We start from the raw sequence: 1106025 nt of genomic DNA on the forward strand, positions 1-1106025 counted from the left end.
TGATAAGCCCCAGAATCGAAAACCATATTGCTGATAAGGCGAAACGCTAAGTGCGATTGCATCGCGTTACATGCGGCAGCCACCTCTGCCCATTTGCTGTCCGCCCGAAAGGCAAAAACATTGTGGCTTATCACAAAAGAGTTAACAGACACTACAACAACCAGCGAGTTGAACAAAAGGCGATGTGCAGGCACGTATGTACGCCCCCCGCGGATCCGACTACGAACCCCCCCTCCGCACACGTTTGAGTTGCCCGTATTTTTGGGTTATCGCCCGGTCGTATTTGTTTATAGAGAAAGAGAACTCTTTTTCTTTTTTTTTTTTTTGACCACCTGTTGCTGGGCGCTGAGCGCCTGTTGCGCTAGCAAATAATCGATCGTCAGTTATTTATTGATTTCTGATTGATGGGCCATCCAAGTCCCCCGCCAAAGCCCATCCAATTTGAATCCCAACGACGTGGCTTAAGGGCGGGGGATTAGCTTCTACGTGGGATCTTCGTGTGTGCCGGGGCGGATTAGCTGGCTTTGGTCATGCGGCTAACAGAAAAACGGCAACAGGCAGAGATCGTCGCCGGTGGAAATTTGAATAAAATTAACATTACAACTACAGTAGTCGGCGGCACAGAATGCTGATAAGCGCTTAACTTATCAAATGCATACATAAGTGGGTTTCGTTTGGTTAACTTTAGTTTATTCATTTTTGAAATGTCTATAACAGAAACCCAAGAAAACATATTTAAACATAAACACTTAGGAGTCTAGGAATCAGGGACAAAGGTAATGTTGGGATATACTCGTATATGTAAATTGTTCTTTTTTTTCTATGTTTTTTAAATTGTTTTGTTTTTGTTTTTTGTAGTTTTGTGACTGTTTTAGCAAAACTTATTTAGCTACGCCCTAAGCCTAGGCAATATTATCAATACGATCGTTGAAAACCCAACACCCGAAAGTATGCTATAAGTACGCACGCCTACTTGCGACTGCCCTTGCGACACAATTGCTGTACCGCCTGCGCTGCCGCCAGGAAACTCTTCTCGGCGCAGCGCTTGGGCCAGTCCTAGGACTCGTAGAGCAGCCGCTGATAGTGCGGCAGGACCTCGTGCCGGCTCACATGCAGGCTAAACTCCAGCGCCACCAACACGGCGAACTCCGACGAGATCAGCTCCTTGCGATTCAGCCGGAACACGCTCTCCGTCTTCTCGATGAGGCTCTTGAGTGCGTCCCCCTTCACGTCGTTCATCTTGGCGCTGAGCAGCAGACAGGCGCCGGCGCACAGCTTGCGGTTGCTCTTGTTAATCAGATTGGCCAGGATGAGCTTCTCGAAGTACACGTACGCCTGCGATATGGTCACCAGATCGATGCGCGAGTCCAGCTTGTTGATCCGGCGCATTTCGCGCTTAATGCTGCAAGTGAAACGTAAATGGTTAAGTATTGTTCCTTTAAATGGTTACCGAAAGAAGGCTATGGGTTCACTTTCTCAAGATTACTTTCTATGGAAATTAACTATTTCCATTCCTTAAAGATGCCTTGTCTTACCTCCTCAGCTTGCTCAGCGTGAGCTGGATGGTGGGGAACTTCTCGCGAAACTTATCGTTCAGCTCCTTCTTAAGATCGGATGGGCGCACATAGTCAATGACCGAGGTCATGTACGAGGTGAAGGTCAGCAACGTGCGATGCTTTCCGGCAATCAACTCCGGATCGTCCAAAATGCTAGCGGAGTACTGTGGGTTACACAAGACAAAACTCTAGTTAGTAAGGATATACTTTCATAGAGGGAACCATTAAACTTACCACCTGACCACGCGACGAGTCTCCGCCCAGGATAACACTCTCTATGTCCATATCCAGCTTCATGTCCGGCGTCGGACTGGTTGCACTATTGCGGTTGTTGTTCTCATAAGTGAAGCACCTGCGAAGTCAATTTCGATTGATTAGGATGCACATAAAATACGAATCATATGCTAAGATAGCGCGTGAGAGAAGGCGGGATTGGGTTAGTCGAAGCATTGCTGTTCGTCGGATGTGTGCGAGAGTGGGTGGCTGGAGGTGTGTATGTGGGGATAGGTGAACTTGGTTAGTGGGCTAGAAGCTTTTGGCAGTCGACCAGGCTTTGGAACTACAGCAATTCAACTACTGAAGCTTGTAGTAACATAGCTAGGTTGGCTGTTTTCTTTTTGTCATATTAGCTGTTTTCAAAATTTACCATTTGCCTTGACGTTTGGTTATGGTTTTTGTGCTGAAACGAAGTAGTGCAAAGCGTTAAATGAATTAGCAAAAGTTAATGGCACATAATGGTTTTATTTTTGTTTTTTTTTTTTTTTTTGGGTCAACTATTACCGAACCAAAACAAAGAAAATAATTGAATATTCTAGCTTATCAAGCGATAAAAATATCTTTCGATTTTGGGGATTATATAAATGCGAACAATGTGCTGAGCTTCAGTAAATTTATAATTATTGGTTTGGGTAATATCACGCTCAACTCTTGATGAGTCAGATTTTCAGGTCTTGCTGGGTCAGCTTTGTGGCTGTTGACAAACACGAGCTAAACCAGTGTCTCCAATAAACGAGTAATGCGAGAAGGTAACAAAGAAGCTTTATGTTTACTTTTAGGTTTTAATGGAATGGGGAAATCTGTATTCTTTCTTTGGCTACTTGCTCTTCGATCGGACAAAGGAATTATTAGTTAACAGTGGTCGTTCGGTATGGCTAACCATGCAATATGACGCTCAATGAATGTTCAGAATGGTTCATGGGCATGACAAGATGGAGCTGATTGAATGTGTGTTCAACAAAAATGATACGAAAGATGATGCAAAATATGCTGGCAGACTGGAAGCCGGCACCAACCTCGCAATGCCATGATTCTTGAGCGCCGCTGTGCTCGTGATCTCCATTTGGTTCTCAAAGATGGAAGGATTCGCCGATGCATTGCCATGCTTCTTGCGCTCCTTTTCGTACTGACGTGAAGGTATCAGCAGATGACCATATGATATGTCCTGCAAATAAGTTGTAGTTATTATTAAGATCAGTTCCAGTTAAGTTAATCTATTGACTTACCTGACCACTTTCGGCCTTCTGTATTCCCAGCAAATCAAAGGGATCGAATGGTGCATCGTTGATCGAGCTCAAAGGACGCGAAGTGGATGGATTCCGACGACGACGATCCTCCTTGCGAAACTCAGCTCTGCAAATTTGAACATAATTATTATAATTTTACTATTTAATAATTAGAATCTAGTTTTGCAACTCACCTTCCATTCTTGCCCTTGTAGTAGGGAAGTGAGGAGAATATGAAGAACGGAATCTTGCGCGACACCAGCACCATTCGCTCATCCCGCGCCTGTCCAAGTCCCAATGGCTGGCCGGAGGTTCCACGCCGGCTATCGCTGATCTGGACCGACTTGCTGAGGCTGTTCCGGAAACTGCCCGCATAGTTTCCCGCCGGAGTCAGGCTCTCCGTGCTGCTGTCGTCGGTGATGTGGCTGACGCTCGATCCGCTCAAGACATAGGTGCGCTTCAGACCGCCGCCCATGGCAATGCTCGAATTGGAGCCCACCCGCATACCCGGCGCCGTGTTCAAACGTGCCCTCCGCTCCGGCTGCAAGTTCTGATCGCTTGCCCCATTGCTGAAGGTGCTGCAAGCGAGAAGCAGGAGATCGGTTAGAATTGTAGCGATCTAAGGAGCAACAGGCGCTCAACAACGCAAGTAGCGTGAAAAACGCGCACAAAACGATACAAAAACGCGCTGGGCTGGACCTTGAAGGCGGTTTTTTCGCCCCAAGTTGTTGCTACTTTAAAATACGCTTTTTTCGGTATTTATAAATTCAATGACAAATGCCAGCGATGAGACTAGTGTTGTCAGTTTAGCTATTAACCAAAAAAAAAAAATTTTTTTTTAGGCTACGATTATTTATTTTAAGGTTATTAGTTTTTAAGTTTTTAAAATGAAAGCATTGAAGTTTGTGCTTGAATTATGATGTAACATAACCAACCATAATTATACTATACTTACTATATTCTAACTAGCTTTAGTTAGCTCTTAGCTCTAAATTGTTTAACAATCTTTTTTAGTTTATAGCTAATTTTAGCCATTTTAAGTGGGCTTGTGGGAGCAGCATCTCTGGAACTCTCTGCATCGCGTGGGCCCATTGTCACACCCCTCACGCAATGATCGATATTTTCACAGGCCCGCAGAAACGGAGAGAAAAGCCAGCGGAGGCAGAAAGATTTTCCCTTGTGCATTTAAAGGGCGATCAAAGTAGAGGCCCGCTGCTTATCGCTTGTGTATTTTTGGAAATCAAACAAACACATCGACACAAACACACTCGCACTCTCGTTCGCACACACATGTGCAATGCCGAAGGGCAGCCGCAACGCAAGTCAATTAGCCAACTGAAGTCAACATCTTCACGGCATCTGTGCGCCTGGTTGATTACCTTGGGATAATTGGTCTAGGTCGAGGTTACAGTCAAAAAAGTGTGGTCTTCTGCAGCGGCAGGGGGCAGGGGGCATGGGGCAGGAGGGTCTGTGCGCAAACTCCCCTCAAGTTCGTCGTGGTGACGATTCTGCGTTAATTAGCTGGATGAAGTGCAAGGCAGTTCGCTTTTCATTAAAAAACCCCATGCAAGCCCAACCCAAAAATATGATGGAGGTGGCGCCTAGGCTGTCATAACCCGTTAATTAGTTGGAGCATTTTAACAGGCGCACAGAATTAGCAGCAGGAATTTAGTTTTACATGCTTACAACATCAGTGAAGAAGAAGAGGGTGGGGATGGTTGGGGCTATAACTCCAAAATGTGTGTGTGTGCGTGTGTATGTTTGGCCGAAGAAGAAGTAAAGGGCCGAGCAAACATTTATTTTTGTGCGTTTGCTTTTGTGTTTTCTGTTCGTCTAACTATTGACTCGCTAATGAGTTTGTGTGCTTCTGTGTGTGTGTGTGTGCGTTGATAAGAGGTTGGGCAAAGTGCGTGTGCGAGCGAGAGGGAGCGAGTCTATAGACCACCACTGCAACTCAAACAAGTGTGCATGTATACTTCGGTATTTATAGTTTTTCTATTTCAATATCGTTTTTGGAAACTCCGTCTATGAAGTGCTGTGCCCCTGTGACAAAAGCAAACAATATTTAAATTCTAACAATAGATTTGATGAATTGAAAGAAAAATGATTCAGCATATTTTGAACCGTCGCAGAATTGAAAGAAACTTCAACGAATTTTTTCAATTCTTCATGTTACATAACATTCGAATATGTACGGTGCTATTTATAGATCGCCAGAATTGCGTTAGAAAATTCTCATAACAGGATTAGATAAAGTTCACAGTACTGTAATTTTAACAGAATGTTATATCAAATTCTTTCCATATTCTGCTAATAGCATAATGTTTAAATCGTGAATAATCTGATATGAGTTCTGTTGTTGCTATAACCGATAAGTTAAAAATATAGGAAAAAATATAAAATTCAAGTCACTCTGCAAATTTGCATGCCTTGTATTATATAAAGAAAGAAATCCTATAGATGTTATCTGCCAGCTGTGCAGATCTGAAGATATGTACATATGTCTTTCTCCTAGAGACTATCTCTCTGATTTTATTTTGATTGCAAATATTGACCGAGAACTGCTACTAAGAGCTTTGGTAAATATACTTTTCACGTCTGCATGCGAGAGAGCGAGCAAATAAATCTGCCCAGAGTTTAATCGAAGAAAACACAATATTTTAATTGCAATATCTTTCCATTTTAAATGTTATTTCTTTGTGTGTGTGAAGCAATCAAATCAACTGAGTCAATCGCGCTTTTATCAGCAATCGCTTTTGTTATTGTCATCGTGGCTTGTTGTTTTTGCTGCTATCAGCTGGCTATGTGCAAACAGATGTTAATGGAAGTAAGTTTCATTATATAAGCTATCGTTTGACCAGATCACGTGCCCATGAGCTTAAGCTGCTGATAAAAGCTTTCAGCCAGATAGGCCAAAAACAAACAAAAACTAAAAATACACTAAAATAAATATGTAAATTTATTAAAACATGTTTGACAACACCACAACTTTTAGAAAAAAGTTAGATGTTTAAAAACGCCAGCAAAACGCTTTCGAATCGCTAGAGAAACGCTATCAAACCGCTGGCAAATACAACTTTTATAAACATGTACTTATTACGTGCATTTCTTATGTTTAAGATACTCCAATTAACTGGAAATAACCACTACTCTATTATTATCTAAAACAACCCTAGTAGAAGATACACTGAAAGTAATAACTAGCAATTGCCACTTGAGTCTTTGTTTTGGCGGGCAATGACGCAAATCGATTCCAGCATTATCAATCCGGTCATATACTAGTAGCTCCCTTTCACCTCGAACAAAAGTGGATTTCGGAACGAAATGGTGTTCTAGATAAGGTGAAAAACACATCCAGCAACAATAACAATAATCGCGTTAGGAAAGGAAGGCGTAACCAAAGAATAAGCGTTTTGTAAACAAACAGTGCGAGCAAAACGGAATGCCAAAAAACGCCAGCGATTTTCGGACGAGACGGGCAAAAACGTCGATCGAAATGTTTACACAAGCCGAAAGTAATTACATAAAGCAACTAGGCAAAAAAGAAAAAAAAATATTGTCTATTTACAAGTCCAATTGAAGGCTGTCGATAAAAAGCACAAACAAAGAAACACAATGGTGTGTCTAATAGTTTTTTGTTCCATTTTTTGATTTCAATATTTTGTGTGCATTGAAAAAATTGCAGATAATAACACGTTTCCACTGTTTTCCCATTCTACTGACAGATCTTAACTTCAAGAGCAAAAACTTTGGCAAGAGCGAAAAGCGAGAAATCAGTGAAACGGTAACCCATTTTATCCGCTTTTAACCGCTTTTACTACCTTCAAATACAATGGAACAGATAAAACATAATAAAGAGACTTGAGAATGACGTGGAGTTCGAGCAAGTGTCGATTAAATATATATTAAGTCGCAGTTACTAGCAGCGAGCATTAAGTTTAGTCGATAAGAAGAGAGCTTTATTTATCGCAGGGGGGTCGTCTTTGTTTTGGCTACTACATATGTGCAATCAAGTCCACAAAGGCGGTGCAAGAAATATATGTATTTACAATCGGACGGATTAGGTGTGTCTATGTCATCTTTGGGCTTATCGTTCATTTCTTCACCGACGAGCGAGGCAATGGAGCTTTATGGCGGTCTGTGTTGACTTTAGCAGAGCTTCCAAATGCACAGAAAACAATTAGATAGCTTTTTCCAGCTTTTTGCACCACTGACACACATTTTCCAACCCGCCGGCACAAAAGAAACCCCTTTTCGAAACGACATGTCCTTGAACATAAGGATTAGAACCCCTGAAACGCACAAGTAGTGCGAATAAAAATAACGAAAACAAACAAGAACAGGGGAAACCGGTTCCTATTACGTCGTCGATTGCATAAAACTCTGCCTCAAGGTTACCCAGTTTGGTGGAGTGATGGAGGGATGGGGGGGAAGCGCGGAGGATTTGCCCGCTGTTTGGACAGGTTTGCTGGCTGGCTGGGGCGACATTGACATTGAAATTGGTACGAGGCAGCCAGCAGGAGGATGAGGCCAACAAAAAGCTCAAGTTCAATGCTAAGCTTTGCCTTTTGCCGGCTGGAGGTCCTTCGTCGACTGTTGAATGGAAAAAAAGGGCCGGGCCACTCCCCTAAATCAAGTTAATTGCCATGACGCAACCTTTGGCCAGAGGAAGTGAAAACTGAGAACGAATAAAAATAATAGATGGGGCAATAAAAAAATTGTTTACGTTTTCGGTAGAGTTGCGGATTTTTTTTCAGCTCTTTTCTTATTTTTTTTTTATTTCACTCTTCCATATTCCCATTCATTGGCCAACTCCACATAAAGCAGCTCAGGTTTCAAAACAAAAACTGGACATAAGTAGTTTGTTTTGGTTTTGCCAATTGCGACGCAGTTTGTTTTTGCGCCTGCGCAGCTTTTTGTGGCAAGTTTCCCACACCGAAAAATGCGAACGATTCCGCATAACACACAATATTGTTGTTTGCAACAATTTGCCTCTTCAACAAATTCTGGCATCAACAAAATTGCTATCCCATTCCGGAGCGGAAATAGTAATGAAACCCTAGATTGGTGGGTAAAAACAGAACTTGCTTTTTGGATTCATTTTTTTTTTTTATTAATATTATTTTTTTTTGCCGCGAAATGAGAGAAGCTGGGGAGCACTTGGGAATACATATTTGAAATCGCTTAAATACTTTGTAACTTGATGATGTGGCAAGAAATTCCCTTTTATTGTTCACGTACTGAGTCATGATAAACGGAATATCAATCTATATGATATGAAAGGGTTAATATATAATTTTAAAATCAGCTGACACAAGAACTACCCGTTAATTAAAGTCTTTAACGTCACTGAGATAACTCATCGAGTGCTTTTATAATCTTTGAGGCTTCGATCATTTCCACACGCCAGATAAACCTGCTGAGTGTAAAAGATCTCATGATAGGACTATCCGTCGTATATCAAGATCTTTCTAACTAATCTAATCAGTTGATTGTCCTGTGTACATACATTGTATATGATCTATTGCTAGTTCATCGCTAAGATAAGGTGCTAAAATATCAAAATTTAGAGCTTTCGACTTGATCAAAATGGATCAAAGAACCTCAATGCAAAGAAATCCTGATAAAAATGTATACTTTTTACTATTTGCGAAGTATATTTCTAGTTTTTCCTATGATATTCGTTGACTATTTGTTATTCAGCGTACGAAGAGTTATAAATTTGCATCTTTATAGCTCGTTCGATAGTTTAGCTTTCATGGCGCAGTAAGATCGTATATGTACGAAATGTATATATTTATTAATAAACGTTTTATGGTATAATTAATTAAGAGGTATAGTAATAGCATCCTTCTCAAGGTTTAGCATAGTTATTGCCAAACTAAAACCAAATCCCCGGGAATTTGATTTGCCCCAGCAAGTGGCAATGACAGGTCGCTGACAAGCCAATTGGCTGCACGCCAAATGCATATCTACAAGTATGTAACCCGCGGATGGATGACAATAAGTTTCCTCCCCATACCCCCTGTGGAAACCACGGAGTCCCACGGAAAAACGGGTTAGCCACCAGTTGAGTGGCGGCGGCATGCGAAAGAAACCGAAACCGAAAACGCTAGGCAGAAATAGCGAAACGCCAGCGGAGCACGACTGCAACGCTGCATGTATGTATGTGGCAAACAAGGTCAGTTTGCCAAAGCGCATTCGACGAGTTCAACGAAACTTGTATCTGGCATTGGAAGTGAAAGCTCTGAGATGCACCTTAGCTTTGCTTTAGCTTTATGCGCGGAGAAAGACAAAGAAAGTCGCCGAGGGGGGCGTAAGTTCAAGGCGGTTTGCGAGCGGTTTACGAGCGTTTCGCTAGCGATTTACGAGCGTTACCGATGGCACACGCATTTCGGCATTGCGTAATTACTTTGCGCTAATACACCTAGATAGATATAATACCCATGATTCAACGCTGACAGGCCGTTTAAGTGCGTGACAAAATGCCTGGCGCCTCGGAACAAAAGTTCCGAATTAAACGAACGCCCCTCGACATGCAATTCAATTCAACTCAATTCAAACAATTGTTTGCACAGCTTTCGGCCGGGCACGCTCTCTAATTTACGTTAATTGAGCCGGCACACGTTGATGAATGAAGCCGATTTGATTACAGGCCTCTTACCCCCTCCCACCCCTAATCCGATCAAAATATTTTATTTTGGGGCAGGCGTTATTTTTAGCGCCAAGCGACCGGCAACAGACCACTAATTATGCAGCATCAGGCGTTGAAAACGTGCAAATAGTCCCTCGCCATCTGCGAAAATACGTCACAATCGGGAAAAGTGCTCTCTCAATTTTCACAAGCTTATGTTTATAAATAATTTTCGATTTCAGACCGCCCAGCTGAGTGTTTTGCTTTCGCGGTACTTTCGATCAAGCTGAGCCTTCTGTTCGTAAGCAAATTAGAGACCGAGTGTCAATTGGCTAACGTAAACTTAGCGGAAATTTCAATTAACAAATTTAAGGGGAGGGGAAAAATCGATGCCAATTATGACGACAGCTTAATTGAACGCAACAAAAGTTCAGCGATCAAGCGGCATGATTCATTTTCTCGTAGCGTTCGAATTATTTATAAATCAACAAAGAGCAAAGGAATACTCAGCGAATTTCATTTTAATTTATGGTTGGAAAATATTGCGATTGGACTGAGAAAAACTGTCCACTTGACGTCACGTGTCAATCTATTTCTGAGAGTCTAGAAGATAGAAGATCGTTTAATTGGAAAAACATAAATTCGAGCTGCAAAAACTTAACACATTTCCTGTTTGAATATTTAGGTAGTTTCCCTTACTTATAGTCGCCTAATTTATATTATTATAAAAACTTTGACTAACTAATTTGATTACAACTTTTAGCAACTGCTTACCACAATGCTGATTAGAAACCATAATAAGTTAAGATAGTTCACTGATATGACAAACATGAATTGGAATTTCGTTAGAGTTGTGCACTGATTACTCACCGTTCCCTCAGCGGCAATAGCTTGCTGCCCGCTCCGCCGGCCACGCCACCGCCGCTGCCCAGATTGGACACCTTGAGCGGTATCTTGACGCTGTCCGAATCGCTGCCGCTCTCGGCACCCGATCCTCCGCTGCCGGCGGTGCAACTCCGTGCCTGCCGCTGTTGCTGCTGCTGCAACTTGAGCTGCTGCTGCTGCTGCTGTTGGAGCTTATTGCCCATATTGCCATTGCCCGGTGCCTGGTGGTTGTGACGACCCGACGAGGTCGGGCGCTTTATGTTGCGTCTCTCGGCCGGCACAATGCTGCTGCGATTGTGATCGGCGGCCGGCAGGACGTTCATCAGGTATTGACCCATATTTTCAGTTTCACTAAAATGCCCGTCCCCATCGCTGGCACCGGTGGCGCAGTCCTCCAGTCCCAATCCCAGCCCGATGCCGCCATCGATGCCCATGTGGACATCGGCGCTGCAGAGGAGCGGCGAACAGAGGGCGCCATTCTGGTGTTGCTGATGTTGCTGCTGCTGCTGTTGATGCTGCTGCTGATGTTGCTGCTGCTGCTGCTGCTGCTGTTGGGTGTGTTGCTGTTGCTGCTGCTGCGTATGATGCCGCTTCTGGTGGTTGTGGTGCGTCGCCGAGTGGCTGCGCTGATGGTGGTGCTGCTGATAGTGCGGATGAAAGCCCCCCGAGCCGAGTCCCAGCGAGGATGGGTTCTTATTCTGGTTGCAGAGCAGGCTGCTGCCGAATGTTGCGCCGAATTTGGTGTCCCGATGGGTGCCATCTAACGAGATATTCGATAGGAACGAGATCGCAGCCAGTCTGCGCCTGTGTCTCGTCTTGTTGAGCGAACTTGCCATTAGGCGATGAACCCTTAATTACCAAGCGAGATTAACCGAAGTGGGTGCTGTGGGTCGTTTCCCTGGATGCTCTGGATGCTCTGATATATGTACCTATATGTATGTATAGTGTGTGTGTGTGCATATACTGTGTGGGAATGTGATGTTGCACTTTTCTGGAACACTCTTCGCGAAAAAAACTGGTTTCGAAAGTGATTATGCTGCTGTTGTTGTATTTTCACTGCTGGTGGTTCTCACTTTTCTTGATCGAATCAATTAAGTTTTTTAGTCTCTAACTTGGCAGCCGAATTAAAAAACAAACTACTTGAACGCGACATGGTGACGAATTTTTAGCACTTTAGATGACGGAAGATGTTTGAAATACGAATATTTTATGCACTTTTATTATTAACTAGCGTTTATGCGTCGTTGCGTTGCTTTGGCTGCAAGTAGAAATAAGAACAGAAGAGAGCAATGGGAATCAATAAATGAGACTACAAAAAGCGGCAGGAAAGCTGCTTTTGGCCAAGAGAAGCTTTCTCCGAGCGTTTCTGGAATATTCGTTAAAGTGCAGTGGGTGGCTCAGGGGAAATTGGTGGTCAACACATTCTGATGCTCAGTGGACAAAATATTGAATATGATATAATATTGTTAGCAGAAGGCATCTCAATATCATAGTTTATAATTCGCAATGTTTTTAAGCTATTTTAAAGTGAATATGCTATGGGGTTTTCAACTCTTGTAAGTTAATTACCATTTTTGGTAAAGTGGATAATAATCATGTTTGAAATCTTTTAAAAAAATCTCATTTGAAAACAACGTTCATTTTTAATTTTAAGAATTAAGAGTTTTCCTTGAAATAAACCGTATCTTTGCGGGGATTTTAGCCAACTGGATTGATAAAGCTTTTCCGCTGGCTGTTAAAAAAGCTGCATGCGGCTCAAAGCTGCAGAGTGGTTTTAGCCGCCTTTGTTGCTGTTGTTGTTGCTGGCGGGCGGCTTAGTGTGTCAGGTTAGTGGGTGGCACCTGTGCGAAGAGAGGGGGCGGTAAAGAGAGTGAGAGAGAGATTGTGCCACAGCCGGCAAGGAAAATCTAAGCGCTTTTCCGTACTTTCGTGTGTGTTTACTGTTTACATTCAATACGGGAGGCCCTAAAATGCCCAAAAATTTTCCCTCGGGCAACAAGAGCGAGTGGAAAATTTTTCAGAACCATCAAAAACAGCTGTTCGGAAAGCGGGGAAATAGATTTTCCGGTGGTGGTTTTTTTTTACCTAGGATCCAGTCTAATTGGATTTACCTGGACCAATTGGAGTGCGGCACACACAAGTTTGAGCCTGTGCGAAAAATGTAAAATCAATGCAGGAACAAGTGTGTGCGAAAATATTTATGACACCCACCCACTCACTTGCTCGCACACACACACACTCGCACGCACACGCACGTGTGACGTGTTTTTTCCTGTTTTCCCCTCCGCTTTTACTTACCACTGTGTTTGGTTTTTCCACGGTCGTTGGGTATTATTTAAAACTTAATTCGATTAATAGTCGTTCTATGCTGAGAAATGTTTCAAGCGCGTCATTTTGATCTATTTTTATGGTGGATTTTCGACAGACTTTGATTTTTTGCCTTTGGCTGCCAACTCGCCTGCGCTCCTCACTCTCTTTGGCTCTCTTTTGCACGGCTGTGTGTGTGTGTGTGTGTGTTGGTTGGTGCACTCACGCAGTTGCTTCGTTGCGTAAATTATGCAAAATGCAGGCCAATTGCAATGTGTTTACAAAAACAGAACAAACGAACGCGTTAAGTGTGTTTTTTGCGATTTTACGAGCGCGTTAACTGGTCTCTGCGAAATACGCAAACGGTATGAACGTCAAAATATTGGCAGCAGCGACGAAAACATCTGCAGATGGGCTTACGAAAAATTCACAAACTGCGGCCAGTGTTGGGCAGCGGGCGAAGGGCGAAATACCAGTTCAAAGGGAGGTAAAATATACCGCAATGGTACTCTAGAAAATTCACGATTGTTTTGGTTTGACCATCATTGCAACGTTTAAATAAGGTGCATTTAGAAAATTCTAGATGTTCAAAATTTTTTAAAAATTTTACACAAGCTTAACTTATCTTAGTTTTATAAAAATATTTTTTGTATTTTTTAAAAAATTGTTTATATATTAATTAGGTTTTAATTAATTTGGTATTAACCGCGGTATCTTAATACCACCACTTTTCTAACCCTCTGGCAACGCCATTTCGATCAGCTGTTTTCGTGGGACGCGCATGAGAAAAATATTGTTTGCGGCATTTCATGAAAATCGCGGAAAATGGTGACAAAAACGATTAAATCTCTGAATTTGGAGATCAATTTCGTAAGTATTATGAAATATATGTAAACGACAACTAACCTATCAAGTTTTTCACACACAGGAAGTGGAGGATGTTCCGTATGAGGAGGAAATCCTTCGGAACGCCTACTCCGTAAAACATTGGCTGCGCTACATTGATCACAAAGCGAAAGCGCCGAATAATGGTGTTAATATGGTCTACGAGCGTGCTCTTAAGGAGCTTCCTGGCAGCTATAAGATCTGGCACAATTATCTGAGAACCCGCAGGAAGCAGGTGCGCGGCAAGATACCCACGGATCCCATGTACGAGGAGGTCAACAGTGCCTTCGAGCGCGCACTCGTCTTTATGCACAAAATGCCACGTATCTGGATGGACTACGGTGCCTTCATGACCTCCCAGTGCAAGGTGACCCGCACCCGGCATGTTTTCGATCGAGCTCTAAGGGCTCTGCCCATCACGCAGCACGGCAGGATTTGGCCACTGTATCTGAAGTTTGTACGCCGCTTTGAAATGCCGGAAACAGCACTACGAGTCTACCGTCGATATTTGAAACTCTTCCCCGAAGACACAGAGGAGTATGTGGACTACCTGCAAGAAGCAGATCGGCTGGACGAAGCTGCCCAGCAGCTGGCGCACATCGTCGACAATGAACACTTCGTTTCCAAGCACGGCAAGTCCAATCATCAGCTGTGGAACGAACTGTGCGACCTCATCTCGAAGAATCCACACAAGGTGCACTCCTTGAATGTGGACGCCATCATTCGCGGTGGACTGCGTCGCTACACCGATCAGCTGGGCCACCTGTGGAACTCCCTGGCGGATTACTATGTGCGTTCCGGCTTATTTGATCGGGCAAGAGATATATACGAGGAAGCCATTCAAACTGTGACCACCGTAAGAGACTTCACCCAAGTCTTTGATGAATACGCACAGTTCGAGGAACTCTCGCTGAACAAACGCATGGAACAGGTAGCTGCCAATGAGGCGGCCACCGAGGAGGATGACATTGACGTCGAACTGCGGCTCTCGCGCTTCGAATACCTCATGGAGCGCCGTTTGCTGCTGTTGAATAGTGTGCTCCTGCGCCAGAATCCGCACAACGTGCACGAGTGGCACAAGCGGGTGACACTGTACGAGGACAAGCCCGCCGAGATCATCAGTACGTACACCGAGGCCGTGCAAACAGTGCAGCCGAAGCAGGCGGTCGGCAAGCTGCACACCCTCTGGGTGGAATTCGCCAAGTTCTACGAGGCCAACGGACAGGTGGAGGATGCTCGTGTGGTCTTCGAACGCGGCACTGAGGTTGAGTATGTCAAAGTAGAGGATTTGGCAGCGGTGTGGTGCGAATGGGCAGAGATGGAGCTACGGCAGCAGCAGTTCGAGGCGGCACTCAAGCTGATGCAAAGGGCGACGGCCATGCCGAAGCGAAAGATTGCCTATTATGATGATACGGAGACGGTGCAGGCGCGCCTTCATCGCTCGCTAAAAGTGTGGTCCATGTACGCTGACTTGGAGGAGTCATTTGGCACCTTCAAGACCTGCAAAGCCGTCTACGAGCGGATTATCGACCTGAAGATCTGTACGCCACAGATCATTATCAATTACGGAATGTTCCTCGAGGAGCACAACTACTTTGAGGAAGCCTACCGAGCCTATGAGAAGGGCATCTCTCTGTTCAAGTGGCCCAATGTCTACGACATCTGGAACTCTTACCTAACCAAATTTTTGGAGCGTTATGGCGGCACAAAACTGGAACGAGCCAGGGATCTCTTCGAGCAGTGCCTGGATCAGTGTCCTCCTGAGCATGCTAAGTACTTTTATTTACTGTATGCTAAGTTGGAAGAGGAGCACGGTCTCGCCCGGCATGCCATGTCGGTCTATGATCGCGCCACGTCTGCTGTAAAGGAGGAGGAGATGTTCGACATGTACAACATATTTGTGAAGAAGGCAGCCGAGATCTATGGCCTGCCACGTACCCGCGAGATCTATGAAAAGGCCATTGAATCGCTGCCCGAGCAGAATATGCGCCACATGTGCGTCAAGTTCGCAGAGTTGGAAACGAAGTTGGGCGAAGTCGATCGAGCTAGGGCCATCTATGCTCATTGCTCACAGGTATGTTTATATAGATTCCTATTGCATCACTTAAGCTTATTATTATTTGCGTTCTTCAGGTTTGTGATCCCCGCATCACTGCAGACTTTTGGCAAACCTGGAAGGAGTTCGAAGTGCGTCACGGCAACGAAGACACAATGCGCGAAATGCTGCGCATCAAGCGCTCCGTGCAGGCCACTTACAATACGCAGGTGAACATGATGGCCGCCCAATTCCTGAGCACAAACAACGGAGCGGCTGCGGATGCCGGCGCAGGAGCTGGACCGGATGCCATGCGGCTGCTGGAGGAGAAAGCTCGCCAGGCGGCAGTCGAGGCCAAACAGAAGCCCATCGAGAAGGCGGCCTCAAACATTATGTTTGTGCGCGGTGAGACGCAGGGTGGTGCTAAGAATAAACAGGATACGGTCGTCAATCCTGATGAGATCGACATTGGAGACAGCGACGAAGACGATGAGGAGGAGGACGGCGATGAGGAGAACGAGATGACGAACGATAACCAGGCCAGTGCAGCGGCCACGAAAACCGACGAGGAAGGCCTGGTCATGAAGAAACTGCGCTTCGAGCAAAAGGCCATTCCAGCCAAGGTCTTCGGCAGCCTCAAGCCATCAAATCAAGGCGACTCTGATGGAGAGTAAATGTTTATATATGACTTCTTTTTCGGGGTAAATACATGTGTGTCGAAAGTTTTACAATTGTAATTGATCTGTTTTTATGTTCTGGCCTCAATTAGATTCTTAAATGGTAGTTTGATATTAATTGTTGTCAAACGAAGAGGGCCTGTCAGATATTGTCTGCGCTTTGGTGGATCTAGTTAGTATAGCCTTAGGTCAAACGGAGGAACACACTTTCTACTGTCTTTACAAAATTGTTAGGCACTTCGTGATCTAAAAAAGCTACCCAGACGTGCGCAAGGGCGGACCAACCAGGAAACCACACACCGTGTATCTCGAAGATGGCATCCACACGCATGATCAGTGCTTTTACGCGCAATCCAAGATTATATCAACAGCTCACAGCACCCTGGAAATCGTACAATCTGTTTGGAACACCACTTTTTAACCACAGACTTCAGCCAGCGGATTCTCAAATCTGGAGGGGACTAGCAGACAAGTGTGACAACAAGACTGTTATCAAGGGCGTGGTGGTGGGCGTCTACTCCAAGGAGGGCGAGGGCAAGGATGTCAAGATGACGTCCAGCGGCGAGAAGTTCGACGACCGAACTCAGGGCAAGGTCTCCGAGCTGCTGCGCGAAACTGGACTCAAGGGGGAACTGGGCAAGGGTAAGGTCTTCATGAACGTGGATGCCGAATTCCGGGCAGTGGCTGTGGTGGGTTTGGGCCAAGAAGGTGCCGGATTCAATGACCTGGAGAATATCGACGAGGGCATGGAGAATGCCCGCGTGGCCGCTGGCGTCGGTGCTCGGGCATTGCAACTGCAGGGTTGCACGGAAGTCTTTGTGGACTCCATGGAATATCCGGAGCAGGCGGCAGAGGGCAGTGCCCTGGCCATCTGGCGTTACAACAGCAACAAGCGCAAGCAGGATCGCACTCATGTACCCAAACTGGATCTGTACGACTCCCCGGATGTGGATGCCTGGACGAGGGGTCTCTTCAAGGCCGAATCTCAGAACTTGGCTCGAAGATTAAGCGATTCGCCGGCTAACCAAATGACCCCCACCATATTCGCCCAGTCGGCGGTGGATGCCTTGTGTCCGTGCGGCGTTTCCGTGGAGGTGCGATCCATGGATTGGATAGAAATGAATCACCTCAATTCGTTTCTAATGATTGCCAAGGGCAGCTGCGAGCCACCGGTTGTCCTGGAGGTCAGCTACTGCGGCACAGCGCCAGAGGATCGGCCCATTCTGCTGTTGGGCAAGGGCTTGACCTACAACAGTGGCGGATTGTGTCTGCGGCCAAAGGATTGCCTGCATATGTACCGCGGCTGCATGGCCGGAGCAGCCGTTTGTGTGGCCGCCATTCGAGCTGCAGCGGCGCTCTCCCTGCCTGTCAACATCACGGCCGTACTGCCGCTCTGCGAGAATATGCCATCGGGAATGGCTGTGAAACCGGGTGATGTGGTCACCCTGCTGAATGGCAAGACGATGGGAATTGTGGATGTGAGCAAAGCTGGAACGGTGGTATTGGCGGATCCCCTGCTCTTTGCCCAGACCACGTACAAGCCTCGTCTGGTGGTGGACTTGGCCACCGTGGGCTACGGCGTCTGTGCTGGCCTCGGAGAATCGGCTGCCGGATTGTTCACCAATTCCAATTTCATAGCCAAGCAGTTCGAGAAGGCAGGCGGCCTCACTGGAGATCGTCTATGGAGGCTGCCCTTGTGGCGCTACTTCAAGCAGCTGGTGACCCCGAACCTCACCTTCGACATCAGCAATAGGGGCATTGGTCCCGCCTCCAGTTGCATCGCTGCCGCCGTGCTGCACGAAATGGTTCCTTGCGCGGATTGGGCCCACATTGATATCCGGAATGTGGGCATGCTGACGCGCCACAATCCGCTGCCGTATCTGCTCAAGGATCGAATGACCGGCCGACCCACCCGCACCATCGTACAGTTCCTGTACCAGATGGCCTGTCCGGATAGCAAGTAGTCTCCGGCTCTGGATCGTCCGCACCTGTGGCGCTAGTTTACCACGTTGCTCGTTCTATTTTACTTTTGTTACGTGTCCGTTTTTGGTGTTTGTTCTTTCCATGTCCAAATTTTTGGTTTAGTGTTCCGTGAGCAGCTGGGTTACGACACATTGAAGACAGTTTTACGGACAATGGACCAGGTCAGTTTTTAATGGTGGAAGCAGTTCGACTGGCTTCTATGGATCGTCTCCCAGCTGCACAGAATTAAATGATTTATAAGTGCAACATTAAGGGTTACTTTACTTTATTTAATAATTTTATATATTGTAAAATCCCGTTATCGATGAGGGTCCGTCCGTTTGCCTGTCCGTCCGTATAAACGGACACTGATCATCACAATTGGTGGATTCAACTATAATTAACATGGGCTTAGCATTAATTATTTAAGTTTTTTTTACACATCACATCAAATGCTACTTACTTCAGTTAATTGAGCGAGAATGCGAAATGGGAGCGCAGGGAAAGTGTTTTATATAAACTTGACAGCTCCAGAACTTCCAGCTCTTTGGCCCACTACATGGCCCACTCCAAACTTGCTTTTGGCCCTTTTCTTGTTGTTGCAGCTCTGTTACGAGGGCGGCTTATTAGCCTAATTGCGTGAAGTTGGCTTTAATGAGTCGAAAAAGGGGCCAAGCCCGGCCCACAAAAGGCCACAAAGTAAAAGGCGCCTCCTGTTGTTGCTGCCGCTGTCCTGTTGTGGCTTTGAATTTATGGCACGGCTTTAATGGGTTAACTGGGTTAACGCTCATCCCTCAGCTCATCAACTATCAGCCCCCACCCCTCACCACTCCATGGCTCCAATTTTTGACAATTAAGCCGACTCCTCCAGGATTTGGGAGGAGATAAGGGAGGATGCTACTTGAAGGAACCCCTTGGCAGCTAAAAATGCGAAGAGCGCGAATATCTTAATACGGCGACATTTTGCACAAGTCATTAGGCCAAAGTGATAATTTTTGAACCATTTTAGCACTTTTCTATTTTGGCAATACACTGCAATAGGGTCGTAGAAAATATTTGCAGGAGGCATATAATTAGTTGTTAATAAGAAATAATTGTTAATGAACATTACATATAGGTGCTTGTTACTAGAAAAGTAAAAGTAAAAAAAGAATTAAATATATCTGTTAAAATATATTCAGTACAATAACTTTATAAAATCCATGTTTGCTTAAGCTGGTGCTCACTAAATGGCAAGATGATGCTCCAATTACCTAAGAAAATCTTCAACATAAATGGAATTCTTTGAAAAGCCATCAACTTTTCCACCTCAGAATAGGGAATCTACGCCATCGACTTTTCTTTAAGCGCTTAACATTTGCCCTCCACACTTAATGCCTGCTAACTGATAACTCGGGACTTCCCCTTTTTCGCTGGAGTGCAGCCAAATGAATTTTGCTAATGAGCAATCAGGCTTGAAAATATGCAAGTCAACGGAGGGGCACTTTAAAGAGTCTCCCCCAACCATTAACCCTCGAAATCCAACGTTAATCATTTACAGCACCAGTAGCCGCAACACCAGCAACAAAAAGCGCCGAATTATGATTATTTAAAGGCATAGCGTGGAAATTAGCGTTGGGCATTTCCAGATTCGGTTTCGGATATTCGGCCAGTTGCCAAGGCAGCGGTGGGTCTGGACTCAGATTCAGATACAGATAGAGATACGGTTACGGATTCAGGTTTGGGTTCGGGGTAGGGTCCTCCTCCGTCGGCCTGGTTTGGCTGCAGCCCAAAGGGCAGCGGAGAAGGGATGGCAAAAAATAGATGAAAATGAAATCCTTTTTTTGGCGCCCGCCGTTTCGGTGGTGTCCTCGCCTAGAAAGAATTGCAATTGTGATAAAATTCAGCGTAACTAATGCCGACCACAGCAAAATGCGATAAATCGCTGGTTGGGTTCATGTTTGTACCCTTTTTTTTTTAGCGCGAAAGGAGTCCATGCGTTGTATGAATTCTTAAAAACAATTTTTTTTAATTTCTTTAGAATTTCGTTTAGAAAGCAATGAAATTTAATAATACATAAAGTTAATACATAAGTAAACTCAAAACATAACTTAAAAAAAATGTAAAGATTCGAGTTAATTTTTTATAAATAATTAGGCAGTAAATTTAATAACACATAACGTAGCAACTTAAGCTTCAACTTGAAATTGATTTAAAGAAAGATTCGAGTTTATTTTTTATAAATAATTAGGCAGTAAATTTAATAACACATAACGTAGCAACATAAACTTTAAATTCAAACTTGAAATTGGCTTAAAGAAAGATTCGAGTTAATTGCTTATAAGTGATTTTTCTGTTACACATCGGGCACTTCTTAAAATCCTCGATGGCCTTCTGAATGCAGTCGATACAAAAGACGTGGCCACATGGTGTGGCAGCTGGTTGGCGTCGACGCACATTCTCCATGCAAATGGGACACTTGTAGGGAGTGTCCTCCAGATCTCCGAGATCACGGCGTAGGCGCTTCGCTGACTGCTTCTCTGGACTGCACAGGTTGATGATCTCGGTGGGAACATTGAGGCGGCATCCTCGACAGGGACACTGTTTCTCCGAGGACATTTTGTAGTGACTATGCGGACTGCTGGGTATGAAATGTTTCTGAGCTATGGAACTGTGTTTTGAACTGACATAAAACGCAACGCCTACAAATCTATACATACATATTTTTTTATTTAAGCATTTAGTTTATTGCTCAAATTGCTCTTTGTAAATAAATTAGGTGTTAAAAATTGTTTAAATCGATACCGATTGGATTATGTTGTCCAAGAAGGCTAGCCAAATCGATAAATAAAAAAATAATAAAAAAAAATATTTAACATAGCGATGAAAAGAACAAAGGTAAAACCAAGTCTAGTTCAACTAAATAATTTCGTTTAATAAAAAAAAAAATATTTGACATCGCGATAAAAAGAACAAAGTTAAAACCAAGTCTAGTTCAGTTAAATAATTTCGTTTAATAATAAAAAAAAAAAAATAAAATAAAAAAAATTATTTAACAGCGCGATGAAAAGAAAAAAGGTAAAACCAAGTCTAGTTCAGGGCATTCCCTCTTCTGTCCAATGAATTAACCCGATTTTCGTCTATATATTCCTTGGGTATCACACCATCCGCTCGATTTAAGAGGTTATGGGGTTTGGGATGGCTGTTGCCTTTTGCGGTCCAAACTTTTGTCGACTTTGTGCGGCTTTCCATTCCCTCAATTCTTCGCTTCGCTTCCGTACCTTTTAGCATTTTACTTTCTCTTCTTTCATTTGCGGGTGTCTCTGTACATTTTTCTAGCATTGCCTTTTGCTTTGTTGCCTTTGGTGGGGCGACGTAGATTTAGTTTCACGGCAAATGATAATTTTCACTTGAGCGAGCACGTGGAAATGGGCGCTGAGGAGTGGGGGAGGGGGCGTGGCAGCGTTTGGGTATCTGCTATAAATTGCCAATTAACGGCAGGTCCTGCGCTGCGGTGCTTTTCATTTGCATTTCGATTCGCTGCCACATAGTATAAATAACCAAAGAAATGTCATGTGCCACGCTGCGTATACTTGATATTTCGATGCGCCTTTCGCTGCTAGCGAACTCTTTCTGCACAGCATAACCCCCTTTTTGGTGACCCCCCCGCGACCTGACAGGCTTCACTTGACCGTGCGGCGTTGAATTGAAATGCATTCGATCTGGGCAACAATCGAACCCCACCCCCTCATCCCGAATACCCCGCAAAATCCATCGCTTTTTCTGGTCAAGCACAGTGCTAAATTCGGTGCGGTTTTTGCGGTTTCCTTGGCTCGTTCTTGCCCAGTTGTTTTTGTCCCTCAAAACACTCACAATAAATACACGGCCGGTTCATTTGCAAATTGCAATCGCAGCTGCAGCAAAAAATTGCCAATGAATAATTGAGCGCGTGCGGTGAATATGAATGAGTGCGCGCACGGAAAATAATCTAAATTGTTGAATGCCATCTTGAAGTTGGTTCGAATGTTTCACAAAATATGGCATAACTAGATTTTATGAACTAGAAAGTGTTCAAACATACTGTTTCTTATGATTCACGCGCAATTACTAAAAAAACACTTCATGAAAATATTTCTATTGCCACACTTAAGCCAAGATTTCAATTAATTTTAAGCAAAAGCCGCAAATAATCCCCAGCTTTTTGGCCATTTATTAGAGGATTACGCCCTGATAAATCAAATCATAAACCTATCAATTTCCCCAAATCCCCCTATCGCCGCACATCAATCAGTCATTACCCCTTTCGGCGCTTATCACATTTCGGTTATCATTAGTTTTATTTTTGCCATTGCTTGTTAAACAACCAATAAAACGGACAAATAAATTATTGGCCATCTAACCTCCCGTCGAAACTGTGCATTGGCCACTGTTGGCTGCCTTCGTATCTATCGGTACATAAAACTGTCTGGGCAAAATGCTAAACAAATAGCCAACAACAACTTGGACACTGCATAAACATGGCAAAATATTGGGACTCCTAGGAGTCGGGGTCTGAATCCTGCTGCCACCAGCAGCACCACCACCCAATAAACGGCAACTGCACAAATTATGTTTATTTATTTATTTTTAACACTGCTCCTCCTCTTCAGTCGGCTGGAAGATAAGCCCTGGATGGCTGGCAATCGGTTGATTCGCCTAATGCATACTATATACATACATGCATAAATCCAAAATATTAGCCATCGAGAGGACAGTGCGTTTCATAGCTGTCAGTGCTTCAAATTCTACTGCAAATATTCCATAATTATAAACATAATCAAACTCATTAAAGTTGCTCGTTTATTTAATTATTACTAATTTATTTATTATTTATTATAACTACAAAAAAATCACTGAAGATCTTTGCAAGGATGCCGCACACCTTATTAGATTATTTTGGCTGCTCGTTATAAATATATCTGCAAAATTAAAGTGCAAGATTTAAAATAAATATTTCCATTGCATTTTTGTCATTTTTGTTGCTGGTGCAAATTGTGTTATTTTGACATGCTCATAATCAGTTTTGCTTCTCAAAGGAATAATTAAAGGCTTTTTACTATTTCTTTGAAAGTAAAAATAGCTTCTGGAACAGGATTTTAAACGAACTTATTTCAATAAATATTGTCAAAAGAGGCGTTGGAAAAAACAAATTCCGAATTTCGAGTGTTAATATACAAACGCATAAAGGCATAATTTACAAATGGCTGTTGAAGTTTCTGCACTTTTTTATTTTGGTCGTTTTATGTATTGCATTGCAAATCGACAGTCGCGTTCAAATTTATAGGGTTCAAAGAAAATTACAAGGATAAATAGAATTTCAAAGAAAATATCAATAATAATATCAAGATATTTTAATTTTTTATTTTTATGAAACAACTAAGGTACAACCTCATTAAATATATGATATCACCTTTTGCTATAACTACAACTATAACTATTATTTTGGCCTAGCCTGTGAGTTGAGCTGAAAAATTTAAATAAATAAATATTCGAATATCTTGTGCAATTCGGGAGATGAAACCAGTTCCGACCCACCCGTTCCACATCGCCAATCTGGCGCTGGCATTCGCATCCCAATTGAGCCGCACTGCGTGCTCTGGCCACAATGGAAGGCATTAAAATTAGTTTATTTGAGCCCGATGGTGCCACTGGGAGGCATTCCCAATCGGAACAGCCTTCCACCCACTCCAGTAGTTCGGTTGCCATTACGCATACGCCCCGATGGTCGTTCGCTGCATTTCTCATACGCAGTGTGTCCCATCAGCAGTTGTGTTTCTGGTTTTCCGTTTATCGCCTGCATTGTTTACCAACTCCCGCCCCTTTCCCCCAATGTCTGGCCATTTGTTATTTATTTAAAGTAATTATTGAGGGAAATTTAATTGTAATACAACTTGATAGGATTTGCCAAACCTTATCTTTCAAGAGGATTATGGAATGCAAACTGCACGCACTTCATACTTTCAAAGTAACTGGGCTTAAAAAGCAAAAAAAGTAGCTTATAGTAAGTCCCATCAGAATGAATTCCCGGTAAAATTTGTGGCTTGATTTATGTGCAGTATTTTCATTTATTTATTTAACAAAATTCCTATGCTGAAATGCATTTTGCACAACGGACGTCATTGTCATCATCAACCATTGCCATTGATTAATGGGCGAGCTAATAAATTATGGCAGTTTATTTGGAGGGGCGTTAAAAAACAGCGGCAGTAAAAAATCCAAAAATACATGGCCTACAAAAGAGTGCACACATAAATTGCGCAAAAACTTGTCAAAATCAAAAGAGCGGAAATGTCACATTACATAAAGGCGAAATCGTGTGTATTTGCAGTTCAAACTATGCGATATTTATTTAGCCATTGATAAAGGCCGAGCAAACAAAGAGCCGAGCCCAGCACGGCGCTCTGCGACTTCGAGCAGCCATTACAGGGTATCAAGCCCACGCGGGAGGTGCAGACACATGCCTCCACAACCATACCAGTTGGATGGGTCTGTCGATAGCATCCGTTGGTGCTGTTTACATTGGCGCACATGTACGTGATGTTTTGTACTGAAAGATTTCGTATATTATTCGCCTGGATTTGATGCGACTTTATTGTGGGAAAAGGGGTGTGGACTTACTTCCGCCCTTGAATATGTACGAGTATTTCACACATGAACGACCCGGCGACATTTGGCACAGATAGTTGTCGCGATCCTCGGTGTTATTCTGCCACAGAGCCTTCACATCCGGCACTGTATCGTCGGCTAATTAAAGGGTATATTCAGAAAGGGTATTAGAAGTTACATACGTTCTGCCAAGGCGTCATACTTACGTGTCAAAACCAATGGTTCTGCGCAGGGTATTTCATTGAAGTCACCCACTCTGGACTCACAGCTTTCCGACTGAATGTTCGAGTGATTCGCGTAGGCACCCAGCCAGGTGAAGTGAAAGCACTGAGGAACTGCAATTACAGGAGGGGATTGGGAAGATGAAATGCTAGTATGCCCGTATATATGATCAGTCCAAGGAAAGCAATTCACTTTCGGCCAGCAGTTGACAAGCGAACAGGAGCAGCGGCAGCAGCAATCTATGAAATTTCAGTGGCATTGCCGATAAGATATAAGATTGTTTTGGGCGAATATATTTTCGAGAGGAGCGTTCGTTGTTGCCACTGGAAGAGACAAACTGATAATGCCGCGATTGCAACCAAAACGACGCATCGATGAAATGAGATAGCGTCTTATCAAGGTTTTTTCCTATAAGTATTTGTCATTTACTTTGACAAGGTGTTCTTGTAATAACTTCAACAGAAAGAGTAAATCTAAAGGAGTTTTCCAATGAGTAAGGATATTTTTCACATACTATAATTAAGTTTTACATTTTAGTTCCTTGTGAATGATATTTTGGATGGGCTAACTTAAAGTTCTTCAGTTTTTATAGTCCACACACTTATAATTATCACGATTTTTAGCACTTCCGAGTGGTTTGATTGCTATCAGCGATCGATAAGCAGTCTTATCTCGATTCTCCCGCCTTCCCTCGCTGGACAAAGAAAGTGTCATAAATTGTATATAACTTTGTATTCCTTTGACAGACGAAAACGAGGCGGGATGACGAATTTATGCAAATGGCATTTAATTAAATTCGAACAATTGAAGGCGGGTCGGTCGTCGGGGAAAAGTGAAACAATTAAATGGGAGCAGTTGGTAAAAATTTTAACTAAACTCTGCAAATTGTATTTGTTGTTAATTGTTCAACTGTCTACTTGCCGCCCCTGCTGACATTTTGCGAAAAGTCCAGCCCACACAGCCTTTGCTCTCGCAAAATGAGTTTGAAAACAAATAAAAATGTCAAACGAATGAATAAAAGTTGTCTAATTTAATTTGTTTAGCAGGAGCAACGGCAGGAGTGGTAGTAGTAGTAGTAGTAGTACAGCCATTGGACACTGGGTCGCAAAAGTACTCGCACACTCACGTAGTTGCCAAACATTTGCGCAAATTGAATAAGCACGCAAATTTGTGTGCGGCATTTCGGTTGGCGGAGAGGGGTGAGGGGGAACGAACTCTTGGCTCGCTCCTTGCACTATTTTTTAAATTTAATTTTTAATTGCTCAAAACAATTAAAATTTATTTGCAATTTTGTTTTTACGTGTTGCTCTCGCATTTGTTTGCTCAACTTTTTCGGCTAAGCAAACCCAGCTGCCATCGCAATACGTGTCCGCAAACTTTTGCCGCCACTGTAAATTGGAAAATAAAGCCGGAAGCTACTAATATACGTATATAAATACTATATATGTGTTTAACTATCCATTCGGCGGTGGCTTTAATTTTGCACTTGAGGCACTTGCCAGCGCTACGCATCCATCAAATCAAAGGCGAAACCTTTGAACTTTTCCAGTCAATTCACCGTTAACCGTTACATGATAAGCGCATTTCCCAGCGTTTCCCTTCACCTATTTCCCCATTTTCCCATTTCCCCACTCCACCACCTCGATGCCCAGACCATTGTCTTCCATGATGGATGACGTGTGTCATTGGCCCGGGGGCTCGTATCAATCACCAGACGGAAATTAGCGTTAGTCGTACATTTTCAGGCCAAAGAATCCTCAGACATGCGGAAAAAATGCCACGTCAAAAGCGCAACTATTCTGCGAAGGATTATGGCTGGAAAACTTTGATTTATTCCAAAGGGTTTCTCAAAGAAACTAATAGTAACTTAAAAGCAGCTGGTTGATATACATGTCTTAAGAGTTAGAGAGTTAAGAATGGAGTTAGGAATTGTTTTGTTTGGAAAGTCTTAAGGAATCTTTTAAAAATTGAATTAAAAGAAAATGTTAAAATAAATGAAGAAATAAATTCTTAGCTTATGAAAGTAATTTCTTATTTGGTTTTGCCATGGCTTATATATTTAACTTGAACTTTCTGCCAATTTCTGCCATCTGATAGTTTTCCTTGCGGCTCACCAAGCATTCCAACACACTCATTAATTATGCAAATGTTTTGATTTGGCCATGTTTCAGGCTTAGGCACTTCGGAACAGCAAAAATTATGTTGCCAAAATGCAAATGTTGCGCAGGATGGTTAAGTTCAACGGGGCGGGGTCGCAATCACAAAGAGTGCCATGTGATTAGCAGAAGCCATTTCAGCAGCCCTTCGTCGAATGGCCCAAAGTTGTTAACAAAACTGAGCAAACACATACTCCTGCCCCATTTTCTTGGAAATAATATTGTGTGCCCAGCTTTAGCGAAAGCAAATGTCACTTGGGTCTTATGGCGGCCTGCATAAAATTTGCATGCGATTAAAATTGATAAATTGCCAAGGAGGGGATGTGTGAATGGGAATGGTTCGCTCGAATGGTCCATACAAACACACCCATGCCACCCGACAATGGGATTCAATTAAAAGCTACACTCAGAGAAAATACTCTTCCAATTGCTTATTATTAAGTTTTTTATTAACTATATACTTGCATGTTTTCATATCGAAAATGGGCCTGAGCATATATTACATATAGTACATTATTTTATTACTTTTATATATTATTATATTATATTTTTTTTATTATATTATTATTTATATTATTATATTTCCTTCCAAGAGTTATAAATATATAATAATATATATAATATCATACCATATCTAAATGAAAACTTAAGATCTCCATAATTAAACTTATTTTACTTTAAGATAACCTTTTTCGCTAAATTCTATTTGGTACTACCGACCCATTAAAGTATTTTTGTTGATATATTTTCAGTTTGTTAGAGGCTCCTGCCTGACATCCTGTGACCACCTGGTTGCGCCAAACCCATGAACATCACCTACAAGTGTAAGTAAGAGGCTAATATGTCTGTAGATTTAATAAGGCGTGTTGTCGCTGGAGCTCCATTTCCCCACGGCATCCATGCCGGTTATTCCCGATGAGTTGCTAAACCGATTTGCCAAATTACAAGGTGCACCTGCCCCCTTTTGGGGCATCATCGCATCTTTTGTCCGGCGCACACAAGTCGGCGCCCTCTCAACTCCGCGACCCCTTGACCCGCTGACCCCCCTCTAATTACGCCCGCGAGGCGCCGGCGAGTCCGAATCATTATGTCACCTGTGCGAAGAATGCCGCACGTAATCCGGAAACTGCACGACGGACACGGCGAGCAGCTCATTGTGCGGAAATCGCATTTGGGGCAGATAGCACCGCCTAACTAACGACCAGCCAACTAATACGATTAGTGTCATAAGGCGGCATGTCACCGAGCGGAGGAGCTCGTACACTGAGCGAAAATAGTAGGTCAAGCATATTTCGAGAACAAGAATTGTTCTCTATTGGCTGGAGATATTATTTGGCTCATAATTTTGATGATATAATGGTTCCTGAAAATAGTTTTCTTAGCAACTAGTGAATTTAATATTAGTTTGTTATAGAAATTTCTTTCAGTGCTTCTAATTTGGTGCGTCTTGTTATTACTTCGTAGCTGATTGCTTCTTTTTAATGGTATCCACGATTGTCTTCAGCTCGTAGTACGAGTAGCGATAATAGCTGTAGTACTCGGGATTCTTGTACGTTTGCTTTTTTCCTGCCTTGGGTCCAATTTGCTCCTTTTCATCCACAATTCTGTAGGTGGATGGGTGTATGAAATCGGGGGTAGTGAAGGCCGTTGTGTTCAAAGTTTGGGGCGTACATCCTTCGGGGTGATCGCGTACATTTCGCGGACTGGCGCCCAAACGCTTGAGGGTATTGGCATCCTTTGAGTAACCGTGAGCGATCTTCAAGTGCCAAAACGTTGGGCGCCATAAAAGCGGAATTCTCAAAGGAGAACGCATTGTAGGGCTGTAATTCTATAATTTGGATGGGAAACAGATGCTTTTTTTTGACAAGTTGTCAACTTAATTTGGAGCACTAAGACTTAGTGCTAAGCTGTTTGAAACAATCATTTTTTAAGATAAATCTCTTCACAATACGCACTGCAATATGTCACTAATCCCTTCGAACAACAAATCACTATGCGAAATCCAAATATGTTTAGTTTGTTTAGAGCCAGACAAACTTGGGACACACTTAGCAGCATTAAGCCAAATATGTTTATTTTACCACGCCCCAAAAACTTGAGCCTGTCATAAACATGGAACTGTTCCACTTTAAGCCGGGCATAAACCAGGCACAACTGCCAAAACACAAAGCACACGTTGAATAATTTCGATCATTAAACTTATTCCACTTAAAATCCATTCAGGATTCGAGGGGACCAAATGGCGGAGATAAATGCCCCAACAGCCCCAACGTTAACCCTCGACAATCAGCCCCTCCCAAGCCCCCAAAAAACCCCACAATGGACCTCCGGGCGGCGGTAAAGTTTTTAAAACTAACGTTGAACAACGCCAACGATGGCAATAAAAATCAACAGCAACAACTGTAGAGCCAGCAAAATAAACGCTCAAGTGCTGAAAATTGTCAGGTCCTGGAAAAAAAGAAGGGACTGGGACAGGTGGGTAACACGTAGGTGGTTCACCTGAACGCTTTTTAATACACTCTCAAGCCCACACGCACATAACACGGAGGCGCCCCTGATTGTGGCTTGTAAATTTATAGTTTCACCAAGAAAATCGCGCTGGCAAACTTTTTACTTTTACTGGGTCTCTGCGTGAAAACTCACACTGCCACACACACACACACGCACGTAACTACACCCACACACTGGCAACGGCTCTTAACCCACTCGTTTCAACTTCCTGCGGCACATCCCCATCCCCATCCCATCCTCATCCTCATCCACAATCCCAGTCAGCCAGTTGGCGACATCTAATTGCTTTTGTTTTCGGCCCAGAGTCTGCCATTGCCGCACTACAAGTGGCTTACAAGCGGGTACAGTTGGGTCGCAAAGGTTGCAACCGTGCCCCAAAAGTCCTAGTGCTGCGGAAGCCCTTTCGTTAAGGTAATTTTCCGCCATAATTTCCATTGCTCTGTGTGTGTGTGTGTGTGTGTGTGTGTGCGTGTTTTCAGTGTGTGCGAATGAAATCGTAGAAAGTTTTGGCCAATTTTTCGAGGTTTGGAGTTAAAAGAGCTGTAAAAGTTGATTGTAAGTGGGGCTAAACTGGCAGCGGAGAAACATTACGAAATTCTTTTGGCTATAAGTGCGTCTTTTGGATTTTTCTAAAAAATTAACTATTAACTACTGCTACATTAGCCATTAGCTAAAGGTTTGGAAGTAATTTGTGAAGCTGTTTAGAAGTATGCTGCAATATATGGTTCAATGCCAGTTATCAAGTTTTAAATGTATGTTATGTTTCGCAGTCAAAATGTGCAACATCTCCATACTCATGCTTAAAATCCCGCTCCAATTTGTTTCACAACGCATCCAAGTTGCCTTATTTAAAGCCAGATAATTTGCCTGACACCTCGAGTTCTGATAACTTCCGAAGACATTCGTTGACTTTTGTGGATGGAATCAAAAAGCCGGCGAAACAAAGCTGCAGCTGCAGCAAAACTTTATGCAAATGCTACGGGAATTCGGGATCTCCAGTGGTGATGAGCACCACCAGGGCCACCAGTGCCACCACCACCCAGCTTTTGTGCCATTTTTCGCACGGAGGCGACAACCAACAACGAACAACGAACAACCGGTGATGGCGGGGCAAGAACATGGTGGCACTACTGCTATTTGGCTGCTTGCTTAATTAAAATGCGGAGGCAGTGCGAGCGCTTCATTTGGCCCGCTTAATCGCCCGCCACAGATTTGAATCGGCTTGGAGGCCAAGAGCCGAGATCTGAAGGGCTGGACGGGCTGGAGAGGCTGGAGAGGCTGACGGGCCGAAAAGCATTCCGGAAAATCTCGACCTCGCCTTCGCCGTTGTTCTTGCTGTTGCTTTGCATGTAAAGTGTCAAGTTTTTCATTATAATTTGCATATTTTTCGCCAACTTTTCGTCGGCACACCAACCAATCCACCACCCAACCCACTCGGAGCGCCTGGGCAAATGACAACAATAAGCATTATGGTCTGAACGGCGAGGATACCGCGGTACATACAGTTCGGTCAGGATCTGGGCAACATGCTCATCGTGTCGCCTATCTGCTGGATACACAGAATGTATCTCTTAAGCTATTTTCAAGTTTAATTCCTTGACTTCGCTCCATGGCCGCCTGCGTGTTTGCCCAAAAACTCGCAAAGATGTTGCCGAGCCGCGGCGCATAATCACGCGAAATCTGAAAACGTGTCTGGTATAATAATGAGCACTGATTATAACTTGAAATTGTGTGTGAAAGTACAGTTGTGTGCGGCAGTTATGCTACGTGGAGCGTTCGTTGTAAAAACTGTTGGAAAAAGTATTTTCCACCAAGTTTTATGCGCACAAAGGCATGGTGCGATAAAACAATGGCAAGACTTGGAAAAAAAGGTACTTTCAAAAAAAAAAGAAGAAACACATATTATATTATATAACTTCATTACGCTAAAAGCGTAAGAAAAATTCAAAAATGATATAAAGGTCATTATAAATCTTAAGAACATGCAATTCCAAAGATTTTGTTGCATAATTTTACACAGCCCTTTATATTATTGAACTTTTAATAATCGTTATATGATGCTGTAAGAGATTTTTGTTAACAATAGATTTTAGCAAAATTCCAGAGCGAAATAACTTTTCTCACCCACTGTACCTCCTACACCTCGACTACTATGTGTATTTAAACTCAAATGATGTCTTGTTAATCAACTACCAAGTTGAAATGAAGCAACGGAGACAGGAAAGCCACGTGGTAAGACTGAAGTCCAAGCGGCAGGAACATTTCCAGCCCTGCGGCCACGTTGTTATGTCGTATTGTGCCAACATGTCCTGCCGCCCACTTTCTAGGAACTCCTCCTTTCATCACGGAGAACGTGTGGTGTGTTGGGGCGCCTGCAGCATATTATATAATGTGTAGTAATTTGAATTTGAAGTGTGCGGCAGCGAATGAAGCTTATAAGCCGCAGACAGTAGACCAAAAGGGGGGCCGACGTGTGGCTGTGAGTGTCCTGTGAGAATATCCTTTCTTCTTTTCATCGCCCACATCGATGGGGGCACATCAAAAATGTTGATGTCTCGGGGGCCGGATTAATGGGATTTTCTTTCATGGATTTATGCCGATTACTCCGACGTTATTAGTTTAGAAGCGTGACAGTCGGTTCGACATTTTAAAGTAATCCATTGATATACGACTTGGCGACGAGGGTCCTAGATGGCATAGCTTTGAACCCAAAAAGCCCGCACTAAATCACAAAAATTGCATGGACCGCGCCCCATTAGAGCGACTTATTTATGGCAACGCGACATTCAATGGCAATTCAATATATTTTCGAGGCGAAGAACAAAAAAAAAGAAGAACGCCGCAATCAAACCGAATTTGTATCTGGCCGTCGGTCATTTTTGGTTGGCTGGCTTGGCCGTGGCCGTTTTGGCCTGGCCAGAAAACAGAAAACAAACTCCGCCATCGCCGCACACAATAAACCATTACAGACGATTAATTTCATTATCCGCGGCGAGTGAAATCAAAAACAGCAACAGATTTATGCGTGCGACCGCAGGATCTCCATCGAAAGCGAATGCAATTGTCCAATCTTGTCTCGTTTTTTTTTGTGGCAACCCCCACTTTTGGTTTTTATAATTCCCGCATTTTTTTGTTTGGAGGTTATCAAATGGTATTTTAGTCCGGGGATGAATGGGTTGTTTGATAAAACTGATGATGATTTGGTTTTGCGGTTTTAGGAGCGCATGCAAAAGTTCCATTGTGCCATGTCCTCGTGATGAATTGTTTGATTTCGAAGCGTAAATGTTTTGGGATACGCAAATCTGATCAAAGGCATGAACAAATTGCCAAGAAAAAACGCTCTTTTATTGTGTCCCAAAACCATAAAAAACGGAATATTTCAATTTCTTGTGTCCATTAGATGACCGGGTTTGTGGTCAGAAAAGATAACTTCCTTTATGGCCAAATAATTTATGATTAATTTCAAAAAGATTTTTAGCTCTGTTACCTTTTACTGATTCATTTTTCTTCAGATCAGTTAAGTTCTTAACATAGTATTATATTTTTTGGGACAATCCCAAATGTCTCCGTTAATGTTTTTAATTTTCCGAGGGCATTGCCAAGTTGAGACAACGTTGGTAAGCTTTTTTCCCCCTCGATAAGAACTTTTTTTCTTTCGACTCCCAGGGGTGCATTTAATTTTAATTGTTTCATTTGTTTGTTTTTTCGCTGTCTATCTGCGCGCATTTCCTTTTGTGGTAAAAAATAATAATGTTGAAATAAAAAATGAAGTATATAAATAGAAGATTCAATTCATTAAGCAAACATCAGCAGATGCTGCACATACATACATACAGCATAGTGAACTGACGCATTTCTCCGCTTTCGTTTCCGTTTCCGCTGCGAATGTGTTTCCCTTGGATACATTTTGACTTATTTCTATTTGTATTTGCCACGCTTTATTTTCGTGGTCGATGGCCGCCACAGGAGACATGAAAGCCAGCAGTATCCTTCTCGCATACTTCTGCACCTCCTTCGCAGCAGCACTATATACCCCACTATCTGTGGATCCGTGGATCGCTGGGGGTCATGTTTAGCTTATTCACCCCTTTTGAATTGCTTGGCTCTGGCAGCCGACCCCCGAGGGGTTGAGCAACATCGGTCTCTATGGTGTTGCTGCTGCTGTTGCCGCTTGTTTGTTTGTGTCTCATTGAGCATGGATGCCAAGCTGCACGGAAAGAAAATCCATAGTTATCTTCAAATAAATGTTAAGCAGCTTGAGTAATGTGTAGTAAGTTAAGTAGCTTAATAATTATATTAATTATTTACTTAGCATTAAAACAAGTTGGTTTAGAAATTCTTATTAGCATTACAGCTGTGCAAAAGTATGCAACAGAATTTTTATGCGGTTTGTATGTCTGAAAGTCAAAGGATTCTTTCACTCAGAAATACGATTGCTCATATATACCTAAATGTGATATTTATACGATATTTTCTTTCAGTGTAAGGAAAGTCTAACAAACGCCGAGGAAAAATGAGATAGAATGAAGCAAGGCGTGGGTGGAATGGAAACCGTTTTCGGACGGATTTATTTGCTTAAACCCAAAGTAAAAAGTTCGCTTTGGCTGCGTGGCACGCGGTAACTGTAATTGTCATTATGCCCCCGGGCAGTCAGCCCAGTTACTTACTAACCCCTTGCTGCCATCACCCACCGTCGACCGCCCACCGCTCACAAATCTCGCCATCTCTTTCTGCAGCGCTCCAACTGCCTGATGTGCCGTCTCTTTTCGTCGCCGTCTGGTTGCCTTTGGAATGTTTGTCTTTGGCTTGGCAGCAAAGTGAAGGCGACTTGAATCATTTTTAACCCCTTCGTAACTCCCCCCCGAGCCCACCGCCAAGTGCTTTTCATATTTAGACGTGCTACTTATTTTCCCCCGCCCCCGCTGCTGCCAACGATGCTCGTGCATTTTGCCATCATCATCTTGGCCATAATAATCATTTAGAGGAAGTTCGCCTGAGTTACTTGGCACACTCAACAAAGTATCTATCAATATTTGCATTTAGAAGTTCTTTGCCTTCTGGCTTATTTGTTGAGTTATTAACTGGAATTAGGAAAATTGAAATGCGTTTTCCGCATAAGAGCGTGAAATTAAGGTTTCCACCCGCACGCAATGGCAATGGCCAACTTGGGTACACTTCGGTAGGTACTCTTTTCGGCCAGTCGCCTTAACTTTTCTAATTATGCGACACGATAATTAACTCAATTTTCTCTGATGCGACAACAACAAGTTAAAGAGCGCCAGTGGAAACAAAAGGCCAGGAAAATGGCAGAATATCTCCCCTACCAATGTGCAATGGCCATGGCCCAAAACAGTTGGCAAGCCGCCGAAAGAAGCGATGGTTTGAGGGGGCGGTGGCCATAAAATGCCATAAAAACCGCCGAGTTGAGCTGAAGTTTCCAAATTGCTGCTCGATGTGGTCGGCTGGAAACGGAGGTCCTTTTTTCCTGCTCGAATTTAGCCGGAAAAGCCAATGTCCATGGACCGAAGTGAATGGTGTTCGACTGATATGTCCAGCAATGTCAATTTTTGAAAGCCATTTTTTGTGATTTTATTAGCTGGAAATGTTTTGCTAAAGAAAGCTACATTTTACTGCGTATATCTTAAAAAAAAAAAATCCATAGAAAAAACAAAAAAACTGTTTCTAACAAGGTGAATCTTTCAAATATACATTTCTTTACCACTCTTGCTGGAAAGTCATTAAGTTCATAATCTCAAGAACACTTGCAATACATTTACTTTACTAGATTTTATAACATGACTGAGATACATTTTTCGCAGGATTATCCTGCTTGTAAAGAGTCCCAGTAATAAGCTACCCAACTCATTAGCAATCACACGACCCAGGGAAATCCCCTCAACCGACAGACATTCGAAGGTTAACCTCAAGTGCCTGGGCCCCCATCGGATTGAAGGGCTCCCAAATGTGCGATTGTCTCCGGCGAACTCCAGCAGCCCGAATTTGCGAGTGGCAAGACCCCGAAATTAGCCCAGTCACGCCGCCAGCTGAAGCTATTAAAAATTGTGAAATAATTTCCAAGCACGCTCCAATGGAGCAATTGGGGATTGTCGCGGAGTGTGGCTGCAATTACTTTGATGGTGACTGCGGCGCTGATGATTATTATGATGATGACGCGCACGTTACTCGCGGCATGCAAATACCATGCCAGCCCCCGGAATCCCCGACTTTCACAATGGATAGCGAAAGTCAGCAGATCAAGCAACGCACCCCCCGGATTTCCAGGATATCCAAGGACTAAGCCTCTATCAGCGGGTGGGCGGGAACTCTCTCGTGTCGAGCCTTTAATCAGGCCGCATTATTATTATCAGCGAGCTATGATATATAGCTATTTGTTTGATGACTTCGGGTGTGTTTTTTCCTGGGCACATCTGGCGCAATGTCAGGTTTACCAATCGTTGATAGCTAGAAAGACTCGATAAGAGCTCTCTAGGTGGTGCTAAATGAGTACCAAGGGTTGGTCAACGTCTCCATTGAGCATCGCACTTGTGGCACTTGCTCCTTTCGCTAATGAGTCCTTTTGGGGAAAAGGGGTTTGAACAGCGGTTCATTCCTTAAAAACACACACTGCTATCGAATTTCAAAGGAAAATCTTTACATTTAATTAAAGCTAGATTGTGTATTGCAGCCAATTGGGCTGTTTCGTTGTGTGTAAATATGACTTAAAGCAGAGAACATTGGAATTACAACTAAGCTGATAAGTAAATCGACTTATGATAAGTTCCTCCAACAAAATGCTCAACTACCCAGGAGCTCACAACAACTTCTTGTGATGGCAAAGAAGGCAGGAAGTAAAAAGTTACCAGGGAAAAAAAGTTCGAAAAGCGAATACGTAATTATTCGTAAAACACAAAGGCTTGATATATATAGTATGTATATATATAGTATGTATACACGAGCAGCGCAGCGCCTTTGATAACTTAACCAAAGTCTTACGTTGCAATTCCTTCGCGACATAAAGCTATCCGATGTATGAAAATCGTGGGCAAATATTTGCCGATAATTATTCGCGCACAACTTTAAGGCGCTTTAAATGGGAAAACCCCGCAGATATCGGATCACAAAGGCGAATCTTCTCACACTCGTCTTGAATGGATGAGCGTGGCTGTCGAAGGATGAGGTCGGCTGAGGACGGATGAGGACGGTTGGGGGGGCGGAGGTGTAAGGAGCAGGAAACCCCAAGGAAGCTGTCAAGCGTTGAATGTAAATGCCAGGCAGCCAGGCAGCCAGGAGATAAGCTTTTTGGCCCGGGTGCGGCAAACAAGCCGGAGAAGTGAGAAGTGTCCTTCTCATCGCTCCGCCATTGTCCTTGCGCGCGACTAAAATTAAAAAGGGGACGACAAGCCAAAAAGAAAAAAATACAAAAAGAAAAAAAAAAAAGAAAACAAAATGATAAGAAATCGGCGCGCTGCCAGCTTGACACAATGAACTTAATATTAATATGAAGTAAATAAAGGCACCGCCAAGTGCTGAAGTCGAGAGCGTTCTGATGGCTCCTGTGGACTGGGGTTTACCCATAAAGTGAAGTAAACTCGCCGGAGTCGAGTGTATTATGGAGTGCCCTGTGCGGCTTGTATGTGTTGAAAAGATTTACGAGCCCGAAATTCGAACAAAACTTTAAGAGAGTGAGCCATAAATTAGCCGAGGGGGTAATAGCGCCGAAAACGGCCCAGAGTTGTGGAAACCGAGAGCCGGGAAATGCGGAAACCCCCGACTTCTAGTCTAGTATTTTGACAAGGCCCGACCAGCCACGCCCATCCCTCCAGGCTCAACCCCTTTCAACGTTATCCCTTATCCTTTATGGTTATTGTGTGCAATTCGTGGTGGCTTCACCTTTTTATTTTGATTCTTTTTATACCCCTTGGTAGTCTACTAAAAGGGTATACCTGGTTAGTTGAAAACTATGTAACAGGTAAGCGGAAGCCTTCCCTATATGGTACATATTAGGATTACTAACTGATGCGTCCTTATATCAGTCAGCATGTCTGTCCGTGTGTCCGTCCGTATGTCCGTCCGTTTTTCCGTCCGCTTTTTTTTTCCTTATGTCCGTCCGTATGTCTGTCTGTTAAATAAATTGTATTATTTGTCTTATAATTTTATTAAATTATTTTGGTTTTAAATTATGTCGATATTTAAAAAGAATATTGCAATTTCAGTAAAATACTCCCAATAGCTGTGTAATGGGTATCCGTTAGTCGACCACAGCGTTCTCCCTTGTTTTATTTTTTTTTTTTTTTTTGAATTTTGGTTTTGCTCGGGGTAGCGTCGCTTATTGTTATTGATGTTGTTATCAGGCGCAATTATTTTTTTGATTTACACAATTCGATGGCCGTCGCATTTCGGTGACAATTTTCTCGCCTCGTTTTGCGGTTGGCAAAAAGGCTCATTTGGCCTGGCTTAGCGAGGTGGGTGTGGAGGTCCTTTTTCGTCGAGGGTTTCCCATTGCCCTCGCCTTTTGCATTATTGACAGTTGTTGTGGAATAATCTGATTTAAAACGCTAAATGTCGTCGCTACTTGGTCGGTTTTTCCCAGTCTCTTCCAGCTTTTCCCAGTTTCCCAGCTACCCCAACTCCATTAACATTTTATTCTGGGCCCTGCCATATTTTGGCCGCCATTGTCTTTGGCTTTTATCTTTTATTTTCTGTTTGGCTTATTTTTGGGAACATTTGCCAACACAGAGATTGGCTTTGAATTTAAGTAGCAATTTCCTGTTTGGTTTCTGTCCCTGTTGTTGTCCATGTCATGTAATGAATGCGGAAATATGCTGGGACTTTGCAGAGGGTTTTCGAAGGGATACTATCGAGCACAGGTTTACCGGCGATAATTTGGGATTGTAATTTAAATTTTAATTGGCGAGGAGTAATATTTTAATACATATTGCGAATTGCGATGCTTTGGTCAATTCCCTAGCTCAAACAAAATATAAACAGATTAACTGACTAAGATGTGGCCCAAATGAATCTTTAAACCCAATCGAACCCAGATTGAGTAGGTCAAGTGGTAAGCGATATCTATCCGCTAAGGAACCCACCCAAGTTGGCCAAATCGAACTGAGCTACATAATAATGCGTTCTACGCGTAATCCCCGGCAATAACATACTCCGGCATAATTACATCACTAGTCAAATTACAGGCAATCCCAGTTCGCAGCATACGATAACGTGAGGTGTTGTCTTATTTCACATAAGCCGCTTACCACTACTCCCACCTATGTTTATATGGGCAAATCCTTGGCCCGCCCCCTGACTTAGACCCCATTACGTAATGCATTTTAAGTTATTTGCGGAGGGAGGTGATGGGCTGTGGGTGGAGGTATGTATGTCTTCGCTGGCGAGGGAATACGAGACATCCATGCACCCACACCCGAGCATAATCAAATTCAATTGCTCATTCAAAACATTAAACTGTTTATTTTTGGATGGGCGCAGTGGCAAAGTGGGGCGAGACTGGGGCAAAGGACGCAGGACGAAGGACGAGCTGGCGGCTCAAGTGGCAAGGCACTTCATCATGCCGCCTAATCATTTGACCCACTTGAGAGTTGTGCAAATACTTTTTACGTTACGAGTCCCAGCCGCCACCCACTTGCCAACGCCATCGCCATCGCCATACGACACACGAGCTGGTCTAATCCTTTCAAATGTCGGAGTCACAGTTGGAGACGGAGCGAGAGACAGAGACGGAGAGAAGGGGGGAGAGAGAGAGTCGGACGTAAAGGTGGCGAAAGGGACGGGTAGACGGAGTCCTTGGCAGTTTTGCATGCATGCAGCGAAGGAGATGGCGGGGCAATGGGGAAATGGGGGTGGTGCACAAGTGAAGACAAGGAATTTGGAAAATCTCAGCTCAGTGTCAGGTTGCACGTTGAAAATTTGTCGTCATCGTGTCTCGCACACAAAAATGGCGTTAAGCATAGAATTTTGCCCAGGCGAAAGGTGGAAGGGAGTGCGGTGGGCAATCCACCGGCGAGTGGGAATGAATGGCTCCGATGGGCGGGAAGGGGGGCTCTTAGAAAGGACTCCAGGACTCGGGACTCCGAACTACGGACTATGGAATACTAGGGACCGGGGGCCAAAGACAAACACATCATGGAAAAGGAGAGAAGACGATGCGCCTTGGCTGCGGCTCAAGGATAAGGCAAGAAATAATAAATTATATTTTCCCTGATTTGTGTTCGTTGCCTTGAAGCACTACCTCACTGTCTCCCTCTCTCTCTCTCTTTCATTCTCTCACTCGCTCTGGCAGTTTTCCCTGCTTGGAAAATTATTTTGCAAAATTTACTTTTACTCAAAAGCCGTAAGACAACAATAAAAATTATTTAACTACAAGCACTTTGAGGCTGTCGGTTTTTTGAATGAATTTTCTGTTGTTGTTCAACAAAACGCAAAGAGAATTGGCACTTCGCTCTTGGCTCGCTGGAAAATGCACTGCGCAGAGAGTGGAAAGTGCCGGGAAAACCCGCAAGAGAGTCGCTCCCTTAAGCGATGCCAGGGTTGCCAGCTGTCCGGGCAATTAAACATTGATAGATGTTGTCTAAGGTGTGTGTTTTCATAAATTCGGTCGCAATGAAGGGTAGTTCACTATCGAGTGGCTGCAATATTTCCCATATTTCCACATGACTTGCCATTTGTGGCAGCCTTATTAGTTGCGCTTTTAAGAACGTTTAAGAACGCTTAAGCGTCGCTGCCGGGGTCAGAGTTCATTGATAGATAAACATAAACTCTTGAACAAACAGCAATGTGAACCGAACGCGTGGCAAATTTAATTTCAAATCCAAGTTTTCAGCTCCGTCATTGGGGTTTGGCACTGGCGCTGCAAGTCACTGTCAAGGCGAAAACGCAAACAAAATTGCATTTTCTGCGGAAAAGTGTACGCGTTGTGGGGTTTTCCATTATGCACGGTATGCGTGGAGGGATTTTGGGGTTATAATGGTTTTGATGCAATAACAGAACTTCTTGTAAGTTAATATGAGATATAAGATATTATTAGATATTAGATATTATACTGGCATAAATGATTTGTGATTTTTTCTAAATTTGTTTGTTCTAAGAATATTGAATTAGTATTGATAATCGAACATATGTTTTGTTCTTTATATGTTATACATTAGAAGAGTATAGCTGAATCTCTACATAAATAACGGGTATTTTATGTGCGCTTCAATCTTACGGATACTCCTCATATTTTCGCCAGTTCCTCGGGATTCTGGACTCGGGATTATCGCAGTGAAAAAATCGCATTTAAGTGGCAACAATTGTCAGGCAGATGCAGCAAGCAGCAGCAGCAGCAGCATCAACCCCCGGAGTTGAACCCGAAATCTGAACCCGTAACCCCTCGAGTCCCTCGCTCCCTCTCGCTCGCTCCTGTGGCAACCGCAACAATAGCAGCAGCAGCAACAACAACAACACCACTATTATGACAATGTGTGACTGCAATAGCAATGTCATGGCCCCCCCTCCTCTCTCTGTCGCACCCATTGTTCTGGCCAGCTCATTTTTCACATATTTTTCGCAAGTTGCAACTATTTTCGGAACGCACTGGGTAGTTTTTGTGTAGTTTTAGCTATTGTCGGGCTGCCAGGAGGCGACAGCCACTCGAAACCTTTAATTGGATATATACTTTTAATGATGTTTAGGCGAGACTGGGCTGAATCCCAATCCCAGATGGGATGCCACTCCATTCTATCCCTCGACTGCCCACGCTCGCTGTTAATTATTTATGTAAATTCTGGGCGTTGCATTGACGTGATTTATGTCGCCTTTCTTTCGCCGCCGCTTTTCCAAGCAGTCTACTGTAAAAACAATTAAGCGGCTAATTGACTGAAGGAGTACTCCAAACTATACCTAACTAAATATATATATATATAGAAACAAAGTGATTTTGAGTGGGGAAAACACTTTCCAGCAGACCAATTGATTTGGGTTGCTTCCTTTGTATGGCATTCTTAAAGTGTTTCCTAATGAAGTGCCGGAAACGGATGCTAAACAAATATTTTTAATTGAAATTTATATTGGAAAGTCAGTTTAAAGTAAGGTATACAAACTGTAGAAAAGAAATACAGAAAAAGAGATTAAATCAGAGACTTTAATGTTTTCAAATACAAGTTGAATATATAGAACTAGATAGGTTAAGCATTTTAAGGAGCTTTCATTTAATCTTTTAATTCTATTAAATTAAATTTTAAGAATAATCTTCCAATTAAACAGCATGAAACACTGGAAATAAATCGTATTTTTTGCAATTAATGTGTCATTTTATAAATTTTACCTTTATTTAATAAGTCTAAGCAATTAAAAGTTGCATTGTACTGATTAGATGCACTTTTTACTTAATATTATTCCTTTTAACTGCCTATAAATCAGTGGTTTGTTTAGTTTTCCGACAGATCTAGGCCATTATCCTGCTGATTTTGCCAATTCATTAACGCTGTTAACTTGGCCCTGCACTTCGGCAGTTGCCCCACATGCCCTTCGCCGTGCGCAGAACCCTTTCACCTGCCAACCTGCCCACATTCAGGTGGCCCAACAGGTGTGTCCTTGTCGTAGGTACACAGACACTCGTTGTGATTGTAGTTGTAGTTGTTGGCCCGCCAGGACGTCAGTGGCTCCGATTGGCACTCTGTCATGCCGTCACTCTGAGCGCTTCAGTGCACATTAACACCCAAGTCAAGACATAATTTATAAGCAAATGCAGTTAAGTTTCCTCTGGAGAATCTCCGTTGCCGGCAATTGCAATAGAATCCGGCGAATGCCGCCAAACAAAAGGGCCGCCCAAAAGAGAGAGAGAGAGAGAGCGCCGCGTGGAGAGCGGAGAGAAATAGAAATGGAGGAATCGAAGAAAGTCGCCGCGCTCTCTCTCGCTCTCTCGCTGGAAGGCGGCAAGTCGTATAACACTCGATATAACAGCCCGATGCTGTGGGCCACCTCTCCCAAAATAACGGCGTTGCTCGAACTACCGTTCAGTTTGCGAGCGTTGGTCGTCAGCAGCGGACGTGCGTCGTGGCGATTGCAGATAAATATATACGTACATTTGGTGGAAAATCGAATTTCGCAACGGAGCGTGCGGCGTGCGTTAAAGTCTCCGGCATTTCCCCACTAAGTTTTCCTCAACTCAACTGGGCTTAGCTTGGCTCAGCTTAAGCTAGATCAGTGCCGGCCACGTGCAAATGGCAATCATTGAAACAATCTATGCAGAAATGAAAAAACGCCACTGCACTGGGCAAACATAATTAATTACGCGGCGCTGTGAAGTGCGTGCGTGTGTTAAATAAAAATAAAAATAAAAGTAAAAATCATTATTAATTGCACTTCAAGCGCTTTTAAATACGCATCGAGTGCCGCTCTGTCTGTCAATCGGCTGGATTTTCTGCGGTTTCACTGCGTGTCGCGTACATAAACAACAACAGAACCCTGAACTCAAGTGAAGTGCAGTGCTGTGAGTGTGGCCAGCGTTTCGGTGGGTCGCTTGTTGTGCGCGCAATTTCCGGCTTCCGGTTCCGCCGGAGCTACTTCCGCGTCCGGTCGACTAGGCGCAACATTAATTTGCCAACGCCAGAAGAGTAATCACAGCCCAAACAACAAAAAAGTAAGCCCCGGTTTTATTGGCCAAAAGATAAACAAGACAGAAAAGTGCTAAATTTCCGTCTAAAGAGCAGACTCAAGTGTTCCGCATAAATTCGAATAAAAATATATTCAAATATTCTGGTCCTGCAAAGTGATATCCAATTAACAGGTTAGTTTGGCTTGGTTTCGTTGCTTAAATTCCAAATGTATTTCATAAATAAATGTTTGCATCGCACATGATTTCTGAACTCCAAGAAGTAGGATTATTTATATCGTGAAATACTTTTGGCGTTTAATTTCATGCCCAGCGCCCAAAAGTATGCAGCAAGCATATTTCAGGCGTGGCAGGTTGTTGGCACAAGAAGCGAAATGGGCGAAAAACAAAACGACAACGAAACGAAATGGAATGACAAAAGCTGTGTGCCAGTGTGCGTTTGTGTGTGTGTGTGTGTTTGTGTGTGTGCAAGACAAGCAATAAAATGGCGAGCGAGCGGCAAAGTTTTTGCGCGCCAAAAAGCGTGCAACAACGCGAGTGGCAGCTATGTTTATGTGCCACATAAAACTAGCGCGGCCATGTCGCATTGTTGGTCGAAGGGAGCAGAAGAAAAGTCGCCTACACGGAGAGAAAGTTTAGTTAACTTGCCAAAAGAGCTGGCACTTTGCCTAGAGTGCAAGTGTTGTGAAATGTGTAAATCTGAAATATTTATACATCTTATTCTTCTACCGGCAATTTCATATATCAATGCTTTTAAAGACAAACTTTCTTGCTGTGCAGAGCAGGCCGTTTTATTTTATGAACCTTTATTATGATATTTGCCTTTACTTCTGCTCCACTCCCGGCTTTAGTAAACAATAATCATAATAATCGCAATCACAGGGCAGAAGGCAGAAAGCGGAGACCAGAGAGCGAAGCTGAAATCAGAGGGCATGATGGCAAACAATGAGCCGCAGTCGCTGGCCTTTTTGTGCTGCCTGTTTTAGGCGCCGTTTTCGCACGTGTTTGTTCGCACCTAGTCGGCCACTAACACTGGCACAATTGCACTCACACACACACACACACGTACAAATATACGTAGCCTGTGAAAAGAGGTCCTTTTGTTGTCGTCCTGTCGCACTAAATTGCGCACAATTGAAAGCATACTTTCAGGCGCCCGAGCATTTAGTGTGCACTTTTGAATGCCCTGCACTCCATTCCCGGCTCATCTCTGCTCCCCATTTATCGCACTTCTCGTCCTGCAGAATCCCCAAAGGACCTCCTTTCACATTCTGTTTTTTTTTGGCGCAGTGTCTAAAAGGTTTTTATTATTAAATATGGCAGAGGGTATTAAATATTTCCTGGCTGTCAAGGTTTCAGCTGCGAGATTACCCAGGAGAATTCTTATTTTTCCCTTTATATACATACTTTTTGAAGACCTTTGCTCCAAGAATCCTTTGGCGCCTTTTAAATTCCGAAGCAAGAGTTGGAATTAAATTTAAAGCTTGATAATTGGGCAAGTTTCGCTTGCCAAAAATGCCTCATCTCGGGCTAATTGACCTCAATTCCGGCTAATCGATAATGCCTGAGCTGCATTCCGGCCCTTTGTCTTGGGCCATAATTTCATTAGATTGGCCTCGTCTACCGAAAATGCTTTCTCTCTACGCAGGCTTAATTAGATTAATGAAAAATAGGATTACGCCCAGTCAAAGCCAAAGGGAAAAGGAAAAGGGGCCCCAACCGAGCAGCTTAAATCAATTGTGTGTATATACTTTCCCATTTTCCCTTGCTCTTAAAGACGTTCGCCTTTGGGTTTTTCTTTCCATTTTTTTTTTTTTCGTTTTGGGCCAAGGGGCAACCGCAGAAAGTCGCAAAGTCGTCGGCCTGAGTCCTCATTATGCGTCGCTTAGATGCCATTTGCCAGAAATGGCCTTCGAGAAAATAAAGAATGAAAATTTCCATGCCAAGCGAAAGAAAAAAATGAAAAAAAAAACTCGACTGGACGTGACACACAACAAATTCACAGCTATTTTGCCAGCCACCCTACGCATTTCGTATTTTCAAATTAATTCCAAGGAATTTTCCTGACTCCAGGCAAGGTTTGGTTCCGTTTTGACATAATCTATTATAAGAGCTCATAATAATTTTTGTAAACTTTTTGCTATCCTGTTCTGTTCTGTTTTTTTTTTTCGAGGGCGTATGTTTTTAATTGTGGGCGTGTCGTGTCTTAATGACATCGCTTGAAAACATAAAGCAATTTCAATGTGCGTCGTGGGAGTGATTGCAAAGTGTAAAAATATTAATTAGCATGTGGAAAACAGGACCTTTGGTCTTAAGCAGCTGTATCTTTTGCAAATGCTTACCAATACGTCAGTTCAAAATAAATCAACTTGGCCAAAAGTTACCTTCCAAATCTCGTAGGTTTGCGGTTGTACCACGCACATATGTACGAGCTCATAACTCGTGACAGTGAGTTATTATAGTATTTATGTATATTCTTGTGTATGTTTCGTCATAAATTTTATAAAACAGGATTCAAGAAAGCTGGGACTTTGTGTGGGTTTCGGTTTGGCTACCGAGTTGCAGAAGGTGACTAAACTTTTAAATTTTAACAAGAGACAAACACTCACGTTTCCCATGCGATAAACAGATTAAAAGTGCTTACACATGTACATATGTATGTGTACATCAAGGATGTGAGAAGATAATATGTTGAAATAATTTAAAAAATTCAAATGTGGAGTATGTAATTACCATTTAAAAGCTTTATTGTAATATAAGTGAAGTTGCATTGCATAAGTTAACTGGAAATCTTTAGTTTCTTTAGTTTTAAATAATATTTCCCAATTTACAAAGTCTTAAGACCATAATAACTTCATAGAACTCAGTAGTTACATGTACACATATATATATTCTTTAAATATATTCTGCATTTGCACTCATGCATATTCCCCACTCAGTAACACGTCCATAAATTTGAGCAATTTTTCTGAATTATTTTTTATACATATTTTGAAATATTTGCATTGCAATATTTTTCAATATTTTGCTAACGAAAACAAAGTCCTATTGTTGGCATATTCTGGCAATTTCGTTTGTTGAACTGCAGTTTAAACTGGCTGGCAAAGCCATGGCCCTAATGCTTTTAGCTCAAATTTTTGGCCAGTTCGGGTGCCAAAAAATGCAAATTTAAAATGCGTTGGCATGTCAAAAATCCACACACAGGGTGCAGAAAATCGGGGGTGAAGAAAATCGATAAACGAGACATGTGAGTGTTAGTATCTGTGTGTGTGTGTGTTGTGTGTGTGGTGTGTGTGTGTGGGGTAAGCTTTTAGTATCTTTTGCAATGCAACTGCCATACACGAAATTTGGCAAACTCACAAAGCGGCGAAGTGGGGTATGAAACGAGATAGAGCCGAAGAGAGTAAAGAGCGATAAAAGAGAGCCAGCAACAAATAGCTTAATAGGAAATAGCATAAAAGCATACCACCCACCACCCACTTCAACCCCCACCAACCCTCCCCCCACCATTTCCAACGGGTGGAAAAAAGCAGAGAAAGGAAAATCTTTGCACGTATCGCACTCAAAAAATCAGTAAACGCATTGGCATCTCCTTCAAGACATTGTTATTGTTGCTGCCGTCTGCAAGGGTTGACTCACGGGTTAAAGGGGGCGGGCGGTGGCAAATAGGGGGTGGCACTAGGGGTTGGCAGTAGGGGGTTAATGCTGAGGATGCCTCAGCTTATCGGATAGCGTTCGTAGCCCTCGTTCGCGTTGTCGTTGTCGTTGTCGTCCCCGAATATTTGGCATTAGTCAAATGCAAATTTTTATAGCTGCCTGTCTGTTTACTTGAAGCGCCGATAAGCCCGCGCATAAGCATATATACCAAATGGATTCGGGATGTGCCGAGATGCTGGTGCTGCTGGCCATGGAAATGGAAATCGCGAAGGGGGAATCGGGATAAGGATGGGTGCATGGGTCTTATGGCAAGCTGACTGACTCAGTTCCCCCAAAGGAAGTCACTAAAAATTCCTTGAATTTCCAATAACATCAAGCGGGCAAATATGTTTCGCCAAAGAGTTTAATCCTCAACTAACTCCGTCTTTTTGGGCAACTTCAGATGCTGTCAACAAAATATCTAGTAACTTTAGCATTAAATTTAGTGAAAAAAACCTAATTAAATTTTAATTTTTCATTTAAAGTCATAAAATATAGGAGTTACTAGATTTTAGCATGTGAAAGTTCACAAATGTGCATGTGCAAATTAATAAACTACCCTATATAAATACTGTTGTGGAAAAATGAATATGCATTTATGCGATATTTGGCCTAAATTGGCTTAAAATCTAGTTCTTTTACGCTCAAAAGGATTTCCAATAAGCTTATAAATATAATCGTGAATCAATGGAAATTTTAATAAAAGGCTAGCGAAAATAAAATAAATTATTGTCAAAGCATATTCGAATTAGTTAAAAAATGGATTGTGGTGCAAGAGCATTATTAATTTGCCATATTTGTTCGCATATTAATTTTCTATGCTTTTCAGTTTATTTTAGTCTTAGCCGAAATAGGAATAATATTTTTAAAGCTAGCACTTTAATAAACGAGCGACGGGCACAACATTACCGCCCAGCGGAAGCGCCACTCACACACACTCAGCTACTCACACACACAGATACGCACACTCACACACAGATACTCGCAAGCAGCCGCGTATCTGTGCTCTTTGCGCCTGGAAGTAGGCAATAAGCAGCGTGTTTATGTGTGTGATACAAACATTTTAGCGTATTTTTATTACACATACACGGCGCAGGCTGCGCGCGAGTGTGTGTGTGTATTTGTGTGTGTGTCGACAAGCTCATTGCTGAATTTATGAAAATTCTGTAAGCGTGGTGGATGGTTGGGTGAGGGGTAGGGGGTGGGGGCTGGATGGAAAAACATTAGCACCCAATAGAGTTTAATGCGTGCGTGTCAGACCTTCAGTCGCTGCCTTTTGGGCTCCCCAGCGGATGTACATATATATCCTGTCTGAGTCCCAGCTGCGCGTTCTGCGGGTCCGTGGCCACCACCCACTTTTGGCCCCAATGCCACTGCCAATGCCAATTTGCGGCTTAACATCTTTGAATTATTGAGGCGCGCGGCGAGGTCACAGCCTCCGTTTCGAGATTTCTCCTCTCCGCTAACGAGCGCTCTTGGCTTTGGGCTTTTGGCCAAATTAAAATTTTATCAAAATGAAATTTGCGGCTTTCGCGTATTTAGTTTAGTTTGAAAATTTCCAAAGTGATTTCGCTGCCGCTGGTTTCCTGGTTGCCAGCGGATGTTTCCCAGCGCATGAGAGCTTCCCGAGGTGGGCAGTGGTTTTTCCATAAATATTTCATACATTTTGCGGTAGATGTTTTGGACCCCCGAGAACAACCGGCGACTTGCGATGTGAAATATGATGGGCGTAGTTTGATTAATTTTCACTCATCTGGCTTTATAAAATCAGTGTGATATAACGCTCTAAAAATCTCATTGGCAGAAATGTCAGATTTGATTTATTGCAATAGGAACTATGAGTACTCATTGTTTTTAGTAAATAAAGCTGCCCCTGCCAGCATCATATCTAGGTATCACCCTGGATAAACGGCTCACCTTTGGGCCGCATCTCAAAAACACAGTAAAGAAATGATTTCACAAATCACAACAGCTGAGATGGCTCATGTATAGAAGGAGCACTCGTTCGCTGAGGTGCAAAAGAGCTGTTTATGCGCACTGAATCGTACCGATGTGGTTATACGGGATCCAGACTTGGGGAATTGCCACCAAATCTAATTATAAACGTATCCAGGTGATGCAAAATCGCGCACTACGACAAATAACCAACTGTCCCTCGTATTTACGTAACTCCGCACTCCATAAAGACCATATTCACACAGTTGAGTCACAAATTGGGAGACATACAAGTCGATATAGTGACAGATTACTGAGCCATAGCAGTCTTCTTGCAAGACGTCTCATCCCCGCTCGACCTCTAAGAAGACTTAAACGGCAAGGCTTTGCCAAGACAATTGGGCAGCAGTAAAAACTCTTCATTTATGTTCCTACTCCACTTATTTTATTTTATAGTGTTTGGTAATTGATAAGAATACTTCTCCACACTGTGATGTTAAGATACAATATTATGATGTACGGATTCCTCACTTAATAAATATTAATAAAAAAAAAAAAAAAAAAAAAAAAAAAAAATATATTATTACCTTAAGATATTCTAATTACATGTTAAGCACTCTGGTCAACATAAATCACTGCATGTGGGGTCAGTATTTTTTATGGTTTAAACCATAACCGTTAATAAAATCAATTTGTTTTTTGGGTGAATCTACGCAGTGATGGAAAAATCTTCTTAAGCTGCGAGTTTCTTAGGAGGGGAGGGGAAAAGAATATATAAGCGCTTCAGTGACATATTTTCTTATAATCTGCACTTTTATTGTCTCATCTCCCTTTGACCTTTCCACCATTCTTACGCCAAGCTATATCTGCCTCTCGTTGTTGCCTCCATTTTCCCATCTTCCGGCTTTTGTGTTTACATTACACTTTAACTAAGCCGTCGAAAATTATGCAATAAACTTTACTTTTACGTGTCCCCACAGCCACTTGTACTCTGTCCGTCTCTTTCTCGCAGTCGCCAGCCATCTCTTTCTGTGAGTCAGCCGGCATCGTGCTTACTCTTTCTCTCTCGCTATCTCTTTCTGCTCCTACACTTATTTATTTACTTAGCTGTTTTGTCCTGCTGCTTTTTTCTACGCTTTCGCCGCACTTATCCTTGCGATTTCTGATGTTCGCGCATTGTAGCTCGTTAGGTGGGTGGTTGGGTGGTGCAGGGTGGCTGGTGGAGTGTTTGGGTGGGGCGTTGCAAATCTTATTTGATGATGCCACGGCAAATACTTTAATTTATGCAGTAATCCTATTACAATAACAGCGGCGGTGGCACCAACAACAACAGCGGCATGTACAATGAGAAGGACAAAGGACGAAGGATGTTGGCAATAAAAACAGTGAGAGCAACAACAACAACAATGCATTTATTTCGGTCTTGTTGTTAAGCGATTTTGCTTCTTTTCTTTTCTTTCCGTTTCTTTTTTTTTCTGCTTGATTCCTTTCCATTTTATTTTGTTTTCATTTCGTGGGCCAGAAAAATCAGGCGAACCTATATCCTTGGCTCCCTACTTTTCCGCCTCCGTTGCCATCGATGTGGCACTCATTTGCATTTTCCATCCTGCTCCTTTTGCCGTCTTAGCGGCAATTCAATTTATTTTAATTTCTACTCTTAACACAAAAAATTACCAATTCAATTTTATGACTTTATTCTTCTCCCCAGCCACGTGGCGCATTTCTCAGCAAGTACTGTGAGCTCCCAGTTCAGCTGCGGCTGGGGGAAAAGCGTGGAAAACGTTGGGGAAAACGACGAGATAGATCTGCACTTTCTTGACACCGAAATCGAAATGAAATCTGCGAGCAGAAAAGGACAATGGGAGCGAAAAACGTGCGGCAGTTTTCCCCTTGGCTATTTATATAGATGACTATATCTTCCAACTTGTTTTCGCATTTTTGCACTGCCTTAGTTTTGCATATGCAAACAGCTTAGGCTGCGTGGAGGGAGCTCTTGTTTTGGAGTATGCAAATGAGTTTATAAATAAATTTTGCAAAGACTCCAGCTGACTGTGTGGCGCATCTTTCAGCGAATCCCCAGGAGTGATGCTGCCCCCTTTTTAGCCGCTTTAAATATAAATAGTATGAAGTGTTAATGGCTAATCGGTTAATTCTATGTTAGAAAGTTATGTAATCACTAGCATGTTTGGCTCAAAAACCCAAGAAACAATTTGAAATCTAGAAAATCTCGATGCCGCAATAAATTGTAAACTCATTTGGCCAACCAGTTTCATGGCCTTGGCCATTCCGGATTTCAGCCAATTTCGTTCGCATGTCGCCAACTAAGTAAATTTCATTGGCTTAGTGTTAGTTTTGCCCTTTTTTTTTTATTTTTTGCGTCTGCCGTAAAAAGCAGATTGAGCCAGAAGCCTTGCCGTTTGCCACAGATTTTGTGTCGCATAAAAATCGCAATCGACGAAAGCGCTGGCTGTATCTTTAGCTGTCACTATATCTGTATCCATAGCCCAGCCATTTAACGTTGAGATAAAATTTACATTTTAACCGAAGCCAGCTCAAAGGCAGGTGGAAAGGGGCTGAGCGGGGAAGGGGGCGTGGCAGGACCATTTAGAGACCAAGCTGAAATTGGTTTTCGCTATTCGCCAGCGCATGGTATTTACTCTAGGCAAGGGTATGTGGCTCTAGTGCTTAAAATGGTTAACAAGCATCAAAATAAAGATAAAGATACATATCTTAAAGATTCTTACATTTTACATTTTACATTTACACTTTCATGCAACGCAGGATGTAGTATATTATTCCCTAAGACACATTTATGGTTAATTCCTCGTTAACTTATTTTCATAACCATAAAGAGGGTATTAGCATGTGCGACTATATAATTCAGTTTTGTTTAGTTTGTTTTTCGGGTGGTTGGCAGCATTTTCTTTGGCTTTCCCCCGCTTTTTGTGGGACAAAAGTGAGCGTCTGGACCGTGTGGCTGCGTTTTGCTGTGTGTTTTTGTTTTCTTTGGTGTTTTGCTCCCTGACCGCCTTTGGGCATATTCAATTTTCTTTATTATACATATTTCTCTCGTTGTTTTGGCCTTTTCCGCAGACCCCAAAAACCGGTGGGTTAGTATACTGCGATACTCCAGGCGAGCTTTCAATTTTTATGACTTCTGGTTCATTTTTACTGCGTTGGCGGTCCCAGTGTCTCGTGTTACCCCGATAAACGCTGCAAGTTTCTTCCCTTCCCGGCCATTTTGGCCCTCTCCACTGGATTTTCCCCAGAGCTCTTTTGATGCTGTTTTATGCCGCGCCATGCGTTTTTTGTTGCGTCTTCAATGAAATGTTTATTGCTCTGTTCTTTTATTCGAAGCCCCCGACTCCTATTGATTGAATGAAGAGGTCCTTTAGGATTCGTTCTACCCGCTTTTCCCGCCTTTCCCGCCTTTTCCCGCTTTTCCCGCAGCTCTGTGCTGTTTATTGTTGATGTAGTATCCAATGTTGCGACGTGTTCTTGTGTGAAAGAGTCGCGTTTAGGCCAAGTCTGATAACTGAGAGTACAGGTGGATTGGGTGTCTATTCAGGTTTCATATTTATGTCGCTGATTGACTGTTTTGTCAGTTCTTTTGCTGTACTGATAAAGTTCAGTAAGCTGTCTTTATGCGAAACTTATTGGCACATTTGTTCGCTTTTTCCCCTTCAAACCGAACGACACATTTTCCTTTGCCATACTTTTTATTTTCTTAAGATTCTGTGATTCATTTGTTTTTAATTTTATGCAAACTCACAAAAGCATTTGGACTCGTTGTTTGCTTGGGATTTTCTAATTTGCCAAAGTGTATTGCTTCGACTTCAATCCAACTGGTTATTTATTTTTGAATTTGTGTGCATATTGTTTTTAAACATTTCTCTTTTTTTCCCTTGGCACTTCTCTGGGAAAATGCAAATTGTAAATAAAGCACTAAACCGTATTTTGCACTTGCCACATTGTTTTTGGCCAAAAGGAGGGATTACACTTATGGTCTATACTTCCAAATCTTTGTATTTGAGACATAAGAAGAAAATAAGAATTTTCTAATTGCCGTACTATTTTCTTGAATAAATTTAAAACGAATTTGTTTATGACTTCACTTAACTGCATAAAAACTTGTGTATTCTATATTATTTTTTTATTGCACTATAACTTTATTTTTTAATAAAATCGAGCACTCATAAACTTGTGAGTGAACACTGTGAGTTTATTGAAATGGTAAAGATATTTTGCTTTGTTTTGCACTTTGGGACAACACTTCGCATCTACGCTCAGCCTGAAATTGCACTTTATCTCCGATGTTGAATGAAAACAGTGCTTTAATATTTGTTTTAATTAAATTCGAATTTTCTCGAGCGAAAAGCCAAGCTGGAACGAGTATAAATAAAAAAAAAAGAAAGGGAAAACAACAACGACGCCTGCGAATATCTTGCCGAAAGCTAACGATGCCCGGAGTGGTCTCCATGGTAAAAACCCACTTAATCCAATTTAAGAATGCAACCACTTGAGTGCATACAAACTCAGACACAAAAACTATATGCACATGCTGCTTAAACTCACTCTTTTCTGGATTAAACTATGCAAAGTTTATCCCCAACTGCGGTTTCTTCGTATCACTGCTAAGCCGTTGAATTCCCAGCCATTTGCCTATTTGTTAAAAAAAAGAAATGGGAAATGCAATGGAAAAACATGGCGAAAAATTACCCTGGTAAAATATTAGCAGCCAGTGAAAATAGGGCCGTTTATTTGGCGTGCGTATGTGGATTCTCGCATTTTCCACTCATAAATTAGGGGCAATTTCTTTCCGGATTTTATACACATTTCTTTTTTTTTCTTCCTCAGCCCAGATAATGTATACATTTTTTGCATGTGACCCAACGCCCACCCACCGAAAATCTTATCAGCAAGGGATGTTGGGCACACCCGCTGGTTCCATGGTTCCATGTATCCATGTATCCATTGTTGGGCTAAAATTTATATATTAGGTCATTAGGTTTGTAATAATTTGTTGGGGCCACATGTAAAATGGGCCCACTAGTTGTTGCTTATTGGCATCATTGTTATCCCAGCTTAATGGGCCAATTGGGGGGCTGAGTGTGTGTGTGTGTGTGTATGTGTTTCATAGGTATGTGTTTTTCCCCCAGCGACCTATTAGGATGAAATTTCGTTTTAATTAAGTTCCGCTGCCCCACTCCAACGCACAAATTGGGCATGCTGCATTTTTAATGCCCGAGATTCGGCTCAATTAGCAATCTGGCCCGAAACAAAACTATGCGTTCTGTACCACTTGGCCCATGCATTTTTGATAGGCGCCCAGCTCAGTTAGCTAAACAATTTTCCAATTAAATCATTTCTGGGCGCCAGAAAGTATGCCCAACTATTTTGCGCCAAACATTCGATAGTCCTTCGACGCTCCTTCCGCCGCCGAGCCCAAAACTACACTTAATTAAGTTTGTTGCGCAACTGGAATTGTGGGGCAAATTGAATTTTCAACTTTGACTTCGATTTTTGTTCTTCGGTTTTTTGGTTTCATTTCGGTAGGCACACTGCACTCCACTGGTTTTTGGTTTTATTTTTAGTTTTTGGTTCTAGTTATAGTTCTGGTTAATTCGCATGCTAATTCCCAACGAAAGTGGGCAATAAAATTGGGCCAACTGATGTCCATGTCCTGGTTCTCTAGATCCGGATTCCAGGTCTGCTTCTGTTTTCTGCTGCTCTCAGCACAAAATTTGTGCCGAGCGGAAATGTCTCAGTTTCGGTGCGTAATTTTCCAGCATACTCACACACACATACAAGTACTAACACACACACACACACAAACAGGATAGTCCGCTGTCTAGTATCTGTGTGAATGTCTCTTCCTTTTGCTATTTACGTTCACATGTCCGTGAGCACATGACCTCCATATAAAATAAATTACTTTAGTTATCTAAATGGCGTGCATGTGTGAGTATGCGAGTGAGTGTGTGTGCGTGCGCACGCGTCTGTCTGTGTGCAGCAACGCCCTCTATTTCGCTCACCCCCCTCCCCCTCTTCGCTCTTTCCACGCTTTATTCGTGGGTTCTTAATTTTTTCTCATGGCACAATCGCTGCGTATACCCTACAAAACACAGCATCTCAGCTATGGCACAACGATTTTTTAAGCTGTCTAAAAGTATGCAGTAATTTATTACGATTGCAAAGGTTTCATGCAGTTTGCTGCATACTTTTAGACATCTTTTGTAGATATTTTGATATCTATAGAAATATAAATATTAGAAATAGAAGCTACCAATACCCTAATTTCATTTTGAACATAGTTTTAAATATATAGGTATAAGATAATTTGCTTGCTAATGCCCATGAGTTTTAATATCTATTCTACCAAAGAGCATCCCCAAGTTCCCATACGTAACTGAATCCTGGTTATTTCTTGGGTTCTCGTTCGTCCTTCGCTGTGCTGGTCGTCTTTTTGCTTTTAGCCAAACAAATGATAACAATAAATTACACTCTCGAGATTTGGACGAGCTTAAGTATGAAGTGCAGCCAGTCGATGTCGATGCGCTGGTCCAAAATAATGAAGGCAACATGACCGGGTACTCGGTGGGCGGTAAGGGGACAAGGACGAGATGGTTTTGCTGGACGGGCAGGGGTGGGGAGTCGTGGCAGATTCGGGTTTCCTTAGATGCCACATCAAGTGGCAAACGCACTTGGGGGATTTTTTTTCTTTTCGCTTCCTTAGACATCGTCCTTTTTCTTTTTTTTGGGGCAGCAAAAATAAATGTTCTAATTTAGCGACTCAATTTGTGTAGTAAATTTATCAAAGGGCGGCCAGCCATTGTGTGAGTGCTTGTGATAAGGCCACGCCCACTCCTGGCCATATTCTCACACATAGACAGTCGTCGTGTTACATTTCAGTTGCCATTTATAAACACGGCTGTCGTTTACCTGCTTTTCCGTATCGCTTTTTCTACGTGTGTGTGTGTGCTATTTGTATATTAATTTTTGGTCTGTTGCGGTCAGCAGGTGATAAATCTACTCAGGTGATAATAAGTGCCATTGGCAGCGATTTGTTTAGTTTTTATTGCATACAACAGGGCGTTTGGGCGTGGCCAGGAGTCGTTTTTGCGCCGGCCACTTAAGTGCGAAAGCCATAAAGAAAGGCTGATTAAATGGGTCCTGCGATGATGACCAGCATGCCGGGGGAAACAATACGGTGATCTCGTAAAACGAAACTTACGAGCATATCTCCAATCTTATGGTCGAGAGAAACGGAAAACTGTTAACCCACTTAAGAGTCCAGCTGAGAGCAGTTCGAAAAGTTTCAAGAAACAGGCGAATGGATCCTGCGTCATAAAGAAGGTTTTAAAATATCCGCACTAAATGCGGCTAAAATCAACAGGAGCTCAAGAGTTCGTGGCAAAACTTTTCGACCAATATGAATGCCTCATATAATAAAATGAAAATATAAATATAAGCGGCTAAACGAGGAAATGAGGTGCCCAGCTACTGGAAACGCGCTCAACAAGTGCACTTTGCGCTGCTTAGCGCCTATTTGGTCGACTTTAAACATTTTTATGGCATTTTTTTTACGGTCATAAAAAAGCGAAACACAAAGCAGGAAACTCCAGCCAACCACCGCCAACGACTGGCCTCAATAAAAGTTTTGTTTTGTGCGTTAATATTATAACGACATTACGATCCACTTGGGCCAGTTGACCAAGTGGACTGCACCTCAAGTTGTGCTTCATTATGCGGATGGTTTTAGACGATTTTGGTAAGGATTTGCACTGCTTTCTATATATATTCAATGATATTAATTATGGAAATCCATTGCTGTTTTAGTGCAGGGAATTAAACTGTCTACTAGTATGCACCAATGAAGTAACTAACTTGGCTTCATCTTAAGGCTCTCCTTTAAAACCTCTGTGCACCATGTGGTAATCTATAAAGTGGAAATGAACTCCCTGCACATTCGCTGATACGCGAGTCGAATTTTCCTGTTTCACACACTATTAGGAATGCCCCAAAGTGCCATAATTTTTTATCCACTGCCACTGATTTGCGCAGCGGCTCGTAAACTTGGCCGAGCTAATAAACTCCGGCATGGAGTCCGACTATCTGGGTCAGCCGAGGGATATATAGTGCTATATAGACAAGGAGCAACTACCACACTATATATAGATGGTGAGTTTCGGTACTGGCTTCTTTAGTGGCGCCCAGTTTCCTGGCTCATTGTTCGCGCATATCAATGGGCGAGCGGGAAAACCGAAACGAAAACGAAACGAAAACGCATTTTCGACTCATTGTTTCTGCTTGCCTTCTTCCTCTCGATTTTTCCGCCGTGGATAAAATATTATTTTTATTTGCTCGGCTGAGCACATCTGCAGCATCAGCGGTCGTCGAAAGGAGGAAACTGCTGACTTCACCTTGATGCATGCGCTTTTCATTGCAACCCGCACACACACACACACACACATGAAATTTACCCTTTACTAACCATTGCATTTTTTCTTTTTTGCCATTTTTCCTTTTGTCAACGTTGGCAAAACATTTTCCCCACTGCTCCCGAAATCAATATGCTTTCGTCGCCAGTTCTTGGCAAGTTAGCAAACTGCCACAGTTGCAGCTCTATCAGGGGCCACGACCCCCCTCACCACCACCCACCCCCCTTGCCAGCCAGCTTTTCCGACCTACTTGCTGCTGAAGCGAATTTTCTTGTCATATTTTCAATTTGTGTCGCCTCGCATTGGAACGAAGGGAAAACGGTTGTAGGTGTCGGGATTCTCGGCTGCTTTATGGCCCCGGTTGACAATTGCAATAAAAATGTTGGCAGGGATTATAACAAGCGTATAATGTCATGCCACGCCCCCCATTTTTCTCCATTTTCCTCAATTTTTCCAGACCCTCACGCCCCCCACCCACTGTCGAGGTCAGTGGGCAAGTGCAGCATCGAGTTTCACCTGCTTTTCCTTTCCATCCTCGCTCTGTTTCGGCTTTTCTTTCCCGCTTTGCCATGTCATGTGCAAAATGTCAATTGTGCTTAAGGGCAAAGGTATTTGATTTCAGTTTTAGTGTTTGTGGAGGACTTGAATCTCTGCCTCTCGCTCGCTCTCGCTTTTCTCTCTCTCTCTCTCTTTCGGACATTGTCAAGCGTTGATGCATGAGATTTGTGAAACCATTTTTGCTGGCTTGGCCCAAGCACGAAAAGTATCTTACGGATGCCGAATGAGGAGGGGCTGAGTTTCGGATTAACATTTCTGTTTACCCAGAGCAAATTGTGTATTTTTAGAGCATGTTTGAGCTGCAAAAAGCAAACATGGCTTGCTTATAAAGGGGATTCTCTGGCGAGGCTCTATTATTAATTAAACATATGGGGTATGAAATTAGCTAATGAAGTTTGAACTGAGATGTAAGGGTAAAAATCATTTAATGAAATAAATTTTATAAATTATAATAAACAGCTTTCTCTTGTTTTAAATACGTTATTTTTTATATTATTGCTTAAGCTTTTTTTCGCCAATGGAATTCTCATTAAATTTAATTACTTCGGTTTCTTGAAATTACAAGCACCATTTCAATAAAGAATCTATGCCAAGAACCCAACTGCTCACATTGACAGCCACAAAAATCGAAACTCAACTGGCGGATAATAAACAGCTCATAGCTAAATGAACTTTTTTGTTTTCTGCCGCCAACCAAATGAGGGAAAATTCCAAGAGCTTTTCATTTAGGCCAAATGAAGGCCGCTTGTATGCCGGCAATGAACAGCGGCGAAATGCGAAAAAAAATTAACAAGCCACGCACAAAATTAGAAACGTGCGTGCAACACAGACCGCAGGGGGAGAGGGTGGGGGCGGTGTGTGAAACGAAGGGGTTGGGCGGGCGAAAAGTGGGTGGTTGGGTGCTACGACTAACAGAAAGACAGAAAGACAGACAGACAACTAAGCGCCATGTTTAGCCCGGCCAATACAATTACGCTGGCCATAACCCTTTCGGCGTGTAATACGCACGTAGTGACCAACCACCCGCCCCAAGCCCGCTGCCCACACACACACCCATCCCCCTACCCCTACCCCCCTACCACTGCCAACGGCGGTCAAACACACACACACACACACACAATACGTGGTCAAATAAATTGACGCCAGCGACGACGCACCACAAAATTCAATTACACGTACAACTCGTGTATTGCAGTCCCTGTTTTTCTCTGCTTTTTTTTTTTTGCTCCTCCGTCGAATATTGAGTCCGGCATTTGACGCCACCAATCCGGATCCGTACTCATGATTTTGATTTTGATTTTTTTCCATTTATTGGACGCAGCTCCCCTACCGCCATTTGAGCCCCAATCGCAGGTTGGCCAAAACTCTCAAGTTGGGGGCTTGCAACTTCAAGTTGAAGGGCTCAACTCAACTTAACCCTCGGTTGGACCACCGTGGGCGCATTGACCCCGCATTAATGGGATTATGGCCCAAGCAGTTTTAGCCAACTGTTCCTCCGCTTCCATGTTGTATGTGTGTGTTTGGTATTTTCTATTTGGGCTTTGTTTGGCCAGCAGTGGGCAAATCCAGTTATTAATATTTTATGCGTTTCTTTCTATTGCCGTTCGCAATCCCTTCAAACGCCGTCCGCTTAGTTGGGCTTATGGTCGGTAGTGTGTTGTGTGTAGTGTGTTGTGGCTATGCCAGCCGATAAAAAGGGTTTCGGTCGGGCTTAGGGGCTCACACTCACACTCACACTAACACTCAGACTGAGACTAACAAACTCATGGGAAAACGCTTATGGAATCAGTGCATGCGCTTCAATTGCTCTCGACTCCATTATCCAGTTAGACACACACTCAATTTCCAAACCGACCAGTCCGTTGGCCTTAGGGGCTAACGAGTTATAAATATATATTTTTATATTCCCCCCTTTTGTTTTGTTCTGGCTTAGATATTTAGTCGAAACTCGGCTGTGAAAACAATGTGCGAAAATTGGTTTATTATTTGGATACAGGATTTACGCATTTCACTTGCCAGCACTTGAAACAGTGCAAAATAAATGTAATCGCTACATAATAAAGTTGCCAAATCAAACTAGCACTACTGGTGGTTTTTTCAAAAGAATAGCAATATTTTTTAATATCGTTGCTGTAATAAATATGACTCTATATCCACTTGCTTCCAATTTATTTTATTTATTTTCTTTAAATATAGTTGCAAATAAAAAGTTCGCAATTTCACTTGTCCTATTGGCTTTAAAAATGTATCGATTACAGAGGGGACAGCACAAGTGTCTGGGACCTAAAACTATTTCCATATAAATATTTATTTTCGTCGAACAAACAACACAAGCTTATTTGCCGAAACAATTTTATTCCGCCAACTAACGAACTCCAAATTAATGCCGTTTGGCTATTTACTTTACATTTAAGAGGCATTTTAATGTTTGCCGGGCTTAAGTAAATTTACAGTGCGTAAGGGAGTGGCAAACACTGAGCTGCATAAGTCTGCGTACGCCCCCGGGCGTGTCATAAAACGCAGTTGTAAAAAAAAAAATATATACATATATGTATATATTTCATTTGCTGCCAAATGAAAATCTCTGGCACAGATGCCATTTTCCCGGGGCAACAATTCAATTTCACCATTTTGTACGCCAAGTACGCAACGAAATGCGAAATACGAAATATTTTAATTGGAAAAACTACAATTGGTTATCTAAATAAATGTGCCACAGTGCCATTGCCATAAAGTATGCCACACCACGATATTGTATATGCCTTAACAACAAAGGACAATGATGGCCAATTTATGTGAGTTTCATTCGCATTTTCCAATTTTATAGACGGCAATCAAAGGCAAATTATACGAATCCAAGTGAGGGTGGTGGCCCAAAGCCAAACAATCGCCGAGGGAAAATTGCGGGCCCTGCGCTCGCCACTCCCAAAGCAATTTAAATAGGAAACCAATTAAATTTAAACACAAAAAAAAAAAAAAAGGTAAACAATAGCGCACTGACCAGAACTTTTGCGAGGAGCAGCCATAGCAGTGCATTCAATTGCATTTGCGTGTCATTTTGTTTGTGTTTTTCTATTTGTCCGGCGAGGGCCTTTGTTTGATTGTTTGCCTTGGTGGCCAAAACAGTGTGGTTTGGGCCATTGGTAGGCACTTTGAGCCATCGAATGGTTTGCATTTCACGGATTTCAGCGCCGGCTTGATTATACACAGTCGATTCAGATTCACATTCACATTCAGATTCAGTTGATGTGATTTGGTTTGGTTTGGTTTGGCTTTCCGCACCGCCGACTAGTGGGTCTAAAGTTCGCAGACTCCTTTTTTTTGGGATTGGACAGGGTGACCTCCATCTGCTGCCACCATAAATTAATGGCTAAAAAGGCTGGCGCACTAGACTATAATTTCCATTTGGCAAAAGTATGCCAACAAACCAAAACAGAAAGCCAAACACATGCCAGGCCAAAAATGCAAAAGGAAAGCTAACACAGCTGACAGCTACCAGCTAGCAGTTAGGAAAAAAGCAACAGAGAACCGAGGCGAAAAAACACTGAAATCGTTGTCGAGCCATTGCTAATGGAACATATTTGCGTTGAAAAGGGTTTTCCAGCCATGTCTCCATGTGTGCGTGTGTGTGTGCGTTTTGGCCTGAACTGTTGGCAAAACAATAACAAACAAAAAGAGGGGCGGTTGGAATGGCAAAAAACTATGCGTCGCATTCCGCATGAATAAACCCAAAGCTGAGCCACACAAAATACAGAAGAAAAAACAAAAAAAAAAGGGTTGGGGGTAAAAATGTAGAAAGAATGAGGGAGAGCATTTCGAGGCATTCATAAAAATGTCGCAAAAACAAAACGCAGCTGAAATAAAAAGAACTTTATGTGTCATTCATTCAAAACCATGTGAAAAGGCATCAGCAGCAGAGCAGAGCGTATTGTGGGATCCCCATATAACGTATACGTACGTATATGGAATCCCCGGATCCCCGGATCCCCTGTTTTCCGGATACGGATCCAAAGTAGCCGCTGTCGAGCGAGTTCAGCGACATAAAAATTGTGTGACAACCAGGAATTCCCACGGCTGGGCCGGGCAAAAGTGTGAAAAAGTACGCATGTCCTGTGGTTATTGTTATCCTAGTCACTGACAATAGAATTTTTAATAAATTAAAAAGTGTTTCCAGTCTGGACGGTCGTATTTTAATTTTCGAGTGCGGCCGCTCACAAAAGTATGCAATAATAAATTGATATTCCATTTGCATACGCACCAGAGAACTGCAGCCCGCCACTCGCACTCTACGTCCACCCGATAAACACTCGGTACTCTAGGCACCCCGTTTTTTTTGACACCCTAATTGCGGCAACACAAAATACTCGAGTGTTTTACCGACGTTGTGTTTTTGTTACGAGTAAAAAAACCACCCGAGGCCTGCTGCGCAAGAGCCGTTTGGGTGAGTGGACGCACAGTCAACGATCGGCCGCACGTCATTTTTTGTATGCGGGCTGCAGTTCTCTGGTCATTTTTTGTACGCCTAAAATTTGTATGGGAGGAAGCGTGACGGGTATAAGAAATGAAGGGTAAAAGGGAATACCCAAGAAAAATTTCGTGCTCACGTCTTTGATGGACTCAAAGGGTGCCACCCGTTTCGAATCATTCCGTTATTTATTTTTCACACGTCGCTACCTGAATACTCTAATGACAAATATTCTTATATAAAGTAATTTTTGAAATGAATTTTGTGACATTATGTACTATTATTTTTACTATAATCTATATTTAAATAATAATAACGTTATTAATATATATAATATATAATAATATATAATATAATATATATATATATATATTATATTAATAATATATAATATAATAAAATATTATATAATATATATAATTAATAATAATAATAATAATAATATATAATAATAAGATGAAGGGCATTTTACAAAGTATTCGACAAAGTCTAGAGCCACGCCGAAAGAATAGTGTGTAAACGTATGGAGTGTAAAACGCATGGAGTTACGCATCTTGTCTGTGACTCGATTACCTACGAGACCACTCGAGTATTTTTGGAAACACCCGAGTATTTTTGGAAACACCCATGTGTTTAACGGTATACCCACAAGTGTTTTTCTCACTCATCCCTTTTTAGGCAGTGTGTGATCGGCACCCGCGACGCGGAGCACCGTATTGATTCGGGTGCGCGCACAACGGGGTGTCTTGTCTACATGTTCAGATTTATACTGTGTGTTTGTAAGTACCCGCGATGTGCGTGGCGGGTAGCACCCGCACACAAAATTGTAGGGTGTGAGTCGAGTGGTAAAAAAGTGCCACCCTTGCAGTTCTCTGATACGCACTCCCCATTTCCTTTCTTTTTTTTTTTTTTGTTTGCGGTTGGTTTGAAGAGTTTTTCGCCAAAAATTGTTTGCCATAAATAATATGTTCAAACACGTATGCCTGTGTCTGGCATCCGCCCAGAAAATAATGAATTAGAGCCGTTGTGTCACTTACACAGCCATGGAAAAGTGCTGGCTGGTGACAGATGGGTTCACTTTTCCCCGTAACCTTTTGCATTTAAATAGGTCAGCGATAATGTGGTAAATACAACAGAAATTAGACCAAACGAATTGGAGGTTGATAGGCAGGCCTACTGATTTATATAGTTTGAATATTTCACAACCAATTCAAGATTTTCTTCACTTAATAAATATTAATTAAAAAAAAAAAAAAAAAAGTATAATCGTGTTCCAAATTGAAATTGGCAGCTGCTTATATGGAATAAATCTTGTTGATCTTAGAGTTTGATGTTGTTGTTTCGCAACGGGATAGTGTTTATTGTTTAAAGGATTTTCCCTTATTGTGTGATTTTTATCTGGATCATTTTCCCACCTATGACTGACTCACTCGCCAGATGCGCCGTAAAGCTCTGCTAATGTATTTCAATTAAGCCACTCATTGCCAGCTGCAGACCATCAAATGGCTTTATGCAGCAACATTATTGCACTCGCAGTGCGACAACAATATTTGTATAATTTTTAATGTTTTCGGCTGCAATCCGGATTGCTGGCAAATGCGAAATGGAGCTCTGCCATGGCATATAATTGGGATTTTGGTAAAGTCGAAAACAAATACAATTTGTCTTATGCAAACAACAAGCAAGCGCGCTGCAATCAACAGCAACAAAAACAGCGGCAGTGGTGGGCAAATGGCAAACAACGTGTCGTATGCGCAATCAACGACGGCATTTATTTAAATATTAAAATCAGAGCGTCGCCAACGAAAACTATGACATCCAAATAAATGCAAACGCACGTGTGTCCATAGGAACGTGTACATCATGGATGCTACCTGTGTTTTGGGCCATGTCCATGTGTTGGTACTGCGAGTTGGTACGTCGCTATTCAGTCGACGAATTCACGCCATTTTCAACACGTGATTTTCACACCGCATCAGCGGCAAAAACAAATCCATGCACACACACACACACACATTCACAACATGTCGACTGTTTTCGCATGTATTGACGCGCTTAATTAATCATTTAAGCCTTTTGCTGGACCCGGCACAACCGGAAAAACACTAACGATGGTGGCAAAGCGCCGAAAGTGCTGTCGTTGAACGTGTTTGTTGTTTAAGTAGATGCAAAAATAAATTATAAATTATACAAAGCCTGCTACTAATGACATATTATCATTTTATCGTTTCAGGTGAGTGATTATCGTGATGACAGTTGGATTCGGACTGCCAAAGGATAGATCGAAATGAGATTGCTACCAGCTGATTGGAATTAGAAGCTTTATTGACTTGGTATTTGTTTAAAATATGCATGGCTTCTATTTTTTGAATTTAATCTATCAATATAATAAATAATTCAATGGCATTAGGAATAAGTGTGTCATTTCTAGACAGCTCATAAGTGATTTTGCAAATGCATACTTACTTTGCAATCTCATTAGCATTTTGTGTGCAGTTCCTACTGATTTGTCGTCGTGCTGTTTATTCCCTTATCTTAATTAGCCAATCAGCTAACCAATCTAGCCGCCGTGTCAGCGATTGCCGGCGCCACCTTGATAACATTGTCACCTAATTAACATGGCACACGCACTTGACCCGACCCAGGCACGCAATGTTACGCATACGCCCCGTGGGCCCTCCCAGAAAAGCAAAACGACACAGCATTTATGGTGCTAAATTGTAAATTATACAGGCAGCGGCAACTAGAAATGAACATGCGCTCAGGTTAACTGCTGGGGAACTTGGCTAACAGAACCGGAAACGGAAGTCGCCTGTCATGGCGGCGGAGAAAGAGCGGGGTGCAAAAGTGGGTGTAGGAGAGGTTCCCCCACCCATCCAGCCAGCCAGCCAGCCTGTTGCCTGTTGTATGCCATTTAAATATGTCATAATTTCATTTATGTGCTCTCACACTCACGCAAAAGTCAGACATGTCATGTACACATACTTGGTGTGTGTGTGTGTGTTTTGGGTTATTTTTATGGCATGCACGAAATGTTGTTGAAACACCTGTCGCCATTTGCCGCATGCTAGCCAACTTTCTTTCGGCTGATGAGACGTCATATTTCAAAGGCCCCCAACTGTGGCGAACAATATTAGCAGGGCGATGGGCTTTTGGGCCCAGCTTTCGAATTATTTTGTAAATTAGGATGGCAGGGCATCGCAGACTCGACTCGAAAGGCTCGTTGTTTTTTTCACTGCCTTACAACCGCATGGCTGCAAATTATTTAATTAAGTGGCACTCACCTCGCTAATTGTTTAATTACGGCCGCACATGGTGGGTGTTTGTGTAGTTCAGCGCGGTGCAGGCAGCATTTTGCTCGGCAACTTTCAGCAAACTGCTATAATTGACAGCTCCAACCACCGACGACGTCGCAACCGCCGACCCCACTTCCGCCCATCCATCACGATGGCCTCGTGTTTCCGGTTTTCCCTTCAGCGAGTAGTTTGTCTTGGTTGCGGCGAGCGGTAATTGCCATGCCGCTAAGTAGGCAGCGAATTTCTTTACGGGATGCTAACAAGTTGCATAACTTATGCAGACGTTTTTGCGGAGATTTAAGACCAACAAGGCAGGAACTCTTTGTAAATAATAAATAGCTGCTGGGCTGAAAAGCTGCAAAGTGGGATATGTCAATACGCAATGCTAAAGTTAAGAGAGTTCTTCGAATTTAATAAGTAAAGATATTAGTTTGAAGTTTTAGTGAATTTCAGTAGCTATAGAATCCGAAGGACATCAGTTTCTATAACAGCGTTGACCAGTTATGCCCGCACAAAATTGTATGTCCACCTAATTGATTTGGACGCTGTCGAAAATCGAATTTTGCATTTTTCTCGTATTGCCAAGCAATTAAAATGAATGCCTCATTTTGGTGGCATCGAATTTTGCATTTTTCTCGTATTGCCAAGCAATTAAAATGAATGCCTCATTTTGGTGGCATCGTTTTTGTGGGTCGTTTAATTAGCAAAGGCATAAATTAGTTGCATGCTGCGCGGGCGAGAGCTCGATTTATTGATGTGTGCGGGCATTTAAAATTATGCAAAATGCAATTTTATCTAATTAAAATGGACACGGTCGTAGCGGGGCGACCTCCTATAGCGACTAAGCCTTTAATGAGCTTATATTTATAATTTTCTGCGCGCTGACCTCCGCTGGGAGTGTGTGTGTGTGTGTGTGAGTGTGTTGGTATATGTTTGTGGGTGTGTAAGTGTGTGGGTGTGCGAGTGTGGAGTGCATAATTCGTGGCATAGTTTTGGGCGCGCTTTGCTTTTAATTAACCTCGATGGCGGGTTAAACGCTTCGACATGGCCACGAAAACAAATACCCACAAAAATAAATTCACATGGCTCGCTGGCTATATTTCCATTTGGCACGCCACACAAGCGCTCCAAAAAAAAAAAAAGAAAAGGATAAATACAAAATTTGTCTCTGTTGTCCTCTTTTGAGCTTCGCTCGTGTTTCCATCGCCTTTTTTGCGACCTGATCCACTTAAGTTTATTAAAAAGCTTGCCCACTGAAATTCAGACCTGGGTTTCCCGGGGACTTAAGCTTTCAAGTGAAAGGTGTCTCATATTACTTATCCAAATAAATGACGCAACAATCCGCTGTTTGGACAGAGGAAAAGTAAGGTGAGGCATGTTTTCCTGTGCTTAAAATACACGTTCTACTATATGTAGTTACTTACTTGAGTAACCAATTTGTAGAATTCACTTTCGTAACACCTGGTATAACAATTTATTTTGAATTTACATAGTCTGTTTTTAGATTCGTTTTCTTTGCGCGCAGCTTGTTGTTTTTTTTCCTCTCAAATTCTTAGCATATTTTTTCACCTGCTGAATTCTATCTCCTTTGGCCATAAGCAATTTGCGTTGATATAGAATTTCCGGTATGGCGTAGATATGCGAATGAAATGCTTTTTTAAATGTTTGTCGCTTCGATGTCGCCTGGCGATTCGTGCCACATGCAAGCAAGTGTTCCTGTCCCTCTCCCTCTCCCTTTCTCTTTCCCCCCCGTTTGCCCTCTCGCTTGCACCCATCACCATACTTATTTTGCTGGTGACTTTTTGGCTTTCATCTTTGCCGTGTCTCCGTCTCACCTTTTTGGCCATGTGTTTTGTTTGGCACGCAAACTTTGCCGCTCGTATAGAGGGTCATGTTTCATGTGGCTTCCGCTCTGCGCCTGTGTGTGTGTGTGACCTGTACGTGTGTGTGTGTTTGTGTTACCTACTTCCAGGCGGGTCAGCAGCTGTGTGTGTGTGTGTGCTTGCGTGCTGTGCTCCAACTTGGTCGTGTTCCACCGAAATTTATGACGACAATCGTGTCTATCTGACGGTCTGTTTGCTTTGGCCTGTTGCCTCTAAGCGTTTGACTGATAAAAATCACACTTTAATCATGGAATGCCACCGGTTTATTCAGCATGCAAAAAAATGAAGTAACAAATTTGAATTTATTACATTTCTGTTTGAATCTTATTGGTGTATATATAATACTGGTTATTTTAAAATTCTAAATTATTTTTCTATGTCAAATTTGAAAATAGATCACGAAGCTTTTGCCAATCTGACTGCGTTTGCAGAGTTCAGTGACCTGGAATGGCACACTCTGCCAAAAAAATGCGCAACGCCTAATGCCCAAAAATGGCCCAGTCTCTCCATCTCAATTTCTCGTGGCGCGACCACCCATAATCGAAGTCCAAATGAGAAATTCTTGTTGCACGCCGAAAGGGGCCAAATTCCGTAGCATGCATTTGGCCTCGTTTTCATTGCATTCCGCCTGACATCGCGGCCAGCGCCTAAGAGTGCCCTACGGCGAATTTAATGCACCCACACACATTCGGATTCGGATTCGCATCCACTCCACTCACTTCCAGCAAAATGCAGACAGCGGGCGGCTTCATCATTCCGCGTCCATTAAATCGCTTGGACTCAGCCGCTGAGTGGTTATTGATTAATCGCCAGTCGGGACTTTCCCGCCGAGAGCTTTTCCGGCCTGTCTCCGTCTGCGTTCCCCTCTCACTAGCCGGCCCTTCGACCCCACGAACCTTCGACCCCGCGCCCAATCATAGCCCCCCTTCTTGTGTGTGAATTCAAGTGTGCACGGAAGCGCTGATAGCTGATGTTGGCATGTGGGCTTTAAGCCAGCACTTAAGTTAACCCATTAACGTCAGATGTGCAGGGCGCCACAAAAAAGTGCCTCAAAAATGCTTTTATATCGCGGAAAAGACACAAGTTGCGGAATCGAGTGGAATGGCGCGAGGTATTTAACCTACTATAAAATAGTTATGCGGAATTAAGAGCATGCAACCATGTTGCAAATAAATTGCTCAACTAATAGTTGAAAGCAGTTTGGCTTGAAGGTAACTAGTACAGGATATCTGAAAGTCGAGCATTATACTTCTTGATTGCTCTGACCCAATTTGCTATGGAATAACCTAATGACATTTCTTCGGTCGGCCATCAAAAGCTAATCCTATTAAGTGACTTGAAAGTTTGATAGCAACAGTTATTGCATAATTTAAATGGCAATTGTTGCAAAAACTCGCCATGCATGCCGGATATGAATTCATATTGCTTTTCGTTTATTTTCGACAATTGGCTTCGGCGCTCATCGATTCATTACATTTGGTTTTCCACTACTTTCCACTGCTTTTCACCACGAGCCAGCCAGCCAGCAAATAAATGCGAAATTTCCGCGTTTGTTCGCATGCACATTTTCGATGGCCGGCAATCAACGGGCTGCGGATTCTGCAACTAAAACTATGCACCATGCATTTTTCACCAGCCGCAGAACAATGATTGCCATTGTTCGCCGAGGGCCGAGTTGTTTTGTTGATTTACTACTGACCCGATTTTCGGCCTTGTCAACACAATGGCCTAGTGACTAGCTGGGAATTTGTCGCCGCTGCCCAGCTATGTGAAACTAATAGTTGCATTCTGGCGCGCAAACGGGCCAACTCTGTGACCCATACCCCCCATCCTGCCAAACATCGTCACCATCATCGAGGGGCATAACTTCGGGCGCCACATATGCAGGCCATTGTTGCGGGGCGCAAAGAGGCATGCAACAGACGTGCCACGCCCCCGCCGCCAAAGCCGCCCTTAAAGTTGCAGAAAAATGCCTAAAGTTATGCACTGCAATTTTTTGTGCCACGTCGTTTTTTGCGCCCACACAACGCCGGCGAAAAAATGTTCGCCTGGGATTTTCCTTTTTCCTCGCAGTTTCCCCGCAGTTTTCCCCCGCTTTTCCTGGCCGCTCCAAATTGTTGCATATTTTGCGGCACATGTGTTGCCGTAATTTGGTTTACATGCCCACGACTTGACAGGCGGCGGCAGGAAAACTGTGGAAAAGGCGATGACGAGAAAATGTTGGCGATGCGCAAGTTTCATTTAAGCTTTTCCAGCACTTTTTTTCCAGCTGCGTTGCTGTGTTGCCACTTTTAAGCCAAGCGAATCCAATGATCTCCTTGGCTTTTCATCGAATTGTGTCAATTTATGTTGCGATATTCCCAGTGGCCATTGCTTTTATTTCTCGTCTAATACAAACTTTTGCCTGCAGTTTCGCAGCCTTTGCATTCTGTGATTTTTCATTGTGTCAGTCACTGACACACACACACACACTCTCACCCTCTTATTGGAGGTCCTTCAGCTGCCTCTTGTGTGATATTGAGTGCACTTTGTCAAAAGTTATTTTGCAACATTTGCTATTATGCGCTCGATAACAATTTTATAACATTTTCTCCCAGTCACCGTTGCCCCTTTACCCCCTTTCCACGCTCATTCAGCTCGTTTTTTGCGTTTCGCAATTTATTGTGTTACATATATTATTATTGTGTACTGAAAAATGCATTTTTCATGACATAACAACGACCCGTTTGGCATTGGCAGCCCGAATTGGGTTGCCAGCCGCCCATTTCCCATTTTCCATTTCCCAAACTCCGCACTCCGCACAGCATCCACATATACCAATATACCATATAGCATTCTCCCGGCGATGGGCAAAGTTTTGGGTTGAAAAATGGCTCTTGGCCTGGGATCGGGATGCTGGGCACTGGCAGGTCTTCCCGCTCCACGAGATGCGTATAAATTGTTTGCGACAGTAATTGGAACACAATGTTAAAGCATGAAATTTTAATTTGATTTCCGATCGAGCCCTTCGAGTTTATTCAGCCTTGCGCCCCCGCCCATAAAAAGTTGGCCCACATTGAAGTTGAGTCGTTAAGCGAAGTTGATATGATTGAATGCATAAATATGAAGCAAGATATTCGTGTATCATCAGTGGCATTCAGCGGCTGCCTTAACAATTTATTGAAAATTTAAGTGGCGTTTTTTTTACGGCTCAATTACCTATTGAGCGTTTACGAGGCAGCAATTTGTTGCATTATGTACTTTGGAGCATTTCAAGAGATAGAAATTGATAGTTTGAACAAGTCAAAACCTACAAATTATGGAGTTAAGTTGCATCTTTGAGCTTGTTAACTAAGCTGTAAATTTAATGATTTAATATAAGTTTATATGCTGAAATTCATAAACATAGGTTTCACTATTTGTCTTTAACTCTTTGTTAAGAATTCATAATAATTCTTTCATTTTTTGTTTGTTTCTTATGCCATTTTTGGTTTTGTATTTTACTGCCGTGGAAAACTTGTCTGCAACTAGTTGTTGACATCAATTTACCCGCCTGATGGTTTTTTGACTCTTCTCTGGCTTCCGTCTGCGGAATGGCCTTCCCCTCCATATGGCATCGGATGAATGGGGCTTCTCTGGCACTCCACTCCAATCCACTTCGCCGTAATCGAATGGCATTCTCCGAGACACAGTCCAGTTTCCAGGTAACCCACATGGCAACCTGCCAGTTGCCAGTTGCCAGCTGGCCATTGTCTTGACTTGTCTGTCGATTTGACCTGGCATTCAGCCGTCTTTGTTCTGGGTCATTCGTCGATGGAATTAAAGCTGATCCTGCGTTCATTGCTAAAGTTCTACGCCCTAATGCCATTAATTACACATTCGAGTTTAAACATTAGAAGGCAGTAAGCTGCTCAGCATTATCAATCAAATGCTAAGACTTGCTTATCGATTGCACATGCGAAAAGTTCAAAAATTCGATTAAAATCCAGGAAGCCTATAAAAGCCCAAACAGCAGCAACAAAGAAATTCGCATCATTAATTTTTTGCTCCAAGAATTTATCGCCTATGATTATGAAACAAAACAAAAAAAAAAACATACATGCAAAGGACAAAAGGGAAACATGTGGAAAGCCATTTCTAACTTTCTTTCCCCTGGCGAAAAACGGGGGGCTCGTTTTTCGCCTACCAATCATTATTCAATATGTTGACTTTTGTGCTTTCCACATTTGTTTCGCTTCAAGCCACATAAGTCATGTTGTCGCTGGGCTGGGTGGAAAATGCGGAAAATGGGTGAAAATGCGGGGAGGAGGGCATGCAAAAGACAAAGAAAAATTTGTTCAAGTGGCTCGAGAGAAGGGAAAGCGCAGCGCGTCGATGTGGAAATTGTGATAGTGAAACGGAGGATGAGGGTAGCTAAACTCCCTCCACCCAACCAGCCCCAAACCCATTTTCCGCCCGAACAATGAACTGTGCGGCAACAGTGTCGAAGTTGTTTAACTTTGCATTTGTCCGGGTCCCAGGATCCTGGCACAGCACTCCCTCGTCCTGCCATCATCCTGAGCAGCAGCAGCTTAGTGTAGCCTTTGATTAGGGCCACCTACAAGTGTCAGCTGGCCGAGTGAAAAGGATCCAGGTGTCGATGCTGCTCAGGTGGGAAATCAGCAAAACTTTAACTGGCAATTTAAAGGTGTTTTTCTTCTTTTTATATTTTTTTTGGTTTGATGCGAGGCGTGCAAATGGAAATCACCATAAATCGGAATAATCCGCAATAATGGAATGCATTAGATTCGGTTGATGTTTGCCCAGCGCAAATGCAATTAAAAGTTTCGAAATTAAAAGCAAATACAACGGCCGAAAAATTTAATTACGCATATTAATTCAGCCATGGCGGAATGAAAAATTAAGACTATTCTCCCGCCGCTCTGTTAATCCTTATTTATTTTCAGCTCTTCCCACTGGCAATTCATTTGCCATCAATAAAGCGACCGCAGATGGATGGAAATGGAGATGGCAATGAAAATGGCAGCGGGAATGGAAATGGGAGTGTGCCACACTGTTTTATTGTTTTTCACCCGTCAATTATTGGGCGAAACTTGTCAATGAAAATGATTTTTCAAGGCGGCGAGCTGCGAAATGAAATAAAAATTCAAGCTGCAAATGAACTTGCCAATTGATGGTCGGTCGAGTTTCCAGTTCGGTTTTGTAAATTTAATTTGCGTTTACCCAACTCTGGATTCGTTTGGCACTCGCCTCTATTGCCTGATGTTTTGCGGTTAACCAGAAATGTTCGTCTGTAACACATTTGCAGTTTTACAAAGCTCGACGAAATGATTTCATCCGAATTTCCCAGCCCTCGTCGACCTCTTCTGACCGTCTAACAATTTTCCGGGATCGTTTGCATTGTTGCGGTAAATTGGTAAAATTTACATACCATTAGCTTTTATTGTTTATGTATCGCTGGCATCATCATGAGCTTGCTGATGATAGCTTTAAAATTGCGGCGATTAAAATGTCAGTTGTTGTAGCCACTCCTCTTTCGGATTTGCTTTTATTTTAATTGGTTTGCTCAGCTCTCAAAATAACACTTATAATTGGCATTTTCTAATTATTCAACTGTTTAGCAGTGCTTTTGGTTCGCACGATTATTGATTTGTTCAGTGAACTGAAAGCCAGTCAATGGATTGACATTGCGTGCTGGTCTGGTCCTTAAAGAAAAGTTGAGGAATTAAGCTTGAAAATGTTTACTTAAGTCGACTAACAGATACCCCGTAAACAGCATTGTGAAGTGAGAGAGAGTTGGAAATATGCAGGGGTTTTATAATCAATCGCTTCATGGCGCTTGTTTACAATCTCGAAATCAGTCCATATCCCGAATAATGGGTATCCGATATTCGTAGCTTTTATTTAACATTTAACAAGTTGGTAAGCATCTCTGAATATATTATCAATGTTATGAAATCATATGTAAAGGTACCTTGAAGTAGCCACATTTTAATGCGGTGTTTAAGGGTTTTAAGAAATATATATTTCTTGATTTTGTGCATATACTTTCGTTTTCCCCGCCTTATGCTGGACCACTTTAAAGCCCATAAACCAAGGGGCACTTCACATTTTGACCATAAATAAGAGAGCGCACCGGCATTTAAGTATTTCGCTCGGAAAATGTGCGGAAAATGGAGAACTACTGGCTGCGCCCGCTCGACAGCACCTGCCTTTAATGGGTTTTCCCCACCATATGCTTGATTTATGCGGCAAAGAAAAGTCGAGGGACCTTCGATGCATCTGCTGTTTGTCCGATAACTTGGCGCCCAGCCGTCTTTTTGGCCAAACTTCGAGCTTCTGTTAACATACAATCATCATGTAATAGTTTGTCACTGGATTTCGTTGTTGGCCCGGCATAATGACAGCTGTGCGACATGTCATGGGGTATCGGGATACCAGAATACCAGAATACCAGAAATTCGAGGGGCATTGGGGGCGCCGGCCATATGCAGAGTCACATATTGATGATGTGCGTCAAATGTCGCTGCTGTTGCTGTCAATTTTGTGGGCCACAATGGCGGGGGAGTGCCCCTTATCCGCACCACTTGTTTGCCAGTGTTTTCCCCATGGCAGCGGTTGCTCCATTTATGTTGCCCAGGGGCTAGGGGTCAGGGGTCAGGGGTCAGGGGTCAACTGCTGTTGCTGCATCTATCTATTGTAGCAGTTGATGTTGCTGCTGCAGCTTGTTTGACAAATTGATCGCGTGATATGTTTGCCCAATGCTGTCATTGTTGTGCCATAGTGGCCGCATAGTTGTTGCACCCATTGTTTGCTGCCGCACATGCTTATATTCGAAGTTGCATTAGTTTACACTACACTGCATAGAGTGGTCTACACCCAGTGCACCTCGCATGTACATGCATGCATTCTGTGCTCGAAATTGCTTTTGATGTAAATCGAATCCTTTGTGTCCGGCAAATAGCAAAAGCCGAGATGTAACAACTCCAAATTGGTAAGCCCTTGTTGGACAACTTTGTAACCGACTTTTGATTGGGCTCAGCTCAGACGTTCTACGTCTCCAGTCCTTTGCCAGATTTCACATATGCATAATCGAGGAGCGTCGTCCTGCGTCATTCGTTGGTTATGAGTGGAGGGGCGAGTCCTGCGAATCCTGCGAGTCCTGGGAGTCCTGGCAACGTCAATTCGTTAACAGCTCCGTCAGCTTTGCTGCTAATTTTGTTTGCCTTGTGTCGCTACCCAAAACCCGGGCATCCATAGTCACAGTGCTGGTTGAAAGTATGTGCACGCTTTGTGGAGTCCGAGTGGTACGTTCATCCCCAAACCCTACACCCCCCACCCCCACACTTGTCGTTGTCGTCTCTCTTTGTTTGCCCTGCACTCCAAACACTGCAGACAAAATGCTGTCGAAAATGTTGCCGCCTGATGTCTCTATACGGCAGCTTTCTCCTCCATCCAGTTAATCCGCCTAACGTTATGCAACAAAGTTTTTGTGGAAAATTAATTAATTTCATGTGCAAACAGTTGTTAGATTTTTCGTTTTCACCTTTCTTACTACGCTCCACTGTTTAATTGGCTTAAAAACATTTTTGCTGCTCTCCATTCTAATTAAATCTCCGTTTTGCAGATTCCTCTACAAATAGTACACATGTGCCAACCCAAAAGCTGAGCGGTTTCGGACGGAATAAACGTCAAACAGGAAAATCCATACCAACGAATCCCTGGATAAGTGATGAAGTCATGAGACCGACATTCGATCGACGCCTCTGGATATTATTGTTCATTATTTCAGTACAATGTAAGTAGCCAACAACCGAAAAAACTATGCCAAAATCCCCCCTTACACATATGCTTTTTATGCCCCTGCGAGTAAGCATGTGTGTGTGTGTGTGTGTGGATGTCTGAGCAGGATGTGGAAATGAATGGGCCAAGTGGCCTCAGCAGGCCAAGGAGCTCATATATTGCCGAGGAAACAGAGAATGGACCACTTTGTATGCCGGCAACGTGTGAAAAATAGTTCACAGATAATCGCAGTCAGGCAGGTCACATTATTTATGCGCCAGCACACCAGCTCCACCACATCCTCGTGCCCATCCTTGGGATCCGCTTCCCATGCCCCTTATCAGCTTGATATTCTATGCCACATGCAGCAAACAAAGCCATTTCTTTTATTTGATGTGCGTTTTGGGGGGCCAAAAGTGGAGGAACGAAGCCGAAGAAAGCTGACCCTGGGCGTTTTCCAGTTTTTTTTTTGTTTCTCGCATCATACAGGTCCAAAAACTGGACAGAAAACAGGTCCTGCATATCAATGACAATGGTTCGTAAATAAGCGAAAATCATGCCCCCACCTCTCTAATGCAATGAGTAATATGCCATTGTCAATGTCTATTAGGGACACGCGGCGTATGAGTAATATGCGACTGTGATTTATTTTCAGAGGGTCGCTTCTCATTTTTTCGCTAAACTGTATTTTGTTTCAATGCTGAAGTCACATATTTGATCGCATCTATTCGCTTACAAGCATATATTTGGCCTATTGGTAATGGTAAAATAGTAATTACCTTTCTTAACTTGTTTAGTTTTAGTCTTTTAAAAAACCCACTTACTAAAGTGTAGAGATTGAAATGGTTATCATGCTTTGGATTCCAGCAGTTAAATCTAGTTAAATCAGAAATGTATTGGTTCACTTGAACAAATGTTTTGCCATGTAATCAGCATTTGATTTCGGCATACGACGTTTAGGACTCTAATCAAAACGAGAGGAAATCCCCAGCAAATCCCCAACAAGCTGTCGCATTCGATACAAATTTTATTGGGTATTCCCAACCGCTCACAACTTCATTCAGCACGGGGTCACTTCAAGGTTGCAATCAGCACTGCAAACAGAGGGCAAAAACCGAAAGCTGAAGTGGAAATTCAAGCACTCCCTCGCTGCAAAAGCGAAGAAAATGCCCGGCATTTTCAGACACACACACACGCACACAGCGAACGGAACGGAAACGGAAATGCGCGTTCAAGAATTTTAATCTGCATGCGCAATTTCGCGTGTGAGCTGTATGCCAAAAATGGCGCGCACATGTCGGCCAACTGGCGACTGTGGCAGCACCACCCCACAGCGAACCACCCAAAAAAGCGCCCAACCCACTGCATGCCCCACTGTGGTGCGCCTTGGAATTTCACGCGTTTATTTGCAAAGATTACGAAATGCGACCGGTTGCCGCTAAAGTTTTGTATGCGCTTCCTGCTGCCGGCGCTGCCTTTTCCTTCTCGTCTGGTTGTGTGCGTGGCTTTTGCTACCACGAGTTTTCCTGGATTTCCCCCCATCGCATCCTTTTGGCTATTTTTTGCTCTGTTTGCTTGTCCGTCCGTCCGTCCGTTCGTCCGCTTCGCTGACTTGTTATGCATGCAAAAGTCTGTGGCAAATACACAGACCCTGGGCTACAACAACAAACCGGCAGATGGGAGTGACATGCAAAATATTTTTGCATAAAAATGTTTGCCCACCAACACGGATCGGATCGGAACGGAGCGGTGCGGTGCGGTGCGGAGTCCTTGCCGCATCCTGGCAGCTGCATCTTACCCCTTGGTCGGATGTGAGCCGTGGTGAGATGTTAAATTTTAAAGCATTTCAATTTCGCATTTTTGACACACGCAAGTTGAGCATGAAATTTAGCAAGATGTTCGTTAAACTATACTCTATATACAGCGGCCTTCGCTTGTGGCATTTTACCTTGGATGGCAAAATGCTTTGATCGTCCCTCCCCAGGGACTTAATGTCCGGCATTTTATCTCATGTATTTGAGCGTACTGCGTTTGCTACGTGCTGGCCATGCTAAAAGGACCCTCGACTCCTTTTGGCCATGGCGAATACGAGGCGACAGCGGCGATGGAGCATATTTCATATTTAATAAAGTGGGTCTCATATTATTACGGGGGTGTGCGCGTTGATGAAATCAGATGATGATCTGCCACATTCCGTGGATTATTGACCCGTTTCATGGGCACTTGTAGGTTATTAGTCCTGTACCATGCTGTTTTATCGTACTTTTTATTATAATATTAAATCTGCTGCCTTGGCACAGACTGTGCTCAACTGGCTCCTAAATGAATACTATCCTTGATGCTGCTAAAATCTCTTCAAACTTGATGCCATCATTAAATGTAAGCCGCTGAAACACCTTATTCAAGAAACTTACAGGCCATTCGGAACTGGAATTATAGCTACAAGATCTTAACTACAAGAACAAAAATATCTTTAAAAATGATTAAAATATTGAATTTTTTCCCATTCACTACAATTTTGACCATGAGTTAGCCCTAATTTACTCACATCTTATCCTCTAAGACAGCTGCCATTGTTTTTGCGAAGCTGCTTTAATTCCAGGAGCGTCCGACTTTTCCAGAGCAGCGACTGAAAGCCATATTTTCTGGCCCACAAAAATCGATGGAGGAGCAGCTCTTGAGGCTCTCGAAACTGCGCCACTGATGATGTCGATGGGTGGCGGCGGTGAAGGGGCGGCTGCCAAGTCGGCGACTTAGTTAGCCACTTTTCTTTCATGGAAAATGCGCCTTTTGTGCCCCAAGTGGCGCCCCTCCGCCACCACCGACTTTTGTCTATTCGCTAACCAACTCCAGAGATGCCCCATCCTCGGATCCCCTGGCGATCCGATGGATAGAAAGAAAAATAGAGCTGGCTGCAAGTTTATTTTAAAACTCGACTTTTGTACGCTCAAGTTTACTTTTGTGGGGAATTACTTTTCGGTTATTTTTGTGGCCCAGTCATCGCCTGTTCTCCCCCGGCTCGTGAGTATCTCTTAGCTGATTGTCTTGTTGCTTGGGTGTCGATGCACAAACTGCAGCAGTGGGCGCCTTGGATGGCCTTGCGGTGGGTGGTGGTTGAGCGAGTTTATTATGTGAGCCAGTTGAAGTCGATGCTGCTGCTTGCGCAAAATGCAATTATTAAAAGTTTTTCAAGTTGTCCGCTCCTTATATATATATTTTTTTTCTCTTTTTTCCACCGCTTTTGTCGTGCTCTCAAAATTATAGCCGGCGCCATTTTGCTGGCCATAGTTCTCGTCTTAACCTTCTACGCTGTCATTTTTTTGCTGTTTAACATGGCATAGCAAATGTAGTCCATTGAAAAGTTTCGCGCAAAGTTCGCGTCCAAAGTTTTTGTTAAAGACGTGAGTGAGAAGTGTGGCATGTAGCTCTTTAAGCCATGTTGTTTTAGCCGGAAATGGGCACGGATCGCAGAATGTGAGGCCAAAAATACCAGAAAAGCGGAAACACAGCTAACAATAAGAGCCGAAAAGGGCAGAAAACGCGAACTTCCGTTTAAAATTTCCTAACATTTCAAGCTCACGCTCTCTCTACCCCCCCTGAAAAAAAAACACCAGCGTGTGGTCAACACGTAACAGACGCTCCTGGGCTTCCTCTTCCTGTCCAGACCAACCGACCGACCGACCAAAATTGGCCGCACACTAAATTGCACACCTGAGAATTAATGCGCCGGGCACTCGAAAGGCGTTTTCCGAAGCCCAAAGCCCGCCGGTGAAAATGGTCGAGGGCAAATGGGAAATGGGGAATGGGGAATGGGAGCAGCCGTAGCATTTGGACAACAAAAGGTGTGAAGGCCGAAAGCGTTGCAACCTGCAGTCGCAGACAAATGCAAAGTCAAATGCTTTTCGCAGACAGACGGGAAGCCCGTCCGAAGTTGTTGCAAGTTGTTGGCCAACGCCTGTGGGCCTGGTCTTCTTCTTTTGGCCAAAATCGGACAGTGGGAATACAAAGTTTGAGTACCATTCAAGGTGAGTTGCAAGCGAAGTCTGCCAACGCACTCAACATTTGTTTGCAACAATGCAAATTTAAGTTCACTTACATATCGCAGATTTCAAAAGGCTATGCAAAAATGCTATTTTTATTTTCCTTGAAATTTAAATTAATATAAATTCAATGGATTCAGCATTCTGTTAACAAAGACTAAAACCAATTAACGTTCCAATCTGCAGAATCATTGTATTGTACGTCTTTCAGTGGACATATCTTACCGCAGTATCTCATTAAATGAAATATATATCAACACTTTTAAGCCCTGGATGTGTGCAGACTTTATTGACCAACTGTATAATGTACAATTCCCTCTGCTTTTCGACTTCTTTCGTTTTCCGAGGCTCAGACAAAGTTGCCGTCCCATCCGCCCGGCTTTTCTTTTGCTCGCCCTTTGCTGCTAAAAGCAAGTGAAAATAAATTAAGTGGAAGTAAGTCGTAACGAAGTGATACATAATTCTTTGTACTTTTTTTCCATTTTTTTTTTTTGGCTGGTCTTGGCTCCTCCATTCCCCTCGATCCCCTTGACACTGTTTTCTTTGTGTGCTTTAACAATTGGGCGCCAGTTTTGCTGCAAGGAGAGGAAATCGAATGGCTTTAAGCTGGCTATTTTCCAAGGTCCACAACTTCAAGGATGTTAATTAGCAGCACTATTAGTTGTAGTGGAATTCCTGTGAATAGCGAGGGGCTGGTGAAGGCAAAAGGCTGTCGAATTTCCACCCCGGCACAAAACGGTAACCAATATACTGTAATTTGGCTTTAATGACCCAGTCGAGAAGCCCGAAGAGGTCTTCACTCGGCGTCTAAATAGCCTAAATAACTTAATATCAACCTGAAACGCCGTGATTGAGAGGTGGCGCCCAACGAATTTCGGGCTACCTTTTCCAGCTTATTGCTACTTAACTAAGCCAACGATATCATTTTATTACACGGCTCTTGGCCAGCACTGCCAACTTGGCAAGCCGGCGATTTCACTTTCCACGGGGCATGGCTTTAACAGGACAGCCTCTCACCTTTCAGGATGGCGCATCATCCAACCCACCCCACCGCTCTCCACCCACTCCGCGCGGAGGCCATTAACGTGTTTCGTTTCATTTAACTTTTACGCTCTGCTACCCCCCGGTGTTCCCGCTCAGCAGTCCTGGTATTTAGCACAGCTCCTGGTTTTCTACCCCATCCCCCCCATCGACCGTCGCCCTTCCGTCGAGTTTTTGTCCTGGGAAACGAAACTTTTACCTGCTGCACGCTTGACCCGCAAGGACCACCTCCCCGTGGGTGGCGGTGGGCGGCAAGCGTTAGATGTGACCTTCGGCGCTGACAGGAGCCGTCATTAACCTTTCATGACGAGGGAACCGGAGCCGTAGCCGGAGCTCGAGAGCAACGAGAACAATCAAGCGGAACAGGTTGGTCCGCCGGAAGTTGACGGCAACGAAAACGGCAAAAATCGGTGGCAACAACAACCAAAGTGAAACCGAAACTTTGTCGAGTGTTTTTGAGACAATGTTGTCGTATGTCCCATGTTGTAGCACTGTTGTTGAACTTTGGCTGTTGGTTTTTTTGTGGCGGGGGAGGGGAAGGGCAGGTAGCATGGTTTCTTGCAGCGAGGTAATTTAGTAGCTTTAATGCGTCTGGCGTTGTGACAGTTTCTCCCCCAGGATTTTGACCCAGTTTTCATAGTACCGCACTTTTGTTTAACTAACCGCATGCCACGCCCACGTCACCGCAGTTGCATATAATTTGGCAACCGCAGCCTTTCTGGTTGCCTGCTTTGCATTTGGCATTTCGGTGGATAAAATGTGTTTGGCAAACGAATTTGGGTTGTCGCAAATCACCAAATTGGGGGCACGGAAAGAGTGCAGCACACCAGGCCAGCTCAAAGCATATGGATCAACTTAAATATGGTGCATGTTAGCTCCAAGGTCGCCAATCGCAGATAAAGCGAAACTGCATTGCATAACTGCACTGAAACCAAATGCAGGAAAAACTCTACATTTTATTGGAAGAAAAGCTGTTGAGACCTTATTCATAGAAAACCATATTCTTAGTGTCCGCTTTTCCTTATTTCAAATTGGGTAAATGTGTTTTGCTGCCAGCACAAAAGAAACTTCGAGTCTACTTACGCCTTATCCCTACTTAAATTCTCAGTGCAATTTCCTGGGAAAATCCAAGGCCGCACGGACTGCACTTAGCATCGCATTCGGATGCATTGCATTCCCATGCGGAAAATCGATAACCATTGCACAGGGAAACACGTGTGAAAGGACCTCCGCAACGACCGAATGCCTTTCAGCCGAGCCAGGACACAAAAACTGTCGCTACATAATCATAATCGTAACCATGATGAAGCAGCGTCGGTGACGACAACTACGACAATGTCGACTGGCTGCCCTCGAGTGTTTTATCCTTGACAAATCCTTGTGCAACAATCAGCAGCAACAGCAACAGCTACGGCAACAGAAACAACTACGGCAGCATCGGAAAAAAGAGCCTTGTGGAAATGTTACAAGAGCAACGCAAACGGGTGGCAGAATCGTTGACAATGGCAAATGCGCAGCAAAACGGCTAAATGAGGCCGAGCCTGGTTGGAGAAGACTCGACTGAATGAGTAAACTCCACTCGTTAGGCTCCCGTTTGCCCACGTTCCACCTCCGCCGGATGGTAGCCGCAAATCGGGGCTTGAAGACGATCTCCCCGACCACCAGGGGCCTTGGCATGATGGATGACAATAAACAAGACAAGCGGGCACAATTGTTTGTCGGCCTCCTCGGCCCACTCTTCATCATCATTGTCCTTCAGCAAGCCTGTACTTAGCGGGTCTGTTGGCATTTCCTCGACCGAACAATGGTGGTTTAGCCGGCCGATGATAAAGCCAGTCTTAAATAGCTTTAATGCTTTAGTGTTGAAAGTAACTTTATTCTGCCAATGCAAAGATACGTATTACATCTTAAATTTCGACTTAAATCAAGATACAAATCCAAATTTATTAGGAACCGATAGATCATTACTTAATTTTAATATTAAACTTTATTACAGCTCAAAAGTAGAATAGGTTGGGTCTTCATCTCCCACGCCTCCGTTAAGCTATTCTTTTTTCATAGTATTGCCCATTACTTGCCTTTCTTTTCCTCGCAATTTGCCTCTGCAATCTTTTTCTTCAGCTCATTGCATCTTTTTTTGAATTCGGCTAGAGCGCAGTCTTTCTTCCGTTCGGATTCTGCTGTCTTTTTCTTTTTCTCGGCTTCACGTGCCTTGTTCTTCTTGGCCTCCGCACATTTCTTTTGAAGCGCGGCTTCTTCGCTTTTCTTCTTCTTCTCGGCCTCTTGAGATTTCTTCTTTTTGTCTTCCTCGCACTTTTTCATAGCTGCATCGTTGGCACCGTTTTTCTTACGGTCGGATTCCATGCATTTTTTTACTGCCGCTTTTTCTTCGCATTTCTTTTTAGCAGCACCTTCCTCACATTTCTTTTTTGCTGCTGCTTCTTCGCATTTCTTTTTGGCCTCTGCTTCTTCGCATTTCTTTTTCGCCGCTGCCTCTTCACATTTCTTTTTCGCTTCGGCTTCCTTGCAGCTCTTTTTAGCTGCTGCTTGTTTACATTTGTTTTTGGCCGCTGATTCTTGGCATTTATTTGTTGGTGCTGGTTTCTCACACTTCTTTTTGGCTGCTGCCTCTTCGCATTTCTTTTTGGCCGCTGCCTCTTCGCATTTCTTCTTGGCTGCTGCTTCTTCACATTTCTTCTTGGCCGCTGCCGCTTCGCATTTCTTCTTAGCTGCTGCTTCTTCACATTTCTTCTTGGCTGCTGCCTCTTCGCATTTCTTTTTAGCTGCTGCTTCTTCACATTTCTTTTTAGCCTCCAATTCCTCACATTTCTTTTTAGCAGCTGCTTCTTTACATTTTTTGTTGAGCTCCGCCTCCTCTTTCTTCTTGCGCTCAGCTTCTTCACGCTGCTTCTTGCACTTGCTCTTTATTTCCTTGAGCAATCGTTTTATCTCAGCTTTCTCCTTGGCCTTTTTCTTCTCAGCTTTGTTCTTTGCGCCAGTTTCGTCATCCTCAGTCGGCTTAGTGCAGTCTAGAGGCTTTCCCTCTTTCTTTTCTCTTTCCTTTCTTATAGCCTCCTCAATCGCAATTTGTTCAGCGAACTTTTTCTGGTAGACCATCTTCTCGGCATGAACAACACACGCCTTCTGTATGCCAGAAAGCATGCACTTTACAAGAGAATCTACGGCCTTGGGATCACCCTTCGGCTTTGACTTTCTCAATTCTTCGCAGAGGGCCTTGTACTGCTTGCGCTCGCAGTCTTTCTTCTCGGAAGCTAGCATGCAACTGAACTTCAGTTCGTCGACGGCTTCGTCTAGATTTGGTTCATTTTTCGTTTCTGGAGGGACTTCAGATTTCGCCGCTTTCTTCTTTTGCTCGAGTAAATGCTTTCGCTTTCTGGATATCCGTGAGCATTTCTTTTTGGGTTCCGGTTTCGGTAAGGGCTGCAGTGCGCAGTTTTCTTCCTCTAGCTTTTTGCAATAGCAACTATCTTTATCGGCCTCTTTGCAAAACGAACGTTGTTGGTTCAGGCATATTTGATCGAAGTTTCTTCTAAAAGCACGGTCCTTCAGTTGGGATGCTCTGTAGATCCTGTGGTGGTAGTAGAATTTTTGCGGTTGTGATTGATCAATTGCTTGATTGATCATGCTATTAGTTTTCAATGGATTTGAGCTTAAACCATCATATGCGTCGGATTTGTTTCTAAGGAACCTTGGTTGTCCCAAGTAAACGGATACATGTTGCAAATTAGTGTGGGACTTTAGGAACAACCGGTTCCAAATGGGCTGCTTTAGATGATACGCGAGAGATCGTGAGAGATGACGTCCCATAAACACCATGACTTAAAACGGAATTGCGGAAACTTATAACATCCAATTTTGAACAGTAAAGTAAGGCTTAGTAAGGCTAAAATTGAAAAGTGCAATAGTTTACATATTAACCTGAGACTACTTGAGTCAATTTAAAAAGATATATGTCTTTGGTACTTCTAATAGTACTTTGCACCATCTTTATATCAGGGTGTTGTAGCCCTTGGGCGATTCAAGTGCCTTGGCCCAATTCCTCGCGAAAGTGGGCTGAGCGATTCTGTGATTCTCCGAGGATGTTTCCCACCTGCCTGCTGGCCGACATAATAAAGCAATTAAAGTTTTACACTCCGCAGACCCATTTCACATTTGGCGCCCGCTCGCATCAACAATGAAATGCGCATTTCCCACCGTGCACATGTGCGCAATTAAAATGTAAACGTGTCAAACACATGGCAGACTGCTCGGGCAGAGCTTTCGTTTAAAAATTAACAGCGACACTGCCGAACAAGTTGCAGAAATTAATGACAACATAAAGGAATTTAAATACGCAATGAGCTCGCTGGGTGGGTTGGTCCTGAAGTGGGCTGAGTGGGTGGCACTCGTAATTGCGGTGCAAGTTCGTAATGCCGCCGTATGTGCGCGTGAGTGTGCGGGTGTGTGTGTGTGTGAGTGCGTGTGGCAGAGAGTTAAAGCACACTTATGTGCGACAGTGCTGCCAAGGTAGGCCAACTCGAACTCACCTGTCTGCTGTTGTCTGCTTGGCGGCGCATGAAGTGAAAATTAATTTCTAAATGCGGGAAATTAACAAATTACAAACAACGCAATGGGGGGCGGGGGTTGTGAGCTGGCGGCCGTCTGTGGGTTGGCAGGTGGCGGAAGTAGACATGCCATAATTCACCGCGCATACCCACACAGAGACACACACACACACATGGCCATGGAGGCCTCTTCTGTATAGACTGCAAAGTTCGCAGAGCAACTTCCTTAGAGAGCGAGGAAGTAGCGGGGGGAACGGAGGAACTCCTGCAAGGTGTTGAAGCACAGGTGAGGCACATTGTCTTGCTTTTCGCCTGGAGTCGTGCCCCACACCTCCAGCCCAACCGCCCACCCCGCATACTTCTGGCCGCACTTCAACTCACAAACACTGACAGTTGACAGGTTTGCTAATTTGAAGCAGTACCCCGAAAATGAAGTTAGCGTCTGTCAGCGTCTTCTTCGGTGTGATAACGGCGTTTCCAACCCCAACCCTACACCAACACCCCACCCACAAACCGGAAATGCCCAGCCCACCGGCAGCAACCCCTTCGTATTCACACCTTTGGTTGCCACAGACGCGCTGCGGTCGCGCTTTTAACATTTAATTAAGTTGTGCTCGATTTTATGTTCGACAAAAGTGTTTGTCTGCCGTTGCCCCCTCGATGGGATGTGTGTGTAACTATGTCGTGGTTGTGGCTCCTCTGCGTTGTTGTCATTTCTGAGGTTTGAGCAAAGATTGGAAAATTGTTGACGCCAGCAAGGAGAGAGCGTTTCAATGGTGCGCGTCCCAACTCCCGCACTTCCTGGAATACCGCTTAGAAACTAACTGGTAATAATACACGATATACCTAAAATGTTTTGTGAACCCAGTATTCATCTCAATTTCAAGCAACAGATCTAAATTCGTTTTTTTTTTAAATCACGACCATCTATCTAAATTTTTAGTTTGTTAGTTTTAAATTTATGTTCGTGGGGGACTAAGCACGGTTCTTATCAATGGGCTCCAGATTTGCCGGCTGCCTGCTTACGCGGATTTCCGCTCCCCAAATCCGCGAATCCATGGGCATAGCTTATAAATGGCAGCTGCGCGGATACTGTGACCCACCTCTCATGGACAGCGAAAGGTACAAGTGCGTGAAGGAGCAAAAGGCACTCGAAATGAAAAAAAAGGAGGCGGCCGCCAAGAAGGAGGCGTCCAGGAGGGACGCCGACCGCCTAAAATGCCAGTTGAAGAAGTGCATCGGGACCAAGTCGAAAGCGCTGAAGGCGAAAATGAAGTGCATGAAGCCGGAGGAGCAGAAGGCCATGGGGGAGATGATGGACTGCGTGATGGCCGGCGTCAAGAGAGTCTGTCTGAAGTCCGTGATGCAGAAGTACTGCAGGGAGCAGGAACTTAAGCTCCGCTACGAGCGGCTGATCAAGGACAAGAAGATCGAGAAGTTAATGAAGGAATGTCCGGCCAAGAAGAAGGCCGAGTCTACGGAAGGGTGCAAGGAGCCCAGAGAGAAAGATAAGCTGTCTAAGAACACAGAAACCCTTAGGAAATGCATAGAAGATACCACCAAGCTCTTAGAAGCCGAGTTGGAAAGAGAGAGTAAGAAAGCGAAGGAAAATTGTAAAGATAAGCCGGAAGTGGATAAATGCGACGATAGGCCCAAGAAAGTGGACGATAAGAAGGCTGCGAAGAAAGCAGCAGAATCACCAAAAGCTAAGAAAGGAAAGAATGCCATAATCGATAGCTGTAAGGGAGCACCCAAGGATAAAAGTAAAGATCCGGCGAAAAAAGCTAAGGCTTGCGATAAGCCCAAAAAGGTTCCCAAAGATAAACGTGCAAAGGACGAAAATAAGGAACCCAAGAAGGAGGAGTGCCCAAAGAAGACCAAGGATAAGCCAAAATGTCCCAAGGGAGATACAAAAAAATCTCCATTCGAGCAGAAAATGAATGAGTGCGAATACCAAGAATGGAAGGATATATGCAAAGCACAGGAGAAGAATAAGACTGACGTGGCTGCCATAGAAGAATGCCTTAGTGCGCAAATCAAGAAGAGGTGCCGCAAGATGGTGATCAAGAAGATGTGTGCCTATGCCTTTGGAGAACCGAAAAAAGTGAATAAGTGCAAGGCAGAAAAGGAATGTGGAGATAAATGCGTTCAAAAGAAGTGGAAAGAGGCATGCCCCACGATTCAAGATCTCACGGAAAAGAACGACGTAGATTTTAGCGAAGCCGCTAAAGAAGTGAAGAAAATGATGCAGAAGTCCTGCGAAGAGGAGGAAAAAAATAAAGAGTGTGAGATTAAGGAAATACAAGCCAATATCGAAAAGTGTGCAATGAAGAAAAGATGCGCAGACGCAAGGCAAAAAATCAAGTGCAATGAAATAGAGAGAAAGAAAAAGCAAGAAGAGGAGGAGAAAATTAAGAAATGTGAAGAGGAAGCAAAAAAGAAAATATGTCAAGTCCTAGCGAAAACGCAAGACGATATTATGAAAGTCGATGGTGAGTTCAAACAACAATGCAAGAACGAAGGCTGTAAAAGAGAATCCGATGAGGAAATTAAAAGAAAGTGCATAGAGAACGCTTCCAAAAAATTATGCGAGGTGAGGAAAAAACGTACGGAACTAATGCAAAGGGAGGAGAAGTTAATGAAAAAGGTCGAAAAAGGAAAATGCGAGGATGAGCAGCAGAAGAAGTGCAGAGAGCAAGAACGGAGGAAGAAATGCGAAGAGGAGGAGAAAAAGAAAAAATGCGAAGAAGAAGAGATAAAAGAGAAATGCGAACAGGAACTCCAAAAGATGAAATGCGCCGAAGAAGCGAAGAAGAAAAAATGCGAGAAACTGAAAAAGAAACTGGAATCGCTTAAGAACGAAGAAAAGGAACTAAACTCAAAGCTAAAAGTGCTAAAGGACAAGGAAGAACAGTTGAAGAAAGCGGACGAAGAAGAACAACAGAAAAAATGCGAGGAAGATAGGGTTTTGAAAGAATGTGATGAATTCGATCAGAAGGAGAAAGCCGCCGAAGCAGAGGAAAAAAAGAAGAAAAAATAAACGTATCCTTAAATTTAATCTCTTAAAGGAAGGAACGTAAGGTCTGGTTAACCTATAATTTGCGACTCAGACAGGTGGAAAACTGAGCTTTTGAGGAGCCCAGAAAATCATTGCTTGCCCAAGGAGAAAGGCTTTAAGGACCACGGCGGTCGTCAAGGCCGCTTGTCCTTCAGTTGATGCAGCGGATTTCCTACGCTAGGATATATTTGCCTAGATATATGACTCTAGATTTTCAGACCAGGTAATCGACTGTAGCAACTGGGCTATCGTCCTTGCCACCGTCACCGTGGTCTTGGCCACCTCGCACGACAGCAATGGAAAGTTATAGGTACTGTGAAAAGCGATTGGTACATTGATCCCCTTTGACCAAGTTGCCTTTCTAGTGGACGCCCAGGCCATCAGCATCGTTGTCCACATTTCCTTCTGTGAAAACCCATCACGTGTTTCGCACTCGAAGTTGTCATGAATTTTATTTCACTTTGCTTAGTTTTTTAATAAAATCTCCAGTGACTGCCCCCCCACGTTAACTTGGCCTTAGTTTTTTTTTTATTAACCATCCAAATTTCATTGGCAACCGCAGCACTCGGAAGGACTCTTCCGCAGCAACCGTGTTCTTTGGAATGTTTCGCAGGTTTATTAACTTGCCGCTAAAACGACTGTGGGTCGGACATCAACCCAGTCCATACATCCAACCCTGGCCACTGGTAAAGAGCAATGGATCTGCATTTAGTCACCACCAGACTACCTTCTTCCAGGATGATCCTCCGATGACCTACGACATTCTCACCAACGATCTCAGCCAAACGGGCTCTTCGCCATCGATAAGACAGGTTCCACAGAAGGTCTGCATTGTGGGCGAAGTTCACAGCCTCAAAGTCTGTGGATGCAGACATCCTGGCAGCTGCATTTTTATCAGTCAGATGGGACGCCTCTACCACAAAGAATCGGGCAGGGGCAAAAGGGAATCCCGTCCAGACGTCTGCCAACGAGCTCGGCGTTTTAGGGAAAGATCGAAAGGAAAAATCAACAAACGTCTAAGGGATCTAATGAACGATGGTGTTGACGGATTAGACAAGGAAATTGAGAAGAACGAAAGGATTAGCCAGATGAAGAGGTCTTCCAAAAAGAAATACTCGCCGAGTTCCTCTCACAGATCATATCCAGATGATAGGGAGGTGTACTTCGAGTCTCAGAAACCCAAGCGTACATTCAGAAATTTTGTTACCATGCTCATGTCAAAGGGTAGAAAAGTAAGGCAACAATTGCAGGAGGGAAAGGATGCCGATCTTCTGAGATATCACTCGGATAACAAGGCTCTAATGAAGCATTATAAAAATAAAATTAAATACAAAAGGCAAATAACGCAAAGACAGCTAAAGGCAAAGCCACAAGTTCCAAAGGCAAAATATAATGACGATTCGATAGATTGGACCTTTTTCGAAAACTCATTAAAACCACAGAAGCAAGATGCATTTTTCCCGTTTAAAACTAAATCCAAAAGTACTGGAAGAGCAAATGACAAATATATATCTTCACATAACAAACCAATACTTCCCCACTCATTGGAAGTAATAAAGGAACGTGAGGAGAAGCTCATAAGTAAAGCCAAGAAGGAAACTGAGGGTCGTCTTCCATGTCTTAGAGAATCTTCTTTTAAGCTCGGAAACCAAAAAAATGTGAGTCGAATTGATAACAAAAATATGTGCGTGAAATGCATTGAGCCACAGGTGCCTTCATCTTCTGCAGAACAGAAAGTGGATTCTAAGAGGGTCAACGAAAATATCATGGAATCAAGTTCCAACAATTCCAGTGGTCAGAAAACCGAGTCAGGACTCAAAATAACTCCACCTGATATTCAAAAACCAACAGGCTTCTATGACCCTTTAAAAAGCAGAATTCCGTGTGATAATAATTCAGAAAAGAAAGATTGTAAAGCTGGACTAAAGCCACCCAATACTGCTGAATGCATCTCGAAAATGCCTTGCCCACGTTCAAATGCTGCAAACGTGGATAACCAACCACGATCTTGTCAATCTGATAACAGCTTGCATAAAGTATTTAAAAACCGGACTGACAACAATCTATGGTGTTCTCCTGAAAAGGATATCGACAAAGGAGACATAAAGTCGAAGAATGAAGGCGATTTCTCAAAAATTTTTTCAATGCTAGATGATAAAGACAAGCTGAAATTTCGAGTAGCAGAGCTAATGGCTAGGTGTATGTTCCTGGTGGAGAAAAGAATGCAACAGGATTTGGACGGAAGTAAAGTCTGCAATGTTGAGGAAAAGGACAGTAATGTAAATCAATTAGTTGAAAATTTCTGGAGGCATTACATACAGTGTTGTGAGTGCCAGAAAATGGATGTCTGCGCTCTTTCGAAATCATCAATGTTGGGAAATACGGAAAAAGGCATAATAAATAAGGTAGATATTATTATTAAGCAGTGCACACACATAAAAGAGGTGATCGAAGCACGGTCTCTGAAGAACCAATGCATTAAACACGGTCTTAGCCAAAGTATTGTAGAAGAACTCTGCAAAGCTAAGGCTAAGCTAGAAAATATGAGTGCAAATGAAAAGCTTAAGACAGAATCTAATGAATTTGGTCTGAATCGAAACTGCGCCATTGAGTCTTTAAATGATAAATGTCAAGAAAGAAATAATTTCGTTGAAGACGTGCTAACAAAGATGTCTTCAAAGTGCAAAACATCTGATAAGTACGAGCAAGATCTTTTGTCAAAAATGAAACTTGTTATAAAAGAATTGCAAAAAAAGTTAGCAGAAGACAAGCAAAACATAAGCAAAAAGCATAAACAAAATAATTTATTTTCTGAAAATAAACTCAATGATTTGAATAAATGTGCAGAAGAAGAATTAAAGAGTAAATGTGCTGAAGAAGAACTGAAGGAAAAGTGTGCAAAGGAAGAATTAAAGGAGAAATGTGCTGAAGAGGAGTTAAGAGAGATGTGTGCAATAGAGGAACTAAAAGAAAAATGCGCAGAAGAAGAATTGAAGGAAAAATGTGCAAAGGAAAACTTAAAAGAAAAATGTGCAAAAGAAGAATTAAAGAAAGCTTGCGCAGAAGAAGAGTTAAAAAGGAAATGTGCAGAATACGAACTTAAGGAAAAGTGTGCAGAGCAAGAATTAAAGGAAAAATGTGCATTAAAAGAGTTTAGGGAACTTTGTGCAGAAGAAGAACTAAAGCAGAAATGCGCAGAAAAAGAATTCAAGGACAAATGTTCGGATGAAAATCTCAAAGAGAGATGCTCATTAAAGGAGCAGCAAAGGCAATGCGAAGAATTCTCCCTGAGAAAGAGATGTGCTGAATTTGCCCTAAAGAAGAAGTGTGAAAATAATAATGGAGGCAATTTCTTGAATTTACTAGGAGAGCCCAAGAAATATTCGGATGAGTATAAGAATTCAAAAAAGATAACTACTAATGAAAAGCCCAAGAAGAACTCTACCGAAAAGGATCAGAACCGCAGTACATTAGGAAAACTTAAAGAGAAGGTTGGACTTACGGAAAAGAATAATGGAAATGTGAACAAGTTTATGTCAACAAAAGCTAATAAATGGCATCAGTCGTTTGAAAGACGAAAATTATCCGTAAAGGAGGACATTCAAAACTGGGGACTTATAAAGAAGATTTTGGATAAGGAAGACAAGGCGATGCGAAACAAGGGACTTCAACATGGAAAACCCTCTGAGCTCGAGGGGTTAGGTATCTTCTTAAGATCTGCTTTATCAAGACCCAGGAGAAGACCACAACGAGGATTGGAAGACGAACACTGTACGGATGACAGAAAGAGGTTTTTCAATCCACGTCAGTGGTCTTTATTTCCCGGGCTTGCCCCTCTGTACTACCAAACTTTGCGACGGAATCCTCTGCTGGAGACCAACTTCCTCGTTCGCCAATTGCTTCCCAACCTGAAACCACTGGCCATCAATGATTACCTGGGTGTGTTCTGGCTCCATCCCTTGAATTCTTGTAACCCTTTCGGCAAACGGTGCTACAAAAGGGACGATTTCTGCATGGGTTCGTCCTTTTTGTATCCCTTTACTGAAATGGGTAGGAGAAATTTTGAAGATGGAATAGTAAAAAATAATTAGAAAAAGATGCGGAGAGATCCTGATGAGCTGCTACTGTGCTGCTACAAATACAAATTTTAAACCAAATTTAAATAAAAAGCAATATACAACTTAATAGAAAAGAAAAGACCAGCAAAACTACTTTAAAACGCAGTAAAATAAATTCACTGATAAGATAGTTTCACAATTCCGAGGAATGCAAATTTTACAGCCGTTTTCTAATATTCCATCATGAATAAATATATGGATTGCATACACATATGCCGTCTATTTATCTAGGAGTATCGCTTGGGCCGAATGGCCAAAGCAAACAAAATGGACAGCTCACAATATTGATTGCTGTGTTGTTTTATTGATGAAATAATGAATTTGCCACCGCACAGAGCCACCAGCTACCAGCCAGCCACCCAGACAACATCAGATAATATGCTCAATGTCTGTCATAGACATGGTTATGAATTTTGCCGACATGATAGCGAAACTTATCGGGCATCGAAGCAAACCAGCTTGAGGTGATGGCCTTGTGTTTGATCAGGGACATGGGGCACGGGCAGGATGTCAGGACGTCGCTTATTTGGTTTTCATTTCGTATTGATTCGCAGTTAGTCCTGGCCAAAGCAAATTTGCAGACGCCTGTGACCCATCATCAACAGCCATCCGTTTAAATTATTAACGTATGAGTAATTTTTATGACATATAAACAAAAGTGTGTGCCGGGGGCACGGCTCACAGGATCCTTCTGCTCCGGTTTCTGCTATATGTCATGTGTCGTCTCGTTGTCTCGTTTCGGGTTTTCCATTTCCCAGACGACCAGACCCCGAGTCCCATGCGAAGCTTTTGGGGAGTGGTTTTTGTGTGCGACAAATGAGATGTGTGTAATTAAGTTCGGGATGCTCACAAAACAGACTCTTAGTTGCCCAGGGAATTCGGGCCGCAAATTGCAACTGATAATCGGACTCCTTTAATGTCCTAGCTCATAGAATTTGTACCTCAAAAAACATTGCTCGTTATTCGAACTTTAATTAACACTTTATGGCGTTTTTCTGCTCTCTTTCTAGGTAAGTGCCCCCGCCTGCTTTTGCGTAAGTCCAAGAACCAAACTCAATCACTAATCATGGCAAAGAGCCGCCCACAGCCGCAAAACTTTCGGTCAAAGCCTGGGCCTTTAATTTGAAAACTTTGGCATATCCAAAAATGAAATATATTTGTATATGTATATATCTATATGTATATGGCCGAGAAAAGTCCACACAAAACCAGGGACCAAACAATTCGAACACTGCATTCCACGCAATGGACGGGCTAAAAATCAAAGCATACTTTCCGGCGTGCCCGACGCAACCGCTAGACTCCGTCCGGCAAAACCATTTCAGTCCACATAGTTTAAACAAACTTTTTTGTTTGAAAGCGTAGAAGAGAGCAGAAAAAAGGCCGAAAAATTATAAAAAAAAAGGCAGAATTCACTATTACATTAAAACAGAAAAATAATTGCGAAAATTTTTCTCCAACTTTTTCAACTTTCTTTGCGTTTAGCCCGCGCTTTTTTTTTTGGCGCGCCAGTTGGTGATTTTTTTTTTTTTTTTTTGGTTTACGAATGGGGCAGGGAACACGCAAATTTCTGTTGGCATTTGCCACGCCTCAATGGCGAACTTTAAAACGCGCTGACGACGCTCATTACAACTAATAATGTTAATAATCATTAAAGTGAGGAATTTCAAAATATTTTGGGGTTGCCACAGCCGCAGGGCCACGTGGGTCCCAAGATTTCTCTTTTTCTGGCACTCAAATTGCAAAAATTAAAATACTTTTACAAACTAATTAAAATTGTGTTGCATGGACCGAGCAGCGGCGGCAGCAGTCAGCCGTCCCTTTTTCCAGTTTCCCAAGCCTTTTCCCTTGACACAAGAAAATTAGCCGGGCCCAAAGAGCACAGAGCTTCGATGTTCGACTTGAGCATCGATTATTGTGGCTGGTTTAATGGCCATCAACCTCCCCACTCCCCTCGCGCAGACGGAGTTGAAAACTTTTGCCATTTTTCTTGCTTCTGTTTCCCTTGGGGATGATCGGGCAGCTCAATTGCAGCTTTCCCGGGTCTTCAAATATCAACACGGCCGGCGGTCTTAAAGATGCAGAAATTAAATTCCGTTCGGGAAACCCAATTACAACTCGGCTGACAACGGGTTTTCACATCACTTGGCTGGCTCAAAAGCTACAGCACTTTGCCGCCCGGCGATGTCTCCTGCGGATTATGTGGGATTCGTAGGCCCGCCAGGCTGTCACACTCGCAGGATGCATTAAATTTTATGGACGGAGGGCCAAAATGGGGGATGTGGGCTGGGCGATGGGTGATGGGTGATGGGAAGATGTAGCTGCCAGAGCTCCTGGCAAACATCAAACGCGTTAAGCAACTCGAAAGCTCAGCCGAGTGCATGAAATGCGTTGCTTGCCCCTCGCTAGAACGCCATTCAACGCGCCACGACTTTTGCAGCCAAAGCAAATCAAAAGGAAATAATGGCGCACTGGCATGAAACGAGGGGTATCGGGAATCGGAGGAGATGACAGCTACACTGGAAAAGCCTACTCAGATTAGAGGAAAGTGCCAACAAAATATAGATTCATTTCAAAGGCACACAAAACCATATATATAACATATTCATATTAAAACCGTATCTGAAAGGAATAGTTGCTATAATTACTTATGATGTATGGAAATTTAGATCTAGGTGGCCCATTCTCTCAGTGCACCACCCACATGGCCGCCCAAACACTCGGTGGGTAAATGGCGCGCACGAAGTGCTCACATGCACCTGCCAGAATGCATTCGCTGCGTATTCCCCCGGCGGTTGGGGCTGGGAAGGAGGCGCTGCTCCTGGATGGATCCTGCCGCCTGAATGCTGATGCCGATGCCGATGCCGGCAATTAATTAGGATTATGTGTGTCGTCTGAGCAGCGCCTAAAAGCATGCAACACATGTGAGGCGCTCGTTACGGCACAGTGTGCGTCCTGCTCCGCGGAGTCCCGGAGCCCGGAATCCGGGAGACCTTGTGCCCGTAACCGTAATGGAGCTGCAGCAGCTTGACTTCCGATGCGTGACATCTACATCCAACGGCTGGCTAAATAGTTTGATTAAGCAAATTTATGGCAGCGCGCTTTCAGCCGCACTTAATGTCGGCTGAAAGGAGCAAACAGAACCCAATCAATCATCTCAATCGCAGTTTGCACATTTTTAATGATGATGACGTCAACTGCTCATTAAAAGCCTTCCACTTGGCTGCTCTTCTTTCACGCCGCATCCTTCAGCGCTTTGCAATGTCTCTGACCGCTTCTTTTGGCCATCCTAACGACTTTTTAAGTATTTACACACAATTTGGCCCGAACAACTTTTATCGCAAAGTCTGGGCAAACATTTCTATATTTCCCAGCTCACTTTTCTCTTAAGTTTACGCTTCATTATCTTGCAGTTGTCTGCTCTGCGGCGAAGTGCAAGTGGCAGGACATCAGCTTGAGATTTTGATTACCCCCTTCACATGTCCTGCGGCCCGTTGCACTCATTTCACTTGGAATGATAAGCCTCCTCCCGTCTGTCCCGAAAATTTCCATGTCCCAGGCTCGGTATCTTGTCCTGCGCTGCAGCGCCTCAAGGTGTGTCACCTGCAACCTGACTGGCATTTCCTACTTCTCCAACAAGTTTCTGCATTTGACTCGAGTTCGCCTGCAGCGGGCTGTAGAATTTGTGTTTGCACTGGTCGGGTTGCACCTTTTCTACTATTTTTTCCCTTTGAGAAGATATGCCTTGAATGGAGACCCTTAATGTCTTGTTTTCGGACATCGCATCACACTCGAATTCACCAGTCTGATTGCTTACTTCGCAGCTTTTTCAGCTTTTGCAGCTGCTGAGAAGGGGGGGAAAACCCCCGGAAAATGGCACGTGCTTGTCTATGCAAACAGCGCAAGGATTTCTGCAGGAATGAAGAACTAGCTTTGGTCAAATCGACACTTGTCTGCTGTACTTGTACAGACCTTTCCTCATCGCTGCGACATCAAAGTGAAAGTCACGCATTTACTTCTGTTTGCCACTTTGTCTGGCATTTTCAATTTTTTTTTCTCCACCACTTGCATTCGGCACAAACTACAAAGCCGGGAAAAGTCTGGCTCCACGACTTTTACCCATTTTCGTCGTCTGGACCGTTGTCTGCCTCATTATGTTTTTCCTCAAGCCCCAGCCGTCGACGTCGTCATCGCCTGTCGTGTTCATCCTGGCAATATTTTTATGTAAACAAGCCAAATAGAGAGCGCCAGACGAAATTGGCAAATCATCGGATAGACAACAACACGAGCCCAGACGACGGCTGATGCCCTAACGAACCGAGAGTCCTGGCATCCTCCCTTTGGCTTTGAGCAATTATGATTAATTCTCCGGCACCCTCGCTTTGTAGTACACTCAGGGAAATAGTAAAGGAAATTCCATTCTATCAACAAAGCGTAATAATTTAAAGAAACATAATTTTGTAAGTGATGCAGATAGGATATGCCAGATGAGGCACTTTATTTCTCCGAGTGTAGTATAGAAATAGCATCATTGTTGTCTGGCAATTGATCGAATTTCGTTGTGGCCCCGACCTTGATGGTTATTTGTGGGCTAAGGAAACGGATGAGGATTTATGGGGGCTATCCAGCGCTGTTCTTCCGGTTTCCAAGATCCCATTTTGCATAAAACACACATTAAACTTCGTTAGCTGCCTGGCAGTCGTAAAGTGTGCGTTTTGTGTATTTCATTCGAAGCTGGCAACGCCTTGGGTAAACACTCGATCGCAGGACTCGAATGCGGCGAGTCCTTGCTGGCATTCCGGCAGTGGCAGTGGTACTGGCTCGGCTTTTGCCGCTCCTCCTTGTGTTTATTTACGCACATGCGAAGGAGGAACTTATTTCATATTCATAGAAAAATTGCAAACACATGTGCTGGGCTGAAGGTCCTTGCTGTAATGTAATACACATACGTGTGTAGCAGAGAACTGGCGAGTGTGATCAGCACAACGACGGGGTGCTTGCTTGAACATTCAGATTTTGACTGGGTGTTTGTAACCATGTGAGTGGTGAGTGGCACCCGCACTCAAAATTATTGAGTGCGAGTCGAGTGGCAAAAAATGCCACCCTTGCAGTTCTCTGTTGTGTACATGGCGAAAGAGTGACGGGAGTAAATCAGCAGCTAAGTAAGTAAAATGCTTCATAAATTGCTTCAAGTGGCTCAGCTGGCTGCTGGCAACTTTCGGGGCGCAATGTCCTGAGCCAAGGATCCAGGACCCTGGCAATTCTAAGCCGCCGTACGGCGTGCACATAGCTCAATCCACTTCCTATTTTCCTTTGCCGGCTTCCGCTTTAAAGCATATCATCATGCATAAATCCAAATCAGAGCACAAATACAAGAGCACAAATGAGAATCAGACGCATCATGGTGAATCCTTACATACATCCCTGCTTCGCCCGAAAGTCTGTGGCAAATGCAGGAAAGCGTAAAATTTACGCATCAGACACCAGGAGCTCGCAAAATATTTGAACTGAAATGTTTTTGATTTTCAGTGCCCGGCCCGGATATATATTTCGGCAATATTTTCCCCGCTGCCAGACCCTTCTCATCTCGTCCTGCCCCGCCCCGTGGGCATAACTCAAACAATTGCGACAGATTTGCGAAAGGATTCCAGTCCTGGTAGCTGGGGCATTTTCTTTATTTGTGTGCGATTGTGTATGAATACACACACATTTTGCTGGCAGTTAATAAGCGGAACGTGTTGATAATTTTTGCCCGGGTCCTCGATTTGCTTGCTTGTTCGGGCTTAATTGCTTGTAACATTTAATGGAAAATTAATAAGTTGAGAAATGTGCAAAGGAAGTTCGAACAATTTAATTTGAGGTCACTCCAAAATGGGTCAGTGATTTTTCGGTTGGGCGAAAAGTACACTTAATTGAATTAATTTCGGACTGAACGACTAGGATAGAGATAATAAATTGAATATAAAAGGTCCTGACAAAGGCTGGCATTTATGAAGAATTTATTGTTTTGCCACTTGAGCGCCGAAAAAGATGACAAGGCAAACATCAGTGAACTTGACCACAGGCATGCCCCTAATTGCCACCCACTTGCACCCCGGTTTAATTATCATTTGGTGATTCCTGGGGGGTTGTGGGGCTACTCCAGCCGGACAAGTTCTTCGGTTCGGAACAGTGCATCGATCAACACTTGGCTGCAGTCTGTTATTACATAATTGCGCCTAATGACATGCAACGAAATTACCTAAAATTCAATTTCCGCACTGCTAACTCTGGCCACAAGACACACACACTCCACACACACATCGCACACAAAGGCCAAATCGGGATAATTACGACCCTGACAGTCCGACTGTCAGTCAGTCAGTCAGTCAGTTGTTCAGTTTGCAGGTCCCCTGGTCACCTAATGGATATTTAATACTGAACACACAGGCCTGTGCTCGTGTGCTCGGGCTAAATGAGAATTATGATATTTAAATGAAATGATTAACCCGGCAAATGCACCCTGCGTTGCACCTGCTTTGCGCCCTAATTAATCACCTGGCTTGCAGCCGTAATTAGAGCCACTTTTGATTTATGCTATTTTGGGGCAATTATTCAGAGCGGTGCTGGGTGCCAAAAAAAAAAAAAAAAACGAAGCCACAAATTGAAAACTGTGTCAGAAGAACACGAGAGCGAATGAAGGAGCGCGCCAGCAGATCCTTGGACATTCGAAGAAAAACAGAACTTTTCCGGCGCCAGGCATTCAACCACTTTTCCGACTGCTTCTCTGCTATGTGCTCATGATTTATTATTTTACAGAATGGAAAAAAAGCGACACCATCGCCACCATCACCCACCAGCTACCCAACTCGCTTTTTTCCATTTGCCAGTTCATTTCTAATGTGCAAAATGACCCAGTGACAAATTGTGGAGCCAAGTTTGGGCGCTTTCAAATGTGTGTCATTTGCTTGGCGCTACACTGAGAAATATGTATTAAAACTATCGAATATTTAGAAAATACAATATTACAAAAAGTTTCCAAAAGTATACTTCAAAAGCAGACATGCGAACAACTTGTATATGAATCTAATGAATAAGTTTAGAAGCAATAGATAGATTTTTATCGTGTAGCTACTAGCTATTTTGTATTATATTTGGTGTGAATTTCGCTAAGTGTAGGTGTCAGATTGCGTTGGCTAACCGGGAAACACCCACTCGCGGTTTTCCTTGTGGCCTGCTTAACTGGACACTTGTCGACCGGAATTTATGTGGAGCTCCTCCAAGATTTATGTTGGCAAGCGGTTGGGGCGTGGCTCTGCCAAATATCGATAAATTATTGGCACAATTCGCTGTAGTCGCTGTCTTTGCGAATAAATTAAATTATTGTTGAAGCCTAATGAACTTCAAAGTCTCGATTGTCTGGCCGCATTTATAATAAACGTATCGCTTTTTTTCGGCCTGTTCATAAATCATTTAAACATGCCTCGTTAAAAATCAATTTCGCCGGCCAAAATCAGAAATTCATCAGTACATTTCCGAATTTTTTGCCACGAACTTTTCATCGCAATTCGAATGCAAATACTTTTGACGTCATTATTGAGAGCGTTGGCGGCCATTTAATCATGCTTCGCGCAGCTCAGCACAAAAATATGCAGATGGATCCCTCCCCCTGAATTTTCCATTTCCCCCCGTCGATTCCACCCCAGGTTTTCCTTCCGTTTGGGCTTTGCCGCAGTAATTTCTTTTGGCTTTTGAGCATGGAATGCAAATGCCAAACGAAAGTAGTTTAGAATTTTGCGGCTCGTTCGGGGGATGTTTTCTGTGGTTTCTGAGGCTTCAGGTTCCAGGATGCAGGACTCGACCGACATGATATTAAAATTCAATATGTTAATGAGGATGGTCGCCAGGTGCTGGGCGGTTCCCCTTCCCGAAGGTCAGACAGCAGAAGTTTGTTAAGCTGCCCGGGGATATTTAAATTTGTTTCTGGCATTCGATTGCTGGAATAATAAGTGAACGATTCTGAGGATTGTGACTGGCGAGTTTATAAGTCCATTTCTCCTGCCTGTGTGGGAATTCTTTCGTTGCAAACGGTGAAACTGAATTTATACATAATTTGTGGTAATCGAATTTATTTCATATTCCATTGTTTGACATTTTATTCTACCTCAATTTGGTTTACTTTTTTCGCTGACACATCTGCAAATCAAATCCTGACAGCTAATTGCCATTTCCAGTTCATTTGCGTCTAATGTGCTTAATTAACAAGCAACACAAATTAAAACGTGACCAGCCAGTGTCAAATCAGAACAATAATCACATTCAAGTCGTGTAATCGAGTTATGAATAAGTTCGTAGTGCTGAATTGCAAAAAGTTTATGTTTAAATAAAAGAGCATTCGACAGAAAAAAAAAGGGTACAATAGGAACTAAAACAATAGTACAGCTTCGGACATCTTGAACAGAGAGAAAAAATGCCGTGCACTTCCCATTTATTTATTGTCTGCCTTTATTAACATAAAACAAATAGCACAGCGATGGGGCAAAAACGAAGTAAACCATTTGTCAGAGCACTAAAAAACGGATACTAAACAAAAAACAAAAAAAAAAAGGCAGACAACAAAATCGACAATGGGAATCGAACAAAATCGAACGAAATCGAACGAATCGAGGCGGCGGTAAAAAGTGCAATCGCTTTGAAATGCCTTTTTCCAGGGTCGGGCGGAAATGGCCTTTGGCGGAAATCCGTTTAATTTGCAAAATGCCAACAATGCCAGCGCAATAAATGTGACAAAAGCAGACTCAAAGCTGCCGAGAACCACAAAAAGTTGTGAAATCAGCAGAGTCTGCAAACACCAGTGGCATGCCCCAACCCATTAAAGCGTTCCACGGAATTTAGAAAGCATGTATAAATCATCAAATTGCCATTTTTTAGCTGTTTGCCATGTCAACAGGCAGTGGGCAATAAAATATTATTACCGCGGAAGCGGATGGAATTTTCTATTCTTTGTGCTGTTTGGTTTTTCCAGCAAACAGCCTTGTTAGATTGCCATTCAATCGGAATATAACTTAATCATCTTTCGATTTCCAAATGGAAATCAATCGATTTTAGTCGAGCAGTGTGTAAAAACGCTGAATGATTATTACAAATACCAATCCAAACTATTTTAATTCTGTATAGTATATTTTAACTGCATTCTTGAAGATATTAAACTCAACAATTTACCTTACTTGCTAGAACTTACTGAATTTTCGCCTCTTGGGAATCGATGTGGAAGTCAACGAACTATTTTCCAGCCATAAATAAAAAATCAATGCATTGGTCTACCCATTGCCTTTGGTTTTTGCAAGCTGACGGCCTGTTTTTTAATGCTGGACACCACAACAGCAGGTGTAGGCGGCGCCAGCCACGCCCCCACACTGAGAGAAACTGCGAGTGGGTCTGGGTTGAATGTTGCCAGACAAAGACTGTGTTGTGCACCGCGTCTTGTTTAATTTGTGGACTCACACCGAAAGGGAATGCATATGCATATGCATATGCATAATATTTTATACGAGTTTTCCCGATTTATGCAGCATTTTCCATGCTTTTTTTTTTTCTTTTTGCCGGGTGCCACAGTCGTCGTGTGGCGACATTTTCATGTTGTGTCTGCCGTGTTGTTATGCCAGTGATTGCTCGCTGCTTTTATTGTTATATAAATAAGCTATAAATTTCGCTGGCCAGGCAATGCACACAGTGCGCCCCAGACAGAGATATTTATAGAGAATTTTAATATTTTTTAAGGCTGCATTGCAGCGCACTGACAACATGTATATTTGCATTGGCAAATTGAAGCCGTTTGAGAAGCAGTTTTAAACATTCGCTTATTTAACCAGACACTTGCATTTTCGCCCTGAAGCATTCCTAATTCGATTATTACGGCCACTGCAGTTAGCAATGAGTTACATTTGGACCAAAGTGACATCCCTGCAGCGCTGAGTTTGGAAAACAATCCAAAACGTTTGAAATCTGCGCTCTAAGCCCGGAAAAGCCCTCACATTAAATGTTTCACTGTGGCATGTGCAACTCAATTTAATGCTTAATGCCCAAGGACCTTGCCCCTTTCGCCTTTTACCTAGCCCTAATCCCGGGTGCACAGTGCGTTGTTGTATCTCTTTGTGGCGCCGGCAAAGGACACCCTCATCCGAGCATCCCCTGTGCATTGCGTAAGCAACACGTGGCACATCCAACTCATCCTTTCTGCCACCGAGCACTGCTGCGCTAATAAAGGTAATTCCACCCGCCTTCCCAGCAACTTTTCAATGTCAACGGGCTGACAAGTTGGGCGGCTGTGATTTGCATGACAAGGCGATGTGGTTGGGGTTTGGGTTTGGGCCAGGATGCCTCCATTTGTTGGCTTTGACAGCTTTCTAATTGCATGTGTGCACTCATCGAATGCTGCCGAAAGAAATTAAAGTGGCAGAACACGTGTCTCGCTGCCTGGTTTTTACATGTGTCCTGCGATTAATAAATCTGCACTCATAAATGCCAGAGTATATGTACAAACAGAGTATAAATCCTCATTATGCCCTGTGCAAACTAATTAAATTCCATTTCTGGTTTTTAATTTAATTCTTACTGTTTCATTTGCTCGCCAGCTTTCCTTTTATTTAATTGTGGTCAGGTGTTTTTTAATAGGCCAGTAATTTTTGGCGCATTACTTAATGTAAATCAACGCAGTGGTATTAACAATAACCCCGGCATCAAAAGTAAAATCCCATTATGAAAATCCTTTTTAGGCGATGAGGGCTAATGATAGATATTTAAATACAGCAAATGAGTTACAGGAAATGGCAGTTAGAAACTCAATCAAACGATGTGTATCAAATACAGATTTGACAAATCAGCTGAAAATTAGGTATATTATAGTCGACACTTCCCATTTATAGTTACTATAGTTGCTTTATGGTTTTGCAATATGCAAATAATAAATTTGTTCAACCTTTTTTTCAGACCAGCTTTGTTGTTCCATGTTAATTTGCTGCCGTTGTGTGTGTGTGTGTGTGCACAATTTTTTCCGGCGAATTGAAATATATGACAACCTCTTTTTTGCACATTTATCCCTTTTTTCAGTTTCCGACCTCCTCGCTCCACTGGCGAATAACCGCAGCTTTATTGCATAAATGTGGCAATTTAATTAATATGCTTAATGAGTTGCAATTAAACACACAGCGCAGAAGAAAACATTGGCATTTAAAATGAGGCTGAGCTGGCCAAAGCAAACAAAGAAAATTAGCAAAAATGTGTAGCAAATTAAGAGTGTAAACAAATAAAGTGGAATAACGTGAATTAAATCAGATCGAAGGGGGGCAAACATGGATGTTAATTAAATCAAAGTGCGCTTAAATAGCCCCGAGCCGGTTAAATATATATTTAATCCGCCATTCTTCGTCGTGGGCGAGTCCATAGAAAGGTGCACATCATCCGACCGAATTCATCTTTCCGATTCAATTCCATTTCCATGCCACACCAATCCTATCTTCCTGTTGTGGCAGCCTTGTTTTCCACCATTTTTTACCCGGATTTTCGGGTGCGGGTAGCCAGCCAAGTTGCGTAAGTCTCCCACCGGCCAACTTTGCATTTGGCAATCAAAAAAATTGATTAGAACCGAAATGGCAATCGCTGGCGGCTCAGTGCGAGGCTCGCCAGGATTTCCTCTCACCCACACAAACACACTGACCACTGGACACTGGAGATGGGTGCAGTCAATTGGCAAAATGGTAGCCTGGCTGGCAAGAAAAAATCTGACTGGGAAAACAAACTCGGAGTCGAACCGAAAAATCTGAACCCGCTTCGGTTGCGAAGCAAAGGCAAAACTATGCAACTGAGTTGTCCTGCCGGACCGAAAACTATTTTTTGGGGATTTATTTTGAGGGCCGTGCTGGGATGTTCTGGGCTCTGCTGGGCACATCATCAATATGAAAAGGGGGGACATGCATAATCGGGCGGATGGCCGCCAGTGGGATGCATTTATGCGCCACGCGGCACGGCTAGGAAATCCCGTCCAGACAGGAATTTCCAAATTCCATAGAGGGATTTGGGGCAATGCGAGGGGTTGTGGGAATGGAATAGGATGCACCATGCACCAGTCACGTTGTTTTGGTGTTTTCGGTTCGTTGGCGGCCGGGCAAAGATAATAGAGCACGGCGAAAAGTGTTCGGTCAGTGCGACAAAGCCATCCAGGAAAGATAATAAAGTCCGTGTTTTGGTCATGGCCAATGGCCAAGTCGCCATAGCCATTGCCATATAGCCGCAAATCAAATGAAATCAAAGCTTAATCCTTGAGCTGACCAGCCACTTCAAGTGGCAAACGACCAACATTTGTCCTCATAAAGCCCCGTTCCTTGAGCTCATTAAATCCGGCGGCAATCCCGCCGAACGCAAACCCAACTGGATCTCCAACTCCGGCGGTGTACGTGACTATTAATTAGAGCAGTAAATATTATGTCTGTTCATGTGCGATTACATGTAGATGAGGATGAGGTCCTCGTATCCTGGCCCAGAAGTGGGTGTACGCCCTTTTCCGAGTGGGCGGTTATACTCCGCTGTCGCTGAAGCCAGTATTATGATAATTCGTTGTGGGCAGGCGATGTTGAAATGGTATTTATTCCGAGTCAAGACAAACATTACGTACTTAGTTATATATGGGTATATGTATGTATTATATATGGGTATGTGTGCAACTTCAATTTTGAGCTGTGGTGACCTTAAAGACTTTGTACACATTTGCTTTGTTTTCGAGAGAAATCAACTTGTTCTTTGATTGAAAACATTGAAGAAATATTTACAAGGATAACAATAGGTTAGAGCAGTGCTGCCATTCATATGGATCCTACGATACGCCTTCTTATTTACTTATCAGTATTTATTTATTTTTTAGGAAGTGCCTTTGCCATTTTTAAGAGCCCACAACATATATTTAAGTGGCAAGTTCCTAAAAGTGAACCAATATCTTAACCAATTAAACCAATCCTCGCAGTTTGCCAAGTGGAATTTCCATCTTATTTCTTATGTCTGCATTTTGGGTCTGATTGCATTAATTAAATGCAATACACACAGTTGCAAAGAATTGTGCAAACACACAATCGCCGAGTGATGCAGGGGGGAATCCTTTGCGTCCTTTGCGTCAAAGATTTCTTAGAGTTTACGAAAAGTTAGCTACAACTTAACATGCCAAGATTTGACTACCAGAAACTTTTGTCATACCACACACACACACATGGCAGAAAGCAGAGCAGTGGGGAAAGTTGTAATCTGGCAACTTTTGGTTGTTACCCGCCCTGCCAAAAGCCATCCCATTTTAACTTCTTCAATGGGCACTGAGTAGGCGGAATTCGGTTAATTATAAATACATTTATGTCGCCTTGGGGCCACACAAAAGCATGGGTATCCAATATCGATCAGGGAAATTCCCTGGCAGTGGGAGTGGGAGCTTCGGGCCAGCTAATGCTGACAAACTGCAGCTTTGGCACGAAATTGTTGCAGAAATTTATTATTGGCTTAACCAGGAGTTGGGGAGCAAAGCAGCAAAGACGGTGGGGTTGGGAAAAGCTGAGTGCACTCTGGCGCTGAAAAGCGTGAGTTATGCGCCCACTTCAGCCCACTCACCCCACCCACTTCTCTCTCTATTGACCTGGCCAAGAGCTGCTGCTGTGGGCAGGTGGGTTGCATCATCTCCATCTACGTGACTGGGAAATTTCTATGGCGAGTCTGCTCCCATTACGCCAAGCGAAAAAAAGGATAAGGTTATCCCAGCGGGAGCTGCGACTAGATACCCCGAAAAGATACTTTACGACATAAAGCCGAGGAATTATCGTGCTGCCAGCACAAATGCCAACTGATGGAGCTGGACTGCTAGAAAAATTGCGAGCTGTCGAAATTATAACTTGGAGCTTACAGCTGCAGGTAGAAAGTCATAAATTGACCCTTGAGTTGCAAGGAAGTATAAAGTAAGCTACATCCCTAGCCAGTAAGCTACGTAAAAGTATCTTTATGCTGCTTATTACAGAACTATTTATCCAATATTCTTGAGATGTTAATGTTTACAAAACCACGTTGCTTTAGCTTAATAATACTTAATTTTGATGCCAGCATTCCAGCATACATGTGTGGTCTCTTCCCTCTAATTGTTAATTTCCTTCTGACCATTTTACGCTATGCTTTATCTCTGCGTACCTCGCAGTAACTGTAATTTCGGACAACAACATTTTTTAATTAAAAAAACAATTAATAACCGGCGAATGCGGCAAATGCGAGAAGGCAACAGTGGCAATTAGCAAATTTCAGCAGGGCACACACGCTGGCATTTGTTAATAAAAGTGGTGTCGTCCTGACTGCAAAAATTGTTGGTGGCAAGTTGGCTGCCGACGCCACTTTAGCCACTGACTTGTCCAATTACTATAACAACAGCGGGGTGAAATGAGGGAAATGGGCAATGGGCAATGGACGACGGGCGGCATGGGACGAAGTGTGGCATTCAAATGGCATGCCGCAGGACACTCGCACTCACACACGCACACACACTCACACATGCAGGTTGTGGAGCGAACGGAAGAGCCAACTCAAAGTTTTTTCATATCCTGTGAAAATTATTATGCGCTTTTGTGAAATAGTCGAAGCTGGCGGCCAAAAGCAAATGTTTGTACTGCTGCTGCAGTTTTCGACCAGGAGACAGGACACACACACACACACACATGGATGCGAACACACACACACACACACATGCACGGGATTCGACAGTTGGCATCCTTGACTCCGATGGTCGAAAACTTTTGTCAAATTAGTTTTTTCCTTTCTCTCAGCGCTTTTGTGTGGCTACAACAGCTTGTGGACAACGATGTCAACGTTGGTTTTAATCATTATCTGTCTCTGGGCCGAGGTTTTAATGTTCGTTTTGGCCAAAGAAATGCGACGAACATTAAAAAAATATATATATGCATAATCGTTTGCTATTTGGTGAATTAATTTTGTTGCGCTTAACTTAATTGCGGTTTAAATAGCCTGCATTAGATGGGTTATTGCTGCACCGAATTGTCAACAAATTATCTTTGAAATCGGATAAAAGGCTAATTCAAATGTTAATTCCATTTGTTTATAGATTATTTGTCAGCATTAAATTTAAGGTTAACTTTAGAGTGACATTTTTTTTAAATAATCCAATTCTTTCCATTACTTTTTTCACATTTCTAATTGTTTCTCCCATTTCCTTTTTTGCAGGTAAGTTCAACCCTCTTTCGAATGTGAATGGATACTGTGAGTAAATTGAATGGCTCTGTTTCCACTGATTTGTGGGACCTAGCTTAAAGTTGTAGGAAGGACCAAAGGAAAACCCGTTTCCTTGCCGGGCAGAACTTTATCATTTTTCAAAATGCATTTAATTTCATTCCATTTTGTCGCATTTCACTTTTGGGCGCCGTGTCTCTTTCGCTCTTTGACAAATCAGACGGAGGCAAAGTTATAAAACTTCATTTGTAAAAGTGCTACGTCATGCCGGGGGACTGTCTGGCGGGGGGCGGAGTGGGGTGGAGTGGGCGTGGCCTGGTCCGGGTTCGTGTGAAGAGTGAAGGGCACGAGTTAGACAAGTCATCAAATAAATCCCTTTTAGGTATAAAGTTCTTTGCTTTACTTTACTTTTGCCAGCCACCCGTTCGCCTGCCTTGCCACCCACCGAGCACTAACCACCCCACCACCCACTGGCTTTTCCTTCTCGTGTCTCTGTGGAAAATTTTTTCATGCTTGAACTGTTTGAGCGCAGAATTTAGCAAGTTTTTGCTTTGTTTGACAAACGCCAAGGACAATGACAGCCGATTGAGTCCGAGGAAAAGAAGTGCGGCAGGAAATGGAAGTTGCATCGCCGCGCTTTTCCGACTCTCCATTGATTAGTTGGCAAACAGTGCAATGGAAATTGTTGGATAATCATATCATGTCCGCCCTCTTTGCCTATTTGAGCTTGTCATCAATCAGGGCATTATGGCCAATTGAGCAAACATTGTGAATTTGTCATGGTTAAAGATCGTTTAACTGCGATGACATCTAATTGCCATTCACTTTCTCGACCATTCAGGCATATCCTTCTTTCGGTGGCTTTCCTGTCAATTTCCATTTGAGCGGATATTTGTCGAACAAACTCGATTGATTTTCCAAGCGCTTCGCCTTCTTTTCCCTTTCCTTCCCATTCCAACCCTGGAATCCCTTGAATCCCCTTCACGGCTCATAAGCCACAAAATGCATTTCTAGCAATTTCCTTGTTTGGCCCATTTTTATGGCGCATGTTGCATGCTTTACGGCGCCACTGTATGTGCCCCACTCCGCCCACCTCATCTGCTTAGTTTTTCATCCAGACTCAGCCTTGACTCAAGTTTTTCAGGAAATCATTGCACCCAAAGGCGGATATATCCCTGCCCGGCCCCATGCCCTCTTTTCCCCTGAAATGCATATATATAGTGTGTATATATATATATATATATGTTTGGACTATATCCCCTGTCCGCACTCTCTTCGCCAGCTGTCTTCGGCACTTCAGCCGACGCTTAAGTTGCACAAAATGTAATACATTTGATTGCACTCATGTTCAAGTTCTGTGGCCAAAGTGGCTGCCGGAGCTGGAGCTAGAGTCTCAAAGGAGGAGGAGCAAAAAAAAAGTGCAGGGATCCATGGCGATGTGCTCCACTTTTCACCCATTTCCTCGGCACGATTCCTTCCATCAGGTTGCCGGATTCACGGTCTCTACCCCAGCCTTTCCCATCCCCGCACTCGTAAGTGAATACGGATGGCGTTCGTGGGTGTGGGAGCCTGAAAATGCTACAAATTGATAGATCCGCTGGCACATTGGCAACAACAGCCAGTAGCAGCCAATTGCCAACTATCTGTTTATTAGACCAAACATGGGCAAAGGCCTGGGTAAGTGCATTATGTGAAGACGAGATGGATGAGCTCTGCGGATGATTCATACTCTAAGCTTTAAGTACTCACTATCCACGATGGGTATATCTTGCGTAGGGATTTGCTCTAGTCGGGTAAGAAAAAGGATTATTTGATCATATGAAATAATATTCCATAAGAGCGTGTTAAAGTAAGCCCGAAATCTTTGGGGATAATCTCTTTAAGTACCAGTAGATGTAATAGGCCTTTGCGGCTCTTTTGACCAAACTTCCACCACCACTCTCCCCTTTCATTAATACCCATTTGCTGTGAGTGGCCCTATGCATCGTTCACAATTAAATCTGATTAGAGAGTTAGCGGGTCCATCAGGTTCAATCAAAACTGGCATGCCTGGTGGACCATTTACAGTGGGACAATGCCGGCGTGCTGGGCTAAATGGCAAAACTGACTGCCTGTCGCCGTTTTCCGCCCCACAACAGCCGGGCTTTCCCATTCCAGTACCATGGCTAATAGCCTTCAACTGATGGCGGGCAGTTCCACCATTAGGCCGGGAAAAGTGGAAAGGGGGATGGAGATGGGGAAAACTTCTGTCGCTGGAAAACGGCAGTCGGTGGAGAGGACATGGACATCCGCTCAGGTTGAGGCATCGACATGCTAATAGCTTTGAACTTTTCGCAAATTGCAGGCAGTGCACCCGCCCATCGCCTTTTTCCCACTGGTATTGCAGTAGCAAGTGCAACTGCATTTGCGTTGGACTGTTAATTACCGTTATTGAACTTGTTTGATTGGCACAAGTTGGAAAGTTGGGCGCACCAAGGCAAACGCTGACCGCCGTTGAGCAGCCACGTTTACCCATGGAAATCGGATTTCCCGGCCGGATGTATGTTTGCATGGGTGTGTTGGTGGTGCCACTGCCACTAGGAAACTGCCCCACCTGCCACATGCAATGCAAATAAAGGCAACGTGCCAGCCAGCCACTTGGATAATATTTCCTGCAATTAACAAGCTTTTACCTTTTTCCTTTGCCAATAATATGATACTCCTTCCTTTTATCCACCTGCAGTAGTATCTCATTTCATTAAGCGATAAATATATTTATTTGCATTCGCACAACATATCCAGGATATATGTACGCCCAACAAGTCAACCATGCGAGGAGGTTAAACCTTTGGATTTCCCTATAAGAGAATTCAAGGCTTGAATATTAATTCGAAATTAGATTTACATTTCTCCAACTTGTGAATGTGTAATCCTGTTCGGCTACCAAAAAAGAGAAGCAAAACAAAGTGCAGCGGAACCGGAAATGCATTCAACGCCGCCTGGTCAATTGACATGCAGTGGCCAGGACAAAGGCAGATCTGGGCAAAACAAGATGGCGGACCTCGTCCTTGTTGTCCTTGTCATCGCTGCGCTTTTCCCACTGTCATCGCCATGCGGACATGTGTGATTGTGTGCCAGTGGCAGTGCGATTGCCTCGTTGTTTTCGTTGATTTTCCCACTTGGCTTCGCCTGCCATATGGCTAACGCGTTTGGGGCAGGGCTCCCTGGCATCCTGCTCCTTCTTCGGCTTCTTCGGATGCTAAAGTTGACTTTTTACTGATTTGAACTGCAAACTTTCGCCATAGTTTAGTAGTGGTGGTTGTTGTTCTTTTTCACAGCCACCGAGGGATTTATGGGCGCTCAAAGTGCTTCTCGGTTCTCAGCTACCAACTCTCGAATCTCGCTTGGGTGTGAAGTAAAAACTTTGTCCTTCCCTAAGTAGGAGAATTTATATATGAATAAAGGTGCACATATACACGTATATATATATGTGTATGTATAGATACGTGGCACATGAGTGGGTGAACGGACACTTGAACATAAACTTGCACGAGTCAGTGTGTAATCAGTTGTAAGCCAACTGTAATGCCAGCAGATGATATCGATTCAATTTTCAGTTCTTTCGTGGATCTTGTTAAGTGGTCAATTCATTAATATTGGCTTCAGCTTGTTGACTACGAACTGCAAAAAATGTGTGCTTAATCCCGAAAAATAGCGCTGCCAGAGGATTTATATCAGTTGGGGATGCAAAGTAAAGCAACTGTCAACTGAGGCTAAGTTATGTCCAATTCGTTGGAGGGAAATTGAGGAGAAGACTCGGTGGCTTTGTCGATGGCAATTGCAATTGAAATCCGAGCAGCGAAGGGATTTTGTGTGGGTTCTCCGAATGCAAATTTCGACAATTTATTGCCAACCCATTTTGTTAATTTATTGTCCTTGCATTAGTTGTACGCCCACTTTAGCAAACAGATGCGTTTAATATAGGGCAGACTCTATCTTAAGATATCTCCTAAATTGCAAGGCTTCACCATCTCGAGCTCTCGATGATGTAATCCAAAATGTTATCGCTTGAATCAACCCAACGTCAGTCAGGCTCGTGTGGAAAACTCAGCTTAATACATTTTGCCAGCACGAACTCAATTTCTTTTCCACATTGCCTTTTTCGCTTTCACTTTGCTTCAATTTATAAAATTGAATATTGGTGGCGAAACTCGATTTGTCCACACACGACCACGCCCACGGAGGCGGGACGATTGGCATTGGTAAGGACGAAAAGGACCTGCCGCCTTCTTGTATGCGTTGCGTAAGTTGGTAAATAATCTGCAGCTACTTACACGGAAACCTAAAGGCACTGGGATGAAGCAAGCAATTTAAATTGTTTTGAAAGATTAAGGACTTACTAACATTTTTTCCATTTAGAGCGCTGGCAAAGTATTGGATTATTGGATTATTTTGGCACTTAGGTGAATTATCCTTCAGTCTTCTAAATATGTAGCGAATGAGACAGCGCAAGTCCATCGACTTTCGTGAAAATAAATTTATTGTTTAATAAATGTTTTTAGAATCCAAGCTTAGTGCATTTGCCTGCTTCATCTCGAAAAGCCCACCCACATGCAATTGCCTTGGCACTTAGTTCATTTCATTAGACACACACATGTGTGTGCGTATGTGGTGCATAAAAATTGTCATTTTCCCAGCGATTTTTATAGAGCCCCATGCTCTATCGCCACCCCATTTTTCTGTTTTCACCATCACTCACTGAATGCCGTTGACAGCTTTACGTTTTGTGGGACGCACAGTGACTTACATAAGTACAGCGTCACACACGCACACAACTGCTCCTTTGTGTGTCATTTAGCTTTTGTCTCACGCGTGCCAAGTTTCCCCGCCCCCGGCCGCCTCTGCCACCGAATTTTCCCCATTTTCCGACTTGTTTGTGCTCTTAATTTTCTTGCCAAGTTTGCAGTTTTCGCAACGTTTTTATATGATTTTTATACAAACGTGATATATTTCTCTGATGCGCCCGTTCCGCTCCCTTTTTATTAACGCAGCAACGCCCCATGTGTGTGTGTGTGTGTATGCGTGTGTGGTGTGTGTTGTGTGTCTTTGTCCTTCGTCCTTTGTTCTGGCTTATTCAATTTCACTTATTGATTTCCCTGCTTATCTGGCATCTATGTATGTATGTGCGCCAGGGGGAAAGTAAGCACGAGCACCCTACTTCTGCCAGATAAACGCAAACTGACGGGCATGGACGGCCATGTGTTGGTCCACTTTGTTCCAGAACTTCATCAGGATGCCGCTGTCCGAGTGGCGCTCGTTGGGCGAGAGGGCCAGCGATTGCACCTGCATTTTGCGCAGCTGATTGGACATCGGCGTGTTCCTGAAGTGCAGATGGAAGGCGCACACCTTGTGGAAGATGGCGGCGGGGTTAGCGCCCTTCGGCCAGTCCTTGAATTGCCAGCGTGGTCCCAAGGCGAACACGGCGATCACACGATCCCACTCGACGGGGGTCAGGCCCGACACGTTGTCGATGACCCGGTAGCTCACAATCTTGTTCTGAAATTAAACGTAATTAATCCACCGACCAGGCATGCACTTATTAGGAATTCTACCAGGCATAGAAAGCTAGCCGTAACTATTAGCGAAGAACTTAAAATGAAAAATTCCTCATTCTCCACCGCATCAGGGGATTAGGTATGAGTAACTACTACTATGAATTTTTACAAATGTCAAGCTACTATAGTTTAACCCACCTGGAATTTGTGCTCGACTATGACCTCCTTGAGTCCATTTTCACGATTTTTACCAGCCACTGACGTGTAGCGCAAGTCCTGGAGCAGTTTCTTGATATTGTGCAAGTTGACCATGCTGGTCTTTGTAGGTGGTACCACAATGATGGGCATCCGTGAGTAAAGCTTCCAGCGGCGACGACCCTTGCTGTCGTGCTTCGGTCTTTCAATGATTTCCTTACTCACAGATTCGTTCCCCTTGAGCTGCTTGTCTTGTTGACTTTCGAGAAAAGTTGCGGCCTTCTCCAAGTTGCTGCCCTGCGGATTTATGCCGAACTCCTCCTGATCCGTGAGGAATTTCTCCTGGCCATAGCGATTGTACCTGGTCTTCCGCCTAGGCGGCTCTGTCATGATCTCCGGCTGGGGCGGCAATTCCGGCATGTCCATCGTTTCCTCAATGGCCGTCGATGATAACTCCGGCCACGTGTGGTCCAAGCTACGCATCTTGGAATCGTTGAACAATTTGATGTATTTCTGAGCGGTCGTCATCTCCCTTTCGCCCAGCAGCTGTTCCTCGAAAACGCGGCACGGTCGCTCCCGCTCCATGGCCCGCTTGCCCAGTTCCTTCTGCATGTTATCCGACACGCGACGCTTCTCGCGCTCCTGGGCCCTCATCTGCATGTCGTTCATATTGACGCTCTGCTTCATAGCCAAGCGCTTGGCCTTGATGATAGCGATGGCCTCCACGGTCATGGTCTCGGTAAGGGTCTTTAGAATAGGATCCATTTCGGTTGATTTTCACGCTTGATTAGGGCACTCAAATTCTAGCTTGTTAAAATTTATATGCTTTTTTCGATACAAACTTCGATTCTGACAGCAAATGATTTTATGGCTAAGGCTTGATTCGATTAAAAGTTCAGAGCAAGCTATTTTCGATTGACATATACAATTAGTATGACCGTGTAGCTCGATAACTCAAACTGAAGTTTGACAGCACTGAATTCATAGAATTTTCGATTGACATATACAATTAGTATGACCGTGTAGCTCGATAACTCAAACTGAAGTGCTGTCAAACGGTCACACTAATTGTATATGTCAATCGAAAATTCTATGAATTCAAATTGCCAAATTGCTCCGTTGTTATGCGTTTCACTGTAGAACTCTTGGCTCACCTCCTTTGTTGGCACATAAAAAACTCATAAATATTCAAACTTTCTCGCAGCCATCGTTTATTTTTTGTCAAAGCCATTATTTATTTTTATTACATTGCCTTGGTCAGTTGTTCGTCCCGCTCCTCTTCGTTCCGATGATTTTTATTTTTCCGCCCCGAGTTGTTTTTATTTGTAAGCTATTTTTATTTGACAAAGTTTCACCCTCACCCTCGCCTCGACCTGGTAAAAGCATGGCAAAAGGAATTGTCCCGGCTTTATGTTATTGACTTTAATAACATTTTAGCTGCAAGGCATGAAAATATTTTTATAAATTTTGTTTCTGTTTTCCTCCGCTCGGCTGTTTCTTGCATTTTTACCCAGCATCGCTTTGTTTTGCCGCCGAAGCCTGAAATTGATTTCTGCAATAGGTTGGGAGAGGGGAAGGGGGAAGCCACTCGTGTTCCCATCATAATTTATGCATCCATCGAGTCAGCCAGTCTTCCCAGCCAACCAACTAGCCTCAAAAGCTATTAGCTGGCTGGATTCCCCAGTTATCGCAGCTATATATGTACGTGCATATGTATTTATGTATGTGTATATGGCCCGAAGGGGATGCCCGTAATTGCTAAAGCGAAATTTCATTACCAAAAACGAAAACGAGCGGGTGGCATTGTAGACGGGTTTCGTTTCGCGTGTGATAAATACCGTGAAAGGTCGCCGCCATCGCCATTGCCATCGCCATCGCCATCGCAGCTTGGGAAATGAAATTTTCATCCAGACTCTTGTGGCAGCCATTTTGTCGCTGGCGCTGCACTAGAAAATGTCTGAATGGCGGATTGGCGGCTGTGGCAGCGGCATCGTTGTCGCCATTTTTGTTTATGGCCGCATTTGTCACGGCAAATTGTATTGCCAACTGGCGGGGCCTAGCCTTTTCCCGGCATATTTTCCATTTTTCCGGCGCGGCCGCGTTAAGAATGCGGCATAAAAAACGCGATGAACCGAAAGGCTCACCTTACGTCTACGGCCTTTTGGCGTGTTAATTAAACCGACGGGAATGGCCGGGATGATCTGATTGCTCATTCGGCTCAGCACTAATTAAGTTTATGGCATTATGGCGAAAAAAAAAACACGTTATGGTATGGGCGGCATTTGAACGGCAGACACATTTTTCGGATTTATATTTCATGTAGCGAGAGGTAAGCTTTAAAAAAAAAAGGCATATTCAAGGGCCACGTTGACCAGAAAAACCGAAAACAATGCGGGAAATTGAAATTGAAAAGAATGGCTTACTGACATAGATAGGGAATGCCCTTTTTAGAATTTCCATTCACAATTCTTTTTCGCAAAGAGTCAGCGGAGCGAACACGAGATGCGAGTGCATAACTTCAAATTTAATCAGAGAAGAATGCGACCACGCATAGCCATTCTGCCCGCGGGGAAATGAAATCATCGCTGGCCAGCGATTTGCACCCAAGTGCATGGAATCGCATCAAAGCATGGAAAAGCCGGCAGAAGGGAAATGGGAAAAAGTGAGTTTCACCCGCCTTCGGCGATCGCCCCACCCCACCCAGCATCCACAACTGGCAACTAATTTCGCCTCAGTGACAAGACAAGGCCATCAAAAATTCCCCTTCCCGAACGAACCATGGCCAATTATTGTTTGCGGCTCCCTCGTTTTATTACGTAGCCGCAGCGTTGGCCCGTTTACGGCACACGACCCTCGGCGGACGAGCAGGCGGCGAGAGAGGGGAAAAACAATTTTGTCAGCTTATAAACAGTAAAAATAAAATGCCGGACTAAACAAATACGAGGACCAACGGCATAACTATAAAGCGCCATTGAGACACAAACACATGCAAGCGCACACACAAGACAAACAGGTTCACATGCATTTAGTGGGTACACTGAGCAAAAAATACATAATCTATATTTAAAAAAAAAAGCTATCTGCTTACACATTACAATCCCTTATCTTCCACACATAAAGTTAAGTACTTAACCTAATAAGATTGAATATAAATAGTTGATATGGAAGTGCCTCCGTCATTTCTCCCTGTGCACATATGTGTGCTTGGCTCCCTTCCAAGGCTGACACTTTATTACTTTCCTTGGCGAATTATTTCCATTATGTTTTCGCATTCGGAGCAGATTCATGTGCGCAGGCCAGGCCAGGCCAATTTAATGGAAATGAGATTGGCTTCGGCTGAAGGTGCAATGAAGCCGTAGGATGGAGAATGGAACTACGCCTGTTAAGTGGGCAAATAGTGTCGGCACTGCTGATCAATTTCAGTGACCCCCTTTCGTCCTTTGTCAGCACAAGGACCCCGAGTTCCGATCAAGTTGTTTCCCACGGCGAATCTCGACCACGTCGGGAGGACTTCAAATGTGAGTGACAGGCTGCACGGCGTATATGAACTGGAGGTCTGTTTGTGTGCTTGATTGTGCTGGGGTTCACACACATACCTCATATGCCGGAGCACAGAGTCCGCCAACCTTTTCAAAGTTTTTCGAAAAAAGGAGAAAAAAAAACGGAAAAACATCTCGACTAGTGCAGCCGCAGTTGCAATCTGTATCTAGTTTCTAGTATCTTTCCGTTGCCATTGCTGGCGTGTCCACTTGGATGTCTCTCCATCATGTTTGCACATTTTGATGGCTGTTTGATGTGCAACAGTTGCACTTCAAGTGGCCAGTTGCTGCCTGTCATCTCGCTTTGCGAAAGCGAAATATCAAGCATTCGCCATGTGGTCCGACTCTTGGCACTTCCGCCCGCAGGGGCCACTTGGCCAGAGAGAAACTTTTTTATTCAATTTGATTTTCTTCAACTGCAAGCAGCTGTTGCAACTTCCCCACAAAATTGAATCCGAGAACGGATGCCAGCACACGAAATTAAGCGGAAACTCTGAAATTTATTTTACCATGGGTTATGACAGAACATTTATATCGATTTTCTAAAGCGCTGGAATATCACCAGCTTTAATCAGTTGACTTTATAAGTGGGCCACACGTGTAAGCATTCTTCCCAGTGACTTTTCCATTAAGCCAGAGCTGAGTTGAGTCTTTCCTTTCAACAGAACTTGTTCAGGCAATCAACGAGTCAACCTTGACGAGCAGCTGCAACTTCACGCACTCAGAAAAAATGTTCCATTCACTTTTGAAAATAACCAGATACCATCATATGAATGGTTGAGGTTGAGGTAAACTTTAAATGCTATCCCAAAAGTGTATACATTTCCGGCATCTTAAACATAAAATATGCCAATTCAGAATAAGCTACGATAACTTTCTTAGTTATAAGTTGGTTTTTCCTGCGAGTGTGCCTGCGACTCACAGTTTAGCATGACATTTGCAGGCTGACAGGAAGTGCACTTCAAACGGAAATTGCGACACACATATTGCCAGCTTCCTTTGACTCGACTCGTTTCGTTTCGCTCTTTAACAATATGCGCACGTATGCTAATGCCGATGTATCTCTCGCTTCCCCTAAATTACCGTAATTTATTACGGAAAGTGGGCGGTCTTTTTTGCTCTTCAAATGCATTTCAATTGCCAAGTGTGTCAAAAGTTTCAACGCTTTTCGGGCTCTTACCAGCTCACCTGCCACCTGTTCTTCAGCTCAGACTGTCTGTCTGTCTGCGCTTCTGGCCAAAAGCTCATCACATTTGCCACTTAGTCAGCTCGTCAGCTTTTGTTGCAGCTACTACACTGGAAAATAAAGCATAAAGCTGGGACATAACCAAAGGTTTTATAACAGTGATAAAGTAGGGCAATAAGTAGATCTCACTCCATTTTATAGTATATATAAATTCCATGTTTTTTATAGATTTTAAAACATACACTACACACTATTTTGCAGTGCATACTCACGTGCAGTTTGGTGTAAAATATTTTAGAGGGTTATATGGTGTGTGCAGCAACTGTAAACTGCAAAATGCTACTAATTGTTTTGCCGCCAATTACGTGCACAAGTGTGTGTGGCAGCGTGCAGCTGTGTGCGTTTGTCTGTCGTTTGATGTATGCGCTCTGTTTATTAAAATTTATTTTGTCGAGCACCTACTTTTCGGTGCTGCTCGGCTCCAGCACTCACCTTGCCGGTAATTTGTGCATTTTCGCATAACATTTAGCACAATTTTCCGCATTTTGCGGCTTCGAGTGACAGAGTGAGGAATGCTGTGGGATGCTGCAGCTTTTTGCTTTCAAATAGATAGTTTGGAATGAGAGTCAATGCTAGAATGGCAGGCAAATGCTAGAATTTAAAGGGGAAATATCCATCAATAAATTCCTTACATTAAAACAATAACATACAGCGAGATCAAAACGCTGATATTTTATTTATTAAATCGCATAAATGCCTCTTAAACACCTTGAACAATAAACCATTAAGTTTGCCGCTGGTCATATAGGCTGACCTGGTTCCTGGGCCACCGATTCGTACCCTCAATCCCCACAACACAACCAAAAGCCAATGCACTGAGGCGTTAAGCAGGAAGGCGTTTCCACCTCTCATGGCATATCGCGCATACGCACCGTTGTACGGCGTGGGAGGTGTGTGTGCGTAAGTGAAGGCAAACAAACATAAAAGCAAACAATAAATGGAAAAAATAAACCGTACACCGCTTTTTTTGTGAAAATAAATGATTATTTAATATTTATTTTCATGTTGTTGCTTGAGGAAGGCAAAAGGTGGACTGTGGCCATCGGCTGCATCATTTTTCATGCCACTTCAAGTGAGTCTAAGTGCCTCGCCGGGCCAGGCCATTAATGCCAACTGATTGGTCAGCAGAGAACTAACCATTGGAGCCAAGGAAGCGCCAGACAAAATACCCACACACACACACATGTATTTATTATTTTGCCAACGTTCCTGATTATTTACGCCTGATAGGACCCTGTTCTGGAGGGTGTAAAAATGATTGAATGTGCCTGGCAGTGAAATCGGAATTGGATGGGTCTGCATGGGCTTTGTTGTCTGTGCTTAGTTTTAGTTCTGAATGGATGTGTGTTTGGGCTTGGGCTAACGAATTACTGGGAGCTCGAGTGATTTATTGATTTAAATGGGAACTTTAGGGCATGGTCAGAAAATAAGCAACACTAGCTGGCACAATAGAAAGCATTAAGCTCGTGAGGCAATCGTTTCACGGCTCAATAAAAATATTAAATTATTTATCTTTTAATTAAAATCCATTTATTCATTTTTCGAAACTAATAGCTTGAATTTGCTGTCACATTAGTTAAAAAATATTTGCCAAGACTGTATAAAATCCCTATTGTTCTTACCTTGATCCTGTGAACCAAAAATAAATCAGTGAACCGTAGAGACAATCAAAACTCGCACACACACGCACAAAGTGCTCCTCAATCACTCAGGAAAAGCTAAAAAAAAAAACCTTAGCCGTTTTTTCACTTCCACATCGATGCGAAAGTGAAAAGGGCTGACCATTCGAGGGAGGGAAATTTCGGCCGAAAGAAGGATTCAAGTGGTCGGTCGGCTTGACGGCACGTTTAATGAATTGGAAGGTAATAAGCAAAGCATTACGGCTATTTCTTCATCAGGCTAACATTCTCATCCCTCGCCTTTGATTATTGATTTTTATTGAATGCGAATTTTTTCTGCCAGCTGACCCATTCCCCCAGCTGTCTTATTGGATTTGTGTGCAAGTGGAGCAGTGGGCGGGGGCGTCTGCCAAAGTTAATAAGATTTGCCTTTTTGTTTTCTCCAGCTTAGCTCTACTCCTGCTCCCCCTTTCGGGGCCAGCGGTCAGGCGAATTAATTAAAGCACATAAAAAATGGTCGGGTGCTAGGAATGCAATAAAGTCAACCAGGTTTCGGCAGGGGAAATGGGAAAGTGCGGCAACAACTATGGTCGGGCAACTATGCATAGCTATGAAGCACCCGAGCACGCATCAGAGAACTGCAAGGGTGGCATTTTTAGCCACTCGACTCACACCCAACAATTTTGTGTGCGGGTGCTACCCGCCACGCACATCGCGGGTACTTACAAACACACAGTATACATCTGCACATGTAGACAAGACACCCCGTTGTGCCCGCACCCGAATCAATACGGTGACCTGCGTCGCGGGTACCGATCATACTCGGCACCCATAACGGAGGGTAGAGAAGACAAACAGTCAGAAAAAGACAAATGCCTAAAAAGGGATGAGTGACAAAAACACTTGTGGGTTTACCGTTAAACACATGCGTGTTTCCAAAAATACTCGGGTGTTTCTAAAAATATTCGGGTGATAGTCTCTATCAGTCTATCTACTCTTGTAGATAGTCGAGTCACAGACAAGATGCGTAACTCCATACGTTTTACACTCCATACGTTTATACACTATTCTTTCGGTGTGGCTCTAGACTTTGTCGAATACTTTGTAAAATATGCCCTTCATCTTATTATTATATTTTTTTATAATTATATATATTATATTATATTTTATTATATTATATATTATAAATATATATATATATGTAATTTAATTATTATATATATATATATTATATTCTATATTATTATATATTATATATATTATTAACGTTTTTATTATTTAAATGTAAATTATAGTAAAAATAATAGTAATAGTAATAATGCTAATAGCCGAATCTATGTACATAATGTCACAAAATTCATTTCAAAAATGAATTTATGCAAGAATATTTGTCATTAGAGTATTCAGCTAGCGACTTGTGAAAAATTAGTAAGGCAATGATTCGAAACGGGTGGCACCCGACATGAGCACGAAATTTTTCTTGGGTATTCCCTTTTACCCTTCATTTCTTATACCCGTCGCGCTTCCACCCATACAAATTTTAGGCGTACAAAAAATGACCTGCGGCCGATCGTTGACTGTGCGTCCACTCACCCATACGGCTCTTGCGCAGCAGGCCTCGGGTGGTTTTTTTACTCGTAACAAAAACACAACGTTGGTAAAACACCCGAATATTTTCTGTTGCCGCAAGTAGGGTGTCAAAAAAGACGGGGTGCCTAGAGACCGAGTGTTTATCGGGTGGACGTAGAGTGCCAGTGGCGGGCTGCAGTTCTCTGGCACGCATCATTTAAGCGCTAAATTATAGCATACTTTTATGCGGCAGGTTATAATTCACTGTACGTGCGAAATGCAGTTGCAGCCAAAAACTGACAGTGGTTCTGGTGGCGGTGGTGTTGGTGTTGGTGTTGGTCCTGGTGTTGGTGCCACTGTGGAAAATTATCATTTTAATTGCGCATTTCCCAACGCCACATAAAAACAGCTACGGCGAAACGGTGAAAAAATAGTCGGCAAACCAAAAGCGCCAAAGTCAAAGCCCAAGTAAATAAATTATGCTGCAGACTTGTGCAATAACTAAAATTAACAAAAACAACAGCATTTTATTGCACGTCTCGCCGTTTTATTTGCATTAATTTGCTCCTGCAAAACGAATAGCACAAAAGCACTGACAGAAAAAATTGCACTCGCATCTGGAGGTACAAAAAAAAAAAGAAATAGTATAGGAAATGCGCACCGCCCCCGTCTGTCCGCCGTTAAATGTGCACAAATTAAAAAGCCAACGCCGCGAAATGAAAACATGATAAAGTCGGGAGCGCATCCCCAAACAAAGTTGCCATCGAAATTTGGTCACGTGCCACCTCGCTCCGAAAAAAAACGCCGAAAACGCGACTGTGTGGAGTTATTTACGTGCCGCGCACATTTTTTGGCGCTTAATTCATGCTCTTTCAGGGCAGCGGGCACAAGCGGCAGGACGTGGCAGGGTGGCGGAGTGGCAGGACCCGGAGTGAGCAAACAAACAGCCAAAAGGAGGCACAAACAAAATGGAACTTCTTGCGCGCATAGAGAGACAACGTCAGGACATCGCTGGCATTTTGACTGCCCCGCCGCTGCTGCTTTTTTGGTCGGACGGACCTCCTCCAATAGCTGCGCCACCACTCGCTGTTTGTTGTCTCAGCGTTTGTTTGCACAGCCACTGCGAAACTGCAGAACACTTCGAGGCGCTGGCGCAACGCGGCGTATACTTAATTTGCGGTTGGCGCTGGTCACAGCACGTAGCCGCTAAGTATGCTACGCCTAATGACCAGCAGCGGCGAGTGGCGCCAGGACATCGTCTCCGCTGGCGGGATGTGCGAATGCTCCGACTGCAGTCACTGTGTTTCGCCAAATAACAAATTTGATGAAAACAGAACATGGTATAGCATTTTAAACAAATCGTAGAATTTTTGGAATATTCATTGAAGAAGATGAATAAATTTAAATTTTATATCAATAACTTTTAAATAGGTAACTGAGGATATAATTTTTCTTAATAGAACTAATGCATTGATATCCTTTTTGTGAAACCAAACTTATTTCAAATTATTTACTTAATTTTCCTATTATTTTTGTGCTCCTCTGACTAAAGCAATAAATTGATTATTTAGAATTCCGCTTAGAAAAAAAGGGCATCCAAGAGCTTCAGTGCCCGGAAAATGCCAAAATAGAAATGCCCCAACTATAAAGCCCCGCCAAGGCTGAAGGAACAAAGTGCCGACCTTTTTGGCAGAGTCGCCCGGCGACATAAATAATACGAGAGAAGTCGTGATGGCTGAAATAGGAGCGGCAAAAGGCCGCGCGGAAACGGGCAGATAGGGGCTCTTTCTCTTTTTTATGGACGGTAAATGACCCGACCAACGAGTTTCTTGCATTTAATATACCAGGACCAGTAATGTTTTATCTAATTTTTGTAATGCTGCGCGTGCTGAAGTGAGAAATATGGCCGGCGAACGTGGTCAACTGGGTGGGTGGGTTAGTGGGCTTGTGGAGCTGTGGAGATCCTCGGGTCCTGAGGCAGCTATCAATTTCTATTAGGCCCGCACGCCTGCAGGCCAAGTCCAGGATGTGGCTGGGATACTGGTGTCACTTTAAAACTGCAACCCGGCCAAATTGAAAGCAACGGCCGAGCAGGAACCGAACTGGAACCGAAACAGGGGCAAAATAAAAGGGGACAAGCTGGACGGGACTGGCAAAAACTGGACTGGAAAAACAGAAATGCGGAGCAGCAACGGCAGCAAAAATTGCTCTTAATTGGCGGCAGCCATTAAATGCAATTTATCAAACAGACGACAGAGACAGGCACACAAAGCACACAACATGCAGCACGGGCCGTCCATGTGTGGCGGCTAGATAGAGAGGGCAACATGCCGTCGAGAGAGAGACGGGGCGATAGTAAAGTAGAGCGGAGCGACAACAGTTGACAATTAATTTGACACAATTGCAGAGCAGAGGACGAGGCAGGACAACGCACCTGGCCAAAAGGATAGCAACTGCACCGCCTTGCCGTGCTGCCTTCATAGTTGACATTGTGTAAATGTCGCCGACATTGTCCTCGCCTTCCGTTTGCGTGTGTGTGAGTACTAGTGTGCATCTGTGTGGGTTTGTGTAATGAGGCTGCATGCCGCCAGTGCAATAAAGTGGCAGTTCCCTCTAATAGCCACATACTTGTGTGGCAGGTCGCACGAGTCAGTCCTCCAGCATGCATAATCGTAAAAAACTTGACTACACAACTACTCAACCCATTCACTTGGTCAAAAGGGACTGGAAAAAGCATCACGTAGCCAAAATAGCTGGCAAAATGTTTTGGGATTTATTTCAGACTCGCTTTCTTCCTTGGGATAAAAGCTAAGCCCGGCTATGAATGCTCTTCAAGGACTTCCCAGGACACAGTTTCCCAATTAATGCCAGCGTGCATTATTATTAAGTGCCAAATTGATCCATTCAGACTGCCAAGGAGCTATCTCAGCAATTCTGGTTAATAACATGGAACACGTAAAATTCAGTGAAGCCAGCAAAATGTGGTAGAATGTCAATTAATTTCTCGACAACAAGAAGCTTCGCATCGAATAAGTATCTAGATTCGCACAATAATTCTGTGAGGCCGTTCAGGAGCGATTAAAAGGCTTTTAGTTGCCAATGGCAGTAATGAGGGGGTGTGCAGAGCACACAGTACTCGCCCGTTCAGTTGCCACCGATCCTGCCTCCGATGACTCCACTGCCTCCGATGCTTGTGCCCCTGCTGTTTGCTGGCTGGCCGCAAAAGCCGCCACCGCATACCAGGCAAAGTGCAGTCGTGCCACGCCCCCAGCCCAGAACCCCATCCCGCTGGTGCCGAGGACCACTGCCTGTGAACTCGGCGCTTGCATTAAGTGGCGGTTGGCAAAGTTGTCGACGTTGTGGAACTTAAACAATGCACGATGCAAGCGACTGCAAGCAGGAGTCGCCTCTTTGGTCTCACCAGGTGCAAGCTGCACCACTGCACCACTGCGCCACCCAACCACTCGCACGGAGTGGGGCTAGGAATGCCATAAGCTGCTCAGGATTCGTGCTGAGGGTGCGGGCAGGGGGTGCTCCTGGTCATGGAGAAGGCAGATTGCCAGCTGTTCTTATGCCTTAAGGACATTAACCTAATCAACGCTCTGTGCAAGGCTCACTCTCTCATGCACACACACACACACACTCACGCACATGTGCACATGTGTTGCATAACGAGGGGCGTTCTGTTGACAGTGGCGGAAAATGTGGGAAAACGGAGGGAAAGCCGAGGAAAATGCAAGCGAACCAAGTCGACTTAAGCTGTGCTGAGGGTATTGACTGCCCCGTCGAGTTATTGTTTAATGTTTGGCCCGTGATTCCTAGCAAGTTGTAAGCCAAGTCGAAAGGAAATTCTTACAGAGAGAAAAAAACACATTACCTTTAGTAATAAATTATCAATTGGTAAAACAATTAGCTACTTTAAAGGCTTTTCACAAGTTGATAGCAATAATAGTGTTGGCAAGTTCAAACTGAGTATCCCACTTTAAAGCAACCTTTTAGTTGTTTTCAGTGCTTAAGTCAGGAGAAAAAGTAAACACTCGGAATGCAAATAGGCATTTGCAATGAGAGCAGGACTTAATTAGAAACGGACTGGGGACAATGCATCCAACGTCAATAGACCAACTTATGATTCTACAAAGTAAACCCCCTTTTGCCTTTCAATTAGCCCTGCTGGCGCGATTGGCATTTACAGAAAAATAATATTATTAAAGACAACACAAACACGAGGATTGGAGTGCATTAAATTAATGTTGATATTGTGCAAAAAAACTCAACTGCCACAAAATGAAACTCAACTCGATGTCATTTGCATGTTTGCCTGGGCGAACGTGGAAAAAATGCGCGGGAGCGACGGGGAAAAAGCGGAAAATCGATGAAATTTTTGCCAGTAAAATGTGACAGGCATCCACACTCGCCGATCTGCCAGTAATCGGACCGACATATATGCATATAGAACCCATGTACGAACGCGTAATTATGTCAGCGCTTGATTGTCCGTTCCGCCCTTAGGCGCGTAGCTCCATAGCTCCATGGATGCATGGCTCCATCGCTTCATAGCTCCATCGTTTTGTCAGTCCATAAAAGTACATGGCTTTTTTTTGCATATTGATAAGGCCGCACGTAATGCTCCATTGAACTGCCATAATTGTCATGTGTGCGAAGGCCTGGAAAGCGGAGCGATTTTTACACAAAATTATTTGCAATTATTGCGTAAAACAGCCTGATTTATGAGGGCAATCGAAAACCAATATTATTCCGCAAAATGTTTGAAAAACAATGCAATTAAGCGGCTGACATCGCCTCAAGGCAAGCAATTAATTTATGGGTGCATTTTTAAGTACGCTATTGGTTGCACAATTCCACCACAATTCGATCGAAATGGAAATTGTGTGGTGCGTAAATAAAGTATAAACTGTTTTGGATTCACTTTGAGGGCATCAAATGCAAGGAATATTAGTTTAATTTATTGCTTTGCATAGCTTAAAAGTTATGGGAAAACAAAAAGTATGCTCTTTATGATCCGATAAAGTTAGCAAACTTGTTTTCGATGCCAAATTAAACAGCCTCGGGCGGCTAATGAGCAGAGTGTGGAAGGCACGTTTGATTGTTGTCAAGCACCGGCGTTTTATCAACTGTCAAACAACCCACTCCAAGTGCTCCAGACTTCGCCAGCCCCCCCATCCTGCCCAGAAATTTATGCGGTGCAGCGTATGCCACAGAAAAGCTGGAAGCTTGAGCATGCTCGAGTGTTTGCCAGAGTGTGAGTGCACGAGTGGGTGTGCGAGTGTGTGTGTGTGTGGCAGCTTCATTAAATTTGCACGCACATCTAGTGGGCGGTGGGCGTTTAGCGGTGGGCGTGGCGGCGCCCGAAGACGAAGCCAGCCAACGTCAGTTCTGTGCAATTTCCGACGCAATCTTCATTTACAACTTAAGTTACAGCACAAACAACTACTGCTGCCATGCAAACAAACACACACACACTCCTCGCCAAAAGTGTAGCCGACTTTTAAGCTGTTGTGAAAACATTTTAGCGCTCATATGTGTGTGCTCCTCTGCGGCTGTGTGAGTGTGAGAGTGTGTTTGTGAGGGAGTTACGACTAGTACATAACTAACCCCGCACAGAGCCGCCCTTAGTTATGCCCATGGGAGCCGGCCGGCCGAATAACAGGATATGCCAGGCAGAAATTTATTAGGCGCATTGCACACTTTTGTGCGTTCACTTGAAAAATGACAACTTTAATTTAGCTACAAACACAAAGCCAACAAGGCAGCCCAGTTAGAGATGAGTAACGCCCAGCAAACGAGAAAAGGGCTGGAGACAAAAGCGCCAGCCAGACAATGAGAAATGCATGGGAGTGGGGCGCAAAAAGGGGGATCAGAAAAAAGGGGGCGAAGAAAGGGCTCACAGACAATTCCCGGGGCTAGATCTGCTTTTGTCAGCTAGCCACAGACATTGGCTCCGCATTTTCACACGAGGAGAAAAAATCATTTTTCCTACATTTTTTACAGAGGTGCCCGAAAGCATGGTGTAAAAAAATTCGCTCTTTGGCGTGTAACTAAAGGAATGTAGCATACTTTTAAACACTTACTTTTCTGTAACAGCAATAGCTACAATGAATATATTAAGTGTAAGTTTCGGATTGAATTGCATGGGCATTTGAGCTCTCAGTGTATCCGATAGCTGCCGGCTACAGTTGACTTTCGGATCGCAAAATGCAGGAACGGGAACACAGAATACTCTCGGCTTAAGGGAGTTTTCCACACCCGAGCTCCACCTTCAACTCCGTTGCTCGTCTCAGATGAATATTAATTACCATTTGAAAGCTTGTCATACACTTGTGTAAATTTATCAACAACAACAGGAGTGCCAGCCAGCAGAAAGACAACGACAATGGCAGGAGGCGGGGTCGGAAAAGCCGAACCAGGATCTGAATCTGAATCTGAAGGAGACAATAAGCAGAGTTGTCAAAGAGCAACAAACTGGGGGCACAGAGCTAGGCATGAAAATAGCTTTGAAAGTGCAGGAGATTAGGCCAGGATTTGCATGCATAGAGAAAACATTTCGAAAGGATACTGGGGCCATCCTTCCTCATACTTTTCAATCAATGCTACTGGCCGCTTGTCCTGCGAAAATTCGTAAATAAATGCATGAGCCCAGAATGCATTCTACATGGGACAAGCCAATGTAATTGATACTCCCACTCGGCATAAGTTGTCCTTGAATCATTTTTCTCCGGCTGCCCTTTGGCACCCAGGAATTCCAGTGCACACAGGTACACAGTCACCAAATCCGGATAATTTGCATCTGCCTGTTGACACAAGGATATAGCTCACTAATTGTCATATCAAAACATGCTACTTTCAAGAACCTTGCATTGGTCATAGTGTAAAGTACTATTCATACTAAAATAAAGATTAAAAACTACTCCAGGATAGGGATTTCCTAAAATTTGCAAACCATATATTCCAATTTTTTCACTGTGTTTCTAACCCATCGATCTGCTTTCATTTCAATTGCAGGTACCACCTACACACAACCACAAAATATCAATGCCAAGTCAGTGCAGAAGCCAAAGCCCTCCGAGCGTCGAGAAGTCATCAGCAGGAGCAGCTCCAGCAGTCACAGTTGGCCCAGCATATCAGCGGAGCCGGCCGACGAGTTAGTTGACCACCATGGCGGCGGTAAGCCGGCAAAATGCACCAAAAACTGCCAAAAGGCTAAGGCCAAGTGGGCCAAGTGGCGGACGCAGCTGAAGCCACATCACCAAGCCCACCGCGCTGTGCAGCACAAGGAGGTCAGGCAACGGCAGCGCCGCGAGACGGAGGAGGATGAGCTGGACTCGGTTTTGCGGGCACCCAGCTCCACGAGCAGCTCCACCGCGGTGGCCACCACAGTCCAGGCCACTAGTTCCAGCTCCTCGGCCACCAGGAGCTCGCTCATCAATGAAAGCAAGGCGAAGAGGCCGCGATCCACGCTCCATTTGGCGCCGGAGGATATGCAGCCAAAGCGCAAGGAGCCGGTGATCATCATCGACGATGTGGAGGAGTTTGATAGTGGCACCAGCACCAGTGACCTAATCGCGCGCAAGAGCCGCGAGGAGGCAGAAGAGGAGGAGGACGACGGTCCACTGGAGCCCAGAGTCCTGCCCCTGCGACCAGTGCCTCCGAATCCCTACGAGGCGGAGGAAATGTCGGTGGTCTATGCGGAGCAGCACTCCGAGATCAAGCTGATGTGCGAGGTGGATCTGGACATTGCCACCAGCATGTGGTACAAGAACGGCCAGGTGAGTTGGGCATCGGGACAGTTCTTGCCAAGAGTTTACCCCTCGTTTACAGCTTAAGCTCCTGCGAAGAGCCTCTCAGCTGTCAGAAGCTGCCAACTTGCGCTGACTTTAATTGCATTCTTAGCCTTCTGCATTCTTTTGCCCACTTCCCGTCTTTATTCTTTGTTTTTCCCTCCGTCTGTCTCACTGTCTATCTGTCTGTCTGGTTGGCTGGTTGGCTGGTTGGCTGTCTGGCTGGCTGGCTCCTCCTGGCTTTATTCCTATTCTGGCCGAGACGTCTCGAGTGGCAGGGCTTTTGCTCTGTGTCTGACTCTGGTCCTTTGTCGCTTAACTGCCGCATTATGCAAATAGGATAATCGTTATTATTTGATAGTTTCTGATGTCAAAAGCCCCGACACAGAGCTCATCTTTCGAGTGCCGCATTTTTGCTCGATTGCCTCATTATGCAGCTACGAGGGCTTCTAATTACGACTTTTTACCATGCCAGAACGCCCACAACTTGGCTACAAATGATGCCTGTGTAATGGAATTTTCTCTGACAAACACAAAAAATCAAAACTGAAAACACGAAGTAAAAGTTAACCCGCCAGCAAAGCCGAAAGTTATTGAGTTGTAATTGCAAACGCAAACAGTTGCACAAACCTCTCGGCGTAATCCAATTATAACAGTTTCCCCGAGTGCTAAGAATGTTTTCCATACACTTTTTGCACAGCAATATTAGTAAGTATATAGTTTCTGAGTTAGGACCTTAAATAGTTGTAACACAAGTGGTATCTTCAATAGTGCTGCGGGCAGATATTGTTTAAGATGGTATGGCAAAGGATCAGCAAATATAGAATATAGGTTTCATTCTACCCTTTGTTCATTAATTTATAGCTTACGTAGATACAAATGTAACATTTGTTTGAAATAAACCCTAAAATCCTAAAGGCAAACCAGTATTGAACAAGGAACAGATCAACTCCGAGTTCCACAAATCGACAGCACTGATCCGCACGCCATGAACACTTGCAGGGCAAAGTTGGTAGGTGCAAATATGTGTGGGCCATAACCGAGGTACTCTCCTGGGCAGGTGTAAATACAACAAGCTGGCAGGCCAAGTTGTTGATGGGCAAATAATAGTAGCAACTAACACGGCAGCAACAGCAATGCCACTTTGTGCTCGTGTCGGAGCTGTTTGTTGTTGATGCTGCCGCTGGTGTTGCTGCTGTTGTCTGTGGCAGTTGACTGGCTGCTATTGCCACTGCACTTGCAACATGCATCCTGCATCCTGCATCCTGCACCGTGCATGCTGCAACTAGCAACTCGACGCGTGTCTGGTGGCGAAGAGTTGCATACTTGTGGGCAAAACTGGCTAACATTGTTGGAGCCGCAAGCTGCGATTGTTTGCCTACTTGTTGATATTTGCATTTGCATGCCATATTCCGTGGGAAGCCACTAAATTGCCTGTCAGCAGTTTGAACCCGGGATTCGCAGACGCGTCAGCGCTGTGATTGCATTTGCATTATAATCTTCCTTCTTTTTTTTTTTGGCGAGAAATGTGTCACATCCTTAGCTAGGGGCAAACGTACAGGGTATACCTAACCGCGTTGTCTTCTCAGGCAATTTGTTGGCTTTATAGTGCCATATTTTTCACCCTGCGACAATTGCCAGACATAAACCTTAGCCCAGGCAACAGAGTCAGCGGAAATAGGAGTTTTATGGCAGCAGCCGCCTTGTTGCACACTTTGTGGCGCTGGCAAGCTTATTTATGGCCCCGGTCTCACGTTTAAGGTCAACAACCCGCAAACCCGCCCGGCTGCCATGAATCCCAGCCAGGCTTGCACCGATAAGCCTCCATTAGTCAATTAGGGGCGAACTTAAGACGCAGCATTAATGGGCTAGTTGCTGGCTGCTCGGTTGCTCGGCTACTCGGTTCCCCGGAGTCCTGATGCCTTGAAGTTGCAAGTGCAACTGAGAGCGTAAATCACATCAAGCCGGCAAATTAATCAGTCAGCCTCAGAAATCCCAAATGAAAATGAGCGACAATGCGGTGGCACTTAGTGGGAAAGTGGGTGTAGTGGAAAAGCCGGGAAAGCGGGGCTTAAGTTGCTAACACGCCGCCTGCTTTGTACCTTTGACAAGTTTATTAAGTTAGTTACAATGTCGACGCTGGTCGACGGCTGTTCCTGCCAACGCTGAGTGCTCCGATGGCAAATAAAATCAACGCCAATGCAGCAGGAGCAGCAGGATCTCGCATCCATCCCATCCAGCGTATCTCGCATCTCCGTCTGCCATCGCAGCACATTTCCCAGCGGTGCAATTGTATTAGTTGTGTTAAAACAAAAGCCAGCCATGTGTAAGCGCCGAAGAAGAAGAGAACGAGGACGCGGATGTGGATGGGGACGGGGATGGGGATGGGGATGGGGACGAGGACGAGGCTGGGGCATCCTGGAATGGGAGATAGAACAACAGTAACGAGCAGGCTGCGGCAATTACAACAGTGATGCGGCAACAATGTGTGAGAGTGTGTTGCAGGAAGGGAGTCATTACAGAAAGTCAGCACATCGTCACCTGAATGCCCTTTTCTTTTCGTAAAGTTCCTCTGCAACAAATGGGAACTTATCTTCAGTTAAATGTATGAATACGTCAAAGGGATTTCACGAATAGAATAGATGATAAGAAATTACTAACTAACAACTAACTAACTAAGAAAACAGCTTAGAGTTTAATATTATTGATACAGAAGAACTTACGGAAAATAAACTGAAGACTTACAACAGAACACTAAATAGAGAGCAAGAAGAAACCGATAATAAATGATACAGAATTACCTCAAAGCAGCATACAGAAGAAACCCCGCAGCAACGCGTTGCAAGTTGAATTGGAGCCAAGGCTTTAAGTTCCCTGGCCTGCAGAAATACATATATATATATATATATCTCGTGATTATCCCCAGTAGCTCCATGTGCCCATTGACTTTCGTCTTTCGCTCCCACGCCGCACACTCCCCATTTGAGCTACCCCTACTCCAACTGCAAAACCCATTGCATTGCAACTGCGGCAATGACATGCGACAAGTGTTGCACTGACAGCTTGCAACATGAGCGACTTTTGTTGTACTTTCTAGAGCGTTGCACAATGCATTAGAGTCCCCGAGCGGGAATAACAGCTAAAGGAGTTCATCCCATCCAGGATGCCGGGATACGAGGATAGAGGACCTCTGCCTCCCACTTCTGGAGTCTGCTTGTGTGAGTGCCAAGGAATTTATTGTTGAAAATTATCAAGAGGCTAATATATTTGCCGAAAGCAATTTCAAGTTAGTGGCTGTGGGTCGGGCAGGGATCAGGACGGGAATGGGTTGCGAGAACAGCAGGATGGGGGCCAGATAGCGCGACAGTCAGTGAGCAATGTTGGCTGACAAGATTTTTGCAATTCCGAGCCAGTGATAGATATAAGTAGCCATTTCTTCCCGCTCCTTGGGATGCAGTTGCTCCCCTCGGAGGAAATAAGTGTCTGTTTGGAATGGTTGCAGCTGAAGGAAAGTCCCTTTCTGCAGCAGCAGTAGCATGAAGCTAATTGTCGACGAATCTCAATGAAGTGAGTACACAAAAAAAGCGCCATTTATTATATTTTCCATTAAATGAGAGGATTGTGCATGTTACAGCTAAAATAATTGCGAAAAATGCACAATATAAATTTCCATGCATTATTCATGCAAAGGCGTTGGGAGGCAAAAATTAAATGTAAAGCGGCGAATCGCCGAAAAGTTTGCCAACAATGCAATTAGAGAATTACAGAACCCTCAACTGTCCACCGATAACGTGGCCACAAATTATGCAAAGTTATGCGTGTGTGCGCCTTCAAAATATTCAGCAATTTATGCGAATCGACGCAGCTGACAACACACAGTCCGCCCGCTCCTGCGTCCTGGAAAAACAAAAGCGTCTGAATTCATAATTACCCGAAAACAGCACTGAAATCCCAGCCAGAGGATCGCCAGCGAGATGCCAGCGATGCCAACAATGGGAGGCCCGAAACAATCGAGCGTGTAATCCGGCCCAAACGCTCGTCGCTGTAAACAAGGATTTGCCACGCTCATTTAACGCTTTTGTCCGGCGGCCATGCTGCCAAACCAGAAAAATCCAACACGACCAGGTGCCAAAGGCCTGGTCAGCGGACACTGGACAGTGGACTCGGGACTATGGACGCCAGTTGGAGTGGAAGTGGATGCAGTGGATGCCAAAAAGCCTCGGATCGCCATCGACCTCATAAATTTCCAACTGAATGCCCCGCTGCACAGGCACGCAAAATCCAGTTTCCCCATTGCCATTCGCCAGTTGGCCAATGCCAGTTTGCCATTTTGCCAGTTGCCAGTCAAATGCGCCGTTGGTTAATAAATTTTCTGCAAATGGCCGTTGCGGCGACTGCGGCAAATGCGCGCCGGAAGTTGCCACACGCACACATTGATTCGCGCGGAGCGGTCTGCGGGGGAAGTTGCCACATTTTTGGGAAGCGAAATTCATATACGCATAAATATTTGCACTGCATTTGAAAAATATACACACCAAACGAATCGTAAGCTGTAACAAAAACGGGCAAAACGCACAAACGGAACCGGAAGTGCACCATACAAATATTCTGTTTACAGATTTTTTACGAATTTTGTATCCTATGAGCTTTTGGAACTTTTTTCCCGCTCCATTTTGCCTCTTTTTGTAATTTAATTTTGTTTAAAATTAAAAGTCAAAGTTGTCAGTATTTATTATTGCTTTCCTTGCTTTAAAAAATTAATTAAGCTCGAAGTTGTAAAATATCAACATTTTAAGGTTCTGACAAAAGATAACTACATTAAATAAATACTAAATACTATTTATGATGCTGATTTGAGACCCATGAGTATATGATACCCTGTAGAGTTGGAAGTGTATAGCTTGCTGCTTTAATGCTCCTCAGACAGTGCCCTTTTTTTCGAACCTCCTTAATCCGAGCCCAAAAGTTAATCTCTCCGCTGGCAAATGCAATTAAAATGGTGTTTCATTTATGGCCGCCCTCTGCTGACCGCGCTCCTTTTTGGCCCGACATTTAATTGGCACTTAAACGCATTAAGCGTGCGAAACATTTCCACATATATTTATTCATATATGCAGATATACATATTTTTCTGTTTTTGCATTCTTCATAATTTTTACCCGCTGAAGCATTTGAATGCGCACATAAATTTCCGTTTGCATTAAGCCCGCCGGCAGACAAACGGACAGATAGACAGACAGACAGCCAGGCAGCCAGTTGGCCAACAACTATTGGTAACAGTTTTTAAGCCGCCAGTTCATTGTTGCCACATTACCAGTGGATAACACATGGCTGGAGGTGGTGCTGGCTGGACCATCGTCCTCATTTAATTGTCATTACGAGTATTGTGTTTGTTTGAAGCGAAATGTAATAAAATTCCAGCGAAGCCCAAGTGTAAATAAATGGATATGAAAACATTAAATGCAATTGTTTCGGCCCGCCAAGTGGCGCGTTGAGGGGCGGATTGCATTAAATGGCTGAATTTACGGTCATTTAATGCGCTGCATTAAAAAGTTTCCAAAGGCGCTTTGCATAATTCCGCCAATGACATTAGTTTTAACGCCGCACAAACTTATCCTCCCATCGTCTCCTGCATTTTCCAGGTGGTCCACGCCATGGACCGCACCGCCCGCGTCACCGACTATCGCTTCATCAAGGAGGCTAATGGCGCCCTAACCATCACCAACGTCATGCTCGAGGACGACGGCAAGTGGCAGTGCGAGGCGGAGAACACGAGGCGCTACACGGAGAACGCCCGACCCGTCAAGCTGGTCGTCCTGGGTGAGTATCTACCTACTCCTGCATCCTGCTGCATCCCCTCACTTACTCTGGGGCAGTCACGACTTGGCCCAAACAGCTTAGACAAATATTGGGTGGGGGGGATCGTCGTTCCATTTGCCAAATTAGCCGGGGAAGAGGCCAAGTCAGAAATGGTTTGACGTGGCGCTTGGCAGAATGCTCGCTTTTATGACCATGGCATCGTCACCGAAAGCAGAAAGCGGTCATGAAATTAAGATAAGGTCATGTTCTCACAATGGCAAATGCCGCCACGTTTAAAATTAAAGGAGTTCAGATCTCAGGGCATAACACCAGCTTAACACGAAGCTTTTCCTTCATTTTTATTTCATTTATATTTGGATAATTTTAGTTAACAATAAGCTTAGACAAGAAAAAAAGTGTAGTCTAATAACGTATACTATGTATTCAAAATCCGTTAAGAATAGAGTACATACGGCTAAAGAGATTTATATCTTATTGAATGTTTACCCCTTTTCATCCCGCCTTTAGATCGACCCAAGCCGCCGTATTTGCTGATCGACTCCCGCCGCCTGGACGCCAGCAATCTGTTTGTGCCCGTGAAGGAGAACTCGGAGCTGAACCTGGCCTGCGTCAGCGAGGGTGGTAATCCACGACCCACGCTCACCTGGGAGGTGCTGCTCAGTCCGGGCGTGGACCGGCATGCCCAGAAGGTGTCCGCCGAGGTGCTGGAGCTGGAGGAGATCAAGGGCGAGAAGGTGAGACGAGGGCCGCAATGCATTGAACCCGATGAGTGACAAGTGGCGGGCTGTCCGTGTGGGGATTGGTAATGGCTGGCCGGAGCTGGAGTGGAAAAACCACAGCATCGCCGGACGGCCGGCAAACGCATTAGGTGTGGCCAACAACGGCGGCTCCTGGCTCAAACAACGGCTCTTCCGGACGACTGACTGAACCCAGTTTGCGGTTGTGCCAAAATTTGTTTGTCTTGCACTCGAGCATAATGAAAAGCAGACATTTCGGTCGAGCAATGCAGAAGTTCAGTCGTTTCAACGTGTGTGTGAGTGAGTGTGTGTGTGTTGGGCTCTAACACCCAGTTTTCCACCCACACTTCCACCTGTCAAACGCACACACACTCACACACAGTGGCCGAGTCTTGTGGAGGAGAGAGTGTTTGTCGCTCGGACCCTAAATGCCACAAATTTGCGTGTTCGGCTGGTCACAAACCCAGCCCACATCCACTCCGTACACCCCCGATGATTGATTGAAAACTGTGCCAACACAATTTCCATGCTAAAGCCGCAGTGGGCGGCCGGCCTGTGGGTGGGTCGATGGTGGGTGGGCGCCCTTGCCCTTGGACCTTAATTTAAATTAATGATGTCGCGCTGATAACAGCCCTGACTAATTGGCCGCCCGAACAGCCGTCTGTCATTTGGCCCAATTTGCCAGTGTTTAGCATATAATTTGAATGGAAATTTTATCAGACTTCTCCCCCGCCCTCTCCCCGCAGCTCGACAAAGATGGCTACAAAATCAATAGCGGCGCAAAGAGCGAAGCCCGATTACCGGCGGTCTATAGGGCGCATCATAACGCCAGGATCCTCTGCGTCATGGAGCATCCCACGCTGAAGATCCGCCAGAATGCCTCCCTGCTCCTGGATGTGCAATGTAAGTTTTGATACAGTACACCCCCTTTCCACGATTGTTTTAGGTTTTACTTAACATATTTTATGTTTAATATACCATTGTAGTATCTTTGGAATACTTTCCTTGAACTAGAGACTTCCAGCTTGACCTATTAAAATCAAACGCACCTCATATTTATTTTATTTAAAACTAAATTCCATACAGTTATACCTCACACAATTCCATCCTCAGTTTTAGAATTAAATAATTTACAAGGTCCAAATAATAAAAGACACGTGATTTAAGTAAGTCATCATGCTAAGGTCAACAACTTTTTAATAAAAGCCAAACATGCCACCATGTTTAATTACCTTAAGGAGGGCAAAAAACGAGAGTGGAATGATGTAAATAAAAGTGAAAACCAAAAAGCAAATGTTGATTGAAAAGTTAAATTGCCAAAGTTAACGCACACCACAAACCTACGGCCAGAATTCCAAGCTGAGGGCGAGTTTGGTTGGGTCGAGAGTATGAACAACAGGGAAAATTATTATGCACCTGCAGTGAGAGAAGTCAGTGGAGTAACTGAAAGCAAAGGTGAAATTATATTAATTGAAAAAGCAGAAAAAAGGGGGGAACAAAAAGAAAAATACAATCAAATTGCAATGAAACTGGGCGAAGGAAAATGGAAAGAAAGAAAAGCGCGACAGTTGAGAAAAGGACGCCTACGTACAATTGAAATGCAAGGAACGAGAGCTGCAGGAAAAAGGATGGGAATTAATGGAAAGTCGAGGCACGAGAGGATTTCTGGACTCTCAATTAGCTTAAAAAATAAGAAGGTGTCGCAGCAAAGGACGAAGGACTCAGCCGTTTTCATATTCACAGTTGTCCCTACTTATTGGCCTTAAAATTTAAATCTTTTATAAAGCCTGCGGCTTAAAAGATCGTAAGAATCAATGGTTAACTTACCAGTTAACTATACCAGATGAGCCAGTTGGCTATCAAATTAGTCCATAGTCCATATATGTGTGGTCAAGTTTAAATGTCCTGAACATCGTTTAACCAAATTCCACCTGAGATGAGTCCCTCCGCACAACAATAGAATCACTTTAAAGAACACACGGCCAAGTCCGTTTCGTGATCAATTGAGGTGGACAATATGCATGCCACCGGCAGCCACAACAAAACCGGGAAATAAAGATGGGAGTCCTGTTCGGCACCGCAAAAGTGACGCAGCCGGACATGGAATTGGGAATCAATGCCAATGGTGGATGGTGGATCGGATCGGATGAGATGAGGCCAGATGAGGTGAGGCGACAATTGGAAGACTAGCACTAATTGGCAGCAAAAAGCCGCACACACGTTCTGACCACCAGTCATCGGGACACCGGGGCATCGTCCTCGTCCTGAGGAGGGTCTCAATCAGCGCCAGAATCCGGGGAGGACCACAGTTATTTGCTTTATTAATGTCCGTGAAGCCGCATAATGCCCTGACAAATGCCCAGGTAGTGGAGAGCCCATGAAAATGATTGGAAAATATAGAAAAGCCGTGCGGGATTTGCATGCCACACACAGTGCTTCACGTTACCCTGCAGGTGTGTGTGTGCGTGTGGGTGGGTGGGTGTGTTTGTGTATGTGTAGGCTTTGGCTTTGGCCAGGCATGAAAATTGCAAAAACCGCAATAACAACAGCACAAGGCCTCAAACAATAATAACGGCAGCAACAAGAACAACCGCAACGTTTTCCGGGTTCAACAAAAGAAGGAACAAGTTCGTCCTGATTCGTCCTGTTTTTCCTTTTATTATTCCCGCTCCCTTTTTTCGTGTGCGCTTGTATAAATTAAAATGCACACACATGAGAGCATTTGGCCCAGGCCATAGACATTTGTATCCGCATCCCAGTTGGCATGTATCTGTATCTGTATCCCCGTATCTGTATACGGACCGGTAGCTGTATCTGTAATGCTTGCTGCGTTTAATTTGCGCATTTTTATGCAGACAGTTGACAGGCAAATCAAGGACACGACGGACAGGGATCATGGCTCCACGAAATGCCGAACAATTTAAGCTGGAAAAACTGAAGCGCAGAACCCAAAGAATTCAGGTTTCCCATTTAAATTAGAGCTTTTTAGGACAATAGTTTACTTTCAATTTGAGCAATTTGCGAAGATGCTAGTGTGCATATTTCAAACAGACAGTATGTTTCAAACACATTTTTCCCCGTAATTGCTGCCACTTTGCCCGAAAATAATACGCCCAAACAGTTAGGCCATTTTCCAGCCTCTGTGGTGTGCATTTTGAGTCAACAAATTGATGGAGCAGTTGATGGACGGTTCCACAGCGAGTGGACATGTAGGGTATACATTTCCCAGCCCATTCATAAATATGTATGATGTCTGACGACTGACGGCTGTCTGCTGGTCGCACAATATCGACTGGATACGACTGGATAGCCGAAGCGAGGCGAGGCGAATTGAATTGAATTGAATAGTTTGGCAAACAACCGACAAACAAATTTCATTTGTCCCTTGGCATCTGCAGACCCATTCCAGGCGCCTAATCAAATTGTATTAGTTACAAAAGGTCACAAAGGCGACTGGTGCGCCAAAAAATTGAAAAGATTGAAATGAATGCTGGGACCATTTGGAAATTTGGATATGTCGATAGCATGGAGCATATTTTGGCCAGGCCAGCCAAATGGCCAGCACTAATTAAAAAACATTTGATTTATGCCTATGAATATGCATTGAATAGAAGTGCACATGTCTGCCCGCACGGGGCGATCCCATTATTTACATTTACATTCAGATTTACATTTTGTCGATGGCTTTTTGACATGCACTGAATGGATTTGTGATTGGCAGTTTGGGATTGAAATCGAAGTTATATTTTGGATGGCATATCGAATTACTTTCGGACAAACCTGAATGAGTTGTGGCTGCAACACTGAAATTGGTAGCATAAATTCACTGCCGCTAACTAAGTAAAATTCACTATTTCCCAATCGAACGCCATATTAGTTGACACGTGGATCTCTGGTAATTGAATGCAGTCAGCTTCAACTGGACATTTAATGAATCAGCCAACGTCAATTAGGGTGGCCAATAGAAGGTGCCAAAATTGAAGGGTTTTATTATTAGATTTAACAAACGATTTTACGTATTTTTTTGTATGTCGCAGGAGTTTCTTAATTCGAAAGTTAAATACGAAATTCACTTGCAACTCAAGTGACAATTAACTCATCCTTATTTACCTTATCCACCCAATACAGACAGCACACTCTGCGAGCCTAGCATTTGCATTTGGCTTAATTATAAAAGTTTTCCTTTCTTGCCCCCAGTTTGTGCCCCTTCCTTTGAGTAATTTTTTAATTAAAAAACTATTTTGTTGATGTTGCCACAGTCTAGTCGCTGATAGCTCCCAAAATCTGCAGCAAAGTCAAGCCGAAATAACCATCTGTCCCCCTTGCAGACACGCCCTCCTTCGCCATATCCCGCACACCTGGCTTCGGTTATCCGCTCCGCGAGGGCATCGAAGTTAGCCTCAAGTGCGACGTCGACTCCAATCCCCCGAGCACGCCCCGCTGGCAGAAGGACGATGGTGACACGCCGGTAAGTTGGGGCTCCATAAATGGATGCACAGTTAAAAGATGCGGTCACTTTTAAGTCAGAGTCCATAGGCTGTTAGAATATGAAGGTTTCTCATTTTGAAGTTGGATTAATCTTTAAATTCTAATTACAAAATAAATTTACTATGTTTTTTCATTACCTAATTTGACCAGTTCCTAAAAACATGCACATTTTAGAATAATACATTAAAGAAGCAAAAAGATACACATGTTGTAGGTGCGCTTCGTCACTACGCGTATCGCGTTCACATTGATAATTCTAAGATCTCTTGTAGACAACTTACATTAGTATCGTTGAGAAACTGCGATTGCACTTACCAAATAGTTTTAAGTCTTGATTTAGCACCTTACATTTTATGTATTTATCATTTCGAATCAACTCATTTTTTTCCGTGTAAGGTGCGTGGGAGCCTCGTGCATTCGTAGGCCGCCCACCGGAGCTCGGCCTTTTGTGTGATTTTTGGCTGCGGAGCAAGTTTTAAATGGATTTTCGTGCAGGCCGAGAAACTTGTGCGAAACTATTTGCCTTACCTTAATTACCAAAAATTGTTTACGCATAACGAGCCAAACTCATTTCCCACTTTCCACTTGCCACTACCCATTTCCCAATGCCACACGGAAAGTGCCAACATTCTGATTTCCCACTTCTCTCTCGATCATTGCAGGTGCCGCAAACGGGCGATGGTTTCCTCAACTTCACATCGATAAGGCGCGAACATTCCGGCTGGTACAAGTGCACGTCCCGGCACCTCAACTTTCAATACTCGTCGATTGGCTATTACCTCAGTGTGCGATGTAAGTATACCAGTGGTTGAATCCACCCAAACCAAGTGAAACCAATAAAACCGTAAATTAGACCGCGTATGCGTGAAATTGCCTTAAAAATGGCGCGTGATAATATTTCGCCCATTAGTTTGTGCATGTAAAATTACACGTAACACCACCGCTCGCTCCTGCCCCAAAAAAAAATTCACAAAAAAAAATAAAAAACGATGAACAGAAATCGGCAAACATTTTACGACACCCGCACATGGCGCTCAACGGAGGACAATATTCGGTGTGATTTTTCGGGGATGTTCTTGCCACTTTGCGAGGCGCCTTGTGGCGCCACCCTCTGTCATATGCAAAATGTGGCAAATTTCATTGGCATTGGCATTGGCATTGAGTGGGTGGCTGTCTCCCCCTCACTTTTCCGTCACTATTTATGCTTACGCGCCATTTTGCTGTCAATATTTTCTCGTTTGCGGGTTGGGATTTTGGTCCGTGTTATTTGCCGAGGGTTTGAGGTAAAGAGCACTTTATGCGCTCAGCGCATGTTAATGCTGGTAAATATTTTTATTGAATTTGCGACTCTGACAGGCCGCGGCGTCGGCCTAAAAGCCGCCATCAAGCCGACCAATCGAATTATATAACTCGAGAAGACGCGAAAACTCATTTGCAGCCTCATTAGGTGGGCAATTGCAATCGATGGCAAACGAAGCAGCTCCCAAGGAATCGAAAAACTGCACTGCCAGATCCCAAAATCCATCTTCTCAAAAACCCCGCTCATCAATCATGACCGCAAAGGGAAAAGCCCAGCTAGAGAAATAAAATATTGGTAATAACAACTTGACAAAGTGTTGCCACTTTTTTATGCCAACGCAGGGATCAGGCTGGTGTTCCATCCACATCCTCCCCAGGGATAGATTTTTTCGCCACTCCTGACAGCCGCCTGTCGCTGCTCATTATGGGAAAACAAATGCTTTATTAATAAAACAAAACAAAAAACAAAAATGTGCCGCACCGAAAAGGCCAAGAAGTGACGGAGCCGGCCGCCCCGAATCGACATTATCGATGATTGATGGGGAGCGCTAGGGAAAAAGTGGGAAACGAAAACTTTTCCTCCGCACTTTCCAGCGAAATCTAATTGTGAGAGACGCTGAGCTGGCAACATGTTAAGCACATAAATCAATTTGTAAAACGTTTTATCGAACTCGAAACGCCAGTCGACGAAGGACCCCAAATGCCGAACTGCCGAAATGGCAAATCCAACTGGCATCCAAACCCCATTTGTGACAACAGGCGTTCCTTCTCTATATGTGTACCTATAAGACATAAGATATGGCAGAAGCACAGACACGACTTGCCTGTCATAAACTATAAAACAGCTGCTAGATCCATGATAAATGGCGGCCGGGTTGGATTTTTGAGGCAGCCAGAGAATGGCACAAATTTAAGTCGCTGGAAAAACCAGAAATAAAAAAAAACAGAAAAAAACTGATAAATCGCATTTAAGTGAGGGAAGCTACGAGGCACCAGATTCCCAAATCCCAGACAGACGTTTGAATGCGGGCTTAATTGCTGACGATATGTTTCCTCCTCCGAATCCTCCGCCATTGAGCTGGAAAATGGCGAGGAAAAGCGGCGGAGGCGAGAGCACAAGTAGCAGGAAAGCAAAGGAAAACTTCGCTGTCGACAACAACGAGGACAACGCTGACAAACTGCAATGAAAAAGCAATCAGCGTTGCCCAACCGAACGCGAAAAAAAATGGGGGAAAATGGGAAAACGCAGGGACAGGATGCGGAATGTGGAATGCGGAGGGAGGGCCCACAAAAGTAGGCAATTTGACGCAGTTGCTCAAACTTTTCTGCGCCGGCCACTTTCGCGTGATTGATTCGCCCGTCTGGAGAATGGAGGCTTCGACTTTGGCAGCCAACCCATAGGAGGGGCTCCACTCACCCACCACTCACAACTCGGAACTCAGGACACCGGACACGGCGAGCTTGTTAAAACGTCGCTAATTTGACACGTACGTCAACAGGAGGAGCGACGAGCGTGACGCCGGTAGGCCGGGTGGACTCCAAGGTCCTCGTCGTCGTCCTTCAAGTGGGCCACGTTCAGGTATCACATAAGCCACGGCCATTGACCAAACTTCTGTTTGCCAGCCTCATTAATGAGTTAAAGTTCTCATTGGGGCTAATTAATGTTGAGGGCCTTGCACGCCGTTTGCTCGAACAATGTGCAATTAGTGAAAGTTTCCCAACTTGAGCAGTTTATATGGCAAACAGGTCCTTCAAAAGCTCACATAGCGAATGTGTGTGGCAGCGAATCGGGAGCCGCTTTTAATTGTGGGTTTATTACTTTGACTTTGACTGCGCAGCAACACGAGGATTTACAGGATTAAATGTGGGACAAAATGAAAACCACGCTTATGTTTAATGGCGTAATAAGATTAGTGTTTTCTAGGTACTTTAATCCTATTCAGAAACATCGTAAATTTTAACTTAAGAACCCAAACGAAGGAATAGTTTGATACACATATAGCTTGGGAGTAGCCTTGGCGGTCTCCCAGGACAATTGAAATCACCTAATTCCCCAGGGTCACTTTTGCGGCTAAGCATTGCCACCGAAATCCATGTGCAAATTGCATTCGCCTCGCAGGGAACTAATTTGCCCAGCCAACTGTTAAGAAAATGCACCACCAGGACCACAAGGACTCTGGCACATTGTCAACCAGCCAACCACTCAGGAGAAGTGGCAAACAGCAGGCCCACATCCTTTGCGGATGCGGTAGCCAAACGAGTCCCAGTAGATGCAGGACATTCGAGCCGTGTCGAAACGAAGGCGAATTACAATAAAATCTAATTCTACACGCTGTCGTAAGCATTTCGATGTCGAGCCATTTCTTACGCCCCAACTGCGCCGATTTCGGGAGTCCTGGGCCATGTTATCCATTATCCTTTGTCATGCTGGTTATCGCGGTTTAACTTGATTGTTTATTTCGCCCTTATCCTGGCGAGAGCGCCCATGTCCTTTGGCCAACTTGAATTTCTGTGTTTATCGGCGCGCACGATTATTAGTTTCTTTTTTTGTTTGCTGCGCCTTTGTTTTTATAGCCGGCGATTATGTTTCGGTATGTGTTGAGGGTCGCTCGTCCTTCGGCGAGAAGATTTTCAATAAAATTTTATTTGTCCTTGCCCCAGATGAAATCGAAACTCATTTCGACTGGGCGCCTTCGCTTCTGGACAACTTGAGCAAATATTAAAAACTCGTTGCGGACAAATGTCTTGCCGTAAAGTATTTTTTATGGCCGCAAAGTTTTCTCCCGGCATAAACGGAAATTTGTCGAGAGATTATCTTTTATGGATATGAGTGCTGCCTTTCGCCCCACCAATTTGCATCGGCCCCTGCTCGAAATGAACCTTTTATGTTCCCGCATCTAGAGTTGCCCTGTTTTCTTCTTGCATCCACTGCAATCATCTTCAATTTCAACTCATTGCAAATTAATCGCGTGTTCGCTGAAAGTCCTGGAAATTCCTCGGGCTGGGGGTGGGGGAAAATTAAAATTTATAACCAAGACACAAATGCAATCACAGCAGCCCGAGAGTTTACTCTCAGCCGCTTCCGCTGGCTGTTTATGCAGCTTGTAAGTTAAGCTGATTGTATTCCGCGATGCTGATGATGATGATGCTGCATCTCGTCGGCCTCCTTCATATTCATGACTAACTGCGAAGATGAAGAGCCAGCGGAAAAAAATGCAAATTAATCTTGGGCGTGGGCCGGGGAGTGCTAATGAAAATTGCATGCGAAAAAAAGTGGGCAAAGTACCCTTCAGTGGGAGTGGGAATTTAATTTTCCACCCACCTATGGCATGCCACCACCTCGCCATCGAGAGTGAAACTTTGCAGTTCGTTGAAGGATTTATGGATCACGCCGGTCCGTCATATTCACACTTTGGACAGGGGATGGGATGTGTCGACACATCGATACACTCTACTTCTTCTCATGGGATCCCTGAAAGTGACAGGCCACCACCCATTGAACCACCCCAACCATCCAACTACCCATTCAGCCAGAGTTCTTCTTGAAGGCGAAACGCCAACATGGCTGATGATGATGCGTTATGATTAATGATTGGTGGCCAGAATCGGGCAAGCTCCTCAGTCTGGGCCCGGCATATTGATTCCCCTTGTTTGCATTAGTGTTTACTGTTTGCCCTTCATATTTGCCTTTGTTATGAGTTGGGATTTATTCGAGTGTGCCCCGCACCCGAAAGATGTGCGGCAAGAATCACTTTCTCCCCATCTTCTCAAGGACCTTTCTCTCTCAATCTCCTTCAGTGTCGCCATATGGGCGGTACTCGATGCCCATTTGTTTGCCCTTGTTTATTTGTTTTCCTTTGCTTCTTTTTCCCCCCCAAAAAAATGGAAGTGGGCGGGCGCTTTTATGAATGGCCATTCAGTAAAATATGCGTGAAACAAGTGCCTAAATTATGAATGCGAGCGTGTGTGTGGAAAAACTTGGGAAAAATATTGAAAGAGTTCCATTTGCTGGGGCGGCGAAGGGAGTCGATTTCTAAGCCGAGTACATCGAGAGTGGGAGCGTCTAAGTGTTTCATTTAATAATGCTCCTTTGACAGTCTGCACCCATACTTTTGCTTACTCTTTTGTCATCTGTATAAAAGGATGTTCTAGGACACTTTCACTGCAAAAAATGAATTAATAATAGCAATAAATTAAAATGTAAATCTTTTATTTGTCTGCCACTAATATCCCAGATATGCTTTAAGTTAATGGTAAATTTTTAGGAATTTTTCCCTGCCGCTCAACCAGCGTTATAGATACTTTTCTTATCGTTTCGCCGGAAAACACGCCTGCAGCTTTGGCCAAATGACAAATGTCTGTCAGTTGAGTCGAGACGAGCTGAGCTCATTAGACATTTTCGCTGGGTTTTCGGGGCGGAGTACAGAGAGGGCTCTTATTTCAGTCACCAGAATACGAGTACCAGGACTCGTACTGCCCGATCCCCTGCTCGCCATTGAAGTTGTCAATTCGAGCGACGTCGCCTTTGTCCGCCTTTGTGTTTGGCAATAAAAAATTTTATAACTACGTGATTTTGACTAAGTAACACGCCCTTCGTCCTGCGAGGGGAGGACTTTTGCCATTGTCAGCAATAAAATCCCCGCTCGTGGAGGGTTGATTGACATGCGACGAAGGGTCTCTGCAGGCGAAAGGAGCTTACAATTAATTGTCTCTCACTCACTCACCAACTCGCTCTCGAAAAGGGTCCTTGGAAAATCTCAGTTCTCAGTCGCGCAACTTTGGGGTTTCGCCTTCGATTAGTGCGGCTCGCCCGGTAATTAGTAGTTTCAGTTGATTGTGCGGCTCACTTTTGGGTCTGCTAATTTGCCGCTTGCCCCGAGGAGCATTTTGAGGCGAAATTCCCTGGGTTTCTCGCCCAGAGCCCCCGCCATTGTGCCCAACGTCGCTTTTTTCTTCTCCACCAGGTCGCCCCACTTGGCAACTTATTGTTATGATATCCGGTGGCAGACAAAGGACACGCTGCTACCTGGCCGCATACTTTTGGGCACATGTCAGGGCAAATTGTTATTTATACGGTAATATGAATAGCGTCATAAAGTACGCCTCACAAAGGACGCCCTGAAATTTAAAGCCATCTTGCAGGCAAGGAAAGTGGAAAATATGCGAGTGTGTGCTCCACCCCGTCTTGGAAATTAGAATGGAGCATCGTTATGGCTTCTGTTTCCCCCTCCACAAAAGGAGGGGTACCACAATCCTCCACCCGCCGGAAACGAGCATAAAATATATGTATTTATGAATTTGCGGCAAAGAAGATTGCAGCTCAGGCAATTTTCCAGCTAGCTGAGCAGCGATTTTCACTCTTAGTTGCCGTCAAAACGGAAGTGACAACTCATTGCGGAGTGACTCAGGTGTTCGCAGCGCGTCAGCAATTTGTTGCTGCCTCTGTCATTGAAATATTGTCACATTTGACAATTGCCAACAGCCCTCGGATTTGCACGGCCACAAAATTACCACAAATTCATGAAAAATTCAAGGATTTTTTTCACTTTAAGGGTGTTTTTCTCTGTCAAGAAAAGTAACAAATAATGGTAATAATTTTATAAATACCTTGGCTCTTGTAAAATGCATAACTGCTCACTTGACCACTTTTGTTTTCCGTGTACTATATACTTAGGCCACATGTGGTCCGGAGTTTGCAGCCCTAACTGACGGCTTCTGCTTTGCGTTCTTTATCTTTGCAGTTGATTCGGTGGATGTGACCTCCGAGCCGGATGATCAGGATGTTTCCGTGGCAGCTGCCTCGCACAATCCCAACAAGGGCCAGCTGGAAGTGCAGCTGGGCGGAGCGGTAACCCTGCAGTGTCCTCAAGGTAAGCGTAAGCCGGATGGCCAACTACCCAACTTCTGTTGGCCAAAAACTTCAAAGGAAGTGGGCGTCGCAAAAACTGCCGAATTCGTGGCCCATTTAGAATGACAAATGCGTCTGGACTGTAATTACATTTTACATTTTACTTTCGTTCGATCGAAACGACGAGTCCGCGGCCTTTTGTGCGCCTCTTCATTAATTAGCGCAATTGGAAATTAATTATGCGTGCAATTTACTTTGCTCACTTTTCGGCCAAATGGCGAGCATAGACAAATGGCTCGACGTCTGTGGCAGTGACGCATCAATTAAAGAAATTAAAACTTGCGTGTCGAGTTCCTTGGAAGTCAATTAATTAAATCATGCCCCCGGCTTTCATGTCCGTCCCTCGTTCTAGGCTCCCTGGGCTGCTGGTCGCACTTGGATCCCATTTCGGCCCGGTTACGTGGCCTTGGCTACGGCAGCAGCCAGCCCACCGGCCAGTTCTCGCTCAAGGACGTTATGTACCAGGATGCGGGCATGTACAAGTGTGTGGGCCAGTCGCCCACCAACAAGAAGAAGCTGGAGGTCCTGCAGAGCGTCACGGTCTCCGTAAAGGGTGAGTGAACTTATAGATGCTACTGCCTAAACTTTAAGACGCGGCTGATTAAATTGTAAGCTTTAAGCGTAGATAAAAGGAAGTTTAATAATTTGATAATCGATTATTATTAAGTATCTACACATCTACGAATTATTTAAATACAAGTCCGTAAAGTGTGTGAAGTAATTGGTTTGGGAATTAGTATACTTTGTGGTCACCTGAGAGTTAGTCACACTTCGCTATGATATACCCCTTTAACCCCGCAGCCCAATCGATGAATCAGAAGTTGTAGAAGCACCAGAAAATTGGGTGTGGCCCAGTTTCCACAGACTTTTTGTTGGGGGTGGTGCTGATGGGTGGTTTTTCCGAATGGGTGGCTGCTCAGGTGACAGCGAGGAGTTAAAAACATTAAAAACTTTGACAGCAGTTTCGGGACACGGCAGAGCCAGGGAAAACAAATGAAAAGTTTTATTTTCTTGCTGTCAGAAGTTCGACATTTTACTTTGCATGTGATTTTCCCCAACGATTTCGCTCTTTTCCCCCACTTTCCCCAGTGTCTTCCAGTCTCCCCGGCCATTTCTGTGCTTTTGCTCAGCTCCTTTATAGTCGGGCTTATCGTTCGCTCTCTTGTCGCATTGACACTTGTCAAAATCTTTGCCTGGGCGTGTGGAAAACGACGCATGATTGATGACATTGCGAAAGGCAATTCCAATCAGCTTGCGCACTTCCTTCAGTCTCTTGCCAGCCTTGCCGGTTTTATTAAGTATACGACACGAGTGCAGGGGAATTTGAAAGAAAAATTGGAAATCATGCTGCCGGAAATTAAGGAAAATGCGTTAGCTTTGACTTCGCACCACCTCCACTTGTCTACTCCGCCCCAGCAAAGCGCATTAAGTTGTCTTGAGGCAAAAGCCAAGTGGACATTGAGACAATAAAACTTGCCAAGTGGTCGGAAGGGGGGTGGGAGGGGGGCAAAGGAGGTAGGTTGGGTCTGCCAGGAGCAGGATGAGTTGAGGACCTGGCTTACCCTCGAGTGCAATCCAAACATGAAACAGCTCAGCTCCACACAGTGGCTCCCAGATCTCCGGACGAGCGAAGCCAAGCAATCAAACAATGTCCTTGCTCCTCGAGAACGGAGAGCCAAGAACCCAGAAGTGGGTGGTGGGTGGTGGATGTTCGGTCGGTGGGCGGTGGGGATGTCGGTGTTCTACACGAAATGGAGACACTTATAATGCTCCCGCATGCAATTTCAAGGTAAGACAGTTTGTCATTAAAACTGCGAAATTGAGTGCTAGATAAACAAAATACCAGGCAGCCAGGCAGGTGGAAAACTGGGGTGAAATGGTAGGTACTCCGGGTTGGGAAAAGCGTCGCAGCTAACACTTAACGCAAATAAACAACCGAGCGGAGTGGGCAGGTGAATGGGTTTGCCCGTTTTGTGGGAGGAAGCGTGAAATAGTCATATTTATCAAGTGGCAGACGGCAAAAGGATTCCCAGGCTTCCAGTCAAAGTCGACAGGATAATGGAGAAACCCAACGAGAAATAGAGAGAGGGGGCCTTGAATGCAGAAAAATTGAAGAGACAGAGGAGCCATACAATAGATTAAATTCAGAGCCCAGCAGCAAAGAGCGAAGAAAATACTCCTCAGTTAGGAGTTGTGTGTAAGTGTGTGTGTGTGTGCCAGGATACCATGAGATGCTTTAGTTACTTCCACTATTTGTGTTTGCTTGTAAAATTAAACAAAATACGAAGACCAACTCCAGAAAAGTTGTCCTCGACTGTCTGCAAAGTTTCGCAATTCTTTCAAAAGAAAAGAGCACCGAAAAAATGTGTATCTCGATTGTCATTTATGATGTTCACTGGTCAAAGTTATACTTTCGGTCATAACATCTACATCGTACTCATTTTACAAGTTAGACGTTTTTTAAGTACTTATGGGTGTGGAAATAAAATGGAATATGCCTGATATTAATATTATTTGTTTATATTTAATCTACGATACAAAGCTGCTTTTAGGACATGGCAAACTTTTAATGTTTACATTAAGATACAATTCCTTATTTCATCTGAAAATCTTTACATTTCTTAGATACTGTCAGAAGGAACTATTATTATAATAATTTCTAACAATTTACAGAGAAGCTAATAGTGTATTCCTTTTTTTGAAGTGCAAAATCTGCAGCAGTTGCAAATTTCTTTCAATGCAGCAAAGCGAGAGGAAATATCGGAGGGCCATTGAGTTTCATTTGAAGCATCCAAGGAATAACGATAGAACCTCATAATCGCTCCTCAAACCGTGAGCTGCACTGATTACCTGTCCGTAATTACCAAGTCAAATGGAGAAGGCCAAAAAGCGATGACAAAGGGATTACTATGGCCTCAATCATTTGCTTCGTTGACATTTTTGATTAGTCCGAGCGGAAGGATGATGGTGGGCTGGCCGGGCTGTTCAGATTGTCTGTGGGGAATCTTCATTATGCATATGAAAGTTTTGTGGCCCCTTTGTTTCCTGGCCTCTCGTAATGAACTCGTGACTTAAAATTGCAGCCCGTGTTGCCTTCACGCTTCGTTTAAGCCAAGAAAAGAAGCTGGTAGCTGCTGGTGGGCGGAAATTATGCAACAAATAAGCAAAGGAGCTGCTGCCGCTGCACCTACTTGCATATGCAGCTACTTGAGGAGCGGGCTGTGAGTAAAATAAATGTGCATATGAATTTTGAAGAAAGCCAAAGGATTCGCGGCGGCCCCAATGCAAAGTGCACTTACTTACCAACACCAACGCGCGCCAGGAGTATCTGTGTGCGCCCAAATTTATGCTTGTGTTAAAGTTTAGTGCGTGTGCTGGGCAAAAAGTTTTGCAGCAAGAACTTGAGCAACAGCAGCTGCAAAAATGTTCAGCACTCACACAAATTAAATAACAATTTTCCCTCACAATTTCGCCATCTTTTTCTGGTTTCTTTTTGCCCTCGTTCGCTGTCGTTAACTTTATGTGGGCGTGTTCTTGTTGACAGTGTGTTAGTGTGTGCGTATGTGTGTGTGTGTGTGTGTGTGCTGGGGCAAGCTATGCATATGTTAACTGGCAGTTGGCAAAAGTAGCTCAGTAGTAGACTCTGCCATCTAGCCAGCGCAATTTTAAGTAATTTAAACAAATGCAGCGAAAAGTTGTGGCAAAGTAGATTTTAATAAGAAATATCCATAAATGGACTTAAAGCAAAAGGAAGCGGAAATGCAGTTGTAACTTTTGAAAGCTTGCTAGCAATTTAAACTGATACTTGGAGTTACATTCTAACTAAGCCTTTAGGTTTACAATATCATTTGGAAAAGTGGGTAAAATTTTGAAATTATAGTCATTTGTCTTGCATACTTTCACAAATTAAATGAAAATCCTTACGATTGTGTGCTCCTTCCCACTGCTTAGTTACATCAAGATCCATCCATTTTGTCACCTCCTTATCCCCATATCGCATTCCCAACCACCCTCCTAATGATTATTTGCGGAATTTTCATTACGAGCGCAGGGATCCAAGGAACCACGATGACTGAAGTACAATGAGAGCCAGGTTCGGCCTGTTTTAATAAAAGCTTTTCCACGCATATTCCACTCTTAATTTAGACCAAGAAACGCGGGCCAACTCATCGCGACTCCCCTCAAGCGATACGAGAACATAAATATTGCTTTATGTCCTGGCACACTCGAATCGCCCCTGCCCTCCGAACCTCTCCCCACAACCACCCCCCATTTCTGGCCATTCCATTCTTGGCCCTGTTTTATGCATGCTAATTTGTAATATGCATGTTGCTCGCTTTTGATCAACGCATGAGGAGGAAATATTTTCGCATTTTTCCATTTTCCATGCGTAATTTTTCTTCTTGGCAAATTTGCTTTCGGAATTTGCCGCGTTTGCCAGCAAATATTGCTTTGTTTCTACTCATTAGGTTTGGAGTTCTTGGCAATTTTTATTCTCATTTTTTTTTTTTCATTTTTGTTGCAGGCCCTTTTCATAAAATATGCGAAAGAATTTTTTGCGCCCCCTTCGCTTTTCATTTGTGCCTCATTTAAATGGCAATTTACTGCGCCCTGCGACGAAGACTTTAAAGGCAGCCGGAATTTTCACAGCAGCTGCGCTAAATTGCATGTTAAATGCTTCTAGCTCCTCCCCACCCCCCACCGCCGAAATAAGAAAATACAAAACGATCTTGAGCATTAGATAAACGTTTTCGAAATGAATTTGCCAGGGGGGTTGAAATGAATTAAAAACTTCAAAGTCTTCGCATCGGCAGACCCAGGGGAATCTCACTCAGATTGGTAAATAGTTTAACCACTGTCTGAAAAATACTTTGAAGTACGATTTGGGATTTGGAAATAATTTGATTTCAGTCCGGCAATTTGCTGGAAAAGCCCTCACTTCGATTTCCAATTGATTTGCTGGGTAAATATATCCAACTTTTCCTAATTATAAGCAGCCCGAATGTCTCAGTTTCCTGCTCACCAAAGGCGAGGGATGTGCATTCGAAATAGTTTTCCCTGAAAAGCCAAAGAAAAACATTTGCCCGAATGCAATTTTGGAACTTTTCCCCACTCATTACATTCGTCCTTGCGCCATGTTGTCAACAGTTTTGTGTCCTTTTCGGTGTGTTGTCTTTTGCACAGAGCGCACTCAAGCATTAATTTTTACGCTTCAATTTTCCTACAAAACACACACATCCATCCACACACACACAGTCGCACACAGTTGGAGCTAAAAAATTGTTGACTAAATTATAATTTTGCATATGTGTGTTGCCGGCTCTTTTCCAATTTCTGTGTGCGGGGGGTGGCTGTCTGGAGTCGTTAGTTAAAATATGAAGTCAGAAACTTGTCATCAAAAACACCCCGGAAAGCTAAAAAATGTCTGCCAAGGCAGCATGCAAAAACTTTTCAGACAGTTGCAGAAATCATTTTTGGCCATTTGCAGAAGCGTGAGCGAGCGAGATAGACAAAGGGCGAGCGGGATGGCATTATCAGATATGCCCATTTCGGTCATTTCCGGTTAGATATGTCCCTCTTATAAGCCCGTTTATAATTATAATTTAAATTTTGTTTCGATTTTTATTTTATTTCTTTGATTTGTAATAGAACTTCTGACATAATTAGCATATTTAGAACATGTTCAAGATATTATAAAACAGCAAGTCTTTCTGGTGAATAAGACAGCTTGTATAAACTTAATAATAGATTGTAGATTTTTAAAATTTATGTTCAGTTTAAAGAATTTCTACTCTAATTAGATATTATTTAGTTGAAAATGTCTTTCCCTTGTTTCTCTTAGATTTATTGTCCTTTTTGTAATTGGTAGTTGCCAGCACTGATGTGTAACTTTTGTGGGGTTTTCGTGCTGTCTCCAGCTGCAGCGGAAATGAGCTGAAAAAAGTTGTGCAAATAGACGCCACCAGACGTCGCAATGTCGCCAGTGGACCAGTCGACCAGTCGAGCACCACCCACTTGCAGTCACCCCACCGAAATCCACCGGATGCGAGCAGTAAAACAATCTGACAGCCTTGTGTGTGACCTTTCAGGGGACAAAATCGAGACTAATTCCCGCCACTTGACCAATTCGCACTTGGCCTGTAAAAATATTAGCAAAATGCAGTTGATTTCCGCACTTGAGCATGCAAATTCCGCGCCACAAGACGTCGAGTGGTGCCAGCAGGAGGAGATTGGCTGTTTTGTTTGGTTTGGAGTGGGTTGGGTTGGGATGGGATGTCAACCCCTTTCGGGAACACCAGCCACCAATTGTGCCCAGCGGCAGCCGCATTCGCTGGTTTTGCACCAAACTAATAAGTGGGCTGCTGAGAGGCAGCTGAGTTCGAGTTTCAGTTGCTCTACAACGATGCCAACCCCCCACGAACTGCCCTCCAGTGGATTGGGATTGGGATTGCAGTCTTAATGGGCTGAGCAGACAGTTGGATTTAAATGCCTCATTACAGCTGTTGAAAGAAGTGCGAGTGTGTGTATGGTGTATGGCCCCATCCGGATTTCAAAGGATAATGAGCTGTCCACGCGTGTTTTTTTTTGGGGGGCCGGTCAATGTCCCTGGTATTATAACTGAAATGCATATTTTAATTGCATTTCACTGGGCAGGAAGTGCATATAAAAATGTCGGACATTGTGCGCAGCGTGCAAAGTAATTAAACGCCGTCGCCACAAAGCTAATAAAAATGTCAAATGTCAGGCGATAAAGCATAGGCCTGCCAGACTCATACACCCACACACACACACACCCATTTGGGGGCGGGGGGCGTGTCTGGTTGGCATTCGCCATAACCGCAAACATTGCCACCGTACGCCGCACTGGACACGCAATTTTATCAGGCGCCTACGTAAATAACCGAGCGAATCTGAGAGGTCCTGGCGCCAGGTGCGGTTGGTTTTCCAGGAGGGCAGAGACCCCAGCAGCACCCTGGGGTCCCTTAACCCCCCAATCCCTTAACCTTTGACCACCAGATACTGGGAACTCTCCGATTGACAATCGGAAATGAACGTCCAATTGCCAAAACCCAACTCACTAGTTGGAATTTTCGAAATATGTTGGAGGACTTTCAGCAAAAGGGACATAATTTGGCCTAAAAGCTTGCAGACTAGAAAAAGCACTTGACTGCACATTTTCCGAAACTGAATATAGTTTTTCATTAGGTCTAGCACAAAATGTAGGTAGTTTTGCATTTGTGACCTGGAAATGCAGCAATCCTTTTTGAATTTCATAAAGATGATGAGCCAATTTTCTAGTATTACCACTCGCATTTAGTAAATGCATAAGTCGTATATCTCCAGTGACAACTTAATAATCTATATATTTTTTGTGCACTAATATTTGCAGACACTAGCATTTAGCACAATTTGCGCATATCAAGCCTAAATGAACGTTCGATTCCATTAAACTTTGCCATTCCTCAGACTTCACTTTCATCTTGTTCAACCATAATTCTGTGTGTTTACCAACATCACTTAAAAGTTTTCTGACATCTCACTTTCACGGCCCAACGTCGGCAAACAAAAATGCAAAAATTTATTAAATTTACAAGTGGCAGGTAGCCTGGAAAATAGAGCGGGCCGATAGAAAGTGGGCGGTGCAGTTCTGGTAACTCGCAACTTGGCAACCTGCAGGACAGAGTCGGGCCAAAAACCGAAAACTTTAAGTGGCACATGTGAAGCGATTTTTGGCAACTTGTGCAATTTGCAATAGCTGCAGGGGGCAGGGAAGGGGATGTTGAAGGGGAAGGGTAGGGGGGAGGAGAGGCGGACTGTCTCAAATTGGGTTGCTGTTTCATGCGAAGTCGAGGCTGTTCATCCAAAGTTCGGTTCTATGCGCACACACGTCTCTACGTATTTGGCAAACTTTGCCGGTCCCGGCCAAAAGTATCTACGTATCTACGTATCCGTGTATCTGCAAGTTGCAATCTTGCTGCCAGGCAAAAGTTGCCAACCAGCCACTCATTTGATATTGAAAGTGAAAGAGCATATTTAAATACGTAAACTACGATGGGGCTAGAGGGGATCCAACCCCATCTCATTCAGCTTTACATGGTAGCTTAATTTGTGTTGACAACATTGCCAGCCATAGAAGCGCGCTTTGTAAATTTTCAAGATTTGGGTTACAGATATTTACACGAGTGTGTGGATGGATGAGCACACACTGGGTCTGAATGGGTACTGGGAAAAAAGATAACCCTGGCATAACCAGAGCTGCACTTTACCTCCACCATATATCAATCTCTGTGTAGATCTCGGTCCGGCCAGGTCCTTTCGCCACTTAGAGGTCATCGCAGCATCAAAGTTTGTTTGGTCACTCTTAATGGCCCAGTTCTCCTCTTTTGGCTTTTCAGACCAGTGTAGTTGTCCCCGAGCAATTGACTTTGAAGTCGACATACTTGAAGGGATTTCAATTAGGAAAAGTAAAGTATATTATAGGTGTATGGGTGTTCTCAAACCCATAAGCGTGCTTATTCCTACACGGCGAGAATTTAGGCTACAATTGAAGCTAAATAATTTCTTTTTTTAAACGTAGGACTTATAAATGATGAAGGTACTTAAAGCCTTGTAAAACATCATGGCTTTAAACAAAGTGTAGTAAATCAGACGCATCAGATACTTTTACACTTCCTAAGAATATAGACTCTTTTTTTTTCTCTGTCCAAGCAAGTAGATTCCATTGAAAATCCCCATGCCACCAGTGTTTCTTAAGATCACCCAGAAAAACGCGTGCTTCGACTCTGAAATCCGAGGGAAACCACAGGATTACTTGGCAAAGTTTGCCAACCTTTTGGCTAAATACAAGCGACACGGCTCTTTTGCCCAGTGCCCTCATTAATTTTTGAGCAGCTTTAGGCCGGGCCCTAAAAGTTGCCAAACTTAAGATAAATGCCGAGAAGCCTTGGACCCGGCCGAAAGTCGCATCCTTCACTGGGTTAACTTGTCATCGCGGTGATCAATAATTCAGCAACCACCTCGTCGACAATAAATTCAATTAAAAGCGCCCAAAGGTGCGCCCCGTGCAATTGGAAAATTGGCCATTGGCAAGTGACAAATGGCAAACTAAAAGCAGGACCAACTCGCTAATCCCTCCTTGATTGCTCAGCCCGGTCACGTAATTTCAATTTGAGCCTCGGCCCTCGGATTGTTTTGTTTTTTTCAACGCCCAGTGATTTCAATGATTTTCAGTACACAACGAGCCGGGGCAGTTGGTAATTTTATTTGCAGCTTTTTGCATTAAGTGCACACAATGTTTATTAATTATTCAGCAGCAGAGCAGTGAACGAACCACTGGCTTCCCTGCCTTCCTGCCACCCCAGTCCGCCATGGACTGCCCCCCGACCAGTTTCAGTGGCCGTGCTGTTGCTCCTCGGGCAACCATTGCATAATTGAATATTATGATTGTTATTTTCACTTGCTGCCTGTCGGATTGCTGTTATCTTAGCACTCGTCCTCTTCCCATGGAGCTCTGCATACCTAATACCATTTGCCGGACTCTGGGCCGGAATTTAAGGCGGAGTCGGAGGAGTTGGAGGATTCGGAGCAGTCCTGGCCTCCAGGGGCATGTTTGGCAAGCTGTTTAGGTCTTCTGGCGCCGCTCACCTGTAATTGCCGGCTCTAATCTGAGCCGTTATGCCATTTCTTTGGCATTTTGGCACTTACAACTGCCCATTTAAATAATACCCAGAGCGAAAGCCATAGAATCAGAAGCATTATTTGCAGAGACTTTTAATTTAAAATTATATGAAGTACAAGTCATGGTTGTTATATAGAGAATGGTGCTAATAACGTAGTAAATAGTAAGCGTATGAAAGTATTGCATATCTTTAAACACCTTCGTCAGTGATGACTCTATGCGATTTTTGACACTCCCTTTGAAAAAACATTGAGCACACAACTCACATTTATGAATTTTATTTGTATATATTAGCTTATTCCCCCATTTGGAAGCCACTTTTCGGAATAAATTCCCTTTGTGCGTTTGAGACCATTTAAAAGTGTTGCCAAATTTGGCTGGCTTAATGTAATTACACGTTGCGTTGGTCCATTGCCCGAAGAGTTGCTTTGGCGGTTCCGTTCCTCTTTCCATTCCTTGTTGGCCCAATGAAATTTGCATGTTTTTGCCCACTTTCGGGCACTAGACAACTTTTCCTGCCAGCATTTACAGCTGCAACAGCTGAAAATAAATATTTAAACAATAACAGCAACTTTGCATGTTCTACAATTGTTGCAACAACAATGGCCATGCAAAAGGGGAGCGGGCGCAGCGAAGTCCTGCAGTCCAAAATAATAAAGTTTTACGGCTGAAAATTACTCAATTCCCGTTGCCCGAAAAAGCTAACTTAATTTTTCGTAGTTGCCTTTTGTGCGAAAACTTTGCAAAGAGGTGAGGCAACAACAACTGCAACATCGTGGGGGGGGGGGAAACGTTTTACAACACTTTGGTTGAGGAGTGGTAGCTGCTTTTTGGAGCTCAGGACTTCACTCCATTGATTGCGCGTCGCTGAAAGCTGTTGTCCTTCTTTTTCCCCATCATTTTGCATTCTTTGGGCACCAGACAGTGCTGGAAAGTGCTCTCGAAGCCAGGAAAATAAATAATAATAACCGAAAAAATAATTGAGTTTTCGTATTCACTCGTGAACTGCAATCACTTGTTGGCTCTTCCGAATATGAAATATGACCACCAAGGTTTTTCGGGTAGCTCTGCTAGACATACAATTTGGAACCTTCGAACAGGGAGTTTGGACTTCCTATTTTCAATTCAAAATATTCTTATAGTACTGTCATGTATTTTAGTAATACATTTATATAATCAAGGATCAAGAAGTATCGATTTGTAAGATTTTCGTAGAGGATCTGCCGCCAATTGGCGGAGATGCGCCTCCAGTTCCTGCACCGTTTTCATTTCCTTCGGGCCTTTCATCGTCATCCAATATCCTTGCATGTGACACGAAAAGGAGCTAGTCTTTCCGTTGCCCCATGTTGTCCTGTTCCCGTAAATGGAACCAGAGAGGGTGAGAAACTGCCCCTTGTTTTCGGCCATGTAATTGTTTTTCATTGGCTTGGTTCCTCTCTATAAATTGAGTATGTTCCAGCTGCTTTTTTTTGGCGATATTAATGGTATTTCACGCAGGGATTGTCTGGGAAGCCATATTATTTATAACGGATAGATCCAAAGCATTTTCATGCGATTGCCGACGACCCAACTACGGGCAATACAAAACTCATTTCTATTTGGCGCCCCCGGGAGGACCGAGTGGAAATCAAATTAAAAGTCGCACCAATGACCAAAGCACTGACCTTGGGGGCTCAGTCGACAGCCATCCACCTGGGCTCTGGGGTAAAATGCTTGCACACGGTTCACTGGCTGCAAATCAAAATAGAATTTAAATCTCTTTGAGAGCCCTGTGAATGGGATGCTAAGGCTGGGTAAGAGCCTCATGCAAAAATCATTTTTGGCTGTCAAATAAATTACACTTTTTCCCCGGGGAAAAGGGTGGGGTCTGGGTCCTGAGCAGGACTCGACAAAATGGCGTTGAACGCATAATTTGGCAGGCAGACACAACCCTGGCGCACTTGTTTTAATTGATTTTACAGTTAGTCGCCCAGGACCCTGGCAAAAATGGGGGTTTTTCTGGTTATAAATTTGCGAGAGTCGAACGGAGTTCTTCGATTTGTTTTTGTTTGTGTCTGCCTTCTGCCTAGCCCGCCCAACCTGACACTCATTTGCACTTAACACTTTCGACCATTTTGTTTGCCCGGCTCACCATTGCTTCAGAAGTTTATTTGGCAACCCTACTCCAGCCCTGCCATTCAATAAGTCTCTGTCTCTTGGCGATGATGAGGAAAATTGCAAAATTTCGGGCCTCACGATAATTAAATATGCTGTGGAACAACGGGCGAGGTGGCCAAAAAGGAATGGGTTGGCCCATGTGTCTAATTGGATTGTCGCAGTGTTGGCCAACATCGTGAGGCTTTGGCATCTCACAGAGATAATCCCCTGCTGTGGGCACACGGCCCACATAAGTTCCACAAAATTCGCTTTGGCGCAAACTTTTTAATGAAGTTTTGGCGTTCTTGGGCCAACTTTTCCTTTGGCCCCACGACATGTTGTTCTCTATTTATTTTGATTTTTCCCACTCCCAGCCAAGCGTTTACTTTTCCAGAGGTGCAGATCGTCCTTGTCGGGCTTCTGTGGCAGTAAGTGGCACATTTGTCGGGTGATACGCTTTTAATTAGTGGCGATGGCTACGGCAATGCTGATGGCAATGGTGGTGGTAACGGTGGCCGTAAAGTTTTCGCCATGGCTTTAATTGCAGCTGATGCGAGGCGAAACAAACTTGGCAACGGAGTACAGTTGCGCCGGAATTGGCTTAGCATGTGTGAAGTGCGACGTAGAAGGCTTACAGAAGTTTGCTGGGCGAATCTCGGTGCAAAAAGTTCCAGGGAACTGGCTAACGAGCCAAGGATGCTCCAACTGGGGGGCAAAATCACTAAAGTTTCCAAGAGCGATTCTGCATTGCTAATCCGCCTCGTTCTCATGCCCGTGCTTATCAATATATATCACGCCGATCAGTTGCTCCCTAAAGACTTTCTCCATATCCTTTAAGATTAACATTCATAAATGTACTTTAAGTGCCATATAAGTGACAAGGGACTAATTTTCGATATTACTTATATTTCTAGGTGCTCCCACAGTCATGGCTTTGAATGCCACGCCCGTTGCCTATCCGGGATCACCGCTGCACCTGAACGTGGAGTTCTGTGCCAATCCGCCGGCTCATGCCGCTCGATGGCTGCACGGAGATCGTGTCTTCACGCCCGGAAATCAGTACGGCAGCACGGTGCTGGCCTATGCGGTGAAGGTGAGTGACGATGGAGCAGGTGATATATCCAATTGAGCTGTAATGGATTTTCTTTCTTCCGCAGGATCTGCCCACGCCTTTCTGCAAGGAGGCGAGACTCACCTACGTCAGCATGCACGAAAGGGTTCCAAGGACCTTTTACTTCATTGTTTCCACGCCAGGTGGCGTTGCGGAGGCGATCTTCAACGTGAACTTCACCAAGCGCCACCGACAGCTGTCGAACTCCATCGACGACGACGAGGAGGAGGAGCTCAATCGGCCGGAGCAGATCCACTTTCCCGTCTTCAATGGCAGTCCCGCCGATGGGCGTGGCGGGTGGGCGGTAGTCTTAGCCCTGGTTTTGGCCCTGGCAACTAGAAACCGCCATTAGATTTAGTTGGGACCCTGTGAGAGTGAAAGCTGAATGAATGATTTCTTAGGGAGTGACTGACGCGTTTACTACACCGAATGTTCTATGTAATCTAACCCCCTATGGCTAAGCATATGTATGGATTTACCCAGTTACTCGACATTACCATGTGAACTATGCTACACAACTACTACTCTATATAGCAATACATATGTGTATCTGTAACCGATTTAGCCAAGCATCCAAATTGCCCTAGTCTAAGACCCCAGGCCCATCAGTATCCCATAAAAGAAAAACACACTTTTCTAGATCCCCCAAAAGGAACCGGAACCGACTCTTTAACCCTAAGCTATTCGAATATTTTTACTGTAACCCCTAGCTGTAACTGTAACTGTAACTGTAATGGTAACTGTAACTGTAACCCTATCGCTGTATGTCAATGTGTATGAGTGTGCGCTTAACTTAAATGCCAAAGCCAGAAATCGTAAGGAAAAGTTTACAATTCTTTGGATAAAAACATTGTTATAAAGTTGATTATTACGAATACTTTAAGTTCCTTTTCGACGAAGAAGAGATCTCGAGAAAGCGACTGATTTTGTTAAATATTTTGAAGATGTTTAGAACTAAAAGCACGACGAGGAGAACCTATAGTTTAAAAATGTATATGAGGAAGTCAGAGACGAAGTAATACTTACCAGGCACGAACAAATTCCTTCCATTTGAAAAGTTTGCCCCGAGCAAAGAAACTGTAAGATATTTTGGGAAATCAAATTAAGCGAATGATCAAAAGAGTTTTAACCTAAACGAATTGGGTTTTATTAGGCATTAAATCGCACCCTATAATTTCACTATGAGTTTCCAATCGTTTGAAAGGACCAAAAACGAATCGTTTTCATTTACTACGAATATTTTTGTAACACAAACATAAGCATATTTATAGCCCCAAAACAAATGAGAGACCCTCCACATAAGCGATATTTGTAAATAAATGTTCAAGTAGAGAATTGCTCAAACCAAAGCGTAAAAGCAAATAAAATACCAGATATGATATAAAAAGTGTTAAATGTTGTTCGAACGCCTAACTAAAGCGACTAAAATATCATATGTAGCGGTTCAACGAGTAAACTAAACAATAATGTATGTAAAATAACAACACACACACAGCCACTGAAAAGTTCGTTTACCAGCTATTGTAAAATATTTCAGTTTAAGGATCAGCAATGTATGTGCCAGCGAAATCGAAATCGAAATCGAGATCGTTTGCTTGCCACAGAATTTTTTGTACAAAGCCCAAGCTTTTGTAATTTATTTCTTAGTCGATCTAAGCTTCAGATTATTCTATATCCTATGCGCAATACATACAAATATATATATATATATGGGTAGGCTAAGCGATCAGTGTAAAAACCAGAAATACTTAGAAGAACCTAACGCCAATTTGAGCCACAGCAAAATTACATTTGCAGAGTTCCAAGAATTCTGACAAAGAGCGGAGAGCATTGTAAAATGATAAGTTTAAATTGAGATTTAATTAATTATTAATATGATATAAATGGGATTGGAGTGGAGTATGTGCGTACCCTATGTATAGTTCAGTTTAGTGATTTAGAAAGAGAGTAATTTTTTTCGCTCCTTGGGTTCATTGTCAGCTGAAAATTGCGAAACTGTAAGAACAATGCAAGCAAACACGTCGTCATGTTAACTAACTAATAAATTACTAAACAAGTGAATTACTAAGCAAAATGTATTTATGATTCATTGTGTTGGTAATATTTACAAAATATAATTTATAAACAAAGCCAACAAACAAACGAACAAACATATATGTATGACTAAAGAAAATACTAGCTCCTAAGTGCAACACAAACCGAATGTGGCAAATTAATTTTAAACCAATGAGTAATTACGATAATTGCGATATGAGAGACAGAATGTTCATCTGTAGTGCAAAATGTTTGAATAGTGCGGTCGAGTGGGGACACTATTAACCCATACAATTACGATTACAAATACAAATACAAATACAAATACGAGAATACAACAATACGTGTTACAATAAGCAGAATCGGTTTACATATATAAGACATAGGCCCAAGAGAAATGTAAGCAACCACCACCAACAAAACACTTTTAGCCGTAAACGCAGCCTCGGCGATCTGGCCACAAAGTATCGGTATCCATGAGCGGATGAATTGGAGGATGGTACCCTTACAACAGAATCAAAAACTAACTCTTAAGCGACCCCGTTCACTACCACTGCCCAACGCAATAACTCCGCATTCTTGGCAACAGGCGGACTGTTACGTTTAAGCCAACTTCGCAGGGCAATTGGCCAGGTCGAGGGGGCGGGAAGGTCAGCATGGTCCTGTGGGCGGAGGTCGGAGGTCGGAAGGTCTGGGCAGGGCAGCCTGCCGAGGAAATTTACAAGTTTAAGTGACAAAGCAACAAAAGAAAATAGCCAATTTAGCATAAAGTAAAACACAAGCCGAGCAGAATGCAAATAAAAATGCAGATAAAAACGAATGGCGAGGGAAGCGGCAAACAGACAAACAAACAAACAAGCAAACACCACATACACACACATGACACAACACACAGAAATGAAAATGAACATGGAATAAAATTTAAAAGCAGAGAAATGCAACAAAAAGTAAATTACTTTAACTGGGTGGTGGTGGTCCAATCCAAGGGCCCGGAAAAGCGGGGAAAACTCAGCCAATCAATCAGCAGCCAGGAACGCCCGTCATTAAGCTGCAATGTGGAAATCAGTTGAAGGAAAAACCCCCATTCAGTCGACATGGCAGATACTCTTTGATGGAAAAGGCATAAAAAGTTAAGTTACACCAGTAATTTCTTTGCTTTTTATATGGCCATCAAAGTGGAAGTTTGAAGCGTAAGTATAATTTGCTTAATTGTAAGCTCTTAAACCGAAAAGGAAGTCTCTTAATGATTTTCTTTTTGCGGAAAATGCCTACTTATGGCATACCAACCAGTGCTATAAGATTTAAGCATACAAATAAGATTTCATATTATATTTTTTATGCCTTGGCTAATTACTTCCCTGATCACTCTATCTGAAAAAACCAACGAACTTGTGGAACCCCAAAGAATACTTTCCATTCCGCATACTTCGACCAAACATTTGTGTTTCCCTTGTGAGTCCACGATTCAATTGGCAAGCTGAACCGCGACCTCAATGGAATGCCAATGATATTTGGCATGATGCAGTTGCAGTTTGAGCTGCAGTTGCAGTGGCAGTTCGCTGTTGCATCAATATCAATCAGAGGCCAACGAAAGGGAAAGGCCAACCGAATGCAGCTTTTGGGTGACCGCAGGCTCTGCCTGTTTTGTGCCAAGGAAATTCCGGTTTATGTTTTCGGTCGGTTTGGTGCATTGGCCCAAACCGAATCCCCAATCCCATACCCATACCCATACCCATACCCGATCCCAGAGTTGCGTTGTCACCACGACCACCACCACCGCTGAATTGGCCAAAACAGCAGCTAGCGCGGCTCTTGTTTATTAGTTGGAAATCAAAAGTACATCGACACCGCAGGATTTGTATTGGCCACACTGCGGACCTGGCTGCTACACTTTTTGGCCTAAAGAGTCGGTGTAACCTGTTTGCCGATGGCCAAAAGCAACAACTGACGATAACCAGGCCGGTTTCTGGCGCTAATGACAGTGAAATGCCTTCGATCTGCCGAGGCGCCAGCGAGATTACAACAAGCGGGGGCGTACGGTACAGTGAGGCCTAATGGTTGCATTAACACGCACACACCGAAAGAAGCTAGTTGCAATGGTATGTGCTTTCTAAGTTCATTGTTATATTTACTTCTTAAGTGTAAATAATGAGAAAATTCTTCTATAAACTTAATAATAGATGATGCATTTTAGAATTTGTTTAGTTAAAATGTTTAATAATATAGAACCTCTTTCCTTTGTATTTTAATACAAATATGAGCAAACCATAGATTAAATCAACCTGTGGCAAGCTTTTTCAGCAGTTGCACCCAATCACTGGCGCCGATAAATGTCGGTTTGGCCACCACAATTTTTACAGTGTAATTTATCAATCAAAATTCCCGAACACTGATCGAGTGGAATAAACTTTTAATGTTTGCAGGGGCAATGTAATTGTGGCGATGGCGATGGTGACTCTGCGGCCAATGTCGACGCACGCGCCACAGCGAAAGGTGCACCATCTAATGGGCATACGTATGTACGTCTACCCCGGACCCACGTCGTAGCCCCCTCTTGGTGCACCTGGTTGCAGATATCCGCAATCGCCAATTGGCATTACTGTGCGCATTTCGTTTTAATTGTTGTGCTCGCACGGCCGCAGCCAAGTACGAACGCCCAAAAACCGGCTGGCCAAGCTGGCAATTGGAGCCTCCACCCCATTTTGGAGCGCACACATATTTCAATTTGCTTATGATAGGCGCCATCGTTGAGGAACCAAAATCCAGAGCTCGGCTGTTGCCATAAAATTGCAAGCTTAATGCAGTCGCAAAATGGGCGAGTCGAGTGATAAGTTTATGTCCCGATGGCCTGATAAGTGCATTTTCACATCGAAATGGCAGGAGAAAACTCCTAATTAAGTGATTGGGGAAGCGAAGTTGGTTTTTGCCTAACATATAGTTCATAAGCCTGGAAATATGTCTATACATGTTACCTTACATGGAATGAATCCGATCACTAGCCATGTCCGTTTGTCCGTTGTTTGTCCGTCTGTTTGTCTGTTCGTATAAACGTTATGAGCTCAAAAACTATACAAGAAATCTCCCTTGACCATATCGCTCTGTATTTTCCAACGAATTTTATAAAATTGATACCTTTTAGCCAACGATTAACCAATCGTTCATATTCCCTTTGCCATTCATGCCAAAGTTATCGCTGACGACTTTAAGCGCGCTTAAAATGCTGACAATTAAAATCGTTTTCATTGCACTTCGATGGGCGGCAATAATTCGCCACCCTTCCATGAAATTTCACAGTTCAATTAATGCATTTTAATTTTAACTTTATTTTCCAATTTACTTCACACAGTTAAAATGGACGCGAGAAGCAACAACGACAACAACAAGCGCCAACAAGGCGGCCAAAAGCGTGGAAAAGTATGAAAGAAAAAAGCAGATCAGCCTGAAAATTGTTAACGCAAAATTAAAAATTGTTTTTGATTGATTGTTGCATGAAATTGGCTTTTGGTCTGAGGATGGAAGACCGAACTCTACTCCCCATTGATTGTAATTACCTTTTTTTTCCACTCTCTTACATATATTTCATTTGCCCTGCGCACTTAATTAGCCGACTGCCACGCCCCCATTCACCTCCATCCCACCGACTTTTCCGGCTGACTGAGCTTTTTGAGGGGAAGTACAATAAGTAAATATGAGCAATGCCGGGTCCGGTAACGAAATTAAGCGAATTGCTTTTAATAGATTTTTCCGCCATTTCAGCGATTTCCTTCTCTTTTTTTTCAACATAATTTTATTGTCCCATTTCGTTTGCGCTCACAAGGCATTTCAGAGATTTCGTTGATTTTCCAGAGCTGCAGTGCGACCAGTTTTCCTTGGGCGGAAGGAAATCGACTCCAGGTGACTTCTGTTACAATTTTACCGAAATGCTGATCCGGCGAAAATTAGCCAAGTCAGTAGTTGTTGGTCACGGCAATTTATGGCTCGCATTTTCCCGCACTTGCTTGGCTTATGCAATCATTTCCCCCCCAGGCTTTTCATCATAATTGTCGCTGGGGTTTGGTGCGGAAAAGGCCGGAGGAAATGCCAACCGAAATGGTGATCTCTGCTACAAGTTACAGTTTCCAGTTCTCCACACGAGGCTCATGGGTGAAAGTCAGATGTGTGTGCATGGGGCATGCAACATGTCTTTAATGAGATGCACGCAGATAAAGAAGCTTGCCGATTACGGATGGCATAAATCACACCAAAATGATCGCTGGATCTATATGTTTTGGTAATGGAGGCATTAGCTCTGCCAGAACGCCCACTTTCCCCACATTTGTTTTAGTAGTTATCTCGCCAAATATATAAAAAGTAATGCTGGGTGAAATGGGTATGCATACATAAAGATTTTTACATGACAAATCAATAAATTGGTAAATTAAATTTATACCAAACTAATGTAACACTCGGAATGGAAAACTTACTGCAATGGTTGCCATTCAAAAATTAAATGATCTGTTCAAATGACCATTTAAATTCATGCAATTCCTCGACTCACATAATTTCGCCACAAAAAATATAAATATCTTCAAAGCGCGCACAACAAAAAGAAACAAAAGAAAAACGATATCATTAAATATGCAATAAATAAAATGAATTACCAAAGCATTAATAAAAAAGACGCATTTTAATAAATCAGACAGAAATAAAACAAAAAAAAAAACAAGTCAACCGCTGCTCCGCCGCCCGCAAAACCGCATCCACATTAATCAATCAGCCGAAAACGTCAAACGCTGCACAGCAACAACAGCAACTCATTAAAAATTAATGAAAACACGCCGGTGGAAAATCGAAGGAAAAGCGTATGAAAACAATGCGCTCGAAGGTGATCGAACCGACAGGTGTAAACTGAATGCGATAATTGCGCTGCAGGTGTTATGGGGCAAGGAAATGCGGCAAGATATTTATGTCAACGAGCCAAAAGCAGGTGGTGACAAAGGGCGTTTAGGCCACGACAAGGGCTTTCACAGCGGATTTAGCCACATGCCTTTGGCATTTGCCAGGCCAAAAACCAGTTTGCAAAGTTTTCCCGCGCTTACCAGTTTTATTTTTCTTTTGCATATATTTTTCGGCAGGGTCAATGCTGCGCCGTCGTAGAAAGCCATAAAATCCAAATTGTCATTGCCGTGAAGGAGCAAAAAAGACAGCGGCGCTTGCGCAATCGCTGGATGGACAAGTTTTGTGCTACACTTTAAGGATCGCAGCAGCAACATCAGTCGCAGCAGCAGCAGCAGCAGCAGCAGCAGCAGCAACATCAGTTGCAGCAGCAGCAACAGCGGCGACGACAGCAACTTGCTGCAAGCCCACGACGATGAAAAGAAAACGAAATGCTCAGTGCCCCACGGTTTCACTTTCATTCGCAACGCGCACGCGCAACTGGCAGGGTCGCACGAAAAGAGCACCTGAAAACCGATATCGCAGCAAATTCGATTTCCCCGCCAAAAAAAAAATAAATAACAAAAAATATATTAAGTGAAATATATAGAAAAATAATAATACACTTTTGTGCCATTGCGGAGAATTACAATTGTTTTAATCGAATAGAAAAGTGATTATAAGTGCGTTTTAATTGTGCGGCAATCAATATAAATAATTGAGTGTTTTCATTTCATTTGGCCTGGCCGCATACAAAACCTACGACAAAACACGAATATATAAATTCCATCGGGCAGTACTTAATGGATGCAGGTAAATGCAAAAAGCGGAATATATTTTAAATGCCCATTTAGCTGCGCAAATTATAATGCATTTCCTCCGCTGCGGGCGTAGAGCAAGAATAATTTCAATGTGCAAATTGAGTTAGTAACGAATGCAATTTGCTTGTGATTTAATGCAAAGGACTTGTATGGATACCATCATCATCAATGGTGCCTTACACTTATTGCCAATCGAAAGGACTTAGGCGCACTTATGAACACATATGCATACGAAATGTCTCCCGTTTAATAGCTACGTTCAGATCGTTATCCATGCCCAATTAAAGCCACAATTTCCCTACTGAAAGCTCCACTTTCTTGTGTTATTTGGCCAACAAGACAGTCTGGACCGGCTGCAAAGCGCCACGGGCCACTTAGCCATGAATATTGCAGGTGAAATATGTTTTGGCATGCATATTTAATGCCTATCAAAATACAGGCGCAGTGGCCAAACTATGTGAAAACCCGTACGAACCATTTTAAACGCCATCAATTTCAATTTTCCAAATTAAATGCGTGGTTGCAGAGGGAAGGGGTTTCAATGGGGTTTTTGGTGGGTTAATTAATAATTCATTACGTTGCCAGTAGCAATGACATAAGCCCCAAGCGCAAACGCAGCGCCAAGTTCAACAACTTGGCAGGAAAAACGACGAACGTTTTAGGGAAAATCTCTTTTAAAGCAATGGAGAAAGAGGAGCGCCAAAGTGCCTGCCTTGGCAGCCACTTAGGAAAAATCATCATCCAGCGACGTATCGGTTAAAATCAAACAGCCCGACAAGTGAGTGGCCATAGTAGTCCAGGAGTGGAGTGGAGTGCTGTGGAGTGCAGTGGATTCGAGTGGCTTGGTTTCAAGTGGAGGCTATTGGATGGCCTTTGGAGCGGGCCCAAACAGGCTTGACGACTCCTCCATTTGTCGCTTGGAATTTGTCGTGGTCGCCGGGGTTATTCACACCAACACCACCACCACCACCATCTATACCACCATTCGCACGCCAAAAAGCCCAACAACTTCCAGCTAACTCTTTCTGCTTTTGGCCATTTCCGTAATAGCTCCATGTGGCCCCACCGCCACCAACGACAACTGCTAACGGCGGCAGCCACGCTCTGCTGTCTTTTGGCCATCATCGTCCAGCCGGCCCTCTCGGATGAGCCCCCCATCCTTACATCCTCATCAACACCCCCATCCTCAGCAGCAGCCTCGGCCCCTGGCGATCTCCCCCAGAATTTCACGGTGGAGGCAGCGGCCACTGAAGCCCTGAGTGACAGCAGCGGCAAGGAGGTAAGTCCGAGTTTAGTGAAAGATTTTGACAGGCAATGAGCGTCGCTTTTGACAGCTTAATAAGCAGCCAGCCGGGCAACTCATCCGCGAGGTCATCGAAGGTCCAAACTTGGCCGACGAAGTGCGCGAAGATCCGGAACTGGAGAGGGAACTCGAACGGGAACGGGAAGCATCGGCTATAGAAACAGAAACCGAAACGGAGTTCGTCGGGTAAGTCAACAATCAAAGGGAAAATATGAAAAGGCTTGATAAAAAATCTTAAAGATAGTTTTGCTGTCACTCAATTTTAATATCCAAATAATTATAAATAAAAAGATGGTTATCTTTGTATTAAAACCCTTTTGTAGAAATGAAATTTAATAGTAATCTCTTCTCCCTGCTCCCAGTGTTCCTGGCTTTCTGCCCACTGTTCTGCCTCCCAAAGATTCGGACAGTCCCACCAATGGACATGGCTACATCCAGTTCGAAATCAACGATGAGCTGCCAGTGGAAGTGGCTCGTCGACAAAGACCCATTGAGCAGACAGTGACCCGCTCGCGAACGGAAACCGTGAACGAGGTGCTGTCCAATCTGTTCCCCAAGGGATTCTCGGACATTTTCCGTTTTAGTGGCAATACAGAGTCATCCACCACCACGTCCACGACCACGAATAAGGCGGTGGTACGGCCCACAGTGGTGGATGTGGTCAGCACCACGGAGGCAGCAAGCACTGAGAAGCAAACAGAGCCGCCAGCCCCGAATGCCACCTACTACAGTTACCAAACCACCGTGACGAAGGAATACCGCCGGGAACTGGGACCAGGTCACACGGAGATAGTGGTGGAGCAAATTAGGGATCCGGGATTCCGAGACGGCAGTAACCACATTTCCCGAGATGAGCTGCTCAGGATCAATCGAGCTGCTGTGGCGGCTCCAGTGCTGCCCAGTGTGCTGCTCCAACCGGACGGCGATGACAATGAGACTCTGGTGGCGGCAGAAAGTTCTCCCATTGTGATACTGGGTGAACACGATCCGGACCTGGAGGAGGGGCAGGAGATCAATGACAACCAGATTGCGGAGACACGCCACGTAGGCAGGGAGGCCTACCAACACAGAGTCCCAGCTCCAACTTTCAATGGCATCGAGAGTTATGCCAACCAAAAGGGTCCCGGTCAGGATCAGGAGATCAATGTGCACATTGTACACGACGGACCACAGGGAAAACCTCAGCAGGCAGAGGCAAAGGTAGGATTGCATTGTTGAATGAATCGTAAGTGACAATATGCATATTACACATATTTACAGACGCCCAAGGACCACCAGTCGCAGCCTCCGCAGCAGGCCTTGGATCACTTCCAGGCGCACAGTGAGCAGAGATTCCAGCAGCATCATCCCAGTCAAGAGGCACCATCACGGCAATTCCTCAAGAGCTTCAATCCCATTGTCTCGGGCAGTGGCGACGGACCCCTCCCGAAGGGCAGTTTCCACTACGAGGTGCAGAATCCTCCCCAGCGCCCGAATCCGCGGACGCCGAAGGAAGGAGACTACGCCGGCCAATTTGTGAAACCTGCTGCCCAGTTGGCCTACCAACAGGAGCTCAGCCAGGTGATTCCACAAGAGCAGAGCAAGCCGCAGCAGCAGTCAGAGTTGCTGCACACCAAGGCCATATCCTCGCCCTCGCCCGATGTACAGCAATATTCCGGCTATGCAGGTCCCACACCCGTTTCCGCCACTCCAAATAGTCTGGTGTTTGTGACCTTAAACACTCCAAGTCCACCCCACGCCTCGGCGGCACCATCCATTGCGCATACGCCACTTGAGCCAGGTGTCCAGATCACAGTGAATCACCCGGCTCCCCATAACTACGTTCCGGAGGCTCATGCCGAGCCCTCCCAGACCATCATCCAACATGCTCCGGCTCCAGCTCCCAAGAAGTCCAGTCCATACACCTTTGTGGAAGTTCAGAAGTCCGTGAACATCCACAACAAGCTTATCACGGAGAAGGACGGCCGATTGGTGGAGCAGCACGAGACCATTTACCCCCAGCCATATCTGCAGAATCACCTTTCGCAGGCACCTGATCCTTCCAAGAGTTACGCTTCTCTGGCTAAAAATCCTATTCACGTGGAGTACGATAGTACGCCCCAGGAAGTGGCCGTCTCGCATGCCTCCGTCCATTTGGATACGGATCATTCCGGACACACAGCTCCAGGTCACAGCGGACAAACGGTTCACCCAGGTCCAGTGTATACGCAACCAGAGCAACACCAGGAGCACCAGGTACATCAGATTCATCAAGATCATCACATAGTCCATCATGAACCTCAGCCGGAGCATGAGCCTCACTTGCATCAAGATCATCTGGAGAATCATGAGCATCATGAGCATCCCTCACTGCAGCCATATCATGTGGAAAAACACGAAGACCACGATCATCATGTCAAACAGGTTGTGGAGAAGCACATACCCATACCCTATGCCGTCCCTCAACCTGTGCCCGTGCCTGTCCACGTGGAGCACTATGTGGATCGTCCCTATCCAGTGGAGACCATTGTCGAACATCCCATTCCATATCCCGTGGAGAGGGTGGTGGAGAAGATCGTCGAGAAGCATGTGCCCGTGGAGGTGGAGCGCATTGTGGAGAAGCCCGTGCATGTCGAGAAGATTGTGGAGAAGTTTGTGGACCGCCCGATGGCTATTCCGATACATGTGCCCGTGGCCATTCACATGCCCATGCCGCCAGGACACTCCTCGCTGTCATTTCCCCACTTTTCCCACCCCAATTCCCTGACGCCCTGGACCCACTCCGTTGCCCACATTCCACCGAAGGTGTTGCAGAACTACTACACACGGATGCTAAAGAAGTTGCTGCCACAGCTCACCGCCAAAACCCCCATCCCACAATCACCCAAAGCGGTCAAGTTGAGCAAGCCGGTGGCGGCCATCAAGCAACCGGTGAAACCCGTGAGGGGAGAGGCGCCCAAGGTCGCCACCTTCAGTTTGGCTGACATGAAATTCGACCTTCGTCCTCCACCACCGCCACAGGGCTCGCCTTGGTTGCAGGGATCCCGATATATCTATAATACCCTTCCCGCCGATTTGGCCACCGCCGCCGCCTCGGCTCCCACCAAAATGGTTAAGTCCTACATTGGCGTCGTTCCAGCGCCGGCATCTGCGAACTCAGACGCTGGGGATTCCCCGCTCACCAGCGAGTTCGATGAGTTCCAGCGATGGCGCAACGGACACTCCCTGAAGCGCAGTCCCGACTTCGGGCGCAATCTTCAGCTGGAGTACGGATTCAAGCCCCCTTTGGTGCCGTCCATGGAGATCGATGACAAGGGCAATCCCCTCAAGCAGGCCGAACAATCGGAGACGCAGTGAAATTGAAATTGAAGCAGGGAGAGCGAAGAAAAAGCGTGCCAAAATATAATGCTATAGTAAATATTATCTATTTATATAATGTATTTAAAGCAAAGCATTTAATAAAATTATATTAACTTTACAAAACATTAAAGAAGGTATTCAATTGCTAAATTATATATAAGCTTCACACATATATATATTCATTTCAACTTTTATTTTAAAGTGCTACTTCTTGGATTTGTAAAGGGGAAAAATCTCAGACCACGCAGCACTTTGCAAATTGCTGACAAGCCCCAAAGAAAAGTGCACATGTGGCAGTCGGCAAGCAAATGCTTAGCTCGGGGGCAATATTAATTAAACAAATGAGAGTGACAACCCTGGCATTAAGTCCCGGTGACGAGACTCTACCCAATTAGATGGGCCTAGGCCTGGCATAAAAATTATGAATTTCCTCAAGTAACGTGCATGCAAATGAAAAATGCCCCCATTTATGAGCGTAAAAGGGTTCCTCCAGTATCCCCCATTTCTTATCAGCCCTCAAACAGGCGCCACGCCCCTCCAATTCGGGGCACACACGTATCGCATAAGGGTGCCCAAGTGCAAAGATTTATATGACAGCTCATAAATTTACAACACATGTAGCGCCCAGCAGATATTAGGAGATACGAGTATTCTTCGGTGACAAGCCAAGGCCTCGCACGTCTCGAGTTTTGAATGTTATTGAAGCGTGTTTTCTGAAGGCGAAAAAATAACAGTCTTGCAAATGTTTGCACAGCCAGTCGAAGAGCACGTTTTTTTTATTTTTTGCTAACTGCGAATTGCGAACTGCGCGGCTGCAGTTGACATTTGACATTTGGCGGGCGGTGGGAATGGGCGTGCCGACAAACAGTTAAGCACACGTGTCGAACGGAAACGGAAACCAGAACTCGATAGGCAATCGGAAACTTCGAGGAGCCAGGAAAGAGACCCACTAAAACTGTATTGGGTAGATCATGATCTTGGCTAATGCCATTTCAAATTCAATTTAATTTAAAATTTTAAAATGTGCACGTTGTTCGCAAGTTAACCTCAATTTAAGCCTGCTATACAATACAGATATACAAATATATTCAATAAATGTTTATTTAAATTACTCGCCCATAAATCTCAAATGAGTGAGCTCAGCAAAATTCTTAAATGCAAATTAACCGACAGCAAATCGAACTCACTTTAAACCATGCCAATTGTACATTCTGGCCAACTTGAGCCAAATTCAGTATCGTAAATCAAAAATTGTTCAGTGCCACGCCCACAGATATCAAAAATCAATTGCGAATGCAATTGCAAATGCATTCTTTGATAGACTCCCCGCTGGGGGTAAGGTTTTGGGTCACAGGACGAGAACGAAGCCAGCCGACAAGAAAGATAAGCCAGGGAACAATTGAATAATTTATATGCAAATAAATAAAAGTACTTTCGGCACAAAGAGCTTTGGCGCAAAACGAGCAAAAAGCGTGTGAAATATATTCTCCGTTCTGGCCACAAAAGGCGTGACACACGCTACAACAACGGCCGATTTCGGGTATTTTCAGGAGTTTGCCCATTTTCCTTCGTTTTTTTTTTGGCGGCCTTCGAAAGCCCCACCTATTGGGGGATTTACCACCACCCCCCCTGCACTTGCCCGACTGTCCCCAAAAAGCTGTCGGCCTTTTTGGGTTTGAGTTTGGAATGGCTGAACGTTTGCTCGCTGCATGTCATTGTCAGGGGCTGCCAACTCTGCATTTGATATACGATGTGTTGGCAAGCCGCCCAAGTTGGCGGCGGACCGCGGGCAGGGGGCGTGGCAGTGCGAGACAAATGCAGCTGAACCGAAAATTGCATTTCCGCTTTGGAAATTGCGCAAACTTCCGCAACGAGCGGGGAAACCCGAAGCGAGCTGAACAGTAAAAAAAAAAACAGGAAAACGTCGCCAGACAATTGGCAAAAATTTTCTATAAAAGTGTGAAATAGGCCGCCACCCCTTGGCCAACATAAAAAAAATTTGTGGAGCGGGTGTGGCGGGAGTAGGTGGTGCAGATGAAGCTGACATGCCGTAAAGTGGCCCCACTGAACCACAGAAAACTTGTCACACAAAAATGAACGCAAAAGTGTCAAAAGCACACAAAGATAAGGCGAGATGAAGGGGATGCATTTGAGGAAACTCTGGCGGGAAACTCCGGCTGGAAAAAAGCCGAAGGAACGAATGAATGACATTGGAATTGCACGCGGGAAGTGCAAGGAAATCCACGAAAATAAATGGCTTCACTGCTATATTTACTTGATAGAATCACTTGGTTAATTTGCCCAATCCCCAATCCTTATGTTAAAAGCCAGTTTAAAAACGCGTTCTTCGCTTGACAAGGGTTAGTTTCCATGTCGCCAAACCCGCTAATGGGCGGAAATACCTGCGGCTGGCAAATCAATCCCCCTTAAAAAACAGCAAACAGGTGCAGTTAAAGGACTGGCAAATATTTGCGCCCCCACTTCGTCTAGACTGGGATTTCGACGTGCCAATGGCAGGCCAACAAAAAGAAAGTATATTCTTTCACTTACCAGGCGACAAACGCAAACAAACAGGAAACCAGCTGAAAATCTATTCAATCAGAAAAATGAGCAAGTCGCCAGCACGTACTTACAAGGCAAACAGTCATAACTTTGCGGCATTGGGAAAACTAAACAGGGAAAATCTAAGATAAAGAAAAGCAACCGAAATGGCAAATCAAACAAGACTTTGTTACGTTATAAAGTTAAAAAAATAAACATAAATTTGTTAACAGTTCCCAAGGAGCACTTTAAAAATGAAAGGCCCAAAAGTATTCAACACATAAAACTACATAGCATGTAAAAAGGTAGTAAGATTACATAAATTTTTACAAAATGTATGTAACTATTTTCTACGTGTCAAATAAATTAAATCATATTTATAAAAATTACAATATTAGGTATGTTTGCTAATCTTTTCTTATTCCCTTCCACTTAATTTAAAAGTTTTCTTTGCCATATTAAAATACATCAAATACCTACTAAGGAGTTTCCCCCATGCGTTGCCCTGCTTATTATCATTGCCTTTTTCACCCTAATCCTGCATTGAAGGGGATCCAGCACATCCTTGAGATATTAAAAGGGAGATGATTTCATTCCGAGCCAGCTCCCAACTCGGCAACAATAAGAATACGCAATCAATGGCTCCCCATTGCAATGAGGAAGTAAAAACTAATCAAAAACCTCAATTGCAATGCTGATATAAATGCAGAAGCAAAATATTGGCAAGTCTGTGGGAGAAAGCTCAGGAGCAGCAGACTTTATTGTATTGGCAGCAACAACAATAATTAGAGCAAGGTTTATGGTTTTCTTGAGAGAGTAGAAACACTAATACCCTTGCAAATATATATGCGTCTTAAGCTATAAAAGGATATATACAAGAAAAATTCCTGAACGTAAAAGGAGTTTTTTAAGTAGTTTCATTAAAAAATCCGTAAAAATTTTGACTAAGTACATAAAACCTAATATGTGTACATATCTTAAGGGTATAATATGAAGCTGAAGATAAATATCTGACCACTGACAATATTGGTTGCAGATGACGGACATCCAGCTGCGATGCAGCCGGAGTTTCTGATTTTGATAATAATAATAATAATCACAACTGGGCTGCAAACTATCCTGGTTCAAGTTGTGATCCCCTTTTGCCAGGATGATGCTGAAAATGATTATAGGCGGCCAACGTAAAGCTGGCCAAGGAATTTCAATCAGTGGCAAAGACGATGGCAGCAACTTTGTGATTGCATAACTGCGTTGCGGCCCAGAGAAGTGGTTCTGCTTCAGCTTCTGCTTCTGGTTCCTTGGTTCCTTGGCTTCTCGGCTTCTTGGCTCTCAGCAGGAGATTCTCCGCACAGGTTTTCCAGCAATTTTCTGTCAAAAACAACGGCCGACAACAACAACAACAACAAGAAACTCCGGGACGGAACTTTTTGCGGGGCCACAAAGTCACCGGAGCACCGCCAACCACCAACACTCCACCTATTGGGTGGTGGCACGACCACACTTTTAGCATGCGTGCGGTCAGCACAGGTTGTTTGGTTCCAGGGAGGGGTATTAGTTTCCGGGAACGCCGTTCCCCACTGAAAGCTGAAAACTGCAAACTGTGAACTGCAAACTGCAAACGGCAAACTGGCAACTGGAACTGCTGTCAGTATATTGGCAAAGTTTTCGTGTTCGACAGAGGCAAAGGGGGCTACGTCCAAGTGTTTATTTTGTACCATAAGAGTGGAGTGCTTGTTTGCTTGTGGCAAATTATTTAGATTGCGAAATCTCGGCCAAAGATGCCGTTCTGAGGAAATATTGAATAATTGTGCTCACGCACAAGGAAGTCGCCACTACGAAAGGGTTGAGAACATTTAACTTAAACCGATAAGCTACTAAAATTATATGAGATACTCATCCTATCCTTAGTATTAAATTCATTAAATAATTTGTAAGCAATTGATATTAAGATATCCCCCCTAAATTCGATACATTCACATTAAACTTTGCTAGTGGAACACATCTGTGCGGAAAACTTAAAAGCAGCATCACTGCCACTAATTCACTTTACGATTTCTCCGCGACTTAAATCCTAACTTAATTTCCCCCAACTCCGCAACTTCTTCGGATGGCATTATCTGGATTCTCATTACCAGAATAATCTTCTTTGTGCGCCGAAAACCCCAAACGACTCACGCAATAGTTAAGTATTTAACGACCCTTCTCAAGTCGGGCGTGTCAAGTGCAGTGCTCCCCTAATCCCGGCAAGAACTTCAGCTCCAGCTCCGACTCCACTCCGGGCCAGCAATTGCTTTAAACTGTTTACACTTTACGTCGCCGAATAGCGTTGGTGCGCAGAAAAGCCGGGCTTTACTTCTGCCAAGCACTTTTCACGAAAAATCATTTCCATTTCCGACCAATTCCCGGACGACCCACTCCATGTGAGTGGGCGCCATTTTGACACTTAATTATTTCAATTGAGGCTGAAAGGGGGTTATCACCCTGCCACCGTTCCCCTTTCTGTATCTTTTTGTCCTTTTGTGGGGCCCTTTGTTTTTCAGGCCGTATACCTTTTTTTGTGCCCCCTTTTCTGGGTCTCGTTAACAGCTTTTTACAATATATACATATATACGGATATTTATTCGTGTGTAGGGAGCACAGGGCTTTGTTCCACTGCCGCCTTTGTCTGATGATTTTGTCGCAGTCTCATTTACAATATTTGCCACCCTGCCAGCAGAGAGCACAACAAATGAAATCAGCATTAGCTGCATTGGCCGTTTGTTTGGGTTCGTCGCAAATCCTAGCCCAGATCCAGACTCGGATTCAGGTTCAGATTCAGTTCCAGCCCCAGCTCAATCCCAAAACCAGAACCAAATCCCACCCAGGCGACAGACGGCACATTGTACAATGCCCGAGGACCGCAAATGATAAAGAAAATCACTGCGAACCTTTACCACTCCCGTTGACTAATGACAAATTGCGACATTGCAGACACTTAAATACACTAGATTGGGGAAGTAATCTTAAAATAACCAGTGTAATATATATTCAACTTAAAAATAACATCATTATTGATCAAGCTCATATAGAAAATTAACGTATGAAACCAAACATATATTAAAGACCATTTTAAACAAATGCTGTAACTATTTTATGATTAGCTGTGTAAAATTTCTTACTTTAATTTAAACTATATTATTATTTACATTATAAAAATAAAATAAATTTTAATAATAACATGTTTATAAAACTTACCCATTTTGTGTAATGTCTAAAAACACATGACTCATTATTTGAGCTTTGGGTTAAAAATCCACTTTATTTGCTCAACTAATACAAAAAAAAAAAAAGGTCTAGCGCAAATTGCGTGGATCCTAAAATAAATGAATATGGCTTTATACAGGTATAAGATTTTCACAAAAAAAAATATAAAGGGCCAGAAACCCCACAAAGATTATTATCTGTCCATCCACCAATGTCGGGAATTCCTTGCCCCAAAACAGAGTATATTGCACCATGTTTTACCGCATCGATGGTGCGAGTAGGAAGCGGCGATTTAACAATTTTAAATAAAATTGCATGTGATTCAGTTGGATTACACTTCACCGCCGATCGCAATGGGGCTAGGTGGTGAGGTCTGAAAAGTCGTGTGCGAAGTACCCACAAATAAAAGCCAAAATCACATTTTGCGCCCATTCCTCGAGTTGTCGGGGCGAATTTACAAGAACCCCGGCCAAATTGTAGGCGTGGTCGCAGACAAAAGACAATTGAAGTTAATGTGAGCCCAAAACACTTGCCACGCCCTCCGGCGCCCAACCACGCCCACATCCGATAGCAAAGTGGGGGGAAGGGTGGGCGGTACGAAGGCAGCTGGCCATTTGGATTCGGTATTTTACTTTGGGATTATTTTGTGATTTATGCGGTCTTCGAGTTGACATGCAGATTTAGATTAGAAGCCGGGCGAAGGACATCTCTCTGGGAGTTGGAGATGGAATGCAGCACGCGCATAAATCTGCTTTGGGCCAGGCCAAAATGGGGGGTGGCGTTGGGTGTTCTACCAGTGGTCGGTGGCGTATGAGTGATATTTTAGTTTTGTCGTTTTGCGGCTGCCATTTTGTGTGCGGCATTAAAAGATTTCGGAATTTGGATTCGGATTCGGGTTCTCGTTCTTGGACCGCCTTCTGAATCCCGGTCGCCAGAAACAAGGATTTGCCATTAAAGCAAATTAAATGGCCGAGCTCAACTGGGTGCCATTCTACCCCAGTGACTGGTGATGATAAAAGTTTAATTAATTATATGGTCAGTGGCCACTGAGTGATTTTGGTTTATTGTATCCGCATTTGATTAGCCACGGGGCCACTCTATATTTATCATTTGGCCATTGGCTAATTAATTTCCAGCCAACTTGGAGAGGATTTGGCCATGTAGTGGACTTCGCCCGAGGAATAAATAAAGTTATTAATGAACCTAACAAGCAAGTGACAATTTGGCCCATTAAATCATGAATTGTTGTTAAATATTTCCCATAAAATCTCTTAGTTTTCCTTCTGTGCCTGTGATTTCTGAAAAGCAATCATTCGAACAATTAGAAATCGTACTTAATATCAAATTGTTTGCAATTACCAAGCATTTTAGTGCGAACCGGAGGACACAGACAATAATGGAACGACACATGAGGCCAACACACAGAAACACACACACACACAAATGACACCCTTTTGGCCAACTTCGACCGCAACAGCAATAACAACAACGATAACAACAGAGTGCGGCAAGAGGAAAGGACGGTTGCAAGCCAAGTCGAGTGAATTTGACTTAAAAATGGGCAAAAAATTGCGGCAATTAAAGTGGCAAATTGTCTCGAAGAGGCAATGTTCAAACGATTCTCCATTCTCCGACATTGTCATGGATAGAAAAAGCCCCCTTTCTGCCCATTTTCCTCCACTGCCATTTTCACATTGTGAAATGGAGCCTTAAATGAGTTTTCAGTTGACTTCGTACGGGTCGCATTTGGTCTCTCGACTCTCGGCTCTCGTCTTCCAGCTCATCTCCATTTGGGTTTTGATTGAAAACCCCTGAAAACGCTCCGAACAGAGTCATTAACAGGAAAATGGGGGGAAATACAAATAAAATGCACCGCATTTATATCGGCAATACTTTCCTTATTTAACGAAAGCCCTCTGCTCCAAGCATTTAGTTTCGGCCATAAAGAAATCTTCGGCTGTGAAAATTTATGCATTTGGGCCTGGCCCAATCGAACCCAGTCCACAGATTACCCATTTCCCATTACCCATTACCCATTTTGCATTTGCCAGGACAACTCTTTCTGGCCTTCTTATCGCCGTTCGACTGGTTCTCGATTTTTATGTGCATCTCAGCCCAGATAAGCCCTGAAATACGGCCAGTCTTGGCCTGGTCAATGTCTTAAAGGCAGTTCAATCGAGTCGGCAGCCAACTGCAGCTGGGTCCTGCTCGGACTATCAGCCACCGAATCTCAATTAACATAATTCACCTAGACCAACGTGGATGTGGGGCTCTTGACTGGCATTCCCGCTCATAAACTAACAGTTTCGGTAGGAATTGTCGCTCCCAGATAGCAGCTTCCCTAAACAGGAGCCCAGTTTCAGTCCGGACATGAGTTCAGCTCGGGAGGAAGGGGTAGCGGCTCATCTGCTTGAAAGCTGCACTGGGAAAAACTATGGGTACTTGAATATTGCAAAATGGATTACTACTTTTAATTGGATTTCACTTAATCCTTAAAATCTATTTCAATGAAATACTTAGTACTTTTACAGAGCTTTTTAAAACTTATTCACAGTCAAGGAACATAAAAACTTGTATGGTAGTTCTTAACCCTTAATATTTGCCTGCCAAATCTTTCAAACTTTAAGTTTAAAAACATCACAGATTACTGTTTTGTTTCCAACCAGTGTACTTTCGTATTTATCCACTTTTGTCTCTGTGGAGCTATCGGCGAAGTGCTAGAGAGTTGGAGAACTCGCTCATTGTCAAAGTGGAAATTGTGTTCATAAATCAGAAACTGTCGCACATGTGTGACACCCGAAACCTCCGAACTGCCCCAACTGCACTCCAACCCCCCAGCCCAGTAACTCGCAGCTCCCATTCCCCCTTTTTGCCTCCTGTTTATTGTGTTGTCAATTTGCTGCGCTCGTTGGCTTTCTGGCTGCGATGGCGTAATTAGATTTCGGCCTGGTCTAGTCGGTTTGGTTTGGTTCGGTTCGGTCTGGCACGGTATGGGATGGCGGCCAGGATAGATGGCGGCGACTGGAGGATGGGCTGATGGGAAGCAAAACCACGAAGTGAACGGGAAGTGTCGGACAATTAAGGCAGCGGCAGGGAGACCAGCAGGGAGCAGGAAGATCCTGATCTGGCGAATGAAGGAAGCTGGCAGCGAGTCAATTAAAATGTTCGATGCGATCCGATCAGCGGCGTTGCGGTCATTTCCTCAAAACCAAATGACCAACTGTCCAAGTTTTAAGCAAAACAATTTAATGGCAATTAAGTGGCGGGCATGGCCATTGTCAAAACTGGAACATCGTTGCCTCGATTGGATCAACCAGTTGACCGGGATGAACGGCTGGAAGCGTTAACAGATCCACACATTTGGCCAGCAATTGTTGCCCCCGTTTCGGGCTCGAAGTCACTTTGTTAGTTGGTTAAACTTCCGCACAAATGCAGCCGAAGTCTGGAGGAGATCGAAATGGCAATGGAGATGGAGATGGAGCCGGGAGACGACAACGACGACGATGACTGCATCCGCAATGCAACTTTCTGTGTGAGATTTCCGCCTATTGCAGCTGCAACTGGCGACGCATCTGGTGGCCACATGGGGGTTTCCGGCCGGAGGGAGCGGCTCCTCCAACTTCTGGCGCATCTTCGGTGTCTGGATTTATTACGAGATTGCAAATCTCCACCGCGATTACAGCAATTATGTGGCTTTCGGTAGGAGGTTGGCACATTGCCCGAGGAACGTGCCCAGAGTTGTGGAATTAAAACTCGTCGTGGAGGGATTAAGAAAGTGATGACGAAAGCTCTGGTCATGAATAAGGTAAGATATAATAATATAGATAAAAATTATATATATTCATTATCAAGTTGTAAGCTAGCAATATACCCTCCCCTTGCTTAAATATCAAGTATACGCCCCTGGTCGCTTACATGGCTCTCCTCTAATAACTCAATTTCAACACCAGCAAAAACAAATGTGAAAGTGCCAAATGCCGCCTGCCCCCTCTCTTTTACTCCCCTGGTAACCACCAATCATAGCCAAAAATCCCCAATCGGCTCAGCATCTGGCCCAGGTTTCGATGCACTCGAGCAGATAGTCCGACCTCGGCACTCCAAGCCGCTTTAAAGTCCCACCATGGGTTGCAATAAAATAATATAAAATGAAATAAAGATAATTTGTCAGCTACTTCATTTGCGGCAGCGCGTGCGTGACTCGCGGTTGCCTGTTGCATAATATCTGCAGTTGAACTTTCCCAGGGGTTAGCACTCCCCTCCCCACCACCCGCCAATCCACCCATCCACACCAACCCAGGGGGATAAGTTCTTCCTATAAATCACATAATCAGGCTGGGCCAAGCCTTATAGGAAATGCGTGGCAGTGCATTTCACTTGTTGCCATTAATAAATTAATTATACAACCATGACGGCACTGAGCTCAGTTTTATCCCCAGTCGCACGCACACTAAGCCCTCGTAAAAAATAAAGAAAAATGCACGGAGATCAGCAACAGCAACAGCGAATATTGTGCAAATGTTGATGGTCAAAAGTTGGCTAACGCCTTGGCCAAAGCCATGGCCAAAAAAGCAGCTCGAAATGCAGCCAGCTAAAAGACAAATATCAAGTGAGTTATAGTTTCAATTTTGAAAAGTCGAAAATGGAATGCTCTATTTGAAAAATATATATATCAAATATAAGGATAGCTTTATTAAAATCTTAATCATTAGAATAGTTTATTTATATACAAAAATTTAACAATAAATATAGGTAAAATCATTTTTGGCTCGCAGCACCTGTCTAATTTCCATTTATCCGCACAGATTTGGAATGCAAATGAATTTCCCCGAATAAATTCCAAATTCGACTTCCTTCTGAGCGTTGCAAATTTAATCAGCAGCTTATTATGCCCCACACATACAAAAAAATGCACAAAAAAGAGGGAGGTGAAAAAAATATGGAAAATGCAATAGCAATACGCCAGACATGGCCGAGTCTTTTCGGCTGGCAAAGGAATGGGAAAATGGGAAAAGCGAGCCAACAACAAACCGGCTGTCTCCGTGAAAACTGCGCGGCACCGAACACACACAAAACTCAAGTGGCGCGAAAATTCGAGGCACAGTTGCAACAGCAGCGCGCAAGCGTGCGGTTTTCCTCCACAGTTTTTCCAGCCAAAAGTAAACAAGGCAAAGCGAAACGAAACGAAACGAAAACTCAAATTAAAAGTCGCATTAAATAAATGAGAAACGAACGAGGACTGCGACGAGCAAGTTTAAACAAAGCTCAAAGACAAAGTTGAATGAATATAGTCAAAGTTTGCTTTTCTCCGCAAAGGATATGAGAAAATCATTTTGCAAAAAAAAAATATATATATAAAGAGCTTGCATTACATTTAACCAAAGTGCTGGCTAACAAGGATATAATATACCGTATAATAAATTAAATAAAATAAACGCATCAAGTTAAACGTCAAGCAAATTAAGGATTATTTTACTGAATCCCAAAAGTGAAACTTATAAGTGAAACATCTAAGGACGAATAACAAAAACGATTAGTTAGACAGTTAAATTTGTTAAATTAGTTTTCATGATTGTTTTATCTTCCAAATCTCTTAGATTATAATAAAAAAGCATTTGCTAAAGAATATCAGAAAAAATTCCCATTCAACATAAATAAATCATTAGAAATTGATTAATTTGATTTTCTAAAAACAGCAATTTTAGAAATTGCAGTATACTATTTTTCTGGCTTGATAGATTATAGATAAAATAACTAATTTAACACAGCTTTTGCAGAGATGTTAGCTGTTTAAGTATCATATAATGATACTTGTTGACTAATTTGTCAATCATGTTATTTCATAATTATGGGAAAAGGTTAAAAACCGCTTATATGAGAATTTGAAAAGCACTTTTCGCAATTAGCTGCTGTGATAGCTAACCAAACCGAACGAATACTTTTCCAGGTCCGACAAACAATAAGGTTCAACGCTGAACAAACTCATTTACAATTTGTATTTAAAATACCAAGACGGCGAAAAACAACGTGGGAGAATAACAGAAATTTCAACAACAATTACAAATTGAGCTGCCACTTTTGTGGAAACGCGAAAAGTGCAACGTGCAACTTGACGCCTCATTTGCCCGAACTTCCGCCGACATCCAAGGAAAATGGAAATGGCTATCTGCGGCGGTGGCATCCCCACCTTAATGGTAAGTACATGGGGTCGGGTCGGGTCGGGTTCATCATTCTGAAATTTTAATATAAATAACCGACAACTGCAAGGGCCATCGAGGCGTGAAAACAACAAGCGCCGATGGAGAGACTTCGAGCGAAATTTCTGGGAAAAGTGTCGGCCTTCGATGCAGCGATTTTCATTTTGTGGCCAGGAAATGGACGAGCCCAGTCACTGCATATGGCGTAGTTCTTCTCTTCTCTTCCTGGCACACGCACATTTCGCAAGCAATTTATTTTCATTGCACTTGAACTTCAATTAGCCCGGAAACCAGCGAATACTGGCCAGACTTCGTTTAATTACCAGGCATTAAAATCATAAAGCGTATTTCAAAGTATCTTTGCTCAAAAATTCGTTACGCAACTGGCATTGATTGTTTGTGCTTTTTGGCCAAAAACGCTCTCCATTTTATGACCCTGGTCTTTATGAAGGCTCGCTGTGGTTATCTAACCGAATCGCCTTTGGAATCCATATCCAACTGCCGGGACGAAAGGAAAATGCACCAGCAGCATTTGCAATCGAAACTGGAAATTTGCAATTTAAGTGGTTGGAAAGAAAAAAAAAGTTTGCGACCATTGCTGGCATTTCTTTTGAGCCAAGTTTCCTTGTGGCCCAGGAAGCACTCGTATCCCCAGCACTTTCTAGACCCGTAAAGTCTTTTATGTGCATTGAACTTGACTTTGCCGCCGGTTTTTGGCCAGGGCAAAAAGACCAAACTGGTTCTAACTGCCACGGCCACTGCAGTTGGTAGCAACCCACGTTGCACCACCCACACCCACTTCTCACTGCCACATTTAACAATTAGCCCAAGCTGTGCCTTTTGCCTGCCTGCTCCCATTTCTTCTGCTGGCTCGACTCGCTCTCGGTCTTGGTCTTGGTCTGGAACTTGGTCTTGGCCCTGGGTCTTGGCCCACTCCACTCCACTGCACTCCACACCACTCGACTTCACTCGTCTGGGTGGCACGTTTTTCCGGCTTGTTGCATACAACAAGAGACGATGCCGTAAGCGCATATTGCAGCCAACAATTAAACAAACTTGTGGCCAAACAGCAATTACAGAAACCATTTAATGAAGCAACCTGCTCGACATGAAAGAAAGCGAACGAGAAGAACAATAAAGTCCAGAGGGAATGTGGCTGTATTGATTGGGTTAAAGACACGGCACTTCAAGGCAAAAAAAATTACAAATAAATGAAAACATAGAAAAATCCAAAACTTAATCAAATAAAACAAAAGATAGCGATTTAGTTTATATTAACACAAATCGAATTTCAGCAAAATAAATGCTTTTGCTACAACTAATTGGAGGCTGATACAAAAAACACCTTCTGTGTTTGCCCACAAAGTTGATTCCCTTGTAACTAAGAAGCCAGAAGATGATCAAAACTAATTGAATTGCTTTTACAAGTTTATCACCTCCATGCCATGCTGACTTTTATTATTGGTTATTTGTCTTGAAAAATAAACCGAGTGCAATAAAAAGCCAGTTCAGCACTTTTAAACTGCCAGTACAATAAATACAACTTGTAAACAGCTGTAAAACTCGAAAGCCAAATGGTAAAAACGTAATTTAATCAAACTTTAGCTCTCGCTTGCAAATATTACAGTTTCAATTTCCCAACTAATGTCAAAACAAACGAAAACTTTTAAAACGCCATGCAGATAGTAGTAGAAGTAGGAGTTGGAGTTGGAGTTTCGCTCCTTTTGCCTCTCTTAGCGGATCGTAAAGGAATTGTTAACTAGTTTTCGCAGCACTTCTAAGGCCATAAAATCCGACTGAACAAACTGAAACGAACGCAAATAGCAACAATTTTTATCGCTCCTTTCCATTGAATTTTCAAACGAATCCAGCGCGTGTCCCATCTGAAATGAAAAGACACTTTTGCCGGGCGGAAAAAAATAAAACGCAGAACCCAAGCCACCCAAAAATAAAAAGTGTTAAATAGAAAGCACATACAATTTTATGCAACCCAAGTGGGTGGCCAGAGGTTCAGCATTTTCCCACCATGCATATGGAAAATGCACTGCAGTTTTCAGGTTACTAGGCTCTAAAGGAGGGGGGGACTAGGGTCTAGAAGGGGCGCTGGGGGCGTGGCCGTTTGGCAGCATCGTTGGCGTTGCTAACTCCATAAAAATTCACTCAGGCGCAGTTTTAACGGCCGTTAAATGTTTACGCGGCTGCATTTTTAACGACCGTTGACAGTTCATTTGGGTTTGGCTCGATGGGCTTAGTTAAAGTATCCCCGTGGGGGGAACTTCACTATGTAGCCATTTACGAGTCTTACGGTATCTTAACACCTGATTTAGTTTGGTTAGTAAAATACCTCAGCCGCTCTCCTATCGCAATCCATCGCGAAATGTAAGTTAATAATACAGCTGGTCGAATTGCATCACTCACTGGCCAAAATCAATTCGATAGCCATAATTGGTCTTACGTAAAACGAGAGTGCCAGCAGAGCAATTGAAATCGCACATCAATGAGTTTAATGGCCATAAAAGCCAAGTTCAACCTGTTGACGTGAAAGTGGCGGCCGCCAGGCGAACTCCCAACAAACTTGGATCGCGAGGAGCGCGTGCTAAACTCGTTCCAATTGTTTATTTTTTCTGATATTTCTTTTCTTTCTCCTCATTTTTATTTCGCCAAGACCGCGAGAATCGAGCTGAGTTCAGGCCCCAGGTTCCACTGGAAGTTGAAGCTGCAGCTTCCGTCCAAATGGGGATTGGTGGTGGAAAGTGAAAGTGGGCAGACGACCAAAAAGCAGGTTGACGGACAGCTGGACATATTCGGATTATTTATGGGTCTGGGGCGGGCGTATATGTAAACCAAAGTTGGTTCAACCCTCGCAGATGGTCGTAAATTATTGTTTATGCTCAAGCCGCAAAGAAATGGCCAATAAAAGTGATCAATTGAACTCCACTTCAAAGTCTTAAATAAACTTGGAAGCTAATTAAGTACTGTGTTTTATACTAACTATTCTATTTTTACCTTTTCAGCTACTGATCCTGATTGCGATCCTAAGTTTGGGTCAAGCTGCAGATACCTGGCAGCGTTTACCATCCCTAGAAACGTTTTCCACATATGAGGTAAGCATTTAAAAGTTAAGACCCATAAATATTTAACTAAAACTTTATACAATTTTTTGCAGGACATGCAGCGTTACTTTGATCAGCGCAATTTCCGCAGCATGCGTCACATTGACAATCCCACGGGTGACACCTACTTGGCAGCCTTCAATCAGTACAATGAGCAAGTGGAGAATCAGTCACCAAAACGGATAAGCCAAGCCCACTCCAGGATCAAGCGCGAGCAACGCCAACTGCCCACGGCACCAAGAATGCTGCGTTTCGAACTGGCGGATGCCGTGGAGCCAAGTCCGGAACTTAAGCAAATCCTACGGCAATATCACGCCAGAGCCCTTAAGGAAAATCCCACTGCTGCGAGTCCAGCCAGTACCACTCAGGCACCGACTACTGCAGTTAGTTCCACCAAGGCCACAAAAGCCAAGTCCCGGAAACCACGTCGACAGAGGCGATCAGTTGTGGGTGCCCAGCAGCCGGCGGATTTTAAAGTTAAAATGATTCCTTTCGAAGAAACTGATGCTAGGGAACCCGATCCCATCACAGCTCAGCTGATCAAGAAGGCGCGCTCCCTGGATCTCCAGAGTCAGGCCACCAGATCTACTGACTTTCGCCAGGCTAAGCCCCAAGTGGCCAGGAAGCAGCCTATCCAGGTGAGGATTCGCAAGACAAAGCGCTCCAAGCGTTCAGCTCCGCAGATGATCAAGTTTGAGTTGGCCGATGCCAAGGCCATGCCCCAAAGATCCGGCAAACAAATGGTATCTGAAGCTGTACCCACTCTACTGACCATGGAGACCCAGAGGAATAAAACCCAAGCTCAGCAGCTGACCACACCCACTCCTCGCGTGGAGGACAATGATATACTCACTGGTGAAGCCACGGCGGAAACCAAACGCATGTATGTTTACAAAGAGGCTCCTGTCAGTTCTGGACATGTGAAGACAAAGAAATCCCTGAGCACTCTGCCCCATGAAGTGCAGAAGGTCATTAGCCAGCTGATGAAAGATGGATTGGGTGGCAAGGCGTATGTCAAGTATCTTCCTGCCCAGAAATCCGACTACGAACACTACAAAGCCAAATCCTTGTCCTATGGTGGCAAGCCTTTAGTTAACTATGTAAAGTACATCAATAAGCCGGCTGAACCAGCGGCATCTCCTCCTCCTGTCCAAGTGCACATCCAACCAGTTCCTGTGGTGGAGCAACTGCGCTATGTTTACAAGCCCCACTATGCAGCAGCTGCTCCTACAATAGCCCAACCCATTGTGGTTCAGGAGGCGCCAGCTCCCACAGCTGCAGTGGAGGAAGTGCATCACACCTACACCGCAGAGCTGGCACCGCCGCCCACGCAGAGTGTTGAAGTGGTTGTGCCTCAATTTAGACCTTCCAAGCCAGATCCTCTGCTGGCGGAAGCTCCCGCCATCTATGGGAAGCCCCAGGAGACCTACAACTCCTACGAGCTCCAGCCAGAGGCTTCTCCTTTGATCAAAATCGAGTACCACGCCCAGCCGGATAGCATCAATGAGCACTACAAACAGCTGCCCGAGTTCCAGCAACTGTCCACCCTTATTGGCAAGTCTCCGGACGATCAGATCCATGGCCTAACCTACCTCCTGGCCAAGGAGATGCAGGCCAAGCTGCAGAGGCAGGGCAAACAGCTGGTGGATCGCCCGCAGGACAGCACAGCTCCGATTCTCTTCCATCCCGGACAAGGCGCCTCCCCGGCACCTACTTTGAAAACCCTATTGGAGCACGGATCGCTTGGGGTTCAGCCGGGTCGATTAATTGGAATGGCCAAGACCAAGCAGTATGTGCCCATCATCGAGCCGGGCAACAACGATGTCAAGGAGCTGCCCACCGTTCCCAGCAGCGAGGCCTCCAAGCTGCCCACTCCGAGTTCCTACATCGACTACACCCACGGACATGGCCTATCCAACGGGTATGAAGGTGTCACCAATGCGGAGGAGCCGGTTACCACAGTAGAACATGTGGTGCACCATCCCACGGTGGCCACGCAGCTGCATCACCAGGTCCTACTCCCAAAGCCGCAGCACCACCACCATCAGCAGCAACACCACGGACTTGTGGCCACTGTCCTTCCGGCGGAACTGGACTCGGACAAGGGCGTGAATGGTCTGCACTTCGTACACAGCGATGAGGACAAGTCGGTGAGTGCGGATTGTAGATTTAGATGAGTGCAATTGGCCATCTTCAAGTTGAATTTCCTGTAACGAAAGTTTGTTAGATCAAAATAGTTTTTCTTGCTGAAAAACATGGCACATTATATAAAATTAATATATTTCATATGTGTATTTGGATATATATCAACAAATCTAGTATTTGCCATGTAAAATTCCCATTTTTAAACCCACCCGTTCGCAAAACATTTGCCAAGCAAATCAGTGGTTCGCCATGCGGAAGTTTCACTGTAACGACGTCGCCGGGTAATCCCCCGAATGCATTAAATTAAAGCATACCTTGGGGCGCTCAACAAAGGCTTAGCGCTCCACCGAAAGCGTGGCCCATTGATTGGCATAGGCAAAAACACAATCAGCATAAATAAGACGAGCTGGGGCGGCCACAAACAAACACGGTGCCAGACGGATAGACACTCCAATGCACGACACTGCGGCAGTCACAACAATGGAATCCCCTGCAGCAGTGGCTCCGCAAGGATTCCCTGCCCACCTGCACTTCGTGCTCCAGCCCGTCCTTGCAACCTTTTAAGCCCACCTTACCACCCTCCGGCTCGCCGCTCTGTGTGCAATTCAGTTTGATTGCCGATCCATGTCTCGCCGGTAATGCACTTAATCGAATAATTTTCAAGTTCGACAAGCATTTTCAATGTCGTTAGCCAGTCTCCTACCCCCTCGATTCAACCCAGCCCCTCGCCCGCCTTTCGATCCATCGTCTGGTACCTGGCAACACAGCCACAAAAGCAATGCAAACGACTTCGTCTTTCATTACTATATAGTGCTATCCATTCGACTGCAGTCTGCAAGTGCACAGAGAAAAACTGTGGAACTGTGCATTCAGATTGAATGTTCCAAATTTTATAGACAGGAAAATGGGAAAATTCTGTACTAAACATTCTTTGACAAAAGCCATCAATTCAGTTAATTTTACAGTCTCCCTCTTGCAAATCAGCCCATTTTGGTATATATATTATTTTCGTATGTTAGACTAACTAGATTAGATTAAATCTAAGCTGTTAGCCTTTCAAAAGACAAGTTCCTAAACTTTAGAATCCATATAACTTTATATATTTGAAAATTACCTCGTGAATGAAATCACTTCACACCCAGTTCATATATCACTTAATTTACTTCATGTTAAAAAACACATTATATTTTCCAAGTGTATGTGTGTCGGCCCAACATTTTGGGGCGCTGTCTGGACCAATTGATATAGATATATGGCGGCTGATACGGTATATATTCATTTGGCCAACCTCAAGCACTTGAAGCGTGTGCCTGGGAAATGCACTCCAGTCCACTCCACTCCGTTTCCACACGCGTCTCGGAATTAACATTTTCTTTCACTGGCGGAAAAACTTTCGCGCAGCTTGGGGTTTCCTGAATTTAATTTATCTGTATTTCCTTGGCGAACCAGAAGGCAAAGTCCCGGCCAATGGTGCGTCTTTGTGCGCAGCCAGGCAAAAGGCCACGAAAAGTGTCCTGAAAATGTGAAAATGCGAAATGAGCAGGGCGTGTGTACAGGAGTCACCAGACACTCCTGAGTTGGGGTGAAAAATGAAAAGAAAGTAAAGTAAAAGAATAGCAACGACATCGATACTCATATTAAAATCTAACTGTAGATTGATTTTATTGAAGCTTTAACAATGTTCAGTAATCTCTGCCAGTTAGCCTTTAATAGAATATATGAAATTATATGCCAAAATCACGCCGAAAATATTTGATTTACTTGAAAATATCAAACGAAATATAACACTTGGTCGAATGTGATTCGGCCACTGATCACTGCACTGATCACTGATCACACGGCAACAGAACCGCCTTAATCAGCTAAAGGGATTACTTCATCTCCGGACAGGCCATTTGGTAGACGAACTGAACAAGGGTTCGGGTGGGTCGCCCGGTCATGCGCTTCTTGGTTAGGTAGGGCACTAGTCCGTACTTGGTAAGGAGTCCAGTGCCACGGGTGTCAAGATGTGCCCAGTCCACGCAGGGCACAAGTTCATGAAGGATGGCCGCCGCCAGGCAGGAGGTGGCCAACCCCCGTCCATTGTTGCTCAGATCATAGGCGCGCTCGTCGGTGACCTGGCGCCTGTAGTATTGCCAGAGTGGCAGACGCCACACACGGTCACCGGAAATGGAGCCAGCTCGCTGGAACTGCTTCCAGATGTAGTGAGAGTTGGACCAGATGCCAGTGGCGCCACCACCGAAGGCCTTCTTCACACCCGTGTTAAGGGTAGCAATGTCCACCACCAACCTGGGCAGGTAGGTCTTCTGTCCGTAGAGCAGGGGATCCGATAGCACAACCACACCAGCCTTGTCCAGATCACGTATGGCCATTGACTTGCCATTGAGCAGGGTGACCACATCGCCTGGCTTAGCCGACATTCCTGAGGGCATGTTCTCGCACAACGGAATGATGCACGTCACATTGATGGGCAGCGACAGGGCGGCGATGCAGCGCATCATGGCCACACAGCAGGCGGCTGCGGACATGCTGCCCCGATACTCATCCATGCCTCTGCAAGGGCGCAGGTTGAGGGCACCAGAGTTGAAGGTGATGCCCTTGCCCACGAACAAAATGGGCTTGTCATCGGGCGCGGTGCCGCAGTAGCTCAGCTCCAGGAGCACTGGCGGCTCACAGCTGCCCTTGGCGATCATCAGAAAGGCATTCAGGCGCTGGGCCTCGATCCAGTCCATGGTGCGAACCTCCACGGTAATGCCGCAGGGACACAGGGCGTCCACGGCGGCCTGGGCAAACATGGTAGGCGTCATGCAGTTGGCGGGGGCATCGCTTAAGCGTCTCGCCAAATTCTGGGCCTCCGCCTTGAAGATGCCCCGAGTCCAGCCCTCGTGATCCGGCGACTCGAATAGCTCCAAGGTCGGCACCATCGGCATGTTCTTCTTGGACAGATTGTCCGGGAATCGCCAGACGGCCAGTTGGGAGCCCTCGGCCGCCTGCTCTGCGTAGTCCATGCCGTCCACCAAGACGTTGGTGATGCCCTGCTGCTGCAGGGATCTGGCACCTACGCCGGCCGCCACCCGAACGAACTCCATACCCTCGTCCAGCATTTCCAGTTCGTTGAAGCCGATGCCCTCCAGGCCCACGCCCACCACGGCAACGGCTGCGAATTCGGTGTCGATGTTGTGGAACACCTTGCCGCGACCCAGTCGTCCGTCCAACTTCGTTTCACAGATCGCCTTCATCAGCTTGCCTTGGACGCGCTGGTCAATCTTGTGGCCGGCGGGAGTCAGCTTGGGATCCTTGTCGCCTTCCTTCTGATAGAGGCCGACGACCACGCCTTTCGCCATCGTCTTGCCATCGCCGCAGGAGAATCTCACGCCAACACTGGACAGGACATGCGGTTTGCACAGGACACACGCGTTTTTCAACGAGCAGTGAATCTGACGTAGATTGTTCATCCTGATCGGCGGTTAGTTCTGCTTGGTTATATTCGGATATTTGAAAATCGGATGTGGGCTTTCAAAAAATCCCCTCGAACGCAAGTAATACTACAAGAATTTTGGGTGATTAAAACTAGTCCGTCTATTTCCACACTCAAAATTTTGTCGAAAAATCCGAAACGAAAAAAAGAAGGAGAAAGTTTTAACTATCTTGGACAAAAAAAAAAAAACGAAAAATTTTTCTGGGGACTTTTTTAAAAACGATCTGTTCTTTACCGGCGTACTAATAAAATGAAACTAAACATATTGGGGCTTGAGAACTTGGGAAACCAACTGACAGTAGAGTTTCAAGGAGTACTTGATTCGAATATATTTGAACAATCTGCGTAAAACATTGTTCATAAACGTGAAAGAGACTTTGGGCCGCTTTATATTATAATCTAAAGTAGCCAATATTGGATTTATATAAAGATTGGTTTCTTAACTTTAAGTGCACACAAATAGGTTTCATATTTACGTAAACTAAATTGCAATGCAATGGCAAACAACTTTCGAGTAAACAAAATACTCGTACAAGAGCCATCGAAAAGCTTTTCGTCTGAGTAGAGTGTTAACGTGCAGTATACAAAATGCAATTGCCACAAAAGAGGCCAAAAGGAGCACTTTCCCGGCAACTGGCATTGCCATTCCTTAACTCCATTCTGTCGCTCCATTCTGCCAATCTACTTAAAATTGTTTTCGAGCTGAATTTTATTTTGCTGAGCGCAGCAGCACTTTTATTAGACTCTCAATCGCCGAGAGTTCGCTGGGTGGGCGGGTTAAGCTGATTACATTTTATTTATTGGCGTCAACGAATTGCAATGGGGGGAGATATCCCCCCTGGCTGGCTCCACTCGGATCTCGGATTTGGGGATCTCGACTTTGGCGTTAATGCGCATTAGGTCGGTTGCCTGGCCAAGCAGCGGGTGCAGCGGCAGCTACCAGAAAACAAGGACTCCAAACTGGCCAGCAAAACGGGGAGCGCTGGTGCCGAAACACACACACATTGTTTTACTGCCGTTTAGCATGATTTTTAATAGGCTTTCGCCTTGTCCCTGTCCGAGTTGTTGGACTTGTCGTCATCGGACTAAGCCCCATTGCCCGCCGGTCGGTTGGTTGGTTGCTCGGTTGGTCTGGTTGTTAAACCCCCAAAAACGCCGCCTGATGGCCATGATGGTCATGATGGCCATGATGATGGGCCAGCAGCAAGGGGAAGCCCAGACATTGTCCTACTCCTGCTCCTGGTCTGTCCATACTGTCCGTCCGTCTCTGACAGGCAAACGACACTTGTTAGGCTCAGGTTTTGGGTGGAGGTTAGGCCGCTTTCGGTCCAGATGGAGTGGCCAAAAGGAGCAGCAGCACGAGCTGATGGGCTGGGCCAACATGCCGTTGCAATGCCCGTCATGGGACTTGTTTGACGGCATCTGCCGCTCCTTCTAACGTGTGCGAACATGGTCAGATTTTTCGGGCATTTGTCATTTTATTGTGGTCGAAATGGTCGGTAATGGTCGTCACTCAGGCTCTCAAGCGCTGTACAGTGGCATCTCTATAGCACGAACTTTTCCAAGAGTGCCTAAGTTTTTACATCGCTTAGAAACTGGAATTTCTATTGATTGAATGGCTTTATTGGTATCATAAATGTTTTATCTGTTCAGTCATCATTTGTAAGTTTAGACATTTAATTAAACATTCCTTTTTTTTTAATTTAATAAGCATGTTTTTACTATCGCTGCATTTTATCCACGCTCCACTGTATTATCCTTGCGCTTGTTTGTGTGCGTGCTTGCCATCTGCAGGTGCAATATTTTCTGGTTCCCACTCACATATTTTAATTTCATTTTTATTTCAACCCTTTTGCTGTTGCTGTTGCCTGTTTTCCTTGGCCTTCTTCTTTTTACGGCCAAATGTGGGGGTGGGGCACAACATATTTTTGCAAGTGTTGAAAAGAGGTTGCCAGGGATTTAAGTTTTATTTAATGGAGCCCCTCAACATATGTTTCGGGATTATAAGTTCGGTTCGGTTTGCTTCTGTTCAGGCTTGCGAATCACTCGACAAAAGGGTTCTTACATTACCCCCAAAAGGTTGGATCCCCCGAAAAATCCCCTTGGCATGTGTTGCTAATGTGCTCCGAGTGCCTTTGTCCTGCAATTGATGGGTTTCCAGTGTGTGTGCGAGAGTGTTTCTATTAAAGAAACTTGCAGGGCATGGAGCCAGCCGAACGTTAAACAAGGCATCCGAAATTGGTGTCGATTTCCCTGGGCCTGCAGCTTCAGCACATCTGACCCGATGGTTGACTTTAAATTAGCTTCACTTCATTCGCCACCCATAATAAACCACAGCCACCCGACTGCAACTACAACCACAAGGACAGCTAATATTCCAGCCCTCTAGGAGGGCAAAAACTACATGTAGCCAGCTCCATCCTATTCCTATTCGTATTCCTATTCCTATTCCTATTCCAATGATGTTTGCAACGTATTGACAGTCACATTCGCATAAAAATCACGTAGTTTGACATTTTTCTTGCTGCTCTGCCATTTCGTTAGAAGGATTTTTTTTCTTCTTCAGCTGCCGCTCCAGCAGGTCCGTTTCGATGCTCCGGGATAACAAGGCTGCAGGAGTGGGACAGCAGCAGGAGTTCCAGGAGCAGCAGCTGTCACGCAATCAGCCCAAGAGTAGAGCCAACAAACTGATAACTCAATTTTGGTTAGAGACGCCACAGCTCGAAAAATGAAAATTGCTAACAAGCGAGCCATAAAAACTGTGGGTGGCTGGCTGCATGGTGGTTGCATTTAAAATTTTTGCCAACATTTTCCGGCACTCTCCGGAAAATTATACAACACTTTTCGCTGGAGGTCTAATCATCGTCCTGTATCCACACACACACCCCGTCTATCTCCGTCGCTCACCGATTTTTTGGGATCTCGAGCTGCAGCGGTGGTCATAATTGCGTGGCCAAAAAGTTTCATCGTCGTCGGAAGGCAGTGGCAATTGTGTCAATGGCTGCCGTGTGGCATCAACGAGCCCAGGACATCCATTTGCCTGACGAACGCTGTTGAACACGTTCCACTTGATGGGGGATTTTCACACTCCCATTCTCCGATTCGGCTCCGGCTCGAAGGACGAAAAGTCCAGGACCCCGGATCCCGTGCTCCGAATCCCACCCACTTGGCACATGGCATTGAAGCAGCTCCGAACGCATTACATTGTAAAATTGGTTTTTGTAAATTGTTTGGACACAACATTTATTTCCATTTAAATGCGATTTGGCCCGACTCGCTTGTGCTGACCATCCTCCTCCTCCGCATCCCGGCACTTGTTCAATTTTAAATGAGCATGCAGCTGCAACAGCCACTGCCACTGCCAGTGCCACATTCCCCTGATCCGGATGCCCATGTCCCATGCCCTCGTCCGTTACCCAGACTCCCAATCTCGGCCAGTGTCCCTTGAGGTTTTCGGGCATTCGGTACGAGGTGTTTGCAGCGCTTAAGCGAATTGTGTGAATAATAAACGCAACACACTGGGGCCACTGGCATCGGGCATCGAAATCGGGGGTGGGCGAAATCAGGGCGTGGCTAGAGTCCTGGGCGGCTTTAGTTACCCAACAAGGATTAGTGTTATGGCACTGCTGGGGATGGAGCTGAAGCTGCTGCTGGAGCTGGAGCAAGGAGCTCGGAGGAATCCTTTCCGGCTGAGTGCAAATCATGAGCTAATTGAAGAGGGTAGCTAACGCAACGATTTGAATGGCTAAGAACGAGATTAAGTGGGGTCTCAACAGACTGGAGTCATGTGGAAGCCTAATACCGTAAAATCTAATGCTGTCTGCAATGCAATTTGGTATTATATAATTTATCCCAATGCCTATGGAAGACCTACAATTTTAAAGTAACCCTGCGCTGGCTTAAGGTTTTTAATAAGTTACCCTTTTTAAGAGAATTACTTTTTGAAAATAGGATTCGTTAGACTTCATTTATTAATAATTCTTATTTATTTATGGTAGAAATTTAGATATTAATATAAGGAATTTCACTCGTTTTTATGACGAAAAAAAACAATATAGTAAGATTTTTCCTTCAAAAATTCAAACTGAAGTAATGATATTCAGGAATTTTGATTTGTTTTATAATTTATGAGGTAGTTTACTGGTTTTCCCATAATTTGCGACCATGCCATCATTATTTTTCATTGACACCCCGTGGGCATAATAATTGTCAGTGGATGGTCAACTTTTCTTGATGTTTCAACCGCAAAAACCTGACAGGCAAACAACAAATCGAATTAGGTGGAAAATCACAATAAAATCCAGTCACACAATGATTTCAGCCACGCCCACAGATAATGAACATCCGAACGCCCTGGGCCCGCAAGGGTTAACCGCAAGGGCAGTGGCTGGTGCTGGAGCTGGGGCTAGGGAAGGTTAAGGCCAGGCCAATGCCGCAGGACAAACAAAAGGCAAAAACATTTTAATGAGCGCAGATGAGATGACAAAGCCACGGGGAAAACTGGCAAGGGGATGGTAAATGAAAAAGGGTATGGGGTCAGGGAATAACAATGCTGATTACATGCAAATTAAAAGAAATAAAAGTCAGCCAAACGCCTTGGATGTCCGATGTCAAAGCATTTTCCTTTTGGCCAAAAAGAAGTGGAGGCGTTGGCACTAAAAAGTGGAAGTGGGCGGCGGTGGCCCCAAAGTGCGCATTAAGTTACCAATGGCTTATTGCTTTTTGCGATGAAAGAAAGTTGGAGCTGCTCGGCATGTCAATTTGGACATACCTCGGCCATCCGATCGCTCACTCTAAGCGCAACTAAACGAACTCACGTATTTTGGCCAGCAATTGCATTTCGCACTCGACTTCGCTGCACACAATTCGCTAAAAGCCAGCGCCAGTGGAAACGTGTTAAATGCAAAAAAGTGTCCATGCAATCCGGCTGCAATAAACTTGGCTCGCAGTGCCACTTTTGTCATATTTGGCCAGCCATCTATCTATCTATTTATCCATCCATCGCAATCTGATGGAGATGGGGCGCACAAAAAAATTGCCCACGTCATCGGAAAAAAGGGTCCAGTTCAATATGGCACGTGATCTGATTCGGATTCCACTTGGCTGGCTCTTTATACACATTTTTTTCCCAGGCTAAAACTTGCCCATTACATTCCCTATACCGCCCAAACATGTTTCATCTGCATTGTAATTATGTGTGTTCGCTTTAATCAAGCCAACTGGTAATGAAATTCCAAATTGCACAGCCTTGCAGTACAGTGTTGTATAAGTATATATATCTCGTCTGGACTGTATCCACAAATTTGCATACCCATCCGCTGCGGCGCTTCATTTTGTATTTTCATCGTACACTATAGATATCTATGAACATTTTTCCCGGTTCCTAATGAAGCTCTTAGCATCGCAGAAATATTTTTTGCCTTTCATCCGGCGATGAGGGAGATTGCAAATGTTGGCAAATTGCTGGTGCAAAAAATTTATTAATTATGTTTGTGGCGTTAACGTTAGGAAGTGGGTGGTGGGGTGGTAGGGGAATGCAATCAAATCGAGTTCTTTACTCGTCGAAAAACTCCGTAAAACAAATGTCAATCAGGCTTGCGATCAAAAGAAAGCAATCTCGCTAGGTCTAAGCATTTGGCAAAGCCCGGGAAACTTTTGTTCTGTCACAGGGAATAACATTTCCATCAGTAAGTAAAATCTAGTCAACAATGTAACTTAATTAAACTTAATTTACAACTCATTAACATATCAAAAAGTTTGCCACGCCCCCCGCCCTTCGAGCGCACAATTCTTGGGCCAGGCCATAAAAACCGCAGAAGCAGCCCAAAACATGTAGCGAAAGTTGGCAACAATTGTCGTCGGGTTTCAGGATCCCCAAAACATTTGAATGAGCGGAAACGGAAACGCACACTCACAGTCAGATTTACACTCACACCCACAATCACACTCACACGCACAGCCGCGAACACACATCCGCTTGCTTATTTTATTTTCATCTGGCTGAAATGCGAAATACTTACAATAAAAAGGCAAAACCAAAATTGTTCAGGACACAACAAAACGACAGCTCTCCTTCCTGCATACAGAATGCCACAGATTTTGAGGGGGTTCGATAGGGGATCTCGGGGACTGGTCTCGTATATTGTTGCAAATTTCATTACGATACAATTTACAATCGCATGCATAACAAACCGAGCCGTGCGACTGACAGACCACCTCGTGGCTCCCACTCCGCCACCACATCCCAATCCCAATCATCACCAGCTCCAGCTACCGAAATCTGCCAAGACCCAATTCTGCTTTTGCACTCAATAGACGCAAGTTGGGCACTGCGAATACCCTTTTAGGTAGAGGTGTAACTAAATATTCGATACACTATCTCAACGAGCAATAGGGAAACACTCATATATTTAAATCATATGTTATTTTTTCTTTATATTCTCTATTATAAATATGCTTTTATGCTAAATGTCAAGTAAATATATTTATTTAAATTTTTGAAGAATAACAAACAGCTTCATATGCCCAGCGTAGCGCAGGGTGCAAAAGCTTTCAATCACAAAATTGTCTTATACGCTGGCTGTTACTTAAGCTACAGTTGTCACGGCGCTTCTTCCGGTTGTCGCGCCCAGTCCTCACTGTACATGACAGTCTGCTTAATGCATTTTGCATCGCATACTTTTCAGCATGCGCACGAATTCCCCAATTGCAGCAGTGTGTGGAATGTGCATATCGTTGTCGGAGGCGGGAAAAAGCGATTGCAGCTGAAACCCTTAGCTGAATTCTACTTATCGGTTTACTGAACAATCTATGCAAACACATAACTAATCCCCCGATTGTGATACCCCCCCTCTGATTTCGTTGCAGCTGCAGCAGTACGCCTCAAAGTATGCGTTCGGTTATCGCATACGTGATTTCCATACCGGCAACGATTTTGGCCACAAGCAGAATCGTGATCTCCACGGCGTGACACGCGGCCAGTACCACATCCTTTTGCCGGACGGAAGGATCCAGAACGTCATCTACCACGCCGACGACACGGGCTTCCATGCGGATGTCAGCTTCGAAGGCGCCACGAAGCATTGAAACTGGTCTACAAACGGGCCCAATGTGCAATCTAAGCTAGGTTATCCATAAGGTTCACTTCCAGAAAACAAAAAGTACATACATATGTGCAACAGGACACCATGAGGTGTCTGTTAATTGAAGGCTATTTATTTGCAAAAGAAGCCTTACTCATTAACTCATCGAAATGCTCTTAACTTGGCTAAAGATTCTCGCAGGTGATGCGAAAAAGTTAGGTAGCCATTGCTCAAAACCATTCATTTCAATTACATTTAGCTTAAGTTTAAACTATTTTTAAGAGAATTACTTCATTACCAAATAAGCAACTATGATTTCTTAAATATTAACAGATTGAGAACTTTCCAAAATTATGCCCTTTTATAGTAAGAATCCAAAACTGTTAACTCTTTCTAAGGTAACTTTGTATAGACTTAAAGTTTCGTGGAATTCCAAGCATTCTTCAAATTCAATGAAAAAGCATACGCCCCAGAAATGGCCACTCATTGTTTTATTGTTCAACTAAATACCAAATAGTGACATTCTACAATTCTCCGTTCTTGTTCAAATGCTATCATAGATACTGTGTGATTTCCATCTCATTTGCGATTGCTCGAGTCGAGCATTAAAATTAGTATAAGCCCATGAAAAATGTATTTGAAATTAGGAAGCCAGTGCAATAGACAATATGTTTAATTGATGTGCAATAAAGTGAAATCAATAAATTACTGACAGCCTGCGTGAACGGAGGTCTCTGACAAATTGAGCAACTTTCAGCAAGGCGAAAATGCGAAATGACCCGACGGACACCGATTCGAATCGATTTGATTCGAGGCGAGCGCTTTCGAATAATCGAATAGTACTCAATTGGCAGATGCGCCAGTCTGCTGCAATCGCCTTTTCTTCCATAATTGACTTTTAAATGCTCGTTATTGTGCGTTTAACGCACAACCTGAGCAATTATTCCAGCCTTGCCGGTGACCTTTCACTTCCGCTTGGCCTTTTATGCGATTGGTTTTTGTTTCCCACACTCAGCATAATAATAAACAATTTAAATTAGTTTTGGGAATATCGGCCTTGCAGAGCCTTTGGCTTTTATCTATATATGCAAATTATTACTGAGATTCTTGTACTCAATTGCGATTTTCATTCAATTTATATTGCCACTTTAATGGTTTTCCCATTTTTTATGAATTCCAAAGTGGGGCAGGCAATGAATGCATTATTCTTGGATTTTACAAGCTAGTTCCTTTTGCTTTTACTAGCCACTTAATCACCAGTTAGTTAGAATTTTATTTCAGTGATTTCTATGTAAATATCAATTAGTCAAAAGGTGAACAGCACATAAAATGGAATATTTTTCCCAGTGCAGGCACTTCTGCGCCAAGAGTACCAAACAATTTGATCTACTCCAAGTCTTGTTTTGGCCTTAATTAAAATTGTAGCAAATTTCTTCTTGCGATCTTCGCCCATCCGTTAACCATTAACCATTTATCATCGGCGAAGGTCAAGGTGTTTCTGCTGCCTGCTCCTCTCGACGATTTGTATTGCTTGTACTCCAAAAATTGTAGTTTAATTAATTTGCCTGCTTGGAAAATCGATCGATCGCATTGGCTTTTATGCCCCATCATCATCAGCATCGCCATCATCGCCGTGACGTACTTGGCCCGAGAGTCCGGGCCAATGGCTTCCAGTTTCGATGTCATCGCAGATACAGAAATATGCATGAAACCATAAAAAAAAGTAGGAAAAATACCACAGATCGAGAATCGCAATCACATGTGGCTCTGCTACCATTTAAAGTTCAATGTTGCCAGCAATTGTAGAAACAAATTTCAGAGTCGCTTACTTCTGTTGCTGGCTTGTTGCTGTCTTGGCCAATTTGTTGCCACTTTCCGACTCCGCACCTTAAAATTGCTTTTGGCATTATTCTCTGTATTTGTTCTGCTGCCTTTGGCTTTGGATTTTTGCATCTCTGCGTTTGTTATGTTTTTGGTTTTTGTTTTTAAGGTTTCTCGGCCTCTCATGACGAACTCATGCAGAGCTCATTAACTAATTTAAGTGGCGGCTGGCCCAAAACACTGAGGCGAATAAGTCTTCTCATGGTGCGGAAAATCGTAAGAAATATTTATGGTTTCATTGGAAAAAAATTGCAACCGCTAATACTGAATAATTTATGAAGCTCGGCAAGAAATCCAGCAAAGAATTTCTAATTAAGTCTTTAGAAGAGGAGTGGCTCTATATTGAATCCGCCACCTTTTTGTTCCCACTGTGACATAAGCCATTTGGAACATGATCTTTTTGGCGTTTTTAATTTCCGATAGTTTAATTGTTTTGACATTAAAAAGTATGAAGATGATTTGTTTTCGGCTTTCAAAACCATACGTTCTCCTTTTGACGTACATACGTATTTTTGGAGCTTGAACGGGCTGCCCAAGTTGGCACTCGTATCTTACCAACTTTTGATTGACATTAATTGCCAACGCGACCAGGCCAAGAGATGCACACGTCACTCAGCTCACTGCACTTCTTATGAGTTTTGTGAGCACTTTTTTGTAAGGTCTCTTGGTTGGTTTTTGTTTTTCTCTTGGTAATTAAGCAATTCGCGAGTTAATTAAAACTAAAGTACAGAAGAATGCACAATTTTGACAAGATTTATGTGGGCTGACCTCAAAAGTTGCGGTTTGAATTCGGTGGGGCAATCCATGAGAACGAAGTGCATTATAATTATGGTATTATATATAAATCAGCGCATTAGGCGTGGCAAAAAAATGAAGAAGAAAAACCATAATCCACGCCCTCGCAACTCCAAAACCCTGAGACCAAGCCCATTCTCAGGCTGCATGTGAAGCCAAAAAAAAAAATGGAAAAAAAGTGAAAAACGGCGAAGGAGCAGCGAAGTTGAAGTTTTCGGCGACGATAATAAAATCCCATTTAAGTTTGACGATAAGTTTTGACCATTAGTCGCTTGCCAGGGGCTGTGGGGTCTGTCATTGCAAGTTAAATGCCTTGGATTTCCCGCCGCTTTTCTTCTGCCTTTTCCCATTTTTTTTTTTATTTTTTGTACCACCAAGTTATGGAGCCAACTTCGGTGGGCTCACATTGCAATTGATAAGCAACTTAGGGGCGTGGCTAATGCCCTGCCAAAACTTGGCCGAAATTCATCGCCCACTGTATTTGATATATATCCGGGTGGCATTTATCTGCTGCTGATCAAAATGTGTGAAAATTTGGCAGCGAAAATTTGGCTCAGCCATTTGTGGCATTTTTTTAATGGAAAGAGGATCAGCATATTAATGCAGTTTGGCAGGAAATTTCCCTAATATGAAGTGCCTCATTTTAAATGAGAATGCTTGATTTTATTTCAATACAATCACTAAAAAAGCTGAGTATGTTAACATATTTTATACTTGAAATTATAATAATTATTACTTTTGGCTTAGTATTTCATTGTGAAGACTTTAAAGCTTGTGCATTTAAGTGAATAATGAAATACAGACTCTATTAGGGAAACGTACCTTAAAAAAGTTCCAGGGAATGGCATCAATTGATTAACCTGATTCGGAGCGCATTTAATTGACTACAAGTTAATGCCACTGCTCGTTGGACATGTGTCTCAATCAGCTTCGTCCTTGTTCCGATGTCCCTCGTCCTCTGTCCCCCGTTTCCGCTTAACTTGTTCGCCGTCTGCTGCAGTCAGCCAGATGCCGAATGGACTGCAGGTGCCACCCACCCACAGAGTTGCCGGAATGAATCCGTATCTGTTGTTGAGCTTTTGTATCCGTGCTCCGGAGAAAACACGTAAACAAGTCAACGCAGGTTACGGCTCAATCGCTCAAGATCTCGGGATGTAACCCAGAGGGAAACTGAAGCTGAAGCTGAAGCTGAGGGATTTTTTTCCCTCCTTTGGCTGACTAAATAAAAATTAACAAGGATAAATGATGCGAGCAGGCAGGCGATGTCAGGGAATGCTGGTAATTGTCTAGCTGCCAGAGTTGCCATCCTCCATTGTAACGCAGTGTTTTTGCGTGTGGGTGGGTGGGCGTAAATTGATTAAATGCAAAATTGGAATATGCAAATGCAACCCCACACACACTGACAATGGGCGTGGCCAGGGGGCGGTTGACTTGGTCTGAGATGTGATTTATGTTAGGTGCAAAGTTTTCCACAACTTTTTTCTGCCTCGAATTCATTCTTCTTTTCTCAGCTTTTATGTTTTTTCTGTTTTCTTTTTCTTTTCTGTGTGTTTTTTTTTTTTTGAGGGTGCAATGAACGCAAGTGCAGAAGATGACGATGACAATGAGGATGCACCAGTTGGGGAAGGTGTGAACGCAGAAAAAATTCGCTTAATTTGTCTAAAGAAAAGCCAAGAGCATGAAAATTTCCATTAAGAAAAATGGTGGCAAGTGTGGCAAGTGACAGGGAAAGCTCGACTTTAGCCCCAAGATTGTTGCAGGAGCAGCAGGAGTAGCAGCAGCCTCGCTGGAAAAACTTATCACAGTTGCTCGCTGGAATAATGAGAGCAATCAACAGGAAACTCCGGCAAAGAGATCAAATCAAATCAGAAGGAAGTGCCAAAAGGAGATGGCCGTAATGAAAGCAATCAAAGAAGCCGTTAGCAAACTTTCAGGCGATCATTACACTACAAGTTTTTAATGAGCACAGCAGAAATTAATACGAGCAGAAACAGTACAAAAAAAAAATTAAGAAATATATTATTCAAATCATTTTACCAGCACCTCGAATGCCAGTTAGAAAATCGATGATCGTGGGGAAATGCCAAGCGAATCGGACGACATTTGATGCGCCTTCACCGCGAGTCTATCAAAAAACTCCATTTATTCCATCAGAAGTCCAAGACATTTAGTCTATAAATAGCAAATGGTAAAAAACGCGCCTCCGCGCCGAAATAAATGCAAATCATCCGTCTGGACTCAAAACTGGAAAATAAAACAAAGATCGCCGCGTTTTCGACCACTTCTCACACCAAATTCAGAGGGCCACCTCAAGTTGCCAACATCAAGTTGCCGCTGCAACAAAAACACCGCGCTTAGTTGCAACAATGGTCGCGACAACAATAACAATGCCAGCGATGGCAGCAGCAGCAGCAGCAACATCCAATGCTGGTGGCAATAAAATGCGGCAATTACATAGTTGGCTATTCTAATTCACTCATTTTTAGCTTGAAAAAGGTGCGCCTGGCTGGGGCTATTGGAATTTATTTTGGTTCTACAGCAACTGCAACACTAAAAGCTGCAACAGCAGCAGCGGCAGCAACAACGTGCAACAAGCATCAACAGGTGATTCGCCTGAATGTTGCACGAAATGGGCAAAACAAATTCGAGGAAAAAATCATCTTAAATGCTTCTGCCGAGGAATTTGAGTCTGTTCTTTTAAATGTTAATTTTTTTTATTTCGTCTTCCACTTGCCTGCAACAATTCAATAAAGTTTAAAATGTCAACAGCTGGGCGACAGAAACGAGAGAAAAAAATAAGTGAAATAATGCACAAATGGCTATTGAAGCCCACGAAAATGTTTGACTAAGTTTTGCTTCCGTTTCGCTTTGCTTTGGGGCTCTCGAGTGTCCACTTGATGAATTAAGCGGGAAATTTGCAAAACTTTATTACTTTGGACGTTTTGAAAAATGATCGAAAAGCCGAAGAAACCGAGACTGCAACGGTGGCAACAGCTGCCCGAGAGGCAATGACAGCGAAACAAAAGTTGCCCAATTGATGTCAAGTTATTGTTGAACGAATCAAAAGGGAATTTTCAGCGCGGCCTGCACTTGGGCGCCATTATATAATATCAAATTCGCCCCATCACACTGCTCTAATTACATTTTAAGTCGAAATCCTTTCGTAATCGCAGCTACCAACGATTGCACTTGATTTCGAGTGCGGCTCAAAAGAAATTTCAATTTGCCCCCAGAGTGTGCGATATGGGGAACAATCCCAACAATCCGAACAATCGGACCAGTTGGTAGTTAACAGTTGCCAGTTGGCCCCGATTGTCGGCGGGTATTATGTTGTTAAGACATCGTTTTGACAGTACGTTCGCCTCCGCGTGAAGAAGACCGTTTGAGATACACACACACACACACACGCGCGCACTTGTGTATCCACAGCTCAAGTGTCACGGAAATCTAAAGTTAAAAGTAACCAAAAGTTGTTCAATTACTTTTCACAGCGGTCCATTGAAGATTGGCAGCAGGTGTAAGCGGCGCTGATAGAGGTAACACATTTTGTAGGCCAACTTAGGTACACGAAATGTTACCTTGGCAAATGGGTACCAAAGTAAGATACTGAGCATAAGATATTAAATTATCTTTAAGATTGCATCTATTGCAAACTAATACCATTTCCATTACCATTGAAAATCGAATATAAAAAATATAATATTATATTAATAATTGGTAATATGAATTCGATTTTGGTACGAGTTTTTCGCATCACTGATTATAAGACGAGCTGAATGTAAGTGTAGCTATTTTCGATTGGTTGCTCCCCATAATAATTTCAATATCTAATTTTAATATCGCACGCACGCACACATCGCCACCTCGCAAGTGGTCAATAAAAATGTGAAGAAACTCTGAAATCAGTCATCGGAAATAGATTGCTTTTAATTGTTATTTAATCTCGGCTCGTACAGATACATTCAAGGTTAATTGGTTATGGGATGGGATTTGAGGCCTGACGGAAGAAAAGGAGCCATGAGGTTGATGTTGGTAGGAATAGGAAGGAGGAAGTTGGCCCAAAGGCACTCGACACGTCTGCCAGCCTTGTGCAATGGCCAATGGATGAGTTTCGGGGCCTCGGCTACGGATCTTTGGCATGAGCCTCACGTCATGGATTGCATTTTGGCAGAGGTGCTGCGGGAAATTGGGACGCCACATGAACACGTTTGTGCAGCTTGTGCAATTTTCCCCGGGCAACCGCATCACGTACTTCTCACCAAACTTATTCTATGTTCTGCTGCTGCTTTCCCAAAAGCCAAATGGCAAAAAAAAAAAGAAAAAAACAAACAAATAGATATTTCGAAAAACTAACAAAAAGGGCGACTGTATCTTTGGAGGCTAAAACGAAACCTATCATCTGACATTCCCAGTGACATTTTCGTATCGTCTCGATGGCAACTGCAGCGCCCGAGGGCCCAGACTTCATAAAAGCCTGGCTTAAATATCAAATTTGGCCGAGTATTTAATGAAGTCATTCGGGGCGTTGCAGGCTCTCCACTCCAGCTCATCTTGTTATATGTACATCCGCCCGAGCTTCATCATCATCGTGCCAGCGATTCATTTATCATCTCGTTACCCATCATCGTAATGATCGTGCCACGGCGATGATCTGCAACATTTTTTCACCACCTCGACACCAAGACTTGGCCAAAACGGCGAGAGCATCGCTGCGCTCTCTTTGGGCCATTCTGAGAGTCTCGTGGATGTGGATGCTCTTGGCTCCAGCTCCACGGAGGCAGATGATCTAGAAGTTAGGCGCTAGACTTGCCTCAATTGTTCAAACCGCTTTTTCGTTACTTTTAGGTGCAGTTGGCAACGCGAACGCCGCTGCTACCGCCGCTGCCGCAGTCGCCGTCGCCGCCGACGTCGCTGCCAGCGTCATTGAGCGTTTATTATAAAAAGCAAGCGCATCTCCATTGTCTAACCTAATTCAAAACGTTCGTGTACTTCGTGCGGTTGTCTAGGAAATCAAACTAGCCGAACCTAAAAACATAAAAGTTGCGAAATCCAACCTGCTATATAAAATAAAACCCTCCCCCGCCCGGTGAAAGTAAGAGTTAATACAACTATTGTGGCAAACGAAGGACTGCAAATTAAATAGTGTGCAATAATCATAAAAATAATACAATATAAATGAAATAATTGACAAGTCTTATAAATTTAATTAAATTCAATTCAATTTCAACTTCAGCCAGCGGCGTTTGTGGATACACTACTTTTTGCCATCGTCTGTGAACGTAAAATCGAAACTCAACTAACAAAATGATGTCCTTCAAGTCGTTCGTCCTGCTTGTGAGTATTTATACATGCGTACATAAAACAAGGACATGTATTTCTGGGCTGGAAAAAAACCTAGCTAACTAAGCCTACATAAATCAGTTGGCCAAACAAATCATATGAGATTTCGCAGGCGTGTCCTTTGGCTAAAGCGAAACTATATACATATGTGTGTGGAAAGGCCAGCAAGCTAAGCTTGTTATATGTCAAATTTGTTTATCGCTGGCAGGGAAAAACGACCCGTGGTCACTCAGTGTCCTTTTTCGTCTACAATGTCATTTTTCTGCTGCGGCTTTTGGGGGAAGTTTAAATGAGATTTGCCAGGAGAACTGAAGGCAACTACCCATCAAACTGGTTGTTTCAAGTGCCTGGCAAACTGTTTGCTTCCCTTTTTTTTCTTTCGTTTTTTTTTGGTAACACTTGCCGTCAATGGCAACGAAAATGATTGCATAACTTGCCACACGTCTGCCACAGAGCCTCTCATCATCATCATCATCATAATCAAAACCCAAGTCCACACACACGCGAAAGTCAAGTGGCGAAGGGGACAAGTAACCCCGCCGAATCGAACAAATTGCAAATAATCAAAGACACTTAAGTGCTCCACTCCGCTCTGGTTAATATATATATATATATATATATATCGTATGTACTCCACCATGGATACGCATTCAATATTTGGCAACATCTGCGTTTGCCAAGTGCCACGTAAAATACGCCCCAAATCTAAGCAATACTCCCTGATTGTTTCTAACTAAACACTTGAGTTTAGGAGAAGGCTAAAAGGTTGTAGGGCGGAGGACACATGTTGGTAATATATTTCCCCTTTCGTATTTAGGCATCATCTGAAGAAAATTGCAAACCTTTTTGCTCCACTTGAACAATTGCAAATATATAGGACTTCAACTTGACTTTGTTTTGTAGACAAACTTTTCTTAGCTCGTGCTAAATTGACACAAGTTTTTTTCATCAAATTGTTGAGAAATATACTACATACTTATAGTTTCCTAAAAATATTTATATAATTTGTTTCGAATTGCTGTAAATTGACTCAGAAAGAGTTGTGCAACTAAGCAATTTCTGGATGATCCAAAATCCTTTCTGCCACCTATTAATTTACATATTTTGCTTTACAAATTTAGCATATTCTCACAATTTTATTGTAAAATTACAGTATTGAATACTTTTCCTGGAAGACCAGAAGTTAACCCGCAATCAAGAGCACACTTGTAAACTGCGAAATACTTTCACTTGTTTGCCATTGTTAAAGCATTTTTGAATCGCGTTTTGGGACGACGCCCTTAAGCAGGCAACAAAATAAAACAGTCGCAAGTTTCGCTGGCTGCTCCTCGATGTCCTTTTATTTTTTGTAACTGGGGCGTGTTAAATTGTTGGTGCGACACTTGGATGCAATGCAGGTCCAGACGGCAGACCACACTGTCTGGAATCCATCCAAGGTACCTCCGCCCATTCCGCGTTACGTGAGTACACAGGAAAAAATTAGATTTCATATGTATGCTTTCTTCGAAATCCAAAAATGTCTAAGAAGATTGAGATATAAAATTATATTAATAGGTGCTCACTGAAAGCCATTTAAATGTGTTAAGATTTTCAAAGAAGACATAATGAATATCTTATTACAATTTAATTGGTCATATATCATGTAATTACTCGAATGAATTTTTACGATTAACGTAATCGTGATTGATGGGCGATCATACCAAGTAGTAATATATGCAAGGTTTAAGGCCAAACTCCAAGTGTAAGATCTAAAATGTTGTTCTATTTGCAATGATTTTCTGGGACTTTTCTCGCAGTGCACTCCTCCATCTCTGGTGCGTCTGGTCTGCCAAGCAGATAACTTCCAAAAGGTACAGCAGACGATAGCAAAGGAATAGAGTTTGGGAGCAGAGTGTAGAACTCCAGCCAGACGCGTGTAATTTGCCGCTTGTAACTTTTTGACTTTTCACCAGCGATTCCCCATTTCCCCAAAGCCGCCATTGCCCCTTATTTTCTTCTTTTTTTTTTTTTGCCTTGTTTTGGCTCGAACCGGGCGAAAAACAGCAGACACGGCAGCGTACAAAGGCGAAAATAAAAACCAGGAGCCCAACCACCACTGCCACACATCCGCCCACCAAAAGGCAGACACTCGATAGACAAATGACCGCTGGCCAGTCGAGTGCACGGGCTTTTGAGAACATCGGGGCGAGCATGTTTTACATGTTAATTTCCAGCCCGGGGAGACCCAACTGGCCAACTACCCAGCTAGCCAGCTAGCCAACTATGGAGTACAGAGTACGAATGCGTCGAGCACCCACACCTAGCTAGTAATGCCCAACTGCTGCTGCATATTAATGCCCATGATTCCCAGCTGCTCATTTTCGCACGCGAAAATTGCAGAACTGGTGGCAAAGAATCCGAGAAACGATTGGTAGCATTGACTGGCATTCGTTCGGGCACGCTTTTGAATTTCAAATGACAAACCTAAAATATTCACAGTTTGATATTTGAGTCCATCCGATGCTGCTGCTGCTGCTGCTGATGATGATGATGAGCTGGCAAAAGCCGAAAGTCGAAGCTGCAAATTCTGCATTCTGCATTCCGCATTCTGCATTCTACAAATGCTGAATTGTTGCATTCGCCGGCCGCAGCGAATGGGGAATTGTGAATGCAGCCATGATGGGTCAATGCAATGCTGCCTCCGATTCTGATTAGAGCCGCCTGATTATGGCCAATATATCGCATGTCTGGCCAAAAGTCTTTCATTGGCTCATCGCAGCACTGCTGGCGATTCGAGTGTAAGCGATTGCCCAATGAATGATGGATGTGTGGAGGGTATTTCAAAGGGATATTTGCATTTTGTCGGGCTATTGGTAAAATTCTACAACATATTTTTAAAAATTCCTGAGCAGAATAAACTTGACTTACTAGAAATAATCTTAAGCAAAGGCAGCTTTAAGCAAAAAATGCAAGACATATACATATATTTAGCTATCACTAGAAGTTCCCCTACATTTTATCTAAATATTTCAAACTACAAGCCCATTTTTTTTTATAAACGTCCAGCTTATAGCAGCGTATTCCCCCATTCGTCATTTCGGACAGGCTCTACCCTTGCATTACAAATTCAATTTTAATTGAAATAATTTGGCAGATTTGCCAGATTTCGCTTGATGCCGATTGGCATTGCCTCAAAGCTGATCCGTGCTTAGGTAATTGAGCCCGGGGGTCGTCGGTTGGGCGCTCAGACCCATTCTTCTGCCTTGGAAGTATGCAATTTTGCGGCTTCACCGATATTTGCTGTATCTTTGTGCGGTTTTATTGTCTTTGGCAATGGCTCGAATGCGGGGGGGAAAAAAAATCCAAACGAAGAAAACCCAAATGGCAAAAAATTAATGACGCTTGAGCAAGTGGCAAGTGCAGCAGCATATATGCAGTATGAGTTGCAAGAGGGGCTTCTGCGGGGAAATGGTAACCAGCGAAGCATCTGCGCCTTTGTGTGTGTGTGTTTGTGTGGTAATCTAATTAAATCGAAATTTCAGCTGATTACAAAAGCCCAGCCTCCGCCTCCGAATTCGCTAATTGCCCAACCAAAACCAGAGCGTCCAACGTGGCGTATGCGCAATGTGAATAAGAGGCAGTTCTCCCGTTTCCCTTGGGCGAGGAATTTTTAATTGCACTATTCTGACTGCAAGTGTTATTTCGTCGGCGCTTTTGTGGGTCCACAACAGCTGGCAATTGGAAAATTAGTTCACTGGGGTTTTTAACCGAAATTTTAGCATTTAAACGGCGGAGAAATATTTCAAAGTCACACAAATACTGGAAAAAGTTGTACTTGGTTTTTAGTGTGCAACAATTTTGGTAGTTGTGGTTTCTGCAAATTTGGCTTATAATTTTCACTCGATTTTAATTTTATTTTGTTGTACATCAAATGCTTATACCAAAACTAAAAGCATAGTAACTAAAATCTAATTAAATCCATAATTTAACCATAATACCACATTGTGTCTATTTACCTTATAATCGGTTTTTATGAGACAAAAAAGCTCCCACATAGTTTTTATAACATTTTAAGTAATTGCACATGAACAGCTTGCAAATGCATAGTTGGTCATAAACAACTACTTGAAGTATTCGATCGTAGCATATAATTTATAAGTTTTTTCTCGCCCGTTTTTGGGTATTTGAAAGGTTAATATCTTTATGGATAAAGCCGGCGGCTTTGTTGCATTGAAGTGTGTTATTTAATTCGGGTTAAATAGGGTTAATGTGGTGTAGAAGAAGCACACACTAGCTGAAGATCTGCCGATAAACAGGCGAAGAGAAATTGACTTATCACAGGTGAATCCCCAAGGAGGCCGTGAGTCGTGAGACAAGCTGGCCAACCTTTGATCTTTGGCATTGTCCTTGTATCCGGCGGGCACGTGACTCTGTGGCAAACAGCTGGGAACATTGGTTGCAAATTGCACAAGGAAATCGCAAAGAGCTGATTGAAATCGTCTGAGTTGCCAGCAAGTTGCAAGTTGCCAGTTGCTAGTTGCAAGTTGCAACAAAAGACTCAAGCGGCGAACTGCAAACTGCAATAAAAGTCATTTCCCATTGCAAGCTCTCTTCTCCCGCCGCCGCCTGCCATTCACTTGGCCCATTAACTTTTATTTCGCCAAATTTGCATTTCAATGCCCCCAAACGAGGGGGAGAGTTGCTTGGAAACACACAAAAAAACCGCACAGCAACATGCAACATGCAACAGAGCAGCAAAAGCGATGCAGATGTAGATGGCGATGAAAAGGTCAACCAAATGTTTGTTGTTCTACTGAACGAGTCGCGACGCGGAGTCGTGTCGTGTGTTGCAAGTGCATGTTAATCTAACATCTATGTAGGGGACTTTTTTTCGGTTGTGCTGCTCTGGTAATTGCTGGGAAGCAGCTGCGATGAGATACGGCACAAAAAAATGTGCAAAAATTCCATAAATTAAGACAACATGGCATCCATAAGTAGGAAGCCAGCCAAACCTCATCATCGACCCACGGAGTGGGCGTTGCAGAATGCTGCTGGAGTTTTCTAGGGGTGCCGCCGCTCCAAAATGATGCAACTCTTGTAAAATCCATCTAAGTATCTATACATATATGTGCCTCCATATTCCCGAATGACGTCTTAATAACAACGCGAATACCAACAAACAAAATGCAATTGCAGCAAGATCTGAAACCAACATCTAAGCTCTTTTCCCAGACAGGGGGACCAATTAAATTAATTAAACAAATGCAACTGCAGCGACACATCCGTCTATCTGGATTTTTATGAAGACATTTTGGCGTAAACATTTTTATTGCCCACCATAAACTATTGCCATCCGATCCGATGCGATCGGCTTAAGCATATTAAATGCTAACCGCCCATAAATCAACCGAGCTCAGCTCCAGACACTCGAGTTTGCCATTTAAGCCGCGTTCAAAAGGCGATTGTCATAAATAGATACATAGATACATCTAAGCGGATCGCTGTAATTCGGCATCCGACTCTGTAAACTGGGTCGTGATCAAATGTGAGCGGGGATGTGGGCAAAAAGTCGGACAAATGTGAAGATTTGCACAATTATTACTTATTTATGGTACGCCAAACTTAGCCAGACTTGATTTGACCTATAATCTTTGTGGCGCAAAATCTACAACTTCTTTGGAGTTTCATTTAACCAGCTCTGTGCTCACCTGTAATTAATTTAAACAATATTCACTTGATGTTCCTGGGTGGCCATCAAGCTCGATGAGTGACCAGTGGGCGGACACAACAATTTGTCTAGAAGTGGAGGTACATCTATCTACACATTTGTGCTTTTCCACGGACTTCCGCACATAGCAGTGTATATGCTATGATTAATTATGGAAGAGCTCGAACAAAACTTGTTGATTTAATAAAACAAACTCAATAGAGCCGGCAAGAAGAGCTCATTGCTGTAATTAACAACTCGGCCCGGCCAACGGCAGCATAATAGCCATTTAATAATAAGCCGGACAAAGCAAACAATTGTTAATTTATTGGATTGTGCACGATTAATGATGCTTCAATGCGAGCCGGCTCGTGCCTTTGGATTTTTTTTTTTTTCATTTGGTGGGGGGCAAGATACGCACCTGCGTGCGATGAGCAATAAAGCAAAAGTGCGGGCACTTGGCCAACAAAAATCTTAATCATTGAGCGCCGTTTTTGGTAGCGCCACCAGCGGGGCAAGATCAATGCCTGCCTCCACAGCGGAGTCAAGGTGCTGCTGGCCACCAAGCATGGCAAATGGGAAAGCCACAGACCATGGCAACGCAGGAAAACCTTCGCGTCTAATGAGCATTCCCCAGCAATGAGAACAGAACTTGGACCACACTAAAGCTTGAAATGCAATAGTCATGGTTGCCAAGACCAAATGAGACCAAGGCAAAAGAAGACACTCGATAGTTTCCCATAGGAAAGTTAAGATTTTGAGAAGAATTGAGACAAATATAGTAAATATAGTTCGAGTTTAAATCCATTTAAGCCCATTTAATTTAAAACATTTTTCAAATAATTTATTTAACTTTAAGCCATTGAAAATATTTGACTGTGTTTTTATCTACTAAGCCCACCGTTGTGATCTTAAATAACCAGCAGATTCGTTGCCTGACTGTCTCAATCTTTCAGCCAGACTGTTGCCGCCCCTTCTGCCAACTTTGGCTATACCATTTGTTGCAACTTGGCTATCTGCAATTTTTGGCCACTCCATCGCTCGCCTCCCACTCCCTCCCCTCTTGCCCATTAAATTTCGGCTGTCGACAAGTTGCCGCAATTTATTTTGCGGCTCTTTTGCCTCTTTTATTTAATTAACACGCAAATTATTTGCCGTTATTTTATTGAAGTCGACTGTGGATTTTTTTTCTTCCATTTGCTAGGCCGACTTGAGATAATTACATTTGTTTTACACGGACAATTGCCGTTGACATGCTTATTGGCCAGGTTTTTGTGTCTGTTACCACTTCGAGTTTTGTACTTGAAGAACCTGAAGGTTAGGACCACCCAGCGCGGTAATTGCGGAAACTTTAGTGGAGCTAATTAATTTAAATTTAAACTCATTTGATGGGTGAGCAAAATGTGTAAAACGCCGGTGGAAATTGCCCGATATGCCTCATTAAATATATGGGAAAATTTAATGGATATTACACGGATTAATTAGGAGTACATTACCTTATATATAGATGAATTCGTTGGGATATATGTAGCATGCCTTAAAGCTGTAAACTAAAATTCAAGGCAATTTTTTCTTTAAATATTTATTACATCAATTTATAATAGATGAGATGCAAAGCATAAACTTTTATTAGTTTGTTAAATACTTTAGAAGGTGAACTGGAAATGCTTTGAGTAATGTGTATTAATATAAACATAAACACATGACTAAAAAAAAATCGGTACATGGAAAATTAATTAAGTTTATTTATAATTTTATGATATCTGATTCCCCATCGCGATTATAGAATCGATTGAGTTTATCCATGGGAAAGCCTCGTGCGAAGCGGAATCCCACTTTCCTTGACCAAATATGCTCCCATGTGGCTGGAGTTACACGTTCGGCCAACACGTCGTATGCGCAATTTAGCAATATGCACACACAACTAATCAGCAAACAATGTAAAGCAGTTCCCACCTGTATCGCTAATGATACCGATAATAATGATCAATGTCCCAAGCTTCGCCGCATAGAATATTTACTATATGTATGTGTGTTCCGCTGGCTGTGGATAATTTAGTGCCAGTGCGGCATTTCCGCAATCCGTTGCAGCATGCATGCATGTATGTACATATGTAAATTGAAAAGTTGGCAGCTAAAAAAGCACACAAACGAGACATTAGATGACAGGCAGAAGCCCCGCGGATTGGCCCGGCCAAGTGGTTATGGCAACTGGTTGACCGGCGGCTGTCGGCCAACTGATGGATGGCTGCAATCTGACATGTGGATGCGTTGACGAGCTGCCGTCACCACCAACCAACTAACGTCCAACATCGTTGGCCACCATGTGCATGTGTCAATTAGCCGTGTTTAAAGAGCGGAATCGCGGAATCGCTGCATCGACGGCAGATCGCCACTAACCTCCGCCATTTGCTGCCCTTTTGCGGGCGATGAGCAAACGCCTTTCGGGCACGTTCTAAATAAATTGCCGCCTCTTTGGCTGCGGCTTCTGCTGCTGCTGCTTGGGATGCAGTTGCTGATGCACCTGCTCCAACGTGGCTGAATGTCAGTCGCGATCTTATCGGAGCTTCTACATCCATTTGCAACCGTTCACTTTTCAGTTCGCCCTCTTAATTTGACCTTTAAGTCACTGATATAATGTCGCACCAAGTGCCCGGCTCTTACACTGTGAAAAAAAGTTATATATATGAAATTAAATAGGAAATTTGATCACACGAAAACATAAACTTCATTAAATTGCAAGCATTTCCACTACACTGCATTTTTATAGAATTTCTTTATAAAAACTAATTAAATGTTAATCCAAACTTAGTTTATTCTATGTGTAGTTCAGCTTACTAAATTAAATTCCATTCGATTGTCTTGCAGAGCTTATCCCTCGCTGCCATCAGTGCCTATGCCTACGCCCAGATCGCCCCAGGCTCCAACGCGTACCTCCCGCCCACCAAGAACGGCTACGACTACTCGGAACCCAAGACCCCATTCGTGAGTATTGCTCCCATCTGAATTATCTATCTGACTATGTGAGGGTATGTGGATATATGTGGGTATGGTACCATGTGGCTATCTGGCCGAATGGCCTGGCCAACCGCCTCAAATTGAATCCCAGTCAACGGACTAATTACGGCCATCATTCTGGGAGCAGTTGCAGTCACAGGCAGAGGCAGCCAACTCCAGTTGGATCCAGTCGAGATTTGTCGCCGCATTTATCACCCGGAGTGCTGTGGCTCAACTCAATAAATGCGGCACGTCATGCTGCTGAATGTCGGCCCAAAATGATGGCAACATTTCGAATCGGTCGCTTGGTGAAGGGCTTTGGCTTTGGCAGTTGAAAATGAATGGAAGTTAACCTTTCGAGATCCCCCAACCAACTGGCAGATCGTTGCGAAAATAGCACAATAATGCAGGTGAACTTCCATAACGCGAAGTTCAGCAGTTCAAGTTTTCCTAAGCTAACAATAAATATTTGGCATCACTACTAAGAGTTGTAATTCACTTCGACAATGAGTAATGAGCAGTATTTACACCCCATTTGGAAGTTATAGCTATTTCATTTTTGACTTTTCCGTTTGCTAAATGGTCTGTTACTCCCACAGAAGCCCGGCCCACCTGGAAGACCAGCGGCACCTGGACCCCGGCCACCCGCACCACCCGGCACTCCTCGCAACATTCCTGGCCAGCCAGCCGATGTGAGTATATCTTAATCATCATAAACAGCAATCATCAGCCATTGAAAAGATCAGAGATCAGTGGTTAATGAACCATTGTAATGCGTTTAACATAGATGCATTTTTATTCCAATTTGATGTTCAACATAATGTTCACTCAGCCAACAAGATCAAAGATCAGTTTGGCATTGCAGAGATATATCTTTATTATGATAGCCAAAAAAAAATCGTTATTAAGATACAGATACAATTAAGATTTGAGATTATTTTGATTTATTTCCCAACAAAAACTGTGCTTGTTAAATTAGAACTGACTTGTTTAATTTTAATTCGTAATTGTATTTCTAGTTTTTATTTTCTTACTAATCGTGTGTTATCCATTAACCCAAATGCAGGACCATGTCCACGTGCCCGGCATGCCATACGACTTCGAGTACGCCGTCCAGGATCCGGAGACCGCCAACGACTATGCGCACAAGGCGTCCAGTGATGGCGATGTGGTGACCGGCGAGTACCGCGTCCAGATGCCCGACGGAAGGACCCAGATCGTCCGCTACACCGCCGACTGGAAGACGGGCTACCACGCGGACGTGAGCTACGAGGGCGAGGCCACGTACCCGCAGGGTCCGCAGCCAGGAGCTCGTGGTGGTGGCGGCGGTGGTGCTGGTGGTGCCGGTGGGTACAAGTACTAGGCGTGGGTGGTGCTTCGACTGGGTCAGCTGGGGTCACATATGTATCTTGCGAAACGTGTAAGCCTTACGATATACCAATAAAAAGTATTGATAAACTAAAGCGACCACTGGTGTTTGATTTTCGGAACTACGGTTTAGTCTGGAGCTTTACGATTGTTGGAATTCAAATTAAGTACAGGTGTATATTAAATGTGTATATTAAAGTTAAACAAAATCACCAACGCCTAATGTATGTTACGATATTCAAAAGGAACGGGAGTGATAAAGCTTTAACCTAAGCTCTATTCCAAGCAGTATAACATAAAAGTTTCAAGAACATTTTTTTTGTGTGCAAAAAAAGAATTAGGCTCAAATTTTATTTCTTATCTTGAAAAGTTAGCATATGCCGAAGTTGTACAATACATATGTATGTACAATGTACAGTAAGACATATAATATTGTATATTAGTTATTATTATTTAAATATAGATTATAGTGAAAATAATAGTAATAGTAATAATGCTAATAGCCGAATCTATGTACATAATGTCACAAAATTCATTTCAAAAATGACTTTATGTAAGATTATTTGTCAGTAAAGTAATCAGCTAGCGAAATTTTTCTTGGGTATTCGCTTTTACCCTTCATTTCTTATACCCGTCATGCTTCCACCCATACAAATTTTAGGCGTACAAAAAATGACCTGCCGCCGATCGTTGACTGTGCGTCCACTCACCCAAACGGTTATTGCGCAGCAGGCCTCGGGTGGTTTTTTTACTCGTAACAATAACACCACCTTGGTAAAACACTCGAATATTTTCTGTTGCCCCAAGTAGGGTGTCAAAAAACACAGGGGTGCCTAGAGACCGAGTGTTTATCGGGTGGACGTAGAGTGCCAGTGGCGGGCTGCAGTTCTCTGGTTTGGACTGTCACCCGCTCTCCACTAATTCTTACGCTCTCCCGCTCTTCACCACAGAGTCTCCGAGGAGTCTCCGCTGCGCTTGGGAGAACCCAACTCATTAGAATAAGCTTTAGTGTTAAAACTAACCACGAACAATAAAGATACGCCCGGTCGCGCCCGCGCATTTACAAAAGTCAAGTGTTCGCTTTTCTCCGAGTGTTCTATTTTCAGCAAACTAGGAATTTTCCAGGACCAGCAACCCCCATCATCCCAACAGTATGTATAAGGCTTATCTAGCAGCCAGAAAATTGGAATCATTTAAATTGTTAGTGAGAATTGAGTATGATAAGAAGAATTTATCGATAATTAGTCAAAAATTGTGAGCTACGACCATTCTAGGAATACAAAAAGCACGTTCTTCTAGAACCACGGCAAAGTGTATATTAGAGTTCAACAAAATCACGAACGGGAATTGTATTTTACGATATTCAAACGGAACGGGAGTGATAAAGCTTCAACTTAAGCTTTATCCCAAGCAGTAAAACATGAAAGTTTCAAGAACAATATTTTGTGTGCAAAAAAAAAGAATTAAGCTCAAATTTTATTTCTTATCTTGAAAAGTAAGCATATGCCGAAGTCGTACAATACATGTGTATGTACACATGTTGTAAGACATATAATATTGTATATTAGTAAATATCTGAATATTCTTTAAACGCCCCCTGGCGGTCACTTTGGCAAGTGAGTTTGAATCTAACTTTTGGCCAACGTAGCCCGGGTTCCTAGCACGCTATGTCCTCCCAGCTGGAAAGCTCCACCTCCGGCCAACTGTCACCATTCGCCAGCTGGTGCAACAGATGCTCGGCCAGCTGGAAGGACACGCACGTCAACCTGGTGGAGGCGCAAGCGCCGTGGCAGGTAAACAAACACCTGTGGCACTCGCGGCGAGGTAAACAAGTGCAGGGCGCAGAAGCGCCAAATGTCAGGGCACGCGCACTGGGCGGCCAGAAGAGTGCGGCAAATGGCCAAAAGGGAGACACGATAGTTGTCCCTTTCCGGCCAAAGGATGTTGGGTTAAAGAGCTTTAAGCTGGCCCAGAAACGTCAAAAGAAACGTCAAAACGGCCACGACAGTGTAGAGAGAAAAGTTTTCGCTGGCCAACAACACACACACACGGAAAAGTGCTGGGTCGCGCGAGAAAACTGTGGAAAATTCATTTAAGAAATTGGAAAAACTCAGCAAATACAATGCACAGTGCTTGAGTGACGGCGAGTATTGAGTAGCATCTGAAGGAATCCAGTGAAGACGCGGGTGGTATGCTACCGGATGGCCAGGGCAGGTGGCCAAAACCGAGCTAACGGAATATGTGGTGCAAACGTGGTGCGTGCGTGGTGCCAGTGAGTGTGTGAATGTGTGTGTGTGCAGCTGCAAAGTAGGCTAAGAAAATCGCAGAGCCTGGTATTTATGTCGCGCTCCCGCTGGATCGACCTCCATCATCAGCAGTTACTAGATCATTGGACTCCGAGGATAGCGCTGCTCAATCATCATGGCCTGGTCGCGTCTCCTGGCCTGGTGGCGCCTCTGCTTGGGCCTGCTCTCCGTTCTGGTCTGTTTGGCACCGTGCGTCAATCTGCAGCCAGCCGAGAACATCAACTACAATCTGTGAGTTTTTCCGGGCATTTTCCCCGATTATCCCGACTAACGTAACTAACGCCATCATTTTCCACATCCAGCGTTCATTCGTGGGCCGACAAATTGGGCATGGAGCTGTTTCATCTGGGCGATTTCATCACCAGGCGCAAGGAGGTGCAAGAGGTGAGCTGCCGAGAGCATTTTATTGATTTTTCCGCCGCTCCGTTTTCCCCCATTTTCCCCACTCCCCCGCATTTTCCAAGCGCCCCCCGCTATTTATGTGCGCGCGTGTGTGTGTGTGTTTGTTTTCGGTTCTGTTTTTGTGCGCTCCTTGTTGACGTCTCTCTGAGGCTGAGACTTCGGCTCCGAATTTGGGTTAAAGGCCGCCCGAGCGGCAATTATAAAGAAATTGTAAAGCACCAGCCAGATGGGAAACTGTGCGACAGTAGGTCGAAGAGCCAATGCTCTCGAAAAAACCATCTAATTAGCATTTAATTATCACCTTGATTTGTAAATATAAACAAAAATGTTCATTAAGGAAGTCAGGGAGTTATTAATGGGGTTAGTAGGTCAGACAAGTATTTATTGTTTCAATGCTTAGCTTTAGTACTTACTTTTGTTTTCAATTTGTAACTTTTTAATATTTATTAACTAGCTATGCCTTTATATATAAACCAATATTTAGATTTCTTGATATTTGTTAGATATTTCTAAGGAAGGGTATCCAAACGAATGTGCTTAGCCAACTGCTGGTCCCTTCACCCCATATGAGGTCAGTTTGCTGTCCGGCACAGCTGGTTATTTATTTTTAGGCATCGCAATTGGATTTACAAATTAAATGTTTCTGGCCCACGAGGTGTAGCCGCACTTGTGCCAACTGCCTATAGTTTTCCATATGCATGTGAATGGGTTTGTCTATAGGCCCTCGGGGGCCTCTAAGCTTACTTAGCAGGGTGGTTCCGCCTATAATTTCTGGACACGTACTTATGACATGGCAATGGGTTGGTGAAATAGACCCATTTTTCTCAAACATCCGGTTAATACATATGTGTACTTGGTTTTTCAACAGAGTTTCAAGGATGCAAAGGTCGTTTCGCGCAATGGCGCCTCTATCGTCGATTCAATGGCCAAGGAAATCGAAATGATGATGGACCTAAAAGTCAGTGCAGTGAGGGTAAGTAAAGCCACCCACTAATATAGAAGGAAATCCTCTTAAAAAGCGATATCATTCCTAGCGAATCATGGACACGGCTGAGAACACGGCGTTGTCGCATCAGAATGACATGGCGGACAAGATGTTCTCCTATTATAGTGCCAAGGAGATGCTGGAGCCCGGCGATCCAGTACCGCCCATTCCCACACCGGCTCCCGACATGGATAAGGACATAGGCGAGCCGCTGATCTACGTCCAGCCTAAGGTGGTGGTGCTGGAACCGCGTCCGGAGTTCCACAATACTCCGGTCAACTTTAGCGTCAGTTCGGTCCACGTGCCAGTCAATGTGTTCGATCGAGGTTTGGAATGATTATCATCATTGTAATCCGTATATCTCTTCTCTCCGCTCTACACCTATCTCTCTCTCTGTATTTCTATCTCTCTTTTGCTCTGTGTAATTGTAACTGAATTTGCCGCCTCTCTGTGTTGTTCCTAATCAACGACCCTGTTCTAAATGCTATGCGATCGAGTTTGGGGATTTTGAATTGCATTGATATTAGAAATCGCGGATAAAGATAAGAATTTCAGATTTTTCTGAAATCAGTTCAGTTAAAAACTAAATAATCTTGAAAACTATATGATCATCACTAGATCATATACATTTATGGTTTTTGTATCCTTGCGATAAAAGATCCTTGGATTATACGAAAGCTCCAGACTCGATCATCAGGGTTGCATTCAATGCTTTCAAATCAAACACAAGCTTAAAACCAACGAAACACTCTTTGTCTCTGTCTGGCTGCCAAAAAGTAGAGCCTTGAAACCGCCTCTAGCTAGCTAGCTCGCTCTCTATCTATCTCGCTCACTCGCTCCTTAGCTTTCTGCTAGCTCGCTTGACCGTAAAATTTGTATATTTTTTTTGTGTATGCCATATAAGCCTTGTATTGTAATGTGAAGATTATGATATGAAGCCGTAAGCTGCGCCTCCCTAATCATTTCTTTCCGATTTTCCAAACTGCTTGCGTCAATGCGTGCGAGGAACGCGTGCACGTGTCAAGCAGCGCATTGTGCCGCCCGGCCCACCCAACGTACCTAATGGTCCGCCGACCTTGACCTTGGCGATCCTCCCTGGCCGAAGGCGGTACAATGCGAACGTTGACGACGCGCTCGCGTTTTGCGCCAGGGAATGCTCAAAATATGCTATACAGAAATATTTTAAAGCGAATGCTCCGACACACGCGGAATGCTTGCCAAAAACCGTATAACACCCAACTTGTGCCACCAGAACACAAACCTAAATACAATGAAAAAATAATACTAAAATACCAGAGCCCGTAAAACTAAAGCTAGGATTAAGTGCACGTCAGCAGACGAGGAGAACTAATCGTGTTTCTTGCAAAATTCTTCCCGTTTCTTTCGACACAAACAAAAACCGAAAACACAAAATCCATAACACAACTAACACTCGATTACACTGACACAGCACCGGATGTGATAAAAGCAATTCAGTGGTCGGAGAATTTGGATCAGATATTCCGTGACAATTACAAAAACGATCCGACATTGTCGTGGCAATTCTTTGGCAGTTCGACTGGCTTTATGCGTCAATTCCCTGCATCGAAGTGGCGAAAGGACGTACCGGTCGATCTATACGATTGCCGACTACGCTCCTGGTACATGGAGGCGGCGACGAGTCCGAAGGATATTGTTATCCTGATGGATGGATCCGGTTCAATGTTGGGACAGAGGCTAGATATCGCAAAGCATGTTGTCAATACGATACTCGATACATTAGGTACAAATGACTTTGTGAACATCTTCACCTTTGATAAGGAAGTGAGCCCAGTCGTCCCATGTTTCGAAGACACACTGATTCAAGTATATATCGATTCTGTTTATGTTTATCAAATTTCTCTTCATTTAACGCATATTTGATTTCTTCTATCCCCCAAATCGAAAATTAATAACGAACATCACCACCAAATCCGAAATCTCAAAACAACAACACACTCAATTGATGCCACCGAATACGAATACGAATACAAAACACCAATCAACCAACTATCGATCGAATCCTTCAAAAACAAACAACACACCCGATACTCACCATATCCAGGCCAATCTGGGCAACATACGCGAACTGAAAGAAGGGATTGAACTGTTTAGACCCAAATCGATCGCCAATTATACCGCTGCATTGACAAAGGCATTCGAGCTATTGGAAGAGACCAAGTTGAGTTCGCGCGGGGCGCAGTGCAATCAGGCGATCATGATCATTGGCGACGGGGCGCCGGAGAACAATCGCGAGGTCTTCGAGTTGCACAATTGGCGGGACCCGCCGTACAAGCCGGTCCGTGTGTTCACCTACCTGATTGGCAAGGAGGTGGCCAATTGGGATGATATACGGTGGATGGCGTGCGAGAATCAGGGCTACTACGTTCACCTCAGCGACACCGCCGAGGTGCGCGAGATGGTCTTGAATTACATACCGGTTATGGCCAGGCCGCTCGTCCTGGGCAGGCACGATCATCCGGTGATTTGGTCGCAGGTCTATGCGGACATCGAGGTGGGTAGTGCCCCCAATAACCAAGGGGTGCCAATCTTTACTGCCATCCCTGCTCTTCCCTCTTATTCGGTTAGCAATGTTTTTTTCCCCAAAACTATCCCTCTTATGTGCGTAGGACACGAAGCTATCCGACTATCTGTGGGACATCAATCAGTGCGAGTACCAGAAGGCCGATGTCCTCGAGTATTGGCAGGTGCACGACCGGATGCTGGAGCCCAGCGAAATGCACCGCCGGAAGTACAGAAGGATGAAGGAGGTGGGTATCGTTCATAGTACATTGGGAAGTTCTTCAACTTTTTGAAAGTACTACTTTTGATTCCCAGTTTCAAATGCACATTTTACCTATTATATATTGATTTCATTTTGAATAGACCTGGAACCAGCCCGTGGACTCGAATGTGTACCAGTTCATGACCACCGTATCGATGCCCATCTACGATCGTCGCGAGAACGCGGTAAGTGAAACTGACCACAAATCGATCGAATCCCCTGGCGCGGGGGAGGCCTATCGAATCGAACTCAATCAAGCGAGTTAGCACTGCCAAATTCTTAGCGGAAATGAAAGAAATAACACTGAAATCAGAATCAGAATCAGCCGAACCGCCGAAGCAGCGACGAATTCATTTTGCCCCCAAACTCATTACGATCGAAGCAAGAAATCGAAATACAGCAAAATCCAATCTGAACCCATCTATGTAACAACTCACTTTATACTACTACTACTACTACTACTACTGTATTAATAATTTATGCGTTATATATATAAAACACTACTACCTACTACTACTACTACCAAACTATACACAACTATACCACAGAATATCACCGAAGAAGTTTTAATAAATGAAGCACTCTGGGAATTGCAAACACGTGAGGTACAAACTATAATGCCAAATTCTAACAAATAACAATCAAAACCAAACTTAATAAATTTCGAACGAAATTTTTGCGTATAACGTATTTACTGCTCTTGATAAAAGTTTTATATACGCCAATTAATTGCATTTCGTATTGAGCTCTACCTATATACTCGTATATACATTATCCGTATATATATCTATATATATATATATATATCAAATAAAGTAAACGATTTGTTATACTTTGCGCTACATACATGCATACCTAATCCATATTTAACCGATATATACTATAACTAACTATACTATGTATAACTCGTATATAAATCTAGCTAATATGGTCTAGGACCATGGCATTCTTTAGCAACCTTTTGACATTATAGTTGACCACGTACTGGGTTCAACCCGCTAAAATCGAAACCAAATCCAAAAGTATTCTCATGTAATAACGATATCAATTCGAATTGGTCCAGTAATTATCGATATATAGATATTGATTTTCTTTATATAACCGTACTCGTAATATTATGATACTTATTATAAACAATTATCGAATTATAGCTATGCCTAGTTGATTACCTAACGTATAAATAGAACATTTTATCTAGCATTTTGAGTAGTAGAATTTTCCATTTGTTGTTTTAACCAAGAAAGATTGGGTTGAGCCGCGATCGTCTAGACTCTGTATTAATACATATATAGTGCTAATTGGTAGTCCCGCCCCCTCCAAAAATAATGAAAAAAAAAAAGAAAACACCCCCACCCGCTCCCCTAACAAATAAATGTTAGAATCCATTGATGTTTAGTAAGTACAATCATTGACAAAGCAAAAAGCAACCAAAATCGGAGAAATCCTAGGCTACTGCTGAGGACCTATAGAGCACACAAGAACAACCACAACAGATCAATTTATAAATATAAATATAAAAACACAAAAATATAGACACATCTCAGAGCCTCCCAAGCGAGAGGACCCCATTCCGCTGGAGTTTTTATACCCTTCTTCTGCTGGACAGGATATGCATACGTATGTAGATGGTAGGGCCCAGATCAGATAGGATGGCAGGATCCTTAAGAGCACCCCGCCGCGCTTTCTGCCCACCGACACCGCCACGCCTCCAAGTCCACCCGCCCCTAGAATAACCCTACTTAAGTTGCTTTCGTTACTAGAAATTGATTTATTAAATACTACAAATACGAATTCACAGCTCATTAATCTAACGACCGATATAAATCCGGCTGCGAAAATAAACCTTCAAGTTGTGAGTAAATTGTATCTAAATCAAAAATCAAAAACAAAACCAAAAAAAAAACCAACAGCAAAATTTAATAAAATGCAAAAGCTCATCCTAAATTTTCCACTTTCGTTTGTCTAAGCCGCATGCGTGACTTGATCGAAATTGTTTGTTGCCTTTTGATTTCCACCTGATTTCATTGAGCACTGAGAAAATTGATTTCCTAATTTCCCTACGTTTTATGTATTGCCTACTATCCATGCCACCAAAACCCCGCCCTCAGCCACGATGCAATGAGTTATGATTTAATTAGCCAGTCCGATCAAGTGCTTGGTACTAACCCGAATGATTTATTTCTTCTGCAATCCTAGACTAAGAACTCTCCGGCACTTTCTCTCTCTCTCTGTAACTGTGTGTGTAAAGCTTCGCTGAACGGACACTTCAAAACTGAACGATCGCTGATCGAGCTCCTTGTATGTCCTTGCCCCTGTAGCTCTTTATCTCTTCGGCATTTGGTATCTTGTAGATTTCCTGCCACCCACCACCCAAAATGATATTGTGAAGGGTATAAAAACTGTGAAAATGTACACACTGCCGAACACCGAAACACCAACAACGCAAACAAACAAACAAGCACAACTGTACTTCTTTGCAAAGAAGGCCCCTCCACACGTGTAAACAGCTTATTTCACACATTTTCAGTTCACAAACTCCCAAAAACCCGCATATTTTGACAAGAATATTGTAAATTACACTCTCTGTCTATATTGTTTTATGGCTCAGCGAGCCTTCTTCTGATCTTAACCAAGTTTTTTAGTTCGACATAATGTTTTACACTGCCTACCAACACTCAACGCTCTCATACGCTCTTAGTACTACTCTGCTAGCCATGTAATTAGCCGCTAAAAACAGAAAAACGCTTAACTAAATTCTTTGTAAACATCAATACAAGAAAACAAAAAGCAAAAAAAAAAATTTAATAATATACAAATCTTTGAAATCGACTTTCTTGACTGTACTCGTAAGTTCTTGCGTAGTAACGATGCTTCTCATATTTGCATTCGACATTGTTTCCGTTTTTGTTTTACATCTTTGTATTTTACTTTGAGATGCCCTAAGGCGTTTTGTACTAGCAATGCCATTTATCGAATTCAAATTTCAAATTCATTTTCCAGTATTTGATTAACATGCAAAACCAAAAATTAACTACCATTCTCTGTACTTGTAAAATTTAAAGTCCAACTTGTGTATATGTTTCGTTTTCACTCACTTGACCCAACACTTCTCTAAATATATATCTCAAAACTTCTCACGCACAGACTAGGATTGCGAATATATTGGGCGTGGCCGGCACGGATGTGCCCATCAATGAAATCAAAAAGCTGCTGTCGCCGTTCACGGTAAGTTGGAATCTCTAGAATTCTGCATATAAATCCTGTTTAATCCATATCTATCCTTAGCTCGGCGTGAATGGCTATGCGTTTATAGTAACCAACAATGGTTATGTACTATTCCATCCAGACTTTCGTCCAATTGTAAGTTAAATGCCTTCAAAATCTTTGGAACTTTTGGGTAATACATGGCTTTAAATTCCAGTTCCAAGGCTACATATTAAAGCCAGCATACAATAGCGTTGACATGATTGAAGTTGAGCTATTGGATGACGATCGACCCGCCAGAGACTTTAATCCAGTGCTGATGACGGTAAACCTTCCTTAAAGTTTTTCTATAACATAGTTACATATTTAAATTCTTTATTAAACAGATAAGAGATTCTATAATCAATCAATCGACAGGCAGCAAATGGATGCTGGTCAAAAATCATTTCGATGAAATGGTAAGTATTATGCACATGAAGTCTGAGTTATATTTTAAAGTTTGTTTTAAATAACCTACAGAAACGGGTGGCACGCATAAAGCGACAATACTACTGGACGGCCATTAAGAAGACGCCCTTCACTCTGGTCATTTCCTATCCGGAGCAATACGGCGTGAGTCACATGGACATCCGAGCTGACCAGGAGATCCATCGCATAAGCATAAAGGGCACAAACTTGCGCAGCGTTTTCAGCGGCAAGCGGTGGAAAATTCATCCCGACTGGTGAGCTGACAAATATACCATAAAAATGTGTTCAAACTAATAGTGTAATACGATGTTTTCAGGCTATTTTGCAAGCACAGCAACAGGACATTCAAAACGCCTGAGATCGAACTGCTGTACTTTCTCGAGCGTATGTCTGAGCCTGGCTGGCGATGGCCGGGAAGTCGGAGTGCTATGCCCCCGGAGCACGCGGCCGCCATGTTTTGTAAGTATAGTATATAGTACTCCCCCCACACCCACTTCCGGTTACATCCATTTCCGATACTCGGATACTCGATCGCTTCGATAAGCCGCCGCTTTCCCAGACTCTGTTATGCGTTTTTGTGTTTCGTTGATGTGCGAAAATTACGATTGCGATTTCAATGTTCATGCAAATTCACAGCTAACAACTCATCAACCGGCCGTTATCCATCAATCAATGAAAAAGAAAGCTACTATTGTGAGTAACGAATATCAAAAGTCATCTTAGTCACAGTTGTGCACCCACAAAAATTAATCACAATCAATCGCACTCAGTAGCACCGTTCTCATTTCCGACCTACGCACCTGCACATCCGGCGGAAATGCCCGTTAAAAGTATTCTGATCCCAGCTCATTTTCAAAACTTTAGACCCAAATGAAAGACCCAGTGAATTCTTTAGAATTTCTATTATAATCGAACATCGATCAAAACTATGGATCGAAATGGAGGCTTGCAAACACCAAATTGATTGGGCCACTGAAAACCTCCTTTACTTCTATAAGTTATCATTTCAATTAGCAAGTAGTGTCTGTAGTTAGCTGCGGAATTTGCACTCAAATCGTTGCATGTCACAGAGGACTTTCTCATTGTTAATGTATTATCTGAAAAGTATGCTCACATCAAGCTAAAAGTTTGGAGTCATGGAGCCAGTAATGCCACTGCAACCATTATTTAACCATATATACCGCTCATTTTGGATTCTTTTGACGCTGGCAATTTGATTTTCAGGCGATCGGCAGCTAATGCAGGCTCTGGTCTTCGATGCCCGAGTCACCGGGTGGTTCTCCAACAACACCAGCTTCAACTCCAAGGACGACAAGGGGTAAGTGGCGAGGATCGAGGATGGCTTGGGAATTGATTTTAAAGCAATGCTAGGCTTGACTCGTCAGACACCTTCAGTACAGTCAACGCCATGCACTCGCTCGTTTACGCACCGGAAATGCAGCACATATTAACCGTTTTTCATTTCTGTGTACGCCCTTCTTTTCTCACTTTTATTTGCATTTTATACCGATTCTTTGTGTCGTCCTTGTCGCTGTCGTTGAATGTCTTTCTCATATTGAATTTTTGCACCCACCACTCTAATACAACTCTACTCTATATATTGAATATGTCTATGAACTCTTGAATATCTCCTCAACGTGATACCACAAAACATAATGCCTCTCCATTATGAAATACCAAAACCATTCAAAACAAATCTAGCACAAGCGCATCAAGCCCAATAGCTGTTCTAATGGGTTTGCTGCCAAGGTAAACCACAATCAATTTACTACGATACTCACTCCTGTTAACTAGTCTAAGTCCAAATCATTGTTATTTGCCGCATTAAGTTGTCTGGCTTTTCTAACTCAATGCATCTATTTGCACAGAAACGAATTCAAGCAGCGTTTTGGCGTCACCGTCGCCTTTTTGGCCACCCACAGTGGTCTCACCCGCTGGCATGAGTTCCACTCGAATGCTGCCGAGGAATCCGGAGTCGGGTGAGTCAGAAGGGGGGCAAATCCCCTGTACTTATGACAGGAATTCAAGCTATAATGGGAGTTCCACATGCAGCGAGACTTTTAGCCAAAATAACACGCGGGCCATCGATGAGATTTGGTACAAACGCGCCGTGGACCAACATTTTGTGCGGGAGGAGAGCTTCGTTTACTCCGTGCCCTTCGATGCGGGTGGTAAGTTGAGAGGTACCTCATCGTACATCATAATCTCACTTGTCTTTCCAACTGCAGAAAGCAACTCAGAGATCCTGGTGACCGCCAGTCATGCCGTTTTCCACAATGAGGGCGGCAAGACTGCACCGGCGGCTGTTGTGGGCTTCCAGTTTCAGCACTCGGCGCTCTACAAGCTCTTCCACAACATCACCGGCAATGTGGGTTAGACTATCCTATTTGAAGAAACTTACTTATTATTGGTTTATAATAGGCCTGTGCCGTGGATGACAAAGACTGCTATATACTGGACAACAATGGCTATGTGATCATTTCAACGAGGGTCCACGAGACGGGGCGATTCTTTGGCGAGGTGAACGGAGCCATCATGAAGCGACTGCTGGAGGAGAATGTCTACAGGCAGGTCACCGTCTACGATTACCAGGCCGTGTGCTTCGAGTCCAAGAACGATAACAACGCCTCCAGCATGCTGCTTTCGGTAGGAATGGTTTGGTGGATTACATAGATCATCCTTCTAGTTTATATCCAAAATGAATATCCCATTCTAATAACCCACTTCTTGTAGCCCCTGTTCCATCTGCTGCGCGTGGGCAAATGGCTGCTGCATACGGCGCTGTGGTATATTGTACAACTGTTGCAGTGGGCGCCCGGAGTGTCCAGCCACTATGCGGACATGTACGGCGACTCCAATGACACGGAGCCACCGCCGCCGGAGCCGCATCCGGAGCACCATGCCCGCAACGGCAATGGGCATGGGAAGAAGGACGATGACCTCTGGCTGCGCTACTTGACACTCCATCGCACCCGGCTCAAGCCGTGCGACATGAAGCGCGATCTTTACACGCTGTTCAACGAGAAGGACAACGTTGTCTACAATATGACAGCCCATGCATGTGAGCGGCCATTTGTCGTCCTGCCCATCCCGTTCAGCAACCTCATCCTGCTGGTCATCGACCAGCTGTGTCCCAGGGACGGCTCCGTCGTCCTCACGGTCAATCCGCAGCCGATCGACTACCATCTGTCGGTCAACGATTCGCTGGCCTGCTACAAGCAGGCTCGCGAGTTCAACCGCATGCGACCCCACAGCTGCATCAGTCGGCACGCGAACGTAAGTCCTTCGGGGTCCTTGGGGCTCTTGGGGTTTAGGGTAGTCCTTGGTAGGACTTGGGCAATCAAAGGTTGTGGCAGGGGAAGGTACTATATAATTAGCTATAACCTTTAACCGGAACAGCTAAAGGTTCATTAACTATGTTCATATAAGCACGAAAAAAAGCTACTGTAAAGTACCTTCCCTTTTGCCCACCGACTTGTTGGAGAATCCCTCCTTCTGACCACCTGACATAATTCTGTTTTGGTTTCCCATTCCAGGAGAGCGGCATTAAGCTGTGCGGAAAGGCCTGCTCCGTGTACGCGAACCTGGGGCTGCTGCTCCTCTGCCACATACTGAGTCGCTGGCTGTAACGGCGGACGATGGATTTAGCTTAGATCTAGGCAATATGTTTTTGTATTATATACGAAGGGCAATCCAGGAGGTGGGAAAATTTTTTACTCTAACGCTTGAGCGCAGTTCAATATTTTTGGTCACCTAGAGAAACTTTTCCAAATTAGTTCTTAAGTAGCTAAATACGAGTATCCGTATCCGCGACCGAAATCCGGAAGCGGATCCGCATCAGCGAACGCGGACAGTGTGTGCCGCCTATGACGGACTGGGCGCAGGGCTTATTGTAGACCTTCCAATAGACAGGACAAAACATATATTTACTGCATTAACATATGAATATATATATATTATATATTGTATAACTGAAAATTCCAACAACGGCCTTAAACGACTTGCAACCTTCAAGTAAGCTGAATGCAAAGCGCTGTCATCCAGGCGACAAAACTTATGGCACACACTGTACCCAATGCCGACTACTGCCCATGGTTATGCGTGCGTGTGTGTGTGAGTGAGTGTGTGTGTGGTGTGTGTGCATGTGTGAGAGTTAGTCCTAATCTAAGAAGGCCACATTTGTAAGTAACACCTAGCTACGAGTTTATGTTTAATGAACGGATCAAGAAACCTATCGGTAAAGGCGAATAATGGAACCATTTAATTATATATACACACTCATACGATAATACGATATATACCTACGAGTACGCCCGGTACTGTACATGCTAACTAATTTAAGTAGCTTTTGTATATTTGCTTAGCCTAGCCCAGAGAAAAACTAACCGAAAGTTCAGCCTCGGAGCCTTGGAAAACTACATACTTTTTATAGACATTCGTTAAAAAAGACATTGTAGGCCACTCGAGAACAAGCAAAACCAAAAGGAGATCCGATTTAAAGGCATTGTTTTTATATACACTGATGATGACGATACCTAGCATTACCCACAAGTACCTACATACATATATGAGAAATACTTTTTATTACTAACTACTTGATACGAGCCACAGAACTGAGCGGAGGTCAGAGACGATTGAGTAAGCGCAGCAGCATCTAGCGACTAAATTATTAATAATACTACACTTAAACCATTGACTAGTTGAAATTTACCATGACAAACTATCGTACATCTAGACAAACAAACTCTCAGCCGAGAGGATATCTCCTCCGATCGGAACAGAACTCGCTAAGCTTGAGCCCCCTCACATTTTCCCATGGTAGTGTAATCAACTTGTGCCATTCGAACTGCCTAGAATTTGTTATTAACTATTTAATATGGAATCGGAAGTCCGTTTAACCCCCTCGCAGGTTGTCTCACCACCCCCATACTTATTTTTTAAATTTCGATTGAAAGTAGGTTAAAGCAGATATCAAACTATGCCGAGCTTGCAGGCCTCTTCTTCACCAGAACATTTAGCCCGATCTCAAGTTTAAACTCTCCTCACAGACACAAACGAAGCAAAAGATACAAACACACTCGCTGGCAGCCACAATTGTACTACATACATAAACATATTTCGAATTCAATCAAATACAAGTAAAACCATTTGTCTAATGTGCTAAAAGAAGAAACTGATAATAAACACAAGATAATTTCGAAAATCAAAACAATTCTTTTGCTGGGCGGCCAAATGGAAAAGAAGGACTCGGATTTTTTGAAATATTTGTTATGCTTAACAATTTATTTTAACACAAGTTTATAGTATTTTACACAACTTTCATAGTATTACAAAAATGCCTTAAGTTGATAATTAAAACCTAATTTTGCTAAATGACAAGTTTTTTTTTGACCAAACTTTCTTTTCAGCTTTTCAGTAGATGCCGTGGTTTAAAAAACATAAATAGTGTATCAGTTTTTAGCATTATCATTTAGCTCGATCGTATTATTGTAAATATATGTGCTGAAGTGGTACACAGTTCTACATAATGCATTTCGTATGTAAAGCAGTGACTTCCAAATAATTCGCGAATTATGTATGTCTACACCGCATGCAAACGAAATAATAAACGTATTTTACAAGACAATGTGTAAAAAATTAAAGAATCTAAAAGATAGGTTAGAAATATAAAATGAAGTCTCTCTCTGTTTTGAAATCTCAATTCACAAAAGTAAACGTCAGGAATTAACGATCAATTTGACGAACTCATATGGAGTGCACCCTTTTTTGGAAAAAGGTTCGCCAGCGCTTAGGTGGAGTAGTCGACTGCTCCGCTGCCGTTCTGCTGCATGCGGACGGACCGACGACGGGTCAGGATGCGGCCCGGTGCCGCCTGAGCAGCTGGATCACCGCCCTCAACTGGGACACCCACTGGCACTCCCGTTTCCGGGAGTATTCCCGTATTGCTGTTATTAACCGCCGCAGCGGCGGCAGCAGCCTCTTCGCTCGCCATTCCGGCCACAGCGTTGTCCACGATCATGGGGACGGCCACTGGCGTTGTCACGGGCTGATGATCCTCCTCCAGCTGAGAGTTGCGACGCGTGGTAATGCCTCGCAGCTTGGACTTTTTGGGCGGCAGAGTACGTGGGGCGGTAACTTCCCTGATGGGAGGTGCTTCCTGGACGATATTTCCTACTGGGGTGGGAGTCGGCACCACCACTACCGTTGGAGGGGTCTCCTCCTCTTGGTAGTTACGCTTGCGGGCTAATCGCGCTGCATTTCCGTTCATATTGCTGCCATCATCCGATGGTGGTATCTGTGGCACGGCCGCGATCTGTTCGTTGTTGGTATTGCCATTGTAACAATCCGGATTCGTTGGGTTATTCGCCATGCAAGCGTCCTCATGAATGGTCTCTAGCTTGTTTATCGTCTTGTTGGTGCTGCCGTTGGTGGCAGCCGCTGGAGCCACAACCTCATCCTTGATGGCCTGTTTCAACTGGGCGTTCTCCTTCTCAAGCGCTTGTATGCGATCGCGTGTGGTCTTTAGTTCTTGCTGCAAAAACAGAATGGTGCTCTGCATGCCCTCCACATCCTCGTCCAGCTCCTGCAGGAAGTCGTCCAACTCTAAAGGGTGAAGGAGTTTACATATCTATAAGTTCCGAACCCAATCCTAATTGAGATTTAACCTACCCGACTGCGATTTCTTGACCTCTTCGCTGAAGCTCTTCTGCATGGCCAGTTCGGTCTCCAGCTTGGCCAGTCTGCCGTTGGAGGTCATCTTGCCCAGCTCCTCGTTCTCCTGATAGAGCAGTCGGCACTTGGCCATTAGGCGTTTGCCGGTATTAGAGTCCGGCGTGAACTTCCAGGCGGACAGCTCGTTCTGGGTCTCCTCCAGCTTGGCCTTGGTGGCCTTAAGTTCCTTTTTTAGCCGCTCGAACAGGAGATTGACCGCAGGATCGAGGAGAGCAGTGCGCAATGCCAGGGCAGTCGGCGCCTGTTGGGCTTTGTACTCGGCAATTTGGCTCTAAAGAGGAAAAGATGTACATTAGTATGTGAGGAATTTGTGTAGATCAAAGCGAGTACCCACCACATAGTCCTGGAATTCCTGCTCCTTGTTGGCCAGCCGTCGCATGAGGATCTTCTCGCGTCGCTGGGCGTCCGCGCATTGCTGAGCCATGCGGACCTGTTCCAGCTTGAGATTCTCGATCTCATCTGCGAATCGAAGGATAGGGATTAGCTAATAATGGGGTCTAGATAACGGGCGTTCCAAGCTGAGAGAGCCACTGTCTTTTTTTTTTTGGTTCGCACACGAGATATAACAATATCGTACTATATATACATAGATATTTTACAAGTTCTTAATGGGCAAGGCAAAGTGTTTGTTTTTTTAGGTGGAACTTAATACGAAATCATACCAATGCGTTGCAATCATTCGTGTAAGTTCGTGACATGGTCGGTGGAAAAGGCCGCATCCCGTCGTCAATCTCTGGCTGATAATGATATTGATTTAGATTTTGATTCGATGCGAGGGTCACAACTTGAACCACTTGAACTTGGACACGATATCGATGTCGGTATCGAATTCGCTTGCGGTTTGGATTTCGATTTCGATTGCTTCGTTATCTCTGGCATTATCATTGGCACTTGAATAACTTGAACACCTGCCATTATTTGCATTTTGATTTCTTGCTTTTGCTTATGCATTTGCATTTGCATCGAACTTGATTGGCGATTGAATTTGAATCTTCGCGGCATTTTCGAACTTGCATACACTGTGGAAAACAACGACGACTGATTGGTATACATATTTTTTGTGGCAAAACTGAAAATATTTTTGAAAAACACTTGCAAAAAACTCGACGCACACACAATGGGCTTTCGGAAGCTTTTTCGTATGCCTATGCATGTATGTATGTATGCATGGATTTCAAAAGCTTTTCCCCTTCTCTTTTTTGCGGCATTTTCGAACACTCTTTTGTCATACAAAAAGTTTATTGACTTTGCATTTTTTGTTGTATTTGTTGTGCAAACACGTACATAAATAACTTCGTATTTGTATTTACTTAGCCGAGCAATTATTTTATATTTATATATATATATATATATATATATTATTTGATTGGGGCAAACAAATGTGTGCATGTGCGTGTGTCCCACATTGCATGTTAATTGATTGATTGGCGGCCAATTAAGCGTTTAAAAATCAATTAAGTAAGCTTAACAATTGTGCATATACACACTCACACACAAACACACACATGTTCGCCGTATTTTGGCGCCATTTATTTAAACATTTGTATTTGTTTGAACACACGAGGCAATTGTTTTTTTTTTTTTTTCATTTGACGCTCACTTCTTTAACACAATTTCAACAGAAAAACAATTTCAACTTTATTTTCTCTTTGGTTATGCACTGTCACATATTCAATTGATTATTTAATATTATTATTTATATTTAGGCGCGACGAAAAGAGCGAGGGGGCGTGAAGAGAGTAAAAGATGGGTCCAGGGGGGTGGGGCAGGGGACGCAGACACGTTGGCTCTCTTCTTCTCCTCTCCACTTCTCTGCTTCTTCTTCTTCTTCTGCGGGCACGTAGGCAAACGAAAAGTGGTCGCAAAACGAAAACTGTACACCGCAAAAACGACGAAAAACGAGGAAAATCTCCGATTAGGATTCTTTACTATTATTACTTGATATGATCTTTATTCATTTGATGTTATTATCAGCCCGGTTTTCTCTTTAAGATTATATAAAATCTTAAACTTTACTTCGTAAACCTTATCATCTCATGATTTATTCTATATTTTTTTAATTAAGTGCGATTACTTTCAATATTAAAGCTTTGCTAAGCTTACTGGTTATAATTGGTTACGATTCTCATATATTATTAATGATTATTCAACTCATATTTTATATTTTAGACAGTTCTGTTGCACAACACTTTGTAATCACTTGATAACTTCTGGCATCAGTTGCCTTTCAACTTAGTTCATATTTAGGTATTAGATATTATTATATGCATTGTCTTTTGAAAGCACTTTCACTACATTCGACGGTTTGCTCGAGGTGGTGTTGAAAAAAATAAATAAATAAAGTTAACCAAAACGCCGCTGAAAGAATGTTCGTTGCAAAGAGTGTTCGCTTCGATTCGATTCACATAATATATACGTTGAGTTCTTTTCCGAGTGTTTTTCATAAACAAATTCAAATGACACAAGAAACCCAAGTGGAGTGGGGGCAGAAATAAACTAAATGACTACGTTTACTTGTTGTTTATATTGCATTATTTTATACAATTTACACAGAGTCAACACTTTTGATCGTGGTTTTTTCCTTATTTTCTTTTCTTTTTTGTCGGTATTCGAAACGAGTATGTATGTAGTATATAGGGGGTATTATATAGATCAGATAGATCTCTGATCAGATAGCAGTGTACCAAAATGTGCAAAATACCTTCGAGCAAGCGCTGTCGCTGTTCGGCGGCTGCAACAGCCTCTGCAACAGCTGCTGCGTGTTGCTGCTGCTGCTGTTGTTGCTGCTGCTGCTGCAAGTGTTGCTGTTGCTGCTGCTGCTGCTGCTCCTGATGGTGATGATGGTGCGGATGCGGATGGTGATGATGATGGTGGTCCTCCAAGCCGGAGGGCGTTGGAGAGGCGGGGCCGCCAGTGGCCCCACTGTTTTGGCTGCTGTTTAGGATATTTAGGTTTTGCTCGTATTTGGTCGGGGGCATTTTGTCGTAACTGTTCATACAGGGTCTTTGATCGTCCATAGTCATTGCAGCGACACTCATTATTTGGATATTAAAAAGCTGTGCTTGTTACTCTTGCTGTTGTTGTTGCGGGTCCTTTGCTGGCGTTGTTGTTGCTGTTGCTTTTCATAGGGGCCGCTCGCTCGCTCACACACACACACACACACAGGCGCTCTCTCCCTCTCCAATACCACACGCACACACAGGCAAGCTCTCGCTCACACCAATGGCGACGCGTATGGCGAACGTTTTGCAAAACGTCGATTTCGCGTACTTTTCGCGCTTGCTCAACGCTTAATTAATGATTTAACGCTTGATTGTCCTTTAATTCACACTTTTCATATGTTTTCGGTCGGTTGGGCTCACTTTTACGGCGATATTTCTTAATTTTTCTGCGCTGCGAGCTGATTTCTCGTTTGCTGCTGTTAACTGTTGTTCGCAATCCAACATGGCGTCGCTGGAAAATACCAAATTTGCCATCGCATCGAATGCAGACCTGGGGTGCGTGACTCGGATTTGGGGCAGCGGAGACTCCAACCAGGTCTGTTCACACTGCCACATAATGTAATTTTTGACTAATAAATATTAGATACAAAATTTGTTTTAACATCAGTTACACTGATTATTTTCTTTCTTACGGCTACCGCAATAACTTTACATGCAATACCATCGCTATTCAAATAGTTATAAATAATTAGGAACAATCAATACAAGTGAGAAAGTTGTATTTTAAGTTGTTGTTTTTTTTCTTGTAATATTTATTTAGGGGTCACACTGGTGCACTGTTTTGGAAATTGTTTTCATATTCAAAACGCAAAAACATGGCAGAAACCACTGGTGTGCAGATAAAACTGGAACAGCAAAATATCAAGGAGCGCCTGAATCTGCACGTCAAGCGGCGCCTGCAGCAGGATGCGGATAATCCCGCCGAGAGTCCCGAATTGCTGCCCACCGATGCGAATGCCAAGCGCAGCAAAACGAAAGATGTTTCAAAACCAAGAAAACCCTACCAAAAACGCACAGAAAAACCGAAAACAGAGACGACCAAGTGCAAGAAAGGTATTTAAGCAGATTTAGCTAGAGATTCCCCCAATTACAGTATTATTTTGCAGTTGGACAATTGGGCAGTCCGGCGGGTGAAGTGGATCCAATGGATGACCAGGAGACGGAAGGCTTTTCCCCCGAGGCGCCCGATGGCAAATCCGCGAGACGGGATTGCTGCAAAAACGCCGACATCCTCAATATAGTTTTGAACGCTAAGAAACGTATTTTAATGCAGGATCCTGAAGTTCAGGCCTTCTGGACCGAAATAACCAATTGCATCAAGGGCTGAAATCTTTACTGGGGTCATTAGATCATAAGGAAATATTGTTGACATTCAGGATATAGTTCTTAAGTCGTTTTGTAATATAAATATCTAATAATAAGGCTATTGTACAAATACATACGTGTACTATTGGGTATGCCAATAAAATAAGTGTTAATCCAGAAATTGTTTTCTGATTGGGTTTCCACTAGATCTATAGTTTCTAAGTTTGTTTAAAAATAATGCTATTAATGAAATTATATAATGGAAAAATGATATAAAACGCGCGAATACATTTGGTCTATATAATGTGAAGAAGTAGTCAACATTATATAATATTTTAGTATAGATTTACAGCAGACACAAAATCGGCAGGTTTTCGGATCACTATCTTCAGTTCCAACCTTATTACATAATGACATGAACCGACTTTGCAATAAATACATTTGTTTTTGCTATAAACAATCTGATAACAATATTGAAAGCAATAATACTCATTTGAAATGGAAATTTTAAGCTTCTAACTAGCTACAATACTTGAAATATGAACAGTATTTTTAAAATTATTTTATTTTGTAGAAGCGATTCAAAAATATTATGAAATTTATAACATAACACTATTTTTAAATTATTTTTAAGGATCTATAAAAATCCAATACTCAATTGATAATTTCAAAATTATGAGAAAGAAGTAGTAAAGTAAGAATTTTTAAAATACTTTTTAAACTAATCGCAGAGTAAAATAATAGTTGAATTTATAACATAAAATTATTTTGAAAATATTTTTTAGGTGCTACAGATATCCAATACTCAATCGGTAATTTCAAAATTTTTAAAAAAATATGAGGAAGAAGTATTGAAGTTAGATTTTTCAAAATACTTGAAATTTATCGCAGAATATAAAATAGAGAATCGCCAGGGTTGTTCAGTGCGCAGTCTCTCTCTCGCGAAATTCTCGCTCTCCGGAGAAACAGAAACAGCTCGGCGGAAATCTCGCCGGACAGCTGCGGATTTGGCGGAGCGCTCAGAAAGAATTTCACCGTGTTTGGGGTTGCATCTACCGCGTCGCGTGACCGCATCAGAGTCCACAGCAAATCAGAAGGCCCTTGGCACACCAAATCCGAGCATTTGAAGTACGAATTCGAGAGTTTTTTTAGCCAGCGGAAAGGTAGCTGGAGAAATCGAGACAAGTGCAAAGAGTGGAAAGAAAAGTCGCGATTCTGGGCGAAACGGACTGTAAGCCCCGTGTTAGATAATCCCGCTTCAGTGGCGCGGTTCGCTATCGATTTAACTTTTTTCGCTTGGTTTTTCTCAAAAGGGCGCTCGCGCCCTCTCTCTCTCTCTCTCTCTCTGTCTCTGTGTCTCTTTCCCGCACTCAATATTCCTCTCTCTCTTTCGCTCTCGGCCGCTTTGACTTTGTGCTTCGTCCTTGCGAGAGAATTTGCACTGGAATCGCACTTAAGTCCGCCCACCCCCCGCGCACCCTTCGCCCACAACTATCCACCCGTTTCCACCCGCAAGCCTCCCCCCACCCACCCCTCCACCCATTTTCTGAGCCCTTTTTCTCTGGCATCCGCTTTTCTTTTCGCTTTTCATTTGGGGGCCCTTTCATTTCCACTTCGGTGTCATCAGCTTGAAATAGTTCGAGAGCCAGGAAAATTGTGAATGTCTCCACTCTTACGTAAATAAATGGAAAAGAAAACTGCATCGAAAGGGAAACTTTGCGGAAAACCATTGAAAATACTCGTGTGGGGGTCCTGGCATTATATAACTGCCCAAGTAAAAGTGAAAAGTGTGACTTCGAAGTGAAGCGGAAACACAGTGCATAAGTGATTACAAAACAAGTTGCAAGCGCAAATGGACGAACCATTTAAACTGAATAGTGGCGGATATAAGCCAGATAAGGAGAACAATACCTAACCTTAAAAACGGGCTAATTAACTGCTGGCCAAGTTCATAAGCCAGTGAGAATCCCTCGAATCCCCCGAATCCCTTAATCCTCGAGGTCTTCGCAAGGCATTACACAACAAAAGTGCAGAGCCAACCCCCCCGATAATTTTACCTGTGCCACCTGAGTAATTTTCCCATGCCACTTGTTCTGCTCGCGTTGTTGTTGCTCTTCTAGTTTTTCTTTTTTTTTTCGTTGCTCGTTCCATTTTTTTAATGGCTAAATCGATATGCCAGATTCGTGCTACTGCCAATTGTCTGGGCTCTTACATAACAACAAAAATAACCAGCTAAAATGAAAGAAGAAAGACCCACTGCCGCAGGATGGGTGCTCCCAAACATTTCCCACAGGAAATGCCAAAAGACGGAGACAGACGTTGGACGATGGAAAATGGCAGGAAAAACCATCGAGTGGGCTGGCTGAAAAGTGGTCGGCTAGAACAGCACCTGAACTGGGTCAGTTATTGAATTTTCCGGGGCTGGCGGAAGAGGCAGGGTGTTGCATGTCCTGCGAATTGCAAGCGAACAGCGAACGCTGATGGCTGACTAACATGAAAGCAGGCCCACTCAATCAAGCCACCCACCACATGTCATCATCCTATATATACGTATATAGCATTTAGATATCAAATATAGCCTGCCGATTGGAACTCTTCCTGTTTTGGCCCGTCAGCTGCCAGTTGACCAACTGAATGGCCGACATGACAACGGCCCCTTGGCTACCATATTGATTGGCTTTTCATTCGCTCGGCATTCAGACGTCTTGCCAAGCACGGCTTTGTATCCTCAGCCGGATGGATGGTTACCTGTGTGCCGTGTGCCAGAAACCCAAATCTCGCTGCTGGGCAGAACGGGGCGTATGCGTAATATTTCGTACCCTGTACGCCGACTGCCGCCCCATATTTTGTTTTGGAGTGGGCACCCCAACTGCAGTGCTCTAGAATCTATGGCTTCAGTGCATTGCACTTTTCTCGATTACGTGCCAATTGGAGGGGGCTTGGCGGGGGGAGTGGCGGGGGTTGTGTGGTTTGGGGTTTTGAATGGGGCCCAAATGGCCAACGCAACTGCAGGCAGTCCCGGAAATGGGATGACAATGTAATTACTTGAGTGGCCAGGAAATTGGCTGTTCAAATTCAAAGTGAAGTCACCGCGGGGGTCGCAGAGGGGGTCTAAATGGGGATCTAAAAGGGGGTCTAGTAAGGGGTCATATAAGGTCCATTTAGTCTCGATCAATATTTGGTAGTAGTTAAGGAAAAGGAAAACTTAATAAGCTCTATGAGTAGGTAACAAATCTTGTAAAGTTCTTAGGTTCAAAAATATATAAAACTATAATGAAACCATTTAGCAGATATTGTAATCAATATTACTAATAATTATAATTCAAACTTCAGACTTGAAGAATCATAAATATGCTCTTAAGTATTTTAAATAAGCAGTTGAATAGGTTCTTTTTTTAGATGGTTATACTAAATAAGCTTAATACATTGTTACAAAATCTAATCAGATTTGAGGACAATCCCGTAAGCAAAGCCCAACAAAGCCTTTTCACTTGACAGCAGTATAAAAAAAGAAGGAAAAGGAAAATAGATTCAGCCGACAATTGGAGGAAAATGGAAAAAAATAGGGGGATGGAAAGCCCATCGAAAGCACTTGGCCACAAATCGCAAACGTGGGCTAAACTATTAAAAGCGCCTGGGAGTGGGGCAGATAATACGAAGGTGGGGTTTTCCGATGGGCGGTACGTATTGGTAATTTGTTACCTAGCTACCGAGTACCGTTAGCAATTACCCACCATCCGGAAAAAATGGGGAAAAAAGTGGTAGTGTTGGGTGGGAAAATCAATTGGCTTGTGGGTGGAAAAGGGGGGGTAGGGCTGGCTGCAGCTGTAGCTGCGTTCGGGCAATCATTGCAATCCAATTAAATGGACAGTCGATCCCAAGACAAGAAGAAATATACAAAAAAAAAAAACATGGGTGAAAATTGGAAAACAGCAACAACGAGCAAGTAGCTCGTCGTTCGAATGCGTTCCACATGGGATCCATTGGCTCACTAATTGGGTCGCTAGAGGGCGCGCGTCATCGGAGAGCGAGAAGGAGTGAGAGAGAGAGCGAGCGAGTGTGTTGCATTGCGCCGTCGCCTTGCCGTCCCTTTCCGCCCCTCAACGCTTCCTTCCAAAATGCATTTGTCTTCCTCTTTTTTTCCGCTGCGTCCCACTTTCTGTTTTTGCCCCTTTTCGCTTCGCGTCTTCTCTCCTTTTGCATTTATTTTCGCCACCGCGATTTTCACTTTTCATTGCAGTCGAATTATATACAACAAAATCGGCGAACGTCATCGGGTTATTAGGAAATGCGCACAAAACTTATTTGCCTAACTTATCCAAATTCATTTTGTTTAGGCTAATATGCTGATGTAGCATTCAATCAGCTCGAAAAATTGTCCAACGAAGGGAACTCGTCAGCGAAACAAATTGTTGCTCCAGCCGCCGGGCAGAGAAGAAGTGAAAACATAAGCTCAAAAAGCAAAAAAAAAAAACTAATTAAAATAAATCCAAATACATACAAAATGTCGCCATTCATGGAGAAGACGTTGTTGTTGTTAGGCGTGCTCTGCTGCATACAAGGTAAGCCAAAGCACCAAAGTTTATGCAATGCAAAAAAACATACAGTCCCCCCTCCACACACACACACACACACACACACACACACATGCGTATGCAGCCCCATGAACACACACACACACACTGACGCAGTTCGAAGCCCTGACATTTGGCTTTATATAAATGCACTATATGGTGCAGAGAACTGCAAGGGTGGCACTTTTTTACCACTCGACTCACACCCTACAATTTTGTGTGCGGGTGCTACCCGCCACGCACATCGCGGGTACTTACAAACACACAGTATAAATCTGAACATGTAGACAAGACACCCCGTTGTGCGCGCACCCGAATCAATACGGTGCTCCGCGTCGCGGGTGCCGATCACACACTGCCTAAAAAGGGATGAGTGAGAAAAACACTTGTGGGTATACCGTTAAACACATGGGTGTTTCCAAAAATACTCGGGTGTTTCCAAAAATACTCGAGTGGTCTCGTAGGTAATCGAGTCACAGACAAGATGCGTAACTCCATGCGTTTTACACTCCATACGTTTACACACTATTCTTTCGGCGTGGCTCTAGACTTTGTCGAATACTTTGTAAAATGGCCATCATCTTATTATTATATATTATTATTATTATTATTATTAATTATATATATTATATAATATTTTATTATATTATATATTATTAATATAATATATATATATATATATTATATTATATATTATTATATATTATATATATTAATAACGTTATTATTATTTAAATATAGATTATAGTAAAAATAATAGTACATAATGTCACAAAATTCATTTCAAAAATTACTTTATATAAGAATATTTGTCATTAGAGTATTCAGGTAGCGACGTGTGAAAAATAAATAACGGAATGATTCGAAACGGGTGGCACCCTTTGAGTCCATCAAAGACGTGAGCACGAAATTTTTCTTGGGTATTCCCTTTTACCCTTCATTTCTTATACCCGTCACGCTTCCTCCCATACAAATTTTAGGCGTACAAAAAATGACCAGAGAACTGCAGCCCGCATACAAAAAATGACGTGCGGCCGATCGTTGACTGTGCGTGACTCACCCAAACGGCTCTTGCGCAGCAGGCCTCGGGTGGTTTTTTTACTCGTAACAAAAACACAACGTCGGTAAAACACTCGAGTATTTTGTGTTGCCGCAAGTAGGGTGTCAAAAAAAACGGGGTGCCTAGAGTACCGAGTGTTTATCGGGTGGACGTAGAGTGCGAGTGGCGGGCTGCAGTTCTCTGATATGGTGTGCCATAATTGCAAAGTTGGATATTTCTGTAGAATATATACATATGTATGTATGTATAAGGTCATGGGATCAACAGATGCCCATCTTATTTTGGCTTTAAATTTTAAATTCTATTTTCGTATTTTTCAACATTCAAAGCAATTATAAATGTTCGAAATAATATTTATGCATAGAAATTGGCAATCTGCCGATCAAAGCCAATTCCCAAATGGCTAAATTTAATCGTATCTAATCCAATTTAAGCCGCATTTATGTGCATATGTAAATTCAAGCTTTTAATCATAAACCACAAGCTAAGTGGATTAAGCTAACTAAAAGATACTTTAATAGGATTATTTAGATACGATGTGAGGATAGATAGTCAATCTGTAGAAGATGACTTCATCTATGTAAATCATATATATTCCAGTTAATACCATCTTACAGATACATCGTATTGGTAGTACTTGCTGTAATATTACTAATAAATAACCAATTTACTTAATTTGCAGTGACCACTGCCCTAATGTGCTACGACTGCAACAGCGAGTTCGATCCCCGCTGCGGCGATCCCTTCGAGCCGTACTCCATTGGCGAGGTGAACTGCAGCAAACAGGAGCCGCTGGAGCATCTGAAGGACAAGTACAAGCCCACCCTGTGCCGCAAAACCGTGCAAAAGAGTAGGTGCAGAATAGTAACCTAAAAAGTCAATAACTAATGCCAACTAATGCTCCATAGTTTACGGGAAGACCCGGATCGTGCGTGGATGCGGATACATCCCAGACGAGAACACCGACAACAAGTGCGTGAGACGCTCGGGAACCCACGACGTGGCCGCCATCTACTGCTCCTGCACCAAGGATCTGTGCAACGGGGCCAACTCGCCCGCTGGCCAGTGGATGATGCTGCCCCTCATCGTGGCCGCCGGATTGGCGCTCCTGCTGAACTCGAGGCACACAATACGATTCCAGAGCTCGTAAATTGGGCTCGAATTAGTTTCACTGCGTTCACCTGTACTTATCGTTTTCGCGTTTGTTTTCAATGGTTTTTCGATTCAGTTCTGCAGTTGATGCTCATTTAGTTGCATAATTTACTTTAATATATCATTTAATGTGTTCGTAAGCGTAAATTGAATAAGAATAATACGGAAATTAACTTACCTTATGCGTTCGCATGCATTATATAAATCAAACAGGATAAAACCGAAAAAGGTAACACACACTCTTTTGGGGGCAGTAATAAAAGAACCTTTTTTATGCCTTTGTTCGAAATTAATTTTAAAATACAGAAAAACTGCCAGTAAATGTCTCCGCCTAAAACAAAAAAAATTCAACCGTCGACCCTAAAAAAAGAAGTCCTTAGTAAGAAATGCAGATCCTTGATCTACAATATAAGTCGTAACCCAAAATAACTCAAAATCAGCGACGTAGGAATGCCCTTTTCCACGAGATCAAGCGAAAAAGGGTTTTCTTACTCAATACTTGTGGATTTATTTATGAAAACTGCGTTCTCTTCTTATGTACTTAGTTCAAATTTTAAAGATAAACATCTATCTTTGCGAGAAATACTTTGCAGTAACAAGGATTATTTTATTATTTGGTGTCAGTTATATTTTGGGATTTTATCCACAACCTTTGGAAAGTAAATCCATACTTTCATTTTGTTTTTAAGCTTTTGTTCTGTGAACTAGTCTCAATACTTGAGATCTGTTTTATGTAATTCAAGAATATAAATGGGGAAGGGCATCCTCAAAGGCAAACCCTATATGAAACCGATTAGTGCAAGTTCTAAGGATGAACACCAATCTTTACGGCAAAGAAGTTGCAATAATTTGTATTCATAACTCATTTGAAAGCAGAAAATCAATTTTCGTAGCGAGAAAATAAAGAGAATAGCATTGAAATTTATACAGAGTAAATAAATGAAACCCAAGGAGAATCCAACAAATACTAAATACGAGAAGGGAATAATAATGTTTGTCCATTGTAAGCTTCATGAAAACTAAACCATACTATATAGCCATGAGATCCCTAAGATACATTTTCAACGGATTTCCGCGAAATTCCGGCGGAAGTGGAGCTGCTAGCATGGCTGATATACATAAATCTTCCTAATACTTTAGACGGAAAGTGCATAAACATTTTGATTTGTGTCCCCAATACAATTCGAACACAAACCGAGGTACAGTCAACACAAAACATTGCAAGATATTAATAAACAGAAACACTAGCCAACATATAAAAACCAGTTACAAACACATCATTTTGTGTAGAAAACAAAAGCAAAAACAAAGATATATATATATATATATACATGAGAAATTGCATAAATTATATAACATTATATTTATTTAGTTAAATATTATTAAGAATTATACGGAAAGATAATAAGATAAATACAGAGAGAAGCGAGAGCATATGTAGATAAACCTAACTAATTTTAATTTATAAAATGATAACAAACACTAGCCGTTGTATCGTAATAGTGGAAAAATAAGAGAGTAATTAAATGGCGAAAAAGAAGGAAATTTAAAATCAATACCCCATTAACTAGTCCGAGTACTTAAGGTTCCACAACTAAACCGATTTCGATGGATAATTTCGATTTTGTTCTTCATCCGCAACGATTTTCCAAGGAAGTACCCTAAATATTGCAACTCAAGCACATCCAGAACAAAAACCAAAAAAAAAAAAGAAAAACCTAAAAACACAAGATCACGCAATCTTTATAAACTGCAAAATTATTGAAATAATAAAAGTCGTTAAATCACCTTTCAGCGTGAATCATATCATTGAGCTTTGCTTCACAAGAAGACGGGAAGACATTCTAAACCAAAAGTAAAAACTAAAAACTAAAACCTAAACTAAAACAAAACAAAATGCAAACACAACGTACATACATATATTTCAAATTATTTAACGCAATTGAAATATAATAACGAGAAGTATTTATAATAAAACGTTTCCAAACAAGTTACTGAAACTTAAAAAATTTAATGAGAACTAAGAGTAAGAAATCTACAGAAAGAACACACACCAAAAAAAAAGCTTTTGTCTGCGCTGGCTGAGTCGAATATTCTATAACCATAAATATAATACCTAAATATTATATATATCTATATAATTTCCTTTCGTTTTTATATCACAGCAACACGGATAGCAACAAAATGGGAAACTTATTTATTATGCAAGAGAAAACATAACAGAAAATGAAAAACACTGCAAAGATAATAGTATAAAATCCATAAGCAGATCAAAGATGCGAAAAACAAGAAAAGAAAAGAAAATAAAGTGAACTTGTTAATTTTTAGCATTTAAGTCTGTAAAGCTCCGCTTGTAGATGAAAAATCAATAAATAAACTAAATAAAATGGTAAATTCAATAAATGGAGACAAAAAGCTGTAAGCTTTCACAACAAAAAAAAGCAAACGATACTTTTTGGTAGAAGATGGGGGATTTCTTTCTAGATTACTCTATATATACTCAAGATCTCGATGAATCATCATAGCTTTATTTGATATATACCCAAATCTGTTTCTTGGATGGTTCTATGTTCGTTCCTTAAAAGCTATGAACTATCATAGATATAGATAGTCAAAATCTTGAGGTATCATCATAGTGTTATTATAGATATTCCTAAATCTGTTACTTAATTTCCTTAAGGTTTAGGTAGTTAATGAAAAGATAGTTCTATAATGTGTCTTAAAAACTACAAATTATCGTATTACTTACTACTTTAAAGTTTTTTAAGAACTTACAGCATCTTCTGCTGAATCCGAAACAAAATCTTCACATCAGAGTTTTCACATAAAACTTAAGTTTATTAACTTGAAATAAGGTTAGATCGGAATCCTTTTTAGGCAAGCGCACTGGGAAATACGGCATTCTTGGCAATGGGCTGATTGGACCTGCGCACGATCCTGATGTAGCCCTCCTCACCCCACGTGTCGCCGAAGGAGTTCAGGCAGCGCCAGTAGTCCAGATTGGAGTCCACGTCGTGATCGTAGCCCACGACCACCAGGAACTGCGAGCTCTTTGGGTTGCTCAGAGCACGCGTCTCCTGGACATAGACACCACTGGAGTACTGCATGAATCCAAAGGTAGCCGGATTGTACTCCACTATGACGGGGAATCCGTTCGATACGTAACGCATTACGGCGGCATCATCGTTGTCGGCCACCGTGGAATAGCCGGCCAACTTCACGCCCACTGACACGGAGGATGGGGGCTGGCACATACCTGGCGTTTTCAGGCTATTGTTATTCGGGTAGTCCACCTCCGGATACAGATACGCATCCGTCAGCTGGGTTAGATAGTTGAGGGCAGCCAGAGGCGTCTGTGTGCTGCATCCAGTGCCCATGCCCGCACAATCCAGCAGCTGCTGGGCGGACAAGGACGAGGGCGCCGGATTGGCCGACTGCACGGCATTCATGATCTCCACGGCCTTGGCGGTGGCATAGGCCCAACTACTGCTGCAGTTGACGCCCTGATCCTCCACCGCCACAGTGAGTCCGAAATCCGTGATGATGTCAAAGCTGGTGGCTGCCGCTTGACTGGTCGGTGGATCAGTGGGCGCCGAGGGCACCGTACTCACGGCCTTGGGAAGCAGGGCTGCGAACTGGATGAGTCGGATGTCCGAGAATTGATTCACTGCCTCGCGGAAGGTGGTGCGATTCCTATCGGCCTGGGCATTGTGCTGCGCCACCTGGTTGCGGTTGTAGATGAAGTAGTAGTTGGCGAAGTTGCGAGCCGACGTTGAGGGATAGGTCTTGTTGAAATTTTCCTGTGAACAGATTGAAAGTAATATAGTTTACCACATATGCAATTCTTTTAAATGCAATAACACAAATTAACAATAAATGTGAAGAGCTAGTACAATCTTGGCTCCACAATGATATTTAAATCCCATCCGAACTCCGTTTTGGCAATGGCCTACATACCTCGTAAGTTTGAAAGTCCACTAGATCCTGGCCATGATTAAAGGCCCATCCACCGTCGATGGTTAGTAGAAGGCAGCAAAGTAGCAACTTGAACATGACGAAAACCGAAATCCGCACCAACTAATGCCGCCAGAACCATGGAACGATCTTTTATAGGCACCGGCAAACTCTCCTTCTGATTGCAAACGCAAATAGAAGTTTACCATAGCGACTTACTTTCGCAAGAAAAGTGCAAATACTCGTAGATTTCTACGAGGCCTTGAATTCGCACTTGGCCTACAGCACTCAAACGTACTAGCCGTAGTATCCATATTCCGGGTTGGGTCTCCTCGATAAGCCGCCGTTGGAAGGAAAAGTCGGGGTGCGCTTTGTTTGCCCAATAAACTTGTCAAATGCCCCGTTTCGTATCGTTGCGATTCGGCGGTGGGTTCTCGTATCTCTGTTAATTCGAAATCCCCACTGGCCCAGTTCAGAAAAATAACACCCAAGCCCGTATGCCCAAGTGCCCATGGAGCATCGTAAACGCCCCTCTAATGCCAACTTATCGTCTAGTCTTCAGGTTTTGTCTTCAGCGCGCAGGCATGATTAATCACAGTCATACTTTGTGGCGTCCATAAAAGTTGCAACAGCGCTGATAGATAGATAGATACATACGTAGATGGAAAGATACATAGATAGATAGATAGGCCCGTTGGAAGACTTGGCCAAATTGCTGTAAACCAAGTGCTAAGTGAGTTGTTTGGCAATTTCCATCGCAGTAGTCTGATATATTCCAAGTAGTAATGCGGGATCTTCTTGAACCTCTTCAAATAGGTAAGTCCATAAGGGATTTTGGCAGTCAATGAACTTTTTAGCAGACGCAACAACAAATTCCGATTCCACGAATCTGTTAATTGAAATGCAAATAAATTGGCCAGCGATTCATTACTAATCAATCTCTTCATGGTTCAATTTCAATTTATAGTTATTGAAAGTCGAGACCATTACTCATCCGTTTGTAAATTTATCTTTCTTTAATTGTATTATTTACATAAAAATCAAAGTGTTACTTATTTAAAAGGGATATAATAGTACAAAGTACAAGCTTTATTTCGTAAATATAGTAACGAAAGACGCCTAAAAAACTTTCCTAAAACTTTGCTTGCTGCATTTAAATTTGTAATCCTATAGGCGCTACAACTGTGACTTCGATCTCATTAATTATTAACTATTTAAAAACATGTTTGACTATTTTCTCTTTTGTCTCAAATGAGTTAATATGCGATGTTATAGCCACCAACATATTGGGCAATCGACAATTACTAAGCATGCATATAATGAAGACAGCTATAGACCCATAAACCAGATAGCTCGTCGAAATGGAAGATGAATATGCTCTGTTCGGTATTCAAAAAGTTTTCCAATTGGTGGCCCATCCAGTTTTGGCCAGATGTCCCACGGTCCAGCTCCAGACCCTATAAAACCGAGGTGTGCGGGTCGAGCGCCGCTTATAATCTCGCCGGTCTTCGAGTCTTCAGCATCTTCGAATAGATTTGTGATTTGTGAACGCGGAAGGTGTTTTGAACATTTCATTCCAAGATATCCATAAAAGGTGATTAAGTCGATATTTTCAACATATTGTGCCGTGTGTGTGTGTGTTTTTTCCGATTCACAATGGTCCGTCGAAGACAAGAGAACTGCAATTGCAATTAAAACGTACATTCGACTCGAAATTTGATTTTAAATAGGGGAACCCATCGCCTTTCACCGGTCACAGCATGTGATCAGTATTTTATGGCAACGAAAGTGAAATCTTAGCCTGCGGTTGCTCAATCTAGATTTGATTTTGATTTATTTGGGCCCTCGATGGAGCCAATTTTGGGAGCTGAGGAAATAAAAGGAGAGACGAAGCCGTGAAATCATTCATACATGTCGAAATTCATCCGAATCGAATGCTTGCACTAATGTAATTATGCTAAGCATATGCAAATAAACTCATTCAGCCAGTAATTATTCACGTCTCATCGGTGATCGAATTCGCGAAATAGACCGGAAAAACGAACAGCGAATACTCTGCTAGTTACAAAAGTCTATTTAACCTGGCTAGATCGAATAAAGTTGAGTAATTAAGATACGATTTATGCCAGCGGATGATTAATTAACCATTAACACGATTGCTGACAGAAGCGGATAGTCAGCGGGATAGAAAAACCAATAATAACTAATTATTCATTTTTTATTCGTTTAATCGATCGTTATTGTTGTTGATTGTCTTAGAAACCATGTTGATTTCTGCATAAGCGATCATTAAACGGTTTAGTATGCTTGTTTAACAAACAATTTATTAGTTTCTTGGCTTTATTTTGGTTTTTGCCAAAAATGTTATTAATTTTCATTACTCACAAAGGTATAACAACATAATTTCTTATGTGAATGAGGACACTCCATTGAATATTCATTAAAAAGTATCTACTGGATGAACATGTTAACATCGAATAAGCGCATGGATTTTGAGTGTGGCATGTTTTCAAATTGTGCAGATTTCCTAGGCAGCAACGTTGGTTTTAATATTGCCCATAAATAAATATTGATAGCGGCTCCACTTATAGGAAACTCCACGATCTGCACGGCAGGTTGGTTCGATTGGAGGTGAATGGACGGGTCGAGTTGGCCAAGTGATTAACGTTGACAGATGTGGCAAGAAAAGGGGTCGCGGGATGCGATGAGTTGGGATGGGATGGTGTAACTATGTGTTGGCCAAGTGGTTACCTAACGCTTTCCACTCGCTCTGCTGTCCACCGTTCCAGATGCGGATGTGCTCACCGATGTGGCTGCAGATGGCGCTGGGACTGGCCCTGCTGGGTGCTGTGTCATTGCAGCAACTGCAGTCGTTCCCCAAGCTCTGCGATGTGCAAAACTTCGACGACTTCCTCCGGCAGACGGGCAAGGTGTACTCGGATGAGGAGCGGGTCTATCGCGAGAGCATCTTCGCGGCCAAGATGTCGCTGATCACGCTGAGCAACAAGAACGCCGACAACGGTGTGTCCGGATTCCGGCTGGGCGTCAATACGCTGGCCGACATGACCAGGAAGGAGATAGCCACCTTGCTGGGCTCCAAAGTCTCCGAATTTGGCGAGTAAGTAGCACCTTCTAACGCATATCTAGAGCTAGGGGGAAGTACCCTTTTGGCCATAAACGAATTATCACCCAGCTTATAACTTTCAAACGGGTTTTGGTACCGACGTCCACATGATTTGTAACATTACGTAGGTGCCCATTGGTTTCCCGGTTATGCTAATCAAGAAGTCAGAATTTATCAAAAATTCCGACCATAGGTCTGTGGTTTCCCGAAAACTATGAACCAAATGGGTGGAAACAAACAAAACCCTTCCATATCGAGCTTATTTATTGCGATGGAGCTCCATAAATAAAGTTTCCATATAAGTAGTATAGAACATTATGAATAAAATAAAATTTAAATGTAGTCTTGTTTGCCACTGTATAATCATAAAAATACCAGATTTAGACATTTTCAAGCATTTACACTAATTGAATTTAATCTCTACTTAATCGTCATACTAATATAAATTACTCTTACCTTTGCAGGAGATACACGAATGGTCATATCAACTTTGTGACTGCCAGGAATCCGGCGAGTGCCAATCTTCCCGAGATGTTCGATTGGCGCGAGAGGGGCGGAGTGACGCCACCGGGATTCCAGGGTGTGGGATGCGGTGCCTGCTGGTCGTTCGCCACCACGGGAGCGCTCGAGGGTCATCTATTCCGGCGGACTGGAGTGCTGGCCTCACTGTCGCAACAGAATCTGGTGGACTGTGCCGATGACTACGGCAACATGGGCTGCGACGGTGGCTTCCAGGAGTACGGTTTCGAGTACATACGCGATCACGGTGTAACGCTGGCCAACAAATATCCGTACACACAGACGGAGATGCAGTGCCGCCAGAACGAAACCGCCGGCCGTCCACCGCGCGAGAGTCTGGTGAAGATTCGCGACTACGCGACCATTACGCCGGGAGATGAGGAGAAGATGAAGGAGGTGATCGCCACGCTGGGTCCACTGGCGTGCTCCATGAACGCGGACACCATTTCGTTTGAGCAGTACAGCGGTGGCATCTACGAGGACGAGGAGTGCAACCAGGGCGAGCTGAATCACTCGGTCACCGTGGTGGGCTATGGAACGGAGAATGGACGCGACTACTGGATCATCAAGAACTCGTACTCGCAGAATTGGGGCGAGGGCGGCTTCATGCGCATCCTCCGGAATGCAGGTGGATTCTGCGGCATCGCCAGCGAGTGCAGCTACCCCATTCTGTAGGCTCACAACTGCGCCAGGCAGTTAGTTAGATAGTATAGTCAATTAAAAACCACGAATTTATAACTTTGTTACTGTAGTCGTAAGCTGAGTGGGTCACCACATCGATTCCATGAGTCACGCGGTTAATAAATGAAACAAGTGCCTTATCTGTTTGTGTTGCTTTCTTGGAAAATTCTGGGAAAATGGATCGTAGTCTTAATGGCTATGCCATATTTAATTTTCGGTCTTATTTTTTTTCGAGAACGATGTGGGATGGGATGTTGTTTGTGAAACTAATAAATTTCAATTTGGCAAAGTGGATAGAAAAGGAACACTGCACACATAACAAATTTAATATAAACAAGAGATAACGCTACAGTCGGGTGTCACGACTATTGTATACCCGGCAATCCGATAAAGCTGCAAGCAGCGTAACGTTTGTTTACGTCATTACCGTGGGCAACGTTATAGTCTATAGTCTATATATATACTCTATACTCTACATACACTTATGTAGATCTAGTTGTTACATTCTTTTCAACGAAACAAGCATGCCCGCCGAGTAATGGGTATAAAAACAGAGCTTAAATGTCTAATTAATTTAACTCAATACTGTTGCAAAAAATCATAAACCAATTATGCCAGTTGTTATATATTTCGTGGGCAAGGTCACTTAAATGCAGTTACTCTTTCGAAAGATCCACTTTTAAGAGAAAAGAGAGCAGATGAAAGCGCTCTCGTTGTCGGTTTTTATTTAGGTTTCTCTCTGAATGCAGATGATTTTGAGTACTTGCACAATTATATATGTATGTATTCCCCATATAATTCGCGATTCTCGCAGTGCGGAGCGCAGTACGAGAAGAGTGTTCAAGATGGGCTCAGCTCGAATTTTAGATGGCGTCACACTGCTCCTGTATTTCGTGGGCGTGGTTCTGGGCGTGCCAGTAAGCACATCATCACCTGCTACTCAAAAAATCAGTCCAGAGATTGGGGTCACTACTGGGAAAAGCCTCGCTGACTCATCGACACCCACAATTGAAAACACCTCTGGCTTATCTGAGCTCGAAGACGAATGCCAGTTTGCATGGCAAAGGTTCTTGGTAAGTTCTTTGATCCCATAATTCCAAGAATGGATCGTTCAAGGAATTGATTTGCATTTACTCCAAGGTCGACTTTGATGTACACTACGATAATGACTCCGAACGGCAAAAGCGACGTGATATATTCTGCGGAAATTGGCAAAAAGTTCGCGATCACAATTTAAAATTCGACTTGGGAGTTGTCAGCTTTAAGAAGGGTATCAACAAGTGGAGTGATCTTACCTTTGAGGAGTGGAAAGAGAAACAAACTCCCAAAGTCAAGCCAGAAATCGCTAGTGAATCATCAAAGGAGCAGCAAGACAAAGTTAATTGCCAGGCTGCATGGGAAAAGTTCTTGGTAAGATTAGCTAGGATATTTAAGCCAACTTGGTATTAATATGTATGATATGAATTACAGATTGACTTTGGAGCGAAGTATAAGAATGCAAATGAAACCGAGAAACGCCGCAATGTATTTTGTGCAAACTGGCGGGCGATCGTGGAGCACAATGTGCAGTATGAAAAGTGGGCAGAACCCTTCAAGAAGGACATAAATCAGTGGACTGATCATACTATTGAGGAACGAACTAGTCCTGCTCCCGAGATTTCTAAGGAGGAAACCACTACATCTGTGTCCAAGATAGAAAATTATGATATCATATGCCAGGCTGCTTGGGAGAAGTTCCTGGTAAGATATGTTTGGGTATTTAAAGAGTTTTTATTAAAGTTGCTGTTACCAATTGCAGATTGACTTTAAGCCGACATATCAAGATGATACTGAAACCGAAAAGCGACGAAATGTATTTTGCGACAACTTTAAGTCGATACATAAGCATAATGTTCAATACGATTTGGGAAACATATCCTTTAAGAAGGGTATAAATCAGTGGAGTGATCTGACCGTGGAAGAGTGGAAAAACAAACAGCGACCTGCTTTAAATCCAGAGTTTTCTAAGATTGAAACCACTACAAAAATATCTAAGGATAAGAAGGATGATAGTACATGTCAGGCAGCATGGAAAAAGTTTTTGGTAATATTTGGTTTGCAATTTAAATATAATCGGAAATTATTATATCTTTATTACAGATTGATTTTGGTGCGAAATATCAGGATGAAACAGAAACCGAAAAACGCCGCACTATATTTTGCGACAATTGGAAAGCGATTCAGGAACACAATGTGCAGTTCGAATTGGGAGTGCAATCTTTCAAGAAGGGTATAAATCAGTGGAGTGATCTGACCGTAGAAGAGTGGAAAACCAAACAACGACCTAATTTGGCTCCAGAGTTTTCAAAAGAAGAAACGACTACGAAAATAAGCAAAGAGAAGAAATATAAGAAAAACGTTTTTTGAAAACTATATGGTAAGATATTGTACTATGAAGATTTTGAGATGAAATTCGCCATCAGAGAAAGACACTAAAGCCTATTACTCACCTTTTAAATACACGCAAACAAAATATTGCAACTAACGCAAATAGAATACTTTATAGTTTGTTTTGGGTTGATTTTTAAAAATATGTATTTATTATTTCTTGAGGGGCTTTCCAGTTGAGAATCTTGCTTGAGGAGTTTATCTATTACAATAGTGTTTCGCAAATGTTCAAGCCGATTTTTTGGCTGGGTTCGCTATTTAAATCGATCATTAAGTTTTAAATGAGTAAATTTTGTTTTATGTTTCTTTCTCTACCTTTTTGTTTTATAACGCACACGAACTCTACATGATTAATTTATACTTGTATATTTGCTGAGATCCCCATCTCCTTGTTGCATTTAACAGGGCGCTTCGTATTACACATACAATCCGTAAATATATATAATATATGTATATAGTATTTAATTTAACAAATACATTTGTAGGTTATCGCAAGTTGCTGCACTAAGTGAACGTTTTTATGTAATCAATATGTTTACATTCATTGATATCTGAGTACATCGAAGTGGCCAACACACCCACTATTTCTTGAGTAGTGTAACCGCTTCTTTACAATGCATAATGGGTATTGTTGGGGCATTTATAGTTACTATACAAATCTTTTGGTAGGAAGGGTGGGGCAACAGTAAGCCTTGAACAAGCCCTATACCATTTCATATCTTCAGCGTGTTTTGCGAACCATAACTAGAAATATTCCTGCAGTAGTCTCCCGAGTACTGAATTCCTCACAACAATTCTACGGTTATTGGATCTCTTACGGTTTAGAATTTACATATTGTTTGGCGTTTATTGTAAGTGGTTGCATTTGCTGCTCATCTAACCAAGCATCGACCCTGGCCACAGGTTCTATATTTGTTGGGTAAATCTCAGATGGTAAATTGGATATGTGGTTTGAGCAGTGTGGTTCGTACATATGTCCTTCAGGTGGCCGAATCGCATCAACTATTTGCATCAACTATTTGCACTGCACGTGTGTAAATTTATCTAAAAAACATCATGTTTCCCTCTGTCTCGAGCTATTGCCATTGCTAACAAGCTGATCATCGGGGGACCAGGGTCTGGCACCAAAACAAGTCAAATCAAATCAATTCAAATGGTACGTACACGTAAACACTAAATAACTAACAACGTTGAAAGCGCGGTCTGCATGTATACATATGGGATATATAACTAGTTGTATATCTGTATAATATATATATATATATATATATATTGCAACAAATTTCCACTACAAAAAACTGCACACTCAACTTAAAGGGCTAGCTTACGAGTTATTCAAACTACTCCTCATTCGACCGATCCCATCTCATCATTGGATATATCCCCTGACTCTTCCAATAGCTAAAGCCAGTGCGTGGATTGGTTTCTGCTGCTGCTGCTGTTGCTTGTTGCATCAAGTGTTATTGTTATTGTTTCGGTTACTCTTGTTATATGTTCGACATCGGTGTATATGGTTAAAGCCAACTTGTGTGTTGTAGCTGTTTAGTCGTGTAAATCCTTGCCAGTTGCACTACAAAATCGAAGTGAGTGTGTGCGGACAACGGAGGAGCAAGTGTGGTAATTCCTTAGTAGGTGGGCTGCTGGTACTCCATTCCGGATTGCTGCTGCTCCATGCCTCCTGCTGGGAAAAAAAACTCAGATTAATCACGTGCCAAGTGTATGAGGATCATCAGACACATATTATACTGATCAGATTATAAGTAAGAATGATTATATTATATCCCATAAATTGGACCATGAACTCACCCTGCTGGGGCTGGCCAAATGGTGAGGCGCTGTACTGGTCGTTGTCGTTATCCATGGAGTAGCCGTAGGCCTGCTGGTGGACCACGTTGGCGGGATCCGTTTCAAAGGCAGAGGTGAACTCATCGCCGGCGCCGATCAGGAAACGCTTGTAGGCCATCAGGGCGCACAGAGCCTGCAGAAAGAAGCCAAAAATCAGGAAACTTCTCCAACCAAAAGGCCAGAGATCTACTAACCCAGCTGACAATCGAGAAGAGGCAGAACCAAATGGCTGTTTTCATGCTGCCAGCTCCGATTCCCAGCGGCGGTGGGGCGGAGGAGCTCCATTGCGACCACAAGTACAAGAAGGCCACGAAGTACATGAAGGTCCAGAGGGCTGCGACGATGGATTGCCATTAGTTATGTGCTGTCAGAGGGAATATATATGTGTACTTGGCCAGAACTACTTACCCGAGAAACCCATGTCGGCCATGACGTAACGCTTTCTGCTCTTCACCGACGACATCCGTTCGAACAGGAACTCGCCACCCATGAAACCCATGGAGGCCAGGAACCCGAAGACGCCCACCATGTTGCCATACTTGCAGGCCATGCCGTCGCCATTATAGAGGCAGTACTCCTTGCCATCCTTCTCCGTCCAACCCTCCGAGGATATGCAGCCGAAGACCACCACCGAGAATAGCTGGAAAAATCAAGAGAATTTCCAAATGAATGAGGGCGCCCATTAACATTTAATGGTCCTTTTGTATGCACACAGAAATGTTGAAGATCTGAAAATGACTCAAAGTGCCATTAAATCAACTATAAAGCTGACCTGTTTTAAACAATTTAATTTATCGGTTAAGTGGTCTAAAAGTATGAACTAATATGTGATTGTAGTTTTCAGTTTACTAACAATTTTTAACACAATTTTCGGATTTTGTCTATCAAATCATCACTTTCTTATTGCTGATATAAAACTCGCACTCCACTATTGATTTTCTTGAGCAGGTGCAACAAACCAGAAGTTCAAGTACACAGACAACGCGGCAGACACGTACTTATGTTTGTGACCCAATTTGCGGAATGAAGGCCAAGTTTGGTTTGTTTGGCCAGGAAGAAAAGAGCGGGAATGGCTCTGCAATCGCAGAGTCCTTAGTCAACAGCGTGGGCACATATTACGTATACACAAATGGATAGCAAACAGGCGGTGTGAGCTAAACGCCCCCTCGGTTATACCGTTTTCCCACTTCCCTGCTGACGCACATCAAGTCGATGGCAGAATGAAGTCCTAAGCCTAGTGGCCAATTGCCCGGGCACCTTACCACATTTAATTATAAAGCTTTCATGGACGTGAGAGTTTTTATAGTCCCTCTGCAGCTGAACACCAGAGCACTCCCACTATTTAGTGGCACATATCCCCAGCGCCCCTCTGCAGCGGGTGTAAACAAATCGGACCTTTGAGTGCCACTGCGTTTATGTGGCAGCATTCGCGATTTACTTAGATTCTGAAATTACGCACGCTTTCTGCCACATTTACGAGCCAGCCATTTAATCGGAATGGCACATAAAGGTCACTTTTATCGCGGCAATTTCAAAGCAATATATCTAAAAACCTAATTTTATTAAAAGCATTGGGAAAAGAGGGATCTTAATATTGCTTTTATATTTTTTTCAGTTCATATTAAGAAAAGCTAGATAAATTCTTGTCATTCTAAATTATTAATTTTTTATATTAAAAGAATATGACTTTAATTTTTGAATCACAATATTTTTAGCTTTTAGAAGGCATTTATAACACAATAGAGTTGTCTTACGCAATATGTATGAATTGAAGAACATGTATATTTAAGCGAAAAGCTAAGCAATGTTAAGATCCTATGTTAAAGTTCCTGGAAGGACATAGCTCTCGCATTACTTCATGAATTATGCGCGGTGTAAACAGTGTGACAATCGGGTCATGTGAGTGGCGTGTGCGTCCACAAATCCCAGCGATTCCCCGGACGCAGCTTGTCCGAACCCGAACTCACCCAGCAGAGGGCCCTGATGACTACTTGGGGCTTCATGGCGAACGTGAGGGGGTCGAAGGCGCCGCCAGCCTTGCCGCCCCCGTAGGCGCCACCGTTATTGATGCTGAGTATCTGGTTGAGCATGTCCATGGTGATGATGGGTCTCTGCTGTCCGGATTGCACTGCTTGCTATGGGGCGCTCTCCACTTGGCGTTTTCGCTGGCTGTTGTGAAAAATCGAACGCTTCTTGGGTCCGTGGGGCCAAGGGCAATGTGGGGGCGGGCTGGCCCACTGCTGTGTGTGTGTATATGTGTATATACAATATACCGTGCGTGGTGTGGGTGGGTGCGCTCGAGTGTCTTCTCGCAATTATGGATTACGGAACGGAATGACAATCTTCGTACGCAATGTTTGTGTTTGCCCACTCGCTTTTCAAATTCACTTTCCGTTATGCGCGCACACAACAAGACAATTCACAAGCACTCGCTCGTCTGTTTCAATCAATGCATAATTGATGAACAAATTTCAAGGGCCTGATTTTCACTTTTACTTTTTGCCAGCTTCGCTCTCAACGCAATTTCGACTGCCAGCGCGCAGGACTCTTGCCAAATAAAAAGTATCTCAGAGCTGCAAGAATCTAAGCGCCTTATCTTGGGGCTCTGTTAGGCTGTCGAGCCACAGCGTGCTGTTAAGCGCGGCCAGTGTGACCATCATTGAGTTTTAATTCAAATTGGATTTTTCGATTGTGGGGGAAGCACCATAAATTCATTGTTGTAAGGATTCTTGCGTTTGGAGCTCATTCAATGTCTGCGTTTCACAAGCCGAGCATCTGCTGGTGCAACTACCAGTCAAATCCGTACAAGCAGATACATCAGAAGATACGAAATTATTGTGCGCTAAATAGAAAAAGTTCTGGGAGTCTAGCTAAATTTCAGGTACGTAATGTTTGCAATGAATCATTTCAAGAACTACTTGAATACAAAACACAGTTCATAAATACTTATTTTGACTATAACTACGTTTGACAAGTTCCTAATCAGCTGCTTATTTAATTTTAAACTGTAGAGCTCCCAAAATATATTGCTTAATAATGGAGCAAAGGTGCCACAACTCAGCGATAAAGAGATTTACGAAATTTGCTGTAGTAGCAAGAAACGAAATTCAATTCATTGTAAGAAGAAGGAGGATAGTGATTGGATAGAAAATAAATATTTTTCATCTGAAATGGAAGACAAAAAAAATCATGTACCGGGAAAACAAAAGAACATGAGAAATCCTGCTAAAATGGGAGGTGAAACAATTAACCCATACGCAGTATCAATATCAATAGCTAAAAGACCACAAGCTTCGGGGAATCGCAAGAGCCCCTTTTCAAGACCCTCCCTTCAATTTAAATTATCTGAAAGCACATCTTTTAAGTATGAAAAACAAAATGCCCAACAAACTACTATCCCCAATAAAAATCCAAAAGGGTACGAGGAAAATGGAAGAAAGCTTAAAGAAAACGGACGTGGTCAGGATTCAAAAAAGTATGACACTATTAAACAAAATCGGAATAATAAACGGAAAGGTGTGGACAAATTTCAGCAAAAAATGGACTTTAAGAAAACTCAAAGTGCTCGACGGACCCATCGATTTGAAAAAAAGAAAGATAATCATTATCGTAACGCCTTCGAACCCCAGAAAGCAACTGAAGAAACGAAAAAGCCCAAATCATTTTCTGAAAATTCAGAGCAAGCCCTGTTTAACCAATTTTCCAAACAAAGGGCATCCAAGAGCAGTCTGAGGAGAACAGTGGAAGTGGACACATCCGTGGGTATTTACCGGAAGGCAAAGAAGGACAATAAGTCTGAAATGAGCTCAAAACCCTATAGCTCTTTGATTGGGAAGGTTAATCAAGAGGTGTCCGAAAACTTTACGACACTGAGGAGTATGCACGAATTGAAAATTCCAGAAGTACGTACTTCAGACCGGATAAAAACTTCAGCTCCGTACACCGAGACCTTTGATAAAATGCTCGAGGGTAAGGCTAACAAAATTTCAGAGTTTCATCCAATTCTAAAGTCATCTAATCGGCTTGGACATTCCTCCAAGTTTTCCTGGGCATCCAAAAAAAAGCTAAAAGGCAGGAGCAGGACTGAAACAAGTACGTTTGATAAACTTTTAAATCACAGCGATATGGCGATGCCCGAACATCATCATTTCCTAAGGAGCAGGACTTTATTGAATTCCAAAAGAGACAAGAAGGAAACCACAGGAAAATCTAAGCCAGATAAAGATCTAGAGCCAGGTTATGGACTCCATGATAGCAAAACCTACAGAAATATGAAAGGCGATAATAGGAAAGAAAATCACTCAAAACCATTTGGACAAATGCTAAGTGGCAAGGAAAAGATCATACCAGAGCTAAACCGGGCTTTGACCAGCCGTTTTCGAATAAATCATGACGAAAAAAGCACAAATAATTCGTTCTGGATGGAGCAGGATCCCATAATGTCCACGTCCCTTTATGGGAATTTACCAATTGTCGAGGAGCCTGTAGTTTCGCAGTCATCTGAGAAAGTAATAAAACCGAAACAGACCAAAGTTATGCGGCCCTATCAGCAAATATCTGTTATAAAAAAGCCCGAAATTTTGCAAGCTATTGGGAAATATTCTGTGGCCAAGGAAGCGGGAGCTCCAAAAAAATCGGGTACAATTCCGTTGGCTGGGCCCAAAAAAAGAAAGTCCCAGCCTCAGAGCACAAGCCGATCTCGTACATCAAGTGAGTTCTCTTCCGGATCAATTTGTTCTTTGAGGAAACGCTTTGCCCCCACTCCTGGACGGAAGATAAGACTTAAGAAATTCTTTTACTACATACAGAATTCAATGCCAGATCGGAAAATAATAACCCAGATGAACTCGAAGAATCCAATTTCGTATTTGAAAAGCGAGAAGAACTCTTACTATGGCAGGAGTCCGAGTCAGACGTCATCGGATAGGTACCAACCATCTTTAGGATCGATAATCAGCACTGTGAGCATTGCCCAATCTTTGATACCTAAGCTACAGAAAGAGCACAAAAAGGATGAACCGCATGCGGATGCGGACGCACACTTGTTCGCGACCTTTCCAGAGGACTACGATCCAGTTGATGGCATAAAAAGGACAATGAACGACATTATAGCCGGTGTGGCAAAGGAAGATAAATTCCATGAGAAAACCCATAAGAAATCCCAGTCGCAGCGGGCCAAGAACAAGTCCAGGATGCAGGAATATGCATTGGAAGCACATGGAAATGTCGTGAGCATCCTATCCCTGAGGAGGACGAGCCAGGAGGTCAAAAACCGAGAGAGTCAAGCTGTCAGGGATTTGCATTTTCGGGAACAAATGCGGGAGTCTTTCTACGCCAACGCAAGACCCTCTGTGCAGGCACGGATCGATAAACTGATGAAGGAGGTTGCTATCCGCGACGACTTTCGACCCAAAAAGAAACCACGCGATTTTGTGACGGAAAATATAGTCAGGCTAAGTAATATGCAACCGACTAAAGGATCCCAGGCGGTGGATGAAGTTAAGCCGCAAAGGAAGTACCCCTCTTTGCTTAGGATATTGGCACCAAACGAAGAACCTGTCCCCAAGATTTCCGAGGAAAAGATGTCACCGGAAATGCATCCGCGGAAACCTGTTAGAATACGTCTATATTCCGACAAAATCTGGAGGGACCAAATGGATATTTATCAATCGGAAATGAACAAACCGCCTCCAGATGCCAAAGTCTGTCGCCTAAGTGATAGGAAAAAATGTGATTGCTATCTTTGCAAATTGCTTTTGAAGGGTAAGTTAAGCAATCTTTTATCTCTACGGTAACAAATAGTTGATCTCCTTTTAGGCAAAAACCAACATGAATCCAACTTTATGAAGAAAACAATGGCACAAAGGCGTCGATTGGAACTCCGTTCGTATTATCTTGAGTTACGGAAAAGGGAAAGGGATCGGGAGATGTACTCCCCTAAGATTTGCTGAACTAAATGATACTTAGAAGCAAAAATTAATCATTGGAAAGTCATGATATATGTATATCTTATGATAGTCCTTTGATTAATTCTTGATTCTAGTAACAATTTTAATTTGTTAACCATATGATAATATTTTAATATAACAACTGACATATTTGTGGATCGATCCACCAACCTAAGGTAAACTAGGCTAGTTTTCTAATTTTTCAGTTTTAATACAACAAAATTCCCCTTTCGAGATGAATATTTTAAGTGCTCTTAAGATAAAGAAGCTCAACATGCAGAATACCTGCACCTCCTACTACGACTTCTTGACCTGTGAACCCAACGGTCTGGATTCACTGAGCTGCTCAGCTGTGCCACGCGATCCTCCATCCCTGGAGGATCTTAAGCGACCTCCCAAAATGGTCAAAAGTGGTGTGCAGTACTTCGATGTGGATGACAAGGCGACGGAATGGTATCTGGACACCCGACGATCCACAGCCGAGAAAAAGCCATGCAAGAGGAGGTTCTGCTTCAAGTTTCACGTGCCCGTAAGACATGCCCTTCGTCGAAAGGATAAGGCGGCGACTTATGCCGTACCAGGACGCAGGGTGTCCCCCGAGTTCCTGAGCCTTCTAAAGCAGCACCACGCCAGGATGCGGGGTCTGGAGAAGCTGCCGCGAAAGTATCTTTCCCGCAAGCCCAGCTTCTCCTACTACAAGTACGATGCTGCGGGAAAGAGCCGACACATGCGACCTGGCATCTCCACAGCTGCACCCTTAGAGTTTCCATGCACCAAAATTGACTGCTTTCGTCATCGGGATTGCTCATGTCCACCGAAAAAGGAAACTCCTCCACAGGCCGCTTTAAGCCAGGAGGCTTCCAATCCTCCTGTATCCAACATAAAGGTCAGGAAAAAGCAATTCTCGCCATTTGCTAAACAAAAACCTGTAGTTTTAGTGAAAAAAGATGAAAAGGAATCTAAGGATAACATCAAGTTAAAGGAGAGCCAGCCTATTTCTAGGTTGCACAGAATTTATGCGAGCAATCCATCTTTAAAAGCCAATGAAGAGCCCCCTAAACCAATTGTATCGAGATCTCAACCTAGTTTTAATTCCAAGGAACAGCTAGAAAGCTGTCCTTGCTCTATTGATCAGCCCATTCGTTTGCCTAAAACATGTGATCCACCCATTGCTGCTGGTAAAACTGGGAGGTCCAAAAGGATTCGAGATCCCCGCTGCATTGAGTACGAGAATAGTCCTTTCTACAAAGCCATCAAGGGCACAAACTACGGACCCCGCAATGGAAATAAGAAACGAGTGACCAGTAGTGACAAGAAGTGCTGTGAAGACCATTGTAAGATTGAAGCAGATGCCCAGGAAGATTCTCCCTCAGAGAACACTTTCTATGCATCCGTCTCCAATCATAGGGAACTTGGTCTGGAATATCGCCATTCACCTGATTCTTATGATCCGAACGATATGGAAATCCCACCAAACCATCAGAGAAATAGGCTTGGCTATAGAGGCTTCATTCATCGCTCCGAAAAACAGAAGCTCATTGATCGCGGCTGTGCTCCAATCCCCAAGTGCAAGAGGTCTAAGCCACCGCCGTATTGCTACCTCTGGTCCGCCACCGATCCGGATATACGGAAGGCGGAGAAACGTCGTCTGGCGGAACATAATTGGTGCCAGCGGGAAATGTTTCCAGACAGCAAGCCGTACTCTTACTACTGGTCCACAACGCATCCGGATGTAAGGGGCGAGGTGAAGCGGCGATTGAAGGAGGCTGACAGCAGGCGGATTTGTGGAGTGAACCAAAGATGTATCCAGCCATCCATTTGCAGTCGGGATTATTCAGATCAAAGTGAGGATATATGTACCTGCAGCAGTTCCACTTTGAGAAACCAGTTCATTAAGAAACATAGCTCAGATTCTCTCGATCCCCACAATCATCTAACTGGTTCGCGTGCCAAGAAACTTAAGTCATTTGGTCTAGGACACAGTAGAAATCGAAAAGGAGCTCCTAATGACAGTTCACTTGACTGGGAAGATGATCTTTCCACATGCAAAAGTAATCCAAGATGGCCAGGACTTATCTCAAGAAAGTTGACTGCAGATTCAGATGGACATCTCTCGAAGAAACCACGCCTGCTGCCCAGACTACATGCATTTGCCAAGCGATTTCTCTGGTCAGGAACTAAAGCAATTGAGTTCAAGTCGAGTCAATCGGGGAATGGAAGGCCTAGACATAGCCCCCGGTCTATAAATTTCAGGGAGGCTTCTGCTCTGGAGCATCAAAAAGATAAGCAAGGAGTAATATGCAGCGAAATGAATCCTTTGGACAGGAAAATCTCTTTCAGGGATAAGGACAGTACCCTGGATATACGCGGACAAAGAGATCCTGGGATATGGTCTAAAACTATAAAGAAAAGGGTAAGAGGCAACTCAATACGAAATACGCACTCCTCGGGCTCAGAAATCGTTACGTACAGGAGTACCAACTCCTCCTTTGTGCAACCAGCCAGCTCCAGACGACCACCAAGAGGCAGAAATTATCAGAAGTCCCAAGCAAAGAAGTCCCCACTACGTAACAGAAGGTGTTCCTCAGATAGTTGCAGTAATTGGAGCTGCCACTCAAGTGATACACGGCAGCAAGCTCCCTGTCAAGTTCCTCAGCCTTTTGTATCCCGTGCCCAGCGGGAGTGGGAGGAACATCGGGAGCGAAAGCGGGCTAAGAGGCATGTAGAGAAATGCGGACCATGCACAGATTACTTGCTCACCTCACGGCCAACGGAGTCACCAAATCCGGGCATACGTCGAGGATTAGTTACATATCGAAACTATGAGTTTACCACCGAACTTAGTGATTCCTGTGTGATTGAACCAAAGGGTAATCGTTTCCGACTAACAGAACATTGTCCCATGCACAGGGATAAGAACTACTCGCGGTCACGAAATTATCGACATGCAGCTCGATGTTGTGATGACTCCGATGCCCCCAGGCACTGTAAAAATCCACATGGCTCGAGAATACGGGGAGGTATAGATTTTCATGAGATTGAATATTCTTCAAGAAGGCAACGCTACACAGCGCACAACTTTCCAAAAACCTTGCCTTCCAAACTCGAAAGCAACAAGACACAAGCATGGAAGTCACCTAAGCACTTATTTTGTTTCGACTAGAAGTAGGAGGATAATCGGGCTAGCAGGCCGACTGTCAAGTGGCCATACCATGTCTAAAGTAATGGATTACCACCTGACATGCGGACTTGCATGCCTCACATACTAATGACAAATTATGGTAAATTGTTAATTTTCAAATTATCACGATTAAAGTTTTAATTGCGTAGAAACAACAGTTTTTCTTTTAGATTATATAAATGCAAAGCTGGCTGGCAGGGATTAGGGTAGCATCCCCATTTACTCGTTGGTAAACTTGGCAGGGCGCTTCTCGGCGAAGGCGGTCATGCCCTCCTTGCGATCGGCCTATTGGATGACAGAAAATAAAAGAGATTAGATAGTGTAAAGAAGATATTCCAACTTGAACTAACCGTGGAGAACGTGGCATGGAAGGTGCGACGCTCGAACTTCAGACCCTCCTGGAGAGTGGTCTCGTAAGCCGTGTTAACGGCCTCCTTGCACAGCTGCACAATCAGATTGGAGTGGGTGCCGATCTTCTCGCCCAGCTTGACGGCCTCGCCCAGCAACTGGTCGGCGGGCACCACCTTGCTGGCCAGACCCAGCTTCTCGGCCTCCTGGGCGCCGATCATGTTGCCGGTGAGGCACATCTCCATGGCCTTGGACTTGCCAACGACGCGGGTCAGACGCTGGGTGCCACCGGCTCCGGGAATGGTGCCCAGGGCAATCTCAGGCTGACCAAACTTGGCCTTGTCACCGGCATAGATGATGTCGCACATCATGGCCAGCTCACAGCCACCGCCCAAGGCGTAACCATTCACGGCAGCAATGATGGGCTTCTGGGTGCGGGCCACCTCCGTCCAGTCGTTCAGGAAGTTGCCCTGGATGCACTGCGAGTAGGTGTTGCCCACCATCTCCTTGATATCAGCGCCAGCGGCGAAGGCCTTCTCACTGCCCGTCAAAACGATGGCGGAGATGGTCTTATCCTTGCCGAATTGCTGCAACGCGGTGGACAGCTCCTTCATCAGGCCATTGCAGAGGGCATTCAAAGCCTTGGGGCGGTTCAGGGTGATAACGGCCACGTTCTTGCCCTCGCCGGCCACTTCGGTCTTGATGTACTCCCAGTTGTTGGTGGCTGAAAAGAGATGGCATCATAAATGAGGTGATCGTATGTGCGCGAATGTTACGCAATCAATGTTTATTTGCCTGGAAAAGTACAAAAGATGTCGCGCAGAAACCGGCATTTGATATCTTGATTTTCCGGCTTAGCTTGGTGCTAGGCATCAATCGCGTGGACTTTGATCCCTCGCAATCAACCATCTCTACTTACAGGAGCTGCTGAAACGGGTGGCCACCTGTGGCTGGCGGGCGGCTGCCTGCAGGACGCCCTGGGCGCGGCTGGCGAAGATCTTAGCAATGTTGGCCATTTTCAAATGAAGGAACTGTGAGCCGGCTGCAAGTGCAATTCGTTATCTAATCGGTCGCCGTATCTGTCATGGAGCCACTCTAGAACTTTGGGTACTTACGCTGCGAAGCACTGGAGCAATATTGGCGCACTAGTGGGGCAGGTGTGACCGCGTTCGCACCCACCAGAAATGCCATTATCTCCAGTCACTGTTTCAGTCACAGTTTGTATCACAGCAACAAGTGGTTTTCGCGTTACAGCTGTTAACTCAAAAGTATTGTTAACAGTCGAAATTATAATGTGCAACGTAAAAACACATATTACAACTTTCACGTTTTACTGTAAAATAAAAATTTATAAATACATTCGGATTTAAGCTTAAAACTGGAGAACTTTAAATAACATTATTTACTTAAGATAAGCCTAGTTAGTTTAAAATTAACAGTACTTTTTATCAACAACTTGGCTGGTAAATAAGTAAGCGATCACATATTTAGCTTTGTAAACATTTATCCCTAGATCTTTGGTATTGCAGATGTCTGGGGAAGATTATTGCTGGTCTCCACCAGCCAAATGTGCTCCTCGCGTTGCCTCCTTGTGCCATTTTCTCGACGAACCCGCCAAATTAGAAACAACAATACCACGATTAGCAAGCAGAATATTACTATAACCAAGCTAAAAATATACGCTTGGGGTGCTTAAAGTAAATAAATTAGTATAAATGAAGAGACTTTTTATAAAAACACAACTTACTTTCACAGTAGGGGAACTTCCTAGCCCACAATGAGTTTTGGCAGACGTTCTGGGTCTCGCCTTTGAGCCTGTGCTCCGCCGGGCAGTCGTAGTAGATACGGGTGCCATTGGCTACTCTAGATCCTGCAGTGAGGATTGCATCTGTGAAGTGCTTAACTATCACGTTCGGCAGTTGGGGAATCACGCACTCCCCGTTCTCCTGAAGGGGATTCGATCGCGGGGGCTTCCTTGTTACAGGAACAGTGGGAGTTATCCTGCGGATACTACTTTCCGTAGTAGTACTTGTCGTTGAACTGACCGTAGTAGTTGGTATGGTAACGCCCTCGCAAAGGAACTCCTGCTCATCGTCTCCGTCCCGGCAATCACGGATGCCATCGCACAATTTGGAGTAGGGCATGCATTGGCCAGAGGAGCAGTACATCTCCCAGTTGTCGCAGTTAGCCTGCAGCATCTGCGCCCGGCACAGCCATCCCTGCTCATCCGAACCATCCGCGCAGTCCTGGACGCCATCGCAAACCGCTGTGCTGGCTATGCACGCTCCGTAGCTGCAGCGGAATGCATAACCCGGACACCAGACCTTCTCACACATGGCGGCCGTCTCATCGGAGCCATCCAAGCAGTTGGCGGTGCCATCGCACAGCTGGTCCGGTTGAATACAGTCGCCTCCTCCACAACGATACCCGCAGCTTGTGGCATTCTGGGATCCCGAGCAAATGGCGACGGCTAAGGAGAGAAAAATCACCAGCTGAATTGATAGATTCTGATGCGCTCCGAACATTGCGAATGGGTTCCAATCGACAGACTGCCGGTTCCATGGCGCAGTTAAGGGTATTATTACGAGAGCTGTCCAAACCAGTTTGATGATAATACGACGCTAGCTGTGCACAAGTATCTGTCATGGGCTTTTCTGGGCGGCAGTCAGTATTTTTAGCAAGTATCAATGACCGAGCTTATCACGTTTTTAAATAATCCTATCAAAGGGATATTCCAAAGTTGTATCTAGTTTGCCATTAGTTGTAATGCACGCTTTGTGGCGAAGGCACACAAAACATTCCCATTTCCAAATCCAAATCCGGAAATGTTCATCATATTTGTGGTTACGATCATACAGCCAATAATTTGCCTTCAAGAATGTAGAAAAGTAAGTTCACTAAACAGATTAAAAAATATTTGAACTTCTTGAATTAAAACTGGTATATTCTTTTATCGTTTATTCATATGTTTGTTCATGGTTCTTATTGCTTTTCAAATGCATATTTTACTTTATTTCTCTGGTGAGTATACTTATGTTAGTACGAATAACGTGCTTTAGTTTATAATCGAACGCATAAATTATAAAGAAAAGCTTATGGTTAGTTGGGTACAAATACAGCTCGGGGTTGGCTGGCCGGAAACAAAAACTGCAAAATACTTGAAGTAAACTTAAGTAACATGTCAAATGCTTTCCAACAAGGAAAGTCTCGTTATTTCTTGTGCGCAGATGCCGGCGGTGTGCCGTAAAACTTCCGCTTTTTAATGGTGCCTCCTTTGAAGGGAGTTGCTGTGAAACAGTGATAATTAGAATAATGCAAAAAATTAGCTCATAGATAACTCACCATATAGCGAAAGTAAGTCATTTTTGTTGCTTGGCACCCGCTTGATAACCGTGGCCGGCGTTCTTGTCGGATCTATAACGATATATTGCTCCCAGAACGAAACGGGCAGCTCAAGGAGTGCCTTCATCACCTGCTTCTGGGTGAAAACTTCCGTGTAGATTGCATGCTGGTCGGGATCTGGTGTGGAGTAACCCACAATGGTGGGGCCAAAGATGAGCGAGATGTTATCGATCGGCATTAGCACGACTGGGCACTGGGCAATTCGCTGGAAGTGCAGTATGAGGAAGGCCAGCGTATCCCTATTGGCCTGTGGTAGCTGGTTCACCGACTTAACCAACATATCCTGGGCTGTTTTGGTGTCAGGATTTTGGACTGCGTTTGCGAAATCCTTCCATTGGCTAGTGGGAATGAGAGGTTCTGTTAGAGACCTCAGGAAATCCTTGACACAACAGCAGAGCACATAGATATCCGTGTTGCCCAAATGGGGAGTGGCCTTGCCTCGCAGGAACTGCTCCTTGAGGGCCTTGTACTCCCGCTCCGACGAGGACAATCGATAGAGGCCAACCTCGGTCAGGCCGCGTGCCTCAATCTCGTTAACGCAGTGCACAATCAGTGCCGGGATCATGGGTGCAATAGATGGTGCAAAGTCCGTTACATAGCCAGTCATGGTCTTCGTCGTCGGTGTTCCCGTTTGCGGCACACAGCTAACGGTGAGCAGATACCGACAATCGATGTGACAACGCACCGGGCAATCCCGACATCTCAGGCCAACGGCTCCAAAACGTATGCTGAAAAGTATAGAAATTAATGAAAAACGTACTTAGAGCAGAACTTCTAGTAAGCCTACCGTTTCTGGCACTGTACGCAATTGTCGCCACGCAAGAATGTCTTCTGACTGAAGGTGTGATTCCTCATCAGCGGACGGTGCTGCAGTGGCGTTCCGGATTCAGCGACCACGTGAGGTGCCATAGCATTTACCGGCGTCAGTGGCGGTGCAGTGGCCTCCTTAAGCACCGATCGCCGTGGCGTCGAGGACAGTCCGTCGCCGATCCTCTCGTTGCCGCCAATCACAGGCAGCGACTCAATTGTGGACTCTGCACGAATCACGCCCTGTCCATCCTGGGGTATGGTGACCTTGGTGGTGGCACAAAAGCGCTCAGCGCCTTGACCCACGTCCACCGTGTGTTGCTCCACTCCGATTCCGACGCCAGAGCGTCGCGACTTGCCGGTGGTTGGTGTAGTCCCGGACATGCTGCCATTGAGTCCAGTGCTCAATCGCGATCTCTTGTTGCCAACGCTAGGAATCTGGTTCTTGGGCAGCGAGGGTCGATGCTCTCGCCAAGATTTTGATGTGCGCACATCGAGGAAGTCATCCTCGGAGTGTGTAATTGACAAATCGGACAGCAACGATCCGGTGGAGTTGATGTCGCCATAGGACTTGTCCTCGCGCACGGCATTCAGGGACTTGCGCTTCCGCGACGAGGGCAGAGTGTGCAGAAAGGCCAGCTTGTCGCGGGTCTCGTTGTTCAGATTGCGCTCGTGTCGCAGAAGATCCGCCACAGCCATGATCTTGTTCTCCATGGCGTCCCGTTCGTGTTCCGCCTGGCGGCGCGCCTTGATCTCCATGTCGATGATGCGGCGTGCGTGAAAGAGCTTGCCCTCCAGGTCGCCCATTTTGGTCAGCGACTTGTCCAGCTCGTTTTGTATCCTGGCCGTCTCGGCCGCGTAGCCCGCGCACTTTTCGTGGTACTGCTCGAACATGCGCAGGAACCGCAGGAACTCTATATGGAATATAAGCATCATGTAGGGCTTCATTTCACTTGCCTGTTTTCAGTTTTACTCACCCTCCTCGGCAGTTCCATCGGTAAGCACTTGCATGCAGCGTCGCAGATCATCGAAGGACGCCAATGCGGAGAGCGCCATTTTTGCTTGTCTCCGTAGTTCTGCGGATCGGTTTTCACTCGCAGGGACTGCCTGCACACTGGTTGCCTTGATTCAGCTTTGAATTCTACTGAAAATCAGTAGTATTTACCAAAAAACGAGTGGCAAACGGAGCACGCTGCAAAAGACGCGCTGAATTTTTTCAAGTTCCGTTGTTTTCAAATTGACGCCATCTGCGCAGTGTGACCGTTCGTGGGTGGCTTGAAATTACAGTAGGGTAGTCATGCTAACAGAAAATATCGTTCTGATCGTGTTAGAGATGATTGTTTCAAGTTAACAGTTCTTTCGGACTCATATATATACAATAATTTATTATAATCCTATTAATAAATTTGGAATTATTATATTAATAATAATATAATTACAATATATTTTTTATTTATAATATGTCTTATATATATTTTTATTCACAGCTACCATCACTAATATTTCTTTCGACCCGAGTAGTGTTGCTAAACGAATCACAGTCTCGACTTTGTTTGAAAAATGTCTGTCCACTCACCCAATCCTGGCCTAATCCTCCAGAGCAAACGTTTCCATGGACTGCGGAACATCCTGGAACGCGAAGGCCCCTTCTGCAAGGACGGCTTCGCGGCCTCGCCGGAAAACCTGGAGTTCTTGCAGACCAAGTGCCAGGTTCTGATCATCGGAGCCGGCGGCCTCGGCTGCGAACTGCTGAAGGATCTGGCTCTGATGGGCTTCGGCAACCTGCACGTCATCGATATGGACACCATCGAGCTGTCTAACCTGAATCGCCAGTTTCTGTTCCGCCGCACCGACATTGGCGCCTCCAAGGCGGAGTGTGCGGCTCGCTTCATCAACGCACGAGTGCCCACTTGCCGGGTGACGCCGCATTTCAAGAAGATCCAGGACTTCGATGAGTCCTTCTATCAGCAGTTCCACCTGGTTGTCTGCGGCTTAGACTCCATTGTTGCCCGGCGTTGGATCAATGGCATGCTGCTCTCCATGCTGCGATATGAGGAGGACGGCACCATAGATACCAGCTCCATAGTGCCCATGATTGATGGCGGCACCGAGGGCTTCAAGGGCAACGCACGCGTCATCCTGCCCGGTTTCACGGCCTGCATTGAGTGCACGCTGGACCTGTTCCCGCCGCAGGTCAACTATCCTCTATGCACCATAGCAAATACTCCCAGGCTTCCGGAGCACTGCATAGAGTACGTAAAGATCATACAGTGGGAGAAACAGAATCCGTTTGCGGTGCCTCTCGATGGGGACGATCCCCAGCACATTGGTTGGATCTACGAACGGGCTCTGGAGCGGTCGAATGAGTTCAACATCACCGGAGTGACCTATCGCTTGGTCCAGGGCGTTGTCAAGCACATCATTCCCGCTGTGGCCAGTACCAATGCAGCCATTGCCGCCGCCTGTGCTTTGGAGGTCTTTAAGTTGGCCACCAGCTGCTATGATAGCATGGCAAACTATTTGAACTTCAACGACCTGGACGGAATCTATACCTACACCTACGAAGCCGAGAAGTCGGAGAACTGCTTGGCGTGCAGCAATACACCGCAGCCGTTGCCGATTGAGGATCCCAACACCACCACGCTGGAGGATGTGATAAAGCTATTGTGCGATTCCCCGCGCTTCCAGCTGAAAAGCCCAGCCTTGACCACTGTGATGAAGGACGGCAAGCGGCAGACTTTGTACATGTCCGGGGTAAAGAGCATTGAAGAGGCCACCCGAAAGAACCTTACGCAGAGTCTGGGCGAACTGGGTCTACACGATGGCCAGCAGCTAACAGTCACCGATGCCACCTCGCCGTCCGCCATGACTCTGCAGCTGAAGTACCAGTCCAATGAGGTGGAGATGGCCTAAAGTGTATCACAGTAGATAACAATTTTAATACACAAGTCGTATATGTAAATAAACAGCAGGCTTAGCCTCAAGTTACGCATCTAAATGCTCATGTCCAGTATGTACTTCTTGCCGGTGAATCCCTTGAAGCTCAAGGCAGCGGCCGCCGCGTCTTTGAACTTCGCCAAGGGCACCATCTCATGGTTGGGTGCCACGAACTTTCCCTGCTCCATCAGCTCGAAGATCTCCTTAAACATTTTCGAACGCTCTGGTGAACTGTAGTTCTCCTTGGACCAGCGAGTCATCCAGAAGCCTCTAAATGCAATGTCCTTGAAAATGAGGGGTCCAGTGGCCACGGTGACGGGTTCGCGGGACATTCCGCCGTAGGTAACCAGCACTCCGCCATTGTCTAGATGCCGCGACACCTCCGTGGCGCTTTTTCCGCCCACACAGTTGAAGGCCAAGCGGGGCTTTTTCAACTTGCCCGACTTGAAGATGTCACTGGTGCGAATTTCGGCCTCGGTTAGGACCTCGGTGGCTCCCAGGCACTGCAGCATCTGCTTCAATTCGGCAATCTCTGGTCGGTCGCGTACAATGCCCACGCTATTGATGCCCCAGGCTCGGCACAATTGGTGCACTGCCTGGCCGACGGCGCTATTGGCGCCGTTTTGGATGACCGTGTCACCCGGACAGAGCTGCACAAAGTCCTTTAGCATGCGGTAGGCAGTGGTGGGATTCACTGTCGAGGTGGCGGCCTCCGCCAAGCCAACCTTCTTGGACACGATCAACAGTTGATCCTCCTTGTAGACGGCATGGGTGGTCCAGGTGCCCAGTCCACTGGCCAAGGGAATGACGTGCTGTCCTGCCTCAAAGCCTTTGACTTTGTCGCCCACGCAGATGACCTCCGCCACACACTCATTGCCGCCAACGGCAGGGAACTTGGGCTTAACCGGGTATTTACCTGTAAAGGATTTGGGATGATCATTATTAAAGTGTCTTTGAACAAGCTTGTATATAATATGTTAAGCTGAATCATGTAATATTTGGATCGTTTGAGCTAGGCTTCTTTAAAATCTAAAGCCACAAACTTGAGCATCGTTCAAAGTACAAAGATGTACTGATAACATGCATTGCATTTTAATTGGAATATTTCTGATTATCCCATAACTGACTTCCAAGCAATACTATACTATACTATGAATACAAGTTTTTCTGATCTTCACTTCTTATCCAGTTGTTTCGGCAGAGGATTATCGTTATGAAATATGTGTTTCATGCCGGTTATGGCTATATTTGAGTTGTATCATCCATAATATATGTTTGTTTGTGATATATCCTAATGGCCAGCATACCCTGAATGGTGTTTATGTCCGCCGGGTTAATGGGAGCCGCCAGAATCTTGACCAGCACCTGGTTGTCCTTGGGATCGGGAAGTTTGTCCTCCACCAGTTGCAGAACCTCCTGTGGTTCGCCGTGCTGTGTGTATTTCAAGGACTTGGCCACCACCGACATTTGCCGGCTCCATTGGGCTGCGTTGATGCGAGATAAAAAGCCTCGGCGCAACATTTGTTAGCAATTGTTATGATTTTTGACCATCAAAATAGTAAAACGAAAATTATTATGCAGGTCAGTGTGACCGTCGCTACATTGCTGCCAACTTAATTTTTAATGACGCCACAGAGATTTATAATGTTATTTGCTGGTATTTTCGGCTAAGTGACAAACGGTCGCCGTGTTTTCTCCAAATTTCAGGTGTCTCAAATCGATTTTTTAAACAAAACCTCGAAAAATACTCAAAAACTGAATTGACCGGTGCTAAAATGGACGCGTAAGCAAATAAATGTTAAAATAGCTTGATGTTGTTTAACAATTGCATACCCTTGCAGTTTACAAGACGAAGTGGAGTCGCTGGAAGCTATCCTAATGGACGATGTTTGCATTAAACGCACACCCAAGTAAGTAATACAATACAATATATGTTTTCGGATACTACAGCGAGTATTGCGATTCCCGAGAAGCGGCGAGGTGGAGCAGATCGAGACCACGGTGCTGCCCCTGACCGGCGAGGAGGAGGAGCAGCAGTACGTGTGCGTTACCCTGCAGGTGCATCCAACACCTGGCTATCCGGAGGAGAGCCCCACATTCAAGCTGCTGCGTCCGCGTGGATTGGACGATGCCCGCCTGGAGGCAATCCGTAGCGCGTGCAACGCCAAGATCAAGGAGTCTATTGGTTTTCCGGTCGTTTTCGACCTCATCGAGGTGGTGCGGGAGCACCTCAGTGGCAGCAATCTGCCCAGTGGCCAGTGCGTTGTCTGTTTGTATGGATTCGCCGATGGCGATGAGTTCACACGCACCGAGTGCTTCCACTACCTGCACAGCTATTGCCTGGCCCGGCATCTCAACGCCCTACGCCGCAACTATCAGGAGGAGTTCGATAAGTTGCCCGCCTGGCTGCAGAAGACGGCCGATCCCTTCCAGGCCCTGTGCCCTGTTTGCCGTGAGCACATCGGCGACGAAACAGATAGCCTCAAGTGCGCAATGCCGCCATCTGAGTTGCTTAATGCTCCGGAATTTAAGGTGACCGAGGAGCTGCGTAAAATGCAGCAGCGCATGTCGGAGCTGTATCTGCAGCAGAAGAGTCGCGGCGCCATTATCGATGTGAACGCCGAGGGCTCGGCGGTGATTTCCATCGAGACGGAGGAGGACATCAGGCGCAGGCGGCGCCGTGAGGAGGCCGAGGCAGCCAAAAAGCTGGAGGGACCGGCAAAGGAGGAGGTTATCAAGCCCACAACTAGTTCCACATTTGCGCCAGTGGTGCAGGAGACCCACCGCATCATGCCGGAGCCGACCAACAATAACTATCAACACAATCGGCGGCACTATCGCGGCGGCAGGCGTCACCATCATCACCATCAGCATGGTCACCATCATCGGGCTGAAAGGGATCGGGGGGAGCAGAATCCGGCTGCAGCTCCAGCCACCGCAGGTGGCTCCACATCGAATACGGCCAATACGAATAGCAAGCAGGCGAAGGCCCAGTCAGCCAGTTCCGGGCTTGCCAGGTGACGATGGCTTCCGGTAGAAATGGGGATCCGGATACCCATTGCGTTGCCATGCTGCTAATACACAATGAAGCACCAACCCAAACGGCCCAGGTTTAGTTTTAGTTTAGTGAGGCGCACTCGATTCTGTGACTTTTTATGTTCGTACGTTCGTACATGTGTATTTATGTTTAGTTAGCTTTAGCGAGCCGTGTTAGCTAATTTGGACTATATTAATGATGATATTTAGTTGTACCTTAACTATAATGATATTTGTAATGATTTACAAAAGACTTGCGGCATAATGCCAAGCCGATATTATTAGGGCCTTTGAAAGCTAGCGCGTAGAGCAGCATGTATTTAGCAGCACCAACTGGCAGCGCTGGCGTTGACGAGATTACACCCCAGCTTCGGGACGAACGAGGAGGAGACGGTATTGATATCCACTTACGCATAATCTGCAACTGCACTTCAAAGTTTAGTCGAAATGAAACCCTCTCTGGCTGCCCATAGCACAAAGAAACGTATGAACCCAGCTTGTACTAGAGTTAGTTGGACGATTAAAGTTGGAGCGGCATTTCTAGTCAGTAAATGGAGGGAACGTAGGAGGAGGAGGAGGAACCCCGATACAGGGCATCTGCATTAGCATGCATGCACACATATTTAAATATCACAATTAATTGAGTGTTTTGTAGAAAACCAAATAGTGATCCGCACGGATCGATCATGGTATTATATCGAAAATTCAATTTCAATGTGTCAAATAACTACTACGATTGAGAACTTCAATGAATAAATCAAATTTGGAAATCAACAGAATCATGGGTTTTATTTCTTATCTTCGGGTAGTAAAGTAAAAAGTCGTGTGGTTATGTTGTTATTTTTTTTTTGTAAATGTTTATTTCGCATTTGAATTGTTTTAATTAAATAGAATTACAAAAAACGAGTTTTAATGCATTTCTTTCGTTTCGTACAACAAAATAATTTAGTATTAGTATTTTACAGTATTTATAGAAACGGGTTCGATTTCTTTCATTCGCTGATATATTGCATATAAAAAACAAAATAATTATGCAATACAAAATCTGTGTGTGTGTGTTTGTCGCTTAACAGTTAAATATTAATTAAACTTATAGTAATGACTTTTAGTATATAATTAAATATTTTCTTTATGCGGCTTACAATTTTCACTTTCCTATTAGTTTAATAACAGAACAAAATCAAATTTTATCTCTTTAACGGGTTTAGTTATTATTTTTTTGGCCGTTCCGCCTCTGCCACGTGCCACTCCTGGCTAGGATTCCACCGGACTGGCGATTCCAGTGGAGAACTGAGACTCAAGATGGTTTGCAGCAGAGACCGCGGCATTTCATTCGAATGTTTTTTTTTTCACTAAAGTTTTTCGATATTTTTTTATGGGTTTTTGTTTGTATTTTTATTTTTTTGCTTGTTTAATTGCATTAGAGCACTTGGAGTGTATTTTTCATTAATTTACGCTTGCTTTTCGTTTTATAAGTATATACAAATCATAATTTCGGAAACGTGTATAACTAGTGAATAAAGGTAGTGGGCATTACAAATTAGTAGTAGCAAAAGGTAGTATTAGTAGTAGTAGTACTCGTAAGTAGGTTGCTTGTCTGATCAACTTTGTGTGCTAGCTATATGTCTGCATAACTTTCATCTTAACTGTGTCTTTTACAAAATATATATAGTATAAACATCTATAAATTGTTTCGCTCCACCACTCCATTAGGGCACTTCAAAGTTAGTCTCTTTTGTAGAACTGTGTGCTGTTCCTGCTGCTACATTCATTGCTAATGTAGCGTCGATTAGTTTGGGAGAGGTTTTTGGGGGTTTTAGTTTAGAACTTCAGTGCGTAGTTAGTACGTAGAGTTGTGTGTTTGTATGTGGTTTAAATATTGGCATTCTTTTGCTTCTCTATCGTCGTCGTCGTCCTCAGCCATAAAGGTGGCTTCCTATAGCCGGAATGGCTCACGCTTCTCCGTCGGTGTGGTTCCCCGCGAAGTGCGTCTCATTGTGGAGCTGAATGTGGGCTCCGCTGAGCTCTTTCGCGGCGTTTGCATCCCGGAGGGCGTTGAGCTACCGCTGATGTTCCGCCTGGTATCGAAAAGTATCAGGATTAGTGGCTGTTCTTTCAATAGTTTATCAGAACATTATAACACATAAAAATAACGAAAAATGTATTGTAATCTGGTAATCGAACTTAAGCATTAGTCGAAAGCATTTTTTGCTTGTTATTCTCTGGACTTTTATGGCATGGACATGCACATCAACATTCACATGCGCGGAAAAGGTTGAACAAACAAGGAAACTTAACAATAACTTTAGACGGGTATCAAATCATAATTACTTGCTATAGACTGAGTTGAAATTGACTAGTAAATGTCTTTGTTGTAAGCTTATCAACTTTACCCCAAGCTGGTTGGATTCGTAGTCGAGCTGGGCGATGTTGACTTGGAATCGAATGAGGGTATCTTAATCGGTATCCGTGATGGCCGGCTTTTAGTGTGTTGGGGAAGGTAGTAAGTACAACGATAGTTAGCAAAGGTAAACCATAACCGCTGCCTAAGATACATGATCGATCTTAAATCTAGCCTAAACTTATGAGTATGTATTTATGTTACGTGTTCTATGCCGTTCGTGGCTGTATTACCTAATTGGTTTGAAGCCGAAGCCTGTTAGTGCTGGTATACTGGATGATCTACTCATGCCTCCGTTGCTGTTTCAGTTTTTGATCATTTTTTTTTGTTTTGGGAGGGGTGGTGGTTTCAGGCACGAGTTTTAGTTGCATTTTTAGTTGCGTTCAAGCAAATTTCAAATGGTTCAAATGCCAATTGGAGTTGTAAGTTAGCGTTTCATGATGTTGATTGTTTTGTGTGAGTGGTCAATAGTTAATGCGGTAAACCGAAAATAGTGTGAAAATAAAAATAATAAATTAATAAGAGTTTGAATAATTAATAGTGTTTGATCCCGCCCATTGTCCCCGCTATTTTCAATTCGATTCGATGAGATGCCTTAATAATAGAATCCCTACCTTGTGGGCGCCGGACTAGCCGATCCGGAGGCGGTTTTGCGGGTGATGGTGCTGGTGCCATTGAGACGACTGCCGGGAGTCGTGGTGGTGGTCACCGAAAGTCGCGCCGGACGCGGAGTGGTACCGCTGGCTGTGCTGCCCGTTGAAGGCTTGCGTTGCGGAATGCGTGAGGGCGTGTGATCGTCTACAAAAAAGGAAGGATATGCTAGTCAGCCAAAGATCTGCAAAACAAGCTCATTTGCTACTTACCCGTGCTATCCAGCGACAGCGTAGAGCCATGTCGCGATGGCGGCTTTGATCCCTGTCTGCTGAGAGGGCGCGAGTTGGGCTTGGAGCCGGCACGAGAGCCTCCTGGCGTGAGACCCGTGCGCGTGCTCGTGTAGGTGACCTTGCGTGGTGTGTACCGGCCGGAAGGTCCTCCATGGCTGCCCTCGTTGTCGCTCAGGGAGTCGGGAGTGCTGGCCGAAAGTGAGGAGCGCGACGGTCGTGACATTGGAATCGAGCGAACGGAGCGCTCGCGTACCTTTACAGAAAACAAATAAGCATATATTATAATGCTGGTTCATTGTAAGTTCAGGACCCCCTCTCCCGTGAAAGATGAAACCAATATCGGGCACTCCTGCTGGAGCTGCTTCTGCGCCTCCTGCTCCTGCTGCCTGCGAACTTACCCAGTGTGTTGTTGGATGACAATGCAGTACGTGTGGACTCAGCGGCACCGAACGGCTGGTATTGCAACGGACGAATACCGTGCCACCGGCACCCATGTGAATGGGAAAGGCGCATGGAACCTGGTCTTGAGCGCGGATTTTCTCAAATATTGGCATTAGTTCGGCCAAGTGTTCGTCGGCTAAGGATATAATTTCGATATGTTTAACCAACAATGAACAAACGCATTTCATTTGGCAAACGGTTTATGATCATTTAAGCCGTGGACAACAACCTAACCTGGCCAAAAAACCTCATAGCCTCATCAATGAATAGTGTGGGGTGTACTATGCTCTAGCATTAAATTAAAAAATGTCGCAATTACTTAATCAAATACAATTACAAAAAAAATGAACACATTGATACCAAGTATTCGGTTCTCATGCAGATATATAAAAATGATATTTTAAGAGTCGGCGGCGCAGCAGCGATAGCTTTTCTTTGTCAACAACACACACAACGAACCCAAAAAAAAAAGGACGAAAGGAGCACTTACCTTGTGCCCTTGCTGGATGTGAATATGTTTGGATGGGAAAATGGATTGGGGTCGGGATTTGAGCAAGGGTTTAACCCTCTGTCGGTAACCACTTAACACTTTGGCACCTCTTCTCATTTCTCAATTTCGTTTAAATTTGTCAGTTTCAGAAATAACGGAATATTTGCTCTTCTTTAAAGCTAGAACCTCTTTTTAAAATACTTTTTGGATATTATAGTTACATTTAGGGAAAGTTAAAATGTTTAAAGCAATTAGAAATACAATAGGTTAGTTAAAACGATTTTAAGTGAAAATACAAGTAGATATACATACATATCATAGATAAAACAAGATTCTGTATTGATTTGACCGAAGTTTAGAATTTTAAGGATTTTTAAGTAAATAATATTTAAGAGTAGATAAGTGGGTATTAGCTCTTCAAAAGAACTTAACATAGTTAATTCCGATTGGGGACAAAAACGATGGAAATGGAATCGGTGTGACACTTTGGCTCCCCTTTACGTTCTGTTGCAGATTCAATTTGCTGATTGATTTACCTTGATGATGGGACCCTGTCCACTCATATATGGGGGCAAGTTGGAGCTGCCGCCATTGTGGGCATGGGGTGAGGAGGAGGCAGTGGCGGCCGCATTTGGCGTGGAACGTCTGGGCGTGAATGCGGCCATGCTCTGCGAGACGCCATCGGCCAATATGAATTGCTCGCGTAGCTCTATGTTAGTGCGTCCCTTGGCTGCTCCCGGATAACAGTGGCATTGGTTTTGGTAGCGATTGCAGTTGCAGTGGCAGATGTACAGATGCATTTATGTACGCATTTGTACGCATTGGCATGGCAGATGCAGATGCACCCACATATAACACATTTACACGGATAGGCAATGTTTTGTTGTAGGGCGAACATATAAACAACAACAATAACAACGAAAGTTCGTTACCGCAAAGTATTTGTCACAGTTTGTTTTCAGTATGGTGTGTTTTACAACATTTTTGTTTTTTTTTTTTTGGATTTTTTGTTGTTTAGTATTTGGTGTGGGCACAGGCGGGTGCATGTCGGGCGTGGTCGTGGGCGTGGCGAGCGGGCAGCGCAAGCGTAGAGTATACATATATGTATATTTATCGGGTTCGGTTTATCAAGATTCAATCGATTTTCGGTATAATTAAGAAAACCATTTTGGAAAAAAGAAAAAGGGGTAAACATAAAGTTTGATTAGTAAAAAACGAAAAACAAATAACACAAATTAATACAAAAATTGTAATTTTAATACAGGACGTACAACGAAATTGGTGGGGGTTCAAACATAAAATGGGTGACATGAAGTACAGTGTGCACAAACCCTGTTAGTTAACAGAGCATGCTAGACTGTTAAACAAATAAAGCAGGATGTTAGTTTGAAAGCGGGATAGAATCTCAACTACTGGTTAAAAACAAAGGGTTAATGTAATTACGACTAAGAGTTCGGTGGAGAAACCTGGTTAATAACACTAACTAATAGGAAATAGAAGAACCTACAATTGGCGGGATTTTTTTTGGTGAGCGTTGGTGTGTGTTTTCATGGTCTTATAGCAGCTAATTGGTACGCAGTTAGATAGAAGCGACAAAAATGAGCATGAGTAGAGTAGATGGTACAACCCTTGGCTAGATTGGTCAGTTTTATATTTAATTGGTTTTGGTTGCTGGGTAATTGTGTATGATGTGGCTTTTGGCGCTGGCTGAATGGCAATTAAAAGTAAAATTCGCCCTAAGGCACACGGTTAATATCATTTTAGCTTGTTTAGGCAACTTTTGGACCAGAATTAATGATGAGGTTTTAACAAAGGTTTCTCTTTTTATATTCCGGGTTCATTGGCTAGTTATGGCTAGTTAGGCACAGTAGTTTATTGTTGGTTGGTTGTTTGTTGGTTGGTTAAATGACCATATCCGTTTGGTAATATTATTATTATTATTATTTGGCATTATAGTATAATTAGTTGTTAAGCACAACTGTACCTAGATGTGATATGAATGCATTTAAATGATATGAGCAAACGATGCACAGTATCTGGGTATAGACAAAATGCATGATTTGGGTGGAATATTAAAAATGTGGACTACTAGATTACGCTAGATTATTATTGTAGATATATGTATGGAATTTATGTGGCTAGTATGGATGTGGAATGGATGAAGTCCAACAAATTTCGAGAATGTGTGTACGCAACACAACTAAATATGGTGTTTTGACTAAACTTTTATGGTTAGATGGACCACTTACCGCGACAAGGATCGTTCTTCTGCAGGAATTCGTCCAGGGCAACCCAGCCGCCACCCACGCGCACCATAACAGTGCTGCGAAGGATACGAACCAGGCGCAGTTTCTGGGAGTCTCCAAACTGGAATAAGTTAATTTACACATTAGTAACTGCCTCCCAGGTGACACACTACTCTTGCAACTTACTCTGTACTTGCCCTCGCCAACTTGGAACACGCGGAACTTCTGTCGGCAGGTACAGAGCATGACCAGGCGTTTGACCTCATCGTGTATTTTGTCCGAATCATTGGCTGGCTTGCGCTCTTGCCAATCGGGACGAAGGGCGGCAATGAACTCTTGCCAGTCGATGAGGCCTTCGCCATTGCGATCGAACAAATCGGCTACAGCCTTCATTTCCAAACCAGATGTATCGAATTCTAAAGAAAATATATTTGTTAATTAGTTTGGTTAGGATATAAACCTCGGAGGAACTTACTCGTATTGAGTATGCCATCGATGAAGACATCGCGCGGAATCATGCCATTGTTATCCTTATCCATTTTTCGGAACAGATCCGTCAAGCGCGACTTCTTGTGGTTCATGTACTTGAGGAACTATTAATGGATAGAAATATTACATTAAAAATCATATTCTAAGTAATTGTTAGTTGAAAATACTTACGCGCTTGCGCCAATCGTCCCAGCTGAAGTTGCGGGCACGCTCCACATCCTTCAGATAGAGCAGATGATCGTTAAGCAGCCGCTGGCGCTCCCATGAGAGCATCCAGACATCGCGCCACTTGGTCCACAGAAGCTTCGCGCGTGGAGAACGGAATTCCAGTTCCGGTCCCGAGGTGCTATATTAAAATGTGATATTTGTGTCAATTAGAAGTTCTTCAAACTCGGTAAGCATTATGAACCAAACTAATTACAAACAATTGTACTGGACATGCACAGCTTGAGATGATATGGACGATATTGGAGGATTTCGAGGACTTACCTTGGCGAGAATCGGGGGCCATAGTGCGGCAGGCGATCTCTGTCGGGAGTATCACGTGTGGGCGTGATACGACTGCTCAGAGATTTTGGTTTTGACATAGACATAGGCAAATAAAGCGGCAAGATGCAAAGTTTTGATATTTGATATTCGAGCGGTATGAGCAACGTTTACGTAGTAGCGTAGTGTGTAGACAAGATGAAAGTAGAATCAAAAAGAGACAAAACAAAATAGTAAAGTAACGAACAAAATACGCAAAACACATTAACATAGATAATACATGGATATTACAAATTTAAATATATATTTCGAATAGTTGTAGACGCAGCATTTCCAAAAGTAGTTGAAAAGTTGAAAACAAAACAAATTCGATTTGAGAATTTCGAAGTACATGCGGAATCTATCTATTCTTGAATTACAAAAAAATACAAGCACAATGAGAACTCACCTTCCCTTGCGGGCATTGAGTCCTTGGTCACGAGATCCCTTGAAGCTGTGAAGAAAGAGAATATATATCGTTAGTTATAAAATTATAATTAGGTCTCGGATTACACAAGCAATAGGTTAAGCGGCAGTGATTAAGCAGGAGGAGTGCTTGATTGGTATGAATTGTGCGTTAGCAGCTACGGATTTTAGCGCTACTTTGGGGATTTAAACAAGTATCTTGGGTGGTGGTTTCGGTATATCAGATGTTAGGCAATCACTAAATCCATTCGTGATTAGATGGGAGTAAGCACATTCGCCACTGGGCAAGTGGATGAAACGAGTAGCAAGCATTACAGTATAAACTTGCGGCCAAACCTTTGACGCCTCAGGGTGCCGTCGGGTGACTGCTCACGCAGATCGTGACTGGAGCCACGACTGTTGGTCGGTAGATAGTTGGTTCATTGATTGGTGTGGTTTTTGGATAGGCAGAGAGATAGGTGTGCAAGACGTTGCGGGGTTTTTTTGGTTTTTGTTTGGAATATTGTAGCAATAAGGTGGTGGATACAAAAGAAAGTATACAAAAAGAAATTGGAAAAAATAAATATACAAAATAATAATAATATACAAAGGATATGTACAGCAGAGCTACAGTTTCGGCAGCTACTTGCGAATCTATTAATCTACTCACACTGGCGTCTTGCCGCTGCGCGATGGCTTGCGCGCTCCTGGTGGCAACTGTCTTGGTTTGCAGGCGCGGTCCACTTCGTTTTGGCGGCGAGCAGTGTTTTCCATGAACTCCTTGTGGTCTTCGATCAATTTCTCCACGGGCGGAATCTCGTCCGGCAGCTGTTCGTGCTTCAGGTCTGCAGAGAACGTCAATTAAAATCGATCTAAAATAATTTAATAAGTAATACTTACTCAACAAGGTGCCCTCGAGTCCGCTAAGCCAAGCCAACAGCTCCTCAATGGTGTCGTCCAAATCCTTGAGCGACTGCAGATGCTGCTCCAGCTTCGACTCGCGATTGATGGCCCATTGGCGCACCTCCTCCCAACGCTGCTGGATAATCGAAAGCCAGTTCTTGATGATCGGAATGGCATCGGGATAGGCCTTGTTGATAATGTCTTCGGCGTACTCAAAAGTCTCGGTCTTCTCACGCTCGCGCACTCGCAGGTCCTTCATAAAGTCCATGTGGATGTCCATCATTTCACGGGACACCTTCTCGTCATCAGGTGCATTCTTGGCATATCGTAGCTTGTGCTCGGCATGATCCAGCCAATCAAAGAGAGCCTGGACACGGGCATTAAGCTTCTCGGCATCAACAAGGGCCACCTGGAGACGCTCGCCGCGTTTGGCGACGGCACTCTTGACCTCCTCCCAAATGGACTGCATCTCATCGAGCTGACGTCCAACTTCGGGATTGTTTCCAGACCGCTCCAGGTCGCGTCCTGTCTTGAGCACTCCTTGCATTTGCGCAGCGCGCTTCTGCAGATCCTGCTCAATGTGCTTGTGGTGCTCGCATAGGCCTTGAACCGTCTCCAAATCTCCGTGGACTGGTCCATTTTCGTTCAGGCGGCTCTTAGCCTTCTTCAACCACTCAAGAAGCTCACCCAGAGCATCGCTGAACTGTCCGGAAAGAAGCAAAGCCTCCTCCAGCTTGCGCTGGCGGTCGATGCTCTTGGACCACACTCGAGTCCATTGTTCCTTCAGTTCGATCAGCATTTTGTCCAACACTGGTCGATCGCCCTTGGGAGCTCGCTCCAAAAGATTCTTTCCGGTGCGCATGGTTCCGTCGTAGACCGATTGCTTGGCGCCCAGCTGGCGGTGGGTCTCCTTCAGCTTGCCAATGTACTTCTTGATCTTTTGTGGTTCCTTGGACGCTGTGGCTTCCTCGATGATTTGGTCCAGCACCTGTTCGGTTTCCTGCAGATACTGCATCATGCCACTCCAGGCGTCGTTGAACTCGCGAGCCTCTTTGTAGCCATGATCCAGAGCACGAGTGCGTTCCGCGGCCTTGCTCACCACTCGTTCCCATCGATGTTGCACAGAAACGAGCAGGTTCTTAATCAAGATCACGTCCTGCTTCTGGCTGAAGTACTTAAGGTGAGTTCCCTTCTTGTCCAGCAGCAGCATGGCTTCGCGATGTGTGCTCACATCCTTCTGCAGCACCTTGTGCTCCTCCATCTGGGCCTGAATGGTTTCCAGGACGCGAGAGACTGGCTCGGCATTGGACAGCAGCTTTTCGGCCTGGGTCAGCCATTCAACAAAGGCTTGCAGTGTGTCATGGAACTCGGTGGCTTCCTTGAGTGCAATTTCCAACTTAATCTTCTTGTCGGAAGCACGGGATACCACAGCATCCCAACGTTGCTTCAGCGTGCGGAGCGTATGCTGTAAGTTGCTGGACGAGACCTTCATTTGGTTCTGACGCTTGATGTACTCCTGGCCCTGGGCCTGAATCGTCTCCACCTTGGGTCTGTTTTCATCCAGCTCGTTGTACACCTCCATGAAACGTTCCAGTTGCTCAGTAGCAGTCTCGGGAAGTCCACCCACAGGCTTGCTAGCTCCAATCACTGCGTCTACATCGCCCAGCCATCCCAGAATATCCTGGACCTCGGCAATATATCCGTGAGCTTCGCGCAGAGCCTCCTCCAGTTCATGCTGTCGGTCGCTGGCCTTTTGGAGGAGCTGCTTCCATTCGTTGTTCAGTTTGCGCAGCTTCTCTTGAGTGGTAGAAGCCTCCACAGATCCCTTCTCGGTTTCAATCAACTGTCGGCCCGCATCGTTCAGTGTGTCCACTGAGTTCTGGTGGGCCTGAATATCATTGGCCAGCACCTTTAGCTTGGCCAATTCAACCTCTAACAGTTGCGGATCTCCAGGAATCTAAAAGTTTAAACAATGGAAAGTTAAAACGATTTGGTTTTTTTTACCAGAATTAAATATATATCTACGTACCGGCTTAAGTTGGTCCAGTGTGCTGTCGGTCTTGTTGATCCAGACCAGTAGCTCATTCAGGGCATGCTGGAATTGACCCAAGTGCAGCAGAGCGTGCTCCAGTTGCTTCTGGCGCTCGACCATGCCACGGAGTAGGGCCTCCCAGCGGCGATTGACCACCGACAGGGGTTCGCGGATCGATGCCGCTTGCTCGGGTGAAGTGCGTTCCGTCAGTTCCACAGCTTGTCTGTAAGATGCAATTAACAATTAGCAGAAGAATTTACAAAACCTGCAGTTTAACATAAGCAAGCGCAAAAACAATAAAGAGCAAGTGTTTTCTTTTTGACATTGCATGCAACTGGATAAACTGTGGCAATCAAAAAACATGCTCGGCAGCTTTGTTCAAAGATCCCGAAGATCTAAAATCATTGCAGTTGCAAGCACTTAAATGTAATCAATATTCACAACAACAACGCACGAACGAACTAGACTTTTTTGAAACTATCTTGCCTTTTGAGACCTCTGCCAATTCACAAGTTGAGATAGACACCACGGCAATGGAACATTAGATTTTTAAATTTAAATAGATTCGATTGAATAAGAATATATATATATATAGAAGGCCTTACCTGTTTAATGCTTCTACTTCAACCATATGCGGATCGACTTCATCCTTGAACGACTTGAGTTGTTCAATCTGTCGCTTGACGGCATCAATGTCCGAACCCACGGCTCCCAGATGGGCAAACTTGTCCTCGGCCTTGGTCAAGAATTTGAGGAGGTTCTGCAGTGTCTCGTGGAACTCCATGGCCTTCTCCATGGCATCAATGAGGTTCTCCTCGCGCTTGGCATACAGCGCCGTGATGTTGTCCCACGCGTTGTCCAAGTCCTCGATGTGCTTCTTGACCTCTGGCTTGTCGGGCTCGCCGCACATGTTCATCAGGTTGCTGCCGTGACGTCGCACCTGCTCGACCTCTGGTTTGGTCTGGTCGATCTCGTGGCGGATCTCCTGCAGCGCCACCTGTTGCTTCTTGATGTCCTGGGGCTGGGCCGCTGGTGGCTCCTGGCAAGATAGTGTCTCCTCTAGATCCTTTAGGGTCTTCATCACGCTGTTCAGTTGCTTCCAGAAGGGTTCGGCTACGCTTAGGATGTCGTCCAACGAGCTGCCTCTCTTCTTGGTGGCGTTCTGCACATCGTTCCAGAGGTTGTTCAGCTTCTCAAGCTTGGCCTTAATGTCACGCACAGCTGGATCAGCTTTGTTGCCAGCCTTAGCGATAACATCGTTGGCCGCACGCTGCACAGCACTGAAAGCATCCTGTCGCTTGTCCAGATCGTCCATCAAAGCATCATTATCCTCGATCTGCTCACGAATCTTCTGCGGAAGAGCGGACAGGGGATCTAATTGATTGACCTGATCCACGGTGTTGGCCAGAGCACGCAGCATGCCCTCCAACTTGTCGGAGAACTGGCTGGATTCCTGCAGAGCACTCTCGAGCGCCTGCTGCCGTTCACGGAGTTCCAAGCGGAGTGCGGCATACCGGGCATTGTCCGTGTCCAAAATCTCGTTGATCTTAGCACCATCATCATCGGCCACCAATGCACCCAAAGCCTCACCAGTCTTGTTCAGTTTGTCTAGCAGTGGCTTATGTTCCGCGATGGATTGCAGAAGACGTTCGTTCTTGTCCTGCTGCAGAGTGATCTGGTCAGGACGCAAAGCCGGCATGCTCAATCGCGAGATCTGCTGCTCCATGTCATCCAACCAGGCGGTGAGTCCCTGATGGGAATCGGCGAAATGCTCCGACAGGGGCAGAGCCTGCTCCAGGATGCCCAGACGCTCGCTGCACAATTGAGCAACAGTGTCGACGATCTCCTTCAGATCATCCAATTTCTCACGAAGAGTGGCGGTGTTCTCGCTCTGTGGGGACTCACGAAGCACCTTCTTGGAGGCCGCCGTAACATCTCGTACACGTCCCTTCTGACTGGAAATGTCGTCGTTGATGGAACGATGCTCCTGCAATTGGGCACGCACCAACTTGGGCTCCATGGCAGGAAGATCGGCTTCGCGAAGAGTTGTGTCCATTTCGCGGAACCACTCAAGCAGTTCATCAATGTCACCTGTCACTTCCTTGGCGCGCTGGTTGCTCAGGTGAAGACGCTCCGCCTTGCGTTGGATTTGCTCCACAATGGAATCGAAGCGACGGTTGTCTCGGGTCACAATGCTCTCAATGGTGGCAGCACCTTCTCCCGGAGAGAGCTGACACAGCTGGGGTCCCACTTGATTGATGCTGTCCAGAATTGGACGCATATCAGCCAATTCACCCTCAAGGCGAAGCACATCAGCTTGACGCGGCTCGCTGGGAGCAAGAGCAGCTTCAGCACTTTGCATCCATTCCACTAAACGGTTGTGAGCTTCATGGAATTGCTGCACCAATGGCAAAGCATTCTGTGCACTCTTCAGCAGATCTCCACCACGGTTGGTCAAGTCGCCATAGCGACGTTGCAGGGAGTCTAACTTGTCCTTCAGTTGGATAGCTTCATCGTTGGAAATGTGCTTCATCAGCTCGGCTCCGGATTCCACAGTAGATTCCACATTCGAAGCGTGACCGGCAATGTTCTCGTTTAGCTCCAGTAGATGATCCATCTGTTCCAGCAGCTTTTCGGCGTACACGGGAACGGACTTGAAGCGCTTCAGCTCCGCTTCCATACTTTCCATCCAGGCCACCAGATCCTGATAACTCAAGACCAAGTGACGCAATCCCTGGCGTGATTCGGCTAGCAAAGCTCCAATGTTGTCGCTGGCATCCACCAATCCTGTGTACCGCTCAGTCACACCTCGCACCTTCTCACCCAGATTAACGGCTTCCTCGTCGCTAACCAAATGCATCAGCTGGGCGGCGACATCGGCAAGATCGGAAAAGTCGGGCTTCTTTCCCAAAATTTCGTCGTGTAGACGGTCGTGTTCGCGGATACGCTGCTGGATCTTCTCTTCGTCAGTAGGTATCAGCTCCATTGCCTTAACAGATCGCTCCGTGTTGTCCAGCCAGAGTTCCAATGGACTGATCTTGTCATGGAATCGCTTAGCCACCTCCATGGCTTCCTCAAGATCCAACTCACGTTGCTCGGCTCCGTCGGTCAGGGCATCGAATCGCTTCATCAAATCGTTCAACTGTTTCTCAATGGAGGCACGTTCACCGGGTTCACAGTGATTGGCAACTTCCTTGCCGAGGTTGGCCAGAGATCCCATGGAGTTTTGACGATCCAAAAGCATTTTCTTGAGGAACTTTTGCTCCTGCAGCTGTGCCTTTACCACCTTGTAATCGGAGCTAGGCGGTTTCTGATTAGCCACCATTTCCTCGGTGTCGCTGAGCCACTTGGATAAACCGGCCAACGCCTCCTGGAACTTTCCAGATTGCAGCAAAGCCACATCCAAACGGCGATCGCGCTCGTTCATTCGCTCCTTCAAATCGTTCCAGCGGTCGTTTAGCTTCTCCAGATCCTTCTCAATGGCCGTGGTGGAAACACCACTGCCAGCCGAACGCACTAGGTCTCTGCCAGCAACGTTTACCTTGTCCACATTGATGGCCAGTGGTTCTACCTTGCGCTCCCTGAAGTTGCGGAAGTCCTCTTGCTGGCGGCGAATCTGATCCAACTCCGAACCCACGGGCTTCATGCGTTTGAACTCATCGCTCACGTCTTGAATGTCATCCAGAGTTTGAGATTGATTGTCGTAGAATTCGCGAAGTGCTTTCAAAGTGGAATGAAGATTATCCTCGTGATCGCGAACTCGGTTGTCCAAACGACCCAACGTCTTTCGCAGCGTGGAGATTTGCTCACGGGTCTGGGTGGTGTCTGCAGCGAATCCTGCATCTACCAAAACATCAGCTGCACGTTCTGCATCCTCCAAACGACCCACAAGGCGATCCAATTTGTTTTGGATCTTGCCAACATCGTCGATTTGCACTTGCACAATCTTGATTTCGCGGCCGGGCGGTGAAAGCTTTTCAATCTCGGTCTCCAGATCGTTCAGATCAATGCCCAAACTCTTCATTTGTTCGTTGAATTGGGACACTGCGGTGGCTGCAGATTGCAGTTCTCCGCAGCGATCATCCAGGCGACCCTGTAACTCGGACATACGGTCGGCCAGACCATCGACTTCACTGGTCAAATGGTCAGCATCTCCGCCAGCAGCCCTAGCCTCAGCACTGATATCCTTGGCCAGAGCCTTAAGTGACTGCAAAGGCTTACTCAAATTAGTGAGCTCTTCGCGTATGGCCTTAACACGCTCCAAAAGTTTGGGATCCTTGGCAGCTCCACCGAGAGCATCGTGTGCAGCAAGTCGATCCTCGCAGCGACCTAAAGAATGATCCAGGTTTCGCAGCTCATCATTAAAATCGCCCAAACGACGAGAGCAGTTTTCAATTTCATGAGCACGGGCAATCAGATCATTGTTGAGTCTCTCCCAACGATCACGGATGTCCTGAAGCTCTGCCTTAATGGGTTCCTTATCGATGTCGCAGCTGGTGAGGAATGTCTCTCCCAATCCCTTGGTGTTTTCGAATTCTCCAGAATGCTTCCAAACCTCACTACGGAAGGTCTGCAGATCACGCAGACGCGTCTCCAGCTTTGCCTTGGACAACAAGCCGGGTGTAAGATCAGCCAACTTATCCTCCGCGGTACGCAGCCAGGCCAGGAAAGTCTCCGAAGTTTGGGAGTACTTCTTGCAGTGCTCCATGCACGTCTGCAGTCGGGTGTGGCGATCGACGGCTTCACGGCGCAGTTTCTCCCACTGCTGCTGGATGCGATCCAAATCACGCTTAACTCCACGATCCTGCTGACGATCGGTTAGATCCTTGCCCTTGTTGATTAGCATAATAACCTCATGCTCACGGGCCATTACCTCACGATAGATCGGCTCATGGGTGTCGATCTGGTGCTGAAGTGTTGGCTTGTGCGCAGAGACCAGAAGCCTGTCGGTCAGGTTGGAGAGCTCTCCGCCCAACCAACCAAGAGTCTTTGAGCAATTCTCGGCAAAGTGGCGGCCATCCCGGAGGGAAGCCTCTGTTTCTGCCTTCTTGGTATCCAGTTTCTTCTGGAGGGCCAAATACTGTTTCTCCAGAGCTGCGACACGAGAGTTGACATCAGCGCGCGAGGCGGGATCACCCAGAATGTTGCACAGAGTGGCGGCGGATTGCTCCACATCGGCTAACAGCGGTCGTTGACCCTCAAGCTGTCGCTCCAGGTTCTCGATTTTGCGGAGATTCTCCTGGTGATCGCCATCCGTGGGCAAAGTATCCAGATTATCGCTAATGTTCTGCAGAGCCTCACGCAAACGATTGACAGCAGCATCGAACTCCTTGGAGCTGTCAGCCGCACCGCCCAAACTGTTGGCACGGTCGTCTAGCTTTCCAACCAGATCATCCCACTTGCCCAGAATGTCCTTCAATTTAATTTCGACGGCCTGGGCATCGGGTGTGCCTGCCAAATGGTCGACAACATCATGTCCGAGCTCCTGGAAATGCTTCAGTTGGGGTTGCTGAGTGCGGAATTCCTCGCGAAGCACTTGCACCTGCTGCACCTGGCTCTGGACCATACGGGGATCGGAAGAGATGGGTCCCAGCACGGTTAACATACGTTCCTTACTGTCCAGCCAGCTCTTCAGATTTCCATGGGTGTCCAAAAAGTCACGCAGCTTCTCGGAGAAGGCAATGCGATTCTTGCAGATGTCGTTGAGATTCTTCCACTTCTCTTGGATGCTATCGTTCTCCTGGCGCAATTGTTCGGCGCCGGGCACATCCGACTTGCGGCGGAGGATATCCTTCACCTGAGCCTTGGTGGTGTCAAGAAGACTCTGCTTCTCGTACATGTCTTCGAGGATCTTGCGCGCCTGCTTAATGCAGCGCTCGGCCTCGTCCTTGTTTGATACGGACTCCTTGGGCAATTGACGCTGAATGCGCTCCAGGAACTGAGCTAGTCCCTTCAGATTCTCGTACTGCTTGCGAAGCTCCTCGCTCAGGTTGTCCAGCTCATGCTGGCGGTCATTGAGGCGCACGCCAATCAGCCCATAGCGATTGTTGATCTCGCTCAGCTGCTGCTGCACCGGAGATAGCTCAGACAGCTGGAAACCATCCTGGGAGGATCTGCGGCTACCGAATCCACTGGAACCAGTCGATAGTGGCGACAGGATGCCTCCCTTGGTGGGGCTGGGGCTTCTAGCGTCTCCGGACATGCGGCGCAACGGACTGGCCCGCTTAATCGGACTATAAGTGGAGCGTTTGCGGGCAGGACTCTCTGGACGGATCAGGGCATCGTACTGTGCTCCAATATCGTTAATTTTGTCAATAGTTGGTGCATAGTCGCGGTAATCCTTGCATATGGGCTTCAGCTCGTCGTGCTGCTGCTTAATTCTGTCCAGATCGATTGCTACCGGCGGAAGGCCGTTAACTCGCGCTTCAGTGCTGGCCAGCCAGGAGAGGACCTGATCCTTCAGTCCCTCGTAGGCCAGTTGTTGTTCGGCCTTCTGCTTGGACAGCTTGGCGCGCTCATCGATGCTGATGTTAATGTTGCGCCACTGAGATTCCAGTGCCTTAATGCGATCGCGCAAAACTCCAGTATCGGTAACATCCCGCAGGCTAATTAGATCCTTGCCACTGCGCACGCAATCCTCAAACTGCGGAGTCAGTTGGTCCTTGTCACGCGACAGTTCGTTCATGCGGCGAGCCAACTCTTCAGTTGAAAGCAGGCTTGTCTCGCGGCTATCTAGAGCCTCCTGTAAGCTGGCCATACGCTGCTCCACGGTGCTGATTTCATCCAGATACCGGCTTAATCGGTTGTAAACGTCATCTAAGAATTCACCACGTTTGTTGGCCTTCTCGTAGAGCTTCTCGAACTTGACGGTCACATCGTTTAGATTCGATTCCACCTTCTTGGCAATGCGGGCATTCGATGCGCTGGCAAGCAGATGTTTGGCCGAGACTTGAACGCTGTCGATGCTGGCCTGGTGAGATTGAAGATCGGCTAGCAGAACCTTGTGCTCGCGGATCTGCTCCTGCAGACGCTCCTTGATAAGCGAGGCGGGTCGCAGATTCATCTTGAACTTATCCTCGGCCTGGTTAACCCATCCCACAAGACTGTCCAAGGCATCCTGCACGCCCTGCGATTGCACCAAAGTCTTGTCCAGAGTTTTGCAGTGCTCGCCCAGATTATCCAGCAGCTGCTGGTAGTTGTTCTTCAGATCGGCAATAGGCAGTTCCAACTGATTGACCTCCATGGGACTGAGTTGGCCACCAAGGCTGCGCAGCAAATTATCAAGAGCCTGCTGTGCATTGTCCACCAAACGACCACTGGAAAGCAGCTCATTGTGTAGAGCCTTGGCCTCGTTCATCTGATCCTGCACTCCCTTAGGATCGCCGGCAATCGGTTCAGAGATAATGCGCGACACACGCGGATGCACACTCCTCATCCACTCGTTGGCCTTGTCCAATGCATCCTGGTACTCCCGCTGGCGTCCACCCAAACCGGAGACGCGATCTTGCAGAGCATTCACACGGTTCAACAGATCCTTGTACTGCGCCGAGACCAGCGATACCTCTTGGCGTATGGGACTCTCGGCACTGGACAGTGGCTCCACATGAGGCAAGCGTTCGGGCAGTGAAGTACGGAAGTCGTTCAGTATGGCCAAGAACTCCTTGCTCTCGTCCACAAACTTCTGTGCAGCCATTGTGATGAACCGCAGATCGGCCTGGTGCCCAATCACATCGCTGACAAACTCACGAACCGAATCGGCCTGAGAGGGCAGGCGGGTCAGGTCGGACAGGGAGCGTTCCTTGTCCTCCAAAGTGCGTCGGGCGACTTGCAACCAATCGGAGAATACATCCAATTCGCTGCGCAGTTTCGTGAGCTCATCTCGACCGGCTTCCAAGCGCCGGAGTAAACGCACTGTGCGATCGTTGACACGATCAACACGCGAACGCAACTCCCGGCCGGAGTTCTCCAGAGTGGTCACTTCGGGGGCAGACAAAACATCACCACCGGTGAGCACGATCTGACGGATTTGCTCCAAACAAGTGGCTACTGGTCGCTGCTGAGACTCGATCTCATCCTTGATTTGCTGTTTAAACAAGGAATATATTGTTTTTAATTTTGCAAAGTATATTAATCAATAGTACCAACCTTGAGGGCATTAATCTGGTTGCGCAACTCATCGATCTTTTCACGAGGTCCGCCGACACTTGAGATTTTCTGTTCCACAGTGGTGACCCATTTCAACAGATCGTTGACATTCTCTTCGCACATGTTGAACTTCTCGAATACTGCTTGCTATATATGTGACATATTATGGGTGGGGGAGGGCAAAGCAAACAAATTATTAGAAAACTGGTAAGAAAAGAAATGACTTCTTAGCTCGATACGGGTCGCTATAAAGGGATTCATATAGAGATTTCATAGATATTGTATATATGTCAATAGATAAATGGAACACAAAATATATATAAAACACAAACATAGCTGGAAGAAACACATTTGTTTGTCGAAGAGATTGCAAGGCAAAGACTTAGGGCAAAGCGGTTTTATAACAAGCATTAAGATACAATGAAGTATATAGGCAGTTAACATAAACCAAAGCAATAATATAGACATACAAGCACCAAGGTTCACTACTTTGGGTAACGAGCACTACTGGGGACTAGCAACTACGAGTTGTTTTACTTTTAGTATGCACTAACTACGGTTTAATGGTTTTGTTTTTTTGTTTTTGGTTTGTTTTCGTTTTGTTGGATTTTTTATATTGGTTAGTGTTAATTGTGGTTTGGGTTTATTTTTCAAATTAAAACTGCAAACGAAATAATATGTAAAAAATATTTATATATGTATGCTGAAAATAGGTAGAAAATTGGTATTTAAACAAGATTTTAAAAATAATAACTAAAGCCTTGGCTATTGCATTGGGGCTGAAAAAGGATATGTAACCTTACTCCAAAACTAAGAGCTAAATAGAGACTAGTGAATTGTGGGGTATTCTCGGGAAAATCCCACTAACTCAGTCAGATCAGTTTTTAACCGCATATTAGAGTCAGTTAAAAATTGATCCGATCCTACGTAATATACTGCCTGGGATACAATTGGATATAGGGAAAAGAAATAACAAGAAATAGATGAGTGCGAGTTCGAATGAAGAGAGATTCGTATGCTAGTGTTATAGACAAATCGATAGAATATTGAGTATATAGAGTATTGCATATGGTGTCCTATTGCCGACGTCATTTATGCGGAGGAGTATGAGACATAACGCATTGCTCTTCGGCTTGACAAAGCGCGATCGATGGAGTACGATAATTATGGATGCATGTTTGTTGGATGTGATCTGTGATGTACTTGCTGACTCTGATTGCATTATTTGTGGCTGCTGTCGCTTGAGAACTTAAAGCGATCTCAGCGAAAAATACGATATATAGAACATAAAACTGAATGCCATGCGCTGCAATATAAGAGATTTGCAAAATAATAATAAATATGATTTGCAAAGTAAATTTGCAGAATGATTCTTATTTTTTTTCATTTTCATTGTGGAAAGCTCACATCTTGGTTAGTCTGATGATATAGAATTTGAGATTAAGGTAGAGACAGAGATAGACAGAAAGAAATAGAAAGACAGCGCGCTGATCAAAATGTCTCAAAAATAATCGAAATCAATATCGATAGTACAATACCAAACATGCCACGAACAAAGCTTTTAATTTAGAATTAGAATAATTTTGCTGTAATTTCTTGCAGTAATTCAGTAATTTCTTGCATTCGCAATTCCGGTTTCGAGATCGGTGTTGATAGAAATTGAAAGAGTACACCTCAAGTGATCTGAGACTTACCCTCTGTTCTGCCGGCAGGAGCAGACCCTTCTCGGCGGCCTTCACTAGGTCGATGTTGTTCTTCGGCTCATTGGCGTCGGTCAGGCGTCCCTCGGAGGCATCGATTAGCCCACTGCTAATGGCAGCCGTCAGTGGGACAATGACCCCAGTGCTGGGGTCACGCACCACTGTCGACGATGGATCAACCAGACCTGAGCCAATGGCCTCGGCCAGCGTGAACTTGCGGCGCCGGATGATGTCTGGATGCATTTGGAAGGGATCAACTAGGCAGCCATTGGTTGGGTTGTACAAATTAAAGGTGATGGCTTCTAGCAAACCGAATGAGCGCTTAGGCGTGCAGATCAGGCCACTTTCGTAGGCCTCTTGCAGGGTGCAGAGCTTCGAGGTCTGGGTGTTGAGCACGTTCGCCTTGTTGGCATCCATTAGGCCCTTTCGGAAGGCCTCTGGCAATCGGACCAGCTTGGCCTTGGCCAAGTCCTTGACTAGGGCCGAGTCGGGATCCACCACGCCCGCACTGGCGGCCTCCTTGAGCGTGTATACCTTGGGCGTTTCGATGACAGTCAGCGAATCGTTTGCGCTATCGTCGCTGGCTGATGCCGCTGCTGCGGATCCAGGTACACTCGCTGGCACATAGGTCAGCAGTCCGGTCTGCAAGTCTAGACACTTGGACTCGGCCGCCTGGTCAAAGGTGACCGGTTCACGCACGTAAACTATTAAAGTGGGATCGAAGGCAAAGTACAGGGCCTTTGGATCCACGAGTGTGCGCTTGGTGGTGTCCACGAGACCGCGTTCCACGGCTACCGAGTAAGGCAGGAACTTAAAGCTATCGAAATCGCGAACGAGCGCGGTCTTGGGATCGATTATGTTGTAACGAATGGCCTCCTCGAGAGACATTTCACGCGGTTTGCTAATCACAACGCTCACGGGTGTTTGATTTAGTAATTCGACGCTATCCTGGCGACGCACCACATCATTGCGATCGGTTAGTGGTCGAGTAATGGTGACCAGGATTCCGCGCGAGAGTGCCACATCGTAGTTATAAGCTGACTTAGACTTGGGATCAAATACTCTACCCTTGGACACATCAATATCACCATTCTCAATAGCTTCTGTTAGCGGTAACTCCTTACCAGTAAGCTGGTTTTTGAATACGGTAGTCGCGGGGTCTATGAAACCCGAATGGATGGCTTCGATTAGGTCTAGATATTCACCCGTTGTTGGATCGCAGAATTTGCCTGTTTCGGGGCGATAAAGTTGTTGGCGCAACACGAGTTCAAGGCTGAGGAGGCGACGATTGGAAACAATTAAGCCCCTGGCCCTAGCCGCCTGGAGATCCAACTGTTCGTTACCCAGATTGTAACAACCCCTAGAGTCATCAACTAACTGCTCCTTGATAGCATTGGCCAACCGAAGGTACTTGCCGGTCTCGTGGTGTTTGACTAAGCTGGATGACAGGCTAACTACATCCTCCACGCAAGCTTCGTTGAGATTAAGCTTGCGATTTGTGACTGGATGCAGAACCTTACGTGTGGAAGGGTCATAGAAGCCCATCGACAATAGTTCGTACAGACCAAAACCGGCATTCTCAATGTCCACAATGAGACCCAGGCTTAGGGCCTCGCCCAGAGGAACAAACGAATTGCTTCCCGGCTCCCGGAAGACACCTTCCCTTCTATTGATGATGCCATTTCTACAGGTCTCGCTAAGAGTGTACATCTGTTCTGTCTGCTCATCGAAGTAGCAGGGCAGGTGAGGATTAACCACGAAACTGCGCATGCTTTCGAGTAATGTAATCTGGCGACCAGTTCTAGGATCGCTTAGCTTTCCGGTCTTATCGTCGAATAGTCCCTGATGAATTGCTCGCTGGATGCTGATGGGCGCATTGACATCCATTAGGATTCCAATATCAAAGGCGTGCTTAAGGGTCATTGTCTGGTTGTTATACAGTAGCTTGGAATTTTGGGCATCGATAATGCCGGTGTCTTTAGCGTGTGTAAGGTTCAGCTGCTTGTACAGACCAGTCTTGAAGTCTCTGATCTGCACACTATGCTCGTCCAGTAAATTCGTGTTTAAGGCCTCGGCAAAGTTCAGCTTCTCGCCCGACTTCGGATCGACAAAGTGTCCATCCACCTCGTCGTAGACATTCTTAACCACTGCCTCAATAAGACGAAGAGGCTTCTTGGCTTCGACCAAAATACCTCGATCGAATGCTTCCTTAAAGTCAATCGGGTGATCATCGGCATCCCTCACCGTACCATGCTTACTGTCCACGATTCCAGTCTCGGTGGCCACCCCAAATGGAATGATCTGTCCCGAACCCACATTGACGACCGTCGAATCGGGATCGAGGATGCCCCTACGAATGGCACGTTCAGTTGTGAGCTTCTCGCGGGTCACCGTGTTGCTAAATTGACCAGTCTTGGGGTCGTAAAGACCGCGGTAGACAGCATCGGGCAAGCTGCGCTTTCGCTTGGGCGGGATGAGAATGCGATTCTCCAGGGCTTCGTGGAGGGACAGTTTGGTAGAAGCATATGGGTTAATCACATATCCCTCAATCGGATCAAGATAACCCTTTGCGATCGCTTCTGTAATGGAAATAATAGACTCTGTCTTGGGGTCAAGCAACACCAGCTCTTCGGGATTAATGAGCTTTTGGGCAATGGCGGTCTTCAGGTCCAACTGCTTGTCGTCGATGGTGAACTTTGCTGTCGAAGGATCGTAAAGACCACGCAGCAGACAATCGACCAGGGAAAGCGGCTTTTTCGTGCTTATAAGGTAGCCCTTTACGAAAGCCTCGTCGAGGCTAATGTTGGGCGAGCTTAGTGTTCCGCGAACAGTGTCCAGAAGACCCACCTTGGCCGCCTCCTTGCCCGGCAGAATCTTATCATGATCGACATCCTTGACTAAAGTCGTTTCTAGCTCCACAAAGCCCATTTCAATAGCTTGCTGAAGAAGGATCTCCTCGCCGGTGACAGGATTAAGAACCTTGCCAGTGCTGGGCGTGTAGTATTCGCGCTGAAGCAACTCTGGCAAGCTCCAGGTGACGTTGTCGGTTTTCAGCAAACGCTGTTGTACACCTACATCGAAGGGCACCAGAGTGTTGTTCTTGTTGTCTTTGATTTGACCCGTAGCGGGCAGCACCAAATCATCTTCGATAGCGCAATCCAGCTTGACTTCCTTCTTAGTGACAGTATCCACAATCAATGAGATCTTCGGGTCAACTAAACCAATTTCAATCGACTTCTGAACATCGACCTGGTTTTGACTCTCTGAGTCGAAGAGTTTTCCCGTCTCGGGGTCGTAGAGACCTTTGCGTACGGCAGCCTCCAGGGAAATGGGTTTGCGTGCACCGGGCACTAGGAAGCCCAGCTGGAAGGCCAGCTCCATGGGAATCTCTTTGAGCGTCTGAATGTCTATCACTGTGCCCGCCTGCATGTCTACCACCCCCAACTCAATTGCCATACGCAGTGGAATCACCTCACCGCTGACTGGGTCGCGCACCGATATCGACTGAATGTCCAGCTTGCCACTGTTGATGGCCTCAACAATGGAGCAAACCCGACCATCGTCAAGCACCACCTGTCCTGTCTGTGTGTCAATTGTCACGTTCTCGATGCCCGATGGCTTTTGCTCTTCGGGATTGGCTCGGATAATCCATTGGCGGTCAACGCACTCAAAAAATGGGATTTTCTTGCCTGTCTTCGGATCCACCATGTGACCCGTGTGCCTGTCCAGAAGTGGACGCTCCAAGGCTGCTGTGAGAGTCTCGTATTTGCCGGTACTAAAGTTCTTCACCAAAATAGTTTCCGGGTTAAAAACATTCATGTCAAATACCAGCGTATGGAAGGAAATCTTCTGGCCAGTACTAGGATCAATAAAGTATTGATTCTCGGGATCGTAGATGTTAAGTTCATACAGATTCTGTGGCGTCAGTTCTGTGTCTGCGTCTACCAGGTAAGACACCTGCTGCAAAACAATTAGTTTGTCGTCGATAATCTGTACTTCGTCCAATGGGCTCAGCTGCTCCTCCTTGAGTAGCGTGGAAACGGTCTGCGACTGCTGTTCTCCATCTACGATCACCTGGCACTCATCGGGGCTAATCAACTTTTGGGAGATGGCATCGCCAATGGCCAGTGTCCTGGGCACTTCTCGCTTCACAGAGCTTTCAACCAATTCAGTAGGCAGTTTAACTACGTCCCGTGCCTCATCATCGGGAGTGCCCTCACTGGTGGATGTCGTTGTGGTGGTAGTCGTAGTGGTGACTTCGGTAACTAATGTAGCAGTGCTGGTGGTAATTATCTCTGTTGGTAGTTCTTCCACTGTCTGGGTCACAACTTGTGTTGTGGAAGGTTCTGGCTTAATTGTCTTTTCTGTGGTTAGGGCATCAACCAAAGCCTTGCCCGCAAGAACTGGTGCTCCTACAATAGCTAGAGCGCCCAGCTTGGCAGCATCCTTCACATTCTGCAAAATCTTGCTACCACTTTCCGCTGGCTGAGTGCCCTTCTCCTGCTCAATGAAATCAACAAGAGATTGATGTTTGTCCGAAGTTGAATGCGGTTGAGCAATTTGCACAAGATCACTTGGTTGATGAAGTTTTCCTTCATCAACAATTGTTGTCTTGGTGGTAACAGTCACTGTTGTTTCAGATGTGCTTACTGGCTCGGTTGGAATAGTTTCCACCGGCTTCGGCTCTGTCGTTTTCTTTTCGGTGTCTACAATTTCTTCCGGCTTCTTTTGATCATTAGTTGTCTGCTCAATATCTCTAAGTTGAGCTGGGGATGAAGGCACAGGCTCATTTAAAGGCGTCTCCTTTACTGTGGCTGTATTCTCTTGAGGCAGGGTTTCCTCGGTTGAAGATGTTGTTGTAGTGATAGTTGTTGTTGTTACAGTAGTTTCTGTGATCGTCGGCTCTTCGACAGTGACAACTCTCTCTTCAATAACTATTTCATTGGTAGGCTCAGTCCTGGTGGTATCTTCGCTCGTCTTCTTCTCCTTAATCGGTTCTTGGGCGGTTGGTTCCTTAACTTGGACATCTACAATGTTCTCAGATTTGCTGACCTCAGTTATTTCCTCGACTATGGGCTGTTCATCGACTGTTTTTACCGTTGTGGTAATGGTTGTAATAGTTTGGGAACTTGTAACAGGTTCTTTAATTTCGGTTTTAATTTCAGTGATCTTGGTCTTCTCTACTTGATCAACAAATGGAGCCAGTGGTGCTGTGAAGGGGGGCTCAATTTCAGAAATCTCCTCCTTTTTAGCAGTTCTGGGCATTGGCTCTGGCTTTGAGGTAGGTTCAGATGATTGTTCGTTTTGACTGGCTGGTGCAGGAGATGGTTCCTTTGGTGTGATTTGTGCTGGCTCGGTAATGTTCTCCTTGTAATCCGGTTCAGGAGTTGGATCTTTTTTAACAGATTCAACGAATTCTGCATTTTGCGCTGGCTCGGGAGTTAGCTCCTTTTGAGCAGGCTTGGGAGATGACTCCGTTTCAGCTGGCCTGGAACTTGTGTCTTTTGTTACCACTGGATCCTTCTTTGCTGACTCCTCGGAAGCTGTTTCTGGTGATATCTTTTCTGGTACTGTATCTTTTTCATTGGAAGTCACGGTGGTTATGGTTTCAGTTATTTTAGAAACCTCTGTTTTATCTTCAGGCACTTTACTGGGCTTAACCACCACTGCATCCTCCTTAACTGTGGTCGAGACATCTTCTACCACAACTGGCTCCAGATTTCCGGTCTCCGTCGTTGTACTTGATGTAGTAATTGTTGTTACTGTTGTGGTGGTCAAAGTGCTTGTTGATTCAACTTCCAAGGGCAGATTGCTTTCCTGTGGCAGCGTATCCGGCTTATCCTGCTGTTTTTCGTTGGCAATAAAGTTGGCAGTCGTAGAGCTGATAAAATTCTCCGTTTCACTGAGGAGATTATCCACCTCACTTGGCACTTGTTGCGGCTGTAGCTCGTTACGGCGCTCCTGTTCAATGAAGCTGGTTTGAGGTTCCTTTGGTTTTGCAGTGGTCTTGGCATCTTCCGTGGGAGATTTCACAGATTTGATAAGACTTTTAACGCCACTTACGATGGCGCCTCCGGCCAGTACAGGAGCTGCGATTACGCCCAGTGCACCCAATTTGGCGGCATCTTTTACATTTTGCAACGTCTTCGATGGCTCCTTGCTGCCCTTTGTATCGATTTCACTTACACTTGGAACGGATGTGTCCTTGGTGGATTGCGTCGTGCTGACCACTTGCATCTCTTGCTTGCGGGTATCCGAACTGACCACCACTGTCTGGGTGCGCTCTTCGACAACAACAGTTTGATCGCCACTGGTAACAACGGCAGGAATCGATTCCGGACTTTCGCCGGCCGCTGCTTTTGTCTCCCGCGTTGTGGATTCTTCGCGCAGAATTCCCAGCTCTTTAGCTTCCTCCAAGCTGCACACCTCACCGGTATTAACGTTCTGCACTTCATTGTTAGAAATGAGGACGTAGCCTTGCATAAGCTCAATGGTTTTAGTAGTTACCGTGTGCACTGCACGCACCGTCTCCATGATCTCCGTTTTGGGAATGGGTTTTTGGGTAATCACAAAATCTGAGAGATTCTTAACCACCAGAACACCATTTTCCATTGCTTGTCGTAGAGGTATACGTTCACCAGTGGACGGTACAGTCAGTGTTTGGGCAGCTACATCGATGAGATCTCGCTCCATGGCAGTGACCACCTCGATTGCATCTGGCTTGGGTGAGTAGGGAATGGACATGATAAAGTTTTCCTCGATGGCTTGCTTGATTGGAAGTGCTTTCTTTGTACTTGGATGCAGAACAACTCGCTTGGACGGTTCCACAAGGCTCTTTTCCACAGCAACAGGGAATATCATACCCACCGGCGGAATTTCCACCTTCGATTTTTGCTGATCGTAACTGGGATCGAAAAGCTTTGCTTCAATGGCTTCAGTAATGTTGAGTGTCTTGTTCTTATAGCTGAATGTGGAATCATCGGCATTAATAATGCCCTTGGTGATCGCTTCCTCTAGTGTGCACTTTTCGGGCTTATGCAGTTTCGAATGCGGATCCAAGACCTCACATACTATGGCCTCATGAATGCTCAGGGGATAACCACTCTCCGGATGGACAATAGTCTGAGTTTGTGGATCAATTAGTCCCTGGTCTGCCAGACGCGGCACCGATAGGCTCTTGGCCAACGGCATGAGAATATGGTTAGTCTGCTCGGAATCAATAATCTTCTGTTCCACTGCTTGCCTCAAATTTAAGACTCTATTGTTTTGGGGATCGATCACCTGACCACGTCGTCCATCAATTAGACCGGTGTTCAGTGCCTCAGTTATGTTAACCACCTCTCCTTTGGGATTAGTGAAGTTCCTCGTGTTTTCAAGTATTTCACAGGTCTCCTCGTCGATGATTCCCTTTCGTAAAGCATCCTTCGGTTTGAGAATGACCTTGCGCATTCTCTGGAGGACTACAACTTTGTCCTCGACCGTTGACGGTTCACTGTCAAAGGACCTTCCGCGATGCAACTGATCCCGGGAGACAATGCCTCGCTCGTAGGCCACCTCCACTGGAATTTGCTCACCAGTTCGTGGATCTGTGACGAAACGTACAGTTCTTAGGGCTCCTTCGGCGGCAACCAATGGAGCACCTACCACACTCAATAGTCCCAGTTTAGTTGCCGTGATCAAGTCCACCGGCTGACCCTCGGAATCAAGAATAGTTGCTGTCTTTGGATCGTAAATAGAACGCGCTATCGCCTCGGTAACGGAAATGGGTTGCTTGGTTGTCGGATCCACAATTTTGATTAGGTGCTCGTCAACCAGACCCTGACGGGCGGCATCGAAGATATTTTCAGTCTCTCCGGTCTGCGTGAAGATTACTAGGGCAGTGGACGGATCATAGATGGCGCCCGGCGCAATTTGCAGGGGCTCTGGAGAGGCGAGCTCTCGTTGGCAGGTGAGCACTTCGACAAACTTGGGCGGGGCATCCTTTAGGGGCGTGGAAACCTCCAACACATCCGGAATGTTGTTTACTTTAGTAATGCGAAGAATTGTCTTTTGGTTGGCGCCTCTCGTAGTCGGGACAGTTTCCAGAATGATCTTACCCTCGTCAATGGCACTGCGCATGCCCTGCACCTGTTTCCGGCTATTCGTATAGTTGCCATAACTGTCCAAGATATCACGCTCAAAGGCTGACTGCACGGAGATCTTGTCGCCAGTGCTGGGATCAATTACGGAGAGCGATAGATTGTTAATAATCTGCTTGTTGATGCACTCCTCAAAGTTAACCAATCGATCTGTGCCCTGCACATGGAATACTCCCGTATCTGGATTAAACAGGCGCTGCTCAATGGCGTCCTTTAGTCGCCATCCTCCTGGGGGCAGCTCCATGATCTGACGCTCCGTTACGTTTTGTTCGATATAGCTGGACTTTTCCATGTTAATAAATTCGGAGACCACACGATGCGGCTTTACTAATTCCTGGGAAATGGGAATCTCCACCGACTTCTCAACGTACTTGGTGTGCTGTGTGTTTAGCTTGATGGGCTCTGCTTCCGGTATGATTTGCTTGGTCACAATGGTAATAGTGGATTTTGTTTTTTTCCTATTTGTTGGCTCCGGAACTGTCTGATTGCTATCGGGAACTAACAAGCCGTAGTTGAGGGCCTGCTGTACTGAGTAAATATTGCCCGTTTTGGGATCTTTGAAGAGTTGCCTCTCCTCGTCAATGAAACCTTGACGCACTGCCTCCGTGAAGGTAAGCAACACGCTGTCGACTGGCTCCTGGGAACCAGCCCTGATTGTCACATAACGATTGATCGTCCGCGTCACCGTTTCCGTGGTCAAAGTGATATTGAGCAAACTACTTAGTAGGAGAGCACCCTCGGGAGTGATAAACTTCCGCTCGATGGCGGTGTCCAGGGGCACTGTCTCTCCGGTCTTGGGATCCAAAAGATAACCAGTCTTCGGGTCAATCAGATTGTGATAGACCAAATCAAAGACGCTAAGCTCCTTACCACTGGCATTCTGAACACCAATGCCACGGCTAAACATCTCGTACACCTCCTGGCGCACCAGTCCCTCACTAACAGCCACCTCTAGTGGCACCAGACTATCCCTACCCGTCTCTAAGGCAAAGCCCGTGCTCTTGCGACGCAAAAGATCGCGCGAGAGGGCCACATTAAAGCTTACATAGTCATTGCTCCTCAGATCCTTGAACCCGTCAATATCGAAGATCGAACGCTGCGCCACCGAGCTAATCAGACCGCGTTCCACCGCCTCCGGAATGCTGATCAGCTCACCGGTCATAAAGTCGCGGTACTTGCACTCGGCCGGCAACACGATGCCGTCGGCAATGGCCTCCTGAAGGGTGACCAATTCACCCTTACGTTTGGTGATACACTTGAGCAAATTACCGTCTAGTACACCAGCCTCGATGGCCTGCATGATGCTCAACTTTTCGCGGCGCATGGGACTCGTGATCTGGGCCTGTTTATCGAGCAGGTTCAGATCGCAGATGTCCTTTAGCGTGTACGGTTTCACGATCAACTGACGGTTGCGCGCCTCTGCGAAGGTTAACTTCTCCTTGGTCACCTCGTTCACGTACCGACCCGTTTTGGCATTTAGTACGCCCGACTGCAGTGCCTCCTGCAGTGTGATCTTCGTATCGCGTTTCGCGTCCACCACTTCGCGCACACTCGCGTCTATTAGTTGATTGGCAATGGCCGAATCCAGTCGGAACTTGTCGCCGGAATTGCGATCCGCTATCCAGCCGGCGCCATCGACCAGGCCATGCGCAATCGCATCGCTCAGGCACAGCGCATTCGACTTGATTGTCACCGACTCGTGCCGGATGAGGTAGCCACGCTCGTAGGCCTCCGCCAGGCTGATCGTCTGTCCGGATTTGACGCGATACAGGCCGGTCTTGGTGTCCACACTCCCCGCAGTAATGGCGTCGGCAATGTTGCGTGGATTCTCGGGAGAGCCCAGCTCTCCGGAGGTTTGCTCTACGGTGACCGTGTTGTTTACCTTGATCCGCTTCTCGGCCGTCTCGTAACCGGATTCCGCTTCGCTAATCTCGCGCTGAATAACCTCCAGGAGCGACAGCTCCCGTCCGCTGGCATCTCGGCCGGCACCGGGCTCAAGCAATTGCTTTGCCAGTTGCAAATCGATCAGTCCTTGGTCGGCAGCTTGTTCCAGCGTGATACGGCGATCACCCACTAGCATCTCACCGGTGCGTACGTCCAGAATGCGAAGCTGGATGGCTTCTCCGATGGTCAGAACGCGACCCGTACGCGGATCGCGTATTCCGGCTATATCCAGCACGGAATGGCCACCCAGCTGTTGAGAGCGCTTGAGCGTACGGATTTCGTTGAATTGGATCTGCGATTGAGGCAGGCTAGCAGTGCTAACCTCCTGACTAGCGGCGTCCAAGCCATCGCTGCTGTAGACGCTCTTCGTAGAGCTTTTCGTTGTCTTCGTTGAGCTGATTCTGAAAGAATTCGATTGGAAAGTTTATTATTTTATTTAAGCACAAATTTAGAGAAGAAATAAATTGGATTAAATAAAGGAATGTATGACCAGAAATATAAATAGCGGATTATTCATAGTTCTATAACTCAAAATTTGTAATAGTTCTTATCGCATAAAATGAAACTGTGGATTTAAATGAAACATTTTTGAATTTCAGAATGCAGTAAAATTCTTTCTTTCTGGAGAATAATATCCACTTCCTATATATTATATACTTAGATATATTTACTTACTGTGTGGTGCTGTAGGTAGTGGTGTAGAGATCCTCCTGGCGCGCAGCGTAGCCATCGCCAGTTGGCACGCTGCCCGCACTGAAGTCAACCCTAAAGGTCTTGAGCGGTTTCTGTAGACTCTCAGCGTATTGCTAAATGCCAAAATGAAAGCAATTTCGGTTAGTAAAAGTTAACAACTGGGCACAACTGGCAAATTAAACTCGGTTCGTTGAAATCTTTGCGAGGGGATACAACTGGGCGGCAGGGAATGGGGGAGGATAGATGAAGTATTACCTGAAACTCGAACGCAAAGTCGTAGTCACTTTCCTCTGCCACTTGGACAGTCGTGGTTTGGGTTTTGGATTTGGTTTTAGTCGCCTTGCGACCCGATCTATGCTGAGGCATGTCTAAGGCTTTCGTTTGGTTCAGTTCGACAAAGTCATAGTCAGCAATTGGTATTTGTTTCGTTGGCTTAGGGGCTTCTTGAATGCACTGCGCGAGATTTAATTGTGACAAAAGCAATTAGAAATTTACGAGTCAAGATTTGTTGGCAGACGCGTCACTTTGAAGTTGCCGTGGAGTCTCTAACTTTTTTTTTTTTGTGGAATGTTTATGGCATGCGTGAGCGTGATTTGATATGGCCGCTTGATAAAGTCACCGGCGATAAAGCAAGTAAAAATACTTCCAAGATTGTCAAAAGACATGAACACTACAATTTTACGGTAGCCGTCACTGGACTTTTTAGTATTAATCGGCCCTTGAAACCGTCCTATACTACTCTGTTTGTTGATTTGATTAATTCATTCACTAGATTCAGTTCTTTCAGTCGCACACAAGGATACATTTTTATCAGCCGCGCACCGACGAACACAAATCACACGAAGCACATATGTATAGTTAAGTGAAAACAAAAAAAAAAAAGGAAAAAACGCACACAAAAAGCAAACCCAAAGGCTTTATGAAAATAGAAATGACGCTATATGACGGAGAAGGCCTCAATCGCTCTGCAAATATGTAGTGCAAACTCTCTCAAGAGGTCCCAACCATAATAAATAAGAAATGGGTGATTACCCGGAAAGAGTTGGGGATCCGCAGTGCGTCTTATCGAAGGGATCTGGTAATTCAATTTTTATCTTTATTGACCATTTGCCAGAGACAGTGGATTCAATGGCAAATGACTGACATATGGCTGCAGGTCGTAGCCCCAACTTAAAATTGCATTGACGTCATACATACAACTTTGCAAAAGAGGGCTGCAAATGAAGTCATTGAATGGCGAATCTACAAAGTGATCAACGACTTATGATTTGCATTTTCAAAATAAACAACTAATCTGCTGTTGCTGTTGCTGCTGCTGATTTTCAAGGTTGCCCTAGAGTTGGTAAAAGCAACAAATAAATTATAATTAACAAAACACACACCGACACACATTTAGACAGTTAATATACGAGTACGAGAACAATGATGTCATCAGAGTGGCGAATATTTGATTATAAATGAAACTGAAACAAGTTTGTCGAGCGCCCGCACAACGAACAACTAAAGCTGAACTAAAGCATAAACTAATGCCCTATAAATCTGTGTTTCATAAGCAAGCAGATTAAACAGATTCTTGGCCCTAATCGGCTGAGATGCGCTTGACACTGATAACATGACTAATACGCCACGTTGTGCCGGCTTTAAATGGGGGTAAGAGAGCGCAAACGAGAGAGGAAAAGCTCCAACGAGAGCGTGCAGCATGCAGCCTGCAATTGGACCTCGCCTTTGTGGCACTATGAAAATAGGCGCCTCCCTTGTGCTTCAGTGGAGGCATAGACCCCAAAACGCTCGCTTTCATTCCTGATTTATCGTTAGAATGCCGCTAAAAATATATATACTATATATGCAACGAAGTATATATAGAAGGCATACGAAGGCATCTAGTTTAATCGATAAAATCAAAGGGAAAGTGCATGAAAGCTGAGCGAACTAACAAATACTCTTCCCACCGGCATTCCGGGTGGCGTTTCCTGGGAAACCGATCGCTCAATTCCAAGCATCACATCAGCTCTGATGGATTGCACCTCATAGATTAGATAAGCGCCAGCCCTGACACTCCCGCGATCCTCTTGTTGATAGGAAGTCATAATTCACGCTAGTCAGCTAGTAATCGAGCGGGAGAATAGTTTCCACAGTTTTTCGGGCTTCCCATTTTAAGTGCAGCATTTTATGGTTTTATGCAACCTATAATGACCCTAAACTCGCTGACTCACTACGAAATTTCAGTCATAGATTTTCATTTTCTCGTTTTTTATTTTTTTTTTTTTTGTGTGTGCGCTTTCATTAACACCAAAACAGACGGCCGAAAATATCAACATTCCGATTCTTGCGACATGTTCAAGGCTATATTAATAATGTATTTCTTTTATTTTCGTTTTCACACTCTTCTGTTTGCGTTTCGGTTGTATTTGAGTTGTTGCAAAGCACTCGACGAGTGACTTCATTTCGGGTTATAATAGAACTCTTTGCGGCACAAATTCAAACGTCGAGGGGTCGATGGCGGCAGCGAATTTAAATTTCTTCTAACAAAATAAAAGCGAACCAATGCGACACGGTTCGCATTTAATTGAAATTTAAGGCACCAAGACAACGACACGGACACACTTTCTATCCGGCCGTATATGTGTGACATCATGTCTGCCCATGCGGCGTATGAGCAATGTTCTCTATTTGAGTTTTGGCAAGTTATTTGCCCTGTTAGTTATCACAACTATTCACTCATAATTACACGCTCGATTCGAATTCAAATTCCATAGACTTTGGTTGCCAACAAAAACGGGAGGTTTTAAAGGTTTTGGCCTTTGTTAAATTTCGTTCACCGGCAGCAAGTCGGCACACACAGCGGATACGCGACGTTACACAACCACGTCGCTTTCGGTACTGAATGGAGCAGCGCCACTCTGAGAATCAATTGGCCAAGTGGAGAGCGAGAGCGAGCTTTTTTTTTAGATTCAGAGAAACAATTGCCACTGGGAGAGAGAGAGAGCTTACAAATGCCGGCTAGTTTTCGGTGAGCATTCCACAGCTGTTGCGCCAAAACATTATAAACAATCCATTTACAATGGCAAGGCCTGAAATGAGGGAAATTGGCGATGGGAGGGGAATGGGAAGGGAGTGCGCTGCTGGAGTTGGCTCCAAATTAAAGTCGAAAACAATACACGGAAGTCGAGAACAAAGTATCAGAAGAACAGATCAAACCAGTTTGTGCCGCCATCTAACCTTCTAAATAACTTATTTCGCTCTTCAGTCTAGTTAAGCCAGCGGAGCTTCAGCGCCCGCCCCTGCTATGCATATCAAGTTGGCTTGAAGGCGAAGTGGTAATGGAGCAGTTATGATGTCACTCCAACGCTCGAGGCGAAGGCAACACCTCCGAAAAGCCTCGACAGATCCCAAAACAACAAATTCGGATTACTTTGAAATGGATCAACTACATAGAAAGAAATTGAGGCTAAAGATGTTCAATTTTACAAAGATGGCACTTAAATCTTATTTTTTAAGCAGATGTGAATATATATATATATATTTAAATTTACTTAGTATCTTTGTCTTTTCTCACTGTAGTATTAATGATGCTATTGATTACAACATTAGCTTCAAAAGTTGATTGAACTTATGTTTACACCATGTCCGTCGATCTGAACTCCATTTAAACAATATGGTAATTGCCTTCTAAATATTTGCTAACAAATATTTTCGTATTTTTTCGGTTGGTTAATAATATTCTTAATTGAATTTCTGAAGATGGAGCGGCTAGGAAATAAACAAATCCCAAACCAGTTGAGCAAAAATAGTCAAAATAAGGGGGGAACTGGAATTCAAAAAACAATAAAAGAAAAGTTGACAGATGGCGACAAAGACGTTGATGACGTTCCCTGGCATTGAATTTCGAGTATATACGAATCCATACGAATGCTGGGGCCTCATTAATATTTATAGAATTCGGCGTCGTCATTATTAATTTCGAATCTGTCTCCAATTTGCCTAATTGGTCAGGCACATGACAATGTCTATCGTTTTTGTTACTCTTTCTATTGAAACTCCCCTGACATAATGCAATGTTTATAAATAAATTTGATACATTAAACAAATTACTGCATCAGTTGACAGCGGCGATCAACGACGGTCACGATGACAGAAAAAGTTAAATAGTTTAAATTTTTATAGATTAATCAAGTTGTGATTTATAGCGGCAAGCCATTGACGGAATGTTTGGTCAATTCGCCATTTGATGTGATGTCATTATGTGGCTGCTTCTGCCGTCGTCAGTGTGCACCGTTTCTGAAGGTTAATTCAATAATATACCAACCGCCGGCATTCGGAGCGGTAACAGATACAATAATACAGATACAGATAGGCACAGGCACAGATGAAGGAGGGGGAGATACAATGATACCACAGAGAAGTAGACGTAAGTATTTGCATTTGAAAACTCGGTTTGACTTGTAGAAAACGAAAGCGTAAAAACTCGTTTGCTGAACTTGAACCCCGCTTTGCGATTACGAAACAATTGAATACTTCGAGCCGAACCCCAGCTAACGAGGTAGACAAACGAAGTGGAAAATATACCCTGACGTCACCACCTCGCAAAGATCCTTTCAATGGGGAAAGGGTCACCGGGATTACTCACCAGACCATCGCTGCCATTTACTTCGATTGCAGTTTTCAGACGCTGCGACAGTTGTTCCAGCAATCTGTCGTACTTCGTGTTCAGGTTGTCCAGACGTTGGCTGTAATACTGTGTGGCGCCCGGATCGCTATCCGCCGGCCGGAGATCCCGGCGAGGTGGCGAGAACGACGGACGCGCCTCGACCAGCCAGTCCACGAAGCGTAGGCATTTGCTATCGTAGATCTAACTCCCGGAATTCAAGGTCCCACGTTGACATTGTTGTTCGATTGGTTGGTTGTTGGTTGGTTAATTTCGGTTAAATGTTAGTAATTTTGTGTGTTAAACAAATTTGGTTTATTTTTCAGGAGGCAGGGTAAAGAAGGGGGGCTTGTTGATATATTTAGTGCTTTTTATTTTATTGATTAATCAATACGAAATTACTTTTTTGGTAAAATTGCTTTTTAATTAGTTTGTTTTGTAAGTTTGGTTGGTTTCTTGTTTGGTTGTTTGTTTGTGTGTTTAAGTTTGTTTGTCAGGCTGTTTCTGTTCCACCCAAGTGTTATTGACGCACCTTTACCCGCAAGATAACTAAGAATTGGAGCTTACAGTCCGGTAATTGGTTTAAAAAGCATTAAATATATTGGAGATTCGGTAGAGAAACAGCTAAGAGGTGTGTATAGGGCTACAAAGTGTTTTCCTTGCGGAAAAGTAGGGATTTCGGTGTTCGTTCGAAATATTCACAATCACTCGACACAGTCATACGTAAAGTGCTGGCACTTGGCCACCAACTGACCTATCGCAACCCAACTTTGACTAGACCCAGTCAGTACATCGAATCGTATGACAAGCGATCGAATTGCACATGTATGGAGTCCGCTGATGCCGGGTTACGATGGATCAGCCGTCATCAGAATAATACCAATCATACCACAACAGGCATTCAAATTTTTACCTTGGCTTCGCGTATAAGTCGTCCTCCAGCCACGTTGACATTTTCGATTTTTGGTTTTCGTTCGATTGCAGCTCCGAGCAGTTTCTATAGGTTTTCGAGGGGTATTTTTGGTGTTCGAATATTTTCAGGATTTTTAAATCGATTTGGTTTTTTATAATTTGATCGTTTCGTGTTGTTTTATAGTGTGTGATAATATTTGATTGTTGTGTGAGAAAGTTTAAAATTTGTTTTTTTTTTTGGTTTTGGTGAAAATACAAAAATTAGACAAAAATACATATACAATTAGTTTTCAACTACAAATACGATAATACTGGGTGAAGAAATATATAATGTAGGAGACCATATCATTCGATATCGGTCTATGTATAGGTGCAGCTTATAATTCTAAGGGGACAAGACTACAAACATAAAAGTAGGTAAGTTTCAAAACTACTACACAAATTTGGTATCAATTTACAGTGTTGTGGGACGGGGGAATATCGCTACAGATTACATATATGGGTATTGTTGTGTAGGTGGTCGATTTGGCCACATTTGGAGGACCGTCTGCTGTGTATATATATGTACATGTGGTATGCTTATGTGGGTGGTGGCCAGCACTACATGTCAAAGACTGCTGTTAGATTAGACAAGAACTACTGCTGGAATACGGACGAGGGACTGGAGATTTGCTCTCTGCTTTTGGGGACAGTTAACAAATGGAAATGTAGTACAAAAACAAAATACAAAATAGATAAACACATATAAAATATATATAAATATATAGGAGTACGGAGACGTGTCCAACACCGGCAGGTTTTATCCCAACAAAAAAATAGGAGCAACAACTTTGGGAGCAAACTACTTTGGACGCGGGTCAATGGCTACTACGGTTTCCATTTATAGGCTATGTATATATACTTTGTGTTTGGCCTGCGAAGGGAGATCGAGATCTCTGGCAGAGACCGTAAGCGACAGCTAAAACTCGGAAAAACTGTACAAGGATCTATGTATGTAGATCTAGAGCTAGAGACTATCGCTTATCGAAATGCTAATCTCGTTTTTACAGGGGCAGCGTCTTTGTACTCACGTCTAGTTCGTACGCCGAAGTGGCGGTGGGCATGGCAGACAGTCGCTCCGTGGTGCCATCCACCCATGATTCCTCCACTTGCACGCTCGACTGGAGATTCTTCATAAGCCCGATAGCCGTCTCGCATGAGCGCATTCTGTAAAAGCAAAGTAACACGTTGTTAGAGAGGCAGGTTCATCTCCATCTGTGGTCGCCAATGAGGCGACACCCACACAAATAAGAGAGCAGGTGGCGCCAGTGGACCTACCTTTCACCCAATTGGTTGCACACCGCACTCCAGCGCGTGTTCAGGCGCTCCACGTTCGAGTGCAGTCTCTTGAGGTCGCCGAGCACCTTGGTGGGCACTCCCATGCGTCCCAGCTGATCGGCCGCATCGTTCATCTTATCCATTTGCGGCTGCTGTTGTGTAATGATGTCCTGCATATGGTTCAGTTGCTTAAACACTTGCTGCAGGCCCTCAGCAGTCGATGGCAGATCCTGGTGCCTGGCCAGCTCGTTCTCGAGCTCGGAAATCACATGCTCATTGTCCTCCAGACCAGCCAGCGAAGCTTCAAGCAACTTCAGGCGGTCCTTGTGCAGGCCACTCTGAGTGTTCAGCTCCTTCCACAGCTCCATAAGATTGTCCAGGCTCTTCTTCAGCACTGGCGTCTTCAACGCAATCGTGCGGAAAGTCTCCTGCAGGTGCTTCAACTCAGGCTCCAACAGGTGCAGCCTGCGCTCATAGTCCGAATGAATTTCGAGCACATGCTCCAAAGAGTCCAAATCACGTGGCAACGGAGCCAGTATAATCTGATCCAGCTCACGGGCCATGTCCTCCAGTTTGCTCTTGATGGCAAGGCATTCCTCGGTGAAGATCCGACTGGCCTGTTTGCTCTCCTCTGCAAGGGATAAACAACGATTAATATTGTAACCAAAATGGTGAGATCGCTAAGATTAGATATCCCCGAAGCGCCCAAGATTACCCCTTGTTTTGACACTTGCGAACAGCTTCTTCATGGTTGACTAGGCTTGACAAGACTAAGTCGCATTCTGGCTTCCTGCTTGCCACTTGCCTCAGAGAAAACACACAAGCATTAAATTCAATTAGCCTCCATCAATTAAACGTCTTGGACAGCTGGCGAGCGCCGACAACTGAAAAGCGAGGCGAAAACTATCTCCTACCCTTCAAAAGCCCCTATTAATACCGATACCCATACCGAGTACTCCCACACTCACCTTCGGCGCGCGCACGCTTCTCGAACTCATCGAACAAGCGATTGACCTCGTCCATTTCGCGGCGCAGGCGTCGCAGCTGCGGATCGTTTGGATCACCCTCGCTCAGCAATTTGTCGGCATCGTCGTTGAGGGCACGCCGGATGGCCGTGCGCTGCTCAGGACCCATGGCCAGGAACTGGTCAAAGTCCCAGCCCTTAACCACACGAATGGTGGCGAAGATCATGTTCTGGCGCAGGCGCAGATGCTTCTTCTGCCAGAGAGCTACGGATCGATCGAACAGACGCTTCAGACGTTCGGCGGCATCGATGGCCTCCTGGTCAGGAGGTGGAAGTAGCAGGCAAGCGCCCGGTATGGGTCCTTCCTGACCCTTGGCAGTGCGCACGCGCCACTTCACACGTCCCGAGTTGTCCAGGAGCGTAACAGTCTCGCCCTTTTCGATCTGCAGTTGACCCTGCTGTTTGTAGGCACAGATGGCCTGCACGGGTCCTTGTCGATTTACCGGCTGGCGTCGCTTGTTAAGAGGCACCACTGTCTGTGCCCTTCGCTGCAGTGTGGCCACTGTCTCGCCAAAGGCATTCAGTTCCTCGCGCAGATCCTGCATTCCCCTGAGTAGAGTTTCACCCTGGTCCAAGCCAAAGTCTGACTGTGAGAACTTGCTGTTGAGTATTTCGTCACGCTTGGCCAGCCACTGCTCGGCATCCTTGATCTCGCCAAAGAACTGATGGTACTCCGTGGCGTGTTTCAAATGAACCTCCAAGCAGAGTGTCAGCTGCAGCAGCCAGGCCCACTGTTGTTGCAGGGCTGTCAGATGGGCTTCGATGCACTTGGAGGCCGGATGCTGTTGGTTCAGCAGTGCCTCTCCACGATCCAGGATGGTGGCAAAGTGCATCTCGCGCTTCTCCAGTTCGGACATAAGGTTCTGTAGTGGTCATTAAAAACGTTTTATTAGTAACGATATTAAAACTATTTCATAAGTGCACTTGGTTGGTTGCTCTTTTTTTGCAGTAGAAAATTTCTCATGGTATTTATGAACCAATCTGGGTCTTACCTCGTCGCCATTACCAAATGCACGCTTGTAAACGGATAGAAGCACAACACATATATAAAACTAGCTCTAAGGTGGGGGATTCATTGGGGCATAGGCCTCCACTTACCTCGTAGTATCTGTGCACGGAGGGAAGATCGAGTTGTTTGTCAGCCCAGTCGCGCGTAATCTCCACCTGCTCCTTTTCGTTAAGCCACTGCAGTTCCGCCGAGGCCTGTCCCAGGAAGTGCTGCAGCGAGTCCAAATCGGACAGACGCTTCGTCGAGGTGCTAAGCAACTCGGCATACACCTTCTGCAGCTGATTGAGACGCTGCTGGTACAAAGCCAGCTCATCTCCGGAGAACTTGGTCTGCTGACGTTCGTCGTTGAGTATTTTCGTGTGGAACTGATCAATGATCTTGTGCTCGTGCTGTTGGCGATCCAGTTCCTCCTTGACCGACGGCAGATCGCTGCCATAATCAGCGGCAAGCAATTGTTTCTGCAACACGAAAACAGTCGATTAATTCATATTAAAGACAGCATATGATTAACTTTTACATACCAACTTATTTTGGCACCACTCAATGTGCTCCTGCAGATCGCGGAAATGGGGATTCGTGTCGATCTGTCGGGACTCGACCACCATGCGCGTTTGACGCGTCACCGTGGTCTCGTGGACGGGATACTTCAAACCGGACAGCTTCTGTACCAGGTTCGTGTGGAAATTGGTGCGCAGTTGAGCCCAACGCTGGTGCAATTTGTTGACCTTCTTGTGCAGCTCACTGACATGGGGATAGCGACCCTCGTTGAGCACGTGGCAGTCCTGGTTCATGTCCTGGATGGGTTCCTCCAGGTGCCGGATCTCGGTTTCAAGCGCCTCGACAATGCTCTTAGCGTCCACGGGATGCAGTCGCTCGATGCGCCGACCCTCCTCGCCAATTCGGGTCTCTAGATCGGTAAGCTTCTGATCTACATGCTTGATCTCACGCTGAACCTTATCGGCCAGTCGTTGCAGCCGTTCCAGTCGCTCAATTTCCTGCTGAAGGATAACCTCGCGATCCTGCAGCGCCGTGTTCATGCGATACCAGGCCTTCTCGATGGCATCCGGCCGCAGTTCGGCCTCTACGTCGACTTCACCCACTGTTTCAAAGTAGCGCTCCAACTCCTTGTAGATCTGAATGAGCTTGGATTTCTCGCGCTTGCGGGCGCTCACTTCGTCGCTGCGGAAACGCTGCAGATCGCTCAGCAGACGCTTCATCTCAATAAGAGTGGGCGGGAAGGAACGCTCCTGCAGATAGGCGGTCTTCTCGCGGCACCAGTAGATGAACTGCTGGGCCAGGTCGCGGTATTCGTGCACGCGACGTTGTGACTCCATGTCGAAGAGTGGATGGATAGAGGGTGGCTCCGGGAACACATCGTACAGCGATGAAATGTACGTGATGAGAGACTTCTCATCCGGCTCGTTGGTATCCACATCTAAATTCAAGGGTTTACAATTAGATGGATAACTATAAACATTTAATAGTTAACTTACCCTCAGGATCCAGCAAACGCGTAACTCCGTACTCCTTCTCCACAATGTGGAAGGCCGTCTCGAGGCGCTCCCTTGGCCGATCGTTCCTTGCCTTTCGCCAGTCAAGCAAGTCCGGTCGGTTGCGGTGCACCAACGCCGAGAAAGCTAATCCATCTCGCCACGACGACGTAAAGTCGTTGACACGTACGCCCGGATACCGAGCAGTGGAGCGACGTGCCCAGCGCAGCAGAGCCTCCCGAGCGGATACGTTGTCCTCTTTGCCCACAACAATATCGGAGATCTGTGCATGATTAAGTTAAGTAATAAGTAAGGTTTAAATTATATACGATAGGAAATTCATTGATTAATTGGAGCAGAGCAAAACGGTGGTTGTCTAATTTAAATTCTTAGAGAGAAGTCATCCTTCATTTTTATCCCGAAGTTCGATTTTTACCTCTCTGCGCTGCGTGGACGACGACTCTATAGCCGGCGGCAGGGCGCGACGATACTCCAATTCCGAGCTGCGAATCATTTTAGCCGGAGGCAACAAATCCTCGGCAGGCTGAGCATTTTCCTCTGCCCTGCTCAAAGTGGTCACTTTCCGGACAATGTGCGTGGTTACACGGCGATGGCCATTTGGCGCTCTTTGCGATGTCTTGGTGCTCTCCACACTGGAGCCCAAAACCTCCGTGGAGATGCGTTTATTTCGCGTCACCTGTTGGTAATGGGTCGACGACGATGGAATTGCACCGGCCGGTACCAAAGCTCCTGTCTCGGAGAGGCGACGTGAATTGCCTGCGGGATCTTGGAAGGTCACAGTGCGCTCAAAGTTGGTTCGTTCATGAGGAACGCTACCCAGGGGAGATACACCTGGATAATCCGTAATCACCGCTTCCACAGTGCGCTCCCTCTTGGTCTCATGACGATAGCGCAAGTTGGAGTCATCGATATTGGTGGTTATTGCCGGTCCTCGGGAGGAGTGAACCACTTCGGATCCGCTGCTCAGAACATCGCCCCTGCCGCCATTTGTCTGCCGCACCAGTTGTTGTGTGCGCTTCAGCGTCGATTGCGAGCTGGAGTGCATGTTATCGTATTAATCGAACTGCTTTCGCAGTTATCGATGCTTTCGTTTGTTTCACTTTGTGTCGTTTCGTTCTAAGGTTCGTTAGAAAATCGTTTCGTTGTGCCGCGTTTCTTTTGCGCCGATTTTCGTAATTCTACGTGATTGCCAAAATAAGTTTAATTATTTGCCGGTCCTTACAATTTGAGTTTAATTAAGCCAAACCTAAAGCCAAAGTCAAATCCCCAAACCAGCACCGGATGTCTGGTTCTATGTGGCATTGCCCTGGAGTTTGTCAGAAACCCCATCGAGAACTGAAGTGGAGTAAATTTAACCGAACGGAGCCAAAGTGGAGTGAAGAATTATGGAGCGAGGGGGGATGGGTATGCCGAGGGGAGGAAGGGCGGCCCCATTGTTGTTGCGAATTATTTATTGTGTTGTACGTACACATAATTATCCCAACTGTCTGTCTGTCTTGCTCTTGGCGCTATTTTGTTGCTTCTTTTGCTGCCGTCATTTTTTGTTGTATTTTTTGTTGTTTTTTTTTTTTTTTTGTTGCAAAAATACACACATATTCACGGCAAAAAGTTAATGTACACCGCTGATTCATGGGCAGAGATTCATTAGTTTCGGAACACGCAAGCCTATTTTGCATAGGAAAATGGGGAGTGGAACGATATGGTAGTGGAACAGGGAATACGGGCATATTCACCGTTTGCCGTACGGCTTATTTGCACTATAGGAAGTGTAGGAAAACGTTTGAATAAATTTCCTCTTTTTTAATGTTGAACTTGCATATGTTGAGCTTGATATTAAGCTTGTACATTTTGACTAAGTTTCAAGATCTATTACTCAAATCTAAAATAGCAGAATTACACATATTCCACTTACGTTCTGTGCTAACTACAAAATTTGTATGCAAATATTTAGATGGTCAATATTAATCAATATAAACAACAGTAATTGTTCAAGTGAAGGGGCAAATAATTCGCAAGTGTGATAAAATTGTATAAAAACAATGCAGCAGAGTATGTGAAATTGTGTCTTTTTTGGCATTGCACTAATAAACAGGAAGTGACCGAATTGTTTAGGGTCTTGGTCTTTATAATCAAAGCTAACAGCTGGTTAGCTTATAAACATATTCGTACCGCCTTGTTACAACCTCTGCGTCTAATGGAAACCTCCAGATTAATCTATATAGCTCAAGATCAATAAAACAGTTGGCCAGGCCAAAAAGATCGCCCACCCAGCAAAAAAGGCACGACAAATGTTTGTTTTGCATTGGTAATGGAGAACGGACTTTTTTAACTGGAGGTTGCGGCTGCGTTTCACGCCTGCGCAACAGCGTGACAAACAAACAAACACACACACATATCACAACCATTCCACCAAAAATGCTAATTGCAGCGTTTTAAGCACACTATAAACGATCCGCGCTGTTTTTTATGTGATTATGCCTAAAACAAAAAATGATAGAGAAATAAGAAAAATACCTGGGGCCGCAGCGAACGAACAGCTCGAAAAAGTGTCTGTGGAGGCGTCTCTAAGAGGCGTTAATGGCTTGACATTCTCAATGAGTCTTTTGAAAGGCGGCAAAAAACTGAATCTGGTCTTTGCCTATTTGGGCTTTTTGGCTACTGTTCAGAGTTTGGAGATGTGCGATTTTCAATGGTGCCTGCCAATTTGCATTGCTCGACGACAAGGAGCGTTAATTCAGAAAATTATTGAAGCTCGAGGTTATAAATTAAATGGCTAATGCATCTGAAGCCAATCAAAATTTCAAAATACCTTCAGTAGTTAAGCTTGGCAGTGTGGAAGACTAATGGGCATGACAACTAATTTGGTATTTGTTAAAAGAAATGTACAAAATTCCGGTTTTGGCGACTAGAAATTCAATTAAGAAAACATAAAATGCAGTGAATCAAACACTAAATCATTTGAAAGTGATTTCAGATGGAAGATTCATTATTTGCAAATAGGAATCATAAATTAAAGCTCATTAAAGAAGGAAGAACACCAAACAAGCAGTTCATTTAGATATGGGTGCATTTTCAGATTTAGACGATTTGTGGGCATATAAATTAAAATTAATAAACCATCCACAGATCCAACGAGACAAACAATAAACAATAAACCACTTGAGGAGAGCGTTGAAAATTGCAAAATAAAATACGAGACACACACGCACAAAAAAAAAATGGTTTTTCAAAGCTACGAACTGGAACAGCGGCGAAAAATCCGAGACCGAAACCAAAACCGAAACGAGATGGAATCGGGCAGGGAGGGATGGATGAGGAAGGGGACGGCGAGATCAACAGCGGGGTGCACGTCATTATTTTACAGCTACTTGACTCCGTTCGCGGGGCATTTTGTTTGCAAACAAACGAACGAATTGAAACAAACCGTGCCCCGCACTTCGGTAATAAACTCGTCATAAAAAAATAATTGAAATGGAACTAAATTGCGAGAGATTGAAATCAATTGAAATTGGCGGCATTTAATAAATCAGAGAAGCTGAGAGCGATTATAACGCAAGATTCTGACATCATGCGAAGTCGCATTAATTGATTGAAATCACTTTGGCTTTGGGTTAGGATCTTTCTAGGGCACACACACACACACACACTTTATAAAGATTTTCCGGGTTTACGAAAAAGCGTTCCCGTTGTTTTCGAACAGTTCTGAAATTCCGCGGTTCCCGTGGAACGCATGCGTTTTATTTATTTCTATTTAATTTTTGCAAATATTTATGGAGAGGGATCGTGAAATGTGTGCGGCGGCGTCTCGACAACAACTAAAAGCGATCGGGCCAAGTTAAAACGCTTAAAGTGTGGCTTTGGCCAGGTGTTGACGCTTCTGTCGGCGTCGACGTCGCCGTTGCTGCGCTGCTTCGCTTTTTTTTTTTGTTTACAGGCCAGAATAGAAGCGAAGCTGAAACAAAGTGGAATTGGCACATGGCGATCGCTGCCTGCGTTGGCGTTGACGTTAACGTCAACGTCGGCGTCACGAGCGGAATATGGAATATATGGATATGGAATCGCGATCGTGCTGACAGCTGTGCGTGTGTACGTGTGTTGGTGGCAACACTCCACTGCCTCGGCCACCACCTCTGCTGCCATTCCACCTGTTTCTGCCACCGCTGCGGTAACTCTTTGATGACGTATTTGCAACCAACACCTGTGTTTTTGACGCCGCTGCCATGGCAACGCATAAGTCGACGCAGGCAGCGACGCCCACGCTAACGCACACACACGTAACGCAGTAGCAGCAACTACAACAACAACACAAGGGCACTGATGCTTGAAATACCCTTACAAACTGGATAATTGTTAATGGAGACACATATGTCATTTATAGATGCCCACTTTCAACCAAAGGTCTACAATCGAAAATTAGTTAATTAAGGTATTTTAATCCTTCCAAATAAATGCCTAAATTATTATACTAAGATGGTAGTATCTTTAAAATCATTTAGTTCTGAACAACTCACTTACTTACGAAGAAGTATAAAGTTTGATATAGAACTAGTGAATAAATGTATACACTTCAGCTTGACCATTACTTTTACCTGTTAAATAATCGCCCTAAAAGCCCAAGTAATTTAATTAATTTAAATGCTTTTATAAGCTAATTGAATACTTCCGCTTGAATTGTGATCTCTTACTCCAAGGCTTACAAAACATATGAAGCTAGGTTAGGCACAAAAAGAGATGGTACGTTATACAACACCGGCTTCAGTTTTCCCTCTCTCATTTGAAATTTTGTTGTGGTAGCCCCAACTCATTCAGTGGTTCCAACCAAAGTCGTTGGTAGTACGTCATCCAGTACAAGAACACCCGACCAAAGAATAATAATAATAATGGCAACAAGACAGAGAACTTGATGATGGAAAAGAACAAGGCAGAGGGTAAAATATAAATGAAGAAGTAGTCAAAATGGTAGTAGATTGTGAACAACGAGTTTTGATTAAAAACCCTGTTGGGTAGTAAAAAAAAATAACGAAAGAAAACAACGATTCGCTATGACCCCATGGTATTTTTGGGACTTCGCAGTTGGAATTTCAATCTCATAACACATCACGACCAACTCATTACATCGCATAGTGACCCAAAAAAGCAGAAATGACCACTGATGTTAACAGGTTTCACTCACAGCAAATGATAAAGGGCAGCCGCGAAAAGCGTTGGAAAATGGCAAAGAAAATGGGAAAAGACGAATAAAGTCACTTGAAGCAAATTAAAACATTAACAACAAACAAGAAGCAAATTAAAACATTTTGTGTGGACAAGAAAGGTAATTTATTGCGGTTGACATAATCCCTTCAAGCATTATACAATTTTCAAAGTTAAATTAATTTAGTATCCGAAGAAACAAGCTTTTATATAAAGACTTACATTATAATTAATGCAAATTAGCAACAATCACCGACACATTGCATGCATTTCCCCCATCAATCTCTTGGCCAAATATGGCTGGCAAGTCAGAACTATTGCAATAATCTTGCACTTAGAAAGTCCAAACGGCTTCGATTCAAGTGGGTGTCGAAATCTATATGCGAGGCTGGGCCAACCAGACGGAAGTGCCTTTGATTCGCGTGTGCTCAAGATACAAATAAACATTCGACACACTCGCTCGCGTAGTGCCAACATGGGTTAATTAGCATGTTACATGGCTTAAACCCCCGATGGCGTTGCCCTATATGGAGTAAAAGGCACTGACTGCGTCGACAACTACATCTGTTGTTCTTGTTGTTGTTATTGTTGTTGGCCCGGCATATTTGCTGGCCATATTTATGTATGGGTAATAAATACGCTTAACTGCTGTCAGTTGTTTTTCGATTCACACACACTCTCGAATCGCTATAGTCAATATGGTCAATACAGGCAGACGTACGAGTAGACCCCACACCTTGAGTTTCCCGTAGCTCAGAGAAACTGTGCAACTGAATTGCAAATCTAATTAGCCGCTGCAGGAATGTGGTGCGGGGTGTGGCGGGGAGGGGGGTGGTGAGGTATTACGGCTAAGTACTCATATTGGGCATATGCTTATTAATAACGATATGATGCAACCCAGTAAACAAATGCTGCATTATGTTTGCCACTATTCGTAATTTGAGCACTGTTTTTCACTTGAAATGTGTTGTTTGTGGTGGGAAAACAAAGCGGAATCAGTAGCTACTAATATCCATACTAACCTCTCCTAGTCTTACAACCCAACGGGAATCTTCACACGCAGAAAAAAATATGTAGTATATGCCAAAATGATTAATACTAATCATAATCATATCGATCTATATAACAATGTTCCATCTATAAAACCCAATTAATTACCCACAAATAATCGACATATAATTAATTATATAGAAATATCTTATCTTTTTGTTCTCTGTACTCGCTGTTCTAGTTAATCGCCCAAACCTCGAACGGAACTTGTGGGGGTGACTAGTAACTAGTGACTAGTGAGGTGTAGGTGTCGCATCACACCAAATACGTATGACATTCCTAGGGATATCACCGTGTGGGCTCATCATCATCATCATTGCCAGCTAGATCGAATCGTTTACCTCGTCGCCTATAATTCCATCTACACACTTGAAATCTATACAGCAGCGGTCAGTTTTCATATTAATTACAAGTCATTAGAAACACACTTACATATACATTGGGTAAACGCTTCACGAGTGCAAATAACTATTCCAGACAGCTCATGACATTTGCATACCAAACAGAAAAGGATGGCGAATCATAATTAGAAAGAGACAGAGAGGCGAACGGGCAGCTTGTTTCCTTATTTGGTCAAAAGCCAAGCTATCGATTTATTAATGAAAATCTGTTTGTTTTTATCTGCGATGGCTATAGATAGATTTCGAGATCGAGATTGAACCCACACACAACGTAGCTATTCAAAAATTCAGTCATCAATGTCATAAATTAAGACAAATAAGTGCATCTGTTGTTTTTGTTGCTGTTGGCAATCGGTTTTGGCCATTTGATATGCTCCACAGCCAGCTGGTCGAGAGTTCGAGTTCGTTGCTTGCGTTGAAGTCTTTCGTTTGGCAAGAACCGAGGATTGCTGATGTCATGGGCAGGGCACTAAAAAAAACACCTTTATTCCACCTGATTTTTTTTCAAGTAATTCTCGTTATTGTCTGTTGTTGCCGTTTCCCAACTGGCATTGACTTTATTGTAACACATACCTTGGCGTATTATAATAAATCAAACGCCACATACAGCAGTCCCAAAAATAAAAATAATAATCTTTTCAAATTCGAACGATGACGTGAGAATGTCTGGGCTTTTCGGTGGCTCTTTGGTCATTGTATTTTGGCTTTCTTTCGAGGCGTTAGCTTTCATGCCTGGGCGACCTGACTAAACATCGGTCATGGCATTTTGGCCAAATATAAATGCCCGGCATACATGCCCGCACTACTCACCTCCAACTAACGAGCAATGAAAAATGGCAAATTGCTGGGGAAATTATCTGATGCTCATAATGAAAACGTTTGTCAGAACAATTCGACACAGATCTCAGCGATTTGGCACACACCGTCGCCTTGGGGATCGCGGCAATTTATTATTTAAATTTAGCAATTGAGCGGCTTAGGAAGTTTACGTGGCAGCCGCAAGGTTAACCTAAGATTTGTAGCTCTCGATATGGCGCTTTGGGTGTACTAAATAAAGCAGTAAATCGCATAATACGTTGGCTGCATAAATTGAGATATTAAAAAGTATTGGATATATTAAAAAGTACTAAGGTTTGCTACTTAATCGTACAGCTTTTCGGTAGTTTAGTGTAAAGCCAAAGAATTGGGCCATAATGATTCTAGGTAAAAGTATCTTAAACCAACTGAATGAAGTTGTTATACTTAATTTATCATCGGTTTTACTCTCAACTAACTAGAGCGCGCTAGAACCTGTAATAATTAAGCTAAAAGCTGCCATAAATATGCACTAATTTGTTGGGGAATCATTGAGACCACGTGTTAAGCACTAGAAATTACAATGCAGCTCAACAGGTTTTATGTTCTCAAGTAAAGTATCTGATTGATTGTATTGTTTTTACTGTTGTTGTGGGTGGTTCATAGATCAAATCAATTCGCATGCACAATTTATAACTTAATTACAAGCTAAGCAGCGTTACAAACTGCCAGCGGCTGCTGTTTAGAAAATTGCTCCAGCACTTATTATTATTTTGTTCGTCTTTAACAATATATTTTCGCAACGCGCTGACCCACAAAACATCGATCATTAATTGAATATACAAAAAAGCTTCGTTTCTTTTTTTTTTTTTTGCACACGAATGGAAATAGGAATTATGTCATAATTGCAAGATGTCGATTGCGATTTGGATTTAGATTTGGATAACAAAAAATGAATTGAGACTGAGAACGCTGTAAGTCAAATCATTTGGTATGCAAAACAAGAAATATCCTTTTATGTCGATCGCAGTCAATTTGCATATTTGTTTTTTTCTGTGAGCCACAACATTCGGATGACATCAGACACCCGCAACAGGCAGCGACAATATACATAAATCCTTGGCGGCGGCAGGCAGACAAGAAATAATGAATAAGCCAGAAAACAGTAAACAGTAAGTGACGCGCGATTGAGTTTCACATTGTCAAGTGATTTACAATTCGTTCGCCTCAATTGAATGAACGCCATTTGGCAGCCACAGTTGCGTGTTGCTGCTGCGACTGTTGCTGCGACTGCTGCTGCGGCTGTTGCTAGTTGCTGTTGCCTCATGGTCGGTGAACTGGCAGCATCATTGAGCATTTATGCGCCCCATCGATCAAGTTGGAGTCAAGAAAAGCCGCAGCCACATCGACAGCCAACGAACGACGACTTGAAAAATGCATCTGCGCTCGTCGCAGATTACGAAATATCCCCGATTCGTATTGACACACATACTGCGGAAATGTATCTCATCGATGAGTCAGTGCCAAAAAACAATATAATTGAAGTTCTTTAATCACAGTATCCGTCATCTTAAATTCAACATTTAAGCTCGTTAACTATATATCAAGCTCATAGTTGCTTTTATACTCCGAATATTTTTGATTATATCAAGCTCATTGTTGTTTTTATACTCATAGAATATTTTTGATATCATGCTTGTTTGTCAAGTGTGTTTACTTGTAAATTTCTTTATATATACATATATCTTATATGATATATTTTTAAAAGCTATCCCACAGGGATTGTTGTTTTGTTTAAGACTACATCCCAATGCAGCATTTCATTGGGCCGGCTTGCCTTGCCTTGCTGCCAGTTGTTGTGTAGGTGGCCAAAACCACTCCCCCCGCCCCCACGACGCCTTTAAAGCCAACTCGCGGCCTTGCTGCCGACGAACTGTAGCAGCAGCAGCAGCGGCAGCAGCATCGTTATGTGTGTCAGTCAGCGGCGGCGGCAAAGAGAAGGCAATCGGGTTGCCTTAAAAGGCTGGGCCGTGTTTGCCAAAAAAAAAAATAAAAAATAAAGATCGAGCGTAGTTTGTCGTAGCGTGTCAAGACTGTAGCTATCTGCTTGCTGTGTAGGCTGCCGCTGCTGCCAAGTCGGCTCAATGAATCGATCCAAACGCCCAAATGAAAACAAACTCTAGACCGGGGGGTCACCTTCAGTCAGTCAGTCAGTCATTCAGTCATTCAGCCAGTCATTCAGTCAGTCAGCCAGTCATTGAGTCGCAAAGAGCGGCTCGTGGGCGTTTGCTTTTGCTGACTCGCTGACTTTGAATCGCTGCCCACCAAAAATCGGCGCCCACAGTTTTGCTCCAATTGCTCAATCAATGAAAATATATAGTTATGTATACAGGTACAACTCACCTGAAAGTGCAATATGATGGTCCAGATCAGGCCCAGGGTCAACTTTGGATTGCCATCGACAATATCCTCGGCGCGTATGTTGACCAGTTTGATCTTCTTGTAGCGCAAAAAGTCCAGAGCCATTTGTGCATTCTGCAGCATATGGAAACGCATTTTACCCTTCTCACGTGGCTATAGGAAATCAAAAAAAAAACATCGAAGTGAATAAAAGACATTGGCGAGAGCGTGACAAAACTGCCAAGAAACCAATTGAATAACACTTACCAGGTGTTCGCCAGATAGCACCTCCAGGAGTGAAAGTAAATTGTGACCATCGCGCAGATCTTCGAACAAGTCCACCACACGACGATTGGCCTGCAGATGGGGGAGGTGTTATAGTGGCATACCAGTAAAAGTCCATTCAAATAAATTAGAGAGTATACCAAACAAAAAAAAAGACATGCAGGCAAAACAACTCAAAAAAATGCTGGCACTGAACAGCAAAAAAAGAAAAAACAAGCCGCAAGGTAAAATTAAACATTTTAAACAAGCGGCCAGTAAAAACTCAAGAAAACAACATCAATTGAAAGTGGTGTATTAAACCTTGCAGTTAAAAAGAAAATTTTAATATTGCTCAAAACTAACAACAGCAAAAAATAATAAAACATCAAGAAATATTTAGTTTTAGGTAATCCTTTTTAGCTCGACTTACAGACTGAGAACAACAGGGTATGCCATTTGTGGTTACACAAACATGTAGCATAGTATAGGTCTGAAAATCGCAGGAAATTCATTTATCGTATGTTAAGAAAGAAAATAACTATAAATTTTATTTTATGATTATTGGCTAGTACCTTAGCATACTTCCAATGCTGCTTGTGGGAAAGGTGTTAAATGGAAATTTCAAAAAAAAAAACAATCAGTAGGTTTCACAAATTTCAGTTAAGTTTTATGCTTTTGCGGTGGGCACCATACCATTTAAAGCTCGATCATTAACTCACCTTTTTCAGATGTTTGTTAACCCATTTTGTGAAAGTCTTCTTCTGAATGGCATCGCGTTCGTCTAAAACGGGGAATTATTTAAAAAAAGAGATCGCATATTAGAATTTCTCGATAAACTTGATTTCGGGGTTAGTAGTCAAAATTCCATGCAATGCTTGAGAAGTTTGTGCCGAAAGAATAAACATTTCGAATGGCGTCATCGTTGATTGAGAAATGAATTGTTTATGTAAAACACTCAAAATTCAAACGCCCACAATCAGAGTTATTAATTTTCGGCAAAAGATTATTTTTTTTGTTTTACCAATTTTAGCCACTCAAGTGCGGGCGTTGAATAATCTTCCTAGGGCCTTAATTAACTTGTTTGAACAAATGTTTCAACTGCCGGCAATTAATGTGTGATTTCCCTATTTACGCTCGGCTCGTTCATCCTATCTTTATTTCCGTTCAGGGCCTCGGCAAACTTTGGTCAATGTTTTTCTTTGGCCTGATAAATTCAAAAATCGATAAGAAGTGGGCGGGCAGGAGTTAAGGTAGCTTTGGCTTTGATTTGTTGGCTGACACATGACGTGAGTTTTGTGTGGTGTGTGTGTTAGTTTGTGGGAATAACCCATCTACAGATAAGCTAATGGTCATGTTGCCACAACTCTCGGCACAAAAATCAAGCATTTCCAAGTTGTTAAACATTTCGTGGCAATTAGTAAACTTTTTTGTGTACTGATAACTCCATGCAGGGGCAGAGCTGGGCAATAATTTAAGTTAACCACCCTTTTTCAACACAATCTAATCAACGGGGCACAAAAGAAAGGTTCTGCAGATCCATAAAAAAAAAGCAAACCCTACAGAAAATTTAGAACGTCAACAAAGGCTCCTCCAAGTGTCGAGCCAATTGTAAAAGTATTAAATCGGCTGATAAACCCGATAAATTCAAGTGCCAAACACATAAAGCCATAAACGTAGTAGATCTGAAAACAGCGAGCAACTCAAAGCAGAAGCTCACAAGCAAAACAAAAGCGCTAAAAGATAAGGTAAAAAGTGTCAGAGAGAACAAGTGACTACAGTTGAACGATCCCAACCAGTTTAACTCTCTTCTCTCTACATTACCCACTCCTCTCTAGACCTTTGTAAAATGGTGAGAACGAAGCTTAAATGCCCTTGCAAATGTATTACCAATACTCCAATTTAAGTTCATGCTTAATCACTTAAGGCGACAACAAGTCTAACGAGCCAAAAATTAACCTAGTTGTGTGGTCAACAAAAGAAGCGTGTTTATTGATAAACAATTTGTAGAAGAGTCGGGCACAAACTAATTGGCAAATACGTGATGGATCGTCGTGGAGAATGGACGGTCCACGTGCAAGTACGGTACAATCTTCTTAGAGCGGACAACTCTCTTAAGCGGACAAAGTCCTTCGTTGTATAAATTTATATATACATATATAACTATAAATATTTTGTTGTATTGTATATTTGCATTAGTAGATAGCTTTTTTTGTGGTTTAGGATCCAAACTCTGGAGCACATAATTCAGAAGATCTCTCCCTTAAACGGACAAAGTCCTTCGTTCAAAATGTCAAAAAGCACATATGTCAAAAGTTATGACTAAGCTTTAAAAAAGAATTTCAGTGATTCATCGGATTCCAGGCAAATACAATTTTCGGAATTGCATGACCAAATAAATATTTGCTTGTAATATAACACAAAAAACCTTAAACCGTTAATACCCTATCAATAATTTTGCAGCTCTTCACTTACAGGTAAGTCAAGTCGAAGAGAGTGTTAGAAAGAGATAGAGAGAGTGTGAGAAATGGAGAAGCGAAAAGATCTTGAACTTGTTCCAAACCGATGACTCATCGGTTTGCAATTTTCCATTCAAGCGGAGATTCCAACTCTCGAAAACTCGCCCATTCATTGAGGTATCCGATCTTTCCGCAGAAATCTTTCTGCACGATTGCATGCAACACCAAGCCGATTCGTAATCGGGCTTATTTTTATCATCCTCTAGGCCAAGAACAACACACAAAGAGTTCATAAATATTCACACAAATAATGATTGTGCAAAGGTGTACGACTCCGACGGCACAAATACCAAAACAGGGTAGCCACACTATCTGGATATGTGTCTGTATGCGGCTTTTTGAAGAGCGCGTGATGATGTCACGTTCTAAGTTGAATTTGTTTTTGACGATTAAACGTTCGTTAAGTTGTTGTAGAAGAGTTCGGAGCCGCTTATTTGATATTCGTTAATGTTTATTTTTGCATTTAGTCATTCTCATTGATTAGCACACTTAACCTTAGAAGGACGTTTGATCATACAAGTCTGATTAAAAAAAAAACATTTAAACGCTTACTCGAAAGAAATCCAATTCGAATTTGGTGAACATAAAATTTGCATTTATAGAACAGTACAAGATATATTATATTTCATATATTCTTGCATATCTAAATTACGAAATTAGCAACAAGGCTTAAAGATTCACCAGTTAAACATTTTTATTATTCACTTTTATGAAGGACGTCGGTTGCTTGATCGTGTTTTGAACGTTTGCAATCAGTGATAAGAAATTCACGCATTTGCCAGATATAAATAATGAACTCACACTCTATACTATTAGCGTAAGGAAATGCACTTCAAATGGAATTCCAAGTACTTCCCGCTTTTATCTGCAAGTCAACAAAAAAAAAAACCAAATTCCCAACTAATGGCGCCAGCAAATTAGTGCCAGGCAATCGAAAACGTATAACCATAAGCATAAAACGCCCATATAAATGCTTACAAAAGTCAATAAGCATAAACCCGTTTCTTTCGACTGGACAAATGAGTTCATTTCGAAATTCGTGGAATTCTAAAGCCAACCGAAAGTTTGTTAATTTGACAACACAGTTTTCGTGGTGTCGAAAACGATGGAAATATCAGGTTCCCAAGAGAACAGGGATGATTAGACGATATATCGTTCCCTAAATTCACCCCCAATGAACTGTAATGAACAATTATGGCTCTTATTGAATTCAAGGTCGAGATGGCACCCTTCTATTTGACCAGCACTTGATGTGCCAAGAAAGGTGCGACCAATGGTCTGCGAATGTGTTTGTATTTGCCCAAGAAGTGTCAACACACCTTCTAATTTCGTTGATTGTCGGAATTTGTAATATGTATTTATAACACTCGATAAGGCCTTGAAAAGTCCGCCAAAAGATACGAATTGCATTGCTAAAAAGTGAGATAATTTATTCGTCATAGCTTAGAATTGTTTGTTCTTCGGATCTGTTTCACATTCCTGCGGATTTTGCATATATTTCAAACTCAAAATCTTGAAACCAGTTGGGAAGACTAAGCTTAAATATTTGCTTAAAACTTCTGTGGACTCTAAGATAGCATTTAAAGAGGGTCTCGACCTTGACCCTTTATAATTTGCTCCCAAGCTTGGCTTCCGTCATATGTAGTCGGTCGTTGGAAAACATGTTTGGGGTTAGTTAAGCTTAGAAATATATGAAACCGCGACGGATTCATAATTGAAATTCATACAAACGAGATACAAACGAAGCGAACTTGAAATGCAAATGATTTCCGCTGCGGCAATTAATAAATCTTTTTCTTGGATTCCAAAAATTAAAAAAAAATGGAGGAAACATCAAAGAACTGGAACACAACACATGCCAAAAGAATCGCAAAAATCCTATTTCCCACTTACGCATTATGTCCCAATCTTCTATAAAATGATCCCAAATGGACATGCTACCTTTAAACTGGGTGAGTGCATCCTCGTAGCCACCCTGCGGCTGCGCCTGGGTGGACGAGTGCTTGGCCTTTTTGGGAGCAGCCGGACTGCTGCTGTTCTCGTACAGCGGCGATGATGCACTGCCCGTCGCCGAGTGGCGATGATGATGATGTTGGTGGTGGTGCTGCTGCTGCTGGTTGTGGTGCTGCTGGTGGTGGTGAAGACTGCCGTTGTTGCTGTACAGCTCCCTATCCCGCTGCTCCCGCTGGACCTGCTGGTACTCCAGCGTTCCATTGTTGCCACCCGGCGAAACGGAGATTCTTGCCGGCGACTGACTGCTACTGGTGGTGGCATGATGGTAGCTCTGATGATGGTGCGTCGTCTGGCGGGAGCTGCTCCGCTTCATGGAGTTGTTGCTGCCCGGCTGCTGCTCATTGGGATCGAAGCCCAGGCGGTCTTTATAGTAGGAATGCGATGTCATCTTGCGGGTGGCACATTAAAAGACTCGGGGATACACTCGAAACACTTTGGGTGATGAACAACACACTCCTCAACTTTCGCCGCAAATTCTTTTTTTTTTACGATTTTTAGCACGTTTCAGAGTTTATGTTTGTTTTGCGATGGCACTTTGTGATTTTTATTTTTTTATTGCTCTCGGTTTGGATGGACCTGAAGTTGAAGTTGTCGAATTTAAATACAAATGATTGTGAATTTTGTACGCCTAAATTAGCTGCGATGATTCAGCTGCAGACGCAGCGATCCGCGTACTTGAACGTGAACTCATCGGAAAACAGCAATTGCAAATGAGTTGCAATTAGCGAGATACCAAATTCGAGTGTACTAAGCACTAAACTAAATTTAAGTAAAAGTTCTCGTTCAGGAAGTCGGCAATTTGCACACACTTGCAAAAATAAAAATGTTGTCTATTTTTAAACCAAATCCATTCTGAAACATTTAACAATCTGTAAAAGTTTTTCTTTTTCTAAAATATATTCTTCATACTAAGTATTATTTTTTGTAACTTTATGAAAAGTCCCTATAAACTTTACTTTATAATATCCATTGCTAACAACAAGATCAAGTTTAATATTTGAAATAAATATTATTCCATCACTCGCATCATTTTTACTGTGTATCTCGGAAGCGTTTTAAGTTTTTCTATAGCTGGTGTAGTTGACTTTATGTTTTTGTGCGTTGCCGGCATTTTGTTCCAATTGGCCGTTGGCCAAAAGAAAACGTGCTGGGCGAAATGTATCTAGCAGATACACTGGCGTACATGGTGCATTTGTCGCCAGGGGCGAACGAACTGGCGACGCCATGTATCCATCAGATACAGCCAGAGATATGGGATACCGAGATAGTGAAACACAATGGGAGAAGGGCGCGATCGAGATCGCTTCACTTTTACCCGACAGCCAAATTGAAACTTATAGAGATAAATTGAAACTGAAATCAGACGCAGCTGCACACACAAAGCTCAAGTAAAAGCGAGCACTTAATTCATTTCATTCCGTGTCCACTTTTTTTCATTTTGTATTTCATTTCTTCTTCTTCTTCTTAAATTTTTTGCAATCTTCACAATGACAAAACTGCGATCCAATTTTATTCGTGTACTTTCATTTGCAAAATCTCCACTTCTGCCCCGATTTTGAAGTTACTTTCGGTGCTTTGTTTTTGGGTGGGTGATTCCATTCAATTCATGAGGTCAGCTTGGAGCCGTATTTCTGGCTCGGACCCGCAAGCACACAATAAGTATAAATAAATAAATGCCTAGACACGCAACCAGCTGCGGGCCCAGGAGACGGGTTGTCGCTCTGATTAGATACGAATACAATTATATATACCCAAAAGTCGTATGTAGATATGGACGGGCGAATTTCTTTCGCTCTCTCAACTCATTTTTTATTCAAATGTAGTTTATTTACTTTTCCAATGAGGTACTTGGATTCTAATCTGAAGTTTGCAAAATCGATTTGTTTATTGTTAGTCAATTCATAGCTATTAACAAATTAATATTCCCTCAAGAAAGTGACTTGAAATAACTAATTTTGAAATTACTACTTTAATTGAAAGGGTGTATAAACTTCGGCATGCCTTCTGCACTTTTGTCAATTTGTTTGCATTGTCTGCTTTAAATTTTTAATTTATTTATGCAAACGCTGGGCGTAACGTAGCTAAATGACAAACAAACAATTTTTCTTGGCCGTTTCTGTGAACTTTTACTTGAATTTTGGTTTAGGTTTTAGATTTGGCTCATTTTTTAGATTTTTGGTTTTTTTTTTCACGGTTTTTGTTTATATTTTCCATCGTCAACAGTTTTTCGTGTCTTTTTTGCATCTTTCACTCTGCTGCAAGTGGCTTTCAATAATTTTCACTCATATTTTTTGTTGCTTGTTATTATTATGGGTTTTTTGTTATTGTTATTTGCTGGCTGCTTGTTCCGTGTGCATTTTCCATTCACATGCAAAATTTCACACAATAAATTCACGGAAAATATTTCCCCACTGCCACTGTCTGAACTTGGCTTTTCGCCTCTCTCTTTCTCCCTCCTTCCACTTCTTCTTCACCTCCCACACCTTCTCCTCTTCCTCCCCCACTTTGTGGCACAGTTATGGCAGTTGTGCATTTTCTCTCATTTTCTAAGCCAGGTTTAAACGGGAGAGCCGGAATTAAGTATGCCTGGCATGTCAAGAAAGCCGTGTGTTCAGAACTAACAGGTAAAAAGAGAGGAGATAGAACGCGGTGAAGAGATAGGGGCGGAAAAGAGGGTGCACTGAGAAAAATGTTATTTAATTGAAGGAAAATTTAAATGGCTTTTAATCCAGCTATCTAATTTACCTAACCTCTTTTGTGTAGATAAATCCTATAGTAATATATTCTATATATAGAATTGTTGATTTTAAAAATTAAATAAACAGCCTACAACACATATTCTTTTACAGTTACATACAAGACCGTTACTATACAATACATTTGATTTTAAAATACATTTTTAAACTATTTAAAATATTTTCTTTGGGTGTATAGAGCGCTGCATGCGTTTGGCATGACTAATTTGTCTTTATAAAGGAAAAACCTAAATGAAATGAAATACACACTACAGTGCGACTTTGTGGATTTTAGTGCGTGTGCAGCGATCAAAAATCCGAGACCAGATCGCCCCTAAAGAGCAATTCAAGCTCACCAAAATCTAAAGGAAAAAAATCTGACAAAAACTGGTTATTGAATGAAAAGCCAGCCGACGACAGACAACAAGAACAACAACAATAACAAGAACCACAAAAAAATGGCAAAAACAACAACGCACAACTAAAAAGAAGTTGGGAGAAGTTGAAAATTTCTCGTTTGCGACAAGCAAATATCTTAGAAATGCAACACAGCTGCTTGGATTCTTTTTCTCTTTTGAGAACTCTGTAGTTCTGAGTTCATGGTTTCCATTTATGATTTCCTTTATCGGTTAAGTTTATTTAGGACGATAACACAACGATGGACATTTATACACAGTCCACTCGATTTAGTCATTTATTTATTTTTATAGTGTTTTGACGTCTTTACTGCTGCTTCAACACAATTTTTGCACTAAAGATAAACGCGGTTTGTTTTATATAAGTTTTGAGTGTTGATTTTGATGGCAATTTGATTATAATTTTGCACTTTGCTTGAGTTTTCTTCTCACTTTTTTAAGGGCCAAGTTGCGTTCGTTAACTGCGCGTAAGTGTGTGCGTTAACAAATTGTTGTTGCCACACCATACACACACATATGTATTCATATACGGACGCAACGCACGCACACACACAGTCACTGGTAATGGAACGAAGTTCTAGCAGATAAACGCCCAACCGCTCGGTATCGCGGTTCAAATTTGACTGAGCGTCGCTGTGTTAAGCGAACTCACTTGGGTGCTGAGATACCGATACAACTGCAAGAGCCACAGAGATACAAGAGCGAAGAGAGCACACAGAGCGTGAGAGAGCGGGAGCGGGGGCGAGCGATTTCAGGTGAGTGTGAGTGAGCGGAGCAGGTGTACTGCGTGATACTGTTGTTGCCAACAGTGCTCTCAGTGAGCAAGATCACTTGTCCAATTTGCTGCAAGTGAATAAACTCACATACTCGATTCACTAACGTGTTCATTTTTTCAGTTATTCACTCGCTGGTCATTAGAAGTTCATTTCGATCAATCTGATCAAATGATCATGGTTCGAAATTGATTAATTATTTTAGTATTGGGGCGAAATATTAAAACATATTTTCGTAATAAATATATATATCCCAATCAATTGCGGATCAAATGCATAAATGTATTGTCGGCAAGTTAAATTTACTATCTGAATAACTCTTTTTATCTGAATTCACTCAAAATCAGCTCGAAGCGCACTGCGTGGCCGGTTTTATGTGGGATGATAAGAGCGTAAGAGCAGCAAGTCAACGCTCTTTGAGCGCTCCAACTTATTTCGAAGCTTAAGCCGCAACAAGAATGACCAAAATTGTACCTCTAAAATGAGCGATATTAGGCGCACTGAGAAAAATCTATGATGATTTAGCAAAATAACTTTGCCGCTTAAAGTCTTGATCTCAATTTAAACGTCTTATTGCATTCGGAAATATTTAAGTTATTCAACTACACTGCCCATTCATAGTTCATTCTTATAGAATATTTTTTCGTGCAGTGCATGCGAAATGAAAAGAAATTCCTCATATTTGGTCAGAGCGTTAGCTATTTTTCTGCGGGCCAGAGGAAGCCGCTTAAACATGTGGGTTGGCCGAGCAGCGAGTGTACAAAAAGAAAATAACATAAACCGCTAATGGTCATGGCCGTTAATAAACAGAAAGCCCTAATTTGGCTCTCGTCTTTCTTGTGGTTTATTAGCCAAGCCGCAAAGAAATGGTCATGGAAATAGAGAGACCGCAGATCGACACGCACTTGTAAACAAATTTGAAAGCTGCAGTTGAAAGAACTCTTCTGTTTGTCATAAACACAAACACGCCCGGCGGCCAAAAATAAAAAATGATGTGTAAAAATAGTAGAAGAATCCATAAAAATGTACGATGCACCAAGATGAGAGCGCAGAGAAACGAGTGATTTTCAATTTTCCCACTCAAGAGCAAAAACTAAGAGCGTCCGATCAGCTGAGATGCTTTAGCTTTTGGGCCTATTGGCTTTTTGAAAAAAAAAACGCGTTATGAAAATGAAAAGTGGAATTGCATACGACTACAAAAAGTAGAAGTGTAAACCCATCTGAAAAGCAGGCTAACGAAAACAGCTGTTTTGCTTTCAACGGAAATCCTATGCAGACGAATTTCAGTCGAACGAGTGTCTCAGCGAGTAGTAATCACTTGTATTCGATCATCAACGTGAGTCAGGTCGAAAATGTGACTAAGCCTCGCTGTCCATAAATGAGTATCGAATTTTTGGCGTAGGCTTAATGCGACCAAGTTGGCCTTTTTTCGGTTCTTTGGCCAAAATTATACACCTAGACACACTTCGAAAAAATCCCACATTTTGGGTAATTGTAATTCATATGACAGGTTTATACTTTAATGAATAAAGCTGAAAAATACTCTAATCTATATACCATTCAATCGAAAATACTTGGCTTTTGACTCATTTTCAATCGGAAGCCACGTTGAATCTTGTATTTTACTCGCTGTTTATTTTACCTATTTAAAATACAATAGCATTTTCCGGCCGTGTGGGTATGGTCTTTGGGCCCGCCTTCGCTCATTTGCATGTCGCTCAGCTGGAGTTTCAGTCGCGATCTCCGTCTGGGTCTCAGTCTCAGTCGAGTGATTGCCGCATCTAGATAATCCAATCCATCTACTCCAACACTTGGCAGTCATCCAGTTTCGCTCTTGGTCGGCCCACTTCCTCGAGTGGACAACACAATCGATATATGTATAAATAATCCAACTGTTTTTTCATGCACTTGCTGTTGTGGTTTTAATTAGTAATTGGCAATCGCACATCGTTGAGCAGATTTTGAATTACCAGGGCCATTATCAATTGGGGGTGTTGCGAGGTGGAGGTTTTTTGAAGAGGGGCGCCATTTAATTGCCAACTGATTGTTATGGCATTTTGAATTGCCTTCTGGCACGCCATTGAGTTGGGCTACAAAAATATATATCGAGCTGTTGGGAGGAGCTGGCTGGCAATTTGCATGCCAATCAAGCGAGGATTTTATCGAAGCCCAAGGAACTTGGGCTTTGATTTAAGACAATGCATTGTTTGCACAAAACTTAATGGTTTATTAACGATTGAGTGGACTCACCCACTTAGTCACTGATCAACTGCTGGGCAGCAGCAGCTGCCGCCCATAACTATTGCCATGTATTACTAAACCGCTGCCCACGCTCCCGCCCAAAGTCTTCGGAATTCCGACTGTCACAACCAACATCCGTCTCAAGGCAACCAGCAACCAGCAGCACAGCCCCAACAACCTTACAAAATAAAAAAAATAAATAAAAAACTCAACTGAAAACTCAGACTCGAACTCAGACGCCGCTGCAGACAATTTCCCGTTTGGTCTCGGAATGCCGGCAAATTGAAATTGCAATCGAGAAGAAACGACAATTTATTCGCACTACGTCATGTGCTTAACACACTTTGTCACATAAATCGTGAAAAATGTACAATTATTCTTGATTTTCAGCTTATAGATACACAAATTTATAGAGGCTTTTTCAATTATGCCGTTTATTGAATTTCTGAAATAAAGCTAAAAACTATTATAATTTATGATTTTTTTTTATTATTTTCCTTGCAAAATATGTTTTTTAATGCCAAATAAAATTCAATCGATAACGCAAGTATTGTCACATCGTCATTTTTTTATATTATTTATTATTTTTATATCAAGAACAACAAGTTACTAAGCTCTATAATGTTTTCCATAGCAAAACAAAAAAGTTAAAAAACAATTTAGAGATTGCTAATACATTACTAATAAAACAACATTACATGTCAAAAGTATTACGCATGCAGAAAGTATTTATTAAAATAAACACACTACTTAACCAAATAAAGATTGTGCCCTTTAAAATTAAATCGCTCTGAATTTTTTAAGTTCGCCTGCTGCGAATTGAGACATTATCCGCATTAAGTTTTTGCAACTCTCGAAATAATCAGAAAGATATGTGTGTCAATGTGGCATTTGGTCAGGCTTATTGTGAACAGTCACAGTGTAAACAAGTCAGGATGGAATGCCGGCTAAGTGGACTCCCCCACTGCCCCAAAACTCCCAAACCACAAAAAAGTTACATTTTTTGCTTTTGACTGACTGATATTCCCTTATATTTTTTTGTGCTGACTTTGTAAACAAAGGTGGCGAAACGGGAAAAAACAATGGTATATGGAATATTCGTGTAAGCTCACTTCACTTCACTCCAAGGGTGCCCTGCCCCGTGGGCCCTCCTCAATGGAATGGGTTTGGGTGACCCACTGAAGGCAGACAGTCCCCAGTAGTGAGTGTTGTTACCCATCCCCCAACCGAAAAAAGTAAAACTGGTTTACAACACTAAGTAGTGGGCGTTTCTTACACTGGCAATAAATATACTAACTTTGAAATGTGTTTGTAATTCATAGCAAATTTCAAATGATTTCATTACTTATTTAAAATACATATATCATAATCATATATATCATATATCATATATATCATAAAAATTGAGTTTAAACCTTCACATACAATTAATGATAATACCTTCCTACAACAATGGCGCTTTGTTTTTAAAGTGTACTTGGTTTGCTGTTCACTTTTATTTGCGTGTAATGTCATTTAAATGATTGCTCGATAGCTGACAAAGGCCAACTTGTTTTGCAGCAGTGACGTCATGGTCACTCCACCCACACATATGTGTATGTATGATATCGGCAAAAACATCGCTGTGATATATATAACAGGTCATAAATATCCATAAATTGATATTGGCTGGAGCTGAGATCATTGCAATTTCTGTGAAAGCCACAAAAGCAGGAACGCCTTGAATGAAACTCCCACAGAGCTGAAAAGTAATGCCACTTGATCTAGCGAAATAAAAACATTGCACAACATCTGCGGAGTATAAATATATAATTTATACGTACATATGTACATATATCTTCCCCCTCGATATAAAGTATCTTGACCTCGAATAGTCCGAGTGTCTCATTTCGTGGCTGTCGATCGTCACTGGCAATTAGTAGCGTAATTAAATATTTGTGTACAAATAATTCGTACGAGTGTGTGCCTGCGTACATTTTTATATAGATTTTATTTATATTCAAGTGCTTCGGCGGTCCTACGCTTTGATCCACACTTTTTGCCTCTCATTTGGAGTTGACAAATTGACACACAAAATTGCTTATCTTAATGAGTCAGAAGAGTTTCTCAGATACAAATACATACATATATTGGGGTTGCGGGGGAGCCAAAGTCGCCCGCGGATTTGGGGAGACAATTGTCTGGGAAAGGTGCCATATGGCGTTTTGTAGCCTTGGGGGGAGTTAGATACCCAGATATTTACTGCATGTGCGTGTGAATATGAATCACGAGTATCACCTGCCAGCCAGGAAATCAAGATGTTTGTTTGGCTTTAAACGCAACAGTTTGGTTTGGTTTGCACCATTTTTGGTCATTATTCTTGCTATATAGAATCTTAAATATAGTATCGAAAGGGTATCAAAAAATTAAAAATATTTAGTGTGAAGAACGTATCAAATCATTAGCGATTCATTCAGATGTGTCATCAGATTTTAGTCATTAGATTCCAGAACATTTAAAAGTGCCATAACTTAAGACGAATAATTACCGAAAGCAGTCGCTGGAAATAGAGAGATAAAGTTATGGGGAGTGGGGAAACATAACGAACGAGAAATGCAAATTGAATTGAAAACTAATTAGAGATATCTATACAAACACAGGCACAGCCCATCGAGATATAGATACACAGCTGCAGAACGATATGGAGACACGAGAATACATAACGACAATTAAAAAACCCCAACGCTAAAGGGGAATCGCCGAAAACAGAGAATGCGAATACGAAATAGTACCACATACACCCAAAGTCCCAAAGAAACAGAAGCAGAAACGGGTAACAATTGGAGAATAAAACAGTCTGCAACAGAGAAACGGTTATCAGTTTTCAATTAACAACATCGTGTTATGTCGGTAGGCGTATCTTCAACTTCCAGATACAACTCAAAATGCCGAAAAATAAAAGCAACCATTTCGTCTGATAAAAATACAAACGATTTTTATGGCGAAGCAATAGGGAAATTGGTAAAATGCTTGATCATTATTGAGCATAATCATCATAAACTTTTATGAAATTCAATGCTCTATTTCTCTAATATACTTTTCTTTGAAACTCAGACAGTTTGACCTAGTGGCATAAATATGTCATTAAAATACAACTCTGCTGACTTCCTTGTGGCAACTGTACTTCCGGTGACGGACGCCGCCTGTTGCCGGGCTAATTTACCCATTAAAACCGATCGTGTACGTAAATGTGCTTGGAATATCTAATAGTTTTCCGCCACATAAACGTAGAACGTAGACACTCGCTAGATTTATTAATGAAATCTGTACGATGCAGCGATCCAGGGGATTGGCGGCACCCCCTCTACAATTTGCGATGCGATTTCGACCAAGCCTTTTGACACGGTAACTAAAAAGTTCGATAACGATAACGCGATAACGAGCCAAGCACTTCATCAAGACGCTGTCGATTAATGGTAATGGGACAGGCCAGGTGATAACACCCATCTAAAAATAAATGCTGTCGAATTTGCTGTCAAAGTAATCCGAAAACGAAATCGAAAATGGCTCGCTTTAACGTATTATAGCATGGCCAAAAACCAAAAGACAAAAAAACCTAAAAAATATTGCCTCATACCCACACGCAAACGTCCAAATATTCAAACACCAAAATTGGTTCACTTTGCGCAGGCGTAGCCAATAGGTGAGAAAATCAAAATGCAAGAGTAAAAGTTTAAAAATATACATACAAAGCACAATTGTAAATAGAAGACCGTAAGCAAATATTATTCAATCGAGGCATTAACACATCTTTCAGCTGATCCAAAGCAATGCGATTAAGGGGGCGTTATACTCTTTAAAGGCAATAGTTAGTTGTTTGCTTTTTTTTCCCCCCTTTTTCCATGCAGTTGGCAACTGTTTGTGGGCAAGTTTTCCGCTTTCCGTTACATGCATTTGGCCAAATTGTGTGTGGGCTAACTGGCTCAGGGCTAATTAAAACTCAGCGGCGAACAACGAGAATTATATTGGGGGGAAAATACACAAAACTGGGTACAAAAAATAGCGAAAAACTCCATTAGTCGGGCGAAAAACTTTTGATTTCGCACGTGAAATCGGATTTGGGTTCGGATTTGGCTATGCAATTGGAATGGGCACATGAGGGAACATATTGTGGAGGTGTCTCACTCTCTGGAGGCCTTAATCCCAGACATCAATCTCAATTTATAAATATCTCCAACATATACAAACCACATGCACAAAGCTCGTTAAGGTAAAACGAGTTTTGTTTTCATTTTCATTGACGATCTTGGGCGTTTCTTGCTTATTGAATCAATTTCAATTGAAAGCAATTACAACTGAACGCTGACGCATGTGCATTGTCATGCTGGAAGTGTTATATCTTAAATAAGATTAAATGTTTCATGTAGAGGAGTTGTTGAGATCTTAACAATGCCATACATAAAAACCTTAATCCTATAACAAACCCAGCTTTAACTCCAATCTTGATAACTCCAATATTTAGTATGTGTGCAATGAACCAGAAAACGCATGTTGCAACCAATCTGAAATGCAATTTATTTAGATGGGCTGCGTTCTGAGATTCTTTCACCGCTCGACAATCCCTTGAACTGCTCACCGTCAGAACTTTATAATAGACATACATAGTCTGGGCACAATGCGACAAGTATTCAATAGACATCGCATTCTAGTGCCTCCATTTGTGTGTTAGCCTTTTTACTTGATTATTGTGCGGCACTAACAATGCCCTCAGGCATTGCGACGGCGACATAAATTTCGATTTTTCAGTTGCCATTGCAAAAAGTGCCAAAGGAAGGGAGATTGGGGGTATACATAGTATATCTAGTGCATACATAGTTCTGTGGGCCGCAGAAACTCCGTTGGCGGAACAGAAATAGAATCACAAGTGACTGACAGACAAAACGGCAAAGCTGGCACAGGGACGGGTTATATGGGGATGGATAAACAGGGGGGGGACTAAAAGGGGAGCTGGGCTGGGCGGAGGCTGCAACCGTTAGCGTGGAATTAGCGCATAATAATGCTGCGTCGTCGATGCAAAATGGCTGAAAAGCGAGTGGAAATGCGAGCACAGTTTGGCCAGCACTGTGCCGCATGCCAAGTGCAATGAACCGCCGAGAGGTGGTGCGGCTGCTCCACCGTTGGGTGGCCCCGTGTGTGGTGGGTGGGGGCACGGCGAGTCGGCCAAATATTTGCTCAACATATTGCCATTTGAATGGAGCTATCAGCCTGGGATTACCTCAATTGCGTTACAGTGTTCACTGGCTACATAGAAATGTTCTTCTTACACAAACTTCTAAGCAATTATCAACTACAGCGGTCGCTCGTTAGATACAATTTAAATTTTTATATATTAAAATAATAAAACATTTAGAGCCATCTTCCTTTTTACTTCAACTTTAAGTGCTTCTTAACGAGCGAACACTGTAGCACTTTCTAGGTTTAAGTGTTATCAATTGAAATGGTTTGTGGATGCACTCACCTGCTATGCGGAGAACCGCACGATCCGCCGGATCCAGCTGCAGGATGCTGAGCGGCTTGTCCTTAGCCCATTCGCTAAGGGATTCGCGATCCATCATGATGTTGGCGGCACTCCCCGTGGACGCATAGATGCGGCGTCGCTGGCACAGCTGCTGCTCCGATTGGTGCAATCGCGGCTGCAACTGCAACGTGGGGCACGACGGCGATGGTGCGGACGGTGATGGTGACGGCGAATGGTGGTGGTACGGATGATGATGATGGTGGGAGGATCCGTGGGATCGACCGCCTCCGACGCCGCCGAGGAGTGCCGCCTGCGGGGAGTGGGGCGACTGGGGGGTGGAGCGCGAGCGGACGTAATTGCGGGGGGACGCCGTGTTGTTGCCGTTTCTTGTGGCTGCGTGGTGCGGAGGACGGAGAACGGTGAACGCAGTTTCCCGACTTTTCACGGATGCGTATGTGCTGCGGCAGCCTCTTGTGTTTACTTTGATTGCACTCGAGTTTCCCTGTACTTAAGCTTAATTTTTAGCTAACTAGAATTTGGCTAGCAACATATTTGCTAAATTATAATACTTAGACTACAGAGAAATGAAAATAAAACGAAACTTTAGTCATTTAGTGGTAATTTTAAAAAGAATATATTGTGAATCGCTTTTTTTTTAAACTAATTCCGGAATTTTTTAGTTTGTTCTTAAATTACAAAATTGTTATTTCACTTATTTTGTCCACGAAATTGCCTTTTTTAATAATTAAAGTTGTCTATTGTATTTCAGAGAATCAAAAAGCCCGCTTTCATATTTTATTGCATACTTCTAGGCTGGTTGCAAATTAAAGTTTGAACTGTTTGCACACACTTATTTGCATATTTAATGGGTAAGAGTCGGTAGTGGGTCACAAATACGGGGTAAGGAGGAAGAGGGGCGATTTCCACTGCCTTATCTCTGTGCTCTCATTTACTCGCAGTAGGTCATTGGCAAATTAAGCGGAAAACAATGATCCATTAATGTATAAAAATATACATGAGAGCACTTGCTGATAATGCGGCACAGTTTTAAAGTAACTGTGTCTCGGCTATTTTTTCGAAGTAGAAGTAAATCGAATTTGCAACGAAAACGAAAAGAAACCACCAAAAGAAACGGCAGAAAGAAAAAAGACAACAGTAAGCGTAGTTTTATGTGTGTGTGTACCATATGTGTGGGCATGAGTGGGAAATGCATCAAAATGTCAACAAAAACCGCAAAGAGAGATGAAAGAAAAAGAGAGCGACCGGTTTTTTTCAGTTAGAAGAGAATGCGCATGCGCAAAGTTTAAATACCGGAAATAAGAAGGAGCAAAAAGAGTGGAAGAGAGAGAAAGATAGCAACACAGGGAAAGAGCAGAGCAAAACATTTGTATGCAGTTGTCCAAAAGCCATAAAAGAACAAGAAGAACTAGAATTGTTATTGCTTTTGGCCCGTTATTGTGACTTGGTTTTAAGTTCAAGTCTCTCTTTCTTTCCGTTTATACTTCGCTATCTCTCTCCCCCTTTTATATTGGCAAAAAACACAATGGGTTGACAATATAGAACCAACAATCTTCTACAAAATATTTTTATATTACTAAAGTCATAATATCACAATTTTTATTGAATAAAATAGAAATTTAATAGGATCTAATAGGAATTAATCAGCAATGAAATGGTCCATAAACTATTTCCGATAATTGTATATTTTATAATATACCCATGAAACTAAGATAGCTGAGCCATTTCCTTTTACAAATGAAGCCTATAAAGTAGAAATAACTTTTAACTACTTAATTTAACTACTAAACAATTCTGCAGTGCTATTCATATGTCCGCACCTGTTTAGCAGCACGGCCCGATTGCCAATTATCGCTGCTAAATTGTATTATTATTGGGTATTGGCGATTGCCGCGTGGGATCGACGACTTGCGGGCTTTTATCAGCTGCTGCCGCTGGCACATAAACAAACTCTAACTGTACAACGTGGAGCGTTAAATAAAATCGCTCCATAAATGCCAGCCGAACGACTAAATTTGGAATGAAGGAGGGGGGCGGGGGGTCTACGTGGAACGTGCGCGGGGCGCCTGATCAGATTACCGCCAGTTGCTCTCAAACTGTAAGCACTCAACAGGTTGACAGACGGCCTTTGAATAAAAAAAAGAGTTATCAAACGATATACGAGCGGATAGAAAAGACTGTAGTATTTGGGGTTTCCAGTCGTTGGTACGGTTACCTTTTCTTCTATGTGCGTGATTCGGTTTTCTTATCAGTTGCCAGCAGATAAGCGAGGCATTGTGTGTGTGATTGCGCTCATGACTTGATAAGTTTCACGGCGACCACAAAACTGCTCTCTTTTCGGTGGACAGATCTTTTACATATATTCCAAATATTTATCTTTGACTTTATTTTTATATAAAGTATATCAAAATGTTAGCCGGATCTAGGCCAAACATTATACTTGATATGATATGATACCCTACCTATTTTATATAAGTTCTTCTTACAAATGGAAATCATTTAAATTGAGAAATAATGTTAGATTTTAATTTTTCAAATATATTATGTCTGTTCTTGCTTAAAATGTAAATAAAATAATACTAAATATTCAGTGAAAAGTAGATGTATTGCCACTTCTAAATCAGGTAGTAGTAGCCAATTTACAAGGCTGCTTGGGCCATCGGAATCAACTGATTCCTTCTACCTGAGCAACGGAACCTGAGGCTGATCTAATCGAGGGGCCTTCCACATATCTCCGACTGATTTACGATTCCTCCCTTCCGGCGTGTAAGACAGCGGCAGACCCACATTTAGTCTTAATTTGAGCAAAGCCACTCGGCATTAAACTTGCAAATTAGATGCGCAAATTGAACGAATAAATGGCGAACGAAAACGAAATCGAAAAGAGCCAAGTCGATCGTACTACATACATAGCTCGTTGCCCTCCGACTGAGCGGTGATCAAACCAAAAGCAACAGCAGCTGTTGTGACTGTAAAAATAACACAAACGCGCGGCGCCGGCCAAACAAAAAGTGAGCAAACTAAGGTTGCCGAAGGCCAAGGGCTCTGTGCAAATAAAGGAATTAGCAGGCTGCCGCATGGGAATGCAAACAGAATGTATCTAGAGTCTAGACAGTGTCTTCTCGCCGAAGTGCCAGCGAAGAAATGCCTCTTAAGATACGAAATCTTTCAACGGTGAAGTCATAGGGGGATTTTACAAGATTTCACAAAGTTGGAAGTTTTTTAAATGTATAGTGCTATCTTTGAAACAGCAGGGACATTTTTCAAATATAAAGCAAAATTACTATAGAATTCTTCTTGGTTTTATACGAGCCTATTTGAAATAGCAGTACTAATATCTTAACAAGCTTAAAAGCATAAATAAGTTATTATTATTCAGCCAAATAACATATTTTTTCAAATTTTAACCCAAAGAACGCAATTAGCTATCATTCAAAGATTTGGCAACTTTAAAAACTTTTAAAATTAATAACTTTTGAAATAGTATACCTAACTAACTAGCTGTTATTTCAGTTTTAAGTATGTTTAAATAACTGAGAGCTTCAATTTTTATGAGTATTTGCAAACACAGTAAGCAAATAATTTGTTAAAGGCAAACACAAAACTTTAAAATGCTTAAAACTGTGACAAGAAAATCATACAGTGAGTGGAAAAAATGCTAAACAAATATGAAAAAAAAAACCGTTGATCGATATTTGTCAATTAGACCCTGTAGCCGAAGCACATTATTTCCGGCCGATCACATTTATCTATATAACAACAACTCGACTTTATGATCCAATGCCACTCAAAGCGCCATTCCATTTCGCCATAAAGATATGGAGAATTCCCTTGAGATAAGGGCCTGAGGAACTGAAAGAGAGCTAAACATAGACGGAATTGAAATTCCGGACGGGATGTGATGGGAACCCACTTATTCGCGTAGGTGTCCCCAGTTCTCACAGGGCCCTCGTGGCTGGGGTTCACCCAGAGTGGAATTATGCGAGGCACAACCAAGTCAATTAAGCGACAGTTGAAAAGGCAATAAACAGGCAAACCGCAAAAGTCACAAAACAATAAACGTTGATAAAAATAAAATGAAACACAATGGAAAAAAAGAGCAGGAGAATGAAACAAGTTTGACAACGTCATCGCTAGAAAATAGAGTGAAAAAAATGTCAGAAAACTGGATAAAAGGGTTCGCGGAGCTGTCATGGGAACAACGATCGAGTTGAAAAATTGTCTAGTTATCAACAATGGATTTATTAAATGTGGAACTGGGCCCCGGGGCTACGCGGCATGAAATCATATTCGAAATAAATTGCATTGATTGCTCCATTAGATCATTGCTACAGGGTTATTGTCATGGGATTATGTCATGGTACAACTATCGGCGATCGCACAAATTTGCATGTCAAATTGCTAAACGGGTTCAATTGATTTGATATTCTACAAGTTCGAACTCAAATCGTTTGATATGAGTGGCATGCTCCGAAGGTTTCTAGAACTGCCCAGCTGCTTGCTCCATTAGTTAGTGTGTGCTAATTGATAAATAGACACACACAGACGATCGCCGACTAATTAGGCACCGAAATTCCTAGTGGGCGTCGCCCGGCGCAACTTTAATTATCCACTCAAAAGGGCAAAGATCAGTTCGGAGTGGAACGCAGATCTGGTTGCGGAGTTCTTTCAGCTGGGAGTTGTGCCATTGTTGTGTGGAAATCAAGCGGTTGATTGCATTGTGTTCCCGCTTATCACAGATGCCACACACCAGATATGGGCCGACAAGGGTTCCGAGATGCAAGTGCCATGTCTACCGCAGATAGGCGGGCTGGCATCTGGGGCTTCCCGACAGCGTGTGAGAACATTAGCTAATGGAGCGCAACCAAACCAATTTGACACACAATCGGGACTTTAACCTTTCATAAGAACATCTTTATTGGATTCTTCGAATGGTGTACTTTTGAAATAATAAGCATGAGCATGAGGTCAGCAACAAAGTGCATTAAAACATTCATATTTAACTTAATGCTTTTATACTATGTATGGAAAACCTTGGCTAAGAAACAATTAAACTCCTCCTTAGCTAGAATACTTAAGTATCTGATCCTTGCTTCAATTGCTTAATTAAATGCCACTACCGACTTCGGCTTCAATTACCCCAATCGAATGGAAATGAAACACAACCGTAATGCCAGCGGACACACCTCCTCCGTTAGTGTCTGAATTTCCACCCAGCGGAGACATCTAGATTTCCACGGCCGATGGCCACTTTGTAGTGCAATCGCCGACCTCGATGGAGTTTTCCAACTGACGATGCCAAGTGCATTACGCTGCCAATCGAGGGAAACACTACAAAAACCTGAAACTTGTCAGACGGCCCAGTGGTAAGTAATAAAAAAAAAAAACGAACGCAGCCGGCAGAAGGAAAACCGGCCGGGGGGAATGGGGAGTCTAGTTGTTCGGGGCCCAACGCTTGAGTGCATTTTCCAGGCCGACAATCACCACTAGACAACTAACAACTAAAAACTACTTGAACAACAACTAAGACAACAGCAATAACGAGCGTTATAAAGGCAACAACCCCTTTGGCGGATTGCGATCCCAGCCAAGTTGATGTTTGATTATACTTTATGTTGCTTGCCTACTGCACAATAGTATAGTCACAGGGTGTGTCGCAACTCATCCTTTCGGGACTCATTAAAAGCGCATTCGGAAAATTCATTAGGAAATGTAGCTAAATGAATACTTCGTTCCGGCAGAATATGCAAATTAATTAAAATCCCCCTATTCGGTGTTAAAACTTGAAGCTATCTCAAGGGTATTAGATTGCCTACTTATTTTATGAAACATTTTTATACAGAAATGGTTTTATTATAAAAAAGATTGTTTTTCATTTATCGAGTCATAGTTATTTGAATTGAGAAAGGTCAAGAGTGAAAAGCTGCTTAATTTTTGGCCAAACTAAACAAAGTATCTATCTTTTGCAAAAATATTTAAGCAATGGATTCAAAACATGATTGATTGAGTTTTATTATACTAACAAAGTACACACATATGTACTACATACATAAACTCATATTTAATTTAACATATAGCTTTCAACATTGGGGTTGAAGAATTCGAAAAGGTCTGCAGTACAGGGTGTTTGTTAAAAAACTCCCCCTATGTACCCTCCCCCTTTCTTGCAAACAGGAAAACTCTTTGGGAAATGAAAATTAGGCCTGCCGCCAAATGTTGTTTCTTTTTTCTTTTATTTTGGGGTTGCTCACCAAAACAAATGAAATTGTAAACAGAGCAGCAAAATACCGGCGAAAGGAAGGAACAGGAGAGAGCCAAAGAGTGTGGGAGGTGAGCGTAAAGCTTCGCTCTTCCTCTTACCCGCTCTCTCGTTTTACCTGTGGTCAGTGTCAGTGTCAGGCGCTCACGCACACGTGTGCCGCGTGGTGTGTGTAATGCGCGTAGCCTGGCGATTTTGAATGAATGACAAATCGGACGGACGAAAAGGAACGGTACTCGTGACGGATGTGTCACCACCACCACGCAGAAAAAAACCATTGACCGCCCCTCCTCACTATCGATTTTTCTCCAGCCACGGTACATGTGTATTTATGAATGTATGTATGTATGTAAATACGTCTAGGAGACAATGACAAAAAAGTAAAGCATTTGCTAATTAGAACAAGCATTTGATAAAAACACAAGGGCGAATGCTTTAGCAGATAGTACACATAGATGCATAGATAGAGAGCGGATGGAGTGGACCAGATAGGCGAGAAAGAGTGGAAGGCAGAGAGTGCGAAATTATTGTGCTGACTTTGCTTTGATTAGCCGGTCAGCAACTAAGTCATCGTACAGTCGTACTTTCCTATGGGGAATTTCACACTTCTTGCAAAGGCTGATCCAATAACCCTGTTCCATTGATGCAGTCTTATAGCCCAGTTGTGAATGAGTTTATTTATGAATGTATCGAAGGTTTTTAAATATTTATATAAAAAGACGAGTTCTTTAAGTAAACAAGTTTTAAAACTTTGTGTAAGGGAGTAAGTAAGGGATCTTTATACTACAGCAAGGGTTCTTATTAAGCGTCAAGCATCATAGTACACTATACATTCATTTCTGAATGTTAAAATCTTCGATGCGACTACCCACCCCTTTTTGAAAACAATGGCATCCTACACAGTGAATGGGGTTAATTATTTAAGGAGCAACAAAAAAAATCAATTATTATCTGTTTAAACAGCTATCTAACAAAGGATGGTCAGTTTGGGTTAGGCAGGTACGACTGTAGATAAACGCACCTGCGTCAGAGGGAGCGGGTTGCGGCTCACACATGACTCTTGCTCTGACACAGTTTTATAAACAAATTATTTAATTTGTTTACCCGCCCCCGCACCATAAGGCAACGGCTGTCGGTTTAAAAATTCCACTCACACAATCGCCGATTGAGGAAAAGAAGACAGAAGGAACACCCAAAAAGGAACAAATGATGGCTTTTATTCCGGCTTGCGGCATTTAAGCATTTAGCACATTGCACTTTGCTTAAGTTTGCTGATTTTTCGGCTGTTTGTCGTTTGCACTGTCACCGCTTTTTGCACAATTTCTTCGTATTTTACACGGTTTATTCTCGCCTCGGTTGTTCGTGACTCATGAAAAGGAGCACCGCAAAAGGGCACCGAAAGTGCACTGGGCGAGAGCGAGAGAGGGCGCATGTCAGAGAGCGATTGCGTTTGCGGCGGCGGTTGTTAGAGAGAGATGGCGAGTGGGAGCAGGGAAAAGGACGCAAAGAGAGAGGGTGGGTATTTGATGTGTGTGTGTGTGTGTGTGTAAGTGCAGCAAACGTTTTTCATCCTCTTCTTCTTCTTCTGCTCTTTTTGTTGTGGCTGCTTCCAACTATTTTCCTGAATTTCTGCTTTACTTTTTTTTTGGTTTTAGCTTTTCGCTCCTGCTCTATGCTAATTTTCACTATTCACTGTTATATACACAATATTTTCCACTATTTTTTCTTATTCCGCTCGCAGCGCTTTTCATTTGCCTTTGCACTGTTTTCCTTTCATCACGCAACGCAAAAGCTTATAACAATAATTTATGGCAATTTCGTTTGCAGTTTGAATGAACTGCACTTTTTTCGCGTTTCTGGTTACACACACTTTACATGGCTGTGCTGCAGTAGTTGTTGTAGTTGTTGCTGCTGCTGTCGCTTTGGTTGTTGCACTTCTTGAAAACCGTTACACTTGTGCAATTTACCCAAAAACAAAAAGAACAGCAGCAGTAGCAGCAGCAAAAGAAGCGGCAGATTTAATGACCCGTCTACACTCACACAATGCAACGAACGCACACATACACACGCTTACGGCTGCAAGTGCAACGGGCGCAACAACAACAAACGATTCACGTGCACTCGGCGGCGCAAAAAAACGATCTTATCTCGTTGATTTTCAAAAGAATATATCTAGCATCTCGACTGCAACTACTCTATAAAGTTGTATCTACAGTTTGCGATTCACAAATATCTCAATAACGGTTTCGTTTTCCGCCAAAAACACAGAGAAATGCAAAAATTCACGGACCGCCCCAAAAGTTGAACCTTCCGATTTCCCGAGTTTCGCCGAACTAGCCGTTGATACGATTTCTTTTAGTTTTATTGTAATACATTTGCAATCGCCCGGTATGGTGGTTTTATTCTCAAGTCTCCGCACGGTCTCACTAGGCGGTATAACGGTCATACCTAAAGTGTGCATAAAGCGCCAACGGGGAAAATGGGAAACTCTGATGATGAATTCTGGTGGAAAACTTGGATACTATTATGGGAAAATAGGTACAGATCTTAACGGGGCAATAAGAATAATGGATAAAAAAATGGAGAAGGATAAAAATATTATTAGATGCCTTAACTATGAACTTTTATAGTGCATTTTATATTGTGAATCCAAACAGATCGGAATAATTTTACAATTATTCATATTCAAATTATCAATAGGCTAATTTAAGTTTAGGGACTTCATATAGGAAAATGTCAGTTACGAAGCTTTGTTCATAAAGAACAGTCCACCGATTTTTTCAACGTCAATGGTTGTAAAAAGGAAGAGATTTTACTATTTATAAAACTATACGTTAATATTCTATATTTATATTTCTTTGTAATTTATGATCAGCTTTTCCTTGGATTCCCGTCATGGTTTATAAGTCCAGAGCATTGCCTTGGCCACCTCCTTCGCAACTTCCACTCCAACCAGTTGCTCGGTAATCTTCAAGGCGAAGTCAAAAGTGGTGCCAGGACCACGACTAGTAATTATGTTGCCATCCTGGACCACAGTCTTATCGTCTATATAACTGAGTAGTCAGAGGAAATGTGGTAATTTAATAAACAAACATTTTATAAACAAGTAATACTGGCAAACCTACCAATAAAGTTCCTTCAGCTGTGGCTTCATATCCGGATGCGATGTGATGGACTTCCCCTTTCCGATTCCGTGCTTGGCCAGCGCAGTGGGAGCTGCACAAATGGCGGCAATCAAGCCGCCCTTCGACTCCTGGCAACGCAGCACATCGCCAACGGCTGACGAGTTCATCAACGCCTTGTTCCCAGCTAAACCGCCAGGCAGGACCACCACGTCGTAGTCACCCCTGGTCACGGCCTCTTCCAGGGAAGTATCCGGCACGATGACCACGGATCGGGAGCACTTAACCGGTTCACAACCATACAAACCAGCCACGGTAACATTGATCTAAAATTCCAAATGATATAACAATGGGATCTACAAATTAATGGATTATTTACCTTTCCTCTTCGCAGGACATCGGCGGATATGGTAAATTCCATTTCCTCGGCTCCCGGGGCCAGGATGATCAGTGCGTTTTTGGCACATGTATCCTGGTTGGATTTGCACCTGACCACGCGGCGATTGGCATGGGTGACCACATTTGGGAATGATTTCCTCAAAACTGAAAGCATCCTAGACTCAAAAGGCAAGACGAGTGTTTAGTTAAATATATTTTTATTGAACAAAAATGAATTGTATATGCTGTTTTCTTACTTTAAACGCAAACTAAAATCGTTTTTGTTTTACAAGGGATGGGTACATATCGTGGGTTTTTAAAATCAAATCGAAATCGATAAAAATAATTACAATTTGTATAAAACATATACGATTTGTTATATATAATTGTGTTTTCTTTAACTTAATTGAGTTTGTTGATTTTTGTTTGATGGTATCTTGTATTGAAGCGCTTAATAACTAATTGTTAGACAGCTTGACAGAATTAAATCGAAAAGATCATCAACTTTCATTAAATTGCATATTTCACAAACTCGCATTTTTTGTTGTTTGTTTTGTCTTGGTTACACATATAATGTTGTGGAAAAATGTCGTTTACGTCGTAATTTAAGTCACATTTAAAACTGGTTTGATTTGTATTCGTCATTAAACTTGATTTTGTTTTGCCTTCTTTTACTAATAACATTTAAAAAGATCACCAAAGTTACAGATTTCCCATATTACGTTGCTCACGTTGCTTATTTTCTTTATTCATAATGTTGATGTATTTTTGTTTTTCTTTTTGTTTTTGTTTACTCCTCTTAGATTAGAACTAATAATATGTATTTTATTGATTAATTACCCGGCATTTTGGTTGATTTTTAAAGTAAGGTATGTACCAGATGATCTCCCTAATCTTAACGCACGAATAAGTGTTACTAACGTATTGATTTTGCTAGTCGAATTTCAGCTAAGGGTTGGTTATCCGATCTGATCCGATGCGCATTTGGAACACTAAGTCGAGAGTGGATTGTGTGGATCGTGTGTTTGTGTTTGTGGGCTAATGGCTATGTGGATCGCGCATGTGGTCCGGGTTCGAGTGGGACTCTGGGTCTAGTTGGAAGAGTATAGAGTACACACATACATATATGGTATCATAAGTTCATAGGTTATTCAAATATAACGTTTTAATTGCTTGGAGTTAGTCCGTCACTTCTTGAAATCTCGGTAATTGTGGCATATATGTAATTTAATCGTTAGTTAGATTTAGATTTGTATTTATTCTTTTTATTTCCTTTAGGAAGAGTTGTGCAAATTGCTGTTCTAGCTTCGATTTCGATCTGATTATATATCTAGGTATATATCTATATTTGTTGTATATAATTGTAGACATCTATAAACGGCACATTTATAAGTAATATGTAGAAACAATGCGATTCCTCTCTCTATTTCTTACTTATCTCTTCTCTTCTTTTTTGTTCAAGTTTTTTACTTCCTTTTTTTTGTTTTCTTGTTTTGTTTTTTTCGTTTTTCTCGATCTATCTTTAGTTTAAAGCTCAATTGAATTTTGACAGATAAAAATGTAAGTTCCCATGTGGATATCCCGGCTTTTTGTCTTTTTATTTGGGCCTTGCCTCTGAGCAGAACATAGTTTGGAAATGATATCTAAGGCCTTCCACGATCCCCAATCTTCTCCTCCAACTTGTTTTCCATTTATTTAGCTGCACGACACTGAAGAAACCATTGAAATTGTAGCGTGTGTGAGTTTTCTTGAGTTCTTGTGGGGGGAAAATCGGAGTTATCCAGCTTTACTATATATGTATAAGTTTACGCGTGTATATAGGGACAACTGTTACAGCCCATTTTTCTTGGATGGGAGGAGATAGCAGCTTGTTATTGGCATTTTCATTAGTGATAAGGGTTTTCCCACCGATATTTCCGCTTCATTCGTCTTGCGAGTAAGTTAAAGCTTTGGACTTTCTCATGTATTGTGTGGTAAAGTAAATTATTGTTGAATATTTCGCTCATTTTACAACTACGAGATGCATTCATTGTCGGCACACATTTCAGCTTCAGCTTAAACTAAGTGAATATATAATGTAAATGTTGGTTCTTTCTGGCCGATCTCAAAAATCGAGCCCCGAATCGCGAACTCCTTTGCATTGTTTCGTTTTCGTTTTTTGTTTTTTCTTAAAACTAAAATTGTTTGATTCGTTTTTTTGTTGGATTTTGTTTTTGTTTGTTTTTTTTTTGCATCGGGTTGCTTTAAGTAAAAATTAAGAAATAAGTTTACAATTTTAATCCCTTGTGTAGAAACGTTACTAGAAAAACAAATGGAAAATGAATAAGTCAACAAATACACCCACACATTGATTGCACAGCCCCACAAAATGTTAATCGCATTTAAACGCATTACCAATTAATAATAATTAATTAATAAGCTATTAATATCAGCTATGTTGAGCCTCGTTGGAAGGACTAGTCAAATTTAGAAAAAAAGAACTGCAGCTGAATACTTTAAAATATTTACTCTGGTTTTAAAATTTCAGCAAGAGATATCATTGCACTTGAAGTAGTTGACCAAATGAATGATTAACATGGAGAAGTTTAAAAACAGGCATTGAGTATGCAGATTTAAAAATAATATATCAAATTGTGAAATATCAAGGGATTTGAAATCATGCGTGAAGTTGCACAAGTTTGTATACGACTTCAAATCCAAAGATATTTCTAAGAGTTCGATTCAACATTTTGAGGGACCGCATGCGACCTCCTTCCTTCCGTTCTGTTCCCTTTTGTTATACATATATTTTTGAGGATTACCAACTAATTTGTAAGTGCTGTAAATGATTAAATATAAGCATATAGATTTATATATATTATGTATTTTATAATGCTCACATAATGTACGATTGGCAAAACAGCTTGCAAACTTGGAAACTAAATCTAAATTAAAGGTTCTGTGAAGAAGGATGTATACAATTATAAATTAGGTTTGGCCCGGGCGACTCCGAGTGGATAGATCGTCGTCGCCCGCGTCGCATAAATAACAACTCATTATAATGTTAACTTGAACTGTGTCCTCGATATAGTACAATTACTAAGCATACGTTTCATATTGTTATTGATATTGTTTGTTTGCTTGTTGATTTTGGCGAAACTAAAACTACTTTGTAAAATATTGAAATGTTGTTGCCACCTCCCTCCGGCGGACGGTGGAGAAGAGTTACCTTGTTTATATTACCCGTACACCACTTTGATCTAAAGTTAATTAATACGAAATTATTACAACGAAAAGCAGCGAAGTAGCCAATTCGAAGCATCAACATGAAGAAATCAACAAATTTCGTTAGGCATTCGTTTTAAAAAAATATATATATGTATATAAGGTACAACTAAATATATCATAGGGCTTATTGTAGGAGGTACATAAATAAGAGGACATTGAGTGATATGCCTTGGACTCGAGGAGGGTTGAAGAAGTTCGGAGTCTGATTGTGTGGTGTGGTGCATAAAAAAAGGGGTAAACTAAGGACTAACATAAAATATCAGCACTGCCAACGTAACGTGTCTGCTACCGTGTTATTTGCACTTTTGAATTTAAGTATTCTACATCATCCGCTTGGTTTTCGTTTCGTAAAAACTTTAAATGTTAGTTCTAGGCTTAGTTATGTATGTATGTATATACTAGGCTCTGCTCTATAAGTATAGCTATTGTTTTGACCAAAAGTTTGTCCCTTGTTGAAATTGCAGTTCTCGTTATTCATCATCGCCCACTTAACTCATCTGGCCTTACTTGCATTTTTTTTTTCTCTCTCTTTTTGTGTTTGGTTTTTGGTAGAGCCCAACTTACAAACTATTAAATGTTCTTGCTCGGTTTTGTCAGCGCCCTAGTTGAAGTATTGAAGTATTTCATTAGTACATGCTAAGTTGTGTCTACACACTCTTTCAATGCTTGTCGCTTTAATGTCGCTTGTGGTTTTTGTTTATATTTTGGTGGTGGTCTTCGTTCACAGTACAGAGAATCCGAGTGGTTGGTGTTCTTGTGGTGTTTGCTGTGTGAGTCGATCAGCAACGTATTCATTTTGTATACTAAAAACCTTTGGTTGTATGCATTCATTCATTATCATTCATCATGTCTTCATTTCGTATCGTGTAAAAATATATTGTACAATTTAATCGTAATTTCTATTACAAAACTCGTCTCTCTCTCTCTCGTGCTGATGACGCTCACTTTTCACTTAATTTCACTTCCATTTTTGTTAGGTTTCGTTTTTTATATGTTTTGTTTTGTTATCTGGTGTTGGTTGGTGTTGCTGTCGTAGTTTTTGTTCCCTTTAGTTGATTTCCTATTTGCATTCAATTTGTTTGCTACGCTTGTTTTTGAGAATTCTCACATTTCTTTGATTTCGCAAACTTGTGCCTGACATTCGATTGGCTATCATTTCTCACTGTGTAGCTATCTGCTTTGTGTGTGTGTGGATGAGCGAGTGTGTGGATGCTGTTTGTGTGTCTTTGTGGGATTTTCATTACTCTGCTTACTATATATGTACGTGTTTGTAAACTAATGCATGCAAGATCTTCGTATTCTGGTTGGGTTTTCCACCCATCCGCGATCTCTCAACGTAAAACGTAACTTAATTCTAAACTTCTATGCTTGGCTTTCATCCGCTTTCCGCTTTCTGATCTGAGGGTAGGAAGTGGGGAGTTGCTTATTCGAATCGAAATTCGAAACTGATTTTGTATTCTTTAGCTTTTTGGTGTTGGTATTGGGGAGGGGCGATACTTTTTAGGCAAAGTACATGACCTTCTTGGTATCCGCGTGCACAGTGATGGCCCTGGCCATGGCACCTGGCGTGCGATCCTCTGAGCAGCCGCTCTGGTGCGAGCCCTCGCCCGAATCGTGCTCCTTCTCCACCAGATGGTATCTGCAAACGAAATACACACATTAACGCACAGTCCAATTGAAGGCTAATCGAATCCAATGGCTTACCTGGCACGGAAGGCCACCAGATGGGCGTAGTAGGCTGGCGCCGGTATACTGACGGATCGAGTGCAGCGCACGTACGTATGGCATAGCTGATACGTGAGGCACTGCAGCTCGTCCGAGTCAAAGTGATTGTCGTCCCACAGAACGTGGTAGTGCGAGGGGCGACTGGTGCCCTGGATGCCCTGATGGCTGCACAGATAGAAATCGAATTCGGTGGGATGTGTGATGCCCACATCGACGGTGGTGCCTGCGGGAATATTGCCCGACTTGCCGCTCTGCTCCTTCTTCTCCGCGCAGAAGAGTCGTGTGTGATGGCGCTTCTGCACCACGATGAATGTGATGCCCGGCCGATATTCTGGCTCCAGCTTAATGCAGGCCTCTCGAATGGCGGTCAATTCGTGTTGCAGGACATGCGGGAATTGTCCCTCGGAGACTCCGTCACGATAGAGTATGATGCGGTGGGGCTTGTAGCCGCCCGTCGACTTGTAGAACATGATCAACAGCTCGCGCACCATGCTGCTCAGCTCCTGAATGATCTCCTGCCGGTGCTGCTGTACGCGAACGGTGGCGGCATAGCGCGATGGATGGGCATCCATGGAGCCCACGACGGCGGCAATCGATGGTTTCTTGTTGTCGCCAGCTGGTGGGTGTGTCACATCGGCACCCAAAAAGATGACCGGCTCATTGAAGACCTTTGGCCGGATGGAGGGGACCAGAATTGAATTGATGCCGCCCAACTTGACGTTGATCTTCAGACACAGATTAGAGAGCGTCTGTGGCGACGTCTTGTTCACGTTCTTGGCCTGCACACACTGGGTGGCCATGCCCAGAACGGTGTCACCCACGCGCTTCACCTCGGCGTACACCGGAGTCTTGCCGGGCAGCACAACGACGACGAGCTGCAGACCGGGGAAGGTGATCTTCAGGTAACGGAACATGGGTTCCACTTGATCCGGCCCGGTGGCGTACTTGCAGAAGCACGGCTGTCCAATTATCGGCATGCCGGCATCGTTTGAGATCTTCTGCAGCTGCTGGGTGAAATTGCGCAGCGCATCCTCGCGCACCGTGCGCTGTGGGGCGAAACAGGCGATGGCCCAGATGCGGATCTCGACGCCAGTGAAGAACTGCTTGCCGCGCATATCCCATACACCCTGGTTGGGCGAGGCCAAGCTCACCTTGTTCTGTGGCGGGAACAGCTGCTGGCCAGTGAGGCCGGTGGACACACGTCCCCCATACTGAAGCTTGGGAGGCGGCAAGACGCGTCCTCGTACCTCCATCATCGAATTGGAGATGGTCAGGCCAAACTCCTGCACATACGAATCGTTGTTGAAGTCGGCGCGCTTAACCAAGTTGTTAATCTCACGCTCGCGATCCGGAGCAGAACGAGCTGTGGCCTTGATCATGGTCGACGTCTGCATATCGGTCAGCTTCTTGATGCACCGCTGTCCGGCCACAATGTTGCATACCTCCAGAGGCAGGTAAGTGTGCTTGTGCTCTTGGCCAACCTGCAGGCAGGGCAAGTGCGGGTAGCGCAACTTCATGCGGTACTTGTCCAGGAAGTACTTGGCCACGGTGCACTCTACGGTCTGTCCGTTCTCCAGCTGCAGTGGGAATCTAAAATGATGATGAAGCATGGTTAGCAAAAGCAGAAATGTTTGAAAATGCAGAACACTTACGATTGCATCTGAGCGGGGCGGCGAGTGACGTTGCACACACGATACTTGCGACGCATCTGGCCGCAGTGGGTGATCTCGATCTTGAGACCCTTGATCTCCTTGGTGAACTTGACGCGCTGCGAATCGGTGAGCGGTTTTCGCTGCTCGTTGATGTCGCGAATGTCCAGCACCTCGCACATGAAGTCAATGACTGGTTGAGCCTTGTAGAAGGCGGTGGCCGAGACTGAAGAATATGTAATCATTAGTTGGTGAAATAGATAATACGGAGCACTGCGAACTCACCATCGATATTGAGCATCATCTTCCACTGCGAGGGCCTTACGCTCTGATGGAAACCGAACCAAACCTCGCGTCCACCACCCAGGGGATGGTAGTAACCTTCCGGGGAACTAAAGAAGCTGCGTCCCACTGGCGTGTACGTCATGCTGGGCAGATGGCGCATGACCACATCGAGCGCCAAAATGGCATCATAAGGTATCTGCCGCGTGCGGCCTTCGAGAGCTTCCTCCAAATTGAAGAGCGAGACCTGAGCCTGCCACTTGATCGTCACGCGAAAGATTCGATCCTTGCCCTCGCCGGGTAGAGTCACCTCCAGCTCCAGACGCTCGTTGCCAATGGGCAGGGGATCGCGGGTGTACAGATTGTTGCGACCATCGAACACCGGCTTGAGCACTCCGAAGATCTTGCTATAGGCATGCACCATGGTCTCGATAATCTCACGGTTCACCTTTCGCGGACACTTGTCCGGCTGTATATTGATGTCATAGTGATGCACATAGCCACGCGGCATTGTCACCTGGAAGTGATTGGCGCGCAGCACAATCGGGCGACCCTCTCGTCCGAGATTCGGGCGACGTGGACACGTGAAGACGGGCATATCCGGCTGCGTGGCTGGCGTGGCGGTGGCAATTGCTGGCGTCACGCTGCCGGTGGTGGCACCCAAGGCGGAGGCCACCTGGGCGGCAGTTGCTGCTGCACCGGCCACAGTTGCTCCACCAGCGGCCACATTCTGGGCACTTGGGCTGGTGACGGCGGTGGGATTGACCGACGAGCCGGGCGCTGGTGGTGCTGCAAAGTCAATTGCCAATTAGTCTCTTCTCCGAAAATATTTGATTTCCAAATAATTAAAGGTTTTCAAAAACAAAAAAAAAACGCAAGTAGTAGGCAATATCTAAGAGTACGTTTTGGGTTGGTTCTCCTCACATGCTTGGATAAATCTCAGGAACTTTAAGATATCAGAATGTTTAGTTATACATAATCGTAATTGTACTAATTAATACGGTCCGTATCATTTACGCTTTCTGAGCACAATCTGAATCAATTAGAAATCCCTGAGATAATCCAGCATATGAGTAAGTAAAACCCACTTAATTGCTACAAGCAAAAAATGATCATGCAACGAGCGTAAGACATAAACTACTACATATTCAAACTCAAAACAGGTGTTTGTAGGTGTTTTAGTTCAGGTGTAGAGTAATACTTCAAGTGCACTTTGCATGGTACAAAGAAACAAACATTTACACGAAATAAAAGTTCAAAAAGTTAGTTTAAAGGTTTGGTATTGGTTTTTTTTTTTTTTTGTTAGTTTTTGTTAGTAACATTACGGCAAAAAAGAAGGATTACGGATTACGGATTAGTTGGGTTGGTTGGATTAGTGGGGGGAACACCAAACTAAAGAACATAAACACAAACAGTTCGGTATAGCGTTTCGAATCAATCAAATTGCATAAGGATCTTAGTAATTTTAGTAATCGTTTTTGGTTCTTGGAGAGTAATTTACATGTGAGCGTGTCGAAGCTAGTCTGCGCCTGAGAGGGACTCTGAGGCCGAGTGGGCGAGGGGGTCCACTGTGACTCTATAAAAAGAAAAGGTAATCAAATCAACGCAAGGTAATCAAATGAACGTGGAAATGAAGAGATTCAAATCAAAATGGCAATAGGGCAATGGCCAATCGATGGTTTGTTGTTGTCGATGATGGAGAATCGAAAATGATAATGATAATGATAATGTCAATGGTGGAGAACGATGTTGGAAAACCGAAAACAGTTGGCGATAACGAACGAAAAAGAAAACGAAATTAAAGTGCGTTAATAATATTTTAGTTACAGTTTTCTTTCATCATCGTTATCAATAGATATATATATATATATTATATGTATGTATATGTGTTTGTATTTCCGGTTATATGTGTAGTGTCCTTATAGAGTTAGTATGTCCTGCTGCCACAAGTTGTTTACCCCTTTGGCCAGTTGCTTAGTGGGTCGATTGGGTTTTTGATTTATATCCTGGGTCCCGAGTTAGCCGCCATTTGGTTAATAGTTTGCAGTTATTTCATCCTTCTACCCAGGGTTCCTTTGCAGGTGGGTTAAGTTTTGATGTTCTACCAAGAGCTTCGCCCAACTATCTAAACTTTATGCTTAATTAACTTATAGTTTAATCATTATCCTTAATCCAAACCTACACAATACTGGTAATTATAATACAAATATTCTAGTGCTCATAAGTTTGTTATGAAACAGCTTGCTTATAGTTTCTATTCCCTAGTTTGCTGGATATTATTGTTTATTGTGAAACACAATATGACATATGATATTGGAAAACGGTACCTATTTTGAAGTTCTCTGGCATAAACAACAATAGCTTTTGGTAAGAGCCCATTAAGTATTCAGATTTCAAACAAAAGAATCATATTTTTCTACGATCCCTTCTTTCCCAGCAAACTCTTTTTCATATTCGACGACATCTACGTTTTCACCCCATTGAAGCATAAATATTTAAATGGAATACGCACAATTGGTGGCAAATTGCGACGCAATTGGTAGTGACTGCTCCTCAAAAAACCCAGATCCATATACGATACGACCCGAATTCGAATGAATTCGAGACGCAGGCCCCAAAAAAGCCACCAGAGATTAACCCCCAGAAAAGCTGGAAACTATTGCGACGCGACGAAGGTTGTTGACCCAATTTTTGCGCATTTTCAACTCTGCACTTTGACGCACGTGTCTGTCTGTGTGGCAGTTGCACGTGTGTATGTATCATATATAGAGGTGCAAGTAGAACATCGAAAACTTGATTAGTGGGTGGCTGGGCAAAGGGGTGGCATGGAGTGGGGGAAACTTGTGGCAGCAGTCGCCTATTTTTGTATTCTTCTTTTTGTTCTGTCTGGAAAATGTCTTTCTGTTCTTTTAGTCGCAATCACTTACGTTGTCCAACTGGATACATGTTTTTGCACTAAGTTAGGTTTTGGTTTAGGAAAAATAATTAATGTAAAAAATGTTGGCTCGTGTTTGCTTTTCGTGTTTTGGTGTAAAATGTAATTGATTGTTGGTTTCTTTGTTGTTGTTGTTGTTGTTGTTGTTGTATTTGTTGTTGCCTTTGCTTTTGGTTTTCTACTAATTATTTTGTTTTTGATTTCAGCCTTTTGCTTATCACACTTTAAAGTAGTTTAAAGTTTTATTCGTTTGGTTGATTTTGCATTTGTTTTGTTTTTTGTTGTTGTTGTTGTAGTTGCGCGTGGGCGTGGCGTAGGCTTATTATATATAAATTGGAATTATCAGCAGACAAGTGGGTGTGTTATCTTGTCGCTGTCTCTCGCTCGACTTGCATTATTTTATTTATATTACTCGTATGATTATTATTATTATTATTATTATTGTTTGTTGTTGTTATTTTAGTATTGGAAAAGAACACAAATGTAGGCACAGCTTTCGTTTAATTTTATATGTATGTATCTTTTATGTACACACCTAGGCGTGTATATATGTATATTTATATACTTATATATGTATCTAATGCTCTTGTAATACAACTAAGAAAAAATTCTTCTTTATGCTCGCATATCTCGTGAGTGCAATTGTATGCGTGTCTGTCGCTCTGTGTGTGTGTGTGTGCTCCTCCGCATATACAGCAAGAAAATGCGTTTGTATGCGTTTTTTTTTTATATATGGCAGCCCAAAAAATGTGTGCACGTAGAATTCTTAACTTTTTCGAGACGTGGTTTTAGTGCACCAAACACGTTCGCGCCGCCCGCTCTTATGCACAAACCGTGGCCAGACTATCGAATTTTGATTTAGCACAACTTTTGTTAGCTTTTCGCGCCGCGCATTATGCAAAAAATGCAATTTTCTTCAGCTTTTCCCACAACAGCCACACACTGGACGTCCACACAAAAATTGTACTCGCGACGTGTGAGCGTGACGCATGCTGTACACTCTTAACCACACTTAAATGAGGGCAAAGCACTCTCGCCCGCAGACGTGCGAGTGAGCGAGATGGCTATACGAGCAGCATCTGGGCATAGCGAGGCAGGGTTGCTAATGCCAGTGTTGTACAACCAGAGGCGGTCATCGTGAGTGGGCCCCGTTATCGCTATCGTCGCTCAGCTGTTACGTAGCGTGCTTGTTACGTCGTGAATTTTGTGCGGAAAAACCGCAGAGTTTTTATTGCCGCCGCTAAAAACATAAATAATGTCTGTGCCTTTCAGTGGCGCATTGCGGCGTTCCGGCGGCATCGTGTCCGCCATTGGCAAGCAGCTGAAGAGCGTGAATTTGAAGGGCGTCAAGCGGATAACCGTGCAGTTCGATCCATTCGCGGAAAACGTCAAGTCCACACGGTGAGTCGGAAAAGCGCTTTTCACCGATACCGATAGCGGGGCATGCGCACAACATCCCCTATTCACCACTCGAATTGGATAGAATTTTCACGAAACCGAAAGGAAAAAGAAAACCATACGAAGTAGAAACTGAGGAAAACCAAAAAGGGTGCAGTGAAGTATTCACACCAGAAAAACCGATCCTTCGAGGGCTAAAAAGGTGATGGGGTGAAGGGTGAAATGAATGCGTGCCACACTCACCGTAGACTTTCCCAATGATGCCCACGGTGGAGGTCATCTGGAGATCCGGAAAAGTCAGCGGCAGCGTGTGCGGATGGAGCTGAGCTGGCCCACCGGGAGCCAGCTCACGCTCCGTGGACATTTTAGTCGGTGTCGGCGTCAGTTTGAGGCGGCGTCGCTGCTCCTGGAAAATCAAGTAAATCGAGATGATAAATCAATAATCTTTCTATCCATTTCTATTCTAATTTCAGGGAATTCCTCTTCCTGCTCTCCACACCCAAAGTGGCAGCCTCGAATCCCAAGTGTGTGGTCAAGCCGGAAATCGTCTGCGATCGCCAGCCGGCCAACATTAAGTTTGCCCTGATTGATTCAGCGCAAGGTAAACTGAACTTAAACTGCAACAATCAAAAAGCAAACCCTTATTGATATTATATCCTTTACAGAACAAGCCAAAGTCAAGGAGATCCGCTTCAACAGCGATAACCTAAACACACTAGAGCTGCTGCAGCTGTGCAACAAGCACGTGTCCAGCTTGGCACCGCCCGAGGAGGTCACCAACAAGGTCCTGACCAAGGCGGAGAAACAGAAGCTAGCAGGAGGCGCCGGCGGCGGAAAGAAGGCCATCAAGAAGAAGTAACCATCAGGATGGTGAGGAAGCACAAAGGAACACTGGCGGTGATCGAGAAGATCTACCAGGATATACCAGCCTTCTCCGACATCTTCACCGAGGAGAGCTTCTACATGTTCGCGTTCTGTTTCGTGTGCGCCACCATTCTGGTGGCCTTCATTCTCTCCCGGTTCATCACCATCAAGCCCGTCGATTTCTGAGCCAATTGTCTTGTTCAATTCCGCACACGTACTTTTCAAAATATATATACGCTCTAACATGTAACAAACACTCCGCACTGTATTGTCTTTTTGGCCCGACTGTGCGAAAGGGCAGCGCTCGATTCGGTCAGCCTGTCGTTGGTTTCATTTTTTTTTCCCCATTCGAAACCAGTTTTTCGGTCCCTGGCAAACCGGAAAATCATCTGCTCCTGCTGCTGCTGCAGCGGCGGCTGTTTGCTGCGCTTGCTGATGTCAGCGGATCGGAGAGCCGCCTGCCGTTCCAAAGCTTATAATCACAATGGGGCGGGAGGAGCCAATGGTAATTGGACCGCAGGAAGTCGACCAAATGGGCCATGCAAAGTGGACGTGGCTGGGGTGGACCACTACAGACTTGTTCATGAATTGTGGCATTCATTTGTTAGTGCTCCAAGTGAATGATCTACATCCTGGTAATGAAAACAGGGGTGCAACAGGCAGTGGAGAAAGCTTCTCTGCTGCCAAGACAGCTGTTGAGATGAATTGGAGTCTTATTCTAATGGGGGAGAAAGGAAGAAGGTGCACTGTGCAGTGCAAGCTTTGAGCTAAAGTTTTGAAATGGCGCGCTCCGAATGTGTGAATATGTACGCATTTGCGACGAAATCGATGGCTGCAACTGGCAACAATCTGTTGAAGTGTGGCAGCTGCAAAAATGGTTGGTGAAAGTTGCCCCAAAAAGCTGCGGCACCCTGTGATTAATAGAATTCTGTTCAGTGTGCCCCAAGTTCAATGTCAGTCTGCAAGCTTTCTCCCCGCCCGTTCGACTGCCATTTTTAAGGAGTCGCGTCGTAAAAACTTTCACCACCCACTTTCAAATTTTGAAGTCCCGAACGAGGTATTATAACTTCGATCATAAGGTTGCAAATTGGAGCTTGCCACTAATAAGCTTGCGCATCAATAACATAGCAAATTTAAGTTTTTCAAACCCATAAGTTTTTTATACTTTTAAAACTCTCTTTTAATATGGCGCATAAAAATGTTAGAAAGCTTTGTTAAATTATAGCATAGGTCCGTACAAATCGGTTTTAAATAACTGGTTTTTGTTATAAGTTAGTAACTTATATAAATCTCAACTCCCCAATGTTTTGATAACATTTTAAACGGTTTAGGATTGCATTATATAATGCCTGGCTATATCGACATAAATGTATAAAGGATATTATTAGTTTGATAAAAGTTCAAGAGCATGTAAGCCTGTCGAAACGATTTGAGTCGATTCCTGACGTAATTTGCGCGGGACGTGGGTGGCGGGGTTAGTAACGAACGAAAGTTCTATTGGAAGCTAAGGATGTGACCTTTCTACCAAAACATAAACACTGTCTGTACGGTCGTCCCGCTCGCACCCCCGCGCTCTCACGCTTGGCGCTCTTGAAAATTTCCCAAAGCATATGCTCAGGCGCCATTAGTGTTTTGGTTTCCTTTTTCTCCTTTATTTTCGTTTTTTTTTATTTTTTGATTTTGGGACACCTCCATTTTACTTGCAGCTCCTGCAGCTGTTCTGGAAGCCTCGATTTGCCGGCAAAATGAAAGATTTGTAATGATGTACTTACCAGAGAACTGCAAAGGTGGCATTTTTAGCCACTCGACTCACACCCAACAATTTTGTGTGCGGGTGCTACCCGCCACGCACATCGCGGGTACTTACAAACACACAGTATACGTCTGCACATGCAGACAAGACACCCCGTTGTGCGTGCACCCGAATCAATACGGTGCCCTGCGTCGCGGGTGCCGATCATACTCGGCACCCATAACGGAGGGTAGAGAAGACAAACAGTCAGAAAAAGACAAATGCCTAAAAAGGGATGAGTGACAAAAACACTTATGGGTTTACCGTTAAACACATGGGTGTTTCCAAAAATACTCGGGTGTTTCTAAAAATACTCGGGTGGTCTTGTCTGGTGGTCGACTATCTGAGTCACAGACAAGATGCGTAACTCCATACGTTTTACACTCCATACGTTTACACACTATTCTTTCGGCGTGGCTCTAGACTTTGTCAAATACTTTGTAAAATATGCCCTTCATCTTATTATTATATATTATTATAATTATATATATTATATTATATTTTATTATATTATATATTATTAATATATATATATATATGTAATTTAATTATTATATTATATATATATATATATATATATATATATATATATTATATTATATATTATATATTATTATATATTATATATATTATTAACGTTATTATTATTTAAATATAGATTATAGTAAAAATAATAGTACATAATGTCACAAAATTTATTTCAAAAATGACTTTATATAAGAATATTTGTCATTAGAGTATTCAGGTAGCGACGTGTGAAAAATTAATAAGGGAATGATTCGAAACGGGTGGCACCCATTGAGTCCATCAAAAAGCAAAGACATGAGCACGAAATTTTTCTTGGGTATTCCCTTTTACCCTTCATTTCTTATACCCGTCGCGCTTCCACCCATACAAATTTTAGACGTACAAAAAATGACCTGCGGCCGATCGTTGACTGTGCGTCCACTCACCCAAACGGCTCTTGCGCAGCAGGCCTCGGGTGGTTTTTTTACTCGTCACAAAAACACCACGTTGGTAAAACACTCGAATATTTTCTGTTGCCGCAAGTAGGGTGTCAAAAAACACGGGGTGCCTAGAGACCGAGTGTTTATCGGGTGGACGAAGAAGGCGAGTGGCGGGCTGCAGTTCTCTGGTACTTACCCTATCGCAAAATTGCAGCTGACTTTGGTGTATGTGTGTACGCTTTTATCAGCTTTATCAGCGGCAAATCAAGCGTTTTTGTGGCGAATTCCGTTTAATGGAGGGGAACTCATTAAGGAGTTGAGAGGGGTTTGCGTCTCGACTGGATTTAAACCGTTGCGGACGTTTCTTTTCCAGCGCTAATTGGAAGAAACGAGAAAGATAAGTGCAGGAAATGGAAATGGAATTGGTTAAAACGCAGTTTGTGCGGCTGCTGTTGTTGTTGGTGTTGCCAGATCGTTGCGCCGGAGATATGCATGAAATTGCGAGTCCGGGGAGCTTTTTGTTTACTTTGCTATTTGACAACACACACTCTTAAGCAGCTCCTATTTTATTTAGTTTTATTTTTTGCAAGCTTCCAGGCCTGTTTAACAGCGCGCGTGTGTGTGTGCGAGTGAGTCAAAGGTTGTCAGTGTGCGTTCGGCACTCGACTCTCTCTCTCTCTTTCGCACTGTCCCTCTCTCTTCGCGCTTTCTGTGTTTGCTTTGATTTTTGTTTTTGCCGCGGCTTTTAACTTTTTTATGACAACTACTTTGGAGGGAAAAGCTTTCCCCACAGCTCCGCGAAGCAGTCATGCAAAAAAAAACATACAGGCTGCCACTAGACACACACACCTTCTCACGTCCGCCAAAAGCACCAACACACAGACACACACGCACGCACAGAGATTGCTGCAAAATGAAAGCACCAACAACAACAGATACAAAAACATCCAGCCCGCAACGCAAAAATTGGCGAAAAAATATGGCAATTACTGCAGATCTGGATATATCCGTGTTTGATTCGCCTGGCGGAGATCGCTTGAGATCGTTATGTATGAGAATTGAGAGTCAGCTTCGGAAAATTGCGAACGCGCGAGTTTTGCACAAACACAACTTATTTGCTGGCCGTTTTGGAATTGAATAAAATAAATATTGTTGCGTGTGCCTGTGTGTGTATATATCTGTGTGAGACGGCTCTCGGTGAGAGAGCGCGCAATTCGCGTCAGAAAGGGACGACCAGTGTGTTGCGATGAGAGAGCGGGGCAGCGAGCTTTTGTTAGGGGGACACCAACAAAATGACCTTGTCGGGATTAATAATACCGTTACTTCCATATATCCCCCATTATTTACTTCAAAATTTAAAAATTCAAAATAAATTGTACACATTAGATTTTCTGTTTTTTAAATTAAGTCAGGTGAGCTAAAAACCCAAGTATAATGAATATAATAATGCATTCTGAAAAGCGCTGGCCGAGTACTTACCAAAATGAGCTTCCTTTTATAAAAGTAATATTTAAAATATAAATAATTAGGCCGTTTTGATGCGTATCAAGTACTTTAAGCACACAATTAGATAGAGAACTTCCGTTTAGCTCCCATTTGAATTTATTCAGAATCCAAAAATCACTCAGAACATGAAAAAATATGCTTTCGGATTCCATTTCTATGATTACCATGTCGCAAACGTAAGCTATTTTTGCTTCTCCTCCTGTTTTTCGGCAGCGGGATCTGTGTTCTCATCGCGGGCCACTGAAATTGGGGTCTCAGGATCGCTGCTCTTCTTCTCGCTGGCGGAGGGTTCGCCAGCCATGGTGGCACCGGGGGGCAGGCTCTTCTCCAGAGCGCGCACAAAGTCCTCCAGATTGCCAGAGAAGGCGGCGGCCACTGCTTCGTTGGACAACTCGAATTGCTTGATCACTGGTCCCAGCTGGGCCGACTGTAGGACACTGGAGAACTGGGCCAGAGCTTGCTGGAACTGCGGGGAGGTGATGTTGTCCTTGATCTGCTGCTTGCGATCATCGTCCGCATCCTCCGACTCGGGCAGGTGCACGATCAGCGTCTTGACATGCTCCGGATCGGCAATTATCTGATTGATGGCATCGGCGCCGGGTAGGGCTGTCGATAGGTCAATATTCAGGGATCGTCCTGCGCCATGTTCGGGGGAGAGATTGGATAAGTAGGCTTGGAATGGATTGGCATAGGCTCCGGTCGATTTTGACGCCGTTGTGGTCGATGTGGTTGAGTTCTTACCGGGGGCATCCGCATCAACGGAGGAGCCGGCACCTTCGCCGACCTGCGAGTTCACATTGCTGCTGCTACGGCTGCTGCCCGATTTCGATGGAGCGCTCGGAGTGCGCGGCACACTGACGTTTTCGGGCGTCTGCAAGGCCGATGCCCCACCGCCACCCGATGAGGAGGTGTTGCGCGACGAGGGCGTCCGGGAGCTGCGGAGAATATATAAAGGAAAATATTGAAAAAGAGGGTTAACTCAAGTTCTGGCTTCATCTGATTCCTAGTCAAACGAATATGCCTTCGATTACATGCTTATAAACATTATAAACGTTAAGAAAGCGATACCCTACAAGTTAGGAAGCTATCTACTTGGCTAGTTCTTGGACAGTATGACTGCAAGGGGTTAAATGCTCACTTCATTTGGCCCAGCAGCGAGCTGAGACCACCCATCTGGCCAACGCCGCCGAAGAGCTGCATCAGCTGCTGCTGCGACATGTTGTTGAGCATGTACTGGAGGTCGCCGTCGTTGCTGCCGCCGCCGCCGCGTTGGTGGGCGGATGGTGGGTTGTTCAGCAGCTCGTTGATGCGGCGGCACTGCTCGTCATCCTTGTCCGTCTTGGGCTCCTGCATCCAGAAGAACATGCGGCGTGTCGATGACTTGAACTTGAGCACATAGACACGGCCCGTCTTGCACTGATCGACGCGCTTGTACTCGAAGTCATCGGGGAAGACGATGAGGTCGTCCTCCACCTTGCCGGAGGTGCGATCCTTCCAGCAGAAGTGCATCAGGCCATCGTCACTCTGGGTCATGTAGACCAGGCCCTTGCGCGGATCCGGGTGCACCATCTTGCCCACCATGTTCATGCGGCCTGCGCGGAACTCCACCAGGTTGCTGCTGTTGCTGGAACTACCCAGTCCACTTTGTCTTCCGAACATGATGCGGGCGCTTCTCGAGAGCTGGCGGAGATTGGATGAAGAACGGTTTGTAATTACGACGTTCGTGGGCGCAGAACTCAAAGTCTTTTATGGTGCCATGATCGGTTTGGGCTTATCAGTAATCGCTGCACTACTTACGGGATATATAATGCGTTTACTTTGCTGAGTTTATCAAAAATTCAGTAAATCGTCAATTCCGAATGACGAGCAAAATTTGTCTTCTTCTTACCCGAGCAGTGTTACCATCAACGGGTGATTCGTAAAATTTGGTATTTCACAACACAGTTGAACAAAATTCAGTTTAGACATTTATTGTATAATTTAAATTCAGTTCGTTGGGTGACTTAGAAATCTTGCGATTGTAAAATTAACAAGAAAGGTATAGTTTTTAGTTCTTAAACAATCATTATTAAATAAACATAAACTAAAAAGCTCTTGCATATATTTAGGCTGAATAATTGTTTTGATTTACCGATAAGCTAAACTAGCTAGATTTGGACGTTTTACAGCCAGTACTGCATCACTGCCCCCGCTGTTATCGATAAGCCGTCTGCTCAGGCAACTTCTGGTATTTCCAGAAGATTCGGACTGGTCACTCTGTCGAAGATTTCTTGTTTAAACAATTTCTGCTGTTTTTCATTAAACAACGAAAGGTCTTCGGGACTGGATCATCAAGAGCGACTTGTTAAATTCAATCGGTTGACTTGCACATTAGTGTTGTTTCAGCCATTTAAAAAAGAGTGCAACAACAGTGATAAATCAGTGAATTTACTGCATTCCTTGCGACGCAATTCCGAGTGGTAAGCAATATATGTCGACTTTTTAGTTAATTTCGAGTTGAGAACGCAAATATACCTGCCCTGCATTAATGCCGATTAATTGCTTCGTATTGACTTGTTGAATCTAATTGCGTCATGCCTGTGTGGCGACTTATTTACACTTTAATTGCACTCCATAATAATCAACAGTCGGCATCTTCGTCTATGCCCGTTTTTATTGCCCCCTTTGCTTTGCGCTTTCGATTCTGTTGCGCTTCTTTGTTTAGATGTTGTCCAATTCCCCTTTGTGCTGACCCATTTTTTCTAGTCTTTGTGGTCTTTATCTCACCTGATAGCCAGATGAATCACCTTGTCGTTTTGAAACCCGTTTTCGCCCTCGAACTTGGCACAAATCGCAGTGGTAAATAACAACTTTTATCAAATGCCTCTCACGTTTCTCAAAATGGGCGCAAAAACAGCAAGACAATGATAGAAAAACAATAAGAGGCGCAAATAGCGCAAAAATGGCAGACTTTGAAAGCAATACGAAGCTGCGAGGCAAAGTGGAATGGCCGATAAGATAACGCATCGCCATCGAAAAAAAACAAATTAAACTATATTGTTTATCACGAAGCCAATGTCAAAATATTTACAAACGCCCCGCAAATCAGTCAAGTTTTATAAAAATCATTTTTATGTCTCTATAAAGAGAAGATTTTATGCTAAAATCGAGAGAAGCTTCTTTAAAGGATCAGATTTATTTCAATTTGAACCGTTATTTATTATTTCATTTTCACTCTTCTATGCTTACAATGATACATATATTAAAAAACTATATTTTCAAAACCATATCTGCTACGAATTTAATAAATAAATAATATAATATTTTTACATAATACTTCTATTGCTAGATCTCAGATTGTTTATAGTTTTATACTTAAAGCTAGCTTAAATTAAATAAATAATGTTAATAACATTTCTTTTTATTATAAATTTGCAATAAATTGCAAGTTGGTTTGCAATAAATTCCATATTAAATATTTCAATATTCCATTCCATTTTACATATTTTACACTAAATTTGATCGTTAGAAATTTATTAAACTATTGCTTAGGCTGATGACAAAGTTGCTAAGATAAAACTAATGCTAAATATGCTAATTAACCAAAATTTAACAGTATGAATCATGCTCAAGTGCAAGAAACTCAGTTTTTCACAACTTTCCTTTATCGCTCCAGCAGCTTAGAATATTTATTGTACTTTAAAAGCTAAACAACTCGAAGTTAGTGAGCCATCCCTGATAATTTTCAATCTGGTTTTGTGCCTGGCGGAGGGGGGAGCTTCACGTGACTGACACTCCGATTGTTACTTAGTTCGCTTACTAATTGGTGTGATTTCTTGCAGATTCCGCGACTTATCACAATGCGCACAGCTGTTTTGCTGCCACTTTTGGCCCTGCTGGCGGTGGCCCAGGCCGTTTCCTTCGCCGACGTGGTCATGGAGGAATGGCATACGTTCAAGGTGAGTTTCAACCTGATCATCTAGGGATCGTATTCGATCGGCCAGGCCGACAACAAGTGTTCTCCGGTAACAAGGGCTCGATGTGTAATGATGATTAATCCATTATTTTTTTGGGCCTTTGTCTTCTGTCCGACTTTGTTTGCATAGTTGGACGCGACGCATTCTTCCGTTTGTGACGATTCCGCACTCGCGTGAGTCACCAGCCATTGCGAGTGTGAATGCACTGCTGCGCGGCTGCCTCAAAGAAACGGAAGGAGCGTCCAGATAAGTCCAGAAGTCTAGGCTGTCCAGTCCAGTCACATGCCGGCTCACATGACCGCAAGCGGCAAGCTGGGCTGCCTTGCTTAGCCCATCCGTAAACATCGGCTGGATGGGCAGATAATCCAAGTTGTGTCGCCCACTTTCGCTACGCCCGCGGGTCATTTCCCGCCGATAAGCCGTGCAAGACTCGAACTGGTCCACCGCCGGCCGACTGATAAGGCGCAAGCCGCATATTTGCCAGCACACTTTTCGCAAGCCATGTTTCCTAATGCGACTTCGATTTTTGACCCCTTTTATTGCACACAAATATATATATATATATGTGTGTCCATGGTTCCATTGACGATTGACCCAATCATCCTTTGTCTCGCAGCCTTCACTTGCAACTCCGTCTGCTTATCGATGGAGGATTCTCTATTGATTAATTGAATGTGCCCCTAGTGTCGTCTAATTCTTATCGCCAGCAGTCAGGGGTCGTGATTTTTTCCATTATTTCACTGAATAGTTGTGCTCTTTGGTGCCGTGCCAGGCGTCATTAGCCCCAAATGGGGGCGTACAAATAATAATTAGCTGTTTGTGCAGATCTCATGTGATAAGGGGGATATATGTACATCTATCTTTATAAGCATATTGGCTTAATAGCTATGGATATTTTGCCTTTAATGGTTTTATATTCAGTTTCAAATGCACCCGCATATGCCATATATGCATATAACACTATTTCCCTTCCTTTTTTTATCTGCTGTTAAATATCATATTAAATTGGTGAATCATTTATTAGAGTAAGCACAAACTGGTACTAGAATAACAATTATTCTTTATAAATAACAAAGTCCAAACAACTGAAAGAATAGGAATCGTGGAATAGGAATAGGAAAGTTACCCATCCTTAATTAAAATTAGAAAAAAAAACTAAACATTTGCAATTAGCCCAATTTACAATTTACAATTTACAATTTTCTTTTATTTTCTAATTTAGTTTTCTTTTTTATTTCAAAATAAAACTGACAATTAATTTACATTTGCCATTTTACATTTCTACACCATTAAGTGCCATGTAGAATACTGCAAACAGCTTGGTCACACTGCTGCAAACAGTGCTGCCTATGCTTGAAAGGCGCGCAATTTAAATGTGATAACCATGCCAACTTAGCTCTCGATGCTTATAATTAGTTAATAATAACGACATTATCTGTAATCTGTGTGCAGTCCAAAGTGCCGCAGACGTCGGTTGCAAATGCACAGCTGCAAAAGTCAGCATTGATGTGGCACTGATAAGCTCTTAAATTCCAGATTAATGCGTTTTAGTTTCAGCTCATTCGCATGGTTGGGCAAATATTCAACAATATTTAACAACAAATCGTGCGGGGGGCCGCGAGCATTTTGGAAATGACGCGCTACGAATCGGCGTTGCTTATCAAATTGCCATTTTTCGCTGGCATTTCCGAGAGCCGAAAGAGATTTCTAGCACGAATTCTCCGAGCGACAAGTGCACAAACAAATCGGCTGCCGTAAATAAACAAGCTGGGAAAAATTTCGCTGACTTGCAAAAGCAGCATGCGGCTCTTTGCTTCCTTTTTTTTTTTAAAGATATATACATATATTTGAATTTTTCTGCTACTTTTGCTAACCGGTTGGAGCAAACATATTTGAATAGCTCGCCTGAAATCCTTATAAATCATGTGCGCTTCGAAATGAAACCGGTTCGCCTGTTTTGAGCAAACCCACGATGCGCGCGCTGCAAAACAGAAGGAAATATACGAAAAAGCATAAGAAACAAGAAATATATAGAGTACGACCGCCTTCCATCCTCCAAATAGGTTGGCCTACGTAGGTTGGGCTCTTTTTCTCGATTTCGGCGATACGACGAAGAGTGTAGAGTGTGTTGTGTGCGTGTGTGAACTCGGCTCTTTTTCGATTGAGTTTGCGTTTGCGTTTGCGAGCGGACCACCACCACCACCACCAACAAAAGCGAAACGGCCTGCTGTCGTATTTTTTGTTATTCCCGAACCGACGCTCCACGCCAACGGAACGCTCGAGCAGCCAGCGGCAGCCAGCAGCAGCAGTGCAGAGCGGAATATATAGAACAAATTTGAGAGAAAAGAAATAAAAGGAGCCAACTCAGAGGCCCCCAGCAGTGGCAGTACGGAAAAGCACGCGCGTCATCGTAAAAACGTGCTACGAAATCGGCGGTAATAGCAAGCAAATTACATAAAAACCAAGGAGGAGCAATCACAGCACAACCATGACCGATGTCAGTGCAAATAGTTTGGATGTATCGGTGGATGTGGTCTGGCCGACGATAATTGTCCTGGCCATGCTGGTCATAAATGGCTTCGTTTTCGCCTACATTATGCGCAAGCGGCGGGAGTACAAGAGCCAGGAGGAGGAGCTGCAGCAACAACAACAACCTGTTCCACACGCAACCTACGCGGCCACTTCGCCCACGGAACGGCATGCGGATGCGGATCAGGAGGACGATAGCTGTGCCATCGAGATGGAGCGACTGTAGGGATGCAGGGAGATCGCACTAGTTAAGCTCTCTGATACTCAACCACTATCGTCCAAGCTTCTCAACTGCAACGAAGTTTCCTAAGCCATATAAGTAGTATCTCTAGATTGATAGATACAAAACGTATACGTCGAGTGCCTGGATAACGGATTGCACGTGCATTTAATTACGTTGTTTTTAAGTTGTTATATCGCTAATTCAAATTTTCTACAAAAGTATACAATAAATGTGTGAATTTTATCATGCGGCATCGAGAACCAACGACGTTTGCAAGGAAAATCAATAGGTCAGTGTGCCGGAGGCGCCACCACCTCCTCCCCCTCGAAATCACAACGGGCGGGGTTTCTTTTTGCTGCAAGTCTCGAATTCGATTCAATTATGTCAATTATGGGAGTCAACCACGGACCAGTGGACCCCATCCGGTCCATTTGGGGCGACAATTGCTGATCTGGCCGAGGCTGCTGGTCCGCTTTGATGTCCAAAAGTAATTACATATGCATGTTTCTCACATGACAGCGCCGCTCGACTGTTCAGTTCAATGTGCCAAGTACCCTGGAATATCGCAAATCCTACTAAGACCACTTAAAAAGCGATTAGGTTTGGCTATAAGTTCATTTGTTTTCATATTCCACTGAGAAAACATGCCACTTAACGCGTTGAAAAGTCGCAAATAAACCGGTTTAGCAATAAACACTTTTGGAAAATGCATTTCAGTTTAGCATGTTCGCTATTTGGATATTCGTGAGCAGTAATAATGAGTTTTGTTGAATAATTTTATATATTTATTAACTTTACTTTCATATACTTTTCGTTTCTATGCAAAGACGCTTCTAATGCTAATCTCTTAGATTTTAGAGGGCATATTCTTTAATTTTCAGCCAAAAGGAAGCCCACTTTTATTCACAAGTTTCACTTTGAATCGAAAACTACCCCCATATATAGCATTATAGTAATCAGTGGCATTTGCCGAATGTAATGGATAGCACCCTAGTCGACTACTTGCCCTGGCCTTTCAATTCTCTTTATAGCTATCATTCTTGTTTAGCGTTCGTGCTATTTTCGTGCTGTGGCTGTGTGTCAATATGCGGGTCGGACAAACAAACAACCCCGAGCTGGAGAGGAGGTCTCTAATCCACGGGACCACTGCAGGCAGATGGAGCGCATTTCCTCATGCTGGCCTCGCTCCTCCCATTCGTACCTGCAGTTTGGCTCGCTTGTTTACTACCTGGAACATTAACACCGTTTCCAAGTTCCTGTCGTTGGGCAATCGTTAAACACTATTTTATGACCATGTTAGATTTATAGAGCTGGCTACTGTGGCCGATCTTCTAGAGCGTTTCGCTCGTGCCAGGTTGACGGCGCTGTGATAAGGTTATCTGCAGATTAAGAACTTTTGGCTCAGCGATCGTAAATCCATTTTTACGTAAAACATTTGCTCTAATATATTTCTAAAAAGTTAACTTTTCATTTGGTTGGCTTTATCTTATCTTGGAACAAGTACACGAAAGTCAATCGATAGTAGCACTTACCTTTGATAAGAGTGCATTATCTAACTTGTAACTACTTTTCATATTGCAGCTGGAGCACCGCAAGAACTATCAGGATGATACCGAGGAGCGTTTCCGCCTCAAGATCTTCAATGAGAACAAGCACAAGATTGCCAAGCACAACCAGCGATTCGCCGAGGGCAAGGTGAGCTTCAAACTGGCGGTCAACAAGTACGCCGATTTGCTGCACCACGAATTCCGCCAGCTGATGAACGGCTTCAACTACACTCTGCACAAGCAGCTGCGGTAAGTTGGTAGCGATAGGGATTACAATGTCCAAGCTAGCATACTTATTCTACTTTGCATTCGCTTTCAGTGCCGCCGACGAGAGCTTCAAGGGAGTCACCTTCATCTCGCCGGCTCATGTGACGCTGCCCAAGTCTGTGGACTGGCGCACCAAGGGAGCTGTGACCGCCGTCAAGGATCAGGGACACTGCGGCAGCTGCTGGGCCTTCTCCAGCACAGGCGCCCTCGAGGGTCAGCATTTCCGCAAGTCCGGTGTCCTCGTCTCGCTGTCCGAGCAGAATCTGGTCGATTGCTCCACCAAGTACGGCAACAATGGATGCAACGGCGGTCTCATGGACAATGCCTTCCGCTATATCAAGGATAATGGAGGCATTGACACCGAGAAGTCCTATCCCTACGAGGCCATCGATGACTCGTGCCACTTCAACAAGGGCACAATTGGAGCCACCGATCGTGGATTCACCGATATTCCCCAGGGTGATGAGAAGAAGATGGCCGAGGCTGTGGCCACCGTTGGTCCCGTTTCCGTCGCCATCGATGCCTCCCACGAGTCGTTCCAGTTCTACTCGGAGGGCGTCTACAACGAGCCCCAGTGTGATGCCCAGAATCTGGATCACGGTGTGCTGGTCGTTGGCTTCGGCACCGACGAGTCCGGCGATGATTACTGGCTGGTGAAGAACTCGTGGGGCACCACCTGGGGCGACAAGGGCTTCATCAAGATGCTGCGCAACAAGGAGAACCAGTGCGGCATCGCCAGCGCCTCCAGCTATCCCCTGGTTTAGAGCAGAACTGATGTAGTTTAGCCACAGCATTCATATAATATCATATGATATGATTTAGAAAAGAAACAAAAAAGATACCAACGCAAGCATCTCAAAAATGAACTTTAATAATTAAGCCCAACATCATATTTAATGAACTAATTTTGTAATGGGTCCATTGTATTCGCGTTTCTCTGCCATCATGTATGATATAGGTGAACAACAAATCTGTTGATGTTTGTAGAAAAATAAATAAAAATTATATAATTTTAAAAATTGAACTTTTTGGATTGGAAGAGAAGTTATTTTAGCAAATCAAAGTTTTGCAGTCAACTATGTTGGGTTTCTTTTCACTCTCTTATATCTCTCTCTCTTATATATATATTTATTTTATATTTATGTTATATTCATATTTATATTTTACGTATTTTGCTTTGAAATTTGATTATTTCATTATTACTACACAGTTTTTAATTTTTGATTTAAAAAAACATTTCAACACTGTAAAAGTGCTTTCGCTTTCCGGCAGATGGCGCCAGCTGGTTATCTAACAGCTCTGTTAGTGTGCGCCTAACAGCACAGTCCGTGCTGCCGAAGCCTTGCGACTGCTGTTGAAAATTATCGATATGTTAACATAACATCTGATAACATAACATAACTTACAAGTTATAACAAAAAATGCAATAAATACTTGCATCGAATCAATAAAGTCCCTCCAATATGCTTCTGACGCTTCGAGTGCAGGGAGCACGGCACTGGGTGAAGTCCACCCGCTGCCTGGCTAGCAGTGCGGCGCCTGCGAAGTCGCCCTCATCGCAGCTGGAGGTCAGTGGAAGCACGTACGCCACCGACGGATGGACGAACGTAACGCCCAAGATACTCTCCTACCTGGGGGCCAACAAGCACCTGCAGACGGACCACCCGCTGTCCATCATCCGCCAGAGGATCGTCAACTACTTCTATGGAGCGTATCGCAACCAAAGGGGCAATCCACTATTCTCCGTCTATGATCAAATGAATCCGGTGGTCACTGTGCAGCAGAACTTTGACAATCTGCTGATTCCCGCCGATCACGTGAGTCGACAGAAATCCGATTGCTACTACATCAATCAGCAGCATCTGCTGCGCGCCCACACCACCGCCCATCAGGTGGAACTGATCTCGGGTGGGCTGGACAACTTTCTGGTGGTGGGCGAGGTATATCGACGGGACGAGATCGATAGCACCCACTATCCGGTGTTCCACCAGGCGGACGCTGTGCGGCTGGTCACCAAAGACAAGCTCTTCGAGCGCAATCCTGGCCTGGAACTCTTCGAAGAGACGTGGTCAGGTACGCTGCCCGATCCCAAGCTGATCCTGCCCTCCTCCAAGTTCATGGACCAAACCAAACAGCCCTGCCACACGCTCGAGGCCGTCAAGCTGATGGAGCACGAGATGAAGCATGTGCTGGTGGGCCTGACCAAGGATCTGTTTGGGCCGCGCATCAAGTACAGATGGGTGGACACCTATTTTCCCTTCACCCAGCCCTCCTGGGAGCTGGAGATCTACTTCAAGGACAACTGGCTGGAGGTCTTAGGCTGCGGCATCATGCGCCACGAAATCCTGCAGAGATCGGGCGTTCATCAATCGATTGGCTACGCCTTTGGCGTCGGCCTGGAGCGACTGGCCATGGTGCTGTTCGATGTACCCGACATTCGGCTCTTCTGGTCGAACGACAGTGGCTTTCTGTCGCAGTTTAGCGAAAAGGATCTGCACAATCTGCCCAAGTACAAGCCCATCTCCCACTATCCGCAGTGCACGAATGACTTGTCGTTCTGGCTGCCCCAGGACATTGAGGTGGATGCCGGCTTCTCGCCCAACGACTTCTACGATCTGGTCCGCTCTGTAGCTGGTGATATGGTGGAGCAGGTTGGTCTCAGCTATCCCGAAACATATCATATCTCTTAAACTTTACTTTTATTACAGATCAGCCTGGTGGACAAGTTTAAGCACCCGAAAACGGGCAGATCGAGCGTGTGCTTCCGCATTGTTTATCGCCATATGGAGCGCACCTTAACCCAGGCGGAGGTCAACGAAATCCACAAGCAGATCGCAAGTGCGAGCGTGGATAGTTTCAATGTGCAAATACGTTAGTCATAGTCTAGTTCCGTTTCAATTTAGACCAAAAAAGAAAAACACCAGTAAAGATAGCCAACAAAGTCAGGTATTTCATATGGTCTTGAATGATTTAATATTCTGTTCCACCCAATCGTTGGCGCTCTTCAAAAGCTTCGGATTCTCCACGAACTCCTGTTGCGGCTGACACGCTGTCTTGGCTCCGCTGCGCACGAATCCTGCCTCTCCTTTGTTGAGAACGCCAACGGAAGCCATTTCGTGCATGTTTACGGACTTGTTCTCGCGGAAGCTTTTGATGCTCAGATGATCGAGTAGCCTATCCATATCCTCGGGTTTCGGTGGACACTCCAGGAAGCTGACTATGCTGTTGATTGCACCTGGCAGATCAGCCAACATGTCCTCGTAGCGCAGGAAAAGCACATTGGACAAATGGGCATGCTCCTGCGCCTCCTTAACGTGACTGTAATAGGGCAGCCAGGGATCTGAAAGATAGTTGGTTAGGGATGGCAACTTCATCGAAGGAGCACTTACTTAATCCGTTTTGGAAATAGCGCCAGTAACGCTCGAAATCTCCGACGTATCCTTGGGTGCGGAAGAGCCTGTTCAAATGGTAGTAGGAAACTGCAACATCCTTGGGATCACGAACCACATAGATCACCTTGCACTTCTTTTCCATAACACTAGGCGGCATCAGAGAAAAGGGAAAATGCGTTTTGATAAACCGTCGTTGCGAGCGTGGCATTTCGCTCAAAGCCTCGTAACCCGGTCGAGAAATCTTCTCGATGAACTCCAGAGCTTCAGTCGAGTCTCGGTTTTCCTCCTGCAGCTCTTTCTTGATTTCGGGATGCACAAACAACGGAAATCTGTGGGCGGTTGGAGTTCACTTAATTAAGATAGAAACACGCGACAAGCACTCACTCAAAGAATGGAAAGCGTTCGGTCAGTGGTCGCTGCTGGGCCTGCTCAAAATCCAGCCCATTGGCCACCAGCCAAATGAGCTCCTGCGTCCAAGTGGTGCCCGATCTGGGCACCGTGGCTATCCACACGTCATCCGGTCGTGCCTCAAAGTTGTAGTACCGCTCGGCCTCGTCCTTGTACTTGTGCGGAAAGAAGTAACCCTCCGATCCGACCTGAACGAAGCCAGTTCGCTCACCTGGTTTTTTTTATTTTTAATAAACAATGTAAAAGCATAAACAAAACAAGCCGTTTTGCGCGCTATAAGCATACCATGGAAGTGATCCAATAGCTCAGCATTGGTGGACTCCTCCACATCGCGAATTTCGTGTGGAAACTTGAGAGGCGTATTTTCCATTGCTCGCGCGATCAGTTGCCAGCGTTGACTGAAGAACCGCCCGTCATGAAAGCGTCTTGACCCCGCTTTCGGCCCAGAGAGAAAGTGCCAGCTGCTGGTGCTAGTGCTGGCCTGGCTAGTATGGCACTCCATTGCCGCTTGGCTAAGCGCAATTTAAATACGACTTCAGTTAGTGTCTGTGTACTTGCTGACGCTGAATTTTCCCCAAAAGGTGTGGTTCCAAGCCATTAGTTAGCCCCGGCAGCTTTTATTGGAGCATAAACAGTGGCGATATAAGCCTCAAAGTTATAGCCTAAACCAGTTTTTAAACGTATATATATTCTTGACTTGTATCGGCAGCTAGTCTCAGTTTTAATGTCTAAAAATCTATTTTTTTTAGCACATACCACTATTATCATATGACCCAAGCACCCATTAAAAGTTATAAATGACCATTGGATTGAACAGGACAACTACTTTACGTGTAAGACACAAACAATTTGATATAGAATTTACAATAGTTTTTAGATTATTCGTTCAGCTCGACATTGTCAAAGAGCCTGAGCAGCTCCTCCTCCTTGCGCTTGATGCGCTCCTGGATGGTGGTCACGGATTCTGACTTGGGCATTGAGTTCTGGACCCGGCTGAAGAAATCGTCCATGGACTTGAAAACGTTCTGATACTGATTGTCATAGCGAGCGTACTGGTACGTTGGTGGCTTCTTGGGCGCCCTCTTGGTCACGGCATTCCGGAACGAGAACTCCTTCAGTTCGTCCAGATGCAGTTCCTCCTGCTGCTCGTGGGCAGCAAACCTGCGCGATGATTGTCGCTCTCTTTCCTCCTTAAGCTCGAGCCGTTCCCGATCTATTTGATCGACCAGCTGCGCCGAGGGGCAAACCATCTTCACCTCGCCAAGGATTAGCTTATGATCGAGGATCTCAGACTCGTTCGTCTGGACGCCGGTCTCCAGTAGCTCCTGAGACTTGGGCGCCTTTGATTCTGTCTCCTCCTCGACATCCGGCAAAAGATTGGTATCCTCTGGCACTGGCTGCCTATTCTTGCGGAAATTCGAGTTCAAACCCACGCCCGCCGGTTTGCTGGGCCAAAGGCGATCCCGTGCCGCCTGTTTTGCTGCTTGCGACATCACACGCTGCTTCGTTGGCTTCCTGACTTCCGTATCGGTGTCTTTGGTCAAGGGCACCACTGATCTGGGCTTCTCATGGCCCGCTCTCTCGAACTTCTGCTTGGCCGTCTGCCTGTTGCTGCTGGCCCTCAGCGAAGAGGCTACCGTGGGCTGGACGAGCCGAGAAGGTGGATTGTGCTTGCCAAGGAGACGACCGGTCTGCTTCCAAGCCGCATCGGTTCCCCCATCGCCCGCTCCGCCGTGAACAGTTCGCCGTGTTCCCGCCGTCTGCGTCGATAGAGGTGCCGCTAACTTGGAACGCACTGTGGCCCCGGAGTTGGTGTTGGGTCCTCCACCTCGGGGTGTTGAGCCCGCACTTTGCCCACTGTTCCTACCGCCTGAATGCATTACTTCAATGGGTTATCGGTATCCTGCGTTACTGCGGCAGTTGTATATACTTCAAATTTTTAGTTAGCTTAAATACTTTTATTTTTTCAAGTTCAATTGGTTGAAATCGGTAACGAAAAACGAATGTACTAAGCCATAGAGTTTAGGGCCCGACACAGAAGTCGTTGTAAAGGCCTACTTGGTATGGAATCATACGTATCTAAATCCTTACTCAAAATGCATCCAAAACCCAAAACTAGAACAACCTCTGCAAGTAAATCCTAAACCAAATCCAAACCTACACAAATCACAAGACAAAAAATATATAAAAAGCTGAATTGTAATCCGATAATTTAGAATTTATTATTTAGATAATTTTTTCAAGCATAATAGTCCATCGGACATAGTCCATATTGCTTCTAGTCTTCAGAACCGATGACAGAGATATCAAGGAGTCAGCAAGTTCTTAGTTAAATATAAAATTGTTACAAAGGATATTATTCTGTGAGGATTACATGTTTATTTTTTGTGGGGAAATATAGATAGGTTTTAACCTGCTCCCCCATCCCCCCTATTCAGTAAACTACTATATTGATTATAACACTCAAAGTCAAACCTGAAGTCTTAAGTGCACACAATGCTTGCGACTTACACTACGGATTGTGGGTTCGTGGTATAACTCGAAAGCGTCGGGCTTTTGCAACCGAAAAGTGTTCACTTTGAGCGCTCCATGTCTTTGTTCGAATCAATTACACTCGCAAAGGATGCGTTCCATGGAAGATGGAAGGCCAAAAGCTTGAGGCTACCTCAGTGGCTGAGGTGAACCATTCTTTTGGCCCTGTTCTTCGAATGGACGCACATCAGGTGCGAGTCTATTTGGTAGGATTTTTTTTTGCTACTTGGCGCATGGATGATCGCAGATCGCACAAATGCCAATAGCAAAGTCAAAAAGAGGACAGCGAGATCACTTGTTACGCCAAGCAATCGCGCCGTCCCTATAGATTGTGATGAGCTCCCAAAGAAGCCACAATTATGAAATGATACAGTTGGATTTTTTCCTCCTTGGTGGTGGCGTTGGATCGCGTGGTGGCGGTGACCAACCGAAATTGGACCAGTTTCTGTTGGGCTCGCGAAATGGTGGAGCACGACGTTGCTCATTGGCAGCCGTGTAGCGTCGAAAGTCTTCGGACGTGGGACGCACGTTTTCGAAACGAAGATTGCCATTGGGAATGTGACTGTAAGCCGAAGACCTGGTTGTCTTATTCTCCGAAGGCACGACTTCGATGCCACAAAGCACTCCGTTAACAAAGCGCTCCTTGTGAGTGGAGAGGGGATTTGAGGACATCGGAATCGGGAGCTTGGAAGATGAAGGAATTTCCGGCATTGAAGAGCGTGATGTTGGCACTGGAGTTGCTGCTGAAACAGTTGGCTTTCCTATTGCTGGTCTAGGTGCAGAAGAAGGATGCGAAGCAGGCGTCTCCGGCTTTATCAATCCTGCTCTTGGCATTACTGATGGAGCAGCAGGAGGTCTTGGAGCATGAGTAACTGAAATCGATGCTCCTGCGGCCTCCGCTTTGGTGTTCAATTGAAAATCTTTCAGTTGGGCCTCTAGCGAACGAACTTCACCCAAATCGTGGTCCACAAAGCTTGGTACCTTCGGCAACTCGTCGAATATGGTTTCGAGCTCAGATTTTTTCGACTGGCACTCATTCGCCAGCTTGAGCAGATCATTCTTGCTGTAGAAGAGCTTGGTGGCCTGAACTGGATTTTTTGCATGCTTCTCTGTTTGGGATAAGAGGTGGGTTAGAAGTTTGATTATATAATTTAAGGATGATAGCGCCAGAGAAACAAGCAATCGGCAAATTAAAAGCTATGACCATGCAATAAGAGCGGAATGCACGACATGTTATTGTAATCTGCTTGTTTCTCTGGCGACACTTAAATTGCTGGCGATAGTTACTTTGCTTGAGAGGTTCCCCTAGCCCGGATGCAGGCTTATCCCCAGCTGCTCCTCCTTCATTGACGTTGTTTGCCCCACTTTTTTTATTCGGAATACAATTTTCGTTAAGGTATTGCACCCCAACCAAGGTCTTTCGATCGCGACACATTTCGATAATATGTTGGAAGTCACTGTTTTGGCTTAGAGTACGTGGATTTCCGATGAGAATAAGCAGCGAAATCGGCCGCGAAAGCAAAACGTTTAAACGCTATACGGGTTGAAATATTATTATTTTGATGGACTAATGTTTTTTCATGATTCGTTCTATTATTTTATAAACAAATACATACCCGTTCATTGTTCAAGAATCCAAGTTTAGGAGTAAAGGAGCGCACAAATGACACGATGATCACATGCTTCTCCTTGCCCTGGAATAACTCGACAGAACCGCAATCAATTTGAGACCAGTTTCTCATGTTTAGCTGCTCCTGGATACGTTGGTACTGGTTCTTGTATGGCGATATGATACCTATATCAGTCTGCAATAACTTCTCGCCATTGAGGCCGAAATACATGAGATCCTTCACGTAATCCATGACAACATCAATCTCTTTGTTATTGCACAGGCTGCAAAATTGAAATCCCATGTATTAATATCAGATTTGATTTTATACACCATTTTATGCACAGACCTCACAGAGCTCTTCGTGTTCATCGTAGTGCCAAAAACAGAATGAAACATGATGGGAAAGGTAGCATTGGGCAGGTAAAACCAGTTGTGGAAGCGACAAGCAATTTCTGAAATACGAATACGAATTATAATATTTGGATCCTATGTGGTAACTACAAGCACTCACCCATAGGTGCCTCAGCACGAAGATGTCCCTCGTAGTACAGATTGTTGTACAGCGATACTATCTCCGGATGTGAACGAAAATTGCGGATGAGTCGCGTCTGCACGGACGCGTTATAGCTGCCATCCTTCTCCACTTGGTAGCACTTCCTCTGCAGCAGTCGCTCGAAGAGGGTCAGTCCGAGACCCCATTCGTTCGCCCTCTGCGATTGGAGCACCGGTCCCAGTTGCTTGTGGTCGCCGGATAGAATCAAATTCAATGTCGGCGATAGGGTGCACGTGATGCCCATCAAAACCTCCGCCTCCGTGGAAGCAGCTGCTTCGTCCACAAACACATGCGTATACACATTGTTCGCGGCGAAGCCACCGGTAGACAGCTTTCCAGCCAAACTGAGTGTGCAAATCACGATTCGATATTGGTGCACCGCTTGCACGGCCGGATAAAAGTGTACAGCGTACATGTTCGAGTATTCCAGAAGCAAATCGTCGATATTGTCAATGCGCCTATCGCAGCTGGCGCTAAAGATACGGGTTAGCGGTCGTGGCTGACTCTTTGGTGCTTTGGCGATTGCCTTTAAAAGTCGCAGTGCCACCTCGTCACAGGCCGTATTTGAGCCAGACAGCACTAGGATGTGCGTTTCGGGACGATTTATGTACAATTGGTAGATGGCCTCGACGATGGTCGCTGTCTTGCCCGTTCCCGGTGGTCCAAACACGATGTAGGGAGCTTTCAGACGTGGGCTCAACGCTATCTCTCGAACCGCTTGCATCTGCTCCGGATTGCTCGAAATGAGCTTGTTGTTTAGCTGAAGTACTCCACTGGTTAGAGGTGTATTAGGAATTTCACCGGGAAACAGAATCCGCTGAACATCAGTGTGCCTGGTGACCGACAGCTGCTGGAGTGCTCGGTACTGATAACGCATCACTGCTCGCAAAGGACGGAAGATCAGGGTGTAGGTGGTGTTGTCCGGTAACTGGCGTTCACAAGTGATGTTAACCCGCTGCGTTGAGACACCAAGGACACGGGCGAAGTAGACTCGTGGCTGCCTGTCTAGAGATCCGACCATTGCGTCAACATTGCGAGCCCACTGCAGGATGGAGTCAAAATCCTTGAGTGCCAATTCGAGCACTTTGTTGTTGTTTTCCAACATCTGGCGTACACCCGATTCCGGGTTGCCTTTCTCGTTTATGATTAGCACATCGTCGCCAGGCGATAGGATATCCTCCACGCTCATACTGGTGGTACCCATTTGCATTTTCACCGAAAGCTCCCGCCCGAACTGATGCAGCTCCATTTTCGATTGCTTGAGCGAGAGATAATGCTGCAATCGTTCGATGTCCTCCACCTGGAGCAATGTGCGCAGTGTCCCGCTCAGATTTTCCTGAGTAATCTCTCTGCCCCGCTCGCAGTAGTTCTGATAGCCCTTGTCAAAGCTGGCCAAACGCATCTGGGCATCCTCGTACTTTAGAGCACTCAACACCTGAGTGGGTGGATTGGCTGGCGGGACACCCTTGCTCTTGAAGGTCTCCGTGCTAGACAGTCGATAGGGATTAATGTTGAAGCTAGCCTTGGGCAATGCCTCCGTGCGCATGAAGTGATGCTGCTCCACATATTTCTGTCCCTTAATGGTGAACCCAATAACGATGGGCTGCTCCCGAAGGATCATGAAGACGTGAGAGTCCACGAAGAACACAAGTTCACCGCTCGCAGTCACCGGCAGAGGCATTTGTGCACCATACACGTAGTAAAACTGGCGTAACTGCACTATGATGAACTTCTCCACCACCAGATCCTTGCGGTGTGTCTTCAAGGTGAATCCAAAGTAGTGGCTGTCCACGCAGGTCTGATAAGACAGGGACACAAAGGGCTCTGGACTGCGGAAAAGAAGCACTCATTGTACATTAACCTTTTTAGATATAATTCAATTTACTTACTATTTCTCCATCTTTTTGAGGGACTGAAAATCAGACTCGTCGCCATGGTACTCCACATGCTCCTCATACTTCTCAATTGTCTCGAAGTTCTCCTGACAGATATAGCAGCCCAGGGAGTTGAGTTCGAAATCTTTATCTGACTGCAGCAGCAGAATCTTTTGATATTTTAGCAGCGTAGGCTTTACGTCCGTGTCTAGTTTGTATTCTGCCAACAAAGCTCTCACGCATAATGAGAATATTTTTTGTTCTTAATTATGGATAGACTACCTTCGGTTAACGGCTTGTTGCCCTCAGCAGATGCTCCTCCGGGCACATCGGTCGTGGAGGCGATACCCTGCAATCGGTGCTGTTCGTCCAGCAAATTGAACTTCTCCTTGCGGAAATCAATCAAGGAGAAGTTCTTGATGCGATAGTTGGGATTTCCACGCGGCGTGTTGATCAGAAAGTTCGTCCTATGCAGCAGGGAGCCAATCTAGCGAAAATGTTGAAATGTTTATATCAATCGGCGAAGAGAATTGTGATATCTCTACGGTCAGCAAATTGTAGTGGCGCAAATTTACTTTACAATCTACTGCACACAAGGCATTGTATATATATACAATTGTACATATGTATGTATGGGCATTGAAATCCCAATAAAAACGGGGAATCACTTGACTCCACATATCGAATTTCACCATACGACCACCAAAGAGCAATACAGCAATACATTATGACAGATTTTCCTTTCCTATTTATTGGTTTTTTCCCAAATTTGTTTGGCAAATGTATCGCAATCCCTTTGAAATGGAAAACCCAATTGCCGGAGATGTAAACTTTTTATTATGTACTTCATTCTATATGCATAAATACGTGTATTTGAATTACAATGCGCTATAAGTGCGGTATGTCGCAACAATAGAGCTATAGAAATACGATCTTGACACGACATGATACAATATTTCTGTTTCTAAACTGAACTCTCAGCATTGAGTTGACCGAAATATGCATGTACATTCATTTATGTTTATAAACAAATGATTACTTTTGTTTAGATCAGATTGCTGCTGTATCAGCAAAGATTCCGCGCATCCGAGTCTGGGATAAAGATTAATCCGGCGGGGCAAACCCAAAACCCAGAACCCAGATGACTCATGGACTCAAGCGAGCAAATCGCTTAGACACGACGTCGATCGCATGTGCAGGTAGTTGTAAGTTGCTCTGATAATACGGGGAGAATGTTTGGACTGGAGCGAGACAAAGGAAAGCCACCTACATATATACTACATACAGTACGAAATCAGTCTTATCGCGCTTGGACTAGCGGAATTGAGTGGTCTGCAATGCAATGTCGACAATATTGAGCAACTTAAGGCATGTTTACATTTTGTGTCCAGTTATACTTATCTTAATATATTATATTTCATATTTTATACAATCTACGTACATATGTACATATCGGAGCCACAAGATGTCATTTATTAGTTTTCTAAGGCAACCCCGACCGAAGTTATTAAGCAGTGCTCACTGTACAGGAAATAGGATAGCAATAAAGCATTATCAGTATGATTCAACTCACATTCGTAGCTCTCTGGTTGCCGAGCTTCTGACGAATCTCGCTGCCGTTGGGCAGGGCGTTCAAGTGCATCTCGAATAGATTTCGCATTCTGGCCTTGTCCACGTACCACTCCGTTTGGGCGCTGATCACCTGGAGTCTGGCCATCTCCAGCAGAAACGAGCCCACCAACTCGCGCTCTGTGCCCGCGAAAGAGGGATCCGATGTTATGGATCATCTTATATAGTATATATAGTATATAGCTTACCCCACGGAACCGTCGGCTTGCGAGGCATTCCATTGGCGTAGGTGCCAGGCGGTTTGATACCGCCATTTATCGGCGGCGTCGCCGGCGGCGTTGGGAAGTCCGGCGGTGTTGTGCTGCCATTGTTATTGTTATTGTTGTTTTTGCTCTTAGCGTTCTTTTGATTTTTATTTTTTGTCATTTTGGCCAGATGTTCTTTAGACTGATCTTTTTCCTCTCTTGTTTTTTTTTCTATGTTTTTGTTTTTGTAATGCACTCACTTAAACAGAAAGGGTAGGATCGATAATTGTTGTAGCGAATAAAGGCAATTAAAAGTTACTTATTCAACGCGAACACAAAGCACAGACGCAGACACACACACACGTAAAAATATTATATATGGATATAGTATGTACTATTCAGCTGACGATCGAAGTGCACGGCGTAACGTTCAGTTAACGAATGAAGCGAGTGATGCGCGAGTGTTTGGTTTTATATGCACGGGTTACCAGAGGGGGATTTCTTAGAAATGTTGTTCGGTTAAAAACATGGTTAAAACGAAAGCTAATTTAACACCTGCATACACTAAATTCAAAATAGAATACCTCTCTATTTAGATTTTAACGATGTCCCTGTGCGCTTGCCGGCTTGTGTGTGTGTGTGTGTGCGTGTGCAGCAGAGAGCCTTTCCGAATAACGGTGATCAGTTCGCTGGATCTGGAAATTCATTGCGGAGTTCTTTAGCTTCCTTCCATTTCCTGGAATTTCGTAAACAACGCAAAAGGAAGCACTCGCTGCTGCAATACTTACATACATGTATGTAACTGTCAATTTAGTTTGTTATTTAAACAATATATATATATTTTTTTTTTATGGAGCTGGCACCTTTTTTGCTTATTATATCTAACCTTTATATTGTTTTTTTTTTCTTATGTGTATGAGTGTGTGTTTTATGTTGGAATTTGTGCGTGTAACACTTATTTACAAAATAGAACTAAACGAACACATAACTTTGACTTGAAAGTCGCGGAAAGTCCCGACTCAAATAATTGTAGTATATACGAACATAATAACAATAATAATAACAATAATAATAATAATATTAATAATAATTATAATATGAATCATAATAATAAGTCAACTAATAAGTAAACTTAGGACCACCCTAATTCCTTAGGATCACCCTAGTAGATCTTTAGATACACCCTAATCCTAAATATGCGAATTCAGCATGTACGCCTTTAGGGGTCGCACTCGACTCCCATTGTTTATCGAGTATGAACTTCATACATACATATTGCAGAATTTGCTAGTGTCAGCACTTGGCTGTCACAAGAGATCTGCCTGTAGACCACACTAAGATCAGTTATAAATCAGGAATAGATCTGGAATGTACACTCGCTTAATAAAAACCAAATAAAGATAAAATGACCAACTGCGTTTTGAGACTTTATTAACTACATCAGAAGTATTGGAATTCTAATTAACTACATAATAGCTTCGATCGATTGTCATTTACAAAGTTTGGTCACTCTATTTGGTGGTTGGAAATACCAAAGATTAAAAATACCAGCGGTATTCTTTGGAGACCAGAATGTTTATTTTGTAGAATTTTGAAATATTTAGAAACATATTGATCATATTTTAAATAAACTTGTATCCTCCGCTTTTTAAAGAATATACATTTTAATATAAATAAAAGTATGTTTTATTCTTTAAATTTAAATAAGCAAATTATTCCTTAACAATTCTGTTCCATAAAAAGCTCAAATAAAAATTTGTTATTATACATGTAGCTTACAGAATGGGATAAATGTTACACATTATTTATATAAAATATTTGTCTTAAACCTACTTAACAATCTACAGACTATTTCTTTGCCAACTTCAGCTTTTCTGACCCAAAGATGACTCCAGTGTCGCCCAGTTTGCGCTTCATGGCAAAGGGATTAACCGAATTTAAAGGGGACCGGGGATCGGTGGCTTTACCCATTGGAACCTCGGATTCCGATTCGCCGAATATGTTCTCCTGGGTGTCCAGCGGAGAGGGTGTGATATCCGGCGTCGAGGGCCGAGATCCTGCAGATGCTGCTTTAAACATATTGGGTGAATTGACCAATCTCTTAAGGGTGCCCCGTTTGGCCGAGCTCAGCTCGATGGGCTTGGGTTTTGGGCCGCTTTGTGAGGCCGATGTGGGGGTCATCGGCAGAACAATGGTGGCCGCAATGCCGCTGGCGCCCAACAAAGTCTGCTGCTTGCGTGCCTCCTGGACGGCCTCCAATTGCGGTAGCAGTTCGCACAGGCGGTCGGACAGGTGGATGCGTCCACGTTTGGTGGCGTATTTCACGGCCAGTTGAAGCAGATCAGTGCAGGCAATCGATTCGATCAATTCCCTAGCTCGCGTCTCGCACTCGCTGCTGCAGGCCAATGCAAACAGCTTGATGGCCGTCTCCTTTTGCATCTTCTCCGCCCCATCCATTTGCATCAGACTGGAGCGCAGCAGGGCATCCTCCAGCTCGGACTTTTCCACTTCGACGTCACAGAGCGGGATCTGCATGCGCAGTTCCTGGAGCATGGGACGCGGATTGGTCATGGGATAGGAGGTACCGCGGCACAGGACCGCCTGGACTATCTGACGTTTCTCGGATACAGCGACCACAAAGAAGTTGTGCGACACACTGGTGCTTTGCTTCATGGTGTCGCAGATGGGGAACCAGGCGTTGCTGCTCCGGCGATACAACTGCAGCAGACCCATGTTGTCGGCAATACTCGGCGATCCGGTGTCGCTGTACCCAAACCAGGTGAGCTGTCGGCCGGGAGTCAGCGGAACGGGCAGATATTCTTGTCGCAAACTCAATCCATTTATGTTCACCAACATCGCTGCGAGATGCTGCTGCGTCTGACTGGGCGCGGAACTGTGGTAAACAACCATTAGGCTGTGCTCGTGTCCAGCCATAGCCACCACTGGTCCTGGTATGGTAAGCACCTCACGCTGTGTTCCCATCACGGTGAAGATACGCAGAAAACTGGAGCTGGTGGCCACAGCCACTAGATATCGCGTGGCCACAATAGCCTCTGCACTCTCGCAATCCGGCAGGCTGAGTGACCACTCTTTGTTTCCGGCGGCGGCCAGGGCAATGACTACCAATTTGCTGGATTCGTTGGAGGCCAGCGCCAAAGCTCCACTGCTCACACTGGCCAAATTGTGATGATTGTAGTTGCTTATGTGTAGAGCGTGGTGAATACTAGCGTCATGAAACTCCACGTCTATGGAGCTATCGCCTGAGGGCTCCACATGGGCGGTGACAATGCCCACATCATTCCATGCCATGTAGCGATGCTCCAGATCGGCCGGTGTGGCACTGGGCTGAAAGGCCGTCTGCTGCTTGAAGAGCTTGATTTGTGGAGCAACGGGTGCAGGCACAGTTCTGCTACCGCTGTCCAGGGATTGGTTGGAGGCGTCATCGTGATCTACGGGATCCGCGAAGTTCATCACCTTGCGCTTAAGCTGCTCCAGACTAACGCCATCGCCGTCGTCTGCTGCGGCGTCAACGTCATCGCCGGCCTCAAACTCATAGTCATCGCCCAACAGCTCGGCTTGGTCGTCCACCAATCCATCGCCGTTGCCTGTGTCGACTGCATCGCCAAGAAATACGGTTCCCAGCTGGCCAGTGGCATCACAGAAGGCCACCTCCACCTCTCCGGACAGATTCCAGGCCAGGCATGTTATGGCATTGCAGTCGCTTGGCGGAATCTCCACTGTTACTGCCTTACGTTTCTTTACATCGAAGATGCTCACCTCGCCCTTGGTTGTTCCGGCGGCCAGGCGCTCACCATTGGGCGAGAACTGGCAGCAGCTGTAGTTACTGGACACCGAGTCGTCGCGCAGCTTAAAGGCCACTTCCCAGTTGGCCGTGTTGAGGACCACAATCTCGTTGTCCACGGCATAGGCCAGAAGTTCACCGGTTTGTGGCTCGAAATGCGGAGTGCCATACAGACTGGCGCTCTCGAAACTGTTGACCTTTGGCAAGCCACCAATGGTCTTCAGCTCCTTGCCCTCCTCGAAGTTCCACACCTTCAGTTGGCCATCTCCGGCCACGGAAACCAGCAGCTTTCGCTCCGCAAACAAGTCAAGTGCCAGAATGGGACCAGTGTGCCCCTCCAGCACCGTTTCATTGCCAGCTGTATCTCCCTTAAGCACCTTAATAGTGGTATCCTCGCTGCCGGCAGCAGTATAACCGCCGGACACCTTGAGGCACGTTGCCGGCGCCGTGAACCGCATGAGGATGCCATCGCTGTCCATCTCGGGAAAGGTGTAGGCATGGATCGTATTGCGATCCGTGGAGGCCAGCAGACGGGTGCCCGTGTGGGCTATGCACATGACGAACTCGCCCAGGCAACTTGACCGTGGATCGTCGTCACTGATGCAAGTCCAGTGCCGGATGTCTCCATCTGTGCCGCACGTGATGATGAACTCGCCGCGCGGAGTGTACAGAAGTCCCGTGTAGCCATTGGTGTGCGCATAGCGCAGAGCACTGCGCGAGAAGCTCATGATGTGACTTAATGCTTAATTTCAATTGATTTCTCGCGATGAACTCCCGTCACTTTTGGCGCCAAAACAAATATGCACTACCTAATAGTGTTAGCCAACGGACGAATGGGAATGTCTTGATGTCGCTCTTTTCCAGCACTGGCCAACAGCTGTTCGTTCGATACCCTTTCCTTTCAGATATTATAAAGTATGTACCATTACGTTCGCTTAAATAATTTAAACTAAATTAAACGTGAAGCATTGTGTACATTATTTGTAAATAAATAGTTACATATAACGTTCCAAATGTAAACAACATTGGCATTGCTTTCTTATATTGAAAAATTTAAGAATCCACCAGATTTAAGACATGTAGGGTATACATACTTCGACTTTCAATGACAAATAATGTAATATTTTCATTTTCCCACAGCCGGTTGCTTATTACAGCATTGCTCTGATCAAAAGTCGGAATATGTTAAGAAAATTAACAAAACTGTCGACCCTAAAGGTCAGATGTGAACTCCGCGCCCTATCCTCACTCACCCAAACATCGCAGCATATATTCGACCGCAATGCCAAGAGATTACAGAAGGAAAGAGCCGCACTCAGGTGAGTTCTTCTCTCCAGGAATAGAGTACATTACTAATTAGTAAACAATATACATATACAGCGAAGACGTTGGACTTTACGATTACTTGAAAGAGGAGATCGGCTTCCGCCTGTCAGACAGAGTGTTCGACATTAAGCGGGAGTTCAAGGCGGCGGCGGACATCGGATGCAGTCGCGGCTATCTGTCCAGACACATCCTGGCGGAGAGTGTGGAGCAGCTGACGCTCACGGACACCAGTGCCACGATGCTGGAGCAGGCACAGGGCACTCCGGGTCTTAAAATGGTGAAACTGGTTAAAGATGAGGAGCAGCTGGATGTGGGTAATTAAGCTACTTAGGCCAAAGTTGCAAGTCTAAATGAGAATCCCTTTCAGTTTGAGGACAACTCGCTCGATCTGGTCATCTCTAGCCTGAGTCTGCACTGGGTGAATGATCTGCCCGGCTGCTTTGCCAGAATTAAGCAGAGTCTGAAACCGGATGGCGTCTTTATAGCCTCCATGTTTGGTGGAGACACTCTGTACGAGTTGCGCTCCTCCCTTCAACTGGCCGAGCTGGAGCGCAAGGGTGGCATATCTCCGCACATCTCACCCTTCACTCAGATTAGGGATATTGGTTCCCTGCTAAATCGCGCCGGCTTTACCATGCTGACCATAGACACTGATGAACTGGTCATCGGTTATCCCAGCATGTTCGAACTGATGTGGGATCTCAAGGGTATGGCAGAGAACAATGCTGCATTCAATCGACCCGCTCATCTGAGTCGAGAAACGATGCTCGCGGCCAGTGCCATCTACCAGGAGTTGTATACAAAACCCAACGAGAAGGGCATACCTGCAACCTTCCAAATCATCTACTTTGTGGGCTGGAAACCCGGTCCCAATCAGCCACAGCCTCTGGAAAGAGGAACCGGTGAGGTGTCGCTCAAGGATCTAGGTTCGATTATCGAAAAGGGCGGCAAGCTGGACACCAAAGCGGGGGATTAGCTTAGCTTCAGTTGACAATTTTATTTGGAGACGTTGTTGAACATAATTTAAATGAAAATATACATAATTCCTTTTGCTGAGAAACTTAAACTAGTGATTCATGTTTGTGAAAAGTTTAATCATGAAATTAATGGTAAATACTCAATTCATTTGTCAGTTTGCTCGGGTCGTGTACTGCTATGCGGATATAACTATACATAAATCTAGCGTAATCGTACGATTCTGTTATCTATAGTTTTCAATTAATATTTGGTTGCCTTTCGCCTTTACATTCGTTTGCATTTCATGGACGTAACTTTTTAACGTTGCTTTGTATTTTGTTTGGTACGTATATACAAGTACAATTTACAACAATTTCTATAATATATATGCTTGAGTTGAATTCAATTTGCAATTAAATAGACTTCTAACCGCTTTGTAGTTGTATTAGATACGATTTGCTCTTGCTTAAATATTGTTCCATTAGCAGTTTCTGTGTATTTTTTGTAATTCTCGATTGCTTTTATCAATTGTTTAACTCGTAACTGTTGTAAATTTAATTTGGCGCATCTAAGTCACTACCAAGTCGTGCCCCAAGCTTCCCGCGGCGTATATACAAAGTGTGTGTGTGTGTGTGCTCTCATTCTCTCGAAGCTTGGTGATTGCTATTGGCTGCACCCATGGAAGGCCTAGCTCTAGTGGTTGCAGCGGTGGCAGGGCTTGAAGACTTAAGGCTAAGCAAAGGCAGACGACGGCTAGCAGCAGGAACTAGGTGATCCCGCTCCGGTTCGCCGCCGTCTTTTGCTTTGCTAGTCATCCCAGCGACAGCGGAGATCTCGGCGGCACGGGCGGCGGTGTGGGCGTAGCTCTCGGCGAGGATGTGGGGCTAGCTCCCGTTGCTCCTGCTACTGCTAATCCCGCAGAGGTGGCTGTGGTGAGTGTTTGGCGATTCTCTGCAGCTGCCTGCGCCGCGATGGACGCGGGCGGCAGTTGACGTCAGGTGCCCAGGAGCATCTCGCGCTGCGGAGTGTTCTGCAGCATGTTGGCGGTCCTCAGGTGAATGCTGCAAAGGATGGGGTCGTAGAAGATGAGCCTAACGATGCTTTCAAGGAGTTACAGTCAAAATAACATGCATACTTCCGATGGAAATCATTTTTGTTTCCCTTAGCCTTTCAAATCCGATTGTATATCTTGTATCCAACATTATTTTGACTGTAACCGACTGTGGATATACTCACTTATTGTCCTCCAGCGACATGGTTTCCGAGGAGCCGTGCGAGGCAACTGAAGTACCTGCAAGCGAACTTCGTATTGAGTGCGAATCCTCGGGAACGGTAAGCGTAACTAATAAATTGCGTTTATAGGAAATTCGTATTTTTTGTCGATTTGGTTTGACCAATCCCAGTTCGTCGTGTTGCCAATGCGTTGGAAAAAAAATTTAGTTTTTGGAAAATTGCATTTAGTTTTCAATTGTGGCTGTGATTGTGGCAATGTGAAATTTTTGTTAGCTGTGTTAGTGTTCTTGTGTTTTTGTACTTGTTTGTGAGGTGCAAATCGAGTCGATTACTTCGTACTAATACTGTTTTCTTAGCCTGAAACATATATTGTATACAATAATAAATTGGGCTAAAATCAACCATGCTGGCAAATGTGTTCTTTTCAGTACAAAATCATATTTATTTGTGTGGTACGTTTTGCTATATGTATAATCATATATAATTATTGGCTAATCAATTAGATTACAGCTACAATTTTGGCTTTAACATAAACTAAAAGTTGAGTTTCGTTTGTAGGGCAAATATAAAGTAAATGCAAGAGCAAAGCTTAAGTTACCTAATCAGTAGGTTTAGGCTAGTAGGTATAAGGAATTGTGGGTAAGAAGTTAGGCGGTTAGCAATAAATATTAATCGTTGTACGTAGTTTCAAACGGAATAGTTGGAGTCTTAGGAGTTATCAGTATTTGGAATATTAAGTTGAGACTCTCGGTTAGATAATATCGGAGAGTGAGGGGACAAGAAAGAATGTGGAAGAAACACTAAATACACACATCGATGAATGCTAGCAAATGAATAACAATTTCAGGTTCCTGTCGGTTCGACAATACAAAAATTAAAGCTAAGTACATATGGATATTACTAGCGAATGTTTAAGGGTTTTTTTTGGGAGCGGGAGGAATTCGTTATTGGCATATGCGTTTTACAAATCAAGTGGGCAAAACAGACATTAACTACATTAAGAAAGAATACGCAATACGAATCAACTAAGATTAAAGGCGTGTGTTCTCCACGCTCAGCGCATCATCGTCATCATCATCCGCAGCATCCCGATGCCCGTCCATGTACCTGCCGCCTCCGCCTCCGCCTCCGTTTTGCACGATATACACCACCTGGCTGCTGGGAGTCTTCGGGTGGAGGGGCAGCTGCTGTCGCTGGAGCACTTCCAGTGCCTGATCCAGATCGATGCGATTGCGACTGTCGCTATCGCTGCTAAAGCTGTGCCGCATGTGCTGCAGCCCGTTGGGCGGCAGAGCTGGATGCGTCTGCAGGTAGCTGAGATTGTGGATACTCTGGCTGCGGGCGGGATCTTGTTCACTATCGATAGTGGTCACCACAAATCCATTGCTGTACAGCGAGTAGCTGCTATTCGCCGGCGAGGTGGCTAAGCTAGTGATACTCTCAAACGTTTTCATTGAGTATCCATCACCTAGGAACAGAATTACAGAAGCGATTGCGAATTAGGTCAGATCTGATTTCGGGTTTTTTTTTTTTGCAGCTCCGATTGCCGGCAAGACGCAGAAGCGGTGGCTTGTGATCGAAACAGATATGTACACGCAGCGGACAATGTTAGACAATGGTTACAAAATGGATCATCCGATTACATGAACGTCGAGGGGCGTATTTAATAAGCATGAACTGGTTTTTGTGGGTGCCTTGGTTATTTGGCGCTTAAATGCTAATACTTTACATATACAGTTAGAATTAGTGCCCATTAGATCCGCTACGTTTAAAACTTGGTACTCCATCCAGAACCAATTAAACTGCTTTGAGCCATCCATCACATTACACAAATAGGAATAGGAATTCTCATCTCAGTTCCCTCCAACGTGCAAAAGGTCAATATTAGCATATTATTCAATTAGTTTAATGCTTCGGCCAGCGAGATGGTGACGCATTTGGGTTGGACTGCCAACGATGACTCGCTGAAAGTGGCTACGATCTTAACGTATACTCAAAAGGAAAACTATACATCGCTACTCAAATCAAACAGAATACATATGCCATATATCATATTCTAGAACTAAACAGGACTTTGTACATAGGATTACGTCTAGGGCAACACCAATTCAAGTTCGATTTGAGGAACTGCTCGTGTTTCGGTTTACATATACATAATATATATATACAAACATATACATTTGTGATAAACTTGCACCACACAATACAAAATAAGAATAGGATTTTCAATTATAATTGCAGATTATAGTTACAGTCAGCAAGTGGGGTAAGTGGATTGTTTAAAGCAAGCATTAGGATTAGTAGATAAACAGTGTAAGGACTTGTGTGTGACGCATGACTCACCCGTTGCGCACTCCGAAGTCTCGTAGGACACTGTGGACTGAACGTCGATCGCGTTTTGTTCTTGTCTAAAAAAGCCAGAAAAATTATGAGTAAATTCACGTTAACAACGCAAAGAGATCCCACCTTGATATCACATCTGTTATGACTTGCTTCTCCGCGTCTGTGTAATCATTGCGTCTGCGCCCGATCTTCTTCTCCATATCCGCCTCCACGAAGTCGCCTAGTTTGCGGGTGGGGAACTCGTTTGACTTGGCTGGCGGCGGCACATCTAACTTGAGGTCCTTCAGCTTCTTCATCACGCGTTCCAGAGCCTGAATGGCATCATCGTCGCTGTAGCCAAAGTTCTTGTGCAGCCGTACTTGCAAGTACTCAATGATAGCGTCCATGTCCTTCAGGCGCAACAGCTCGTCTTTGTGAAGGTACAGAATGGTGATGGCCATGGACAGAATGACGCGATCGCCGTCTAACATGAATATATCCCACACGCGCAGACTCAAGCTGAATGGAACCTGCAAAACAGATCTATTAAGTATTTTTGTAATAAATACACCTTGTTGTTTACATACGCGTTCCACGAAGACGACAAAGAACCACTTAATAGCGTACAGCAGGGCGTCAACGTTGTGTTTGGTAAAGTGCTTGTGTAGTTTTCGCATTATTTTCGACATGATGCGGTCGTGGTGATCGATGAATCGCGTCAGCTTCGGGAATCCCTCGATAAACAGTCCGTGCATGCCGTATTTTTGGTCTGTTATCAGCGTATTTAATGCCCAAAAAGCCTCCTCCTCGTGCAAATACAGCAACAGCACGCCAGCCACACACGCCATGCCCTGGCAGTAGCCCAGCTCCGAGTTGTAGATGCTATAGGCGTTGAGCACATTGAATAGCGAGCACTGCTTTACGCTGTAGCGCTCGCGAAAGGCAAGATTGTCGCGAAACTGACGATTCACATCGGCATCGATCTGACGCGTCTCCGTGGAGTACTTCCTGGCCAGCTGCAGCATTCGGAGGTAGACGCCAGCATTGTTGTCTATCGATTTCTGGATGTCGAGCAGCTTATTCCAGGCCACCATTCGCACGCGATCCGGTATGCCCTTGTAGACACGCTTGTGCAGCTTATCCTGGGGCGGCGGCCACTGATTGAGCATCTTCATCCACTTTTTGTCCCGCTCCATTTCGATCTTGTTGCGATGCACCTCCTGGGCATCACGCGTCGACGGCAGCCGCGAGTCGTGCAAGAAGCCATATCTGTGGGAGCATCAGTGTCATTATTGGCATTTTTCTTGCGAATCATTGATATTACTCACTTGTCTGTCCTGTGGTAGATCTCGAAGGTGGGATTCTCCCAGGAGTCCACCACATTGCTGGGATCCAGCCCGAGTTCGTAGCGCCGGAAGATGTCCTCGCGCTCGTCCTCGGCCCGCTTGACCAGCGCCTCTTGCTGTTCGCCGTCCGTCATTTGGAGCAGGATCTGGATTTGGCGGGTGGGGAAGGGGATCGGGGACAGGAGCAGGAGCCGGATCCGGAGGAGCAAGTGGCCAGAGCTGGTTTCTCTGTGCTCTCAGTTGGGGAGCGGCTGCTTCTGAGCTGACTGGGCGATAGCGCGCAACTTTGATAAAAAAAATGGAATGAAAAAAAACACACAAAAGCATTAACATGCGAAAGCGATCCACAATAACAACACTCGTATACTATATAGCTGATGAGCGAATGACGCACACGAACATTAACTATTGTATATATGAATACACATATATATATATTCAAATGCAGTGAAATCAACTTGATCTTTGGATTTTGGAGAAGGAGCGTGGCATAAATGACGTGATGTTTCACACTCATTTGGTGCAGCATCAAAACATAAAGCCATATAAGACTTGGTCACTGATCTAAAAAAACGCCCCCTGATCTGCGGCGTGAGTGTGAGTGGGTTAGAAATGTGTGGAACTGCTTGCGCCCCCGGGTTTTTGTCGCCTATTTTAATGCGAAATGTGCAATCTTATGCTTTATCGTTCGTACACTTCCTGTTTTCGCTGCGATTTGTTGTATTTTGTCAACACAGACACATACGCACACACGTAACACACACGCACACACAAACGGTCCGACGAAAGAGAGTGTTCTGGCTTTCACTGGCCACTCTCTCCGCGTCCCTGGGGTTAAGTTTAATTAACCGCTCTGACCAACGTTTGTTTACCATTTAATTTTGAATTGCCAATTCTTATTATCCGCACTGATCGGTTATGTTTGCTAACTAGTTTTTCACTATTTTAACTCGGCTGCATGTTTCCGATACATTTGGGGGGCGACTGAGTGTGTGTTAGGGCCAGAGTTGCCAGACTGATGAAATTGCCGAATAACGTAACAATAACGAGCACCAGGGATGCGAGTCAATAATTATGCGATACTTTAGCGTAATGTTATACGAGTTTTAAAAATGTTGCGAGTATAATATTGAACTTTAGTTGGAAAGTTTGTGAGATGAATGTATATATAAAATGTTTATCTATTTAAAGCTGCAAATTAATGCTCATTTATGAATATTAAACAATGCCCTTATTTACCTATTACTTAAAACCTATTCAGCTATTTAATTGCGTTAAGCTGCACTTAATAAGTTATAACATTTGTAGAAGACATGTTCAAATCACAATGAATTCCTTGATATTAAAATCGGCTTTTTAATTCAAACATCATTTTTGTGACTAAGTAAACAGTGCTGCCATACATTCAACATTCAGCAACAGAAGGATAAGTAATTACTTGATCGATAGCGTCATCGATGTTTTCCCAGCCATCGTTCCACCACTAGCGCCTCTCAAAACAACAAAAAAACAGCGGCAGTCGGACGCGGTTTTTATCGTCGAGCGCGGTTTCTTTGTTTTAGCGCTCGAAAATTGTCGAGAACTCTCGTAAAAAATACACTGTACCAAATAACTAAGTAGTGCATGCTAATTGAACAAGCAAATGAGTTAAAGGTGTATATTATAGTGAAAAGAAGTCAAACATAACCGATTTTGTTGGCGGCTTTCTTTTATTTTCGTTCAGATACCGTGTTTAATTTCTCCAGTTTTATGCAAACACATGAATAACATAACAGTGGAAATTTCTAACAGTGCATTGTGAGATAAAAGTAAGCAAATAATTAATATTATGTTTAACATAAAATGCAACCCTCAACAGCGTCCTTTTTAAAGGTGCGCGTTTATATATATATAGATATATGTGTGTTTGTGTGTGCGTGTGAGTGATTGTGGATTTTGTGATGCAAAAGAAAATTGCCGCTTGTAAATTGTTTATTTTCAATTCGAGACGAGCAGAGGATTTTTAAACTGCAGCTCTAGCATTTACCGTTAGGGCAAGAGTAAACACATTCAACATGTTGCAGTCACTAAAAACTAAAACAAAAGCAAAGCGGATCACTCTCTTTCTCATTCTCTCATTCGCTCTCTTTGAGTTTTAAGTGTTTTTGCCGTGTTTTGTTTTGATTTTTGCCCACACACAAAGACATCGAGAGAGGAGAGCGGAGAGTTTGTGCTCTTTTGATTGTTGTTGCATTGGCCAGCTAATAAAATTGTGCCGTTCTTGTTGTTGTTGCAGTTGGATTAAAAGTCAAAGCATTGGATAAATGCTAAGTTGAAATAACAACACAAATAAGGGCAAATCAAAGGAAATCAAAATCAAGTTGGATTATCAGCACAGCTTCTGGGTAAGTAAGTTAACGCTCTTATCGCCTAATTAGTTTATAGCGTTTTAGTTTCGTGTGGGTGGCTTTTTGCATTTCAAAACCAGTTCTATTTCGGGTTTTGATATGCCTTTTTTTCTCTTCTCTATGTTGATAAGACCTTGAAGCGCTTTTCGTGTAGAACTTCGCATGATTGATGTTTTTATGCTTGAGGGGAGCTTGAGTCAAAGCTCGGCTTTTAAAAATGGATCAAGACCAGTTTTTTCGAGGCTTTGGAATTGCCAAATAATTTCCTAAGACCAAACTGCAGTTTGTTGTGGTTGTTGCTATTGCTTTTGCTTGCATCGCCTAGAAAATAATGGATGCACACACCTCTCTCTCTCTCGCTCTACCCTTGCCATCCCCCTCGCACATCCAGAAGTTGTCGGTTGAGTTTTTATGGCCGTCTCTTTTGTCTCTCCATTTATTTGCCTTTGTCTTTGGACGGATGACTTTGTTTTTGCCCTGTCTTTGATTCTCTCTTTCTCTCTCTCTGCTTCTTCTTAAACATTGATCCTTTGATTTCGTTTGATCCTTGTAGGTAGAAAACATTCCGTGTGGGAGAGAACTACCGTTGTTTCGTTACTGCAATCTATAAGATACTAGAATTTTCAGTTTTGAAACCAATTCGAGAAATATTTCAATATATATTTTTTGGGGAAAGAAGAATTTTAATTGCTTCGAGTATTAAAGAGTCTTTTAATATTGATTTATTTAATTATTTTGGATCTTAGATAAATAATTTTTATGCGAAACATACCATCTTTTTTAACTCCAAAAAATCAAAGTAAATATTAAAATAAAGTATTATGTATTTCCTTTTGTTTTGATGTCATAATGTAATAATAATACAGAAAGTTATTGGTATATTTTGCTTAAATATTTTTAAAATGAATAACAGCATTAAGCTTATGTCTTTTGAACATTCTCCTTACCAATATCAGATGCATTCCAACAGAAATGCGACAAAGGGCATGCATTTAAGCACAATACCTGGCATACTCGACATTTTAAATGCTTTTCATCACTTGATAAACAGTATTATTTGTCTTTCCTTTTTTTTTTTACATACATGTATCTCCCTCTGTTCGCCGCCGTTTGTTTTGCCCCCGTCTTCGCATATGTACGTCTTCGAGTGGTCTAACATGTAATGTATGCCTCGTCTTTAGTTTCTTGTTCGTTTCGTCTTTGAGACACCGGAAGTTGTTGCTAGGCTGAAAAAGTTGTGTGTGTTTTTCAGCAGTGTCTCCAGCTGTATCTTTATCTCCCTCTGGAGTCGTATATCCATCTCTATCGACGGGCAAGTGGCGCGTGTGAATGACCCAATTAAGCTGAAGATAACCCGGCCTAAGCTTCGACTTCGTAGGTGGCTTAAAACCACTTGGTTGGCCAAGAAGAAGCAGCACCAGAACCTGCCAGACGAACATACTTACTATGGCACAACAAAAAAGAGTTCACATCGAATATATCGAATGCGAAGTTTGAACTGTAAACAGGTTTACTTGGCCTCACCTCGCTACGTCTGCTGCAGTTGGCTGCTACAGGTTTGCCTCTGTATCGCGAACTGCGCACCATGGAATTTCCTGTTACGAATTCATTTTTTGAACCCATATAACTTAAGCCTTTGTTCACTTAAATTAAAAAACTATAAACAAATGAAAGTAGCTTAAATGCGTACACTTTTAATCTTTAAATTCTTCAAATCACAAAAATTCCATTCCGGTTCTGAAATTATATTTCTTAACATTCTTAACTATTCTGAATTTGATTAAATAAAAAATAACTGTAGTACATATATGGTATGTTGATGTTGAAATTTCGAATTTCCATTACTTTCGCAACTTAAAAAACAGGCTCGTCTTTTTCTAAGGTCAGCTTATGCAAAAAATAAAATATGCAGTAATGAAGGTTTCAGTTAACAACATTTCACTGTACATGGTTTAGTGTGGTGCTTTATTTTGTCAGGCCAAACTCCTTTTCAGCATTTTTGTATTAAATATTTCGCACCATGTTCTGCATTTATTCGGATACGAGAGATCTCCCGAGGCTCCAGTCTTCAACTCCATCTCCTTCTGTGCGTCTGCCATCTCTGTCCGACGCTCTGTTGCCGTCCTTTTCTGTGGCATATTTTGTCGTTGAGTCAGTTGGGGTCAATGCTGCTGCTCAACTTAACTCTTTGCTCACTCAACTCACTTTGCTCGATGGCCAAAACAGGTTTCCGCTTTGGCTGAGCTTTTGTTGTACGCTTTTTTTCGGGTTTTTCTCCTGTGCAGCAGCGCGGCCTCACCCACAGTTTGCTGTTTTATTTTTCGTTTCGTGTGCTTGGGCTTGGGCCCAATACCCAATATATCTGGATTCCCAACCCTCGAGTGGAAACATCCCTGCTGCCGCAAAACAGCCCTCAAAAGCGGGCAATTGCAACCTGAGACACTGGGAATGCGAGTGCAGATGGAACTTGGGAATCGCATTTTGGGGAGGGGTGCTGACGATGGGACTCTTTCGGATGGAGCTGCAGCTGGAGCTGTGTCTGTGGCTGGATAGTCCGGGCTATCCCGAAGGTGGATGCCCCATTCCAGGTGTTCGGTCGCTGCATTGTAGCAGGCGCTCAGCTGCATTCACCGCACGATTGTGCAGTGGCCGCATGTTGCAAGTTGTTGCACCAGCAACACTCAAGCGAATCTTTCGCGAAAGCCCGAGACGCAGGCACAGACGATGGCGACGGCAACTGGCATTTCTGCACCGGTTTTCCAGCCATTTTCCCCCATTCGCATTGGCCGCCTATGCTTTCTTCCTTATCGCCTGTTTCGTTGCTGCCACAACTTGCTGCTGTTGCCGCTGTACATGTTGCCGCTGTTGCTGCGCCACTGCATCTCTGGCTGCTGCTGTAAATGTTGCCGCGAATGTTGCTGCAGCGGCAACATTCGCGGTGGCAGCTGCACTTGCTGCTTCGACCAAAGTTGCGGATATCAATTTACTTAAACATTTGTGGCTCCTGGTACTGAAAGTTTTATTTGAAATTGATAGCCGGGAAATGTGGACATTTCTTCAATTCGCAATTAATTTCTCATAAAGTTAGGATTTGTTTCTTGTTTTTCTATAATATAATAATATAATTATATAATATAATAATATAATATAATCATTTATATTTAACTTGTAAACATTTACAAATACGTCGATATCAATTGATACAAAAGTATAATATATGTAAAAGGATTACTTTACAAACCAAAACCTATAAATAAAACATATTCAACTCAAGTTAAAACTGTAAGGTCACACACATTCTTGTGTATAAAATAATCTTGAGAGGTTTTGGAACATGAGGCATCGCACCCATTTGGGAACCAATGCGATCAAGCAGACTCCAGTGGCTTGTGGACCGGACCGGGTGTGTTTGCTTTTGCCTTAATCAGCAGAAAATCATATGCGAAATGTACGATACAGATGTGCCCATGTACACATCTAGCTATAGCACTCTTTATGTAGAGCCCCTTAGCTCTAGAGTCTAGACTCTAGAGTCTAGACCACATAAACGCGTATCGATGGCGACGAAATGTGTACATCGCACATGAACGAACGGGGCGAGTGAGTATGTACAGTTTAAGAGAGCGAGGCAATACGAAATATAAACAAATAATTAACTGACATATCCGTATGCTTATCGCGCAACAAACCGCAGCAGCAGCAGCAGCGGCAGCAGCAACAACAGGGGCAACGGCAGAGGCAACAGCAACGGCAGAAGCACAGATACAGATACATCAGATACAGATACGGATACGGATTCAGATACAGGCACACTTTCGGGGCGAGAGCGACTCTGAAATTTGTTTCTGACAAAATGCCATAATGAACGTGCTGAGTGGCGTCGCGGAACCAGATACTCATGACCAGATACTCGTACGTCCACGTCCGAAAAACCCGAGAGATACTCTCGTACTCGTACTCGTACTCGTATTTGTACTTGCTCGCCGTTTTCCGTCGTACTTGCGTCGCGGCAGCGGCAACAACATGTACAGAATGTATCTACAACATCAAAACGTGCGTTGCCTTTTGTCGTAGTATAAATTCATTTGAGATTCTTTGCTTTTTTCGGGTTAATATAAATCAGTTTTTCAGTTCGGGTGCCGAGTGAAGAATCGAAAATCTACCGGCACGCTTACGCATCTGCCAGATACTCTGCTCTGTTCAGCTCTGTGCTCTGCTTAAGATACTTTCCGGTCCGTTAGTTAGGCAATCTTCCGCATCAGGCAGAAAAAAAGCAGAAAAAGTACAAAACATTCGTATAGAAAAAGGGGTGGCTGTGGGTGGTGGTTTTCATTTGTGCTAGGCGGCTAATTCGAAAAGTCGCCCATCTCATTACAATCATTTGTTTGCCTTTTTAGTTGGCCCTCACATGCTAATTGGTTAAACTGCTGTTTTTGGCCGGCCCTGTTTGTTGTTGTCGCCTTAGCTGGCCAAGTCGAATGCATTTTTAATTAGCTCCCAGCCAAAGCAGAAACCGTCGAAATCAAACCAAAGCAGTTGGCTGTTAACCTGTTAACTTGGTTCGCAGCTTTTTCTACTCCTGCTGCTTTTGTTGGTTCAATATGACGCGTGGGAATTGGTTTAATTCACTTTCTGTTTTAATACTCTACTAAATCGTATTTAATTAATACAGCTTGTCAACTTAACATCTAATTAAAGTTGATTTTAAATGCTTAATTTTACTTAACTTTCAGTGTCTAATTGAAATTCATAATGAAGCTTAAAGAATGTTAAGCTTACTTTCATGGTATTTTTCTGTGAGAGCAATCAAAAGTCGCCCATAACAGTTGCCTTTCTTTGTTTTACAACAAATCAGAGGCAGTGATTATGGGATTTTTATATAAAATTTATTTAAATTTTTGTTGTATCTAAACATATTCTCTTGCTCGCATCGCCTCGACATCGAATTTCCTGCACATATGGACCGCATAAACACGTATGTAGATATACATATATGTGTACACCGATTGTCTGTATAGTATATAAATAAACATTTTTATAGATTTCGAATTGGCTTTGGCAAATAAACTGGTTTAAAACATCTGGCAACAATTGTAGATCCATAAAATGCCGAGATACTTTCGATTGTGACGGTGGGAGCGATGGAAACGCCGAGTGAAACCACGAAGAATAGAGTGAATTTTGAGATTCCCTATAAAATGCACTCATTAAGTTCACTTGGCATGGCCATAATTACAATACCCTCCCAAATCCGGCATAGTGGCCTCTTCAATCGCTCGGGTTTGTGTTAGTTAGGTCTCCCTGTCGCTGAATTAGACTTTCACTTTCTGTTTCGTGCTTTTGTTTCAAAGAAACAATTTTGTGTTGCCTTCTTATTGTTTGTTGTTTGTGCTGCGCCGCTTCTCTGATATCGAAATTACGTAAAGATGAATGGCCGCCCATTGTGTCTGGCCCACGGAATGTTGAGCGCGGGTGGGAGAGGTCGTTGATCGGGCCAGATATAGGCGGGTATAACTGGCGTATCTGGCGATTCGGGGATCTGTCGCAACACACAAACTGGTAGTCATCTTGTTGAATATGCAAAGCGAGCATTTCAGGTAATGAGATCCGTCTTCGATTCATCTGCGGCCAGTTGGAATCAAGACCCCCCGTTTTTGGGGTCGTTACGATCCGCTTCGGGAGAACGGAACCGATAAGGGAATATATTCTATATATGCGCATGTATAAACAATCCAGTACTGAAATCTATTTATGTAGTGGCACACTTATACAGCGATTGTCTATAAGTACCTATTTTATGGGTACATACGATTCCGGGGGAGACTTTGTAAAATGGCTCGGCATTTGTAAATATTCACTGTGCCATGATATCACCAAAAAAGTATCTCATGCATCTTAATTCATAGTTTAAAGATGCAAGTTTTAATAAATGAATGCAGAAAGCCATGAACATGTAAACTGCTTTCAATGCGCAAATGTAATTTTAATTGTAATCAATAATCATAATGGTAGAATAAGTACCCAAGCACTTGAAACAAGTTACTAGAGTAATCAAATAACAGTATCTATTAAATATCCTTTACATGACTGAACATCGACTTTAGTCATGCAAAGCGATATTTGTCTTAGCAGGAAAATCACTTTCCTCACGTGTAATTTATGTGCATTTGTGTATAAGGAGCTAACTGGGATTCTTGGGAGAACAAAGGCAAAGTTCAGAATTGCCAGCCGAATGTCACATTCGATTAATGTTTGATGATTGCCTTACGATAGCGTTTCAATTGATGTCAGTTGTCAACATAATTAATTGCGTGTACACCTTTGCAAACACACGCACATATGGCTCGAAATTGAGGTGAGAAAGAGACTCGATTGACAGTGGCAAACTGCAAAGGAAATATGAACACTGAGAGAAAAATTAGAGTAATAATAGTAATAGTACATCTTGCAACTTATAAAACCAGTTTGCTTTAGCTAATTTAGCTTGGTTAAACACAAAAATGGAAACACTTTTTGGTAAAAATTTATCGAGATAGTGCACATTGATTTCTCTCTGTGCATTGATCTCTGCTACCCCTTACGGTTTCTCGGGCTAACTAAACTCGGTTTCGAATCAATCAAGGCTAAAACCTGGCCACACACACACACGCACATCAACGTCCGCAGAGCCATCGTTTCAGATTTCATAGGAAAATGCTTTTGGGTGGGAAACGCAACGGCAACAATAATATCATGAAGATGGAAGAAGGGGATAAGAAAAGACCGTAACGAAAATGGAAGTCAATTTATTAACTAAAAAAGAAGTCATGAAAAACTGGACAACCAAAAGAGGGCGCATTTGTGTTAGTGTGTGTTTATGGAAAGGGTGTGTGTGTGTCGGCAATTTTTTTTTCTTCTCTGCCGTTCGGGTTGTCAACGTTAATTAATCAATCATTGTACGAAATCCTGACTAACACATTAATCATTTAAAATCACAAACTTTAAATTGGGATGCGGGGAAAAGCGAATGTTTTGGGGAAACACTCAGCTTTTGCGAAAAATTCAAATTGCCTGGAAAAAGGGTGAAAAAGGTGGGGAATATGTTGAATATGAAATTGTTAGACGGAAAGAGCCCTATCTCTGTTTGACTTGTTTTTGTTTGGTATTCTTTACTTGATTTTATACCCGTCACACGAACATTACGTAGGGTATATTGGTTTTGCGTAAGAGAGAAAGATGTCACAATTGATCATTAAAATCCATCAGATTAATGCTCGATAATAAAATGTAATCAGTAGTTATCAAAGTAAAGAACGTTTAAGCCAAGTCCTTAAAAATTTAGTGGTTATAAAATGTGTTCCTTCAGTTTCTAAATGGCTTTGTTAAAAATAACTAATGCACTTTTTTACACTCTCATGCCATTAAGTTTTCAGTGAAAGAAGAAAGCTGATTCTAAATTATCAGTAACTAGCGGGTATTAACTTGGTCTAGGCTACGACAGAAGCGTTCATTCTTGTTTTTTATTATTATTATTATTACGTTTTTTTTTTTTTTTGCCACTCAACACGTTTTCTGGTTCCTTCTTTGGGTGTATGGGTGTGTGCTTGAGCATGCGGCCGCACTTGTGCCACGTACAACAAGAACAACAACAACAACAACCATACCAGCGAGGAAAGTTCATTTGAATGCTTTTCTTTTATGCCCCGCGAGATACACAAAATAATCGCAGAGCAATTTTTTTTTTCGTGCCACTTGAGTATATTCTTTAAAATTGTTTTCCAACAGTTCCCGTGCAAAAAAAAAAAATATATATTCGAAAGGATTAATGGGGAAAATAACTCCTTGATCTGCCAGCAAGATTTGCACTTGGTTTTAATTGGGCCTTTTTAATGGGAACCTGCAGCCACTTGATTCATTACATATTTATGGCCGGATTCTTTATACCCTTGTGCATTTGCATTTCCAAGCAAACGAATTCAGCTAGAAGATTGGCATAGGAAATTTCCATTTTCAAGATTGTCAATTTATGGGACAGTTTGGGGAGGTGCGAACAGGTCTTAAGCAACAATGATCGAAATGTCAATACACTTTTCTCAGTTGTTATGGAAAGTTTTCTTATCGTTATGTGTGCGTACTTTGGAGGCGTATAAAAATTACAATAAAAAATTGTGTGAAGCACGCGAAATTTACTATTCCTTACTTTATTGAGTCGTTTGAATGATGTTCAGACATTGGTAGAGATAACTAATTTGTTGTTATGACCTTAATTATCTGGCCAGATATGATTTTATGTGTTAGCATAGCTTAAAGTTTGAGTTTGTGATTTGAAGTTTCTTATAAAAAGTGGCTAATTCACCTCTGAAAACGATTTACTACAAAGTTTGGATTAATTTTTTAATAAGATTTTATTGTAAATTAATTAGTTCTAGAGTACTTAAACATAATAATTAATAACAACTAGCATTTAATTTGTTTTGGCATTGAATTTTATATTTTATTTTGCACCTATTAAGAATTTTGCATAAAAGTATCTGCGCGATAAAGTATCTGCTAGATACCGCACTCACATACTAGATATATTCGCATCACTCGTGGGGTTTTTGGATGGTCAGGGGCTTACGTAGGTTTTTTAGGGCGCATAGGGGTGGTGGAGGGGGTGGCTGATGATGCTGCTGTTGTTGCTGCTGCTGCTGCCTTTTGTCGACGACTGCCGTCCGAGCGGCCTGCATGTGTCACACTGTACAGCGTACGTCGCTCTCTTTGTTGCATGGGTATTGGTAGTGCAACGACCTGTGACAAAAAGCCAACAACAACTTAGGCAGCGCAGGAACATCAGCAGCACCAGCAACAACAACAGCAGCACCAGCAACAACAACAGCAGCAACAACAACAACAACAGCAGCAACAACAACAGTCCGCAGGAACAACAGCAACAACAATAACAACGTGTGACGCAGGGATGTTGTTACGTGCAGAGAGAACAAAAGAGAGTGCGAGAAAGAGCGAGAGAGGCGTCGTGTTTTGGGGTACAGCTGTTAACGAAACTCCCACGCTGCCGCCTCTGCTGCTGCGCTGCTACTGCGCTGCCGGCGTCGCTGTTTTGTTGGACATTTTTGTGCGGCTTCCTTCGATTTTTGTTGCTGTCATCGGTTTTTTAAAAAATGGGGTCGAACTTCTTTTAGCTAAAAACGAATAGTTTGGCATCCCAATGATCACTGTTTTCGAAACTGAACTGTATTATTATAATTCGCTAAATAAACCAGACTTTGGATTCTAGCTTATGCCTAAAAGATGAAATATGTAAAAATTAATGCAAATAATAAAGTTTTTCGGTATCAATACGTAATTGGTATTGCATAACGCGAACTTATAATCTTGAAAAGAAAGTACAATTACTTATTATTCACAAATATTTCGTCATGTATCTGATTTTAGATAGATATTTTAGATATCTTATATTTTTTAAACACCTAAATACTTTAACATTTTTACATTTTACACTACAAACTAAATTTCTAAATCATATATTTTATAGATTATACGTTGGATAGATATTTAAATCGTTTATGGCACATATGTATATTATATTTTTTCAACTTTGGCTTAGACTGTTCTTCTTCAACAAGTTTTACTGTATTTCTGTGCATCTTCGCTTGCCTTTGCTGCGTTTAATTTGTTTGCGCTTACAAGCCTGTGGCGTTTTTGGTTGCATCTACTAAGTAACTGAGGAAAATAGAGAAAGAAAAAATACTAGAAAAATGGGAGAGAAATGTTTTCCCTGAAATTGCTTTTGTTGTGTACACAAGACCAAGGGAAAACAGGTTGCCAAGAAGACAGAGATGGGAAGTGCAGAGCGGGAGGGCGATATGAAGCTGCATGCTGATGGACTGAACTTCATTAATTAGCCTCATGAAATGCGCCTGCTAAACACGCCTTAATTACTGGGTCAAACATTGTATCTGTGTGTTTGCATCTTGTATCTCAGCGGTTGTGAGTGTGTGTGTGTGTGTGTGCGTTTGTTTGAATGTTTGTGTGCATTTCCGGGCACTCGAACATCTCGTTTAGTTCCAATTTGTTCAAATATAAACGCCACTCGCAGCATGAATTAATTAACGTTAATCAACTTTCGCGCCCATAAAACAAAATAAATAGAAAACTAGAAAATGTTTTGTGGGCACAAGACTGTCTGAATGGAAAATCATCTGAAACGTGTATAATATTTATTTATTAATTAATTAATAGGTTAGATGTTCTATAATAAACAAAAATAAGGATAATAGGAAGTTATTATCTAAAAGTAAAGTGAATGCAATGGTATAATGTTAATTATATGCATTTCTTATGTAAAAGCTTCTATTTAGCATGCAAATATTTTACAGTCGTTATTTTTAATGCGATTTATGAAAAGTTTTCAAGTTATTCCTCCAGTTAAGTGTTATAATTTTATTTGTTTTCCGCTCATCGCTTAGCGACAATTTCATGGCTTTCAGCCATCGTCACGTGTAGCTCATAAATATTTAAGCGCAATATAAGAGGGGATTTGGGGAATGGCGGGGGGAGGGGGACATGGGTAAAGCAGAGACCGGACCCCGTTTAATTTTTTATTTGTTCTTTTTTTTTTATAGTTTTCCGCGCGCCGTTTGTTAATTTAGCAAAAAGCATTGCGAAACGACAGACAATTTAAGACTTCATTAACAGGCCAGGCGAATGAGGGGTTAATTTTGGGGCACAAAACGAAGGGACGAGTGGTAGGGATGGAACCGGAAGAGCAATTGTGGGTTCGACTTCGAGGATACATACGAGCGATGGGCTTCTCTTCTCGCTGCCTCGTTCCGCACTGAGTCCTTTCGCGGATTACTCGCACCTGCCCAGGTACATTTACATTTAAGTACCAACACGCAAATGTATGTTTGCCAAAGTTCATTAAAATATGCCATATCCTTGCGAAAAACCGGAATTCCACTGTGAACGCTACGCAAGATACTTTGCTTATAGCCGATCAAAGTAAAAGCATTTCGTTTTATTGTACAAAATGATCAAGCACTTAAAAAAATAATGCAAAGGCTTTAGGGGCTGAAACACTGTAATCCAATTTATATATATATTTTTTTTGCTGTATTTACTTTAACCCCATGCGCGTATTGAATAATTTTGAATCGTTCGAAAAGTGGTAAGCTCATCGGCAATCGTGTGGCATGAAAACAGAAATAGAAAATTAATTAAAGTTGGCAGGCAGTCAGGCATTGTCCTATTCATTTTATGGGTTTTCCTTTCCGACCGTGGAAAGTCACCCCTGCGAGCCGAAGATTCGAGCGGCAGAATGCAGAAGCGCCTCAGCGAGTGGTTGGCCGTTAAATTGTTGTACAACATGGGTTAAATGGGTGCAGGCAGCTGTGCAGAGACGGGTTCCAAAAAGTCGAGAACAGTGCGATCTCTATATGAGACATAGCCTGGGCAAACAAAAATTCGAAGAACTATTGGAACTTTGTGCTATAAGCAATTTTAGAATTAAATTCGCAGTGTCCACGTTCCCATTTGATAACAACATAATTATAAACATAATGACCCAATGATAACCCCTTATCTTACTAGATTTTAAAGTCATCACATGACTTCCGCAAATATTGGGAATTTTTCTTGTTCAAACAAACCCTAATCAAACTCTTTAAGTATTGGATTTTGCAACACTGCTTAGTTTTAGGATCTAAAAATATCTGTTAAATTCAAATCCACATGAATCCTTTAAAGAAACTTTGACTTTCAGTAGCGACTAATAAGGTAACTTCGCGGCTAATAGTCGGCAACGCTCCCTTCTGCCTGTTACATACTTTTCAACGAATCTAGTATACCCTTCTACTCTACGAGTAACGGGTATAAATACCTTCTGTATCTTCTTCAAAAGAATCTATGTCAATCAGGATGTGTTCTTGTACATAACAACAACTATCTATCGGAATTAAAGGACTTATTATGTCCCATAAAAACTACAATTGTCAATACGGGGCGAACATGGATATTATTTATTGTATATAATATTAAAATTGAAATTTTCATGCTTATCCATTTTTATATTTTTTTATAAGGAAGAAATGAAAATAGAAACGCATGAAAACTTATTTTTAAAAATAGTGCGGCATGCCTAATTTTATTAAACTAATAATCGAACAATCAACTATTACATTCCGTTTAATTTCTTACAGAATGTTAAATCATTTAAATAAATTATATAGACCCTAAAAAAGATATGAATATCCCACCAATTTTTAGAGCGGTTTTTCTTTACTCTGATTTTGTATCCTCTCATCTCTTACTCTCATTTTGGGTCTCTGCTCTGAGTTACTCCAAAAAGAAAAACAACAACATAGGCAGCGGCAGAGCCTGACTTCTGTGTTCGAAACTTTGCTAGAAGAAGACTGTGCGATTTGTTTTTGTTTTTTCGAACACTAGCGAGGAAAAAACCGGGCGAGGAACACTGAATACTGGTACTGAAGGGGAGTATCCCGCCGGTGGGGCACTTGCCACTTTAGCATTTTACCACTGTACCACCAGGCTGGCTTTTCTGTGCGCCGCATCGCTGGTGGCATGGAACAACAACAGTGGCGCCCTCTGCAATGTTGCAGCAGCATGGACGATAATGTTGCATGTTGCAGCTGTTGCAAGATACTCCGCACCTTCACTCCTCAGCCCCAACATGCCACCATCCTACAAAAAATCGCACGACATCTGCTTCGGGACCTGTTGTTGCTGCGATTGCTGTTTAATGTTGCTGGAGGCGAAGTTGCTGTTGCTGCTGCTGCTGCTGTTGCTGTTGCTGTTGCTGCTGATGTGTTGCTGTTGCTGTTGCTGCTGATGTGTTGCTGTTGTTACTGCAGCTGCAGCTGGACAACAATTTGCATCTACGTTTGGGCTTTCCTTGATTTTTATTTATATATCAGTGCGAATGCTTGCGGTTTCGCTCTGCGTGTGAACTTAAATCCTGTGATTCAATGTGTTATCTTCTTTTCGAAATAATATAGAATCAGAATTTAGCTGGGAAAACTAAAGACAAAGATGACATTTCCGGTTGTACAGAGCTGCTTTTTTAAATGAATTACTTTCGCACATGGCTTGATAACATGATTTTCTTATCAATTTTATTTATACATTTTTGCTCGTATTTAAATTTATGCACGCTCGCAAAGTAAATGAGATTATATTCTTATTAATTTATAAGAAACTAATAAAATAATCCAATTAGCGTAAGTAATAACAATCTTGATTACTCAATTTCTATTCAAGTGAAGCCTATTTTGTTTCCCTAATAGTTAACCTAATTAATATTTAATAACTTTTACAGCTTGATCATAAAACGGTAAAATTCGACAATTTATGTGAAAGCCAAACTAATACGATAGCATTTGGATAAATATAGTACACGATTGCGAGTTCTCCCCAAGGCGCATGTGCAGAGACAATCAAGTTAATTGCATGGAGATGTTGGTTCTGTACTTTCCACCCAAGCACCACCCACTTTTCGAATACCTACCCCACCCCCCTTCCGCCCACCGCCACGCCCCCCAGCGAAAGCAGCATACCCATCTACTTTTCTCCAGCTCTTTCTGCGGTTTGCCTTCAAAATTTTCCTCGATTTTCCCTCAGTCTGCCGCTCGCCTTTGTCCCGGCCGGATGGCTTGGATTTTGGCCCGGACATCCAGGTGGGCGGCACTCCGAATTCCGGGGGCGTGGCTCTGGGCGGAAAATTTGTGCGAGCTGTGCGCTTGCCAGGCTTTTCGATGGTTTTTGGCTCGAAAAGCGGATCTTTCTCGCAATTCGGATTAGGCGCCCAGCGCGGCCGAGCCATAGAGGCAATAGAGAAAGAGAGCTTTTCCAGGCCAGCCAGACGTGGAAAGGTGGAAAGTGCGCCTTGGATTTTCCGCCCCAGCTTTGCATTGCTTTCTCCGGCTGCTTGCAGCCTGTTAGTTTCCGATAAAATTGACTTTTTGTCGCCGCCGTCGTTTGTCGTTCTCTTTGTGTGTTGCGTTTGTCGTTCGTTGTTGGCTGTTAGTAACTTGGCTAGTTAGAGTTGGCTTGTCGCTTTCGTCACCGGAGGCGGCACCATTTTGTTTGGCGTCGTTTTCTCATGGGCCAACAGACGTTTCAGCCAGCCGACGACTTTCAGCCATCTTCGCCGCTTCTCCGTTTGCAATAAAATGTATCTTCTCGCCGGTCGCGTTTAAAACCGCATTTTTTTCGCCTTGCGTTTGGAAACGCGAGCGGTTTTTGCAGCTAACAAATTAATTCATTAATTCCCATGCTGACGGGCGTTTTATGATCAGATAATCAGATAAAATAGTACTGCATGAGATTATATAAGCAGCTTCGATGTTTACGTCAATGTATTATTTAAATGCAAATGCCATAAATTTTTAATTTACTATGACTTGTATTGTACCTAGTTTTGATATTTTTATTGATAAATAATAGTCAATGCATAACCGATTCCGTGATTAAAATTTTTGTTTATAATAAAAGATTACTTATCAATAAGTTCTCAAATTCTAGCAACTTTTGAACAATAATCTGTTTTATATTTCTTTTTGATGTAGTTAAGTAACTACATTTTAGTACATTTCCTAAAAATGCCATCAATACCATTTTGAATTAAATTTGAATTCTAATTTCTATGTACAAATAGTTTTCTGTGGAGCTCGCAGCATATTCACACACATACACACACTTGCGCATGGAGAGAAAATAAAATAGTTGGCTCTCGCTCTCTTCGCTCTTGCTCAAACATCTTACGCTCATTTTGCAGTACCGTTTTGAGCACCAACAGCGGCGACTAAAAACGCACCGGAATCGCGCTGCTGCCGCCGCTGGGCGCCTGTTCGTTTTTGCGATAGACGCGCGACGTAAGTCGCCGCCGTTTCACATCTGGCTCTGTTTCGGATTCAATGCGATTCCGCATCAAATGCCGCACGCTGTTTTTCGGTTTTGGGCGCTGCGAGAAACGCGAGACGGACTATCGTCCGTTTCTGTCGCGTTTCTGTCGTCGCCGGCGATTTTTTAATTCGCGCCGATTTTGCAATGTTTTCGTGTCCGCCGGTCGCTGTTAAAGTCCCACGGAAGCTTTAACAGTGGAGCCTCGTGTCTTGCTCTCTCGCTCTCAAACTGTTTCTGCGATTGCGTGTGTATACAAATGTGGTGCTCTCTTTTGTTGGCGCTCTATTTGGAATTGAGATCATTGGGTAAAAATCTGTTAGATAAAATGGTACTGGATTTAGTTTCCAATTTGGCGAGCATTAATTGCTGAAGATAATTTTATGCAGTAACTTTTAAATTTAACAGAGATATTACGTTATGTTATGTATGGGTTTTTGAATGTAGAAGAAGATGTTATCTGTGATGTGTTAATAAAAACAAATTCTTATGTGTTTTCCCTAAAATATTTAGTAATATTTTAAAAAATTCTTTAGTATATCTTAAATCTCTTTTTCGCGAATTACCTATGGCGTTTCACTGTACCCAGAAATATGTTTTTCCTCACAAGTTATCACACTCGCCTTAAATCGTAATAAAATGTCGAGACATTAACAGAAATTAATCATATGGTTCATAAAGTTGTGGCTTGTCAAGAAAGTGGCTTTTCTAAAGAATTTATGGAATAGAAATTTAATGGCTCTTGTCGATTTCTGCATGCGACGCCGATGAAAACTGTTTTCCGCAACTTCCACAAGAGATGTGGCCAAAAATTAATGATGTCCCAAGAAAGCAATTTAATTAAAAATTCCAATCGAATATAAATAAAACTTGTTCCCTCAAGACATAATTATTTTCTTATCTGGCTAACAATTTTATATAAAACTTGAATTAAAGTGCTGCCTTTATCGAAGAAATTATCAACCAAAAAAAGCAAACTTGCGAAAAAAATTATAATTTGTATAAAAAAAGCCCTGCATCATTTGTAATTTTCTAAGATTTTTATTTTTCGTTGCTGATTTCAAATTTCTGTAAATGAGAAGCATTTCGTGATTACGTGTGTTTTCGTCTTATGCAGCTGTCTTTCCGTTCCATTTGACACCTACCTCAATGGGTTAACGGAGTTTTGTTTTTTAATTAAACCCAGTAGCGATAACAATAACAACATTAGCAAAGAATAGCAAACAAATCGCTCTTCTATAACTCGCTGACACTTTTTTTTTTCTTCCGAGTGTCGTTAGATTTCGTTACTCTTTCACTCAGTCACTCTATCACTCAAATGCGCTCTCTCGTTTACAACATTGTTCTGTACACAGCATAACATAACTTGCTTACTCGCACACTCCCACTCTCACCTGCTGAGAGCAACAGCCCTGCTGTTCGCTCATTCGCTCATTCGCACTCGCCAGTTGCCTTCTCGCTTCCCCAGCCACTTATTCTCCCGTTTCACTGCCTGCAATTGCTGCGCGCCTGGTATTCGGTTCGGCCAAACCGCCGTTCGCTTGTATGCGAGTGGATTATTGTTTTTGTTTCGAACGCGAGTAAAGTCGCGCTGGCGTTTCCAAAGGTTCCCGACTTTTCGACTTGAACTGAAGGCCCAAAACCAGTTTCCTTCCACTGCAGCCGAGGAGTTTGGGCTTTAGGGTCTTGGCTTAGCCTTCTCATCTCGCCTCTTGTTTACAGCTTAATTTGCCTGCATCACCCCGATTGTTCCACCCCCTTTCATCCACGTGCCGCCGCACAGCCTATACAGGCTGACTTCCATAAATGGGACATGCGGAAATTCTTCTATTATATGAAATAAATTATAAATATAAATATGTATTTTAAGTTGTATAGAAAATCTTGATATTAATGATAAGATTGCAAAAATTAAAATAATAATTTATAAGGGCTCTGCTGTACGAGTATTGCCCATCAGTCATCATAAGTTGCCAAAGGTTTTTCTGCTCATTTGCGCCTCTGCAACATCCAAAGTTCGTCGTCGTCGGCTGTCGTTCGCTGTGGTGGTGGAGCCCATGTAGCTCCACTCGGCGCACTCGGCACCAGCGATTTCTCGGCACCGTCCAAGCCCACAGCCAAGCCATCGAAAGCACCACCGAGCTCCAACCGCTCGCCGTGTGCCAACCGCTCGCTCCGTCCATCAGTCATTCATTCAACCGCCAGACGCGGCGCAGGCCAGTTGTGTTTGTTGTCAGTCTCTCAATCCCGATTCCGATTCCGATTTGACGTCGATTCCATTTGGCTTTGTTTGGTTCTGTTCTGTTCTGTTCTCTGTTTCTCGCTTTTTCGAGACACGCGAATGCGAATGTGTATAAGAAAACGCGCAACGGCCGCTCGCGTTTTGCCAGCGATTATTGGCTTTAATCAGCTTTGCTTGATTCACTGAGCAAAAAGACGTTCAAAACTAAATACAGAACATATATGCAGATCAATCTCATAGGATGATCAATACAAGGATTACCTAATGTAAAAAACAACTTCTCAGATACTTTTTTTTAATAACTGAAATATAAAGATACATCTTAAATACTATATTCGTCTGTGGATGTAAAGTTTATATTATATTGTAAATATCTTTTTAATTTATAGATAACTCTTGAAATAAAACAAGCTTAGTGGTAGATAGCATTTTTTCAAGTGTATGCTTGCATTGTTTTTATCAGTTCTTGGAAAGTGTGTTTGTCGATCTACTTTGTTTTTAATTTGTTGTGGTTTCTCGTATAAGGTACTATTGTACTTGTATTGACATTACTTATGCGCTCTCTCTTTCTATCGTTTTATTGCTCTCACTTTCCGGTTCTTATCAATCGCTTCGTACGTATTTAGTTTAGCTGCGAACTGATCTACAACCGCCTAAATTCGAATAGAAATGCGATAGCTGCATAGCGTAAATATGACCTTGGGACAGATAACAAAGCCACTTTAAGGCGGCATCATTTCAGTTTATAAATAATCATTAATACTCGGGAAATAAAGTAATATCCTTAGGTTTAAGTTACACTTACATACTAAGATAGTTAAGAAAATCAAACATAAAACTAAAGCTGTGCCTTTCTTTCTTTTCACAGGACTTGCCACAGGATGTGGACTTGGTTTTCTTGTGGCTGCTTTCACCTGCCGCAGCAGCGATATTCCTAACACCTCTCCGCGTAGAATAGGCATTTCCGGTCGTGCAGCGCGGAAACAGCAATAGCAGCAGCAGCAGCAGCAGCAGCAATCAGCAGCGCTGCTAGCAACATCGGACGATATCAGATATAGACAACCTATATACACATATATATTTATTCGCCGCCGCTGTCGCCGCCTTGTTCTTCGCGATTTCGTCGCCGTCAGCGTTCGTCGCCGACTGAGACGAAAGCTGCGAAGCAACGAGCGCCAGCGAAAGCCTCACCACGGACGCATTTATGGATGCGGGCGGCCTGCCAGTTTTTCAGAGCGCCAGCCAAGCAGCCGCCGTCGCCCAGCAGCAGCAACAGCAGCAGCAGCAGCAACAACAGCAGCAACATTTGAATCTCCAGTTGCATCAGCAACACTTGGGCCTCCATCTGCAGCAGCAACAGCAGCTGCAACTGCAACAGCAGCAGCACAATGCCCAGGCGCAGCAGCAGCAGCAGATCCAAGTGCAGCAGCAGCAGCAGCAGCAACAACAGCAGCAGCAGCAGCAGCAGCAACACTCGCCCTACAATGCCAACCTGGGAGCAACAGGCGGCATTGCTGGAATCACTGGCGGCAACGGAGCTGGCGGCCCTGCGAATCCAGGAGCGATACCCAACGCTCCGTGCGACACTATGCCCACCAAGCGGATGCCGGTCGTCGATCGGCTGCGACGCCGCATGGAGAACTACCGCCGCCGGCAGACGGATTGCGTGCCACGCTATGAACAGGCCTTCAATACCGTCTGTGAGCAGCAAAACCAGGAGACCACCGTCCTCCAGAAGCGCTTCCTCGAGAGCAAGAACAAGCGGGCGGCCAAGAAGACCGACAAGAAGCTGCCCGATCCCTCGCAGCAGCATCAGCAGCAGCAGCAGCAGCACCAACAGCAGCAGCAGCACCAGCAGCATCAGCAACATCAGCAACACCAGCAGGCCCAGACCATGTTAGCCGGACAGCTGCAGAGCAGTGTTCATGTGGTGAGTTTGAAGGACTCAATGTCCTTATATATGTATAAGGTTTTACTTTTGGACATCTTTTGAATACTACCTATGATTTCAATCTCAAGTCAATTATAGGTGGCAAAAAAGTTTATGAAATCGTTATGCAAACAGTCAGGGAATCTTAAAAGAATCTACGAGTATATAGCATTTAGATTCAACATTTTTTTAAATATCTAGAAAAGCTAGTTTATTTCAATCAATAATATTAACTTCTTATGGCTTATTCATAATGCAAATGGTTGCATAGTGATTCACAAATATTGTAAAAAGAAACAATAATTGTATGACGACAGTGAAACCTCTAATTTAAAAGTATATGCATGCGTAATAAAATAGTGAATTGGCAAACTTCAATGATTACTTATTAATCCTTAGAAGAAATTCGCCACAATATATCCATCAATTTGTGATGAACATCCCATTTTGTGTTTGATGGACATATCGGTCGCCCACGCAAAGTTGGGATTGTGATTGTGAAATGGATTCCGAATTTCATTGGCGTTTCCAAAGAGCTTGGGATTATCGCGGCGAATGCAAATGCAAATCGCATCCAGCAGATACGCGGCTATGGGTATCTCATCAATGCACAGTTGCCTCACATTAGAGCTGGTGCAGTTCGCGGTCTCAAAAGAGCAGCGAAATAAATACGAAGCCAGCAATCCAAGCGGAGAATGCACGTACAAACAAACATACATATATACACAAAATAATAATGAGGTCAGCGATTTTTTGTATTTTTGTGTGCGAGAGTGTGCTGGTTTTTTTGTACTCTTTCGGTTTCAGTTCAGTTTCACTCACACACAGCTCGCATTCGAACTGCGCCGCCAACTTGTAGCTACAAGATACATTCGCTGTAGCTACAAGCAATTGTAGGTACTACTTAGCTGACTTTTTGACGTTCCTTTGGCTGCATTTGAAAATACCTTGAACAGCAGTAGCAGCACCGCAAAAAAGTTGTATACTTGTGTATAATTTTGCGAATGAAAAGATTTTTTTCTGAGTGAGTGATGCAAGCCGCGATTCTTGACGGCCTCTGGCTTATATAATTGTTAGTTCTGTCGACAATCCGTCAAGCGACCCCATCACAGCTTGTAATTACCACAGCCAGCTCGAACTCGAGATACTGATTCTCTCTGATTCAGAATCCGTCTCGGAGTTTCTATTTCTTTTATCTGGGCGACTTGAACGCGGAACGTGAGTTATTCCTCAACTGGCTACCGCAATTCCGCGATCTGTTCATTTCAGTTCAGTTCGCTTAAGTTCGGTACGGTTCGGCGTGGATTGGAGTGGAAAAGTTTTTCCGCATCCGCCTGGCCAAGTCATTTGTACTACTACTGTGCACTGCGTAGCCAGCCCCTTCGTTTCCCATCAGCACGTAATTATTCATCGCTGACTGCTAGAGTTTGCTGATGATTTGTCCCCCTTCATTTGAATTCTTTTCATATGCAAAAAGTGGATTTGTCTTGGCCCGCGGCTAAGGATGAGGATGCTCTCAGAGAAAAACATTTCTACAAACATTAAGTCATTCAGAATGTTGCCATCTAATTAACTTATTAAATGCGGACATATTTGCTAGCATTCAGTTTGAACTAGTGCCTAATTTTTTGTGAAAATCTTTGTTAGATTTTCTTGTTTTGCAGATTGACAAACGCCCATTCCATGGATCCTCCAATAATTTGAATGATTTAATTGCTTTCTGATTTCGCTGCTGTTGGCCACTCACTCATCCGTTCCTTTGGCATCTCGCCAGCGAATTAATGATCGATGAAATGGACAGGGAGCGGTTAATCTAAGTTGGCTTTTCACTTTTCATTTCTTTTATTATTTCGCTGCTTTTACGGTTTTGGAAAACTTTTACTGATTGTTGCCGCCGCCTGCGGTTGCCGGTGAAAATCGCTGCAAATTGCGGCCGCTTGCAGCCAGCCGGTGCAACATGCAAAACAAGAAAGCAACATCGCCATCAGCAACAAAAAAAAAAAAAAAGCCAAGTCCAACATATTGTTTATAATGTGCGTTGTTGTTTGCGTTTTTGTTTTTTATTTGGGAAAGTCGCGTGTTGCAGTTTCTTCTTCAGCTTCTACACTGGCTGCACTTTTTCCCCCACTTGTTTTTTTCTTTTCTATTTTGTTGTATTGCACTCATTGTTGCCAATTTTCACTTCACTTTGGGTCGTGTGGCATTTTCTGACAGCCGTCAGTCAGTACGTCAAAGTCTCGAAGCGCAGTCAACAAAACAAAAGTTGCATGAGCGATCTGCCCCGCCCCCCCTGTTGGGCCGCCCACCGCCAACACACCGATTTTCCCGCTTTTCCGCCTCAACTCCACGCGCAGATTGTTGTTTGTTTCAAGTGCCTTCGCTGCTGCTGCTTATGTTGTTGTTATTGTTGTTGTTGTTGGTGATGATGTTTTCGTTGCTGTTGCATCTTGATTGACAAGTGACAACATATTATTGGCGTATCGTTGCAAGCTTAGATTATTTGTTGCTATTCTTGTTGTTGGCTTGTTGTGGTTGCATTGGCATTGTTTATCGCTCCTTCAGAAGGAAAACTCCTACGCCTCCGCCCGGGGGCGTGGCCTAAAAAGTTGCTTACATTACGGCGAGCGGGTAATTTATATAAATAGAGGCAGTTAAGGTGAAATTCTACTATAAACATGAGAAAAAGCCAGTGAAGTTCTATACGAGAACAGTTGGGTTACTCGTTTTGAATAGTAATTTAGTATGTACTATATATTGTTTGCTCCAAAAATCTTAAAACATTTAATTAAAACAAAAAGATTTCAAGATAAACTTCAACTTTTAACTTTGGTAGTAAATTCTTCAAGTGCAAGTTCTAAATCCATTTAAAATTTTCGTATTTCGAAAGCTATAAATATTTTAACAAAACACCTGAATTTGTTTGCTTGTAAGTTTAAGAAAAAACTCTATTCATTGTCCTGGCACAATGTTTTATTTATTACACATTATTCCAAACTTTTCGCCATGCTTCCTTGTTCAACTTGTTGAAAATTTATGTATTTCAAACATTTTACACATTTTTGTTAAATGCATCATTTATCTTCGCCTTGCGCCATCGAACTCTGAGGGCCAGACCGAAAATTGCCACACCCCCTTTTTTGTCGTCCCCCTGCGCCCTACGCCCATGTTTTTCAGGGGTGGTGGGGGGTAGGGATTCACCTAACAGTCTGCACCCCTTGCGTGCTCTGTCTTTTGGCCTAACGAAGATATGGAAAGGCTTGAGTGGGTTCAAAAAAAAAAAAAATGAAGAAAAGGGGGCTGTAAGTCGCAAAAAGCAGGGGCGCGGAAAGAGAAAGAGGGTGAAAAGGGGGGACGGACAGCGGCGCTACCGCCGTGGCTTCAACAAAATCGATTCCATTTCGACAAATGGGAGAAGGCAAACAGCCGAAAAAAAAGCAAAGAAAACGGAATTGCAGACGGAAAACTGAATGCGGCCTGCACTTGACTACAGATGAGGGGGATACATGGATTGATATATGCAGTATATAGCAAATGATGTGCGGGATATATAGATATATAGCCGACGGCATAAATTATTGCCGGGCTTAACGGGAATAATATTGTTGCAAAAGGCAATTCGTACGATTATTTCTTATCGTTTATTGCATCATCTTGGCCAATGAGTTGAAGTTTGGCCAAGATTTTTAAAAGGAATGTGTCCTTTTTTTAAAATAGTAATTAAGCTAAGATTAAATATTGCATTTCTGAAATATTTAGGTTTTCTTACAAATTATAATTTGCATATGGGATTTCTAATAAATTAAAAATATATTTTGCATTATATCAAATTCTATTTGCTTTTATATATATTTATTACAATATTTTTTAACCCGCATTTGTACGATTTCTACCACTGTGCGTCTTGCACAATGGGCCAAATTGCGTGTTTGTCACGCATTGCTCATTTCCACCGCAGTTAGAAGTTTGTGGTATATTGCAAATGCACCTCAAAGGCTTCTTTACTGTGTGTGATATCCTTGTGCCTTGCAACTGGGATTCAAAAATAAAGCTAAATGAAAAGGAAGTTCGGAAGGCAGTTGCCCTGCTCACACACACACACACACATGCACACCTACACATGCTCGCAATGAATTTTGCATCTTTTATTTATTATGTTTGGCAAATTTCATTGCATATTAAAAATGCAATTTTCCACAAGAAGTGGAGCTTTTGCATCGCCTTCCTGCTTTCCTGCCATCCATACGACCATCCGGCCGTTTATCCTTTTGCCATCCTTCGAGTTTTTCGGGCCGTCAAAGCTCTTTTGGCCCTGTGAGCTTTAAGTTCTTGAGTCTGGCTTTTGTCAATTGTCTTAAACATTTTAATTGCTTTACGTTTGTCGCTGCAAAGCTGTTGTTCTTATTGTTGTTGCCGGGGCAAAAATAATAAACAAGAGAAAGGCGTAACAGAAAATGATGAAATGTTTGAGTAGGTGTGTGAGTGAGTGGGTGTGTGTGTGTGTGCGGTTTTGTCGAGTGGCTGGCTGCAGATTTTTAACCCTTAAATAATAATCGCCTGGTAATCGCACTTATTTTTTTTTCTTCGTTTTTATTTAGGGATTTTCATTAAGGTGGCCAGGGGAATTCTCTTTCTCGTTTTCCTTTTTTTTTTTTTTTGCGAGCCATCCACACATCATCAGCAAAACAAACCAGGCGGAACTTCTTCCCCTTTGCGTCCTTTGCTTTTGCTGTTGCTCTTTCGCTTTGCCCTTTAAAATCGATAAACTCATTTTGAAGTTGTGCCCACACACACACACACACACACTCACACATTAATGCCCGCTAGGAAAACACACAGATACACACGCCAACTTGGATACACTTTACTTACTTTTATTTTCAATAAGCCTACTCAACGCCCACATTAACAAGTGCCCAGGATTATGAACATACTCCATCAGCGACATAAATATTCCTTAAAGTACATTGTATTTTGGCTAATTAAATTGATTTGAAATGGATGGCAGATGAAGAGAGACGTTGTATATTCTCGATGAGCTGCAAATATTTGTGGAATCTTCAGCACTTGAACACTTTTCACTTCAAATGACCAGCTCGTTTCGATGGGAATAGTTAACCCTTGAATGACGCCAGTCAGGCGCCATTCTGGGCTTCCTTTATGCACTTTGGCATCCACATCCATATCCATATCCACTTCCACATCCTCGTCCACGTCCGCGTCCTCGTCCTGTTCCTCGCCGGCATCCCAAAGGATGTCGAGGTCCCCGGGCTTGCATTCAATTTGTGTGTCGATTACATGAAATGAGCTCCGGCCCGCTTGGCCGGGAAATGGAAAAGCTGATGAAGAGCGGGTTTTATATGCAAAATTAAGCCAAACACGGCTCGTGTGTCAAAGGCAAATGTGCTCGATTGATTTGTCCGGCCATAAAAACAGTCCAGGGAATGCAAATGGAGCTGGGAAATTGGCAATGGTATTGGTAATGGTAATGGCATTTCGGAAAGATGATTTTCAAAGTTAGTTATGTTAATTACGGCATCGTTTTCAATCGGTGGCTATCATATACCTATATTCTCTGAATACAATACAATGCGCTCTCTAGTTATAATTTCCACAGCATTAGCCATCATAAATGATTAATGAGCTCATTTTATTGTGTGCTGATAAATTAAAATATGCTTTTAAAAAATCATCCCTATGCGTCAGTTGGCTTTAAAATGTATTAAGTTCTACCCCCAATGAATTGATTTATTATGTGTGCCACATTTTGAAATCAATCCCATTACACTTTCATAAATGATTGAGTCCGTTTGGGTTATTGATACTTATAGACATACTTCGGTAGTGTTGCTAAATCTCTTACACTTCTATAAAGTTCTGTTATAAACTTCTGTTCATCCCTGAAAGCTGTATATCACAGCAGTTCTTTTTCATCAAAGTTTCGCCTACTTTCATCATGTTTGGCTCTTTCCGTTTTCCATAACCACCCCGCAAAATCAAACCACCCCCAACCCCCCGCTGGTTGGCTTGTGTCTATAACGTCCTGCCAATAACCATAACGATTATGTCCGTGCAACATGTGACATCAACAACATCATAACAGAGTCTAAAACGAAGCCAACACCCATTGATTGCTTGATGTTTTTCCCTTACCAAACATTTTCATTTGCATTTTCTCCCTCTATTTAACGTTCATGAGATTCCGCTTTCAGTTTTCCACCTGCACTTTTCAATTTGCATGGGAAAACTGGCAGACCTAATACTCTAATGAGCTTCGTGTTGGTAGTGCACCCTGCAATTGCGCTTAAACTCCATCTTCTGTGATGCCCACGCGGCGTATACTTAATATATACGGCATATGGACAAATGCCTCTCGAAGTGATTAGCGTTTATGGCTAGCAGCCCGAATCCTGGAACAATGGCACTTGACCAATTCCATGGTGGGTAAACATAGGTTTACGGTGGGGTTTTTGGGTGGCGGCACTTTACGGGGATTTGTAGAACAGCAACGGCCAGCAGCAGCCGCTGGAAAAAAAAAAAACATTTTTCATTACTTTACTGGAGCGGAAATGGCAAATTAACTGCACAAATACACGGCCACGTGTGTGCGTGAAAGCGTATTTGTATGCTCATTTATTCATTACACTGCATGCGCCCCTCACTTGACCCTCATCCAACCCCCCCATGGTCCCCCTCTTTCTACCGCCATTTCCATCTGCAACCCCCTTTCACCCATCTTATTGACTTCAAATGCGAAAAGTCGCTTTTGAGGCAGGGACAACGTTTACATAAGTGATGATATAGATTTCAGTGAAGGTACAGTACCCATTGTACTTTATACACATATATCTGTGTAATTTTGTAGCAAAAATAAGTATTGTAAAGTAAGCTTTCTAGTTTTTTAAAAAGTTGTTTTGCTTTGTAAAGTTTTAACCACAGAAATTCAATAATTATAAACTTAGCATGGCTTGTAAATCAACACTGTAAAATATAAACTGTATGCACTAAACTGAAGATAACTAATTGAACTACTTAATTATTTAAAAATAACTTAAGTAGAAATATCAGTTAACTATCGCGTTTTACAACACTTGCAATTTGTAGGCTTAAATTTGGAAAGAGCCACTTTACAGAACATTAAATTCTGTAAATCAACAAGAGCGCAACTTGAATAAATCGTATTTTAAACTGCTTATATCACCAGACTTAATGTGTGTTACACTTAAATGCGATAAACCATTTTCACCATCATACTCGGTATGAGTTTTATCGCGCTCGTTGCGTCATTGAGTCGGCTTTTGTGTGCACTGTTGACGTTTTAAAATGTTAAAAATAAATGGGCATTTTACAAAAAACAAAAAACAAAGCGGCTGGCAAAAGACGAAAAGACGAAAAGGAGGCGCAACGTCATCGTCATCAATGTCAGCAGTGACGAAATGTTTGCAAATAAACAAAACTCGCCTCCAACAAATAGAAATGTTAAATGAATCGTGGATGTGAGACAATGAGTGTCCATCCGACATGTGGAAAAAGTTTACGTCTGACTGGGTTTTTTTTTTCTGCCCAGGGTGATACATCATACACTGCGAGAAGCGAGAGGCGAAAAGCGCCGCCGCCGCCGGAAGTTCAAAAGGTGACAATGAGACAGCGAGGAAGGCACAGTCAGGGGAACGATTCAAAAAAAAGGGGGTTCAACGGGGTGGCAAGGGGACTTGCAACTGGACAATTGGCGGCAGAATTCACTTGAAGCAATTAAATTTATGAGATTGTTGATATTGTGCCTTTGCGAAACTTTGTCGGCCGATGAAAGCCGAACAGCTGAGACAAAAGAGGCAAAAAGGGTTGCATCCCCACCACCTCATCATCCATTTCGATTTGATTTTATTTCGTTTTTGCAGCCCATGTTTTGTATATATATGCACACTCAGATAGCTATAAAATATCTTTGGTTCACATTTAAATCCGTAATTTCAATTCAACTTGTCGTGTTTACACACACAATGCATAATTTATAGAAATTTGTCTGCAGAGAGCGCAGTAGCGACAGAATCGGAGCAGCGGGACAGAGATGGCCATAGGCGAGCGAGCGGGACAGAGCGTGCGGTCTCATGTAACCTGAAGTATAGGAACGCACTGTGCGCGAGTACAGTGGATTAGAAAAGTGCGGAAAGGGGCTAAACTAAAGCAAAATGTACAGATTTTCCTGCACTTGAGAAAAGAAAAATAAACAGACTATTTGATTCAGAAAAAGTTCCTTTAACTCTTAATCAGAATTCATGGAAACTAGTAGATAAATCATCTTATATATGGCTTATCTTTCATCGTAGCTAAAAATAAAATATTAATAATGACTGAAAGTTCTCTGTATATTTAAACATATGAGATTCTATAACAATTCCCTGAAATTCCCTATCCATATTATATGAATGTTCCAATTGTATCTGAGTATCTGCTGGCTTGGCTTGCTTAATATTTTAAAGCACCTTTTTTTTGGGGTTGCAACCTTTTTTGCGGATACTGTGTGTCCATGGGGCACCGAGCAGTCGTGGCACGCAGTCTCTTTCAGTCAGTCAGTCGGCAATCAGCCCGCTCGGCTAGCCCCTTCGACGACCTCCTGCGAACCGGCGCCCATGCCCCAGTGCCATCCCCACTGCCGCCCACTGCCTCACCCTACCTCCTTCTCAAGTGTCGCATATGGCAGGCAACGTGTGCCCGCTCCCCTTTCTCCGCAATTCTTCCCATTTCTCCTCCCCCTTCTGCGCCTCTTCTCCTTGCTGTTGTTCGTTGGTTTTGAAGCTTCTGCAATGGGGCGCCTCTGTGGTTCTAAAGGGGGCGGGTGGCGGCTAGTGAAAGCGAGGGGGGGGGGGCGTGGCAGGTCGGTCCCCATATCAGAGTGAGTGCCTATACATGTATTATGGTGTGTATGCCGGTGTGTGTCTGTGTGTATTTGTGTTAAACTCAACGAAGCTTAAAAGCTTTGTTTGCACCATGAAAGACTTCAATATTTGTAGTCTGTATTCCTCCACTTGATTTCCCAGCCGATGGCATGTAGACCGAAAATACAGGCCTTTCTTTTTATTAGCTGCGATTGAATATCAAATTGGGTCTAGTTTTCAGTTCTCACATTGAGCAAAGGGTACTTTTTTTTACCATATATTTTACAGCAAACTACAACTTACATTAAAGTAACAGCAACATTTAAAAACTTAACAATGATTTTAATTTTAGATTAATCAAAGAGCTAGCAAATTTAGTTTAGTTAATGTGACTCGCAGCCATAACTTAATGATTAGATTGAGTTAGAATGTATTATTAAACTAACCTAGTTGTGGCCTATATACCTGCTAGTGTTTAACAATTTAAGCTCTTTACTTTGATTTTCAAATTAAGAATGAATTTGATTTATGCGCTTTTGAATGCATTAGTAATTCCCCAGATTTCCAGGGGCCTTCCATCAATGCTTGTGGTTCTTCCCAGCACCTAAAAAAAAAAAGTAAAACACCTAAACCCCCATATCCATTTGCATTTCGCATGTTTCCCCCCTCAACAAACTGTGCCACTCTATTGAGTGCCGCGCCCACTTTTCACGCACGCCCCTCCGCTTGGCCAAGAAGTGCAAGGAAAGCGAAAACGAACAAAATATGGGGTGAATAAAAAAAAAAAAAAGAAGAAGATTGTTGAGGCAGCCACATAATCCACTTTTGCATCAGCCAAGCCAGCAGAGGCGGAGATGCATGCCCCCCTTTGCTGCAACGACGCCCCTGTTCTGGAGTGCCTTTTGTTGCTGCAGAGAAATATAAAAAATAATTGGAAGTCGCTTGCAACGATGTTGTCGCTCTCGTCAGCCTCGCCGTTGACGTTTTGCTTGTTAGCTGCACACTCTCTCTTCTCAGTTTTCCTCGCATTTCCCCATTTCCCCAAACCTCATCCACATCCCCATTTTCCGGCCCCCTTCGCCGCCCCTTTCACTGTGCGGTTTCAATCTTTTTCCTGGGCTTCGCTTTTGATTTGACTTTTGTTTGCTGGTGATTAGGAGCTCAAGCAGGCAAAGGAGCAGGATTTGTTTAAACAATTTACAAATGCTTCATTGAGTTGCTAGTGGAGGGCATTACGTGGGTGCTGAAATATGCTGCCTTCGGTTGCTCCCATTTGGGAATTAAAGCTTAAACTAGGAGTCATTAGTAGTTTCGAGCTAAATATAACTAGGTTTTCGGTTTTTATTCAGTTTCGGTACTAAACTTATTGCTTTAAGATAGTCTCTCGATTACATTCTCTCCTAATTTATGATTTATAACCCCGTATTGAAGCAATTTTCAAACTCGTTGACATTTTGGCTTGACCCAAACCCCTTGTGTCCTGTCATCAGCAACTTTTGGATGTCCTGCTAAATTAATAATTTTGATTGAGGCCTTTGGTGCTTCACTCTACTTCAACCCCCTTCGCTCCCCGTAATCGTTGTGTTATCCGCCGTGTTTTATCAACACTTTCGCCTCATCTTGGGCCATCGTCAGTGTCGTCATCATCATAATCATAACTATTATTATTAACGGCAGAGAAACGAGCCTATTTAGCGTCAACAAGCACAGAATCGTCTGCTACCCCTTGTGCAAAGATATATCCCATGCCTGCTATCCTGCCGCCTACAAAAATCCTCCCCCGAGGGCTCGGCATCCGAAGAAAAAAAAAAGAAGCAAATTTCCCACAAAACTTTAGCAGGCGATAAAAATTTGTCTACATTAGCTGAGAGAAAGAGCGAGGGAGCCGCACGTTGCACAGTTTTGTGGCATATGCCGCACGATAATGCACCGCACAAAAAATTTGTGACTAAAAGTAATGCCTGTTAAGTTCGAAAATCTGTGGAAGAAAAAATCTCTTATTCATTAATTTCATAAAATAAAATTCCAAATAAATTTCCAATTATATATACAATCTATAAACAATCATAAAATAGAAAAAGAAGGTTTGTAATTAGATTTTATATGGTACTTTTTTTTTGTAAATGTTTTGATTTCGTTGGCGTTTAAATGCAACATTAGTTTATTTCTCTTTGTTTATTTAGTTTATATTAGTCTTAGTTTATTTCTCTCTGTGCATCCTTAGCTGGCTAATCCCCCTTTCCTTTGGCAACTATCTATATCTGAAGTATTCTGTGTTTTGGTAACAATCTTAACGGTATTCGGCATTCGAGGCAATCTCATCGGCCACCTTCGCTTCGTGTGTGGGTGCCATTTACATTTACAGGACAACAGTCGGTCTGCTGTCGGTCACCCCCTTACCCCCTTCCCCACGCTCCACTTACTGCCCCACCCAATCGCCACAATCCCCAACGCCCACTCTGTGCAATTTGTGGCCTGGCTTTAAGTTCCTGGCTTAAGTGCGCATGTCCTGGACATGGAGATTGTCGTCTGCCCGCTTTCCTTGCTCAATTATTGACGAAAAATTGTGAAATTTGCCAGCCTGGATATACTGTTAATTGCCTCCCACTACCGAATTTGTTACCCCGGCAAATGCGTAACTTCGCCCTGCTCATAAAATCACCTCAATCTTCGCTGATCGAATTAACCGATTTTGTTGTTGTTATTCCGCAGTGCGTTGACATAAACAAACAAAAGTTCACACTGAGGCAAAATAAATAAATAGAGTGAAAATTGCATTTCGTTAAATGGCGACGTCGACGATGTCGCTTAATTGAATATCGCCCAACAACAAAGGCCAGAGCAATAACAACTATAGTTCTCCGCCAGCAGCAAATCCACTTGACGACAAGCAGCTAAGACAATTGCAGAAGGCGTGACAACCCTTTTCGCCTCGCCGCCACCCACTTTTCCGCCCGTCTTTGCACTATGCCTTCGTCATTGCATCAAAACAAAATTCAATTAAGTTGATTGCAAATCGTTGCCGTCAAAATGAAGACGAAAAGAAACAACAGAAAAGGAACTGAAATCGAGCAGAAATTGCATAGAATAGGCGGTACATGTCAAAGTTACGAAGTCAAAAATGTATTTAACCTACGAGTAAAAAGAACATTTTTCGAATGCGTATACGTAATATTTTAAAATCATTTAGAAAAATACCAACCCACTTCGTGTATGGTCTTCTTTTTCTCAAATATAGATTTTAGTTACTTTAGCTATGTTTTTTATTATTTAATTTAGTTTGCATGCTATAGTTTTTCAATGACCATATATCTTAATCACTTTTGAATACCATTTTTAAAGCGCCAACTGTTTTGCTCATTTTATTCTTTAAAACACAGCCCGTTTACCAAACAATTTCATTAACAGTTGGCCCTGTTAATTAAGGCTTTCCATTTATTCCCTCACACTAGTTTTCTCGTCCGTTTCCCCTTGCGGCTTGTTCGTGTCATCTATTGGCCAACTCTTCTTGACCGAGAGGCTAATTGGTATTGTCAGCACTGCCGCTGTCATTTAGCCAATATAATATTACTATTTTTTGCGCTGCGGCCGAAATTTACATGGATATTCAAATTTAAAACAAAAAAAAAAAAATATGTTCAACTAAGTTATTTATATTTAACCGAAAAAATGTTGTTTTTGTCACTGTGAATGATTTATTTAAACAATCCGCACGCGAATAAAAACTATTAATTAATTTACAAAACATATGTGAGGCTTTCAGTGCTTGACAACAGCAGCAGAAAATGCAATTTTTCCGATATGGTTAGCCATCGCACCACACTGCGTATGTGTAATGTCACCTGACTTATTATGAACTTTGAGTGGCAAATAAACATTTTTTTTTAGATATACATAGGTGTCAAAAATTAATGTTGCATGAGCATTAAAAAATGCATAATAATTACCGATATTATTTTCGAAAATATTAAATTTAAACGCTTTTACACGATTTTTCCTTTCAAACATTGCTTGTTTACCTTTTCTAATTTTTGTGCACACAAATTGGACAAACTTTGGGTAATTGTACTTCTAATTGCTTTATTACAGCTTTAATTGCTCGTTCTAAAAACGCTCGCTGTTAATTTACAGCTGTTATTTAGCAGCAGAGGGTGCGAGCGAGGTAGCAGCCCCCGGGTTAAACAGAGAGGGAAAGAGTCACTTAGTCAGGGCGATTGCTTGGCATGTTTTTGTGATGTTTCCTTTGTTTTGTTTTGTTTTGATTTGCTTTACCTCCGACTGTTTGTCTATGTTTTTTTCCCTCTCTATTTCCCTGCCCCGTTTTCTCTCGGTTTTCCACTCGGATCCCGAAACACCGAGAAAGACCCTTTGTAAATTTTAATGGCAAATCTGCTGCCATTTGCGGCACATTTCGCGTACAATTTTCATTTTTGTTATGCCCACATATTTATTTTCATGGCTTGTCCTAGGTGGTTGGGTGTTTTGGGGGGTGGCGGGTAGGCCCTGCGACCGCTTTTCCTATACACGCGGAGAAATAATAGCAGATTTCGATGAACGCAAATCTTTTGCAGTCCTTGAAGTATGCAACAATTTATTTAATCCGGAAATGCAATTAAAGATCTAACGCATGTTCTGCTGATAACCCGAAACTCGATCACCAATTAGTTTTGTAAAACATATCATTTTAAAAATATTTCCTTGTTTTAAAACTGCACTGTTAGTTTTTTCTCTGTGCACACCACATTGCTAAAGGGGCGCACTTTACATTTGTTGTTTATTTTGGCGTGAGCGTTGCCAGCCACGAGAGCATAGAAGACATGGCCACTGCGAGCGAGGAAGAGGCGAGAGCGCCAACGAGTGAGTGTGTGAGTAAAGTGGGGAGCCGGCAAGAGAAAGAGTGAGAGAGTGAGTGAATGTCGATGGCTCTCCTTATTGTTGCTGCTTTTGCTGCCGCTGTTGCTGGCATGCCATTTCCCGTTATCAGTGGCAGACTTTCTGCCAACCTGCTGTCGCACGCTGTAAGCGTCGGCGTTGACGTCGCCGTCACTGCCTCAGCCTCTGCCTCTGTCGTCGCTCAACGGTGACGCCACGAACGCCGCACAGTTGGTGTGAAATTCAGTTCGTTCGTATTTTGTCCATTTAATAAGGATATTATTTTTCACTGTCTTGAATAATAAATATGTATACCGGTAACATTATTGAAAAAAAAAACTATTAAACTATTGACTTTGCATACTTAGTAGTTTTTTAATGGAAATAAAATAATCCGCAGCCTAATTTGCATATACTGCCATTATTGATTTTTGAGTGCTAGAAAGTGGATCGCACGCCACTGTGCCTCATTTTGTGTTCCTCATTTTGGATTTTGTGCGCACGCCGTGCCAGCTAATTTTGGATTTTCTAAGCGAAGCCGAGTGAAATATTTTTAGCTCCTCGACTGCGACGCAGCTGCACAGTCAGCGCTGGCAGCGACGTCAACATGCAGATTTTTGCAATTGTTTGCCTTATTTGGCCGCTGACGTGATTTTGTTGTTGTTGTTGTTGTTGCCGTTGGGCTTGCTGTATTTTTAGCCAGTTGATTTATCATTCTCATTGCGTTTACGCTGCATTTGTGGCTAATCAGTATTTTGTCTCTCTTTCTCTCGTTGCAGGTGAGTTTCCCCCTTGTTTGTCCCATCAACGCATTGTTGTACCGTGTAGATATGCATATTGTGCAGATTAAACCGTAAGTTAAGCTAAGTATCCGTGTATTAAGGAATCGCCATTGCTGGAATGTTTGCATCATCGTCGAGTTATTCTGATAAGCCGAAGTCAAGATCACGGGTTACGTATACGCAGCGTGGGACAGCTCAGCGATTGAGCGTGTTTAACCCTATTCTGAGTGGATTCTCGGGAATCCGCTAACATTCGAGATAAATCAGATTGGAATGAGTATTAATCAGATTTATAATTAGAATATCGTTTTATTGACATTCTGCTTAATATATTTCCATCTGGGCTTTATTTTTTATATCTAGTGTGTTTAGAGGCCATCATTTTTCTCCCTGCACTGCATAATAATTTTGTCATTTGCGTAAACAATTCAATGTGCGTGTGTGTGAGTGTGCGAGTGAGTGAGATATTAGAGGCCAAGTCAAGTCTGCGTAGCGCGAGTCTCTGCTCACAACCCAAAGCACTCCCCTTTTGAACTCCGAAGCCATTCGACTTCTTTCTCTTAATATTCCGATTTTCCTATGCCACTGTAGCTGTATTTTTTTCCCAGCTTTTCCTCAATTTTCCGCCCGCTTTCCCCGTCGCGCGGCTTTGAAGTGTTTACATTTTGCATTTGAATTATCGCCGTTTTATATGCTTCGCTTTGATTTTCTATTCACTTGTTGTTATTGCCCTGTCTGCCTTACTTATTTTAAGCTAATTTTAGTATTTAGCTTTCGTTTGCATTTCAATTCAATTTGGAGAAACGTTGGGGAAAACGCTGTGGGCTTGGAAAAGACCGAGTACTGTACTTTTTTTTTATTTTTAATTTCCAATTCGATTTAATTGTTGTTCTTGGCGCTAACGTTGTTGTTGCTGTTCTATGTTGTTGTTATTTTTGTTTCGCCTTTTCCGATTTGATTTGTGTCAATGTGTGTGTGTGTGCTTGGCGCCGTTTGGCTTGGCGGCCAAACGTTCTGAACAATAAAAATTTTGAACGAAACGATAGGAAAATGCTTTGACGTTTGGGTATTTCAAAACAGTGTTGGTGAATGGTGTTCATACTTTAATGTTATGAAGAGCAAATATGAAAGATCCGACTAGTTTGCGAAGAAACTCCAAGAAATATGCATGTTGCAACTATGAAGATCTGCTTATCTATAAAGATAACTTTTGAAAGCAATTAAATAATACTTTTTTGTATGAGCACTTTATTGAACTTTAGGAAATCCCCTTTTTCAATCCGATCTTAGTGATTAAGTGCAGTTGAATTTTCCCTGTTAGCCTCGCTTATCTGGTGTTTATCCGTTCTGCAAGATCACTCAATTTCTCACTCTCTCTTAGCTGCTGGTGGCTCTCTTTCTCCCACTTCACGCAGTTTGCCTTCGGAGAAGCCGAGTTTTGTTTACCGACTGGCTGTTGTTGTTGTTGCTGCTGTCGCAATTGAAGCGCAGTTTCTGGCAGCAACAGCATGAGCTATAGTATCTATAGAGATATAGCGATACCTATACTTATGCCTACATGTAGATACATATATACCCGTTCGTTCGTAGCTCCAACGGCGAGGCATGCGAAGTCCCTTCAAGCGTTTCAACGTACTTTTTTTTGCTGCGCTTCGGTTTGTTTGATTTGGCTTGCTCACCTTCGGCTCGACAGCAACAACAGCAGCAGCAGCAACAACAGTATCGAACGGACGTCGACGGAGGCAGCGACGGAACTGCGAATTCGATGGAGACGTCGGTGGCGGTCTCAACCTGAAATCCAACCTGAAACTCGAAACGAACCCGAGGCTCGTGCTGTGTTTCATTTGAATGGGCACACGACGGACGGAGTTCGAGTTGGATTGGCCACAGTGTGCCGGCCAAATTGGAAGCCTTTGGTTCCACTTTGCGAAAACTTTTAAATTCGCTTAACCAAATTGACAGCTTTAGGGCCATTTCAACATACGTACACGTTTGGTGTCTTCAGATGTAGATTGTATAGGGGGAAAATCTTGTTGGTTGCAGGCTACCGTCAGGTTGAAAAAATGAAAAGCCGTTAATTTGTAGAGAATATATCGTATCGTTAATATTTAATAGTCTTCCTTACAAACCTTAGACTTAATTGTGAAGAAGTATAATTTATGTAGTCATCGGAAAACCAATTTCTGGAAGCTGGCGGATGAGTACTTGTAGCTGTAGTCATTTATCACAGGCTTCTTTTTGCAAATACCTTGGCTCAAAGGACCTCATTTCCCCATGCTCTCTCCGTCTCGTTTGGACTCTCCCCATCCCGCTTGCACTTGATCCTGTGCCTAGGCCATAAATATCGTATTAAATATTTGCCTTAGTATCGCCTGCGATGTCGGCGTTTCGCGTTTGCATTAACGCCGAATGTTGTCTGTTTATCTCGCTAGTTATTGTTCGCGCTGCCCATAGGTGGTGTTTTGCCATTTTCGAGGGGGGTGTTCGTGTGTCCATGGGCCATAGGGGAAGGGAAAGGGGAAGGGGAGCAAGGGGCAGGGTTTCAGCTCTGGTTTGGTGGTTGCAAACTTTTGTGGCATTGCCAGTTGATTGGATTGCCATGAGATGAACTTGGCGTCGCATGTGAATGTGTGCGTGTGTGCGAATGAGTGTGGCAAGTGATTTATGAGTCCCCAGTGCTGATATGGGATATGGGATACGCTATGGATATACAATAGATACAATGTCATTAGCGCACTCGCCGATACACTGCTCCTTTTTATAACGAGAACTTCCTACTTCTTTCCTCTATTTTAATTTAAGCACATAATCGCGATATCATTGACATCCAGCTACTTAACATTTAATTTTAGCAAGTTTTGCTCGTGTTAACTTTATTTGGGGTTCACTGTGCTGCAAAACACTTAACTGCTTAAGGGAATCCAGTAGCTTGCGACATTCCTGTAATTCCGAACACTGACAAAAATCAACTAAATTTCAACAAGTGGAGTTTATCTCTCTCTCTCGATCGACACTAAGTTGGAGTTATTTCTAGAAAAGACGAAGCGTATTCAAGATGATGCAGCCGGCGGAACAGATCTTCTCCTGCGGATTCGAACTCTTCGGGCGAGTACAGGGTGTGTGTTTGCGCAAGCAGACCCGAGATCTGGCCACATTGAACCACGTGCGCGGGTGGGTGATGAACACGGACGAGGGCACGGTGAAGGGTCAGCTGGAGGGCACTCTGCCCAAGGTCAACGAGCTGAAGTTCTGGCTGCTGAATTTCGGCAGTCCGCGCTCGATTATCGAGCGGGCGGAGTTCACGCCCACCAAGGAGATCACTTCGCACAACTTTAGCCGCTTCTCGATTCGCTACCACAATGTGTCACCACCGAAAAAGGCCATTTAATCGAGAATTCAGACTTGTAGTCCACTACCAAATTGTAACTGTGTATTTGCTGTAACTATTTGTTTGGACCTTTAAATTGAGCCCAGTTGTGCTTCTGCGAACATCATTTATAAACCTCTAAAATGAAAAACAGGCTGCCAGCCACTAATTAAGCCGCACAAAGAAATGCTCAGCGCAATTACATGGAGGCTGGCACATACACTATGTACTTATTTTTATATATCTACAAAGTAAATATATGTATGTGAGATGACTTGGTTAGACAGACACCTGCAGCTTCAGCTTCAGTTTTAGCTTCGTCTTGGCCACATTTCCAGTTGAGCGACGCCCCAAACTGGCAATGAGTTTTTACGGCACACAAACAGCAGCCAACAGCCGTGAGTCGAGGCAACAGACAATACTGGCTATACGGAATATCCAGAATAACAACAGAGAGCCACAAATATTTATCGCTGTGCGCTGAACAAGAGCAGATTGACTATTTGATTGAAGGTGGAAATCTAGTAAGTCGTGACTTCTCAAGGCGGAAGGAAGTTTTGAAATGCATTTTTGGGTAAATCTAATCTGTTAGAAACGTGCTAAAATAAATTTGTTATGGGAATAGCGGTATATAAACCCGAATTCATTACATACATAGGTATTTAAAAGTATGCCTTCTAACGAATGCATTTATTGTTAGGAAGTTAAGGTTTCAAGTGTTGGAAAGTTCACTGTACTGTTTCCGAATTTCATTATTGACAGTTACATGTGTAAGCCTGCTGTTAGAAAAGTTCAAGCTGGTTTCTCAACTAATATAGTAAGTAATATTAAGCGTAGCTCTGTTTCTAAATGCTATATTTCCGAATTTGATGATGCTACTCAAATCACAGCTTATATTCCGATTTAATCCCGAGTGGTTTTAAATCAGAATCGGGCTGAAATCGAAGTGCCACATGCACTGCACGTCTTATCACATTTTCGAGTTGTCCAAGTGTATCGCAACTTGGAGCGAGAATCCAGTTGCCCAGCGTTGCCGTTGTAGCTGTTGTTGTTGCGCCCCCAAATGCCCTCCATGGGTCGCTGACTACCACGACGCCACCGCCACTGCTCGCGCGATGGCGTCACTGCCGGCGTCTCTGCCGCCGAAGCACTGCGCATAATCACAACAAAATCAAACAAATGAACGGCACTGACACAGCGGCAACACCAACGGCAGCAGCAGCAACATCAACGCAGCGGCAGCAACATCACCGCAACAGCAACAGCTTCGAGTCGCGTGTGTGCGTGCATGTGAGGTTGTGTTGGCAACTTCGTTGCGTGTGTAACAGGCGCCCAGATTTTCCGAGAGAGCTGAAAAAGAACATTTCCACATGCGGAGTGGGGTGGAGTGTTCCCATTTGTGGATGTTGGGTTTGCGGAATTTTTATAGGTTAAGCTGTAAGCGTTGTGTGCGGGGAGGACGGTTGTAGTGGTGTTGTAGAGTGGCAAAGGGGGCGTGGCAGAGGCTGGGGCGAGCGAAGAGGGTTGCTGGTGTGGCCTTAACTAGTTTCAGCCGGCCGGTGTCGTTGCCTTATAAACGAGCTAAAAATGCGAGATAAAGAGCGCTTCGCACGACTCACTCGACTCACTCGGATTTTTGTGAGTGATTCCTGCGAAACCCCAAACACAAACCCAAAACCCCTGAATTTTCCCATGCCCCCCACGTTCCCCCCGTTCTACCATAAGCTCAAATTCCTTTGCGCATTCCTACGACGTTGACGTCGCTGCCTGTTTCCGGTGTCACTTCCTTATTTAGTTGTTCACGTTGTTTGTTGTTTTGTGCTGTTGCCTGGCTTTTGGGTAGGATTTCGCTGGATTTCGTCCTTGTAGGCTCAACCCAATTTAACAGCCATCAGAAAGTGGCAGCGAATTCAATTTGCCTGAAAGCCAGGCTACCCACAAAAAAAAAAAAATAAATAAAAAAAAATAAGCGAAGCAAAGAAAACAGAAACGGTGATCATTAGTTGGATTATTATTAGTCTATTAGTGGTAATCAAATTTATGGCACAAATACAAATTGAGGGAAAACTTTCATGACGCCAAAATGGAAATTGAAAACAGAGAGTGGGGCAGCGATGGAGCGTGGAGGGGCGGGGTAAGACAGGTTGTCGCGGCATACATAAATGCAAACACTTTGTGCAAATATTTGTGTCATTAAACAAATGACAAACGAATTGGTTTCAACATGAAAGCCAAGAGAGAGCGACAGAGCGAGAGAGAGGGAGAGCAGCTGACATGCAACATGCTAACAGCAGCAGCAGCAGCTTATCAACCGTCTGTTATGGCTAACAGCGACATCCCCGCAGCAACACCCATACCAACAGCCACCCACTCGCACACAGATACTCACTCGCTGCGGCGCTGCAACAATGCAAAAAGCAAACTTTCTCGCTGCCCGCGTCGCAGCTGGCGTCGTGTTGCTGCTGCTGCTGTCGCTGCCAGCGTCGCTCGCGTCGCTCGAAGTCGCTTCGTTTGGCTTCGCTGACAGCGGCTCGTGCCAGTACTCAACCGACTGCCAAACGGCGCACGACAAACCAGCGGCAGCAGCAGCAGCTGAGGCAAAAGCAACAGCAGTAGCAACAGCAACACGACGCCAGCAGCAGTAACAGCCGCACGGCAGAAACAGCAACACTAGCCAAAGAAAAGCTGAGCGCTTTTTTTTTTGTTTGCGGTTCGTTCCCTCAGCGATAAAAACACAACAGCAGCAACAGCAACAACAACAAAAGCAACATCAACGACAACGGCAATATAACAAAAGAAAACAAATTAAAAAGAAATACTAAAATATGCACTTAAACTTAATGAAGAAATAAAGTGTTCGGAGTGCTTAAAAACGTTAGTGTTTGAAAAGTGAAAAGCGAAACAATTTGGTGTCAAACATGAAGAGTTACAGTACTTTTTAATCGCAAACATGCGAGAAAAACATAAACAACAAAAAATGTTGTTAAAATTCTTTAAAGAATTGAACAGTACTAACATATATAGAAGTGTTATCAGCTGAACAATAATGTACTTTCAACAGTAAATCTGCTGTGATCAAAATCAGCTGTGATTGAGTGTTGAAAAAAACCTTTTTCCAAGTCTTTTGTGCTCATGGAATTTCGTTTATTTTATTTACGAGATCTTCTGCTAAATTCCTGTGTGCTTTCTAGCAATTATTTAACTCAACCCCCCTGTACTGTTTATTTATTTGACATTTTATTCGCTTTTTCGTGTCTGGGGTTCTTGGATGGGAAATTGTGCATAGCAAATGCAAATTTATTAGGTGCAGACTTCGTAAGACTCACGTAAGACGTAAAATGGCAGAAATTAAAAATCATAAATCAAAAGTGCTAAATAAATCAGGAGGAAAATTGAGCAAACAAAAAAAAAAAAAGAAAAGTGTGCGTATGTGTGTCTGTTTTTTTTTTTTGCCACTCTTTTGGCTCGATGGAAACCATTAATTACATTGCAGTAAATCCGTTTGGGAATTTGTACGCTCTGCATTATTTTCGTTTTCATAAATTATAAACTTTTATGTTCGATGCTTAGTTGCTTTGCTAAAATATCAAAGAAAACATTTTTGGCCAACATAAATTTCCGTTTGATTTCTCCGCGTGAGTGTGCATGAGTGTGCGTGTTTGTGCTTGTGTGCCACAGTGTGTGTTACGCATATTGCTTAGACAAGTGGCCAAGAAGTGTACGGCGGAGAGGGAGGGGGGTTAGTTAGGGAGGAGCAGATCTGAGCGAGCAATTGGTCGTTTGTTATGCCCTCACCAAAAAGTGGGGCATGCTCACAATGCCATGAAGTAGAACACGTTTGGAATTGTGCATATATTTGTATCTGCACTTACGTATTCATAAAGATGTGTGCATACACCAATGGCCATCTGTGCTTCAGTTTGTGTGCCCTGCAATGGTGAAACAATTGGGCTGATTAACGGTTTTGAATTATGCAAATTTCGATGGTTAGTTATCAACGGGTTATTTAGATACAAACACCTGCTGTTATATTTCTATAATTGCTGTGCTTTTTAACAGTTTTTCTTAACGGAACTGTGGTTTCGGAGTTTTCATAGTAACTATTTCACTAGGCAGTTAAACTATTTGATATATATTTATATTTAAAGGGTATCCCACAGTTACCCACACTCCCGAACTTCTTCCACGCTTTTGTCTCTTGGTGTATAATTGAATAGTGAGAGACAAGAGCATCTAGGAATTCTTGGGCGAAACAACAGCGATAGTAATAGCAACAATTGCCTTGGAGCGAGCAACAAGCTAACTTAAACCGAACCGAGAAATCTGGCTTAGCCTTTTGGCGTTGCGGAAATTGATGCTGCCTCTGCCGCTGCCGCTGCCGCCGTCGCAGTCGCAGTCGGCGTCGCTGCGTTGCGACTACATTAATCTTACTTTTATTGCTCTTTCTGTTGTTACTGTTGTTTAATTAATTTTTGGTAAACATAATTTCCCATTGGGCTTTGTGCGCCAGCTCAGTTAAATGAGTTGAATAATGATTTATAATTCACTTCTCGTACATTTCTCGCGATTTTCATATTCCTTTCCTTTTTCGACTGCCGCCCACTTTTTAATAATTTGCAAAAAATTAATAGAATGCAAAATGCAATGCGAGTAAGTGAAGTGCAAATGCTGGGGGCGAATGGCGTGGAAAGGGGCTGCAAAGAGTAGGGCGCTAAACAAGGTCATGATATTACGCATACGCCGTGTGTGTCGAGAAAATATGGGTTAAGAAATGGTTAAAATAGCAAGGAATTAATTGGAGGCGTTCGTTTTCAGGGGGTGGAGCAAAAAAAAGGGGGGCAAAAAAAGACGGCTTTCTGTTATGGCTGACACTTGAGCGAACGTTTTAAGTTACACTTTTAATTAATTGTTGTGAATAAATGATGGCCCGCTGGCAAAGAGGAAAACGCGCGAGAACAGTGGAACTGGGGAAAAAAAACACGGTTGACAAAGAGCCGGGGGAAAACTATTTGCATATCCCATTTAAATTGCATGAAAATTGGAATTCGAACTTGGATTTTCAGTTTTAAACTCGACTTCCACAAAATGTCCTTTCTTAATTCTGCAGTTTACACAGTTTATATATGTATAAGATTAAGAATGATAATGAATGATAATGATGATACTTAAAAAAAAGATTTTGAAATTCTCCCTTTTAATTTAGTTGTTTTTGATTAATAATTTAATTTCAACTTCATCAATCAATGCATTAGTATTTCTTGGCAAATTTATGTGTTAACAACAGCTTCAACAAATACTCCAAATCTATTTTATTTGCCCTCCCAAACGTATTGACTACGTCCGCCTCCTTTTTCTTGCGTATCCAAGGCCACTGCTCCTCTATCTTCTATCATCTTTCAGTGCCTGTCTCTCAGCACCTATATACCACACAATGTAGCAACTAGCAACTCGACTCAACCAACTAATCAAACAACACGGACGCGAAGCGAAGGCTTTCCACGAAACATTTGATGTGTTTTTCCGATGATTTTTGTGTTGTTGTTGTTGGTGTTGGAGACGAGACGATTTCCGTTTTCGGACTATAGGGTATTGTTTTTTTCTTTTTCTTTTTCTGGTGCTGAGTGGCGGAGAGTGTCGGTTTGGATTCGCCGCTAATTCGCATTAATCATACGACGCGTTGGACGCGCTCTCTATTGTTTATGCATTGGAATCATGAAAACGAAATTCGTACAAACTGAACTGCTGAACGTCGCCAATGTGGAAAGAAGCTTTTCCACATTTTTATTTTTACACGCAAAAAATTTACTAGCTCTCGTCGACGGGGAGGAGGCGAGAGGGGAGACAGTGTGCAAGAGAGATGGGTGAGGTCTTCTTACTCACGCTCTTTGTTGTTGCTTATTTTTAATGTGTCAAGGTTCGCGGCATAATTTCTGTTGCTTTATTTCATTTGCGCGTAAAGCAAACAGAAAATATATTAAAGCGCGAGGCAGGCTGATAGACAGTGAAGATACAGAAACGAGTCATAAGAGAAGAGAAATGTTTGACTTTCTTTTTGAGCAACAGCAATCAGAATAGGTTTAAAAAATCAACAACAAAGAAGTAATTTCATAACTAGATAACTAGGAATAGCGATCTAGTGACTAGAGCGAGAGAAACGTACTCCTTTCGCTGTGATTTCGGTGCAACTCGTCACAATGTGACCAGTACTTCAGAGAGCCCAACCTTCGATTTTCAGTATACCTCAGACCCCAGACACTTTCCCCCCCCCCTGACAAAGTTATTAAGCCCCACCAGCAGCAAGACATAAAAGCCAAGACGGAGGCCAGAGCGAAGGCAAAGGCGAAGATGAGGATGTCGACATCGGAGGCGACGCATCGATAAATGTAAATGCAGTAAATGTAGTGGGGAATTAGGGGAGGCATGGGCATGGGCATGGGCATGGGGAGACGGGTGCTCCTCAAAGGGTTGGGGCAGGGTAAAGGGTACGGTACGAGGCTATGGTATAGTTATAGGTGAAAAAGATGGAAGGCAAAGTGTGCGTGGTGTGGGGGTGGCAATACGGAGAGGGCAAAACATTTTTATTACCGCAGTGGAGTCGTAAAAAACTAAATTACTTTTAAGTTTGTAAATTGTGTGAGCTACCGCTCTCTTTCTGCACGAGCATACCCATCTCTTTCTGCAATAGGTTACATATATTACGGCACCCTTTCCCTTTCCCTTCTCCCTCTTCTCCATTTCTATACCACTACCGTTTTCCCACCGCTTCTGGTCAACGCAAGTTTGCATTCTTTGTGTCACGCTTCCATCGAAAGATACCGAAAACACAGATACATTCGCAGATACAGATACAGCCAGCGAAAGAGACGGCGAGTGTGAAGATAGAGGGCAGTAAAAGAGACGGCATGATCGATGGTAGCAGCGGCAGAGGCGCAGGGAAAAACAAATTTATGAAACGTCATTTATTCATAATGAGGCAAGCGAATGGGGAAAAGTGTTGGCGCGTGTATCGAAGCGAACGTTGGTAGACAGGGCAATGTGTGGGGCGGGGGGTAGTGAAAGAAATGGGAGAGATGGGAGAAATGGGGAGATGGCCGAAACGGGCCAATTGTGTGCATTGCATTTCGAGTGTTGTAAAGTGCCATAAACTTATTAGGCGAAAGTGTTTCGTGAGTGCGAGAGATTGTGCATGAATGTGAATGCGTAATGAGTGCTATTCACTTTGTTATTCATTTGGGGAATAGTTTTGCAGGCGATTGTAATTGTTTAACCACCGATTGAGTGGCTATCGATGACCTGAGAGCGGGGTCCTTCGCTGCTCAAGAGGACATTTTCCTTATTGAATCAATAATTTAATTAGGCTCTGTGGGTTGCGACCTTAAGTGAGTGGTTCCCCCGTTTATCGAATCTTTACTGTACGAAGGTAGTCACAGAGAATGTTTTTAAATTGCGGTGAATAATTCTGAACGCAGCAAACGAGTCACTTGCGGTTATCCAGAGCATTTCGCAACCTTCCGCACACTTGCAACCGAGTCCTCTGCTTCTTCTTCACTTTGAAGTATTATATCGTGTGCACTAAATACTCACACAGATACATACGGTGGCATACACACGCACACCTCGCGACCCCACACACATGTCATTGTGTTGGTTGGTGCGCCTATTCGCGGCTATTTTGTATACATTTTGCATTAATTAAAAACAAAATAAACAGCAAAAGTCGCGGGCGCTTGGCCTGTACGGAGGCATGAAAATAAAAACTGAAAAGCAAACACATTCTGATTTAAATGTGATTGTTTTCTTGTTTTTTCGCCATCGTTTTTTTTTTTTTTGTTTTTATCCTCTTCGTTTTACGTACCCAGCAAGTGGGATTAATTTTATGATTTTTCAACAAAATGATACTTGGGAATTATGTACATAAATAGAAAAAGCCAATGAAACACGAGTTTTATTAAGAATAGTTTAGCGAGTCTTCAAAAAAGCAAGTTTGAAATAAAGGAAAAAATCTATTTCAAACATTATCTGCCATTACAAATGTGTAGATACTTCTCTATATGTCCCATATACCCCTTGATTACACGATTGAGGGGTATCGAAAGCGCTGAAGTAAAGCAGAACAGAAACAACAACAACAACAAAGGCGAAGCCGACGCCAACACAACGCACACTGGCGCATAAGTTCTCACACAGATACTCTGGCGTTCTGGTTCTCTTTTCTCAGTCGACTTCGGCATTCTGCCACTGATTAGAAGTGTCTTTGCCTTTTATGTTATTGTTTCTGCCTCTGCACAGCTTTCTGTGTTTTTTAAGGTTTGTTTTTTTTTTTGTTATATACATTTTGAGACGTCTTTTGTGTGTGTATGTGTGTGATTTTTGCCAATGCCTGTGTGCACTTGCGATTTTCATGAAATTTCGCTACGGCTTTTCAATAATTTGTGCACGTCTTGCAAGTGAATTTCTTTTGATTACTCTTGCCAAGTCAGCGATGTAGTTGCCATTGTTGTTGAGTGTTAATCGAATCGTGCTTCCCATCAATGCAGTATATGCTATATACATGTGTATCACTAATTTATGTATAATTTCTCACTGTGTGCGCCGCAGCTGAATAAATCAAATTACAATCAAAAGAACTCGAGATCGACGAAGAAAACTGTGAAGAAAATCAAAAGCCAAATGCGCCCGCGAAGTAAATGCAACAAAATGCAACATTATCGACGCTGCTCAGCACTGTCGACGTCGTTACACAACACTGGTCCGAAAAGTTCACCCTATCGAGTGGTAGCCTAAAATCTCCCCACAAATCCCCGGACCAAGTCTGCCAACGCGCTTCTAAAATCATCGTGCTAAAGCTGTTCAAACTTTTGTGTCTATATATCGAAGTGTTTTCAAATCCGAGCTCTCGACTCTTAATGTCCGAACTACTCAAAAACTAAACTAAATCTTCGCCCAAGCCAGCAAACGCTATAAACGAACTATCTATGAATATTTGGGTAAGATTTGGGCAACTAATGAGAGTTTTTATTACTTCAATGTTATTATCATTTTACTAACTAATTAATGTGGTAGGATATTCTATATATATGGATAGGAGTAATTAAATACTTTTAAAATTAAATAGTTTTCTTATCCTAAAAATGTTTTCGTTCTTTGGATTTTATATATACTATTTATTAACTTATCTAGTATAGTTTCAATATATTTCTTTAGGATTATATTTAGACTGTAGCATTGAAAGACTTTATATAACTATAACGTATACTTTATTTTCTCTCCTAATTTAGCAACAAAAATTCCTGAAACGACCCGCGGAGGATGTTGACAATGGCCCTGACAGCTTTGAACCGCCGCACAAGTTGCCTAATAATAACAACAATAGCAATAGCAACAACAACAACGGCAATGCGAATGCCAACAACGGCGGCAACAACAATGGCTCCAATACCGGCAACAACACGAACAACAACGGCAACAGCACCAACAACAACGGCGGCAGCAACAACAACGGCTCTGAGAATCTAACCAAATTCTCGGTGGAAATTGTTCAGCAACTGGAGTTCACCACATCGGCGGCCAATTCGCAACCGCAACAGATTAGCACTAATGTCACTGTAAAGGCGCTGACCAACACATCGGTGAAGAGTGAACCAGGTGTGGGCGGTGGCGGAGGGGGCGGCGGTGGTGGCGGTAGCGGTAACAACAACAACAACGGAGGCGGGGGAGGCGGCGGAAACGGTAACAACAACAACGGAGGTGATCATCACCAGCAACAGCAGCAGCACCAGCAGCAGCAGCAGCAACAAGGCGGCGGACTGGGTGGCCTCGGGAATAATGGAAGGGGCGGGGGACCCGGCGGCATGGCCACGGGTCCCGGGGGCGTGTCCGGCGGCCTTGGCGGCATGGGCATGCCACCCAACATGATGTCCGCCCAACAGAAGTCGGCACTGGGCAATCTGGCCAATTTGGTGGAGTGCAAACGGGAACCGGATCACGATTTCCCCGATCTCGGCTCATTGGACAAGGATGGTGGTGGCGGACAATTTCCGGGCTTTCCCGATCTACTCGGGGATGATAACTCGGAGAACAACGACACGTTCAAGGATCTCATCAACAACCTGCAGGACTTCAATCCCAGTTTCCTCGATGGCTTCGATGAGAAACCGCTGCTGGACATAAAGACGGAGGATGGCATCAAGGTGGAGCCGCCCAATGCCCAGGATCTGATCAATAGCCTGAATGTGAAGTCCGAGGGCGGTTTGGGCCATGGTTTCGTTGGCTTTGGCCTGGGTCTGGACAACCCGAGCATGAAGATGCGTGGCGGCAATCCTGGCAACCAAGGCGGCTTTCCCAATGGTCCAAATGGCGGGACAGGTGGTGCTCCCAATGCAGGTGGTAATGGTGGAAACTCTGGTAATCTCATGTCCGAACATCCTCTGGCTGCTCAGACACTCAAGCAAATGGCCGAGCAGCATCAGCACAAGAATGCCATGGGCGGCATGGGAGGATTCCCACGACCGCCGCACGGCATGAATCCGCAGCAACAGCAGCAGCAGCAACAACAGCAACAGCAGCAGCAACAGGCCCAGCAGCAACATGGTCAAATGATGGGACAAGGACAGCCGGGTCGCTATAACGACTACGGCGGCGGCTTCCCGAATGACTTTGGCCTGGGACCCAATGGTCCGCAGCAGCAGCAGCAGGCGCAGCAACAGCAGCCGCAGCAGCAACACCTGCCGCCGCAGTTCCACCAGCAAAAGGGTCCTGGCCCAGGAGCCGGCATGAATGTGCAGCAAAATTTCCTGGACATCAAGCAGGAGCTATTCTATTCCTCTCAAAACGATTTCGATCTCAAGCGTCTGCAGCAGCAGCAGGCCATGCAGCAGCAGCAGCAGCAACACCATCAGCAACAGCAGCAGCAGCAGCCCAAAATGGGTGGTGTGCCCAATTTCAACAAACAACAGCAGCAGCAACAGGTGCCGCAGCAGCAACTGCAGCAGCAGCAGCAGCAGCAACAACAGCAGCAGCAGCAGCAGCAGTACTCACCCTTCAGCAACCAGAACCCAAATGCGGCGGCCAACTTCCTCAATTGCCCGCCAAGGGGCGGTCCAAATGGCAACCAGCAGCCGGGCAATCTGGCGCAGCAGCAACAGCAACCCGGGGGTGGACCGCAGCAGCAGCAGCAGCGCGGCAACGCCGGCAATGGGCAGCAGAACAATCCGAATGCCGGACCCGGCGGCAACACTCCAAATGCGCCGCAGCAGCAGCAGCAATCGACCACCACAACGCTGCAGATGAAGCAGACGCAGCAGTTGCACATTAGCCAGCAGGGTGGCGGTGCCCATGGTATTCAGGTGAGTCCAAGTATCCTTATAGCCAGCTAAGAAGCGTAGTAAACACCGGATCCAGAAATCCACAATGATAGCCCTAAAAACAGCCAAATGTGTGGCCCGTTGCCTATATGGAGCTCATCCAATAGCATAACGCTACTTAATGCCATTGACACGTATGTAAATTTCCATGCATATTTAAGTTATCAGCGTAACGAAGTCAACAGCTTTTCACGAAAATCCCGACAGCAGAGGCAGCGGAAAAGCTCCTAGGGGGTGGTTTTTCCACATTGAGTGAAACGCTGCCGCTGCTGCTTTTCCACTCGACCATTTCACTCAGTCAACTGACTGCTGCTTGTTTTCTTTATATTTATCTGCCTTTGTTTTTGTTGTTGGGAAAGGATCATAAATCATGTTGGGGCAAACAAGCCGAGCAAACGAACCTTTGCCCGCTTTTCCCGCTCTCTCTCTCTCGCTCGTTCTCCCCATCTCTCTCATTCGCCGAGTTTTCACTCTCTTGCCTGGCGTTTAACCCTCGGTTTTCCATTTCCACTCGCCAGGCGAGTTTATCTCTGTCCATTAATTTTACCACACATCTGTTCATAAAATTGCTCGGCGACCTGGCGCTCGGCTTCAGTGAGTCCTCGGCAGCGAGCGAGTGTCCTGGCGCTGCGGGCTTCTCTCGTCGGCGTCCACCGACCTCAGCCCGTCGCTTTTCCCGCCACCCCACTCGCCACGAATTTCCCGAGCTCCATGTGCGCCATTTTCATTACGTGAGCGAGAAAAGGGACGCTACCAGCAAAAAGTGGAATTGAGCTTGTCTTCTATATTGCTTGGTTGTGTTTTAGGGTTTTTCTTGAACGGAAATTTCTGTTTCAAGTAGCGAAAAAGGAGCTTTAAGATCTAAGAAAAAGCGTGTAGGAAACCGAAAAAAGGAAGCTAATCTATGCACAGAAATGCCCAGACAAGGGATGCAATGGAGAACGTGAGAAGCCTTAGAAGATCCAGATCCAAACAGAAGCTATTTGTAGCTAAGCGAACAATGAAACAGGGAAATTACAAGAAAATGATTCATTATTTGTTAAAGAGAACTATATAATTTATTATTTTTTGTTTCTTATGTATATTTGTATTATATAAATGTAGGTAATATAAATAAGGCAATCTCAGGCCACATTATTTATTATAACATAGAGACTACAAAGCATGTAAAGTATGCTAGATGGAATTTTATAGATTTTTTCGAGTTTTTTCTAACTAGTCGCATATATCTGATCCTTATTTATTGAGCTCCATTTTGGAAACAGCCCCAAAGTGCATGGGCCCATGAACATTTACTGAGCTTCGTCATCACTCATCCATATAGTAATGCATTCATCACTTGATTGCGCCACCACGACCCCGCCCCCTAGCTCCATCAAACCCCCCCCCCCTGCCTATGCCTTTGAGGGGCACTTTTTTCCGGCAAATGCATGGGAATCTCTCGCTCACACAAAAGCAATATTCCCTAGCCACATGCATCCTCACATATACATATACATATAGATTTACATATACATATGCACTAAACCTAACCCATATTCATTATCCGCTCCAAATTGTTTTCCTGTTATTTCGCAACAACAACAACAACAAACACAACAACAGCAGCAAGAACACCCCAACATTTCATTTACAAAATGAAAGTGCAAAACTTTTTAAGTTAAGTTTCATGTCGCTGAGTAGTTTTCATCAGAGAACAGCCAAAAAAGCATAAAAGAGAGAAAGGCGAAAGAAAGAGGAGATAGAGGGAGAGGTACATAGAGATAGAGGGAGAGAACAAAATGCTTTTGGCCTGGTCGAAAAAGGGACACGGCAACGGAATTTCATCCGATTTTTGGTCAGCTACACTGCAAAAAAGCAGTGCTACTTGCATAAAACATAATTTGTGGAAATGATTATATTTTATACCCATTCTTTCTGTCTTAATAGAAGCAACGTATAAATATTGAAATAAAAACATTCATAAAATTGCGAAATAATTATAGTCATAAAATACTTTGTACCTTTTGGTGTGTAAATTTGTATGTAAAACTAAAACACTCTAATTTTTCTACGTGCACCTTTTCCTGGGCGCATTTAGCTCAAGTTTTACCATGAATTTCGTTCATGCATTAACCCTCGGTTGCCTGAGACTTTTCCCTCTTAGCCACCCCAAACCCCCCGTTGCATAGAAAATAGTTGAAGCAAGTTGAGTGCCGACGAAAATGAAGGGAAAGCGGGGCAGGCGAAACTTGTTGACGATTGAGATTGAAATTTTTCGAGGTTTATTATAATTTTTTATTCAGACTGCCCACTAGCCACTCAGTGGCAGTTTCCCTCGACGTCCTTCGTGTCCTTGCCGTCTAGTTTTTCGCCCTTTACTGCGATTTTCCTCAGTGGACCATAATCAAAGGCTGTCCTGGCGAATCCTTTTGGCTCGCTTATCGGGCCAAGACACAACACGTATACACACTTAAGTCTAACGATATATTTGCATAGGACTCATTAAAAATGCCCCCAAAAAAAAGAGGCATTTGGCAACGAGGGTTGCAAAAAGCCAAAACAGCATCGGATTCAACGAGTTTTCTCGGCTCAATAATATTTTCCAAAAGGGGGCGAAGCAAATTGTGGGGGAAACCTCTTAAGTGCAAGAAATGAGCGGGCAAAGTGTAAAATGTACAATGAATTTGACAAAGAACGGTGTGGCGCACAAGAAGCAAATGCTGGTGTATATGCACAATAAATTAAGCGCAGAGGAGAAAAAAAAAGCCGAGAAGAATATAAAGTTGGAGTGGTAGAATGTGTAGAAAAGGAGCAGCGGGCAAAATGGAAATTATACATTTTACTAATGAGGTTCTCTGCCCAAGAAGGATGACAGGCCATTTTTAATGGCTTTTCATTTGGCAAATTTTTAAGAAGGGCTATTCAGGACTTCCTATTATATATTTTTAACATAACTCTTTTATTTGTTATTTAAAATGCTTCTGGTAGCTTTAAAAACAAACATATTCCTAGTATTTTTAAGCAAACTATGTAACAGCAAAAAATCCATCTCAAATAGAAAGTACTACCCCATTACATGACGATTGCGAATAATATTTATCAGATACTTATTGCGCAAAAATGTAACTTGTAGCTATAACCAAAGCAACCGACCGGGCACAAAAACCAGGCAACAGCCAAACCGAAAACAAGCGTGTAGTCCCGGCTAAAAGTTCAATGAATTCAAAATGCTGGCCATTTTGCATGTCCTGCATTAACTCGTTAAAATGCCAGTAACAACAGCAGCGGGGGGGTGAAGTTCTAGCCACCAACAAATTACTGTAAAATACAATAAAAAGTGGTGAAGTGGGAGAAGGGGAATTCTGGGAGAACGAGTTGCGGAGGAGGCTTCGGTTGGTCGATCCGCAGGCGAAAGCGTCATCAAAATGCCAGGGCGCACAAAAGTATGCAGCGGAAATGTGCAAAACGTGAAAATGTGCGGAAATTATACTTGCGCCAGGCACACTCACACACAGAGAGAGAAAGACAGAGAGAGAGAGAAAGAGATAGATGGACAGATAGAACGAGAGAGATAGGTAGAGAGGCTACACAACGAAAGAGACAGCTAGAATGCTCCCACTGAAGAGAGGGTCATATCAGATTTTATGACTTGGCCCGGGCGACTTAATGAAGTAAGCAAGAAATGCGAGCACATGCGACCAACTTCGAACTGCGCGAGTCATCTTGTATCAAAAAACCATAAATAATTTATAGCAGCGACGAACGAGGAAGTGGTGAGATCTAGGCAACAGCATTCGAAAGTACATATAATGAAATGAAAGAGGCGGAAAAGCGGAAAAATTACATTACGCAATGCGCAGGCGCCAAGGCAATAAAAGCAAATCCCCGAAATTCAGTTAGGTTCGCAGATTCTCGGACAACTCTTCGCATAACTCGCCTTGACGGGGATTATGGGGCCAGGAGTTATTGGACAGATTCTACATCTGTATAACGGGCTGTTGTATAACCCCTATAAATTTAATTCCCCCCAAACGGTAAAAGAAGCAGAAACTTCGGCACTAAGTGAAAACGAGTGGGAGCGAGAGACAATCGGCCTATTTATGAGCGAAAAACTTTTGGCTACAAAAGAAAACATGATATTTTCCCTGCTGTTTCATAATTCAACGAATTTGCTGTTGTTTTTAGGTATCCAGTATTTTGCGGATAACGCTTCGCTTGAGATTTCGGCTTCAGTTTCAGTTACAGTAACGTTTTCATGTTCAGTTAGGTTTTGTTTTTCTGACCCGGCCCATTACCTAACGCATTTGATGCTCTCAAAGGTCACATTATTTACCTTTTATATTCCCATTCGTGTCAGTGTGAGGGGCGATTTTCCGGCGATGTTGGCAAGATTTTATTTTTTTTTTTTGGCGCAGCGAAAGCGAAGTTTCGTAATATTTTCATTCTGTTTTTCCACTCCTGCCGCTCTTTTTCGGCTGCGTTTCAATCAATTTGCAGGTGTTGAGCGTTTCTGCGGGGCAAAAAGGTGAGCGGAAAAGTTGATGAACTTTGGCGGTAAGCGTTTTCGGGGTTAACCGTTTCGCCCCAGAGTTTTGAAGATGTGTGAAAATCATTTTATTCCCGCCTTTCGCTCGTTACGCTGAGTTTTCCATTTTCCATAATATATGTATGTATCTTAAGTTGCCCAGCTTCGCAATTATAGTTAGCCAACCTTCCATTTGAGGGATTATTTGGCAGCTTATGGCAGCAATATCAATCAGTTTATTCACACATATTTACCATTTAGCTGGTATATTTCATTTTCCTGGGGCTTAGCTGGCTTGCTATCTCTTTTTTTCACCTTTTCCGCAGGCGGCGGCATGATTGCCTCTGCTTTTGCTCTCACCTGGCCACTTTGATTGCTACCTTTCCGTTTTACCCATTTTATCCGGCATTTCCCTGCGGCGTTTTCTTTCAGCACCTCCTCTCAGCTATTTTGCCTTGCTGTTGGCATCAAATTTAATATTTGCCCGTGTTCTTAACCCCACAATGCCCCCCGGTTGCCTGCGTATGTGTGTGTGTGTGTGTGTCTCCCCCTTCATCGTGATTATTATGCCATGTAATCTGCTTCATATAACACTGAGATGAAGACGTGGCAGTGGGAATGCGTAAGCAAGTGGCAAGTACTTTTAATACTTTCACCTCCTTGGGGCATCAGAATGGCACCCACACATACACTTGCCACGCACACACACACACACACACGCCCCCAGTTGATGTGTTAGATATACATATATAAATATTTCAGTTTTTAATCTATTTTAATGGAAATTATTCGCGAGGAACAAAGTTTTAGCTGCTGCTACTGGTTTTGCATTTTATTTGCTATAATTTGCCTTTCGCCACTTGTTATTCAGCAGCTACCCGCTCCCCTCGCGCGCTCCTAACCTATCCTTTTCTAAGTTTAATTTTTCTAATCTCGCAACAAATCCTGGTGGACGCTGGAAAGTATGCTATGCTTTTTACAAGGCGCTCCTTCGCCACTTTGTGTGTGTGTGTGTGTGTGATGCTTTCCGCAAACAGCTCACGTCGCATATTTATAGGCTGCCAGGGCATAAAAAGCGATTCCAACTGGAGCCGAAGCTTGCCAAAAAGATTTACAAAATGTTTCCGCCTTTGCGTGCGCTCTTTTTTTTTGTTTTTATGCGCTTATTTTTGGGTACATTTAGATTGGCTTTGGAGGGCTGCAAAAACTTTTGTTTAGGTATCAGTTAGTCTGGCATTTTCTGGCTCAAAAGTTCGGTTGTTATCACCATTTGCAGCAGTCGTCTATTCAAATTAGTTTTTATTTGCGAACGGAGAACGGAACTCAGTACGAGACAGACTGTCTGGCCGGCAAGGTTTTTGACGCTCATATCAAAAACAAAGTATTTGCGCAATTTGTTTAAATTTCATGCGCCACTCAGACGCAAATTCATGTAAAATGTAAAAACCAACGAGAGGCAAAGACAGGCCGGTTGGCAAACAAACGAGTCTTGGTCAAGTGTAAATTCTGGGCAGGTTGAGCCAGGAAATGGACTGGGGTGTGGGGGTTACATTGCACTTCCAATCCAAACACACACAAAAACACATGCCTCAGCATTTGAAATTCCATTAAATTTTGTTGCTCTGGTCGCAGGCAAAATAATTTCCAGTGACATTTTCCCTGGGTTTTCGTTGACAACCGAACTCATTTCATTAACTACCCAAACAGAACGCACAATCTGTTGCCACTACACACACACTCACACACAGGGTTATATGTATGTATATAAATATATATGTTCTCGACCATAAATATGTCTGCGGGGTCCTCACGCCCCTCAACACCCCCCAAGCCCGCAGCACCCCCCTCATAACAACACCTTGGGCATCCAAGCCACCCACTCGCTGCAGAAACGTTTTGCCCGGCCACTTTATCAAATTAATTACTTTGCCAACAAGCGGGATGAAGGATGTGCGGGGGTGTTGGGGGGGCTTCGCCGGGAGGTCAAGTGGTCAGGAAAGTTGTTGTTCACTTACATTTGCCACACTTTTACGGCCATAACACGAAATCCGACTGTGAAAACGATGAGAGGAGGATATTGGCAAAAGGGTGAAAGGGCTCAAGTGGAATTATGGAATTGCAGGTACTTGATCGGACACAGAAGCATCTACCAGGATAAACTAGGGTTAGAGCGCAGAACATTAACTAGTTACTTTAAACTAACGAGAGGCATTAAATAGAACTTCAACTAGTGATGCTGCCTCAGAGAAACAAGTATCTTTTGGTTAGCTTTCTTCTTCTATAAGGATTCTAAACCATCAAGCTGTTGACGTCAATTAGAAAACAACTCAGACGGCATTTCAAATACCAATCATATGCAGATTTGCATTTTATTCCGCTCGCCGCAGTGCAAAAATAACTACTTAAAATACCTTAAATAGAATAGAACATTGACGTCAGTTGGAAGAAAAAAGAAAATGTTAAATATAGCGGCGAGTGTAGAAAAAGTTGTCTCGTTTTTCTCGCTCCCCGTAGGAAAATCAATATAATGTTGAAGCGAATGGTAACCAGTGTCACGCTAAATAATAAAGTAATTGTTGTTTTATGTGTGTTGGTAAACATTCCATGGAATGGAATTCGCCTTCAAAGAGAGAGAGATTATTAACCCCCGGTTTTAATTTGTGTGCAAAAAATAAAAAATAGAAGCCTTTTGTGCGACAACGCCCACTGGAAATCGTAGTTCTCCTCTGAGGGCCCACGTGGCGTATGTGTAATTCCATATTGTCTACTTTCATTTGATCTTGGAGTGGTGGGCGTGGGAGCGTGTGAGGGGGCGTGGCTGCGGTGCGTGTCTAATGCTCGTCACTTGAAAACTCGCCGAGCCAAAGTAATTGAAAATGTAAATGGTTGAGGTTAGTGGCAGTGGAAAGCGGATGAAAATGGGACGACGAGGATGTGGATGGGGATGTGGAAGTGCAGAAAGTGAGGAGTGAAATGTCGGTGCAAAAAAAAGGAGTTTTCGGGAAAGTGCGAGGGATCAGCTTTAGTCGGCTTAATTCCCTTTTCGGCGGTTAAAACGTTTCGTTGATGGCTTAAACATACTTTCATAATTAATAGTTGGAACTCTATTTCACTTCGAGTTTTCTGAATTTCGTATATGCAAACCTATGTTTAAACAAAATATCGATGATAAATCTGCTGGAAAAAGCCGGCAGCATCAAACGGCATACCTTTCGAGCCAAACATCTACCAATTTTTCATCTGTGGGCTGGAAAATCAATGCGAAAATTCGTGCCGTCGTATTTGGGTGAAAATGCAGACGAAATTTTCCATGCAGGTGATGTGGTGATCCTGTGGGGAAAATTGGAAAAGCAAAAGGGGCGGCCGGATTCATATGGCTGGATAATTCTGCCAAATTTGCAGCTTTGCTTTTTTGTTTGTTGTTTGCATTCTGTTGTGTTCTCTATTTACCAAAGTGTGCGTGTGTGCGTGGGCCTGTGTGTATCTGTATGCGTGTGTGTAAATAAAATTAACGAATGTTGAACTTTGTGCTGACAAAGTTCCGGCACATGCATAGGCAAATATGTTGAAAATTTGCAATAGGAATTGATTTTCAATTTACCGAATAAGTGAGGATATAAGCAATTTGTTCTTGGTTTTCCATTAAGGGCTCTAAATGTTTAATAATAATTTTCGTATTTCATTTGGATAAAGTAAATCCCATATCTTCCATCTCATTTACTGAATGATTCTTAGCTTTCTCTTAAATCTTCCGTGTTTCTTGATTTTTTTAAACATTGTCACGTTCTGACTTTTATTGCGAATCGCTGGCTGAGTCAGAAGCGCGCGCGTTTCTTTTGCGATTCAATTTGTACCTCATAGATGCAGTCATTCGCAAAGAGGCGAACAGAGAGTGGAAGAATCGCGGCGAGAAGAATTCTTCTCAATGCTATTTTCATGTTGATCGTGCGCCGCTGCTTTGTTCACCCATCGTTGTTGTTGCCATGCAGCTGGTTTATCTATCAGATGCCAGCTATATGATTCATCCGATTTCTGTCTTTAGCTACGGATTTTCCGCTTTCAGCACGCTTATCGTCTGCAGATAAGCACGATATAAACGCTCTGATCTCATCGAATCCCAAGTGCTTTGTTCTCGTTAATACAGGAAGTCGTTTGCAGTTCATATCATTATGATTGGAATCAAATCAGATCGTCTCAGATCGTGTAATGATCGCCATTAGCTGGCACATTTTGTATAGCAATCACGGAGTAAATCCAACATCGGATCGGATTGGATTGGATTGGATTGGGCACGCAAAATATTTACACTAATTAGCCGCAGTGTTTCCACGGTCCAGTACACTCCACTACAAACGACTTGCGTTTGCGGCGGCATTAAGTTCCCATTAAAGCAACTGGCGGCTGCAAATTAAAAATGCAATTGCAAATTAAATTTAATTTAAAAATCCATCAAGTCGAATGAACGACTTGGGAACGGTGAACTGCAAAATGCCTTTTGATTTCTATGCACTGCCGACGCATCGTAATTGTTGAGGAGAAATGGAAAAAACGCGGCAAACATAAATTCAACTAATGAAATCATGGTTCATGATTCTATGATTCTATATCTGATTTTGATGTTTCACATTTCCTACAATTCTCAATTCAAGGAAGATTGTTAATGGCCCAAAAGGCTAAAAGCCCCAGAAGAAGCTACCAATTTCGTGGAATTTGGCAGAAAAACAGAGAGAGTGGAAAATCATGTAGCATATTTTATTCATGCCTTGCATTGGAATATGCTGAAATATTTTCGCGAAAGAGCTTACTTTTCAGAAATGAAAATTCCTAGAATTGAATATATTTCAAAACAACTTTTACTTAGCATTTCTCATATATAACATATAATGCTCCAATCATATGCTACTTAGAAAATCTTCTTAAGCATATATCTCTTTAGTACTTCCATAGCAATTAGTTCAATAAACTTAAGCCTGAAATTGGCTTTCTTTTCCTACCATATATTATATATATTGTGATGATGCAGCCTGGCTGTTGTTGCTTTGATGAAAAACCCGACTCGAGCTCGTAAACTTTTGACAGACGATCCATTAAAAAGGTTTTCATAAATTTGCCACAGGTGTGCCTGAGCGTTGCCTGTGCCGCCTGTCGTTTCGCTATTTATGTATCTGTATTGGAAAACCCTTTCTGAAATGAAGCCAACAAACAAATCGAAGTCATTCATCGCATCGAACGAAAAGCCAAAGCCGAACCCCAATAATTTAAGCCAGTCCCCCCAGTCAACAGCCCCTCCGCCACCCAGCGTTCCCTTTTGGGGAAAAGGCTCCCTTTTTCGCCCCCTTTTGACCCCCTTTTGACCCACATGGCACATGCATACAGTGCAGTTCATTTCGGGCACACACTCACACATACATATGCATGCATTTTGGGGGCCACACTCATGGCCATTTATGCCAAAATTTAATTTATAATTATTGCGAGTTTAATTTATGATCATTGACATGCTGCAGCAGCCGAAACACACAGGCGCACGGAAACCGCATTGCAAGCGGGTGTTGTGGGTGGCGCCCAAGTGGGTGGCGGGTGGTTGGTGGCTGGTTGGCCATTGTATCTATTCCTCGCTTCTATGCTCCTCCCTACGCTGCCGATTGTCTGGCATTGTGTGGCAACTGCAACTGTTTCAAAAGTTTTTCGCTACCTTCCATTGGGAAAAACTGGGGTCCTTTGGGTGGCAGCAGCAGCAACAAGAGGGGGAAAAACGACGAAAAGTGGGAAAATGGGGGGTCGAAACTCACACCGCTTGATGCGCTGAAAGTTGGCTGATATGTCGGCATCAACAATGATGATGATGACGGGAATGTGCATGTGAGTGTGTATGTGGATGGACGCGATGCAGTTTGCCTGTGTGTGGAAAGTTATAACCCCGCGCGCGGCAGATTTCCACTGTCTTCTTTGGACAGGACAGGGCGGGATTGTCTGCATCTCGGAATGCGAATGGTATGCAATCTGCACGTGGGCATTCGCCGTGCTCGTATGTGAGCATAATTACGTGGCATTGAAGTGGCAGGAATGAGGCAGGATCACGTTGGTCTTCTCAATTAACAAAGGACACTCAAAGGAGATGAGATCAATGGGCTTATAAAGTTACTAACTCAATACACTGTTTATAGCTCGTAACTCAATAACAATATTAGATTTTCTATTATGAAAATTCCACTTTCTAATCTTCATGAGTTACTTGAATTTTCCTACAAATCCGATTATCTGCCCCCAAACCGCTGCAATTGGATTTTGTTAGCCCTGCGTTTTCCTGCTCGTCGCTGGCAATTAAAAATCAAATTCGCTCTGCTCTAACGCTTTTCCAAATGAGATTTCGCCTGTTCCCTATATCTCCTATATATCCCATCCCGGTTGCTGTCATAATTTCGTTAAATAACGCAGCGCGGACACCTCATTGGATGGGATCTGATGTGATGGGATGTGATGCGATGGGATTGGATTGGTTTGGCTAGGATCGCAGAGGAGCTCGCAGCGGGGTTTGCCAGGCAGCTAGTTTATGTCACACAAATATCCAGTGACAGACGCCCAACGGGTGGCCATCCGCCCACCATTCCCACCTTCCACCTCCCACTCCCGGAATTCCCTTGGCTTCATTTTGGATTTTTTGGCTTCGCTGCCAAAATAATAATACAAAAAAAAAAAAACGGAAGAAAATAACATGGCAAGGCGGCAGGGAAATGGGAAAAGAGCAAAACTAAAGCGTAGACTAAATCATTTTGGGGGCAGTGCTAAGTGGGCGTCGGTGGGCGTGGCCTCTTTGCTAATTTCATTGACTCTTCAATTTTTGGTCGGCTGCCAAGCTGCGCCAAGTGGGTGGAGTGGGTGGTTTATGAGTTACTTACACCCCGCTTCCGCAACAGTAGAACCTCCTTAACTAGAACTACATAAAAACTATTGCATTTCCATGGAATTTTATATCTTAATTGATTCTACTTTTTGCAGACATAGTTTAGTTGTGGATAATTGCCATGCCATCGCATTGAAAAGACTTTGCTAATAATTACGCATAAAAGCCTTTGCTGAGATTATTCGCACCTGTACGGCGTTTTTTGGGTCTGTGAAGTTTTTCAATTACTTTAAGTGCAAGTGGGCAACAAGTTTGGCTGCGGCATTCGTCACTCGTGTGGTGGGTACAGTTGTGCCTGGTCAGTCGAGCGGAGTTGAAGATATGTGTGGAAAGCGCTCGGAAAAAGGGGGACCGCAGTTCCTTTAGAGTTTTATGTTCTTCGTTCCGTATATTTGTTCTTATTTTTTTGCTGATACTCCAGCCTTACATGTGTCACACATACAGGCACATACACACACACATGCAAGCAGGCAGGGAGGACACTGCCGGGATGGTCACATATATCATTGTCAAGTCTATATGCAAGGCATCCCCCTGCCGCCGCCACTGTGCCCCTTGTAGCAGCACCCCTTGCCCCACGAATATCATTCCCTTGACAGCGCGTGGGGCGTGCGGCAATCTTTTTGGCTTGTCAAATGCGCATTTCCTGCTTAGAGTCCTTGCTCTATGTGTGTCTGGGTGTGTGTGTGCGTGTGCTGGTGTGTGTGTATCTCCTCGTTGCGCGCTTGAGTGTATCTGTGTTTGTCTCCAGCGCAATCAATACGGCGGCGCTTGGGTAATAGCTGCAGGATTTACGCGCTCGTGCGGCGTCTCCGGTTTACCCGCAAGCTCCTCCTCCTACTCCTGCTGCTCCAGCTCCTTGTTGGTCCTCCAACCACCCCGCAAAATCGTACGCCTTCGTCCTCGGCAGTTACCTTTAAACTTTTTTTATTGATATTTTATGTATTAGTGGGGCTGTTTCCGTCGGTGGGTGCAAAAGTGTGTATGTGGGTGGCTGGGCTTTCCTGTTCGTTGTCTGCTTTTTATGAAAGCTGCTGTAATGATTTGTTTTATGAACTTGTTCCTGCGCTTCGATCCGCAGCCAATCGATGTTTAACCAAGGCCCATCGACTTTATTTGGTGTAGGTATTTATGACTGACAGTGCAGGAAGAAGCTGTGATCCTTGGGCTTAGCAGAGCCAACAAGTTGGTGGGTGCAGAGAGAAAAATTAATGAGACTTTAGTGGATATATCTTGAATCTAATATCTTTAAACATGAAAAAGAATGGTATCTATAGCACATTTTCTCTGTCTGTATACGACCACACATATCAAGCCTAAAACCCTCAGTTCGCTTGCCACACCGAGCCAGCATTTTACACCTTGCCTTTGAATTCAGAGAGGCAGGCGCATGATTTATGGCCAACATTCGAACGAGTGGGTGGGTGGGTGGTGGGTGGTTGGGTGCTCAACTGTTTGGCAGAAGGTTACCCACACAGCGACCAATGCCAAAGCCAAGGCACTAAACTTCAATTAGCCTCGACGAGAGTCCATGACTTTTAATCAGCGTACTTTACGCCACTCACTCGCACTCCCTCCCACTCGCACTCGTGGCGCCCTCCCACTCGCACTCGCGGCGGACTCCTGCTCGCACGCGAGCTGAAAATGAAAATGCGTGGAGCTGCAGAAAACACACAATAAATTAAACCAACAAGCAATTACAACAGCAACAGCGCCAACTGAAAAGAGCCACAGAAGCAAAGGCAACAGACGAAGGGTTCGACGTTAGGATATCCTGTAATTTCAAAACTTTTCGATAGAAGAACGTTAAGAATTCATTGAATTCATTCTTAGATCTAATAAGCAGAGAAATATCTGGATTTTCTGGATATAATGTTCAGATATAAATATTGATATACCTTTACAAAGTACACCCATTGAACTTTCTTAACTTGCAACGTATCCTACAAACCCTCAATTGGCAAATTATTAGGTACCAAAAGGCAAACGCGACCTAAAAGTTGCTTAGTGCGCTCGATGTTGCTCCTGTTGTAGTGGCTGCTATTGCTTTTGCTGATGGTCACACATGAAATGTGGAAAAACACCTCGAGGGGTGACGATAGAACTAAGCCTTGAATTTTACCCCACTCGGTGGGGCCACCGTGGCTCAAAGGCGAGGAAAATCATTGTCGGAAACTATGGAAACTATGTGAAACTATTCGAGTACAGGGTGTGCGGTGTGTCCGGAGAGAAGATTTATTTGCTGCCCGCATATTCGAGTTTGGCAAGGTGGCGGCGAGTTCCGAGGACAAACATCCGAGGGGCCAAAGGGATGAAGGGCTGTCTTTTGGGTGGCAAAAGTGGAAGTTGACTGCGGGATGTGGCATTGAAGTAGCTGCAGGGTCGATCGCTGTCCTTTCGCTCATTTTGCATGTTGGCCCGGCGCTCTTTTCGGGCCCATTACAATAACAAATGAATGGCAAATTTGCTGCTCAGTAGGGGGAATCCCCCCTCCACACAGGACAGACAGACAGACGCAGCAAAGTAGACTATGAAAAAGTGCCGAAAGATTTATGCTTCCTGCTTCTCTGTGTGCGTGTGTTTGGCAGTCAATGCGGATTCAAAAGCCATCCAGGCGATAATAAGCTTGAAAGCCCGGCCACCCACTGCCAATCCACCCGCTCTGCAGAAGTGTTTCTCTGTGTGTGAATGTGTGTGTGCGACACATCGAGCTGACAGCAAATGAGACAGCTGCAAATGGAGAAGGTAGGAAGTTTGGCCTGCCTCCATCCCTCCTTCTGCCTTTCTGGCACTATGGATGCCAATCTATGTGTCGGGTATTAGCCCCAAAAATCCTTCGCGCCGGCAGCCCAGGCAAATTACCAAAGTGCCAGCAGCCGGTGACAACCGTTCGAGTCGCCTGTCGCCTGTGGGTGTCCATGTCTCAGGCATAAGATCAAAGATCTTTGGAAAAGGGGTAGACCCTTTCATGTGCTCCAATTGCTATGGTTCCTTTTAAAAAGGATACCCCTTGTTGCTCTCAAAAGGGAAGTTACATGAGAATTCCTATCTAGAATCAACATCCTTAAATCTCGCTGTTTCTTTCTACAATTACAATCTTAGTTTCTTTTAAATAGCGTCGTATTTTCTAGAGGAGATTTGATATCCAACATTACTATCTGCTGTATATACATAATTTCAATACCTTAACAATATATGTACATTATCCCCTTACAGGTGTCGGCTGGTCAGCATCTGCATTTGAGTGGCGACATGAAGAGCAACGTCTCGGTGGCCGCCCAGCAAGGTGTCTTCTTCAGTCAGCAGCAGGCGCAACAGCAACAGCAGCAGCAGCAACAGCCCGGCGGCACCAACGGACCGAATCCCCAGCAGCAGCAGCAACAGCCGCATGGCGGCAACGCGGGCGGTGGCGTGGGCGTTGGCGTGGGCGTGGGTGTGGGCAATGGTGGTCCTAATCCCGGACAGCAGCAGCAACCAAATCAAAACATGAGCAATGCAAATGGTAAGCTAGCATCGCAAAGTTTAGTGCTTTACATTGAACATACATTAATGATTCCATTTGAATTGCATTCCAGTTCCCTCCGATGGCTTCTCGCTCTCCCAGAGCCAAAGCATGAACTTCAACCAGCAGCAGCAGCAACAGGCGGCGGCCCAGCAGCAGCAGGTGCAGCCCAACATGCGCCAGCGTCAGACGCAAGCGCAGGCAGCGGCTGCAGCGGCGGCAGCAGCGGCGCAGGCGCAGGCGGCGGCCAATGCCAGCGGACCGAATGTGCCGCTCATGCAGCAGCCGCAGGTGGGAGTGGGCGTAGGCGTCGGCGTTGGCGTGGGTGTGGGCAATGGAGGCGTGGTCGGTGGACCCGGTTCCGGCGGACCCAACAACGGTGCAATGAATCAGATGGGCGGACCCATGGGCGGCATGCCGGGCATGCAGATGGGTGGACCCATGAACCCGATGCAGATGAATCCCAACGCTGCCGGTCCGACCGCCCAGCAGATGATGATGGGCAGCGGCGCTGGCGGACCGGGTCAGGTTCCGGGACCTGGTCAAGGACCAAATCCGAATCAAGCCAAGTTCCTGCAGCAGCAGCAGATGATGCGCGCCCAGGCGATGCAGCAACAGCAGCAGCACATGTCTGGAGCACGACCACCACCGCCCGAGTACAATGCCACCAAGGCGCAGTTGATGCAGGCGCAGATGATGCAGCAAACAGTGGGCGGCGGTGGTGTCGGGGTAGGTGGTGTTGGTGTAGGCGTAGGCGTGGGAGGAGTCGGTGGTGCCAACGGTGGCCGCTTCCCGAACAGCGCTGCCCAGGCGGCGGCCATGCGGCGCATGACCCAACAGCCCATACCGCCATCCGGTCCGATGATGCGACCACAGCATGCGATGTACATGCAGCAACATGGAGGAGCAGGCGGTGGCCCAAGAACCGGCATGGGTGTGCCCTATGGTGGCGGAGCAGGCGGTCCAATGGGCGGTCCGCAGCAGCAGCAGAGGCCGCCTAATGTCCAGGTTACGCCCGATGGCATGCCCATGGGTTCGCAGCAGGAGTGGCGGCACATGATGATGACACAGCAGCAGACGCAAATGGGCTTCGGTGGACCAGGACCAGGTGGACCCATGCGGCAGGGACCCGGTGGATTTAATGGAGGTAAGTTTTGAATAGTGCTAAATACCATCACTTCACTTCACTTAAACGGTCATCCCTCTTTGCAGGCAACTTTATGCCCAATGGTGCACCCAATGGTGCAGCGGGCAGTGGACCCAACGCTGGCGGCATGATGTCCGGCCCCAATGTGCCGCAAATGCAGCTGACCCCAGCCCAGATGCAACAGCAACTGATGCGCCAACAGCAGCAGCAGCAGCAACAGCAACAGCAGCAGCAGCAGCACATGGGACCTGGTGCCGCCAACAACATGCAGATGCAGCAACTGCTCCAGCAGCAGCAATCCGGAGGCGGTGGCAACATGATGGCCAGCCAGATGCAGATGACCAGCATGCACATGACCCAGACCCAGCAGCAGATCACCATGCAGCAGCAGCAGCAGTTCGTGCAGAGCACCACCACGACCACGCACCAGCAGCAGCAGATGATGCAAATGGGTCCAGGGGGCGGTGGTGGCGGCGGCGGGCCGGGATCGGCCAACAACAACAATGGTGGCGGCGGTGGCGGTGCAGCGGGCGGAGGCAACTCCGCGTCGACAATTGCCAGTGCCAGTTCCATTAGCCAGACGATCAACTCGGTGGTGGCCAACTCGAATGATTTCGGTCTCGAATTCTTGGACAACCTGCCCGTGGACAGCAACTTCTCCACGCAGGATCTGATCAACTCCCTCGACAACGACAACTTCACTCTGCAGGACTTCAATATGCCGTAGATAATTGTCGGTAACCACTCAAACACCACCTCCAGCCAGCACCAAACACAACCACCATCACCACCATAACCACCACGATGTTGCCTCAGTTTTGTTTAGATTTTTTTATTTTGTTGCCTCTTGTTGTTATTGGCCTGGACAGCCGAACCCAACCGACCCGACCTGACGCCCAACCGCCCCACACGGCCCCGCCCCCTTGTTCCTGCCAACGAAGTTATTTTGTTTGTTATATGTGTGTGAATTTATTCCTAAGCTAAGTTCGTTCGTCTATGTACTCTAATTTCGTGGGCTCCACTGTATTGTATTGTATTGTATTGTATTTTATCGTATTTGTATGTATTATTAGAGCTGTTCCCAAGGTCCAAGGCGAGCGGCCACTGGGCGTGGCAGCGGCGAGAGTTCGCAAAAGACATTCCATATGCAGCGGTCGAACGAAGGAATTAGGGAAATTCGAGAAAGTATTTGCAAGTACTTTGAAAACAATCGAACAGATTTCAAATTCTCATACACCGATACAGATACAGATACTACAGACTCGTTGTGCAACTTAAGCACTTGTACTTAATGCAAATTTGTAGTGCCACGCCCAGCGGATTGCACGCCCCATTTCGTTTGATTACTTAAGCAAAAACCAGATGAAATGATGGAAGCAAACACAAAAAGAACCAACAACAAAACAAAATCGAAAAACAAAACACAAAATAGTTGTACATTTTATATTGTATTTAATTTAATTTAATTTTTATAAAAACAAAATCGACAAACTAAGAGAAACAAACAAAAAAGCAAAAGAAAACAAAAACGAAAAAAAATGGGAAAACAGATCGAGAAACTGTCAGAATAAAGAGCAAAAATATTGGTGATATTTTAAATGCTTAAACACAAATTGAGAAATAAGCGAATCAAATGAGAAAACAACAAAAAGCGAAGACCACAAAGCATAGTGAAAGCGAAGAAATTTTTAAAAAAAAGCGGCATAAATTTGAGAATGAGAAGCAGTTATTATTATTATATTATAATTATTATTGTACATTAATTTTTTAGACGAGTTCATTTTTAAATGGAATTTTAAACGCGGAGCAACAGTGCGAGAAATGCGCAAACAAAACATATTTAAAAAATATACACTATATATTATGCGTAGTTTTTGGTAGTGAAACGTAATTAGTAGTTTGTTAAATAAATTGATATACACCCAGAAATACATAATATACAAATCATATGTATGCGATCCGATATATTTGATTACTGTAAAAGCAGCGCTAACAATTTACGAGTATATAATTAGTCCATAAGTCGCCACAAAATGTTTGAGGAGCTAAGCGGAGATCGAAATTTATATTTACTACATGCGCCTGGCCGCATTACCAAGTGATGCCATGCCAAGCCTAGCCACGCCCACACAAATGAGGAGGAGGACGAACAATATTAGAGCAAACAAAAATGAAATCGCGAAAAGAAGAGCAAATGAAAATGCCAGAGATTCCAGCAATGAAATTATTGTACGACAACTAATTAGAGCAATTCCATAAGTCCGTAAGTTAGACGACACGTTCAGTTGAGGCCATAGAAATTTTTGAATCAATCGGGCACAGTGGTTGCCACTTCCACAATTATATAGTAACAGACAGCTCACAGCCATTTTTGCAGAGTTTACATACATACATTAATTAGGATCAGCAGCAACAAATCCATAGCACACACGCCTAGCAAAAAAAAATATATAATAAATTTAATGAAAAGTATTTAAGCCGCAGACAAACAAACGATTAAAACCTAACAAAATTTACTATTACAATTATAAATGAATAAAATACGCGAATTGTAGTTTGTAATTAATGCTAAAGATACGAAGTAAAAATTTGTTTATAACTATTATATACCGCAAATTATATATACACTATTATTACTATATACAATATGGCATATTATTATTACATTTATATATATATACATATATATATATTTCACCATTCAAACAAAATAGCGAGCAAAGTCGTTAGGTGTTCAGATGCCGCCTCGCTATGCAGTTCCATTGATCAGTTTCCCCGCGAAACTATTGGCCAATCACGACGAGATGCAGCAGCAATCCGAACTTGATATCAATTAACAAGAAAGCAACCAGCTGCCAGCGGCAAACCATAGCATACCACCATACCATGTTTACCATCTCGAAACTTTAAATTGCAATGCTTTAAAGCCTGATCGGATTTTCGGGCAAGAGTAAAATCGATTTGGTCAGCCGTGTGGTTGGTTTTCCATTTGATTAGCCGGATGTATTGGTGCGCCAGCCTTCTGTTTGCCGTTTTGTTGTTCTCCGAGATTGAACGAAATGTTGGGAAGCAAAAACAAACATTTACAGATGTTCTTTTACGATTAAAAAAGGAAACTAAAAAAATAAAATAGAAAAATATTACTTTTGTAAATAAACGAAAAGTGCTTTTTATTCCTGGGACAACACTGATTTGGATGGCTCAAAAAATTACGCATCATCTTAAACCGAATAAATTAGGCCGTGGCATAGTTTTCATTCATATTTATTAATTTCTCATACGCGTGTTCATAATACATAATTGCATATTTTACGACTTATGATAAATATTTCCATATTATTCCATTTGAAATACTTGCATTTAAAGTGTATGTGTGGTGGTGTGTGCTTTAATTGTTTAACATTATCTTGGGGTTTAGGCATATTCAATAATCCTGCTATATAGCGTTTCCAACACATTTGCAGTTGCAGCTTCACGTATTCGTGTTGCATGCACCCATCGATTGGGAACTGCATGATGTAGTTGCAACTGAGCACTGCACGTGGATTTACTAGACGGTTTAACTTAAAAACTAACAAGCTTGATGGCTAATCATATTTGTTTACATGTACGCGCGGGGTGTGGGCGTTGGAACTAAAACAATTTACAAATAATTAGCAACTATTGCGAGAACTAAAAAGTGTGCTAAAACCTAGTTATACGCTAGAGTATCCAATATATTCTCGGTTGTTTATGTTTATGGTTTAGATTTAGGTTTTCTAACTTTTCAACACTTAGGTGCTAGTGCTAAAGGAGCGGCCTGCCAATTCGAACGAGTTCATTATATTTCCATCCAATTCTTTCAATACCTCAAAGAGTTTTTGTTTAAACAATGTAAATGCATCAATCGCTTGCTTGGTTAGTTGAGTTCTTCATAGTTCTTTATTATATTTCATTCAGTATGTAGGCGAATGCTGGTTCGATTTCTGTGTTCTGTATGTATTATGCAATAAAATCAGCCTTAGTTATAATAATTGTTACTCGTGAAAACGCATTTATAAGTTTGGGTTGCCTATGACGATATTTGCATTAAGCGCTGGCAAATAGTTGAGAACCTCTTTCAATACAATACGTTACTTCTTCAACTCCAATTACGTTCTCCAATATTCTGTAATACTCTGGCAAGTTAAAGTTTGTCTCTAAAAAAACAATTATACAAAAAATCTTTTAAAAGTAAAAATCTGTAAATTTTACTAGCAAAAATTTACGTTTTGTTTTCAATTTCGATCTTTCTTGTTTTTTTTTTTTGCTCGATTATAAAATAGCCGCCTATTGAAATATTTGTTTTATAAATATTTTGTTTAAAAACATTATACGTTTTATTCATTTAGTATTTGTTAGTTTAGTTTAGTTGACTTGACTTGACTGGAAATTCGGCTAAATGCTCAAATTCAAATATTATTGTTACTCGGTGCAACTTCCGCCTCCCTGCTTTCATTAGGCATATAAAACCTACGCTAGTTGTGAATTAGAGTAATGTTAATGTCGTTTAAATGTTTTGTGCACTAGTCGAACACGAACACGAATGATCAATGGATGGATACTGAATAAATGATGTTGCCTGGCGCTGGCGCCCTTCTAACATTACGAACTAAGATCGGATGCGGACTGAAGTCCACACTAACATTTGACACATTGTGCAGCTCGAAAGCAAACTAAAAGCCCAGTATCGAGCAAGAATTTCCGGCGGCTGCCTTTCAGTTTGTTTTCAATGGTAGGATGCTGGGTATCTGTTAACTAATCATTAAATATTGCATACATGCTGTTTGATTACAAATAGCGATTAGTTGCTGCTCGCGGGCAGCTTGCATAAATTTATATCACACGCAATAAATATAATAAAAGTAACATAAGATTTCGAAATCAAGAAAATTCTAATTCGAACATCCTCGTGCCATTGAAAAGATGTGGCAACAATTAGATTTGTGTCTGCTTTGTGGTCGTCGCGCTTCATTTCCTTTCTGGGTGCAGGCAGTTGCGGCTATTCGTTGTGAGTGGCAATGACTGTTGTTGACTTACACTAACTAACGATTTAACGATTTGGCAAACGGTTGATTTGATTCCCCAGGCTTAGTTTAGTGCAACCTATGGTGGTTGGCCTTCGGCATGGCCCCCACGATCCGGACCCTTCCCAAGGTGCCCACCGCTCCAGCGCCAGCGCCCCCGGACAGCCGCTGGTGCATCTGCAGCATCTGCTGCTGCTGCAGTTGCTGTTGCAGTTGTTGCTGCTGCTGTTGTTGCTGCTGATGCTGCTGCTGCTGTTGCTGCTGTGGATGATATTGGCTCGTTGGCAGATGCGGCTGCGGAGCGTGCTTGGCATCGTTGCAATCGCAGAACTGCGGCGGAGGTGCCAACACCAGATTATCGGTGCACAGTTGCTGCAGATTGTTGTTGCCCTGCTGCACCGCAGTCGCCCCAACGCCCGGAACGCCAGCAACAGCGCCAGAGGCAACAGCCACCAACTGTCCGCTGGGCAGCATGCCCACAATGTGGGCGGCCATTGGTTGTTGTTGCTGCTGCTGCTGCTGTTGCAGTTGCAGTTGTTGCTGCAGCTGGTGGGGATGTGGGTGGGTCTGTGACGGGTGATGGGACTGCTGGCGCTGAAGTGTGAGCTGTGACGGCTCTCCATCGCTGTCCGCTTCCAGTGGCGGCGGGAGTTGCATCAGGGACACTGCCGTGGTTCTGGTGGCACCCCTCTGCATGGCAATTGCCGCTGCCTGTTTGCGCGTCAGCGAATTGTGACGCTGGAACGCCTTGGCCGGCGGCGAGGGACTCAGATCTCCGTCATCATCCTCTAGATCGGAACGAGTCTCCATCTCTGATTCATGGCCACTGCTGGTGCCCTTATGTAGTTTCTGCTGATGCTTCGCCACCAGGACGGCCGTGTTGCTGGCTCCTCCGGCCGCGGCGGCCTTTGCCTTGAGGATCTGCTGGAGATGCTGTTGGTGGGCCAGTTGCTGTTGTTGCTGCTGCAGTATCTGCTGCTGGGTGGCGATCAACTTCTGGTTGGGATTCGACGACTGCTGCTGATGATGATGGCTGGGAATGCGCCCCAAAACCTGGGGACTCATCACATTGCTGTTGATGGTGCTCTGTTGCGTAAACTTGTTGGTGCTGGCGGGCGTCACTGGTTGCTTGCTGCCCAGTTGCTGCTGCTGCTGTTGGATAACGGGTGCATGTTGCTGTTGCACAAGTTGCTTCACTGTAAGCGTCGCTGTGGGCACAGTACTGCCACCGCCGCCTATGCTGATAGTGGTTTTGGCCATAGGCTTCGTAGTGTGACTGGTGTTGCTGCTAGGCTGATCGGGAATAGTCTTGGGTTCCTCGACAATGGTCACCGATGGTTTCTTCTTAATGGTATCGGTGGGCTTACCACCACCTGGCAGTGTAACCCCGGCGGCCAATGCCAGCTGTTCCTGCTCGCTGCTGACGCCGGAGCTGCTGTTGTCGCACTCATCTTCGCCTGGCTGCAACAGTTGCTGTGGTTGTTGGTGGGATTGCTGCTGTTCTTGTGGTTTCTCGTCCTCCGGTTTCTTGGCAAAACCGTTTGGCGATGACTTTGATGTCTTTAGATTGCTGCGAATGCGCTGGATCTCCTCCACAGAGAGCGAATGAGAAATCGAGGCACTGCCTGAGTTGGAACTACTCCCACTGTTGATGAATGAAGGATTATTAATGAGGAACGTAAATCGAATTGTACTTGATAGATATTTACCTAGCCTGACTATTTCCACTTGTCTCTGGTACATCGAATAGTGCAATCTTCTCGTTGAGCTTGGTGTTACGTGCCACCAGAATAGAGTTCTCATCCTCGCCATCCGACTCACTGCAGCTGTAGTCAGGTTCGGGAATAGGAGGAGCTGATCCGGCACCACTTGTACTGCCATTGCCATTTTGTGCCGGCACAGGTGCTGCCTGTGGCAGCGGTGGAGCAGGCGGGGATTGAGGGGCAGACTGCTGAGGTGACTGCTGCACCTGTTGCACTTGCTGGACCTGGACTTGGGGAGCCGCATAGTGAGAGGCCAGTGTTGTGGGTGGCTGCTGTGCTTGCTGCTGCTGCTGCTGCTGTTGTTGTGCTGGTCGCATCTGCGTGGGAGCAGCGTACTGACTAACTGGCTGCTGGGATCCAGCGGATGTCTCCTGCGATGGCTTCTCCTGCGCCTGCCGCAACTTCCAGGCCATCACGTTGCGCAGTTCCTGCGGCGAGGCATAGATCTTGGCATTTGCCGAGGGATTAAAGCTGCTCTGGACGCCATCGATGGCTGCACTGGTCACAGCATCGTTTTCCGCTCGCTTCTTCAGTTTTTGTTGTAAGGAGATGGTGCTCTCATACTCCGAAACACTGCTGCGTGTTTCCACTTTAACAACCTGACCCACTGGAGGTGGCGGAGGTGGGTGATTGGGCGGCGGTAGTACCGCTCCTCCCGCTCCTGTAGCAGATCCTGCTCCTAGTCCTCCCAGTTTCAGTTCTCCTTGGTTAGAGTTCAAGCGTTGGAGTGAGGCATGGAGCGTGGCCACATCGTCCTGCGAGTGGTGACCCTTTCCAGATGCCTGCCAAATGGATGAGGCAGAACCGTGCAGCTGAGGACCATGCAAGTCGGGTGTGGAATGGAACCGCTTGAGGTCACGACCGCCTCCAGCTCCTCCTGGTCCGACTGTTGGTGTGGCTACGGGCTTTCCACGCAGCGTGCCACTACCATGCTTGCTCCTCGCTGTCTTACGCTTCATCTCAGCCACACTGCCGTACACCAGCGGTCCACTCCTCATGGGAGATCCATTCGATGCTGGCGGAGTGGCTGCACCGCTGTCCGTGCCCGACTGGAAACGGGAGCTGGTCATCATGGTGGCATACCGACTGGCGTTTGCTGCACTGCCCTCGCCTTGCTGTCGCTGGAATAGCTCCTCCAATTCGGCAGCTGTGATCCTACTGGACGTGGGTCGCGCCTTAATGCTGGCCGTGCGCAGCTGAACGGGTGTTCCAGGTCCCGTTTGGATACCGGTAGGTGTTGGCGTTGCGATTGACTCCACTGAGTTGGATTTGGTGTGCGGCAAATCGTCCTCCTTCTCACCTCCGTTCTCCAGACCAGCCACCATGGATTTGGCCCTGGCTCTGCCTACACTCAACGTGGTCTTGGGATCCCTGCGCGGTGGCATAGGAGCCATTCGCACACTGCCTCCTGAGGAGGAGGCAGGACCACTTCCTCCCGGACCCGTCATCTTCCTCGGCAACGTGGCGCACTGACGGTGCGAACTTTGAGGAGTACTTGGTCCACTGTTCAAATGATGGCTGCCCGCACGCGCTCCACTGGGCAGATACTGAGCACTGGCCTGCATCTGGTGGGGGAACTGTGGCGAAACTACTGTCAAGTTGACCAGAGCGCCGGCCGATCGGATCATTTCGACCACTTGTTCGTGAGAGGCGGAGCTAACGTCTTCGCCGTTGATGGTCAGCAGGAAGTCACCTGGACGCAGTCCTGCCATGTCCGCCACTCCACCCGGATCCACATCGTCCAGGTATTGGAGCGCCGGGAAGCGCTCTGACGGACGCAGCTGCATCAGCTGGGAACTGGCCTTGGCGCCGCGCAATATGAAGCCAAATCCGCGCTTGGCTCGGTGCAGTACCACCGATCGAGGGGCGTTATAGGCGCTGTTGGGGTTAGAAGAGATGTGGCGTTAGTTTGCAACTCATAGAAGGGATTTGCTTTCCTACCTCTTTTTGATGCGTGGCGCAGTGGCGCTGCTGTACTGTCCCACAGAGTGGTTATTGTTTCGATTGTTTATGCCATTGCCAGAGGCTCCACCTCCATTGCTCTCCAGCGGCTGTTGGCACGATCCATTGCTGGCCACCGACAGGGATGGCGACTGATGGGGCTGCTGGAGCAGCGTGCTGGAACTGCCAGAATGTCCACCCAAGCTCAACTGTGGTGATCCCTGGTAGGAGGCGGCGGAGGAACCTGCCGGTGCCTGCTGCAAATGCTGTTGCTGCTGCTGCTGGGGAGCCATGCCAGTGCTGGCGGTCATCACATTGGTGATGTGCTTCTGGCGCAGACTCACCTCCTGGACGCAGTCGGCCGGAAAGAAGCCGGACTGATTAGTGCCTCGCACATAGCCCTCGAGCAATCCGCAGTCGGTGCTGCCCACCACTTCGATCACATCACCCGGCTGAAGGCGAATGTGACCCACGGTATTGCCAGCATATGGCTCCATGCACACCACTGTGGTGCTGGGATGGCCGATGGAACATGCTGCCGAATCCGAGTTCGTTCCCACGCCCGACGAATCGCTGATTATGTCGCTGGTGTCGCCCAGGGATTTGTCTGTTCGGGGAAGGACGATAGAATGAGTGGTTTGTTTTTTTAGGACTACGTTTTTAATGTGTACGAGGCAGAAGACAAACGAGTGGCATGCAAATTTTTGAACGCACAACAGGAGCCTCCAGTTAAGTGGAGTCAAAGCGAATGCTTTAAAGGAGTACTAACATGGTAGAAATATGACAGAGGAATGAACTGGAAATCATTTATGGTAAATTTTCAATGAAGTATACAATACATGTGAGGAGAAATTATCAGAATCAATGGTTTAATAGATTTCGTAGAAAAACTGGAAATTAAAACTAAAATATTTATATTCTTCTTGCCGAGGAATTAATATAAATTTATATCAAAATATCATAGTAAAGTGTTCTTGGGCTTATAAAGTATTATATTTCTCTTAGAATAATGATTTGATTGTAAATGATATGTAATTTAGATAATAGAATCAGTGCGAGGTAGAAACACATGCAATTATTCCTTGTTTAGTCAAAATCTAATTAATCGCATGCTTTCAGTTACATATAGTAGGAGATAGAGTTAGAGGTATACTTATCCAATTGACGAAGGTATATTCATTACCATTATTTATAATAATAGCAGACCTATGTTTTAAGTACCCCTCTTAACTTAAACTTAAACTTAGGCAAATGCAAATGAGGTCGAAATCAAACCGAAAATGAAAACCATTCCTCACCTGTCACAATACTGATGTCGTCCTCGTGGGACCGGTGGCCGGAGGAGCCCTCGGAGAGGCTGGAGCTGGCGGAGCTGTAGGCCCCCAGCATGTGCTCCGAGGGGCAGGGCGATGGCGGGCCGTGGAGCTGCAGGGTGTGCAGGTGGGGCAACTGCTGCTGCTGCAGCTGCTGGTGGTGATTCTGGTGGTGCTGGTGGTGCATATGCTGTTGCTGATGGTGGCCGGCGAGGTGCTGCTGGTGGTTCTGATGGCTGAGCATCAGACCAACACCGCCAGCCCCGTTGTTTCCGTTGGCGGCGCCATTCGAGCCGACCATCGCACCACCGAAACCACCTCCAGCCGCTGCCAGCAGAGCTGCGCCGGCGGCTCCATTGGCGCTCAACCACCCGATACCCGAGCGGCGCTTCGGATTGTAGCGCGGCGGTCCGCGGAAGGGAACTGTGTGGTGATCAAGGATATTCACTTAAAATGTGTTCGAGTTGGTGGGCAAGGATTAGGAATGGAAGAGGTTTGGGATTAATCAGTTTAGTTGTGTGTTTAGTTGGTCGTCAGGTCTGGCTGTTATCACAGACGTTTTAATCCAATTCCCCTGTTTCAGTTTGCTCTCTACTCAATCTAATAATGTAATAACTTTCAATATAGATAAATAAAGAAATAATCTAACATCCTAAGCCCAAGGCAGAGTTAAGGAATATTCCGAGGAATGATTGGCACACTTTACTTACACTTACTTACTGCTCATTTATCGAAGGATAAGCGACTGAGATGAAAAGCAAAACCAAGGGAAGGACACTCTACTAATGTCCTGCCAACAAATCAACTCACTAGGAAATGGAATATATAATAATGTATGGAAAAACACGAAAAAACATTGAACAAAACATGGATCAAGAACAGCCAAGATATTGGAAGTGTGGCATTAACAAAACTATTTTGATTTGATTACATTTATGGAGCACGTATCTCAAACAAGCATATGCAAAATACGAAAAAGGTGTTTTGGGTAAAGTACATATAGGTTGCGATTTGTATAGAAATTGAAAGTAGTACATATATTTATATAATACGAGTAATATACACTGATGTGGGGAAAGAGACCTAGATGATCAAGTTGGATGATTGATTGATTGATTGTCGAATGATTGATAGATGATATGCAAGTGTATTCAGATATGAAGACGCTCATGGGGTAAACTGATTCGAACCAAGTGGAAAGGAAACTAGTTTTGATTGTGGCCAATATTAATAAAATAGACTGAGTAGAGCAAACGAATATTGAAACAGAAACTTAAGAAAGTATAAATCAGAATGACGTTTCAAGGTATTCGAAACACATTCCGTGTAAATGGGATTTTTGGTTTGAGTTTTAATGAGTATGAAGTTAGTAGTTCGGTTGCGAGTACGAGTCGATTGCTTTTCGGATGGTGAATGATGGAATGATTTTAAAGTAGGCCACCACTTACCAATATCCTCCGACTTGTAGTTCTCAATGATTTCGGCCAGCTCCAAGTTGCCGGCTATAACAGCCACCTATGGAAATTCGAATTGGATTAAACAACCATAGTTCCATATGCCAAACCAAGTTATTAAATCAGAAACTAACTTAAGTACTAGACTGAACTACAAGCATAACTACAGCAGCACAAAAGTACCAACTTAAAGGCTATCAACTACTAAGTTGTTAACAAAATTCAAAAAGTTTTAGGTCCCAGAATATACACAGAGAAAATTTCTTTGCTTGCCCTCTTAAGTCTTTTCATTGGCATAATTCGCATGATTTTTTCTCTGTGTAGGTTCTTGAGTCCACACACTGGGCTTTACCTGGTAGGGAGTTTGATTGGCAAAGTTCTGGGCGCCGCGCTGGGCGCCGCGAAAGAGAAGCATTCTAGCACAAGCCTCTTGGTTGTTAACAGCGCACACATGCAGCGGACTATTGCCGGACGCATTGCGGCCGTCCATGTCAGCACCGTAGAACAGCAGGTGTTCCAGGTGCTGGACCAGGCCATGGCGACAGGCCTACGGGTCGATCGGGTGAACGGAGAGAGCCAAAGGATGCAGCAGAGATGCATATGCCAACCCGCGGGTTACAAAGTATTAGCAAGCGAATTTGTTTTGTTTTGGTTTGGTTTTGTTTGTTTTAGAGTTAGAGTAGAAGAGTTTCAAGAAAGAAGAGAGAGAGAGATAAAGAATTCAATCATTAATGGGCGTTCAACGGTTGTGGGCCAACACCATTTCACCGGGGATTGGCTCGGGGTCAAAGCAGTTGCTGTTAGGGATCGCCAGGATCGCCAGGATCATCACGGACCGCCACCGACTCACCTGATGAACCTCGTTCCAGCCCTGGCTGTCCTGGATTCCCAACGTGGCGTGGTCATGCAGCAGACTCTCTGTGATCTTCGCCTCACACTTCCTGGTGATGGAGATGTACAGCGGGGTGATGCCACGCCCATCGCGGTAGTTCGGCGACGCGCCCAATTCGAGGAGTGTACTAGTGATTTGAGAGCAGAATGTTAATGAGTGCGTCTTTAAAATGGAGAAGGACACCTTCTAACCTGACCGCCTCCAAGGAGTCGTGCTCGACAGCCCGGTGCAGGGCTGTGGTGCCATCCTTCGTCCTGTAATCCAACAAGGCTCCACCGTTGACCAGAGCGATGAGCAGTTTGTTTGGCTTCTTGGCGCCCGTTGCGACTGTCAACGGAGTATCTCCGCTTTCCGAGCAATGGAAATTGGGATCCAGGCCCTTGGCACACATCTTGGCTATCTTCTCCACATGTCCGCCATTGATGCACTCCAGAAAGCGACGCAGATTGGCCCGCGTGTGAAGAGCCTTCAGCTGGCGTTCATCCAGGGTCAACATTTTGTACACACGCCTTTTGTACTTGAGCTTTTTTTTTTGGGTGGAAGCACAAATTTAATAAATGATGAAAATACGTGAAAGAATGTCTAAAACCGAACTCACCTCCAAATATCCCACGGGTCCGTTGAAAGGATAATCGCCCAGGCGGCGTTCTTCATCCAGGAATTTTCCCGCCTTGCCGTTGGCAGGTGGAGCAAACAGGCCATAGTTGAAGCTCTCCTTCAGTTCCTGGAAAAACCCAAGTGGGTGGAAAGCATTTAAGTACGTGTGTACGTTGCTGAATCAGGTGCTCCATTGACGTGCTCAAGCCGTGCGAGTCCCACAAAAGACTTCCGGCCTAGCAATTGCTGAACTTCCTCCTTTGTGTACTTGTGTGTACACACACATGGAAACACTGACATAAAAATGTTTCTCCATATATAAATAATGTATTTTTTCAGCAAAACCCCTGAGCAACAAATCACATAAGGCGAACATTACGACTAACACAGATTGAAGGCGTTTGGGTTGACCATTTTGATTTGTACACCTTTTTTTTCGCTCTGCACGAATGGCTATTGCCAGCTTTTGTGTGTCCTTTACAATGTCCTTGCTAATGAGCGCGTGACTGCAGCGCCAACTACAGGACCACCAGCATCCAGAGCATCCAGAGCCCGGCAGACATTCTGGCATTCATAATATACCGCCGCCTTTAAGTGGCAATTTCTTGTTTTAATTAAACAACACAACGAATTTTCTCAGCGACGCCCTGTCGTTTTTTTGCCACCCCGGAAAAGTTGGTCCACGATGCACGAAGACTCCAAGAAAATGTCTCGAGTGTATAACGGGTTTGACATTGCCGCTGCATTAATTATGCAAAGTGCGTGTGAGCATACATACATGAGGCAGAGTGTGTGTGTTGCTTACCGACTTTCGTGTTCTATTTGCCTTTATGCCCCACGCCCTTAAGTGCCCCTCTAAAAAGGCAGTTCCATGCTGGCCATGTGCCAAATGTTGCCATTAAAATGAACAGTTTGTCGTGGATCTCGGCTGGGGTGTTGGCCAGATGTGTGCAAGATTCGAGTGGATGGGGGAAAAGACATGACACATGGCTTTTCTCCAATTAACTATGATAATGTATTTTCATACAAGTTCATAGTTTCACTGGTGCAGTTTTCTGGACACCTAAGCTTTGTGGATCGCTTAAGAAAGCTACTTGATAGCTAAATTGCTAGAAAACCTAACTAAAGGACTAAAAACCATTTGCTGCATCTTTTTAATAAAGTTTGTAAAAATAAGACAACAAATTAAGGCTTATTTGCATACAGCCGGGCAATATCTGAATGCTATTCCGTCAACATGCACTTTTCTTTCAAGTCACGTTTCCGAGACTTTATTTATATAGTTGGGTGCCCGGTTTCATATGCAGGGAGCATCAGCAGCAGTAGCAGGAGCAGTAGCAGCATCAGCAGCCCTTCCTAACGAAAGAACTCACCCCTTGGACACACAAACTTCAACCACACAAACTAACACGCCCCCAAGTAGCAGCCAGTCCTCCTACTCCTCATATTCCCCAGTTCCAACACCAACACCAAAGCCAACCCCAAGCCCAACTCCTTCGCCAAACAACAAAACACGTTAACGGCTGTGCGCCAAATGGGTTTTATGGCGCCACCCTCAATCCTCTGCCCTTCGGACCGAACCCACACCCACGGATGCTTCTCCAACCCTCATCCCTTGGCACCCGGGGTCTCAGTTACAGTCGCAGTCATGCACATGCAAATTGCAGACACGTCGCTGGCCTAGACCCCAACAAAAACGGGGAAGGTAAGGATGGATTTTGGTACCGAAGTCGGAAATACTCTATGTTTTGAGACAAGGATATCCTTGGGAAGTACTATATCCTGACAGGAACGTTCAATTCACATTACTCATTCCTTCAAAACTTCCTGCTAACTAAATTGCTGCACATATGCTCCTTAAAACTGCATAAATATCTAACTAACTGCACTGCTTAATTCTGGCCAAGACGATCATACCCTTTGCCAGGGTATCAAAGGAGCAGAAGGGCGGAAGAAATTTCAGAACTTTGGTTTTGGGGTTGTCCCTTCCACGCGGGAGTTCTGCCCAAAGTAATTTAGAAGTTGTGCGCACTTTTTGGCTTTAAAGCACTTTTCAAACTGTTTTTGCTCATTTTGGGGTTTTTTTTTTTTGTGTGTGACTGCGATGCTGGCTGCTGTATACCGTGGCCATAAATTCAATTCGGCTGCAACAAAGTGGAGCAGGCGGAATGTGTATTCGACATATTCGGTTGTATTTTTGTGGCAGCGCGGCAAGGGGCAGGTGGCAGCTGGTGGGATACTGTCCATAAATCATGGAGGAATTGCAACTGCAGGCCAGTAACTTAACCAGCACACCCAATGGCTCTCCAGAAGGGTATAGAAACAAATTGCAATTTGCATGAAATTTACAATATTACACAGTTTGAGAGACAGTTCGTGCATTTCGCGAAACTCGTAATATTTTAAGTTTGAGCAGTTTGAGAGCGGGTGTAATTCATAAGTAGAAGAACGTGTCGGAAAACTATGAAGATTTGCGGAGATAATTTTGCCTAATTTAACTCAGAGTGCCAGCGAATATAATAGTTTAAAAGCTTGAGAAAGATTCTAGATTATTTGAGTTATTTTTTTATATAAGGTTCTATTTTCTAAAAGAAAATTTCAGAAGAAATTATACAGAAAATAAGAGCTGCCTTTCAGATGGTTTACTTATAGTTTAGTAGTTATTTAATGTAATTGTACGATTTAGTTAGTTCAGCATACATTTACACTTTTGCACAGTTGCAGAGCCAGCGGAATAATCCAATCCAATTAGCTCCAATTGGCAATCTGCATGAAAGGTGCTTGGTCGCACAGTTGGAGAGCCACTAGAGCCCCAAGTGAGTAGTGAGTGTCAAGCTCAGATGTGAGAATCCAAGTAAATGTCAATGCGATGTGCAATGAGCGCTGTGCACTTGCTGCCAGCAAATAAGCGACTTCCTGTTCCAATAAGAAATACTCGAAAGACCCCGAGGCGACTCGGCCAACAACAATGCGAGCAGCAGCAACAAAAGACATCATTGATAAATTGTCAAACAGTAGTTGGCGATGCTTTTGCTGTTGTTGTGACTGCCGCTGCTGCTGCTGCTGCATTTGTTGCAATTGTTTTCTTGTTGATTGAAAGCCAAGCGAGAGGGAAATAGCGGCAGGTAAGCGTAAACAGTGCCAGCAAAAAGTAAATAGCCACTGCCGATGGACTGGACAGCCTCCAAGCTTGGAAGTGGGTCGCCGACCATCTGTTAGATTTCTACACGGAAAATAAATACAAGTTGTTGGCCAAAGCGATTTAAAACTGCGAACTAGTTTCCATTCATTAAAAAAGGCATTAAAGATATATAACTTGTTGTATAGAACATGATATGAAAATATATCTGCCTTTGTCCAATAAATCAAATTTTATGCACTGCTAATTGGCATGCTATTAAACGAATTAACCAACAATCGTATTTAAATATTCGTTTTCAAAACAGTTTAATTTTGTCTGTGTAACCACAATCTAGTTCTATTGCCGCAATTAAAGTCGCAACTAGCTCAAAGTTTGCAGCCTGAAGTTTTCAGTTTGCCACTAAAGTCACGGCTTGGATTTGTTTGGGTTTTCGGATTTTTTTGCCCCTTCCGCGGAAAATTTTTGGGCTTTGTCAGGCTCTACACATTTACGAACTCATTAGTGTCAGCAAATTTTTTGTGCCTTTTAATTTTGAACAGTTGTGTTTGGTTTATGTTTGGCATTTTGGCAACGAAGCGGCACAGTTTGAGAGCCACTGATGCCTCCAACTCCCACTCAGAAGGTATCGAATGACCAAAATTCTCAGCCGAATAAGTTGAAAATACAGAAAAGTGATAACGGAAGCTTAGGAAAAAATTAAAGAACCAGTAAAAGATGCTGCACTGTGGGGCAAACGTACGGAATTCCTAGTAAATAATCTTTATTTAATTGGTTGAAATTACTAAACAAATATTTACCGAGTCAAATCTGCTTTTAAATTATTTTTGCCAACATTCCTATGGAGGCTTCTACTTTCCACTAATGCCACCTTGGCTCTGTTTCGCTTTTTTAAGCAAATATTTACACACATGTGCCAGTACTACACAAAAACGATTCATTTGCTGGGCAAATATGGGTTTTCTAGAGCACATAGACTGCGTCGAACTTTCTGAATCATTTGCCAACTTCCTGCTCATTAGCTCCGAATAGAATTCATCGTCAATTGTTTCGACCCAATGCCTAATTCTACACTTTTCTCGTTTCTTCCCGACATTTGGCCATTGTGCCTGCGTCTTTGCCTCGATCTGTGTCCTTTGTTGTGGAAGAATCTCCGATTCCGCTGATGTCTGGTCTTCTCAAGTTGCAGCCCAAGAGGCTTCAGCATCAATTTATGTAATCTGCCAGCTCGCACACTAATACACACAGAAACCATCGAATACCTGGGCTCTGGGCTCCAAAGTTCTCGGTTCTGGGCCTTAACTTGGACGTGGACTTGGACTTGGTCACATCATCTTATAAATTCAGCTCGTTTGCCGAAAGGGGAGCAGAAGGCAGCGGAGGATGGGATGCCAGTGGTAAACCGCAGAGCCACTTTGAATCGCAGTTTGGAGCCTCGAACAATGCCGACCATCACAAACTGGAACAATACACTGCGATTTGTGATTTTGCCTAAACGAAACTTAATATTGAATTTACTTTTTACCAAATAATATCAATGTTCTTTTTATATATACTCCATATTCAATACCACATCAGAATTCGCGTTCAATTCAATGCAGCAACGTCTAGCGTAATTTCTCTCAGTGTTCTGATGAGGAGATGCGTTCCCGAAACTGGTTTTCAACCGCGGTTTCTGTTCAACATTCGCATTCCTATCGCCCGAGTTCGAGTGTATGCCAATTTTGCGGCGCTGAACTTGGGTTGGTTTCGAGTTCGGTTTGTTTGCCCTTACACATGAGGTTCCCCCACACATTTCCCGCTGCTCATCGTGTGACATTTGGTTAATTCGAAGCTTATTAATTTATGCCTGCATCGACAAGGGATTGTGGTAATTAATTTCAAGTTGATTGCCTTTTGGGGCGCAGTTCAATTTATCACACGTTTGTGTGTCAACCGAATACGTGGTTTATTCATAACTGAATCATTGCATTTGCCTGCTCTGCAGAGGAACAACTGCTTAAGCTAACTTTATGAGTATGAAATGCAAGAACTACTACATATATGTCATAATAAGTAGTTTGTTCTCGCTGTGCACGGATCGGATGACTCCTTCTTTTCCCGCCAGGAGGTCAATGACGTGTCTTCCGCCTGCAGCCATTCGAGCCGCCTCAAAGTCAAAGTCAAAGCCATTCAGCAACTAAAAAGTAAGTTTACAAGCTGCACAACAGCCGACGACGACTCATCCCGACCCGAACCAACCCATTGGCTGGCTGCCTGGAACCCTTAGGTTTGCTCTGCATCTTCTCGTTCCCAGTTTGGTTATCACATGGTCAGGGATGCGGCAGGAAGCGGGTACAAGCGCAGCCTCGTCGAAACTAGTTTCGTTTGGCTAGATTTTCGTGGGCAAAAGCTGTGAGCTGCTGCTCCTGCTCCTACTCCAGCTTCCATGTACTGGTTGCCTCCCTTTTAGGTGTCCGTCCCAGATGTTTGTCTTGTCATGCCCACCTACAGCATCAGAATCGTTGCTTCACATTAAGAAAATAAAATTGAAGAGCGACGTTGAACACAAGTAAAGATACATCTCAGATCCATTGAATAGCCTAATATTTTTACATTTGTGTACATTATTTCTCTAAGTGTAACTAGGGAACTGAGGCGAAAAGTTCTCGCTGAGGCGTGGAAGAAAGTGTTGATGTTGAAGACTTCTTTTGAGGCCTCCAACTCATCGCATCGAATCCAACCCACCGAACATTTATCAGAGTCAAGTGCATTGAACTTGCATTCGCCGACATGAAATTTATTTGCCCACTGGGGGCGTGGCAGCGGCGGCGCAACGCCCATCAGCCATTCATATTTTTTACACCCAGATGCATTTGGACAAACGGCTGGGTGCACTGAGAATGGGGGGAGGAGGAGCGGGGCGGGGCGGATGGCAGCTATCTAGGGACAAAAGGACATTGACAGCAAGCGTCGAAAGGTGAACTAAAACATTCTACAGTTCTGCAACGGAAAAAAAAGAGAAGAAAAAAATAGAAAAATAGAAATATAGTATACGAGAATTTGCAGAAATGTAGTGGCAGGCTAAAGGATGTGGACAAGCTCATGATGATGCCACAGAAAAACGTGGAGGGGGTAAGTGCCACATAAAACTTGTGAATGCAGGTGACAGGCATTTGCAATAAAGCTGCTATCTGCAAAATGCCATGGGCGGGCGAAAAAGGGGTTTTGGGGGGACCATCACCATCACCTGGAGGTAGAAGAGAAAGGAGACCTTTCAGAGATTAACCGTTGACAATGTTGCACGGAATGCGGCAGCAGTTCGTCCGAAAAGCGAGCTTTAGAGCCGGAGCGAAGCAGCATGACAGAACCATGTTGCCAAGATATTGCCCCGCCGTCGGTGGCATATGCCCCATCTGGCAGGCTAAGTGCCCCCGGGCGGCGTTTTTCGAAGGGGGGTGTGGCATGGCAAAAGTTCTCAAATGCCTAGGCAAAGCAACCCCACTCTTGGACTTACAGTTCTGCAGGAAGTGCTGTGGCAACAAGAATTCACCAAAGCATCGCACAAGAAGTTATTTCAGTATGTTTTCCCCAAAAGTTTACTTCTTTAGGAGTTTGCGAAAACAAGTAGCTAGGTATTACCTTAGATAAATGCTTAAAGGAAACTCTGTTGTTTTGAAGATGTACCCAGTTTCATGTAGGTGCATTCTTTCAACATTCAAAGCCTTCTGCTCAACCCTATGATAAACTACCAGCTCCTTTCGCTCCTGCGATATATCATTTTACATTCAATTTTTTCCCGAACTAATGCAGTTAGCCTAAACAAATTTCCAACGGAGACTCCAACAGAAGGGAAAATCAATATTTACATAGACACAAGATCCCAGACAACAACGGCAACAGCAACTACAACAACTCGTACAGCAAACAAACAAACAAACAAAGAAGAAGAAGAAGGACAAGCCAGGGCAGACATTAAAAACAAAAACACAGGCCCACAACATGCATCCAACCAGCCAAGTATGTACGGATATATATGGGATATACGAGTATATACGTGTCTGGCGATTATGACTGCCTAAGCAGGGAGCTCCCTTCTAGCCGGAGGCTGGAGATTGGAAGCGGAGGAGTTCCCATCTCATGCTCCATGTCTAGGCTTGAATCCAAGCAGCGAAACATGCGACAAATTTTTGTAGCAGAGGAGGAGGTCCAAGTGTACAGGGTCGCGCACATCCAAGGTATTCCTCGTTTTGGGGTTAAAGAACGGTGGAAATGCTTTCAGCATTTTCATATTCATCCGCACGAAGGGAAAAGTGGACAGGTTCGGGGGAAAACATGCGACTGCACAGAAAATAAACGAAAAGAAATATAAATATAACATGCAGGCAAATGAAAACCAAGACGAAGCCAGGATACACTTGGTTGCAGAGAAATAAATGTATCTAAACTAAATAGTACATCTGATAGATAAGTTAAGCAATAAAAAAGTAGCATCCCTTTTTACAAAGATTTATATGAAGAATTAGAACATTCTTTGCAAAAATACTCGAACTTCAGTTCAGTTTATCATCCTTCAGTACCTTACAATTTTTTTTTTGCCACAGTAAAGCCACCCCCTCAGCCAAAAACCACAAAGTACTGAGCAAACAGAGAAATGCCAACCACTGGGGGTGGCTGGAAAAATGTTTAAGAAATATCTGGTAGAAAGGAAAGCCCCTGAAACGCTTTTCCAACTGGACTGCAGAGTGCATTGGCATCTGGCAAAGCGCAGCAGGAAGGAAATGATGTGTGTGTGTGTATGTGGCTGCCCAGCAATATTAGCCAGTGAAAGGTATATGAGAGAATCCCCTAACCAACCTATCCCCTTCAGTATATTGGCCACTTCCATTTCTATGTCAAAGTCATTCCGCTGGACAATGTAGAACAATAAAGTGCGCCACTAAACGATACACGACACAAAACACACGACACGCGGCACACGAGGCCCAGAAGAACGGAGCACCATAATGACGGTAATGATGCCAATGATCGGGAGTCGCGGAGTCGCGAGGAGACATGCTCGACGTGTCCGACGATTCTTTCACTGACCATTTGCTGAACACTCGAATTGCTAATCGATTCGATGCCAAACGTGCTCCATGCTTAACCGTACTTAGCCGTTCCGTTCCGAACCCATCCGATCCAATCCGATCGAGGCGGATCAATGGATCCGATCCATCGGTTGCAGCGATGCCGATCATCGGCTGGAAGCCAAAGCCATTCCCCCATTGGTTCTGGCCACTTTCTTTCTTGGCTTATTTATGTCAGCGAGTGGCGGTCTATTCTGTGCTCCGACCAATGCGGATTACTTGAGTCAACCTTTACCGTTCTCAGTCATGCCCAAGCGGAGTAATTTCGGCCATTAAATTAATTATGGCCAACTGTGTAAGAAGCATTTTGAAGAGCTATGGGAAAAACCCACCCAATTTTTGGTCATTTGGGGGGAAAAAACTAAGTCACCCTTGTAAAAGCACATGAATATTATACATTTTACTGCGTAAATAGGAAAAAGGCAAATCCTTAAGGAATTTTTGGTTTAGCTTTCGGGGTGGATAAGCAAAGGTTGCCTGATGACAAACCTTGGAAAATTCGATTTATTTAGGCAAGGAATTTTCATTTCAAGTTGTGTTCAAATGAAACAATAGTTTGGGTAAACAAAAAAGCAAGCTTAGTAGAAATGGATACTCTAAAGTAGTGTTGGAGAGTGGTTTAAAATCAGTTGTACAGACATTTTACAAGACTATTTGGAGCTAGAGATATCAATGTCACTTAAATTTTTGCTATTTTATTCATCAGCATGTAGGAATAAACATTTATCTATATCTCTTCCCTTTTTATTGAAACACCCTTACATATTTAAGCCATATTGACACATTTTTCTGGCTATGCTTTTGGGCCACAAAAAAAGGTGCTCTTTGGGACCGCTGGCGATGCTGCCGGCCATTTGCCCAATCAATGCAACACGGAGCGGACAACGGACAAGCTGCAAACAAGTTGGCAAACAAACTTCCGTCCCACTGCACTCCAACACTCCAAGAGTAGCGAAGACTCGACTCCAACCCGCTGACTGATGCCTCACAGACCTGGCAGCTTATGGTGACCCAAATAGACTGCCATCGGTCAACTGGCAACTGGCCACTGGCAGCCAAACGCCGGAGGAAAGAAAGCGCAGAGCGGAGGCTCACTATGTGGATATAGAGATATGTGAACAGATATATATGTACGTATATATATAGACGAAGAGAGGCAGCCATTAGCTGAGTGGCTGGGCGGCAATGTCCCGCTGCAATTGTCAGTCGGATGAAGTCAGCCTCGGGTGACAGCTTGGGGGCTAAGCCCTTCGAGGCGGCATCAAATGATCAAAAGCGGATCGGAGAAGATCGATTCCAGACAAATGAGACCTTCGACGTGGTGTCGTTTGGCCAGAAGTGCATTATAATACTAAAGTTTCATGCTTAAGCAAAGTAATATTGTTAGACTTTTGATCAATAAGTTATATTATGACGATTTATTTTTAAAAATGTATTACAATTAAAACAAATGTAACCCCTCAGAAATTTTTACCCTATATAATCTAGTTTATATAAACTATTTTACTCTGTTTACTCTCTGAGTTGGACTTCCTCATGGCTAGCAAGCTCATTGCGAAACAAATAGGATTTCCTAATGTTGCGAACCCATTTCGCTTTTAAGCAAAAACAATTAAGTATACGCATCGTGCGCAATCTTTTAGCAGGGCAATTAACGCCGGCCATGTGGTAAATGGAAACTCACTTCATATCGCTCCAGTCCATAAACAAAACCGCAACAAAAGCTTTGAATTCCCGGCAACTGCAACTGCAGTTTCAGGTGTGAATACAAAAAAAATAAAGTTCGGAAAAATATTTTTAGGCTTCGCAAACAGACAAAAAACTGAATGGCTGATAAAATCCAGGTGCTGGCCAAGTGTGAAAATTGTCTTAAAACCGCCGGCTGCACTACTGTCAACGATTAGGATTTTTGTGTATTTTCTTAGTTTTTGATTTCGATTTGCCAGAATGTTCCATGTACAGCTGGATCCAAGACATGCTTCTTAAAGTTCTATGAGGCGGTTTGTCTCAATTTGAATTTTTGCGCGGCTTTTCTAGTGGCAGCAACTTAACGGTAAACGGAGGCAAAAGGGTACCCACAAATGGTAAAAGCAACTCGAATGCGAAAATTTATGCAGCCATGGAGCCAAAGTTGCAGCTGCTGCCAAGGCAGAGAAAAAAATAGTTTTCTTGGCCGCTAGAAAAACTGACCGCAGCCATATTTGACAACGGAACGTGCTCTGGACGTCTTGGAGCACCGTTCTTGGTGCCATTCCGGTGCCCAAACCCAGTCTGCCCACTCTGGAATCTTGGTTTCAAATCAATCTCTGGAGTGGCTGCGGTCTCCCGGCCCTTTATTTACGGTTCAGATACTTTTTCGAGGTGAACGGGACACAAATTGCATCTAATGATGGAATCGTTTCACCTGAAAATGGAGCAATATGCTCGGGAATGCGGGCTCTCCTCTTTTGTGGGTCAACGTCGGTCGGCCAAGTGCCACCACTTGTAATTAGGGAGTATTTCGCGATTGGGTTTGGGCCATAAACATGTGGTGCTAGCGAAACTCAGCTATATCAGCTGGCCATCGGAGCCGCCAAGGATGCAGGAACCACAACTGCCAAGTGTTTGAAGTCCACGGCAAATAAGCCGAAGAGCTGGAAAAATGCAGCCAATTGCAAGGCACGAAATCTCACAGCTCGTAAATCGAAGGCAGTTCCCCCGAGAGAAGGGGACATGTGTACACTGAGAGAAATGGTTTTATATAAATGTATATTAAACTTTTGTTTAAAAAAAACCCTCAAAAGATGATCAACCACATACAAATCTTACTAATAAGTATATTAATTATATATGATAATTAGTATTATATTACTAAGTATCAAACTGTATGAAGCTCTGGTCCCAATAATAGTTGAAATTAAGAGACATACTATTCAATTTCTTCCAGTGCAGACAAACCTATCTGTATGTTTTGGGGCGTCGCCTGGCGCGCGAATTATGCCACCAACGAGCAAGCAAATGGGAAACCTCTTTTTTTTTCTTGGCTCACTTCAAGTGATTTCCCCGCCGAAATCCGAACCTCGAACCGCAGCACTGTGCACCATGCTTTCTGCCAAATTGCAATTGGAGACTTTGCCAGTTGCAACTCGCAGCTAGGAACTTGCAACTGGCGATGCTGCACGTGCGCCGTATCGGAAACTAGTTTTTGCTACTTTAATTTGGCCAGCCGCATGGTGGCAGCGGCATTTCGTATCCAAAAAAGATAACTACTGGCAGGCTGGAAAAGCTGGAAAAACCATGCTGAAGGACATTTGGTGTCTATAGTAAATGAGGCGGAAAAACTGCGAGAAACAGAAATTGCCGCAAAAGCGATGCGGCCAAAAGGAAGGCCAAGAAGAAATAAGCCTGGCAGATACAAGACACAAGGAAACTGCAATGGGTAGGCAAAGAGTTCTTAGAGGTGAAAACTAGTTGCTACCCTGCAAAAGCTTCTAAAGGTAAAGTGTAAATGTTTACCTAGAAGAACGTAAGTAAAACAATCATTCAAAGTTTAATGAATAGCTAAGTTAAATTGCAGATTATTCATATATTATATTAACATAAGGCAGAGTTGAAGCTACCCCATGTATCTCAGCGATTTACAGGGAATAGCTGTAATGCCTCGCTTTACCGTGGATACTGTAAAAGAAAAAGGCAAACGCAAACTGTTTGGAAAATTGTATCGAACTATCTGCGGCTTGTTTGAGTTTGACTTGCAGTCGGAGGCTCTCCTCCTCCTTTGGCTCCTTTGGCCAAAGTCAATTTTACAAGCAATGAACTCGAGATATTTGCTGCGATCCTCATTCTGCCTCCACTCTTGAGTTTTTCCACATTTTTTGCTGCGAGCATTTTGCTGGCGTCAAAAGTTCTTTTCTGTGGCGTTAGTTTCAACTAGGGCCGGGACACGCCCACTAAATTGCCAGCATATTTGCTGCCAAAAGGAGATGGAGCACAGGTCGTACCTAGCCCCCTCATCCAAGCTCCTCCACTGCTCCTCTCCAGCTTTGTCGCTTTGGTAGTACGCTAAAATAGCTCAAGTGGTTGCAGCTAAGCGATGGGGAGGAGGAGGAAGCGCACCAGAAAGGGGCGTGGCTGCGGTGGAGGGGCATTCAACCTGGTCCACACACTTATGCACATTCCGCCATCTCTTGGTGCCTTTGGCACAGTTATGCGTGCACTGAGCAAAAATTAGTGTCTCTGACTTTTAAAATCTGATTTAACATTTATATTTCTTAACTAAATATACTCTGCCATTAAATTCTACATGCCACAGAGTAAATTAATGCCAAAAATCTATTTTAATCTGCTAAGCACTAGATACTTGATAGTTTTCTGTGTGGTCAGCGCCATTCTTTAAAGACTGAATCTACTTTTGGACATGAGCTGGCGAGGAACTCAGGCACCTTCTCAACTGGATTCGCACCAATTGAGCTGTGATTTAAGTACGCCATAAATGGTGAAGTGCGAGATTGAGATACTCGAACACATTGCCGTACGGGTTGTTTCCTACCTGCAAGAAAACCGACAAAAAAAAAGTAAAAAACTAAAAGCGAGAGAACCATCATACATTAGGTTTGCTCAATAATGGCTAATCGTTAGTAATATGTGGTCTTCACGGCAATGCTGGTAGCATTGCATCCATTCTCCCCGACTTTCAGATCATCATAATTACAATATCCGTTGTTATGGTCGAGGTTCGAGGGTTTACCACCCGCTTCAGTGCTCAATTTAGAATAAGCATTCCACACTCACATGCGGCGTTTTAAAACAAATTGACGCAAACTAATGAACATAATCTGCAGACACACACACACATACACACACAGACGGCCACCGGAAGTGCTTCATTGTTCGGCGTTGGGGCGTCGGAAATTGAAAAGCAACCCAAAACCAACATGAAATTTAAATTTGCAAAAATAAAATAAAGCGACAGAGAGAGAGGCCGAATAAAGTAAGCCAACATAAAAGTGCCATTAAAAATTTAGTTAGAGGGCAGCTCAAACAGAATTCCGCACACATAAAGAGGAAATTACATTTATGCGAGTGTTTTTTTTTTTTTGTGTGTTTTTTGGAATTGAACTTGCGTTGTTCAATTTGCCTGCAACACTTGAGCGCCCTTCAAATGCTTTCAACTTTCCGCGCTGTTCGTCACCTCGTTTGTTTTCATAGCGATTATTTAGTTATATTATTTGTTGTCAGTTTGGTTTGTTTCAACTGCAAAGCTTTCAATTTTGGTACTTTTTAAGCGGTTTAAATGCACAAATAAAACCAATTTGAATATGACAGCTTCACTTAAAGGCTTTATTTTATATCTTTTATTCTGAGCAACTAGTTTTGCTTAGCATAAGATTATGGTAATCGAAGCTAAAGCTGCACTAGTCTGTCTAGCTGGTAATTATTATTAAAACGCCAACTCATATTTTTACCAATGAATTTATCAATTTTACAGACAGGAAAATAACAATTACATTTGATATAATTAATTTTTGTTAAATATTATAATAAAATACAACTTTCTGTGTGTTGAATAAAACAGTGAGTATGTTTAATATAAATTTTATGTATTATTTCCCGTGCAGTTATTGCTTTTAACCACATATCCAGTTTGTGACGCATTTAAAAATGCACAGTTTGTAAGGCACTGTAACTAACGTTATTGTTTACTTTCAGCTATTATTTCTGGCTCACATATACTTTTTTTTTTTTGCTCAAATTAATTGGAAACAATTTCGATTTGCTTTTGTCGAAATGGAAGCACTCGCCCACTTTTGTAGTTGTACCGCTATTATTGTTCAACTCAATTACCCCGCTTTATGCAACTTTCATTGATACATGAAGCGATTAAAGCACTGAAACAGATATAATTTCACAGTCAAGGTCGTTTGGAGGGCGACTTGCACAATTTGATTTGTCTAGCCCAACTCATATATTAAAGTTGATTGAACCGTTAAATTGTTAAACACAATCATACGTTCCCAAAACAAAAGTAACAACGAAACAAAGCCGTGTTTTTGTTCGCTCTGTGTCCCCAAAAAATTAACAACCATCTAAAAACGAGCATAATAAATGGTTATTATAAACAATATTCCCGGCTTCACATGGAAATAAAAATAAAACAAACTGTCGAAAAGTTTCACCGAAATATTTCGCTGTTTTGTGTTATTTTGAAAGTTTGTAAATTATTTGTTTGCCTGCCGATAAAATGTCAAAAATTTTGTTGAAATATTTTGTGGTTACAGTCACAGTTCACGATAATGCTATCGAGAACTGTCCGCAGGCAAAAAGAAAACCACTCACAGTGGTCATGGATACACATATCCATTTGGGCTCCTCTCGTCCCTCCTTCTCGTTCCTATTTATTATCTCGTTTCTCGCTCCATTTGCAAATGCCTGGGGCGCCTTTTCCTTTTTTCTGTTTCTTTTTTGAGCTTTTGCATTTTAATTGAATTACAAGGGAGGAGTTGTTGGCAGTCCAAGGGGGGGAGGGGCTCGAATTTTCAATAGATGGAAAAACCGTTCCTGGTCGCGTGTGTTTTTGTGGTGTTGGAGGCGTTAGAGGGGTCCTCCAAGTCCCAGCCATAAATCTGTAACTGTTTGCTGTACTTGACACATTTCGTAGTTGGATGTGAAGTTGCCTCGCTGTCTCCTCGCTGCAGGAAAAACAGCGAAAAACGAGTGTTGCAACGTGCAACCAAATATTTGCGTAGGTGTTCGAACGGCTGTCGCTGCGGGTTTCGTGTCAATTAAAATTAAACTTAAACTTAAAAATTAATAAAAATTTATTGCCGCAAGAAACGAGCAAGTCGTTCAACAACTTATGACATATATTGCAATAAAATATATATATTGCAGTTCGAGCTCCTTTATGGAAATTTAAAAGTTCGGTTGTTGGACAGAAATATTTTACATATGAGTTTAAAGAGCTATTAAGCCATCCCAATTTGTTGGGCGTAAAAAATAAACATTTTACTTCCCCAATTAAATTGAAGCCATAATTTCTGCCTTTCCAAACAATTAAGCATTCCCTCAAGTGCTGCGGAAATACATTATTCATGGCATTATCTTTGCATATGTGCGGTTATTATTGGGTATATGGTATTATAGCCGGCCACCAACCTTAAACCAAAAGGCCACCTGAGCCAATTAATCGTAGCGATTTCCAGAAGATGAAAGCATCGCCGTCAGCACAAGATATCCGATCAGAAGCGAGTCAAATATTGCGGCGTGTAAATGCAATCAGTATTTATTTGATTATCGATTCCAACGCAGTGCATCAGGTCACATTGCGTATACGCCGAGTGGATTGTGGCCACACACGGCATTTCCATTTAACATTTTGTTGCATCCATCCAGGTTGTCGGCATTTATTTATTTTCGTTCACGTGTAAATTTGTAATTTGTTTGGTATTTAATTAAATAAAAAAAAACGCCAGCAGCAGCAACGAAATTAATGAAAACAAAACAATTTAATTAATAACGAGGAATCTTGTTGCCGTTGGCAATGGTGGATGTTCTCGAGTGGCCTGTCATGCTGCATAACAATGTTCTCGTTTTATGCATGTAAATTTATTTTTTGTATATATAGGTATATAAAGATGACATTTACATGTTTAGCTTACATATATTTTGCATATCACGCATACGCACTGTAAGCCGCGTGAGCAAGCCAAATGTCATAAAACTCTTTTTCATGAATTTCATTTCATTTAAGTTCTTTCTGTACACTTTATGATGGCTACATGTTGTGATGCGATTTTATATTTTGCTCTGATTTAAAGTACCATACACATTTGCATATAGCGCGAGTAATACAGAATTATTTATGCGACCATACAACATGCCATGACCTTTTCACCATGCTTTAAACATATATATATAGTGACGTATTCACGCCAACTCATCACGCTCAGTTAATTGAGTTTCGTTTGCTCTCTCTAAAGCTCTTCTTAACGTAAACATCCAAGAACATCACATGATTTTACCGTTTAAAGCTATTTTCTATTCTTTATGTCTGTAACCCCTTCTCAATCTCACTCACATTTGAAATTAGTCTTAAGTTGAAAGTTATACCGTAAAGTTCAATAAGTCTTAAACCGATATTTAATAAAAACCACAACCGAATTTATTCAGTGTTTAATTTATTTCGGAGTTGATCCTAGTTTAAATACGGATCATTTGTTCGACAAATAAAAACAATTTAACTTTCAGCGTTGATCTTAGTTAAATACGGATCATTTGTTCGGCTCAATTAAAAAACTTTTTAACTGGCGCAGTCGGTAGGATAACTCAAAGATTGCTTGATGCGAAAATATAAAATTTTTAATTCCTGTAATCTGTGTTATCCGCCAAAGAACTTACGTAGTGTTACTGTGAAAGTGAAGTGTTGACCATTAATACGCATACACTTAAAAGAACAGTGACACACATCTGCTTAAACAACAGTGAACTTCCAACATTTACCGGAGCTATAAATCCAGAAATTTTTTTTGGTTACTCCGAACAAGTGAATTGCTGGAAAATAAAAAAATAAAAAAAAAAGAACCTAAAACTAAATATATTAAGGAATTACCAAATAAGTGAAAAATTAAAATCTAAGTGAAACAAAACATAAGGAAGTAAACTCAAATCAATCAGTTAAAAAAAAAAAAAATCTTTAATACGAACTATTAAATAAGTGCATATAAAACAAAACTATATACACTCAAAGAAAATATATATCTAAATAAACTCTATCTAAGCTCAACGGAAAATAACAAAAGAAATAAATCTTAACGTGTTTTCAAGAGAGGAGAGTTATAAACTTCAAACGTAACATAAGTGAAAAATCAATAAGAGTGAATAAAATTTAAATGAAGACAAACAAAAAACTGAAGATATAAAGTTTGAATAAATTAAAAATAAACTAAAACTATACAATACAAAAATAAAAATAACAATAATAAAATTATGAAATAACCGCTACTCACGAAACATCAGTAACTATAAACATTTAAAAACAAAAAAAAAGAAACCAACAATTTTGACCAAAAAATGGCAGTAGCAGCACCAAGCCCAATAATGCTGTCCGACTCGAATATGATTCAAGTTGAACGACAAATAAATGGAGTCGAACACTTCAACGGGGACCCACAGACCCTGTATACGTTCATCAGCCGCATCGATTTCATCCTGGCACTATATCAAACGACCGACGAACGGCAGAAGCTCACCATCTTCGGACACATTGAGCGCAACATCGCGGGAGAGGTCATCCGCACACTAGGAGTTACGAACCTCACCACCTGGACGGAACTCAGGACTCATCTGATCCTAAACTACAAACCCCAGAGACCAAATCATCTACTATTGGAGGACTTCCGGAATACCCAATTCCGAGGTAACGTTCGTGAATTTTTAGAAGAAGCCGAACGTAGACGGCAGATATTAACAAATAAGTTAGACTTAGAAAGCGACACTGCAGAAACTACCCTGTATAACCAACTAATACGAACCAGTATAGAAACATTAATTCTAAGATTACCAACTCACATACAGTTAAGAATAGTTAAATGCGAAATTCCGAATTTAAGATCATTAATAAATATATTGCAAGAAAAGGGAATTTATGAAATAGCAACTACATACAAGAACAATACACAGCCAGTCTCAAATCCCATTAAATCACCTAACAATGCAACTCACAGACAAACAACTAACTACTATAATCATACAACACCATTCCAACCATCATACAACGCCATGTATCAACCAATTCGCCAACCAATTTCATATATACCACCTCAATTACCCAGAACTAACCCTAATCCGTTTTCCCAATACCAATACCGTCAACTTCACCCTCATCCTAACGTATCTGTTATAGCTCAACCTAGACCATTGAATCGTCAACATACATTTGACCAGAACCGACCAGGACTTAGTTATTCAAACGCACTAAATACAAGAGAAAATATAACGACCGGTGGACCAGCACTAAAGAGACAACGACCGTCTGACAGTGGACAATCACGTATGAGTTTTGATGAGGCTCGTTACCAAGAAGAATTAGACCAAACTCATCAACAGTTCAATCCTTACATGCATTACGGGAATCATCCCCAATATCCTTTCGATCTTTACATGCCTTACGGGCCGCCCCCCAACAACATCCCGATTTATTACATGCCTTACGACCCCCCACAACAACATCCGGTTGGCATACAGGAGATGGCAGAGGCACGAGAAGAGCCAACTGAACCTCCTATGGAATTAATAACAGAAGCTGAAACGGCTGAGAATTTTCGGCCCCAAGCCTCGGAACAAGCCAATTCATAATTATTAAACACAAAGGACTCAATTTAAAATGCTTAATAGACACAGGCTCAACAGTAAATATGGCCACTCAAAATTTTTTCAAATTACCAATCCAAGAGATAGCTAAGAAAATAAACTCAAGTAATGGCCAGTTCATTGCACAAAAGAAAGTAACGTTACCCAAAAATAATCTTTTCCCTAAACCATACGATTTTTTGATATATCCTTTTTCATCTAAATACGACTTAATTTTAGGACGACAATTACTTGACGAAGGAACTACATCAGTAAATTACGGACCCCGTACAGTTACAATATACGGACACGTGCACGAAATGATCGATGCCTTCCTTCCTTCAGAAGAAATACATATTCAAGATACACAGAATAATTCCTTTAGGCTAGACCACTTAAATTCCGAAGAAAAAGCAAAATTGATAACCCTCCTAAAAGACTTCCAGGACCTTCAATATAAGAAGGGAGACCAGCTCACATTCACTAATAACGTAAAACACACTATTAGAACATCCCATAATGACCCAGTATACAGAAAGCCTTACGGATACGCACCCGGACTAGATACGGAAGTAGAAAAACAAACAAAAGAAATGTTAGATCAGGGAATAATCCGAGAAAGCAATTCCCCTTATTGTAGCCCCATTGTAGTAGTACCCAAGAAAACAGACACCTCCGGACAGAAGAAATACAGAATAGCCATAGACTACCGTAACCTCAATGAAATAACAATAGCAGACAAATACCCAATACCAAATATGGACGAAATCTTAAGCAAGTTAGGAGGATGCAACTATTTCACTACAATTGACTTAATCAAAGGGTTTCACCAAATAGAAATGGACCCCGAGTCTATCCCCAAAACAGCCTTCACAACTAAGACAGGGCATTACGAGTATACCCGTATGCCATTTGGACTGAAAAACGCCCCAGCTACCTTCCAACGATGTATGAACGATGTACTTCGTCCACTATTAAATAAAATCTGTATGGTATACTTGGACGACATTATTGTATTTTCAGCTTCCTTAGAGGAACATCTTCAATCCCTTAGAGCAGTCTTTCAAGCATTATCTAATGCTAATCTAAAACTCCAATTAGATAAATGCGAGTTTTTAAAACACGACACATATTTCTTAGGACATATGGTTTCTCCAGAAGGTATAAGACCTAACCCGGAAAAACTACGAGCAATAGAAAATTACCCCCTTCCTACTAAGCCGAAGGAGATAAAATCATTTTTAGGACTCACAGGTTTTTATAGAAAGTTCATACCCCATTTCGCACAGATTGCAAAACCCCTAACAACATGTCTTAAAAAGGACAAAAAAGTAGATAGTAAAAACCCGGAATATATTGAGGCATTCAAAAGGTTAAAACTCCTTATTTCTAACGATCCCATACTTCGATCACCAGACTTCAAGAAAAAATTTGTACTCACAACAGATGCTAGTAATGTAGCTCTAGGAGCAGTACTTTCTCAAGATGGTCACCCCATAAGTTATATTAGCAGAACACTTAACGACCATGAAACAAACTACAGTACGATTGAAAAAGAACTACTAGCTATTGTTTGGGCAACGAAAACGTTTAGACACTATTTGCTAGGTCGACATTTTGAAATAGCAAGTGATCACCAACCGTTATGCTGGTTGCACAAGATGAAGGAGCCCAACGCTAAATTAACAAGGTGGAAATTCAGACTTGCAGAATACGACTTCGATATTAAATACGTCAAAGGCAAAGAAAATCATGTAGCAGATGCCCTATCCAGGATTACTATAGAGGAAGCGTTCTTTACTGAAGCTACACAGCACAGCGCCCAAGAAGACAACCAGAATTTAATTTCCCTAACAGAAAAAGCGGTAAATAATTACAATAGACAAGTCATTTTCACTAAGGGACCAGAAAAAGTAAAACAGGAGAATTATTATAAGAAAAAGATCATTCATATTTCGTACGAAACACTCACTTATAAAAAAGCCAAACAGTATTTGATAGATTACTTTGTAAACAACCACAGCGCTTTATACATAGACAGCGACGCTGATTTTGAAACAATCCAGGCAGCCCATAAAGAAATTATCAACCCAAGCACCACAAAGGTAATTAGAAGCCTAACTTTACTAAAAAACATTAAATCATATGCAGAATTTAAGGAATTAATCCTTCAATCCCATGAAAAGTTATTGCACCCAGGAATCCAGAAAACTAAGAAATTATTTAGTGAAAACTACTTTTTTCCAAATAGCCAACTACAAATCCAAAACATTATAAACGAATGTCAAGTTTGTAATCTAGCAAAGTCAGAGCATAGAAATACCAAAGTCCCATTTAAACTCACGCCAAGTATAGAATTCTGTAGAGACAAATTCGTTATAGATATTTACTCAGCCGAAGGCAAACACTATTTAAGCTGTATAGACACTTATTCAAAATTCGCTACACTAGAGCAGATAAAAACCAAGGACTGGATAGAATGCAAGAACGCCCTGATGCGCATATTTAATCAATTGGGAAAACCGAAGCTATTAAAAGCAGACAGAGATGGTGCATTTTCAAGTCTAGCATTAAAAGAATGGTTAGAAACAGAAGGAGTGGAACTACAGCTAAATACCACGAAAACAGGAGTAGCAGATATAGAACGTTTTCATAAGACCATTAACGAAAAAATAAGAATAATCAATACTATGAAAAATACTGAAACAGACCTGAGTAAAATAGAAACTATACTTTATACTTACAATCACAAAACAAAACATGACACCACGGGACAAACGCCCGCTCACATATTCTTATACGCAGGACAACCTACCTTGAACACGCAGGAACTAAAGAAAACTAAAATAGACAAATTAAACAAAGGTAGAGAAGACCACGATATCGACACAAGATACAGAAAAGGACCATTACAAAAAGGCAAATTGGACAACCCATATAAACCAACCAAAAACGTAGAACAAACAGACCCTGACCATTACAAAATTACTAATAGAAACAGAGCTATGCATTACTACAAAACACAATTCAAAAAACGAAAGAAAATTAATCAAACCCATACCCCGATTCAAATGGCTACCAGTTAGACTACATAGATTCACAATTATATTTTGAAAAGGAAAACAAAGTGTATAGTAATGAAAATAAAGAAATAAACAATGAATGTGTCACCAATATAATTAAGCACCTAAATCCAATCTGTAATTTTAAGCCAATACCCACAAATGAATTAATGAAATATATAGAATAATGATGTATACTAAACTAAAATTAAGAAAAAACCAAAATCAGGACACACCACCACAAACTGGAATGGAAAAAGTTCCACTACCCTTACTATATCCATCAGTCCCAGCCCAAGTATAGGCTTATCTTTAAGGGAAGGGAAGTGACGTATTCACGCCAACTCATCACGCTCAGTTAATTGAGTTTCGTTTGCTCTCTCTAAAGCTCTTCTTAACGTAAACATCCAAGAACATCACATGATTTTACCGTTTAAAGCTATTTTCTATTCTTTATGTCTGTAACCCCTTCTCAATCTCACTCACATTTGAAATTAGTCTTAAGTTGAAAGTTATACCGTAAAGTTCAATAAGTCTTAAACCGATATTTAATAAAAACCACAACCGAATTTATTCAGTGTTTAATTTATTTCGGAGTTGATCCTAGTTTAAATACGGATCATTTGTTCGACAAATAAAAACAATTTAACTTTCAGCGTTGATCTTAGTTAAATACGGATCATTTGTTCGGCTCAATTAAAAAACTTTTTAACTATATACCCATTGTTCCCTACGCCATCAAATGGTTATAAAACTTTACCACTTCATTGTGCCCAGCTAGCTCCTTGTCGCCTAGTAGAAAATTCAATCCCAGCCCAGGACTACCCAATCGAGTGTAGGGAGCTCCATATCGGCAGCATCTTTATAGCCGCTAACAATGGCTCCCCCTCCACAGGAAGCGCTTCCCTTCGCAGGGAGCGTAGTATTATCCACGAAAGTATGTGACATTCTGGCGTTTTGCGAGGCGGCCCCCAGAATGAATAATGCGTTGGCATGCGGGGGGCTAAAGTTCTCACCCAAATTAACGGTTCAATGGAGAGGCACAAGGCCCACCCATATACAGATATAGACACAGATGATGGGTCCTGCAACTGGGTCTCTATGCCACTTTAGCCGATGGAAGAGGAGAGCAAAGGGGCAGCTAAAGTCGCTGAAATGATGTCGTGCGTGCGCAAACTATGCGGCGTCATTAAATCTAACGAGCGTCTAGAGATTGGATGGGCCAAGAAGTACTCGGGGGTTTTCCATACAGCCTGTGCCATAGACAAGTGCTCGGCGAAATGACTACATTTTGAACATTTTTGGTGGCAGCGCCAAAAGTTTTCACAGTAATTCCCCCGAAAGACAACTCCACGCCACTTGTGATTTGAAACTACACATTAACTTGGCCTAATTGAGCCATTGCACATTAACCAAAACCTAAACTAATTGCCATTGTGGCAGTTTTACTTCCAGATTTATGGCGTTTATTCTGTCGGAAAATGCCTTTAATTGATTAAAGTTGCTAGCTTTAAAGCGAACATATATCTTTTAGTGAGCACACATATACGCTTTCGCTGACCACATTTGCTAACTTGGCTAAAAGCAATTCTTTCGCCTTTTTTTTTTTGCCTCGTGCACTTCGGGTTATCCTGTCTGTCTGGCTGACTGCCTATCCTTTTTGGAAAGTTAAGAGCCTTCGATTTGAAATCCTCTTTGAAACGAGCTCACTTCTTGGCTGATTTATTGTGCGAATTTGCGCGCACTTTATCCAACTTGCTTGAAGTTTTCGTTATGCCAAAGTTTTGGCATAAAATTTAAGATAAACTTTGTGTAAGTCTTGACTACGCCTTATACTTAAGGTATGTATTTTGTACTTTGAAGTATATTAAACAAATATTTTTCAAGATAATTATAGAACAGTTGAAATATTTTCAATTACCATTACATGTGGTTCACTTATCGTAATTCCATTTAAAACGTTCCCTACACGTATTTTCCATTGCCACCTTAGACCACAAAAAAAATGAGCCACCGAGTAGTCCATATGCGGCTAAGCTTTCCTTACTGGTTTCTTATCGCCACGAGCCAAAGTTGTTTATTAACCGATCTGAACTTCGGGCCAAAAAAAAAGCAAAGTTGAGTATTACAAGCAAAACGACTTAGACAAACAACAAAACCGGTAAGTAACGCCTACCCAGAAATTGAAGAAATATCCATTGAATACAGATCAGAGAAGCTTTAATTTCGATTTGATTAGCAGGCGGAAGTTGAGATGCCAGTGGGGCTAACACTCAACTGCAAACTGGAGCAGCGACATATTGGCGAAGTGACTGATTGTCCGACTGACTGACAGATTGACTGATTGATTGATTGATGGTGTGAAGTTTAATTGAAGCTTGGCGCAAGAGTAGCGCGGATCGGTCATTGAAAGCGAATTCCGCACCAGACCCAATAATACATTTATGGAACCATCGGAGCCATCGTCAGGTGTCCCGATAATGGGCGACGACCGATAAAATGGATAATTACACAGCCACTCACGTTTGTCTCTTGGACTTCGGGATTTACTCAACCATTCCTCAGTTATCGAAGGCTCACAACAAATGGTTGAGCAAAAAGTGTCAAGAAAGAGACCTCAATTGGAGTGCAAATATTTGTGCGATGATAGCATGAATCGTATTCTTTATGACGGTCTATATAGGGTTCTATGTTCGGTCGCAAGAGAAACCTGGCGATAAGATATGCGGCCAGTTCACTGATTGATATACGACTGTGGGGAAGCAGGAAATTTGTTGATAACCTGCTATGCTTTCCACTTTTAGCAGATGGAAACAGGTGGAATAAGCCAAGGGAATATGGTAGATTTCCAACTCCAATGGATTAAGTTATTCCAATGATGTCATATTCTTCAGTTTGTAGCATGTACAACTTAATTAGCCCTTGCTATCTTCCAACAAAATACAAACAATATAATTTGCAATTCCTAAAACAAATACATGTCATGTATGTAACTCAGGATATTATTCCCTACAAACAAATATCCCCGAAAAATGATTAGCACGCTCAGCTTTTGGTTCCCACACAACCGATCAGAATTTACAACATAATTTACTAAGCTGCAAGCTGACAGTGAAACCAGAGCGGCCACGCCCCCCTGCCAAAAAGCCAAAAACAAGGCAATGTCTGTCACTTGACGCGGTGAATTTGAATTGGCCAAAACGCAAACGGAACCGGCACGAAAGACCGGGCCATGCAATTAGCTGGAGGTCATTGTGTTCGGTTCAGCGAAGTTCAGTTCAGTTCAGTTCAGTTCGATTCAAATCGATTTCCAGTTCGGTTTCAGTTTGGGTATCGCCCAGAGTTTCCGTTTGCAATTTTGCGGTTTCAATATTGAATTGGGCGAGGCCCCCGCATTGCATTTACGCTTGACAATGTTTCGACAGCAATTTGCTCAACAAATTGCGATTAAATGTATACAATTGATTGACCATTGTTTGGCTTTCATTAGCACAAAGGCGCAGGGAAGTGCCTTTCATTGTAATTTGGGTGCAAATAACAGCTGATCTTGACCCCATAGCCACGCATTTACTCATATTTTAAACTAAGTAACATATGTTGATTAAGGTTCCAAATCTTTTGGCTATTGAAAACCTAACCTTCCTTGTAGCTGCCACTTTGTTTTCCCCTCCTTGACAGACTGCCATTCAATTGTCAAATATCTTTGGATCTGCAGCGTCACGATTTCCGACTGGGCGCACGACCTCAGACACTGTAGTTGCCGATAAATTGCATTGAACTTCAAAAATTGAAACTTCACGAGGGTAGGGCGGTGGGGGCGTGGTCGTTTTTATGTTGTAAGGGCACGTGGCAGCCTTTGACTGCATAAAAATTTCAATCAACAACATCTGTTGAAAAATTGCATTGCGATTTCGCAGTAATTGATTTTTTGTGTGGTTCAATGCAAAAAATGTAGTTTTATTGTGAATTATTGCCTTTTAAGGATTTTGATCCATAATTTTATTGCAAGTTTGTTATTGATTCACATATATCCTTAAATAACTAACAAATTCTACGATCAACTGTTCCTTGCATTCTGTTGTTTTGGGCGAAATTCATGTAAACAAAAAATCACAAATTTCTGTAGCGGCATGTTTTTCAAAAAGTGCTGCTTTTTCCTGCCCCTCAACGTGGGTTGCATAATCATTGGAGCCATCTTCATAACCTTTCACGTTGGTGAGCTGATAACGCATTCGGATGACACCATTTTCATCAAGCAAGTGTCCCACAAATGGTGGGCACCCGTCATCATGTCCCCGATCCTAACTATTGGAACTCTCAGCTCTATACTCCTAGTCTATGCTGCTTCGAAGGTAAGAGATTCTGCAATCGGTTTCTTTCAATGATTCTAATGCTTTTACATTACAAAATGCAGAGCAAGCGAGGCTTTGTCCTTATGTGGATAATCATCTATGCAATCATACTATCCTTGTATTTCATAATGGCCGTTGTCCAGTTGGTCAGGTCGAAACCTTCGCCGATTATATTGGCCGTTCAGGTGTTCATCATAGGTGGGTGTTGGCCATAAATAGTTGAATATGTCTGAATAATGTCTTGATTTTCATCCCCCTAGTTGGTCTCGTTTATTCCCTGCTAATAGTTATGGCTTTTTATCGATATTTGAGCAGTGTGGATTCTGACGATTCAATTTGATGAGTTGTAAAATAAATGTAAACCTAAGTTATACTGAATTCAACTGATCTAGTTTACTTCTTTCAGTGTGTCCATTTTTTATACAAACTAGAAGTTGAACAAATTTCAGTTCCTCAGGAAAGCTTTGAAAATTGTTGTTTAAAACTTGCAGAGCAGCTGAGGATCCATCATGGCCTGTCGCTGCAGATATCTGAAGCAGATCTTTACCAAGTGCTGCTACTGCTATTCCCTGCGTTTCGGTGTGCTGCTCTTCGGATGCATTTTTCTGACCTGGTTCATTTACATCACCATCGGCACCGGCTTCATGATGGAGTGCATCTTCCCGGATGAGTATCAGAGGTCCCTTATCCCAGCACCGGCGGCTCTCAAGGCCACCATGGTCTTCTCCTTCTTTGGCATCATAGTTTCGGCCATGCTCTGCATGGGAGTGCACAATGTAGGTGATCCATCCTTTGCCATATGCCTATAATATCCCTACTCCTCATTTGGTAGAACAACGAGATGCTCTTCCTGCCATTTTTGGTTTTCACACCCATTTGGATAATTGTGCACATTTTTGCCCTGACCGTTTACGGCTTTAATACCGTCATCATCATCCTGACTGTCATCACAATGTGTGGGTATCCCCAATAATCATGAAACTAAAGCCTGAATAACTAAACTATCTTATGTTTTATAGTGCTTTTAGTGTATGCCTGGCTGGTGGTTTGGTCCTACTACATAGAACTGCTCTTTGCCTACGAAGATGAGCTGGAAACCGGCTATGTGTAATAATAATAGTAATGATATTTACAAATTTTAGTATGTTGAGCAAGCATTTGGTGTGCCTAATAAAATAATGCATGTAGGGAATACAGATCCAGAGATCTATACTAACTGAAGTAGTAGACCCCATTTCGAATGTACATATGTATGTATTTCTCCCCGTTTAGTGAGTATTTAGCGCACATGAGACATTCCCGTGCTCTATATACACCGAAAAGATAATGGGTATCGCTGTGGTAATGACAGTGACCGACTTACCTTCGGCAGCGAGGCGAGCACCTGCTGCTTGACATCCCAGACGAGCCGCTCCGATGGGAACTGCAGACACTTGTAGACATTCAGCTCCGGCACATGGATGCGCACCAGTAGCCATCCGTCGCGCGGCTCCGGCGGCGGCTCATCGTCAAACGCACCCGGCCCGGACATGGCGTCCGTATTGGCCGGGTTCTGTTTGACTTTGGGCGTGGGTGGGTGGTATGTCGTAATTTTGACGGCTTTCTAACGCACGGTCCACGAAAAAAACGAAGCTACTCCCGCTCCACTGGGAGATCTCCTCCTAGCCGTTCTATTCGCTTTAATTCCTCTTTGCCTATTCGGTTGCACTTCAAAGTGGTTTGCCTTTGGGCTTTGCAAGCTACCAAGTTAATTTAGCTAACTTTTTATTGCCAATCTATTTGGCTTTCATTTACGGCCTTCTGCTGTTGGAATCCGTTTGACTTGGACATTTCGCTGTGCTGCGTTCGTTGACTTTGGCGCATGATGGTTCTGAAATGAATCAAATTAGAGGTATAAGAATAAAATATGTTAATATCTAAATTTATTAAAAACTCATTCCCTTTCCGGCTTCCAATCATAATGCATTGCCCAATGAAGCCATTAATTTTCACTCCACTTTCATATGCACTAAATATATTCGCATAAATTTAATACACATATGCAAATTGCAATCCATTAAAAGCCTGCTCTCGTCCAGACAACAACATAAAATAGTTTTCCCCCAGCACTTAGCGTTGAAAACTTAATTTTTAAATTGGTTTACTTTTCGAAACTGTCCACTGCACTTTTCCTACGCACTTGATATCAGTCAGACGGCAATTGGCCCGATTTTCCAAGCCCCTTTTCACGTCTGCAGGCCTATCTAATAGGAAAAACAAATTGTCAGAGTGAAAAGAAAACACTTGGGCCGCCGCAAACATTTCTCGTTGATGATTACAATTTGATATTGACATTTTATGGCTGCAACACTGCTGCAATGGCAGTTGCAATTGCAATTATGCACAAATTAAATTCACACGCTAGCTGGAGAGGAGGAGGTGCCACAGGGTGGATGGGTGGGGTACAGGGTACCAGAGGCATGTAAATGTGTGCCAAAGACCCGCTGACAGTTGTCGCTTTTGTGGGGGGCGGAAAATGGAGCGGAAAAGCGGGCGGAGCGGGACATGTCGAGGCAACTGGAACTGTGGGCGGAACGGGTTAGCCACCAACTGCAGCAACAACCACATCTGCAAGTCTGCACTTTGTCGCATTTAATTGCGAGCGTGTTGATTGCATTCAACTAGTTAGAGTTGGCATTTCGGGCGGAGGTGGTGGGAAATGCGGGAAAACTAGTGTAAAATGGAAAACGCTTGCGGGAAATGATAAATCCTAATTGAGGATAAAAGTTGTGGCTGCTCTGGCTGAAAGATGAAAGGCTTTGCAGTCAAAGGTTGTGCCAAAATGAAAGCCTTTAGAGGATATGCTGGTGAAAAGAAGGAAGTTGCTTTTACCTTCGAACATATACTGATAAATAACTATAAAGAAACAAGATTAAATATCTTTATTTAAAACTCGCATATCAGATGGTTTTCCCGATTAATATTTATAATTAATTTTTGAACAATATTGTTATCAGTGGTTTGTGTTTCTTTTTTTAAATATGCAGCTCCAATTTTCCCTGGTTCACTGCCCCCGTTTAAACCGCCTCGCTGGAAAGTAAACATGAAAATGTGTCACGGTCAAAAAACTCCACCGAAATACATAAATTAAGAGCACAAATACGCATATCAATAAAAGTAAATACGAGAAATGAAAACTGCGTTTAAACAGGTGACTCGCTGGTACAAATGGGCCCATTTACCTTGGCCGGCACTCGACTGTCAATCAAGCCCACAAATTTTCAAGCTGTTCAAGTGAAATTATCAACAAAAAATAAAGAAAAAAACAACGAAGGCTAGTGTCGTCGCCAGACTTCTGTTTGTGATAAGCAAAGGTGGCCAAGGCATTGGAATTAATAGTGATAGTGGTATAGAGTGATAAGCCAAAAGTGGCGTTTGCTAAGATTTCGTGCCTTTAACTTGGCGCTTTAATTGGAAACGATTTGCGATAATTAAGCATACGCCACGTGGTCGCTTCAAAGTCATTCAACCGAATTTTGGAGACAAGCAAGGCGCCCAGGTAAATCGGTGATTCGCCATTCGATGGCCTTTTTTATTGGCCATTCCAGCTTAGCCAGGCCAGTCATGGCGTTAATTGAAACTTTGGCCAGCGAGTTCCGGAGGCAAAAGTTCATTTTGCTTTTAATTGGAAAAGTTACTGGTCCATAATGGGCATTTGAATTACTCTCTGGTCTGCCATGAAATATGTTCTGCGGCATATGGAAGAATGCCTGCCTGGATTTACTGACCAGCAAATTCAAACCCATCCAACATATTCACCAATTTTGCAGCGATTTTTCACTTGAGCTAATGGGAAAATTGTGCCCGACCTTTTGGTGGCTGTGGGCGGGGTGCGTGTGAAAATTTGGGGGCCAACTGTCAGGCAAGTAAATCAAAATTTATGTAGCTGCTGTTTTTCTTTTTATGCTAACCCTCGTATATGTGGGTGGTTTTTTTTTTTCGAACAGACAGCTGTCTTGCGGCTGTCAAACTAGCAACTTTTGGTGGCTCCCCTCTTTCCATTGGCCATTACCCACATCCCAGTTTTCATATCAACCCGGCGATGTCTGACCTGTCTGTTGTCTGTCCTTTCTATTGTCTTAGCCCTGACAGTTATTTGGCTTGGATACGGCAGCTAATGCCAAACTTTTTCGCCAGACTCTCTCAGGAAACATTGATTGCATAAGGTGCATGTTATCTATTTGGGGGAGGGGGTAGAGCAATTTTATGGTTCCCCTTTTATGAGCGAATCAATCGTTGACAGCGGCAAGCATATTTATTGGGTGGGGTAAAACACTAATTGGTTTTGCAGTCAGTGATATAAGAGATAACAGATAAATATAGAAGATAGACAAGGTGTTGATGAGGTTGTTTTATGGTGAAAACATCAAAGAAGGGGCCGTCTTAAAAAGTACGTATTACATCAATTGAGCCGAAAAGTTTCCAATTTTAAAATATAATTTATAGATTTTAAAGTTTGCTAACATATAAGATGTATTTCCTTTCATAATATATAAATGTTGTCTTGATTTTTGGCTCATGACGAATTTCATGTGGCATATTTCTCTTATATTTTTTTTTGGGTCTGCCCCACTTGAGCAGTTTTGAGTGCTGTCTCCTTCACTTCTTACCTAACTGTGCTGCTGTCCCGCTCCCACTCTCGCCACCACCCCATTCCAGCCCATGCACCTCCTTGAGTTGTAAGCACTTGTGACACTTGCCTCTCAAGCCTTTATGACAGGCGATGAAATTTTATTTGGGCAAAAGTGTGACAAACTGAAAATGACAAAGTGCTCCGCTTCGAACCAGCTGCCACAAGCGAGACTTTAAGCCCGAAAGAGAAGGGGTCAGCACGAACGAACGAAGAGGCTAAAAGGTTAGGGTTTAACCGGGCAGAGGACAGCCATGTAAATTAAGTTTTAAATATGCCACATCGAATGGGCTCCGCTTGGAATTAGTTACAGCATCAGGTCCCTGGAGTCCGTGAACCGAACGGGCGCGACTTTAGTGGGTCAGTGGAGAGCCCCATTGGGTTTGCTCGAATGCGCAACTAAATGCGACTGGAGTTGCATGTGGCACACACGACACACATAAGTAAGTATAAGTACACTGAAAAGCTTAAAGGCTTTTACTTTCCATATTACGCACTGCAATTGATTACTCCACAGGTTTGTAATATTCTCTTCTACCACAAATAATCCATACTGAGATCGTATTTCTTCCATTTAGAATTATTTTGATACCTCGCTTTTCCCTCTGTGCACAAATACCCGTGGATGGAGCAACTGCATCGCTTATGCATAATGGCCCATGCATATTTAAATTGCCTTCGCCCGATGCTGCAGTCGTTGGTGCTTTAAAAGCAAATTACTTTTGTCATTGCAATGGCTTGCCGCTCAATCTTGTGCAGATTTGTGATGGGCTTACGGACGAGCGAAGGGTGCCAGGACGAGGTCCTTGCGTAGCCACTTATTGTGCCACACTCAGTTGTTGTGCGCACCGTAAATAATTTGCCTTGGCAACGGCAGCAGCAAACTGCAGCAAAATCGCAAGCAGCAAACGGCGGCATCAACAAAGTGCATGCAAAATACACCCGCACAAAACTTAATAATGGCAAACTATTATTCTTCCACCATCCAGCGCTGTGGACAGTGGAATAAATGGGATTTAATCAAAAACGGAATTTAATTTGGAGAAAGCTAATTTTCCAAACGATTAGAATGTTTTGCAGCTCTCTCAGGTTTTTATTAATACCAATGAGCAATTTAAAATGAATTTACTATTAAAAGTAATTTAAGATTAAGAAGGATTTAAGAATTCATTACATTTTTTGGTTACTTCCACCGTTCCTTTGCTAAATCGAAGACTCCGTTTTCCGCGCTGCCTGCTCACGGTGCATTGTTGCATGTGCCGGAAACGGAAATGCGCACATAACTCGGTTAGAAAGCATGCAACAAAATGGCGCCCGGACCACATCAGAACGTAGAAGACGCCGGCGATGGAGAGAAAACTTTAATTAAATAATACCAAATGCAATTTCGCCCGGCTCCTCGTCCTCGGTCGGTTAATAAAGCTGAGGAAGGAAAACATGTCACAGAAGTTCATGGCTGAGAGCATCTCCTGGCTAATTTATTTCGCTATTTTCTGTTCATTCGAACCGTATTCGAATTGGTAGGAAAGACCGCAGAGCGGCAAAAGAAGCCGAGAGAGGAAAGCAAAAGAAGAAAACTTTAACCCCGAAACTTGTTTTCCAGTCACGTTCATTTTCAATCAAGTGGCATCATTATGCTGGCCAAACAAACTGAAGCTGAAATAAAAATCGCAAGCTAAAGGAAACCGAGGATGGAAACGTGGAATAGCCACCACAATTGGCTAATACAATGGCTAAATTAGCCCTAACTTGAGTTTGGGCGTAACTGTGTGTGGCCACTACCTTAACCCTTTGCTGCCCCAACTGTCAGTCAAGTCCGGCAATCAGTCCTTTGTCTAGGCCCACGGACCGGCAACAAATTACCATCGGAATCATCTGAAACCGAGGCATCCAAAAACCACAGAACCCACTTATGTATGTACCTAGGTGGCCAGCCATCGACTTCCTGTTCAGAACCAGAAAACAGAAACAGAAATTGATACAGAATCAGATAAATCTGCAGGGAATCAAGAAGAATAGCAAATAAAGCATTGACATTTTGGCTTTTATTTGATATGAATAGTTTGCTCATAGTTTGAAACTAGCTTTTGGCAAAAGTTCGAATGAAACCGAGAAGTCACATAAAAAAATAATATAAAAAGATTTGAAAGCCTAACAAATTAATGCAATAATGTAATTCAATTGACGTGACTTTAGCAGGTGTTCATTTCCCACTACCCACCAACTAAAATCACATATATAACGCCCATCGGCTTTTTTTTAACAAATTGTAAATCCAATAGCAAATTAACCAAACTTACAGATCGATTAATTAAATCGCCGCATTTCACAATTTGCTGAAAATCCTGCAAAGAGTCGTAGAAATCCATGAGTTGAGTATTACGGCTATTTTGCTAATTTCAGCAGCTCGAGTTACGTCAGCGAGCCATTAAGTCAAAAGTTGTATATGTGCAATCAATGAAAATAAATTAAAATCCGGCGGTTGTAGGAAAAATCACACCGACACAACGATTAAAGAGAAAAACAGAACAAAACTTTATGCAAATGCCTGTGATCACCACCAGAGAAACCGATTCGACCGGTTTTCGAATGCAGTGCAAAATCTCAAAGCCAAAACAACAAATGACAACCGACAAGTCTACAGATGGACACAGATGGAAACACGGCCATAAAAAAAGGTAACGACTCCAAGATATAAGATATATACGTTTCAATGGGTAACAAATTATGGGTTTTGCGTTTAGCTGTAAGTAACACGAGTCGTCTAACTTACCCCTCTCTCACTCTGCGGCCCACACGTTGCTTAGAACCCAGTGCTGCTCAAACTGTAGGGCCAGACATGTGGTGGCTGTGACTGCAATTAAATAATTAAAACAAACTGGTTACTAGTGAGTAATATTTATTTATAATCTCAGCAAAAGCGCCATAAAATTCTCTCTTCTAACCAGGTTTTATTTTTAGTGAATCTCTTGTTACTGGGCAGCTTAATCTTGATTATGTTCCCCGATTCAACTTCCACTTATCCTCTACTTGATTAATTCATATTTAACGTGCATATACTTTTTCTGTCAATTCCCCCAATAAGCGCAATTTATACATTCAGCAGCAGCAGCAGCCTCTCAGGCAGGAATGCTCCATCGTTTGCAGCTCCTTCGTGCCCGCAGAGCCATCAATCATACGCCATGTGAGCAGCAGACGCACACAATCAAATCAATATCAGAGTAGGTGGGGTTGGGGAAAGTGATGGGGTAGTGGGTGTGCAACGCCCACGTTACAGAGCATAAAAATTGCATTTGCCAATTTCAGGCGCAGACCAATACAAGCCACCTACCTCGGCTTTAGACTGCCCAACTATATGACTTGCCCGCCAGCCATTAACCATTAACCAAAAGTCACTTGCTGCGCTCTTGTATATCAATTGCGAATTTAAAATGTATTATCGAGTTTGGCAGCCACTGCGAAACGTATGAATCAGGATAGCAAAATCTACAATTTCATAGTTTGTTAGCCATAACAAATTCGCCTAATTTCGTTGGAAACGCTGGCATGTCTTTGAATAAACAAATCAAATCCACGAACTCGAAACGTGTATTAAGTTATATAAACAATTGGCTTTCCAAGAATTTTAAAGTGATTTTTATCGCCGAGTATCGCCAAACTGGTGGCACAACTTATGGCAGACACTGTCGTCTGTAATTATTGTTTGTTATTTTGCTATTTGTTGCTGCTGCTATCTGGGACACACAAAACAACAAGTTTATTAAAAGATCTCACATCGATTTAGCGGCCTACTTCTAATAACTCAATTTTTGGACTCGACTCAAATGCCGCCGCCATTTGAATTTATTGACACATTTCATTTCAACCAGAATCGTTTGGCGGGAGAATAAGCTTGGCCAGTAATTAAGCCCGATGACGAACCCAAAAATGTCTCGAAACGATTTTGTAATGTTTGCGTTAGCTGCTTGCTGCTTGCCTTTCATGGACCGAAAATCTGGCCCGCTGACTGGCCGAAAGCCAAAGCCGTTTGGCTGAAAAAAAGCCACCACAACTGGTCGGAGCAAATGATTTTTAATAACTTTGACACTCATTAAACTCAAATTACATGCATTTGATTACGCAGCCACTTGGGAGTTGGGAGTTGAGAGTGGGCAGTGGAAGCCTTTTGCATTTAGGGGTTTTCTAAAACCTAAGCCGCTTAGATTTCATCAGCATCGTAGTCATCAAAAACCATATGACAGCACAGTAGTAGGCTTATGCTGCGGATGATGCAAAGCCTTATAAATGGTTATTCAAACTGTGTTTACTCAAATAGCAGGCACTAAAACTTCAATGAAGTAGTAATTATAAATCACTATAATCACGATCGCACTAAAGTAGTGTAAGAAAAACTTGTAGTCTTACAAATTTCCCTCAATATGCTGCGTGCTAAAGAAAATACTCGGAACTGAAACGTTTATCTAGAACCGTAATTAACCACTGTTAAATTAAAGCAAACCCAAGGAACCCTAATCAAAGTGCGGATTTAATGAACCATTAATTAGCCCAGAGCTCAATGAACCGATTGCACAAAGAATTCAATCCTATGAGAGCAGGCAATAAAAAGCTCATTAAATCAAAAGGAAAATCCCAACTCCCATGAATTTAAAAAAAAAGGGGAAGCAGAAGATTTGATGGATTAGGAGGACGCTTGCAAATTAATTACACACTTTGTCTTTGGACTCTGACAGGTAATTTCCGAGCCCTTGAAGTAACCCTGAACTTGACATCTATGAACTGTCGCCCTTTTCCCCTCCGCCAAAGCCAAGTGTTAACTTATATTTAATTGCCACCGGTCTTGGCCAAGTCTCGTTCTGAGCCAGCAATCGTAAAAAAGCTAGTTTACGACTCGCGAACTATGCACTTCCCCCCTCGATGGAACGTGCTAGCAAAGTAAGTGCCATCTGCACACAGTGCTCACTGTACCTGGGACTTTTGGCCAAAAGGGGGGGTATAGCTTACCACGAAAATCACTTTGTTTGGGTTTTTCTACTGACTCACACTAAACCGTGCAATTGTATGGACTGCGGAGACCAGCCGAGATCTGCTAAGTGGCACGAATGTGTTGCACAGAAAGTGTAGAGCAGCAGAATGTGCTAATGGAAACTCCGGAACACGGCTGCATATTTAATAAGTTTTATTTTGCAATAAAAACAACTTAACAATTCATTTTTTCACAGTTGGAATGCATTTAAGAAGACTAATAACAAGACTGCATTTTGCATTCAACCATAAAATCAATCTTTCATTTAGCTCCAATTTGAAACCAACTAAAATTCCCACAAAAATTACAAACCAATAAAAGAAATTGCACACGAGTTTGAAAAATTCAAAATGTGCGCCTTTTAGCCCCACGAAAGATATGAAATGCACGAAAAAACCATCCAATTAAATTCAATCGACACTTGCCACAAAACACTGAGAAAATGCAACCAAAACCATGCGAGCTGTGTGAGTCAAGAAACAAAAGCGCGGAAAAGCGGGGGAAAAGCGAGGAAAAGACGACACCGTTAGCCGACTGACATGCAAAGTGCAGCTGCCTTCCGTGCAGGAAAAACGCTGGCGGAAAATTCGCCAAATGGGTGGTGGTGGTGTTGCATTGCACATGTGACACGAACGGAGGGCAAAAGAAAAGCCAGAAGCAGAGATTGATTCTGACCGCGTCACGTGGGAAATTTTCAAGTTCAAAGCAATTTTCCAAGGAAGCACAGAAGGCAACTGTAAAAGGCAAAATAAAAAAATAAAATAAAAAACTTAGCAGCAACAAAGCGTGCACTCACGTGAGACTTGATAATAATCGGATTTGGGAAATCGTGAGGCGGGACGACAACGTGAAAAAGAGGGAAAACTGAAAACAGCGGGCCACCAGGAAAACGCTGTAAATACAAATACAAATAAAAACAGACCGAAGAGCCACTCGTATCGATTACAGAAAAGCGGGCGAATAAACAAAAAAAAAATAAAAGAAAAACAGGTTGAGGGTCTCCTGAGAAATGCCAACTAACCATCCATCCATCCATCCCAGGTGAGTTTTCCCTGACTTCCCCTGCCGAATTCCACCTTCCAGCTCCTAATGGATGGCCTTCGTTTCGAACGGTTAGAATTAATTGACGTTAATAATGTTCGGATATCAAGATTTATGCTCATCAAACGGCTTCTGTGCGGCTAGAATTCCCTGCTAACCGGTTCAAGCGGTTCTTTTCATTGAGCATTATTCTTAGAAGTTACAAAAATAGTTAACAATTTGTCCGAGAGAAGATATATTCACATTTTAAGATTTAGAATACCATGTTTATGACCCTGAGCTGCCCGCTAATGATGATTTCCGTCCATTATCTTGGCGGAATAACTGCACACACATTACTGCGAATATTAGATGGTGTGGTTGTATTGGAATAAACCTCAATTTACCTGCAATTTGCTCAATGACAACCGATAAATATTCAATTTAATGAAATTGCATTTACATGCGCAATCACAAAACCACTTGAACCACTTTCGCCCACTCTTCTTTCAAATTGCAAAACTGCACCCACCTGCCGTTCATTTTTTTTCCTTCTGACCGAGAAAGCCATTAACTTGGCCAACCATAATTTTTTAATTTAAAAAACTTTTGCCAGTGAATGCCAAGTGAGTGGGTGAGCGGTTCAGTTGATTTAAATAACGCAAAGCTCGTCGCTTGATTTGCATATTAAATTCTGTTCAGCTTTATGATGCCAAAGTTTATGTGCCAAAATCCCTACACCTGCTAAGACAAATTTAACTGAAATTGCAAGTGTGCCAACTTCTTGTTCTTGGGGTTTCCAAAGGGCTTTTTAAGCTACTTGGATTTCCCCTTTTTGTGGCTAAGATGTCTAAGCTTTGATTCACATTTACTGCACAGCAAGAAAATATAACTATTACCCTTAATTTTAGGTACTAAAAATCTTCTACAAGAAAACACATTTGCAACCAATAAATGCAAATGTTAAATTCTATATACATTTTGTTGGCCGATTAAAATGCACATTTAAAGATTTCTTTCTCTGCACCGCAATTTCAGCTCCATTTGTTGTATCCCTCCACACTGATCCCCCCTTTCGCCTTCGGCTCTTTGTAGCTCCTCTGGCCAAACTCCTGCGGGCTTGTGCTCCCTTTTAGCTACTCCAAGTTTCACATCCTTATGCATTTTTAAACAATCGCTAACCCAAATAAAGTTTCTTGCTTTCTGCTTTCAACCCAGTCCAACAAAAAGCAAAGCACACCAGCAGGCGTTTTGGCCAAAAGAATGGTGTTTGCTAGTGGCGCTGGCTAGAAAGTGAAATAAGTGTAAGTATCTGCTTTTTAGGGCGAACCGAAACTTATAAATGGCAAAGCATATAGTGGCAGTAAATTTATTATCTCCATCTGTAAACGTCTATCAGCACAATCTGCTCCGCCTTGTTCTTGCCGATTTCTGATTGAATGATGTTGGAACATTCCTCCGCCGGCTGGTGAATGACATGGAGTTAACTTCCCAGTGGCAACTTCTGTTTTTTTGCACCCGTGTTGCGAGTCCGTGTTCTAACACAAACGAAAATGAAGCCCGCAAGTCACTCTTACCAACTCATCTTCGTTACAAGAACTTATGCTTGTTGATGCTCTACAAAGGGGCATAGGTGGCATAACCAACGAGTTGGTTAAACAGCCTAGCTTTCCTAAAATTGTTTCCTTATAATTAAAATCAGAAAATTAAAGTTAAGTGACTATAAAAGTTAAAGAAATAAAAGCACAGGTATTTAATCTGGCTAAGAAAAGATTTATGCGATAGGAAACTGCTCTTTTCGAGCTATAAATATTATAAAAAATAGTATCTATAAATTATTTAATAATCGTAATAATAGTTTGTGGCCAACTATTAAATGCAGAGTATTCCTCTGACGTGACTAATAAACACGAGACAACATCGTAGCCGAACAGTTGCTGTTCTAGTTTGTATCTAACCACTTGTATCTTGTACTCAACTTTCGCAAACAAACGAAGGCGCACACTCACAGATACTCACATACACACTGAGAAACTGCTCTCACACATGTGAGATGACTGCAATTTCCATTGGCAATTGTGCTGGCATCTAAGCTTCTTGCTGCCCCATGTGAAACTTGGCCATTAATTTGAACGCCGTTTTGAGCCAACGAAGGATGGATGCGGACGTGGATGTGGATGTGGCAGTTGGCGAACTGCAACCATTCTACCATTTTGCGACTATATGGAGAATGCGGTGGCACGGCATTAGATATTCTTCTCATATTTTGCATGCTACTACTCTGCAAGTGCAACTGCAACTGCAACTCGGCTCATGAGTCGCTGGCATTTCCTTTTGTCTTCTGCAATTATGCATTATCTTGGATCGTTGACGTTGTCGCTGTTCTCCTTCTTGCGCTTCAAGCTTCGAGTTTTGCATTTAATTACTACTGCACATTTCTCAAATTTCTCCCCGTCGGTTCTCAGGTGTCGTCTCTGCAGCACGGCATTATCATTATCATCCGTATCTGCTATCTGCTATCTGCATCTCACCGACAGTTGTATGTATCTGCAACCGAATCTGCGTCGTGCAGCGCCAACATTATGCTCATTATGCATTTCACTTTGCGGGCGAGGATGCATCTGCTGCCACGTCCCTCGTTTCATATACCCTTCCCGCTGGGAATTGTGCTGGGAAAGTTCTCTGAGGAACTGGCGAAGCCCCCCGTGAAGTCATTTGCTTATTAATGCAATTAAGATTTTATGTTCCCCCATCATGGCTAAATAAATTGTGAAATTTCGCCAATAAAAGTAGAAAGGAACGTCAGACAAAACTGTGAGAACCAGAACTGATTGGTAAATAAAATGCTGGCATATTTATCAGTTCAAGCCTGCAAATAAATTATTATATAACTATTTGCAGCAAATAAAATAGAAGTTGTTGCACACTACACCAATTAATATGTACTATGTTTGATGGAGTTTATGCTTCACTTTTTATTGTGGTTAGTAATAAAATGGTGTACAATATATGATACCCAGTAATTCCTGTACCAATAAAGGACCACCAATCACTGGCAAGCGTGGCTAATTAATTTATGCACCCTCAACTGGATGAGCTGCAGCTGCAGTTTGCCACGGGAAAAGCGCCTCTGATTGACTGTTGCCAGTTTTCCAGCTGATTGCTGGACAAGCAAACGATGCAACTAACTGATTCTGCGATCACATGGACCACATGTAACCACTTCTAATTATGCACATTCGCTGGTGGCACTGTGCCCGCCCGGAGTACAACAGAAAAACAAAAAAGAGATCTCGAGATGAAGTGGAAAAGCAAAGACAACGTCATCGGAGCTGTGTGCCCGCTGCAGGTGCAATGGAAATTGGTGCAGCGTTGCGGTAAAAGGCAATAAAAAGTGGCAGGTCGGAGGAAAAGCCATGCAAAGCATCTGGCCGCCTCTCTTTGTGCCTTAATTAATTTTGATTGCAGCACACACATAAGAACACACAGACGCTTTCCACGGCGGAAATGTTCATCACACGCGTGTGGCAACAAGAAAAACCAACCAACGGAGTTGGAGAGCAAAATGTAGGGAATTGCTAAGCGCTCTTGGTCGGGCTAATTAATTGAATTGCCTGGCTGGTACGTCATTACAGTCCATTTAGCATTGTTGCCTATGCAAATTGGCCAGTGAAGTGAAGATTCTCGATCTCACAGCCAGCCAGCGTCTCCAGCTGATGAGATTATTAACTTGGCCGGTAGAATCCGGCATTCGATTTGATGGGCTCAGGTAATTGGTAGTCAAGTGTGCTCACGACTTGCCAGCAAAATCGTCTGCATGCACTCGTCGATTTTTCCCATTTTCCTTGTTAAGCAGCCAGCCATTTTGCTCCCTCTCGCCACGAAAATCTGTCAGCCGCCGTTGGGCTTATTTATGGCCATAAAACGCAATTGAAATGATGCCGCCGTCACTTGGCCTCAAGTTGCCTTCGGGCCACAAACATTTCGTTGACAACGCCCGATGACAGGCCCAAAAGCGGGGGAAAAAGGAGTGGGTGGTGAACTAACCAACCCGCGAGTTGTCTACGCATAATTCATGTTTGCGTCCAGCAACTGCTCCATGTGGCACAGTGGGTGTCCTGTCCTAATGAGGAGCACAAAACAGCGGACTGGTAAATTGAGAGAAACTTAATAGTTTCAAAGTTTTATAAATGTTGTGCGGGCTATTCAAAGACGTTGAAAAGTTGCAACACTAAATATTATTCTTTTTTAAACCTAGGCTGTTAAAGGTTAAAGCTCATTTTGAAATAGTTCTTGTTAAAACCATGCAGAGTTATTTTTTGCAATAAACTTACAAAAAGTATAAAAATCGAAATATTGTTACGAGCGCCAAAATGGGCGTGCATTTTGGAATTCCACATATTTTTATTCACAAAGAAGTAATCACTTTGCCACGACGGTAGTTAAACTGTACTCATTTCGTAATCTTTCAAAGGTTTTATTAATAGTCAAAAAAGAAAACTCATACTCATAATGATCACACTATAACTTATTAAATTAGTCAGTATTTAAAGTCGGGAAGTAATAAAACGCAAACTCAAAAGATGCAAAGGCCGTGAAAAAAGCCCTTAGGTCATATTAAATATCCATATATAAACCGCAATACTGGCGGTAGCATAAAAAGCTCAATAAAATAGTTTAAGTTGATTTGGCTTTTCGGTTGGACTGGTCAATATAATCCCACTGTAACTCAAGAGTTATTTGCTGCATTACCTCATCTCTCCGTGAATGTTTTTCGGCTGCGGTCGTCGATTTCGGCGTCAAAAGCATACAAAATTTATGGCCAAATCAACACCAGCAACACGAACGGCAAACACCGAAAGCATCCATTTGGATATTATTTAACCACTCTCGGCGGAAAATGGGGGTGGGGCCACCTTCTGGTGACCCCATTCCCTCGCACAGCTCATCTTGGGTCAGAGTCAGACTTGGCTTATAATTTAATTAGCTCTGCCTTCGCCAGCTCTTATCTGGGCAGAAATCCTCATTCCCATCCTCATCCTACCATACTACCATCCAATCCACTTGCATAATCCAAAAGGAATGAAAGTTCAAAAGCGAACTGCCGGTCACAGCAGGTGGGTGAGTGGGGATAGTTCGGTGCTCTAGGGTTAATTGTCTGCCATCTGTAGTCACGAAGCCAAATTTGACTATTCATTACCCACTTAAAAAAGAGATGCGATTTATTAACGGGGGGGAACAGTCAGTCAGAGCCTTTCTAACAGGAAATCCGCACGATCGGGGTCACCACTGCCCGGTGACCCACTAAATTACTATGAATGACAACATTTCACGGCAGCTATTTCGCACCCCACCCCGCCGTCAAATGTTTATGCAAATATCTGCGAAATAAGCTGACGACTTGGACCACTCAAAATGCAAAATAAACAAAATACGAATTCAAAAAAAAAAAAAAGGGGGCCAGTCGAAATCACTTCGAACGTGTTTGGGTCGTGATTTCTTCAAGCCAGGCCAACAAAAGCCCAGCGAGACGACGACCTTGTCAAATTAGTGCCAAAAATGCCGGCGACAAAAGAGATCGCATCGTTTTCGACTCAAAATTCATAAATCAGTGCAGCGTGAATAGGGCTGGGAGTTAACTAAGCGATCGTTGAACGCTCCGATTCATAAAAAAAAAAAAAAAGTAGCTTAAGTAGCTGCTCGGTTGACATCAACAAAACTGTGCTCACTTTCAGCTTTTGTCAATAGTTTTACTTTTATTTGCACTCAATTGAAAACTGGTTCAAAGTGGTTTCCACATTTGGGGCTTTTAGTGCAAATGGAAGCTGGTAAATAAGTCATTTTGTTTAATGGCCAATAGAACTGAAAGCGTATCGGGTTCATTATAATTCTCAGCAGGTTCTATTGTTTGCAAATCATCATCATTTAGCTGTGGACTAATAAAATCGATTGAAACTATGTCTAAAACGGGCTAAGATAAAATCTATAAACATAAATCACAGTTTAGATAGTTTAGATAAGTGTTCGATTTAAACGGGTTATTGCAAATGATGGATAATAAATTAAGGTTCAAAACTTAAAGTCGATATAAAATGTGGAGTTAATTAAACAATCTATCCAGCAAATTAAATTGCATTGGAGCTGATTACAATTTCTCCAATAAATAAATATAACTGATTTATGCAAGCAATACCAATTTATTTAAATGCAATGTGTGTGCATATATAAAAAAAAAAAACAATAAATGTTAAGCTTGAAATACATTTAAAGAGCTCATAAAAGCATATAAATGATAAGTTTTATAATAAGTAATTAATTTTGTGGTGTTCGTTTTTCAAAGTAAATAAAACTTTTCATTTATTACTGATATTTTTATATTTACTTACATTTTGAGTGCTCTTGTTTGCTTCTCCTATCAATTCTGGTAAATGATTATCACACTTTTCAAAAAAAAATAGGAAATTGTAGATGCTTCAATCTTTTATGTAAATCTTTTCCCCATCATCACCGGTATTTACTCAATTCTCGGCTAATGCATTCTTCGACATGCCCCAAAAGCCTCAATACACTACCATTCCACAATGTTTGCCCAATTCGAGTTGGCCCACCTCTTAGCCAAGCGTCCGCGTTTAATTTAGCCAGTTAACGCGGGGCACAAGCCAAATTTTGGTCACTTTTAAAAGCCATTAGACCCTTGTTGAGTGGCTGCTTTTCGGTGGGATCTGTTGGCCGGAATCAGCCAAGCAGAAACTGTACAAATTCGTCTTCATTGTTTCGAGCAACAAAGATTGTTTCTCAAGCTGGTGGGGGGAAAAATGCTAATTCTTGGCTCAAATCAAAGGGTCTGCAGATGGGTTCTTTTCCAGCGTTTACCCGACAACTTAACACGCTCGTGTCACCTTTCACACTGACTGCTAATTGAAGGATGACGAGCTGGACTCGACACGTGTTTGACCCCCTAGAATGACCCCTGGAAAAGCCAACATAATTATGTCATTACAACGAAAGATGATGATGTGGATAAAAGACAAGTGAGATGGCATTAACTGGAGCAATACATAATTGCTGGCATTATCAGTGAAAGTTGGCAATCGGACTTAATAGTTCTCTCTCTCCATTCTGTTTGGTGGCCCAAATGAAAAGGTTGAAAATTGTTGCATGTCAGCCGAGTATTAGGAACAGGAAATGTGTGTGTAAGTTTCGTTGGCCTGCGAAAGTGTCGGCCCAAGTAAAAGTAACACACACAATAGCCGGCAAAGTTCATTCACTTGGGCAGTCATAACTATTTATATAGCATACCTTCTCTGCTTATCCTAACAATATGCGTTCTCATGTTTCGCAGAAACCAAAAGCCAGAACCCAACGAAAAATTTGCAAACAAAGGAGCAGATTTCTGTTGTCTTTGGCTTAAATTAATGAGCCTTATTCCAAGTCGAGGCGATTATGAGCCATCATCCGAGCTGCGAGTTGGCTTACTTCGCTAAATATGCCATGAAATCGATGAGAAATTACCATTTAATTACCTGCAAAGAGAAACGGAAAGACAGAAACGATTAGTGAACAAGTTTTGCAAATGGATAATTCAGTTGGCCTGTAATTAGGGATGTGGCTAAGTAAACAAGGTTACAAAGTGTTGAATAATGCAAAATGTGTGTTGTGAGTTGTTTTTTTTTTTAAACCTACCATTTGCTATGGATGCTTTACTATATTGTGTCAGTCTATTTCACAGATATTTGATTTTATATTAAAAATTTTTTCTTTTCTCTGGCTCACGTTTCTAAATGTATTCTTTATTGTTACAAATTTTCTATGAAAAACATGATTTATTGACATAACAAATTTATGTATAGATAAACTTTCTATTGAATGTTGGCAACCAATCAATATTAATTTGCTTTGTAATACCAGCAATTCCAATTTTAGTTTTAATTGCCAACCCCTTTCAGTTGGCCTCACTCCTCGAAAGGATCTGCTCATGGTTTGCCCAGACTTCCAGGATTACATCTCCCCATTCCACTCCCCCCTTTTTTAACCACCGACTGGCAACAAGAGACGCGGCACGTACAACAAACAGTTGGAGAATAGGCGTAGGCAAACTCATGGCACCTTGGAGCCCAAAGGGAACCGACAACCACCATTGGGGCACCACCGCTGCACCGCTGCACCACTGCACCGCACCACCAACTCCCCACCGCACAACACTGACACCAGCAGCACCACCCACAAATGCAGACGCGCTTTGTTGCTCCAGGGTCGCGTCGCTTGTTTTTTTTTTTTTAATTTTTTTTTTATCTGGTTGCATTCTCTTTTGCGGCTCCGACTTCAACTTTTCCCCCTCATTGCCCCCACATCTGGATTTGGCTTTGTCTCGTATACTTTTCATTCTGCGCCTGTTCTCTCCTGTTTGGTTTTTCTGCTTTTTTCCTGCCGGGCATGTTAATGACCCTAAAGGCTGCCCCAAAAGTGGGGTGGGGTGGAGGGGATGCAGTGAAGTGAAAGAGCACGCACAGTTGCTCTCAAACTGTGCAGCATTCGCTGACGTTGCACAGAGATATATTTCGTATTTCATAAAAATTAAAAAAAAAAGTAATAATATATTTGGGGCATTTGTTGAAGCAACTATATAAATCTTATAATTATGTATACTATTTATTATTATTTTTAGATACAGTCTTGGGGCTCATTTTTTAGTGTCAAACCTTTATTAAGCTAAGCAGCTAATATACCGTCTAATCCTTAATACAGTTTGTTACATTTTTTCTCAGTGTAAGTTTAGAACGCCTCGTTGAGTGCTGCTGCGTCCGCTACGCGTCGCTTTCAATTTAGGCGTCTGCGCATAAAATTGCATCGTTTGCTCTGCTTTACTTCGCCTTATTTCACTCCGCTTTGCCAGGGGCAAAATGTAGCATCAACATCAACATCGGCATCATCAGCAGCAGCAGCAGCAGCAACAGCAGCAGCATCTAGCTTGCTGCGCTAATTTATATAAATAATATTTAGCTGCCGCTCAGGCCCTTTGAGCAGCAAGAAGTTCGGTTTGATGTCGGTGTTTATGTTTGCGTGGAAATTAGTTGAGCACATACATAGTTGGGGTAACCTTATCGCTGAACTTGAATTTACACAGAGGAGGATCAAATGCAGTGGGCTAACCACATAGCATAAGCATTCAATATGCATACAAAGTGCAATCAAGAGTGTTTGGGCGCTCAATCTTTCGCTTCATGTGTCAGAGCCACAACACAAATGCTTAAAAAACACTCGTACATTTAATATACATTTTCTTTTTTTTTATTATTTTTTTTTTTGGTCATAAACAACTTTTGCAATTGTCAGACTCCATGTCGACACTTCAGAGCACTTCAGAGCGAAGTAGTAGAGTAGAAGAGGAGAAGCGATTCGCCACGCTCTGCACTTTGTGGGCGAAACTCCAGTTCCAATCCCCAAGTCCCCAACCTATGCTCAGACTCACTTCCAATTCCCCGCAGCATATCCAGCATCTAGCATCCAAAACAAAAGTTGAGTGAGTTGTAAATGAAGCCCACACATGACTTAACTCGAGCGAGTTGGCCCCACTTTGCCGCCCGCTTCGCATTGCATTGCATTGCTCAATTGGAGTCAATGTCTCGGCGGAGATTCATGCAGAGATTTTATGTATCTGTATCTGTATCTGCAACTGCAGAGTATCTGACTATCTGGCCATCTGAATCTCGCGTCTGCATCCCGCCACAGGCGTTCCGACCAAAGTGAAGCGCTTTCAACGAGCATGCGGCGTGTTAATTGCAAAATGTTGCCTTTTGCATCTGACAATTATTAAGGTGATATATCTTGCGAGTTCTATGATGCTGATTGGTTTGCACCAATAAAATTAATGTTGGGCTAAGAAAAGCGTTGGATGTGCAGGATGAGAATGGTATGTGGACCTTAAAACACTGTGAAATAAGGCTGGTAACTTGCAGGTCATTTATAGGGCTTTATAAAAAAAAAGGCATTCATGTAATCTTAAGTAAAGAACATCTCTTTAAGAAGCCTTAAGGTTTCTAAGAATTAAATGGTAATATAAGAAATTACTTGATTATTTAAATCTTCAATCTTTCGAAAATCTCACTAATATTTTTAAGCAATAAAAATGATTAATTGAACACGGTAACTCATTTGGTTATTGATGCCTGAGGCCATTTGTTTCACCTAAATTCAATTTAAGTTATTAAAGAGGAACACTTTCTCGAGAACCTGTGGGAAAACGTTGCAATAGTGAATCGTTTACTTGGCACCGCTTGCACTTCAAAAGGTTAAGGGCCCGACGGATGTTGGCCACCCCGCCCCAAATATCATTTATTATTATTTTCCACATTCATCTCCTCGGATTTTTCTCATTTAACGCCCATCATCGGGAGTGAAGAACCACGGAGGGATCGGCGTTCTGTAGCCAGGCATTTCCACCATGTGTATAATTATTTTCAACTGGGCTTTTTTACCCTGCGTTTCGGAGCAACTTTTCAAAGTTGACGACTGAACTTTTCGACTTGTATATGAGCTGTCATTTAAACTGAAAACCACACACACACACCAGCGAGTATATTATGTGCGCTGTGAATTTTGCCTAATTAACATAATTACAAGCAACTTCAGTAAATTCAATTTCAATTAATTTGCAAACTTGCACTTCTGCTGCCGTTTGAGCTCTTGCATCACACACAAATTCGGTTGGAATAAATTAAATAGCAATAAATAATGCATCAGTGCATGCAATTAGGATTCCAATGAACTATTTGTTAGTGAACTATACAATAATCCTTATCGCAACGCTGAAGATGACAAACAACAAACACTTCAAAGGGCCGACCCATCCTCCTTCCATATATTTCCTTTTTATTTTTTCAGGGCCGCCAATCAGCGACTTGTTTGTTGGCTTATGAAAAGCGCAGTTTGAAAATAAATCAAACACAAAAAGGGGGGGAAATACGACAAGAGCATAAATAAAATACTAAAATGAATTCCAATTCAAAATGAAATGTAAATGCTGAGCCATCAAAAGCTTCGCAACAAAAGCAGCCGAACAAAAAACGAGCTCAGCGAATCCAAGATGCCCTAAAGAGACATAAATTAGGGAATAACCTTAAGTTTGAAGTCTCGATATCTCTACCTCGATATTAAGTTTTCGGCTTGTCATTCCGCTCGTTTAAACTTATAATTCCCATCGGGCAGGGTATAACATAGACATAAGGCGTTCGTTTTTTCTTTTTGTGGCTCTGAAATTCGAATGCAAAAGCAGGAAAAACTTGGCCGAGCCAACGAAATGTGCACGGTATGCAAATAAGCCATAAGAAATAAACAAGAAATGCACAAAAAAACAGAATTCGAGAGTGACAGGTGGCAAAGAGAAAAAAGCTGAAAAAAGCTGGTTGAAAGAGAAAAGCCAGGGAAATTCATCAAATCTACGATTGAGCAGCGTGAGATTTGTCCTGGAATATTTAAAGTGGGGAAAACAAAAAGCTAGACATACAAAATCTACGAAAGAAATGGATTCCGCTGGGAAATACCAATTAAAATGGTCTAAAATTAAATGAAATAGTTTTATTTAGAAAGTGGTTTGCGGTTCGCAAACTAAACTGAACATTAAATTGATTTCAATAAAATAAAACATGCCAGAGTTGAATAGAATGTGATAAGCTCGAAAATGCCGAACTAAATATAAATAGCCCAACTAAATATTTTAATAAATCATGTCAAGATTTTGCATTTAGCCATTTCGATAGGAATTTGCCTGTATTGATTTCTAAAACACACTGCGTTGTCTTTCAGCCTCGACCAGGCAAAATTCCCACATAAATTATTAAAACCGAAAAGCGAATTCCCAAACATTAATCTTGATTGAAACCCAAAAAGCAATTCCAAGCTCCACTGATTGACATTGATTCAATTAATTTGCACAAACTTTGTGCGGCCCTACAGATGTGAATAAAATCTGAGTGCATTACGAGTACGACCTTCTTGCGGTTCATTCAACTTTCTTTTGCCGAAAATTGAATTGACTCTTTTGGCTTTCAGAATCGAAGCACTTGCCGCCCAAGTAAATGATTATTGAGTGCTAACGGACACGTAACGTTGGCGCTAAGCTAAAAGCGGTTTTATAATGCGTTCCCGTACCAAAGAAAAATGTACGGAAAAAAAAAGGCAGAGAAAGACTTACCAAGAATGTTGGCCCAGACTCAAGACTCTTGAAATTCGTTAGCCAGTTGTGGAGGTAAAAAAAAAACTACTAGCTCCTCTACCACCAAAAACCGGTTACCGACCTTTAGGAAAGTTGACCAGCCAGCCAGCCAGCCCGTTTCGTGGCTAACACATTTTTCGTGTTAATTGTTATGATTAAAGTTCGATTTCCCAACCCCGAAAATGATTCGGCACTCCTGCAAAAGCATCTCGTTCATGTCAACCAACCAAAATACCCAAAACATCCATCAAGTGTGCCATCGTTTGTCAATCAATGTTGGTCAAAAACTATTTCATAATTATTTATGAAAAATTAATTGTCGACATTATTTTGATTTGGCAACTCACCCAAACCCAAAAAAAAAAAGCGCAGTTTGGACACCCACAAAAATCGATAAATGGCCAAAAGTTGGACTGACAGCTAGCCAGCTGGCCATGTGGGTCCAATTTGGCCAAAATATATTTATTTATTATACACGCAGTTTGGAATTGAAGTTTCGATGCTGTTTGTGGCCACATGTCAGGGACATTTTATGGTGTATGTTGATTTCATTTATAAGTAAACAGCGATTTTCCCAACTCAAAACCCGACACTTCTAACTAATTTCCAGGCTTCAAAGCTTCTCCTATTACTCGTTTGTAAGTACCTTAAACGTATAAAGCTGGTTTGGGCCTTGTTTGTTTTGTTTCTCAGTTTACATTTCGGTTTCGTTTGAATTATAGGTTTGTTAGTTTGAAAACGAGTGAAACAAGAGAGCCACACAGTTGAACCTTAGAGGCATAATTAATATCAATGATTTTCCATTCGTAGGTAGAGAATTTACATGAATAATACTACACACTCGCTTGTATTCATGAATGTGTGTACCTTTTATTACAGAAAACCGCTTGGCAAATATTTGATCTACGTTTTTCGTTTCGTTTTTGTTTGCCCTTCTCTATCCCCTCCATTTTTCATATCCCATTCATTCATTTCATTTTTTGGCGCTTTTGTTTGATGTGCCACTTGTCGTCCAAAAGAATCTTGGGTTTTTGTCTTCCTTATTGCGTCGATTAGAAAATGTTGCCTCACTCTTTTGCGTTCTTCAAAAATTGTTTGCAGCGGGTATTTACACATTTTTGGTAAAAGCCCATAATTGCGATAAACTGGCGACCGATAAAGCTCAAAGAAGCTGGGTTCGGAAAAATCGAATTTTTGAAATTTAAAAGCTGGAATCGTTTGCCCATTTTTTGCCCATGTTTGCCCACCAATTAGTTTTTTTTGCCCACGTCTAGTTTTTGAGATATGAATTTTCGAACAAGTTCGAAAATTTTCGAAGATCAAAAATTTCACTTTTTTCAAAATTTTTTTTTTTTAATCGCAATAACTTCGTTTGCCCACGTTTGCCCACCCTTTAGAATTTTGAAAAAATTTATACTTTAGAAAATATAAGACATTCAAGTTTACCTCGGTCTACTTTGACCACCCTTCAAAATTAGTTTTTTTAGTTTGCCCACCCTTTAAAATTAGTTTATTTCGTTTGCCCACCCTTTAAAATTACATTTTAACGTTTGCCCAACCTTCAAAATTATTTTTTTTCGTTTGCCCACTCTTAAAAATAAAAAATTTCGATTGCCCACCTCTTAAAACTAAATAATTTCGATTGCCCACCTCTTAAAACTAAATAATTTCGTTTGCCCATCCTTTAAAACTAGTTTTTTTCGTTTGCCCACCCTTCGAAATTAGTTTTTTTCGTTTGCCCACTCTTAAAAATAAAAAATTTCGATTGCCCACCTCTTAAAACTAAATAATTTCGATTGCCCACCTCTTAAAACTAAATAATTTCGATTGCCCATCCTTTAAAATAAGTTTATTTCGTTTGCCCACCCTTCGAAATTAGTTTTTTTCGTTTGCCCACTCTTAAAAATAAAAAATTTCGATTGCCCACCTCTTAAAACTAAATAATTTCGATTGCCCACCTCTTAAAACTAAATAATTTCGTTTGCCCATCCTTTAAAACTAGTTTTTTTCGTTTGCCCACCCTTCGAAATTAGTTTTTTTCGTTTGCCCACTCTTAAAAATAAAAAATTTCGATTGCCCACCTCTTAAAACTAAATAATTTCGTTTGCCCATCCTTTAAAAATAGTTTATTTCGTTTGCCCACCCTTTAAAATTACATTTTAACGTTTGCCCACCCCTTAAAATTTGTTTATAATGTTCGTCCATCGTTTAAACTTAATTTTTTCGTTAGCCCACCTGTTTAAAATATATATTTTCAGTTAAAAACGTTTTCCCACGCCTTAAAAATGTTTTTTTTTTCGATTTTCTACTTATAAAACTAAATTTGTACATATGTATGTAATAACTGTCAGCTGTGGCGCTAAATCACATATTTTAAAATCGGCGGACTGAAGCTCTTATATGATTATGATGAACATAAATACGGAGATCGCGACCCGTTACATGGTTTTTTCTTCAATGTTTATATAATGTTAATCATTCATATACAATTCATCAATTTTTCTTAATCATTGTTAAATTTCATGCATGTGTTAATGAACATACATATATATATAGTTATATATATATATATATATATATATATATATATATGTTTGTGTACATATATGTATGCTCATCATAATCATATAAGTGCTTAGTTTTAATAGCTGGAAAATCGAACAAAAACATTTTTAAGGGATGCGCAAACGTTTTTAACTGAAAATATATATTTTAAACAGGTGGGCTAACGAAAAAATTAAGTTTAAACGATGGACGAACATTATAAACAAATTTTAAGGGGTGGGCAAACGTTAAAATGTAATTTTAAAGGGTGGGCAAACGAAATAAACTATTTTTAAAGGATGGGCAAACGAAATTATTTAGTTTTAAGAGGTGGGCAATCGAAATTTTTTATTTTTAAGAGTGGGCAAACGAAAAAAACTAATTTCGAAGGGTGGGCAAACGAAAAAAACTAGTTTTAAAGGATGGGCAAACGAAATTATTTAGTTTTAAGAGGTGGGCAATCGAAATTATTTAGTTTTAAGAGGTGGGCAATCGAAATTTTTTATTTTTAAGAGTGGGCAAACGAAAAAAACTAATTTCGAAGGGTGGGCAAACGAAATAAACTATTTTTAAAGGATGGGCAAACGAAATTATTTAGTTTTAAGAGGTGGGCAATCGAAATTTTTTATTTTTAAGAGTGGGCAAACGAAAAAAACTAATTTCGAAGGGTGGGCAAACGAAAAAAACTAGTTTTAAAGGATGGGCAAACGAAATTATTTAGTTTTAAGAGGTGGGCAATCGAAATTATTTAGTTTTAAGAGGTGGGCAATCGAAATTTTTTATTTTTAAGAGTGGGCAAACGAAAAAAAATAATTTTGAAGGTTGGGCAAACGTTAAAATGTAATTTTAAAGGGTGGGCAAACGAAATAAACTAATTTTAAAGGGTGGGCAAACGAAAAAAACTAATTTTGAAGGGTGGTCAAAGTAGACCGAGGTAAACTTGAATGTCTTATATTTTCTAAAGTATAAATTTTTTCAAAATTCTAAAGGGTGGGCAAACGTGGGCAAACGATGTTATTGCGATTTAAAAAAAAAAAAATTGAAAAAAGTGAAATTTTTGATCTTCGAAAATTTTCGAAAATTTCAAAATTCTAAAGGGTGGGCAAACGTGGGCAAACGAAGTTATTGCGATTAAAAAAAAAAAATTTTGAAAAAAGTGAAATTTTTGATCTTCGAAAATTTTCGAACTTGTTCGAAAATTCATATCTCAAAAACTAGACGTGGGCAAAAAAAACTAATTGGTGGGCAAACATGGGCAAAAAATGGGCAAACGATTCCAGCTTTTAAATTTCAAAAATTCGATTTTTCCGAACCCAGCTTCATTGAGCTGACCGATAAAGGAGCCAAATTGTGCCCATAAATGGATCGTAAAATGTGTAACTCATACGAATATTTATGATTTTATTGACGCCAGTTAAAGTTTAAAGACCTATGAATAATTATAAAAATTATTTATAATTTTTCTAATACTATTGTATTGTTTAAGGTGCTTTTGTTGCTACATGTGCAATTGTAAATAAATGTAACCATCTTAAAAGGTAAAAACATGATTTCCTTTTGTAAGGAAATCGAAGTATAACTGCAAAGTAAATTGCTATCAGCCATATTCATATTTTCTTAACACCTTTTTTAGTTTAATTGTTTACCATTCGTTTTTATTTCTAGATCCATAAAGATAGGATTCACAGGGTATTTTTTTCACAACAGGATGTTGTTCACACACAGCAGAACCACGCCTTGTCCTCATAAAAAAATCTTTTTCAGTCACACAATCAACTTATTCTTTTTCTCCTGTCACACAACAACAACAACAAAAAGAAATGCCAGAACAACAACTAACACGCTAAAAGACACCCACATGGATACAGGGCAAATGTGTTTATGTATCTTGTATCTTAATGTGCACATCTTGTTGTTGGCCATATACGTTCGCTCAAATTGCCAAGGCTATGAGCGCACACAAACTCCCAGCTACAACAAAAACATGGCCCGGACCATCGACGTGATTTGCATTTAAATGTGGAAATATGTGCGTTTGTATCTGTAGGCTGTAGATGTATCTGTATCTGTATCTGCGTAGATGAGCGCAGGATTCGTTTTCATATTTTATGGAAATCGATTACAGTTCGATATTGTCAAAGTCCAGAATGGGCAAATTGTTCAATGAGCTGCCAAAACATCGGCAAATGCAAAGCGAAAAAGCCATATTGTTACTCGCTTGAATTAACAGATCAAACTACCCATTTTAGTTGTATGCTAAATAAATTAAACTGATCAAAGAGATGCAGATAAAATAATAAACTTAAATTGAAATTATAAACTGTAATTATATAATAAAAATTTCGAACTGAATTCTCATTAAATCGTACATAATTCGAATATATCCGCTGCTTATTTCGCTTTTTATATCTAATAAAGTTCGCATAAATCGTCGAATATGTACACAGCCACGCCCCCTGCCTTCACTGGTCTGCCACGCCCACTCATTACAGTTTATTAGCCATGCAGCTGGGGCAAATTACGCAATTTGCTGTTGTTTAAATTTTGTGAAAATTGTAAATGCCTTTGCCTTGCGGCCTTTTTTGCGTTTAATTAAGTCTCGCAGTTCTTGGGCGCCCCCCCTTTCCCAACCCTCTGTCCCGCCCACCCCCTTGTCCACCAACTAATTAGCCTAGGCTGCTCTGATTGATTACAGTTACCTAACTGTTGCTCCAACTGCCACGCCCTTCTGGGCGTTCTTCTGGGCCTCGACTAGGTTTCCGCGAGCCGGATTCTCCCAACGCGCTCCGTTAAGATTCTATTAACGTATTTCTGTTTTATGATTGCTCTTCGGCCATTGGCAACAGCAAACGGGTTTTCAATCACCGCTCACGAAGCCCAGGAAAAAATCTTCAGCAGCAGCAGACTGCCTCCTCCTCCTCAGTTTTCCACTCTTCAAAGAACACGGAAGCCCTGTCGGAGCTTTTATTAAATTTCTTTGAGAGACGCTACTCTTTGGTAGTCAACTTGGCCACTATCTTTGCATCTATCAATCGGCGGAGGTTCTTGATCGATCCGTTCCAATGATTGATTGATTGATTGCTGGATGGATTGCGACTGTTTGTCGCCAAAGTCTCGTGCGGAAATTGCCTTGAGCCCTGCATAAGTAACACTAAGCTACAAGATTGCTAAACAAAATAACACTGCACAATATTTCCAGTTAGGTATTAATGGAAATCCTCTACTTACATATCTCCTTTAAAGTATAAATTACTTGAGAGTGCTTAAAAAAATCACATACATATGTACATATAATGCGCTAAATTTTTTGCAACTTCACAGATTTTTCAACCTTGAAGTCCAGTGTTGATGAGCTTCTTTTGTTGTACTCTTTTTTCTTAAGCGTTTGGTGTGCCAAATATTTTTGACAAATGCCGCTCAGCTTATAAAGTATTTAAGCCAATTTTTCTACGCCATCACTCTTTTAGCAATGTTTTTTTTTTCTGGGTCGTCGCATTAAAAATTAATTATTGATTTCCCATGTTTTGAGGTAGCGTCGTTATCCTCACAGGGGAACCAACTTTGCTTAGGAAATGAGAAATTGAAGAGCAGTCGAGAGAGACACACCCAAAAACAAATTCCTCACTTTCATTTTGTCCATTGATTTCTATTTGATTTCCATTTCATTTAATTTCTTTGAGCATTTTTTTTCTGTTTTGGCCATTTCAGTTTGGGTAAGGTTCACTTTGTAGCATTTAATTTTATTTTGTTTAAACGTCGGCGCTTTCTAAAGAAAAGTTTATGCGCCGGAAAAATCACGGCCAGACTTACATAACTCAAAGTTTAAGTATTACTTTTCTACTAATTCCGCACTTTGCTGTTGTTTTTTCCCTTGCACATTTCTTGGCCATTTCGCTCTTTGTTTTATGCCTTATTCCAGTGCTCTTGGCCAACAGCAATTAGCGTAATTTAGTTGCATTTAAGAAGCGGAAATAATAAAGTTTTTTCCCGCTGCGTCGCTTTTTTTTTGCAAAAGAAAGGCAGTTCCGATTGAAGAAATTTATTGTTTATGGTTTTTTTTCGCTTGCTTTTTGCAGCAACCTTTCAGCTGGATTTATTCGAGGGGAACTTTATTGTAATTTTCATTCATAATTCATAATCTTTAGCCACTTGACAGATAAAATCGTTGTGTGTTCTGGCCCGTTTGAATCGCTGAAAATTCCATTTTAATTTGATTGCAGAAATTATTACAAATTAACTGGATTTTGCTTGCAGCTAAACTTTAATTGAATTCACAGATGAGAAAGTTCTAGCGCAACTTTCTTCATAATTCAACTTTCTTCTTTGTTAATCCCCGTGCTCATAATGCCATCCCCCCTCACCCTCCCCCCGCCGACGATCCAGCCCTGTATTTGTTCAACTTTGGCACGTTCTTGGCTTCTACTCTTCCTATTTTTGTTGGCCAAAACTTATTTATTGCAGCGCCAACACCTCCTCCCGCATCTCACAACCCACATCCCACAATAAGCCCATGAATGTCGTGCCAAGGCTCAGCTAAGACAAAAAAGAAAAGAAAATGCCAACGAAAATGTTGATTTACCACAATTGCAGGCGATTTTGCTTTCCTCCCTCGAATGGGCAGCCATAAACTTTGGCTTTTGTTTCGGTTTTAGCCATGGTAATGACAGTTTGATTTGACTATGATTACCTTAATAATTTCACAAATCAACCGAAGGGCTTCGAGCCATCAAGTGTAGGGGCACTAAAATACATTTTCTGGTAATTGGGTATTTTATCTTGGTTTTATGGAATTTTATGTCCCTTTAGTAATTTAATTATTACCCTACTAGTCTTAACATACGTTTTAACTATACAAATTTAATTTTATTTTCTGCTACTTCAAATTCAAAACACACTGAAGACGACATCAAAGTAAAAAATGAATTATTTCAGCATAAATTCAGCAGCATGGCCGAAATTAGCATAAAATCGCTGGAAGAGAAGACTTCGTTAAACAGTCTTGTTTGCACAAGTATCACATTTCCACACCCACTTATATACGGAATCCAGATTTCCCCCACTTTTCTTGGCAATGAACCGATAATATCGACTTGCACCAGTTGGCCTTGACTCTTTTTAGCCGCAGAGGAAACGCGCGTGGCAGATTATTGCAAAACTTGCGCTGAATTATCAAGCGAAACTCCCCCGCAGAACAAACAATTATACAATTGGCGAACGAAATAAAAAGTTATTTGCAAAAATAATATATGACTGGGGAATATTGATAGGGATTTCCTTGGAGCAGCCGCTTATCTGTACCCCCACAGAATGGAAGCCCCAACTTGGCTCAGCAGAATTTACTTCAAGTGAATGAGTGAATCATTGTCGCAAATACTTTTAAAGCAAATTCAGCATGAACTACAAATGGCTTTATCTGCTTCTGAATTATTTATGTTCTTCATTATGATTTGCTAAAAATAAATCTCTCATATTCTGGCAGCAAAATTTAAGTAGTTTTTATTATCACGAAGCACTATAGAAGTCCTGCAAATAATTATTCTGGTTTCAATATGACCATGCTCCGTAAAATAGGTCAAAAATAGGGTATTTTTGATAAAAGCCATGAATGTGATTAAAATCTAGTTGCTTCTACTGCATTTTAAATGCGAATACCAAATATCAATAGTAAGCACAAAACATTCATCTGAATTATTCAAGAGGCATACTTTCCACTTCGAATATCACACACCTGATTCACGCCCCTAATGCGACCCGAAAAAAAAAGCTTTGCATATTGCGTTTTTAGGACATGTGTCCCTAGCATCGTATCTATAATATGTGGGGCACATTTAGTGCTCGTACGTGTAGTTTTATCCTTGTGCCAGATTGATTTTCCTCGCCGACTTTCCCACAGCCCATCCGCTGCCGATGTGCCGCATTGTGGTGGCAGATTCTTTTTTTACACGCCCCATGCTTTTATTGATTTTTTTTTTTTGCTTCTACTCACTGGTTTTTTTTTCCCTTGTGGTAGAGCAAAAGGAAAATCGCATTTTTTGCGTTCGATATTTTCTTTTTCCATTTTTAATTGCATTATGCAGTGAAATCACTGGGCGACAGAAAAAGGGGGGCGGGGAGCCAAAGTTAATTTCATTTGCGAGTGTGGACAGGATGCAGGCGAAATCGGAGTCTTGGGCTCGGCTACGTCCATTGGATCCCATTGTTCGGCCGTCAAAAGTTCCAACTTGGCTTTCAACTGATTTTCCGGGAGGGGGGTCAAATGCACCGTAATGCGATTGGCTTTGCCCAAACATTTCCGTTCATTGCATTGCCTGAATGTGGTTCAAGGATTTGTAGCATCTATCTGGGGAAAAGCTATGGAAATTGGCTAATTTTGTGCATGAAAATGCAGTTACTTGATTGAAAGGACATAAGTCATACGTCATACGTAACCAAAATAAATTAGATTGATATATTGGAAAAATCGTAAATTCTTAATGTAAGAATAAGTTCAAAGCAGCTTTCTCATAAGTTAATTTATGTGTAAACTTTATTTTAAATTTTCTTTGCAGTTTTCTTCCGATTTCCTTTACACTTTTTCCATTTCCCGTTTATCTGGTTGGCCATAAATCTGCGTTGGGATCATTAATTTGGACCCGCTTAAAGGCTTTCGCCCGGGAACTTCATCTCTGTGCCACAATCCGTTGCACGTGTCCCACTTTGCCCCCTCCCAGTTGATTCCCTTTATCACCTTCCCTTATCAGTGCAGCGACAGACAGAGAAAAGGGGGCGGCAGTGAAAATAGGTGGAATGTGCCAACTATTAAGTTTTCCCAGCTTAGCAAAAGGCACTTTGAAGGACTTCTAAGGATTTCTCGATGGAGCAGGTTGGAGCGGGCGCAGGGTGGAAGTGGAAATGGTGGGCACATAAAAATGCTAATCATTTGCTCATTAAATCCGCATCATCCGCTGTCGACGTCGCTGCTAGTGTTAATGAGAGGACACCAGCCGGAGAAAATCCGGAAAAAGTGCGAGATAGATAGCAAGCGATGTGTACTTGTACTCCGTGGCCCGGGCATTTCGCACAGCTGTTCTGGGAGCCTCAAAAGTTCAACGAGAATTTGGCACAAGCCAAATGAATAACAAAACAAAAGCGAACGAAAGCAGCAGCCAAAGAAGCAGAAGAAATAAAGTACGGCCAGAAATGAAGAAGAACAGAAGTTGTGCGAAGGGCAAGTGAGGGACAGTACAGTGAACACCAATGTCAGTGGACGAATAGTAGGGAATGATATGAAATGGTTTATGAAAACCATCAAAAGATAACGCTCTTCTAATAAATTTTGATTAATTTAAAAATAGACTTCTTTGTTGTTGAGTCAATTTTGATTTCATTCTGAACAAAGAAAAATCGATTTTAAAGCTTACAATTGTATACCTTAATTGGTTATTAATCACATTTCAACTGACTTGTATTCCCTAAGCTGCAGGATATTATTTACTTTGAAGCTTGGGGAATTGTAAAAATAACACAGCTGACTTTATCAGCCCCCACTGTAGCCAATTCGTTGGGGAAAATCCGCCCAATCCACCCGCACTCCCCTTGCGCACACTTCTTAACGGCCTGTGAAGCATTGGGCCTGGAACTGGGAAATGGGAGCTGGGAAATAGGGCTGGATATGGTTGAGGTCCTTTTGTGGGGGAACCCAAACAGGCCACAGGGATACATAAAGCAGAAGGAGGTGGGGCTGGGGTGATGCCAAATCATCTGTTTTCAATCGATTTTCCCTGGGTTTGTTGTTCTTTTTTTTCTTACACCATTGTAAGCTTTTGTTACGCTCTTTACGCGGAGAAATATCAAAATCTTAAATACTTAAGAACCAAGTTCAATAGGAAGATTATATTTATAGAAATGCACATCGTCTTTATACAGTAAAAAAGGCGAAAAATAAAAGAAAAATTGTGGCAGTCATAGCCTCCAATTCAGCTCTTAAATTTTCCTTTGGCAAAATAAATCTATAAGAAATGCCACTACGCCCACACCGAGCTCCCCTTTTACTATCTACCTCCTCGTATCTGTGGCTACCCCTCGAAACTTAATTGACCCCAAAAATAGCTACGAAAATTGCTTTAAATTTGTTAAACTTCAACGGCAGCCAACCAATCTGAGATCTACGCCTACGGGTCTGTAGAGAGATTACTTTGGAGCGAGGGAGCCGAAGAAATCGAACGTAGCATTTTTGCTCATTAAATAAATCAGAAATTGCCTGTGCCTCTTGGAGTTTGCCCATAAAAGTCGAATTTCTCGACTTGGAGCGTTTCGAATGAATCGAATGCTCGAAATTTATGCAAATTGGGCGAAATGTTGGTCAAAATGTTGAGCAAAAATGTCACTTTTTGCCGGCCACGACGAGTTCAGATTTCTTTTGATTTATCACTGCAAATTGTCAACTCTTTTAATGAATATGACACAAAGTAAGGAAATTAAGTAAGATCACGCAAACAGTTAACAGTGGGAGCTGCAAGTATTCGGTTCGAGTATGGAAGCATGAGATCACGTCTTAAATTCAACGTGTGACACTAAAACATTCAGAATATTTACATTTTGAAAATATTCTGACTGAGAGAAATCTGTTCTACTATAAATGAGCATGAGAAATCTTTGGAACATTAATATTTATATTATTTTGGCATTAACTAGTGGTATAAATCTTTCAATGTAAATTTATACCTTTTTCAAGAACAAATTATATGGGAATGCTCTAAAGAAAAAATGATGTCTAATGCACTGGATATTAACATTCTTCTAAAGATTTCTAAAGCTCTTCTGAAAACTCCTATATTTATGTTTATTTTCTTGGTAACTGTAGGCGCAGCACAAGATATCTGATCTTTTAGCACAATTAAGCCGCATCCACATTTAGTAACCGAGACAAAAAGCAGCCGCTGACCCAACTCTTGGATCTCAGATAGTTCTCCGCTCGCTGATCTACGTGATATATGTAGGTACATATAAACATATATGTACATACATCTTTGCCCCTTTCATGCCGCCTGCAAATCAACGAAAAAGTTTAAAACAAACCGAGTTACGTGCCACAAGCGAACAACTATCAGATAAAACATGATCATAACAGCACATATAAAATTTTAACTATTTTCGTGGCGGGCCAGTCTGAAATTTTATTGTTACGCTTGTGTAACAACAACAACAACAGCAGCAGCCGCAGCAAATACAACCAAAAGCAATAAGCCACAACAAGAACCAGTCACGTTATGAACAAATGAGTAAAGTTGAACAAAAACAACCAAGATAACTGCAATTGGTGGGCCGAAAAGGGGGAAGCAGGCAGACAGCCCCTCCAAAAAAAGGCGTGCAATTTCCAAATCACTCGCACAGAAAACGAAATTTATGAATGCCTCTTCAAGAGCAGAACCCCTCGCCTCGAGTGAAGGTCAATATAATGGTGGGTCCATAAAAAGGTGCGATTAAAGAAAGAGTCAGCCAAATGGTAAACGTGCTGCCAGTCCGAATTTATTTCGAATGAGTGTGTGCAGCACGAAAAGACAGTAACTGTCATAGAACAGAAGTAAAAGTCATTTAAGTTGAAGAAAAGCTGCTTCATAATAACTGTCGTAGGTCTTAACGATTTACTTGAAATCAACAGTTGCAGTGACAAATGCAATATTTCAATATAGTAGTTACAGATAGTGATGTCACCTTTTTATTGTTACATTTATCTAAAGAACAAATACCTTTCTGTATCATATTTTAGTACATTTTTAACTTTTTTCTTATTTGTAAAATTCTATTGAAATTAGATTTTCATTCAAGAGTTTCGTGACTTATATAATGAACTCCCTTGCAAGGGTAACGCACCTCACTAAATCACCGTTTTCACAACCTGCTGACCATGACCATGATAGTGGGGGGAGGGGGGTCGTTCCCAATTAACGGTGATCAAGGGTAAGGGTTAACTGCTAGCCCGACTTTGGTGCTGCCAATTTGCGAGGGTGTCCATGGGTGAAGGTCAAATGGGGGACTATTAAAAGGTGTTTGCTGCTTAACGCCACTTTGGCACTCGAGGGTTTTTACTTTAATTTAGTTAATTTTCCGGCCAATCAATCGCCGTGTACTGACCTTTTTCCGCTGGCTGCAGTTTTCCGAAATTCGTTCAGTTTCGGCGCAATTTGTTTACTTTTGCAGTTTATCGGTGTGTGTTGTTGTTTTCTCCGGGAGTTTTTCGTTCAGTTTTCGTGCTCTTTTTTTGGGTTGGGTAATTTTGGGGCCGAAAAAGGACGAGTTCTATATCGGGATTGCTCTCTCCCTTCCTTTCTCTCGCACTCTCTCTCTTCCTTTTCGCTCCTTGCGCGCGCGCTCTCGCAAATTGATTTTCACTTTTGGCGATTGTCAAAAAGACGGCAACAGAAAAATAATAATAAAACGAACGGCGCAGGAATTTTCACTTGTGCCACTTTTTGCGGCCTCCGTTTATTTCTCAGATATTACTCTTTTTTTTTTGTACTTTTTCACCTTTTATATTTTGTGTGTTTGCAGGGAAACGGGTTTCGTTGATTTTTTTTTCGGTTTTGGGGAAACAAGAAATTCCTACTGCGTTTTTTCCTCTCTTTTTCGTTTTCCTTACGTACGCCTTTTTCCTACCGACTTGTGCGTTTTTCTCCTTTGCCGAGATGCTCACACACACTGGCAGACTCCCACACACAGACACGCACGCACACACACAAACACACACGCACCGGCCAAACAACAAAAATTCTTTCGCTGTCTTTGATTTTTGTTTCTTTTCGTTTTCGGCTTTGATTTTTGCTGCTGCAGAGGCGAACCGGTTTTTGTTTTTATTATTTGTATTTTTCTACTTGTTTTTGCACTTCACATCGATCGTTTTCTCGTATCGGTCGATTCGTTAGCTGCAGTTGGCAGTTTTAAATTCTAATAATCACGGCGATTATTTTCAATTTTTATTTGGGCGAATTCGGTGCACCGTTATTTTGCACGCAGACACCGTCGACTGTCTCGCTCCTTCTCGCTCGCACTCCTCTTGAGCCTATACGATAAAATCGCGCACAAAATCGTTTTGTGAAAAATATTCGAAAATTCGTTAGTATCAGTGTTGGTTTTTTCCCGGCGACTTTAACGGTTACCGATGTGTTTTAAGCATTATTTCTGTAACGGATCACGCGAAAACACATGCTGCACGAATCGCGGTTGAAAAAGCAATAACAAAAATCGTTGGAGAGCGCCCTAGAGATGGCAAATGTTCGATTACAGGCTGATATCGTGGGCTTACAGCTCTAGTTGGAGAGAGCGAGTTCGAATTCGAAGAAAGAGCGGTTTCTGTTAACCGGTTGTTCCGTGAGGTTTGAGGCAGCACTTAGTTCTGATTGGAGTTCTTTATGACGGATTGCGCCCTGGCTAGAAAAATGTTCTGCGAATTTAAAAATGGCAAGTGAAACCACAGATTTTTAATTTAACGTTAGTCTTTTATTTCGCTTTATACCTCTAGGTATCAACAGCTGCATCAGTACTGAAATAAAACAAAAAATTCAAAACTTTAACATTCAACAAAAGTGTTTATTGGACAGACATTCTAATCAGAACATAGCGCAGACTCCAACACGATATGTTAACATATAGTTCGAAAAGTCGACCGTTAACCGCTCTTCGAAATTTATGGCGCCGGCTGTTGCGGCTATTTGCTCCCCCTAACCGCAGCTTAACATTTTCGGCTAACATTCGAGTTTTTTGCTGGCTGCTTTCGTCATTAGTTGGAAAACATCAAAAGCGTAGGAAAATCAAACGCCTCCGCAGAGCCCCTCCCCCTTCAATTTCCCCTCGAGCACCTTGACTATTTTCTTGCACAAGTTCTGGGTCACTTGGGTATTTTTCCAGCATTTCTTAAGGTTTTTTCGCCGATTTCTTTCTTTTGGCTTTTCTGGCGCTCGAATCGTTTTTCATTTTCCTGACCCAAAGTGGGTGGTTGGGAGGTTGTTGGGGGGGCCACGTGCGGCTGATCCATAGGCTCTGTTGTTGTTGTTGTTGTTGCTTCGGGGAGCGACAGCTTTTCTTTGCCGGTCCATTGTTCCCAATTTCCTCGTTTGCTGTTTTTGTTATCCAAGGGTTATTTCCAAAGGCGCCTTAACTTGTGGTTTTGTTTTTATTGCGAAAAACCTGAAAGTCCAAGTGTTTTTTGCCCACTTTTATTGGTCCACAACGATTTCAAACTTGCTAATTGGCTACTTAAAAAAAATGCAAGTTATGACCATTTAGGATAAATTAAACTTGTACCCAAATGTACGATTTTTCAAATTTTCAATAAATTCGTTGTTTTCGAAACTAAACATTGTTTTGTATTACATCTGTGCATTTTTATTTATGTAAGGATATTACATTTCTCCACTTTTCCCTTTAAAACTCAAACTCCTTTCCAGAAATAATCTCACATATGAAGTTTATGTAATTTCACCCCGTTTTAAGCTCAAACCCATCACTCATTTGGCTTTCCTCGATATACCCAATTGACTTGATTTATGCAAAACTCCTCCGCTTTGCGAAAAACGAACATTTTCAATCATAAACGTGAGCCAAAAATGATGACGACCCCAGAGGTCAGTTTTAGTGCCAGTACTCCTATTATGAAGAGAAGCAGGGGTTTCGCATGGAAAATTAGGCAGCCGAAAAATGCAATTTCACTGATGCTACCGAGTTTTTCCTGTAATAACAACGTGAGTTAAATTCCACTTTTCAACAATTTTCTTGCATTTTTATACGGTTGATTTTTCACGAAATTAAAATAAAATCCAGAATTGATTTAGGAAACCCTGTCGAATTCAATCAGTTCTTTATGGATCTACAACTTGTTAAAAGCCGCCCAGTTTTTTATTTTCATTTTTAGGTGCGTGCCAGCTTTACAGTTTGAGAGCCACATGCTGACATAGTTATTAGATGTTTCCAGTCAGTTGGGATTTATGAGCCATCTATTCCGTTGCAACGTGTGCTTCTGGTGCAACATGCAGTATGCACGACACGCCCCCCACACCCCTTCTCCACGCCCACCGCTTTCATAACCCGCACTGAAAAATGCTTTAATACCTACACTCAAAATAAGAAAAGTCACTCATGATATTCGTTATTTATATAACTATTTTTATATTTTTCATATTTATTTAGAAAAGTATATGCTGCATATTCATATGTATTTCACAAGTTCAAGTATAAAACTCCCAGTTTATAAAAGTATAATATTTTAAACTAAAATAAGATATTTCATTTACAGTAAGACATCTTCAAATATCAGCTTAACACAATTACAATCCATTTTTGAAAGTATTTTTCGAAGTATCCTTTTTTTTTGTGTAATAACAGTGGGTGGCAAAGCGGGAGCCGACGAACTTATAATAAATAACAATCAACACGGATGGTATATCAAAGGGGCATCAGGGGGCAAATAGTGGAGCTAAGTAAAATCCAGCTGCAGGGGATACAATTCGATCAAACAAAGGTTTTCGATGCTCCAAACCAAGAAAAAGATACAAATTGTGCCTACTATCTTAACATATGATCTATGGTTTATTTACTAACTTATTATTTTGATTTTGTGGCACTTATAGCATTACTTTATAGTACAAAATAATATTGTAATTGCTTTAGGTTTTCTTTAATTAAAATTTCGCTTGAAACAATCGAATATTTTCAGAGCGATAGGAACTGGAAAACTACCGCCTGAATTTGTATAAAGTGCAACTCTGACAACTTTGCATATCGAATTTCGTTGGCTAATATATTCGCAAAGCTTATGATCTGTGAATAATTATGATAGCCTCTCAGTGCTAAAATAAGCACAGAGCTCCCCTTTTTTATTTTTGTTTTTTTATGTGAAGGATCGCGGATCAGTTTCTGCGGCTCAGCAAAGCAGAAAAATGGGGATGTGGGGTTGTGGGGGGCAAAAAACAAGGCTGTCCAAGTGAAAGTCCAACGTTCGGCCGCTTCGTTCACATCTCACTAACCTCGTGATTTATATATTTGGCCCAAACCGGCTGTCTGTTTCAAATCCCCCCCTCCGTTTTCCGATTGACTGACAGCTGGACGGGCGTCTGGAAAAGGGGCGTGGCATGCGTTGCTGCATAATGAAAACGTTTGCAGACAGCCCAAAACGGCAGCTAAAAAACAAATTTGCATACTTAGGCGCAGAGGAAAGTGAAAATTGCATCAAATTTTTACCGGGCCAAATGAGCGAAAGTGAATCGCAAAAAGGAGCAGTAAAATGTTTTTTGGCCAAACAGGAAATGCATTTCAAAGCGTTCGGCAATTCGCAATGCTTGCCAAACTGATATTTGATAGTCAAATTAATTTTTTTCTCGGGCAATTATGTAACTGGATTATGATGAAAGATTATGCAAATTGCTGGCGAGTTTGCATGCTGAAATATTTTAGCTATATTTTGCCCGGGAACGAAAGCTATAATTAAATAATAAGTAAATGAATTTTGATTGAAGCTACTTAAAGTACGATTAAAGATTATGGCAGTCAATTTGGGCTATACACCTAGAAAAAATAAAGAAAAAATATTCAAACAATGTTTAAAAATTAAAACAATTAATCAATTATCAGTCTATTTCACTAACAAACTGTTTTATTTATTTAGTTCTTAAGCTTAAGAAGTTAACGTTCTGCTATTCATAAATAAATGTACAAAAATATGCTCTTGATAAACCTATAAATATTATAATTTAACTTATAATAGCAATATAATTTAATTAACGATAACTTAATTATCGGTACATTTTTAAGTAACTGTCAGCTACTTAAAATCATACTTCCCCATTTAGTTTATAATTTATTCACACTTGTCAAACTGTAATAACTTAATGAGAATTTTATGCAAAGTATTTCGCAGACGGAGAGCAACAGCCAGAAACGGAATTAAGCGATAAATTCTTGTTTTGGCCCAGCTGAAAGCTGTAAACAGTCGCCTGTTGGCCAGAAAACCAGCTTTTTCCCATCATCTTCCTTTTCCCGCTCCACTTCTCCACAGCACTCCCCTTCTTTTTTTGTTGCTATTTCAGCACTTACACGAATTACGCGACCTGAGAAAATTGTAATTCATAATATTCCATTCCGGCGAGCTGGCTAACAAATCCTTGGGGAGCCGCATCCTTGCTCTTGCTCTGGGATCTCCTCCACCTTTGTTGTTGCTAAAAATAGCACATGCTTCAAGGTTGTCCTGTCGCGTGGAAGGGGGTGGTGACTGGTGGGTGGTGGCTGGTGGATCTGGGGGCTTCCTTCTGCCACCGTTGTGGCTCCTTTAACGTGACAAACTTTTGGCCAACACAATTCCCGCAAGACAGCGACATGAGATGGAATAAGACTCAAGGAACGGTGGGTGGCGACAGGTGACCAAGGAGGCGACAAAATACTATAATGCAAAGTCAGTTTCCTGGCAGTTTCACGGAACTTTGCAAACTTTTAGTAAGTCGTTTTAGCTGGACAATGACAAAAAAGCTTCTTTTTATTTTACAACCAAAAGAAAGTGGAAATAAACTATAATATGGACCGCAAAAACATATAAAATGCATTAAAAACTTCAAAGCAAATGGGAGTAGATGCGCAAATAACCAGTTTTTATTATTCTTAAGTTAACTAATCCATTAAAATAATCACCTTTAATCAGTATTAACTTAAATAATCATTTCACTTCGTGTTGCTTGCAATTTCAGGTATGTTCCACTACGTCACATCACATGAACTATTCGAATTCAAAAGACGCAAAATGAAACTTATCTCGGCATGGAGGATTTGTCAACTACCAAATCCGGATCAGTGTCACCAGTGTCTTTTCATCACGTGACTGCAAGGTAGTGGCCGATTCCCGGAATTTATGTACTTAAATAAAATGCTGGAAAATAAAAAATTATAGTATTTTTTACTAAGTATCTTGAGTCCCTAGAAATCTTAATTTTAAAGATCTAGAAAATAAATAAATAATTTAAAAAGTTACATCTTTCTGCACCTGATGTCTGTAATAAAAAATGACAGACAGATAATAATTTGCGAAAAAAGCACAGAATTTCTTGGCCACTTTTTCCTTTCTGGCGCAATCAATTTTCCTCCTGCTGATTTTCCTTCTTTTCCGGCGAGTGTTTGCCCTGGAAAAAAATATTGAAAGTGCCAGACACACATTGAATAAATGGAGGAGCACAGATGGAGTGGGTGGAAAATGGGCGGTGGGAGTCAGCCAGTTTGCAATGCAAGTGGCATTCGCCATTTTCCCCGCGCTTTTCCGCCGCGCACTTTCACATCATTTGCATGTTATTAAGCGTTATTTAATGTGCAACTTCAGTGAGAGAGGGGGGTGGGGAGTGGGTTGCAATTGTAAGGGCAACTATCAGCATTTGCACCCACTCTCATTTTCCTTCTGCCCGGAGTATGCGAAATCAAAAGTGCAGCTTTTCCGCCCACTTTTCGGACAGCTTTTCGCTTGAATAACCGCGCTTATTAGTATTTGTGCAGGGGATTTGTGTGAAGGATTTGCGGTGTCCTTTACCAGGATGTTGAATATTCCCTCAAAAAAAAGGGAGTGGAATGGAAAAAGTTGAGTGAAGCACGACGAATTTCATGAAAGGATTTGGAAGCCGAGTTTTATTACTAGGATTACAGTTTTAGCAGCACAGTGAAAGAGTTTTTGCTCCTTGTATTTTGAGTAGTGCATAAATCTAAAATTTATATGCACTTTGACTTTATGAACCATTAGATTACTATATAATACATAATAATCTAAGAATATGAATTTTAAATTTTAAAGCAATAAATTATGGGTGAACAGCCTGGTTATCAAAGGCCACCAAATGTGCAACAATCTTGCCGCAGAAATTAGGCTAAACACAAAATAATAATAATAATCCATAAACAAACGCACATGCTGGCTGCTGCTGGCCCAGTGGGTTTCTGGTCCGACAAATTGCCACAAATTAAGACCAGAGTGAATAAAAAAAAAAAGAAACCAAAGTTAAAGGTATGGGCCAAATGCTCCCGGCAGGTGGTAAGCGAAGCGAGACTGCAACCGAAATTGCATTGCGAATGCAACCAGCAGCCGGCTAAAGACATTTTTAAATCAAATTCGATTTGGGTCTTGGCATTTGGCGATTTACTGTGTCTGCGAATCGCCCGGCTGACTCTCCACATAATTTTCCAATTGCGTAAGTCGCTGGGAAATGACCAGGGAAATATTTAACATTTTTTTGGCACCTGAAAAGTTGGAAAAGTATGCAAAAATCGTAGGAGATTTTTTTCGATATATGTATGCAGATTCCACTCTTAATGAACCTATGAACTTGTATCTCTAAAGTTTTGAAATAATTATGTCAAAAGTAGTGGGTTTAAAAGTTATTATATTTTAGCAACAACCTTGTTTTGAATCACCCAATTATATCCTTTCGTTTGCACTGTATTATCCTTGAACACTCTGGTTGAACCAAACAATTGAATCCTTTCACTATCCTTTCAGCACTTTGTAATCCTTGACGATCTGCTCGTGATCACGTTTGTCGCGCTACTGAAGTTCCAAGCAGTTCGAAATGTCCGTATTACCCTTGACGCCTCAAAAATACAGAGCTACACATAATTGTGTTTATATATATGCACGATTTCGGACTGTACATACGATGTAATAAAATATATATGACTGATACTAAAGCAAATAAGAAATCACAAGTAAAACTCAAAATCTGCGCAAGCGGCTCATTTGGGATCCGCGAAAATATTCTTTGGCTTTTGAGAGAGCTTCGCTTTGCAATTTGCTGACTTGTCAAAAAGGGCACTTAACCCATTAATGCCAAAAAAACGGCTTATTAAATATGCACATATTAAATTAAAAAACTATGATAAATATTTATAAAAAAAAGATATTTTATAGTTCAAATAATACCAACTTATTGGGTGCACTTTAATAATAAAATATTTTGTAAAGATATATAAAAAAAAATAATAATAATAAGAGATACAAGATTTTAAATTAGTTTTCCGAAATATACATCATATATAAGAATATACTTTAAATGGGTTAAAGTGTACTACACAAACTACAGAGGCATTTAACAAGAAACCCACATATCTATGTACATATATAATATATATATATATATGTATTTAGACACAAGTATGTGTAGGACCATCCATACACTTGCCCGTGAAACTTCAATGAAACTCTAGCCTTTTTTCCAAGCTGCCGGCAGCGAGCTACGAATTGCAATTCTAAGCAAAATATCAGTCATCAGAATACAGTTTGAGCAGCACTGGTCGCAGTGCAGCCGTGTGAACACACAATTGTGGATTACATAAAGGCAGAGAAATCTTGGACCAACGCACTATGAGCCAAAGCATTTGAATACTTTTCCCACGCCGCTGCTGCTTCCTGTGCTGCTCCGTCGCTCTGCAGCATAGGACCAGCCAACATATATCAAATCAAGCCATTTTATGGTAACCCAAAACCCAGACATGGAATTCGCACAGGTTTGCAAGCGAAGCGTTCTCCGAATTCCCAGAACTCAAAATAAACTTTTTGTCGACTTACATTGTTCTTTATTTGAACGAAAGTGCAATCCTTGAAATTGAGGAAAGATGTTAATACAAGACCCCTTAATCACTAATTAATTAATGGCTTAACATATTTACAAAGCTATCGGCTAAGTACGAAAATGTATCAGGCACACAATTAAAACATTGTCCAATTCTACATTTTGTTATGGTTTAAAGGAGTAGCTATCGAAGATGATGTTGTCGACGTGGCCGTCACCTTGGAAACGGGCCCAATGTTGACCACTCGCCGCAAGCCAGGAGTTCCAGAAGATGCTGATGCGGTTGACGAAATGACGGAGCCACCCGGGATACGATTGCCCAGCATCTGCACTGGCAGCTGCTTGAGTCCGGTTGCCGATTTAAAGTAGATATTTCGTACAGAACCTTTGCCGTCGCCAGCAACTGTTTTGGACGCACCCGGTGCGGTATTGATCATCTGAATGTAGCTCTTTGTGCCCACGTTGCCCGCTTGACGGATGGTGCCTTGAGCCAGAACAGAACCACTTGGCTTGATTGTCTGCACATTGACGGTTTTGGCAACCTTGGATCCTGTGGCTGGATCAACCATAATGGGACTACTGGATGCTGTGGTCGTCACGGCACCTCCGGTCTTCGGGGTGTTCACAATCCTTATAGGAACACGAAGAGCACCAGGCGCTATATTTCCCATTGGCTTAATTGTACTCCGGTTGAGGTACACAACTTTATTCTGAGTGGCAAGTGCTCCCCCGGGCGATGAATTTAGCAATTGCTGAAGGCCTTTGTTCAGCACAATATTTCCCGGCTTGTTGACGCCAGTAATGCTGCCACTGGTAACCATGCCCGGGGGCTTATTTGCCTCCTTAATGATTTTCTGACTGATGATCAACGGGCTCTTATTGGCACTTCGAATGGGGGCTACGAAAAATGTTTAATTAAAATCTAGTATATAAACCATAACACTTAACGCACCTGGTTTAATTTCCTTGTCCGCCTGTTGCTGCTCGGGAATGTTGCCTTCGTTATCCGCAAAAACAATGGGCATATCGATAATGTTGGACAAATCCATATTCGAAGAGCCGCTGCTAGAAGCTGCAGTGGGAGAGCCTTTGGTGAGATGTAGCATGGTCATGCCGTTGGAGTTCTTAAAAACTGTGTACTTTTGCTGTCCCGTTGCTGTTGATGTCGATGAACCAGGTGAACCTGTTGACGTGGTTGCTGTTGCAAACTGCTGCGTTTGTCCCGAGGGCGTTTTTAAGGTGATGATCTGCTGGCCACCAACGGATGAGCATGGTAGGGTCTTTACCATGCTGCCAATGGTGGCAGTGTTGCTTGTCCCGACACTCGGTTTGTTCAGCGTGTAGTTGATGAGTTTGCCCTGTGACGGTAGCGATTTGATTTGAACGAACTGGCTGGATGGAATCATCTTAATCTTGGTGCCAGCTACGAGATTGACGGGCGGCAGTTGTTTTCCCAAAACACCGGGGGGAGTTATCACCTTTGGCAGGCTTGCTGACCCACCTGCAGTGGTTTGGGCATCTCCATAGTCCTGGGCATCATCTAGTATGAATTCAATGGATTGGTTAGGTTCTTCGCCGCTCAGTTTTGGTTTGTCGGGATGAGGTGCACCTTTTTGGCTAACAGAGCGTGCCGAGCCACCGACATTGGGAAGGGGGCGTGTTCGGGGTCTTCCAACTGGGGGGAGGGGTAAGAATGTTAGTTGATGAATCGGGGGAGGCAGCCAACAAGTGGCAATAGAGGAAGACCCGAGATGAATTTACCCTTTCGCTTCACAGCAAACGGATCAATGAGGCGCGGTGGCTTCGGCTTGTGGACGCGATCTTCGTTGAAGGATCAATTTTGATTGGGAACGTTATGATTAAGTGGTTAGTGAGTTAACATGCGGGATGGATGGTATGATGATAAGGTTATGACGATCTAATGCTCTAACTTTGGATAACTGATACATACTGTGAGGGACAAACTTTGTTTTGGAAGGCTGACCCATTGAGTCGTCTAAACCACCGTCCATCTTTCGCTTACGCATCTGCTGAATCGCCTTGTTTGCATTTCCATCGGCCAGGATGTGAGATGACTGCTTTTGCAGTCGCTGGTAGCCCTGCTGATGCATTAAAGATGTGGGCATGCGCGGTCCAGGTGGATTGCTTAGCGTTTTGGTCACAAACTCGAAGATTTCATCCTGCCATTTATAACATAAATAGATACAGTTTTTTCATTACAAATATTCTATTTTAAACTTACGACAACCATGTAATCAACCATCGACTGTGTAACGCCTTCTATTCGCCGCTTGCTCTTAGGCACACGCAGTGCATCATCTGCACTACCCACGACGACCATCGAAGATTCGGACTGCATTCGTTCGCGTAACCCTTCCATTTCCTCCTGACTTGTGCGTGCCGAATTTTGGCCGATGACAAAGAGTATCGGCGCTTTTATGTCCAACATGCGATCATCGGGGGTTCCGCGTGGCCCACGTATTGTGTTGTAAGCAAATCCCATGCAAACCACACAGGCAACGCTCTCCGATAGAGCAACCTGTAGAGCAAAGGCAGCTCCAGCGTTAAATCCAACCAGTATGATCCCACGACTGGGGTTTTCTGTGCGCAATTCATTAATTTTGACGCGTGTGAGAGACACAATGGTTTCGGCCACATGGTCCAGATTCTGATTCCCAATTCTGTTGTCTATAAAAGTGAAATGGTTAAATAAGATAATCTAGATAGCTCTGCTAGTAAACCTACTTGTATTCGGCAGCGAGATCTGAACCACCTGAGTGATAGTAGACAACGACTGGTACCACTTCTGCATGCGGTCCGAAACTGTTCCAGTGGTCGGCATGTTGGGCAGCACCACCATGATGGCGTTATGCGTGAGCTGACGAGACTTGGGCATGATATTTGGTTCCCATCGTTTTTTCATCACCGGTGCCAGCAGTTCCTGACTACTATTTATTGGTCTACCAAACAGCATCTTGTCCACTAAAGTGGGCAACTTGGTCTTCAGAGTCTGCAGAATTTCCAGATAAGAGGCCATATACGAAGGCGACAAGTGCTCCATGAGCAGAGCATGAATCCACTGCGTAATGCGTGACTCCCAAGACACGCTGGCCAGAAGTTTGCGAAACCTGGATGCGGATTTATCCGAGCTTATGCGACGATGGATAGGCTCGTGCTGGCGTTTGTCGTTGGCCAAGCGTGCCAACTGATCCTGGTCCAGAATTGAGCAGACCTTTTCGAAAACCATCTCCTGCATGGGCGTCCAATTAAATCTGTGTGAATGGGAGTTGTTGAATGGTAAAGCCTTTCTATTGACTACGGTCGAGAACTTACTTATTAACGCGAGCAACCCAATCTTGCTCATCCGAATTGTTGTTCTTTACGTATTTTGCAATACGAGCGCATTCATTCATTGCCTCCTTAGCGACTACCTCATCATAGGGCGGCACATGGGCCTGATGAATCTCTGACAGCTCCTCGTGCTGCGGCGGATATGTGTGGCAACTGGAACACTGTGGCGGATGGCGGACCAGAATGTTCCTAGCGGGCGTGAGGCCGTTGTGAACATCGCTGCGCACTGGCGTATCTCGCATATAGCTGTGCTCCATTTTCTCGCTAAAGGAGGATTCACTTGGCGCCGATATGGTACTGGACTAAAGGACAAAAGCATTAATTAGTGTTTAATATAGGCAAAACGGTACATTAGTGAGGTGAGTGATTCGGTTGAGGATCTTAGGGCGCATGCAGTGCTGGTTAGTGGGTGATATGATGCCTTTAGTTTAAACATTACACTCTCTGTTGGCGTGCACGGCGATGTAACGACCAGGGCGGGCGACTTAGCCATCGGCGGCGCCTTTGGCGGAGAACTGACTTTGATGCAACCCGACATGGAGGCAGCGCTGCCCAGGGAGCCGGCCTTTACCACATAATAAGCGGCACTGGATCCGCCCATTGGTGAATTGTTTGTTTTTGTTGCGGTTGTCGCCGCCGACATTGCTGTTGTTGTGTGTGTATGTGTGCTGTATGTCGTTCTGCCTGTTCCAACGCTAGTCAGAAATTTGCTGGGACTGTAGGTTATAATCGAGCCTCTGGCCTCTGAGGTCTGCGGCTGATTTTTGCTGGCACTTCCCGATTCCTTCATAGTTAATTTTAAATAATTAATATTGCGTTTAACTGGATACCCCCAAATTAATGTTCTTCTTCTTTTCTACGCCGTTGTCGCGCTTGCGATGGTAAGAAACAGCTGGTTATGCCCCAACGCGCTAGCCTACGGCCCAATCAAAAGTCACTCGCGATTCGCACTGTTATTAACCAATTTTACCAGCAATTCTTATTGATTTTCTGGTATTTGCTAGTACACAACTGCGAATTTTCTTTCTAGCAAAATATGGCGTGCCAAACGTGGCCTTGCCACATATGTAAGTATATGTCAATCTGGCAACCCCGCGACTACCCCGAACCTCACGCCCCGCGCTAGTAATTGTTCTATTTCACAACAAAACGCCAACGAAACGAATATCTTCGATGTAGGGCAAGTGGAGCAATTACTCCTCTATCCAGGATGTTACTTACACTCTCGCTGGGTGTGGGGGTGGTTGGCGGCATTAGCTCTATGACGCCGTCCAGTGCCTGGTCCGCGATTTTCTGTTCCTGCTCCTGGGACACATTTTGCACTAAGTTGCCGCCGCTCTGCAGAAAATCATTGAAGCAATCGAAGAACGAAGACATATTCAGATGTATCTTTGATTAAAATAGAGATTATTTTTAGTTTTAACAACAAAAACGCGACGAAATTAAGCGTAGCGTCCGAAACCGAGTGATTGTGGCTAGTGCTGCCACCACGTTCAGTTGTTTTTACGCGCCTGGCAACACCATTGCGTGCAGAAACAGCTGATCGCGTTTTGTTGCAGCGGGAAATTTTCTAAAATTTCCACAAATTTTGTAAATTGTATCTGAATTAGTACTCTTTGACGGCATGGACGAGCTGCAGAAGTTGGAGTACCTTTCGCTGGTCTCGAAGATCTGCACTGAGTTAGACAATCACTTGGGCATCAACGACAAGGACCTGGCCGAGTTTATCATCGATTTAGAAAACAAAAATCGCACATATGACACATTTCGCAAGGCTCTGCTGGATAATGGCGCCGAATTCCCAGACTCCCTGGTCCAGAACCTGCAGCGCATCATTAATCTTATGCGCCCCAGTAGACCTGGCGGCGCTAGCCAGGAGAAAACTGGCGGCGACAAGAAGGAAGACAAGAAATCGCAACTGCTGCAAATGTTTCCCGGCCTTGCTTTGCCCAATGACATCTACAGCAAAAAGGAGGAGAGCGATGACGAAGAGAAGGTGAAGGCGAAACCGGAGAAGCATTCCGAAACGCAGAAAAAAAGCGATATGAGCGATGTGGATGCAGCTATGATGGAGCTGGAAGCGCTGGCCCCTGGCGAGGCTGGCACATTGGTAAGACCACCCAAGGAAGTCAGTTCCAGGGATCGCCACAAGCGCCGAAGTAGGGATCGAGACACAAAAAGACGAAGTAGATCGCGGGAGGATAGACACTCTGATCGCCGCAGAAGCAGATCGCGTGACAAGGAACGCCGTCATCGAAGCAGATCCCGAGATAATCGCCGCAGAAGCAGGTCTCGCGAGGATCGCGATCGTGACAGAGAGCGACGCCACAAGAGTTCCAGCTCAAGAGATCACCATGAACGCCGAAGACGAAGCCGATCTCGTTCCACAGAACGGAGAGATAGGAGAGATCGTTCGAGGGATTGCAGTGAAAAGATGCCCCCACCATCTGCCGCCATGACCGATGATCCGGAGGCGGGCAAGATCTATTCCGGCAAGATAGCCAATATCGTACCGTTTGGTTGCTTCGTACAGCTTTTTGGACTGCGAAAACGCTGGGAAGGCTTAGTACACATCTCACAGCTAAGAGCAGAAGGACGCGTGACAGATGTAACGGAGGTAGTCACTCGGAATCAGACTGTTAAAGTGAAGGTAATGTCAATAACTGGTCAAAAAGTGTCCTTGTCAATGAAAGAGGTGGACCAGGACTCTGGAAAGGATCTTAATCCACTGTCACACGCGCCAGAAGACGATGAGTCTCTACGAGATCGAAATCCAGATGGCCCCTTTAGCAGCAGCACATCAATGCTGAATCTGCAAGGCAATGGAATGGAAGGTGACGAGCACGAGTCCAGGAAACGTGTGACCAGGATCTCCAGTCCCGAGCGCTGGGAAATCAAGCAAATGATTAGTTCGGGTGTGTTGGACAGAAGTGAGATGCCTGATTTCGACGAGGAAACAGGCCTACTGCCGAAAGATGAAGACGACGAAGCCGATATCGAGATTGAGATTGTGGAAGAGGAGCCACCCTTCCTCTCCGGGCACGGTAGAGCCTTACATGATCTGTCTCCAGTGAGAATTGTAAAGAATCCCGATGGCTCACTGGCTCAAGCTGCCATGATGCAGTCGGCTTTGTCTAAGGAGCGTCGCGAGCAGAAGATGTTGCAGCGCGAACAAGAGATAGAAGCTATGCCAACGAGCCTCAATAAGAACTGGATAGACCCACTGCCGGAGGATGAGAGCCGCAGCCTGGCGGCCAACATGCGAGGAATGGCTGCTGCTCCGCCTGAAGTTCCAGAATGGAAAAAGCATGTCATTGGCGGCAAGAAATCCTCCTTCGGTAAGAAGACAGATCTGACGCTAGTGGAGCAGCGACAGTCGTTGCCCATATACAAACTGCGAGATGATCTGATCAAAGCGGTCACGGACAACCAGATCCTTATTGTCATTGGAGAAACTGGTTCGGGAAAAACCACACAGATCACCCAGTATTTGGGCGAATGTGGATTCACTGCTAGAGGAAAGATTGGCTGCACCCAACCCAGAAGAGTGGCTGCCATGTCGGTGGCCAAGCGTGTGGCGGAGGAGTACGGTTGCAGGTTAGGCCAGGAGGTTGGCTACACCATTCGTTTCGAGGATTGCACCAGTCCAGAAACCATAATTAAGTACATGACTGACGGTATGTTGCTCCGTGAGTGCCTAATGGAGGCGGAGCTAAAGAGTTATTCGGTCATTATGTTGGATGAAGCTCACGAACGGACAATCCATACGGATGTGCTCTTCGGCCTGCTCAAGACAGCCGTGCAAAAGCGACCAGAACTGAAGCTAATTGTCACATCAGCCACCTTGGATGCGGTGAAGTTCTCGCAGTACTTCTTCAAGGCGCCAATCTTTACAATTCCCGGAAGAACTTTCCCCGTGGAGGTTTTATATACCAAGGAACCAGAGACGGACTATTTGGATGCTTCTCTGATTACAGTGATGCAAATCCATTTGCGCGAACCTCCTGGTGACATTCTGCTCTTCCTCACGGGTCAGGAAGAAATCGACACGGCTTGCGAAATTTTGTACGAGCGAATGAAGAGTTTGGGACCGGATGTCCCCGAGCTGATTATCCTGCCGGTGTACTCCGCACTGCCATCCGAAATGCAGACGCGTATATTTGATCCTGCGCCCGCTGGAAGCCGAAAGGTTGTTATAGCCACCAATATTGCTGAAACTTCGCTCACAATCGATGGCATTTTTTATGTGGTAGATCCTGGTTTCGTGAAACAGAAGGTGTACAACTCGAAAACGGGCATGGACTCGCTGGTGGTCACTCCCATTTCACAAGCGGCAGCAAAGCAAAGAGCGGGAAGAGCCGGACGTACAGGCCCAGGAAAAACGTACCGTCTCTATACGGAACGTGCGTATCGAGATGAAATGCTGCCCACTCCGGTGCCGGAAATCCAGCGTACTAATCTCGCTACAACAGTACTGCAACTAAAGACAATGGGAATAAACGATCTGCTGCACTTTGATTTCATGGACGCCCCGCCTGTGGAATCGCTGGTAATGGCGCTCGAGCAACTTCATTCCCTATCAGCACTGGATGACGAAGGCCTGCTTACTCGGCTGGGCAGACGCATGGCGGAGTTTCCCCTCGAGCCGAATCTCTCCAAGATGCTTATAATGTCCGTCGCTCTGCAGTGCTCCGATGAGATTTTGACTATTGTTTCGATGCTCAGTGTGCAGAACGTGTTTTACAGGCCAAAGGACAAGCAGGCACTGGCGGATCAGAAAAAGGCCAAATTCAATCAGGCGGAAGGTAAGTGAATCCTTTTCCTATTCATGGAACAATTACTAACGATCGTTTCTGCACAGGTGACCATCTGACGCTGCTGGCCGTTTACAACAGTTGGAAGAACAACAAATTCTCAAATGCCTGGTGCTACGAAAACTTCGTACAGATTCGAACTCTGAAACGCAGCCAGGATGTGAGGAAGCAGCTGCTGGGAATCATGGACAGGCACAAATTGGATGTCGTATCCGCTGGAAAGAACTCTGTGCGCATTCAGAAGGCAATCTGCTCCGGATTCTTCCGCAATGCAGCGAAAAAGGATCCGCAGGAGGGATATCGTACCCTGGTCGATTCACAGGTCGTTTACATCCATCCGTCGAGTGCTCTCTTCAATCGCCAGCCAGAGTGGGTCATCTATCACGAGCTGGTGCAGACCACCAAGGAGTATATGCGTGAAGTAACAACGATCGATCCCAAATGGTTGGTGGAATTTGCTCCGTCCTTCTTCCGTTTCTCGGACCCCACGAAGCTGAGCAAATTCAAGAAGAATCAGCGCCTGGAGCCGCTGTACAACAAGTACGAGGAGCCCAATGCCTGGCGTATTTCTCGCGTTCGTCGACGTCGCAATTAATGGACTAAGCCCGTTTATGTCTGTAATTTTTTGTATTTTAAGCGCTTAAAAATATAATTTAAGTTTAAACCTCAGTAGCCCTTGCGACCTCGAAAGCGCTGTCGGTTGTCCAACTGAAAGATGGGTATATGTGATAGCTTGGGGAAAAATTGATAATTAAAGGAGACCCACCAGGGAGCGCTTGCACTCGTAGAAGGTGTTGCGGAGCACCTGACACTCAGGTGGAACGTTGTTGTCCTGGAGGCACTGGCGCGGCGTCTTGCCCATTTTGCAGCAGTCGCTCTCCAGGAGGCACATCTTGAGATCCGCACGCACACCCGCGCACGCCGTCTCATCGGCCAGCCTCTCGTTGCCCTCGTAGCGCATCATTTTCGTTTGAATACAGCGGTATATTAATTTATATTTTTGATTATTTTGTGGACCAGTTACAAAACCATTGGACAGCTGTTAAACAAGCAGCCGGCTTAATGTTGGTTAACGTTCAAAGCGTAGTCAGCTGTTGTCATGGGCGTGGTGCTAAATCAGAAGGGGTTATGGCAGCTTTGTTTACTGTTTTATACATGCATATTATGGTTTTATACCCCCTTAACTGAAAATTAATAAAATAATTAAATTTAAGTATCTTTTACCCCGTTAAAAATATTGAGGAGTCGCCCATTTTTAATGAACGCAAAACATTCTGCGGTGCTCAACACTACTTTTGAGCCAGAAAAAGTGCTGTAAATGGTGCAAAGTTTGGTCCTCCACCCGCACAAAAACATTGTCGCTTGAATTTATTTAAATGTAGCTCCCGGTACGAGCAATTGAACCAATCGATATGACCTACGACGAACGCAGTAGTGATGGCAGCAGCTCCAGCGAAACACATGATTCCTTCGCCCACCTGCTGGCAACCAAGCAGGGCCAATCCCAGACGCCGGCCACAGCGATGCCCAAGCACATTCCCTTCCCGGAGCACGCCACCACATCCGAGTGGCTCAGCGAACTCATCATGTGCGCCTTCACCATGGGTTCGGCCATCGTACAGTTCATCAACATCTACAGAACCAACTGGTGGCTGCCACAGGCGCACACCAGGCACATGGTGGTGGGTTTGCAGAGGTTTCTCATCTGTATCAAAAAGGAAACTAATCCATAATCTATCTATGCACCCAGAACATCGAGCTGATCGATCCTTATCTGCGCTATCTACTGCTCATACTCAATACGCGGAGACTGATTTACTGCTTGCTGCTGGTGAAGATCAGGAAAGGAAACGAGAAGAGCCGGCATCTTATCCGACTGGGAATCAAGTACGGATTTGGAGGCCTTGTTCAGCTATCCTTAGGTTTCTGCGCTATGAAACTATACCAGCAGCACACATACATTCTCCTTCTCTTCCTGTCGTATCCGTAAGAATGAAAAGTAGATTTGGTCCAAAGATATTCCTACATTCACTTTTATAGTGTGGTCATCTACCTGTTGATCTTCGGCTTCCAACTTGAGCCCTTCCTGCGCACCAGATTCGAGCTGCCGGGCGTGTATATCAACGACCTACCGGTCCACAGTTGCACCACGAATCCGGTCAACATAAGGGACGAAGTGGAGACACTCCGACATGACTTCAATAAGCGTTTTAAGCAGCTCATCTTCACCTCTATGGTGAATGCATACTACACTGGCCTAGTGCCCTGCTGTCTTGCTGTTAGTGTCCAATACAATGTGCTCCGAGCAGCCCAGCACTGCATCATTGTTTGCCTGGGCGCTTTCAGTCTGTGTGCCGTTTTCCTGTATCCTGCCAAGTATAGTGATACATTACATCGGGCTACGTTGCATTTGGGCTGCTGGCAGCGCATTGACCGGGAGCCAGCGCCTTCGCAGCTAATAGTAGCGGCCAGTGCGCTCACCTGGTCGAAATACTCCTCCTACAACCACGGCACCGTGGTAAAGCACAACGGGGGCCTGTACAGAAGTCATGGCATGGTTACCGTGGCCACTCCGGGAAACGCCAGCCACGCTCGATTTTATGTGAGTATCTTAGAACTGGGGTGTTAGATCGTATGTTCATTGTTTATTCATAATTTTTGCAGAAACTATTTCACAATCCCACCATAATTTATTCCACATTGGCCATCCTCCAGGCTGCCGTGCTACTAGTAGAAATAGGGTCTCTAAGCGCAGAAAGCGTCGAGTGGCACTTTGTCCTCTCCATCAGCTTCGTCGCCTTCACCAGCATGGGGGCCTTCTTCAAGCTGGTGCGGGACTACCTCATCACTAAAGATCTGTACAAGGCGGAGCACGCCGTGGCGCCCGATCAACCCTTCCGACAACGCATGAGAGATGCATTTATGTAGTAACGATCCAAAGAATAATATATTAACTTTTATTCGGCAGAACTTTTGCTCTTATCATCTGGCTTTTCACAGGACACGGCAAACACCCAGGAGCTGCCCTGCTTGTGGTCGCGGACCTGAATGCCGTGCTGTTGTAGCAGGCTCCGCAGTTCATCACAGGCAGCTAAAAGCTGTGGGTTCTTTACATTTCCGGAGGTGGCCCTTTCCCGCATTCTCCCCCGAACGTTTATCACATCATTCACAAGCAAATTGGGATCAATGCTATGATCCGTAAAGGAAACCTTTTCCTGCAACGATTCTCTATCCTGCAACTCCGATAGACCAAACGTGACTATGCCACGGTTTATGAAGTTTCCAGCTGCCAACAGCAGATCAATGCAGTAGGCGGGCTCCTCCTGCGCGTCCACTTGCTGCTCATTTATGCAGCGACTTATGCTGCTCATCTGATCCATTAGCACACTGATAGCTCGGGCGGTATCAAAGTCATCTCGAAGGCAATTATCGAATTCCGTAACTGTATGAGTCAGTTGGGCCTTTAACGCTCCCTCGTCCAACAAGTGCACAGGCTTTAGGAATTGGGTATAAGCACTTAGATCAGCCTGAAAGTTTTTGAACCGCTGCAGGGTCTGGCGAGCCGTCAGCATCAACTGATCGCTATAAGGCATAGCATTGCGGTAATTGGACAGCAGGCAGGCCATTCGAAACTCATCGGCGGTGTACTTTTTCAGCAGCTCCGACACTGAGATCGTGTTGCCCAGGGACTTTGACATCTTCTGCGCATCTCCAACCATATGAAGTTGTCCGGTGTGCAGCCAATAGTTTACCCACTGGTCAGTTTTATACCGTGCACAGCACTGCGCCTCCTCGTTTTCGTGGTGCGGAAAACGCAAGTCCAAGCCGCCGGCATGAATATCCAACTGGCGGCCAAAGAATAGACCTGCAATGGCGCTGCATTCGATGTGCCAACCGGGGCGTCCCTCGCCACCCCAGGGTGCAGCCCACGTGGGCTCACTGCCACTTTTACGCGCCTTCCATAAGGCAAAGTCGGCAGTGTTTCGTTTGATGGGGTCCAATTTGTCCTCGCTTAGGCCTAAGTTTTGAAGCTTTCCATAGTTCTTGCTTTTGGAGACATCAAAGTAAACAGAGTTATCCGGGGTAACGTAAGCCTGCTTTTCGGCTATCAGCTGCTGGATGAACTGAATAATGACAGGCATGGTGGTGGTCACATGACTGCGCACATCTGCCGCCTGAACATTGAGACGCAACATGTCCTGACGGAATTCCGCTTCATAAGCCCGCGCCATCTTCTGCCAGTCAAGTCCAGCGAGCTGGGCTCGCTTAATGATCTTGTCGTCAACATCCGTGATGTTCATGGCTGTCACCAGATTGATTTTAAAGTAATCGCGGAGAATGCGCTGCAGGATGTCTACCTTGACGTAGGTGCTGGCATGACCAAGGTGCGCCGAGTCGTAAACAGTGGGTCCGCAAGTGTACCAGGTGACCATTTGGGGATTGGGTAGGATTAGGGGTACCTTCTGCCGCAAGCCGTGATTGTATATATTGATTCCTGTGTGCTGGCCAATTGGTTTTCGCCATTTAAAAGGACTATCCTGCTTGGGAGGCTCCTCCGAAATGTTACGCCGGCAAATGAGAGCTGGTCTCGTTCGACAGTTAAGAGCCCGGAGCACCTCCTTGCTGTGGGAAGCATTAGGGTTTAGACATACAAAAACAAACTCCTTATAAATACTCACAGGCTATACATTGTTATATGTTGTAAATTTTGGCTAAAGTCTAAATAAACTTATATCTAAAGTTTCATGTAAGCAATAACATATGATTAGAAACTAATAGGTTGCCAGATCTGAGCTTTTTAGCCCATAGTAAGAAAGTCTTAAGATAAAATTTAAAAATAATTTCACAAACATTTCATAAATCTTTAAATATATATTTAAGTACGCAATTGTATTTATGATATCACATCACAAACAAAAGCATTCCAAACATTTTGTAATCTGGCAATAGAACCACCAGATACAGAGCTGCCACCTGGTCAAAGAAAATCGAAGCCGGCAGAATGCAGTGGCTTAAAATGAAGCTTCGCTTTGTAAACTTAATTTTACTATTAATAAGCTCAACATGTGCCCAATTGGGGGGCGATCCCAACGGCTACCTCACCTACTGTCCCTGTATGGGTAAGTTTCACTTGGAAATCATCAAAGAACGCCAACTAAACCGCGCTTTTCAAAGGACGCTTTGGCAACCAGGCCGACCATTTCCTAGGATCATTGGCCTTCGCCAAGGCGCTTAATCGCACCCTGATCCTGCCGCCGTGGGTGGAGTATCGTAGGGGCGAACTACGATCCCGGCAGGTACCGTTCAACACATACTTTGAGGTGGAGCCCCTGAAGGAATACCATCGCGTCATCACCATGGCAGATTTCATGTGGCACCTGGCCGACGACATTTGGCCAGAATCGGAGCGAGTCTCCTTTTGCTACAAGGAACGATATAGCCTTCAGCAGGAGAAGAACGATCCAGACAAGCCCAATTGCCACGCCAAGGATGGCAATCCTTTTGGTCCCTTTTGGGACACTTTTCACATAGACTTTGTGAGGTCAGAGTTCTATGCGCCACTTCATTTTGATGTGCACCATAGCAACGAGGCTGCCAAGTGGCAGGCCAAATATCCTGCAGAATCATATCCCGTACTCGCGTTCACCGGAGCTCCGGCTAGTTTTCCTGTTCAGCTAGAGAACTGCAAGCTGCAGCGCTACTTGCAGTGGAGCCAAAGGTATAGGGACGCATCTAAGGATTTCATCCGAGAGCAGTTGCCGCGTGGTGCCTTTTTGGGCATTCATCTGCGCAACGGCATCGATTGGGTGAGAGCCTGTGAGCACGTCAAGGATAGCCAGCATCTGTTTGCCTCGCCGCAGTGCTTGGGCTATAAAAATGAACGTGGCGCACTCTACCCGGAGCTCTGCATGCCCTCCAAGGAGGCCATCATCCGCCAGCTAAAGAGAACCATTAAGAACGTGCGCCAAACTCAGCCGGACAACGAAATCAAATCAGTTTTTGTGGCATCAGACTCCAACCACATGATCGGTGAACTAAACACGGCCCTCAGTCGCATGGGCATCAGTGTGCACAAGCTGCCGGAGGATGATCCTTACCTGGACTTGGCCATTCTCGGACAGTCGAACCACTTTATCGGCAACTGTATCTCCTCCTACTCGGCATTCGTGAAAAGAGAACGAGATGTGCACGGTTTTCCATCGTACTTCTGGGGATTCCCCAAGGAAAAGGATCGCAAGCATACAAACGTGCACGAGGAGCTGTAATGGATCAACAGGAATATCTACTTAAATACTCGAATAGGCTATTTTTCGGTTTTCTTTCCTAATACTAGACAGTTTTATTACATTGATTAAGCAATAATTTGACTTCACTTCTTAATTAAGTAAGATAAAAGTTTAACTTACAAATTTAATGAATTTACTTTTGAAAGTTACCAATGCTTTTTCGAATATCAGTTTAGTTATTGTTTATTCTTTAAGCTTTAATTCTTAAAAAGGATTTTAATGAAAACCGTTAAATGCCTTTAAAAACACTACAACTTAATTGTAAGCTATTAAAGTATTCCTCGCATTTATCAAAACACTTGTTTGCTACCGATTTTACTTATAAATTTATTCAAGTTATCCAGCCCTCTCGTATTCTTGAAAATAATTTAGGTCGTCACTCCATTGCCCCGAGGCCAGCATTTGTTCATCATCAGTGCAGTTTTTTGGAAGTGGTGGGCCTAGTGTATCAGCTTCTGGGATCGAGCCAGGTCCAGTTGCGCCGAGGAGACGCTCGTTAGACCCTCGCGCACTGTGCTGAGGTTCTCCTTCCATGCCTGCAGCAGATCGCGAAGCTGCTCCCACTGTGGTGCTCCGAAGGTTCGGTGCATTGTGGATGAAATGTGTACCTTTTGGTTGGCCTGATCTAGACGTGCGCGCACCAGCTTTGTTTTCAGCACCTCGATGACGAAGGGCTCAACCTCGTCTTCGTTGATCTGCAGCTCCTTGGTTAGCGTTTCGAATGTCATCTCCGGGCTGCTCTCGGCCAGCTGCATGAAGGTCAGCAGACGCATCTTCTTCATGTTCTGCTCATGGTTCAATCCCTGCGAGTTGACAAACTCTCTGTGATCCTCGTAGAACTGCACGTACGCTGGCAGCTTCTCGGACACGAAGATGGACAGCAGGTCGTGGATGAGGTCGCCTTCCAAAAAGCGCACAGGCTTCAGCGACAGCAGAGGATCCAGCAGGAATGTATTGGGGTCGGCCAAGGCAGTCACAATGCACTTCATGGCATCCTCACGGGCCACACAAGCATTGTCCGCCGTGTAGGTGCCCAGCAGCTCAATCATAACCTTGGAAGACAGCTCCAGGTTGGTGTCCTTGGTCACGTCGTGCAGCAGGCGGTACAGCTTCTGCATCTGTTCCGACGAAGGTGGGCAGTTGGCAAACTGGGACTTGAGCTGATCCACACCTGAGAAGACCTCCAGCACCTGTTCGCACTGCTTGGCCACCTGGACCAGGTGGTAGTACACATGGTAGCGTAGGGGAGAGGCCGTGTCCAGGTTGTTGAACAGACGCCACAACGACTGGAGGCACACCTTGCCCAGGGGAAGATTGGGAGCCTTGGTCATCTTCTCGCAGTAGGCCAACACAATGTTCTCACCGCGATCCAGGGGTATCTGAAATATTGAAGGTTATTATATGTTGCTTATATTGTATTCCGTATTACTCACCGTGATCATGATGGACACAATGCTGTTCAGAATGCCGTCAATCTGCGAAGGCTCACCATCCTTAAAGCAAACGTCGCAGACGCCGATGATCTTGTGCAAATCATCCTCCACACCTTTATTGGACTTCTCCGATGAGATTTCGGCTCCCAGCTTCTTGAAATACTTTCGCAGCTCTTGTACCTTTTAATAAATTGCGAATAATATTAGTTTTGTTTTGCAGCAAGAGGAAGACATAACCTCAATTCGAGCAAGGGGCCGCCCAAATACATGGCTAAAACAGGGCACTTTCACTTTACCTGCTCGTCCAGGGACAGGTCTATGAAAACCGGATGCGAAGTCATGGTTTTGTAAAATGTTATTCCACTTTTTTAAACAAATGCAGCTGAAAATAACACGCACACACGTCTTCGGCGCTTTGACAGCTCGAAAGGAAAGAGAGCGACCAGTGCTGCCGGCCTGGTCCGTTTCCCGCCAAGTAGCGATGCTCTCAAACAAGGGACCGAGTTAAATTAGGGTGATACTAAAATACACTTAAAATGTATAATATTCCTCTGAAATTCACTCAGATCAATGGAATTAAAATAGTTATGGTGTATTAATGTTGACATGAAAATCAATTTATAAATGTTTTGGCGGGATTCTAGCTAACAATAAATCTTGCCAAAAGGAGAGTTGCCGGATCTTCTGAACCATATAACACAGTGACTTCTTAGTCGTACCGTTACTAACGTTCTAAAACCCGTTTCTCTTGAATTTTAAATTTCCCATTAGCAGTTATTTTTTATACATTTAGCACTTTACAGTTAAGCAAAATGACACGATTTTTGTGAAATTGTTAATTGCGCGACAGTCTGGCAACTCCGCTGCAGCTAAGTTATATTGCTCGCCAAATTTATATTATATTTGTATAACGGGCGAGAAGAGCATAGTAATGCCAGCTAATCACGGCGGAGAATTATGAAATACACGACACACACGCAGCGTGCGGCTTCCTAGAGCCACAGAGATTCCGCGGCAGGCGGCACAACCGTTTCTAGTCAACCACTATCCTCAGCAGAACTCGTGATTACATGGCTACATCGGATTTTGTTCTGGGCGGCCTGGCCTCCGTGGGGGCCACCTTCTTCACCAATCCCATCGAGGTGATCAAGACTCGGATCCAGCTGCAGGGCGAGCTGGCGGCGCGGGGTACCTATGTGGAGCCCTACAAGGGGATTGTCAATGCCTTCATCACGGTGGCCAAAAACGATGGCATTATGGGTCTCCAAAAGGGCCTCGCACCGGCCTTGTACTTCCAGTTCATCATCAATTCCTTCCGGTGAGATTATTAAATAGCTTTACTTTACAATTTTTAATTATTAGTTCGAATTTGCATTCGCCAGGCTTAGCATTTATTCGGAGGCAATGGAGAGGCGGTGGATGCACAACAGGAAGGGCGAGGTGTCCTACGGAATGGGACTACTGTGGGGCGCCATCGGCGGCGTCGTGGGCTCCTACTGCTCCAGTCCATTTTTCCTGGTACGCCCAATGTGGGAATGCTGCGGGAGGTTACATAAACAAATAGCTTATCTAAATGAGCCGCGTGCTCATCAGCATTATGGACCTTCCACAGATAAGGGACTTTATTGGAAACTGTCTATCAGTATCTAAATATTAACATTTCATGATATCCAGGGAGAAAGTAGCATACTTCTAAATATCCACATTTTTTTTCCTGTTTATGGTTGTTTGCATTGCTTATTACTTTATGACATAACGCATTTATTGTTAGCCTATTTATATTAAGACATTTTCAAGATATAGAAAAAACAGAAAAAACATTCGCCAAGTAACTAATAAGTATTGTATACATTAACTTATAATTACAATCAATTCACATGTATATTTCATTGGTCGCACAGATTAATTAGTTTAATTAGTTTTTCATTTATTTATTCTCTTATTTACAAGGTTGATATTTCTATAATATTAATTATGGTCCCTTTTTTTGCATCCAGATCAAAACACAGCTGCAGTCACAAGCCGCCAAACAAATCGCCGTGGGCTACCAGCATGCGCACACTTCCATGACCGATGCCCTGCGTCAGATCTACTCCAGGAATGGAATACGAGGACTGTGGAGAGGATCTGTGGCCGCATTGCCCAGGGCGGCTTTGGGATCGGGTGCCCAGATAGCCACCTTTGGCAAGACCAAAGCCCTGTTGGTGCAGTACGATCTGGTGACGCAGCCCACGTTGAACTCCTTCTCGGCTGGCTTGATAGCCGGTTCCATTATGTCGGTGGCCATAACGCCGCCAGATGTAATCACCACGCGTCTGTACAACCAGGGCGTGGACGCCGAAGGACGCGGTCTTCTTTATCGCGGCTGGGTTGACTGCTTTGTGAAAATCTTACGATCAGAGGGCGTTTATGGTATGTACAAGGGCTTCTGGGCCAACTACCTGCGCATTGCCCCCCACTCAACCCTTGTGCTGCTATTCTTTGACGAGCTGGTCGCCGTACGCACAAAGTATAGTAATCAATGACCCCAAAGATCACTGGCTAGGTAGCATTAATTTAAGTACAAAATTGTTTAAATCGTTTATACTACCCGCAAATATACACTTTGTTTTTTATTTTTAAGCCAAGCTTAGATAAACACAATTGATATGCAGCCGAATGTAAAGTGCCTCATACAATTTGTTTGTCCAAATCTGGCTTTAGTCTTTAGTGAGTAGCTTAATGTCCTAGTTCCAATCTCTTAGATTAGCAAAGCCTCAGAACCAACTTGTGCCTTCATTAAGCTAATTTAAGAGCTCTTCCTGTAGCCATTAACCGTGCAATATTTTGGTGAAATAAACCAGTTAGTATGTTACATTTTAACGCATATTGCTCTCAAGTCTTAAGCAGCTTTCTTATCGCAAGTGTAGCGTTAGTGATCACTAGATTGTGATACAGAACGGACGTCTCATTGATGGCTACGTCGGATTTTGTGCTGGGTGGCGTGGCTGCCATGGGCGCTGGTGTCTTCACCAATCCCGTCGAGGTGATCAAAACTCGCATCCAGCTACAGGGAGAGCTGGCCGCCCGAGGATCGCATGCTCAGCCTTACAAGAGCGTCTTCCAGGCCTTTGTGACCGTGGCCAAAAACGATGGAATTCTTGGCCTGCAGAAAGGATTGGCTCCAGCGCTATGCTTCCAGTTTGTAATAAACTCGTTTCGGTAGGTTAAAACTGTTATCCAACAAAGAGTTTTCCAAAAATATACATATGTGCTCTGTCCACAGATTGAGCATTTACACCCATGCCGTAGAGAAGGGTTGGGTTCACAACAACAAGGGCGAGATCTCCTTCGCAAAGGGCATGTTCTGGGGCGCCTTGGGCGGCGTTGTGGGTTCCTATTGTGCCAGTCCCTTCTTCCTGGTAAGCGATTATGTAAATCAAACACTGAAGGTGTCTGCTTCCGCGAACATTTGACAATGTCTAGTCGTGATAAGATAAGACCACTGATAGCTACATTTCCATTCTAGATCAAGACGCAACTTCAGGCACAGGCAGCCAAGCAGATCGCCGTTGGTTATCAGCATCAGCACGCCTCGATGAGCGATGCGATTAGGAAGATATACAGGAAGAACGGCGTCTTTGGACTCTGGCGAGGATCGTTGGCGAATGTGAGCCGTGCCACTGTTGCGTCCGCCGTTCAAATCGCAGTTTTTGGCCAGGCCAAGAGTGTGTTGAAGGAAAACGGAGTGGTAACTCATCCCACAATCCTGTCCTTCTGCTCTGGCTTAGCCGCTGGTTCATTTGTCTCGCTGGCAATCACTCCATTGGATGTGGTTACCACTCGTCTTTACAATCAGGGAGTTGATGCGCAAGGTCGGGGCATTTACTACAGGGGCTGGTTGGACTGTGTGCTTAAGATCCTAGGATCGGAGGGTGTATATGGGTTGTACAAGGGATTTTGGCCCATTTATCTGAGGAGTGCTCCATATTCCACGTTGGTGCTTTTGTTCTTTGACGAACTAATTGCGCTGAGGGAAAAGTATGATCTTCACTACTAATCGAAAATTACTTAAAACGAGAAGGGCTTTTTGAAATGCAAAACCATATGAAGTTGTTTTACTTTCGTTAGATTATTATTTGGTAGTTACGTTCTAGTAGCATATCATTTAAAATTTATTTGCAAGAAACATAACCGTTTCCCGGATATTGCAGTCAAAATAACAATTCAAATTTGATCCTTTGAAGAGGGTAAGTAAAGATTCAAACAAGCCAAAAGCGAAAATAAAAAAGTATTCTTTTTAACATAAATAGTTTTATTCTTTGGCGGTTAAATAAAGATAAGTCCTTAAAATCCATTCCTAACCATCCGCGAAACTATCGATATCCATACATGAAACTATCGATAAGCTAATTTTGATATATAACTGTCTAATAGCTTATAATAAATGTATTATAACATTTTCTCAAATGGATTTATTTGTTTTGCTCAGTAATAAATAATTCAATAAAAAATTAAAAATTATTTTCGAATTCAAAATTAATGAACCGCGAATACTAATTTCTTTCTTATGCGAATTTTAATTTTTAAGCACCAATTACAAGAGTTCAAATAATTAAATTAATCTTTTAACCCGCCATGTGAGCAATTAAATCTTAAAATGTATGCTACGAATTCGATAAATGTAACAATCGGTCTGTCGACCACAAGGTAAACAAAATGATAACGTAAGATCATCCAAATCCAAAGTTGGGGTGAAAACATGACCAAGTCGGATTTCGTGCTGGGCGGAACGGCAGCGATGGGTGCGGTGGTGTTCACCAATCCCATCGATGTGGTCAAGACGCGGATGCAGCTGCAGGGAGAGTTGGCTGCCCGTGGAACCTATGTGAAGCCCTACAGGCATCTTCCCCAGGCCATGCTGCAGATAGTCCTCAACGACGGACTCCTTGCTTTGGAGAAGGGTCTCGCTCCGGCATTGTGTTACCAATTTGTCCTCAACTCGGTCAGGCAAGTACCAGGATCAGTGTCATATAGATATATGAATTGTAAAGGACACTTGTTGCCATCCATTAAGATCTAAGAAAATTACTATATTATAGGGAGTATTAAACAAAGTTTATCTAAAAGTGACCGTGAAATTATGCAATGCTAAGTAATATTGTTACGAGCACCATGACTTAATGTGAAATGCATGTTTATCTTATCTACCACTGTGAAGTAATGATCTTTTAAGATAAGTCGTTACGTTTACCATTGAAAATAGTTACCTTGAGCAAAATGCAGTGTAAATACCCTTTCCTTATGGTAGGCTAAGTGTATATTCGAACGCATTGGAGCTGGGATACTTGCAGAATGAGGATGGCTCCATATCCTTCTATCGGGGCATGTTCTTTGGAGCTCTGGGCGGCTGCACGGGCACCTATTTCGCCAGTCCCTTTTACATGGTGAGTAGATCCCATCTAGAGCTTCCCATCTGATCTCTCTCCATCACAGATTAAGGCCCAACAGCATGCCCAGGCGGTTCAGTCCATTGCCGTGGGCTTTCAGCATAAGCATACTTCGATGATGGATGCCCTGCTGCATATTTACCGCACGAATGGCATTTCGGGATTCTGGCGCGCTGCTTTACCCAGCTTGAACCGAACGCTTGTGGCCTCCAGTGTACAGATCGGCACCTTTCCCAAGGCCAAGTCCGTGCTGAAGGATAAAGGATGGGTCACCCATCCGATTCTCCTCTCCTTCTGTGCCGGCCTATCGTCGGGCACCCTTGTGGCGGTGGCCAATTCACCCTTTGACGTGCTCACCACTCGGATGTACAACCAGCCAGTGGATGAAAAGGGTCGTGGACTCATGTACAAGGGCTTGGTGGACTGCTTCACAAAGATCTGGAAAACCGAAGGGCTCCATGGGATGTACAAGGGCTTTTGGCCAATCTACTTTCGTAGTGCTCCGCACACCACCTTGACATTTGTGTTTTTTGAAAAGTTGCTCCATGTGCGCGATCATTATGTTTTCTCCCAGCCCAGAAACTGAAGAGTCCAGTCCTCCTGGAGGCCATTAAAATACTGTAAGTCCTCGCATACATTTGTTAATTCACACGATGTGACAATTCTTTTACAAAACTAAACATTAAAATTGTTTATCGAAAATGATCCCATCAGTTTACCATGTGATGCAAGTAAGCTGCTATAAGTTATGTGCTTTGTTGCATTTCATTTTTATCTTCCTAATAAAAGTTTAAATGAATTATTTATTTAAATAGGTAGAAACAACATATGTGTTTGCTATTTGCAAATATTTATTGTGAAAAAGAAAACTAAAAGAAAAAGCCGCCAGTATTGCAATTTTAGTATGACCTTTCCATGTCGATAGGCGGCGACAGATGGGAACAATAACGCATTTTGTCTTCAATAGTCGTTTTGTCACCGATAAGCGCAAGCACAAACTATCGACTATCGACCATCTGGAAAGTCGGCGGCGTCACATATTTTTGATTGACCAAATATATTTAAATACAATTCGCGCAAAATGGCCGCCCAGGTAACTCAGGTGCAGCAGTTCTTGAACGGCTACAAGGATGACGTGAGCCGATCGCTGCGCGACGCTTCCAAGCCGTGGACCAAAGTCTTCGATACCGTGGAGGAGAAGACCGGCGTGGACCGGGTCAATATTTTCGTGGGTGAGTGTGGATTATCCTGGCGACGTCATCGCATGTCCTTCGCCGAAACGCCCATGTGACCTCCTGCTAGTTGACGACTGCGTAACCATCGAGATTCGCCTAGAGATGCAGTGGAATATTTCGGGATGCTTATAAATAGCAACCTGTTATATATAGCAATGTCTATGTGGCTGAATCAGGATGGTCGGGGGCTTAATCACCGCCAGGTGACCAATTAGCGAATTAAACGTCTAAGCCCAATTAAATAGTGTGTCTATTTTATCACCAAGTGCCTCCAACCAATACACCTCAGTTTCTGAGCATGCGATGTGTGCGTGTAAGCGGCTACGTAGACAGCTGGCGATGTGTGCGTCTGTTATCCACAAAAGTTTCATGTTTTGTGCTTTTCTTTGTTTACTTCAACGAAAGTACACTTTTTTTGCCCAGTACGCGGTGAGCAATACATCTGGCGCATACCATTGCCGCATTCTCTAGACAAAGATCTGGAGAAAGTCCAGCTCGGCGGGGTCAAAAGGTCTGAATTATTGAGACGTGGCGCTGTCGGCACACGTGGAGCCAATCGACTCACACTCACCTGTGTGCGTTGGTAGAGCTTTCAGTTCGTTCGTTCGGTGCTCGCCGGAGTTACCGATGTGGCTCTGGGACTATATTATGCTAATCAGACAGCGACAGGAGACGCGGCACAATGTCAGAGTTCCCCTGGTTTACCTCGGCATAGGTGAGAATGCGGTCACAATGGCAAAAGTAGCTATCTTTAATAGTCGACGTCTATGTACACTTGCAAAAATGACGGACGTTGATTCATCATTCGAACATTTGGCCTCATTAGCTGTTCAACAATTCGGCATACTTTAATAATCAAAACAAATTGTGTAAACAAATATATGCATATTAGGGAACAACCATTTATGGAGAATTCGCAATTCACATCAAATGATCGACTATAAGGATATAGTTTCTGTGGTTTGTGACGAAACCCACCTTTTTCCAATCTTGTAGCTCAAATTAATGTACCCTCAGCCAGGGTATAAATATAATTAGCCGCCATCGGGCATGAATGACATCATAAATTTATGGCAAAACAACAGGCCGTAGTCCGCTCATCTGGGTGGGCAAAATGCAACTGGCCGGGATCAGAGGCAGGTCGAGACATCTACTGACAACAGCTAAGGGTTTATAATTAGCCAACGGCATGGGGCGGTTTAGGAACCCCAGGGATCCACGAAGGGGCGCCCTTGAAAGAAGTACGAGCACCTGGCACAGTGCCCTTCGAGCAGTTAGTCTGGTAGCTAAAGTGTGTAAGTGTTTAGTTCCTTTTGATCACCCTGCGCCCTGTGGAACCGCTCCTGCCCTTGGACCTGCTTATAGCCATAAGGGAAAATGCGCCACTAGGGCAATATCAATTGACCAACTAGATGGCGAACATGGCAGTCGAGGAAATCGAGAGCAAAGTAGTTCAGTTGTTCGTAGAGAACCCCCTTCTGCGCTATGGTAGATCTCCAGCTAGCAGTGATGCTATTTACTAATAAGGTATTTTATGTCATTATATTTAGGTGCTGTTGGTCTGTGCGCCATCTACCTGATCTTTGGCTGGGGCGCCCAACTACTGTGCAACATCATTGGGGTTCTGTACCCTGCATATATTTCCATCCATGCCATCGAGTCCAGCACAAAGCAGGACGACACCAAGTGGCTGATCTACTGGGTCACGTTTGGCATCTTCACCGTGATTGAATTCTTTTCGAGTCTGCTAACATCGGTGATTCCCTTTTACTGGCTGCTGAAGGTGAGCTTTGCATTCCTCACATATAAGGAACTTCTTATAAATTCTTTTACTCCACATGTAGTGTGCTTTCCTCATCTGGTGCATGCTGCCCACGGAACAGAATGGTTCTACCATCATCTACCGCAAGCTGGTGCGTCCCTACTTCCTGAAACATCACGAATGTGAGTAAATCTACCTCTTTGATATTGCAATTTTACTAAAAAGAGGTCTATTTTTGCACACAGCCGTTGACAGGATCATCGATGATGGCATGAAGAAGGCCGCTGGAGTGCTGAAGCACGACTAGAAGGCGAATGTGCCGTAGCTCCGACCGCTTCTCGCTTATCCATGCATTTGGTTTTGGGCCTGGTCACCAACCTCACCTCGTATTGGTTACGTTTTGCAATAAATTTTAATTCTGTATTCATTTGTTGTTGATAAGAGCACCAGTGTTTGCTGAACCAGAAGAAATCTCCGTTTGTTAAACGTAAAAACGAAAAGGAGGCTTTTATTGAGGCACAACTATCTTTAGGCGGTTGATTCCGCCTTTTCTGGCGATGCCTCCGCTTCGGCAGCTGCCCTCCGGTTCCGCCAGGCGGTCATGTAGGTGCGCGGGTGGATGGGCAGTAGACCGGCAATTCCCAGGAGTTCTGCAGCCGGCGTGGATAAGTGGGCACCTTTGCCCAGCCAATAGCGGATTCTTTCCGTGTTCAGGGCCACCAGTCGTTCGTTGTAACTATTGGGCAGGGGGTCAAAGGAGCCCACCTGCTCGATGACAGGCTGGTGCTGGTTCTTGCGCCTCTAAACCGAAAAATACAGTTTCCAATTAAAAGTTGTAAGCATTTTAAAGGACTAAAAGTACGCACCTCCATAACGACAATGTGATAAAAAGGCCGGTTGGTGCAGCCCAGGCGTACGAAACGTATGATTTTGGCCGACTTGGCATAGAAGCGGCCAATGCCACTTGCTGGCGATAGTGACATCTCGATATATTATATATCTAATACAAGTTTTAGCATAAAATAAGGATTCTTCAATCAGAAAATGTGAATTGTTATGCAAAGCATGACCGTTGAGGGAAAATTAAAAAATACCAAGCTATTGGGTCACACTTGTAGTTTGCCCGGCCAGCGTTGCCACCACCGACCGCCCATGTTAGACAGTTGCGGCGCCTCGGCAACCCTGGCCTGCGCACACACAAGATGGCGTCAGAGAACGAGAAGCACGAACACTAAGGAATTTGTTCAGTGGTGTCTGTGTCTGTGAATTATATTGAAGGAAAAAGAGTGTTTTGTTTATAAATTTAATTGCAAAAACTGCACATCGTCACACGGGGCGCGTGCACACACATCGGCGCACACGCACACCCACGCCCAGGCGACACCAAAACGCAAAACGGAGAGTGTGTGTTATCAATGGAGTGTGTGTTCCCCAACGCCAAGTGAATTTTTTTCGTTGAGACCGAGGGACGGAAAAAAAATGGCGCCCGCAGCCAGAGCAACTTGACTTTCTTTTCGGTCCTATATAGTTAGTAGTTGCTTGCCCCCGTCTCGTCGTCGGCGAGCGAATTCGGTGATTTTATTTCGATTTCGTCGCAGTGCGATATCCCCAACGAAGAAAACATAACGAATAATTGATGAAAAAGTGCTTGAGAGAGACCCCCCCAAACGTATTCGAATTTGTTGTGTACATTTTGGCTTCGAACACAGCCGCAAAAATACCATTACCAATTTCCACTTACTACTACTAGAGAGGAGGCTAGTATTTTGTACGTGCTTTAGAATACATACATACATACCTACATATACCACAAGCAAGCGAGAAGTGCAATTACATTTGCGTTTGGAAATTTTGCGCTTTTTTCTCTTCCGTCCTCCCATCCAAAAAAAAAAATCCCCGCTCCCCCCTCTCTCTGTCTTTCTCAACCCGCATTGTGCTAAATAATGTGTGCCGCCCAGAATCCGCCGCCCTTCGGCTATACCTGGGGTTTTGCGGACAACGGCAACCGCGCCGCCGAATCGGTACTGGAGATATCGCCCAACATCAACTATACGGTCAGCGGGGAGTCGGTGAGTCCAAAGTTATAGCTCTATTAAACTGATAAACCCGTTGAAAGCTGCCAGTCTAAGGATATTTCCCCCCTCTTGCCCACGTTGCTCCAGGTGCGTGCGTGTGTGGGTGTTGGTGCTGCTGTTGCTGTTGCTTTCCCACACCGAATTGTGTTGTGGCCCACCAATGCATACACACAAACGCACACACGCACTGCGTTACACTCGCTCACGGACTCGCTCGCCTCACCAACACTCGCTGCTTTCGGCAACGAACTGTGTATGTATACGGCCCGAATGGCATTCACGTATACGGTATACGTGGAAAACGAGCGACAGCAACTGCGACATACATACTTACGTACATGTACAACGTATATATGCATACGCCACACGCTTTATGTAACTGCGTTGTCATGCGAATATACGAATATGTACGAATGAACGTACGTATGTATGTTTATATGGGGGGGATGGAGCGAGTGTGTTAGAATTCTTTTACCATACATCCATACGGATTTTTTTCGTTTCCATTTCATTCGTAAACATTCATAATTTGGTATTTGTAAAACGAATGCGTACACAATTGGCTCTGTGTGCAGAGAAATTCCCAAAATACAACACGCGCACCTGGCGAGCAAGTAAATAAATAAATAGCAATAAATTCCCCCCACAGCCAAATCGGAGCAATTAATTAACGGGAAGGTCGTGAAATTTTCAAAAGTCTGGCAGCTGGCACAGGCAATCGATGCTAATCGATATTTTTCTAGGCTATTCATGCATATATCGCTAACCTAATTTAAGTTCTATTAATAATTATTGCTTATCCATAGGTTTTGTTGTTGTTGTTTGTTTCATTTTTTTTTTGAGAGCAATACTTTTTGTTGTGCAATTGACAGGAGAAATTGTGTTTGTTGTTTTTTAGTTTATATTTGCGGGCACTTACACAATGGCAAATGCGGCGAATTCGCCGCACTTGCGCGCCCGATATCTCCGCATGTGTGCGTCAGTGCCGAATTCGCCGCGCTGACTGCCCTCTGTATGTGTGGGTATGTATGTATGCACGCACACTCGACCAGAAATGACGTGTGCTCCCCAGTGTGCGTTTGGTGTCGTGCGTGTGTTTTGATTACTTTTGCCGCACCATTTTGGCGCCCATCACACACACTCTCATGCCACGATGTCCAATTGCACTCACACACATACAGAGTGAAAAAGGCGCGCTTTTTGCAAACATCCCCTCCCGCTCTCACCGTCCAACTTCCCCCCTCGCTCATCGTCTATCATCTGTTGCCGCACTGCTGGCTGCGCAGGTGTAGCGTGGTTATTGGCGGTTATTATCAATCAGAGCGAAAACAAAAGACAAGCACTTGGCCAATAGAAGCATCAACCGCCAACAACTCGAATCACAGCCTGCAGATCTTAGCATAGCTGGTGGCGACTGTACTACCTGCCAAGTTTGAGTTCCCCGAAAAAAATAAGGTTCATGAAGGTCAATTCATTCATAGGTTTGAGCTGAACAATAAAACAGCCACAAGTTTACTTCCTCTCATTTGTTTAAATGGGTTTTTGGTCATTAATAAATTACGTCTTTTTGTATAGAATCTTAGAAATAACTAGGTGCAATGTACATAGATTAAAAATGATCTATTTATTATTCTTTTATATAAAAGAGCGTTTCTTGTTTGATTTAGAACCTTTCTTTGAATGAAATCAGCCAAAAGATTTATAAATAAATTTGTAAGCCAGGTTTTTTTAAAATCGCAATTCCATGGACCACGTGTAAACTAAACAAGCAACTCCTACAACAATGGCATTTTTAAGTTTATTCCGAAATAAGGACAAACCCTTAAGATTTATCCCCATTAGCCAGGATTACTAAAAGTCTTTGTTCCAGATGCCCTATCTACTATCGACGGATGGATCATTGGCAGTTCAAAAGGATGTCAAAGGCCTTACAGCTGGCGGCAAAAATAATGTCGTTCGTCGTATGTTCGTCGTAAACGATCCTTCATTTCCGCCTGGAACACAAAGGTGCGTTGGCCCAAAGAGATCCCCAATGTACATGTAAACAATTCTAAATCCCTTGCAGAGTTATTACTGCCGGCGGAGCATCGACGGTGGTCAAGAAGCAGGACAACAATCAGCAGGTCCTGAGCCTCGACAAGAACTGTAAGTGGATCGATTCTAGACGAATCAGAAACCCATCGATTCGATTCAGTGTTGCACGCATTGCTGTTACTGTGTTGTGATTATCTATATATTTTGGGTTTTCTGTTAATCGATTGTTTTTCTCTCTCTACTCCCGTTTATTTATTTAATTTATTTATATTTTTTTTTTAATTCTCGCTCGATCTCGCTCGCCCTTGAATTCAACCCGAAAAACCGAACCCGAAACCGAAACCCAAAATCCACCATCTCCTCCGATAAATCCCATTGTGCTTGTGTGTTTGCCCGATTTTGCTATTGCACCCGATCGACCACCGACCCACCGATCATCTCGCTAACTGCACCGCACAAAAACTACAACATTACCATCTCACCATATAACACCACACACACACAACACCTCATCACTTGGCGGGCGGCGGGCGCGGGCTGATCGAACCTTCCTCCAACCGAAATGAAACGTATCAACCCATCGAATTGAAACAACAGATCTGCTGGTGGATCCGGCCACGGCCGCAGCAGCAGCAGCCGCTGCTGGTGGGGATTCGGGTCTCGCCCACCACCATACGTTGACCAATGGCAGCATTGTTGATGCGAAGACCGGACAGACGGTTCTAACCGCCGGATCTGCGGCGGCCAAGTCGCACTTCAGCTCGATCGGAGCACTGCATCTTACGCAAGAGGAGTGCAACGAGATCCTGATCAAGCGCGCCATCGCTGCCGGCCACCATCAGACGCACACGATCACCGCTGCCGATGGATCCCATCACCATGCGTCCGGCGGGACACCAAGTAAGCATCTCAAATCTGTGTTTGTTATCCCTGATCCAGTCCCTCCTGCCACCTACTCCTCCACACACTACACACTACAATCAGATCTGATCCCCGATTGAAGTAATCCTACCGGAAAATACCCGGCATATTGGTACATTCTCGGTTCCGGTTGCTTTTACCTGGTTGCGTGGTTACGTTGTAATCATAGATTTTGCCATTGTGTTTAGTTTGTCTAACATTGTTTTAAGTTTGACTAACCCAAATAGTTTGATTTTGCATATTCAGTTTGTTCGGATCTTTGATTTTTTTCCTTTGTTTCTTCTCTATTTTTTTGTATCTTCCTTTGAATTCCATTTGGCTTTTGTTCCGTTGGCGGTGCAACAACACTCTTAGGTGACATACTTCCTGGTATTTCAGTTCAAGTACAGAAAGTTATACAAGGACTGGAGGATAACGAGGACTCGCAAGGCGAAGCACCCAACCTAAAGTTGGAGCCAGGCACACTAGAGTTGTCCCCGAAGACCGAACTACAGGAATCAATGCATTTCAGCGAAGTAAGCCAAGCTTCTTGGATTTATTAGCGTGGTATATTAACCTGTAATCTGTTTCTTTTCAGACGGACGCCACCATCAAGAAGGAACGCCCGTACAGTTGCGACGAGTGCGGCAAGTCCTTTCTGCTCAAGCATCATTTGACAACCCACGCACGCGTGCACACAGGTGGTTGTTCTTGTTCCTGGCAGAATACCCGTAACATATGAACAGGCCTAATCAATCCGTTTGCCCCACAGGTGAACGCCCCCACATCTGCACCCATTGCGGCAAGAGCTTCGCGCACAAGCACTGTCTCAACACTCACCTGCTGCTTCACTCCACGGAGAGACCTTATCAGTGTCAGGAGTGCAAGAAGAGCTTCACCCTCAAGCACCATCTGCTGACCCATTCGCGGGTCCACAGCCGTGAGCGACCATTCGTCTGCCAGGAGTGCGGACGCGCATTTCCGCTTAAGCGACACCTGGTCACGCACAGCAAGTTCCACGCCGGCGAACGACCGTATGTTTGCGAGGAATGTGGTGAGAGCTTTGCGCAGGAAAACCATCTGATTATGCACTCGCGGTAAGTTGGCTTATTAATGCTATCGATGATTTTCTGGCTTGACTGTTGATTGTTTTTCCCGCACAGCTTCCACGGTTCATTGAATCCATTTGTTTGCGCCGAATGCGGAGCTTCGTTTCCACGCAAGTTCCAATTGGTTAACCACGGACGTATTCACGGCAAGATTCCCCATTCGTGCACCGTATGCGGCAAAGAGTTTCTACAAAAGCGAACGCTAGTTTCCCATATGAGGTAAGGACAGCGCATATATTGTTATGTTGTGATTATTAATTCTTAAATAATCTCCTTCTAAAGGCGGGTACATACCGGAGAGCAGGCGCATCCCTGTGTCAGCTGTGGCGAGGGATTCCTTACAAAGGCCGAACTGCACCAGCATGTGAGGACGGCGCACAATGGCGTCAATCCTAACACGAGCAGTGCCACCATCATAGCAAATCAACAGGTTTGTAGGATGAGCCTTTATTGAAACCATTGCATAGAAATTGACTGATTTGAATTACAAACTCAAGCAGCTACAGCAGGCCCATCACCACCAAGCCGGACAGCAAACGCATCCGCAGACCATAACCGTGGTGAGCAATCCGGGCAACTCGACGTTGCTGACTGTATCCACCACGGATGCCAATGGCGTGGCACGACCGCAGTTTGTGTGCCGGTAAGTTGTGGCAACCCCAGCAATTGGAACTACCTTAACCCTTGACTTATCCTTGTAGCGAATGCGGCAGTGCTTTTAATAGCCGAGAAGCCTTGGCACTTCACTTGCGCCTTCACACTGGCGACAAGAGCCTAATGACAGATCTGTGTGCCTTGACAGCCGCGCTGCCGGGTCACTTCTTGAGCACGGCTAGCCTGAATCCGGGCACCGTGGTCACGGCCAATCCGAATCTGGTGGGCCAGAGCCCAGTGCCAGTGCAGATCATATCGTCCACCGGTCAGGTGATGTCGCAGACCACGCTGGTGCAGGCCGCCAACTCGACCCATCCACAAGCCGTGGTCACCGCGGTGCCTACGATGCCCGTGCACGGCCAGCAGCAGCATCTGCAGCATGTGGCCCAACAGCAGCAGCAACAGCAACAACAGCAGCAACAGCAGCAGCAACATGTTGTCTCCGTGGCGCCGGCCAACAAACCGAAGTCGCATTTCTGCGCCAGCTGTGGCAAGGGATTCGCCGCCAAGCACGGTCTCATGCAGCACAATCGGCGTCACCCGAACGGCGGCTGCACGGTGCGCACACACGTGTGCGAGTGCGGCAAGGCCTTCTTCCAGAAGAACCACCTGATGCTGCACCAGCGCCAGCATCTGGAGACGAAGCCAGCCATATCGCAGCAACAGGTATGCTAGACTCCAGTTTCAGTCCAGTGCCTCTCCGATAGCCCGAAAAAATCAGATAACCAGTTAACCCACATAACTCGATATCCCGTCAATCCCGGATCTGATCCGAAACGCTCCGTTCCGCTCTATAATGCTTTGATATTTACACACTACTTAAGTCGATTAGAGTTAATTCTAGTTGGGAGTAAGTTAGGCGGTCCTAACGTTCATGTAAAATACTAAGCACCTAAGCAATGTTATCAAATCCACAATAAACGATTCATATTGGCAACGATTCTTGAAAGGCTTTGTCAGTCAGTCGGGAAGCGGCGAGCAGATTTAGCGTAATCTAAGTTAAATGTGCCACTTGTTTTGCGTCCAACTTTAATCAGCAATGCCCGTCCATTTATCCATCATCTATACATATATGTACCACTGAACCAATGAAACCAATCTGAAACATAATCGCATTACCTTCTCCACTACTTTGCAGCTTGTTGTACCAACTACTTCTTACTAAGAATTAAGTGAAACAGAAAAACTGAAAAAAAAAATGATAAATACAACCACAAATGAACATTAAAACCTAATCAAACGAAAATCAACTCGAGCAACATCCATTTGCACAAGCGCACACCCACATGTTTGAATGTAAATTCAAACTCAGATGCGAGAGGAACTGGGGATTTTTGATCCATTCCGTTCGCATCTGGCTGAGATGTGTGTGCGGGTGTGTCTGCCTATGTGAAGGTGTGTCTGTCTATGCGTGTCTCTTACCAAAATCTATAAACTAAAAGAAACCCATAACACTGCAATGAATACAATCTAATCGTATAGTATCAAATCGAATTCCATTCAAAGGCTTCAGTTTGCGCGTTTAGGTGTGTATGACATATCCAAATTATCGCTTATTGTCTATAAGTGTTTCTGTATATCATGATTTTCGTATGTCTTTCGTTGTTATTGCTGTTTAATTTGTTGTTTGTCGTATGCTTGAGATTTACCTAATCATAGTCGACTTTGCCTGCGTCTTCCCTGTATCTCCTCCACTATGATCTTTACATTTTTGTGCATTCTTATTCTTATTCCCTTTCTTCGAAGCGTGCGACACGCTGCTTGTTCCCTCTTTGCCTGAGCGTAATCCTTAGTTGATATTAGTTAATATTATTTCTGCATATATAGACGTCTAGTCTAGTTGAGAGGCTGACATGGCCGAAAGTCTTTCACTGGCCGAAGCTAAACCTCTTTTGTCCTTCCCCACTTTTACAGGAGGCCGCCGCACAACAGCAACTGGCGACTGCCGGCGAGCAGCAGCAGGTGCAGGTGCAGATAATGCCTGATGGCCAGATTCACGGAAAGGTAATCAAGTACGAGATCTGTCGCAGCGTATTGCCGGAGGATCAGCAGCAGGAGCAGGCGGACATGAGCGCGGAGTAATTGAGATAAACTGTAAATACATGGGACGTGCAACAGCAACAGCAGCAACACAAAAGTAGCAACAGCATCAGTAGCAACAGCAACAGCGCATAATGGGACACCAGCACACTTGGACGGAGACAGGCAGATCCCCACCAGAAAGGTCATCGGAGTGGGGGCGTATGCGTCGTAAGCGATTCCCTTAAATGTAATATTTTAGTTAGCCATAGGTTAGCGGTTAAGAAATCGGATTGTACACATAAATGTTAACTAGCGTTACAGACATGAACACACCTTATATAATATATATATATATATACAGACATATATAGGTTTACGTAGAGTATCTGTTAATTTTTGCGATGCCTTGGTCGCATCTAAAACAACAACCTGTATGAGTTGCAAGTTTTAAAGCGTTACGTTCAATTGGTTTTACGCATTACACGATTTTTAATAACACAACTTATACACAAACTTATATTCAAATAGACGAAAAATATTTATGCCTAAGTGTAAACTGTATACATATTAACATGAAACATAGACGACTACGGATAGTACTAGACACTAGCATGCGTTGCACTTGAATACGTAACCAGCTGCCGATCGAATCCTGACTTGGGTGTTTGCGTGGTCCTCATCGTGGGCGTGTGCACTTCGTTCCGGCGGGGGGAGAGGGTATTCCTGCCCAGAATCGCGTTGGTGCAGCACTTTTCGATTGTACATACAGAAACCGGAGCTCGCTACAAGCCCAAGCGAATGCAGAACAGGTCCAAAAGAGCGCAGACACTCCAGTCGGAGTCGTCTGGGGTCTATGGAATGTGGAGTAGGTGCCTGGCACAAAAACTAGCTAACACAGATAACCAACACGTAAGGCGGGAGAAATCTTTAACGTAGGTGACTGCAATTGTTTGACAACCCAAAAAAAAAAAACAACACAATCTAGCAAGCGAGAAACATAACTTAAAAATTATCCAATGCAAATAGAACACGAGAAGCAGCTAACAAGAACAGACACTCTTATAACCGATCCACATCATCATCATCCAATGCACGCATGGCGACGTATATCACACTGTAAAAAATCTACATTAAGTCTTAGGAGCGAGTTAAAGCAGGCGGAACATAATTGGTAATTATCGTAATCGGATAAATGAAACAATAAATAATGAACCTACACACTAAGCATATATTTTAATATGTAAGCCTTAAAGAAATACAAAAGGAAAATATGAATTATAATAAACAAACCAACGTGTAATTGCAATAATTGCTGGCTGCATTGTTAATGAACAAAAGTACGTTCACCCTTTTGAATGTATTAGGGGGGGCGTCTTATCTGTTGATTATATAGTTTTTTATATTTTGATAAGAACCAAGCTACATAGTCCATTCAAAAAATTAGAAAAAGGCTTAGATATAACCATTTTACCATTTTGTGGTAAATTTAATATAGTTTTATTTGAAGCAAGTTCTTTTAGCTTAATTAGAAGAGATGTGCATTTTTTTAGACCTACAGTTTTGTCGCGCAGCGTATTGCCCAAGGAACTTTCTTTTGTCAAAAATGAATGAAGCACTTATTTATAGATTTGCTGATTAAACAAACAAACGCAAATATTTGCCATATTGACTATGAGTCAACTCAATTGCAATTTCTCAGCAGTAAAATATTAATTTACCAATGGAATGTGGAAAAGGGAAGTACAAAGTATGCAAATTTGGTAGAATGCCACGGCAAAAGTTAGGCCAGATAAGATAAAAGAAGTTTAACACAAAAAGTTGCCTAATTGTTTTGGCTAAGCGAATACATAAGGCACTATTTATTTCCACAGGTGCCCCCCAAATGGAGGTACAAATTAGATACATACTCGTATGATCGACGGATGGGCTGGAGCACGTCGAGAATGTCCAACATGCGCAGCTACCCCCGTAGTCATTACAATTCATTCGCCGCCAGGGCTCTTAATTGTTTATAATTTTTTTTTTTTTTTTTTTTTGAGTTACAAGTGAGCAATATAATATATTCGCCATGCTGCTACGTGACTGGGCTCCTCTTCATGCCCATATGGGCATCGATTGAATCCGTTTTGGGTATTCGGGCGTAAGAGAATGTCGTTTGCAAGTCGCCCTAAAAGTGCATTGTGCAATGGACGGAGGAGCAGCAGGCGGTAAAAAAAAAACATTTTCTGAGATCTCGACATTTCGGCCAACTGCCAAATAAGGGCTGACATGGACACACGTTACCTTGATGTGCGTTTTTCGGCTCATTGTTGAATTAAACTTAATTGAACTTGAGGCTATGCGACAGCCGAAACTTGCGCATAAATTTCGAGCACGCCCCTGCCGATGATTCGGTCTCAGAATTTAATTTCAATTCCAAGGAAACTCGGTGAGATGAGCGGAGATGTCATCATGGCCACCACACTCGATACAGCGTTCTGCATAGATCGGTTCACCTAATTGGTCGGTGGCCATGCTTTCCGGCGCACTGCACCCAGTGGCATAGTTCCCAATTGGCGTTTGATCTGAATTGCAGCTCGTTCCAGATCCAGTTGCACTTTTATGCCCATGCCCATGTCCAAGTCAAATGTGTGCTGTGAATTGCTAAGCAGGCTTCACTGTGGCCGCTTTTATTTTCCACTTTAATTTTGCATTTGTGTCTTACTTCTATTTGTGTGATTTTATTTTGTGTACCCGGCCAGCAAACAAGTTTTGATTGCTTTTGGCTTCGCATGAAAATGAGTGGCGAGCAGCTCGTTGCTCATACGCCGCGTATGACGTCAGACCACGAATTAAGCAAGGAATTGGGCTTTGCTTTTCTCGATAGCTTGATCCGGTATACACACAAGGTTTGGAGGTCACGCGGCGTTCCATCGTCCATTATGCAGCTGATCTATTGCACTCCGCATTCGGACATAACCACTCCAGATGCACCCGAGCCAAAGGTCGTTACAAATCAATTGTGCTATTGAGTGTATCGGACAATATGGCGAATAAATCTTGATCTTAACGTGGCTTACTCAGCTCCGCCGGAGACGCCCACGTAGCGCCGCTGCCGCTCGGCTAGACGATCTCTGAATGTATCTACAAACATGGTTGGTGGCCAGCATGTGCTGACTAATCATTCAAATTGAATTGTGCATCCGACAGACGCAGCCGTTAGCCCGGCCTAATTTGGTTTGCCAATTTGGCCAACTTTGTGCCAATATTGTTTTGGAAGACTGTTTGCTACGCAGGCGCACGCCCTGCAAGTTCGTGCTGCTCCGTTTTGTGTACCTGACAAGCTCAAACAGATAGACCGACCGCCGGCATCGGGCGTCAAACATCAGACATCTGTTTGTTTTGTTTTTATTGCCACTTTCACAAAAGATCGATGCGGTGTGCGTGCGGTTTTTATTGGCTTATTGAACTCGGTCTTCGTGGCAGACGGGGCCAGGAGCGGATCTAGAACTCAGAACTCTTGGAAACAAACTAGTAAAAAATATCTAAAGATATTGAATTTGGGATTAGTGTAACTTCGTCTGATATTTGTTTGGCTAAGATACGTGTGCCCAAGTTTCAGCCCGCTATGTTGGATCCACGCCTGGATTCAAGCGGCCTACGCATCCGTCGCAATCCGAAAAACCTACGCTGGCCTGGCTTTAACTTTTTTGCCTTTTGCGAAGGCGTCGCTGGCTCTCTCGCTCGCACCAATGGCCGAAAGCCCACTGAAAACGCTTCTGCCGGCGCCGCTGCCATCGCTTTCAGCCGGCAGCGCACAGATAGTCGGTCGAAAGCAGCTCCAGACGCGATCAGTACGTTTTGAGTTGTGCTTCGCGACGGTTGGTGATCTTAAAAGTGCTCCGAACACGAACAACAGTGCCCGCAGTCTCTCGGTTTTGGTGTTATTTTTTGTGGCTCTGCATCTGTATCTGTATCTGTAACTGTATCTGTATCTCGATCGGCTCCAACCCGCTGCATCCGTAACTCTCTCCGCCCCCCTCCCAGTGTGTGTGTGTGAGTGAGAGTGCTAAGCTTTTTGCTCGCACGTCTAACGGTTGCCAAAGTGTGCGTATCGCTGCCTTAACTTGAACTATGGGTCGCATGTTCGTGTGCGTCTAATAAATATATTTAAAAATAAGCATTTCGACATACCGTCGTGGAAATTATGTGACACACACCACAACCAAATATACCAGATCCCAACAAGCACGTCCCATTCATTCGCGCGTTAATATTAAAAAGCCATCCGAGTGCCAAAAGCAACGAAGCGAGCAATAATTGTGATTAATAACAACGAAACAAACGAATTTCGACCGCAAATTAGCCGCATAAGGCCATTCAAATAGCAATAGTCCAGCCAGGTGCACTCACTCACGGCACCCAAACGGTGATTACCTCATCTGTGTCAGCGCTCCGCCAGCAAAATGGTATCAAAGAGCAATAAAAAGAAACAAGTGTCTCAGCAGCAGCAGTCGTCGACGTCGCCGCCGCCGCCGCCGCCAGCCACATCGACCACAACATCAACGTCGTCGGCCGAGGCCACGAAGCTTACCAAAAAACTGGGTCCCGATGCGTTCGCCACTCTGACCACCAGCAACAGCTCCAGTTCCATGCAGCACGAATCGGTGACGTACGTTGGTGATCCTGTCGGGCCGAGCACTTCGGGTGCTTCTCTGCCAGCGGCTGGAGTGAGGAGCTACAGCAGCCGCAGCCAGAGCAAGAGCAAGGCATCCCAGTCGCATTCCTCCTACACAGAGCAATCTCAGTCCCAGCTGCAGTCCGAGCAGTACAGCAGCAAGATCTCGCGGGATTATGCCAATCAGAAGATCATCTCATCGATTGATCTGCTCGAAAGTGAAAAGAAGGAGCCAGTATTCTCGGTGCCCATCGATGTGGTGGAGATCACAACGCCCACGCTATCCGTCTCCGCCAGCGGGGGCAGTGTCTCGAAAATGTTCACGTCCTCGTCGATGTCTTCCAGCCAGCAGCAGCAGCAGGCCAGTAGCTCCAGCTCGTACTTTGAAGCCACAACCAGTTCCAGTCGGAGCGCCAACGAAACGCTGATTGCCAGCGAGAGAGCCGACACGGCTACCGGTATGACATCATCGGGGCCGAGGAAACAGGTTGGCTTCGATACAAACACCAAGACAGTGACAAACGCCACCACCAGCAACAGCAGCAATATCAACAGCAGCAGCACAAGCACAAACATCAACATCAACACCAGCGGCAGCCGCAGCAGCAATGTGAGCGAATCTCAGAGCGTGCCAAAGCTGCCAATGAGCGGAACAGCTGATGCTCCCGCATCGGTGACGTCGCAAGGCTACCCCGAACCGGTTGCCGTGTCGTCTGGCGCGACCACAACAAAGGCGACGTCATCGACGCGACGCAACGATAAACTGGACGTGGCCAGTGCTAGCACAGCTGTTGATAGAGCTACGTCATCGTCGTCGATGGTCGACCAGAGGTCCACCAAGGAGGTTAGCGAGAGTTCAGTCTTGAAGAGCTCCACCAGCAGCAAGCAGTCGAAGTCGTCGTCCAAGAAGGAGGTGTACGATGTGAAGACCAAAACCTGGACGGAGTACAGCGATGGCAGTTCTCAAGGACCGAGTAAGACCCGGCCGACCTTTGAGCGGTATGTCAGCAAGGAATCCGATGGCACCTCCAAAGTAACGTACAAGAAGAAGATATACGACAGACGCAACAATCGGTGGCGCGTGGTGGACGAACGGACGGTGGACAGCACCGCCGACACGGGCTATCCCGAAATAGTCGATGATGTCATTAACACAACAAGAACCACATACACCACCAAGGTGTACGACACGAAGCTCGGCAAGTGGACTGTTGTGGACGAGAAGTCGTTCACTGATACGAAAGCTTTTGTGCCCAATGACATTGCTCGTGAAATCGAGAAAGATAATACCGATGTTGCAAACATAACGACTACAACGGAGGTGACGAAGGTAAGTCGGTGAATGTGCGTGCCTGCGTGTGGGCGTACCTTTGACTCTCCCAAATGCCATCGAACACCTCGTCGTGGGTGTGTGTTTAGTTTAAATTCTAAGGAATTTTTTTTTTCGCTTAATTAGATTTTCGATGCGAGCATCAACGACTGGCGCGTTCTGGACGAGAAGGTGCACACGGATGTGATTGAGAAGATCGTTGAGGCTCCCAAGAAGACCATTTACGTGGACGAGTTTGTGGAGATTGAGAAGAACACCTCGATATCGGAGAACAACGAAAACATAACCCTGAACTTGAAGGAGACATCGAAACACAAAAATATTACCGAAAATATTTATGATGAAATCGATTATGTGCGCACTGATAAGCAACGCCTAAACGACTCAAGAACCGTGAGTAGATTAGTTAAGCAAAGAACCTAAATATTTGTGTTCAGTAAAACGTTGTTGAATTTATCACAGCTTTAAATATATTACTTACTAATAATGTGTTTTGCTTTTATCATTAGCGAGGAGTTGCAAAAAACAAGTCAACAACACATAGTGAAAGATGCATTTGTGAAATCTGCACATGCGGGTAAGATTCAGTGTACGCGTACATAATCGCTTATACTAATTGCCTTTTAATTTTAGGCGGCACCATTGCTCAAGCAGTACAACGAAGTCTACAGAAAATACGGTTATTCAAACCGAAGGTAAGTGTAATTGTGTAAATAAATTATAAAAAAGTTAACACCTTATAGTTTCCACAGATAACGTTGACGAAGCATATACAAGGATACGTACAAATACATGGTCGAAAGAAGATAACATTCCCAAGCAAAACGAAGACATTCTAGTGGACTATATAGTCATTAAGAAACCAGAAGACAACTTAAGACCTGAGGGAGACTTTATAGTTCCTCCAAAGGAGCCATACAAGCCGGGGGAAAAGCGTGAAAAGATTGTGCATACCGACAACCTCCGTACAGAAGGAGAAATGACTTTTGTAGAGAAGGAGGAATACCAATATACAGTTCGTCCGGGATACGTTAAGCCTACGGACAATCTAAGGCCCGAAGGCGAGTTTTACAGTCCGGATAAACCTAAGTATCAACCAGGAGATCGGCCATCTCAAGTGCGACACCAAGACAATCTAAAACCAGAAGGCGAATTTTACACGCCTGAGAAACCAGGATACGCTCCAGCCGATCGTCCCACACAAAAAAGGCCGGTTGATAACCTTAAGCCGGAGGGAGAATTTGTCTCACCAGAAAAACCCAAATACACCCCTGCCGAAAGACCTGAAAAAATAATAAGAAGTGATAACTTAAGAACTGAAGGGGAAATGACATTCGTGGAGAAAGAGGAATATCAATATGTTACACGACCGGGACAAGTCAAGCCAACGGATAACTTAAGACCAGAGGGTTCATTTTATAGTCCTGAAAAGGCAAAGTATCGCCCTGGCGAACGTCCATCTCAAGTGCGTCCAGTTGATAATCTTAAACCAGAAGGTGACTTTTATACACCCGAAAGACCAGGATTTGAATCTGCAGAAAGGCCAGCTCAAAAAAAACCGGAGGACAACCTTAAGCCAGACGGGGAATTCGTAAGGCCAGAGAAACAAGTTTACAAACCGGCCGATAAAACAGAAAGAATTATTCGGACAGATAATCTTCGTACGGAAGGAGAAATGACGTTTGTAGAGAGGGAAGAATATCAATATGTGGTACGTCCTGACCAAGTAAAACCTTTGGACAATCTTAAGCCTGAGGGAGAATTTTACAGTCCTGAGAAACCTAAATACAAGCCAGGTGAGAGACCTTCCCAGGTTAGGCCAGAAGACAATCTCAGACCAGAAGGTGAATTCTACACACCGGAAAAGCCAGGATTCCGGCCAGCTGAGAGGCCAGAGCAAAAGAAACCAGAGGATAATCTTAAACCCGAGGGCGAATTCTACAGTCCAGAGAAACCCAAGTACAAGCCCGGCGAAAGACCTTCCCAGGTTAGGCCAGAAGATAATCTGAGGCCAGAGGGTGAATTCTTCACACCGGAAAAGCCTGGATTCAGGCCTGCTGAAAGACCAGTACAGAAAAAACCACAGGACAACTTAAAGCCAGAAGGTGAATTCGTGAAGCCTGAGAAGCAAGTATACAAGCCGGCCGATAAAACTGAAAGAATTATACGGAAAGATAATCTTCGTACGGAAGGAGAAATGACGTTTGTAGAGAGGGAAGAATATCAATATGTGGTTCGACCTGACCAGGTTAAACCATCGGACAATCTTAAGCCTGAGGGAGAATTCTACAGTCCGGAGAAACCTAAATACAAGCCAGGTGAAAGACCTTCCCAGGTTAGGCCAGAAGACAATCTCAGACCAGAAGGTGAATTCTACACACCGGAAAAGCCAGGATTCAGGCCTGCTGAGAGGCCCGAACAAAAGAAACCACAGGACAACCTGAAACCCGAGGGCGAATTCTACAGTCCCGAGAAACCCAAGTACAAGCCCGGCGAAAGACCTTCCCAGGTTAGGCCAGAAGATAATCTGAGACCAGAGGGTGAATTCTACACACCGGAAAAACCTGGATTCAGGCCAGCTGAAAGACCAGTACAGAAAAAACCACAGGACAACTTAAAGCCGGAAGGTGAATTCGTGAAGCCTGAGAAGCAAGTTTACAAGCCGGCCGATAAAACTGAAAGAATTATTCGGAAAGATAATCTTCGTACGGAAGGAGAAATGACGTTTGTAGAGAGGGAAGAATATCAATATGTGGTTCGACCTGACCAGGTTAAACCATCGGACAATCTTAAGCCTGAGGGAGAATTCTACAGTCCGGAGAAACCTAAATACAAGCCAGGTGAAAGACCTTCCCAGGTTAGGCCAGAAGATAATCTGAGGCCAGAGGGTGAATTCTACACACCGGAAAAGCCTGGATTCCGGCCAGCTGAGAGGCCAGAGCAAAAGAAACCAGAGGACAACCTGAAACCCGAGGGCGAATTCTACAGTCCAGAGAAACCCAAGTACAAGCCCGGCGAAAGACCTTCCCAGGTTAGGCCTGAAGATAATCTGAGGCCCGAGGGTGAATTCTACACACCGGAAAAGCCAGGATTCCGGCCAGCTGAGAGGCCAGAGCAAAAGAAACCACAGGACAACCTGAAACCCGAGGGCGAATTCTACAGTCCAGAGAAACCCAAGTACAAGCCCGGCGAAAGACCTTCCCAGGTGAGGCCAGAAGATAATCTGAGGCCAGAGGGTGAATTCTACACACCGGAAAAGCCTGGATTCCGGCCAGCTGAGAGGCCAGAGCAAAAGAAACCAGAGGACAACCTGAAACCCGAGGGCGAATTCTACAGTCCAGAGAAACCCAAGTACAAGCCCGGCGAAAGACCTTCCCAGGTTAGGCCAGAAGATAATCTGAGGCCCGAGGGTGAATTCTACACACCGGAAAAGCCTGGATTCCGGCCAGCTGAGAGACCAGAGCAAAAGAAACCACAGGACAACCTGAAACCCGAGGGCGAATTCTACAGTCCAGAGAAACCCAAGTACAAGCCCGGCGAAAGACCTTCCCAGGTTAGGCCAGAAGATAATCTGAGGCCAGAGGGTGAATTCTACACACCGGAAAAGCCTGGATTCAGGCCAGCTGAAAGACCAGTACAGAAAAAACCACAGGACAACTTAAAGCCGGAAGGTGAATTCGTGAAGCCTGAGAAGCAAGTTTACAAGCCGGCCGATAAAACTGAAAGAATTATTCGGAAAGATAATCTTCGTACGGAAGGAGAAATGACGTTTGTAGAGAGGGAAGAATATCAATATGTGGTTCGTCCTGACCAGGTTAAACCTTTGGACAATCTTAAGCCTGAGGGAGAATTTTACAGTCCTGAGAAACCTAAATACAAGCCAGGTGAGAGACCTTCCCAGGTTAGGCCAGAAGACAATCTCAGACCAGAAGGTGAATTCTACACACCGGAAAAGCCAGGATTCAGGCCTGCTGAGAGGCCCGAACAAAAGAAACCACAGGACAACCTGAAACCCGAGGGCGAATTCTACAGTCCCGAGAAACCCAAGTACAAGCCCGGCGAAAGACCTTCCCAGGTTAGGCCAGAAGATAATCTGAGACCAGAGGGTGAATTCTACACACCGGAAAAACCTGGATTCAGGCCAGCTGAAAGACCAGTACAGAAAAAACCACAGGACAACTTAAAGCCGGAAGGTGAATTCGTGAAGCCTGAGAAGCAAGTTTACAAGCCGGCCGATAAAACTGAAAGAATTATTCGGAAAGATAATCTTCGTACGGAAGGAGAAATGACGTTTGTAGAGAGGGAAGAATATCAATATGTGGTTCGACCTGACCAGGTTAAACCATCGGACAATCTTAAGCCTGAGGGAGAATTCTACAGTCCGGAGAAACCTAAATACAAGCCAGGTGAAAGACCTTCCCAGGTTAGGCCAGAAGACAATCTCAGACCAGAAGGTGAATTCTACACACCGGAAAAGCCAGGATTCAGGCCTGCTGAGAGGCCCGAACAAAAGAAACCAGAGGACAACCTGAAACCCGAGGGCGAATTCTACAGTCCAGAGAAACCCAAGTACAAGCCCGGCGAAAGACCTTCCCAGGTTAGGCCAGAAGATAATCTGAGGCCAGAGGGTGAATTCTACACACCGGAAAATCCTGGATTCCGGCCAGCTGAGAGGCCAGAGCAAAAGAAACCACAGGACAACCTGAAACCCGAGGGCGAATTCTACAGTCCAGAGAAACCCAAGTACAAGCCCGGCGAAAGACCTTCCCAGGTTAGGCCAGAAGATAATCTGAGGCCAGAGGGTGAATTCTACACACCGGAAAAGCCTGGATTCCGGCCAGCTGAGAGGCCAGAGCAAAAGAAACCAGAGGACAACCTGAAACCCGAGGGCGAATTCTACAGTCCAGAGAAACCCAAGTACAAGCCCGGCGAAAGACCTTCCCAGGTTAGGCCAGAAGATAATCTGAGGCCCGAGGGTGAATTCTACACACCGGAAAAGCCTGGATTCCGGCCAGCTGAGAGGCCAGAGCAAAAGAAACCACAGGACAACCTGAAACCCGAGGGCGAATTCTACAGTCCAGAGAAACCCAAGTACAAGCCCGGCGAAAGACCTTCCCAGGTTAGGCCAGAAGATAATCTGAGGCCAGAGGGTGAATTCTACACACCGGAAAAGCCTGGATTCAGGCCAGCTGAAAGACCAGTACAGAAAAAACCACAGGACAACTTAAAGCCGGAAGGTGAATTCGTGAAGCCTGAGAAGCAAGTTTACAAGCCGGCCGATAAAACTGAAAGAATTATTCGGAAAGATAATCTTCGTACGGAAGGAGAAATGACGTTTGTAGAGAGGGAAGAATATCAATATGTGGTTCGACCTGACCAGGTTAAACCATCAGACAATCTTAAGCCTGAGGGAGAATTCTACAGTCCGGAGAAACCTAAATACAAGCCAGGTGAGAGACCTTCCCAGGTTAGGCCAGAAGACAATCTCAGACCAGAAGGTGAATTCTACACACCGGAAAAGCCAGGATTCAGGCCTGCTGAGAGGCCCGAACAAAAGAAACCACAGGACAACCTGAAACCCGAGGGCGAATTCTACAGTCCCGAGAAACCCAAGTACAAGCCCGGCGAAAGACCTTCCCAGGTTAGGCCAGAAGATAATCTGAGGCCAGAGGGTGAATTCTACACACCGGAAAAGCCTGGATTCCGGCCAGCTGAGAGGCCAGAGCAAAAGAAACCAGAGGACAACCTGAAACCCGAGGGCGAATTCTACAGTCCAGAGAAACCCAAGTACAAGCCCGGCGAAAGACCTTCCCAGGTTAGACCAGAAGATAATCTGAGGCCCGAGGGTGAATTCTACACACCGGAAAAGCCTGGATTCCGGCCAGCTGAGAGGCCAGAGCAAAAGAAACCACAGGACAACCTGAAACCCGAGGGCGAATTCTACAGTCCAGAGAAACTCAAGTACACGCCCGGCGAAAGACCTTCCCAGGTTAGGCCAGAAGATAATCTGAGGCCAGAGGGTGAATTCTACACACCGGATAAGCCTGGATTCAGGCCAGCTGAAAGACCAGTACAGAAAAAACCACAGGACAACTTAAAGCCGGAAGGTGAATTCGTGAAGCCTGAGAAGCAAGTTTACAAGCCGGCCGATAAAACTGAAAGAATTATTCGGAAAGATAATCTTCGTACGGAAGGAGAAATTACGTTTGTAGAGAGGGAAGAATATCAATATGTGGTTCGTCCTGACCAGGTTAAACCTTTGGACAATCTTAAGCCTGAGGGAGAATTTTACAGTCCTGAGAAACCTAAATACAAGCCAGGTGAGAGACCTTCCCAGGTTAGGCCAGAAGACAATCTCAGACCAGAAGGTGAATTCTACACACCGGAAAAGCCAGGATTCAGGCCTGCTGAGAGGCCCGAACAAAAGAAACCACAGGACAACCTGAAACCCGAGGGCGAATTCTACAGTCCAGAGAAACCCAAGTACAAGCCCGGCGAAAGACCTTCCCAGGTTAGGCCAGAAGATAATCTGAGACCAGAGGGTGAATTCTACACACCGGAAAAGCCTGGATTCAGGCCAGCTGAAAGACCAGTACAGAAAAAACCACAGGACAACTTAAAGCCGGAAGGTGAATTCGTGAAGCCTGAGAAGCAAGTTTACAAGCCGGCCGATAAAACTGAAAGAATTATTCGGAAAGATAATCTTCGTACGGAAGGAGAAATGACGTTTGTAGAGAGGGAAGAATATCAATATGTGGTTCGACCTGACCAGGTTAAACCTTCGGACAATCTTAAGCCTGAGGGAGAATTCTACAGTCCCGAGAAACCTAAATACAAGCCAGGTGAGAGACCTTCCCAGGTTAGGCCAGAAGACAATCTCAGACCAGAAGGTGAATTCTACACACCGGAAAAGCCAGGATTCAGGCCTGCTGAGAGGCCCGAACAAAAGAAACCACAGGACAACCTGAAACCCGAGGGCGAATTCTACAGTCCAGAGAGACCCAAGTACAAGCCCGGCGAAAGACCTTCCCAGGTTAGGCCAGAAGATAATCTGAGGCCCGAGGGTGAATTCTACACACCGGAAAAGCCTGGATTCCGGCCAGCTGAGAGGCCAGAGCAAAAGAAACCACAGGACAACCTGAAACCCGAGGGCGAATTCTACAGTCCAGAGAAACCCAAGTACAAGCCCGGCGAAAGACCTTCCCAGGTTAGGCCAGAAGATAATCTGAGGCCAGAGGGTGAATTCTACACACCGGAAAAGCCTGGATTCCGGCCAGCTGAGAGGCCAGAGCAAAAGAAACCAGAGGACAACCTGAAACCCGAGGGCGAATTCTACAGTCCAGAGAAACCCAAGTACAAGCCCGGCGAAAGACCTTCCCAGGTTAGGCCAGAAGATAATCTGAGGCCAGAGGGTGAATTCTACACACCGGATAAGCCTGGATTCAGGCCAGCTGAAAGACCAGTACAGAAAAAACCACAGGACAACTTAAAGCCGGAAGGTGAATTCGTGAAGCCTGAGAAGCAAGTATACAAGCCGGCCGATAAAACTGAAAGAATTATTCGGAAAGATAATCTTCGTACGGAAGGAGAAATGACGTTTGTAGAGAGGGAAGAATATCAATATGTGGTTCGACCTGACCAGGTTAAACCTTCGGACAATCTTAAGCCTGAGGGAGAATTCTACAGTCCCGAGAAACCTAAATACAAGCCAGGTGAGAGACCTTCTCAGGTTAGGCATGAAGACAATCTCAGACCAGAAGGTGAATTCTACACGCCGGAAAAACCAGGATTCAGACCTGCTGAAAGACCAGTACAGAAAAAGCCAGATGACAACTTAAGGCCGGAAGGAGACTTTTACAGTCCAGAAAAGCAACCTTACAGGCCTGGAGAACGTCCAACGCAAGTTCGACCTGAGGATAACTTGAGACCCGAAGGGAGATTCTTTGCTCCTGAAAAGCCAGGATATAAGGCAGGAGATCGACCGGTACCTAAGAAACCTGTTGATAATCTAAAGACTGAAGGCGAATTCTTTACTCCCGATCGACCAAAATATCAACCAGCCGATCGAGTAACTGTTGTAAGGCAGAAAGATAACTTGAAGGTGGAAGGAGAATTCTACGTTCAAGAAAAAGAGGTCTTTAAACCAGCTGAAAGGCCTAAACAGACAAAACCTCATGATAACTTAAAGCCAGAGGGCGATATGGTTATACCAGAAAAGGACAAATATAAGCCTGCCGATAAGGTGACAAGAGTTATTCATAAGGACAACCTGCGTAGTGAAGGAGAAATGACTTTCACGGAAAAAACTGAGTACCATCATGTTGTTAGACCCACCCCAGTGAAGCCAGAAGATAACCTGCGGACCTCTGGTAAACTTTACGTACCTGAAAAGCCCGGTCATACGAATGGTGAACGCCCCGAGCCGGTTAAGCCTAAAGACAATTTGAAACCAGAAGGAATTATGTATACCCCGGAAAAACCAAAATATGAGCCCGCTTCCCGTCCAGAGCAGAAGAAGTATGCCGACAACTTGAAACCAGAGGGTAAGATGCACATTCCCGAGAAGGATGGGTACCGGCCTGCCGATAAGGTGAAGACGGTTATTAGAAAAGATAATTTAAGAACCGAGGGCGAAATGACATTCACCCAGAAGGAAGAATACCACCATGTTAAACGACCGGAGCAAGTAAAGCCAAGTGATAACCTAAAGGTCGAAGGTGAATTCTATACTCCCAATAAAACCTCCTTTACACCCGCTGAGCGACCAATTCAGAAGAAACCAAAAGACAATCTTAAGCCGGAAGGAGAATTTTATAAGAGAACAGACCGCAGCGAGACCGATAGCAAGATAGTTACAGAAACCGTTAAGAGAGAAACTCCAAAACGTCCAGTTGACAATCTCAAGCTAGAAGGGTCTATGACGGTAACCAGAAGAAATGACTACAAAAGTACGGCGAACACAACGGTCGATAAAGTACAACGTACTCAAAAAATTAACCACAATAGTTCATCTATTACTTTGGGAAGTGACACCACAATCCGAAAAACAACAAATCAGATGAACTATGTGTCTGGCAAGGACGCTGTCAAACAAGTCGACTCGAACGGCCAAAATCCGGTTGACGGTCTCATTGTTGTATCTACAACAAAGGTAACTACTGTCATAGGAGGGCGTCACAAGAAGGAACCGGAAACCGAGTATGTCAAGAGGCCCGCTAAGATAAACGTAATAGAAAATGTTGCGAAGAATACTACCACGACAAACATCGAAAACACTCAAAACATCCATAAGGAATCCACGTCCTTGCAAAGAAATCAACAGGTCATAAAGGGTTCTGCTTTAACTACGGAAAGGATCACGGATACGGATGTATCCAGTACCGCTATTGAATCTAATCGTAGACATTTAACCGATAAGAACACTGGCGACATAACCTCAAGAGTTATTTCCGGTGGCTCAGTCTCCAATAACGTAACGGGCGAAACATCGTCTCGCGTGATTTCAGGCAGAAATGTTACTGAGAATTCGACTTCACGTGTGGTGTCAGGCAGAAACGTATCCAGTGATGCATTTGGCGAAACCACCACTCGTGTTGTAACCGGAAGATCGGCCTCGAATAACATTACCGGCGATACAACAAGCCGGGTTCTGTCTGGCAGCACAGTTGGACACAACATCAGCGAAGATTCAACATCGCGAACGGTCTCAGGGGGTAGAACTTCTGCCAACAATATTGTGACTGGAAGCACATCCTCGCACATGACCACTTCAAAGCACTTCCATCATCGAAAGAGCGAATTCTCGTCAGAAGCCGACGTCTCCAACACGGTCTTCCATCGCAAGAACGTAACCACCGATTCGAATACAGCCAATGGCAGCCTGACGTCCAATGGCAAGATGCAGCGCAAGAGCATACTGAATCTACACGAGCAGCCCTCGAGCACCACCACCTATGGTGGGGAGCGTCAGAGTTACAGCAGCATCCATCGCCAAAATCGCGACTCAGACGCAAATGCTACTTTTTCGAGCGAGCGTCGCACCTGCAACGTGCACAAAGAGAACCGGGAGCACAACGTGAAGAACTCGTCCTCAATGACCCGCATTATTTCTGGTGGAACCAGCGGTTCGAATGCCGAACGGTCAACGGTGACACGCAGCCAAGTTTCGGGTGGTGGCGGCATTGATTTTTCATCTCAATCTCATTCCCACACTGGAAGCCATACCAGCCGACACCGAGGAAATCAGCAGGTGTCCAGCTTGGGCGGTGGCATCGATTTCCCCTCCTACAGTGCCCATGGTGGCCATGGCACCGAGCGTGTGGTCACCCGTCGAGGAAATCAGTCCTCAATTAGTCTGGGCAATGAAAAGTTCACCGGCTCCAGTTTGTACAAGAGCGAATACATAACTGCCCCAAAAACGACGTGTGCTGTGCATAAGATTAAACAAGGTGCATTCCAACATACAAGGAGTACTCAAGAACACAAGTTCTTCAAGACCTCAAACTAACACAGCCCGACTACGAGTATATTATACATATCCTTTGCTTTACTAACACAGAAATCCCATATTAATGATAGGCTAAGCTTCCATGACAATATACGTTTTATACAATATACAAACCAATCCGAAAATGAATATTAACAATAAAGACAACATTCTTAAATCGACGTCTTTGGGTTTCTTTGCACCAAGAATGGGGTTTTCTTTTAGGATCAACTGGAGATGATGTCTTTATTGAGAGTTTAAAAGATGCTAGTGTCGTTTTAAGGGCTAGTATGTAAAGGTAACTGTATATTTAAACGTTAAAAAAATCCGCTCGGCTATATATAAACAATGAGTTCTATCTATAACATACTCATTTGTATAATGATGTACATTTGCAGTTTATCGTTTTACTCTGTTCAATTTGTCTATATCTTATAATGCATATTAACACAATAAATATTTCTCTTTTTCTCATATTCGTACATACTTATGTATATTTATATAATCATCGTTTCTCTTAACTTATTCATTGTGTATATCATATATCAATATTACTTTTGTTTGGAAGACATTTTTTCGCTTGTTTGGAAGACTTGCGTTTCGTTTCTTACAGACTAACATTATTGTTTTATAATTTCGTTTCGCATTTATGGTATTTGTTTAACTCGATCCTCGATATTTTGGACACAGCCAAATTGATGACAAAGCATCTGGAAGACTTGCCATGCCCAAAAGAGTCGAGTATCATAAATAAGAATCTTTTGATTGGATAGTTTACATTCAATTTAAAATGGAAGACCGATTTCAAATGCATTTATCAGGGCATTGCCCGAATCGTAGATACCAATAACGCCGAAGAGCACGCCGAGCCCAATGATGAGGTAGTCTTTGGCTATTTCCTTCTGATCGAGCAGATGCCCCTTGATCTTGATGTGGAAATAGCAAGGCCAGATAAAGCTGAGCATTGTGCCAGTGAAGCTGCCAATGAAACCCATCAGAATGGAGAAGTGGGGAATGAAGATGGCCATCAGTATGGTGGATACAATGACGCCGACACGGAAGCCCAGACCCCAAACCTTCAGTTCCCCGTCCAGATTCCAGATGGTTGGAAATTTGGTCTTTGGCGGACCTCTAAAGAAGTTGCGCTCGAGCAACTCACAGGCAGCATAGTATGGCAAGGGATAGCTCAGAAGGGCCTTGATGACCAGGAAGAAGTTCACCATGCCCTTGAAGCCCTGCGAGTGCAGATTGTTGGTAATCACCTGCTGTGTGTCGTTCTGGAAGGTCAGAAAGCAGATGTACCCGAATCCGGCCTTAAACACAGCAGCCGCTATGTGAGACCAGTCCAGCATCCAGTTGAACTTGGAGCGATCGATCATGTTGCCCTCGAGCGTGGGCAGGAAGATCTGGGAGGTGTACGAGAAGACGATGACGCCCAGTGAGATCGGAAAGTTCTCCATGTCGATGCTGAAGCGGACCTTGGACCAGCCCCAATCGCCAATCTGCAGCAGGCAATAGCCCAGTATCACGGCGTTTATCACGATGTGCGACATTGTGCACCAGAACGAGAGCGTTGATACCATTTTCAGTGACTTAAGGAATCCCATGGGCAGCAGGAATATGCCCACGAACAGCATCCAGGATCGCGAGTCGAACGAGCCCTGTGGATACGTTCCGGCCAATAGATCGCCGCACACCACCACGTACAGGATGCAGGTCATCAGTAACTCGATGAGCTGGGCAATGCTGACTGCCCGGGCGCCCAATTTGGGCCCAAAACATACCTTGGCTATGGCCACATAACTGTCGCGTACTCGCACCATTTGACCCGTTGCCGGATCCGGTTCGTATAGACACTGCACCAGGACCTTGCCCGTATAGCAACAGATGTGTGCTATTCCCACCATGGCCACGATGGCCCAATAGCCGCCATGGAGCACGGCAAAGGGCAGCGATACGATGAACATGCCCTGAATGGCGTTGGTCACGTTCCAGGCCGCTTGGAATTCGTCGATTTTGCAGCCGCCGCCACCTTCTCCCTCGCATACAAATGAGCTTCCCTCGGAGGCGATGCTACCTTGCCTGCGAAAGATGGATTTGGGTTGAGTTTAGCACGACAGTTAACTTATACTTCTATAATGAGGATGACCCACCTAAAGCCGTCCGTTTGCTGATACCTTCCGTCGTACTCATTGAAGGATGTGCTCTGGTACTCGTTCCTGTACTCGCCATCGCCATCGCCTCCGCCCTCGCCATCGTTTGTCCAGCTACCGGCGTTCCGGAAGGGATTCGAGCTCATCTCGGTGGTGTCTCCGCCATCCATACCCGCCTCCATGGCCTTGTGCTGGGCCTGCTGGCTGTGGTGATGCTGCTGGGCGGTGCTACCCGGCGGTTGCTCGTAGTCCTTGCGCTCTGGAATTTGCTGTCGGGCCGTTTGCACGGCCACATTGAGTATGTTTCTCAGTGGCGGCAATGGCGTGGCTTTCAATTTGGCTATGAATGACATGTTGGATGCTGGCTACTAACGGCCCTGATGATGCTGGAATGGCTTATGGCGATGGCGGTGGTGGTGGTGGTAGTGGTGGTGTTAGCAGTGTTGGAGGTGGGGGTGGTATTGGCCTGATGGCGGCGGCTGCGGTGGTGTCAAGAAGGCGTGCGAAGTATATCGATTTTATCAGAATTTTCTTTAACAATTTCGTTGGCCTCCAGATTCCGCAATGGTATTCGAATTTCTTAACTACTGTCGTCACATGGGGATTAACAATCTAGAAAATAAAACTGAATTTTGACTCAGATTTTTGCCTTTGATTGCGACAACTTGGCGCCCTTGTGCGAATGGAGCGCGTTAATCATACGATTCTCGGATACTTGCACATCCTGCTCACTCGAATCTCGAAGTCCAGTTTGAAAAAGCGAGCTGAAACTGTCGTAACCGATGCGGAAAATAGTTGAAAAATGCTTTCGAAATTTATGTAACGTGGAAAATCCGTGGCCGTGCGAATGGGAAAAGAAAATCTTTGCACTCCAACCTGATGGAACTGGCAGTGCGCAGGATCCGGTCGTGTATATATCGGGTGGCTGTGTCAGTGTCATATGGTCACGGTCCATCCGCGTTCCACCCCCAAAGAAGCTGTCACTGCGAGGACGCGTTCCACATTGACATTGAAATCGATTATGCGTTTCGATTACTTAGGAATTACTTTATTTCGTTATGTCTCTTTTTTGTTTCGTATCGTATCTATGCAGTTCTAATAATTGTACAATTCAATGGGTTCTACTACTAGATTTTATGGGAAAGGGGCTGGAAGAACATTGTGGGTGCGGAAAGCAATCTTAAGACTACCTAAACCACTCTCTAAAACACTAGGCTCGAAATATTACAAATGTCTGATCAAAGTCAGTTGCTGTAGCAGGTCTTGCGCACTCCTGCCAGAATGTTGCTAATCTCATCATCTTTGCGCTGCTGCTGCTCGAAGAGCATCTCACCGACTCCGACTCCAACTCCGACGCCCACGCCCACCATGCCGGGTGCGGGTCCAAAGTGATGATGATGGTGCTGCTGCATGCTAATGGCTGCCGGATTGGAGGTCACCGTCTGGTTGGGTGGCGCTGACAGGGAGGGCGGAGCCGAGTGGGATGCCTGCTGATGCTGGACGGGCGCTTGGTTCTGCGGCTGACTCTGGGCCATTCCCTCGTATCCGCCATAGTTGCCGTAGTGCAGGTAACCACTCTGGATGGGCTGCGCTCCGTAGGCGCCCGATGTCGTCTGCTGGAACGGCACGGCCAGCTGGAGTGGAAAGGCGGCCAGCGAGGTGGGCGGATACGGAAGTTGGGTGTAGTAGCTAGCTGCCGTTGCAGGCAGCATGGCGTTACTGTAGGCCTCCGCCTCGTAGTCGTCGTAGTTCTGATTCGTGTCCGGATACTTAAGGCACTTCTGGCCGCTCGCCGAATCCGAAGTGTGCTCCTTGTGCTCCACCGCCGACGTTGAGTAGTCCATATCGTTGCTCTGATAGCGCAGGAAGTCCTCGTACTGCATCCCATACGCATTGGCGCTGGGCAGATACTCATTGCCGGACAACTCGTTCATGCTGAGCCTCAGATTTCCGCAGTTATCCGCCATTGAGACCGTGTAGCTGCTCATCTCGCTGGTTGGCATGGTACCGGCGGAGCTTGAGGGTGTAATTGTGACCACATTGCAGTGCTGCTGCAGAGCACTGATGCTGTTCCGCATTGAGGTGCTATTGTCATCTTCCGAAACGGATACTGGTGGATAGAATGTGCCCTTGACGGAGTGACCATGATCCAGCAATCCCCGATTGTTGCACGTCACGTACATACCCCTGGCTGCGACCACGGCCACGGAGGTGGGTGCCAGCGGATAGGTGGCAGCATATGTACCCTGCTGAGACTGTCCCTGCGACTGGGATCCCTTGTTTTTCTCCTCGGACTTGGCCAGCTTCTCCTGGCGCGACTTGGCCGCACGACTGGGCGACGGCTTGGTTAACTTCTTGAGCAACAGCGAGTTGTCGTAACCTCCGCCCGTGGGCGACGATTCATTGAGCAGGGCTGGCGGACAGTTGGCGGCCAGTGACTCGATCTGTTCCGTGCTGTCCGCATTGCTGTAGCAGTCCACGGAACTGGGCGAGTATGTGGGCTTCAGCGGTTGCTCGTATAGGCCACCCGGAGTTGACTGACCGTGATTCTGGTTCGTGGAATTGCAGGTGCTTTCGTCGGTGGGCGTTGTATAGCTGGATGATGCGTTGGCCAGTGGAGGTGTCGCCAGCTTGGGATTGGACTTAGATCCACCAGTGCCTGGATTGGGTGAACTTTCGCTCTGCTCCTTGCCGCCCGGCTGCATGGCCCGCAGCTTGGACTGCTTGCGCCGCCTGGGTCGGTACTTGTAGTTCGGATGCTCCGTCATATGAATCACTCGCAGACGCTCCGCCTCCTCCACGTAGGGTCTGCGATCTTGTGGCGTTAGCGATCGCCATTTTTTTCCTGAAGCGAGAAGATGAAGATAAAGTGTGGAGGGATAAGATATTATTCGTTTATCTTTTAACTTTGAAACCTAATTGTGTTAAAAACCTTAAAGGATCAAGTAGTTTTGTATGTATGAAACGATATGTATAAATATTAGGTATTAAAATAAAGTCAAATCTTAGTTTATAAAATGGGCGATACTTTTAAAAGTTATAGTTATCGGTTAATTTTTTAAACATTAACTATATTAGACATTAAAATCTGTAAGATCTAATTCTTAATAATACTTAATTCCAATAAAAGCTTACCCAACATCTTGCTGAGATCGGCATTATGCAGATCGGGATTCTCGTCGGCCAGCTTCTTGCGCTCGATCTTGGCCCAGACCATGAAGGCGTTCATCGGCCGCCGGATGCGCGATTCTTTGGCACTTTTTGACTGGGTTCCGCCGGGCCGGTACTTGAGGTCGGCGGGCAGCGGCTTGTGCCGCTCCAGATAGCCACAATTGGGGGCGCACAGGTCGCCCTTGTAGTCGTAGCTCCACATGGACGCCGCTTCAATCGGCGAGTGCGATGTGCAGTCCTCCATCTGTCCGGTTCCACTGCCCACCATGCCAGCGTGCGGATGCGATAGAAATTTGTTCAGTACCGAATTACCGCCGCCACCGAGCAGAGGAATATTGCTGTTAATCAGCGATCCGGAGGCAGTTCCTCCGCCCACATAGGCGCTGGACACCATCGGCATGGGCGAGTGACTGTGGCTGTGCGCGGCCAGAACCGCCTCGTTCAGGTGCTCATTCTCGTATCCGGAGCTCTGTATGGCTGGCGAGTGCAGACTGGGCGAGGAGTGCTCGCTGCCCTGGCGCACGTGGTAGATCCCAGCATCGCTGTTGCTCTCGTGCATCAGGCGGCCATCCGTTAGGTAGCCACCGTGCTCCGGATAATCGCTGCCCGTGGAGTGGCTGTACTCCGGAGTGCGCGAAACGTGTGGATACTTCTTCGAACTGGAAGAAGGCGGGTGGAATGGTAGGCAAGGAATAAATAATTGTATGTCTGGTAAATAATACACTGAGAGAAAACGCGAAGTGAATTATAAACAATATTCTTTTCTCTCTAAAATAAAGCTCAATTTTTAAAAGTAAGTAGTAAGCGGATCAAATTGATATAATTTTAATGCCAAGAATGTTGATCAACCTTTAATTATCATCTAATTAATTAATTAATAACTTGACTATGTAGCACAAGCAATCCATGTGGCCCATACAAGATGGAGTTATCCACCGATTCGAGTTCCCGCCTCGTATCACATTCACGATCGTTGTTAATCCCTCTCCCGAGGAGCTACTGCTCCAAATTACGTACCGCCGGCAAAAATGTCCGACGAAATGTTCTTTATAATGATATTTAAAAGGGGCTGCTAAATACGTCGACAATTTTCGCGTCGCTGGCACGCACAGAAGATCAAAAAAGCGAGGGGGGCATTGGAGCAACTGGATCGACGAGGGATGGGGAGCTGGGCAGGGGGTGTATACCTTTGCATTTATCAGACACCAGAGAGACACAAACTGGAACTCGAGATCGGAACGGAACGGATCGCCTGGGCTCCCGGCATCGGTGCGCTCCTTAATGTCAGCGGACATAAATGTAAATTGGGCGCGTGCAGCTATTGTATTATCAAAGGAGGCCGCTTTAGCTCCAACAAGCCACCGTCGCGGAGTCGGCGGAGTAAGCAAAGAAGCTGGAGCAGAAGCTGGTGCCCAGAGCCAGACAGAGGCTCTGGCTCAGATTCAGATTCAGACTCTGGTGCAGTCCACACCGCGACTCAGATCGGGATTGAGAATGAGAATGAGGCTGGCTGGCTGGCTGGCTGGCTGGTTTGGTGGAGTCTGGCTGCCTTGCCGGACCTTTATGCATAACTTTTAAAAGTTGCGACATATCGACACATTTCAAAGTAATTCGCCTTCCAAGAATTCATCAGCAGCATTGGATGCATGGAGAGCGGCCCCCGGACGACAAGTTTAAATATTGCCAAAGCTCCCGAGATCCCGACTCTCGATCCTTTGGGGATCCATGGGCCATGCCGCAGTATGCGTGCTCCCTCGATCTCCTTCACCTCGATTTGTTACCGTTTGAATTTATTGCTGCCCACTACACTTTTGGTCTATTGTGTGCCGCTGGTGCTGCCGACTCCTGCCTCTTTTGCCTACCTACCTACCTACCTACCTACAACCACAAGCACAGTCCCAGGCAGAACCACTGGGCCTAATTGTTTGCCATGGATCCCCAGTTGCTTAGCTCTAATTCCCCTGGCTGCCCTGCGATCTTTAGTCTTTCGCTTTTGGGAGGGAGTATCATCGCCTAGTCCCCCCCACAAAACCGCTCTAGTTTCGTCGACTTTCTTCCTTGACAATGCCGACCAAGTTGCAAATTTAGCCATACTCAAAAGCCAACTTGGTTTCAGTGCTCCTTAGCCCCATCTGAATGCACGGACCCTGGCTGGCTGGAAGGTTCGATAATTTATTGAGGGTTTCGCTGTGACGTCGTTACGTTTTTGATATTCGGTTGCGGCTGCCGCTAAATACTTGGCCGCTGTCGATACGCCAGCTTGGCCGAAAAGGGGTACACAAAATTATACCGTCCACCGTCCGCTGTCCGCTGTCCACCGTCCACCGTCCTGTCCGTCCGTCTGTCCGCCCGTAAGTCCGTCCAGTTGCCGCTGCTGTCCAAACTGTCCCAACTGTCGGCTGTCGTCTGGTCGAAGTCGGTCTGGCTTTATCCTAAGCCCGCTCACGATCCGCGAAGCTGCGCTCGGCTAAGCCAGCTACAGTTTAAAGTTTTCAGCTTTAGCTTCAGATTCGGTTTGCAGCTTTGTGGATGCGGCCTGCTTAGCCATGGCCCTGATTTTAAAATAGGACACATACAGTGGCCGGTAAGTTGGGATTTTTATGCGCGCAAAATGTCAACATCTTTGCAAAATGCCACATATTCCACATTGCAGCCAGCCTCTCCGCACCCTTCCTTCTGCTAACCCCCCTCCTATTTCCGAAATCCCCTGTCCAAGTACTCGATGTCCGCCGCCGTTTTGGGGACCCATGGAACGTTTTGTTTACGACAACATCGACTTCTCTGGTGGCTGCCAAAGAGTCCCGGTAAAAGTGGAAAGGGGCCTTGGTAGTTGCTTGCTGGTAGTTGGAGCTGACTGAGAGGGGGAGTAGGAGGGTGGACTCCCCTCGAGGCTGCCACAAAAGTAGGCAACTCCTCCCTTTTAACAAGCCCCTGGCTTCATTCAGGAGCCGCCAGCCAAGCAACTCCCAACCGAAGAAGCCGCATTGATCTGGAGAGTGTCAGGCGCTTTAGCATATTGTGATTCATGTGACGCTCTGCCGCGCTGCTCAAGACAGCCTTTTAAGTTGGATACCCCCAACCCGAAGTCCACATATATATAAATATACATATATATATATATGTACATTTGGGGGACAATTGTCACAGGAGTTGGCAATAAAAAAGTTAAACTTGCGGCTTCCACCTTAATCTAAACATTGTCTTCCCATATTTCTGGCTAATTTTAGAAAGCGTGTTTCGCTGGATCTTGCAACTTTCGGTTGACAAACTGACATTCCAGCAAATGGGACAGTAATTAAGACAGATCCTCGGCTTCGTTGAGCTGTCAATACCTTTTGTCTAGCCACTGGTCTATTCGCCAGTTGGGGATTCTCTGAGTTGCGGACAGGTATGTGACAACAATTGGGCAGATTTGTCTCGGATTCAGAACAAAACCGAGTGAAGAACAATGGCATTCTATTATTGGGGAGATTTGTTGCTGGGTATGTCATAGAACGACATTACTGAATTAATGTTTATTTGGCGGTTTTTTGGAACATCTTATAACATGGAATTATATAGTTGAGTTCTAATTACTGTGCTTTCTAATCTGATCTAGTTATCCATAAGATTAACATGTTGAAAATGGTTATTTTCCTATTAAATTTAATTATATACTAATTTCAATTATGCATGATTAGACTCTAGTGCCAACATTCCAATTAAGATAAGCCCCACTAGTAACCCGATTAGCTTCATATACATTTTAGAAAGCTTCTGCCCAGCAAAATGGTAATGAACAACCTTGATATATAATTTATGTAGATCTGATTGCTCGATCCGCTCAGAACTAATCCAATGCTCGATTGCATAGTTAGGCATCCGAGATTTGCCCACCAAAGAGATGCATGCCTAGAATGGCAAATCATTTGGCGCCTCATCTGCGATCTCGCATTGGGCCAGTTTTGCAGCACACAGGCTGCCTGTGGAGAAATGCAAGCGGAGCGGCAAGGTAATAAAAGCCATTTTGGTTTTCGGCCACAGTCAAAGCCGGCTCGGCTCGACTGGCGAGGCTGAGGCTGGATGAAGTGGCGGAGTAGGAGGTGGCTGGTGGGACCTGGAGGTGGGTGTGGCCAGCGCCTGGCGAAGAGGCATCTGCCGCAGCTCGCCATTTGCTCCATTTGCAGTCTATTGGCTGCCTGCTGCGGCTGCAGGCGCCCCAACCCGAATACAAAACAGATTTCCAGGGGCCCAGCACAGCAATGCACAGTGGAGCTCAGCGCAGAAAACGAGTTTGGCCCAAACGACTTGGCACGACTTGGGCCCAGTTCCAGTTGGAGGTTGGGGCAAAGGTAGGGGCGCTGGTGTATGCCAGTATGGATAAACTTGTGGAGCTGGAGCTGCGGCCCAGGTGTGATGTACTTGAATAACTTAACGACGCAGGCCCGGTCTTTCAGCGATGAGTTGTCGGTCGGTCGGTCGATCGGATCGGCCATTTACGCATACATATGCATGGCCACCTATATATATATATATATATATATATGCATATAGCTGTATGGCCGCATGTAGATGCTGTTGACCAATAAGCATAAACATCCCAGCATCCGGGCCTAAAGAGCCGCCATCTTAGCTTTAATGAACATGAACATGAAGGTGAGCTACCTGCCTCGCTGCGAATGGGAATGAGATCGGTACGCACAATGGATTGGGCTATAGGTATAGCTACCTCCATACCTGTGTCTTCTACATAGAGGAGATATATGTATGTGTGACCTGGTCTGGCCATACATAATTAAACTAATGAAGCAAGCGAGGAGCGGAGCGTCATCATCATCACCATCCATCTTCGAGGGCCGAACGTTGCCGAAGCGGCTGCTTTCGTTCGGCTAATGAGGTTTATTGCGGCTGTCGTCGCTGCGGATCCCCCAGCCCCACTTCTTGGGGCACCACCCACCCCCATGCCGTGCCGAAGAAACAACGAAGACCCAGTTCTCACACAAGCGATTTTAGGAGCATAAAAAAGATACAAAAATTTAATGGATTTTAGCACGCACACCAGCACACGCAGCCAGCAGATACATGTACATGCTCAGATACAGATACAGATACCTATACGTATACACCCTCGCAGGTGGAGGGGTACTAAATTATATGGATTGCATGGAAATGGAGGCAGTGCTGCATGCTCGTACCACTAAGTAGAGTAATTGCATGTGGAGGATCCGTACTTAGCTAGTTGGCTGGATTCGAAAACAACTAACCGGACTTTAATCAGGGTGTTTTCAAAGGGTCCAAGACCTGATATTTTTTTAGGGGTGCGTTTTTACAGGGTGTTGACTGCCTTAAATGTTATTAGACCACTAATTGGTGCTATTAAAATTAATTACCCACAAAACATTTATGTGGCTCATGTGAAGTTAGTTTGATTTTGCAGGAAAAGTTTTTATAATGAAATTACTTTTAGTTTCGGATGTTTTTATTTTCGTGTATTAAACTTTTTGTGATCTTTTGTTAAGCCCTTCAATAGAAAACATACGAGTGAGTATATATGTATATGTTAGTGAATAAATATGTAATCATTGACATTTTTTTTAAATTTATCTTACACATGAAGATTATACAAAAATCGGATTCTTGAAAATCTTCAGAACAACCATTTATTGTCGATTCTTAAAAATTTTAAAGGAATTTGAAGAATACGAAGTGCATCAGTTTAGCATAATTGCAGAGCGTTTTATCAAAAATATTTTATAAAACAAATTATAAGCGTTTAATTTGGCAAGTTAGATTTGGATATTTCTCATGTATTTTTAAATCGATATCAGGTTTTATCAGGTTTTCAAATCTACAGTGAAAGTACCGAAGATCACTTTTTTGCCATTCGAAAAATGTTGAATAAGCAATAATTTAATTTGCTTGGTAATCTGCCATGTTTGATGCCAATCATGACATATCATTGATGTTACGTCGAATCGGATATGTCTAACCACTTTGGGGATATCCTCTATCATCCTGCTTTACTACAGTAAATGAACATCTTATTTAAGCCAGCTAAATGGTAGCAAAACGGACTAAAAATCTATATAAATTTAAATATTTTTATTTTTCGACTTCAGTTTTCAATATTCCAGCCACTAAACACGCATCTAAGGTTTCACTATAAATGTGACAAAGTATTAAATATAATTTTTGATTATTGCCATTACGCGCATGTTTATATTCAACAGTTAAATTTATATATAATATATATATTATATATTTCATTACTAAAAAACTGAAATTTTATGAAAAATTGTGATTTGTAGTACATTTCAGGATTTTTTTGACAACATTTTAAATTTTAATTTACTTTGTAAATTTGTGCACTAGCTATTAGAACTTATGCAGAAAACTATGCATTTACGAAGTGAATCGAAAGGTTATTGAGTTTTGGTTTGAAAAATATTAAAATTCCTAAAGACTAATATGATTTTTTTTTTTTTTTGAATGAGAAGGGATTTTTGCATACAAAATATAATAATTTGATTGCCGTCAATGTCATGTAGTTGTAATACTTTAAATTCTGTTATAGAAAGTTAAAATAGGATTTCTTCTTAAAATGGGAGTGTAGGCTATACTCTTCAGATTAATCAATACAATTAAGCGATTAAGCTGTCCAAACACGATTTATAAACATTTAGAAAGATTTATCTCTCGCTTCCAAGAAGTTACAACCATTGGAATCTCCTTCTACGTCAATGAAAAGCTTTAGTTCCTGGTTGCAGTAGGGAAAGTCCAGAAATGATCAAGCAAACATTCATTTTTAAATACTATCCACATTTAGTATCCGGGAAATGTGTCAAAAACAAGTTCTAAAGGAAATAAGTAAATTTCAATTTCAATTTCGATATATGCATAAAGATTTCCAATCCAGCCTTAATTAATTTTCAAACATTGATTGGAAATCCACATATACATATGGTAGTTTATTGGCCATAGAATTTTATTTGATGTTGAAAACTATTTAGATTGAAACCGAAGTTAGCAAACTTTAGGTAGATCGCAGCCTTGACTTGATTTATGGGGTAGCCATAAAAGATCAAACTGAATGAAATGAAATGGCATCCAATCGAGTTGATTTGTTGCCCCGTTCCGTGATGAGCCAATCCCAAGCAGGAAGATTTGGAAAATGTGACGAAAAATGCGACAGGCTTTCGCCCATGAAAGTCTTTTTTGTGATTTTGGGTTTCGAATTTCTTACGACTTATCAGAGCTTTTCATCTGTACTTAATTTAATTTCATGGCTTCATTTCCATTCATAATTCCAGCCAATTTGTAGACGGGAATTTCCCGTCGGAAACTACGAAAGTCAGTCAGCTGAATGGCTAATACGTATATATGGGGGAAGTACTTTTATATATGTATATACTTATATACGGATATTAAAACCTCATGCGTATCTATCAAGCTGTGTAGATCGGATACAAATCTTTATAATGGTCAAAAGCAGCCTGACCTCTGGCCGAAATATACCAAATGTTAAGACCTCTTCTCGGTGCGTCGCCTGTGCGTTCTTGGCCTCCGCTTTTTCCCAGGGTCTCCACCCCCGACTTCTCTATCGTCTTGGTTTACTTTCCACTTGACCAATTTCGAGTCGCGTCCGAAGACGGTTCTTAAGTTATTCGCAGTCGACCATTTACATATTTACGTTTACGTTTACGTTTGCCAAGGGAAACGGAGAGAATCGAGAAGCGGATACGAATACAAGTGCAAGTGCTGCGGGGTCTGAAAACTGGGGCCACACCAAGGAAAATCTAAGCAAATTCCCAGATACTATATACTCTATAACCCCCATATATATATATTTATACATATATACCCGTTCTTTATGGTTGTAGCTTACTGCCACAGTGTGCATTCGACATCCCCGACGGTGTTTCTCGCTGTCGTGCCCGCCGCTAGTATCTTTGTATCTTAGTATCTTAGTATCTGTGACTGTGACTAAGTCTTGAAAAGTCCCAGTCATGGGCCCCCATATATATATAAGTATATACATATTTATTGTATATATATGTACGATCTAGAGAATTTCTTCACCACTACACGAGCGCCTTTTCCATTTTTCATTATGGTTATTATCTTGAAGATATGTATCTTCGCTTCGGTTGGATATAATTAAACAGCGAGAAAAAAATTTTAGCATGGGAAAAATGTAAATATTACTTGTAATTTGTTAGCAGATGATGTGGATGTTCGTGATCATATGAGGGTTCCATTTTTATACGGCAACGGCGATGTTCGTGGTAACGGTGACGGTGACGTTGATGTTGTTGCAGTTGCAGTTGTTGCTTCTGCTGTTGTAGTTGTTGTTGTTGTTGTTGTTGTTGCTGACGTCGGTGGTGGCAGGTTGAAATTGGTGTTGGTGTTGTTGTTGTTGTTGGCTTTGCTTTAGCAGGGCCAGCAGCATTTTGCTTAATGTTGCATTATTCCGTTAGTTTTTCCCTTTGTCGGCGGTTCGGGTGGATTGGTGGGTGGTGGTTGGTGATTCGCTGGCGGAGATGGTGGTGCCACTACTACTGCTGTTGTCTGCCGGGCCGAGCATTTTTGCCCAGTTACAGTTCCAACCATAAATTTATGTGCCACGGCATGTGTGAATTTGCGTCCATTTGTTGTCAGATTTTGTTTTGTTTGTGGCTCAGAGCCTAACCCACATTTTGGCCACGATTTCGCAATCAGCGAGTGATGTAAATATATTTTTCAATCTCACTATTCACTGGTGATTATTTTAAAGATATTGAAAAATACACACTTCAAATTTGGATTTTCGAAAACTGAACGATTGACACTTGCTGTTGAAAATATACTTTTCAAAACCCGAACGATGTTAGCTCTTTATTAACAAATTAGCTCACTTTTTACATAGTTTTACCGGTTTGGATTTAGGTTCTTTTAAAATCACTTGTTCATAGGTTTTTGGCCCTCAAGCGAGTTGGTAAGATGTCGACTAACGAACGTATCCGTAGCCTAAAATCAAGGGCTTCGACATTTCACAAGATACAAACAGCGGACGCTGTGACGGCAACAGCGCTCTTGGGAAAATGAAAATTCACGGCACAACAGCAATCACTAAGCAAGTAACTAACTAACTAACTAACAAACTAACTAACTGGGCCTATGTACAGCGGGCCAGTCTGTAGATATACATATATATATTTATGATTACAGCCCGGGGACGCAGATGGCGATGTCAATGGAGAGCCACCAGAGTCACTACCGAGTTCCGCCGATGCCTTGGCTTGAGTCAAAGTTAAAGGCGAACTGAAAGTCGGAGCCGCATGAACCACGCTGATGACGAACCGCAGGCCAACTGAACTCGACGACCGATCGACGCTCTCGCGAGCTGGGGAGCTGTGAGCTGTGAGCTGTGAGCTTGCAGCTGGGGAGCTGGGAGATTGTGAACCGAACGGAGGTGTCTCTGCCTTCAGAGCCCGTGCATAAGGCCAAAAAGCGAAAAGCCATAAGCTGAACCTTTCGCGCAGTCTTGAATCGAAGCGGCCAGAGAGTGGCGGCAGCAGCAGCTGTTCACCGATGCGGAACGAGCAAGTGGCTCTGGTCCGAGCCCAGGTGACTTGGCCCCGTCTCCCAGACCATGCCGTACCATACCCAAGTATACTTTACCCATAGCCTACGAACCGAGAGCAGCGGCGCGTTCTTTTGAATCTAATGAAACAGAGCTTGTTTAATATTCATTCGTTCGTTCGGTTCGTTTCGTTTTGTTTCGTTTCGGACTCTCGCGATCTCTCGGTCTCACTTTCAGAAATGGAAAACCTGTTCCCCGAGATCCGTTTTGTTGTGGGAGAGACGACTTTGCATTTGGTTTGTTTCAATTGGTGGAGGCGCCCAATGTCGTTGGGGTCCATATATACACAACAGTGCGTCTGTGTGTGCACATACATATACCAGCGGATGGGGGGATAGCACCCATACACGGAAGCCAGCGTATGCAAATATCGTAATGTGCGGAACCTCTGGGAAAAAGGGTGTTATTTGGATCAAATGGGGCACCGTCTTTCGGAGAGAAAGATTTTGCGAAAGATTCGCAAATGTTTAAATTGGCAATCTCTAAGCAAATGGAAAGCAACGAAAGTCATTAATCAAAGGGGCACGAACGAAGGTGACTAAATGGAAATGGAAGGGATTTTCAGGCAGTTTGTAAAGAGCTTAAACTTACAAAACAGTTGGTTAGTAGTAAGTCCTACTATCTTGTTCACTATCAAATAGATTTCAACAGAAGTTAAATCAAAAAGTAGCTCATAGATACAATATTCATACATCTACAAAGATACTGAGACATTTTCTAAGCAGCAAACTCAATAGTAACTATAGCAAACCTCTTAACATACAAACAAAGTTTATTTATATATAAAATAATATATATGATGGAATAGATCCCAGTTGAGAATGCTTATCTTATACCATCTCACTGCCCATCAAGTATCCGCCCAGTTAGCCCAATGCACTGCCTTGCAAGCGGCTGTAATATTCAAATAGAGCCATATTTAATTTTTATTTCACTCTCCACCCACCGATGTTTTTGGGGCCAAGCTGATTGGTATCCAACTGGAGATAAGCAGCCAAATTGCATATTGCAAGAACTGCTGCCAGCGAACCGCACAGCCAAGCCCAAAAAATAAAAAAATCAAAGGCACAACAAAAAATCGCGATGAAGATGAGGAGGTAAAAAAGCGACGAACCTCCCAGAAGACGAGTCAAGTACGTTGGCAGGTAAAAGTGCATGCGGCCACGCGCAGGGCATTTAATAATAATAAACTCGTACTCGGATGGGGCTACCCCCATCCTCAAGCCCAGCCGGAGTTCATAATTAAGCGCCAGAATGCCGGGAAAGCCTTCGCTTCCTCTTGCCATAGATGCAAAATATTTGTTTATCACATCGCGATAATTGCCGCCGGCGATGCGAGGCCCAAGTCTTCGCGGATTCGTGGTCGTGGATTCGTGGATTTATGCATGTGGAGAGGGGAAGGAGAAGTTTGGTCGGGCAGCGGCCAAAAGGTTCCTCCGACCATCGGAGCATCGGTCAGACCAAAAGAAAGAAAAGCCCAAAAGGGGGGAGCAACTGCAGCGCAAGCGTGTGCCGATCGAGAAGGCTGGAGACTGGAGACTGGAGACTGAAGACTGGCGACCGAGCACTGAAGTCTGAAACCCCAAAGACCAAAGGCCGAGAGAACAGGAATGGGTAGCGGGGTAAAGATTGCGAACGAGGATCGGATCAAAGCGTGCCTCGGTGGTGGGTACAAGTTTATTGGCGTGGCGTATGTGCAAATAGCCGCTCCATCGACATCGACTGCTCCAAAAATGTGGGCGTGTGACACTTGAGCGGCTATCGCCAGCGAATCTCTGCCTAAATGCGGCAAAAAGGAGAAAAAAACAAATTATTGATAAGCAGATCGAAGCGAGGCACTGGAAGAAATCAGCCAGCCCCACTGCACATCGAGCGCGATACGAAGTGCTCCGATTTCTCGCTGTGCACCGCCAGGTAGGAGGTGCAGTTTTCGACTCCTTATCGCTGATGGAGCCCGGCACACGTTGCTGTGGTCCAGGTCCGGGCCTCATGCTTTGATGATGGCTGTCTGTTTCCGCGGCTCTTGCCGTTCTGTTATGTAAGAAATACTTGGCAATAGCAACTGCGGTAGGTACGACCGCCTGCAGATCGCACAGTTTGCCGCATCGAGGGAGTGTTCCGGCATTTCACAATTTGGTTGCCAATGTGGGGTTGAGAATTAAGTTATTAGTGGAATGCATAGTTTCTGAAACTAAAACTACAAGCAAGTCCTGAGATCGCAAAGGTAAATTTTAAAATTTGGAATTTACGCGGCTAATAGTGCTGGAAAGCAATCGAGGATCTTCGCTTTGCAACACTACCTTGGTTGCCAGGTAGTTTAAAAACATAATTAATAATAAGATATACATATATATAACTTTATTATTTTTAAAATCAATTATCAAAATATATATGCTGATATTTATTGCTCACCCGATGAGAGAACTAAAAAAATATCCAATAGCTATATATTTTTCTAAATCATTAAAGCTGGCAAATATACATATTACGAATAACTTTTTTATAGAACTGTTTGAAAAGATCGCAAAACTGAAAATGAGTAGATTTACTTGTTATAGTTTAAGTGTGTAAATCTGGTACCATTCCTCTATTTCGTAATAAACTTCTATTTGTACTAATGAGTTAGTACATTGACTTTATAAAACAGATTCCATTGGAATCACTACATCAGTGAACACAAACACGCGAGCCGCAGATATATTCAAGAAAATCACATTTAATTGAAACATTTAACAGGTTTGTTTCTTTTTTTGTTTATTTAGATTTGTAAAACCCTAACTCTGCTTGTCTGGAAAAAGATTAGATGCATGTTCATCTAAGATCTTGGGCGTTCCTTCTTCTCCTTGTAGAGGGCCAACAGGGAGACGTTGGCGACCTTGACAACCTTGAAGCGCACACCGGGAATATCACCGACGGCATGACCTTTACGACCGAAACCGGCGACCAGGACCTCGTCGTTCTCCTCAATGTAGTTCAAGCTACCGTCACGGGGCACGAAGGCGGTGATCTTCTTGCCGTTCTTGATGAGCTGCACCCTCACGCACTTGCGGATGGCAGAGTTAGGCTGTTTGGCCTCGACGCCGCTGTGGAGCAGAGGAAACCGATTAGTTTTGATACATTACTAAGAGATAATATTATTGATATCATATCATTCGCTTTCTGCTGCTGGCACGCTGGTCATCTCACAGTATAATCCTGTGATTTGAGTTGCAAAACGAAACAAAACACAAAAATATACTGCGAGGCGTCGAGACGTGTGATTCCCCCCACCATCCCACCACTTCTATGTTAGGGTCTGTCTACTAGCTGTACTTACACCTTCTCCAGGACGATTCCCTTGGCGTGGGAAGCACCTCCGAAGGGATTGGCCTTCCATCTGGTGCCCAAATGAGCCTTCTTGTAGTCCTTGTCGGCCCAACGCTGGTCGCGACGGTGGTTCACATGCTTCCTGGCAGTGCGCAGACCTCTTGGCTTGCCTGTTGTAGATCAAACAAATACATTAGCTATAGTTAATATGCGTCTGCGATGCAACAACACAATGTAAACAAATGGCAGCTTGTGCGGCTTCGGTTTTGAGGTTAGACAGAGTCCGGGCTCGGAAATACTGCCAAATGCATTTTTCACACAAATAACTTAAGTGCCTTGTGCACATCGATTGCTTTTGCATGTAAAACGATATATTTGCTCGATGGAATCAAAGATTCACTGGATTTTGTCAGATTTTGAGACAGCTGAAATCGCAAGTCTCCGACTTGTTTGCATTTGCCAGTATTTTCGCACTTTTGCCGCAAGTTCACTTACTCTTTCAGCCGCGCCGCATTCTAAGCTCCGTTTGTTCACTGTTTGTCATCGCTTTTCGCTTAATTCGCACAAAAACTACGCTTTTCAGCAACTCACCCATAATTTTCCAACTTTCTCGGCAAACGGCGGAAATAAAAAGAAGGATGGCAGAGTGACCGTTGCTGAGCGTTACGAAATACCAGCGCTGTTTTCAGTGTGAACGCCGCGCGGCTCAGCTGGAACACCCGCGACGATAGTTTGCAAGATTCAACCACGATATATCGTAACCTTATTTCACACAACTAAATATAAATGTTATTGATGTAGTTGCCATAACTATTAAGTATTGTTTTATTAAATAAATAAATATGTTATGAAATAATATATATCAAAATAAAATGAAATAAAAATAGATAATATATACGTCATATTAGAGTAGATGGTGGATGGCGAAAGTTGTTTATATATTTATTTATTTTTTGTTATTTAGAGGAGAATTCCAAAAAACAGATATGCAATAATGAACAGAAAGATTTAACTCAAGGGGGTATATAAAATATGGAATTGAAAATTCGCCTCCCCACTCTCCAGATAAATTAGCGCCTAGATAACGTCGGCGGGACACATTTTTACATGTTTCTTTCTTGGAATTCACCCCTAAATAACGATAATAAATAAAGAACTTTTTCAAGTTCCATATTCCACCGTTCCGCTATCTCAACGACGCTAATTTGACGCACATTTAAATATTTAAAAGTCCCGCACTTGTATCGCATGCATATGGTCACACAGTGCTGGAAAATGCGTTTATCCACCCCAGACTCAAACCAACAAAAGGCGCAGCCCTGGTTCTTTGTAGAGAATGTAACTGATTTTTGAAATTCTGAAAATAAATAAACATAATTACTTATTCTATATAAAAATAACCATTTGCAGTACTTTTCGCTCATTTGTATACCTTTCAAGTGCAAATACCATATTATTACCAAGGCCAAATTTACGCAAAGATGCGTCAACATTTTTGGGGCTTGTACCCCTTTGTGATAACCGAATTTGGAGCAAGTGAATCATCATTTTGGAACTCGCTTCGGGGAGTGATGATGCTACTTTATTGCATGACATTTAGTTTATGCGTATTTTTTTTGCTATATATGCTGACATGACATAAATTCCTAATCAAACATTGCTCCTTTAAATAATAATAATAAAGGCGGTGTGCATAACATTTAGTTAACATTCAGAGATGCCGCATGAATTAATAATATTTACTGGCTGCGGATGCACTCGAAATTCTTTGGGAGACTGTTATGTAAGATCCGGACTTAAAATATATTACACGTTTGTTTTTTATTGCACCCAGCCGAGACCGAAGTACATATTTATGTGCGCCGTATTAGTGCGATTAGATTAAAACACTAAATCCGGCCAAGTTAGGTAAGATGTTGGCTGGCCGTTGGCGCTGAAAGAAGAATTTAATTTCTCTAATCTAATATATGTTTATGACGTGCCACCCATGGTCATATAAATTTCGGCGCTTATCACTGCACAAGGGGTTTTCGAGGGTACGGCGGAGCGTCTTATCAATCAAAAACTGAAATTCGGCGCACGGCCCGCTGATTGGTCGATGCGATAGAAACGAAACTAAAAGCGGAATTGACCCGGAACGATATCGAATATCCATGGTCGGAATGTACTAGAATTAATTCATTAATAAAGTTGCCCAGGAAGCAAAAGGGAACAAAGTTCGAGAGTTGCCCGGAAGATAATGCCACCGCAACCGGATAAACGCCAGACTGATAAAGGCGTAATCCCGATGGGTCTGCAAATCGCGGTTCACTTGCTTTTGCCTTAATCAATTAGCACTCTTCAAGTGCTCACAGTTCATGGCCCTTCAAATGAATGCGAAGCAGTGCCTGACTTTCGTTTTTTTTTTGGACTACTAATTACAATAGTACCGGGTTTATCTATCTGCTTTTTTCGACGCTGCTCCGATTTCATAATTTCTGGAAACAATTTCGAAATGTCCGACTGTTTGTTGTTGGGCCATTAGCAAGCAGAAAGCTGGTAACCTGCTGATGAGCAAACATACATAATTCCCGAACTCCCCGAAAACCCGGTGAATGAGCTCCCATTCACATTTTTGAGTTTATCTCTGGTGGAAAAAGCCAAAAACCCTCCGCGCACCACACACACCAATAGAAATGGCCACAGCACGAGGGCAAACACACGAGCAGCTAACCAAAACTATAGATATTGTTGTTCAGGAACACGATATACAAGTGAGTATATGTGTTGTTTCTTCTCCGGAAAAAGTCCCAAAAAATGAAAGAGAACCGCCTCAGCAAACACACCCAAAAACTCAAATCGAAACGGAGGCAAAGTCAACAGTCACATCCATACCAAATAGCACCTCCATCATCATCACAACACCAGCAACTAGTGGCTGCTCGGCATTGCGTATACGACACAGTGTTCTCGGGCCATTTCAACTGAGAGTTGCTATCGATGCCGGCAGCTCTCGTTGCTTTCATTGCTCCAACTGCATCCGTCGACCATTCCGTAGTGTGGAGTTGGGGGTCTCAGACACCAAGAAACCGATCAGATGGGATTAGTTGGGATTAGATCCTAGTGCTTTCATTCAGAACGCACTCCATGTAACCAACAATCCGAAAAGCAACTCACAAACACATTGGTAGTTGCGCTCACACAGATACTCACGCACACTGCTAGAACGTGTTGTTGTTGGTGGTGCTGCTGCCGCTGCTGCTGCTGCTACTGCGGCTGTCGTGCTGCTTTCTGCCGCGCGGTTTATACTGCCAACACATTCTGATTTCCCTTAGTTATCTTTAGTCCGCCGCGTCGTTCGCATCGTACATGCGGCAATTGCGATCAGGCGTCCTCAGCGGAAACCGCAGCCGAGTGTTGTATTCGATTCGATTCGATTCGAAAACGAACAGCAGGAACAAGACCAGAATAAAGTAAACTAAACCAAACACAGCACGCAGCTCCAAAACGAATCCAATCGAATTGAAAAGAATCGTAACGTAACGAAACGAAACGAAAAGTATTCCCGAAACGCGAAGAAAGCAATGGCAATATAGGCAACATCGGCGCAGGAACGAACTATAGTCGCGCGCACTTTTTTATATGCTCCCCATATATACATATACATATACATATGTATGTGTATATATACGCTGCTTTGCTCCATACCGTACCGATCCGATCCGTTGCGATCCGCTCGGGCCCCAAACTATATAAACATATGTACAATCAGATACTGATAAATATATGCTAGAAGTATTTTTAAGCGTGTTGTTTCGCTTCACGACGATCCCGCTTCCACTTCCACTTCCTCCTTCCTCGTCGCTCTTGCCATCGCCGTTGACTTTTTAACTTTCGCTTTTACTGTGTCCGGCGTACGCGTTCGATTGCTTTCGCTTTTCTCACACGAAAACAAACGAAGACCAAACCAAACCAAATCCAAGCCAAAACCAAAACCAAAACCACATCAAATTCTTTGCAGCGCGCCAAAAATAAGAGCAGCACTTGCCACCAAAATAAGCTGAACAAAACGCCAGCCAAACACGAGACGCATCTGCAACAGCGCAGCAGCAACATCAACAGCGGCAACATCGACAGCAGCGACAGCAGCGACACCCCGACAACGAGACATCGGCAACATATAGGTAAGCCAACTGCCAAGAACCCAAAGTTCTCACTCTCCACCAAAGTTGGCTCAAAACGGGTTTTGGCCAAAAAAAACAGACACACAAGACCACGACGAAAAACGTTGAAACGCAACACAAAACTCAACGCAGCAGGAGCGACATGCGGCAAAAGTGCGCGCGGTGGTTTGAAAAATTAACCATGTTCCCACTTGGCTGTGCCTCGCTTTTCATCTTGGTGGCCAAAAAGGGAAGAGAACCGGGAAGGCTGGCAATACCAGGAAAAAAAAAAAGAAAGAAGGCAGCGCCAAACGGCTTTCGAGTCGCAATTTGCAGCCGTCTTTGTTGCTTTGTTGGGGCTCTCCCCCCTGAACTTGAACAAAGAACGAAATGAGCTTACGTTAGATCGATACTAACTAAGCCTATGTGGCTGCTCGCCAGCACCAGTTTCACTCGGGGACCGCTCAAAAAACGTGATCTTAACTGGTGATGGATGTGTGGAGGGTTCGCTTCGCTTTGAGAGATTCCAAGCCAACTTCAGTTGGTAGAAGCTATCCAAAGGATATGTCCTAAATGATGTTGAGTAGACAATTTTGCACAATTTATAGTTTTCTTTTTAAGCTAAATTAAATGGCTTTAATAAAACTACAAAAGTAACAGACACATTTTAAGTTTAAGCTTGCAGAGTATCTGACAGATACTTTAGTATCTTTCTGTACCTGCTACCTATGCAAATGCAGCTAGGTTTTGAACTACTCTTGCCATCATTATCGCCACATTAATTATGACCAGCAATGCAAATCGAGCGGGTAGCTAAGCCTGGCTTTAACTTCGATCCAAGTTGATTGGAACAGATACATCCGATCCGATTCGATTTGGACACGCCTTTCGCCAATCGACGGGTGACTCACTGAGCGATTTTTTGGCATTTGCCCAAGGCTCGCTTTTTGGGTAGCTGCGCGTGGCTTTTGTTGCGTTTTATCTTCCAACCGGTTGCCGGTAAAAAACAAACAAAACAAGCCGCAAGCCAAGTGTTAATGGCATAACCCACAGCTGTCGAGCTGTCCGACCAGTCGGTCGTCCAAGACCAAGAGATATCGAAATCGAAAATCCCACCGCGTTCTGAAAAGAGTAACCTAAGTCACACACAGCACACATCCATCCATATTCATATCAATGGGCCGTGACGCGAGTTGGAAGCATTAGAACTGCAAGATGCCAATGACCCAATTTGCCCCACTCCACCATTAATTGCCCTGCCTTGGCAATTAATCAATCTGAATTTTAATCTGAAACTGAGTCAGAGGCATTAAGAGACTGGCTTTTCGATAATTTTCGTTTAATTAGGCGTTTTAGTTGCACAAAAAATAAATTAGAAATCTCAAATTCACATTTTCAGCCAGCAAACATGTTTTCTGCATTTACAATGGCCCCAACCATTGCCAAATAGTTGGGGTTTCTTTTCTCAAAGACTGGGTGGAAGAATTCTCGCGGCTGGGATTTCTCATTCTTCGTAATGGTCGAATGGGCTTGCGTGTGGCCAGCAGAATTGGTGGATTGGAAAATCCGCAGACAGAATCGAAAATCTCGAGACTCCAATCTCCAATCTCGAAACTCAAACGGCGAGCTGTGGAAATTTTCCCTTAACACGGATCGTTAATCGGTGTGTAAATATTTACAGCAGATTAAGCCAATTTTAGACTGCAGTTGCAGTTTGTTTGTTTCCTTGATTTGCTGCTTATCAGATCAGATCAGTTGTCGAAAACAAAAACAGCAACTGCATTTTGGCGCCAATGTCGGGGTCGAAATGGATGGATTGCATCGAAACCGGGTGGGATTCGTATCAGTTTTGCTTAGCAGCTCGTTTCGGGGTCGAATCGGAATCGAAATCGGAATCGGAATCGTATTGAGATTTGTATTCGGATTGGGTTTGGAAACAGTGCCCGAAACGGAGAGATGGGATGTGGCTGTGGAAACTGGGCTGCGTCATGAGGCAATGACATCGGGAAATGACTGACGCAGCCACGTGCAAGATAACCCAATAAATAAACATTTAAATAGCGCCAGAAGCTAACGCTCAAATCACGAAATCTTTTGTCCACTCGAACGCTCTCGATTTTCAATTAGAAATAATTGCGCTACTTGCACTTATTTTCCATGATTTGAACATGTTAATTGATTATGAATCCATGCTCTACTTCCGACAAAAAAGAGAGGAGCCCGGAGCACAGACCCCAACCCCATCGACCATTGATCGCTCCACTAATTGTCGCCGCCTTTGTTCATGCCGATGCGACGATAGTGGTCTTTGGTCAACAGTCAACACCAATAGCACCATGGAAACTCAAGAAGCAGCTGAACTGCCGATAGTGTCCCGCATGAGATTGCTAATTGTGTCAGACGATCGTGCCGACGGAAAGATACTTCCTTCAAAACACATCCATATCGTAGTGCTCTTCGGATTACTCCGCAACGTGCGTAATACTCGTACTGGACTCCGGGTGAGCGGGCGAGCGATGAACTTGAGGTGACAGCTGCCCTCGGGTCTTCGCCATCCCGATCCCCGGAATGGGGCCAACTTGAAGTGGCGACACGCGCGTGGAGTCGTGCAGAGTGGAGATCATCCGCGGATCTCCGGAGAAAGCCATCCACATGATTTTGTGACGATATATTTTTGGATCTTCCGGCTGATTTTGTGCAGGGCAGGGGTCTTTACTCATTCCGCAGCTGTCTTTCATTTCCATTTCAAACTATCATATGTAATTACTTTTCCAGAAAAATTTATGTTCTTTTTGGGATATTTTTATGTATTTTTTTTTATCAGAAAGTTGCTTTCCAAAAAGTTGCTTTCGTAAAACTATTTAATCATTCATCATAATTTAAAATTTAACATGTGCTTATCAACACATGACTAAGGCATGATTTTTTTTTTAATACTTTAATAATTAATATAAAAATAACTTTTCGCTAGTTCTTTTATGATTTTCTTGAGAATAGAAGTTCCAGTTTGTTCCAGAACAAACAAATTATTACTTAAAAAAGAAAATACAAAAAAGATAAGGTAACTTACTTCGTAAGTAAAAAAGTTAATATGAAATTCCAAAAACTTTGTGTTGTTTGTTGATCCCAATACATTTAACTTATCGCATATAGTTTTGGTAGAGCATCCTTTATTCGTGGTTTTCAAGGCCTGAATGATCGTTTCCACGGAAACCTCTTCGCCAGACTGGCCTTCTAGGGCACTCGCTCCATTTTGGGGCCGGCTTAGCTAATTAATATTTTGAGCATAAAGTCGTTTAACGATTGCTTCACTTGTACCTACAAATTGCGGCGCTGAGATACGGCACTCGGAACCTGTCCGAGCCGAGATACCGATACCATGATATAACCAACTATCTAAATGGGTCCGCACGCACGAAGAGTGGCGGATTGGGAGTGACTGTGGGAATGGGAATTGGGCATCGGAATGGGAAGTGGGGGCCCAGAGAAGGACGCCCGGAGGAAGAAGACCAAGAACCGGACGCCTACAGTTGCATGTTATAAATAACAGAGCCATGTACTACATGCGACATATGTGTGCAGCACACACAAAAAACCGAGGGAGACGGACTGCAGATAGAGATACAAATACTTGTAGATACATGTGCACGATTAAGGAAAACCGTCGGCCGGCAGGAAAACATCTTCAGAACTCGCCGTCTGCGACCGCGTCTGAGTTTTCGTCTGGCCGGGTTGCTTCTCTCGACTCCTCGGAATGCCCACTTAAGTGTCCGTCCTATTCTGGCCATATGTGTTTACCTATAACATTTATTAATTCAATCGACGGGCATCAATTTAAGCGCTGTCAACGCTCACAATTGGCACTGACAAGTGTTTGCGACCTCCGGCTCCCTTGCCTTTCCTACAACAAAAAATGATTGAATGATGGCTGGAGGTTGGTTGTGGGAGACGTGGGCTGTTTGCTCGCAGCGGGATTAGCTTACCAAAAGCGCGGGAGGAGGTCGGATAAGAAGGGCACGGAGGCCGCAGGAGCCACCTTGTCACATTATCCGCCGCTTGTGGAGCCAAACCCACCGGGAAACAAACAGAACGGAGAGCGTTTAAGTTGGATTTTCTCAGCGCAAAAGTTGAGATACTCTTACGCAATATCAGCTAAATAAGCTTAAAGATATTATATTAAGAAATAGAAGGGTTTCATGCAACTTAATGAAGCTATTGGGATGCAATTATAATGTTAAATCTATGGGTATTAAGAATACCCCTGATGGATACTTATAAATATTAGTTGTAAAGTTGATAAAGCAATGGTTTAATACCTTTGATAAGAACTTTGGTTTATTGTCTGCTTCGGAGCTATAAAATAATATGTTCTTTATAGTCCAATAGTACATGTACACTTACATCTTAGTATCTGAAATTCGCTTCAAGCCAACAAACCCATTAGGATAGTTAACAAGGCCCACGAGCGGAGTTATCCAAGAGCCTAGCTAGCTGGGTGCGTCCTCTGGCCAATTTGTAGCCCCCTAAGATGTCTTCGCTTTCGATATGCTGGCCACAATATGGGATCGGGGCAACAAGTAAACGCTAATGTCTATTTATACTTCTGTTGCTGTTGCAAGTCAGTTACGCGAAGGCACTTGCCGGGTTTCCCTCGATGGATGGGTGCCCGATGTCCGGTTCGGTTGCCACTTCTCGGTTCTCGGTTCTTGATTCTCGATTCTTGATTCTTTGGATGCCAGTCGTAGTCGCAGTGGCAGACCCACTTTGGAGCACTTCCCCCTGCCGCCAACGTGGTCATTTGGGCATGAAAATGAAAACAAAATCTGAAATACGAGCGCGAGTCGAGAAGGGGGCGTACGGCCAGTATTATGTTATTGTGTTTGGATTGGCTCGAGGATGGTTGTCGCAACACTTTCGATTGCTCAATAAACAAAATGCCAGCACAGCCAGACCCTTGTACGAGTACTATCGGGACGCTCGGTCTTTATGGGATCCCATAAATTCGCATGGTCAATGATATGGCCGAAATTTCGGTCATAAAGGAAATGAAATTATCAAACTTGGCCCTGTCACGTGGTGCTGGAGGTGGTCGTGGAGTTGGATTCACTACTACGGTTGCTAGGTACGAAAGCCCCGTATCTGGTGGCCATAAGCAGTGAGGTGCTACGGATACGGTTAAGCCGTTGCCGGGCTGCGAAAATCCGACATGATAAGCCGCAAAAAATCTGGCGAAATAATCAATTAATTTATGGAATGCAGCCTGAAAAGGCTGGGATATCAGCAGCCAGCGATTATCAGTCAGTTATCCGGCTATATCTCAACCGATGAAATCTCGGCGACCGTAAATCCCTGCAATTTGCAGTGAGATACGAGGCTTATTATCTCAGATTGTCTGAGACTATTTGCACGAGATCCTAGTGGTGATATTGTGGAAGATTGGCTTTCGTTGTGGTTACAAAAGACGACAGCTCATCTTGACTCGGGTGTTTATGAGGGGTTTTGGATACCCAGGGTCCATGTAAGCATCCGCTCCGGCTGTGGTCGTGTGTTTGTTAACTCAATGGCGAATTGCCCCTCGGCAGATCAGATTAGATAAAGGCAACAATGGCAGCAGCGCCAAGGCCAAGAGTTTGTTAGCCGAAAGATGTGGACAAACAAGAAAAGCAATCAACAGAAGAAAAAAAAAAGCCCAAAATCCACAGAACATTTTTTCGTACCGCTGTGCCTGGCATATTGAGTTGTATCTGTCGAAAGACCGACTGCTCCTCGGGCAAATGAAAGAACCATTTGGTGGGATACATAATTGCAAATTCCATTTGGTATTTGTGCCTGTGCCTCTGCCTCGACCAAGACAATCGTTGACGCACTAATGGCCCTGGCATTGGCCATGTCTGACGTTTGACAATCCACCAACACCCACTGAAGCACCACCCCCAAAAAAACACCAAAACACACACCACCCACCGCCCACCACCCACTGATCAACGCCCCCCTGTCAGTGCCATCTGCCGATTGACGTCGATGTGATAAACAGCGCAAAGCCTTTCGCACCACGCACCTTTTGCAGATATCCCACAGATACAGAGATACATTTGTATAGTCGGGGGAAGATTCGTAGTGCTGGATCTCAAAATCTCATATCAGATTGTGAAATCACTTGCAATATATTTACTTAATCTGTTTATAAGGCAATGAACACTTGTTTGTAGTGAAGAAACGGGTAAACTTTAAATGCGATTACTTAATCTGATCAATTGAGCAACATATTTTACTGCCTGTCTGCTGTTAATTGATACGTAAGAATAATAAAAGTGTTACAAACTTGTAGATCGTAAGGATCAATCAATTGCCATTTACCTTTATCAATTGATCTTAGACTTCATCCTTCTTAAGTACCCAAACTGGTCCTATTATTTTGACCTACATAGTGTCAGTACAGGTGCAGTGGTATGCTTAATTTTGCGACAATCGAGGCACGTGACATACAAAAATAGACTTATCCATGCAAAACGAAGGGAGTCGTGGGGGCGTATACGCAATCTGAAGGCCAATCTGGGTAAACACTTGCGTAACACACACACACGAACCGATCTTGCCTGGGTGCGTTGATACTGATTCATTCTTACCCCAATCTTTCTTCCAGAAAATGGCCACGCAACAGACGAAGTCGCAGGACGAGCTGGCATCCAAAGGCCTGGTGTCCAAGCAGCCGGAGAACATTAAGGAGGAGAATGAGAGCGAGGAGGAAATCGAGGAGGCAGCCGTTGTCGTGCCTCCGGACAGCGGATGGGCCTGGGTGGTGATGATCGCCTCCTTCCTCTGCTGCACGGTCATTGACGGCATCGTCTTCTGCTCCGGACTCATTCAGGAGGATCTGATAAAAGAGTTCGGTGTGAGCAAGGCCTACGTGGCGTTCGTATCCTCGCTGCTCAGTGGATGCTACTTGATGGCGGGACCCTTTGTTAGTGCCATGGCCAATCGGTTTGGCTTCCGTCCGGTTACGATCACCGGAGCCATATTCGCAGCCATCTGCTTCGGACTCTCGTGCTTAGCCACCAGTGTGGAGTACCTGTTCCTAATCTACGGCGTGCTCGGAGGCATTGGATTCTGTATGGTGTACATACCCGCTGTGGTGATCATTGGATTCTACTTTGAGAAGTGGCGTGCCCTGGCCACCGGAGTTGCGATGTGCGGTTCCGGAGTTGGCACCTTTGTCTTCGCCCCACTTACCAAAGTCCTGCTGAAGTCCGGCTGGCGTTATACACTGGGCATTCAGGGCATCATCGTGTTGTCCTGTGCCCTTTTTGGCCTGGCCTTCCGACCCATCCAACCCATTACGCTGTCTGTGACCAACGAGGAGGGTGACGAGCAGGAGAAGAAGAAGTTGAATGGTCATGGCAATACAGTGGCCCCCACGCCTCAACTCCACCAGGCGGCCTTCACCAAGCCCCTGCCCGAAGGTCGTTTCGCCTACTCGATGCCCAACTCGGCACACAACACGTATATGGGTGCCTCCCAGCGTAACCATTATCCCACCGCCCAGGAGATCTTTAAGGGCATGAACCTGGAGCGCCGACCATCTGGCACGGCCCAGGGCAGCAAGGGCACAGAGTTGAAGCAGCTGAGGAAGTCGCAGCCCACCACGCCCAACGGAGATCCCCAACAGCTTACCTTCAATCTGCACAAGGAACTGACCACCGTGGGTGAGAACGAGGAGGAGGCCGAAAACGATAACCTGTTGGAGACGGAGGCCAAGCCAGTGACTATCCAGGCACGCCGTCACACCGTATCCGGACGCAGACCTCAGGATATTGGCAAGCGATCCGCCGCTGCAGCTCACGAGGCTCACCATGGACAGTCGCACTCCTCATCCAGACCAATGTACCGAGACGATATCTTCTTCTCTGGATCTCTGACCAGGATTCCCCAATACCAATCGCAGACCTCGCTGGCCTACCACATGTCTGTGACGCGTCTGCCGACCAAGCAGGACATGCTGGAGGATCGGCAGAAGGGATGCCGCATCTGCCCGGAGGCAGTGCGTCGCACCTTATCCACCATGTTGGACACCACGCTGCTCAAGTCGCCCGCCTTCATGTGCCTGGCTTTCAGCGGCTTCCTCACCATGATGGGCTTCTTCGTGCCCTTTACCTTCCTGGTGGATCGCGCCAAGGCAGCGGGTATGGATGAACAGGCGGCCTATGGAGTGCTCTCCGGAATTGGCGTTGTAAACACATTTGCTAGGATCGTGTGCGGATCGCTTAGTTCCTTCCCTGCCGTAAAGCCACTCTGGCTGAACAACGTTGCGCTAACCGCCGGCGGCATCGCTACCCTCTGCAGCGGCATAGTCATCGACACGGCCACCCAGTGGACATTCGCCCTGTTCTTCGGTATCTGCATTGCCTGCTTCTCCGCCCTGCGATCCCTGATCGCCGTGGAGCTGATCGGACTGGAGAAACTGACCAATGCTTACGGATTCCTGATGCTGTTCCAGGGATTGGCAGCTACTTTCGGCAGTCCCATTGCAGGTGAGTTTCCGACAGTAGTGGCAATGGTATAAACTAAATAGTTTTGGCCAATTATAGAGGTTCTTAGCGATCGGATGAAACTTGAACTAAAGATTTGTTTATTCATTTATCCAACAGGTGGCCTCTATGAGATGACACGCAGCCACAACGCCGCCTTCTACTTCGCTGGTGCCCTGATCCTGCTCTCGGCCTTCCTGTGCTACCCGCTCACCTGGGTCAGCCGATGGGAGCAGCGGCGCAACGAGAAGCTGACCCCCCTGCCCGCGGCCTAAGGAGCTGCTTGGATCGGAGCGAATGAAGACATGCCAGACAGCCTGAACACCTTGTCATCGCAGCCACAACTATCTCCGATAGCACCTTTCGGTATTGGCAACATTAATTGCCAATCACTCATCGTGTCGATGGAGCTCCCGATATCCCGAACTCTCGATTTCGGAGGGAAGCGAGTGCGGAAGCGTGTTCCGAGTACTTAATACGTTTAAGATAAGACAAATCGTAATGTTGTGCCTTCAGCGATATCGAGTGCCTACCACACACCACACACACCCCTAATACCCCACAACCAAACCTATCCCTAATCACACGCATGCGAGCAGAGTGGAGCGCGAGTGTAAATTATGTTTCTATAAGCTTTAGTGGAGGAGCCCATAGCGGGAATAGAATTTAGCAGCTAGGCTAAGCGGAGGATCGGCGTGGAGGAGAACCGAACACATTATTAATATTATTACGATAGGACGTAAGCAGCTGAGCACATGGCTATGGCTGGGCCACAAGTCGACTGCCAAGTTAAGAATCGTTTGTTGAGTTATTTAACATGATAGGGAACGAGCATTTGTTTACCTTGTAAGAGATATGGTACTGCACCGCCATCACGGACTTGTTATGTTACATATATAGCTAGCTACATAGTTACATAGCTAGCTAGATATACGTTTATCAATCAAACAATCAATCAATTAGAGACGCGGCCAGACGATCGGTCGGGGTTAATGCACCCACCACCGATCTCGATACCGATGCCGGCGCATCGCGGGATTAGCCGATCGTGGACGAAACGAAACAAACAATCAACCGCACGATGAGGCATCTGGTAAAAGTGCTGTGCTCTTATGCAAACCGATTTAAATATATATATTACACGATACAGATTCAGAAACACACACGGACCGCCACATACTCAGCACGATGAGTGCGTTTCGCGTTAACGTTTATCAACTACAATTACATTAAAACAGAATGAATGATTTATATTACATTTAAATTAATGAGTTTACATTGCATTGCATGCGACATAAGGTTACACTTCATAAACAATAAAGACGATTTCAATAATACGAACTAACGATCTATTGGTTTATTACTTTCGGAGCAGAAATTATGCTTAACTAAGGGGCTCAAGCGTGACTATGAACAAACATTTCAAATGTGGTCTTAAACTATCAAGTTAAATAAGTAACGCCTCGGGTGTTGTGTCTTTGGTCATGGCACACTACTTTTCCTGATTAAGTGAATTGATGAACTCCTCCAGCTTCTCTTGGATCTGCCGCACTTTGACTGTTGAATTGAAAGCAATTAAATTGGCGCCAAATTCAATTAAGCAAACACTCACTTAGCTCCTCGGCTAGTAGCACGCGCTTGCCGGTGAGCAGGTAACCCTTCTTCTCCTCGTCATCGCTGAACTCGTCCAGCACCGCTTTGATCTCCTTGTCCAGCCGCCGCGCCTCCCGATTGATTACTTGCTGTCTCAGTGCGTTGCCTGTTATCTTGATCACCTGCTGGATGCGCCAGAAGAGCACGACGTCGCTGCAGGATATCTGAGAAGGCAGTAAGTTAGCTAAATTGGTTCCGATAAGAGGGAAAACCTTTTCACTTACCTCACACTCGGCTCCCTGCTGCGTGTAGAGGTAATATGCCTTTCGGCAATCCTTTGCCCGCTGTAACGCCTGCTGCAGGAAGTGTCTGAAAAAAGGACATAAGTGCTTACTGATAAGCAGCCTAGATGGTTTAGCACTACAACTTACTTTCTGTAGACCGGGAACCACGTTTGCCTTATGTAGTCCGTGTCCACATCCACGTTATCACGCTGAAGGTTCTTGCGAACCGTAGTCAGTTCATCATGAGTCAGGGTGGGCAAATGTTTCTACCAACATAATGTAATGTGAGTAAGTCAGGAACAACTATATAAGGTATACTTCCCATACCGTATCGTTTTTGAGTATTTTGTCCAGTTCGTTCTTAACGCTTCGCCTCTTCTGCTGATCCTGCGTCAGGTACTGCCAGTGGGTAAGTCGTCGCATTTGGCCGGGGCCAAACATTTGTGCTAGGGTCTCCTCCGTCTGCACGAGCTTGGCATTTACCGAACTCTCCAGGAACTTAACAGCCGAATCCCACTCCTGTTTGTCGTGCACGAATCGATCCTCCAGCGTATTCAGCTGGATAACGCGGAGCATGTCGATGGCCTTGTCCTCCCAGCTGTGCCGACGAATAGCCTCATCCACCACCGCGGACTTCAACTGATCGAAGATGCCGTCATGATCCTGCGCCTTCTTTGAACGCTCCATCAGCGATATGAATTCCTGTTGCAACGCTTCCCAGCCAGCTTCCACCGACTTAGCGGGCAGCGCCTGCTCGGCCCACTGGCGCAACTTGATGTCTACCATCGTGTTGAAGGAATCTATAAAGAGCATAGTCATCGTATGAAATTAGTTGAGCCAAATTAACTAGACACACAACTACGGGGGAATGATAAACAAAGCGACAAAACATTCAGATTCCTAACTCGATAACTGCAATTTAATTCAATTAGACATTGATTTGGATGAATTCATTGAGCAAATTAACAGGTCTGTCATAAAATGCTAAATAAACACCCGCTGAGCGGTGGTATAAACGGGTTTTCGGCCATAAATCGCTAATATCGCATACGTTTTTATAATGTGGACATAAACCAAAATCTGGTTTCGTTACAGGTGCTCGTAAATCTTCGTTATAAGCGACTTTCCGGCACATGATCGCAACGCAGAACCTGTGACAATCCCGGCTTAGTCACTATTTTCGGGGCAAAGGCAAACGGTGTTAATGGGATTCGAAATCGTCCGCCGGGGAGTACACATTAAATTTACACCTGTGATTCAAGAAATGTTGCAGGAATATCAGGCAAACCGGTTTGAAATTCTTTAACGCATGTGATTCCCTTGCACGGGAATTCGACGCCGAATGCGGGCCATGATAAATGCAAAATTAAACAAAACATTTTAACGACGCGACGTTTACAGAGACACGTGAGGTTCGAGGACAAGTCTTCCTCGTCTATCTTCTTGCAAGAAACACACACAATGACGGAGCACACAAGGCGGGCGATTGGATGGACGTGCCCCCATCGATGACGTCTGCGAAATCTGCTTACAACCTACACTTAGCACTACAAAATATTACTTTGAGAACCTGACTGTGCAGCGGGCAAATAGATGCTTTCAAACACATAGTTGGAGAGCTTTTCCCACAGCTTGGTGCTCAGAGCGTCGTCCCACTTCTTAGCGGAGATTTGCGAGAGCGTTACCACCTCGTCCAGTATCTCGCCCTTTGCCTTGTCGAACAGCTCATCTCGGCCAGACTCGCGCAATCTAAAGGAGTATAACTCAAATGTTATAGATCTCTTATATTTTTTAAAACATCTTTACAAACCTGGGGAAGTTATTTTTCCATTCGGTTTCCAGATTAAATCTAGTCGCCTTAAATGCATCTGCCTGCTGCTCAATGGTTTCCCGCACCATCTTCCAGAAACGATCTGAAACCGCTAAGCTCAGATTGCGGCTGGTCACCTGATGGGGCATGATAACCCCTCGACGACTAAGTATGGAGAGAGGTGAACTTTGGAATTTACGCATTACATCATCTCTGTACTTACTGGAAAAGCTTGGAGTTCTTAAAGAAGTCTTCCTCATACTGCCGAATAGCATCTATGCTGTCATCCTTTCGTCCACGACCGGTAACGACGGCATAGTAACCCAAAGCCTTCATGGGGAAGAGTTTGCCCGAAAGGATTTTCCGTATTCTATCAGGATCGGCGAGCTCCTCGGCCAGATCCACCTTTGTGAGCACAAAAATAGTGCGTCGACCCAAGGGATCGCACTGCATGACCAAGTCTGTCACATTACTACGCTCAGCGTCCACAGATCCGTCCTGAATGCAGAGAATGATGGCGTTCGGATTGCTCATATAATGCTTGGTCATCTGGTGAATGGAATCTTTTGTATCGGAGGCCATGTCGACGGTCATGGTCTAAAATGAAATCAGCATTAGATGTGTGCAGTGTTAATAGTTTTGACTTGCTCACCGAAATTATTCCTGGCAAATCGACTAGGACCATGCGTTGCAGACCGGGACCTTTGACCGTCATGGCAATGACTTCATTGCTAACGGTCTTACCACCTCGCACCGACGCCTTCATGCGGAACTCCACATCCCGACGGAGGTCTTGTAGATCAGACTCCTTGGTGAGATCGTATTCCCGGTCAGAGTCACGGAACTGAGCCACATGGTATGGTCCTTCAGCCAGAGTAACTTTGACTGGGGCTCGTGTCATCATCTCTCCACTGCCGCGGGGAAAGATGCGAGCCTTAGCAATGGATTCCAGCACAGAGGTCTTGCCGCTGCTCTGATCTCCCACTACCACAACACGGGGAAGGTGATCGGCCATGGTGTAGCCCGTATCGTAGCCGGATAGCTCATCCAGGACCTCAGAGTACATGTCGATCAATGATTTTTTGATTTTTTTTGCCGTGGTCTTCTTGTTCGTTTTGAGGATGAGGTATTGCTGCCGTAGCTCACGGTTCTCCTTCTCCATCTTCTCCAGCTCCTTTTGGTACTTAATCTGGACGTTCATGATCTCCGTCTGCAGCGTCTCGACCTGGCTCTGCAGTTTCTCTGCGGGATCACAGAAGGATTAGATATTATATACCTTTTGGCAGGTGAGCAAAAAACCTACCATACTTCTTACGACTCTCATCGGATGTTATGCCCAAAGCGGCCACCGTTGTTTTAGCCTTTAAGTCATCTTTAGCTGCAACAGATGTTAGGAATAAGTCTCGAGTGCGGTAGACAGGGATCTCTCACTTTAAATGGGCCCAACGTTGGGAGTCTGTGTAATTTGTGTAACCTACTTTCGACAATCTGAACTCCTTGATAATCGGCAGCCTCGATGGCATCGTCCAGACGACTGTCGAACCAGTTGCGCCATTCCGACAACTTATCCTCGCCCAGCTGTTTGAGCTTTGGATCTACAAGCAAACGCCCCAATAACATCAGTATCAATCAATCAAAACGAAGAGTTCAATGCGAATCTGACCAAGGTATATGACCATTTAAAGTGAGAGATTGAAAGGGGGATGGTAGTGCTACATGGACACTCACCAACTTCGATGGCGTTCTTCACCAGCGAGCCCACCTCAATGAGATTCCGCGAGAACTGGCTCCACCGTTCGCCCTGCGGCATGGCATCCTCCAGCCACTTAAAATCCGGCAGTCCATCCTTCCAGTCCTCGTATTTCTGGGAAAAACAAATCAAGTCTCTCAAGTTCTATAAAAGTTATATAACTTGCGAAACTCACTTTGCTCAGCGACACGCCCCCGCCGATGGCGCCGCCCAGGACGATGTAGCGCAACTTGAGGGCTCCTCGCAGTATGCGCACCACCAGCATCCCGTAACCACGCGACGGCGGAGGCATCTGCCATCCCCGTGCCGGATTGCCGGCAAGTAGAAACTCCTCGTGGCGACGGTGCCTGCCATTCGAATTGGAGCTCCCGCTATCCTGCGGCCGACGTGGATGGCTGGTGATGCCACAGAGCGTGGAATGATTGCAGCAGGCGACCTTGGTGGAGTAGACAACAGCTTTTTTCGCGGTGCGCCTGTGGGCAAAACACATTGGATGATGAGATTCGCCGATGACGAAATCGTCCGGAAAATAAGGTTTTCGCGTTGCGGGCGTGGTCTCTCACCGGTAAGTATTTTGATAGATGCGCAACATAATTGCTGGTCAGGATTACAGTTTCCACTTAGTTTACTTTGTTTATTTCCGTGAATTATTCAATTTTCCTGCCGCAAACTCATCTCTGAAAAACTCTTTACGGGATGTGCTCTGTGTGACCAGAGTTGAAAAGGGTACTGGTTTTGTGTACCTGCATTAGGTACAATGTATTTTACACGCATCGTTTTGTAAAATACAAAAACATATTTATTGTCTATTCTTTTTTATTACATTTCCTTACAATTAAGAACAATCAATAAGAATTGCTTTGTGACAACCATAATTGCTTACCTACCCTTTAAGCTTTTTAATTCGTTAAACATTTATTGCTTAATTCCCTTTACTTACTCTACATTTGCGGTGTGTACACACTGTGGAAGGGCGCAAATATTTGAATTTTAAATTTTAGATTGTGCGAGTTGCTCTTTCATTCCATTTTAATTTGTCTTAATTTGTTAAAAAGAAAACAAATCACCTTTTTAGTCAATTGTCATATGGGCATTAATGTATTTTCACTAAATATTGCATTGAGTGATTAGACTTACAATTAAACATAAATTAATATATTTAGAATAATTTAAGCGTAATGACGACGACAGACAAAACAATTACGCTACCACTAAATTTAAATATTCTCGCGCGCTTTCCTATATACGGGGGATAACGTTGACGTTTATACGTTTTAATTAATACATGCATATTTTCTATGTAGTTCGCTTAACCGAGTTTCTTTTAATATTTAGAATGCACTTTGCAAAGAAGTAACTGTGTCTATTAAGAGAAGTTCATCACGGGAAAATATTTTCCCAGCCGTCGGATTTTCTTCATGGTGACAAAGCATTTAGAGCCGGTAACGTGTATTGCTTTGGTAAGGCTTTTATCCTCCAAAATCAAGTCGATATGCTCGATTGAGTTTAGATTATAAATATCTTTTGGTGTTTCGTTGGACTTCTTGCCGTTGGCTTTCTGGCTGCTGATGTGGATGATGCTCTGGGTGTGATTGTTGTTGTGATTGTGATTGAAGTTCCTACTAAGATTGGTATTGTTATTAAAATATTGCTCTTGTTGAAGCGTTGCTTTGGCTGCATTCAAAGTATTCATGATTTGGTCCGTGGCATTTGTGGCGTCTGCTTCCTCGTCGTACTCCTCCTTGGTTTCGGCAACGGAGAATGTGCTAGTGTTTAGGCTGAGTAAAGAATATCTCTGATCGATATGTTGGGTGGACGAGGACGACGAGGATGCTGCCTCGCTCTCCGCGTAGCATCGATGCCGCATCTCGTATTCCTGAGCCTCTGTGATGCGGTCCAGCGACTGGCTCTCGCGAATGCGCCGCCTTCTATTCGTGGAATTTCCTGTTGTAGCTGTGCTGCCATCCGCCAGCTGCCTCTCAGCGTGGGAATGCTTGTCAACATGATCCTTGTTGTGCTGTTTCCGATTTTTTTGGCTGTGAGATTTGCGATTTTCATCGGATTTGTTATTTGGCTGAAAGCGATAAATATAAGTTTAGTAGCTGTTCCACTGGTAATTATACAACAATATGCATACCTCTTTATACTGCGATTGTCCCTCTTTTTTGCCGCTTACGGAGCCACTTTTGGAGATAAAATTACCCGCATTGCTGGCCGAGCCGGGCGGCGGATATAGCTGATCTTGCGAGTCGCTGGAGTCGTCATGCGAGTCACGACGATGCATGCGAAACCGCACTGGCGTGTCGCCGACAAATTTGTTAATCTTTTTCTTGTTGCGTGTCTTGGTGTCGTCGTCAGAGGCCTCCGAGCTGCTGCAGGAGGGCGTCCGAATCTTGTTCAGCTTTGTGCGTCGGTGGGTGAGCACCGGATTCTTGCTGCTGCTAGGAAGCGGCTTGAGCTTGCCGATCTCCAGCTCCTTCAGACCACTCAGCGTGTCCTCATCGATCTTGGCACTCTTCTCCATCTGCTTGAGCTTATGGGCCAGCGTTGCATCCACCGAGACGACAATCTTTGTACGTGAATGGCTTGGCACGCCGCTGTTTGCTATCTGTTCCCCTTTCGTTTGATTTCCGGGCTCAGAGCTGGAGCGCTCATGCATTGGCCTACTAAAGGGTGAATCTGAGAAGGCCTCGCGCCGCGACGACGACGTTACCTTCAACTCATTGCCTATCGCCGAGCATTCTGTGGCAGACTCCTCTTCGTCCTCCTCACGCACAATGCTGCACTTGCGACTGCGCTTGTCCTGTCAAAAGCACTTGCATTAATTAGATTCACTGCACTTAAAATCGATTGCTAATTGCTAATTAACTTACCGGCTTGCCACCGTCGTTGGCAAACTGAGCTGCTGGAGTCACGTTAATGCTGATGGGTACTCCTCCTTTTTGGGCTTCGGTTGGACTTGGTTTCTCAGGCACTAGCTTGCGACTCGCATCTCCCACTCTGAATATGCATATAACAGATTAAGGATCACAGTTGATTGTTATTTTAAACTCACTTAATGCTGGCATCGTTGAGAAGCTTCTGTTTTTGAGCCAGCTCTGCTCGCCGCCGTCGCAGACGTAATTCCGCCAGCAAAAAATATGTGGCTGTTATATGATTGTACTTATTTTTGTCAAGAGCTCTGTAATGACGTCACATGGTGTTAGCAAGACAAAATTGATTTACTATTTGTTCTATTGTACTCACTGTAATATCTCTTCCTTGGACGCAATGTTTCCGTTTATCATTTTTTGTATGATAAAGGCGTGATCCTCTTCGCCCAGCTGTTCGCGGCTGACCAAAGGCAGAAAGTGCTCTGAGGTGGAGGTCGTCGAATCGGGCTCATCGATCGGCTTTAGCCAGGCCGATGAAGCTATCTCTTCCACAGTGGCCCGTTTCTTTGGATCTCGCACCAGCATTGAGGCAATCAGGTCCCGGCAATCAGTGGACACGTGCGAGGGTACCGTGTACTTACAGTCCATGATCATGGTCAGAGTTTCCGAGTCGTTGGCCTTCTCGAAAGGCGCCTGACCGCAGACCAGCATATACAGAATTACTCCCAGGGACCAAATGTCTAAACAAATCGGATAAAATGATTAGCAAAGGATTATGGGACATTTTAGTTGTCTACATACCAACTGCAGGCGCATCGTATGAGTCGCCCAGCAGGATCTCTGGGGCCGAGTAGGCCAAGCTGCCGCAGAAGGTTTCTAGCTTTTGGCCTGGCAAGAACTTGTTGCTAAATCCGAAGTCGGTGAGCTTGACAAGGCCCAGCTTTTCGAAAAACACCACGTTCTCCGGCTTTAGATCCCTTTGTAGGAGAATTGAATGTTACGTAAATCAGTGATCGACACATTACGCCGTACTATCAGTTGGAGCGAGCTCTCACCTGTGAACCACGTGAAGCTGATGACAGTACGTGATAGCACGTAGGATTTGGCGGAAATACTTTCGGGCCAGTTCCTCGCTGAGCCCAGAGTCGTGCTTCATTATGTAATCGTATAGATCGCCACCATCGCCCAGCTCCAAAACCAAATACAGCTTGGTCTGGGTATCAATAACCTCGTACAGTCGCACAACATTTGGGTGCTGCACCAGTTTCATGCATCTTAAGAGAATATGTGCGGCGGGATTATTAAAAAAAAATGTGGGTTGATTGCTATAGATACTTACCGCACTTCCTGGAACAGATGCGCCTTGGACACATCGTCCAACTTGGTTTTGTCCACCACCTTGACCGCCACCTTGGCACCGGTGAACACATGCCGGGCCAACTTCACGACGGCAAAGTGTCCGGATCCCAGTGTCTCCTCCAGATCATAAAGCCCAGCGATCTTGCCGTCGCTCACCCCGCCAACGGGTTGCGTCTCCAGCGTCATGATGGCTCCTTGGCACTCTTCCAACGGCCTGCGTGTTGGGCAGGCACAACTATCCGCGATTAGCTAAAACTATAATTATAGAGTTCTATTATTTCGTACACGGGATGTTTCGCTGGCGAAATACTGCTTCATGAACGGATATTGATGTAATAGCTAGCGGCCTGAATGGCGCTGGGCAGTAGCCCATCCCACAGAGTCACTTGCACACTCATCGGCTGCTCCCAATTAATGATTCATTTGAATGAGTCCTTTTTACATTCGATTCCCAACAGGAGCAGCGCAAAAGCAGGGCTGTTACACAAGGGAATGCGGAAAGGCAGGGCCGTTTTACCTTGTACAGCGGAGGGGGAAGTCGAATCTCCGCCAGCAGATGCAGGAAAAACTATGAGGCGTCACCCATTCCGGTTTGGGTACGACTAAACCAGGCCTGTCACTGACCGCTCGAACGTCTAGCAGTTAACTCTTGGCCCTTATCACTCATGAAAACGCTTAGTTACACTTTTTGTATACACATTTTCGACTATTTTCTGCGTTTTTTCCCGAGTTTCAAATTAGTGTGGCCGAGGGTCTTAGAGTGGGGATGGCACGCCAGCGATGCTCTTAACCATAAGTATCGTATTGGAAAAAATTATGATGTATATTCATATTATTTATACCTATACATTTTACTTAGATTGGTGGGCTTTTTAAAATTTAAGCTAAGTCAACTCTAATACGCGTTCTAAATCTATTAGATGAATTATATCCGCGTGACTCACGGTTTTTTGCTTCGGTCACACTGACGGACAATACCAAAAATACCATCCTAAATCGCAAACGCCTTTTCTGCGGTCGTTTCCAATCAAAATTCTCAATTAAAATATAAAAAAACAGAATACTGGCAGCTAGGGAACTATAATGACTTTGAGTCCCAACCTAAATCAGCACAATACACATGTAGAGCACCGAAACCGCACCATACACAGCAACCAGGGCCACAAGGTAAGGTGTGGGGGGCGAATTCCGCTCCAGGCGAACAGTCGCTTTTGTAGGCATTGTTTAATGCTCGATTACATGACTTTCGATTTTCCCTCGGTCAGCTGGCGAACGGGTATGCCATGGAAGATCCAAGGAGCAGCCGATGTCACGACAAACTCTTCAGCGGATCGTTAAAATCGCTGGCACTCCGCGAGGACTCGAACACCAGTGACAGTGAGGTCACAGACACAGCAAAGGGCTCGGGCACGGGACTCGTGGGCCTGCAGAACATTGCGAACACCTGCTATATGAATTCGGCACTACAGGCACTGAGTAATTTGCCGCCGATGACACACTACTTTATCAACTGCAGCGACCTTGTGGAGTACATAGCAGAGCAGAGCGCCCGTCGCTGCAAGCCCGGCGGGCTGGCCAAGAGCTATCGCCGCTTGATGCAGGACATCTGGCAGGATGTCGATGATCCCAAAGGTTCAGCCTTTCACAATCTCTTAATCGGAAAACCTACTAAAGTTTGAGATTTTACAGAGTTTATTGCCCCTCGTGGTATTCTGTATGGCATTCGCACGGTTCATCCCATGTTTCGGGGCTATCAGCAGCACGATACCCAGGAGTTCTTGCGGTGCTTCATGGACCAGCTGCACGAGGAGCTGACAGAGCAGGTCTCAATGCTGCCACACACGCAGAATCAGCCGCAATACCCAACACTTCAGCAGCAGCAGCCCAGCGAAACGGATGACGAAAACGATGATGAGGCAGCGCCTGCATCCTTGTCGCCGGCATCCGAAAGCGAGTACGACACCTGTGAAAGCAGCATGTCCGAGCGATCGGCAGAGGTGCTGCTGAAGACGGAGTACTTTGTAACGCCCTGTCGGACAAATGGTTCCAACAGTGGGCTACCAGAAGGCCACTCGGTGCAATTGCAGCAACCACCCTTGCAGCATCAGCAAAAAAATGCCTCCTCCGCCGAACAGAAACCTATAGAAGCAGCGCGCTCAATAATCAGCGACGTGTTCGATGGCAAACTTTTGTCTTCGGTGCAGTGCTTGACCTGCGATCGTGTGTCCACACGCGAGGAAACATTCCAGGACCTCTCGCTGCCCATTCCCAATCGAGATTTTCTCAACGTTCTTCACCAAACCCATAGCTTAAGCGTGCAAAGTTTGAATGCCGCTGAAACCTCCGCTAGGACCAACGAGGGCTGGCTGTCCTGGATGTGGAATATGCTGCGCTCCTGGATTTATGGACCCTCGGTGACGCTCTACGACTGCATGGCCAGTTTTTTCAGCGCGGATGAGTTGAAGGGAGACAACATGTACAGGTGAGAAGATCCTTTAGGCTATATAGGCGTTTCAATCATCACTGTATGTACTTTTCAGCTGCGAACGCTGCAATAAGCTTCGGACGGGAATAAAGTACTCCCGCGTCCTCACCTTGCCAGAGGTTTTGTGTATCCACCTGAAGCGGTTTCGCAATGATCTTTCTTATAGTTCAAAAATCTCCTCGGACGTTTACTTTCCGCTGGAGGGCTTCGACATGCGGCCGTACATTCACAAGGATTGCAAGAGCGAGGTGGCCATTTACAACCTGTCGTCGGTGATTTGCCATCATGGAACAGTGGGTGGTGGCCATTATACTTGTTTCGCACGCAATGCGCTCAACGGAAAGTGGTATGAGTTCGATGATCAGTTTGTGACGGAGGTTTCTTCGGAGGTGGTGCAGTCCTGCCAGGCGTATGTTCTGTTTTACCACAAACACAATCCCCAGATGAAGCTAGTCAGGGATGAGGCGATGACTTTGTCGACTTCACATCCCCTGTGTGATTCGGACATTCAGTTTTATATTACCAGCGAATGGCTCTCAAGATTGGCCACCTTTTCAGAACCAGGACCTATTAACAACCAGGAGATGCTGTGCCCCCATGGCGGGATTTTGCATTCCAAGGCGGACGTAATCAGCCAGATTGCGGTGCCGATTTCCCAGCCGCTATGGGACTATCTCTACCGGACTTTCGGCGGCGGACCAGCTGTGAATATAATATTCGAGTGCGAGATCTGCAAGCGGGCAGCGGAGACCCTTTCCCGTCGTCAACAATATGAACTTAACGAGTTCACAAAATACAATGGGCTGCAGAACGAATTTGATTCGACCGCCATTTATGCGATCGCAATGCCATGGCTGCGCTCCTGGCAGCAGTTTTCGCGCGGAAAAACCCACAAGGATCCGGGACCGATCACCAACGAGGGCATCGCTGCTCCCACCGAAAATGGTTCCCAAAATGGAAGTGCCACTGTGAGCTGCGTGCGATTGGGCTCGGATTATGCCCAACTGAATGCGCGCTTGTGGCGATTCCTGCATAACATCTATGGTGGTGGTCCGGAAATTATACTTCGACAGGCCCTATCAGATGAAGACGATGCCGAGGAAATAGAAATCATCGACCAAGATGATGAGTGCGACGATGATGAGGATCAGGATCAGGATTTGGAAGGGGAAGACGAGGAGATTGCGGCAGCCAGCTATCAGCACAATCATTCCGACACCGAAAGCAATTTGGGTATTCGCACTACCCCGAGTCCAAGTCTCAGTACCAGTCCCAGTCCCAGTCCAAGCCTAACCGGCACGCGTCAGCCGACGGAGGCGGAGTCGGACCTGCGACCAAATAGTCCAAAGTCCAAGCCCAGCAGGTCCAAAATGAAGGTGTCCGCCCTGCGATTGAATATGCGAAATAAGGGCAGGCGCAATCGCAGTGCGTTCAACCAGTACGCCGAGATGTTTGGAGCTAAAGGTGGGAATTGGATTGATGAATATTTTTTTACACAACTTTACCTTTATTGGAATTGCAATGTTACTTTTTTTTATCTATTTTGTAGGAAACTACAATGCCCACAGCAATTCCGAACCCGTAGTGTCTGAGAAAAATGAGAAGGATACGGACAATGACCGTACTGTTGCATTTCCGAGCGAATACAGCTTACCCATTTCGATACCATTCCAAAGCGACAATTTCCAGGTGAACGGTGTGCACGAGAAGTCACGCGACAAGGGAAAACTGCGGAATAGTTCAAAAAGCGGCAGCACTGCTGCCACCAAGGAGAACGTCACGCTGCAAAAGTTCGTGACCCTGCGCGAGGCCAATGGGCCGAGTGACGAGACTGATATTTGATCGACGGCGTCTGAGGATCGAGGAGGAGGAGGAGGAGGAGGAGGAGGAGGAGGATCGGGAGATGGAGAAGTTAGTGTCCCTGGCCAGAGTCACAAAACAGCGACGCCTAAACGCAGGCCAAAATCCAAGTTTAGGCGTAAACGTAAACGTCAGTAGTTTTATACCTCAGTGTTTTGTTGGGGTGGAGGCTATTTAAAGTATGTAAAAACTGTATTTATAAATTAATCGTATTGCTATCCCGGCGCCTAACCAGTAATCTGATACCAGCTACTGGCCAATGGTGATTTTGTATATAGTATGGGAGTGCTTTAATTGGTGTAACGATAGTGAATAAATCGTAAAAATCTTGGCCAAGCTGCCGCTTCTGTGTGCATCTAGGCCCTCAAACAAACAGAAGAAAATCAATCGGCGTTTTAATTTCATTACGGTTAGGGTGGCCCGCCTCGCACAGCATTGGTCCACTCAAGAGCGAGGGTCTATAAATAGTTCTAAGAGGACCGAGCGTAGAGCACGGCAGCAGATGTGATGGGATGTGTGTGTTCTGCTCATCAGCTGGCCCAGTTTATAGGAATTGAGTGAGGCGTGCGGAGGTGGATGCACATCGCGCAACTGAATGAGAGTGCGGACGAAATTCTCCCCGACTGAAAACCATCTCTTTTTGGATTGTACATCTGCCTTGCCACCATGAATCCCTGCCATGTGTGCGAGGAGCCGACGAAGAACAAGTGCTCCAACTGTAACCAGGTCTCCTACTGCAGTGTCCAGCACCAGAAGCAGGACTGGAAAGCGCACAAGCCAAGCTGTCATCCATTCAAGGTACTGCGGTACTGATATCCAAGCGAAAGGGCTCCGATGGCCCAACATAACCTCAACCCTTCTCTTACAGATCGCCCACAATGAGCAGCTGGGCCGGCATCTGGTGGCCACCCGCACCATTAAGCCATATGAGATAGTCCTTAAGGAGGCTCCTCTGGTCCGGGGACCAGCACAGATCTCCGCACCCGTTTGCCTGGGCTGTTTAAACGGCATCGAGCCGGACGATCACATCGAGTGCGAACAGTGCGGTTGGCCGCTGTGCGGACCGGAGTGCAAGTCCCTGGATGAGCACAAGGCGGAGTGCCGTCTCACCAAGGATCGGGATCAGAGGGTTAATGTGCAGGAGTTCGGTGGACCACATCCCCTGTACACTTGTTTGAGCACCGTAAGGTGCCTGCTGATTGGCGAAACTAGTCCGGAGAAGGCCAGCAAGTTCCAGGACCTGGAGTCACTGGAGTCCACCAGAAGGGGCTCCAACCAATGGAAGGCGGATCTGGTCAGCATCGGACAGTTTATTCCAAAGTGGGTACATAAACATTCACACATCATAATTGAATGAATCTATATAAACATAAACAATCTTATCTTATCTCTCACCGATATAAGTACGTTAGTCTGGTTTTTGTCTGTGGCCATAAGTATTTATGATTGGCACGCTATCAAAATTATAATCTAATAACATAAAATTATTTCAGCAGGTTAAACAATATTACATTTTTGGTTATTTAAGGCAGTTACATATATATAATACTTTCAGGTTTTTTAAAACCCAGAAGTTCACCGAGGAGGAGATTATGAAAGCAGTTGGTGCTCTGCAAATTAATGGACACGAGGTGCCCACCACTGATCCTCCTCACGTAGCGGTCTTTTATACCGCCTCCTTCACGGAGAACTCCTGCCTGCCCAATCTGGCCAAGAGCTTCAACAAGAACGGACACTGCATCCTCTGGGCGCCGCGCGAGATCAAGAAGAACGCCCATCTGAGCATCTGCTACTCGGACGCCATGTGGGGCACCGCCGATCGCCAGCGCCATCTGATGCAGACAAAGCTGTTCAAGTGTGCCTGCGAGAGATGTGTGGATGTCACCGAGTTGGACACCAACTACAGCGCTATCAAGTGCGAGGATCGCCAGTGCGGCGGATTGATGCTGCCCACCAAGGCGGACGACTGGAACGGCAGTTGGCGGTGAGTGTCTACATGTGCCACCACCCAAGTCGTCCTGAAATGTATGTGCTTTCCTAATCTCTTCTAGCTGTCGCGAGTGCCACAAGCAGGTCCAGAAACACTATGTGGAACGCATTTTGGAACGGGCTGGCAAGGACATCCAGAGCATGGAGAAAAACGCTGAAAATGGATTAAAGTTAGTAAACTTAAATATGACAAAAGGTCTCCCAAAAGCAAATCTTTATCTCACAGATACCTTAAGCACTACGAAAAGTGGCTGCCGCCACAGCATTTTCACATGAGTGAGATTAAAATCCTGCTCGTTCAGCTGCTGGCCAAGGATCAGAAGGAGCTAATGGTGATCCCGGACGACAAACTGCTGCTGAAGCTCAATTTCGCCAGGGAACTTGTTGAGTTGTACGAGAAGCTGACGCCGTGTAAGTGTTATTGCCGATTATTACGTATACGCAGTGTTATCTCAAGTGGCTGCTGTTATCTTACTCGACAGGCGAAGTTCGCACGCTCGGCACGCTTTGCTTCGAGCTGCACTCGGCAATTGCCGAACAGACTCGTCGTGTAGCCCTTGAAACGAGCCTCTCGCCCAAGGATCGACTGGAGGAGTCCCTGTTCTATGTGGACAAGTGCGTCAACTATCTGCAATACGAGTCGGACATCTTCATCGAGGGTCACATGCTCAAGCAGGCTAAGATCAACCGCGAAGCGCTTCGCCTGGTCACCATGTCCTAGGCAACCAGATAAAACGCGAATGAAATCAGAAAGCTTGCCTATATCGAAATTGTCAATAAACTGTCATAACTGAATCCCTCGTATTGTAGATAATCGGTGGAAAACCGGCGTGAAATTGGCCAGTCATGTCGTCAGTCACAAGTCCAACGTCATGGGTTGGCCGACCAAATCGGCTTCTATATGTACAAATATTCCCCACCGTGAGTAAGCCGTGTTGGCAATACGGACGATAAGGATAAGATGCGTGTGAGCGAGCCATGGATGGCATTTTAATTTGCTGAATGCTCTGATATTTCCCATTGGTGGCCTATATAAAACTGAAAAGTATTATAATTCGTTCAATTAAAATCTTAATAATGCATTAGCTGTAACTAACTACGATATATGAATATGTATATGTAGATATATATGTATATGATTAGTCGCCGAGTATTCACAAGGCCTGATAACGATATACCTTCGATTTATCTGAGGAACGAAATTATGGCGAACTTAACATTGACAATGCAGTTTGATTTTTTATTGCCCTGTAGCTTTTGATTTCATTTGTAATTCACTCAAACAAAACCACATTCTCAGTTATATTCGAGTTATAATTCACGTAAAATCCATGTTGTTGTTATTGTTTTATTTATAAAAATAATTGAAAACATTATTCGAAGTACTGACCTAGGGTTTTAAAAATGCGATGAAGACCCCCCCGTGATTTCAATCAGTCCTTTTAGATTTCGCCGGCACTCAGGTTCTTAGTCAAAATACGAGTATTATGATCGGTTTCATCAGATTCGGTTTCACGTGCAGCCATTAAATTCCACTTGATCACGAATTTCACAAGCAGACCAAACTCACCGTTAGTCTTAAGAATCGTATACATGTTCAATATATTGATAAACGAGCATTATCAGTTGATAAGGCTTCGCTCTGGCCCGCTGGGCATTCAAATATAAACCCCCAACTGCTGCCATATTCTAATAGTCGGTTTTAGTCTGCGTTGCCATTGGGTCCTTCCCTTCTCTTCATTTCAACTGATATATATATATACATATTTATTGATATTGATATTCGCCCTTGAGTTATATATACACGATGACCGTTAAGAACGGCGATATCGTCAAGGACGATGTGAATTCGCGATCGCAGTACAAAACGAACATCGTCCTGGGCGCCAAACTAGAGGATTCGGATCGAGATCGAAAGAGCTTGTGAGTTTTGAAAAGAAAGTCCTTAAAGGACATTCAAAGTTTGAATTTTGTGCTGTGCCAACGAAAGAAGAAAACTTTTTGTGAAATTTTGAGGAAAGTGGCTGTAATCTCAATTAATCTTGTTATTACCTATTGGCTAATAGCCAATTAAACTAATCGATACTCAAATGAATAAAAGAAACACATTATATTATTAATTGACATGTTTCCGTTGAGTGCCCAATTTCATTCAAGTTGTTCACCTTTTTACAAATTTGCACTTCAACGATGACGCTGCTGAATTTTCATACGCATAATTCGGCTACTAAGTGTATTTTTATTGTGTACCCTATGCGAAGGAGTTATACGAAATATTTAAGAAGTCTTGATGAAATATCACTCATTTGCATTTTAGTTTGATCCTGAAATCAATGCTATTTTCGGGTTCATATTCTTAGACGCTTTGCTAGCTCTACAGTTTTATAACCCACATAAAAGATTATATATGTAGATTGTGTGTGAATTTGAAAGTTAGTAATCGAAATAATAAAGTGTATTTGGCCTCCGTTATAGTATTCGATCAATTACAACTTTATCGTTCATTGATTGCCAATGAGTTAAAAAAAGAGAGCAGGTAATCTACCTATGTATATCAAACCATAGATAGCAAGTTCGTCGGGCAAATCCGAAGCGTGGTCATTGTGTTATTGGTTGTTGCAAACCACTTCCCACGGAGAATGTTAGGTATAGATAAGGATGGCGGCGATTGGTGATTCGTAGCAATGTGAGGTTCATGGCAATGGCGTCAATAGAATCATCGAACTGATAACCATCTATGATTGGCGTGCGCGCCACCCTTTATTATTATTGCAGTGAGCCCAACAAGTCGAAAAAGAAGTCCAAGCATGACGAGGCGGATGCCAGCGATGAGGAGGATAACTCCCAGTACCAGGAGGATGTGAAGCAAGTTAGCTACTTCCAGCTCTTCCGGTATGCCACCAAAAAGGATCGAGCGCTCTATGTGATCGGACTACTGTCTGCCGTGGCCACAGGCCTGACCACTCCGGCCAACAGTTTGATCTTCGGTAATCTCGCCAATGTAAGTCCAACAATACTTGGCCAAAATCATAGCTCTTGATCTATCTATATATCTATCTAAATATCCAAAGGACATGATTGACTTGGGTGGACTGATTGAGGGCGGAAAATCGTATCGAGCTGACGATGCTGTCTCTACTTTGCTCCTGGACAAAGTGCGGCAGTTCTCCCTGCAGAACACCTACATCGGCATCATTATGCTGGTGTGTTCCTATCTCTCGATCACCTGCTTCAACTACGCGGCCCACTCCCAGATCCTCACCATCCGCTCAAAGTTCTTCCGCTCCATTCTGCATCAGGACATGAAGTGGTACGACTTCAACCAGAGTGGCGAAGTGGCCAGCCGAATGAATGAGTAAGTGACTCAAGCCTCTTATCAAATCTTTGGTTAATCACGGAATTTTTGTCATACGTAACCATATACCAACCAGTCATACGTTTCTTATCAGTTGCTTTCAATACTACCATCCTATAAATAGTTAAGAAAATCAGAGACATGCCAATTAAATTAAATGTTGCGCCTTTTTCAGAGATCTCTCCAAAATGGAGGATGGCTTGGCCGAAAAAGTGGTCATGTTCGTCCATTACCTTGTCGCCTTCGTGGGATCTTTGGTGCTAGCCTTTGTCAAGGGCTGGCAGCTATCCTTGGTGTGCTTGACCAGTTTGCCACTAACATTCATTGCCATGGGCCTGGTGGCCGTTGCCACATCCCGACTGGCCAAAAAGGAGGTGACCATGTATGCCGGTGCTGCCGTGGTGGCCGAAGGCGCTCTCTCCGGGATTCGAACGGTAAAGGCCTTTGAGGGCGAAGCGAAGGAGGTGGCCGCGTACAAGGAGCGTGTGGTTGCTGCCAAGATCTTGAATATCAAGAGAAATATGTTCTCGGGAATCGGATTCGGTCTGCTTTGGTTCTTCATCTACGCATCCTATGCTCTGGCCTTCTGGTATGGAGTGGGTCTGGTAATCAAGGGATACCACGAACCTGCGTATGCGAACTACGATGCTGGCACCATGATCACCGTGTTCTTCTCCGTGATGATGGGTTCCATGAATATTGGAATGGCGGCTCCCTATATCGAGGCATTTGGCATCGCGAAGGGCGCCTGCGCCAAGGTTTTCCACATTATCGAGCAGATTCCGGACATTAACCCCATTGATGGGGAGGGTAAAAAGTTAAATGAGCCCCTTACCACCATTGAGTTTAAGGACGTGGAGTTCCAGTATCCCACGCGACCGGAAGTTTCCATTCTAAACAAGCTGAACCTGAAGATCCATCGTGGCCAGACGGTGGCTCTTGTTGGTCCGTCCGGCTGTGGCAAATCCACCTGCATCCAACTGGTCCAGCGATTTTATGATCCCCAGGCTGGTAATCTTTTGTTCAATGACACCAATCTTAAGGACCTTGACATCAACTGGTTGCGCTCTAGGATTGGAGTGGTGGGCCAGGAGCCAATCCTCTTCGGCACATCCATATACGAGAATATCAGGTACGGCCGAGAGGACGCCACTCGCGAGGAGATCGAGGCAGCAGCTGCCGCCGCCAATGCGGCCATCTTCATTAAGAAGCTACCCAAAGGATATGATACGCTGGTTGGAGAGCGAGGAGCTCAGTTGTCCGGAGGCCAGAAGCAGAGGATTGCCATTGCTCGCGCATTGATTCGTGACCCCGAGATCTTGCTGTTGGATGAAGCCACATCTGCTCTGGATACCGCCAGTGAGGCTAAGGTACAAGCTGCCCTGGAGAAAGTCAGTGCTGGAAGGACGACCATCATCGTTGCCCACCGTTTGTCCACCGTTCGTCGGGCAGACCGGATTGTGGTGATCAACAAGGGTGAGGTGGTGGAGAGTGGAACGCATCAGGAGCTGATGCAGTTGAAGGATCACTACTTTAATCTAGTAACCACTCAACTGGGTGAGGATGATGGCTCGGTCCTAAGTCCCACTGGCGATATCTACAAGAACTTTGACATCAAGGATGAAGATGAGGAAGAGATCCAAGTACTTAGCGAGGATGAGGACGAAGATGTGGTTGTCACTGACGAGAAAGATAAGAAAAAGAAAAAGAAGAAGGTCAAGGACCCCAACGAGGTGAAACCTATGTCGGAGGTGATGAATATGAACAAACCGGAATGGTTTGAGATCACAGTGGGCTGCATCTCCTCCGTGATTATGGGCTGCGCCATGCCCATCTTTGCCGTGCTCTTTGGTAGCATCCTTCAGGTTCTTTCGGTTAAGGATAATGATACATACGTTCGCGAAAACTCCAACCAGTACAGCTTGTACTTCTTGATTGCCGGCATCGTAGTGGGCATTGCCACGTTCCTACAGATTTACTTCTTTGGAATCGCCGGTGAGAGACTGACGGAACGCCTCCGTGGACTCATGTTCGAGGCCATGCTGCGCCAGGAGGTGGCCTGGTTCGATGACAAGGCGAACGGTACCGGAAGCCTTTGTGCCCGACTCTCCGGAGACGCTGCTGCAGTTCAGGGTGTAAGTTTGAATGGGATTTCGCATCTGTAGTTTACCTAATGATTTCAATGTTTCCTCAGGCCACTGGTCAACGAATTGGAACGATCATTCAATCGATCTCCACTCTGGCATTGGGCATTGGCTTGTCCATGTATTACGAGTGGAGTCTGGGATTGGTGGCCCTTGCCTTCACGCCCTTCATCCTGATCGCCTTCTACATGCAGCGTACTCTAATGGCAAAGGAGAACATGGGCTCCGCCAAGACCATGGAGAACTGCACCAAGCTGGCCGTCGAAGTGGTTTCCAATATTCGTACTGTAGCTTCTCTGGGTCGTGAAGAAATGTTCCACCAGAACTACATTGGCATGCTGATTCCAGCTGTAGAGGTAGGCTCTATATAGTATTCCTTTTAATTTGTTAATTCATTTCCAATTTCGTCCCTATAGATTTCCAAGAGAAATACCCACTTCCGAGGATTGGTCTACGGTCTCGCCCGTTCCCTGATGTTCTTTGCGTATGCTGCTTGCATGTATTATGGAACATGGTGTGTGATTCACCGCGGAATTCAGTTTGGAGATGTGTTCAAGTAAGTGACGAAATAACACACTTAACTTGAAAGATTTCCTAACATCTTCCCCTCTCTTGTAGAGTATCCCAAGCCCTGATCATGGGTACAGCTTCCATTGCCAATGCATTGGCCTTTGCTCCCAATATGCAGAAGGGAGTTTCGGCAGCCAAGACCATCTTTACGTTCCTCCGCCGCCAGCCGTCGATTGTGGACCGACCGGGAGTGTCTCGCGATCCTTGGCATAGCGAGGGATATGTTCGCTTCGACAAAGTGAAGTTCAGCTATCCCACACGCAATGAGATTCAGGTACTCAAGGGTCTGGAGCTGGCAGTGAGCAAGGGTCAGAAGATCGCCCTAGTGGGTCCATCGGGCTGTGGCAAGTCCACGTGCATCCAGCTGATACAGCGATTCTATGAAGTAGACGAGGGAGCTACTCTTATAGATGAGTGTGATGTGCGCGATGTTTCTATGACCAATCTGCGCAACCAGTTGGGTATCGTGTCACAGGAACCCATTCTTTTCGATCGCACAATCCGAGAGAATATTTCCTACGGTGACAATGCCAGGAACGTGACTGATCAGGAGATCATCTCGGCGTGCAAAAAGTCCAATATCCACGAATTCATCGCTAACCTGCCCTTGGTAAGAGCCTCTTTCTTGACTTATATAGTACTTTTGTAATAGTACCTTATCCCTTAGGGTTATGATACGAGAATGGGCGAGAAGGGTGCTCAGTTGTCCGGAGGTCAGAAGCAGCGCATAGCTATTGCACGAGCACTAATCCGGAATCCCAAAATCATGCTGCTTGACGAGGCCACTTCTGCCTTGGACGCTGAAAGTGAAAAGGTTGGAGCACACAGATCCCTGTCCTATAAAGGACTTCCGTATTCATTTCTTTATTCTCCCTCAGGTTGTCCAAGATGCACTCGATGCCGCCTCTGAGGGACGTACCACAATCAGTATAGCCCACCGACTCTCCACCGTTGTCCACTCCGACGTGATCTTCGTCTTCGAGAACGGAGTAGTGTGTGAAGCTGGAGACCACAAGCAACTGCTTGCGAATCGGGGTCTCTACTACACGCTCTACAAACTTCAGAGCGGAGCCATGTAGAATGATCTTAATAGGTTTAGCCAATCAACTAGCTTAGTGAATTGCGAACAACATCTTCAATTATTTGTACAAAAACTCTATAGTTAAGTTAACATAAGATTATTTATCCCCGCTTATTGTTTAATGTCTAGAGGAATTTAAACATGAATTTTAATTAGAAATTCAAGTCAATAGTCTAGAGAAATAAAGATATTTTTGTATGTAAATGTTTGTTTTGTTTTATTTTAAGTTTACATCGATTTGTTTAAATTTAATTGCATATTACCCCGTCAATATGGTTGTCCACTGGAAACCAACATACAATTTATCTTAAATTTAAACCTCCAAATGAGCATCTGCTTAGTTGTCCGCGTCTAGAACGCCGTGGCCGCCATGCGAATTCAATTTTTGTGCTGTGCTCGTTTTTGTACAACTACAACTAGTTTAGAAGATACGTAAAAATAATCAAAATCTTACAGGAACACAACACAACGGTGACCACGCGTTTTAAGTACGGGAGAAACTCGATTGATTGCATAATAAACAATAAAAACTTTATGCAGTCGATCATTGACGCTCCCTGGCGGCTTGGTCTTCGTCTGTTTACTTGGAAGTCTCATCGTCTGATTCGACCTAATCGCATCTGATAGTTTACTTCACATTTTGGGTAAATGCTTGTGGCTTTGCGTGATTCATGATTCAATAAAGGAATATGAAGTGTTTGTGTTTAACGTAGAACTTAATCGAAATCCAGAAGCGGTTATTATTAAATATGGGAACAACAACTATGACTATTATGGTTGCCTAATTTAGTTCTTCTCTTCCTTCTTGGCTTCGCCGGAAGTGTCGCTGGAACTGCTGCTGTCGGAGGAGCCGGCTCCTGCGTTGCTCTCGCGCTCAGCGGACATCTGAAATGGATTAAATATGCAATTGGTATATGCAATGTACAAGGAGCCAATCCAATACATACCTTCTTGTAGGCCAGCTCGAACAGCTTCAGAGAGGACTGCTGCAGGGAGGAAGTAGCTTTCCTGACCTCCTCGAGGTCGGCAGTCTCCTTGTTGGCCAGCAGCGTGCGCAGATCGGCAATTTCCTTCTTCAGCTTCTCGCACTGCAATTAAATGGGAATATAAAGTACATTCTTAGGATAAAAGTCTTCTTTATGTGCTTACCTCCTCAGCGGGCAGCTGGCTCTTGAACTCCTCCATCTTGGTCTCAGTATCGTGGACTATGCTCTCGCCCTGGTTGACAATCTCAATAAGCTCACGCTTTTGCTTGTCGGCCGTTGCGTATTCCTCGGCCTTTTTGATCATGTTCTCGATTTCATCCTTGCTCAGACCACCGCTGGACTGGATAACGATCTGCTGTTCCTTGCCAGTGCCCTTGTCCTTTGCAGACACGTGCACGATACCGTTGGCATCAATATCGAAAACAACCTCGATCTGGGGCACGCCACGAGGTGCAGGGGGAATTCCGACCAGTGTAAAGGAGCCGAGCAACTTGTTGTCGTTAGCCATTTCACGCTCTCCCTGGTGCACCTTGATCTCCACCTGGGTCTGACCGTCGCTGGCCGTCGAGAAGACTTGTGACTTCTTGGTGGGAATAGTGGTGTTGCGGGAGATCAGGCGGGTGAACACTCCACCCAGGGTCTCAATACCCAGCGACAGGGGAGTAACGTCGAGAAGAAGGACATCGGTGACGTCTCCGGCCAACACACCACCCTGGACAGCGGCACCAACGGCCACAGCCTCATCGGGATTCACAGAGCGCGATGGCTGGCGTCCGAACAGTTCCTGGACGGTGGACTGCACCTTCGGCATACGGGTCATACCGCCAACCAGCAGCACTTCGCCGATCTCGGACTTGGAAACCTCGGCATCGGACAGAGCCTTCTGGCAGGGCTGGATAGTACGCTTGATCAGATCACCCACCAAGCTTTCCAGCTTGGAGCGTGTCAGCTTCAGGTTCATGTGCTGGGGTCCGGCGGCATCCATGGTCAGATAAGGCAGATTGATGTCGGTCTGTTGGGAGGAGGACAGCTCGCACTTGGCCTTCTCGGCCGCCTCCTTCAGTCGCTGCATGGCAATGTTGTCCTTGCGGATATCAATTCCACTATCCTTCTTGAATTCGGCCACCAGGAAGTTGACGATATGGTTGTCAAAGTCCTCACCACCCAGAAGGGTATCACCATTGGTGGACTTGACTTCGAACACTCCCTTCTGGATCTCCAAAATCGAAATATCGAAGGTGCCGCCACCCAAATCGTAAACGGCAATGCTGAAAGGTAAGCATTTTTAAATATAGTTTAGATTAGAAAATTCATTTTCTTCTAGCAATTTGTAAGTAAAACACTTTCAACCTTTCTGATAAAAGATAAGGAGCCACACAGTAAAAAGCCATAAAGAAGACACAACGAACATGGTCGAATCGAACACTTACATTTTGTCCTCCGTTTTGTCCATTCCATAGGCCAACGCGGCAGCAGTGGGCTCGTTGATCACGCGCAGCACATTAAGACCAGCGATTTGACCAGCATCCTTGGTGGCCTGGCGTTGGGAGTCGTTGAAGTAGGCGGGCACGGTGACCACGGCATTCTTTACGGGAGTGTTCAGGTATGCCTCAGCGGTTTCCCTCATTTTCATCAGGATGAAAGCACCGATTTGAGAGGGAGAATACACCTTGCCGTCAGTAGAAGAGACCCAGGCATCTCCATTTGAAGCCTTAACAACCTTGTAGGACAGGTTAGTGATGTCTTTCTTAACCTCGGGATCATCGAAACGTCTGCCAATCAGTCGCTTGGTGGCATAGAAGGTGTTGGCCGAGTTGGTGACTGCCTGCCGCTTGGCGGGCATGCCCACCAGACGCTCACCGTCCTTGGTGAAGGCGACGTGGGAGGGTGTGGTGCGGGCTCCCTCGGCGTTTTCGATCACCTTGGCCTGCTTGCCCTCCATGACGGCCAGGCAGGAGTTGGTTGTTCCCAGATCGATTCCAATAACAGCACCTTTGACCTCGCCGGACCTGGAAAGGGGGAGGGGGTGGGAGGTTTGTTTTACATATGGATAGAGTGAACAGATAAGGCCGCCGGCAACAAGTCAAGATAAGCACCACGTTTCTGGTCATAGATATTTGCAATTATCAAGGCACTTTCTTTTAAATATCGTACATTATGATGCAACATGAGGTAGCTTTTGGAAATCTATCTTATGTTTGTCTAGTGCTTACATAATTGCGTTCCGGTATCAAGAGAAATTTGCGAAATTATAACTCGATTTCACTTACTTGTAACGCAGCTGGGACGATATTCCATTGCTAGCACCTGGCAGATTCTGCAAAGACAAAAGGGTACTTCGCTGTAGAATCTTCCCGCAAAACATGAGACCGCATCATCGGCATGCCGCACTTTATATAATAGGTGATGGGTCGGGGCTGGGGGATGGTACTTACGCGGAACATGCTAGAAGCTCCGGATATATGGGAGGGTAGCACGCTGGCCTGGCGAGCGAGACGGGGCAGAAACTTGGGTACGCGCAGCATTTTGGCTTTTTACTTCTGCAATTTCACACGAACAATTGTCAAATTAAAAGCAAAAATTTCGTCAGAACGGCGGAGCACGTTTCTTCCCGTGAGAGGACTGTAAGGTAAGTGGTGGACTCGGGCTCGTCTCTGTGCGACGGGCAATGCGATAGATTCCCGAAGCTCGCGTGCCAGAGTTGTCAACGGTGTGGAAGTGTTTCTTCAACGATTTGTGGTGTAGAAAACTTTAAATATTTTACTGGCCCTTCAGAACAAGGTGGTTTGAAAACATAGTTAATGAAAGCAAACTAGATGTAAAGTGAAAAGTGTCAGAAGGTATGCTTACATATGTTTAAGCTTCTGAAACTGAGCAAAATTTTTTAAGTTTAGTTTTAATAAATTGTGTACTTTCTTCATTTTAATAAAATATTTAACTTTATTAATTATATTAAAGTTATTACCCACACAAGTGGAATCTAAATAATTAGCAGTTCGAACACATTTAACGGTTGTGATTTTCGATTTACCAACACATCTTTTACCACAGGTGTCACCTCTAGCATACGATAGATAGTGACCCCATCGTAAGTTCGCCGTTTGTAGCGAGACCGTACAGCCGCAGTATGACCGTATCCCAAAACAAAACCCAGTTGGAGCAAACCATCGTCAACTATCGGAATATTTAACACATGTATAGTCATTGCGTAAAAGTAGCCAAAAATTTCGAAATCCAAAATTAACATAGAACGCCGGTGAGGTCCGTGCGCTGACTCGTCCCCGCCCCTTTTTGAAGCCGAGAAGGAACCACGGGACTAGATCACCGACATGGCATCGGATCACGATGAGTCCGACGCAGAGCTGGACGAGAACTACTATACGTTTCTGAATTTGCCTCGCAATGTACGTGCAGCGTCACCGGCCGGTACATTCTACTACCGATCTAATCCTCTTGACTCGATTCACAGGCCACCGCGGAGCAGATCAATACGGCGTACCGGAAACAGAGCCGCATGTTCCACCCGGACAAGCACCTGGATCCGGATAGTAAGAAAATGGCCGAGATCATGTTCAACCGCACGAAGCGTGCCTACGAGGTGCTCTCGGATCCCCAACAGCGGGCCATCTACGACTCGGTGGGCGGGAAGGGACTACGCACCGAAGGCTGGGAGATTCTGCACCGAACAAAGACTCCGGATGAGATTCGGGAGGAGTACGAGCGGCTGGCGCAGGCGGCCGCAGAAAGACGTCTGCAGCAGCGGACCAATCCTCGTGGTAACATCACCATCAACGTGAATGCCACGGAGATCTTCGCACCGTACGACGACTCCGAAATGCCGCGCGTAGAGATCGGCTCCATGAGCATTGCCCAGTCCATCGAGGCTCCGATCACGCGGAAAGATATGATTATCATGAGCGGCAACCTGTACTCATCCAATGGCAATGGTAGCGGTGGCTTCGTGATCGCTGGCCGACGGCTGCTCAACAAGGGCTGGATAGAGCTATGTGCCGGAGCGGGCAACGGATTCCTTCTGGGTTTTAAGGGTAAGTGTTTGCCCCAATACCTGATATCTACGATTTGCATACAAATTTCTTGTTTAGGAGGCCGCACTCTTAGCCAAAAGCTGACGTTGAATGGAGGCACCAACCTGAACTTTCGTGACCAAGGTGTCATACCCGCCCTGTTCTCCACGCTGGCCGTGCAGCTGGACAAGCACACGATGGGTAGTCTAACACTAAACGCTGGTCCGCAGTCCTCCATGTCCACACAGATCGATCACTCCAAGGAGACTTACTCGCTGAGTTCGTCGCTAGTGATTGGAACGCCACATATTTACTTCGGTCTCTCCTACACCCGCAAGATGATGGAGAATGAGCTCAAGCTTAAACTGGCGGCAAAGTAGGTGGATTGCATATTTTTCAAATCCAATTTATTAATTTACTTCGTTGCAGAGTTGGCACCTTTGGCTTCATGGGAGAGTATGGAGTGGAGAAGAAGGTTTCCAAGTACAGTTCTGTGACGGCCACGGTATCGATTGGCGTGCCTTCTGGAGTCATACTTAAATTTAAGTGAGTGAATTTGTACAGCTGAAAAGCTCCGAAATTTACCGTCATCATTCTCCACAGAATACTTCGTTCAAATCAATCGTATGTGTTCCCCATCCATCTAAGCGATGAGATCGTACCAGCTGCAGTTTTCTACGCCTCGGTGACTCCAGTCATTGCGTGGTTCTTCATCAAAAGGACTGTGATGGACCCCATGGAGGCGGAGCGAAAGAACATCGAGGTGGAGCGGACGAAGCGTCAGAATGAGCAGAGACTGTCCGCCAAGAGGCAAGAGGCGAGTGCCGCCGTTCACCTAATGCAGGCTACGTACAATAGGATCATGACGGAGGAGCTGGCGAGGAATGGGCTGATTGTCACACGAGCCGTCTACGGCTGTACCTTGGAGGGCGGCAGACAGTTCAAGCCAGATCAATCGCTCGACGTCACCGTAGCCATTCAATGCATGGTCAAGAATGGGACCCTGCAGCTGCATGATTCACCAAAGGTGAGACATCTTCACTGATTGTGTTTTGTGTTGATATAAAACCTTTCATTACGTCTTTGCAGAGCGACCTGCCCGGCTTCTATGATCCGGGCATCGGCGAAGACAAGATTCTGCGGATAGAGTACACCTGTAAAAACCAGTCCGAAGTGATTCACATCAAGGACAACGAGGCGCTTCGACTGCCGCCGCTGTCAGGATAGCGGGGCCTTACTGCTCTGCACGGCAATTAGTTTAAATCTTCAGTTGTGTTTGTAACTTGTTTATATTCTTGATAGAAAAGACCCATTCCCAGGACTTGGGGGCAAATGTCAGTTCGTTTATTTCCCCAGTTTACAATACCACTCTGTAAATCGCTATTTTTGGGATACTTGCGGGATCCAAACAGCGCAATAAATCACAAAACCAATAGAACTTCGGACTTTAGAATATAAAATTCATTTACTATATATTATGTACTCATTGTTTTGTAGATAAAACATTTAGCTTTCAATTTTAAAATGCATTTAATATTTCTAGCAATTATAGATCTTATAAATATGCTTGTGGAGTGTTTTTTTTTTTTTAATTTGGCGCCTGCAACTATCGGCAGTCGGCGGTTTATGCAGTAATTGCGCAACTCTGGCAACCCTGGTCGAGGGGGACTCTCAGCTGACTTTTCTGATTGAGCCCTGGAGTTGCGAGTTTTAACGTTTTTGTTCGATTGTCGAACGTTTTGCGCTTGAAAATGCCAGTTCGCAGCGCCTGGGCGTCGAGCAAGGTATGATGCAATCCTCGGACCATGTACCTCTTCACCAAGGCGAATCTCATACGCTTCCTAGCCGGCGCGATATGCTTGTTGCTGGTGCTTAACTTTGTGGGCTTCCGCACCGATGGAGGCAGCGGCACGTCCCTCAGCAAGCTCAGGTAACTAAATCCATCCTATTGCCTGGGCAGAGGTTATCTTATCAATTATTTTTGTGAACGGATGTTAGCATTCGGCGCGTGCACAAGTATGCTCATATCTATGGGAACGCTAGCAGCGATGGAGCCGTAGGCGGAGAAGCATCCAGGCTGCCCGCTTCCCCGCTCGCCTTATCCAAAGACAGAGAGCGGGACCAGGAGCTCAATGGCGGACCCAACTCTACCATAAGAACTGTGATTGCCACGGCAAACTTTACTTCCATTCCACAAGACTTAACGCGCGTCCTGCTGGGCACAAAGAAATTTTTGCCCCCGCGACAGAAATCCACATCCGCCCTCCTTACCAACTGCACTGATCCCGATCCCCGTGATGGTAAGCTCGTTTTTCCCCTTTCTTTAGCACGATTTAAAATACGTCTATTATGTATAGGTGGACCCATCACGCCCAACACGACACTGGAGTCACTGGACGTTATTGAGGCAGAGCTTGGACCTCTACTGCGCCCTGGTGGCGCCTTCGAGCCTGAAAACTGCAATGCACAGCATCACGTGGCCATTGTGGTGCCCTTCCGCGATCGATACGCCCATCTATTAGTTTTCCTGCGCAACATCCACCCATTTCTGATGAAGCAGCGCATCGCCTATCGCATTTTCATTGTAGAGCAGACCAACGGGAAGCCCTTCAATCGGGCTGCCATGATGAACATTGGTTATTTGGAGGCCTTAAAGCTGTACCAGTGGGATTGTTTTATATTCCACGATGTCGATCTTCTGCCTTTGGACGACCGCAATCTTTACAACTGTCCACGTCAGCCGCGGCACATGTCAGTGGCTATAGACACGCTGAACTTCAGGCAAGTACAGCAAAGAGATAACAAGAATCAATGGTAAATTGATTCACTCCTTTATAGGTTGCCTTATCGATCAATATTTGGAGGTGTTTCCGCAATGACGCGTGAGCACTTTCAGGCCGTAAATGGGTTCTCAAACTCGTTCTTTGGCTGGGGCGGCGAGGATGACGACATGTCCAACAGGTTGAAGCACGCCAACCTATTCATATCAAGGTATCCGGTCAACATAGCCCGCTACAAGATGCTGAAGCATCAGAAGGAAAAGGCCAATCCTAAGCGGTCAGTAGACCATAATATAAACCATTTTTTAGACTAAGAAAAATGTAATTTTTTCCCTTTTTTTACAGCTATGAAAACTTACAGAACGGCATGAGCAAAATAGAACAAGATGGAATCAACTCGATAAAGTATTCTATCTACAGCATCAAACAATTTCCAACTTTCACTTGGTACTTAGCAGAGCTAAAGAACTCCGAGCGCAAAAGTTAGCCTGCATAAAAGACAGCGTTACAATACGTGACCTTTCCAACTCTCAAATATGCGTATGTACAAAGGACAACATTACTTTCACGAACGGTAGTCTCTTTTAATAGAATGACAGATCATGGCGGCATGGTTAGAATATTAGGCACATATTGTGTATATGGTAGTAAGTCCAGTAACTATACTCATATTACGATGTAGTATACTTTTAATCCATCATTTAGCTTCAATTCGTAATCCAAGAACAACAATAAGAACTCGTCTCTGTAGCAATAATCCTCCCGTTTCACTACTCAAAGTGCTCAATGATACTTATCTATATAATATACCTCTGTTGATTTTTGTATTGTTTTATGTTGTTTTTAGTTTTTTGTTATTTGACTATAGTGTTTTTTATTAACTTCTCAAAAGACAGCTACACCTATTCCTACAAGGTGAAATGTAGATATTACTTTTGTGATATGCAAATTGTTATTCGATCAGAACGATTTATACCAAAATAAACTTATAAAAACTTTTACTATACCAAAACCCCACGCTAATCGATCCATTCATTCAAACAGTTCATCGCTTCGTTTGTTAGATCTCGTTTTTTACGTTACTACGTGTATTAGATATAGTATTTATGGCTCTGTAACGACTGAGTTACCTTTTAAGTCGCTGTTACGATTATGGTTTATGATTAGTGGGTATTCGGGGGCGCTGGCGAAACGAATAATAGGGGGAATTGGATTCCACGGCTCATTTATTAGTGTTTGGTATGCGGTATGCAAATTTAAGTTAAAACAATTGGCATCGAGTAAACTTTTTGGGCATCCCACTGGCGAATTTAAATGCTTGAGCAACAATTTTGAGCAAACTAGTTTGGGTTGAACTACTAAATCCAAAATAAAATGGTATAACAACCGGCTCATCCGTAGATGACGCTTCACAAATTATATACATAGACAATAACGTATAGATATATAGACATAAAATTTGGCAAACAAATTACGCGTACAACCAATTGACAAGCAGCAAGCCCGATAGAAGTTAGACGACCTAGTAGAGAGCAATCAAAAACACGGGGCAGGATTTAGCGTTAGAACTATTAACGGCAAATATTAGAAACCTATGTACAAGATACGGTCTTCCGGCGATGTCTGCCCACTACATGATGGTGCAGGGCATGGCACAGCAGAGGGGCAGGCAGACGGGCACAACGGCGCCACCGGACTTGGTTTTCGTCTTTGACTTCGAACCGGACTCGTACTCGTACATTCCGGAACCCTTGGCCCAGCGACCCTGTGGATGTGGGATTATCAGTTGCGGATATTCCAGCTTGGTAAGTATCCAATACTCACGCCTGAGGCAGAACCAGCATGCATCTCCTCGCGCTTCATGACGATGGTGTCGTGTCCGGGTGGATAGTACACCTCTTTTCCCGCCTTGTTCACCGATGGCACATGCTGTTGGTTGGGCGAGGCAACCGCCGTCTCGATTTCACGCTTGCGCACTGGTGTCTCAATGTCCACGCGATCCACATGGTCGGTGGTCTAAGATATAGAGAAGATACGGAGTCAAATCAAAGATCATAAAAAGTCACTGCCAAGCATATGTAATTATGATACTATTAAAATGATAAATATCTTATCTTTTTCCATGTGTGGCATTTAAAGGTGCTAACTGAGGTATTATGAGTTCATACGATAGTAATCTCTAACTACCAGTTTTTAGGCAGTGCGATAACGACTTTCGTTCTTATCGGTTTCTTCAAGTTATTAGTGGCTTAATTACTGACTTGCAAACAAGAAGCTATCACTGATTATTGTTTAAACAAACAGATATTGGAAAGTAACTTCAGTAGCAGTAATAATACTTCAATTACTTACAGTTCCGAATGACTGCATCAGATCGTCCACTCGCTGGGGAGGATTGTTATTCACTGGATATTCGACGCCATCCACGGGGAATGGAGATGGCGAGCCGTAGTCCGGACCACGTCGGTTGTTTGTGTTGGTGGTCGAGGAGTATTTGTAGCTGTAAGTGGTCGAATTCGGGGGATAACCATTTCCATTTTGTGGCTGCTGTGGATACGCGTTGTTGGGCGGCAGCTGCTTCAGCGGAGCGGACTGAGGTAGACCCGGCTCGTAGGGTCCACCGTTCGGCGGTCCGTGGATGCTGTTGACCGTGTTCGAGGTCTCCGTCTCCTTGTAGTAGTAGCGATTCACTCCCGGCTGCAGTGGCGGACTGTGTGGTCCTCCGTAGTTGGGACTGTGAGCCGGACTGCGCGGCGGATAGCGCTGCTGGGGTGGCAGCTCATTGACTGTGTTGACATGATCCGTCTTGTGGATGTTGTAGATGACCGTACGATTGCCCGGTGGAGTTCCCGCCGGACCCGATCCCAAAGGCAGTTGACGGGGCTGTGGGCTCACGCCGCGAGTGGTGGTCTCCTTGTGCTCCCTGATCTCGTACGACTGGTTGCTAACCACTGGACGATCGCTGTTCCTGTTCAACGTGGAGTAGCTCTCCGTGTTGTAAACCACCGTCTGTGGCACATGGCTGGGCTGTGGATGCGGAACGGGCGACAGCTGCGAGAAGTTCTGACTGGAGTTGTGGCTCTCGTGGTGCTTGTAGCTGCTGCTCAGCGTATTCGAGTTGTTCAGCGTGTGGGTGCGGTTAATGGTGCTGTTGTTGCTGCCGGGACCAGTGGCCGGGATCTCGTAGGTGTAGGTCCTCACCGTGGTGGTCACCTTGGTGCCTGGGGCAGGCAGGATGCCATCGCCCAGAGCGATGTCCTGCAGCTCCTTGTCGATGGTGGTGCCGCTGGTCAACGTCTGATGTGTGCTGCTCGTTGCAGGCAGCAGCTCCACATTGTTGTTAATGGTGCGGTTGCTCTCGTAGATCTTCGACTTGCTCTCGTAGTGTCCACCACTGGGGGAGTGGGCTGGAATCGTTTAAAATGTAAGTTTAAGTGTTGCTACTGGAGATGCTCTTCAACTCTTACCCAGAGTATAGGGCTTGTCCTTGGTCTGGAACTCATCCCTCTTCAAGCTGGAGTACTTGGCCGTGGACTGCAGGGTGCTGTAGTCGGTGGGACTGAAGGTCTCCACATCATCAATAAATGGCTGCTGGCCACCGGTGCCCGAGTGCTTGCTGGTCTTCACCACTCGCGTAGTCCTCGTTACGGTGCCCGAAGGATCAGTGCGTTCACTGCAACAAAACATCAGAACATTAATCCTTGGAAAGTTACTACAATTTGTGTTCGTGCTCAAACTCACAGTGTCCTATAAGTGGTTCCATTGCTGGGCAGCAGATCGCGTTCCCTGTTGGTTATCTGGCGTTCCTGCTTCAGATCCTCCAGCAAGGCATCCAACTGATCTATGTTCTGGTCGGGGGATTTGCCCTGATACGAGACATTGTTGTCGCCAGAACTCGAGTATTGATAGGATGACTTCTTATAGGCGTAGTTCTTGTCGTTCTAAGGAATGACGTATGAGTGATTTACTATCCGATGTGGTCAATAAATCAAGGCTTACCCTGCCCCATTTCGAGGGCTTGTCCCGCAACGAGGATGAGTAATTTTCCGAACTGCTCGAGTACTGCATTTCCAATTAGTTTTTTAGCTGAAACGGAAACCAGTATCATTCATAAATTATTCAAATTCTACGTGTGAGTAAGTCAAACGACTCGTGGGTGTCTGCGAGACACGTAATCACGGATTCCGACCCCGAATAGCAGGTTGATTTCGCGTCAAGGCGGTTCGCCAGAATCCCAAGCATTTTTTCCCACCCACGCCAATGTCCATGTTCGAACATGGCCGCATTCGCCACTCTGAAGTGAGAACTTTTTGGCGCATTAATGGAAGCTTAAGTCATCTGAAGTGGGCATCACTTGAGCACACAAAGCATGGAATATCAATCCACAATGGATGCGATGAACAGACGGAGCCTGTCATGCGAAGATGAAATGCTCTAGAAAGCGGTGGAGATGGTTCTTAGTGGCCAGTCCTTACAGAACTTAAGTCTACTTGGTAAAGATGGGCTGTCCATCATCCATAAGCTTCCAACTTGAAAAATATTCAAACTATAGTCTTGATTTGAGAATTCTGTGGTTATAACCTATATTACGATATACATATCAGATTAGTTTTATCAATGAGATTATGCAGATTATATAGATAAGTTATGATAATATGGTTATCTGACAAAGGAAAACTTGTATTATCATGGCAATGTATTTTTTCATCTTTATAAACTATATTATTAGATAGATGCAATTTTCTCCATTTTATGGCAATAAATTTCCATGTTGATATCTACAATAATCGATACAAATTTATTTGTCAGTTCACAAGCTTTTAATTTGAACAATAAATTCACACAACCTTGAAGTTTCAAGGCAAAGTATTAATAATAAATGTGTTATATTTTAATAGCATATACCCATTTTGAGGACCTTAAAATAATAATACCCTTTGGCAGAGAAACCAAAAGTGCTGGCATTGATTTTCAGAACTGACACACAGGCAAAAAACAAAAAACCAAAAAAACAGACAAAAGACAGCGGCACAAAGTCGAAATTTCAATGTCAAACTGGTTTTCACTTTCGGCGGCGTGTCCTTAAACTCCTTTTTTGTCTGGCCCGGAATATATGCAAACATATGTATGTGTATATAAATACATGTATGAATGCAGTTTTTTCTCGATTTTCAGAGATAACCTTGGGGTGAGAGATAGTCGGAGATGATGCAAAAATCCGAGAAGGATGACCGACTACCGACTACCAACGATGATGTCATAAGACGACGCTTTGTGACAGCAACTGCATTAAACGTCAACGCAAATTGGAGCTTAAGTAATCAAATCAAGGCGAGCTAAATAAATCACCTTTGAATGGAAAAATGGATGGAGGGGTGAAGGGGTAGAGGAGGGTGGATGGGGATGGGGGATGCCACATGCCATATGGTCAACGGAATACAGCTAATAAAGAAATAAAGCCACATAAAACACGAATAATAATGCCTCACGTCAGACAAATACACGCATAAAATAGCCCAATAGAATATTAGATAAAAGGCCAAATCTAATTGATGCCGCCGCCACCTCCAACGAAACCTCCCCCCCCCCCCCCCACACTTCCCCGCTCGGAGCTCGGTTCGTCCGATCTCAGCACGTTTTTAGCAGTTCTCTGGGCCTCCGATTGGCGACAAAAACAAACACAAATGACCGGAGAGCGGAGCGCATGGTATGTTTTTGCATATGTACACCAGGCAGCTCAGAAATGATCTCATATACGGGGACTTTGGAGCTCTGGGGAGCAGAAACATGTTGCTGTCTGTCTGGCGATCGGAATTAACCCGTTGAGGCACTAACGTGCCATTTTAACACTTTGAGCACGAGAACTGAATGCTCGGTTAGTTTTGCAGTTTTATGAATGAAAAACTTGGCATTTATGAGTTTTGCATGTTTTTTTTTTTGCAAATAGGGGATTATATGTGATAAAGATAAAGCCCACTTTACTACTTTCCAGTTAAGGCCAACTTAATATTAGCCTACTATCTTTATAAGGCTCGAGAAAGTTTGCCAGCGATGAGAAACCATACAACTTAATTGTATTTCTAAAAAGGAACAAACTAATCAACTACATTTTTCGAAAAATGTATTCTGATATTTCCATTTTATTAAGACAAAACATTATTACTTAAAGTTCAAGGACCAATGCCTAAAGTACACAAGATCTACAAATAACTTTACGTATCTCACGCAAATTCTTCTCAAACGTAAACATTTATCTTAAAAGGTGGGATGTTTGTTATGAATCACATATTGAAATATGGAAAAATAGCAATTTTGAAAAATCGTGGGAGTTTCAACAGAAAATTCTGAGAACTTTATGGCATTATGTTGATTGAATACGTTACAAATAAGTGGTTTTGGAGATTATAAATCTAAATTAAAATGGTTAATAAATTGTTTGGTATATCGATTTAATCATCAGTTCAAAATAGATATTCAAAGGAAAAAATGTTGAAAACAAACGATTTTCCAACAGAAATTGGCTTTGGGTTAAGCCAATCAAGTGGGCGTGGCTGCGCAAAGGGGAAGCGAGAGTGCTGATCACAGATCACCAAATGCCATATAGCATACGTAGGCAATGGCAAACAAACTCGTAAAATAAACAAATATCGGGCCAACAACGAGTTTGAAATGGCCAAAATAAAAAGCGAAGGTGTTGTCGTCGTCGCTGGCGTTCTGTTGTTGAAATTTCCGAAAATCAAATATCGAAACGTAGGCGAAATCTAACGTCTATATATGCGCCAGGCATGTATCACTATCTATATGTAGATAAGTTTATGTTCGTTCTACCAGCGGTGCGAGTGTGTGTGTTGCGTATCTGTGTGTCGAGTTGCCAATTTGTGGCACCCACACAAGGCGAACATCGAAAACAATCCACGAGTTCAAGTCAGGCGGACATAAACAAGCTGTAGACGCCGTTTGAACTTGGCTAAATTAAACGAAAGTTTAGTGAGCGTACGATTCGGATACAGATGCAAAGATACACAGATACATTTACTGGGCGAATTTCCGAGCGAAGTCTTTTCGACTTTTCGACTTTTGCCGAGCCATTTTATTTCGTATTTCTTTTTTTTTTTCTCATTTTCGTCGGTTGGTATATGAAAACAAATAATTCTATTTTTAGTTCACTGCCACTGTTCTTTCAATTTGAATACTGCGCCGTTCCGTCGGGAAATAAATCGAGTGTACGTACGAGTGCCCACCGTACATGAATCATCTGGCCAAGAAGAGATACACAAGCAATAGCGATCCGCCAGATACATCGCTACATGGCCGAGGAGGATGCGTTTTCGAATTTCACTTCAAAAAGCGAGTACTTCCACGTTCATGTAAGGCAGCGACTACAGCCACTGCCACTGCGACCACGACCACGACCACGACACGTAGGGAAAACTAGTTTCTAACTGCGGTTTTCGAGCTCGTCTTCCAAACACCGAACAGCAAAGAGCCCCAACAGCCCACACACTATCTACATATGTATCTTTCTATCTATCGCCGTTTGTATGTGGCTCCTTATGTACAAATACTTGCAGCACTCACTGTGCACTTTTCCAAAACTCCAAAAACGCAACGTACGTCCAAGTACAGTTCAATTGGGGAGGGAAAATCTCTTCGTTGTGCGGGAAATTCGTTGGTCAGTGTATTAGTGTTCGATCGCTCCCAGCACAAAAGTGTAACGGTGCGCGCAGTGTAAGTTTCTCGTTGTGTTCACGATTCGGATGCGGATCTTAACGCGTCGCTAGCTCGGGCGGTACTGAGGCCCACGATCCGCACTTGCCACCAGCGATCCCGATCCCCACCAGTGCGATCCGATCCCATCCGATGGCAACTTGCCGGAGACCTGTTCGCCCGAGAGCATCTCTCGCTCGGTTTTGGTTTTCAGAGCTTGCAAAGCTTTTCGCTCTCCGCAACTAATGCCGATTGATCAAACAATAGAGGTTAGGAGGTTAGGGTATCTGATAACCTATGCTAAATGCTCTTCAATAGGTCTACGTCCTTTAAATGTCCATGTTTTCGAAATTCACTCACAAACCTATCATATCCAATTCATTTTTAAATCAACTTCAGTATAGAAATATCAGTTCAAAATGGGCGTATTTTTAATTAAAATATTCTTCTTTTGAATTATTTGTAAGTACTGCCAACACACGTATCTATCTAAATGATAAACATGACATTCACTTCTTTTTGCTAGCTTGATACCTTACAATTACTTTCCTGATAACCCGCTCCTAAGTTTGAACTGTGAAACAAAGCTTAACGATTAAAATTCACTTAAACCTCCAACAATTTGACTTTCAAAACGCGTGCTGATTTCATTAGCATGCGACTGTAAACCAAAATCAGCAAACAAATTTAAAATTTACACCAGCTTAGTTTTTAGCTTCAAAGCGCAGGTGCACTAACTAAACAAAAACAAATACGTTTTTTTTACAGGGTAAACCTTTCTATAACTTATTTAGTAGGTCAAATAATTCGATTAAATTCTCAACACACAACTGTTCAAAATGTATGCTATTCAAAAGATGCTCCACTTTTTGCCAAACTGTGAGCTGCAATTTAATAACAAAGTTTACTGAAAAAAGCTCATTCAGATGCCCTGCATTCCAATTACTCGATACAAAAGATTCAAGTGTTTTCATTTTATTTACTCGTATTGCGGTAGAGACGTCCAAGATTATAATGATCAGTTAATCTGCAGTTGATAAGCTTTTTTATAAAAAACAAGGACCGATCATGCCGGTTACATCTGAATGTAGCAGCCGTTACGTTAATATTACGATACTTAAGGTAGACAATAGCGGTTGGTCAGGCAATGGAGACCTAGTCCTTGGCGGGCACCTCAATGACACGGGGCTTGTCGATGATGCGTGCGGTCTTATTGCCCTTCTCAACGATGCCGATGATCCAGGCCTGGTAGCCCTCCTGCTTCTCGATGTCCTTGCAATAGGCAGCGGCCTGCTCTCGCGGCAGGCAGATCAGTAATCCTCCCGAGGTCTCCGCCGAGTGGCCCTGCAGCAGCTGGAACATGTTGCCGCAGGCTTTGGCCACAGCAGCCATCTTGGCGATCACCGGCAGATTGTGAATAACAAAGGAGACATCCTTCTTCTGATGTGCAGCCAGGGTTTGAGCGTGGCCTAGCAGTCCGAATCCAGTGATATCAGTGGCTCCGTGGGCATTGTACTTGTGCATGAGGCGAGCGGCTACGCGGTTGAGGCGCGCCATAGAGTTCATCGCACGGTGGTAGGCCTTGCGTACATCTTCTTCGGACACCACCAGCTTGATGCGGTTCCAGCGTTCCGGCTGGTCAATCCACTGGTGGGCATTCACGGCCACCTGGGTGCCCAGGGGCTTGGTTAGCACCAGTACATCACCCACCACGGCGTTATCTGGCACAATATACTCATTTGGCTGGCAAATGGTCGAGGCAACCCCACCAATGGTGCACCACGGATTGACCACGCTCTGGCCTCCCGTCACAGTGGTGCCTGCCTCCAAAGCGGAGTCCTTAAAGCCTCGCATTATCAGCGGAATGACCACGTCACGCTCCTTCTCTGTCATCTTGGTACTGACCGCCAACAGCATCAGCATGTTATCGCAATCTGTGACTCCCATGGCATACAGATCGCTGAGTACATTGGCGCACGCAATTTTGCCCATCATGTAGGGATCATCGACAATGGGGTAGAAGAAGTCAGTGGTCTGCACCAGGCAGAGTCCGCCGTGTCGCAGCGGAATGACGGAGCAGTCCAGGCCAATACCAATCCGGGGAATGGCCACGTTCAGGAACTGCGGCTCCTGGTCCTGGGCGGAGTAGTCCTGCTGCAGGGCAGACACCAGCTTGGAAAGTACATCCTGCGGCACTTTGCAGCCGCGCCCCTTTAGATCAGCGAAGCGTGTGAGGCGGAAGGAAGCATCCAAATCGTGGGCTGTTGGATCGAATGGACGACGCAGCTCGGCGTCGCCACCGCCATGGAGCTCCAAGTGGGCCGAGTTCAGCACATCAGCGGCGTAGCTCATCTTGCTTTTAGCTGTGGATGGGGGGATGCAAAGAACAGAATGTAAGTAGTGGCTTTAACCGATTAACGCACTTTTGCCGCGCAATAAACACATAGTGGGCTACTCTATGCAGCGAGTAACTCGCGTTCTCCCCGGCCACCAATACCACAGCGCTCAGACGTGTATGTACACGGATTTTCTGCCGCGTGTGTGTAGCGCGGCCTGTGATTGGCTGCTGTCGCGTTGGCGGCTAAAACGGGCGAAGTCAGTATTTCTCCCTGTCGGCGAGGCGAGCAACGTGAACAATGCCCACTCATTTCAATTGGAAAATGCCAAAAAAGTGCGCGCTTTGCATTGGCCATTTGGTTTGTTGCGTTCGTTTGTCTCTTGGTACTTACGTTTGCTTGTGCGATTGTACAACGATAATTGTAGGGTAACGTTAGCAAATTATATTTATTTTGCGCCTGGTTTTTGCTTTTCCAACGAGCGAGATGTCACAACAGGGTTGTATTAGCGTGTGCGGCTGATTCGATATGTGGGTTGCCGATAGTCTGGAGCGATGGTTCAACGGGGCTGCCAACTCGCCCGAAATCTATCGATTGTATTGTGCGCCAAGGGTAAAATAAATAAAAATATGTTAAAACCGCGGAATAAATGGGGGAATCCAAGTGGAAACTGTGTTTTGCATTGCTCCGAATTTCGGGAACACTCAAAATAGTTGGCATTAATTAAATTAAACGGTGTTAGAGCTCCAAAGTGCTGGCCACAAAGAGCGGACACAAGAGCGGACCGTGAAAACCTGTTGCGCCAGCAGAGCGAAAAGTAAAAGTAGAAGAAACCATTTACCTTTGTTCGTTGATAAGACAAGTTAACTTAACTTCACAGCCCAAAAAAAAACCCAACTCATTCGAGCGGTACATCGTTAAACAAAGAACTACATATTCCAGGAAATCGAAACCCACACAAAAAACTTCAGCAACGAACTTGGTTTTGGGCCATGGGATAAACTAAATAAAAACGGTGACGAAATCATTAAAACATGATTCAGCTACGCCTGCGCACTCTCGTTTTGCTGCACTTCATTGCCCTGGCCAGTTCGGAATATGTGTATGGCGAACCCGAATTCAAATGCCCCAAAAAGTGAGTTATCCCAAATATATTACATATTTCTTCACTAATATGGTGTTTTTTTTTTTTTTTTTTTTTTTTTAAATCAGATCCAAGGCCTTGTATCCCTGCGAATGTGTAAAGGGCAGTGATAATGGCCTCTACATTCGGTGCGAAAATACCAACTTGGCTACTTTGTCCGTAGCCCTCCAGAATTTGGCCTCTTTTGGTATGCCCATCGAGGAGTTGACCATCTACAGAGGACATTTCGGTGCGTACTTCTACAACTCCCTTCCGTCTGTTAAGCTAAATAATCCAATTCTCTTTCTAGTTCGTTTGTATGGGCCACTATTTGCTCATATCAAAGCACGAATGCTGATCATAGAAGAAACACCATTGGCCACCATTGAGGATTATGTTTTCTACGGAGTAAATAATACTTTGGAGCAACTGCATCTACTTCGCACAAATCTAAGCCACGTCGGTTTACTAGGATTCGGCGTAAGAATTAAATTATATATCGATAACATCGCTATCTAAACGGGAAATACTTTTTTCAGATTCTAGGAAAGGCTAAGGAACTCGTAATCGATGGTCATGCATTCCAACAGCTACCCAAGGATCTATTTGCTGGCCAAGAGATCGCCAACAGTCTGGGAATCATACGTGTGACCAATGGTAACCTAAGTGATCTGCCTATTGAGACTTTCCAGCCGTTGCGAAAACTAAAAACGCTCGACTTGCATGGAAATCAATTGGAGAATCTGAAACGCAACCAGTTCAAGAATCTAAGAGAATTGGAGGTGCTGGATATAAGTCACAACCAGATTAAAAAGCTGGAGGCACAGCACATAGCTGATCTGACAAAGCTGGGATGGTGCAACGTTTCTCATAATGCCCTAAGCGAACTTAGTCGTGGAACTTTTGCCAGAAACTCTGTGCTGAAGGTGCTCCATCTGTCCCACAACCAGATTTCACGCTTGGATGCGAATAGTTTTAGGGGTATGCGTTTCCTCCGTCGTCTTTTCCTCAGTGATAATGCGCTCACGGATATTGGTCGTGGTACTTTCGGCTCGATTGCTCGCATTGGAACTATTGATCTTGCACGCAACCGTCTTAAGAAGATCGAGTTCCAGATGTTTACTCAGATGAACTATGTGGAGGTACAATTGCTAATACAAAATTTAAAAAATGTAACTACTAATTGATGCTTTGCAGTTGCTCGATTTGGCGGAAAACAACATAACCAAGATTGAAAAGAACTCTTTCAAGGATATTTACCAGGCTATCATAAACGTATCCCATAACGCGTTGGAACTTATTGAAACAGCCGCTTTTGAAAATTGTGTAAACATCACGGTTCTTGACTTGTCCCACAATCGGTTAGCCAACTTTTCGCGTCGCAGCTTCGATGAGACCACTTTTGCGACCTATTTTCAGCTGAGCTATAACAATCTTACCAATTTGGCACAGGTAATAGTAAAAGCTTATAAAGTGAAACGATTATTAATTTTATTTTATACCACAGATTCCCATTCAAAATATGACAGGCTTGAAAGTATTGAATGCCTCGTACAACAGCATTACCGACATACCCAAAAATTGTTTTCCGAAGCTCTATGAACTGCACACCATCGATGTCTCGCACAATAACATTTCCAGCATATTTAATGGAGTTTTTCAAACCCTATTCTCGCTACGCTCAATTGATCTTAGCCATAATAGCATGAGGGAAATCAAGTTGTCGACATTTGGCACTTTGCCAACCCTCTTAGAAATGGATCTGAGTCATAACGAACTGGTATCCGTAGTGCGAGGATCGCTGGCCAAGCTGACCAGTTTGCGACAGTTGTATTTGAATAATAATCAATTGGAAAAACTTTTCCAATTGCCTATTTCCCTAAATGAACTCTACTTCAGCCATAACAGACTGACTAATATACCATCGGGCACCTGGCCAGTGATGAACTCACTGATCTACTTGGACCTGAGCCATAATCAGCTGGGTGACAGTCTAAATGGGGAAAGTTTTACTGGTCTGTTGGTGGTGCAACGACTGAAGCTGCAAAACAATGGCATCAGTCAGCCACCAAAGGATGCGGTGGCTGTCATGTCGACACTGCAGTACTTATACTTGGAGGTGAGCAAATGCTATAAAATTCCTAACTTCCTAACTCATCCAACTTTTCATTTAGAACAACAATATTACGACCTTGGAGCGAAGTGCCTTTGGTAAGCTGCCCGTCTTGTTTGAGTTAAATCTGTATGGTAACGAAGTTAAGGACATAAGGTAAGATTTATCTAAATTGTGTATATTTTTAATTTATAATATTACTAATAATCCTTTTATAACTTGTAGCAAGCGAGCTTTTGAGGGCCTGCTGCAGCTGCTCACTTTAAATTTGTCATCGAACGGAATCCAGACTCTGCAAAATGACATCTTCATTGGTCTACCATCTTTGCGAAGCCTTGATTTATCCTTCAATTCCCTTACCAAATTGGACAACAAAACCAATGGTGTCCTGGATGATTTACTCAGTTTGGAAAGCTTAGATTTGAGTCACAATCGTATAAGTTTTGTGACCAAGAAAACCTTTCCTTCTCATCAGTACATTCCGTACAACCTAAGAAACCTGAACCTAAGCTACAATTTGATGCCCATACTGACCTATGATATCACCTTTGGCACCAAAAAGCTGGTTCGGTTGGATGTATCCCACAATCAGATCAACGATCTAAGGAGAGGAGTTATCTCTAATTTCACTTCACTTCAAAGTTTGGACATGTCTCACAATGATCTATCGAATCTGAAGTCTGAAGAGCACATCTTTGACCTGCCTCAAAACTTAACCCACTTGGACCTTTCCCACAACAAAATCTACCACTTGCCGTTCGCCAATCTGGTGAAAGTGAAATCCCTGAAATATGTTGATCTTACCAACAATAGTCTGGAGGATGTGCCCGCATCGATAGTAGGTAGCATGCGTAATGGTAGCCAAGTGCTTCTGGCCGGAAATCCTCTGCACTGCGGCTGCAATGCACGACCTTTGAAGTACTTTATGCTGCAGCAAACAATAGCTGGTGAGGATTTGCAGAGTATTTACTGCGGAACGCCGGCTTTGATCAAGGACAAGCAGCTCATATCATTGGACGATGAGTATCTGCACTGCGCCGAGGATGAGCAAGAGATGTATAAGGGCATTGACTATGAACAGCTTACAGATGTCCGATTCCGAGAAGTGAAAACGTATGCACATTTTGTAGTTTAAACTTATAGTAATTTATAATCCTTGTACATTTTTCACATAGCAACAAAGCTGGCATGTTGACCCTAAGCTGGTATGTCTCCGGCTTTTCAGACGTCTCAGACTTCCACGTTTATATCCGTAGTAGCAGCAACGATGTGCTTCACCAGTCGGACTATGCCTATAACAATCGCACTGCCCAAATCCCGGTGGAAGAGCTCTCGACGCTGGGAGAAGAGAAACTGCGTGGCGCTGAGATATGTATAGTATCCCGGGATAGCGATGGAAATACGCGGAAGTGGTTCTCGGGGCAGTGCCAGCAGCTACCGTCGCTGAAGCGACCCCGGACTTTCTTCTTCGGAAACTTTCAGGTCCGGGGAGGCGTTTCCCGGACCTCCAGCAGCCTACCTCATTGCCTTTTGTATATAATACTCGTTTTGTTTGTTGCCAGATTCTAGTTAGCACGGGAAAACTGTGCAACAAGATTATTATCTTAATAAGTATACTCGAAAATGATTGTAATTGTGCACTTTATGTAAAAATCGTTTTAAGTTCGTATCGATGTGATAAAATGAATCTTGAAAAGAGATCAGATTGTCCTTGATCTTTGATCCCATTGTTGGCCGTGTGCTTGTGTGTGTCGCTGTGGCCATGGCTCACTGTAAGGACACGCTGTGCTCTGACCTTACAGCTGAACATGTGCGCGACGCCCTATTATCACAGCCGTGCGCACATGTATTTGTTTACTTGGACGCCGCCTCGCGTGGGCAGCGCAATTCAGAAAGCGTTGGAGCCCACAGCCAACCCAACATGCCAGCTGATGGCTGATGGCCCAGGCTGGCTGACTTTCATTCAGGGCGAAAACACAAAGGCTGTAATCCGAAGTGCTTCTCGGCTCGGCGGATTCATTCTCAACTCGGACTCGGCTCCTGTTTGTGCAGCGGGAGCGGACAAAAGGACTGCGAGCGAGTGAAAGGACTCGCCTGAGAGCCTGGCAAATGCGCACTCGCGCTCTCAACCGAAAAGGCATGCGAGTAGCACACTGGCGGTCGAAATTGTTTGCACAGCTACAGTATCGGCATGCTCCTAGAAGTATGCTATTGTTTTCGTTATTTTTTATTTATTTTTTTAACTTAACTTTGCCAAATTGGTCACGAGAAATCCGTTTCAAAATAGGAAAATAAAAATTGTTTTCCCATTTTAGAAAATTATTTGTTGGCAATTTTTTAGTAGTCTGTTTAAGTTGTATATTATTTTACCTATTTTTACCTATTGTTTTTAGATTTTGGATACATGTAGAACTAAAGTATTGAACTGCTATTGTAAGAGAGCTTAGCCAATTATAATATATAACATTATAATTATATGACATTAAGTATATTTACAAATTTAGGAAGGATAAGGATACATAAATATACCTACTTCAATAATTATTGGATATTCGTTACGACAGGATTCTAAATGATAGATCCTGTGGGTGATGTCCGATGAATGCAAACAAAGCAAATTCAATTGCTGACCAAAATTATGCTAGACATATTGAATCCATTTTTCGCCGCCGTAATTCGCGTTGATTGGTTCTGAAGAATATGAAAATATACATATATAATTAAGCAATGCTTTTAAATATATACAAATAAAATATATACAACACAAATTTCATTTAAGGGTACAGCATATAAGATTGTTTTCAATTAATGGTTTTTATTACTGAGGTAATTTCTGATCAATATACATAAGTGTGTGTTACAACCTACCTTTTCCACGTATATGGATCTACTCTGTAACTTCCAGGATTGGTATTGGAGGAGCATCCAAAGCACCTATCCATTCGATTGAACCTCCACTGTGCTGCAGGACACGAGACACTGAGGACATGTGCACTTTCACTGCCGCGCGCCACCCACATGCTCTCGGTTTCACTTTGGCCGCAGAAGAATGTGCTTTTGTGCCGTTCGCCTTTGCCATCCTGGTCCTCCTGCCCCGCCGCCTCCCCCACAGGATTTTGGCAGGCGACTTTGCCTGTCCTTATCGATTTTCAGCGAATCTCGCGGGCTCGGCTCGGCCGTTTCTGCTTCTGTTTCTGTTACCACGGCGCACGTCAGTGGCATGCGAATCGGGAAGCCAAGTTTCACTTGTCGCGCTGAGTTCGTTCGTGTCGCAGCAGCAGCAGCAGTCGCAGCAGCAGCAGCGAGTGTGCCGTTATTCCGTTCGTTACATAAAGAAGAAATTTCAAATAGCAAGTTTAAGTGCGCTGCTCGGTGGCGAATGGCATAAATCAGCATTCAGCGATAGCAGCATTGTGATAAACATTTAAACGAAAGGAGCCAGCGCGACCCAATAAAAAATAAATTAGAATAACCAAGTGAAATCAAAACGAAATAAAGAAAAAGTAATGAAATAATGTGCATTTGCTGAGCCAGCGACTGTGTATCTGGTGTATAGAGTCCGACATATATGAAAATATGAAATATTAAATGTGCCGTAACACGGGCGTTGAAAAAATTACCAGGTAGTCGTGGGCTCGGGAAAAAAAAGAGGAGTTCCAAAGGGGCGAGGACGAGGTGGAGCAAGCTATTGGAGGAGAAGGAGCAGTAGGAGGGAGTGGGAAAGATGGCGAAAGACGAAAGCGAACGAAATTGTAATAGAGGTCAAAAGAAGCATTGATTTAACGTGTGCACTTCCTCCCACTTTCAGCTCCACTCCTCCTGGCTTCCTCTTCGTCGGCTCCTCCTTGTTGTTCTCCCACCACCTCCGCCACCACCACTACCATTGCCACCCACCGTGTGTCCTGTGTGTCCTGTGCCGTTCTTCGTGCCACGACTGTGAACTGTGTCTGTGCGTGCCTCTCTCGCAATATTTGCGTGTGCGTGCCTCCTGTGTCTCTGTGTGTTATAAATAATTTGTTTAAAATTCGTCAAATCGCTTGACGTTTCATTCAATAAATTCCATCTACCAGGACACACGCTCACACACACTGGCACACGCACGCACACACACACACGCACAGACGCATTGCCCCGTGTGGCGCCCGTGAATCGTGTATGTATGTGCGAAAAATTTTGATGACGAACCACTTACGTCTATCGCAACCCACGAATCCAACGAAACCACCACAAACACAGCCGCAGCAGCTGAAAAAATCGCATGTAACACACCAACACAACCGTACACCACACACACACCCATACACAGCCCTAGGACACACGTACCGTTCAATATCCAATAAGAAACCAAGCATAATTACATAATCAAATAGAACGACTGGCAAAAAAAATAAGGAAATATAAAAAGACAAGAGACAAACACGAATAAATAAATAAAAGGGAAAGCACGAGCAACAAAAGCGGAAACCAGCAAAAACAAGGACACGAAAGCAAACACGATAAATCAGCGCAAAGTGCAGCATTATTTAATCAACGCCAGAGCCAGTCAGCAAGTGGAAAAACCCTGGAAACGCCTAAAAATAAAGGACACGCGATAACCAAAAATAGAACGTAATGATAAAACCAAAACCAAAGTACCTGCAACAATGAAATTGAGCAAATCTTAAAGGCGTAACCCGACAAGCAAGCCCAAGATTAGAATTACTTTTAGAAATATACAAAAGGACACTCGCTATATACAAAAGTGCTATAGATAAAACGATAAACGCTATCCGCAAAACAACACAAAAAAGCAAATAAATTAAAGTAGTTCGTTGACGTTTGTTCACCGCTGGAAGTTATCGATACAGCCCAAGGATATAGAGCGTAATCCCCGTTGAGATAGAGTAATGGAACTAACCTCGTAGTTTGTAGAGAGACCTGCGTCTCAGCCCGTAGGACAGCAAATTCAAATAACCGCAACATAAACGCACTTATCGACTAACTAAAACTACCAAGTAGTTGCCTCTCTATATACAATATATATACATATATATATATATATATATATATATACACCTACGAGATATATACAAGATACTTAGCCGTAGCGATTAGACGAAAAGCGCCAGTCCGTACATCTACCTATATGGATTTATTTTTATAATGCCGCTAATGCAAAACTGGATCCCCGCCCTCGACCTAGGCCTTTCAAATTGCATCTGAATAAGTAACGAGGGCGATATTAATGCATTAATTGGGTGGCGAAGGACGTCGCCACACGGAGTCCCAAGGAGGGACTGTTGCCGGGTCCGGATCCTTTGCGTGTTGCTCGTGTCAGATACACAAATACGCCCAGAACCGTAATCCGTGGACCCGCAGAGGAGGAGTGATACGAACGTACAGGACGAATTAAAGCTACCTGCTTTGGGTTTCTCGTGTTGCGCTGCCTTGACGTAACTCCGCCTTAACTCGCGTCGCTTCCATTTGCCACAAAAGTGAAAAAAAAGCAGAAAATAAAGGGCGACCGCAAAGCCAAAACTGTGGTGCGTTCGTTAAACTTTCATGACCAAACATTAACTTAAGCAGGAAGGAGGAGGAGGAGGAGGAGAAGAGGCGTGGCCAGAGACCAGGTTGGAAGGCCAGGCGGGAAAGCATACATTTCGGAGCAAAGAAACTGAGCTGTCATCATCACTGTCCCATCCCCTCCAACAGCTAGTTTGTTATTTGTGATAAATTATTCAGTGATCCACATTTCGGATCCCGATCCTGCCCACCCCACTTCAGCTCCAGTTACCGTTACCGTTATCGTTATCGTTACAGTTCCAGCTCCAGTTCCAGGCCCCACCATCACATCTGTACACCAGCAACCACCAACCGAATAGCAACAATAACTATACCCTAGAGGAAAAACGTCATTTATAATCCAGAGTACAAAGTACGATTAGCCCCGAAATAACGCTGTTAACGAAACTAAAACTCAAACAAAAGCTAAACTATAAATAGTAACATATGGTATTATTATACACGCAACTGAAAACAGATAGTGTCATAGAGTCACATAACCTCAAAGAAACGAAAACGAGCGCATAACGAAACAAAACGAAAAGTGAAGAACCATAAGCAATATAAGCAGTGCTGTTGACTATTTTAGAGGCCACCTTTTAGATACCGATACCTTCTCACCCAACCTACGTTACTCAACCAAACACCTAAGAACCCACCAAAACGAATCGAAAACCTAACCTAACCTAAAACCTTAAAACAAGGATAACGATGAATAGCCCCATGTGCGAGTGAGACAGCCCGAATAAAGAAGAAAGAGAGAGAAAGAGAGTAACACAACGAAAAGCAATTTATTTTTGTTTACGTGTCCGTGTGCGCTGGACTTGTATTAGTTAATGCCAAAAATCGAAGCGGAAGTTGCACCCATACCTGCACACCCAACTACCACTACAACTACAATACACAGACACACACACTGAGCCACGATGACAAGGCCAAGAATTGCAGTGGGCATTGCGGGGCCTTTCCGGCGGCAATAGCAACAGCAACACCTTGGAAAAAAACCAAAAAAAAAAGCAACAAAAAAGAGCAGCAAAAATATCCCCGATAACAACAACCACGTTACGTTAGCGAAGGTGGCGCGAGTGGTTCGATGTGGTTCGAATTCGAGTTCGAGTGCAGGTGGTGACGTGACAGCGGCGGCGTCGTGGGTCCAAGAAAATGCACGTTAAACACACTCAGCGCCGAGTCAGCGGTCCTGGAGCCTTCGGAACCTTTACCAACGATCAACGGTAGGCGTTACCCACTCACTAGTCATCCTTGTATGTCCTTGTACTGTTGTTGTGCACGATGTACGTTGTACTGGTGTGGGAGATCGGGTCAGTGCAGGATGTCCCTTATCCTGTATATCGGACTCCTCTGGCCGGGATCTCTCACGTTGTACAGTTTTGAGATGAATGTACTTAATGTTTCAGTTTCAATGTGATCTCTGGGGTGGACCGATTATATTATGATAGACCTCGTTTCGTATTCATATATTTGAATTGCATTTTTTAGGATATCTAGGTTATAATTTAATATATGAAGTATCTTGCATAAAATTAAATTATTTTGTAATCCTTTTTAGAAAGATTTAAAACCGAAATAGAGTTAAAGTACTCACTCTTATGGCCAGGAAAATGTTTTTTTTTTTATGAAAAGAGCCAACTCTTCGTATGAGCAATTTAGTGACACCATGGCGTATGTGTAATACATTTTGACCACATGGCGTATGAGTGATTCCTTTTGGAGTCACATAAAAGTAATTAAATACCCCTAATAAATATGTAATATCAAACATTGTAAGGTCTGTGGTCCACCCTAGCAGTCCTGTTCCTTGTGTTGTTCGTTTTGTTTCGTTTCGTACCGTTATGTTCAGTGTCTCTGTTTCGTTCTTTGTCTCTTGAGTTACCCTGTTATTGTTGTTGATGTTGTTGCTGCTGCCGCAATTGCTGTTGTTGTTGTTACTGTTCACATTCATATGTGTGTGTGTGTTGTGAACCAGTGTGTGTGTGCGTTTGAGCGAGTTGCCAAGTGCCTTTTTTGCTGGCCTCCTGTGAACTGATTTCCTGCTCACAACGACCAACCCCGCCCTCCGCCCACCGCCCACTTTAAGGGGTCATCCGTCACTCCAGTCAATGCAATTACGAAACTAGATTAAAAGTCAAGCCAGGCCGACAACAATGGCCGAGCACCGATACCGATACCAATACCAACACAATACCATACAATGAATTGCATTGCTTGAGAATAGTGTCAAAGTACTTTGAGTGCGAACGCACGCAGTGCTGCATACTTTCAGGGGCCACTGTACATGTAATTGCAATCGTGTGGGTGTGGGCCAGTCTGTGTGATTGTGTGTGTGTCTGAATGAGCGGAAGCTTTCGCTTTTACTTCAATGATTAAACCACTGACCGAATTTCGGCTGGCATTTGTTTGTGTGGGTGTTTGTATGTATCGATAAGCACTTGCCGACTTACTGCATTGTTGTTGCCTCCCACACATACATAGCTTATTCACCAATATATACACACACACACACACACAGATGATAACAGACAGAGACGGCGACAGTGAGTGAGTGAAGCAGAGGGCCCGATAAGCTGCTCTTTTCTTTTGTGCCAAAAAGGAAGCCCGATGTTTCCAATTGAGCTAGTTCTAGTTCCACATTTCCATACACTCGACAGCAACAAAAACACCAAATACCCATTCAAACACATAGGCACTAGCCCCACAGACATAATCACGTACAGATACACATACAAACACATACATGGGCAGGACCCTCTGGTGTCTGTGTGCTTTGTGCAGTTAATTTAATTTCTTATCCCCCAAACGAATCTCATTTAAGTTATTTCCCGCTCAGTTTGTTAGTTTTCAGTTTCGTTTCCTTCATTTCTCGTTTATCGTTTATTATTTCCATTTTGGTACTCGTCACGTGAATAACTTGGATTTATTTCGTGTCCTTGTCGTTGTTGTTTTGCAGAAAACTTTGCTTGAAAGTGCAAAAACGTTGAATACAGAAACTAAGAACCAACCAAACCGAACCAAACCAAAAACCAGATCAAAATCACAAACCGAAACCGTTATCGAACAATTTGCAATTAACATTTGCATTTGGAGCGATCCTAGACATCAGCTGTGAAGGTACCGCCGACCAACTTCCGAATTCTCCCCATACTTTCTCTCTATCTCTCTTTTTCGTCTCTCAGTGTCTCTGCCTCTCTCTGTCTCTATATAGTATATATAGATCGTAGACTCTGTATGGTACTTCCCTACTACTCTACTACTACTAATACTAACTACTTACCGTTACAATTCCAACTGCAACACACATATAAGAACTCAAACACACTCACACACACACACACACATTTAATGCTTCTAACTTTTCTGCTCGTTACTAGAAATTAGACCGAAAACTAAACACCCCCGCAAGTTTCAACTTTCGAGCTTTACAATTTCTGGTTGCAAGCATAAAGTAAACTCATTAACTTTGATGCACTTTGCCAACTTACTACCTGTCCCTCAAAAGTCCATCGATAAGAGTTTCAAATGCATTGCTTTAATGACTTTTTCCCCACCCCGCCAACCCTGCCTGCTTAAGATCTTTTGTAGCCCCACCACACTCCGCAGAACCCCCGAACCCCTAGAAGAATGACAATCCCGTTTGCCATGTATCTCACACAAGTCGAATCCAAAAATTTATTTACAATTGGCATGCCAAATGGTTGTGATGTAGCATCTCTTTGTTTGTACACTCCACTGATTTACACAGCCCGCTGCTGCCCGCAAGCCTGATTTATTAATTGCTGGTCTGTCGTTATAATTAATGGATAATTTGGCTGAATTCTGGTTTAGCCGAAAATCGTGTTATTTATAGTTAGTTGAGCTAAGCTCTCATCGAGTTCTGTGTTCATTTGCCTGCCCAGCCGGAAATCTTTTGAACTCAAAATTTAATTACCGACCGAGGAGTGTATTTAAAATGGCATTTTCAAACAAGCGACATTTGATGAACCATTCGTGAACTCAGTTCGTTATTGCAATGACCTTAACCGGGTCATCACTGAGAGTTTTCAGATACATTCTGGTCATATTTAGGATACATACCTTGATACACTTGAGATATATAGTTTGAAAAACTTTTTCAGGGATTGGTATGGTAATATAAACACAGATTTTGGTAGCTTTCCATTCCCCAACATTATTATAACATAAAATAGAGTAAAATATATAATAGTCAGCTTTTCCAAACAGTCTTGTTCAAAGTTTTTCTAAAGATCTTAAAATTGTGTAAAATAAATCGCCATTTCAGTTTCCGATTCTGATTCACTTTCCCCCCATACGAACAGAAATCGTAAATATATGTATTTTTGATCAAATAAAATCCGCCTGACTGCATAGACTTTGTAAATTGGCACAATGGTAAACATTTGTGCACTAAAAATGGAAATTTTCGTAATTTGTTTACACGGAAATGTGTATCGAGTGGCATGTTTGGCAATTTGCTTTCAATTTTGTTTGATTTTGCTGGCGGGCGAACTTTCAGTTCATGAGCAATAAAATGCATAATATTGAAGGTTTTTCGAAAACATTCGCCCAGAAACAGAATTAAAATAGCTCAAGCGGTCACGCTGAATGTTCCAAAGGTCAAGACCATGAAAGAATTCCGCATTCGATCGGATTCAGTGAGAATTAGAACACAGCATCTCCGCCGAGACAAGTAGATCAGTTGCAAATATAGTTGTGGATCCCCCATTTGGGGGCTCACAGCTGCACTTGATTTAATATCGATGAACGAAGTGGAATGCAGGCAGGCAGCCAGGCAGCGACTCAATTACGTACGCCTTACGAATTTACGCTTAATGCCTTCAATTGGCTTTTGAATTATTAATTGAGGCATATTGTGTCTCAGCCGCGGGCGGCGGGGCAATGCTGGCGATTTCGATGCCAGAAACCTGCTCCACCAGACTCGTTTGGCACCCAATAACGAAATCCCAAGCTCTCGAGGATGGGCAGCACATGCTCCGCACTCAAAGACTAATCCGCTGGCCGGAGGGCCACTCCAATGCACCAAAAGTTGACATTGGACGCAGGCCACGCCAGAAGATTACACTGAGAGAAATATGTGGAGATGCCATAGATGCGGCATAGCAACAAGACGGTTAACATTCAATTTTCTTCTTGGCATAAAAGAAGTCTCTATAAATTTACAGCAATGATCATGAAATGTAGTAGTAGCTTTAGGATAGGATTGTATATATACATTTATTTCAAATAAATTTTAGTGAGATTTCTCACCCATTGAGCCCGCAAAATGGGCCCAACTTGGCCAGTGGAATGGGGCAAGGGCCACATTTGACTGCAGCACTTGACAGGTGGCAAATACTCGAGGCCGAGATGAAAAAGCCATCAGATAGGAACCCGAAGAGCTGGTATTCCCCGGGGCACTCGATGCTTTCGCTTTGATTTGGCTTTGCCATTGCCATTGCCTTCTCGAAAGTGACTTTCGGCCAGATTAGGTCCGAGATTGGCAAGAGGCCGCCACTCGCGGCGGCGGATGTGCGATTGTATCTGGGCATCTCGTATCTCGTTCGGTATCTGCAAAGTGCACACTCATCGGCTGAGCATTAGCGTGCAAATATTTGACATATTTACTTGTATTTGCACAAATCCCATTCAAATTCGAATCAGAATTGGGATAATTGCGCCTCTGGCGTGAGGCAGCCAGCCAGCCTTTGCCTAATTGACCGAAATTGATTCGACTCGATTCCGGGCTGGGAAATGCTGTTTGCTCTGCACCAATTTCCCGCCCCATTTTTCGCGCTCAACTCTCGAGCTGGCATCCGGAATTGGAATCGGAAAAGTTCGATGCACGCACGCCGAGAATAGGGCACAAGCACCACCCTCCCCCCCTCCAATTGTTTTCCCTTTGTTTGAAAACGGGGCCATCCCCCTGCCTGCTTGCGCCGGTGTTTAGCTATATCAACAATAGTTTGCCTCACGTTTCGTAGCATTGATTGCCCAAGGCACAGTGGGCCCAGCCCTTATTTCCATATCACTGGGCCACACTCGATACAGCTTCCCATGGAGCACCACTATGCACCACTGTGCGCCGGTGTGCTCCCACGCTCCCTTATCAGCCATATCCGTGTGGCGCAGACTTATCTTATCTCGGCCATTTGGCCATTTGATTTAGGGCACTTCCGCCGCCCACCGTGCGGAATGCTTTCAGCGCCAATGGGGCACGCGCTTCCAGCCATATATCTCCATCGAATCGGTGTGTATCTGCATTCTGTAAATGTATCTGTAAATGTATCCCTATCTGTATCTCTAGCCGTATGTAGTTGTTTGTTACCGCTTGTGTATCTGTGGCTCTATCAGTGCTTGGCCTGCGTGCCGCCGTACATTAATTTAGTTGAATTTTTCGCGCGATCAGAAACCAGATGAGCATGTCAACCATTGTATATAGATGTCTCTATAAATTGTATCACACATCGCGGTCACATTGGGCACTCGATATAAGGGAAAGCGTTCTGAACAAATAAGGTTCACATTTGAAAAATTCAAGAACAAATATTGAAAAGGATAGTTAAAAAAAACATCTTATTCAAAATATTTTGTAAAATATAAAGTGCATGTAGATGCAAAGTAGATACTTAAAAATATAAAATCAATAATAAACTTTCGCCATTATTTACCTAATATCTAATAAATCTAGTCGCTAGTAATCTTGCTTAAGTCCATTTGAAAGTAATGATCAGGTTGAGTCACACTTTATACAGCAAATATCTAAAAGTCACGAGATTGCTAAAGTCAACAATAATTAGCAAGTAACGTCATACTATATCTTGTCATTAATGCCCAGATTTTCAGTGGTTCAGTATATCCAGTGTCCTCTGTGCGGTGAACTCACATAGAAGCCGGGAATGCGATACTCCCCCACCGCCACCGCCCCTCACCGCTCACATGTTGCACAATCAATATTTATAATAATTAAGAATTTTCTTTGTTTGTCTCGCGGTTTTCCACACTCGCACACACTGTTTCCTGCTCACTTTAGCGTGGCCCTCTGGCCGACGAAACCTGCGTTTCGTATCCCTCCAATGCTTGCCTGCCAATTTGAAATAGATAAATTTGAGTGTTTGCCAGCGACGCTGGCCATTTTGATTCTGCCATCGAGCACGGTACTCATTGAAGTCTCCTCTTTCTTTCCGCCACCACACCCCCACTCCACATGCGGCTCCTTGGGCCGCCCGTGATGATTCCGCCAGCAGTGCCAGCCGCGACAACTTGTGCCCGGACAACCAGCAGCAGCAGCAGCAGCAGCAGCGGCACTCGCACTCGCACCAGCACTTGGTGCGCCAGTCTCTGGTGAGTCTCAGCAACGGCCAGCCGGCGGCATCGGCGGCGCCGGACAGCGTCTCGCTGCTGCGAGCGGGCGATGACCAGCAGCAGCATCTCCAGCAGCCACAACTGCAGCAACAGCAGCAGCAGCAGCAGCACCTGCAACAGCAACAGCAACGGCACCGCAGCAGCAGCAGTCGACTATCGACGAGCGGCATCTCCAAGCAGAACTCATCGGACAGCAGGAGCGGACTGCGCATCCTCGACAGCAGCCACAGTCCGGTGAGCTGTGGCACCCAGAGCGTGAGCAGCACTGGTGGCCAGTCGGCGCTCTACGATGCCTGTCACGAGTATTCGCGCAGCTTGAGTGCAGCTGCCGCTGAAGGAGCCGCGTCGCTGCTCAAGAGCCACTACAGTGACCAGCAGTTGGCGCAGCCGGAGCCAGACCCAGAACCGGATCCGGAAAGGGATCGGGACCGGGATAGGGACAGGGATAGAGACAGAGAACGGGAGCGTCGCCACCTGACCAACCTCAATCTCAATCTAAGCAGCGAGTACGACTACAGCGGAAGTGATAAGCAGCAGCTGGTCAACGAGACGTACATCTTCAAGTGCATCGCCAACAGTCCTTCGTTCCTGCGCACCAACAAGATCAAGGAGCAGTCCAAGAAGCTGCGGAATCTCTCCCTCAAGACACGCACCGCCAAGAAGAAGGGCCAGATCATCTCCAAGTCGAACGCGGTGTCGGATAACTCGCTGCATCCGGGCGACAAGTACCTGAACTTGTATCTGGTGGAGAAGAAGCACTCGCTGCAGCCGCAGGTGGCCTCCACGTCGAGTTCCATCAACACCCCGCATCCGCAGGCTTCCTCGGCGCCAGCCAGTTCGTCCTCCACCTGCACCAAGGCGCCGCAGTTGCCCGCCTTGTCGGCGGTTGCTGCCCGCCAGCAGCAGTTGTTGCTAAACGGATCGCTGAAGGGCAAGGGACAGAGCCAGAGTCAGGGGCAGAGCCGGCAGACGCTGCCCGGCCATCGGGCGTCGGTGAGGAGCGAGAGTGGAAGCGGGAGCAGCCACACCATTCCGGCGACGGGCAAGAGTCCGCCGGTGCCGCAATCGCTGGCGGCCAAGATCAGCAGCTCGGCAAGCGGCAGCAAGAACTGCAATTTGCTCAGCGCCAGCAGCAACTCATGCCACAAGCTGCACGCCCACGCCCAAGGATCGGGAGCAGGATCGGGATCTGGATCGGGATCAGGACCACCCGGACACAGTCACTACGCGGCCGCCTCGCCCAAGAGCTCGGTCAGCAGCAACGGTCACCTGAACAAGTACTGCCTCACGGACCTCACGCGCCGCAAGGCCGAGTTCAATCGCCAGCTGAGCGCGCCCACGGACTACACGCACCACTCCTCCAGCAACGGATCGCAGCAGGAGGGCTCCTCGGAGGCCAACGAGGGCCACGAACCGGTCGGCGAGTCCACCATCACCGTAGCCAGCGCCGGCGTATCGTATCCGCATCCGTACTCCTATCCGTATCACTACGCGCACCACGCCTCCTCGGCCACAGCGCCCGCCAATCTCAAGGCGTCGCTGCAGCTGCACAGCTTCGGGAGCCACCATCCGTGTCCTTATCCGGCAAGGCCCACGTCCACGTCGTGCACCAACAGCTTCAATCGGCGCCACATCCGCCGGCACAAGGGCAAGCTCGGCGATCGGTGAGTACTGTACATGGTTTGAGATACTTTTGAATTTCTATTATTTATATTTACTAAATTGTTTTAATATGGCATACTAGCATTGTGTTAGTTCCTATAGATACGTTCCATATGTTTTAGATACCATCTCTTAGCTTATCTCTCAGATACTTCAGTGGATTTTGTCATAACAATAACAGTGCACATTTAATTGAAGCATTTAATATTGCCAAAGGCCAAGGTCATTGGCTTAGTTAAATATTTTGTGGTATAATCTATAGTACAACTAATCGGGAAATGCATATAAGATAACACTATGATGTATAATCAATATTATATTAATTACTTCCTAGTGGAAAAAGTTCTTTTAATGGAATCACAGTGTAGTTTGAAAATAGTAAGAAAAGGGGATTCCACAGACCACGTCGACTGGCTTCTCAGTTTGGCGGATTCCCCGAAAAGAGAGCGAGAAACTGAAGACATTACCCCGGCTTACAAGTGGAAATTACGCGCATACAAAGCGCCTGATCGCCCCTACTACCGGTTTTTTTGAGTGCCTTGGTCGCCGCTCCGCTTATCGCCGGGCATTTGCATAATTCCGTCGTCGCAGACCGAGGGAATCTCACTCCGCCGACCTGCCTTTCGCCTCGGATCGCGCAATAAACTTCTAATGCCCGTCGAGCAGTGAACTCCACATTTGAGCGGATCGAAAGTTGGAGCGTCGTCAGCTCGGAAATACCAAAAATACCAAGGGTTCTGTTCTAAACAGTCTACGGATCGGTGTGTGACGCGTTGCTAGTGCTAAAGTTTAAACAAAGTAATAATAAACTATTTGAAATTGGAAATAACATATGTACGTGCTTTAAAATGTGTTGTTAAACCAAAAACCTCACTCCGTAAACAAAATAGAAGTTTACAACTATTTAGCTAAACATTTTTGCAAGGCATTGAGCATTTTTATTAATAAGGAATCCACCGGATTGATTACCCAAACAAACGTTTGTCATTGTGCGTGATTTCGTATAAGTAATTGAATCGAGCTCGATTATATCAGCCTGATTGCGAGTAAACAATGTTTGTGTAGTAAACAATGTTTCAATCGGTTCGTGTGAATAACATAATTGCACAATTTGTCGCGGCCACTCAAGATCAGACCCAGACCCACAAAAAATAGCTTCCTCCTTCCTTGACCACCACTGATATCCAATCTAATCTGCGCGTGAATGGAACGCGTTACCCGCATAAATTTGCATAAAATCCAGACATATGTATATCATCATTGTTTATGCTTAGGTTCCATGTGCTGTTCGCTCACTTTTCGGATAGTTTTGCTGTACTGTATTGTACTGTATCTTTTATTGGCATCAATTTTTGTGAAGACAGCCAGGCCAGGGAATTACAAGCAGCCATAATTTGCGTCGTCGATCGTCGCGAAATCAATTAAAAGGCAGCACAAATTCGTTATTTATTTATTGTGCAACGGCAGCGGGGTTCAGAACAGGTTATCAAGTCGCCGCAGCATCAGCAGCAGTAGCTTAATAAAAGTCTGGCAAATAGCAAATTAACTAGTTGCCATAATAGCAAAGAAAAAAGAAGAAACAAGACAGGAAAAGATAGAAAACATTGAGATACAAAAAAAGAAACACGGCGACAAGTGCACGGTGTCAATATCTCAATTATTTAATTAGGCAATTGCCAGCCAATTTCGGAAGCGAACTGCAATTCCTGTACCAATTGATATTCGAGGTAAGAATATCGCTCAATCCAACCAGCACAGAAATTAGAAATAAAGAACTACAGCTCCCACTTTCGTATCTCGAGGACGCCCGATCCCAAACGAACCCATAAGATACGATCCGATCGAATAGAATACGATGCGATGCGATACCATACGATACGAAGCATTCCATTCCGAAGTGGCCACGATCTGGTCTCGTTTTTCGGAGTGTTTGCCGGCGATTTCGATTTCCAGGCGGTTTGCGAGCGGCAACTCGGCCGGCGGTCGCTAGTCGCAAAAAGTTTGCCGCTGTAATCACTCCAAGTGCCGGGTTCTACTCTATATACGTACATAGCTATATAGCACGCTTCCAGACTTCCTACGATTCTCCCTTTCTCAGCAGCCGTACTGTGTGAGTGAGTCGTTTGTGTAATCTGCATCCAATCGGCGGAAAAACATCTGCTTCAGCACGTTTTTCCAAGTTGCTGGGGAAACAAACCCAATAGTTTCAAACAAAAATCAAAGAAAATTCCGAGTGCGCCAGTAAAGTGCGATGAATTCGAAACCACAATTATGAAATGTAGATTGTAGCAAAGTGATTTGATTTCATTTGATTTGTGCAATGCAATAGCCGCCGGCGGTTAACAATAGCAATCACTAATAAATTCATTAGGCTAATGCCAAGATTAAATTAAATCAGCTTCAACAACAGGCTTAATTAAAACGAAACTTTCCCATTTAAAAGTACACACTCAATTGAGTGCGAAGAGGCGAAAAGAGAGCGCTGTTTATAATAATAATAGAAGCACAGACACAATTACGAAAAAAGTATTATCAATGTACGAAAATATCAGTACGTCTAACCGTGACGCGAAAACCCATACCCATGTACCCATATACCCAATGCCCATGCCCATGCTCGCATCCAAACTGAAACTGAAACTGAATTGGAAACCAACGTAACCGCGAGCACGCGTCTCCATCTCTCCGGGCTTTAACAATGGGTCCGCCGTGAACGTGAATAATATCCATATCCATATCCGTGCCACGCGATTTGTCGTTCAGTATTTTTTGCCTTCAGTTGGTGCCTCCTCAGTGCTTGCTGCTCCAAAAAGAACTCAAGAAGGGGGTGGGGGAATTCCAGTTTCACTGGCTGCCGCCCCGGAAAACCTTGGCAATCACCATCTAGTTTTGTGGGCAAGGTGAGGGGCAGCTGCCCCGTATCTCTGATTCAGCCTGCATTGTGCGTGTGCCGCAATTAAAAGTAAACAAAAGTGTCAAGAAAAACTAGCTAGTTTTCAAGTTCGAATGTGGCAATACCCTTTCTTAAGTCTATATATTGGTTCTAAAACTTAAGTAATAACTCTACAAAGTTAAGCAAGTTAAATCATAAATAAAACTATACAACCTTAACTACCTACGATAAATTGACATCATTGAAATTGTGACAACATGAAATACTAATTATTGCAATATCATTGCTAACAATTACACATGATTTACCTTTTTAACTTAAACTTAACCAGATTGTAAACATAATGGCCTACTTTGTGCCACTTCATTTGGAAATAGCACACACTTATTGTTACTTAACATGACTCCGTGAACTGCAATACCCTTCGTTAGAGTATTTGCAATAAGCAAAAAACCGGTGCGTTTACCGACATCGCGCCATCCCGCCCACCTTGACAGAGTCATTCATTCGGTGTAGTTTCACTTTCATTTTGGGCACAACATCCATGTGGCATTGAGACGTGTAACGGAGTTTTTCGATGGCACCACTTCCGTGTTTACTGATCCCCATCTTGCCAATGCCATTTCAGACTGCTGAGCGGGGATAGTGAGGAATCGGTGCGCTGCTCCTACTGCTCGGTGCTGAATGTGAACGACAACGACCTGCGCATTTCGTTCGAGAACACCTGCACCGATTCGCTGGTAACCGCTTTCGATGATGAAGCCCTGCTAATATGCGACCAAGGAACCGAAATGGTAATGGTAATGGCTAGACCAGGACAGACCAGGTCATCCACCTTATCATTTGACCTTGACCGCCAGCCAGGCAATTGGTTTGGATCAGCGCACGACTAATGAGTCTCCACTCTAATCCTTCGCTGCAGGTACACTTTGATGACGTGTCGTTGTACGGCACTCCGAAAGAGGAGCCCATGCCCAACATACCGATCGTGTCGGAAAAAGTCTCTGCGAATTTCCTAAAAAGTCAATTGCAATCATGGTTCCAGCCGACGGACAACCGACTGGCCATGAAACTGTTTGGCAGCCGAAAGGCGCTGGTCAAGGAGCGCATACGTCAGAAAACTTCCGGGCACTGGGTCATACACCCGTGCAGTTCATTCAGGTGAGTTGCCACTATATCTCTATATATATATCACTATATCTATATGATATCTTATATTTCGATGCAGGTTTTACTGGGACCTTTGCATGCTTTTATTATTAGTAGCAAATCTTATTATCCTGCCAGTCGCAATATCATTCTTCAACGATGATCTGAGCACACGATGGATTGCCTTCAACTGCCTAAGTGATACTATTTTTTTAATAGATATTGTAGTCAATTTTAGAACAGGTAATGCACCCTCAACCAAGCCAACTAACTAACTAACTAATTAACTAACTAAGTAATCCCCTAAAATCACCAAATGTCCCCGATTTCTGTGCCCCTGCTTAACCGACAAACTTTTGCCCAAATGTCTGCTTTCAGGAATTATGCAACAAGACAACGCTGAACAAGTAATATTGGATCCAAAGCTTATAGCTAAACACTATTTAAGAACTTGGTTTTTTCTCGATTTGATTTCGTCGATACCGCTAGATTATATATTTTTAATTTTCAATCAAGTAAGTCAATGTATTTAAGAAACAGTACGCAACATTTTAATTTAAGATTATGAAATTGCAGGATTTCTCTGATTCTTTTCAAATATTGCATGCCGGACGCGCCCTGCGCATCCTGCGCCTGGCCAAGCTCCTATCCCTGGTGCGACTGCTCCGCCTTTCCCGCCTCGTGCGCTACGTGTCCCAATGGGAGGAGGTCTATGTGAGTACATCCGGCTCATTTTGGCAACGCTCAGTCCTTTAGTTTCGTTTCGTTTCGTTACCGTTTTATCTTGAGTTTGCATAACGAAGTAACTACTCCCTGGTTTTCAGTTTTACGACACCTCTGTACAATATATACACAGAAAATATAGTGATATTCGAGATATTTCCTATTTGCAAATATTACTTTGACGCTTTTAATGCCGTGCCTATGATTTCAACTAATCCGATTAACAAAAAGCTTATTCACTTGAATATTTTTGGGCTGAAAACAATAGTTCATATTGAACAATTGTTAGAAACCCATACAAATTGCATTTAAAATTTAATTTCACAACTTTTTTTTCTGTGTATATATTTGTTAATGTTCTCTGTTTCGTCACTACTTTATCGGTTTTATCGCAGGGATCGTTTGTCCCTGAACGACCTTCCTTTAGTTTCGATTTCCGTTTAGTTTGCTCCAAATTCTCGACCGTAAGATCAGCATACTACTCGTTCACTCCACACCACAAAAACAGATTCAAGGATCTAGGATATATGTAGGCAACTGCAGTTAGGCTTAGCACAGTGGTCAGTGGTCAGAGGTCAGAGGTCAGGGGAGTAATGTATTCCCAGAAGTGCTCACTTTTCTTTGTTACATGTGTGCGTACATGTGTGTGGCATTAAAAAACAAATAAATAACTACCAAATTGTGGATGGCGCGCGCAGATATGTTCAAACTATGTATTTTCTTTGAGTTGTTATCTGGAAGCTCTGTGTCTATGATTTCCGTTAAACGTTTAAATCCTTTGCGTTCGATTACCAATCGTTTTGTTTACCAAATATGATATACCTCCCTCCAACCTATGTGTGTCTATAAAGCCAATCAAACATAGAACGAGACAATCGCTGTACCATAAGCCAACTCAGTTTGTACATTATACAGAATGTGTGACCCCGATGTTTGTTTCGTGTTGTGCGCCTGCTGCGCTTCGGGTCCACCCGACCAGATCCAGAATAATCCCCCAGGCCGATAACTGCAAGAACATACCTATATATCACACACCCACCACACACCCACATGTTCTATTCGTAACAACACACTCAGATCGAATCGAAAATATATATCTCTGTTTTTTTTTTTTTTTTTGGGTTTTTCTCAAACCATCTGACGCGCTCGCTAAGCTTGAGAACTTGTTCCTTGTGCCGCGGGAAGATTCCTTTGCTTTCTTTCACATTTCTTCAGTTGAGTCTACGATTTATCGCTTCTGTTGTTCTGATATTCTGTATACGATTTACGATTTACGATTTCCTATTCATTTCTTGCCGACTTTGAAGCACTCAAATCGATATTCTTCATTGCACTTTGTACAACTCTTTGATCTTCTTTGAAGGCATTTCCGCAATTCCTATATAATAATATCTATGTCCAAAACCGAAATCCCCATCCACTTCCCGAGATTCCCACGCCACACCCCCCTGAGATACGTACAAGTACAGATCCTGTAATCCTTTGTAAAAGATAGCCTAAAATTGGAAACCACCGTATATTATGATTTATGTTTATTTTGTTTTTGATGCGCTCAACTTAAGCGATGATAAGAAAAGTATTCTGCTAAATGCGACTAACAACTAATGATGCTTTTGACAATCAGTTTAAGAACAACAAACAAAACAAAAATAAAATAAACAAAATACAAATACAATACAAAAATTGAACTTAGCTGAATCAGGGCCTAAAATACCTGTGTATATATGGTTTTTAGATTCTGCAGAATCTACAGAAAAAAAGTGCTGATCGCAGAGGGAGAATGAACAGAAAAGACAAAGATGGCTTGACAAAAAGCAACCTAATTCTCAAGGTAAACCATCCAATAAAAAGTAACAACCCAAAATCAAAAATCAACAACACAACAACTTCAGTATATATTGATAAACAAAAACCAAAAGCCTTGATTGATTGATTGAAATTATGATTATGTATTATTGGCGCAACATAACTCACGTTTTTGAGGAATGTTAAAGCCAAAATTGAGTTTTAGTGCATAATTTCGTTCGATTGTTCGTTCGTTCGATTGTTCGTTGATCATGTTTGCTTGATTTTAATGTTCGTTCGTTCGTACGTTCTGTAAATTTTCTGAGACTGCCTTTTTTACATATTGATGATTGATTGATATTGCCATACATAATCTCTATTTCTCATTTGATGCATAATGAAAATCTCGTTAAATCAATAATGAAGAAGAAGAGTTTAGCCCAAAAGCAGCATACGAAAAACCAAGCTTTTTATTTACAAATCTTCGGTGCCAAATCGAAGCTTTTTTCATGCTCTTCGCGCGACGTAGAATCAGTCAGAAGGATAATGTAATATATCTCGCTAGATTCCGTAGTTTTGGACTCCATGCATGGGCATGATCGGAAATCCCATAGAACTGCTATATCTATCATTGTGAACCGCAGATTAGCTGGGTTATACTATATCGCTGCGAAGAGCATGAAAACGCCACAGATCTCAGGATATATTACGGATTCGAAATGTATAGTGTGTTGAATGCTTATTGCTTTAAAGGGACTAGGCAGCACGTATCAAAAGATTGCCACTGTAAAGACACAATCAAAACCGCACTTGATGATACTGTAGCTAGATTAATGGCTGCTGCTGCTTTCGCTAGAAGTTTAGGTCTTAGAAACGGACACAAGACACACATCCAATATAGTCAATCGATCTGAAAATCTGAAGGAAAACTGATCCAACGACCAATCAGATCGAACACGAACACTGTACTATATCTAGCCACATACTACTCGTATTTTATAGCATACATTTGTGGGCCCGTGCCAAATGCTTTCCACATATCCTAACCTATATCGTATCGTATCTTTCGTACTCAACTTAACCTCACTTGACACTGTTCAATGCTTTCTGCTTTTGTGCTGCGCGCTTTCCGCTCGAACTCTCTCTTGCCCTCTTCCAACTACACAGAGAAAATCTAATTGATTCAATGCAACTAATTACATACATATTTTCTAAGAAAATAGCTTTGAGCATATCAGAAGAAAATAATGGATTTTGAAAGTAACAATCGCCCGGCAAGTCTTATTATAATTTTGAGAGAGCAAAAATAAACTGATATGTTCAAAGTGATCTAAAGATTAAAAGGATCGTTTTTTATTAAGATCCTCTACAAAGGTAATGCTATTTTTTCTCTGTGTAGAAATACAACTCTGGTTTGCTGCCTCTGCTACCGTTACTTGTTGTTTGGTTACTGTTACTGGTTTGGTTTTGGTTTTCCTGATTTTTTATTTAATCTGCCTCCACTTCTCTTTTTTTTGTACAAAAGATTTCAGCAGGAGCGCGTTAAAAACTGATAAATAAGCTTCTTGGGGTGACACCCACACACACACATGTACACGCACACGAGCAGCTCCAACCACTGAATTCTTGAATGCAACTACCGTTATTTTGTTATCTCGATACCGCTCCCTCTCTCTCTCTCTTTAACTTTCTCTCAAGCTCTGTGTTCCTGCTCTTGCTCTATGTTTTTTATTTACCGTTCGTTTGGTTTCCGTTAATTTCTCGTGTATATTCCGTTGGTTTGTTTACCGTACTTTGTACAGAATTACGTAGTTCAATTACTAACAACTGCGAGAGTCAGAAAAAAAAACAAACGCTTTGATTGTAAAATACGAGTTTCGATTTCGATATTTTGAACGTTTGAACGGCTTAGTGTTTAAACAAACGTAAAACAAAACAAACAAAAAATGAAACAAACAAACAAAAGTAAAGATGAGCACTTGTACCATAATTTAGCAGCTGATTTTGCACCTATTCGAAACGTAGAAATGGTTTGAATTTGAATTGATTGAGTTTGAATTGATTGCTCAGGTTGTACACTGTACACAAAGTACACACAGTACACCACCGGACACAATTGTATTGCCTAACACTAGACTAATCTTATCTTATTTTATCTTATCGGATATGCCATGTACTTCGAACCGCTCTGCTCCGATCCAATCTAATCCGATGATCTGGAGACCGAGGAATACAAGTATCCGTTGCATACTTATCGGGCAGAGTGGCGAGATTGAGTAATTTTCTTGTTTTAATGGCTGTGGTCTGGTTTTGTTTTAGTTGCTTTGATTGGCATAATGCAATAACTGTCATGTTTGCTATACCGGTAGCTGGAAACGCCAATGACGCCGCCAAGTTGCAAATAAATTTTAACCAAGTTCCAAGTTTCATTTCCTCGTTTGGGTTTCCTTTCTCTTGTTTACTTGAGACATTTGGTTTTATATATGTGGAACTCACATACACATATGTAACACATGCATAAACACTCGAACACACCCAAGCCACCAAACACACACCAAACACACACACAGACATCACACACATGGAGACACAACACACACATACACGAGCGGTGTTGGGCTTTGGTTAAAGTGCACTCCTTTTGATTGACCTCTCTGGTTGCAGTTCCTCAATATGGCCTCGGTCTTCATGAGGATCTTCAATTTAATTTGCATGATGCTCCTGATCGGCCATTGGAGCGGTTGCTTGCAGTTCTTAGTGCCAATGTTGCAGGGTTTTCCATCCAACTCCTGGGTCTCCATCAACGAGTTGCAGGTGCGCCATATTGGTAAAACCCCTCTAGCTGCTAACGGCTATCTAAATGGGCTATTCCATTGCAGGAATCGTACTGGCTGGAGCAGTATTCGTGGGCATTGTTCAAGGCCATGTCGCACATGCTCTGCATAGGCTACGGCAGGTGAGTTGTTAATGTCCCAATCTACTCCCATTATGGGGATCTACTTTACTGCTGTCCCCATCTACGTTCCATTGCGAAGATCCTGCACAGGACAAACATGTAGCTAAATTCAAAAAGAACCTAGCAATATATGTACTAAATGTATATAAGGACAACTGCCTCCTCATCAATTTTTTGTATTATCACTAATAATCTCGTTCTTTCCAGATTCCCGCCACAATCACTGACAGACATGTGGCTAACGATGCTATCGATGATATCCGGGGCCACCTGTTACGCATTGTTCCTCGGTCACGCGACCAATCTCATCCAGAGCTTGGACTCCAGCCGGCGCCAGTATCGCGAGAAGGTCAAACAGGTGGAGGAGTACATGGCCTACCGCAAGCTGCCACGCGACATGCGGCAGCGCATCACGGAATACTTCGAGCATCGGTACCAGGGTAAATTCTTCGATGAAGAGTTGATACTTGGCGAGTTGAGCGAAAAACTGCGCGAGGATGTCATCAACTACAACTGCAGGTGGGCGATCTGTCACTGTCCAGTGATCTATCAATTGTTTCTACTTTCAGCTTACATACTTAGTATAGTATCCTCTTGGATTAGTATTTTGCACTATATCTTAGTTTATTACTAATGACTATCTATCCATATTCCACAGATCCCTCGTGGCGTCAGTGCCTTTTTTTGCTAATGCCGATTCGAATTTCGTTTCCGACGTAGTTACCAAACTGAAATACGAAGTTTTCCAACCAGGTGGGTGAAACTAACTTCCTCATGTGTGCTTTTAACTAAACAATTCTGGGTATTTTAGGTGATATTATCATAAAGGAGGGTACGATCGGTACTAAGATGTACTTCATACAGGAGGGCGTGGTGGACATTGTCATGGCCAACGGCGAGGTGAGCAAAATCAGTCAAAATCCAAAATACGCCCTCCTAATTACCAACTCTTACAGGTTGCCACCTCACTTTCGGATGGGTCCTACTTCGGTGAGATCTGTCTGCTGACCAATGCGCGTCGTGTGGCCAGCGTGCGAGCCGAAACCTATTGCAATCTATTCTCGTTGAGCGTGGATCATTTCAATTGCGTTCTGGATCAGTATCCGCTGATGCGCAAGACCATGGAGACTGTGGCCGCCGAGCGGTTAAACAAGATCGGCAAGAATCCAAACATAATGCATCAGAAGGACGAGCAGCTGAGCAATCCGGAGTCGAACACAATTACGGCTGTGGTTAATGCCCTGGCTGCCGAGGCGGATGACTGCAAAGATGAGTAAGTTGACTGCGGGACAAGCAATACATACGTGACCCTTCTTTTCTTATTGCTCATCTTATAAAAATAGCAATCTATAACTTCTTCTATAGGGCCTCTTTAACAACTGCGCTGAATATGTTTGTTAATACTTTTGCTATCCGTTTCAGTGACATGGATCTCAAGGAGAATTTACTGCATGGGTCAGAGTCGAGCATTGCTGAGCCGGTGCAGACGATACGTGAGGGTCTCCCAAGGCCACGGAGCGGGGAGTTCCGGGCCTTGTTCGAGGGTAACACTCCATGACACTGAGGAGCAGTGACAAGCGGTGCCCTCGGGCACCGGGCAACCATCTGAAGCAGCGGTTCGCTGGACACTCACTCACCAAAATCCACATCCATACTCCACACAGGACTACCACACTCACACACACACACACTGCGTATATAATAATTTAGTAAAAGGAACCCCAAGACGCGATAAGAGTACACTAAAAAAGAATCAATTTATGGTAGACACTCTATATATGCAATTGCGATTTAGTAGAAAACGTATTAAAAACAAAAAACCCAAAAAAAAAGAAGATAAAAACAATTACACAAAGAATGTCCTCAATAATTATTCATAATTTCAGCTCCGCTAACTGTGATGACTTTAATATAAGAATCGAAAAAAATTAACAAACAAAAAAAAAAAAGAAAACGAGTACATACAGAGATAAATTATGCGATAGAGAGAACTCAGCAGCCAGCAGACAGATCAGAAAATCACAACCCACGGCCATAGAAGATCTGCCACCCACTACACACCCACACCCACACTACACACCACACACCACCACCGCCATCACAAACAGCAAATACTGACATATAACGTAAATCTACATATAAGTTTTATGCCCACGATATTGTAACGATAACGAAGTGAATAGACTTTTGAATTGCTACCTAGGCGTTAGTCCTATGGACCTACTCTACAAGAACACACAACCACACAGCAGCAAGCACACCTGTAGGCGGCCAAGTGGCCAACGGGTCAAAGGTGACACGATTCAAGCAACAGGCATCAGGCATCGGGGGGCGACAGTGACAGTCAGACAGACAGACATGCATCAACTTATGATATAAACGAAGCGAAGCGTTACAGCATACCAAAACATATTTATGCGCGTAGCTATTATGTACTCGAGCAACCAACAAACAAACAACAAAACAATTATGTATTATTGCGATTATATAGCATATTTAAATACGCATTGCAAAAAAAAAAAAAAACAAACAAGAAAAAGGGAAAACATAACTCAGCAATATACAAAACCAGAAAAGAACCCAAGAAACAAAACTAAATGAAAAGTATTTAAGCAAAAATTTAACGAATGCGCATTAGTAGTTGAACTATTAGTTTTTCACTCACTAACAAACAAAACACCACTCGACACACAACGTAGTAGAGAAGCCTCAACAAAAAAATAAAAAACATAATAAAAAATATATGAAAAACCAACCTCAGGGTGCCGTCGTTTCAGCGGTCACCAAAAAATAAAAAAAAAAAACAAACAAAAAAAATCTAAAAACAGACAAGAAACCAACTATATACACAACATATATATACAAAACATAGACAATGTTGTCTTTTATAGGGAATTGTTAAAGCGCCTCAGTTACATTTCAAGTATTTATTGCGGGCCTGCCCACCAGGCGAGATCATGATTTTCCATTCAGATTCAGAATTTCCGTTCAAGATGCCACTTTTAGTTGCGAGCGAGATCTCTTTTGCAAGTGGTTCGTCTTTGAGTCCTTGTTTGTTTTACTTTCGGGCATAAATCAGGCGAAGGACAGCGACTTGTTGAAGGATTTATGTAACCTAGTATTTTATTACACGTAAACTAATAAAAAGAAAGCAGAAGGACAGCGTTTGCCTTAAAATAATACGTTAACGAGTTTCATTGAAGTCATACTGTGGGAAACATAATCAATCCGTTCGACATTCCATGTCGACACGATAGGAACTTAAATTGGGCTCAACAGTGAGTCACACAATTAATGTAATTAATGCAATATAAATATAATACAAATCTATGCACTTGTGCAGCGGCGCACCCAACCAGATTCTATGAGCGATCTATTTAAGTTTACAGTGTGTGCATGTGTTTCCGTATCAACTAGCACAAGATAGGCAGTATTGTTCTGCAAAGGCGAAATTTATATCACATTTTACTATAAAGTACAAGTTAATCGACTCACCTTAATAGCTTCGACCTTGGCGTAAAGTTGGCGCAATAATATCATCTCGTGGAAGAAGCTAACAACTTCTGCGGACCATTTTGGAGCCTTCCACTGCGTTATGAACGCCAATCGACCGGACAAACATTGCCGTGGCAGCAAGGCGAACTGCTTGAGCAGAAACTTAACATTCCGCTGGCACACGCAGATTATGTCGCCTATGTCCACCAGCTCTACCTCGATTGACATTTTGTTGTTACTGGACCGGTAGCCTAATACTCTGGCCCTTTCCCAGCCACTCGTACCGCGAACCACACAGAGATGATCCGTAGTTATCAAAAACAGTGGCATTGTGTAATTTTCCGAGGCACAACTGTCATAAAACGTTCTACAGGAAAAATATAAATATTGTAATATCTCTCACAGTGTTATTATGGATATCTTACTGCATATTGGCAAACTGTGACTCGTAGTCTTTAAACTCTTCGTTATATATCCAGAAGTTGAAATTGTGTGGATTGACCAAGCTCACCAACTGCACCCTAATGCGCTGCTGTACCTCAATAATGGACTCAATAACGCGAGAAGGCAGTGTGAAATCAGAACGAACCGCATCCTTAGGGTAGTCAACGCCTAGAACCCGATCGTCCTGCGATAAGAAATGCCCAGAATAAGTATTACATTTTAGATGGAATCAAGCTATAACCTACCACAGCATAAGATGGAATGGCATTTTCATCATCCCCATCGTCAGAAGACGCGTAGTGTAAGCAATCCTCCGGCGGATCCAGCGGCCTGACAGCATCAGAGCCATCCTCGGATGAAAGCACTTGATCTGGATCTTTAACCTCTCCATAGATAAAGGGGTCCCTGACAAATTCGTCTTCATCATCCTCATAGATTTCGTACTCTAGCTTTTCTTGGTGACCAATGGGAGCAACGTCCACGGAAAGGTTTTCAAAAGCTTTGGCCAATTCCTCGTTTTCTTTCTCTAATTCCTGAGCTGGCACGTCTTGCTTATTCTCAGTAGATGTTTCAGGATGTGTCTGATGGTTTTGCTCCTTTGAGGCTTCCGGTTTTCGTCCGTTCTGTGACCAACCATTAACTTTCAATGACTTGGAGTTGGCGTTACATGGAACGCTTGTCCTTTGTGGTCTAAAAGTACTCTGCGGAAAGGCATACGGATTATTCAGCGACTGAAGATAAAAGTTGTACTGCAGATAATTATATAGCACCTGTTGCTGTCTGGTGCTGATCATTTGGTCAATATTAGCGTAGACAACAGGCATATGGACGGGAAATAATAGTCGACTATAGTTGGGATACGAAACAGGAAGTTTCAGATTGCTGGGCGTCTGATAAGTTTGGGACGGAGCTTTCCTGTTTTTACTTTTAGAGGCGCGTTCGTTAATGAAGACCAGATTGGATGGCTCGGAGGCGTAGCAATACTTGGGTTTGTGGAAGCTTCGATTCTTGGACTTCTTTTGGCAACGGACGAATTGCTGAATGTGCGCTGATTTGGCAGTGGCTACTGCACTTATCCATGCCATTTGTCCGTGGCCCGTCACCTGGTAATTGGTTGTCGCTTAACGAGTGCTTATTTGGATGAATTCTTTATATACTTACCGTAACCATATCCGGAATGGATCGGAGAAAGGTTTCGGCGTCCTTGAATCCCAGTTTGCTGTAGGGCAAAGTGCAGCCCTCTTCGCTGAGGTAATCCCGCATCAGCTGCTCGACGGTCAGTTTTCCTGGTGAGGACACCACCAGCGAGTGGACCACCTTCTTCACCAAGCTTAACTCTCCACGATCATCCATGCTGATTAATGTTTGTGATTTTGCAGATATGCGTTTCTGTTTTCTGTATATTTCATTAGAATGCACTGATTCATGTGTAAAATGCGCCAACACGCTTCCAAATAATCAGCACAGCTAACTGTAAACGTAGTATTGCACAGAGTTATCGATAACGCCTGCGTTGTTACCAACTTAAATTGGTATTTATAGGTGAATTATAAAAAGAATTCCGTCAACTTGTACTAGGGATTCAGAAATCTGTGGATAATATTTCTATACATTTTTCTAGGATCATTTCTTAATTAGGCCTACAAAAGCCTATAAGCACGGCATTCTGGAACACGCTCTTACAACACGCTCTTACAAAGTCATATTTTAAATTCTGCCGCCGACTTTTTAGCAAACCATTAAATATCGATGTAATTTTTTGTTAATATGGCTTGGTGTTATCGATAGGACAGTGCTGCCAGACCTTAAAAAGGCCTATCGGGAATTTCCCGCCACGCTTAAACTTAATTATTTTTTAATAAGGTGGCATACCACTATTAAGCAAAACAAAAGGTTAAACAACAGTGTTGCCGTACTCACACATATATGACTGATTGGCGCCACTTTCAAAACCGGTTAAGCCATATGGCGGTTTCAGCTTTCGTTAAAGTTCTATCTGCTGCTGTTGTTTTATGTAATTCTATACCTCCGACAGACGTCCTTCCTCGTGAAACTTAAGTAGCTGAAGGAAGCTACAAGTTCAGCGTAAGTTCAAGTCACATGTGGGGCTTGATGGGAGACCACCGGCAAATGGCATGTTTTTTGGAATCGGATCGGGTTGAGATGATCTTTGACTCGATATTTAGCATAGACATTTACAACTTTTTTTACCTAGAACTTGGCCATTTAGATTTGCAATTGCTGGTTGTTACAACATCCGCTTACAACTTGGGCGGTGGGCAGATAAATCATAACTCAAAACCAGCCCAAGAAATGGAGTTTTTCCGGGAAGGTGCTGGTGTGTATACCCAACACTTTCCACACATGACACATGAACTTGTCCCGGAGACAGTGGCTCCATTAATAATTTTCACACGACCGGCAATGGGGCCTTGTGCCATGTAAATTTTACAAGCGGCTCTTCCACATTTTCTGCGTTGCGTAAGCAGATACAGGTACGTCTTGGGTTTTTATGCAGCCGCATAATTATATTCTTTATATTGTTTGTGGGGAAACAAGAACTGGAACAACAGCAGCAACAACATTCAACTTTATTGTGGTTTTTGTTGTTACCGTTTTGGTCACTTTACAAATAGTTGAGCCGAGGAGGAAAAAAGCTCGATGGGATCTCTGCAGTTGGCTATGAGCGGGTGACTTGGCAATCAAACCGGTTGTCCCTGCTCCACGGCTCCATCTTTTTGCCTGTGTTCGTATGTGATTTATAGTTACGCACAAGCGCGCAAATCCAATTAGACGAACTGGCTAACTGACTGACTGACTGACTGACTGGCCAACTGACTAACTGACAATCCAAAGCATGGCCCGCAGCAAATGCCACCAGGTTATAGGACGGCCGCTGGTTCGATTCGATCTGAAGATCTCGGCCCAATCTCCTCCAGGCATATCGCCACAGTTGTCATTGGCCATGGGCAGAATTATGGCCTAAACGAGACCATAAAATATGTGGAGCTGCTGCGCCACTTCTGCTATTGGTTCTTAAACATTTTAGGATTAGATCAATATCTATCCTCACTTTCAATAAATGTAAATGCAAGAAAATATAGTTGTTGTAGATATTCCTAAATGAGCTTATTTTAAATTAGTAATAGTAATAGTCAAACATAACCCATGAATAATAATTTTAGTTTATTTTAGAAAGAGGATTTTCTTTAAAATTTGAGTAACTTTAAGAATTAAGTTTTAGGCAGATTTTTGAACACTTAAGAGTATATAAACTCCAAAGACCAATGTGATGGAAACCAATTGATTTCCTGATTTATTTACTGCCTATTCCCCGTTTATCTACTATTTACTGTACCCACAAGATACAGATACATATGGGTCGGCGGGAGACTGAATCTGTTTTCGATGTTTACATCATCGCCAATGGCGGAACTTCAGTGCCCCAGCCACACAAATGTCGTCCATCGTCCGCTGTCCACCGTCCGTCTTTGTTGCATTTTTTTTTCTTTTGGTTTTTCAAAAATACACACATTTGAGGAGCGAACGAAAAACGAACTGCAGCCGCATCTTTATCTAAAAATTGAATTGAAATGTGTGTCATAATACCTTTGGCATGCCGGCCAGTTGCTTGACATTAAAAATGCCATGCCCCCCCATGCAGTCCCCCCCGAATTCCCCCCTTCGACCAGTGAAAAAAACCACATATGGCTGAATGCAAATTTGCTGCCATATGGAGCAGAAAAGCCGATGACGTCGTCATCGTCTCACTGAAATTGAAATGCAACTCACATTTGGAGCCCGCTCCTAGCAAAACACTTTGTGTTTTTATTTTTTATTTTCGCAAAAGGGCCCTGGTGTTCGAAGGTTTCTGATTCCCACGTTAAATGGGTCTCCAGTGCGGTATCGCCACATCGAGATCTGGGTCCCCGTAGCCGATGAGGGTGTGTTCCACACACGTTCCGCACACCTGAATGCTTAAACAGATCGGACCTGGCTGGCCACGGAATTGGAATCGGAGCGGAGTCCGGATAAGCGATAACCTTCGGCTGATTTCGGGGCTTTTCCTATGGAAAGTCGAGCCGGTCTACGGATTTGGTAACAGCCGCCGGACAATAGACCGAATTTGGTCGGAAAGGGGCAAAAGCCGATTGATTGATAGTCTCGGCACATTCCAAGCTTCCCTTTGAAGGCACTGCGAGAAATTACGACCTTCTTTGTTATCACCAATTAGTTATGGTTATTAACCAACCATGTAAACTTATTACCAACAGCTTCGATTATTTTTAGAACAATTTCGTTTTGCACTTCCTCTCATTATATACATAGCTTAATAATTTGATTCAAATACATATTTTTTACATTTTTTTTTACTTATTTACATATCTTTACTTTACAGAAGCTTTTAGGAAGACTACTCAAATCTGAAAAAGTTATATTTACCAGTGAGTTGGTTAAATAATTTAAACAGGAATGTCTGCATTACTCATCGGTGTTATCTACTTTAATAATATTTAATGCCAAACCGCGACTTTTTACCGTGTACACCCCCATCCATAAACGTGTTTCGCCCCCTCTCTCTCGCACTTAGCCAGTTTGTAACGCTCTTGTGTCTTTTGCAAAGCAAATGCGATTGGATCAACAAGCCCAAAGCGATGATTAATTGGGAATGACGACTGGAGGTGCGAACCGCGGATTGGGAATACGGATTGGTAGTGGGAATGGGGAGGTGTTGTACCATGCCATTGCAGAGATGGGTCAGATCCCAATGAAGATCGTCTAAAATCGTTCAATGAACCAAACGGAAATAGAAGAACAGAAAGATGAAGATCTATGGTCTGTCTGGAAATAAACATCGTGGTTAGACTATAGCCATTGATTGGTCTTTGTTCTGGCATCGGGATTCTGGCGAAGTGATATTTGCATGTTTGGGCCAACCTTTCGCTTGTACCGTTAAATCTGCGCTCTTAGCACGGCCGTAAACAATAAATTAGCCAAAAAAGCAGAAACAAAATGCCTCATTAGCACCTGGTTTGCGTGCGATATGCGAGAGCTTTCGATTTAACGGTTCGGTCATGCCCGATAAACTGATTGAGGCCCAATTCGATTTGGCCCAAAAGGGTTCAAGTTCGAATTTAATTAGATTCATTTCTTAGAGCACAGCTTATTATAAGTCAAACTCTTACTTCCTAATACCAAATAATTGTATTACTTCCTAGTTCTATCAGTTTTTAATTGCTTTGATTTTTTATATCCAAATATAGGTAGAATTGTATCAGTTTACAAACTATATTTCCGTTTCTTATGCATATTGTGTATATATAATTATCACTCTACTACAATCTTAATTATAGGGTTGTATATTCTAAAGAAAAATACATTTCAGAACATTTTTCAAAGAACCTTTACTTTGAACCCAACCGAAAGCTACGAACCATTATGGATTTTTTGCTAGTTTTACTCATAATCTATCAAATCAGTTTATTGAGCCGAGAAAGATTTATTATACAATACAAAGGAATCGATTTATAAAAACAGCATATATGTCGATCTGTCAATCAAAAATATGTTTTAATGTTTTTGAATGATAGCTTGTCAACCTTTTTTGGGCATATGCTAAAACTAAAAAAAATAAAATTTTTTGGGATCACTATCAATTTGAAAAATATATTGTATGAATATGAAATGGGCAATGTTAAACTGTGACCATAAAATTAGGTGTTTAAATCCTCACAATATTACTACTTACTTCTGTTAAAACGTTTTATGTTGATGTTGCACGAATTACGAAAGGTAATAAATATTCCTGTTAGCTGCAAGCCAAAACGTGCAGTTTTCAAAGAAACATATCGCATTGTTCTAAGATCTTTTTTTTTGGTAAGGAGTTCAAGTTCAAAACCCCGACTTCGTTGGTGGTCTTGGGTCTCCTGCTACGTCTTCTGATTCTCCTGAGAACACACACACTTAATTAAAATTGAAATCAACTTGCGCTGAAAATGAAAAGTGCAAACAGAACATAAATCAACTTTGAGTGAATCAGAATAAGAATAAGAATCAGATTCGAAATCGGAGTCCTCGAGAACTCAGTTTTGAAAGACTGGACCCAACGGCCTTGCTTATCAGCCGTTTTCCCTTACTTTCCTCATTCGCTGGCTCTTTGGCCACACGATCTTCTTATTCCCCTTTTTCATTTTCGGGTTCAGTATTTTTTTTTTTTTTTTGGCTAAGTTGCTGGCCATTTTGCCGTTTGCGGCAACAGGTTCTTGGCTCGCTTTTTGGTCCCTCTTTCTCTCTCGCTCTCTCTGTCCGTCCATTCCACCTTCCATGGATATAGATGAGTACTGGACAGCGGCAACAGGTTCTGAGCGAAAAGAGCCGACTCTCTCTCTCGCTTTTACCCTCTCCCACTGAGATAAGTGACTTTCAATACGAAATACAAATATACCTGTTTGCTTCGGCTTTACTTGATAAGAGGCTCTAACCCCCATTATTTAGCACTAAATTTACCACTGGGTCTTGGACCCATCTCTCTCACACGCACGCACACACACACACTACACTCAGAGGTAGAGCTACAACAACAACAGCTTAGTGGTGTCTCAAGATAGAGATACTCTCTTCGGCTCTCTGGTGGACTGATTTCCAGCTGTCTGCTAACGTGGCCTAACTGAAAAATGGAAGGTATGATAGACCGGTTAAAATGAATGTAACAAACCGAAACAATTATCATGTGATACCAAAATATAGTATAAAAAACGTGGAATCCTATAATAAGCAAAATGATTGCCTACTTTCCGGCGAATTTCTGTGTGTGCTCCACAAAAATTATAAAGTTCTTTGCAAAAATCATCATCATTAAATTAACACCTGTTAGGTTAGGTAGCTTAAAAAGATAGCTTTTGGTAATATTTTATAATATATTTATTTTTCCAAATTCATCAATATTAATCAAACGATTTGAGAAATTGGATAATCCGCTAAATTCTTCCATCACAATGTGTAAGACCAAAACATACAGTACACATTCTTCCATCACATTGTGTAAGACCAAAACATACAGTACACAGTACTAAGATAGTCGTGCACTTGGAGTGAGCTTAAAGAGGTCTGCGGCATTTTCGCAATCGCAGACAGAGAGAGAGAGCCGGAGGGAGAACGAGCACGAGCCCGATTGGGATTGCCTGATCGCTAGTTTCAGTCTTCTTTTGGCTCTCGCACCGTGCAGTTCGTGAGGAAAAGCGGAAAACCCTAGGAAACCCAGAGCGTTGCATGCCCCGCGATTCGGGGCTCGTGTCCGTGTACTGTGTACCTGTGTGCCCGCGTGCTCGTCTGTGTGTGTGTGCTAGCTTGTGAGTTAACAAAAAATGAAGCAACCGAAAATGCACAAAAAATTAAATGCAGTTTCTACTCAATGAAAATGCTGTGAATAAGTTTAATCAGCTCTCAAGCTCGTGTAAAAAGCAAGGGAGAAATAACAAACAACAACAATAATTAGTGGCCAAAAGCACGAAACGGCATAAAAAGCGACAAAAACAAAAGGTGTCGTGTAAAAATGCGCTCGAAAAATTACAAAATTCAGCAAACATAAACAAAAATAAAAAACCCGTGTACAAAGATCAACCTTCAAGGCTAGAAGAATTCTTCCGCCTTAAAAACAGAGCTTAGTGTTGCCTTTAAGCGGGTGGCAAGAAGTTTCTGATTCTCCCTCTTCTTTATCTTCATCGTATTCTTCTGCGTCTTCTCATTTTTTTTTTCGTGGCTGCTTCAACAAGTTTTCCCCCCAACAGCAGGGATTTTCCAACCAGTTTTTGGCGCTTGCCATTTTCCGCGCTTCAAAACTTCTGCCCCTGCTTCTGCTTCTTTTTTCTTCCTTCTGCGAGTGAGAAAGAGTTGGGAAGAAACCGCGTCAGAGAGAGAGACGGGAATATAGACAAGGTGGAGCTCAAGAGCAGCTGCAAATTTGGCATGGGTCAGTTTAAAAGATGAAACCATACTGATCTCGTTTGAATTTCTACACTTATAACCATAAAACCTGGCTTACGAAAATCCCCCAACCTCCCCCATTAAAAAAATAGGTGTCGGGCATGTTTTGGATTATTTTCGACGGGTGCCACCAGTTAGAAAACACATTTGCGGTAAGAAACGAAATTCATTCAGCAAATGTTTCTTTGAATAAGTGGGTTCGTGTGACGACCAAAGCAATTACATAAGCAAGTGCACCGAAAAGATTCAGAGAACTCGAAACTGAAGGTGTTTTCTTCCAGACTTGATTAAGGAGTGTTAGAACGCGGAACAAAGAAGGTTAAAAAAAAAACACTAATGCAATTGAAAAGCTGATAAGGCAGGTAGAGTCAACTAAAGAAAAAATGGAAACAATTAGGTTAGTGATATAGAAAATGAACAAAGCTGCTACTAATAGAGGCGAACTGGGATACCAAGGAAGTTCATAGATGCGAGCTTAATACGTTTATGTTGAATAAAGATAAACCACACGTTTTATAACTCAACTCGGTTGTTAGACTACCGTTTAATCGACCAACTAACATGACACAAAATATTAAATTTAATTCAAATGCAGAGTTTGGCCTGAATTGGCCCAAACAATAACTGAGGCAGAGGCCCCAAGACAGTGGAAAATTTGCATAGACCACAAAGCGAGCAGAAAACAAATTCTCGAGTGCTAAAGAAATCCAATTCAGATTCTGCCAGCGATAACGGATGATAAAGAACGGGAGGGGGCAGAAATAATAATTCAAATCCCCACCGCCCAGGTGACAGTTCTGCACTGCAATCCAGGGAAAGTGGGCGTTAATCGGTGACTCGGTGGGAATGGGCGGGTCCCATTCTGGGGGGAAGGAACTTGGAGCAGGCGTAGGGTTTCCATGTCGTTTCCATGTGACGACTTATCAACTGTCCCGACGGCTGGAGAGAGGGGCTGGGGGGATCGCTTAGCATCAACATCAAATACTACTCAAGAATTTCAAAGCAAACTTGTTTGCTCAACTTGCCAGCGATTTGTGGGTGGAATGGGGGGTTTGCTACACAGAAAGGAAGTCTATATAATTTCGCTGGAATATTTATCGATTAATTATTTGGAAATAATAATAATATATAGAATAATAAATAGAATAGCCGCAAGTGTTAATAACTTTTCTTTGTCGAAATGCCTTCAAAAATCTCAAGGGCCTTAGCAAACGCACTCAGATTTGTTCGCCGTGTAGCCAGGAAGGTAGGTAGGTGGATCTGGTGGTAAAGGTGGAGGTGGAGCAAAGACCGAGTTCAATACACTCGACGGCATTCAGTGACGAACATTTGGCTTTTGGGTGTTTTGAACTCATTTCGAAATGCGTAAAATTTGTTTTGTCTTTTGGGTCTTTTATGTGATTGCCGTTGGAAGATTGATTAAATTATAGAGATGTGTTGTCGAGCGCCAATTGGTTTGCCGATGATCTATTTAATTAGGAAGGCAAACAAAAAAATCCGTGGAATGCGCTGCGAGGCGACCTTGCCATATTTGACGACTGGCTTTTCTATCTGCTTTCCACTCCCAGCCAACTTGAATCGTCGTCGTCGTCGTCGTCAACTTCATTGGCAACCCGTTTCGTTTCTGCCTCACATTTTTCACCCAGTTGCCTCATTGGATGGAGAGTTTTATCTTATCGGGCGCTGTTACCGGCTTGGCAGGCTAAGACTAATTATAATCTTATCTGTCACAACTAAGTAGTGCAAACATCAGTTCAAACTGTAACCGAAACAGAGAGACCCCGTGAAACATCTACAGCTGCGAATTTTGGGATCTGTTTCGCTGGAGCTGTAAATTCCTCAACATAGTAAGCTGAAATTTCGGGAAAACAACATGCAGAGTGTTTTCCCAAATTTCGCTAAAATGTATGTGTGTGTATTGTGACCGCCGTGCCAGCTAAGCAAATAAACAGTGGCAATGATATAAGGGCGAAACACCATCGCCAGAGGAATTCAACGAGTCCGAAAAATAACTTCCCAAGAAATTTGCCATTTCATCACTATTTGAGATAGAACGATATGTGAGGTGGTTTAGATTTGCCGGAGGTAAAAGCCACAATAGTTGTTTACGAAGCGATCAAACTTTCTAAGACTGCAGGAATGCTTAAGGTGAATTTCATTAAGCCTTTTTTAAACTAATACTTAAAGCGTATATGCTTTAAAAACTAGACGGAAATACATAAGCTACTGCAGCCAAATCGTTGGGGTTTACAGATCTTATGTAGTTAGATTTAATACAAGCTTCTTTTTCTAATTCTAAGGAATATTCTAGTTATGAAAATACATTCCGTTTTTCTTACTTACCTGGGGTTTCCGAGTTTTTACAAATTAGTACTGGCATTGCAAAGAGGAATTCGCTAAGCAAATATTTGTGCTCCATACCACTTGTACGTGTGTATTTGTATCTGCCATATTCATACAACAGATACTTTCCACCTTGGGCCAGCAGCATCTCATTGTTGTTGTGGAAATGATAAGCGAAACGAACGACCTTGTTTCTGAAGCCAACGACCTTCGCAATTTACCAAACCAATTACAACTTCAGCGGGCAAACGAGAGATGTAGCATCCTGCTGCGAGATTGTGATCTGGGATCAAGGATGTGGACTCTGGGATTTGAAAGGCGAAAGCCGAAAGCCGAGATCCGACGGAAGTAAGGTGGAACAATTGACGGGATCGCGGGATCTGCTTAGGTAGTTTTTAGTTGACAGGATCATAAACAAATGCCGCTGCCGAGCCTGAAGAATGAGTTTCAAATCTGCGCCTGCCCTCTCTTTCACATTGCCTCCTGCTGGCTCTTTCACTCTACATGGGGCATTTTCGCGCGGGTTTCTCGAGCTGTGGGTGTATTCATTTGCAACTACCAAGAAGCGCGGCTTGGGAATATATCTTTTTCCCATTTCGTTTTCCATCTTTTTTGTTATTTGCTGCAAGCCAAGCGCGGCGGAGCACTAAAGAAAGCGTTGAACTTGCAGCAGGTTGCAATTGCCCATGTTGCCAGGCCCTTTTTTGCAGAAATCCAGCGAACGAATTGCATTTAATTGTAAATTTATGCGTCTGCTTCCGCCCCCCACGACCCCATCCCCATCCCCATTCCGCACCTTCTATAATTTTCCTTTGCTGTGGATTTGTGTAGTGTGAATGCCTCGCGATCTTCACCTTTGTGTGAATGTTTTTGCAGCAGGTAGTTGTGTGAGAATTGACAAAATTATAATGAGTCGACAATGTTGAGAGTGCACACAGAGAAAAAATTAATAGAAATATATATATACAAAAGTAATGAACAAGAATTGAGCAAGTTACATATATGAATGCCCAAACTATATTTTAAATACCCAAAATTGAGTTGCTAATATGCAACATATTGCGTTTCTATATTCTTGGATGGATTTTTCCAAGTGTGCCGCTTGAAGCCACCAAACCAAACACCTCCGCCCAGGTACATAATCATAACACATAACCGCGCAGGTAACAGTTTCCATTCATCTTTGCGCTGCTTTGTTACGCTTGTTAGTGGCTGACACTATGGTGCGGAGTACAACTTGGATTTACGACGACCTTTCGGGCCGCTTTGCATGCCGCTGGCCATGGCTATCAGGCATCAGGTATCCGGGCATCTCAATCTCGGATCAGTCCTACTCGGAATGCGACCGACCACCTATGCAGCGGGTAATATTCGGCAGATACATTTAAGCTGATAGGCAAACAGTTGGCTAGCTGAAGTGGAAACAGGGGTCACAGTTCAAGAAGAGAACCGAAGGTTGCCAAAACAATATCTCTGTGATTTATTGTCCTTTCAAGTGATGCTCGTTGCGGAGATTAAGATATCAGCAGTCAAATAGGAAGTGGTTGAAACCGTTGAGAATGCTATGTTTTCTTTGAGTATTGTATCTTCTGGATTGGCGGAACATTATTGCTAATAGAGATCAATGCGTTTCGCTTTGGCGGGGTTTTAGCCATTTGTGACCTCGCCATCGATTGGCTGGCCACTAAAACCCGTTCTGGGGACTCGAACTGGGAGCTGCTAACTGGAATTGGAACTGGGAGCTGGGAACTGGGCATTGGAACTGACTGGGAACCGACCGACTAGCACTTGGTATTGCTATTGGCTATTTGGTGGTATTGGGACTGCAATCGTGTGCTGGGGTGTGTGTGCTCATTTCGCTGGCGCCACTCCGATTTTGCATGTTTTCCGCATTATTTGTTGTGTTTCTTATTTTTTTGTCATTTTGCATTTTGACGTGGAATTTTTGTGGCCAGCAAAAGTGTCTAATTTCGCTGGCTGAAAAATCGAAAAAGCCGAATGGCTAAACACGCAGTTGTCGGCAAGAGTTTCAGAGCCGAACTGACCAAGTGAAAATCAAAAAATTCTACCCACGGCCATAATTAACAAATTGGCGATTAGTTGGAAAGCGTTCGCTGTGGAAAGTTGGGGGGGGGGGACCAGGGGGCATGAAAGTGCATTTAGCAATGTCATTGCACTTTTGAAGCGGCTGCAAGCAGATTTATCTACCAGGTACTTTGCCCCCATCCCGAAAACAGGCTTCCTCTTTGGAGGCTTCTCGCTTGGGCCTAGGTCTTCTGACTGTGCACTGCGAGAAATTTGATTGATGATGTCTAGCATTAATCAGTATAAATGAAAAAGAAATCTTTACTATATGTTTTAAAGGCTTGATTCCTAGTGTGGTTACACTTACTTAACTTCCTGGTTAAGATTACATAGAAGTATTCTTAACTTGATTCCAACGAAAGGATTATCCTCCGGTCAGTGTAGCTCAGTGTTCGTTTTGTGTCTGGGTTTGTCAACAGCCTGGCAGAATCCAGTTTTCAGAGCCTAGGAGTCGCTTGGCAGTCGCAAGTAGGAGCACTACTCGATACCGATACCAATGGCGATGGCGATGCTGTGGCTGAAGCCTCTGCAGTTCCAATTCCAGTTCCAGTTCTATGGGCCGGCGCAGCAGCAGGAGCTCATAATTATGCATTAAACACTCGAAGTTTACGGGCGAGAAGTGGCAGCTGCAACTGCGGCTTTAATGGACATCAATTTGCATGGAAAGCATACGGAAAACGATGACATTTGAAAGAGCCAACTGCGTGGGCCGTTCGCTATATGCTATAGGCTATAAGTTAAATGTGGCTATATGCTGTCCGACCGAATCGAAATGAAACGAAACGAAATGCAGTCGCCAAATCGCATTTGAAAATGCACAACAAAAACTTGTTTATTGGCTTAGGCCCCTTGGCGTCGCCTCACTGCATATTGGTATCGACTCGTCTCGTCTCGTCTCGACTTGACTCGACTTGACTCTTCTCGCGTCTCGTGGGTCAATGTTATGTAAACCTGGTTCACTTTTTGTTTTCATATATATATATTTCTTCTGCTTTTTTTTACTCGTATTTTACCGCACACACATAATACGCTCAACTTATTACACAAAAACCCAAATAACTCAACAAATATTTACGGACGCAGTCAACAGAAATCGATTCAATTTTCCCTCCAACCACCGCGGACACGCTACTCCCGTCTCTGTCTGCCGCCCATATGCCCGTCTCTTTCGTTTGGCGTCTATGTGGATTCGTCTTACTGGTTTGGCTGCACTGCATTCCAAAGATGCGAGGTTGTGCGGACCGGACCCGATAACAGATATAAAAGTGCAAAGCAGCCGCAACCAACGATCCAAGAGTCCAGCCGCCACGGAAAAATGTCGCCAGACCAAATTAAAATAATTTAACACATATAATTTCGTGTATTTTTCGCTTACATCATAACTCTTGTCGAAAAGGTGGCCGAAAAATGAGATTGAAATGAAAATCGGGCAGCTCTAATCGCACAATCACATCAGCAAAAAAAAAAAAGAAGGGGGAGAAAAAGACTCAAAAAACAATTCCTAAACTTGTTGCAAAACAAACGCCAAGTGCTGAACTAAAACTAACTAAAAATTGTTTAAAATTAAGTTTTGCATAACATATTTAAATAATGACAGCGATTTGAAAAAGAAGTAGCTCAAAAACAAAAATAGTCTTAAACTAACTTTTGAAGCTAGCACTTCTTTTTGGAAAACGTTCAGACCTTTAACTTACGATAGACATAAACAACTCTTTGATACCATCAACCTCATAAACCTTGTCTGTCTGACCCTTCTCAGTGGTGGCCGAAAGATGAGATTGAAATGAAAATCCGGCAGCTCTAATCACAGCAAGCGATCGTCAGCAAAAAGCGAAAGAAAAACTAAATGAAAATGCGCAATCACAAGGAGAACGGAAACGGCTCCGAAATGGGCGAGTCCAAGAGCTTGGCCAAAATGGAGCCGGAGAACAACAATAAGATTTCGGTGGTGTCCGTATCGAAGCTCCTGCTCAAGGATAGCAATGGGGCTAACAGCCGGAGTAGCAACAGCAATGCCAGCTTCAGTTCCGCATCGGTCGCCGGTTCTGTACAGGTAAGTCTCTCTCTATTTTTTCAATTATTAGTTTTTTTTTTTTTTTAAAGCAACCGGCTTTGGTTTTCTTTTCTCTGTCTGACTGCTTCTTGTTTTTATTATTCTTGTTAATAAATCCTCAAAAGCGCGCAGAATTCCAATCACACACGGTCTGAGTCACAGCCCCCAAAGAGCCGGCTTCTTTCGGCCAAGAAAATGAAACAAAAGTGAAGGCTCAAACAAAAATCGACCAAAATCGAAAAAAAAAAACAAAAACAAATGAAATGAACGAAGCCCAAAAACCCACGCACAGTGGTTTTGATGTCTGGGAATTTCGATTTTTCGATATTCGGACGACCACTGCAGGTTCCTAATTGAATTATGGGCCTGACCTCCATTTGCATTGCCCAACCCGGGAGGTTTCGTTTTCGATGCAGTATATCCCCATCTCTCCATGCCCCTCGCAGCATCCACCATCCCCACTCTGTGTCACTTAGTTCACAGAACGGTACATTTACCACTTGGAGAGTTTTGTTTATTTTTGGAGATCATCCGGGGGAATCCGTTGATCGATCAACCGACCAGACCACTCCCCATCTTTCTCCTCCGCAGGATGCGAGTTATTAATTGGACAAGTGGCGGCCATGAATGAGAAGCCGTAGGAATGTCGACTGGCGTGTGAAGTGGTTTTCTCGATGCCAAATGAATGAATGAGTGTGCTGCTTGTTTTGGTGCCTTCTTTTTTTTCTGCACATGAGATAAAGTATGGGATTTGATAAGGAAGCTGTAGAAATGTGGCCCAAGGTGCGGTTCTAAGAATAAAGCGGTTTAGCCGCCTGTGAAGTCATTAAACTGGTATTATTTACAGGCTAAAAATATACATTTAATTAGATTAAATCAAGCATGAAGAAATAATTAAAATCTATTTTATTTTATGCACTCGCTTGAAAAGAAAGTTATGTTATATGTATATCTTGTGATGCCTCGCATAATAGAATAATTACTTTTAATGATTACTTTGTGGCTGCCAAATTCCCAGAATGTTTTCGGAGTCTTTCACTTCTCTTTTACGTGCCCCCAATGATCCCATTCTCCATTAGACACACAGCCATATGTATGTATGTGTTTCGATTCTGTTTGATTTGCCCCGTCACCCATTAACCTTAACTGAATTATTTGGAGCCAGGGCCGCTGTGTAATCCCACCGTTGGAAGCCATCCGATGCTCCACTGCTCCACTGTGTGTCAGTGAATGCCACACGTTTGGAAAATGGATGGGGCTCGCTTCTAAAATGCAAAATAATTTACCAAATTAACGGTACCATTATCAACAGCGACGATCCGATCAATCAAAGTGAATCCGATCAATTAAATGTTGCCTCCGAGCGTGGCACAAAGAATCGAGGAAACCCGAGAAGAGAAATGAGCAATGGGAGGAAAAGAGGTTATGAACAGAACGTACCAGAATGCTAAGAACATAGCTCGTAGATGATGGTGCACTGATAAAAACTAGAGGCACCCAGGAGTAATAAATGATCTTGGCAATAAAATATAATATTCCCTCATTCTTATCTTTTCATAATCACTAATAGGGCCCAATATTACATGACATTCTTTTTAATACTCCCAATCTTGTTACCAATTTTCCTCGATTTTGCGCAGTGCAGCCGATCGTGTTGATGATAGCTGGGCGAAGCTGGAGAAATGTGGCTGAGAATTGGAACAGCATTGACCTTATCACCGAAAGCTGCGTCTGCAGGGGGCTTTTGATTAATCATCTCCATTCTTAATTGTTGCCCCATCTTCACATGCCGATTGTTATCATCTCGGCGCCTTCCTCCTGGCTTTGCAAAATAGCTTGCGAGATATGTTAGTATTTTCCATAGCCTTTGGGCCTGGCTTAGAAGTCCGAAGGGAATGGCCAAGCGGCGATTGATAGATGGATCGTATTCGCGGATCGATGGACGATGGCTGACTGGCGGCAGGTTATTGAACCGCTTTATTCTCGGGCATTTGTAACGTTTTATTTTTTTCATCTTTCTCCATACATTTTGAGCTTCTACCCAAACGCTAATTACTGGCGAGGCGCACGCTTTAGTTCCAGTTATTAGACCAGACTCCAGCTGGCTCGAAAGTACCCACCGACTGGAGTACTTGGTCCATTGATGGTGGTCGCACCACAACGCCCCGTCGATCCATCGAGCTTAGAACTAGTTTCGGGGTCTGGCTCGGATATTTTTGCATCGATTAGGCCACATTCCACGCACCTATGTATATCGCGCCGCTGGGCGTTGCAATCTCTTCGAGGCTATTTATAGCTGCAATCGAATTAATTGTGGCCACGCCCCAGCGTTAGTGCCGGAATCTCTGACAAAACAAACTGTAATGGTAATGGGCCAACTGGGTAATGGATAGAAGCAGAAGGTAATGGCTAGTGGGCAGTTTCCAATGGGCTTGACGAAGGTCGTCGCTGTCCATTCTTCTTCAGCCTCTTCTTTGCTTTAGATGAATGCGCAGATTTCTAAAGAAAAATATTTTGGTTATAGATGTAAAGATTTTTTCCTCAGTTTTGCTTTTTTTTATTTTTTTTTATTTGCTTCACTTGGGTCTTATTTTTTGTTACTTCTTTTTTTTTGTTTTCTGTCGAATCAGCCAAAGCACTTGACGCTGCACTGAAATCGTTTTTTATATATATCTTGGTAGGTTCAAGTGTCTGCTGGGACTAAAGCCGAAGCGTGAGCTGATCAAGTTGAAGCCAGTGGGGCACCTTAATCGACGCTTCATTTCCGCGCAGAGCTTTCCTTTTAGCGGCGGAAATGATCGCATATTTCGCCAAAAGAGATCTCCCCAAGCCGAAGTAGCCCATCGAGTTGCGCAATTAGAGGCGGCTAAGCGGTCTGGTCTACGCCCCAATGGTTAGCACTCTGGGCGGAATCTGAAGTCTTAACATTTATAACTAGAAAGAGATAGTAGAGTAAAGTTACCTTTAAATCTGCACTTATTGAAGATTCACTTTTCATGCAAAATATGTGGCGCCCCCGTTGGGGCTTTCTAAACTAAAGTTTACATATGAGCATGGTTTAATGGAATTAATTGATTGGATTTTCCCAAGCTGTGGCAACCGATTCTATTATATAGACTTTCCAAAGTATCTCAGCACCGTGTTCGCTGGCATTTCCTCAGCCTGTCTTCTATTTCATTTTCATTTCCAATGCCTGTCGAACGCTTCAAGCTCAGCTCAGCTCAGTTCAGCTCGACTCTTAACGCTCATTAGTTCTCTAAGTCAGCCAGCCCCAACTCTCAACTTGTTTTCTCACACACCACACGCCACATAGGAGGCTTCAGCTCAGCAATTAATTAATGCCAACAGTCCGGCAGCAACATCAACAGCAGCAACAGCAGCAACAGCAGCAGCAGCAGCAACAGCAACATCAGCAACATGAACAAAAAGCTGCAACAATGCCGCCTGCCAGCGCTAAATTCTAGCCAGATTCCAGCTAAATTGTTTTGGCTTGTCTTTGAACTCGAACCGCCGGCTTTTTAGCTTTAGCTTCTTCCCTTCTGCTGTCGATGGTTTGCATTTTTTCAGCAGAAAAAGAAGAAAATTATAACATGTAATTGCGCTGCTCTTGCGACAGGTGCAACAACAACACTCCTTCATGCGGCATTCTGGCCCCCGGAAAAATGTGATGGAAAATTTCACCTATGTCGCTATGCTGCTGACTTAAATACGAAGATTCGGAGTGGGAATCCATTGTTCCGGACATGGAAATGCTCCGCACATTGTATGCATGCACTTCTTCTTCTGGCCATCGGGCATGAAGATTTCTTTATGAGCAAGCACTGACTTAATTAATTAATAACAAGCCAAGTGAAAATGCATTGGGCCAGGTGCCGTTGGTGCTATGCTCTCCTAGCCAACTTCGATTTCATTTTCCGTTGGCTGTTGGCTGCTTCTTTTCTTTTCGGCTAGTTCTTGAACCCACACGAGCAACAAATTTCACTTTTGTTTCTCCTCCAGCAAAGCGGCAGACAAAGCGACATTCGAGCCACGAAAATTTTGAGGTCAACAGCAAGAAACGGTGACGGAGACGAAAGAGACTCGTGTTCCCATTGCCGGAGATTCATTCGTCTGGCGGCTGTTTTTGGCCAAAAGTGGCCGCAAACATTGTGGCCATCTGACGTCTGTGGCCAGTGGAGTCCATTGAAATTCTTGCCATCGAACTGAAACTCTTCGCAATTTAATGCCAACTTAGAAGCCTCGAGCTCGTCAAGAGTCGCAATTCGCAACTCGCAATTTGGAACTCAAGAGACAGCTGCCCTTTCGATCCAGTTGCAATTTGGCCAAAATAAACATGATTTGCCATTTCGATTTTCTGTGTTGTCATCCGGCAGCCAGCTGGAGGATCGGGTCGGATCGGATCGGATCGCATCCTCAACGCTGGAAAAACAGAAAGTGAACGAGTGAAAGATTTTCGGCTTTCTAATTGGATCTGTGCCGGGTGACTCTTTTTTGCTCAGATTTTTTTGAGGTATCTTGGTATCTGGGCATCTGGGCATCGCCTGGTCAGTGGGGCTTGGCTAATTAAGGGTCTCGCAGCAGGGCTAATTATGGCAAATATTTTCCATTGGCATATGTGTGAAAGTGAGTCCAAGAAGCGCAAAATGGGAACCAGCTCGCCGTCTGCTCTTGACTTCATCTTTAGCCGCACAGTTTTTGGTTGCGCTCCGCTGGTCGAACTAAACTGAACCAAGCCGAACTGGACAAATATATATATATATATATATATGTAGATATGCATATATAAATTGCGATAGGTGTACGTGTTCTTCTGACCTTCTGGAGCTGGCATTCTCCCGCATCTCGAGAACCAGTTGGGGTTGGAGCACTGAGAACAATAATGGTTTCACCAAAGCTACAGATATTTAAAGGAGTTCCAAGTCCAAGTTTTTAATATTAAAAGATGTTTGGATTTGCTGAAAAGATTAACAAAGAATCCCATGTGAATAACAATTGTTGCGATAACGAGGTGTTAATTATAATTCACTGTATGTTTTTTTTTTTTCCTGTGTGCCTGGGCAATTTATTTGTTCTTGTTGCAAGCTCCTTTTGGCCAGGTCCGTTGAGGTTGAGTTGTGTTCCTCGGCTGGCCATGTTCGTTCTTATTTGCTGCACGCCTGAAACTTATCACTGGCCATAAATCTAGCCGCATGCCAAGCCGGGCCATGTCGGCATACCAGACCAGTGGATACGATACGATACGATACCAGTGGATGCCAGTGGACCAGACCAGCTCAGGCCAGACCAGGCCAGTCCAGTGTATAGCAACGGATCGGAGTCGGACCAGTTGCCATGCCATGTCCATTACCAGTTCTCGGGCGATCGGCCAGTTTCGCCAAAGTTATTAACGCCACAAGCGGCCATTGAGGTCAAGGATGCATTGGATCCTGATCCACATGTCGATGCCCATGCCCATGCCCAGTTAATCCATTCAATTTCATTGCATTGCATAAACTCATTCGCACTAATGAGACTCACCCACCGCGAGCTGCCAAAAATTATTACTAATGAACCGCAGATTCACTTTCATCGGTGGCCCACTTAAAGGGATTCACCGCCAGTTGGCCACTTCCCCCAGTTTCCCGGTCGTCCGATCACTTGACAGCTGGCGAAAGGAGTCGAAATCGAAGTGGCAGACGTCATCGCCGCGGCATTTCCCTCGCCCGCTTGCCCGCTTTTCCCCAAACTTTCCCCGAAAGTGTGAGGCTCGCCGGGACCTCCGGAGCTCTTTGGCCACATTGATTTTATAAAGCCAAGAGCTACGCAATCTGCGGCGTTGGAAACGAGCGAAATAAGTATTCATGCTGCCGGCCGTTGAACAGTGGGTCCAAAGGAGTCATTTCTGGCAGGAAAGTGGGTTAACCAAATATACCAGTCCTCCATCTTATGTATAAGAGATTTAGTGGTAACTGAAGAACATAATTTCGCTAGCTTCCTGTTAGCATAGTTTTTTTAAATATTTTTTTTTTATTTAATTTATTTATTAAGGCATACGGGGAAGTCTTGGAGCCCCTTTGCGTCCTTCTTATCTATTAATTCAGCTCATAATTTTACTACAATTACATAACAATCACATATAACAAATAGAATTTAAGATAAGTGTCAGCTTCTGCTCACCCTTGTCAAAGGAGATCGGGTAATGAGATCCCTCGGTTGCCTTCTATTGAGCCTCCTTGGTGGGCGAGATCTGTTTAGAGCGCTGGCCAGCCGGCGCTCCAGCCTGTCATGGTATCTGCTCGAGTGCTGGTTTATTTCGTCAAATACCGTTGCGAGTTTCCGGTCTCTGTGCAGGGTGGTGTTTCGAACAAACCACTCGCAGCCGGTGATGAGTCTTGCTAGCCTGGATCCTTTTGATGTGGCTGTCGCATGCCAAGCCCCAGATTTGGCACCCACACTTCCAGTTTGGTGCTAAGATCTGTTTGTAAATTCTCAGCTTGTTACAGGCATATTTCTGTTCTTTGTTGCCTGACTCTTGGATAAGAGTTATCAAGGCAGCAGTTGCGTGGAAATCTTTATCTAAATCGCAGAAAAGTCGATACCGCAGAGGGCGAGCAAGGAACGCTACAGGCGTCATAGTGCATTGCAAAATTTCTGATATAATATGAATTAAAGAATGATTTTAAGTTGTACTAAAGACAAAGTAAGATAAGCCAACTGTGATTCAAATGTATATTCAGAATGTGCTAGGAAATGAATTTAAATTTTGTTTCAGTAAGACATCAAAATGTGACCTTGAAATTGTTCTTATGTTATATATTTATATATCTTAAAGTTTTCATATTGGGATTTAACTTTGCCAAATTGGTCACGAAAAATCCGTTTCAAAATAGGAAAATAAAAATTGTTTTCCCATTTTAGAAAATTATTTGTTGGCAATTTTTTAGTAGTCTGTTTAAGTTGTATATTATTTTACCTATTTTTACCTATTATTTTTAGATTTTGGATACTTGTAGAACTAAAGTATTGAACTGCTATCGTAAGAGAGCTTAGCCATTATAATTATATGACATTAAGTATATTTACAAATTTAGGAAGGATAAGGATACATAAATATACATACTTCAATAATTATTGGATATTCGTTACGACAGGATTCTAAATGATAGATCCTGTGGGTGATGTCCGATGAATGCAAACAAAGCAAAATCAATTGCTGACCAAAATTATGCTAGACATATTGAATATATTAATATATTCCCTATTTAAATAGTGAAATCGGAGTTGCAACTTATTTTTGTCTTGTCTTTTTTGAGCATTTATTTCCTTACCACAATGCGATCATTTGGGTTATCATGGATCAGCAATCCTTTTCATTTATTCGCCATAATTCAAACCAATGTGCGACCACTTTTGGCCCGGCTCGCACTGCCGTTTTGTGACTGTGTCCAATTTGGGCGCAGATTGACAGCGATATGCGTTTAATTTGACGATAAATGGCCAATATAGCACGCAAGCCAAGTTGAAGGAGGTTCAGGAGCAGGAGGGAAGGACCCGGGTCTCTGGGCTCTTTGCAATTCAATTCTAATGCTCCAAGCCCGCGGGCTTCTCTGTCTTTTTCGTGCTCTTGCCAATTGCCAAATTCAAATCCGAATCGCAGCACGATCCAAGCTGAAACTGAAGTTGAAACTAAAGCCGAGAGGTTGAAGCTGAAGCTGAATCTGAATCCGAATCCGAAACTGAAGCTGATGCTGATGCTGAAGCTTGGCCACGTTGGCAACTGACACGTTTGCTCGCATTTTGATTGCAATTTCTTTTCTTTGGCCAACTCTCCGTTGGAAAGAGTCAAATTCGTGTTGGCCATTAAAAGCCAACGACAATGGAAAACGCAAATCAAAATAGCTGTGTGCAAAAACTGAACTGAACAAAAAAAATACAATTTTACAAATTTTCCTCACGAAATCATTGTGGCCAAAATAAATGCCAGGCTGATCGGAGACACGAAAATCTCCAGTTGACTGCATTCTCGCTGCAAATTCCGCATCTTTTGCGAGACATGTGGGCGTCTGTCAATCTGTCGCTGTTCATCTCCTCTCTTTCTCTGGCCCTGTTGCCGTCTCTTTCCCTGCTCCAAGCCGCGTCTTGCTGTCTCTTATCACGCGACAGAGAACGTCTGACAGTCTGACTAACTGACCTTCTTGCGAGGCATGAGTCAAGCGATTCGGCGACAGCCAGCGATATTTCCAAACAAAGTCTACTGGATGCAAGCTGAAGTGAGCTGACTAATGCCGTACAGTAGAGATTCTTTAAAATAAACAACAAAATAGTAGGAAAATAAAGTATTTGTTTCGGATTTTGATCAAGGCTGTCTGATTACTATCTATTATCAATTGTCTTATATGAAAGATTGAACTGCATATATCTTTTTCTTTATCAAATGCATATAGATTTTATGGAGTTGTGTTTAGTTAAATTGAAAGTACCCAAATTTATGTCAAACATATCATTTCAAAAAAATAAACCATTTATCATTTAGTTGGTAATAATTTTAAAGTCCCGTTTAAAACAAAAAATGTAAGCGGAATTTTTTTCTGTAAATACTTAAAATGTTAATAGTTATACAATTAATTGTTTCCTTTACATTTGAAATGATTATTTGCTCTAAGCATTATCTTTCTTTTGTATGAATAGGAAAAAACAATTAGCCCAACGGAAATCGAGTTAAGCTAACAAAGAAATGCTTTCTTAAGTAATGCGACTATTAACCCGCTAGCTTAGCCACAGGTTTCGCTGGCGGGCTTCCTCTTTATTGATATACTTTTAATGGACTTACAAATATTACGCATACGCCCAGTTGCCTGCAGTCACCTTTCCCCAGCATTAGTTTCCCAGGCACTTTGGTTCGCTTTTCCTGCAGGCCGCCAGTCGGGCACTTAGCACAAATCATCAAGTGATTTATTTAACACGCGCCGAGCGTTCGGACGGAAGTTTGATTTCGCCCGTGGCACGGAGTCATTAAGAATCCCCCACTCCAGCGGATGGATCCAGCGTATCCAACGGATCCAGCTGTGACCCACTGCACCAGTTTTGGTCTTTCGATCTGCGGTTCCCGCTTGGGCCTGGGCTTCATCGCCATCTTCATACCGGACTTGGGCCCTGGCCATTGATTTATGGTGTTGCTGGAACTGCTGGATCTGCTGGAGCTGCTGGATCTGCTCATCCAGAGCAATTTCACATGGGCGCACAGCTGTTGCCGATAATTATGGGTTTTGGGCCATGGAGAAGTTTCTCTAGGAATAAAATGGGCCAAATGCCGAAAAACAGCGAAGGCAAAGTAAAGGGCCCCGTGGGACAGTTGCTGATTTAAATTCGTGTTAGAGAGACAAAATAATTACGGCAATTGGGCAGGAAAAAACCCCAAACCCAAATGAACTGAAATGAAACTGCACGACGATCGAATGACTGACTGTCTGACTGACTGGGTGAGCGAGTGAGTGAATGAATGACTCCACTTTGAGTCGGATCAACGGATACTAGGTTTTTGGTCTTGGGAACATTCGGAGAGTGGCTCGGAACCATTAAAATTCTTGGCGATGAGCCCTAGGCAGAAACCAGAAAAAAAAACAAACCAAAAAATATCTTCGATAGACAGACTTGCGACCTAAGTAGTTGACCCAGAAAACGATTCTATTGCATATCGGCAACTGTCAGTCATGTGATTCGTTATTATTGTTATTATATGTATTTGCCATTAAGCATTTATGATTTTCTGATTTATTTCAGCTGCTTTTGTGGCGCCAAAGTCAGAAAGACAATCAGCAGCTGCTGCCCACGTAGCTACCAACAAAAGTATATATATACATAAATATATCGTTGAAAAAACCCTCGACAATACCCAATCTCAATGCAATCGAGACTTCAAGCCAAGTCAGTCAAGTGGCTTAAGGCTTGGTCTTGTAACATTTCGTTTGCGTTATTTTGAACGTTAGTTTTATTTTGAGTCGACTTATATTTTTACCCATTCGCTATTTCTCCATGTGTTTCGGCTTTATGCTCGAGTATTTACAATTCGATTTGGCTTACGAGAGTCGCAGGCGCAAACAACCAAAAATTAAGTATACGACACGAGGGCTGGCAAGCAAATTGACTTGATGAGTTGATGATTGGTGGCAAAACCTGTGATCGCAAGGGTAATAAATGTTTAACAAGCAAAACAGTGACTGGATTTATTGGAAACACTTCCCCTAGTAACCCGAAAAACTTTTCAATTATCTGATGTTCAGCGAGCTATATCATATAAAGTAAAAGTATATATTTTCAAGATTATATAATTTTGTTGATAACCCAATCCTTGACACAATAAGTTTGTTTGTATATGTAATTATTCAGCAGATTGATTAAGCGATGATTACAATATCAATCTTTTATGGGTAAAAGCGCATTAATCAGTAAATGATTAAAGTCCCAGCTGATAAAGAATAATGAAAGGAAAAGTAAACAATACTAATTAAGGGAAAATTATGAATCACTCTGTTTGTGAATGAATAAGCAATGATTCTAAAAGATTAAACAAACTACTTCCTGTTTGTGAAACATAGTGATATGAAACTCTGTTGGGTTCAATGACTTCAATCAATGCTTTCGAGTGAAATATAAAATACCCCTGCATTTTCGAAAACTAAATCACTATTTACCCAAACCCCAAATCCCAGCAATGATCATGTTATCGATCTGTTATTTCTTCGTTACCAAATTTTCGCCCGATCCAGTGAACTTGATCACCGAATCGCAGCATGAATCAGAGCTCCAGCCGGAGCTGGAAGGCTTGGAGCCCTGCTCATGTGGCTCCAATACGCTCGCCTTGTGCACACCATTACTTAATCCGGCTTATTATGGACGCTCCGCTTGGCAGCGGTCTCTGCATCCGTCTGATGCCCCCTTTGCCATCCCCAAACCCATACCCATACCCATACCCATACCCATACCCATACCCATCCCCTTTGGTTGCCTCCCACGAGCGGCCCCCTGGTTGTGTACATAATCTATATGCTTTGGCAACATGGCAAGTTTGGGTATTGCCGCTGCACTTCAAATATGTTTGTTCGTCGGCAATTGCATTGGCTGTGCACTGCAATAATTTTCACTTAATTATCTAACGAGCGACCTGGGTTTCGTCGAGGGACTCCATTGTTGAATTTTTTTTTTTTTTTTGGTATTCGCCCAAGCTCTGGCCGTAATTATGGCTGCGGATCATTTGCAAATGTGAGCTATCCGGTCAGCAGCGGTCACATAACTAATGATTAAACCATTTAAATGCTTCGGACTTATGCAACATCGATTTCTCTTGCAGGATGACCTGCCGCACCACAACAGCAGCAGCAGCCAGCTGGGCCAGCACCACGGATCAACGTTGGACCAGTGCGGACTGACCCAGGCCGGCCTCGAGGAGTATAATAATAGATCCTCCTCGTACTACGACCAGACGGCCTTCCATCACCAGAAGCAGCCATCCTATGCCCAATCCGAGGGCTACCACAGCTATGTGTCAAGTTCGGATTCCACATCGGCCACGCCATTTCTGGATAAGTAAGTTGTTGCGGAAAAAACAGAGGGGAAAACACTCTTGTGCAGAGAGAAAAATAAGCTAGAGTAGAGTACTTTTAAAGATACTAAAATGTAACTCGACAATTTCGATGTGTGTGTACACATTTGATAGAACCACTTGATGTTCAATTTTCCGTGTAATTTTCTGTGTAATTTTCTCTCCGTGTGGCTGCATTGCAAACACGTTTTCCGCGCACATACTCGCATCAAATGCCGAACGACAATTATGAATTTTATTTGTACACTAAAAAACGCCATAAAAAATTCTTGGTAACGCAGACACATGAGATACATAAGTCGCAGACGGAGCAACGAGAAATAAAACCGAAAACGAGCAGCTTAAGCTCGGCTCTCAAGGTCTTCTTGGCTCTGTCTCCATCTCTATCTGTATCTGTATCTCCATCTCCGGTTTTAGCTCTATTTTCAGTCTAACTGAGACTATCTGTCTGTGTGTCCGTCGACGATCTGAGATATCTGAACTTGCCCCAAGTACCGAAGAGAGTCCGCCGATGGCTCCATTGCCCGATCCGAAGGCTAGGCAAGAAATTCAAGTAATTGCGGCCATGCGAAAAGTAGAAACCAGAAATCGCAAATTTCTGTAGCACGCAATGATTTGCCAAAAAAAAAAGCACGGCTTGGCTTAGAGCCACTTTAATGTTGGCTCCAACTCTAATTCCGATATTTCGACGGGCTGTTCTATTTCCACTTGTTGCAGATTACGTCAGGAGAGCGATCTGCTGTCGCGCCAGTCGCATCATTGGTCGGAGAACGATCTGTCCTCCGTTTGCAGCAACTCTGTGGCGCCTTCGCCCATTCCGCTGTTGGCCCGCCAGTCCCACTCCCACTCCCATTCTCACACGCATTCCCATTCGAGCTCCCATGGCCATTCCCACGGCCACGCCCACTCCGCCTCCTCATCCTCATCCAGCAACAACAATAGCATCAGCAACGGCAGCGCCACCAACAACAACAACAACAACAGCTCGGAAAGCACTTCCTCCACGGAAACGCTCAAGTGGCTGGGCTCCATGAGCGATATATCCGAAGCCAGTCATGCAACCGGCTACAGCGCCATCTCCGAATCGGGTAAGTAACTCGCGTGCCACGACTGTCATCCAGAATGCCACCAGATTTTAAGGTCTACTTAATTACAATTAAACCAAATAAATAGCTATATCCATTCTGAAGCATATAATACTCCGCTGAAAGAATGGCTAATCGTGGCCATAATTCGAGTGGGGTCACAGTGGCAGTCACAGCTCGTTTTTGGGGGTGAACGGTTGGCCAGTTGCCAGAAGAGAAGGTTGCCGAAAATGCTGGGCGACTGGCGGGCGAACCCACTCCCCCACGACCTTGGCTAAACGTTGGCCCACTTTTACCGTTTGGCCGCAACTCCTTTTTAGAATGGCCGAGGACACGCCCTAACCGTTCTCCCTTTCGATTGCAGTTTCCTCCTCGCAGCGCATTGTCCACAGCTCCCGCGTGCCGACACCCAAGCGTCATCATAGCGAGAGCGTGCTGTACCTGCACAACAACGAGGAGCCAGCCGACAGCTCGCCCACTGCGAGCAGCTCCTCGCAGATGATGATCTCCGAGGAGGCGAGTGGCGAGGGCTCCCCGCCGTCGGTGCAGCCACTTCGCATCCAACACCGTCACAGTCCCAGCTATCCGCCCGTGCACACCTCGATGGTGCTGCACCACTTCCAGCAGCAGCAGCACCAGCAGGATTACCAGCACCCGAGTCGCCACCACACCAACCAGTCCAAGTTGAGCACACAAAGTTCCCTGCTGGAGCTGGCCTCGCCCACGGAGAAACCTCGCTCCCTCATGGGACAATCCCACTCCATGGGCGACCTGCAGCAGAAGAATCCGAATCAGAACCCGCTGCTGGGACGATCGGCTGGCCAGCAGCACAAGTCCAGCATTTCGGTGACCATTTCCAGCAGCGAGGCAGTGGTCACCATTGCACCACAACCGCCAGCTGGTAAGCCCAGCAAGCTGCAGTTGTCCCTGGGAAAGTCGGAGGCCCTCAGCTGCAGTACGCCCAATATGGGGGAGCAGAGTCCCACGAACAGCATCGATTCCTACCGCAGCAACCATCGCCTGTTCCCGGTGAGCACCTACACGGAGCCGGTGCACAGCAACACCTCGCAGTACGTGCAGCATCCCAAGCCGCAGTTCAGCTCCGGGCTGCACAAGTCCGCCAAGTAAGTAGATCTCTTCCAGGTACTTCTCCCTGATCCATTTAACTAATATGTGTTTGTGCTTACCCACCAGACTTCCTGTGATAACGCCAGCGGGGGCCACAGTGCAGCCCACCTGGCACTCGGTGGCCGAGAGGATCAACGACTTCGAGCGCAGTCAGATGGGGGAGCCACCGAAGTTTGCCTACCTGGAGCCCACCAAGACGCACCGCCTCTCGAATCCGGCCCTGAAAGCTCTCCAGAAGAACGCGGTGCAGTCCTATGTAGAGCGACAGCAGCAGCAGCAGAAGGAGGAGCAGCAGCTACTCCGTCCGCACTCGCAATCCTACCAAGCGTTACATGTGGAGCGCAAGTCACTGCCGAACAACTTGAGTCCCATAATGGTGGGTCTGCCCACTGGGAGTAACTCCGCGTCGACGCGGGACTGCAGTTCACCCACTCCACCACCACCGCCACGACGTTCAGGGAGTCTGCTGCCCAATCTGCTCAGGCGCTCCAGTTCGGCCTCGGATTACGCGGAATTCAGGGAACTGCATCAGGCACAGGGTCAGGTCAAGGGACCGAGCATTAGGAACATAAGCAATGCCGAGAAAATATCCTTCAATGACTGCGGAATGCCACCTCCGCCGCCGCCACCACGAGGACGTTTGGCCGTGCCGACCAGACGCACATCCTCGGCCACGGAATACGCACCCATGCGGGACAAATTGCTGCTGCAGCAAGCCGCAGCACTGGCCCACCAGCAGCACCACCCGCAGCAGCATCGCCATGCCCAACCGCCCCATGTGCCGCCCGAGCGTCCGCCCAAGCATCCCAATCTTCGGGTGCCGTCGCCTGAGCTGCCACCGCCGCCGCAGAGTGAACTGGACATCAGTTATACCTTCGATGAGCCATTGCCGCCGCCACCGCCGCCGGAAGTGCTCCAGCCACGCCCACCGCCCTCGCCCAACCGGCGGAACAGCTTCGCCGGAGCATCCACACGTCGCACCGCCTACGCAGCACCACCGCCCACCGCAGTTGTCGCCGCCAAGGTGCCACCGCTGGTTCCCAAGAAGCCAACGAGCTTGCAGGTGGGTCGTCATGCATGATGCAACTACTGTTTGGTAATTGGATTCGAATGTATTCTAAACATTTCTATTATTCTCCGCCAGCAGCACAAGCATCTCGCCAACGGAGGAGGCGGCAGTCGCAAGCGCCCGCACCACGCGACACCACAGCCCATCCTCGAAAACGTGGCCAGTCCCGTGGCGCCACCGCCGCCACTGTTGCCGCGTGCCAGATCCACCGCCCATGACAATGTGATTGCCAGCAATCTGGAGAGCAACCAGCAGAAACGGTGAGTCCAAGCTCTATAGGATCTATAATAGTGCTATAGGATTGGGGATTAGCAAGGAAATTTCAACTAAAAGATATATTTATCTTTGAACTTCTGTTAATTGTACAAATTAGAAGACTAAAACATAAAATTGTCAGCTATTAAGCCTTATTTAAAATGCTCAATTAGACATGAAATCATTTCCTATATGCTGTATCCCCTTAGTATCTGAAACTAGACAAGTTAGATATTAAGCCAGTATGAGGGTCACAGAGCAAATCACAGCCTCCACCAAGTCAAAACATATTCAGTGAGCTCTGCAGCATCCGTGGGCTTTGGACCACTCCCTGGCTCATTGTTCTTGACCTTATCGAATCCAATTAACTCTGAATGGAGTGCGTGGCACGGTAGCCAGCCAGCTTTGCTGATCTTGGCTAATGAGCCGCTTCCTTCGCCGCTTGGCCGTCAGTCAGCTGTCGTCTAATGCTTAATTGGATTATGAAATAAATACACTGCTCGCTGAGCAGCTCGACTTTCGCTTTCGACCCACTAAACCCGACCGACGACCGACTCCAATTGCCAATCGCCAAAACGCCAATGGAGCCAATTTAGCCGCCACCTGAGCGGCCACAAAAATGTGTCAACCAAACAACGATTTATGTTTTGCTCCTTGGCGTGTGGGTAGCACCACAGCACCACTCCCCAGGTGTCCGAGATTCCCCCCAAATGAGCCACCCACCCCACCCGAGTTCTTTGTTCTGATTGTGCTGGTAAAAGCCAATCAAATTGAAAATCGAAATTTATCCGGCCAACGGGACAAAGGGTCCATTCTTGGCCGGGCCAAAAGCATGACATTGATAGATGAACGCCGGTCGGTTCATTAGCGCACCGAGCGCATAGTTTTTGCATTCACTGTATGGCATCGCAGCCGATTTTCGGGCATTAGATAACTCAGAGCCGCACATTGAGTTCAAGCTACAGTTGCACAGTGGTTGGAAACTGAAATACATGGATATGAGTCATTCAAAATAAGTTATTAGCTATTAAATTTCACAAAATACATTCTAATGAAGGTAATAAAATTTGCTAAAAAACTTAATACTTTACCACTTACTTTGAACACAATGTATTGCAACACATTTACAACCATATTTCTGATCGACATAAATCGTTAACTGGTTACCCAACCACCATTCAATTTTAATGTGCAGCAATGTAGTCACACTTTTAATTAATTTTCTCCCACTGTGCCATGTCCATGCTCAATAATTTCTATGGGCTGTCATGTTTTTTTCTTCGCTGCTCCTTTTTATTTGAGGCTTTTTGTTTTGGACTCTTTTTATGTGGTGGTGCGCTCAGTTGACACCGGGGGAGACCTTTGCGGCACGATTTGTTGCAGCAGCAGCATCCAGCACGAGACAAATATTGACACAATTTGTGGCAAAGTTTTCGGGCTGGCAACTTGTAAATGGGCTTGTCAGAGAGGCTTCGTTGTCGTTTTAGCCAGGTTGGGGGTTCAAATGCCGTTCACCGCGAACGTGGCTAATTTGCATTTTGAAAGTTTGGCGTGCGCGAAATGGAGCAAAGGGCAGTCATCGCTTGCATTTCTCGAGTCGCGACTACTCACCTGCAGACACTTTTCAAACGACTTCAATTAGAGCAGATCGCCGAAAAAACAGCCATGAGCCAAAAAACCAAAAAAAGAAATAGAAACCTGAGAGGTGTGCCATATGTTCTCTTGACAGCCTCTAATTATCGCCTCGCACAGCCGTTGGCCAAAAAATCGGCAAAGTGCAGGCATTTGCCGAATTAATTCCCTCTTTGGCCATTTGGCAACACTCCAGCTAGGTCTTGGCTGTATTATTTTCAAATTAACTGCAGCATTGAGCTGCGACCACAGACCACGCGTCGTATGCGCGCTATAAATCACTCATTCGCCGTGTTGCCCAGGCAGCAAAAGGAACAAGCGAAACATAATGGCAAACGCCAAGCCAGACAATTCAATTTATCCAGCCGCAAGTCGCGACTGTTCCGATGCAGTTGCCGTGATTAGACGACGTCGCCAGGTTTTCAGGCCAGTTAGCTGCCTCTCTGGCTTGCTGACTCGCTGGCCACATTTAACAAAGTGTTTGCCATAATTTCTGCTCGCTATCAACAGCTAAATATCGACAGTGCACACAATGATCGATTGAACTTTGCTCCGATGACGATGCAACAGCAGCGACAGATTGGCGATGAGAACATGCCCGTTGGGCCCAACAAAAGGCGATTGAATTTAATGGCTTGGGGGCTTGGTACTGACAGATGCAGTACCTATAATAAAAAAGCTTGTTTAATCCGACTTAAATCTAGATAGTGGTTTAGAGAAATGTATGTACATATGTGTATGGAGAACAGGAATATAACAATACCTTTTATGGTGTTTACAAGGTTCCTTGGAATTTTCAGTGCAAACAAATCATTGCCTACTTTTATGCTAAGTGCACAATGTAAAGTGCCCAGCGCTTAAAACTATGCTTTAGTTTTGTATGCCAAGTTGCTCTGCACGCTGCTGTTAAATGCATGTTAACTGTTAACTGCATGTTAATCAGATGTTACGTTTTAAGTTTAACAGAATTATTTCTCTTTTCAAGATTTTTGCTCTTCTCTTAAATTGCGCTCTCTCTTAATGTGTGTGTTTAAGGCCTTTTGTGTTTGGTTTGCCGTGTTTTTGCGGCCATCATGACGTTGCCGCAACTTCAACTTCAAACGGGTGAAAACGTCTGACGCGTTCGGACGTGTTCGCGCTAGTTGACGCGTGTGAGAAAATAAATCAATTGCGATTTGGCAGCTGGCAACTCGAATTTGGGCAATTAAAAATGTAAAACTCTCGTGACACTTGCCTGCATGTGTATCGATTCCATGTGCTTTTCGCGGCCCCCACTTCCTCATCGCCAAAAAAAAAAAATAAGGAAGTTCAGCGCTCGGGTTCAAATGTTGTATTGGCCCAACTGAAACTGCATAGCATTTGCACAAATAACTGGCAGACAAAAGGAAGCAAGATATCACGCAAAACTTCGGTTTATTTTGTTGTCATTTGCAATTGCCATTGGTATACATACATATATCAAAAGATACAGATACGGATATAGATTCATCTTGCATCTTCGCGTAAGCCGCGCGTGTGTGTATGTGTGTGAGTTAGTGAGCTGCTCTTCCCAACCAAATTGGATTTCACAATACTGGATACCGTCTGCCACTTGAAAATGGTGTTCGGCGGCAAGTTTCGAATCAGAAGGTAAACATTCGCACAACTCAATTTCCAGCCAAGTTGGTTGGTCAGTTATTATGATCTCAGCTGATAACGCCGGCTATTAACGATCGCCATTAGTCAGCCTAGTAGCAGGAAATTCGGTGAGCTGGGAACTGCGCTGTTGGCACAGAGAAAAAAATGTGGCATTTGTTCTAGGTAAAATTGTAGTAAATAATTTCGATTCCTTTTGCAATTAGTGTTGGGAAGTATTTCAGAACAAGATCAGCAATGTACCGTTGAATAAATCAGATATATAAAACTCATAATCTCAATGGTTAGTTTTTATTTAATCTGTACACCAACTAAGCTGCTTGAAAATGAAAACTTGACTTTTAATAAGAACGCGCGTTGAGCGAACGGAGTATTTTATTTTTTCCCAAGATAAGCTCGTTTGTAAACTGCATTGCATTGCAGTTCGTCTGGCTTTTGATCTGCGCTTATAGTTGTTGCCTGGTTGTACTAGTTTGTGGCGACGTTGTCGGCTAACTTCAGTGAAACCATATTTAGCATGCTCAATGCCTAACGTCTCCGCTAATGACGACAGTTGTTGTCTGTCTGCACGCAGAGAAAACTTTGGCTGCGTATCTTTTGGATACATTTAAGCTAATTAGAACAATAATTGCTTGATTAAATACACATTTATAAAGTAAATAGTATGTGCAAATAATGATAAGTTTGGCATGTCTGTTTACTCTAAATAGATTTCCATAGATTTTCTCTCAGTGTGTATCTTTGACTTGTCTGAGGCTCTAACAACTTTAGCCCGAGCTGATAAATTTTCACAGCTGTTGTCGCTCTCAACTTCTTTCTCCGCATTATGGCCATTCCCTTTGACAGCCACGTAGGCGGCAGGTGCAAAACTGCGGCACGTTTCCTCCTCCTCCCCGGAGTTTACCTTTACCTGCTGCCATGGCAAATTGTCTGCGGACTCACTGCCTCCATTTCACATATATATATACATGCATATATATGGTTTATTTCTATTTGAATTCCATTTGTATCTGTGTGACCGAGACACGCGTCATTCGCCATAATTCATAACGAGATCTATTGACATTCGGACCATAAAAGTGGTAGGTGGTTTACACTTTGTATGGAAAGCCGGCTATCAGTGCGCAGATCTTATCGATTTTATTTCTTTTTTTGCTTTATTTGCTATTTTTGCTGGAATGAGAACAGTGAGGACCTTTGTTTGGGTTGGCAGAAGCGGCTAGAACCGGTTTTGGCCAAGGAACAGCTGGTGGTTGATTGGTGGCTCGGTTGGCTCATTGGTCACCCCTAGGAGTGGTCGTCGTATCCCCGGCAACTATAAAGGCCAACAACCCCCGAGGGATGTAATAAAATGAGGACACCACTTAAAGAAACCCCGGCGTGCAAATCGGTTTAACTCTCACTTCATATAAACAAAAAAAAGGTTCATTTTGAAAGAACGTTTTCTAAGAATCGAACTGCAAGGATAATACACAGATATCCTTCTTAAAGAAGCAGTTTTTCAACAGTTGAAATAATAAACCTTAAAGCTAAGGTTGTTTTTAGTTATGCAATATTTGTCTGGCGGGTAATTAAGTCTAACATTTAACTTAGTCGAATGGATTGGACTTGCCTTAGACATAAGCACTCTATTAAACAGCAAGAAACTGGAAAAATCACAGAACCCATACAGCTCATATGCCCAAATTTGTCGAGGGTATAAGCCATTAGCATAAAAAAAAGAAATAAAATAATATTCAACTGTGCCGTGTTGGTTCGTTGGTATTTTTTTTTGTTTTTTATTGACGCTCCGCACGAATTTCGAAATAAACGACCGGCAAAAGAATTCGCTGTCTACGAGTAAAAATTTGTTAGCTCAGCGACGACAGCGGCGAATTTCTGAATTTCTTTTGCAACATAAACACGAAATCGTAAACCGAAATAATCAATAAACATTTTTTACAATATCAAAGCGGAGACAAGAATGCTCGATCGATCTATCGATCGATCTTGTTGTTCCCAAGAGATCCGTGATATCCATGAAATTACTTCGACCTTCTGGCCAACTTTGATTTGTTTGTAGAGTGTGTGTGTGTGCGGTGTGTGTGGTGTGTGCCATTCGCAGGGCTAAATGTTTATTGTTATTGTGACGGCCCATTCAATGGTGAGCAAACATCAAACAATAAATGTTTATTGCGTCTGTTTTCATTGCCAATCGATTCGCCGTGGAAAACTTGTAATACCAATCAAACCGAGTTCTCTGCTCTGTGCTCTGAATTTCTGCCTTGATTTGTTTGTGGTTTCCATTACGAAAGACCGGGATCTGTGATTTCTTCAATGCTAATTATACTGGCAGGCGGCGACAAATGCCAAGACTTTTCAATTAGCAGCGTTTTGATTGTTCTTTACACAGCTTTGATTAGATTTATGGTGCTTTCATGGGCCTCTGTTCTCGAAATTCAGGTCGCCGCACATCTTTTGGTAGTGTTTTGCGACTATTTTTATGGCTAAATGATCGGCAACAGTTGAACAAATAATATACGCACGAATTTATATACTGGCGTATATAAATTAACATGCTTTCAATTGAGGCAACAACAACGAGCATGCGAATAATGTACACGCGGCCATATTTCAGTCTTAATAAAAACATATAAAAATGCCATTTTTTAATCAACGCTGACAAATTGACAATTTGAATAACATCGGCGATACGAGACTTTCACGGAAGCCCGATTATCGGAGTTTTGGGTAGCTGCTTCCCGATGAACAGAATCTCTTAATCAGCAGGGTTCAAGAATCTTACAATCTATCAAACAATCCGGTTTTCTGGCGGGCCCCCTCTATTCTCTATTTATGATAATTAGATGGTCTCATAAAACCGAACAAATCGGTTAATCGGCTTGGATTCTCTAATGAGTTGTTCGCCCTAACAACGATCAATTGTCGGGGTTCTGTGATTACGTATACGACGTGTAATGCGTACTAATTGCTGGACTTCTGGGTCGCCCACGACCTGGAAATGGTGTTACCAATAGACACGTGAAAAGCGCTCCATTATCGCCTTGTTCTGGAACTTTGGAATCAACTGGTTAGCTGGGAATTCGACATTTACCCGCAGGTGGGCCCGTTCCAAGTCAAAGTCCAGGGAGCTTCGAACTACAAAGAACCGCTCCACAAATTGCTGTGTGAAAAAAAAAACGTAAAACAAAAGCTACCTACGTAGTAAACACGATTGCAATTGTAATTCATTTTTTTTGTGTTTCGTTCTATATACAAGATTCTTACTTTCCCAACTTATCTGAAAGTGAACGGGCATTGCGATCGTTGTTACTCATCAGTCGCAACCGAACGCAAAACTGAAAACAAAAAGAGTGGCTCAGCCAACCATCAAGTACAACCAACCACATATCTGCATGAAAGCCCGGGGAATACAGAACGTATTTAAACAGATACCTATATGTTGTATATAGAACAAAAAGCCAAATGGAGCTAAATGAGTGCAGAGTGACAAAGCCAAATGGAGGAGTTTCCCGGTTGACAAAGGCGACTGCGCAATGCTCTACAATTAAGGCGGAAGTGTCAAGTGAAATGGATGGGAAAAGAATGGGGCTACATAGAAAGCTGACTTTTGAAATTGAAATGGCGATGAGTGATTATGAATTTTTGTCTCTCTAGATGTTCTGGAAAGATATGTCAGAGAAGTGGGTCTTGGAAAACATGGATATTCTCAGGATTATTATAATCCGAAAGTTGTCACGATGCAGTTTACAAATTGTTTTCAAGGGTTAGACTTTACTACTTTACTTCAAGTCATTAACGATAAGGAAAGTATACAAAGACGACAAAAGTGTGCACCTGTTGATCTAGGCCTAATTCTTTCAGTTTTGGGACCATTTTAGAGTGTGGCATGTGGGCAGGGTATAATTACAGCAACGGTGCCCCTTCCACATACATGTATGTACATATGTACAGCGCACAGGGGCAAGATAAAGTTGCGGGTTCCCCCAGAAGAATAACAGAAACAAAAAACAGACAGCGGCAACAAGTTCAAGTCGAGCGGGCAGACAAAGTACCGCTAAAGTCAAACAAATGAGGGAAATATAGTTTATATATATATATATACATATATATTCCTATATAGGTGGGGGCAACGCAGATGGGTTCAGCCGATTGGAGTGGAGTTAAGAACATTTGGCATACATCTTTCGTGAAGAGGATGGGGGGATCCCAGGTCAACGGATATGCTTGCGGCTCCAGCATATTTATATATCACCTCGTCGCAAGGTCAGAGTCGTGGTCGAATTAATGGCAGCCACCACAGTCGATTCAATTAGCCACGAAATTAATGGAGAAACAAGCTAAGACTAAACGCTCCAGTAACCTCCGGCTGCGAGCGACTTCCTTCTGAATTCGTGGCCAAAAAGAGCCACGCAAATAATCATTAAGAAACAACTGAAAATTTCACAAATTAACTTTATAACATGAAAATTTCTCGACGACGCCAGACGATCGAGCCGAAGATGGTAACATCAGATACTGGCCAACACACACATAAATAAGAAAGAAAAAAATTAAAAATTAATAATTATGAGCTGAAAAGTGGCCAAAAGGTAAATAAGTCTGGCTTCCTGCTTCAGTTTTTTTTTTTACTTCATTCGGTGGCTACTGTGGAAACCCGATTGGATCTTTGACAGACTCCTCTGCAGGGTTTGGGGCACTTCGATTTTCTGGTTTTGGGTTTTTTATTTTATTTATGTTTTATTTTATTTTCTTTTTTTGTTGTCTGCTGCCGTGCACGAAAATTGCTTTGACACAAAAACAAAGAAAAAACCTTTTTATTTAGTGGGTCACGCGCGTCATGAGCAAATGAAAACCACTGGGCAGTCGACCAACCAAACAACCAACCAACCTACCAACCCAAACCCAAACCCACCCAGATGATAAAAATCAAAACATGCGCAAAAACCAAAAACCAAAAGCCAAAAAGCATTACCAAAAGCAAGTCAAAACCAAAAGAGCAGTCCGAAAAGCGAATTTAAATCGGAGCAGCACTTGGACTTGGCTTGGTTTTCCCGGCTTGAAGCGCATGCTTAAATTGTTTGCCTAATTTGGTTTTTTTTTTGGATTTCTGTTTTCTGTTTTTTTGCCTGCCCGCAAGTTGGCTCAAACGTATTGCAATTAACATTTTTTACATACAATGTTTATGTAGTTTTGAACGCAACAATTTCTCATCGGCCTGGGAAGGTTTTTTGGGCAATGAAATGCTCGTGAAATATGCAATTTGAGGCATTTGCTGGGTTATTTGGAGTGGACAATAAAAAGAAGCAAGAAGTGGGAATAATTTGACAAGACCACGTTTTATTTTGGGTGATTTTTATGGGGCATAATCCGTTTAATTGACGCCGTTAATTATACCTGCTTTGTGGGCTATGAAATTAAACTGGGTTAATTGTGCAGCGAGAAAACATTCCATCCATGTTTTCGATTTGTATGCCAAATGTTTATAAACTTAAGAACAATGCATCACTAAACATTTATAGCACATTTTAGGGCTTATCTTGTTCGATTTATAATGCTTGTAAAGAACCTATAGTATATAGTATCATATTTACTCAAAGAAATCTTATCGGTCGAATTTGATTGGATTTATTGCAGCACAGACAACTTTTGTACAAGTTTATTAACTTTAGTTAATACCCCGTTAATACCACCTTTTCCCAGAACTTTGCCATAAATGCCACTCCAATGTTCAATAATTTGGGGAACTTCCCGTTTTTGAGTCAAGATTGTGAAATATCTTTGCTTATATAAATCCGAGTTGGCTTATTGCGCTTTTGGTTTTTGACCACTTTCTGTGGCCCTGGCAGGCTCGCCTCAGTGTTAACTTGGCTATTGCCAAAGCTAATGCCCAAGTCGATAACCGCAGTCCAGCGCAATCGGGCGTGTCGACTTTGCGGCGATGACTGTCGCTGTCAATGAACTTCGTGGCTAAAATACGTGCCTGCAATTATTCTGGGTATCCAGGAAGAGGGACTCCAAAAAAAAGAATCTGCATAAATTTCTCAGTTGCGCAATGAGAACTCGCTCGATGGGTGTACTTACACTTAGGTTTGTTAAAGATTTTTATGGCCATATATGTACGTGTAGATCGCATTTGCGACAGTTCTGCGACGCAAAGAGCCGTTAAAATGGGCCCCGAAAAATGCGAGCTGATCTGAAATTCAATTAGCGACACCCACAGGCCTCCAATTCTGTTTCGATCATAACGATCGCAGGCTGAAAACTTAAAAAGCCATTACGTTTTATGATAGAACTCAAATTGACACCGAAAATGTGATAGCTCAGTCATTTTGGCTGTCTGGGAATGGGAATGCTTTCAAATTTGAAAAAATCATTGAAATGTGCGTCGCACTTGGGCCCAAAATACATAAAAATCAAATTAGAGCGGGAGAAATGCGTGTGCATTATGCATATTAAATGCTTTCACTTTCATTTCGACCAGATTAAAGTATCTACGTATTTTTGGCATACACTATAGATATATAAATATCTCGATCAGTCGGGCGGCAAATTGCGTGAAAGCCGAATCTCTGGGCCACAATTGAAATGCAAGACGCTAGTTGCAGCTATTTCTATATTTACCCCCATGACTCTGGCTATAATGTAGGTATCTGTGTATCATCTGTATATCTGGCCATGGTCAGCTGTTCGTTGACTGATTGTCAACCAGCCAGATACATCGTCGTTGCCTGCCTTGTGCTCAATCATTATTGCTAGTTGCATGTTTTATAACACAGATGATCACATGTACGCGCACTTGGCATTGCATTGCCTGCAGAGAGAGAAAAAACACAGTTCTATATTATTATCGGAACTAGCAATATAGCTTATAATACCCATTAAACCTTGATTCAGGGTCTGCACAACTTTGTTTAGTTGCAATCATGGCATTTGATAACGCAATTAAAGGATTTTCTGATAAAGGAAGTTCTGATAAAGTTGTCTTAGCTCAATTAGATAGGAAATAAACAGAAAAGCCCATATAAGATGGTATACTTTTAAGTGATAGATACTATTTTTAACACTTTGAACACTTATAGCTGGTACCTTTTCCAAGTGAGCTATGAATTTTCTGCAAGTGCGGCCTAATAAGTCCGTAAGTCTAGACAAAGTCTGAGGCGCTGGCCAACGTCGTGATTGATTCCCACAAATGCAAATCGGCGAAGGCAAATGAAATGCAATCAGCAAAGGGTTATATATAGGCATCCAACATATGTATTCCCTATTCTTCTCCATAAAATTGCCGGAGCCATAAGCCAGGGTCATTATTATGCGTGCAAGTTGGGGATTTTGCTTTCGTACGTGGCCATTTTGCCATTTTGCCGCCGCCTCAAGGCCAAGAGTCTGTCATTGCATTTCACTCCCAACCCCTGCAAAACCCCCTGCTAACCCCCTGCCAACCCTCCTGACAAAAGCGTTAACTAAGCTTTGTGCTGTTCCTCTCGACCACATGACGAATTCAGCCGGCAACAAAGAAAACAAAGACCACAAATATGCATCGATCGATCCGACGATCCATCCAGAGACTCTTGGCGGCCTTTTGCGGCCTTCGGATCACGTTCTTCAGGGAAAACCAGCGGAGGAGCAGATGCTGATGATGGGCCCGAAGTAGAAGGAAGTCGAAGAAGGTAAACAATTTTCAATCAGCCCGGCAAAGTTGCAAGCGGCCAAATACAAATCCCTTGGCTCCGCGAACAAACCAATTTGCAATTTAAGCAAATGAAATGCAAAGCCAAGCGTACAAATTTCAATTCTTCGCATCATAAATAAGAAAGAAATCTGCATTCCTCAAAGATATGTATATGCACATGCTTAAGATCATATATGTATGTACACATTTTGGGTCGGTATAAATCACAGCAGCCGCACTAAATGGTAGCCAATATGTCAGGCTGGCATCTAATTTGTTGGCTTATCAGCTGCAGCAAATGAAATCTGTGTAAATGGAACGGCGCCGATGTCAACTTCGCCACATGTTCCCCACATCCCAGCAGCAAACTCATCCCATAGCCATGCCATACCATCTCATCCCATCCCATCTCATCCGATCCGAACAGAAGCCATCCCATTGCGACGCTGTCATCGTTGCCAAATAAATTGTTTAGCTGAATTATGCCATTTATTTTTAGTCACTAAACAGAGGCGCTCTCATTTTCCCCAGTTCTGAATGGAATGCGTTCTAGAAGGTGGGGGAGTTAGTTCCCAACAGGTTCAGGTTCTCTACGAGGACTTGTCGCACTGACTCATGGTTAATGGAAAATTAAATTGCCTTATCGCTGTGATAGCGAATTATACCCTGCTATAAAGGGTTCTATGCATATTTATTTGATATATCTTCCATTATATGTTCATATATGGCTAATTACTATTTTTTCTGCATTTATAATTAGCTCATAGCTAAGCAAGTATTTTTTATAAATTTATAAGTATGTAATATAACCATCAATTTCCATATCATACTATCATCTGCTGTGTTCTATTCATTGTAATATATATGATAATATGATTCCACCTTCTCGTATCTCATTATTTTTAGAACACCCATAGATGGAACAAAGGGTATTGAGCATGCCCATAGGGTCTCACGTTTTTAGTTTATTTTCAATTTGATGATGGCACATATCGCTTTATGTCTGTCGCCTTCCCTCCCTATCGCACACCGATTTCCAATCGCCCTCTCTCTGTCGCGCCGAATGTAAATTTTCGCATTTTGCGAGGAGCCTTCAGTTTTGTTTTGTTCAATGAATCGCGTTGTCGCGGTCTTATTTTCGGCCGTTTATTTGATTTATTTTGCGTGGCAATTTGTTCGTGCCCCAAACGGTTCGCTTTTCAGATACAGCGATACAAAGATACAAAGATACAGATTTACAAAGTGCCGCGTGCTCAATTGTTTTGATCTTGCCCATCGACTGGGTTTCTGAACTCGACGCGCACAATGGCTCAGTGGTTTCAATGGCTCAACTTTCGGTAAAAATTTGAACAGAAAATTGAAAATGGCAAAAACCGTCTAGACAAAAAACCCATTATGCAGAAAATCATCAGCGGGAAAAGCGCCTCCTCTGACGTCATGCGGTGGAAATAGGCGGCGGTGGAATGCGTGAGGAGATTCATTCGTTCGTTTCCTTGGCCATATATGCATGGCTTTTAATTGCAGCGCCAACTTGGGCAATGCAATATACCCATAACAACCTTGAAAACGCAATCCATGCCGCCGCCGTCAAATCTAGATCTCGTTTTTCGTTATATTCGCTCGGTTTTATTTTTGTTTTGCCATATAATTGCGTTTTTCATTTGCTCTTGGCATTCACAGACTGGAGTTGTGCACAGAAAGAAAATTTGGTACGAAAGTTAACTGAAACAAATAGGCAAACATCTGTATATCTATCATATATCAAATGAATTGGCTTCAAATATTTTGTGTTAATAGTTCCTGACCTCAAAAAGATGTTTTTTTTTAAAACGTTCCCATTTTCTATTCACAAATGACATAAATTTCTCTCTGTGTACTGCCTGTCGCTGCACGCGATCGACGCCAAATGAATGCCAAATGTGTTTGGGGGGCTTCATTTTTGAGTTTTCAGTTTTGTTTTTCCCCTTAACCAATTTTGGGGCCCGGCCCAACATAAAAATGGAAGACAAAAAACCGACATCCAAGCGACGGGGGATGCTTCCTGTCCTGCGGCATCCCAACTGCTGCATTGCTGCAATGTTGCAACAAGTGGCCACGCGGACTTTTCGCTTATTATTATTATTATTATGTTTATGCCGAGTTCGTTGAACATTTCGCAGAGGGGCGAATGTCAATTTCACGCTTTGTTTTTGCCAAAAAAATCAAAAAACCAAAAAAAAGCAGAGAGTCAGTGAAGAATTATGTTTATGACGATAGCGAGTCAGTCGAAAACGCCCATTAAAGCCACACGAGACCATCATCATCATCATCATCATCATGGCGATCATCATCATTAGGGGGAAGACCATCGCGATGAGTTTGTGGATCTTTTATCAATAAACCGTTAATTATCAAAAGCGCCTAACTGCAGCGATGGTTCGCTAAGATGGTATGCTAAGGCAAAACAATACGCGGATGTATTTCTGTATTCCACCAGCTATTTTATTTTATATTATTTTCCGTACTTTACTCTCATGCAGCTTTGTCTTATCCCCAGACGCAAAAGCTAGGAGTGCCACTCATCCAGCGGCCAGCTGAACAGTCCATGGGGCAACGCTCGAGATCGCCACGTCCAAGGTTTTGTAAACAACCCGGCCACTGGCAACTGGAGATCGTGTGGGCGTGGGTTGGATTGGGTTTGGGTTTGCGTTTGGGTTTGGGTTTAGTGCGGCTTGGGTTGAGGTTTGGTAGTGGATTCGAAATTGGAATGGAAATTGAATCGGGCCTGTGAATTGGGTGTTCCGCTCCACAAATCCTCAGCTTTGGCCAGTCGTTTGCGACGCAAATTGCCGCCGCCCCAAAAAAGGCCAAGAATAACAAAGAACACTTTTGGCAATGCTCGAGCCGAAGATCTCTCTAAAAGACAAAAGGGCCGGGCTCAAAAAAAGAAATAATAACAAAACCTCGGATGAGTTGGCAAGGTTTATCTGGGCGTCTTTCGGTTTTTTGACATTTTGCAGCCTAATAGGAGTGACCTTGTAAAAATACGGTTAAATTCCATCATTGTCATTGTTTTTCTGCACTCATTCATCAAGCCAAGTTCTGAGGCTCTGAAAATTCTGAGGCTTAACCTTGTGACGTCAGGGTTTGGAGAACCTCTTTGTTTGTTTAATTATTTTGTGCTTTTTTTTGGGTTGACAGGCGCGTGACATGCTAAACACGATCAAAGTGCAGGGGCAGTTCTTACAAACCTATAAACAGCTATCTATATTGCCATCAGAAATCGATCAATCGATTCCGAAACGGTTTTAGCAGCACAGCGTGAGAATATCTAAACTTTTCGCCTCAACTTCTCACACAATCCGCAGAGAATTTGCATAAATAATTGCTGATTGATGCAAATATAGTGTTCACCATGCTCGCCAATGCATTAATTACGCGGAGTTTCGGTTCGATTTCATTGGATTAACCTTGATTTGGATTCCCTTTGTTCTGCCTTACGACAACGATGATCATTGTTTATTCTCGCCAATCTGCGATCATTATGGCTTATAAACATAGTGATATATATATATATATATATATGTATATGTGCTAAAGGTCACACTCGCAATTAAATGGTCCGAAACATAAACGCAAGAGACCATTCATCAATCTCTCACTTTCGTTCCGAAAAACAAGAAACAAGCGTACTTGAAAGTACGAGTATCTGTATCTGTGCGGCACGTTCCGTGTATCTGTATCCGCAGTTCCTGGTGATCTCACCAGCTGCTTCCCTATGAAATTGCAGTTCTGCATAGGTGACATCATTTCATAGCATCACTGCTATTTGTTGGCAAATTTCCCGCATCATAAAGCCCACAATTAACGGCTAATGAAGGTTCATGACAAGGCCCTAACTAAAGTTTATGGTGTAACCAAGGAAGTTCTCCGGCTTAAACGTTTTCAGAATTCCATCGCACTCTCTCTCTCTCTGTCTTTTTTTGTAGTTGCGGCTGAGAAATTTTTCTGTTATTAAGAAATTAAGAGCCGCTTCGCATGCTTTTCTTTTCGTTTCGTTTCTTTAGTTTTCTTTGCAGTACTTTTCTTTCCATTTCATTTCTCCGCCGCCGGATCTTGGCCAACAAGTTAATGCTGGCCTCTGCGCTCTTTCGACCATTATCTTTCGCCAGAAATTAGTTGGCTAAAAACAATGAGAAATCCGTATTCAGGGCAGTTCCTTCAATGGCCGCAACACTTTGGCATTCGACGAACAGCGGCTTTTGTGTAATATCTAAAACAAAACACAGAAAAAAACGCAAATGGCTCAAACTCTTGTCGCCATCCCCGATCCCCACAACCCGCTCCAACATACATACATATACATATCCCCGCCATATCCCCAACTTTCGGCTGATCCGGCCATGGCGGACGTGTTGCGCATGCGCCCGAGGGCACAACAAGTTGGTCGCTGTGTGTACAGTTTATATGGGCTGAGAGTGAAAATGTCATTGGCAGATGTGTCGCGGATATTAGCAGTGCCCCTACTCACACTGCAAGAAAAATCCTATCGAAAGTCCGCTATTTGATGGCTAAAAGCAACACTGGCCTTCGTTCAAAATATAAAGTGTCTTATTAAAGATTATCGCTATGGAGATATTTTCATATATTGGATAATCATCTTACGAAGAATACAGCTAAGGTCTATGCTACAGATCACTATTGACTTGTAATAATCTATTTGTTTCTTAAACTATAAACTACATAGGCAACCTTTTCTCATTGTGCACCATTCAATCTGCCACTTCCTCTGCAATCCCCCATCATCAACATCCAGCAGACAAAAGGCCCGCACTTGACTGAATAATTTGTTTATGCAAACGCAACTTGGCGAATATCCAAAGTAACCATTTAAAGTGCGGGAGGTGGGGCTTGAATTATTTACAAGCTTGTTACTGTCGTAGTCCAGTGCGCACACATGTTTCCCCAGCTGCCGGTTGGTTGCAACTTGCAACTACTTTGGCTGCCGTGTTCGTGTTGCTGCTATGTTGCAGATGTTGCTGCCGTGTTCTGCCCCCTGGTTGGAGGCATCTTTTTAGCTGTAATTATGATGAGCTGCGGCCGTTTAGCTCACAAGTTAATTACCCCGTTTCATCGGATTCAATGGGACAGGCCGGCCACTTTCGACACTTTCAATGGGGCTGGGCTGGGCCAAGAGCAGGAGGCATCATCTGTTGCGGCCACAGTTGCTGTTGCTGCTGCCACGGCTGCTGTTGCATTTCCCAAGCTATCTATTTTTGGTGCTCGAGGGCCGCGAGCGAAAAGCGCCATTAAATCGATTTTACATTAAAAATATTGCACAAGCCATCATTGTTGGCGTTGCTGCCAGAATTAATGGATCATAATTATGGTACAGTAGCAGCAGAAGCAGCAGCAGCAGCAACAGAAAAGCAGCAACAGTAGCTGCGGCATTAGAAAAGAAAACAAGAAACCAAGCGGAGAGGCACACAATTGGAGTCCGATCACGAGGCAGATGAACAGATGAACAGGCACAAATTGCTCGAGAGGAAAAGTTTTCGATGCGGATTTAGGTTGCGCGGGGAAATCTGAGGCGGCACTTGTGGGATTCTTCGCCAGAAGGTTAGAAGTAAGTCTTTTTCCTAACCATTCCCAGACAAAGATGACCACTTAGCTAAGATTTTTCAGTGAAAGAGAACTTTTCTTTTCTTTTTCACTGTTGCTGTTGCATTGTTTTCCCGGAGTTTTCCGAGAGAAATTCATGGCATACTTTGATGAACGATGATGCGTGGCTGTCTCTGCCTGAAAACCGGTGAAAAAAAACACAGACAATTTGTTCTGGCCGCAGTGCTGACCTCTCCCCAAAGAAAGCTAACTGCGCTGATGGCCATCTGTTTTGTTTTACTTTTTTTTTCTGTTTTTGGTCTTCTTATATTGTATTTTGTATGTTGACTTGACGTCATTTTGCGGCAAGTGAAAATGTGTGCGATGCGGTGCCGACAAACCCGTTTTCTGGTTTCGGTTTCGGCCAGGCTTGTGAGATGTTTATGTTTTCAACAACAAGCGCTGCAGCCGCAGCAGCAGCAGCAGCAACATTTGTTCGCTTTTTTTCGGTTGGCTTCAATGTGGCGACGAGATGTTAAAAACGTGATTTCCATGCGTCGCCAGCGTTGTCGTTGTCGGCATATTTAAATAAAATACTTTTACTATCAACGAAAACTAGTCAGCCAGCCAGCAGCCGCAGCGGCAAACAGCTCGTTATATTGCCGATCAAAAATTATAGTGCAACAGTTGCAGCAGCAACATCCAGTGCTGCAGTTGCCGCTGCTGCAGTTGCATACGCAATGCGCAACGCAAAAGGCCACTGACCAAGACCTGGATCGGCAACACCACCCAAAAGCCACTGAACCCACCAATTATCCCATTCCAGGCGGGTGGCGGCTAGCCAATCCAAAGTGTACATATATATATATAGATATATATCTATATACATATCCGATTTGTTTTTAGCCCTAGAGACGAAGAGTTTCATTGTCGACATTGCCGACAGTTATGCAAGGCCGGGCAATTTATCAAATTTTTCATAATTTGCATCACATAACCAAATGGAACGCCCCGCTCGGCTTAATAATGCCAAATAGAGGGAAAGATAGCCAAATATACGAATGTATACAAATAAAATATGCGTTAATTGTATGGAAATGTATTTAGCCCAGTGTCCGAAGCATTTCTTTTGACCCTTTCTTTTGTCATTGTCTTTTGGGACCCGCCGCGCGTATTATTGGGAATTATACAATATTAGCGGGCAAAATATCTAAAAAAAAAAACAAAAAAATCAGAGTTATTTTCGATCTGTGAAGTGAATCATAATAAAGCTGTTACATTTGCCCCATCGAGGGTGTGTATATTTAATGAGCTTATGTCTGGTAAATCCGATGGTTTGCTGAGGAATTCTGGGAGATTACAAGTGTCGGTTTTCCAAGGTCTTATCTAGGCTGTTGGCACAAGATTACAAGATGGTATCCAAGAGATAGGAGCCCTTTTATTATCTAGCTCTTCTTTCTGTAAGTGCAAGCAATCTGTATGTTCTGGGCTTACGTTGGAACTGCTTTCAATTAGCTCAAGTGATGTCATCGGCCTGATATGCAAATGCTATGCTAATGCAATCGCTTCTTGCCTTTGTCTTAGCCAAATTGGCAGTGGAAAAGAGAGGCTTACCCAACAGGCCAGCGGAAGTGATTAAGAAAAGCGAAATGGCAGCATCCAGCCATCTCGTTCCATCTCTCGCTCTCCGAAGAAAGCGAAGAAAGGGGAAGCGGGTGAGCGGGGATCTAGACAAAAGACCGTGGCTTATGCAAATGCTAACTGGGAAAGATACTACAAACATACGTCCAACAGCTGTTTTGTCTAGCTAGCATGTGATGTAAGCCCTGCTCTTCACTCTGCTCTTAATTTATGCAAATGCGACAACATTTCTTCGACGGCTTTCTTCAGATGCAAAGAAGCCCCATTGAAATACGTATGGTTACATATCATGTGTGGGGCAAACATACATTCATACGTATGTATATAATGCAGAAACAATAAAGATTTTTGGCAACCTGGGGGTGGCCAAGCCGAACGATATGCGCAAAAATTCGAAATAGCCAGCAAAAAAAAAAGAAAAAAGGGGGCTTTTACAACTTAAGAGCCGAGATGATTGGTACACAAAAACATAACAAATTAGTTTAGCACTTTTGAAAGTTTGTCAAGGGGAAGCGGACGTAGCTTCGTCATACGCCTTGCACACTAAAACGACTCTGACTTTTGCTTTTCACAAAACTCAAAAACTGAAACATAAAACTCTTTATAATTGCACTGTAAACATTTCACTTTCGTTTTTATTCCGCCTTATTGTGCCCTGTGTCTTGGAAATCAGCTTTTTAGCTTAACACACGACGAACTGTCGTCTCCGCGCGTCGTGCACAGAATAATTTCATCCATCGCTCGTCGCTTTCGCCATCATATTACAATAATTTACAATATGTGCGGGGGTGCTTTGGGATCCAGATTGCATCGGCTTTCCATGGCAACTGCTGCGCCTGCTCCTCCGCCTCTCGAGGACTCAATTAGCATCTGTCCAGATTATGGCCGCCCATTTGCATTAATGAGACGTGCGATTCGGGCAATATTTTCGGTGCTTTTGGCTTTTGTCCCCAAGTCGTGGCGGTTACTGCCGATGACCCCATGGATGACCCAGGGTAGCTGGCATTTTTAGCCAGGAGGGCACTCCTAAAACGCCTTTAGATAACTAGGTATGGGTACAAAGCCCACTAACCGAAGAACTGTAGTCTGATTTAAATAATACATTGGAATTAAATGGCAATTTCATAAAAAGAAATATTACGACATAGCATTACATGTTAAATGATTATGATAATGATTTATTCCATGTCAACTAACAAGTCCTTTGCCCTCCTATCCTTACAGATCGAATTCCAAGGCCTCATACTTGCCGCGTCAGAGTCTGGAGAAGTTGAACAACACTGATCCCGACCATGGCATCTACAAGCTCACCCTGACCTCCAATGAGGACCTGGTGGCCCACACGAAGCCCAGCTATGGGGTCACAGGAAAACTGCCCAACAATCTGCCGGATGTCCTGCCGCTGGGCGTGAAGCTCCACCAGCAGCCAAAGTTGCAGCCAGGATCGCCGAATGGCGATGCGAATGTGACCCTGCGCTATGGCTCCAACAACAATCTGACTGGGAACTCCCCGACGGTTGCCCCGCCCCCCTACTATGGAGGCGGCCAGCGGTATTCAACTCCTGTGTTGGGTCAAGGTTACGGCAAAAGTCCGAAGCCCGTGACCCCGCAACAATATACGAGATCTCAGTCGTACGATGTGAAGCACACTAGTGCGGTGACCATGCCGCCGATGTCCCAGTCCCACGTGGATCTCAAGCAGGCCGCCCATGACCTCGAGACGACGCTGGAGGAGGTGCTGCCCACTGCCACGCCCACGCCGACGCCAACACCGACGCCTACGCCGCCACGCCTCTCGCCGGCCTCCTCGCACTCGGACTGCAGTCTGAGCACCAGTTCTCTGGAGTGCACAATCAATCCTATAGCGACACCGATTCCTAAGCCTGAGGCGCACATCTTCCGCGCCGAGGTGATTAGCACCACCCTGAACACGAATCCGTTGACAACACCGCCCAAGCCCGCTATGAACCGCCAGGAATCCCTCAGGGAGAACATCGAAAAGATCACCCAACTGCAGTCGGTGCTGATGTCGGCGCACCTGTGTGATACGAGTCTACTAAGTGGCTACACCACTCCACTGATAACCAGTCCCACTGCCAGTTTCGCTAATGAACCACTGATGACACCACCACTGCCGCCCAGTCCGCCACCGCCACTAGAACCGGAGGAGGAACAGGAGGAGAACGATATGCCCGACAAGCAGCCAGAGATCGAGGAACTGCAGCTGATGCAGCGCAGCGAATTGGTCCTGATGGTGAATCCCAAGCCGAGCACAATGGATATGGCCTGCCAAACGGACGAGCTGGAGGACAGGGACACGGACCTCGAAGCGGCACGCGAGGAGCACCAGACCAGAACGACTCTGCAGCCCCGACAGCGCCAGCCCATCGAGCTGGACTACGAGCAGATGAGCCGGGAGCTGGTGAAGCTCCTACCGCCAGGTGACAAGATCGCCGACATCCTCACACCAAAGATCTGCAAGCCCACCTCGCAATACGTTAGCAATCTGTACAATCCGGATGTGCCACTGCGCTTGGCTAAGCGCGATGTCGGCACCTCAACGTTGATGCGGATGAAGTCCATCACGTCGTCCGCCGAGATCCGAGTGGTCAGTGTGGAGCTGCAGCTGGCAGAGCCGAGCGAGGAGCCGACGAATTTAATCAAGCAAAAGATGGTGTGTATGCCACAGAGATAGTAATTTATTCTACAATTCTTAACCCAAACATTTTCCTTTCAGGATGAGCTCATCAAGCATTTGAACCAAAAAATTGTCTCCCTGAAACGCGAGCAGCAGACGATCAGCGAGGAGTGCTCGGCCAATGACAGACTAGGCCAGGATCTCTTCGCCAAGCTGGCGGAGAAGGTTCGACCCAGCGAAGCCTCCAAGTTCCGTACCCACGTCGACGCCGTGGGCAACATAACCAGTTTACTCCTGTCGCTTTCCGAGCGTTTGGCCCAAACCGAAAGCAGTCTGGAAACGCGCCAGCAGGAAAAGGTGGGTTTCCTCAAGAATTCTATACCAAAAGGATACAATTTACTAATCAATACTGATTTATACCATTTAGGGCGCGCTGGAATCGAAGCGGGATCTGCTGTACGAGCAGTTGGAGGAGGCGCAGCGCCTCAAATCGGACATAGAACGACGTGGAGTCAGCATCGCCGGATTACTGGGCAAGAACCTCAGCGCGGACATGTGCGCCGACTACGACTACTTCATCAACATGAAGGCCAAGCTGATCGCCGATGCACGCGACCTGGCCGTAAGGATCAAGGGCAGCGAGGAGCAGCTTAGCTCCCTCAGCGATGCGCTAGTCCAAAGCGATTGTTAGCCTGGCCACCAGCTAATGGGCAACTGGACCGATTCGATTCTCCCTGCTGTCAACTCAAAGTTGAGAGCCGATCGAGAGAGTCCGCAGGATCGGCTAGTTTAGTCCGCAATGTGTATTAGTTTAAAACGATGTGCTTAATTACCACACCCACACTATAATGTATAAATATTGTATGTTCATTTGTGATTTTCAACTAGCTAGTAGGTTAATTATTCTATATATCGGCCGCATAGGTGTAAGCATTTTCTACATAATTATCAAAACAAAGATATACCGTATGCATTAATAAAAGTATGAAAACTATTAAGATGTATTTTTTGAATTAAGCTGATTGGTGGAACAGCCTGAAAGTAGGCTACAAAACTCTGGTCTTCAGTACTCTTTATTGGGATTCCCACGATTGACTTTCGGGGTTTTACATCATAAACTCGGTGTTTTAATAAAGCTTAAAATTGTTATGATTACCTGGCTCAATAAACAAAAGATGGAAATTTGAATTAATTTTAAAGTAGTCAAGACCTAATGCCAAATACATTCCACATTATCAAGTCAGTTATAGTTACTCCGAAATCAATTCTAAATATTAAATGAAAAACGAAATTTCGAGGCCAAAAATGGAATATCTCTTTAGTAATTATTTAAAATAAATTAAAAAAAATAAATTCATTAGATTTAGTTTAAATTCAAAATAATCGATAAGTGCGCTGAAAAATCGGTTTTGCTTGAATTTAACCACCCGATGGTATCGAAAACCATCGCATTCGGTGCCAGCCCTATGCCGATATGCTAAACAATATTAAAAACATTGGTCAATTCGCGTCGTTTGCACACGTTGCACTTTTGTTGGCATTGGACGAGGTCGAGTGAAAGCACAGCGCAAGCCCCGAGAATCCCGATTCGTTTGCTATGTTCAGGGTCAGGCCGCTCCTCCCCAGGATACGAAGCTCCCTGCAAACGACCTTGAAACTCCAAGCAGATACATCGCAATCCGAATCCGAATCGGTCCGTCGGAACCTACGACTCCTACACAACAGTTGTCGTAGTCGCCCTGTGAGCAAGTAAGTCTTGTGCGTCCTATCAACCACCTGTTTTGATATCATTTTTGTGTGCGTAACGCAGCCAGAAATTCCGCACAATGGCCACCGGAGGAGGAGCATCCAAGGAAGTGTCCAAAGAGGAACCCGCCAAGCAGGGCAATCGCTTGGTCGCCTCCAAGTCGCCCTATCTCTTGCAGCATGCCTACAATCCAGTGGACTGGTGAGTAGCAAAGGACTGAGACTTCGAAGTGCGTGGGTGTTATTCCGTCTTAAATCACGTGTGATAACAGATAAGTTTGATAAAAAGCACAAGCACTTGAGAAATGGTAATGAAAACAATAATAAAGGCGTGTTTAGCCCCCGTCACTGTAACTGGTTTGGTTACCTATGATTTACATTTTAAATTACTTTACTTACTGATAAGTCGCGTCCCTTTGTTATTATATAAACGTGTTATGTGGTCTTAATCTAAATATATATATCGACGATTTTAAATTTCCATTTGACCCTTTGCAGGTACCCATGGGGCGAGGAGGCTTTCGAGAAAGCCCGCAGCGAGAACAAACTAATTTTTTTGTCAGTGGGCTACTCCACCTGTCACTGGTGCCATGTAATGGAGCACGAATCGTTTGAGAGCCCCGAAACGGCAGCGATAATGAACGAAAACTTTGTAAACATCAAGGTGGACCGGGAGGAGCGACCGGACATCGACAAGATATACATGCAGTTCCTACTGATGTCCAAGGGCAGTGGTGGTTGGCCGATGAGTGTGTGGTTAACACCCAATTTGGCTCCACTGGTGGCGGGAACTTACTTCCCACCCAAATCCCGTTATGGAATGCCCTCATTTAACGCTGTTCTCAAATCCATTGCTAGGAAGTGGGAAACCGACAAGGAGTCCCTTCTTTCAACTGGATCCTCATTGCTCTCTGCTTTACAGAAGAACCAGGACGCTTCGGCTGTGCCAGAAGCAGCATTTGGAGCTGGAAGTGCTATTGAAAAGCTGAGTGAAGCCATCAACGTCCATAGGCAGCGATTCGATCAGACGCATGGAGGATTTGGCTCAGAGCCCAAGTTTCCGGAGGTGCCGCGTCTCAACTTTCTTTTCCACGGCTATCTCGTCACCAAGGATCCGGATGTTCTGGACATGGTGATTGAAACACTAACTCAAATTGGAAAGGGTGGTATACATGACCACATTTTTGGCGGCTTTGCTCGCTACGCCACCACTCAGGATTGGCACAACGTCCACTTTGAGAAGATGCTCTATGATCAGGGTCAACTAATTGTGGCCTTTACCAATGCCTACAAGGTGACCAGGGACGAAATATATTTGGGCTATGCGGATAAAATCTACAAGTACTTGATTAAGGACCTGCGTCATCCTTTAGGGGGATTCTATGCTGGTGAGGATGCGGACTCCCTGCCTACCCACGAAGATAAAGTAAAGGTAGAGGGAGCATTCTACGCTTGGACCTGGGACGAAATTCAAGCTGCATTCAAGGATCAGGCGCAGCGGTTTGAAGACATTACGCCCGAGCGGGCTTTTGAGATATATGCTTACCACTATGATCTTAAGCCACCGGGAAATGTTCCAACCTACAGCGATCCCCATGGCCATCTCACTGGCAAGAACATTCTAATCGTACGAGGATCAGAGGAGGACACCTGTGCTAACTTTAAGTTGGAGGCGGATCAGTTTAAGAAGCTGCTGGCCACAACCAATGATATATTGCACGTTATCCGGGATAAGCGACCGCGTCCGCATCTGGACACCAAGATCATATGCGCATGGAACGGTCTGGTGTTGTCGGGACTCTGTAAGCTAGGCAATTGCTATTCCGCCAACAGGGAGCAGTATATGCAGACAGCAAAGGAACTTCTCGACTTCCTTCGCAAGGAAATGTATGATCCGGAACAGAAGCTGCTTATCCGTTCGTGCTATGGTGTGGCCGTGGGTGATGAAACTCTGGAGAAGAATGCGTGAGTTTTGAATTACTTTCTAAATTTTTTGGATATGTAACTAAGAAATTGCCCGTTGCAGATCGCAAATCGATGGATTCCTTGATGACTATGCGTTTCTCATCAAGGGCTTGCTGGACTACTACAAAGCTACACTCGACGTAGATGTATTGCATTGGGCAAAGGCGTTGCAGGACACCCAGGACAAGCTTTTCTGGGACGAGCGAAACGGAGCGTATTTCTTCTCGCAGCAGGATGCTCCCAATGTTATTGTGCGACTCAAGGAAGGTGAGTGGGATAGCTTTTAAGTATATTCTTTAACAACATCTAATTTCCTAAATTTCGTTAAGACCACGATGGAGCCGAACCTTGTGGCAACAGTGTATCCGCCCACAATCTCGTTCTACTGGCCCACTATTATGACGAAGATGCCTTTCTCCAGAAGGCCGGGAAATTGCTGAATTTCTTTGCGGACGTATCGCCCTTCGGACACGCTCTCCCAGAGATGTTGTCTGCCCTGCTGATGCACGAGAACGGCCTGGATCTTGTGGCAGTGGTGGGACCGGATTCACCAGACACCGAACGATTCGTGGAAATTTGTCGCAAGTTCTATATTCCAAGCATGATCATAGTCCATGTGGATCCCTCGAATCCAGAGGAAGCCTCCAATCAGCGCTTGCAGACAAAGTTTAAGATGGTGGGCGGCAAAACTACGGTTTACATTTGTCACGAGCGAGCTTGTCGTATGCCAGTTACCGATCCGCAGCAGCTGGAGGATAACCTAATGGCATATTTCTTCTCAAAACGTGATTAGATCCGGAAATTTACTCGAAATGTATTTTTAGAACTTCTAGATGTTAGTTAATTGTTATTGTTTTGCTTCAAAAGCAAAAAAAAAAAATGAGTTCTCGGAACTACATAGTGTTAAGAGCCCGTTATTAAAGACCCCAATAGACTTGCGACTCCAGCTTCTTCCATTGTTAAGTCTGAGAGACTGCATTGCTCCTTAAGTGTCTAGAGTTGGTTAAAGTTGTTGTACAAAGGCTCCTCTTCTTATTTTCATGGTATAGCTTATGTAGATTTTGAACTGCAAGGTTCAAGAGCTCTCTCCAGTTTAAGACCTATCATACCCATCCATTTAAACGAGAAAACGAGGCTAACAGTGACTAATAACCGAAATAACCATATACAACGTTAATAAAGCCAGCAGGTGGAAAACATATACAATGTGTATCATAATCGTTAATGTTAGAGTGAATGCACAATTCACATCACACCATAATTGAAACTAACGTCGAGTTATCTCTCTTCTCGAATACAACACGTTTTGTGCATTTATTGGAATCGTTCTGTTCGTGGAGCTATCAACCATTCGGTGGTCGGCTGCACCTGCTCCGCCCCAGAGGCGTAGGCGTAAAACTAGGCTTTAAACTAAATGCGTGCCCTGCGCTGCGTCCGCGATCCGCCACCAAACCCGATCAAATGCAGGAGTGGTGCTGGGATCTCGAAAGCTACGGCAATCGGCGTAGAAGGAAACTAAACGTATGGAGAGAACAGTTCGGTAATCGGTAATAATAATCGTAATAATAGTAGTTTGTAGCAATTAAAATAATTTAGTTGAAATTCACATTCATCACATTGGTTGGCCGACCATCTGCCATGCCTCATCCTCAACTGTTGCTGTCGTCGTCGTCCTCGTCGTGGCCTCCGCCTCTCAGGTGTCTGCATCATTGAAGCTCATTGCTGCATCGAAACTATCCACGATGGTCTCCATGCGCTCATGATGCTCAAATCGGGCGAACTTTCGTGCAGATTTCCTGTACCTCCGCGAGAAGCGCGCACGCCGAAAGAAACGGAAGCGCGTGTCCTCCTCCTCCTCGTCGTACTCCGGCGCCGACACAGAATCCTCGTCCGTTTCGCGCAGAAATTCCTTCGGATCCCGATGAATCTTAAAGATCTTGGTGGCCGTCGCCCCGTTTAACTTCGATATGGTGCGCGAGGCATTGAGTATTCCACTGGAATTCGAAATGGAATTGCTGCGGTTCTTAATAGCCGTCAGCCGATTTGTGATGGACACCACGTTGAATAACTTGGACAGCTCCGAGTCGACGCAGCGCGATTCGCGACGCAGGTTCTTGCCATTCTTTACGTAGATGAAGTGGTTCAAGGGGCTCTGGCTCAAGCTTTGGCTATCCAAGGGATGGCTTCCAGGGGAGCAGGTGGGCGAGATGGAGACGGATACGGAGTTGCTGCTGCCGCCGCACCCGCTGGTCAGCAGAGTGGGCGTGGAGGGCGGCGCTGGCGGTGGCACATGCGGCATTGTGTAGCAACGCTGGCGGCCCGAGGCCAATGAGGAACCCCCGCCCGCCGGCCCTTCGTACAGGTTGGTCACGTTGTAGCGGCTCAGGCGGCACAGCGACGTGGACTCCTGTTCCAGTTCCGCCTCCGGGTCGTGGCTGGTGGGCATGTCCATGGCCTGTGCATGTGTGTGCGTGGTTTTTGGCCAGGTTTTTCGAGTGGGTGGAGTGTGGCGAGCGGAGAGCGAAGAGCAAAGTGGTGTCGTGTGTGGTGCGACGGGGCGAAAAGAAAGGGCGTTGCAGCAGCCTCTGGATTAAACCGATTCATTCATCTTCGGACGCAGTGCATCCACTTACCTGCAGCAAGCCTTCGACTTCCATGTACTGGCTGTCGGTGGTGAGACGGTGTGTTTTGTGCATCAGTTGTTGATATCAGGTATATTGATTAGGAAATATATAAATAAAGACTGTCATCGATATTTGCTTCCACCTATCGGGCTGTTGAACTTCGATATCAGCAGGCTTTATTTATGTTATACAATCGGGACCCACGGCACGTCGATACTTGGATACTGGGCGTTATCGGTGTTTTGACGGCGGCGCCACCTTCTTTACAGATTTTTCAAACAAACTATTTTCAAAAGCACACACAAAATACATGTGATATTGTTAGTAAATTTCAATACGTTTGCTTCGACCTCGAAACTGAAACTGAACCCTGTTCAGGAAAACTTTTCAAAAGCACACTGTATAAAATGAAAATTACTTTATTTTACTTTTCGTTGACTAATAATGTAGCATTACTTATTTATAATATTATCCAAAATATAACAAGATATAATCACACAACATGTGACTTCTGATTGAGATATTGTTAGTAGGAAGTGAATCCATTAAGATTTTAAGTCTGATTGGAGCCTCTTGAAATTATTTATTATTTAAAACTTACAATTTCTAACGGGTTTTGACCGTTAGTTCAATACATCATCTATAGAAAGGCTCAGACATTTAATTTTATTGAAATAAAAGAACCATTTAAATTTGTATTTTTATATGGCATATTTGAATATTCATATCATTCGGTGGGGAATTCATTAAATACTTAACTTATCCTGAAACCCAAAAAGAATTTTTGTAAATTTTGGCTAATTGCATTCTTTTATTATATAAACTTTTGTTTATGATCATCTTCAATGCATGTAACTGTAATGAATGTAAATGTAAAAATGTTGTCCCAACCAGCCCATAAAATATAAACAATTACGCAGTTTTCCGTTTCTGAGTTTAATGGTTGTTTTCTGGTTTCAGTCTTTAAGTTTACAGTTTTATATTTTTAGCAGATCCACGCATCCACTTGTGGTCTTCCATAGGCCCCCACTTTTTTTTTTTTTGTTTCTGTGTGGGAATAGCGGGCCAAACTATTGCTGTGCTTGTGGCCAAGACTCCTGTTGATGGCGCACTGTGCAAGTCGTCTGGTCACCATGGTCCGGAAGGGTTCCGGGTGGTCGGATGGCTGGTCGCGCCTATGTCATCTGCACAAGCGGCCGGTTTTGCTTGGTTTGGGGGCGGGGAGTGACTGTGCCGGCTGGAGGAGCACGGCAGTGACGCGTCCCAGCCCCTGGCTTTTGTGTGTTTTGGGATGGATACTGGCGTGCCGAAGCCTGTCGCGAAATTGCTTGGGTCGAATGTTAAACAGCCCTACCCGTGATCTCGAAGAGACAGTTTTAGCGTGCCAACCGCACGGATGGCGAATCGTTAGCCATCGTAGTGCAATGTGAGTTCGAATTGTTTTGACAAAAGTCAAAAAATTGGTTGGTTTTTTAAATTTCCGAAGAAATTTAGGTTTTGCCCGGTTCACGCCCACTGTAGCTCCACTCGCACGGGGGACAACGCGAAGGGTTGCGACACCGGAAACCGGAGGCAGCCGAAGCCGCTACCGGAATCGGGTGGCGCCCGCCTTCGGGACCGTCGAAATCCTCCTGCAAAAGGATCTAAGTGGGCATTCATCGGACGGGGGGTTTTTTGCCAGCTTCACAAAGGACCAGGATCAGACGAAAAATCTGCAAATAAATGGTTACAAAAGCGATGATTGCCATGTCTTTCAACACAGTAATCATCTCTTTTGTTAGCCAGCTAATCGCTTTTTCTCCGCTGACCGGCACAAAGTGGAGCCGGCGGTTGTGAGAATTAACGGTTGTGCGGGGCGGCTGGAGATCAGGCAACATCCATTTCGGACTCGCAATGTCCAAATATTAGATTCGAAGAAAATAGGAGCTCCATGCCGAGGCACTTTGCCCGCCATCTGGTTCGAATATCATATTCCTCCATTGCGGATAACCGATCTTACGGACGAAATGCCTGATCCTCAGCCGCCCCGCCCGATGATTCTCGAAATCTAGTTTCTAGTTGCAAATAAAGTTTCAATGTTGCAATAAAAATTATCGCTTTCCAAATGCTGGCGTTCTGTGCCAAAATAGCCGCAAGTCGGCGTGAAATATTATGAAAATAGAGCCGTTTTCGAGGCATTGCGAAGAGCAATACAAACAGCGTGAATTTGGGGATTTCAGATGCTAGTCGAGGCTTACCGGCACGCCGATTGCCAGTGAGTATGAAGAGTATGAAGAGATGTGGCTGTTGCTGCTGCTGATGTGGCTGCTCCTCATCTCCAGCTCTCCGGTTGTTGGGCTCTCTCTCTGACGTCGATCGGCTGGCGAGGCTACGAAAAGTTCTGTTTGGATGGGCGGCAGCAGCGATGAGGTCATGAATGACGGGGGCTGCTGCCTCTTGGTGTTTGGTGTTGTTAATGTCGCCTAATTCTCGTTCTGATCCTCCTGCCGATCCTTCTGGCGCTTGCGGCAGTTGTCGAAGGTGTGGCCCCGGAAGCTGCAGTAGGTGCATCGGGTGATGCGCTTGGAGCCACGGGTGTTCTTTGTTGCGGCGACCTGTTCCTCGTCCTCCTGGTTGTTGTGCTCGATGATGCGGCCCTGTTCCAGGAGATCCTTGAAGGTATGGATACCTTGGCGGGAGATGTGCTTGCGGTATTTGATGTTCAGCAGACCGAACAGAAGATCCAGTTCCGTCTCCTCGTCGTGACGACCGTTGGGCAGCTGGGCCAGCAGCGCTCGCTTCTGGATGACGAAGGTGTCAATGGGGTCATGGTCCTCCTGCTTGTTTTGGAAGAACTCCGTGTAGATCTGGTAGGCGGGCTTGGTGGGCGAGAAGTGTTCGCGGATGAGGGCGATGGCTTCCTTCCACGTGGTGGCCTCCTTGCGGACGCCTTGCCACCAGGTGCTGGCCATACCGTAGAACAGCAGAGAGATGCCCTTCAGGGCGTTCTCGTCGCTGATCCCCTCCACATCCTTGTATGTCTCGATGTTGCCGATGAACTCCTCGACCACGTCGTGGTCGCGGGTTCCGCCGAAGCTGTGTGTACAGGCGGAGAAGTTGCCCTTGCCTCTGCTGGCATCTGCTCCTCCGGCTGCTGCTGCACTTCCGGCGGCGCCCACGGCGGCCGCTCTTACCGCTTCGATCAGCTCGCGTAGCTGCTCGTTGGTCATCTGTGTAAGCTGGGCCATTTTTGCTGCTGTGTGAGGTTAGGCGATCAAATTAATCTTGGTTCAGTCGGCGGACAAAGCCAGTGTAGCGAATGCGGCCGGTGATTTGAACTGAGCAGCCCTCACACATGGCGGCCCTTTTATACCCGCCGGTTGTGAAATCGAACTTCGAAAAAGCTTGAGGAATTGGGGAGAGCCAATAAGAGAGAGATGGTCTATGTTTTTGGTATTATTGCTCAAAGTGAATCATCGCGTTATTTAATAATAGTAGTTTGAAAGCCGGTAACTACATATATATGTACATATGTAGCTCCGCCACTGATAGGCAAACCTGATTGTAAATATGGCCCAAACTGATAAACAAACCTTAATTTAACAGAACTGATAACTACTAGTGTTTTGTACAATATACTGCAGAATTTAATGTTTTTGGAGGGGCTTGCCTGTGGTTTCTAGGGAGTTTTCCTTGTTTTATATTATTACTCTTTTTTGTGAAATTGTCGCAATTTATGTATTTGTAGTTATACTCGGTTACTTATAATTTTTGTATGAGTAATTAGATATATTATTATATTTGTTTCGATATTAGTTTAAATTCACTTTAAGCCTATCAATTGAAAAATATATTAAATAAAGTTATTATTTGTTATTCACAACTCAGTTGCTCATTTCATTATATAGAAATAAATGCTAATCTTCTTGTATATTTTTAGTGTTTTTCTTGGAACTTGTAGTTTTTCATTGTCGTATGAAATTCTATAACCTGACTCATAGTCTAATTGCCAACACGCGATAGAAATTCTGTTAGATTTTTTTTCATTAAAATTAAATTTCAAATTAAGTATCTATCTTCATAGTATATAAATATATGTAAATACATATGTACTTCTACCTAAATGTATCTGAGTCTGAACAAATACTATTTCACTTTGTATTTAGACATTATTATATGTATAAAAGGTCAACAAATCAATATAGATGACGTCATTAAACTTATTAATGTTTGAAATTTGCACTCGAATCCGACTAAAAGTAAAAGAACTTTTAATTCCATTATTAGCAAAATGCCATGTTTGAATGTCATTTGTTATTTGTGTATTTATCTAAAGAACAAATTTAAGATAGCAGTAGGGAACCCCCACAACTGTGCTCACTCCAATTATTCAAAAATGATAGAGAGAGAGAGAGAGTGTGTGGGATATTTTTCGAAACTCGAAAAAGCTTTTACTTGCAGAGATAGAGAGAGAGAGAGAGAGAGAGAGGGAGGAGAACAATGTTGCTTTTAATTTCACAACAAGCGAAATCGCTGAGCAGTTGCCCCCCAGCCATCAAACGATTGGGGCTTGAAAGCGGAATAGAGCTGGTTCATTTCGGGCGCTTGTTTACTTATTTTTTAAACCCAAACAAACCCAAGAAACCGGCAACAAAATGACGCAGATGTCCGACGAACAGTTTCGCATATTCATCGAAACCATCAAATCTCTGGGGCCCATCAAAGAGGAGCCGCCATCCAAGGGTAGCTTCAGCAACTGCACGGTAAGATTCAGTGGCCAGCGGGATCACGATGCCGTGGACGAGTTCATCAATGCCGTGGAGACGTACAAGGAGGTGGAGGGCATCAGTGACAAGGATGCGCTGAAGGGTCTGCCGCTGCTCTTCAAGAGCATTGCGGTGGTGTGGTGGAAGGGTGTACGCCGGGATGCCAAGACCTGGTCGGATGCACTCCAGCTGCTGCGCGATCACTTCTCGCCCACCAAACCCTCCTACCAGATCTACATGGAGATCTTCGAGACGAAGCAGTCCTACGACGAGGTGATCGACTCATTCATCTGCAAGCAGCGAGCGCTCCTGGCCAAGTTGCCGGAGGGACGACACGACGAGGAAACGGAACTGGACTTCATTTACGGGCTGATGCTGCCCAAGTACCGGGAGAGCATACCCCGGCACGAGGTCAAAACCTTCCGGGAGCTACTCGATCGGGGGCGAACTGTGGAGCGCACAAGGCACTGAAGTTAGTTAAGTTAGTTGTGTAACTATAAATAAATAATAATATAATAATAAATAAATCTTATACATTTAGTTACATTTATTTTGAATCTTATTGGCATGATTCATTCAATGATAAATATCAGAATATACAATTTTGGGAATTTTAAAATACATTTAATACCAGGGACAACATTAAAAGTCATTAACTATACGATAAGATAATCTCAAATCAATTTTAAGCCTGAAATTTTAATAAAATGTGAAACTGACTGTACGAAAAATAAAAAAACAACATAAACACAAATTTTTATTTAAATAACATTATAATTGTGTTTAAAAATTAAGACCAAATAATTCAAATGGAACCAAAGTTCGGTTGTGTGAACGGTCTATAATTAAACAGCTGGCTCAGCAAAACACCGATACGTTTCCAAGCATCGATATCAACAAGAAATATCGAAAGTTACTGGCACGGGACATCGATTCTCGATGCATCGATATATTCTTACATCCCTAGCCTGACTGAGGTGCGTAGAGTTTCCAGTAATATCGTGCAAATAACGTGGGATTGTGCGTTTCGCCGACCGCGAAATGGGGAAAAGTATCGCCGGCGCAGGCGACATACGCATATACCAGGCGGCACTTTTCCAACAGCCGAAAATGCTTCTCAGATCGCATTTCATGCTCTTTCAGGTTGCAGGAATCTTCTGGCGTCCCCCTTCTCGTCCTTTCGAAGGCTCTCATGTGAGACGGCGAGCGTGGATCTGCGACTGGGACTTCGACTGCTGAGCGCCGGGCGTAGGACAAGATGACCACCAGCAGTGAGGACGTGCTGCTCCAGATGGGCGAGGTGCGGTACAAGAAGGGCGACGGCACGCTCTACGTAATGAACGAGCGTGTGGCCTGGATGGCGGAACACAGGGACACGGTGACAGTCTCCCATCGTTATGCGGATATCAAGAGTGGGTTGTCCCTCAAAGCCTTTTTCACCAGTTTTGGTAACCCTTTATTTTTAATATGCAGCCCAAAAGATATCTCCTGAGGGAAAACCCAAGGTGCAGCTGCAAGTGGTACTCCACGACGGAAACACATCAACCTTCCACTTTGTCAACCGCCAGGGACAGGCCGCCATGCTTGCCGACAGAGACAAGGTCAAGGAGCTGTTGCAGCAACTGCTTCCCAACTTTAAGCGCAAGGTGGACAAAGACCTGGAAGACAAGAACCGGATCCTTGTTGAGAATCCCAACCTGCTGCAGCTCTACAAGGACCTTGTCATAACCAAAGTCCTAACCAGCGATGAGTTCTGGGCTACGCATGCCAAGGATCACGCCCTTAAGAAAATGGGCAGGTCCCAGGAGATCGGTATGCATAAAAAACGTGTGTCCCCTTTATTGTGCGTTCTTATAAATTGTAATCGCAGGTGTTTCTGGCGCCTTTTTGGCCGACATAAAACCGCAGACAGACGGCTGTAATGGCCTCAAGTACAACCTCACCTCTGATGTGATTCACTGCATTTTCAAGACCTATCCCGCCGTTAAACGCAAACATTTTGAGAATGTGCCTGCCAAAATGTCCGAGGCCGAGTTTTGGACCAAGTTTTTCCAATCACACTACTTTCATCGTGACAGACTGACAGCCGGCACAAAAGATATATTTACGGAGTGCGGCAAGATCGATGATCAGGCATTAAAAGCGGCTGTCCAGCAAGGAGCTGGTGATCCTTTGCTAGACCTTAAAAAGTTTGAGGATGTTCCTTTGGAAGAGGGCTTTGGCAGCGTAGCCGGGGACCGCAACGTCGTAAACAGCGGGAATATTGTGCACCAAAACATGATCAAGCGATTCAACCAGCATTCCATCATGGTGCTCAAGACCTGTGCTAACGTGACCTCAGCGCCGTCAACTATGACAAATGGTACCAATAATGCCAACGGGCCTGTTTCCCAATCCGCCTATACGAACGGTATGAATGGAAAGGCCCAGGCCACCGCAACGAAGAGTTCCGCCGATCAGGTGGACAAAGACGAGCCGCAGAGCAAAAAGCAACGACTGATGGAAAAGATTCACTATGAGGATCTCGGGGATCCTCTATTGGAGGGAGAAGATGATCCCGCCAACGGCGAGAAAGCCAAGTCTAAGCAGTTCGAACTGTCCAAAGTGGAGCGTTACCTCAATGGCCCTGTCCAGAACAGCATGTACGACAACCACAACGATCCAATGAGTCTGGAAGAGGTACAGTACAAGCTGGTGCGGAATTCGGAGTCATGGCTAAATCGCAACGTGCAACGAACGTTCATCTGTTCCAAGGCGGCAGTAAATGCTCTGGGTGAACTAAGTCCTGGCGGTTCCATGATGCGCGGTTTCCAAGAGCAGTCAGCGGGTCGTAAGTAGAAAGTAACCAATCTTAACCAAAATCACTGCCAACTTTTTGATGACATTACAGAACTTGTGCCGAATGACTTCCAACGAGAGCTGCGCCACTTATACCTTTCGCTGTCCGAGCTGCTGAAACACTTTTGGAGCTGCTTTCCGCCCACCACAGAAGAGTTGGAGACAAAATTACAGCGTATGCACGAGACGTTGCAGCGCTTCAAAATGGCAAAACTAGTGCCTTTTGAGGTGGGTTTTACATTATTTTTCTTAAAAAGATATTACAAAGCTCTGTTTATTCCAGAACCGCGCTATGCACGAACTCTCGCCACTGCGATCCTCGCTGACGCAGCACATGAACCAGCTGCTGCGCACCGCCAACAGCAAGTTCGCCACTTGGAAGGAGCGAAAACTGCGTAACAACAGGTAGCAAACGCTCAACGGAGGCGAGCTCGAGCATCTGCCACACACCTCAAGAACCATTATTATAGACTAGGCTTAACTATAAGAGTATGCGGAACGCATTGAAATAAAACATTATTTGCAACTTGGTAGGCCAGCCCTGTTTCCATGTCTATTTTTGGAGTATTCTCAGTCTGTTGTCGTGACTGCTGGTATTTTGGGGCAGCGGCAGCCTGTGGTTAGTTATGATGCCTACCCACGGCCATCAATTAACAGGTGCTGTGATTCTATAAAAGTTGTCAGCTTGGGCGCTCGGCGGTTTAGTTGGATAGCACTTCTTGGTCGCGAAACCTAAAGGATATTTTGCAGAAATGAATAGTCTAACATTATCTTGCCTTGTCTTTCTACGGTTGATCTTTGTGGAGTCCACTTTGATATTTCAAACCAACTCGGAATTCGGTGTAAATATTGTAATTATTTGTATTCCAGCATAATTGAATTTAATTAAATTGTTTAGATTTTTATGGCCATATCAGTGCCACTTACTTTGAAGAATCGCAATGTGTTCCTTTCGTACAACTATGAATTCAACTACTACCAGCCCGAGCACATCTACAAGTATCCTCCGATATTGGTAAGGATTTGTAAGTTCATATTTATCCGAAAAGGAATATATCGTTCTGCTTAGATGGGTGATAACTGGGAGGATAGTTATTTGACGTATAACACCACTGGTGGAGATGATAGTAGCAGCAGCAGCAGCAGATCCTTTCGTTCTGTGGATGATAATAGTTCAACCAAAAAACGAACTTTACCAATCATGAGTCGAACGAATTTCTACATTATGCTCAAGGATAAATTGGAGAGGTTGGTTTTATTTAAAAATCTTTTTAAGTCATATCTACTAATGGCATTCGTTACAGATCAGGATACCCTGCTGAGTCCTGCCTCCTTCGCTTGATTTGCGAAACGAATTCCTCAACGCTTGGCCAAGTCAACGGACTCTTGGGCAGCATAGTGCATATCTTGTTCACGTGAGTTTAAAATCTTTTCACGATCTGCATATGATAATGAAAGCTCAGACCGCGCGTGCTAACTCTGAAAAGCGAAAGATATTTTTAGCACCACACTCAATCATTGGGGTTTCCTCTTGCAGACCCAGCAGCTCCAATGACGAGAATCTCGACAAAGACTACTACCAAGCCGAATGGGATGGCCTTCGCCATGGCGACTGCTCATCTTATGCTAGCCAATGTGAAGAGAATGTATTGGACTTGATATCAAGGCCATTGCATGATGTTCTTAGGGAAGCTCTGGATAGACGAAATGGAAGACCATAAACTGGATATTAAATCAGGCGCTTATGGTTTGATCTGCATTAAACCAATTCGACCCGACATAGATTTCCAATTCTTCGTTTTAATTAACAGCTTCTTGGAAACGCACCTTTCTTGTCGACTTTTGCCCAAGGCGGCCGCCAGTTGGTTTTAAAACGCTCACAGTCGAACATCGGAAATTGTTTGCCATTGGATATTTTAGAATTTTATCAATACCATGTACAGAACTTTGATATTCGCACCATTTCTTTTCCTCTGTGCCATAATAAATAACTTAAATTTGGTTAAGTCTGCGCTGCTTTTCACCACAAACTCCGAGTATGGGGTAATTTTAACTCAAGTGCTAGTGAGCTGTTGTCTAAAAACTGAAATTTTTACTTCGTAGATATTTATGGCCATATCGGTGCCGATTGGCTTGCCACATCGCAATGTCTTTCTGTCCTATAACTACGAGTTTAATTACTATCAACCGGAACACGTGTACAAATATCCGCCGATTTTGGTGGGTTTCTTATCGAAGTTCGCTTCTTGAGTCTTTTGTTTGAACGCCGTGTTCGTCAACATTTATAGATGGGTCAGGACTTTGAGGACAGCTATCTCACATATCCGACAACTGGACGTGAGTCCAAAGGGCGACACTGCCACAATTGCACAGATTGGAAAATAGCGGAAAATAAAAATAGCACCTCATCAAATAAAAATTCAACTAAAGCTGCATCGCGTGAAAAACGTGGTCTAACTCTGATGAGTCGCTCGGTATTTTATGCAATGCTGAGGGATAAATTAAGAAGGTCAGTGGCAAACAATCAAGGTTATTATAGTTAAATATTTAATAGGTAAATTTACATATTTTAGGTCAGGGTTTCCAGCTGAACCCTGTTTACTGCGCTTGATATGCGATACAAATGCTTCACAACTGGGCGAGGTTAATGGATTTTTGGGCAGCCTTGTTCACATTATATTTAGGTCAGTTGGTATCTCTTTTTAAAGGAAACTGATCGAAGATCATTTAAACTTCTCACTTTATTATAGTCCTAGCAGCTCCAAGGATGAGCACCTGCCCAATGAGTATTACCAGGCCGAATGGGATGGTCGAGAGCATCAGGAGTGCTCCGCGTATACCAAAAGCTGTGATCACAACATTTTGGACCTGGTTTCCGTGTCACTGGAACAGGCTTTAAGCGATATTGTAAGCCGACGAAGGCGCAAATAAACTGGAGTGCTGACCAAGAACCAAAACCAAGTATCTTTCTGGGGGTTTACCTATCAAATTAGCGGCCACTTGCTTGGCGTTTGCCACGCACTTGTTGCGAGTGTTTCGAGTGGATTGCAATTCAGTTGCTGTCTGAGCATCGTGGTGGTCTATCGTCTGTCTCTGGGTCGGGAAAATGAATTTTACCACTTACTTTCTTGGCCTGGTTTTCCTTTTAACCGTTTACCTTGACTTAACCAACTCCTTTGTGGCCTTTACAGCTTCCAGCACCCACGGTGTAAGTTCTTCAAGAATTTATTTAGCCGAAAAGTACTTCTATCATCTTGATTTTAGATCTTCGCCGCTATTGCCGTTCCCCTCGAGTTGCCCCATCGAAATGTGTTCGTCTCGTACAATTTTGAGGCCAACTACAATTTACCCACGAACTGGGAGAAATGGACAATATTTGTAAGTTTCATTTTAGGTTTGTTTACAGCTATAAAACGCCACATTTGTTGACAATTAACACGCCTTTATGGCACAATTAACAGTTCAAGCAGAATGGGAGTAATGTTTGGTTATTTACCCACCGCTCAAATTCCAGCAAAATGGTCCCATAGAGTCGGAGGAAGTTGTAGAAGAAACCGATACGGAAACAGATGCGGAGTCTTCCCGTAAATTGGCGGCCACTGGTTGCCAAAACTGCACAGTGGAGGAGGAAAATGGGGCAGGTGGCGAAGAAGTGGAGGAAACCACCGAAGTTCTCCCCAAAGAACGCAAAGTTAGATCATTGCTTACACGTTCCAATATCTATCGCATTTTCATAGATAAACTAAAGAGGTTTGTTATTAGCCAATGAATTGTGACTATACTAAGCTAACTAAGTATTCTAGAAGCGGGTTTCGTGGTGAATCTTGCCTGCTGCGACTGATTTGTGAGACAAGTGCTGCTCAATTGGATGAATTCAACGGCGTGTTGGGCAGTTTAATGCACGTTTTATTCAGGTATTATTCAGGCATCTTTTTAATGACCCCATATAACTTCTTAAACTTTAAAGTCCCAGTTCATCGGAGTCTGAAGATTTACCACTGCGCTATTACCAAGCGGAGCATGATGGTTGGAACGGTCATTGCCATGTCTACGAACCAGGTTGTGGCGAAAGTATTCTGGAGCTTATATCAGAACCTTTTGAAGAGATTTTCAAGCACATAGAACGCAATAAAATATAGATAAAATATACCTAAAATGACTCATAAATCTGTTACTAGAACATACCATTTGGCCTGAATTGACTTACTGGCTTTTCAATTAGCAACTTTCGCTGCTTGAAACTAGAAATCATTAATTGGATCATCACTTCTAGCCGGAAAGAAAGGTTTTCACTTTGGCTGACTCCAAAACTGACTCTTCAGTTGAATGAGGGTGGTTGGCTACAATGGATGGTCGTGGAACATTCATAGTTCTTCTGATTTTTGGCTATTTCAGGAGCTCGCAGGCCAAATTTGTTTGGAGTACGGGTGGAGCATCTTCGGTAAGTATTTATCTTTGGTAATTATGAAAAGTGCAGTATAATATCTTTTATTCTATTATTCAGCTTTTTGTGGCCATCGCTTTGCCATTGGACTTACGGTTTGAAAAAGCCTTTTTGTCTTATAATTTTGAAGTGTCCTACGATTTGCCAAGAACCTGGAAAAAGAAACCACCGTTTTTGGTAAGATCTCAATTGAATTATTGAAAATCAAACTCTGTTCATAAACATATTTCCCACTTAAGCGACATGGAAATGGCACGAATGATGAAAGTTTGCTGAGTGATCACCATGGCCATCATCAGAATGATGATTTCGTTTACGATGACTATTACGATGATGATCAGCACTCTGGTAACAAACACAAGCACAAACACCATCAACATCATCATGATAAGAAAAAGAAGAAGACTAAACCTAAACCCGGTTCTGTTATCAAACCACAGAAAAATAAGCCCAAGCATAAGCATAAGAAAAAGCACAAGTCAAAACCAAAGCCACCGCCAGAAGTGGATGAGGATGACTACAAGGACTTCTTCCAGGGATTTCCCTTGGATGGCATGGGTGAATCTGTGGGCAGAGATCGCCAGAGGAGGTCACTACTATCACGTACCAAGTTCTATGAGATTATCAATCATCGGTTCGAATTGTAAGAGAAATTCCAGGATTTCTGGCATTTTCAGCTCAAATATCTGCATATACTTTTCAGGCATGGACTAGGCTCGGGCGACAGTTGTTTATTAAGACTGATTTGCGAGGCAAATAGCTACCAATTGGGTGATCTCAATGGTGTGCTGGGTAACTTAATCCATGTAATGTTCAGTCCCAGCAGCTCTCGGTATGAGGAGTTACCTAAGCGTTACTACATCGCAGAATTGGATGGTCGGAATGGCAACTGCGGGGGCTATCGACTGCGATGTGAGCATAGTGTGCTCGACATGATCACGCAACCTGTGAAAAATAAAAACAAAGTGCACTAAAAATCTCCCTAAATATCATTTGTATTAACATCTCTTTTATGTGTTCCTCATAAACATTTTTAGCGCTGGCCAAGGACATTTTTTCGCATAGGCCTTGGCCTCCTGGCACATCCTGTTATTTCTTTGCCACATTTTCTCCGGACAGGTGAAAATCAAGCGAGCATACGCACAAAGGCTGTAGAAGAGGGCGTGTCTGTCACAGGCGTCGCTTTGACGACTCAGCGGAGATAGATCCTGGTACTTGGTCCTGACCACCGACGAACATCTGGCAAAGTTGGACTCATATACATCGATGGTGGGTTCGCTGGAAAAGGCGCGTTCCAACATGGGTCGAACTTTTGCTTGGATCAATCGATTTCCCTGCAGAACCGAACTGGCATTGAAGATGCAATCTAAACGGCACTTGATATGAAAGTTTGCTAAATTAACTTGGCTTTTAGATATCCTATTAATACTTACACTTGCCTGAATGGCGGATTTATGACACTCTCTGTTGAAAACGCCCCAGTTTGGCAGGGGTGCTGAGCAACAAACGTGTACATTCTGTAGATAAAGCATTTTGCATCGAGAGATATATAATTATACAAAATATATAACTCTTACTTGTACAGATTTGGGCGCTGCCTTGCACTTTGCAGCCCGAAAGGGAACTATTAATCCTAGAAAAATCAAGGCAACAAGTATACGCCCGGTCCGCATAACTAAAGCTTCCACCGCCGAATGATCCAAATTCATTGCGAATAAATATGCTTGCGTGCGGCTATCGAAGAGATGACATGAAAAGATCAACTATTCCCGCACATTAACCCACTAAAGCTATGAGTGCTGTGCTTTGAAAATTACTTCATCTGGCTGCCAAAAAAGAAATTTTTCCAAAATTTTACGTTTAATTCTTGTCCTGCTTTATAGGAGGCAATTTCAAAATGTCTTCGCTGCTGCATCTACTGGGTTTCTTGTGGCTTCCCTTGCTGGTTTATACTGCAGCCAATGATGTGGGAGGATTGCAGAAATGTACAGAGCTTCTAAACACACAAAAGTTGGTCTACTGTTGTGGCAAGTCCTTTCTTGATAAGTTTCCGTTCGTTGGCAGCAATTGCACATCATTTTGGGATGACTATGGTCCTGTGAGTAACTCTAGTGGATACCTGTTAATGAGCTGAATGAGAATCTTTTCGCAGTGCCGCTATGAATGTCTGTATAGGCACTGGGACCTCCTTGATCAGGATAACAAGATCAAGAAACCAGAGCTATACATGATGATCACCAGCCTCTACAGCCCCTTGAATGGTTATGATAAATACGGAACCGCCTTGAAGGCAGCTCACGAGACTTGCGAAGCTCTGGGCTCCAGACACGCCGACTTTCTGCTGCTCTACTCCAACCAGGTGGCGGATAAGATGGGCATGGCTTCCTCCACTTGTTTGCCATATGCCATGCTCCATGCTCAGTGTACCATGGTATACCTAACTGCCAACTGTCCCCGTGAGAACTGGATAGAGGATCCGAAGTGCAATAGTCTGCAAAATTTGCTTTCAAGTTGCACAAAGAAACTGGACGAAAAGACGAATGCACTTAAGGGAAAGGATGAGGAGCTAACGGGTAACGGGTGTGGCCATGTAGATACAGAAGGACCCCATCTGCTCTTGGCCAGTTTTCTGACACTGATGGTGTCTAAGTTCATATCGGATCAGTAATTAGGGATTACCTAGATTTGTTGGTCTGGTTAAAATGATTGCATTTAAGCCGATAAGCTTGTCTAATTGCAATTGTCTGGCTTAAGCCGAGCCCCCAATCGGACATTTGGTTGGACTTTGACCCGCCATAAGTCCATCACGATGACTGCACATTTTCGCTCACGAGACCGTCGCTTGAAATGTGTTTTTGCTGTGCTCGATTAATTAGTGGATCGTCACTGGAGTTATAAAGTAAGCCGACGGTGCCAGACGAAGCTCAGACTGACTAAAATAATGGCCCGGCATATAGCCCTGCTGATCTGCTCATTGCTGGCGATGGCTGGGAGTAATCCAATCGATGTGGACTGTACTCGTAGACAGGATTTTAATGTAAGGCTTCAAAGAATCATCCTTAATGTTCGATTGATATATGGGTTACAACCTATTCTTTCAGATTGTCAAGGATTGCTGTGCCTATCCCACATTTCGGTTTGACCAGTTCAAAAGCCAGTGTGGTAAATACATGCCAGTTGGTGCTCCCAGAATTTCACCCGTAAGTCAGAGCTAATCCCTATACGGTTTGGCATTTAGTAAGTTCTATTTTATAGTGTCTGTATGAATGCATTTTCAATGAGACCAACACAGTTGTGGACGGAGCTATTCATCCTGACAATGCCCGACTCATGCTGGAGAAGCTTTTCGGTAATCAGGACTTTGAGGAAGCCTATTTAAATGGTTTCATGAGCTGTTCGGATGCTGTGCAAGAGATGATTAGCAATAGGAGGCCACGGCCCCAGAGAAAAACAGAACAGTGCTCTCCATTCGCACTTTTCTATGGAATCTGTGCACAGAAATATGTCTTTAACCACTGTCCATCATCCAGCTGGTCCGGCACTGAATCTTGCGAAATGGCACGATTGCAAAACATGAACTGTTCGAAATCAACACGTGGTTCTAGTCATCGCCTTTAAAGGCATATAATAAAATAATAAATGAACATTGTATTTGTTTGATGGGAAGCGTTAAGTAAATGGGCCGCACTGAAAGTCGTTTGGATATCCGGTTTAGGGTTTATATATATATATAAATATCGGGTTATGGTAGTACAGCAGAAGTAATTCGAAATGCTTCAACTGCTGACTTGGGTTCTAATATTTATACCAGCTTTTCGGGCTGCCGATCCCATTTGCTCTCAAAGGCCGGATGTAACAGTGGGTATGGCCTATTTTTAGGAGACTTAGGATAATTATAGTTTATACCATCTAGGCCTTGAAAAACTGTTGCAAGCTGCCTAATCTGGACTTTTCGAGTTTCAACTCCAAGTGCAGTCAGTATTTGGTCAATGGAGCCCACATATCACCTGTAAGTCAACTGACTCTGCCTAAGAATCTACGTTTCACTAACCTGATCCTTTCATAGTGCAGCTTTGAGTGCATCTTTCAAGCGGCGAATGCATTGAATGGCACCCATTTGGTCATGGAAAATATCGAAAAGATGATGAAAACCATTTTGGACTCTGATGAATTTGTGCAGGTGTATGTGGATGGCTTCAGAAGCTGTGGTAATCAGGAGAATGTACTCATTAAGTCCCTGAAACGCCGCCGTGTTCCCATCACCGGAAAATGTGGCTCGATGGCCATAATGTATGGCCTGTGTGCCCATCGATATGTCTACCGTAATTGCCCGGATAGCGTCTGGAGCAAGAGTCCCACCTGCAATGAGGCCAGGGAATACAACATTCGCTGCGATGACTTATAATAGATGGGACTATTAAACTTAAATAAATCACACATATTCAGATGCTTTGATCACTGAGTGATGGAATTTATTTGGCTTAGTTAAAGAGTACATCCCGCCAAGTGGGCTTTTCTGGGTATCCGAAGACGTCTTGCCCAGCTGAACACCCAAGTTGGTTCATAGATTCCTCATCTTCTGACTGCATATTTAAGCTAGCTGTAAAATACATACATTCTTAAAACTGCACTACCATCCAAAGTACTATTGCTCACCAAGTTCATCCAGGCTCATGCCCAAACGATTCGCATGCTGCACTAGAGCTTTCATCAGTAAATTGGTATCCACTATTCCATCATGCTGTACATCCTGGAATGACACCATTATATCCTCACCCACCTCATCCGAAAATTCTTGACCAAACGGGGCGACATCGTTACCACCTTCATAGGACTACAAGTACGTATGTGTTTTTATTGTAATCAAGAAGCAGTACCAAGGATTATATTACTTCAGGTCCAATCACAAAGTCCTGGAAGGCAGCCTGGGACCCGGACCAGAACAAAAGGCAGCTTACAAAGGTTAACTGGTTCATTGCAGCTTAGTTGACAACTGTTGTCGAATCGAACTTTGTATGATCATAAAGCCCAATAAAACGTAGACGAAAAGTACTCGCACTCGGTTGTCATGGTCAATTTGCTGGCTAATGGTCAACAAATCGAGGTCGGATATGAATGCCATTCAAAAGGCTAGCGACAGATTAAACTTAATGGACGAAACTTTTACTTTAAATGTGTGTTGTTTACATTGGATAAATCAATCTAAATGGAGCATCAGCTGCTGGGCAACGGAACATGGGGCAGGGGATTGCACTGCTCGGCGAATTGCTTGGCCAAATTACAGGGTCTCTCGTTTTTCCACATTTGCGGGGGGCAATTGAGAAAAGTCTCGGCATTCACACAGCTGTATATGATTCCGGCAAAGGGGGAACAGCCATGGGGCAGCACCTTGTAGGACTCAATGTTCAATGACTTCATGTGACCTTTAACTGAAAGAAAATAGGCTTAATGTAATCTGCAATGTCAATGGCATCACGCATACGCACCGTTGGACAGACAGGACTCGAAGGAGTGCACTATGTGAGAAACAATTTCCTGATCCCGCCGATGAACGTGCTCTTCCAAGTACTGCTTAACTCTGTCCACTTTAATCTTTCCATTGACCATGGCGCCCGTCTCGCGGTAAATGCAATCAGGATAGCACTGTTTTGGATACGGAAGTTAAAAGTATGTTATCCCTTTACTCAGTTGCAAATATTTACCAGATGAGCATTGCTGGGATACTTGGAGTTCGCCGACTTTAAGCCACTCACATATTTGTGGCACTTCTGGGGCACATCACCCATATCCAATTCCGGAGTGCGACAGCAAGTGTTGATGTCCTACAAGATTGAGTTTATATTACATGCACTCTTCTGCGAATAATTCCTCTTACAAAGTTATTGAAATTCGGCGGTGCTGAGCAGTTAAATGCCGCCAACGAACATTCCAGAATAATTAGTAAAAAACCAAAACAAATGGTATATTTATGCATATTTATAGTGTTGTGATTCACTGTGGTGCCGTGAAATAAATAAAATTTTTCTACCACTCCGCCGGTCGCTTTATATAGCCAAATTTTGGCCCGCTTTTAATGGGCTTGTAATGAAGTCGGGTCGTCTGCCATTGTTTGTTGGTTCAATGGGTCTGCCGAAGGCTGGGGAGCCACAAAGGTTGACTGACTGTGATGACTGGACTCGATTCCACTCGATTTTGTTTGAACAGCGCTCGTGCGTGACAAGACAACTGGGGAAATACCAGAAGTATAGCCGTAAATTTGGCGAAAGCATTACGGATGGCAGATTAGAGCGGGCTAAAGCAGAGTAAATCATAGGACCGGCAACCAGGTGATACTCCGGGTAATCCTTTCGCTATTCCGTTACAGCCTAATTAGTGCGGCGTGTAATTAATGAGAATGCTGAAAGACGAGACCCCCTTGACACCGAGGTGCTAAGTAATTGTTGAGTGCTCCTACCAACCTCACAAGCTGTCATGTATGCTTACACTGCGAAAAGTAAGCCTGGAACTTACTGTCCGTTCAGAAAGTGTGACATTTGTATATCTCTACTAGCATTGAGTCAGAAACCACTTTGCTCTTGGGTGTTAAATAAGTAAGTACAAATTGATCCAAACTAAATGCATAGTAAGATATTGACAGTTTGAGGGATAGGAAATACTAATATCGCACAATGCGCCCCTACAAGAAAGACGCTTTTAAGGCACAGGAGTACATTAGGCTCTCGGCCCATGCCCTTCTCTGTGAGGATGACAACGACCAATCACTAAACTCCCATGAGCAGCACGACATAGTTTTCCTCACATATCGTAAGGCACATACCTTGCTCCAGGCAGGAAAGTTATGCATGAGGCGTATGCAATATTATTGTGCAAAAAGCGCCTTTGAGAAAGCGATAAGCTGCTTGAAAAATTGCAAAATGACCAGTCTCGAACAGAAGAGACGTAAAAAAGGGATGCTGATCGCCCTTTTCGAAACCTTGATGATCTGCCTTAACAAGATGAGGCGGTATAGGTGCGTCTGCCATGTGATGAAGGACCTTCGTCTCCTGACCATCAATAATCCTTCGGCTTTGGCGCTCTGTCAGCATGGTCGTGCCCTAAGCCACTTGGGTAAATACTATCCATCACGTTTGTGCTACTTGAAGGCGCTGAAAAAAAGTCCCAGAGACAAGAGTATTATGAATAAGATTACCAGAATCAACAAGAGAATCAACGATATTGAGGAGACCAGTAAGATGCTTTCTCAGCTGTCTATATAACAATAAAATCTACGCAAATCTCGATGTATAAATCAATAAGCTATCAGTTCATAACAAATATCTTTATCAGATGCTTTCCCAGCTGTCTATATAACAATAAAATCTTCGCAAATCTCGATATATAAAGCAATAAGCTATCAGTTGATAACAAATATCTTTATCAGATGCTTTCTCAGCTGTCTATATAACAATAAAATCTACGCAAATCTCGATATATAATGCAATAAGCTATCAGTTGATAACAAATATCTTTATCAGATGCTTTCTCAGCTGTAAATATAACAATAAAATCTACTCTAATCTCGATATATAAAGCAATCTATATACATAACAATAAAATCTACTCAAATCTCGATGTATAAAGCAATCTATATAAGCTATCAGTTGACAATAAATATCTTCATACTGAAATGTTACTTTTTTTCTCCAGTGTATGTGTGTGTTTGCGATTTTCGCTTTTGTGTGCTCGTTGTGTCTTCTGCTCAGTGATTTGCTCCTTATGTTCCTAACCACTAAGCTGATGGCATTTCGGGCATAAAACGATTTCATCGCAGTTCCTTTGTGCTTAAGGCAGGCTTAAATGCTACGGCAGTACATTATTTAAATGGAAGCGAGGCAAGTGCATAATCCGAATGAATTAAAACTAGCTTATCCCAGTTTCACACTCTGATTGATTTCAGTTTTTCCCATTTCCTCAAGCATCGCATGTGCATCGAAAACTCATTTTCTATTGAATATCGAAACAATGCTTGCAACAAAGCTGAAGTGAATTAAAAAACTTTCATGTGCAAAGATGTGAAAAACATTAAAAAAAGAGAAAATTGCCCGGAAAAAATACACTGAAATGCGTGTGACATTAAATATGCATGAGACAGGACGAACGCTTTAACTGGAGAAACGGGTCAGAGAATCGGAGAATCGGAGAGTGAGAGAGAGAAAGAACGAGTGGATGGACTCGAAACAGGACAACGAACATGTCTTTGCTTTTGGCATCGAGAGAAAGCATTTTTAAATTGGAATTTAAATGCCTCTGAGTGGCAGTTGACATTAGCATTTGTTTGAAAATCAAACGGTTTGGTTGGGGATATCGCACCACCACCTCGCCCATATCCTTGTGCCCAAAAATCCACAGAGCAACCCTCATGTGTCGCACGCATTCCAAGCAGCCAGGACATCCGTCTAAATGTTTATCATTGTGATAAAAAATTTGCCAGGCAGGAGAAAAGATGCCTGTGAATAAAAATGTTGCCCTTGTTTTTTCTACAATTTAATTCCGCACATTTTCCGGGAAACCATTTTCCCGGGGCCTAACCATATTGATATTTCAATAACTGTCAGACCCGAGGCGCTGCCACTTCAGTTTAATTTGATTAGGCCCACGTGAGAGGTGTTTTCAACGGGCTCCGAAACTCACAATTAAATCAGGCTGCGACTTCAAAGACGGCCTGCAAGGAGTTTCACATCAATATCCTGACGAATCCTGCCGAATCCTGTTGAGTCCGGGGTATCCCTTTTGCCGCATGCCCTAAACAAACAGCCAGCGAAATGCTGGGCAAACATGAGACTTCGGCACATATTTGCATAAATCAAATAGGCAGATTTTCAGGCATTAGAACTGCAATCGAATCGGTTTCTGTTTGGGGGGGTCCTTTTACCCATCCTCCCGCCAGGATGTTCCACCTGTTGCCCGGTGGAAAGCTCTTTCAACAGCTTGTGGAATGCAGCTTTGCGAGCTTTTCACATTGTGGAACCCAAAATTGGCGCCTTTTGGTAAGAAGGCGAGCCTTGTTAAGACACATCCTTCGGGTATCCCTTCAGTTATCAGCGGGATGTGAACGAGTGCGGTTCGTTTCGGAATTTCAAAATTTGCGGAAACCTATTGTCCTCTTCAGAGCCGTTAAAGTGGAAACTAATTTTTAAATAATGTGACAAGGGAAAAAGGAAAATTTTAATTAGCAAAAGCAAAAGAAATAACAAATAAGTGCCGCATTAATGCCGAATAACTTAGCAAGTCGATGGCTTTGAGAGTGCTTTGAAAAAGTTCAAGGGTCGCTATAACAAATAATCCCGCATATAAATGTGAACACAATAAAGTTTTGCCCACGTAAATGGGCGTGTGTCAATAACCAAGGCAACTAGCAAAAACACCCGCACCAGCAAAAACCGCTTTAACATAATCATTTCGCAGCTTAGAAGGCGTTAAACGCATTTAGGACGGGTCAAGTAAGTGGTCGAAAGGACAAAGGACCCGCCTCCTGGCGCTTTTGCGGTCCCTAGTGCGAGTGCTAAACGCAAGTAATCCCAAGAATTCCAACGTAAATTGTGAGTGCGAGTGGCGCAAGGAATCTCATTCTGCGGTTAGAAACTTGGCTAGGAGAAGAAGGTAAGCGTTTTCAGGGCGGTTGGGATGCAGAAACAAATTGTGGTTAATTCAAATGCCAGTGCATACACACGCTCAGCTGCTGAAAACAATGCTATCGGTTACTAAAGCGAAAACTCTGCGGCTGAAAGAGCCGAGAGTATGGCTATTAGGGGGCAGCAGAGGCATTGTTTTGCGTGTTTGCAGTATCGATTGGGAAAATTCCAGCCCGAAATCAGAAATGCCCCCCAACTCCATGCACTTGACCACTCTAATAAACTAACTGCTAACCAGGAAGGACTTGTTGCCATGGCCTTAAGGACTTCCCTTTGCAAGTCGAGTAAATCTCCGGCAATCTCCGTGGCATTTCGGCCACTTGTAATGCATTAAACCAAATTTTTATTGGGCCAATAAATAACAGATTTGGTGGCCAGGTTCGTTTCTTTTTTGCGGCGGATTTTTATGGTTTTATGCTCGGACTATCCGCAGGAGTGGAGATCCCTCACGTAGCTCCAAATGCAGGCGCCTGCACGTGCCGCACACACAATGGCCGGATGGCAAAGGAGAGCTGTTAAAGGCCAGACAATAAAACGCAACACTTGTTGGCAATCGCTGGAGTGTCAGCCCCATCCCATTCCATCCCATCCCATTCCATCCTCCTGCCAAAGGATATGTGCTGACTTAAGCATGGAAAGTGGCCAGCAGATCGGGCTCAGGCTCAGGCGGAAATGGAAATGGCAGTGCGTGCCTGCAAATTATGATGTTGGCTTGTCTAGACTGGCTTTTCCTTATCGGCCTCCGAGGAGAGTCCACAAAAGTCCGAACAATAAAATTTAAGCGCCCAAGGCGGATGAATAAAATTAGTAATATATTTTCTCCGGACTACACGCTGAATATTACATATTTCCTCAGAACACTTCCCGCAGTATTCCCGATCGAATTCATTGTTTCCACGCTTAAATGAGCAATTTAATTACAAACTTTCTATACGCTTATGCCTGCGTGCTGGCTTTCCAAGCTGGCTTTTGTCCATGCTGCGTATACGTAATGTGCTGCTGGTCTCTTGTGTGGCACGCTTATACATTTTAAATGCTTACATTTTTTGTTTGCAGCTGGCAGCTTATGCATATAAAATTTAATGAGCTACATTAATGAGAACCGAAAATAGCACTTTTCCCCGGTGTCCCGCGCAATGTCGGAATTTTTGCAAAGGTAAACATATAAGGGCGTAGAAAAAAACCCTCTTCGAGGACTGGAAAAAACTGGAATTTAATTTTTAGTCTGCATATTTTGTTGGATAAGTGGAAAATGCGAACGCTTGCCACTATTCGCACTGTTATTATGTTCTCAATCCCCTAAAGAAATCCCCGGCGATTGCGGGCGAACATTTATAAGCATTATAGCAGCAGGAAATTGCAGAACCTCTCACATGGGCGAGAAAAAAGTAAAGGACCCACAAGCAAACTCCCTCCACACAATCCCCTATTTTTTTGTTGTGTCGCCGTTGGCAAATCCATTGTGTGCAATCGTACGAGATTAGATACAATCTTCTATAATAGCATGTGCAAAGAGGAGGCAGAGGAGCAGAAAGGACGATGTGCGATTTGTCCGTTGGTCTCCGTCCAGGACCAACCATTTCTTAGGCCTCCGTCTATGTATGTATTTGTGGTAATGTCCTTTTTATGCCGGCGATGATTCGGCCAAGCTGAATTTGTTTTGCCAGTTTCCCCGGCGGGCGGACATTCGTCAAATTGGCTAGCCATAAATGAGATTTGTCCAAGCGAGCTGTCAGAACGTATTTGCATTCGCACGCTGATTTGAAATGTGTCCTTCTTGGGTTTTTGGGCGCCTGTCAGCTGAATTAATTGAAATCAAATATGCAATTAGCATTTATGGCCATAATTTAGGCCTGCTAATTTCGTGCGACGTTATTTATGAGGTAATTAGAGGCGGTCGTTCGCTGTTCTTTCCCTTTTTCCACATAATATACTTTTCAACTTAAATTTGCGGCGCGTATATTGCTGTCTTAACTCATCTGCGTGGCTGTGAGCGTGCGAAGCTGGAAAATGAAGGCAACGGGGCGTATGTGTTATAAGTAAGCGAGCGGCTAATGAACCAGGTCCCAGGACCTTGGCAAACTCCGGAAAGGACGTGCAGGCATGTGCCGTGCAGTAATAATCAGCCAGCCTTTGTTTTATGTACATCATGCATTGCGTTAATTTACGAGAAAAACAAACAGGAGCAACAATGGAAAGAAAAATACGAAGCCGAGCACACAGTGGCAGCCAGAAGTGGAGCACCCAAGCCTTGGGGCGGAATTTTCAATTTCCCTCCGGGTTTAATATTTCATCGCTTGTGGTTAGAAATTCCTGTGCCAATTAGACAATCGCCTGGGGAATGTGCCGTCCGAGCAAATCGGAAATTCCACAGAAAGTAATTGGTTCGGGTTGGTCAGCACTTAAGAGATAACCATTTTCAGTCCAAGTGGATTTAAATTCCTGCCTTGGCTTATGGCTGCTCCTTGGAATTAAGGCTGGCTTGTTTGCCTAATTTGTTTCACTGTTAAGCGGAAAGTGAAAACCACTTCCGCTTAAATTTTAGAGCGCGCAGAGAACTTTTCTAGCTCACTGTACAAACAGGCCCATCTACATTTTTAATATATATTGTTTGTGCGTGTGTGTGTCTTACTTGCCGCCCCGTTTTATGTTGTGCATTAATGTAACGATGCATCATTTATGCCATTTATTATCAGAACATAAATGCGAGATTTCGTGTCTGAGGCAGAACCAGCCCGAACCAGGCCACAAAGGCCACAATCTTTGGCCGGAAGTTAGCTTTTCTAATTTCTATCACCATCACCCCAAAACTTGGGTCCTTTGACGTGCTTTTTATGGGCACATATCAGTATGAAAGGCTGCCTGCCGCTCCTCTGATTTGCTGACGCTTCTGTCCGCCTTTGATGGCAAAACTAATGAATTTTTATGGCACTGGGCCCGTGCATTTACTTATCTCTAGCCACCCTGTTTTCCCTAGAAATGGTCTTCGACTTAAAGCATACTTTCCGCCGAGTTGATGGTCCTTTAAGCCCGGTTCGATGTGGGCGTGGCCCGTAGTCGGTGAAACATGGCCAATGCAATTAACGCACACAGGCGAAATGCCACTGGCTGCGGTGGAGCGGGCAGAAGGGTTGCCAATTGAACTTTGCCCGACAGCTTAGTTTCAGCCAACCAACCGCCGGGGAATCCCCTAACAATTGAGGAAATTATAACTTTCTGATTGAACGCATTCTGCTGGGGAGTATTATGAACGTTGTCAATTCGAAGGGAAATGGTCAGGAAATGTCAGCTATATTTTCGTATCAGTCGAATAATAATATTTTATTTCCGATTTAAGAAAGAAGCATACCATTTTTCAGAAAAGAAAGAAACGTTCTTAAATAAAGTGTATAAAAGCTCTATAATGATTCTAAAATATTTTAAAGTTACATTTTCCAAGCACCACAAACATTTTCCCTCCGCTTCAAGTATTTTACAGCTTTTGCCATAACTTTAAACTGACTTATTTCAGTACCAGAGATGCTAAGTGCCAGGATGTTGTAGAATGAGTGACCACAACCACATCGATTCGGTGAACGCCAGCGGGAGTGATCCGCTCCTGGATCTGCACAACCTAGACGGCATCGGCGAGAGCGTGGAGCTGCAGTGCCTGGTGCAGGAGCACATCGAGGCCTCCACCTATGGCAACGATAGTGGCCACTGCCTCACCCAGTTCGACTCGATCCTGTGCTGGCCGAGGACAGCTCGCGGTACACTGGCGGTGCTCCAGTGCATGGACGAGCTGCAGGGAATTCACTACGATAGCAGCAGTGAGTACCAGTCCCCTTTGACCTTACGCTTTAATCTCCGGCCTATTTTTAAACTGAGCTTAAAAAAAACTTTTAACTTCATAGTTGGTTATGAATTTAAATTGGAATTTTTTAAGTCGGTGTCCAGACAGAGAAGGCACCTTCCCAATATAGATCCAAGTGTATGGGACTAGTCTATTTAAAAACTGTTTGCATTTTCCGCTGCGTGCGTTTTTGTATTTGACCAGAGAATGCAACGAGGTTCTGCCACGCCAATGGAACTTGGGAGAAGTACACCAACTACGATGCCTGCGCCCACCTGCCCGCCCCCGAATCCGTGCCGGAGTTCGAGGTCATCGTGGAGCTGCCCACCATTATCTACTACATTGGATACACCCTCAGCCTGGTATCGCTCTCGCTGGCGCTGATTGTTTTCGCCTACTTCAAGTGAGTGTGCACCCCTCCCTGGTGACCCCGATACCCTGGGCATGGCATTTATTTTTGCCTAACCCCCGATTTACCCCCCGTCCTTTGTACTTGTCTTTGTTCACCAGGGAGCTGCGTTGCCTGCGCAACACCATCCACGCCAACTTGTTCTTCACGTACATCATGTCGGCTTTGTTCTGGATACTCTTGTTATCCGTCCAGGTGAGCATTATGACTGCCAGATAATTGCAATTGCTGGCTTATTAAATCATACTTGAGCCTGAAAGGGGAGCTAGTCCAAAGTGAAAGGAAACTATAAACAGCCGCTGACAGCTTGAGACTAATGGCTACCACTTAATCTACAGATCTCCATCCGAAGTGGAGTGGGCAGCTGCATTGCTCTGATCACCCTGTTCCACTTCTTCACCCTGACCAACTTCTTTTGGATGCTGGTCGAGGGCTTGTACCTGTACATGCTGGTGGTCAAGACCTTCTCCGGGGACAATTTGCGCTTTAATATCTACGCCTCCATAGGCTGGGGTAAGTGTGAATGCCCGATTGTGTGCCAGCCAATTAAGTCTTCCTCCTGCTGGCAGGTGGCCCGGCCTTGTTTGTTGTCACCTGGGCTGTGGCCAAGAGTCTGACGGTCACCTACAGCACCCCCGAAAAGGTATGTCTATTTTGGGATTTGAAGAGACCCCTGGAGAGTAGTCTTCCTTTTGTTTCCCATCCGACAGTACGAAATCAACTGCCCCTGGATGCAGGAGACCCATGTGGATTGGATATACCAGGGACCTGTCTGTGCGGTGCTAATAATCAATCTCACCTTTCTGCTGCGCATCATGTGGGTGCGTATGGAATTTACACAGAAAAAATATAGACACTTAAACCAAAATCTTTAGAGCAGATTAAACAAGTTACCATAGATTATTTGTTTTAATAGCTCGCATTAAGATTATTTTCTTGTTATAATTCACTTAAAACACTTTAAAGCCTTTAAAAGAATTTAGCCACCAATCTTTTTTCCGACTGTAAATTCCCGAAAATACTGAGCCCGATTATCGGGTTGCTTCTCTTTTAGGTTCTAATCACAAAGCTGCGCTCGGCCAATACAGTGGAGACTCGTCAGTATAGGAAAGCTGCTAAGGCACTGCTGGTGCTAATCCCACTTTTTGGCATCACCTACCTGGTGGTGCTGGCTGGTCCCTCGGAATCCGGTCTAATGGGACACATGTTTGCAGTCCTGCGAGCGGTATTACTCAGCACTCAGGTGGGTTTCGTTTGGCGCAATCCTTTTAGCCGCTTTTTTTTTTGTAAGAGACTGTTTGTGTGTGTGCTGCAGGGATTCTCGGTGTCGCTGTTCTACTGTTTCCTCAACTCGGAGGTGCGAAATGCACTGAGACACCACATTTCCACGTGGCGGGACACGCGCACCATCCAGCTGAACCAGAACCGACGGTAAGTAGTCAAAACTTTTAAGTCTGCTTGTAAGTACACTTAAAAATAAATACACTACTCGAGAAGAGAAAACTGAAAACAACTGAGTTGCACATATATCATCTCAAATGGCTTTAATGTTAAACCTATCATAAAGTGTGGCATTGCTAGATTGCTACTAGGAATTGCAGTCATTAAAAATATTTTCACTATTGTACACTAACTTTTCCTGTGCAATTCTTCTTAAACTTGGCAGTTATACGACGAAAAGCTTCTCCAAAGGCGGTGGTTCCCCTCGAGCCGAGAGCATGCGGTAAGTTATGTGGCAATCGTGGCTAAGAAGTGACGGGATATCTTGACATCCACTCCGTTGCAGACCTTTGACCAGCTACTATGGGCGTGGCAAGCGGGAGTCGTGCGTGAGTTCGGCCACCACCACCACGCTGGTGGGTCAGCATGCCCCACTTTCGCTCCACCGGGGCTCCAACAATGCCCTGCACACGATGCCCACTTTGGCGGCAAATGCCATGAGTTCCGGCAGCACTCTGAGCGTAATGCCCCGGGCCATTAGTCCCCTGATGAGGGTGAGAACCAGTACTGACTTCTTCTCAGCCATCCAATAATCATTCTCGAATTCCAGCAAGGACTCGAGGAGAACTCGGTGTAGACAAATCCCTAGCAAGTGCATCTTAAGAGACTGAACTTTCATTGAACTTTCCACTTCCGTGTCGCAGATCTGCGAGTGCGATTAGTTAGCTAGTACTACATATTAAAGGCTGGAGTGCGATGAAAGGACGAAACCAAGTACCAAGCGGAGCAAGCGAGCAACATAAGTTAGGTCAATCGTTTTAAACTGTTAGATGTCGTATATGTGAGCAGCTGCGAGCCCCATTAACAACACAACCCACTCCATGTTATGAACTCCAAGTGTAGCTGTTGAATGTAACTCAATGTGCAAATGGATTAATTCTCTGTATAAACAAGAAATTCTAGCATCTAAATAAATGGTCTATTTACTTCGGTGTACTCGATCGGCGTTTTTCTCTGGGGGATTATCACTGCCGTTTTCTTTTGGTAAGCTTCCATTGTTTGGGGGATTTTCTTTATCGGCTTTGATGTACTCGAAAAAATTCCTAAAATACCATCCTCGGAGATGTGTAGCTGTTATGGCTACAAATATGGCAAAAGTTGACATGGCAAACACATGTTCCGCTCTTCGCAACTTCCTAAAAGTGTGCAACAGTTTGGCAAGCCAACAATACAGCGAAACGGAACTCAAAACTCTTTCACGATAATCTGCGAACAAAAAGTTTCATGGGCAAAAGTTTCCATCATCAAAACCAACATTTTATGAAGCTGACAGGATAGAGAAAATATGTTGGCGGCTTATCCTCCTCACTGATATTCCATAAAACTTTAATGTGTAATAGAGTCCTACATAATAAAGGCTCTTTCTCACACCTCCAACTTAGCTCGGTTACATTTTAATTAATTGAAATTTTGCTTGATTATGAAAAAGCAGCCCATAGACGGTATAATTGAAAGCTAATTGGGTCCGACGCTCCCCAAAACGGTGGGAAGTTTAATGAGTTAATTGACACGAGTTGGGAAAAAAGGATTGCCTCATCCCCATAGTCCGCTTAAAGGTCACGATTTGGCCAACTTAGCATCTAAATGGCATCTGCACTTAGCGTTTCAGACGGCTTTCCCTGGAAATGTTATGCTGAATATACGCTGCGCACATTTCGGCGTTCTCAAAATTCACAGAAACTACTGGCAGTTGTGCCCCAAAATGCTGCTCATAAATGTTGCATGAAAAGCGGCCATGCAAGCACAGAAAAAACTAGAAGCTTTGACTATTGCTATTATATATTAGACATTTCTGATACCCATTGAATAGGATACATTTAGTAAATTTTATTTAGAGTAATAATACAACGACTTGACTTATCGTTTGTTTTTTTACCTAAATCATAAAGAAACCCTTTCGTTTTCAATAAACACGGAATTACCCCGCTTTACAGGGTATACAAATGCCAAAGCGTAGTGAAGATAAAAGCAAAGTCCAGACAAAAAAGAGAATACCGAGCCGAATACAAATGTAAATATTCCACTTCAACTGCTGGTCCGTTTGCAGATATGCATGCCGAAATAAAAGAATAAAATAAAAATAAATTTTTAATATGCTCGAAATATGCACGAAACGCTTGTTCTTCTCTTCATTTGATATTCTGAGATTTCTTTTGTTATTTCGCTTTTCGCACACTACGTGGTTTTATACATCCGCCGGAAGTGGCGATTGTGGTAGCCATGTTTCCGTGCTTAGCCTAATTGAAATGCCCAAAGTGGCACTTTAATAAAAGTTCAAGAAAATCGAGTGCAACAAAAACCAAACCACTCGAAAGCAAACTCCTTGTGAAACTTGTGTTTAAAGTGTGGCAAGGGCGTAAATACAATCACATCAATGTGTGGCAGGTCCCCAACTTCAATGCCCCCCCTCAGCTTTTGAACTTCCGTCAACATATGCGTCGTGTGCAGCCGTCGCCTTGAAGATCCTTGTGCTTGCCAACCGGCGACAAGGACTCTTGCCATTCGTACCTGAAGGACTCAGATAAGAAGCGGAAATGGCAGGCAGTCAAATGGGGCGCCACAAAAATGCCAACGCAATTGTAGCATTTTAATTAACCAAATTGTGCGCATAAAATGGTATAAAATGGCAACTTCAGCAGCGCGAGAAACGGAACTCAATTATAAGTCGCTTAGGCGGCCCACTATACATGAAATGAAATCTTTTTCAAAGGGTTCGGCAGCTGCTTTAATTAACGCCATCCCCAACGCTCAGGAGGTGGGGTCATTTGGGCTGCGGCGCAGAAACTCAGACATTAACAAGTTGGCATCCGGTCAAAGGGCAGGCGAGCGTAGAAGAGTATTTAAATATGGAGAAGCAGCTGGTAAATAACAGAAAAAGCAAAGGTTTCAGGTGAATTGGCCCACCTATAGGTACAGAATTGGTAATCTATCGATTATACAGCGAAAAATGTATCTCAACTTGGGGTATCTCAAGAAAACACTTACACATAGAAACTAAAATGAATAATATAAATAGAAGGCCCATTCAGCGCAGACAGGACTGAATAAATCCCTAGTAATTATGACACTTTCCACCAAAAAAAAAAATGCTCTGCTAACACAGCTTTCGTCTCTAATTAAAACCGCTCGTCCTTAGAACAAGATGAGCATTCATTCAGGACGAATGTGATTTATGTGTTGATTCTGCCTTTGCGGCCAAATCTCCTTAATTATGTGTGGACGTATTATGAATAGGGAGGGGCAAACTTAGCGCCTCGCTGGCGGCGGGGATTCCCCCAAAGTCCTTGGCCATAAAGTGTATTACATCCGACGTGCCTTTTACGCTCGAATGCCTGTGGCTGCCGAACAATTTGGCCGCAGGATGTGCGGCCCCCTCTCTCATCTGCTTAGTAGTTCTCCGCGAGGACATCGGCTAATTAAATATTTGCTCTTGTCGGCTTAAGCAATTGCATCATTGTTTTCGCTGGGGAAAATTTTGAACTTTGAAGCCGCGAGTGGCAACGGAACTTTAAGCTGTCAAGTGGAATGTCGAAAACTTACTCAATTCATACACATTCTGAAGCAGAAGCTGACACTTATCTTAAATCCTATTTGTTATATGTGATTTTTATGTAATTGTAGTAAAATTATGGGCTGAATTAATAGATAAGAAGGACGCAAAGGGACTCCAAGACTTCCCCGTATGCCTTAAAAAATAAAGTAAATAAAAAAAAAAAACTCAATTCTCATGCTGATGATGGCTTCAAAACAATTTCCACTTGCTGTCAATGCAACTGGGTAACATTCTTTATGCAAATCGAATTGAAACAGCAGCTGCCAGGAAGGTTGAGTAGGTGGCTGTCACCTACAATTGCAATGAAGAGCATATAGACATTTCTATATGTATAAGAAGTTCTATGGCTAGCTAATTACCGATGCAGATTGCGATAAAACCCGCGCTCTTTTATTAACAGCATTTTATTGCCGGGAAAATCAATCAAAATTGAGTGCAAAGTGTTTGACATCGTTGTTCGCTTAATTGATTGCTTCCACAGCAGCGCAGGATATCAATCAATGCCGCTGGCAAAGCTATTTAACCGGCTTTAAAACGGCTTAATTTTCTCGCTAACGACCGCAAAGTTAAAGTGTGAAAATCACCGTGCTAATGGGTTAAGAGCAAGGCTAAAGGACATTTACCCCTTGGCCTTATACATCACACTGTCGTTCATAAATTGCACAGCATTATCCTTTCAGACCGTAATTCTTCAGAAGTGTAACACCTCCGGTGGCATAAAGTTTTCAATTTTCCCCTCACTATTCGGATTCCCGTGGCATTGGCAATTTATTTCCATATTTCAGCAGCTCCATTGACATTTGCAGCACAGAAATGCATGCCAAAGGATACGAGTTCTAGTGCACACAAAACAGGACTCGCCGAGTCCTTATTTATATTTCTCCGCTCTGGGCCAAAAACTCGGTTAGGGTTAGGGCACTGAAGTTTCTGTTTCTGTGGCTGTCTGTGCGAAATTCAAAACAAATCAATAAACTGGATACCCAACTCGCGAGTTACCCCGTTTTTTGGCTTGTTTCGACCCCACTAATTGGCCCATAAATAATTTAGAACGGCAACAAGTCAGCATGCCGCATATATAAATATTTTTTGGTCGTTCTTAGTCGGCCATTTAAAGAGCCAGACCCTTTTTTCATGTAGTCTCAAATATATATGTAGAGATCTGAGTCAAAGTTTTACGTTATAATTGGTTTTTTCGGCATGTGGAAGAGACTTGGCCTGGACCACATGCCCTGAATCATCGTCTTGGCCCAAAGTTCTTGGCGAAAACTTTTGACCAGCTGTGGGTTTCGGGTTTTCCTGCCATTCCATGTACATTCGAGGAACTCTATCTCTTTCATATTATCCAGCAGGGAGCAGTTTTCCTCTCTTTTCGCTTGGGTTTTTCCGCTCTTCCGTTCAAACCTAATTTATAAGCATCAAAGAATACAAAATGTGCTGCCTGCAATTTCCGCTTTCCGCTTCCAATTTGAGACAGAGTTTACCTTTTTGCCTTGCGGTGGACACAGGTCGACGGAGCCAAAAATAAAAAAGAAAAAGTCCGAAAAATAAGGAAACCGACAAACTTTTCGTTTCTTTTCGCAAAAATCAACAAGTGTTGCCACACACAAGTTTTCTTTTGACTCCTGACACTCGGTGACAGCTTTTCAAGGACTTCCTGTCACCGACATGACTTTTGACTTTAACTCTGTCCCACTGACGGATTTTTCTGACAGCTACCCGGATTCACAAGCGCAAACTTTGCCGTGTCCCTTAACTTTAATTGTGTTTGCCTAATTCAATGAGGGCCTGCTTTGCCTAATGGCACATAATGTAATTTGAATTCACCCGATAATGTTATTTGCCCAGGGCCCAGAAATTCGCCTTCAATTAAACGGTGCGAGCTCACACTTGTACTTCTGCCAATCCTTTTTAGGCCAGGTCAAAAGCCTCGGTCGGCGAGGAAAATGCACTAATTAAGTGTACCGCCAAGCCCCCCAGTGGACTTTCTGCTGAAAGTAATAATGCCAAGGAGCCGGAGCCCCGGGAATTGTCATATTCCCCGGCCCATTAGCACAGGTGTGGCCTGCCATTGACAGCTGGCTTTCAGGACGAGAAGGTCGTGCGAAGAGGTTTTTCGGGATTTGTGTCCTTCTTTGCTTAAGGTTTTTGCTATTGTCGCATTATCCTGACACTTTAATTGGGGATCATCAAGACCTATGATGGGCCCTTGCAGTTTGCTCTTAAACAACTTCAATAAACGATATGAACATTTTGATAGACATTCCGTATCCAAGCAATTGAGCACACATTTACGCAAATGGCAGTGCACAAATGAAAGTGCAATCAAACAGCTCCACCAGAATGGCAGCAAGTACAATTAGAAGACCCTGTCAACGGTGCACACACTTATATTTTTTTTTCAGTCGAGTACACACATCGATTCAACTTATACTCAACACCTACAGACGCTTTTCACATTGCATTGAAAAGGTTTTCCTCGTCCTCTTTTCCAGCAGCAACAGCAACACATTCGATCACAGCTCGATTCCAAACTGCTGCCACACAGACGTTTCACATTTCCAATTACATTTCATGGAAATTTTTATGCTGCCGGGCGGTTATTTCAATGAATTGGGTATATCGAGTTTTTTGCCAGAAAAATTAAACATATTTTAAAGAAGCAAACCATTCAGTTATATTTCGATTGTCTTTAAAGTGCTTTTCTGTTTTGCAACAATCTTTAGATTTATCATTTATATTTATAAAGTGGAGCTCCTGCAAAGGTTTTTCTCCAAGGGTAACCGTATGTCTTATCCTTCAGGAATGTACTTCATATCTGTAATCGGAACCTTGGCATATTGAATTGAAATATTTAAACACAATTTAATACACAACAAAGAAAGCGGCAAGTTGCCTGTCCTTTTTGCTTTGATATTTTATTGAAACAGTCACTTGCCTGGTTTTCAACATTACTTGGTTATCGACTGCTTTTGATAGCATTATGTGGCTGCTCGTTTCGCTGCTTCCGGTGCTCTTCATACTTCCGGTACAGTTCCAACATCCGGTCAGTTGCAAGCTGCAGCTGTACCGCGTTCCCCTGCGCCGCTTCCCCTCCGCTCGTCATCGCTTCGAGAAGTTGGGCATCCGGATGGACCGGCTGCGTTTGAAGTACGCCGAGGAGGTCAGCCATTTCCGTGGCGATTGGAGCTCGGCGGTGAAGAGCACACCGCTGAGCAATTATCTGGACGCCCAGTACTTTGGCCCCATCACCATTGGGACGCCGCCGCAGACATTCAAGGTGATATTCGATACGGGTTCCTCGAATCTCTGGGTGCCATCCGCCACGTGTGCGTCCACAATGGTGGCCTGTCGGGTGCACAATCGCTACTTTGCCAAGCGGTCGAAAAGTCACCAGGCGAGGGGAGACCGCTTTGCCATCCACTATGGCAGTGGCAGTCTGTCCGGCTTCCTTTCCACCGACACCGTTCGTGTGGCTGGTCTGGAGATTCGGGATCAGACCTTTGCCGAGGCCACCGAAATGCCGGGGCCCATCTTCCTGGCAGCCAAATTCGACGGCATCTTTGGATTGGCCTATCACAGCATCTCCATGCAGCGCATCAAGCCACCATTCTATGCGATGATGGAGCAGGGACTGCTCACGAAACCCATATTCAGTGTTTACCTCAGCAGACATGGCGAGAAGGATGGTGGAGCCATCTTCTTTGGCGGATCCAATCCGCATTACTACACCGGCAACTTTACGTATGTCCAGGTCAGCCATCGTGCCTATTGGCAGGTGAAAATGGATTCGGCAGTTATCCGGAATCTCGAGCTATGTCAGCAGGGATGTGAAGTGATTATCGACACGGGCACCTCTTTCCTGGCATTGCCCTACGACCAGGCTATACTCATCAATGAATCCATTGGGGGAACTCCCTCCTCCTTTGGACAGTTTCTGGTTGCTTGCGACAGCGTTCCGGCCCTACCCAGAATAACCTTTACCTTGGGTGGGCGTACATTTTTCCTGGAGTCTCACGAGTACGTCTTTCAGGATATCTACCAGGATCGAAGGATCTGCTCCTCGGCGTTCATTGCCGTGGACCTGCCATCGCCCAGTGGACCGCTCTGGATTCTGGGGGATGTATTTTTGGGCAAATACTATACGGAGTTCGACATGGAGAGGCATCGCATTGGATTCGCTGACGCCAGGAGCTGAGGCCATGTATGCTGTTTGATGTGCTTCTTGCTTTTTTCACCGACTGGTTGCCATAACACGCGAATCATCGAAAAGTACAAACGAAAAACGTAACGTAACATTTTACATGCAAGCTGGCAAATACCCTTTATTCACGTGTTTAAAATATTGTTTATTTCGTCTATTTAGAAATTTTTTAATAAACCACTTTGGAACATAATTATACCCTAGACTTGTGACTGGTGGAAGGGAGCGTTTCCTGCCCTATGAAGTATATATATTATATAAATACTCCTTTTATCTTAGTAACGGGTATCACATAATCGTGAAACTCGACTGTAGCATTCTTGTTTTAAATCGAATTTAAAATTTTATGTTATTTTCTAACAAAAGCGATTTGGTGGCCATCCATCTCGTTAAGTTCAATATACCCGCTGCCTCGTGTTTGGCCATCCAAATGCTGTTAGCAAGCTGTTGCTTATTTTGGGCACGTGTACGTCATCGTACACTTGAAGCAATGTTCAAGGGAATCCGGGGGAAGGAAGGCAAAAATCAAAACAGAATTTTATTATTTTATTATTTTATTACCTGCTGCTGCTCCTTTTGCTGCCCGCCATGCACTAGTGCCCCTCGGAATGTTGGCTTCCACATCCGCGCCAGAATTCTGTGTGGGCGGAAGCTAATCAAAAAAATCGCTTGCAGCCAGTACGACTCGATAGAGAGGCGCAGAAGTGAAAAGGACGAAGAAATGGGAAATGGGGATGAGTTCCTTGGGCGCACTGAGGATGTAATTGATTCCCGGGAAAAACAATGTCTTCTTTTGTCTCTCTCAATTCCCTCGACTGCGGCGCTTCTGGCGGTTTTTCTACGTCGCTCTTAACTTAAATTGCTGGCTTTAAAAAAATTAAATAAATAGCTTTAAGTTTACGAGTGACGCGTTGCGTTTGTATTCAAATTCCCAGCCGCGCTCGCGATATCCTTCCGGATACTTTTGAGTTTACCCACCAACTTTTACGAGCTGTCTCAAAAATTACAAATACCCAGTGGGCTCCACTTCATTTATAGGGTAGTTTGAACTTGGAGCGAAAAGTCTTTAATTTAATTTAACTTTAACTACATTATGAAATATGTTAGAATGTGAAATCTGAAGACTTACGGCTTATATAATAAAGGAACGTTAAGTTGGAGATTACTGAGATTAGAAAGTAAGGGGCATCATTAGGTCGCAACATTCGGTACCAATCCACCCACTTTATAGTTATAAATATATATTTACAAGCAATCTACAATGTATATTTGTGCGTATTGACGTTGCTGTTTTATGTGCACGCATCGTTGGCTTTTGCGCCTTCAGCTTTTCTTCAGTTTTCCCCATTTTTGCGGTATTTATATATTTCTCTTTTTTTGGTGGCGTCGGCGAACTGTTTCCTTTTATTGTGCCCTGCCACTTTTTACATTGACCTTTCGCCTTCGTTTGCTCTGGCTGGCGGCTTACACGGCCTTTATTGATACTCTCCGGGCGACTTCTTTTGGCCTTTTTATGGCCTCCATTCACTTTCATTCACGAACGAATTTTCCTTCCACCTCCCCAATTGCGGTTTTAAAAACTGTTGACTTTGCCGTCCTTTAAACTGTCGGCCTTCTTTCGGAGCAAACTTCTTTTAAGCCAACCTTTTTAAAAATGCGGTGTGAAATCCAGGGTATCCCCTCAGCCCATTCCACAGGATTAAATGCCTAATCCTCTCATCGAACCTTCATAACTTGGTGTTCAACAAAGCAAACCGGATTCCTGGTCAGCATTAGTTGCGCAAATATTCGATAAGACACAGCCATTAGCAGCAACAATTTTCCAGGAACTAAGCCACGAAATAGGACGCTTACCGATTGCCTTTAAAGCCAACTTCACTCCGGCTTTGAGGGATAAAAATGGTAGCAGTAGCCATTTAAATGATAAGCCGGCTGACGAGCTGCCAGAGTTCTCCACTGGCTTTATACAGAGTTGTGCAATGTGAAGTCCTGCGTCCTGGCAGTGTGAAAAATTCAAAGAGCAGGCATTGCAGCGATTCGCTCGTCAAGTGGCCTTTGCACAATCAACTGGGTGGCGCTAACAACTCAGAAGCGCAGTGTATGCGACCCTTTGACAAATGTCAAAGCTGTTTGCGTACACACCAGAAAGGTCAGAAGTTCAATAAATTATTTCGGAATGCAGGAGTCGCAAGATAAAACCAATTTGTATATAGAGCGTGGAATTTGTTAAACATGCACAAAATACTTTAGTTTTTTTAGTTAAAAAACCAAACGCATAAGAGCTTCTGGCATTTGAAAATATAACCATGAAAGAAGCATTAAATGAAATATGAATAAAATATGATGTATTTTAACATGTATTCGCTTCAATACGAATTAAATGGTAATGGATTTTTTTTGAGGAAAAGGTTTGGCAAAAAATGTTACGTTTTATTTTAAAATGTTCACTTTTTCTAAATAAACAGCAAGCAAATACTTATGACCTCGCCCGATGAAACTATTTTTAATTCGTTTTTTAGAAAACAATTTGTCACAGTGTGGATGATAAAATAAAATCGAGCCGAATGAATAGCGAAAATTGTTAATAAAAATCGGAAGCTTTGAAGAGTGCTTGACTATGATTTATATACATCTAAAGGTAATTGTGAACTGGAACGCGAGGAATCCACTCGAAGAGGATACCCATCGGGGTCTTCCAACTCGTAGTCAACCGAACGATTGCCATGGCGAAATGGGAGTAATTGGCCTGACAAAAGCCCTCAACTGAAGTCGAATATTTAGTGGCGGCTCCTTGCTGCTCATTTGCCCATGCTCTGCCAGATAACCAAGAGGCGACCCCTGCTGCCTACAGGATCCAGATAATCATCACAAAAGGACATCATGCCAGCGCCAGAAGTTGGTCGAAAAAACCCGCAGAATTAAATCATTCGATAAGATTATGCGTACAATCTCGGGCCGGCAGAATTTGTCCCCAGCCATTACCATGCAAATTCGTATCCCCTTCCACTCGGATGTTTTTATTAAATTCCTCATGGGCATCCAGCCCGCAATGTCCTGGCTAATGACGCTCAAAACCGGGCTAATGAGTCAATAAGGCAATCTGCCGGCGCATAAGACCCGCCCATTCGTCCGTCCATCTATGTATGCCCCAAAGTTGTTATGCCACTTAATTACTTTAATATGACGTTTTGTGTGGTCTGTTATGACAGTTGAGTGCGGGGGGAGGGAGGGGCGGTGTGGGGATATTTAAACTATACCCGGCCTGCTGGGCCTGTCGTTTGTTTGGCCAGGCACTTTGACACCGACCGCCGGACATGTGCGTGCCACCCGATTGGCCAGGACATGCGGCATGTGGCCAAGACATGGACATGGACACCTGCATTGCCAATGCCAATTACTTGGACGGCAATAGCAATTAATTTTGGGTGTGTGTTCGCAAGCCGCAAAATGAAAACAAATAACTTTAAGTGGCTGGCTGCTCCAAGTCGAAGTTTCCCAAGCCGAATTGAGGTCCATTGGAGTTTGGTAACTATGCACACATAGCATAACTTTGCTGGATTGGTTCAAGGTTCCAGCAAGGAAGTTTTTCATTAAAATTTCTTTAGCATTGGTATAAAATTTTGCACAATGACTGCAATGTATTATTTTGCTATCCAATATTCAATAAATTTTTAGTTTTTTCTATAAAAGTCTGAATTTCTGAAGAGTTGGACTGCCACATTCGATTCTAACAATGTGTTACGGAAAATATTTTCATTTACAAAAAGTTCTTCCCAAAAATGAAATATGCTTAAAGTCGGTAAAACTAGCAAGACAATTTTAGAGATAAATTGCTGGCTAAATAGTTTTCTTCAACTACTAAAAGTGTTTTTCCTTAATACAAAAATTGCTTATAAGAATAGATGAGCTCAAAGCCCAAGTAAACTTTTATAGCTCCCTGATTTACTGATGTTTAACTGTTTGTCGATTGAGCTAGCTCAAGATTCTTGAACACTTAAAGACTGATCTCTATATAGTGGCCGTAAAAAGGACACTCATACGCTTTGACTCGTATAAATGTACTTACACATGTTGAGCGGCTAGATGAAGGAAAACATTATGGCCGGGATCATTTATCAAATATCCTTTGTGTGTCTGCCAGGCAAACATTAATCTAAGCGTCTGGCGAGTGGGTAACGCCATCAGTTCGAGGACCCTTTCCAAAACCACTTCCGTAAACTGTTTGAACAGCCCTCGGAGCCATTGAAAATGGCGCTGCCACAATATATTTTGTGTTAAGTAAGATTGCTATTCGCCCTTTCGCCCCCTAACAGGCCGAAAAAAGTTTCAGGTTCGGTTTCGGAGCTCAAGGCTGGTCCTTTAGTTTCAAGGACACATGCCCGCATATCCTTTCAGTCACTTGCCACTAATCCCTGACGGCAGACGCGCGAACGCCGTCATTTTTAACACATTACACATACGCCGTGTGGGACGCGGTTCTTTGTTTGCCTGGCTGTCGCGTCTTAAACGTTCGATTTGGGCGAAAAACGTGACAATGTTAACGCGAAATTACACTCAAATAGGAAAATAAATGCAGTATGTACGAGTATCGGGGGTTTCGGATGAGAGGACCTCTGTCATCCTTTAAGTCAGCAATTGAACAAGCAATGGCTGAGTTAAATGAAATCTGCAATAGCTTAATGGGTAATTATCTCAGGCAATTATTTGCAGAAAATGGCATTTGGAATTCATTGTTGCTCGGCGTTATTTGTGTTCATTAAAATGTAACTACTCGGCAGAATCCCCTTTAAAGTGTCGTAAAGATACCCGAATATCCGTTTCCACCTCTTTCGGTTTGTTTGTTGTGCGAAAACATTGAATGCCCCGTCACATCTGTCGCTTCCACACAGGCTGTGACATGCATACTAATTAGGGTGTCCCAGGAACTGCCTGATCCTGGGAGCCTGGGAGCCAGCTTAAAATGGATTTCCCCAAAAAGCGACGAATAATAAACCTAATCAGCCGTCAAGTCGACTACCGCCGCGTTACTGGCTTAGGGCCAAATTTTGAATTTGAATTTGAATGCAAACTGTTTCGAGTGCGACGCAATTCGAGTTGCGAAACTGCTGGCAGTTGGCAGCCGCTAATTTAGTACTTAACCAGCTTGCATTATTTTCCCGCTTTCCATTTTCCATTTTCCGTTTCCCGAACCCAATTCCCCAACTGTCCATCAAACAATTATGCCAGCCAAGTGCATAATTAACTACGAGCTAGCTTGCATACGGTGGAAATTTTAACACACCAGCACATCCTTTTCGATGTCCTTCGATTGCATGTGGGTGGTTCTCTGCCTTTTTGTTTGTGCAGCTGACGTTCCAAAAAAGTTTCGTGGCGCCTCGCTTTTGAAAAAGGACATAGTCATTCGGAGTTCGCCACGTTTGTTATTTTTTTCCAGCACTGTGCCCCAAAGAGATTTATGAAATCGAAAAACTTGCAACACTCTGGTCAAGGTAAACGAGCTCTTGTTTGGATTCCGAAGGGAGAGAGAGAGTTATAGAACTAATTGAAATGGGAAGAGGCCTTAAGGGATTTTATTGGGTTAGAGCCAAAACTGTAGAAAGCGGTCCGTGATTTATAGGCCACAGCCAGCTTATTTCGAGTCATGCATCTTAATGGGTTAACCACAGGCCACTAAACCACTGCAATTCTATTTGAGATCTGCTCAGCAATTCAAATCAAGTGTCAGGCTGCAAAGGAGGCGGGTCGAGCGGCAATGCATGGCCTGCAGTTTGATTTATGCGCCCTGCACTTTTGACAAAGTGTTTGCCATTGGACGTCTGTCTTTTGTCCCATTTCTCCATCAAATGCCAAGCCAGGATGCAGTCAAGTGGGAGGAAAGGAAACTGTGATGGGGGAAGTGATGGTATGACGAGAGAACGGAGCTGGAAATTCTCGTCAATTTACTTATGCAGGACTAAGAATATGAAACTACGATCATCAGCTAGTTTCTCTATCCCATCTATAAAAAAGTTGTTTCATAACTTGGCAGCTGCGCCACCATGGCGTATACGTAATGAAGAGGAATGCTATGCATTCATGGGGGAATTCGAACTACTTACAAGCCAGTTCTGAAAATAGATGTACCCCCACAGAAGAGTATTTCCTCAGGCAAATGCCAACTTCCGGCTTGTGGCATTGACTTTGCCGATTGCCCATTGTCGAGCCAGCAGCAGCTGCTTATCCATCGGCTTCTGAATACCGAATCCTCGAATACCCGTACAGTGGTGACTGCTCGTGCATGGATATGCAATGGCTATGGGGAATGGCCACATCCCTCCGGTGCTTTGAGTTTTGCGCTTGCCTGCTTACATTAAATTATGTTGTGTACACAATGAACACAAAGTGTGTTCTTTTCGAGCAACTCCACCTGAGAAATGCTGCACAGTGGAGACATTGTGTTATTATCCAGAGATAAGAACTTCCGGCTGCTCCTGCCATGTCTACGAAGGAAAAGCAAGGAAGACTCACTGCTTGCTGTGAAAGTTTTCCTGCGCTTGACAAGCAAATTTGTTGGACATAACAAAAGAAAATTGCCAGCAGAGGAAAAACTTATTGGTCACTCAGTAACCGCAGAGTGTGTGATGAAAACTGCTGGCGAACTTATGGCAAACAATGGGGGGAATATAATTAGGTTGTTACGAAGTTTGGTAGGCAGGTACTCAGTTGCACAGGCTCGGCATTTTCCACCTTTGGCAGCAATTTAATATTCCATCAATAAACTGTGCGGCTGAATTAAACGTTAATACAGTCGGCGCACCACAATGATTAATTTAAAACTACTAATTAAATTAACAAACAATTGTTGCACTCAGTGTCCGTAATTATTCTTATTGGCCTCGCTCCTTGATGATGAAAATATCCCATTGTGGGGTGGCATTTGCAATTTAAAATGCACTGAAAGTGAGCGTCTAAAAGGAAAAGCGGGTAAATATAAATCCAAGCTGCCGAGGGGTGCAAATAGCCGTCCTCCGGGGAGTCGGTTTACTACTCATGACCCACTTTTCCGCCCTCAATTTCCATTCCCATGGGCTACAAGACTTTTAATTTGTGAAATTTGTTGCAGATTTTTGATGATTTTTGTTGGCTTGCTTTGTTTCTCTCCGAGTTACAGAACGAGTTTTGCAACTGTCGGGGGAATAATTTGCCAGCTATTAGAATATGCAAAGTCCTGCAGAAATATGTATGCATATACACCACACAGGAAACAATGTCGTGCAATTTAACTTACTCATAAAAGAGAAGTGCTAAGTAAAAGTGTAATTGTGCTGTGACTAAGATTTACAATCCCTTTAATACCACATAAGCACATGAAAGCCCTTTCATGGATCATGGATATAATTGCAAACTTTATATTTGGGAATTCAATCAATTCTTATAAACTTAAACGAATACGAATACCCCGATACTCCAGTTCGTATTCCCCAACTTCATTACCCCACACGACAGGCAATCAAAATCGAATCAAATCTCTGACCAGTTTCCACACAAGTGATTAACTTTGATCAGGCCCAGCATTCAGCGTGTCAGCCATGAAATTCCACTCAATGATAAACGACGACGAATGCGGCAGTCATGGCCAAAGTGGCCCTCCAACTGGCATAGATTCATCCAAGCATTGGGCCGGCCATCAAAAATGACAAACAGATTTTGCATCGATGGAAATGTTTGATGTGCAAATCCCTAGAGTTTTAGCAAAACCCAGGCCGTACTCACAGGGTTTTGATGGTTGGGGAAAAGCGGTGAAAGATGCTTCACTTTCGTGTATAAATCGTGTGCGAAAATTGTGGAAAGCTTTCTGTCTGGCTGCCAAATGGACTCGCATATGTGGCTTCCTGGCATGCCCCTCCTTTAAAGCGGCTCACATTTAGTTCCACATCAACGGCAGCTGACAATGAATTCCCGGTTGCAGACAGACATGAAATATTTGCGGCAATCACCAAAACCGCAATGGAGTTACGCTTTTTTTTTTGAAACGGGGGTATATTTTAACTTGAGGGTTGGAACACAAAGTGTCTGCAATTTCCGGCTGGATATTAAAAACGCGGCAACGAAATTGAAATGTTCTTGGGCTTACCTAGGCTCTCTGCACATGCTACGCCGACTTAGGCCATAAATCTTGGCCTAAGCTTGAGCCGCAGCTCATGGACTCATGTGCCGGGGACTCCTTTCCCTTAATGGTCGAACAAATTTATTTATTTAAAATTATACCCAAACAACCAAACAAAGTGTGCTCTTTGTCATTGCAAAGCTGCTTGCTGCTGGGCCGCTGGAAATTTATGCAAACGCAGACGGAAATAGATTGTAAACACTCGAAATTGAATTTTAATAACACCATGCCAGCAAAGGCAAATCAAATGAAATATTTAATGAGACATTAATGCGCCGTAAATTCGTTTCTAATTAGAGTCGACGCTGGCCGAGTATTTGAAATTTTGACTTTTTGTTTTATTTACATCGCAATGGAACGACAAAGGGCCAAATTGAATGGGCTGGATGTGGGGATCGACTGCCTGCTCCAGTTTGGTCTGCTGCTCATATTTGAATATATATTAAATTCGATGTGGCCTTCATTTTAAATTCAAATCAATGGCAAAATCTGCCCCAGGAGCAGCCAGCAAGCTAATCAATATTTTTTTGTTAAAAGCAAAAGGGATAGGAAATGAAACGAAAAGGAAAATACAACAACCTACGAGGAAAATTCCTTGCTGTAGCAAATGAAATTCAGCCACCCACCCAACTGGCATGCATCATAAATAGTTGCTTGCATTTTACATTATTCTGCCATCAACTTTAATGCTTTCTCCCTTTTGCTTGCACAGCTGGGAACATGCGGCGTATACGTAATATGCACTTGCAGGCCATTCCAGAGCCGCAGTAGGCAACAACTTCTAATCAAAAAGGCAAACAGCTTGTGCAACCGATTGAACAAAGCGGACACCGTAGAAACTTTACACCATACGGCCACAATTAGTAGTTAGTTGGTGGTAACAAAGGATACGCCCACCGAACACTTGCAGAAAGGATGTGATAGAACAAGTCACTTTAATTGCACCTACAATCGGAATAAATTGCCAGCACGGATTAGCTGGGAGAAATTCCAGATCCGGCAACTGATTCTGACAGGCAATTAGAGTGTTGTAGGGAGTGGACCTCAGTTGCTAATAAATTGAAAGGGTCATGTTCCCAAACACTCATAAGATTCCAAAGCAGAGAAGCATTCAAAGTATATTGCTCACACGCTTGAACAGTTTTATGCATCCCAGCTTAATATATTAAATATTTTCACATGCATATCAGGAATTAAACACCGTAGAGCAGCTTAGCAGAATTCATATCCATCCTGGTGTTCGGATATAAATAAACTGAGCACAGCACCGGGGACAGCATGCTAATCTATTACACAATTGCTGAATTTACCCTTCTGGCCGACGGTCACAGGTATTCTATCTTCGGAATGGCCAGAACGAATGGCAAAAGGAATGCAGTAGCTCATCAAATATTTATGGCCGGAGAGCAGGCGAAAGGACCGGATGCCCCAGCTTTGCTTTGATATGCAAAAGTTTCAGTCGAGGGGACAATTCTCGACGGTCAGAAATTTAATTTGTCTGGAAAAGCGTGTTCGGTGCTTTAAGCTTATGAATAAAATGCATTTAATAACTGCTGACCTAATTTATGCAGGCCCAAACATATTGCCGCCCCCTCACCCACCGGTCATTTGCATTTGCATTTGCTCGGGAAACACAGCTTGAGGGCATGGCTTTAGCTTTACGGTTTCAATTTGAGCTCAATAGAGAAGCGGAAAACAGTGCTGGAAAATTACACAATACATCAGCTATCCGGCGTGTGGGACCAACGGCATGTGGCGACATTTTCACTATTTAAACGCACATAAATTTCCATTATCCTGGCGGGATTTGTGGTCATTGTCTGGGCACGTTTCGCATTAACACTTTTGCCGAGCCGGCAAACAAAGCCCAAAATGGGCGGCAATAAAATGGGTAACATGCCAGCTAAACAAGCGTAACTCAACGCCTTTGATGAGCCATCATTCCCAGATCCATGCCCGATCAAATTGCATTACTGTCAGCAGCACTTATTTCACGCCATCTGCTGATTGTTAAGCCAGGCTGGCAGGCAGGCAGACAGACAGAAGTCATAACCAATTCCCCCTTGATTAGGCCCGGTGTTTGTGATGACTCCCAAAATGCCTGCTCATGGCAATTATAATGGCCCCGAGTGCCGCAGCTGAACTAAGCCGGTGACAGTGTTTGGAAACTAGAAGCATACAGACAGAAATTAAATCATATGTTCAGATCTTCATTTACTTTCGTTTTGGCATTAAATTTAAAAAGTTACTGTGTACAATCTGGCCTTAAAACGTATTATTACGCATACGACGTGTGGACTCGTTTGTTTCTGAAAAGTTTGATAATAATTTAAAGTTGTCACAAATTGTTTATGAGTTATGCCAAAAGTTAAACTGGGACACAAGTAGAAATGACAAGAGCTGGCCAAACATTTTCTTTTGACCAATTTTAAATAATTTATAAAACATCATAATGATTTATAAATTTGCTTAGATCAAAATGATGTAGATTTTCAGGCATGATTTACAAGAACTTAAACAATCATTTTAAAATTTATGAGCATTTTTCAGAGTGCATTCTCACACCTATCGAATAGTCATGCCCGTTAGGTGCTTGGCACATTTCCCAAATTAACCTGGCCAAAACTTCCCTACCTACACACACACAAGCACTATAGGCGTTAGTTTGAGCGGCTTGCGTGTTTGACAGACGGTGTGCGTATGTGTGTGTTAACCATTTCCATTGCCCAACTGTGGGAACGGGATTCATATGGACATCCAGACAGACATGCAGTCTGTGGGTGTCACGTTTCGCCAGCCAAAAACATCCGCTGTGAGTGGCATACGCAGAATACCGAGCAAAACAATGCCAAAAACCACTGTATATAGTATATATTCGTATTTATGGCCAAATGGGTCGAATGGCATGGCAATGACTTCATTTGGATAGATATCCGGCGTGTATTTATACGCCACCATTGAAAACCCGAACAATCGAATGGCAAAGTTTGGCACTTTCGGCGGCAGTAAAAATCAATTGCCCGGCTGGCAAATGTCTAATTATGGCTCATTCAGATGGGGAAAATAGCTGGAGAAAGTAGGGGAACATGCAATTGGCAGCTCCATTGCAGATGTAAAACTCAATTATGTGGCACTATTGCCAGGCAAATTGCGGGTAAAACCCGTTGCAGCTACGATTCCGCATGTGAGTCTCCGTTTCCTGCCGCTGACATTCTCGTTTGGCCAGCCACTTGGTGGCCATAATGTGCGGCTAGCAAAGTCTGAGTTGCAGCAGGAGCAGCAGTTGCAGCAGCAACATTAATGTCACCGCAGCGACATCAGCAGCACAGGAGCAACATGAAAAGCAACGACTGCCTCAGCTCCATTCTGCGGCTTTTCACACTTTCTGATTCTGACTTGGCCAGGGTTTGTGGCTTCGGCTGGGGTACTTACAAGCCAAACGACAGGATGCAGAGATCTGATAATGCTAATGCTGATGATGGCCGGATGGAGCACTTGCCAAATCAATGTGGAATATGCCGGTGGCTCTGGGCTGAGTGTCACACAAAAAATTTCAAATGGAAATTGACTTTTGGGCTGGGGAGTTTTCAGCGGAAAGAAAAAGCGAAGGAAAATCGTTGCCTAACCCCAGGCGTTGGCCTTAATGACTCAACTGCGTGTGCAAAACTGATGATGCTGTTTGCCTTTGTCAACTTGTTTGATTAAAAAAGGAAATAAGGGAACCGAGGACTCATTAACCTTGGCTGACGTCATAACTGCCACGCCCCCAAATGTTTGTGCACACTGTGATTCGACGGTGATTATTTGCATGCTGTGCACTGCTGAGCAAACAATTGGCCAACACAAAAAAAAGGGCGGCAAGTGTTGGCCGGGAAACGGATCGTTATTGCCACACAATCTCGGCGTGCAAATATTTAAACTGTATAAAAAAGCGCGCACACACAAAATTAAAATCCCCAAACGGCGCCCTAAAAAGGGGCGGGGCAGTACAAGCTATTGATTTCATTGAAAACACAACCCCTAAATTTGCAGGAATAGATTTTTTACAATAGAAACTGAAAAGGAATCACGGTTTTACATATTTCTGTTCAAGAGATTTATGTATGTTGTATGCTTACACAAAAAAGGAGCAATAGTAAATTAAGTAATTAATTAAAGAATAGTTTTCAAATTTAAACAGAATATGCTGCATTCTCTTACTATTTAAGTAATTTTAGTTAAATTAACTTATAAACTCCCATGAGATCAGCATCCTATAAATAAGCTGCAGTTCGACTTCTTAAACTTATGAGCTGAGATCAGGAGCAGGACATTTACCATAATAAATTTATAACAAATGACATTGGGCAGCTTAATAAATGTGAACCTATTAGTCCGAGGCCCCAAGCAGTGACCATTTAAGCAGCCGCATGCCAATTGAACCAGGCGCACACATGCACAGCCAGAAAATGTGGCAGGACGACGATGTGGACATGAAATATTATTTCCCTGTGCGAGCGGAAGTGTGAGTAGTCCGGGGAGTCAGATGTATAAATAGTTTGATTTAGTGCCGCAAAAACGATGACTGCGACGGCCGCAAGGACATGGTCAGAACGAGCGGTGGATGCTGATAGCAAGGACTGTGCGATCAATTATTGCTCCATGACTGGTGGCGGGTAAACAAGTCAGGAACGTGCCTTTAATTAGTTTCAATCAAATGGTCGAGAAATCACATGTATAAATTATAGACCCATTGGGCGATTCCTTTACCTTTCTTATTCGAACTTTCCGAACAACAGTAAGTGGTAACGTGACTTATATACAAACAAACATATTTGTCACATTAATGACGCAAGAATGTTGGCCTGACAAGCTGGAAAAGGGCCAGTTTTACGGCTGTGCGAAATGTGTCATTAAAGCGACAATTTACGCACTGTGAGGTTTTGGGACTTGCGGACGAGAGAATTGATGATGTGACTCGGGAAAATCCAGCGAATATCATACATATGCTCATAAAATGGCACATCATAAAGGGTGCAGTTAAAACGTCTTTGGGGTCCGTAAATCGACGGGTTAGCCTGATTTAACGGCTCACGCAACAATGTCAACAGAGATCGGATCGATTAGCAACAGGGATTGCGAAGGATTCGCATTGGTTATCTGCATATTTATTGCATTTATTGGTGTAATTCAATGGAGAACTATGTTGGCCTGCATATATATTCATATCTGTATATTCAATGCAATATTCTTTACATTCCATCATTCCGTCGGAATCGCCGCTATTTGTATGTTTAGGTGTGAGTTGGGTTGTGTGTTTTCGTGGTATTTCATTAAAAATTATTGCCATTTCTAATGTGTAGTCTCAATTATGATTTCGTGCGTATCCAGATCGGGCACGGCGAACTTCATGGGCAAATAGTCGTCTGGATGCATGTGGGACATCTGGTTAACCTCCAGCTGGGCCCTTTCGTGGTCCTCATGGCACTTGGCTTCGTGCTTCTCATAGTCAGCGAAGGTATCAAAGATGGCCCGACACACCATGCACTCGAAAAAGCTTCTGAAAATGGAATAAGGTTATTATAATTCAATAATTTACATTTACAATTTAATTTACAAAAAGCAAATGTTGAAGGATCAAGGTCAGTTTTGAGGCTAATAAATATATATTTAAGAGTATTGATTAGGAATATTTACAACTATGTATTCTTCAAAAATGCATATAGTATTAATTGTTCATAAAAGCGAAATGAGCACAGTTAAGCACACTAATCAGCGCCGAATCGAATCATGACCCGTCGATAATCAGTGTCGAATAGGCAACTTAAGGTAGGTCTGAACTGGTTGATCTAATCAAAGGGCACCTTGATCTTCTACAGCCTGCAAGTACTCACGGTTTCTGTTCCGACTCAAGCCGTTCCCTGGCCAGGGCGGCAGCCGCCTGGATAGAGGCGGGCACGTCCACATCGACGCCCTCCTTTATGTGCGACTGTAAGTGGCGCTTAAAGTTTGACAGCTGGGTGAAGCCCTTCTCGCAGTAATTGCACTGGTAGGGCTTGGCGTTGAGGTGTCCAAGCTTGTGTTTTTTGAGGTTGACCAGCTGGGAAAAGTACCTGCCGCATCGCTGGCAGCGGAACGGCTTCTCGCCAGTGTGTGTCATCTTGTGGCGCTTCATGTTGCTCTGCTGGGTGAAGGACTTGTTGCAGAAGTTACACGTGAAGGGCCGCTCCCCGCTGTGCACCGCATAGTGGCGCTGCAGGTTCACAGCCTGGGCGAAGGCCTTCGAGCAGATGTTACACACGAAGGGCCGCACATCGTTGTGCACCTTCATGTGGCGATCCAGGTTCCCCGAATTGCAGAAGCTCTTCGCGCACAGCTTGCACTCGTAGGTGGTCTTGTTGTGGTTGTGCACCTCTTGTCGATGCAACGTCTGATCCCGCTTGCTCCTGAAGGTCTGCATCAATGGATAGTGGTTAGATTGGGGTAATAGGAGACATATCCCACACACTTACTCGGTCGCAGCGCTTGCAGCTAAACTGATTGGCCACCGTCTCGTCGAATTCTACCTCCATGCCCGCCATTTCGCCGTTGGCTAGCACATCGACTCTATCCGATTGAGAGTTCTCAAGAAGTGGACATCAAAAAACGGCAGGTCGGGCAACGATAAACTCACTATAATTAACTTATTCTGTAACTCGACAGTTTTTCGCGTCCAGAAAAAAGTCATATGGTGGCCTAGAGTGACCGTTTGCGTTAAAAGAAAAAAAACAGATTTAACGAGTACCGCTACAACTGGCTTCCATCCGAATTCAAAATATTACTTTGATTATAAGTACTTGATATATATGTATTATAAAACTAAAAATTATTAACATACCTTAATGACATAATTTCAGTACATTCATATAGTAAGTATTGCTCAAATGTTCTGTTGGGAACGGTGACTTGTGCCTGCTATTCGTTACCATACCCAAAAAGTTCCATCTCTAGATACTCCGAAGCCGTTAGTGCATTAGTGCCCAAGATGCTGATATAAATAGAAATTAATTTGGGAAAAGCTATTTTCTTTTGTTTACCACTATGGCGCCCCACTCCAACCAGCATTGGCTGCTCTCCCACATCCGCAACTCCTTCATATCAACGGACGACACCGGAATGTGCGAAACGGTGATGCTGAGCGAACAAGTCCTTCACGCAGCAGAGCAACATGAAGCGTTCCTCGTCGTCGCTGAGTTCCAGTCCCGAATAGCAGATAAAGTCAACTTCCTGGAGTGGCGCAACCGGATGCCGGGTGTTTCGCTCCGGCGTTGTTCCGCCCCCCTTACCTAATTTAGGTGATACCTAAATTTATAAATACGCCGCATAGGCAGCAAAAAAAAAAAAAAGACTAACAAATGCCCGCAATCTCAAATAGCCCATAAAATAAAAGGAAAACGCCAGTCAGTTTGGGGTTAAATGATTTATGCAAATCTGATTCAGCCTTGACAGAAACTCCGGCCCATTCTTTCGCAAGACATATTTGAATATCGCAGTGTGTGTCATCTTGTTGCGCTTCATGTTCCTGTGCTGGGTGAAGGACTTGTTGCAGAAGTTACAGAAGAAGGGCCGCTCCCCGCTGTGCAATGCTTAGTGGCGATATTCACAGCCTGGGCGAAGGCCGTCGAGCGGACATTACACATGAAGGGCGCACATCGTTGTGAACCTTCATGTGGCGATCCAGGTTCCCCGAATTGCAGAAGCTCTTCGCGCACAGCTGAACGTCTGCATCAATGGATAGTAGTTAGATTGGGGTAATAGGAGACATTTCCCACACACTTACTCGGTCGCAGCGTTTGCAGCTGATCTGATTGCCCACCGTCTCGTCGAATTCTACCTCCATGCCCGCCATTTCGCCGTTGGCTAGCACATCGACACCGGAATGTGCGAAACGGTGATGCTGAGCGAACAAGTCCTTCACCCAGCAGAAGCGTTCCTCGTCGTCGCTGAGGTCCAGTCCCGGATAGCAGATGAAGTCAACTTCAGTAGCAGACCTTCGGAAGCAAGCGGGATCAGACGTTGCATCGACAAGAGGTGCACAACCACAACAAGACCACCTACGAGTGCAAGCTGTGCCCTTCGTGTGTGACATCTGCTCGAAGGCCTTCGCCCAGGCTGTGAACCTGCAGCACCACTAAGAGGTCACAGCGGGCAGCGACCCTTCACCTGTAACATCTGCAAAAAGTCCTTCACCCAGCGGAGGAACATGAAGCGCCACAAGATGACACACACTGGCGAGAAGACGTTTCGCTGCCAGCGATGGGGCAGGACCTTCTCCCAGCTGGTCAACCTCAATCACAAGCTTGGATACTTCAACGAGAAGGCCTCTGCATCAATGGATAGTGGTTAGATTGTGGTAATATGTAATACATGTCCCACACACTTACTCGGTCGCAGCGCTTGCAGCTGAACTGATTGCCCACCGTCTCGTCGAATTCTACCTATATGCCCGCCATTTCACCGTTGACTAGCACATCGACTCTATCCGATGAGTGACCGTTTGCGTTAAAAGAAAAAATACCAGATTTATCGAGTACTGCTACAACTGGCTTTCCATCCGAATTCATATTATTACTTTGATTATAAGTACTTGATAATACATGTATATTTTTTTTTTTGAGTTTAAGTCATTTATTAGCCAGTTAGCCATTCATTAGCCAGTATGAATCGTTCAGTTCCTTCTGAACTTAACATAATGTGTAGCTTAAAAGGTATTATGGATTTTGTTCCTTAATTATAGTGTATACAAATGTACCGTGGAGAGATTATGCTATATTACGTGTAAGGAGTTCATGGGGATGTATTCTCTTCAGACTTCGGAGGGAAATAGGGTCGACAAGATCATTCATATATTAACATACCTTAATGACATAATTTAAGTACATTCATATAGTAAGTATTGCTCAAATGTTCTGTTGGGAACGGTGACTTGTGCCTTCTATTCGTTAACACTCCCAAAAAGTTCCATCTCTAGATAATATAAAGGCGTTAGTGCATTAGTGCCCGAGATGCTGAGATAAATAGAAATTAATTTGGGAAAAGCTATTTTCTTTTGTTTACCACTATGGCGACCTACTCCAACCAGCATTGGCTGCTCTCCCACATCCGCAACTCCTTCATATCCACGGACGACACCGGAATGTGCGAGACGGTGATGCTGAGCGATGACATGCCAAAACACTATTTGCGAAAATTCGGTAACTCGGGCGCTGGAGGAGATCACTATCATTGGCGACGGGCGCACAAGACACCGCCGACGGGAGGCGGGACCACGCCGGATCGAAACACCCGGCATCCGGATGCGCCACTCCAGGAAGTGGACTTCATCTGCTATCCGGGACTGGACCTCAGCGACGACGAGGAGGACATGTCCACGCACTCTTTTGACATCCAAATGTATCCGGAGGTGGGCGCACACCGCTTTCGCTCCAACACTGCCCAAAAACTAGAGAAACTGGATATTGCCAAGCGAAGGGCGGCGCGCATCAAGAGTGTTAACTACCAGGAGGAAGTGCAGCCACCGGACAGAGATGATTTCTTCCAACGCAAAGTGTTGCCCCTCAGCAAAGCTGCGCCAGCTAAAAAAGAACCTAAAGCCAACGACGATGAGCTGTCAGATGAGGGTGTTCAGAGCCAGCTCACTGAACAGTTGGCCAAAAGTCCCAAGCAAGCACAGAATCGCTTCATTGAATTCGCCCGGTTCGATGGCACCTCCCAAGTGGGTATGCAAACGAAACGGATCAACGTGTTTTTAAATATGCTTCCCGACCCGGATCGCAACTACCCGTTGAAGATCTGCGTCGTAGCCACTGCCAAAATCCAGGAGGTCATTGGTTTTGTCTGCTACAGGACCTCCTTACAGTATCCCGACGTTCCTTTAAAATCCCTGCAACATTACGCATTGTATATGACAGAGGATAATGATGATATGGAGGACTTCCCACCGTTGGACAATCGCGAACCCTGCTCTAAGTTTGGCTTCTCCCAACTCACCCTCGCAGAGCGTCGGCCATTGGCTCCAGTGACGCGAGTTGATTACCACAGCCAGCTGGGTAGTAAATCCATGACTTCCGTGGAAGACAAGACAGCTCTGTCTGATGCAGCTGTCAAGGCTCTGCAAAATATTAGCCTGAATGGAGGAACTAGTGATCCGGGTGGAGCAGGAGGAGGTGGAGGAGGCGATAGTCCACACGACAATGTCAAGGAGTATGAGAAGCGCCTACTGAATCACAACGATATGCTGGAAGCACCCATGCATCGTACTTTCCGCCTGAACATCATAGACAAGAGGTTCTTCAAATCCGATGTAACCCTGGGAATATCTGGCGAGAGAATAGAGATTGATCAGTGCAAGAATGCCAAGTTCTGGCCGCAGAAGAAACCCGTATCAACTCCCATTGACTTTGTGGCCCACTGCGAGATTTTGGAGCGACGCCACCTAAAGGCTCTGCTGCGCATCTGGCTGAAGTCAAACTCGTCCTCCCCTTCTTTCTCTACGGGCTGCACTTCGGCGCCGATCAACGCCAGCGTAACCACACTAAATGCGGGAAGCGGCAGTGCTGGGATAGCCCACTCGCCCAGCAGTCCGGGTCATTCTTCCAGCCTCTTTTCAAGCAGCAATATTCGCTTTAAGCACTACGACTTCGATACGGACACCCACACGGCGGAGCAGATCCACAACAAGCTGAACTGCATACTCGAGATGCGATCCAGCGATCTGAGGCGCGAGTTCCTTCTGCAGCGCGATCGGAAGCAGGAAAAGAGGCAGCTAAAGTTGTAGTATTTATTCCTATGGCAGCGGCTGCCGCTCGTGTGCCTAGCAGGCGGGCTACTGCCACTGCCGCTGCAACGTCCCCGCCTAATTCTCCGCCTCCTTCACCGCCTCCTGTTCGATAAGTTGTATTAGTTGCTAACTAAAGATTGTGTTACACATGTTTGCCTAGCCTGTAAGTATTTATTGAACTCACCCAACTACGAAGCCTGGTCCTGAAAATAAAATTGCAAAACTTACACTTAAAATCGGAATCTCTACATTTTTGCTTCCGCCTTGCCGCTGGCGTTTACAGTGCGGTTTTGAAGCGATTCACGCGCGATTTGCCCGCGTTTTTAGCTGTATATCTGGTTTTCATTTCCGTTTTTTTCACTCTACCCACTGCAATTGTCTGTAATCAATGTGCAATTAATCGCACAGACGACCAGACGGGGACGGACCCAACGGTTAGTCGTATTACTGCATATATTGTTTTCGGTCTGGCAGTTTATTTTTAGTTTTGCAATGCCAGCGATGACTGGGTTGGGCGGCTGGGTCGCCGGCTAACAGCTGTGGAGTAGTCGAGAATAATGGCTAACTGCCGTTAGACGATCGTTGCATGCATATGCATCTGCAGCGGCGGCTAACAAGCGATTGCAGCAGCGCGATCTAAGGCCAAGGTTAGCGACTCGAAATCACGCCAAAATGCGCGACGTTTGAGGCCGTTCGTCTGATGGCGATGATGATGCTGTTGGCGTGACCAAATCGAGGCAACTGTCAGCTATCGATTTATGTCCAAGTGAATCACTGGGGCTGCAATTCCCCGAGGAAGTGGCTAAGGTGAGACCTAAATTCAGCATCACTCATACGCCGCATAAAAACAACAACAACTAAAATGACTAACAAATGCCCGCGATCTCAAATAGCCGATAAAATAAAAGGAAAACGCCTATTTTCATGTTCGATATGTCCAGTCAGTTTGGGGTTAAATGATTTATGCCTATCTGATTCAGCCTTGACAGAAACTCCGGCCCATTCTTTCGCAAGACAAATTTGAATATCGCAGTCAATTTGTCAAATGCAATGGTATTTATAGTACGAATTGAATTTATTATCGGCAAGTGCGTCGCCTTCGAATTGTTTGTTTTTCTACGCTACAGCTCACTGAATTTCACCGCAAGCAACATAGTTATCAGCTAATTTGCCTAAGCAAATTCAGCAGAGGCGGCTAATTTCGACAAGGATGCGACTGCGGCTAATTGAAAGGCAATAAATGCATTAACAAAAGCAGCGACAACCTTGACATTGAAATTGAATGACAAACAGCGCAAAAGTTCACTCGATATGAAAGTTGCCAGGCATTATGCGGTCGGTCCCACTCTCGGTCCCGCTCTCGGTCCCACTGTCTGTCCCACTCTCGGTCACACTCTCGGTCCCGCTCTCCGTTCCGCTGTCCGTACCGCTGTTCGTCCCGCTGTCCGTACCGCTGTACGGCCCACTGTCCGTACCGCTATCCATACCGCTGTTCGTTCCGCTGTCCGTACCGCTGTTCGTCCCGCTGTCCGTACCGCTGTCCGTCCCACTGTCCGTACCGCTGTCCGTCCCACTGTACGTACCACTGTCCGTACCGCTGTTCGTCCCGCTGTCCGTCCCGCTGTCCGTACCGCTGTCCGTCCCACTGTTCGTCGCGCTTTCCGTCCCGCTGTCGGTCAGGGGCAAGAAACTTGGCACGCATGTGAGCGGATTTTCACTGCGAACAAAAAATGGAAAAACACAAAAGTGAGCGGACCTCGTTGTCAATTTATCAATTGCATAAAATAATAGGCCTAGGCGCATAATTTAATGTCGCGTTTGTTGCCATTTTCTGAAGGCCGCCGCACACACGAGTACATACATATCTACGAATATTCAGCTATCTGAACAGAGATACGTTTTTCATTCTCTGCGCCTGCATATGCAGATTGATCGCTGGAAAATGCATTTTGCGCCTGAGTCACGCAACCGGACCCAAAAAGTTCGATCGGTTATGATAGCCAAAAGATACGGCAGCTAAACTTCCAATTATTCGCGTATTCCTCTAAGCTACGCATAAACGGCATTAAGTTATCACCGATCTGCGTACGTATACTTAACATTTCATTGCTGTTTTCTGCTTCCGTTTTGCGATGTTTGTTTGCCATATTGCTGCTGTGGGAACTTGGCTCGTGTTCGGGAAATTAATTGAGCTATTATTGGATTAATTTATGGCATACTACCCAACGGTAACTTGCATGCTGCAAATTGCTAGAATAATTCCACAATTTCATAGATCACAGCTCCCTTTCGGTTCATTTTTTTCCTTTGCTTTTCGTTCTTTCTACATCAGAAACAAACTGGCAGGCCATAAAAACTATGTCTTTTCATTATGGCCACAACATTTTGCACATACCAAAGACCCGGGGACCAACCCACACGGAGACAGGCGTTGTCTGCCCCAATGCGTTGCACGCACCAAAAACCAAAATTAAAAAAAAATAAAAATCGGGGACCCACAACTCGAAAAACGCTTGCCATTTTAATTGCACAACTTGGGTGGATTGCGGATTTTTTCCCCAAATTGTGCCCAGCCCCACACATAAATGGTGAAACTTTAATATATGTAGATACACTTATAGATACCATTACTTGACCATCAATTGCAAAATCCTATACAAACAAGTGCAATTGGTTAATTTTTAGAAATTATTCAGCTCGACTTGGCATTTGTTTTATATCTAGAATATAGAAATATATATATGAATATTATTTTCCAAGATCAAGTAGATGGGAGTGTTCCCAACTCCATAAAGTGCATATATATGCAAGATATATTCATATTTCTAGCAGGTAGTGTGCGTAAGGGGTATCTGATAGTCGAGGTGCTCGACTACAGCGTTCTGCCTTTATCTGCACAACTTGTTATGCTCTTTCGAGACATTTGTAACCCAATTCTGTCGCACGGGAAAGGAGGCAAATGCACTTGGCGACTTACATTTCGATCTGCGGCGGCTTAATTAAAAGCGTGCTGCACAATGGCCACGCATTCGAATTCGGATAAAAAATATGCTATATGTAACGCCATAACCTGGAGGTCATACCGTTCGTTCTCCAACCTGTTGCATCCCCGACCACTCAACGTGTCCACCTCCAGTCCAGTCCAGAATCGCGGCACAGTCGCCGGCGGCGGCATCGTCTTCCTGCCTCCATCGGCGATAAATTGTGCTGGCATCAGCCTCTGCCAAGGTCGCTTCCTTAATGAAGTGCCGAAACTTGGGCTCGTTTCGTTGCAGGCACTTGACGTGGAACTGGTTTTCGGGCACCGCTCTCAAGTGGATGCCACCACCAGATGCAGGTGGTGATTGCCACTTACACGGCAAAAAAAAAAACCATGCACACAATCAGTTATTTGTATCGATCTTAAATGACTCTTACTCTCTTAACATGGCGCGCAGATTCTAAAGGGATTATCTTTAAGATTCAAGTTAAAATGACTCAATTCTTTACAAACGGTATGAAGATCTAGTTGGATTTCTCTCAGTGCTGGCCAAAACAAGTCGAAGGTTGCACTGCCCTTGTCCCGGACCTGTTTATCCGCCTGTTTGCTGCCACTTCCATCCTGATAAAAGGTTCTGAATTATGTAATACCGCGCTGGAGTGCAGTGCCTTTGTGTGCGGATTCTCATGACCCACTTTTGCGAGCATCCATGCAATTTGCAGCCATAAATCCGTTTAGCCGGACACGCAGGATATGCGATCATAATTCATCAGCATGGCACAATGCAAGGAATTAAATCGCATTGCAAAAATAGCAGCAGCATTGAACTTGAGGTGAGGGAAACTGTCTTACAGATTGCCATCTAATGCGCTGAAAATGCAATTATGCAAATTGGAATGAAATGCCGCAGACTCCATTTCGGATATCTAAGCTGATCGGTGCTGACAGCCAAGTCTTCCCACTCGAGACTCGAAAATCTCCGGGGCGAAACTGAGTTTTTCGCGTAGGCTCAACAGCATGGCAGCGCGTGCAAAATGTCAACAGAAGGACAAACTTCAGCTAACAATTGCTAATGTGCGCCGATCGCAAGCAGATCGGCCAGAGCTATAGATCGATGGCCCTGAACGCACTTCGACTGCCTCGGCGGCTCTCAACATAAAAGTGCAAAAAGCAAATAAACGCTAGATAAAGGCAAATAAATGCGTGTACAAAGCAAACTAACAACAATGCAGCAGAAGGCTTAAAAATTGGCTTTTAGAGGCAATTTGCTACCTCACTCCCTCAGTTTTTGATTACTTTTGAATTGACCTACCTCAAAATGCTACCACTTCCTGGATTATTTGCAGCTTTGGGCCACAAGCAAACGAGTTGGATTAATCGATCTTGGAGGGACACGCCCGCCCGACAAAAGCGGAGGGAAAAAACCGAAAAATATCAAATCATAATTTTGATTTGTATTAAATAAATCATTTGCCATTTGCGGTTCGCCAGCTACCAGGCCCATAAACAATAAAAACTCTTGATTTCTTATTGTTGCCTTTGCCAGTTTGGCAGTGTGTCAGTGTGTCTCTTACCGCAAGGTTGCAAGATTTTTACCTTTTCGCTATTCATTTATCTTTTTACTCTTGGTTTTCTATAGCTTTTTTTTTTTTTGGCAACATAATTTACTTGTTGGCAAATCAAATTGTAGGGGTAGCTCACTCTACAATTCGAAATGAAATGCTTGTCGTCAATTGGCAAATTAATGAGCATTTGATGGCCAGTTGACCTTATGTCAAGCATACGCCGTGTGGCCAGACGCCGAGGGGCAAACGGGCAAAGGCGGCAGGCAGAACACCTTGTAATTGGATTGCAAACATTTGTTCTGGTTCTGTACCGCCTTTGTCTTGTATAACTTTATCAGTTTTGGGTAAACAATAGCCAGTTCGCAGCTGATGCAACACAGTGTTTCATAAAAGTCAGGCCCACTAAAGGGATTATTCTTATGAATATGACCGATGATATAATACCGCACCGCACAACAGCCACAAAGCAAAAGTCGAGAGAATGACGCTGCCATTGCGCCGCATTTCAATGGTGCACTTGAACTTGCACTTGACATGCAAATTGGCGATGCGATAACTGCGATGCAACGAGGATTCCCTGCGCTAATGAGACGCGCAAACGTGGAGATTGGCGGGATCCATTTCATATGCAAGCGTATAATTAATTATGGAATTTTTGTTTACTTAAGACATTATGCTCTGGAGAACTAATATAAGACTAAAAGAGAGTTCACCTTGCCAACTGCAGCGATATTTCATAGATAAAGCTCATAAGTGAACATTTATTTAATTATTACTGCATTTGAAAGTTGAAAAATATCTTTGGCCTTGCAATTTTTACCTTTGTTTTAACCTCCATATTTTCTCAAATTTTCGAACAACACTTTGTTGCAATTGAAATAGTGTTTGCCCAATTTCCATGATAAGTTTCACATGCGCGATCGCCTCGTTGCAAAGCGGAACTGACCTGCAATTGATTGATCAGCGTCTCTGGGTTGTCAAGTGTGTAACCCTCAAATTGCAATTTGTTGTCGCTGGCCGCCGTTCAGTTTCCTTCCTGTTTCCCCTCGGAGATAAACGGCTCGTTCTGGACGCAGTAATTGCGATTGCAATAGCAATAGCAACTGCAATTGCAATTGCAATCGTGTGTTATTTTCGTGCAACGAGGTCACCACGCGAAAAGCACTTTCCCAATTTTCAGCCGATCAATGCAAATCGGAAGTGGCTGTGTGTGTGTGCGCGTACTAATGTCAAACGTGTGGCATGTTCAAACAACCAAACGAGCTGACAAATGCATTGAGCAAATGCAAATGCCGACAATGTGTTGCTGTTGCTTTTGGCCAAGCTGCTGTTGCTGGTCTAGCCCGTGTTGTTGCTGCTCTGTTAGATGTTGTTGCTAGTAATGTTGCTGTTGCTGCTCGTAGTGTTGCTGCTGTTGTAGCTTATTCCTTTGTTGCTACATTTAATATTGTTGTTGATTTGTTTGCAGTTGTTGTTCGTGGTGTTGCTGTTGCATTTCTTGTGCTTCTTAGTAATGTTGCTGCTGTGTTTGCTGCTATTGCTCGTTGTGTTGCAGCTGTTATAGCCTGTGCTGTTGCTCCTATGTTAGATGCTGTAGCTCGCCGTGTTGCAGCTATTGTAGCCTGAGTTGTTGCTGATGTGTTTGCAGTTGTTGTTCGTAATGTTGCTGCTGCCTTTGTTGCGTTTGCTAGCAATGTTGCTGCTGTGTTTGCTCATGTTGCTCTTAGTGTTGCTGCTGTTGTAGCGTCTGCTGTTGTTGCTGCTCATATGTTTGCTGTTAGTGCAGCTGTGTTTGCTGCTATTGTTGTTGTTGTTTCTGCTGTAACCGGTGTGCTTGCTGCTGTTGCTTTTGCTGTAGCTGTTGCTGTTGCTGGCAACGCAACAAGTTTCGTGTGTGTTGCCAATAAGTTGTCGCTGCCGACGTCGCAGCTCTCGCCGCGCACTGTTGTTGTTGCTATTGGCTTTTCGTTGTTATCGTGCGTACTTGGACCGCTCAATAACGCCGCTGTCGTTGCCGCTGGCGTCGCTGTCGCTGCCGACGTCGCTGCCGCCGGCCGCCTGCTGCTGTAAACACGAAAAAAGAGGCAGAAAGAAAAAAAATTGAAACGAAAGCAGAGGGTATTTAACCGACCTCAAATCAATTTGCAATTTCAGTCGATCTCCGCGTTGCAGCGTTGCATGAACTCAATTTTAGTCGCGTGCGAAACAGAAAGTTTACACAAGTTCAACCGAAAAGCCTTACGGAAATACATAGGAAACGGGCAACAACAACGAACAACCAACAAGCACAGTAGCAACAACTTGAACTCGAAAATTACCCAAAACGCAGACGAAATTGTTAATTGAACTTTTATTTATTAACTTTTGGCGAATCGGTGTCAAGCGCGGCCTAGAAAAAGAAATAAAACAAAAACCCAGGCGACCAAACGCCCCAAACAAATTCCAAGCACGTTGCAGGCGATATTACGCAAACGGCGGTATAAAACACACCAGCAGCAACTGCTGCAACTACAACTAAAGCAGCAACACCAACATTACGAACATTGCCACCAGCAACAGCTGACGTTCAATGAACGCTTCAGTTTGGGTTTCAGGTTACCCAGATGCACATCTTGGCTAATCGGGCCCATCCGATGTAAGGTGCAGCTCCCGCAGCGAGCTTTTCCCCACTGAACTTGAAAGTGAAAGTGAACGAGAGAGAGAGAGATAGAGAGAGAGAAGGAGAAAGAGAAAGAGAGCAGAGAAATTGGGAAGAATTACACTTGGCTTGGCCAGCAACGATAGAGAGTAGAGTCGAAAGAAGTAAAAACAGCTTTTCGCTTTTGCTGGAGTGCCCAAAAAACATCTCAGAGCATCAGCCAAGGTCGTTCGTTGTAGCCATGAGCAGTCCCAGGGATCAGGCGGAGCAGGTGTACGAGGTGAAGGCTCCACATGCCGGTGCAGAGGGTCACACGTTCCTCGTGAGTCCTGTGGACCCCACTCCGATCCTAGCGCCCATTCTCACCGCTGTGCCTGTGATGAAAGCACCGGAGTCGCCTGCTTCAATGGACAAGACCAAGGAGGTGGAGGAGCTGGATGATGAGCAGCCGAGCTGCAGTTCCCAGGCGGTGGTGCCGTTGTCCTCATCGCTGCCCTGCAAGCTGCTCCGCATGCATGCCAGGCGTTCGGCACAGGCGCTGCTCCACCAAATGGAATCGATGGACTCTCAGCTGGGCAGCAGCAATGGCAGCACCTCGGAGGATACTTCACCCTCTGCTCCGCCCATGTCGCCCACCGATCACCAACTGGTGGACGTGGGCATGGGTTCCTCCATTGGGGACTCGGATGAATCGTCGGAGGAGGGTGATGAGCTGAAGCCCCTGGCCGTGGACAATCACATCATAGCCGAGGTGGACTTAACCGAGCGCCAGACTACGCCACCGGCCGTCTTGAGTGAGGCCAATTTGGAGAAGTTCCGTAAGCACCAGATGGATAACATCTATCTCCACCCTAACTTCACTTTGGATGCTTCTCCACCTCCGGCGGTCGCACCAGCCAACTCACCCGTTCTGGAGGCGAAGAAAACCCATCGTTCGTTCCTCACTATGAAGAAGGAAAAGGAGGTGGAGCAGCCGCAGGTGAAGGAGCAGGAAGTGCAGGTTCACCAGGAGCAGGATACTGAGCACCAAGGACCCAACGAGATAGATACACTCGATCCCTCTCTTATTCCCAGCGAGGAACTGGCTGCCGAAATCACCGATGCCGTGGAGTTCTACTTCTCCAATGAGAGCATCCTGAAGGATGCATTCCTGCTGAAACATGTGCGACGCAACAAGGAGGGTTTCGTCAGCCTTAAATTGGTGTCCAGCTTCAAGAGGGTGCGCCAACTGACCAGGGAGTGGAAGGTGGTTGGAGATGCAGTGCGTCGCAAGTCCCGCAAGATCGAGCTGAATGATGTGGGCACCAAGGTGCGCAGAATCGAACCGCTGCCCAGTTTCGATGAAACCATGCCCTCTCGCACGATCGTGGCCTGTGATCTCCCACTGGACAAGCTAACCATCGAAAAGGTATCGGATATGTTCTCGCCATGCGGGGAGATTGCGCTCATACGCATTCTCAAGCCTGGAATGGCCATTCCCGTGGATGTGCGTCAGTTCATGAACAAGTATCCAGAACTGCAGCAAAAGGAGTGTGCTCTAGTGGAGTACTTAGAATCCTCCTCCGCCAGGGATGCCCGTCATTTGAGTGGGCCCTTCCAGGTCTACGAGATGGTGGCGCCCAAGAAGAAGACCGGCAAGAAGGCAGCCGTCATTCAGATCGCCGCACCGGTGGCCCGGATGGTGGAGAACTATCGCTACTACAACGATGCCAACTACGAGCGGAGTCGAGGTGGCAGCTTCTCCGGCCACGAAACTGTACCGGATTTGCGCTTCAAACTCAAGCGCAACAACTCGGACTTCCAGCCCAGTTACTACCAACAAACGGGGCCCAGCTACCATGCCAATCCGTATCAGCATTATCAGCCCCGTGGGAGCATTGGCAACCAGAACCAGGAGGTGGGACCCACTGGTTTTTTCGGTTATGGTCCCAGGCGATACAGCAACACATCGACGATTTCGGCCAACACAGCGGCCGCCTTGGGCGATGTTTCGCCTATATCTTCTGCTGTCAATTCAGGCGGTAATCCGATGGTGTCTGGCATAAGCAGTCTGCAGCGTCGTCTGTCCAACTGCTCCGAGCAGAACTACACTCCAGAAGTCAATCCTTCGATGTCACGAAGGGCCAGCAATTGCTCGGAAACGGGAGGAGTTCCCCAACGTCGCGATTCAAACTGTTCGGAGAGCTGTCCATGCTCGAGAAGGGTCTCGGACTTTGCTCAGACCACGGACACTAGTTACAGAAAGACCTCGGTGTGTTCCAATGGCAGCTGTCCGGGCAACAATCAGAACCAGGAGCGTCGCTTCTCCAACGGATCCATGCAGTTCGAGCGAACCTTCTCGAATGCCAGCGAGAGCAGTGGCTTCTATCGTCGTCCTTCGAACGATTTCAACATCGAGCGGGAGCCCATCCAAACCGATCAGCTGGTGGGTGGAGGAGGTGGTGGCTACCAGGTGTGGCCACGTCGTTACTCCAACAATTTCCAGCAGCTGAGCAGCAAGCTGGCGGCATATGACAATGCTCAGTATATTGGAGGAAGACGCATATCCACGGATTCGGGATACGATCGTCGCTGCTCGTTTGGATCGGAGGGCTTCGAAGGATCTCCACGATCTCGCACCGGCAGCTTCCTGAGCAACTACAAGCACGGCGGCGGCGATGGCTACGATGGCCAGCCAAGATCCCGAACCGGTAGCTTCCTCGACGGATCTCCTCGGTCGCGTTCCGGTTCGTTTGCCCAGCGAGCTGCCGAGAGCCTGGTACGCACTCCAATGGGTCCAGATGGTAGCAAGGGATTTGGCCAGAGGGCCAGGAAATTCGGACAGGCCATATCGCCCGTGAATTAGATTGAATGGGGGCACATTGTTGATTAATTTTAGTGGGAAGATAGTAGTACTCTGTTATAGAACTCCGTTTTAGAACGGCTAATCGTATGTGAAATTAATGGCTGTACACTGTGATGCTGTTCAACTTGTTAAATGTCCCACACATACACCCCCAATACACTGTAGCCCAACCTAGGTTAGGAACAGATACCTATAGTTAACGAAGTTTTATTAACGAATTTTCCGAGTGGTTTCGTTGGATCATGTGAAACTCTGCCAGCCCTTCATTTTACTTTTCTACAACTTTCTTATATGAAACATGACGATAACAATCACTGCCAATAGCTTAAGGAATACGAAACAGAGATTTAATTGGTTTGGTAGACACTTAAGATTATACTTAATCCATATATATGATTGACCATTAACCAGTTAATAGATTGTAGGTTATATACTTCAATGTTGTGTTTTTGAAAAACTATAGAAATAGAATTCGGGCCCACAAAGTCTCACATGACTTCTATATATATATGCCTAGATATATCCTCATGAATTCACAAATTATTCCTGGCGACTTTTATGCAGTTTTAGTATTCTTTTATTGCCTATAAACATTTTTATTTAGCTTGCAACTAGGTTAGATATAGGATAGTCACACCCATAACTCAGACGGCTGCCATAAAAATCGGTTATAGAATTGCGGCCATACAAAACCAGATGTGAGTAATACGGATATAATTCGGATTGTAATCAAGGAAAATTGAATTAGATTCTCAGGTCATTAGGTTTAACATTCGAGGGGCAGGCAAAAGGTGATTTCCACATTTTCCACCCAACCCACTCGCAATTTTCGCACCTTTTTCTTTTATTTGTTTTTTATTTCCACACTTTTATTAGTCTAATATTTGCATATTTAGATGTAGGAAACTTGGTTGTCCTCCCTAAAAAAAAGAATGAAACAAAAACGGAGGAAACAGCAAAACGGATTATTACAGGAGAGAATAAAAATATTTTTCATTTTTAGCTTTTAATTTCGATTTCTTACGGACGCATTAGTCTGTAGATGCAATAAATTATATTATGCGTGTTAACCATAAATAAACTTATTACAAGCAATAAACAAAAAATCGGGGTTGCAATTGGTCTAGGGTATTATTACAATTACACCACAATGGTGAACTTGAAATGGAGCTTAGCTAAGCAAATTCGCTGTCTTTTTTTGCCAAATCATTTAACGAATCTTGCGCAATTTGGCTGCCCGAAATTGAAAGCGAAATTCGCGCCACTCGAGAACTGAAGGTAACTAGGCCACCAAAATAGCAGAAAAAAATATTGTTAAGTATATATATATATATAGTAACAGTAACAGCAAATCCCAACCAGTCTGCCTTGCCTGTGAAAGCAACAATTTGAATTTTATTGAATAATATTCGTAATTTCTGTCTTCGCAAAGTGACATGAGCGTGACGCATGCGCCCCCAACTCGAGTTTTGAATTTGGATACTGTTTTTGGCACTTTTTTTGTATCTTGTTGTATATCTTTTTTGGTTTTTTTTTTTTTTTTGATTTTGGGGCGAACTCGCCCGCGGTTCATAATTGTTCATAAAGCGGCCGTTAGCATTGTTATTGCCTTGTCTCCAGCCTCTGGGGCTGAATTTCGAGTACTCATGCCTTAATCGTTGCCGTGCGTGCGATTTTTTTGCGGTCCCAAGGTATTTGTTGTTCACTTTTCAGCCGCGTTCGTTTTTTCTCGATTTCTGTTTCTTTCGGCTTCGATTTATTAAACAATTTCAATGGGCATACTGGCTCGTACACAAGTGAATGATTTTTCGCACACACGCATCCCGCCGCGCCGCCCACAGCAGCCTGACTTTTATACTTTAATACTTTGTTTTTTATTATTTTTTTTTTTCGAAAACCAGTTTTTTTGGGACGCTTGGCCAGCGCACTGAGCTAATTGTCGCACAATTTTTCACCGCGTGGGCAAAATTCAAAAGTGCAGCAAAATATACGATCTAGCCAACGGGCAGCATTTTGTGCGTACATTGCATAATATAATTCGTGAGGGGGATATATGTGCAGCATGTGGGGTTGGTGCATGCCCCACAGGCTCTTATTGTAATCACATAGCTGGGGTTCAAACGATCGCTTGATTAAGCTTCCTGCCGCTGGGGCTTTATTGCCGAATTCCCTTTTAAATTTATGCTAATTAAACGTGCTCAAACAGGAACCGAACGAAAACCAGTCGAACATCTCGTGTTTTCCAGAACAACTTGCACTCATTAAGTGAGAGTTCATCTCCAGTGGATGGGTATAAATATAAACCATGTGAATTATCGCAGTCGAATTAGGCATTAATTGCTTGGCAGTAGATATAATTTAAATAATTTAACATATATCTTATGAGTAAGAAACGTGTTTTACATATCGGTTATATGGATATTTGGAACAATATTTATTTTAAGTAAATGATTTCCTTAAGTACGTTTCTCTCGGTGCATCACTAACCTTAGACAAGTCTACACTTTTTTGGCAAGACCGCGGCATCCTTGGACGGGCTAAAAATGTCTCACAGCACTCAATGATTTAATCTCTGACAGGCAGAACGTAGAACGTGCCGTGTGGCAAGCCGCCCGAAGCTGCCTCAACCTTGACCGTCATTCGTAGGCGGCAGAGTCGCGAGAATCGCGAGAATCGCGAGGCGTAAGCTCTTCGCACGGCCATCGGGCGTATACGCTATTTCCGGAAACTGCACGCTCTCTCCGTCTCCTTCGACGTTGCGGCAAGTCATCTTCAAGTTCAGAAGGCACGATGAATTTTATTTATAAATAAAAGTAACCTTAGTCGCCGTCTCAATACGGCGTACTTGAAGTGCGCGTAGAAATTTCCGCACCACATTATTAACGTTGCCAGTCATGTCGGCGAAACCACAATTGCCAGCCAGCCAGCCACTCAGTCATCAGTTCGTTTATTGATGAAATGCCATATTGTAAGCCAAAATACGTATACGCACCGCTGTCTCAGTTGCATAAACAACAACAGCAACGACGATGCTGACCTCCACACGTTCGTTCTCACTACGCAATTGCCTAAATCAAATAAATACGCTAGAGCATCAGAAATCAACAATTACACATCGGACTTTCGCACGCAAGGCGAAAACTAATGATATATGTATCTAAGAGCATGTCGTTGGTTCTGGAATATCATAAAATGGATTTCTAATGTGAGGAATTAGCCTTTCAATTAGTAAATTATTAACAAATTATTATTTCATAATTTAAAAATATTTCATTTTTCGTATTACATATTTTATGTTAAATATTTAACAAAAATATTTTGTGTGGGAATGTGCTTTTTTTTCTAATTAATTAATTTATTTATTAAGGCATACGGGGAAGTCTTGGAGCCCCTTTGTGTCCTTCTTATCTATTAATTCAGCCCATTTGGGCTCGCCGGCTAACTATAGTTAGCTTTTTCAAATTTACAGTAATTTTACTACAATTACTAACAATCACATATAACAAATAGGATTTAAGATAAGCGTCAGCTTCTGCTGACCCTTGTCAAAGGAGATCGGGTAATGAGATCCCTCGGTTGCCTTCTGTTGAGCCTCCTTGGTGGGCGAGATCTGTTCAGAGCGCTGGCCAGCCGATTTCTGTGGCGCTCCAGCCTGTCATGGTGTCTGCTCGAGTGCTGGTTTATTTCGTCAAATACCGTTGCGAGTTTCAGGTCTCTGTGCAGGGTGGTGTTTCGAACAAACCACTCGCAGCCGGTGATGAGTCTTGCTACCTTATTTTGAATAGCCTCGATCCTTTTGATGTGATCCATGCCAAGCCCCAGATTTGGCACCCACACTTCCAGTTCGGTGCTAAGATCTGTTTGTAAATTGTCAGCTTGTTGGATAGCTTCGCCACCTTGGCACGTAGGCGCGATCTGATGTCGGTCACATGCCTGGCAAATGTGAGTCTGCGATCCAGAAGCACTCCAAGGTACTTTGCTGCGTTCGGTTGTGGTACGGGGGCTTCCTCGATGTAGACGGGCGGTGGCGTTCCCCACTTTAAAGTATAGCAGACGTTGTTGGATTTACTGCTATTGATGCCAATGTTCCAACGTCTTGCCCATTCCGAGAACCGGTATGCAAAGTCCTGGATACCATCGGCTGCGTCGTGCTCGCATCGGGACCTGTAGGTGACGCACACGTCATCGGCAAATGTGGCCAACATTGACTTCCCGTAAAGGCTTACATCCGGCTGCGGCATGTCGTGGCTATACAGGCAACAACTTTGTCTTTAGCACAACTTAAAATAGTTCTTTAAATTATATCATATCAGCAATTTTGCAATGCATTTCGACGCCTGTGGCGTCGCCTTCCACGCCTTAAATTTAACATTATAATTATATAACATTATTTACAAGTTTAGGAAGGATAAGGATACATAAATATACATACTTCAATAATTATTGGATATTCGTTACGACAGGATTCTAAATGATAGATCCTGTGGGTGATGTCCGATGAATGCAAACAAAGCTAATTCAATTGCTGACCAAAATTATGCTAGACATATTGAATCCATTTTTCGCCGCCGTAATTCGCCTTGATTTGAATGATAAGCGCCACCTACAGTAATTCTTTGAATTCTACATTTGACTGTAATGTAGCGACTGGCGGCTTGACTCCATAGATGTCGCTAGTGTGACACTTAAAGGCAAAGGTATGTTTAAAATATATATATATTTTATTTTGAAGGACTACTATTTGAAGGACTACTTTTCTACTTAAAAATTTAAATGGATGCGTAACATTTGGCGGGAAATGTGACATTAAAGTTGTTTTCAAAAAGATATTTCCTAATTCCTGGGAATAATCTGTAAATTCATACCACCCGTACATTTAAAAAATAAAAACTAATTCCATTTATATATTGATTGCTTTTGTGCTATTTTTATTTCGCATGTTATTTTGAAATACTTTTGTCTTTTGGAGCAAACAAACAAATTCAACTACATTGGCTCCAGGGGATTCTCTTTTTTGTAGTTTTTTTTTTTTTTTTGGGGTAAGTCAGGGTTTTGCCTACGACTAATATGTATATTTTAAATATAGCTTTCCACATCCGTTAACTTAACATTCTTAGGTCTTTTGTTGTATGTTTTTTGTCCGCTAATTAATTAAGGTATTTGACTAACAATTAAAATGTAATCGAGGTACTATTAAATTAGACATTTGCTAATGCTCATAATTTGCGTATTGTGCATGCAATTTGACTATTTTGTGTGTGGAGCATCAATTGGACCCATCGTTTTTAGACGAGGCTAATGCTAAGGCCCATTGGTAATCGCAGCCCAGCGAGTTGGATTGAAGCTTGGTGGGAATTTTGGTGGCTGTTTCCTTGTTTGTGGTGGCTCTGCGGTTCCAGCGGCGCTTCCGCCTCCTGCACCACTTCCAGTTCCGCTCGGCCATCCACTTCTTCCTCCTCCTCCTCCTCCTCCTCCAGCTCCAGCTCCATTTCTGCTGCCTGCTGGTTCTCCTTGTTCTCCTCGTGGGTAACCTGATAGCGGGCAGTTGGCAGGACTTCGGATATGGCGGTATCGAATTCCAGCAGTATTTCATCGTCATCGAGGTCCCGCGTCCAGCGCGGCGTCTCTTTGAGCGGACTCATGATCTGCGGGAGTTTCGAGCAGGCGGGACTTGATTCTGCTGAAGATGCGGCGGGTTCTTCCCGGCTGAGTGTGGTTCCCAGTCGCCGGAACATGGCCACTACTTTGCCATCCACACTGGGCTGCGGGAATCTTTGGTAAGTGGGCGTGGATTTTGGATTGGGCACGGGTGTGGCTGTGGCTGTGGCTGCCACCTCCTTGACCAGTCGCTCCACTGGTTTCCGGCGCGGCGCCACACACTCCACCTTGCAGATCAGATTGCTCCTCTTCTGACCCTGCGGCCTCAGGCAGACGAACACCGGCTGCTGATTGCGCTTCTTGGGACTCCGCCGCAGACTCTCCACACAACACTGGCGCAGCACTCGGCTCATCCGGCTGACGGAGGCGCTGCGTCTGCTGGCTCTTCGCTTCGAGTAGACTATGGGTGCGGGTGTGGGATTGATTGGAACTTGGGGCTGCAGTTGGGGCTGCGATTGGGGCTGCACTCGGACCATGGGGCGAACCATCGCCACCGGACGCAGCTTCGTCCTTTCCTGCTGCAGCACACTGTTGCCCATGTGCGAGGGACTTTGGCTCTGACTTTCGGCCTCATTGCTGTTGACCGCCTGCAGGGAGTGCCAGTTGATCAGCCAGTTGTTGCAGCTGAAGCAGAGGAATTTGTCCTCATTCAATGGCTGAAAGTAGAGACATATAGAGCATAGATGAGTACGGGTTGTCTAACTATTGTTGGTATATACTAGACTATAAAGTTATTGCTAATCGTAACTATTCAAGCTAATTTGGTCCTTCAATTAATTTAATGGCTGAGTAATAACCAATTTAATAAATTGCTAACTGATATGTAGCATTCAGAATGAAGGTAAAAAGTCATTAGAAATAACCGAAGGCGGTTACATTGTAAATTTCAAGGACACGAAGGCCAATCATATATTGATTATAGCCATGAAACCGTTAAGGTCATCAGGAACCATCCTTAGAATGAAAATTGACCCAAATCCGATGGCGTGACTCGCAATCTGAAGCCAGGCATAACCCACAGAATAAACCTCTCGAAAATTACGATACGCCTATGCACTTAGTGATCGCTCGCGACACCCGACCAACACCACCACTACCACTAATGAGCATCCAGCCAGAGGTGCAAAAAAAAGACCATAACAATTCCGAAAAACAACTGCCAGACGACCCGGGCATATTAATTACCCAGCCCAGACCTCAGCATTCCTCGGGTATCAATAATTTCGTGCACCTGCCAGCAAAAACTAAGCGCCCAGCGGTAGCAGCTGGCCCAAAAGGTACGGAAAACCAGTAAGCAATAACAAGCCAAAGGGACATTCGCTTAGTTCGAGCCTCGAAGGAAACTCGTTTTCGGCCAAGAGCCACGCGCCCTATCCGTATATATAAAAAAAAAATATATATGCCGAAGTGGAACCGAAGCGGGAACTGGGTTAAAACCCCAACTATGACGACCATTAGGCACGCGCATGCGCGACAGCTGCGCCGAGAAATTAGATAAAGGTGATCGGGACGAGGGTTGGGTGAACCGAAAGGATCGACCAGGATGATGGTGGGGGAGGAGGAGAAGGTGCGGAGGGTAGCCAGGATCAGGAGCGATTGTGGCTGGCTGTTTACCTTTGGCTTCGGCGCTGAAAAGGTGTGCTCCAAGGGCCATGTGTAAACGGTATAATAATGCAAATTGCAGGCCAGGTGCAAAGCAGACAGAAAGCAACACAAACACGCACACACACACACACGCACGCCGATCGCAGATGCACTGCGAGAAAAAGTTGTGCACTCCTAAGATAAGTTTGATATTGACACATGGAAAAATGTGATTAAAAGTACTTCTATTAGTTCGAAAGCAACTCTTAATGCTTTTATTCATATAGCTGCATATATACTACATTTTTAATGTTCTTTTTTTTCTGAGTGCATAAGAGGGCGTGGTAGGGGGCGCAGTTTGATAAGGTAATTGCAACTGGACTTTATGGCACTGTCATTCAGAACTCCAGCTTATTGAGAACCCGGCGAGGGTGTAGTTCCTGTGGGGGAGATCGGTTGCCGGGCTACGATCACGGCAGGTGGTGTATGCCCACCGTATAGGGTTTCGCAATAACGGTTCAAACGAAATTCTAACGACGTCCGGAGGGGGTGAATCTATATGCATAGAGGGTGGGCTTCGAGGGTCTGATATTGCGGGGTTAGCTGAGGGTTTTTGTTATTATGAAATCGTATTGAGTGCGGCTCAAGCATTTCGTAATTAAATTGATTGCTATACACACAATACTAGTTAAGCACAATGTTTCAATATAATCGAAGTCCGAAACATCTATTTCGAAAATATGTGGAAATACAATCTACCACATACCCAATATTTTTACAAACTATGTTAGCAACCACTTATAATTGTTTATGTTTTTATAGGTCTTCGTTTTAAGAACTCTCCCTACTTCGCCTTCAGAATCCGGCTGACTTTCTAATCCAATTGAATGGAAACCTTAGAAAAAAGTATTTCCCAAAAATACCAAACTAAACGAAGACCTTTAAATGAAAATCTTGTCTAGTTTGGCACTTCTGGGACTTCGGCTGAAAATTCGGGCATTTGAATTCACCTTTGTACCTCTACTCCAAGGGTAGATCTTTTGTTTGGATTTGCGCAGCTTAAGAAACCGGAATTTCTATCCAAAGATATTTGGCATTCTCCAAGGGTTCAACCACCAAATCCCTTCGTCTCACAAACAATAAACTGTGAACTCGCATCCAGGTATTCGAGTTCAATAGTTGATATGCGAAAAAACTCACTCGAGACCATGAGGAGCTGATAAAGCAGCAGCAGCAGCAGCAGCGGTAGAGGATCGAGGAACCCCGATGGGTTGGATTTTGAGTGCCGACCGGCAAATACAGCTGTCGTTTTGGGATATGGAAACGAAGAGAACGGAGCACAGCGGGTTCGGTTCGTTCACTGCCCGCAGAAATTGGAGCAATCTCGGCAAATCCACAGCACATCTGCCCTTTCGAGCAGGTTTATGTGTGCGCCGCCGGTACAGGTAGTCATGGGTAGTCATTTGGGCGAGGAGTGCCTGTAATCCGAGAACCGAAACTCACTTCCACAGAAAAACAAGCCCAGGATCTCCAGCCAGGATCGATTTCCCTGGCCATCTTCCGCTGTCGCATTTCCCACACGCCGCACTGCTCGCATATTAGAACAAGCTGTTAAAAATTATGGGAAAGGAATCGAACTAAGTGGCGGCTCTGTGGCACTGGCACATATGCAAAGTGTCCAATTACCAAAGGTTGTCAGGGAAATGCATCAGCTGCTCGGCGACAGGATATGCAGTTTAAAGGGCACAGGAAAAGGTGGGCATGCCACAAATCTAATTGGCATAAAGGATTTTAGAATATTCATTAAGAAAGGAACTACATAATCTGAAACCTTACTTCTTTGCAAATAATCACTTTAAAATATTAGAAAACTGCGCTGGAAATCAATCATCAAATGGCTTGCCACTCATTTTTCCCAGTGGGCTGCTGTGAGGGAGTTACCTTTACCTGCCTACAGAAGTGCCTGCCGCTCTGCTTGCCGAATGCCACCCATTTTCCCATTTTCCGCCCAGCGAAGTTCATCCCCTTTTAACCCAAAAAACACACACGGATACACGCGCAGAGGGAAAACTTTGTCCGAAGGACGTTCCTTCGTTGCATGACTCATCCGCCGAGTTGCCCCAATATCGATTTTTATACTTTCCACACCCCCTGCCTGACTGAGTTTTTTTTTGTTTTTTTTTTTTTTGCTCTAAGATGGGAAAAATCCATACCTGAAACTTGAATTTCGCCTGGATTAGCTGGACGATATTGGGTCCGGAGCGGGGCTCGTAGATATTGATCGTCTGGTTGGTGTGGCAGCCGCAGATGAGGCAGGTGCGTTTCAGGTATTCCGAGGAGGCGGCGGGTGCGGCAACGGCCGCCGAAGGATTCGCCTGCTGCTGCTGATTGGCAGACATCCTGGCGATTTTTCCCAGCCTCTGACGTCACCAAAGGTCGCACCAACTTCTGACGATTTTCGCACTCGTATTGTATTTCCTCGATTTTTGGGGTGCCGCGAAAATGTGGCAAACAACAAATGCCAAGCGGCGAACGCGTGCGACAGAGCGAGAGAGCGGGGCGAGCGAGAGCGGGACAGCGAGCTACGGAGCGGCACTTCCTTCGCGTTGCACGCACAAATTTCGAATGAGCCTTGCTTGTCCTCATCGCATTCTGGGCACCACTTTCAAAATTTGTGCCTGCGGGCTGCCAGATCTGGCAAATGACATGCGAGAGCGTCGAGCGTTGTCGGATCGATAGGAAAAATATGAGCTAAAGGATAAGCTAGACACTTATTGAATAAAAGTCACGCAAAATATAATATATTTACTAGTCATATCCTATTAAAAATTTAAAACTAAATTTAAAAATATTTATTTAATTTTTTATAATTTTTATCAGATTCTTTGGCTGGTGATTTTGAAGGAAACAAAACATATAGAGCATATAACCCAGGACCAAACAACGTGCACTGAGAAAAAAAGCAACCATAAGGGTGACATAGCCGAAACAATAGAAACAGGCGGCATATGTTCACATTTAAGGGCGCCAAAAGGGATGTTGACTGCTGAGAATGACTAGTGCGAATTCTGAAACAGGAAACGGATAACAAAAGGCAGTGCCAGTAGAAAAATTTTGACAATTTAACCACAAATAAAATTATATAATGTTATGCCAAATAAATATGTATAAAAATACTTAAGCACTGAGTAACAATTTTAATGCTCCTAAACCTGTTGTTAAACCTTATTTTATAATTTTATTGCCTTGCAAGGCGAATTGCCCCATTCATTCAGCGATCAGAGCCTCGCAAATTTCATGAATGAATCCCAAAGCACCGACGACTGTCATCCGAATATTTTGACAACTTGACCTATCTGAACTTTCGACACTCGCCCAACCCTTTGGATTTGCTTAAGCCCCCAAAGGAATCGGTGGCAGCTGCCATTGAGCGACAAACGCCGAATTTAATGTGGACGGCCTCCTCGACGGGCACTTATCATTATGGAGGACCCGCCGGCTCAACACAGAGCCCATATCATCCGACGCACGAATAGCTTGCAGCATGTGCGCATTGTGGACTCATCAACAGGCTGCCGAGTGCAGTGTCTGGTGCCCCCCTCCAAACCCGCCGATCCTCCAAAACTCCGACGAAGCACCGACAGCAACGGCAGCTGCTCCCAAAAAAAAAAAAAAAAAAACACAAAAGGTGCGTTTCGATTTTTTCGTTTTTTACCCATTTTTATGCGGCATTCGGGCAGCTCAATCATATGTTCTCCGTGTTGTTGCTCATTTTGAGCCGGTGGTGTTGCAGCTTGCAACCGGATTTCTTCGTGGCGACAGATGTTTCTTCTCCTTTTTTCCTTCGTCCGAACCTTCTTCGTCCGCTGCCCCGATTTGCGACGATCTTCTCTGATCGCAGACACTGGGTTAACTGGCGCTGCTCGCCGCTACTTTTACTACGCATCTTCGACGATAGTAAACAATGGAGTATGGAGCAGGGAGAGGGAGCAGGGAGTAAGGAGTAAGGAGTAAGTATGGGGCAAGGAGGTTCCAAGCGCAATCGAGGCCCCTGATGAATGAATACATGAATGGAATCAGGCGAGGGAGTTGCGTGGCGAACGAATAATGTATCCGGAACTGGACCCTCGATCGATCGATTTCCGCGACATATGCGTATCAAATTTTCATGTAGATCTCTGGGATCCCAGGAGAGGAAGTGTTCAAGGTGCCTGGATGAGATATCGAGGATAAGAAAGGGATAACGAAGTTTTTTTTGGAGATTTATGGTTTAGCATTTAAATATTTATTTTCAAGATTTCTATTGTGATTCTATAAAAATCTTTAAGGATTTTTGGATTTGTTTTGGTGCATTAGAAAAAATTCGTTTTTTTTTAAATCTCATTTTTAAATCACTACTCTTATTTTATTATGTTTGGACTTTGACTACTCAATTGAACACTATTGTAGCTTAATTACACAATGAAAAACTAGAGTATACCATTCAAAAACCATTATTACACTGTTGATTATTTTTTACTGGTAGAGAAATTTTTTTTGTAATTTCTTAAGCAATTTGACTTCAAAATAAAATATATATATTTTAAACATACCTTTGCCTTTAAGTGTCACACTAGCGACATCTATGGAGTCAAGCCGCCAGTCGCTACATTACAGTCAAATGTAGAATTCAAAGAATTACTGTAGGTGGCGCTTATCATTCAAATCAAGGCGAATTACGGCGGCGAAAAATGGATTCAATATGTCTAGCATAATTTTGGTCAGCAATTGAATTTGCTTTGTTTGCATTCATCGGACATCACCCACAGGATCTATCATTTAGAATCCTGTCGTAACGAATATCCAATAATTATTGAAGTATGTATATTTATGTATCCTTATCCTTCCTAAACTTGTAAATACAGGTATATTTCTGGTCTTTGTTGCCTAGCTCTTGGATAAGAGTTATCATTTCCAAGGCAGCGGTTGCGTGGAAGGCTTTATCAAAATCGCAAAAAAGTCGATACCGCAGAGGGCGAGCGAGGAACGTCGTAATCTATATACCGTCGTAGTGCATTGCAAAATTTCTGATATGATATGAATTAAAGAACTATTTTAAGTTGTGCACGACATGCCGCAGCCGGATGTAAGCCTTAACGGGAAGAATGTTGGCCACATTTGCCGATGACGTGTGCGTCACCTACAGGTCCCGATGCGAGCACGACGCAGCCGATGGTATCCAGGACTTTGCATACCGGTTCTCGGAATGGGTAAGACGTTGGAACATTGGCATCAATAGCAGTAAATCCAACAACGTATGCTATACTTTAAAGCGGAGAACGCCACCGCCCGTCTACATCGAGGAAGCCCCCTTACCACAACCGAACGCAGCAAAGTACCTTGGAGTGCTTCTGGATCGCAGACTCACATTTGCCAGGCATGTGACCGACATCAGAAAACGCCTACGTGCCAAGGTGGCGAAGCTATCCAACAAGCTGACAATTTACAAACAGATCTTAGCACCAAACTGGAAGTGTGGGTGCCAAATCTGGGGCTTGGCATGCGACAGCCACATCAAAAGGATCGAGGCTATTCAAAATAAGGTAGCAAGACTCATCACCGGCTGCGAGTGGTTTGTTCGAAACACCACCCTGCACAGAGACCGGAAACTCGCAACGGTATTTGACGAAATAGACCAGCACTCGAGCAGATACCATGACAGGCTGGAGCGCCACAGAAATCGGCTGGCCAGCGCTCTAAACAGATCTCGCCCACCAAGGAGGCTCAATAGAAGGCAACCGAAGGATCCCATTTCCCGATCTCCTTTGACAAGGGTCAGCAGAAGCTGAGAAAGCTAACTATAGTTAGCCGGCGCGCCCAAATGGCCAGAATTAATAGAAAAGAAGGACACAAAGGGGATCCAAGATTTAAATTAATTAATTAGAAAAAAAATAAAATAAAAAATTCATCTCATACAAATCTTTTCCCTTAATGAGTCTGACCACATCACCTTTCGTATCCCAAGCGTGTGGTACTCGTGAAATATGGATAAGTGGATGGCACAACAAAGGATCCATTGCCCATGTCGTCGTCACCCGCTGCCAAAGCACGAGAATCTCCGCTTCTGGACACGTTTCTCACGGTGCACCAAGGAGCTGAGCGGTGTGCGTTGGTTATCCCGCTGCTGAGAAACCAAGTGGAAACTGCAATTCGCAGGGCACCTTGGGAGAATCGAAATCGCCTCGAGATCGCGCCCCTTTTGATGGACCCCCCATACGCACGTGCGAAAATCGGCTATAAAATAATTGACTTGACTTTATAATTGCAACAGGCGAGCGGGGAGGGCAACAAAATAGAGGAATCTATCACACTGTGAGCAGTCGGCATGGGTTCCCGGGCTGCTGAGCTACCGAGCTACCGGGTTCCTTGCCTCTTCAAAAGGCACCCAGAAACGCTCGTGATTGGTGCCGGGCCGGTATTCTCTAGGGGATGGAAGCGAAGCAACCCCCGGGGGAATAAGTTCAGCACTGATAGATGGTTCACTGCTTGGATGGCTGGGAGTTCTTGGGTGGCTCTGTTTTACCACCTCAACCACCTCATCCGGCCCTCTCCGCATCCGATTGCTCTCTCTGCCAATCTCTGTCGCTCTTTTATTGTTCGCGACTGCGCTGTGGACATACCATTTTGTTTTAAGAGCTTCTGTTTTGATGCCACCTTTTTTGGGCCAGCATTCAGTCAGTTGCCGACGCTCAAGGCACAAGGATATTCGCTGCTCTTGCCAGGACACGCTGGCTGTGAAACAAAAAACCAAAACAAATCGCTTTGGCGCGAAACTGAAGCCGCACGGCGAGCTAAGCGAAATCAAATCAAATCAAACTAAAGCAGCATTAGAAACGAAAACGGAAACGGATACAGTGATTTAAATAGCCAACGTGGCCATGTCCCGACGCAAACAGGCCAAGCCGCGCGCCTGTCTCAAACGTAAGTTGGGCGCCAGTGGTCAGTGGCAGGACTCGAATCCCCAGGTGGCCACCAACTGACATGGTCTCCATTTCCATATCCTGAGTGTGTTCCAGCATGTCCCTTTGCTTACGTGTGTACTCCGTGTGCTTGTCTGTGTTTGTGTGTGCGTGCATCTGATTGATTTGCTTTGATAAACCCCAAAAGGGGGGGTGGACACAACATTACTCTGCCAAACTTTGCTCGCGGGACCGCAAAATGTGACAAATGCAAATGGCCTCGGCCTGCGATGGCCCACCATCCGGTCCGGTTGGGCTATTGCCCATTTCCCCTGCCCTCCAGTTCCGACTGCCGATTCTCGGCCAGAGCATACCATGCCGTACCATCCCAATCCCATTCCGTACCCAAACCGGCTGCAGCCCAGCAGCTTGCAGGCATTGGTCAATCCCCGGGGATCAACACACCTAACTGTCAGTGATAGAGAGCGACCAAAGAGGGGGGACATAGTGGCTGAGGGAGCCCTGGTTGGGACCCGGCTGGGCGGATGGCTGGAGGGGGCGGGGTGCGGCAGGGACGGGGGCAGGGACGGGGGCAGGTGCTCTGGGGGCCAAGAGACCCCCGAAACCCAAACAAACCCACCCAGTATGAGGTTGAAACATTGAGTGTTCTGGTGAACCAACAAGTAAATGGTTAACAAAAATGGCTCCATAACGAATGGAGGATACGCTTTCTTGGAATATAACCAGAAAATATTGTGGTTAAATAAAATATTATTGGAAGATTAAGTTAATCAAGTTTATATATATAATTTGATATAGATTATTTCCTTTCTGGGATTTTAATTATGATGCTAACATTAGTGATTAACTTGCATTTTTTCTTGTTAAATTGTTTAGATATTGTTAAAAATACTTTCGTATGTTTAATAAGGATAAATTTTTAGTTAGAATATCCTAATCTATAGGTATAGATTTTGGCCCAAGGACCAAAAAGGGCATGAAAAGCTGGTTGGCCAAAACGCAGCATTGCCGTTTGGTTATTTTTGTGATCTGGCTGGGAGTGCGGTGCAGTTTTCCGATTCGGTTCCATTTTCCGTTCTGCGGCCGGGCCAAGCCAAGGCAACCAAAGTGCCGTTAATTTTTAATACAATTCCAAATTGTGTCAGTGTAAATAACAGCAGAGCAGTAGCATCAGCCGCAGCAGCGGCAGCAACAACAATGATAACAAATAAAATTGACAATAAATCCAATGCACACATGTGCATGTGGAGGTAGAGATGGGCTGGGGGGATGTAAGTGGGTGGTTTTGTGGGTGGCCAGCTGAGGGGGGATCTGAGGCCCCCAAGGACAACTGGCGCACACACAAACTAACTCACACACACAGAGAGACGGGCGGCAGAGAGAGAGAGAGAGCGAGAGACAGAGAGAGATATCCTCATGCTGGGGCATGAAAATTTCCCCAACGTATAAAAAAGCGAACTTTGGCTTGCTCTTTTTGCAGCCATCTCTGTCGCACCAATGTGCCCGGCGAGGGGCGCGCGAAAAAAGCACAAAACACAGAAAACCCATTGCCATGTATTTCTCAGGGGAGTCGGCAACGGCTCTCTGGCCAATCCCCTCGAGAAAAGCGCCGGGCAACGAGGCAGCAGCAACATCCAACGGCAGCAACAGCAACAAACATGCGCCAACTCCCTGGGGAGTTTTCATTTGTTGACGGCGTTGCCAGCCAGTTTGCCAGTACATATCTCTAGGTATATCCCCCGATTTATATGTACATACATACATATGTATGCATGTGTATGCCGAACATATAGGTGGCTCCCAAGCTCAGCTATTTTCATTGACAATCAAAAAACAACATACCCATATCATCTATTGCAAAAAATAAGAGCCAACAATATGGAAATTTTTCGCTTTGTTTATCAAACTTCTTGAACCACCTATCAAAAATATGTAACTCACCTACACAAATTTTGAGCCATAAAAAATATAACTAATTACAAGTAGTAGGTATTTTGTTTGTTGCTGAAAACTATTTGATTAAAATTAGTTATGTCTCTATTTATTTAAAGATTTTGGATTAAAGCATTGATTTTACGTTCATCATCGTTTATTTTCCAGCTTTGTGACCTCCGATTGATTAGCCAACAAAACCTTTACCAATTCTCAATTACCCTACCATCCAGCTGGCATACTGAGTGGTATGCATATTTTTAGCAGACACTGTCTGCCGTAAAATGCTTTAAAATGCCGGCTTCTGCTGGCGAATTCCCATGGCTAGGCGAAAGGCTTAGGATTCCAGCTGCCATAAGTTGTCGTTGCCTTCTGGCCCCTTTCGCCACCCATTCCCAGTCATTCCCAGTCGCCCTACCATGCCCAGCCCAACCCTTTCCCGCTGGCCCACCAGTTCCGTTTCACCTCATCGTCAACGTGAGCGCGAGTCCTTGGTGTATTGGCAAAATATTTGCCATTGCACGGCAAAATCGCGCGCCAAAAATAGCAGCAGCAGCAGCAGGAGCAGCAACAACAGCGGAATAAGGATCTCAGGATCCAGGAGCTGTAGTGGGAATCCGCTGTGGGCATAGGCTACCATGTGCAATGGCTTCTGCTCCTGCTCCAGCTGGCACATAATGTGGGATATTGGCTGCGTCTAATGGTAACTAGTTTGGTAAATAGAATTTGCTGTGGGCCATGGCAATGAGTGGGTGGTTGGTCGGGTGATGTGCTGGGGGTGGGGCAACAGGGTCGTGGGGTGTCTTGGGGATTCGCCGGAAGGCAACAACACTGCAAACGACATTAGCGCACGGCCGTGGTGGTGATGGTGGCATTTTGACAGCTCTGCGGATTCCACGGCACTCACACATGAGCGGCAGTTGTTTAGTTTTGGCTTGAGGATTTTAGTTCGGGGAGCTAAAGTGGCGGCAGTAAAAACTACCAAAACAAAGGAGGTGATTTCTAAATAACTTAGCTGGATGTGATTAAAGATGAGGTTTAATTAATGCATAAAAGGCAAAGGAAATTACAATAATTAAAGAGCGAACAAAGTGCCAAAGTTAGCTACTAAATAAAAGATATACATATGAAACGAAATTCAAAACTTAACATTAATATTTTAGTAAATTCATGCAATATATATGGTAATAATATTAATATCATTTCTACCAATGTAATGAAATGGGTTCAAAAGGTTTAATGAATGAGCCAATAGTTGTAGCACAACTTTTTGCTCAAGCTGACCACCTTTAGTGGTTTATATGAACTGTTTTTCGCCAATGGCGAACGATCTCTTTGGCCATGTTTTCTCGGGTGGCAGCTTCTGACATTTATCTCTTGTTCCAGCAACTATTGATAAAATTTATTGTTGGCGCTTTTAACAACACCTTCGGGTTTGTTATTTCATTATTTTTTTAATACCACACACTCACACATACTCCGTTTCGAGCCATTATAAAAGTTGCAAGCGCGCTTTGTTTTGGCCAACCACCCCGCCCATAGCCGCCCATGGCCACCCAACCCAATCCACGCCCACCACCCCCCGAATGCCTCCCCAGCTGCTCAGTGGTGCCCTCTACACACGCTTAGTAGCCGTTTGGGAGCTGGAAAAGTGGCAAGCGTTGGGGTATTTGGCGGGAAAAAGGGAAATTCCGATGCGGAATGGGGCGGCGATGGCAGTGGCAACGGATTGATGGGTCAAAGGGGACGACGCTTATTATTACGTTTACAAATAAGTGTCTGTGCATGTGTGTGTGTGTGTGTGTTCCGCTGTCTCTGTGCGAGTGTGCACCTTTTTGCTGGTGGTGGTGGGGGCGTGGATGTTTGAGTAAAACGCTTAAAAACATGCCATTGCCGAAAAACAAGTAAGAAACACTCACACATGCGGGCACTCGTGCCCCACACTCACTCACACACCACTTATTCCCCCCAACACTCTCACATACACAGGCACACACACGAGGATAAAGAGAGGGAGGGGGAGCAGGCGACGGAGGGGGAGAGGGATGGCAACCCAGCGACCGAGTGCGAAATGCACTCTGGGGGGCTTTAAACAAAAATGAAAATCGCTTGCATACATATGGGCGCTTACACACACACAGCAGCGTGTTCAACGCACACATATACGTGCACTGAGAGAAATATTTTTCGAAAAAGTTAAGTTAAATTTTTATGAATAAAATGTAGAAATTCAAGATACAATTTTAAACTACTTAAACATGCTTATATGTATAACTAATAGTAATAGTCATTATTTCAATTTCAAACACGAGCCTTTAATTTTAATGAAATATAAGTCTTTTTAAATAAAACTTCCCTTCTTGCTTTGTTAAAAATTAATTAAGAATTTACAATTTTTTATATCTTACCAAGATAGTACTTTAAAATATCTTAAAATCATTAAAATCGTTAAATGAATTTCATAATATTAATGATTTCAAAGCTTTAGCTGCAAAAAGGTTTGAGTAATTTTGTTCAGTGTACCTATATCCTTTTTGGCTTGCACAAAAAGAACTTGACTTGCTGCTTGTGTTGTTGCTGCTGCTGTTGTTGTTGCGGTGCTTCGACAATTTTAACGACCATAACTGGTTCTCACCCCGTTCGCCCTGATATTTCCCCCACCCTTCTCCACCCGACAGCCACCACGCGCATTTATTTTAAAATACGCGGCACTTCCGCCGCAAACGGCACACAGTTGCCCCACATCCACCGCCCATGCCCCATCCATTGAGCACCCAAACCCACCGCACCACCACGCCTCCAAGTGGCTGCAGCATTCGGCCCCCCAAATGTTCTTGCGGCCCCCCCTCCCACCATCCCCCATCGAAACCCCCACCCATCATGGTGACCATACCCATGCATAATGTTCATTTCCATGGCGATTCCTTGCGGTGTGATTCCGACATGTCCTTTCGGCCATATATTTTAAGTCCTTACCTTCCTCGCGGTCACCAATACGAAATGGTCACGCAGCCTTCGGACTCCAGTCGCCGCCCAGAAATACCTCTTTCTTTTCAAGATTACAAAAAAGGAAGGAAGTTGTGTGTCCTTGCACACCAAATGCATGCCGACTCTTACTTGAGAATTTTGCATACAAATTTTAATATTTTATGGTATATTCAGTCATAATAATATATCGAAAATATCGATATTTATAAAAATATACCGAAGTTATTAGAAAGCATAGAGAATTGAATAACTTAATGATAAAATATAATTCAGTGTAGATAATTAAAAATGCCTTTCAAACGTAACTTAAACTCAGTAGTCCGAATTTTATCCCAAACCAAGCGCGTATAAATGCTTTTCTCACCTGTGGCTGGCCCATAATCCAGGAGAATCCCTCAAACACCACGACATCCATCTTGCCCACTCCTGGCCATCACTGGCAACTGGAGAAATGTATGAAAAATTCAATTTAATTGCGCAATTACACATGTTACACATTTCCATTTTCCGGAGTTGTTCTTCTGGCGGAGCAGTTTCCGTTTCCGTTGTTGCACCCTTGCAATTACTTTTGAGGCAGAGAGCACTCGTTTTATGGTCTTCTTTTTGGGCGGTGAAAGGAGGAGAGGGGGAGATACAACGACACCCACAAGGCACCCGGCAGAGGCCATCGATCAGGTGGCGGCTTTGCCGGAATAGCCATCCCAGCCATCCCAGACTGGCCATCCAAGGAGTCTGAGTTTTGAGCTATTGGCAAGGTAAGGGGAACAATAAAACACGGAGCGTGTAAATAGAATTTTTGGCCCGATGGCCGCCCGGGGAGTGCTTTGGCATAATCTGCATGAGCCGGTGGCATAGCACCCGATGTCTGAGCCCACATCCGACACATAGCAATTTGTGCGAGTGTTCGAAGTGTTATCAATTGATTAGCTTTAATTTATATGAGCAACGAGGTAATCATTTGTTCTCCATTTCATTCGATATACCAATCAAAAATCTGATCAACAAGCACATACACCAATTCATTGGTTGCTTAAAAGTGTGCTATGAAATATTTCACCACAACTACCATACTGCATGGAGTATTGTTGAAGGAACTGAACTGAGTACACTTCATTATTGGGTACAATTTTCTTATAATATACATATACGCATTCTTTGCAGTTGGCGAGAAGGAGGATGAGGAGAACACCGGACTGCTGGAGCCCAAGGAGGAGCTGCTCAGTGGCGACGAGGACAACGAGGATAATGAGGGCGAGGACGAGGACGAGGAGGTGGCCGATGAGGTGGCGCCCGAGGGAGGGGGTGGCGAGCGGCCCCAGCTCGAGCCCAATGAATCACAGCAACAAAGCTGGCCAACAGCTGATGAGCCAGCGGCCCCAGCTGCAGTGCCAAAAGAAGAAGAAGCAGAAGAAGGATCAGAAGAACTACAACACCCACGGGATGAGGTTGTTGCATCTGATGCTGCTGCCAATGCCAACGGACACTGCAAGTCCTCTGGTAAGTTTGACTTCAATTTGCATATTTTATTGCCTCTAGCCGAAAGATATATCCATGTATATCTGGCGTACGTACATATGTATGTATGTATGTGTACACAAGGATATAGCTCACACACGTATGTAAACTAACCAGCATCCTCTGGCATTGCCTCAAGTCCATCGCCGTCGTCTTGGGCTTTCCCCTGAGTCGTTCACATGTCCGGCTAATAACTCTCGACAGTCTCATAAATAGCAAATGTAAGGTTTTTGCTCTTGCACGTTGTTGTGGTCGGAGTTGTACCATCTCAGGTCCACATCCGCATCTTCTGGCTCCCCCTGGTCACTGGGCACTGGCCAGTGGACACGTGAGTCCTTGCCCCACAGGTTTTGGTCTATTTCGGTGTCTTTACAATGACGGTTTAAAAGTGTGGAATGCTCCTGGAAATTGGATAAGGTTAATCACATTGAAGGGCTCAAACAGGGTGCTGTTTGGTATTTTGGAATAATTACTATGGAAAAAATACCCTTTACTGAATACGACCTATAGTATATTAGACGCATAATTGAAAATAATTTTAAAAAAAATTATAAATCAATTAAAATTTATAAGAACACACATTTAAGAAATTTATAAAAAAGGTTTTTTTACATTCCCACTAAAAAGTCGACAGAATTTTATCTTGCATATTTTGGATCAACAGTGCACACACACCCTGTATCTGTGGGCTATCCCCATTGGAGTCGCTGCCTGGTCACATCAACTTTGATGTCTCCATGAGGCCCCATACATACATCCGTATCGCAATATGTAGCTGTGAGCGTATGCCCCATGTATTCGGTATTCCTGTGCGTCATTGGATTATGGCACTTGGGTGTAAAGCCATCGATTCCAATGACCAAAGCGCTGGCTGGCCGTTATGGCCGCTGCTGTCTGACAATAATAAAACAAGCTCAATGTTTTAAATGGAACGTAAACACACATGCCAGTGTATGGGTAGTACCCACACACTCATAAGCAGTAACACACACACACACCGAGACGTGTCGGTTCATTATTTGTTGCTCTTTTCTGTGTGTTTCTGGCCAGGCCGGGCGGTGAATTCCCGCGAGTCAAGACGACGGCATGGAGAACATCATCATCAACTAGAACCTAGTCGGGCGCCCAGTGCCCAGCGTCCCCTATACAGTCGTACATCGCTAAATCGCACTATAATTTTAAAACAACTTTTAACTACTTGAAATAATGAAAATAACATTTAAATATTTGAAATGAAGTTGCATCAATATAGTAGGTTTCACATAAACTTACAAAGATGTCTAAAAGTATGCAACACTACTTTTTTCCGTGCTTAAGTTCGGAGATGTATGGTCTCACTAATTTAAAAATGTAGTAGATTCTAGTTAGGAACCCATTTTGAATGAAGCAACAGAAACTCCGCTTCGATCGCGTTTGAGTTACTAAAGTTGGACTGTATTTGGCATGCGGATGCGATTCGGAAGGTCTGGGTGCCCTGGATTGTAGTTGCCGGCTACCTGGGAGCACCAGCCCCTCTCAGTATGTGTGTGTGTGTGTGTGTGTTCCCGGTTGTGGTGTGTGTAAGGCTTTAACCTCACTGCGAACTCTTCGGGACTAACGGCACTACGGAGGACCAAACTTTATCACCAGTGCGCGCCTCCTGCACTCGCCATCCCTTTCGCTCGCACGCGCATATTATATGACAAGTACACGCTGCTGCACTGCGTCCGTTTACTGCTGCTGTTGCTGCTGCTTTTGGAGCTGCTTTTGGAGCTCGTGGAGCGCCGCTCGTCCTGCGAGGCCCTCTGGTGGGTTGTATAATGTTCTAAGGGGAAATCGAGAGGCTGTGATAAGTTTGGGGATCCGAAAATTGTCTTTCTGCTCCGTGCTGTTCCCGCCGCACTTGTGCGCCCGTTGTCGCTGCTCCTGCGACGCTGGTTGCCAACGAGAAACCCGGCGAGAATGAATTGGCCCTTTTGTGCGCATCACCAGCACCACGGTGGCCCAACTTGAGGGTACTCCAAACCGTGGGGCAAGCGTGTGGGAAAGTAGGTTAATGATTGAACAAATATATGGCACAATTGGGGAAAGTACATACAAGCAGCGTCAACTCCTTGTTAAGGATTTCCATTCCAATAGTAACAGTTTATAATTAATCGGATTTGCTACCATTTTCAGTGACAAAAGTTATTATAAGTGGTAAATTTCTTACACCAACTACAGCCTAAAAATTATGTTTTATAAAATTTATCAATCACCTAAACATCTACTTTCTGGCATACACCCAAACCACTGTGCGCCCGCCAAAATGTCTCACGCACATCCTTGCACTCACACCCACACTCAGCCATTTAAACACGTGTGTGTTGTCTATAAAGTTCCCTTCCTCGTGCACTCGCCCGATTCTAATATGAATTCTGCTGCTTATAGATTATATTTGTGTAAAGTTTTATGTTGCAATATTTTCGGCTGACGTCGGATGAAAGGGGAGGTAGGTGGGAGGAGCTCCATGAGAAGATGCCTCGACGACGACATTTCCGTGGGGAGCAACCTTGGTGCGAATAAAAATTATACATTGCCATATAAGCGGGCGAGACGAAGTACAGTAGACAACAAAGAGTGGGGACGCCTGCTCCCCGAAGGATCCAAGGTGTCGCCGTCCCTCTTCCACTCGTGTGTGTGTGTGTGTATGTATGTGTGTGTTTCTAACTTTTGCCAGCGTGTTTATTGGTATGTTCATTGGGGAACATCTTGAGACCGAAGGAGAAAGCGGGAGACAGCTTCTTGTTGCATAGCGAAGTTGCTCATTTTGCCATTATTATTCCCCTGCGTATTGAAAAATGAAACAAAAGTGAATTATCGTCTTTGTCGCTCTGACTCTTTCACCCGCCTTCTGCTTCGCTTTCCTAATTCCTACACACACACTGAAATGTCGCCAGGTGTGAAGAGATATATTATTATTATTATTATTATTAGTGTAATAAATGTGCATGTTACTTTTTTCGAAGTTTTCTCCAAAGATATCGAAATGTATGTGCTTGTTTTTATCATCAATCAATTTAAAACCTGTGCTCAGTACACACACTTGCGAAGACTTGCAAAATATTTTTAAATATCAGACGAGAGAGTGCGTTAAATTCGTTGCAATCCTTACTTTCCCGACATAGCTTTGATTGTAAAGCTCAGGGAGTACTGTACCTTTAATCGATTGCGGTGGGCGATCGATAAATATACAAATTGCAGCCATGGAAATGGTGATGACGATGACCATGACCAATTCGGGCCAATTCCCCTTGCATACATAATTCATTTATCACTTCATAATTGCATCAGAGACATATCCGAGTCCCACTTTCCCGTAGGCACTTCACCCTGCCCCACCACGCCCCTGACCACAGACCCCCACGCTCCTCCCCTCAACTCCACTCTCCTCCCCGCCGTCCCGGCACTTCGGTTCGATCACATGCACGTCGACGGTTGCCTTTATTATTTCGCCTTTTTTGCAATAATTTTCAAACAGAAACACACAAAAAGCATTTGCGCAACAATTCCCCAAGGATCCCCGGCGACGACGATGGCAAACGAAGCCAAGGCAAAGGAGCGCTGGGTTTCACCAAGGAAAAGGGGGTGGTGGCGGCAGCTCGGGATTGGGGTCTGTGGAGTGGAGGGAGCAAACGAATCGAATTAAGAGCCACCACACGGTAGGTGGTCCCACTTCGCAGTGGAGCTGAGCTGAGCGGAGCGGAGCGCCCGCTTCAGTCTTTTTCCCACGGGATTGGCGCAGTCCGAGTTGGACTCCCATCTACCATTCTCCGCACTCCTTTCCCCTTTGTACCATTCTTTTGTCCCACCACGGCGATATTGTTGTTGTTGTTGACAGTGGTGGCGGGAGTTGTCCGGGGGGGTAGCCACACTCAAATAAATGCGATTCGGCTCCCAGAGTACCACAAATCACGAGTTGGGAATTATAAACAGAAAATTGTAATTTGTAACCTTTGGAGGAGTTTTCATACATTGGAAAATGGAAAGTTGTTGGCTTAAAATGATTAATCAAATATAGGAATTAATGTATTCTTTTTGGGAATTTACTTTTAAGGAGTTTAGGAGCTGTTAGATAAATTATGTACCCAAATATAATATTCTGAAATTTTCTGTAAAAGCCCCATCAAGACCATAGCCCACATCAGTTGGTCATATCGTAATACGATTTAAGCAACCCCCTCCCTGGGGAAATCCACAACTACGCCCCTGATAGGATAGTACTCTTCTGGACTTTGTCCGCTTATTTCGTTGTTGTTGTTCTCGTAGGCGGCGGCGCTTTGGGAAATCTGAGCGAGTGCAGCTTGCAGCGGCTCCCAAAGTGCCAGCAGCATGCATGGTGTGGTTGTGTGTGTAAGGGGGCGGAACAGTGTGGGTGGGCGTGGCCGAACAACTTCACAATAATCAGCAGCTGCACCACAAAGCCCCGAAAGTCGTAAAAATGGCCGCAAGATGGCGCTAGTCGGATATGCAAATTTCGTTCGATTTATGGTCGCCAACCACACACACACACACGCACACAAAGGCACACGTGTGGAGATATCCTGGCACACACACACATACTCGCACGAATAGCTGGTTCATTAACATGATTCGCGAAAGATGCGAGAGAGTCATAAAATTAGCCAGGCAACACCAGTCGATGGCTGACGATGGTGATGATGATGATGATGATGAATGCATTGCAGAACCTTCTCGCCACTTCTCTCTGGGATCCCCAGCTGCCACGCCCCCTGCATCAACGCCCCACCATTGGTGTAGTGTCGAAAAATTTGCAAAACTCAAAGCAACAATTCGACGAAAGCCAATTTTGCGTCAGGCGAAGTCGAAAAAGCAGAGCAGCGACCGGAGATGCATGTGGGCAGCAAAAGGCTGGGGGCGTGGCATATGACTCCCAACAGAGCGAATGTTGAATAATCATCAGGCATCATCAGAGAGACGGAGATACAGAGGGAAAAGGGAATGGGAGTCAAAGTCGTCGTCATTTCTGCATATACACTTCGAGAAAATGGGTGGAAGATTCATAATAAAGAAAGTAAGATGAGTAAAAATTTCGAAGTCTCATCGTATACATTGGCTTACTACCAGACGTCGTTATTTCGTTAAGAATCATATATTCAGCAAGCCAGCTTTGTTTCTCGACTTACCACAATTTTCTCGCAGTGCATGGCGCATCGGTTGCCGAGGAGAAATCAACCAGGCGCGAGATGCGTTTTTGGCATGTTAAAAACTTGTCCCGTGCTGTTCCTGGGTCCAGGGTCCGTCCGCCAGATGGAGCCAGTCAGCCAGCACGTGCAACTCACACAACATTACATACTCGTCCCAAAAATACACATACACACACACACATGGAATCGCAGAGAGAAATTCGTAAAATTTTGTTTCCGCTGATGAAGTATTCCCCAGCTGCAGGACAAGGATTATTGGACGTGTGGCGGTCCAGCCCAGCTTCACTGGCAGCTTAGAGTCCTGCCAACCTCCGCTTTCGTCCTTTTCCGCTATCCTCTCACACATTCTGTGTGCTTTATGTGCTGGCATGCAAAGTGGCATAAAAGCAGATCCACAGCCACAGAACCACATCATCGAAACGTCGCCGAAACGACGAGCCATCAAGGAAATTCTCAAGCGCTTAGAATGTTGCAGAACCCATCGCCACAGCATCTACCCTCTCACTCACCCACTCTTTCTTTTTTTTTTGGGGGGGGAGCAGCGCTACAGTGCTCGCGAAATTTCATTTTGTCATTAGAAACTAGTAAAAGCCAAAAACGCGAAAGTAGCTAGTGCTGTGAAAGCCTGATGGTCGATGGCTTGATGAGTTCATGTCGAAGGGTTTCACATCAGTTTGGGTTTTATGAGGGCTGAGAAAGATTGGAATTTGTAGGTGGAGTGAAAAGTTAGAAATATTGGGCCACTGTCCATCGACTTTCCAAAAGTTATAAACAACTTTGCACTGAAAGGTTATTATTTATCATATCTAAGTCTTGAATAGTTTCAGTCACACTTCTCAAGACTTTGGTTTCTATGTCGTAATAACACAATTTTATTTATTTTCCAATTAATGGCTTGACATTTCATCTATCCTTTTCATATTCACCAATACACTATTCCCACTGTCCTCCAGGTAACACAACCCCATTAGCATATCCCTCAGGATCTGCATCTTGGCTTACTTGCCAAGACCCAAGTCAGACACTCACTCACGTGAGACATTGGGCGCCCCACACTGCCCCACCAGGAGGCACGTCAAACGTTGCGTATGAGTAATGCCAACTTGTGTGGCACTGTAGACAAACTTTTCCCCCTGCTCCCCAAATACACTTCCTGCTGCCCAAGATTCGCAGCACGTGCTGCCAACAGCTGTTCCTTCGAAATGAGAGACCAAAACAAGGAGTTCTCTTCCAGAGAGAAGACTCTCTTTTGGCAGCTCTTACGGGGAACATGCGCAGTTTGGATTGGTACTCTTCCTTGCTCTTAACTTCTAGTGATTGGGGGGAAGAAGCAGTACATCGGGGCTTACGTGCCGGAGGGGGTATGGAATTATGGCACCCTGGGGCTTAGCATAATCAAAATTCCTTGCACTTGGGGATCCGGAAAGGGCATCCTGCTGCTCCTGCCCGTTTTGCCACCAAGCTATTTCCATCCAAGACGTCGAGGTCAAGTCCCAACTGCATTTGCCCCTTCGCAATCCAGGCTAAAATAAGCTTTTCCTTTTCACTGCAGGCCACGAAGAAGATGCGGTGGATGCGGAGGAGCCGGAGGATCTAGAGCTGGACGACGAGCTACTCAGTCTCAGCGGAGATGAGGACTACGACGATGAGGAGTTGCAGAGCCTGGACAGCTTTTACTCAGGTAAGCGCTTGGTGTCACAAACCCATGTGTGTGTGTTGCCACATTTCTAGTCCCGACAATACACAGCATGCGTGCTGGAGCCATAACCATTGAAATTGGCGTTGGGGGTGTTATCCTGGCTGCCGGAGATGGCACTCCAGGGTGCTCTACACCTGTGCCGCGGGTGTCGTTTCCATATGCTGCGGTCCTGTGGCTGCCGGGCAGCCTAACTACGTTTTAAAAACCCCAAACAGCAATCAACACCAAGCTGAACTCGGGCCAGCATTCGGAGTCAAGTTGGGACCAGAGTAGCCTCCTACTCCCTCCCAGTTCCCCCTTGTGCCATCACTTTCCCATATCCTGGCTGCCATTTACGAGCTGTCGAAGAGACTGAGAGACAGACAGAGATGCCAGAAATGGAGACCCGGCAGCATCATGAGCTACGGCCACGACATGACCTCACCGCCATACCCCCCGCAAACATTCAACCATCCAACCATCCAACCATCCAGCCATCCTACCATCCTGTGAACCATCTACCATTCCCTCACACTTGGCCACATTTCTCTCTAGTGCCATTCCGAATGCTTTTTCTGTGTTATTTGTTTCGTTTTGTGGCGACTGCTATTTTTTCACAACTTCCTTCTTGTGCTTTTTGCTCTTCCTGCCACGAACAACGTCCTTGCCGGCGGCAGCATTCTGAACGGGCTGCCCATTGCCGCCCCCTTTCATTCATTCATTCATGCACACAACTCAGTCTTCACTTGACTTCACTACTTGCCTCCTGCTGCGGAGCTAAATTTTCCCGGCTGCTAACTTGTCTGTCTTATCCTTCCTCTACACTTTAAGAAAATAACATAAAATAGAAATAGATAAGGATAATTAAAACTAAGATAAACTAAGGCTGATCGAATGGTATAAGTATTACTACTCTAAGTTTCTTTACCATATAACTTGAAAAGTTTTCCAACAACCAAATCTGTAGCAAAGTACTATTATGTTCTCCCAGTGCAAGCACAGCTAGCACTCAACACTTGGCCAGCGCATCCTTCCTGATATCCTTGACTCCTCTTGCCCTCCCCCTTTAAGGACTCGAGGCACTTGTGGTTGGCTTTCCACCTCAACCCATTTGGCAGCTCCAAGGAAATCTCACTGGCTATTTGAGCACAATTTTGAAACGTTTTACGTTGTGTGTGCGAAGTGATTGCGGCTGCAAGCGAGAGCAAGGAGCCAAAGGATTCGGTGGGGCAACCTAAATGTATGCAATGAAATGCAATTAGTTGCAGTGGAACACCCGTCTCTTGGCCCACCGAACTGGGAATCCTGGCACTTGCAGAAAAGAATACCTTAAGTTGGCAAAGTTTTTCGGTTCCAGTCACTTCATTTGTTTGTCTTGGCCTGGCCCGAGACTTCCGCTCGGAAGGACGAAAGGACACGCTGGGCTTAGGCTGTCCCTTTTGATTTATTAATTGCACGTGTAGTTCAAGATGAGACAGCGAAGACAATTTGCCATGCTCGTATGCAAATAGTTTTAGAGCTTCCTCCTTTTGATGCGACGCAATTAATTACACATTTGTCTTACAAGACAAACACAGAGTTATCCCCTTCCTCGCGTCTCGAGGCCATAAATAATTGCTTTGGTCAAAGGTTTTTGGAGCTTGGGATGACAGTTTCTTTCGTGGGTCGAGTGGAGTCGAGACGGCCTGAGTCTTGGGGATTGCTTAAAGTGGCGAATTCTCACAGCACTTGAACCGTTGCTTTCCCAAGAAGTCGTCTCATCATCAGCGCAAATTGCTTTACGCACCGCACACGGAGATAGAAATCTGTGTTTGGGGAAAACTGGTTAACCCGGCGAGATGACATCGCCACGGTTAATGAACCGCTTCGCCAGCTTAGTGTGTGGCACTCAAAAGGGCCAGAAGACGACTACGGATCAATGCGATCATCACGTAGAGAACACTCCGGCTCTTTGGGGCATACCGCCCTCACGAAGATCCAGCCACCGTCGCGTAACTGGGTCACCGGGCTATCCTAAGTATAAATCTAATGCGTTTTAATTACAGCCCCGGACCTGCGAAATGTCCACAACTAAAGTTCCTTACACCGCCGACAAGTCATTAGAAAGTTTTCGCTGCTTTACGCGGCTCTCAGGGGAGGAGCCTCCAAAAAAAAGGAGGCGGTGACATTCACACACTCTTCAAACCATTTTTGGCTTTATTGAACTTATCATATATCTTTTATTTAGGTACTAAATTACTTAGATGTGTGCGCTGTTTAGTTGATTAGCTATAAAAAAGGGTAGCATAGATGAGAAATACGAGATGATGTTCCATTATGATTCGATTTAACAATACTATTTGAGTACATCTTATGAGTACAATCCTTAATAAGCTCATGTTCTTTAATGTGCCTAGTTTTTAAAGCCATTCCACGAAATGCAGGCACCCACTCACCTTAGGGTATAGGGATCTCGAAAACTTTAACCCAACTTGCCCGCCTGTCCGGACAAAGTAATCGCAATCTCAGGTGTAAAACCGCCCTGACACCGCAGCTAAACAAGCGGAAACAAGGCGAAAAAAGTTGGTCCTGCATCCTGGCGCTCGACGAAGCTCGGACTGCAGTGTCAGTTGCAGGACGTTGCCGCATTCCACGTTTTTTTTTTACCACCATAGGCGCATTGGCCAGGACTCTTGGCAATTTTTTTTTGTACCAACTTTCGCCGGCTCCATCCTCATTGTTTTCGATCCCACGGGCCATGGCCAACTGGGTTTCTGGCTCCGAAGTTATGACACGCCCAAGTTGCCGCTGCTATTGCCACCTTGGATGATTTATGCGCCTTTGGTGGTTCGTCCGCCTTTCGCCAAGTTTTTTGGACCCATTCCCGCGCGGTGTCGGCCGCACTGGAAAAGCAAACTTTCCGCGAAAGACGTTTTCATTTCCTTTTACGATGCAAAAATAAAAGCAGCCAAGCGTTCGTGTATCGCATTTTTACCACCCACAAAGCTCCTTGCTTCTTTTTTTTTTTGGTGGCTCCCATGTGCATAGTTCTGGGTTGCTCCTCGTCCTTATGCGACTCCAAGGCGCAATTCCGCGTACGAAAATCCCAGGGGAACCCTTTCAGCTCAGGCTTTCCGCCCTTCTCCCATCACACACACTGAAATACTCTGAATATATTTGTCTCGTCTCGTTTTTCGGGGATAAATTTGGGGTAATTTAAATGAAATACGCGTTGAAATGTTTCACATGCGGAATGCTTTGGTTATTTGATCTTAAAGGATTTAATATAGACATATTGTTATGGGCAAGCTGACTCAGCAGGTAACATGCATATAAATCTTGGTGGTGTTCAGAGCCACCCCATTTGTTTGTCTGGGGATTTTGGTGTCCGGAGAATTGGGTTGAAAATTTGGATAATAACGTACGAGTTAAGTATCCAATTAGTAGTTGAGTGAAGGAGTTATTTGCAGCACAATTGATAACATCCCATAACTTATTAGATACCAAAATTCATATTAAAGTTGTTTTGAAAAACTATACTTTATGAGGGATGTACCCAAATATTTCATCATACACACCTTCCTTGCCCCTTAGAGTAATTTCGTTAATAATTCATTGCCTATGACCTCCAGCTGGACCCCATCAGCTGTCCTCACCCTTAGCATCCTTCATCATCGTCCCGCCACAATTCCCCCACTTATTAGTTAAATGCCAAAAGTGAGGCAGCAACTACCTTTGCAATAAAATTATTTTATGATTATTATCTCCATCAGCGGGGCCAAGCACAAACCAGTAGCAGAAAAAAATGTGTCGTAAACCCAATTCCGAGTGAACCCCGTTATCATGCCACTTGAATCGCCGTGAAGTTCTAGTTTCCGTTTTCCGAGTGGAGTTGAAGAACTCCAGCGTAGTAGATATCAGCGACCGGAATCGGAATCGGAGCAAGTACAAAAGACCTCGGATGTGGCAATCGGACATGTTAATCTGGTTTCTGGACTTCACTTCACTTACTTCCACTTCCACCGTTCCCTCCGTCCGACGGCACTGCAATGCATTTCAATTTTCTGGACGCCGTCTCAGACCCTCCAAGTTTATGGCGGCTGGCACGCGTGCGATTTTGATGGCTTGTTGGTCAAAGACCGTTTAGGAGTGGCAGCTGTGGGGCATTGTTCTGGCTCCCAGTTAAAGCCACAAAACTGGGCAGCACGTGCCACCGCACCGCACATTTCCCCACTATCCCCACATTTCTGCGGTTCAATGGGTTTTCATTCCTTGGAGAAAGAGAGAGAGTGAGAGCTAATGCGTCCACAAAACAGGTGCGAAAGTCAATTACGGTCGGTTGGGCAGAGCGTCATCGAAATCGATTTGAGAAGCCCTTTTCAAGAAAACGGATTTAGCCACCGCAGGACGCCCTCGACACGTCGCCAGACCCATCATTACCCCTTGACAGTCGATCAAGATCCCTGGCCCAGACTGATCCCCGATCACTTCTACCTGCTGACTGCACCGTCTGATTGATTTGTGTCAGCGCCTCGATCCCAATTGAGACAAATCCTCGGCGCTCCTTGTCCACCATTGAGGAGGAACTTCATTTTTCATTGAGTAACTTAGAGATCGAGATACGTGTGTGATGCAATTCGAAGGGATCATCATTATGGACCATTGAGCGGGCATGACTTGACAATATGCCAAAGAGGGGTCATCATCGAAATCAGATTACGAGGATAATTGTTTGTTTGGTAAATATGTCTAAGAGTTGTCTCTAATGCGGGGAGGGCAACGCAGTTGGGTTCCAGGTGAAAGAAGAGCTGAGAGGAGTTGAGTGGCCACCGGGAAGGATGCGACTCTTCACAGAAGTTGCGAAAGTAGGTGAAGAGCCAATAACATTAATATGTTTGCACAATTTCTAATCATTTTGTTGGTATTTCATTTAAAATTTCCATCATACCATAAGTCCACAAATATTGTCAGCGTTCATTAAAAATTATCCTTTGACATGAGTAAACCTTTTTTGGACCCAATCTTGACCACCAAATGATTGCGGCTCTAATTAAATGTGTCCTCAAGCGACTGATTAATTGCGCCGTTAGCGCCGGAATGAGATCACGGAAAGATGGAAATCTGTGGAGACACATAGAACTCGGACTTAGGACCAATGATGGTTTTTTGTTTTTTTGGATGCGGGGTCTGGGCCGCTGTCAGGACATCAAAGTGACAATTTGAGTGACTTTTTCCGAGAATGGCTAATTTAAAATGCGCTGAAACAAAAGAACACTTTGGCTGGCGGCAGGACAATGGATGACATGCTGACAAGCCTCTCCTTTTCCACCTACCCAACTCCCAAGCAGGGCATATATTTTTATAATTTATCTATTATGCATGAGGGCGCTGGCGAAACCCTTTGGCTGTCAGCAAACACACACACACACACATATCAAGGACGACACGAGTGACACATGAGGTCCTGCTGCTGACCAACTGCAAATCTGAAAATCTCGGTGAAAAGTTCGGGCCGACTTTGCATTAGCCGCGCATTTAAAATGCACAGGAAAAGGATCGGGCAGCCAGGCTGGGCGACACAATTTACCTGTGGCGACACCCTTTCACCCACCACCGCCCAACTACCGCACCACCACCCAAAAATCCCAACCATCCTACCCACTTGTCGTGGCCTGTCACAAAACTGTCACTCAAACGTAATTAACACCGGAGATGGAGGACTAAAGTGGCTCAATGTCGAGCGGCGTGGGGATGGGTAACTTTTAACATTTTTCAGCCGAAAGTTGATTTTTCAACGGCCAAATGGGAAATTGTGGAAAATGTGCCTGGACATAAATAACATCTAAGGGCAATTAGAATTTAAAATGGAAAATCCGGATTTCCTCTTACAATTACGAAAATTGTTGTCGCACGGAAAACTTTTGCTTGTGTTCTTCTGTCATTAAATATGTAGAAAGCGAAAAATTAAATTTAATTGCAATTTGATCTTAGGATTGCCGTTGATAAATTCGTTTTGTGGGTTTTTTCCGACTTTTGACTTACGACAAAGTTTCGTTTGAGGGAGGTCAAAGGTTAAAGCTTTCTGGTGCCCGTTATTAGGTTAATTGGAAGTATTTGTAATTGAACACCGCTATAATGGGACAATGATGTTCGAAAAGGGTTTTAGGACAACAAAGTGGTTAGCTTTGAGGAATTGACAGTTGAGCTCTATTAAGCAAATGGCGTACGGTAAATAATACAAAATAAATTACTTTGATTAAAGTATTAATTATTGAACTGTTTAGGCTACGCCAAAATATAACTACATACAGAAGTGAGTTTCCAAGAACTTAAGCTTCATTTTATGAATTCATTCGAGATTTATTGGGTAATTATAAGCAAAAATTATTTAATATTATTCGTAACAACGAAAATTTATCTTTTCATCAGTACGTAAATATTTTACAACGAAACCAACTTAAAAGAATTAAAAATTCATTTTCAAAAGCCCCGTAGAAATGCAATCATTAACAACCTAAATGTACCACGAACCATTGCCCAACCTCAAACCAAAGACTCAAACGACGAACCTGGCGACGTCAATTAGCAAATCGAGAGTTAACTGTTAAAAGCCGAGAGACCCGAATCGACAGCTCCATCGATAGCCATCTCTTTCTACATGTGCCGCTCATGTACTGGCTCTTGTTGTTTTTGTTTTTTAGTTGTTGTTTCGTTGTGCAAAAGCGGTAACAGCAACGCATGCGCCGGCAGAGAGCGCTGCGATTGGCCAACTCAGCCAGCCACCAATAGGAGTTAAGGTATAAGGAAAATTGTAAAAAAATGCTTAGTAAAAAAGGAAAAATCAAAGGTTAGAGTGGGGCTAAAATAGTGAAAAGTGATTTCTTAATTGCTTTAATAGTTTTACGGCACCTGACAAAGGATTTGGGCTAAAAGAATGGAGAGGACAGGTGCAAAGTGCGGAGCTTAAGATAGATATACATTAAAAAAAAACATTAGTCTTATTTTTACGACAAAATATTAATGAAAGCCAAAATTCCATTTTCATTGAAGATGTTTATATTTTGGCTACCAAGATTTATATGCAGAGCTAGTCAATCAAATGTTAACCATTTTAAAAATACTGAAACTATGTTGTTGGATTTCTATTTTGCGGGGAATTTTTATACTTCTTAAATACTTTTAAACATAGATAGGAATCTAGATGGTCGCAAGGCATACGTATTTTTCCCTAAGTGAACTTCTGCTGTTGACAGTTAGCACGAATTCAGCTTTTATTTGCTGCACTTTGCTGACGTTTTTCCAGCTCGCTGTCACTGCCGCCGCCGTATGCATAATTAATTTGGCTTTCAGTGAGTGCATTGTGTGTAGTCCTCGTCCTGGCCACCGGATGCGGTGTCCTGCTATATTTTCCGGCATCACAGTTGCTTTTCGCAACAATTCGCTTGCCACATTGACGGGTACGCGCTAATGGCTTTAACGTGTTTTTGCCGCTTGGCTTTCGTTTTTATCATCTCGTTTCTGGCGTCAATTTAACTTTGTACTTTTTCTATTGCCTGTGTAGTGTTTATTTGCGGTCATGTTCATATGGTGTTGATATGAGCAACGAGAGCCAATTGACATTTACACACTTCAGGGTTTGCCTGGATTTTTATGGAAATGTATACAAATTACCACAATTGTGCCAGTCAAAAAGTTTGGCAAAGGTTGGTTAAATTAAAGATTAAAATTAAACTCGTAGACTTAAAGAGTATACTGAATACGCTTAAAGGTATCTAACATTCATAAGAATCACTATTCAAGTTGATCTGATCATTTCTACCTGCCTGTACGTATGAACGTCGTGATCTTAAGGACTAAAAATTATAGAAAGTTGAGATCAAGTATGCAGATTCCAATGACGCCTTCGCTGGTAAGAACATTGCCACATCCTACGTAACCACAAGCATAATACGTGTGCGTGTTTCCCCCGCACTGTTACTACTATAATTATTACTAATTATTATTATTTATTCTAATAAACTTCCAAACATCAACTCTATTTATTTACTTTGGGAAAATATATACTTTAATCACTACTGTATTACTGTATTAAATATCAAAAGTTTTTGGACAACTTTTTTATTCCCATAGCAAGTAATTAACCCAAAAAAGCTAATTCCTTCATCAAAGTCAAATCTCGCCAAAAAAAAAATACAGACAAAAACCACAAAAAAGGGGAAAACGAACCAAAAGTAGTGAAATATCACATCATCACCTGACGTTTTGGGTAAATTAAATTTTTATGTGCACATAAATAAAGTATAAAACGCATTTGCCATCCCGCTTCCGTCCGCAACCCCCCTCCTTTGACCCATCAGGGGACCCTCTGGCCGCGTCGACCCATTGGATCCCATGCTCCGCCCTTCGCCAGCCCCTGGTTATTTGTATATGTGTGACTATATAGCGTCTATGTGTTCGGTGGGGGCACCAACACAAATGCGACGAATTCGCCCTCTCTCTTTTGCGCACTCTATGTGGCGCCATCTCGCTCTCGCCCACGAACGCAACATCTTCGGCTTTTACTTCGGGATATCAGTGTGTGGTGCTTATATACACACGAAGCTTTCTCACTCTCGCCCGTGTGCGTGCGCGCGTGTGTGTGTATTAGTGGGGGTGGGGTGGGGGCGCCATTTAAATTACGTTCGCTGTGTGTTGCTTCTCATTTGTTGGCCGAGAATCCCAAAAGGCACGCACACAGAGGCGAAAAAACCAGTTCGCCTAGTTGTCGCCCTCTCCTTCCGTCTCCTTCCTCACACACTCTCTCTCCCTCTCTCTGTCTTTCTCCGTTGGGCTCTTTGGCACTCGGCCTTTGGCTCTGCGGCTCTGATTTTAGTCACATTTTGGTGCTCGCGGCAATTGGACGTCCTTCGTCTCGCGCCTCGCGCTTTGAAAGAAAAAAAAAACGCTAGCAACCCATACATCAGAATAGAGATATAATGATCCTTTGGTGCAACAAGGGCCTAAACTAAAAGTGTTTGGTGTTTATCGAGAAAGTGCAGCTAAAGTGCCTACCTAATCGAATTTAGTTCAAAACATATTAAATAAATTAACTAGAAGTTAAATAAGACATTACTATGCCATGATATGATGGCCCTAAAGATGTTATATCGTGGTCCCAGTTCGCGTTTGGAGAATCTAATTGAAAAGATCCAGGCCACAAAGGAGATCACCAATAACGGTAAATAGCAAGGATATTCAAAAAGAATTTAGGCAAATTCAATAAAAATTATTTAGTTATTGATGGATTAATAAGCTACTAACAGTTGGAGTGCTTTAAATTCAAAGAGTGTAAAAAGCTAAGTTTATTAAATAGCTTGTACTCAATGTGCATTTGCCGACGGAAAATCAATCAATTTATATGATGTCAGTAATTTTTATTTTCCTATTTTGAAACGGATTTTTCGTGACCAATTTGGCAAAGTTAAGTCCCAATATGAAAACCCCTACTTTAAAACGAACTTTTAAACGAATTGTATAATTTTCGTATTAGTCTTCATATCAACTCTTGCCATAAATCCTAGAACATCTTCATCAATCTCCTCCAATCCGTTCAACCGCTTTGACACTTGACTTTCTTACCCCCTTAACTTAACCATAGCCAACATTTCAATAAAATCCGAATGGGTTCAAATCTCTTACAACTTTCTTTAACCCCAAAGATCAAGACGAATGAGCGAATCAAGTGGCTGATGCATCAGCTTGATGTTTCCCAATTAGAGTGAAACTTAGACCAGATAGATCACAGTTCAACAGATCGGGAGGGGTAAAAAAAACAACCACGATCCCTCGACCCAGAGCATTATCCAAAGAGATACAGACTCGAAGATCATGCGCAATTGGGCTTAATTAAAAGTTGTCGAAAACGGAAAGTGAACATCGGCACTTGGCGCGTGGTGATAGAAGCCCGAATCCGGGGGGAATCAAGTGACCCTCATGGATGCTGGGGCCTGTAATTAAAACCGCAGCAAGAACAAAGCGCAATTAGTTTGCATGAGACTCGCTTACAGCTCATACCCATGTCCACTGGAATGGGGTGTCGTCTGGTCAACACCAAATGTGGCCCGGCTAATTGAATTAATTCCGTGTCCAGCATTTGATAGTCAACGTTGATTTCCTGTCCCGGTCCCCAAAGCGCCGCTAAACAGGATGCAGCCACAGCCGCCCACTCGATAAGACGGAATCTACTCTCATAAAAAAAAAAACAGCTTCCCATGATAGAAAGACCATTATTGGGAACATTGCGTTCCCAGTTGACTTTCTTCGTTAAATAACCAAATAATTATTGGAGTGGAACTCTATAATAAATTGAAACATAATTCTTTTTACTCCTACCATATGTAATAATTGTTCTATTCTTGACTCTTTGATACACTACCGATGTAAGACGTTTTACTTATAGATGACACTGATCCTATTCTCCTGGTACTAATCCGTGTCTTCACTTGCTCCTTCCAGATATGTACAGCACCCACACATCGTCCAGTTATTCGCCTAGCATTTCTGACGGCACCATGACGCCCAATTCACACCACTTGACTGGAGCTCCAATCGCCGCCGGTCAGGATGATCATCCGACTGAGGGCAAGATCAATGGTGGTGCTGATGGCGAGGATTTGCCCAAGCCAAAACGTTTGCCACACTTCCATCACCACCACCATCATCATTACCATCATCAACAGGCGCTGAAAATAGCCAACAAGCTGCGCAAAATCAATAAGGAAGCCAAAATGGGAGTTACCGCAGGTGCGGGATCCACCGGAGCAGCATCCAAGTTTGATAAGTTGACAGGAGAGGGGATTAAAAGTCGCGGCGACGGCTCCTACCAGTGCCAGTTCTGCGAAAAGACATTTCCACGTCTCGGCTACTTGAAGCATCACGTACAGGTGAGTTACCAAATTGAGTGGGTTCAAAGTTCAGAGGAACTCCAGTCTAGGAAGGGTGGGTGGGTTGCTCTCCACCACAAGTGGGTGGCTGTAAAAGTTCGTAATTACCATCCTGACATCTTTTTAAGGCGATTATTCTATTTTCGAGCAGGGTGTTTTCTCTTGACTGACATTTGCCCCCTTTGGTGACAGACTTCTAAATACTTAGGACACCTTTAGGCACTCGGGGCGTCAGGACTTTGATTGACAATCTGCGGTGGTTCCATTGATTTTCATTTCCATCCAGTGAATGGAAACCAAACTGGGGTTTCAATTTGTTAATTGAAAGCGAAAGTGGTATAGATCTTAAATGTTAAGGTTTGTTTAATTGGAAATTTCATATCTAGCATGTACGCAAGGCTCTTTTCTTCTTTTGAAAATATTTGTAAACTAAAGGTACGTTCTCTGAAACCCCAAATTCTAAATGAAACAAATTAGGATCAAGTGAATTATTTAAAAATTGCATACCTGTATCATTTATCTAACACTCCTTCGGCAATCTCTAAAACAACATCTAAGACAACCCGAAGCTTTGAGCCTTTGTGGCCACCGCACTTCACCCACATGCCCCCTGATCCCCTCGAGCGTATATTCTAATTCGGCTTAAATGCTTTTTGAACTGCGAACACCGCCGCCCATGACATCAGCAACTTGTTAACCCAATTGCAACTGCTGTTGAGGACTACCGAGCAGCGATCTTTATCGTCCACCGGGATCTAACATGTTGCGATCCGGCTTTGATCCTAGCGCCTGGATGGGCTGGTACGGTTCGGAATTCGGTCTTTGAGCTTATGGGATGTTGATGGCGATGGTGATTGGAGCGACAGTTTAAAAAACCATAACCAACACGAGAAGTTGTACGCTCTCTGTGGATCTGGATGCGACTAACCCGGCTAACTCATCATATATTGTGCAATTTTAAGGCTTTCCAAACTGGGGGGCTGCATACAAATGGGCTAATTTTTTTTTTGCCGCTCTCAAAGTTCAAAGCCGGCTGCCGCTAAAAGAACCCAAAAAGCAAACCGGTTGCGGGTGTAGTTTAAGACCCAACCCCAGCCCCAGCACCTGCCCCTTTTCCAGCCCAACCTGCGAAAGAAAAAAAAAAAAAACAGTAAGCGGCGTCGCGCATTTAGATGAATTTTGTCCACAAGCCACGAGTCGCAAGTGAAACACCTACTCGTCTGGGCCTGAGTCCGAGTCGAGTCAGTCGGTATGCAGATTCAGATTCAGATTGACGCATCTATAAATTCAAGCCAGGAGTCGTCCAAGTCGTCGTCGTAGTCGTCATCGTTGTCATCGCAACTTTTAACTGGGGTAGACGGACAGTTGACGCTGCCTTGTTGTCTGGGGCTCTTCTAAGAATTTCAAATAGCCCAGTGGGGGCCTACGGCTAATTGCTCAGATTATCTTCATGCTAATGGGGTTTTCCGAATTTGTGCATATTCATTGCAGAGCCACGCTGAACACCTGCCTTTCAAATGCGAATACTGCTCCAAGCTCTTCAAGCACAAGCGATCCCGAGATCGCCATAAGAAACTGCATACCAACGAGCGGAACTACAAGTGTCCGCACTGCGAGGCAGCTTTTTCCAGAAGGTAAGTGGGGGAGTCTTGTGTAATATGTGGCCTATTAACTAAGTCAATAAATTTCCTCTATTTCATTATTCTTCAGTGACCACTTGAAGATCCACATGAAGACCCATGACATACAGAAGCCCTTCCAGTGCAGCATGTGCAACAGGGGCTATAATACAGCTGCTGCTCTAACCTCGCACATGCAAAAGCACAAGAAGAATGCAGCCATCCTGGCAGCCGGTGGCAATCCGAATGCCCTCAACTATAGTCCTCGGTCCACGGGTTCGGCCTCGGCATCGGTGTCCAGCAATGGTAGTCTGCAGAAGAGGAGATATGCCTTGGCTTTGGCATCAGACAGTAGCCCCAGTAGACTGGATTTCCCCAAGAGATCGAGGAGTAATCATGTGGGAGGCACTACCACCACAGCCACACCCACTCCTTTGCTTAGATGCAGCTACTGTCCCAAGGTAACGGAGTTTAGTAGCCTGGAACAACTCAATGCCCATCTGCAGAGTGTCCACGAACAACCGCAACCACAGGCGGTGAAGACTCCAGTTCAGGAGGGCGAAGGCTTCCAGCTGAGCTGTGAGTACTGCACCATGAAGTTTGGCAATATCGCCGGACTTTTTCAGCACATGAGAAGCACTCACATGGACCGATTGAGTAGTCCGAACTCCTACTACGAGCACTTCAATCGCCTGGCCACCGCTGGCACTTTCAGTCCCCGACTGGCTTTGGACTTGCCCAAAATCAAACCGGATTTGGGCAGTCCGGAGCGGGAATCGCGACCTGCTGAGGACGATCTGCCCACAGATTTGAGCAGCAACAAGCGGCGACCAATGACACCCAATCCCCAAGCCCAGACTCCACTAGCTCCGCCCTCTGCACCACCGGGCGTATTTTTCTGCAATCAGTGCAACGCTGGACTGCCGGATTTCGAGAGCTTTAGGAACCATCTAAAGAGTCACATTGCCGAGGGCATGCAGCTGGTTTGTCCGCATTGCGGAATGAGTTTGCCGGAGCAATCGGAGTTTGAACGCCATGTGGTGGGTCACTTCCTCATCACGGGCTCGGAGTTCAACTGCAGCTCGAGCTGCGGAAAGAGTTTTGCCAAATCGGAGGATCTGCAGCAACATTTACTGTCCGAGCACGTCCTAACCCTGCTGAAGTGTTCTTTGTGCTCGGAGCTTTGCGAAAGCCGAATGGCCATGCAGCTTCATCTGGCCTGTGCGCACAGTCAGGAAACCAAGCTTCTCCGCTGCAGCGCCTGTCTGGAGCTCTTCCGCTCCGATGCTGAGTTCCATGTGCATGTGAAGACGCGCCATCAGTTGGGCGGCCATCCCACTTTGGGCGCCACTTCTAGTGCTCCCACTAATCCGCTACAATGCATGTTCTGCCGAGCAGTTTGCTCTTCCGAGCTGGAAATGCACTTCCATTTGGCCGCACATGCACGCCAGTTTAGATGTCCTTCCTGCCCGGAGACCTTCCATGTGGAGTTTCTGCTGGATCGGCATATGCAGAGTCAGCATGGTGGCGTCAAGGACAAGGAGGCCAACTCGCCCAACATGGGCAGTCTCTATGTGAATGCCTTGCTACCTCCTTTGGCGGCAGCGGCGGCTGCGGCGGCGGCCACAAACAACAACAGCAGCATCATCGACTACAATGTGGCATTTAAGGGTTTATTTGGAGGAGCTTCTGGTGGAGCCGGTTCCGGAGGAGGTGGAGCTCAATCTGGTGGAGCACCGCCATCGGGTAACAAATTCTACAGCCCTCTTCAGGTAGACACCAATGCACTGAAGGCGCAAACATCTCCGCATCCGGCTTTAATGTACGGCCTGAGCCAGCGATATCTGATGGAGATGTATGCCGCCAAGTCCACATCGCCCTCGGGAAATGAGGGAGTTGGAAACTCGCAGCCACCGGCTCCTCAAGCCACGGCACCACCACCACCAAATGCCAGCACTGCCACTTTCAGTTGCGGAATGTGCGAACGACAGGACTTGCGCAGCGAGGCGGAACTACACTCCCATCGTAAATTGGCCCACAATCTGAAGACGGGCGTCAGCTTGAGATGTGCCTACTGTGCGGGCAACTTTAAGTCTCGGGCAGAACTGGAGCAGCACATGAAGAGCTGTCACAATTCGACGGGTAAGCACAAGTGCTTGATATGCGACGAGGTGTTTCCCTCACCGGCCATTCTGGCCGAGCACAAGCTCCAACACTCGAAGGTGGGTCAGTCCGGAAAGTGTTCCCACTGTGGACAACCATTGGAGGATGTGGCCGCCTTCAGGGCTCATCTCTCCGAACATGGAAGCGATGGTGCCTCCTTGCCACTAGCCTGCATTTGCTGCCGCCAGACGTTGCATTCGGAATTTGAGCTGAGTCTGCATGCCAAATTCCACACAAAGTCCTCCTCGAGTGGTGGAAGTCTGCAGGAGCCAGTGTGTGCTCTGTGCTTGGAACCCCTACCAGATGCCACCGAGGGTCCAGCCAAACTCTGTGACAAGTGCTGCCGTAAGCATAACCTAAATGGAAAGCGTGGCAAGCACTCTGAGCCTGCGACATCTCTGCCAGCTCCGCCGTCGGCGTTTGTGGAAAACCGCTGCAACCTGTGCAAGATGATCCTGCCACATGCCCAGAAGCTTCAGGAACATCTGGTGGAGCACACCTTTGCCGGCACCGAACAGCGTGGCTTCAATTGCTACATCTGCTCGGCAGTTTTCACCGCGCCTGGAGGACTACTCAACCACATGGGCGAACACGGAGCCCATTCTCGACCCTACGATTGTAATCTCTGCCCGGAGAAATTCTTTTTCCGAGCTGAGTTGGAGCACCACCAAAGGGGTCATGAGCTGAGACCACAGGCACGACCTCCAGCAGCAAAAGTGGAGCTACCATCCATCCGGAACAGTTCACCCGGTCAGAGTCCGGTGAGAAGTCCCACCATTGTCAAACAGGAGCTATACGAAACGGATACCGTCGAGTCCGGCGGAGTGGAAGATGAACCGGAGAATCAGCCAGATGAAGAGGAGTACATTGAAGTAGAACAAATGCCGCATGAGACACGTCCAAGTGAGATTGGGTCGCAATTGGAAAGGTCCACCAGCAGCGCCTAAAATACTAAAAAATTGAGATGTAAACAAGCAATTCAACACAGTCTTAAAAAAAGACTTTCGTAGTGGGCTGCCTAGTAAATGTATTGTTATTCCAAACATTTTTTTTAAACAATGTCCCAGAAATTTCAGAATTTTAGCATATTTATTTTTATACAAATTTTGGGAATCTACAAAACACAAGTTTCGGCCCCTTAAACTAATAGGTCTTGCCACTTATAACGTTGTAACGTAAAGCAATTAAAACAGTTTAGTATTAATCATATACATACGTATAAATACATACACGATAAACTCAACTTTGCATACTCCATAAGTTAAGTAACCGACAAAGCATTATCAATATTACACATACGCCTAGTGTACTCGTAGAAACTCTTGACGAAAAGTAAGCATTTGTGTGTGATAGTTTTTCAAAGATTCGACTCCGCTGTTTATTCTCAATTATGATTTACCTACTTTAGATATGTATGTTATAGGGCATTGCCTTTGATTCAGTATTTATATTGTATTACACGATTCAACAATAACTAACCATGTAACTATAAATGATTATACAATTACATACGTCTTACATAAGCACCAAAACATTTTTAATGTGTAGCATATAAAAAGTGAAAAACAAAAAAGGAAGACAACTGAAAAATATTTAGTAAATAAAACAAACACAAGTTGAAACCAAAACGCAAGATATTTAATGTCTTTACTTAGAAGTTTTGAACTGAAGGAGTTGGGAGGGGGGAGTTGCTGGTAGCGCAGGGAATCTGATAAGAAGCGTGTCTTTTATTCTCCGTTTTTATGGAAGCTGACACAACATGCGCGGCCAGAGGCGAGGCCTCCACCTCGAGGGCTCCTCCAAGTCCAAATTTTATGGCGAATATTTCGTTTCTGGTTTATTTCGGCAAGCGCGACACGTAACGGCCATAAAAAAGGTGCGCAACAGGGTAACCCGTAACCCGTAACCCGTAGCCCGTAGCCCCTTTGAGTTGTGCCACACAAAAAACGACAAATTGGCATCTCGGTTGGGTGATCTCTATCTGCAAGACCGGTGGCAATTACCCGGTGCCGCCAACATATGACGCTTCTGTTTCCCGGAACGCTCCAAACCGGTTGGCGATCGTTGGTCTAATCTTGCAGCACCTCCTGCTTCTGGGAAGCAATTGCAAATAAATCGCATTTAATAAATAGCAGCGGACAAAGAGGCACCGACCTATGCCAGTCCGATCTCTGCACCTGTGTTGTCCCTGCACTGCCTCCCTGTCGGCAATCATCAGAAATCAATAAAAATGTTTATCATCAGGCTAAAACAATTGGCCCAAGCCAGCTCTTCAAGTGGCTAAAAAAGCACCGGCAGTTGTTAATTAGCGCCATGCCGCAAATGCCAAAACGTCCGAAGGAAAACAGCAACTACACAACACGATCGGCAGAAACTTGGCAATCGGAATTGCCGGCCACAATCGAAAGCCACGAGAGGAGACTTCATTGATCGTTTTGGCCGCACATGCACTCCACTACGAGCCACGTTTACCCATATCCATTCCGGCCAGACCGCCAGGCGCGTCATCCGCTGGACCCAATACCAATCCCCCGACGTACCCCACATCTTGTTTTTTCCGCGAACTCTTCTCTTTTTGTACCGCTTAGCGTCACCAATATGTCCCAAGTGATGATGATGGCAATGATGATGACCATGCCGATGGCACTGCAAATCAAAACCTCCAACGTATAGAGGTAACAACGCTGATCGCATCGATTCGCATCGCTTTATTTTTGGTATTCCTGGCATTTGACGGGTTTTTACACGCTCATTTTCAACAGGGGAGTCTACAGTGGTCACAGGATGAGGAGCTCCAGAGTCGAACTAGCAGGATTAACAGGACTTAAAATACTGATTCAAGGAAGCTTTCTTAATAAGAGAGATACAAAATCTTAATCATATCTACAAAAGACTGACTGCACTTACTTAAAATAATAAACTGAAAAATAACTGAAGTATATGCCAATATCTCAAAACCCACTATGCGACGATTGAAAGTCTGCTGGTCGGCTGACAGTTTGGCAAACTGACTGACTGAGTGGCTGGCCAGGCAACTGGGATGGCCAACAACCAGCACATCATTTTGCCTTTAACTTGAATGTGTGTGTAAGTAAGTAGCCACCAACTCTGTGGCCAACTTCATATCTGGCTGGCATGTGAGAAAAGCATTTTTGGGACCGCATCGCGTTACATTGACAAATGAAGAAGCTCCCATCAGTCAAGTCGCGATGGTGGAAAAGGAGCGAAGCTCCAACTTTGCTTTTCGCACTGATGAAGATGCACGTAAAACACCCAAAACCGTGTGGCAAATGGAGACAAATGATCGACGGGTAAATCAGAAAGGAGCAAAAGCTGCGAAATGAACTCAGTTCAGGTCCTTGACAATGAGGGGTGGTAAGTGTGGTCGGTGAAATATATTCGCATGCCCTATTAAACAAAAACAAAAGTGAAAAATTGTTTTGTTTTCTTCTTTTTTTTGCACAACCCCTCCGGCAAATGTTTCCTCTTCCGGCCTGTAAAATCAGGGGGGTGGGGGTTGGTGTTCAAGGAGCTCGAGCACACGGAATGTGTGCCAAACATGCAATATACGCCAGAGAAGAGGGCTACACTTACATTATGTTCATTACCGGCTTATTAGCGTGATTTACCGATTGGGGGAGTGATATGTATCCTGGGGTTGGGATAATGACATTGCGGATAAGGATGTGCTTGAATGATGAGATGTGGGCGGTACAAAGCCTGGGAAAATGACTTTGAAAGCGCCATATCCCATATCCGTTTGTCAATAATACCGTGCGAATTTCTTGATGGATGTGCCGCAGGAAATTCACTTCACTTGCCAGTACTTCCTAAGAATGCCGTGTATCTTACCCCGCAAATTGTAATATGCAAATTTTGATTTGGGTTCGGTTATTAACCATTAAGTTCATCGCCTAATGGAGGGTTCTATCTTCATTTGAAACTTGTCAATTGCCTGTCAACTTCCTGTCTGAAATTGTGAGCCGGGGCTAGCCGCTAATTAGCTGACCAGATCATAGAGATACAGATCTCACAGTATCCTCTTCGCCGGCGAGGCGCTAATTCAATTAATAATCCCTCGTTCCAAAGGGGGAGTCACATATAGTTATGGCATAGTCAACACGCGCGGGATCCGTATCAGGCCGGCAATTTACACAAATTAAAACTAAACAGTTACCCTCCGTCCTGCACACTTAATTATGCAATTACTAGATAATTTTTCTTGTTCTCCGCTGCGTACTTGTTTTTATTAAACATTTGTTTTCTTCGGCGGCACGAGCTGGGGCACAGAACCGAACCGGAAACCGAAAACAGTTGCAGATACAGATACATAATCCCTCGGATACACATATGCGAGCGGCTCCCATTGGTCGAGTATTCTCCGTGCTTCTCTCTGAATGTGAGTGTGCCTATAGGTGTCTATATACCTCATTTCGGATACACATGAGTAGGGCGTCGTTTGGGGGCGTGGCACGGGTGGCACAAAATGTATCTGTCAGATGCTTTGGTTGACTCTGACTTACTGCCCTGCCTGCAAAATGTATAATCTATAAATAAATAGCTTTTATACGAATATATGGTGCATTTGGTTTTTATTAATGTTAAGCTTTAATATACGAATATCAGATACCCTTACCCAGCTAGCTATTGGGATTGCGTACAAGTAATTTCACCATTAGTTTTGCAAACTAATAGAAATAGACAAGAAAGTGTTTATAGTATTCATAATATTGCCCCTTGCTTAAAATCTCTAATATATCTTCGTTATATTCAATTTCCTTTCGTAATCCGATTTACTGCATCATATAAACACCACAATTGATTCCCTTATTAAGGAATGAACGTGCCGAAATCGGCGTTATGTAAATGGATATCGATACGCGATCATCGCAATTACTGATTGATTGATTGCCATTCAGGGCAGGCAGCACCAAATATAAACAGCAATTGTGAAGGACAAAGGACTCCTTGGGCCTGGCATTTGCGGGCGGTTTGTTTTCTATGCGCAATTTATAAAGTTGCTGACACAATAATGGGAGCCAGGACACGCCGGGATCACCACGCCGCATGGCACCTCCGCCTTAAATTCTCGCGAATTAATTTAAAAAGGAGCTGGAATTGTGGTCCCGCTGCTGCAGCGCATTCGAAAAGTATTGTGTTACCAGGCGCAACCGGGAGCTGGCATCCAAGATCGGCATTGGAATCGCGATCGGGACCAATGGCAGCGGGATCCGGCGAGCGTCCCAAGTTCGCTCGCCTTGATAAGACATAAAAGGTCCTCCAGGACAAAGGACCTGGGGCCCAGCAATTGCCCAGGCATTTCCTCGAGCGTGTTTATGCTTTGCGCCTTCTTATCCCTCGATTTCTTATCACGGCAAAAAGATCAAATTTCGAGAGGGAGAGCAAATCGAGGATAACAAGAGGGACCGAATGGATGCCGCTGGGAAAGGATGTGGCGAAGGATGAATCCGAGCTCGTCAGGCTCCTTACAAAAGCTTCAGAAGGCGGGCAGAAGTCACCGGCAGTTTAGTTAGTAGATGCTGTATTGAATATTTTCAAAAATTTGCTGTACTTTTTTAAAATTTTAAATAAATTTGTGAAGTATAACTAAAGCAAGAGCTGGAAATTATTATTATAATTGTTATTAGGTCGCAGTGCTTCACCTCTTCCAAAATTGCCATAAACGGCACAAAGTCAACGTTCTCTATATAGATTGTATTACACAATCAGATGCTGTTCTGTGACCCTTGAATAAAAAACGTTTACCCAGAACCCGAGAGATAGAAAGGCCTTAATTAAATGTAGTTAAATGTTGCCTGAACAGGAATTTTGGTTCGTTTCGGTTTCGGTGTTAAGTTGTTCTAAGTACGCTGCTTTTATGACCCATACAGCAGTACACACAGCCAAGTGGCAGGGCTCCAAGATGATAATGATGATGGGGATATGACGATATGATATGTGCTGGTGGTGGACAGAAACGGACAAGTTTCACAATTTGCTCGCGGGTTTATCATGTCCAGAGTGCGTTTTGACCTCTTGGTGAGTACGTGCCTGGCCTCAGAGTGTGACAAACTTGTTTATATGTATATATATTTTTTTTTATTTAGCTGGGTAACAGAGTAGTGGCCTGTAGTTGTTGTTTTTATGACTTAATGCCGCGTACGCAGCGCAATTTCAATTACATGGTGAACCCAACAGGCCGCTAAAACGGTTTACATGCTTACATGGGGCCAACACAAAATATACACAATATACAGATATAGACCGGCTCCCCGGCAGTCCAAACACTTTCATTTGGAGGCGGATGGAGAGGGGGGCACGGTGTTGTAAGACCTTCGACCGCGACCAGGTGCCAAATTTGACAGGCGAACGCTCGACTCGCGCATAATTTATGCCCATCAAGAAACCCCGAAACCGGAAAGGAGTGACTTAAAGTTGACCTGTCCTCCGGAGCTGAAGAAGAAGTTAGCCTGCGGCACGTGGCCAACTTTATGATTTCTCGCCTTTGGGTTGCACTAGGCAGAGTGGTTTCGTGGTTGTGTCTTCACTGGGAGCATGCATTTTTGATGCCCCTTTGGAGTTGGCAGAATGCCGGAATTTAATCAAGTGTTGCAAGTGGTGCGAATGGACCAAATGAAAGTTTCAGTAAATTGCTCAAAAGTGGTGCAATTGCATCGCGCTGCAAGTGGGAGTACATTCACAGCAGACTCAATTTTATACCTGTAAATTAAAAGATTCGTTAAAGAGGCGTTTCAGGCCGTATAAAGAATCTGGCTATGTCCTTCTGTCCGTATCGAGTGGTCTTTTCTGGGTGCGGGTTCCTTCTAAAAGTCTCCCTCGGATTCGTGGTACGGAGATTTCCCACCTCCACCGAGGGAGGGGTTTTCCCAGGTTGAAATTTCCCCAGTATGGAAATCAAGTTTTTTCTGTTAACTTATCTTAATCGTAATAAATAAAAATATATAAAAAAATATTAAAAAAAAAATAATATCACTTTAAAAAATAAACTTTAAAAAATAAAAACTTAAGTTTTTCATCTTCCAATAATAAAGAATGATAATAAAATGAAAAGATTTTATGAACAGCCATTTGTATTCCTTTTGCATGTCTACATCGAAATTCTGGCAACAGGAAAAATGTGTAGAGTTTGCTATTGTGCAGTCACACTTTTCAGCTCCGAATAAATTTAACGAATTCCTCTTGATATAAATAACATGTAGAAGCAATTAACATACATATTATATGCAAATACATATTACATACGTATAATACATTTGACACTTAACATATTTGACATGGTTGAAGTCCAGACTTTTCAATATGACTTTCAAAAAAAAAAATTAAGTCTATAAATCGAGGTGTCAACTCCTCACATGTAAAAAATTGGTTTGTTCATGGTTATTTCATGACGATACTGAAAGTCATTCAACAATTGTTCGGATTTCCTTTCCAAGTTAAATACAATTTCTTATTTATAAAAATGTATTAAATGCATGTATGTATGTATTTAATGTCGAACGCATTAGCAATTACACAGTTTAATATAATATTATACGCTGTTAACAGCACACTTCCTTAACATTGGTAACTTGCAGAGTTGCCAGATCAGTTTCATCTGGTGTTACCAAGACCTATTTCAGCGAAGATAATTTAGGAAATTCTCAATTTGACCGGGTATTCCCAACTCGGTCACACTGAATTGCGATACCGATTGCTTCAGGCAAACCTCCTGATATCGGAGACAGTCGACAAAAAAAATTGAACGGTTGTGGGTGTATGCTATGTTCGATTGTTTTCGGTCACCAGAGGAAAACTCGTAAAATCTCGGAATACCCGCAAATGCTCGTCGACTTCTGACTCGAGGGGTTCTTGAATTGCACTCGAAGTATCGAACAACATTGAGCGGGAAAGTGATTTAAAGGACTCGTTGTTGTTGTTATAGTTATTATCAAGCGCTGCAAGATATAAATAAGGAAGAGGAAGAAGAACATCGAAGTGTTTTGCTAGTGAAGTGAGAAGAAATATAGAAAGAGAGAGAGAGAGAAAGAGAACGACGCATCAATTACCGTTATCAGCTAACCGGCAATAACAAAATCATGTTGATCTCGTGCAAATGCTCGAATTTCGTTGCTTCGACTTCGAAATTGCAGCGCAGCAACAGCAGCAGCGGCGCAGGGGGCCGCGTGGGCGGTGCAGAGGTCGCCAGCGGCGATGTACCCACCGCGATCCTCCTGTCGCAGGTGTTCCAGCAGAAGTATCCGCTGGACTTCGTCTTCTACAGCCATATCATGGAGTTCTTCAAGCACGTAAGTCTCTTTCGGTATTCAACTATAGCCGCTATATAGTTCGTCAACCGATTATCGCCCAGCGTGCCAGAGCAGGACGGAGTATGTATTGATTGGGGAGTAGGCAAAGGCAACAACGGCGCAGCATAAAAGGCAACAACAATGGGCTAAAGGCCTATGCTGGGACACTAGTGCGCGCTCTTTCGCTCTCTTTGCGGGCACACAGTAGAGATACGATTAAAAGGACCAGAGGGGAATAGAACACAATGTTCGCTCAAGTAATGCATTTATAATCCGCTAATACATTGTTGTTACCAAAAAATGTAAACACAAAGAAAAGCATACAACAAAACTGGAACATATGAAATATAACTTAAGAGTAACGTTTTTCGCTTAACTTGCTTTTTCCCCTAATTGAGCTGGTGTAACTTAACAGTTCACTCTATTTAGTTGCATTAATCAAGGTAATTGTTAAGCGAAATTCACTGTATTTGCGTTGTTGCGCTGCTAGTGTGTGTGTTTGTGTGTTTTTATTATCGTTCTTTATGTTTTGTGTGCCGGCTTTATTTTTTTTTTTTTTTTTGCTTTCTGCCGTTTCTGCCTGTGCCGCCTATTCTCACACACACACAAAACAAACATAGGCCTATACATACATATGTATGTGCACATGTAGGCCTGGAATCGTGAATTGGAAGGGGGATGGTCTACGGAGGGATGTAGGGAATATGGAAGGGCAAGAAGAAATAGGGTCATCCATTTGCTCATAGGAAACTCGTGAGGAATCCTCACATTTTCTGGTTTATTTTCGGTCTGCCCGCTCCTTCGCGTTCCCCTACCCCCTCTTCCACCATTACCATTCTCCTCTCGTTCCGCACCTGTTTATCATTCGCTCCTCCTTTTCAAGCAGGAGCACCCTGTTCTGGTTCGGTATTCTCTTTGCCAACCTGATCGCCGGTATTTTTAGTTTCCTGCGTCAGCTTCTGTTTCACTCGCCTTCTTTTTCCCGTTTTTATTCGCGTTTTTTTATGATTTATTCGCTCTTGCTTTTCATTTGTCACACCCTCAGTTGCAAGTAATTTGCATAATTTCGTTTAGTAAATTTTCAGTTCGGTTTCGCTTTCCCAAAAACGTCACAAAGTCGCAAAGGGGTTGGCATTCAGGGGTTAAGCGAAGTCGAATATTCCAGTTCTGGAATTCGGAAGTTGTGTGTTAATGGTTAATAAAGTCGCAAATTTATGTCCTTCTTGTAAAAGTATTTAAGGGTGTCACTACCAAGAAAATAATTATAAAAATGCACCTGGAAATATTTTGTTATACCATTTATTTAATTATTAAAAATAACAGGTAGCACTAACGAGCATACATATTTATCTGTGTACATTCATACAAATGTATAATTTATAGATCACCGATGTCGTCATTAGTCATTACTTAACTACACAAATTAATATCTGGTCTTTTGTTGTAAAATGGGGATTTCTTGAAAAACGTTATCATAACTTCTTGATTCTAATTGTTGTCGTTTTTTCATTTTTTTTCCTTCGTAACTTAGTCGAAAGATATAAGCAAGTGGTAAATGTTGATAAATCAAATAATAATGTTTTTGGTAAGGCGATTGGAAGTTATCATGATAACCCTTTCCTTTTTAAAAGTTAGCACGGCAATTATTTAATATAAATAAGCAAACTTTTAGGAAATAACAACGTTGTTTATTTGCAGTAGCTAACTTGGCATTTAAAATTTCGATTATGAATTATGAATTTATTTAAGTTCATAATCGAATGGTTAATATTTGCTTTTTATTATATTTATATTGAAATTATGTGCATAAATTCGGATCATAAGTGTATTTTTTAAGAAGGTAAACTGGTTCTTGAGTAGTTGACATTTGCAAGCAAATAATACTTTGGTGGGCCGCGCTGTATAAGAAGTTTTTTTATTTTTTGGAAACCTCTCCCCCTCACTTTTTGTGTCTGTAATTGTTGTTATTATTAAGTTGTGCCGAATTTTTCCATCTTTCGTTCCTGGTGCTACCTTATCCATTTAACAAAATAAAAACAACTGAATATCTGCGTCATCGCCGCTTGTCTTGTCCACACTTTTCAAGGTTAAATCTCCCTATTCCCCCTTTTTTTCTCTCTGTCTGCGTTTTATTCCCACTTTCGACCACGCCACTCGTCACATTTTGACAGCCATTGGAGTTGCTGGCCCGAGGTTTGACAGCCAGTGGGTGGACAGGGTCTCAGGAGGATCATCATGGATGGCATCATTTTAATTGCTTAGATTACATGTGCTCCGAACTCAAAGCAGTCCTGAGTGCTTTTATATACTTAAATATATAATTAAATCTTTTTATGTAGAGGACTCATTAAAATCGGTTATCGCGGTGCTTGCACAAAAGTACCTTCACCGCACGTTTGTAACTCGAGTGCCGTATTTATTGTAATGCAAAATTGAATTGTCCAATACGGCAACGACTTGTTAGTTTTTGTTTTTGCGGTTGGCAGATCGTCGGCAATAGCCACTATTGTTGCTTTTGTTGCTTTGTGTGTTGTGCTGCGTTGTGTTGCACCCACTTCAAAAGCGCTGAGGCGTGCTACAACAACAGCAACGCGGACAAATAGACCAAAAGTGTTATTTTGAATAATTCAAAGCTCACAAAACAAAACAAAAACCAAATGAAAACAAAGTAAACCAAATTGTGCAACCACATCGAATTGCAGATACGCTATCTTTACCTTTCAAACACTTCTTGTACATTTTTCATTTTGAAAATAAGTGCAGACATTAAAAAGTGCAATTTAATAAAGCATACCTAATCTAGCATATTAGCTATATATATATATTAGGATATTAGAAATATTAAATCTAGTAAAATCTCTTTAGGCTTCTGAACAGCGGTATCTAAAATCAATAGAAAGTATCCCACAACTAATGAGTTAGTTTCAATATCATCGATCAGGGTATAACCGTTATTCAAATACACATCACAGCATATATGCCACAAGTATGAGTCTGTATGTATAAATCAGTATGCAGGCTCGTGTGTTTATATGTATACACTTCTATGTAGAGCCAAAACGGAACGCTTTTAGAATAAATTACGAAACCAGCGACAAAACACACAAGCAAGAAGTAAAAAGCACAAAGAGCGGTCGCGAGTGTTGGGCAAGCGGGGCGGGGCGAGGGGCAGAGGCGAAGGCACAGGCAGAGGAAGAACAACAACGGTCGAGCCGAAATACAAAACAAAAAACTTGTTTATAATTTTTTCCCCCATCTCTTGGCAGTATATTTTTTTTCGAGTGTGTGTGAGGGTGTATGTGTGTGTGTGTGTTGGATAAACAAGTTTTCGAGATTTCCAAATGCGGCCGGCCGGGCACTGGACCGCCGTAAAGTCGACGGAGTAGTCCGGGCAGCGGAAGAAAGGGGGCTCCAAAAGGCCCACTGGGCGCCCAAAGAGAGGGAGTTGCTCCAAGAGCCGATCACTCGAAGAAACACCAAACGATATCAGTAGTGCCATACTGCTAGCTAACTAATAGATTGTTAATCCTTTGGGATTGGACTGCTGCGGGACTTTTGGATCAAAACAACTTCATATCAAGATGGAAAATCGTATTGCTTCTACTTACTACTACTACTACTTCCACTTTCAAAACATACCCTGTAGATTAGCTCCCTTCTTGATTAAGTTATAGTAAATTGGATTTATATAGAATAGTATTATATAGTAGCAGTGTCATACAGCTAGCTAACTAATAGAATGAATTTCCAATTAGTAACACTCAACTTGTACTATCGTATACCCTGCAAATTCGCACCCTTCTTGATTAAGTTATTCTAGTAAATTGATTTTCATCATAGCCTTAGTAGTTTCTCTTCATGGTTAATAAACATTTCAATGTTACTTTGTTTTGCCATGTGTAGGCGCACAAAAGGCAGCCATAAAAACTATACATATATGTACATACATATGTATTGAAAGCCGGGTAGGGGGTCACTAAGGCATAAATGCCTACTGCGGACTGCTGGCGAATGGCTTTTTCGGGCCCACTTGATGGGCCAGTTGACAGTCGGAGCACCATCATCTCCCCACCATCCCCACCACGGAGCCCCCGAACCCTGCCAATAAAAGCTCTCCACTGCGTAGGCCCCGAAATGTTTAAATTATGAATTTATGCATAAAATTTGTTGAAATGCCGGACGACATATGGGCAAGATGTGTGATGGGCCATTACAAGGCTATGCTTGAATTTAGTCAACTCGAACTTCCTAATGACTTGTGCAACACTAATGAAATTGACTGACAATAGTGCTCGCTAACTCGAAACGCGCACTTAAAGTGACATCTGTTTGTAATTATGATTGTTTTTGAAAACACTCAATTATGCTTTATGATTTTGCGATGAATAATATGGTTACAATTGTCTACAAAGCGTATTAAATGTGTGTGTAATAATATTTATGGTAGCTATTAAATAAAGTTTAAACATTATGGAACATTTGGTATAAATCAGTAAACTAAATGAAAGCAACATTATATCGCATTCTTTTGATATTTCTGTGCGAATGGACTAGAATTGAAACTATGTTGTTTACTAAATGTATTCATGTATCTTGCAGTTTGTTTGTCATCGCCTCTTAATCCAGCAGTAAAAGTAGCTGTGATTGTGCGCACGCCCCTTATCAATTTTGATTGTCCAGCGCCCACACACACACACGCACACACACTCTTTCACACACTCACACCTACCTAGGCGTCTTTTCTAGGTTATCAAACGGTAAAAACGCGGCGACACAAATACTGATACTCCCTGCCACTTTTCCATATAGTATAGAGTATATATGTACGAGTATATATGTATAAACCGATTGCTGCCAGTCGCGCTGTCGTCAATCGTTGTCTGCCTCCCAGTTTCGCCTTTCGAAGTGGTTTATTTATGATTAGAGCCTTTAATCTCCTCAGCCCTTCTTCAATCGTTGTTGGTGCTCTCACCTGTGAAAATTGGTTAATTGAAAATCAAAACAATACACCATCTTTGAATGGGCCGAGAAACGAGTTTGATGAACAAAGCTAAAACAAGAGACAACAAAACAACTGCATTCATATGCTAATGGCCATGTTTATTTTTAGCCCAGTTAATCGCGTTATGAAACCGAAAACCCTTTTCCAATCCACCGATTCCACAAGGCAAATATCAACAAAGCAAATCCCAAGCACGAGTTATCAATCAGTTTAAGTTATATTTTCCTCATATGATGAGGGGGTGGGTGGAGAGGGGGTGTGGAGAGAATATAAGGCGCGCCTGCAATGACAACGTTTGTGTACTCTAAAAATAGCCATTATCAAATGTAAAGTCTGTGAATCGAGTCGGTTTTTGCTGCATGGGTTTGTGTAACCCTACTAGTAAGTGGAATGGTGGAATGATAAGTGGGAAATCACTAATACTTTATCGAAAATCAGGCGAGTAGGGCCTAATTGCTGTCTGGGCCAAAAAAGAAAAAACTTAAAAAAAAAAATAAAAAACAAATAAACAAACAATGGTGATGAAATGTGTCTAGGAAATGAATAATAATGCAAACTGAAAGGTATTATATTTGCCTATAAAATAAATTTCTTATCAAAACTGTGGGCTATATTATCACCCTCTGAGATGGCCCTTTATAAACAGTTGGGCGGGCGCTTATCATCAGAAATAAAAAGTTAAAATTAGAGGCAAATTATAACTTGATATACCAAGTTAAATTCATTTACTGACCCTTTGGAAAGCAGCACATCATCCCAAGCAGGAAATTGCCATTATGATATGGCAAGGTCAGAGCTTCGGAGTCCCAGAAGAGTACGCTGGTCAATCAGAGTTAACCACCCCTTTAACCCCACATAAATACATATGGAAAAATAAATACATATATGTATATGACCAGCTGCTTGCAGTGCGCGTGTCTCGGTTAATTGAAAACCAATGTTAATCTTTAACAAATATAACCTTGAAGCCAGCGGCAGTCGATTGCCGTACTGTAATAAAGCCCACACACTTCAGCGTACCAATCTTTGGGCCAATCTAATGAGCCTGGCCCTTGCTCGTAAACTCTTAACCTTTTTCCACTTGCCTTGTACATACATACAAATGTAGCTACTGAGTGCCATATATACATAGTACAAACGCTCTCGTGTAAACAGAACTATAAATTCTTGAATTGAGAAATCGCAAGCCGGCTAAAAATAAAAATAAAAATAAAGCAATGAAAACACCTCTTCTTTTCAAAATATCTAAACGCGAATAATTTATTTTGCGTGTGCAAGAGGGTTGAAGAATGCCAAAAGGGGTGGTGGCATTTTGGGTTCGGGGGGTTGATTCTCTGATTTTTTCTTTCTTTCTTTTTTTTTTTTTTTTTTCTTTTTGATCACGTCGATCACGTTTAGCATGCGTGATTTTATCGGGTGAGGGGTTAATTTCATAGCTTCCCCTTAAATTTTGATGGTTTCGCATAAATATTTGCTCTGAGGCACAACAACACACACACACAATGCAGCCGAAAAAATAGAAATAATAGTAGTGGCCAGGCGAGAAATAAATAAATAATGAAAACTGTGTCAAATGTGCGGCGGCCACAAAGATTTGTTTACTTCGGATAAACACGAAACAAGGGGTCTAAATTTGATACGCAAATAGGAGTGGAAAATATAAAAAAAAAATGCACTACGAAAAAATAGTTTTCGATATTAAGAGAAGAGCGCGTAGAAGAATTCTTAGAGCGAAATCAAAAATCTTGTTCTCAACATGCTTATGAGTTCTTGATCATAAACATCTTGTATTCTTCAGTATTCTTGAAACAGTTTAATTATTAATTTTTCTTAGTGTTGATAGCCTTATCAATACTTGGCTGTCTTGTAATTCTTACGCCTGGAAAAAAGCTATAATTAGACCGTTTGCACAAATAAGCAGGTCTTATCACAACTCTATAATTCGGTAGCTCCGAAAATAGGCGCAGGTCGCGTTTTAGGTTCGCTAGAGATGAGATGATCTCATTATTCTAGTAGGAATCTACATACATACATATGTACATAGATGGCCGTATATTTATATTATTATTTATACGAGCTGTGTGAGTGTGTATAAAACTAACAATTAACAACAGCAGACGTTGGGCAGGCCCGAGAATTCCGCCATCTTTGCTGTTTGCTTATTAAATTTGAGCTGTAGCCGGCTGTGCGGTGCGCTGGGCAAACAAAATCCACGCCAACGTAAATTTGTTTGTCAAAGTTTTTAGATAACACTGGCACACCTATGTACCTCGTAGTCCCCCCAATCCCCAACCCCTTTTGCCCCTCGCTCACTCCGTTCGAAGTCTGTTTAGCAGTGCGCCGATGGGCAAACATTGTTGCGCTTAATTTACTGTTACACACTGAGCGAAATTTATGAGTTGATTTTACAGTGTAATGTATATATAGGGAAGGGCCTTAAAATGTCTAATGCCTAAAATGAAATTCGTAAAGATTAATTACTGAGATTAATCATATAATAATAACAGAGCATTAAGGATTTCAATAAAATAAGCTCTTGACTTTTAAAATTTTGTATTTATTTTTGTATAGTACGGTCACACCAAAAAGTTATCTGACTTGATAATCTAATCTGATAATATTCATATAAGCATAACTACTTACTGGCTAATTAAGCTTAATGTTTTCTTGTCAAGTTGCTTAAACAAACTGTTTTGTTACATATATTATTAAATAATAACAGGTTAAGAATCAGTTTTCCGCCTTTTGATGAGTAATTATATAGGCAAATTTGTTTTCATGTGTAGGCAATCGAGCTTCGACTCATTTCAGCACATTTATTTACATACTTACAAAAAAAAAGGTTTAATCTGTCGGCGGGGAGCACACGTGTGCACGTTTCCCTAGCTTTTTTCCAGTTCCTCATTCTAATCCCGATTGAAATATATATCTTTTGGGAGCAGGGCTCGTTGAATGGGTCGGGGGAGGAGTGGGAAGTGCGGCAGGCACTCTGGCTGGCGAGACTATATGCGATGTTTTGGGTCTGGGGCGTTATCAGATTTTGTTTTCAAACGACATTGAATGATACGCTTTTTTTTTACTATTTTTCCCTTTTTTTTTGTTTTTTCGTAGATAAGGCAACATTTTATTAGGGAAGTGCGAATGAGGGGGGTGGGGGGCAGAGGGCTTGGAAAACAATAAGCTTAAATTGGTTTAGAAAGTTGAACATGACAGCAATTAATTTTGTAATACGTGTACGATCTAAATAATAGCTGGGGAGATAATCAATTTTCACTAAGGCTTACAAAACCACAATTTAAGTGGTTTGACAGTTGAAATGAATCAACGATTAATACTAGTAGAAAGACTAACTTTTTAAGTGAGATATAATAATAAATAAAATGATAGATTATCACATTAAGTGAAAATAGATAAAATTTTGAAGTCTTTTAAATATGATTCAGAAACGAAGCCATTTTAATGAAATATGTATATTGGCCCTTTAAATTGGGTAAACAATTAATTCCAATCAAGAAACAGAACCCAAAACCCTAAATATTAGGCCCATTAGATGGCTGAGAAAACAAGTTTCGACCAACAAGTGACCCAAAGATACTTTGATGTAGGGGCTTAAATTGAACTTAGCCCATCTCGAGTGACTCACACTGGCGGCCCAGAAAGAACCCAAGAAACGGACGGAGGAGGAGCACAACAAAAGCCCTAGATGGACTGGACTGGCCAAATCGTAAGCCCGTCGATTGGTAGTGGAAATTTTTTTTCAAAAAAACCGAGCGCGGCAATACAAATTGGCATCGCAATCCGCAGAGCGAAAACGCCCAGCACGCGCGTGTGTCCCCAGCTGTCTAAAGTTGTTTATGATAATGGCCAACGACGAACGGCGACGTATCTGAGCGAAATGTGTTTGCCTTCTTTTTTTTTCGACACAAAAAAATAAAAGAGGCAAAACTAACTAAAAATGAAGAAAAAACGAAAAAAAAAATGAAAAAAAAAATAAAAATGAAAAAAGAAAAAATGCAAGAAGAGGAAGATGGGGGGAGAGGGTATTATATTATTGTATTATTCGCGAGCAGCGAGGCGAACCAAGTCGCACCCCAGAGCGAACCACTCCTCCTCGCCATCCCCATTTCGAGGGGGATCCAAATCTATAAAAGATTATTTTCGTAGTTTCTTTTGCCAGTTGATTTGTTTACAACTTATTTTCTTTTTGGCTCAGTTTCGGTTTCTGCCGATGAAACGCAACACGGGCGAGTTATCTCAAAGCTATAAAAAAAAAAGTAAAATCCAATGAAAATAGAATTAGAAATGGAAAACAAAACAAAGGAAAATGCGTCAATCGGGCGGATGATTGTTATTTTCTTTTCACTCTTTCTATCTATCTTTTTTTTTTCGGCGAAAGGTGTGCCAGCCTCGGATGATTGACGACCTGATTGATTGGTAATTAACGAGGGTGCCAGCACTTGCAACAGGTTAATGCCCCCTCCCGGCATTTTCAGACCCCCCACCCTGTTTTCTATTAGATTTTCAAGTGTGATATCAGACTGATACGAGATCAACTGATAAGCAAATTATTAGCTCACACGAGAATAACAAGAGCATTATGATTTAAAAGGCTTAAGATGCAATTTGTTGCTACTTAGTATCTTTATTTGCATGCCAACTTTATTTGGGCTGGGAAAAAGTGAAAATATTTTATATTATATCTCACAAACGACTCATTTCTCCCATTGGACACAGCTTAATGTGTTTGTTTTTCGCCAAGTCAATAGCAAAGCGAATTGATATGCAACGAAATATGTAACTGAATAATGATAGGGCTAGTCGCTCAGTTAGTTAGGCGATCAGTTAGGCCAACGTATTTAGACACATCAAGTGTCACAGGCTACAGGCTTAATTAATGCCGTTCGATCAATTAAACTGCACAGCCGCCTCGCACAACAACAACAAATTAATTATGCAGCAATGTGCAAAATGCGAGAAAATTATTACACACATTTTGCTCTAAAGTTGTTTGTTTTATGGGAATCGTTCTGGTTGCATAAGCAGCGGCGGGGGAATATGCATTATTTCCAGACACCACTACCCGCTGATATGAATTTCAATTGCCTCCGTCGTTTGTATAATACAGAAAAATCCTAATTAAATAGATACAGGCAATTGAAAAGTACCCAAGGGTTTCGATGATAGCAAAACGTCATTATTTGCTTTACAGCATAACTCAAGAGCAGAATCACTTGATAGCTCCATCTTAATGCACTCGTACTTCCCGTCCAAGATTGCCGGCACATAACTCTCAAGTTATAGTCGACTTTATGGCCATATTATGCAGTTTATATCATTATATACTATTACAATATAATGATATAAACGAAGGTAAAGTTCTGTTTCAGTTGCTTTCGCTTGAATCAGAACCAACATTAACACTTTAAAGAGATCTTATTAATGAACTTCGTTCTAAAATCAATTAATTAATACAGCATGTCTTTGGTTGCCACATAGTATTTCGATTTTCTATATATCTGCCCTGTGCATATTAAGTGATCCACGGACTCCCGCTGACTGACAGTTGGACAACGTTTTCGACAGTTGGCAGCAATGCAATTGATTCCGTCTAGATTGCATACATTACTTAAATGTCGCGCGATTCAATTAAATCGCTTCATACTGATTTCCGATATGCGGAGAGCGTGCGACTGAGTGGTAGTTACGTGCTCCTCGGCGCGTTTCCTCTGGCGATTTTGCATCTCTTTCGGCCAACCGGCTAGAACACGCCATGTTTTATTTATGATTTCGGCCAGAAGACGCGATTACAATTAATCAAATGCCCGTCTTGGCTGGCCTGGCCATAAAGCAAATGGTCATACGTCAAAGTCGAACGTAAACGGTTATTTAATTAGCTAACAGCCACTGGTTCCGGCCACTAGGTGGCGCCACAGTCACATAATTAGCAGGACAGCGCGCAGACATTTAATTTCAATTAAGCAAGAGTCGATCATTCGAACAGGCAGTTAGGTTAATTAAGCAATCCAATGAAGTGACGACGACGAGAACGACGACGACGTCGGCGAAGGCAACTATTGCCTTCAATTGTTGTCATTGCAGTCTGAAAGTCACTGAGAAGAGTCATTGACATTTGGCAGATCGCGGCAGGGGCGAAAATTGCATGCAAAATGTTTGGCAAGCAAAGGGCAAACTGCATAGGAGGAGGGCAGCTAACTAACCAACTGGCTATGATGATGGTTTGTCTGAAATCTTAACTGATAATGTCGGGCGTTTTGGGGCCCGTCAAACCAGTCAACAAAAACACCCACTTCAAGCTTAGCCAGCTATGCCATAAAACCATAAACCATGCTGAAAAAAAATCCTGAATGAATGATGATGGATGGCAATCAGCAATGATCGATTTATCAGTTACCCTAGATTCGGATGGCGCGAAAACTTTCCGTTCTAAATACCCATATTTATTGCTGTATTTTTTTGGGGAATGGTTAAATGTGATCAAGATATTTTTGGGTTACTTATATGTTTCTAATCTTAATTACGCCTTCTCAGCAGATATCATCATAAATCTAAAATTGTACCACTTATCTTATCTGCTGCTCAATCGAAGAAAGGCATAATGACTCATTGCGTCTAAATCCCCATCTTACAGGGTATCAGCGCAGCAAATTAGCAGCAAGAACAACAAGTCAGTCAGTCAGTTGGGTCTTGCGGTTACGAAAACAGCCATAAAACTGCAATTTGAAACCGAGCAAATAGGCTTGAGCCCATAAATATGTTTATGCGTTTGCCAGCAATAATATCAGCCGAGTGCCAAAACACTTGACAACAATGCATTTGCTGTGTCACATTTTAGTGCCTTTTCCTCTGTTTCATTCATATGTATAATTATTGCCGCCGACTGACTGGGCCTGATTAGATATTACCGCACTCGGTGTAAACAACAAGTTCGGAATTTGCATTGAAAGCAATATTTTTTGAGTGGGTGTGACCGCAACTTGTTATTGTCCAAAATGGATGCGAAAACAAATTTTCAAATAAAGACGAACGAATGCAGCTGTAGTTTTGAAATGCCGGAAATTGAGTTGACAGTCAAGTTTATGGACAATATCAGCCTTCTGAACGAATGATAAACATTTCGTTTTGGTTCATGAATTTAATTGAATGTTGAAAGTATATTATAAAGTATAGTATAAATGATATGGGATTAGGTCGCCTAGATGATCTCTTGTTTGCCCTGCCCACCTGGCAAAAAGTGATGAGATGGTTATGTGGAAAACGATGCTATGCGATTCAGAAGCGCTTAGCTGACGTCGGGCAACATTGTCATTTGATTTCTGTTGACGTTTGCAGTTCGTACGTTAATTCAATTTAATTCGGTGTATCTACGTGTGCGAATGGTTGTTTGTGCACTTGTGTGTCCAGTGTGTCCCACCCGCTCCTCATCTCGCCCTGCGCTCCTCATTGTCCATATGAATATTACTTGATTGTGGTGGACGCGAGTGTCAAATTTAGCCAAGCACGTCTATAAAAAGTGTTTTTCTCTCCTGTGTCAGTCGGCAAACACGTGCTACGATTCCAAACATGCCGGAATTATTTTGCATAAGTGGGAGGAATTTAACTATGTGTCTGAATAAGCGGGGCATTATGATGATGGATATATGTATTTAGGTTTCATTGGCAGACTGCAAACTTGTTTGTTTCTATTTTGGCATTTGGAAACCAGACTATTTTAATCGATTCGGCGATATCATGAACTTGTTGTTTACCCATCGCATCTTCTGTTTGTCACCATGACAACCAGAATAATTCAAGTTGTCTTCGGCTGCTCTATATGATGGCACACATCATCAACATCATTTTGCCATTGCACTAATTGTTTGTTGTTTTCGTGTTCATCAGCGGTTTCTTGTTTTCCGATAAAGTCTTCACACAATACACAATCGGGTGCCGCACTCGAAATGAACATAATTGACAAATTTGCACTTGAACTACTGTGCGGCGGGGTTGTTGACTGGGCAAACATCGAAGAAAGGCTGGCTTTTCCGTTGTGATCAAAAGTGCAGATAATAATGGGGCAAATTGGTAATCCCTCTTTATCAGACATTGACCAGACTGACTGTGTGGAAAGTCTTATCAACTTGTTGACTAAAGGTAATCCAATTTAATATGAATGTGAGGGTTGCACCCAGGTGAAGCCTGATACACAAATCAATAACCATTTAGTTATACAAAAATGAAAAAAAAAAATTGGAATAATTATATGAAATTAAGGAAATACATTTTCTTAAACAAGCATTAATATTCGAGTTTTTTCTTGCCGTTTCAGGCCTATGGTCCCATTCCAGACCTCACCGTGGCTGTGATTAACCAGCGGGAGCTGTTGTATGGTCTCACCATTGAAGCCGCAGGCCAGAGTTGGCAGCTGAGCCTGTGCATCAACTGCAAGGAGGTGCTGTGCGCCAAGCGATTGACGGCGGGCGCCGGAGCCACGCCCACACTCTACCTCATCAACTGCACGCTGTTGACCAGCAGCGAGGAGCTGGCTCAAAGGAAGTCCAACAAAGCCTTCTCGGAGACCTTCGAGCTGCTGATCATGGATCACACTGGCAGTGACTCTGGATCCACTCGACCCACCAGTGGACTATCCAACTCCGCATCGAGTCTGAGCATCGGCTCGCTGTCTGCCAATCCCACGGATGCCAGGGTGCAGAGATTGAGAATGATACAAGCGCACCAGCAGGCGCGATTGCAGGAGGAGATTGTGGAGACAAACGAGAGAATCGAGCGGTATACGCGCACTCAGTTCCAGTTGCTGAACAGTTTCCGGGAGAAATCGGATCAGGACTGCGCGTTGCTTTTCAAAGTTATTCGCGCGTTGCCCGAGCAGGCCTCGGAGCTACTCGATCGTGCCATGCTTCCCGCCCTCGATGTGGCGGCCAATCAGCCGCAGAGTGCCACTGCCCGGCGCAGGAACACCATCAGCAGCCGGCGGGAGTTGAATGGTGGTCCCACCACACCCACTACTACGTTGACACATCCGCCCAACTTCCTAACGCTGAACCAGCAGCCGCAGCAACAGTTGCTGGCGCAACAACAGCAGCAACAGTTGCAGTCGCAACAGCAGCAGCAGCAGGCCCCGCAGAGTGTCTCGGTGTCCAGGAAGATGTCTCACTTTGACACACCGCCCGCCACCCCAGAAGCCACGCCCATGAGCGTGGGCAACAGCCCCACCTTCCGGCAGCAATCGGCAGCCGGCGGTGCTGGTGGTCCACCCACCCAGACGTTGACTCCAAATGGAGTGGGTCAGTCCAGTGCTAACGAAGATGCAGATGACTGCCTGTTCGATCTGGAGGATGTGGATGCTCCAGTGCCGGTTCAGTCCGTGACCGTGCCTAGCTACCCGCGCAGCCTGATCTACCAGCAGCAGCATCAGCACAATCCCTTCCAGCAGCTGAGCCAACAAAATGGCCTACGAAGCGTCCTAGATGACGAAGCTGCGGATGAAGCTGAAGGTGAGTACTAGAAAATGGTACCTCACCCACATTTCTATTTACCACAATATGTTTTCAACTTACAGATGCTCTGGACCCGGATAGCTCCATTTCCATACCGGTGCGAAGTGGAGGGCGTCCCAGCCATGCGCAGTTGATGAACTTCGCTCGGAGTCTGCCCATCGAGATAGCCAACACCACGCTGGCCGAGAGAGCTGCTGTGGCCAACAACAATAACTTCGGGCAGGGCTGCGAGGAGGTGAGATCACCATTTAACAATTCAAAAAACTTATGATACTAATGGCTGATCTCTTTTTGTCAGGGAATGGACAACATCGACATAGCGGCCAGCATCCAAGCGCTGACCAGAAGTGTCCATGGCGAGGCTGTTTTTGGGGACTTGCCACGGCCCCGCCTGCGATCTCAGATCGAGGGCTAGCTAAGCTGGCAGGGATTTTGGAGTCACCACTACGTACACATAAATATATCAGCTCGCAATCTGCATAATTTGTTTGCCTGTAGCCTAGCCGCCGCCTTCAAAATTGTTTTCGCTATTTGAACTAAATTAGTTGCTCAACGAAACAAGGACACACGAAGCGCCTTCCACAGACACCCACAAATACCCACATGTCCTTCATATAACACATGAAAACCACATACGCACCACCTACAAACTACCAAGTACCAATTAAGCAGACAGTTTGCAATTTCTTTAATTATACATCGCCTATAAGTTTTCTTTCATTTTTTCGGATGATCTTCGATTGGAAATGTGTATTTTCTTCGTTCGACGAGTGTACGCCTGTCACTGGCTGTTGCACATTGAGTTAACTAACTGATACTGATACTGATGATGTTGTTAGTTTATACAATGAATAATCTAGTATACATATACATTATATATATTATAAAATACATAAAGAATGCCATCAGCTTCAGCTGTGACACAGGCAAGACGCATCACAAAAGCGTCCAATTTATGTCTTCAATAGTTTCATTTTGGTAATGGTTAGCTAAATAAGTATACATCCAAAAACCCCAGAAGAAAAAGCAAACTATTTGGAAGATTAGCCCAAAATTTGACCCTTCATGGCTGTATTATTGATCTACAGTCTAACTAGCTTTCATAGCACTCAGAATTGTGTTCCAGACCACCAAAACCATTAGAAACTCCAAGTTTACTTAACAAAATACTTTGTTGTGGCTATAAAACTAGATTTACAATTGAGAAACTCGTAACATAAATTACAAATACAACTATAAACTAAAACTTTACACCTTTGACACTATAGGATGTCTAAAAAACGCTGGCTAGTCGCTCGATCTCCAGCAAATCACCCAGGATTTCTTCAGTCCGCGTGCCAATCTTCTTGGCCACTTCATTGCGTTCCGAATTGGCCATTAGGCGATATGACCAAATTAAATCTCCGTCAATGATGCAGCGAGATGGGTTAATGCCTTGTTTCTTGGATGACTTGAGAGTGCGGTATTCCTTGGGATTGAGGCCGCAAAGGTGTTCCTGGTAGGAAAGGAGAACATTCTGCAACATAAGGAATCTCCTGTAGACTTTCTCGGGAAGGGGCAAGCAATATCCCAATGCTCCGTCTAGCGTTCCATAAACTACGAAATGCTTGTTTTCGTAGAGGAATGGTTGGCGCTGATGCAATCCCTTTTGATGGCACTGCACCCGAAACATGGTGTTCACCACCTGACCCAGGTGATAATCCGCCTTGCGGAGAAGTTTCTGGCCACCCAGTGATTCCCTGGCCTCCGGCTGATACATGTAGACAATTAAATTGCGCTCGGCATCGGTTACCAGGAAACCCAGATTTGAGTTGTCCACCATGAATTCAATTCCATAAACCTCCAGGGGATTAAAATCTCGCGAGGCCAACGACAATGTGCGATACTCCTCCTGGAAGCGCAGCAAACTTATGGATTTGTAAACATCTGCAATAAAAATCAGGGATTTCACGGTGATAATCTGGTGGACATAGATATTTGTATCTATAAAAGCCACTCCAATAAGGTCTCCATCACGAAGCTGCCAAATGTAGATCTTCTGGCCAAGACCCGTCACCAGAAAGCCCAAAACATCTGAAATGGCAGAAACTGGTCCCTTCTGCTCCTTCTTAAATATTTCCTTTATCTTGAATTTGGTCATCGGCTTTCCGGGTTCGGGAACCACTTCAATAATATCATAAATATGAATATTTCCTCTGCTGGTTATATCCTCACTGTAGTTAAAGTTAGTTCCAATGCAAAGGTATTCCTTGAGTCCAGATCTTGTACCTTCGTAAGACAACTTCACGATCTTAAAGGCGGTGACGTGTTCCCAGGGCTCAAATGTAATTGATGCATCTGGCACAATTTCCCAGGTTTCTGGCGATATTAAAACCATTTCGAATTGCGAGCCAATGGGGTAGATGAATCTCTCGCCACGGCTTTCCTCGGACAGCTCCTTATCCTCGCCGTTGAACCGATAGTACTTGGTCATCGGTTCCTCCGTTTGAGTGATTAGGCAGTAAACCCGATTCTCGCGATGGTAAACAAGTTGTCTTGGTGTACATCTGAGAGGAACCTTTCTCACCGGCCAAATGGAGTCATAACTCAAGTAGCTGGGCAACACAGAGATCTTAAGCTCATAGGTGGTGTCAAAGTAAAGGAATCCATTGGGAATATTAACATTGTTAAAGGCAGCAAAGCTACGCACGTCTCCGTTACCGAGCAGCCGGTGTATGCGAAGTTCTCCTCGGAATGTTAGGAAAACAAAGCAAGGATTGACGCCACATACCATAACGCCGGAGAGTCCTCCAACGTTGGCAAATGGTCGAAGTTTTTGGACATACTTTGGTTGCATTTGATAAGATTCTATCTCCTCCTGCTCATCGTTCTCATCCAACTCAATATGCGTCGGCTGTTGGTCCAGCAAATTAAGTTGATCCAGCTTTCGGAAACGTATCTTCAGGTGACCTTTTGGATATCGGAACACCTGGTATATTAGCAGCTCAACTCGAGTCCTGACCAATAGTAAAGGTCTTTCTCCATTTAGACCTAAGCCTATTACACTCAATTCCAATGGCAGTGGAGAGTTAGCATGCTGCGGCATACAAGCCTGAACAATGCCCGCCTTCGAGTTCTCCTGCGTGGTCAGTGAAATGGGCACGAATTCCATTGCGTCCGTAAGAACCGTTGCACCATTGCCCACATCGTTCACGAGATACACAAGCTTCATGTCCGGCATTGAGTAGATCTCCAAGGTGCCACTCTGACGGGCAACCACTAACCAATAGCTGGGCTTTGCTTGCACAAGAAGACGTCGCCACCAGTCGGAGTTCTTTTGTTTCGACTGTTTCGCCAAATCCGCCATGCTGTTCATCTTGAAGGCACTTCCGGCATCGCCGTAGAGCAGATCTTCTTCATCCTCCACCTTCATGTTGGGCTCGGCCTTCATGTAGCCCCCAAAACTATGTCCAAATGCACTGTTTGAGCTGCCCGTCAGGTTTATATCATCACCTTTCACTGTGAATAGTCCTGATAAATCTTTGTACGCCGAAATGGCAACCACGGCGGGAGAGCTGCTAATGGTATGCTTGTTGATAGCCAGACGAGGAGTTCCGCGGGTTTCTCGCAGTGCCAATGTGATAACCTGACCGTTGAGCACTCGCAGGCAAACATACGGATCTGCTATGGACACCTGTACCACTGGCGAACCCACATCAATGGGGACATTTTGGATAAGCCGAGTTCCTTGCAATAATCTGACATGACGGGTGGTGACCTAATGAATAAAGAAATTATTATTTACAAAATCCCGTAGCTTATTTAATACCACCTTAAACTAACCTGTACAATGAACCGCTGCTGTCCAAGATTACCGACAAATATGGTCGGTTGGTTAACCGTAAAGCCCGTATTCTCGATCTCATTAATTTCCTGTCCTGTTTGCAAAACCAATGTAGAATTCCTTTGTGAAAGCAACATGAAATCATGCTGATCGTTGCGCGAAGACTTCTTAGTGGCATCATCAAACACAGTCCACACATCGAGGCAGCCGTCTAACTCAAAACTTGTTATGATTTGAGGATTAAGGCAGTTTACAAATACGGACAGAGCTCCGTTTTTGCTGTGACCCGTGGCAGCGACTAGTTCTATCTTTAGATCTTGCAGAGATTCCGCATGTGGTCGCAACGTAACGCCATCCTCTTCGAATTCCACTCTTTCTCCGGCGCACATGTAGTTGATTGGTGCTACATTCATTAGACTGTCGCACACCTCAAATATGAATTTTCGCAGCTGAAGAACCGATGCCTTAGCTCCAGAGCCATACACCTGCAAATACGATCAAATTTAAAACCAATTCAAAACTTTAAGTATATTGTTTACAAACCTCTAGCTCCTCATCCTCAATACGACGCGATTTGGCTTGGGTGGGTGCCATTTCCAATTGATCTACATCAAGAATTTCCTCCAAACTCTGATCCTCGTCCTGTAGATTCCTTTGCTGCTGCTCCGTTTGCTGTTCCACGTCATCCAACGTAATGACCGTGCTCTGATCCTCCTCTGTAAAGTGCAGCAATAAGGAATTTCCGAGACGTGATCCCAAAAATATGTATTCGGAGTGCAGAACGCAGATACAACTAGTTAGCACACTGGCGGCTGCTTTGTGGAAATGGAAGTTCCTAACCGTCCGCATTGAGTCAACGCAAAGCGTGAGCACGTATAGATCTCCAGTGCGAAGCGAGATTACCAGCTTGTCGACATCAATAAATGCAAAGTTGGCACAATCCAAGCTGATCCGAACACCATCCTGTGGCTTCAGTGGAAATGCAGTGCTGTTATCCGCTGAACTGTTTAAACTGACGCCATATGGAGGAACACTCTGATTAAGATAGATTACAGCATTGACTGTCATTACCAGACAACCACCAATGGGCTTCTGAATCGGGTAAACCTGTAAGGTGAAAATTACACATTAAACGTTTTGACTCCTAAAAGGAAAGCGGCATTTTAAAATATTTCACACCCACCTGTAGGCAGTCAAAGGGTAGACTGTTCACGGTCCAGATAATCGGATGCACTCGCTGCTGAATGTTCAACGAAATGGCCACCAAAACGCAAGTATCGGAGCGCACCTTTATTCTTCCCGGACAGGTTCGCACCGGTTCGTAGAGTATAAGCAGCGTTGGTTCGTAGTAGCCGTGCAGGAATTGTATGTCTAGAACGTTGTCGATCTTCTCATCAAGATCTCGCAGTGCTATGAGATACGATGCCATAATAGGCGTCCTGCTGACCATTGCCGTGGGAGCCTTTTTAATTGGCTTTACATCCGCGAGCTCGATCTCATCCAGGCTGTTGTCCTTGCGGAAGGGCAGGACCACCAGCCGTTTGCCGTAGACCAACATGACGGCACACCTGGAATCGGGATCCACACGAACTGTGGGCACAAAATAGCGACCCGTCCAGCCGCCACGTATATCATCTTCCTCGAAATAGTGAAGTGAGAGGGTTTTCAGCGCAAAAGTATCCGGATCGTGCTGCAGTACGGACAATTTCGCGTCCTTGAAACTAATCAACAGCGCATCCCGCATGGCACCCGCCAATGAGACGCACTGCAGCGACATCACATTGCCATAGAGCGTATATGTGGCTAGGCACTCCAGTCGCATTTTGGGCGCCAGACGCATCTCGCTGGGATTCAGCTTTTGACGCTGGCTCGCCTCCACGTTGGGCGCTATCCGGTACACCTTCAGCACATTGGCGCCCGCCACCACCAGGTTCTCATCCAGATTGTTGAAGAAGCGGCACGCTATCGAAAACTCCACCGCCGTGGCGGGATGCGTCTGCTTGCACATCGAAAACATTGCGGTGGTCTGGTTTGCTCGGTGTCGCAACTTCTTAAAACATTATCAACAATTTTAGCCAGTTAAACAATTTGCCGGCCCAACACACAGCAGCTGCGGAACTATCGATTGTGGGTGCAAAGTTATCGATAATTGGATGTGAAAACTTGTTGGCCTTTTTGGTGGGTGGAATACTATATTGGCTTGTTTTTAGTCTTGCCTTTTATTTACGCTATTTTGAAGTCCGTTGTTAGTTATTATCTTGCAAATTGTATTTGAACCCATATAAGCTGTTTTATTTTTATATTTAAACATGTATGTTACGTATTTGCATAAGTTCGAGTCTAAACCTTATAAAATGATATATCGTACTTTTTGATCTTAGAACTTGTTTATTTTTATATAATATATTTCGTATTGAATGTATGCACAAGTTATGCAATTATATTTGTACATTAATTACGTAATATATAACATAAGTTCAAATCAAATAACCGCTACGTACGTAACGCTTCATATTGGCTAGCTTTTTTTCTAGCTACTTCTTGACCAGATCGTTTAATCGATAGTTGCCAGCCCTGGTGCGGGAGCAGTGACTGCGCAAATACATCCGCTCCTATCCGATGTATCGGATGCGACATCAACAACCCCATCGAACTTGGCTGGGCAGCCAAAAATTCGAGCGTTTTGCGTTTAAAACTGACCACGAAAAAATATTAACTAGTTGGTGTGATTAGTGACGAGTGTTTGTATTGTAGTAACTTAAACAATTTCATTCAATTAAACGCAGCTTTTCTGCGTAGTGAGTGTGCGAGAGAAACGGGCGCTGCGCCCGATAGGGGAAAACGCGTGCGCCAGAAAGGGACCGGCATAGTTGGCTAGAAAAGAATCATTTTGTAGCTGCTTTGTTTGTGTGTTTGGCATTCACATTTCCCCCATTCAATATTTAATTTAGTGAGCCATTAACGAGGCGGAAATCGGCATTATGCAAAAGATAGTGCTCTAGTACAGATCAAAATCCGTACCATAAATAGGTAAAATACCCGCAAATAGTTACTTAAATAGGAACAAAAGTAATTTTTCTACTTCTCCGCTGTGCTGGTGTGCATTTGTGTGTGTTTGTGTGCATGTGTATGCGTGCGTGAGAAAAAAATATAACCAACTTTGCAGGTCGTTCGTATTTGTTGTTGTTACTGCTCTTACATTGTTGATTTGTTTAAAATTACTGCTGGCAAGTGAGAAAAGTCGTAAGGAAAACAAAAACAATAAATAAAACTAAGGCATAACAAACGAAAAAATCTCCGCATAGCCGCAATTCGATTACATATAAAAAAAAAAACACACGCACACACTTCTAACGAAATATATACGCACATAAATACACACAGATGACGTACATACATATACAAAGGGCGCAACGTTAAAATTATACAGACACTTTTTGCCTTAAAATGGACAATTCGTTAGTGCAGCGATCAGGATTAATTTCGTGCACTATAGTATGAACCAAAAACTAGTTTTGCCATCTAATTTGGCATTTAAAATTCGGTTGGGAAGCTTGAAAGCGTTTAAAACAAGCAATATTGGTTGAACCACAACATGGATAAATCAAATAAACAAAATTCAAATCTGAAAACTAGAAGAAGTTACATTAACTTTTGTTACATATCATGTTAAATTAGTTGCATTTGTATATTGTTAAACAATTTAAAGTAAAGAATTAATGCTCTGTTTTTAATTTATATCCAAATAAACTATCACATACAACTCTATTTAATTATAAACAAAAAATAATATTAAATTATCTATTCCTCTACATTTCCAGTATGTGCGGAAGAAACTTGCTTGACATGGGTGCATGGATCAAAAGTTCGCTGTAAATAGATTAGGCAGAGCGATTAACAATGAAAACCATTACGCCGGATACGACGACGACGACGTCGTCGCAGCACCAACAACTTCTCATTCCACAAGCGGATCAGCATCACCAGCCGATGCTGCAGCAGCAATCCCTATTGGCCGCTCCACCGCCTACGATGATAATGGAGCATGTGAATCTGGTGGACGATGACGAGAAGGATCCTCTTGCGCTGGAGCAACTGGAAGTGTCACCGTCTACCAAGCACACACACAGTCTCAGGTTAGTTATAAAACAATTTACCCGGGCGCCACGAGAAACTCTAAATTTCTATACTAATTTTATTCCAGACGCCACCTGCCACGCATTATCGTGAAACCAATACCACCTGAGAAGAAACCGATGGCGCCCAGCGAAGAAGCAGCCGTCAGTACCGCTCCTGCCCCGCCCACGCGTTTAATATGTAGCCGACGCATTCAGCAACAGCAACAGGTCAAAGCGGCAGCAGCAGCGGCGGCGGCAGCAGCGGCGGCAGCAGCAGCAGCGGCCGCAGCACAAGCCCAAGCCACCTCCAGCTATCCATCCGCCATCTCACCCGGCAGCAAGGCGGGCACCTCTCAAGCTTCGACCATGCGAGAGGTCCTGGCCTCCATACCCGGTTTTAGTGTTAAGCCCCGTCGGAGGAGCAATAAGAAGCTGACGACAGCAGCGCAGATTGAGCAAACAAAAGACGGCAAGATCGACCTGGAGACCCCCGACTCCATACTGGCCTCCACCAACCTAAGAGCGCTGTTGAACAAGCAAACGTTCTCGCTGCTGCCGCCGCTCTATCAATACAATCTCATACAACTGCTGCCCAGCGTGGATCGCGAGGCCAGCGAACTAGAGCAGCCCAGCAGCAGCGCAAGTGGAGGCAGTCCATCGGAGGCTATAAGGCTTAGTGCCTCATGTCTAAACAACGAGTTTTTTGCCCGAGCCTGCTTGGAGTGGCGGGAACGACTAAGCGAAGGCGAGTTTACACCCGAAAACCAGCTGAAACTTAAAACGGAAGCAGAGCGCGAAAAGAACAAGTTGGATCCCTGGAAGCTGAAACACTTTGAGCCCTTTTGGGGCGAAAAGAATTCAAGGGGGAAGGATAAGGATAAGTTAGAAAGCGATTGCAAGAATCAGAAGCTTTCAGCAAGCATAAAGAGTGAGCCCAAACCACCAGCGACATCGCAACAAAAACCACTGCAACAAGCAACATGTGATAATGAGACTGAATTAAAATTTGATTTGGTAAGTTACTTAATATTCCCCATTATATATATCCCAGTTATATTATTGAATAACTTGCAGAGCACAAAGTGCGAAACGACATCAGCTAAAACTACAGTAGCAGTGGCAGTAGCAGATAAATCAAGCACGTTTCCAGCCACTGGCAGCCAGAACAATGTGCTTAACGAACAGCAACGCCGCGCCCTCAAACGTCCATCGAGCAGTCCTTCGCAGCGCAAGCAGGCACCCACAACGATAGCGACCATTAATTTGGACGATGATCTCGACGAGCTGCCCAGCACATCAAAGGACAGCAAGCAGCCGAAGATGGGCGAAATTGTTCCTAATGCGTCAGGGAATGTTGTCGCAACTCCAATGGTTGATGTTGTGGATCACTCCGCAGCCGAAATGAAAATCATGGACGAGCAGCAGCTTCAGCGTCAACATCAGCCACTTATCAACAGTACCTGTGATAAAATTGAGCCATCTGAATGCAGTAAGGAGACGATCGTTGCCATGAAACAAGTGGATGCTAGGGAAGATGTGGAGTCCGTGGCATCAGCGGCTACCACGCCAGCAATTGCTGCTGTTACCCCACACACACCAAAGCCGGAAGCGTTAGCAACAAATCCGGAGGTGGCCAACCAATTTGTAAGCTACTTACAAAACGTCGAACTAGCAGCTGGTAAGTAAGAGTTATCAGACCATTATTCTGAGCGAAGAATATAGCATGGCATTAGCTTTGAGTACTCCACGCATATAAATGGCATATTTAAACTGGCATTACTATTCTTTCAGAAACCAAAGCGCCTTTGGACAATTCAAACGAGGCAGATTTAACGACAGGAACAAATAGCCATGATTTCGTTTTCTCAGATACTATCGATCACGGTAAGTTTGACTAGTACAATTGCCAGAATAAGTTACTAATGTTTCTTTTTTGGTTTTAAACAGCATATTTTCAAGAACATCAATCAACCATCAATCACAACTTTTTTACTTCATCTTCATCGTCCAACAGTAATTAGAGTTATTTCTAAGTATAAAAGCAATATGAAATGACCCATGTTTTCTTTTGCAGCGGCGACAACTGCAGCTAATAAACTGGAAGAGCATAGTGATAAGCCGGAGGACTCACCGCTCCCCATTGCAAGCTCAATTTCTGGGTCGACGCCGGCCAGTTCGATTACATCGACCAGCTGCACATCGTCCTCATCCTCCTCTGCCTCAATGTCATCTTCATGCTCCAGTAGCAATTCCGGCTCGACGACGACCGCGCCCACAACTTCATCGTCGGCCGGAGCACCGACGGCTCCACTGACGCTGGCAGCAGCAGCTGAAACCACGTTGGCAAATGTCCAAGCCATGCTTTCAACTGTGGCCAAGTTACAGCAGCAGCAGCAGGAGTTACCCGTGGAGTTGAACTCCAATGAAATGTACCAGCATGTGCAGCACGATTGGAACTTTGGTGACATTAAGTTAAGCAGTTCGCAGTCGAGCGGAGATCAGCAGCGAAATCTTAGCCATGAAGCTATCGATCTGATGGATGTAGTGCAAGATGCCGACGTCATCGACGATATTATGCACAACGATGTGTGCCACGATGTGCTCGGTGACGAAGATGATGGTGATCAAGAGGAGGACGAAGACGATGAGGTGGTAGAATGTATGACGGAGGAACAGCAGTTGATTGATGAAGACAGCGAAGCTGTTCGCGAAATAGTGGACAAACTGCAGCAGCATCAGCAGCAACAAAATCAGCAGCAGCATCATCAACAGTTGCATCTCCAGGATGTGGTCCAATTGGCTCAGCATTCGTTTATGCCGCAGGCGCATAGCGAATTTGGAAATGATGTGAGTCCAGTCAATGAAAACATTACTAAAATCCAATTTTAATAAACATTTTTGTTACAATACCCATTTATAGATCGGCCAGGAAATGCTCTGTGATGCTGTACCAATGTCTGCTGCCGAAATGGAAGTGTCCAGCACGGTGATAACCAATAGTAGCAATAGCAACGACAGCAGCAACAACCTAAGCCTATGCAGCAGCACCAACAGTCTTACCATTAATCAAATGCCGCACCAAGCATCGCAACAGCCGCAACAGAACGCTCAGTCCAATGCACAGCAGCAAAGGCAGATATTGGTGGATTCCAATGGTCAGATAATTGGCAACTTTTTGCTTCAGCAGCAACGCCAGCAGCAGCAACAGCAACTACTACAACAGTTCACGCTGCAGGCGGCGGCAGCACAGCAGCAGCAACAACAGCACCAGCAACAACAGCAGCAGCAACAGCAAGCAACAAGTAGCAATTCCTTGGGCAAGACATTACCAGTGGCTCTCCGCAACGGAGCCCAGCAGTTCTTGTCTCCCAACCTGATCGCACAGCAACATCAGCAGCAGCAGCAGCAACTGGAGCAACATCAACAGCAGGCTGCGGCACAACAAAAGCATCAGCAAATTCAGCAGTTTGCCCTGCAGCAGGCGCAACTACACCAGCGACAACTCCTCGCCCAGGCCGCCAACAACAATCTGCTACAGCAGCAGCAACAACAGCAGCAAAATGTTGCACCACCAACAACACAGGCTAAGTTCATAGCAAAGCCTCTGAACATCATCTCAATGACGCGTCCTGCCAATGTATCACCTACCACAGCAGCAACGACGGCAAATACCGCATCTATTCCGTCCGCCTACGCCAATGTTGTTGCTGTGACGGGCGCGCAACAGCAGCAATCTCCGCCAGTACCTGCCCCCCAGCAGCAGACAGTCCAACAACAACAGTTGGTAAATCACAACAGTAGTATGCAGCAGTTACCCAACGTGCTGACTATGAAAACCCTGCCACCATCGGGAGTGCCAACCACCATTGCCCAGCAAAGATTGCAGCCGAAAATGCCAACGGGAAAGGGGCGCAAGGCAACCAGTAATAGATTACCACCGGGTGCAGTTAATCTGGAGCGTAGCTATCAAATCTGCCAGGCTGTAATCCAGAATAGTCCAAACCGCGAGAATCTCAAGGCTCAGTTGCGACCGCCTGCGGCGATTCTCAACCAGCATCAGCCGACGACAACCACTGCGCCAGCACCTATAAACCCTGTGACCTTGAATGTTTCAACGGTGGCTGCCACACCCATGTCCAACATAACGACGGCCAGTGGCAGCATGGCAGCTGCTGTCGCTGCAGCACCACCACAAAATGTATTAAAGCAAGAGGAGCTGTTGGTCAGTGGAGCAGTTGGTGCCGGAGCTCTGCCCGCTGGATTGCCGCCGAATGTCATGGGTGTCGGACGTCCGGGAGTATACAAGGTAGTGTAAGAAATTTATTTTATTGGTCATTACTTAATGTTCTGGTATTCTAGGTTATTGGACCGCGTATGAGTGGTTTCCCAAGGAAGAAATATGTCCAACGGAAGCCGTCACCCACAACGCTCATCCGGCATGTGTTTAGTCCCGGACCCGGAGGAGCTACAGCCACCGCTCAGCAATTGCAGATGCTACAGCAGCATCATCAGTCGACGACCTCGCCAGTGCCTGTACAAAATCCTCAGCAGCCTGCACCGGAGCAGTTGATACACCAGAATGGCAATGGACAATATGTTCTCGTTCATCGGGCCAATGTGGGTGCAGCTGACAATCAAGCGCCTAGAGCCTCCAGTGCCCCGCCAATGCATCAAAACCAGGTGAGTTAAAATGCCGAGTTTCAACTAATTTTTACATGCTAATATTTGTATCATTTAGTTTGTTACTGTTCAGAATCCGCTGCACAGCATAAACGGCATTCCTATGGGTGGACGCGGGCGTCCAGCATCGGTGGACACAACGGCTGGCAGCGGCAACGTTATAGCACCACAAATTTCCGCCACAGATGCGTTGCATCATCATCACCACGAAATGCAGCAGCAGCAGCAACATCAGCAGCCGCAGCCGCTGGGCAATGTAGGCGCAGCCGCGAATATTGTGCGGCGCAATATCGCTGCAGGTAAATTGGTGTATTATTAGTGGTTAGCGAGGTACGTCTTTCAAATCACCACCCACAAATTCATCATTGGTCATGTTACCATAATTGGCACGCAGTCATTAGTTTGTTGCTTAGATTTGTTAGATTAACCTACGTGATCGCATTTCTTTTATACTTTCTACATTATACATTATCTAGCCTAGCTGCATGAAATTTTAATTTAAAGGGATGTCAATGCCCCTAAATGAAATAGAAAGAACCGATATTACTTCAGTTTTTACCATTTTCGAATTTATATGATTATGATTTGTATTTGATTTTCGTTTTAAATTTCATGTTCATAAAATGCAAAATTAAAATTGTTTGTACACTTTGAAAAAAGTAATAACCCACAAAAAGTTGGGTAACAAATTGTATAGTAGACACGGAAACACCTTGTTAATAAATACGTTTATATTTAATAGATTAGTTAATTTATTTGTAAGTATTTAACCAAAGAGTCGCTGTTTCATGCCGTATACTTAATATTAATAAATGAATTTACTTTCCGTCTAGGACCCAACATCGCGTACATTGACGGCAGCAATACCAACTCATCGGCTGTCGCGCTTATGGAAGCTGGCAACAACTACATAGTGACGACCAACGCATCACCAACTGCAGCACCTTCGCCGATCAACCAGCAGCCACAATCGCAGCCAACAGCGACTCAGCATCAGCATCAATTGCTGCAATTGCATCAAAGCGGGGAGAACACTCCGCCGGGCAATGAGGCTACGGCCACGGCGAACAACTGCGCCTGCTCACTCAATGCGATGGTGATCTGCCAGCAGTGCGGAGCCTTCTGCCACGACGACTGCATCGGTTCGGCCAAGCTGTGTGTCGCCTGTGTGATTAGATGAGGTGGATAACGTATTGTAGTTACTTAGAGACCCGTACTTTTAGTCGATCCCAGTAGAGAGGTACCAACCAAATGTTTGAATTGTGAACTATAGCAATCAAAGAGAAATAGCAAAAACCAAGTGTACAACAAACAAATTAGAACAACGGACGTGCAGAGGCTTACGCACAGACACAGCAATGGCAACAATACATAAATGTAATTAAAATTCATTTGCAATTCATGTAAACTAAGAACACTGGCAATTCGTAACACTTTTTGTATAAAGATAGGATCGAGGGGTTAGGCCTAAAATGCAAGCTAGTGTTGTCTATTTTGTGCTTGTTGCATATCCCTTAAGATACTCGTTATTTTTTGTGATTGTTTAAGGATATCACAAGCACGTAAAAAATAATAGAACTTGATATGGATATCATTTAAAATACAGCAAAGCAAGTATGATCGAAGAAATGGCATAGGCATAAACAATGGAAAACTAAAGAATTAATTCTAATGTAAATATTTATGTTTTAAATGTAATTTATATAAAGCATTATGAAGTACATGCGAGGTTAGGTTAGCATATGGACTCACTCACGTCGGATGACTATATTTTTATAATTTAATCGCTGTATATGCGTGATTTGATTGGTTCGTTTTTGATTACGCGAACATGATCAATACTTATTATTAGTTAAGCATACTTAAGTTTACAGTGTAATTTATGAAATATTCATAATGTATTTGGAGAACGCTTTGGCCCAGCGCTTAGGCTATAATTTGTAATACTTTAAGTTTAGTATTATCCACCCAAACGATCTAAGACTCTTCATGCCCACATTTCTTTAGCATGTAGCGTATAAATGTAACTGTAATACACGTAATTGATTTCTAAACGAGACCCTATATGTTAAGCTAATAACTGTTGATAAATACAAAAATACAATGAAAATTATAAATGAGATACACCATAAACGGAAAACCAAACACATTATGAGAAAACTACACAAATTATTGCCAGTAAATCAATAACATCAGCAAGAAGCAATGGCGATCTAAACTAAATTCAAAAACAAAACTTAAACGAAGAACATTTTGCTCCTAAATGCACTCACCGCAAAATTAACCAATACATAAACATTATTACAAATAAATTTGAAAATAAGAAAGTAATACGATGAAGTGGAACCGGACTTATGATATTTGGTATTCAGTGGAATTCATTTTTAAAGGCCTTTGTTTAGAATTTTTTCAATATTTTATTTGGGAGAAGAAGTACAACTTTTTGTTCAGATGGTGTTTTACTCTACTTTAGGGGTCTACAAAGTATTCAGTCCGTTTCTAAATGTTAGAAATCCTCAGTTCATTTTGCCCTAGGCATGAATGTCCTTGTAGTGCTTCTCATCGTCGTCCTTATCCAGTTTGATGGAGTATTTGCCGATCAGAGAGCCCTCCACGTCGGCGGTGCCTTCGGGATTGAACCGTGGACCATCGCCGATATCCTCCATCTCGTCCTTGATCACCCTGTAGCCATCCTTATCGGCGACGTACTCAACACGGCGCTTCACGAAACCATCAAAGTAGCTGTAGGAACCACGAACAGTGCCTCCGTCGCGCTCCTCGGTACGGGTGATTTGTCCATCGTTAATCTTATCATCCACTTTCGAATTGAACGAGTACTGGGCGTTCTCATTCTGATACTTCTCGTACTCCTCCCTCTCTTGCCTTTCGGCATCGGACTCCTCGCGCTGAAAAAAAAACAAATACTTTTAGAAACTCGCTTTCAAGTGTCTATAGATTGTATCTTTAAGAATAATATCTCTTGGTCAAGCTTACAAAACACGCCCCCTTTTTGCTAAATTTATTCATGTATATTTGAATAACAAATTGTACAAGTTTCCAATTTTAAGATCTCCATTCTGAGGTTCGGTTAAGTAGACAGCGGGATTCCCCATTTCCTGCAATCCTGCCTACAATATCTTCAATGACCTATTGAACTAACAAGTTTCAATTTAAGCAAGTCACACAAAATGTGATTTTACTTTTTCAAAAATAGTTTTTCTTGACTTCCGGAGCCTCGTATAAACGTAGTTTGTGTCTGGATGATTCAACCATCGTTCAAGTTAAAGAAGAAGAAATGACAAATTCATTACGACGTTTTGACACATTTTCCCCTTTTTTTATCCAAATGCATGAAATAGTAATTGAAATGTGTCGATGTAGTTAAGACAGAGATTCGAGAACTACGGTTGTTTTATGCGCTATAACATTATGGTATCTATAAAAATGTTATAGATTTTGAAAAGAGTTCCAGATTTCGAAAAATTTGTAAAAATAATTCAAAATGTAGAGATGTTTATCTGAATGTTTGAGATGATCGAGTTTTCGAAACATTTATAGGAATACTTCAAATTGCAGACACGTTCAACTGAATATATTTCTGAGGTAGCGTCTTCAGATATCGCGTATTTCCATCCTGTTCGTATGTAAATTCAAAGTCAAATTGATAAGTGCTTTGCTGTTGTTTTTGTCCGTGTTTTTTTTCTCTCCTTTGTTTTTAGTACCTCTCGTCAAGGCAAGTTGGGGAGGTAAAACATATATAAAAATCAAGTGAAAAATGAAAAATACAAAGGCAAATAAGCAGAAAACTCGTTCGACTCGAAACCGCCGATCGGGGCATATAAAGCCCGTTGAACGCCAGTCGATGTTAACTATAGTAACGTAGCGGACGTTCAACTATCATCATGGGTAGGTTTCACATACAAATCGCTATAAATATTCGCACGAAATGCGGAACCACTAAGAATTCGCCTATAAATTTATATAATTTCAGTTAAGCTCGGCTTTCTTTCACTGTTAATTGCTGCCTGTGTGGTTGCTGCCTTTGCTGCGGGTGGTAAGTGTTGGCTTTCTCAGCTTTCGCGGAGCTTTCTCATGGAAATAACCCCTCTTTCTTCCACCAGATTGTCCTTCATCCAGCAAGGTTCAGAACTGTACCCCAAAATGCCTGCATGACAGCGAGTGCAGCGCCATCGGCGGAAAATGCTGTCCGAATTTGTGCAACGGTCGCAGCTGTGCTCAACCGAATGTCCTGGGAAATTCCGGTGCCGATAAATCGCCCTTCGGCAGCAAGAACTGTAAGTTTTCTATATACCATCTATATAGCATACTATCTACATAACTATCTGACTATATATGATACTATATACTATCCATATACTATAACAAGTATTATCGAATGGGCAAGTTGTTTAAAGTGGCTTTTTGACCTTTTTAGACCGGTACTTATAGATTTTACTTTTGCGTTGACTTTAAAATCATCTTTGTGGAAAGCCTTTATAATAAATTTAATTTTTTCGATAAAAATATAATTTATTATTTTCTGGTAGGACCTTTTTGAATTTAATTGAATCTTGATCTCCCTGAAATTATTTTTGAATTTTTCTTCTTAAACTTCTTTTTAACCATATTATATTACTATCCAAATTTAAATAAAAAAAATTAATATTTTGTGTGCTTAATTTTCTAGCTGGAGCTACTGGCAGCTATTGCGGCAATGTCAAGTGCGGCAGCTTTGAGAAATGCGAAATGGATCGCAGCACCAAGCGACCCAAGTGCGTGAGATCGTGAAAATCAGGCAGCAAAATCAACGGAAACGGCAGCAATATCACGTTATAAACTCATTACTTTGTCACTAAATGCAGACTCTTTAGCCCGTAAACTTTCAACAGAGTTCTTCATATTTTTTTCATAATTTTTAAATATTTTTTTAAACACTCACGGGAGGAGCTGCCATGCAGAGGGCGACTAGCAGGCTGGCGATCAACACGAATTTGAACATATTTTCTGGGGTGTTTCCACTTTCTGTGCACTGGGTATAGGATAGATGTATTTCGCTGCAAGCGACTTTGGACTGTGGATCGTTGAGCGGCTTGTGGCCGGGCTTTTATATCGCACTTGAGAGCTGGCCAAAAAGCGGCGGCGTCGGCAGCGACGTCGCTTCGCTTTTTTAGACATCTTTTCAGCTTTTCAGCTTTTTTTTTTTTATTTTTTTTTTTATTTTTCTCCCCACCCGAGACGTTTGTGTTTACATTTTTGACAAGTCAAAGATCTGCCATGTGCTGTTGTTGTTTCAGTGTTGTTGGGGGAAACACTCAGCATCCAAACCAAAAAATAAAAACTTCAAATGTAATTTTGCAATCTGGTCGTTGGGGTAGATGCAATTTGTTGACTTTCGTGTAGATCGTGAGGAAGATCGAACTGGAATCCGCTGTATACGCTGCATTGCGTAAGTGGCCCCATCTCCGTGTGGCTTCAAGGTCAGTTGGCCAACCAGTTTCCAAGAGCTGCTCCAAAAAGGTGCACTTACCTCACCCATTCTGCGGCTTCTTCTCCTGCAAATGCTCCGTTTCCACAGGTTTTATGGTCAACTTATGTAATTTATGTATGCGGCGGAGTTTTTTTTTTTTTTGTGCAAATTGAAAGCACATTTCGATTCGTGTATTCGAGGAAGTAAGTGGAGCATTACGTTGTGTTTGGGGCACCCTTTTCGGGTTTTGGATCAGCGGCGCCATAACCACTCCGACAACAGCTGGAGGATTCGGGCTTGGAATGCAATTTGGGCTCACCCACCTCGGAATCTACAGTGGAAAAATTGGGCAAGCTTTGTGGCCGATTTAGATACGGCCTAATTGAATTAACATTTATTGGTTTTTGGGTCCGAAAAAATTAGGTGGAGCCGCTTGTCCGTGGGGCAAGTTTGCTCTTGAGAAACGTGGAAGTGTGTAAACTACAAAATAAATGGGCTAATAAATGTGGGAAGCAGGTGGTTGGTTTGTAGCTTCGAATTAATAATCGTAATTATGGTATGCGTTTCTTGAGCTTCCTCGTCTTAAATGGTAGCCATTGTTTTGACCACAAACTACTGAGACTCGCAAACTGACATTGTTTTTGATTGTCATTTGAAAAATTTGCGTACTTTGCCTTGTAGTTCCTTAATTATAATTTAAGCCGCTCATTAGGTCATATTGTATATGTTTCGAACTTGGAAACTTAAACATTTTTTCATAACTTTCCAGTTATTAAAATTAAGCACTCTTTGGTGCAAACTACAGTTGCATTTGATGGCAAATTAAACATTCACCTCAGGGTTAATGCACTCAGTTAGCTCGATAGCAGACATTCAGAAAAGTGAATTCCTCAGGTTCTTAAGAATTTCCTCACGTAATAGAAACCTTCGCGTTCTGACGCTCCATTTGTGGGCAGGTCCAAAATTTTCCTTGCGTGGCCCACGGTGCGAATGCTTCATTTGCTATATTTCCGTTCGTTCCACTTTCGATTCGCCTTCCCCCAACCACCTTTCACCATTGGTCTTTCTATGAATCGCAGATGTAATAACAGTTTAGTTAACCACCTTCTTTTTTTTTTACTATTTTACTTTTATTGTTACTGCACGAATTTTGAATTCAATGATATCGGGATGGTGGACGAGTTTTCGGAGCGGTTTTTTGGCCTGCAGTTGGAATCAATGTGAAAAGCTCAAGGTGAGAGACCGCTCCACAAGTCATCAGGTTGCCTTACCGATAAATGTGTAATTACACATTGTCGGCTTAATGATGTCCAAATGTGGGAAAGAGAGGGGTATTTGGGCGGTGGATAGAGCAAGAGGTATAGGTGCCGCCGAAAGAGACAGCGTGTGTGGTGGTCCGGAAGGAAAGGAAACCACTACAAACATTGGCCATATTTATGGCTCTATTTTGACTTTGCCTTCGCAAATTAGCACGCTATCACCACCTCCTCTTGTGCCTCTCTCTCCGCCCCCCTTCCGCTCCCCAAAAGCCCCCAAGGTGTGTGTGGGGGGAAGGGCAAAGGAGAGAGGGCGGGGCAGTCTCTTGGGCGTTACATTGACAAATTGTTTTGGCGCTCTCTTTTATCGCCGCTTTTATGCAAATTTACTCATTTTATACATACATTTTATATACACACATCTTCTTTTTTTTTCTTTGACTTTGTGGGTCTTCAGCGTCTCGGTTTCGGATTTAGCTCAGGGCTATGGCAATTTGACATTTTCAATCAAAATTTGTTAATTATTTATTTGTGATTATGGCCGAGCCATACAAATGATGTCTTTCGGGGCGATTTCAGTTTCTTTACGCTTTTGTGGGCGATTCAATGACCTTTTGATTTGCATTTTTTTTCCGTCGCTCCTATGGATTCATACGAATAATCGAAATTATGTTAATGATTTGAATAATTGGTCTGATATCCATCAACTTGTTATATTGCGATTAAGTGGCTTGTGTGGGAAATTAAGCTAAGTGGCTTGGTTTTCCTTTCATTAGGCAAATGTGGGTTAGAGTTTGTTAATTGGAAAATATATTAGTATTTTTTTACTATTTTATTTTGTTGTTTAAGGCATTTGAATTGCTGGTGAACTGAGCAAAAGTATGTTTCATCTTCACTACACTTATCAATTCAAATCTTCTCTCAGCGAAGAGTCTTAAAATAAAACCACTTTTGGAATTAATTCACTTTTTATGGGTCACTTTTGGCGGTTGGAGACAGTAAACCAGGCTTATAAAACTCACCGTTGATTATGCGATTGCTCTAAACACGCTTATGGAACTTGCCGGTATCATCAATGAATCACTGGCCTGCATATCTAAAATAAATCCGATTTATAAGCAATCGCATAAATTTTCAACGCGATGTTGTCACTTTAACAGCTGTCCACTAACACAAAAACCCAGACACTTGGCAACAGACAAAACACACCCACACATACACACACGCACACACACACACACGCACACACACACACACACGTCTCAAGGACACTGTGGCAAAAGTTACCAACTTATGGATACAAAATATGCATGTACACCCGAAGAAATGGATTTTGAATTATTAAAGTGGTATTAAGTTATGTTCATTAAATTTATTTTTAAAATTTTTCGAGATTTATAAAATTAGCTAGTTTTTAATGTTAACAAAATTTTAATAATCAAGCTTTTTATCATTTATTTTTTGATTTATTTGTTCTAAAACTTTACATAATTTATTTTTGGCATAAAGAAAAGTTAAATGCTTTGCATACTAAGTACTTTATTTTATAGTTTTCTTGTTGTTTAACTCTTTCTTATAAGATTGTTTTAAGAGGGCTTACTGAGTGCTACTAAAAATCAAACTTATAGTATGTTTCTCGAAGTGTAGGCATGCACGGACATATCTATATACGGTCTGTATGTATGTTTATATATATTTGACAGCTGACATTTAGAAGAGGAGTACGAACTGAAGACTTGATGCCTCGTGCGTGCGAAAAAGGAATGCAATAAAACCGAATGTGCGATACAGAAACGTCCAGAAACAACAAAAACAACAACAACAACAACGGGGGACATTATGCACAGACACACACATTTGCATGCCAAATAGTTGATAAAGGGGGAAACTTTGGGGTTAGGGTATAAAATTGGATGCCTTACCATATGTAAATTGAGTGGCAAATATTATAGGGCCCAAAAACACCTCTCAAGCCAACAAATTTTTGCTTACCGAACTTGGAAGTCGTCGAATTTTTGTCTATAAATATAACCAAAATATTTATTATATTTTCGATTCTTCGAATTATACTGCTATTTATAAATCACGGTTTTGCCGTTTCAATGGAATCGAATATTACTTATAATGCCAGACAGCTATTCCTCGGCACAAACTGAAGTATCTGCCACTTTCGGCGGCGATTCACGTGGCAGCTTTAAGCCTTCTCGCATCTGGTCCTTAATATTTCATGGTCTTGCAACGCGGCTTTGCCCCATGTTAATTGCATTATTCAGCGCAGTCCGTGTTGTCGCTGCCCTTTACGGGCCTGGTTGAAATTTTTTACTTGACCTACCTCAAGGCTTACGCAGCAGCACTTAGCCCGGTCGCTTGCCAACGGGTCGCATGAAGGGGAGTGGGGGGGACTGAAACTAAAACTAAAGCTTATTCGAAAGCTGGCTGATAAGCTCTGTAATGGCGCCATATGCACCATGCCGGCAGCTAAAAACCGCCAGCAGCAACAACAATAAAATAAACCGAAAAACCGCGTGAAAAACGGGGAAAATGCAGGGGGGAAGCAGAGGGAAAACCAAGTAAAATAGCGAAAAAGGGGACAACGAGAGACAGACTCACTAAGTGAGAGAGAGCCAAGTTATCAAAAGTAATTATCAAACAAAAGACAGCAACAATGCCAGCAAGCGGCTTATGAAGGAGTCCTGCGGGGGGCTAAAAGGAGCAGGGGGCGGGGGGTGCGAGTCCTGGCAACATGAGTAAGTCAGCGTTAATTAAGTCAGGACACAATACAAATGGCCAGCGCATCTAAATGTGCATTGCATTCCAGCGAATTTGCATTTGCCTGGCGAAGAAAAGGGGTATTTTTTATGTTTTTTTTGGATTTCCAAAGGGGGATTTAGTAGAGAGGGGAAAAGATCTCGAAAATTTTGTGTGTTAGAGAGTACATTATAATTTTGCTAAATTGTTGCTTAAGCTCTTAAAATATTCGTATTTAATTTGAATATTTTCTTTTGGCATCTTATGCTTATTTTTGTGTATGTCATAATTTCAAAATATTTCAAAATCTATCTTTGAAGACTGCTCTTGAAGTTGTATAAATCTATTTTATTAACTAAACTACTTGCAGTTTGAAAGCGCCGTTTAAATTCCGTATCCTGTCATAAAAAGCTGCTGCAATTAATGAAAACATAATACCATTCGTGTCACGACCTCATCTGCAGTCGGGTTCTCGTTTCTAGACAGCTCTTGCTGCTGCTCAGACCTTTAAAATCGCATTAAAGTTGAAGAGCAGTGCCGGCTGTCGGGCAGCATTGACCCTGCAAAACCCACACAGATACCCAGAGACCGAGACATGTGTAATTGAGGCAGCAATTTAAGCTGCATCATGCTGCATTGCCAAACCGGAAGTGAGGATGCACCACAAGCACTGCCACACATACATATGCACCTACACATATTATCAAGGGGTAAAGGTGATGGTGGAGGTGGCGGGGTGGACGAGGGCGAGGGCATTGAAACTTGAGGCCGGTTTTCGGCCGGGTACTTGGTACTCGCTCCCTGATGCCTGATGCCTTTATTAAGCCAGCAAATAAAATCCTAAAGCATCAAGGATACACTCGTACTCATGCATAGTCAGGAGCAGCGACATCAGGAAGGCACTGCAATAAAGAATTCAGCTGTCTGCAGCAGCTTTCGAATTCAAAATGTTGAAATTAACATTTTAATAAGAAATGTTAAGTATGCACACAAATAGTCTAATTATGGGATGGTAAAACATATGCATTTAAGCTTTTTAATTTTAATTACTATTGGATATAATAGTTTGACTAGAAACATAATGCTACTAAGTAGTTTACATGAAATATAGACAAGCATTTGATGTTCAATTGAAACCCATTTGATACATAACCATATTTTTGGCATTAAATATTAGATTACTTAATAAATATTTGGACTAGATGAACCTGTTTGTTTTTCAGTGCTCTGAAGTAGCAGCAGCAGCCTCGCATCCTTCACATGTTTTGTATACATCCCAGGCAGTTGCAATTTATGCACACAACTTGTCAACGCAGGGCGGCGGCTTGAATGGCTCGATGCTCGGCAGTGGGATGGTAAAGGGTTGAAGAGGTGAAGGCGGTACGACAGCAGGAGGGGTGGGGGGAAGCGGTGAAGGAGCGGTGACAAGCGGGCTCACAAGTGCTGCATTGGTTACCCGGATGAGCGAAGATGCGGAGCTGCGGGGCTGCGGGAATGGGCATGGGTGTGGGAAGATGTGGCAGCAAGCAATTTACACCGCACAATGCGTTGACACACGTCGTCCGCAAATGTGCGGCCAGAAGACAATAGAGAAATAGAGGCAGCCAGGGATCCCAAGGATTCGAGGATGCAAGGATCCAGAGCGAAGACGGAGCTTCCTGCCTCATTAAGCCAGAAAAGTGTCAAATGTCCTGGCTGGCTGTGGCATGGATGAGCAGCCAGGAGGAGCTCATCTCGTTCAACTTCACTTGCAGTTCTCTAATCTCGAGCCTGAATTTACGACTCCGGTGTCCTTTAACCAGTTTACTTTCCACACTCACTCACTCACTCACTCACTTACCAACCAACCACCCACCCACCCAGCGCCTCATAATTCACAAAAGTGTTGACAATGAAAACGAAATTCCCATTAAAATGCAATATGTTGCAGCAACAGAGTGTCACTTGGCCAGGACAAATGTTTATCTGGCCAAGAGTATCGAAAAGTGGCCAGGGAATTGGGTTTCGGTTGGATGGCCAGCCTATGTGCTGTGCTCCAAATTTATGATTACATTTTCTGGGTGCTTAGCCATGTAATTCAATTCACAAAATTAAATTGAATCGAGCAGATATATAGAAATCATGCAATTGAATGCCTTATTCAATGAAAATTGAATTTCGGCTATTTGAGTTTTCGAATTCGATTTGCAATTTTTAATGAAGTACAACAATTTTGTAAATTAAATGCAATTGGCTGTGAACAAATCTAAACGGGCATATTAATTCAATAAACACGACACACGTTTATTTGTATTAACTAAACCACTTTGCATACCTGACGGAAATTATTCATTAATTCGTTAATGTTTTGTCACTTGAAATATATGTTTTTGCGGCCAATTCAATTGGAGTGCAGAGCAATTAAAGCGAATTTAAATTTAAACAGCATGCGTTTCCTTTGCTTTTCAAGGCTTCAGATGAATTTCGCTGGCGGGCATTTTGCGTGGCAGTCTAATCTTTCCTTTGATCGTTTCGCGGATGATATATAAGTTAAGCGGGGGTGGAGAAGGAAAATCAGGGAGATTAAACTCACCGCTTATTTAAGGGCATTTATTATATTTGTGTAATATATCCGCATGGATTTCCCTTACAACTGTGACCTTGAGCACCGACGAATATAAAACTCCTGGTGGAAGTGCAGTAAAAGTTTGTGAAATTGCCTCTTAAAATTACGTTACGCATAAAATAACACATTTTCCGGCTCACTTGGCGAGGAAAGTGCAGAAACAGAGCTTTATGCTCAAGGATTATGCATAAAATGTTTGCTTACTGAAACTGAAATTGTGAGTTTCCTTTCGCCTGCACATGTGTGTATCTTTGTAAAGCAAAATCAGAAACAAACATCAGCAGAAAATGTTTTTTTTTTTGGTTCACCCCCCTTTCTGCCTTTTATTTGCTTCGCATTTTTCTCGTTGGCTAAATAAATTGAATTATTTTGACACTCAGGCACACAGCCGCATATGTTCATGTTTATTTCGGGCTTGCCACGTGGCGTATGCGTTATATTGAAAGCCAAAGCCAAACACTTTTCTTTTTCACTTCGAGCTTGTTGCTTTGATTGGCTGCAGCTTCTGCTTTCGCCTGTTTGATGTTTGCTAAACTAATTTGGCTGAAGCAGCAGTATAAGTAGCTGGAATAAAACGAGCAAAAGCCATAGTAGCAGTTAGGAAAGTTTCGTTTCCTCCTGTTTGCATATCAAGTATACGCAACGTTGATTGGATTTGTAAACTGACCAAGACAGTGTCCTTCCACGCCCATATTCGCCCAGTTGGGGGAACCAGCTTAATAATCATTTCTGCTTAAAGCTCTGCGCATCGCAGGGCAAGATTTATATACACTGAAAACAAAGTGCTTGACATCACATATGCTTTAAAACTGGTAGGCAATAGCAGTATTTCGGCCATTAACTTTAAAAAAAGTTTGAAAGGATTATGAGTTTAGTGGGCTTGTAAAGGTAACTTCTTTGTTACATTGAAATACATTTGGATGAATGTATTCTTCTTCATAATTTTTACATAATTTAACAACCTTTTGTTTTTTTAAGAAGAGTTAGTTAAATTCTAATTTTATTATTAATGGTTCACATATTTTTTTCTGTTTAGCTGCGGTGTCACGCGAAGTCTCGAACTGTATGCTTGTGTATTTGGGTGAGTAAATCGGGTGGCTGGAATGGCGTTATCCTTGGCACGTCCTGCGGGCATCGACGTTGGGCCTGTCATGTTCACCTCCGCCATGCAAATCTGACAAGATATGGCACCTGTTCTCTCTGCCTTGCCGTGTGTTTGTGCATATAGATATTGCATTTTCGGTACGATGGAGATATTGCTTTTTGCCAGGAAGAATGAGTTCACACCTCCGCACCCGTAATCTTTCACATTCGAGTCGTAAAAAGACCAGAACCAGCACATAATATGGCCACTTTATGATGTCAAAGGGTTTATGTGGGAATGCCGATTGGAATACTATCCCTGGGGCCAACTGTCTATTTCTGTAATTTTAATTCTTACTCTTTAAAGATGCGTTTTAATTGGTGTTTTCCTTGGACTCCTAAGAGTATGCAATATAAAAATATTTAAAATATATTTTTTTTAAACAAAACACCTGAAAATCAAAATATAGTCTATAATGTTTAATTAAGTTCGTAGTGCTGCAATTTTTTGGTATCTGTATTCTTTCTAAGACTTTTAATGATGAGGCATTTCGAACCAAACCCTAGATTTGAGAAAGATCTTTCCCCTCTTTGATTTCGACCATTTTTATAGCACTCCACTTAATTTTCTCAGCCACATAAGCTTGCCGTGTGCCTTTTGCCAACAAGCTCGTTAAAAAATCTGTAATAAAGTTTGGCCAAGAGTGCGGTTGGCATTCTTCAGCGTCTTCAGCATCCATAAACTGGAGGTGGCAACTAAAAGTGACGTCATAAATTTCGGTGGGTACTTGGCGAGGAAGTATATATCTCCCCCTTTTTGCCCGACACTTTGACTTGTGGCTAATGAATTTATGTTAAAGTTGTTGCGCTGGTGTTTCAGTTGCTATTTTGATGAAGATGAAGATGATGATAAAGCAAGAGCAGCAGGAACAGCAGCAGAACTTAAACTTTAACTCCAGCCAGTTGATTGTCATGTGGTCGTGAGCTTGATAGCCTGAAAGTGCACTGAAATAAATAATATCATTCTATTTGAAAGTATTTTAAAAATATCATTTTTTTTACATTAAATGATTGTGGGTATAATATAATATCTATAGGCGGATTGAATATTTATTTTATTATTAAGTAATGGTAACATTCAAATCACGTTGTATAGAAATTATATTATTAGTAATAAATGGAAAATAACATATATTGCCTAATGTTAAAGAATGGGCAGAGGGACATGAGGATTCAACTGTCCGGTTAAATCGAAAATTGTTTCATTAGCATGAGACAGAAACAACAACCGAGCTGAAAATCCATCAAGTTTCCGCTTCGAAAGAGGATGAAAGACGGATAGATAGAAGAACGAGGTCCCCAGCTGGCAGACACCTAAAAGTCTCCTTTAGGAAGTCAAATTATGCACCATGTGCATGATTGATTAACTCTGAATGGGGGCGTTGTTCGTGATTTAGCAGAAACCGAACAAAACGATGGAAAAAAAAGGAGGAAAATTGGCGTGTGAGCAAACCCAATAATCTCACAAAAGAGTGCATATTAAATGGGAAAAAGGAGCAACGGGCAGCTGGAGGACGTGGACGGTCTGACACTTAATTAGAGGCACGCCGGAAACGGAAACGAGATGCATGGCCATCAAGTGGGTCGTGTGCACTGCCGGCGGAAGACGAGCAATTTGCACAGGCGAAATGGCAAGGTCGTAGGTCGCGACTGTGACATATGCACATACTATACTGCGGAAATGTGTGGAAAACTTTTACCTCTATATATTTGAACAGTAGCACAGCATAAACTTGTATTTACCTGTAATTTAGTAATTTAATCACCACATATGCGTTTTCTTCTGAAATTAAATAATTTGTTAATGGAATATTAGCTTGCCAGTTAAATATTACATTAAAGTGCAGGTAATTCAGAAAGTGAAAGTTTTACGGACTGGTTGGATGGGATATTGGGTAATTCTTGAAATTTTTACCTATTTTTCAATGGATTTTGTTGCAGATTAGATTCATTGAGCGCTGAGGTTTATTTTTTGTATATTTCGGCTTCATCGATTTTTGTCACATGAAGGCTAGGATGTGAAAAATTTTGAAGGAGTTCTGCACCGCAGGACTCCCAGCTGCCTGACATAATTCGTTTTTTTGGGGAGCATTCTATCTAAGCGGACGCATCATAATTGCGGCCACGGCGCAGGAAGTGCACAGGAAGAAGCAGAGCGACAGGGGGCGGGAGGAGTGGCATTCCTGTGCATAATTGAAATTCCAGCCTAAGCGCGTTTGTAACGGGAAATTGCGCGTGGCCAAAAAAGCGCAAAGCCGGACGCAAGAATGCGGATGCGAAAATGTCCACTCCACAAAAACAGTTTGTTTATTTCGTATTTTTTTTTTTAATTACACGCATCAATTTGTTGGTGTTCTCTACTACTTTCCTGTACAGATACAAAAAGCTAATAATAAATTCAAATAAAAAATATGCTTGTTAAATGTTCTAAAAAGGATGTGTAAGTTATTTAATAATACCATTATTACATATATAATTCTATCTTTTTACTTTCAGTGCGGCTGAACAAAAAGAGTTATGTTTTAAAGGTACATAGAAGCGATATATCAAGAAACATGTAATCATTTTTTATGTCAACGCATAATTGCGGGTGTAATTAGTTTGGCGAATAATTAATATAGGCATACGTGAAATACCTTTGGGTAACATTTGGCAAATCTACAATGCGCAAAACGTGATGTGTGGGTCACCGAAAGTGTAATTAATTTCAAGCCAAACAATTATTATTATGATGCACCACAGCGGCAAGTTGTTTGCAGCAGTTATTGTAGTGGTAATTGCATTTCGCAAAACATATTACGCCCGGGGGATTAGGTTTCCAACCCACGGTAATCACTCCCACACAAAACGCCACCCGAATTAGAGATTTATCATTGAAGATTTAATTTAAATTTGAACTCAACAGCTGTTGGCGCGGCGTTGCCACCTGTTGGCGAAATACAAACAGGAGCGCGCCAAACGGCGCATGTGCAAGTTTTCCAATCAGTCTGCGAATTCCAGCGAAGTCCTTGGTAGTGTGATAAGTTGGCCAGTACACGCCGAGCTATCAAAACGTTAAGACGCGCCTTTTTCGAGCATTTTTTGCAGTTTAGCTGTTATCAAAGGGGGCTCGACGCGAGAAAGTTGGCACATAATGGATATAAAAAAGACTTAAAAAATTCCAAGTAAATGAATAATAGAATATATGAGCAGTGAACAGACCGCAACGCAATAACTGTGAATAAAAACATAATTAATTGTATTGTTTTCAATTCAAACACTAACGCTCTGTGGCACAGCTGGCAACTCTGTCGCCCCCGCTCTATTCGCGCTCTTTCGGTGCTGCACAACACCTCGGTGGCAGTGTTGCTCAAGTCGCGACCGCCGTCTGATTTTTAGCAGCTAAAGATGTTTTGTGTGTGTTTGTTTAATGTTTCTGTTGTTCAAGAGCGCAAAACAAATGTGTAAACTCAATGGAAATGAAGTGAATAAGTGAGCTGAATGTGTGCGCGCAATGCAGTTCCTCGTGAAAAGCGAGGATCGAACCCTGCCGCCCCCCCGCCTCATTAAACGCGCCAGGAAATGAGAAATCATAAAAGATTATGAACGAATAAAGCGGAATGTACATGTGTTTGCCGCCGCGATGTGTGTGTAACAAATAACAACAAATTCTGGCCATGTTATCTATTAGTTGAAGAGTGAATCCAGTGGCCAAATAAAACGAAATAACCAAAATCGAAAATGCGCGACAACTAGTGTAAATTCGTGTTGTTGTTGTTGTTGTTGTCGGAACCCCCGCCTCTCTCTCTCACTCTCTGCCGCACACACACACACACGCACGCTCTCCCACTTACACAAACACACGCACACCCATACAGCATCCCCGGAAAATAAATAAAAGTAAATAATAATATAAATCAAAATTATTGCGGATCTTAAGGCTTTGGATAAACTAAAACCACAAAATGCAGGCCAAAAAGCGTTATATTTTGGTCTTCGTTTCCTGCGCTTTTTTGGCCTACGCCTATTTCGGTGGCTATCGCCTGAAAGTCTCGCCATTAAGACCCCGTAGAGCCCAGCACGAATCGGCCAAGGATGGTGGAGTCCAACCGCACGAGCAGTTGCCCAGCTTCCTGGGCGCCCACGATCTGCAGGAACTCCAACTGCTGCAGAGCAATCAATCGAAGAGTTTGGAGAGCTCCAAGCACCTGGTTACCCGTAAACCCGACTGCCGCATGGAGACCTGTTTCGATTTTACCCGCTGTTATGATCGCTTTTTGGTCTATATCTATCCACCGGAACCACTCAACTCACTGGGCGCTGCCCCGCCCACCTCGGCCAACTATCAAAAGATACTCACTGCCATCCAGGAATCGAGATACTATACCAGTGATCCCACGGCCGCCTGTCTCTTTGTGCTCGGTATCGATACCCTGGATCGGGATTCGCTATCCGAGGATTATGTTCGGAATGTGCCATCCAGACTGGCGAGATTGCCGTATTGGAACAATGGCCGGAACCACATCATCTTCAATCTGTACTCCGGCACTTGGCCGGATTACGCGGAGAACTCATTGGGTTTCGATGCGGGCGAGGCCATTTTGGCCAAGGCCAGCATGGGAGTGCTCCAACTGCGACACGGATTCGACGTCAGCATCCCGCTCTTCCACAAGCAATTCCCGCTGAGGGCCGGCGCCACAGGAACCGTGCAGTCCAACAATTTCCCCGCCAACAAGAAGTATCTGCTGGCCTTCAAAGGAAAGCGGTAAGTGAATAAGGATCCTACGTGTTTCAAGTTCTCATGGGGTTTGGCCAATTGGAACGAACAGGTCATAGGTCACAGTTTGAAACTTATAGTTTCAAAATGCATAGAAACTATTAACCTTAGAAAGTTATCCATTTATAGAAGAAACGGTATTCTTTAATAAGTAATAAAACTAAACAAACGGGTTTGCTGCACTTTTTTGTTGCGCTTTCTTTCTATTCAACGTTATTAGATGCTTAGATTGATTAATATATAGTTTTGTATAAAAATTGTTATTGTTAATATACACAACTTGTGGAAAACTAACAAACAAACACTCAATAAAAATGTATATATTCATTCAATAGGTATGATTGCAAATGGGAATATGAATTTGAACACAAAGGCATTTTCACAAGAAAGCTTTTCATTTTATATATTTAATTCCGTTAATAGCGATTTATCAATACCAAAATGTAAATGTATAAATATTTAAAATTTCAAATGAAAATCAATGAAAAGATAAGTACAAGTACAAGTGTATTGTTGAATAACTTTTCAGATTTCAAAGCAATGCGGTCAGATAAATAACCCTTTTTTTTTAATCCTGGAACTGTAAAGCGCTTAGAATTATTTGGTGGGAAAAGTCATTTGCTTAAAAGCAATTCTTAAATCCTCAAAGGGAAGTTAAAAGCGAATATGAAAGATTTATGAAAAATGTAAGAAAAGCAATGAAAATCCAGGAAATCCAAACATTCGTCAAGCTTATATTTAGGGATTTAATCACTTAAACTGTATGCAAAATGATTATTAGTATTAAATCAAAAGAGGCAGCTCCCAGAATATGGCCAATTTTGGAAAATTCATTGTACCGCCCTGGGCGGAAAAATACACTCGAGTCTTAAATTCCACACCAATCGAAACGACTCCCATTTGAACCCGTCGTCTGGGTTAGTCAGGCGGCAAATTGCAGGTTGCATCTATCGTTGCCAATCCTTTAGGCCGCCCCAAAAAAACACAGGCTGAAGCCAGAGGAGCAAATGCGAAAACCCAATCGAAATCCGAAACGTTTCACTATTCGAGTTTCAGGCCCCCATTTCCTTTTTTTTTTTTTTTGTTTTGTTTCTGTTGTGGGGGGCCATTCAAATTGAAAAATTGTCTAGCAACGCGTCATTCGTCATGTCCTTCCATATTCCAAGTTGCTAGTTGCTCCTCGTTTTGGCCCTCGTGGGCCCTTGGTGTCCTGGATCCTGTTTTCTGTTTTTCTGCCGTTGCCAGTCTTTTGTTTGTCGCCGCTTTATTCTTGTTTACTCACTTCGGCCGCCCACAACGGCAAAGGATACAACGTGGACTGGGATGTCGCTTCCTTTGACATGAAACTCGATTCATTGGGACACAGGAGCAAAATATCAATTTTACCGAGAATATTGCATGGCTAGTGGTTTCGGTTTTCATATAGGAAATATCATACGAAACAATACACCTGTGTATTTCATATAAACTATTAAACAATGTGTAATTAAATATAAGTAAAATATGAATAGTATTATTAACGTTTGCTTACGTAGTTTACCTATTTCTTATCATTATACTTATTTATTAAAGTGTAAATGAAATATTTCTTTCTGTTCAGTGTTGGAAGACCCTGTACACCTGACCTTTGTCCTATACGTGAGGTGAGTGTAGGTGGGCGGTGGGTGGCTGGTTGTTTACGGCTGGGACCCCTCTATATCACCTGATATCCACGTGGCGACATGAGCTCATTGTGCCCTAATTTAAAATTGATTTTCGCCTTCACATAGCTTCGATAGCGGAGAGCAACTTCAAAATATATCTATGGAAATTCCTCTAGGACAATTGTTCATTAAGTTAAGTGCTGGTCAACAGCAATTAACACTCTGGCAATTAATGTTGTACAAGTATGTTAGGGAATGACCGTAGTTTTAGTTTAGGGGACATATGCCCATGTTGAATTTAAACTTAGTTTCAAACTTCTTAAAAATCATCAAAAAGAAGTGTTGATTCATAGTTCTTATTGCTTGATATGCAAGAACCGCGTTAGAAGTCATAAAACAATTTGCAAACAAGATACAAATGGCAGAAAAAGTGATTGAAAATGAGCGTATACAGAATAATAAAGAATTTTTTGCATGTATAATTTATATACATGTTTTTTGTACCGAGTTAACTTTATCAGTTTGAAGGCGAACACCAACAGCAGCGAAATCAGCAAACAGAGTCGTATAAATACTTTCGAGAAGGGTACGCCAAAGTGATGTTAAAGTTGTTAACAACACATACACAACTACGCACTCCTTGGATGGGAATGATGAACAGGGGCAAGTGGGTGGGTTAAACACCCCCATTCCCACCCCCACTTCACTTTACACATACAATTAAAAGCAAAAGGGACGACACGTACAAGGCCACTTTACAATTATGCGTCCAAACACCAGCAAGTGCACTGAAAGAAATGATTTTATAATTAAGATATTTGGAAATTATATACTAACATTTAATTGTTGGATGTATACCGTTCTTTTTTGATTTTAAGACAACTCATATTCTTAAATCATATTTAATTATATCCTACTTTATACATACTTTGTTCATTGTGCATCAATATTGTCGAGCTGAGCAGACGGAAAGAAGCCATACGAAACTAGCCACATATACCAAGGCCGCCTGCCTACCCTCCACCACAAAACCACTCCCACTCCCACCACCTACCCACCCATCCTCCACCACCCATCGCCCACATTTACATACCCAGTTGCCTGGACATCCTATTGCGGCTTCGCTTCCCTGGGAAAATGTTGGAAAAGTTTTCTTTTTCCCGTTTAATTGCAGGACGCTCACGCTCGCACTTCGTGTGCGTGTGTGTGTGTGAATTGTGGGGAAAGTGGGGAAAAATTATAAGTGAAAGGGGCGTGGAATATAAGCGAAGTGGGGTGGTGCAAAAAGGGGGAAACTGTGCCCCATCTGGGGTCAGAGTTAATCTGCGGTTGGGAGTCTGCGTTTGACATTCTTCTTTGGGGTTTCGGTTTCTGGCTTTTAACGGCGAGATATTGTCTGAGATTCGGGAATATAAAAACAGCTGAAACTGGTTCCAATGAGATCATCAATAAGGCAAGACAACTAACTCGGCCATTATCAATCATTGGCCATGATTAGGCTGACTAATCGAAAAAGTCAGCCAAGGTCTTGACAGCTAATTTCAAAGTTTGGTTATCCCGGAATTTTGGGGAAGATCATAAAATATTACTTTTTAACTTTATTCATCACTAAATAAAATAACTTTCATTTTGAGTACCATTAACTAATGAAGTCTTTTCTTGTTTTTTTTGAGGAATGTAAATATGTAAATACAATGCACTGTTTACTTATCTTTGAAAAACAAGAAGTGGCCAACATTCATTTGACTTACTTAACGTTTAATGAGCTCAGAGCCTCACAACTTCGATGGCACCCCCATATTGGTATAGTAATTTGGCGTCAGTTACTGTGGGGAATCCCCAGAGAACAAAATCAGCTTGCATGCTTCCCCAGGAAAACCAAAGTTTTTCCCCAAACCCAAGAAAAATCGGCATGTGAAACCTTTTGCCAGGTGCCAACGCCTTCGTTTCGCACGTTCTTAGCTTGGTTTTATTAACCTTTCATATCGCCGTTGATGGTGTGCGAATTTCATATGCTCGGCATATATGGTAAGATGTATATATGTACAAACGTATTACCTGGCGGGGGTAACATACTCATTCGCTATCTATAACTTGGCTGGCTTCTTGTGACAATTGCTTGCCGCTTAACTGAAACTTGATGGGTCTTTTTACGAGTGACTTTCCGCAATTAGAGGGAAAACTTCAACCTGCCGGCAAGCAATTCACCTTGAGGAGCACAGCAAGTTGTGCTCATAATTTGGTTTCCGTCCAATTAGCGGAGAAACGAGGGCGCTTCCAACTCACTTCGCATTTGGGCAATTATTTATTATTACTTTTTCGAAACTTTGTTGATTTTAAAAGCAGCCTTTTCGATTGACTCGAAGCTAACATCTGTGCGATTTGTTTTCTTTTTTAGTCATATATGTACATATAGATACTATATATAGTACAACCAGGGCTTCTGACATTTGGAATTCGCTGCACATGTCCATCTATTGCTCTAAGGGATGTTGGCTTCTGGTTTTTGCTGGTTTAGTTGGCTTTGAGTTTCATTCGGTTGGGGATTTGGCCCTGGATGTGGATTTAGATGTCGGTTGGCTGTTGGATGCTGTTGCGCAGCATGCGTAGTTGGTCATGCCAAATTGCAATTGCATTTTACTGGCAAACATTTTTTGTTGCCACTTTTCCAGCGAACCCAGAGCAACCCCCTACCACCCCCAACCCAATCCACAAATCGCTCAAATCAATTCGTTGTGGCTCGTATTCGGTTCTATTTCATTGCGATTCGATTTACTCTGCCTTTGCTGTGGCTTTAAATTAGCTTTCAACTGGGTGCGAGCTTTAAACTTAATTAATTTTCCACAAATTCGATCTGCTCTTCGATTGCCTGTGGCCTTGGGGAAATTTCCGGTTACTGCAAAATCTAATCAAAATCACGAAACTTGCAAGAAACTTGCACCTGAATGTTGTAAGAAAGAAATTCGAAATAATAACGAACAGGAATTGCTGTTCGTTGCCATTGTTTCCGATTCAGTTGCATTCCAATTATGGTTTTCCTATAATTCAATCTGCTCATTTAAAAGATAAATTTTAATTTCGTATGTATCAATTCATTTCCATCACTCAGGATGATTCAATTATAATTCTCCATTAATTATATTGCGCACAATTTTCGGTTTTAATTTCTTTAATATGCATGTTAAGCATAATTATTCATTGTGTTAAATAAATAATTCAAATCAGAGACAATGATTAATTTCATTTTATTGCCACCGAAGGTATCTAACTAAACATAACCAATAATATTTATGTTTAAGTAGGATATTAAATATTTGTTTAATAGCCAAGAGAAGTTCAGTCATAAAGCACATTCCTGGGTATATGCCCTCCACATTCCCACCCCAGTTGTTCGAGAACCATGCTCTAAATCTATGCCGACGAATTGAATTGATTATGGCCCGGAATTTCAGTTCTCTGGCCCTAAAGATGCCAATAACCAGACGAGTGGTTGATGGTTCGGGTTACCGGGCAACTTTATCGGGCGGAAGATGGAAGAGGCGCCCAGAATTCGCCCAAGTACTCGCTACTTATGACGTGTAAGCGGCTCAAACAGTTTATGCGATTTTCAGCTTTATTGACGGCACGTGCCGAAACGGCCAAAGGAGAGACTGATGGTATCCACCCAGAACACAGAACGTGTGAAATACTATCCGCCCCGCCATCACCGGGCCACAATCTCGTCTGACCCACCCGATCGACGCAACCCAATGGCCGTTTTTCCTTGAGAAACTCATTATCAATGAACCCGGCTCGTCGAGGTTATCGCACTGGAATTCCGCGTGCATCTCATTTCGGATTTGCGACAGCCGCGAGCCATTTTAAAAAGCAGTTCCTAAATTGTCTCGAAATTCAGCTTTCGGCGGCACCCTCCGACATCCACTAAGTGACATTAGTTGGCATTTTTCCTCTCATTTTCCTCTTTTTTTCGATTACGGAATTTTCTCCACTGACTTATGCAGATTTCCTTTGTGCTCGGGACTCAGGGTCAGCGAAGTATGCGTGTTTGTGTGCCAAATAAATGCCAATAAAACAGTGAAGCCAACTTGATGACCATAAATAAGTTTTATGCTCAATATTTTCGGCTGCGTTAAATTAAAAAGCGAGGAATATCATATTAAAAAAGAACAAGAAATAAGCTATCCTCGACTATCAGATACCCTGCACTCAGCTAGTGGTAGCTGAAGAAATATGAACAAGGAAGAAGACAAGACTTGGAAGTGGTCAAATGTTTCTTACCATAAAAAGAGTGCCAACTTAAACTCAATTAACATACCCACACATATAAACCACAAAAGTTTTTTCCCACAAAAATCTTTTGGTTTCAAACTTTAAGCGCTTATTCGAAAAGAATTCCGCATGAAAAGGAAAAGCAAGTAAGATTCTGGGCTCTCGTTTCAAATTATTATTCAATTTTACCCAATTGAGTGGCACCCAAAACGAGGATGCAGTGCATCAGAGATCGGGAAACCACTGAAGCCACCAAACAATTCACCCCCACTCAACCCCGCTGCATTTCCACATATTTGGCATTTCATTTTGAGAATATAATTCTACGTACGGTTGGCGCGGCATTAAAGAAGTAAAAAAAACATTTCATTTTAATCTCATTTCGCAATGAGTCATAATGAAGTGGAATGTGGTTGTGTGTTGAGAGCATGTGGCATGTGTTTTGGGCCAGGATTGCAGAAACTTTGACCTAAATATGCGAAGGCCCCACGGTTGGTCATCTCTTCTCGTTCTCTTGTTTTCTCTTCGGTGGCTGCAAAAATGTTTTTAATTATGCCTATGTGTGCGAAACTCTCTGTGTGTGTGAGTATGTGTGTGTGTGTGTTAGCCCTTTCACTTGGATTGACTCGAGCCCATATGACGCGAAATGGATTTCGTGAGCCAAAATGCCAGAAACATTACCTGAAATGGCAAAAAAAACTATAATAAAAGCATAAAGATTTTTTGTGAAGCTACTCATAATTTCTTGTTTTTTTTATTTAATTTATTTATTAAGGCCTACGGGGAAGTCTTGGAGCCCCTTTGTGTCCTTCTTATCTATTAACTCAGCCCATTTGGGCTCGCCGGCTAACTATAGTTAGCTTTTTCAAATTTACAGTAATTTTACTACAATTACTAACAATCACATATAACAAATAGGATTTAAGATAAGCGTCAGCTTCTGCTGACCCTTGTCAAAGGAGATCGGGTAATGAGATCCCTCGGTTGACTTCTGTTGAGCCTCCTTGGTGGGCGAGATCTGCTTAGAGCGCTGGCCATCCAAATTCTGTGGCGCTCCAGCCTGTCATGGTATCTGCTCGAGTGCTGGTTTATTTCGTCAAATACCGTTGCGAGTTTCAGTTTCAGTTTCTGTGCAGGGTGGTGTTTCGAACAAACCACTCGCAGCCGGTGATGAGTCTTGCTACCTTATTTTGAATAGCCTGGATCCTTTTGATGTGGCTGTCGCATGCCGAGCCCCAGATTTGCCACCCACACTTCCAGTTCGGTGCTAAGATCTGTTTGTAAATTGCCAGCTTGTTGGATAGCTTCGCCACCTTAGCACGTAGGCGCGTTCTGATGTCGGTCACATGCCTGGCAAATGTGAGTCTGCGATCCAGAAGCACTCCAAGGTACTTTGCTGCGTTCGGTTGTGGTAAGGGGGCTTCCTCGATGTAGACGGGCGGTGGCGTTCTCCGCTTTAAAGTATAGCAGACGTTGTTGGATTTACTGCTATTGATGCCAATGTTCCAACGTCTTACCCATTCCGAGAAACGGTATGCAAAGTCCTGGATACCATCGGCTGCGTCGTGCTCGCATCGGGACCTGTAGGTGACGCACACGTCATCGGCAAATGTGGCCAACATTGACTTCCCGTAAAGGCTTACATCCGGCTGCGGCATGTCGTGCACAACTTAAAATAGTTCTCTAATTCATATATCAGCAATTTTGCAATGCATTTCAACGCCTAAGGCGTTCTTCGGTCGCCCTCTTGCGGTATCGTCTCTTTTGCGATTCCGATAGATTCCTCCAGGGAGCAGCTGCCTTGGAAATGGCAATTCTTATCCAAGAGACAGGCAACAAAGACCAGAAAAATACCTTTATCGTGACACCCCTACTTTATATGTGTGGCCAGTTATCGTAAGAGACATCGTGACTTAAGGATTTAAGCCACGATTTTTCTTTCTTGAGATAATATGCAACAAGTATAAAGTATGGGTTCCCGATACAGGCATTTTGCCGTTTTTTGTTGCTCTCTTGGATAAGAGTTATCGTTTCCAAGGCAGCGGCTGCCTGGAAGAATCTATCGGAATCGAAGAAAAGACGATACCGCAAAAAGGCGAGCGAGGAACGCCACAGACGATGGAATGCATTGCAAAATTGCTGATATGATATGAATTAAAGAATGATTTTAAGTTGTACTAAAGACAGAGTAAGACAAGCCAACTGTGAATCAAATGTATATTCAGAATGTGCTAGGAAATGAATTTAAATTTTGTTTCAGTAAGATATCAAAGTGTGACCTTGAAATTGTTCCTATGTTATATATTTATATATCTTAAAGTTTTCATATTGGGACTTAACTTTGCCGTTTCAATATAGGAAAATAAAAAAAAAAACATTTTAGAAAATTATTTTGTTGGCAATTTTTTAGTAGTCTGTTTCAGTTGTATATTATTTTACCTATTATTTTTAGATTTTGGATACATTGACAAGAGTATTTATTTTTATTTTTGGTTCAGCTCTTTTTGGGTTTTCTCTTTTATGCAGTTCATTTGCCCAACATCCAGCAAAGTGTGGCTAAATAAATAAATGGGAACGAACGAAAAAATTTAATTAAATCAAATGCACACACACACATATAAACGTGTATGTGTGGGTAGCTGGCTTTTTAATTTGATTATATGTTTGCGTTTCAGAATTTTTTTTGATTATACATTTTCCTTTAGGCAGATGGTGTTTGTTGTTTCAGAAGCCAAAAGACAAATGTTAGGGGAATAAGTAAAAATAAAGCAAGAGTGCAAGCTAAAGGCGAGTTCCTCGACTATCAGATACCCGTCACTTAACAGTGTTACGGCAAGGGAGATATAGATACAATATACCCTTGCTCTAATAATGTATATCAGTTGCAACTTTCAGATAAAGCAGTCGCCGGATATATTAGCAATCAGATAAATGAAACGAGATAAATAAATAAAACCAATAGGTGAAACGCTCAGATAACTTTTAACACATGGAGAAATTAATGCCCGGAAAACAAGTTAAGAACTACGGAAAAATTAATACAAAAAAATAAAAAATCCTGATTAAGAAGTTGAATAGTTGAAAACTTTCAACGAATACCAAATTCCCATTTACCATTCTACTTTACGAGTAACGCATATAAACATACAGGGGCATGAGTGTAAATTCAATTAAAAAACGCTTTTCAAATATTCATTACGGCAGGGGGCGGTGGGTGGTGGGTGGCAGCAGCGGGAAGTTGGTTAATTAGCGCCTGGAAGTATGCTGCGGTTTTTTTTGTTCCAATTTTACATCTCTGAGGAGAAAAAGGCAGCTTGTACGCCTGCTTGCATATGTAATAATAATAATCAAGTCACAAAAACGGGACATGCACGCCACTGGGCACTGGGGAAAATTCCAAGGCGAATTGCTTTTTAAAATATTAAAATTTACAAATTCAAGTGAAAGAAATATTAAATAAATTGTTAAATACAACTGCATAATAAACTTGCTTGTAATCCTTTAAGATTTGTTTTTGATAGGTGTTGTTAAGATGCTATTTAGAATGTATGGTTTCAACGCTTAATAACATAAAATTATACAAAAAAAAAAATAATAAACTTGCAAGTTACATCTTGAAATGACGCTAAATCAGTAGAGTTTTATTTTTTATTTAAATAATAAAGCTTTTGTGTACTTTTTTTCGCTGTGCAAAGACCCCATTCAACCCTTAATAGAAGGCTTTTTGTGAAAATGTTCAAGCTCCAAAAAAGCGCTCAAAAAGCGTGGAAATTTGATTGTTGTTGCCGGCTGCGGCTGCTGTGGCATGATGAAGTGTCATGAAATTTAATCAATTTATTTGAAACGTGAGCGGATTCCACGACACTCTGCCTGTGTGTGTGTGTGTGTGTGAGTGTGTGCCCTATGTTCTTATTGTTGTTGGGCAATAAATAACAGCAGCAGCAGCGTCGTCTGTCGGTTGCTAAACTAAAAATTGTAACAGAGCAAAAGTGCCAAAGTAAATAACAAACAATGAAAATGCAATAACAACAGGGCCCAAAATGAAAGGAAAGGCGAAGGGCGGAGGGGCAGTGCGGAGTAATATCGCAAATAAAGTTTAATTGTTTAGCAAGCGGGAATAACCGCACGGCACACACAGATACTCACGAATACATCAAAACGCTTCCAGCACACACACAAACACACACACACACATGGATACACTTTTTGGGGCCAACAAAAACATTGAAGTGGGGTAAAGGGTGAAATGAAAGGGAAGTAAAAGTCTTCAATTCTCCTTGCATGGAAGGACATTACTAAGTTGGAGTTTTCGCGGATTTTCCGGCCAACAACATTGTACAATTTCGCACATATGTAGGGCTCACTGTTAATTTTAATAAAAACGAGAAAATTAGCTAAACATTTAAATATTTAAATCGAATAGTAAGGAATTTAAGAACTTTTTAATTAAAAATGGGTACAAGACAATGTTAAATAATATGAGAAGTAAGGAATTTAAGAATATTCCTGACTAAAAGTGTATTCAAAGCTATTTAAAAAAAAATAAGATAATTTATTATTTCTTATTATTATAAATTATTCTAAATTCAGATAAAATATAAATTATTTTTGGCTAATACCAATCGCTGTTTTAAACGTTTTTTTTTTTGTGGATAGCCAAATGGTAAATGGTACACTTTTCAGGGTGAGGCATACGGAAAAGCCAACACCTCTCGCCCCATTTTAGCTGGTCCTTTGGAAAATCCTTTGCCTACTCCTCCGCCAAGGCACGTACGCAGGCCAAAAGAGCCTCGATGCCACCACCCACCTCCGCGCCCTGAAAAGCACCCATTTGTCAGGACCCCGTCCAGGGTTTATACATAGAAACTTTCTGGCCCACTTCGGAGAACGTTTTGTGCCATTATTGTTGGCATAACTCCGCAAACCAGGCGGAGAACGTTTATAAATTTATTGTTTTTGCCACGACGCATGTACTCAAGTGTTGCTGCGTGTTTTTGGCAACAAATTTGTTCAACAACCGTGGCGCGAAGTGAGGGAACTTAGGGTGGCAAAAGCCCATTCAACTCGTTGCGGTGACGCATTTTATCATAATTACATTAACACCACCGCACCCCCTTTCCTTTATATATCTCGCTCATAAATTCAAAACAGATCCCCCAAAGTAGGCAAAACCGGTAGAATCTTTAAAGCCAAACTCCAAGCCGTAACTTTGGCGTGCTGCGAAATAATGTTGAAAATAAACATAAATAAATGCACTGCAGCAGGAGCTGTGCGTGTTCTTGTATTTGTTATTGTTGTTGGTTGCAAACTGCACACATGACATATTATTTCCACACTGCAAATGTATGCGTGTGGCAGAGACACTGCGGGTTTTACCACTACAACTAGAAAAGTAAGAGTATCGGATGGCGCAACTTTAAAATGCCAAAGATAAAGATAATACCAAAGTAATATTGAAAAGAAATTATTTTGAGTTTGTTTTCAACATTAAATAAAAGAAACCCTATAAAATATTTGTATAAGTCGCTAAATATTCTAAAATTAATATTTATTTAAAACAAGAAATTATGAGTAGCTTCAGAAAACTTTAAGATATATAAATATATAACATAGGAACAATTTCAAGGTCACAGTTCGATGTCTTACTGGAACAAAATTTAAATTCATTTCCTAGCACATTCTGAATATACATTTGAATCACAGTTGGCTTATCTTACTCTGTCTTTAGTACAACTTAAAATCATTCTTTAATTCATATCATATCAGCAATTTTGCAATGCATTCCATCGTCTGTGGCGTTCCTCGCTCGCCTTTTTGCGGTATCGACTCTTCTGGGATGCCGATAGATTCTTCCAGGCAGCCGCTGCCTTGGAAATGATAACTCTTATCCAAGAGACAGGCAACAAAGAACGGCAAAATGCCTGTATCCTGAACCCCTACTTTATATTTGTGGCATATTATCTCAAGAAAGAAAAATCGTGGCTTAAATCCTTAAGCCACGATGTCTCTTACGGTAATTGTCCACATATATAAAGTAGGGGTGTCACGATAAAGGTATTTTTCTGGTCTTTGTTGCCTGTCTCTTGGATAAGAATTGCCATTTCCAAGGCAGCTGCTCCCTGGAGGAATCTATCGGAATCGCAAAAGAGACGATACCGCAAGAGGGCGACCGAAGAACGCCTTAGGCGTTGAAATGCATTGCAAAATTGCTGATATGATATGAATTAAAGAACTATTTTAAGTTGTGCTAAAGACAAAGTTGTTGCCTGTATAGCCACGACATGCCGCAGCCGGATGTAAGCCTTTACGGGAAGTCAATGTTGGCCACATTTGCCGATGACGTGTGCGTCACCTACAGGTCCCGATGCGAGCACGACGCAGCCGATGGTATCCAGGACTTTGCATACCGGTTCTCGGAATGGGTAAGACGTTGGAACATTGGCATCAATAGCAGTAAATCCAACAACGTATGCTATACTTTAAAGCGGAGAACGCCACCGCCCGTCTACATCGAGGAAGCCCCCGTACCACGACCGAACGCAGCAAAGTACCTTGGAGTGCTTCTGGATCGCAGACTCACATTTGCCAGGCATGTGACCGACATCAGAACGCGCCTACGTGCCAAGGTGGCGAAGCTATCCAACAAGCTGACAATTTACAAACAGATCTTAGCACCGAACTAGAAGTGTGGGTGCCAAATCTGGGGCTTGGCATGCATCACATCAAAAGGATCGAGGCTATTCAAAATAAGGTAGCAAGACTCATCGCCGGCTGCGAGTGGTTTGTTCGAAATACCACCCTGCACAGAGACCTGAAACTCGCAACGGTATTTGACGAAATAAACCAGCACTCGAGCAGATACCATGACAGGCTGGAGCGCCACAGAAATCGGCTGGCCAGCGCTCTAAGCAGATCTCGCCCACCAAGGAGGCTCAACAGAAGGCAACCGAGGGATCTCATTACCCGATCTCCTTTGACAAGGGTCAGCAGAAGCTGACGCTTATCTTAAATCCTATTTGTTATATGTGATTGTTAGTAATTGTAGTAAAATTTCTGTAAATTTGAAAAAGCTAACTATAGTTAGCCGGCGAGCCCAAATGGGCTGAATTAATAGATAAGAAGGACACAAAGGGGCTTCAAGACTTCCCCGTATGGCTTAATAAATAAATTAAATAAAAAAAAAGGGAAAAGCCGAAGAAGTATTTGTAAATAAGTGAAAAGAACTTATTTGGGTTATTTGAACCTTTTTCCGGATCTTTGGGCCAACGTTTGCATTTGAACTTTGAAGTGAAAAACCAGACATTCATATCATCAGGTCATTCGTTTGGCGTCTGCTGTTAACGACGAAAATTAATTGTGCGCAAGTATTTTGTAAATAAATATACTTCACAGTATTCAACACTGGTTGTAATATATCAAAATATGAAGTAAAATAGGTATATAATTTAAACTTTCAAAAAGAGTATCTAAAATAATTAATATATTAATATGACGGAAGTGTAATTTAGCTGACAAATTCCAAAATCAGCTCCTAAAATTCAAGCTATTTTCCTTTCGACCACGGAGAACTCCAAAGCCATCAGGCTCTTGGCCAAATCTCATCAAAGTTAGCTTCATTTTGGCACTTGACGTTCACTTTCTGGTCCGCTCGCATTTCTAACATATTTTCAACTTCTATACACCACTGTTAATGTAATTTCATTTCACGCTTTTTCTGCGCTCCATCTTTTCGCGCTGGCCCCATGGAATTTGTGAAGGACTTTTCATGTGGATAATTAAGCAAAATACCAACAAAAAGCGGGCAGCAAATACCACAAAAGGGCAAAAATGGAAAATAAGCCAGGGAAAAAAGAGCCAAAGCGCAAATTGTTTATGTATGTTTTCCCCTTCTTTTTTTTTGTTTCTTTCATTTTAAATTGCTTTTTATTTATTTTTTTCTTAATGCTCAAAGAACTTTATTTGCGGTTGAGCATCGGGTTCTTCTAGAATTTATTTACTTGCCCTTTTTGTTTGTTGCGCTACCTTTAGATTTTCAGATTGAGATTTTGTAGCTAACGAAGTTAGCTTAGAACATTTGAATTTATTCCAAAACTCTTGAGAAAATTCATCTTTTTTGGAACACAGATATATTTTCTCTCACGATACAAAAAAGCTTCGATTAGACCAACAAATTGCAGCTCTTTCGTCGGTTAATTGAAAGTAGAACTCTGACTGCCTTCGCTTTAAATCCCCAAGGGGCTGAATGGGGGTGGGGGGTTTTAGAATCGAGGATAGCATTCAATTGCGGCAGCTGCCACATCCTGCCACATGGCCAGGATATGGAGTTTGGCTCTGCTTGACTGCTAGCTGCTGGCTGCAATCGACAAAATGTGCTTCAATAGTTTTCTAATGGACTTCATCCGCCATTTAATGCACACACTCACACTCGCCGGGCAATTGAGGTCCGAAAAAGGCGAACACGTTGGCAGCTTGCAAAGATTAATGATCAGTGCAGGCGCAGGACATGGCAGGATACGCCCAAAACCCATACTCTCGCACACACAGGACGCGATAATATGCGATTTGGAGCCTGGACATCGGGGCGTATCAATAAAAATCCCCCTGCCACACGCCCCCCAGAACCACTTCAGCCGTCCAGATGCTTCGACTGTGCTATTGACAGAGCCATCGAGCAGCGACAGGAGTAGACCCACATCCCACATCCCAGCTCCTATCCACATTCTCATCCTCGCAGCGACTAGAGAACCGAATCCGTTCGCAGCCGAGCACTTGCCATGCATGAAGTTATTTAATAAAAATTGAATGGCTCTCCCTGCATCGTAGAGAAAACTTTCTGTTTGTGTTTGGTTATCGATATGAGCAGCCAGCCAATCGGTATGGCAGGACTCACTCCTTTTTCCGCACTTGCAGGCTATTAAAATCAATGCAGGGGAATGAGCGGAAAAGGTGAATCGACTATGCAATGGCTAAATTCGGAGGAAAATTTAAAAGATTTGATAAATTGTTCGTGCGCTTTAAGTAGGAAATATTTCGGAATTATGAAAAAAGAAACTTTTAAGCCGAAAACAAAAAGAAGCTTCATCGCATTGATTAGAATGTGGAGTATCTCATATGAATAAGTTGTAAAGGATCTATATTCTGACCAGAGCTGTACTCTGCCTATTCAGCTTAGATGTTATAATTGTTTCTTGCCTCAGCTCAAAACCCAAATGCACACTTAAGACACTAAAAGTTCGCAACGAAACATGTATGTATTGGTTTTGCTAATGGCTGAGCTCCATCGTGGCTTAAATGCGCCAATTACCCGTCGAACTCCCCGACCAATAGCTATATTGAAAGTTGGCCGTTAGTTCATGGAGACTCCACCCTCAATATTTCCACCTGATGGATCCATTTCCGCGAGGGCGCTGCTGTTATATTTCCTCGTGCTACGTATTTAATTCGTAACGTGAAATGTAATATGCATTAAAATATATAATGTGCGCTCCAACGTGCTCAGGTTCTGAAAATCCCAGAAGGCAGCGGCGAATGCACTGATGTAAGTGCTTCATCCGCATATTCCTTCTCGCCATTTTAGCAGTTTGCGCTAAATCCGCTCAGTGCAGTTTGGCAAATTGTGCCGCGTTATCCACCCGCCCCAACTTTTGCGCCTACGTGGAAGGGAAGGGAAGGGAAGGAAACGAAGGGTGGCTAGGGGTTGTCAGCCAGGACTACTCTCACCCACACAAGTGTCTGCCGTAATTGCCGCCGTGCTGTTGATTACACTTCAACGGCCAACACACACACACACACACGTACATATACACCACCCCGCATAAACTTGGCAACACCCACACATCTTCATTCTGGTGGCACTCGCCCGCTGGGCTTTTAACTGCGCTAGTTTCAGCCATAAACTCGAGCTCCAGGACTCGAGCAACTGCTGCACTGAACTGCAGCTGGAAGCCCAGCCTGGAACAGAAGCTGTAGTTCCACATGATTGCCAGCCGACAAAGTTGTCTTTAACGTTTTACTTTAATGAACACGAACTCATTAACGCGAAACGAAAATGAGAGTTCTTTTATGAAGATATGTAAGCTTACTTAACTTAAGTTCACTCAAAACACAAACGAACATTTTTGAAATATTTTGATTATGAATAATATAATAGATGCATTTTATTTGTGATTTAGGACTATATTAAGTCAGGCCTCCTATCTTTCGTATCTCATCCCGAGTTGTCAATCCCCATCAGCTGAAACACTTTTGTCGCCTCCACCATATGCATATGGATGTGTGCAACTGCTCGTGTCCCTCTTTAGTTCGAGAGCTCTGGTTTCCAAGCTAAACGGGTCCTCTTACATCCCGCGAATCCTTTGCAGAACACCCCCTTATCCCCCTCCATTTTGCTTTGCCGCCAGTTTAAGGTTCTTCCTGTGAGCGCTGTGGCAACAGCTATATTTGAATATTTAATTTTTTAGCGAGCTGGGAACATTTCGCACTTCGGAACCTGACGCTAAACGATGCCAGAGAGCTATCGTTGTTAGCCGTCAGCTTTTGCATTCATTTGCCACCCAGCAAACCAGCCCCCTTATTTCTGACTGTGTATGCGGGACCATTCCCGGGGAAAGCAAACAGCAATGTTTTCAACGGCAAATGAATCAGCTTGTGCTATATGCGAATGGTTGGCTTCGTTGATTGCGAGTTCAATGCTCGCATCGAGGACACTATCAAATTGGCTTCTGTCGAATTGTCCAAATTCATAATTGATATAATTTCGACACGATTCAGTTTGATGTGAGCCGCACTTGGCCAGCAATCGCCCACACCAAACCGCCCATTTTTCACCTGTCACGATTTTAATTAAAAGAATTTCGCTTTAATAAATTCAACTTTGACAGCAGTAGGTCGCCAAAAGGTGCCAGGCAAATTAATGAATGGGTTGCGAATGCAGCCAGCTCGTGTTTAACCGTTTCGCCGGTTAACCGGGCAACAATTTAAACGTTCTTTCAATATTTAATTGACTTGGTTGGCTGCGCTGTAAAAGAATCCCCGCACAATTCCATTTTGCAAGTAATGGCCAAAAGGACTCACGCTTCGTAGTCGCCTTGCGTAATCGATTCGCTTTTTATTTGCCATCGCATCAGTTTCAAATAGGCAACAATGGGCATGTTGTGCAGCTTTAGGTTTGGAAATCGTTTGCGGGTATTTATAATATTTTATTTAGTTTTATTTATAAAAAGAAAAAAGAATCATGTATATTCCAAAATATTCCAATTCTCTAACCAACTTAAAATCTTAGACAATGCAAGCCATCAGCACATTATTTTAGTCTGAATGTTTTATTAATTCTTGACAATAACATCAAAAAGTGTTGGTAAATGCAACACGAACAGAAATGTAAAGATAAAAGTATTTTACATGAAAGAAGTAAACCACCAAGAATCGAAATCTTTCATATTTTATTCACTCTTATTTTAACTTTATTTTTCCTATAAAACTTCCAGGTGAAATTCCATTAATCCCTTTGACATCTTCCATCGCGTATAAGTGTTTTTTTAAGTTAATGATCATTTTCAATTTCCGTTCTTGCATTTTACCATTGGCTGCGCTTTTCGTTGAGAAATTCCATTAATCCGTTTGACATTTCGCCGATGAGTTGAAGCGACCCAGTTTGACATCGCCTTCAGTGCGAAAATCTCGAAACTTTTTCTTCCTTCGATTTTCAGTTTTAACGAAATATTGCAAAATGGGGCGGGAAAAAGAGCAAAGGTGGGGATACAAAGAGGGGAAAAGATGGAAAAAATTACGTGCCAAACTGTATGTCATTATGGCCACTTTCAAGAGTTCTTGGAAGTACATAAGTATATCCTAAAATATTTAAAAAATTCTACTCCTAATATTAATGTTTATAATCAAATAGCAAAGCGTTGGAGATATTGAAGATTAAAAAATAAAAAAAGGTTAAGAACTTGTATTAATTTAAATATATGATTGCAACAAAACAATTAGCGACTGATGGAGACTCATTAGCTAACCAAGTCTAAATATAAACCTATATATAAATACATAGTTTTTATAGCTTCTAGTTTTATATCCTCGAATGTTCACACAGTTAGATAGAAATCCACTTTGACTCGCAGAAACTTCCGCTCCAGTTGCATTGTTCATTTAAATTCTAATTTGTATTTGGTGCACTTCTACAGTGGGACAGCCTTCATGGCGGGATTAGAGGGCGTGGCAAAGGACACGTTTCCTGCCAGCGGACAGGTGTATAGGTCGACATGGGGACCCTGACTTAAAGCGCCCGCCCTTCCAAATATGCACAAAAGGAAGTCAGTCCAGCCATGTCCCCAATAATGTCCTTGAAAAAAGGCAAATTCAACTCGCAAACTTTCGTTTGCTTTTTACGTGGGCGTAGGTGAGACTTTGCTGGGGGGGCGTGGCCCACAACAAACTAACAATTTGCTTTTGTTAGTGGCTCACCTGCTTTTCTGGGCTCCAGGTGAGTTCATCTTGATTTCAAATTTTCGCTCGAAAATTAAAGTTTCTTATGAATTTGTCAAAATATTTAAGGCAGAGACACATTTTTATTTTGTTAAAAAGTCTTCTGCAAGTATTGAAATCACATAAAGCATCTAATTTCCTGATAAGCCAAAGTTTTAGGAAGTTTTTCGCAAAGAAAAAGTGCTAAATAAAAATGAAAACTTTTGTTTGAAGAAAATAATTTTAATGACTTCTGAGAGATTTATTTTTTTGGCACGCTAAATTTTCATCTATTGTTCTTTGTTTTGTCCATACAATATAATTTGTATCTTAACATGCAAAGCTAATGGAAAAATTATCTGAATCTTTAAAATTCAGAACGTTATCTTAACTAACATTGTGCCCAGTTCATTTTTCGCTGGCCAACCCGTAATCTAGAATTTCCTTATCTCATTTTCATTGCATTGTTGGCTATCGGCAATTCCAATCTGTAGGCTCCCCAGTTTTCCGGCATTTCCCTGCGTTTTCCCCCCAATCGCCAGTTAAGCCGACATGTCGTTTCATTTAAAGTTTATCGCGTTTTCCCTTTGCCCTCCATTCCCGTTTCCCTTTTCCCTTTCCTCTGGTTTTTACTGGGCATTCTGAGTTTTTTAATTCAGTTGCAGTTTGTTGTTGGCGCTGCTTTAGTTGATTAAAAACCGCACTCAAAGTGGAAATGCGCTTTTCTTTGTTCGCCCCTCCATCTGGCTATCTGGCTATCTCTTTCCTTTGCTCTATACCCGCCTCTGTCGCACAGTGTGTCTTATGGCTTTTGTTCTGGAATTTATAGCAGGTTTAACCCACTTCGCCGCAATGCTCTCGATTTCAGAGCCCAAGGCTGTCGGCCATGTAAACTTTTTAAATTAGTTGTCAAATGCAAGCTGCTAAGCGGAATGCGATAACACACACACACACAAACGCACACAAACATCCAAGGGAAAATCGCTAACTGGCATTAATTAAAAGTCAAAATATTTCCAGAGTTTTATGTCCGTTGCGGCATGCTGCATATTATTGCGTGTCATGGGTGCATTGACTCCGTACCGCGAATGAAATGCAATCCACTGGGAAATTGTTAGTTTAGCTCACTTTTACTTCGCGAATAGCTATAAACTCAAATCTTAGATAAGCCAATTAAACAAAGTTCAAGTGTGGTTAATAGATAAGTCCAAACAGAAGAAATCAATCCTGACATGTGAGTTTTTCCGTATATATTTTTTAAATATGTATTTTTTAAATATTTTTTAGATTCACCACTAGCCCCTGAAGATGTTTAAATAACAAAGTCAAGGTTTAATTTTAAATAAAGTTTTCCTAGTTTATTTTGTAAGCTTGTAACAAATTGTGTTTTAAATAGAACTTGTTACAATTTTGACTTGTACATATTTGTACTAAATAAAATAAAATGTTAGCTGCGACATAAATTAAATTAAAGCCAAAAGGGTCGTTCATTGTAGGGGGATAAGTTTCGTACACATGCCACCGTATGTTGCACAAAAAACTACTGAATTTATTTATAATTCATGTAGTTCAACTGTAGCCTTTGGCTCTTTGGTTGCTAACTGGTGACTTTGCCCGCTTCCTCAGGCCTCATCGTAGTTGGGTTTGTCGGCAAACTTGATTGATCCACGTTGCCGGATATTGTCGCGCGTCTGACGCTTGTATTGCCCCCTTGGCGCCTTGGCCAGAGGTTGCTCGAATGCCACCGCACTGGGTCCAATGGGACTGGCCAGCTGGAAACTGCTGTGGGCCACCTCCGCTGGCCACTTCTCGCCATGCATGGCATCCACGAGGGCGGCCTCCAGCTCCTCCTCCTCCAGCTGCTGCTTGTGCTGATGTTTCTGATGGCGCTGCTGATCCTGGAGGCGAGCCCTCAAACTGCTCATCGCGAAGGCTGGCGGTGTGGTGCTGCCCTCCGAGCTGTCATCGCCCTCGCGGATCAGATAGACCTCCTTGTTGTGGTATTTCCGCGGTCTGCGCGTGGTGGTGGCCTCTCGTTCACGGTATTTCTTTAGGAACGAGGGAGGATAGTTGGGTGCTTCTGTTGTGGTTGTGGTGGTAGTTGTGGTACTAGACGGCGTTCGATGTCTGGGCCTCGGCGCATGCTGTGCTGGTGGTGGAGACCTGAATGTCATTCCCTGACTGGGCACAAAACCACTCTCCATGGAGGCGACTGTCTCGACCGTTTCCACCTCGCCGCTAGCTTCTCCCGTATGCTCGGTGACCTCGTAACGGTGACCCGTTTGCTTGGCCACTTCGTTCTCCGCCACGTCATCCTCATCCCTTTCATACTCGTAGCTCACCAGCTTCTCGGGCTTTGGCAACATCTCATGATCTCCACTGGATATATCCGTGTGCAAATGGGTCAGGGGTTGCGGTCTTAGAGTCACGAAAGATGATGGTGTTTCTCCTGCTTTGTAGACGGGCTTCCAACTCTGGTACTCCATGATCTTGCCAGAGATGACCTCGTTGGAGGAACCGCCTCGTGGACGCTTCTTAAAGTACTTCTCCATTATTGCCTCATCGCTGGTCATCGGAGCCTTGCCCTCAGCTATGAGTTCTTGCTCCTTTTCCAACTGTCTCATGCGATGATCTTTGTGGATTCCATGGGAGATCATCACCGAGGACTCGGTGATAGTGGGCTTGGGTATGGGTCTTCTCAGTTTAATGACCTTTTTCGGCGACGGCCGCATCTTGATGATCTTCATCGGCTTGTTAGTTTGTGGATTGCGTATAATGTACTTCACTCGCGTCATCTCTGTCGGCAGTAAATCCATGTTGATTTTTTGGCCATATCCAGCCGTGCTCGGCATGAGATCCGTGAGCATTGACTTCATCGCCCGGGCTCCGTTGAACATTCGTCCCAGCACGCCACCCATTACGGAGTTATTCATCTCTTGCCACATAAAACGACGCTGAATTCTGCGGGAAAAGCGAAAGTGGCGAATATCATTCGATTCGATTTATTGGCATTTTACGACAGACATTTTATGTGTGAGAAAGGATAAGTTTTTAATTAAGAGACTTTTAAATGGGATATGGCACTAAAACACTGATTAAAAGTTTCAATTATTTTGTTATGTTCCAATTATAGCTTAAAAAACGATATCGAATTTGCTCAATTATTAACAACGGTATACGAATTTAGCTTTCTTTTTTTATTGATGTATCTTTTGAGGGAATAAACCAACCTGTGATCCTCTGCCTGCTGTTCGGCTCTGATCAAAATCAGCTCCAGCAGCAAAAACATCCAAATCCAATTGATCTGCGAGAGTTGAAGTTACCCAAAATCCAGCCGGATGCACAACGGGTGACAGTGACAATTAGCTGATGTATTACACTTCCTCGGCAAATCCATTTCTGGCTTACTTACGCAATGCTTCCTCATGTTGGCCAATAGACTTCGATATTCCCACCGCACGATTTCAATATTCCAGCAATTGTTGAATGCAGATTTTCGAGTTAAGTGCTCGTTGTTTCGTGGCTGCTGGCGAATTTCAACTGTCGGCGCCTGCGCGCAAAGCACTTGCTTTTATATACTACATAGTAGTTGCCACTTGCTTGTTGCAAGTAGCTGGTTGCTGGTTGCTGGTTGCAAGTTGCAGTTGCTCCAATTATTATTGCAGCTAGTTGGCTTTGAGCTTGGCATTGGCATTTTCATTTTCACTTTCGTGGGGAACAATGGGCTTTTGACTGATAGGCTGGCCGCCTTTCGTTGAGCAATTAGTTCCATTACTTTTCGGTATCTTTAGTGCCTGTGGTTTTGTCTGGCTGCTTGGTTTTCCTTCCTTTATTTTGCCTGGTTTTTAACGTTTATACATACGTACATCCATGTATATATTTCTGCACTATCCCCTTGGCTTCTACTCTGCATTTCTGTTCGCTTTTGGTTTCCGTGTGCATTTTCTTGCTGCTTGATTTCGCCTGCATTTTGCAGCTGCCTACCGGGTGGCGTGAAGGCTTTGAATAAGTTTTAAATTTTTCTTAAATTTCATCAAAAGCTTCGATTTGCACCAGGCACCAATGCAACTGTTTAATTATTACTTAATACTTATTAATGAGCGCTTTCAGCTCTGCTTTGATGCCTGCACTTAAATTTATCGATGCCAGGCATTGGCTCACAAATATATTGCATCCTCATCAACGTCCTCATGCGATATATGTATAATCATCATCAATGCGCCATCTGTGGGCCGAAACGTGCCAAACGATTCGGTTCGGTAAATGACTTTGTGGCGTGTGTGCACTCTTTTGCCCATCACCATTATAATGATGGCCATGGTAATGCTGTTGATGATTGTTGAGATATTTTTCTGTTTGATCAGAGTACTCCACTCGAACACATATCTCTGCGCCAGATGGCGCCACTTCAAAGTCAAATGCCTCATTATCAAGAGTTGTGTGTCAACTCCAAAAATGTTTATAAAATATCTCTTTTGTCGAATTTAAGTGGTTATACGGGAATATTTTTAACGTTCTTATATATTAAATTAACAGTGGTAGTTAGGTATTGAACATTTCTTTTGTAGACATCAAGGGACTTGTCTTAGTATAAATTCAATAGGTACAATTACTCACACTTGAAAAATATTTAAGTGGTCTATTAGGTTTTGAAATGAATATGTGATTTTAATTCGATGATTTAAGCGATGGCTGTACTTCAATCAACGGCGAATCTTGTATATAATTAAATTGATTAACAAAGACGTCTAGAATGTTCAATTAAACAATGTGTTATCTGCGCTCTAACTCGGCTCGTTATTATATTACCGGCCTTCAATAAATGTGAGTAAGCCGTTTTAAGCCGTATTGGTTTGCCCTTTACGGACTTATCAGGCAGCAACAATTGCATTTGTGCACTAATTAAACATCTGTTAAATAGGTCGAGGGGGAGACGTTAATACGTATATATGTATGTATTACCGCCCATGCACATCAATTGAATTTGCTTAACTCTTTGGTTGCCGGCTCAATACGCATACGCAATGTTGGTCGCACTGAAGCCTTGTTCAAAACGCGCTCCACGCTTCAGTCAGTCAATAATGTATTTAAAATGCCATTTGTGTAAATGGATTATGTAATCGATGCAACATCAACGTTGTTGCACTACCAGCTAATGCAATATGCCCCTTGCCTTCAATCCAAGAACATTGTACATGCTCCACATGCACACACACACACACATGTATATAGACATATTTGTGCTATTGCTGCCTAGCCTGACTTCACTGATAATGCTAGCTTACAGCCGGAATCCTGAACTCCTTGTCGTTGTGGTCGTCCTTGCATAAAAGCAAATTGATGCCCTAAGCCAAATATAAACACAATAAAACCAAACAAGCCACAACAACAATGAACCAACACGCACGCATACACCGAGAAATTATTTTTCAATTTGCAATGAACTGAAATCTTACTTAATTTAAATGTAATTAACTATATTTTCTTAGAAAATATATTTTTTTACAAACTTTTAATTAGTTGGCTTTGTTGTCTTTAGATATTCAATTTAATATTGAATGGCAATTAACCGAATATCCTTTCAATAGATCCAAATTATACATTTCTCTCAGTGCAGTCGATTGCCTGACGGGAATATGAGTGTGCGAAGGGAGAGCCACATAGATGGTACTGCCTGTATCCTGTATCAGTTTGGCGAAGCATAAGGCGAGAGCTAACTGCAAATTGTATGAGCTCGAATTTCGCCTCGATGCCACAGATTTTTCCATCTCGCCCCTTCGACTTGTATCTAAACCGTTGATACCACTCGCATTTTGGGTCGTAGCGTAGCCAGAAGGATAACAAAAGCATTGTTTGGTGCAATAACTTTGACGAGCCCTGGAAACAGGCCGTAGAAACGGACTCTGATTGATACGGATCGATGGTCGCCTACATTAGGCATCCAATAGTGGACAAAGGAGGCAAAAGGGGCAGTGATTTACAAATGACGTAAGGGAAGTGACGTTGATGCAGTTCACCCAAGTAAGCAAGATGGAAAGCGCATTTAAAAATGTTTTAAGAATAGTTTGGTATTTAAGAAATAAAGGGTACAGATCTGCTGTTACAACACTTTAAAACTTGTATTCAACTTAAAGTCTTAAAAATAAATTGATTTTCATGTCGTGGACATTTTCGGTTTTTGTTTTTCTCGTGTAAACCAATTTGTTGATATTGATGCTGCTGCTGCTGCACTTAAAATTATATTTACGTTTATTTCGCCGGAGTAAAAATGCATTTACCTGTCGTTCGCCGCCCGAAGCCCCTTCAACCTTTCGCCCATTTCTCGCATAATTCTGGAGTCTCAGCAGTATCCCTGATGTCCTGCTCCTCCTTTGGTTGCCTGCACTGCACTGATTTAAGGCCAGGAGCGTTTCTGTTGTTCCGTTTTTATATTTTATCCTCTTTTTTATTGTACTTCTTTTTTTTTGGTTTTGCCTGTGAAAGTCTGCTCTCGTTGCAGTTTTGCGACACCATTTTATGCTCGAAACACAAAAGAAGGAGCTGGAGATATTGCGCATACGCCACGTTTTCTTAGCCCACCAGCCATGGATTGTGAGCTCATGTGAATGTGACTGGGCCATCACAAAAGCTTTGAAGTTGCATAGATAAGCTTCGGCTGGAGCAAATGCTGCATAACCCCGGGCGATTTGGCCGCGAAGGCGACAACTCGCTGGGGTCCAGAATGGGTGGAAAACATAAACTTATGTCATAAGCCATAGCCCCTTGGCCACGTTGTACAAGGATCCCGTTCGCAGGCATTAACCCATGTAAGCCGGAGTGTGGCAGACAATGCCCGCGAACCCGGCAGATACTAGATATTCCAGATATATACCCACATTCTGTTCGCACACTAAAAGAAAAAAAGCAGGGCCCGCACACATTTTAAGCTTATTTAATGCGCGCATAAATTATTCAGAGTGGACGGACGGGGGGCGAAAAAAGCTTCGCGTCCTGGGCATACTCAATTATTTTAGATTATGTTTGGATTAGTGGTCAGGAGCCGGGACTCCACTAGGACTCCGACCGGTTCAATGGTCCCTTCGTCTGGATATTGCACTTTATTGTCATTGGTGCCGCACTGGCGATGACAGCCCTCCAAATGGCTTTTGGTTCCTTTGGCCGAATGGCTTCCCTTTTTTTCGGTTGTGGCCTGCAGTCCCGGCCCAATCAATATTTAATTGACCCATTTCGGGGCATTCTTTTCCTATGAATGGGGCGTTTTTTCCCCGGTGAAAACCGTTTTATCAATTGCTGCGTATAAAGGGCGGCAGATTAAAGTTAAACCATAAGTCAATATGGTATATGGGAATTATAATTTTATTTTATGCACATATTTTTCAGCTGTTGGGAAGTAATTGCCGTTTAAGCCATATGCTAAATGTAACAGAGGTTTCTTTATTTATTTTTTAAACACGTAAAAGAGGGAGGTTTCTTTTTCACTTTACTTAAGAAATTTAAACAAATTGAGCAGAATTTCTGATTTAAGGTGTTCCAATTTTTCAGCAGGATCAAAGTAATTCTGCCTCCAAATGCTCAGATGGACCTTTTTCACCTCCAGATATCCGGATACAGCGGGCCAGTGGGCCATTTGGGGCATAAATTAGATTAGAACAGACCATAGCCGGTTCTTAATGGGCGCTGAAAGCATTTTTTTCAGCCGCTATTGCCGGGCCATGTACTTAATTTATATTAATGTGGCTGTCTCTGTCTCTGCGTTTTGTACATCTGCCAGCGTCCTAAATTAATTTACACGACGCACGACAGAAAGGCAGTATCTGCAGAATCCCTGATGCCCCATAAAATACTCATCCCTTGGCATTTTATTAAACATTTTCGTTTTTTGTGGAGCTTCAATTCACTTGCATGGCCATTGATTATGGGTTGTTGTTGCTGCTGCAACGGCTGTCATATTCAATCAAATTTGTTATGGAAATAAATTGACAAATAAATTGTTGTATCTATTTATTCGTATCATTAGCGTGTCCCATGGCGGCAAATTGGTTTTCAATTTGATTTCCAAATGAATTGATGGAATTTTACAAGATTTTTGGATTCTTTTCTGTGAATTCTAAAAGAATTTGTTGTAACTGACTGAATTATGCATAATTTTAAACGCTTTTTAATATTTTAGCGCACAACTAACAACATTTAGGAGTAGTAGTTTGAAGTTCTTGAAAACCCTTTTGGCTGTGTAAACATTTCAAACTGCTGGCCAAATAAACGATTGATTTTAATTTGTAATGCTGCAGCTGAGTTATTTACATTTAACCAAATGGCATTTTATCAATACGCTTTAAGCAAATAAATCTATTCCAAACGAAGTGACCTAATTTTTTTCCTCACATTTATTGTGGTAGCTTGTGGTTTTCCCTGCCCACTGATACGCACACATTTTGTTTCATTTCGATTCTGGAGCCGTAACCTCAGATATATTCGCCAGCGGCAGCGACACGCTGATTAAATCAAATAACTTATGGCTTAGCTGCCGCTTCTCCCTTTGCCTCCCATCCTGCCCTCCTGCCTTGGAAAACAGGAAGAGAGCCAGGCGCTCCTTTGCCTGCTTCCACAAGGAGCAAGGATACTCCCGGTAGTCGGACAACGGAAATCAGCGCTGCCCAATCTGCTGTGTTGGCCGAGTTTGGTTTGGTTTGGCTTGGTTTAGTTTTTTTGTTTGGCTGGTTGGTTCGGTGGTTCGGTGGTGCAGAGGTGAAGTGGAGCCACCGACGTGGCTCATTGTGTATGAAATTTGCTCAACTGCAAGCCAAGCAGAAGGAAATTGCACATACACACGTACACACACACAACCGCACAACCACACAACCTTATCCTGCTCACTGGATTCTATTTGAGTTCTTTTTTTTTTTATACCCAGAAGCTTCTCCTTTTCTGCTCGACTGCTGATGCGAAAGCTTCCTTAGAGCACTTAAAAAAAGTGTGATCCCATTACTGAGAAACTATATAATTCCATTTCATGTCTCCTGTTGCACAGCTTTTGAAGATTTTAAACAGAAATGGTCCATAGCCATCTTTTAAAAAACAAAATCTATAGCATAGTATTTAATTAAACTTATTTAAGTGGATGAAACATGCCCAACTTCAACATAAATGAACTATTATTTATTAGACACTAAATTTTATAATATTTGGTGTGAAAAATCATGAGTCAATATTTTTCCAAGTGCACAGCTGATGCTGCCATTTTGCTTAGCCATACACTCGAAAACGTTTACTGTCCGTTGCCGAGTGTGTTTGTGTGTGTGTGTGTGTGCTCTCCTATTTGCTTGCTTGCTTGTGTGTGTGCGTGAGCCTTTTATTGTTAGTGTCGCTGTCGCAATGTTCATCTTTTGTTTCAATTGCTGCTCTGCTGACGGCCAGCTCAGATTTCAGTCCGTATCTAAACGGAATCATCCCATCCTGCCCGCCATGCGGTTGGTTTATTGCAATTGATTTTGACGCCGCTGTTTATGCCAACTGAAGAACAATCGGAGCAGTTTAATCCAACTGCCACTGCCACATTCGCTTTTGTGTTTGTGTAAGCATTTCCCGATTGCGATGGCGATTGGGTTGTAAGGCCACAACTTTTCAAGCGCTCGAATAAAATCGAAGCTTAGGTGAATCGTCTGGGGACTGGGAAATGTGGAGGCAATCTCTGTTATTGTCGGCCATAAAGCATGCTTTCAATAGTGAGGACCAAAGATTTGTAGGCAACTACAGGCATAAGTAAGGGAAAGCAATCTTCTTGTTAAGTGCTTTGTATTTCGAAAAATATATGGCAGAAACTAGTACTACTTTTAAATACTACTCTTAAACTAATATCTATATATCGCTATAAGTTTCAAGAAGCTAGATGTTATTACACATTGTCTACTTCAAGTTAATTGGTTTCTTTTGGTATAAATTTTAAATTCCCTTAAACTTTGAGCACTAATAACCCGGTGTCCCTTGATTTTTGCAGATACGTGCATGGCATTGGATCGGAGACGCGCAACTCGCTCTTCCATTTGCACAACGGACGCGACATGGTCCTGGTCACCACCTGTCGCCACGGGAAGAGTTGGCGGGAGCTGCAGGATAATCGCTGCGACGAGGACAACCGGGAATACGACAGGTGAGTGGAGGATGATTGCCCCTGCCTTTACCCCTGCCCCTGCCCCTGCCCCTGCCCCTAACCCATAAAGTCGCTAAAGACGATGATTGTCGCTGGCGAAGTGGCCAGAAATTGTTTCTAGCTGTCATTGGGTCCGCAAAGTAATTTGTTTAGCCTTCGCCGCCATCGTGCTAATAGCAGCCACGCCCCATCCTTTTGGCCATTAACCGGAGTCTCGGCCCCGCCCACTATAAACTCCTTACACATCTTTATATATATATAGACAGAGAGATATATGTATCTTCTGGATGTGCGTGGTGATTAATGTGCTGAAATCCGACTTGACAAGCTCATTTAAATGGCACGACACTTGGGCCAAAGGCATTTGCAATGCCAATGGATTTCGTTTAGCGACTGCGTCGAAAAATTCAAGGATGAGCGAATTCAGGGCGGTGACTTTTCAATCATGGTCAGATGATTTGAAATGTTTCTCGGTCCAAACTTGGCTCGTTTACGTTGGCCAAATTAATGGTGCAGATGAAGTTATGGAAATGGTTGTCACGAATAAACTCAGCACGTGGAGTAGATTGTTAAAGTTTTGGAAAAAGGTTGGGCCATAATTTATACAAAACGGATTGCTTCGATCTTTATATGGAGACTTTAGTATATTCAAAATTGTATTGTCGATCTATTTATTTTAGTTATCTTGGGTTGCACAAGGTTATTAAGTACAGGGTTACTATAAGTGGCAAACTATAGGTGACCTGCGCTTTTCCGGATCCCTTGTGGGTCTCAACACACGGACAGATAAGGCTGGCAGTGAAACACGTATCCCTATTTGGGTACTCTCTGTGTACTATTTGACATCCAAGTTTTGGCGACCAAACGATGACTTTCAGAAAGTTGCTCTCTAAAATTGGCACAGAAAATTTGAAATTTGAAAAGGTGTACTAAAAAACTGATGCATACCATCAATGCAAAGAATCTTCAGGCCTTTTGGTATGCATACATCCAAATTTTCGGTACTTGGAGGCTTCGGTTTTAATGGCTTTTCTGTGATTATCTTCATCGAGTGCTCGTTGAAACATTCAAATCCTGTATCTTCAATTATGCATTTAACCTGTTTGTCCTGCGAACAGTCTACACATTTTGTGTTATTTATTGTCGTTAATTCTATTGAGGTCAGTAGCTTTAACAAACCGAGAAGTATGATTGCTTGGTACAACGCTTTCATATTTTTGAAGTGCTATTTTTTTACGAAAACAAAAAAATAATGACAAATAATCAAAGAAAAGCATATTTCACTCGACGAATGCTTCGATCTTATTAAACTGATTTTGCTTGCATTGGAAGTATATCATTTTGTTATTTTGTTTTATCAAATGCAGATCGTTTGAATTGTGGAAATATTTTTCTTACATTAAACCAATCGACTTGTTGTATAAAATTAAACTTTTCCGTTCTTTTCTATACGTTTTTTTATCGTGAGATAATGACATTTAATTATCGCACATCTAGGAGATCAGTGGTCTATATTTTTAAGCCCCAAAACATTGTTATTTTTGAACAGGAAAAACTGTCAACGCAACCTTTTGCATTTTACCTTTAATTGAATGTAATTTTTCAGTTTTCATGCGGCAGTTTGGCGGTAAGCCTTCCCTTTTTACCTCCTCCTGTGTGTCCTCTTGGCCCTCTCGTAATTTGACATGACTTATGCGACAAATCTGCTTTGGCGTCAAGCGTCAGCGATTTATGCTCCCCACTTTCCACGACCCCATCCCCCAACCCGCGAACTCCCTGCACTGTTCTACATAATCAAGCAAATTGCTTTTCCACTCACATCATTTTTTATCAAGGGGCCTTCGCTGTCTGGAAACTTCGTTAATGCACCTGTCAGATATATCTTTCGATCTCTTCCTTACATTCTCTGCATCGCATCGCTTTCCATGTGTTGGCTTCAACTATATATGTATATATATATATATATATGTATACATATATATATATTTAGAGAAAATTGCATAATACCCTAGAATAGCATCAGCGATTTTTTTTCTGCTCGGAATCTCTAAAAGCTTGTGAATGCGCCTGGGCGCCAAAGTTCTTTGGGTGAGTTGAGCTTCTGTATTTTTGATGAGTTTTCCACGGCATTAATATGCAAAATGCGCATTGTTGTTGTTGGCTTCTTTATTATACATAGTGATGAAGGTAATAAAGAGGGGGGTGTTACACCCCCAGCAAATCTAAAGCCAGAAGCCGAAATCCATTCAATTTGACAATGACTTGGTAAAGTTTTCTCGTTTATTTGCTGGTCAACGGAGCATCAAATCTAGGCTATTAGTAAATCTAGGAATATGTTAATCAATTCCCTAGATATTTAATTTTTCACACAAATAAAAATTGTTTTCCCATTTAAGAAAATTATTTGTTGGCAATTTTTTAGTAGTCTGTTTAAGTTGTATATTATTTTACCTATTTTTACCTTTTTTATAAGTAATAAATATGTTTTGAATTTATTAAATGGCAGTGGGTTTAACACATAAAACAAATGTTTACATTTCGCAAAAGCTGACTATAAAGGATATTATTTATACTATTTAAATGCTCTAATTTGCTTTTATGAATTTATAATTACATGACTAATTCAAGGCCATTAGAGCTCATAGTTAATTGCTTCAACTCCCAAATTTAGCACATATAACAGCATATACATATATATAGGTTAAATATACAGACGTATTCCGCAACACAGAATCCATTTAAAAGTTTGCTTATTACTTCAACTTTACCACAGCCTGTGACTTGGAAATAAACTTTTTCAGCTGCATTCAAAAACCTTGAGCTGCTTTTAATGAAATTTTTTTTGTTCTCGCTGACGTTTTGCGGCCTTTTTTTTGGTTCCGTTGTTGCTATTGTAATGAGCCTAAGGCGTCAATGGCTTTTTCCGTCGATGACGATGTCATGCACCATATGCATTACAGTCGCGGAAAACGAAGGACTCGGCTTGATGGGCCGGCGCAGATCAGGATAATGGTGATGATGATGATGGGTAGAAGCAAGCCACATGACACTAAATCCATTTTTTCACTTCGTGGCTTCCGATACGAGGTCAACGATTTTAGCCAGTTCCTCGAACTTTTTCGGCTCTGCGGCTATGGATACTTTTTATGTGTTTATAATGACATAAAAAACGATGTCCTGTCCATCCACATATAACCCATATTTGTTACAACTGCTTGAAAGCAGTTAAAACATCTTAACTTATTAAATAGTAACATACTAGTGACATATTTAATATATTTTTTTCTGGTTTCTATTAATTTATTCTCTCAGTGTACAGACATGCGGTTTTACTTGTTTGTCAGACTTTGCCTATTTTTGAAGTCAGCTGAAAGTAGCAACTGTGGCAAATAATGAGACGCCATGTAAATGTCCTTGGGAGTGAAACTTGTTCCTCATTTTCTTTTTGGTGTTTGTGTGCCTCTTGTTTTTTTTGTCGTTGCCGCTAACAGCAGACGCGACGAAATTACGTATACGCCACGTTGCTGCCTGGCCGCGCCAACTGTTGCAGCCACCCTAGAGTGCCTCAAGGTTGTCCCGAAGCAACTTTCAACATTTTGTGGCCCTTTAATTTGAGCTTAACAATTTATAAAGTTCTTTTGGCCTGCAATTCTTCAATACGCAGTTTATTTTGCAGTGTGTTAATGTGGGTATGTGGTGGCTTATAGGTGTGTGTGTGCAACTTTACAAGGAAAATTTCGGGAGTTCAAGGTCTCTGGGGAAACTGGAATTACAGTTTGGCATTTGCAAACATTTACATTTACATAAGTGAGTGGCACGGGGAGAAAAATCCTAAGCAGGTGATTGAAAAATAAATGTAAATGACTTATATAAATGTACTTTCAATAGAAAAACAAATTTGGAAAATAGTTTATGTAATCTAGCTTCATTTTCTATTTAAATCTTCATTTATTAAATGGATAATCTCTGGCATCTTAACTTAATATGCTAGTGCATATTTCAGCCCTATTGAATTATAAAATAGCCAGCCATAAAAACCTCTTCCTTGAATTTTATTCTTATTTTATATGTATATAATTATATCCGGTTAAGGTTGCTGCTCTTGTTATCCCTTTTAAAATGAGAAATAAGGAGTCTTAAGGACATCCTCTTTGACCCCATTAAACTTAATTTGTAATGCTGCAACTCGTCGAACATGCAAACTAATTTAAACATATGAAAATGAAGAATCCCAACTCATTAAAGGACCCCAATGCCTGCTTTTGCCACCTCTTCATCTCCCCTCGGATCCGGCTTTATGCATTTTTCATAATGTAATTTCCCAAGTAATAAATTTTCATGCCAGCATCATCATTATCAACAACATGCAGGACGAAAGGAGGGCGAGTGAAAACTTTAGTTCGGTGCAAGGTGCACCTGCCGTTGCACCTGTTCGAGGAGCTCCACCTGCCCCTCATCCCCTTCCGCCAGCCACCATCCACCGGTTGCCACTTTCCACGTTAATCTCAGATTTCCACATAAATCACTTTAAAAAGGCGACACACTTGCAGGCGCAAAAGCAGGAAAGCAGGAGGAACAGAAGGCGCCGGCTCCTTGGCCAAGGAAGAACCAGTAACCAGGGAACGCTGCTCAGTTCTGCAATGGCAATTTCTTTGAGTACTTTTTTCTATTTCCCCTTTGCTATTATATATATGTGTGTATATATGTAGGTGTGTGTGAGTTGCCCCAAAAAACGTGCCAAGTAATTGCCGGCCATTGCTGTAATGTCCTGGGCATAAGGACCTCCCATGAGTCCTGCAAAATAATAACCAGACTTTGCTCGGTGGTACTTTTAATTTCAGCGACGATATGCCAACGATTTACGTCAAATTTTCAATGAACCTTAAGTTTAAATCGTTTTGAGCTACTTGAGCAAATTTGACAGATTGCTTAAGTACTTGAAAAGTAAATTAAAAAATAAAAACTAATTCGTTGTTTAGTTACAAAACCAAGTCTCTGGTGACATGTTACTTTAGCTTTAGCTCGCCACGCTCGTTTAGTTTTATTTTACCTTAACTTATGGTTACCGCCCCGTTTCTAGTGTCTTTCAGTTTCTGTAATAATCGTAAATGCATTTGTTTTTTATGCATTTGTGCTGTTGAAAGAAAGCATTTTCCTTTCGGTTCGCAACTCCCGCACGCATTTTGTGTGAGCTGCATTCGCAATTGCACGGCGTCTTCATGCGGTTATGCTTCTGCTGCTTTCATTATGAGCCATTATCACAAGCTGGCGACAAGCGACTACCACCCCGATAGTCACACACAAAGCCAGCGAAATGGCCAAGAGAATGGCCAAGGGGGTTGCCAAGCAGCATGGCCAAAGGATGGTGGCTAAAACAGGGACATCGGCGGTCTCTCGACAACGCTTGACGCGAGCTTTGCACTTGTAACTAATGCGCCATGTTTAATGTTTCGCTTCCACTTGCTTTTATGCTGCTCTGCAGAGCAAGAAAATTATAAAGAAATATATAAAAAAAAATGTAAATATTTTATCATAATACAAATACTATTATCATACTCAAAGAAGTATGCATAGCTGGTTTACACGATGAATTAACAAATTTAAGTTAATAAAAACTTATGCCAGCAGCACTTAGAATTCTGTATATATTTTGTAGAAACTAAATTTAAATAGCATAATTTAGGCAAAATAATTAGTTATACCAGAACATAGCTGCATAAAAAGTATAAACACCTAGAATTAAGCACAATATTAGTTTTGCACTCGTTTATTATTTTTCATAAAATAAAATTAGTATCTTTTTTTCGCTGTATCTTTTTGCTAGCTGCTGTGTTCATTCTTATCAACTTTTTGCCATGGCTTCTACTGCTTTTTGGCCAAACAATGGCAACTTTTACAGCTGCGTTTTTACCCGCTTTTTCCCCCATTTTCATGCGTATGGGTGGATGTCCTTTTTGTTCGATTCTCTCTTCTTTGCTTTTTGAGGACTTGCCCCGCATTTGAAATGATTTTCAAATTGTCTTTATTCCGAATGCTGTTTTTGAAAAATTTAATTTTCATTAAAATTCATCGTAGACTGCGTCTTGCGCGAAAACTTTTTGCCAACTTGGTACTCGGTCTTGACATTTTGCCCACTTCTTTTCGCTCAACTATAGTTGTATTTACCCCTCAGCTCTGCTCGGCTTTTTATGATGGTTTTCTGCTGTTTTTAGGATATTTTTAATTAATTTTGCATTCTGCTGCAGCTGACAGGCAGTTTCGTATAGTTTACATTTGGCAATTATCTAAATGTTGCGCATACGCCACCGCAGCCAAGTTAGAAGAGCTCTTGGCAAAAAGCAGCAATGACGAGGCACAATCTGAAATACAAAAGAACGATACATAAGTGCTTGCCACGGCGGAAGAGAACAAAAAAAATTCAGCCAAAAGAACTCGAGAACCGATATGCGGAAAACTACAAAAGGTGAATTACGTTGCAGGAGTAGGGAGAAGCAAAAGGTGGATGCTCCACCTGTCAAAGGCAAAGCCCCAATGATGAGACTAAATGGGAAATCACAACCTCATTCCCCACCGCCGCCGCCAGTCAGTCAGTTTGTCAGTCACTCAATCAGCCCTAGAACCAGAATTCCCCGAACAACAAACAGCTTCGGGGGCAAAAAAAAAAAAAAAAAAAAAGAAGTCCACAAAGCCCAGGAAAATGAAACCACCGGCAGCAGGAGGGCAACCTTTGACAGCTGGAAACCACTTAAATTATATGCCTGCTGCGAGCTTAGTGGGTTACCGCCTCCTCCTCCCAGTTGCTTATGTTAATTTTCTGCTGGCCTAGGCTGGAGCAATTGACATGAACTGAAGTGACTTACTTTGTGGCTTTCCCTCCCGCCTTCAGTGATCCCAAACTTCCCCTAAATCTCCGGTGGCAAATGCTGGCAACAGGTGGATTGGTGGGACATCGGAGCAATTTAACTCTGACTAAGTAATTGCAGAGTGTGTGCTGAAATTCTTATTGAACAAAGTTTGCCATGGCTGTGAAACAGGCAATATAAAAGAAACTCATAATTTCTTTGATTTCCTAGAGCGGTTCATAAAATTGCTAAAGGTTTTTTCATTGCAAACTTTTGAGTGACAAACTTTTCGACATAAAAAATGTCGATTAAAAACAAAGTGCTTTATTAATTAAGAATTTATTAAGGCAGACGGACATAATTGTTGTTTTAAAAAGGAAACACTCAGTTTAAAGTTAAGAAAAATGATGTATAATAAAGAATTGTATATTTGAAGACGTTGCATTTGTTAAAATATAATATTCACAAAAACTTAACCTTCATAAAACTGAAAGTTTGCTGCAATATTAATTACTGCTGCGCATTTAGCCTTTAAGTGACATCAAAGAAAGTTTTTAACGGCACGGAAAAAGGCAATAAAATCCCCAACTTGTTGCATAAGTTATAAAACACGCCAGTTATAAACTGTTGTAATGAAAGTTAAAAAATAAATAACTCTTTGAATAGCACGCAAGTTGTAAGCAACTTGACGGCGAGCTTTTGCTAATTTTTTTCCCCGGCTAATAAATGGAAAAGTTTTTTTTTTTTTTTTTATTAATTTATTTATTAAGGCATACGGGGAAGTCTTGAAGCCCCTTTGTGTCCTTCTTATCTATTAATTCAGCCCATTTGGGCTCGCCGGCTAACTATAGTTAGCTTTTTCAAATTTACAGTAATTTTACTACAATTACTAACAATCACATATAACAAATAGGATTTAAGATAAGCGTCAGCTTCTGCTGACCCTTGTCAAAGGAGATCGGGTAATGAGATCCCTCGGTTGCCTTCTGTTGAGCCTCCTTGGTGGGCGAGATCTGCTTAGAGCGCTGGCCAGCCGATTTCTGTGGCGCTCCAGCCTGTCATGGTATCTGCTCGAGTGCTGGTTTATTTCGTCAAATACCGTTGCGAGTTTCCGGTCCCTGTGCAGGGTGGTGTTTCGAACAAACCACTCGCAGCCGGTGATGAGTCTTGCTACCTTATTTTGAATAGCCTCGATCCTTTTGATGTGATGCATGCCAAGCCCCAGATTTGGCACCCACACTTCCAGTTCGGTGCTAAGATCTGTTTGTAAATTGTCAGCTTGTTGGATAGCTTCGCCACCTTAGCACGTAGGCGCGTTCTGATGTCGGTCACATGCCTGGCAAATGTGAGTCTGCGATCCAGAAGCACTCCAAGGTACTTTGCTGCGTTCGGTTGTGGTACGGGGGCTTCCTCGATGTAGACGGGCGGTGGCGTTCTCCGCTTTAAAGTTTAGCAGACGTTGTTGGATTTACTGCTATTGATGCCAATGTTCCAACGTCTTACCCATTCCGAGAACCGGTATGCAAAGTCCTGGATACCATCGGCTGCGTCGTGCTCGCATCGGGACCTGTAGGTGACGTACACGTCATCGGCAAATGTGGCCAACATTGACTTCCCGTAAAGGCTTACATCCGGCTGCGGCATGTCGTGGCTATACAGGCAACAACTTTGTCTTTAGCACAACTTAAAATAGTTCTTTAATTCATATCATATCAGCAATTTTGCAATGCATTTCAACGCCTAAGGCGTTCATCGCTCGCCTTTTTGCGGTATCGTCTCTTTTGCGATTCCGATAGATTCCTCCAGGGAGCAGCTGCCTTGGAAATGACAACTCTTATCCAAGAGACAGGCAACAAAGACCAGAAAAATACCTTTATCGTGACACCCCTACTTTATATATGTGGCCAATTATCGTAAGAGACATCGTGACTTAAGGATTTAAGCCACGATTTTTCTTTCTTGAGATAATATGCAACAAGTATAAAGTATGGGTTCCCGATACAGGCATTTTGCCGTTCTTTGCTCCCTGTCTCTTGGATAAGAGTTATCGTTTCCAAGGCAGCGGCTGCCTGGAAGAATCTATCAAAATCTCAAAAGAATCGATACCGCAAGAAAGCGAGCGAGGAACGCCACAGACGATGGAATGCATTGCAAAATTGCTGATATGATATGAATTAAAGAATGATTTTAAGTTGTGCTAATGACAAAGTAAGATAAGCCAACTGTGAATCAAATGTATATTCAGAATGTGCTAGGAAATGAATTTAAATTTTGTTCCAGTGTGACTGTGACCATGAAATTGTTCTTATGTTATATATTTATATATCTTAAAGTTTTCATATTGGGACTTAACTTTGCCAAATTGGTCACGAAAAATCCGTTTCAAAATAGGAAAATAAAAATTGTTTTCCCATTTTAGAAAATTATTTGTTGGCAATTTTTTAGTAGTCTGTTTAAGTTGTATATTATTTTACCTATTTTTACCTATTATTTTTAGATTTTGAATACATGTAGAACTAAAGTTTTGAACTGCTATCGTAAGAGAGCTTAGCCAATTATAATATATAACATTATAATTATATAACATTAAGTATATTTACAAATTTAGGAAGGATAAGGATACATAAATATACATACTTCAATAATTATTAGATATTCGTTACGACAGGATTCTAAATGATAGATCCTGTGGGTGATGTCCGATGAATGCAAACAAAGCAAATTCAATTGCTGACCAAAATTATGCTAGACATATGGAATATTTTAATGGAAAAGTGAACTGGCTGTAAGGCAATTGTAAAAATGAAAATGAAGAAAAATCGAGAGGCATTGTAATTACTGCCTCATTTTGCGTATTAATTCTTGGCCATCTGCATTATGCCTAATGAAGTAGCATGTTTTTGCTATTCCAGCTTAACTAGGCACACACACTGCCAGTGGCATAAACATCTCTGTTTTAGAAACAGAACAGAGCCAGCAACAACTTTTGACAACAAACGCGTGTAAATAGCAAAAGTTTCGCTCGCATGCTGTTGGGATGCACCGACAACCGGGTTGAAACAACCCAATCCAACCCAACCCAACCCGAACTTAACTGAACCAAACCGAACGGAACTGTTTCGCCCAACTTGGCTGAAAGCTAAAAATCATTTAATTAAAGTTGTGGGGGGGAGGGGGCTACAGTAGGGATCTCAGGACGAACGGAGCTGCTGTCTAAACAAGTGCAACAAATACAACATTGCATGTTGGCGGCTCTTAATTGCTTAAACAAGTAGCTAACAAGCGAAGAGCAAATGTCGAAAAGCGGCATTCCAGAACTCCATATACATTATATGAATATATACATAGATACAAGCCAGTGCAGTGACCTGCATAAGTAGCTGCAAATGTTCCGACATATGTAGTCGAATGTATAACCAAAAGTCTTGTATGCATAATGTTCTCTAATTAGTTAGGCCAAAAACCACGCCCCCTGCCACAAAAGTGCAGAATAAGAATGTGCTTACATAGAATTAATGCAATAAAAATGTTTATTGGTTTTTGTTACTTCTTTGAGACCAGTCAAATTTAAGAAAATAATGGATAGTATCAACTAGCTTTAAGAGAGTTTCTTACAATTTGCAAAGATTATAATCCTTACATTTATTTATACATTTTGTATTATTCTTCTGGCTTAAAGAATAACTACTTTATTTTCTTAAAACTGCTTGAGGGTGCATTGCGTAATTTTATGAACTCTATCATCAGATTTAACCCATTCTCTACTTTGCGAATTCCGTCAACCTCTTTGGTTGCCTGCCTATGCATTTGGCAGTGTAATTTTTCAACTCTCGCCAAAATGTCAGAAGCAAGCCAACATGCAATTTATGTTGTTTGCTCAAGATTATTCATAGCAAAGACTGGGACTTTTGCAGGCTGCCTCCCACATCCCCTTTCTCTCTCTCTTTCTAATGCTCTATAGCCAACTCCCTCTAGCTTTCGGTGCGTTGTCAATGTCCAAAAAGCTGCGCATGCAGTTTCCTAATAAATTTTTTTGCTGATTCTGCTTTTAAAACGCGAGTGTACCGAGCTCAAATTGCTGACCATTTAGGGGAGTTACATGATGAGGGGTAGGGATTTCCGGGAGGGGGGGTCTGTATGGCAAAAGAGGATGATAGGGATGGTTGTGCACGTTGGCTGGAGGGCAGAACATGACCAACTACATGTAATTTTACGCGCAACTTAACTTGTAAACTGCCAGCGCACCGTTCCCTCCGTTCGACTCCAAAAGCACCTAATTCCCGCCCAACTAAGCCACCGACCCCTGCGGACACTATATATGTACATCCTACACACCTACACACGCACACACCTGATTCAATGTTTGGCGTACATGGCGTATACGTATTATGGCTGTTTGATGCATTTCGTGGCTTTGATTTCGGAATTAAAGATTGAAATGGCCACACTAAACGCGCACTGTGGTCTTCGCTTAAAGCGCCCCCTCACTCCCCTATCCTTCCTTTCTTCGGATTACACTTTTCAGCACATTTCGTAGTGGGGTAACGTGGCGTATGAGTAATGTGAGCAAATGCTAAGCATACGCCCTGTTGAACATGAAGCTGGAATGACAGAAATTTCGTCGAATATCAAAGAGCAGTGCAAAACGAGTTGAATAGAATCATTTCAATTGCTAAGCAGCAGGAATAAGACGCGACCTAAAGCAAAGTAACTTATAAAAAATTAAGAGAAATGTAGAAAGAAATGTAGAAAAAATGTAGAAGAAAGTTTATCCCCTAAGCGGCAAGATAATTACTTTTAAACGAGATAAACGAACATGAGTCACACAACAGTTAAAGCTGAGAAATCTGTCTTCTAGCGAATTAAATAACATTATTTTTGGACAATTTTTGACTAAGTTAACTATTTTTTAACCAAATAAGTTTTTGTATTTCAAGGCATTATTTAACTCTTTTGCACCCACTTGCCAATTTGATTTCCTTGAGAACCGAATTCGTTTCCACACACACACACCCCCGCCCTCGCCATCCATTATCATATCGTAATGCCCTTAAGTTCTCAACGGATGACTGCATCTCCATGGGGTCACATTTTCGTCGCCAGGCACCTTTGTTCAATTAATTGCTCCCGAATCCCATTATGCAATGCCATGGCTCTCACTAATTTACATGTTCTGCCCGCTCTTTCTCACTCATTTCCTATCCCTTTTCCACCTCCATTGCAGATACGACTACGAGACCTTACTGCAAAATTCCACATTCTGCTTGGTGCCGCGCGGACGTCGTTTGGGTTCCTTTAGGTAAGCACAAACAAAAAAGAATGCCTCACAGAAAAAGTCAAAAAAGAAATAAAAACGTATTAAAAAAAATGGGTGAAAAGCATAAAAAACAATTTTCATTTTACATTTCACAATGCCAGTTTTTTTTCATATTTTTTCGTATGTTCGTTCCTCTTCTTTTTTTTTTTGCAGATTCCTCGAAGCCTTGCAGGCTGGTTGCATTCCCGTACTATTGTCCAATGCCTGGGTGTTGCCGTTTGAATCGAAAATCGATTGGAAGCAGGCCGCCATTTGGGCCGATGAGCGCCTCCTGCTGCAGGTGAGCCGGAGCATACATACATACATATATTTATTGATATCTGTGGACGTACGGGTCTATATGGAATCTATATATATATATATATGTACTTATACATATATATGAAATATTGATAGGTAGTTCGTGTGCCACTTTTTGGAGTCGTTTGGTCAAAGCGATTTCATTTCAGTCCTGTCTAAAAAGAGTAAAGTTTTCATTGTTTATGTGCGCCGCTTGTTTGGCTGGCTGGCAGTTGTAGCCCCTTTTGAAAACAACGCAGAGAGCTGTCACAAATATGCACTTTTTATTGGTCTCTTTAAGTATCTGGCCATTTGCCGTTGATGAATATTCTGTAACGAGGCAGCAAGATTTGTGCACCTGTTTGCCGGTGCTCAGAGATCCTGAAATGTCCTTGGTGGTCCAAGCTGCTTGATATCCAGTAAACCTATTTTTGTAATTATCGTAGTAAGCCATGCCTTTGAATGTTTTGAACATAAACTTTAAAGTGTCCCAAAAAACTATGTATTCCTGTTGACAAAACTACTAGCATAAACCTGAGATAATTCCCAGTAAAATGAATCGAAAGACAGCAAGAGCAAGAATCCCCCTCAAGTCTTAACGGCTCAACTTTGGCTGCTCCATTAGGAGGAGCGCTTAGTCCACTGGTAGCCTCTGTTTGCGGCCAAGATTTGCCAATCAGAGCCAGGTGAGTGGTTCGCAGCTCTTTGTCCCAGTGTCCGCACCTTTTCATGTTACGCCGGACTGAAAGCCCTTGGACACTCCTTCCCAGTGCGCGTGTCCTGCTTCATTTGTTTGCCTGCCTGCCTGCCAGTGTCCTTTTCTTCACGCTTTTGCGCCTTCAACTGCTGATGTTGCACACAGAGAAAATAGTTCCTTTAAGTCCACATTGACTATAAATATAAGAAGATAAATTATTTCAGCCACTAACTTTATAAGACATGGACTTTCTCCGATTCGAGAGTAGCAAGTATTTCAGTTTAGCATACTTTTTAGAAACTTTGTCGTGATTTAAAAGTACAAAGATTCCTGCGATATTTGCTCTCTGTGAACTTTTCACTGCTGTCGCACTTCATTCGCGACAAAGTCTTGGCACAATGTTTGCCAATTGGCCTGCCCATTGGGATATCACCGCCCACCTCCACCTCCACCTCTGTCCAGCTGCTTTTCCTGCTCCTCCACCTTCTTTTTCCCCCTGCACTTCCTGTCCCCGTCCATTGGCATGTTTGCCTTTGTAGTTTATTGGCAGGAAATGCAATTAATTAAGTTAACTTGAGCAGGAAACTTGAGCACGGACTCGCAACTCGACTCGACTCGACTCTATCCGACTGGCTGGGCAAACTCTTTATGGCGTTGCAATTTAGTGGGGCAATAGTGTGGGCACCACTCCTGCCCTGCAATTATGATGAATGGCACCTGTGGGTGGTTGGCCGTAACCCTTTAACCAATTAAGCTGTGCATTCTAAATTAATGCATTGTTGCTCAGGTGCCGGGATGAGCTGCATCTATTAAGCTGGGATTACGCCAGCACTGGTTACACCCATCTCTAATCCCCGCTCCTCTTTTCTTCTCTTCTCTTCCCCCATTTCCCCCGCATACATATATATAGGTGCCCGACATCGTGCGCTCCATACCGGCGGAACGCATCTTCGCCCTCCGCCAGCAGACGCAGGTCCTGTGGGAACGCTACTTCGGATCCATTGAGAAAATCGTCTTCACAACATTCGAGGTGAGTGCTAAGTTTCTCCCGGGGAACATTTGCATGTGTACACGCCGCCTATTTGCGGCTGATAACTTGGCTAGCACGAGGATGATGATGGAACTTTGACAGGGGGGCTGTTAGCTGGGGCTCGAAGGTTCGGAGGTTTCCAAATAGCAACTCGAACTTACTTGGCAAGTTGTTGCGGCTTTTGTTGGTTCGCTCAATCGACAAGAAACAAGTAACGAGTATGTTCTTTGCTCTACTTAGCGACTCTGAGGTGGGGTTTTTGGGCATCGAATACCCGGAAACTTGCAACTTGGTCGATGGAACTACGAGTATGCAACAACTTGGTCTCGTGTTCCGGACTTTGGCACACTGCGTGCTGTAATTAAGCGTACCGAACTTTAACTTTTATTTGTATTTACGATGTGTGAATATAACTTTCAAAAATACATTCCTTTAAGGCAGGCCAGTTTGAAAATATTTCGAGCTACTTTGTGCGTTATCTTTAAACTCAATTAAATGAGTTTAAATAGGTAGAATATATAGAATCGTTCACTGTATCTAAATAGTAAGCATTAATACTTTTTGGCAATCTTAAAACATCGATGGCTGACAGAGCTTGCTCTTCGATTTGTACAAGAAAACTACTGCCCAAGTGTATCTGCCAGATACATTTAAACCCTAAGTAGCAAAACTTTTGCGTAGCCATTGAATTTGAGTTTGGAATACATTTGCCAAAAACGCCCACCAAATGCCTAAAGTTGGGGGGGTGGCAAATGAGTTGGGGGTGGCCCAATGGCAAATGGGTTGGGGTGTATAAATAAAACACACGCATTCCGCACATTCTCGGGCATGCAAACGGAAAACAACAAACAGCGAACAACAAAGTTATCTGCACACAAATGGCAAGCAGAAATTCGCGATTCTCCACACACACACATCGTAGAAGACCAGAGTAGCAAAATGCCAAAAGGGCGGGTTGCGTTTTCCGGGATGAGGGGGTGTTGGGTACAGACGCGAAAAGCAAACTAAACCGCCGCCACTGGAGACCACTTTTCAACACTCAAATTGACACACAGCCAGGGACAGGGAGCATCGTGCAGAGATGTAGACACATTCACGGCAAGGATGCACGGCATTCAATTTTGTGTAATCATCGCGGGGAGAGAGTGGGCGGGGGCAAGCTGGAGCTGCCAACTGAAACCGGAGACAACTGACTCCCAGTACGCATCCAGATTCGCGATTGTGGCGAATCTTTTGCATGCTCATTCAGTGAGAAAGAATGTAGTACTGAAATAACAAAAGGTACATCGCTCTAATTAGAAAGTTATAAAGCCTTGCAAAAGCTAAGTGCTAAGTAACTAATGTTTAAAGAACTTCTTGAGAGTCCTGTCAGGATAGTTTCAGGGTTTGTTCCATAACTTTTTCTCTCAGTGCGTCCACACCCTTGTACAGAGCAACCTAGCCATGTTAACCCATGACGACCGACAACATTGCAATGTCGTCGTGTCTGTCGCTCCGCTCGTTGACAAAAACCGCAGCCCAATGGAGCGGCAAGGGAAATGGGTAGCCGAGAGTTGTGCAGATTGCGGCTCCATTGGCAGGATTCTCCACTCCTTCTGATCCTCCCTGAACCCGTGCTGGCCTCTTGGCTCGTTCATTTGCCTGCGTTTCTGGTTAGTAATAATCAATTTGCAGTTACAGCAACCAAAATGTGTGTAACCAAATTAAACACAAATATTTTTACTGTACCTTGTGACCGGCTCGAAAGGACGAGGGCGGTGTGGGTTTGCCAAGGCAATTAACGACTCGGTCCACAATCGACCAGAACATGGTCAACAAAGGACGACACGCATAGAGAGAGTTTAGTTTGATTTATGTGACGGAAGGTGAAAGCAGTCCACCCCCCATTCCCCGCCCCCCTCACACTTGGCCAACTAATTTGGCCTGCTCTCCAATAATTATTATTCGTCGGTGTGAGGGGCAGATGCTGGTTCGTTAAGCAGCCAAAGTTAATTGGGTTTTGATCGACCTGCTGCCCACAGGCATCACAGGTTGAAGATTTATGACAATTTCCATAATTAACCAAATCGTTTTTCAAACGAATATTGTTAAATCAATGAGTGAATATATTGCATATATTTTTGTGTGGGTATACCCTATGGCTATTTTATTATATATACTTATCTAATGTGTGATTCGCGTTTATGAAACCCTTTGAGTGCAATTAGCGAGTAGACTATTCCCTCTATGATTTTGCTGTAAAACTTAAATTGCGCCACGAAGTATGCAACAGAATTTTTTGTGCACAAGTTTTACGTTTGGCCTGCATTTTTGCGGCGCACATTTGATTTATAGGTCGCGATTAAAAAGATGAATTGTGGCATTTTCGACAGGAGGGAAAAGGGGTTTAGGGAGGGGGGGCGGTGGGAATAGGGATAGGGTAAAAGCGCAGGCAGAGACATCGGACCACGCCCACCTGCTGAGGTGTGGCACGTGCATCACGTAATGGCCGTGTGTGTGCACAATCCTTTCTGGCTTATTTGACCCACATTTTGCATATGGCCAGGAATGCAGCTCCACAAGGGTCAAACATCATGTCTATCCGCCCGCCTTTCAACCGCCTCCTTTGCGGCTTTAATATGCAGAAGAGTTCCTGAGATGGCCCAAATACTTGATGTGTGTGTGTGTGTGCGTTTTGTTGGCCCGGGGCAAAACAATTCCAGAATATTTATAAACAGAACAGAAATTCCTCTTTGGCAGGGCGTGGTCTCTGCGGGAAATGCCTTTATAATTTGTTATTATTAATTTTGCACATTTTTTTGCCGCCCCTCATGCCACATCCGTGCCTCGGTAAGTTTGGCCACTCACGTCTCACTTTTGGAGCGGAAAGTTCCTAATAATCCTTTAGTCCGGGACACGTATGAATATGAATGGGTGGATGGCGTTCCGGGGGATGTGGGTCTTTGGGGGAATCCTTTTCCCTTCGCTTACACTTAAGACCCGTTCATGCGGCAAATTGATTTAGGCATAAACAAGCCCAGAACGCTCTTAACCCTCTAAAGCCCAGAGCTACGAAAAAGTGGCAAATAATTTCGGCTGCCTCAACTGGCCTTGTTCGGAAAATCTGCTCATTCTGGGCGTTGAACCGCATGTGACCAGGCGGTGTCAGTTTTTCCGGCGTATCCTTTTGCCACTCGCTCCTCTACCATAAAACTGGTCCATTAAAGTCAACAAACTAACAGCCAGCTGACGGTTTTAAGGGGGTTTTCTCGGTTTTTGGGTTCGAGTTTGAGTTTGGGTTCGGGTTCGGGTCAACCTTTGTTTACCCTCATCGCCTGCTGTTGCTATTGCTGTTGTTATTGTTGCTGCTGTGCAAGCAAACAGCAAAGGTGAATTTCAGTAGGGCTTTTCCATGGCACGGGTCGGAGGAAAAACAAATTAAGCAGTTATTTGGGTTGTTAGACGCTTCAGCCACGCACACACATCCCGAATCTCATCCAGAAAGTTGCTCTGTTTTCGATAACCATGCCCTTTATTAGACAGTGAATAGCGCCACTCTTGACCCAAATTATGTCATCCAACGCAAATTATATAATTAAGCGGTTTGTCTTGGTTAAATCAATTAGGTGTGATTGGAAATCTTGACAAATTGTAAGGACAGTACAGGTAATAATTTGGTGGGTTTTTTATTGTGATAATTTTGTGAAGTAAAAACTAATTTATACCCAACTTTGATAAATTATTAAACAAATGTTAAGATAGTGCTTAATATTTCATAAAAGGTGGCAACTCTTTTCCTCATATCCAAGCATTTAAAACCCAGAATATTCCACTTAGCCTCTTCGGTTTTTAAGCACAAATCAATTCCTTCGACACTTTGGCACTCAATCCCAATCCCAATCCCTTTTCTGATATCCCCAATTATTTCAATTAATTTTTTTTTTTTTTTTTTTTTTTTTTTTTTTTTTTTTTTTTTTAATATTTATTAAGTGAAGAATCCGTACATCATAATATTGTATCTTAACATCACAGTGTGGAGAAGTATTCTTATCAATTACCAAACACTATAAAATAAAATAAGTGGAGTAGGAACATAAATGAAGAGTTTTTACTGCTGCCCAATTGTCTTGGCAAAGCCTTGCCGTTTAAGTCTTCTTAGAGGTCGAGCGGGGATGAGACGTCTTGCAAGAAGACTGCTATGGCTCAGTAATCTGTCACTATATCGACTTGTATGTCTCCCAATTTGTGACTCAACTGTGTGAATATTGAGGTCTTTATGGAGTGTAGAGTTACGTACATACCAGGGGCAGTTGGTTATTTGTCGTAATGCGCGATTTTGCATCACCTGGATACGATTATAATTCGATTTGGCTGCAATTCCCCAAATCTGGATCCCGTATAACCATATCGGTACGATACAGTGCGCATACACAGCTCTTTTGCACCTCATCGAAAGAGTGCTCCTTCTATTCATGAGCCATCTCAGCTGTTGTGATCTGTGGCCACATTTTTTTACTGTGTTTTTTAGATGCGGCCCAAAGGTGAGCCGTTTATCCAGGGTGATACCTAGATATGTTGCTTGCAGGGGCTGATTCAGGGTAACTCCTTCTAGCCGAATTGGAGGGGTGTTTGGGATAAGCGTTTTTAACGTGAAGCACGGGTTTGTTGTTTTCAGTGGGTTTATTTTTAGGTTCCACCGTTTACACCAGGCTGCCAGAGCATTAATATATTCTTGTAGTCCGTTAGCTGCCTCTCTGCTGTCCCTAGAGTTATATACAACTGCGATGTCATCTGCATAGGTTGCAATAAGAGTCCTGTTCGGTGCTGCCATGTGTTCGAAACTCGGGCAAGGGATATCAGCAGTGTACAAGGAATACAGTAGCGGTCCGAGAACACTGCCCTGAGGGACTCCAGCTCTCATTGGGTATATAGAGGAGTAGCTATTTCTCACCGTGATTTTAAATTGTCTTTCTTCTAGATATGACTTTAAAATACAGAAGTAGGGCGCAGGTAGAAGGGTCTTTATCTTGCATAATAATCCAACATGCCATACTTTGTCGAAGGCTTGTTGCATATCTATAAAGACGGCGTTGGAGTACTCGCAGTCGTCAAAAGCCTGTAGTATGTGTTTCACCAGTCTGTGGACCTGTTCAATAGTTCCGTGTCCCTTTCGAAATCCAAATTGATGATCCGGCAAGATATTGCCTTGTCTTATAATGTCGTTTATCCGATTGGCAATAAGTCTCTCCCATAATTTAGAAAGTGAGGGTAAGAGGCTTATAGGCCGATACGACTCAGGATCATCTTCCGGCTTTCCAGGCTTGTGGATCATCAAAATAGCAGCCATTTTCCACTGTCTTGGGAACACTTGGATCCTTAAAATAGCATTAAAGATTAGTGCTATATATATTATCGCTTTTATAGGTAAAACCTTTAGCGTGGCATGACAAATCCTGTCAATTCCTGGAGCTTTATGCTTCGGAAGTAATTTAATTATTTCAAGGATTTCTTCTATCCTTATTGGCTTAATAGGCCAAGACATCTGCAATGGCATTTGTAGGTACTGGTGAGTCTCTCTTATTTGTTCTGTCGTGGCGAAGTCGTAAGGAGTGAAGCGATCCTCTAGGTGGAAGCCGAATGCATTAGCCTGTTCCACTTCAGTTTTTGCAAATTCCCCACCTGGACAGCGTACGGGTACCCATCGAAGTGGTTGTCGTTTAAGGGCTTTTGTGCACTTCCACAGCGAATAGTTTGCATCAACGGTGTAGTCCATGGAGGATAATTTTTGCTCAAAGAAATCACTTCTGAGTTCCCTTAAGACGACTTTGAGTTGCTTTGCTGCTCGGTTCCACAAGATTCTGTCCCATGGATCCTGAGTTCGAATTGCTCTTCTTCGAAGGCGTCTCTTAGTTCTGATAAGTTCTCTGGCCTCTCTTGTTAGAACAATACCATAACTTCTGGGGCGTATCTCGGGCTCAGACGGCGTAGAAGCAGAAGCGGCTCTATGTATATTTTGCGTTAGACTGTCTACTGCGTTCTCGATGTCTTCCTTTGAGCTCAGAACCGTATTTAATTGGAGAGAGTTTTCCAGATGTTGTCTGAAAACAAGGAGATCAGTTCTGCTGTTTATTAACCGAGAGCATGGTCTAACATAGGCACCTTCTGTTTGTAGAGTAGCCACAAGGGCTACATGATCGGAGTCTAGATCCCAATTTTCAGAAATACTAGTTCTGTCTAAGTTTATCCCATGGTACACAGCAAAATCAATGCAGGTAGGTCTGTGACTGGGCACATGTGGGTATCTAGTTGGTGAACCTGTTGCAAGGATATAAGCCCCTCTGGCTGAAATGGCTTCTGCTAGTTCTCGACCTCTGGGTGAATTGTACGTGTCACCCCATAGCCAATGTCGGGCGTTCCAGTCCCCACCAACGAAATACCTTTGTCCACAAGAGACAAGTATGTCACTGAAGTGCCTTTCCTCAATTCTATTTCTTGGTGGACAGTAAATCGCGCTAAATTCCATATCTCCCAGCCCGGTGGAGACCTTGACTGAAGACATCTGAATAGTTCTCGTTTCAATAACTCTTTGCGGGAAATGACGAAGAGAACTTCTCACCAGTACTGCTGCTCCTCCCATTCCGTGATTATGGCTTGAAGGTTTGTATGCGGGATAAAAGCTGTATCCATATATCTTAACTGTGTTCCCTCTGTTGAGTCTGATCTCGTTTAGGAGAAGAATGTCAATGCCGTTGTTGTGTGCGAAGAGCTCTACTTCTCTGGCTTTACCTGAAATACCATTTACATTCCAGATAAGAATCTTCAGAGGGTTCATTGCGATGGTAAAGCGTTACTATGGAGTTGGGGAGCCGATGTATCCCCAGTCCGTTGCTTCAGCATATTGGCCATTTCAAAAACAATATTTTCCAGCCTTTCGAGTCGTTGACTATTCAACTTGTTTTGTTGTTGTTGCTCCTGTTGCTGCTGCTGTAGCCACGATAGGAATTGCTGCTGTTGTTGCTGTTGAAGCTGTTGCTGCCACTTCATAAATTGTTCCTGTTGCTGTGCCAATATTGATTGAACGTCAAGCGGGTGTTGCTGCTTAATATTAGTTCCCTTTAATTGTACATTATGTAGACGAGGCTGGGCTGTTGTATTGCCATTTCTTGCAATATCTGCGTAGGACAAGCTCCCAGTATGATCTTTGGGAGTGCTAGCTATTGCATGCTGCTGTTTTTGCTGGGGTTGTTGTTGGTTTGTTGCACTTTTATCAAACTTGGCTTGCTTAGGTTGTTGCTTCTTTACAGTGCCCATTGATCGTCGAAGATACTCCTGGTAAAACTGGCAACCCTTGTAACTTGCCGTGTGATTTCCTCCACAGTGTATACAGATAGGCTGTTGATCATTGGGAAGTACGCATAGCTTGGTTAAGTGATTTTCACCACATCGAGCACAGTTGGGATGACGACGACAGTATTTAGCTGTGTGGCCGAATTCCTGACAACGTATGCATTGTGCAATTTCAGATGATTTACGCATTCTTTCTATCCGCACTTTCTGTCGGCATATTGTGTTAATATCGTATATGTCATTAATTTTTGCACAGGTCTTTATATTAATGAAGAATATATTAAGTTTTTCTTCTCTATTTCTCCTGGATCTTGGGTTGTGTACTTGTAGAACATCAAAGCCATATGTTTTAAAGTTGTCGATAATTTCGTAGTTTAGGGTGCTATGGTGGAGTCCCTTAACAACTATTCTGTGAGGCTTCTCTTCCTTCATTTGGTACGTATGGAATTCAATTCCCGAATTATCAAAAAGATTAACAATAGCTCTGTAAGTATCAGAGTCTTTGGGTAATATTCTCACTGTTTCCCCTTGATTGACTTTAACTGTTAAATTATCTAGGCTAGTGACCTCCGTAATGAGCTCATAGAGATCATTAAGATTGGTAAGGCTCAGTACTATTTGCGGTGGTTTTGATTGTTTATAAGAATTCTGCTTATCAGTATACTGTTGTGGGCTATTGGATGTCACATTTGGTACACAGTCATCATTAGGAATATTCGGAGCAGCCGATGCACACGAGGTGGATGCGACATCATGACAAACTTGTGGAGTTTCTATGCCATCACTGGTTTCGTCCAATTCCATGTCTAGCATGGCAAACCTATTGTTTGAGTTTGAATTACTATTTATGGCTGGATATGGCTCCAGCTTCGCGTCTCTGACAGCTCGTTTAGAGCTATGGTTGGGTGTTAAATTGGTCTTCCTCTTCCTCTCTTTCGTCAGAAGTTTTTGCGCATCAGACAATCTAGTAGCAGCTTTTTCTCTGGAGCTCGGCCTACTGATTGCTGCAGTTGTTGTAGATGTAGTATTGCAAGTTGCACTTGTAAATGTTATCGTCGTAGTTATTGTGCTTAGGTTAACAGATTCAGTGCATGAAGAGCGTTGATTCAATAATTCCATCCTGATATCCAGTGGAGACTTACCAGCTACTTGCCGCATTTCTTCATAATCAATCGGCTTATTTCTAAGCTGAGAGTTAGAAGTTTCGTTGTTCGTATCCATTTTACAGTTACTAATCCGGTCTATTTATTTTTTTTTTTTTTTCTAATAAGTACGTTGCTTGTTGCCTCCCTTGTGCGGCTGCCACGTGGTGAGGGGCCCAATGGGCAGAGAATGCAAATTTTTTGCACCTTATCCACCGTTCTTTGTTGATGTTCACATGCCGACTCTGCAAGGCAGAGTCCAAATGTTAGAATGCGTGCTGTTTTGCACAGCTACGAATGCAGGTTTGCGAATTAAATTTAAAGTGAAATTCACAGACAAAAACTATAAACAACCGCTCAGTGTGACCAGCTGTTGTTGGGTCATTTCAATTAATAAATCAAAAATTGAACCCAAAGTAAGACCACATTCGAACTTTTACAACATCCTTCGAAAGGAAACTAAGTGCGTAGGCCGCAGAATATATGTGTGTCAGTGTGTGAGTGTGTGTGTCTGCAGCTGGATGAATGGAAATCGTAGGCGGCTGATCCCAAGATTTGCATAATTTTATTGTGTGTTGAACTTTCGACTAACCAACCCGGCAACCAAACCAGTAGACCAATCTGTGTGTGCCAGACCCCGGGAGCCGATTGGCCATGCCCACAGAATCCCCACAAAAAAGGTCACTCAAAGTCCACTTACCGAACTTACTGTCGGCCCACAGTGGCCCCAAAATCTTGGCCTAAGCCCCAAAAGTCTCTTTGTGTGCTCGAGTGTGTGTGATTTGGGGCCGAATGGATGTGACCGATAAGCGTGTGCCATGCACTCGAGTTGCACAGGGAGACGAAAAGCGGAAGCTGCTAAAAGTTCGAAAATGGTCACAAAAATTCACAAAACAACTAAATAAACCACAATAAGCCAAAAGTTTGGGTTGGGCTCGAAATGTTCTGCATACCCTGTGTGCACTGTGGAAAAGTAAGTGAAATTTCGCTAACATTTATAAATATAACTATCTAAGTCATATTTTTGTGGAAAATATTTGTAATCGAGAAACTTAAGCCTGTAATACCGACAGATTTTTTGTTCATTTCTGTTATGCGTTAGATTGAGATTTCAATTGTAAGCTGGAAAACCCCTTTTCTTGATTTTCCCATGCAGACTTAACGCACTTTGTTTCTGGTATTTTATTTGTTTTTTTTTTTTTTTGGCTTTGTGGCTTTGCTTTTCATGCAACATAATATGTTGCATACTCGCAGGCAGATGGCAAAAGAAAGAAACTTTCTTCACCTCACCTGTCCGCTTTGTCTCATCGAGGCGTGCATATCAAAGCACTGGCACACTGGCCACGCCCACTCGCCGCCTGGCCGGGAAAAGCGGCAACAATCCGGCAAAAGCAAGTCCTGTGAGCGGCAGGAATCTAGGTAGCATCAGCAGCTAAAAGTGGAGGAAGAAAAACAACTTATTACTTTGACTAATCCTATTATGCGCATGCAAACGTGCGCCAAGGAGGAAAAAACTTTGCCAAGGAAAACTACTTTGAAGTCAACTGTCTGCCCGCCCGCCAACGCTTCTCAGCCCCCTCCTCAGTCTTCTCAGCTGTCTCAGCCGCTTTCACCTTTCTCCGCCGCCTTTCTCTCGCATTCATTCCATTGAATCGTGCACTCACTCAAGCGCCGCTAAGTTGCCTTAGTGGCTGCTCATGCACTGCGCGAAATGGCTGGGCAATAGATAACGCAATTTGGCTAAGGCGGCGCCAAGTGAAAGGATCTTCTTCTACGTCCTGGCAATGCTAATTCCTGTGGAGTAAGCCAAAGGATGCAGATGGAACAGTGGGACGCCTACGGTCTTCTAGTATTCTAGTTTGAGATTAGAAAAGACAAACTAGTAGAATTGGCTATTTTTGTATCGGAAACTGCCGAGTCGTTTATTAGTTTGAATGGCAACCCTAGAATTGTTTAATAGTATATTTCTACAACTGCCCGAAGCTGTATATTTGCTCCATTAAAAACTTTTGCTTCAGTTTGCTCGACCTTTCCCACTGATCCAACCTAATTTATTTTCAAGTTGTAAAGTTGCGAAACTTTTTCGTTGACCTCGTTCGGTTTTAGCCCACAGTTTTGCTCCCAGCTGCACCTGTCCAACCGACTTCTTGTAGTTAATTTCCCCCACTTACCTGTCCATTATGGCCTGGCCCATCGTCCTGGACCCCAGATAGTGCAAAATGCCGCGACAGCATCTCAAGAAGTTTTCCACTGGCCTAAGCCGATTTGGCTTCCGCGCAAGAAAGATATCAACGCGAGCGACCGCACGGCTAAATCTCATTAATTGATTTTCCAGCCAACTTTCTTGTTACATTTATTTGTGTGTTTATTTTTGTATTTTTACCAAAATGCATGTTCTCGTCATAAATAACAGAGAGAGAGAGAGAGAGTAGAGTGTAGAGCGTGAAAAAGCTTACTTAAACATAGGAGACGCATAGAGTCAAAGACATCAACTAAGGTCACTTAAACATTTAACATTAAGAGTTGAACAAGTTTTGATTGTTGTACATAGTTTCACAATTAGCTTGATATGCAGAACAGATCTGTGTGTGGTTTGAATGTGCAGCTCGGAGTCTGTGAGTCTCTGCGGTGAGTTGTGTTTTGTTTGGCTGGGCCTTAGGATCCGAGCCAAGCCAGTCCGATTCGAAGTTAAAGGTCCCGCCTAGAAGAGCAGGGAGAAGAGGCTCCTCACGCCAGTGGAGCCAGCTCCGGAACCGAGGGTAAAGCCCGTGCTGGGCGTGCCGCTGCTGCGATGCCGCGAGGTGTGGCTGGAAACGTTAGCACGGACACGGTCGTAGCTGGCAACATCCTGAAAGGCAAAAGATATAGCGTAAATTATAGTCGAAATGTGCAGAGGTCTATGGCATATCGTACTGGTCGAGCACGAATTCGAGGTGTCTGCAGTGGCGGCAGATGTCGCAAGTGCCGCATGTGTTGTATATGGACAAGACTCTCACCTCTTTGTCGGCATTGGCCAGCACCGATCGCATCGAGTTGGCCACCGGCCACTTCTTCTTCATCACCAGATTGTTGGGTGGATCATGTGCGGTACCGGCATCGACGGACCAAATGGTGACACTAGCACCGCCGAGTACCTTCGATCCGCGCGAGAACTTGAAGGCCAGTTCCTCGTCGCCGGCAATGCGGGTTAGCTGCCAGCCGGTTAGATTGATCTCCTCGGTGCCCTTGTTGTGCAGCTTAATGAAGCGTCCCTCAACATCCGCCTCGATGATCTCCAAATCTCCCTTGGCGGCGGCATTCACCGAGTACTCGGACAGAGTGCGATCCTCGCTCTCATCGATCACGGTGCGGCGACGCTTAACGGCGCTGGATCCAGAGATGCCAGGTGTAGCCGAGCGACGGCCACTGGGCGTGACCCTGCCGGATCGGGAACTGGCACTGGCGGTCAAGTGGCTGCCATTGCTGGAGATACCGGAGTCGGTAGTCGGGCGTCCGGGCGACTCGATGTTCAGGCGACGCTCCTCACCGCACAGCAGCTTGTCGTAAGCGGCAATCTCGAGATCCAACGACACCTTGATGTCCATCAGATCCTGGTACTCCTGCAGCTGGTGAGCCATCTCGTCGCGCATACGCTGCAGTTCGGCCTCCAAGGAGGCGATGTACTGGTTGTGGCGCTGGCGCTCCGTGTCCAAGAGGTTCTCCAGCTCCCGAATGCGAGTCTATTAGGAAATGAGAAAATGTCAATATTAAAATCACAAGGGGAACACTTAGATTGCCAATTGCAGTACTCACATTCAAGCCAGCATTGGTGTCCTCCAGACTCTGCAGCTTGGCGTTCAAGCCATCGATCTTGGTGCGCATGAGACGGACTTCCTCGGTGGCATGAGCGGATCCCTGGGCAGCCCTATTGGCGGCAGCCTTGAGGTTCTGGATCTCATTGTCGTACAACAGCTCGATCTCCTCGCGATTTTGGCGCATTTGACCCTCGTACTGATCACGGAGTTCCTGGAGCGATTGCTGCAGCTTGGCCTCGTATTGGCGCGACAGTCGGCCATCGATCTCGCTGATCTCGATCTGGCGACGGGATCGGGTCTCGGTGAGCTCCTGGGTGTGCACTTGATCCTTGAAGGCCAGCTCCTCGCGCAGGCTCTGGTTCTGGTTCTCCAGATCGACGCGTGCCAGCGTCTCCGCCTCCAGTTGCTTGCGAAGATCATCCAGTTGGCGGCGCAGGCGTTCGTTCTCCAGAGCGAGTTCCTTGGCCTGATCCTCGAACTTCTTGCGATCGGCCAACGACTGGTTGTACTTGTTATTGACCTCGGTGTAGCGGTTCTCATACAGGCGGGCATTGTTCTCAGCCACGTTAGCCTCCTTCGTCTTTTTGTCGAGTCTTAAATTTGAAATGGAAAATGTTATAAAATTAATAATCTTTTATTGTCAAGTTAGATCTCAGAACCTTTTAAATTAATTATTAATCAGCCCATTTGATCCCTGAGTAATCCCTTATAGAAATTTAGGCGGTTCATTGGAGCAATTGTTTTTTGACTTTTATCTACATGTGCTCATTGAATGACGTCACTTATCTGTATAATTATAACTGAGTCACATTGCGACTCACATTTGTTTGCGAAAGCTAAACCGCTCTCTTTATCTCGCATATGTATTATTCATTTCATTTATTTAAATGTTATAGTCGCTTGGAAACTCGTTCATCGATCCTCCGCCATAGAATAATCAAATACTCAAACATTTCGAGGTTTTTGTTTGCCTTGGGAGAAGTCGTCACATGCCATTAGCATAAAGTAGCCCGGCTATTTCTGACCAGTTCCCCCACCTCCTGCTACCTCCCCCCCTGTGATTTATGAGCGCCTTTTATTTTTCGTATTTGAAATTCTATTTAGCCAAAAACCAACTCGCTATAAAAAATAGCTACGAAAATTCCACAAATAATCCCTGCATATTTTCGGATATCAATTTTGGTTGTCAATCGACTCGCGTGGTCGGCACGTTTTAAGTTATTTTCTATAACAAATGCCATGATTTCAACTATGGAATAATTGACTTTGCATGTCATGCGTTCAATGAAAACGTAATTCAAATTATGCATATAGTTTGGCGCCTTTTACGGCGATTGCTTTGACCATTTTTGAAAGTTTATTTTCCAAAATCTTCTATTTTGTTTTAGCGATTTTCTCTCGGTTTTTGTTGTTGCAACGAGAAAATGTAAACAGTTTTCGTAGCTAATCAATAAAAGTTGTGTAAAAATGGGGAAATATAGAAACAAAATAGACTCAAGGTTGTTTTGTTTGCGTTCTAGATTTTCCTTATTTCCCATTTTTTTTTGTGCGTTTTGTGTGTGTGTGCGTGTTTAAGTTCCATTTTTCCTCCCCAATTCCTTCCGCTGACCCAATTTATTTGTACATATGTATGCTATTGTCGCCAAAGAAGAAATATGGTAATATATTTGGCTTTCTAAATTCTATTAAAAAAATGTAAAATAATTAAGCACAAATGAAAATAGCTCAAGCAATATGGACACTCAACAAAAGAGAAATCTTTTATCACAAGTTCCCTAATTCTGCTGCAATCTTATCGTATCTAATCATAAACAATTTCCTTTGTTATTCCGGTTCGTTTCTCAACGTACAAGGCACGCCTTAAGTAGCTGAAAAATCAAGTTTACCCAACATTTAGGCACCCGCCTTTTTATCCCAACTCTTAACTTCGTTAACGCGTTGCAAAACGCACAAACAACAAACTGTGGCTATTATGAATTAAAAAAGCTTTGGGCCTCATCGCGCAATAAATACCAAAAATAAATATTGCCTGATAACGCAAACGACGCGAAACGGAAATCTCGCAAATGGAAAAACTAAGCAACCAAACTGACAACACACCAGAAACTGGTATTACAAATGGATCTGTAACTGAATTCCATATGACATCATAGGCTTGTAACCTTCATTGAGATTTACGGCGGTATTTCGATTCTTATTTGGTTTTCATTGTCTTTTTTTTTTGGTTACTTCTCATTAGCTGAGAACTAAACATTTGCATAAAAATGCCCAGAGAATTCTGGAAGTGTAAATGCAAAAAATAAACAACAGCGAAAGAGTCGAGAGAGTTCCCATGTGCGTGGCTTTCGAAATGTGCTTTTGGCATGACATCATCGGCCTCGCTCGCTCTGCACCGTTCTCTATCTGTCTCTGTCGCTCCCTACATATAAAGAAAACAACCATGGAAACTGAAGTTTGTATCTAACTAAAACTCTTTTCTCTTATCTGAAATGTTTCATATGAATACTATAGCATGAAATATAAGAATGACTTGCATTTTAGCTGAAAAATGTAATACACTTATAAATAAAACAATTTGTTATTGTTTTCGCAAAGCTACATAGCTGCAACTAAAGTTCTAGGTCAACTGTACCCTAAGAAATAATTATAAATTACGCTTGTTCCAAAACAAAATGCAAAAAAAAAAGGTAAAAAAAAAAAAAAAGAAAAAAAATTTATATTTCTAGAAATCCCGACTGACTGTACTTCCAATTTACAAATCGAAAAGATTTCGTTGCTTTTCGTGCTGTGCATTATTGATTCCACACTTTCTTGGCTCCCAAAGTTGCCCCCATTTTCTGTCTGTGTCTCGCGCTCCAGTGGCCCGGCATTGGTACATATGTACATATGACATCACTGGCTGATAATACGCTGTTACCAATTCCGAGCCCAAACCTGAACCCGCCGTCTTAGAGCTTTACCTGGGCTTCAATTCGTCGTTCTCCTCCCACAGACGCTTGATATCGATCTCCAGCTTGGCCTTCTCCTTGGCGGTCTCATCGAGCAGCTTGCGGGCGGCGGCCAGCTCCTTCTCATAGACCGCCTTCAGATTGGAGGTCTCCCTGTTGACGGTGTCCTGGGCGAGATTCAGTTCCTGGGTGAGACGGCTGTTCTCGTTCTCCAGATTGCGCATGCGATCGATGTAGCAGGCCAGGCGATCGTTCAAATGCTGCAGCTCCTCCTTCTCCTGCTGGCGGCTGGTGCGCGTGGGCGAGGTGGGTGAGGTGGCGCCCACCCTTGACGAGGTGGATGCACCGCCCACCGGCGTGGAGGTGGAGGCGCGCGAAACGCGTGTGTTCAATGTGACGCGGCGTGCTGACATTATTGCAATGTGTTCTTTTCTTTTTGCGAGGTGCGAATTGCTTAGTTAAGCCAAGTTAAGTACGTAACCCTCTCAAGTATCTTTCAATATTTTTCCAGACGTTTGATTCTGACTCTTTGCTTGCACGTCCGCCCGCTTTGACGACTGAAAATTGACTGAAACTTTGACTCGAAGCGAACGGCTATCATCGACAGAATTAGTCGACGTCGGCGGCAGCGGTCATAAAAAACCAAATACAACACGAATGCGGCGCTGCTCTCTCTATTTTTTTCCGCTCTCACCTTTTGGCTTTATTATTATTGTTGTCTCGCCTTACACCACATTCGCTTTCCCATTCGCATTCGTAAGAGTTGTTGGGCTTTCCTATGTACAGCTGTTTGTGCCGCTGGAGCTCTAAATAGAAATCGAACAACTAACAAACAAACAACTGGTCCCAAAAACAAGTTCTTTACATGTTGTTTCACTTCTCTAAAAAATCTTTAAAAATCTTTAAAATCATGTCTTAATATAACATTAAAGAAATTTGTAAGAAACACATGTTTTTGTTAAGTTCTAGCATTTAACGTACAGTGTTCTATTTAAAGAAGCTGCACTGTACCTTTAGGCGGAATCCCAGCGATGCATTCCAATCTTCAATAAGATCTTCATTGAGTTGCCCAAGGTTAATGAACGGGCCAAGTGATACAAAATTAGATAAAGAAATGGAATTACCTTTAGAAAATAGTTTCTTACTTTGGAATATAGCCATCTATGCATATTTTTGAACATTGCTTAACGCCATTTCCCTTTGGCATCATTTCATTTTTCCGCCCGTTGGCCACACATTTTCATTATGATTTGTTCGACTTTGGTTGGCCGCATAAATGAATGGCCCTTAATAGAGATTGCGACACATGAAAATCGACCACAATGAACGCCCACATATCATCAATTCCGTGCCATTTGGCCCACAGTTCGAATGCGCAATGTGTCACTCGAGCTTATCGATCAGCGGCGGGTCAATTATGGCCCAGTGACTTGTCCAAAATTATGAAATACGACTGGGAGTAGCACCAGTACATAACATTCCTGGTGGTTGGTGGTCAGTGGTTGGTGGAAAACGGCTTGGCGTAGTGTGAACATGTCATAAGCAGGCAGTACATGCAGAGGCTTCAAGACCACCCAAACAACCTGGCACAAGACCTGCTGGACACCAGTCAACGCACCAGGAGGCTGCACCGATCACACCCTTTGGACCTCTCTGGGATTAGACACGCAAATTAAATTAAATTATATACATACATTATTATATACATCATACATACAATATCGACAGTTATTGTATAGTTTCGCAACAATTTATGTAATCAATTAATTCTCTACCGTTAAGTTTAGTCATCAAATTTAATGATTGTCCGCGAAGGACAGTTTTAAATTAATATATACAAAAAAAAAAATGTCATAAGTGAAATATTTATTGAAATTCTGTTTACTGTACCGCTTTTGTAGATGCCCCACACTCATAATAAATAAATAAGTGTCAGAGCTGTTTTTTTTTTCCTTTTGCCAACTATTATTATAAAATGCAAAAAATAGCCGGCAAACTGTTTTTTATTTTGCTACTGAGAATCGCAATGAGAGCGAGAGAACTAGAGAGCTCTGAAATTCTCTGTCTCACCACACGCTGTGAGAAAATATGTGAACTTCTCGTGCAATGTTAACGACGCCCGTGACGTCACCACCCGAGAGTCAGCCAAGCAAAAGAAAAACGACAAAAAAAAACAACGAAAGACGGAGAAAAAAGTAAAGCGAGTATATAGCACTGACCTCCAAAACGTAGCCGCTTCTCTGTGACGTCACCGAATTATTTTTAATCATGAACGAGCGTTGAAATTATTTTCTTAACCAAACTCGCCACTTCCCTTTTCGAAATTATAATTATACTTATGATCCGTTTGTAAGCTGTGAGCGTTAGCTAATTAAAATTAATTAATGAGCTCGTTTGTGTGTGTGTGGAAAAAAACGAGCATTAAAGCCTAACCAGATGTTAAATGTTTGTGTTTGTTGTCTCATTTGGACTTTGTTTGGTTTTATTATTATTGCTTTCTTTTTTTTTTTTTTGTTTTGTCTTCAAAGTATTCCAGCTGAGTTTTTTTTAGCTTGATGAATAGCTGGTGGGGATTAAGATTACAAATTGATAAGAATGAGGGCAAAGGGAAATTTACTCATTGGAATGGTAGCTTATAAAAAATGAAAAAAAAACTATAAGTGCGTACGAGTATCTCTAGTCAGCAAGTAAAAGTATCTGTTGTTAAAGTATCTGTAATTGTAACAAGCATTTTTTGCACTTTTATTTAACGTTTTTATCATCGCAACGATATGGAAAACCTTCTGGCACACCATTTGACACAACAAGTATCGATTAACCAAAAATAAAGAAATGACAAAATAAACAAACAAGTTGCCCGCAGGGCTTTTAATTTGTGCAAACTCCTGCGAATAAATATTTATTTGGCATTTATTTGCCTTCTGTTACATTTGCTTGTCTATATTGGCCTGCTGCGCCTATCGTTGAATAAAGCATACACAAAGATACACCGAATAAACTGAAATCAAACAAAATTAAAGTTAGCTTCTCTTTTTGGTCGAAACTTGTTTGTCTTTGCTGAATATATATATATTTTTTGTTTTTTTTTTCGTTTTGCTTGTTTTTCGAATTTGTCAAAGCAGCTTCATAACTTCGGCATTTGTTTTTGTTTTTTTTTTATATATTTTCATTTGCGTTGTAGCGACAGCTCCGAAGTTTGCCAACAATAATGACATCATCGTCAGCTTAAAGTTTGAAGTCATGGCAAATGACGTTATAAGATGAATGAACGCCAAGAGCCAAATTGCTGCCGATTAAGCTGAAGAGGTGCTGAAGGAATCATGGCGAATTTAATCGCAGATCAGAGCTAAGGGAGCTCAAAATAAAACGAATTTAACTTTGAAACGATTTAAATACCTTATTATGCGATGAGAACAAAGCGAAAGAAGATACAGTTGAAATTATTAGAACCAAAATCGAACCTACCCAAGGATATTATTCTATTTGCACAGAACATCTGAAATAAATAAATATTGAAATCCCTGAATTTTTCATCGGTTACTTTGCATATTTAGCAGCTTACTCCCCGCCATTTCCAACATAAAATCATTTATTTGAATTCTCGCTAATCCAAAAACAAAGCGAAAGTATTGTGCAACCCGCGCATTTACACATCATCGCATAAGCCCCCTAAAAAAAAACCATTCCCACTACGCTCCTGGAATCGCACTTAATTAACGTTGGTCAACAAGTTTAGATCGATAAATTTCTGTGCAAAAACACGTCCGAATGGCGCATATAAAATATATGACTAAAAAAACACAAAAAGTAATATGTATAAAATGAATTCGGTTCGAAATTGGTTTAGCGATTTGTTGCCGTTTTTGTTTAATTGTCATAAGCCAAAAACCGCAAAAGGGTAAAATTGTTTGCGTATCGGCGAGCGTGCTTCAATTTTTAAATATTTTTACGTGTCAGTGGAGGGATACTTGCTTTTCGATTTTTTATAAAGTTTTGCGCCATAATTGAGTGGAGATGCGGAGTTATTTATGGCAATTAAAAGTGAAGCCAACTATACATACGCATACGCCATGTTGTACGTCTTTCGTATTTTGTTTGCTTAATTTTGCACTTTGCGACGTTTGTTAATTGTTAATCAACGAAAGTTGTAGGAGGAAGTTGATGTCAAGCATTTACATACCATTTTTTACTTCCTTTCTTTTTTTATCTCATTTTTATCTCTGTGTTCATGTCTCTTTTAGCTACTTGCATAAGTTAATTTAGTGTTTGTCTTCGACGGAGTTTCGCCTTTTTCTCAATTTTTTTCTTTCTCCTTTTTGTTGTATTTTGGATGTTGAGTGTTTTGGGTGTCACTGAGTGCAACTTTTAGCCTGGCCAACAGAGAACTACATTTTATGTATGCAGCTGCCTTTGCACAGCTTGCAACTTTTAACCCGCTTGCCACGCCCACCCACACACACACACACTCACACCACATACACAGATGCAGCCAAGTTGAGAGGCCCCAAGAAGTATGCTAAGAAAAGTAGTATGCAGAAAACGAAACCGACGTTTTCTTATTGCTAGCCAAAGAACAGGAAACGAAAACTTTTGCATTGCCATCACCCAGTAGAATTGAATTTGTAAACATATATGCTTTTATGTAAGCTGCAGCGCAGTGTGTCTACTAAATCAGATTAGCAAAAAATAAAAAAAACCTGTGAAGATACCTGAAGTACAAATAAATAGGTTAACCAAACTGTACCACAGCTTATATTATAAAACCTAACAATATGTTTAATATATATGTTTTTTAAGCTCTAATCTCCTTTGGCAGCAAGCATCTATGCTTTCGATGCTTTTAATTAAAATCTATCTCTGCTAAAAGTAAACTTTTCTGTTTTAAAGCTGCATTTTTCATTTGAAGCACAAACATTCATTAATCTCCTGCAAACTGCTAAAGTAACCCTTTGCCAAAAGCTTCAATTAAAAATATCTTAAAACAAAATAAACCCGTACGGCAGCTAAAAGGAGCTTTGACTTCAAGAGACCAAAAGGAAATTCTTGCAATTAATTGCACATTGCATAAAATATGTGCAAGTAAAGTGCATCGAGTGAAATGGTTGGCCAAGCTGTTAATGGAATTCCATCCAAGTCAAGACAAATTTGCATGCAGGGCTGGTGAGCCCTTTAAATCTGGCATTTAAGCCAAATACTTGCAGGCCCGATAGGCATCCACCTGTTTTATTTGCCTACATTATCCACTCTATTGGGTCCTGGGCCTCCAGCTGCTTGCAGCTACCTCAGTCACTCGATCCACTTAATCATCGCAAGCGCACACATCTATGCATGAACTCGATGCGCTGATGCGATACGGAAATGAAGTTCTGGCTGCCTTCCTTTTCCGCCCACCTCACTTACTGCCACATATATGCTCCTTAAGTAGTGCCAGCTGCGATTGTTGTTGCTGCTCCTGGTCCTTATGCTGCGATAAGTCTCCTGGCTGACATCCAAATGCTGCCTGGCAGCCACGAATGATGGAAAAGAAAACCGGCAACCGAATAAGAGATTCCCCGGACATGTGTAGCCAAGCAAACAGAATTACAGTGGGACCACCTCCTTAACCCACAGAGTAAACAATGCTAGTGTAAACTTAACTATAATACCATCTTAAAATGTTAAAACTCTTATGTATTTTACAAACGTATTTGTGCTTATATTTAGCTTATATCTTAATTTCAACTCGCTTATTAAATAGTCTGTAGCCAATTTCAACTGTAGCTTTATGCTGCTGCAGGCAACTTAAAAATGCTGGCTGTGGGGCATGGATCTAAGCCAATTAAACGCAGTTTGTTGGCCAATTATGATGTGGACGAAGGGGGGGAGGGGGCTGAACCATCTGTCTGGGCCAGGCCCAAACATATACGCAGTGTGCAATGTGCATAATTGAATCGCAGGCATAGGCCATCTCTGTCTGTTAGGTGCCTCTCGCTCTCAATTATGCTGGCAGCGTCAACAGCATGAGATTGACTTAATTATGTCGCAGGACAACAAAAACCCACCCATACACACACACACACAGAGAGATAATCACGCACACACAGCGGGCTTAAAAGAAAGGGTTAAAACAAACACGCTCGCCGCGCTGAGCGTTGATTATGCAAAGAGTGGGGGGAGGGGGGATGTAGGACCCAAAGAAGGAATTATAATTACAAAATATAAAGCAGGCACTTGAGACGCGTTGGCAGCCAGACAAGGAGCCAAGGATCGGCAGGACAAGCTGACTGCAGCGTAATCCTAGTTTGGTTAGTTTGCTCCCGCACCTGCCGTGTGGCGCTTAACGAGCGGGGCATCAGCATGAAGCCATGATGGATGTAAGCAAAAAAAAAACAAAAAATACAGGCGAAAAACTAAATATTCTAAATCCTCAACGAAGTTAGGATGTCCTGGCTTTAGTTTAAGCTTATGAATATTGATAGTTTCGAAAACTGCAGATGGTTGGGGAAAAAAGTTCCATAAGCTTCCTAAAAATGATTCCTGAACTACTGGCATATTTTTTAACACTTTCTGATGAAAAGATTCTTTAAGTTAATATACATGTTATTGTAAATATTATAATATACCTTATATCTTAATTGTATCTAATATATATAGCGTTTAGCTTCTGAAGATATAGGGTATGCACTTAAAAGCATTGCCAACTGTCGATCTATCAGCCGTAATTGCGTCTAATTGTTGGTACCGCTCCCAAACGTCTCATTATGTCTTTTAGCCTGAATAGCAGTGGGATTCCGCCGGGAGATGATCGTCCATGCAAATGCAAATTCCACTAACCACACGCACAAAAGCGGAGCGTGCCAGACAGAAATAACACGAATGAACTGGAGTGGGTGGTAAATGGTGGCTGTTGGGTTGCTCATGCCACCTGGGTTGTGCATAGTGAGTAGTGGGTGGTGGGTCGCACTTGCATAACGCACCGTCTTCTGTTTTCTGTCAGGTGCACGTGGCTGCACCTGTACTTGCATAACTCAACTCGAACAGCGCCCCAGCACTAAGCTCTTAGTTGGGGTCAGGCTTTGCAATTATAATTGCATTCAACCCGAACTGCAACCAAAACAGTGCCAAATGCAAAATGCTGGGGGTCTTGGCGAGTTAACTGTGCGCGGCTGTGATGTCTAACTAATTTGGCACGGCATACTTTAAGGTGCGCTCACACTTTGAGCGACAAATTAACGCCGCGTTAATGGCACGCAAAGCCATCCCCTCGTATCTTTCCTCCTTTTGCCTAACACATGGCGTGCGAGAGGGAGACGGAGGGGCACTTCCGCCCACAGTGGTTACTGTGCGACTTCCGCTGCGCAGCGGAAACTGCGGTAACACCGCTCGACATTCATATATGCGTGGATAAATCCACAGCTGAGCTCGGATTAATAGTTAAAGATCAGAGTGCATATTTTTATTTATTTATGAATTTTATAGTAAATAATGTGTAAATTCATAAAATAATATAATATCATAAAATGTATACTACATCTTAAAACTTTGCCAAGGTAAACTATATTGATTTGTATGACCATTTCCACTCGATGCAATAACTCCTTAGCTCAAACAGATGGCTGCAGTTCAAGGATTTCACTTTCAGTACTCTTTTTTCGACCCGCGTTGTAAATCTGAATGGGGAAAACTGGCTGGTTGGGGAAAAGGGCACCATCTGCGCCAAGCGGAAAATTAGGCAACAACTCAGGCCCATTGAGTTATCACACTCAGCGGAGGACAAACCGAACGGATGGGGGAAAAACCGGGTCGGAACACCAGGGAATGGGAGTGGACCACTGGGAGGACTATTCAAAACGCAATTTGGCCCGCTCCTTGAACTGCACTCGAAATTCAGATCAGCAGCAAAGGCCGCGCGCTCCTCGTTGCTCTCCTCCTCATTAGGCAATCAATTGGCAATCACCACTTGAGCGTATCGACAAGCCATTAAACAAGCGTTAACTGAGGCACTCCGTATCTTCCTTGCGTATCTTGCAGATCATACGCGAACGTTTGCCGGATTATCCGGTGCGGAGCAGCCTGGTTTGGAACAGCTCGCCGGGCGCCCTGCTCACGTTGCCCACCTTCGCCGACAGCTCAAGGTTGGTCCCACCCATATGTCTTGCTAAGCTTGTAGCTCAATCGATTATAACCACCACAAACTTCAGGTACATGCCATTTCTGCTGAACTCGATGGGTGCGGAGCCGCGTCACAACTACACGGCGGTTATCTACGTGCAGATTGGCGCCGCCCTGGGACCGAATGCAGCGCTCTACAAGCTAGTCAGGACCATCACGAAGAGCCAGTTCGTGGAGCGGGTATGTAAATACAGTGCAATCGCACGTTCAGCTTAATGCAATACACTTTGCCCTTTTCAGATCCTTGTCCTTTGGGCAGCCGATCGGCCGTTGCCGTTGAAGAAACGCTGGCCCCCCACCAGCCACATACCCTTGCACGTGATTTCCCTGGGGGGCAGCACGAGGAGTCAGGGAGCTGGACCCACAAGCCAGACGACTGAGGGACGACCGAGCATATCACAACGATTCCTGCCCTACGAAGAGATTCAGACGGATGCCGTTCTGTCGCTGGATGAAGATGCCATACTCAATACGGATGAACTGGACTTTGCCTACACGGTGTGGCGGGATTTTCCCGAGCGCATCGTTGGCTATCCGGCAAGAGCTCACTTCTGGGATGATTCCAAGGTGAATTGGGCGGAGCGGATTTAATTTCATTGAAATTACTTATTGCTATTTCTTGCAGAATGCCTGGGGTTATACGTCCAAGTGGACAAACTACTATTCGATTGTGCTAACTGGGGCGGCCTTCTACCACCGCTACTACAACTACTTGTACACCAATTGGCTGTCGTTGCTGCTACTTAAGACTGTACAGCAGTCCTCCAACTGCGAGGACATCCTAATGAACCTGCTGGTCTCGCACGTGACCAGGAAGCCGCCGATCAAGGTGACGCAGCGCAAGGGCTACAAGGATCGGGAGACGGGTCGTTCGCCCTGGAACGATCCGGACCACTTTATCCAGCGCCAGAGCTGCCTGAATACCTTTGCGGCCGTGTTTGGGTAAGTTTCACTTTCTGAAGAGCTACATGGAACTCCAAAGAATTCTTCCTATCTCTATTTCCAAACCGCATCCTTTTTCTTTTATATCCTTGCAGCTATATGCCGCTGATACGTTCCAATTTGCGCATGGATCCCATGCTGTATCGTGATCCAGTTTCCAATTTGCGCAAGAAATACCGCCAGATCGAGTTGGTCGGCAGCTAGCGATATGTGCATCCTGGCAATAGCTACAAGCGTTAATAGTACTGAATACATATACACCACACACCCACAGCTACACCAATACCAATACGAATTCGAACACAGAGAAACAGAAAAAAACACACACACACATACGTTTAGATGAAATGCTGTTTTTTGACGCTGGCCAAGCGATGCAAGGACTATGTTAATTATTATTAGTAGCGAAAAGATGGAACTTAGTTAGGAGCCAAAGGGCGCTTGTAAATGTATGTATGTGTACATCGATGTAAGCATACGGCATCCTTTGCAATTATATATGCAATGTGTATATATATAGACCTTAAATACGATTATGTGAATTAGCCTAGTTAACTGCAAGCGAAGCAAACGATTTTGCCATCTTTTTTGCTAATTTCAAATTAGCTGCGCTTAGCAAATTTTCTATATGCATACATACATATGTAAATTGATATATGTCTAGGAACATAAGTAGCCGATTTTTGTACTGTGTGAGTTGAGTTTTGTATGTGTAAATGTTTGTATGTCCTTGTTGTAACTCTCCGTGTATAGTTAGTGATTTATCAATGTGAACGTGTATGCGCAAGGCACAGTCGTCTCAATTTCAGTTTTATATTCCAACTTGAGGCTCCTCGAATTCCGTATAAGAAACACATCGACTGTATCTTCTGATTATCCGTGGCCATTATGGAACAGCAGCAACAATTGCCACTGAAGAGCAACACGAACCCTTTTCGGGCCATTCAGAAATAAGTGCACAAATCCGCCGAGGAGAAGCAATTAACTAATGCTAAGTTTATTGTTTAAGTAGCTTTCCATTTTCAATTCGTTATGTGCAATTTTTTATTTGGACACCTCAGTTTTTAATTCATATCGTGGCCATTTACTGAAGTACGTAAATCAATTATCAATATGCAATCAACTTTTAACCACATGCGCATATCAAAAGAAGAGGCTTCTCCGAAGAGAAGCGTTTTTAGTTTAAGCAACCACAATTCTATACATATACTAGAGCTAAAGTATATTTCTATAACTATTTTTTACAACAAATATACACGATTGCAGATGAATTCAATACCTTTGTTTTATTAGTTGATTTTGAATTTGTATTTACTTTTTCGCATTGTCAATTTTCAAGTGCGAAGGGCAATAAGAGCTGAAAGCAATACCTAAGCTTCAACATATCAAATGAGTTTGGATTGACCAGAAGCATTTCAATATTTGTGCAATTCTTTATTCTCTAAAATAAAAAATAAAACAGCCAAGTCATTTATAATCTGGCTTTATTTTCATGTATCCAAAGATGTCTGGAAACACATATATATTTTTAGGTTGACTGAATTATTGGACTGCTATTTGTGTTTATCCTGGCCAGAAAAGTGGTTCTTAGGAGCCATGCTGCATACTTAGTGGGCAATCGATTGATGCCCAGACTCTCGAAACTCGAAACTCTTGACTGCCAAACGGCGAAATTGTTTAGCATTTATCAGTCGAATATGCTTATCGGCAATATGAATACATACGAATATGAATGGATGCTGTGCGAATGTCAAAACTGGACTGTGCCAGCGAGCAGACGGAATCGAATGGACAGACGGATGGACGGACGGACGGACGGACGGACGGATGGACAGGGACGACAAATGCAATGAAATGTTCCCTATCAGCATGCACATAAATCAAACATTTCAAACAAACATTTTTGCCGTTGACTACGAATAATAATAATCAAAAATGCCAGTTATATGGATATGCATATTCGGAATGTGTGTGGCCCAAGGCGAAGGATATGCACAACACACGCACACACACACACGTACACAGGATACTCATACATGCATACACTGCGACATATACATACGTATACATATAGGCAACTGTGGAAAGTTGAAATCGAATCAGATCAAATTTTGTACAGTGCGTTTTATTTTTTGTATCTGTGTGTAAAGGATTTTTGTATTATAACTCGTATATATAATTGTATTTGAGAATTTGTATTTGACACGACAAAAACAAAAAGCAGGTAAAACAAAGACACAAGAACAGACAATTGCACTTTTTATACAGATTTAAAAACAAACAAACTATACATAGTGAACGATCTAATCCAAGACAAAAGCAAACCAAAACAAAACAAACAATACAAAACAACTTGACCAAAAATATTGAAAAGGCTCCTTGATCCCGCCCCGCCCACACAAATACGAAATGAAAACAAAAAAGGCCAAACACAAACACGTAAAATGATTGCAAAAGCCATTTATTAATAATAATAAAATAGTTGCTGCCGCCTGCGAGATGGTAATTAAATTTATTGCATTAACATTAACACATGAAGCAGCGCAGAAATGAAAAACAAAAACCGAAAACCTGAAAAACCCAACCAATCTTAATAAAATGAGAAAAAATTGAACTACGAATATGGATGTTGTGATACTATTGAAAACTGCATGTGCTCTCATTTGAATAAATCAACTTTCAACCCTTTCCTTCACTTTCCATGTCCTGGCATTCACCCATTTCCCTTCCTTTTTTTTATTTATTTCATTTGCGTTATAGGGATAATTGTGCATAATCAATTATTTTGCCACATTTAACTGCGCAAGCCATGCGTAAAAAATTACAAGGCGAATATATTCATTCAACTATTTGGATTTCGATGGGATGTGGGATGTTCAATAAAATTAAATACATTCCATCAAATGGCAAAACAGAAAATGGGAAAACCTAACACATTGTAAAGTTAATTGAATTTTAAGGCAGTAAAGTTCTGTTAAATTGGGCTAACTAGATGAAAATGACATGTTAGTAATATTAAAAATATCTATATTATTCCATCATCCCAGTTATATACGAAAAATCCTACTATTCTTCACTAACTTGCCACCATTGAGACAATTTGCATAGAAAGGCTTGACAAAAACGACAATAAAATGTGAAGGAAAAGTTTTTGGAAAAATGCAACGATACGAAATCCTATCATTTATGATTCTTACTGCATTTTACCAAAATATATCTACCAAAATATCATTTTGTAGAGCTCAAACTAGTAATATCTGTGTGCTGGCAGTGCTTCTGGAAAAACATATCTGAGCTTAAGATAGATACTCTGAAATGAATTCACTCATCTGGCCCATCAGCTTAATGCAAAATGCCCATTAATTCAATTGAAATCATTGCAAACAGGAATGTCACTTGGCAAATGAAATTATATGTATTTCTGTTTCTGTACATTTCCATTGGCAAATATGAGGTGATTGGCATGTTGCAGAAAAAATAATGTAAATGCAAATCATTCATGAAAATATTTATTTATGCCCGGCCCATTTGTTTGTCCAAGGTAAATAATACTTGAAATTTGTACAGAAACCATAAGAAATCCGCGTTGAACAGCCATTAAATGTAAACCAATATATATATATATAGTGAATGTGCTTAATACTATTGCCTAGTAATGATTGTTAAAGCTTAAGACATACACCCACAGCCACACACACCACATAAGAACACTCACATGAACAAATGTAAATTACATAAATAAACCCATGGAAGCGAAAACGCAGTAAGCCTAAACCGTACATTATTGGCAAACATTGCAGCAGAAATATTATATATATATATGTATCTATATATATAAAAACAACAAATGTGATTTTTGAATAAAAATTAAACTGAAACTCGAAACATTGTGTTGTGCATCTCCTTTCGAAATTAAGCTGCTAATGCATTTTCAATTTAGCAAGGTGCCACAGGATATTCCCCATCTAAACACATTTGCGTTAAAGTTTGCCCAAGGAATTAGCGGCAAACTTTTTTGGCATGCTGAAAATTTCGTTGCCGTAGAATGCGTCGCCATGTTTCTGGTTTGCCAAACTGGGAGGAAAAACTTAATTTACGTATACATAGCACTCTGAACTCTAAGCTGCTCTGGAAAATTATTAAATTGCACTGCCATCTCATGTCTGCAATGAAATTTCGCGGTTTGCATGCCTTTTTGCAGCCCGATGACGAAGCACTTACCAAATGAATTATTGCAGGGTCGGCTGGCCATAATTAAATCCATTATAGAATGCTTTTAGTATCAATTTCACTGGGAAATTCTGCTTTTGAGACACGAGCACAGGATCTGGATGAAGGATCAATATTTCGTACTTATCAAGCAGTAAGTTTGTAATGTTAATTGTTGGTAAATATTTAATTTTATTATTTAATTCTTTGCTAGATTAACAAAAATCAATAACTCTTCATAAAGCTTATGGTGCTTGGATTTTCAAAAAAAAATCTGCTATTTTTTTATTGGACCCATTCTCCAGTGGTCCTTTGCCACATGGGGCAAACATTTTTTTCTGGGTTTAATTTAGCAGCACACAGGCGACCCCTGGCGGCGGTCACTTGCTTCCGCCAGGATGCCGTGCTGTTGACATTGCCAAGGTTGTTGTTGCATGTTGCAGCTGCAACTACAACACTCTCTGCGTGCGTGCGTGCGTAAGTGAGTGTGTGTGAGTGATGCTTTATGCAGGCAACAAAGAGACCGCCAGAGTGCCACGCCCCCACAACTACCCACTACCCCTGAAAATGCCATCCGAAAAAAAGCTGGCTCACATGCGACAACCTAAAAGTAGGCAGCACATATGCTAGTTTCTTTTTGCAGCTGCAATATTTTGCATTAATTAGAAAGTGGGCCATGTTCCGGTCCTCTTTCAACGCCCCCAACCATGCCCCCTCCCCACCCCGCCCCTTTGCCCGCTAAGTACTGCCAACTTGTGTGTGCGGTTTGGGGCATAAAGAAAATGGCTGCCGCTGTTCGCCATTCGCGTTGTTTGTCTGCAGAGCCGTTAAATTAGGCTTAAAGCAACCGGCGGCACAGGCAACTTCTGTGCATTGTTTTGTTAAATACTTTACGTAAATGGCCCACTGGCTGTTTGCTTTGCGTAGTTTCTGCTAATTACGTAATACCCGCGGCCCAGTTGAGTGTTTTTCCCGGCCCCAATTTATGTTTTCAAATATTTTCCCTGTTCATTGATGGGCATGAGTGTCACACGCCCCTTTTTAATTAAGTAATAACTCACGTAAATTGCTTAGATTGTTTGCTTTTAATAACTTGTGCAATTTAAGTTCTAATAATGTAATTTTTTATATAAATCAGGCAGCTGCAACATCATTTCTTGCCACTTCTGCGTATTCACACTGCGTATGCTTAATAAAATCCATTCACTTAAAATGTTCGAATTTAAAAAATATACTTAAATATTTCTGCTAATGAAATCAAAGGCCAGCCCGAATAAGTCAGGAATTTATTGAATTTGTGTCCAAAAGTGCATGTCGAACTGGTTTTCAACTAATGGGAGTTATCCAGGAAAAAAATGCATGCATAAATTCATAGCACAAATGTCTGGTCGAATTCTATCACAAGTGTTTACGACTCGTTAACTAAACGATTTCGTACACAAACATGCAACAAATATTTGCAGAGATACGCCAAAAGCAACAACGACGACATCTGATGCTATTGTTTAGCAGAAATATGAAAATATCCAACACAATTTGAATCGGTGAAGCAGTCAACCTCCGACATCGTATCAGCAGGACCTGCAACAGAAGCCATAGCAATCAGGCAGCACAGCCCACATCCCTCAGATTTTTCATCTGGGAAAATGGTGTGGGGAAAAATTGGGGGAAATATATACGCAGCTTGCTCTGGCAGAAAACTAAAAACTTTTGCCAGGCATTTTGTACAGAAATATATATATATATGTATGTGTAGAAATGTGGAGCAACAAGAAACAATTGGCTTTTATTGAAGTAAAATTTAATAAAGAAGTTTTCAATATGCTTTGGCAATATGTAAACAATCAACTCGGCTCCAAAAATCATAAATATTTTCATTACGACAATACAACAAGGCCAAAGTTTCGGCGACTTGAGGGTTTCTGCCTCGAGTGTCCTTGTTGTTGCTATTTTTCCACTTTCGAGTGCAGCTGCCAAAATTTCTCAATATGCACTCCACAAATATTTGTATAAATCTCAGTACAATTTGTGTTTTCATTAAAGGTCTTCGCTTACAAGTGTCGACTGCAAGATTTGTGTCAAATGTTAAGCTGACGAATTTATTGGTCGAAGGCAAAAATACTATCAGCACTTTAATGTCACCGCAATCTGTAGCCTTTGGCCAGCAAACAGCTTGAAGCGACAGGTTAGAAAAGTTGGCCAAAAAGGTGCGAAGTCCAAGTGAATTCCAGGTGGTGAAATGGAAGTCGCAATTTATAGGCAACCGAGAAAAATCTGGTAATCTGAATTGATTTACAGCATTGGTAGGAACATTTATGCATGAGCATCTCAGTCGCAGCTACTTTTTGGTTTGGATTTTTGAATGGCTTAATTTTAATTTATACCTACATAGATTTAGTTTCAATCTTCATTTCAAAATTTATAGCAGCATAATTTGGACTCCCCTGATATGATTTATAATACTGATAGACGCGAGCAATTAACAAAATTTCACCTGCCATGCCAGTGGCGGCGTCAACCTTTGTTGGGATTTTCCCGGCACTCGGCCAGGCTAATTTGTTTACAGCCAACTGGACCACACACACACACAGACAAGCGGCACATGAGCGCATATAGGACAAACTAGGCCGACATTGCCATTTATAATAATTGAACAGCGACCCGCACAAAACCAAACTGCGAACCGTCGACGTTTGCAGGCATAAATTGATTAACTTCCTATTGGCCGGGTCAAAAGAAGTGCGATGGCAGCGGGGAAAGGCAGGGGACATGGCGACTCCAGTGGGGCGTCCATTTAAATGTGCTCTTGGTAATTCATAATTAACCGAAAATGATGTACGTCGCTGCAGCTACATTTTTCTAAAACTGAAACTAGAACTAGCACTATATAATTTTCATTATTTTTTGTATTTTACTTATGGTATTCTTTGAGATCTACTAAGCTTGAAAAATACATTTGATGCAGTACTAGCTGATTATTTTGGCCAGTGCATTTTTGTAGGTCTGCCAGATTGGCGGCTGGCGAGGTCGATTTTGTGCCGGTAATCCGCGCAGGTCTACAAACAAATTACGATTTAAACTAATTAAAATACATAAATGTGGGTACATGATGCTGGAGCACTCGCCGCTCTCCCACAACTCTCGCATCCAAGTTAATTGCGGCCATTCCGGCAGAAGCCCATCCAGCGATCCACACAGACCGGAACTCCGCAACGGCGAGCAGAGTCACCGACTGACTCTCTGGCAAACTAACAACATCGGATTGGGATTCGGACTTGGAATCGTAATCGGATCCATACCATCCCATTCAGCCACCACCGGCAAAACAGCATATTGGGCAAGTGGGGAAATTACGGCAGCATTATGGTACATTATCTGAGCTGCAGACCCCAAAAACCCAGCGACAACTTCATTTGCCACAGGCGGAAGTGAGATGGCACGAGGGCGGGAAAGGGAGAAGGATAGAGAGTTGTGAAGCAGAGAAAAATTTATGTTTGACATTAACAGCAGTGCGGAATTCAATGAAAAACAAGAACGAGGGAGGGTCGAGAAGTTTTAAAAGTGAGCCAAAGAATCTTGATAAAATTTGTTATAGTTTAAAAACCATAAAAATGCATAGCATAGTTTTTCTAAGGATTGGATACTTTTAGCAACTGTAGATACATCCAAAATCATTAATGTTTCAGTTTGCTAAAGAAGAATGCCCCAAGAATATGCTAGAAAGCTGACCAATTTGAGTGTATAATATAGACAGCCTCTGGACAATTTAATTAAACTTACACATGAGAGATGAATTCAGTCTGATTCTGCGGAATGCCGAGGCACAACCTATGCCTCCACTGAGTGAGTAATAAGTAATTAGTTAATGTGGAAAAATAAAATAAATGGTGAAAGAACCACACAAATGTAAGGAAATAGGAAAGATACTCTAGTAGCCCCCGATCCACCCTCGTTGGGACTCAATTGGTGGCCAATCGGGAGGGCTGCCTCTTGGGTTTTAGGGTCCAGATCGACATGTAGTTGAGAGGTCCGTTACCATGGCCGTATAAACAACCTACCCAACGCGCCGCTGCTTTCCACACTCATTTCGCTGGTGAATGGAATGGAATGGGATGGTTGGTATGTTGGTTGGTGGTGTCGCTGGTGTTTTGATCTATGGATGCATGAATGATTCGCTGCGCACCGCAGCAGCAAAAGCAACAACGGCGTAATGACACCAGAAAACAATTGAAATAATTCTAGCAGAAATTTTTGTTAGCTCAGCGACCCAGGGCAGCAGCTAACTTTATTCGTGGTGTGTGTTGCTTTTTTTTGTGGCTCAGTTTTCATTTCAACACCGAGCGAACGAAAAGTTGCAGCGAAAAAACCGAAAATTCTGTGAAACATACATATCTATATATTTTGTGGTCGAAAAAAAGTGCAGAAAAACGACGTACGATAGTTAATAAATGCGCTTAAATGCGCCATGAACTATGCAAAAGTTATGTGCTAAAAGTGAGAGCTAACAAGTGAGCGTTGCAACTGGCAATCATGTGGAATGCATTAAGGATTCAGCAGATTTTGCGGCTACTCCCGATCCTGATTCACCTGTCGCCATTCACTTCCGCCCAACAGACGCACATTAAGTTGGAGCAGGGCGATCTCATTGGGGTGAGGACATAACTCTTTGGAAATCAATTACTTTAAAGCGCTAAAACTGGATCATTGCTTCCAGCTCAAGGTCTTTCCGGATGGGACACGTGGCGCTGTCTACGCCTTTCTGGGCATTCCCTACGCCCAGGCGCCCCTCAACGAACTACGATTTGCTGTAAGTAATGAAGGAACCTAGATCCCATTTTATTTAGGCATATATCTCTTAAATAGATACTATTTGTTTTTAAACCCATTGAGGTTTATTGAGGTTACAATGAGTTCTTTTTAATTGGCCCACATTTGATTAGCAACGATTGAAGTTAGATATTTTCGTTTCCAGCCCGCCAAGCCGAGCTCCAGTTTCAACCGCACCCTCCAGGCCACCACCATGCAGCCGCTGTGCCCGCAGCTAGCGAACACCATCTACGACGAGAGCTCCGATGGCTCCATGCCCAGATCAGTGAGCACCGACGAGGACTGCCTGTACCTGAATATTTGGACGCCGGAGTCGGGGATGCGGTACGGCAAGCTGCCCATAGTGGTCATTGTCACGGGTGAGGAGTTCGCCTACGACTGGCCCAGAAATCGCATCAATGGCTTGGATCTGGCCGGAGAGGGCATTGTGGTGGTCAGTGTCCAGTACCGAAATAATATCTACGGATGGCTGAGTCTGGGCGAACAGCATCGTAATGTGCCTGGAAATTATGGCCTAAGTGATGTTCAGATGGCACTGCGGTGGATTCGAAGGAATGCAGATGCCTTTGGCGGCAATCCAGATCACATTACTCTTCTGGGGCATGGGAGTGGAGGAGCCCCTCTGGCACTGGTTGCTACTTTGGAGGATACCAGCCAGGTTAAACAACTGGTGCTCATGTCACCCGGTCCCATTATGAGAGCCTTGGGTCAGAATCACCAAAAGCGGATAGTGGAAACTGGTCAGGTGCTGGTACAGAAATTGGGCTGCCAATTTGAGGAGGCACAACGTCGCCAGTTGATGGGTTGTCTTAGGCGCAAGAGCCGGGAGGACTTGCTCCGTGCGTACGAAAGCGTTTATAACCATGGCAACGGGAGCTCCCAGCTGGGAGTAATACTACCCGAAGGATTGCCACTCGAACAACGCCTTCGTAACAAAACATTGCCCCCCGTTCTGCTGGGCATCACCTCCAATGAAGGAGCCTTCCTGCAGGACTACTGGCTGGACGTGGCCAGGGAGGGTCAGGTGGCGCTACATAAGTACATCAATAACACATTGTTGCCGAATGTGATGCGAGCACTGGAGTCGGTGGGTGAGGAGAGCTCCACCCAACTGGCGGCCATTAGATGGAGGTACTTCAATGGCAAGGGAGAGGGAGTGAGCCACTTGATGGCTGGAATGCAACGACTACTCTCGGAATCACTCTATGAGTTACCCTACTCACGAATCTTGGAGCTTTTAAATGGAACCACTACCTATGCCTATGTATTCGACCAATCCCACTCGATGGACATGCGAGGCAGAAGAAATCTTTTCGGAGGTGCCTCCCACAGCTCAGATCTGCCACTTCTCCTCGGTCCGAGTCTGTTTCAGCAGATAGCCCGTCGAAGATTCAGTGGCGATGAGGAGCAGCTATGTCGCAAAATAAGAGGAGCATTTGCGAACTTCATTAAAAATGGCAACCCCACTCCGGGGCGGATATACGACGGCTGGTTACCCTACAACAAGGAGAACCCATTCGTTTATAGCTTGGGAGAGCAAGCAAAGACGCCGCAGACAGGATCAGTCGATGAGGCTGAGGTGGACAAGCTACTTAGAGGGGAGTCAGGAGCTCCAGGGCTAGATAGAAGCTTATCGCGTAGCAACCGCCACGATACCTATAGAGCAGCACCCTCCAATTCCTACACGGCCAGCAATCAACTGGATTCGGGCTACTCCAATCACTTGCAAAAGGTTTACGGATTCTGGCAGGTGTTAATGCCACTGGAAAGGGAGGATGACTTGAGGGGAGGAGGAGCTCTGGGCCAGCGGGTACGACTCTTGGAAGCGAGTGCCGATGCAGCACGCTACCGCCAGGGATTCTATGCGATGTTGGGATTAGTGTGCCTACTCCTTGCCTGCCTGTGCCTGTGCGTTTATTTACTCAAAAGAGACCCGAATGCAATGAGAAGACGAAGTGCATCCTCGGGATCAGATTGCTACAGCTTATGACATAAGTGGTTTCGTTGGACGACCATCTTTGGGGGCCGGAAGGACGAGGTGCCATCCACCTCGGGCATTGCTAATGTCGAGTCCTGGCGCAAAGGTGGTCGTGCAACGAAACGGGAGCAGGATGGAAGCGGAGCAGCTGAATCTGGAGGTGGGGACGGTAATCTTGAGGGGGAACGACGGGAACAGGTGCTCAACAAACAGCGGACAAGACGTCCCCGGCAGTTGCAACCGTACGATTTCAAGATTACCCACCCTATTGGAGGAGCAGGAGTTGGAGCAGGATTCGGAACAGCAGCTGCAGGAGGTGTCAGAAATGGAGGAGGAACACGAGCTGGAACGGGTTCGGGATTTGGAGGTACACTTGGAACTGTTGAGGAACTCCTGGACCCTGTCGCCGGCCAATTCGAGCCGAGTGTGGCTGTTAGGAACTGGCAGTACCAGTTGACTTGTGATAAGTTCTGAAGCAAACCAAAAATTTTCATTGTAGCTTTGTATATGTACTTTTAACTTAAATGTTTACACTTCTCCGTGATTAAATAAACCAACATTTTACACGTTTAATGTATGTTTATTTAAAAAAATTTCAATTTATATTTAAACACATTAACAAATTTTCGTCAGCAACTCAAAGGCACCAGTACCATTCCGAACCGGGAGTCCAACCATCAACCGACTCGACGGCGAGCTAAGCTCATCCGATCTGCCGAATCCAGCGGCGCTCTTGAGGAACTGCAAGCTGGACTCGAAGGACATCTGCTGCAGGGGCGACGAGGAGTGCTCCATGCCCTTGCGCGACAACGGCTGGAAGGTGCCGTCGAAGGTCATGTAATCGGCAATGAGCGACAGGTGGCGGCGATCCACAGTAATTCCATAGACCTTGAACACATTGCTCACTTCCTTAACGATCACTTGGGACGCTGCTTCGATGCCGTACGTCCTGGCAATCGCATGGATGTCGTTGGAATAAAGGCGGTTCAGATCAAGAATCTTGTTGTGCTGGAACATCTCGCCAATGTTGATGCCGTCGGTCTTGAGGAGCTGTTCATCATCGGTGCCCTTATAGATAATGGCCCGCTTGATATGCTGCACCTGGTGGACCACACTCTTGCCCGCCAACTCCCGGATGATGGATGTAAGATCGGGCTTCTGGTACCGCACACTCAGATTCAACTTGACCTGGCACCACAAATGATTCTCCTTGTCGTAGGAATACCCTTTGACCATATCGTTGCTCAGCAACCTCTCCACCGCTTTGTCATCGCCATCATTATCATTACCATCCAGACCCTTTTCCTCGTCGTCCTCATCCTCCGCCTCGTCGTCATCGTCTGGAAATCAGTTGTTAGTATTAAAACCTCTTGGAAAATATAGAACTTTCAGCATACCATTAGCATCATGGAGTTCCTCGACGTCATCTGGGTCATCGTAGTCCTTCTCATCTGTTTTGCGTTGCTTAAGCTTTACTCCAGTTGCATCGTCATCGTCCTTTAAAAACAGTATATATGTATTTACAATTTCAAGTTCGGTTAGACATAACTTACGTTATCATCTGATGAATCATCATCATTAGCCTTGCCCTTAGAACGGCCCACTTCATCGGCGTTGTCCAAATCGTTATCCTCATCTTTTTCAGCGTCCTTTTTGTCGTCTATTACAACTCTGAAATTACAAAAGATGTATTACTTAAAGTATTCGAGGACCTAGCGCTCGTTGTCTTACATTTTCGTTGTCTTAGAAGCATTTGAAACCTTCAAGATGGCGCGAATCAGTTGTTTAAAAAAGGTCTGGTGCATATATTTGATTATATGTTTGGGTCGCACACCATAGTCCTCCTTATAGACCTCTCTGGGCAGGAATTGGAAGCGCATATCATACTCATAGGATCGCTCCGGGTCCAGAGTCAAACCAGTGCTAACGTTGACGTCTATATAAGGAAATTTTCATTATTGTATACGAAAACTTTACATTTATGCACTCACATTCCAAAAGGTTTGCCAACGTCACTGAATTTAGATTTATGCGCAGCTTTTCCGCCTGATGCTGCTGACCGGGCTTTATGGGTATATCCATAGAAGGCGTTTTGATGTTTGATGAGGCCAGCATGAGGATTTCTCGGAGTCGAGGAATACCCAGAGTCACGTTCATCTCACCACGACCCGCAAAATGGAAAGTGTTCAATGTCATCTGAGTCGAGGGTTCTCCTATCGATTGGGCTGCTATCAGACCTACTGGTTCACCTGGCGCCGCTAGCGACTTAATTGTCTTAACTCGCATAATATCGGCTATAGTCTCCTTCAGTGCTGGCTTCCTCTTGGCATAATCGGTAATGAGTTTGCTCGTTCGTTCTGACACACTGCCATAGTAAAGATCCTGCTTGTATACAGCTACCGTAGGATCTGGACAACGGGCGTACTTCTTGCGGTATAAAGCCTTGTCCTCTGCATCCGCCTTTTTCCATAACTTTAGGAGGCCCTCATCAAAGCGCCGACGACCTGTTTTGCTATTAATCTCATTGGGTCGCTTCACCTCCACCTCCTCGCGGAGCTCTTCGGAGAAATGAGTGAAGGCGGCACGTAGCTTAGCTGGCTTTTTCTTCTGCCAGCTGCGGATGTGCTTCTCGTGGCGCTGGACCTTGGCTAGCTGTTCCTCATCCTTCATCAATTGAAGATGAGTAGGGCGTAGAATTGCCGTGGCGTTCTGTGTAAGGAAGTCAGCGCAGAACTTGTCGTTGAAAAACTTGGACTTCAGAATGTCTAAACCATCCTCGCCATATAGGAACTGAACCACACTATTGTCACTATCGCGTACGGTGAGATCATAATGGACACTTAGGCCCTCCAGATGTTTAATAAGACAACGCTGAAGATAGCCGGAACGCGATGTTTTTACAGCAGTATCAATGAGACCCTACAATTTTATAAAGGTAAATAATAAATACAAGTAAAGAATTTTTGGAAATTATTCCCCACTTACTTCACGACCAGCCATGCAATGGAAGAAGAAGTCCTGCGGCTGAATGCCGGTCATAAAACGTCCATCAATAAATCCTCCAGACTTGGGCGATGTTTCGAAGGAAGTAAAGCTGGGCAGAGACTTGCCGGATATCATCAAAGGCGGTCGCTTTCCTTCTAACTCAATTTGTCCGAGCAGACAGGAGATTTGCATGGTGTTCACCATGGATCCCTTGGCACCTGATAAAACCATCAATTGCAGATTGTTTGATGGGAACTTGGTAATCAGTCCTCTGGGCAGACAAGTACTAGAAAAAGAAAAAATGTTAATATGGCCTGTTGTTCCGTTTTGACTAAACTCACCTATTAATGTCATTTGTGTAGCTATCCAAGACTGATTTGTATTTACGATCCAAAAGCACTCGGAACTTTGAATCCTTTACATATGCCGCTTCCATTTTCTCAACCAGCTCATCGTGCGGCGGCTCATCTTCCAATTCTAGAGCAGCAGCTACTGCACTGTTTCCCACATTGCGACACTCGCGAATAATCTTCCTTCTCTTACGATCTGCTACGTCGGTAACCAGAATATCTTTGACACCCAAAGTAAAACCTTCTAGTTGCAGGAAGAAGGTAAATACTTTCGTGAAAGCGGTAAGCAGCAGAGTTGACACATCGCCGCCGTATAGCTCATACATGCAGTGAATCAATCCATACGTGGTGGCCCCATACTGCTGTTTATCCAGAACACCAACAAGCAGTTCTCCGTTTCTGATTTGCACTTGGCTTTCGCTTAGCTCGTTTCCTTCTGGATTTGTGCCACAAATGGCCGGTCGTGGACGTGACACGTTCCAATTCTGAAAGTCACAGAAGTTGAGAAAAAGGTATATAATTTACTTTAAAAACATTACCTTTCCAGCAATCTTGGCAAATGAATCCAGATTAATTCTTTCGTATCCCTCGGGAATTATGTTGATGATTATGGTGGACAAGATCTGCTTTCCAGACCAAAGCACAGCTGGCTTTAAAATAGTCGGTGGCAGCAGCTTGATATCCTTTTTAAGTTGAGATAGTCCCTGGAACACCAATTGCTGGTAGTCTTCGCGATTGAAGAATCGTCCACGAATCGACAGCTTTACACCCGAAATCACGTGATCCTGAATGAGACCACCCAACGGTGTGCCGTCCTTAGGCACCAAATAGTTGCTGGCCACATTTACTAGGTTGTAAGCCTCCGCCCTCGCCACCTCACTCTGCGGATAGTGGGCATTCATTTCATCACCATCAAAATCGGCGTTGTATGCCTTGCAGTTTGAGTAGTGCAGACGGAAAGTCTTCTCACCATGCAAAATGCGAGCCTTGTGACCCATAATCGATGGCTTATGCAGCGAAGGCTGTCGGTTAAGCAGTAGAACGTCGCCATTGAGAACATGCCGATGAACGATCTTAATGCCATCCTTGGGATTCGATAAAAGTAGCTTGGCCAAACTCTCACGCTTGGAGGCGTTGTCCGCCGGTATATATGTGGTGAATCCGTTCTTGTCCTGTATATAATTTGCTCCGGGATGCACGTCCGGACCGTTCATAACCATTTTGCGTAGCTCTGTAACATTCCATTCGGTCACGGGCACGGGATACGACAGCTTCTTCGCGAAAATATCAGGGATGCCAATCTCATCCACATTTATATTGGGATCCGGCGTAATGACAGTCCGAGCGGCGTAGTTAACACGTTTGCCCATCATATGGCTTCGAATGAGACCACTCTTCTTTTCAATGATTTGCTTCAGACCTTCACCAGATTTCATTTCTCGGGACATATTCACATCGAGCAGCACATCCACCGACATTTGAAGAGCCAACCAAGCCGCATACAATTTCTCATGGGCTGTTTCACCCTTTAGGGTCTGATAGGCGGCCTTCGCCTCTTCTGTGAGCTTCTCCTGGCCGCCCTTCATGTACTTGAGTACCACATTCAATACATGGTTGTTTTCAATGATGTTAATGTAGATGTCCGTTTGGGGATTTCCCTTTAGCATGTCACCGACCATGTTCAGTGGTCGAGCTCGCGGCGGCGTCACCGGAAGCGTGTCCATGAAGAACAGATCAACCGGCGAACGATCGCCCTGAGTGAAATCCGTGTTGCTTAGCCCCAAGATAGGCACTAGCAGCTTTAATAGTTCAGGGTAATTTGCGTATATCTGGCGCAGATAACGACGGCATTCGTCAGCGAAAATAACTTTATTCTGACCACCGGCTTCTGCGCCCGTGCCAACGCTGAAGAAGGAAAACAAGAGAAGTTATATTAGAAATTATCTGGTGTTGTGTGTTGACTACTCACCGTTCTTTAATATCTGCCAAAGTCACGTAGAATACCAGCCTACGATGCATATAACGCACGAAACGCATAGACTTGTTACAGTGCCTGCACTTCTTGCCCAGTCGCTGCAGTGCCGAATGCGTAATGGCCGTGCGCAGTGAGCAACTCGTCTTAGTGGAGTTGCTGGAGTTCTTCTCATTCTTTTCCAGCAGACTATACATGGCAGCAATGTGTGGGTGCACCATATCGCCGTTTTTGATGGCCACCAGATTATCGGTGTTTTGGCACACAGTTTCTGATTTAAAGAGTTCCAACTCCTGCGCTTCGATGATGTAGCCCGCGTCGATTAGGCGCAGCTGTAACATAATTATCTCACGTTCGTGATCTGCAATAGAGGAGCGCTGTTAGCCAATTATGATAATAAAAGTAAGTCGTTAGTTACCCTTCATCTGGAGCTTGTAGCAGTGCAAACAGAATATGCAAAGAAGTCGCTGCACGAACTTAATGAAGAAGGGATTGTAGACGGGCGTGCCTAGCTCTATGTGGCCCATATGGCCCGGACAGTCCTGCAACTTAAGACACGTCCCACAGGGATCCATGCATCGGCCGTAGGAGCCCATTCGGATGTCGTATAGACCACCGGGTATCGCGTGTCCCAGTGCATCGAACGTGATGCCTGTGATCACCTTCACCACGCTCAGTTTGCGGATCTCCTGGTCCGTGAACACGGCGAATTCCAGGTCCGATGGGAACATGTGCACGTCCATCGCGCGTTTCGAACCCATTTTGCCTTATTTAAGCCACGATTCCTATAAAAACTCGAGTAAAAGATGAGCGCAACAGCCGCGCACGTGTGTGGCTATTAGAGGTGGAACCGTAACGATTTTAACGGTCAATCTGTTTATCGAAAATATCTATCGGTCTTGGCTCGTCTTTAGCAAAACAGCTGACAAAAATAGTTTTTTCTTTGGATTTGTTTACAAAAAGCTTGAATATGTTAACTTCCATGGTAAAGGAGCATCACAAGGAGCAGGCGAAGCGAAAACAGGAGCAGGGTACAAGGCCAATTGTAGTTTATAGTTGGCACAAACAATTACAAGGCTGAATTTTCAGAGGTGCGTCGAAAGGAGGCAATAGAAGCGTCCAATGAGCTCACTCAGTCTCTGGTGGACACCCTAAATGTGGGCGTGGCTCAGGCCTACCTGAACCAGAAGCGCCTGGACGCCGAGGCCAAGCAACTGCACTTGGGCGCCACCAATTTCGCCAAGCAGACCCACCAATGGCTGCAACTCATCGACCAATTCAGCACTGCCCTAAAGGATCTCGGAGACGTGGAGAACTGGGCACGCAGCATAGAGGGTGACATGCATACTATTAACCAGACCCTAGAGCTGGCATACAAAGCCTCTCGAGCGACACAGACATCGAGCGGAGCTGGAACAGCCCTCGAGGCCTCAACTTCAGCGTCGGCAAGTGCAAATCCCAGTGCTACTTGAGCCTTTTCCAAAGAATGCATTGCATTGCACTTGTATCCTGTGGAGGTCCTTTGAGTAAGTGGTTGATCGGTTCTGTTTCCCATACAAACCTAGTTAATCCTAATCAAACTGAAATTTATAGAAGCTTAAGTAAATGATATGTGCGACCAATTCAATAAAACACCTATTAATCGTAGAGTTTGTGTACAAATTCATTTTTATTTTGTACCTGCTGCACAATTGCATTTATAATTAAAATTAGTTTAATGTTATCATTATCAGTTTGCTGCAGTTCCTTTAAAATACATATCACAATCTATGCGGACCTCTGTATGTAATGTTGGTAATTGATTTTATATTTACAATTTACGTTTTTGTACAGCATTAATAATGGTTAACGAATAATTATAATTAAAAGGTGTTTTGGGTGAATAATGAATTTGAGAGTTAGTCTAGTTGTGAGCTGTTCGCCAACCAAATGCATTAAATGGGATGGGATTCACCAAAACACAATATTTCAGTCGTATGCTCCTTTACAGCCCGCTTGACGCAATCCAGTAAGGGCAACTTAGCCTCCTTCCCAGGCGCTCTAATAGCGCGATGAAGTGCGATCTAATCGTGGAAAATATTCAGGATAAACATTTGATTAAATTGAATAAAAACTTTAAACTTTACGTAGTTGGGGGGAGCGTGAACGGCTGTAGCTCCTGTTGCGAGTGTAGCGGTTGCGACTAGGGCTCCTGCGGAGATTACGATCGTTGCGATCGTTGCGGTAATTATACCGATCACGATTATAGTTGTCATGGGGCGAAGCGGAGCGATCGTGATACGGACGGCGTCCTCTTCGCGGCGAATATGAGCGTAGAGCTTTTCCACGCTGCTGACGACCCAAATACACACCCGGAGTTGGGGTATGGGCACGTTGGGTTATAGAGAAATCGACGCGAATACGGCGACCATCCACTTCTATTCCAGAGCAGCTGTCCTTGGCCGCACGGGCATCGCTAAGTTTCTCAAAGTAAATGAAACAAAAGCCCCGGGAACGCTGTGTCTGTATGTCAGAAGATATTAAGGTTTAATCTATGTTTGTATTTTCCTAACAACTGAATACATATTGATTTCGGGATCAATATCAATATGTCCTTCGAACAATATGCCACTGTGAAAGCAAGCCTTTAGCTTTTAGTTTGGAATACACAAAAACTCACAATCGCTATCAAATTTTATCTAGCCAGAAATTAAGACAAAACTGCAGGGCTTCAGCTGATTTGTCTACACAATAAGATTCAGGCAGGAAATATCTTAGCAATGCTTATTGAAACCCGACTTACTTGTGCGTCAATCACCATCTGGATGCGCTCGATGGGTCCGTACTTGTTGAACAGCTCGCGGACCTTGTGCTGCGAGGTGTTTGTATTCAGTCCGAAGACTCCTATGCAGCGGCTTGCTTTTGGCTGTTCCTGGAACGCCGAAGATCTTTAGAATTCAAAGGAAGCATTAATCGGCAGAATGGCTTACGCGAGACTTGTGCATACGTTCGCGATCGTGTGGCGAACGTCCGGAGCGAAGACGCGGCTCCGGTGGCGGCGACCCCGAGGATGAACGCGAACGGGAGCGTCGGCGAGAGGAGGACCGCTGTTGCCGGCGACTGCCATAGTAATCGTAGTCAGACCTTGATTCGATGTGAAATGGAATGAAATAAGATTATCTTGCGGTTCGTTCTTGCGGGTCTTGCCAACTGACAGTTGGAATATTTTGTATTTCGGGTGGTTCTTGCTCGTCTTGCAACTGACAGTTGGAAAATTTGTGTGACTTGACAAATGCTACGGTTGGGTTCGACCTCTTTCGGCCAAATTCGTTGGTAGTTGGACGTAGAATGAAAATGATTGCTTCGGTGGGTTCTTACATAGTGATGTTCGTTGGTTGGTTGGTTGGTTTCTTCTTCAAATGAAATGAAATCGGCTTGAAGGATTTTTGGTTTTTACTTTCTTGGCAAGAGCACCAGCTGAATCGGCTGAGAGGGCAAATCCAAATGAAATGGCCCTATGACAGTTGAACCTTTTTTTCCAAACTGCCAGTCAAAACTACTCGATGCTTCATGTCAAAAGAGGTATCGTTTAGGGTCGTCTCACATATGTGTGTACACATTTACCTGCGATCCTTGTGTCCGGATGAAGTTGTCCCCGCTGACGATGATGACGCCGATCGCTTGTGTTTATATCTGGCGCTGCAATGGAGACGCCCGCTACTGAGTGGCTCCCGATCCATTTGCTTTTTGCCTACCTATCGAAACTTCGCTTATCGGAGCATTGGTGGCGAAAAAAGAAGATTATGGGTGAACACTATTTGGATTGCCGTACTTACCATTTTTTAAGGTTTGATTCCCTGCTATATGGCACACCCAAGCAGTGTTTACCAATTAAATGTTAGCCTTTGACAGGTTTTATTTTTTCTGTCTGCGTTTAGAAAGACGCACGCTTCGACAGGGGTGGCGATTGGCGAAGACGTGCGTTATCGATAGGCACTTTAACCCTTATGCGGCGTTGTCATCCATTTGAAAAAAAAACACAAGAGGAATTCAGAGTCTTGTAGTTTAATGTTTCCGAATATAAGTAACAAATTAAATGAGCATACTTATTATGTACTTTATTCAACAAAGCATAGGGATTTTAAAAAAGTTTTACTTCAATCAAACAATACTATTTGATTGGGTAGCAAACCATTATGTTAAATGAATTATGTGATTTTTCCTTTTACATAGTTAGAACTATACAAATTTAATCCTAAATCACAGGTTCGGTTAGCGGTACCGCATAGACCACATATTCTTCACCATCACATAATTATATAGTCTCTGGTGTTCCAGATGATGCAGATCCGTGATGGTTTTCACCACTTTCTCGTCGTTGAAGTGGCTTTTAGGTGGGGCTTCCAGGAGATTTCCCGTCGTAAACCACTTGAGGTTCGAGAAGTGCTTCCTCACACTCTCCCGCAGAGCAGCTCCACTGAAAACTGGGGTGCGGTACAGATCAAACATATTCTTCTTGCCGTACTTCTCGTGGATCGCATCAACGGTCTTGTCCAGATCCGGCTGCTTGGCGTGATATATGACCCATAGCTTTCTTTGTGGGGCACGGAGATCTGTTAAGCTAAGAACTCCAAAGAATTCCACTATGTAGGGATTGAGCTTGGGTGTTGCAGCTTTTGGTTTTATATAGAACAATCTCCTCAAATGGCTGTCGATTTCCTCATCCAGGTCGTAATCTCCTTCTGCAAATCGGGTATTAATCATCGTTGATGTTCCAAATAAATAATTTGCCGTTTTAATTACCCGAGTTCTTATCAATTACTGAATTTGTTGTCATATTTTAATAACGAGTTGACTATTCCTTCTCTGACTTCTGAATGCGTGTTAACTTGCTACGCAATCTTCTTAAATACCCAACAAATTCAATTTCAACTGATTTGTAAAATGTTTGTTTCGTTCTGTTTACGATTTCCAATTTCACAACAAAAGAGCTTTTTAATGCAACCCTGTGGACTATCGAAAAATAGTGAGCTTTTATTGTTTTTTTTTTTTTTTTTTTTTTTTTAATACCTACTAATGCAGAGAAATAGGGTGTTTATGTTTGTTGATTAGGATGATTGGATGGGTCGACACATCTATGACTGTGCCTTTTGACTCCAAGATATGTACTAATATAACCGCAAGCTACTTGTGTGTGTACATATTTTATTCGACATATTTTTATAAATCATTTAACTTGACCAATAGGTTGTAATATGTATAACAAATACCCCTTATATACATATACACATATCGCTTTTAGTCAAAAGATTAGTCCATTCAATTATTGTTGTCGAATTCTCATTGAGTAACGGGTAACTGTTAGTCGATGTTTTTAGTTAGTTTAATGTTTAGCAGGTGGTGGTTTTTGATCATTATACCGTCGAAACCAGTCGTGTTGTATCATTATATAGTCGAAGATTCTTTTTTGCTCCTTGTTATGCAAGTCTGAAACTGTTTTCACGAGTCTTTCATCATTATAATAACTATTTAGAGGAGCTTCCAATAGATTTCTGCTTGTGAACCATTTTAAGTTGGAGAAATATTCTCTGACGATTTTATGAAATCCCACTCCGCTGAATGTGGCGATCTGAAATATTTCTCTGACATTCCTATTGCCATATTTCTGGCGAATCCTTTCCAGAACCTTTGACCTTTCTGATCTAAGGCCATAATAAATGTACCACCGTTTTTGGGTGGCTACATTTGGCTCGTCAATACTAAATATTCCGAAATATTCTATCGTATCAGGATCCAAAGGAGTGGGTTCTGCCACTGACTTCATATAAAATAGGCGTCTCCAGTACTTTTCCAACTTATCGTCCATGCTGCCAATATTCCCTGCTATTAAGAAATGTAATCATATTAAAACTTAAGGTGATTCATAGGCTTTACCCATTGATAAGCGTGCGGCAATTTTGCCTTCCTACCTCAACAAGCGTTAAAAGAACACTGGTTTGCATTTATGTATTTGCATTATTATATTAAAGCTTTATTCTAGACAATCTTATACAGAAATGAAACTCTGTTATGCATTTATGTGTCGATATGTACACGATTTATACAGATTACTCCTAGACATAAGGTAATCGAAGTATCTTCTCCTTTCGTCCTGATATAAATCTGCGATTGTGTTTACCACTTTCTCGTCATTGAAGGAGCTATTTGGAGGGGCTTCCAAAATATTTCCCTTTACTTGCCACTTAAGTTCTTTGAAGTGGTTCTTAACCCGGGATCGCATTCCAGCCCCTGTATATACCGGTTTTCTGAACAGCTCGTACATATTCCTTTGGCCATATTTACGATGGATCTGATCCACAGTTTTGTCCACCTGATCTGTCGTCGCATAGTACATGTACCACAGTTTTCGGCGAGGCGCTCGAACATCGCATAAACTCAGAAGTCCAAAGTACTCCACTTCGGTTGGATCGTACTCATTTTTAGTATCGATTTCCTTGAGGCAGAACACACTTCGCAAATACCTTTCCAGTCGCTTTTCTAGATCGGGATATGCACCTGTAGATTATTATATATGTACATCATTATAATATGCCTCTGTAAAGTTTTAACTAAACTTACTATTGGGAGCTTCTACAGCAGATGTTGTCATCTTGAAAACCTTGTTGTTAATAGAAATGGTTCTTCCCCTGCTCGACTTTTATACTTACTGCTCGGTAATACATACATATTTCACAAGAGCTTTCAGATTTCGCCAATGGCTCCAAAAGCTTCGAACGATATGCAATTTTTCTTGTTTCTTATTTTCCATGATTTATGCGTTTCGGCTTATGTATATAAAAAACATCGCTTAAGTTTTATAATGTTTTATTTATATTTTATTTGGATACTTAATAAATATGCAATGATTACTCTAGAATATTCACTTGAAAATCCCACACTGAATAAAATATGTAACCATTTATTTCCAAAAAAAAAACTACGTACTGAAAGGTTTAACAAATTCTTCATTTTAGAATTACACAATTATGATCTTGCGTTCAACGAAATAATTAACTCTTAATTAACTGTGCTAAAGTAACTTAGAATACTTTCCAACTGGTTTATAGTCTTTGCCCTGCTATATAATAATCTCCGCAGAATCATCAAGCTCGCCCTTGATCTCCGTCGTTTCCATGTGCCCCACGCTGCTATTGGAGTCCGGTAGGATGCTTTCCTCTTGCTGCCCCGCATGGCTAATGATGAACACATTCGGATTTCCGGTGGTACTCAGACTCATTCCTGCGGGGGATACGAATTCGTCAGCAGGAGTCTCACCCAACACTGCACTTAAAGACGCTGTTGATTTCGCTCGTGCTGTGCTCTTGGCGGGAGTCCTTGCCGGCGCCGTCTTCTGTTTGCACAGCGACGGTTTCTGCACAGCTGGTGAAGAATTAATCGACTTTAGAGGGCCCGATGTCCCTGGTTTTTTCTTGGCATTCGTCCTTGGTGCTGGCATACACACTGTTGTGTTTAGATTAACAAACTGTTTAGAAACAATAAATAGTTTATTAATGACTACGTAAATATTTGTCGTAAAAAATAACTACCTGACTAGCGTCTTCCCGAACACTTTTCGGGATCCCCAGCGTGGATCTTGGCTGAACCTTTCCTAGCGCTGCTGCTGCTGCTTGGGATGTGGAGGCTCTTACAGGCGTGCTATTGGCAGCATATGAAGACTTTCGTCCTGCCGTCGATTTCGAGCAGCTATACGGAAAGCCAATTGTGTTCCTGTCCGCATCGTAGAGGGGCATGGTGGTAGCGGGGAGAGAACTCCGCTGTTGGACATGGGCCGCAGGTATTTTCTTCCCTTGTTGTGGGGTGTCGGAAGAGGCTATGCTTTTGGAAAGCGGCGAGCTGGTGGAAGCGCCTAAGCTCGAGTTGATTTGGGCCGGGGTTAGAGGAGTCATTGAGCTGGTAGCCTTATTTAAGTAATGTACATAGTTTTCCAAAAGCTTTGTACCCACATCCACGTCGATGGCCATTAAGGAGCTGGTCCTTACGATCTCCTCAATGGTACGCTGTCGCTCGGCCACTGATAAGTTAGCTGCCCGTCGGCTGAGGGTCTGGAGCACCAAGTCAAACATTTGAACCCTCGCCTGCAGCTCCACGCGCTGCTTGTCGTTGGGGCAAATCGGGGGTAACTGAATAAAGGAGGGTGACGCATTGAGTACCATCGAGGTGCCGGCTAATGAGGGAATGGTAGCCACTTGTTGCACTGACTTCTTGGTCAGTGTTGTGCCACGTGGCAACTGTTTGCTTAAAGAATCCAAGGTCGCCGAATTGGTAGTGGAAGAGGAACTGCCTGGAACTACGGGAGTGGAAGTGGACGGGTCCACGGTTGTGGGATGATTAAATGGACTTGGAGCAGGTATGGGAGCCGATAGCAAATTCTGTATAATCGATGGAAACGGTTGAGTTGCCGGACCAACCGGAGCGGGAGCAGGTGAAAAGGATGAAGGACCGGTGGGATCACCAGTCGGAGTGGTAGACGTCGGGGTCAGTTTACTGGAATCCCGTTCTTTCGACCTGCCCAGTAATTCCAGCTTTGCCCGCACTTTACTTGGCATATTCTTATCCGCCTTAGAGATGAACTTGGTGGTTATAACCAGGAACTGCGGGACTTCCAGCACTGGTACCTCGGCCTTCGAATGCAATCGTGTAAAATCAATAGCCCGCATTGGTCCATCGAGATTTGGACAGCAAAAGTCTAGACCCACGTCGTCATAGGATTGCTTGTAACGTTTCGGGTAGAGAAAGGAGAACATCTTGGTCTGCCCAATGGTATTGGGGTTTCCGTCAGGGTCACTGGCGGAGGGAATTGAATTTAACTCAGGCGGCCTAGATGAAGTGGAAACACCCAAGGTGTTGACTTGAATAGTGAGGGGCCCAGGGTCCTCCGTAATCGCATGTGGTTGAGGTGTTGCTGGTGCTGCAGCAACCATGGGCATGGGCTCATTAGGTGAATGTTCATCCATGATATCCTCCGGCTCTGACTTTACCTCTGGAATTGGCACAGGCAAGCATTTGGCTTGAAACGTTTGTAGCTTCCGCGGTTCTGCAACATTCTTGGAACTGTCCAGCAACGTTGGGTCGTCAGGAAGATGTTGTTCAGTCAATGAACAGATACCAGTCTTCAAGGTTGTCTTAGCTGTCTGTGCATTTTCGGGTGTGATGTCTAAAGCGGGTGATGTCGATGAATCGTTAACTGCCGGTGAAACATTAGCTGCAATGGGAGCAAGTTGAGCTGAGCTTTCCCTTACTTGAACATCTGAGGCCTGCGCTGGACAAGAATCGGGATCGGATGCAGGCAGTGGCTGAATAACAGGCTCCGACTCTACTTGGGATTGCAGCATTGATTCTGCCGTTGACTCTCCCGCTGAATCCGTTTCTGAGGTTTCACCAAGCAGTGGTAATGACGTTACATTACGAGATCCTTCTTGTTCTATATTCCTCTCCTGGGTGCTCCGAAGCCACTTATTATAGGGCCTCCGATTTATTTTCACGCAAAGTTTGCGGGAATTAACAATTAGAGGAACTGTATTACCCGTAGAATGCACTACTTGGTGAGTAACAGAAGAAGCAGCTGTTATTTTCACTGGGAACGCAGCGAATGCAGGTTCTTGGACATGATCATTCTGTTGTGGGTGGTCCTCTTCATGCATCTCTCTGGGTCTCTTGGGATTGGTCACAGCTGTACCGTCTTCTTCCGCTTCACCCGCTTTCCTTTTTGAAACAAGTGGCTGGTTCTTTCCACCTCGTGCACGACGCTTCGATAAAGACTGTGATTCCCTGATTGGTTTTTTTTGGTCCGAAACAGGCGTAAAGCGCTCCTTAGAAGCATTTCGTTGCCTGTCAGGAGTTGGTGTAGGTGCCAGTGATCTGTTGCTGCTGATAGCTCGGGGCATGTGACCTGGCATATTGAAGATTCCTTGGGGTTCGGAAAATTTTGCGCGGATATCAGATACATCCGATTGAAAGTTCATCGAGTCCATTGGATCAATAGCAGCCTCAGCATCCAGGGAACGGACCTCAGTCTTGGTCTTCGATTTGGGTTGTTCCGTTTTGGTGTTTTTGACCGCATTTTGGTGTACGCGACCTTTGGACATTTTCTCGATTTCTGCGACTTGCACTGGGAACTCAGCTTCCTTGAGCAATGCTGCTTTCAAAGCAGTTTCAGACTTCGAGACTTCTGGTTGAGTTAAAGATGTTCCTTCAGATTTTCTACTATCCATTTTACTTATCCGTTGGACTTGGGATTGCTTTTTCCGAGGATTTGATTCTAGTAAAGACCCCTCCGACTTTCTGCTTTCCGGTTTCTTCGAAACCTCCAGTTGCCCAATTTGTTTCCGGCCTGTTACTGTGGAAACCGTTTTCTTTGAGAATTCGGTTTCCGATTTTAGGGATTTATTTAGAATTTTCGGCCCCGATAGACCCTCCTCGGATTTTTGGGTTTTCATTTGAGGGCCTTGTACTAAAGATTTTTTCTTGCTCTCCGTTTTCGTATTGTCCTCCGATTTCTTAGTCGATTTCTGTGTTTTAAGTTTTTCCTTTTTTGTCAATATTGGTGTCTTGGATGACGATGCAGTTGTTCCCACTTGAGTGTCCTTCGATTGCAACAGGGAAACGGATATATTTACCTTTCTTGGAGCAACAGCAGACGTAATTTTATTAAGCACAGAGGAACTGCTCAAGATCGACTGATCCCCGTCAATGTTTTCATCGGCAATCGACTTTTTCACGGATTTCCTTATTTTCAATGGACTACCATCGTCTACTGTCGAAGGTTTTTGAAGACTTAGAGTGGAACTCAGCAGAGTTTGCACCATGGGCTTCTTGACTTCCGCGGCTGGACTATCCAAATGAAGAAGCTTTTTGCCTGGTGGTCCTAGGATGATATGCTTAGTGGTTTCGACGTGCTTGGATTCCTGTACCGCCGGTTTCCGTGCAGATGGAGATGTGCTGGCCGCCTCGCTTTTGGTATCCCTAATAGGCGCTGTTGTGGATGACATGATAGTCTCATTGCCAATAATAGAGATAAATTTGCCCTGGACAGTGGACTTGGCTTCTAACTCCGTCTTTGAGCGTTTATGGGATGCTCGTTCTTCTACCTCAGCGAGTTGTCGGCGTCGAGCTGTAATAAGGTACATAGATAGGATAGATAGTAGATCCAATTACCAAAATCAAATGCATCATAGGGTTTTGATGTCAGTAAAACACATATAACGTGAATAATGAACCATGGGTCTAATTGTAGACTCACCTGGTTTCTTTTTGCCAGTTAACGACTTTTCCACATCTTGGCGTTGCTTTCGTTTAGCAGCTTCTAAATAAAAAAGGGGATAAGAAAGAAAATATTTGTAAGATTTGCAAATGTACTGGAAAAAATTGTAATTATTGGGCAAGCTATTAACCATCTGGCTGTGAAGAATCCGCTTCCCGCTTGCGCAAGCTGCGCTTCACCACGCTGGATGTGCTGGGTTCGGGATCATCCGTGACACTTGTTGTTTCCGATGAGTTCGGAATTGGGCTTTGGACGAGGAACTCGTCATCTGTTACATCAGTTTCTGGTTCGGCAACAACCGATTTAACATTAGACTTATCCTTTATGTAAAGGTCCACCTCCTCGGCGGCTTTCGCTGTTGGAGCAGAAGCCTCTTCTAACGGCGCATTATCCGGTTCTAGATCTTTTAAGATTTCCTGTTTTTCAGATTCATCTTTGGCGGTTTTATCATTAGGAACTTCCTCTTCGGGCAACTCCTTCATTGGGGTATCCTCGTCTTGAGTCGCATTAATTAACGAGTTAGATAATTCGTCCTTTGTTTCCTGCAAAACATCACTATCTGTTGCCTTGTTTAATGAGGCGTCCTTAGTTGAACCGTCTGTGATAGGATTTTCACTCGCTGCGCAAATGTCATTTACTTCCAATTCGTGATCGTCCTCTTTCTTTTTCGATTTATTATCTGTTTCTTCAGCAGACGCCACTTCCGTATCCTCAAAAACTTCTTCATTTTGGATTTTGTTTGTTTCAAGATCCCTATCAGAATCATGAAGAATTGCAACGGTTAACGATTCTGCAGCAACAGGATCAGAGTCAGGATTAATTTCATCTGAAGAAACTAGCGGCTTATTATCACATTGCTCACTAGATGGCCTTTTTTCCATGATCTCGAGAATTTTAGACAATCGCTTCGACTTCGCGGAAGTTTTCTTAAATATAGACTTCCTTGAATTTGTAGGCAAATTGGAGGTGGGAGTTCTTTTTATTAACACCCGCAGCTTTCGACAGGACGCTGTAGGAGTCCTGAGTTCTTTTTGTTCTTTAGAAGCCGAGGATTCAGAAGCTGCTTTCTGACTTTCCTCAAGGCTATTATCTGATTTTTTAGTCTCTTTGGAAACATTTCGTTTAGATTTCGCTGATCTAATGGGCGTTATAAAGCTGTTGGTTTGATCGCTGCTTTTTGTTGGAGTAGTAGGAACATCAATCTGCGACTTTTTTGTACATGAAGGAATGATATCGGAATTATCTGTCAAAGTTTGATCAGAAAATCCATGTTCTTTGGGATCCTGCGACGAACTGGTTTCCAAATTATTGGCATTATCTAGATCAAGCGCCTCTGTGGTCAATACATCACTAACATTATTAGAGTCGCCTTTTTTTGTGGTGATCAACTTCTGTTGCTCAGGGACAGTATCAGGATCTTCTGAGGCGGTCAATAGCGATGTTTTGTTTTTTGTACACATTAGGTAAGTTTTCGTTGGTATTTTCATAATCGGAGTATCGGAGGAGTCAACACTTTCTGGCCGTGGTACCTGTTCCTCAGAATTGAAACCGGCAATGCTCTGGTTTTCATTTTGCGGAGTAATCTGAAAATCATCTTTGGTATTCTCAATGGTAACAGCCTGCCTACGTTTCCTTATTCTTCCTATTTCTGTTTCAGATAAGTTTGGTTCCTCGCTTTTTTCACCAGATTTAACCATGTCCTTTTTATTGGACTGTGAAGATGTAGAACATGTAGCTTGAACGGTTTCTGCGTTAACGTCCAAAGCACCTTCTATATCAGATTCAGCAATACTATCACTAGGTTTCTTTTCGCTTTTCTTACGCTTGTTTCTGGACTTCGCTTTTGAGGGTTTTAGTTTAGCTGAATCCTGTGAAAAGTGTTTTGAAATATTCTCCGCGTCCTTTTCTGAAGAATATTTTGTTTCATCTGTATTCAAAATTGTCTCTTCATAATTTTTAGTGTCGTCTTTTTTGCGTTTCTTATTAATCTGTCTACGGTTCTCCCCGGTATCTCTTATATTTGGATCCAAGTCTCTGCCTTCGATTACTGCATCCAATTTATTCTCCTGATCTATTTTTGTTTCAGATAAGTTTGCTTCCTCGTTTGTTTCATCAGATTTAACCATGTCCTTTTTCCCTGACTCTGAAGATGTAGAGCATGTAGCTTGAACGTTTTCTGTGTTAACGCCGAAAGCAGCTTCTATATCAGATACAGCAATACTATCATTAGTCTTCTTTTCGTTTTTCTTACCCTTGTTTCTGGACTTTGTTTTCGAAAGTCTGGGTTTGGCTGAATCCTGTGAAGAGTCTTTTGAAATAGGCTCAGCGCCCTCTTCCTCATGTTTGGTATTATTCTCTTCGTGTTCCTTATCAGTCTGTCTACTGTCCTCGCCGGTATCTCTTATAGTTGGATCCGAGTCTCCGCCATCGTTTAATGCATCCAATTTCTTATCCTGATCTTGCATGATTTTTTCAGGACTGGATTTTGATGATAATTTTATAGAAGCTGACTCCTTATGATTTGCACTGTCAGAACTTTTATTACTTTTTTTATCGATTGTATTTCTGCTATTTGACGTTTCCGTCTTGCCAATTGGAACCGCTTCGTTTGTGTTATCAGATTGCTCTGTTTTTTTATCCTTTTTAGAAGGGTTTTCATTTAAAAGTTGTGTTCTTTCAGTGGACTGAGATTTGGAGGACGGGCTTTCGTCCTTTTCGGATTTGTCCGCATTAATAACAGACTTTTCCTTACGACTTAATCTGCCGGAGTTTCGCTCTTTCTTAGCAGTGACAGGATCACTTTGCTGAGTCTCCAATGGCACTTTCTCAGCTTTCTTTACATCCGAATGATCGGAATGTGTGTCCGTTTCAGTTTTGAACTTTTCATTTCGAATCCTGCGTGATTTTCTGCGATTTGATCGTTTTTCCTCAACTTGTTCCGTATCAGTTTCAATAGCCGTAGATTGTTCCAAATCCGTGTTAGTACAATCTATTGGCGGTTTTGGACATAAGATCTCCTCCTTTTCGTCTTTCGGCTCCGATTCGCTGGAAGTTAAATGTTCATCAACACACTTTATGGAAGAAGAAGAAGGTATATCTTCATTGGAATCTGATATTGCCTTCTTAACTTCTGTCTCACTGGTCCTCATCTTTTTTGCCTTCAACGCTTTACCCTTCAACTTCTTCTGTTCAGTCTTACTGGAGCTAGGATTTTCATCAGTCAGTATGGAAGTATCTGATGCTGTAGTGGTTTTGGTTATCTTTACATCCTTAGTTTCAGGCGCATCAGGTAGCGACTTTAGCTCTATCACTTTTTCCTTTTCTATTGTTATTAAATCTTTGGCCAACTTGGAGACTGTCACTTTCTTTTCCATGGGAGAGCGTTCTTGTGAGGAATGACTTTCCGCTGGCGACCTTCCTAGTCTTGGACTGCTTCGTCTCATTGTATCATCCATAAGTAGTGTGAGCTCTGTTTTCAGTGTCCGCTTTGACCGACTTTCCCTTTGGTTTTGAGGAGTTGCTTTATCAGACCTAAGAGCTCTTCGGGGCACCGAACTTTGCAAAGCTTCAATTTCTTTCGATTTCTTGGGGGTATTAGCTGGGGAGGAATGATTTCGTTTCTTGGATAGAGTGCCTGAGCTTGATGGATCATCAGAACCAGACAAAGATTCGGCTTGGGAAGCTTCATTGTGTTCTTTGTCATGCTGTTTATTTTTCGCTACAGGTGTTTCCTGTTTTACAACTGGATCTTGGTCAGGACCTGGGGAGTGTTCTTCTGCAGGTGGTTCATCCTTACTAGAGGATGGTTCCTTAACTGGAGACTGGTTTTCCACTGGATTTTCTTCGTCAGCTGAAGATTGGTTTTCATTCTGAGCGGGCACGACTTCCGAAATGGTTTCTTGCTCTAACTCTTTAACAATTTCAATGACTGGATTTTGTTCTCCTTGCACAGATGTCACTGGTACCTCGTTGGCTTCAACTGCCTTACCAACTTCAGCGGCTAAAATCTCTTCAGCCAATTTAAAATCCTCAGCAAGTTGGGAATCGCTTTCCTCAAGAATATTTCCGGATACTGCCTTGGCTTCAGCCATGTCAACTGGTAATTCAACTTCATTAGTACATATAACCGAGTTTTCATTATCATTTGTCTTCTTCGAATGTCCATTGCGAGATTCCTTCTGAGTTTTCTCCTTATCCGAAGATAAACCTTTATCTTCCGATTCAATATGATTTGTTGCACTTTCGGATACTTTGCTTTCGTCAAGTGCAGTATCAAATGTTTCAGTAGGTGTATCCACTTTACAATGCGGTTCTTGTTCGACCTTTGGCGCGGACTCAGATTTATCCAGCGCAACCCTGTCCGGAGCACATTTCTGATCCGTTTCTTGGTGACTTGACGCCATTTTAATATCATCCTTGGATAAATTGGTAGATCCTGTGAGCTCTTTGGCATTGTCCAACTCGCTAATTGGTTCATCTTGTTTTGTTGGCACTTCCAAATTAACCCTCTCCGTTTCCGGGTTTCCTTTGCTCGTGTCTATTGAGAGAGGGACATTTGTGTTCAAGCTTTCAATTGGATTTGCAGTCTCTGCTGTCGTAGGCTCCTCTTTTGGAATAATTTTGCGAGGCCTTCCGCGTCTTCTTTTGACTGGCTCTCCTTCCCCAACCCGGACATTAGGACTTTTTTCCTCCGTGGTTGCTGCACGGATCTTACGCTGCTTTTGGCCACGAGGGCGTCCTCGCTTTGGTAAGGACTCGCTCTTCGACCGACGCAACTGGGTGCTCAAAGGTTCCGGTTGATCAAGTCTTTCGCTCGAGTAGGTTAGTTTTCGCACGTAATCCATTTGCGAGGTGCTAGAATCTGCTGGAATCTTAGATCTGGATAAGCTACGCGACTTTGAGCCAGACCGCTTTTCGAACTCGTAAGATCGCTCCACATCGATCTTCAAGATTTGCTCGGCCAGGTCGAGACTCATGCGCTCCACAGCCTCAAGCGTGGCATTGCTATCTACGTCATACAGCTTGCGACTACCGCTGGCCTTGCTGGCCGAGGATTTCGCACTGCTGTTCGCCTCCGGTGGCTCCAAATCCCGCTCCTTTTTATTAGCCTCTTTGTCACTGGCTGCGAAACAAAAAGCAGAAAAAGTTACAAATGTAAGGGTGTAGCAGAGGTAAGGGTTCACAGGGGCGCTCAGAAATGGACGCCCCAATGGACGTTAGTGCACACTTACCCGCTGTTTGCTCATTAGCATGCTTAACCTGTTGGAAAGAAGAGGATTTCTTTTCGTTGGAGCGGGATTTTCTCGCACTATTCTGTTTCTTATAGATTGGCGGCGCCTCGGCGGAACTGAGATTACTCAAATACGACTGCAGGCGTTCGTAGGTGCTGCTCAAAAAAGACTCCTTATCATTCTCAGGACGCTGATTCAGCTCACTCTGCGGCTCCTGGCCCTCGTCGTCGGAAACAACAGGTGTCACAGTGTCTACACGGTTTATGTGTGTTTACATATTATGAATATTATCAGAGGGTTGGCAGTATCAACTAGTTAATAACGCTGACTTACCCGCCACCGATGTGGTCCTGCTTGTGTCCGTTGAAATGTCGATCACCGGCTCATCCTCTTCATCGGAGTCTTGATCGCCGTAAAAGTCCGATTCATACTCATAGGACGAATCGCTGTCAGAATCCCCGTATAAGTCACCCAAAGCTGTGGAAAATACGAAGTGGTTATGCACAGCCAGATATGTAGCAGAATATCGAACTTACTTAACGGATCTGTTTTGGGTTCAAGCCGCGAAGGCCTTAGATCTGTTTTTTGGGGCTTTACAATGGTCACCGTCTTGTTTTTGCTGGAAGTCCCTTTATCACCATTTGCAGATACTGCTGTCTTGTTGGCCACAGAATTGGTTTTCTTGTTTTTAGGACTTGCAAAAGTATGCCCAGATGACATGGCAATGTTGCCGCTGCTGCTATTGCTGATGCTTCTGTGTGGGATGGCATCTTGTGACTTTTTGGAACCTGCCTGAGAGGTACTGGGCTTCGGTACGGTCAGCCTGTGTGATGGACGCATTAGGGCTTCGCCTAAGTGTAGGAATAAAATAAAGTGTAATTGATAAAATTCGTAATTGAAACCATTCCGAAATGCCCACCTAGGTCGTCCACCGAATCGAACGACTCGTACCGTTCGCGCCTCTTGCTTAGCTTCGACTGGCTGCTCTTTCCGCAGAAGAGGGCTTCCAAGGCATCGTTGGACTCGTCGCTGGAGGATGAAGATGGGGGGCGTCGACGTCTGTCCTGCGACTTGGAGCCAGAGCCCTCCTTAAGCAGTTCGTCGTCGAGGTACTTGCCATGGAAGAGCTTCTGGAAAATGTCCGCATCAATCGACGACGAGCTGCTCGAGTCCGATGAAATGCGACGCTGCCGCGGAACGCCGGCAGATGCTGGCGGAGCACTCGACTTAATCCCTGTGCGCGCGCAAAGTACACAGACAATTCACATTAGAAGCGTATTTATAGCATTTGAATCGGAAATCACGCACCTGGCAGCACCAAGTCCTTGTACTCGTCTAAATATTCAATGTCCTCCATACTTTACTTTTCATGTGCGTCGGTCGGCCAGTCGGTAAATTTGCAATCTTTCAACTGCGCCGCGTCTTATCTATTTCCATTAAGGCGAATCTCAAAAAGTTTGTATGACTTGGCATTCCTTTAGCAGAAGGACCTTATATACCCATTAGTGCACAAATGCAAGCACTTTTTCGTTCTTTTCACTGCAAAAAATGCCTTTGAAATCCAGCAAAGATGATGCCGCTGCAATTAACGTGAACGTTGTGCAGATGTGCAAAAATGTCAAAAGCGTTTAGTGAGCCCGCGCTTCGGTGTGGCCGTTCCGATTAACAATATTCAATACATGGTGGTTAAGTCACATAATATTTGTTAGTGATTCGCATTCGAACCCATACAACCTTAGCCAAAATATTATTTACGAATTGTCTGGTGCGCGCCAAGAAAATTGCGCTTGCCCAGCTAAAATCTAAAAATAACTTCCATGCAAGGTTGCACATTATCGCTATCAAAATCGATTTCATTGATTTTTATCCATTAAATGAGTGATTAAGTTTTTATTCGCAATTCGCTCAGTATATAATTAAATCAAGTGAAATCAAGAATAATAGCATTTATTGTTTTTTATTATATTAATACCCAATTATATTAATAGGATTCATTTAACTTGTTAACATGTGCAATTGATTTTGTAAAATGTATATTATTTTTAGCCTTGTTTGCTTTCTATTAAATTCATAACTTGAATATATTATTTCATTGTTATTTTTACTAGTTCATTTTTGAGCCAAAGCAGCCGATAGTTGAGTTGCCTTGGCCTGTCATCTCCAGCTGTCTAGGTGCACGATAGCTGTCACCCCAGCGTCACGACCTATCGCCAGCGGTACCACCACCAAAGTGACGTGGAACGAAAAAAGACGAAGCGACACGAAGCCGAGCACGTCAGATTCAGATTCACGTTCAGATTCCACTTCGTCCGTTCATATTTTCCAGGTCAGTCGGTCCAGAGGAACAAATAGACCAAAATGGTGAGTTAAACTACATGGCAATTGAGTGCGGCAACTAATTAAAATGAATTTGCCAGCCCGCTCCAGCCAGTTCAACGTCCGTGGGCAGCGGATCGCGCTCCCCCAGCAAATTGTCGGCGCCACGTAGCGCCGGATCCGGAGGCGGCAGCACCCTGAAGCAGCGCAAGACCACCACCAGCACCACAGCGGCCCGGAGTCGTGCTCCCGGCGGAGCCGGAACTGGTGGCATGTGGCGTTTCTACACGGACGACTCGCCCGGTATCAAGGTGTAAGTGAATAATTCGGCTATATTTATATTGAAGGCCCAGTGCTAATGAGACTTTACCAATATTATTCATGCTGCAGTGGTCCCGTGCCCGTGCTGGTCATGTCGCTGCTCTTCATCGCTTCCGTCTTCATGCTGCACATCTGGGGCAAATACAATCGTTCTTAAGCCATGCATTTCGTAGCCAATAAAATACTTTCACCTCAACGAGCGTGAACAATGTCGACGTCATCATTTCTTTTGCGGCGTGATAAGAAGAGATCCATTCCGCTTGTTGAGGCATTGGTGTGTTTCCACATGAAATTAATTATACCTAAGCTTAAGTTAAAGACCTGTTTAAACGTAATGCATATTTTCAAAATTTAATCGTTTTCCCCCAATCCGTTCGTTCATCCGGCGGGCTGAGAATTCATTCCACAATTTATCGTGGTCATGTGCATCAGAAATTCCGCGCGCAGCCGTTGCAATTCAAGAACTTGTAAGACATTCAACGAAAAGTGTTAAGAACAAATAAATTTTGTATTAAACAAATGTGTGGCCTGGTGTTTATGGATGGGAGTGAAGGTTTCATCCATGGAGTGATGTTCTTATGAACTACAATGCATATAGTCCAAAGTGCCCCTCAGTATATAAAGAAATGCCATTTGTATTTAACTTTGTACGTATATATTTGTGTGTATCTTAAAGACACTGAATTGTTGTTTCGTTCATAAAGCACTGTTCCCTGAAGTACTTTGTCCGGTACGAGCATCGCTTTTCCCTGTGATTTCGTTTGCCGCACAGAAGGCAGCCTTTGGTATAGTTCGTCTTTCTCTTGTGAAAGTTTGGGCACTTGGTTTCGATATGACCCTTCTGGCCGCACAGCCAGCAGTGTTGGTTGGTCTGGTAGAAGGAGCAGTTATGACCCTCCTTCTGCGTGCACCTTCTACAGTCGGAGCAATGCACATAGTTGGGTTTCACGCAGGCATCGCAGGACTCGCAGTGCTTGTACGTTTGGCCATTCACCGAGGGGCACTTTCCGCAGCGGTTGCAGTGCAAGTTCTCCTTGGCCGTGTAACAATCGCATTTCTGGCAGTACTTATAGCCCTCTTCAGGGGGCAATTGAAGCAATCGCAGTGGCACGTTGGTGAACAGCCGCACGGGTGATCCACAAAACCGACTCTGCTTGCCCACATTGGTATATCTAAGATGATTAGTGTAATTGATCCTGTAGTCACACATTTCAAGCTCAGGCATTTCCTGCCTGATGTGGTTAGCTGAATAATAGGGATATATCCAGAATATGGACAGTGGAGTGGATGGCAATCGGTTGATTTGATTATGCAGTTTTCTGAGGCTGCGCAGGGTATGCGAAATCAGTTCAGTGCGGCAGCCAAATGGAGGATCTGTTACTATCACAAGTTGATCGGAACTGGCAATTGAGACATTTTATAATTGCGGTTACCATTACATAAGAATAAATATATTACCTGGTACCTGCCAGAAACTGTTCAAAGGGCGTTCGATCGTAAAAGAAGTGATTATTGCACATATTGTAGAGACAGAATTCTTCAGGACCCAGATACTCGGCAAATCTCTCATCCAGATCCAGCAGAAAACTTTGCAGTTTGTGTCGCAGATGGAAGTGTAGACGTGGTGCGCCCATGCAGATTACCTTGCTAACATAACGAGATCAGTAAGGCCTTATATAAATTGGTGAATTTACCCACCTAGCTCCTATATGCTCACACTGATTGGCCAAGAAGTTGAGTGCAGCTTCATCAAAAAAGTATTGGGCATTGACTTTGTCCTGGGAAAGTGCTGTAAGGCTTAGTGTGGGATCACAAATGGCGGGATTATCTGATTTTGTGCATGTCAAGGGATAGTCTCTTTTGGTGATTGCCATCCTGGAGGTCTGTCCCTTCCATTGATCCGCTGGCAGGTGATAATTGCAGAGTTTTGAGTCGCGATGGGCTGAACATGCATAATATCCCTGCCCGGGAAGTTGGGATTGTCGGTAGAACAAAACCGTGGGTCCATGCTCGCAGCGGGGGTGCTGATCCTCGGGAGCAGCATCGTCTTCCTCAATTTCGAGCAGCAGCTTATCGCTTTTATTCTCAAACATTCTGCAAAAACGTTTATTTATCGTGAACGTCACACTGTCAACAAACCGGGGAAGAAGAAGAGTGAGTTCCGGCAGTATTCAAAATGTAAACATTCAACTTTTATTTAATAAATAAAACAATGCGATTTTTTTGAAATATGCCCTTCCTAGGTAGTTTTGTGCAAATAAGTACACTATTTTAGATGTTTTATTTAAATTATTATACATTAATTTATATTCGATTGATTTACAAATGTGGCAACGCCATACACTATTCGATACTTGTATAGATAACTTAATGGAAATTGCGCCTTACATCCTCTGGTCTCACTAATATCACCAAAATCTATAAAAGCAACGTGCAACCAGAAAAATTTCTTTTAATTGAAAATTTCTTGGCGAGTGGTGGTGTGTTTGAAAGAAAAACCCTAAAATGTGTACTCTAATGCAAGGCCATGTGGTCATGCATTTTAAAACAAAGAAAAGCTAAAATATCAATCTTATGCAACTGCAATTAATGGATTAAAAGTAAGTGAACATTAAAATGCGTGAACTTATTAGTTACTTGATGATTGTTCTTTTTCTGAAGAGTCGAGTGCCAAGTCGCAAGATTTGGCATTCTTTTCCTGTGGAAAGAATAAGAACGGCCAACTGATAAACTAAATGTAATAACTGAATTGCTTTAAAATGCAATTGTGCGAAGCAAATAACTAAGCTCTCTTTTTTTTTGTTCTAGAATGTGAGAAAACACGTGGCGAGCGGTGAAAAGAGAGTGGGACAGCCGGCATTGCACGCGATGGTATGTAGTCTTCTCTTTCTAACATACATTTATGAATGAGACTTCCATGCATTCATAATTGAGAAATTTATTCTGATGATAAGTTCAATCTGAACAAAGTGCTGTTGATTTACAACTTAAAATTAAACCAAAAGGATTCTGATAAAATCATAAATGTATAAGTTTAGAAAACAGAAAAAGAGTACAAATTAACCCTAGTTTTTTTTATATTTATTTTTAGCTATGCCAGACAAGAGCCGCCATTTTTCTTAAGGCATTTTGGAAAAATGTGATCGAGGTAAGATAAATGTGACTAAATTATGTTTTAAAAGAGAATTTTCCTGATGATAAGTTTAATCTGAACAAAGTGCTGTTGATTCACAACTTAAAATTAAACCAAAAGGATTCTGAAACCCATTAAATAATAATTTCTATGAATGAAAATTAAATTGCAGACCTAACCTAAGATTTCGTTTTTTTCAGACTAATGTGACGATTTCGTCAATGTTCTTCAATGGCAATTTTATTTTCACGAGGTAAGTTAAACTTAAATAGCTATATATACACTTAAATCAGTTTAATTGATGATAAGTAATTACCGTTTGATATCCGTGATATTAAACCCCAAGGCTGCTATTTAATAGTAACTGATTAGATTTTCAAGTAGCAAACATTTATTTTATTGGAACATATCACTAATCCAAATGTATATTTACAGATACAGATCATCCATCAGATACATGGAAAATAATGTAATGGATCACTCGTAACATAAGGTAAGAAAACGTTTTGTTTTGTTTTTTAAGTTTTTTATTGATGAAAGTAATTACCGTATGACTTTTGTGATTAAATCTAAATGGCTGCAAATTTTGCAACTGAAATTAATTTTAAATAAAAAACTTTAATTAGTACTTTTTGATTTACTAACTCTGTTTATCTTTTGCAGATTCCAAAAGAGAGATCATGCTGAAATAAGCTGAATTCATTTGTGAAAAGCAATTAAGGTAAGATTTAAATCAAATTTTGTAATATGCTGCACTAGTTTAAATGATGAATACCTTTATCTATTAACTTTCGTTCTACTGAGTGGTAAATGCGGATATATTTTTCTGATTCATAAAAACAAAGAAGCAATTTGTATGTAAAAAGCTATTAGAAGTCATTATTAACAAAACCTTTTTTTTACAGACCTGTGCCGCTTTGTTTTTCTCGAGGGAGGACTTATGGTCAAGATCGTCCTAAGATGGTAGGTTTTCTTCAAAATTTCACACACTTTGTTTATATGATGTTACTTCTAGTATAGTTCATTAGAAACACACATGTTACAAACTTTTCGAAGCTGATATAGCATTTCATTTTCATTTGTTTAATGGTTTTTGATCATATTATTAACAACGAATAATTCTTTGCATTTTAGAAATGATCTAGACCCAGATGCTCAATGAAGATCATTGCAGAACCGAACATACTTAAGGTAAGCAGATATAGATATTGCTTAGATACGAATTTCTTTGATAAGCGTTGCATATGATGATATTTTCCTATCTCAGGATTCCCTCTTCTGAGTAGAACCCTAAAACAACCGTGCTGTTCACTTTCCCTGTCTGAAATAAACGCTTTACAAATGAAATTGAATGTTATATATATTATATATGTAGCTAACCAAACCTATTTCTTTATAATTACAGATAGTATGTCTTATATCACAAAAAAACTGGACATTCTTCAGAACTATAAAGGTAAATTTACAATATTTTTTTATTTATTTATTTAGAATGATGATAATTTCCGTCCGTGGAATTTATACAAAGTAAAATCATGCTGACATTTTATGTCTTCTTTCCCCAACTGATTATTAATTTCAAATTTATGCTTGATGACACTTAAATATCAGTATGCTAATCGTAATTTTATTTCTGTTGCAGGTTTCCTTTTAAAATATCGATGGAAACTTATTGCAGACTTCTTCACGCACAAAGGCAAACAATCCATAATTTTGATAGTAACTTACGTCTTTTTGAAAAGGTAACTAAAACTGAATATTATTCACATTTATTTGAAAGGATGAAAAAAAAGTCCGAATTTTTACTGAGCAAATCAATGCTGCATAAGAGATTTCCCCAACTGATAAATTATTCATATATCAGAAGAGCGAAGCATTTTTGAATGAAAACTAATTTGGTTTTTTCTTTATCTTTGCAGGTTTATCTACAATATTATCTACAAAAACAAACTGAATATATTATTCTATAATACAAATGCAAATAAATGACTACTGAAATCAAATACTAAAACTAAAATGTATATTTTTAGTTGGGGGTTGCGTAAATGTATAATTATGGTTTTTAATAGATTTTTGACTGCTCAATTTCATATAATTTTATTCACTGATTTTGTACAATTGAGGGCGCCATCTGTTTGTAGAATTTTATTCTATGGAGCGACATCTGCCGTACTGAAACGGAAGCTTTAGGAAATTTTTGTACGAGGTGGCAGCGCCGTTGTGCTCCACTGCAAAAGCTGCCTGCTGTAAAACATTCAGCTTGAATGTTTGGTCGTTACTTTTTGATATTTATTTATCTGTACACAAATATTAACATAAAGAGAGCATTCCGATTTGTGGGATGATTTTCCGAACTCACTTTTCTCGGCACTTGCGCCGCCTTGCAATTTTCCCATTCCCACTAGCCTTCCCCGGTGTCTCCCATATTTCATTGCATTTTTAAGGGCGGCAAACATCAATTTATCATGCTGTAGTGCTGTCCACATAAGCGGAAGTCGCCTGCCCCGCCAGCCGTATGAGCAACAACAACAACAACGTGAGCAGCAAAAGGAAACTCCCCCACTTTGTGGAGTGCGAAGGGGTTGGCGGGGTCACAACTATTTTCAACATTGTGCACACATTTCATTCATTGAGTGCATGTCGAGCACGAGCATATTTACAACGAGTTGCAGCGAGAACGATGTGTGCCGGGCACTTTATGCGCTTTTATGCGATTTTATGGGGCATTTTAAATGACAGTTAGTTGGTTTTTTATTAAGTTGATAATTATCTCGGGGGAACGAGGGTTGTGCCATCAAAACGCTATGAATTCAATTGAATACTTCCCACTTCCCCATCATGACCACATTATTTACAACTTCACTTGAGACTTTAGTGGAGAAGACAAGATTTTCAACGGGTTGTTTTGTGTGCACTGCAATAAGAGTTTGCAGAACCATTTAGACATATGTTAATCAACTTATGGAATGCAATACTGTTTGTATTAAACTTTAGGGAATATGATGATGAATTTTTATTTTGATTCTTATTATTCTCTTGGTCTAGCAAGTATGGCAACAATTTTTCTCAGTGTTCCTGGCGGTTTGCTGAAAGCTGGCAGGAAGTACTGGGTGTCATCGACGGACGCGCCAAGTCGTCGAACTTTTTGCACTCGATATGTGACGACAAGGACATCGCTGCGCTTTTTCGCTCCCGAAACTGATAGAGATAAGGCCAAGGAGCTCCGCATCGAGTGGCTCCTGCAGGAAACTTTGCCTTTCTGCCTGTCTTGGTTCTGGGCTCTGTCTTCTGTCATCGGATCTCTGGCCCTGGTTTTTGCGGTTAACTGGGGAGCAGCAGGCGAACAGCTCAAGTTGGCCGGCATTTCTGTGACAATTTATTTTCTGTGCTTTGGCATTCGCTTTTCAACAAATCGAAAAACTATTAAATTGGGCTGAACGCCAGCAAACGAACGGCAAAGAGCCAGAAGGACAAACAAAGCCAGAAGAAATGAGGGAGATGCATTTATTTCCGGAAGATATTGAAAATCGTATGCCCTATTGATGTCTTATTAGCTTAGAAGGTAGTTTGCAGCCTTGATAAGTTTATGGTTTCTAATAATGTATGTAATTTAAGGAGCACTGATATCTTGTTTCAATATACATCTCATATAATATCTTTCAGAAATATACCCCTTATAAAGTCATTTCATGCAATCCATATAAATTTCCTCCCGTTTCATTAAACTGACTTAAAGGACCATTGGGAAAACTGGGTTACTCACGTAATATAACTCTCTGAAAGGGGAATCCCTTTGAAGATTCCACTCGCAGGACTCGAGCGCTCACTTTCCCCATCCCGTGTCCTGTGAAGAGTATTCAAAGGCAAACTTTGACCGCTTTTTGCGAGGACCTACACTAGCAGAGATTTCTCTTTGTTGACAGGCACGCGACTTTTCCCCGCTTCGGCACATTTGATTTGGCTGCGACTTTTCACCTCGGAACGGAGCAACTGCGACGACATCAAGTTAATTGGATGGCAAAATGGGGGGGCGGACACTCGGGGTCAGGGAGAGAGGCTGTGGGGTCCACAGGACCAAAGGACGAATCTCGGTGGCCGGGTGACAAGTGTGGCCAAGGCAACGGATCCGGATCCCGATTACAATCTAAGCCAGAGGAAAGCCCACGACACACATGGCATTCAGGCGATTCGAGGCGAGCAAACAGACATTAACACGTGAGCGCGGTTATCTGCAGGATCTGCACTAAATCTCGGAGTCTCAAATCTCTGAATGCCCGAGTGTGTTTGCCACTTGGCACCTCCTCAAAACAAATACCCTACCAATGCAATGGGGTCCTGACCAACCAGGCCTTTCCAGTGACACTAAACTAATTAAAAGTTTGCCAGACTCCGGGTTTCGGGTTGGCCAGTCCATATGGCCTCGACTACGGCTTATTGGCATAAATTACGCATTGAAATCACGTAAGTGTCGGAGGCAAAATTTAATCAGAGAGTGCGGCGGCTAAGCAAGAATTAAATTTAGCAACATAACCAAATCAAAAAAGGGACCTCTGCGCACACGGACATGGAACACGGACACGGAACACGGACACGAACAATTTCCCCCTGTGAACGCAGCGGCAAAAAATTTGCACACAAACTACGTGACTTCAATTCCTCAGTGAGGCTGTAAAAAAAAATAGTGTATAAAATCCGGCGGGGTGTACGAACGTGTGTATCTATGTGGTTACCTCTCAATGGCTTTTGTTCGGCTCCGTGTACAACTTTTAATCCTTTGCACTTTTGTCAATGTCAGAGACGAGATAGACTCAGATTTAGATGCTGCCCAATGACAAAGGATATAAAAAATAGGGACAAGTGGCTTTCTCTTCACTCTACGAAGAGGCAATACCCTTTCATTAAAGAAATTTCGAGGGTCTTGAAACCATTTTAGGTGGAGCATAGAAGTATGGTTGGAAAAGTATCTTTATCTTTATTCTTGTATTTATTCTAAGCTTCCTCGCATAAAAAATATTTTATAACAGATTTTCAAAGCCAAAAATAAAACACATCATTTAAGTTAAGGAATTGAAATTGAGTTAGATAAGTTTAAAACTAAAGATTCACCTCTTGAAAATCGAATTTATAAACCGATTCCCTTTCATTTGCCATTCGAATGTACAAAATAGTTTCTGAAATAATCACTTTAAACCGATTTAATTTATTACAAGGCCGTTAGAGATGCTAAACCATAATACCCTCGCCGAAAGTGACAGGACGAAAAAAAGGTTGAAATAAACGGAGGATTGCACTCTGTTTGGGAAATAGTTTTTCACCACAATGACATTTCTGTTTTCCGCACACGGATGGATTTTCTGGGCGAGGGAAGATGGCCAATAAAATTAATTGATTTTGAGGTTGCCTTTTTTTGTAACGGCTGCCAATGCTACTACAGCTGTTTTAACTTTTTTGTTGGTGATTTTGATTTCTGCTCCTGTGACAGTTGACCGCATTTGATTGGCGTCTGTGGATGCAGCTGGAGCAGCGAGGATCCTTTGGCTTTAAGGTGACCTGGGCATTTCTAATTTAATTAGTTTCGAATGTGGAGCACCTGCAAGTGGCGCCATTTTATTACAATTACGAGCACATGCAAGTGAAGCCCTAAAATTGCGAATAAATAAGGTAAATGCACATTTGGATGTGCAGATTTCCCTTTTAAATTTCCAAATAAATATCAATAAATGGCAAGTAAATAAAATATGCCGCTTAATTGGCGTATCGAAATTCGGATTAATTTTTTACCTTTTGCCTTCCTCTCCATTGAGCACTTGGCCAAAAGGAAAAAGGGGAAACCAGCAATTGTAAGCGTAAACGCTTTTGAACGGCTCTCCTTTTGCATCTGGCATTGATTTCCGTTTTCCATTTTTATTAACAAGCATTTAAATGCAATGAAGTGAAATGCGAGTCTCTCAATGTGTATAAATATTTCTGGCTGGCCCTTTGTTGAATTATTTTTATGGCTTGCCATAGTGTAGATGGCATTTCATGGCTGATTTAACCCGGCTGCCTAACAGTTTCGTCTGGGGATATGGATCGGATCCTCTACGCCCAACCGCTTTTCCGATTCCGACTCCGATTGTACGGCTCCTGTTATTGCTGTTGTTATTCATTCGTTTGCATTTTTCTCTCTCTTTTTTTTACCACTCGCATGTCAGTGGCGTAAATGAAAACGCAAACGGGGCGTATGATTAATGTGGTTTACATATGAAAACGAGACTTCGTCGTCCCACAACTTCAGTCCACCATCCCAGCGCCTCTGCTGCTGTCTCTTCCTCTGCCGGGCTTCTTTGGCGCTGTGCTGTAGTTGTTGTTCGCAGTGCTTATTCAATAATTTATTGCTGGCAGCCTCAGCCACTTACAATGTCAGAAAAATATGCGCGAAATATGCATAAAAGTATTACATGCAGGCTTTTGTCAGCTGGGCGGCATGTCACACTCCCACCTCTCAGTATATATGTACATATGGTATGTGCCCTATGTGCCCATCCTTATCGGTGAAAGGGAAAGCTTATGCTTTAATAAATCACAAAATATGGGATTATCAATTATTGGGCTGCCGAGAATTTCACAGGGCCTTCAAAGTTGATAAGCAATTAAATTTAATGAGACTGTAAATGGCAGGGTGGAGGGGTGTTGGGGGTGGCGGGGTGCCTGGTGGACAGCGCACTTGAAGCGAAACAATACGAGTAAATGTGAGCCCAAATTAATTATTAAATTTGTCGAGACTTCAAAGGGTTTTCCTTTGTGCAATCTCAGCTCGAATCTGGCCTAAAAGCGCTTCAGGGTAAGGACTCAAGAAACTACTGCTACTAATTATCTGTTGCTTAATATGATAACTTTGGTGGGTCCATTTAATTAACAAGGAAATGGAAGCATTATGACTGTTACCATTTACATTCTATAGTTACAGTAATGCAACGTTATTATACCTATTTTTTAATAATTAAATTTAATTTTGAAGCTGGCTAATAGAGTAACAGGTATCTGCAAGTCCGAACATTCATGTTAGCTAGTATTGAACACTCATGCTTTATGATTGCAAACAAGATAAAGTTCAAATGATTGGATCATTCCAATAACAATTATAAACAGATTATATACAGATTCATTTAATTCTGAGGAAAGGTATAACTTGGAGTTTTTTAAATTCAGTGGCACATAGAACGATGAAAATTACGTTACTGGTGATTCTTTGCAGTTGCCTCATGTGGCAAGTAGTGAGTTTTTGTTCTAAATTTTCGGTATTGATATTAACTTACCTATTAATTATTAGCTGGAGTCTCAGATGATTTACAAGCTGAAAAAGGTGGATTGCAGGGAAAATCCGGTGCGGTTGAAAAACGTTTCATGCCGCTTAAAGGCCATCAATTGGAATGTGGCGATCGTCAACATGGACTGCGATTTGTTTATGCCTATAGTACGCCCAGTGGTAAGTTGTGAATTCAAGATAAAACTCGATATTTTAGCCTTGCTTGTAGATTCGCGTTCAGGTCCTTAAAAAGGATTACAGCAACCAGTTCCAGCCATTTCTTATCGACGTAAAGTTTGGATTTTGCGAGGTGGTCGAAAAGAGAAGCTACTTTCCCTACGCCCTAATCGTTTGGAAATTGTTTAAACGATATACCAACGTTAACCACTCCTGTCCATTTTCCGTAATTTTGATACTAAGCTTCCTGCAAGAGAGAAATACTTACTTATATTTGTAACTTCAGGGTCACCTAAGCACACGAGATGGAATTCTGGGATCTGAAATACTTCCACCTTTTCCAGAGGGCTTATTCGAATTCCGCTTTACATTCTGGGATACCAATTCAACCAACACCGAACACTTGGGCACTGTGAAACTTTTCATTCAAGTCATGGAGGCCATAAGGAGCAAGAGAAGACCACCCCCTTAAAATTATAGCTTTATAAAAAAAACTAAAGGAATATAGAAATATTTGGTTAAGCTATAAATATTTAAATTCAGAACCAATCAAATAGTTTTTTTTACATCTTCATAAAGCGAAGATTTTAGTATATTAAATAGTTCTGATTTGAAAATAAAATTAAAATTTGCACATTTGAAAGGGTTAACAGCCCTTTTCGCAGTGTATGTTTATAAATAAACAATTTATTATCAATAGTGGGGCACAATGGCGCATGACTGATGTGATTGTGGCCTGAACTTGAACCGATGGCGATAAATCTGCAGTTCCGTTCTGATCCGGACCACTTACTCCTACATTAGGAACGCTGCGCGATGACAGTTCAAAATGAGCAGCCAAAAGATTGGGATCGTGGGCAGTGGACTGATCGGCAGGGCGTGGGCGATGCTCTTCGCGGCAGCTGGCTATCGTGTCCAGCTATATGACATCTTGGAGAGCCAGTTGGCCACTGCGCTGCAGGAGCTGGACAAGGATCTGCATCGTCTGGAGGAGCAGGGTGCGTTGCGGGGCCATATTCGGGCCTCGGAGCAGTTTGCCCTGATCGGGGTCACCACTCGACTAGAGGAACTAACCAGGGAGGCGGTGCACATACAGGAGTGTGTGCCCGAAGTTTTGCAACTGAAGAAGAGGCTGTACTCCCAGTTGGATGAGCTGCTGGAGGAGCAAACAGTGGTGGCCAGTTCCACGAGCACCTTCATGCCATCGCTGTACAGCGAGGGGCTTAAAAAGAGGAAACAGGTGGGTCACGTTAAATTCTTACCCTGGACTTAGTTAAATGCTTTATACTTAAACAGATGCTAGTGGCTCATCCACTGAATCCGCCGTACTTTATACCCCTGGTAGAGATTGTCCCAGCTCCCTGGACATCCCCGAGTGCGGTGGAGCGAACCCGTGACCTAATGCTCAGCCTGGGCCAACGTCCGGTAACTTTAAAAAGAGAGATTCAGGGCTTCGCCACAAATCGGATTCAGTATGCCATCCTGAACGAGGTGTGGCGCCTAGTGGGCTCCGGTATCCTCAGCGTGGCCGATGTGGATCGAGTTCTCAGCCAGGGCTTGGGATTGCGATATGCCCTGCTGGGATCCCTGGAGACGGCACATCTGAATGCGCCTGGTGGTGTGGCTGACTACTTCCAGCGTTTTGGCGGGGAAATCTCTGCGGTGAGTGCCACCTATGGAGAGACCCCGAATACACAGGAGGATCGGGAAACGCTGGCGGAGATTGCACGGCAGTGCGAGCAGCTAGTGTCGCTGGAGAAACTCGACGAGAGGCGGGCCGTTCGTGATGAATTCCTCATCCAGCTGGCCAAGCTGAAGAAGCAGTTTGAATAGGATATTAATTGCTGCGTTTGTGATGTTCCCTGAATAAACTACGAGCCAACTTAATGGCCCTGCGTAGTCTTACTCCTCCTTGGCTCGCTTCTCCAGCTCCAGTTTCGTGCATTAATGAAATTAATTTTTGCGGCAACCGGAAACGCTTTTCCAGGCGAAGCATTCAAGTACAACGTGTCACATTTCCGCTTCGGCATTCTCGCCCTCGACGCTTTTCTTAGTTTTCCCATTACAATTTTCCCCATTTCGGCACTTGGCCTGATGAATGCTGGCGGCCCTAACTCATTTTTCATTCGGGCGCTGGAGAATTTTCCTCGAACTGAGAGCTGCTTAAGTGAAAAATCTTTATTTGAGCGCCGGATTTGTTGCTGGCAGCACTTTTGCAATTGCTTTAAATACGGGGATTTAGAGGTCTTTTGTCTAAGTGCAAATACTAGTAAAAGATTAGGAAGGGCGATGCGATTTTTATTTTAATAAAATTTTTTATTTGCCAAAATCCAAAAATGTACCTGCTTTAAAATAATAATAACATTTTAATGATAGAACTTCTTGTGTGTTTAAGCAATCAGCGCTTATTCACATTATGCAGCATAATCTATATATTAATGAATATGTGCATTTTTAAAAACTCTTTATCTGATTGCACTTAACTGCCAGAAAGCATCTTAATTAAAATGTCGCGTCTGGGCCGTATTTCAATGCCAAGTATTTAAAAGAGTGGCCATGGCCATATAACAATTAAAGTCGCATAATTTTCAGACAGACGCGTGCAGTGGGGCCTATGGGTGCTCCGCTTTTGGGGGCAGTATCCTGTGGAGGATCCTGAATCGTCTGCGGCCCTGAAATTGTTGGCGGCGGCTAAAAACTGCAATGTCATTGTTGCGAGACAGCGGGCGGTAGACAAAAAGCATGTGGCTAGTAATTCATTACCCAGACCATCGGCCATCGGAATTTTATAGAGCGGAGGTGCAGGATGTGGAGGTGTGGGATGGAGGGCAGGACAATTGCACATGGCGCTGGCTAGCCAATGCCATTTAATGTGCAAACAAAAGGCGTTGACAAAAAATTGCAATCGGAAAGGAAAAAAGATGACAAAAGGCAAAAAGAGTTGGCCAACGTTATGAGGTGGAGCTATGTATTTGTAAAGTGCAGACTGTGCACAATGGCGATGTGGGGGTGCTGCTAAAAGTTAAAATAACGAACGATAATTAATGGAATGACAACATAAAGCAGGCAACAATTTCAATGCCCTCTTTGCTTTACTTTGGCTTACTACTCCATTACTCCTTTTTTTTTCCAGGCGTTAGGACCTGGTGTTTATCGAACCCTGCGGATGGGCGGGCGTTTGCAAAATGGCGCTAAAGCGGAAACGGAAGGAAGCCATGTGTCGGGGTAAAGCGGAAGTGCATTGTTTTATGCCCAATTTCATTTGTGTGTGTTTTCGATGAGGACGAGAAATAAAAGAGAGCGAGCGGAGAGAGAGAGAGGTAGATGGATGCATGTAATTAAAGCCGGCGCAATCAAAGTAATTAATTTCAAGTGAGCTTGAGTTGGGGGAACATTGGCAGGAAAAACCACCGAGGGAGACTAGAAAAGCATTTGAATTTGTACCAATCAGGTTCCGCCACCGTCAAGTTCAAAGGGATTTTCTCGACCACTAATTAAATTCCGGATAACAAAGAAAAACTCGGATTTCTTTGTCGCCACAGCATCATTAATTATATCCACGATGCCAACGCTTTTCCTCACCTTACAAACACACCACCCGAATGTGGAAAAAAAGAGGAAAACAACACGTAGACAAAGAGATAACAATTTTTCAATCCCAACGACATTTGTTCTTGTTAGCTCAGTTGTTAACAATCGATTTGACGTGTTCCTTCGGACCTTCGGGCCAAATAGGACCAGCAGAAGTAGCAACAAATAAGGGGTCATGTTTTATGGCCTAGCCCCTGGCCACGCCCCCGCTGCCAGCGGTTCCAGATAGGGCCTCGAATAATAAATCATTCCATAAAACATTTACGCCTCGCAGCGCACAAAGTTGATTCAAACCGAAGCGAGTCGATCCCATTCGATTCGATTCGATTTGATTCATTACATTCAAAGTATGTGAGGATGATAAATAAATAAGCAGGTTGTGAGGCGAATGAAGATGTCAAAGCCTGCGATGCGGGTGAGAGCTGAAAGAAGGTATCCCCAAATCAACGGCTAACCTCTTTCATTTATCATTGTAGGGGCCAAAAGACAAAACAATCCGTGAGATCCATTTCACTTGACTATTTCATCTGTACGCCACAAAAATCACAAGACAAACATTCGCAAGCAATGGGAAACCACGGCAAACAATTGCCCGAAGCTTCAACTGTCTTCGAGGCAATTTCCCATTTTCTTGGCATCGCTCTCCCGCCGACATTTATCTTGATCGACCTCAGTGGCACTTTTTGCACCGCAGCAAATTCAATTTGCTTTATTGATAACCCACAATGGACACACAATAAATGCCGCGATAGCTCAAAGAACAGCGAAATAATATTGCTCTCACCCGAATAAAAAAAAAACCTAATCTATATATAAATAATTTCAAACAGACATAAGATTAAAGGACATCACGAAGTGGTCGTTATTTTTGCAGTTGTCTAAAATCTCCAAAGAAGTCTGCCAAACGTCTTCCTTTTAGAAAATCTTTCTCGGCTTGTTTGTGGCATTTGTTGTGGTCAGCCAATAAATCAGAGCCTTTGAAATAATTTATGTTCTCCGTTTGGAATTTTCATTTATCCGTATTGCTTATCACTTTGGGACTCTAAGCGTGGAGGCCAAGAATTCGACTTCATTATGACAAATTTGTGTGCTCAAGAAAATGAATGTCCTTGGCCCGAGCTTGGTGCATTATTAAATCGGTTTAAAGGAGTGCATGCTGCACGACCTTATCCTTGCCAAACAGTCACGTCCGAGCCCTTGGCGAAAGAACCTTCGTCCTGGATGCCCGTCAGCGTTTTTGTAGCCCCTCGCTTTTTTGTGTCTGGAACGGCGGTCAAAACCGCAGACGCTTCGGAGGCGGACGATGGGCAAATTGTTTGGCCAACACAAAGTTTATTTAATTTCTCACAGAATGGAGATCTACGTGCCCCTTTTTCGACTTTGTTGATTAAAACAAATTGCGCCCTGTCTCAACTGCGCCGGCAAACGTCAGACGGTCATGAAAATGGTGGGAGGATGTTTGGCTATTGGGGGGAATTGTTAAAGCAGATAGCATTTCAGGGGCTCCAGGACCCTCCCATATCAGCTGAGTATTTGATCCTGTCTGGACTGTGAAGCTGTTGTTGAAAGTGCTTTCCATATTTCGTATAGTCGAAAAGAATACAGTTTTTAACAATAATGCTAGAAAACTCCTTTTTAGTTTGGCCAGTACAACTGTACCCCAATGCGCTTCTCTCGGCGCTTCTCAATGTGGCAAGTTTTATCTAATTAGTCTCGTTCTGTATTTGAGTTTGTTTTCGCAATCACATTTCGTATTTGCTTTTCGCTATTTTTTGCCAACTCAAATTTGCTGGCAATTGTCATAACTCTAATGCAATTAACCCTTGCCCATCCAGCGAAGGGCTTATCAGATAAAGCCGAGCAAGCAGGGCAAAAACAGAGAACAGGACACGAAGGGGGGAGCTGAGTAAATACAGCCATAGAGTAAACCTAAATATTTAATTAGGATTATAACGAAGCGAGCTTATCGCGGATGGCGGCAGCATCGCAACTGAAAGTGATGAGCAGCGCTGAGGAGCGATGAGGGGGGCGATGAATGTCAAAGACTGTGTCCTGCGGGCAAGGGCTTCCTGCTCGCAGGATAACAGGAAGTGCATAAGTGTGTGGGGATCCAGCGACTATGTGCGTCTGGCGTTTCACTTTTCGTTGACTTAATTTAATTAATTTCCTAGCCCAAAGGGTCCATCCTGTCAGCCTGTCTGTCTATCTCACACTCGTCCTGGCCCTTTTTTTTTTATTTGTATTTGTCGTTACGTATACGCCGCGTTGCATGCGAATAAAGGCCAGCCCACCCACTTGATGCATATATAGGCACATATGCCTATCGATACACGATACCCGGGCCGGCAGGACTCGAGGGCCACAAGGATGTGTGTGTAATATGCTGTAAATAATGAAAATCCAATTTTTGTTGCTTCTTTTTACCCTCACCTGGAATGTGTACTGTGGGCGGCATAATGGGTTCATCATCGTTGTGGCGGAAAGATGATTATGACCGGGCACGTCGGTACCCTCCACACCTTGTCGGGGGTCATCCACCGCCGAAGATGGATGGGGGCATTAAGTTAATAAAGTGTTAAGCCTTTGTTAGTGCCAGAACCAAAGTCGGAAAAATTCAATTTAAGTTGGCGCGGTTAGGGGGCTGTAAGCTGAGCTCACTCGTAGAGGGTATTCCGCATTCTTTGTGAACTGATTTTTGGGGCTCTCCGCTTTCTGGCTTCTTGATTGCATTACATTCTCAGCCCTCGACTCGACTCCACTCGTTTCGTATCGTTTCGTCTGCGTGGCGCATTCCATTTGGCCTTTTTCGTTGACTTTGCCTCCTGGAGATTTAATTTCGTTCGTCGTGCATTTTTTCAGCTCCTTTTCTTTCTACCCCACGCAGAAATAATCAAGTAATGAAACTTCACCGACCGAAACTTAAGGAAATACGAATGCGAGTCCGGGTATTTCCCTTATTTTTGGGGGCTAGGGACCGACCGAAAACATGTTGCTGTTTCCACTGATGCCTCAGAAATTATGCAGAACACAACAAGTTTTCATCAATATTAATGTCGGGACGAAATGTGATTAAAATCGAGAGACAATCTACGCAAAATCGAATGGCAGTGCCGACGACTCGGTTGGCGCTGGCTTCCGAGAATCGGAGACCGGGATGGCTAACCACTTCTCTCAGCTGCCGGAGCGGCAATCAAATTAAACTTGAAGTGATTTTCAATTGGAAATTCTCGTAACGGCTCCCAGGCACACCGCAACACACTTAAGTGTATTCAAATTAAACTGACGCAGACCGAGCCAACAATGCGACTCCGATGGCAAAAGTTACTAACGGAGATGGTTGCGTGAGCCTTCAACTATAGGGAATACTAACGGGAATACCTAAACCAATATGATATATTCTTATAACCTACTGAATGATAATCTGCTAGCTCATAATAATATATGACATTTTGTGGTCAAGAAAAGTTAGGTAAGGCATAAAGATCTATCCATATGAACAAATGGATTTAATAGTTATTTTATTATCAGTTAGTTTTGCATGATCAGATTAATGATAATATTTTAAAGATATATCTGCGTGAGTCTCTTGATAGTTTCTTCCAAGCATTTCGTGACTTTCTCACGACACCTGCGCTGGCCGAGAAAGTGGGATCCATCTTTCCATTACGGCTACCCTTGGCAGCCAGCCCCCAAAAGCCATCAAATAGTCGACTCTGCCTCCGCCTGTTTTACTGGACATTTTGCCTTGTAATGCGATTGTTGTTTGGTGCCATTGTTGGCATTCTTGTGATGGCTGTTGTTGCTATCTGCTTGTCTATCTGCGTGTTTAGTTGTAGACCGAATGCTTGGGGATTGGCGCTGTGGAGGGGCTGTCAACGAGCAGCCATGGCGTCAGCAATTGCTGATCTGCCACCCACTCTCCAATGGCTGCCCACCACCCACTACCCACCACCCACTTGGCCACCCATCCTGGCGAGCTGAGCTGAGCTTTCGTCCTGTCTGCGGTCGTCGCTTTTTGGCAACGTTTAGCGCGTGTGCAGGACGCGCGGTTTTTGAGCTGCCGCCTGCCGTTGATTAGATTGTCTGATACTTTAATAGGATTGTAAAAGCATGAGCCACCCACGAATGCACCCACCAAAAAACCGTTGGCGTTTGAGTTCGGCTTTGGGTGCTTTGGGTGTACTAAAGTGCTCAGCCGCCGACACACTTAAAAACAAAAGCGAACGAGTTGAAGGTGAAAAGCCCCAAAAAACAACACAAAGTGGAGCAACTAGTATGGGATTTGCGGGGGAAAAGGCTTTTAAAACGCGAAGTTTAATGGACGTTCGCTTCTGCTGACTAAAACTCTCGATTACGTTGGAGATCTGTAAGATATACATTCATAATTATGAATCACGAATATCTTTTCTTGTAGTGATGCTTCAAAACTATTTAAGTTAAAAGCATATTTAATGTTGCACTAATAGTTGTCATAATCAGTTTCCACATAACACACAGTTACATCCGTTAATTAACCAAATAAAGCTAATTAACTGGCCCAAATGTCCGTTTTCGGTGGCTCGAATATTTCATAGGTTCCTGCCAATCCCGAAACTCATTTAATTTTCAAATCTGCCAACTAATTATTCAATTGCACAAAAGTCAGAGTGAACTTTCGCAAAATGAGCAAAAGCTGTAAGCGGCTTAAGTGCCTGGCCGGATACGCAGGTATCAACCGATTGAGTGCGACCCAAATGTATGGTTGGGTTTTGGCCAGCAAATAAACAGTTAGGAGCTTATAAATTACATACACAATTCTCTATTGGGGAGTGTCGTGCAACATGACAGACTTCAGTCTTCAGAACCATTGGGGAGCCGGGCGAAATCTGTATTAAAATCGCATTATGCCCGCCTCACTTGACAGAGGGATGGCCAAGTGGGCGGATCGGGTGGTTGGGTTTGGAAAACTGCAGCTGCAGGAAAGTTGAGCTCCGAGGAGAAAGAAAATTTGCCAAATGTACTGGCAGGACAGCATTGGCTGGGCAAGTTTATAAACCGAACCGAAGGACTGAAGTGGGCAAAAACTGTGGGTGCCTCGATGTTCGCCCTTCGTTTGGCTGCGAGCATTAACCTCAGAATGCATTTGCAGCTCGGAAACTCCAGAGGGGGCAAGGAGGAGAAGGAGGAGAGGGGCGAAAAGTGCGGAAAAGTGGCAGAGGAAAGTGCAGCCTGCAATGCAGCCTGCCGGGAAAAATGAAAAGTTCTCCCTTGGCCAGAACAGCAATTGTGGTTTCTAATTGTTTGGGGTATTTTGCACTAACAATTGACCGCAACTATGCGTTGTAATTTTGAACTTTTTTCTGTCTGTTTCATCCTATGCGAGTCCTGTTTTATTTTCGGTAAAAGAAGTAGCTACAAAATCGATAAATACAACCCAAGAAGCGCAATTTGCCATCAACAAATTTCACTGATACCTTAATGGGGCTCCTAAAGTTTGGCTAATTAGGCTAGTTATTCATATTAACCTATTGTTCGCAATTCAATATATTTTCATGAATACACGGATGTGGTTTGTATGGAAATTTGATTCGCCCATTGTAAATTTTAGAATATTGAATTTGCACTGAATTAACAATATATGTTCTCGTATTACGTGGCTGCCAAACTTTGCTGATAAGTACTATATATTTATTATTTAATGATTTTTAATGAATCCACATACTGAGCGCAATATTCGCCTAAAATAAGAAATTCCCATGTATCACTGTTAAGGTTATCATCAAGTGGGGCTAAATTCCCCTAAAATAAAAAATTCCCATGTTTCAATAATAAGGTCATCATCAAGTGGGGCATCACTTAAGTACATCTAAAATCGCGTATAAATAGGCTTGGTAATCCAGCAACTGAGATCAGTTGATTTCAAACATGAAAAGTCTTCAGTTTTCTCTGTTTCTAGTCATATATATGACTTTAATGGGAGTTCTTCTGGGCGAGGCAAGGATTTGCTGGCCACCACCGCCATTCGAAGACTATTCAGAAAATTGGAATTATCCAAATAATAAGTGTAATAACCCTTATGTAATTTGAATCCAATAATACAATAAAACTGTTATTGTATCAAAACTCTTAGCATAACTGAATTTTATAATTTCTAGAATGTTGTGAATCCTTTTTTGTGAGTCCTAGACAAGCACAATTTATAGGAGCCACTGTCAGCCAACAAGGCCACCCATCCACATCCTTTTCTCCACCGCGGCTTGCTGGAGTGACAAAGAAGATGTATTAAAGTGGTTTTTAATCATTTTCCGCTGTTTTTTTTAGTCTGTCTATGTGTGTGAGTGTGTGCATGGAAAATGAATTAAAGGACGCCTTTCAGGACATAAGCCCTGCGCGAAGCGTCGGCGAGAGTTTATTAAAAAGGAGACGAACGAGCGCCTAAAATAAATTTATGTATGGCAAAAAAGTATGAAAAATGCGTTGCCTAGCTGATAAAGCCGTTTTGTTTGCCCACCCAGTCTCGGCTAATGCAGATTTATGATTTTAATAACAGGTTGCACACATGAGCTCACATTTGCTTCATCCAAGCCTCAAAGTGTTGAGCATATTAGAAAATTGTTTTCCCTTGAATTTTATTTAAAGCGTTTGGCTAGGCTGTATTTTTATTTCCCGCGACATTGTGTAATTATACAAATGCTTTTATTTTACGGACCTGCGGCTTGCAGTTATTAGCCGAAAGGCAGAAGGTAGCATTCTCCTCGTAAACATCATCGTCACAGCAAACTGCAATCTCGATTTGCCAACTTTGCAGACTCTTGCCGCAGCAACAAACATTTTCAATTTCCCAGCGACGCCAGGTGTGCGCCACTGTGGGCGGAAAATTCAGGGGGCGGCGGTGGGTTCAAAGCTCGGGAGCAGCGCCGCGAGCATTCCAAACCGAAACAAGGTGATGTGGCCAGGATGACGACGGTGCTGGAAATGTGGCTCACAGCTACCGCTGATGAGGAAATTGTTTCGAAAATCACCGGGAAAGTGCAATACGCTTGGAAATCAGGGTTGTGGGTGCTAAGAGGTTTTTGGACTGAGGAACTTAAAGGGTGCTTGAGCCTAAAGTTAAACCATTTGTGGTACTTAGTATATGCATAATAATAATACCTCTCTGTCTGTGGCACTCTTACATACGTTGAATAGAGTGCGATGTTTGATTAAATACAGCTTTCTGTCGGCTTAACAATAAAAACACATAAAATTCAAAGGACATTTTATTAAACATTTAAAAAATGTGCTAAAATGTGCTTGTTAGTCAAACTACAAACTTTTCATTCAGCCCTCGTTTAAACGCGACTGGCATTAAGCTCATTTGGGGAAGTGGAAGCAGGAACACACCTGCCCAGGTAATGCAAATTTGCTGTTACTGCCACGCAGCACGATCGCTGTCATCTTGCACAGCCACATCATCATCATCATCATCATCAAGGTCGTCGGGCAGAGGAGTAGGATGAGGCCGTCGAGGAATCGATGCCATTTGGACCATCAGAGTTGCTTTTCGAGGAGCTGCAAGGTGTCCAAAGGCAGAGTTTGCAGGACGCCCAGGTAGCTCAGGAAGTCCTTGTACTCGAACACCTGGTCAGGTGAATCGGGCTTCGGTTCGTGGTACGGTGCCAAATCGTGACAGATGAACTGACGTGGTGGCACCAGTGTCACGTCAAAGATCTCATAAATCTCCCGGTACCATCTCGCTCCGTCGTCCATGTCCACCGCTATCTGGTCGAAGCTAATGAGGAGGTGAGGCAGATAATTAGAGGGAGCGTCAGATTTATGCACTTGGAAAAGTGCATTTCAAGAATTTTATAAAGCCTCATAAATGTTATATTGTTTCCCCCAGTGCGCTGAGATCTTTGAGTTGCGGTTCCATTGGCAATTCATCGGCATTGGCTGTATTATCAATTAATACCATTTTCATTTTGGACACATATAATTTTAGAATTTCTGTGTGTTAATGTTGACTACTGGGCTAGTTAAAGAATTGTAAATTCCCCGTTTGAATGCGAACTGATTTTCTGCCAAGGACAACCGAAATGTCCCGGAATATCCAAGTCAACAGGCGCCAAGAACACAATGCGGTCCATTTGAATAGGGTTGTCACACGCAATTTGCATTCACAGCATATACACCCATGCAATACCGTTGATAATTTAGAACACAGCCTGTCTAATCAGTAGATCCTTCGAATTTCCGCATGTCTTGGGGCTTTCACTTTTACGAATCCTTCGAGCGGCCAATTAGAAGCACAATACTCCCCAAATTATGCGATACACCGCGACAAATTCAATTTGCCACAGCCGCCCATCTGCCATCCCGCTCCCTCCCACGCAGCGAGACACGTGACCAGAGCACCAGCGGTGAGAGCGGGACAGAGATGGCGAATGGGACACGTTGGAAGTTGTGCTGAAAAATCCCAGGAGAAATTAGTTTGATTTATGTTGAGTTTCCGGTGCAAATAAATTGCCAAGTTTAGAGAGAACTTTGGACGCACTGCAGACGCATAATTGATTATGCGAGTGGCGTACATCCAATTGGTGGGCGGGGATGGCGCAGGGGGCGTGGCGCCAGGAAGGCTTGGGGGTGGACAGGACGAAGGTCGACAGGAGAGCGGTGATGACTGTACATTGTTAATAGTGAGTGGGCGAGGGGCTTATTACTAAACACAAGCAACTCGTCAATTTGACACCCAATTATTTCGGATTTTTTTTCAGCTCCCCTCTTCAAAAAAGAAAAAACCGCTGGGGCAGAGTTGTCAACTTTCTTTAAGAAAAAAACTTATTTTAACGCGAAAAGTAAAAGAGAATTCAAGTGTGTTCATATAAATTAAATATTTTGTTTAATGTTTACTTATTTATTCAAATTCTTTGCTGTGTAGCCATACATACCTTTTTTTTAAATCTACGTTATTTAAGAAAATGTTTTCCCAAACAAAAATTGAGGTAAGCCCATTTGTACAAATTGGTGTGGCTTTCAAACTATAGTACATATATGTATATATATTTTTACACAACCATCCCTTTTCCAGTTCAGTTATTTAAAAACCTCGTTGACCCACACAACATCGGCAACTATAAATTTGTTATTCATTGAAACATCTGTTAAAAAGAAAAACAGAATGAGTAAATCATCCATGTTTTCTTATCTCCCTTTCTCTCCGCCATTCACTTTTATTGTTACCTGTTTGTTTAATAAACTTTTGTGCGATGCATTCGGAGCGCAACTAAAGTACTTAAACATTTTTTTTATCGCCGGACTTTGTCAGTTCAAATTGTTGCCCGTTTGCTAAGCGGAGTGAGAGAGATAAAAACAATGCGAGCGAAAGAGAGGGCAGCACTGGGCGCGAAAGAGAGGGACATATGGGGCGGAAAGTTTGTCGCAAGCAAAGTTTTTGTGCGCAAATTGCAGTTTACTCGCTGCTTACTGCAACATCATAACTGCGGGCTACGGAGGCGATGGCATTATGTGGGCGTGGCCGAATGCAAAACTCCCCAGCCGATTCGAGGGTTTATTGCACTTGACTTGGGTCGGCCCGATGAAATGATTCCGAACACTGAGGATTGAGAATTTCGCAGAGCACAAAGCAAAAACTTTTATTTGAGGTCGAGGAATATTTGTATTTATAAAATATTTTTGCAGTGCTAAGTAACAGCTGTGAACCTCATCGATTTTAGACATAACGTGATGGCTAAAGTTGGAGAACGATTAATGTTTCTTTCAGTGTAATAACTATGCGCCGTTGGCTTTGTGCACTGCAAAGTTTGCTTTGACACTTTGACATTGACAATGATGTATGTGCTCGCTTTGTTTGGGTGTGTGAGTGTTAGTCTGGGGGGCGTGTTCTTGGGTGGGCGGGTGCGACTAAGCTCTGTCATTAAATATCGATTTGTTGGCTATGCTCCGCCATTTAATAGCTCCGACTTAAAGTCAAAGATTTCATCTCAGCTCGGAGACTCCACATTGATTGCTGACTTACAGAAATGCGGCGGAGCATATTGTTCAGGTTGTATTTATTGCACTCGGATTTGATGCCTTTCCAATTGCTTTTTGTAGCACACTTTTTCGCAGTTTTATTAGTGCGAAATTTATGGGGGCACTGAAAACGAAAATTGCCAACGAATTTCATTCATTTGTCATGCCCTTTTATGGCCAACCGATGAAATGTTCGAGAACAGCCATAAACAATTTCCAGCGTTTTTCAGCTGTTTACAAACAGCAAAGAAATGGTTTGTGGGCTAAAATGAATTTGCTGTTTGCCTCGTTTGAATTGAGCCATTTTACCGGTTGTGATTTGGCTAAAAGTTCAATGTACATAGATGTGAATAGTGTGGGTGGGGCTAATTTCCGATTTGCACTCACTTCCTCTCGCGGGAAATGCAATCATAATATCGACTAAATTATTCAGGGCTCCTCGAATGTTTGCTAAATTCGTGAATATTGCCCATGAACGCATTTTGGTGGAGTTGGGCCACTCACTTTGCTGCTTACCAGCGGCAATTTTAATTGTTTTATTTTAACATTTAAAACCAATTTATATTTATGAAATTTCGTAAATTGGCAATGTCATAAAACGCACACACTCACGCAGACTTCCCAGGCACTTGTGCCCTCAGGTCGTATTCGCAACATTTCCCATTTAGCGTGACATGCTTTCATGCTTTCCCTTCTCCATTTCCCATTTTCCGCTCACCCACTCCAGAAGACCCGGCATTTCGCATTTCCCATTTCCCAGTTGCCATTTGTGGCCCGCTGCCCTGTTATGTGGTAATTAAAATGACTCTTGGCCCATCTCCGACGCGTTTTTGGACAGCTTTTTACTGCCACTCAGCCGATGCGTCGTATATGCGTAATGTCTGGCTAAATTATTAATTTACTATGGCCCCAAACGAGTGTTGTTAATTAATTTGTATGCATATGCCGGAAAATCGAGACTGGGTGGTGCTTGAGCCGGAACGAGTGCCTGATCCGCTTCAATGAATCGCTTCAAATGCTGACCAGCAAATCCCATTACCATTGAGTGGATGACGATGGTTGTGGTTTATTAATTGATACGAAACAATTATGGCTAGGTAGGTGAGAAGTTGGTCTGAAATGATCTGCGGATGGTTTTTATCTTTTCGGTTTATTTCGACTTCACTGCGGACGGCATTCCACATAGTGACGAAGAGCACCAAGTAGATGACTCTCTTCCTCTCTATTAGGTTTATTACAATCCCACTCCTTCGAAACCAATATTTTCACCATTCTGAATGCAAGGTGCACACTAAGCTGTACTGCGGTTAGTCTGTACGCTTTTGCCTTCGCTGGATTGTTTGCACTGCGGCAACGAGGCGTGTGATTAATTTTAGCCGGAATAGCCAACAAAAACCCTTTCATTCCGCTCCTTTGTCACAATAAAATTGGGGAGAAGGGTTGGGCAAACAAGAGCATATAATAAAAACAGTAAACATTTAATTGCCTGACAAATATTTGCCCTTCGCCTCAGCACCAAAAAGGGGGTTTAGGGCCAAGTTTCGAGAGCTCGACAAATAGGCGCTGATGAAAAACTTTAATAGTAAAACTTACCCTACCGGCTTATGCTCTCATTTCTCCTTCTCCTTCTTCTTCTGCCATTTCTACGTCTTTTCCCCCCGACTTTTCTCTTATGCATTATCGGCATACGCTGCTCATATAACTTTGCTCGTCGGCTGGCGTTGAAAGTTTTGCGCAGCTTGACAAAATTTTCAGAGCGATGGTCGCTATATATGCAAAAATCTTAAGCGAAGTATCGATTTTGCCGCCGGCTAAAAATTATTTACAAACGAATGAACTTTTAAAGGAGCCAACTCCAATTGAGTGGGTTGTCTGCGGTTCAGTTTTGTTTGTCTGCCAGCTCGAGAGTCCTTTGCCAATGCCCGGAAGCCCCACTACAAAGGACATCGCATGGCGGGTGAATTCTCCCTAACAAAATAAAAAAGACACAATATTTGGTAGTATTTGATGAACTATTAAAAAAAAAGGTTGAAAAATTTCTGTATGAAATACAAATTTTCATACCGGGTTTCACAATTATATATAATATTATATATAATATACAAAACAATATTTGATCGTGTCTTATCGATAAAATGAGTACTGCGCTATCGATAGGTCACGATCAGTGAGTTTGTGCACACGATAGTGAGAGTCTAGAGATATTTAGAGATGACAATGTGGCCAGATCAGATAATTTATTGGTAATATCTAGCTAAATCCGAGACATTAAATAAATTTAAAATTGTTTCGGTTCACTAAAAATATTTGTAATAATAAAAATAAAATTAGTGAAATAAAACAAAAAAAAAATTTACCAATATATGTATCACTGCAATTAATAAGTACACATCTTAGAAATCTTATAAATAATACTCGTACTTATGCTATTATTGAACATGGCTATATTTAAGCGTCACGAAAATCACACAGGCGCACTGTGGCGTTTTAGCTTTTTTAAAGCTTTCTTCGCCCTGCGTTAGACAGCTTTTTTTCTGTACAGCTAGAAACAGCTTTTTTGCTGCCAGCAAACTGGCAACACTGGCGGCAGGCGTCACTACTCGCATTGTTATTGTCATCACTATTGCATTGACTTTGTTGCTGTACGTCGTGTTTTAATTAATTTCCATTGCGCTTTTTGTCGAATTATGAAAATTTACAAGCAGAAACTGCGCGATGTGTGGCTGCAAATGGAGGAGTTTCGTGCGTGGCTGCGGCGGGATCCGGACGACTCCTACCGGGCGCACTGCCGCTTCTGCAAATGCTGCGTAAACACCAAAATAAGTGATCTGCGTGCACATGCGTCAACCAAGAAGCATATGAAGCACTTAAATCTCAAACAGCAACAAACAGTGAGTGTGCACAGCCAGTCATGAATACCGCCTAATTTGGATCCATCACCTTTCCAGAAAACCGCGGACGACAGCCCCTTAAACAGGTCATCCGCCGGCAGCTCCAGCACCACTCCCTACAAGGTCAAGGTGAAGTCGCAGCCAAAAACTGCCCCGGTGAAAAAGGAAAAAATCAGTGCATCGGATCAGTCCGTCGACTACGAGGAAATCATCGAGAATCTGGCACTTTACGAACCAGAGCAGGTCATGTTCTCCTCGTGCTCCCTGACCGGCGGCGGCGAGCAGAGGCTGGAGGATGACGTTGAAGGCGAGGGCGAGATGTCCACCATCAGCATCATGGACGAGGAGATGGTCAACAAGGCAGTGGCCAATGCGCTGCGAACCCAGAAGGACAGCGCCCAGATCTTCGGCGACTTTGTGGCCGACCGGCTACGACAGTTGAACACCGACGCCTCCGAGTTTGCCAAGGACAAGATAATGAAGGTTATTCTGGAGGCGGCGTCCATCGATCGAGCTCCCACTTATAATTAAAGTAAACCCAAAATATTAGTTTTTAGTATTGACTATAGTTTGAATAAAGCATGAACTGTACAATTAAGATTAATTAATAGGCAACTTTTTGCTAACCTGGTATGCGAAATTTCGAAATTTGTAAAAAAAAAAAATGGAAATTATTTCATTATGTACTACATTTTTATTATTACTTTTAAACACCTTAATTTTGTATTGTTATTAAATATTTGTAAAAAGATATATGCTGAATCAACTGCACTTTAAATATATAGTTTTTCATTTCGAATAAACATTTATTTCAAAACTTCCCGCTTTCAGAAAGTTCTATACAAAAAATGTAATAAATTATTTTGGTCTAAGACTACCTGTTCAATTAAGGACATAGGCATTTTTTTTTCTGAAAGACTGAGATTATTAATTATAATTTTCAAAAAAATGTTGCGTGCATTTTTTTCGAAATTCATATCTTGTATTTAACATAAAATATTTTGAAGGAAACTAAAGCAGGGGAAAAAGGGGGCACGCAGATAAATTGCTAAAACTTTTGCTCGGCAAGTTCATTGGCCATGCATTAGTTATTTAACAATTCAGCATTTTACCCTTTACGCTTTAAGCATTAATCTCGCTGGCATTCAGCTTTTAGCCCATTTTTTTTTGTTGCGGATCAAAGTTTCACTAGAAAGTAATTTAAACTTTTGCTTTTACCCGGCGAGTGGATGGTTAGATTTTTACATTTTCCATTCAGCTCGAACTGAGGCGTTCGTTCCACTCAATAAACGCCAGACGCAAATTTTGTTTAACACTTTTTGCCTATTGGCATTGTAAAATGGGAATAAAATGCGAAGAAGACGATCTAGAAGTGGGTATGGGGTTCGATTGTCTTTTGCATAAGCCGCTTAGGTGCTTACTTTGATTTCTGTGTTTTCCCGATTTTCCCTCAATTGGAGAACTTTATGTGCCGGGCTGTAAACTGAAGTTTTATTTGATGTAAGTAAGTAATGGCAATGGCAATGTCAATGGCAGCATGCCAATGGAAATCTGCTTACAATTTTTATGCCAGACCATTCCAAATTTGATTGCCAGCCAACCCCATTGGCTCGGTTAGCCCTTCTTGTTCAATAATTAAACGACTTCACCTGGTGGACGCCAGCCAAAGGTAACAGGCATGGACATAAATCAGGCTGCCATAACTTCCTGCAAATATCGAAAGTCCATTAACAGGGAAACATTTTGGGTTCTGGCTTGAATGGCTATTCGGTGTACTTAGAAAAATGCTTAGTCTAATTCGATAATAACTCTTTTTCAAAAGCAATAATAGTATTTTTTATATCTTCGATTCTGGAGCAGTTGTTTTGAACTTAATTTTAGTAATTTTGTGATTAAATTAAATATGCTTCTAATAATAATATTTTAATATACTTATATGTTTAAAGTATATGTATTTGTATGTTGCAAATCCCTTTAACCAAATTTCAATCTATTTCAATAATTTTGAAACAGTTCAATACACATGTTGAATGTACAATGTGACTTGGATCTCTAAACATTCCGTTCCTCTATATGATCTCCATTTGTTACTGTGCTTTTAGCACGCTAGCATTTTCTAGTTTTTGTTTGTGGCACCTGATAGTGGTGGGTGGGTCGGCTGGTGCGTTGAGGTGCACATCCGGTCTGCATCTGATAAATGCCTTCGAAAAACAGGTTTAATTAAAATACACACCCATTCGGCGCTTAGACGTCAATGAATGGTCCGTCGATGGGCTTGTTGATTTTCCAGCACAATCGAGGCGTAAGCATAACACATACAAATGCGCCAGCACCACTCCCTCAATTTGCCCACCCCCTCGAGTAGTTTTCCCATTGACAGTGTTTGTTTACTTTGACATGTTGCTCAAATTGCAGATGTGTGTGTGGGTGTGTGTGCGAGTGCTTGTATTTGCCAGCCTTTATTTGTGTTTGTATTTGCCAAAGGATATTATCAATGCTCTGAGTTTCGGTGGCAGCTTAGTCAATCGATCAAATTAGTAAATTGTAATATTGCAACAAAACGAAGGCAATTTTAACTTAGAGTTAATGAATTAGTACCAAGTTAAGGTAAATTCATGTTAGCACCAGAAGTGAACTTGTTCCCAAGGCACTCAAAATAATTAGCAATTGGAACTTGTAAATGCTGCTTATTTAACCTATATCAATTTCCTGAAATTGTCCTGTCTATGCAAAGGTAGAGGTACACAGGATTTGATTGCTTCTATCTGCTTTTTATACCTTAATTTAGCTATATACTTAGAGCCATATCGATTGCCAAGTATTTCCCTTTAATTAGCCATCTTCCAATCTGTATACATTTCGACTGCTGCCTTCAGCCTTCAAAGCATAAGTCCCCCAATGACAAAGTAGGAATCCATCATCATTTACTTGTATCCTCTCTCCAGGGTCAAAAAACGTAAGGGACTCGTGTGTCTCGGGATTGGAGTGTTTAACGTACAGTTGTCGCCAGGTTCGACATGCTCCAGTTTACTTTTATGCCACATCAGCCATCCTGGGCCCGTGGGTCGGGCCTCGCAGATTAACAGATTATGATCTGACAGGAGTTGAAATGTTGTTAGAAACTTCATTAGCAACATGTGTGTCCTGGATGTGAGAGGGATGTGCGTCGATTCTTGTTGCGCTTCGGTGCGCAATTAAAGCAATAAAAGTGTGGACGACTGCACACTGAATGGGCATGGACATGGACATGGCCGGCTTCAGCTCATCCAATGCTCGGCACCAATTCAGAATGCCGCCCATGTTCCTCCATCCTCCTGCCCCTTGCTAAAATCCCCACAAGTTCAGGAACTCAAAAAAATAAAAAGGAAATTGTCGAGTGGATACAGGGCAAAAATAATTGAGAATGGAATTTTGCGTTGCACGCATACTCTGATATGGGCGATTTTATGCCCTAGAATATATGTGTCTATATAGAATAAACATGTGTTATTTTTATTATAGTTAATTAATTTAAAATATATGTTTGTAGAGATAATACCATATTAGAGATATCTTCAATTGAAGTTCTTTAAAGGGCATTGAAAGTACTTTCATCGTTGCATCCCCTTCAAGTTTTCCGTTTTAATACCCATTCGAATTTGTTGGGCTTATTTCAGTTGTTGTTGTGGCAACTGTAGGCCACTGAGATTGAGCCACGCCCCCCTCCCCCGTCCAGCATCAACCGTCAGCCGCCCACTCGCTAATCCCCACTTTGGACGGCCGAAAGCCTATTTGGAACTTTATTTAATGCAATTCTCGTTCAAATATATATACGTGTTTACTTAATGGATAGCGTATTTGGTAGATTTCGGCCAACTGGACCACCATAATGGGAATTAGAAATTAATTTCTGACCGTTTGGCGAGAACAAACAGAAACAATGATGCGGGAGCGTCCAGAGAGTGGAAATCAACCAATGCATGGCCAACCCCGTTCATTTTCATAGCCGCCGCACTGCACTTTATTAAATGCACTCGCACAGAACAGAATGGTTGGTATTATATGCACATATACTCGTTAAATGCCGAAGCGACAAAAAGAGAGAGGCAGATACCGGCGAAACAGAGACAGACAGATAGATGGACGGAAACCAACTGCGGTCACACTGTAAATTAAATATAAAATGTCCTGCGGACTGTCGCTCTTTATGCCATGCGGCTGGCCAACAACGATGTCGACATCGGTCAGCATTGCAGACCGGGGCCAGAAGTTTTCATTTCTCCACATTTTCGAAATGCTTTTCCCAATTCGTTGGCGATGGTAGGGGAGGGGATCACTGAGGTGGATGGTGGGGTCAGAGGCCAGGGGCAACTAAAATGCAAAACAAAGGGAAAAGTTGACAACGAAACCAGAAAAAAATTAAAAACCCGAAACAAAACTTTAAGCATGCGGATGCAACCGTTGGGCAGGAAAGTCCTGATGAAAGGATATTCTGACGCACACACAAGTCGACTCACTTCGCCCATCAACAATTTCAAGTGCACTCCTGTTTTGTTCTGCTCTTTGCCCCCCATGTTGTAGTACATTGCATAGAAAAAACAACAACGACTGCTGGAGCAATGGCAAAAAAATTGCACACAAATGATGTCCAGGCGACCAATTAAACTAATCGGATTAAATTAAATTATTACGGAAGACTATTCTTGGTTTCCTGTGATTGCGACCAGTATTTGAATTCAATTTAGACAACAACGTTATTTTTTATTTAAATGCAATTAGATGAAATCAAACGGTTTACCATCCATTAGGCAATTTAGCTAATAAAATCGAAAAGTCACAAAATATGATTGTGTAATATGTGATTATATTACATTAGGGATTATGGTTAAACTAAAGGTGAATTATTTAATTATTATTACTTCAGCTAAGCTTGCTTATTAAAATAATTTGTTTGTTAGTCGAAAGTTTCAACTATTAAAACATTTTTGTTTGTTGTTTACAAGTTAGTTTTTTAAAGCGATCAATTCTCAGCTCCAAAATGCATGTAACCATTTTGCGTGGTGTGCGACGGGGAATTCGCTGGCTGCTTTTTGATGAAAATAATTGTAACATACTTTTAGGAACCAGCCGTCGCAGAGGCCATGGTCACGTTGCAACGTTGGCCAACTAGACAACGTAGCGTATACGTATTCCGTGCTCACAGCCACGTTATCGTTGCGAGCCCGGCTCTTGAGACGCCTTCCGCTCGACTGCATAGCATTTGAATTTCAAATATAATTTGCTTTATTATATGCACTCACTCGTCACAAATTGGCCGGCACAACAATAAAACGTGCTGGGAGCAGGTCGGGGCATAAAGCGAAATGGAATGCGTCTGGGGGAAAGTGCAGGAGTCGGATTTGATTGCAAGTTCCATGGCGTAGAAAGTAAAATGGCAAGTCACATATTAATATGCAGACGCCGTTAGCCGAGTCTCAACTTGGCCGTAAATCACCTGAGAAGCCGCAGGAACTCAGGACTCAGGACTCAGGACTACAGGACTGCTCGGTAGCTCACAAGCGTAGAGCTCGGAACCACAGCTACGCAACAGCTGTTAATTTGCTACCAACTTCTCGTTTTGGCCGACGGACCGCAGCAAAAGTTCAAGTCAAAATGAAGATTTATTTGTCTGGCAAGCGGATGTAGTCGAGTCTCCATGATCACGTGTCTCATTGCAATTTCCGCAGTCGGATATTTGCCCAGTGCGAGTCAGCCAAGGAGTGGGTGCGGAGTCTCGGGTCCGAGCCAACTTTGCTACTAATTTGTTGCACAAACTTCCCCCTCATCCCATTTCCATTGCCATTGCCTTTCCCATTCCTATTTCCATTCCCATTCTATGTTCCCTTCACATTGGCAGATGCCCGAGTGCCAAGACTCGATTTTAATGGCACTTGAACTATGGTCTAAAAGCCTCAAACACCGAACCCTATTTTTTGTAGGAGTGCATGATATGTGGGCAAATAGAGATGAGCTTGAGCAAGCACTTGCATTTGGTTGTCTAAGTAAAGATAATACATCTTAAACCAAACTGATTTTCAAATTAAGTATGAACATATTTATATTAGTATGATATAATATTATTATTTAGCTGTAATCATTTGTATATTTCCATAATTCTAGTAAGACATACTAAATTCCCCTCAGGACCAATTTCTTTATAGCTTATGTTTTTGTCGGCCAGCCCTAGTTTCGCAATTTATGATATCTACGAGTATCCCTGTCCATTTGGCCGTCACCCACTCCATTGGGCCGATTCGCTCGTGCTTCATCATTCACATGTCTGTCTGGCGGCTTATGTTTTGTGTTAATGAACAAGTTCAGGGCTGCAACCGGAGTTGTCTAGCATCTGTCTGTTGGTGCGACTACGGACAACGGACAACGTTCTCCGCACAACGGACAAGGGACTCCGGTTCGGCAGGGTCGTGTCTATTACGTACTAAATTATTGTGTGTCCATGTCCGGTCTGGCCATCTCTTTCGCCCCATATATAGATACACATATACCCCTCTCCATTCGGCTGGCTGTCAATTTGAGGATTCGGACGGATGGACGGACGGACGAACGGACAATTCGTAGGCGACTTTTGACAGTCGTTGGCTCTGTTTGTCTGGCTGGCAAAAGTACGTGAGTGGTTCGTTTTAATTACGAATGACGGCGTACGAATTGAGTGTTGTCTTCTGCATTTTTAAAGGCCTCCAGAGTCAAAAGTTGAGAGTAAAACGAGAGCTCACTGCAAATGCTTACCCCTAAATGCAGTCATAAATCTGTTTGCTTATCTGCTCAACGAGCTGAGTTGCGGGTTCCTCGCAATTTACGTCCCGGTTTTCCACGTCAGTTCCCTAACGATTCTTGTTAGAATTGTGGGATTCTGGAGTCCTGAAAGGCACTTTAAGCTAGAAATATATTGTATGTAAAAAGTTGTTTGCTAAGATGTTACAAATTTTAGTACATAGCACATAAATTGTACTTTATTCTTTAAAATTTTTAATTTAATTCATATTTTTTGGTTATTACCACCATTATTACATCCTCTTTGAGCAAAGGATTCGAAATTTAATGAACTTTTGGATGAATTTCTCCGTTTTTTTTTTACACACGGTTGGCTGCTCATAAAAGAGCTGCACAAAGGGAAAAGAAAATTTGCGAGGCTCATTTGCGGGAGATATTCTTCAAGGGCAATACTTATATACACATGTATGGGAAAATACATTTTCTTACGTTTATTTTGATGTGTGGCGGCAAAAGGGCGTGAAATACGCCCCAAAAAGGGAGACCGGAAGAGAGGGGTAAGAAGCAGAGGCGGGGAAGGGATGAGCACTTTGCATAAAGTGTCATGCGTGAGCCAAAAAAAGGATCCGGCAAAGGTTTTATGTCAAATTGAAAGACAGGCCCAAAAAGCTCGGCTCGATTTCAATGCCAAAAAGCAACTAAAACTTGCGACACTCACACGTACACACACATTGTTACGCCCACGCACACACACACACGCATTCCCTTACGCATTTTGCATAAATTATGCGGTTGTCTGTGGTGTTGGGCAGAGCCCAAAATGCATGTTGTCGGTTTACACTGTGGAAAATAATGAGCAAGTTCAGCTAGAAATATGATTATATTTAAAATGCTATACAAATTCAGTATTAATTCATTAACGTAGTATAATAATGTAAGAATCTGCATTAAAATTAAAATTTCCTTCAGTAACATGATGATTTGTAAGCCCAATGCTGAGGTTGCCACTTTAACAGAATAAATAACAACAATTTTTTCCCAGTGCAATCCAACTCGTCCTGGATCGTCATGGCAACAGGAATCAGGCTCTAAATAATTTAGCAACCGGAGCGGACAATAAAATTTCGAGCCCAAATGTCATACGCATGCATTTGCATATGATTTAGCCGGCGCTGGGTGAACAGTATCCGTATCCGAATCGGATTCGGAATCAGAATCACAGAATCAGGAGCAGATGCAGGATCAGGAGCGGGCGGGAAAACGGCTATCAGTGAACGGGAATGCAACTGCAGTGGTAAACACACAATGCGCCTCCGCCCCGAAAATCCTACTGTGAAATTTAATGCCAGCGGCAAATCATCATCGTCCCTGTGTGTGCATGTGTTCGGCTGCGAGGATACATTTATGGCATAATTTGTAAATGTTCAGGAGACAAACGCACAGTGCAACATGGGCCTAAAGTGCTTTGTATGCAACTGTGTGGGCAATTTGTATGGTACATTGCATTGCCAACTTTTGGGGCTGCGGCAGTTCGTTTGTAATTTGTTTAGAAATTATATTTGATGATTTGCAAATTTGTTTGTTAGATGCACTCGCAATACGAGTCACAATGGGCTGGAGTCCTTTGATTGCCGAGCACTTTAACCTGCGGAGTGTTCGTTAGCCCGGCCAACAGATGGCGCTATTCACCCGAAGCAGACAATGGCAGCCAAAAGGAAAATTGCATGCAAATGGTGAAATATAATGCAATTATTGCGCTTGTGTATGTTCGTGTGTGTTTGTGCTTGTGGTCGTGTTGATCCCTTTAAACAATAAACTATTGGTAGGCCTGGTAACTGCGTCGTCAGTGAGCAAAAACGATTTACGTTAATTGTTAAATTGATATCCGGAATAAAAGCGATTATATGCATGTGTCTTAAAGCCTTCCCCATACAAGTGCACAGTATGAAAATATTTGCTTAATTTTATTCAATTGTTTATAGCTTTAATATTTTCTTATATTGAAAATATTATAAAATGTCATACATACTTATTTAATAAACAGAACGTTTTGGTAAGCAGCTAAAAATAAATGGTTTTTATTTTTAAGGTATAGGAAATAGCTATAACAAATATGAGTGAATACGAATGATTAAAACCACATTCTCAAAGAGAATGCAGTTAATTAAATATGTTGCCACCATATCAATGAATACAACTCATCACAATCCAGACCAAAACCATTTGTATCCCAGTTATTTATCTCAAAGAAAACCAACACCATTAATGCAAAACACAACGATCTATGCACTCATATACAACACACAAGCAGACAGTCTGTATATAAGGTCAGAACTGTATGGAAAACTCCCCTTTGACTCGTTTTCCACCGGCATCCATATTACGAAAAATTCCAGAGTGTCTGCATATTTGATACTTTGATCAATTCAGATGGTCGGCGAGGATGAGGGGCTGATTTGGACAAGCAAGAAAAGTGTAAGCGACGATGCCAATCAGTTGGTCCCGTCGTCCTGCCACCCAGTCCTTTGGTCATGCTAATGTCCAGGACATAAGCGTTATTATGTGGCTGTCTCCTTGCCCAACCGAAATCTTGTCCAGTTTCGCATGCAGCAATCTAATCATCATCAGGAGCACCATCCGCATACCCATGCCCACATCCAGTGCAACATATTGACCAGCACTTGTTTGCTTTTCTTTTTTTATTATTGCTGTGGACCAACCCTTCGTGCCATCTATACGTCCAATCTTTGGCTGGTGGTCCACCCATCTGGGGATAAATTTATGCACATTATTTGTCCTGTTTGGCATGTCGCGTTGATTTTTGCGCAATCCTCTTGCACATTTCCAAATGCCATTTGTATGCAAACTAACTGCGCTTTATGCCTCCATGGTCATCATGCCATTCTCAACTCAATCCTCATGCCAATCCCCCCATACCAGCCGGCATCATGATGATGATTTCGGACTTTAGATGCCAAAGCAAGACATCAAAATGCAACAGGGAAAGAGAGAGGGAAATTGGGTAGAAATTCATAGGGGGAAGGGATTTGTGGATTTATGGCAGTTCAGGATTTATCCCTATGTGGAAATCGGTATATTTGTGCGTTGTTCATGTGTGCTTATGAAAATGTGAGACGGCAATGCGACAATTTTAAATAACACTTATTACATAGCTTTAGAATTCCTTCTGCCAATATTTCTTATTACTTCAGACCTTAAGCCTTATTGGTTGCATTATTAAAACCTATTCCAAATTGAATAAAGATAAAAGCTCGATCCCAGTTTTAATGGTAAAAAAGACAAAAGCCTAAATTTTAACTTCCTTTTGGCTTTTTGCAGTTGCAGTAGCTTTTCACTTTTGTTTAAGATCTCCTGGCAGATGCACAGGTTCCCATCTCGTTGCAAATCTCTCCTTTTTACGCATATTTTTAACGCGAGTAATGATGGCCGAGTGCCTGTGTGAGTTTGGAAAAAAAGGAAAAATTAGCATATTTGATTAATTTGTTTGGCATTGCGTCGCCACTTTATATTCATGAATTTGCAAATTAGACGTCGCCAGGAGCGTTCTGGCATAAATGTGTTTTTGCATCGTTAAAAAGTTGACAGAAACATGGCTGTCAATTCCTGTATTGGTAGATTGGAAAGACCGAAAAATGTATATGGAGAAAACGGAGTGACTTTCGGGCGATAAATGAAGCGAAACTTTTTCGATAATTGCTGGTAATTCTTGTGTGGCTGCGAACAGAGTTTTCCCCATTTTCCTGCACAGCAACCCATCTCTGTCTGTCAAATGTGCAACAGCTGCGGGCAAAGTTAAACAAATAATAAAGTTTTTAATTATAAGCAATGGCAGGCAGGGCAGAAAGTTTATTTTCTTGATCGTATCGAAGACTTTTCCGAACTCCTCGCCCTCCGCCAACTTTGTCATGTGTGTGTGTGTGTGTGTAGGCGGGAAATGGAAGTCAATGAAATTAGTACCCACACATATACGACCCGGAAGTGTTAGTTTCTGTGACATTTGCATGACCCCCCGCTTTCACCGCCACCCCCCTGTGATCACCCGCAGCGAAGTATGCAATAAAAAGTTGGCAAGAAACTTATTGGTTTGCCTGAAATAATCAAGAAGCGGAAACTCAAACAATTTGCGGTGCGACTGAAAGTGCAGCTCAAGGTTTATCCCGAAGATTTCCCCCCCAATTTTGCCATTGGTCATTGACTTTGGGGCTTTTCGATGTGCGTGAGTGGAAAAGTTTGTGGTCCCTACAACAATGTTGCGCAAATTCAGGTACTATTTCGAACTGGGGAAAAACTATGGAAAAGTCGAGTGACATTTAAATGCCACTGCTGTACTTTGCCTAATTGTAAAGTTTCATGCTTCAAATAATGATACTATGGTAAGAATTGTTTAAATATTTATATCACCATTAAGTCTAGTATGTGTTTTATTTCTTTTCAGTCTCAGAATCCTTTTTCCTTTGTTTGACTATATTCTCGACCCACTTATCCCATTGCTTCTTCCACTTTTCCATGGCCTCGGCCTTGGCCTCGTCCTTCAGCGAGCTGTACTTAATGGAGTTCTTGGCGGTTCGCTTGAGAAACTTCAGATCGGCATTCATGGGTGCAATGCCCAGAAAGGCCATGTAGAAGTCATGGGACAGAGGAGCAGCTCGCCAGAAACCCGGACTGCCCGAGGCGATCACCATGGGCACATTCTCGGCGATCAGCGTGGCAGCCGGATGACTGCGGTAATCAGATCCCAGTTGGAGCACCTGGTTGGACACCGGGCACACCTCCAACGCGATGTTCAGGTACTTGGCCAGCCGCATGAGCACCGGGTGCTTCGTGATCGTGTAGCCATGACCGATCCTCTTCGTGCCCAGCACAATGGCGTCCAACAGATTCTGGTCCACATGTGATCCATACCAGTTGGTCTGGCCGGCGTGGAAGTAAAAGTGGATGTGGTCGGGCAGCTTGAGCAGCTCCGCTGCGAAATTGCTCAGCGGATGGCCCACGTCCTCTTGACCCACCAAATCGAAGCCAACCACGAAGCTGGGAAACTCTTTCTGAAATTTGTATTAGAATGTATTTTGTATATTCTGTTCTTTTATTTTAAACATAAACTAAAGCTGAGAAGTCGATTACCAACAATTACGCTATAAAATGTAAGCAATACAGCATTACACTCAGTTTAAATTCTAATGGAACCATGGCAATAATAATTAAATGAAGTAGGAAAGTACTCACATTCAGTTCTGTGCACTCCTTAATGTATTCTCCCACTACCTCCGGTTGCACATGCCGAATGGGGGCGTATATCAGTTTGGAATCGATGAATCCTGGATGCTCCTTCTTGAATCGCTCCAGTGTGTCCTTGTAGATTTCCACAGTTTCCCGCTTGGGCATCCGGCTACCATCCAGGCAGTAGAGGTTCGGGAGCACAGATCTCACCTCCAAATATTGCACTCCGTCGGCATAGAACTCCTTGAGCGCATTGTAGTAGTAGTCGCCCCAAACGGGGGCGTACTGTAGTAGACCGTCCAGCAGGTCAAAGATGCCCATCATGTGGCGCCAGGCGTGGGCATTGGTCGTAAAGCTGGCCAAGGGGTACATGCTGAATCGCATTTGCAAATACTTTCTGAGATTCTCCTCGCCGCGGAATTCCCTAAGCTTTTCCATGGGCTGCCACTCGCCATTCTCGTGCCTGACGTCCTTGGGCTTATCCTTCGCGAATCGGAACTCCACCACTCGGCAGCCGTTTTTGGTGGTACACACCCAGAGGTTATCCCGATAGGTCATATCGATCACCACCCTCGAACTGCACATGGAGGTGTCGTGCGCTTTGAGCGCGGCACCCTTGGGCATCCGTCGCAGGGTCTGGAAGAGCAACGACTTCTTCACCTTGGTGAGCACCTGGAAGATGTGGTGTCCCGGCGCGAACTTCGAGGGATCCAAGATGCCCTTCTCGTACTCCCGCTTCTTTTCGCACATAATCAGTTCGTTGGCAGCGCGCTCTGGCAAGGTCAATTGAATGTCGTTGCCCACTCCGGAGTATCGTTCGAAGGAGTTGAAGATCTCGCGCAGGATTCGGTAGTCCTTGGGGGTGCTCTTGCGTAGATTGGTGGTGCCCAGCATCTCGAGCAGCGTCATCTGTTCTGGTTTGTGGTGCATCCACTGGACGGCGGTGGGCGTGGCACGCCTCGCCCGTCCAGCGAGGAGTACCCTGTGGCTCAACAGGACCGTCATCTGCGCTATGCCCTTTTTTTGACTTTCAAATATATAAATATCACATTTTATGGAATTTAGAAACTAAACAAGTCAGAAAAATCAAATGGTTCAGGTTCAGGTCCTCTATCTTTTTTAAAACCTTTTATCCGAATGTTAAAAACAATATCAGTTTATAGACCACATTTAAGTTTATAGGGCACAACTATTTAATTACTAACTATTATTACGTAGTGAAGTCCTTTGGAAACTCTAGCAGCATTGGCCAACGTCAAGTGATGCTTTCAAGCAATTTGCCGAGAGTTTCTTTGAGGGAGCATAGGATTTGCATTCCAGGCATCATCTTCTTGTCAATCGGGTCTCAGCCCCAACGAGTACAAGATGCCCAAAGGGCAACACACACACACACTCGCACTGGCTAACATACACACACACACACAGGCACGCAAAGATTTATCTAACGAACTAAATGGAGGCAAGTTCAACTCTGCTCCTCACTTGGTTACAAAATATATACAACATTTTGCTTAAGTGTTTTTTCAGCAGCATTACTTTGCTCGCACTCAGATACTCGCACACACACACACAGACGTATCTGTGGGACACGTCCCTTCAGTTCGGATGAGTGTGTGTGTGCGAAGTGCAGTGAGCCCAGAATTTTCCGACCTGCCCTCGGGCCCATGAAACTTTTCAAGTGTTAACGAGTTTTGTTGCACACATGTGTCGATTGCATACGTAGTGCACTTAACTCGCAAACTTGAACGACATTTAAGCATTTTCCCAATTGTTGTTGTTGCTGTTGTTGCCGTTGTTGTTGTATTTGTCACTTAGCAACAACAACTGCAAAGAGTTGGGAAAACGGAAAGAGTTCGGCAAGTGGCAAACTGATATGCCTGTTGTTGTCTGCCGGAGAGGGAAATTTGATTTTGTGCAAAAACAATTTGCATCTTAATTGTGTGCCACATGCCAAAGTTGGAAAATCTGGAAAAGCAGCTAAAAACGGCTGGGAAATGGGGGAAAACTGATAACTGATAAACACTGGCTACAGTATTGCTTGCCAATTTCTCTTTAATTACTATTGATCACTTTCGTTCGAAAGAGTATGCAAAAATATATTCTGGTTTATTGTTTTGGCATTTATGGAAAATTAGTGACTGGCTTAGAATGCGATAAATATTTATAAATAAACCTGCTATTTTGTGTGCTAAAAACGTAGTTTAGATAGACTACGATGTTTTTGTCATATGAAAATGATTCATATTTCTCTTAAGTTATGTGAAAAATAAATTCTAAATGAAAGCGAGTTGAGAAATTGTTCTGTACCACTTGGCACAATGACATCGGTTATTAGCGCAACGTTTTTTAAGTTTTGTGTTCTCATTTTCTAGGGATGTACTCTATTTATTACCCAGACACCCACAGCGTTTTTGGCAATTCAAATCGAGCGGCTCTACTTGGCCACAGCCGAAAATATGTTCATTTTCTACATCTGCAGCCCATTTTCAGTTTCCATTGTCTGACACGACCACGCCCACCTCCGCCCAGCGCCCACAGCCGCAAAAACACTCATACGCCCCGTAGGAGGGATCGTTGTAACATCTCTTTTTCCATCTTTTCCTTTCTGCGTGTGCGTTTTTCTTCTTTTTCTCTGCAGTTACAAATTATGCTCATATAAATTTTTATAAAACATTTCTGCCGTTGCCATTTTATTTTATGTTTCTTTTTGTTACAACTGCGACTCACACTTACACCCACGACCACACATACACACACACTTACACACACATAGCCGTATTCGCAGGGAAACAGTGCCTGGAAAAAGTAGGCAACGAACGCCTTTTCAGTTCAGTTCCTTTCAGCTCGCCCAGTTTTTCCGTTGGGTGGTCTGTCTGCTGCAAAAATGAAGAGCAATTCACACTTGAAAAGTTCCAACATGCGTTTTTAAGTTGCCCCAAACAACTATTATACGGATCCCTTCCTTTTGCCACCAGAGTGTGCTTTTTTCGGGGCCAGCTGAACCCCTGAATATTAAGCAAAATGTGTGGGAATATGACGCAGTTCTCGGGACCATAAAAAAGGGTTCGGTGGTCCTCTGGCCTGTTTATTTGCCGAAGCTGACTAATTTAATATGCATAAATGCCGGCACATGTTTCATAAATGGCATCTTAAATCGGCACCCTAGGCGAAAATGGCTTCATTATCCGGGCCAACTTCGAACTAATGGTTCCCAGACCACCGCAACAAAATAATGTATTGCTATTAGTGGTATTAGCAAGAATATGCTTTGTATTTTATACATTCTTTATTCGCTTAAGTCCGAATTTTATTTGCTTATTTAACTCAAAAAAATACTTTCCAGTTGGCTTGTGCAGATTAAAAGAAAGCTTTGTACATTTTTTGAACTACTATTTAAGCTTTAAAGTGCACTCCAAACGAAGAATTACATTTATTTCCAGATCTTCCTAAATGTTTCCCTTAAATATTTGTGGCATAAACACAGGCGCTGAATGTGTGATATGTACATGTGTGATACAACTTCCGGTCTGTGCAGCCGACGACAAATGTACTTCCGCTTGTGCGGCAGTTGCAAAAAACTGTTGCATGCTTTTGTGCGCAGCCAGAGATTTGGCCAACAATGAACTCGAAATGAAATGTCATAATTAAACTGGCAGCGGCCATGGCAAAATGTCAAAAAAAAAAAAGGGAGGCAACTCTGGGCAGTCAGAAAATGGTCAAAACCCTGGCGATAAGCCGCAGTCTGACAGTTAGACGCCGACCAGACAACAGCTGCTTAAACTCTTTGCCACAATCACAATGTGTGCATTACCCATTCCGGCAATCCGCATCCAGCGGCCATCGTTTGGCTCCTGAGACAATAGACCCCCAGGAGATCTCATCCCGACTTAGTTGCCAGCTTGTGGCTGTCATTTTTATCTGTGGCCCATTGTCACTCGCACAATGGCGACAAAATGTGGTGCCTTCATTATCATTTCGACTCCTACGTACGCCTGCTCCTCAAATTGTGTTCCTTCAAATTGATTTGTCTTCTCGCTCGGCACGTAATCTCCCCTCCTGCTCGCACCCTCTGTCAGGCAATTTACATTTTTGTCGCGTTTGAATTGCGTGGCACGTTGTTGCCTATTTGAATTATGTCAATAGAATTGCGCCTTCAATAAATGTCAATAAAAATATGTCGCGCAGAAGGCGATTGATGAAAGGCGAAATTTACAGCTCCGCCGCAAAGTAGGCAGCCATTTTATTTATTTTTTCTGCGAAGTGATTGAAGTACGGGGAAAAGCCTGAAGTTTAGCGGTGTTATTTTCTTAAACCTTAAACTAAGACTTAAATTCTGACAACTAAAATAGTTAGTTTATTTTTGATATTTATTGAATAGTGAGAAACAAGGGATGTAAGTTAAACGGAATAATAGTCTATTTGAATTCTAAGAGGTACAGCAATATTTTTACTTCCAGCAAAAATAGAAAACAAAAGCAAACCAAAAAAAAAAGGTTATAAAAGCTTATGGCTTGAACAGGTTTTCACATGAGTAAGCCCCGATACCAAAGCTACACAAGCCCATTGGAGAAAACAACAAAGCCAGGAGTATAAATTGATCAAGTGTGTGTGAAAGCAAAGGTAACAAAAATCATAAAGTGCTATGTTAGTGCACAACCAGCCAGGAACTGTAATAGGCAAACCACTTTTCCCTTTGGCCAACTTGGAGTTTTGATTTTTTTCCGTTGGTAAAGGATTTCTACGCTCAATCGAGTTGCAAGGAAATATGAGTTGCTGAAAGCAGTTAGCAACTTAAAGCGATCAAAGCTAGCTTTTTCATAGTTTCTCTGCTGCTGCTTTAGTGGGTCGGGTTAAATGTCTTCATCTCTGTCCCCCAAAATCCCCGCTCGGCATTTAACGCTCCGCCCTCATTGCCTGCTTAACGTTTAATGGCGCACTTTGACTACCCGAATGGCAGCGGGGAATCCCGGCGCACAGCAGCCGCGTCCATTCACGACAACATGTTTACAACGCTCCACGGCGGAGTAGGAGTAATAAAACGAAATTATAAAATAATATTAACAATCCAGCAGCAACATTTAGACCCGGACACGGAGCCAACAAAGTGTGTAAAGTGTAGCCAGCTGAGTGAAACACAAAAAAATAAGCGAAAAAATATGGCGAAACAAAAATGGTATGGAATGGAATGGCATACCCGTGGCATTTTACATTTATGGTTATGTGGGTGCAGCTACACATGTATGTTGACTATATAGGGTGCATATATATATATATATGTCCAGATTATGGGCTAAGCTGCAACAAATGTGGGCAAAATGGGTTGGGGCGAGTGCACACTGGTTGCACTAAAAGTGCACGTGTAATTAAGGTCAGCATCGTCGTCCAGCTAATTGGCCGAGCTGTAAACCAAAGGGGCCTTGCAACTTTGTTGGTCATAACTAAATTTGTTTGTTTACCCAGCCTGGGGCTCCACAGTAAGCCCATCCCCCCTTTTCCGGCCATCCCGACATCGCATATCCAAACCGCAAAAAGCTTTTAATCCAGCCAGCTACTGGACATCCAAAGTCGTAAAGCCTTATCATAATCTCCATGACTAGTGGGATCCATAAAGACCATTCGACCAGCTGCAAAACATGGCACAAGTTGCAAATAATCGGTTAAATTCTTTTGTAACAAAAAAATATATCCACTTTATATCTATAGGGATAAGCAAACTAGAAGGATATGGGCATTTACTACATATTTAAATTGGAATTACTAAAGGATACAACGTATTCTATTCAGTACGCTTCCTGCCACATTTTTACCGCAACTCTACTTGACATATATCTCACTTTACTTTCTTTACATGCGAATCTACTCTCTTACGAAAATGCCCACAGAAACATGGTGTCTATTACTCACGAAAAGCCACAAGTTCCCACAAAAAAAAAAAAATAAATAAAAGGCAGAAACAACTTTTATAATAAAATTATTTGCCTGGGCACAGAAATAGACAACTTTTCAGCCATACATTTCATTTGTACGAAATGTCACTCCAGGGCATACTTTGGCCAAAAACAACAGGCGAACGAACAGGCACGATGAATGTGTGGCAAATCCTCATTTCCAGGACCTTTCAGGAGCCCTCCTTGTCAATGCCCGGGCTCCACAATTAAACACTTGCCGGCAGGCTAAACATTTGCATTTAAATAAAAATGCATTGGATTCTGTTGGCACTTTTCATTAGCCATCGCCCTCCTTGGGCCCCCCGGATACCAGGATGCCAGGATCCCAGGATCCCTCTGTTTGTCTGTTTGGCTGCCTGGCGCCCAAAGTGACTTTCAATGTAAACGTCAGAGCTTTGTGCTGTTGACATTTGTGCGCCGCCAGACGACATCGTCACAACATCCTCCACGACGCAGACGACGGCAACAATTTGCGATAAACATCTCAGCGGCATGCAAATCCCTTTTAGGAATTGCACAGGAGAGCACTCCAACTAAAGAGCTGCGAAAAGCGGGTGGCGCGGGAAGTGGGCAAACTAGGACGAGGGGCGTGGCAGTGCAGCTAAAAGAACCTGGCTGTCTGCCGAGAATTAACCATCAAGGATGCCTGCAAGTTGCGCTCAAGACGAAGACAAAAATCAAATTGGTAATTTGTGAAATCAATTTAATGTCGGTAGCAACAACATCCAAAAGTAATTAAGACTGGATTCAAGCTATATTTGAAATGGAAATTTTGAATTGGTCACCTTTTAAAATGGGTAATCAGGTTTGGTAAAAGGCGGCAAGGGCTGAAGGGTCAAACTTTTGTAAATGAACCCATAAACAATGAACGGCAATACACGATAGCCAATTTTGGAGTTTCTGCCTCTACCAGGTGGGCTTCTTATACCGCCTTGATTTCCAAGCTCTTTCAGGGACCGCTAGTTAGTTTGTCTTATGGCGGAAATATGCATACACGTCGCACAAGTTAACCTTCTTCTCGCACTCGCATGGTGGGATGGCCTCGAGCAGTTCCTTCTTGCACTCCGAGAAGCTGGGATACTTGGTGCGGCGCTTCTTGCAGCAGGTGGGAATTCGACCGGCGTCGCAGGAGGGCGGTATCCGGCCATCGCGGCAACCTGGCGTGGGGATCTTGCAGCAGGGCCACTTCCCGATACGCGGCACTTCAATCAGTATCTCGGGCTTTTTCTTTACGTCATCACAGGGCATGGGATCCCAGCGGCACTCGACATCGGATACCCTCGGACACTCGAACTTACGCCGCGGTCTATTCGGATAGCACTTCCTGGCCTTGACAGCCGCCTTGGGTATCATATAGCACTCGCACCAGGTGCGTTGATACTTGCGCGCGGCCTTGTCGCTCGGAGTATAGTGGTCCAGATCCAATGGCATCTCCGATTCCGCACATGGGTCGTCAATGCACTCCATCTTGGGCAACGGTAGCACCGGCGGGTGGCACTTCTTATCGTTGCGACTGGCCGCCTTGTAGCACATTTCGTCTAGCCTCTTGAGTTCCTTCAGATGCTCCAAACGCCTGCGCCGCAGATTCATCTTCTTCACTGTGTCGTACGTGCGCTTGATCGTCAGCGATCCCAAGCTGTGCTGCAACAAGAGCGATCGGTGGACGGTCTGCAACACCCCCATCCTAACTGAATTTAACTGGAATTTCGAACGGAAACCAAAACGGAAGCCTGGATTTTTTTGGGAGGCTAAGGTGTTAAGTGTGTTTACCCCTCGAACAACTGTTTACGAATGATTCGAAAGCAAACTGAAAGTGGCTAGGACAGTTGAAGTTTGGTCTCAAGGCCTGCTTGATTCAAAATTTATGATCAGATATGTAAATAATAAAAAAGAAAATATGTGTCGAGTGCCTCGAATATCAGATATCAGAATATCCAATAGTGGAACACTTAGAATCTCGATCTAAGTAGTCTTATTCGACAGTGCACTTGAGCGCCAATAACAGACCAATCCCCATAAACTAAATGCAATAAATGTAAATATTTTAGAAGTGATCATACGGCAAAGATTTATTTAACCAAAAATTTCGTATCTTCTATTACACTATTAATTTTGATCTGCCTATTGTTGAAGCACCATGAAAGGGTCCACAAATCCAAAGTATGCCTCCCTTAACACGATTTTCCGCGCGGCTTCAGAGGCTCACAGGGAAGTCGGCGGTTGAGGAGAGCGTGCCGATAGACGAGGCAAGTGGGCGGAACCTCCAGGCAGCGGCACTCGATGGGTCTGCCCTTGTTCAGCTCCTCGTGCTGGCACTCGGAGAAGCTGGGATACTGGCATGCGCGACGCCGGCATCTTGTGTGTCTTCGCACCAGTTTACAATTGTTAATGGCTGCTGCCGCCGGACAATCGCAGAGCTTGACCTTTGGACAGAGGCTAGATTTGGTCTCTTGTAGGCAGGGCATGGGATTGACGGTGAGGCAAGGCGACTTCTTCGGAGCGGCAGCGCACTTATTGCTTATCACGCGGTATGTGCGCTCAGGAGCAACCTTGCGGCAGCATCGCTTCTGCTTCCGGAAGAAGCACTCCACCCAGTACTGGTCGAACTCGCGGTCCAGAGATTTGCTGGGCTTGTAGTACTTGTCATCCAAACGCACGGCCAAATCACAGGGATCTTGGCAATGGGGCTCCGGCTTGTAGGGTATGTCGCAACGACCCCACACACCCAGATACTTGGGATGCAGCTCGGAGAGCTCCTTGTCGGTCTTGCACGGTTTTAGCTGCTTGTAGTATTTGGGAACTTGGACAATGGGCGGTTTGCATTCCGGCTTTTTGGCATTCTGGGGCTCATACTTATCGCACTTCCGCTTTGCTTTATTCTTCTCCGCGCACTTTTCACTGCCGCCATCCGTGTGAGAATGTCTTCGATCCCGGGGGGGTAAACCAGCACCCTTGGGTGGACTCTGCTCGCACTTCCTGGATTTCTTATTGGCGCACCTATCGTCCGAGTGGGCAAAGCGTCGGTCGACCTGTGACAAAGCCAGAAACTGTGATTTCACCAGTCCCTTCACCTCATTGAGAAGCTGCGGGCGAAGTATGGAACTTTTGGCCAGAAACATAACTAAACGGAGGTTTTGGATTGGAACCGGTGCTGTGGCAGGTTGAGAGACACGAAATTTTGGTCTGTACAGGCGAACGTTCTGCTTTGATCTGACTAACACCAAGGTGCCCTACCCATAGTTGAAAAGAAATCAAGTCCAAGGCCGTCCTGATGGGCTCCATTTCATTTACATTTCAACAGCTACTTCTCTATGGATTCCCAGATACAAGTGTGTATGATAATTCCTCGAATACTGTCGCGAATTGAGACCTTTCCGGGCCACCGACCAAATGGGTTTTCCTTGTTTGTTCTGCTGTTAATTGCGAATGGATTCGATGCCAGCGAATTGCAATGTCCAGCTGCCTTGATTTGCAGGCAAATAACAATAAAGAAAAAATAGACAACGCAACCTTCACTTTACGAATTTTTGCCCCAGCTTGTTTGCAAGTTAAATGCAAACAGAGCGCAGCCAGCCAAAGGACAAAGCCCAACAAAAAAAAAAATCGGAAAATATACATACAAAGCTGCCCCCCTGCGAAAAAAACAACAGAAGTCCACTAGAATAAGTATACGCCGCGTTGGACGCTGCTCGCTGCTTGCTGTTCTCGGGGCAGTTTTCGCTTTTACGCCGCTATTTTCATTGGAGTCACTGCCGTCCGAGAGTGGCCATGCATGAGGGCTCCCATAAAATTGGGTCAATTGCTGTTAACAATTTGGCAGCGCAATCTTTTGGCCGTTTCGATTTCAAGGCGCTCAGGGGAAAAAAAGAACGAAAAATAGGAAAACACAACGTGGGCCATAAAAAACGAGCACGTACGGGCGAAGCTTTTGGAAAAAAAACAATTTCCGCATAGAGTTGTTGGCCAGGAAAAATAGCCGCTGCAATCGGTGCTCCCCCGCGGGAAAGCAGGAAAAATCCACGGGTGGGGAGATGAAGCTCAAGTGGCTGGTCGAAAAGTTTGCTGGCCTTTGCGCTAATTAATTAGTGCATTTTGTTTGTAATTCATTTTGCGAGAGCAGGGCTGGCTTAGTTAAAGTTTCCAGGGGAGCGGTTTGTTTCATAAAGCATTGCCCGACTGGCTCCAATTCAAGAGCCCAGGCATCACTTTCCATTTAATCAACTGGGGAAACAGTCGACCCCAATACTTCAGCTCTTGTTGCCTTTGAGTGACTGCCAATGAAGTTACTGCCCCTAAAGCTGAGATGCACTTTAGCCCGCTTCACTGCAGTCGCTCCGCTCTGTGCAAAACTCAGACGACTAAGGAATGATTTCATTTACTTACAATCAATGAAATTGCACTGATGCAATTTTGTTTCGGCCCCAAAATAAACAGGCAAGCGGGTGGAACGGAGCTGGGATCGGGCTGTGGCAATAGGGATTCGCCAGGCAAAAGAAGATGGCGATGGCTAAAAAGTAACAGTTGCAGTGGGGCAATTGCGGAGCAGGAGCAACTGGGGTCACCAACAAGCAACTACCAACGAACTCCGTCTGTCACGCTCGCCTGGCAGCCATGGCAGCATTTGGTAGCCAGGAGCAGCTAATGTCTGGCGACAGTTCCCGAATCCCACGAATCCCCATGAATCCCCGTTCCCGTTGCTGGGGTTTCTCATATTGCAGCCAGACACGTAGCCAGCCACTGTGCATTGGGTTCGGGTCGAGACGCAGAGAGATTTGTGAAAGATGTCAGGAACACGCTGCGACAGAGTCGAAAAATGAGCAGGAATCGTAGGCGGAGGTGACTGAGTCTGTTCGCCCAGCAAAGCACTCAACCCGACCAAATCCCTCTGTTTTTCAGCTTCCCCAGCAGCCGAAATGAAGACAAGACCGCCGCTGCACAGCCAAGTGGAAGTAGTTTGAGATCCCAATCTCTGTCCAGGCTGGACATCTCGGTTCAAAACTCATCCATCTATTACAATGATACGCGAAACACGCGACCACAAATGGTCAGTGTGGCCGTCGGCACAGATTCAGCGGATATCCTGAATGGGCGCACATCATTCCTGTCCCATAGTCGGTCTCAAGGGAGTGAAGTGGAGTTTCCTTCGTTCTACGAAAGCTTTAATCCTACTTTTCTTCCCAAGCTGCCTATCAGAAGATATCCCCATATGCTTGTGGGGGCATCAAAAGAGCCTGAGACTTCGAAAAACCAGCCAGCAACTCCACAACCTAGGCCAATTGAGCCAATATCTGAGGTGCCGTTTGTGGAACCGGCCTTTGAGAGAAAATACTCTAGGACCCGTGGACTTAGCAAGGATAATGAGTATGAATATGTTGAGAGCACAGATGAGGAGTCTCGGAGGCTGAGCTTCACTAGCTATACGGATGAATATGATAGGGCAGAACCACTCATAACCAAAACGCAAAAGTTTTATAAAAAGAGTAAGTTATCCTAGCGATGGATTTATTTTTACATAAATTTTATTTTATTTTTGATTGCCCTGCAATTGGAAATTCCAATTTGGAATATTATCTAAGCCATTTTCAACCATTTGTTGGAAGTTGAGGAACCTATCAAATGCATTCCTTCTAGCTAAAACTGTAGTCTTCTTACAGGAGCCCCCTTGATTCCCAAATACGATTCCGAGGATTCATATGTTGTCCTTAAGGAAAACAATCAAAAGGAATCGGGTCTCTCGTTTAATGTAACTACAGTACAGTTGTCCGATACCGCATCGCCGGAATCTTTCAGCGAATACGACGGAAATTGGACGCGCAAGCAATCGTGGGATATGGAAAGTAGAAATTCGAAGGAATCCTTTGACTTTAGCCGTGGTGGAAGACGACTTGGCTCCGGTATGGTTTTTGTAAGTGAGTGAATGAGCATTCTTGTGGTGGTGAATTGAGAAACGAATGACGACTCTTGTCATCCACAGATCTATATGGTGATACCGCCGGACGGCGGATTCGGCTGGGTAATCATGGTGTTGTCCTTCCTCGCCCAGCTGATAGTCGATGGTATAATTTTTACCATTGGGGTCTTATTGCCATCTATTGCTCAGGATCTGGATGTCTCCATATCGTCGGTTTCGTTTGTGGCCAGTGTCCAGATTGGTTGCTACTTCACTAGCGGAGCGTTTTCTGCCGTCCTGATAAATCGTTTTGGATTTCGAAAGGTAGCCATCGCTGGGGTCCTGTGTTCTGCCACCACAATACTGGCATCCAGTTGGAGCGTCAGCCTGACCATGCTGATCTTCTTTTACAGCGTCCTTGGTAGGTTGATTCTAGATTACTGTGCGATATTCGATGAATAATAGTACCAGCCTGCGCAGGTGGCATTACGTTGAGCATGATCTGGGCGAGTTCGCAGCTGATCGTTGGCTACTACTTTGAGCGGTACCGTCCGATGGCCAATGGATTTTCCTGCAGCGGTGGCGGGGCCGGCATAGTACTCTTCACGTTCCTCAACAGCTGGCTGGTGCCAATCATCGGATGGAGAAACATGCTACGAACGCAGGCGGGACTGATAATGTTGATCTTGTTGATGGTGGTCGCCTACGTGGAGGTTGCTCCCACCCAGGTGGGCTTGTACCATTTGCCCGGTTCTTCGGAAACCAGTTCGGATGAGTATTACGGCAACTTCTACGTGCATGACTATTTACGTCAATCCGCGCTGACTGCTGGAAGCAAGAGTATCCTAAGTACATATGAGCCACCCCCCAAAAAGAAAGGATGCGCCAAGTTTTGCCCCTCCTCGAACTGTTGTTGGAGGCGGCGGAAGAAGTCCGAAAACGATGAAGAGCAGAATCTGCTCATCCGCCCGGCGCCCCTGGAGCGGGAGGATCTCTTCTATACGGGTCCCGCCGAGTACGAAAAGCCGCGCAGCACGGAGAACCTCGACGGCAAGGAGTTCCACCTAATGGGATCGGATAAGAATGTAAGTGTTGCATTAAGAATAAATTCAATTCAACTTAAGAACACCACCAACTTTCACTTAGACCCAGCAAGTGAACTATGGCATCAAGAACATTCATTTGGATGATGAATCCGATAGAGTTTCTAGAGTTCATAAGGAACGAAGATGGTCTAACGAACATACGAAAAAGCAAAATTCCTGTAGGAATAGCCGGTTTATGCTCACTCTGCTCAAACTGTTCGACTACCGTCTGCTGAAACAGTTTGAGTTCAAGATTCTGGTGGCCTCCGCCTTTCTGTTCCCGATGGGCTTTAATATACCCTTTGTTTACTCGTCTGCACGAACCACGATTCCCATCGAATATGCACGTATGATCGGCCCCATTATCGGAATTACTAACCTTGTGATGAGGAACATCCTTGGCATCCTCGCTTACAAAAGGCGAACCTGGACCCTCGGACTGTGTGGCTGCGGTCTAGTTTTCGGTGGGGTTTCCGTATTGATTAGCGCCTTCTACGGAGAGAACTTGATTTGGTTTCAGTTTCTGTACGGCTTCTCCTATGCTGTAGCGCCAGGTGTGTACATTTACTTACCTTACTTAAGTTTACAATATTACCTTGTTTAATTTTCATATCATAGCTGTTTATTCCACACTGAGAGGTCTTATATACGTTAAATACCTGGGACTTTCAAAATTGACCAACGCTTTTGGGATTACCTCATTGGCCATGGGAATGGGCGCCTTTATTGGGACTACAATTGCCGGTAAATTGATAGGCATCACGGGAAACTATTCTGCTGCCTTTTGCTTTGCGGGATTATGCCTCATAATGTCCGGATGTCTGAAGCTTCTGCTGCCCGCGCTTATCAAGTGTCGCAACAGGATGGCAAAATGAGGAATCGGACTGTTGGAATTGCAATATTTATTGGTTGTCCTGCTTGGAACTTTGGATTGTCTTACAACTAATAGTTTAGGCATTTTTATGACTTTTTTTACTGGTCCTTGTTCCAAATTCTGAGTAAATGTTTTTATATGCGTGTAATTGTTAACTGACCAACGTCTTTAACTATTACATCCTCCTTATTAAAGATTTATTTTCAATATAATTTCAATTCAAGTGAGTTCTTTTTGGGGTTGACTTTTATTGCAATCCATTTTAAGTTATTAGTTAGCTTAGTTTACATCTAATATTAGCTTAGTTGCTGAACAACACACTTTGGCTCCACGCTTATAGGTTCAAGTGTGCTGTGTTTGGTTTTTCATTTGGTTTTGTTTCCATTTTTCCTTGTTTGGGTATGCAAATTTTCACGCTTCTTGTTTACTTTGATTTGCTTTCTAAACTTTGTACGTCTACTGTTCAATGTTTTTTTTCTTCATTTTTTATATTTTATGATGATTTTTTTTTACATATTATTTAGAGCTAAAGCAACGAAAAAAAAATATATAAATCAATGTGAACACATTAACATAAGAATGTTTGAATCGACATCCGCAAGGACGAATGACTCCAATCCTCTGTGTCCTGTGTCTAAATCTTTCTTGTGTTTTTAATATTGTCAGTAGTCTTCCCCATCGTCGCCTCTAATTTAATCCATTTTTAATTGAAGTCTCTGCCGTCTGCGTTAAAACCAATGTCATTTGATAATATTAAGTTAAATTAAAATCTCCTTGCGGGATGATCCACACTCCTAACGGCCTGGCTGGTCTTTCTTGTTCACACAGAAAAAGCAATTCTTACGCCTTAAATTAAAATTATATTTATATCGCCTGTGCCTCCGCCAAGTGGCTCGTTCATGTGTCGGAATCGGACCTAAAATCGAATCGTATATATATATTATGTGTATATACTTGTGGGATGAGTCAAAGAACAAAAAAATATAGCTTATCAATCTATTATGGATTTTTTGTGTTATCTATGTAAAAACAAAAGAATTCCCCTTTTCGATTGCTCGCAATAAAAATGTTGATCAAATATTGTGTATATATTTTTCAATAAATGTGCAAAATTGAATTTAATTCCAATTTAATTAATATAAATGAACTGAAATTGTTTGCAGTGCAAGTCTAATTTGATTGAGTTTTCCGCGGCGGGGCACACTCACCAATTAAAATAGGTCTGCGACCCGTGACAGTTGCGCTCGGTGCCGCACCACTTGGACTGCTGGAGCGCCGGGCACTGTCGTCCGCCCCTCTTGCCGTGCTTTATGACCTTGCGGTAGCGATGCATCTCGCCGACGCCGCAGCTTTTGCTGCAGGCCGTCCACTCGGACCAGTGGCTCACGCGGCAATCACGACGACGCTGCGCGGAGCTCCGCCTGCGGGTGGCAGCACCACCACCCAACGTACCACCGGCCTTGCCACCACCAACCGCGGATGGTGTCGGGTTGGAGGCGTTTGCATCGCTGGCATCTGCGGCACGCCGATAGCTGCTGGCGATGCTCTGCAGGATCGCATGCTTGTCGTTCTTCGGCACCACACTGACCACCTGACCAGGTGCCGGCTGCAGGCTGTTGTTGCTGCCGTAGCTGCAAGTGCAAAATGTGAAAGGTCATGTTAGGCTTGGATGATGCAATTTAAATTAATAAGACAGCCTGTTATTAAATTATGCAAATTATACTAATTATACTATACTTGGTGCGAGCCAAGCAGTTACAATATGTAATGTGAATTGATATCATTAGCCATTTAATCCTAATTGTTTCTAAATTATAGTTTCTTAATGAACGTTATATTTTGGTAATCTTTGAATTGCACATCATTTTCATTTTAGGGTTTAGCTCAGCTATATATATTCCATCTTCATGATTTGCTCTACCAGAGTAGCTTAACTTGCTGACGCTAAAAGACTGCCACATTACACATACGACCCGTGCGCCTCCGCCTCTTCCATTTTCAAAGGTGTGCTCGCTGGCTGCTCACGTTTGTTATTTCAGCACATCAACTGTGGAAAATTTCAATTTAAATTTGCCTTTTGCCAGCCAGCCTTCGTGCCGTGTTGCTGGCTGACAGACAGAGAGCCCAAAGAGCCCAAAAAGCCCGGAACGCGAAATCGGAGACCCCTATGCCATGGAACCCAGGAGGTTATTTTTTATGTTTCTTTTTTTTTCTCTTTTTGGAGGAGGACCCACGCGCGAACCACAATCCCCCGAAGTTCCCATTTCGCAGACGACGTTTGGCTGTGGCGCTGCCTGGCTTCCTTCCTTCCTGCCTTCCTTCCTGGGCAACTTCCGTGTTTTGTTTCCTGCAGTTTTTCGTTTATTTGCATACACACGCCGCGTGCAAAATCGCGCAAATAATAATAAAAAATCAAAAGGCAGACGAACAGGCACAGAAACTCAACTCTGACGAGCAAAACGGGGCGGCGGTTGGAGGAGCGCAAATAAATTGGCAAAAATATTGAAATACCCAGAGAAGGCGCCGAGCGCCATGGGCCCAACGAAAATAATGAGGAAAATTCTCAAATTGAAATTACATACAGCATTTTCCATACTCAAATTCCCTTTTCCTTTTGCCTCGGCCTGCCTGCCTGGATTTTCTGTCGACTTTTCTTCCTGGGAACATGGAAGTTATTAGCGACAATTTGCTTCGATCATGTTCACGGCAATTACCGTTAGATGAGCACATCAAAATGTATTAAGTAAATGTTGTTTGAGGCGCAATTTGCATTTCCTGTGCTCGACAAACTGACTGTGAGTCAGTCTTTGGACATGTGACGAGGAAATTGCTCTCCGGCCCGAAGTGAATTAGTTTTCCCAATCGGAAAGCGATGGCAAATTGATATTAATATTATAATTGGTTTGCTCAAATTGCATACTTAAAACTGACAATTGTTTGAAATTTGTCATGCTTCAATGTGATTATTTAATATTTGCATTGGTCGAATGCAATGGGAAAATCGTCAGGGGAGCAGTTAATTATATTTACGCAATCGGTAAAAACATACAATTATGGTTTGCATTCATTTTATTAATACTTTCATTGGTTCACACTTCAAAAATTAAAATAACACACTTGACAATGATTTTTGATTGCATTAATATGTCTTTTAAGCCATTTTAGAATTGAATTGAACATGGACTGAGGGCTTTTCTATGAGTTAACTATTTTATTTTACTTATTTAAGGCATATATATACACGTAGTGAATAATTCTATACAGCAGCACAGTTTTTCATTTCCTATTTTCCGTCAGAGAATCGTGCAGCAGAAAACCTCTCCCTGCGGCTGGGCATACACAGTGGCCACCGGAGCCTGGCCACCCACCACAACGGTGGGCCGTGGCGGTGGCATCACGACCATGGGCGGTGGGGGTGGTGCTCCGACGATCACAGTTGGTGGCGGTGGTGCAACCACCACGGGTGGCGGAGCAAAGCCGATGCCCACGCCGATGGGCGGCGGACGCGGTGGTCCGCCGATATTGATGCCGACATTCACTCGAGGTGGCGGTGGTCCGTAGGCGATTCCGGGACCCCGTGGAGGTGGTCCTCCGTATCCGCGTCCTGGGGGTGGCATCTCGACCGATGGCTAACTACTGACTGACTGACTGACCAGCACTTTCGGGTCGATTGGGGTTCTTGAGTTTGCCACTTATCTACGCTATTTCCTCGAGTGTCCGCCGGTAATTAACTATCAATTACTGTGATTTTTTTGGGGGGCTTCTGTTTTCCCTGATTAGATATGCGATAGGCGGAGCTTACATTCCCAGGCTGATAAGAAAAACACCCAGTTAGTTATTGATAAGATTTCTAAGGTATGATATGGTTTGGTACTGATTCACTTGCCTTGGGGAAAGCCCCTGACCTCTGCTTTAGGAAATGATGCATTTACACTGGCAACATCTACGCTTCGGTGGTTCGGTGGGTTTATCTCGTTTTTGGATCGGTGGTGACTGATTCGTTTCCGGTTTTCCCTGCTCCTGCTGCTGTCCATCAGCCAGTGCCGCACTTAGGGAATAACGCTTGCCAAATTTGTCGCTGTTTTGCTCGGACACTTCACCCACCAAGACAGTTCCAATGGGTGTGACAGGTTGTATGATCTCTTCCGTGACTTCGATAACCTCAGTGACTTGGCCATTGTTTGCGGACTCCACAACCACTTCCCTTTCCACCACTTCTACGAATGGAGGATCGTCGATGACCAGATCAGTTAGAATGAAATTATTGAGTGGCTTCGCTGGTGGCTTGAAGGGTGGAGATGGAACTGGTGTGACATCCACTGACTCCACAATCACCTCCGATGGAATTGGATTCGACGGTGGTATTATGAGTTTCAGTGCTGGGCTTGGTGGCGGTGTAGGAGTTGGAGTTACCTCCACTGATTCCACAACCACCGCCGTTTCGGCTAAGCTGGGTCTGGGGAGGAAACCCACTTCAATGGGCCTCTGGGGTGGAGGACTACTTGGTGGAGTATTAACTGGTGTAACTTCAATAATCTCCACATAAGCCTCGGCTTCACTCAATCTTTCCACTTCCACTATTGGACTATGAGGTGCCGTATTGTAAGGGGTGACTTCCTCCACCCCCACGTAATCATCTGGTACGATTAGGCTCTCTCTGGAAATGAATGGAAACTGTTCGGGTGGAGGCGATGATGTTGGTGTAACCTCAAGTGATTCCACAACCAGTTCTTGAACCAAACTTGCACGGGGCATATAATCGGTTGTCACTATGGATTGACGCGGAGGATCGGGTACGACTTCTACTTCTTCGACAATTGTTTCAACTACTTCTCCTTGGCGTGCATATCCATTTTGTATTGGCGGTAGCGCAGATTCTTTGATTTCAATATCCTCTACAAATGTTTCTACAAAACCTGTTTGAGGAACAATGTCGATTTGCTGGGGAGGTTGATATGGAGGAGTAACCTGTTCGACTTCTATATTCTCCACGATCGATTCTACGAATCCTGAACGAGGAGGATAGCTGAGTGGAAGAGGTGGTCGCATTGGAGGTTCAACTTCTTCCGTGACATCTATACGTTCCACTACCGACTCCACAAATCCAGTTTGTGGTGGAGCCGGAGCTGGTGTATCCACTATTTCTGTGACTTCAATGTTTTCCACTATAGATTCTACTAGACCACTCTGAGTGACCACATCACTTGGAACTGCAGGCTGAGGGGGATCAACCTTTTGAGTGACTTGCATGTTTTCTACAATGGATTCCACGAAACCAGATCGAGGTAGATTTTCAATTTGTGCTGATGGTCTTAATGTGGGTTCCACTTCCGTAGTTACTTCTATATTTTCTATTATGGATTCCACATTGCCTGCCTGAGGAGTATAGTCATTTTCAGTGGGTAGTAGGAATGGGGGATCTTCCGTTTCTATGACTTGCATGTTTTCCACCGCAGACTCGACAAAGCCTGCAGGAACAACACTTTGATCCGATATTTGCAGGACAGGTTGGGAACGTGTAACTTCTATATTTTCAACAATCGATTCCACACAGTCTGGTTCAGAGTCAAAGCCATCAACTGGAAGCAGAAATGGAGAATCATCTACTTCTGTCGAAACTTCAATGTTCTCCACAATCGACTCATCAGTATCGAATCCATTGGCTGGAAGAAGAAAGGGAGAATCAGCATCTATATTTTCCACAATCGATTCCACTTCAACATTTCCGTTAATATAACCACTCTGAACAGGAGCATCATCTTTAACCACTTCGATATCCTCCACAAAGGTTTCCACCAAGCCTGACCGAGGATAATAACTTTTTTGAGGTGGAACCAGTGAAGAATTAGATGCTGCAGCAACTTCTATGTTCTCCACAATTCTGGCCACAAATCCCGGCTGCGGAACAAACTCCGGCTCTTGTTGAATTTGAGCGGGAACGATGACCTCGACATTTTCCACAATAGTTTCCGTTGGCTTTAGATTGATTCTGGGAATATAACCTGTTGGTGGTAGTGGCGGATCCACGGATTCCACCACCACATCTGTTTGCACCACTTCTGCGATGGGTGAAAGTGGCGGCTGCTGAGCCACTGGAAAGAATCCTGTCTGCACTTGTAGTGCAGGTGGTGCATAGGGTGGTGGGTCCAATTGATCAATTATTATTTCCTCCTCCACCACTCTTGTGTGCTTCTGTGTTTCCCTAATAGACTCCTTTGTTTCCGATTGCCAAACAACAGTGGTGAATTCATCGGAAGCTGAAGTAGTATCCATATTCTCCTCTACATCGACAACCTCGTTATCCGGGGAGAGATCTAGATCAGTGGAGGGATTGGGTGAGGGCTGGTTCCAAAAGGCCTGCGGTTCCCACACCACATTGAGACCCACATCTTCAGTGGGGGTGAGGAATGGTGGTGAGGTTTGCGGCAGGGGCGGTGGTGGAGAATTCCTCTGCTTGTGGTGGTGGTGCTTCCTTGATTTCGGTGCATTCTCCACAAGAATCACTTCCTCTGTCGCCACAACTTCAACATTCTCCTGCCTTTCGTGGTGATGGTGATGTCTGTGATGATGATGATGGTGACGGTGCTTCGGTGCTATAGATCCATCGATATTCACAATCTCGATGGTCTCCTGGACGGAGCCACTGCTCGTGGCTATTGTTTCTATCGTTTTATTCACACTCCTCTCCTCCACGATTGTCGTTTTCATTTTGTCGATAATTATTCCGTCTTGTTTTCGTTTGGGCCATTAACTGAAACCCCAAATGCTTTGTTCGGCCCATTTATACTCGGTGTTTATGTCATGGGAAATGTATTTTCATGCGTTAAATCCTTGTACAGATAAGATAGTCACTATATCTAAGCAATGCGGCAACTATTTGTCTTCGACCCCGCCTGTTGTGTTTCAGTCTCTGGAAATTGTTAAGGTTTATGTTAAGGTTGATCGCATTCAGACAGCGAATTCCATATGCTCACTGGTCGAATTCTTCTGCTGGCTATGTTCCCGATTCTGATTCTTGCGACGCTGATTGTGGGCTGCACTACCTGCGATTACGGTGAAGGTGGCTGGCGGAATTCCGGACATGTTGCTGGCACTTAACTCTTTGCCCGATTGCCGGCAATTCCTCTACTTTTATAGGCCACCCGCGACATGGCATTCGATAAGATAGTAATTACTTCGAAACTCGTCCGAGAATTCCGCACATTTGGCAGACCCAACTGATATCCGTCGGGGTCTCCGGCCTTTGTTTCCAACCCTGTCAGAGTGCCAGGAAAAGTGGGGTCAGTCGACAACGCCCACTGGCAGGCTTTTGGCACTCGAACACGTCCCGGTGGCTGGTGGGGATTGTCATTAAATATGCAGGTTACCAGTGCCAATGGTGCCAAAATCCACTCCAGCAGCTTTGGCCAAAAGTGGCACGAAAATAGACAGCGAGCGCTGAAGGGGATGCGGATGAGGATGTAGATGTGGATGTGGATGTGGATGAGACTGGAACTGTTAGCAGGGATTAGTTGTAGTTTCTCCCCGACCGGAGTTTTGTGAGATCCGAGGAATTGGGCGGCTTTTTAAAGATGCAGCATTACCCAGGTACGTGCCACTCGGGCGACTCTCCCTCGGCTCTTTCGGTCTTTAGTTCTGGGCCACACCCGACGCCTCCAAAGTGGTGTAATGTGCTTTGAAGTGTGCCAGAAAGCTGTTTTCCCTTGCCTTCCAACCAAAACACCCACCCACCAACCCACTCGCTTGTTTTTCCAACAGCTCGGGGCTTGGCACGTTGCTTTAAATATGTGAATGCATATGTAGACGGAGGAGTGTTGAAAGTAGTTGGTCTTGAGTTAGGGGAAAGCACTCTACGCATATGTTAAATAGGGCCAATTGAAGCGCTCTCTGCACTCCAAAACAGATTACGTATACGAAACGTGCCATTTAAGGCTTACACTTGGCCTGAAACAGGTAAAGCTGTCGAATGGCAACGGTTTCTAGTTTTCAGGTATTCTCAGCAGTCTGGAAAAGGCTAGTAGCGAGGAAACTCGGCGATATCTATTAATTAATCATTTGTTTTTGTCAATCGATACTTATAAGATAACCAATTTTCGTCGTGTTTATAATGGGCTCTACACAATGACTCGTTTTACTTATTTTGGAGGCTTATCATTCGACCTAGAGACCGGAAAGCCTTGAACTATTAAGCTAAAAAATGCTTACATATAAACCATGTTAATATCTATAAAAGTATATTCAACTTATTTAAATAAAAATTAGTTAAAAAATGGTAAATTATAAGCCAGCTGAAAATCCCTTTGACTCAAAATTGTTTGCTAACCCAAATGGTTGCATAATGCGAATTGCAATATCAAAAAGTTTTCAACTCCAACATAAGCTTATTTGGTTGACTTTTATTAGTGTTAGTTTGTGGAATATTTACGCTATTAAAAGTTTATCTTTAGCTAAATTACATTTCTACAATATGCTCTTCATTTCCCTTTGATTTTTTTCTGATGGTTTTTAGCATAACTTATGGCACATTTGGAGCACTTACATGGGATTCATTTTGGCCAACAGCTGGGACCGGATGCGCTGCCTCTCGTCGTCGTTCTGCTGCAACTGCTGCTGTTCCGTTTGTCGCTCCCGTTCGATGCTGGCGGACAACTCGTTGTTCATCTCCACGTGATTGTGCTCCGCGTCCAGGTGGGTCTGGGTCTGGACCGTCTCGTACTTGCGATCGTCCTCGGCAATGTTGAACACCTCGCTCAGCTCGTACTCCTTCAGCTGCAAAATAGGATGCCCAAGGGGGCGGAATGTTAGTCCCTCGCTTCCAGACACATGTGCGGCATATTAATTTACGGGGATTATGTGCCCGGCATCAGCAACTCCGTGTACAGGATGCGGAATGCCGAGCACCCAAGGACCGGGAGTACAGGTGCTCTTAACGCGCTGCTAATTTCAATTTGTGGCAAATATTGACACAGCCACAGGGAGGGCAGCAGCGGTATGAAATGGCCACGAAACTCTATGGAATCTAAGGGTATTAAACACCAGTCTAGATTTGCTTGGGATTTGCTCTTTTCGTAACAACTAGTCTTAGTGAGCATTTAAAAGCACAGAAAAGAGCCAACAAAACCAAGACGACTTTAAGTTCTTCTTCTAACATATAATCAACCCAGGGAACAAAGTGTCCCTCGCACCAATATGCCCCACAACCCACTGACACTTCGAGGGTATGAAAAACTTTGTTTGGTGCGCTGTCGCGCATTTTAATTTATTTGTTTGGGCCGCTGTCATTTTCCTTATACAATACGCATTGTTATTGTAGACCCCTCTGCTTTTTTTGCTGGCTTATCTTGGTCTACCTTTTGGTACCTACATTCTACATTCTGCAAATGCGTCGACAGCGGCCCCAGAAACCACAATGAAAAAATACAAAAAAAAATAAAAAAGAAATCTAAGGCACTACAAAAAATAACACAAACGAAAAAATCCAGGAAAAAAAATCAAAACAATGGCGCAGAGACGCGTGTTGCTTTAGTGGCATTAAAATACACAATAATCCAGCACACACAAAAAACTAGAGCGCGGGAGGGGACGGGGGGTGGCGGCTGGAAAAACTGTGAAATTCCTTGTGGATTACCCAGACGGCGAGTGAAAACCCTCAGCATTCCCGGCTGCCGAGATTACGTGCCTTTTGCCATTCACTAAATGACACACAAATATTCCAGCAATTCGGTCTCGAGCCTCAGAATTTAAGAATTTAACTACCCAACTACCCCTTAGCTGTTGGGCGATTCGGAGGAAGCAAATCAACACATAATTACACTAGGACCTTGGACATGTGCTGGCCATAAAATAACGCATATAAGTAAATAACTTTCCATTCTGTTGGCCATAAACAAAAGTCGGCAGCCTTGGGCGTTTTGGACACTAATAAAATGACAGACTTTTCGTTTAGCCAATGCGAACTTTCTTTGCCCTGGGGAAGCAGTTTTGAGGAAAACATAAAGGTCTGCTTAGCACTTAAGGCGCAATTTTTAGATGGTAAATATAATAAACTTTAGCTAAGGCCTAATTGGATTTTATAAATTCGGATATTTCCTGAGAGTTTCCAAAAAATAAAATCAATATCAAATAAAATTGGTAATAATTAATGTAACTAGCAGCTAAATCAATTCTTATAGCAACGTAAAAGGCAAAACGCCGCCACACAGCTAATGTACCCTACCAAAAACGCCCACCAAAAGAGTAGTGGCTTCAACACGCCCACTCCGAGAAAAGCCTAGAAAATAAAACTAAAATTAGTAGTGTCAAAAAGGCGTTACAATAATACGAGCTGCATGGCGAGCAGCAGCAACAAATAAAGAATAATGACCGCACGTACAGTGGGCAGCTACGCCCACTCGCCCATGTCCACGTAGCAATTGCCCCTTCTATATATATATATCTATACATAAAGTGCCCCTGCGAAATAAGCTATGCAAACGTAGTCGAAACATCTGGCAATGGACAGGGCAAAAAGGGGGGCGGAGAAATGGGGGAGCAATGGGGGAGCAAAGGGGAAGCAATGGGGGAGCAATGGACGTGAAGCCCGAGGCATAAATTTTATGTGCGCTTCCTTGGGCCACACATAAAAGCAATTTTGATGAGCGACCCAAGGCATTGTAGCCGTAAGTGCGCCACTTTCTGGATGTCTTGGATGTCCAGCAATATAATTACAATGCTCCAATAGCCAGCCGTCCTGCTCTGACTCTGGCTATTGCCATTTCGCTCTTTTTGGGGCGTTTTTACTGCCGTCGAGGGTTCTTTGTTGCAGTGCCGTTTGGCTGAGGTCCTTTGGCTTTGTCCTTTGTGTCTGGCGGGCCTAATGGATTGGCATTTATTAAGGAGTGCAGAATAATGTTTATTGCAGCGCTTGAAAACAATGGCACAAACGGCTGTGCCGCCTCCATAAGGATAATGCAGGACATGTTTCGGTGTGGTAAGTGAAATGGTTCTCTCAAGGGTTCTGCTTTGCAATATGCGAATTCAATCAGCAGCGAATATTTTCGCTTGTGCTTAGAATAATTGAATCACGTTTATTTTCAATTATATAATGTGCAGTCATAAAGGTTTTAAAGCAAAATTCATAATTTGTATATATTTTAAAGTCGAGTTTTTATATAACTAATTTTCGTCAGCTAATATCGCTATTTATTTGCAAATAATTAGCATAGCTACAAATTCCAATTCGATAGCTTCCTTTTGATGCACATTAAAATCAACTATGAAATACTATTAAAATAGTAATAAATTTCAAAACGCGATTATTTCAATAACCTCATTTCCTGGCGCCATCATTTTAAATTCAATAACATTTTCAAAAATATTTGCCAACCTTATAGAATTTGAAATGATTTCCATAACTGTCATATTTAAGCCCATGAATTATAATTCGACACCTATTTAAGCTAATTGCTCACATTCAATGGCCCCCAAATGTGTGCTATAAAAAGCTATAAAATTAATTTCTATGCCCGTGACTGTCGTCAAACTGCTTTAATTTGTTTACATTTGCTCTTAGCACATTTCTGCATGCCCCGTGGTATTCTGGCCCAAATAATTATAAGGTAATTATCATTATTTCCGGTATTTTTTCCGTTGGCCATTTCGTATTTCGTGCGTTCCGTTTTTTCCAAGCTGTGAACTCAACTGATTTATAAAGCGCATTAACACGCAGCCAAGGGAATACGCCCTTTACACGCACACCATCTCACACACACAGATATACCAACACAGACACAGAGACACGCACAGCCATTACACATGTTTGCATGGCGAGAAAAGTGGCTGGTTTGTTTATGTGTGTGTGTGTGTGCGTTTGTGCGAATGTGGTAGACGCTGTTGACGCCATTGTAATGCTAATGGCTCATTAGCACTTTGATTTTTTCGCACTGGTTTTTTCTTTTTTTTTTTTGGTTTTTTGGAAAAAGTCATTAGGGTTGCCCGCGTGGTGTGAATTGTTGGGAAAAAAGGCATTTCGACTGCTAATTTGCTGTTAATTAACTTGTTTAACCTTTTCCATTTGCAGCGGGGATTCTGGGATCGTTTGGCGTCCACTCACCTTGATAAACTGGAACGTGGCGATGGGCGGCAATCGCTTGCTCTTCGGATAATAAAAGCTACCCGCAGGATGTCCAGGATAACGCGAGGTGATCCGATAGATGACGCCCTGAGGTGCTGTTGGCCAGTTGGGCGCCGTGAAGGTGAAGCCATTATCCGTGCCCGCATCCAAAGGATCCAGTTCAACGGTCACCGTATCGATCCAGGAGCCACCCACGCAGAGCTAAAAGATGTGGGCATTCAGAGAAGTTTTAGGTAAGTGCGAAAGCATTTTTCTTAAATCTTAAAGCGGTTGTGCTTAAAATCATAAATGTAAATTGTAAGCCACTAAGGAATCTAATATGACGAACTCCTGAGTAACTTGCAACTTTTAATTGATTTAAGTAATGTGTGGTAAGGGAAATAGAAGGAAAGTGAGCTAATTATATAATCAATAACTCAATAAATTAACAAATTAAAACGAACAAAAACACCTTGCTAAAATATTTACACACTTGAAAAGAAGTTTAGTTAATCAATTAATTGGTCTTAATTTACTTAAATTTCAAATTAGCAAATTCTTGGAAAGATGCAAGTGCCTTCTCCTTCACTGTTTAAATTATTTTGATGAATCAAACTTAAATAAAGTCTTCAAAATCATAAAAATTTTTGACTTATGTTAGTTGTTTAAAAGCCCCTCTGAATTGTAGAAAAATAGCTCCTCCAATAGATGCAACAATCGAACAGAAATTTCATCGGTGTGATTTTCTGTGATTTTGTGGCTTATGCTCTCACCTCGAACGAATCCACGCCGATGAACCAGTCCGGCGAGGGAACAATGCGTGTCATTAGCGAGACCAGACTGTGATTGCTGTCGACAAACACTTTTGCCTCACTGCGTCCGGCGCCCATCGGAATCGCCGGCATGCTGAACTCATCGAACACGCTGCGCTCGGCGGTGGTGCCACCACTACCACCACCAGTGGGTGTGGCTGTGGATGCGGCTGTGGTGTTGAAACTAGTGGTGCCGCTGCTGCCGCTGCTGATCCCACCTGATGGGGATTTGCCCGTCTGCATCTGCGACTGCAGCTGCATCTGGACCTGCTGCTGCTCGCCGGCATTGCTGTCCAGCAGATCCGTTCGGCCCGATTCCGCAAACTGTTTGACAGCCGCCGTCGCCGGTTGTCCGATGTGGTACAGTGCATAGTTGGCATTGTGGGTGCGACCTGCGGGCGAAAAAGATGAGAAACGGGAGAACGGAGCTCATCAGTGGCGAGTCATTAAAATTTAATGAGCTTTTCGAAGCCAAACAGAAAGAAATGCTGAAAATTTGCAAATATTTGCAATTTAGCAGCTGGTTGTCACTTGCCATTCTCTGCGTTCAAGATTCACCGAGTGCTTTTCAACTGTTTGAAATGGTGTCAACTTAAGTGGCAGATTACGTATACGCAACGTTTGCGCGTCGAATTAAAGCGACACTTTTTCAGCCAAAGTGCTGAGTGTTAAATGGTTGCCATGGGAAATGCAGCTGGGTGCGGTATGGGAAATTGGGAAAATACTTAATCGGTTGTAAAAGTGTGGTAAAATTTAAGGGAGTGGAAGTGTGGCAAGGCGACAAGGGGAAAATGCACAAAAAGCTGATGTGAAGTACTTTAAATTAAGAGAAACGAGATAAGGGTAATATATTACTATAGTTAGATCAAAATAAATAGAAGAGCAAGCTAGAAATAGTTTAAATAGCAAATAGTTATATATTTTCCTTTTAATTTATCTTTTCCCGTCAGCTATTTACTTTAAACTATTTTTTTAATAAAAACTTCATCATAAAAGCGCCCCGTCTCTTTGATTAGCACCTGGATAAAGTTTTTTTTTTCACCGGAAAACTTCCGTCCTATATTTATCTCTTTGCCTTTCGCCCAGACCGCAAGTAATTTAAAACTGCTGCGCTCCAATTCGCGCTGGGCCTCAAAGTCATCTGGGTGTCACATGAACACCCACCCAGCCGCGCAACAACCCACAAAGCAGCATGGAGCACCACCTAGTCTAGGGTCTAGGGTCTAGGTTCTCCTTCGGCTGCAGTGGCCTTTGATGTTGGGGCTGCGGTTTTTTGTTTGCATGGTCCTTCGAGGCGGATCTCGGGAAGTCGGCCTCATCGAGTAACCTCAACAGCATCGCAACGGCTCTCCGTCGGCTCTTATTTGTCTTCAATTAACATTGCAACATGCCACTTGTGCCACTTTTTCCCCTTTGTCCGCTTTCATCTGCCATTTCATTCTGAGATATTTTTCTTTTGCGCTTTTTTATTTCGTTTCGTTTCGTTTCGTTTCCGCTTTTGCTGTGCTGCCAGCTTATTTATTAGTTTTCCCCGCTCTCTGCGGACGCATTTTTAATTTACAAGTTTTGCTGCGAGTGTAAGACGACGGACTTCTTTGACAACAGGCCGTGACGATGATGGCGTCGACGACTAATGAATGACTAAACTACAAAGCATATTTCTGCCTTTTCAACTTTGCCGCTGGCTTTCATCACAGCCGTTTCCATTTTTTCCCTCCACTCTGGAAACTATGTCAAATGAAATATTATTTATTCGCTGGCATAGTTTCCTCCACCTGGGTGGCACTCTGGGTAATTGACAAGCTCTGTAGCCGACTCTCGGGTCACTGCTGTCAAATGGATTGGGGAAAAATGTGGCCGAAAATGGTGCGAGGGCGTCTGCTGGAGAATTTCTGAAAAGTTTCTGGCCATTTTAGCAGATTTTCCAGCATGGCGACGAACGGAGAAATCGAGCTAATAAATTGACTCGGGAAAACTGTGTCAAATATGCCAAACAAGTTTCCATGTTTTGCTACATACAACATTTTCAATTTGCATACATAGAAGACAAATCAATAGTTGAATAATTAGGACAACAGTAGAAACTCGGTAACTTCAAGCGACATAAATTAACTCTTTTTTTTTTTATTAATTTATTTATTAAGGCATACGGGGAAGTCTTGAAGCCCCTTTGTGTCCTTCTTATCTATTAATTCAGCCCATTTGGGCTCGCCGGCTAACTATAGTTAGCTTTTTCAAATTTACAGTAATTTTACTACAATTAAAAACCAATCACATATAACAAATAGGATTTAAGATAAGCGTCAGCTTCTGCTGACCCTTGTCAAAGGAGATCGGGTAATGAGATCCCTCGGTTGCCTTCTGTTGAGCCTCCTTGGTGGGCGAGATCTGTTTCGAGCGCTGGCCAGCCGATTTCTGTGGCGCTCCAGCCTGTCATGGTATCTGCTCGAGTGCTGGTTTATTTCGTCAAATACCGTTGCGAGTTTCCGGTCTCTGTGCAGGGTGGTGTTTCGAACAAACCACTCGCAGCCGGTGATGAGTCTTGCTACCTTATTTTGAATAGCCTCGATCCTTTTGATGTGATGCATGCCAAGCCCCAGATTTGGGACCCACACTTCCAGTTCGGTGCTAAGATCAGTTTGTAAATGGTCAGCTTGTTGGATAGCTTCGCCACCTTGGCACGTAGGCGCGTTCTGATGTCGGTCACATGCTTGGCAAATGTGAGTCTGCGATCCAGAAGCACTCCAAGGTACTTTGCTGCGTTCGGTTGTGGTACGGGGGCTTCCTCGATGTAGACGGTCGGTGGCGTTCTCCGCTTTAAAGTAGAGCAGACGTTGTTGGATTTACTGCTATTGATGCCAATGTTCCAACGAGAGAACAAATATAAAGTAGGGGTTCCCGATACAGGCATTTTGCCGTTCTTTGTTGCCTGTCTCTTGGATAAGAGTTATCGTTTCCAAGGCAGCGGCTGCCTGGAAGAATCTATCAAAATCTCAAAAGAATCGATACCGCAAGAAAGCGAGCGAGGAACGCCACAGACGATGGAATGCATTGCAAAATTGCTGATATGATATGAATTAAAGAATGATTTTAAGTTGTACTAAAGACAGAGTATGATAAGCCAACTGTGAATCAAATGTATATTCAAAATGGGCTAGAAAATGAATTTAAATTTTGTTCCAGTAAGAAATCAAACTGTGACCTTGATTTTATAAGATGAGAAACGTATATATTTTTAATAAGTTAAAAATTACCCCTAAACTTTAATTTAAAAAAAGTGTATAGAAACATATATAAAGTGCATGGGAATAGAATATTATACCCATGAAGAATTCTATCTGTAAGCTGACAGGTCTCGAAAAGCAACAGGATTTGCCTGTTCTACACACCAATAAAGGTCAGCAGACCACAGCTGTTCACCTTCAGCTGCTTTCGCTTTCCCAGACAAATCCACAAAATAGAATGTACATATGTACATACATATATAAACCAAACGCAACGGTCAATCAATTACAGAATGGCCACAGAATAAGCATAATAAATTTGCAATTAAATGCTTAAATTGTGCAAATGGTTTCCCGATATGGTGACGCGGTTTGAGTTCCCATGTCCCCCACATCTGTGGGGCGGAATTTCCGAGGCGTCCAAATAAATGGGCGCTGTAAAAACAACCATTTCTGGGTTATTGCGATGGATGGTGGGGGCGTAATTAATGCTTAATTATGCACATTAAAAGCCAAAAACAGCCACGAAGCTGCCGGAAATTACTGCCAAGCAGGACTCACGGCACGGCACGTAATATAAATGCATGCCACGTATGCTCCATAAATTTCAGTTAGCATTCGAATGAAAAGACATTGCGCATACGCCCCGTTGGCCCCGCAAACTTAGGAGTATGTTTTGGCCTGGCTCGCTTCTCTGCGCTCTGTGTGTCTGATCATATCATAATGGAAAATCGGCAACCTTGCCCGAACATAACAACATTGATACACAATATCTAAATAGTGCAATCTGGCAGCTGGCCAAAAGCAACTGTTATGACTCACGGTGAAAATACCCTGCTCTAGCGTATTGCTTTTTAATTGGCAGAAAAATATGCTCCGGGCGGGCGGTATTAATATATGTATAAATCCAACCAATATGACACACATTTCATTCAATTTATGACGCACAGCTGACACACATTTCCCACACTATCTCACCCACATGCATACACACTCACACACACACACACACAGGTTTTTCTGTGCGAAAAATGAATTACGATTCGTCGCGTTTTTTTCTGGCCGCTTGTTTTCGTTTGGCTGGATGCTCAATTTCCTGCGATTTCCGTCACGAAAAAATTTAATTATAGGCAATAAATTTGAATTTAATAGCCGAGGCATTAAGTCGCCGCCGGCACAGGCATTGTCTCTCGCGCTCGAAAAACACAGTAAAAGAACTGAGAAACTCAAATAAGAGAAGGAAAGTACACATAAATAAGCCAGGCGAAGAAGGATTAACGCAGCAATATCATGGCCAGAGAGGAAAGCGGGAAAACTGTGGGGAAAAGCCGGTGAAATGGGTGTGTCAGCACGTGTGCTGTTTGATGGAATGCTATATGTATGGCTACGGTTATATCCGATGCTTAAATGTTAAGCTCCGAGCAAGTCAGGCTCCACAGCTGAAATTCATCCAAGCTTAATTCTCCGCCGGGGAAAATGAATAACGTTCTGCTCAAATATCCCGATGTTTGTCCGAAGTGATGGAATTCACTCAAATATACCTTAATATATTCATATATAATAATGAATAAGTTTAATTAGATGCCAGGTAGGGAAGTTGATTGATATACACTCAGACCACTGGTTTGATCTAAAATTACCTGGATATCCAGCCTATTGCCCGCTCTACACAATCTATAATCATTCTGCATTCAGCTGGCCGCTAATTAAAAATTCATTTTTCCCATTCCCAGCGATTGTCTGTTATTTGCCTTTCTACTCACGCAGCGCACTTAATTATGTATGTCAAATTTAATTGGCTTGTCAGTCCAGGCAAATAGGAAAATCCGAAACGTCGACGGCCACGCTATTAATAGATTACAGCCAAAAAAAATAGGAATGAGCCACAGGAAAATGGCATAGAAACGCACACCTGGCGTATACGTAATGCATGTGCTTAATATAAATTGCTTTATACACACGCGAATATCACTTTCCGCTAAATAAATATTTGCATTTTACCTAATTTCGCCCGGCTCACATGGCGTATAACGTCTGAATTTTAAAGCAGCAGCAAAAGCAGCAGCAGAGGGAGATCCAAAAATCTGACATTGTCAGATGTCAGAAGCTGCAGCTCCTGCCTTAAGACACATCCAGGGTGGCACACACCACCCACAGTGACATTACGCATACGCCGCATATGCTGGATGCAGAATGCGGAATGCTGCACTACTTCTCATGCGCTCAATAAAGCCAAGGAAGTGGAATGAGCGAATGCAGCTGCAACTGCGACTGCGACTGCCTGTTAATAGTAATTTCTGTCATATTTGCCAGTGGAACTAGCAGTCACGACTCCCGATAAAATGTCAACTTGGTGTCGCCTGTGATGTGGTAACCTAGATTTCGCTAAGGCACCAGCATCAACACTGAGTACGTGGGAGATTTCCAGGCTCCGGCAACCGCAGCACCCACTTTGGATCCTTAGGCAACCGCAGACACGCAGAGAATAGAATGTCCGGATAGTCGTGTGCAAGGGATTTTCTCTTATAGTGACGATAACACTTTAAATATTTTGATAAGTATATTGTTTACTATGAAATACTGAATATAAATTCGTAGGATAAAACCAAAATAATGGTTGTATTCTATTATAAATGTAGAAAACGTCCCATTTCATAGAAACAGAAATTATTGCTAAACCTTATTATAAACCTTATTGTATATAAATGTTTATTACAGTTTATTATCAGGGTGCTCTACTATCAACACATTCCCTTGACTGTAAAATAGCACCCGCTTTTCGCACAGTGTGCGGTTTTATTGTCAGTTTTCTAGGTTGTTCTTTTAAGTTTAATGACTGCAGGGTTGAAGGATTTTTAGTTGCAGTTGCGGCTGCCTCTCAGCCTTATCTGTGTTAATTAATGTGTGCAGCTACATGTCGGGATTAGGCCAAGATGTGCCTGGTCCAGAAGCCATCAGCTGGCCAATTATGTCGGCAAACAAGGAAGCTGGCATTAAACTTGTCACTTGGCCCCATTTTCCAACCAACCCATCTTCCATCCCATGACTCCTCTTCTATTGACGCCCTCTCACAATGAGCCGGCGAATGTTTGCGAGAGGCTCAAAGGGGATTACAAACGAAATTGACCAAAAACATAACAAGCTAACAAGATGCCTGTTGGCCTGCGTAAGGAGCCACCATCGCCATCACAATGCCAGGATGAGCAGGGCATCACAAGAGTTTATAAAATCATGTGACAAATGAGGGTTGCTTAGCTTACTTAGTCCTCCTGTCAGCTGTCCTCCGACTGGGTCTCCTATTTATCTGTCTGGTCCATCTGTCATTTGTCTGCAAAACACATGGTCGTTATGACGCATGCCTCACTGTGGCAAATTGCAGTGCCAATTATGTGCCATTTTCCAGCTTTATCGGGATGACAATGCTCTCTTCGAAGCTAATTTTCGAAAATTCCTGTGCCTAAAAGTGTCTTAAGCTAAGTGAATGTGTTCAAAATAGCATTCGTTTGCTTATGACTTTTCTACTTTGGCCAAATTTGTTAGCAAACATGCATTTCAATTACTAAAATTGAATTAGAAACGAGCATAAACAGGTTTGCCATTTAGATTTAAAGGTTCTTACGTAAAGACACCAACATTTATTGGACATTTTTAAATTAAGCAATTTCTATTAGTGCAAACTAATTAATGACTTGAAAATTGCGTACCGAAATCTGTGTGCTTGTATCAACTGAAGGGTTTACCTCCAAAATGTGCAGGCAAGTATTGATTTTACTGGTATCCCTAATGCCTATTTAGACTGCTTGTTAGGCGGCATACACCTAACAATTCCCTGAATTCAACACCTGGGGGTATTATCCCCCAATCTTTGCCCCTCTTAACAATTTTCGAAATGCTTTTTTCCTGTTGCCTGTTTTCCTGTTTTCCTCCGGCTGACTGAAATGGAATGTGTGTGTTGGGTTTTTGGCTTACTTTCTGGCTACATTCATTATAATGCCTTATTGTAGCATGAAAAGTGTGTCAGTCATGTTAGGTTGCAATAGCGAAATGCGAAGAGGAGCAACAGGAGGGGGGAGGGTGAAACTGGGAGAGGAAAAATCGGCAAGAAGGAAGAGCCCAATGATTGTGGACTGAATGCATTGTCCTTTGTTTGCACTGCACTAAGCAAACACAAAAGCCAGGCATTACCCACGCTAGCACACACATTGACAGAAGCACATCCTTTATACACTCACACACACACACCACACCCACTCACATAAGGCCACAGGAGCATGCAAGGACACTCTCCGAATGACACACAAATTGATGAGCATCGCGTGCGCCGAGCCTTTTGTTATTTTTTTGCTTCCTTTTCTTTTGTACTTGCCACAGTTTTTGATTGATTTCTTGCGGCAAGTCAGCGACATTTCACCACTCACTCATGCCCAACCACCCACTCTTCCGCCCCATTTCCACCCATATCCACACAACTCCCCCTTTTCCGCTACTCGGCTCGTAAAGCTGCTAAATAAAACAAGCCACATTCATAAAAAACAAACTGAAATGGTACGCACATGCACAGACACTTGAAGTCTCGCATTTAACTGGAAATTTCCGTTGTCGTCAATACATTTGTTGCATTCAGATAATTGAACAAAATAATAAAACCAATAGCGAAGAGCAATCATGAAAATTTTGTTGCCAATTTAATGTTGCTACGGTGAAATTGAGTAAAACAAAATGAGTTCGACATTTATTTCACGAAAATCAGATTAAAGGAGATTAAAGTACTTAAAGACAGACGAGTGTTGGATTTAGTTGGAACACTTAATTTCCACGCATTTGTTACCAATTGTATGTCTGAGTATTAATAAAGCCCTACTATAAATAACTCTAAGCTGATTTTGTAGCTATTAACTCACTGATTAACATGATTAAACTAAATTAGACAACACTTCCACTGTAGCAACTTTCCCTTCGTTGATTAAAGTGGATTGTGTTTTCCAACTAGAAAGAAGAAAACAAATGCTGAAAGCAACAGTTTGCAACCCACAAGGCCACTGAACTAGCTGTGTGTGAATAACACAGTTGATTAATAACCACCAGGGAACTCATATCTGTGCAAATGGCAAACGCAAAAATGCTGTTTTGCAATCCAATACAAATTGTGAAAGCTGAGTGGCTCCACTCCAGACGTGAACCCATTTGATCCTGCACCGAATGCAATTTGCCCTTTACACTTTTCCATTTCTCGCAACAGCGACAAAGTGAAAATTAATTAGCAGTTGAACCCCTGCACAAATCCAAAAACAAGCAACAACGATGAACAACAAGCGAAAGCCAATCAATAAGTCAAACGGCAAGCTTTGCCCATTAAATATGCAATTAGGAAAGTGGGAATATACGGGGGCTATCATGGCGTATACGTGCTGGGCCCCGGCACAACTTTAATTAGCAACTATATTTAATTAATAAATTTATTTAGGGCCACTCACATGCACAAGCACAGCCACATACACACACACGAGCGTATAAAACAATTCGAGTATTGTTCCAGCTTAAAATGCAATTGCAATTAAAGAGCAAAGTTCAACAAAATACTCGTGCATTATGCACAACCACAAACGAGCAAATAACGCTCCCCAGTCGCATGTGAGTGTGTGCGTTAGCTGGTTTGCCGCATCTGTGTGCGTGCGTGTGCCTGTGTGTGTTTGTATGTTGTACGTTGTATGTTGTGTGTGCTGTGTTGTGTGTTCGTTGTGCTCTGCGCATTGCCGCGCATAAATAAACAACGCAAATTTGCAAATATAATGCACATGAAATTTACAAAATGGCTGCAGAAGCGGGAGTCTCACATCTGTGTGGGTGTGTGTGTGTGTGTGAGTGGGTGGGTGGGCGTAAACTTTTGGACGCGCCAACAAGTTTACACAACAAAATGGCGGCACCCATACAGGCACACGCACCCACACAGGAGTGCAGTGCAAACATCAACTAAAAAAATATATATATATGTATATGCACATACATATATAGAAAGTAACAAACTTTTTTTTCGGTAAACGCAATGTTTATTGAGCTTACAAAGTTTTGCAAAAGCCCCTCCGCAATCCCCTTTCTGTCATCTTGAGGTGAAACGATTGGAAACAGAGATTGTGTGTTTTCGGGCCAAAAGGGTTTTTATTAGACGCACAAAGGGAATTACCTTTTTGTTCGGTTAGCGGTTTCGGAAATTACAACATAGACGTTGATTAGCTAAAAAATTAAATTTATATTTGCTTAATTTATGAACAAAACTTTAAATTTACTAATGCCTTTTCCAGCTGTATGTTTTTTAAAACGTAAGATTTTCCCATTTGTAACAAATAAAGTAGATGGCTTAAGTTGGGCTTTAGATCTTGGTTATATGTGTGAATGTTATTACTATTCATTACGTTTTTATTATTAATTTAAGGTAGGTTTCTAAATGTGCTAGTTTAGGGCATTTTATGAAAACAATACCCACGTGTGTGTGCCCCTTGTCAACCATCAATGTTGACAAGGCTCTCGAGGACCGAAGCAGCGACGTGAAAAGAATACCGTTTCGTTTGTTTGTTTATTAGTGGAATTTTTAATCAAAGTTGCTAAAGTTGTAGGTAGACATTCAACCTGAAGTTGGAAAGTATCTTGGCTTTTTTTTCACTCGTAATCAGGCGCCCGCTTGGCTTGTCTTTTGCTTTCTGCCTTTTCTCTGCACAACCCACTGCCTTCAGCTTTCTCCTCCCGCAATGTTTATGTAATTCCTTTGGCAGTTTTGTTGGCTAAACTCTTGAAACTTTGCTGCCATGTAAACTGTCAGCGTCTGCACACACACAAGGAAATAAACACACACATGCGTACACAGGAGCGCTTATCGCACTAAAGTCTAAACTTTTGTTTACACGTTGCGCCCTCGAGACACGCACCGAAAAAAAGGAAAATAATACAAAACACAGAAGCCAAGCTTACCTACGAAAAGTGCCCTTAAGCTGCAGTATGGTTTTCATATTTTGCCAAAGTAAAGCTGCATGTATTTATTACCTTTTGCAAAAATTAAATCTGAAAAGTTCGAAATTCGGTTTTTTCTTTAATACCTTAAACACATATTTCATATTCCTCGACGCCTTGATTGTCTTTTAATTAAAAGTTCGATAAAATTGCGATGAAATTGCTCTCGATTTGCATATTTATCAATGCATCGATGCGAGTGAAATATTACGCATACGCCCTGTATGCCACCGAAATGAAAAAAGGGGGCCATGCGAAACGAGAAAACGGACTTGTAGCCAAGCAAATACACATGTACGATTCGTGACTTACTTGTGCAATATTTTTCTCGAAATATTTACATTTTTAGCATATTTATGCACTGCTAGACAACAACAACATCCCATGCAGCTGAAATTTCTGACTTTGTTGTTATTTACTAGACCGAACAGCCATTGCCAATGCAAACAGAATCCTAGACATGCCAAAGGACGAAACAGGTCGACACAAGCAGTTACCTTTACCAGCCCCCAAACCTCCTGACCGTTTTTATTTCATTTCAATTTTATTCTCCCATTTTGTAAAACATTTACAACTGTGTTAAACTGGCAAATGGAAATACTTGCCATACTTCATAAACTATTTTTTAAGGCAAATGCTTGACCAGAGCCAAGTTGAGGTTGAGGCCGCACAAAAGTTGCACCAATAGTAGGGCCCCCAGCAAGAAGATCAGAAATAAATATAAATACAAAACGGCAGCGGCAGCGGCAGCGGCAACAAAAACAGTGCAAACAGCCAGCCACAAGCTGCAAAGACCACAATAAAAAAAATAGAAAAAAGCCGGGAAAACAGCAACAGAATTCAATTTCCAATAACGAAAAAATGAAAGAGAAACAACATCAACAATATGGTAGGCAAAAACCACAAACGGATGGCGGCAAGAGGAAATGAATACACCCAAAGTCGTTACTAAAATACCCTTTGAATCTGATGTAAAAGGCTCTATTCGTACTGCAAAATATAAATAAATTAATCTATTAGTGCTAAAAATAATATGGCATAATATGGCATAATATTAGCTAAGCTCTGCAGTTGCTGCTATTAGCTACATTACGAATTAAAAAAATTGCTTGTCATGTAAATATTATATTTATATACCTATTTCAATGTTATAAATAGCCAAAAAAGTAAAATATGTAGAACAGATGAGCCATTTAATCTGAAGCTAGCGTTTCGCAGAATTTCCTTCTCTTCTATAAATATTACGCATCCAATCTTCAGCGCCTTTGCCTTCTGAGCTGCTGGAGCACAATTCAGCCAACAGAGTTGGCCACGAAACATCACTTCATCAGCAACAGCAGCGGCAGTCTTTGAGGAAGCTTATCTAAGCCTTCAGCCACAACTTGGCCCAAACACAAAGAGCTTGGCCCACAACATATGCCGCACACCTCCAAGTAGGTCACAATAGCCGAACATCCTGCCAGGATGCCAGCCTCACCTCTACGCCATTGTTGTGCATGCGATTTTGGGTTTTATTTTGTGTGCGCAGCTTGTTGAAATATTTTTGTAACAAGCTGGTACAGAATCCCAGCCAAAAGGCAAACAACGAATTCCATGGAGCCAGAAATAAAAGTTTCCAAAAAACCCGAAAGCCAACCAAAAGCAAATATGTTGCGGCAATTAATTTTAATTAATTTTATGTTTTTCCGCAAAAAAAGAAGAAACTAAATCCCTCTATCGATTGCACAACGCCCCAGTTGTTCCAAGAATTTATTGCAAGGATTGTTAATTTCGCTGCGACTTCGACTTCGACGAGGGCAGGGGAAAGGACTCCTTAAGTAACCGCAAACTGTGGACTTAGGCAGCCTTTAAAGTGAAATGGAAAGCGCACAAGCTGGAGGCGGAGGCCATTAACCCAAAAAGAAGGGAACATGCCAAGGCTGGGATATCGATGTCCTTTCCGGCTAATGTGTCCTGGAAAAGGGGTGGTAGGTGGTTGGTATTGGAGCCTCACTTAGGCATCGTTTAGCGATAAAGGCGACATTTTGGACAAAGGGCGGGGCCCATAAACTTTAAACTGTAACGGGTCGACTGTAAATTGTGCAAAACTCACTCGCAAAAACAGCAGATAGTCTCCATTTCGTTTGGCTGCTGAAAACATATTCTTTGTTTTTATCCTGCGCTGCTTCTGCAGCTGAGAGTGAAAAATCGTTAACCTAATTTTCCTGGTACCCAGCTTCTGGATCCTTTTGTCCTGCCCTGCCTCCCCCCCTTTCCACAAGGTTGTTGTTTTCCCTCAAAGCTCTCTTGCCGCCTCCATAAATTTTCTTTATCTTTATGACTTGTTTTGCTTGCCGCTCTGCGTTTCCCCAACTCTCTGTTTTGCCGATTTCAGCTTATGTATATATATATATACATATTTGTGCCATTTTGCTTGCGTTCTGAGCCGCGAGTGTTAAATAAAGCGCGTTAGGCTTTCAAAAAATAGGGACTCAAACAAAGGACCCACTGAAAATTAGCTGGGGAGAATGTTTCGGCTTCTTTGGTTTTTTGTCAGATTTTTCCATGTTTTTGTCTAATTTTTATGGCCCCTCATTCGTGTGTTGAAAAAGTAGAGATACAACTTTCGAACAAAAGATTTTGAGGCTGTCAATTTGCCTTTTGTGGGAGTGTCGATAGATAAAGTCAGCTTGAATGGTTGAAGTTTGATGTTGTATTCAACAAAGATTTGTATTAGTATTCATATCGACGGTTAGGAAGTAGTATATCTATTACCAGTATATGATAATAATATATGATGATAATATATGATAGTACTTAATTATATATCACAAAACTGCCAGACATTAACAAGCTAATACAAAATGATTAAAATTTGGCATTCAAATACACTCAAACTGTTGCTTAAATAGAGCAGAAGTGGCGACAGCATTTAGCCAGCTGCAAATGAGGCTAAATGCGGCTGTAAAACATGTAAAACTCATTTGGCCGAATTGGGTTAATTGCATGAGCAGCTACTAGCGGCACTTAATAAGCCCCATCGATGCACAAGTGACACGAATATGTGATGAATGTGCGAATGCAATATACTCCGGCTGGCACTGCAAATGCAATTATGCAGTGAGGCCTGTGGAGTAATTATACCCCTTACTAGCAGAGTAAAAAGGTATGCTAGATTCGATGAAATGTGTGTAACAGGTAGAATGAAGAAGAGGACTATTAAATATACAGTACTCAATTCCCCGCTTTACTGCTTTGGAATCTTAATCCATAATTATCTTTACCATCTGAGTAAGTATCTGAGTATCTTATAGTCGCTACCCATTCTCTTCTGTTTCTTCAATCGAATTATAATGACATTGCCAAGCAATTTGTAAGGGAATCGCTCGAAAGCTGATTAACATTATATACTTATATCGGATCGAATGGTCAACCGGCTGCAAGTCAAAAAATTGTTTAATTATGCATCGCCGGAAACGTAATGCAGGCATCATAAGCGGGCAGACATCGGTGCGTATGCGTTATGCATTTTATCGAATTGTTGCGGCTGCAGTGGAAATTTAATTAGCGCTACTGACCCCCGCTAATTGAGCGCCCAAGGGCCTGCGAAAGTCTGCGCCGTAATCTTGGGCCGAAATGTAATCAAATTTATGGGCAGCAATTGGCAGGACGCCAATAAAAGCGGAAACGTAAGGCGGCCCCATAAACAAAGCCATAACAAAAAGGCAAGAAAGTGGCAAAGCCAAAGCCAAAGCAATATGCAAATGAATAAAACGCGTCGTCTGTCAAATGGCC

At 43.5% G+C, this 1106025-nt stretch overlaps 137 protein-coding genes, 6 long non-coding RNA genes, 2 other non-coding genes and 1 pseudogene across 280 annotated transcripts in view; 81 read left to right on the plus strand and 65 right to left on the minus strand.

Moving 5' to 3' along the window:
• Positions 1–668: 668 nt before the first annotated feature.
• Positions 669–13348, minus strand: LOC6734346 (CDK5 and ABL1 enzyme substrate 1). Of its 3 annotated transcripts, none has more exons than XM_039292855.1 (9): positions 12876–13348; positions 10563–11835; positions 3253–3636; positions 3059–3185; positions 2849–2997; positions 2203–2235; positions 1791–1908; positions 1536–1720; positions 669–1402 (listed from the first exon to the last, which is right to left on the minus strand). In XM_039292855.1, exons 2-9 carry the CDS (start codon positions 11411–11413, stop codon positions 1057–1059), a joined length of 2193 nt encoding a protein of 730 aa, XP_039148789.1. In that variant the 5' UTR covers positions 11414–11835; positions 12876–13348; the 3' UTR covers positions 669–1056. The 3 variants fall into 3 exon arrangements, with proteins under 3 accessions (XP_039148789.1, XP_039148790.1, XP_016027423.2); XM_039292856.2 differs by lacking the exon at positions 12876–13348 and adding an exon at positions 12147–12266; XM_016182115.2 differs by lacking the exon at positions 2203–2235.
• On the plus strand, positions 6364–6935 carry LOC123327152. The gene is made up of 2 exons (XR_006541658.1): positions 6364–6676; positions 6784–6935. It is a non-coding gene; the product is annotated as an uncharacterized LOC123327152 (long non-coding RNA).
• Positions 13349–13606: 258 nt separating the features above from the next.
• LOC27209463 (pre-mRNA-splicing factor syf1 homolog) lies at positions 13607–16541 on the plus strand. Its single transcript, XM_039292854.1, has 3 exons — positions 13607–13754; positions 13813–15843; positions 15903–16541. The coding sequence occupies exons 1-3, from the start codon at positions 13710–13712 to the stop codon at positions 16476–16478; spliced, it is 2652 nt and encodes an 883-aa protein (XP_039148788.1). The 5' UTR covers positions 13607–13709; the 3' UTR covers positions 16479–16541.
• A 90-nt stretch (positions 16542–16631) lies between these two features.
• On the plus strand, positions 16632–18710 carry LOC6734347 (cytosol aminopeptidase). The gene has a single exon (XM_002081332.4). It carries the CDS (start codon positions 16796–16798, stop codon positions 18443–18445), a length of 1650 nt encoding a protein of 549 aa, XP_002081368.2. The 5' UTR covers positions 16632–16795; the 3' UTR covers positions 18446–18710.
• Positions 18711–20639: 1929 nt separating this feature from the next.
• LOC6734348 (E3 ubiquitin-protein ligase RNF4) lies at positions 20640–21109 on the minus strand. Its single transcript, XM_002081333.4, has one exon. It carries the CDS (start codon positions 21039–21041, stop codon positions 20736–20738), a length of 306 nt encoding a protein of 101 aa, XP_002081369.1. The 5' UTR covers positions 21042–21109; the 3' UTR covers positions 20640–20735.
• A 3643-nt stretch (positions 21110–24752) lies between these two features.
• On the minus strand, positions 24753–25642 carry LOC6734349. Its single transcript, XM_016182114.3, has 4 exons — positions 25482–25642; positions 25274–25402; positions 25080–25205; positions 24753–25008 (listed from the first exon to the last, which is right to left on the minus strand). The coding sequence occupies exons 1-4, from the start codon at positions 25546–25548 to the stop codon at positions 24791–24793; spliced, it is 540 nt and encodes a 179-aa protein (XP_016027425.1). The 5' UTR covers positions 25549–25642; the 3' UTR covers positions 24753–24790.
• Positions 25643–28822: 3180 nt separating this feature from the next.
• LOC6734350 lies at positions 28823–29319 on the minus strand. The gene has a single exon (XM_002081335.4). The coding sequence runs from the start codon at positions 29256–29258 to the stop codon at positions 28899–28901; it is 360 nt and encodes a 119-aa protein (XP_002081371.1). The 5' UTR covers positions 29259–29319; the 3' UTR covers positions 28823–28898.
• A 13621-nt stretch (positions 29320–42940) lies between these two features.
• On the plus strand, positions 42941–162697 carry LOC6734351 (irregular chiasm C-roughest protein). Its single transcript, XM_016167998.3, has 12 exons — positions 42941–43739; positions 75446–75616; positions 128382–129145; positions 134800–134977; positions 135485–135711; positions 136461–136617; positions 140043–140182; positions 140865–140994; positions 147243–147371; positions 147762–147962; positions 160139–160317; positions 160382–162697. The coding sequence occupies exons 2-12, from the start codon at positions 75559–75561 to the stop codon at positions 160685–160687; spliced, it is 2469 nt and encodes an 822-aa protein (XP_016027426.1). The 5' UTR covers positions 42941–43739; positions 75446–75558; the 3' UTR covers positions 160688–162697.
• LOC6734352 (axoneme-associated protein mst101(2)) lies at positions 82589–84623 on the minus strand. Its single transcript, XM_002081337.4, has one exon. It carries the CDS (start codon positions 84516–84518, stop codon positions 82752–82754), a length of 1767 nt encoding a protein of 588 aa, XP_002081373.2. The 5' UTR covers positions 84519–84623; the 3' UTR covers positions 82589–82751.
• LOC27208550 (axoneme-associated protein mst101(2)) lies at positions 86121–88650 on the plus strand. Its single transcript, XM_016184131.2, has one exon. The coding sequence runs from the start codon at positions 86241–86243 to the stop codon at positions 88284–88286; it is 2046 nt and encodes a 681-aa protein (XP_016027428.1). The 5' UTR covers positions 86121–86240; the 3' UTR covers positions 88287–88650.
• Positions 88789–92524, plus strand: LOC27208062. 2 transcript variants are annotated; one of them, XM_039292829.2, is made up of 2 exons: positions 88789–89962; positions 90014–92524. In XM_039292829.2, the coding sequence occupies exons 1-2, from the start codon at positions 88907–88909 to the stop codon at positions 92393–92395; spliced, it is 3438 nt and encodes a 1145-aa protein (XP_039148763.1). In that variant the 5' UTR covers positions 88789–88906; the 3' UTR covers positions 92396–92524. The 2 variants fall into 2 exon arrangements, with proteins under 2 accessions (XP_039148763.1, XP_039148765.1); XM_039292831.2 differs by having other exon boundaries at positions 90033–90167.
• On the minus strand, positions 112580–114328 carry LOC6734353 (parafibromin). Its single transcript, XM_002081338.4, has 2 exons — positions 113392–114328; positions 112580–113194 (listed from the first exon to the last, which is right to left on the minus strand). Exons 1-2 carry the CDS (start codon positions 114151–114153, stop codon positions 112853–112855), a joined length of 1104 nt encoding a protein of 367 aa, XP_002081374.1. The 5' UTR covers positions 114154–114328; the 3' UTR covers positions 112580–112852.
• Positions 162698–167720: 5023 nt separating the features above from the next.
• LOC6734354 lies at positions 167721–172869 on the plus strand. The gene is made up of 5 exons (XM_016168000.2): positions 167721–168096; positions 169155–169383; positions 169439–169593; positions 169770–170607; positions 170668–172869. The coding sequence occupies exons 2-5, from the start codon at positions 169159–169161 to the stop codon at positions 172741–172743; spliced, it is 3294 nt and encodes a 1097-aa protein (XP_016027430.1). The 5' UTR covers positions 167721–168096; positions 169155–169158; the 3' UTR covers positions 172744–172869.
• A 10558-nt stretch (positions 172870–183427) lies between these two features.
• LOC6734355 lies at positions 183428–201250 on the plus strand. 2 transcript variants are annotated; one of them, XM_039291624.2, is made up of 5 exons: positions 183428–183686; positions 184475–184721; positions 187739–187828; positions 187891–189987; positions 200328–201250. In XM_039291624.2, exons 2-5 carry the CDS (start codon positions 184680–184682, stop codon positions 200544–200546), a joined length of 2448 nt encoding a protein of 815 aa, XP_039147558.1. In that variant the 5' UTR covers positions 183428–183686; positions 184475–184679; the 3' UTR covers positions 200547–201250. The 2 variants fall into 2 exon arrangements, with proteins under 2 accessions (XP_039147558.1, XP_039147559.1); XM_039291625.2 differs by lacking the exon at positions 183428–183686 and adding an exon at positions 183856–183938.
• On the minus strand, positions 191720–193714 carry LOC6734356 (cytosol aminopeptidase). The gene has a single exon (XM_002081341.4). It carries the CDS (start codon positions 193435–193437, stop codon positions 191854–191856), a length of 1584 nt encoding a protein of 527 aa, XP_002081377.1. The 5' UTR covers positions 193438–193714; the 3' UTR covers positions 191720–191853.
• Positions 201251–208150: 6900 nt separating the features above from the next.
• On the plus strand, positions 208151–218704 carry LOC6734357 (cuticle protein 19). Its single transcript, XM_016168001.2, has 5 exons — positions 208151–208310; positions 208452–208552; positions 217113–217229; positions 217841–217933; positions 218308–218704. The coding sequence occupies exons 2-5, from the start codon at positions 208523–208525 to the stop codon at positions 218602–218604; spliced, it is 537 nt and encodes a 178-aa protein (XP_016027432.1). The 5' UTR covers positions 208151–208310; positions 208452–208522; the 3' UTR covers positions 218605–218704.
• A 1885-nt stretch (positions 218705–220589) lies between these two features.
• On the plus strand, positions 220590–233986 carry LOC6734358 (voltage-dependent calcium channel subunit alpha-2/delta-3). Of its 8 annotated transcripts, none has more exons than XM_039292719.2 (24): positions 220590–221146; positions 221218–221299; positions 222186–222290; positions 222352–222628; positions 223753–224147; positions 224386–224835; positions 224951–225091; positions 225207–225290; positions 225654–225710; positions 228250–228330; positions 228391–228465; positions 228527–228634; positions 228696–228767; positions 228829–229031; positions 229094–229236; positions 229414–229470; positions 230002–230095; positions 230479–230526; positions 230646–230756; positions 230830–230948; positions 231006–231145; positions 231199–231423; positions 231511–232053; positions 232314–233986. In XM_039292719.2, the coding sequence occupies exons 1-24, from the start codon at positions 221031–221033 to the stop codon at positions 232404–232406; spliced, it is 3819 nt and encodes a 1272-aa protein (XP_039148653.1). In that variant the 5' UTR covers positions 220590–221030; the 3' UTR covers positions 232407–233986. The 8 variants fall into 8 exon arrangements, with proteins under 8 accessions (XP_039148653.1, XP_039148654.1, XP_039148657.1 ...); XM_039292720.2 differs by lacking the exon at positions 225654–225710 and adding an exon at positions 226904–226957; XM_039292723.2 differs by lacking the exon at positions 229414–229470 and having other exon boundaries at positions 220591–221146.
• A 53-nt stretch (positions 233987–234039) lies between these two features.
• LOC6734359 (pre-mRNA-splicing regulator female-lethal(2)D) lies at positions 234040–238978 on the minus strand. 3 transcript variants are annotated; one of them, XM_039292727.2, is made up of 5 exons: positions 238211–238978; positions 235844–235968; positions 235447–235780; positions 234809–235380; positions 234040–234778 (listed from the first exon to the last, which is right to left on the minus strand). In XM_039292727.2, the coding sequence occupies exons 1-5, from the start codon at positions 238545–238547 to the stop codon at positions 234566–234568; spliced, it is 1581 nt and encodes a 526-aa protein (XP_039148661.1). In that variant the 5' UTR covers positions 238548–238978; the 3' UTR covers positions 234040–234565. The 3 variants fall into 3 exon arrangements, with proteins under 3 accessions (XP_039148661.1, XP_016027436.1, XP_016027437.1); XM_016182111.3 differs by having other exon boundaries at positions 234040–235380; XM_016182112.3 differs by lacking the exon at positions 238211–238978 and adding an exon at positions 236172–236819 and having other exon boundaries at positions 234040–235380.
• Positions 238979–239243: 265 nt separating this feature from the next.
• On the plus strand, positions 239244–239997 carry LOC6734360. Its single transcript, XM_002081345.3, has 2 exons — positions 239244–239564; positions 239618–239997. Exons 1-2 carry the CDS (start codon positions 239327–239329, stop codon positions 239836–239838), a joined length of 459 nt encoding a protein of 152 aa, XP_002081381.1. The 5' UTR covers positions 239244–239326; the 3' UTR covers positions 239839–239997.
• Positions 239998–240799: 802 nt separating this feature from the next.
• LOC6734361 lies at positions 240800–246784 on the plus strand. 3 transcript variants are annotated; one of them, XM_016168009.3, is made up of 4 exons: positions 240800–240944; positions 244154–244378; positions 246133–246300; positions 246359–246784. In XM_016168009.3, exons 2-4 carry the CDS (start codon positions 244321–244323, stop codon positions 246598–246600), a joined length of 468 nt encoding a protein of 155 aa, XP_016027443.1. In that variant the 5' UTR covers positions 240800–240944; positions 244154–244320; the 3' UTR covers positions 246601–246784. The 3 variants fall into 3 exon arrangements, with proteins under 3 accessions (XP_016027443.1, XP_016027442.1, XP_016027440.1); XM_016168008.3 differs by having other exon boundaries at positions 240827–241047; XM_016168006.3 differs by lacking the exon at positions 240800–240944 and adding an exon at positions 241387–241492.
• A 1430-nt stretch (positions 246785–248214) lies between these two features.
• Positions 248215–250735, minus strand: LOC6734362 (zingipain-1). The gene is made up of 2 exons (XM_002081347.4): positions 250560–250735; positions 248215–250402 (listed from the first exon to the last, which is right to left on the minus strand). The coding sequence occupies exons 1-2, from the start codon at positions 250653–250655 to the stop codon at positions 249476–249478; spliced, it is 1023 nt and encodes a 340-aa protein (XP_002081383.1). The 5' UTR covers positions 250656–250735; the 3' UTR covers positions 248215–249475.
• A 1293-nt stretch (positions 250736–252028) lies between these two features.
• On the plus strand, positions 252029–255020 carry LOC6734363 (procathepsin L). Its single transcript, XM_002081348.3, has 3 exons — positions 252029–252150; positions 253346–253674; positions 254145–255020. Exons 2-3 carry the CDS (start codon positions 253346–253348, stop codon positions 254872–254874), a joined length of 1059 nt encoding a protein of 352 aa, XP_002081384.3. The 5' UTR covers positions 252029–252150; the 3' UTR covers positions 254875–255020.
• Positions 255021–255692: 672 nt separating this feature from the next.
• LOC6734364 lies at positions 255693–257410 on the plus strand. The gene is made up of 5 exons (XM_016168012.3): positions 255693–255953; positions 256021–256290; positions 256351–256620; positions 256679–256963; positions 257020–257410. The coding sequence occupies exons 1-5, from the start codon at positions 255726–255728 to the stop codon at positions 257284–257286; spliced, it is 1320 nt and encodes a 439-aa protein (XP_016027446.1). The 5' UTR covers positions 255693–255725; the 3' UTR covers positions 257287–257410.
• On the minus strand, positions 257019–261701 carry LOC6734365 (synaptogyrin). Of its 2 annotated transcripts, none has more exons than XM_002081350.4 (5): positions 261120–261701; positions 259561–259792; positions 259347–259486; positions 259114–259285; positions 257019–258985 (listed from the first exon to the last, which is right to left on the minus strand). In XM_002081350.4, the coding sequence occupies exons 1-5, from the start codon at positions 261246–261248 to the stop codon at positions 258933–258935; spliced, it is 726 nt and encodes a 241-aa protein (XP_002081386.1). In that variant the 5' UTR covers positions 261249–261701; the 3' UTR covers positions 257019–258932. The 2 variants fall into 2 exon arrangements, with proteins under 2 accessions (XP_002081386.1, XP_016027447.1); XM_016182110.3 differs by having other exon boundaries at positions 257019–258988.
• A 141-nt stretch (positions 261702–261842) lies between these two features.
• LOC6734366 lies at positions 261843–265125 on the plus strand. The gene is made up of 3 exons (XM_016174481.3): positions 261843–262033; positions 262164–264915; positions 264970–265125. Exons 1-3 carry the CDS (start codon positions 261902–261904, stop codon positions 265101–265103), a joined length of 3018 nt encoding a protein of 1005 aa, XP_016027448.1. The 5' UTR covers positions 261843–261901; the 3' UTR covers positions 265104–265125.
• Positions 265126–265230: 105 nt separating this feature from the next.
• LOC6734367 lies at positions 265231–268427 on the plus strand. Its single transcript, XM_002081352.4, has one exon. It carries the CDS (start codon positions 265336–265338, stop codon positions 268261–268263), a length of 2928 nt encoding a protein of 975 aa, XP_002081388.2. The 5' UTR covers positions 265231–265335; the 3' UTR covers positions 268264–268427.
• On the minus strand, positions 268394–269847 carry LOC6734368 (probable enoyl-CoA hydratase, mitochondrial). The gene is made up of 4 exons (XM_016182109.3): positions 269745–269847; positions 269549–269671; positions 268632–269353; positions 268394–268566 (listed from the first exon to the last, which is right to left on the minus strand). The coding sequence occupies exons 1-4, from the start codon at positions 269818–269820 to the stop codon at positions 268501–268503; spliced, it is 987 nt and encodes a 328-aa protein (XP_016027449.1). The 5' UTR covers positions 269821–269847; the 3' UTR covers positions 268394–268500.
• A 113-nt stretch (positions 269848–269960) lies between these two features.
• LOC123327106 lies at positions 269961–270510 on the plus strand. The gene is made up of 3 exons (XR_006541572.1): positions 269961–270100; positions 270159–270326; positions 270385–270510. It is a non-coding gene; the product is annotated as an uncharacterized LOC123327106 (long non-coding RNA).
• On the minus strand, positions 270094–271350 carry LOC27206617 (modular serine protease). The gene is made up of 2 exons (XM_016182108.3): positions 270377–271350; positions 270094–270320 (listed from the first exon to the last, which is right to left on the minus strand). Exons 1-2 carry the CDS (start codon positions 271152–271154, stop codon positions 270139–270141), a joined length of 960 nt encoding a protein of 319 aa, XP_016027450.1. The 5' UTR covers positions 271155–271350; the 3' UTR covers positions 270094–270138.
• A 210-nt stretch (positions 271351–271560) lies between these two features.
• Positions 271561–274120, minus strand: LOC6734370 (rac GTPase-activating protein 1). Its single transcript, XM_002081355.4, has 4 exons — positions 273816–274120; positions 272819–273752; positions 271972–272759; positions 271561–271916 (listed from the first exon to the last, which is right to left on the minus strand). Exons 1-4 carry the CDS (start codon positions 273892–273894, stop codon positions 271840–271842), a joined length of 1878 nt encoding a protein of 625 aa, XP_002081391.1. The 5' UTR covers positions 273895–274120; the 3' UTR covers positions 271561–271839.
• Positions 274121–274340: 220 nt separating this feature from the next.
• LOC6734372 (nedd8-activating enzyme E1 catalytic subunit) lies at positions 274341–275836 on the plus strand. The gene has a single exon (XM_002081357.4). The coding sequence runs from the start codon at positions 274399–274401 to the stop codon at positions 275749–275751; it is 1353 nt and encodes a 450-aa protein (XP_002081393.2). The 5' UTR covers positions 274341–274398; the 3' UTR covers positions 275752–275836.
• Positions 275749–277340, minus strand: LOC6734373 (enoyl-[acyl-carrier-protein] reductase, mitochondrial). Its single transcript, XM_016182107.3, has 2 exons — positions 277083–277340; positions 275749–276691 (listed from the first exon to the last, which is right to left on the minus strand). The coding sequence occupies exons 1-2, from the start codon at positions 277294–277296 to the stop codon at positions 275832–275834; spliced, it is 1074 nt and encodes a 357-aa protein (XP_016027451.1). The 5' UTR covers positions 277297–277340; the 3' UTR covers positions 275749–275831.
• Positions 277341–277427: 87 nt separating this feature from the next.
• LOC6734374 (E3 ubiquitin-protein ligase RNF25) lies at positions 277428–279590 on the plus strand. 2 transcript variants are annotated; one of them, XM_016168013.3, is made up of 3 exons: positions 277428–277558; positions 277617–277685; positions 277746–279590. In XM_016168013.3, exons 1-3 carry the CDS (start codon positions 277551–277553, stop codon positions 278794–278796), a joined length of 1128 nt encoding a protein of 375 aa, XP_016027452.1. In that variant the 5' UTR covers positions 277428–277550; the 3' UTR covers positions 278797–279590. The 2 variants fall into 2 exon arrangements, with proteins under 2 accessions (XP_016027452.1, XP_002081395.1); XM_002081359.4 differs by having other exon boundaries at positions 277749–279590.
• Positions 279591–279640: 50 nt separating this feature from the next.
• LOC6734375 (microtubule-actin cross-linking factor 1) lies at positions 279641–355624 on the minus strand. 21 transcript variants are annotated; one of them, XM_039291759.2, is made up of 37 exons: positions 355527–355624; positions 346960–347533; positions 331488–331549; positions 331341–331358; positions 331199–331258; positions 330772–330861; positions 330508–330678; positions 320648–320927; positions 319676–320589; positions 319244–319612; positions 319138–319161; positions 318090–319008; positions 317122–317752; positions 316875–317010; positions 315806–315889; positions 314875–315096; positions 310230–310360; positions 299467–309955; positions 297773–297919; positions 290233–297710; positions 290114–290125; positions 289625–289850; positions 287593–289552; positions 287363–287537; positions 287050–287109; positions 286697–286741; positions 286252–286323; positions 285934–286108; positions 285749–285866; positions 285460–285689; positions 285277–285394; positions 283564–283757; positions 282076–282349; positions 281827–282010; positions 281446–281511; positions 281205–281291; positions 279641–280889 (listed from the first exon to the last, which is right to left on the minus strand). In XM_039291759.2, exons 2-37 carry the CDS (start codon positions 347054–347056, stop codon positions 280748–280750), a joined length of 26460 nt encoding a protein of 8819 aa, XP_039147693.1. In that variant the 5' UTR covers positions 347057–347533; positions 355527–355624; the 3' UTR covers positions 279641–280747. The 21 variants fall into 21 exon arrangements, 20 of the variants coding, with proteins under 20 accessions (XP_039147693.1, XP_039147694.1, XP_044778509.1 ...); XM_039291760.2 differs by having other exon boundaries at positions 355544–355623; XM_044922574.1 differs by lacking the exons at positions 331199–331258; positions 331341–331358; positions 355527–355624.
• On the minus strand, positions 335681–341896 carry LOC120284383 (annotated as a pseudogene).
• A 424-nt stretch (positions 355625–356048) lies between the features above and the next one.
• LOC6734379 (protein DJ-1alpha) lies at positions 356049–357244 on the minus strand. Its single transcript, XM_002081364.4, has 3 exons — positions 356738–357244; positions 356362–356684; positions 356049–356289 (listed from the first exon to the last, which is right to left on the minus strand). Exons 1-3 carry the CDS (start codon positions 356909–356911, stop codon positions 356130–356132), a joined length of 657 nt encoding a protein of 218 aa, XP_002081400.1. The 5' UTR covers positions 356912–357244; the 3' UTR covers positions 356049–356129.
• A 2335-nt stretch (positions 357245–359579) lies between these two features.
• Positions 359580–372749, minus strand: LOC6734380 (protein argonaute-2). Of its 6 annotated transcripts, XM_016182060.3 has the most exons (8): positions 372586–372747; positions 371792–371970; positions 368236–368398; positions 365161–365235; positions 363663–364448; positions 363381–363603; positions 361708–363318; positions 359580–361642 (listed from the first exon to the last, which is right to left on the minus strand). In XM_016182060.3, exons 3-8 carry the CDS (start codon positions 368354–368356, stop codon positions 361504–361506), a joined length of 2955 nt encoding a protein of 984 aa, XP_016027498.1. In that variant the 5' UTR covers positions 368357–368398; positions 371792–371970; positions 372586–372747; the 3' UTR covers positions 359580–361503. The 6 variants fall into 6 exon arrangements, with proteins under 6 accessions (XP_016027498.1, XP_016027499.1, XP_039147720.1 ...); XM_016182061.3 differs by lacking the exon at positions 365161–365235; XM_039291786.2 differs by lacking the exons at positions 371792–371970; positions 372586–372747 and adding an exon at positions 369075–369138.
• On the plus strand, positions 367737–369112 carry LOC6734381. The gene is made up of 3 exons (XM_002081366.4): positions 367737–367995; positions 368466–368593; positions 368658–369112. Exons 1-3 carry the CDS (start codon positions 367850–367852, stop codon positions 368849–368851), a joined length of 468 nt encoding a protein of 155 aa, XP_002081402.1. The 5' UTR covers positions 367737–367849; the 3' UTR covers positions 368852–369112.
• On the plus strand, positions 368860–369112 carry LOC27206169. Its single transcript, XM_039291791.2, has one exon. It carries the CDS (start codon positions 368860–368862, stop codon positions 369040–369042), a length of 183 nt encoding a protein of 60 aa, XP_039147725.1. The 3' UTR covers positions 369043–369112.
• Positions 372750–373174: 425 nt separating the features above from the next.
• LOC6734383 (proteasomal ubiquitin receptor ADRM1 homolog) lies at positions 373175–375089 on the minus strand. 2 transcript variants are annotated; one of them, XM_016182055.3, is made up of 4 exons: positions 374899–375089; positions 374240–374781; positions 373843–374036; positions 373175–373737 (listed from the first exon to the last, which is right to left on the minus strand). In XM_016182055.3, the coding sequence occupies exons 2-4, from the start codon at positions 374758–374760 to the stop codon at positions 373283–373285; spliced, it is 1170 nt and encodes a 389-aa protein (XP_016027503.1). In that variant the 5' UTR covers positions 374761–374781; positions 374899–375089; the 3' UTR covers positions 373175–373282. The 2 variants fall into 2 exon arrangements, with proteins under 2 accessions (XP_016027503.1, XP_016027504.1); XM_016182056.3 differs by having other exon boundaries at positions 373175–374036.
• Positions 375090–375332: 243 nt separating this feature from the next.
• LOC6734384 (cathepsin L) lies at positions 375333–382642 on the plus strand. Its single transcript, XM_016168016.3, has 4 exons — positions 375333–375560; positions 376923–377039; positions 381391–381605; positions 381676–382642. Exons 2-4 carry the CDS (start codon positions 376941–376943, stop codon positions 382385–382387), a joined length of 1026 nt encoding a protein of 341 aa, XP_016027507.1. The 5' UTR covers positions 375333–375560; positions 376923–376940; the 3' UTR covers positions 382388–382642.
• On the plus strand, positions 379005–380069 carry LOC27207837. Its single transcript, XM_016183483.3, has one exon. The coding sequence runs from the start codon at positions 379546–379548 to the stop codon at positions 379810–379812; it is 267 nt and encodes an 88-aa protein (XP_016027508.1). The 5' UTR covers positions 379005–379545; the 3' UTR covers positions 379813–380069.
• Positions 382643–382963: 321 nt separating the features above from the next.
• On the plus strand, positions 382964–384572 carry LOC6734385 (probable phenylalanine--tRNA ligase, mitochondrial). Its single transcript, XM_016168017.2, has 2 exons — positions 382964–384274; positions 384332–384572. Exons 1-2 carry the CDS (start codon positions 383087–383089, stop codon positions 384497–384499), a joined length of 1356 nt encoding a protein of 451 aa, XP_016027509.1. The 5' UTR covers positions 382964–383086; the 3' UTR covers positions 384500–384572.
• Positions 384566–386097, minus strand: LOC6734386 (sulfotransferase family cytosolic 1B member 1). The gene is made up of 4 exons (XM_002081371.4): positions 385709–386097; positions 385400–385634; positions 385013–385344; positions 384566–384963 (listed from the first exon to the last, which is right to left on the minus strand). Exons 1-4 carry the CDS (start codon positions 385923–385925, stop codon positions 384575–384577), a joined length of 1173 nt encoding a protein of 390 aa, XP_002081407.2. The 5' UTR covers positions 385926–386097; the 3' UTR covers positions 384566–384574.
• A 130-nt stretch (positions 386098–386227) lies between these two features.
• Positions 386228–387484, minus strand: LOC6734387. The gene has a single exon (XM_002081372.4). It carries the CDS (start codon positions 387301–387303, stop codon positions 386302–386304), a length of 1002 nt encoding a protein of 333 aa, XP_002081408.1. The 5' UTR covers positions 387304–387484; the 3' UTR covers positions 386228–386301.
• Positions 387485–387620: 136 nt separating this feature from the next.
• Positions 387621–393994, minus strand: LOC6734388. The gene is made up of 9 exons (XM_016182053.3): positions 393812–393994; positions 393568–393743; positions 392277–392481; positions 392010–392214; positions 390079–391949; positions 389914–390019; positions 389572–389848; positions 389243–389489; positions 387621–389064 (listed from the first exon to the last, which is right to left on the minus strand). The coding sequence occupies exons 1-9, from the start codon at positions 393987–393989 to the stop codon at positions 388313–388315; spliced, it is 4017 nt and encodes a 1338-aa protein (XP_016027510.1). The 5' UTR covers positions 393990–393994; the 3' UTR covers positions 387621–388312.
• A 46-nt stretch (positions 393995–394040) lies between these two features.
• Positions 394041–398450, minus strand: LOC6734389 (WD repeat and HMG-box DNA-binding protein 1). Its single transcript, XM_044922576.1, has 2 exons — positions 395081–398450; positions 394041–394503 (listed from the first exon to the last, which is right to left on the minus strand). Exon 1 carries the CDS (start codon positions 398336–398338, stop codon positions 395657–395659), a length of 2682 nt encoding a protein of 893 aa, XP_044778511.1. The 5' UTR covers positions 398339–398450; the 3' UTR covers positions 394041–394503; positions 395081–395656.
• A 52-nt stretch (positions 398451–398502) lies between these two features.
• On the plus strand, positions 398503–400002 carry LOC6734390 (arginine-hydroxylase NDUFAF5, mitochondrial). 2 transcript variants are annotated; one of them, XM_039291790.2, is made up of 4 exons: positions 398503–398525; positions 398751–398929; positions 398991–399246; positions 399304–400002. In XM_039291790.2, the coding sequence occupies exons 2-4, from the start codon at positions 398793–398795 to the stop codon at positions 399910–399912; spliced, it is 1002 nt and encodes a 333-aa protein (XP_039147724.1). In that variant the 5' UTR covers positions 398503–398525; positions 398751–398792; the 3' UTR covers positions 399913–400002. The 2 variants fall into 2 exon arrangements, with proteins under 2 accessions (XP_039147724.1, XP_016027513.1); XM_016168019.3 differs by lacking the exons at positions 398503–398525; positions 398751–398929 and having other exon boundaries at positions 399088–399250.
• LOC6734391 (USP6 N-terminal-like protein) lies at positions 399909–405833 on the minus strand. 4 transcript variants are annotated; one of them, XM_016182051.3, is made up of 7 exons: positions 405667–405832; positions 404777–405078; positions 404036–404717; positions 403593–403978; positions 403470–403534; positions 401130–401184; positions 399909–400954 (listed from the first exon to the last, which is right to left on the minus strand). In XM_016182051.3, the coding sequence occupies exons 2-7, from the start codon at positions 404926–404928 to the stop codon at positions 400888–400890; spliced, it is 1407 nt and encodes a 468-aa protein (XP_016027514.1). In that variant the 5' UTR covers positions 404929–405078; positions 405667–405832; the 3' UTR covers positions 399909–400887. The 4 variants fall into 4 exon arrangements, with proteins under 4 accessions (XP_016027514.1, XP_039147722.1, XP_016027515.1 ...); XM_039291788.2 differs by having other exon boundaries at positions 401130–401235; XM_016182052.3 differs by lacking the exons at positions 399909–400954; positions 401130–401184 and adding an exon at positions 401545–402594 and having other exon boundaries at positions 405667–405833.
• Positions 405834–406241: 408 nt separating this feature from the next.
• LOC6734396 (neurogenic protein mastermind) lies at positions 406242–474725 on the plus strand. 5 transcript variants are annotated; one of them, XM_039291902.2, is made up of 7 exons: positions 406242–406602; positions 407070–407182; positions 425190–426251; positions 453424–455490; positions 470136–470421; positions 470495–471568; positions 471634–474725. In XM_039291902.2, the coding sequence occupies exons 3-7, from the start codon at positions 425526–425528 to the stop codon at positions 472293–472295; spliced, it is 4815 nt and encodes a 1604-aa protein (XP_039147836.1). In that variant the 5' UTR covers positions 406242–406602; positions 407070–407182; positions 425190–425525; the 3' UTR covers positions 472296–474725. The 5 variants fall into 5 exon arrangements, with proteins under 5 accessions (XP_039147836.1, XP_039147835.1, XP_039147838.1 ...); XM_039291901.2 differs by having other exon boundaries at positions 407070–407178; XM_039291904.2 differs by having other exon boundaries at positions 407070–407178; positions 470136–470384; positions 470545–471568.
• LOC27206170 (acylphosphatase-2) lies at positions 443697–452804 on the plus strand. Its single transcript, XM_044922532.1, has 2 exons — positions 443697–446855; positions 452744–452804. Exon 1 carries the CDS (start codon positions 443834–443836, stop codon positions 444164–444166), a length of 333 nt encoding a protein of 110 aa, XP_044778467.1. The 5' UTR covers positions 443697–443833; the 3' UTR covers positions 444167–446855; positions 452744–452804.
• A 91-nt stretch (positions 474726–474816) lies between the features above and the next one.
• LOC6734397 (SH3 and multiple ankyrin repeat domains protein 1) lies at positions 474817–547279 on the minus strand. Of its 10 annotated transcripts, XM_039291895.2 has the most exons (14): positions 546141–547279; positions 528785–528795; positions 518003–518083; positions 511924–512430; positions 499955–499972; positions 484575–484700; positions 484168–484499; positions 483935–484103; positions 483437–483631; positions 483079–483145; positions 481616–482053; positions 480318–480924; positions 478323–480254; positions 474817–478258 (listed from the first exon to the last, which is right to left on the minus strand). In XM_039291895.2, exons 4-14 carry the CDS (start codon positions 512089–512091, stop codon positions 476683–476685), a joined length of 5628 nt encoding a protein of 1875 aa, XP_039147829.1. In that variant the 5' UTR covers positions 512092–512430; positions 518003–518083; positions 528785–528795; positions 546141–547279; the 3' UTR covers positions 474817–476682. The 10 variants fall into 10 exon arrangements, with proteins under 10 accessions (XP_039147829.1, XP_039147827.1, XP_016027525.1 ...); XM_039291893.2 differs by lacking the exon at positions 528785–528795; XM_016182049.3 differs by lacking the exons at positions 499955–499972; positions 528785–528795.
• On the plus strand, positions 510251–513655 carry LOC6734398. Of its 2 annotated transcripts, XM_016168028.3 has the most exons (3): positions 510251–510560; positions 510623–510758; positions 510821–510940. In XM_016168028.3, exons 1-3 carry the CDS (start codon positions 510339–510341, stop codon positions 510898–510900), a joined length of 438 nt encoding a protein of 145 aa, XP_016027529.1. In that variant the 5' UTR covers positions 510251–510338; the 3' UTR covers positions 510901–510940. The 2 variants fall into 2 exon arrangements, with proteins under 2 accessions (XP_016027529.1, XP_016027528.1); XM_016168027.3 differs by lacking the exons at positions 510623–510758; positions 510821–510940 and adding an exon at positions 513587–513655.
• LOC27209419 lies at positions 510967–511758 on the plus strand. Its single transcript, XM_016184852.3, has 3 exons — positions 510967–511336; positions 511393–511516; positions 511580–511758. Exons 1-3 carry the CDS (start codon positions 511070–511072, stop codon positions 511669–511671), a joined length of 483 nt encoding a protein of 160 aa, XP_016027530.1. The 5' UTR covers positions 510967–511069; the 3' UTR covers positions 511672–511758.
• Positions 547280–551106: 3827 nt separating the features above from the next.
• Positions 551107–553721, plus strand: LOC120284396. 2 transcript variants are annotated; one of them, XR_006541563.1, is made up of 3 exons: positions 551107–551410; positions 551735–551872; positions 553522–553721. It is a non-coding gene; the product is annotated as an uncharacterized LOC120284396 (long non-coding RNA). The 2 variants fall into 2 exon arrangements; XR_005543611.2 differs by having other exon boundaries at positions 551107–551872.
• Positions 553722–554577: 856 nt separating this feature from the next.
• On the minus strand, positions 554578–559318 carry LOC6739430 (KAT8 regulatory NSL complex subunit 3). 9 transcript variants are annotated; one of them, XM_016172114.3, is made up of 9 exons: positions 559163–559318; positions 558381–558725; positions 557924–558243; positions 557336–557862; positions 556833–557278; positions 556542–556770; positions 556352–556411; positions 555543–556265; positions 554578–555488 (listed from the first exon to the last, which is right to left on the minus strand). In XM_016172114.3, exons 1-9 carry the CDS (start codon positions 559316–559318, stop codon positions 554746–554748), a joined length of 3549 nt encoding a protein of 1182 aa, XP_016027532.1. In that variant the 3' UTR covers positions 554578–554745. The 9 variants fall into 9 exon arrangements, with proteins under 9 accessions (XP_016027532.1, XP_039147528.1, XP_016027538.1 ...); XM_039291594.2 differs by lacking the exon at positions 558381–558725; XM_016172120.3 differs by lacking the exon at positions 556352–556411 and having other exon boundaries at positions 555543–556130.
• Positions 559319–559559: 241 nt separating this feature from the next.
• On the plus strand, positions 559560–563424 carry LOC27206810 (ATP-dependent RNA helicase DHX8). The gene is made up of 2 exons (XM_016182609.3): positions 559560–562746; positions 562803–563424. The coding sequence occupies exons 1-2, from the start codon at positions 559566–559568 to the stop codon at positions 563348–563350; spliced, it is 3729 nt and encodes a 1242-aa protein (XP_016027543.2). The 5' UTR covers positions 559560–559565; the 3' UTR covers positions 563351–563424.
• LOC27207294 (cytochrome c oxidase assembly factor 5) lies at positions 563364–563849 on the minus strand. The gene is made up of 2 exons (XM_016183010.3): positions 563522–563849; positions 563364–563463 (listed from the first exon to the last, which is right to left on the minus strand). Exons 1-2 carry the CDS (start codon positions 563717–563719, stop codon positions 563422–563424), a joined length of 240 nt encoding a protein of 79 aa, XP_016027544.1. The 5' UTR covers positions 563720–563849; the 3' UTR covers positions 563364–563421.
• A 203-nt stretch (positions 563850–564052) lies between these two features.
• On the plus strand, positions 564053–565725 carry LOC6734435 (transmembrane protein 39A-A). Its single transcript, XM_002081419.4, has 4 exons — positions 564053–564437; positions 564506–564741; positions 564796–565357; positions 565420–565725. The coding sequence occupies exons 1-4, from the start codon at positions 564168–564170 to the stop codon at positions 565681–565683; spliced, it is 1332 nt and encodes a 443-aa protein (XP_002081455.2). The 5' UTR covers positions 564053–564167; the 3' UTR covers positions 565684–565725.
• On the minus strand, positions 565699–567592 carry LOC27208918 (probable cysteine--tRNA ligase, mitochondrial). Its single transcript, XM_016184454.3, has 2 exons — positions 567435–567592; positions 565699–567378 (listed from the first exon to the last, which is right to left on the minus strand). The coding sequence occupies exons 1-2, from the start codon at positions 567443–567445 to the stop codon at positions 565713–565715; spliced, it is 1677 nt and encodes a 558-aa protein (XP_016027545.1). The 5' UTR covers positions 567446–567592; the 3' UTR covers positions 565699–565712.
• A 126-nt stretch (positions 567593–567718) lies between these two features.
• On the plus strand, positions 567719–569340 carry LOC6734436 (GDP-fucose protein O-fucosyltransferase 1). Its single transcript, XM_002081420.4, has 2 exons — positions 567719–567875; positions 567931–569340. Exons 1-2 carry the CDS (start codon positions 567758–567760, stop codon positions 569019–569021), a joined length of 1209 nt encoding a protein of 402 aa, XP_002081456.1. The 5' UTR covers positions 567719–567757; the 3' UTR covers positions 569022–569340.
• Positions 569341–569349: 9 nt separating this feature from the next.
• On the minus strand, positions 569350–571047 carry LOC6734437 (eukaryotic translation initiation factor 3 subunit M). The gene is made up of 3 exons (XM_002081421.4): positions 570772–571047; positions 570476–570655; positions 569350–570421 (listed from the first exon to the last, which is right to left on the minus strand). Exons 1-3 carry the CDS (start codon positions 570814–570816, stop codon positions 569483–569485), a joined length of 1164 nt encoding a protein of 387 aa, XP_002081457.1. The 5' UTR covers positions 570817–571047; the 3' UTR covers positions 569350–569482.
• Positions 571048–571173: 126 nt separating this feature from the next.
• LOC6734438 (solute carrier family 25 member 35) lies at positions 571174–573329 on the plus strand. Its single transcript, XM_002081422.3, has 3 exons — positions 571174–571793; positions 571858–571993; positions 572473–573329. The coding sequence occupies exons 1-3, from the start codon at positions 571546–571548 to the stop codon at positions 572998–573000; spliced, it is 912 nt and encodes a 303-aa protein (XP_002081458.1). The 5' UTR covers positions 571174–571545; the 3' UTR covers positions 573001–573329.
• Positions 573330–573427: 98 nt separating this feature from the next.
• On the plus strand, positions 573428–574746 carry LOC6734439 (solute carrier family 25 member 35). Its single transcript, XM_016168051.3, has 3 exons — positions 573428–573676; positions 573741–573876; positions 573984–574746. Exons 1-3 carry the CDS (start codon positions 573429–573431, stop codon positions 574512–574514), a joined length of 915 nt encoding a protein of 304 aa, XP_016027546.1. The 5' UTR covers position 573428; the 3' UTR covers positions 574515–574746.
• A 323-nt stretch (positions 574747–575069) lies between these two features.
• LOC6734440 (solute carrier family 25 member 35) lies at positions 575070–576710 on the plus strand. The gene is made up of 3 exons (XM_002081424.4): positions 575070–575464; positions 575766–575901; positions 575951–576710. Exons 1-3 carry the CDS (start codon positions 575217–575219, stop codon positions 576488–576490), a joined length of 924 nt encoding a protein of 307 aa, XP_002081460.1. The 5' UTR covers positions 575070–575216; the 3' UTR covers positions 576491–576710.
• Positions 576711–576888: 178 nt separating this feature from the next.
• On the plus strand, positions 576889–579324 carry LOC6734441 (receptor expression-enhancing protein 5). 3 transcript variants are annotated; one of them, XM_002081425.4, is made up of 4 exons: positions 576889–577136; positions 578690–578922; positions 578984–579083; positions 579147–579324. In XM_002081425.4, exons 1-4 carry the CDS (start codon positions 576986–576988, stop codon positions 579206–579208), a joined length of 546 nt encoding a protein of 181 aa, XP_002081461.1. In that variant the 5' UTR covers positions 576889–576985; the 3' UTR covers positions 579209–579324. The 3 variants fall into 3 exon arrangements, with proteins under 3 accessions (XP_002081461.1, XP_016027547.1, XP_016027548.1); XM_016168052.3 differs by lacking the exon at positions 576889–577136 and adding an exon at positions 577724–577854; XM_016168053.2 differs by lacking the exon at positions 576889–577136 and adding an exon at positions 578546–578627.
• A 58-nt stretch (positions 579325–579382) lies between these two features.
• Positions 579383–580001, minus strand: LOC6734442 (probable 28S ribosomal protein S16, mitochondrial). Its single transcript, XM_002081426.4, has 2 exons — positions 579768–580001; positions 579383–579702 (listed from the first exon to the last, which is right to left on the minus strand). Exons 1-2 carry the CDS (start codon positions 579882–579884, stop codon positions 579430–579432), a joined length of 390 nt encoding a protein of 129 aa, XP_002081462.1. The 5' UTR covers positions 579885–580001; the 3' UTR covers positions 579383–579429.
• Positions 580002–580140: 139 nt separating this feature from the next.
• LOC6734443 (zinc finger protein 436) lies at positions 580141–589006 on the plus strand. Of its 16 annotated transcripts, XM_039291598.2 has the most exons (13): positions 580141–580669; positions 580860–580970; positions 582847–582983; positions 583042–583121; positions 583608–583910; positions 584250–584446; positions 584509–584614; positions 584683–585007; positions 585074–585238; positions 585302–585449; positions 585517–585662; positions 585721–586339; positions 587588–589006. In XM_039291598.2, exons 3-13 carry the CDS (start codon positions 582847–582849, stop codon positions 587753–587755), a joined length of 2394 nt encoding a protein of 797 aa, XP_039147532.1. In that variant the 5' UTR covers positions 580141–580669; positions 580860–580970; the 3' UTR covers positions 587756–589006. The 16 variants fall into 16 exon arrangements, with proteins under 16 accessions (XP_039147532.1, XP_016027566.1, XP_016027549.1 ...); XM_016168071.3 differs by having other exon boundaries at positions 580141–580970; XM_016168054.3 differs by having other exon boundaries at positions 580141–580970; positions 585520–585662.
• Positions 589007–591488: 2482 nt separating this feature from the next.
• On the plus strand, positions 591489–604350 carry LOC6734444 (titin). Of its 2 annotated transcripts, none has more exons than XM_016168073.3 (5): positions 591489–593682; positions 593809–594075; positions 594192–594259; positions 594316–594377; positions 594426–604350. In XM_016168073.3, exons 1-5 carry the CDS (start codon positions 592141–592143, stop codon positions 604187–604189), a joined length of 11703 nt encoding a protein of 3900 aa, XP_016027568.2. In that variant the 5' UTR covers positions 591489–592140; the 3' UTR covers positions 604190–604350. The 2 variants fall into 2 exon arrangements, with proteins under 2 accessions (XP_016027568.2, XP_016027569.2); XM_016168074.3 differs by having other exon boundaries at positions 594435–604350.
• A 32-nt stretch (positions 604351–604382) lies between these two features.
• LOC6739431 (vesicular inhibitory amino acid transporter) lies at positions 604383–607248 on the minus strand. Its single transcript, XM_016172112.3, has 2 exons — positions 606322–607248; positions 604383–606250 (listed from the first exon to the last, which is right to left on the minus strand). Exons 1-2 carry the CDS (start codon positions 606672–606674, stop codon positions 604954–604956), a joined length of 1650 nt encoding a protein of 549 aa, XP_016027570.1. The 5' UTR covers positions 606675–607248; the 3' UTR covers positions 604383–604953.
• A 99-nt stretch (positions 607249–607347) lies between these two features.
• LOC27208851 (putative transcription factor SOX-15) lies at positions 607348–618838 on the minus strand. Its single transcript, XM_016184404.3, has 3 exons — positions 617677–618838; positions 609457–610151; positions 607348–609166 (listed from the first exon to the last, which is right to left on the minus strand). Exons 1-3 carry the CDS (start codon positions 617727–617729, stop codon positions 607566–607568), a joined length of 2349 nt encoding a protein of 782 aa, XP_016027571.1. The 5' UTR covers positions 617730–618838; the 3' UTR covers positions 607348–607565.
• Positions 618839–621830: 2992 nt separating this feature from the next.
• On the minus strand, positions 621831–623144 carry LOC6734447 (40S ribosomal protein S23). The gene is made up of 3 exons (XM_002081431.4): positions 622991–623144; positions 622410–622569; positions 621831–622176 (listed from the first exon to the last, which is right to left on the minus strand). The coding sequence occupies exons 1-3, from the start codon at positions 622992–622994 to the stop codon at positions 621909–621911; spliced, it is 432 nt and encodes a 143-aa protein (XP_002081467.1). The 5' UTR covers positions 622995–623144; the 3' UTR covers positions 621831–621908.
• Positions 623145–625678: 2534 nt separating this feature from the next.
• On the plus strand, positions 625679–636411 carry LOC6734449 (monocarboxylate transporter 3). The gene is made up of 4 exons (XM_016168075.3): positions 625679–625851; positions 626400–626562; positions 633185–635069; positions 635187–636411. The coding sequence occupies exons 3-4, from the start codon at positions 633188–633190 to the stop codon at positions 635339–635341; spliced, it is 2037 nt and encodes a 678-aa protein (XP_016027572.1). The 5' UTR covers positions 625679–625851; positions 626400–626562; positions 633185–633187; the 3' UTR covers positions 635342–636411.
• Positions 636393–641228, minus strand: LOC6734451 (dynamin-like 120 kDa protein, mitochondrial). 4 transcript variants are annotated; one of them, XM_016182018.3, is made up of 14 exons: positions 641067–641228; positions 640679–640976; positions 640482–640617; positions 640232–640348; positions 640057–640131; positions 639406–639995; positions 638977–639350; positions 638754–638918; positions 638514–638692; positions 637271–637743; positions 637091–637209; positions 636944–637028; positions 636679–636883; positions 636393–636623 (listed from the first exon to the last, which is right to left on the minus strand). In XM_016182018.3, exons 1-14 carry the CDS (start codon positions 641093–641095, stop codon positions 636559–636561), a joined length of 2910 nt encoding a protein of 969 aa, XP_016027573.1. In that variant the 5' UTR covers positions 641096–641228; the 3' UTR covers positions 636393–636558. The 4 variants fall into 4 exon arrangements, with proteins under 4 accessions (XP_016027573.1, XP_002081470.1, XP_016027574.1 ...); XM_002081434.4 differs by having other exon boundaries at positions 638505–638692; XM_016182019.3 differs by lacking the exon at positions 640232–640348.
• Positions 641229–641571: 343 nt separating this feature from the next.
• On the minus strand, positions 641572–645510 carry LOC6734452 (SNF-related serine/threonine-protein kinase). Its single transcript, XM_016182017.3, has 9 exons — positions 645253–645510; positions 644716–644990; positions 644432–644650; positions 644178–644353; positions 643750–644116; positions 643559–643684; positions 643377–643503; positions 642641–643306; positions 641572–642577 (listed from the first exon to the last, which is right to left on the minus strand). The coding sequence occupies exons 2-9, from the start codon at positions 644919–644921 to the stop codon at positions 641870–641872; spliced, it is 2595 nt and encodes an 864-aa protein (XP_016027576.1). The 5' UTR covers positions 644922–644990; positions 645253–645510; the 3' UTR covers positions 641572–641869.
• Positions 645511–645689: 179 nt separating this feature from the next.
• Positions 645690–649463, plus strand: LOC27208267 (ubiquitin carboxyl-terminal hydrolase 20). Its single transcript, XM_016183859.3, has 5 exons — positions 645690–645902; positions 646001–646367; positions 646425–647217; positions 647276–648684; positions 648770–649463. The coding sequence occupies exons 1-5, from the start codon at positions 645819–645821 to the stop codon at positions 649060–649062; spliced, it is 2946 nt and encodes a 981-aa protein (XP_016027577.1). The 5' UTR covers positions 645690–645818; the 3' UTR covers positions 649063–649463.
• A 64-nt stretch (positions 649464–649527) lies between these two features.
• Positions 649528–651864, plus strand: LOC6734453 (SET domain-containing protein SmydA-8). Its single transcript, XM_016168076.1, has 6 exons — positions 649528–649878; positions 649949–650400; positions 650636–651064; positions 651132–651239; positions 651296–651480; positions 651552–651864. Exons 1-6 carry the CDS (start codon positions 649747–649749, stop codon positions 651788–651790), a joined length of 1545 nt encoding a protein of 514 aa, XP_016027578.1. The 5' UTR covers positions 649528–649746; the 3' UTR covers positions 651791–651864.
• An 871-nt stretch (positions 651865–652735) lies between these two features.
• On the plus strand, positions 652736–658219 carry LOC6734454 (ATP-dependent translocase ABCB1). Its single transcript, XM_002081437.4, has 9 exons — positions 652736–652992; positions 653845–654070; positions 654141–654424; positions 654600–656559; positions 656619–656924; positions 656985–657124; positions 657187–657748; positions 657806–657952; positions 658017–658219. The coding sequence occupies exons 1-9, from the start codon at positions 652877–652879 to the stop codon at positions 658215–658217; spliced, it is 3942 nt and encodes a 1313-aa protein (XP_002081473.2). The 5' UTR covers positions 652736–652876; the 3' UTR covers positions 658218–658219.
• Positions 658220–658419: 200 nt separating this feature from the next.
• Positions 658420–661991, minus strand: LOC6734455 (heat shock 70 kDa protein cognate 5). The gene is made up of 6 exons (XM_002081438.3): positions 661641–661991; positions 661476–661522; positions 660636–661214; positions 659369–660473; positions 659167–659307; positions 658420–659104 (listed from the first exon to the last, which is right to left on the minus strand). Exons 1-6 carry the CDS (start codon positions 661728–661730, stop codon positions 659006–659008), a joined length of 2061 nt encoding a protein of 686 aa, XP_002081474.1. The 5' UTR covers positions 661731–661991; the 3' UTR covers positions 658420–659005.
• A 317-nt stretch (positions 661992–662308) lies between these two features.
• LOC6734456 (dnaJ homolog subfamily C member 11) lies at positions 662309–664668 on the plus strand. Its single transcript, XM_002081439.4, has 6 exons — positions 662309–662609; positions 662675–663251; positions 663309–663606; positions 663660–663776; positions 663834–664257; positions 664320–664668. The coding sequence occupies exons 1-6, from the start codon at positions 662535–662537 to the stop codon at positions 664455–664457; spliced, it is 1629 nt and encodes a 542-aa protein (XP_002081475.2). The 5' UTR covers positions 662309–662534; the 3' UTR covers positions 664458–664668.
• Positions 664669–664869: 201 nt separating this feature from the next.
• Positions 664870–667022, plus strand: LOC6734457 (beta-1,4-N-acetylgalactosaminyltransferase bre-4). Its single transcript, XM_016168077.3, has 5 exons — positions 664870–665160; positions 665229–665530; positions 665588–666011; positions 666069–666287; positions 666356–667022. Exons 1-5 carry the CDS (start codon positions 665036–665038, stop codon positions 666495–666497), a joined length of 1212 nt encoding a protein of 403 aa, XP_016027579.1. The 5' UTR covers positions 664870–665035; the 3' UTR covers positions 666498–667022.
• A 196-nt stretch (positions 667023–667218) lies between these two features.
• Positions 667219–673855, minus strand: LOC6734458. Its single transcript, XM_016182016.3, has 7 exons — positions 673589–673855; positions 670010–670096; positions 669752–669951; positions 669478–669683; positions 668363–669417; positions 667835–668026; positions 667219–667775 (listed from the first exon to the last, which is right to left on the minus strand). The coding sequence occupies exons 2-7, from the start codon at positions 670076–670078 to the stop codon at positions 667641–667643; spliced, it is 1857 nt and encodes a 618-aa protein (XP_016027580.1). The 5' UTR covers positions 670079–670096; positions 673589–673855; the 3' UTR covers positions 667219–667640.
• Positions 673856–674676: 821 nt separating this feature from the next.
• Positions 674677–676598, minus strand: LOC6734459 (inactive selenide, water dikinase-like protein). Its single transcript, XM_016182015.3, has 2 exons — positions 676447–676598; positions 674677–676080 (listed from the first exon to the last, which is right to left on the minus strand). Exon 2 carries the CDS (start codon positions 676067–676069, stop codon positions 674873–674875), a length of 1197 nt encoding a protein of 398 aa, XP_016027581.1. The 5' UTR covers positions 676070–676080; positions 676447–676598; the 3' UTR covers positions 674677–674872.
• A 3-nt stretch (positions 676599–676601) lies between these two features.
• Positions 676602–680989, plus strand: LOC6734460 (insulin-like growth factor-binding protein complex acid labile subunit). 3 transcript variants are annotated; one of them, XM_039291582.2, is made up of 10 exons: positions 676602–676665; positions 676996–677188; positions 677266–677426; positions 677487–677656; positions 677716–678318; positions 678374–678628; positions 678684–679295; positions 679351–679445; positions 679515–680402; positions 680465–680989. In XM_039291582.2, exons 2-10 carry the CDS (start codon positions 677088–677090, stop codon positions 680856–680858), a joined length of 3279 nt encoding a protein of 1092 aa, XP_039147516.1. In that variant the 5' UTR covers positions 676602–676665; positions 676996–677087; the 3' UTR covers positions 680859–680989. The 3 variants fall into 3 exon arrangements, with proteins under 3 accessions (XP_039147516.1, XP_016027582.1, XP_039147515.1); XM_016168078.3 differs by having other exon boundaries at positions 676617–676870; positions 676934–677188; XM_039291581.2 differs by having other exon boundaries at positions 676617–676870.
• Positions 680990–682514: 1525 nt separating this feature from the next.
• On the plus strand, positions 682515–705918 carry LOC6734461 (potassium/sodium hyperpolarization-activated cyclic nucleotide-gated channel 2). Of its 12 annotated transcripts, none has more exons than XM_039291570.2 (16): positions 682519–682912; positions 683660–686062; positions 692084–693868; positions 697388–697553; positions 697682–697920; positions 697988–698151; positions 698287–698423; positions 698470–698622; positions 700367–700462; positions 703081–703230; positions 703296–703372; positions 703580–703891; positions 704031–704125; positions 704184–704272; positions 704329–704645; positions 704795–705918. In XM_039291570.2, exons 2-16 carry the CDS (start codon positions 685992–685994, stop codon positions 704928–704930), a joined length of 3987 nt encoding a protein of 1328 aa, XP_039147504.1. In that variant the 5' UTR covers positions 682519–682912; positions 683660–685991; the 3' UTR covers positions 704931–705918. The 12 variants fall into 12 exon arrangements, with proteins under 12 accessions (XP_039147512.1, XP_039147504.1, XP_039147506.1 ...); XM_039291572.2 differs by having other exon boundaries at positions 698485–698622; XM_039291571.2 differs by having other exon boundaries at positions 692087–693868.
• A 559-nt stretch (positions 705919–706477) lies between these two features.
• On the minus strand, positions 706478–708828 carry LOC6734462. 2 transcript variants are annotated; one of them, XM_002081445.4, is made up of 6 exons: positions 708473–708827; positions 708082–708414; positions 707557–708012; positions 707293–707495; positions 706868–707234; positions 706478–706810 (listed from the first exon to the last, which is right to left on the minus strand). In XM_002081445.4, the coding sequence occupies exons 1-6, from the start codon at positions 708662–708664 to the stop codon at positions 706700–706702; spliced, it is 1662 nt and encodes a 553-aa protein (XP_002081481.1). In that variant the 5' UTR covers positions 708665–708827; the 3' UTR covers positions 706478–706699. The 2 variants fall into 2 exon arrangements, with proteins under 2 accessions (XP_002081481.1, XP_016027584.1); XM_016182014.3 differs by having other exon boundaries at positions 707557–708414; positions 708473–708828.
• A 5652-nt stretch (positions 708829–714480) lies between these two features.
• Positions 714481–758682, plus strand: LOC6734463 (protein Shroom). 4 transcript variants are annotated; one of them, XM_016168080.3, is made up of 10 exons: positions 714481–714660; positions 721482–721775; positions 733102–733337; positions 734071–734441; positions 734803–735562; positions 735633–736629; positions 736711–736895; positions 756275–757724; positions 757788–758045; positions 758116–758682. In XM_016168080.3, the coding sequence occupies exons 2-10, from the start codon at positions 721569–721571 to the stop codon at positions 758377–758379; spliced, it is 4728 nt and encodes a 1575-aa protein (XP_016027585.1). In that variant the 5' UTR covers positions 714481–714660; positions 721482–721568; the 3' UTR covers positions 758380–758682. The 4 variants fall into 4 exon arrangements, with proteins under 4 accessions (XP_016027585.1, XP_016027587.1, XP_016027586.1 ...); XM_016168082.3 differs by having other exon boundaries at positions 736714–736895; XM_016168081.3 differs by lacking the exons at positions 714481–714660; positions 721482–721775; positions 733102–733337; ... (2 more) ...; positions 735633–736629; positions 736711–736895 and adding an exon at positions 739607–740151.
• Positions 758683–759131: 449 nt separating this feature from the next.
• Positions 759132–762340, plus strand: LOC6734466 (spermatogenesis-associated protein 20). The gene is made up of 5 exons (XM_002081449.3): positions 759132–759437; positions 759499–759636; positions 759933–761399; positions 761461–761666; positions 761729–762340. The coding sequence occupies exons 1-5, from the start codon at positions 759286–759288 to the stop codon at positions 762190–762192; spliced, it is 2427 nt and encodes an 808-aa protein (XP_002081485.1). The 5' UTR covers positions 759132–759285; the 3' UTR covers positions 762193–762340.
• Positions 762341–762677: 337 nt separating this feature from the next.
• Positions 762678–764376, minus strand: LOC6734467. The gene is made up of 2 exons (XM_002081450.4): positions 764033–764376; positions 762678–763854 (listed from the first exon to the last, which is right to left on the minus strand). The coding sequence occupies exons 1-2, from the start codon at positions 764093–764095 to the stop codon at positions 763093–763095; spliced, it is 825 nt and encodes a 274-aa protein (XP_002081486.1). The 5' UTR covers positions 764096–764376; the 3' UTR covers positions 762678–763092.
• Positions 764377–764943: 567 nt separating this feature from the next.
• Positions 764944–767374, minus strand: LOC27209106 (activity-regulated cytoskeleton associated protein 1). Its single transcript, XM_016184608.3, has one exon. It carries the CDS (start codon positions 767248–767250, stop codon positions 766486–766488), a length of 765 nt encoding a protein of 254 aa, XP_016027589.1. The 5' UTR covers positions 767251–767374; the 3' UTR covers positions 764944–766485.
• Positions 767375–768526: 1152 nt separating this feature from the next.
• On the plus strand, positions 768527–769308 carry LOC27209334 (activity-regulated cytoskeleton associated protein 2). Its single transcript, XM_016184770.3, has one exon. The coding sequence runs from the start codon at positions 768658–768660 to the stop codon at positions 769237–769239; it is 582 nt and encodes a 193-aa protein (XP_016027590.1). The 5' UTR covers positions 768527–768657; the 3' UTR covers positions 769240–769308.
• A 326-nt stretch (positions 769309–769634) lies between these two features.
• Positions 769635–772139, plus strand: LOC6734468 (general transcription factor IIH subunit 1). 2 transcript variants are annotated; one of them, XM_016168085.3, is made up of 6 exons: positions 769635–769745; positions 769912–770180; positions 770242–770580; positions 770639–771598; positions 771659–771834; positions 771890–772139. In XM_016168085.3, exons 2-6 carry the CDS (start codon positions 770027–770029, stop codon positions 772013–772015), a joined length of 1755 nt encoding a protein of 584 aa, XP_016027592.1. In that variant the 5' UTR covers positions 769635–769745; positions 769912–770026; the 3' UTR covers positions 772016–772139. The 2 variants fall into 2 exon arrangements, with proteins under 2 accessions (XP_016027592.1, XP_016027591.1); XM_016168084.3 differs by having other exon boundaries at positions 769725–769788.
• Positions 772140–772179: 40 nt separating this feature from the next.
• On the plus strand, positions 772180–773599 carry LOC6734469. The gene is made up of 6 exons (XM_016168086.3): positions 772180–772448; positions 772505–772621; positions 772676–772854; positions 772911–773021; positions 773144–773353; positions 773418–773599. Exons 1-5 carry the CDS (start codon positions 772359–772361, stop codon positions 773325–773327), a joined length of 681 nt encoding a protein of 226 aa, XP_016027593.1. The 5' UTR covers positions 772180–772358; the 3' UTR covers positions 773328–773353; positions 773418–773599.
• On the plus strand, positions 773542–774548 carry LOC6734470. The gene is made up of 5 exons (XM_016168087.3): positions 773542–773649; positions 773710–773826; positions 773895–774115; positions 774180–774290; positions 774357–774548. Exons 1-5 carry the CDS (start codon positions 773542–773544, stop codon positions 774535–774537), a joined length of 738 nt encoding a protein of 245 aa, XP_016027594.1. The 3' UTR covers positions 774538–774548.
• Positions 774549–774638: 90 nt separating this feature from the next.
• LOC27207761 lies at positions 774639–775752 on the plus strand. The gene is made up of 5 exons (XM_016183435.3): positions 774639–774814; positions 774871–774984; positions 775121–775356; positions 775410–775520; positions 775574–775752. The coding sequence occupies exons 1-5, from the start codon at positions 774713–774715 to the stop codon at positions 775743–775745; spliced, it is 735 nt and encodes a 244-aa protein (XP_016027595.1). The 5' UTR covers positions 774639–774712; the 3' UTR covers positions 775746–775752.
• A 70-nt stretch (positions 775753–775822) lies between these two features.
• On the plus strand, positions 775823–777024 carry LOC27206678. Its single transcript, XM_016182484.3, has 4 exons — positions 775823–776047; positions 776111–776227; positions 776290–776693; positions 776754–777024. Exons 1-4 carry the CDS (start codon positions 775952–775954, stop codon positions 777022–777024), a joined length of 888 nt encoding a protein of 295 aa, XP_016027596.1. The 5' UTR covers positions 775823–775951.
• An 8-nt stretch (positions 777025–777032) lies between these two features.
• Positions 777033–777831, minus strand: LOC6734471. 2 transcript variants are annotated; one of them, XM_002081454.4, is made up of 3 exons: positions 777628–777831; positions 777484–777567; positions 777033–777426 (listed from the first exon to the last, which is right to left on the minus strand). In XM_002081454.4, exons 1-3 carry the CDS (start codon positions 777757–777759, stop codon positions 777061–777063), a joined length of 582 nt encoding a protein of 193 aa, XP_002081490.2. In that variant the 5' UTR covers positions 777760–777831; the 3' UTR covers positions 777033–777060. The 2 variants fall into 2 exon arrangements, with proteins under 2 accessions (XP_002081490.2, XP_016027597.1); XM_016182013.3 differs by having other exon boundaries at positions 777033–777567.
• LOC6734472 lies at positions 777829–778977 on the plus strand. Its single transcript, XM_016168088.3, has 2 exons — positions 777829–778148; positions 778203–778977. Exons 1-2 carry the CDS (start codon positions 777948–777950, stop codon positions 778716–778718), a joined length of 717 nt encoding a protein of 238 aa, XP_016027599.1. The 5' UTR covers positions 777829–777947; the 3' UTR covers positions 778719–778977.
• Positions 778978–778991: 14 nt separating this feature from the next.
• Positions 778992–779683, plus strand: LOC6734473. The gene is made up of 3 exons (XM_016168089.3): positions 778992–779087; positions 779152–779250; positions 779306–779683. Exons 1-3 carry the CDS (start codon positions 778992–778994, stop codon positions 779666–779668), a joined length of 558 nt encoding a protein of 185 aa, XP_016027598.1. The 3' UTR covers positions 779669–779683.
• Positions 779684–780530: 847 nt separating this feature from the next.
• On the minus strand, positions 780531–781049 carry LOC6734475. Its single transcript, XM_016182012.3, has 3 exons — positions 780943–781049; positions 780707–780884; positions 780531–780650 (listed from the first exon to the last, which is right to left on the minus strand). The coding sequence occupies exons 1-3, from the start codon at positions 781024–781026 to the stop codon at positions 780532–780534; spliced, it is 381 nt and encodes a 126-aa protein (XP_016027600.1). The 5' UTR covers positions 781027–781049; the 3' UTR covers position 780531.
• A 215-nt stretch (positions 781050–781264) lies between these two features.
• Positions 781265–782459, minus strand: LOC6734476. Its single transcript, XM_002081459.4, has 4 exons — positions 781926–782459; positions 781753–781872; positions 781537–781693; positions 781265–781479 (listed from the first exon to the last, which is right to left on the minus strand). Exons 1-4 carry the CDS (start codon positions 782022–782024, stop codon positions 781265–781267), a joined length of 591 nt encoding a protein of 196 aa, XP_002081495.1. The 5' UTR covers positions 782025–782459.
• A 41-nt stretch (positions 782460–782500) lies between these two features.
• Positions 782501–783614, plus strand: LOC6734477 (inactive peptidyl-prolyl cis-trans isomerase shutdown). 3 transcript variants are annotated; one of them, XM_016168090.3, is made up of 2 exons: positions 782501–782640; positions 782700–783614. In XM_016168090.3, the coding sequence occupies exon 2, from the start codon at positions 782719–782721 to the stop codon at positions 783304–783306; it is 588 nt and encodes a 195-aa protein (XP_016027601.1). In that variant the 5' UTR covers positions 782501–782640; positions 782700–782718; the 3' UTR covers positions 783307–783614. The 3 variants fall into 3 exon arrangements, with proteins under 3 accessions (XP_016027601.1, XP_016027602.1, XP_016027603.1); XM_016168091.3 differs by having other exon boundaries at positions 782517–782640; positions 782688–783614; XM_016168092.3 differs by having other exon boundaries at positions 782542–782640; positions 782694–783614.
• A 1500-nt stretch (positions 783615–785114) lies between these two features.
• LOC6734478 (diuretic hormone receptor) lies at positions 785115–792398 on the plus strand. Its single transcript, XM_016168094.2, has 12 exons — positions 785115–785689; positions 789233–789530; positions 789758–789956; positions 790064–790157; positions 790301–790475; positions 790532–790605; positions 790673–790783; positions 791017–791205; positions 791278–791393; positions 791629–791685; positions 791749–791956; positions 792013–792398. Exons 2-12 carry the CDS (start codon positions 789266–789268, stop codon positions 792037–792039), a joined length of 1515 nt encoding a protein of 504 aa, XP_016027605.1. The 5' UTR covers positions 785115–785689; positions 789233–789265; the 3' UTR covers positions 792040–792398.
• Positions 792399–797868: 5470 nt separating this feature from the next.
• On the plus strand, positions 797869–799415 carry LOC6734479 (lysosomal aspartic protease). The gene has a single exon (XM_016168095.3). The coding sequence runs from the start codon at positions 797996–797998 to the stop codon at positions 799208–799210; it is 1215 nt and encodes a 404-aa protein (XP_016027606.1). The 5' UTR covers positions 797869–797995; the 3' UTR covers positions 799211–799415.
• Positions 799416–812497: 13082 nt separating this feature from the next.
• LOC6734480 (gastrula zinc finger protein XlCGF49.1) lies at positions 812498–815854 on the minus strand. 2 transcript variants are annotated; one of them, XM_016182011.3, is made up of 3 exons: positions 815765–815854; positions 813236–813795; positions 812498–812901 (listed from the first exon to the last, which is right to left on the minus strand). In XM_016182011.3, the coding sequence occupies exons 2-3, from the start codon at positions 813670–813672 to the stop codon at positions 812694–812696; spliced, it is 645 nt and encodes a 214-aa protein (XP_016027608.1). In that variant the 5' UTR covers positions 813673–813795; positions 815765–815854; the 3' UTR covers positions 812498–812693. The 2 variants fall into 2 exon arrangements, with proteins under 2 accessions (XP_016027608.1, XP_002081499.1); XM_002081463.4 differs by lacking the exon at positions 815765–815854 and adding an exon at positions 813854–814106.
• Positions 815260–815727, plus strand: LOC120284482 (zinc finger protein 705D-like). Its single transcript, XM_039292889.1, has 2 exons — positions 815260–815440; positions 815492–815727. The coding sequence occupies exons 1-2, from the start codon at positions 815260–815262 to the stop codon at positions 815725–815727; spliced, it is 417 nt and encodes a 138-aa protein (XP_039148823.1).
• A 416-nt stretch (positions 815855–816270) lies between the features above and the next one.
• LOC6734482 (stress-activated map kinase-interacting protein 1) lies at positions 816271–818396 on the plus strand. The gene has a single exon (XM_002081465.4). The coding sequence runs from the start codon at positions 816442–816444 to the stop codon at positions 818155–818157; it is 1716 nt and encodes a 571-aa protein (XP_002081501.1). The 5' UTR covers positions 816271–816441; the 3' UTR covers positions 818158–818396.
• A 6439-nt stretch (positions 818397–824835) lies between these two features.
• On the plus strand, positions 824836–829109 carry LOC6734484. The gene has a single exon (XM_002081467.4). It carries the CDS (start codon positions 825585–825587, stop codon positions 828186–828188), a length of 2604 nt encoding a protein of 867 aa, XP_002081503.1. The 5' UTR covers positions 824836–825584; the 3' UTR covers positions 828189–829109.
• A 3978-nt stretch (positions 829110–833087) lies between these two features.
• LOC6734486 (protein phyllopod) lies at positions 833088–838092 on the minus strand. Its single transcript, XM_016182010.3, has 2 exons — positions 837644–838092; positions 833088–834502 (listed from the first exon to the last, which is right to left on the minus strand). The coding sequence occupies exons 1-2, from the start codon at positions 837827–837829 to the stop codon at positions 833474–833476; spliced, it is 1215 nt and encodes a 404-aa protein (XP_016027610.1). The 5' UTR covers positions 837830–838092; the 3' UTR covers positions 833088–833473.
• A 4012-nt stretch (positions 838093–842104) lies between these two features.
• LOC6734488 (zinc finger protein 423 homolog) lies at positions 842105–871698 on the plus strand. Of its 2 annotated transcripts, XM_016168098.3 has the most exons (6): positions 842105–842390; positions 848471–848806; positions 855563–855691; positions 866162–866589; positions 868081–868223; positions 868300–871698. In XM_016168098.3, the coding sequence occupies exons 1-6, from the start codon at positions 842348–842350 to the stop codon at positions 871316–871318; spliced, it is 4098 nt and encodes a 1365-aa protein (XP_016027612.1). In that variant the 5' UTR covers positions 842105–842347; the 3' UTR covers positions 871319–871698. The 2 variants fall into 2 exon arrangements, with proteins under 2 accessions (XP_016027612.1, XP_016027611.1); XM_016168097.3 differs by lacking the exons at positions 842105–842390; positions 848471–848806; positions 855563–855691 and adding an exon at positions 864517–864884.
• A 6335-nt stretch (positions 871699–878033) lies between these two features.
• On the plus strand, positions 878034–894150 carry LOC6734489 (protein suppressor 2 of zeste). The gene is made up of 4 exons (XM_002081472.4): positions 878034–878677; positions 892006–893191; positions 893257–893429; positions 893493–894150. Exons 1-4 carry the CDS (start codon positions 878468–878470, stop codon positions 893607–893609), a joined length of 1686 nt encoding a protein of 561 aa, XP_002081508.1. The 5' UTR covers positions 878034–878467; the 3' UTR covers positions 893610–894150.
• Positions 894151–894347: 197 nt separating this feature from the next.
• On the minus strand, positions 894348–899169 carry LOC6734490 (cleavage and polyadenylation specificity factor subunit 1). The gene is made up of 4 exons (XM_016182009.3): positions 898201–899169; positions 897561–898124; positions 897017–897502; positions 894348–896951 (listed from the first exon to the last, which is right to left on the minus strand). Exons 1-4 carry the CDS (start codon positions 899032–899034, stop codon positions 894468–894470), a joined length of 4368 nt encoding a protein of 1455 aa, XP_016027613.1. The 5' UTR covers positions 899035–899169; the 3' UTR covers positions 894348–894467.
• A 419-nt stretch (positions 899170–899588) lies between these two features.
• Positions 899589–908155, plus strand: LOC6734491 (polycomb protein Asx). 6 transcript variants are annotated; one of them, XM_039292572.2, is made up of 11 exons: positions 899589–900047; positions 900839–901153; positions 901222–902149; positions 902210–902813; positions 902927–903019; positions 903083–903148; positions 903210–903982; positions 904056–905441; positions 905495–905815; positions 905874–906145; positions 906649–906781. In XM_039292572.2, the coding sequence occupies exons 2-10, from the start codon at positions 900918–900920 to the stop codon at positions 906132–906134; spliced, it is 4668 nt and encodes a 1555-aa protein (XP_039148506.1). In that variant the 5' UTR covers positions 899589–900047; positions 900839–900917; the 3' UTR covers positions 906135–906145; positions 906649–906781. The 6 variants fall into 6 exon arrangements, with proteins under 6 accessions (XP_039148506.1, XP_044778631.1, XP_039148502.1 ...); XM_039292568.2 differs by having other exon boundaries at positions 899590–900047; positions 905874–906114; positions 906649–908155; XM_039292569.2 differs by lacking the exon at positions 899589–900047 and adding an exon at positions 900245–900260 and having other exon boundaries at positions 905874–906114; positions 906649–908155.
• A 61-nt stretch (positions 908156–908216) lies between these two features.
• On the minus strand, positions 908217–911108 carry LOC6734492. The gene is made up of 2 exons (XM_002081475.3): positions 910755–911108; positions 908217–908721 (listed from the first exon to the last, which is right to left on the minus strand). Exons 1-2 carry the CDS (start codon positions 910812–910814, stop codon positions 908347–908349), a joined length of 435 nt encoding a protein of 144 aa, XP_002081511.1. The 5' UTR covers positions 910815–911108; the 3' UTR covers positions 908217–908346.
• LOC6734493 lies at positions 909625–910694 on the plus strand. The gene is made up of 4 exons (XM_002081476.4): positions 909625–909721; positions 909807–909869; positions 909937–910110; positions 910503–910694. The coding sequence occupies exons 1-4, from the start codon at positions 909718–909720 to the stop codon at positions 910601–910603; spliced, it is 342 nt and encodes a 113-aa protein (XP_002081512.1). The 5' UTR covers positions 909625–909717; the 3' UTR covers positions 910604–910694.
• Positions 911109–922041: 10933 nt separating the features above from the next.
• On the plus strand, positions 922042–992058 carry LOC6734494 (exostosin-1). The gene is made up of 10 exons (XM_002081477.3): positions 922042–923778; positions 952162–952314; positions 964381–964455; positions 964627–964753; positions 966360–966479; positions 989700–989803; positions 989870–990020; positions 990081–990407; positions 990466–990782; positions 990878–992058. Exons 1-10 carry the CDS (start codon positions 922979–922981, stop codon positions 990984–990986), a joined length of 2283 nt encoding a protein of 760 aa, XP_002081513.1. The 5' UTR covers positions 922042–922978; the 3' UTR covers positions 990987–992058.
• Positions 943499–945728, minus strand: LOC6734495. Its single transcript, XM_039292751.2, has 3 exons — positions 945580–945728; positions 945398–945471; positions 943499–945128 (listed from the first exon to the last, which is right to left on the minus strand). The coding sequence occupies exons 1-3, from the start codon at positions 945592–945594 to the stop codon at positions 943790–943792; spliced, it is 1428 nt and encodes a 475-aa protein (XP_039148685.1). The 5' UTR covers positions 945595–945728; the 3' UTR covers positions 943499–943789.
• On the minus strand, positions 952947–953616 carry LOC27208111. 2 transcript variants are annotated; one of them, XM_016183736.3, is made up of 3 exons: positions 953494–953616; positions 953263–953433; positions 952947–953203 (listed from the first exon to the last, which is right to left on the minus strand). In XM_016183736.3, the coding sequence occupies exons 1-3, from the start codon at positions 953525–953527 to the stop codon at positions 952995–952997; spliced, it is 414 nt and encodes a 137-aa protein (XP_016027621.1). In that variant the 5' UTR covers positions 953528–953616; the 3' UTR covers positions 952947–952994. The 2 variants fall into 2 exon arrangements, with proteins under 2 accessions (XP_016027621.1, XP_016027620.1); XM_016183735.3 differs by having other exon boundaries at positions 953263–953607.
• On the minus strand, positions 977288–982296 carry LOC6734496 (lamin-C). Of its 2 annotated transcripts, none has more exons than XM_016182007.3 (4): positions 981702–982296; positions 978740–979334; positions 977944–978666; positions 977288–977795 (listed from the first exon to the last, which is right to left on the minus strand). In XM_016182007.3, exons 1-4 carry the CDS (start codon positions 982100–982102, stop codon positions 977649–977651), a joined length of 1866 nt encoding a protein of 621 aa, XP_016027623.1. In that variant the 5' UTR covers positions 982103–982296; the 3' UTR covers positions 977288–977648. The 2 variants fall into 2 exon arrangements, with proteins under 2 accessions (XP_016027623.1, XP_016027622.1); XM_016182006.3 differs by having other exon boundaries at positions 977861–978666.
• Positions 992059–998814: 6756 nt separating the features above from the next.
• Positions 998815–1002369, plus strand: LOC6734497 (cocaine esterase). The gene is made up of 3 exons (XM_002081480.4): positions 998815–999641; positions 999706–999798; positions 999964–1002369. Exons 1-3 carry the CDS (start codon positions 999522–999524, stop codon positions 1001806–1001808), a joined length of 2058 nt encoding a protein of 685 aa, XP_002081516.1. The 5' UTR covers positions 998815–999521; the 3' UTR covers positions 1001809–1002369.
• LOC6734499 (DNA-directed RNA polymerase I subunit RPA1) lies at positions 1002356–1007989 on the minus strand. Its single transcript, XM_016182005.3, has 10 exons — positions 1007522–1007989; positions 1007101–1007464; positions 1005671–1007036; positions 1005123–1005616; positions 1004782–1005067; positions 1003788–1004715; positions 1003528–1003732; positions 1003350–1003467; positions 1003194–1003293; positions 1002356–1003136 (listed from the first exon to the last, which is right to left on the minus strand). Exons 1-10 carry the CDS (start codon positions 1007862–1007864, stop codon positions 1002412–1002414), a joined length of 4929 nt encoding a protein of 1642 aa, XP_016027624.1. The 5' UTR covers positions 1007865–1007989; the 3' UTR covers positions 1002356–1002411.
• LOC6734500 (biogenesis of lysosome-related organelles complex 1 subunit 1) lies at positions 1007976–1008750 on the plus strand. Its single transcript, XM_002081483.4, has 2 exons — positions 1007976–1008134; positions 1008193–1008750. The coding sequence occupies exons 1-2, from the start codon at positions 1008074–1008076 to the stop codon at positions 1008573–1008575; spliced, it is 444 nt and encodes a 147-aa protein (XP_002081519.2). The 5' UTR covers positions 1007976–1008073; the 3' UTR covers positions 1008576–1008750.
• On the minus strand, positions 1008749–1011072 carry LOC6734501 (transformer-2 sex-determining protein). Of its 3 annotated transcripts, none has more exons than XM_016182004.3 (6): positions 1010919–1011072; positions 1010707–1010846; positions 1010073–1010226; positions 1009886–1010014; positions 1009230–1009605; positions 1008749–1009166 (listed from the first exon to the last, which is right to left on the minus strand). In XM_016182004.3, the coding sequence occupies exons 2-6, from the start codon at positions 1010820–1010822 to the stop codon at positions 1009144–1009146; spliced, it is 798 nt and encodes a 265-aa protein (XP_016027627.1). In that variant the 5' UTR covers positions 1010823–1010846; positions 1010919–1011072; the 3' UTR covers positions 1008749–1009143. The 3 variants fall into 3 exon arrangements, with proteins under 3 accessions (XP_016027627.1, XP_016027626.1, XP_044778588.1); XM_016182003.3 differs by having other exon boundaries at positions 1010707–1010851; positions 1010919–1011070; XM_044922653.1 differs by lacking the exon at positions 1010919–1011072 and adding an exon at positions 1010461–1010648 and having other exon boundaries at positions 1010707–1010843.
• Positions 1011073–1011179: 107 nt separating this feature from the next.
• Positions 1011180–1012060, minus strand: LOC27208181. Its single transcript, XM_016183788.3, has 2 exons — positions 1011886–1012060; positions 1011180–1011824 (listed from the first exon to the last, which is right to left on the minus strand). The coding sequence occupies exons 1-2, from the start codon at positions 1011917–1011919 to the stop codon at positions 1011355–1011357; spliced, it is 504 nt and encodes a 167-aa protein (XP_016027628.1). The 5' UTR covers positions 1011920–1012060; the 3' UTR covers positions 1011180–1011354.
• Positions 1012061–1012270: 210 nt separating this feature from the next.
• Positions 1012271–1013077, minus strand: LOC6734502. 3 transcript variants are annotated; one of them, XM_016182001.3, is made up of 2 exons: positions 1013017–1013077; positions 1012271–1012965 (listed from the first exon to the last, which is right to left on the minus strand). In XM_016182001.3, the coding sequence occupies exons 1-2, from the start codon at positions 1013018–1013020 to the stop codon at positions 1012466–1012468; spliced, it is 504 nt and encodes a 167-aa protein (XP_016027631.1). In that variant the 5' UTR covers positions 1013021–1013077; the 3' UTR covers positions 1012271–1012465. The 3 variants fall into 3 exon arrangements, with proteins under 3 accessions (XP_016027631.1, XP_016027629.2, XP_016027630.1); XM_016181999.3 differs by having other exon boundaries at positions 1012271–1012962; positions 1013017–1013075; XM_016182000.3 differs by having other exon boundaries at positions 1013052–1013067.
• Positions 1013078–1013083: 6 nt separating this feature from the next.
• Positions 1013084–1013803, minus strand: LOC6734503. The gene is made up of 2 exons (XM_002081486.3): positions 1013701–1013803; positions 1013084–1013637 (listed from the first exon to the last, which is right to left on the minus strand). The coding sequence occupies exons 1-2, from the start codon at positions 1013729–1013731 to the stop codon at positions 1013150–1013152; spliced, it is 519 nt and encodes a 172-aa protein (XP_002081522.1). The 5' UTR covers positions 1013732–1013803; the 3' UTR covers positions 1013084–1013149.
• A 263-nt stretch (positions 1013804–1014066) lies between these two features.
• LOC6734504 (mediator of DNA damage checkpoint protein 1) lies at positions 1014067–1025311 on the minus strand. 5 transcript variants are annotated; one of them, XM_039292386.2, is made up of 10 exons: positions 1024942–1025305; positions 1024553–1024867; positions 1024170–1024484; positions 1023967–1024110; positions 1023634–1023885; positions 1019126–1023524; positions 1018533–1019083; positions 1018382–1018444; positions 1014669–1018252; positions 1014067–1014604 (listed from the first exon to the last, which is right to left on the minus strand). In XM_039292386.2, the coding sequence occupies exons 1-10, from the start codon at positions 1024988–1024990 to the stop codon at positions 1014200–1014202; spliced, it is 10077 nt and encodes a 3358-aa protein (XP_039148320.1). In that variant the 5' UTR covers positions 1024991–1025305; the 3' UTR covers positions 1014067–1014199. The 5 variants fall into 5 exon arrangements, with proteins under 5 accessions (XP_039148320.1, XP_016027635.1, XP_016027634.1 ...); XM_016181998.3 differs by having other exon boundaries at positions 1018533–1023524; XM_016181997.3 differs by lacking the exon at positions 1018533–1019083 and having other exon boundaries at positions 1020654–1023524; positions 1024942–1025303.
• A 515-nt stretch (positions 1025312–1025826) lies between these two features.
• LOC6734505 (protein transport protein Sec61 subunit beta) lies at positions 1025827–1026790 on the plus strand. The gene is made up of 3 exons (XM_002081488.4): positions 1025827–1025994; positions 1026051–1026262; positions 1026340–1026790. The coding sequence occupies exons 1-3, from the start codon at positions 1025992–1025994 to the stop codon at positions 1026425–1026427; spliced, it is 303 nt and encodes a 100-aa protein (XP_002081524.1). The 5' UTR covers positions 1025827–1025991; the 3' UTR covers positions 1026428–1026790.
• Positions 1026548–1028575, minus strand: LOC27207517 (rRNA N6-adenosine-methyltransferase ZCCHC4). The gene is made up of 3 exons (XM_016183197.3): positions 1027969–1028575; positions 1027729–1027917; positions 1026548–1027670 (listed from the first exon to the last, which is right to left on the minus strand). Exons 1-3 carry the CDS (start codon positions 1028361–1028363, stop codon positions 1026941–1026943), a joined length of 1314 nt encoding a protein of 437 aa, XP_016027636.1. The 5' UTR covers positions 1028364–1028575; the 3' UTR covers positions 1026548–1026940.
• A 122-nt stretch (positions 1028576–1028697) lies between these two features.
• LOC123327135 lies at positions 1028698–1029417 on the plus strand. Its single transcript, XR_006541624.1, has 3 exons — positions 1028698–1028870; positions 1029079–1029141; positions 1029362–1029417. It is a non-coding gene; the product is annotated as an uncharacterized LOC123327135 (long non-coding RNA).
• On the plus strand, positions 1029208–1029289 carry LOC120284533. Its single transcript, XR_005543811.1, has one exon. It is a non-coding gene; the product is annotated as a small nucleolar RNA Me28S-Cm3227 (small nucleolar RNA).
• A 38-nt stretch (positions 1029418–1029455) lies between the features above and the next one.
• On the plus strand, positions 1029456–1029543 carry LOC120284534. The gene has a single exon (XR_005543812.1). It is a non-coding gene; the product is annotated as a small nucleolar RNA Me28S-Cm3227 (small nucleolar RNA).
• A 518-nt stretch (positions 1029544–1030061) lies between these two features.
• Positions 1030062–1031414, plus strand: LOC27209370. The gene is made up of 6 exons (XR_001601339.3): positions 1030062–1030124; positions 1030309–1030366; positions 1030538–1030594; positions 1030809–1030859; positions 1031046–1031145; positions 1031323–1031414. It is a non-coding gene; the product is annotated as an uncharacterized LOC27209370 (long non-coding RNA).
• A 2093-nt stretch (positions 1031415–1033507) lies between these two features.
• On the plus strand, positions 1033508–1034120 carry LOC123327125. The gene is made up of 2 exons (XR_006541600.1): positions 1033508–1033864; positions 1033926–1034120. It is a non-coding gene; the product is annotated as an uncharacterized LOC123327125 (long non-coding RNA).
• A 1970-nt stretch (positions 1034121–1036090) lies between these two features.
• Positions 1036091–1037340, plus strand: LOC120284483. The gene is made up of 4 exons (XM_039292890.2): positions 1036091–1036659; positions 1036716–1036871; positions 1036921–1037094; positions 1037155–1037340. Exons 1-4 carry the CDS (start codon positions 1036609–1036611, stop codon positions 1037338–1037340), a joined length of 567 nt encoding a protein of 188 aa, XP_039148824.1. The 5' UTR covers positions 1036091–1036608.
• Positions 1037341–1037673: 333 nt separating this feature from the next.
• LOC6734517 (lambda-crystallin homolog) lies at positions 1037674–1038773 on the plus strand. Its single transcript, XM_002081490.4, has 2 exons — positions 1037674–1038108; positions 1038165–1038773. The coding sequence occupies exons 1-2, from the start codon at positions 1037698–1037700 to the stop codon at positions 1038699–1038701; spliced, it is 948 nt and encodes a 315-aa protein (XP_002081526.1). The 5' UTR covers positions 1037674–1037697; the 3' UTR covers positions 1038702–1038773.
• A 7424-nt stretch (positions 1038774–1046197) lies between these two features.
• On the plus strand, positions 1046198–1046706 carry LOC120284407. Its single transcript, XM_039292000.2, has one exon. It carries the CDS (start codon positions 1046364–1046366, stop codon positions 1046523–1046525), a length of 162 nt encoding a protein of 53 aa, XP_039147934.1. The 5' UTR covers positions 1046198–1046363; the 3' UTR covers positions 1046526–1046706.
• A 973-nt stretch (positions 1046707–1047679) lies between these two features.
• Positions 1047680–1052618, minus strand: LOC27206616. 2 transcript variants are annotated; one of them, XM_039291998.2, is made up of 3 exons: positions 1052514–1052617; positions 1052043–1052417; positions 1047680–1048209 (listed from the first exon to the last, which is right to left on the minus strand). In XM_039291998.2, exon 3 carries the CDS (start codon positions 1048185–1048187, stop codon positions 1047969–1047971), a length of 219 nt encoding a protein of 72 aa, XP_039147932.1. In that variant the 5' UTR covers positions 1048188–1048209; positions 1052043–1052417; positions 1052514–1052617; the 3' UTR covers positions 1047680–1047968. The 2 variants fall into 2 exon arrangements, with proteins under 2 accessions (XP_039147932.1, XP_039147933.1); XM_039291999.2 differs by lacking the exon at positions 1052043–1052417 and having other exon boundaries at positions 1052514–1052618.
• A 395-nt stretch (positions 1052619–1053013) lies between these two features.
• Positions 1053014–1054157, plus strand: LOC6734520. Of its 2 annotated transcripts, XM_039291838.2 has the most exons (3): positions 1053014–1053091; positions 1053155–1053340; positions 1053398–1054157. In XM_039291838.2, exons 2-3 carry the CDS (start codon positions 1053179–1053181, stop codon positions 1053869–1053871), a joined length of 636 nt encoding a protein of 211 aa, XP_039147772.1. In that variant the 5' UTR covers positions 1053014–1053091; positions 1053155–1053178; the 3' UTR covers positions 1053872–1054157. The 2 variants fall into 2 exon arrangements, with proteins under 2 accessions (XP_039147772.1, XP_002081529.1); XM_002081493.4 differs by having other exon boundaries at positions 1053033–1053340.
• Positions 1054158–1064486: 10329 nt separating this feature from the next.
• On the minus strand, positions 1064487–1066437 carry LOC6734521 (adenosine deaminase 2). Its single transcript, XM_002081494.4, has 2 exons — positions 1065332–1066437; positions 1064487–1065150 (listed from the first exon to the last, which is right to left on the minus strand). The coding sequence occupies exons 1-2, from the start codon at positions 1066328–1066330 to the stop codon at positions 1064530–1064532; spliced, it is 1620 nt and encodes a 539-aa protein (XP_002081530.2). The 5' UTR covers positions 1066331–1066437; the 3' UTR covers positions 1064487–1064529.
• A 5522-nt stretch (positions 1066438–1071959) lies between these two features.
• LOC6734522 lies at positions 1071960–1073075 on the minus strand. Its single transcript, XM_002081495.2, has one exon. The coding sequence runs from the start codon at positions 1072954–1072956 to the stop codon at positions 1072237–1072239; it is 720 nt and encodes a 239-aa protein (XP_002081531.1). The 5' UTR covers positions 1072957–1073075; the 3' UTR covers positions 1071960–1072236.
• A 240-nt stretch (positions 1073076–1073315) lies between these two features.
• Positions 1073316–1074506, minus strand: LOC6734523. The gene has a single exon (XM_002081496.4). It carries the CDS (start codon positions 1074390–1074392, stop codon positions 1073445–1073447), a length of 948 nt encoding a protein of 315 aa, XP_002081532.1. The 5' UTR covers positions 1074393–1074506; the 3' UTR covers positions 1073316–1073444.
• Positions 1074507–1075975: 1469 nt separating this feature from the next.
• LOC6734524 (monocarboxylate transporter 9) lies at positions 1075976–1080000 on the plus strand. 5 transcript variants are annotated; one of them, XM_016168105.3, is made up of 7 exons: positions 1075976–1076109; positions 1076170–1076753; positions 1076928–1077178; positions 1077248–1077584; positions 1077629–1078248; positions 1078310–1078802; positions 1078867–1080000. In XM_016168105.3, exons 1-7 carry the CDS (start codon positions 1076087–1076089, stop codon positions 1079121–1079123), a joined length of 2565 nt encoding a protein of 854 aa, XP_016027639.1. In that variant the 5' UTR covers positions 1075976–1076086; the 3' UTR covers positions 1079124–1080000. The 5 variants fall into 5 exon arrangements, with proteins under 5 accessions (XP_016027639.1, XP_016027640.1, XP_002081533.1 ...); XM_016168106.3 differs by having other exon boundaries at positions 1077635–1078248; XM_002081497.4 differs by having other exon boundaries at positions 1077644–1078248.
• The window catches only part of LOC6734525, a 42808-nt gene continuing 16133 nt past the window's right edge, over positions 1079351–1106025 (minus strand). The window contains exons 2-6 of the mRNA XM_002081498.4: positions 1091987–1092417; positions 1091214–1091435; positions 1087662–1087891; positions 1080331–1080753; positions 1079351–1080038 (exon numbers count right to left, since the gene is read on the minus strand). Of these exons, the coding sequence (XP_002081534.1) occupies positions 1080020–1080038; positions 1080331–1080753; positions 1087662–1087891; positions 1091214–1091435; positions 1091987–1092417 (1325 nt within the window). The 3' untranslated portion in view covers positions 1079351–1080019. The remainder of the gene's footprint in view (positions 1080039–1080330; positions 1080754–1087661; positions 1087892–1091213; positions 1091436–1091986; positions 1092418–1106025) is intronic.
• LOC27208450 (neural Wiskott-Aldrich syndrome protein) lies at positions 1082337–1082757 on the minus strand. Its single transcript, XM_016184013.3, has one exon. It carries the CDS (start codon positions 1082737–1082739, stop codon positions 1082416–1082418), a length of 324 nt encoding a protein of 107 aa, XP_016027642.1. The 5' UTR covers positions 1082740–1082757; the 3' UTR covers positions 1082337–1082415.
• LOC27208131 (titin) lies at positions 1082801–1086263 on the minus strand. Its single transcript, XM_016183750.3, has 3 exons — positions 1086097–1086263; positions 1083009–1086032; positions 1082801–1082933 (listed from the first exon to the last, which is right to left on the minus strand). Exon 2 carries the CDS (start codon positions 1085828–1085830, stop codon positions 1083035–1083037), a length of 2796 nt encoding a protein of 931 aa, XP_016027643.1. The 5' UTR covers positions 1085831–1086032; positions 1086097–1086263; the 3' UTR covers positions 1082801–1082933; positions 1083009–1083034.

The sequence above is a fragment of the Drosophila simulans genome, chromosome 2R (assembly GCF_016746395.2).
Source record: "Drosophila simulans strain w501 chromosome 2R, Prin_Dsim_3.1, whole genome shotgun sequence".
Taxonomy (NCBI): Eukaryota; Metazoa; Arthropoda; class Insecta; order Diptera; family Drosophilidae; genus Drosophila; species Drosophila simulans.

What these genes read in the sequence shown, in the direction of transcription:
- LOC6734346 (XM_039292855.1), bottom strand. Translation starts at nt 11,413, where the DNA reads ATGGCAAGTTCGCTCAACAAGACGAGACACAGGCGCAGACTGGCTGCG. An exon ending in AAGAATCATGGCATTGCGAG is followed by an intron (nt 2,236 to 2,848) that starts GTTGGTGCCGGC and finishes ACTTCGTTTCAG; the next exon opens with CACAAAAACCATAACCAAAC. An exon ending in ACCAAACGTCAAGGCAAATG is followed by an intron (nt 1,909 to 2,202) that starts GTAAATTTTGAA and finishes TTGACTTCGCAG; the next exon opens with GTGCTTCACTTATGAGAACA.
- LOC27209463 (XM_039292854.1), top strand. Translation starts at nt 13,710, where the DNA reads ATGGTGACAAAAACGATTAAATCTCTGAATTTGGAGATCAATTTC. An exon ending in TGAATTTGGAGATCAATTTC is followed by an intron (nt 13,755 to 13,812) that starts GTAAGTATTATG and finishes TTTCACACACAG; the next exon opens with GAAGTGGAGGATGTTCCGTA. An exon ending in TCTATGCTCATTGCTCACAG is followed by an intron (nt 15,844 to 15,902) that starts GTATGTTTATAT and finishes TGCGTTCTTCAG; the next exon opens with GTTTGTGATCCCCGCATCAC.
- LOC6734347 (XM_002081332.4), top strand. Translation starts at nt 16,796, where the DNA reads ATGGCATCCACACGCATGATCAGTGCTTTTACGCGCAATCCAAGATTA.
- LOC6734348 (XM_002081333.4), bottom strand. Translation starts at nt 21,041, where the DNA reads ATGTCCTCGGAGAAACAGTGTCCCTGTCGAGGATGCCGCCTCAATGTT.
- LOC6734349 (XM_016182114.3), bottom strand. Translation starts at nt 25,548, where the DNA reads ATGCCACTGAAATTTCATAGATTGCTGCTGCCGCTGCTCCTGTTCGCT. An exon ending in AGAACCATTGGTTTTGACAC is followed by an intron (nt 25,206 to 25,273) that starts GTAAGTATGACG and finishes CCCTTTAATTAG; the next exon opens with CCGACGATACAGTGCCGGAT. An exon ending in GTACATATTCAAGGGCGGAA is followed by an intron (nt 25,009 to 25,079) that starts GTAAGTCCACAC and finishes GAAATCTTTCAG; the next exon opens with TACAAAACATCACGTACATG.
- LOC6734350 (XM_002081335.4), bottom strand. Translation starts at nt 29,258, where the DNA reads ATGCGTTCTCCTTTGAGAATTCCGCTTTTATGGCGCCCAACGTTTTGG.
- LOC6734351 (XM_016167998.3), top strand. Translation starts at nt 75,559, where the DNA reads ATGAGACCGACATTCGATCGACGCCTCTGGATATTATTGTTCATTATT. An exon ending in GTTCATTATTTCAGTACAAT is followed by an intron (nt 75,617 to 128,381) that starts GTAAGTAGCCAA and finishes TTTCAATTGCAG; the next exon opens with GTACCACCTACACACAACCA. An exon ending in AGGAGATCAAGGGCGAGAAG is followed by an intron (nt 135,712 to 136,460) that starts GTGAGACGAGGG and finishes CTCTCCCCGCAG; the next exon opens with CTCGACAAAGATGGCTACAA.
- LOC6734352 (XM_002081337.4), bottom strand. Translation starts at nt 84,518, where the DNA reads ATGGTGTTTATGGGACGTCATCTCTCACGATCTCTCGCGTATCATCTA.
- LOC27208550 (XM_016184131.2), top strand. Translation starts at nt 86,241, where the DNA reads ATGGGCTCCAGATTTGCCGGCTGCCTGCTTACGCGGATTTCCGCTCCC.
- LOC27208062 (XM_039292829.2), top strand. Translation starts at nt 88,907, where the DNA reads ATGTTTCGCAGGTTTATTAACTTGCCGCTAAAACGACTGTGGGTCGGA. An exon ending in AGCTCGGAAACCAAAAAAAT is followed by an intron (nt 89,963 to 90,013) that starts GTGAGTCGAATT and finishes ATTGAGCCACAG; the next exon opens with GTGCCTTCATCTTCTGCAGA.
- LOC6734353 (XM_002081338.4), bottom strand. Translation starts at nt 114,153, where the DNA reads ATGGATCCTATTCTAAAGACCCTTACCGAGACCATGACCGTGGAGGCC. An exon ending in TAGTCGAGCACAAATTCCAG is followed by an intron (nt 113,195 to 113,391) that starts GTGGGTTAAACT and finishes GTTTAATTTCAG; the next exon opens with AACAAGATTGTGAGCTACCG.
- LOC6734354 (XM_016168000.2), top strand. Translation starts at nt 169,159, where the DNA reads ATGTGGCCCCACCGCCACCAACGACAACTGCTAACGGCGGCAGCCACG. An exon ending in ACCGAAACGGAGTTCGTCGG is followed by an intron (nt 169,594 to 169,769) that starts GTAAGTCAACAA and finishes CCCTGCTCCCAG; the next exon opens with TGTTCCTGGCTTTCTGCCCA. An exon ending in CTCAGCAGGCAGAGGCAAAG is followed by an intron (nt 170,608 to 170,667) that starts GTAGGATTGCAT and finishes ACATATTTACAG; the next exon opens with ACGCCCAAGGACCACCAGTC.
- LOC6734355 (XM_039291624.2), top strand. Translation starts at nt 184,680, where the DNA reads ATGGAAATGGCTATCTGCGGCGGTGGCATCCCCACCTTAATG. An exon ending in AAACGTTTTCCACATATGAG is followed by an intron (nt 187,829 to 187,890) that starts GTAAGCATTTAA and finishes AATTTTTTGCAG; the next exon opens with GACATGCAGCGTTACTTTGA. An exon ending in ACAGCGATGAGGACAAGTCG is followed by an intron (nt 189,988 to 200,327) that starts GTGAGTGCGGAT and finishes ATTTCGTTGCAG; the next exon opens with CTGCAGCAGTACGCCTCAAA.
- LOC6734356 (XM_002081341.4), bottom strand. Translation starts at nt 193,437, where the DNA reads ATGAACAATCTACGTCAGATTCACTGCTCGTTGAAAAACGCGTGTGTC.
- LOC6734357 (XM_016168001.2), top strand. Translation starts at nt 208,523, where the DNA reads ATGATGTCCTTCAAGTCGTTCGTCCTGCTT. An exon ending in TCAAGTCGTTCGTCCTGCTT is followed by an intron (nt 208,553 to 217,112) that starts GTGAGTATTTAT and finishes ATTGTCTTGCAG; the next exon opens with AGCTTATCCCTCGCTGCCAT. An exon ending in CGGAACCCAAGACCCCATTC is followed by an intron (nt 217,230 to 217,840) that starts GTGAGTATTGCT and finishes TTACTCCCACAG; the next exon opens with AAGCCCGGCCCACCTGGAAG.
- LOC6734358 (XM_039292719.2), top strand. Translation starts at nt 221,031, where the DNA reads ATGGCCTGGTCGCGTCTCCTGGCCTGGTGGCGCCTCTGCTTGGGCCTG. An exon ending in AGTACAGAAGGATGAAGGAG is followed by an intron (nt 225,092 to 225,206) that starts GTGGGTATCGTT and finishes CATTTTGAATAG; the next exon opens with ACCTGGAACCAGCCCGTGGA. An exon ending in TGAAAAAGAAAGCTACTATT is followed by an intron (nt 229,471 to 230,001) that starts GTGAGTAACGAA and finishes TTTGATTTTCAG; the next exon opens with GCGATCGGCAGCTAATGCAG.
- LOC6734359 (XM_016182111.3), bottom strand. Translation starts at nt 238,547, where the DNA reads ATGAGTGTCGCTGCAATGACTATGGACGATCAAAGACCCTGTATGAAC. An exon ending in AGGAATTCCAGGACTATGTG is followed by an intron (nt 235,781 to 235,843) that starts GTGGGTACTCGC and finishes TTTCCTCTTTAG; the next exon opens with AGCCAAATTGCCGAGTACAA. An exon ending in GGTCAAGAAATCGCAGTCGG is followed by an intron (nt 235,381 to 235,446) that starts GTAGGTTAAATC and finishes TTCACCCTTTAG; the next exon opens with AGTTGGACGACTTCCTGCAG.
- LOC6734360 (XM_002081345.3), top strand. Translation starts at nt 239,327, where the DNA reads ATGGCAGAAACCACTGGTGTGCAGATAAAACTGGAACAGCAAAATATC. An exon ending in GACGACCAAGTGCAAGAAAG is followed by an intron (nt 239,565 to 239,617) that starts GTATTTAAGCAG and finishes ATTATTTTGCAG; the next exon opens with TTGGACAATTGGGCAGTCCG.
- LOC6734361 (XM_016168009.3), top strand. Translation starts at nt 244,321, where the DNA reads ATGTCGCCATTCATGGAGAAGACGTTGTTGTTGTTAGGCGTGCTCTGC. An exon ending in CGTGCTCTGCTGCATACAAG is followed by an intron (nt 244,379 to 246,132) that starts GTAAGCCAAAGC and finishes CTTAATTTGCAG; the next exon opens with TGACCACTGCCCTAATGTGC. An exon ending in CCGCAAAACCGTGCAAAAGA is followed by an intron (nt 246,301 to 246,358) that starts GTAGGTGCAGAA and finishes AATGCTCCATAG; the next exon opens with TTTACGGGAAGACCCGGATC.
- LOC6734362 (XM_002081347.4), bottom strand. Translation starts at nt 250,655, where the DNA reads ATGTTCAAGTTGCTACTTTGCTGCCTTCTACTAACCATCGACGGTGGA. An exon ending in TGGACTTTCAAACTTACGAG is followed by an intron (nt 250,403 to 250,559) that starts GTATGTAGGCCA and finishes ATCTGTTCACAG; the next exon opens with GAAAATTTCAACAAGACCTA.
- LOC6734363 (XM_002081348.3), top strand. Translation starts at nt 253,346, where the DNA reads ATGCGGATGTGCTCACCGATGTGGCTGCAGATGGCGCTGGGACTGGCC. An exon ending in AAAGTCTCCGAATTTGGCGA is followed by an intron (nt 253,675 to 254,144) that starts GTAAGTAGCACC and finishes TTACCTTTGCAG; the next exon opens with GAGATACACGAATGGTCATA.
- LOC6734364 (XM_016168012.3), top strand. Translation starts at nt 255,726, where the DNA reads ATGGGCTCAGCTCGAATTTTAGATGGCGTCACACTGCTCCTGTATTTC. An exon ending in CTGCTTGGGAGAAGTTCCTG is followed by an intron (nt 256,621 to 256,678) that starts GTAAGATATGTT and finishes TACCAATTGCAG; the next exon opens with ATTGACTTTAAGCCGACATA. An exon ending in CAGCATGGAAAAAGTTTTTG is followed by an intron (nt 256,964 to 257,019) that starts GTAATATTTGGT and finishes TCTTTATTACAG; the next exon opens with ATTGATTTTGGTGCGAAATA.
- LOC6734365 (XM_016182110.3), bottom strand. Translation starts at nt 261,248, where the DNA reads ATGGACATGCTCAACCAGATACTCAGCATCAATAACGGTGGCGCCTAC. An exon ending in TCATCAGGGCCCTCTGCTGG is followed by an intron (nt 259,793 to 261,119) that starts GTGAGTTCGGGT and finishes TGATTTTTCCAG; the next exon opens with CTATTCTCGGTGGTGGTCTT. An exon ending in GGCCGACATGGGTTTCTCGG is followed by an intron (nt 259,487 to 259,560) that starts GTAAGTAGTTCT and finishes CCATCGTCGCAG; the next exon opens with CCCTCTGGACCTTCATGTAC.
- LOC6734366 (XM_016174481.3), top strand. Translation starts at nt 261,902, where the DNA reads ATGTCTGCGTTTCACAAGCCGAGCATCTGCTGGTGCAACTACCAGTCA. An exon ending in GGAGTCTAGCTAAATTTCAG is followed by an intron (nt 262,034 to 262,163) that starts GTACGTAATGTT and finishes TTTAAACTGTAG; the next exon opens with AGCTCCCAAAATATATTGCT. An exon ending in TTGCAAATTGCTTTTGAAGG is followed by an intron (nt 264,916 to 264,969) that starts GTAAGTTAAGCA and finishes ATCTCCTTTTAG; the next exon opens with GCAAAAACCAACATGAATCC.
- LOC6734367 (XM_002081352.4), top strand. Translation starts at nt 265,336, where the DNA reads ATGAATATTTTAAGTGCTCTTAAGATAAAGAAGCTCAACATGCAGAAT.
- LOC6734368 (XM_016182109.3), bottom strand. Translation starts at nt 269,820, where the DNA reads ATGGCATTTCTGGTGGGTGCGAACGCGGTCACACCTGCCCCACTAGTG. An exon ending in TTGCTCCAGTGCTTCGCAGC is followed by an intron (nt 269,672 to 269,744) that starts GTAAGTACCCAA and finishes TTGCACTTGCAG; the next exon opens with CCGGCTCACAGTTCCTTCAT. An exon ending in TCCATGCCACGTTCTCCACG is followed by an intron (nt 268,567 to 268,631) that starts GTTAGTTCAAGT and finishes GTCATCCAATAG; the next exon opens with GCCGATCGCAAGGAGGGCAT.
- LOC27206617 (XM_016182108.3), bottom strand. Translation starts at nt 271,154, where the DNA reads ATGTTCGGAGCGCATCAGAATCTATCAATTCAGCTGGTGATTTTTCTC. An exon ending in GAAGTTCCCCTACTGTGAAA is followed by an intron (nt 270,321 to 270,376) that starts GTAAGTTGTGTT and finishes ATTTACTTTAAG; the next exon opens with CACCCCAAGCGTATATTTTT.
- LOC6734370 (XM_002081355.4), bottom strand. Translation starts at nt 273,894, where the DNA reads ATGGCGCTCTCCGCATTGGCGTCCTTCGATGATCTGCGACGCTGCATG. An exon ending in TGCGTACAGTGCCAGAAACG is followed by an intron (nt 272,760 to 272,818) that starts GTAGGCTTACTA and finishes TATACTTTTCAG; the next exon opens with CATACGTTTTGGAGCCGTTG. An exon ending in TGACTTACTTTCGCTATATG is followed by an intron (nt 271,917 to 271,971) that starts GTGAGTTATCTA and finishes ACTGTTTCACAG; the next exon opens with CAACTCCCTTCAAAGGAGGC.
- LOC6734372 (XM_002081357.4), top strand. Translation starts at nt 274,399, where the DNA reads ATGTCTGTCCACTCACCCAATCCTGGCCTAATCCTCCAGAGCAAACGT.
- LOC6734373 (XM_016182107.3), bottom strand. Translation starts at nt 277,296, where the DNA reads ATGTTGCGCCGAGGCTTTTTATCTCGCATCAACGCAGCCCAATGGAGC. An exon ending in GGACATAAACACCATTCAGG is followed by an intron (nt 276,692 to 277,082) that starts GTATGCTGGCCA and finishes AATCCTTTACAG; the next exon opens with GTAAATACCCGGTTAAGCCC.
- LOC6734374 (XM_016168013.3), top strand. An exon ending in TGCATTAAACGCACACCCAA is followed by an intron (nt 277,686 to 277,745) that starts GTAAGTAATACA and finishes GCGATTCCCGAG; the next exon opens with AAGCGGCGAGGTGGAGCAGA.
- LOC6734375 (XM_039291757.2), bottom strand. Translation starts at nt 321,710, where the DNA reads ATGCACTCCAGCTCGCAATCGACGCTGAAGCGCACACAACAACTGGTG. An exon ending in ACTCGAGGGCACCTTGTTGA is followed by an intron (nt 287,538 to 287,592) that starts GTAAGTATTACT and finishes CGTTCTCTGCAG; the next exon opens with ACCTGAAGCACGAACAGCTG. An exon ending in TTGGCGAGGGCAAGTACAGA is followed by an intron (nt 285,395 to 285,459) that starts GTAAGTTGCAAG and finishes AACTTATTCCAG; the next exon opens with TTTGGAGACTCCCAGAAACT.
- LOC6734379 (XM_002081364.4), bottom strand. Translation starts at nt 356,911, where the DNA reads ATGCTTTCAGTTTTGAGGAAATCATTCCCAAATGTGGTCACCCATGCC. An exon ending in ATGTCCTGCGAAGAGGAAAG is followed by an intron (nt 356,685 to 356,737) that starts GTAAATAATCCA and finishes TTGGAATTTTAG; the next exon opens with ATCAATGTTACCGTGGCTGG. An exon ending in CAGCTGAAGGAACTTTATTG is followed by an intron (nt 356,290 to 356,361) that starts GTAGGTTTGCCA and finishes CTGACTACTCAG; the next exon opens with TTATATAGACGATAAGACTG.
- LOC6734381 (XM_002081366.4), top strand. Translation starts at nt 367,850, where the DNA reads ATGTCTGTGCCTTTCAGTGGCGCATTGCGGCGTTCCGGCGGCATCGTG. An exon ending in GAAAACGTCAAGTCCACACG is followed by an intron (nt 367,996 to 368,465) that starts GTGAGTCGGAAA and finishes TTCTAATTTCAG; the next exon opens with GGAATTCCTCTTCCTGCTCT. An exon ending in CCTGATTGATTCAGCGCAAG is followed by an intron (nt 368,594 to 368,657) that starts GTAAACTGAACT and finishes TATCCTTTACAG; the next exon opens with AACAAGCCAAAGTCAAGGAG.
- LOC6734380 (XM_016182060.3), bottom strand. Translation starts at nt 368,356, where the DNA reads ATGTCCACGGAGCGTGAGCTGGCTCCCGGTGGGCCAGCTCAGCTCCAT. An exon ending in CATCATTGGGAAAGTCTACG is followed by an intron (nt 365,236 to 368,235) that starts GTGAGTGTGGCA and finishes TTCTTTTTATAG; the next exon opens with AGTCACAGTGGACCCCCTCG. An exon ending in CGCCCCGCTCAGATGCAATC is followed by an intron (nt 363,319 to 363,380) that starts GTAAGTGTTCTG and finishes TCATCATTTTAG; the next exon opens with ATTCCCACTGCAGCTGGAGA.
- LOC27206169 (XM_039291791.2), top strand. Translation starts at nt 368,860, where the DNA reads ATGGTGAGGAAGCACAAAGGAACACTGGCGGTGATCGAGAAGATCTAC.
- LOC6734383 (XM_016182056.3), bottom strand. Translation starts at nt 374,760, where the DNA reads ATGTTCGGAAGACAAAGTGGACTGGGTAGTTCCAGCAACAGCAGCAAC. An exon ending in TCGCTGCTGGGCCAAATGAA is followed by an intron (nt 374,037 to 374,239) that starts GTGAGCATTTAA and finishes TATTCTCCGCAG; the next exon opens with CTCCCGGACGCCCTCGTCGC.
- LOC6734384 (XM_016168016.3), top strand. Translation starts at nt 376,941, where the DNA reads ATGCGCACAGCTGTTTTGCTGCCACTTTTGGCCCTGCTGGCGGTGGCC. An exon ending in AGGAATGGCATACGTTCAAG is followed by an intron (nt 377,040 to 381,390) that starts GTGAGTTTCAAC and finishes TTCATATTGCAG; the next exon opens with CTGGAGCACCGCAAGAACTA. An exon ending in ACTCTGCACAAGCAGCTGCG is followed by an intron (nt 381,606 to 381,675) that starts GTAAGTTGGTAG and finishes ATTCGCTTTCAG; the next exon opens with TGCCGCCGACGAGAGCTTCA.
- LOC27207837 (XM_016183483.3), top strand. Translation starts at nt 379,546, where the DNA reads ATGACCGATGTCAGTGCAAATAGTTTGGATGTATCGGTGGATGTGGTC.
- LOC6734385 (XM_016168017.2), top strand. Translation starts at nt 383,087, where the DNA reads ATGCTTCTGACGCTTCGAGTGCAGGGAGCACGGCACTGGGTGAAGTCC. An exon ending in CTGGTGATATGGTGGAGCAG is followed by an intron (nt 384,275 to 384,331) that starts GTTGGTCTCAGC and finishes CTTTTATTACAG; the next exon opens with ATCAGCCTGGTGGACAAGTT.
- LOC6734386 (XM_002081371.4), bottom strand. Translation starts at nt 385,925, where the DNA reads ATGGAGTGCCATACTAGCCAGGCCAGCACTAGCACCAGCAGCTGGCAC. An exon ending in GCTATTGGATCACTTCCATG is followed by an intron (nt 385,635 to 385,708) that starts GTATGCTTATAG and finishes AAAAAAAACCAG; the next exon opens with GTGAGCGAACTGGCTTCGTT. An exon ending in GAACGCTTTCCATTCTTTGA is followed by an intron (nt 385,345 to 385,399) that starts GTGAGTGCTTGT and finishes AACCGCCCACAG; the next exon opens with ATTTCCGTTGTTTGTGCATC.
- LOC6734387 (XM_002081372.4), bottom strand. Translation starts at nt 387,303, where the DNA reads ATGCATTCAGGCGGTAGGAACAGTGGGCAAAGTGCGGGCTCAACACCC.
- LOC6734388 (XM_016182053.3), bottom strand. Translation starts at nt 393,989, where the DNA reads ATGACAAAAAATAAAAATCAAAAGAACGCTAAGAGCAAAAACAACAAT. An exon ending in CTCAAAAAGATGGAGAAATA is followed by an intron (nt 391,950 to 392,009) that starts GTAAGTAAATTG and finishes TCTTTTCCGCAG; the next exon opens with TCCAGAGCCCTTTGTGTCCC. An exon ending in AACACGAAGAGCTCTGTGAG is followed by an intron (nt 389,849 to 389,913) that starts GTCTGTGCATAA and finishes TCAATTTTGCAG; the next exon opens with CCTGTGCAATAACAAAGAGA.
- LOC6734389 (XM_044922576.1), bottom strand. Translation starts at nt 398,338, where the DNA reads ATGAGCTTCTCGCGCAGTGCTCTGCGCTATGCGCACACCAATGGCTAC.
- LOC6734390 (XM_039291790.2), top strand. Translation starts at nt 398,793, where the DNA reads ATGTTAAGAAAATTAACAAAACTGTCGACCCTAAAGGTCAGATGTGAA. An exon ending in AAGGAAAGAGCCGCACTCAG is followed by an intron (nt 398,930 to 398,990) that starts GTGAGTTCTTCT and finishes ATACATATACAG; the next exon opens with CGAAGACGTTGGACTTTACG. An exon ending in AAGATGAGGAGCAGCTGGAT is followed by an intron (nt 399,247 to 399,303) that starts GTGGGTAATTAA and finishes AATCCCTTTCAG; the next exon opens with TTTGAGGACAACTCGCTCGA.
- LOC6734391 (XM_016182052.3), bottom strand. Translation starts at nt 404,928, where the DNA reads ATGACGGACGGCGAACAGCAAGAGGCGCTGGTCAAGCGGGCCGAGGAC. An exon ending in ATCTACCACAGGACAGACAA is followed by an intron (nt 404,718 to 404,776) that starts GTGAGTAATATC and finishes ATGCTCCCACAG; the next exon opens with ATATGGCTTCTTGCACGACT. An exon ending in ATAACAGATGTGATATCAAG is followed by an intron (nt 403,535 to 403,592) that starts GTGGGATCTCTT and finishes TGGCTTTTTTAG; the next exon opens with ACAAGAACAAAACGCGATCG.
- LOC6734396 (XM_039291902.2), top strand. Translation starts at nt 425,526, where the DNA reads ATGGATGCGGGCGGCCTGCCAGTTTTTCAGAGCGCCAGCCAAGCAGCC. An exon ending in TGCAGAGCAGTGTTCATGTG is followed by an intron (nt 426,252 to 453,423) that starts GTGAGTTTGAAG and finishes CTCCTAATTTAG; the next exon opens with CAACAAAAATTCCTGAAACG. An exon ending in GCGGTGCCCATGGTATTCAG is followed by an intron (nt 455,491 to 470,135) that starts GTGAGTCCAAGT and finishes ATCCCCTTACAG; the next exon opens with GTGTCGGCTGGTCAGCATCT.
- LOC27206170 (XM_044922532.1), top strand. Translation starts at nt 443,834, where the DNA reads ATGATGCAGCCGGCGGAACAGATCTTCTCCTGCGGATTCGAACTCTTC.
- LOC6734398 (XM_016168028.3), top strand. Translation starts at nt 510,339, where the DNA reads ATGTTTTTCAAAAAGTGCTGCTTTTTCCTGCCCCTCAACGTGGGTTGC. An exon ending in TAGTCTATGCTGCTTCGAAG is followed by an intron (nt 510,561 to 510,622) that starts GTAAGAGATTCT and finishes TACAAAATGCAG; the next exon opens with AGCAAGCGAGGCTTTGTCCT. An exon ending in CGTTCAGGTGTTCATCATAG is followed by an intron (nt 510,759 to 510,820) that starts GTGGGTGTTGGC and finishes TCATCCCCCTAG; the next exon opens with TTGGTCTCGTTTATTCCCTG.
- LOC27209419 (XM_016184852.3), top strand. Translation starts at nt 511,070, where the DNA reads ATGGCCTGTCGCTGCAGATATCTGAAGCAGATCTTTACCAAGTGCTGC. An exon ending in TCTGCATGGGAGTGCACAAT is followed by an intron (nt 511,337 to 511,392) that starts GTAGGTGATCCA and finishes CTCATTTGGTAG; the next exon opens with AACAACGAGATGCTCTTCCT. An exon ending in CCTGACTGTCATCACAATGT is followed by an intron (nt 511,517 to 511,579) that starts GTGGGTATCCCC and finishes TATGTTTTATAG; the next exon opens with TGCTTTTAGTGTATGCCTGG.
- LOC6734397 (XM_039291893.2), bottom strand. Translation starts at nt 512,091, where the DNA reads ATGTCCGGGCCGGGTGCGTTTGACGATGAGCCGCCGCCGGAGCCGCGC. An exon ending in GACTCCTTGGAGGCGGTCAG is followed by an intron (nt 484,104 to 484,167) that starts GTTAGAAGGTGT and finishes TCAAATCACTAG; the next exon opens with TACACTCCTCGAATTGGGCG. An exon ending in CGACATCAGTATTGTGACAG is followed by an intron (nt 480,925 to 481,615) that starts GTGAGGAATGGT and finishes TTCCCCGAACAG; the next exon opens with ACAAATCCCTGGGCGACACC.
- LOC6739430 (XM_016172114.3), bottom strand. Translation starts at nt 559,318, where the DNA reads ATGTCTTCGTTCTTCGATTGCTTCAATGATTTTCTGCAGAGCGGCGGC. An exon ending in CGTGCACGCCAACAGAGAGT is followed by an intron (nt 558,244 to 558,380) that starts GTAATGTTTAAA and finishes TTTGTCCTTTAG; the next exon opens with TCCAGTACCATATCGGCGCC. An exon ending in AACAAAGTTTGTCCCTCACA is followed by an intron (nt 556,412 to 556,541) that starts GTATGTATCAGT and finishes CCTTCAACGAAG; the next exon opens with ATCGCGTCCACAAGCCGAAG.
- LOC27206810 (XM_016182609.3), top strand. Translation starts at nt 559,566, where the DNA reads ATGGACGAGCTGCAGAAGTTGGAGTACCTTTCGCTGGTCTCGAAGATC. An exon ending in CAAATTCAATCAGGCGGAAG is followed by an intron (nt 562,747 to 562,802) that starts GTAAGTGAATCC and finishes GTTTCTGCACAG; the next exon opens with GTGACCATCTGACGCTGCTG.
- LOC27207294 (XM_016183010.3), bottom strand. Translation starts at nt 563,719, where the DNA reads ATGATGCGCTACGAGGGCAACGAGAGGCTGGCCGATGAGACGGCGTGC. An exon ending in ACGAGTGCAAGCGCTCCCTG is followed by an intron (nt 563,464 to 563,521) that starts GTGGGTCTCCTT and finishes CCCATCTTTCAG; the next exon opens with TTGGACAACCGACAGCGCTT.
- LOC6734435 (XM_002081419.4), top strand. Translation starts at nt 564,168, where the DNA reads ATGACCTACGACGAACGCAGTAGTGATGGCAGCAGCTCCAGCGAAACA. An exon ending in CGCACACCAGGCACATGGTG is followed by an intron (nt 564,438 to 564,505) that starts GTGGGTTTGCAG and finishes CTATGCACCCAG; the next exon opens with AACATCGAGCTGATCGATCC. An exon ending in CCAGCCACGCTCGATTTTAT is followed by an intron (nt 565,358 to 565,419) that starts GTGAGTATCTTA and finishes TAATTTTTGCAG; the next exon opens with AAACTATTTCACAATCCCAC.
- LOC6734436 (XM_002081420.4), top strand. Translation starts at nt 567,758, where the DNA reads ATGCAGTGGCTTAAAATGAAGCTTCGCTTTGTAAACTTAATTTTACTA. An exon ending in CACCTACTGTCCCTGTATGG is followed by an intron (nt 567,876 to 567,930) that starts GTAAGTTTCACT and finishes CGCTTTTCAAAG; the next exon opens with GACGCTTTGGCAACCAGGCC.
- LOC6734437 (XM_002081421.4), bottom strand. Translation starts at nt 570,816, where the DNA reads ATGACTTCGCATCCGGTTTTCATAGACCTGTCCCTGGACGAGCAG. An exon ending in ACCTGTCCCTGGACGAGCAG is followed by an intron (nt 570,656 to 570,771) that starts GTAAAGTGAAAG and finishes ATTTATTAAAAG; the next exon opens with GTACAAGAGCTGCGAAAGTA. An exon ending in TTGTGTCCATCATGATCACG is followed by an intron (nt 570,422 to 570,475) that starts GTGAGTAATACG and finishes TCAATATTTCAG; the next exon opens with ATACCCCTGGATCGCGGTGA.
- LOC6734438 (XM_002081422.3), top strand. Translation starts at nt 571,546, where the DNA reads ATGGCTACATCGGATTTTGTTCTGGGCGGCCTGGCCTCCGTGGGGGCC. An exon ending in TTCATCATCAATTCCTTCCG is followed by an intron (nt 571,794 to 571,857) that starts GTGAGATTATTA and finishes TGCATTCGCCAG; the next exon opens with GCTTAGCATTTATTCGGAGG. An exon ending in GCTCCAGTCCATTTTTCCTG is followed by an intron (nt 571,994 to 572,472) that starts GTACGCCCAATG and finishes TTTTGCATCCAG; the next exon opens with ATCAAAACACAGCTGCAGTC.
- LOC6734439 (XM_016168051.3), top strand. Translation starts at nt 573,429, where the DNA reads ATGGCTACGTCGGATTTTGTGCTGGGTGGCGTGGCTGCCATGGGCGCT. An exon ending in TTTGTAATAAACTCGTTTCG is followed by an intron (nt 573,677 to 573,740) that starts GTAGGTTAAAAC and finishes CTCTGTCCACAG; the next exon opens with ATTGAGCATTTACACCCATG. An exon ending in GTGCCAGTCCCTTCTTCCTG is followed by an intron (nt 573,877 to 573,983) that starts GTAAGCGATTAT and finishes TTTCCATTCTAG; the next exon opens with ATCAAGACGCAACTTCAGGC.
- LOC6734440 (XM_002081424.4), top strand. Translation starts at nt 575,217, where the DNA reads ATGACCAAGTCGGATTTCGTGCTGGGCGGAACGGCAGCGATGGGTGCG. An exon ending in TTTGTCCTCAACTCGGTCAG is followed by an intron (nt 575,465 to 575,765) that starts GCAAGTACCAGG and finishes TCCTTATGGTAG; the next exon opens with GCTAAGTGTATATTCGAACG. An exon ending in TCGCCAGTCCCTTTTACATG is followed by an intron (nt 575,902 to 575,950) that starts GTGAGTAGATCC and finishes TCTCCATCACAG; the next exon opens with ATTAAGGCCCAACAGCATGC.
- LOC6734441 (XM_002081425.4), top strand. Translation starts at nt 576,986, where the DNA reads ATGGCCGCCCAGGTAACTCAGGTGCAGCAGTTCTTGAACGGCTACAAG. An exon ending in CCTTTTACTGGCTGCTGAAG is followed by an intron (nt 578,923 to 578,983) that starts GTGAGCTTTGCA and finishes CTCCACATGTAG; the next exon opens with TGTGCTTTCCTCATCTGGTG. An exon ending in CTTCCTGAAACATCACGAAT is followed by an intron (nt 579,084 to 579,146) that starts GTGAGTAAATCT and finishes TTTTGCACACAG; the next exon opens with CCGTTGACAGGATCATCGAT.
- LOC6734442 (XM_002081426.4), bottom strand. Translation starts at nt 579,884, where the DNA reads ATGTCACTATCGCCAGCAAGTGGCATTGGCCGCTTCTATGCCAAGTCG. An exon ending in ATCACATTGTCGTTATGGAG is followed by an intron (nt 579,703 to 579,767) that starts GTGCGTACTTTT and finishes TTTTCGGTTTAG; the next exon opens with AGGCGCAAGAACCAGCACCA.
- LOC6734443 (XM_016168071.3), top strand. Translation starts at nt 580,845, where the DNA reads ATGTGTGCCGCCCAGAATCCGCCGCCCTTCGGCTATACCTGGGGTTTT. An exon ending in TTTCCGCCTGGAACACAAAG is followed by an intron (nt 582,984 to 583,041) that starts GTGCGTTGGCCC and finishes AATCCCTTGCAG; the next exon opens with AGTTATTACTGCCGGCGGAG. An exon ending in ACGCTAGTTTCCCATATGAG is followed by an intron (nt 585,239 to 585,301) that starts GTAAGGACAGCG and finishes CTCCTTCTAAAG; the next exon opens with GCGGGTACATACCGGAGAGC.
- LOC6734444 (XM_016168073.3), top strand. Translation starts at nt 592,141, where the DNA reads ATGGTATCAAAGAGCAATAAAAAGAAACAAGTGTCTCAGCAGCAGCAG. An exon ending in CTACAACGGAGGTGACGAAG is followed by an intron (nt 593,683 to 593,808) that starts GTAAGTCGGTGA and finishes TCGCTTAATTAG; the next exon opens with ATTTTCGATGCGAGCATCAA. An exon ending in GCCTAAACGACTCAAGAACC is followed by an intron (nt 594,076 to 594,191) that starts GTGAGTAGATTA and finishes TTTTATCATTAG; the next exon opens with CGAGGAGTTGCAAAAAACAA.
- LOC6739431 (XM_016172112.3), bottom strand. Translation starts at nt 606,674, where the DNA reads ATGTCATTCATAGCCAAATTGAAAGCCACGCCATTGCCGCCACTGAGA. An exon ending in CAGCAAACGGACGGCTTTAG is followed by an intron (nt 606,251 to 606,321) that starts GTGGGTCATCCT and finishes CATCTTTCGCAG; the next exon opens with GCAAGGTAGCATCGCCTCCG.
- LOC27208851 (XM_016184404.3), bottom strand. Translation starts at nt 617,729, where the DNA reads ATGGAACCCTCATATGATCACGAACATCCACATCATCTGCTAACAAAT. An exon ending in CATCTGCTAACAAATTACAA is followed by an intron (nt 610,152 to 617,676) that starts GTAATATTTACA and finishes GCCTTCTTCCAG; the next exon opens with TTCGAAGAAGTATCCACACG. An exon ending in CGATCTCAGCAAGATGTTGG is followed by an intron (nt 609,167 to 609,456) that starts GTAAGCTTTTAT and finishes TTCTCGCTTCAG; the next exon opens with GAAAAAAATGGCGATCGCTA.
- LOC6734447 (XM_002081431.4), bottom strand. An exon ending in GGAATCGTCCTGGAGAAGGT is followed by an intron (nt 622,177 to 622,409) that starts GTAAGTACAGCT and finishes TCTGCTCCACAG; the next exon opens with CGGCGTCGAGGCCAAACAGC.
- LOC6734449 (XM_016168075.3), top strand. Translation starts at nt 633,188, where the DNA reads ATGGCCACGCAACAGACGAAGTCGCAGGACGAGCTGGCATCCAAAGGC. An exon ending in TTTCGGCAGTCCCATTGCAG is followed by an intron (nt 635,070 to 635,186) that starts GTGAGTTTCCGA and finishes TTTATCCAACAG; the next exon opens with GTGGCCTCTATGAGATGACA.
- LOC6734451 (XM_002081434.4), bottom strand. Translation starts at nt 641,095, where the DNA reads ATGTTGCGCATCTATCAAAATACTTACCG. An exon ending in ATCTATCAAAATACTTACCG is followed by an intron (nt 640,977 to 641,066) that starts GTGAGAGACCAC and finishes TTTTGCCCACAG; the next exon opens with GCGCACCGCGAAAAAAGCTG. An exon ending in TGAGAGTCGTAAGAAGTATG is followed by an intron (nt 639,996 to 640,056) that starts GTAGGTTTTTTG and finishes GTGATCCCGCAG; the next exon opens with AGAAACTGCAGAGCCAGGTC.
- LOC6734452 (XM_016182017.3), bottom strand. Translation starts at nt 644,921, where the DNA reads ATGACGCTGGAGACGCAACCCGTTGGCGGGGTGAGCGACGGCAAGATC. An exon ending in TCCAAGGAAGAGATATTACA is followed by an intron (nt 643,685 to 643,749) that starts GTGAGTACAATA and finishes ACGTCATTACAG; the next exon opens with AGCTCTTGACAAAAATAAGT. An exon ending in GACAATCGCAGTATAAAGAG is followed by an intron (nt 642,578 to 642,640) that starts GTATGCATATTG and finishes TATCGCTTTCAG; the next exon opens with CCAAATAACAAATCCGATGA.
- LOC27208267 (XM_016183859.3), top strand. Translation starts at nt 645,819, where the DNA reads ATGACTTTGAGTCCCAACCTAAATCAGCACAATACACATGTAGAGCAC. An exon ending in GGATGTCGATGATCCCAAAG is followed by an intron (nt 646,368 to 646,424) that starts GTTCAGCCTTTC and finishes GAGATTTTACAG; the next exon opens with AGTTTATTGCCCCTCGTGGT. An exon ending in CGAGATGTTTGGAGCTAAAG is followed by an intron (nt 648,685 to 648,769) that starts GTGGGAATTGGA and finishes TCTATTTTGTAG; the next exon opens with GAAACTACAATGCCCACAGC.
- LOC6734453 (XM_016168076.1), top strand. Translation starts at nt 649,747, where the DNA reads ATGAATCCCTGCCATGTGTGCGAGGAGCCGACGAAGAACAAGTGCTCC. An exon ending in CAAGCTGTCATCCATTCAAG is followed by an intron (nt 649,879 to 649,948) that starts GTACTGCGGTAC and finishes CTTCTCTTACAG; the next exon opens with ATCGCCCACAATGAGCAGCT. An exon ending in GTACGAGAAGCTGACGCCGT is followed by an intron (nt 651,481 to 651,551) that starts GTAAGTGTTATT and finishes CTTACTCGACAG; the next exon opens with GCGAAGTTCGCACGCTCGGC.
- LOC6734454 (XM_002081437.4), top strand. Translation starts at nt 652,877, where the DNA reads ATGACCGTTAAGAACGGCGATATCGTCAAGGACGATGTGAATTCGCGA. An exon ending in GATCGAGATCGAAAGAGCTT is followed by an intron (nt 652,993 to 653,844) that starts GTGAGTTTTGAA and finishes TTATTATTGCAG; the next exon opens with TGAGCCCAACAAGTCGAAAA. An exon ending in TGCTGATTCCAGCTGTAGAG is followed by an intron (nt 656,925 to 656,984) that starts GTAGGCTCTATA and finishes TCGTCCCTATAG; the next exon opens with ATTTCCAAGAGAAATACCCA.
- LOC6734455 (XM_002081438.3), bottom strand. Translation starts at nt 661,730, where the DNA reads ATGCTGCGCGTACCCAAGTTTCTGCCCCGTCTCGCTCGCCAGGCCAGC. An exon ending in GAGCTTCTAGCATGTTCCGC is followed by an intron (nt 661,523 to 661,640) that starts GTAAGTACCATC and finishes TTGTCTTTGCAG; the next exon opens with AATCTGCCAGGTGCTAGCAA. An exon ending in GACAAAACGGAGGACAAAAT is followed by an intron (nt 660,474 to 660,635) that starts GTAAGTGTTCGA and finishes CTTACCTTTCAG; the next exon opens with CATTGCCGTTTACGATTTGG.
- LOC6734456 (XM_002081439.4), top strand. Translation starts at nt 662,535, where the DNA reads ATGGCATCGGATCACGATGAGTCCGACGCAGAGCTGGACGAGAACTAC. An exon ending in ATTCCTTCTGGGTTTTAAGG is followed by an intron (nt 663,252 to 663,308) that starts GTAAGTGTTTGC and finishes TTTCTTGTTTAG; the next exon opens with GAGGCCGCACTCTTAGCCAA. An exon ending in GGAGTCATACTTAAATTTAA is followed by an intron (nt 663,777 to 663,833) that starts GTGAGTGAATTT and finishes CATTCTCCACAG; the next exon opens with AATACTTCGTTCAAATCAAT.
- LOC6734457 (XM_016168077.3), top strand. Translation starts at nt 665,036, where the DNA reads ATGTACCTCTTCACCAAGGCGAATCTCATACGCTTCCTAGCCGGCGCG. An exon ending in ACGTCCCTCAGCAAGCTCAG is followed by an intron (nt 665,161 to 665,228) that starts GTAACTAAATCC and finishes AACGGATGTTAG; the next exon opens with CATTCGGCGCGTGCACAAGT. An exon ending in TGATCCCGATCCCCGTGATG is followed by an intron (nt 665,531 to 665,587) that starts GTAAGCTCGTTT and finishes TATTATGTATAG; the next exon opens with GTGGACCCATCACGCCCAAC.
- LOC6734458 (XM_016182016.3), bottom strand. Translation starts at nt 670,078, where the DNA reads ATGCAGTACTCGAGCAGTTCGGAAAATTACTCATCCTCGTTGCGGGAC. An exon ending in GGACAAGCCCTATACTCTGG is followed by an intron (nt 669,418 to 669,477) that starts GTAAGAGTTGAA and finishes AAACGATTCCAG; the next exon opens with CCCACTCCCCCAGTGGTGGA. An exon ending in TGATGCAGTCATTCGGAACT is followed by an intron (nt 668,027 to 668,362) that starts GTAAGTAATTGA and finishes TCTATATCTTAG; the next exon opens with ACCACCGACCATGTGGATCG.
- LOC6734459 (XM_016182015.3), bottom strand. Translation starts at nt 676,069, where the DNA reads ATGAGCTACGCCGCTGATGTGCTGAACTCGGCCCACTTGGAGCTCCAT.
- LOC6734460 (XM_039291582.2), top strand. Translation starts at nt 677,088, where the DNA reads ATGATTCAGCTACGCCTGCGCACTCTCGTTTTGCTGCACTTCATTGCC. An exon ending in CTCAGATGAACTATGTGGAG is followed by an intron (nt 678,319 to 678,373) that starts GTACAATTGCTA and finishes GATGCTTTGCAG; the next exon opens with TTGCTCGATTTGGCGGAAAA. An exon ending in ATCTTACCAATTTGGCACAG is followed by an intron (nt 678,629 to 678,683) that starts GTAATAGTAAAA and finishes TTTATACCACAG; the next exon opens with ATTCCCATTCAAAATATGAC.
- LOC6734461 (XM_039291570.2), top strand. Translation starts at nt 685,992, where the DNA reads ATGCACGTTAAACACACTCAGCGCCGAGTCAGCGGTCCTGGAGCCTTC. An exon ending in TGTAGTCAATTTTAGAACAG is followed by an intron (nt 698,152 to 698,286) that starts GTAATGCACCCT and finishes GTCTGCTTTCAG; the next exon opens with GAATTATGCAACAAGACAAC. An exon ending in CTCTGCATAGGCTACGGCAG is followed by an intron (nt 703,373 to 703,579) that starts GTGAGTTGTTAA and finishes CGTTCTTTCCAG; the next exon opens with ATTCCCGCCACAATCACTGA.
- LOC6734462 (XM_016182014.3), bottom strand. Translation starts at nt 708,664, where the DNA reads ATGGATGATCGTGGAGAGTTAAGCTTGGTGAAGAAGGTGGTCCACTCG. An exon ending in CCATTCCGGATATGGTTACG is followed by an intron (nt 708,415 to 708,472) that starts GTAAGTATATAA and finishes ACCAATTACCAG; the next exon opens with GTGACGGGCCACGGACAAAT. An exon ending in CCATTCCATCTTATGCTGTG is followed by an intron (nt 707,496 to 707,556) that starts GTAGGTTATAGC and finishes TTCTTATCGCAG; the next exon opens with GACGATCGGGTTCTAGGCGT.
- LOC6734463 (XM_016168080.3), top strand. Translation starts at nt 721,569, where the DNA reads ATGAAAATGCGCAATCACAAGGAGAACGGAAACGGCTCCGAAATGGGC. An exon ending in CGGTCGCCGGTTCTGTACAG is followed by an intron (nt 721,776 to 733,101) that starts GTAAGTCTCTCT and finishes TTTCTCTTGCAG; the next exon opens with GATGACCTGCCGCACCACAA. An exon ending in AGAAGCCAACGAGCTTGCAG is followed by an intron (nt 736,630 to 736,710) that starts GTGGGTCGTCAT and finishes ATTCTCCGCCAG; the next exon opens with CAGCACAAGCATCTCGCCAA.
- LOC6734466 (XM_002081449.3), top strand. Translation starts at nt 759,286, where the DNA reads ATGTTCAGGGTCAGGCCGCTCCTCCCCAGGATACGAAGCTCCCTGCAA. An exon ending in CGTAGTCGCCCTGTGAGCAA is followed by an intron (nt 759,438 to 759,498) that starts GTAAGTCTTGTG and finishes TGCGTAACGCAG; the next exon opens with CCAGAAATTCCGCACAATGG. An exon ending in GAAACTCTGGAGAAGAATGC is followed by an intron (nt 761,400 to 761,460) that starts GTGAGTTTTGAA and finishes TGCCCGTTGCAG; the next exon opens with ATCGCAAATCGATGGATTCC.
- LOC6734467 (XM_002081450.4), bottom strand. Translation starts at nt 764,095, where the DNA reads ATGCACAAAACACACCGTCTCACCACCGACAGCCAGTACATGGAAGTC. An exon ending in AAGTCGAAGGCTTGCTGCAG is followed by an intron (nt 763,855 to 764,032) that starts GTAAGTGGATGC and finishes ACACATGCACAG; the next exon opens with GCCATGGACATGCCCACCAG.
- LOC27209106 (XM_016184608.3), bottom strand. Translation starts at nt 767,250, where the DNA reads ATGGCCCAGCTTACACAGATGACCAACGAGCAGCTACGCGAGCTGATC.
- LOC27209334 (XM_016184770.3), top strand. Translation starts at nt 768,658, where the DNA reads ATGACGCAGATGTCCGACGAACAGTTTCGCATATTCATCGAAACCATC.
- LOC6734468 (XM_016168085.3), top strand. Translation starts at nt 770,027, where the DNA reads ATGACCACCAGCAGTGAGGACGTGCTGCTCCAGATGGGCGAGGTGCGG. An exon ending in TCGTTATGCGGATATCAAGA is followed by an intron (nt 770,181 to 770,241) that starts GTGGGTTGTCCC and finishes TTTAATATGCAG; the next exon opens with CCCAAAAGATATCTCCTGAG. An exon ending in CAAAACTAGTGCCTTTTGAG is followed by an intron (nt 771,835 to 771,889) that starts GTGGGTTTTACA and finishes TGTTTATTCCAG; the next exon opens with AACCGCGCTATGCACGAACT.
- LOC6734469 (XM_016168086.3), top strand. Translation starts at nt 772,359, where the DNA reads ATGAATAGTCTAACATTATCTTGCCTTGTCTTTCTACGGTTGATCTTT. An exon ending in ACAAGTATCCTCCGATATTG is followed by an intron (nt 772,622 to 772,675) that starts GTAAGGATTTGT and finishes CGTTCTGCTTAG; the next exon opens with ATGGGTGATAACTGGGAGGA. An exon ending in ATAGTGCATATCTTGTTCAC is followed by an intron (nt 773,022 to 773,143) that starts GTGAGTTTAAAA and finishes TTCCTCTTGCAG; the next exon opens with ACCCAGCAGCTCCAATGACG.
- LOC6734470 (XM_016168087.3), top strand. Translation starts at nt 773,542, where the DNA reads ATGTACAGAACTTTGATATTCGCACCATTTCTTTTCCTCTGTGCCATA. An exon ending in CCACAAACTCCGAGTATGGG is followed by an intron (nt 773,650 to 773,709) that starts GTAATTTTAACT and finishes TTTACTTCGTAG; the next exon opens with ATATTTATGGCCATATCGGT. An exon ending in CTTGTTCACATTATATTTAG is followed by an intron (nt 774,291 to 774,356) that starts GTCAGTTGGTAT and finishes ACTTTATTATAG; the next exon opens with TCCTAGCAGCTCCAAGGATG.
- LOC27207761 (XM_016183435.3), top strand. Translation starts at nt 774,713, where the DNA reads ATGAATTTTACCACTTACTTTCTTGGCCTGGTTTTCCTTTTAACCGTT. An exon ending in TTCATAGATAAACTAAAGAG is followed by an intron (nt 775,357 to 775,409) that starts GTTTGTTATTAG and finishes TAAGTATTCTAG; the next exon opens with AAGCGGGTTTCGTGGTGAAT. An exon ending in TTAATGCACGTTTTATTCAG is followed by an intron (nt 775,521 to 775,573) that starts GTATTATTCAGG and finishes TAAACTTTAAAG; the next exon opens with TCCCAGTTCATCGGAGTCTG.
- LOC27206678 (XM_016182484.3), top strand. Translation starts at nt 775,952, where the DNA reads ATGGATGGTCGTGGAACATTCATAGTTCTTCTGATTTTTGGCTATTTC. An exon ending in GTACGGGTGGAGCATCTTCG is followed by an intron (nt 776,048 to 776,110) that starts GTAAGTATTTAT and finishes TCTATTATTCAG; the next exon opens with CTTTTTGTGGCCATCGCTTT. An exon ending in AAAAGAAACCACCGTTTTTG is followed by an intron (nt 776,228 to 776,289) that starts GTAAGATCTCAA and finishes TTCCCACTTAAG; the next exon opens with CGACATGGAAATGGCACGAA.
- LOC6734471 (XM_016182013.3), bottom strand. Translation starts at nt 777,759, where the DNA reads ATGAATTTGGATCATTCGGCGGTGGAAGCTTTAGTTATGCGGACCGGG. An exon ending in CAGCGCCCAAATCTGTACAA is followed by an intron (nt 777,568 to 777,627) that starts GTAAGAGTTATA and finishes CTTTATCTACAG; the next exon opens with AATGTACACGTTTGTTGCTC.
- LOC6734472 (XM_016168088.3), top strand. Translation starts at nt 777,948, where the DNA reads ATGTCTTCGCTGCTGCATCTACTGGGTTTCTTGTGGCTTCCCTTGCTG. An exon ending in TTTGGGATGACTATGGTCCT is followed by an intron (nt 778,149 to 778,202) that starts GTGAGTAACTCT and finishes ATCTTTTCGCAG; the next exon opens with TGCCGCTATGAATGTCTGTA.
- LOC6734473 (XM_016168089.3), top strand. Translation starts at nt 778,992, where the DNA reads ATGGCCCGGCATATAGCCCTGCTGATCTGCTCATTGCTGGCGATGGCT. An exon ending in CTCGTAGACAGGATTTTAAT is followed by an intron (nt 779,088 to 779,151) that starts GTAAGGCTTCAA and finishes CTATTCTTTCAG; the next exon opens with ATTGTCAAGGATTGCTGTGC. An exon ending in GTGCTCCCAGAATTTCACCC is followed by an intron (nt 779,251 to 779,305) that starts GTAAGTCAGAGC and finishes TCTATTTTATAG; the next exon opens with TGTCTGTATGAATGCATTTT.
- LOC6734475 (XM_016182012.3), bottom strand. Translation starts at nt 781,026, where the DNA reads ATGAACCAGTTAACCTTTGTAAGCTGCCTTTTGTTCTGGTCCGGGTCC. An exon ending in ACTTTGTGATTGGACCTGAA is followed by an intron (nt 780,885 to 780,942) that starts GTAATATAATCC and finishes ACGTACTTGTAG; the next exon opens with TCCTATGAAGGTGGTAACGA. An exon ending in CATGAGCCTGGATGAACTTG is followed by an intron (nt 780,651 to 780,706) that starts GTGAGCAATAGT and finishes TGTATTTTACAG; the next exon opens with CTAGCTTAAATATGCAGTCA.
- LOC6734476 (XM_002081459.4), bottom strand. Translation starts at nt 782,024, where the DNA reads ATGCATAAATATACCATTTGTTTTGGTTTTTTACTAATTATTCTGGAA. An exon ending in ATCCCAGCAATGCTCATCTG is followed by an intron (nt 781,694 to 781,752) that starts GTAAATATTTGC and finishes TATCCAAAACAG; the next exon opens with TGCTATCCTGATTGCATTTA. An exon ending in CGAGTCCTGTCTGTCCAACG is followed by an intron (nt 781,480 to 781,536) that starts GTGCGTATGCGT and finishes ATTTTCTTTCAG; the next exon opens with TTAAAGGTCACATGAAGTCA.
- LOC6734477 (XM_016168090.3), top strand. Translation starts at nt 782,719, where the DNA reads ATGCGCCCCTACAAGAAAGACGCTTTTAAGGCACAGGAGTACATTAGG.
- LOC6734478 (XM_016168094.2), top strand. Translation starts at nt 789,266, where the DNA reads ATGAGTGACCACAACCACATCGATTCGGTGAACGCCAGCGGGAGTGAT. An exon ending in TACTCTTGTTATCCGTCCAG is followed by an intron (nt 790,158 to 790,300) that starts GTGAGCATTATG and finishes CTTAATCTACAG; the next exon opens with ATCTCCATCCGAAGTGGAGT. An exon ending in CCTCGAGCCGAGAGCATGCG is followed by an intron (nt 791,686 to 791,748) that starts GTAAGTTATGTG and finishes ACTCCGTTGCAG; the next exon opens with ACCTTTGACCAGCTACTATG.
- LOC6734479 (XM_016168095.3), top strand. Translation starts at nt 797,996, where the DNA reads ATGTGGCTGCTCGTTTCGCTGCTTCCGGTGCTCTTCATACTTCCGGTA.
- LOC6734480 (XM_002081463.4), bottom strand. Translation starts at nt 813,922, where the DNA reads ATGGCGGGCATGGAGGTAGAATTCGACGAGACGGTGGCCAATCAGTTT. An exon ending in GCTGCAAGCGCTGCGACCGA is followed by an intron (nt 813,796 to 813,853) that starts GTAAGTGTGTGG and finishes CCATTGATGCAG; the next exon opens with ACCTTCAGGAGCAAGCGGGA. An exon ending in CTTGAGTCGGAACAGAAACC is followed by an intron (nt 812,902 to 813,235) that starts GTGAGTACTTGC and finishes TTCCATTTTCAG; the next exon opens with AAGCTTTTTCGAGTGCATGG.
- LOC120284482 (XM_039292889.1), top strand. Translation starts at nt 815,260, where the DNA reads ATGTGCGAAACGGTGATGCTGAGCGAACAAGTCCTTCACCCAGCAGAA. An exon ending in CACAACAAGACCACCTACGA is followed by an intron (nt 815,441 to 815,491) that starts GTGCAAGCTGTG and finishes GCCTTCGCCCAG; the next exon opens with GCTGTGAACCTGCAGCACCA.
- LOC6734482 (XM_002081465.4), top strand. Translation starts at nt 816,442, where the DNA reads ATGGCGACCTACTCCAACCAGCATTGGCTGCTCTCCCACATCCGCAAC.
- LOC6734484 (XM_002081467.4), top strand. Translation starts at nt 825,585, where the DNA reads ATGAGCAGTCCCAGGGATCAGGCGGAGCAGGTGTACGAGGTGAAGGCT.
- LOC6734486 (XM_016182010.3), bottom strand. Translation starts at nt 837,829, where the DNA reads ATGTCTGCCAATCAGCAGCAGCAGGCGAATCCTTCGGCGGCCGTTGCC. An exon ending in AGGCGAAATTCAAGTTTCAG is followed by an intron (nt 834,503 to 837,643) that starts GTATGGATTTTT and finishes CTCTACTTTCAG; the next exon opens with CCATTGAATGAGGACAAATT.
- LOC6734488 (XM_016168098.3), top strand. Translation starts at nt 842,348, where the DNA reads ATGTCCCGACGCAAACAGGCCAAGCCGCGCGCCTGTCTCAAAC. An exon ending in CCTGGACAGCTTTTACTCAG is followed by an intron (nt 855,692 to 866,161) that starts GTAAGCGCTTGG and finishes TGCTCCTTCCAG; the next exon opens with ATATGTACAGCACCCACACA. An exon ending in GAGGCAGCTTTTTCCAGAAG is followed by an intron (nt 868,224 to 868,299) that starts GTAAGTGGGGGA and finishes ATTATTCTTCAG; the next exon opens with TGACCACTTGAAGATCCACA.
- LOC6734489 (XM_002081472.4), top strand. Translation starts at nt 878,468, where the DNA reads ATGTTGATCTCGTGCAAATGCTCGAATTTCGTTGCTTCGACTTCGAAA. An exon ending in TCATGGAGTTCTTCAAGCAC is followed by an intron (nt 878,678 to 892,005) that starts GTAAGTCTCTTT and finishes TTGCCGTTTCAG; the next exon opens with GCCTATGGTCCCATTCCAGA. An exon ending in TCGGGCAGGGCTGCGAGGAG is followed by an intron (nt 893,430 to 893,492) that starts GTGAGATCACCA and finishes TCTTTTTGTCAG; the next exon opens with GGAATGGACAACATCGACAT.
- LOC6734490 (XM_016182009.3), bottom strand. Translation starts at nt 899,034, where the DNA reads ATGTTTTCGATGTGCAAGCAGACGCATCCCGCCACGGCGGTGGAGTTT. An exon ending in TTGAGGATGAGGAGCTAGAG is followed by an intron (nt 897,503 to 897,560) that starts GTTTGTAAACAA and finishes TCGTATTTGCAG; the next exon opens with GTGTATGGCTCTGGAGCTAA. An exon ending in AGCAGCGGTTCATTGTACAG is followed by an intron (nt 896,952 to 897,016) that starts GTTAGTTTAAGG and finishes TTTATTCATTAG; the next exon opens with GTCACCACCCGTCATGTCAG.
- LOC6734491 (XM_039292568.2), top strand. Translation starts at nt 900,918, where the DNA reads ATGAAAACCATTACGCCGGATACGACGACGACGACGTCGTCGCAGCAC. An exon ending in AAACGTCGAACTAGCAGCTG is followed by an intron (nt 902,814 to 902,926) that starts GTAAGTAAGAGT and finishes CTATTCTTTCAG; the next exon opens with AAACCAAAGCGCCTTTGGAC. An exon ending in CGCCAATGCATCAAAACCAG is followed by an intron (nt 905,816 to 905,873) that starts GTGAGTTAAAAT and finishes TGTATCATTTAG; the next exon opens with TTTGTTACTGTTCAGAATCC.
- LOC6734493 (XM_002081476.4), top strand. An exon ending in TGCTGCCTTTGCTGCGGGTG is followed by an intron (nt 909,870 to 909,936) that starts GTAAGTGTTGGC and finishes TTCTTCCACCAG; the next exon opens with ATTGTCCTTCATCCAGCAAG. An exon ending in GCCCTTCGGCAGCAAGAACT is followed by an intron (nt 910,111 to 910,502) that starts GTAAGTTTTCTA and finishes TTAATTTTCTAG; the next exon opens with CTGGAGCTACTGGCAGCTAT.
- LOC6734492 (XM_002081475.3), bottom strand. Translation starts at nt 910,814, where the DNA reads ATGTTCAAATTCGTGTTGATCGCCAGCCTGCTAGTCGCCCTCTGCATG. An exon ending in TCTGCATGGCAGCTCCTCCC is followed by an intron (nt 908,722 to 910,754) that starts GTGAGTGTTTAA and finishes TTTTTTTTTCAG; the next exon opens with CGCGAGGAGTCCGATGCCGA.
- LOC6734494 (XM_002081477.3), top strand. Translation starts at nt 922,979, where the DNA reads ATGCAGGCCAAAAAGCGTTATATTTTGGTCTTCGTTTCCTGCGCTTTT. An exon ending in CGTCGTTTGGGTTCCTTTAG is followed by an intron (nt 964,456 to 964,626) that starts GTAAGCACAAAC and finishes TTTTTTTTGCAG; the next exon opens with ATTCCTCGAAGCCTTGCAGG. An exon ending in TCGTCTTCACAACATTCGAG is followed by an intron (nt 966,480 to 989,699) that starts GTGAGTGCTAAG and finishes CGTATCTTGCAG; the next exon opens with ATCATACGCGAACGTTTGCC.
- LOC6734495 (XM_039292751.2), bottom strand. An exon ending in CAGCAGGCAGAGGATCACAG is followed by an intron (nt 945,129 to 945,397) that starts GTTGGTTTATTC and finishes CTTTTCCCGCAG; the next exon opens with AATTCAGCGTCGTTTTATGT.
- LOC27208111 (XM_016183735.3), bottom strand. Translation starts at nt 953,527, where the DNA reads ATGAAAGCGTTGTACCAAGCAATCATACTTCTCGGTTTGTTAAAGCTA. An exon ending in GAAGATTCTTTGCATTGATG is followed by an intron (nt 953,204 to 953,262) that starts GTATGCATCAGT and finishes TGCCAATTTTAG; the next exon opens with AGAGCAACTTTCTGAAAGTC.
- LOC6734496 (XM_016182006.3), bottom strand. Translation starts at nt 982,102, where the DNA reads ATGTCAGCACGCCGCGTCACATTGAACACACGCGTTTCGCGCGCCTCC. An exon ending in AACGACGAATTGAAGCCCAG is followed by an intron (nt 979,335 to 981,701) that starts GTAAAGCTCTAA and finishes TTCAAATTTAAG; the next exon opens with ACTCGACAAAAAGACGAAGG. An exon ending in CTCGAATTCGTGCTCGACCA is followed by an intron (nt 977,796 to 977,860) that starts GTACGATATGCC and finishes TTTGCCTTTCAG; the next exon opens with GATGTTGCCAGCTACGACCG.
- LOC6734497 (XM_002081480.4), top strand. Translation starts at nt 999,522, where the DNA reads ATGTGGAATGCATTAAGGATTCAGCAGATTTTGCGGCTACTCCCGATC. An exon ending in AGCAGGGCGATCTCATTGGG is followed by an intron (nt 999,642 to 999,705) that starts GTGAGGACATAA and finishes CATTGCTTCCAG; the next exon opens with CTCAAGGTCTTTCCGGATGG. An exon ending in TCAACGAACTACGATTTGCT is followed by an intron (nt 999,799 to 999,963) that starts GTAAGTAATGAA and finishes TTTCGTTTCCAG; the next exon opens with CCCGCCAAGCCGAGCTCCAG.
- LOC6734499 (XM_016182005.3), bottom strand. Translation starts at nt 1,007,864, where the DNA reads ATGGGTTCGAAACGCGCGATGGACGTGCACATGTTCCCATCGGACCTG. An exon ending in GCTTCTAAGACAACGAAAAT is followed by an intron (nt 1,003,468 to 1,003,527) that starts GTAAGACAACGA and finishes TTGTAATTTCAG; the next exon opens with AGTTGTAATAGACGACAAAA. An exon ending in ATGATTCATCAGATGATAAC is followed by an intron (nt 1,003,294 to 1,003,349) that starts GTAAGTTATGTC and finishes CTGTTTTTAAAG; the next exon opens with GACGATGACGATGCAACTGG.
- LOC6734500 (XM_002081483.4), top strand. Translation starts at nt 1,008,074, where the DNA reads ATGTTAACTTCCATGGTAAAGGAGCATCACAAGGAGCAGGCGAAGCGA. An exon ending in GAAGCGAAAACAGGAGCAGG is followed by an intron (nt 1,008,135 to 1,008,192) that starts GTACAAGGCCAA and finishes CTGAATTTTCAG; the next exon opens with AGGTGCGTCGAAAGGAGGCA.
- LOC6734501 (XM_016182004.3), bottom strand. Translation starts at nt 1,010,822, where the DNA reads ATGGATCGGGAGCCACTCAGTAGCGGGCGTCTCCATTGCAGCGCCAGA. An exon ending in TCCGGACACAAGGATCGCAG is followed by an intron (nt 1,010,227 to 1,010,706) that starts GTAAATGTGTAC and finishes CATCGAATCAAG; the next exon opens with GTCTGACTACGATTACTATG. An exon ending in AACGTATGCACAAGTCTCGC is followed by an intron (nt 1,010,015 to 1,010,072) that starts GTAAGCCATTCT and finishes TCGGCGTTCCAG; the next exon opens with GAACAGCCAAAAGCAAGCCG.
- LOC27208181 (XM_016183788.3), bottom strand. Translation starts at nt 1,011,919, where the DNA reads ATGACAACAAATTCAGTAATTGATAAGAACTCGG. An exon ending in AGTAATTGATAAGAACTCGG is followed by an intron (nt 1,011,825 to 1,011,885) that starts GTAATTAAAACG and finishes CCCGATTTGCAG; the next exon opens with AAGGAGATTACGACCTGGAT.
- LOC6734503 (XM_002081486.3), bottom strand. Translation starts at nt 1,013,731, where the DNA reads ATGACAACATCTGCTGTAGAAGCTCCCAATA. An exon ending in TGCTGTAGAAGCTCCCAATA is followed by an intron (nt 1,013,638 to 1,013,700) that starts GTAAGTTTAGTT and finishes AATAATCTACAG; the next exon opens with GTGCATATCCCGATCTAGAA.
- LOC6734504 (XM_016181998.3), bottom strand. Translation starts at nt 1,024,990, where the DNA reads ATGGAGGACATTGAATATTTAGACGAGTACAAGGACTTGGTGCTGCCA. An exon ending in CGATTCGGTGGACGACCTAG is followed by an intron (nt 1,024,485 to 1,024,552) that starts GTGGGCATTTCG and finishes TCCTACACTTAG; the next exon opens with GCGAAGCCCTAATGCGTCCA. An exon ending in TGCTAATGAGCAAACAGCGG is followed by an intron (nt 1,023,525 to 1,023,633) that starts GTAAGTGTGCAC and finishes TTTGTTTCGCAG; the next exon opens with CCAGTGACAAAGAGGCTAAT.
- LOC6734505 (XM_002081488.4), top strand. An exon ending in GACTCGCCCGGTATCAAGGT is followed by an intron (nt 1,026,263 to 1,026,339) that starts GTAAGTGAATAA and finishes TTCATGCTGCAG; the next exon opens with TGGTCCCGTGCCCGTGCTGG.
- LOC27207517 (XM_016183197.3), bottom strand. Translation starts at nt 1,028,363, where the DNA reads ATGTTTGAGAATAAAAGCGATAAGCTGCTGCTCGAAATTGAGGAAGAC. An exon ending in TGTGAGCATATAGGAGCTAG is followed by an intron (nt 1,027,918 to 1,027,968) that starts GTGGGTAAATTC and finishes TCGTTATGTTAG; the next exon opens with CAAGGTAATCTGCATGGGCG. An exon ending in CAGTTTCTGGCAGGTACCAG is followed by an intron (nt 1,027,671 to 1,027,728) that starts GTAATATATTTA and finishes CTCAATTGCCAG; the next exon opens with TTCCGATCAACTTGTGATAG.
- LOC120284483 (XM_039292890.2), top strand. Translation starts at nt 1,036,609, where the DNA reads ATGAAAATTACGTTACTGGTGATTCTTTGCAGTTGCCTCATGTGGCAA. An exon ending in TGCCTATAGTACGCCCAGTG is followed by an intron (nt 1,036,872 to 1,036,920) that starts GTAAGTTGTGAA and finishes CCTTGCTTGTAG; the next exon opens with ATTCGCGTTCAGGTCCTTAA. An exon ending in ACCACTCCTGTCCATTTTCC is followed by an intron (nt 1,037,095 to 1,037,154) that starts GTAATTTTGATA and finishes TTGTAACTTCAG; the next exon opens with GGTCACCTAAGCACACGAGA.
- LOC6734517 (XM_002081490.4), top strand. Translation starts at nt 1,037,698, where the DNA reads ATGAGCAGCCAAAAGATTGGGATCGTGGGCAGTGGACTGATCGGCAGG. An exon ending in GGCTTAAAAAGAGGAAACAG is followed by an intron (nt 1,038,109 to 1,038,164) that starts GTGGGTCACGTT and finishes ATACTTAAACAG; the next exon opens with ATGCTAGTGGCTCATCCACT.
- LOC120284407 (XM_039292000.2), top strand. Translation starts at nt 1,046,364, where the DNA reads ATGAAAAGTCTTCAGTTTTCTCTGTTTCTAGTCATATATATGACTTTA.
- LOC27206616 (XM_039291999.2), bottom strand. Translation starts at nt 1,048,187, where the DNA reads ATGGACGACGGAGCGAGATGGTACCGGGAGATTTATGAGATCTTTGAC.
- LOC6734520 (XM_002081493.4), top strand. Translation starts at nt 1,053,137, where the DNA reads ATGAAAATTTACAAGCAGAAACTGCGCGATGTGTGGCTGCAAATGGAG. An exon ending in ATCTCAAACAGCAACAAACA is followed by an intron (nt 1,053,341 to 1,053,397) that starts GTGAGTGTGCAC and finishes TCACCTTTCCAG; the next exon opens with AAAACCGCGGACGACAGCCC.
- LOC6734521 (XM_002081494.4), bottom strand. Translation starts at nt 1,066,330, where the DNA reads ATGACGGTCCTGTTGAGCCACAGGGTACTCCTCGCTGGACGGGCGAGG. An exon ending in AGGAGTGCACAGAACTGAAT is followed by an intron (nt 1,065,151 to 1,065,331) that starts GTGAGTACTTTC and finishes TACAAATTTCAG; the next exon opens with AAAGAGTTTCCCAGCTTCGT.
- LOC6734522 (XM_002081495.2), bottom strand. Translation starts at nt 1,072,956, where the DNA reads ATGGGGGTGTTGCAGACCGTCCACCGATCGCTCTTGTTGCAGCACAGC.
- LOC6734523 (XM_002081496.4), bottom strand. Translation starts at nt 1,074,392, where the DNA reads ATGTTTCTGGCCAAAAGTTCCATACTTCGCCCGCAGCTTCTCAATGAG.
- LOC6734524 (XM_016168105.3), top strand. Translation starts at nt 1,076,087, where the DNA reads ATGAGCAGGAATCGTAGGCGGAG. An exon ending in GCAAAAGTTTTATAAAAAGA is followed by an intron (nt 1,076,754 to 1,076,927) that starts GTAAGTTATCCT and finishes GTCTTCTTACAG; the next exon opens with GAGCCCCCTTGATTCCCAAA. An exon ending in CTCCTATGCTGTAGCGCCAG is followed by an intron (nt 1,078,803 to 1,078,866) that starts GTGTGTACATTT and finishes TTCATATCATAG; the next exon opens with CTGTTTATTCCACACTGAGA.
- LOC27208450 (XM_016184013.3), bottom strand. Translation starts at nt 1,082,739, where the DNA reads ATGCCACCCCCAGGACGCGGATACGGAGGACCACCTCCACGGGGTCCC.
- LOC27208131 (XM_016183750.3), bottom strand. Translation starts at nt 1,085,830, where the DNA reads ATGAAAACGACAATCGTGGAGGAGAGGAGTGTGAATAAAACGATAGAA.